Source organism: Mesoplodon densirostris, chromosome X (genome assembly GCF_025265405.1).
Source record: "Mesoplodon densirostris isolate mMesDen1 chromosome X, mMesDen1 primary haplotype, whole genome shotgun sequence".
NCBI lineage: Eukaryota > Metazoa > Chordata > Mammalia > Artiodactyla > Ziphiidae > Mesoplodon > Mesoplodon densirostris.
In genome coordinates this window covers 37146498-38299930 of record NC_082681.1, presented here as the reverse complement: position 1 = coordinate 38299930, position 1153433 = coordinate 37146498, and the positions used below count along the sequence as shown (strand labels likewise).

Below are 1153433 nucleotides of genomic sequence, written 5' to 3'. Positions count from 1 at the left end.
GGATGCAAGAGGGCAACAGTGGCACTGAAAAAGCTTCCTCCTTCTGTGCCTTTTTCAGGAGACCCAGACAATTTTTTGTCACTGGCAGAGGGCAACAGGATTTCCATTGCTGGCTTAAATTATTTAGGATTCAGCCCCTAGGTCTGGACACATTGCTGCCAGAACAATACTGGGAATCTGTTAGGAGAGAAAGAGTGAGAAATTGCTGTTGGCTAGGAAACCAACCTCATATACCAGAGTTTTTATGATTTTGATTTGTACATTTATTAGCTGTGTTACCTTGGACAAATTAGCTAGCCTTTCTAATGCTCAGTTAATGCATCTGCAAAATTGGGCATAGTAATACCTATCTCACAGGGTGGCTATGGGCATCAAATGAAATGCTGCTTGTAAAAATGCCTCACACATTTCTTAAGCACATAGTAGGTGCTTAAGAAATGTTTCCTGTATAAACAGATTAAGCGTGGCTCTAGAACAGGAGACCTGTAACCATGCTTCTGGATTCTGATCTGTAGTCTTTGTCCCAGCTTATACAAATACTTATACTGGAGCTTTGCAATATTGGTTATATGTATGAGCTGAGTAAGTGATTGCCTATGATTGTATACATGGAGTGTGGAAACAGGCTCCCAAGTCTAAAAATACCCTTTTCACAATTCCTGTTGCTCATTTCTCCTGTTATATTTCAATGACCCTTACAAACTATTAGGCAGTAGTGTCTTGGTGTGAATTATGTGATCAGAGCTTTTCCAATGGTAACTTAGAGTAAGTTGAAGGATAAGGTATAGGTCTAGAGCACCCAATAGAATATAACTGACTCATTTTCTTCCTTCAGGTTCCAGATCTCAGGATATAATAATTTAGTTCATACTAAGGTGTTAATATCTAACTCCAACCTAATGTGTTAAATAGCCTAGTCACATGTAGACTTTCACATCTAGGCAGACTGTGGAATCAGACAGATTTGAGCTTGAATCCCATCTCTCACTTAGTGTGTGATTGTTACCAAATTATGTCGCCTCTCTGGGCATGTTATCCACCTGTAAACTAAATGAAAATAGTAACAATAATCTCATAGAATTGAAAGCATTAAATGAGACTATATCAAAGGGTTTAGCACTTGTCTGGCACACGCTAAGTTTGCCCAAACGTTCACTATTATTACTGTTATTTATTGAGATAAATATTATCATCAAAATCATCTTATGGTATAGAAATAGCCATGAAGATGATTCTTACCTTGCCTTTGAAGAAATGGGTACATAGAGTTTAATCGATTTGTCTTACATCTCCCAGGAAGGTAATGGTAGAGCCAGGACTAGAATCTAGGCCTCCAGCACAGAGCCAGAGGTTCTTCTGCCTGGATTAAAGAGTCTCTCAAAGACCTCTATGCTCTTCCTGACCAAGGCTGATTCCTAATGACACGGCTAATTTGTGGCAGCTATTTATTAAAGGAACAGGGTTTAAAATGCTGTTTTTTATTAACAAGCAATGTATGGTGCAGACACACCTGGCACTTATTTCATCCACCACCTCATCCTTGCCACCCACGTTCATGGACTGGGAATCAGAAGTGTGGCAATATGGTCTGGGTCCAGACACAACCTTATTGGTCTTGTTCACTATTATATGTCCATCCAGCACTTAGAACAAAACCTGTCACGTGGTAGGGGCTCAATAAATACTTGCAAAATGCACGAGTTGTTTGGTAATGTTTAAGAGGTGAAAATTTAATGGTTAGGGTTTTTTCTTTCTTTTAATTTTAGTATCATGAACCTACCTGATTTTTACAGTTGGATCATTTTGAGCAGCACACATCTTGTTCTAAAGACAGAACATAAAAATGAACCAGCCAGGCTGGGGTTTTTAATTTTCCCAACACAGACCTGGACTTCAGACAAGCTTTCATTTCATACAGGATTTGACTTTAATGCTAGTCTTCTCTCAAACTGCTCACAAATCACTTCCTGCAGTGAGAGCTAATTTTCTAAAGGAGCAGCAAAGCTCAAGCCTTGCGGGCAAACTCAGCTAGCTCTTTCTGGCTTCTTGAGAAATGAAACAGTTATACAATGGCTTAACTTAAAAAAAAATCAAACAGCACAGATGTAGTTCCTTGAAAAATAAATGGATGAAGCAACCCTGAATTAGGAAAAGATAACAGTCTCTTTAACAGTGGACATTCTATAGTCGTGACTCATTATTCTCTCCCTACACCTCTTTTGGGGCCCTGATAGTGTTTTTGTTTTCTCCTCTATGCCTATTTCCAGGAAATGATTTCTTTTCAGTCCTTTAGACATAATGGTAAATATAAAATTGCTCATTCATTAACTCATGCCTTTATCATTTCGTTTACTGTGTGTTTGCTTTCTGTCAGACACTGGTAAAAATCCTGAGGGGTCAGAGATGAGTGAGGCATATTCACTGCCTTCAAGGAATTCACAACCTCGTGGGCATAGACAGACATGCAAACAGATGAATGATAAAGTAACATAGTTAAGTGCTATTACCAAGATATGAGCCAAATGCTGCGAGAGCCCGGTTCTCTTTTCCAAGGGTATCTGATTTATCATCTTTATCTCCAATTTTGAAACAGAAAGCAAAGTTCTCCTTAAATGATTTTAAGCCTCAGAGAACAGACTGGAGAGATATTTTTGGCAAAGGACACCTTCCTGTTGTCCCTGAAATAGCACTGAGAGGCTGCCTACCCCACCTCTGTGTAAGGCCAGTCTCGCTAATAATAGTATGTCTTCCAACAAATTAATAATACAGCATCTGGCTCAAAAGGAAGTGCTCCCATGAGCTAGCTGGGAAAAAAAAAAATGTCTGCTCTGATGCATCTGAAGCAATTCTGGGGATGAAGGTAGAATGACATGGAGGGTTACTTATTTTCTGGGACTGCCTCTGAAAGCAATCACCTCATTTGGCATGGCAAGTTTAATGGAAACTAAGCAACTGAAAGAATCTAAAATAAAACAGTTTCTGTAAGTGCTCAGACATAAAAAGTTGTTGAGTCTTTTACCAGTCCAAATGGGCCATTCAGAAGTAGTCTTTTTCAATTTGCAAAGGGATACTGCCATTCCACTGCTCAAAAGTGGGGAAAAGCCCCTAAGATCTGGCCCTCTGCCTCTGAGTTTGAGACCTTTCACACATGACCTACCTAGCAGTGGAAAAACTTAGGCAATGTTGCCTATTAAGAAAATAACAAAACAAAAGAAAACAACAACCAAAAAATACCTCTGCTTCAGAAAGTGTTGGGGAACCTACACATGATGAATGTTGAGTTTGTCACGGGATTGTAGGATATTTACTTGTAAATGATGTTTCATTTTGTCTTTCTTGAATGCTGGAACTACTGATGACATTGTTTTCTTCTGGATGTTGATGTCATGTGTGGACACATCCTTTGCCAAACTATCACTCTCTCAGTAATAATGTGAGGAAAGAGTAGTGTGCTCTCTAAATTGGAATATCATTTATTTTAAGGCCTATTTACAAGTGTGATGAAAAATTCAGAATGTCTGGTGCTATAGACTGAATATTTTATCCCCCAAAATTCAAATGTTGAAACTTAGTTCCCAATACAATGGTATTAGATCATTCAACAAGCAAATCTGATCATGTAACACTGAAGATAAAATAATTTCTTTTCTTTTTTAGAAACGAAACTGAGCTATTTGTAATGAGATGGATAGACCTAGAGTCTGTCATACAGAGTGAAGTAAGTCAGAAAGAGAAAGACAAATGCCGTATGCTAACACATATATATGGAATTGAAGAAAAAAAATGTCATGTAGAACCTAGGGGTAAAACAGGAATAAAGACACAGACCTACTTGAGAATGGACTTCAGGATATGGGGAGGGGGAAGGGTAAGCTGTGACAAAGCGACAGAGAGGCATGGACATATATATATATACAGTACCAAACGTAAGGTAGATAGATAGTGGGAAGCAGCCGCATAGCACAGGGAGATCAGCTCGGTGCTTTGTGACCGCCTGGAGGGGTGGGATGGGGAGGGTGGGAGGGAGGGAGACGCAAGAGGGAAGGGATGTGGGAACAGATGTATATGTATGACTGATTCACTTTGTTATAAAGCAGAAACTAATAAAAAAATAAATTAAAAAAAAGAATTTCTTTTCTTTTAAAAAAAAATTTATTAAAGTATAATTGATTTAAAATGTATCAATTTCTGCTGTATAGCAAAGTGATTCAGTTATACATATATATATTCTTTTTTCATATTCTTTTCCATTATGGTTTATCACAGGACACTGAATGTAGTTCCCTATGCTATACAATAGGACCTTTTTGTTTATCTATCCTATATATTACAGTTTGCATCTGCTAATCCCAAACACCCAATACTTCCCTCCCCCACACCCCCTCCCCCTTGGCAACCACAAGTCTGTTCTCTATGTCTGTGAGTCTGTTTCTGTTTAGTAGATATGTTAATTTGTGTCGTATTTTAGATTCCACATATAGGTAATATCATATGGTATTTTTCTCTTTCTAACTTACTTTGTTTAATGTGACAATCTCTAGGTCCATCCGTGTTGCTGCAAATGGCATTATTTCATTCTGTTTTATAGCTGAGTAATATTCCATTGTGTGTGTGTGTGTGTGTGTGTGTGTGTGTGTGTATGACACATCTTCTTTATCCATTCACCTGTCAATGGACATTTAGGTTGTTTCCATGTCTTGGCTATTGTAAATAGTGCTGTGAAGCTAAAAGAATTTTAATGGCACATTGTTAGTTATGTTTGTGTTGAAAGAAAGAAATATAGCCAGGAATCCAATTCTCTATTCCAATTATTTATTATGAAGTAGAGTATTAGTAGTAACATCTATTTATTGACCATTTGTTATGTGCCAGATACTAGGCTAAGTGATTTACATATATTGTCTCATTGAATCCTTACAACCTTTCAAGTAGGTGTTATTATATCCATTTCATAGATGAGAAAACTGGAGATAGAGAGGTCAGATAACACAGGAAAGAAGTATGATGCTAAGACTGGGGCCCAGTACTCTTTATCCCTTCATTACACTTCCTCAGGTGAATGTTGGGCAGTAGGGTAGAAGCAGAGCCTGGGTTAATGTTGGGAGTGAAGCAGGGCTTCCTTTGAAAGACTCAGTTTCTTACCAGGATCTTCTACTTTGTCTGAACAAAAATATGCTATTAACCATTCTTAGTCTCAAATTGTTCACTCTAGGGTTACAATAGGTTTCAAAAAAGTGATGGATCTCAGATGGAATATGTTCAACCTTAACTGGGGAACCTAGCTAAGTTGGAGGTAAGAAGATCTGAAGAAAAAGACTGTATTTTCAATCCAGTGAATAGAGATGAGGGCTTCAGCATCTCTTACTGCAGTTAGTTTTTAACTGCTGGAGAGTAAGGAGCACTTAATCGGGAAATTCTAGTTTGGATCTACTTTTCTGATTTTGGGTGAATTCTGGTCTGTGAAGTCTGTTTGTCTTAAGTTAAATATGTTGGGAATTAGATGCTCACTACAGAAGTTGATTATTTCCTTTGAGACAGTGGTTCTCAAAATGTGATCTTGGAACCAGGAAGAGAAGCATCATCTGAGAACTTGTTAGATACGAAAATTCTTGGGCTTCAGTCTGAGAATCAAAGACTCTGGATGTGGAGCCCAGCAGTCTGTTTTAACAAGCCCTCCAGGTGACTTTTGATGTACACTACTACAGTTTGAGAGCGACTGGTAGAGCTATCCTTGGGACAAGGGTTTATGTGTTCTCTCCCTAGTCTGCTTATAAGGACAGCTGTATTGTGTTAGTGAATTGCCAATAGACAATTTGTAGTGTGTAATTGGGAGATACAGCAGTCCTCAGAAGAGAAAGAGTCTATTCTCTCAATTTCACAGCCCTGCTCTCAAGAAACTTATAAATCTTCCTCCCAGGATGGAATGAGAAGACAGTTATGTGGTATAACCCTGATATATGCTAAAATTTGAGAATCACTACTGTAACACTTTAGCTAACTATTCCAGTAGCTGTGATGGTGGTAGATTAGGTTTATAGGTTTGGTACAATTGTGAAGTTTACCCAGACAGAACTAACTTAAAACAGAAAAAAAAGTAGGAATTTAGGTTCCTTTGCTTACTCTACAAAACCATGAATGTTTCTAAAATTAATGTGTAGATATGGAAAGATACCAATTACGTGGGGGAAAAAAGCAAATTGCAGAAAATCTGTATCGTATGGCTACATTAAAAATAAAAAAAATTCTTGTGTATGTATGTTTGATTCACAGCAAACCCTTAACAGTGGCTACCTGGTGATAGTTGGGTAGGGTATGGTAGCGACTTTTAAATTTCACTTTATACACATTTATACTTTTGAATTTGTCACAATGAATATATATTATTTTTAAAATATATTTTAAAATGGACCCAATTTTTATTTAAAATTTTTTAACATCTTTATTGGAGTATAATTGCTTTACAATGGTGTGTTAGTTTCTGCTTTATAACGAAGTTAATCAGCTATACGTATACATATATCCCCATATCTCCTCCCTCTTGCATCTCCCTCCCATGGACCCTTTTTTTTTTTTTTCGGTATGCGGGCCTCTTACCGTTGTGGCCTCTCCCGTTGCGGAGCACAGGCTCCTGATGCGCAGGCTCAGCAGCCATGGCTTACGGGCCTAGCCGCTCTGCGGCATGTGGGATCTTCCTGGACCAGGGCACGAACCTGTGTCCCCTGCATCAGCAGGCGGACTCTCAACCACTGCACCACCAGGGAAGCCCCGGACCCATTTTTTAAATTGAAAAATAATACCCATGTGATAATTCAAATAGTATACAAGTGTAGGCAATGTTAATAAATGTTCTTAAACTTTTAAAGTTAAATATTTTAAAATGCCTATTTCTTTTACAAGTGACAATAGTTCATATACAGAGTGAGAGAATGCTTCTAAATACCACTATGTTTTATGGAAATATATCTTAAGTTAGAATGAATAAAGATCTTGTACACAAGAAGGGAAAAAAAAGCAGGGTAAACATTTAACACTCACTGTAACAAGGAGGTATAAACCGAGATATATAATAAGCATGAAATAAAAAGAAATCCTGGGGCTTCCCTGGTGGTGCAGTGGTTAAGAATCCACCTGCCAATGCAGGGGACACAGGTTTGAGCCCTGGTCCGGGAAGATCCCACATGCCGCGGAGCAACTGAGCCTGTGCACCACAACTACTGAGCCCATATGCCACAACTACTGAAGCCTGTGCACCTAGAGCCTGTGTTCCACAACAAGAGAAGCCACCACAATGAGAACCCCCGCACAGCAACAAAGACCCGATACAGCCATAAATAAATAAATAAATAAATGTATTTAAAAAAAAAAACAAAAACAAAAAGAAATGCGACCACTACTTAGGCTGGCTTCATTTTTCACCAGCCTCAACTGCTGTTAAATAAAGCTTGGTGTTTCTGTCCACGTTCAAGGAAACCTTTCACAATTCTCAGCTACAGTGCTTCCAGGCATTGAAAAGTTCCGGCACTCTGTATTTTCACAGCATCCTGACAAGGGCTGGCAGTTTTCTTAAGTTAGTATTCTAACGATCCTCAAACTAACAATGATCAAATCTCCAAGCTCTGCCCCACTCTCTGTCCTACAGGTGTCAAAAGCTGGCAACTATCTTTTCTATCCTTTCTGGAAACAATTCGCTTTTTTAGTGCTGCTAATTAGATTTGGAGTGCAATGGCAGTTCTTTGCCTTCTTTTCTCTAATATTCATGGCAAAAAATGTTTTCTGGTTCTCTCCCATTTGTGTTTATTTTCCTCCTAAATGTCTTGCCTCTAATAAGAGTAAAACTCCCTGTAGAAACCAAGTTACCAACTCATTTGATTGACTTCCCCTTCTTCTAGATGAATGGCTTATGTCCATAAGAAGAGAGTTCATTACCATAATGCTTCAGGTTTACTATTTCCCAATCTGCTATAGACCCTCACTAGCCCTATGTTTAATGAAGACTGCTTTTAAACCATGCTTTGACCTTTCCCCTCAAAATGTTTTAAAATATATTTAAATATGACAGGCCAGATTTATTTAAAGAGTAAAACAGTTCTCTCTTATGCCACACATGTGCTAAATTTGGAAAAAAATCTGGAGAAGATTAGAAGAGGAAGGATGACGTCAATTTACAAAGGCTATCATATATTTTCCTTACTGAGATAGTAAATATCTGTCTTAAATCGACAGCTAACATCATATGCACTGGTAAAACCACAGATATAGTCCTATTAAAATCAGAAACAAGATAAAAATAACTGCTATCACCATTATGATTTAAATTTTTAATTTCTGAGACTTTTTAAAGTCTTTATTGAATTTGTTACAATATTGCTTCTGTTCTATGTTTTGGTTTCTTGGCTGTGAGGCATGTGGATCTTAGCTCCCCAACCAGGGATTGAACCCACACCCCCTGCATTAGAAGGTGAAGTCCCAACCACCGGACCACCAGAGAAGTCCCTATTTTCATGTCTTGATGAAGTGACTCTATTTCCATCCTAAAGAATATATAGTCAAGAATAATAAGTACAGTTGACCCTTGAACAACACAGGTTTGAACAACTTACAAGCGGATTTTTTTCAGTAGTACACACTACAGTGCTACATGATCTATGGTTGGTTGAATATGAGAAGGCCAAACAGTGGATACAGAGGAACACTGGATACAGAGGACCAACTATAAATTATACATGAATATTTGACTGTGAGGAGAATGGGTGTCCCTAATGCCCTCTTTGTTCAAGGGTCAATTGTATATTCTGAAAAAGAAGACTAATGAGGAGGACTTGCTCTACCAAATAATAGAAACTGGTTCAAAAACTACAATAATTAAAACAGTATGGTACTGGTACACAGATTTTAAAAAAAACAACAAATAAATGTAACAGACCGTAGAGCCCCAAAAGAGTGAAATAAAGCTTAGTATGTTTCACCACAAGTTCAGGTATGTGTTATTTTGGACCTGTTTTAACACAGTGATGAAAGGATTTGTGTTGTGGCAGCTGTTGCTTTCATGTTGGGCTCCTGGATTATTTTGAAAGGAACACTGCCAGAAAGTCAGAGTCCTTGACAGTCTGTAAGCTCTTAGGGGAAGTTAGTGGGCATAGTTTTCATGGTCAAGGATTTCTTCTAATGCTTCCTTCTCCTTCTTTAGTGAATGTATATGCAACAAGGGTTGAATTGCTTATTTTGGCAGACAGCCTTAAATATTTAGAAGGTTAGCACTACCTCTTGATTTTTTTGTAGGTTTCAGGTTAAAACAGAAGTATTTCACATTCCTACCCTCTGATCTAAGTAATCTTTTAAAGTGTAATTTTAAGATTCTATTTCCTTGGATTAGTTACCCCAATCAGCACAATGTAGCATCATAGTCATCTTTTGGCAGGCTTCATTTTAGAAGTAAAGTACACAAATGGATCCCAATTCCAGATCCTTTGCTTTAATCTACAATGTGTATAGAACCAAATATGTGCCTTTGAAAAAAATTGATTAACAATATATGAAATTATGTCTGTATAAGAAAAGGCAATTATTCCCTACCAATAAGCACTAAATTGAAGAGAAAGCATTTTTAAAAGCCTTATGTTATATTTCTTTTTGTAAATGAAATGTATCAAGAAATATTTGATGTTGATGCTATCTAAAATTATATATTTTTTTTTCAAAAACATTCTACAGTTGCACTCAAGTTTATAACTATGGATGAATCAGGTCCTTACTTTATGCTGGATAATTTTGCCTGATTTTTCCTATGTAAAGAAAACTATAATTTGGCAACAAATTATCTGCTTATTATTTATTTAATGGAGAAATATTTATTGATTGAATTTTCTAGGTTTTATACAAGATATTACATTGTTACAACAAAATAGACACATTCTCTGCCCTCATGAAGTTTTCAGTCTAGGGGAGACAGACAATAGGCGTTTAAATGGCCAGATAGATATATAATTACAAATGTTAATGAATTCTATGACAGAAACAAACAGAGTACACAAAGAGAGAAAATAGCTGGAGTTACATACTTTAATTTTCTTATTTAGTTTGAGCATAAGGGAAGCTCTCTCTGAGGAGGCAATATTTAAACTGAGATCTGAAGAATGAGAAGTACCCAGAAATGGAGAAGGTGGGTGGAAGAGTGTTCTATGAATAAAGAACATCTCTTTGAAGGTGCAAAGCATGCTGAAGCAACTGAAAGGTCGGTGTGGCTGAAACTTGGAGAGAGAGCAGGACAGTAGCACGAGGTGAGTTGAGAATGGTATGCAGGGACCAGAGTGTGTAGGGCTGTATTGTAGAACTTGCATTTTATTGTAAATTCAAAGGAAAGCCATTAAAGGTTTTTAGAGGAGTAATATGATCAGATTTACATTTTTTAAATGACCATTTTGACTTTAGTGTGAACAGTGGATGGAGTTGTGGAAGAATGGATATTGGGAGAAGTTGGCTAGTAATTTCTGGCTTGTGAGAAGTATGCCCAAATAACTAAATTAATCCTTGAGAGGCAAAAAAAAAAAAATGCTCTCAAACTACCATGTTTTGTTGTATTTTACCTACACTACACTCATAGTCATTCTCTTTGAAGACTTTGCATACATGTTTTTACAGTATTTCACAAGTTAATAAACGGTGACAACATGCTTCTTATTTTTGCCTATGAAACATGTTAAACATAATACTCTACTGAAAGTTGTATTTCTTAACTATCTAGCTTCTGTTTTGAAGGCTAAGTTCACATACTATTAATATTTTAGTTAGGCATATTTGTAAATAAGTACTTTTTTTTAAACCAATTCATTCTGGATTCAGTTCTGTAGAGCTTATTCAAGGAAAGGATGGATCAAAGAGTTTAGAAGGAATTTCTGTGATTCCCCAACCACAGTAACCAACTCTCTCTTGGTGGATTTTCTCCACCAGCTTCTTTTTGCAATCCAGCTATTTATGTGTTATCAAAACAATTTGAATGAACAAATGCTTAGGTGACTTCTTATTTCAGTAGAATGAAAAATATAGCCACAAAAAAACATTCGCTTTGTTAGAAATTGTTATATTTAATGAGTGTGGGAAGAATTTATGGCATTATAAAACTGTGGTCATAGTTTCTGGAAAATTGCCGCCAGGGACACGGAGAAACCAGTTAACCTGGAATGTCCTGACCATCTACTGGGCCAAGGGCACGGCAGTGATCTCTATTCTGCAAATGAGTTGAGGACAAATGGAACTTGGTGGGTATTCCTGAAAAGAGCACAGAGCTCCATCCAAAAAAAGAAGGAGATAAATAGTATCTGATAATTTGAAGGAGGTGCCACAACTAGACCATTAAGAGAGGAAGTCAAGTGGTTGATGAGTCCATCTTAAATGAAGAGACATGCGTCAGAAAACTATAGACAGAGAGATCTCTAAGGAAATCTGTGAAAGAGGTCACTGTAAGGTCAATGATTGACAACATGAAGCTGAAGAAGAAATGTTTGAGACCTAATATGAATTCACTTTCCTTTGAAGAGCGCCAAGAACTAGGTAAGGTCTGAGTGAGGTAGGTCTCAAGAGAGTTCGGACATCTGCCAAGTGGAAGTCTAGCATGAGCAAGGGTCAGAGTCGATAAGGGGACTACTGTCCAGAAAGGAATGGGATATAAGTCCTAAGAGAAACCAAGGATCCTGCTCATCTGACAGTGGTGTCAACTCAAATCTACTCCAGATTAAAAGTCTGAATAGTTTATTCCAGCATACTCATTTTTTCCTAGAGTGAGGTGAAAGAAAGTGAGATTTTTTTAAAAATTGCGCTAGCCAAACTATGCTGAAGTGGACTTTAAGTAAAAATAACATGTTTGCTCTGAGATATTATTTCTTGCTCTATTTCTGATTTTGCTCTATTTTCCTTCAGTTTTCCTTATAAAGGCTTTGATTACAATGAGTCAATCTTATCTGGACTGAATCAAAGTAAAAGGGTTTTCCAGACATCAGGAGTATAGATGGGAAGAGAACTAAGCACCCTGCATGACACGTACAAGGAGCAGAAACCATCCAGAATGAAGTAGTGGAGCTGGGATAGATGGAGATCATAGAATTAACAAAAACTCTCCGACAACTGTGGATGTGAATACCCTCCTGGGTCCTTTGTCATCTTGCTTCAAAACCAAACACACTTAAAGCAGAAAATCAAGGCTGCTTTAAAAAATGAAAGAAAAGAACCCAGAGCAGAAGGGCCACAAACTTCTCTTGGGCTGCTTAAAAACAAATCTCAAGAAAAGATAGTTCAGCTTCCAGAGAAAAGTAATTCCTGTGGTTGTGAAACTCCAGACCACAGGCCAAGCAAGTGTCATTCAGAAGGAAGAAATGAGAGTAACGGCAAAGGCAAAATCAGTCAAATCGATTCTGTGTCTTAAGAGACCACTATTATATGGTCATGGCAAGGGAAGAAAATCTCTCTGGATTTGATCTATTGCCACGTTTTATGAACAGAGTCTGAAATGAAACAATGAGATTGTTTTGGTCATTAAGATGCCCTAAGGTAAACCTATTCATTTTTTTCTCTTGAAACAAAGGTACTTAATTCAAGACTCTGGGGTTTGCTGTAAGTAAAAACTATAAACTTCACAGCTAGTCACACTTATATTTTTACATGGTTCAGAGCTTAGTATCACCAAGTATACAACAAATATTTTGGTAATATTTTTTTCTACAAAGACAATTAAGTTCCTAAAAAGCATCTATTTTATGCATACCCAACAAAGGCAATGTTTCAGTTTTCACATCATAGATACTTTCTGAAAATGCCACAGAATGTCAGCTTATATGCTAATCAGAAAAAAAGCAAGAATATTTTTTTTCTGAGAGCTTGCATTGGATCAGGTAACCAATTTAGCCAGGACATAAAAACAAATACTGTAGCAAATGTCTTATACTTAACACTGACTATAGTTGGTTTCTATCACTGTGAACACTTCTTTGAAATAAATATCACTATACTTAATATCTTGTAATAACTTATAATGAAAAAGTATCTTTAAAAGAATATATATACACACACATATATACATACACACATATACATATATATACATTTATATAACTGAATCACTTTGCTGTATACTTGAAACTAACACAACATTGTAAATTAACTCTACTTCAATAAAAAAAGAAATAAACATCACTTACATTTATGTATAATCTATATTCCTAAATATTTTATTAGAGTAAAACTTTTCTGATTTGCTAAAGCTGCTCAGTAAATTAGAGATAGCAATGCCAAGTGCTCATTTGAGGAAACTAACGGGGCCCCATGACATGAAGCAGGTGATGTATTGCTGGGAATTTTGTATAGGCTTGGAAGTCAGGATAATTGGGAAAAATCTGGATTAACACTAATTTACCACAGGAGATCTTGGGCAGTATAATTTGGGGCTTGGAGATGTCATTACCCAAAGGTAGGGTGAAGAGTCCTGGAATTCCTTAGGGATGATGACTGTAGTGGATATGGGAAATGAGAGGGGAGTTCTAGACCACCGCTGCTATCAAAATAGGTCTTTTTGACTTGTTTAACAACATATCGAACTTCTGTGTAAGATTCAATTTGAAGCTAGGCTATCATGGCCAAAAAAGAAAAAAAAATCACTGGATGAAGTACCCCTTCAGCAAGATCCCTTCAGGATTTACCGTTTTTTTGACACTAATTCAACTGGTTTTCATGCCTTTCATTTGAACTGCAATCATGAGGCAAGTGAAATATTTTCACCCTTATCTCTTTCGATCAGGATCGTGTCAGCCATCTGTGTGACAGAGAGCAGTTAAGGTGCATCTTGCTTGTTCATCATGCAGTGATTTAACTCCTACCATCTTCACCATAATCATCTTTCCCTCTCCTTTCCTGTCACTCTGAGTGACATGCCAGCTGACAGTGTTATGAATAGGAAGGTTTGGGCAGAGTGACTGTCAGAAATATTTTTACCGTGTGAAAGGACATTTGTGGAATGTTATGGCATCGTTGCCTCCTGCCCCTTAGAGAATGTGGCATTGACTATTGGGCTCTTGCCACTGTACCCAGCATACCAAAGTGAGTTCCTGGCCTCATCATACATTGCAAAATATTTAAATAATATCCCTACCTTATATATCCAAATGTATTGATTTTCATGTTCTTCCTTATGCCCTAACTTAGATTTTATACTTTGACTTAGATATGATTTAGTTGAAGTCCGTAGAACACTTTGGTAAGCGCTACTACCAGAATTAGAACATGCCCCCTGAGCTGCAGTGAGATTTGTGCTAAAGTTCACAATGCAAATTTGATAGCTCTAAACATGAGATATGTACTTGCTGCGTTTACTGAAAGCCCTCAGTCCCCTATCACTTTCCTTAGATTTCAAAGTTATGGAATTGTCCAGTATGTTTGCTCAGAATGACCTGATATGACTCAAGTGTTATTCTGGGCATGATTCTGTGGCCAATTACCTTGGTCTACATGTTTATGTGATTTGGGTTACTAATATAAATGAGTTGATTGCATACAATTCCTTTGTATCTTCTATTGTAGTAACATTATATGTCTTTTCAGACATTTTATTGCCCTAGACTACAATATACCATCTTGATATAAGGCAATTTTAAGTGGACTTGATCATCTGTCAGTGCTTTCATCCTAAACATATCGGATTTTAAATTTGAAGCATGTTTTAGTGGCAAATTCATTAAGCTCTAACATCTCTTGGATCATGTTTACAATTATTTTCAAGGCTTACCCCAAGCCAGAACAACCATGTGATGATCTGAAAAACAATTCTATTTTTTTGATCTATTTATTACTTTAGGGGGGCAATTTATGGCTCATCATGACTATGTGAATAACCAGGTACCAGAAAATACATGACATCATCTCAGACACAGATTTCCAGCTAGTTTTGCCCATAGGTTAATTAGGTAGTTGTGTATGTTGTGAGATTTGAGGGCTCCTACCTTTAAAAATTATTCCCCTCAAGATATCATTTGAAATTAGAAGGTTTTTGGACTCTATGAGGAGTCTGTTAAAATTTAAATACCTCTGGATGGGTAGCATATGAATCTATTACCTGTCATTAGCAACTTAGTACAGATTTATTTAGCAGACCTTTGATAATTAGCTGAAAGGGACTAGCAAGACCAAGATTTGACATTGGTAAAAGTCAATGGCAGGTTTGCAAGATTTGATATTGGTTTAAGTGGGGGGCAAGTCTGCTTAAAGTAATGGTAAGTTTTAGCTAGGTAAGGGAAGCATGTTGGCATAAGACATCTGAGGGAAGGCAGGAAAAAGAAATAACAGAATGCTTACACCAACCTTACCTGATTCCCCATTTTCCTGAAAGTCAGCCTTTACCTGTGACTTCTAGATAAGGTTAGACTGCTTGGTTGCCACTCTGCCATCCATCTACCAGTGTAACTTTCAAGACTACCTTGGATGGGATATTCCCTACACAGGTGGCAAAAATACAATTCTGTAGCATCTTCCTCCTTTTACAACTTCCTTAGGTGTCTTCTGGCTAGTTTTGGAAAAGCTTTCCTTGAAAAACTTACTGTTGCCTAGCATTCTTGGTGCTTTACCCTTTAATCAAGGCAACCCTATTCAACATTTCCCACCAAATGTTCTCTTTAAAATAGTTTTTACCTGTTGAACCACTGGTGGGAGGGAGCCTTGTACAGGTTCTACAGCTTCTTGGGGAAAGCCCTGAAAATCCTTCTCAATACTATTTTCTACACATTCATCCTCTTTTTTGGTTTACTCCTTTATTTTGATTGAATACAACCTCCGAGAACTTTCTGTGCAAGACTATTTGAGAGAGAAATTGTTCATTAAGAACTTTCATATCTGAAAATCCCCTTATTCTACCATTAAGTTTGGCAGGGTATAGAGTTTTAGGTTGCAGATAATTTTCCCGCCAACTATTGAAAGCATTGGTTCATTGCTTTACAGATTCCAGTGCTGCTGTTGAGTCAACATTGCCACTTTCATTCCATGGTGTTCTGAAATTTCACTATGATGTGCCCTTGTGTGATCTATTTTTATTTGTTATACGAGGTACTTAATGGGCCCTTTCAGTTGGGGAAACTCATATCCTTCAGTTTTCATAAATCTTCTTGCATGATTTCTTGGTAATTTCCTTTTTTCATTTCTCTATCCTTTCTGTAAATATTATTATCCATATGTTGGACATCCTAGATTGATCCCCAAATCATCTCTTCTCTCTATTTTCTTTTTTTCTAGTTTCTAGGAGATTTCCTCCAATTTATATACCAACACTTATATATTTTATCTTATTTTTAATTCCCAAAACATTTTCATTGTTCTCTGAATGTTGTATATTCTCATCTCTCTGAAAGATAAGTTGTTTGTTTGTTTTTTTTTTTTTTTGCGTTACGCAGGCCTCTCACTGTTGTGGCCTCTCCCGTTGTGGAGCACAGGCTCCAGATGCACAGGCTCAGTGGCCATGGCTCACAGGCCCAGCCGCTCCGCGGTATGTGGGATCCTCCAGGACCGGGGCACGAACCTGTGTCCCCTGCATCGGCAGGCAGACTCTCAACCACTGCGCCACCAGGAAATCCCTGAAAGATAAGTATTTTTAAAGTTTTCTTCCATTCCCTGTTCCCTGCGTTGTATCTGTTTCCTACATGGTCACATTTTCTGTTCTGTTGTTTCTATCTCTCTTTCCTTAAAGTCTTGTTTTTGATGGCTCATTTACATACAATAACAAGAGACTAAGAAGCTGATTAGAAGTTCTTTGTATATGAATGGCCACTGTTATGTGGTACATTTCCCTTTAAGTTGAGAAGGCCGCAATTCAGCTTTTCCACTAGGGTTCTCCAAAATTTCAGTAGTTTTAGGTGTTTTGTATTGGACGATTTAGTTTCCACAGAGAGGAATATTCCAATTTCCTATAAGGTGTTATAAGCCTGGCTGTTGATGTTCTGGGGTATATGAAAGGAGTGGGTAGAGACTGAAGGTTGCACTATTTAATATGTAGACTTTACATCGTTGCTTTCAGTGTGGCAGCTCACTCCAGTTCATAGCCATGTAAACTTTTCCAGCAAGAAAAATGCCTCCAGTCTTCTGCATGCATTGTCAAAGGGAAATTACTCCATGGAGTGCATGAGTGAACTTAGGAGGAGGGGCTGTATACTCTTTTTTTATAATACTCTTTATACCAACTGCCAAATTATCTTTCTGTTTTCAGTCCTACTCACACCCCTGCCTCTAGGGGTCCTTGGTGCCTCCAAATTCTAAGATTTTATGAGCATGGATTGCCCTGTTTTGTTTTGTTTTTTGGCTTCTCCCCAGTTTCAGGCTTAGGTTTCAGTATTATCTACTCTGCTAAGTCAGTTACCACCTGTCCATCTGCTTTCCAGCGTACAAAACTTGCATTGACATTTCTCTTCTGCTGTCATATCCTCTCATGTTCTCTTTGTCCTTTTGGAATTCTTTCCTGTCATTTTAGTGAGGTTTCAGAAGTTAGTGAAGAAAAATGTATTCACTAAATCTGCCATGCTTATCTGGAGCTCCCCTTGTTCATTTTTAATAGCTGTATGGTACTCTGTGATATGTATGGGCCAAAGAGTAAGGGAAAAATATTTAATATCTGGTAGGACATGAGACCAAACCAGTCAGAATAGGCACCAATCATAGCGTTAAAGCATGGCACTGAAGCTCCCTGCTATGCAAGTGTTAACCCTTTAGTTGTTAGATTGTATAGAGCTTCGAGGTGTCCTGGGGAAAGGACCAAGATGGCCAAAGTGCTGGAGGGGTATACTTGGTGTAGGAGTCAAGATAGAAACTATTAACAAGCTGTTCTGGATATATTTTAATATTTCACCAAGCATTTTATCTTCATTTGTGTATGCTGGCTAAATATCAACCATGGATGTGCCATAAACTATTTAATCAATGCTTTATTGATGGACACTTAGATTATTTCTCATTTTTGTAGAACTTTACAACAATGTGTGCATGACAACCTTGGACATACCTCTTTCTGCACCTTTGGGAATATTCCTGTAGCACTGTTTTTTGTAATAGTAGATTTCCCTCATCCATTATCTTGAAAGCAACTAGTGGAAATTAAACAGTTCCTGATTTTTTTGAGATAAACTATAATTTAAGTTAATTTAACCTATTCATGTTTAAAAGTAATTTCTGAGACTTTTTGCTCCAAGGACAATTGTTAGACATAATTTTCCCTATTCCTCCTGCTAAGAACAGCTAAAATTATATATAAAACAAAAAGGGACATTGCATAATAACAAAAAGAACAATATGCCAGGGAGATATAATGATACTAATTGTGTATGAACCAAACAACAGCACCTCAAAGTACATGACACAATAGCTGATAGAGCTGAAAGAAGACATGGACAGATCCACAATTGTAGTTGTGAAATTCAAAACCCAAGTCTCAGCAACTAATAGAAATACTAAACAGAAAATCAGCAAGGATATAGAAGATCTAAACAAGACAATCAACCAAGAGAATCTAATTGATATATAGAGAGTACTGTACCTCAAAACAGCAGAATATGCATTCTTTTCAAGCACCCATGGAACATTCATCAAGATGCATGATATCCTGGGTCATAAAACCCATCTCAAGAAATGTAAAAGAATTGTAATTATACAGAGTATGTTCTCTGACCACAGGAAACTTAAATAAAAAATCAATAACAGAAAAACAAAATAAAATCATTAAACACTTAGAAATTAAGCAGCACAAATATAAATAATCCATGAATCATAGAGGAAATCTCAAATGGAATTTTTTTAAAGGTATAAAACTGGGGCTTCCGTGGTGGCGCAATGGTTAAGAATCCACCTGCCAATGCAGGGGACATGGGTTTGAGCCCTGGTCCGGGAAGATCCCACATGCTGCGGAGCAACTAAGCCCATGCGCCACTACTGAGCCTGCACTCTAGAGACCACGAGCCACAACTACTGAGCCTGTGTGCCACAACTACTGAAACCCACATGCCTAGAGCCCATGCTCCACAACAAGAGAAGCTACTGCAATGAGAAGCCCGCGCACCGCAACAAAGAGTAGCTACCGCTCACCGCAACTAGAGAAAGCCTGTGCACAGCAATGAAGACCCAACACAGCCAAAAATAAATAAATAAATTTATTTTTTTAAAAGGTATAGAACTAAATAAAAAGAGACAAGATTTAAAATTAATAATCTAAGTTCCTACCTCAAGAAACTAGAAGAGCAAAATATCCTACAGCAAGAAGAAGGAAGAAAAGGGTAAATATAAGAGCAGAAATCAATGAAATTGAAAATATAAAAGCAATAGAGAAAAATCAATGAAATGAAAAGCTGGTTCTTGAAAAAATCAAAATAATTGATAACTGTCTAGCAAGACTGACAAAAATAAAAAGAGAAAACACACAAATCATCAATATTAGAAATGACCTGGGGATATCACTAAAGATTCTTCAGCCATTCAAAGGATAATAAGAGAGTGTTATGAACAACTTTGTGCTCATGCTCACTCATAAATTTGACAAGTTAGAAAATAGACCCATTCCTTGAAAACCACAAGCTACAAAATCTCAACCAAGATAAAACAGATAATCGAAATTGTCCTACAACCTTTAAAGGTACCACATTCATAAAAAAAAAAAAAAACAGAAAAAACACCTCTCCAAAAGGAAAGCTCCAGGTCTAGATTGTTTGACTGGGGAATTTTATTAAATATTTAAAGAATTAAGACCAATTCTACACTATCCTTTCCAGAAAACAGAGGACAGAACACTTCCCTATTCATGTTATGAAGTTAGTATTTCCCTGATACCAAACTTGACAAAGACATTATAAGAAAAGAAGACCAGAGACCAATATCCCTATGAATATAGATGCAAAAATCCTCAGCAAAATACTAGTAACCAAATCCAGCAACATTTTAAAAGGACTATACACCATGACCAAATAAGTTTCATTCCAGGAATGCAAGTTGGTTCAATATACAAAAATAATCAGTATAATAAACTGCATTATTAGAGTAAAGGACAAAAACAACATGATCATCTCAATAGACACCGAAAAAGCATTTGATAAAATTCAACACCTATTCATGGTAAAAACTCAGAAAAATAGGAACAGAAGGGGCACTTTCTCAACTTTATGAAGAGAATCTACAAAAATCCTATAGCTAACATTATACTTAATGGTGAAAGACTGAATGCTTGTATTCTAAGATCAGAAACAAAACTAGGATGGTCACTCTCACCATGCTTATTCAACATTGTTCTGGAAATTGTAGCCAGTGCAATAAGTCAAGGCAAGGAAATAAAAGTCATACAGACCAGAAAGGAAGAAATGCAACTTTCCCTAGTTGAAGATGACACGTTTGTCTATGTTGAAAATCTCAGGAAATCCACAAAAGAACCCTAGAATCAATAAGTGAGGTCAGCAAAGTCTCAGGGTACAAGATAAACATACAAAAATTAATTATATTCCTGTATACTAGCAACAAACACATGGAAACCAAAATTTAAAATCTAACATTTACCATTGCTCAAAAAAGTGAAATACTTAGGTGGAAATCTAACACAACATATATAGTACTTATATGCTGAAAACTACAAAACATTGAAAGAAATCAAAGGAGATCTAAATAAATAGAGAGGCATACCTTTTTCATGGACTGAAAGGCAATATATAAAGGTGTCGATTCTTTCCAAATTAATATTCAGTTTGAACTTGATTCTCATCAAAATTCCAGTAAGTTTTTTTTTTTTTTTTTTTTTTTTTTTTTTTTTTTTTTTTTTTGCGGTATGCGGGCCTCTCACTGCTGTGGCCTCTCCCATTGCGGAGCACAGGCTCCGGACACGAAGGCTCAGTGGCCATGGCTCACGGGCCTAGCCACTCCACGGCATGTAGGATCTTCCCGGACCAGGGCACGAACCCATGTCCCCTGCCTTGGCAGGCGGACTCTCAACCACTGTGCCACCAGAGAAGCCCTCCAGTAAGTTTTTTTATAGATATAGATCAGATTATTTAAACATGTACATGAAAAAGGAAAGGAACTAGAATAACTAAAACAATTTTCAAAAGAAAATAGTGAGAAAAATCAGTCTACCCAATTTTAAGACATTATATAACTATCACAGCTAAAGCTGTATTGTATTGGTGGAAAGATGCATAGACCAATGGAACAGAATAGAGAACCAAGAGATAGACCCACATAAATGCCCAACTGATGTCTGACAAAGATCCTGAAACAATTAAAATGAGAAAAGGCAGCCTTTTCAACAAATGGTGCAGGGGCACTTGAACATCCATAGGCAAAACAAAACAAAACAAAACAAAAAACCCAAACCAAACCAAACCAAACCAAGACAAAAACTTTAACCTAAGTCTAACACCTTATTAAAAAGTTAAATCAAAATGGATCATGGACTTAAGTGTAAAATGTAAACTTTAAAAGTTTCAGAAAAAAATAAAGAAGAAAATCTTAGGTATCTAGGGATAGATAGACCTCTTAGAATTGACACCAAAAACACAGTCCATAAAAGGAAATATTGATAAATTGGACTTCATCAAAATTTAAAACTTTTGTTTTGGAAAAGACCCTGTTAAGAGTATAAAAAGGAAAACTATAGACACTGAAGAAATATTTGTAGACCACATATTTGCAAAAAAACTAATATCTATGATATATAAAGAACCCTCAAAACTCAATGGTAAAAAAAAATACAACTAGAAAATGAGCAAAAGACATGAGAAGACATTTCACCAAAGAGGATATACAGATGACAAATAAGCACACGAAAAAATGTTCAACATCATTAGCCATTAGAGAATGCAAATAAAACCACAATGAGCTATTATGAAACACCTATCACAATGTATTAAAAAAAGTGACAACACCAAATGCTAGTAAGGACAGAGAAACTGGATCACACTTGCATTGCTGATGGGAATGTAAAATGGTATAGTTACTCTGGAAAATAGTTTAGCAGTTTCTTATAAAACCAAATAAAAACTACAACATGACCCAGCAATTGCACTCCTGGCGTTTATCCCAGGGAAATGAAAACATATGCTGATTCAGAAACACATACATGAATGATTCCAGCAGCTTCATGTGTAATAGCCAAAAACTTGAAACAACAATCCTTTAATGGGCAAATAGTTAAACAAACAGTGGTACATCCACACCATGGAATATTACTTAGCAATAAAAATGAATGAACTACTGATACATGCAACAATCTGCATGAATCTCCAGAAGATTACGCTGAATGAAAAAAGCCAACTCCAAAAGCTCATATACTATGTGATTCCATTTATGTAATATTTCTGAAATGGAAAAAATGTGGAAATGGAGAAGAGACTAGTGGTTGCCAGTATTTAAGAAGGGAGTTGGTGGAGAGGGAAGTGGTTTTGGCTATATAAAATGGCAACATGGAGGATCCTTGTGGTGATGGAACTGTTCTGCATCTTGACTGTATCACTGGCAATATCTTGATTGTGATATTATGCTATAGCTTGCTAGATGCTATCATTGGGAGAAACTGGGTGAATGGTACATGGGAGCTTTCTGTACTATTTCTTGCAACTATATGTGAATCAACAATTATCTCAAAATAGAAAGTCTAATTAAAAAAAAATCACCCCCAAGTAGATTTTGTTAGTAGTAGGTAGACAATCTAAAATAATGTATTTTTGTTTACTCAACTTGCAAAGAGCAATGGCATTGTTCTCTTTGAGGAAATTCAGTAGTTCCAACTGCTCCAAGTAAAGTTCCCTTTCTGCATAAATATTTATACACAGGTATGTTTAGAATACCACAATTTAACATACGAAACACTGGAAAAATCCACTTCCAAAAAGCAGGATTTGGTTAAATAAATTAGGAAACATTATTTGATGAATAATTTGCAACCACAAAAAGCCGTATTTTCAAAGAATATTTTATACAGTGTGGGTAATGATCATGATATATTGTTAACAAAAATTGTTATAATATCATATAATAAAACATGATCACAATTTTGTAAAACCAATATGTGAATATAATTACTTAGGCATGACTGAAATATATTTCTTAAAACACTAAAATTCTGTCTTACGCAAATTTTATATGATAATAATGCATGACTTCTATAAATAGAAAAAAGCTACTCAAAAAAATTAAAAACCCTGTTTTAAAAAGAATTCTAATTTAGGCTAAAAGTGATGAAGGCTTCTGTATAATTAAAGCCTCCAATAAATCAATTATTCAGAAAATTATACTTTTCATACTAATGGAAAATAATCAAACAGAATTCCTTGACATTGTTGTTAAAGTAGAAATGATACACAATTATAGTCATAACCTGTTATGTCTTAGAATGAATAGACTTCTAATAGTTATATATTTTAAATACATCAATTTCTGTGAAATACCAACGAATACGATCAGCCTCAATTTTCTCAACTATATGACCATACATTCATTCTAAAAGGAGGCAGCAAAGAGCAATAAGCATGAACTTTGGAGCAAGAAGCCATGGCTTCTAGTCCCTGGACCACCACCTATGAGCACTGTGACTCAGGTCAATTATTTTTTTTCTGACCACTCACTTTCTCTTTTATATAATAGAAAAATTAATATTTTTTTCCTTAAGGCTTCTCATGTGGATCAAATTAAATAATACGAATGAAAGTACTATGCAGGGACTTCCCTGGTGGCGCAGTGGTTAAGAATCTGCCTGCCAATGCAGGGGACACGGATTTGAGCCCTGGTCTGGGAAGATCCCACATGCTGTGGAGCAACTAAGCCTGCACACCACAACTACTGAGCCTGCGCTCTAGAGCCCCCGAGCCACAACTACTGAAGCCCGTGTGCCTAGAGCCTGTGCTCCACAACAAGAGAAGCCACTGCTATGAGAAGCCCATGCACCGCAACGAAGAGTAGCCCCCGCTCGCCGCAACTAGAGAAAATCCCCAGCACAGCAATGAAAACCCAATGCAGCCAAAAATAAATAAATATTTTTTAAAGAAAGGAAAGTACTATGCAAATTGTTAAATACTATCTACACTGTTCTTTATTATTTCTATTTCCGATGAGACAAATGTTACCCTGTGCTTTGCTTAGTTAATCCCTGGATACATATTACTAACTAGAAATCAGACAGTACTCATCGGGGAAAACTATAGTTTGTAGAATGTTATTGATGCTTCAAATATGTAAGTATTCTATAGTGACCTCTCCTTTCTCCCTATTTAAAAAATGTCCTTCTAAAATAATTCATCAGAAAGCTGTTTGTGGAATGCATTAGTTCATTTAGACACCACAACCTCCCTCCTTTCTGTTAGGATCATTTGCAGTTTCACGGGCAGAATTATGTTTTTGAGAGTTTCCCAGTTTAGGTATGGTATTTGTTTCCCATCAGAGTTGATTACCATTTTAGAATCTCACTCAAATCTGGCTGATGGTCTGTCCAGTGACCTTCAAGGCTGAGGAAGGAACAGACTTAAGAAAACAACCACTAATATTTTTTATAGGCCTATTGAATTGATTTATGTTAAAAATGCTCAGAAAGTACCTCAGTTAGATCTAGCAATGAGTATAATTTTCACAGGGGTTTGGTTAGGTATTTGTGAAGCTCTTGCCTGACATAAGAAATAGAAATAAAAGAAAGGGTTTTGTAAAATTGTTCTAAAACGTCACTCATTTCACCAATAGTTTAGGGTGCCCAGCTTTTTGGATGATGCAGTATTTATGTTTTTTGTTTTATTTTCTATTTGGGGCTAAAAAGGCCTGATCTTCATCTCAATATAGTGAGAAATAAGGCTTTTTACTCTCCAAGTGTCCTGGAGCATAAAGAGAATCACTCCATAGCAAGCACCAAACAGTGAGATTACATTACCTTTTTTCTGTTGCTCTGAGGTACATTCACTAATATTCATTTTGTCATCCTATGTACCAGTGCCCTCTTGTGAAAGATACTGTTATGGGTCCACACTTGTATCCATTTCGCCTGTTTCTTCTCAGAAAAACAAGAGAAAACATAGATCAGACAGTGATTGAAGCATCTTTGGCCCATTCCTTTCTCCTTCTTCCTTTTCCTTTTTGTTTTTATTTGGTGTCCCTTTTCATTTCCTCTCCACGCACTCTCCCTTCTCTACCTCAAATCGTTCTCCTCTATCTTAATAAATATATAGAAGCATGAAGCTGGTTATGCAGGATTTGAAAAGTCTTTCCCACTTCCCACCAAGAAAACAGAGATAATGGAAAATATAGAATTACTTGGGTCTTTAGACTTGTTTCATATTCATCTCCATGACTTGAAGTTATTGCAGACTGAAAAGAAGCAGTAGTATCTGGGGACAAAAATAAAGTTACTGTCTACATTTAACTTCAAGGTTTATTACAGGTTCCTGAGCCAGAAGTAAAGCTGTAAAACTTTTTCACAGGGCAATATTTTTTCTTAACTGAATAAGCCTCAGTTTCCTAGTCTATGAAATGGGGATGAAAATACTAATACATAATTAGTATTAATTATTGGAGAAAGATATCAAGTTGTGGGAGGACTTTAATTGTCTTCAATTTCAAGAAAAGAAATGTAGGCTTTATTTGTTATACAACGGGGCTCCATCAGACTTTTTTAGCAGGTCAGTTTAAAGAAAATTAGTATGATGGTAGCGGGTAGCAGGAGAAACTAAAGGTGGGCAGATTATTTGACCTGCCCAAATGATGTGTTATGATAAAAATTGCTAACATTTATTGAGTGTTTTCTATATGCTGGGCACTGTACTAATCCTTTTTTTGTCTCATCTCATTTAATTCCTTCAGCCACTCTATGAAGTAGGTAATATTTGTTGTCTACATTTTACAGATGAAGAAATTGAGTCACAGAGCAATTTCAAAATTTACTTAAGCCGTTACTTAGTATGAGCTCACCAAAGAAGAGCTGAGTAAGTGGCAGAGCCAGGATTTGACCCAGACTGTCTTGACTCCAGAACCCTCATGCTTAAATACTGTGGTGTACTGTCTCTAATGTCAGTCAACAACTCCTCGAAGTGCCATCCATATTCACCCATTAGCATTATTTCAAAGAATATTTGACAATTTGGGGATTTTCTATGTAGTATAATTATTCAGTTGTCTTACATGATTTGGGTATTAAATGTCTTGAATTTGTGATTTATTTTTCAAGAACTGAAGATCTATCCCTCAAGCATTTGTTTAAAAAGATTGTTTATAGTGGAAACTTACTAAAATATACTGTAAACTTCACTGCTTTTGTAAAGAGTTTTCTTGAATATGATCGATTCGGGGATTTTACAAATGTCAATTCTTTTACTTTGGAAACTAGACCTTCGGAAACTATTAAGATTTGGAGTACAATATGAACCTATAGTGATTTCTTTCTTCCTTTCTTTCTTTCTTCCTTTCTCTCTCACTTTCTTTCTCTCTCCCTTTCTTTCTCTCTTTCTCTCTCCCTTTCTTTCTCTTTCTTTCTTTAGTCCCTCCTTCCCTCCCTCCCTCCCTAGCTTCTTTCTTTCTTTCTTTCTCTTTCTTTCTTTCCTTTCTTTCTTTCTTTTCTTTCTTTCTTTCTTTCTTCCTCATTCCCCAACTCAGTGATTCTCTCAATTGTTAGTGAGGGCTTAGCTTCTCCTTTGTCCTTAAGCCGCCAGACCATTAGTACGTGCTTCTTGTCTCCTTGCTTGTGATCTGCTGTCTCTGCTCACAGATGTCAGAGGTCTCTTGCTTGTGCTCTTCTTGTTTTTTATAAGATAGATCCTCTTTCCCCTCTGATTTTCTTTCTTTCCATTGTTTTTCAATGATCTCTCTCCTCCCTTCCTATTCTTCTCTGTTTTGCTGTAATGGGACAGGATTTTGCTATCTAGGCTAATCCATCAACTATTCCTTTTCCCTGGGCAAGGTGGAGGAGAGGGGGCCTTGTGTAAAATTTTACTCCTTTTCTCTGGCCAGTGAAAATATTAACGACAAGACCTATAAATTATGCACTTTTACTTCTTAGCTATTTTCATAATTTCTCTTATTTGGGGATTCTTATTTGCTTTGAATAGCTGAGATTACTAGATATCTAAATCTGGAAAACCTCAGCTCTATTTTATTTCTAGAATAGAAAGCTTAATTCAGGCATTTAACTTTGAAAAGTCTAAGTTGTGATACTTTTAAACTTAATTATTGCAATAGGCATATAATAGCAACCTAACATACCAAATGTTTATATGTTAAATAATCTAGTCTTTCAACTATTTTCCATTTTAAAAATATGTAAATTCTGAAAATTTCTATCCCCCCCAAAAAAAATCTGCACATGGATGTTTATATCAGCTTTATGCATAATTGCTAAAACTTAAAAGCAACCAAGATGGCCTTCAGTAGATGAATGGGTAAATAAACTGTGGTACATCCAGACACTGACAATATCACTCAGTGTGAGAAAGAAATGACCTACCAAGCCATGAAAAAACATGGAGGAACTTTAAATGCATATTACTAAGTGAAAGAAGCCAATCTGAAAAGGCTACATACTGTACAATTCCAACTATGTGACATTCTGGAAAAGGCAAAACTATGGAGATCAGTAGTTACCAGGGGTTGGGAGATGGGGAGGAGGGATAAATAGGTGGAGCAAAGGTGATTTTTAGGGCAGTGAAAATACTAGGTATGATACCATAATGATGGATACATGTCATTATACATTTGTCCAAACCCATAGATTATGTAACACCAGGACTGAGCCCTAGTGTAAAGTATGTACTTTGAATGATAAGAATGTGTTGATGTAGGTTCATCAATTGTAACAAACGTAGTACTCTGGTGAGGGGGTGTTGATATTGGGGGAAGCTATGCATGTGTGGGGTCAGAGAGTATATACAGAATCTTTGTGTGTGTGTGTGTGTGTGTGTGTGTGTGTGTGTTCCCCTCAGTTTTGCTGTGAACCTAAAATAGCTTTAAAACAAAGAAGTTTTTTTTAATTGAGATATAATTGACATATAACATACTGTAAGTTTTTTTTCTGTTTTCTTTTTTCTTTTTTTTTTTTTTTGCAGTACGTGGGCCTCTCACCATTGTGGCCTCTCCCGTTGTGGAGCACAGGCTCCGGATGCGCAGGCTCAGCAGCCATGGCGCACGGGTCCAGCTGCTCCACGGCATGTGGGATCCTCCCAGACTGGGGCACGAACCCATGTCCCCTGCATCGGCAGGCAGACTCTCCACCACTGCGCCACCAGGGAAGCCCATACTGTAAGTTTAAGGTGTACAGTGTGTTGATTTGACACATTTATATATTGCAATATGATTACCACCTTAGTGTTAGCCAATACCTCCATCATGTCACGTAATTATTACTTCATTTTGTGGTTAGAGCATTTAATATCTAGTCATTTTACAACTTTGAAGTTTATAATACAGTATTGCTGACCACAATCACAACATTGTGCATTAGATCTCCAGAAGTTATTCATCATCTAACTGCGAGTCTGTACCCTTTGACCAACATCTCCTCAATTCCCCCACCTTCAGCCCCTGGTAGCCTTCATTCTACTCTGTTTCTATGAGTTTGGCTTTTTTAGATTCTACATACAAATGAGATCATACAGTATTTCTCTTTTTCTTTCTCACTTACCTCACTTAGCATAATGCCCTCAAGGTCCATCAATGTTATCACAAATGGCGAGATTTCCTTCTTTCTGATGGCTGAATAATATTCCATTGTGTATCTACAGATCACATCTTCTTTTATCCATTCATCCACTGATGGGCATTTAGGTTGTTTCCTTATCTTGGCTATTGTGAATAATAGTTCAATAAACATAGGCATATGGATATCCTTTGATATCCTGTTTTCATTTTCTTTGGATATATAACCAGAAGTGGGATTGCTGGTAGTTCTATTTTTAACTTTTTGAGGAAACTCTATATTGTTTTCCATAGTGACTATACCAAATTTCATTCACATCAACAATGCACAGGGGTTCCATTTTCTCCACATCCTTACCGATGCTTATTATCTTTAGTCTTCTTGATGATAGCCATTGTAATGGGTGTGAGGTAATATCTCATTGTGGTTTTGATTTACATTTCCCTGATGATTAGTGACATTGTACATGTTTTCATGTATGTGTTAGGCATTTGTGGGTCTTTGGAGAAATGTCTATTCAGTTCCTCTGCCCATTTCTTAATTGGATTTTTTATTATTGAATTGTATGAGTTTTATAACTATTTTTTATATTAACTCCTTTTCAGATATATGGTTTACAAATATTTTCTCCCATTCTGTAGGTTACTTTTTCATTTTGTTGATTGTATATTTCCTCTGCAGAAGATTTTTAGTTTGATGTTGTCCCACTTATTTGTTTTGCTTTTGTTGATTGTGCTTTTGGTGTCATATATATAAAAAAAAAACGTTGCCAAGACCAGTGTCAAGGTTCCTTTTCTTTATGTTTTCATCTAGGAGTTTTATGGTTTCATGTTGTATGTTTACATTTTTGATCTGCTTTGAGTTAATTTTTGTGTGAGGTGTAAGATACAGGTCCAGTTTAATTATCTTACATGCAATAACATAGTTTTCCCAACACTATTATTGAAGAGGTTATCCTTTTTACATTGAGTATTCTTATCTCCCTCATCAGATATTAGTTGACTGCATCTATAGATTCAATGCAATTTTTATCAAAATTCTGATGGCATTTTTCACAAAAAGAAAAAGCAATTCTAAAATGCATATGGAACCACAAAAGATCCAGAATAGCCAAAGCAATCCTGAAAAAGAAGAACAAAGCTAGAGGCATCACACTTCCTGATTTCACACTATACTCAAAGCTATAGTAATTAAAACAGTATAACACTGGTGTAAAAATAGACACATACACCAATGGAACAGAATAGAGAGCCCAGAAATAAACTCCCACATAAAGTCTTAATAAAAAATTATGTAAGTCCTTGATTGTCAGATGGTATTATTTTTTAAATTGTTGTTACAGTCACTCTAGAAATGTAGAACAGCATTTTTAAAAATAATTTAATGGGCTTCAGTTAATGCTTGATATACTTCTTTAGAAAATTTTTGAATCATTCTCAAGCTAGTACAGTGGTAAATCTGTAAGGACCATTAACTTTTTAAAAAAACTTTTTTATTGGAGTGTAGTTGATTTACCTGAAACTAACACATCATTGTCAAAGGACCATTAACTTTTGAAGAGAGTCTTGTAGCACTCAGGATCTATTTGAGAAGTAGTAGGACTTTGTTTAAATGCAAAATAACAAAATGAAACACTAACTCTGATTCTTTGAAACAGAAGTTTCTTTCCCTGAAGTAAAACTGCTTACATTTATAGATGCAAATATTTCTTAATAAAATTATTCCCCTTTAAAACTTGCTTTCAAATACTAAAATTCATAATCTTTTTTCTTAGATTAAAAAGAAATATATATGGTATCTTTCTGAGGACCTGAGAAACATTATCGAGGTCCATCTAAGTTAAAGGGGTGAAAAATAGGTTCTTTTTGTGCTTTAAAATCTATTAGAAAATATAAGACTGCTTTATCACTAATGGATTTTTTTCAGAACAATCATGCAAAATGGCCCAATCACTTCTCTATTTAACAAGCTGTTTTCATTTGTTCAAGGGTCCTCAAATGAGAAAGGGGGTATATTCCAGTCCATTTACATTGCTTGTAAATAAGGCCAGGCGATCAGAAACAAATCTTCTCCAAAGGAAGAGTTTTATTTGATAGGAGAAAATCTATTTTTTAATCTTTTATTTTATTTTTTATACAGCAGGTTCTTATTAGTTATCTATTTTATACAAATTAGTGTATATATGTCAATCCCAACCTCCCAATTCATCCCACCATACACTGCCCCCCTTCGCTTTCCCCCACAGGAGGAAATCTTTTAAAGTAAGGCAAACCTGATTTATACATTCAATTGGAAAGGTGCCATTGCAACCAGCCTCTGGAATTATTTTACCTGAAGAATTACTAAGAAGGTAATAACTTTTTCAAGAATGATTTCCCCAGGAAATTGGATCACTTTAGAAAAATGGAAAATATTATGAATGGCATATGGGCTGGTTCTGCAAAATTAAAACCTAAGACTCTATCCACTGTGCCTGGGTCAGCAGGGCAGTGGTGCTGGCTCTGTGTTACATTACCTTAAGGTCATTGTTATGGGTCATGAGGGGTTAGCCACAAAATGCAAGGCAGTAGCATGATTGGGTAGGCTCTGTCAATCACTGTGAATCTATGTGGCAGTCTTAACAGGAGTAAGATGATTTTTGTCATTAATCCCAGGACTCTGGGTAGCATCGGTGGACTATAGATTGACATTGAGGATTGAGGTTGTAAGGTCAACACAGAAAAAGTTCTCTCAGGCCTCATGAAGTCTGGGACTATAGTTGCTCTTACAATAAATTGCAAAATAGATGAAAAATACATTTAAATCTAATGTGCCAAACGTTGATCTGTCAATTAATAGTGGCTATCAAGAGCTTTGTGTTGAGAAGGATTCCCAGGCTTATGTGGAAGGAGTGTTGAGGTCAAGTAGCAATATGTGCCATAAACCTGAGTGTAAGAAGTGGGTGCAAAGTTGCCAAGTGATTGCCATTCCTGGACTGGGAGTTGCTGCTGTCTCTTAGGCTCAGTCCTATCTTGCCTAGCCAGTTCCTCACTGATGTTTAACAAAGTTTCCTCACCTTAGTAAGCTATGACCAGTGTCATTTTTTCCCATCAAATTTATGAAGACTTTGAGGGGAATCTGGCCTTTGAAACTGGTGTACCTGCTTTTCTGCTTGATGATGGGATCAAGTTAGATGGGAATGTGGTCATACTGTCCTTTTTTTCTGAGGTGCACTGTATTGTGAGACTAGCTTCTGACACCAGGGTGCCACAACCTTCTATGAGCCAGGTAGATAGTCAGTCTCTATCTTTAACTGTCAGTTAAATTTAACTCCCCAGATTAGTCAGATGTCCTCACTCATTTACTTGCTTTGAATGTGCTTTGGAATGATTCTTTTCCTAGCAGCAAGCATCTGCTTAGATTGGAATTGATCTCTTTGGTGGCCAAAGACTCGTATCTGTTTCCTGTCCACCTTGTCCTATACTTTTGATTCTGGAGGATCTCTTAGGCCCAAACCACTGGACCGAAGCTTTACCAGCTGTCCTGTCATTTGGAATTTGACCACGTCAAGTTCTTGTTACCTATTCAGACTTTGGCTCTCCATTTTCTTTCCTTAAGCATTGATATATATGCTCTCCAGGTTTTAATTTCTATATCTACTTAGTTTCTGGCTCACTGCTCTCTACTGATAACTATAAATTCCTCACTTATGACTCATTGCCTCATGCAGCCTTTAACCCATTAGTTGTTATAGACTGTGAATTTCACATCTTGTGAAAACCCTTAGTTCCAGTTCCCCACCCTCTCTCCGTAACGCACAGTTGCCCAATGTTGACAAAAACCCCAGTCAGGTGAATTAGGAGGTGGGCATGGGGTCAGGTGAATGATGGATGTGGCCTGTCCCTTAGAGTCAACATGATGGCATCTACTGAAGAAATCAGGGTCTTCAGAAGCCAGTCTGAGGCATTTAGACCAGAGTAGCAAGGCTGCAGTCTCCAGCAGTGTCCTTTGGGCAGGCTGAAAATATCATAGTTGAATATGAATCACATGTATCAAACATGCATTCAACCAGAAAAACAGACAGATGGAACAGTGGAAGTAGGCTTATAGGTTTGTATTTAGAGTGAGTCAGTAATTCCTTAAAATGTAGGGTTCTGTGCTATGGTGAAACCACTTTACATCCATGCTTGTGTGTTCAAGATATAATTTAGAGCAAAAAGGGACTTTAGGGATCATATAGCCCAATCTCCTAATTTTACAGATGAAGAAACCAAAGCCTGGAGAGGTTAAGTGGCTTGTCCAAGGTCACATAATTGGCTAGTGGTACAGCTAGGACTAGAAAGAACCCAGGTCATCTTACATGCATTCCTTTTTAGGCACTACTCTGTCTCTCCACAGTTGCATTGTTTTCAAATTATGAGTGACTCAGCTCACTTCAAAGGGCATAGAACTAATTTCCTTCTGATTGAAATGAGGCAGTCACAGGTTTTTACACAAGAAAATTGAAAAATGATATATGTGACTTATTTCTTTGTTCCTTTCTGTTTTTGTCTCTGGATCAAGAGGCAAAGGAAGCTAGGAGAATAGTTGGAAGCAAGACAAGGTAATCCAAATGCTTCCATGGAGCAGAGGGCACATACACTAGGGAAAGCAAACAAACATCTGCTCATTGTTGGAGTGAAAACAGGCAATCACATCTACCTGTCTCAGTAGAGAGATGAACCAACATTGCAGCTATCAGGATCGCTGCTTCTAAATTTCTCAGCGCCTGGAAGATATGGTTGCTGACTCTAAAGGGAGTGAACCACTCCTTATTAAGTGAACCAACCTAGGTACTAAGAAAGAAGGACAACTTGGAAGACATCCAAGTCTAGTTGGAGGATACAGCTCTTCTTTTAACAAAGGGAAAATGCTAATTCATGGTTTACTGGAATGTTCCCTGATTTATTGTGAAATTGTTCATCTGAGATCTTTTACTTGGGATCACATGCAATCAGTCTGCCTATTACTAAACTGGACCGGCCAACCTCATCTTTTTCTTTTTGCTGCTGTTGTTCTTTTACTTTCTTTCTTCCTTCCTTCCTTTCTTTCTCTCTTTCTTTCTTTCTTTCTTCCTTTCTTCCTTTCTTTCTTTTTTTCAGTATTTATAAGTGCTTACTACATCCTAAGCACTATTCCAGATGTTAAAGATACAACGTGAAAACAAGTCCAATTTCTTGCTTTAGAGAGGCTGCAGTCTAGTGTGGAGAAAGATAAGTCAAAACAATAAATAGAGTCTGAAAAAGGATGTGATATAAATATACTCAAGGTACTATTCAATGGTAATTATCTACCTGAGATGGACAAGAAAGGCTTTCTGGAAAGTTTAGACTTGAGTTAATCTTGAAAGAAAAGTAGGAGCTGGGCAGTAGGTGAAGGAAGAAATCAGAGAGAACAGAATGTACAAAAAGAAGTAAGCTGAGATAGTCTGACAAATTCTGGGTTCCCACAAGGTATTCAGTCTGTCTGGCCTGTAAAGTTTGAAGGGTGGGGTAGTGAGAGAAGAATCTGGAGAAGTAAGCAGGGGCAAGGGCTTTGTATGCTGAAGATGGTTGAAAGTCGGTGAAGGCTACTAAATATTATACCTTCAAAATATTCTTAAACTCAACACATTGCAGTGGGCAGTGTGCTGTAGTGAAAAGATCATGGTCTCTGGAGTCAGACAGATCTATATGCAATCATTTATAAACTGTGAACCTTGGGAAAATTACTTAACTGCTTTAAGTATGCTGCTTTACCTTTAAAAGTGAGGATGGGGCTTCCCTGGTGGTGCAGTGGTTGAGAGTCCGCCTGCCGATACAGGGGACGCGGGTTCGTGCCCCAGTCTGGGAAGATCCCACATGCCGCGGAGCGGCTGGGCCCGTGAGCCATGGCTGCTGCACGTCCGGAGCCTGTGCTCCGCAACGGGAGAGGTCACAACTGTGAGAGGCCCGTGTACCGCAAAAAAAAAAAAAAAAAAAAAAAAAGTGAGGATGATTGGGCTTCCCTGGTGGTGCAGTGGTTGAGAGTATGCCTGCCGATGCAGGGGACACGGGTTCGTGCCCCGGTCCAGGAGGATCCCACATGCTGTGGAGCGGCTAGGCCCATGAGCCATGGCCACTGAGCCTGTGCGTTCGGAGCCTGTGCTCCACAACGGGAGAGGCCACAACAGTGAGAGGCCCGCATACCAGAAAAATAATAATAATAATAAAAATAATAAATTAAAAAAAGTGAGGATGATTATTTCTGCTTCGTTTGTGGAGAAGAGTTAATAGTATATGTGAAATTACCGAGCATAGAACTAGCAGATAATCAGTGGATGTTCATCTTTTATTCTCCCTCCATTTCTTCTTTACCTTCTTCCATTTACTTCCTGACTAATCCTTCCTTCCTTCTCTCCATCTGGAGATTTGCTGGGTTTACAGAAATGGTTGGTGTCTTGTGTGGCTTCACATCATTGTTTATTAAGTGGATGACATTTAGAAAACAATTTTGTGCAAGCTTTGTTCTCATAGTAGTAAATGTACCAGACCACTGCAATGTCCACAATTGATTGGATCTGCTTGCTGTTGCTGGGTGACATATTTAAATAATCCTGTCATAGACATGAAACATAAAGCAGTTTCTCAATTTGTAATCAGAACTTTACCTAACAAAATTGTTGCAGCTGTGGTAGGATTGAATTCATTCTTGCACTCCCTCTCTCCCCAAACCTATCAAACTGTCAGCAGCCTGCCTTTTGGAAAAAACTAGACATTGTTTTGTTATATGTTTTTCCCCAGTGTTACCATATGCAGTTCTTCTGCTTGTGCTGTGAAGATATCTGAACAATTTCATATGTTTAAAAGAAAAGGTCATTTCCAATATACTGTGTTTAGGTTAAAAAAAAAACTTAAGAAGGTAAGGAGCTTAAAAGGCTTGAAGAGAATGAGTTTCCATAATATTCTGAACTAGAGTTATTATTAGATTCTCACTGCTCCTGGATAGGTTGGGTGTGGCGTTAACATAGATGACTCTGGGGCATTATTCTTCACAGTCAACTAACTTGCTTGGTTCCTAGAGTAAGAAGAAAGTAGATCAGTTATCTAGTTTCCAACCTTCTGTTTTATGCTTGAGCCTCCTCTATAGCATTGTTGCCAATTAATTATGGAACCTCTGCTTTACCAGATTCAGTGATGTGATGGACATCCTTTCTTGCTTAAAGCAGCATGTTCCATATTTGGACTGCTTCTACTATTTAGAAGATGATTCCTGATATCAAACTAAAATATCTTTTTATAACCTTTGGTTCCAGATTTATGACTTATAGTCATATTGAATAAGTCCTATTACTTTTTTTCACCTCTAGACCTCTCAAGTGTTCAAAACCAACTAACATTTGACAAATTCCCTCCCCCACCAGAATCTTCTTTACTCTCAGCACAACATTTCCATTCAATCAGTGGTTGCCTATAAGAACCGATTTCATGTTTCTTTACAATCCCTATCAAATGCATTTGTATATACCTGTCCATATACTTCTTAAAGGTTAGCACCTAGAATGCTGTGTATACTCACAGTATGCTGCAACGCATGCAGAATAGTCTATGTTATCACCTACCTTGTTCTATTAATACAACATAAAATCAGATTAGCTGCTTTTTGTGGCCACATCAATATTATTCTGTATCAAACTTACAATTGATTAAAACTCTAATTTAAATTTCCTGTTATATGCCATCCATCATAACCAGTCCTTCATACTCTTTTAAAAATTTTGGTCATGTTTTCTAATGTATCTTATATATCTACCATCTTCTGCCATCTCCAAACATGACAGATCAGCCTTCTCTGAGAAAGAAAGAAAGATAGATAGATGAAGGAAAGAAAGAAGGAAAAATGAAAGAAAAAAACAGGAAGTTTTCCATTGGAAATATTCTAGTAGAGCACTTCTTAACTTGGAATCCATGAATCAATAGGAGCTTGATGAATTTTATGCAAAATGTGTGCATATATGTATTATTTTCTGCAACAAATCTCCATAGATTTCATCATATTCTTAAACCTATTCATGGTCCAAAGAAATTAGGAACTCATGTTCTAGAATGGCATCAAAACACTCTGGCTAAAATCATTCAATCTTTTAAAAAAAAACCAATTTGAATGGTTTCCAGCCAGTGGTTATCCATCTTCAATGCATGGGTGTCATGAAAGACTTTGTTAAATGTCTTTGTATATGGATATTCTACATACCATACATCTCTGATTTTCAAGGCTATTGACCATGTCAGAGAATGAAATGAACTTAGTCTAAGCTGACCATCACTTGCATTCTTATTTGCTCATGGACAATTATTTTAACAATCTGCTCTAGAATCTTTCCCATGACTCAAGTAGTCAATCATTCATTCAACAAGTAGTTGTTCATCTCCTGCTCTGTGTCAGGAACTATTCTAGGCACTGGGGCTAAAACAGAGAGCAAGACAGACAAGATCTTGTCTCCCATGGAGATTGCATACTAGTGAGGGAGTCAGGCAATAAACAAACACACAAGTAAGATCATTTCAGGTAATGGTGAATACTGCCAGGAAAATAAAATAAGGAAATGGGATAAAAAGTGACTGGAGTAGGGACAGGGCAGTAACACTAGATAGGTTAGGGAAGACATCTATTAGAGAATGGTATTTTAGCTGAGATCTGGTTGACAAGGATTTAGTTTGCAAATAGGTAGGGGGAGAATCCTTGAGGCAAAGATAACAGCAATGCAAAGGCCCTGGGGCAAGAACAATCTTGGAGTGTTCAAGGGACAGAAGATCAAAGTGGCTGAAGCAGAGTGAACAATGGAGCAACAATAAGTAATGGAGTTTAAGAAGGAGACAACATGGTAAGAGTAATGGTAAAGAGTGTAGACTTTGTTCTAAACGCAAGGAGGATTGTAGGAAGGAGCAGTGTTTCATGGTCTGATTTACATTATTCAAAGAGTCTAACTGCTGTGTGCAGAGAATGAATTTTAAGGGAGCAAGGAGAGAATGGAGACAATTTGCCTATATTTAATTTTGGAATCTACCGTCCTTCTCATCTTAAAAAAAATAAGAAAAAAAATAAGGAATGCATCTCCAGCACTCATCCATGATTTCATCTCTTCTCTGTGATTCCTCAAAGATAATGAATATAGCTTGACCAATTGTATACATTCTTGGATTTAATTCATACATCCCAGGAAACTGAAAGACATTTAAAACACTAGAACAGTAGGTTTTTGCGTGTATGTGTGTGTGTGTGTGTGCATTTTACAATCTTTTCAACCATTTTAGGCTTAAGTTATTTCTTAGCAATGGTTGTTTTTTACACTTTTCAGCCTGAAAATAATTCTCTTTGACACAGGAGATAGAAACAAAATAGGATTTAAAGGCGTCTACTTTCCTAATGTTATCCATCACCCTGGACAGCTCTCTGGTTTACTTAGGTACTCACTTCTATTTTTTTCTGTTACATCAGTATAATTTACAATTGTATAGTTCAAATTGTCTTTTTGAGAGTTTCCTTGAACCATATCTTGAATTCCAGTATCCCATACTAGCTCAGCCATTTACTACCTTGGCTAAAGATTTTAACATCTCTGTGTCCATTTACTCAACTATATAATGGAGACAATAATATCTAACTCATAGAGTGGTTGTGAGGATTTAATGAGTTAAACATATAAAATGCTTTGAACAATGCCTGTCACATAGAAAGTGTTCAATAAATGTTAGCTACTATTATTATTATTACTATTATATTATATTTTGGGCATGAGCTTCAGGTTCTATACCTCCTTTGTACCACTTCAGTATGACAGCCTTGCAATGTCTATTCTCAGATTCAGTGTTAGAATTTCTTAACTGCTTTTTTTTTTTTTTTTTTTTTTGCGGTACGCGGGCCTCTCGCTGTTGAACAGGCCTCTCCCGTTGCGGAGCACAGGCTCCAGACGCGCAGGCTCAGCAGCCATGGCTCACGGGCCTAGCCGCTCCACAGCATGTGGGATCCTCCCGGACCGGGGCACGAACCCGTGTCCCCTGCATCGGCAGGTGGACTCTCAACCACTGCGCCACCAGGGAAGCCCTAACTGCTTTTTTTTTTTTTCTATTTACTTCTTTTGCATCAATTCCTGTGGCAACTCTTGGAAGGAAGTTGTGCAGACCTGAGTTTAAGTCTTAACTCTGACATTTACTAGCTCTGTAACATTGGAATAGGGGTCACTTTCTCCAATCTCAGTGTCCTTTTTAGTAAAACAGGAATAATTATTTTCACTTATTGTCTTTCACTGTTGGGTAGATTGACTGGGAATGTATATGTACAGCTAACAAAGAGCATGACATATAGTAAAGGCTCAATAAATTCAAATCTTCTTCCTTTATCAGTGTTTTCGTCCTACCCCAACCTAGTTGTGTTATCTGTAAGGAAAATGAGGATTCTTCTTGGAGTATGATGCTCAAAACAGGATCTCTCCTCCAGCCTGGCCTTCTGGCCAGCTGAGCTGCCCCTCTCAAGTTACCAACCTTATATCCATTCTTTGGCAGTTCTTGGCAATTTGCTACCTTTGAATGGCCACTAGTTATGCTGAATTACTTGATATTCGGCATTCTCCCATTGTAGTGCCACCTTCATCTAGATTCTATTTATTTATTGATTTATAATTTATTTATTTTTGGATGCGTTGTGTCTTTGTTGCTGCACATGGGCTTTCTCTAGTTGCAGTGAGCAGGGGCTACTCTACTTGCAGTGTGCTGGCTTCTCATTGTGGTGGCTTCTCTTGTTGCGGAGCACGGGCTCTAGGCGTGCAGGCTTCAGTACTTGTGGCTTGCAGGCTCTGGAGCACAGACTCAGTACTTGTGGCACACGGGCTTAGTTGCTCCACGGCATATGGAATCTTCCTGGACCAGGGCTCGAACTCGTGTCCCCTGCATTGGCAGGCAGATTCTTAGCCACTGCACCACCAGGGAAGTCCCTAGGTTCAATTTATAATTTATGTCATAATCAATTTAGTTTTCAGGGAACAAATACATATTCAATGCAAATGCTGTTCAATAGTAATTAATCTAATAGTGTTAGTTTGATCCATTGTTCCCTTACTTTAGTTTGCTCTACATTAGCCTTGGTTTCCCTATTGGTAAAATGAGAATGATGACTGTACCTAAGTCACAGGGTATTGGTGAAATTAAATAAGAAATTCAGGGACAGTGTTTAGCACAGTGCCTGACTCATGGTAAGCACTCAGTAAATGGTAGCTATATAGACATTGATATATGGGAATACATAATTATGGACATCTGAATCATATGGATAGGGACCTGACTTCAATTCTCAGTGATGCTGCTTCCTGGTTATACTAGGGATCCCCATTCCTTTTGATTATCATTGAAAATTTATTGCTCTTATGTTCTCTCCCCTCAACACCTTGCTTCCCTGATATATAACTGTCTCCATAATTGCATGTACTCCATTAGAGACATAGCTATTTGCCTGTGCCCTTGGGTGGGGTAAGTCCCCTTACCCCAATTAAATAGGAACATTTATATCTCTCTTTTACAGATGAGGAAAACTGAAGCTCAGAGAGGCATATCTAACATCATTTGATATACCTGCTGAATTGTAACCTCCCCTGATCAGCAAACCTGAGCCTCTGTCTCGAGGCACCCCAATTCCTACTAGTCCTGAGTCTCTGCTCTACATCCAAACTATATTATCCTGAGGCTTTGATGCTCTGCTTGGATGTGGATGTTACCTGATAGTCTCTTCCCTAGTCCTTAGACTCACCATTTACTGGCTCAAGAGGTCTGTTCTGAGTAAATCACTCACCCTAGACTATGGTGTTTCTACCTTCCTGGTTTCAAGTGTCACCTGATTGGAACTTCCTGCTGGTATGCTTCACACAGAAGATTTACTCTCCTGGCTAATGAGGCCAGTTGGAATGAGTATGAGGTATCCACACCCTGCCCTGGTGTTTATTCCTCACACTCCTCTTGTGCCTGTGCTGATATGATCCCATCAGGCTTTATGCCTAACCCACAGTGAATAAGAAAAGGATAATTTCAGTCTGTGTGGGTGAATCTTCTTTGGCTAAAGCTCTTCCTTGAGTCTTTTAAACTTCACTATACATTTCTCTACTTATTAACTCTATAATGCAATCTGGAAAAGCATCATATGGCACTCTTTATTTGCCAATGTGAAAAAATGACTTTGCTCAAATTAATAATAATTTTGTAATGTCAGGATCCTAATCCTATACATCATGCATCTTTCCTTCAAAATTCTTCAATAAATAAATTGATATGTTAAAACTAGAGCCACTTTCCTTTTAGACTTGCATCTATCTGGTGTGGGGTGAGGGTGCTTAAAAATAAAAGCAAATCCTACGGCTGGTGTAATAAGTAATTGTATGCCTTTTTATTTTTAGAAAGATCTTCTTATAAGAACAAACTTTACTGTTCTCTCCTGTAAATTATGGTCTTTGTGAAGAAAATTAACTTACCTAATGCGAAAGATACAGTTAGATGTTGACATTCCAGGAAAGTTCACTTCAGATATCAGTGCTCCAAAATAGAAGAGAGTGCCGGTTTTGAGGGAAAAAATGAGACAGAAGATCAATACTGAAGAAAGAGTGAAGCCACCTTTTGGTCTTTGAATATGATGGAACTGAAGTAACTTCTAACTCTAAGGATTTCTTTCTTTCTTTCTTTCCTTCTTTTTTTTAACATCTTTATTGGAGTATAATTGCTTTACAATGGTGTGTTAGTTTCTGCTTTATAACAAAGTGAATCAGCTATACGTATACATATATCCCCATATCTCCTCCCTCTTGCGTCTCTCTCCCTCCCACTCTCCCTATCCCATCCCTCTAGGTGGACACAAAGCACCGAGCTGATCTCCCTGTGCTATGCGGCTGCTTCCCACTAGCTATCTGTTTTACATTTGGTAGTATATATGTCCATGCCACTCTCTCACTTCGTCCCAGCTTACCCTTCCCCCTCCCCATATCCTCAAGTCCATTCTCTAAATCTGCGTCTTTATTCCTGTCCTGCCCCTAGGTTCATCAGAACCATTTTTTAAGATTCCATATATACGTGTTAGCATACGGTATTTGTTTTTCTCTTTCTGACTTACTTCACTCTGTATGACAGTCTCTAGGTCCATCCACCTCACTACAAATAACTCAGTTTCGTTCCTTTTTATGGCTGAGTAATATTCCATTGTATATATGTGCCACATCTTCTTTATCCATTCATCTGATGATGGATACTTAGGTTGCTTCCATGTCCTGGCTATTGTAAATAGAGCTGCAATGAACATTTTGGTACATGACTCTTTTTGAATTATGCTTTTCTTATGGTATATGCCCAGTAGTGGGATTGCTGGGTCATATGGTAGTTCTATTTGTAGTTTTTTAAGGAACCTCCATACTGTACTCCACAGTGGCTGTATCAATTTACATTCCCACCAACAGTGCAAGAGGGTTCCCTTTTCTCTACACCCTCTCCAGCATTTATTGTTTGTAGATTTTTTGATGATGGCCATTCTGACTGGTGTGAGATGATATCTCATTGTAGTTTTGATTTGCATTTCTCTAATGATTAATAATGTTGATCATCCTTTCATGTGTTTGTTGGCAATCTGTATATCTTCTTTAGAGAAATGTCTATTTAGGTCTTCTGCCCATTTTTGGATTGGGTTGTTTGTTTTTTTGATATTCAGCTTCATGAGCTGCTTGTAAATTTTGGGGATTAATCCTTTGTCAGTTGCTTCATTTGCAAATATCTTCTCCCATTCTGAGGGTCGTCTTGTTTATGGTTTCCTTTGCTGTGCAAAAGCTTTTAAGTTTCATTAGTTCCCATTTGTGTATTTTTGTGTTTATTTCCATTTCTCTAGGAGGTGGGTCAAAAAGGATCTTGCTGTGATTTATGTCATAGAATCTAACTCTAAGGATTTCTGAGATGTCTTTTGCTATGGCAATTAACACTGTAGAGTTTATATAGTTGATGAAAAAAGAGAATAAACTTTTATGTTCTGATCTATTAAATTGATCTAGATTTTGTAGAGATGTATATCAAGGTTCTCAGCTTCTTCATGGGCTTTATTTATGGTTTGAAATTTATTTTGGTACTGAAAAGGGCTTAAATGTTATTTTTTTAATCTCTAAATCTTAATGGAGATAAATTGCCTTAGTTTTGTGAAACCCTACTCTTGTGGGAGTTGGTAATTTATTGTGAAATGCTGGAGCAAAGGTAATTAAAGTACAGAAGTTAGCTATCAATCACCTTATACGTGATTAAGTGTCTTTAATGTGCCCAGCACTGTGCTTGCAGTTGTACTAAATGTAGTTTGCAGTTTATTTGGAGGAGACAAGATTGAGGGAGATGTCACTTTATATCTCCTGTTATACATTATTGAATAGGTGTCTTCAAAGATTTTGCTCTTAGTTGAACCTAAAGCAGGTGAATAAAGGCAAGTCTGAAAGTGAGCTAGACATTTGCTTACTGTGAAATATCACAAGGTTTAGTTTCATGACTTAGAAACTTTGAGGAAAGACAGTGATGAGAAGAATAATCAAGCCAGGGCTCAGACTTCCTCCTGATTATGTTCATACCTCAGTGCTAGCTTTTGGTATTTTTTTCTCAATCAGGAGATTAAAGTATCATGGCAGGACAGGGGCTAGAGAGGGTAATGGGATTCAGGATAGGGACATACCTTCCTTTCTTTCTGAAAATTCCTTTCTCTTTCCTGATATCTGAGCACCTTTCACATTTAAGGCCTAGCTTAGGACTAGCTTAGACTAGGACTATAATTCTACTCACATTCTGATCACAGTGAATTCCTTTTCCTCTAAACTCTTGGCAGCATGAACACCACTCTTTTTTTTTTTTTTTTTTTTTTTTTTTTTTTTTTTTTTTTTGCGGTACGCGGGCCTCTCACTGTTGTGGCCTCTCCTGCTGCGGAGCACAGGCTCCGGATGCGCAGGCTCAGCAGCCATGGCTCACGGGCCCAGCCGCTCCACAGCATGTGGTATCTTCCCAGACCAGGGCACGAACCTGTGTCCTCTGCATCGGCAGGCGGACTCTCAACCACTGCGCCACCAGGGAAGACCCACCACTCATTTTTTAAAACAATTTTTATTGGAGTATATTTGATTTACAATGTTGTGTTAGTTTCAGGTGTACAGCAAAGTGAATCAGTTATACATATACATATATCCATTCTTTTTTAGATTATTTTCCCATATAGGTTATTATAGAATACTGAGTAGAGTTCCCTGTGCTATACAGTAGGTCCTTATTAGTTATCTATTTTATATATAGTAGTGTGTATATGTCATTTCCAACCCCCAATTCCCCCCCCCTTACCCCCTGGTAACCATAAGTTTGTTTTCTACATCATATCATATCGCTTATATGTGGAATCTAATAAAAGGGTACAGATGAACACCACTCATTTTGAAACAAACTGTCTTCAGCTGCTGCTTATGTTGCTTTGTTTCCCTCACACTGCTTTGCATATGGTAGGCACTCAAATATTTTTTTAAATTCAAGTATAGTTGATTTAACATATTATATTAGTTTCAGGTAGTGATTCAATATTTTTATAGATTATATTCCATTTAAACTTATAAAATATTGGCTGTATTCCCTGATGTACAATATATCCCTGTAGCATATTTTACACATAGGAATTTGTTCCTCTTAATCACTGGAATACTTTTTGATAGATGGAATGGCACATTTGTGATTGTAGTGGAAAAAAATCAAAGAGTGGAGGTAAACTGCCCTGATGACTCTATTTACTCCCTTTATTAAAAAAGGCTCTATTTTATCTGTTGTGTTTTATATTAAAAGTTGTATGTAGTTCACTGTAAACAATCCAAACAGTACAGAAAATACAAAGAAAAAAGTATGAATCACCTAAAATCCAGATATTTATGAGGATTATGGTCTGTGCATTTGTAAAATGGTGATTATAATAGTGCTTATATCATATGGCTGGTGTGAGGATAAAATAAGGTGATGCTGGGCACAGAGAAAGTGTTTAATAAATGTTAGTTTTAATCCTCCTCATCACTATCATCATCGTCTTAATTAATAACCAAAGGAAGATGGGAATATATAAAATTTAGAATCAGAGATGTTTTAGCAGTAGAAAAAGTAAAGTAGTGCCTATTCCTTTGAGATTTATAGGAAGACAGAAAGAATAACTATAGCAATAAACATGAGATGTTAAGAGTAGATCAGGGAGAACGTTTTAGGGGGATTTCACTTTAAGAAGATAGATCATTTCCTGAGAGCAAGAATGTAGGGGTAGGAGGGGGAATTGGGGTTTAGATGAAAGAGAATATCTAGTCACCAAGGTACCATTCAGCAAAAAATTCTATGAATCTGTGCTTTGTTGCTGTGGGGAATGAAACAAAAAGTGTATTTTCCCTTTCCCCAGCTTTCTCAACTATGTGGAAACTGAAGATAAATTAAGAGAGTCTTGAGTGAAAATTTAAACTTCTAAAAGAAAGAAAATGGTACGTGGGACAAACAGAGCAGATAAACAAGTAGATGACTGAGCAATGGCTTAATTTAAAATTCTAACATAATGCAGGTTGTTTCAGATAAATGAAAGTTGAATGATGATAGAGCTTCTAAAGAAATAGAAGCTACTAATAAAAATGGAAATTCAGCAAGCACTTCAGGGATGAGGGCTGGCCAGTGCAGTCAAACTGATAGGCTCTTACTAGGCCTCTGAGAAGAGCACATTGCTAGGCAAAAAGAACTGCATAGTGACACTGTTTCCAAGGGTTAGTAAGTGAGAAAAAGGGTATATTATTTTTGATATTTTGATTCGTCTTGCTGAAGAAAGAAAAACCAGTGGCTGTCAAAACAAATCTTAAGAAGTTAATAAGTTGAACACTGATGCTCATGTTTGAAGATGGGACAGGTTAAACATGGGGCTGGGAAAGAACTTTTAGTAACTCTAGCTATGTGATAATGAAATCAATATGTCTTCTATGGGTATTTTACAGACACCGTACACCCATACCTCACTTGGCTGGCTTGGTTGGAGATAAGGGCATTTTGGTTACCTCGATTTCTTACTGTTGTTTTAATTGAGTGTTATTAACTCATCTATGCAGCAAGGCCTCCTGACATATGGACACCACTACAAGCAGAGTAGTTCTCCATTTTCACTGGTGTGTGTGTAATTGTATTAGTGCAACTCAAGATTATGTATCGTTAAGAAGCAGTAATAATAAAGTGTTATTTTTAATGAATGATACAGGACTTTTCTACATTCTCTGCTCCAGACCCATTGGTCTCCTTTCAGTACCTGGAATGTATCCTGCTCTTTTATGCCACAGAACCTTCACACACGCTGGTCCTTCTTCTTGGACGCTCTGCCTCCTCCTCCTTCTCTTTTATTTTATGTAATTTTTTATACAGCAGGTCCTTATTACTTATCCATTTTATACATATTAGTGTATATATGTCAATCCCAATCTCCCAGTTCATCACACCACCACCCCCAGCCACTTTCCCCCCTTGGTGTCCATACATTTGTTCTCTACATCTGTGTCTCTATTTCTTCCCTGCAAACCAGTTCATCTGTACCATTTTTCTAGGTTCCACATATATATGTTAATATACGATATTTGCTTTTCTCTTCCTGACTTACTTCACTCTGTATGACAGTTTCCAGATCCATCCACGTCTCTACAAATGACACAATCTCGTTCTTTCATGGCTGAGTAATATTCCATTGTATATATGTACCACATCTTCTTTATCCATTCGTCTGCTGATGGGCATTTAGATTGCTTCCATGTCCTGGCTATTGTAAATAGAGCTGCAGTGAACATTGTGGTACATGTCTTTTTGAATTATGGTTTTCTCAGGGTATATGCCCAGTACTGGGATTGCTGGGTCATATGGTAATTCTATTTTTAGTTTTTGAAGGAACCTCCATACTGTTCTCCATAGTGGCTGTATCAATTTGCTTCCCACCAACAGTGCAAAAGGGTTCCCTTTTCTCCACACCCTCTCCAGCATTTGTTGTTTGTAGATTTTCTGATGATGGCCATTCTAACTGGTGTGAGGTGATACCTCATTGTAGTTTTGATTTGCATTTCTCTAATAATAGTGATGTTGAGCAACCTTTCATGTGTTTCTTGATCATCTGTATGTCTTCTTTGGAGAAACGTCTATTTAGGTCTTCTGCCCATTTTTGGATTGGGTTGTTTGTTTTATTGATATTGAGCTGCATGAGCTGCTTGTAAATTTGGGGGATTAATCCTTTGTCAGTTGCTTCATTTGCAAATATTTTCTCTCATTCTGAAGGTTGTCTTTTCATCTTGTTTATGGTTTCCTTTGATGTGCAAAAGCTTTTAAGTTTCATTAGGTCCCATTTGTTTATTTTTGGTTTTATTTCCATTTCTCTAGGAGGTGGGTCAAAAAGGATCTTGCTGTGATTTATGTCATAGAGTGTTCTGCCTATGTTTTCCTCTAAGAGTTTGATAGTGTTTGGCCTTACATTTAGGTCTTTAATCCATTTTAGTTTATTTCTGTGTATGGTGTTAGGGAGTGTTCTAATTTCATTCTTTTACATGGAGCTGTCCAGTTTTCCCAGCACCACTTACTGAAGAGGCTGCCTTTTCTCCACTGTATATTCTTGCCTCCTTTATTAAAGATAAGGTGACCATATGTGCATGGGTTTATCTCTGGGCTTTCTATCCTTTTCCATTTATCTATATTTCTGTTTTTGTGCCAGTACCATACTGTCTTGATGACTGTAGCTTTGTAGTATAGTCTGAAGACAGGGAGCATGATTCCTCCAGCTCTGCTTTTCTTTCCCAAGATTGCTTTGGCTATTCAGGGTCTTTTGTGTTTCCATACAAATTGTGAAATTTTTTGTTCTAGTTCTGTGAAAAATGCGAGTGGTACTTTGATAGGGATTGCATTGAATCTGTAGATTGCTTTGTGTAGTACAGTCATTTTCACAATGTTGACTCTTCCAGTCCAAGAACATGGTATATCTCTCCATCTTTTTGTATCATCTTTAATTTCTTTCATCAGTGTCTTATAATTTTCTGCCTACAGGTCTTTTGTCTCCTAGATATTGTGTTTTCTTAATTTCACTTTCAGATTTTTCATCATTAGTGTATAGGAATGCAAGAGATTTCTGTGCATTAATTTTGTATCCTGCTACTTTACCAAATTCATTGATTAGCTCTAGTAGTTTTCTGGTACCATCTTTAGGATTCTCTTTGTATAGTATCATGTCATCTGCAAACAGTGACAGCTTTACTTCTTCTTTTCTGATTTGGATTCCTTTTATTTCTTTTTCTTCTCTGATTGTTGTGGATAAAACATCCAAAACTATGCTGAATAAGAATGGTGAGAGTGGGAAACCTTGTCTTGTTCCTGATCTTAGTGGAAATGGTTTGAGTTTTTCACCATTGAGGATGATGTTGGCTGTGCGTTTGTCATATATGGCAGAACCAGCTTTTAGTTTTCTTTGCTGTTGTTTTCTTTTTCTCTATTTCATTTATTTCTGCTCCGATCTTTATGATTTCTTTCCTTCTACTAGCTTTGGGTTTTGTTTGTTCTTCTTTCTCTACTTCCTTTAGGTGTAAGGTTAGATTGTTTATTTGAGATTTTTCTTGTTTCTTGATGTAGGCTTGTATTGCTATAAACTTCCCTCTTAGAACTGCTTTTGCTGCATCCCATAGGTTTTGGATAGTCGTGTTATCATTGTCATTTGTCTCTAGGTATTTTTGATTTCCTCTTTTTTTTTTTTTTTTTTTTTTTTGCTGTATGTGTGCCTCTCACTGCTGTGGCCTCTCCCACTGCAGAGCACAGGCTCCGGACGCGCAGGCCCAGCGGCCATGGCTCATGGGTCCAGCTGCTCCGCGGCACGTGGGATCTTCCCGGACCAGGGCACGAACCCGTGTCCCCTGCATCAGCAGGCGGACTCTCAATCACTGTGCCACCAGGGCAGCCCCCTCTTTTTTTCTTTCGGTACGCGGGCCCCTCACTGCTGTGGCCTCTCCCATTGTGGATCACAGTCTCCGGACGCGCAGGCTCAGCAGCCGTGGCTCACGGGCCCAGCTGCTCCGCGGCATGTGGTGTCTTCCTGGACTGGGGCACGAACCCATGTCCCCTGCATCGGCAGGCAGACTCTCAACCACTGCGCCACCACCGAAGCCCCTGTTTTCCTCTTTGATTTCTTCAGTGATCTCTTGGTTATTTAGTAACGTATTGTTTAGCCTCCATGTGTTGTGTTTTTTACGTTTTTTTTCCTGTTATTCATTTCTAATCTCATAGCATTGTGGTCATAAAAGATGCTTGATATGATTTCAATTTTCTTAAATTTACTGAGCTTGATTTGTGATCCAGGATGTGATCTATCCTGGAGAATGTTCCATGCTCACTTGAGAAGAAAGTGTAATCTGCTGTGTTTGGATGGAATGTCCTATATATATCAATTAAATCTATCTGGTCTATTGTGTCATTTAAAGCTTCTGTTTCCTTATTCATATTTTGTTTGGATGATCTGTCCATTGGTGTAAGTGAGGTGTTAAAGTCCCCCACTATTATTGTGTTACTGTCGATTTCCTCTTTTATAGCTGTTTGCAGTTGCTTATGTGTTGAGGTGCTCCTATGTTGGACACATATATATTTATAATTGTTATATCTTCTTCTTTGATTGATCCCTTGATCATTATGTAGCATCATTCCTTGTGTCTTGTAACATTCTTTATTTAAAAGTCTATTTCATCTGATATGAGTATTACTACCCCAGTTTTCTTTTGATTTCCATTTGCATGGAATATCATTTTCTATCCCCTCACTTTCAGTCTGTATGTGTCCCTAGGTCTGAAATGAGTCTCTTGTAGACAGCATATATATGGGTCTTGTTTTTGTATCCATTCAGCAAGCCTGTGTCTTTCGGTTGGAGCATGTAATCCATTCACGTTTAAGGTAATTATCAATATGTATGCTCCTATGACCATTTTCTTAATTGTTTTTTTTGTAGGTCCTTTTTTTCTCTTGTGTTTCCTAGTTAGAGAAGTTCCTTTAGCATTTGTTGTAGAGCTGGTTTCGTGGTGCTGAATTCTTCTTTTTTTTTTTTTACCTTTTTGGCAGATCACTTTTTTTTAAACATCTTTCTTAGAGTATAATTGCTTACAATGGTGTGTCAGTTTCTGCTTTATAACAAAGTGAATCAGTTATACATATACATATGTCCCCATATCTCTTCCCATGCATTTCCCTCCCTCCCATCCTCCCTATCCCACCCCTCTAGGTGGTCACAAAGCACAGAGCTGATCTCCCTGTGCTATGCGGCTGCTTCCAACTAGCTATCTATTTTGTTAGTGTATATATGTTTTAGCTTTTGCTTGTCTGTAAAGCTTTTGATTTCTCCATGGAATCTGAATGAGATCCTTGCTGGGTAGCATAATCTTGGTTGTAGGTTCTTCCCTTTCATCACTTTAAATATATCATGCCATTCCCTTCTGGCTTGTAGAATTTCTGCTGAGAACTCAGTTGTTAACCGTATGGGAGTTCCCTTGTATGTTATTTGTCATTTTTCCCTTGTTGCTTTCAATAATTTTCCTTTGTCTTTAATTTTTGTCAATTTGATTACTATGTGTCTTGGCATGTTTCTCCTTGGGTTTATCCTACCTGGGACTCTCTGCGCTTCCTGTACTTGGGTGGCTATTTCCTTTCCCATGTTAGGGAAGTTTTCGACTATAATCTCTTCAAATATTTTCTCAGGTCTTTTCTCTCTCTCTTCTCCTTCTGGGACCCCTACAATGCAAATGTTGTTACATTTAATGTTGTCCCAGAGGTCTCTTAGGCTGTCTTCATTTCTTTTCATTCTTTTTTCTTTATTCTGTTCCATGGCAGTGAATTCCACTATTCTGTCTTCCTGGTCACTTATCCATTCTTCTGCCTCAGTTATTCTGCTATTCCTTCCTTCTAGTATATTTTTCATTGCAGTTAATGTATTGTTCATCTATATTTGTTTGTTCTTTAATTCTTCTAGGTGTTTGTCCTTTAATTATTCTAAGTCTTTGTTAAACATTTCTTGTATTTTCTCGATATTTTCCTCCATTCTTTTTCTGTGGTCCTGGATCATCTTCACTATCATTATTCTTAATTCTTTTTCTGGACAGTTTCCTATCTCAACTTCATTTAGTTGGTTTTGTGGTATTTTAGCTTTTCCTTCACCTGGTACATAGCCCTCTGCCTTTTCATCTTGTCCATCATTCTTTGAATGTGGTTTTTGTTCCACAGGCTTCAGGATTGTAGTTCTTATTGTTTTTCCTCCTCCTTCTCTTTGCTTATCTTAATTCCTAATTATCTTTTAGGTCCTAGTTAAATGTCACTACCTCAGGAAGTCTTCTCTGATATATATGTCCATGTAGCATTCCAAACTTGTCTTTGTAGCACTTAGTATAAGTGTGGTTAATTATTTTTGAGTTATTAGTTTGATTCTATCTTTCCTACTAAACTGGCTTGGGAAATATGCTCATCATTCACTACCTTCCCTCCTGTGTTCTAACCAACTGAATATGCACACAAAGGATGAAGAGTAGGGGCCAATAACTCTGAAGTACAGGGGCAATTTTTAGAGGACACACATTAGGCCTGAGGCTAAAATGGGCCTTCTTCTCCCTTGCCTCCTGGATTGAAGGTTCCTAGGCCCTAGTACCATTCAGGCCAATCTACCCACCCTGGTGAGAAGCAGGAAAAGAGAGCAGAGTCTGTTGACACTTTGAAGTCCAGAGGTGGTGTTGGTGCTACCTTTCTTACCTGTGGGTGAGGCAAACTGTGGCAGAGCCAAAGTGGAGTCTTTTTCCTGCTTTTGGAGGCAAAGGGGCCTCAGCCAATAGGGTAACATCATTCAGTGAGTGATTTAATCTGACCAATCAGATTATTCATTCCTCCTCATGTGGGGAGAATGGAATGTGTTAGTGAAAAGAGAGGTTACTGAAAGTGAGACCTGGGGGTGGGGTAGGGGGAGGAAAAAGATATATCTCAACCCCCCTCAGAGTTTTAGGCCAGGAACCTTGTCTGTCTTATTTCCCCATTGTGTCGTCCAGGCATACAACAAGAGCTATTGCAAAGTTTTAAAAATTAATGGATGCTCTTTGCATAGTACCTGGCACATTTTAAGCCTTCATTATATATTTGTTGAATCATGAATCAGTCTTTACTGATTGCTGAATCATTGCTTACATGGTTGAGCAAACTTTTAAAAAGACACTTATTATTTAATGGAAAACGCAAGGCAGAAAATCTGGTTCTAGCCCTGGTTGTGCTATTAGGTGCTTGACCTTGATCAAAATACTTAGCATGCTTCCTAATCTGTTTTTCTCTTATGAAATAAGGCAGTTGAACAACCTTTACTGTGACTGGTCTTATCTAGCTCTACATTCTGGTTCTAAAATGTCACGTTCAAATGCTCTTTGGCTTTAAGCAGAAAAATGTCCTTAGACCGAAAAGTAAAATAAACTCTTCTTCTTAAGAGTTACATAGCTAAAAATTTTCTAAAGTCAATTAGAAGTGGCAGGTTTTGAACAGTAAAGTCTAATTAAAAAGGTAAGAAACTAGAAGTGATTCTAAAAAGAACCCAAAACAAACGCAAAACAATTTCTTAAAAAAGGGCAATTAGAAAGTGCTTTTAAACATAATTAGCAAAACAATTTAAATCTCAAGTTTTTGCCTTGTACAATTTAGTAGCCAAGGATAAATCTCTGTCAATTATTTTTCTCCTTTCATTCAAAACCACAGAAGTTAAAAGCAGTAAATTCTAGAAGTATTAGAGGACTACAGGTAAAGCTATTGGACATATGGATTATCTTTGCTTAACCTGCAACCCGGGTTTACAGTTTTATCTGAATGTTTCATACACAAGTGCAAACAGTGTATATAATTAGGGTCTTTCCTTGACTTATCATTAGTTGCCAACTGACTTTCCAGTTTACAATTGTTAAGGCTTCTATTAACTGAGATGTTAATAGGCAGGACTTTCCTGACGTTCTGAATTTATGATTATTGGCAGAAAATATTTTGTATTTATATTTTATTATTCAACATTGTTCACTCGTGAGCCCAAATTAATTCTTTGAGCAAAATATTTTAAAGATACTACTATATTTCAGACATAGTGATAGACACAGGAAATACAAACATGAATAAGAAAATCCTTAGATTTAAATTGACAGTCTAATGGAGGATAAAGTCATGCAAAAATACAATTACACTAGAAATAAAAACATTAATTTCTTGAAGTTGACACATGTACAAGTTCCTATGGGAATACAGAGGAAGGAGTGAATTATTAGGGAATCAGAAAAGCCTTCACAGATGAAATGCCATTTGAGTGGGTATTAAATGATACATAGGGAGTGAGTACATTCCTAACAGAGAGAATAACACATATAGAGGAAAGGTGTTAGTAAAGGGAATAATTTGCTCAGGAAACATAAAAGTAGTTTCTTTGGTAGGAAGATACTTACAACAAAATGACACAGGATTGAAACCCTTCATATATGAAGAGCTTTTATAATTCAATGAGAAAAGATGAACACCTCAGTAGAAAAATGGGCAAATATTAATATAAATATTTATTGAACACTTATTATATTTACAAAATAGTAACAATGAAAACAGCAACAATATACTCCCTGTCCTCATGGAGCTTGCAAGCTAGTGGGAGTTGCAGATAAGTAACTAGACTAATCACAATTTAGTGATGAAGCCGTGCTCAGAACATATGGGAGAAGCACCTAAATAATAGTTAGGGAGTGTGGGGCTTCCCTGGTGGCACAGTGGTTGAGAGTCCGCCTGCTGATGAAGGGGACACGGGTTCATGCCCCGGTCCGGGAGGATCCCACATGCCGCAGAGTGGCTGTGCCCGTGAGCCATGGCCGCTGGGCCTGTGCGTCCGGAGCCTGTGCTCCACAGCGGGAGAGGCCACAACAGTGAGAGGCCCGCGTACCGCAAAAAAAAAAAAAAAAAAAAGGTTAAAATAGGGAGTGAGAGAAATCTGCCTGAGGAAGCAGCTTCTAATGTTAAAGATGAAAAATGGGTAGAATGTAGACAGACACAGCTAGGAGTAGGTTGGTGAGAGGATGAGAATAGAAGAGGATGAAGGAGTTGGTGAGTAGTGTAGTCATAGTGAATAACGTACGTGAAGGCCTGGAATTTGTGGGAAAGGAAGACATTTAAGTATGTCTGAAGCACAGGGTACAAGGGGAGAAGTCAGATCATGTAAGCCTTGGAAACTATGTTAAGAAGTTTGGATTTTCTTAATGAAGCCATTAAGGTGTTCTAAGCAGGGAAGAAGAACTATGATTAGATTTGGGCTTTAGCTAATATGACTGTAGTGTAGAGAATGGATTGGAGTGGGCAAGAAGTCTATTTAAGAGGATTTTTATGTAACTTAGAAGAAAGATGGTGGGCATCAATGGGAGTAAGAGAAAAGTGTATGGATTTGAAATTTAATTAGGAGGTAGAATTGGCAGACATTGGTGACTATTAGGATATACCAGGATTGGTGGCTTAAAGAAGTAAGAAGAGCTTTGAAAAGAAAGATGATGAATGCTGTTCTGGACATGTTGAGTTGTAGGTGTCTAAAGGACATAAGAATGGAAATTTCTGGAAGGCAGTTAGTTGTATGAGTCTAGAACTCAGGAGAAAGAACTTGTGGAGATAGAGATTTGGGAATCATCAGTATATACATGATAATCTATGTCATGAGGTCATCTAGAGACAGTGAGTACTGTATGAAGAGAAGAGAAGAGAAGATTAGGATGGAACTCTGAGGTAGAGCTCTGCCATGTACCAAGGAAGAAAAGTCCTCAAGATGAGAAGGAAGGGCCTGGAGGTAGGTGAGAGGAAAGCCAGGGTAGTTTTGTGCCGTGGAAACTAAGGGTAGATACTGTTCAAGAAAAAGGAAATGGTTTACTGTATCAAATGTTGCTGAGAGGCTGTGTAAAATAGCACTGAAGAACATCTATTAGATTTAGTAAAAGGTGGTTGACAGTGACCTTGTGGAGAGCAATTTGAATGGAGTGTTGGATGAGGCATCTAAGGTGTCTGCCAGTGGGTAGAAAGTGAAATGATAACAGGAATCAAGCAAAAGAACATTAACACACAATTTACAAAACAAGAAATACAAAGGGTCAAGAAACAAAGATGTTCTATCTCATTAGTATTAAAGAAATACAAAATAAAATAACTATTTTTAGTCAGTCAATTTTGCAAAGACAGAAAATTAATACGTTGCCATTCACACACTACTGGTGTGTCACTTTACATAATTTTTGAAGGCAATTAGGCAATATCAAAAAAATTTTTAAATGTGCATACGTTTAATATCACAATTCTATTTCCTCCTTGGCAGAGAGGAGAAAACATGTTCCTCATTATGTCTTTTTGTTTTTGTGTTCTCTACTATCACCACATAATAGCTGTTTGGAGTTGAGAATACCAAGAAGAGTGCCAAAGGGGGAAATTTTTCTTGTTCTGCATTTTTGTTGTTGTTGTTGTTATTGCTGTTATTTATTATTTTTTTTAATAATCTTTTTTTTAAATCTGCATTGGATCTTCATTGCTGTGTGCGGACTTTCTCTAGTTGCGGCGAGCGGGGGCTACTCTTCATTGTGGTGCGTGGGCTTCTCATTGTGGTGGCTTCTCTTGCTGTGGAGCACGGGCTCTAGGCATGTGGGCTTCAGTAGTTGTGGCACGCGGGCTCAGTAGTTGTGGCTCATGGGCTCTAGAGTGCAGACTCAGTAGTTGTGGTGCATGGGCTTAGTTTCTCCACAGCATGTGGGATCCTCCCGAACCAGGGCTCAAACCCATGTCCCCTGCATTGGCAGGTGGCTTCTTAACCACTGTGCCACAAAGGAAGCCCTATTTTGTTTTTTTATAGTGGAGTAAAGGGTTAATTTTGGGAGTGCTGGAATGTCAAGCCAGGTTATCGGGAGTCTCATCTGCTGGAGGACATGCCACCACAGGCTTAGAAAAGACTGAAGAGAATTGGGCTGGAGAGGTTGATGACTTTCAAATAAAGAAAGGGAGCTGAAGTCTGCTTTTCCTCCACGAAACCAAAAACAAAAAAACAAAAAAAACAAAAAATGCTGAAAAACAAAACCCTTTGGGGAAGTCAAGGCACTCACCTTGTCATGTTGGGGAATTACAAGAAAAGTATACTGAGTATACAGTGTAAGTATAGAGGAAGAGGATAAAAGTGCAGAAATGTAGAATGCCAAGCCACACAAATAATTTTCTGCCACAATTCCTAAAGGACTCAAGATATATTTCCTGGCAGCAGGATCAATAAAGGAAAAGGGAAAGGTAAGGGTCCTTCAGGAATGTTTTTCTTCCAAATCTCATATAAACAAAGAGGTAAACTAGTTAGCAAGGGGTATTGGCAAAAGCCTCACAAAATCAAAATAAAGGAAAAGATAAGCCCCATTAGGGTAAGTATTTATGTCTGTTTCATTGCTTTATTGTTACCACCCAGAAGAATACCTGGCACATAGTAGATGCTCAATTAATAATAGATGAAAGTAGAATGAAAATTGAATGGAAGATTTGAGACCACTATTGCCCTAAGTATAATCTGGGCTCTTAATTGCTTCCTGTGACTGGTATTGTCTGGGGAACAAATGGTTACATTTGCTAAAACTGATAGCCTACAAAACAAGAGGAGTGAAGTGTGGATTGTTGGCAGAACATGAAGTTATTTTAAAAAATTATTGTTACTTTTAATTTATTTAACAATAAATGCAAAATCTGGAGCCATCTGATAGCAGTTGTTTCTTTGTTTTCTTCTTTTCTTATTTTGGAATGTAATGATATAACTAGAAATCAGACTGACTTTGTAAATAGATGGTGATTTTAACTAATATCTTTATCTCAATCTACGTCACAAAAGGTGAAGGGAGAACATCAACCAGTCACAAAGCTTGCATTAGCATTAAGTGGTGATTATTGTAATGTGCACAGCAACTTTTACTATTTCTAAGATGCAGCCATTTGATTAGTTGGCTCCATTTGGAGGACAGGCAATCACAATTACAGAAATGGGAGAAGTGAAAATGCTCCCAACAAGTTGCATAAGAATACAGCTTCTTAAGGTTGTTGTTGTTGCTGTTTTCATAGCAAACTTGGATATAGAAACCATGTTCAAGTGTACATGGGGGAACTTGCAGTACTTTTTGTTTATCCTCTTGGTTCCTACTTTCCCCCCCTGTACTTCAGAATTCTCTTCTTTATATAAAGAAGGAGCAATGGAAGAGTTTCCATACTAAAAATTTCACCATTGTAAACCAACAAGACACTTTCAGTGTTGTAAAACAACAAGACACAAGAAGGGAACTTGATGCAACAATTAGAAATGGGCTTGCATGATTTAACAGCCAAAAGAAAAACTATGCCGGCTTTTTTTTTTTTTTTTGACTCTGGTTGCCAGCATTCTGTAGTTTAAAACTTTGACTCTTTGAAATGCTCTATTGTCTTAATTTTCCTAAGACTCTTGAGGTTTTCCATCTATATCTTTGGTTTCCTTCTTTCTCTCTTGCGTACAGGTTCATCTTAAACTACCTAGCCAGTGTTAGGACCACTTATTTTTTCAATCTGTACTCTTTCCTTAAGAGATCTCATTCTTGTCCACCATTTGAATTAGCACCTTGTTCAGGTGACTCAACATTTTATTTCTAGCATAGGTTAATCATCTACTTCCAGCCTCTTAGAGCTTGCCTACATAATATATCTTTTTATCCTAAAGGCACTCAAGCTCACCATGCTCAAAAATAAAAATTATAATTTATCTCTCCATATAATGGTCTCTACCAAAAATGCCACCGTGTATTCTGGTATGCAAGCCAAAGTCATCTCTTATGCTGCTTTCTTCTCCTTTCCTTGCTACATTCAATCCTCACTAGCTTTATCCATTTCTCCTCCTAAACATCTCTCAGTTGTTTTTTTTCTCTAGCTCCACCACCATTAGTCTAGTGCAGTTTATTCTTTATCACCAAGACTACTTCAGAAATCTTCTAAGTCATGTTCAATTCTGTTTCCACAGTGCTGCCATTTCAAGACATAGCTATGAACACATAATTCTCCTTGCCACTGATCTTGAGGAAACTTTAAAAGTCTTAAAAAGACCAACAAAGTTTTGAATGATTTGAACCCTCCTCACCCTTTCCAGTGTCATCTCACCCTGAATTTGCCTTACTCTTTGTGCTCCAGCTGCACTGGCCTTCCTTTGATTCCTATTCTCTCTGCTCCTTGCCACAGCGCCTTTGAACATGCTCTTTTCTTAGCTAGGAGTGCACTTACCACACTTTCTCTGGTCAATTCACACTCATCGTTCAAATCTTAGCTTATTTTCCTTCAGGAAAGACATTTATAACTTCCTCGACTTGATCCACTGTCCCTAACGTTCTCATATTCCACTGTACATCTCTTTATTATGCTTATCACATGGGTGTGTGGCTGGGGAGGGCGGGAGCTCCCAGTCAGCAGAGAGGTGACAGGATGAAAGGTGCTGTGTCAGCTGGATGGACTGACCAGCTTTTGCTCTCCCTTCATGTCCTCACACTGTCTCTGGGAGGACGTTACCCTTGCTTTGGGGAGGTGCCTAGCTTTCACCTTTATTTATAATTCAAACCTATTTTGTACTTGCTATTCCTTGACTATACCCTATATTTTTCCAACTAGATGTTCACCCTGCAGAGTAGAATCATCTCTCCCTTTTCCATCTGTAAATAGTCTACATTATCCATAAGAATAATAATAAGAAGAATATTTTGGTAGTTGCTTACTATGTGCAATGTTTGTTACCTCTATTTTCCCGTTTAGTTCTCACAACAATCCTGTTCAGTACATTCTGTTATTATCTCCATTTTATAGATGAAAAAACTGAGGCCCTGTGAGGTTAAGTAACAGCATCAGTCACAATGCTAAGTGTCAGAGCTAGAATTTGTGCTGAGAAAACTGAAAAACTGGTTTCTGATGATATCTTCTGCTTGTGAGATGCTCCTTCTTTCGTGAAGACTTTCTTGGTAGGCCAGCAAGATGTGATCTCTTTTTGTAGCTTTCTCTGCATTTTGTTTATGCTTCTATTATGATGATGATCATATTCTGTACTTTATTATGAATATGTCTATTCTCCTGCAGCAGATTATAAACTCTTTGAGGGCAAAGACTATATCTATTCATTGTGTTCTTCCCTTGAATAACTTTAAGATAGTCACCTAACTTCTGAATTAGTCAACCTCTATTATGTGAGAAGGTCGGACCAATCAGTGGTTGAAAGCTTCAATGAGTATAGGGGCCAAGCATGTAACAAATAATTGAGATAGCCTGTTTGGCTGTGATGTACTGAAGAATATAGTCCTATCTGAAGAGAGCAGCAGCTACTTGGTTCCTACCTGTTGTAGTCACACTGGAGTGTTATGCCTGGTATTGCCAGAGCTTTTGATTTTTCAAGAGAAGTCAGAAATCTAGATTTTTAAAAAAGTGGTATCCCTTGCTTTTTAAATGTTGGATCAATTAAAACACAGACTAGACCTATGTGGACTAGATCTGGACCAATGACTTGTAGATTTTCTTTTTACTCTTCCCTTAAGCTCTTGTTATGCAGAATAATGATTGTATACAAATGAATATTCTAATTCTTATCAAATTTGTTCTAGAAATCACTGCTATTATCAGTAGTGTCTTCTATAATGACTGAGAATGGGAAGAAAGAGGGAGAAGAAATATCAAGCCACCAAGGTTTTACTACTATTTTGGAAGGACAAACATATTTAAAATAAATAATCTAAGACCCCTGTTCTATAATTATCTGTGTGTATATTTATAAGCATAGATGTATATGTAATTTGCATATATATATCATTGAATATGTGTATATTTACTTTATATCCAGAATTTACAGATTTATACTATATTTCACATTTACACAAATTTGCATTTGAATTTACAGAATATGTAAATTTATGTTAGACAATTTTGAAAAATTAAGAGGTCAGATTCAATTTTAGCTTAAAAAGTTTGAAAACTGGACAGTGATCTTATTGCTTTGATAATCTAATTCCCTAAACTAGCCAGACCTTGGAAAACGAGCAGCTTAAAAATGTTTCTGCTTGTGCTAAAATTTGAAATGACTGTTTAAACTCTTTCAGTCATATCCTGTAAGCTAAGAATATTTTTGAGAAGCTACATGATGACAAGAATGAAAATGAACTAGATCAGTCACCGCCAGCACATGCAAACGATAAACTCTTTTCAAGTTCTATTCAAGAGCTTTGGTTTTCCAGGTCACCAGAGCCTTATACTGAACAACAGTCTCGATCAACATTTAAAAATAGGTGTAAATAGCTCTCACCATGGATATGGCACAGCATGAAGTATTGTAGGGATATTGAAGACAGGTAACATTTTCAAGGAGCCAAGGTTTAGTCAGTCTCAAGCAAGAATGTAAATATTTGGCACTATTTGTTAGCTTCTCAAGAAGATTACCCTGGAGAATTTAGGAATTTCCTTCCTGGATTGGCTTTATGAATAGGCTAGACATTAATCTAAGAGATGCTCATTTTCTTTCTAACTTTGTTGATGCTCTATGTTACAACTTCTTCGGGGGTAAGAGTGTTTTCTTAAGAGGAAATAACTTCAAACTTCCTTCTTTTGGAGTTTCTTCCAGGCTGCATTTTTAGCTCAAAGTAAATAGGGATGGTTATATATTAGCCAGAAGAATGACCACAGGAAGAGAAAAGAATACAGTCCAACTGACATTCTGTAGGCTAGAGAATGTTGGAGCTTGAAGGGACTTTAGCAGTTCCTTAGCTGTTGTCCTATACTCTTAAGGAGTTAGACTAGTTATATCCAAGACCCATCATAGCTCATTTGTCAAATGAGGCAGCTGAGGCCTAGGGTCAAAGTTTATATTTACTGTGGCTCAGTCTCTCAGGGAAAAGGGAGTTGACTATTAAAATACCAAAATGAGTTCAGATAATAAAAAATTGGCAACAATTTTTGTGGCATTTCAAATAAAGGGGACAGAATTGATCTAGTACTTGAGATTCTAGAAAAAAACATTTTCTAGCATATGTTTTTCTTTAATCTTAAACAAATTCTAATATATCTTGGGTATCTAATGTGGAAAGAAGCAAACCAATTAAACAAAAGCACCTAGCTCAGTGCCTGGCTCATTGCAGGCACTCAACATATATGTGTTGATTTTTTAAATTTTTTAGAACAAATAGATTTTTATTTATTTTTTCATGTTTCTAATCTAGATGTCTTTGACCCAAGCCTATAACTCTTCCTTGAGACAAAAACTAATTAAACAATTCATTCTGGTAGTTTTTATTTTTATCATAAAACTGCTGCACAAGGGATATTTGACTTCTAGATAATTTTGGTAGATATATGAAAAGAAAAAATAATTCTTTGCCTGGGATTTTATGTCCTACCAAGATTAAATAAATACATAAAAGTACATAAATCAAACCTCCCTGCATGCTAGCCTGCAGGGAAGAGAATGAAATTTGTGTGTATTGTTCTCATTGTTCAGGACAGCTGGGAATAGGAAACAGGTGGTATTAAGTTTTAATCTTTCTCTTTTCACATCAGAATCTTCATATATATGATTTTTAAAAATTCAGTGGGGAAATTGTACACACTTTAATATTAATTGTGACTAAATGAATGGTTAATATTTCATATGAGCCATTTAAAAATTATGAACTTTGCTTTTATGTTCATCCTTCACATACCTGTTGGTATAATCTCTTATAAATAGTATTTTCATTACATTCTTCTCTTGCTCAAAATGCTATTAAGAATGCCTATAGGGCTTCCCTGGTGGCGCAGTGGTTGGGAGTCCTCCTGCTGATGCAGGGGGCGTGGGTTTGTGCCCTGGTCCGGGAAGATCCCACGTGCCACGGAGCGGCTGGGCCCGTGAGCCATGGCCGCTGGGGCCTGCGCGTCCGGATCCTGTGCTCTGCAGCGGGAGGGGCCACAGCAATGAGAGTCCCGCGTACCGCACAAAAAAAAAAAAAAAAAAAAAGAATGCCTATAGCTTTAGTGGGTACAAGTGGGAGCTCTAGGGACAGAAGTTCTGGGTCTGAGTCTCTACGTTTTGCTAGCTGTGTGACTTTGGGAATGTCGTTTATTTCCTCTGAGGCTCAGTTTCCTTATAAACAAAGCAGGGGAATGTGTACAACAATACTGATAGTATTGTTGTGAGGGATAAATGAGACAATGTTTAAAGCTCTTAGCATAGTGCCTGGCATGAGGTAAGCCTTAGTATGTACACAGTACAGAGTCAGAGTGCATGGGCACTCAATAAATATTGATTTAATGAATGGATGGATATCTAGTTCTTGGAAGGTACCATGTAAATCCTTTATCCTATCATTCAGGAATTGGCTCTTGTATTTATCCCAGGCACCAATACTCTTAGTTTATTATAAGTCTAGTTAGGATTTGTCCCTTTGTTACAGCCAAACTAATTTCCTTTCTGCCCCTAAGCACTATTCAGCTTCTCAGTCCCATGCTTTCACTGTTGTCTTTACCCCACAGAGTGCTATTTACTCTTCAATGCCACAGTATTTCAATTTGTTTCATAATCTTGCATAAAACTCACAGTTTCCAGGAAATTGCTTAATTAACCCCATTTGACTTAGGTCTTACCATGATTCTGGTTCATCTTCTCAGCACACACATAATTGTTTGTGTAATCCTCTGCACCTGCAGATATATAGCTTTGCATGGTTCTTAAGTCATTTTCTATATATTTATCTCCCTCCTCCAACTAGCTGCAAAGCTCTTCAGTGGCACTGAGACATGCATCTCTTACTTTGTAACACCCTTCTCATATCACCTTCGGCATCTAGCCTCAAGAACATGGTTTCAAATGCTTGCTGAAAAAAATGAATCAATGATATTTAGTGAAATTGCATTTTGCAGCAATGAAAAGCAAAACATCAAATGGAGGCAATTTCATGCTTGTGATCTAAAACAGCAGACCAGGTGTTCTGACAATGAACTGGTATTTATGATTATTTATTTATTTATTTATTTATTTATTTATTTATTTATTTATGGCTGCTCTGGGTCCTCATTGCTGCGTGCGGGCTTTCTCTAGGTGCGGCGAGCTGGGGTTACTCTTCATTGTGATGCACGGACTTCTCACTGCGGTGGCTTCTCTTGTTGCAGAGCACGGGCTCTAGGCGCATGGGCTTCAGTAGTTGTGGCACATGGGCCCAGTATTTGTGTCTTGCGGGCTCTAGAGCTCAGGCTCAGTAGTTGTGGTGCATGGGCTTAGTTGCTCCGTGGCATATGGGATCTTCCCGGACCAGGGATTGAACCCGTGTCCCCTGCATTGGCAGGATTCTTAACCACTGCACCACCAGGGAAGTCCCTGTGATTATTTTTATATTTTATGAAATGAGGATGGAGGAGGAAAATGCATCATTGTGTGATTACAATGGCGATAGTGTAACATGTATAGCATTATGAAATATTCTACTGTTACAGAGTGAGTGTACAATTTAAAAGAATGATATAGCTTGGGTGTGACCCTGTTCATGTCACTTAACCTCTCAGGAGCTACGTTTCCCCATCTGTAAAATAAATGAGGGGTTGGATTATATTATCTCTGTCTGCTCTCAGTTCTATTATTTTATGGTTTTTAGATCACATACTTCAGCCTCTGTTGGTAGTGTGGCTGTGTGTATATGATGTGAATTTTAAATATATCATATCTTAGTAGTTATAACTGGTTCCTTTTGAGGGTGGCTAGACATATTAAATATATGTAGCTTCTGTCTTGGGTATGTTACATTTGTGATCTTTGCCTTGAGAAACCAAAAGATTCTAGGTTAGGATAAACAAGATTCAGTATATTCTAGCAGGCTAAGGATGATGAGGGAAAGAGAAACTGAAGAAAGAATTTTTAGTTCAGGAATAAATTAAGACTTAGGTAAAACAGGGCCAGCATTTATCAATAAGCAGAAGTAGGTATCTTTCTTCATTCTTTCTATCCTGTTTACCTCCCTAAATGCCAGGGAAACACCCTCCCAAAAAAGGAGTTTATCACCAATTACAATTCATGATTCAAAGTCATCATAAAAAATTGCTACTCTTAAGCACAGAGACTTGGCTATTTAAAAAAAAAAACAAGTAAAAATTTTATTAACACATGAAAGTAGAAAGACATGTAAATTTATACCAGGTAATATAAATCACTTGCAAATCTGCCAGTGTCCTAGGTTAATGATATTAAGGAACCATAAGACACTGATGAGGAATTTATTCCCTGATCACCAAACCAGAATTAAAAGACAGACTATATTGATTTGTCTAGTTTTATAAAAACATTCGTTTCTAATGAATGAATGAAAATTACTTCTTCAAAAGCATCTCCCCACCATGCATTTTTTTCCTTTGAACAGAAAAGGAATTGTATTGCGGAATCTCTTTGAGATACAATTCACATATTTAAAGTGTACAATTCAATGGTTTTTAATATATTCACAGAGTTGTATAACCATCATCACAATCAATATTAGAATATTCTCATTACCCCCAAAAGAAAACCCCTATCCATTAGCAGTCACTCACCACTGCTCCCACTCCCCTCCCCCAGCCCTAAGCAACCATTAATCTATTTCTGTCCCTACAAATTGACCTACTCTGGACATTTCATATAAGCGGAATCATATAATGTGTGGTCTTTTGTGTTGGTTTCTTTCACTTAGCATAATGTCCTCAAGGTTCCTCCATGTTGTAGCATGTGTCAGTACTTCATTCCTTTTTCTGCTTTTATTTTATTTATCCATTCATCCATTGATGGGCATTCGGGTTGTTTCCACTTTGGGGCTATTGTGAATAATGCTGCTATGGACCTTCATGTATCAGTTCACAATCCATTCTTGACTCTGCTCCAGATCTTGTGAAACGTTGAGAAGGCTCAACTCTCTCTTGCTTCTAGAAACTCATTCAAAGTACAGCAGTCCCATGGAGATGTTGCCTCCACCATAAGAACAAAAAGAGAATATTCATTTAGCTGGAGGAGAGGGGACACATGGGGGCCAGAGACCTCTTCTTGGTAGATTCCTGACAACTTATGTGAGTTCATGGGCTCTGAGAAGTTTGGAGAAGTTCATGAGGTTTTCTATCTGCAGAACGGGTACATGATCCCCTTGCTTCCTCCCAGAAGCCCCTCATTAAGACATCCACATCTAGGGAAATTTGGGTCCTAAAGTAATACCATATTTAAACAGCCTCATGGGAATGGTCAGACAGTGACATGCTTGGGAAATATCCTGAATTCCTTAGGTCAACACATGGATAAGGGTGAACAGGAAAAGAGCCTGCATTTTTCAGATTTTCCTCACAACCCTCAGGGTATAACAGTCCTGGAGAGGAAGCCGAGCACTCCTCCTTTGGAGGGGAAAGGAGGAATCAAGATTGAGTGGATTGGGTCACCCTTACTCCCCTGCTGAGAGGCTCTGCATTTTTTAAAAAAGCAAAAAGTCTATTTTATTCCTCAGTTGTGCTTTTCATGACAATAGAAATCATTTCAAGGAACAAATCAATATAAAGATAAAATAGGGCTTCCCTGGTGGCACAGTGGTTGAGAGTCCGCCTGCCGATGCAGGGGAGGCGGGTTCGTGCCCCGGTCCGGGAGATCCCACATGCCGCGGAGCAGCTGGGCCCGTGAGCCATGGCCGCTGAGCCTGCGCATCCAGAGCCTGTGCTCCGCAACGGGAGAGGCCACAACAGTGAGAGGCCCGTGTACCACAAAAAAAAAAAAAAAAAAAAAGATAAAATCTATGGTATTAGAGATCTTCCACAATGAGAATCAGTTTTTGAAGAAATGTAGTTTTGTCATGTAACAGTAACCTAACATGGTTTTTTAGAGCTTGGCACATTGTGTAGCACACTGAGTATATAGGACTTCAAACTAAGAGATGATTTATCTAAAATGGATTACATTTATATATCTCTAGTTACGTTTTGTATCTTTAATATTACATAAAATTACTATAAAGATGTGTTACTGAACACACATCGTTCATCAAGTGGAGCCCAAAGGAAATAGAAGCAACCTGAGAAATTTCTCCGAGGATGTTTTATAGCCTCAAAGGTGCTACAAGCCTTTTACCAAAAGACTGGGAGAAAAAGAACAAGTCGCTATGAGTCAGGAGTATGTATATTGAGACTGAGGGGAAAGGTAAGGGATTGCTGAAAGCATAAGGAATTGAGGCCAGAGAGTGGGATACTGCAGTTAAGGCTTTCTGGTGTAGAGCAGTCCTAGGAGATGGCAGGGTCTGGAAGGCTTCAATGGCAGTGAGTGGGTAGAATGAAGTGAAGGTGAATGTCACAGGAGTTAAAGGTTTAGGAACTAAAAATGTAGGGCACTGAGTGGACCAACTGTCCATAAGGATCTTTACTTATTGAATGAATAGGGAGTGCCTATTCTGTGGAAAGTATTGTGGAGAGACAGCCATAAATGAGGAAGACACAGTTCCTGGCTTCGTAGAACTTCTGTTCTAGTAGAGAAGATAGACAGCTAAACAAATAGTTATAATAAAGTAATAGACTTAGACAGAGAGTGTCTGTCCTCTCTGGTAGCTAATGATAATGGTATTATTTTTAAGAGACCTGCTCTTGCCCATTTTTCTATCATTTTTTGAGTAAAAAAATGGCTTTCAGTTTACAGACAAAAATAAAATAGATTCAGAAAAGTTAGGTAATTTATTCAATGTCATACAGCTAGTGAGTGGCAGAGCTAGGCTTCAAAACCAGGTCTGTCATAGTTGTAGTTTCATTATGGCTATGTAAGGTGACTACAACCCATCCTTCTGGCTGATTAAAACTGAAAAATATGGAAAAATACAAAAAATGCTACTTGAGGACTCTAAAAAGTTAACAAAAGCAGTAATATTATGGAGAGAAGTCAAACCTTGGAGAAGGGACCAGCATGGGGGTGAGTTTCCCATTTTTGTTCCTTGTGCGGCTTTGTGTCTAGAGTGGGTCCCAGTCACACAGTGGTGTGGTGATGTTGGAGGCTAAAACTCTGATAGAAAATTCATCAACTTTCTGGCCAGAAAAACAAGGAAAAGAAGTGCCACAATACTGGATAGTGTGGGAGGGATCACAGAAGGGAGAAAGCTGGAGAAGGGGTCCTCTAATTCTGTACAAGTCTCAGCTGAACCCCTCAGCTATTCCTGCATAGGATAGACCCTAATGAGAAGGCCAAAGGCTTTTAGAACTGAAGTGAGGTTAGAATCTTCTATGTGCAAGTTTCAGATTAACTGTGAATAAAACCTGCATGAGACAGATCCAAATAAGCAGAGCAAATTCTTTGAGAAATAAAATAAGATTTGATATTTTAGCAACTTTACTGAGGTATACTTTACATACTGTAAAATTCATCTGCTTTAATTTTATAATTCAATGATTTTGGGGAAATTTACTGAGTTGTACAAACATCACTACAGTTCTGTTTTGATCATTTCCATCAGCCCAATAAGATCACTTGTTTATGTTTACAGTTGACCTTTGTTCTCACCCCTGGAAACCACTAATCAACTTTTTCTCTCTATAGATTTGTGTTTTCTGGACATTTCACATGAATGGAATCATACAATATGTGGTCTTTGCATCTGGCTTATTTCACTTAGCATAATGTTTTTGAAGTCTGTCCATATCGTATTATATATGAGTATTTTGTTCTTTTTTAAGGATGAAAAGTGTTCCATTGTATGGCTATTTCACATTCTAAACTAAAATTTGAACTGCCACTCATTTAAGGCAAGACAGAATTTATGGTCTGAACCTCACAGAATGATTACCTGGTAAAACAAAAGCATCAACATTCTCCAAAAGACCACAAGTCCCAGGACTCAGAGTCTAGACAAGACCATAGGCAAAATGTCTGAGACATTCTCATAAAAAGGAAAACTAAGAGAATGTGTCAACAGTAGACATGTTCTACAAGAAGTGCTAAAGAAAGTTCTTCAAGATAAAGGAAAATTATATCAGAGGGAAACTGGAATCCATGGGAATGGAGGAAGAGCATCAGAGATGGTAAATACATGGGTGAATACAAAAGACAATTTTCTCCTAAGTTCTTTAAAATATGTATTTTTATTGAAGTCAAAGGTGTAATATTGTCTTGTGGAGTTTTCAGTGTAAGTAGGTATTATATTTATGAAAAATATTACATAAAAATATACAAGGATCTATTTGGTTAAATGACTTTTATATTTTACTTGACGTCACAAAATACTAACTTTATTATTATTTTTTTAAATAAATTTATTTTTTTATTTTTGGCTTCATTGGGTCTTTGTTGCTGCATGCGGGCTTTCTCTAGTTGTGGCGAGTGGGGGCTACTCTTTGTTGCCATGCATGAGCTTCTCATTGCAGTGGCTTCTCTTGTTGTGGAGCATGGGCTCTAGGCATGCAGGCTTCAGTAGTTGTGGCTCGCGGGCTCTAGAGCACAGGCTCAGTAGTTGTGGCACACGGGCTTAGTTGCTCTGTGGCATGTGGGATCTTCCTGGATCAGGGCTCGAACCCAGGTCCTCTGCATTGGCAGGCAGATTCTTAACAACTGCGCCACCAGGGAAGTCCAATACTAACTTTAAATAGATTGCAAAAGGTTAGTTGTATATATTATAATCCCTAGAGAAATTATTAAAAATATAATTCAAAAAAAATTCAAAAAATCCAATATACAAATTGATTTAGAATAGAAAAAAGTATTCAGCTAATCCAAAAGAAAGTAGAAAAAGGGTAAGAAAAGAACAAAAGGGACTTTCCTGGTGGTCAAGTGGTGAAGAATCCGCCTTCTGATGCAGGGGATTCAGGTTCAATCCCTGGTCAGGGAACTAAGATCCCACATGCCATGGGGCAACTAAACCCTCATACCACAACTAGAGAGCCCATGCGCTCTGGAGCCTGCATGCCACAACTACGGAGTTCACACACTCCAGAGCCCGTGTGCCACAACTAGAGAGTAGAGAAGCCCAAGCGCCACAATGAAGAGCGCATGCAACACAACAAAAGATCCCACGTATTGCAACTAAGACCCGATACAGCCAATAAATAAATAAATTTTTTTAAAAAAGAAAAAAAGGTGTCCATCCCAGAACCTCTAAAGTTGGGAGGGCTCTTTAAAAAAAAAAAGAAAGAAAAAGAAAAGAACAAAAACAGAGGGGACAAGCAGAAACAAATAATGTCATATCTAAATCAAATCGTGGGGACTTCCCTGGTGGTCCAGTAGCTAAGACTCTGCACTCCCAATGCAGGGGGCCCGGTTTGATCCCTGGTCGGGGAATTAGATCCCACATGCTGCAACTAAGAGGTTGCATGCCACAACTAAAGATCCCACACAGAGCAACAGAGATCCCGTGTACTGCAACTAAAATCTGGCACAGCTAAATAAATAAATATTGAAAAAAATCAAATCATGCCACCAATTACATTGAATGTAAATAATCTAAAGATGCTAATTAAAAAACATAAATTGAAAATTGAATCATAAAAGCAAGACCTAATTATATTCTGTCTGTATCAAATGTACTTTAAGTATAAAGGCATATATAGGTTAAAAGTAAAATTATGGAAGAAGATATACCATGAAAATACTAATCAAAAAATGCTATTGTGGCTATATTAGTTTCAGACAAAGTAAACTTCAGAGCAAGGCATACTTCCAGGGACAAAGAGAGAATTACATAATTATAAAAGAATCAGTTCACCAAGAAGACATATAAATCCTAAATGTATATGCAGCTAACAGCAGATTTTCAAAATACACCTGACAAAAGGTAATGGAACTGAAAGAAGAAGTAGACAAATCCACAATTGTATATATTGACATCAACAGGTATCTCAGTAATTGATAGAAAATTTAGAAAAGAGATGAATATGGGTATATAGAAGATGTAAACAACACTAGCAGCAACCTGAGTTCATCTTCTTATCAAGTGCACATGGAACATATTCTGGGTCATAAAACAAAACTTAATACTCTAAAAGAATAAAAATCATACAAAATATGTTTGCTGACCATAATGAAATTAAACTAGGAATTAATAACAGAGATATAAGATATCTGGAAAACCCTCAAATATTTGGAAAGCATTACTAAATAACCAATGAATAAAAGAAGAAGAGTCAAGGGAAATTATATTTTGAATTAAATTAAATTTAAATTGCAACATTTGTGAGATACATCTAATGAAGTTCTTTGAGGGAAGTGTGTAGCACTAAATGTATCTTTTAGAAAAGAAAAAGTTTTCAAAATAAGGGTTTAAGCATCCATCTGAAGAAAATAGTAAAGATGAGCAAATTAAATTCAAAGAATACAGAAGGAAGGAAATAGCAAAGATAAGAGCAGACATCAATGTAAATGAAAGCAGAAAAACAATTGAGAAAGTCAATGAAATGAAAAGCTGCATCTTAGAAAATTCAATAAAATTGGTCAATATCTAGCAACACTAACAAAGATAAGAGTGAAGATGCAAATTGCCAGTACCAGGAATGAAAGGGAAGATATCATTACAGAACCTACAGATATAAAAGGATAATACAGGAATACTGAGGACAATTGTATGCGTATAAATCTGGAAACTTAGATAAATTGGACTAATTCTTGAAAGCTACAAGCCACCAAATCTTTCTCAAGATGAAATAAGTAACTGTATAGTCCTATATCTATTAAATAATTTGATTTCATAGTTAAATAAACTTCCAAAAAGAAGACTCCAGGTCCAGATGGCTCCACCAGAGAATCCTATCAAACATTTAAGGAAGGAATACTTCTAAATCTATACAATCTCTTCCAGTAAAAAGAGGTCAACATTACCCTGATATCAAAATCAGAGAAAGACATTAAAGAAAACTAGAAGCTCAATATCCATCATGAACATAGATACAAAGCCCTGAAAAAAATATTAGAAAATAAAAATCAATAATATCTGAAAATAACACATCAGGACCAAAAAGGGTTTATCTCAGAAATGTAGGGATGGTTCATCACTGGAAATCAATCAATTTACTCCACCATAATAACAGATTAAAGAAGAAAAAGTATATGATCATATCAAAAGATGCAAGAAAAATAAATTGACAAAAATCAACATCAATTAGTAATTTTAAAAATTATAAACAAACAAAGAATTGGAGGGGAAGTTAATCTGATAAAGAGAATTTACAAAAATAAACCTCTAAAACAAAACAAAATGAAACAAGATCTCTCAAGTGACAACATACTTAATGGTGAAAGATAATACTTTTTACTTGCAGTAGGAATCAAGAAGAGATGTCTACGTTCACTCCTCTTATTCAACTTTATACTTGAGATATTCTTGAGTGAAATGAGGCAAGAAAAAGAAATAAAATGCATACAAATTGGAAAAGAAGAAATAAATTTGTCTTTGTTCACAGATGTCATGATTTTCTAAATAGAAAATTCCAAGGACTCTACAAAAATTGTTCCTAGAACTAATAAATGAGATTAACAATGTATGATACAAGGTCAATACAAAAATCAATTGTATTTCCAAATGCTGACAATGAGCAATTGGAAAACAAAATTAAAGAATCCATGCCATTTACAATGTACACACAGCATGAAATACCTAGGTATAAATTTAACAAAATATATGTGTCTGTTTTCTGAAAATTACTAAACAATGATAAAATGTCTCAATATGGCTAAATTTCAATTCTCTCCAAACAAATCTATACATTCAATTCAATCACAATCAAAATCATAGCAGAATATTTGTTGATATAGAAAAACTTGTTCACAATGTATGTGGAAAAGCAAAGGAACTAAAATATCCAAAACAACTTTGAACATGAAGAAAAAGCTGGACGACTCACACCAGCTGATTTCAAGTCTTACTATAAAGCTAACCAAGATACAATGATATTGGTCAAAGGATAGATGAACAGCTTATTGGTAAAGAATCTAGAGTACAGAAATAGACCCACACAAATACAAACAACTGATCTTTTTGTAGTTATGTTTACTTTATTTCTTTCTTATTTCATGCATTTAAAAATATTTTTATTGTGGTAAAGTGCGTGACATAAAATTTACCATCCTAACAATGTCTATGTATACAGTTTAGCAGTGTTAAGTATATTCACATTGTCACGTAACTAATCTCCACAGCTTTTTCATCTTCCAAAACTGAAACACTATACCCATTAAACCACAGCTCCCAATTCCCCCCTCACTCCAGCCCCTGGAAACCACCTTTCTACTTTGTTTCTATGATTTTGACTACTCTAGATACTTCACATAAGTGGAATTATACAATATTTGTGGGGTTTTTTTTACTTCTTTATTTCACTTAGCATAATCTCCTTAAGATCTACCCATGTTGTAGCATATGTCAGAATTTCCTTCCTTTTGGAAAATTGAATTTTGACAAAGTTCCAAAGGCAATTAAATGGAAAAATTAGTCTTTTCAAAAATTGAACAGTAATGCCAAAAAAAAATGAGTGTAACCAGTGCTTATATATTGGTTACTAACACCATTCTTCAATAAAAGGAATCAGGGCTCTTGGAGGAATGGCTGATTGTAGGGCCAGGGAAGGAAATGCACAATATGAGCCTGGAACATTTTGTACTGCCAGAAAGCAAGGAAACATGTAATCAAGCAAGAAAACAAATAAACCCAAAAGCCCTCAGTGATGGAGATACATCAAAGGGACACAGGACCCAACTGAAAGAGATCCCAGTGGCCAAAGCTGGAACAATTTGAGCAACAAAATAAATAAATAGTCAGATTATAACACAAGGTATAAAATAAATATCCATGAGTCCTTACTAATATGCATGATAAACAATAAAGAGCAATGATCTTCTGATTTTTGAAATTTTTCAGTACTGATACTCAAAACAACAAGGATGGATAAAAATAAGTGTGGTGATTGAAATAAGCTAGACATCAAAGAGTATGCACTGTATGATTCCATTTATATAAAATCCTAGAAATGTAAACCAATCTATAGTGACAGAAAGTAGGTGAGTAGTTACTTGGGAATGGAGGTGGAGGGAGGGATGGAAAGGTGCATAGGTGATTTCTATAGAGTGATTGAAATGTTTGTTATCTTTTTTTTTTTTTTTTCTTTTTGCGGTATGTGGGCCTCTCACTGTTGTGGCCTCTCCCGTTGCGGAGCACAGGCTCCGGATGCGCAGGCCCAGCGGCCATGGCTCACGGGCCCAGCCGCTCCGCGGCATATGGGATCCTCCCAGACCGGGGCACGAACCCGTATCCCCTGCATCGGCAGACGGACTCTTAACCACTTGCGCCACCAGGGAGGCCCTGTTTGTTATCTTGATTGTAGTATGTTTCCATAATTGCATACGTAGGTCAAAACTAATCAAATTTCACAGTTCAATTATGTGCAGTTTGTTTCATTTAAATTAGGCCTCAGTAAAGTTTTAAAAAGTTGTCTATTTGACCCTCAGTCTAGGGTTCTTGTCATTATACCACAGTTGCCTCTCCAAGTTGGGATGGAACCTCTAAGGGTGGTGGGCAGAGAGAAAGAATCAATATTTATGATGTAAGCTATTAGAGTTAGGGTCTCCCAGATCTTGAATCATAGTATTAAGTTAAACTTCAAATAATAAGCTGAGCTACATGAAATTGCTCTCTTAATAGGCCAAAAGGATTGAGTATCAGAATTTCATATAGTTTATAGTAATTTAAATTTTACCGGGGCAGGGGTGTACAGGGAAAGATCATAATACATGCATTGCATTTAGACTTAGATGCAAATTCTTAGAGTGGTGAAAAGTGACATCTGTGAGTTGATTCAAGGAAGGATGCTGGCTTCTCAATTTCAGTACAATTCGTGAAGCCTCAATAGAGCATATGATTTTTTTTTAAAAAATGGAAATAGGTTTAGACAATGTAGAAAATTTAAAGAAGTAAAAATCGCCCGAAGAAAATCACTGTTAATTTGGTGCAAATTCTTCAGGACTTTTTCCTATACATATATAAACTCACATAGATTATAGCTTATTTTCTAAAATGGCACTGTGCTATAGATACCATTTGATGTGAATGCAAGACGTATTTTTATTTCATTTTTATCTTGGGCATCTTTTCAAGGCAATACATAAAAGAACATTTGTTTAGTTTTTAGCTTTTACATTATTTTGTCACTGAATGGGGAACCCTAATTATTTTTAAAATAATTCTGTTTATTAACATTTTGGTAGTTTATAATTGCACTACTCTAAACAGCAGTCTAATGAATATTCTTGTAGCTAAATCCTTGTACACATACATGAATATTTCTTCAGTATAGATTGCTAAAGCGTGGTCAATAGGTAAAAACAATCTTGAGACTTTGGATATATAATTTGCAATTTGGTAAATCCTTCTTGCAACACCATTTTCCTGGCTTTTCGGATACTATTATTCTCTTGGTTTTCCTTTTAACCCATTGACTACTCCTGTATCATTTGCTGGATCCTTTTCCTCTTCCTAGCATCTAAATGTTGCAATGCCCCAAAGCTCAGTCCTTGGAACTCTTTATCTAGAATTGCTTCCTACATGATCTCAGCTGGTCCCATGACTTCCAAATTTATATCTCTAGCCTAACCTTTCCCTGAATTTCAGATGATCTGCATATCTAATAGACATTTCAAGGTTTACATGTATCAAATCAATACATTTATTCCTACCCCACTCCTCAAACTGCTCTTCATTTATTATCTGCCCCTGCTCAGTTTCTTAAGCCAAAAACTGAGAACTATCCTTGATTCTTTTCTTTCTCCTATAATCCACATCTTATCCACCAGCTAATTCATTCAGGTCTATCTTCAAAATATATCCCAAATTGCACTGCCTTTCACTGTCTCTGGCTCAACCATTGTAGTCAAAGACACCATCACATCTCAGCTGAACTACTGCCCCTGTCTCCTAAGTGCTCTCACCCTTGTCCCTTTAAGATCTACTCTACATACCATAGAATGAGTGATCCTTTAAAAATGCAAAGACTGGGCTTCCCTGGTGGCGCAGTGGTTGAGAGTTCGCCTGCCGATGCAGGGGACGCGGGTTCGTGCCCCGGTCCGGGAGGATCCCGCGTGCCGCGGAGCGGCTGGGCCCGTGAGCCATGGCCGCTGGGCCTGCGCGTCCGGAGCCTGTGCTCTGCGGCGGGAGAGGCCACAGCAGTGAGAGGCCCGCGTACTGCAAAAAAAAAAAAAAAAAAAAAAATGCAAAGACTATGTCAATGCCTTATTGAAATCCTCTAATGGCTTCCCAGTACACTTATGAAATCCATAGTTCTCTGTTCCGTACACACTGGGCTCCTTGTCATCTCTTGAATGCCCCCTTAGCTCTTGCAGGTACCTTTGTTTTCTTACTTCATTCAATTATATGCTTAGCTGTTACCTCTTCAGGAAGAGCCTCTCTGACCACTCTATCTAAGATAGCACCTCCTGCCACTCTTTTCCCTCTTACCTTGCTTAATGTTTTTTGTCATAACATTTTTCAATAACTGACACTGTATATTTGTTTGTTAATTTGTTTATTTTGTTTCATAAGAACGTAGGCTCTGCTGGGGTTAAGACTTGTTTCCATTTTCTTTGTTATTATACATAGCAGACATTCAGTGAATAAATAAGTTAATGAGGCCAATTTTCAGTATGCTTGTAATGATTTCCATTCCTACCAGCAGTGTCTGAGAGAGTCCGTTTTCCCATAGCCTTGCCAACAATGAATATTATGGATGTTTTTTAACTTTGCTAATCTGTGGGTTACAAAATAATATATCATGATGAGAAACTATGAAAAGATGGCCAGGACGGAACTTGTTTTCTTTCTTAGTGGTACATAAAATAATGTGCATCTTATAATTGATGACATTTAAGATCTGATAAGGCATGGTATTTCGGCTGCCTGTCAATTTGCCCCGCATTGTAGATACAGAATCAGTTGAGAACATGGTACCTGCCTTTGAAAGTAAGGCAGTAAATGGGAAGTGAAATGTGCATGATTATTTTGAATAATTTGAAACTAAATCAGGTGGAAATCATTTTCCAATCATTAGATTAAGAGTTTTCTGGTTGTGATTGGTCGGTGAGAAGGAATGGGGAGCGGTGGTTGGGCTTAGCCAGCAGAGGTCATATTCCAACTTAAATGAAGCAGCTCTTCCTTTACTTATATTACATTTAGGATTTCCTTGGTCTTTCCATTATTTCACTTGAATAAAGAATGCCATTGATTAAAAATAAACACAAATATTTGAAAACTACTGTTTTTTTAACATTATGGTTTTCCTTTTTATTTAATCAAAGACTGGTGGATAAACATAAATACAGCACAATTACTTCAGATCATTCTTCATATTGTATACACACAGACTGATGGAAGGGCCAAATGGTATGTGTTAAATTGGAGAATAATGCTTGAATTGAAGAGAGGGAAATTAAAGAATATCCCTTTATATTTATATAGTACTTTACACACTTCCAAATGCATTTACATACATTATCTCATTTAAGATTTTATCACATCCCCATGAGTTAGGCAAGTCCGTTAGCACTATTCTCATTTCACAAGTGGAAAATATGAGTCTATGAGTTGTTCAAGAGTATATGGCAAGTTAATATAATCTATGGCAGAGCTAGTATCCACAAATCAGAGATCAAGGCATTCTGATTCCGATAGAACAGCATTAATAAAATGTGAACTCTCATAAGTAAGAAAACATAATTTCTCTCGAAGACTCTGATTCTCTTATAACACTCTTATTTAATAGATTTCCTCTCAACTATATCTATCTAAAGCTCAAATCTAATCCTCATATTAAATTGTTCCTACATGTAAGGATTTCCAGTTCATAATTTTGTCCTCTACGATGCCTTGAAAATCAGGATAATGGGGTCTCATTATAATGAGTATAAGTGATTGGGTTGATAGCTTTTCAAAATGTAGTCATGAGTAGATACTTCTATGAGATTGCAAAACAAAAATGTCTTTTAATGGTTGTTTATTACAGAATCATAAGGTAACCGATGAGGAAACTGTATTTAGCTGACTGAATCTGGCAGCTTTGTAATAATCGGTGTGCCAGACACAATTATTCTGTGCCAGACACATTACCCAAATCATTTCATTTGATTCTTCACAACAACCTTATTTAATGAGGAGATTGATAGATCATGAGTTGGCTGCCCTCAGCACCACCACCCCTTCCTCCCTAAAGACATTCCGCAGGAGATCAACCTTGAAGAAAAGTCATGCTTTTTTTTTTCATCAGCAGGATTCAATTTTTAGAGACATTTGTATTTTTTAATATCACACTTTAGCTTTTTACTATCACTTAATCTTTAAGATTAGACATGAACAGCCAACATTTGGAGAGCCTTCATGCAACAAGTAAGTGAGATACTTCAAGAAACTATAAATTTACTTGTAGGGTACAGTTTTTGACAGGATGAAATTAAGATTAATCTACTCCAAAATGCAAGTTATTAAGGATGAAAAGAAGACTTCAGGCTTGCAGCTCAACCTTATTGGTGCAAGGATGGACTCAGAGTAGATGCAAGGACTCTGGGACTTTTCAGACTTCTCAGGAGTCTACTCCCTCAGGCGACATGGAGGTAGACTGATTTACACAGGATCTGCCCGTGTTCTGCTTTCTCATTCACCAATCTCTACAGCTTAGACTGTTTTAATTCACCTCAAGTTCTGAGACTAGTTCTGCTTTTATACAGAAAAATGGAAGGAAAATAATGGCATCTATTGAGCGTTTCCTCTGTGCCAGACACATCATCTGAATCATTTCATTCAATTCCTCACAACATTATTGCCAACTCACAGCAGCTAAGACAATAAACTCAATAAATACTTGACTGAACAAACAGGCAATGTAGTTCTTGATAGCCCCATTTTATAAATGAAGAAATTGATGCTCAGATAGATAAGTTAAATATATTGCCCAAAGTTAGACAGGTGGTAAATCTCTTCTTTCCTTCCTCCTTCCCTTCCTTTTTTTCTTTTTTCAGTCTTAAAAAATTTTCAGAAGTTATACATACTTGGCATTAAAAACCTAAACATTACAAAAGTATAAAGAGTTAAAGTGAATATATCTTTCTCCTCCTCCCTGCTCCACTCTCCAGTGACAACCTTTGTAGAAAATTTGGTGTATCCATGCCTTTTCATTGTATCAAGTATATCTTACAACTGCTGCCATGGTTCTGGGTTGGACTTTATAACGAATTCCTAGATTCATATAACTGGGCTTTGTCTTTAACTTTGGTTCCAAGCTCCCATCCTGTACCCCCCAATTTTGTAACGGGGTGCTTTTATTATCTTATCCTCATATTTTTGTTTCTGTTATGTTCAGCAAGAGTATATTGGTGTTGCTTATAACAAGTATTACCAAAATTGGGCTTCCCTGGTGGCGCAGTGGTTGAGAGTCCTCCTGCCAATGCAGGGGACACGGGTTCGTGCCCCAGTCCGGGAGGATCCCACACGCCGTGGAGCGGCTGGGCCCATGAGCCATGGCCGCTAGGCCTGCGCGTCCGGAGCCTGTGCTCCACAACGGGAGAGGCCACAACAGTGAGAGGCCCACGTACTGCAAAAAAAAAAAAAAAAGTATTACCAAAATCAATTCTTTGAGTTTAACAAAATCAAATCTTTTCTATTTAAGTTGCCAGTGTACACTTGGGGGATGTGACAGATAGTTGAAATGTACAATACAACAACAGTTTTATGACTGTGGTAGCAAATGAAATGGTAAGCATGGCAGCAGTATGCACTAAAACTGATAAATGGATTGTAAAGGAAAAACAGTACACAGTCAAAGAACTGGTAACTGCTTGTCTCTGCTCTTTGATTTGATGTGGTGCTGGTGATAGAGCCTCAGTCTTTCTGGAGACAATCTGTGTTGCTGCAGAAAAAGATAAAACTATCTTAATAGATCTTTAGTTATCACCACATTTTGTCTTTCACTGTGTCTTGAAGTAGTTTGTCTTTTACAAGTGATCTGTAGCAATTCTGTTTCCTGCAAATTGCTCCCCAACATGTTCTTTATTTAGCCCATTTAACTGTTTCTTCAGTAAGTCAATTCTAAAGACGAGCTATCACTACTCTCTGACCACAATAATATTTCCTTCCTTAGCCTTACTCCTTTATACCTATAGACTTCTCTCCTTTTGCTCCCACCCCACAAATAATTGCGTGATAATTTAGCTCTCCTGATTAATTTTTCATTTAGTTTATTTTTTTACTTGCTTGCTTAATAATGCTCGGACCCATGATTTTAACATATCTCATCATTAACTCAAAGAATCCCTCTGCAATCCCTCATTGCAGTCTTTTGTTAAATCTGCAAAACCCATTCTTAACCCAGGAAAGAAATGTCTTCTTATTCTGGTCATCTGATTTTCTCCTAGACCTTGATTTCTGAGGAAAGTCACAAAACAATGATCAAGTTCACAATAAATTTGTGCTACTGAACTTCAGCTGGATTTTTCACTTTGCTTGCTAGTTCTTGCATCTTTTCTTGACCTTTTTTGATCTTTTCCTATGGTAGATGCCCAAACTTTATACACGTTCTAGTATCTCAGCTCTAAATATGGTTCTTAACTACTTGGGTAAGATTAAGGTCATTTGATATGGCTCCCTGACCTTCTCTGGTTTCATTCTAAGGAGATTTTTATTGCCAAACTCTCCTCACCACCAATATGTAATCTAACATCCTGTCTTTGTTTTGTAAGAGACCCTTTTTCAAGGCAGGTTCCTCTTGTTCCTATCCTTTCCACACTCTTCTGGAACTTTGCTGCATCAATGATCTCCTCTCTGCAATGTCAATCTCTCTTTTCTTCCCACAAATAAGATCAGCCTCCACCAAAATCTTCCACAATCTTCCTTGATATTGGATATCTCTTAAAATCACCATTTCTCTTCTCTTCCACACTCTTTACTGTCAGTACTTTTAAAAGGGTAGGCTATACTTGCAGTTTGCATTCCTTACTGCTTCTTTATACTCCTTGAAATCTGGCTTCTATTCTCACAACTGTACTGATAATTCTTTCCCCAAGTTCTGATAATAGTTTCATATAATGACTTCCAATTTTTGTCCTCTTTAGTCCTCCTCTAAGGTATATGACTCTCTAAGACATATGTACTTAAGGCATGTTGATTACCACATCCTTCTTAAAATTCCTTTCTCTTTATATGGGGGAACTTCTCTATTATGGGCTTCCTCTTACCTTTAGGTGCCCTCCTACATTAACTTCTGCTGTATAGTGTCGATTTTTGCATGGTGAATTGAAAGCATTTATCTGTACAATGACCTGGAGTTGAATGTTTATGGGGATTTATTAACAAGAGTCAAAACCTAGATTCAACTCAAGCATCCTTTAATAGGTGAATGGATAAACAAACTGTGGTACATTCATTAAATGGAAAACTACTCAGGAATAAAAATGAGCAAACTACTGATACACACAAGGTGGATGATTCTCAAAAGTATTATGCTAAATGAAAGAAGCCAGACACTGAAGACTGCATACTGTACAGTTCAATTTATATTACATTCGAGAAAAGGCAAAACTACAATGACAGAAAGCAGATTAGTGGTTGCCAGGGTCTGAGGTGGGGGCAGGATACTGAGTACCAAAGGCTAAAAGGAAATGCTCTGGAGTGATGGAAATGTTTTACATTAACTGTCATGATGGTGATGGTTACATGACTGGATACATTTGTCATTGACATTTTAGAATTTTATTGTATATAAATTATACCTCAATAAAGCTCAGAAAAAGTTTAAAATATAAAAATCCAATACTGGTGCAGTGATTTTAATATCCTCATATATTCCCCAAAGAAATGATTGTTTAGTGGTCATTCTCTTATTCAAAATATTCCATTATTTTCCCAATAGATTGTAAACTTATTTTTGGATCTACCACTGAATCCATTAATGCTAGTTACAAAGAAGGTATTCTGCAAGTACTTGATTTGTTGATGCAATTATTTTGTGTGTGAGTTATTGAAGTGAATTGGTTGATGACTTGTTTAATGGATAGATCACTTTTCCAGGTAATTATCCTTTAAGGGTGATAGGTAATTCATAAAAATAGCTAAGTAGACCATTAATACTGACAAGTATTATTAATAATTTTTAAAGTGATAACACACTAAGATTTAAATAAATCATAGAATTTTCAAACTGTAAGGCATGTAAGTATCTATTCACTACAAGCCCCTTATTACCTGTTGAAGAAATTGAGGCCAAAAGAGACTAAATGACTTGCCTAAGGACATGCAGCTAATTAGTGACAGAACCCTCAATTAAATCCATTTTTAATCCTGTGGCTTTCCATGAAAACCTCTCTCCATCTTTATAAACATAAATAGTCACTTTAACCACTAGCAAAATTTATTGAAGTTAGCTTTCATTTTGTCTAAGAACTAATAGAATACATTTTTCAACTCACAAGAAATCTCTTAGATTGAGAGTCAGATGTAACATAATTTTCCTAATAGTGCCATGACTCCTCAATTCTCACCTTTCTCATTGATCAAGGTCAAAATACCACTGCCTCTTCTTGTGTCAGGCTGCTATACTCTTCATCTGTCAAGAAACCTGGGAATATTTGAGTTTGTACCTGACTTAAACCTCATCTCTCTTACTTGACCTATCTCACAGCTTCCTACTGAAGAAATCTTCAGAGCTTCCAGTTCCTCTGATTAGTTTAGATCAGAGGTTGGCAAACTACAGCCTGGGAGTCAAATCTGGCTCACCACCTATTTTTTTTAATTAATTAATTAGTTTATTTATTTTTGGCTGTGTTGGGTCTCTGTTGATGTGCGTGGGCTTTCTCTAGTTGTGGTGAGTGGGGGGCTACTCTTCGTTGTGGTGCATGGACTTCTCATTGTGGAGGCTTCTCTTGTTGCAGAACATGGGCTCTAGGCATGCGGGTTTCAGTAGTTGGGGCATGCAGGCTCAGTAGTTGTGGCTCACAGGCTCTAGAGTGCAGGCTCAGTAGTTGTGGCACATGGGCTTAGTTGCTTTGTGGCATGTGAGATCTTCCTGGACCCGGTCTCGAACCCATGTCTCCTGCATTGGCAGGTGGATTCTTAACCACTGTGCCACTAGGGAAGTCCCCTCACCACCTATTTTTGTAAACAAAGTTTCATTGGAACAGAGCCGTGCTTATTTGTTTATGTATTGTTCATGGTTGCTTTTGCATTGCAATGACAGAGTTGTATACATGTGACAGAGACTAAAAGACTTTATGAAGCCTAAAATATTTACTCTCCAGCCCTTTAGAGAGAAAGTTTATAGAGCCCCTGGTCTAGATTATGATCAATTTTTAGAGATGCTTATGAGCTTTGGAAAAGAATGTGTATTCTCTTTTTAGGACATTTTATTAGATATATACCTAATAATTAAAATGCATAAATTATATTTTCAAGTTTTCTCGAGTATTAAGTGTTTTTTATACTTTCCTCTATCAAAGATTTAGTAATAGGATACATCGATCTTTCATTGCAATTATGTTTATCTCAATTTCTTCTTGAATTTATAACAGATTTTGCTTATATGTACATGCAGTGGTAGAGACCCTATGTTATTTGGTAATGGTTCATTACTGCTATAGCCTCATTGTAAATTATACATTTTAATCAAAACAAATTATCTTCTCTATCAAATAATGTATCTTTTCCTTGAATTGTACTTTGGTATTAATATTGATTCTTTTGATCTATTTTATTTTTAACTACATAATCGTTCTTTTATTTGATTTTTTTTTTTTGTGGTACGCGGGCTTCTCACTGTTGTGTCCTCTCCCGTTGTGGAGCACAGGCTGTGGACGTGCAGGCTCAGCGGCCATGGCTCACGTGCCCAGCTGCTCCATGGCATGTGGGATGTTCCTGGATGGGGGCACGAACCCATGTCCCCTGCATTGGCAGGCGGACTCTCAACCACTGCACCACCAGGGAAGCCTTTATTTGATGTTTTTATATCCTTGGGAATGAGATACATGAGATGGTAGCCAAGTATATCTAATATGTGTGATTTCCCTATATTTGTCTTTTCCTCAACCAGAAGAGATTGTCTGGGACTTGCAGTGCTTGACTAAACAGAGTAAGCCCACTACAGCCTATTTCACCCATTAATTATAATGAAAAACTATGGATGGAACACAAAATACAATAGCAGGTAGATTGGGGAGAGAAGTAAAAACTTGAAGAATGGCCAGTAAAATGATGAGTTTACTATTTCTTTTGCTTGGCTTTGACTCAAGAATAGTGAATGTTCCACCCTGTGCAGTGGGTATGGACAGCAAAAACTCTGAGTAATTCCTGTTTCTAGTCAGAAGACTGAGAAAATGGTCTGAAGAATGCAAGAGAAATCCTTATCTTTCCTTTATTTTTTATCTCCAGTCCTTGCCTGAGATCATCACTAGTTACAGATCTGCAGTGCTGTAATGATGCGGCACTCGCCTAAAACCCTGAGGCAAAAAATTCCCGTATTTCTTTTTAGAGGCACCAAGGAAAGTGACCGTGGTGAACCAAAGTATGTATGGGGAATACTGATTATTTTTTTCTCGACTTTTCTTGCTTCACTCCAATTTTGGCACCAGTTTCATGGAATTTTGCAACATCACACAGGTCTAAACCTATGAGAGAAACCCATATATTCTAGCCAGAGGAATTGGGAAAAGAGGACTTTTGGAGCCAGAGACTGTGGGAAAATCCAAGATAGTAAAGGGTTGAAGAGGCGGTTTCTGCATTTAAACTGACACAAGTTCTGGGCATACACCCAAGCTGTGCACGCAGGGCATAGACACATGAAGCACAGATAAAGCTTTGAAAACTGAAATATGATATAAACTATTGCCCAAGACCAGAGTAAGTCCTGAGTGTTGCATATGTGGGGTGGACCCAAACAGCATAACAATGATTTGGAAAACTAAACTGATATTAGAGCCATTGCTCACAGAAGGGAAGGTAAAACTTGCAATTTGAACCTAAATGAATTGATTGTCTACTAAGCCGACCAACCAACCAAACAAACAAACCAACTTGTCATTTGCCAGAGGACTTTAAAAGGATCTGAAGTAAAAATAGAATACTCAGAATGTCCAAGATAAATGTCTAAGTTAATAGATAATAAACAGATGCTAAACCTGAGATAATCCAGATATTGGAATTATCAGACACAGATCTTAAAACAGATATTTGCTAATGCTCCATGTGGTTAAGGATGGATACTGTTTTTTTTTTTGTTTGTTTGTTTGTTTGTTTTGCGGTACACGGGCCTCTCACCTCTGTGGCCTCTCGCCTTGTGGAGCCCAGGCTCCGGACGCACAGGCTCAGCAGCCATGGCTCACGGGCCCAGCCGGTCTGCGGCATGTGGGATCTTCCCAGACCGGGGCACGAACCCATGTCCCCTGCATCAGCAGGCGGACTCTCAACCACTGCGCCACCAGGGAAGCCCAAGGATGGATACTCTTGAAATGAATGGAACGATAGAAGTTTTCAGCCAACAAATACAAGCTGTATAAAAGAACTAATTAAAATTTAGGACAGAAAAATACAGTAAGTGAAATTAAAAAAAAACATTGAAGAGGCTCAATAGCAGAATGGAGATGGCAGAGAAAAGAGTCAGTGAACTTAGAGATAGATCAATACAAATTATCCTATATGAAGGACAGAGATAAAAGAGATTGAAAAAAAAAAGATCCTCAGGGACTTGTGTGAGAAAGCATCAAAAGTTTTAGTATTTGAATTGTATACTATAAGTGAGTGAATTGTATGTTATGAGAATAACATCTCAATAGAGCTGATAAAAATATATTATCATCATTACTACTAATTATTTTAAATATTTAAAAATAGCATTATTATGACTATCAAAAAAGTTTAACATTTGCATCACTGAAGTCCCAAAAAGAGAGGAGAAAGAGATTGGCTGGAATCTTCCCCAAAATGGTGAAAGATATAATTTTACAGATTCAAGAAGCTCAGAAAACTCCAAAAAGAATAAATATAAATCATGGTCAGATACATCATAATTTAAATACTTAAAACCAAAGAAAAGGAAAATTCTTGAACATACCAAGGCAAAAGAATATATTACATATGGGGGAAATAATGATTTGAATGTCTGCAAATTTGTCATCACAAACAATGGAAGACAGAAGACAGTGGAATGATATCTTTAAAGTGCTGAAAGAAAATAACCATCAACCCAGAATACTTTATGCATTTTGGGGGTGATGAAACTATATGTGTCTTGATTGTGGTGGTAATTATACAATCACCTGCATTTGTCAGAACTTACAAATATGTACATCAAAAAGGTGGATTTTACAATATGTAGATTAAAAAATAAATTTAAAAAGAAAATGACCTATAAATTTTAAATATGTATGATAAATAGTGAACACATGCAAAAAAAAGGGAATGCCTTTTCCTTCTCTAAAATAAGAGACAATTATATACATTTTCAACTCTAGAGGCATACCCTTTGAAACTAGAACGTGATTTTTTTTTTCATTTTTAAAGTAAGCGTCATCTTAGCTGCCATTTGTAAATTAAAAATAAAATCACACATATATGTATATATATTTAATAAGTAGCTCAGTGTTACAAAAATAGGTTGCACATATCACAAAAATTTTAGACATAATTATGATTTTAAAAATAGAGATTAAGGAACATATTTTCTACATATAGGTATTATTTGTGGAAGCATAGAAAAATGTCTTGAAACATATGTACCAATCTCTTAACTGTAGTTAAGATTTACAGTGCTGGAATTGATGGTATAGAGAAGTTTCTCTACTCACTTTCTATAATTTCTGAAACTTGTTTAAATGGTATAATAACTTTAAAAAATAATTGTGATTTCTTCTGTATTTTAAAATAAAAATTCTGCAACATTTTTGAAAAGTGAAAATATAGATAAAAAACCCTACATTTTACTTCCTTTTTCTTTACTTTCTCTTTGGTTGTCCCTATTGGTATGTACCATGTATCTGCCTGATCACTCTCAGACTTGCTGGGTCTTTGACTAGTAGAGGCCCCTAGCTCTGTTTTATAGCTTAGGAGTATACATACTTGTGTCATTTACACATACAGTCCTCATTTTTGTGATTAGTTTCACTGTTACTATCATTAGCCCTGATCTCTTTCAGAGCAGTGCTTTGGAATGCAGAGGTGTGGGAAAAAGGCAATGAAGTTTGGATGCAGACTGCCTGGAAGAAAATTCCAATTCTTGAACTCATTGGCAGTAAATTTTCTATTAAGTGGTAAAAATAAAAGTACCTTCCTTACATGTAATCTCATGTGTTACCTGAGATAATCCAGAGTTTGGACCCAGGTATGTCTGTTTCCAGAGGTCAAACTCCTTATTATCATATATGCTGCCTCTCTTGAAGTGCCAAACGCATTTTCCAATGGAAGCAATGTTGTAAAAATGATTAAATTCCTTAATTAACCCACAAGGATAATCTGATCAATCCCATTCAAAGCTCCAGCAAAGAAAGGCAGTGGCCAAAATTCCTTAAGACTGGAAACTAGGGTGAAAAAGCTACAAAAACATGTGATACATTATAAAGTACTATCTTAAAACAATTTTCAGGTTTTGCTTGTTAGTATGTAAGAGTTTTGATCCATAAAGAAATTATATTCCACTCGCCTAGAGCCAATGTTCACGGGACCATAATCAAATACACAAAACTAGAAGACTCCCTGGAAACCCAAATTTTGGAACTGTGCTATGCATTGTTACATAAGTGGGAAGACTATGTTTATTACTATCACAGATTGCTGTAACTATTTTATTCCTGAGGACTCCTAGATCATTTCACAAGTAGGCAGATAATACAAAGGCTCTCTGATTAACAAACTACAGTATGTGGAGATAGGGAGTCATGACCCTTTTCTTTAGGGCAAATCTTTGAGATGACAACAAGGCACAGGCGGCTGCAGATTTAAAATGGGAATGGTCAATTTTTTTCCAGCAACTCTCTTGGTATTCCTAATGAAGGTTTTCACAAGCTGGGATGCTAGTCTTCTATAGAATGATGTTTAATAGGTGGTCGATTAAAATAAAAAGATTTCTATGAAATAAGGTTGAGAAATATTGCATTAAACAATGTAAACAATTTAAAACAGATTACTGTAGAACCTTTCAGAACATTTTGATATATGGATAAATATTCATTGGAAATCTCCAAGATGGTGACAGAATAGGCTGTGGTTCCAAACTTACTTGATTATGTGGCACATTTTTACATACCTTTTAACATCTCTCAGAATGACTAATCTGTAGGACACTTTGGGAAATGTTGTCCTAACATGTGTAGACCCATGAATGCAGTAAATACCCAGTTTTCAAGCTTTGATATGGAATGTGTGGGGATCAGAATCAGTACCAGGCTAGGAAGGTTAATTGGATGGAGGGCTAAATCATGTGGGTAAGAGCAAGTAGAAGCTTGTTAGGCAGATCCTGTACCTTCTCATCATCAAAATATTTACAAACCCTCTATTAGTGTGAGTTACTGGGAAAATTTCCAAGTTGGCAAGCCTGGTCTATTGCTGTTTCACTGTATCATAATCCCAGATATTCTTTCTTAGGCCAACTTCTCTAGTATCTGTCATTACATCCTTTCAGGTTAATTTATTCAACCAGGTTTTATTGAGCATCTATTGCATATATTTAACTGAAGTAGGTGTTTAAAACTATGAACAAATATGTAGTAGAACCAGTTCCTATTCTTGAGGAGCAGATTATCTCATGTATGAGACAAAAAATATTACTCAAGCAGCCTTCTTTCTCACTGTGGATGATACAGCCATTAGAGGCACGTCAAGCTCGTTGTTCTTCACCCCATTCAAATACATTCCATGCCAACTTGTTCTCAGCCCTTTTGCTTATGCTCTTCTCTTGCTTTGGAACGACCCTTACTTTCCTCTATCTATTAACAATTGGGCCTTTCGAGGTCTAACTGAGGTTCTCATCTCTTCTCTGAAGACAGTCCTTTTGCCTTTCTCTGATCTCCTATTATCCTTTGTTTTATACTGAGGTTTATTGCTTATGGGTATTTATTTCACCTCCTCAAATAGATTTCAAGTTATTTAACTAATAAATGATTTATATGGGTAATGCTCACAGTGTGGGTTGATAATAAATATTTACTGATTGATATGCAAAATATGCTTCTGTATTTTCATAGTATTTTGCAGATGGGGCTGGGAGGGAGAAAAACATTTTAAGCAGAACAATAAACGGTTAAAGACTATTAAATTATAGTGACATGACCTTAATACTCTAATGTTTTAATTTGTCAGCTAATTTTATTTAGGCCAAAACAACACATTTAAAATGGTATTTTGGCATAGTTCAAATGTCTACAATTAGAACCTCAGAAAGGATGTACTTACTGTCTTCCTCCACATTCAAAAATATCCCCATAGTATACCTTAAGCAATTAGTATATATCTTCAATATGATGCTTGCCAAAATATGATTTTATGTTAGCACAAAAAAACACTTTCCCCCAACTATCACAGAAATTAAAACAAAACTTTCGGAGTGATCAAGATAAGAAAGACTTTACCCTGTCACCTTTTTATTTATTATGCTAGTGTTCCATATGAAATTAGTTCACCTTGTGATATACAAAAGGGCATATAAATACGAAATGAAGTAAAATAAAAAATTAATGTATATTCAAAATGGAGTTCATGCAAGCCAATTTTAAGCAATAAGTAAAATGAGCTGTGTTGTCTACTTTGGTAGAAGGATATAGGACACATTATTTTCACTACCAGCTGCTCTTGTAAACAATACAGTTTAGTTCAATTAGTGTGACCCATTCAAACAGGTCATTAAATCAATATTACAGGCTCACTGAACTGAATAGCCCCAAATTTTTTTTCACAGCTGAAAGTCATCATATTATGTTATTCTATTAGAGCAAAACCTTGATTGACCTGAATCTAACTAACCTGAACCTTCAAATAACAGGTTTTTTCCCTTTTACTTGAATTTTAAAAGAACAAGACAAATGATAAGACAAATTGAAAGTGAGTATAATATAGATGTAGTTGTTAATCATAGGCTGTTCCAATGAGTAGGCTTATTCCTTGCATTTGTATGCTCTTTTATATATCACAAGGAGGGCAGACCTTTTATGGCTACTACCAGAAGGACCCTGGTTACCTAGTGGGGAAGTAGGAGAAGTATCTTCGGGGATAAGGCAATGAAGGGAAGGCTGGAAGGATACCAAAGCAAATTTGATTTACCTCCCAGTTTTTCTAAGGTCAGCCTTACTCTCACTCTCAGCATTTAAAAAGAGTCCTACTATAGTGCTTTCTGTAGTTTCTTAAACATTTTATTTTGCTAAGTGTAAATTATTGCATTTCATTATAATAATTCATAGTGATGGACATCTGAGAAATACATTTTTTGTTTGTTTTATTTTGTTTTGTTTTGAGAAATACATTTTAAATTGACATTTTCTTTTCCTGGTGATCTCTTATATTGGGCTGGCCAAAAAGTTCATTCAGGTTTTTCCATAAGATGTTACAGAAACACCCGAACGAACTTTTTGGCCAACCTAATATATGCTAACTATAAGAAGTTGCCACTGACAAAAAATATAAGCTTTTGGAGAGAACGTATCTACAGAGAACAGAGCCAAGATGCGCCTTAGCCTTTGATTCTGAAGGTTTCTTTAGACATCAGCCTTCCTTCAAAGAGAATAAAATACCACAAAACATAGTGAAGGCAGAGAGGCCATCTGTCCCAGCCAGCTCCAGTTAATTTAGAAATAGTTTCTTCATCTACAGAACTATAATATTGGCTTTTAATTTTTCTTGCAACAATCTGAGCTTTGACAATACCATATAGAGACTCCCTTGGGCATGGAAGTGGTGCCTATAATTAGGTAAGACTATTAGACTGGAGAAATTAACTATAATTTTAAACTCTTGTGCCTTAGATTCAGGATAAAACTCTTCATAGAATCCAATTATTTAGTTTTTAAATGAAGTTTGAGTTCCAAATGGAAAAGGTAAAAGAAGTTGTATTTTAGAATAAATTATAATCAGAAAAGAAAACATTTAGGGGAAAGATAAGTTATAGGATCACTTTGAATAATTCTGTGAATTAATTCATTTATCAAATGATTACTGAGCATCCATTATGAGCCAGCAACTATGCTAAATTGGTGATTTATCTATGGCCTTTTTACACTTTTCTCCTTTATTAGAGGTACCCAGTAGTAAAGGGCCTTAGGTTCTAAATTACTTCAGAGTAATTTATTCTGAGGGCATGAGTTTTAAGCATGAAAACACATGATGAAAGATTTATATATTAGAACAGATTTTTTTTTCATGCAGCAAAATAAAGAAATATTTTCAGATAGTAGAAATGACAGAATGCAGTGATTGATGGGATATGGAGGGAGGATAGCAGGAGAGAGGACAATCAGGAATAATGAACACATTTCTGATTTGGAGAATTAGGTTCATGTTGGTAACACTGGCCCTCACACAGCCCTCTAAAGTGTTTTATGTGCCAGGCACTCTGCTCGGCACTGCTGTGGTGTAGGGAGAATTCTGTGTTTCAGTGGAAAACTATACATTGTCCATAGCACACCTTCAGGGTTATCTAATCCTGCTTGGGTGGCAGCTATTTTACAGCTCTGTAGATTGGAGATAACTGATAGCAATGCAACATATTTCTTGTCTATAGACAATGATGTTTGTCTATAGACAAACAAATCTAATTCTCTCAGGTGAAGGAATAATTCTTCCCCCTGTGGGAAAACCGGTCTTGCCTCTATTTGCACATTCATTTCAATACTCCTGATCTATAAATGTGTCTATTCTTTGAATTCTACTTTCAACTGGTTGTAAAACTTTACCAGTTTCCTAATTAGTGAGTTAAATAAAATCCTTAACATGTATTCATTTTTATCTTTGTATGAGAGTCATGATTTTACCATTTTAGGGGAAATTATCTTTTAATAGTGGTTAATTTGACAAACATGACCTTTGTCCTCATGGAACTTACATCCTAGTGGGACAAACAGGTAATAAACCAAACAAATAAGTACATATGTATTACAAAGTATGTATTGATAAGTGCTGAGGAAGAGAATACAGCAGGGAAATGGTATAGGGTGTGGGGGTGGGTGGTATGAGGTGAGGTTGCAATTAAATAGGAGGGTCAGAGGAAGGTCTTAATGAGAAAGTTCTCTACCACTAACTTTGGAATATATCAAGGGTACTCAAAAAGCTGTATAGCTGTATAGACCACATTTATAATCCTATAAATTTTCCTAGTCACATCCTATGTATGTTCATGGGGGTAGAAAGAGTTTGTTATCCCACTCTTCTTTGCTCTCTCAGGGAAACCTACTCCAACCATATCCCCCTCCCTTCTGGTCAATATCTTATCTTCATCTAATGGGAACTGTGGTTTACATCCAATGAACCTCTTAGTAAGCATGGCAAAGTCACTTCAGAGGCAGCTTTCTGAAACAGAGCTCAGAGTTAGGAAATTTTCAGTTTATACCAGAAATTTTCCTAAAAGCTTGGGATCTCTCCCAGAACAACCCAATCAGTGGGAAAGTATGTGTTGAGTTTTTTCTTCATGTGAATGGCATTGGTACTGTAAGGGGCACAGAAAGAGGAAAGTACTATGGAAATACATATTTAACCTAAATTTGACAGAAATTCAAGTTATTTGAAAACAGATAATTAGAAGGATTTTACTACCATTTCCATATTTAGGAAGATGCAAGCAGCTGTTCTTTCTATGCCCGTAGCTTGGAGATATACAGAAAAACATAATAGATAATTCTTTTTGTGTCCCTTTCCCCAGCAACCTCCAACTCCTTTGGCACTGATTGAGAACCACTGCTCTAAGTACTGATTTTAAATAACTTTTTGAAAATTCAATTCCTAAATCCTAATTTTATTTTATTTTTTGTGGCTTTTTATTTTATTTTATTTTTTATACAGCAGGTTCTTATTAGTTATCTATTTTATACATATTAGTGTATATATGTCAATCCCAATCTCCCAATTCATCGCACCACCACCACCACCACCACCCGCCACTTTCCCCCCTTGGTGTCCATATGTTTTTTCTCTACATCTGTGTCTCTAATTCTGCCCTGGAAACCGATTCATCTGTACCATTTTTCTAGGTTCCACGTATATGCGTTAATATACGATATTTGTTTTTCTCTTTCTGACTTACTTCACTCTGTATGACAGTCTTTAGATCCATCCATGTCTCTACAAATGACCCAATTTTCTTCCTTTTATGGCTAATATTCCACTGTACATATGTACTACATCTTCTTTATCCATTCATCTGTTGATGGGCATTTGGGTTGCTTCCATGACCTGACTATTGTAAATAGTGCTGCAAGGAACATCGGGGTGCATGTATCTTTTTGAATTATGGTTTTCTCTGGGTATATGTCCAGTAGTGGGATTGCTGGGTCATATGGTAATTCTATTTTTAGTTTTTTAAGGAACCTCCGTACTGCTCTCCATAGTGGCTGTATCAATTTACACTCCCACCAACAGTGCAAGAGGGTTCCCTTTTCTCCACACCCTCTCCAGCATTTATTGTTTGTAGATTTTCTGTTGATGCCCATTCTAATTGGTGTGAGGTGATACCTCATTGTAGTTTTGATTTGCATTTCTCTAATAATTAATGATGTGCAGAAGCTTTTCATGTGCTTCTTGGACATCTGTATGTCTTCTTTGGAAAAATGTCTATTTAGGTCTTCTGCCCATTTTTGGATTGGGTTGTTTGTTTAGTATTGAGCTTTGTGAGCTGATTATATATTTTGGAGATTAATCCTTTGTCCGTTGATTCATTTGCAAATATTTTCTCCCATTATGAAGGTTGTCTTGTCTTCTTGTTTGTACTTTCCTTTGCTTTGCAAAAGCTTTTAAGTTGCATTAGGTCCCATCTGTTTATTTTTGTTTTTATTTCCATTACTCTAGGAGGTGGATCAAAAAAGATCTTGCTGTGATTTATGTCAAAGAGTGTTCTTCCTATGTTTTCCTCTAAGAGTTTTATAGTGTCCAGTCTTATATTTAGGTCTCTAATCCATTTTGAGTTTATTTTTGTGTGTGGTGTTAGGGAGTGTACTAATTTCATTCCTTTACATGTAGCTGTCCAGTTTTCCCAGCACCACTTATTGAAGAGACTGTCTTTTCTCTATTGTATTTCCTTGCCTCCTTTGTCATAGATTAGTTGACCATATGTGCGTGGGTTTATCTCTGGGCTTTCTATCCTGTTCCATTGATCTATATTTCTGTTTTTGTGCCAGTACCATACTGTCTTGATTACTGTAGGTTTGTAGGATAGTCTGAAGTCAGGGAGTCTGATTCCTCCAGCTCTGTTTTTTTCCCTCAAGACTGCTTTGGCTATTCGGGGATTTTTGTGTCTCCATACAAATTTTAAGATTGTTTTGGTCTTTTTCTGTGAAAAATGCCACTGGTAATTTGATAGGGATTGCATTGAATCCGTAGCTAAATCCTAATTTTAGAGCTTTAACCTAAGGAAGTTGTTTTGTGCAATTGTTGAACTTACCATCTGGATGTTAAACACAGAATTAATTAAAATGCCATAAATTCTATTCTCAGTGTGCTCACAGGGAAATGATGAAAGGCAGTTTTCAGGAGGTATTTACCAAACAGTGTTTTATCCATGTATTCCCCAGAGCCTGTACCCTCACCACTGGAGCAATCTAGCACACATTGGGATTGATGGGTGTATATGCCTGGGCTACGGCCTTGTTTTCACAATGTATTTGTGACCCTGCCACTGCTTCATTTACCCTCCAGCATTTAGCTGTTGTTGCCATATACTCTGAGGATACTGCTTTTGTTTTTTTTCTCTCATCCCTCCTACCTCTGCTAGTGTCAGATCACTGGAATTGGCAGGTGTTCTAGATAATCAAACCCAGGAAGGCCATCATATTTTGGTTATGTTGTTTGCCGTTTCATATGTGTTAATTTTGTCTCCCCAGCTAAATTGTAAGCTCCTTTAAGTTAGGGAGTACTAGGCTTACAAGCAATGTTCCATTAATGTTTACAAACAAATGCCACATCTCTTATGCACATTAGTCCTTTATCTTGTACAGTCAAAACTTTCTCATTGCTACTGTTGGAGAGGTTGTAAAACCACCATGATAGAATTTATAGGTTCACAAGTGGAAGAAGCAGAAGAGATAGCTTAGGGTGAAAGACAGCCCTAAGGTTTTGAAAGTCCTATCAAAATTCAAGTGTGTAATCTGGTAGGGGTAATGCATTAAATTACAAATAGCCATCAACATCTTTGCTAGATAAATTGACCAAGTGAGTTTAATTAGAGCTCCTAAATGAGAATAAGTTAAAAGACAGAGCAAGTTTTAACTTGGGTAGGGAGGATGCTATGGAACATGAAATATGTTAAGCGGGTGGCAGAGAGGAGGCAGCCCCATGGTAGGAGGCTTGGACATGCATTTATTCAACAAGTATTTATGAGCTGTGGGACTACGTGGGGTGGAGAAGAAGAATGATAGGAAGAGAAGTGAGTGCAGAGGGAGTGAAAGAGAAAACAGACAAACTCCACAATTTTGTCAAAGGCTAGCCTTTTGGACATCCAAAGGTTATTTTTCCTGCAAACATCTTATCTCTTCTTTGTTACTTTGTTTTAGAGCATGCTGGAAATTCCCTTATCTGCTAGTTTCTTATCTGTTCTTGATTCCTTTGCTTGTTCATTGACAGTAGGGCCGCCCTGGCTTCCTGGAAAAAATTCTCTTCTCTGCAGTCCCAGAAGATATTTGCTTTACCCTCTAAACTGCCTTGGCTGGGCTCTGGGGATTTATATAAAGAGAGATTTTGGAGCAAAAACGGAGGCCCTCTCATGTTTTGGTGTTGTGTGCAGACTGGGTTCATGAGGGGGTTAACTTTTCAGGAAGAGAACTGTCCCCTGAGAGATGCTAACATTAACCTGGGAACTAAAGATTGCGGATGCAGAGAGACCTTTGAGCTATAAGGCTTTCACAGTCTCACTGCACTAAATCAGGGAGAAAAAAAAAAAGAAAAACACAAGGCTGCTCGAAGGGAAAAGCTCAAATTATATATTCTTTCTGAAGAATGCGTCTTTGTTCCCTCAGGACTGGTACAAATCCTTATATGCCTTGTCTGACGGTAACAAATCAGTGTTTTGAAGGTAGCACAATATCAGAAAGGTCACACACAGGCTTTGGTGCTAAAAGACTTGTGTTAGAAACCTGGCTGTACCACTTAATTAGCTGTGTGGCCTTGATCAAAGATACATCAATGTTATTGCCTCAGTTCGCCAAACTCTAAAATTGAGATTCCAGTGTCTATCTCCCAGGGTTTTTAGAATTAGAAATAACACAGAAAAAGCACTAGTGCCGTGCTCTCATAAACTAGGTGCCCAAACAGTAGCAGGCAATATTAATACAATATTCATGATGTGGAGATAATTCAGATTCCTTCCTCTGCCTGGGAGATGGGCTAGAGAAGTTGCAACTGAGGAAGAGGGTACACCGGTTCCTCTGCAATGGTTAGATAATTATCAGAGAAGTAAGAGATATTTCATTGTGCTAGAGAAACAGCAAAAGTTTCAGATAAATGAGAAGAAAACACAGGATAAACAGTTACATTACAAAATGAGCAACCCTAAATACTGGCATTTATGGAAAATTCAACTGTGGGACAATCACTTATGATTAGTAACACTCTTTTCCATGTAGACCATAAATGTGCTAAAAAAAAACCCTTATAAATCGGTTGTTCTCTTACATTGATTAATTCTCTCTCTTATTTACATTGATAAGAAGAAATGTTTACTAGACACTGAAATGTCAACATTGGCCTAACCTGGGTTGAATAATCTCAAGCTCTGAATTAATGGATTTGTGATACAGCCAGGTAAAGTTCTGCTTGTTTTTCCTTTATTCCAAATTTCCCATTTGATGGCATACTGTCCTTTAGATTGAGGCAATTTTTTTTTTCTTTTTGCGGTACGTGGGCCTCTCACTGTTGTGGCCTCTCCTGTTGCGGAGCACAGGCTCCGGACGCCCAGGCTCAGTGGCCATGGCTCACGGGCCCAGCCGCTCCGTGGCATGTGGGATCTTCCCGGACCGGGGCACGAATCCACGTCCCCAGCATCGACAGGCGGACTCTCAACCACTGAGCCACCAGGGAAGCCCTGAGGCAATTTTTATTTAGGCTTTCATTATCAGCAGGTGGCCAATGGGCACTTTTTTTTTAAAGTTTTTTTTTGGTTGTTATTTATAGAAAGTATACATTATGCCAAATTTACTGAGTTTACAGATGTTTTGTTCATGGTGGAAAAACAGCAATTTTCTCACATTGTTATCATATCTGAAAGGTTTTTCACATATATGCAGATATCAGTCTTGCAAAATTACTGGGGAGTCAGTAACTAACAAGAAAGGTTTTATGTTTCTTTTATGTTAGGGTTTAGGGCTAGACAGAATGATTTTTACTGTGGTAAAATCTATACAACATTACCATTAAAACTTACCATTGTAACCAGTGTACATTCACACTGCTACCACCACCACCATTCATTTCTAGACTTGTTCATCTTCCCAATCTAAAACTTTATTAAACACTAACTCCTTATTCTCCCTCCCCCCAGCCCCTGACAACCACCATTCTACTCTCTGTCTCTATGAATTTGACTAGTCTAGGTACCTTATATAGATGGAATCATACAGTATTTGTCCTTTTATGTCTGGCTTATTTCACTTAGCATAATGTCTTCAAGATTCATCCATGTTGTAGTATGTATCAGAATTTCATTATGTTTTATGGCTCAGTAATATTCCTACAGACCTTATTTTGTTTATTCATTCATCTGTTGATGGAAACTTTGGTAGATTCACCTTTTGGCTATTGTAAATAATGCTGCTATAAAAATGTGTGTATAAGTATCTGTTTGAGTCCCTGCTTTCAGTGTTTTGGGGGTATAAAACTAGGTGTAGAATTTCTGGATCATAGGTAATTCTGTGTTTAACTTTTTGAGAAACCACCGAACTATCTTCTACACTATTTTACATTCCCAGCAGCAGTGCATGAGAGTTCCAATTTCTCAACACCCTTGACAAGGCTTACTTTCCATTTTTAAGAAGTTATAGCCATCCTAATGAATGTGAAGTGGTACCTCATTGTGTGTTTTTTTTTTTTTTTTTTTTTTTTTGCGGTACGCGGGCCTCTCCCTGTTGTGGCCTCTCCCGTTGTGGAGCACAGGCTTCGGATGGACGCGCAGGCTCAGCGGCCATGGCTCATGGGTCCAGCCGCTCCACAGCATGTGAGATCTTCCTGGACCGGGGCACGAACCCGTGTCTCCTGCATCGGCAGGTGGACTCTCAACCACTGCGCCACCAGGGAAGCCCTCATTGTGGTTTTAATTTGTATTTCCCTAATGACTAACAATGTTGAGTATCTTTTCATGTGCTTATTGGCCATTTTATACTTTCTTTAGAGAAATATCTGTTCAAATCCTTTGCCTATTTTGGAATTGGGTTGTTTGCCTATTTTTAATTGCTATTTTTGCTAAGCTTCAGTCAGCTCCAGCAATGGAGCTGAGCTAATTCTTCTCAACAAGAAAAATAAAACTAATTGTAAAAATCAGGGACAAAACGTGAAGAGAAACCATCTAAGAATTGTAGAGAGTAAATTATGTTTCTTAAGTAAAGAGGAAGAAAGAGAGAACAAATGGGAAATCCAGAAAGCTGCAGGGAGATGAAGAGACCATAGGAATTGCTGTTTCTTTAATTTGTTGGGATAGCCAGGCAGGGTAGCTATGTCATGCCTGACTAAGTCAATGGGAAGGTGCAAAACAAGACTGAATTGAAGGTGAAAAAGTCAGGAAGGTGCAGGTGATACTAGATATGAGGATTAGCATTCTAATCAAACACTACTATATGGTTGGCTGTTGGAGTAAAGTATGTTGGGAGATGAATAAAATTGCATCCTGGACTTCAGTTGTTTGACATTTGCTCTAAAATGTTATTTTAAGATTTAGTTATAATTTAAGTTTATAATATGCTTTAGATACGAACAAGGTTCAAAAGAATGTCTCTTTATCATAATCAAACAAGTCAGTTTACACCTTATAGCTCAAACCTTGGAGGCTGTGGCATACAACTGCCATCTGGTGTTGGTATGTTCGCATAGCAGGCTTATGCATTTAATACATTCAAAACAAAACAAACCAAACCAAAACAAAAAAAAACTACTTGGGGGCAGAATTTGCAAAACTAAAGTGATGAAGTGTTAGAAGTCTAAATTAATAAGGTGTTATTGTTTTAAAAAAGAGGACAGAAAGCAACCTCTGAAAATACTTCCTTATGGAATTCAGAGTGATGCAGAGACTGCTCCTGTTAACTATTGGCAAAAGGGGATTTTTTTCATGGATGTGGACAGCCCGTGAATTGTGAATGGATTCATTGTCTTGGTGGTCCGGTTTACCCTTGCATATGCTGTAAATTTACACAGCTGAGAAAGTGATCAAATACAAAAAGTAGTGCATTTGAGAGGAGACGTTTCGTAAGCTCTAAATTCCTCATTTTAAAGGTTATAGTCCTTTCAGCAAAATCAAACGTTCTTTTTCTTTTGTTGTGTAGTTCAATATTTTTCTGTGTCATGTAAGAGTGCTTAATGCTTCCAGAATTCATTTTACTTGAAGAAATCAGTTTGAAAAATCAAGCCCCATGATGCTTTCAAGATTAATACACATTCCATTGAAAATAAGTATACTGGTGGTACAAACATAAGTCATCTATTCCAATCACCTAAAGTCAGGAAGTTTGGCAGAGACTGAACACCCAATCTCTGGCTCACTTCTCTTGGGAGTCAGATGTGGAAAGCTTGTCTTTTTTGAGCTTCATTTTAATTAGCTGGTTGGGGGAAGCAGTGATGAAGTAGCCCAAGGGAAACCTCCAAGCTACCCAATTGAACATTACAAGACTGGCTCTATGGACTAAGAAAAGCTAAAGTTGCTTAGTTTTACAGGAAAAATAACATTGGGGATGATTGCAGTTAGGAAGGAATAAGAGCCTTAACTACATTTCTTACTGCTCTGGTCTGAGAAAGTTTGCTTAAGAAATTATGAATTTATAAAGAATGCTACTTCCCTGAAAAAAGAAAGTCTAGTTTTTTGAGTAACAGTGAAAGCTGTGACTTTTAGACTTTCTTGTAGTTCCCTTTGCGAGCAATTTGCGATCTTACTTTTTTGGTTCACAGCTTGGAGTTATAAGCAAGCTGAGAGTGGCAAGAGAAAAATTTGTTCAGGCATCAACAGGAAACTGTATTGGACATTTTCCTGAAACTTACCTCTGTCTCAAGCAATCAGGTCGTATTAAATCTCAATAATACTTTACACATTTACCCAGTTCTACATTAAGCCTCTGACATCTTTAGCATTACCATTGAATAAAGTGAGTAAATAGGAAACAGAATTAAACACCTGAGACTGATGTCTGCTTTATTTCTTCCACCTTTCTTTCCATCTTTTTTCCTCTGTGTCTCTAGCCATTTGAGGTGAGTAGTTTGAAGATGGTGCTCCCCAATAATCAATAGTCTATTCAGGACTCAAATGGACACCTTGCAATCTGTAACTTTAGTACCTATTCACAATAATATCTGGACATCCACTATTTTCTGTTTCTATAACCACCAGATAAGTGTAGGACTTTGTACAAAAATTGCAACAACTAAGCCATTTCTCTACTATTTTTGTCCCACCAGGCCCATCCTATAGAGAGAGTAGTTAAGTCAATTTTCTCAAACATCATTTTTTCTTGCTCAAGTTCTTACAACGTTTACAATTCACATAATACAGCAAATCCAAATTCATTGGTATGACCTTCAAAGCTACTCTCCATATTGTTCTCATTTGCAATTTCCATACTGTATTCTCCTATTAGCTCCCAATATGCGCTCTGCTGCAAACAAGCTAAACATGTTACATTGGATTATCTTCTTGAATCTTCACAATGACCTTATGATGTATATGTACTTTTATTATTAATCCCACTTCATACATGAGGATACTGAGGTTTATTGACAATAAGAACTTTGTCTAAGGGTAACGCAATTGGTTAGTGGCAAACATGGGATTAGAATCAGTGTTGATTCCAGAATTAGTGCTGAATATTCAGTAGGCAGACTGTAGTGCCATCAGCCTGTGTTTAAGGCAGGGACATAAAAAATATGTTTTAAAAAAATTTGGTTTGATACTAAGGGATGACATTATGGAAAATAATTAGCACTTTCTTAATCTTTATTATTTTACTTTGTTTTCATTTTCCTCATTTTATGCTATTGAACTTGGTCCCAATAGAAATATTTGGTGAGAAAAATGTTAGATAACATTATTTTATCTTTTATAAACTTTGTGTAATGAAGAATTTAGAATGTATACAAAGTAGATAGAATAGTATAATGAATACCTATGTACTCAGTATACCCAGCCTCAATAATAATCAATTCATCCTGTGTCATCCATACCTCCATCCACTACCCCCTCCCATATTTAAGCAAGTCCCATTCATCATGTTATATATCATGTGTAAATATTTTGGTATGTATCTCTAGAAGAACAGGACCATTTTTTAACATAATGACAATACAATTATTTCACCTATAATATTAACAATAATCCCTTTAATAATGTCAAATATCCTGTCAGTGTACACATTTCCAGTTGTCTCATAAATAGTATTTATTTTATATACTATATATGAATTAGGATCCAAATAAGGTCTACATCTTGTGATTGGTTTCTCTTTTAAGTCTCTTTTAATCTACCACATACCCCACCATCTCTCTTCTTTTTCTTGGCAATATGTTGAAGAAACCAGGTTGTTTGTCTTGTACAGTTTCCTAGAGTATGGACTTTGAGGATTGCATTCTCATGTGTAGATTAACAAGTTCCTTTGTCCTCTGTGTTTCCTATAAATTGTCAATTGGATCTAGAGACTTGATTGGATATACAGGTTTGATTTTTATTTTTTCCAGACTTACTTTATATGTGGTGTTGTCTTCTTCCATTAGGAAGCATACGATGTCTGACTGTCTCTCTAAATATATTTATATTAACTTAGGATATCTTGTGTGCTTATTATTTGATAAATGGTTCTATTTATTGGAGTTCAGCTTCATCTTTCTTTAATAAATCACATCCATAATTGTATTGTCTAAGACATTTCAGTTTCATGTTCTTTAAAGTGGAGATCTTGAAGTGAAATTCTTGAAGTAGAATTCTAAATGTTTCTACTTCTAATATCTTATAATCTCTTAATAAGGCATTCAATTCAATTTACATAGAAGTAAGACTTTTCCCATACACATTTTTTTTTTTTTTTTTTGCGGTATGTGGGCCTCTCACTGTTGTGGCCTCTCCTGTTGCGGAGCACAGGCTCCGGATGCACATGCCCAGCGGCCATGGCTCACGGGCCCAGCCGCTCCGTGGCATATGGGATCCTCCCAGACCGGGGCACGAACCCGTATCCCCTGCATCGGCAGGCGGACTCTTAACCACTGCGCCACCAGGGAGGCCCTCCCATACACATTTTATCTATTGACAAATATAACTAAGTTATATAATTACAATATAAGTAGACTGGAATACACAATTCTGGGAACAAACACAACTGACTTTTTATAAGCAAACAGTTAAACTGGAGAGTGAAGAAATATGTGGTTACCCGTAAGTTTCAATATATCTTGGGCATCAGTTGATATGTTTTACAGAGTTAACATGGCAAATTAGTTAAATAATGTTCAATTAAAAGAGCTTCTAGCACATTGCTGTCCAATAGAACTTTCTGTGATGATGAACATGTTCTATATCTACATTGTGCAGTACAGTAGCCATTAACCACATGTGGCTATTGAGCACTTGAAATGTGGCTTCCATGAGACTGCAGAACTGAATTCTTAGTTTAAATAATGAATTTAATTTAATTCATAACCTTCTAGGACAGCTCAGTTCTAGGATACAAAATCTACCCTGGGGAATAACTGGTTCCAGAGTCTGACTCCAGAGCCTGCACCTTTAACCACAACACTATGCTGCTTCCTGATCTGGTGTTTCTCAGGATTTTTTTAAAATTCATCAAATGCATTCACATTTATTTTTTTAAGCAAATGACAAAGACCCAGTTTACCAACTTAACTTTTTAAAACCTAAGATTAACATTACATATTTAAACAATTGTCTGCATAAAACCACAAGACCCCAAGTAGCCAAAGCACTCTTGAGAAACAAGAAAAAAGTTAGAGGCACCACACTCCCTGACTTCAGACTATACTACAAAGCTACAGTAATCAAAACAGTATGGTACTGACTCAAAAATAAACACATAGATCAATGAAACAAAATAGAGATCACAGAAATAAACCCATGTACCTATGGCCAACTACTCTACAACAGAGGAGGCACCAAAATACAATGGGAAAATACAGTCTCTTTAATAAATGGTGTTGGGAAAACTGAACAGCTACATGTAAAAGAATGAAATTAAAACATTTTTATCACACCATATACAAAAATAAACTAAAAATGGATCAAAGACCTAAATGGATTAGAAACCATAAAACTCCTAAAAGAAAACATAGGTAGTACAATCTTTTACACAGGTCTCAGCAATATATTTTGGATCTGTCTCCTCAGGCAAGGGAAGCAAGAGCAAAAATACACAAGTGGAACCTAATCAAAGTTAAAAACTTTTGCACATTAAAGGAAACCATCAACAAAACAAAAGGGCAACCCACCTAATGGGAGAAGATATTTGCAAATGATATGTCTGATAAGGGGTTAACATCCAAAATACATAAATAACTCACACAGTTCAATATTTAAAAAAAATCTATTTAAAAAATGGGCAGAGGACCTGAATAGCCATTTTTCCAAAGAAGACATACTGATGGCCAATAGGCACAAGAAAAAATGCTCAGCATCACTAATCATTAGGGAAATGCACATAAAAACCACAATGAGCTATCACCTCATACCTGTGAGAAGGGCCATCATCAAAAAGATGAGAAATAACAAGTGGTGGCGAGTATGTGGAGAAAAGAAAACCCTAGGACACCGTTGGTGGGAATGTAAATTGCTATAGCCACTATGGAAAACAGTATGGAGGTTCCTCATAAAACTAAAAATATAACTACCATATGACCCAGCAATTCCACTCCTGAGTATATAGCCAAAGAAAATGAAAACCCTCATTTGAAAAGATATATGCACCCTAATATTCATAGCTGAGTTATTTATAATAGCCAAGATGTGGAAGCAATCTAAATGTGCATAAACAGATGAATGGATAAAGAAGATGTGATATATGTATATATCATCTATATCTATATATAAATGATGTATATACACAATGGAATATTACTCACCAATTAAAAAATGAAAATTTGCCCTTTGCAACATGCTTGGACCTGGAGGGTATTATGCTTAGTGAAGTAAGTCAGAGGAAGACAAAAACTGTATGTTTTCACTTATATGTGGACTTTAAAAAATAAAACAAAACAAATGAATATAAGACAGAAGCAGTCTTACAGATACAGAGAACAAATTAGTGGCTATCAGTAGGGGGAAGGGGAGGGGGAGGGGCAAAAAAGTTGAAGGGGATTAAGAGGTACAAACTAGTAGGTATAAAATACATAAGATACAAGGATGTAATGTATAGTACATTACAGGTATATAGGCAATATTTTATAATAAATTTATATGAAATATAATTTATAAAATATCAAATCACTATATTTTACATATGAAACATATAATATTGTAAGTCAATTATACTTCAATAAAATAAACAATTGTCAACACTTACTAAGTTGCCAGCATTCATGCACACTAGAAAATATCCTCAATTTATATCAACTAAACCAGAAATGCATTACTATTAATGCATTAATATCTTCCACTACTAAATACTGAAAAAATTGAGATTATTTTTGTGGAAGATTCATCCTGGCAATGTTAACTTCACAGCAGGCTGACACTACTTAGCTCACATTTCAAACACAATAGAAAGGCAAGTCTATGCTAGTGTTAGTGTAGGAAAGAGCCACAGGCACCCTGGGTTACATTTAATAGAAAACAAAGTGCATGCAGAGATTGACAACAATTTTAAAGACCAAAAAATGGTCCTATTATGTGGTCCCAACAATAAACTCAAAGTTTCTGACCAATAGTGGTTTGGATGAGCTATTTACAAATACTTTAGGTACAGTTATACTGAAAGATAGTTCATTTGGCATCTTAAAAAAAGTTCCTATCAATCTTCAGATGGAGCTTGTTAGAGTTAACATTTCTGTTAAGTGCATGCATTGAATTACTTGTTATCCAAGCATAGCAGCTGTTCCTTACCATTTAGCCTTAAGGACTTTAATTGGTCATCTTCAACGTCTACTCTTTCTTGACCATTCTCGACAATTCTCTTTGTAGTGATTTTTCTGCCATTAACGATTTTAGAAGTTGATATAGATATGAAGTTGCCCATTCCACTACTTCCAAGTGATGTGGAAGAGAATGAAGTGAGGCCCTCGTGATTTAGGGAGGCAAAAGAAGTAAATCCGCTATCAAAAGAACACCCCCTCTCCAAAATATGGAAAGCCACTGAAGGCAGAGAAAAGACTCTGTGCCTCAACTTCTGCTTCCTAGATCCCCCCAAAAGGCCTCAAATGGGTCTTTGAAGAAGTCCAGTGAAAACGGACCCCTTCCACCAAACAATTCCCTGAAAACGTCATCTGGGTTATGGCATGTGAAGCCAAACTGAAAGGGACTGTTAAAATGACTTCCACCTGCACCTCCACCATTTAACCCTTCCTTGCCATATTTGTCATAGATATCCCGTTTTAAAGCATCTAATAACACCTCATAAGCCTCAGCTACTTGCTTGAATTTTCTCTCTGCTTATTCTTTATTCTCAGGATTTTTATCTGGATGCCACTTTAGTGTTAGTTTCCAATATGCATTTTTTATATCCTTAAAAGGCTGAGTGATGTCTCTGCATGCCTAGAACTTCATAGGAGTCCACCACGTTTTGACAGGATGTTGAAAGGAGCATGCGTTTCTGCCTTTAAGGTCATCTACGTGGGACCTAGGATGTGGGAGCCGGTGGCAGGAAGACAAAGCAATGGGGCATGGCCCAGGTGTCCCCTCTGCTCATGCACCGCTGAGCTGGTAATGGTAGCAGCCTGCTGTTTCTCAGGATTTAGTCTTATATGCCTCTTTGTCTTTGTGCATGATATCCATTCTAGCTGAAAATTGCATCCTCTTAATTTCCCAAACCTCTTAGCCTGGTGTGGTAACCAGACTCTGTGCTGGCCTCCAATAAATCATGCCTCCCGAGTATTTATTGATACATACTTGTGTGTTTCCACCCACAGTGACCCATGTGTAACCAATAAATTGTGTTGGACGTGATTCTGCCTGACTTCCAAGGCTAAGCTATAAAAAGCCTTGCAGCCTCCACCTTGATCTCTTAGAGCACTCGTTCCTGGAGCCCAGAGTCACCTTGTAAGGATCCACCTACCCTGCTGGATAGATCTTATGGAGAAGCTCTGAAACTTCACAGAGAGAGGGAGGGTTCTAGCTGAGACCTGTCTTTAAAGCCATCTCCTCCAAGGTACCAGGCATGTGAGTGAAACTGTCTTGCAGCCTACCAACCAGCCCAGCTACTAAGTAGGTACCTAAATTATGAAATAATAAAATACCTGTTGTTTTAAGTTTTAGAGATAGTTTGTTACATTGCAATAGATAACTGGAACACCTGGCTAATTTTTGCTCTTCCTTCAAGGATTCGTTTAGGTATTACCTCTAAGAAACGCCCGCTTTACCTTTTTAATTCCCCTTCCCAGTTTGAGTTAGGTGTAGGTCTTCTTTGCTCCCATGCCATATGAGCACTGATTTCACGTCATTCTACATTTCTGGCTTTGTGCTAACTGCCCCACTAGACTGTGTCCTCCTTGACGGTGCGTCTTAATTCTCTTTGTGAAAAGAGCTTGTCCTAGTACTAGGCACATAGTGGCTTTTCAAAATAAGTTGACTAAATCACAGAATCTCAGGGTCGATGGGACTTTAGGAGCCATATAAAACAACCCAAATTGATCTGCCAAGTGTTTGTCCATCCAGCCTGTGTTGGAAGCCTCTCTCATGATGAGAATTTACTACTTCCTGAAGCAGGTTATCACATCTTTAAATAGCTCAGACTGGTAGCACTTTCTTGTCAGCTTAACTCTTGCTCTAATCACTTTTTCATCCCAGCTCTTCTCGGGGCTCATGCACTTGTTAATATGTTTATTTGTGCTCACTTGTGCACTGTCAACATTTTTTCAGCCTTTTAAATGTTTGTGTCATGTGTATCTAATTGTATTACAAGCTTGAAAAAAAAGGGGGGTTGTCTTAAATGTATTTAATTGTTCCCTGCTGGAATGTGCTGCATTCAGAAGTAACTCAGTTTATGTTCTTAATGTCTTAGTTAAGGGTGTGGGCTCTGGAGTCAGAAGTTGGGTTCAAATACTGACACTACCACATATTAGTGATTATGTGAAAATAGATAAGTCACTTGATCTAAATAAGTCTGTTTTTCCATCTGAAAAAAAAAACTTCTTTGTATATTTGTTGTGAAAATTGTGCACATAAATGGTGCTTAGCTAGAACCTAAAACTATCAGAAGCTGAATAAGTACTTATGACTCATAACTATTATAGAAACACAGTGCCAGTTGACCAAATTAAGCATTCTTTCTCATATTGAGCATTGGATAACTTCCTGGTTTTCATTTGTCTTACATGTTTATCTCACCTTTGCCTGGCTGCTTTCCCTATAAAAACTTTACTATAGTGGTATTCAATTTTTTAAAGCTTATCTACTCATATGGCAGAAGATTCAAATTTGCAAATAAGCCCATCTATGCACAAGATGATAGGTGCTTTTGTCAAAACCTTAGCTGAGGCTTTGATTGCAAATGGTTTTATGACTGTTTCACTTGCAAAAGAAAAAATGTAGCATTGTATAGACAAGTCCATGATCTAATTTCATTGGTAACAACATCCAAACTCATACCATAAAGAATTGAGATATTATTCTCTTGATTTCAACCTAGTTATGTGACTCCTCTAGATCTCAGATTCCTGTTATGTAAAAAATATAAAATAATCATTTCTTATTTATCTAGAGGGCAGATGTTTCCTTCCAGGTGGGAAGACATCAACTAGTATAACACACCTGGCCAGTATTCCTTACTCATCCTTAACTGGGGATGGAACAGGAATGAATTACTTGATTGGTGACTTTGGACGCAGAAATTATGCACGCATAGTGTAGCACTTTCCTGTCCCCTGCTTCTTGGGAGGAGCTGCCTGCAGGGAGCATGTAGCCTGTTCTGTTTTCCAGGAACTGGCTCCAGTTTTTTCAGGTCTAATCCTGCTAAATGGTTAATTCTATAATTAATTCTGGAATTCAGATTATGAAATTCACTTGGCCTTAGAAGTATCATATTCTTGAATATCAGTTTTATGAGCTATGAAGCTAATATTTTGTTATCTAACTTGCTACTATGTGATACATCTCAACTGACTCAGAACTTGAAAAGATATTATTTTGTTTATGGGGCTGCCTTAAAGACTCCAAAAGCAAGGGACTAGGTTTTCATCATGTTTCTAGTTCTAGCACTTAGTACAGTGTCTGGCACATAGCAGGTACTTAAATTAATGCCTTATGGTTGAAACTATTTTGAATATTATAAAGTGCTACATAAATAAATGGTAATATTTCTTATTTAATTTATTAAGAAAAACAGAGCTGTGCTAATAGATTTGTAAATTTCAAATTTCCAAGAGAAGCTATTACCACAACATAGTTGATGCCCCAGGAAATTTATATACCATTGTCTTAGTTCCAGCTGTTATAACAAAATATCACAGACTGGGTGACTTTTAAACAGCAAACATTTCCCATGGTTCTCAAGACTGGAAGACCCAGATCAGAATGCCAGCATGGTTGGGTGGAGGCCCTCTTCTGGGCTGCAAACTTCTTGTTGTATTCTCACATGGTGGAGGGGGCGAGATAGCTTTCTGGGACCCCTTTTATAAGGGAACTTATCCCATTCATGAAGACTTGGCTTGCATGACTTAATCACCTCCCCCAAATCCCTCCACTTAGTACCATCACCTTGGGCATTAGGTTTTCAACATATTAATTATGGGGTGGGGAGGACACAAACATTCAGACAACAACCATGAACTATGCTCCAAAAGATTTTTTAGGTAGAATGGAGAGCCCACTCTTCCTGCACATAGTACAGATTGGAAAATTTAGGTACAAAGCAGTTATACAATTTGCTTACACTCTTGCAGCAAGCTTATAGCCATGTTTGGAGTAGACCTTTATTAGCTAGTCTGGGTTCTTATTTTGAAACTCAGTGGAATATACTGAGGCCACATCTGTAAGCTTTCAAATCACTATGTGGTCATCAGACTTATTTACAAGTCCATTTGCAGGATCAGAAATAGTTGGATACGTTCTGGAATCTTTGGATCACAAAGTCATTGAAACAGTTTCGATGGAAAAGAGATTATCACAATTAAAGAGAGGTGTGAAGTTTTCGATTGTTATCAGGAGAGTAATTACCAGCAAATTGCTACATTTATAGAGGCAGCAACAGATGTGTGACAGCTGGGTTAATGGAACGTCTGGTAGGACTTTTCCTTTATAATTCCATGTGCATAGTATGGAAAAGACAGCAGGTGTGACCAGTCAATTGTCAAATGAAAAGAATAAATAGCACCTGGAGAGTGTACTAATCTAAACTTAATGGTTTATTTTTCTTACCTTGCAAGATAATCTAGCAATCAATTTTTGATGGTGTGGTAGTAAATTTTATACCTAGAGAGCACATGCTACTATAAAAGTATATGGCAAAATTTGCTATAGCATTTTCTATTTTTAGCTTTTATGTGAAGGCTTTGCAAAACAAATATTGATATCAATTTCTGAAGCCACACCCCATCCCAGCACTACTGTGTATAAAAGTAAATGGAACTGAAGTCAACCACTGACTTGGGCTGCTAGAATATTCACTAAATCTTTTTTTTTTTTGAATTTTTGAATGTTATCTATTTTTTTATACAGGTTATTATTAGTTATCCATTTAAAACATATTAGTGTATACATGTCAATCCCAATCTCCCAGTTCATCACACCACCACCACCACCCCCTCCACTTTCCCCCCTTGGTGTCCATACATTTGTTCTCTACATCTGTGTCTCTATTTCTGCCTTGCAAACCGGTTCATCTGTACCATTTTTCTAGGTTCCACATATATGCGTTAATATACAGTATTTGTTTTTCCTTTCTAACTTACTTCACTCTGTATGACAGTCTCTAGGTACATCCACATCACTACAAATAACTCAATTTCATTTCTTTTTATGGCTGAATAATATTCCATTGTATATATGTGCCACATCTTCTTTATCCATTCATCTATCGATGGACACTTAGGTTGCTTCCATGTCCTGGCTATTGTAAATAGAGCTGCAATGAACACTGAGGTACATGACTCTTTCTGAATTATGGTTTTCTCAGGGTATATGCCCAGGAGTGGGATAGCTGGGTCCTATTGTAGTTCTATTTTGAGTTTTTTAAGGAACCTCCATACTGTTCCCCATAGTGGCTGTTTCAATTTACATTCCCACCAACAGTGCAAGAGGGTTCCCTTTTCTCAACACCCTCTCCAGCATTTAATGTGTGTAGATTTTTTGATGATGACCATTCTGACAGGTGTTAGGAGATACCTCATTGTAGTTTTGATTTGCATTTCTCTAATGATTAGTGATGTTGAGCATCCTCTCATGTGTTTGTTGCCAATCTGTCCATCTTCTTTAGAGAAATGCCTATTTAGGTCTTCTGCCCATTTTTGGACTGTATTGTTTGTTTTTTTGATACTGAGCTGCATGAGCTGCTTGTATATTTTGGAGGTTAATCCTCTGTCAGTTGCTTCATTTGCAAATATTTTCTCCCATTCTGAGGGTTGTCTTGTTTATGTTTTCCTTTGCTATGCAAAAGCTTTTAAGTTTCATTAGGTCCCATTTATTTATTTTTATTTTTATTTCCATTTCTCTAGGAGGTGGATCAAAAAAGATCTTGCTGTGATTGATGTCAAAGAGTGTTCTTCCTATGTTTTCCTCTAAGAGTTTTATATTGTCTGGCCTCACATTTCGGTCTTTAATCCATTTTGAGTTTATTTTTGTGTATGGTGTTAGAGTTTTCTAATTTCATTCTTTTACATGTAGCTGTCCAGCTTCCCCAGCACCACTTATTGTATTTTCTCCATTGTGTATCCTTGCCTCCTTTGTCATAGATTAGTTGACCATAGGTGCGAGGGTTTATCTCTGGGCTTTCTCTCTTGTCCCATTGATCTATATTTCTGTTTTTGTGCCAGTACCATATTGTCTTGATTACTGTAGCTTTGTAGTATAGTCTGAAGTCAGGGAGCCTGATTCCTCCAGTGCTGTTTTTCTTTTTCAAGATTGCTTTGGCTATTCGGGGTCTTTTGTGTTTCCATACAAATTGTGAAATTTTTTGTTCTAGTTCTGTGAAAAATGCCACTGGTAATTTGATAGGGATTGCGTTGAATCTGTAGATTGCTTTGGGTAGTATAGTCATTTTCACAATATTGATTCTTCCAATCCAAGAACATGGTTTATCTCTCCATATGTTTGTATCAACTTTAATTTCTTTCATCAGTGTCTTATAGTTTTCTGCATACAGGTCTTTTGTCTCCTTAGATAGGTTTTTTCCTAGGTATTTTATTCTTTTCATTGCAATGGTAAATGGGAGTGTTTCCTTAATTTCTCTTTCAGATGTTTCATCATTAGTATATAGGAATGCAAGAGATTTCTGTGCATTAATTTTGTATCCTGCAACTTTACCAAATTCATTGATAAGCTCTAGTAGTTTTCTGGTGGCATTTTTAGGACTCTCTATGTATAGTATCATGTCATCTGCACACAGTGACAGTTTTACTTCTTTTCCAATTTGTATTCCTTTTATTTCTTTTTCTTCTCTGATTGCCTTGGCTAGGACTTCCAAAACTATGTTGAATAATGGTGGCGAGAGTGGACATCCTTGTCTTGTCCCTGACCTTAGAGGAAATGCTTCCAGTTTTTCACCATTGAGAATGATGTTTCCTGTGGGTTTTTTGTATATGGCCTTTATTATGTTGAAGTAGGTTCCCACCATGCCCACTTTCTGGAGAGTTTTTGTCATAAATGGGTGTTGAATTTTGTCGAAAGCTTTTTCTGCATCTATTGAGATCATCATATGGTTTTACTTCTTCAATTTGTTAATATGGTGTATCACATTGTTGATTTGCGTATATTGAAGAATCCTTGCATCTGTGGGATAAATCCCACTTGATCATGGTGTATGATCCTTTTAATGTGTTGTAAGATTCTGTTTGCTAGTATTTTGTTGAGGATTTTTGCATCTATGTTCATCAGTGATATTGGTCTGTAATTATCTTTTTTTGTAGTATCTTTGTTTGGCTTTGGTGTATGCATGATAGTGGCCTCTTAGAATGAGTTTGGGAATGGTCCTTCCTCTGCAGTTTTTTGGAAGATTTCGAGAAGGATGGGTATTAGCTCTTCTCTAAATGTTTGATAGAATTCACCTGTGAAGCCATCTGGTCCTGGACTTTTGTTTGTTGGAAGATTTTTAATCACATTTTCAATTTCATTACTTGTGATTGGTCTGTTCATATTTTCTGTTTCTTCCTGGTTCAGTCTTGGAAGGTTATACCTTTCTAAGAATTTGTCCATTTCTTCCAGGTTGTCCATTTTATTGACAAAGAGTTGCTTGTAGTAGTCTCTTAGGATGCTTTGTGTTTCTGTGGTGTCTGTTGTAACTTCTCCTTTTTCATTTCTAATTTTATTGATTTGAGTCCTCTCCCTCTTTTTCTTGATGAGTCTGGCTAATGGTTTATCAATTTTGTTTATTTTCTCAAAGAACCAGCTTTTAGTTTTATTGATCTTTGCTATTGTTTTCTTTGTTTCTATTTCATTTATTTCTGCTCTGATCATTATGATTTCTTTCCTTCTACTAGCTTTGAGTTTTATTTCTTCTTCTTTTTCTAGTTCCTTTAGATGTAAGTTTAGATTGTTTATTTGACATTTTTCTTGTTCCTTGAGGTAGGCTTGTATTGCTTTAAACTTCCCTCTTAGAACTGCTTTTGCTGCATCCCATAGGTTTTGGATCATCGTCTTTTCGTTGTCATTTGTCTCTAGGTATTTTTTTATTTCCTCTTTGATTTCTTCAGTGATACCTTGGTTATTTAGTAATGTATTGTTTAGCCTCCATGTGTTTGTGTTTTTTATGTTTTTTTCCCTGTAATTGATTTCTAATCTCATACTGTTGTGGTCAGAAAAGGTGCATGACATGATTTCAATTGTCTTAAATTTACTGAGGCTTGATTTGTGACCCATGATGTGATGTATCCTGGAGTATGTTCCGTGTGCACTGAAAAAGAAAGTGTAATCTGCTGTTTTTGGATGGAATGTCCTACAAATATCAATTAAAGCTATGTGGTCTGTTTTGTCACTTAAATTTTGTGTTTCCTTATTAATTTTCCATTTGGATGATCTGTCCATTGGTGTAAGTGAGGTGCTAAAGTCCTCAACTGTTATTGTGTTACTGTCAATTTCCTCTTTTATAGCTGTTAGCAGTTGCCTTATGTATTGAGGTTCTCCTATGTTGGGTGCATATATATTTATAATTGTTATATCTTCTTCTTGGATTGATCCCTTGATCATTATGTAGTGTCCTTCCTTATCTCTTGTAACATTATTTTAAAGTCTATTTTATCTGATGTGAGTATTGCTACTCCAGCTTTCTTTTGATTTCCATTTGCATGGAATATCTTTTTCCATCGCCTCTTCACTTTCAGTCTATATGTGTGCCTAGGTCTGAAGTGTGTCTCTTGTAGGCAGCATACATATGGGTCTTGTTTTTCTATCCATTCAGTCAGTCTATATCTTTTGCCTGGAGCATTCAATCCATTTACATTTAAGGTAATTATCAATAAGTATGTTCCTATTACCATTTTCTTAATGTTTTGGGTTTGTTTTTGTAGGTGTTTTCCTTCTCCTGTGTTTCCTGCCTGGAGAAGTTCCTTTAGTATTTGTTGTAAAGCTGGTTTGGTGGTGCTCAATTCTCTTAGCTTTTGTTTGTCTGTAAAGGTTTTAATTTCTCCGTTGAATGTGAATGTGATCCTTGCTGGGTAGAGTAATCTTGGTTGTAGGTTTTTCCCTTTCATCACTTTGAATATATCATGCCACTCCCTTCTGGCTTGTAGAGTTTCTGCTGAGAAATCAGCTGTTAACCTTATGGGAGTTCCCTTGTATGTTATTTGTTGTTTTTCTCTTGTTGCTTTCAATAATTGCTTTGTCTTTAATTTTTGTCAATTTGATTACTATGTGTCTCGGTGCATTTCTCCTTGGGTTTATCCTGCCTGGCACTCTCTGCACTTCCTGGACTTGGGTGGCTATTTCCTTTCCCTTGTTAGGGAATTTTTGACTATAATATCTTCAAATATTTTCTCGGGTCCTTTCTCTCTCTCTTCTCATTCTGGGACCCCTGTAATGCAAATGTTGTTGCATTTAATGTTGTCCCAGAGGTCTCTTAGGCTGTCTTCATTTCTTTTCATTCTTTATCTTTATTGTGTTCTGCAACAGTGAATTCCACCCTTCTGTCTTCCAGGTCACATATCCGTTCTTCTGCCTCAGTTATTCTGCTATTGATTTCTTCTAGTGTATTTTTCATTTCAGTTATTGTATTGTTCATCTTTGTTTGTTCTTTAATTCTTGTAGTTATTTAATTCTTCTAGGACTTTGTTTAACATCTTGCATCTTCTCGATATTTGCCTCCATTCTTTTTCCGAGGTCCTGGATCATCTTCATTATCATTATTCTGAATTCTTTTTTTGCAAGTTTTCCTATCTCCATGGCATTTAGTTGTTTTTCTGGGGTTTTATCTTTTTCCTTCATCTGATACATAGCCCTCTGTCTTTTCATCTTGTCTGTCTTTCTGTGAATGTGGTTTTTGTTCCACATGCTGCAGGATTGTAGTTCTTCTTGATTCTGCTGTCTGCCCTCTGGTGGATAAGGCTATCTAAGAGGATTGTGCAAGTTTCCTGAAGGGAAGGACTGGTGGTGGGTTTAGCTGGGTGTTGCTCTGGTGGACAGAGCTCATTAAAACTTTAATCCACTTGTCTACTGATGGGTGGGGCTGGGTTCCCTCCCTGTTGGTTGTTTGGCCTGAGACAACCCAACAACACTGGAGCCTGCTTGGCTCTTTGGTGGGGCTAATGGCAGACTCTGGGAGGGCTCACGCCAAGGAGTGCTTCCCAGAACTTCTGCTGCCAGCGTCCTTGTCCTCACAGTGAGCCATAGCCACCCCCACGTCTGCAGGAGACCCTGTAACACTAGCAGGTATGTCTGGTTCAGTCTCCTATGGGGTCACTGCTTCTTCCCCTGGGTCCTGATGTGCACACTACTTTGTGTGTGCCCTCCAAGAGTGGAATCTGTTTCCACCAGTCCTGTCGAAGTCCTGTAATCAAATCACACTAGCCTTCAAAGTCTGATTCTCTAGGAATTCCTCCTCCTGTTGCCAGACCCCCAGGTTGGGAAGCCTTACATGGGGCTCAGAACCTTCACTCCAGTGGGTGGACTTCTGTGGTGTAAGTGTTCTCCAGTTTGTGAGTCACCCACCCAGCAGTTATGGGATTTGATTTTATTGTGATTGCACCCCTCTTACCATCTCACTGTGGCTTCTCCTTTGTTTTTGGATGTGGAGTACCATTTTTGGTGAGTTCCAGTGTCTTCCTGTCGCTGATTGTTAGTTGTGACTCCGGTGCTCTTGCAAGAGGGAGTGAGCACACGTCCTTCTACTCTGCCATCTTGAACCAAAATATTCTCTAAATATTTACATGTATAAGAAAGAGCACAAGACTGACAGGAGACCAGAAATATAGTCACTGGCTATGTCACTCAATAGTTTAGGGACTAGGAACAAATTAATTGTTGATTTCTCTGGGCTTCATTCATTTCCATGTGTTTAAAATTAGATGATCAGATTAAATCATCATTAAGTTCCATCTGTGGTTCTCTCATTACAGAAAAAAAATTGTCTTAGCAATTTTTTCTTTAATTGTAAGAGATATTTAAGACAACAAATTATAAACACCACTATCCTATTGTGGCAAATACATCTGAAGTGTTCTGTATTTGTTGGTGTGCTGGCTGATTATCTTATGTAAACTGTTGAGGATGAAAAGTAAAGTGCCTAATACCAGTCTTTGGGTCCTTTTTGTTTTTCCAAATGTGTATCATCTGTTTTTATATATTTTGTACTGGCTACTGAATGGAAGGAGGCTCTAAGGATTTGTCCAAGTTTAGATAATCACCACATATATATTTCCAGAGTAGTGGATCAGTAGTTTTTATTTATTTATTTTTAACATCTTTATTGGAGAATAATTGCTTTACAATGGTGTGTTAGTTTCTGCTTTACAACAAAGTGAATCAGCTATACATATACATATATCCCCATATCTCCTCCCACTTGCGTCTTCCTCCCACCTTCCCTATGCCACCCCTCTCTTAGTCTTTACCAAAATCATCTGGAGAGCTTGCAAGAAATGCAAATTTTGATTAGTAAGACAGGTACCATACTTAGAGAAAACTACCATAGATGTTAAAGAAGTTCTTGAGTTCAACTTCTAACTCTGTCACTTATTAGCTCCACATTTAACCTCAACCCTCTTGGATGCCACTGCTAACTACTTGATCTAACTCCTCTGTGTGGTTCGTCCCCCATCATAGGCTCAAGATCAACTGAGTTGGTTACCTATTTTGTTCTCCTCTTGGGTAAGGAAAAGCCCCTCAGTGAATGTTATTATCCATTTTCCTTAATACGCAGTTTAAGTTATCCAATGTGTGGCCATTTTGTCTCCTTTTCTTCTCCATGTTTCCTCTCCTGTGCAGGCATGCCTACCATATCTCTGCCTCAAGTATAGCTATTATATATCAAGAGATTCAGTGTTAAATAAGTTTTAAATTTACCCTCCTTACAGCTCTTGTAATTCCCCATTCATGTGCACAAACTCAAGTGTATAACCTCTGTGTACAAAACCCAGAGCCAATCCTACACCTCTGTTACTACTGTCCCACTGCCCTATCGCACAGCATTCAACATTTCCCTGTATTCTGTCTGTTGTGTGTGGTAATTATGAAATCAGGGGAGACTCCTTGAAAGGAAGCTGTATTTGGGCTGGGCTTTGAAGAAAGGGACAGGATTTCTGCAGAGATGGAGAGAAAGGGCATTCCAGAAAAAAGTAATAGCGTAAGAGAATAAAGCATTAGTTCTCAAAGTTTAGTGTGCACAAGAAATGCCTAGGGATTTTAAGAATGCAGATTCCTGGGCCACACCAAGAGAGATTCTGATTAGATTTGTCTGGAATGGAACCCAGGGAGCTGTATTCTTAATAATTAATTAAGGTGATTTTTACATAGCTATTCATGAGCAAGACCTTGAAAAATAGTAAACTGATAAAAATATAGTCTATCCAGGGACTTCCCTGGCAGTCCAGTGGTCAAGACTCTGTGCTTCCACTGCAGGGAGCATGGGTTTGATTCCTGGTCAGTGACCCACATGCTACGCAGTGTGGCCAAAAATTAAAAATTATATATAGTCTATCCTTATACATATTGGAACCTACTGTGGGTTCTATACCCAAAAAATACCATTTGACTCAATTAAGTTGATCAAGTATTTATCAAACCTCTATTATGAGCTGTTTCTCTATATTAAAACAGTGGTTCTCAAAGTGTAATCTCTGGACCAGCACCATCAGCATCACTTGAGAATCTGTCAGAAATGCAAATTATGGGGCTGTACCTCAGACCTACTGAGTAGGAAACTCTGAAGTAGGGGTTCAGTGATCTGGTTTAAGCAAGCCTTCTATATGATTTTGATGCCTGAGGAGTTTGAGAACCAGTCCTCTAGACTGGTATGAGCTTTGTGTAACATAGTTGACCTTCACATTTGCTATTAGCTCCTCTCAGTCCAAACCAGTATTTTAAAAACAGGAGTGCAAAGAGACTTACCTCATAATTTAATTTAGTAAAATAAAAATAGAGAGCCAATGTGTGTAAAAAGCTGGTGATTTCTTTTTCCACACTGGTTAAAAAATAGTAAAGAATTTTGAAATTGTTTTCTAGAGGACATTACCTAATTTAGTTGTTTAAACCAATGGATATGATGGCATGATTTCATTTTCATATGAATATGTAAATTATACATGTTTCTTACTATTCTTTCAACATAATTATAATTAACATATAGAAATGCAATTTTATTCTAGCCTAGAGCAGGGTTTTTCACCTTTTGTTGCACATCAGAACCACCTGGGAAACTTAAAAAGTAGATGCCTAGATGTGCCTCCTCCCTCCATTCTGATTGAATTGATCTATATTGGTGCATCAGCACTGGATATCTTTTAAGAACTCTCCTGGGGATTGTTATGCAAAGCCAGGTTTGAGAACCACTGGCCTAGACTTTTCTAGTGGCTCTTATCTTGCTTTAGCCTCTAAGCTCTCTGTTTAACAGCAAATGTATCCTTAAAAAATGCAACAATGAAAGATTTCAGATAAAAATAGAATTTTGAAAAAGCAATAATGGTTATCAGGTCAAGAAACTATAATTCAGACCTCTTCCACTGGATGATCAGTGGATTATTTAATATTCTGTGGTGATTGAAATCTGGACTGTAGCGTCCTTGAAATCAGGGAATGTATTTTGTTATTTTTATATCCTTACTCTCAGGCATACAGAATAGACATTCAAAAGGATGTGTGGACATGGCGGGGGGGGAAGGGGAAGGTGGGATGAATTGGGAGATTAGGTTTGACATAAATACACTACCATTTGTAAAATAGATAGCTAGTGGAAACCTGCTATATAGTTCAGGGAGCTCAGCTTGGTGCTCTGTGGTGACCTAGGTTGGTGGGATGGGGGTGGGGAGGGAGGTCCAAGAGGGAAGGGATATATGTATACATATAGCTGATTCACTTCATTGTACAGCAGAAACTAATACAACATTGTAAAGCAATTATACTCCAATAAAAAGAAGTATTTGTTGAATAAAAGGGAGGGAAGGAGTAAAATGTGAGCGAGCCAATTAACCGGCAATTGTTATCTGTCTTCTCATCTACTGTTTTCAAATATTATTCTAGGATTGTGTTTTTATCTATTGTTTTCACATGTTATTCTAGAATTGTGGGCAAAGAAGCAAATAAATAACAAGTATGGTTCTTATACTCTGAGAATTTATAATTTCAAGATGTATAGATATGTTTGTATTTAAGAATGCAAGGTAGGTTAAAATTTTTATCAAAAATATAAAACTTAAATGATACTGCATTTCATAAGATGAAGAGCTTACAATGGGTTGGAGTAACCAGGAAAGATTTCATGGAGGAAGTGGAATTTGAGTAGATGGAAGAAATAGGGAGAATAATCCAATAAGGAAGAACATTATGAGCATGGATGCAGAGGAATTTTGGGAGCTCAACTTGAAAAAATAGGTTTGGGCAAGATTTTGGAGAGTTTTTGATGCAAATTAAAGTGTTTGAAATTAAAGTGTTTGACCTTCTGAATTTTATCTTATGGATGAAAGAGAGGCATTTGTGTGTTTTGTGGTTTGTTGGTTTTTAGCAGGGGAGAGACATGACAAAAATAACATTTTAGACTTATTATTCTGGTAATAGACTAGCTATCAACAGGCAGATGGAGGTTGGCATTGATGATGGCTGAGCAAATTATGAGGGTGTTGAAAATACAGGCCACTGAAAGTCATGCATGGAATTATGACATGACAGTGGGAACATACAGGAAAGGACAGATGGTGAACTTGTAGTCCACAGATGGTTAACAACATCAAATTGTGTATATATATGTATATATTACTATGTATGTATTAATTATTTATATATATATATATATATATATATATATATATATATATATATCATGCCAAATATGTGCCAGGCAATGTACTAGGCATTGAAGGTACATCTAGGGCTGATATACAAGATATTTAAGAATCGGTACAACATGGGCATCCTAGGCTTCCACCAGTCAGAACTCATGAAGTCCATTAGGTTTTACCAGTATTTACTGACTATCAGTCCCAGATAAAGCAGTGAACAAAACAGTCTGTGCCTTCATGGAGCTCTTAAATTTGTAAAGGATGTGTTTGGTGCCAGGGTGTCATGAGGGAAAAGACAGCCTGCATAAAGTTGTGACACTAAAAATGTTCTCCTGGACAATAAATATGTGAAATTAATTGGGCCACCCCTTGATTATTTTCTGAATTTCGAATTTCTTTTATCCTTTCATTCTGTATTAAACTATCCCTTTTGGCATGTCCTCCATGGCTCTTGTGGCCTACTGTACAACCTATTCTCTGTAAATTGAACCTATTTACTTCTTGTTACTTTCAGTTACAAGCTTTGCATGCTCTAGTTTTAAACACTTCCCAAATCTAAGTTGTGCCACATGTGACAGATCCATCAAGATTTAGTGATATTTGAAACCATGTCATGGTAATCATTGTATCAAGGTTTTGAGCTTGGTTAAAAGGAGAGAGAGGGAGGGAGGGAAAGAGAGAGAAAGAGAATGTTAAAAGCATGCAAAGTTGGTCCAAGTTTACTGGTTGCTAGAGAAGTTTTTTTAGGTCAAGTTGTTTTTTCCAGACCTCTTAATGATTGCACTTTTGCATAATCAATGGGATCACCTTTGCAGTAAATCCTTTCTGCTTGTTAAAATGTCTGAAAACACCAGACTGACTATTTTTCAGGCTGTTTATTAATTACCTTTAATCAGGTATAATTTTTCAAATCATTCATTAAAAGTGCTATCTTTTACACAAAGGACATTCTTAATCATTAAACACTGGCAAAATGAAATGTGTTATTGAAACACTAGGGGAGGTCAATTTTTCAGAGTACCAATATATTTTTTTAAAGGATCAATCTTTTTTTTTTAATGTATTTATTTATTTGCCTGCATTGGGTCTTCATTGTTGCACACGGGCTTTTTCTAGTTTCGGCAAGCGGGGGCTAATCTTCTTTGCAGTACACAGGCCTCTCATTGCGGTAGGTTCTCACTGCATAGCACTGGTTCTAGGCACGCGGGCTTCAGTAGTTGTGGCTCACAGGCTCTAGAGCGCAGGCTCAGTAGTTGTGGCACACGGACTTAGTTGCGCCGCGGCATGTGGGAATCTTCCTGGACCAGGGCTCGAACCCATGTCCCGTGCATTGACAGGTGGATTCTTAACCACTGCACCACCAGGGAAGTCCGGGAGTACCAATATTTAAGATCATTTTATTGTCTAAGACTTCTGTTTAAAAACGAAGAAAAAGAACAAAGAAACACAACACCTTTATTTTTCTTTTATAGATATAATATTTTATCGTAAAAAGTACTTTGAAGATACAGAAAAAAAATTAATGTTAACTAGAAGCACTCATTTGTACAACAAAGAGACCAAAAAAGTCTAGTAATTATTTCATTTCAACACTTTTTTCTATGCATAGTACAATGCTTTGTATATAATTTTGTATCTTAATAATTTATATACTATTATAGGGTAAGCATTTCCACGTGTCCCTATATATTTTTTCTAAAATATGGTTATAATTGCTATATAATGTTATATCATATGGATGTGTACCATGCTTTAACCCCATAAACAAAACTCACTTTTCTGCATTTCTGATCATATCCCTAGGATAAAAACCTATATTTGTAGTTATTATGCCCAAATATATGAATATCGATAAAGCCCTTTATATATTTTATTATCTAGAAAGATTATACCCATCTACACATCCAGCAGTATATATATGAGAATATCTTTCTCACTGTACTCTCACCAGAATTGAACAGTATCACATGAAAAAAAATAAAAAGGCAACCATTTGTGCTTCTAGTAAACTGGCAAACCAGGTGCACATATTGACTCTCCCATGAAAAACAAAACAAAATTAATAAAAACACTTTATAAATCTTCTTGAATACATCTATAAGCTGAAAAGAAAAGAAGAAATTATTATTCAGTGATCAAATGAAGGCAGAGATCCAAAAGGGCTAAGCAGTTCTCCAAAGCCAACTTTTACTTTAAGAGCATATGCTGAGCCTAACAAACTTTGTTTTTCACAGTCCTGTGGAGTTCAGGGAATAGGAGACAAAGCCCATAATCCACCTAAGATGGAGAAACTAACAGGAGATCCTTCTACAAATCTTGGTCCCCAAAGAGCCACACCTACAGTTTAAGGGTTAACTAGAAATAAATCTGTTATCCAGGAGACTGCAAGGAAAACTGTACTACCTGCTTGAACCTTGGTAGGAATGTGAGGTAATCTCCTCTTGAGATTTTGAAATAGCAAGCTAGTCTTTACATAGGTTTACAGCCCAAATACCACCTACGTAGCCTGGAAAACCTAAAGCTGAGTATTTAGTTTAAAGCAAATCCAGACTGGTGGTTTCTCCAAGTGCCTAACAGAACCAAACTCAAATCCTTTTTTGAGTGAACTCACGTTTATCCCAAGCTCAAAATAATTGCCATAGATAGAGATCAAAGGAAAATGAGAAAAAAAATAAACTTATGAAGAAGTAACCATGAGTGAGAGCCAGTAGGAACAAAAGAAAACAGAATAAAATCTGATAGGTATTTTTGTACCTATCAGACTCAGGGTATAAAATAAGTTTGTTTTCTATATTTCAATGAATTAAGGAGAGAATTAAAAATATAAGTAGAGGGACTTCCCTGGTGGTGTAAGTAGCTATTAAAATAAATCATACAGGGGCTTCCCTAGTGGCGCAGTGGTTGAGAGTCCGCCTGCCGATGCGGGGGACGTGGGTTCGTGCCCTGGTCCGGGAAGATCCCACATGCCACGGACTGGCTGGGCCTGTGAGCCATGGCCGCTGGGCCTGCACGTCCGGAGCCTGTGCTCCACGGCGGGAGAGGCCACGGCAGTGAGAGGCCCGCGTACCACAAAAAAAAAATGTTATTCATAAAATAAATCATACAGAACCCATTGTAATGAAATATATTAGAATTGAAATGGAAAACTTTATGGATGTGTTTAACAATGATTACACACAATTAGAGTTTTAGAGAGCTATAATAAAGAATGGAAGGAAATATACAGAACACAACCCAAAGAGATGGAAAATATGAAAGAGGAGTTAACAGACTTGTTAGATTGAGAAGATGTAACACACATTTATCAGAGATCCAAAAGCAAAAGGAATTGAGAGTGAAATGGGAAATATTTGAAGTTATAATGATTGAACTTTCTGTAAAACTATTAGAAGACATCAATACATGGATTCAAGAAGCCTAACTAATCCCAAGCAAGATTTAAAGAAATAAATCAACACCTAGAGACATTATGTTGAAACTATAGAATACCAAAGACAAAGCAATCTGAAAACACCTGGCAAACTAGAGTTCTATAACCAACAAAAATATCTTTGAGGCAGAAAATTTGAAAAGCAGCAAGGTGTGCTGAAGAAATAAAATCGCAAATACATGGGTAAACATAAACATACACAGAATATTTAAAATAATAATGATGATGTCTTGAGGGATAAGAAGGATAAAACTAAATACTAGATAATGATAACATATAAGTCAAGAGGAGGTTTGTTAAAATGGATCAGGCTTAGTGTTCTAAGGTTCTTATATTATTCACTTGGAGGGTAAGTATACTGATTAACTTTGAATTTCAAGTGATTGTTATCATATAGGCAACAGTATCTGACCACAAAGTGACTAAGTTAGAAATCAGCAACTACAAAACTACAAAAGCCCCACATACCTCAAAATGAAGATACACTCTTCAGTAATTACCAAATCAAAGGAGAAACAAAAATGGACCTTATGAAATATTTGGAAATAAAAAAAATGTAACATAAAATTTAGATCCAGCTAAATCAGTAGAGGGAAATTATAATAGCTTTAAATGTGTGTATTTAAAGAAAAGAAAAGTCTGGAAGTTAATGACAAGCATATATATCAAGAATTCCAGAAAAAGAATAGAAAAATAAATGTAAAGAAGTGATAAGTAAGGAAAGAACAAAACTAGAGATTAGTGAAATACAAAATAAACATAGAATAGAGAGGATCAACACAGCCAACAGTTTTTTAGGAAGAAAAATAAAATGGACAAATCACTGTCAAAAAGTGAACAAGGGATAGAAAAGTAAAAGGCATGGTACAAATGTACAGTATTTAGGGAAGCAGAAGGATATATATAAAAAACTGCACCTGTTCTTAAAAAGATAAGAGGGTATAATGAACAATTTTATGTCAGTACATTTGATACCTTACGTACTTGGAAAGATCCCTAGAAAAACATAACATATGAAGTGTCTCAAGAAGAAATATGAACTCCTAATTTATCTGTCTATATATATGTATATATATACCACATCTTCTTTATCCATTCATCTGTCGATGGACATTTAGGTTGCTTCCATATCTTGGCTATTGTAAATAGTATTGCTATGAACATTGGGGTGAATGTATCTTTTCAAATTAGAATTTTCTCTGGATATATGCCCAGGGGTGGGATTGCTGGATCATATGGCAACTTTATTTTTAGTTTTCTAAGGAACCTGCATACTGTTTTCCATAGTGGCTGCACCAATTTATGTTCCCTCCAACAATGTAGAAGCATTCTCTTTTCTGCACACCCTCTCCAGCATTTATTATTTATAGACTTTTTAATGATGGCCATTCTGTCTTGTGTGAAGTGATACCTCACTGTAGTTTTGATTTGCATTTCTCTAATAATTGGTGAAGCTGAGCATCTTTTCATGTGCCTATTGGCCATCTGTATGTCTTCTTTGGAGAAATGTCTATTTAGGTCTTCTTAATAATCCAAAGAGGATTATTCTTGAGCATTAAAAATCTAGTGGAATTTGCTTTGCTAGTGGAATTTAGACTAGCTTGGAACCCATCACCGCTTTCTTCTGTCCTAGTTCTCCCTTTTGTAATGGGAATGTCTATCCTATAACCATCCCAACCATTGCATTTTGAAAGCAGATAACTTGTCTGGGTTCACAGGGCTCCAGATGAAGAAGAATTTTGCATCAGGATGAATCATACCTCAAGTTTCACCCATACCTCATTTAGATGATTATTTAAATGAAACTTTGGACTAAGAGTTGATGCTGGATGGATTAAGACTTTTGGGCATGTTGTGATGGGGGTGAATGTATTTTGCATGTGAAAAGGACATGAATTTTGAGGATCCATGTGGTGGAGTGTTATGGACTGAAATGAGCCCCCTCCCCAATTCTTATGTTGAAGCCCTTATCCCCAGTGTAATTATATTTGGACATAGAGCCTTTACAGTTGTAATTAAGGTTAAATGAGCTCATAAGGTTGGGGCCCTAATCCAATATGACTGGTGTCCTTATAAGAACAGGAAGAGAGGGCTTCCCTGGTGGCACAGTGGTTGAAAGTCCACCTGCTGATTCAGGGGACATGGGTTCGTGCCCCGGTCCAGGAAGATCCCACATGTCTCAGAGCAGCTAGGCCCATGGGCCGTGGCCATGGCCGCTGAGCCTGCGTGTCCAGAGCCTGTGCTCCGCAACGGGAGAGGCCACAGCAGTGAGAGGCCCACGTACCCAAACAACAACAAAAAAATAATGTAAATAAAAAAGAAAAAAAAAGAACAGGAAGAGATACCATGGATGCCTGTGCATAGATAAAAGGTCATGTTGAGGACACAGTGAGAGGGTGACCTTCTTCAAGGCAAGGAGAGAGGCCTTATGAGAAACCAAACTGCCAATACTTAAGTCTTGGACTTTTAGCCTCCAGAACTGTAAGAAAATTAATTTCTGTTGTTTAAGTCACCCAGTCTGTGGCATTTTGTCATGGTAGCCCTAGCTAACTAACATGTTGAGAATGTGGGGAAATTGAAACCCTCATATATTGCTGGTGGGAATGTAAAATGTTGCAGTTATTATGGCAGATAGTTTGCGGGGTTCCTCAAAAAGCCAAGTATAGGATTACCATGTAACTTTGCAGTTCCAATCTAGGGATATACGTAAAGGAACTGAAAGCATGGATCCAAACAAATATTTGTATGTCAATGTTACTTGCAGCTTTATTTACAATAGCCAAAAGGGATAAACCACCTAAGTGCCCATCAACAGATAAATGGAGAAATGGAGAAAATAAATTTGTATTGTTTAATCCACTCTGTGGTATTTTATTACAGCAGCACTATCAGACAAAGATATATATTTTTACCTAACAAGAGAGTCCTAAGATACATGAAGAAAATACTGAAAGAATTGAAGAGAAAAATAGAAAATTTACCAATGATAGTTTTAGACTTTAATACCTCACTTTCAGTAGTAGATAGAACAGTTATGCAGAAGATCAACAAGGAAATAGAGGACATGAATAATACTATAAATCAACTAGACCTAAAATGTATCTATAGAATATTCTACCTTTCAAACAGTAGAATACACATTCTTCAGTGCACATGGAAGATTGCCCAGGATAGACTGCATGCTATGCCTTAAAATAAGCATCAATACATTAAAAATATTAAAAATCATGCAATGTATGTTTGTTAATTGCAATGAAATAATATTGGAAACAAGTAAAAGCAATTTTGGAAATTCATGAATATGTGGAAATTTAAAAATATAGTTGTAAATAACCAGTGAGTCAAAAAAATTACAAAGAAAATTAGAAAGTCCTTTTTGGAGGAATGAAAATGAGAACACAATGTACAAAAACTTATGGGTCATAGCTAGTGCTCAGGGAAATTTATAACTTTAAATGTCCATATTAAAACACAATAAAGTTCTCAAATCAGTAACCATACCTTCCATCTAAGACACTGGAAAAAAATGTAATCAAACTAAATCCAAAGCAAGAAGAATGAAGAAAATAATGGAGATTAGGGAAGAAACTAATGAAATAATAAACAGAAAACTAATAGAGATAATTAAGGTAACCAAAAGTTGGTTCTTTGAAAAAATAAACAAAATTGACAAACATATCTAGACTGATCAAAAAAGTTTTTGAAAGAAGAATCAAAATTAGAAATAAAAGGGGAGACATCACTACTGGCCTTAGAGAGATAAAAAGGATTATAAGGGAATATGGTGAACAATTTTATGCTAACAAGTAGATAACTAAGATAAAATGTAAAAGTTCCTAGCCAATAAAAATGATTACTTTTGCTTCCTGGTTCAGTGAGGAGCTTGGAAGTCACCACTCTCATCTTAAAAATAAGAAAAAAGCTGAACAAACTGAAAATCAGCAACTCTTTTTTTTTAATAATTTTTTTATTTACCTGTTACTCCTCAATGAATCAGTATTTTATTAATGAATTCCCCCAAATATAGTTGAACTCAAAGGGAACAGAATGAAATTTGGGGAACTATCAATCTAGGAAAAGGGTAAGGAAGTGAGTAAGTAAATACATGAAATCACCACAGATCTATCTATGCTATAGTTTCTCCATGTTTAAAACAGGGAGCAATAGCACCTATCTCACAGTGTTATTGTAAGGATTAAATGAGTTAATATATGTAAACCATTAAAACAGTGCATGGCACAGATCCTTTCTCAGGATAATATAGAAATAGGATAATATTAAAATTTATTGCTCAGGGTCTGTGTGTGTCATTTACTTGAGTCTTAGCTACTTTCTGCCCATCACTTCACACTTGGTCCTCTAATCTTCAGTCGGAGTCATTTCCAAATGATTCTTTGTGATCGCATTGTAATTTGCAAGCTGATTTACAAGTCCTATGTCTGTGGGAAATGCCATGATATTTTCAATCTGTTCCACTTAACAAATTTGTTGCACAGTAGGAAACCTAAGCCAATCATTCTTTCATGATATAAATTTGCATAGAAAGGAGATGTCCACGTTACTCTTTTGAAGGTTGTGGGCTTCACCCTGGAATGAAGTAGTGACCCGGAATGAAGTGCCTATTAAAGACAAAGCATTGGTGAACCAAGTGGCTGCTGCAACAGATCATTAGAGTAGGAATGGTGTTTACAAGTGCTGTGGGATGGGCAGGCAACTTTTGATGACACTGGAAACCTTAGAGTGCTGTAGGTTGGAAGTCCAACATGGATCTCGGTGGAAAAAAAATCAAGGTGTCAGCAGGGCTGTATTTCTGCCGGAGAATCTTTCCTCTAGAAACAGCTTCGTGAGACCTTCCCACTCCGTCAGCAACTCTTTTTTAATCCATCAGAGAATTGAGATCATAGATCAAACTGCTGCCCCTCCAAATTGGAGAGAGAGACAGGTGAATACAGAGAGTCACAGTTTACTGGAACAGTAGCCCAGGAGCAGGAATCTCAATCAACAAATTTCTGGAGGCTCAATGTGAACAATTTGAGAGTTAAGAACCCCAGGGGGAATATAAGCCTTGGCAGAGTGTGAAGGTTCACATTTTGTGAGTTTTACCTCCAGGAGCCTTACCAGGTTCTCCAGTGAAAACTAGGTAAAAATTCCCTCATGCTTCTGGTAGGAAGAGGAGGAAAGTAGCCATTTTGAAATATACCAAGAGCATTCTGTTCTCGTTAACAAGGCTTGCCTTCAAGGGGAAACTATTTCCAGAGCTTAATTTACTGGGGTTTTTACCAAACTGGAGAAAGGGAAATCACCAACTCGGCCCCATCTAGCCTTCCACCTAGAGGAAGGATAATACCGATACAGCATTCTCTAGCCTTCTGTTTTACCTAACCAGGGGAAAAAACTGAAAAGCACTTGTGAAGGTCAAGCCCAGAGGCACAGGTTTATTAAAAGACTGAAACCTAATCGTCGGACTATAGTACCCTTTCCCTCCCCCCACACATTACTACCATATCAATAGGGCTCCTGTGTAACAGAGAAATACAATAGAAAGAACTGCACATTTCAGACCTTATTAAGAAGTCTCTATGGAAGTCCAAAGACAACAGAGGAGACAAAAACAAGTAAACCAGAGGAAATTTTAGTCTCTGACGTATACAGCTATAGCAAACAGTAAACACAGCCTAACTCCTAGCCAGATAAACATAAAACTTCACCTTAAAGGCCTGTTGAGCTCAGTTCCTTTTACCCAGCACATTATATCTACCAGTCAACAAGATATTAAAAGGCATGCTAAAAGACAAAAACATATAGTTTGGAGAGACAGAGCTATCATCATAACCTAAAATCAGATATAGAAATGTTGGAATTATCAGACAAGTAAATTTAAAACAACTATGATGAATTAGCTAAGGGCTCTAATGGAAAAAGTGGAAACAAGCAAGAAGAGATGGATAATGTAAGCAGAGAGATGGAAACTCTAAGAATCAAAAGGAAATGCTAGAAATACAGTTGATATACTAAGAGAGGAGAAAAATTAAAATCATATAAAATGTTCAATTGAAACTATATAAGGCAGAAAATAATAGAGACAAAAAGAAGCAAATGGGAATTCCCCAGTGGTCCAGTGGTTAGGACTCCACTCTCACTGCTGAGAGCCTGGGTTCAATACCTGGTCATCAGGGAACTATTGATAAAATCCCACAAGCTGTGTGGCATGGCAAAATAAATAAATAAATTAATTAAAATTAAAAAACAGACAAGGAAAATAAATGAAGGATAAGGGCAAGAAATAAAAACAGTAGCAAATGAAAACAGTATATTAAGATATTAATCTGACTATGTCAATAATCACTTTAAACATCAATGGTCTAAATACACAAATTAAAAGACAGAGATTACCCAAGTGGATATGAAAACAAGTCTATATATGTTCTATAAGAAACTATATGCTGGACTTCCCTGGTGGTTCAGTGGTTAAGAATCTGCCTGCCAATGCAAGGGACATGGGTTCAATCCCTGGTCCAGGAAGATCCACATGCCATGGAAAATCTAAGCTTGTGTGCCACAACTACTGAGCCTACGCACCACAACTACTGAAGCCCGCATGCCCTAGAGTCCGTACACTACAACTACTGAAGCTCATGTGCTCTAGGGCCCATGTGATGCAACTACTGAGCCCGCATGCTGCAACTACTGAAGCCTGCATACCTAGAGCCCGGGCTCTGCAGCAAGAGAAGCCACCACAATGACAAGCCTGCGCACCACAACGATGAGTAGCCCCCACTTGCTGCAACTAGAGAAAGCCCGTGTGCAGCAGCAGAGACCCAATACGGCCAAAAAAAAAAAACCCCAAAAAACAAAAAAACTATATGCTGTCTACAAGAAACCTCCATTAAATATACATACACAGAAAAAAGTGTAGGGATGGAGAAAGATAAACCATTTTAATAATAATCAAAAGAAAGATAGGGTAGTTAAATTAATATCTATATTATATCCAGACAAAGCAGACTTCAGAGTAAGGAAAAGTGTCAGGGATACAGAGGGGCATTACATAATGATAAAGGAGTCAATTCTCTGAGAAGACATAGTGATCCTGAATGTGTGTGCACCTAACAACAAAGTATCAACATATGTGAGTCCAAAGCAAATAGAACTGCAAGGAGAAATATATGAATCCACTATTATAGTTGGAGACTTCAACACCCCTCTATCAGTAATTGACAGATCCTACCAGGACAAAAATGTTCTAGACCATAAAACATAATATATTTAAAAGATTATTAATCTCACAAAATATGCTCTCAGACCACAATGGAATTGAACAAGAAATCAATAATGAAAAGATAGTTGAAAAACACTAAGCCTGGAGATTAAACAACACACTTCCAAATAACACATGGGTCAAAGAAGCCTCAAGAGAAATTAAAAAATACTTTGAGGTAAGTGAAAATGAAAATACAACTTAGCAACTTTGTGGGATGCAGCAAAAACAATGCTTAAAGGTAATTCTGTGACATTTCATGTGTATACTAGAAAGAAGGGAAGATCTAAAATTAATAATCTAAGCTTCCACCTTAGGAAACTGGAAAAAGAAGAGCAAATTAAATCTAAGTAAGCAGAAGAAAAGGAATATAAAAATTAGAGAATATCTTTTAGAAGATAACAGAGGGAATACTTCCTAACTCATTCTGTGAAACTAGTAGTACCAAAATCAGGTAAAGTCATTACAGGAAAGGAAAACTATACAGCAATATCTCTTATAAACATAAGTACAAAAATATTAGCAAATGAAATCCAACAATGTTTTAAAAAATTGCATAACATGAATAAGTGAGATTAATTCTGTATATTCAGAATGGTTCATCATTTGAAATTAGACTAATATAATCCTTCACATCAGCAGACTAAGGAAGAAAAATCATATAATATCAGTAGATACAGAAAAAGCATTGACAAAATCCAACACCCATTCATGATTTTAAAAATTCTCAGTAAATTATTAATAAAGGGGATCTTTCCCAACTTGATAAACAACATCTACAGAAAGCCTTCAGCTAATATCATACTTGATAAGAAACCAGGTGATTTCCTGCTAATATCAGGAACAAGGCAATGTTCTCTCGCACCACTCTTAGTCAGCATTGTCCTGGAAGTCTTCACTAATGCAACAAGACAAGAAAAGGAAATTAAAGGTATACGGATTGGGAAGGAAGAAATAAAGCTGTTTTTGTTTGCAAATGATATGATTGTCTATGTAGAAAATTCCAAAGAATTAACAAAATGACCCTCCTGGAACTAATAAGCAATTATAACAAGGTTGTAGTATAAAAGGTTAATATACAATGATAAATTGCCTTACTATATTGCAGCAATGAAAATTGGAATTTGGAATTAAAAACACAACACCATTTATGTATTGCTAGGTTTTCTTTGCTCACATTGTGTTGAGGATTTTGTGTCTATATTCATAAGAGATGTTGGCTGGTAGTTTATTTTCTTGGCATAATTTTGTCTAGTTTTGTCAGAACATTATAGAATGATGTGAGCAGTGTTCTATTTTTGGAAGATTGTGTGAAGGATTGGTATTAATTCTGCTTTAAGTAGTTGGGATAATTCATCAGTGATGATACTGAACCTGGATTTTTCTTTCTGGGAAGGTTTTAAATGAACAATTTCATGTTTTTCTTTGTTATAGGTCTATTCAGATTTTCTGTGTCTTACTGAGTCAGTTTCAGAAGTTATTTTAAAAATTAATATGCTTTATGTTTTAGAACAAATTTAGGTTAAGAGAAAGATTGAGGGGATAGTACAGTTTCTGTAACCCCATCACATCCCCTCCTACACAATTTCTCAAATTATTATTAATTATTATTATTATTTTATGTAGACATGTTTTCAATTCATTTGGGTAAATATCAGGGAACAAAATTGCTGCATCATGTGATGTCTATGTTTAGTTTTGTAAGAAACTACCAAAGTGTCCTACAAAGTGGCTGTATCATTTTTGCATTCCCACCAGTAATGAATGAGAGTCCCTATTACTCCACATCCTCACCAGCATTTGGTGTTGTCAGTTTTTTTTTAATCTTAGCCATTCTAATAGGTGTGTAGTGATGTTTAACTTTTTTTTTTTACAGATATTTGTTAGTCATTTATATTTCTTATTTGATGAATTATCTAGCCAGAACCTAAGATTTCACAGGAGACAAACATAAAAGCTGGATGTCTGACATTAAGTAAAATTCCTTAATAATGTTTATTTACAAAAACAAATGTAAAACAGGGCGTTTTTTGGACAGAATTCATTCTTGGGTGAAAATATGATCAGCACAGAAAATTTGCAATTAAGAGAAATTCATTTCACCAGGAAAGATACCTTTCAAGTCTTCAGAAAATGGTGGACATTTATTTAAACAAGTTTTATTAAGTAATTCCCCTGGAACTTTGTCTCCTAGTAAGAAGGCATACAACTATAAACACATTCTGTGACTTTATGACCTTAAGTTTCTTTTGTCCTTGGTATATGAGTAAAAGAATCTGGTCTGTGTCTAACCCCAACTGTGTTATACTGATCAAAAGCAATAGATTTGACTAACATTCAATCAAGTATAACAGAGAATTTTGATTTTCGTTAAAAATTTTGTCAACTCTTTTGGTACATGTCTCTTTTTGAATTATGGTTTTCTCAGGGTATATGCCTAGTAGTGGGATTGCTGGGTCATATGGTAGTTCTATTTTTAGTTTTTTAAGGAACCTTCATACTGTTCTCCATAGTGACTGTACCAATTCACATTCCCACCAGCAGTGCAAGAGTGTTCCCTTTTCTCCACACCCTCTCCAGCATTTATTGTTTCTAGATTTCTTGATGATGGCCATTCTGACTGGTGTGAGATGATATCTCATTGTAGTTTTGATTTGCATTTCTCTAAAGATTAATGATGTTGAGCATTCTTTCATGTGTTTGTTGGCAGTCTGTATATCTTCTTTGGAGAAATGCCTATTTAAGTCTTCTGCCCATTTTTGGATTGGGTTGTTTGTTTTTTTGCTATTGAGCTGCATGAGCTGCTTATAAATTTTGGAGATTAATCCTTTGTCAGTTGCTACATTTGCAAATATTTTCTCCCATTCTGAGGGTTGTCTTTTGGTCTTGTTTATGGTTTCCTTTGCTGTGCAAAAGCTTTGAAGTTTCATTAGGTCCCATTTGTTTATCTTTGTTTTTATTTCCATTTCTCTAGGGGGTGGGTCCAAAAGGATCTTGCTGTGATTTATGTCAAAGAGTGTTCTGCCTATGTTTTACTCTAAGAGTTTGATAGTTTCTGGCCTTACATTTAGGTCTTTAATCCATTTTGAGCTTATTTTTGTGTATGGTGTTAGGGAATGATCTAACCTCATACTTTTACATGTCCCTGTCCAGTTTTCCCAGCACCACTTATTGAAGAGGCTGTCCTTTCTCCACTGTACATTCCTGCCTCCTTTATCAAAGATAAGTTGACCATATGTGCGTGGGTTTATCTCTGGGCTTTCTATCCTGTTCCATTGATCTGTCTTTCTGTTTTTGTGCCAGTACCACACTGTCTTGATTACTGTAGCTTTGTAGTATAGTCTGAAGTCAGCGAGCCTGATTCCTCCAGCTCCTTTTTTCGTTCTCAGGATTGCTTTGGCTATTCGGGGTTTTTTGTTTTTCCAAACAAATTTTGAAATTTTTTGTTCTAGTTCTGTGAAAAATGCCAGTGGTAGTTTGATAGGGATTGCATTGAATCTGTAGATTGCTTTGGGTAGTAGAGTCATTTTCACAATATTGATTCTTCCAATCCAGGAGCATGGTATATCTCTCCATCTATTTGTATCATCTTTAATTTCTTTCATCAGTGTCTTATAATTTTCTGCATATGGGTCTTTTGTCTCTTTAGGTAGGTTTATTCCTAGATATTTTATTCTTTTTGTTGGCACATATATACAGTGGAATATCACTCAGCCATAAAAAGAAACGAAACTGAGCTATTTGTAATGAGGTGGATAGACCTAGAGTCTGTCATACACAGTGAAGTAAGTCAGAAAGAGAAAGACAAATACCGTATGCTAACACATATATATGGAATTTAAGGAAAAAATGTCATGAAGAACCTAGGGGTAAAACAGGAATAAAGACACAGACCTAGTTGAGAATGGACTTGAGGATATGGGGAGGGGGAAGGGTAAGCTGTGACAAAGCGAAAGAGAGGCATGGACATATATACAGTACCAAATGTAAGGTAGATAGATAGTGGGAAGCAGCCGCATAGCACAGGGAGATCAGCTCGGTACTTTGTGACTGCCTGGAGGGGTGGGATAGGGAGGGTGGGAGGGAGGGAGACATAAGAGGGACGGGATGTGGGAACACATGTATATGTATGACTGATTCACTTTGTTGTAAAGCAGAAACTAATTTTAAAAAGAAGAAGAAGAAAAAAAATAATAAAAAAAACTGAAAAAAAAATTTTGTCAACTCTGTTATCATCCCTGGACCAAGAAATTGCAAATTCATTTACCATTAGTAGGAGTCAAAAGTAGTCACTCCACATTTGGCATCATCTCATTATAAGCAGTTATCAGGAATATACTCCCCAGTATCTATATATTTACATTTACAAGAAGAGTTATCTTCTTTCTGTTACACTACTGCTCAATCTTTTATTTGCTTTTAACACTGAACTTATCCCTTTTGAAAAATCTGAGGTAAGCCTCATGAACATTTCCATGCACAAGATCTATAAAAGTGAACTACAGTCTTAATTGGCAGCTTTGTAAAAACCATTGGTTTGCATAAAGGATAGTAATGGTTCCTGAAAGCTGAAAATGATCTGTAGACAATCTAGCCTACACCTCCTTGCAGGATTACCTTTGAATAATTCTCCCAGAAGCAGCCCTAAATCATTACCTATCATGTTTTATAGATCTCCGGAGAAGGCTTTTGAGACAACCTTGCAGTGTTAATGTTTAATGTTCCATAAACTATTGTTAGGATAAAATTCTCTTTTCTACCTAACCTGCAGTTTTATCCTTTTTCCATTTAAATTCTCCCCGAAGGTGACTACTGCTCATCAAGTTCATTTACATTCTGACAACTGTTATTAATAAAGGGCATGGGGCTTATGTTTTCAATTCCAATGGTAAATTTTTAGCTGTCATTTACTTGAGCTCTCAGCAGCACTGGCAGAGATGACTACTACTTCCAAGCTGATATCCTTTATTCACTTGGCTTTCAGTAAACTACATTAATCTGTTTTTCCCCTTTTTTCTGTTACCTCATTAGCTGCTCTGTCTTATTTTGTAGATTCGCCTTCTCTACTCCCACCTCCCTAAAATGCTGGAGCACCATAGGGCTTATCCTTACTCCTATTTTCTTCTCTATCTACATTTGTTCCATAGGTGATATCATCCCTTGATTTTTAAACATCATCTGCACACTAATGCCTCCTAAATTTGTATATTCATTCTAGGCCTGTTCCGTCGGCTCCAGGTTGATATATTCCACTACCCACTTGGCAGCTTAAACCTAACACACTCAAAATTGAGCTCCTGATTCTACCCCCCTTCAACCCAAACTGTCTTTTCCCAGTGTTTCCCATTGTAGTAAATGACACCAACATTCACCAGTTGTCCAGGCCAGAATCTTTGGAGTCATTCTTGAGTATTTCCTCTCATAACCCACATACAATTTATTAGCAAATCCTGTGGGCTCTACTTTTAAAATATGTCTAAAATATCACTACCTTTCACCACTACCAACACTTCTACTCATGTCCAAGCCACTATTATCTCTTACCTAGATTATTGCAATAGATTTCTGGCTAGTTCTCTTGTTTCCACTCTTGTTCCCTGAGAGTCTATTCTTCATACAGCATCCAGATTAAGCTTTCTGCTATTAACTGAATTGTGTCCTCCTAAAATCCGTATGTTGAAGCCCTAACCCCCAATATGATGGTATTTGGATGAGGACTTTGGGAGGTGATCAGGCTTAGATGAGGTCATGAGGATGGGGCCCATATAATGGGATAAGAACTTATAAAAACTGACACCAGAGAACTTGCTGCTTCTACTTCTTCTACTTCTTCTTTTTCTTCCTCTCCTCCTCCTCCTCCTCCTCCTCCTTCTTCTTCTTCCTCTTCCTCCTCCTCCTCGTCCTTCTTTCTTCTTCTTTCTTCTTCCCTCTCTCCCCCTCTACCTGCATGCATTGAGGAAAGGCCATATAAAGACACAATAAGAAGGTAGCTGTCTGAAATCCAAGGAGAGAGTTCTCACTAGACACCTACCCTACTGGCAACTTAATCTTGGATTTCCCATCTCCAGAACTGTGAGAAATAGATTCTTGTTGTTTAAGCCACCCAGTCTATGGTATTTTGTTATGGCAGCCTGGATAACTAAGATAGTTTCCAAAAATATGTAAATTCTAGAATAAAGTCCAAAGATTTTACCATGACCTATAAGATTCAATATAATCTGGATCCCTGCTACTTCTCTGATATCTCTTACCAGGCTCCCCCTGGCTCACTGAATTCCAGCCACTCTGGCTACTTTGCTTTACTAGGTTACCACAAATTCTTCCTCCATCCTCAGATTTTGCACTTGCTGACCCTGCCCCTCTTCTTCCCAACAGTGGCATTACTCACTTTCTACCTTTAGATTTTTCTCAGAAATAAACTCATTAAAGATGCCTTTTTATCTAAAATAGACACATCTTTACCCCATTGCATTTTATCCTCTTATCCTGATGATTTTTCTTTATAAACTTAACATTAACTGATACCTATCTACCTCTAATTTATTATCTTTTTCTCCATTAGATGATAAGTTTCATGAGGGTAGGGAGTGACTATGTCTGTTTTCCTCACTATTGTAGATTTGTATGTAGCAGATATTTGATAAATAGTCAATGAATAAATAAATGAGTTTGATCTCACAATCACTGCCACTATCTGGCTCTTTTGTTTAACTCTGAAAGTTAAAGCAAGGAAAGGATGACTTGGAGTGATTTTAAAGGTCAAACAAGAGAAATATATTTGGGAACTCACTTTTAGTATGACAGAATAACAACCTTTTAAATTTGCTGTTTCCACACTCAGCTAACAGCTCTGCTCTTTTACCCTGACAAAGTGCATGCTAGTGGTTAGGAAGTCCTCATGGTTTATGATGAAGTAACCATCTGATACCCTTAGAAATGAATTTGGATCTTGTTTAATTTTCTATTTAGGCTAACCTTGTGCTTTATTCATTTAACAAATACTAAATATTTAGGGGAAAATAGGCTGGAAATGACGATGAATAAGGTCTGGTCCATGCCACTGAGAAACTCAGTCTTATGAGGATGGGCACATAATAGAATAATTTCAATACAATGTGATATGTTAGCATGTAATTCAAGGTGCAGTGTGGGACCCTAGGGGAAAAGTGTCTACAACTACCTGAAAAAGTCAGAGAATGCTTCATAGAGGAGGTAGCATTTGATATGATAGATGAAGGATGAATGAGTCACATTGCCAGACAAAATATGCAGAGAAGTTTTATTGAAGGATGTGGTGCATGAGCTGGGTCATAGAGAAAGGTATGATTGTATAAGAAGGAATCTATGGAGGAGGACATAGCATGGGCAAAGATACAGAGACACATGATTTAAAAAAAAAAACATGGTTGGTTTGAATGATTGCAAATAATGTGAGTATACTGGGAGAAGTGGAAGATAAGACTAATCTAGGTAATCCAAGCTGATTCTGAGATTACCAGAGTGGCTAATTAAAAGAATACATCATTACGAACAGATGGTGGAGTCACGATGGCTGTGTGAGAAGATCCCGAGTTAGCATCTCTCCACAACTAGGGTGCCTGCTGGCCACTGGTGGGGGACACTGATGCCCAAGGAGACAGGAGGAACCCCCAAGTGAACTGGTAGGACGTGGGAGAACAGAGTGGGTAGGAAAAGTGGAGGCCAGACAGGATCAGCATCCCTGAGGCCAGGGAGATCAGGAGAGGTAGGCGGGAGGGGCCCTCCAGGAAGAGTGAGAGAGGAGCGGAGGGAGATCGCCTGGTCCACTAGGCCCAGGGAGCCTGCTGAGCTCCCAGACCAATACCTCCCCCCCAAACAAAAGCCCAGGACCAGATGGCTTCACAGGCAAATTCTATCAAACATTTAGAGAAGAGCTAACACCTCTCTTTCTCAAACTCTTCCAAAATATAGCAGAGGGAGGGACACAAACAAACTCATCTACGAGGCCACCATCACCCTTATACCAAAACCAGGCAAATATGTCACAAAAATGAAAACTACAGGCCAATATCACTGATGAAAATAGTTGCAAAATTCCTCAAAAAAATACTAGCAAACAGAATCCAACAGCACATTAAGAGGATCATACACCATGATCAAGTGGGGTTTATCCCAGGAATGCAAGGATTCTTCAATATACACAAATCAATCAATGTGATACACCACATTAACAAATTAAGGAATAAAAACCACATGATCATCTCAATAGGTGCAGAAAACGCTTTTGACAAAATTCAATACCCGTTTATGATAAAAACTCTACAGAAAATGGGCATAGAGGGAACCTACCTCAACATAATAAAGTCCATATAAGACAAACCCACAGCAAGCATCATACTCAATGGTGAAAAACTGAAAGCATTTCTACTAAGATCAGGAACAAGACAAGGATGTCCACTCTCACCACTCTTATTCAACATAGTTTTAAGAGTCCTAGCCATGGCAATCAGAGAAGGAAAAGAAACAAAATGGGTCCAAATTGGAAAAGAAGAAGTAGAACTGTCACTGCAGATGACATGATACCATATGTAGAAAATCCTAAATATGCCACCAGAAAACTACTGGAACTAATAAATGAATTTGGTAAGGTTTCACAATACAAAATTAATGCACAGAAGTCTCTGGCATTCTTATACACCAACAACAAAAAATCTGAAAGAGAAATTAAGGAAACACTCCCATTTACCATTGCAACAAAAAGAATAAAATACCTAGGAATAAACCTGCCTAAGGTGGTGAAAGACTTGTACTCAGAAAACTATAAAACACTGATGAAATAAATCAAAGATGACATACACAGATGTAGAGATATACCATGTTCTTGGATTGGAAGAATCAATATTGTGAAAATGACTATATTACCCGAAGCGATCTACAGATTCAATGCAATCCCTATCAAACTACCCTGGCATTCTTCACAGAATTAGAACAAAAAATTTTACAGTTAATATGGAAACTTAAAAGACCCCAAATAACCAAAGCAGTCTTTTTTGTTGTTGTTTTTAATTTATTTATTTTATTTATTTTTGGCTGCGTTGGGTCTTTGTTTCTGCTCATGGGCTACTCTTCATTGTGGTGCATGGGCTTCTCATTGCAGTGGCTTCTCTCATTGTGGAGCATGGGCTCTAGGCATGCGGGCTTCAGTAGTTGTGACTCAAGGGCTCTAGAGTGCAGGCTCAGTACTCGTGGCACACGGGCTTAGTTGCTTTGCGGCATGTGGGATCTTCCCAGACCAGGGATTGAACCTGTGTCCTCTGCATTAGCAGGCAGATTCTTAATCACTCTCCACTAGGGCAGCCCACCAAAGCAATCCTGAGAAAGAAAAACGGAGTTGGAGGAATCAGGCTCCCCAACTTCAAGCTATACCACAAAGCTACAGTAATCAAGACAGTATGGTACTGGCACAAAAACAGAAATATAGATCAATGGTACAGGATAGAATGCACAGAGATAAAACCACCTACATATGGTCACCTAATTTACAACAAGGGAGGCAAGAACATACAATGGAGAGAGGACGGCCTCTTCAGTAAGTGGTGCTGGGAAAACTGGACAGCTACGTGTAAAAGAATGAAATTAGAACACCACCTAACACCATGCACAAAAATAAACTCCAAATGGATTGAAGACCTAAATGTAAGACCAGACACTATAAAACTCTTAGAGGAAAATATAAGAAGAACACTTTGACATAAACTACAGCAAGATCGTTTTTGACCCACCTCCTAGAGTAACGGAAATAAAAACAAAAGTAAACAAATGGGATTTAATTAAACTTAAAAGCTTTTGCACAGCAAGGGAAACCATAAACAAGATGAAAAGGCAACCCTCAGAATGGGAGAAAATATTTGCAAATGAAACAACAGGCAAAGGATTAATCTCCAAAATATACAAAGAGCTCATGGAGCTCAATATCAAAAAAAAATCCAATTAAAAAATGGGTGGGGGCTTCCCTGGTGGTGCAGTGGTTGGGAGTCTGCCTGCCGATGCAGGGGATACGGGTTCGTGCCCCGGTCTGGGAAGATCCCACATGCCGCGGAGAGGCTGGGCCCGTGAGCCATGGCCGCTGGGCCTGTGCGTCCGGAGCCTGTGCTCCGCAATGGGGGAGGCCACAACAGTGAGAGGCCCGCGTACAGCAAAAAAAAAAAAAAAAAAAAAAAAAAAAGGGTGGAAGGCCTAAATAGACATTTCACCAAGGAAGACATATACATGGCCCAGAGGCACATGAAAAATGCTCAACATCACTAATTATTAGAGTAATGAAAATCAAAACTACAATGAGGTATCCCCTCACGCTGGTCAGAAGGGCTATTATCAAAAAATCTAGAAACAATAAATGCTGGAAGGGGTGTGGTGAAAAGGAAACCCTCCTTTACTGTTGGTGGGAATGTAAATTGATATAACCACTATGGAAAGCAGTATGGAGGTTCCTTAAAAAACTAAAAATAGAACTACCATATGACCCAGCAATCCCACTACTGGGCACATACCCTGAGAAAACCATAATTCAAGAAGAGACATGGGGCTTCCCTAGTGGCGCACTGGCTGAGAGTCCGCCTGCCAATGCAGGGGACGTGGGTTCATGCCCCGGTCCGGGAAGATCCCACATGCCGCAGAGCGGCTGGGCCCGTGAGCCATGGCTGCTGAGCCTGCACGTCTGGAGCCTGTGCTCCGCAACGGGAGAAGCCACAACAGTGAGAGGCCCGCATACCGCAAAAAAAAAAAAAAGAAAAAACAAAAGAAGAGACGTACCACAATGTTCATTGCAGCAGTATTTACAATAGCTAGGACATGGAACCAACCTAAATGCCCATCAACAGATGAATGGATAAAGAAGATGTGGCACATATATACAATGGAATATTAGCCAAAGAAAGAAACAAAATTGAGTTATTTGTAGTGAGGTGGATGGACCTAGAGTCTGTCATACAGAGAGAAGTAAGTCAGAAAAGCAAATACCATATTCTAACACATATATATGGAATGTAAAAAAATAAAATGGTATTGATGAACCTAGTTGCAGTGCAGGAGTAAAGATATAGACATAGAGAATGGACTTGAGGACACGGGGAGAGAAAGGGAAGCTGGGGCTAAGTGAGAGTAGCATCGACATATATACATATGTACACTACCGAATGTAAAATAGTTAGCTAGTGGGAAGCAGCAGCATAGCACAGGGAGATCAGCTCGGTGCTTTGCGATGACCTAGAGGGGTGAGATAGGCAGGATGGGAGGGAGGCTCAAGAGGGAGGGGATATGGTGACATATGTAGGCATATGGCTGATACACTTTGGTGTACAACAGAAACTAACACAGTATTGTGAAGCAGTTATACTCCAATAAAGATCTATTAAAAAATACATCATTACAAATTGCATTCCCACAATAACAGCTAACTAAGAGGGAAATTTGATAAACCAGTCTAAATTATAGTGTGCATGACTCCTTTGTTATTGCTCTCAGAGACATTTACATTTTATAGGAGGCTGCCTAGAGAGGAAAATGCATTAGCTAGCAGAATTTTGGCATGGGCAAATAGATCAGACTTCAACTGAAGAGTTCCTAGAAAGCTTTCCTGCCCTTAAAAGTCATACCATCATGGTCTCTGTCTGCCATGTCTACTCACTTCCCTAGCAGATTTTAAATTCTCCCTGCAGCACTTTGTCTAAAAGGGGCAAGAAAATGAATGAATTTAGTTTTTAAGAATATAAAATAATCATTCACCTGATTGGAATTCCAAATACCCAGAAGAGATAAAAGAAGTAGTGTGATTTAGAAAATAGCACAGGGAGATCAGCTCGGTGCTTTGTGACCACCTAGAGGGCTGGGATAGGGAGAGTATACTCCAATAAAGATGTAAAAAAAAATAGAAAATACTTTTAAAAACAAGAATTGAAGCAACTGTTCTTTACCTGTCTAAGTAAAGAATAATACATAAAGGGAAAAAAGTCCATCTGTTTTGAGTCATGATATCATCCTCCAGGCTCCAAGAAGAGTTTATATCCAATTGGGAGAGAGAGTCATTCTCCCCGTGAAACTCAATTCTAAAGAACAAAATCTTTTCCTCAAGGCTTCTTGGTGGGATAGATATTCCTCTTTCATCAATCCAGGTTACTGAGCTACTAATCTTCCTCTTTCATCAGTCCAGGTTACTGACCAAGATATGTGTAAAGGTTAAATTACAGTACCTCAATTGGAGCATTTAAAGCCTGATGGTTGTTCATGCCATACTGAAAAACAGAGCTTTAAAAATAGAACATGGGGCTTCCCTGGTGGTACAGTGGTTGGGAGTCCGCCTGCCGATGCAGGGAACATGGGTTCGTGCCCCAGTCCGGGAGGATCCCACATGCCACGGAGCGGCTGGGCCCGTGAGCCATGGCCGCTGAGCCTGCGCGTCCGGAGCCTGTGCTCCGCAACAGGAGAGGCCACAACAGTGAGAGGCCCGCGTACCACAAACAAAAGTATATATAGAACATGAAGAACAGGTTCTTTTTAAAAAGAAAGTGAAATGAAAATGAGTTCAATTTAGAAAAATGAAGCAAGTAAGAGGATTTGGACATTTAAAAATTGCTATATAACTATGAAAAGAGAAGAAAGTTCTAACAAGCCTGCATTCCCATGTCAAATTAACACTAAATTGACTAAAAAAATCACAGGCTCCTATTTATTGATTATTAATATTAAAATACATATATATCTTGAGCACTGTGTTAAGGGATGTTGGTGATGACAAAAAGATCCTTTGTTGTCTGATTTGAATCTAATTATGGAAGCAAGTCATATACTGAGGGTATAAACGTATGTGGAAGTCACTTGATACAGACGTACATATCATGCTATAGGCATTTCAAGTAAGGGAATGGTCACTGAGGGACGGGGTTAGACTGGGCAGCTCTATAGAGAAGATTATTCTTGAACTTAGAGCTTTGAAAAAATTAAATTTGGGGTTTTGAATGGTAGAGCGATAAGAGAAGGCATTTTAGATATAGGGAAGAGGAATGAGTGAAGGTATGGAGGCAGGAATGTGCTACATGATTTTAAGGAGACCAGTTTGACAGAATTGGGGCCAGTGATAATGTGGGGGATTAGTGAGGGGCTGGATGAATAGGTAGGGTGGAGCCAGTTAATGGAAGATCTGGAATGTCAGGTTGATTAGTTTTGACCTGAGCCTACAAGCAAGTGGATGCCCTTGTAGGGGAATGACATGCTGAAAGCAGCACCTTAAGAAGATTAATCCAGCCGTGGTTTTTCAGGAAGGATTTGTTTGTCTGCATGTGGCAAGTGATGGATGGGTGTGGAATCAATGAAAGAGTTAACTCTTAGTTATTGTATTAAGGCTTATCAGAAGCAAATCTTTAAATTCTCTGCTAAGTGATTGGAATAGGGAACGAAGCCACGCTGTTTTTCTTTATGTTTTTTTTCCAATTTCTTTGTTGGCATTATCATAATTTATTTTAATTCTCCCCTTTTCTAATTCAGCATGCTGCTCAGGGGGAGTTGGAAAGGAGAGACTTTCAGGGTGTTTGTACTGCTCCCCCTACCTTCTTGCCCCCACCCCCCACCCCATCCATGCTCAGTGGTCAGGAGAGATCTTTAAAACAGACTTGTGAGTCATTCTTCCATTCCCTGGGGAAGATGTGAGTCATTCAGCCTGTAATCATCAAAAGCCCTTAAGTCTGGGCTTGGTGCCTTGCTTCAGTCCTCAGCATGAGTGTAAACTGGGTTTTTTTCCATTTTCTTCAAAATCACCTCTTCTTAGTTTGACTTCATTATCTGAAATTATGCAAAGTCCTAATATCCGAGATAGATCCTTATAAAAATGGAAATACAAACACACATAAAAAATGCCAAATAGGGATGAACTGGGGATTATATCTGTTACTGTCTCCTCAATTCAGTTGAGGTCAGTTCAATGATTATTTATTGAACACACCCATCAGGGATTTATGGACTGCATAGGCACAAAGCCTTATCCATATGACATAAACATATAAACACAATAAATGAACAAACCATATTGAGCTGTTAAATGCAATATGGGATGTGTATGATTAGGTGCTAAAATAGGTGGCCCAGACAATTGTAAGAATTGACTGAAATAATTACTCAACATTATAAAACAGAACCCAGAGCCCCACAGTAGTGTGCATGTATGGACATTAAATCAACTTTCTGTATCTTATCTGTGAGTTTCTCAGATCTGGTATGAGCACAAATGAGAACTGATAGTTAATGGATTCAATATCAAAATATCATTCCCAAATGGGCTTTTTCTTCCTATTTTTGAGTTCTGCCTTTACAACGTTTTTTTTCCAAGTAGCTGAGCTGTCCTTTCATTAAGTGCCATTTTTTTCTTACAATTAAGGGGATTTGTTTTTCACTGAAAACTATTATCTGAGTGCATACATACAACAACTTCATTTTGGTTTGAAGACTAGACTGTAGGGTTATGCAGGAAGTGAATGTGCTTACTCCATCTGTAGATTAATGAGACAGAATTGGAATCTCTCATGGTGCTGCAGTCACATCTGGTGATGAAGTTTGCTTTCTGTGCCAATAAATATGTGACTATGCTCACAGAAATATCTTGAGGATGCTGAGTTTTTGTTGGCAGATTTGAGAATGGGTGGGATAAATTAGAGTAACTTTGTAAAGGGAAACTGCTTTGGAATCATTTTTCTGACAGTGAAGGAAATGTGCTGGGATAGAAAGAAGAGCTGGTTCATGAATAGTGTTAAAATGCATTAGGTTGTCTGGCCTATCAACCTATAAGTACACATTAAGATTAGCTCAGTATATTCTGTGTATGTTGCCTGGTTGAGAGCAAGGGCCTGAGGGAAGAAGATCTAGGGGATGATGAGACTTACAAGAGAAGAAAAGGAAAAGGAAAGAAGAGAGAGAGACAGAGAAAGGAATAATATGAATTAATGACAGAATGGGAGAGAGAGTTGCACATACTTGGGTTTGGATCATTGACAAGGCAATAGAGCAAAGTATTCTTGGTGTTTCAGGAGAATGATTGTTCAAAAGACAGAGATTGTGGGTAGAGGACATGAATGACAAATAAAACTGGCTCATCTAGACATATAAAATGTTGTTTGATTATTCAAAGACCTTTCCTCCTTTTCCACGTCTGCCACATATAATTCATTGAAATCACAGGAAAGGAGACTGTTCCAGAGCTGTATTCATTCTTGCTATTGCAAGATTGGAGTAGTTGGATCTACTCAAGGTATGAAAATAGTGTAATTCAAAAACAATTGAATATTTTTGAAAATGTATTGCTTAGTGACTATATTATATATGGTTACATAGGCAATTCCTATACTTTCTCTGTAGCAAGATACCTTTAAGCTAGGCAATTTGGTGCATAAAACACATTCACTTATAACCTAGTTATTAAGTAATAATATTTTGAAAGTATTCTAATTTTGAATAGTTCTGAATACTCTTCCCCCAAACTCTCATTTTCTACCATACCAAACCAAACCCCCTTCCACATCCTAATGATAAGCTATTTTACTGCTTCCTCCAACCATGCTTTGTATGCCAAGTAGACATAGAGAGACCCCATATCATTAGACTGGCCATCTTGGACTATTTGATAGCATTCAAATGCTGTGGCATTAGCTGTGGCATCATCCTAGAGTGGTTATTTGGAAGCCGCAAATTAAAAACCCTTAGAGTCATATCAACAGAAATGAGACCTAGAAGGTCATGCAGGGCACCTGAGGGATATGCAAGGGTAAGTTGTTGACATTGAAAGGCTTTCACTTAAATGAATGTGGTAGATCTAAGTAATTTTCTGTCAGCTTTAAAAACTTATTTTTCAACATTTCGTCATCTCTAGAAATGAGCTTTCGACATCTTCTTGTTTTTTCCTTTTCTTAATAGTTGTAGTAGGATTGCCAGGATTCACATAGAACTCTGGAACCTCCAGGGACTCTGAAGGCAACCTGGCTATGTGTTTCTCTGTCTTCATAAGAAATCTTCTACACAGAGCTGAGTGTAATGATTTTTGTTACTTCTAAGATGATTTTTCCAAGGATTTAATGAGACATATGGGAGAAATAACCTTTTTCAGAGTAGCAGAGATAAGAGGCTATTCCTATATAACTGTCTCAACAAGACTCAAAATGAAGGAAAAGTTCTGATTTAACCCCAGAAGGAGAGAAGTAACTGACTCCTTGTTTACCACATTTCATCAGCTGTAATTCTACCTCCTTTACTTCTCAAAGTAGTATCTGTTTAAGGAAATGTAATAGGTGGTTGTTTTTGGGAGGGAGGGGGCATTGAGCAAATGTAAGCCTCTATTATGAAGAGAGCTTCAGTGTTCCCAGAATTTCAAAGGAATAAGTTAATCTCAGGAGCTCCAGGAAAGGTTTCATTCACTTATCGAGGAAGCTATAGTAAATGTTAAAAAAATTCACAGAAGTACTATGTGTAACACTCTAATTGCCATAGTGAATACTCTCAAAAAATTCTCACTTGGTGGAATAATATTGAATCAGATTTTGTTAATGGGAATATTCTTTGAAGACTTAAACAAACTAGAAGAGAATAAAATCTCTTCATTATTCACTGTCCCTTGTAGAACCTGGTAAGAAACTGATTTAACTCTCTTTTCAGGATACCAAGGTGCCTTCAGTGTGATGTTCTACTGAATAATACCTCAGTGATCCGGAAGTGTCAATGAAGTTTGAGGTCAGTTCTCAATCACATAGGTGAGGTTGGCAAAGCTCATCTTTGGAGTTCCCTTACCTTTTCTTTTAATGCTTTTTTCCCCATTGTGGTATCTTTATGTTAAAGTGTGACTAATATGCATGCAATATTTTTACAATCAATTTAAATTCACATTCTGATGAATTTGGTAGTTGTATATGATTGTGTGGGCACCACCACAATCAATGTATAGAATAGTCAGTCCATCACCTTAAAAACTTTATTCATGTCCCTTTAACTTGACCCCCTCTCCCCATCCCTGGCCCCAGGTAACCATTTATCTCTTTTATGTCATTTATAGTTTTCCTTTTCTAGAATTTCATATGAGTAGAATCATACAGTATGTGATATTTTGTGTTTGACTTTTTTTCTCTTAGCACAGGGTTTCTCAGCCTTGACACTATTGGCATTTGGGCTGTATAGTTCTCTGTTGTGTGGTGCTATCTTGTGATTTTTAGTATGCTGAGCAACACTGCTGATCTCTACCTACTAGATACCAGTTCCATTCCCAGTTGTGACAATCAAAATGTTTCCAGATATAACCAATTATTCCCTGGGGGGCAAAATCTTTCCTGATTGAGGACTATAGACTTCCCAGAATGTTTTTGAGATTTATTCATGTTGTTATATGTACTAATAGTTCACTCTCTTTTATTGAAGAATAGTGTTCCAATTTATGGATATTCCACAGTTTATTTTTTATTCAAATGTTGATGGGCATTGGGTTATTTCAAGTTTTGGAATATTACAAATAAAGCTACTATAAGCATTCACATATATATATTGTGTGAATAAATGTTTCCCTTTCTCTTGGGTAAATACTTAGGAGTGGAATTGCTAGGTTATATGGTAACTCTGTGCTTAACCTTTTGAGGAAAAGCCAGACTGTTTTCTAAAGTGGATACACCATTTTACATTCCCACCAGTAATGCTCCAAATACTCACCAGCACTTGGTATTGACCATCACTTCGATTATAGCCATCCTCGTGGATGCATAGTGGTATCTCATTGCAGTTTTGATTTACATTTCCCTAATGACTAATAATGCTGAGCATTTTCATGTACTTATTGGCCATCTGTATATCTTCTTTGGAGAAATGTTTATTGAAATCCTTTGCCTCTTTTTACATTGAGTTATTTGTATTTTTGTTGTTGAGTTGTAAGAGTTCTTTATATAGTTTTGATGCAAGAGCGTTTTGTGAGATACATGTTTTGCAAATACTTACTCCCAGTCTGTGGCTTATTTTTCGGTTTTCTTAATTATGTTTTTCAAAGAGAAAACTTTCTTAATATTAATGAAGTCCATTTTGTCACTTTTTTCTTCTATACTTTGTGTTTTGGTATCCTGTTTAAGAAATTTTACCTAAGTTAATGTCACAAAAATTTTCTCCTATGTTTTTCTCTAGGAGTTTAGCAGTTTTGGTTCTTACATTTAGACATATGATCCATTTTGAGTTAATTTTTGTGTTTGGTGTGCAATGAGTCAAGGTTCTTTTTTTCCTATACAGTTATATAGTTGTTCCAACATCACTTGTTGAAAAGAATATCTTTCCTCCATGAAATTACATTAACACATTTGTCAAATAGCAATTGAATAAAAGTATGGAAAGGTACTATGTGTACTTGAAAGAAATGTGTATTCTGCCATTTTTGTGTGTTCTATAAATATCAATTAAATTGAAGCGATGATAGTTTTGTTCAGATCTAATTTTTTGCTGAGTTTTTGTCTGGTTTTTCTATCAATTTCTGAGAGAAGAGTGTTAAGATCCCCAACTATGATTGAGGAATGGTCTGTTTTTCCTGTAATTTTGCCATTTTTGTTCATGTATTTTGAAGCTTTGTTATTGGGGGAACACACTTGTGACTGTTTTGTCCTATTGAATTGACACATATCATTATGGTAATAATATTATCATCTCTAGTAATTGTAATACATTTTGTTTTAAAATGTATTTTATTGGATATTAGTATAGGTACTCTAGGCTTCTTAAGCTCACTGTTAGCATGGATCCCACTTCCTAGCTTAATCATATGGCTGTTGGCTAAGGCTCCAGTTCCTCACCATGTGGACCTCTCTATAGGGCTGCTCATGATATGCCAGCTGCCTTCCCCCAGAGTGAATGATCCAAGAGTAAACGAGTATGGTTGACCAAGATAGATTTCAAAAACCTAAGCTGAAGTGTGACATAACCATAATTTCTCCTATGTTTTGTTGGTCACCCAAATGAACGCTGGTATAATTTGAGACTCTACATGTATGAATGTTAGGAGGTGGTGGTAACTGGGGCTAGCTTGGAGGCTGGATCCTATAATAGTCTTAGAATAACCACCTGAAAAATGAAATTTATACTTAGAAGTTTTAATTTAAAGAATAGTTTCTTTTCTGCCCAGTGTTCCCCAGGAGCTCGGAGTTGTCACGCTCAGTTACATCTCAGAAGATATTTAATGAACAATGAATAAAAAAAAAAAACCTCAGACACTTCTGACATTCTCTGCATTGTGCTAGATCCTATGGTTGGCAGAGAGGGGTGTAAGAAAAGTAACATTCAACATAACATTAGTTTTCAAATAAATCACCATCAGTTGAGACAATACCAACATTTCTGTCATTACTGTTAATCCAGTGCAGGCCTCCATCTTATTTTCCATTGCAGTAATGTCTCAACTGATATCCTTGGTTCCAGACATTGTTCCCTTGAATCCATTCTTTATTTTGCTTCCTGAAGTATCCTTTTATAGATCTGATTATACAACTCCCTTTTATAAAATATTTGATGTTTCTTTATTGCCTATAGAAAAAACAAATCTAATATCTTTAGAAACTTTAAGATCTTCAAAATCTGACTCTAGTCTCTGTGACTTACACCCTCACCCCCTTCACAATGCAAATTATGTTGTAGTCTAATTTTTTTCCAAATAATTTTCTATAGAACTTTAATTCCATTATCTCTGGGGGAAAAAGTTTCCATGGTTATATAATTTTGGGAAGTACTGTATAATATATTCTTTTCTTAGAAATGCATGCGATATATTAATATGTTAAAAGCTCTGAAAAAATAATGTAACGAAGAGAGCTATTTAACATTAATCAGTTGTTTCCCAGTTTATTTGACCATGGAACCAACTTTTGAAGAACACTTCTTAAAAAGCATAAAACTCTCTCATAGAACAGGTTTTGAGAAATGCTGCTCTGTCATGTGGGACTATTTGCAGTTTCCTGAATAACCACGTTTTTCAATTTTTAGCCTGGGGTGGGGGAGATTCATCTGGAAGTGGAAACCCTACAAGGCCTTTTCTTTTCTTACCAACACAGAAATCTTACTTATCCTTCAAAGCCCAGCTCATGTTTAACCTCTTATAATACCTTCTCTGTCACGCCATACACTTTTCCCTAAGGCAAAATTAATTGCTTGTCTATGTCATCATAAAACTTTGCTTGTATTACCCTTTAATATTCCTTCTCACATTTTGTGTGTCTGCCTCTTCTGGTAAACTAGGAGGTTCCTTAGGGAAGGGGCCACATCTTATGCACTTTCCTATCATGAATGCCTAGCATAAAGCCAGACATTTTAGGGGTGTATTCAGTTAATATTCATTGCATGAATATACATGAAATCATTATCCCAATATAAGCTAATATATAAATAAAGCCTGAATTATATATTGCATACTAAGTGCTATAATATTTCAAAAAATGGTAGCAAAGAGGACTGGAATAGTAAAGGGAAATTTCATAGAGAAGGTAGGTCTTGAACTAGAATTTGAAAGATAAGTAGGATTTGTATAAGGTAAACACTTTAAATGAAGACAGAGCTAAGCATTATCCTGGCATGTTAATGAAATGGTCAGGAAAAATAATGGACGCTGAGGAATAGAAATAACTAAAGTTGGTAGTTAGAGTGGTATCAGGTTACAAAAAATCTTTGAATGCCGAGTATAATAGTTTAAAGGCTGTTGATTAAAGGATTAAATTAGGATAAAAGCAGGATTTAACAAAGAGTAACAAAAGCAAACAAAACATATATCGATTTAAATTAAGGTCTCTGTTCATTATTAGAGTCACCAATGTCTGTCAATATTTGTTAAATGACCTGTGCAATTCACATTATTAAGGCTCATGTTTGAATTGCATTGACTTTATATTTCCTAACAGAAATTTAGTAATTTATAGATTAAGTATTGTCATGAAAGCAGAATCTTCCTCCTTTCCCCAATTTTTTTTCTGATAAAATATTTCTCCATAGAACTATAAACATGGTCTTCTTAAATTCAAGTACTAGAGGTGACCCCTGTTCTTGGCCATTAATCCAAGTTTTCTAGTCCTTACATTTCGAAATGTAGAGGGAGTCCCTTGAACTCGTTGGAGGAAAGGTATTCCTCAACAGAGAAGCAAAACTTTTCTTAAATTGACATTCATCTTTCTTTAGGTCTAACTCATTAAAATAGTGAGAAATTAGTTTGTAGGCCATCATATTGAGTTTTTAATGTACCTATTGTCAAAAAATGTTTTTTCTCTTAATGAGATTGTAAGCTCTAAGAGAATGTTTCAAATCTAATAATTGGATTTTGGATTGCCTTATTCCAGGAATATATTTTCTAAATTTTTTCTGAATGCTATTAACTGAAGGTTCTTAAACTTTTTCAGTATAAGTTTTACTTCCTTGGAACTGATAAATCCAAATCTTCTTTCTTAGTTCTAATTCAAACCTCTACTTTTGATATGATATCTTTAAGGAATATTATTAAGATATATATTTTTAATTTTTATTTTTATTGAGATATAATTCACATATAACATTATATTAGTTTCAGGTGTACAACATAATGATTCAATATTTGTATTTATTGCTAAATGGTCACCACAATAAGTCTAGTTAACATACCTCCCCACACATAGTTACAATTTTTTTCTTGTAATGAGAACTTTTAAGATCTACTCTCGTAGCAACTTTCAAATACACAATAGAGGATTATTAATTTTAGCCACCATGGTTCATTACCTGACCAATTTATTTTTAGTAGTACTTTACCAGTCCCCTCTCTCCCTTTACCCTGGTTTATTTTTCTTCACATCACTTATTACAACCTGGCATATTATATATTTATTTCTTTATTTTTTGCCTCTCCTCACTAAAGTTTAACATCTATGAGAGCAAGGACTTTGTTTTGCTTACTGCCACATTCAGAGTTCCTAAAACATTGCCCAGAACATAATAGGTACTTAATAAATACTAGTTGAATGAATGAATGAATGAGTGTGAATGAATGAAATAATACGTTAAATGCTTTTAGGCCTAAAATGAGTTATTTGAAAGCAGAGCATTTCTTCTTTCAATGAGCAAAATCTTATTTAGCTGTTTCTATATGTAAGATATTTTACTAAACACCTGAGGCATACAAAATAAATCGTATGTAGCCATGTCATGTCTGCCCTCAAGGAACCATTTAGTTGGGAAGATAATATATGCATAAAAATAACTTTAATACAAGGTAAAAATTTAAAAAATTCAGAAAAAAAGGATACATATAAAGTACTATGAGCATTAAAATGGGGAAAACATTTTTGGCTGATGGCATGAGAGTAGACATCATAGGCAAGAGAGTGTTTGACACATGGTGGGTAAATATTTGGATATGGTTTAGAAGTAAATATATTTCAGACAGGAAAAAGGATAAACAAAATATGGAGCATAAAATATAGGATATTAGCTCATTGCTATTTTATTTCAATATTCATATGCTGACATTTTACAAAGTGATGGTTGGGTAATTATCAGTGATAAAATATTGAGTTGACAATATATAAAGCTATTTATCTCTTTTCTGTCACCTTGCCCACAGGTAGAACAAATCATCTCATTTAGTGGTATCATGGATAGACAGGAGGTGACTAACCAAATATCCTGACGTATGACACAAGGTCTTATATGTATGAAATATAGCTTCATGCTTTCTCCTCTTCGATCACATCTATGATGGGCATCTTGAAAATTCAAGCAGTGATTTTTGGCAGCTTGATAAGTGAAAAGGCTAGAGGACCACTGAAAAAGAGACAGAGATAGGTATCCAGCTTAAATTGTGTTATTAAAAAAATACTGAAATATATCTGTCATAACAACAAACTGTAAATTAATAATCTAGAGAATATTTTTTAAAAACAAAAAAAGTGAAACATTTTTATTGCAGAATGAAATTTTTATTGCTTCATTGTCTCATCAGTGAATAATTATTGAGGACGTACTATGTGTAAAGCACTGAGCTAGACACTGTGGGATAAAACATTATTAATATGTATTACTTATCAAAAAAATTTTAAATCCAGTAGGGAGAAAAAGGCATCTCTCCAAAATGTCATAATACGTTAGCCAGAAAGTATAAGTGTCATAAAAGACGTTGAAGCACATTCATGGAGCTTCAGAGGAAGAGGAATGCATATCTACTGGTGGGGAGATCATTGAGATGATTGCACTGAACCTGGAACTTGAAGGAAGAATAGGATTCAACCTGCAAAAATGAGAGAGGGGATTTAATAAAGATGGCATGCCGTGAGCAAAGATATAGTGATGAGGATGTGAGAAGTCTTTTTTATTTTTTATCTTTTTTGAATCTGTGTAATGGTATCTGGATCCAGTAATTAGAAGACAAATGCTTAATATGAATATGGCCCATAGCCTGCAAATATTACGTGAGATTATTATTTTTCTTTCATTAAAGAGGTCCAATAAAATCTCATGAGTGACATTTAAATCTACTCTTAGTACACTAATACTGCATAATATTTGAGCATACAGGTTTTTTTGTTTTTTGTTTTTATTTTTTATTTTATTTTATTTTTTTATTTTTTTGCTTTATAACAAATTTAATCAGTTATACATATACATATGTTTCCATATCCCCTCCCTTTTGCATCTCCCTCCCACCCTCCCTATCCCACCCCTCCAGGCATTCACTAAGCACCGAGCTGATCTAACTGTGCTATGCGGCTGCTTCCCACTAGCTATCTACCTTACGTTTGGTAGTGTATATATGTCCATGCCGCTCTTTCACTTTGTCACAGCTTACCCTTCCCCCTCCCCATATCCTCAAGTCCATTCTCAGTAGGTCTGTGTCTTTATTCCTGTCTTACCCCTATGTTCTTCATGACATTTTTTTTTCTTAAATTCCATATATATGTGTTAGGATACAGTATTTGTCTTTCTCTTTCTGACTTACTTCACTCTGTATGACAGACTCTAGGTCTATCCACCTCATTACAAATAGCTCAATTTCATTTCTTTTTATGGCTGAGTAATATTCCATTGTATGTATGTGCCACATCTTCTTTATCCATTCATCCAATGATGGACACTTAGGTTGTTTCCAGCTCCGGGCTATTGTAAATAGGGCTGCTATGAACATTTTGGTACATGTCTCTTTTTGAATTATGGTTTTCTCAGGGTATATGCCCAGTAGTGGGATTGCTGGGTCATATGGTAGTTCTATTTTTAGTTTTTTAAGGAACCTCCATACCGTTCTCCATAGTGGCTGTACCAATTCACATTCCCACCAGCAGTGCAAGAGTGTTCCCTTTTTTCCACACCCTCTCCAGCATTTATTGTTTCTAGATTTTTTGATGATGGCCATTCTGACTGGTGTGAGATGATATCTCATTGTAGTTTTCATTTGCATTTCTCTAATGAGTAAAGATGTTGAGCATCCTTTCATGTGTTTGTTGGCAGTCTGTATATCTTCTGTGGAGAAATGTCTATTTAGGTCTTCTGCCCATTTTTGGATTGGGTTGTTTGTTTTTTTGTTATTGAGCTGCATGAGCTGCTTATAAATTTTGGAGATTAATCCTTTGTCAGTTGCTTCATTTGCAAATATTTTCTCCCATTCTGAGGGTTGTCTTTTGGTCTTGTTTATGGTTTCCTTTGCTGTGCAAAAGCTTTTAAGTTTCATTAGGTCCCATGTGTTTATTTTTTTCTTTATTTCCATTTCTCTAGGAGGTGGGTCAAAAAGGATCTTGCTGTGATTTATGCCATAGAGTGTTCTGCCTATGTTTTCCTCTAAGAGTTTGATAGTGTCTGGCCTTACATTTAGGTCTTTAATCCATTTTGAGCTTATTTTTGTGTATGGTGTTAGAGAGTGGTCTAATCTCATACTTTTACATGTCCCTGTCCAGTTTTCCCAGCACCACTTATTGAAGAGGCTGTCCTTTCTCCACTGTACCTTCCTGCCTCCTTTATCAAAGATAAGGTGACCATATGTCCGTGGGTTTAACTCTGGGCTTTCTATCCTGTTTCATTGATCTATCTTTCTGTTTTTGTGCCAGTACCATACTGTCTTGATTACTGTAGCTTTGTAGTATAGTCTGAAGTCAGCGAGCCTGATTCCTCCAGCTCCATTTTTCGTTTTCAAGATTGTTTTCGCGATTCGGGGTCTTTTGTGTTTCCATACAAATTGTGAAATTTTTTGTTCCAGTTCTGTGAAAAATGCCAGTGGTAGTTTGATAGGGATTGCATTGAATCTGTAGATTGCTTTGGGTAGTAGAGTCATTTTCACAATGTTGATTCTTCCAATCCAAGAACGTGGTACATCTCTTCATCTATTTGTTTCATCTTTAATTTCTTTCATCAGTGTCTTATAATTTTCTGCATACAGGTGTTTTGTCTCCTTAGGTAGGTTTATTCCTAGATATTTTATTCTTTTTGTTGCAATGTAAAATGGGAGTGTTTCCTTGATTTCACTTTCAGATTTTTCATCATTAGTATATAGGAATGCCAGAGATTTCTGTGCATTAATTTTGTATCCTGCAACTTTACCACATTCATTGATTAACTCTAGTAGTTTTCTGGTAGCATCTTTAGGATTCTCTATGTATAGTATCATGTCATCTGCAAACAGTGACAGCTTTACTTCTTCTTTTCCAATTTGGATTCCTTTTATTTCCTTTTCTTCTCTGATTGCTGTGGCTAAAACTTCAAAAACTATGTTGAATAAGAGTGGTGAGAGTGGGCAACCTTGTCTTGTTCCTGATCTTAGTGGAAATGGTTTCAGTTTTTCACCATTGAGGACAATGCTGGCTGTGGGTTTGTCATATATGGCCTTTATTATGTTGAGGAAAGTTCCCTCTATGCCTACTTTCTGCAGGGTTTTTATCATAAATGGGTGTTGAATTTTGTCGAAAGCTTTCTCTGCATCTATTGAGATGATCATATGGTTTTTCTCCTTCAATTTGTTAATATGGTGTATCACATTGATTGATTTGCGTATATTGAAGAATCCTTGCATTCCTGGAATAAACCCCACTTGATCATGGTGTATGATCCTTTTAATGTGCTGTTGGATTCTCTTTGCTAGTATTTTGTTGAGGATTTTTGCATCTATGTTCATCAGTGATATTGGCCTGTAGATTTCTTTCTTTGTGACATCCTTGTCTGGTTTTGGTATCAAGGTGATGGTGGCCTCGTAGAATGAGTTTGGGAGTGTTCCTCCCTCTGCTATATTTTGGAAGAGTTTGAGAAGGATAGGTGTTAGCTCTTCTCTAAATGTTTGATAGAATTCGCCTGTGAAGCCATCTGGTCCTGGGCTTTTGTTTGTTGGAAGATTTTAAATCACAGTTTCAATTTCAGTGCTTGTAATTGGTCTGTTCATATTTTCTATTTCTTCCTGATTCAGTCTTGGCAGGTTGTGCATTTCTAAGAATTTGTCCATTTCTTCCAGGTTGTCCATTTTATTGGCATAGAGTTGCTTATAGTAATCTCTCATGATCTTTTGTATTTCTGTAGTGTCAGTTGTTACTTCTCCTTTTCCATTTCTAATTCTATTGATTTGAGTCTTCTCCCTTTTTTTCTTCATGAGTCTGGCTAATGGTTTATCAATTTTGTTTATCTTCTTAAAGAACCAGCTTTAATTTTATTGATCTTTGCTATCATTTCCTTCATTTCTTTTTCATTTATTTCTTATCTGATCTTTATGATTTCTTTCCTTCTGCTAACTTTGGGGTTTTTTTGTTCTTCTTTCTCTAATTGCTTTAGGTGCAGGGTCAGGTTGTTTACTCGAGATGTTTTCTGTTTCTTAAAGTGGGATTTTATTGCTATAAGCTTCCCCCTTAGAACTGCTTTTGCTGCATCCCATAGGTTTTGGGTCGTCGTGTCTCCATTGTCATTTGTTTCTAGGTATTTTTAAATTTCCTCTTTGATTTCTTCAGTGATCACTTCGTTATTGAGTAGAGTATTGTTTAGCCTCCATGTGTTTGTATTTTTTACAGATCTTTTCCTGTAATTGATGTCTAGTCTCATAGCATTGTGGTCGGAAAAGATACTTGATACAATTTCAATTTTCTTAAATTTACCAAGGCTTGATTTGTGACCTAAGATATGATCTATCCTGGAGAATGTTCCATGAGCACTTGAGAAGAATGTGTATTCTGTTGTTTTTGGATGGAATGTCCTATAAATATCAATTAAGTCCATCTTGTTTAATGTATCATTTAAAGCTTGTGTTTCCTTATTTATTTTCATTTTGGATGATCTGTCCATTTGTGAAAGTGGGGTGTTAAAGTCTCCTACCATGATTGTGTTACTGTCGATTTCCCCTTTTATGGCTGTTATTATTTGCCTTATGTATTGAGGTGCTCCTATGTTAGGTACATAAATATTTACAATTGTAATATCTTCTTCTTGGATCGATCCCTTGATCATTATGTAGTGTCCTTCTTTGTCTCTTCTAGTAGTCTTTATTTTAAAGTCTATTTTGTCTGATATGAGAATTTGAGCATTCAGTTTTAATTGAAGGCTGTGAATTAAGAAAAACGAAATGGCTCATTTCAGATGTGTCCGATGGTCTGTGTGATAACAAATAACTGGCTTGACTGAATTTTTATTTGTCAGTTGATACTTTCTCATTACATATGTATATATGAGAAACGAGTAAGTGCATGTTTGGAGTACATTTTTTGGACTTTTATACTGATTCCATATTCTTGTTGTCATGACTACCTGTCAGGCAGAAAACAGAGCAGATGTTCCTTTATTTGAATACCTACATCAGCTCTCTCTGCACATAACATGTACTAGTCATTAAGTCAAGGGAAGTAGTGAGAGAAACTGAATTTTTATCACTAAAAACTGCCTTTTCCTGTCTACCTCCATTCTTTCTCTTCTGAAAAGCTGTTATTACTCTGAAGATAAAAGATCAACTTTTCTTCTAAGTGCAAGCATGTGTCCTTTAAGTGCCTAGACACTGCTTCTATGATGAATGTATATGAGTACAGCTAAATGGTTAAATTCAAGATGATTTTAAGTATAAGTCCACATTAATAGAATTATGATATGATAATGTTCACGTGTGTGAGTAACTCAGTTTGAGGAAGAATTGAGAAGGATTTCTGCTTGGTTCAAAGGGAAAAATCAATTTATGACAGAGAGTCATGTTTTCTTTCTCTCATTTAATTTCCTGTTTTTATGCAATGTAATAGGTCAAAAATTCTGGCTATATTAAAATAATTCTCATCTACTTGTTTGAAATCAATAGTTGATACCGATGTTTTATGATATGAGGCTAAATTATATAATTTAAGCAACCTTACAGATGATTCACTCAACACCTCACTCAGTTTGCAGTTAACCACCTTTACTCCACTGCAGCAACCCAATTTAAAGGTCACACCGATCTTTGCCTCCTAAAACAATACTTACAATAATCTTTATAATGAGAGTGGTGGAGGGATAAATTAGGAGCTTGGGATTAACAGATACACACTACTATATAGAAAATAGATAAAAAACAAGGTCCTACTGTATAGCACAGGGAACTAGATCTAATATTCTGTGATAAACCATCATGGAAAAGAATTTGAAAAAGAATGTATATTTATGTATAACTGAATCACTTTGCTGTACACCAGAAACAGAGCATTGTAAACTATACTTCAACAAAAAATAATCTGTAACATTTTAGCAATTATAATAATTTAAAAATAATACTATGTACCAGGCACTGTGTTAAGTAATTTTATAACTCATGTATTCTTCCTGATAACACTTGGAGTAAATACTAGTATTATCAACATCTTCCAAATGAGGAAACTGATGCTAGAGAGGTCAAATAAATTTACCCAAAAGTAACACAGACATGCAGATGAAGAAACTAAAGACACGAACCAAGATTTGACCGATTCCAAAGTCTGTACACTTTAACCACTCTGTTCCAACTCTGCAATTTTAAATTATGACTCCTTGCTTCAATTTTTCTACCTCTTCATCTAAACAGATCCTTAGCTTCACTGAGCACTCCAATCCTTGCTGTTCCATATTCTGCCAAAAGATCAGTTACTTTCGATTTCACTTTATTCTTTACCTAGTGTTGATACTCCCACCAGCGCCCTATCCTTGTGTCTTTTTATCGTTTCCCTCAGCTACCATACACATTCTCACACCTAGATCAGTCCAATTATCTATTTATTTTGCCTCTCCTCTCAAATTCCCCAGTCTTGGTTGAGTTGCTTTTGATGACTACATTGCATAACAATTTGGCACTATTAAATATGTATTTTTCTCACCTTGATGCAGCTGTCAGTACTGGTTACCAATCCTTTTATGATCCCTAGTGACCTTCCTTTTCCAGTCTCCACTTTTGCTGTTTCAAACCATATCACTTTTTTCAGACCCTCCTTTTCTCCCATCCATACCACTTCAATATATGCAAATTATTTTAACTCCTGTGCCATAGAAGACAAAGTACCTCAACTATTCTTTCTTCTCTCCTCCAAATTTATATATAGCTTTACCTGCTTATACCTGATTCTTTTCCAAGGCCAATCTATGCCGTTGATTTTATCCTCTCTCCACCATCCAGTCACACTATCCCTTCTCCAGAATCTTGATCCATCAATTGTCAAATCTCTTTACTTCTCCACCTACTCCCCCTTATTGGCTGCTTTCTTTCAACCAACAAAGAAGTTCACATTGGCTTGCTCTCCAGGCTCCAATAGCTAAAAGAAACAAACAAAAAAGAAAGATTGGCTTGGCCCAACTTCTGCTATAGGCTGCAGCCTTCCCTTCTCTAACATATTTCTTGAGAGACTATTCTCACTTCCTCCATTTTATTGCCTTTGGTTCATCCCCTAACTTGCTGAAATTTCTTCACTTTGCTACATAGTCTGAAATCATACCAGACTGAGATTTATCTACATTGCCAAATGCAAATACTCCTGGTGAGACTGGGAAAATAGGTATTAGATTATTTATTCCCACTTTTAGGTGAATAATTTCAATTGAATCAATTTACTTATAATACTGAGCAGCTGTTTTGAGAACATGGCATTCTTTAATCAGAGATAAGGGATAATTTTGGTAGTGGAGTACTTAGGGAAGGGAGAAAATCTAAGTGAAATTCTGCACTGGTAGTGATGAGATGTCTTTAAAACACTTAGAATGCAAGATGAGGGCAGGGAGTCCTGTATGGTGATTCAATATGGTCATCAAGAAACAAGAAAGGGACAAATGAAGGTAGATGGGAAGGCCTTAAAGACAAGTTGTTTCCGTTTAGCAGTATGCCTCAATCCAATTCAATCCCAATGGACAGGTAAACCAGTGCAGTGCCATAGGATTAAAGGTACTAGGTTTCCGTGCATTTTGTGAGAGATTTTCCCCACCGATTTCTGGTGTACTAGGTATATCAGAGAGGAAAAAGGCAGTTGGAGATTAAGGAATATTTGTCCTGATTCTGTACTTCTGCTCAAAGGTCATGGACACAGAATGTTTTTCTTTAGGTAAATTATACTAGATATGTATGATCAAGAATGTTCTGGTGAGTCTATTTAGGAAAGTTCCCCCAGATAGGGATTTAACACACTTGAACTATAATATTAAATCCTTGCATTAGGAAACAGTAATTGAATTAACACCCAAACTCATTATTTTTGACAGATAGTTAATCATTTGTTAGATATTTTTTTAAAAATCCTAAAATGTATAATTCAGCATGAAAGATTAAAATAAGAAATTTAGCATATCATTTTGATGTATTAAAGTTCTGGCCAAAGTTTGGGCCTCCTTCAATGTTCTTTTTTGTTTTGCTTTGTTTTTAGATGAGGTGGTAAGAGAGAAGGTAATAGATACAGTAGTTAGAAATGCAGCTAGGTGTATAGAAACAGGTTGAATTAACACTTTGTGTTGGCTGAGTGCCAGGCCACTGGGCAGAGCATGAGATTATAGAAGCTCCTAGGATATACAGTAAGTCCCCTCTATATGAATGAGTTCCATTCCGAGAGCGCGTTTAAGTCCAATTTGTTCTTAAGTTCAACAAAGTTAGCTAGGTACCCAACTAACACAATCAGCTATATAGTACTGTACTGTAAGAGATTTATAATACTTTTCATACAAATAATACATAAAAAACAAACAAAAATAAACATTTTTAATCTTACAGGACAGTACCTTAAAAAGTACAGTAGTACAGTACAGCAGCTGGCATACAGGGGCTGACATTGAGTGAACAGGCAAGAAGAGTTACTGACTGGAGGAGGGAGGGGAGGTGGGAGATGGTAGAGCTGAAGGATCATCAGCAATAGGAGACGGAGGGCTAGCTGCAATTTCACTCACACCTGACGTTGATGGCACAGGTTCTGGTTCCTTGCTGGATTCAATTATGTCTATCCTCTTGAAAAACCGATCCAGTGATGCACGTTTGCATCTTTGAAAGTTCGCAACTTGAAGCTTCGTATGTAGGGGACTTACTGTAAGACAAAGGGAAGATTTTTCTTGGGTGAAACTTTGAAATGAATTATTTCATCCCTTTAGAGGTTTGAAACTCTTCATTTGAGAACTCAGAGCATTTCTATGGATGTTAAAGAAGACTTCCTTCTCCTCCTTTGTTCATTCACCTTTTCCTTCTTTCTCTTTCAATGCCTCCTTCCCGTTTCTGTTTTGTATATTACTCTCTAGATATATGTGGCTTAAATGATATGATCTAAGAAAGCTGTTTCTGGAAAGCAAAGAGCCTTGGCTAGAGGCTTTTCCCCATCCTTTCTGCTATTCATGCATTAGTAGGAAATGCAAAATTCTTCATTGGATTGTCAGAGTTCAGTTTGGACATCTTTGATGATTTCTTCATCATTTTGGCATGGTAGAGTACCATAGTTATTCACAAAAGCATGATTATCTGAATATATAATAGTGCCCCTTTATCTGTGGTTTCGCTTTCTGCAGTTTCAGTTACCTGTGGTCAACGGCAGTCCAAAAATATTAAACAGAAAATTCCAGAAATAAACAATTTATAACTTTTAAATTGCATGACATTCTGAGTAGTGTGATGAAATCTCGCGCTGTCCCACACTGTTCTGCCCGGGATGTGAATTATCTCTTAGTCCAGCACCCCTTCCCCCACAGTTAGTCACTTAGTAGCCATCTTGGTTATCAGGTTGACTGTTGTGGCATCACAGCACTTATGTTCAAATAACCCTTGTTTTATTTAATATTGGCCCAAAGCACAGGAGTAGTGATGTTGGCAATTCGGATATTCTCTTACTGTGCCTAATTTAGAAATTATAATAGGTGGGTATGTATAGGAAAAAAACATAGTATATATAGGCTTCAGTACTATCTGTGGTTTCAGACATTTACTGGAGGGCTTGGAATGTATCCCCTGAGGATAAGGGGAGACTATGTATATTGTTTGATATTGTTTAGCATTGTTTCATAAAAGAAATTGCTGTAGTAGTTCATCATTGAATGTCAATAGCTGAGCTAAATTTACAATTTGACTTTACCCTCTGGTCAAAATAGTGTCAATGAACTGAGCTGACTATTCACACTGTGAATGCTTTGCTAAGATATTCCAGTCAATTTCCTTAGTTTTGCTCCTACCCACAAGATCATTCAAGCCTCTTGTGTTTCCTATCCTAGGTAATGGATTGGTACTTGTCTTTTTTTCATTAAATATAGTTTGTCTTTTTCCTTCATTTCAGCTTTTTTTTTTTTTGAGTCAGTAGCAGATGAAGCTTATCTAAGCCAGAGTTCTTTTTTTTTAATCTAATAAGAGATTTATTTATTTATCCTTGGCTCACACTTTTCTTAGACTTTTTTTTAACATCTTTATTAGAGTGTAATTGCTTTACAATGTTGTGTTAGTTTCTGCTGTATAACAAAGTGAATCAGCTATATGTACACATATATCCCCATACCATGTATAACAACAACAGCAACAAAGATTCACAGATGCAAGAGATTTCTCATTTCTCTGAGACCTTTCACTTGAGTGAGATTTTTTTACTCTTTAACCAGATCCATTTGTTGGATGCTGTATTTAGGGATTGGTGGGAGGTCTCCCGTGGCTTTTATCATTTAAGAAGGGTCAATGAATGTTCTTCAAATTCACGTTTTGTAGATTTGAATTAAAAACATGTATATGTGAAAAATATATTGGATGGAGCAATAGTAAATCAGGGAAAGGCAATATAGAATAGTAATTAAGAGTGTAGATCTGGGTTCATAACCCACTCACTTATCAACTCTGGGCAAATTAGCTACTCTAAGCTTTAGTATTTCTATCTTTAGATGAAAACAACGATTATGCCTGTGTCATGAGATTGTTATGAGATTTGAGGAGAAAGCATGTAAAACACTTAGCATATTGTAAATGATCTATGTTTATTGTTGTTTTGTGTTGCTGTTAGTTAAAAGATCTTTCTTATCTCAATATTACGTTTTCTCCTATATTTTTATATTTTCTTCTTCTTCTTCTTTTTTTTTTTACAATTTCAATCTTTTTAACTCAATGATTCTCAAGTCTTTGGATCTCAGGACACCTTTACACTCTTAAAAATTATTGAGGATGCCTAAAAGCTTTCGTTTATATAGGTTACACCTATAAATATTTCCCATATTAGAGATTTTTATTATTATTAAAACTGAGAAATTTAAAAAACGTTTATCTGTTCATTTAAAAATAACATTAGTGGGTTTCCCTGGTGGCGCAGTGGTTGAGAGTCCGCCTGCCGATTCAGGGGACACGGGTTCATGCCCCGGTCCGGGAAGATCCCGCATGCCGCGGAGCAGCTGAGTCCGTGAGCCATGGCCGCTGAGCCTGCGCATCCAGAGCCTGTGCTCCGCAACGGGAGAGGCCACAACAGTGAGAGGCCCGTGTACCGCAAAAAAAAAAAAAAAAAAAAAAAAAAAAAAATTAGTATATACTTTCAATGGAAAATTACTATCTTTTCTGAAATGAAAATAAACTTAGTGAGAAGGATATTATTATTTTACACTTTTGCAAATCTTTATAATGTCCAGCTTAATAGAAGACACATTAGGTAGCCTCTGAAAAACTCCACCATACAGATGAGAGAAAAAGAGTAAAATTGGCAAATAGTGCCTTGGTGTATTTAAGGAAATTGTTTTTAACTTCGTGGACCCTCTGCAATGTTCTCAGTAACCTCCAGTGGTCCTAACCCAATTGTTGTACAACATAAAATGTCTATTTTCTAAATAACCTAGATCTATTTATTGATACTCTTTCCTTTTTCCTACCCCAGATTTAAAACGCCACCATTATTTGTTCACAGTAAAACAAAATATTTATATCTGGTCTGTTTCTAAGCTTTCTGTTCTCTTTCATATTTTTGTGTTTTGGTACTAGCACTATTCTTCTATTTTATATTTATATTATATTATGTTATATTATTTTAATATCAGCAATATAAATTCCACTTCTCATTCTCACTTTAAGTAATTGTAGTAGGATTTTTTTCTCCAGAACTCCACTGAAACAGCTCTTATCAAGGACAGCAATGACTTACATATTGCCAAAGCCAGTGGCCAATTCTCTGTCATTATTTTTTTCAATTTTTCTTTTTTATTTATATTTATTTTGGCTTCACCATGCAGCTTGCAGGATCTTAGTTCCCCAACCAGAGATTGAACCCAGGCCCCAGCAGTGAGAGTGCTGAGTCCTAACCATTGGCTCACCAGGGAATTCCCTTAACTTTTCAAATGTATTTGCCATTATTGACCATTTCCTCCTTTTTGGAGCATTTTCTTTTCTTGGCTTCCATGACACTACACTTACCTGGTTTCTTTCTACTTCATTAGCTGCATCTTCTGAAGCTGATTCTGGATTATCCTCTCTTATATGACTCCTAACTGTTGAAATGCTTAAGTTATATCTGGGGCCTTCTTCTCTTCTGTATCTACACTCTGTCCTTGGTCATTGCAAGTAATCATAGAGCATAAAATATCATTTAAAGGCCAGTGACTCAAATTTACAATTCCAAGGAATAGCCATGACAATCATAAAAAACAGAAAACAAAGCTAGAGAATTATACTAACTGGATACTAAAACCTACTATAAAGCTGTAGTAATTAAAACAGGTGAAAGGGTAGACAAACTGACTAATGGAAAAGAATGGAGTAGAATATTCACACACACACACTCTAAGTCATCTGATTCATGGCAAAATTATACCGTGGTGCATTAGATGCTTTTTTGAATAAATGGTGCTGGCTCAATCAGATATTCAAGTAGGGAAAATTGTATCTTGACCCTTACCTCACACCATATACAAAAATCAATTCCAGATGTATTGTATGTGAAAGCTAAATTGATAAAAGCTTTTAGAGGAAAACATGGGAAAATATATTTTTACCTTGGAGTAGGCAAAGATTTCTTTTTGTTTGTTTTCTGTTTTTTTTAAATTTCTTTATTAATTTTATTTATTGGCTGCAGTTGTCTTGTTACATTCATGCATTCACCAACTTATAGAAATGTGTTTAAATAATCAGTAGGTTAGGATGATGGGATAATGACAACTTTTCAGGATTGTCTTTAAGACTATTTTTCAACAGATATTCCAAAAAATAAAATAAAATAAAATGTAAAGAATTTCGGGCTTTGTAGTTTTTATAACTTAAGAACAGAAAATAAATGCTCTTACATATCTCTCCTTTTAAACTCTGGTTCTAATGTTCTTTTTAACCTTATTATAAATTCAGTAAAATAAGATTAAAGAAGTATTGTCAACTGAATTCCATAAATGTTCCATACACAATGACTAGATATTTTCTCTAATACTTCAGTGCTGTCATCAATTTTAGATACTTAATGAAAATAACAACACATAATTCTCTCCCTGAAACTGGGTCAAATAAACACTCTTTTATTAAAGGAAGGTCTTGGTCTAGGTTTAGGGGTTGTTGAGGGTCGAGTCCTCTTTTTGGCCTGTGCTGCTTTTTATTAAAGGCTGTAAACTGTGCATGGGGATGTGTTTCTTGCTTTGGCTCCTTCTCTTTATTTTGTACTGCATGATTCTGAGTCCTTCTGGAGGGTGGTTCTGAGACCACTTTATTTTTAGTTATTTTTATATATTTTTTTATATAGCATGTCCTTATTAGTTATCTATTTTATACATATTAATGTATACATGTCAATCCCAATCTCCCAATTCATACCACCACCACCACCCTCCCCCCCCACATTCCCTCCCTTGGTGTCCATACATTTGTTCTCTACATCTGTGTCTCTATTTCTGCCTTGAAAACCAGTTCATCTGCACCAATTTTCTAGATTCCACATAAATGTGTTAATATACGATATTTGTTTTTCTCTTTCTGACTTACTTCACTCTGTATGACAGTCTCTAGGTCCATCCATGTCACTACACATGACCCAATTTTGTTCCATTTTATGGCTGAGCAATATTCCATTGTATATATGTACCACATCTTCTTTATCCATCTGTCTGTTGATGGGCATTTAGGTTGCTTCCATGACCTGGCTATTGTAAATAGTGCTGCAATAAACATTGGGGTGTATGTGTCTTTTTTTTTTTTTTTTGCAGTACGCGGGCCTCTCACTGTTGTGGCCTCTCCCGTTGTGGAGCACAGGCTCCGGACGCACAGGCTCAGCGGTCATGGCTCACGGGCCTAGCCGCTCTGCGGCATGTGGGATTTTCCCAGACTGGGGCATGAACCCATGTCCCCTGCATTGGCAGGTGAACTCTCAACCACTGCACCACCAGGGAAGCCCACATGTGTCTTTTTGAATTACGGTTTTCTCTGGGTATATGCCCAGTAGTGGGATTGCTAGGTCATATGGTAATTTTACTTTTCGTTTTTAAGGAACCTCCATACTGTTCTCCACAGTGGCTGTATCAATTTACATTCCCACCAACAGTGCAAGAAATTTCCCTTTTCTACACACCCTCTCCAGCATTTGTTGTTTGTGGATTTTCTGATGATGCACATTCTAACTGGTGTGAGGTGATACCTCATTGCAGTTTTGATTTGCATTTCTCTAATAATTAGTGATGTTGAGAAGCTTTTCATGTGCCTCTTGGCCATTTGTATGTCTTCTTTGGAGAAATGTCTATTTAGGTCTTCTGCCCATTTTTGTATTGGGTTGTTTGTTTTTTTAATATTGAACTGCATGAGCTATTTATATATTTTGGAGATTAATCCTTTGTCCGTTGATTCATTTGCAAATATTTTCTCCCATCCTGTGGGTTTTTTCATCTTGTTTAGAGTTTCCTTTGCTGTGCAAAAGCTTTTGAGTTTCACTAGGTCCCATTTTTTTTTCCATTACTCTAGGAGACTGATTGAAAAAGATATTACTACAATTTATGTCAATAAATCTTCTTCTTATGTTTTCCTCTAAGATTTTTATAGAATCAGGTCTTACATTTAGGTCTTTAATCCATTTGGAGTTTATTTTTGTGTATGGTGTTAAAGAATGTTCTAATTTCATTCTTTTACATGCATCTGTCCAGTTTTCCCAGCACCATTTATTGAAGAGACTGTCTTTTCTCCATTGTAGAGTCTTGCCTCCTTTGTCATAGCTTAATTGACCATAGGTGCATGGGTTTACAAAATGAAAAGGCAACCCACAGAATGGGAGAAAATATTTGCAAACCATGCGACTGACAAGGGATTAATCTTCAAAATATACAAACAGCTCATGCAGCTTAATATATATATATATATATATATATATATATACCCAATCAAGATATGGGCAGAAGATCTTAATAGACATTTCCAAAGAAGACATACACATGACCAAGAAGCACATGAAAATATGTTCAACATCGCTGATTATTAGAGAAATATAAATCAAAGCTACAATGAGATGTCACCTCACACTGGTCAGAATGGCCATCATCAAAAAGTGTACAAACAATAAATGCTGGAGATGGTGTGGAGATAAGGGAATGATCCTACACTATTGGTGGGAATGTAAATTGGTACAGCCACTATGGAGAACAGAATGGAGGTTCCTTAAAAAACTAATAACAGAGCTACAATATTATCCAGCAATCCCACTCCTGGACATATATCCAGACAAAACCATACCTAGAAAGGATACATGCACCACAATATTCATTGCAGTGCTGTTTGCAATAGCCAAGACATGGAAGCAACCTAAATGCCCATCAACAGAGGAATGGATAAAGATGTGGTACATATATACAAGAGAATGTTACTCAGCCATTAGAAAGAATGAAATAATGCCATTTGCAGCAACATGGATGGACCTAGAAATTTTCATACTAAGTGAAGTAAGTCAGACAGAGAAAGGCAGATATCATATTATATTACTTATATGCAGAATCTAAAAAAAGATACAAATGAACTTATCTAAAAGACAGAAACAGACTCATAGACTTAGAAAACAAACTTACGGTTACCAAAGGGGAAAGGTTGGGGAGAGGGATCAATAGGGAGTTTGGGATTGACATGTACACACTACTATGTTTAAAATAGATAACAAGCAAGGACCTACTGTATAGCACTGGGAACTCTGCTAGATATTCTGTAATAACCTAAATGGGAAAATAATTTTTAAAAGAATAGATTACATGTACATGTATAACTGAATCCCTTTGCTGTACACCTGAAACTAACATAACATTGTAAATCAACTCTACTCCAATATAAAATAAAAATTTTTAAACAAAAATAAACAAATGGGACCTAATTAAACTTAAAAGCTTTTGTATAACAAAGAAAACCATTGATAAAATGAAAAGACAACCTACTGAATGGGAGAAAATATTTGCAAATAATATGACTGATAAGGGATTAATATCCAAAATATATAAAGAGTTCATACAACTCAATATCAAAAAACAAACAATCCAATTAAAAAATGAGCAGAGGACATGAATAAACATTTTCCAAAGAAGACACACAGATGACCAACAGGCACATGAAAAGGTGCTCAAAATCACTAATCAACAAATAAATGCCAATCAAAACCACAATGAGATATCACCTCATACTTGTCAGAATGGCTATCATCAAAACGTCTACAGGGCTTCCCTGGTGGTGCAGTGGTTGAGAGTCCGCCTGCTAATGCAGGGGACACGGGTTCATGCCCCGGTCCAGGAAGATCCCACATGCCGTGGAGCGGCTGGGCCCATGAGCCATGGCCGTTAAGCCTGCGATCCGCAACGGGAGAGGCCACAACAGTGAGATGCTCATGTACCGCAAAAAAAAAAAAAAAAAAAAAAAAGGTCTAAGGTCTACAAATAACACTGGAGACGGTGTGGAGAAAAGGGAACCCTCCTACACTGTTGGTGGGAATGAAAATTGGTAAAGCCACTACGAAAAATAGTATGGAGGTTCCTCAAAAAATTAAAAATAGAACTACCATATGATCCAGCAATTCCACTCCTGGGTATATATCTAAAGAAAAGGAAAACACTAATTCAAAAAGATTCATGCACCCCAAAGTTCACAGCAGCATTATTTATAATAGCCAAGATATGGAAGCAACCTAAGTGTCCATCAACAGATGAATGGATAAGGAAGATATATACATATACATACAGACACACACACACACAATGGAATATTATGCAGATATGCAAGATATCCTAAGTAATATGGAAACTATGGAAGCAACCTAAGTGTCCATCAATAGATGAATGGGTAAAGAAGATGTGGTACACACACACACACACACACACACACACACACACAATGGAATATTACTCAGCCATAAAAAATAACGAAATTTTCCCATTTTAAACAACATGGATGGACCTGGAGGGTATTGTGCTTAGTGAAATAAGTCAGACAGAGAAACAAATACTGTATGTTATCACATATGTGGAATCTAAAAAATAAAATGAATAAATATAACAAAATAGAAACAAACTTACAGATATAGAGAACAAACTAGTGGTTACCAGTGAGGAGAGGGGAGGGGGCAGTGGCAAGATAAGGGTAGAGGATTAAGTGGTACAAACTACTATGTATAAAATAAATAAGCTACAAGGATATATGGTACAGCACAAGAAATGTAGCCAATATTTTATAATAACTTTAAATGGTATATAATCTATAAAAATATTGAATCACTATGTTGTACACCTGAAACTAATATAATATTGTAATTAAACTGTACTTCAATTTTTAAATACTCATTATTTTCAGAGATGCATACTAAATTATGTATATACTGGTGAAATAACATGAAATTTGGAATTTGTTTTAAGTACTTAAGCAAAGAAAAAGAAATAGGACAGATGAAGCAAATATGGCAAATTTTTGATAATTAAATTTGAGTCATGGCCACCTAGAGGGGTGGGATAGAGAGGGAGGGAGACGCAAGACTGAAGAGATATGGGGATATATGTATATGTGTAGCTGATTCACTTTGTTATAAAGCAGAAACTTACCATTGTAAAGCAATTATATTCCAATAAAGATGTTGAAAGAAATTTGAGTCATGGTTATATGAAGTTTATCATATCATTCTCTCTATTGTATATATGTTTGGTATTTTTCATTAAAAAGCAAACAAATCTCCAATGGCTCCTAAAATCACATATAATAAAATCCAAACCCCTTATAGAGACCTTATAAGATTTGCATGATTTGTCTACTTCTCTGACTCATCTCTCTGTACCCTTTCCCCCATTCACTACCTTCCAACTACTCTGCTGACTGTTTTGTTTTTGAACACACACAGAGCTCTTTTCATTTTCAGAGTATTTGAATTTTTTTTTTCTTCTGTTTGGAATGCTCTGCCTCCAAATAGTTCCCCTTTTCAACGTTGGGGATCCAACTCAAATATTACCTCCATGGAGCATTTGTCCCCAGCCATCCTAACTAAAGAAGCCTCCACAGTCATACTTTACTGTAATATCCTATGCAGAAGATCAGATGATTGTTCAGAAAATACTTTCTACCACTTCTCTTCCACTGGAGGAGTATATTTTCTTTCTCCAATGTTGTTGGGCTTGGCTAGGTGAATTGTTATGACTAATTTATGTTGGCCAGTTGGTTATAAGCAGATATAATCAAGAGGACTTAAAATGTGTTTGCACAGTCAGGCACTCTTGCCCTTCCTGATAGAGCCATGGAAAGAGCTTTCCCCGGGTAGGTGCTGCCCCTTTGTTATTGATCTTGTTACTAACAGCTCTAAAGTACCATACAGATATTTGTTGTAATTGTCAAAATCTATCACAGTGACTGGCAAATACTAGGCATTCAATAACATTTTATTGAGAAATGAATGAGAGTCAGGCCATGGAAAAGGCTTGCTTTAGGATCCTTTGGCCACCTCTTTTGTCCTCCAATATTAGTGCAGAATCCTATGTTTTGGGATGTAGGATAATGAAACCTAGTCAACCAAGGGGAAATGTCAGATTTCATGACTTGTCACAGTTAGCATTTATGAACTTTATTTTCCCTCTAAAAACCTTCCCAAAGCCTTGCTGTGGAGAAATATGCAGTTTCCTTCAACTAAGGGAATTCCTGACCATGCTAGAAAATGGTTGGAAGAGAAAAGATAATGTAGGTATAGTAAGAGTAGGTCTTTCCATGAGATAGTTCTCTTATGATTTGTTTGTATTTTCCATGTTAACAAAAAATTTTGTGACAGTCACAGAACAAATAGCACCATGTCCCTTATTTCACAGTTTGCAAAGCTTTCATTAACTTTTGACTTATTTCTTCTTCTGTAATGTTGAGATACTATATTAGGAAGTCATAGGACCCATGACTTTTTTTTTTTTTTTTTTTTCCTTTTTGCGGTATGTGGGCCTCTCACTGTTGTGGCCTCTCCCGTTGCGGAGCACAGGCTCCGGATGCGCAGGCCCAGTGGCCATGGCTCACGGGCCCAGCCGCTCCGCGGCATATGGGATCCTCCCAGACCGGGGCACGAACCCGTATCCCCTGCATCGGCAGGCGGACTCTCAACCACTGCGCCACCAGGGAGGCCCAGGACCCATGACTTTTGATGCCACTTTTATTTTTGACTCTTAGGATAGTTATATCCAGGAATCAGGTTGTTATTCCACATAGGAATGAATGATGAGAAATTTCCTGCACATCCCATGAATATCTGGTCATTCCAGAAGGATCCCCTGGGACAGTCAGAGGAGAAAATGGATAATGAAGTTTTACTGCTCTGGTTGAATTGCTTATTAAATCTCACACACCATGGGTAAGTGTGAAAGCCAAAGCTTATACCTTGTATGTGCTAAATATCAGCTGATCTAGAACAGTTACTATTATGATTATTTTAAAATACAATCCTTAGGGATCATGCTTTACTTTGAAGTTCAGATTACTATAACCTGTGATTGTGTACCTTGATCTATTTCAACCAATTAATAGTAATTGTTGTTATGCTTTCATGGCATCATAAATCTAGTTTACTAGTTGATTCTAAATGCCATTCAAGAGAAGTCCTCAGTTCTATTTATTTAATATAACTGGTGCTTCTCTTACCATTTTACCTTTATACAGTACTCCTTACAAACTCTTTCTCTTCTGAATCATTATAACTCCAAAATCTAGTGTATACTCCAATCCAACATCCCTGTAGACATGGCTTACTAGAGTCTATTCATTCTACAAATATTTATTGGGCACCTGTTATGTACAGAGCACAGTGCTTGATGCTGGATCCTGAGAAAAGAGCATGAGTTTTGGTCTTCCATTACTGAGTCTTTTTCAGTATGGCTTTTGGGTCAACACTTTAATGCTTTTCTGGGCCAATCATCCATACTGATCTTCTTTTAGCTACTAGAAATTTCCTTGCCGAGATTCCTTTTTCAACATGTATATGGTATATGCCAATAATTAATCAACAATCATGAGTCAGGAAAAGAGTTCTAGAGTGTCAGCAGTGTGTAAATTCAGGCCTGCATTGGGGGCTGCAACGGAGAGGAAGCACAGCATATTTTAAAATGACCTATAGAAACTGGTGGGTATGTATGTGTCTTCTATGGAGTCTACTACTGGGCTCAGCTGTAGACCTATCCCAAGAACTGTTTCATGGTGTCTTGGCACTGGCAGAAGATCAGCCTTAAGTTGGCCTCAAGGTTTTTAGAGTTTTGAAGAGCTTATAACCATTGATGATGTGTAGGAGAACTATGGTGGTGCTTTCTAGGTTGCCAACACTTTCAATTTAACCACCCTCTTTAAAAACAAACCAAAAAAAATACTCTAGATTAACTCATATCAAGAGACATTAATTCCATTTCTGACTCTGTCAATAGCTACTTACCTCCTCTTTGGCTATTTCTTCTATAAAGTGAGGGATAGTCTCCAATATGCCCTCAAACAATGATATTCTCTAATCCTATGAGTATATATTTAGTCCTAGAAAGATACTAGTTTTTTAATATATTTTCGTGGCATTTACAATTAGAACTAAAGGAAACTGAAAATGGAAACCCATGGCTGAAGAAGTGGCACATCATAAGAAGTCAGAAACTTATCATTGTCCTTTGTAGTCATTTCAGTAAATGATGTCTATCTTCAGTACATGCATATCTCTTTAGTTATACTGCTGCTTTAATAATCAGGCATAAATGCCCTGTGGTAATTAGGGAGCATGCCTCCTACTGCAAAGTTGTAAGGTATGAGAATTGGGATAATTAATTATTGCTAAGGTAATTGAAGAATGGAATACCCTGATCAGCCTCTTATAATTGTGTCTTATTTTCCTCTTTAAGAAAATAATGAAGAAGAGCTATTATTACAGATAGAAGAGAATGCATATTGAATTTTCAAATCATTCCAAAGGCTTTTAATAAATGTTATATAACCTTAGAAATGGCAGAAAGAACTTGGTCACAAGGAAATGGAGATTTTGAATGCTCGAATTGCTTAAAAAATTCATCACAATGAAACAGAACTGATCTAAAGTCTGAATGACCAAGCAAAGTGGAAGCTAGGACTGTCTCCCTCAACAAGGGATAAGCAAGTTTCTATGCCAAAAGCTGAGACATTGCCCCTTCCCTTTTCCCTAGCAAAGCATCTGAGGTCCAGAAACATATTTAGTGTTCTCTAGAAGTCCTGCATTGACATTTAGTTTACAAAGGATAAAATATACTTTTTCATGCAATTTTTGTGCTTTCAAAAAGGCTTATAGCACAGAAAAATTAAGCTTACCCAACCTATTCTTTAAGGCTCAATTCAAGTCCTATATCATCTGTGGTGAAACTCTTTCTGATGAATTCTCCCTTCTTTACTCTTTTTTTAAATTTTGCATTTATTGTATATGTCACAAATAAGACCGTATTGTTTAGTTTTGATATCACAGACTTTAGCACTTTATACTTACACATTCTTTATATAGTTTATGAGTGTAAGCCTTGTCTCCTCAGCTGGTTTTCAAGTGCCTCAATAACAGAATTCTCTTTCTCAACTTCCTATGATTCCCCACAACATCTAGCATGCTTCTGGGCATGTAGAAAGTGCTTGATTAAATGATTGATTAATAATGTGGTTTGATGAAAAATGATTCAGAGTGACATGGACGTTATACAAATTTGAGAAAACAAATGTAACACTTGGATGCCTTGAAGAATGTGCCATTCAGATGTCTGATTAATGGATAAACTTTAATTCATCATGTTCTCATCATTGATAGGCAGACATACAGCATCAATGTTAGTGCAATAGAAAATTTTATTTTCAGAACATAGAAGTGTCAGTAATATATATTTATATTTATATATTTACATTTATTCATTTACAAAATAAAATGTGATCAAACCTTATCAAACTGAATTTTTTTATTGTCAGGATAGGTTTTATTCATTTTTATTTTTATAAAATTTCAAATATCTGTATATTTTTAGTTTCAATATAAGTTCATTTGATCCATTTTAATAATCATTTCTATACAAATATAACAAAACTATCACCTTATGATTATTACCTTACAGATTCTGATAGGGTCTATGATGGTTAATTTTATGTGTCAGCCCTGACTAATATAGGGTATCATGTATGTTTGACCTTTATCAGACTTATGTCTGTCCCCGACTTTGCTTCAGGCTGGCTTAGCACAGTGTCACATCAGAAGTAGGTAACCCTATTAAAGCCTAATTTGATCTAAATTTCATGTACCAGCTCTCACACCCCAGTTCTTTTTTGCTTTCCTGAGACTGACTCACGATTACTGCCTATTTAGTGGTACAGATTATTAACTGCATTAAAGCACGAGGATAAGGGGGAAAATGCAGTCTGAAATGGAGCTCCATTGCCTTGAAGAAATTGGAGCTTTTAAATAATTTACACAAAAGAACTATATGGGCCAGCAGTGGCCCAGGCCTGACTATGGTTCTGTTTTCACGTTTGGTTTAGTTTTGGCCTTGGTCACTGTCTATAACCTAAAATTTTCTGTCCCCTTTCAAACTCGCCTCACTTACTGTGCCCATTTAGACAAATCCCCTTTATTTCACTAAGCTCACAGGTGCTTCCCCTATTAGAGGTCAATCTCTTTAGTGCTGGCTGCAGATAAGGTTATGCCACTCTTCAAAAACTGCCCTTGTGATTTGGTTTGCTGCCTTCAAATGATATGTGTGCTAACAGTTAGTGATTTCCCTAAAATTGAAAATAATTGTTCTGGATTTGAAGTCTCAAGCATAGACTTTTTACATTCATTATACATAAAATGTAGATCTTTTGAACAAAAATGGTAAGTCTCTGCAAACAGTAAATAAATGTTCAAAAATATAATACTTTTAAAGTGAACTTTTCTTCAAAGTAATGAAATCTTAAGATAAAGGAATATATCTGGGAAAAAGAAAAAATAGCTTTTACTACTACCATCACAGATTGTGAGTTTTTATTAATTTTAACACAAAATAATATATGTTCCTTGAAAAAAATTCAAACAGTACATCAGTGTAGATAATAAAAAGTTAAAACCCTTCTTATCCCACTGACTGAGCCGGTCCCATGTTCAAAGTGTAACAACTATAACAAGATTCATGTATTTTCTTCCAGATTTTTTCCATGCATATTTAAATATATATGTGTAGATTTTTTTTAAAAAAGAGGGTTTTTTTATTACAAAAAAATTGTGGTATATGTACTGTCCTACAAATGCTTCTTTTTTATATAACATACTATCAAGGACATACCTTCATATTAGTACCTAGATAACTTACTCTGTTAATGACATCATGGCATTTCATTGTCCAAATATACCTAGATTTATTTGACAAATTATTATGTTGCATTGTTTCTTATCTTTCACTCTTACAGATAATGTTGTCATCAACATTCTTATATTACACAAATACCATGTATTAGTTTTCTATTCCTGAATAACAAATTATCAAAAACTTAACAGCTTAAAGCAAGACAAATTCATTATTTTGTGATTTCCATGGAGGTTTGACTAGGGAAGGATCTGAATCCAAGACTTTTCAGGTTGATGGCTGAATGACTTTCCATGTGGCTATATGACTAAGGTTCTTGCTTTTTTACTGGCTGTTGGCCAGGGACCACTCCTAGCACTCTCAGGTCCTTGCCACATGGTGCCCTCCATTGGCCCTTTCACACTTTGAATCTCTCTGATGTTGGGAAGGGCTCAATCTCTTGGTGGGGCTCACTTAATCAGGACAGAACCATAAGGATAATCTTCCTTTTGAGTAACTCCTAAGTCAACTGATTGATAACATAATCACAGGAATGATTCCCATTATATTCACAGGTCTTGCCCACACTCCAGAGAATTATAGAAGGCATGTACATCATGGAGTGGGAATCTTGGAGGTTATCTTAGAATTTTGCTTATCACATAACCTTAGACCATTTATAGGTTTATCTGTAGTAAAGTGTCACAAGTAGAATTGCTAGGCAAAAAGATATGGGTATTAGAAATTTTGATTCACACCTAACTTTCTTTTTTCAATAGGAGTATAGTTGACTTACAATATTATATTAGTTTCAGGTGTACAAAATAGTTGATTTGATATTTTTAAACATTACAAAATGATCACCACTATGAGTCTAGTTACTATCTGTCAACACAAAATGTATTACAGTATTATTGACTATATTCCCTATACTGTACATTACATTCTTGTGACTTATTTATTTTATAACTGGAAGTTTGTACCTCTTAATCCTCTTCACTTATTTCATCCATGCCCCACACCCCTCTCCTCTGGCAAATGCTAGTTTGTTCTCTGTGTCTATGAGTCTGTTTCTGTTTTGTCATGTTTGTTATTTTGTTTTGTTTTGTTAGATTCCACATGCAGGTGAAATCATACAGTATTTTTTTTTCTCTGTCTGCTTATTTCACTTAGCATAATAGGTCCATCCGTGTTATTGCAAATGGCAGGGGTTTTTATGAATGAGGTCCATCCATGTTATTGCAAATGGCAGGGTTTTTTATGGATGAGTAATATTCCATTGTGTGTGTGTGTGTGTGTGTGTGTGTATATATATATATACATATATATATATATACATCATATCTTCTTTATCCATTCATCTGTTGGTTGGCACTTAGGTCACTTCCATATCTTGGCTATTGTGAATAATGCTGTTATGAACATTGGGGTGCATATATCTTTTTGAACTAGTGTTTTTGTTTTCTTAGGATAAATACCAAGAAGTAGAGTTGCTGGATCATGTGGTAGTGTATTTTTAATTTTTTTAAGGAGCCTCCACATAGTTTTCCATAGTGGCTGTACAAATTTATATTTCCACCAACAGTGTACATGGGTTCCCTTTTCTCCACATCCTCACCAACACTTGCTGTTTCTTGTCTTTTTGATAATTACCATTCTGACAGGTGTGAGATGATATCTCACTGTGGTTTTAATTTGTGCTTTCCGGATGATTAGTGGTGTTGAGCATTTTTTTCATGTGCATGTTCGCTATCTATATGTCCTCTTTAGAAAAAATGCCCATTCAGACCCTCTGCCCACATAAAGTTGTATGAGTTCTTTATATATTTTGAATATTAACCCCTTATTAGACATATCATTTGCAAATATCTTCTCCCATTCATTAGGTTGCCTTTACATTTTGTTGATGGTTTCCTTTGCTGTACAAAATCTTTATAGTTTAATGTAGTCCCATTTATTTATTTTTACTTTTTTTCCCTTGCCTGAGACAGATCCAAAAAAATATTGCTAACCTGATGTCAAAGAGGTAACTGCCTATGTTCTCTTCTAGGAATTTTGTGATTTCAGGTCTTATATTTCACTCTTTAATCCATTTTGAGTTTATTTTTGTATATGGTATTAGAAAATGGTCTAGTTTTATTTTTTTACACATAGCTGTCCAGTTTTCCAAACACCATTTATTAAGAGACTGTTTTTCCTTATTGTATATTCTCATGTCCTTTGTCATAGAGTAATTGACCATGTAGGTATGGGTTTATTTCTGTGCTCTGTATTCTCTTCCCTTGATTGCTGTGTCTGTTTTTTGTGGTATACCATACTGTTTTGATTACTATAGCTTTGTAGTATAGTCTGAAGTCAGGGAGTGTGATACTTCCATCTGTTTTCTTCTTTCCCAAGATTGCTTTGGCTATGTGGGGTCAGTTGTGATTCTTACAGTTTTTAGGATTACTTGTTCTGGGTCTGTGAAAAAAGCCATGGGTATTTAGTAGGGATTCTACATATTCACTGAATATGTAGATTGCTTTGGGTAGTATATTTAAGAATATTAATAACTCTAATTCATGAGCATGGTATATCTTTCCATTTATTTCTGTCACTTTCAATTTCTTTAATAAATTTCTTATAGTTTTCAGAGTACAGGTCTTTTATCTCCATGGCTAAAATTATTCCTAGGTATTTATTATTTTTGATGCAATTGTGAATGGGATTTTCTTCATTCTTATTTCTGACAGCTCATTAATAATGTATAGAAATGCAAGAAATTTCTGTATATTAACTTTGTATCCTGAAACAATGAATTCATTTATTAGTTCTAAGTTTTTTGGAGGAGTCTTTAGGGTTTTCTACATATAGTATTATGTCATCTGCAAATAGCGCCAATTTTATTCTTCCCTTCCAATTTGTATGCTTTTTATTTACTTTATTTGTCTGGTTGCTGTGGCTAGGACCTCCAATATTATGTTGAATAAAAATGCTGAGAGTGGGCACCCTGGTTTTGATCTTAGAGAAATGTTTTCAGCTTTTCTCCACTGAGCATGATGTTAGCTGTGAGCTTCTCATATATGGTCTTTATTTTGTTGAGATATGTTCCCTCTATACCCACTTTGTTGAGAGTTTTTATAATAACTGGATGTTGGATTTTGTCAAATGCTTTTTCTACATCTATTGACATGGTCATGTGATTTTTATCCTTCATTCTGTTGATGTGGTGTATCATGTTGATTGATTTGCTTATAAGGTAGAGACAAGATTCATAACAGAAGAGTGGAAAGCAAATATTTTTCACTTAAATGAGGTTGTTAATTGACTTTCTCTGCTAAGGCTTTAGAGCTTTTATTGAATTAACATAAAAGGAGCAAGAGTCTACATAGACATGTTTTTGTGTATGTACAACTCATGTTCTGAACTGGAATTCCACTTGATGCAATTCATACACAATCTAATAGTTCATTGTCTTCTTTAATAAACTAAGGAAATGAAAATAAAATTATTATTGCATCCCTAGAACAAATCCCACGTATCAGTTTGTGATCTTTTTAATGTAGAGTTGAATTAAGATTGCTAATATTTTGTTGAAGATTTTTGCATCAATGTTCATCAGTGTTATTAGCCTGAATTTTCTTTTTTTGTAGTGTATTTGCCTCATTTGGGTATCAGAGTAATGCTGTCATCATAGAATTATTTTGGATATGTTTCTTTCTCTTCCACATTTTGTAACAGTTTGAGGATAGGTATTAACTTTTTTTTGAATGATTGGTAGAATTCCCCTGTGAAGCCATCTGGTCCTAGACTTTTGATTATTGAGAGTTTTTTGATTACAGATTTAATTTAATTACTGGTGATCAGTTTGTCCAGGTTTTCTATTTCTTCCTGATACACTCTTGGAAGACTGAATGTCTTTAGGAATTTATGCATTTCTTCTAGGTTGTCCAGTTCGTTGGCATATAATTGTTCATGGTAGTCTCTTATGATTGTATTTCTGTGTTATCTGTTGTAACTTCTCTTCTTCCATTCCTGATTTTATTCATTTGGGTCCTTTATCTTTTTTTGTCTTGGTGAGTCTGCCTAAAGTTTTGTCAATTTTGTTATTTTTTCAAAGAACCATCTCTTAGTTTTATTGATCTTTTCTATGACTTTTTAAGTCTCTACTTCATTTATTTTCACTCTGGTCTTTATTATTCCCTTCCTTGTGCTAAATTTGGGCTTTGTTTGTTCTCCTTTTTCTAGTTCCTTTAGGTGTAGGGTTAGATTGTTTATTTGAGATTTTTCTTATTTTTTGAGCTAGGCTTCTATCACTATGACTCTCCCTCTTAGATGTGCTTTTGCTGCATCTCATAGATTTTGGATTGATGTGTCCCCACTTTCATTTGTCTCAAGGTATTTTTTGAATTCTTATTTGATTTCTCCATTGACTCATTGGTTGTTTAGTAGCATGTTGTTTAGCCTCCATGTGTCTGTGTTTTTTCCAGTTTTCTTCCTGTAATTGACTTCCAGTTTTATACCATTGTTGTCAGAAAAAATGCTTGATACAATTCAAATTTCTTAAATTTATTAAGACTATCTTGTGGCCTACCATGTGATCTATCCTGGAGAATGTTCTACAAGCACATGAAAAGAATGTATATTCTGCTGTTTTGGGATGAAATGTTCTTTGTATATCTATTAATCCTATCTGGTGTAATGTGTCATTTAAGGCTGATGTTTCTATACAGTAAGTCCCCTATATACAAACCTTCAAGTTGCAAACTTTCAAAAGTGTAAATGTGCATTCGCATGTCCAATCATGTAAGTTAGTTCATGTGTCTGGTGTACATAGTCACGTGTGTGCATCCTCTACAAGTGGTTGTGCCTTTGTGTACTTTACTGTACAGTACTGTATAGATACAGTAGTACAGTATTTTTATTTGAAGCCCAGGATGTCTGGAAGCAAGCATAAAAGCAGCAGTGATGTAGCTGGTACTGCTAAGTAGCACCAAGCGATAATGATGGAAACAAAAGTGAAAATAATTGAGAGAGAGGAGCAACAAGAGGAAGAAGAAGTAATAACCGAAGAACTGAAGAGATTCACAATGCAGGAAATGGCAAGAGGATTTTCTTTATTTGAGGAGGCACTGTTAGTTTTTGAGGCAGAGGACCTGAACGTAGAACAGTACATGAAGGTTGCAGCAGCTGTTCAGATTGAAATCTAGTGCTACCATGTCATTTATGATGAGAAGAGAGCTACTACCCAGCCATCACTGGATCATTTTTTCAAGAGGGTAGATAGAATTGAATCCAGCAAGGAACCAGAACTTGTGCCATCAATGTCAAGCATGAGTGAAATTGCAGCTTGCCTTCTGTCTCGTATTGCTGACAATCCTTCAGCTCTACCATCTCCCACCTCCTCTCCCTCCTCCAGTCATTAACTTTTCTTGCCTGTTCACTCATTGCCAGCCCCTGTATGCCAGCTGTTGTACTGTACTACTGTACTTTTCAGGGTACTGTACTATAAATTAAAAATGTTTTCTTTATTTCTGTGGTTTTTTATGTATTATTTGTGTGAAAAGTATTATAAACCTATTACAATACAGTACTATATAGCCGATTGTGTTAGTTGGGTACCTAGGCTAACTTTGTTGGACTTATGAATGCACTCTTGGAATGGAACTCTTTCATATGTAGGGGACTTGCTGTATTGATTTTCTGTCTGGATGACTTATCCATTGGTGTAAGTAGGATATTAAAGTCCCCTGATATTATTGTATTACTGTCAATTTCTCCCTTTATGTTGGTAATATTTGCTTTATATATTTAGGTGTTCCTATGTAGATGCACAAATATTTAAGAAGGCCATATATCCTTATTGGATTGACCCCTTTATCATTATGTAACTCCCTTCTTTGTCTTTTGTTATAGTCTTTGTTTAAGGTCTGTTTTGTCTGACAGGAGTATTGTTAACCCAGCGTTATTTTTGTTCCCATTTGCATGTAATATCTTTTTCCATCCTTTCATTTTCAGTCTGTCTGAGTCTTTAGATCTAAAGTGAGTCTCTTGTAGGCAGCATATAGGTGGGCCTTTTATTTTTTTTCGGTACGCGGGCCTCTCACTGCTGTGGCCCCTCCCACCATGGAGCACAGGCCCCGGACGTGCAGGCCCAGTGGCCATGGCCCATGGGCCCAGGTGCTCCACGGCATGCGGGATCCCCCTGGACCAGGGCACGAACCCACGTCCCCTGCATCAGCAGGCGGACCCCCAGCCACTGCACCACCAGGGAAGCCCCAGTGGGTCTTATTTTTTTAAATCCTTTCAGCCACTCTATGTCTTTTGGTTGGAACATTTATTCCATTTACATTTAAAGGGTTTATTGATGAGTATGTATTTATTGCCATTTTGTTAATTGTTTTCTGGTTATTTTTGTAGTTCTTCTCTGTTTGTTTATTCTTTTTGTCTCTTCCCTTGTGGTTAGATGATTTCTTTAGCCTTATACTTGTGTTTCTGGGTTCCTTTCCCCCCCCCTCTCTCTCTCTCTTTTTATTTTGGCTGCACCATTCAGCTTGTGGAATCTTAGTTCCCTGACCAGAGATTGAACCTGTGCCCTCAGCAGTGAAGGCATGGAGTCCTAACCACTGGGACACCAGGGAATTCCCTCCTTTCTCTCTTTTTTTTTTTTTTTGTGTGTGTGTCTATTGCAGGTTTTTGGTTTGTGATTATCATGAGCTTCAAATATATCACTATATATGTGTGTCTGTGTATGTATGTATGCACCTGTTTAAGCTGTTAGCTGCTTAAGTTTGAATGCATTTTAAAAGCACTACATTTTACTCCCCAACTCACATTTCTGTTTTTGGTATCACATTTTACAAATTTTTACTTTATGTATCTCTTAACTACTTGTTGTAGTTAATGTTGATTTTATGACTTTTGTCTTTTAACATATTTAAGTGGTTGATATACAGACTTTACTATATATTTGCCTTTACAAGTGAGATTTTTTTCTTTCATATATTTTCTTATTTTTAGTTATGTCCTTTTGTTTTTCACTTAAGGAAGACCTATTAATATTTTTGGTAAGGATTGTTCAGTGGTGATGAACTCTTATTTTTTGCTTATCTGGAAAACTCTATTTATACTTACATTCTGAATGATAGACTTGCTAGGTAGAGTATTCTTGGTTGTGATTTTTTTTTCCTTTCAGAACTTTAAATATATCTTGCCACTCCCTTCTGACCTGCAATGTTTCTGATAAAAAAAATCAACTCATAGCCTTATGAGGGGTCCCGTTGTATGTGATGTGTTTGTCTCTTGCTGCCTTTAAAATTCTCTTTTTATTTTTAACCTTTGCCATTTAAATTATGATATGCCTTTGGGTTCATCTTGCTTGGGACTCTATGCTTCTTTGACCTGGATATTTGTTTCCTTCCACAGGTTAGGAAAGTTTCAGCCATTATTTCTTCATATAAATTTTATATCACTTTCTCTTCTGCTTCTGGGACCCCTATAATGCAACTTATTGGTTGAATAAATAACAAACATTGGTGGAAGGCACAATATAAGAGCTACAATTTAGATAGACTCAAGTGCCCCTCACATGTGTAACTGATACTCATAGTATGTAGAATTGTGTTGATGTGGCCTATTAACATTTTTTCATCAATAGGGACAGCTACACATGCAGGCAAAGTAGGCCATTGCTTTTGTCATATGATTTAGGTGTTGAAGGTGGAGAGTCCTGTTGTCTCCCTAAGTACTTCTCTTATTCTCCCATTGTTTGATAACTGAAATTCAGTAGTAGAGCTGAAAGCTTTGATTCCTTTTAAAAATGTAAATATAGATGATCCCCAATTTTCTGATAATTTGTGTTTCTGGAAACTGTGGTAAAGCCAATCACATCTAGCAGCTGATTTCCCCTTTAGCATTTTGATTCCCTAATTTGTGGCACTCCATTTGGAAAGTATGTGCCAAGTATTTATTTGTTGGTTGGTTTATTTAACTACTAATAAAATACTGACACATTGAATAATTTTATTTAATTTTTTTCATTAAAGATTCAAACTTTAGGTAATCAATCCCTCTTTATCACTCACCATATTAGGGTAAATTTGAAGCTGCTGTAGTAAAGGGACTGCCCCAATTCAGTGGCTTACAGAAAAAAAAAATTCTCATATAACAACAAATCCAGATACCAGTGGTCCAGACTGACCAGTGAACATTCAAGACTTTGAGGTTCCTTCCATCTTGTTGCTCTACCATCCCCTAGAGCAGGGATCAGCAAATTATAGCCAGTGGGTCAAATCTGACCTGCCAGCCATCTGGTTGTGCTCATTTGTGTACGTATCATCTACTGTTCCTTTTGTGCTACAATTGGCAGAGTGGAGTAGTTGCAACAAAGGCCCTATGTGGCCCACAAAACCTAAAATATTTACTGTTTGACCCTTTACAGTAAAAGTTTGCCTGCCTCTACCCAAAATAATTGTCCTGATAAGCATGATCAAGACTGAGTCTCAGGCATTTCATGTTCAACTTTAAGGGAAAGTGAAAGTGTAAGGTTGTTGATGTTGCTGTTTAATCTATTTGAGATCACACAAAAGTTACACATATTACATTAATTCATATCCTATTGACCAGAATTAGCCATATGGCCCCAGATAACTGCAAGACAGTTTTGGAAATGTAATTTCTACCTGTTCTTCTTCTTCCTTTTCCTCTGGGAAAATAGGATAACTGATCTTATTGGACAACTAGCAGACCCTGTCATACTTGTATTTCTGAAAACTTTCTTATGTAAGAAAGAAAGAGGTGAAGTAACAGGTCCTGAATCACAGTGTCAATGGGAGTGTGGCCATTTGTGAACTTGATCTATTGGGTGATTTGCAATGGAAAAGAAAAGGGTTGAAAAAGTTTTGTGTACAATATACATTGCTTTGTTTTATACCTGCAGTTACACTGGCTGTTGAGTGGTGTTGAGTTGAATGTGTACACTGATAGGAGATGGGGAAGGAATAAACCCCAAAGAATAAGCAAAGCTCTTGAGAAGTGCAGGGCAGGTTTACTGTGAATAGCAGGATAAAACGTAGAGGATTAGAAAATGGATCCAGGAATCTAAAAGACCTCATCTTGATTCTGGCTTTACCAGTTACTAGCTGTGGCAAGCTCTGAGTTTAAGTTTCCTCATCTGTAAAATGGGGATAATGATAATAAGACCCAGTCTGTATGGTTGTTGAGATAATTAAATAAGGTAATGTATATATAAATATGCTAATCAGGAGGGCTGGCAAGATTAGCATTCTTTAACAGTATGAGTTAATATTATTAGGCAGACTTGACTTACAAGGAAGGTAAAGCAAAGCTGCAAAAAAGGAAAATCTGCAATTATTAATCACCTACTTTATGTCAGGAATTGTGATAGGCAGTTTACATGTGTTATATCAATGAATATACTATCCCCTGGGAATATATGTGTGTGTATCGCTTTTAAATTCTTTTCAGTCATTTATGTCTCAGTGTGAATGAGCATCAGAAAATATTTTAATGGGACAAGTGTGGAAATTAGAGCACAAAGTAAGAGAACAAGCATGGAGGAAGGGAAGAAGAGAGATCAGATGGGGAGGGGAGAGTCAATTACATTATTTTACCAAAGGCCACAACTGATCTATTACTTTAAAAATGTGGATGAACTCAGGAACAAATTTGAAATATGCAATGGTTAATACTGAAGACAAAATAAACTTTACATTAAAATAAAAGTCAAACTTAAAAAATAAGTACCAGCATTTTCTTAAATTAGATGACATCTTGGAAATAAGTGAGGGTTTTTTGTTTGTTTTATAAGGAAAGAGTATTGATCTTCTCTCTTGATTTTAGTTATTCTCATTATCTGAGTAAGGAACTTCATTTTTATATTATAATTAAAATCGTCCTTTGCAATTATTTTAATATATTGTGGTAGTTCATCAAAAACTTGGCATTGGGCTTCCCTGGTGGCACAGTGGTTGAGAGTCCGCCTGCCGATGCAGGGGACACAGGTTCGTATCCCGGGCCGGGAAGATCCCACATGCCGCGGAGTTGCTGGGCCCATGAGCCATGGCTGCTGAGCCTGCGTGTCCGGAGGCTGTGCTCTGCAATGGGAGAGGCCACAACAGTGAGAGGCCTGCGTACCACAAAAAAAAAAAACAAAAAACAAACAAACAAAAAAAACCACTTGGCATTAAGAATATTGATGTTTCACATTTTACTTTCATCATCTATGAAAATGTTTATTCTAATAAAACATCCTAATTGATTTTTACTTTTGAAGGCTTAACCCTTTCTGTTCTATTCTAGTCTATTTTAATTATATTTATATAATTATCTGATTGTATTCCCAGAAAGGGAAGCCTTCCATCAAACATTCATTCTTAGACTATAATAAAGTATAGCTAGAGGAAATAATTTTTCTATAGAAAGAGTCAAATATTATGTAGTGGAAAACATAGAGCTATATTTAAGATATTTTACTGAAGTTTAATTTTTTGAAAGATAATACTAAGATTATGCAAAATTTTTCTGATAGCTAAATATGATTTATTAAGTAAGCTGGTGTGATGCATCATTAACAAAATCGATGACTCCTCAAATTTGTATTAATGCTAACTCAGACAGTGAGTGATAATTACTTATGCTTGGAAAAATATCATATTTACATTAAAATTTACCTGAAGAGGGTGAACATTTAATAATTATTGTGATAGCCAGCTTAAAAATGGCCCCCAACAATGATCCCTGCTTCCTGCTATTCACACACTTGTGTAGTCTCCTCTCATACTGCACAGCGGTTAGACTGTGACCAACAGCTTATGGCAGATGTGATGTTAAGTCACTTCAGGGATTAAGTTATACAAAACTGTGGCTTCTATTTTTGGTGTTCTCTCTGTCTGTCTCTCTCTATCTTGGATCACGTGCTCTGGGGAAAGACATGTCATGGGCAGACCTGTGTAGAAGCCCACATGGCAAGGAACTGATGTTTCCTGCCCACAGTTACATAAATGTGATTGTTAAGTGGATACTTTAACCCATTTAGAGCTTGTATTCCTAGTCATAGCTTAACTGCCACTTTACGGGAAACCCTGAGTCAGAACAACCCAGCTACACAGATCCCAGGTTCCTGATTCTCAAAAACTGTGAGATAATAAATGTTTGTTGTTTTAAGCTGCTAAATTTTAGAGTAATTTGTTACATAGCAATAAATGATTAATACAAATGATAGTTTCACACATTTCAAAGACTTTCTCTGGAAAAGGAAGAAAGCATTTGACACATATTTGAACACATGACATTTATATCTCATATTTTCCTTGTCTACCAGGCAAACCTTATATGTTGGTGATTATTAAAGTAATAATAGCACCTGACATTTATTTCTTACTATGTGTCAAATAATATACTAAGCATTTCTATACATTATCCCATTTAATTATTATACAAATCTTATAATGCATTACCATCTTCAATTTATTGCTAAGGTACCTGTGGCTAAGAGAGTTTAAGCAACTTGCTAATAACCACATGCCTGAATGGTACAGCTGGAACTCAAAACCTGTTCTCTTTGACTCCAAAGTCTTCTCCTAACAAATATAGAAAAGAAGACTACTATATTGGATGGCTACAGTATTATTGCGGAAGAACTTCCTGTACTCCAAATCCTTACCTAATCATCTCCTCCAGTGTTTTTGAAGCTTGTTTTTACTAAGGCCCCTGGTAAAATACAGTTTATATCATGTGCAACACACACACACACACACACACACACACACATGCACACCTGAAATAAACACTTGACAGAATAATACCCTTATGTAGTCTGATCTGTTCTATTCTAGTCTATTTTAATTAGCTTGATTATAGCATTGCTGGTCACAGTTTCCTAAATATCAAACTCTCATTTTGAAAAGCCCATTTCTGGCTGATGCTTGGAAACTTTCCTTCAAGGATAAAACTCTTATGTTTAAGGATTGCTTTTTGTAAAAATGCAAGTATGACACAAGCCTACATAAAGGCTATCCTTGTATTACAAGTTAACTTCATTCATTTGTTCATTAGAAAAGTAAGTACATTTGCTGATACAATGTGGAAACATTTTTTTAATGTAAATACCTTAAGGTTAAAATACTTTTACTGTAAAACTTCAAGGTGAGGTCTGTATTCTCTAGTTCACCACAAGCTCCACAAAACCTATTGCTTAGCATCCATACATTTCCCACATTTCTATGATTTCTTATGTACCCGAAGGAACCTAACCTTGTAGCCCTGATTATCTTCTTTTGGAGCAGTGGTTATCCAAGTCGGCAGTACCATTCCTAGGGGGTATTTTAGAAATGGAGGGGGTGGCATTTTCTTTTGGTTGTCACAATGCATGGAGGTAGTACTGGCATTTAATGGGTGGGGGCCAGGGATACTAGATGCCCTGCAATACATGGGACAAGCCCATGGGGTGAAGATTTTCCCTGTATTCCATATGGCTTTTTAAAAAAATTTTGACATTAAAAAAATTAGAGTTGATTTACAATATTATGATAGTTTCAGGTGTACAACTTAGTGATTTAATATTTTAATAGATTATAGTCTACTTAAAGTCATTATAAAACATTGGCTTTATTCCCTGTTCTGTACAATATATCCTTGTAGCTTATTGACTTTATGCATAGTAGTTTGTACCTTTTAATCCCCTACCCCTATCTTGCCCCTCCTCCTTCCTTCTCCCCACTGGTAATCACTAGTTTGTTCTCTATATCTGTCAGTCTGTTTCTGTTTTGTTATATTCATTCAGTTGTTTTATACATTCCACATATAAGTGATAACATATGTTGTTTCTCTATCTCACTAAGCATAGTACCCTCTAGGTCCATCCATGATGCTGCAAATGGAAAAATTTCATTTTTTATGGCTGAGTAATAATTCATCCTTTTGAATTAGTGTTTTCATTTTCTTCAGATATATATCCAGGAGTAGAATTGCTAGATCATATTACCATATGATAGTTCTATTCTTAGTTTTTTGAGAAACTCCCATAATGTTTTCCACAGTAGCTGCACCAACTTACACTTTCACCAATGGTGTACAAGGGTTCCCTTTTCTCCACATCCTGATCAGCATTTGCTATTTGTGTTCTTTTTGATGATAGCCATTCTGACAGGTGTGAGGTGATATTGTGGTTTTGCTTTGCATTACTCTGATGATTAGTGATGTTGGTATCTTTTCATGTGCCTGTTGGTCATCTGTATATCTTCTTTGAAAACAGGTCTTCTGCCCATTTTTTAATTGAGTTGTTCGTTTTTTTAATGTTGAGTTGTATGAGCTGTTTATGTATTTTGGATATTAACCCCTTATTGGTTATATCATTTGTAAATATTTTCTCCCACTCAGTATGTTGTATTTTCATTTTGTTGATGGTTTTCTTTGCTGTGCAAGAATTTTTAAGTTTAATTAGGTCTCTTTTGTTTTTATTGCTTTTGTTTCCTTTGCCTTAGGAGACAGATCCAAAAAATATTGCTACAACTTATGTCAGAGTGTTCTGCCTATGTTTTCTTCTAGAAGCTTTATGGTTTCAGGTCTAACATTAAGTCTTTAATCCATTTTGAGTCTATTTTTGTATATGGTCTGAGAAAATGTTCTAATTTCATTCTTTTATGTGTAACTGTCCAGATTTTCCAGCACCACTTATTGAAGAGACTGTCTTCTCCTCACTGTATATTCTTGCCCCATTTGTCCTAGATTAATTGACAATATGTGTGTGGGTTTTTTTTATGGGCTCTTTATTCTGTTCCATTGGTCTATGTGTCTGTTTTTGTGGTGGTACCATACTACTTGGATTACTGTAGCTTTGTAGTATAGTCTGAAGTTAGGGAAGTGTGATAATTCCAGTATTGTTCTTTTTTGTCAACATTGCTTTGGCTATTCAGGGTCTTTTGTGGCTCCCCATATGGCTTTCTAATGCCTCCAACAGAAATTCATGTAGGAAAAAACTAAAATTATCTGGGCCTAGAATATAATTCTATTTTTATATAAATGCAAATTACTTTTGCATAATTTTATTTAAAATATTTTAGCATCTTTATTGGAGTATTATTCCTTTACAATGTTGTGTTAGTTTCTGCTGTATAACAAAGTGAATCAGCTATATGTATACATATATCATATATCCCCATAACCCCTTCCTCTTTCATCTCCCTCCCACCCTCCCTATCCCACCTCTCTGGGTGGTCACAAAGCACTGAGCTGATCTCCCTGTGCTATTCAGCTGCTTCCCACAAGCTATATACTTTATTTTTATTTTTTAATGATTTTATTTATTTTTTTTAATTAGTTTCTGCTTTATAACAGAGTGAATCAGTCATACATATACATCTGTTCCCACACCCCTTCCCTCTTGCATCTACCTCCCTCCCACCCTCCCCATCCCACCCCTGCAGGTGGTCACAAAGCACCGAGCTGATCTCCCTGTGCTATGCGGCTGCTTCCCACTAGCTATCTACCTTATGTATGGTAGTGTATATACGTCCATGCCTCTCTTTTGCTTTGTCACAGCTTACCCTTCCCCCTCCCAATATCCTCAAGTCCATTCTCAAGTAGGTCTGTGACATTATTCCTGTTTTACACCTAGGTTCTTCATGACATTTTCTTTTCTTAAATTCCATATATATGTGTTAGCATACGGTATTTGTCTTTCTCTTTCTGACTTACTTCACTCTGTATGACAGACTCTAGGTCTATCCACCTCATTACAAATAGCTCAGTTTCATTTCCTTTTATGGCTGAGTAATATTCCATTGTATATATGTGCCACATCTTCTTTATCCATTCATCCGATGATGGACACTTAGGTTGTTTCCATCTCCGGGCTATTGTGAATAGAGCTGCAATGAACATTTTGGTACATGTCTCTTTTTGAATTATGGTTTTCTCAGGGTATATGCCTAGTAGTGGGATTGCTGGGTCATATGGTAGTTCTATTTTTAGTTTTTTAAGGAACCTCCATACTGTTCTCCATAGCAGCTGTACCAATTCACATTCCCACCAGCAGTGCAAGAGTGTTCCCTTTTCTCCACACCCTCTCCAGCATTTATTGTTTCTAGATTTCTTGATGATGGCCATTCTGACTGGTGTGAGATGATATCTCATTGTAGTTTTGATTTGCATTTCTCTAATGATTAATGATGTTGAGCATTCTTTCATGTGTTTCTTGGCAGTCTGTATATCTTCTTTGGAGAAATGCCTATATAAGTCTTCTGCCCATTTTTGGATTGGGTTGTTTGTTTTCTTGCTATTGAGCTGCATGAGCTGCTTATAAATTTTGGAGATTAATCCTTTGTCAGTTGCTTCATTTGCAAATATTTTCTCCCATTCTGAGGGTTGTCTTTTGGTCTTATTTATGGTTTCCTTTGCTGTGCAAAAGCTTTGAAGTTTCATTAGGTCCCATTTGTTTATCTTTCTTTTTATTTCCATTTCTCTAGGAGGTGGGTCCAAAAGAATCTTTCTGTGATTTATGTCATAGAGTGTTCTATGTTTTAGACATAGACATATGCCTATGTTTTCCTCTAAGAGTTTGATAGATTCTGGCCTTACATTTAGGTCTTTAATCCATTTTGAGCTTATTTTTGTGCATGGTGTTAGGGAATGATCTAATCTCATACTTTTACATGTCCCTGTCCAGTTTTCCCAGCACCACTTATTTTTTATGATTTCTTTAAATTAGTTTCTGCTTTATAACAAAGTGAATCAGTCATACATATACATCTGTTCGCCCATCCCTTCCCTCTTGTGTCTCCCTCCCTCCAACCCTCCCTATCCCACCCCTCCAGGCAGTCACTAAATCCCAGCACCACTTATTGAAGAGACTGTCCTTTCTCCACTGTACATTCCTGCCTCCTTTATCAAAGATAAGTTGACCATATGTGTGTGGGTTTATCTCTGGGCTTTCTATCCTGTTCCATTGATCTGTCTTTCTGTTTCTGTGCCAGTACCACACTGTCTTGATTACTGTAGCTTTGTAGTATAGTCTGAAGTCAGGGAGCCTGATTCCTCCAGCTCCGTGTTTCATTCTCAAGATTGCTTTGGCTATTCGGGGTCTTTTTTTTTCCAAACAAATTTTGAAATATTTTGTTCCAGTTCTGTGAAAAATGCCAGTGGTAGTTTGATAGGGATTGCATTGAATCTGTAGATTGCTTTGGGTAGTAGAGTCATTTTCACAATATTGATTCTTCCAATCCAAAAACATGGTATATCTCTCCATCTGTTTGTATCATCTTTAATTTCTTTCATCAGTGTCTTATAATTTTCTGCATACAGGTCTTTTGTCTCCTTATGTAGGTTTATTCCTAGATATTTTATTCTTTTTGCTGCAATGGTAAATGGGAGTGTTTTCTTGATTTCACTTTCAGATTTTTCATCATTAGTGTACAGGAATGCCAGAGATTTCTGTGCATTAATTGTGTATCCTGCTACTTTACCAAATTCATTGATTAGCTCTAGTAGTTTTCTGGTAGGATCTTTAGGATTCTCTAAGTATAGTATCATGTCATCTGCAAACAGTGACAGCTTTACTTCTTCTTTTCCAATTTGGATTCCTTTTATTTCCTTTTCTTCTCTGATTGCTGTGGCTAAAACTTCCAAAACTAAGTTGAATAAGAGTGGTGAGAGTGGGCAGCCTTGTTTTGTTCCTGATCTTAGTGGAAATGCTTTCAGTTTTTCACCATTGAGGACAATGTTGGCTGTGGGTTTGTCATATATGGCCTTTATTATGTTGAGGAAAGTTCCCTCTATGCCTACTTTCTGCAGGGTTTTTATCATAAATGGGTGTTGAATTTTGTTGAAAGCTTTCTCTGCATCTATTGAGATGATCATATGGTTTTTCTCCTTCAATTTGTTAATATGGTGTATCACATTGATTGATTTGCGTATATTGAAGAATCCTTGCATTCCTGGAATAAACCCCACTTGATCATGGTGTATGATCCTTTTAATGTGCTGTTGGATTTTCTTTGCTAGTATTTTGTTGAGGATTTTTGCATCTATGTTCATCAGTGATATTGGCCTGTAGTTTTCTTTCTTTGTGACATCCTTGCCTGGTTTTGGTATCAGGGTGATGGTGGCCTCGTATAATGAGTTTGGGAGTGCTCCTCCCTCTGCTATATTTTGGAAGAGTTTGAGAAGGATAGGTGTTAGCTCTTCTCTAAATGTTTAATAGAATTTGCCTGTGATGCCATGTGGTCCTGGGATGTTGTTTGTTGGAAGATTTTAAATCACAGTTTCAATTTCAGTGCTTGTTATTGGTCTATTCATATTTTCTATTTCTTCCTGGTTCAGTCTTAGCAGGTTGTGCATTTCTAAGAATTTGTCCATTTCTTCCAGGTTGTCCATTTGATTGGCATAGAGTTGCTTATAGTAATCTCTCATGATCTTTTGTATTTCTGTAGTGTCAGTTGTTACTTCTCCTTTTTTATTTCTAATTCTATTGATTTGAGTCTTCTCCCTTTTTTTCTTCATGAGTCTGGCTAATGGTTTATCAATTTTGTTTATCTTCTTAAAGAACCAGCTTTTAGTTTTATTGATCTTTGCTATCATTTCCTTCATTTCTTTTTCATTTATTTCTGATCTGATCTTTATGATTTCTTTCCTTCTGCTAACTTTGGGGTTTTTTTGTTCTTCTTTCTCTAATTGCTTTAGGTGCAGGGTCAGGTTGTTTACTCGAGATGTTTTCTGTTTCTTAAAGTGGGATTTTATTGCTATAAGCTTCCCCCTTAGAACTGCTTTTGCTGCATCCCATAGGTTTTGGGTCGTCGTGTCTCCATTGTCATTTGTTTCTAGGTATTTTTAAATTTCCTCTTTGATTTCTTCAGTGATCACTTCGTTATTGAGTAGTGTATTGTTTAGCCTCCATGTGTTTGTATTTTTTACAGATCTTTTCCTGTAATTGATGTCTAGTCTCATAGCATTGTGGTCGGAAAAGATACTTGATACAATTTCAATTTTCTTAAATTTACCAAGGCTTGATTTGTGACCCAAGATATGATCTATCCTGGAGAATGTTCCATGAGCACTTGAGAAGAATGTGTATTCTGTTGTTTTTGGATGGAATGTCCTATAAATATCAATTAAGTCCATCTTGTTTAATGTATCATTTAAAGCTTGTGTTTCCTTATTTATTTTCATTTTGGATGATCTGTCCATTGGTGAAAGTGGGGTGTTAAAGTCTCCTACCATGATTGTGTTACTGTCGATTTCCCCTTTTATGGCTGTTATTATTTGCCTTATGTATTGAGGTGCTCCTATGTTAGGTACATAAATATTTACAATTGTAATATCTTCTTCTTGGATCGATCCCTTGATCATTATGTAGTGTCCTTCTTTGTCTCTTCTAGTAGTCTTTGTTTTAAAGTCTATTTTGTCTGATATGAGAATTGCTACTCCAGCTATCTTTTGATTTCCATTTGCATGGAATATCTTTTTCCGTCCCCTCACTTTCCGTCTGTATGTGTCCCTAGGTCTGAAGTGGGTCTCTTGTAGACAGCATATATATAGGTCTTGTTTTTGTATCCATTCAGCCAGTCTGTGGCTTTTGGTTGGAGTATTTAATCCATTTACATTTAAGGTAATTATTGATATGTATGTTCCTATTACCATTTTCTTAATTATTTGTTGGTTTTTTTTGTAGGTCTTTTCCTTCTCTTGTGTTTCCTTCCTAGAGAAGCGCCTTTTGCATTTGTTGTAAAGCTGGTTTGGTGGTGCTGAATTCTCTTAACTCTCGCTTGTCTGTAAATGTTTCAATTTCTCTGTCAAAATCTGAATGAGATCCTTGCATGTTAGAGTTATCTTTGTTGTAAATTTTTCCCTTTCATCACTTTAAATATGTCCTGCTACTCCCTTCTGGCTTGCAAAATTTCTGCTGAAAGATCAGCTGGTAACCTTATGGGATTCCCTTGTATGTTATTTGTTGCTTTTCCCTAGCTGCTTTTTATATCTTTTCTTTGTATTTAATATTTGATAGTTTGATTAATATGTGTCTCGGCGTGTTTCTCCTTGGATTTATCCTGCATGGGATTTTCTCCATTTCCTGGATTTGATTGACTATTTCCTTTCCCATGTTAGGAAAGTTTTTGACTGTGATCTCTTCAAATATTTTCTCAGATCTTTCTTTTTCTCTTCTTCTGGGATCCCTACAATTTGCATGTTGCTCCATTTAATATTGTCCCAGAAATCTCTGAGACTGTCCTCAATTTTTTTCATTCTTTTTTCTTTATTCTGCTCTGCAGTAGTTATTTCCACTACTTTATCTTCCACATCACTTATCCCTTCTTCTGGCTCAGTTATTCTGCCACTGATTCCTTCTAGAGAATTTTTAATTTCATCTATTGTGTTGTTTATCATTATTTGTTTGTACTTTAGTTCTTTTGGTTCTTGAAAAACATTTCTTGTTTTTTCTCCATTCTATTTCCAAGATTTTGGATCATCTTTACTGTCATTACTCTGAATTCTTTTTCAGGTAGACTGCCTATTTTCTCTTCATTTGTTTGGTCTGGTGGGTTTTTACCTTGCTCCTTCATCTGCTGCATATATCTGTGCCTTCTCATTTTGTTTAACTTACTGTGTTAGGGGTCTCTTTTTTTCAGGCTGCATGTTTGCAGTTCCCGTTGTTTTTGGTGTCTACCCCCAGTGGGTGAGGTTGGTTCAGTGGCTTGTGTATGCTTCCTGGTGGAGGGGACTGGTGCCTGTGTTCTGGTGGGTGGGTCTGGATCTTCTGTTTCTGGTGGGCAGGACTGCATCTGGTGGTGTGTTTTGGGGTGTCTGTGAACTTAGTATGACTTTAGGCAGACTCTGTGCTAATGGGTGTGGTTGTGTTCCTGTCTTGCTAGTTGTTTGGCAGGGGGCATCCAGCACTGGAGCTTGCTGACCATTGGGTAGAGCTGGGTCTTAGCATTGAGATGGAGATCTCTGGGAGACCTCTTGCCAATTGATGTTATGTGCGGCTGGGAGGTCTCTGGTGGTCCAATGTCCTGAACTCGGCTCTCCCACCTCAGAGGCTCGGGGCTGACACCAGGCCAGAACACCAAGAACCTGTCAGCCACATGGCTCAGAAGAAAAGGGAGAAAAAAGAAAGAAAAATAATTTAAAAAATAATAAATAAAAATTATTAAAATAAAAAAATAATAATAAAAAGAAGAGGGCAGCCAAACCAATAAACAAATCCACCAATGATAACAAGTGCTAAATATTAAACTCAGATAAGCATAAAAATCAGAAAAAAGTCAGTCTGAGACAGCAAACCTTAAGTCTACAGTTTCTCCCAAAATCCACCACCTCAATTTTGAGGTGATTCATTGTCTTTTCAGGTATTCCACAGATGCAGAGTACAACAAATTTATTGTGCAGATTTAATCCACTGCTATTGAGGCTGCACAGAGAAATTTCCATTTCTCCCCTTTGTTCGCACAGCTCCTGGGGTTCAGCTTTGGTTTTGGCCTGATTTCTGGGTGTAGATGCCCTCAGGCGGCTGATTCCTGCCCAGACAGGAAGGGATTAAAACAGTGGCTGATTAGGGTGCTCTTGCTCACTCAGCCTGGGGGTAGGGAGGGGTATGGTAGTCAAAATTGGAATACAGGGCGAGCCTGCAGTGGCAGAGGCCGTCATGACTTTCCCACAGCCTGAGGCACACCGTGTGTTCTCCTGGGGAAATTGTCCCTGGATCATGGGACCCTGGCAGTCGTGGGCTGCACAGGCTCCCGGGAGGGCAGGTGTGGATAGTGACCTGTGCTTGCACACAGCATTCTTGTTGGCTGCAGCAGCAGCATTGTTGTTTCATGCCTATCTCTGTGGTCTGCGCTGATAGCCGTGGCTCATGCCCGTCTTTGGAGCTCATTTAGGTGGTGCTCTGCCTTCTGCGGGCAGATGGGGAAGGAATCCCCTCTCCTCGTGCACCCTGAATCAATGGTCTCTTGCCTTTTCAGCAGGTCCAGACTTTTTTCCAGACTCCCTTCCAGCTAGCTGTTGTGCACTAGCCCCCTCAGGCTGTCTTCACTAGCCAACCCCAGTCCTCTCCCTGGGATCTGACCTCTGAAGCCCAAACCTCAGTTCCCAGCCCCCACCTGCCCCAGCAGGTGAGCAGAGAAGTCTCTCAGGCTGGTGAGTGCTGGTCAGCACCTATTCCCTGTGCAAGAATCTCTATGCTTTGCCCTCTGCACCCCTGTTGCTGTGCCTTCCTCCTTGGCTCCGAAGCTTCCCACCCGCCCACCCCCTGTTTCCACCTGTGAAGGGGCTTCCTAGTGTTTGGAAACTTTTCCTCCTTCACAACTCCCTCTCAGAAGTGCATGTCCCGCCCCTATTCTTTTGTCTCTGTTTTTTCTTTTTTCTTTTGCCCTACCTAGGTATGTGGGGATTTTCTTGCCTTTTGGGAAGTTTGGGGTCTTCTGCTAGAGTTCAGAAGGTGTTCTGTAGGAGTTCTTCCACATGTAGATATATTTTTGATGTATTGGTGGGGAGGAAGGCGATCTCCACGTCTTAATCCTCCACCATCTTGGAAGTTCCCCCCTTGTAAAGTTTTAATATCAGCTGACTTTTCCAGAAATGCAACTACTGTGTAAATCAAGGGAAGCTCTTACTTTATTTTGCTTAGTATTTCATATAGAGTGGTTTACTATTTCCAAAAATCATGTCATCTGTGCCAATGCCCACTTGTGGTATTTGAGTTGTCCATAGAATACCTTGTATTAATCCGCATTTGTAGTTTACACATTTATAACAATTTTGTCACATTCATTGTAATTCTATGGATATATTTCTATAGCCCTGGTTTATTTTATTTTTTATAAAATTTTAAAAGGTTACACTGCATTTACAGTTATTATAAAATATTGGCTATATTCCACATATTGTACAATATGTCCTTGTAGCCTATCTTACACCCAATAGCTTGTAAATTCTACTCTCCCACCCCTATATTGCTTCTCCCCTCTGTCTTCCCACTGGTAATTACTAGTTTGTTCTCTATATCTCTGAGTCTGCTTCTTTTATGTTGTATTCACTAGTTTGTTGAATTGTTTTTTAGACTCCGCATATAAGTGATATCATACAGTATTTGTCTTTATCTGGCTTATTTCACTTAACATAATGCCCTCCAAGTCCATCCATGTTGCTGCAAATTATAGCTCTTATTTTGAAATATCAAATATAAATAAAAAGTTGTGAAAATATTCAGTTCAGTGTTGTCTTATTTATCTTAAATCAAAACTTTTTCATTTTAAGTAGGTACAAGCATCTGACTACTCCATTATGTGTTCCAGTATATTCATGCCCAAACATTTACATATTGAAATATGTAATACATTATATTTATGTATTACCATATTATGAAACCCTTTCTTGGTATTTCTCTTTTATGTTTTAAGCTATTACATTGATATTTTGTATGTAGATGAGTTCTATTATTTATGATTTTCAGAAGGAGGGTATTGCAAAGTATTTGTTAAGACAAGGTGGCAATGGTCTGATAGAAGTGAGGACCACTGCTCTACAGCTATTCAAATGTTGCTTGAGCAGCTATTTAAATATACAGGTTTTTAGGCACAACTAAGGCCTACTGAATTAGAATCTGTGGTGAGCATAAGCACAAGAATCCATCTTTTAAAAAATTCCTGGGATATTTCTGATGCATTGTACAATCAGTTCATGAACTGGCATTTGGAAAACATTGATCTTAATGGCATCATCATCTGCCTTTATATTCTTGTGATCTTAGTCCTATCCTCATCTCTTCTTAGGAAAGGAAATGAATGATTTCTTCCATCTTTTATTTTGAATACATCTCTCCTCTAATTCCTTTATCTCTGTCTATACCTGTGCCTAAAGAGTCAGTGACTTAAATGAGTACTTATTGGACCCAGTTTTCTTCCTAAAACTGTGCTTTATCATTTATTTTTTCTTCCTGAATAAACATCTTAAAAGAGTTGTGTAATCATATCTTATCTCCACTAATATTTCTTTATTCTCAATGACTTGTAATATGTCTTCTGCCCTCACTACTATAATGAAACTACTCTTTCAAACTGTTCTGACAATTCAGTGACACCTTCTCAGTTCTCATCTTGCTCAATTCCTTTGCAGAATTATACACTTCTGAATATCTTTTCCTGCTGGAAAATTTTCTTTTCCTTGGTTTCTAGAACAGTGAGCTCTCCTGATTCTCCTTATACCTTTCTGATAAACATGGATAAAATTTCCTTCCCTTATTCTTCTATCTACTCCTTAAAGTTCCTTTCAAAGATTAATCCCCAGACCAATTTTCTATATAAATATATATTCCCCAAATTGTATCCATAGCCATTTTTGAAGGATTCAGGCCTATATTTTCATTTGCCTTCTGAGCATTTATTTATACAGGATATATCCTGAGGGTATCTCAGTTTTATACATGTAAAACTGAACTCGTCTTTTCTCATAAACCACCCACAGTTCCTTTTTCCTAGTTAGTAAATATCTATCACCAAATTACTCAGGCTTGAAACCTCAGTCAACTCAATCAACTTTCTCATCCTTCATATATAGTCAGTTATCAACTTCTACTGACTCTTCTTCTGCAAAATCTGCTATAAATCTTTTAAATTCATACTGTATCTATCATCATTTCAAGCACTCATTACCTTCCACTTTAACTCTGGCCTCCTAACTGGTCTCCTTTCTACTAAGCTCTCTTATTTCTTAACACTTCGGCAGTTAACTACTTGGCCTCTGGAGCCAGGCTGTCAGTGTTTGACTTTATCACTACTGCATGACCTGGAACAAGTTCTTTAGTCTCTTTCTGTGCTTTAGTTTCCCCAACTATAAAATAAAGCTACAGGATTATCTACCACATAAGATTGTTTTGGTGGTGATAGCAGATGTTATATGTATAGTGCTTCAAAAGGTGCCTGAAAGAGGATAAGCACTCAACAACTGTCAACTGTCATTAACTCTTTTACTTACTAGCATTTTTACCCAGGTTTCTATTTTTCCATTCAGAGTTTCCTTGTGTTCTCTACTCATAGAAGTCTTTGCAATTGTTAAGTAGCCTCAATTATTTTGGCTCATTTGATTTGATGTTTTACATAAATTAAGCAGAACGGAATGGATTTCCTTTCACTTTGCTCCCTTTGCAGTATTTTAATAAACTATATCATAATAATAATTACTCTGTGTCCAGGTCAGATAAGATTAAATGTTCTTATCTTATAGTATTATTTCCATTTATTGGATCACTTATAGCTCATCTGTGAAATCTGACTGATTGGTGTGGCCTCACATTTCTGAGTAAGGAACAGAGTACTTCCTGAAGTCAATTACTATTTCTTTGATGTATACATTGAGTTATGCCTTAGATGGAATTTTTTATTGAAGTATAGTTGATTTACAATGTTGTGTTAGTTTCAGGTGTACAGCAAAGTGATACAGAACACTTTTTCAGATTCTTTTCCATTATAGGTTATTACAATATATTGAATATAATTTCCTGTGCTATACAGTAGCTCCTTGTTTATCTATTTTATATATAGCAGTGTGTATCTTTTAATCTGACTTACTTCACTTAGTATGATAATCTCTAGGTCCATCCATGTTGCTGTAAGTGGCATTATTTCATTTCTTTTTTATGGTTGAGTAATATTCCATTGTATATATATATACCATATCTTCTTTATCCATTCATTTGTTGATGGGCACTTAGGTTGTCCATGTCTTGGCTATTGTAAACAGTGCTGCAATGAACACTGGGGTGCATGTATCGTTTCAAGTTAGAGTTAGATACTATACTTTTTGCTTTCAGCTAATGAAGTTGCTTCTTGGGAGGCAAAGGAAAAAATCTAACTATAATTCAGAACTGTGGTACTAGCTTTGAGAACAATATTCCTTGAAATAGTCCTATATTCAGTAGACTAAGGAAATCTTTTTTGGGGAGGTGAATATTTACATAAGCTCTTTGTAGTATGCTTCTCTTCCATATTTCTTTCTTGACCATTTTATATGTACTTTATATAGTGCATGTTGAACGTTTCAGGATAAGCCAATCTCTTTTCTCTGATTAGATTTGACTTTTATAATCATGGTGATAGATTCCCACCTCTACCCTCACTTAGCCTGGACAAACTATGTGAGATTTGAGTAGATGGATGTTGAATAAAAGTTCAGAGAGCTCATGCACAATACAGCTCACACCAAGTGATCAAACTTGGCCAGTGGCAAGAGGCAGAATACAGTGCATTTGCCTTGCAGGTCTGAAATGGAGTCCCTTATACTAAGCCCCATGTCACCAAACCTAGATTTAACTTAATTACAGTTTTGGCTCTCCCAGAAATGGAACCTCAAACCAGTGAATCAGGAATCTCCTGATCAGCACTAGTTAGGTCATCTGCCTGATAGACCCCTACCATCAACTAAAAGAACGTAACCTTACAATAACCAACCCACTTTTTTGGCAACTACACCTTACTTGTTTTTGCTCCCATCAGCCTATAAAAGTCTTTCATTTTGTATAGCTCCTTGGAGCTCCTTTCTATTTGCTAGATTGGATGATGCTCAATTCATGAATCACTGAATAAATCCAAGAAGATCTTTAAAATGTACTCAGTTAAATTTTATTAGCAACAGTTTTAAGAGTGTTTCACAAACAGGTCAACAGGGTGGTAGAAAAAACTGCAGAGTTAAGGAGAGAATTGGAAGGGAAAAGGGTAGGAGAGAAATCAGCAGGTTGAGAAGATAGCAATAGTATGTTGGAGAAGAAATTTCTCAGCCTCCTCATCTGTCTCCTGAAAGTACTCCTATGGTCTTATCTGTCCCCGTACAAGAGAGTGTGATCAAAACCTGGGTGTAGGCTCCCTTCAACCACTGAGGGCAGCTTTGAAAAACAATTAACTTCTTTTTAAAATTGAAGTATAGTTGATTAAAATATTATATTAGTTTCATGTGTACAGCATAGTGATTCAGTATTTTTGTAGATTATGCTGTTATAAATTATTATAAGATAATGGCTATAATTCCCTGTGCTATACCATATATCCTTGTTGCTTATCTATTTTAATTATACATACTAGCTTGTGTTTGTTAATCCCATACCCATAATTTGTCCCTTCCCTCTCCCTCTCCCCTTTGGTAACCATTAGTTTGATTTCTGTATCTGTGAGTCTGTTTCTCTTTTGCTATATACATTCATTTGCTTTTGTGTGTGTGTGTGGTATGCAGACCTCTCACTGTTGTGGCATCTCCTGTTGCAGAGCACAGGCTCTGGACGTGCAGGCTCAGTGGCCATGGCTCACGGGCCTAGCTGCTCTGTGGCATGTGGGATCTTCCCGGAGCGGGGCACGAACCCATGTCCCCTGCATCGGCAGGCAGACTCTCAACCATTGCGCCACCAGGGAAGCCCCATGCTTTTTGTTTTTTAGATTCCACATATAAATGATATCATACAATATTTGTCTTCCTCTTTCTGACTTATTTCACTGAGCATAATGTTCTCTAGGTCCATTCATGTTGCTGTGTTTGGCAGAATTTTATTCTTTTTATGGCTGAGTAATATTCTAGTGAGGTGGTCACAGGAAACCAGGCAGCCACTAGGGCAGACCTCTCTCCACACCTGCACATTCCTCATGGGTGGTGTCCAGCCTTCCTATCTGTTCCAGTGGTTCTTCAGCCAGTCAAGGGAGCTTGTCTCCTATGCATAGAATTCCAGAACTGGGGTGCCCAATCTGCGGCTTTCATTGCTCACTTCCCAGGGTGGATCTTTGCCAATGAATTCTCCCTTTTCCTCTGAGTCCTCTCCTGGGGCACAGGTCCCAACCCTGTCTCTCTTCTTCCCTTCTTACCAAATTACATGTGTCATACCTATAGCCTCGTTTGTATAGCAGTCCTTCTGCCAGTTTCCAGTTAGTTTTCAGTGAGAATTGTTCCACATGTGGATGTATTATGGATGTGTTCATGGGGGAAGGTGAGTTCTGCATCCTCCTACTCTTCCATCTTAATTTCAGATCAACAATTAATTTTATGCAGTGTAAGAGATCAGTAAAATCCCTCTACCCTTAACTTTTTCAAATGCCCCGGTTACCTCATACTCCCTTATACTTTCCAGTCTTCTCTCTTTACCTGGAATCCTTTCCCTCAGATTGCATATTCCTTACACCTCATTCCCCCTCAGTCCCTTTTTTCTTATTGTTACTCACTCGCCTAAAGCAATAGACAGTGAAGCAACAGGGTGAAAGTTTGCCTATATGGTGCAAAGAGGTCAAATATGAATTTCCATGGAGAAAAATGCTGATAGACTAGTAAAAGAGAATGGAGTGTTGTCACTTATTTATTAAAAGTGTAAGAATAAGACTTCCCTACACACCATTTTCCTTCCACAGATTTTTTGATTCCTTTCTCATTCCTCATTAGGCTGCTTCACTTCCTACTCCTATTCTTCTTCTTTATTGTCTACATAGCCTTTCCTTTGCATAGTCATAGCATGAAAAGTATACTTTATATCAATTAAGCTAGGGAAAAAGCAGAATAATTGTGTTGTCTTTGATTGATGAGGCTGTCACATTAGTTAAATCAAATCTGCAAGTAAGCAAAGTGCTGCAGCATTTGTTTTAAAAGGGATATGTAGAACACTGCATTCTATGGAGTGTCTCACTCACTGCATCATGCTCACAGCAGCTCCTTCAAAAGCTGAACACATGGCTTCTGACCTCAAAAAGTTGATCATCTACTTGGTGCAATCAAACATACACAATTGGAAACATTTTAAAAGAAAATATCAACAAATACAGGTTGATTTTGTAACAAATTGTGCCCCTAGTCAAGGTGGGCCGCTCTTCTGGGGGCAATCAAGGAAGGGATCTGACGTGTGCCAGTTAGACTTTCAAGAGGTATTACAAGAAAGTAGATGAATGTAGAGGAATACAAACAGAGAGGTTAGGACTGATCCATGGTGCCTTCCAAAAGTCAGTGGGTAAATTCAGATTTGGATCCAACACCACTTAGTGATTAGTCACTGTGTGCTAGGATTGGTGTTTTTACATATGTGATCTTGTAATTATCATAACAGCTTTGTAGTGATACTAATGATCAGAAGAATTATGTAACTAAACCAAAATCAATTCTAATACTTGATTTTTGATTCTAAATCCGGTGCTTTTTTGATTGTACCCCATAAATAAAAAGGGAAATCTGAGGAAAAGACAGAGAAATAAAATCTTGAAAAGTAGACATGGTAATACAGCTGAGAATTAAACAATCTGAAAGGGGAACCATTGGATTTAGCTAAGCAGAATGGTTTATTTTCAGTGAAGAATCCACATGGAAGCAAGCTAACGTGTTTGTGCTAGCTCTCACATGGGGAGAGCATTCTCTTGAAACTTCAGGACCATTTTTACATTATTTGCATTAAGAAGGATTAAGTAGGAATGATTCAGGCTAAAGTGTTTTCTTTGGTAAGTTATGATTAGTGTCTTTGTCCAATAAAGATGTGTGCAAATTGAATTCACAGTAACGTGATCTCTATTTGTAATGTACATTGCCACTGTATTCTGACAACTTGAGATCTGTCATGAAGAAAGAAATAAAATAATTAGCAATCAGCAGTGGGAGTTTAATACTTTAATTCTCCAGCTGTTGTGCAAAATGTGTTTGTGCATGTAGATTCAATTAGTCATAAAGTAGGGAATCAGTATAATGCAGCTATATTATACAGACTTTGAACATGCACTGTTGGTAGAAATTGATATGTTGTTTAGTTTACTGTCACTATTTAAAGGGAATGCAGACATCAGAAATATTTCAAACTAAGGGTTCTTAATATTGACAAGGAAACATTAAGAGAAGACACATGGCCAGAGTAGAACCACAGAATGTATTGAATGTATAATATATAAATTGAGATAATAGTTACAAAGGAAATATTGTAATTTGACTATTTGCAACTTAAAAATAAATACAATTGAAACATTTGTCTATCTAAATGAAATATAAACACAATTTGATGACAAATGACAATCTGAGGTAAAATTTTTGCAAATATATGCAGAGATAGGGCCAATGCATTTGATGTGTAAAGAAAAGTTTGCAGATCAGTGACAATTAAAAAAATACACACATAGTAGCATCCCAGTAAAAAATGGGCAAAAGATATGAATGAAAAATTCAAAAAAGAAGAAGTATGAATACAAATAAATGTGTAAAAAGATATGTCCTTACTAGCAAAAATATAGTAGGAAAAAAATGCACAATGAGTTTATATCTTAATCTTCCCTTTTTCCCACATGAGACACACAAAAATATTAATAAAATAACATTAGAAAGACATGGTGAAGTTAAAAATGATAAACTATTGTGTGAAACAGAAAGAGAGATATACTTAGTGGTGAAATCACAGGGACAACTGAGTTCCAGTTTTAAGTACAAGCAGAAGTCACTGAAAATTCTACTTATATGTAATAAAGGATCCTTAAGCATTGCATACATGGAAGGGCAGAGATAAATTCACAGTGTGAAATCAAAAGCTTTGATGAAGCTCTCTTGATTATGAAAAGAAAAAGATAAAACTTGGACAACTGCCTGGGGTTGTTGTCTTTTTAAAGCTGCATATCTTATAATTTTCTCAGCACAGGTCTTTTACCTCCTTAGGTAGGTTTATTCCTAGGTATTTTATTCTTTTTGATATGACGGTAATGGGGTTCTTTCCTTAATTTCTCTTTCCGATAGTTCATTTTTAGTGTATAGAAATGCAACAGATTTCACTGATGAAAGAAATTGGAGATAACACAAACATATTGAAAGATATACTGTGTTCATGGAATGGAATAATTAATATTGTTAAAATGACCATACAACCCAAGGCAATCTACAGACTCAATGCAATCCCTTATCAAAATACTAAGGGCATTTTTCAAAGTACTGGAACAAATAATTTTAAAATTTGTATGGAAACACAAAAGACCCAAATAGCCACAACAATCTTGAGAAAGAAGGACAGAGGTAGAGGACTCTCTGACTTCAGACTATACTACAAAGCTACAGTAATCAAAACAGTATGGTACTGGCACAAAAACAGATACATAGATCAATGGAACATAATAGAAAGCACAGAAATAAACCCACACTTATGGTCAATTAATCTATGACAAAGGAGTTAAGAATGTAGAAAAGACAGTCTCTTCAATAAGCAGTGCTGGAACAAACTGGACAGCTACATGTAAAAGAATGAAGTTAGAACATTCTCTAACACCCTATACAAAAATGAACTCAAAATAGATTAAAGACCTGAATGTAAAACCTGAAACTGTAAAACTCCTATAAGAAAACTTAGGCAGACACTCTTTGACATAAATTGTATCAATATTTTTTGGATCTGTCTCCTAAAGCAAAGGAAACAAAAGCAAAAATTAGCAAATGGGACCTAACTAAACTTAAAAGCTTTTGCACAACAAAGGAAACCATTGACAAAATGAAAAGACAACCCACTGAATGGGAGAAAATATTTGCAAATCCTATATTGGATAAGGGGTTAATATCCAAAATATGTAAACAGCTCATACAATTCAACATGAAAAAAACAATCAACACAATTTAAAAATGGGCAGAGGAACTCAATAGACAGTTTTCCAAAGGAGACATACAGGTGGCCAACAGGCATATGAAAAGATGCTCAACATCATTAATCATCAGAGAAATGCAAATCAAAACCACAATGAGATATCACCTCACATCTGTCAAATGGCTATCATCAAAAATAACACAAATAACAAATGTTGGTGAGGATGAAGAGAAAAGGAAACCCTCTTACACTGTTGGAAATGTAAATAGCTGCAGCCACTGTGGAAAACAGTATGGGGGTTTCTCAAAAAACTGAAAATAAAACTACCATACGCCAAGCAATTCCACTACTGGGTATGTATTCAAAAACAAACAAACAACAAAAAAATGAAAACATTAATCAAAAAGATACATGCGCCCCAATGTTCATAGCAGCATTATATACAATTGCTGAGATATACAAGCAACCTAAGTATCCATCAACAGATGAATGGATAAAGATGTGGTATATTCCTCAACATAATAAAGGCCATATATGACAAAACTAAAGCCAACATCGTCCTCAATGGTGAAAAACTGAAACCATTTCCACTAAGATCAGGGACAAGACAAGGCTGCCCACTCTCACCACTCTTAGTTGAGTGCCCACACTCAACTTAGTTTTGGAAGTTTTAGCCACAGCAATCAGAGAAGAAAAGGAAATAAAAGGAATCCAAATTGGAAAAGAAGAAGTAAAGCTGTCACTGTTTGCAGATGACATGATACTATACATAGAGAATCCTAAAGATCCTACCAGAAAACTACTAGAGCTAATCAATGAATTTGGTAAAGTAGCAGGATACACAATTAATGCACAGAAATCTCTGGCATTCCTGTACACTAATGATGAAAAATCTGAAAGTGAAATCAAGAAAACACTCCCATTTACCATTGCAGCAAAAAGAATAAGATATCTAGGAATAAACCTACCTAAGGAGACAAAAGACCTGTATGCAGAAAATTATAAGACACTGATGAAAGAAATTAAAGATGATACAAACAGATGGAGAGATATACCATGCTCCTGGATTGGAAGAATCAATATTGTGAAAATGACTCTACTACCCAAAGCAATCTACAGATTCAATGCAATCCCTATCAAACTACCACTGGCATTTTTCACAGAAATGGAACAAAAAATTTGTTTGGAAAAAAAAAGACCCCGAATAGCCAAAGCAATCTTGAGAACGAAACACAGAGCTGGAGGAATCAGGCTCCCTGACTTCAGACTATACTACAAAGCTACAGTAATCAAGACAGTGTGGTACTGGCACAGAAACAGAAAGACAGATCAATGGAACAGGATAGAAAGCCCAGAGATAAACCCACGCACATATGGTCAACTTATCTTTGATAAAGGAGGCAGGAATGTACAGTGGAGAAAGGACAGTCTCTTCAATAAGTGGTGCTGGGAAAACTGGACAGGGACATGTAAAAGTATGAGATTAGATCATTCCCTAACACCATACACAAAAATAAGCTCAAAATGGATTAAAGACCTAAATGTAAGGCCAGAAACTATCAAACTCTTAGAGGAAAACATAGGCAGAACACTCTATGACATAAATCACAGCAAGATCCTTTTGGACCCACCTCCTAGAGAAATGGAAATAAAAATAAAGATAAACAAATGGGGCCTAATGAAACTTCCAAGCTTTTGCACAGCAAAGGAAACCATAAACAAGACCAAAAGACAACCCTCAGAATGGGAGAAAATATTTGCAAATGAAGCAACTGACAAAGGATTAATCTCCAAAATTTATACGCAGCTCATGCAGCTCAATAGCAAAAAAACAAACAACCCAATCCAAAAATGGGCAGAAGACTTAAATAGGCATTTCTCCAAAGAAGATATACAGACTGCCAACAAACACATGAAAGAATGCTCAACATCATTAATCATTAGAGAAATGCAAATCAAAACTACAATGAGATATCATCTCACACCAGTCAGAATGGCCATCATCAAGAAATCTAGAAACAATAAATGCTGGAGAGGGTGTGGAGAAAAGGGAACACTCTTGCACTGCTGGTGGGAATGTGAACTGGTACAGCCGCTATGGAGTACAGTATGGAGGTTCCTTAAAAAACTAAAAATAGAACTACCATATGACCCAGCAATTCCACTACTAGGCATATACCCTGAGAAAACCATAATTCAAAAAGAGACATGCACCAAAATGTTCATTGCAGCTCTATTCACAATAGCCCGGAGATGGAAACAACCTAAGTGTCCATCATCGGATGAATGGATAAAGAAGATGTGGCACATATATACAATGGAATATTACTCAGCCATAAAAAGAAATGAAACTGAGCTATTTGTAATGAGGTGGATAGACCTAGAGTCTGTCATACAGAGTGAAGTAAGTTAGAAAGAGAAAGACAAATACCGTATGCTAACACATATATATGGAATTTAAGAAAAAAAAATGTCATGAAGAACCTAGGGGTAAAACAGGAATAAAGATGCAGACCTACTGAGAATGGACTTGAGGATATTGGGAGGGGGAAGGGTAAGCTGTGACAAAGCGAAAGAGAGACATGGACATATATACACTACCAAATTTAAGCTAGATAGATAATGGGAAGCAGCCGCAGAGCACAGGGAGATCAGCTCAGTGCTTTGTGACCGCCTGGAGGGGTGGGATAGGGAGGGTGGCAGGGAGGGAGACTTAAGAGGGAAGGGATGTGGGAACAGATGTATATGTATGACTGATTTACTTTGTTATAAAGAAGAAACTAATAAAAATCATAATAATAAAAAAATAAACAAACAAAAAAGATGTGGTATATATATGTATACATATATATGGCATACACACACACACACACACAATGGAATACTATTTAGCCAAAAAAAGAATGAAACTTTGCCATTTGCAACTACATGGATGGACTTGGAGGGTATTATGCTTAGTGAAATAAGTCAGACAGAGAAAGACAAATACTGCATATAATCACCTATACGTGGAATCTAAAAGACAAAACAAACTCGTGAATATAACAGAAAAGAAACAGACTCACAGATAGAGAACAAACTAGTGGTTATTAGTGGGGAGAGGGAAGGGGGAGGGGCAACATGGGAGTAGGGGATTAAGAGGTACAAGCTACTATTTATAAAATAAAGAAGCTCCAAAGATATGTTGTATAACACAGAGAATATAGCCAGTATTTTATAATAACTATAAATGGAGTATAGCCTTTCAAAATTGTGAATCACTCTTGTACACCTATAACTTATATAATATTGTACATCAACTATACCTCAATTTTTAAAAAGCTGCATATCTCTCAGATCCACCTTTCTCCTGGCCTTTCAAACCGTCACAGATATGAGTAAAGAGGGAGTCCTTGAACTCTCTTTGCTCCTGGTAACTTGCATCCCTCCCACACCTCCATCAAGAGAGGGCCCCAGCTTTAGGAGCTCTTGACACGACCTCTATTCTATCTTTCCACACTCACACGTACACTGAAAGCCAGGCCTATCCCTAAATATGCAGGGTCCAGAGCAAGTGTACCAACAGAAGCATGTGTATCATATTTATACCTATTGAAAATTTGAAGATAGAGCTAACAAAATGTTAAATAAAATAATATTCTATCTTCTACCTTGATGGCTATACTTTTATATTGATAAAATCAAAACATTATAACTATGGTTTTTATATGCTGAAAATTAGTAAAATGTCAAAAACTACTGAATTATTATTTTACATAGATGACTTTCTGTTTAAAGTTTGGTGGTGTTTGTAGGAGTAATAAAATAAATACATAATTCATAAGTTAGTACATATTTGTTCCATTAACTCTATTTTTCTTGCTTTCATTGCAAAAAGATCATTATAAGGTTGTTAGAATCAAGATTTTCAAATAATCTGTGTTCTGATTTGAAGGATTAAAATTAATATATATTCAAAATTTATAAAATTTGAATGTATTTTATATAAAACATAAATTTAAATAAATTTAAAATAAAATTAATTTTTGTTTTTTAAGTTATTTTTCTTATAAAATAAAATCAGTAAAACTAAAAAGCAAACTTAATATCATACTTTTAAATCAAAATTATATACAGTTTAAGTATTTTATTTAATTTTTAAAAAAGATAAATAAACCATATTAAATATTTGTATAAAATGAGATTATTCACAAATTTTTAGTTGACATGCATTAGTAACCAAAGAAAATAATTGGTATTATATTTTACACATGTCATACCTTGACAGATGTAGATACACCTCTGAGAATAATATGAATTGTTTAATAAAGCAAAATATTTCTCAGCCAACGTGCAGTTGCTGGATTTGTGAGTTTCTCAGGAACCATGAATTGTATCAGGAAGAGAAGCAAAAAATGGATGCTAAGCACTATTCTGAGATGAAACTTTGCTATGAAACAATCCATTGCATTCAAATAATATGAGTTGAAGAGTTTGACAAGTTAGTCTTTTCTACTACTAAAGTGATTCTGCTGCTCAATCTCTCCTCACACTCTAATGCACTGTCTAGCTCTGACTAAACAGCAGTGCAAACTACAAATCTTCATCACATGTGTTAGTTTAGATTCTTTGAGAAGCAGATGCCAAAACAGGATTAGACATGTAAGCGACTTATTAGGGAAAATGCCTATGAAAGACATAGGGAAGGGATTTGTAGGTAGGGAGCATCTTCAGACAGTGGTACAAGTCTGACCCCTGTAGGAGAAGGCAAAGAAAGGAGAGAAAAAAGATCGCAGAAGTATCTCAGACTGCAGTGCTGTTCTTAGAAAGTTTTGGGCAAGTCAGTAGGTATTCTTTGATCCAAAGTTACCCATTAGAAAAAACCCATGTCCTGCAAGAAAAACCCTGTTCATGTTTCCCTACAGTACTTAAATTTTGGCTAGGAGCCTGGGAAGTGTGGCCTTTACAGAAATATGGTAGTGGACCCAGAGGACCCACAGCTGAAGCTAAGCTCCATGACGCAGATTTAGGCAGCACATTTCTTGGTGACCAAAGTTCATGGGTAGGGTTCAAGATTGTTAAGATATCAGTTCTTCAGAAATTCACTTACAGAGTCAACTCAATGCTTATCAAAATCTTAGCAGGTTTTTCCTGTATAAATTTATAAACGGATTCTCAAATTCATATGACAATGCAAAGGACCTAGAGTAGTCAAAATGACTTTTGTAAACAAGAACAAAAGTTGGAAGACTAACATTACCTCTTTTCAAGACTTATTTAAATTTATAGTAATCAAAGTAGTGTGGTTTTGGTGTGAATATACACAAATAGATCATCAGAACAAAATAAAGAGTTCAGAAATAGACTCATACACATGTATAAAAATGATTTTCAACAATGGTGCAAGGACAGTTCAGTCAGCGGGAAAAGGAAAGTCTTTTCAACAAATGGTGCTGGAACAAATGAATATATGTATGCAAAAATAAACTTCAATCTATACATAATAATGCATTAAAATTTTATTTGAAATGGTTCATAGACCTAAATGTAAAGATTTCTTAGATTAAGGACTGGCAAACAACAGTTTGCAGGCCATATCCAGCTCACCATATGTTTTTATAAATAAAAATTTATTGGATCATATTCTTGCCTATTAATTATGTATTGTCCATGGCTACTCTTGTACTACAAAGGCAGAGTTGGATAGTCGTGAAAGAAACCATATGGTCTGAAAAGCCCAAAATATTTACTATCTAGTCCTTTAGAGAAAAAATTTTACTGACTTCTGTATAAGATATAACAAAAGCATAATCCATAAAAGCAAAAAATGATAAATTGCACTCAGCAAAATTAGAAATTTCTCCATAAGTCTTCACAAGACACTGTTAGGAGATCAAAAAGACAGGTCATAGACTAGGAGAAAATACTTGCAAATCGTATCTGACAAGGAACTTTTATCCAGAATATACAAAGAACTCATAAAGCTCAACAATGAAAAATACATACAACCTAATAATAAAATGGGCAGAAGACTTGAACAAGTGCTTCACCAAAGAAGATATATACATAGCAAATATGCACAGGAAAAAATACTCAGCATTATTAGTCATTAATGAAATGTGTATTAAAACCACAATGAGAAACCACTAAATACCTATTAGAATGGCTAAACTTCAAAAGACTCACCATACCAAGTATTGGCAAGTTTGTGGAGGAACTGAAACTTTGTACAGTACTGATGAGAATGTAATATTGTACAGCCACTTGGGAAAACAGTTTGCCATTCTCTTAAAGTTAAATGTTCACCTATCATGATCCAGCCATTCTACTCACAATGATTTACACAAGAGAAATAAAAATATATGCCCCTGCAATTACCTGTATATGAAAATATTCATAGCAGTTTTATTTATAATTCTCAAAAACTGGAAACAAATGTTCATCAGCAGGTGAATGAATGAACAAACTGTGGTATATTCACCATTGATACATGCAACAACATGAATAAATCTCTAATTATGCCAAATGAATAAAGTCAAACAAAAAGAGGAGCTCATACTATATGATTCCATTTATATAAAATTCTAGAAAATTAAAAATTTATAGTTACAGAACACAGATCATTGGTTACTTGCTGGGGAGTGTTAAGAGGGGCAGGAGAAAGGGACTGCAAAGAGGTACAAGGAAAGTTGAGGGAAGTAAATGTGTTCATTAGATTGATTGGAGTGATGGTTTCATGATTCTGTAGATATATCAAAGCTTATCAAATTGTACACTTTAAACATGCCAATTATACTTCAATATAGCTGTTTTTAAAAGTTAATAAAAGTGTTCACTGACAAGAGTTTACCCTCTTCAGGGACCAGGACCCCTAACCCTGCAGAACCTAGGATTGTGAAGATGTGAGTTCCTCCTCGTTGGAAGTGATGGTAAGAGGACCACTCCAACTTTGACCCCCTGGTTCCTGGACTCATGTAGTCTTCCTCTTGGGGATACAATGCCATATAGAGATCTTTAATTTAATACACTTACTGCTTCTTGGAGGATGGCACCCTTTCTCTGCAAAGCATTGCATCTGAACTTTTGCTTTAGCTGTGCCCTTGAAAAGCTATTCCAATGCTCTTTGAAGCCAGTTGCTTCTGGAGGGTGCCGTGTGTGATAGCAACTGTGGATACCATGGCCATGAGGCCATTTCTGCACCTCCTTTGTTTGAAAGTGTGTACCTTGGTGGGATGTTGGATGCTACATTGTATAGGATTCCATCCTCATGGATTGAGCCTTTCTAAGCCCCTGGATGGTATTGTTGGTTGAGGCTCTTCATACAGGAAAGGCAAACCCATACCTGGAATAAACATATGTCCCTGTGAGGACAAACCACTGACCTTTCTCAGATATATGGGACTTTATGTATACGAGTTTCCACGAAGTGGCTGACTGGTCTCCATGAGGCATAGAGCCATAGTAGGAGCTCAGCATTGGTCTCTATTGCTGACAGGTAGAGATTCAGAGGCAGCACCTGCTAAACTAGTCTTGGAAGGTAGAAGTCCATGCTTAGGCCTACATATAACCTCCATCTTTGCCACCCTGGTCACTCTGTTCATGTGTCTGTTGTACTATTTCCAGGGTGGTCCATGACAAAAGCTAACTAATGATAACTGGCTGAGTTTTGTCTATTCTTTTAAGTGCCTTTTCCATGGTGGATGCCTTCTGCTGGGCATTAATGTATAATATAAAAAAAGTTTTTACATTTAGTGCATACTCCCATATGTTCATATGCCTCTACTCCAGACATCTTTGTCTCTAATTTTCCAGTCCTTTTTCCTTCCAGGCTCTAGACCAGATGGCCAGCAATTTATAATTTCCTTTATACGTTTTTTCATGCTCCTTCTAACAATTTAGAAGGAAATACACTCTATTTCCATTCCTTTAGAAGTTACCATTAAAAGTTTAAGGTGCATACTTAATAGAGTCTAAAGTTACTCACTATTTCTAGGCTTCTCTTGAACAATCTAAGGGTGTAGAAGGCTTTGACTCTGATCACTCTATCTCAATATTACATGTTACAACTGTCCTGTATTTTAGTTTTATCTTTTCTTTATACTCCCCTAATAAGACACTGTTATTTTTTATTCAGTTATTATTTGTTTATATTTATGCATACCCTCTTACTCTTTTCTCATCATTTCCCCTTGCGTTTTAAGCCTTCCTTTTGGAAGGCTTCCTTTTCCTTATTCCTGAATTATATCCTTTAAAATTCCCTTCAGTGAAGGTCTGTTTTATGTAAATTCCCTCCATTTTTGTTTTCCAGAAAAGTGAATTTTGAATGAGAGCTGATATATTTTCTCAGCACTTTGAAGTTATTACACTGTCATGTTTTCTGGTACTACTCTGGAGAAGTCTACTGTGAGTTTAATTGTTATTACTTTAAATGTATTTTGTCTTTACTCTCTGTTTTTAACAATTTTTTGTTTTGGTGTCCTTCAGTTTCACTATGACATGTCAGATGTGGACTTCTTTTTATTTATCCTGCTTGTGATTCATTGTGTTTCTTCAACCTGAAGGCATTAGTTGTTACCTCTTTGACTCTTGACTCTCCACCATTCTCATAATTCTCTTTCTCCAGGACTCCTATCAAATACCCATTGGACCTTCTCGTTCTATTTTCATGTTTCTAAACTTCTCTTTGAATATTTTCCATCTCTTTGTCTTTCCGGACTGCATTTTTGGGTTTTTCAGATCTAACAGTTTACAGATCTTTGCTTTATTAAGCAAAATATTTTATTTTTTGATATTAGTAAATCTCTTCTGAGAGGCCGCAACTTCATAATCAGTTTTTCTCCCTTATTTCCACCTCTCTCTCTCTCTATTTCTGTCTTTTGCTCCCACTCTTTCTCCTTCCTCCAATCTCTCTCTCTCCCTTCCTTCCTGGCTCAAAAATTTGCTCTCTTTTTTGGGGTCTCATACATGAATATTTTAAACTTTATATTTTGATCAGCTATGAATTTAACAGCATTCTTATTGTATTTTATCCAGAATTTCTTAAAGATTTAATGGATTTTTCTCAAGATGTTTAATCTGCCTTATTTCTAGGAACCAAAGTTGACATGCATGACCTTTTAAAATAAAAAGTAATAAAATTAATTAACAGCATATATAATAACTCAAGATTATGAGTTAAGCAAACTTTGCTTGGCTTCAATCTATATGGTAATAATACCAGGCAGTAACAGAGGACCTGAAACATTTTCAAAGCACTTTTTATATTTTATCTGATTTTACCCTCTCAAAACATTTGTAAAGTTGAATATCTTTACCAGAGAGGTGAAGGTACTTGTCAAGCTCACATAGCAAGTTAGGAGGAACTCACACCATTAGACACTAACACCAATACACTCTTTACTATTAATTATTCATAAAGTAATATATTTGTCTCTCCACCTGAGAAAACCCTCTTTTGATTGTAAGAAATCCAGAGAGCTACAATGTACATTTTCTTCCTATTTGAAAGAATGTCTTGGACTCCAAAGTTTGTGCTTTGGGATTAGAATATAAAAAAGACTCTATGCTAGAAGCCCTGGTTACAGTTTCCTCTGGGTTATGAAGGCAGAACAGTTTTGTACTTATCTTTTGGAAGGCATCATGACATATTCTATATTATCATTACTTATATAAACAAAATAAAACTTACAAGTGCCAAAAAGCACTGTCCTTCTATCCCTAAGACGTTTTTAATCAACAAAATTACCAGGGCTTAGCCCTGTGTCCCCTGCTTTTCAACATGTAAAGGCCTTTAGGCCTCCTCTCAGTCACAGTGCTATTCTGCACCCATCCTGACATTCAGATGGATATTTCTTTGAATATAATCCAGAAGGAATGATGTTTCTTTTTTACCTGAAAATTTAACCTCCTTGGAAGTTAAGCTGATTCAAACACAGCTGGGAAAGACCAAAGATATTTTTTTTGTAGGTAAATAATATGAGTTGGTTGCAAGCTAAACAAACCTATGTCGGTGGCCTCTATAAGCTTATTTGCTTGAGACTTGTCAGCTTATCTTGTCAGCGCTTGTAGGATATACATAGGAACAGAATCCTCCCTTTAGAAATGGATGAGGTGATTGGAGGATATTCCTGAAGTTAAGTGGGAGGGAGAGGACTGGGAAAGTTGTAGGGAAGGAAGGAACAAAGGCTAAACTATTATGTTTTTATTTTCCTTTACTTTACTGGAATGGAAATAGAGGTACAAAGTCTTACAAAGTAAGTTTATTTCCCTTAATTAGGAAGCCATTGAATAGGGAAAAGTGGCAAATATGGATTGTGTTCCTATATGGTTTAGGTGGTATGTTTTCTGGACCTTAAATACTGAATTTTGGAACAAGGCTGGGTCATATATATTGAGCAATAATAATAATATAGAAACAACTACTATTTATTGAGCACATATGATGTGATAGGCACTGTTATAAGTCCTTTACATATGTTCATTAAATTAATTTTCAGAACAACTATTAGGTAATACTGGTATCCATATTGACATCCATATTTCAAAGATGAAGAAACTGAGTCTCAGAGATGTTAAGTAACTTGTCAAGGTTCCAAATCTAGAAAATGAAGCTAGAATTTGAACTCAGATACCTGGCTTCTGTGCTCTCTGCTATCTTTATTTCTTCAGAATTCTTATCTTAACCTTTCCCTTTCTCTTACATGAAACCCCTGGTACTTCTGGGGATAGCGGTGCTATGGTGCCCATTTAATGGGGGTTAACATTAAAAAGGAAGCTATTGAGAAGTGTCATTAAGCAAAAAAGAGTTTCCAAATTCCAGGTGAAAATGTTAGCTATTGATCAAGAAATCTATCAAAAATAGCTAAGAGGGCTTCCCTTGTGGCACAATGGTTGGGAGTCCGCCTGCCAGTGCAGGGGATGCGGGTTCGTGCCCCAGTCCGGGAGGATCCCACATGCCACGGAGCGGCTGGGCCTGTGAGCCATGGCTGCTGAGCCTGCGCATCCGGAGCCTGTGCTCCACAACGGGAAAGGCCACAACAGTGAGAGGCCCGCGTACCGCAAACAAAAAAAAAAAAAAAAAATTGCTAAGAATTACAGATTCTGGGGGTGGAGGGTGTGACACTTGTGTAGTGAGTCTGATGTAAGTTATCTCAGTTCGATTGACCTTTATCTGTATTTGCCTCAAAGAAGAGGACCAGAGAGAGCATGAACAATTTTCCAGTGCAAAGCCCTGAGTTTAGGAGGTGTTTTCATCATTTAGACCTTTCACTTGATCCTCATTCTGCAAATATTTGTTGAGTGCCTACTATTTGTCAGGCACTGTGCTAGGCATTGAAGGTATTTTGATGATCAGAGACAGGCCTGTCATCCTCTCATAGAATTTGTAGTCTACCAGGGGAGGCAGAGAAGCTAGGAGTCCCACAAATAAATGTGTAATTACAAACAGAGGCATGAGTTGTGAAGGAGAGGCATTTGGGACCATGGTAGGGAGAGTATCATGGGAAGAATATGGTCTCATTCAGATGATTAGAAAACACTTCTCTGAGGAAATGACATTCCAGGTAGAGGAAGCATTATATAAAGGCCCTGTGACCCTTGTTCTTAAAGTCTAGAATGAGAAATAGATTAATTGCTTACTCATGGAAAAACTACTTTGCTTATAACTTTGTGTACTGTTCATAATTTTCAAAGAGTTGGTTAGACATGCTCTTTTACCTTCTTGTTGACCAAACAAATAAAAAAAATAACTTTCTTCTGGTAAGGTCACTTCTGTTTTTGCTGAGATCCTTAGATTAAGGAAAACTGATTTATCCATAAGGCTATCTTCTTAAGCATCTTCTTTCTACTCTCCTTTCCTCTTACTCTTACACAAAGATTTATTGGATGCCTATAATATGCCAAGTACTAGTATTCTTCTCTTCACAACCAAATTCTTGTTAGAATAGTCTATACTTGATGCCTCCATTTTCTCACATTCTTAACCCATTGCATTCTGCTTTCTATCCCCATCATTGCCCTGAAACTGCCAAATCCAGAATTCTGTTTTTCAGTTCCTCGTTATACTTGGTTTCTCTGCAGCATTTAGCCCTGTTGTTCAAGCAAACAAACAACAAACAAAACACAATTACCTCTTCTCTTTTGCCTTCTATGACAGAGTTCTCTCTTGCTTCTTCTACCTCTCTCATTAGTTCTTCACCATTTTTGCTGGCTCCTCTTTACCTAATACTAGAATGTTGTTGCTTTCCAAGTCATCACTCTCATCATTTATTTTTTTCTTACATGCATAGTCTCTCTAGGTAATCCTATATACTTCAGTGGAATACATAGGAATTTGTATCTCCAGTAGCCTCCTTTCTCCTAAGCTCTAAATTATTGTACCCAACTGTGCACTAAATATCCCTCTCTGATATCCTGTAAATATTTCACATTTAACATGTTTTAGAGTGAAATCATTCTCCCTCCCTTCAGTGCAGTCTCTAACCTGTAGCCACAGTGACCTTGTAAAATACAAATATGATTGTTATCATTGCCTCTGCTTGAAAGTCTTCAATGGTTTCACATTGCCATCCTGAGTATCTTGTAGTCACTATAGTTTAATCTCCACTCCTTCTCCACATCAAACTACTAGCCAACCACAAAACATATCTGGGGCCTTTGCATGTGATGATCTCTTTACCTGGAATACCCCTTTCCCATTTTCCCTTTTTCTGCTTAAATTTCACCTTTTTAATTAACACCTACCTGGCTACTGTAGAGGGAAATATTTGGTTTATTTCTCATATCTTTGGGCTTTCATGTCATGTAGAATATTCTTCCACTGTGGCACTTAGACATAAATATATGTCTATACATGTTATATAAATATGTAAATGTAACATGATATTTCTTAGAGTAGACTGTGTGCTCAAATGTAGGAATAGAATCTTACATACAATATGCAAAATAAAGTGGTATTTAATACATATTTAATGTATAAATGAATCTGGGGATTCCAGGAAAGGCCATATATAAAGAATTAGTTAATTGCCATAGGCTGATACTTGAGAATTTTGTTTTACTCAGTTACTTAGTTAGATACTTAACTCATCTTGATGATGAGAAAAAACTTAACCATAATTGCATGAAGTATGTTTCCAACTTCAACTCATAGATTATCCATTGTTCCTGATTAATGGTTTTTACTATCTATAATTAATAAAAATAGCCCATCATTCAAAGTGATTTCTTGAGTCACATTTTTTTCTTTTGTCTGAAGTCTAATGAGAGGTAATCTGCAGTAGAGTAGAGTGCTGTTGATTTTCTCAGACACACTTTGCCACTTTATTAGTAAGTTAAAAGCCTATAAGGCCTGTAGCTTCTTTGGGGTTCATGGGAAAGAGTAGAGTTCTTTTTTCCAGGAAACAAAAACATAAACTTTTTGAATGTAACTATTAATTGACATATTCTTGAATATTTCTATCAAAGGAATGGAATGCAAAGTATTTTAAATAAAGTATTTTAATTAAAATTAAATTTATTATAAAAGGCAATTCAGTGTATAAATTATAAAGTGGTCAGATATTTGCAGAAAATATAGAAATTTAAATCTGCATTTGTACTAAATTTAACTAAATGGAATATATTTGAAAGTTGCATTTAAAAGGCCCAAATGCCACAGTAAAACGAAAAAAGGATGTTGCATATATTGAAATGAACGTGTTATATAAAACAGGTGTTGAAGAATACAACCAATACCTATCTTAAGATTATTTTATTTGAAAGAGCTTCCCCTCACCCCGTATGTTGTTCTGTTTTGAATGAGGTATTATAATCCTCAATGTATCTTAAACTACATTTGGTAAAATCTATGTTACCTGACAACAATTTAAAAATTTTAACTAGCATTTTGATAATGCTTAATCTAAATATAAAAATAAATATAAAGTAGAAAGTTTTCTGGCAAAATGAATCTAAATACTAACCATACTACAATGGATTGGTGTGCAATCTTTACATATTTTCCCTGTTATTTTGGGAGGTAATGAAGGTAATTTTTGTCTGACATGGCTTTGGTAAGCACTGGTGATTTTGGCATGCTTAAATGCCTTACATGCATTCATTCTAAAAAGAAAGATCAATGGGGAAATAAAGGCAAACTAACCTGGTGAATATTTCTTAAATATTGTTGCATATTAGAATCACCAGGAGAAGTTGTTGACAATGAGATCCCTAAAGTTTTCCCTAAGATTCTGATTCTATAGTTCTGAGATAGGACACAGGAATATGGATTTTGTATGTATGTATGGATACATTTTGGATACTGTCCTATGACAATATTCAAGTCCATCTGAATAGCAGTCAGATACAATGTAAACTACTTTACACAGGGTCTGATGGTTTACAGTTGACAGAGTTAGGGCTCATGAGGCATCTTGGAAGAATTTCACTGAGAATTTTCTCTATAGAGAGGGCATATCAAGAGTAAAAGTCAGTAAGTAATTAGTTTTATTTTTTTTATTAAAAGATATATTTTTGGCTGCATTGGGTCTTTGTTGCTGCACACAGGCTTCCTCAAGTTGCAGCTAGCGGGGGCTACTCTTCATTGCAGTGCATGGGCTTCTCATTGTGGTGGCTTCTCTTGTTGCAGAACATGGGGTCTAGGCACTTGGGCTTCAGTAGTTGCAGCACACAGGCTCAGTAGTTGTGGCATGTAGGTTTAGTTGCTCCACATCATGAGGGATCTTCCCAGACCAGGGATCGAACCCATGTCCTCTGCACTGGAAGGCGGACTCTTAACCACTGTGCCACCAGGGAAGTCCCAGTAATTAGTTTTAAAAAGTGAAAAAAATTCTCATTTTCATTTTAGATTTTCTAGTAAATGTTATTTCTATATCAGCAATTTTTAATTATATATTAAAGAATTAGAACTTCTGATCCTAGCTAAAATTGAGTAACAAAGGCCAGGTTTATCCTATGTGTAGCAACTAAAAGCAAAGAAACGGAAAAATGAAACAACAGTTCTTGAGATAATGAACATCAGGTAATGAATGGCAGTAATCCCAGAGAAATGGGAAACAAATGAAGTCAGCATTATGATGGCTCCAACTTAATGTGTTGAGACAGTATGCAGGTATACCACAGCGAGGTGGACTGAGGTGGACCAAAGGCATTCAGTGGAGAAAGGATAGTCTCCAACAAATAGTGTTGGAATAACTGGATATCCATATGCAAAAAAAGATTCAATCCATATCTCACACTATATATAAAAAATTAATGCAAAATAGGTCATACTCCCAAGTACATAACCTAAAACTATAAACCTTTTAGAAGAAGACATAGGAAAACATATTTCTGACTTTGGGTTAGACAAAACTCTTTTTAGTTATGACACTAAGAGCATGATCAATACAAAAATAGAATCTATAAAATGTATTTTATCAAAATGTAATCTTCCCTACAAAAGACACAATTAAGAGACTGAAAAGACTAGCCACAAACAGGAGAAAAATCTGTGCCCAGAATACATAGGGCTTTCATTCAGAGTTCATAAAAAATTCAGCAAACTTAATAAGAAAAGAAACAACCCAGAGGAGCTTCAAGATGGCGGAAGAGTAAGACGGGGAATCACCTTCCGCCCCACAAATACATCAGAAATACATCTACATGTGGAACAACCCCTACAGAAAACCTACTGAACGCTGGCAGAAGACCTCAGACCTCCCAAAAGGCAAGAAACTCCGCACAGACCTGGGTAGGGCAAAAGAAAAAAGAATAAACAGAGACAAAAGAATAGGGACGGGACCTGCAACTCTGGGAGGGAGCTGTGAAGGAGGAAAGGTTTCCATACACTAGGAAGACCCTTCACGGGAGGAGACTGCGGGTGGTGGAGGGGGAAGCTTTGGAGCCGCGGAGGAGAGCTCAGCAACAGGGGTGCGGAGGGCAAAGCAGAGAGATTCCCACACAGAGGATCGGTGCTGACCAGCACTCACCAGACCAGAGGCTTGTCTGCTCACCCGCCGGGGCAGGAGGGGCTGGGAGCTGAGGCTCGGGCTTTGGTCGGATCCCAGGGAGAGGACTGAGGTTGGCGGCGTGAACACAGCCTGCAGGGGGTTAGTGCACCACGGCTAGCTGGGAGGGAGTCCGGGGAAAAGTCTGGGCCTGCCGAAGAGGCAAGAGACTTTTTCTTCCCTCTTTGTTTCCTAGTGCGCGAGGATAGGGCTATTAAAATACAGTTTATTACACACACACACACACACACACACACACACACACACACAGTTAGAACTAATCAATAAATTTAGTAGTTACAGGATACGAAAACAACATCCAAAATTAGTTGTGTTTCTTTACACCAGTAGTGATCTATCTGAAAAGAAAATCAAGAAAACAATCTGATTTATGATAGTATCAAAAAGAATAAAATAAAATACTTAGGAATAAATTTAACCAAGGAGGTAAAAGAATCTGTACACTGAAAACTATTAGACATTGATGAAATAAATTGGAGACACAAATAAATGGAAAGATATCCTCTGTTCATAGAGTAAAATAATTAATATTGTTAAAATAGCCATACAACCCAAACTGTATATAGACTCAACACAATCCCTATCAAAATTTCAATGGCTTTTTTCACAGAAATAGAAAGGCAATTCTAAACTTCATATGGAACAATATAACACTGCCAAATAGTCTAAGAAATCTTGAGAAAGAAGAACAAAGTTGGAAGCATCATACTTCCTAATTTGAAATTAACGTACAAAGGTATAGTAAGCAAAACAGTATGTTATTGGCATAAAAACAGACATATACACCAAGAGGTGGTTAATATCAAGAGAACGGTTTGTCTTATAGATATTTTTCTCTGAGTCTGGACAGGGGTACCACTTCTCTTTTCCAGTGTTTATGACTCACAGGACCTGAAGTAACAATACCTCCCCCTGCCTTAGTTCTATCAAGGGAGAAACTAGATACAAGTAGTTACCTAACAGTGAAAAACCAGAGGTCTTGAAGGAGGGGGAGGAGGAAGAGGAGGAAGAGGAGGAGGAGGAGGATCTGTACCCTAGAGGAAAGTGTAGAGAAATAATAAAACCAATGAATTGTGAGGAAGGAGGAAAAGAAGGAGGGAGAACAGAAAGGGGGTCTCCCTTCCCTGATGACTATCAGAAGTGGACTGGATATAGCTTGATAGACAACTGTTTTGAAAATATAAATAGTATTTTGTACCATTGTCTGGACTCTATATTTAAGCTTGATCATCTAAAAGCAAGGTTTTCTACCTGGTAATAAATTGTATTTTAATAGCCCTTCAAAGCATTAATTACATAAATCAGATGTTGTAATTGGCTCTGAGAAGTGAGGAATAATTGGTTGTCACATGGTATATTGTGCCACCATCTCTCTTCCTACCTGATTTCATGGTGACTGTGTCAGCCTGACAGTGTTAAGTTGTAGAAGACTATTGGACATCCAAATATAGGCAACTGGCATTCAGCAAAGATGTCAAAGCTAGGAATATAAATTTTAGGGTCATCGGCATATGGATAGCATAAATTAATGACTGGATGATATCACCAAGAAGATGAGTGAAAGAAAGAAGAGAAAGAAATCTAAAGACTAAGTCCTAAGGCACTCCAATGTTAAGGAGCAACCAGCAAAGAAAACAGAAAAGTGATGACTAATGAGTTGAAATAAAACCCAAGAGTGTGGTGGTCTGGAAACCAAGAAAAGAAACTGTTTTAAGGAGGAATGAGTGATTAACTCTCATATGTTGCTGATAGTTTAAAATGACAAGTAAGAAATGGTTTTTGGATTTAGCAACATAAGATCATTGATAACTTTGACAAGAACAGTTTCAGTGGAGTGGTATAAGTGAAATTCTAGTTTGAATGGTATATTAATTTCCTAGGGATGCCATGACAAATTACTACAACTGAGTGCCTTGAAACAACAGAAATTTATCCTCACACTGTTCTGGAGGCTAGAAGTTTGAAATCCAAGTGTTGACAAATTCAACCTTCCTGTAAGTTCTGAGGGAGAAACTCTTTCCCACCTCTCTCCTAGCTTTTGGTGATTGCTGGAAATCCTTGGTGTTCCTTGGCTTATAGACACAGCACTCCAATCTCTATCTCTGTCTTCACATGTCTTCTGTTATCTTAAGCACTGTGCATCTGCCTCTCTGTTTCTTCTCATCTTATAAAGACACACGTCATATTAGAGTAGGGTACACCCTAATCACCTCACCTAAAATTGATTACATCTGAAAAAAATGCTATTTCCAAATAAGATCACTATCACAGGTACCAAGGGTTAGGACTTCAACATATCTTTTCTTGTGGGGGGTGCATTTCAACTCATAGCAAATAGGTTCATGAAAGTATAGGAAGACGAGAATTTGAAACATTGTTTAGCCAATACTTTCACAAGTAGGAATAGAGGGGCAAATGGGGCCAGGAGAGAGTTCTTGTTGTTATTATTCACTTGTTTTTTACTTTTTGTTTTTAGGATGATAAAAATAACATATTTAAATGTTGATGGAAATAATCTGGTAAAGTGAAAAAACAGTGATATAAGAGAGAAGAAGGAGAATTGTTAGATCAATACAATTGAGTAAATGAGAGAAGATGGGATCTCATGAATGAGTGCAGAGATTGCCCTTTTCTAGGAATTCATCCACAGTAAGAGTAGGGAAGGCTGGGTATATACACACTATTGCTAGTAGGTAGGTGCATTTCGTATTGGAAGCTTGTGAAAGGTCTCTTCTCATTACTTTAGCTTCTCACTTCCCAGAGGTATTCTCTGAGGTGCAACATTGTAATTTACTAACAATTATAGTGTTTACCTAAAATTAATTTTTGTTGTATTAGTTATCTATTACTGTGTGACAATATTTTTCACAGTTTCTGTGGGTTAAGGTTTCTCACAAGGCTTAAATCAAGGTGTTGGCCCAGGCTTGCCTGGTAAAGGATCACTTAGTAATATTTGGCAGGATTCCATCTTTTCTGGGTTGTTGGACTGAGGGCCTCAGTTTCTCACAAGCCGTTGATTGGAGTCTGTCTTATGGTCCTTGACATGTGGTTATTTGCTTCATCAAAGCATGTAGGTCAAGAAGACAATAGTGGCCTGCTGGCAAGATAAAAGTCAATCTTTATTTAACTCAATCATGAAAGTGACATCCCATCACCTTTATTCTATTAGTTAGAACCACCCTCAGTGGGAAGGAATGACACAAGGGCACAAATACCAGGAGGCAAGAGTCATGGTGGCCATCTTACGTCTGCCTACTGCTGTTCCTTTTCTTTCTTAATCTTTTCCCCCTTACTTTTGTCCTTCCTTTCTGCCTAGTTTCCAGGCAATATCCCAGTTTGACTGTAACCTCTGAGTTGTGTTGACTATTGTCTAGAGAAGTAATATTTCTAGAATCACTCAGTGGGTCAGCAGAATCAGCAAAGTGGAAAGTATGCTTGGAAACAACCTAATCAACCTAGCAATATACTATATAGATTTGATAAAGTGCTACCAAAGTGTTCAAGTTAACCAAATGGAGAGATTTCCTTATTTGCTAAAGTGCTACCAAAGTCTTCAAGTTAACCAAATGGAGAGATTTCCTTATGTGGTCTCATATATTTTTTCCCTCAAATCCTATCAATTCTATAAAATTTCTACACAAAAGTGAAGAAACATGGATCAAATAGGATTTTCTTCCAGAGGCTGACCTTGTGCCTTTTCACAAGCTAAGTTAAATAGATAAAAATGTTAATTTTTCTTTTGCAGATAAAGTATTTGTCACAGCAGTTTCCAGGAGAAATAATGTGATTTAACTGCAGAAAAACTCATTCTGATCAGTCAGACTATATCTTTTAACACATCAGGACTGAGCTTCAATGAGTACATAGGAATTGTTTCCTGCAGACTCCTTTTTCTTTTTTAAATTTATTTTTGGCTGTGTTGGGTCTTCGTTGCTGCCCGCAGGCTTTCTCTAGCTGCGGCGAGCAGGGGCTACTCTTCGTTGTGGTGCACAGGCTTCTCATTGTGGTGGCTTCTCTTGTTGAGGAGCATGGGCTCTAGGTGCGTGGGCTCAGTAGCTGTGGCTCGAGGGCTCTAGAGCCCAGGCTCAGTAGTTGTGGCGCACGGGCTTAGTTGCTCGGCGGCATGTGGGATCCTCCCAGACCAGGGCTCGAACCCATGTCCCCTGCATTGGCAGGCAGATTCTTAACGACTGCACCACCAGGGAAGCCCCTCCTGCAGACTCCTTTTTGTCCCCCAGAGAAAAGATTTTACTTAATATTCATTCTAATTTTCCATTATGTAAACATTAATGGTTTATTTTTACTTTCTTTTCCTAATGCTGATAAGTAATTCAAATAGAAAGTTATTTATTGCAAGTGTGGAAGAAAATATAAATAAAATGTCAAGAAGCTTGTAATTTTTACAAATACCACCTTATAAGGCAAATCTTGTCCTTAAACCTCAATGGTTCATTGATTTTAAAAGTACTTTCTAGTTCCCTTCAGGTTAGGCATATTGAAAATGATCTATTTTTTTTTCTTGATGGAATTTATTTTTTCTCTCATCTCCTCTTTTTATAAATATATTTTAATTAATTAATTTATTTATGTTTGTCTGTGTTGGGTCTTCATTGCTGCATGTGGGCTTTCCCTAGTTGCGGTGAGTGGGGGCTACTCTTCTTTGTGGTGCGTGTGCTTCTCATTGCAGTGGCTCCTCTTGTTGCAAAGCACAGCTCTAGGTGTGTGGGCTCCAGTAGTTGTGGCTCGCAGGCTTAGTAGTTGTGGTTCACAGGTGCTAGAGCACAGGCTCAGTAGTTATGTTGCACAGGCCCAGTGGCTCCATGCCATGTGGTATCCTCCCAGACCAGGAATTCAACCTGTGTCACCCACATTGGCAGGCGGATTCTTAAACACTGTGCCACCAGGGAAGTCCCTCATCTCCTCTTAAAGAGTGTCTTCAAATAGAAACTTTCACAGAAATATGACTATTGTAGCCTGGTATATATAATTGTGTGTTTGACTTTTAGACCTTCTATTAATTAGATTAAAAGGCAAAGTCTATTAGCTATATTTTCTTAGGCTCGATTTCCATAGTCATAACTGTTGACATTGTAGCTATTTAAAAGCTCTGTAAAGAATAATGAGGGTACAGTAAATCTAACAGATATTTCCATAAAAAGTAGAATAAAATCAAATATAACAGTCCAGAAGTCACCAGGCTCTAGCATTCAATATGGGCTCTTGCTCAGGGAAAATGAGGGATTTTTAAGAAGACAGACAGCTAATGAAACTATTCTTAGTTTTTTGTTCTTTCAATTTTTATGACACACATTTAAAAGTCTAACTCACAGAAGCCATGGATACTATTCCTTAAGAAAAAGGTAGTTGGAGATTGGTTCATGATGGCGGAGTAGAAGGACATGTTCTCACGCCCTCTTTCGAGAACACCAGAATCACAACTAACTGCTAAACAATCATTGAAAGGAAGACACTGGAACTCACCAAAAAAGATACCCCACTTGCAAACACAAAAGGGAAGCCACAATGAGATGGTAAGAGGGGCGCTATCACAATAAAATCAAATCCCATAATGGCTGGGTGAGTGACTCACAAACTGAAGAACACTTATACCACAGAAGCCTACCCACTGGAGTGAAAGTTCTGAGCCCCACCTCAGGCTTCCCAACCTTGAGGTCTGGCAATGGGAGGAGGAATTCCTAGAGAATCAGACTTTGAAGACTAGTGGGAATTGATTGCAGGACTTCGGCAGGACTGGGGGAAACAGAGACTCCACTTTTGGAGGGCACACACAAAGAGGTGTGCTCATTGGGACTCAGGGGAAGGAGCAGTGACCCCACGGGAGACTGAACGAGACCTACCTGCTAGTGTTGGAGGGTCTCCTGCAGAGGCGGGGGGTGGCTGTGGCTCATTGTGGGGACAGGGACACTGGCAGCAGAAGTTCTGGGAAGTACTCCTTGGCATAAGCCCTCCAAGAGTCCACCATTAGCCCCACCAAAGAGCCCAGGTAAGCTCAAATGTTGGGTTGCCTCAGGCCAAACAACCAACAGGGACAGAACCCAGCCCCCACCCATCAGCAGTCAAGGGGATTAAAGCTTTACTGAGCTCTGCCCGCCAGAGCAACAGTCAGCTCTACCCATCACCAGTCCCTCCCACCAGGAAACTTGCATAAGCCTCTTAGATAGCCTCATCCACCAGAGGGCAGACAGCAGAAGCAAGAAGAACTACAGTCCTGCAGTCTGTGGAACAAAAAACACATTCACAGAAAGATAGACAAGATGAAAAAGGAGAGGGCTATGTACCAGATGAAGGAACAATATAAAACCCCAGAAAAAACAGCTAAATGAAGTAGAGATAGGCAACCTTCCAGAAAAAGAATTCAGAATAATGAGAGTGAAGATGATCCAGGTCCTCGGAAAAAGAATGGAGGCAAAGTTCGAGAAGATGCAAGAAATGATTAACAAAGACCTAGAAGAATTAAAGAACAAACAAATAAAGATGAACAATACAATAACTGAAATGAAAACTATACTAGAAGGAATCAGTAGCAGAATAACTGAGGCGGAGGAACGGATAAGTAACCTGGAAGACAGAATGGTGGAATTCACAGCTGTGGAATGGAATAAAGAAAAAACAATGAAAAGAAATGAAGACAGCCTAAGAGACCACTGGGACAACTTTAAACGCAACAACATTCGATTTATAGGGGTCCCAGAAGGAGAAGAGAGAGAGAAAGGACCAGACAAAATATTTGAAGAGATTATAGTCGAAAACTTGCCGAACATGGGAAAGGAAATAACCACCCAAATCCAGGAAGTGCAGCAAGTCCCATACAGGATAAACCCAAGGAGAAACACGCCAAGACACATAGTAATCAAATTGGCAAAAATTAAAGACAAAGAAAAATTATTGAAAGCAGCAAGGGAAAAATGATAAATAACATACAAGGGAACTCCCATAAGGTTAACAGCTGATTTCTCAGCAGAAACTCTACAAGCCAGAAGGGAGTGGAATGATATACTTAAAGTGATGAAAAGGAAGAACCTACAGCTAAGAATACTCTACCCGGCAAGGATCATTTTCAGATTTGATGGAGAAATCAAAAGCTTTACAGGCAAGCAAAAGCTAAGAGAATTCAGCACCACCAAACCAGCTCTACAACAAATGCTAAAGGAACTTCTCTAAGAGGGAAACAAGAGAAGAACAGGACCTACAAAAACAAACCCAAAAGAATTAAGAAAATGGTCATAGGAACATACATACTGATAACTACCCCAAACGTGAATGGATTAAATGTTCCAAACAAAAGACAGAGGCTTGCTGAATATATACAAAAACAAGACCCATATATATGCTTTCTAGAAGAGACCCACTTCAGACCTAGGGACACATTCAGATTGAAAGTGAGGGGATGGAAAAAGATATTCCATGCAAATGGAAATCAAAAGAAAGCTGGAGTAGCAATACTCATATCAGATAAAGTAGACTTTAAAATAAAGAGTGATACAAGGGACAAGGAAGGATACTACATGATGATCAGGGGATCAATCCAAGAAGAAGATACAACAATTATAAATATATATGCACCCAACATAGGGGCACCTCAATACATAAGGCAACTGCTAACAGCTATAAAATAGGAAATTGACAGTAACACAGTAATAGTGGGGAACTTCAAACCTCACTTACACGAATGAACAGATCATCCAAAATGAAAATAAATAAAGAAACAGAAGCTTTAAATAACACAATAGAGTAGATCAATTTAATTGATATTTATAGGACATTCCATCCTAAAACAGCAGATTACACTTTCTTCTCAAGAAATTCTTCAAGATAGATCACATCTTGGGTCACAAATCAAGCCCCAGTAAATTAAAGAAAATTAAAATCATATCAAGCATCTTTTCTGACCACAATGCTATGAGATTAGAAATCAATTACAGGGAAGAAAACGTAAAAAACACATTTACATGGAGGCTAAACAATACATTACTGAATAACCAAGAGATCACTGAAGAAATCAAAGAGGAAATCAAAAAACACCTACAGACAAATGACAATGAAAACACGACGATCCAAAACCTATGGGATGCAGCAAAAGTGTTCTTAGAGAGAAGTTTATAGCTATACAAGCCTACCTCAAGAAACAAGAAAAATCTCAAATAAACAGTCTAACCTTACACCTAAAGGAACTAGAGAAAGAAGAACAAACAAACAAAAAACACCCAAAGTTAGCTGAAGAAAAGAAATCATAAAGATCAGAGCAGAAATAAATGAAATAGAAGCAAAGAAAACAATAGCAAAGATCAGTAAAACTAAAAGCTGGTTCTTTGAGCAGATAAACAAAGTTGATAAACCGTTACCCAGACTCATCAAGAAAAAGAGGACTCAAACCAATAAAATTAGAAATGATAAAGGAGAAGTTACAACAGACACTGGAGAAATACAAAGCATCCTAAAAGACTACTACAAGCAACAGTATGCCAGTAAAATGGACAACCTGGAAGAAATGGACAAATTCTTAGAAAGGTATAACCTTCTAAGACGGAATCAAGAAGAAATAGAAAACATGAACAGACCAATCACAAGTAATGAAATTGAACGTGTGATTAAAAATCTTCCCACAAACATAAGTCCAGGAGGAGATGGCTTCACAAGTGAATTCTATCGAACATTTAGAGAAGAGCTAACACCCATCCTTTTCAAACTCTTCCAAAAAATTGCAGAGGAAGGAACACTCCCAAACTCATTCTATGAGGTCAACTTCACCCTGATACCAAAAGCAGACAAAGATACTACAAAAAAAGAGAATTACAGACCAGTATCACTGATGAATATAGATGCAGAAATCCTCAACAAAATACTAGGAAACAGGATCCAACAACACATTAAAAGGATCATACACCATGACCAAGTGGGATTTATCCCAAGGATGCAAGGATTCTTCAATATACGAAAATCAATGTGATACACCATATTAACAAATTGAAGAATAAAAACCATATGATCATCTCAATAGATGCAGAAAAAGCTTTTGACAAAATTCAACACCGATTTATGTTAAAAACTCTCCAGAAAGTAGGCATAGAGGGAACCTATGTCAACATAATAAAGGCCATATATGACCAACCCACAGCCAACATCATTCTCAATGGTGAAAACCTGAAAGCATTTCCGCTAAAATCAGGAACAAGACAAGGATGTCCACTCTCAATACTATTATTCAACATAGTTTTGGAAGTCCTAGCCACAGCAATCAGGGAAGGAAAAAAAAAAGGAATCCAAATTGGAAAAGAAGAAGGTAAACTGTCACTGTTTGCAGATGAGATGATGCTATACATAGAGAATCCTAAGGATGCCACCAGAAAACTACTAGAGCTAACCAATGAATTTGGTAAATTTGCAGGATTCAAAATTAATACACAGAAATCTCTTGCATTCCTATACATTGATGAAAAATCTGAAAGAGAAATTAAGGAAACACTCCCATTTACCATTGCAACAAAAGAATAAAATATCTAGGAATAAACCTACCTAGGGAGACAAAAGGCCTGTATGCAGAAAACTATAAGACACTGATGAAAGAAATTAAAGATGACACTAATAGATGGAGAGATATACCATGTTCTTGGGTTGGAAGAATCAACATTGGGAAAATGACTCTACTACCCAAAGCAATCTACAGATTCAATGCAATCCCTATCAAACTACCAATGGCATTTTATTCAGAACTACAACAAAAAATTACACAGTTTGTATGGAAACACAAAAGACCCCGAATAGCCAAAGCAATCTTGAGAAAGAAAAACAGAGCTGGAGGAATCAGGCTCCCTGTGTTCAGACTATACTACAAAGCTACAGTCATCAACACAGTATGGTACTGGCACAAAAACAGAAATATAGATCAATGGAACAGGACAGAAAGCCAGAGATAAACCCATGCACATATGGTCACCTTATCTTTGATAAATGAGGCAAGAATATACAGTGGAGAAAACACAGCCTCTTCAATAAGTGGTGCTGGGGAAACTGGATAGCTACATGGAAAAGAATGAAATTAGAACACTCCCTAACACCATACAGAAAAATAAACCCTAAATGGATTGAAGACCTAAATATAAGGCCAGACACTATCATACTCTTAGAGGAAATTATAGGCAGAACACCCTATGACATAAATCACAGGAAGATCATTTTTGACCCACCTCCTAAAGAAATTGAAATAAAACCAAAAATAAACAAATGGGACCTAATGAAACTTAAAAGCTTTTGCACAGCAAAGGAAACCATAAACAAGATGAAAAGACAACCCTCAGAATGAGAGAAAATATTTGCCAATGAATCAACGGGCAAAGGATTAATTTCCAAAATATATAAACAGTTTATGCAGCTCAATATTAAAAAAGCAAACAACCCAATCCAAAAATGGGCAGAAGATCTAAATAGACATTTCTTCAAAGAAGACATACAGATGGCCAAGAAGCACATGAAAAGCTGCTCAACATCACTAATTATTAGAGAAATGCAAATCAAAACTACAATGAGGTATCACCTCACACCAGTTAGAATGGGCATCATCAGAAAATCTACAAACAAGAAATGCTGAGTGGGTGTGGAGAAAAGGGAACCCTCTTGCACTTTTGGTGGGAATGTAAATTGATACAGCCACTATGGAGAACAGTATGGAGGTTCCTTAAAAATCTAAAAATAGAATTACTATATGATCCAGCAATCCCACTACTGGGCATATTCCCAGAGAAAACCATAATTCAAAAAGACATATGCACCCTAAAGTTCATTGCAGCACTATTTGCAATAGCCAGGTCATGGGAGCAACCTAAATGCCCATCAACAGACGAATGGATAATGATGTGGTACATTTATACAATGGAATATTACTCAGCCATAAAACGGAACGAAATTGGGTCATTTGTTGAGACGTGGAAGGATCTAGAGGCTGTCATACAGAGTGACGTAAGTCAGAAAGAGAAAAACAAATATCGTATGTTAACGCATATAAGTGAAACCTAGAAAAATGGTACAGGTGAACTGGTCTGCATGGCAGAAATTGAGACACAGGTGTAGAGAACAAACATATGGACACCAAGCTGGGAAAGTGGTGAGGTGGTGGTGGTGGTGGTGGTGCTGTGATGAATTGGGAGATTGGGATTGACGTGTATACACTGATGTGTGTAAAATGGATGACTAATTAGAACCTGCTTTATAAATATATATATATATATATATATATATATATATATATATATATATATATATTATTCAAGTCATCCAAAAATTCTTTTTAAAATAATAATACAATGAATACCAGGATACTCAATATTGAGCTTAAGCCATAGAATGTTACCAAAACATTTGAAACACCCTTTGTTCTTTCTTCAGTGTCCTCTCCCTTATTTTCTCCCAGAGGGTGTAGCTACTATAAATTGTATGCATTATTGCCATACATTTCTTTATATTTTTTACATATATGCATCTATGAATAATATATAGTATTTTGTGCTTTTAAGCTTTCTGTAAATTATTATACTTACATATGCTGCAACTTGTTTGCTAAATATTATATTTTTGAGTTTCATCCATATTGATATCTGTAGTTCTAATATATTAATTTTCACTGCTAGATAATACTGTGTTTTATGAATATGTCACAATTTATATAGAGTTGACTGTAGTAGCCTTAGTCCTGTGTTGTTTTTAGCTTACATATGCCTATTTAAGTGGACTTATGGGTAATATCTAGTTTTAAATAAATTCAACTTCACAAAATGGAAAAGTATCTTAACAACATTCTTGTGAAAAAAATCTTAGAGTTAACACAATACCAATAATGTAAGCTTAAATGAACAAACAGAATATTGCAGAGCTTATAATTCTATTCCTAGTAAAAACTTGTCAGCTACAAAGCAATGTAAAAATATATAAAAATATATATAAACAATATTAAGCATATGAAAACAATCAAGTATGAAAAGAAGTCAGGTTTAAAATTTCTACATTATAAAGAAGAATATTTTAAATATGGCTTACATCTGCTGTTATAAACAAAGAACTTGACTTATTGGTTTATTGTCTTCAGTTAGTAGTATAATAGCATATAGTGATAATGATTACCAAGCCATTTAAAAACTAAGCATGCAGAATAAAAATGGTAATAATAATTATAGTCATAACAACATTTTATATCATTAAATAATGTCATTTTTCTCATTCTTTTTAATTTCTGTTCTTGTCAGTTTTAAGGTACATAATGTTTAGTAGTGTAGAACATGAATAATTTAGAAATAAATGTACATATTTATTAAGGAAACATGCTCAATTTTTTTTGATATGTGTGATAATCCACCTTGGACAACAGAAAGCAGGCAGGACATGACAGCCATCTTTGCTACTGGGGGAGAAGGAGTCTACCATTTATAGGGGGAATTGATGTCAGGTTGACTCATCAGTTACCAGGGAAACCAGCAGCTGGGGCAGGCAGCAAGCACGTAGGCAGTTACTAATTAAGCCCTATGATTAAGAGGATTGGATAGTCTTGTGAGTGAAGCAGGGACTGGTCAAGCAGGGAATGTACAGAGAGCAAGAGAACAGCCATCTTGAATGGCCTGATCATACAAATTTATTTCTTCAGGTGTTGCTCTTTAATCCAACTTCTCATGGTCTGCCATGTGAACACTTTTCTTTCAAGACTCAGCTCAAATTCTGCCTTTTCTTTCAAGGCTTTGAGTTACATAGAGTTAAGTGCTATATTAATATTATTGTTTCCATGTTACAAGCACTTAATGGAGAACATTTAATGTGTTTGTTCCCTTTTTGTTCCTACTATTGGTTTGGAATTTATATCTTTGTATTTTGTTTCTTTTTACTCATTACCATTAAATGTTTAACATGCATACCTCACTTAATATGGTGTAATATTAACCAGTATTTCTACTCTCTTGAACAATACATGGTGCTTAGACTGCTTTAACTTAGAACCCTTGTCTAACTTCTTCCATGTCATGCCCAGATTTTAGTTCCTCTTTGTTTTTATATCCTTGCAAGTTAGTCATTACGATTTCTGCTCTTGTTTTAGGCAGACATTTTTTCTTCAGATTTATCTACATGTACTTCTTTCTTTACTCATTGTGTATTCTTTTTGTTTGTCTGAATATATATTTGCCCTCGTTCTTGAATATTGGCTTAGCTGGATATAAAATTCTAGGTTAGTATTTATTTTCCTTAGCACTTAAGGTTATTACCCCTCTGTCTTCTGGATTCCATTCTTGCTGTTCAGAAGTCTGCTATCATTCTAGTTGACACTCCTTTGAGGTTAATATGTCTTTTCTCATTAGTTGCTTTTAATATCTCTTTGTCTTTGATTTTATTTAACTTCACTATGATTTTTCTCCCCCCCTCCATTGTAAATGCTGATTGAAACTTGATATTCATCCTCAATACGAAGATAATCTTCTTTAACAAATTCTGGAAAGTTGTCTTTGTTATACTTTATCCAACATTTCCATGAATTTTGTAGGGGGAGATATTTGAAGTTTATATACTCTGCTTTATTGCCAGAAACTGAACTGATGTGTATAACATCATATTATACTGCAAATTTTGTTTAAACATTTCTCTTCTGCTAGACTATGAGTTCCTTTAAGGTGGGGAGGAGATAGTACCTCTTTTTGCATTCCTGGCACCTATTGTAGCACCAGGGGCATAGTAAGGTTCAATTAGTGTTAATTTAAGTGACACTTATTGGGGGAATTTAAAGCAAAATAGTGCTTTTTCTGAATTATCTGAGTGTTTACAAGTCAAAGCAGGCTTGCTTTCTTGTCCGTTACTTGGGCCATTTCACCAATCATACATTTTATTTTGGCTATTAAGACTTTGTTTGAATTCCTTTTCTTCCCTATTTTCATCTCAGTGTAACAAAATTGTTACCTGATTATAAGTAGAATTGATAGTTCCATCTCTATTTAATGATATATTTCAGCCTTATAGAGCAACCAAAACTTGTTATAAAACTTAATTGGCAAATAGCATCTTCATTTATTTTAGAAAGCAAAATGAGCACAAAATTTATCTTTAAAACAAACAAAAGAAGATAGATTTTAGAAGCTTCTTCTCATACCATTTGGTAGTTATTATCATGCACTAGCCTCTTCTTTAAAATTCTGGTGTTCCATGCATATATACAGATATTTCTGATAACTAGAAAAACTCATATTAGTATTTATTCGAAACAATACTTCCCCCTGCCAATGTGTTTGGAAGTCTATTACATCAAATGCCATTTGTTGAAACCAATGTCTAATGACCGCTCTTTATGATTCCATTAGCTGCTATATGGAAATTATTCTTTGAAGTGAAAATAAGGAAATAAAATTCATGCATAGTAGCAGCTGATTCAGTACTGAATCAGGGTTTTAACACATTTACAAAATTCATAAAGGTCTTCTAAATGGCTATATTTTCTAGAGCTCTAATAGCAAATTATATGATATAGATCTCTCTTTCATCATGTCAGTTAAGGATACATTATTTTCCAGGTGCTTTTCTCTATTTTCATCAAAATATGATATTTAATTTGAACTTCCATATGGGTGAGCAATTAAGAAACTTGCATTTGAATAGATCAATTTTTCTTATATTAAAGTTAAATCAGGTTACTTTATTTTCTTCAGAGGAAGAGTGAGAGAGTTGATGTGCGAGAACAGACATCATTTGTGAATTAACAAAATCTGACTGGGTCTATATTCTTAGCAGCAGAACCCATATAGAAGACACACTGCTACTGTAACTTTGGTCAAAACAATCACCTGCAATCTGTTTACAGAAAGACAAAAATGGAAATGACATAGCCATCGAAAAAATTATATGATGGCAGTGGAATACAAGTTTAATCCAAAAGTATTTACTAAGCTCTTTTTATATGTCCAACATATTGTTAGCAGCGTGGGAAGACATAAAGTGGTTATTTCTCTGAAAGAGATTAAAGTTTCATTAGGAACGGAAAGAAATGTTGAAGCATGCATGTATGTATCAACTTAAGAGGAAATGTATATGATATCCCCTATGAAATTTCAGTGGATGATCATATCGAAGTGAGCTCATGCAGCTGGGAAAGGCTTCTTGGAAGAGGTAGCGATGTTAGCATGGCGTGAGATATCAAGGATGAGAATGAGCTTAGTGCATTGAGTTCACACTTTGTGGAATTGTGTGGGTGAAGAAAAAACCTTTATGAATTGTAGAAATAGGATTCTCACTAGAAGTGGCAGTTAGGGCAGATTGTAGATGACTTTAAATGACAAAATATGGAGTCAGAATGTAGTTAGTAGTCAATGGTAAGTTGTTGAGGGTTTCTTTGAGGTTTTACTACTTGATATTGTTAGGATTCCTTTGTTAAAACTCCTCTCACCTCAATCTCACAAAACAAAAATCTTTCTTTCTTAACCCTCCCTCTTTCACTCACCACTGCAGGACACTAAACAGGGAAGTTTTGAGTAGAGGAATGGGGCTTGAGCAGAGAAAGTTGAACCCAGGGCACTGGTAAGAGGGGACAGGTCTAGATAATGCAGACCAGACCAGTCAGGATCTTGGAGATCTAGTGAGTTGCAAGTGACAAGCACATGAAAGCAGGGATCTAGAAAGAGAAGGGAAGAAAATTATACCGCCTACTTCCCACCAAGGGAAAATAATTTAAAATGTTTAGTATGAGTCCAGAGAATTGTAGTGCTTTCTTTATCTCAAAGAAAAGATCATCTTCCCCGTGGCACTTTGCCTCTCAGCTCCTTTATAATTTACATGAGTTATTCTTTTCTTTATTGTGGTAAAAAGACTTAACATGAGATCTATCATCTTAATGAATTTTAAGTGTATACAGTACTGTTATCTATAGGCACTGTATTGTACAGCAGATCTCTAGAACTTGTTCATCTTGTATAATTGAAACTTTATGCCCATTGAACAACCCTCCCTATTGCCTCCTGCTCCCAGGCTGTGGAAACCACCATTCTTCTCTTTGTTTCTAAAATACATATTTTACCTCACATAAGTCAAATCATACAGTATTTGTCCTTCTGTGACTGGCTTATTTCAGTTGGCATAATGCCCTCCAGTTTCATCCATGTTGTTGCATATGGCAGGATTTCCTTATTTATTTATTTATTTAATTTATTTTGTTTTTGGCTGCATTGGGTCTTTGTTGCTGCGTGGGCTTTCTCTAGTTGCAGTGAGCGGGGGCTACTCTTCCTTGCGGTGTGTGGGCTTCTCATTGAGGTGGCTTCTCTTATTGTGGAGCACGGGCTCTAGGTGCATGGGCTTCAGTAGTTGTGGCTTGCAGGCTCTAGAGCACAAGCTCAGTAATTTTGGCACACAGGCTTTGTTGCTCCGCGGCATGTGGGATCTTCTCAGACCAGGGCTAGAACCCGTGTCCCCTGCATTGGCAAGCGGATTCTTAACCACTGCGCCACCAGGGAAGTCCCAGGATTTCCTTTTATTAAACTGAATAATATTCCATTTTATGTATATTCCACATTTTTGATCCATTCATCTGCCAATGGACACTTAGATTGTTTTCATATCGTGGCTATTGTGAATAATGCTGCTATATCGCTTCGACATGCTGATTTCATTTCCTCCAGATATATACCCAGAAATGGGATTGCTGGGTCATATGGTAATTGTATTTTTAATTTATTGAGGATCTTCCATACTATTTTCCATGATGCTTGTACCAATTTACATTCCCACCTATCGTGTGCAAGGGTTCCCTTTTATCCACACCTTCATCAACACCTGTTAAAAGATTATCATTTTGATAACAGCCATCCGAACAGTTGTGAGGTGATATCTCATTATGCTTTTGATTTCCATTTCCCTGATGTTTAGTGGTGTTGAGTATCTTTTCGTGCACCTATTGGCCATTTGTATATTTTCTTTGGAGAAATGCCTATTCAAGACCTTTGCTATTAAGTTGTTGCTGTTCATTGTATATTTTGGAGGTTATCCCCTTTTCAAATATAGGGATTGCAAATATCATCTACCAAACCATAGATTACCTCATCATTTTGTTGATTGTTTCCTTTGTTGGTCAGTGTAACACATCTTTACATAAAATTTATTTTTCGAGCATCCCAGGAAACACTGAGAACAACCTCTGACATTTAGTATAATATTAGGGGGCTATAGCCATGTCACCTCCAATTTGTAGAAATTTAATGAAAATTTAGGATGCAGATAGACTGTGAGTAAATTCTTAAATATAAATGAGATACATTATGAAATTGATTGGTTAAGATATATATCCCTTCAGAATTTGGCATCATATGTTACAGTATATTGCTATAGTATAACTTTGGAAACAGGTAATTGGTCTAATACATTTCAACAACAATAATCTCTGCATAATCATTAACTATGTGATTTTCCATTAGGAGTACATGGTATGGGATTGGATATAACATTGGTTCCCAAAGCCTACTGTGAAAAGTTGAGGAAAGGGAATTAAGCATTTTTGTAAATTTTACTGCCACACAAATGAAAAAAGCAATCTAGTTCCAGAGTAGGAAGCTCAACATACTTGTCACTCCACAATAGGGTCTGAAAGAATAGTTTCTGATATTTTCTTACTATTAAAGGATCTTCCTTGTAATGTACACCTGTAGCCTGGACCCTAAACGTAGTGTAAAAGCAAGCATCAAGCACTTTTCCGTTTTTTTTAAATCTCTACTCCATTATACTAATTCCTCTCTCCTTCCCTGACTTTACTCCCTCTTTTCAGTCTTTTCACCTTTCTTTCTCCTTCCTTATTCTACTCCCCACTCTCTTTATTCTCTCCTACTTCTTGCTATTCACTCTGGAAATACTTTACACATTTATCTTAACCTTTATGAAGGTGAAGGTGAAGAAGCATAATCCCAATGAATCCTAAGAGCTAAAGAATTGCTTTTCAAGCAAAAAAGCACTGCTGTGATTTCCTTATAGATGGTTGTCTATGCCTGATCTAGAAGTCCTAGCATATAAAGAAATAAAATTTAATATTCAGTATAGAAAACTCAGATTGCTCAAACTTCCCTTTTTTTTAATTTAATTTAATTTTATTTTTAATTTATTTATTTATTTTTGCGGTACGCAGGCCTCTCACTGTTGTGGCCTCTCCCGCTGGGGAGCACAGGCTCCAGACACGCAGGCTCAGCAGCCATAGCTTATGGGCCTAGCCACATGTGGGATCTTCCCGGACCGGGGCCCGAACCCGCGTCTCCTGCATCGGCAGGCGGACTCTCAACCACTGCACCACCAGGGAAGCCCTCAAACTTACCTTTAACATGCTTTTTTAAATGATTAAATCATCCACTGAGTAAATCCTCTCTTACTTCTGCCTCTTCTCGAAATCTCATGCCCACTTTTTTCTAACCAGGTAGGCCACAGACACAAAGGCATTGACTTTATTCTTTCAGCTTCTGAGAATGACTTTGTAAAACACCTCAAAAGGGTTAAAATTATAGTATCTGAAATCTGCCTGTAACAATGTTGCCTGATATGGTCTTTGGTTACTTTATTCACCTCTAATTTAATAGAATGTAGCTATTATATTTTGCAGATAGTCTTCATAGTACCTATAAAATAATATCAGAACATATGCTCTGAGAAAATTTGCTCATGTGAGGGGAAATAAAGTAGGTGGCAAACTTTCCAGACATGGTCACCCAGAGTAAAATGTCTACAGCCAGATTTATAGAAATTCAGAAGTCAGTAGATAAACACTAAAGCTGTGATAAGAATTTATTTTTTACAGGGGAAAAGAATGGCAATAACAGTTATATTTTTCCCCAGAGCACTTTACAATACATTCTTTTTCTGTATCAAAAGCCAGTGAGGGAGATTGTTATAAATGCTTAAAATGATTTTTCAAGCAGCAAAGGCCCTTCTTATATCCTAAAACTTGAACTGAAAACTCTCAGGGGGTTTGGTCAAAGTTATATGAAACTGAATTAATATGAAGAGGAAGTGAGCAGTGTTCTCAAGTCTCACTGATCCAACTCACATAGTTATAAACCTTGAGACTGAGTATCTAAGAAGAAGCTCCAGAAAAACACTCCTATTTTTTAATCAGAAAAGAAATGCATTATAGAGGCTTTTTCTAACATGGACATTTCTAAGAAAATATTTACTCCCAAGTGTGGAGATAAAGGTGGCAACCTGCAGGGCCTGCTTCTCTTTCTCTGACCTCAGCTTGGTTCAATGCCTTTAGAGACCTGTCAGGAATTAGCCTTCAGGGTACCTCCTGAAATTTTAGCGAGTTTACCTGAAATAATCATTCTGCACACCATTTGTGGTGCTTTGTGGAAATATAAATGTTAAATGAATTTGATTTTCAATTTGTGAACTTTTCTCTAGAGCCCTTTTATCTTTGGGTTCCAAGGCACTGAAGATATTGCCTAGGGGAAACAAACACCTATGCTACTACTTATCACACATAACAACGTTGCTTAATTTTTTAAAAAATCTGACTCTCTGAGCTATCAACTAGTGACTATGTGTGTGTGTGTGTACAGTTATTTTTCATCAGAAATTCTTGTTTGGTAAATGAATGGTAATGGTGACACAGGACTGTTTCTGGGGCTAATCTAATTCTACCATTCATTCAATTGTTTATTCAGCACCTACCATGTGCCAAGCCCCGTGTTAAGCATTGGAGATGAAGCAGTGAACAAGTCATTTTCAATATCTGTGGTGTTTGTAGTTTATTGGAGGCTACAGAGAGTAAATATGTGATTACAATAATGTATGATGAATGTAATGCTAGGGGAATGACAGGGTGCTATGGGAGCATAAAATCAAAGGGTTAATCAAATCAAATACTCTTAGCCTAGTCTAGAGTAAATAAATATATCCCTGAGGAAGGGATGTTTAAGATAAAACCCAAAGATAAAAAGAAGCCAGTTAAATGAAGGGTCTGGAAAAATATTTCAGGTAGCAAGAAAAATGCGTGTAAAAATCTCCAGGCAAGAAAGAACATGACATGCTCTAGGAACTGAAATCTATCATATATGGCTGTAGTGTGTATTGTGATATAAAGAATTTCAAGAGGTAGTTAGAGGCTAGATTATGCAGGAAAACGGGAAGTTTGGGCTTTTTCCTACCACTAGCTGTTTTGTGGTTGTCATATCTCTGACAAGAGTATGTATGCTTAATGACTTTGCAGCTACTTTTTATGAGGGCTGTACAGGGGCTGTCAGACAGTGATCTACTCTAATGATCATCTTGAGTAATATTTGGCTAACTTCATTTTTTAGGGCTGATTTCCTTTTAAAAGAGGATTTGATAACCAGGTTATTAATTGCTATATATAAAGTAAGCTTCAAACTTTGGAGATCTTTAGTAAAATTTACTCATTCATCTTCTAATATCAAAATGAATATTTCTGTCTGTATTAACATACCTTAAAAGAGTGCTTATGGCATGCACACACAATATTTAAAATCTTTTACTTCTGACATTTGCCTATAATTTGGCCATTCTATTATGTGTAAATAATAAAAAACCTAAATATTCTGTATGAGGTAATTAGTCACCAGCAGGTGAGAATACGTTATTATTCTTTTAGCTGAACATTGTCTTGGTAAATTGAAGACTGGTTACTTATATTGCACCAGTCTTAAAAGTAAAGGGGTAATTAACACACAAAAATCAGTTGTATTTCTATACATTGGCAACAAACAATCTAAAAAGGAAATTAGTAAAAAAAAAATTCCATTTGCAATAGCATCAAAAAGAATCAAAAAAGAGCTTCCCTGGTGGTGCAGTGGTTGAGAGTCTTTCTGCTGATGCAGGGGATGCGGGTTCGTGCCCTGGTCTGGGAAGATCCCACATGCCGTGGAGTGGCTGGGCCCATGAGCCATGGCCGCTAAGCCTGCGCTCCACAATGGGAGAGGCCACAACACTGAGAGGCCTGCATACCGCAAAAAGAAAAAAACAAAAAAAGGAATTAAAAATAATAAAATATTTTAGAATAAATTTAACCAAAAAGGTGCAAGATGTGCACACTAAAAACTACAAAATATTTCTGAAAGAAATTTTAAAAGACCAAGACAAATGGAAAGATATTCTATGTTCATGGCTTTAAAACTTAATATTGTTAATATGGCAATACTATTCAAAGGGATTTACAGATTTAATGCAATTCCTATCAAAATCCCAACAGCATATTTTGCAGGAATTGAAAAGCCAATCTTAAAATTCACATGAAATTGCAAGTGACCCTGAATAGCCGAAGCAATATCTATAAAGAACAAAGTTGGAAGATACACGCTTCCTCATTTCAAAACTTACTTACTACAGATACAGTACAGTATCTGTACAGTACTGTAAAGATACAGTAATTAAACCAGTGTGGCACTGGCATAAGGATAGACATATAGATGAACAGAATAGACTTGAGAGTACAGAAATAAACCCATACATCTATGGTTAATTGATTTTTAACAAGGGTGGGAAAAAATACCAACTTGAACTAACAGTGCTGTGACAACTGGATACCCTTATGCACAAGAATAAAGTTGGATCCCTACCTAATGTACATATAAAAAGTAGCTCAAAATGGATAAAAGACACAAATATACAATTCCTAGAAGAAAATGTAGGGGTAAATTTTCATTACCTTGGATTTGGCAGTGGATTCTTAGATAAGACACCAAAAGCTCAAGCAACAAAAGAAAAAAAATAGACAAATTGGATTTCGTCAAAATTATAAACTTTTTCTGCCTCAAAGGACATTACCAAGAAAGTGAAAAGACAACCTACAGAATGGGAGAAAATATATACAAATCATATATCTAATAAGAGTCTAGCATTCATAATATATAAATTACTCTTAAAACTCAATAACAAAAGACAACAAAATTAAAAAGTGGACAAAGAACTTGAATAGAAATTTGCCCAGAGAAGCTATACAAATTGGCAACAAGCACATGAAAATAATATTAGTCATTAAGGAAATGCATATCAAAACCTTGATGAGACACCACTTCATACCCACTATGATGGCAATAATAATAATTTTAAAAATGGGAAGTAAGTGTCATTGGATATGATGTGGAGAAAATAGAACCCTCATACATAGCTGTAAATGTAAAATATAAAATGGTACAGCCACAGTGGAAAACAGTTTGACAGTTCCTCAAAAAGTTAAACATAGAATTATCATGTTCCCCAGCAGTTCCACTCTTAGTAATATACCTCCAAGATTTGAAAACAGGTAATCAAACATAAACATGAATATTCCTAGTGAGCTTTTAAAATAGCTGAAAGGTGGAAATAATTAAATGTCCATCAAAAAAAGAACTGGTGTCAGGACAGAATAAACTCACAACAAAAGCTTCGTATTTTCTCCCTGAATATGGCTTGTTTTTCCATTCTCTTAACAACTTATTTCTTAGAGTAAAGGTTTATAATTTAAGGAAGTCCAATTTATCATTTTTTCCCAGTTAAGGATTTTTGCCTTTGTACTGTATATAAGAAAATTTTTTCCTAACACAAGTTAAAAAATATTTCCACCTGTGTTCTTTCCTGGAACAGTTATTGAGGTTTTACTTTTAGAATTATGATACAATTTGAGTAAATTTTTATATATGGTGCAAGGTATAACTCAAGGTTTATTTTTGGTATGTTGATGTCAGATTGTTCTAGTTCCATTTGCTAAATTCTGCCGAATTTTGATAACCTCTATTTTCAGTAGGACCTTGTTGTTTATCCATTCTATATATAATAGTTTGCATCTGCTAATCCCAATCTCCCAATCCATCCCTCCCCTACACCCACTCCCTTGGCAACCACAAGTGTGTTCTCCAGGTCTGTGAATCTGTTTGTGTTTCATAGATAAGTTCATTTACATCATAATTTAGATTCCACATATAAGTGATATATGGTATTTGTCTTTCTCTTTCTGACTTACTTCACTTACTCTGAAAATCTCCAAGTCTGTCCATGTTGCTGCAAATGGCATTATTTCATTCTTTTTTTTTAAACATCTTTATTGGAGTATAATTGCTGTACAATGCTGTGTTAGTTTCTGCTTTATAACAGAGTGAATCAGTTATACACATACATATGTCCCCATATCTCTTCCCTCTTGCATCTCCCTCCCTCACACCCACCATATCCCACCCCTCTAGGTGGTCACAAAGCACCGAGCTGATCTCCCTGTGCTATGCGGCTGCTTCCCACTAGCTATCTATTTTATGTTTAGTAGTGTATATATGTCCATGCCACTCTCTCACTTTGTACCAGCTTACCCTTCCCCATCCCCGTATCCTCAACTCCATTCTCTAGTAGGTCTGCATCTGTATTCGCATGTTGCCCCTAGGTTCTTCATGACCTTTTTTTTAGGGTTCCATATAAATGTGTTAGCATACGGTATTTGTTTTTCTCTTTCTGACTTACTTCACTTTGTATGACAATCTCTAAGTCCATCCACCTCACTAAAAATACCTCAGTTTCGTTCCTTTATAAGGCTGGCTAATATTCCATTGTATATATGTGCCACCTCTTCTTTATCCATTCATCTGTTGATGGACACTTAGGTTGCTTCCATGTCCTGGCTATTGTAAATAGAGCTGCAATGAACATTCTGGTACATGACTCCTTTTGAATTATGGTTTACTCAGGGTATATGCCCAGTAGTGGGATTGCTGGGTCGTATGGTAGTTCTATTTTTAGTTTTTTAAGGAATGTCCATACTGTTCTCCATAGTGGCAGTATCCATTTATATTCCCACCAACAGTGCAGGAGGGTTCTCTTTTCTCCACACCCTCTCCAGCATATATTGTTTCTAGATTTTTTGTTGATTGCCATTCTGACTGGTGTGACAGGATATCTCAGTGTAGTTTTCATTTGCATTTCTCTAATAATTAATGATTTTGAGCATTCTTTCATGTGTCTGTTGGCAGTCTGTATATCTTCTTTGGAGAAATGTCTGTTTAGGTCTTCTGCCCATTTTTGGATTGGATTGTTTGTTTTTTTTAAATATTGAGCTGCATGAGCTGCATGTAAATGGCGGAGATTAATCCTTTGTCAGTTGGTTCATTTGTAAATATTTTCTCCCATCCTGAGAGTTGTCTTTTCATCTTGTATATGGTTTTGTTTGCTGTGCAAAAGCTTTTAAGTTTCATGAGGTCCCATTTGCTTATTTTTGTTTTTATTTCCATTTCTCTAGGAGGTTGGTCAAAAAGGGTCTTGCTGTGATTTATGTCATAGAGGCTTCTGCCTATGTTTTCCTCTAACAGTTTGATGGTGTCTGGCCTTACATTTAGGTATTTAATCCATTTAGAATTTAGTTTTGTGTATGGTGTTAGGGAGTGTTCTAATTTCATTCTTTTCCATGTAGCTGTCCAGTTTCCCCAGCACCACTTATTGAAGAGGCTGTCTTTTCTCCACTGTATATTCTTGCCTCCTTTATCAAAGATAAGGTGACCATATGTGCGTGGGTTTATCTCTGGGACTTCTATCCTGTTCCGCTGATCTATATTTCTGTTTTTGTGCCAGTACCATACTGTCTTGATTACTGTAGCTTTGTAGTATAGTCTGAAGTCAGGGAGCCTGATTCTTCCAGCTCCGTTTTTCTTTTCAAGATTGCTTTGGCTATTTGGGGTCTTTTGTGTTTCCATACAAACTGTGAAATTTTTTGTTCTAGTTCTGTGAAAAATGCTATTGGCAGTTTGATAGGGGTTGCATTTAATCTGTAGATTGCTTTGGGTTGTATAGTCATTTTCACAATATTGATTCTTCCAATCCAAAAACATGGTATATCTCTCCATCTGTTTGTATCCTCTTTAATTTCTTTCTTCAGTGTCTTATAATTTTCTGCATACAAGTCTTTTGTTTCCTTAGGTAGGTTTATTCCTAGATATTTTATTATTTTTGTTGCAGTGGTAAATGGGAGTGTTTTCTTAATTTCACTTTCAGATTTTTCATCATTACTGTATAAGAATGCCAGAGATTTCTGTGCATTAATTTTGTATCCTGCTACTTTACCAAATTCATTGATTAGCTCTAGTAGTTTTCTGGTAGCATCTTTATTATTCTCTATGTATAGTATCATGTCATCTGCAAACAGTAACAGCTTTACTTCTTCTTTTCCAATTTGGATTCCTTTTATTTCTTTTTCTTTTCTGATTTCTGTGGCTAAAACTTCGAAAACTATTCTGAATAAGAGTGGTGAGAGTGGGCAACCTTGTGTTGTTCCTGATCTTAGTGGAAATGGTTTCAGTTTTTCACCATTGAGGACGATGTTGGCTGTGGGTTTGTCATACATGGCCTTTATTATGTTGAGGAAAGTTCCCTCTATGCCTACTTTCTGCAGGGTTTTTATCATAAATGGTGTTGAACTTTGTCGAAAGCTTTCTCTGCATCTATTGAGATGATCATATGGTTTTTCTCCTTCAATTTGTTAATATGGTGTATCACGTTCATTGATTTGCGTATACTGAAGAATCCGTGCATTCCTGGGATAAACCCCACGTGATCATAGTGTATCCTTTTAGATCCTTTTAATGTGCTGTTGGATTCTGTTTGCTAGTATTTTGTTGAGGATTTTTGCATCTATGTTCATCAGTGATATTGCCCTGTAGTTTTCTTTCTTTGTGATATCTTTGTCTGCTTTTAGTATCAGACTGATGGTGGATTTGGCGAACGAGTTTGGGAGTTTTCTCCTTCTGCTATATTTTGGAAGAGTTTGAGAAGGATAGGTTTTAGCTCTTCTCTAAATGTTTGGTAGAATTCGCCTGTGAAGCCATCTGGTGCTGGGCTTTTATTTGGTGCTTCTGATTGAAGTTTGTTCCTATTTTCTATTTCTTCCTGGTTCAGTCTCAGCAGGTTGTGCATTTCTAAGAATTTGTCCATTTCTTCCAGGTTGTCCATTTTATTGGCAAATAGTTTCTTGTAGTAATCTCTCATTAACTTTGTATTTCTGCAGTGTCAGCTGTTACTTCTCCTTTTTCATCTCCAATTCTATTGATTTGTGTCTTCTCCCTTTTTTCTTGATAAGTCTGGCTAATGGTTTATCAATTTTGCTTATCTTGTAAAGAACCAGCTTTTAGTTTTATTGAACTTTGCTATCGTTTCCTTCATTCTTTTTCTTTTATTTCTGATCTGTTCTTTATTATTTCTTTCCTTCTGCTAACTGTGGGGTTGTTTTGTTCTTCTTTTTCTAATTGCTTTAGGTGTAAGGTTAGGTTGCTTATTTGAGATGTTTCTTATTTCTTAAGGTCGGATTGTATTGCTATAAACTTCCCTTTTAGAACTGCTTTTGCTGCCTCCCATAGGTTTTGGGTCGTCGTGTTTTCATTGTCATTTGTTTCTAGGTATTTTTTGATTTCCTCTTTGATTTCTTCAGTGATCTCTTGGTTATTAAGTAGTGTGTTGTTTAGCCACCATGTCTTTGTATTTCTTACAGATTTTTTCCTGTAATTGATGTCTAGTCTCATAGCATTGTGGTCAGAAAAGATACTTGATACAATTTCAATTTTCTTAAATTTACCAAGGCTTGATTTGTGACCCAAGATATGATGTATCCTGGAGAATGTTCCATGAGCACTTGAGAAGAATGTGTATTCTGTTGTTTTTGGATGGAATGTCCTATAAATATCAATTAAGTCCATCTTGTTTAATGTATCATTTAAAGCTTGTGTTTCCTTATTTATTTTCATTTTGGATGATCTGTCCATTAGTGAAAGTGGGGTGTTAAAGTCCCCTACTGTGATTGTGTTACTGTCCATTTCCCATTTTATGGGTGTTAGTGTTTGCCTTATGTATTGTGGTGCTCCTATGTTGGGTGCATAAACATTTACAATGGTTGTATCTTCTTCTTGGATTGATCCCTTGATAATTATGTAGTGTCTTTCTTTGTCTCTTGTAATAGTCTTTGTTTTCAGTCTATTTTGTCTTATATGAGAATTGGTATTTCAGCTTTCTTTTGATTTCCATTTGCATGGAATATCTTGTGCCATCCCCTCACTTTCAGTCTGTATGTGTCCCTAGGTCTGAAATGGGTCTCTTGTAGACAGCATATATACAGGACTTATTTTTGTATCCATTCAGCCAATCTATGTTTTTTGGTTGGAGCATTTAATGCATTTACATTTAAGGTAATTATTGATATATATGGTCCTATTACCATTTTCTTAATTGTTTTGGGTTTATTATTGTAGGTCTTTTCCTTCTCTTGTGTTTCTTGCCTAGAGAAGTTCCTATAGCATTTGTTGTAAAGCTGGTTTGGTGGTGCTGAATTCTCTTAGCTTTTGCTTGTCTGTAAAGGTTTTAATTTCTCCGTGAAATCTGAATGAGATCCTTCCTGGTTAGAGTAATCTTGGTTGTAGATTTTTCTCCTTCATCACTTTAAATATTTCCTGCCACTCCCTTCTGGCTTGCAGAATATCTGCTGAAAGATCAGCTTTTATCCTTATGGGTCTTCCCTTTTATGTTATTTGTTGTTTTTCCCTTGATGGTTTTAATATTTTTTCATTGTATTTAATTTTTGACAGTTTAATTAATATGTGTCTTGGCGTGTTTCTCCTTGGTTTTATCCTGTATGGGACTCTCTGTGCTTCCTGAGCTTGATTGAATATTTCCTTTCCCATATTAAGGAGGTTTTCAACTATAATCTCTTCAAATATTTTCTCTGCCCCTTTATTTTTCTATTCTTCTTCTGCGAATCATATAATTCGAATGTTGGTGACTTAAATATTGTCCCACAGGTCTCTGGGAGTGTCCTCAATTCTTTTCATTCTTTTTTCTTTATCCTGTTCTGTGGTAGTTATTTCCACTATTTTATCTTCCAGGTCACTTATCCATTCTTCTGCCTCAGTTGTTCTGCTCTTGATCCCTCTAGAGAATTTTTAACTACATTTATTGTGTTGTTCATCCTTGTTTTTTTGCTCTTTAGTTCTCCTAGGTCCTTGTTAAACATTTCTTATATTTTCTCCATTCTATTTCTAAGATTTTGGATCATAGTTACTATCATTCCTCTGAATTCTTTTTCAGATAGACTGCCTGTTTCCTCTTCATTTGGACTGGTGGGTTTTTACCTTGCTCCTTCATCTGCTGCATACTTCTCTGTCTTCTCATTTTGCTTAACTTTCTGTGTTTGTGGTCTCCTTTTCACAGGCTGCAGGTTTGTGGTTCCCATTGTTCTGAGTGTCTGCCCCTAGTGGGTTAGGCTTGTTCAGTGAGTTATGTAGGCTTCCTGGTGTAGGAGACTGGTGCCTGTGTTATGGTGGATGAGGCTGGATCTTGCCTTTCTGGTGGGCAGGACTGAATCTGGTGGTGTGTTTTGGGGTGTCTGTTAACTTATTATGATTTTAGGCAGCCTATCTGCTAATAGGTGGGGTTGTGTTCCTGTCTTGCTAGTTGTTTGTCATGGGGTGTCCACCACTGGAGCTTGCTGGTCATTGAGTGGAGCTGGGTCTTAGCATTGAGATGGAGATCTCTGGGAGAACTCTCACTGATTGATCTTACGATGGGCCAGGATATCTCTCGTGGACCAATGTCTTGAACTCGGCTCTCCCACCTCAAAGGCTCAGGCCTGACACCTGGCTGGAGCACCAAGACTCTGTCAGTCATACGGCCACCTGGGCATCACATTGTGGCCTAACATCTTGGCAACATATGACTCTCTATTTACTTTCTTGATAGTGTCCTTTGACTTGCAAAAGCTTTTAATTTTGATGAAATTAACTTACCTGTATTTCCTTTTATTGCTTGTGCTTTTGATGTTGTATTTAGGTATTTACTGACTTATCAAATGTTACAGATATTTAAGTCTATGTTTGCCTCTAAGAATTCTGTGGTTTTAAGTCTCACTTTAAATCTTTGATCCAATTTGAGTTCATGTTTGTAAACAGTTAGGCAGGTTTCCAAATTAATTATTTTGCCTGTGGATATCCAGTTGTTTCTACACCATCTGGTGAAAAAACTATTCTTTTCCATTTAATTGTCTTGATACTGTTGTTGAAAATCAATTGACCATTAATATGAGAATTCAGTTCTGAACTCTTGATTCTATTCATTCATTCTGTCTATCTATCTATCATCTATCTATCTATCATCTATCATATATATATATATCTTATATATAATATATATATATATATATATATACACACATCAATATACTATATCTCTGTGTGTGCATGTGCATGTATCTTTTGCCAGAACCATATTGCTTTGATTATTTTGCTTTTGTAACAATTTTTGAAATTGAGAAATATTAGTTCTCCATCTTTTTTTCTTTTTTTATGATTATTTTGGCTACTTGGGGTCCCTGGCAATTACATGTGACTTTTCTTATCAGATTTCCATTTCTGAAAAAAAAGGCTATTGGAATTTTGATAGGAACTACAAGGAATGTGTAGATCAATTTGGAAGAATTGGTGTCTTAACATGTTAACTTTTCCAATTCATGAACATGGAATATCTCTGTATCTATTTAGTTTATCATTAATTTATTTTATCAACTTTGTAGTTTCCAGTATAGAAATCTTGCACTTACTTGGTTAAATTTATTTCTAAGTATTTTATTTTATTGATTCAAATGTAAATGAAATGGTTTTCTTAATTCATTTTCAGATTGTTCATTTCTATTATAAAAATACAACTGAATTTTGCATGATGATCTTGTATCATGCAACTCTGGTGAACTTGTTTATTATTCCTAATATGATTTTGTGAATTGTTTAGAAGTTTTATACAGATCATGAAGTCAGCAAGTAGAGGCAGTTTTACTTCTTCCTTTCTAATCTGGACATCTTTAATTTACTTTTCCTTGTGTAATTACCCTGCCAAGAATTTCCAATACAATGTTGAATAAATGTGGTGAGAGAAGGCATCTTGTATTCTTCCTGGTCTTGTGGGGGTATGCTTTCAATCCTTCACCATTAATTATGATATTAACAGTGGGTTTTTCATAGATGTCCATTGTTAGGATGAGGAAATTCCCATTTATTTCTAGCTCTTTTCTTTTTATATTCCTTTTTTTTAACAGTAGGTCCTTGTGGTTATCTATTTCTAATATAGCAGTGTATACATGTCAATCCCAAACCCCCAATCTATCCCTCTCCCCACCCTTTCCCCTGATAATGATAAATTCATTTGCTAAGTCTGTGAGTCTGTTTCTGTTTTGTAAATAAGTTCATTTGTATCATTTTTTTAAGATTCCACATAAAAGTGATATATGATATTTGTCTTTCTCTGTCTGACTTACTTCACTTACTGTGATAATCTCCAGGTACATCCATGTTTGCCACAAATGGCATTATTTTGTTCTTTTTATGGCTGAGTAATATTCCATTGTATATATGAACCACATGTTCTTTTGTTTTTTTTTTTTTTTTTTTTTTTTTTTTTTTTTTTTTTTTTTTTGCTGTACGCAGGCCTCTCACTGTTGTGGCCTCTCCCATTGCAGAGCACACGCTCCGGATGCACAGGCTCAGCAGCCATGTCTCACTGGCCTAGCCGCTCCGTGGCATGTGGGATCTTCCCAGACTGGGGCACGAACCCGTGTCCCCTGCATCAGCAGGCAGATTCTCAACCACTGAGCCACCAGGGAAGCCCTGAACCACATCTTCTTTATGCATTCATCTGCCTGCCAATGGACACTTAGGTTGCTTCCATGTCTTGACTATTGTAAATAGTGTTGCAATAAACATTGGGGTGCATGTATCCTTTCAAAGCATGTTTTTCTCCAGATATATGCCCAGGAGTGGGATTGCTGGATCATATGGTAGCTCTATTTTTAGTTTTTTAAGGAAAACTCCATACTGTTCTCCATAGTGGCTGTACCAATTTACATTCCTACCAACAGTGTAGGAGGTTTCCCTTTTCTCCACATTCTCTTCAGCATTTATTGTTTGTTGACTTTTTGCTAACAGCCATTCTGACTGGTGTGAGGTGATACCTCATTGTAGTTTTGATTTTCATTTCTCTAATAATTAGTGATGTTGAGCATTTTTTCATGTGCTCTTTGGCCATCTGTATGTCTTTTTTGGAGAAATGTCTATTTAGATCTTCTGACCGTTTTTTGATTGGATTATTTGGGTTTCTTTGGATATTGAGCTGTATGAGCTGTTTGTTTATTTTGGAGATTAATCCCTTGTCGGTCTGCAAATATTCATATGCAATTATTTTCTCACATTCTGTGGGTTTTCTTTTTGTTTTGTTTATGGTTTCCTTTGCTGTGCAAAATCTTTTAAGTTTAATTAGGTCTCATTTGTTTTTCTTTTTTGGTTTTTATTTTCATTACTGTAGGCAGTGGATTGAAAAAGATCTTGTTGTAATTTATGTCAGAGAGTGTTCTACTTATGTTTTCTTCTAAACGTTTTGTAGTATCCAGCCTTACATATAGGTCTATAATCCATTTTGAGTTTATTTTTGTTTATGGTGTTAGGGAGTGTTCTAATTTCATTCATTTACGTGTAGCTGTCCAGTTTTTCCAGCACCACTTATTGAATAGACTGTCTTTTCTCTATTGTATATAGATGTACTTTGAGTGTGTGTATGTGTGTGTGTGTGTTGCAGTTATTTTCTTGTTGTTGAGAACTGTAAATTTTGAATAGTATAATGTGACAACTCTGGATATGGAACCCCTCAGCTTTGTTGTCATTACAGTTTGTTGTTGCTGTGGTACCTCGTTGTTGTTTAGTAACTTTCCTGAACTAATTCAATAAAGTCTGTATTCTTTTTCAAGTGTGGCTACTGAAATCTCTGCTTGGTTAGCTTAATAGTCAGTAATGATTGGACAGGTATTTAATTAATTCTTTGGAATCAATAATTTTCCCAGTTTTTGCCAGGAGGCTTTGTGTATATGTGTTGGGGCACACCAATGATCAGGCAGGCAGTTGGAAATCCCACCTTTATCTTTCACTGCCTGATTTTGCATAACCTCAAGGTTAGCCATATGTGAGTGCTTAGTGCCTTCTCAGTTCTTTCCTGAGCATACACACAGACTTTCATATGTACATGGACCTCTAGATTCCCAAGAATTTGTTTAAACTTTTCAACACCCTTATAAACATAATCCCTATCCTTTCTTTTTAAGATTTTTGGTTAGCTTGTTGTTTGCTCCAGTTGTTATCAGCACCACAGGCAGTTGTGAAATTAAACAATCACCACTGGTTGTCTTTCACAGACATTCCCAGGAAAAAATCTAATTTCTACTGGGTGACCTCTGGGTCAGGTCAAATAAAGAAAAGCCTTGTGAGTGAGATTTTTCAGTGAATTGCCAGACAGATCCAATCATATCAACTAACTGGGAATTGGCCTTTGGCAGAGGTCCTACCCTATTCTGCCCCCTTCACTGGCTACTAGACTGCTGGTTTTCACCATGATTGTGGAGTAATGGTTTTCAAGGCTACCTCAGGACTGAGAAGAGGGGGACAGGAGTAGAGCAGGTTAAGACACCTAAAGATTCACTATTTTTACTGAAATTTAGCTTCTTCCCTTGAGTAAACACTCCCTCGATTTTTGCAAGGCTTTCATTAATTTCCTAAACTATTGAAAATGTTGATTTTTATAGTTGTTGTTTTTTTTTTGCAGATGTTTTGTTTTTCTAAGGAGAGCATTATTAGGGGTCCTTACTGTGCCATTCCTGCTGCCATCACTCCTATTTCTTGGTTTCTTTTATTTATTTATTCATTCATTTAATTAATTATTTATGTGCAGTTGATTTAAAATATTATATGTTGATTTCTAATTCAATATGTTTGCAGTCATAGAACTTACTCTTTATGCTTTTGATTCTTCTAAATAGCATCTCTGGCAATGCTATTTCTCTCAAAGTGTACTTTGTCTGATATTCACCTGGCACACTAGCTTTCTTATTGTTAATGTTTCATACTGTGACATTTTCCACCCCTTTACTCTCATCCTATCTGTGTCTTTATATTTAAGGGTTTTTCTATAAACTCCATATAGTTATGGTCTACATTTTTTAGTGAATCTCATGATCACTTTTTAATTACAGTGTTTAATTCATTTATACTTAATGTAATCATCTGTGTTTCAGTCTATTACCCTGGTACTTATTTTTATTTAATCTGTCTATTCTTTTTTCTATTTCCTTGCTTATCTCCCTTCTTTAGCATTTCCCATGTGTTTAAATAACATATAATTTTACCTTCTCTATTTACCTAATTTTATGATTTCATATTATTTTACTGGTTGTTAGAGAAATTACGATATCTATCTTGAACTTAATACAAGATACTTTCAAATAATTTTATGCCATTTTATGAAAAATGAAGTACCTTACAACAGGATAATTCCATTTAGAACTTCCTTCCCTTTGTGTCATCAGAGCCATGTATTTTGCTAATTTATTTTATTTATTTATGTTATTTTAATAAACCCCTAATAAATAGTTGCTTTTTCATTTTGAGTTAATAATCTTTTTAAAAATGTAATACACACCTATATAATATAGAAAACAATTAAAATTTTTTTGTCATTACTCACCTGTTAACCCTTTTCTTCTGTTTTTCATTCCTTCCTGAAGATCTGGATTTTCATCATGTTTCATTTTCATTTAGCCCGAAGAGCTATTTTTCAGAATTTATTTTATTGTATGTCTGGTAAAGATGAATTAACTCAGCTTTCGTCTGTCTAAAATATATTTACTTTGCTGTCATATGTGAAGGACATTTTTGCTGAATATAGAATTCTTGATTGGCAGCTTTTTTCCCTAAGGACTTTACAAAGACATTGCTCTATTTTGTTCTGTGCTTGGTCATTTGTATCAATAAGTCAGCCAGCATTCTTGTCATTATATCCTTTTATATAATTCGTCTTTTTTCCCCACTCTGATGGCTGTGAAGAACTTTTTAATCTTTGGTTCTAAGTAGTCTAGCTGTGAAGTGCTTTAAGTGTGGGCTCCTTTTATGAATTAAGCTGAGATCCTTAGTTCTGTGGTTTGATACCATTTATCATTTTAATTTATCATTATCAATTTTAAAACTTTTTAGCTGTTTTCAATTCAAATATTTATTTTGCCTCATGCTCTCTCTACTTCTTTCTGGGACTCTAATTACACATACGTTATAACATCCCACAGATCCCATTTGCTTGTCTTGCTTTTGTTTCACCTTTCTTAAAATTCAATAATATTTTTCTCTGTTGTGTTCAGCCTACTGTTCAGTCCATCAAGTTTATTTTTCATCTCTGATATGGTCTTTTTCACTGTTAACATTCCCATTTGTTTTTATTATTTTCTTTTATTTTTTGTTTACAATTTCCATTTTTCTAATGAAATTCCCCCTATGTTAATGCTTGTTGTCTACCTCTTCCACTAGATCTTTTGATGTAATATTTATTTTAAAGGTGCCTTTTGTTAATTTCAACAACTTAGCCATATTTTGATCTGATTCTTTTAACTATTTTGGCTTTGTTTCAGTAGATTCCGCTTACTAGTGGGTTTAATTGTTTTCAGGATGGGGCTATGTTTTTCTCCACAGAATTGCTGGAAATCTGAGTAATGGTGTGACTCTTGTGTTCTCTTAATGCTTTGTAGCTTTTCTGACAGTATTTTAGGTCAATGGGAAGTTCTCTTTTCTTTACAGTACTCTCCCTTGCATTCAGCACTATGGGGGATCTCAATCTGGCTGATCTGCTGTCAACTTTCAGGCAGCCAGTGCAGTGCACTCTATGAAGACCAGAGTGTACCAGCAAAGTTTATCTCAGCAATCTGGCCTTGCCCCTGCCTTTAGCATACTTCTTCTTTGCTATCAGTGAAGGCCTATGGCAAAGAGTTGGTGGGTGGGTATGTCGCTACTTGTAAGACATGCTAATCTATCAGTCTGCCTATATTTTGCCATTAAATTTTTTAAAAACTCTTGCTGAATTCTCCTTACCAGTCTATGTCTGATTCTATTTGCCTCCTCCTGCCTGCTAAGGATAAAAGTAGCTATGGGTTTTTTTCTCTACTTGGAAGTACTGATCACTTTCTGAAGATTATTGAGTTTAGTTTTATTTGTATTCTCAGCTCTCTAATGAATTTAAAAGTTATGATTTCAGAGCTTACTTGAATTGTTCCCATTGTTAAGGTAGGAATCATAGCTTTTTGCAGTTTTCTAGAGTGTAAGTGTAAATCCAATATATTTTAATAAGGGATTTATTAAATTTATAAATATATTAAATTTATTATTTATTGCTTCTCTAACTTGTGAAGTCTGTAGCATCTGTAAAAACCACATACGGTGTAAACCCAAGGATTACACTAGGCAGACCTACTCTCAAGCCCAGCCTTATATATTTTAATTTATTTCCTAGATTGTGAATAAAGTGCAGTATGTTAAGTGAATTATTCATAATCTTTACATAACTCCAAAATTATGGTTAAATGCATAAAAAGTTTTGTTAAAATTCCAACTTTCTAAATTGATGTCAGAGCTTTGCCATTACAATGAATTTTGAATGAGATTCAGCTTATAACTACTCTCAAGAACTTAGTCACAAATGCCAGCTGTGTCCTCCAAAGTAGACTTTTGTGATGTGAGTGGAATCATATCTCTTTTCTCACTGTGAGAAGCAACAGGATGGCAGAGCTTGAATTAATCATCCTTACAAAGAGAAAAAAAAGATTGCAATTTTTTTCCTAAGAAGCTCCTTATAGGTAATTATCAGTGTGTCTATGAAACAAATCTGTTATTCTTTTATTTTTAATTTAACATTTGTAAATGAATACATACCTGTCTTTTATTTTAGTTCCATTTGATTGTTTGCAAAATTTTAGGAGAAAACTAGCAGAGATCTCATTGTCTACTGAACATACAGTGCTAATTTCTGCCTCTATGTTTATTCACATCTTACCTGTCTCTCAAGATTCAGCTGACCCTATCCCATATGGATTTCTTTATCACTAGTGAACTACTTAAACACGTATCACTAATTCTTTCATGTGGCATATTTTCACACTCCAAAAATACTTCTTCCTTGAAAATGAAGATCTGATGAATTTTTTGATCTGGCCCAGCCACCCATCTTTGTACACATGCACACACACACACATGCACACACACACACACACAACACACACACACACATAGCTCAAATGCTTACTAATTCATGCCAGCATCACATATTTAAGGTATAAGAATTTATGAGAGTAGGAGCTTCAAGATGGCAGAAGAGTAAGACGTGGAGATCACCTTCCTCCCCACAAATACATCAGAAATACATCTACATGTGGAACAACTCCTACAGAACACCTACTGAATGCTGGCAGAAGACCTCAGACCTCCCAAAAGGCAAGAAACTCTCCACGTACCCGGGTATGGCAAAAGGAAAAAGAAAAAAACAGAGACAAAAGAATAGGTATGGGACCTGCACCAGTGGGAGGGAGCTGTGAAGGAGGAAATGTTTCCACACACTAGGAAGCTCCTTCACAGGCGGAGACTGCGGGTGGTGGAGGGGGGAAGCTTTGGAGCCATGGAGGAGAGCACAACAACAGGGGTGTGGAGGACAAAGTGGAGAGATTCCAGCACAGAGGATTGCTGCCAACCAGCACTCACCAGCCTGAGAGGCTTGTCTGCTCACCTGTCAGGGTGGGTGGGGGCTGGGAGCTGAGGCTCGGGCTTTGCAGGTCAGATCCCAGGGAGAGGACTGGGGTTGGCTGCATGGACACAGCCTGAAGGGGGCTAGTGCACCACAGCTAGCTGGAAGTGGGTCCTGGAAAAGGTCTGGAGCTGCTGAAGAGGCAAGAGACTTTTTCTTGCCTCTTTGTTTCCTGGTGCACGAGGAGAGGGGATTAAGAGCACTGCTTAAAGGAGCTCCAGAGATGGGCGTGAGCCGCGGCTATCAGTGTGGACCACAGAGATGGGCATGAGATGCTAAGGCTGCTACTGCAGCCACCAAGAAGCCTGTGAGCAAGCACAGGTCATGGTCCACACCTCCCCTCCTGGGAGCCTGTGCAGCCTGCCACTGCCAGGGTCCTGTGATCCAGGGACAACTTCCCCGGGAGAACACACAGCACGCCTCAGGCTGGTGCAACGTCATGCCGACCTCTGCTGCTGCAGGCTCACCCCGCACTCTGTACCCACCCTTCCCCTGGCCTGAGTGAGGCAGAGCCCCCAAATCAGCGGCTCCTTTAAACCCGTCCTCTCTGAGTGAAGAACACACGCCCTCAGGCAACCTACATGCAGAGGTGGGGCCAAATCCAAAGCTGAACCCCAGGAGCTGTATGAACAAAGAAGAGAAAGGGAAATTTGTCCCAGCAGCCTCAGGAGCAGCGAATTAAATCTCCCCAATCAACTTGAAGTACCCTGCATCTGTGGAATACCTGAATAAAAAACGAATCATCCCAAACTGAGGAGGTGGACTTTGGGAGCAACGATGCATATAATTTTTTTTCCTTTTTCTCTTTTTGTGAGTGTGCATGTGTATGCTTCTGTGTGTGATTTTGTCTGTATAGCTTTGCTTTCACCATTTTTCCCAGGGTTCTGTCTGTCCATTTTTGTTTTGTTTTGTTTTGTTTTTATAGTTTTAGCACTTGTTATCATTGGTGAATTTGTTTTCTGGTTTCGTTGCTCTCTTCTCTTTCTTTTTTTTAATTTTATTACTTAAATTTTTTTTTAATAATTATTTTTTATTTTAATAACTATTTTATTTTATCTTCTTCTTTCTTTCTTTCTTTCTTTGTCCTCCCTTTTATTCTGACCCATGTGAATGACAGGCTCTTGGTGTTCCAGCCAGACATCAGGGCTGTGCTTCTGAGGTGGGAGAGCCAAGTTCACGACAGGGGTCCACAAGAAACCTCCCAGCTCCACATAATATCGAATGGCAAAAGTCTCCAAGAGATCTCTATCTCAACACCAAGACCCAGCTCCCTCAAGAACCAGCAAGCTACAATGCTGGACACCCTATGCCAGACAACTAGCAAGACAGGAACACAACCCCATTCATTAGCACAGAGGCTGTCTAAAAACATAATAAGGCCACAGACACCACAAAACACACCACCAGACATAGACCTGCCTATGAGAAAGACAAGATCCAGCCTCACCCACCAGAACACAGGCATGAGTCCCCTCCACCAGGAAGCCTACACAACCCACTGAACCAACCTTAGCTACTGGGGACAGACATCAAAAACAACGGGAACTGTGAACCTGCAGCCTGTGAAAAGGAGACCCCAAACACAGTAAGTTAAGCAAAATGAAAAGACAGAGAAACACACAGCAGATGAAGGAGCGAGGCAAAAACCCATCAGACTTAACAAATGAGGAAATAGGCAGACTACCTGAAAAAGAATTCAGAATAATGATAGTAAAGATGATCCAAAATCTTGGAAATAGAATGGAGAAAATACAAGAAACGTAACAAGGGCCTAGAGGAACTAAAGAACAAACAAACAGTGATGAACAACAAAATAAATGAAATGAAAAATTCTCTAGAAGGGATCAGTAGTAGAATAACTGAGGCACAAGAATGGATAGTTGACCTGGAAGACAAAATAGTGGAAATAACTACTACAGAAGATAATAAAGAAAAAAGAAAGAAAAAGAAAAGAATTGAGGACAGTCTCAGAGACTTCTGGAACAATATTAAACAATATTAAATGCACCAACGTCCAAAATATAAGGGTCCCAGAAGAAGAAGAGAAAAAGAAAGGGACTGAGAAAATATTTGAAGAGATTATAGTTGAAAACTTCACTAATATGGGAAAGGAAACAGTTAATCAAGTCCAGGAAACACAGAGAGTCCCATAGAAGATAAATCCAAGGAGAAACACGCCAGGACACATATTAATCAAACTATCAAAAATTAAATACAAAGAACAAATATTAAAAGCAGCAAGGGAAAAACAAGAAGTAACACACAAGGGAATCCCCATAAGGTTAACAGCTGATCTTTCAGCAGAAACTCTGCAAGCCAGAAGGGAGTGGCAGGACATATTTAAAGTGATGAAGCAGAAAAACCTACAACCAGATTACTCTACCCAGCAAGGATTTCATTCACATTTGATGGAGAAATTAAAACATTTACAGACAAGCAAAAGCTAAGAGAATTCAGCACCACCAAACCAGCTTTACAACAAATACTAAAGGAACTTCTCTATGCAGGAAACACAAGAGAAGGACAAGACCTACAATAACAAACCCAAAACAATTAAGAAAATGGTAATAGGAACATACATATCAATAATTACCTTAAATGTAAATGGATTAAATGCTCCAACCAAAAGACGTAGCCTGGCTGAATGGATACAAAAACAAGACCCATATACATGCTGTCTACAAGAGACCCACTGCAGACCTAGGGACACATGCAGACTGAAAGTGAGGGAATAGAAAATGATATTCCATGCAAATGGAAATCAAAAGAAAGCTGGAGTAGAAATTCTCATATCAGATAAAATAGACTTTCAAACCAAGACTATTACAAGAGAAAAAGAAGGACATTACATAATGGTCAAGGGATCAATCCAAGAAGAAGGTTAACAGTTGTAAATATTTATGCACCCAACATAGGAACACCTTAATACATAAGGCAAATACTAACAGCCATAAAAGGGGAAATCAGCAGTAACACAATCATAGTAGGCGACTTTAACACCCCACTTTCACCAGTGGACAGATAATCCAACTAATGGACAGATTATCCAAAATGAAAATAAATAAGGAAACGCAAGCTTTAAATGATACATTAAACAAGATGGACTTAATTGATATTTATAGGACATTCCATCCAAAAACAACAGAATACACATTCTTCTCAAGTGCTCATGGAACATTCTCCAGGATACATTATATCTTGGGTCACAAATCAAGCCTTGGTAAATTTAAGAAAATTGAAATCATATCAAGTATCTTTACTGACCACAACGCTTTGAGACTAGATATCAATTACAGGAAAAAATCTGTAAAAAATACAAACACATGGAGGCTAAACAACACACTACTTAATAACCAAGAGATCACTGAAGAAATCAAAGAGGAAATCAAAAATACCTAGAAACAAATGACAATGAAAACACGATGACCCAAAACCTATGGGATGCAGCAACAGCAGTTCTAAGAGGGAAGTTTACAGCAATACAATCCTACCTTAAGAAACAAGAAGCATCTCAAATAAACAACCTGACCCTGCACCTAAAGCAATTAGAGAAAAAAGACCAAAAAACCCCAAAGTTAGCAGAAGGAAATAAATCATAAAAATCAGATCAGAAATAAATGAAAAAGAAATGAAGGAAATGATAGCATAGATCTATGAAACTAATACCTGGTTCTTTGAGAAGATAAACAAAATTGATAAACCATTAGCCAGACTCATCAAGTAAAAAAGGGAGAAGACTCAAATCAATAGAATTAGAAATGAAGTAGGAGAAGTAACAACTGATACTGGAGAAATAAAAAAAGGATCATGAGAGATTACTACAAGCAACTATATGCCAGTAAAATAGACAACCTGGAAGAAATGAACAAATTCTTAGAAATGCACAACCTTCCAAGACTGAACCAGGAGGAAATCAAAAATATGAGCAGACCAATCACAAGCACTGCAATAGAAACTGTGATAAAAATCTTCCAACAAACAAGCCCAGGACCAGATGGCTTCACAGGCAAATTCTGCCAAACATATAGGGAAGAGCTAACACCTGTCCTTCTCAATCTCTTCCAAAATATAGCAGAGGAACACTCCCAAACTCATTCAATGAGGCCATCATCACCCTGATACCAAAACCATACAAAGATGTCACAAAGAAAAACTACAGGCCAATATCACTGATGAATGTAGATACAAAACCTCAACAAAATACTAGCAAACAGAATCCAACAGCACATTAAATGTATCATACACCATGATCAAATGAGTTTTATCCCAAGAATGCAAGGATTCTACAGTGTACACAGATCAATCAATGTGATAACCCATATTAAAAAATTGAAGGAGAAAAACCATATGCTCATCTCAGTCGACGCAGGGAAAGCTTTTGACAAAATTCAACACCCATTTATGATAAAAGCCTTCCAGAAAGTAGGCATAGAAGGAACTTTCCTCATCATAATAAAGGCCATATATGACAAACCCACAACCATCATCGTTCTCAATGGTGAAAAACTGAAACCATAAGTGACACTCTAGACTCCATTACAGCTGCCTTGGAGACATCTGTGACTGTCCCAAAGGAGGCTGAGCATGAGTGTACTGCTGGACCATCAGAGACAAATTGCAGAAAAGGCATACACATGCTCAAAGTATTAATAAATGACCATCAGCAGGATTTGTTGCCCTTTGAGTCCCTGTCAACTCTTAGAAGTTGAGTCATGTTAAACATGTTGGATTGATTAGCACTGCTTCTACTCAAGAACATGCCATCCTTTTTTTTTTAATAATGTGACTGTTCACCCTCTTGTCTAGGTAACAAGGTAATTTTCAAGGATTATATTATATTACAGTTGCTTGTTGTTTGTACATAGTCAGAATGTGTTTCTTCAAATTTCAGAAGAAGGCTAGTAGAGATGTTTGTCATGGCGCAAGAAATTTCATCAAGTGAAACTAGGCAAGTCAGATTTCTTAAAAGTTGGAAGCTACACAGTTAATTCAGGTCATCAAAGGTTGTACAAAAGTGATGAAAATAATAAACTGCTATATTCAAACATCCATTCACATTTTTTTTTCTGATTCAAGTGGTTTGTACATCAACTTTTTCTTCTGAATCAACTTTTAATGTATCTTTGTGCAGTGGCAATATCACAGCTCATGAAGTTTATCTGAGGCACAATTATTGCTGATTGAAATGTTTAGAGTAATGATTTTTCCCACATAATGTTAATTATTTCTATAATATAATTATGCATTTTGATTTAGGAATTTTAATGCATATTTGAAGGAGAGATGTGATTTGGAAATTCATTAGCTATGTGGTTTTCAAGGCCTGTTCAGAGGAGGTAGAGACTGAACATATAGTTGAAAGAACACTAATCTTGGAGAAAGGTCATGTGGACTCTATCACCTGGGGGTCTGTTTTTCCTAGGCTTCCTCCACTAAATCTTTCTAGGCTGCCATTTTCTCATCTGACAGATGGAGAAAATAATACCTATCCTATATTTTTCTTGGACTTGGATTTTCAGAGACAGTTACAATTTCAAATATTCTAACACTTTGACAGGACATTCGTCTTAATTTCTGGCTCACAAAGCCCAGTTACATCAAGTGTTGTTGCATAACTAAGGTCGTAGGGAACTAGAAGCTACAATTCAACCTGGCTTTTATGTCTTCCATTTTATGTGCAATTATTATACTCTTTGTCTTTATGGCTTTTAGGCTCAAGATAAAAGCTCCCAAAGCACAAGAGTTGAAAAAACAGTCATTCACATCTCCTAGTAACCTTCATTTTGTCATTCCTTTTGCAGTTTTCCTGAGAAATATGACAGTTTTCAACTCTCACAGAGACCGAAAGGATGATTGAGGGAATCACAGTCTTAAAATTTTTGAGTTGGAAAGATCAGTCCTTTGCTTTCAGGTAAGAGAAAAGAAATCCTGACGCAATTCATTTATAACAGTCCATCCTGTGTCCTTTGTGGAAGAAGAAGAATCAGTAGAAGAAAATGGAGTGGAGAATTATTGGCAGAGATTGCCAAGGGATAGGAAAAGTGGCCAGCTGGTCAGTGTTAGGGTTTGCACAGGTACACTAGAGAAAAACAGAAAAGTTGTATCTCCCATGGATATAAAGAATCTGGAAACAGGAAGAGAACAAAGGAACTGGGGTTCACAAGAAGTATTAAGGGGATCTAGGTAAAGGCCTGTTTGGAAAGGCAATGATACAACTACTAGCTACTAATTTAAGAAAGAAAAATCCCGTTGAAATATAACACAACAGGCTTTAATCTCTAGGAATGCATTTCTGAAACATAACTGGACATCAAAACAATTCTTATCCCAACAAAACTTAGTCAGTTTCAGTGGCTGCAAAACTTTGTAGGCTTCAATAGCTGCAGTATAGCAATAGCTATCTTAGAATGAGGTGAAGCAGGACAATTAAAAGTAAGGAATGAGTAGAGTCAAGTGGTGGCTGAAAGAAATATATTGTGTCATTGAGGACTACTCTTAAAAAATTAGGACTAATTATAAATGCAGGGAAATTACGCTGGTGATGTACAGAGGTAAGTAGAAGTTTCTCATCTGCAAAAAGCATCCTTCTGACTAGGAAAAGTTTTTTGTGGTGGTAACATTACCAAATGGTATTTTTATATATGCCAGTGTACCTATGGCAATGAAGATGTGGTAGTTCATCAATTACTTGATTATGATTTTCTTTTATTTCTTACCAGCTGGGTGATCATTTATTTATTCAACACACATATTTATTGAGTCATATATTTGATATAATATAAAAATACAGATGAATATGACACAGTCACTTGCCATTGAACTTTTCAGCTATATACACATAATTTTATGTACACATATAAAATTGAAGTTCACTTATGAGACATTTTATCTTTGAAAATAGATAAAGAAAAAAACAAGATGACTAAGTTAAAAATAATCAGGAAGTTGTCTTTGACACTTTTGTCAGATAGTTATCTTGGAAACTCTATATTTCAAAAAGTCATATTACTTTTTATATCTCTGTGGAAGATAGAGAGAGTGCTTTATATGATTTTCCATAAAAATTCAAAGTTTACTCTGGCTATGTTTTGTTGTATGAATCTCTTAGGTACAAATACTTTGCTCTTTGTAATAATGGTTGTTTACCTTGCTGTAAGCAAAAAGATCTGCTTGAATGTTTTTTCATTGATTTTGTTTTTCTACACACCTTCCATTTGTAATGAATCATAATGCTTATGTTGTACCAAAATGGACAGCATTGGCAATCTGATTTATATACACTAGACTATTTCTATTGACAAAACAAATAGGACAATAGAACCAGAATGCTAGAAGGAAATTCGAAATGTTATCAATTTACTTGAGCTACAGTACATACCTATTCAAAAAATGGATAAATCTTTAACCATTTTAAGATTATTCAATAAAAAATTTCCTACAATTCCCTTTTATTATATTTGCCTAACTTCATTTGTTGAAGTTAGGCAAATTGCTGAAGTCAGCAATTTGTTGCTGACTTCAGCAATTATATAACTAAGTAAAACATGCAACCCCAAATGTTTTTCTCTCATATTGTAATGGTATGTGTTTAAGTAAATGGGATAAAATAGAGTGCTAACAGGCAGCATTTCCCCATTGTTGAAGATGATTTTAGAGTTTGCAACTGTAAAGAGATTCAACCTTCTCCCTGAACAAGCTGGGGTCAATGTACTTTTTACTTAATAACCATCAGTTAGCATCAAGAGATCATGCTGAAACAACAGCAACTAAGTAAGATTCTTCTGCCAAGCCACTATGGCAGAGTCATCATAATCACATTTATCTAGTGCAGGACAAAGAACACCAAGATCAAACCACAAAGCAAAAAGTGTAATCAGGAACTGGGCCAAAATACCAGGTTATTGAAAAGAGAAGTTAGAAATCAAGGTATAGTAAGCAGGAAGTAAGGATATTAGATGCACATTCCCAAACTGAAGTTAAGACAGGTAAGAATCTTAAGCTGGGAGGAAAAAGAATTAGAGAAGCAGATTGTCAACAGAAAATGAGGTCTGAAAATGTTCAGGCAGTGGTGGTTTTGATGAAGGCAGCGTTATTTCCTCTATCTTGACCTTGCATTTCAGATTAACCTCAGCATACTCCTCAGCATACTCGCCATCTTCCCCTCAGAATTCAGGCAGAGTCCAAAGTGGCAAAACCTCCTGCTTGCCTGATCAAAGAATTGGCAAGCTAAAACATGTGATATATATACGTTTGCAATCACCTAATTTGGTGAAATATAAAGTTTAGTATGATTTTGCACTGGTATCTAGACATAATCAAGTCTATTTCTATGCTATGTCAAACAGTAGGAGAATAATTATTTGAAGCGAATTAATCCCTGGGAGTTCTTCTAACTATCCGTATTTTGAGGATTATGTAATCTAGGTACCTGAATTGCATCCTGAGGCCTATAATCGGTAAATCAAATACAATTTAGTATATAAGAGTACTGAGAGGGCTCCCCTGGTGGCGCAGTGGTTGAGAGTCCGCCTCCCGATGCAGGGGACACGGGTTCGTGCCCCGGTCCGGGAGGATCCCACATGCCGCGGAGCGGCTGGGCCCGTGAGCCATGGCCGCTGAGCCTGCACGTCCAGAGCCTGTGCTCCACAACGGGAGAGGCCACAACAGTGAGAGGCCCGTGTACAGCAAAAAAAAAAAAAAAAAAAGAGTACTGAGAATTGAAAATGTTTCTATCAGTATTCAGAGAGGTGATACTTAGGCCCTTTCTAAGTTGATATCAGAAATGTTAAAAAGGAAAATTCAGTCAATCAGCTCATTAAAGATTCACACCCAAAGGATACATGTTGACACTTGAACCTTAAAGATATATAATCTTTTTCCTAAATATTGACTTTTGTCTTTAAAAAGGGATTTAACTTCCAAAGAAAGATTAAGATTAAGATATTCAGGGGCTTATTATTTCTAAAAAAATTAAATAAATGTGTTTTTCTTTTTATCACAAGAATGCCAGTATATACATAAATAAATGGTTTTCCTTCTATTGAGGGTTAAACCAGTATTTTATTAATATAACTTTTGGGGTTAATGGATACACACGAATTTTGTTTGGTAAAAGTTGAGGCAAAGGTATATGAGTTTTGAATGACTTAATGTCACCTTAATCTGTCATTTTTAGACTCTTAATCTTCTTATTTATTCATCTGAAAATTTTTTGTCTACTGAGGCAGTTCAGTATACTATAAAAATAAAACTGACCCAGGTGGTCTGTGTTCTGTTTTTATATTCCCCCACCTATTAGCATTGTGACTCTGGATAAGTCAGAGCTTCAGTTTACTCGTTTATTAAATTAGAATAATAATTAAAAAGTGTCAATTTGTGTGTCAAATGGAGATGATAATAATAATAGAAAGATTTTTTTTTCAAATTTTAAGTGGTAATATTGTTGCTATTTTATTCTTAGGAGTTTAAAGTGAAGATTTTCCTTCTTTTACTAATGTGTTGGTAATATGGCAATTATTGACTGAGAGAGAATTAATTACTAGAGACTAGTGTATCATGTCAGTTTCTATACAATACATCTAATTCCATAGACAAGTAAGTAATGTAATACTGCAAAGTATTTGCTGGACTACCTAGATACTAGATGAAAATACAACTTAAGTGGGCCTATAACTGGTTGAATTCTAGATCTAAAGAAAGCCAATTAAAGAATTGGTATTAATTTGGAGAAAGAGGTTTCTTTTAAGGTAACTCTATTATTGGTTCTGTCCCCTGCAATTTTTATTAGTGATTTGGATGGGGATATTCATGACATGATAATAAAATATGTGGACAGATAACTCAGATTCAGGATCTCTAGAGGTCATGAGCATCTAGAAAAACTGGCTGAAACTATAAAAATGAAATTTGGAGAAGATCTTCAGTTTGCTTCTCAGTCATAGCTGTTTAAGTATAGGATGAGTATGACATAGCTAAAGCGTAGCTGGCATGAAAAGGTCTGGGTGTTTGAACTGACTATAGATACTGAGTAATGAGGTAGGTTAGGAGAGATAATATGAAGAACCTAAGAACATCAGAGTTCCTTGAAGTCCAGGAACACTTAGGGGAATAGTGTAGTAGGGTTACCTTTCCACTGCATAATGTTACAAATGGATGAAGACTAACTCTGCTTCTTTCTGCTATCTTTTCTCTCTCCCGGTATTTCTACACGGGGGTTGACAGAAAGACTGGCATAAGACTCAGGAGAAGTTTGAGGGAACCACACCAAGCTTAATGAATGTCAGAAAATATGGTCATTTTTATTATGTGAGAAGTATATAACATATATTAATAAAGTTTGTGTTCCTTGATTGGAACATTAAATCTCATCAGATATGGGATTTTATTATGTAAGCAACTGACGTCTGCTAAAAAACAAAAACAAGTATCAGGCTCATGTAATTCTGAGAAAAAAGATTCTATTGCATCCTCCTTGTCTTAAAAGAGGCATTAGTTATTGTTGATTTTACCTTGTCTTCTGTATTAGTCAGGGTTCTCCAGAGAAAACAGAGCCATAAAACATATGGTTTATTTGAAAGAATTGTAGTGGTACAAGTTCAAAATCCTCAGGGTAGGTTGGCGGGCTGGAGACTCAGAGAAGAGTTGTAATATGAGTCCCAAAGCAGAATTCTGCTGGCAGAATTCCTTCTTGAGATGAATTACAATTGAGATGAATGCTAAGAACTATATAGTGCTTTGGAATCATATGACGAAAACACACAGTCTGAATGGTTCAAAAATGACATTTGAGCTATGGTGGATGATTAGAAGTTAACTAGGTAAAAGGAGAACTAGCATGTGTTACCACCTGTATTGGGAGGGAGTGTGGTGAATATGAAGGTCTGAGAGAAAGCCAGTGTTGTTAGGAAAGAAAGAATAACAGAGAACATGATTCAAATAAGAATGTAGATTAGGGATGGATCATGGGAAGTCTTGATAAGAACTTTCAGGAATTTTGCCTTTACCATAAGTGTTCAGGAAAACACTAAAGATTTTTAAGCAAGGGAAATGCATCATTAGATTTTCTTTCAAACACCTCATTCTGAGTAGGCTGGAGGGAGAGCAGAATGGGTGAGGATTAGACCAATTAATAAGTTATTATTTTTCCAGGCAAGAGAAGATGGAACCACAGACTACAGAGGTAGTGGAAGAGACAGAAATAAGTAGATGTATTGTAGAGACATTTAAGTGGACTCAATGATGGGCTTGATATATGGGGTGAAGGAGAGAGTGTTAAACTGAATGGATAGTGGTATCATTTGGGGGTATAACAGACACATGAATAGGACTAGGTTGAGGAGAATGAAAGGGAGTATATCATGAATTTGTTTTTATTTTTGAGGTGCCATTGAGACATCTAAACAAGCTATAAACTAAATAGCTAATATACTGGCTTTGAGTACAGAGAAGAGATTTTTTCTAGAGACAAAATTTTGAGTAATAATAAGTATTTTCCATAGGTAGAAAAATTTCAGCAGTTTTGCTCTCTATTTTTTAATTTAATTTGATTTTTTTTTTGGTATCAGGGTGGTTGTATTTGAATGGGTAGACAACCAGGCAATAAATAGGTACATCCTATAATATCAGAGAGTGATAGTGCAGTAAAAAATAAAACCAGTATATACATTTTAAAATATTTTTATTGAAATATAGTTGATTTACAATGTTGTATTATTTTCATGTGTACAGCAAAGTAATTCATATATATATAATGTATATAATATATATACTTTTATAGATTCTTTTCCATTATAGGTTATTACAAGATATTAAGTATAGTCCCCTGTGTTATACAGTAGGTCCTTGTTGGTTGTATATTTTATATAGTAGTGTGTATATTTTAATCCTAAAGTCCTAATTTATCCCTCCCCCTTTTCCCCTTTGGTAACCAAAAAGTTTCTTTTCTATGTATGTCTGTGAGTCTACTTCTTTTGTAAATAAGTTCATTTGTATCATTTTTTTAGATTCCACATATAAGCAACGTTATATGACACTTGTCTTTTTCTGTCTGACTTATTTCACTTAGTATGATATTCTCTAGATCCATCTATGTTGCTGCAAATGACATTATTTCATTCTTTTTTTGTGGCTGAGTAAGATTCCATTGTGTATATATACCACATCTTCTTTATCCATTCAACTGTCGATGGACACTTAGGTTGCTTCCATGTCTTGGCTATTTTAAATAGTGCTGCTATGAACATTGAGGTGCATGTATTTCTTGAATTAGAGTTTTCTCTGGATATATGCCCAGTAGTGGGATTTCTGGATCATATGGTAGCTCTATTTTTAGTTTTTAAGGAACCTCCATACTGTTCTCCATTGTGGCTGCACTAAATTACATTCCCAACAACATTGGAGGGGGGGTTCCTTTTCCTCCACACCCACTCCAGCATTTATTATTTGTAGACTTTTTGATGATGGCCATTCTGACTGGTGTGAGGTGATACCTCATTGTAGTTTTGATTTGCATTTCTCTATTAATTAATGATGTTGAGCATCTTTTCATGTGCCTTTTGGCCATCTGTATGTCTTCTTTTGAGAAATGTCTATTTAGATCTTCTGCCCATTTTTTGATTGGGTTGTTTGGGTTTTTTTTGATATTGATCTGTATGAGCTGTTTGTGTATTTGAGGGATCAATCCCTTGTCTCTTGCCTCATTTGCAAATATTTTCTCCCATTCCATTGGTTGTCTTTTCATTTTGTTTATGGTTTCTTTTGATGTGCAAAAGCTTATAAGTTTCATTAGGTCTCATTTGTGGGTTTTTTTTGGTTTGTTTTTATTTGCATCACTCTAGGAGACAAATCCAAACAAATTGTTGTGATTTATGTCAAAGAATTTTCTGTGTATGTTTTCCTCTAAGAATTTTATAGTATCCAGTCTTACATGTAAGTCTTTAATCCATTTGGAGTTTATTTTTGTATATGGTATTAGAGAATGTTCTAATTTCATTCTTTTACATGTAGCTGTCCTGTTTTCCCAGCACCACTTGTTGAAGAGACTGTCTTTTCTCTATTGTATATTCTTGCCTCCTTTGTTGTAGACTAATTGATCATAAGTGCATGGGTTTACTTCTGGGCTTTCTATCCTGTTCCATTGATCTATATGTCTGTTTTTGTGCCAGTACCATACTGTTTTGATTACTGTAGCTTTGTAGTATAGTCAAGTCAGGGAGCCTGATTCCTCCAGCTCTGTTCTTCTTTCTCAAGATTGCTTTGGCTATTCGGGGTCTTTTGTGTTTCCATACAAATTTAAAATATTTTAAATGACAGTACTACCTAAGGCAATCTATAGTTTCAATGCAATCTCTATCAAATTACCAATGGCATTTTTCACAGAGAAAATACATAATGATAAATAACTATAATGATCTTTGTAAACATTTTAAAGAAATTTATATTTTATTCACCACAAAATCATATACTTTTGAACACAGAGTTAGTACACAGAAATGGCTTCCATATTTATTCAGCTTACTAACACTCCTTGGTGCATGGGGTCTCAGGGCCACAGTGGGAAACCACTGAATAAAAATATGTTCCTCAGAGAGCTTAAAGTTCAAATACACGTCATGAACAAATGAGGAGGCAGGGCCACATGAACTCTGGGTTTGGGGGAAGAGGCCAAAACAAAGGCCATGGGTGAAGTCTCTCCTGAAGAAGAGTGTAACATATCGGCCTCTAAATGTTATCCTCACTTTCTTCTGCTTGTCCTGGGAAATCTTGTCACACCTCCTCTTCTCCTAGCTGACTAAAATGTATGGACATTATTATAGTCTGATGGACAACCTAACCTTCTATATCCTTTCACTCAATAATCTCAACTTTTCATTAGTTATCTATTTTATCAGGAGTGGGTTTGGGGAAGTCCTGGCAGACTTGACATGGGGAGATCGAATGAGGAAACCAGTCATGTCACGTCATATATTCCATTTACAATTCTTGGTCTTCTAAGGCATTTTTAAGCTCTTTATAAAACTGTATACTCTTTCCATCTCCTTCATTCACTCAACCACTGCCATTGAGTCTACAGAATAGAATCCAGGATGACAGACATTTTGGTTAGCCAGTTAGAGCTGGATCTGCAATAGATACAAGGTATATGTGTTTAAGATACTTTTGTTCACTGATCAGGCCAAAATTAAGCATGTGAAAGACACCTTTGTGGATTCTGGGAATATAAGCATTGTCTTTGGGCACAAGGAGTCTAGAAAGAGAGATGAACATGTCAAGAAAATAATTGTATGCCTCAGTTACCTCATTAAGAAATATTTATTGAACACCTACTATATGCCAGCAACCATGTTATTCCACAAGGACATATGTATAGTGATGAGTAAGACAGGCATGGTTCTCATCCTTATAGAGTTTGGAATATATCACGCTATCCTAGTAACCTCTTGTGTACTGAGGAGAGTTCTAGAATTAAAGAGATGTACACATAACAACAGCTAAGCAGTAAATGGCTTGCCTGTTTATTGCCTATGTGTGTGTAACATCTTCCTTACTACTAAAAATATAAATTTGTTGACACATGCATCCATCCATTCGTCTTTCCTGTTAAAACAGAAGCATCTCTAAAACTACCTCACCAGGTAGTGCAGCCTCTTTTTTTTTTTTTTTTTTTTTGTGGTATGCGGGCCTCTCACCACTGCAGCCTCTCCTGCTGCAGAGCACAGGCTCCGGACATGCAGGCTCAGCGGCTATGGCTCACGGTCCCAGCTGCTCCACGGCATGTGGGATCCTCCCAGACCGGGACACGAACCTGCGTCCCCTGCACCGGCAGGGGGACCCTCAGTGACTGCACCACCATGGAAGCCCCAGCCTCTTTTTTTAGAGAACAAATAGACTCTGTTGCTATCAATGCATATTGTCAAGGAATAGAAGGTAGAAGTAAGGAAAGAACTGTGCTCCTTAGGCTGTTATCACCTAATCCTGAGTTTTTACAGGTAATGGTTGATGTGCTTAAGAGAATAGATAAGAACTGTCAGTAGAAGGAGGCTATCCTATCTCCCAAACTAAAAGTGTGAATATTATTAGTAGGTAAGTGATTTAGCTCCTCTTGGGCTTTCAACTCTATTTAGAGTATGATTATTTGGTGCAAAGCAAAACATAATGATTGAAACAGTAAGGTGAGGTTTCTTAAACAATCTACTGATGTATGTTTGCGTTCTTAACTTTGGAATCAGAAGCATTCTAGATGAGATGCATAATACTGAGGGCAAAAAGACAGGGTTAGTAAACCTATGGTACTAGTTAAAATGGCACTTTGTAAAGGTTAAATCATGGTTGAACTGCTCATATCTTGTTAATTTGTTGATGTTCTAGACCTATTTGAGGGCCAGTGAAAGGCAGAGCTTTGAGACTGGGACAGCTCAAAACTATTGTGACTTGAATTGATAGATGCTATGAATCAGTCTTTAATTTTACTCTCAAGGCTCATCATAGTGGCAGGCCTCTCTGATATGGCATGATTTGAATTCAGGTCACCACCAAAAGGCCTCTCAAATACTTTTGACATCCCCAAATCCTGAAAGGTCAAGTTTAGGTGAACTAGCACAATGGGATGTTTTTCTCCTCATTATTAGCTGGGAACAAAACCTAGGGAAATGGGAATTTAAATGAGATGGAATGGAGGAAAGAGAAAAATTTTGAGTGGGAAGCAACATCAAGAGGGATAAAGCACTTTACAGGGCTATAGTGGGGGGATCTTTGAATAACATTGTCAAATCATAGAGTGCTAATTGGGAGTGGCTAAAAGCCATCATGAAATGACTTGGTAATGAGAAGGATGGCAACTAGGGACTAGGGTAAAATTGCAGAAATTGTCATATTAAAGTCAAACATCTATGGTTTTGCAGTAGGTACATGATTCAAATTTATTTTTCTCTGTGTGTTTGAAGGGTTACATTCTTCCCAAGTGGTATCAAATATATGTAATTTTACCAAAAGTAAGTACATAGCATCTTCTCTCTCCTGACCTTAGGATCTCAGAAAACAAATTTTGTGATAATTGCTGTTTCTCAGGATAGAGGGTAAACATATATCCTGCCAAACACACCCTTGAAAAGATCTTTTAAGGACATTTGTTAGGCAGCCCTGAAGCAATCTGTTCTCCTTGAACTCGGGGACAGAACTGAGGCCATCAAATATTTTATTCTCAGTGTTGTTTGAGCATCATGCCTGACCTTCTATTGTAATAATATAAGGACATAGAAAATAATCACCATTTTAAGCCATGGAATACATGTGAATTTATCTCTATAATACTTCTATTTCATTGCTTTGGCTGGTAAATATCATACTTTAGATCTGGTGACATTTCCTTTGCATGTTGCTTCTCCAGAATATATAGTGCATTTTTAAAAAATACCTGGATTGAAAATTCTTTCATTGATAGGAGACAGTAAGCAGTGTATTACAGGGTACAACAATTCTATAGTGTGCCCATTGTGGTGAATGTAATAAAGAAGGATTTTGTAAAGCTATTGATATCTAATTATGCTTCATCAGAGCCTACAAAGTGTCCACACAGCTCTGGTACTTATCCTGAAAAGCCAGCTAAACAGTTACAAATGCCAAGAAAATTAAAGCCTTCTGTCTTAGGAACACACACCTGGAACCCAAATGTTGGAAAAATTGGTCTGAGCTTTGTTTATTATAATCAATTACTTTGTAACACTTAAACATGGGATTTAGGAAGGATTCTGAAGCAACTAAGCCAAGCATTTCTCATAAAATTAATTGATAAATATCTTTATGGATTTTTTAAGGAAAAGACAAATTTTACTTAAGGGTTTACAAAGCTAGTATTGACAACAGTGTTTCTCTCTCTCTCTCTCTCTCTCTCTCTCTCTCTCTCTCTCTCTCTCTCTCTCTCTTCTTCCCCTGTGGGTATCAGAAAGTTTTTATTTTTTTCCAACATTACTGATACATTTTTTACCCTCAACAATTTTTAACTGTACATTAGAGTATTGCTAACTATATGCACATTGTTGTACAGCAGATCTCTAGAACATTTTTTTCTTGCATGACTGAAACCCACTGAACAACAGCTCCCCATTTTCACCTCCCGCCAGCCCCTGGCAACCACCAACCTACTTCCTGTTTCTATGAGTTTGATTATTTTAGATATCTCATATAAGTGGTATTATGAAGTATTTGTCTTTTGTATTTGGCTTTTTTCACTTAGAATAATGTCTTCAAGTTTCATCCATGTTGTAGCATATGACAGGATTTTCTTCTTTTTTAAGGCTAAATAACATTCCATTGTCTGTATATTCCATATTTCCTTTATTCAGTCATCCATTGATGGACATTTAGATTGTTTCCACATCTTGCTATTATTAATAATGCTGCAAATGATCATGGGTGTGCAAAAAAATACTATTCAAGACCCTGATTTCAATTCCTTTGGGTATATACCTAGAAGTGGTCTTTCTAGGTCATATGGTAGTTCTATTTTTAATTTTTTGAAGAAACTCCATACTGTTTTCTGTAGAAGCTGCACTATTTTGCAATCCCACTAACAGTATGCAAGTGTCCCTGTTACTCCATATCCTCCCCAACAATTGTTATTTCCTGTTTTCTTTTTTTTTCTTTGAAAATGGTCATCCTAATGGGTTTGGGGTAATATTTCACTGTGGTTTTGGTTTGCATTTCCCTGATGAGTAGTGATGTTGAACATTTTTTCACATGATTTTGGTCATTTGTATATCTTTGAAGAAATGTTGTTCGAGTCCTTTGTCCATTTTTTAATTGGATTATTTATTTGTTTGTTTGTTGTTGTTATTGAGCTGTAGGAGTTCTTATATATTCTGGATATTAACCCTCATCTGATATATGTTTCATAAACATTTTTCTCCTTTCTATATGTTGCTTTTCCATTCTGTTTATTGTTTCTTTGCTGTGCAGAAGTTTTAAAGTTTGACATAACCTTATTTTTCTATTTTTGATTTTGTTACCTGTGTTTATGGTGTCATACCCAAGAAATCATTGCCAAGGCCAATTTTATGAAGCTTTTCCCCTATGTTTTCTTCTAGGAGTTTTAAAATTTCAGGTATTATGCTTCAGTCTAATCCATTTTGACTTTATTTTTTGTGTAGTGTAAAATAAGGGTCCATCTTCATTCTTTGCCATAGAAATATCCAGTTTTCCCAACACCATTTGTCAGAGAGAGAATCCTTTCCCCACTGTATATATAGACTTAGCACCCTTGTCAAAGATCATTTGACCATATACATGAGGGCTTATTTCTGAGCTCTCTATTCTGTTCCATCAATATATATATCTGCCTTTATGCCAGTACCATTCTTTTTTCCCCTCCCATTTTTATTAAGATATAATTGACATACAGTACTGTATAAGTTGTACAGCATAATGATTTAACCTAAATATATCTTGAAATGATTACCACAATAAATATAGTTAACATCCATTATCTCATAAATACAGAAAACAAGAAAAAGAAAAAAAATCCTTGTTATTAGAACTTAGTATTTTCTTTCTCAACAACTTACATGCATATTATACAGCCGTGTTAACTATAGTCATCATGTTGTACATTACATCCCTAGTACTTATTTACCTTATAACTGGAATCTTGTACCTTTTGATTACCTTCATCCAATTCCCCTTCACCCCATCCCACATCTCTGTTAACCACAAATCTGATATCTTTTTCTATTAATTTGGTACTTTTTAAGATTCCACATATAAGTGAGATCACATAGTATTTGTCTTTCTCTATCTTATCTCACTTAGCATAATGCCTTCAAGGTCCATTCATGTTGTTGCAACTGGCAGGATTTCCTAATTTTTATGGCTGAATAATATTTCAAATGGAATATTATCATACTGTTTTGATTACTATAGTTTTGTAATATGTTATGAAATCATGATGTGTAAGATCTCCAAATTTCTTGTAATTTTTCAAGATTATTTTGGATATTTGGGGTCCTTTGAGATTCCACATGAATTTTCGGATTTTTTCTATTTCTACAAAAATGCCACTGGGGTTTTGATAAGGATTGCATTGAACCTGTAGATTGCTTTGTGTACTGTGCACATTTTAATAATATTAAGTCTTCCAATCCAAGAACATGGGATATCTTTTCATTTATTTCTATCTTTAATTTCTTTCAGCAATGGTTTAATTTTTCACTGTGCAAACTTTTGCCTCCTTGGTTAAGTTTATTTCAAAGTATTTTATTCTTTTTGATGCTATTGTAAACGGGATTATTTTCTTAAAATGCTTTTTGGATTGTTCATTGTCAATATATAAAAATGAAGCTGATTTTTGAGTATTGATTTTGTATGGTGCATTTTGCTTCATTCATTTATTAGTTCTAACAGGTTTTTTTTAATCTTTAGGGATTTCTACATATAAGATCATGTTATCTACAAAAACTGAGAGTTTACTTCTTCCTTTGCCATTTGGATGCATTTTTTCTTTTTCTTGCCTAATTGCTCTGTCTATAACTTCCAGTACTATGCTAAATGGAAGTGGCAAGAGTGGGCACCCCTGCCTTTTTCCTGATCTTAGAGGAAAATATTTCAGTCTTTAACTACTGAGTATTGTGTGGATTTCTCATATATGGACTTTATTATATTGAAAAAAATTTCCTTCTGTTCCTAGTTTGGTGAGCATTTTTAATCACAAAAAGGTATTAAATTTTGTCAAGTGCATTTTTTTATCAATTGAGATGATCATGAGGTTTTTATCTTTCATTCCATTGATGTGGTGTATTATCAATACATTGATTTTCATATGTTAAAGCATCCTTGCATCCCATGGATAAATCCCACATGGTCTGTTGTCTAATTCTTTTAATGTGCTTTTGAATTTGCTTTGCTACTGTTTTCTTTAGGATTTTTGCATCACTATTCACCAGAGATATGAGTTTGTAGGGTTTTTTTTTTTTTCTTTTTTTCTTGTATCATTGTCTGGCTTTGGTATCAGAGTAGTCCTGTCCTCATGAAATGAGTTTGGAAGTGTTTACTCCTTTTCTATTTTCCTGAAGAGTTTGAGAAGTATTGGTGTTAATTCTTCTTTAAATGTTTGGTAGAATTCTCCTGTGAACCATCTGTTTCTGGGCTTTTCTTTGTTGGGAGGCTTCTGATAACTGAGTCAGTCTCTTTAATAGTTAAAGGTCTGTTCAGATTTTTAATTTCTTTGTGATTCAGTCTTTATAACTTTTTTTTTTTTTTTTTTTTTTTTTTTTTTGCGTTATGCGGGCCTCTCACTGTTGTGGCCTCCCCCGTTGCGGAGCACAGGCTCCGGACGCGCAGGCTCCGGACGCGCAGGCTCCGGACGCGCAGGCTCAGCGGCCATGGCTCACGAGCCCAGCCGCTCCGCGGCATATGGGATCCTCCCAGACCGGGGCACGAACCCGTATCCCCTGCATCGGCAGGCGGACTCTCAACCACTTGCGCCACCAGGGAGGCCCAGTCTTTATAACTTTTATATTTCTAGGAATTTATCCATTTCTTCTAAGTCACCTATTTGCTGGCATATGATTATATATATATATATATATATATATATATATATATATATATATATGATCATAATAGCCTTTTATAATCCTTTTTATTTCTATGACATACATTGTAATGTTCCCTTGTCTTTTTTTTTTTGGTTTTTTGAGCCTTCTTTTTCCTCAGTTTAGCTCAGGGTTTGTCAATTTTGTTTATCTTTTCAAAAAAACAACTCAGTTTCATTGACATTTTTTCTATGTTTTTTTCTATTCTAACGTGTGATCTATGTTGGAGAACATTCCATTTGCATATGAGGAAATATATATTCTGTTGCTGTTTGGTAAAATGGTCTATATATGGCTATTAGGTCCAATTGGTCTATAGTTGTTTTCAAGTTCTGTTTCCTTATTGATCTTCTTTCTGGCTATTTTACCCACATGGAAAGTGATATACTGAAGTCTCCTGCTATCATGGAGTTTCATTATATTTCTCCCCTCAGTTCTGTCAGTGCTTGCTTCATATATTTGGGTGTTCTGCTGTTAGGTGCATATATATATTTATAATTTTTATATCTTCCTGGTGAATTGACCTTTTATCATTATGTAATGATCTTCTTTTTTATTATGACAATTTCTCGCTTAATGTCAATTTTTTCAGATATAAGTGTGGCCAACCCATTCTCTTTTCATTACTATTTGCATGAAATATCATTTTACATAATTTCACTCTCAGCCTAAGTGGATCTTCTTATCTGAAGTGAGTTTCTTGTAGATAGTATTTAGTGGCATCTTGTTTTGTTAATCTATTCAGTTACTCTATATCTTTAGACTGGGGAACTTAATCCATTTATATTTAAAATTATTCCTTATAGGGAAGGCGTTACTATTGCATTTTGTTGTTCCTGTTATACCTATTTGTCTCTATTTTCTCCTTTTGCTGCTTTACTTTGTGTTTTGTTGATTTTTTGTATTGACATGCTTTGATTCCTTTCTCATTTTCTTTTGTATATCTTTTTTGTTTACTTTGTTTTTGTTTCTTTGTTTGTTTGTTTTTTGCGGTACATGGGCCTCTCACTGTTGTGGCCTCTCCCGTTGCGGAGCACAGGCTCGGGACGCGCAGGCTCAGTGGCCATAGCTCATGGGCCCAGCCACTCCACGGCATGTGGGATCTTCCCAGACTGGGGTACGAACCAATGTCCCCAGCATTGGCAGGCAGACTCTCGACCACTGCACCACAAGGGAAGCCCCTGTATATCTTTTTGATAGTTTCTTTGTCTTTAGTTTCTATGGGACTTACATAAAACTACTTAAGAGTTATATCAATCTTTCTCAAGATAACAAATTAATTTCTTTGTATTAAAAAACTCTACTCTTTTCACATCTCCATTCTACTTTATGATATGAATGTCACAAATTTTATCTTTATATACTCTGTATCCATTATCATACTTTAATAATTATAGTTATTTTTATGCTCTTATTTTCTAATTTCTATAGCAGAATTAAAAGTGATTTGTGCTCCACCATTATAGTATCACAGTATTCTGTAGTTGTCTATATATCTACCTTTACCATTGAGCTTTATATTTTCATATGGTTTCATGTGGCTATATAGTATAATTTTATTTTACCTTATAGAATTCACTTTAGCATTCCTAAAAAGGCAAGTCTAGTGATAATAAATTCATACAGCTTTTGTTTATCTGGGGAAGTCTTCATTTTTCCTTCAATGTTGAAGGACAATTTTGCTGAATACAGTATTCTTGGTTAGTGGGGGTTTTGTTATTATTAATTTTTTTCATTCAGAAATTTGAATACATCATCCCACTCTCTTCTGGCCTGAAAGGTTTTTGTTGAAAAATTCACTGACAATCTAAGGGGAGTTGTCTTGTATGTGGTGAGTTGTTCTTTTTTGCTTCCTTCAAGATTATATCTTTGGACCAGTCCCTCCCATCAGGAAACTTGCATAAGCCTGTTAGATAGCCTCATCCACCAGAGGACAGACAGGAGAAGCAAGAAGAACTACAATCCTGTAGCCTGTGGAACAAAAACCACATTCACAGAAAGATAGACAAGATGAAAAGGCAGAGGGCTATATACAAGATGAAGGAACAAGATAAAACACCAGAAAAACAACTAAATGAAGTGGAGGTAGGCAACCCTCCATAAAAATAATTCAGAATAATGATAGTGAAGATGATCCAGGACCTCAGAAAAAGATGGAGGTAAAGATCGAGAAGATGCAAGAAATGTTTAACAAAGACCTAGAAGAATTAAACAAACAAACAGAGATGAACAATACAATAACTGAAATGAAAAATACACTTGAAGGAATCAATAGCAGAATAACTGAGACAGAAGAACTGATAAGTGACCTGGAAGACAGAATGATGGAATTCACTGTTGTGGAACAGAATAAAGAAAAAAGAATGAAAAGAAATGAAGACAGCCTAAGAGACCTCTGGGAAAACATTAAGCACAAAAACATTTACATTATAGGGGTCCCAGAAGGAGAAGAGAGAGAGAAAGGACCAGAAAAAATATTTGAAAAGACTATAGTGGAAAATTTCCCTAACATGGGAAAGGAAATAGCCACCCAAATCCAGGAAGTGCAGCGAGTCTCATACAGGATAAACCCAAGGAGAAACACACCAAGACACATAGTAATCAACTTGGCAAAAATTAAAGACAAAGAAAAATTATTGAAAGCAGCAAGGGAAAAATGACAAATAACATACAAGGGAACTCCCATAAGGTTAACAGCTGATTTCTCAGCAGAACCTCTACATGCCAGAAGGGAGTAGCATGATATACATAAAGTGATGAAAGGGAAGAAACTAAAACCAAGATTACTCTACCTGGCAAGGACCACATTCAGATTCGATGGAGAAATCAAAAGCTTTACAGAAAAGCAAAATCTAAGAGAATTTAGCACCACCAAACCAGCTCTACAACAAATGCTAAAGGAATTTCTCTAAGAGGGAAACAAGAGAAGAACAGGACCTACAAAAACAAACCCAAAACAATTAAGAAAATGGTCATAGGAACATACATATTGATAATTACCCTAAACGTGAATGGATTAAATGCTCCAACCAAAAGACACAGGCTTGCTGAATGGATACAAAAACAAGACCCATATATATGCTGTCTACAAGACACCCACTTCAGACCTAGGGACACATACAGATTGAAAGTAAGGGGATGGAAAAAGATATTCCATGCAAATGGAAATCAAAAGAAAGCTGGAGTAGCAACACTCATATCATATAAAATAGACTTTAAAATAAAGAATGTTACAAGAGACAATGAAGGACAATACATAATGATCAAGGGATCAATCCAAGAAGAAGATATAGCAATTATAAATATATATGCACCCAACATAGGAACACCTCAATACATTGGGCAACTGCTAACAGCTCTAAAAGATGAAATTGACAGTAACAAAATAATAGAGGGGGACTTTAACATGTCACTTACACCAATGGACACATCATCCAAAATGAAAATAAATAAGGAAACAGTAGCTTTAAATGACACAATAGACCAGATAGATTTAATTGATATTTATAAGACATTCCATTCAAAAACAGCACATTACACTTTCTTCTCAAGTGTGCACAGAACATTCTCCAGGATAGATCACATCTTGGGTCACAAATCAAGGCTCAGTAAATTTAAGAAAATTGAAATCATATCAAGCATCTTTTCTGACCACAACACTATGAGATTAGAAATCAATTACAGGGAAAAAACGTAAAAAGCACAAACACATGGAAGGTAAACAATACGTTACAAAATAACCAAGAAATCCCTGAAGAAATCAAAGAGGAAATCAAAAAATACCTACAGACAAATGCAATGAAAACACGATGATCAAAAACTTATGGGATGCTGGGCTTCCCTGGTGGCGCAGCGGTTGAGAGTCCACCTACCGATGCAGGGGACACGGGTTCGTGCCCCGGTCCGGGAGGATTCCACATGCCACGGAGCAGCTAGGCCCATGAGCCATGACCACTGAGCATGAGCATCCAGAGCCTGTGCTCCACAACGGGAGAGGCCACAAAAGTGAGAGTCCCGCATACCACAAAAAAAAAAAAAACTTGGGATACCACAAAAGCAGTTCTAAGAGGGAAGTTTATAGCTGTACAAGCCTACCTCAAGAAACATCTCAAATAAACAATCTAACCTTACACCTAAAGGAAATAGAGAAAGAAGAACAAACAAAACCCAAAGTTAGCAGAAGGAAAGAAATCATAAAAATCAGGTAAGAAATAAATGAAATAGTAAAAAAGAAAACAATAGCAAAGATCAATAAACTAAAAGCTGCTTCTTTGAGAAGATAAACAAAATTGATAAACCATTAGCCAGACTCATCAAGAAAAAGAGGGAGAGGACACAAATCGATAAAGTTAGAAATGAAAAAGGAGAAGTAAAAACAGACAGCACAGAAATACAAGGCATCCTAAGAGACTACTACTAGCAACTCTATGCCAAGAAAATGGACAACCCAGAAGAAATGGACAAATTCTTAGAAAGGTATAACCTTACCAGACTGAGCCAAGAAGAAACAGAAAATATGAACAGACCAAACAGAAGTAATGAAATTGAAAATATGATTTAAAATTTTCCAACAAGCAAAAGTCCAGAACCAGATGGCTTCACAGGTGAATTCTGTCAAACATTTAGAGAAAAGCTAACACCCATCCTTCTCAAACTCTTCCAAAAATATGCAGAGGAAGGAACACTCCCAAACTCATTCTGTGACGCCATCACCCTGATACCAAACTAGACAAAGATACTACAGAAAAAGAAAATTACATACCAATATCACTGATGAATATACATGCAAAAATCCTCAACAAAATATTAGCCAACAGAATCCAACAACACATAAAAAGGATGAAACACCATGATCAAGTGTGATTTATCCCAGGGATGCAAGGATTCTTTAATATATGCAAATCAATCAATGTGATACTGCATATTAACAAATTGAAGAATAAAAACCATATGATCATCTCAATAGATTCAGAAAAAGCCTTTGACAAAATTCAACGCCCATTTATGATAAAAACTCTCCAGAAAGTAGGCATGGAGGGAACCTACCTCAACATAATAAAGGCCATATACGACAAACCCACAGCAAACATCATTTTCAATGGTGAAAAACTGAAAGCATTTCCTCTAAGATCAGGAGCAAGACAAGGATGTCCACTCTCACCATTAATATTCAACATAGGTTTGGAAGTGCTAGCCCTGGCAATCAGAGAAGAAAAAGAAGTAAAATGAATACAAATTGGTAAAGAAGAAGTGAAACTGTCACTGTTTGCAGGTGACATGATACTATACACAGAGAATCCTAATGATGCCACCAGAAAACTACTAGAGCTAATCAATAAATTTGGTAAAGTTCCAGGATGCAAAATTAATGACAGAAATCTCTTGCATTCCTATACACTAAGGATGAAAAATCTGAAAGAGAAATTATGGAAACACTCCCATTTACCACTGCAGCGAAAAGAATAAAATACCTAGGAATAAACCTACCTAGGGAGACAAAACACTTGTATGCAGAAAAGTATAAGACACTGATGAAAGAAATTAACATGATACCAAAAGATCGAGAGATATACCATGTTCTTGGATTGGAAGAATCAATATTGTGAAAATGACTGTACTACCCCAAGCAATCTACAGGTTCAATGCAATCCCTATCAAATTACCAATGGCATTTTTCACAGAAGTAGAACAAAAAATTTCACAATTTGTATGGAAACACAAAAGACCATGACTAGCCAAATCAATCTTGAGAAAGAAAAACAGTGCTGGAGGAATCAGGCTCCCTGACTTCAGACTATACTATAAGGCTACGGTAATTAAGACAATATGGTACTGGCACAAAAACAGAAACATAGGTCAATGGAACAAGATAGAAAGCCCAGAGATAAACCCACGCACCTGTGGCCAACTAGTCTATGACAAAGGAGGCAGGGATATACAATGGCGGAAGGACAAACTCTTCAACAAGTGGTGCTGAGAAAACTGGACAGCTACATGTAAAAGAATGAAATTAAACACTCGCTAACACCATACACAAAAATAAACACAAAATGGATTAGAGACCTAAATGTAAGAACAGACACTATAAAACTCTTAGAGGAAAACATAGGAAGAACACTCTTTGACATAAATCACAGCAAGATCTTTTTTGATCCACCTCCTAGAGTAATAGAGATAAAAACAAAAATAAACAAATGGGACCTATTGAAACTTCAAAGCTTTTGCACAGCAAAGGAAACCATAAACAAGACGAAAAGACAGCCATCAGAATGGGAGAGAATATTTGCAAACGAATCAATGGACAAAGAATTAATCTCCAAAATATATAAACAGTCCATGCAGCTCAATATTAAAAAAAAACTCAATCCAAAAATGGACAGAAGACCTAAGTAGACATTTCTCTAAAGAAGACATACAAATGGCCAAGAAGGTCATGAAAAGCTGCCAACATCACTAATTATTAGAGAAATGCAAATCAAAACTACAATGAGGTAGTGTATATATCTCATTGTAGTTTTGATACACTACCAAACGTAAAATAGATAGCTAGTGGGAAGCAGTCGCATAGCACAGGGAGATCAGCTCGGTGGTTTGTGACCACCTAGAGGGGTGGGATAGGGAAGGTGGGAGGGAGGGAGTTGGAAGAGGGAAGGGATATGGGAACATATGTATATGTATAACTGATTCACTTTGTTATAAAGCAGAAACTAACACACCATTGTAAAGCAATTATACTCCAATAAAGATGTTAAAAACAACTACAATGAGGTAGCACGTCATACCAGTTAGAATGGGCATCATCAGAAAATCTACAAACAACAAATGCTGGAGAGGGTGTGGAGAAAAGGGTACCCTCTTTCACTGTTGGTGGGAATGTAAATTGATACAGCCACTATGGTGGCTGTATCAATGTACTAACAGGAACCTCCTCTATTTTTAAGGAGGTTCCTTAAAAATCTAAAAACAGAATTACCATATGGTCCAGCAATCCCACTACTGAGCATATACCCAGAGAAAACCATAATTCAAAAAGACACATGCACCTCAATATTCATTGCAACACTGTTTACAATAGCCAGATCATGGAAGCAACCTAAATGCCCATCAACAGACAAATGGATAAAGAAGATGTGGTACATATATACAATGGAATATTACTTAGCCATAAAAAGGAAGGAAATTGGGTCATTTGTTGAGACGTGGATGGATCTAGAGGCTGTCATACAGAGTTAAGTAAGTCAGGAAGAGAAAAACAAATATCGTATGTTAACACATGTATGTGGAACCAAGAAAAATGGTACAGATGAACTGGTTTGCAGGGTAGAAGTTGAGACACAGATATAGAGAACAGATGTATGGACATCAAGGGGGGAAAGCTGCGGGAGGGTGTGGATGGTGGGTGATGAATTGGGCGATTGGGATTGACATGTATACACTGATGTGTATGAAATTGATGACTAATGAGAACCTGCTGTATAAAAAAATAAATAACATTCAAAAAAGAAAGATTACTTCTGTTGATTTTGCAGTTTGATTATAATGTGTCTTGGTGTAGGCCTCTTTGAATACATTCTGGTTGGAGTCCTTTGAACTTCTTTAATTGGGAAGTTCATTTCCTTCCTTAGGTTTGGGAAGTTTTCAGCCATTATTTCTTCAAATAAGTTCTCTGTCTCTTTCTCTCTTCTCCTGAACTCCCATAATGTGTATATTTTTCCACTTGATGATTTCTTACGAGTCTTAGTCTTTCTTTACTTTCCTTCATTCTTTTGTTCTCTTTGTCCCTCTGCCTCAATAATTTCAAATGATCTGTCTTTGAGTTTGCTTATTCTTTCTTCTGGTTGATGAAGTCTGCTATTGAATCCCCCTAGGGAATTTTAAAATTCAGTTTGTTTATTCTTCAGCTCCAGAATTTCTGTTTGGTGATTCCTAATAGTCTCTTTCCCTTTGTTGATGTTCTTTTTGTTCATGTGTCATATTCCTGATTTTGTTTAGTTGTCTGTCTATATTCTTATGTAGATCATTGTGCTTCTTTAAGATAATTTTTCTGTATTTTTTGTCAGATAGTTCATAGATCCCTGCTTCTTTGGTGTTGGTGTCTAGAGATTTATTTTGTTCCTTTTATTGGGCCATGGTTCCCTTTCTTCCTGTGCCTTGTGATTATTCTTTTTTGAGTTTAATGTATTTGAAAAAAACAACCACCTCTCCCGGAATTTACAGTCTGGTTTCAGAGAAAGACCTTCACCAACAGTCTGGCTAGAGATTCTAGGGCCCTCTGAAACTTTTGGGGGGAATGTGGTGTTCTGGGCCTGTGTGTGTAATTTCACAATTTGAGAGTTTTTCTGGGGTTCTTTTGTTTTGTTTTGTTTTCTGCTTTTATTTTTTTCAGGAGCTCATAATCTTTTGCTCCTTCTATTGTCTGTTTGTGATACTGCAGACTCTTTGGTACTACAGCAGCAAGCCTCCTGGCTCTCCTTTGTTCTTGGTGGCCCCCAGGCACCCAAAGTGTGTTGACTTCCCCATAGTTCTTCAAACCAGGTGAGACAGATACCAGTCCCTCTGGAAGTTCTCTGAAAGGCCAGAATGCTTTACTCATGCTCCACTCTTCTCTCTCCTTCTTGAAGGAGAAACCATGAGTTGAATATTTTCCTGATTATGTCAAATTGTGCCAGTCTCCTTCTGTGACACCACAAGCCCTCTGGTGTTGCAGCAAGTTACCTTCACTTTCCCTTGTTATCAGTGGTCCTTGGGCATACAAACTATGCTGATCCTGTTAGTACCTTGAGTCAAGCAAGAAAGAAATCAGTCTGTCAAGCAGCCCTCCAAATAGCTGTAGCAGTGGATGCACATTCCACTCTTCTCTTTCTCCTCCAAGGGAGAAGCTATGAGCCAAGATGAGTAGTGCAGGCTTGGGGGAGGCACCATTACAGATAAAGTGAAACACCTCTTCTTATTTCCTTCAGTGTGGCTGTTCTCAGCTTCATGCTTGACTGAGGGTACTGCAACTTAGCTGGTTTCTGAAGTTGTCATAGAGGTTTATTATTCTGTAAAGTTAAGTTAATGTTTCTGTGGGTGACTGTGGTCTAGGAATTCCTATTCTACCATCTTCTCCTATTGAAACTGCTTTGGAATTGTCTTCAAAAGAAATACTTTTGAGAAAGGGTTGTTAGAAAATCTTTAGTTTAAATTAAAGCTGTTTCTTCATTTTGCCAGTCATCATGTGAAAAGTAAATATTTCAGACCATCAACCAACTAGCTTTCTCCAAGTTACTAAGATTCTTCTGTTAGGCTTAGATTACTTATATGTTTTAATATTGAAACAAGTAATTGGGCCTTTCCCTCTCTGGTATTTATATCATTCTTCTCCTTTCCGTTACCATTAAAATTTTTCTCTCCACATAGCTCTTTGTCCTTTTCATGATTATGTAAGTTCCTCTCCCACATAAAATACCCCTATGCTTCCTCATTCCATATATCTCATCTTATCCCATTGCTTCCCAAGATAAGCTTAAGAGAAGGAAAAAAACGGAGTGGAGTCAAATTCTATTTAGCCAGGCCTCCCAACACCCAATTTATTGCCTACCTCACCACCACACCCACTCAATACCTAGTTCTGTTGCTAACTCTGTATTTTCTTTCAGCCTAGTGTGGGTGTTATAGTTTTCAGAATGAGCACAGGCACTGACAATTTTTGCCCTCCGAAAAATAAGTTATTTTACTCAGTCCTCTGTATGCCTCCAAATTTCCCTTGATGTCCTACTTGGAAACTTAAGAAAGGCTTATAATTCCTGAATGCTTACTGTATGCCAGGTTTTCTTTTTTAATATTGCATATGTATCATGCTATTTAATCTATATAACAATTATGTAAGTTTTTTTCAGTATTCCTATTTTACTGATTAGAAAACTGAGATTAGGAGAGGTTGTGTCTTGCCTAATGACACATAACTAGTATGGGGCACAGACAAAATGAGAAAAAAAAGGGGGGAGAATCATCCATGAACCAATAAGGCAAGGAATTTTTAACCATGAAACATGGATCATGACTAATCTGATTCTGTGCATCTGAGGTTAAGAAAATGCCTAGAATCAACTATTTCTTCAGGCAGTCCTGGTTAACTTGACCAGAGAATAGTATTAGAAATAAATATTTGGGCTATAGATGTGCTCATTACTACTGGAGTGTCACTGCTTATAGGCCATCTCAGCAGACAGGAAATGCATGTATATAAACTAATCCATGTGTATATGTTTACGAATATGTCTATATGTAACCATTTGTATCTATATTAAGCTAAACATGAGTTCATACTGATATCTTCTACTCTAAACTATTACACAGTTAATAATTCTAGCATCCTCTTCTTGCTTATCTATAACATCCCATACCAACAGTGGGAAATGTGGCTCCAACCAACTGCCATCTATTTATTTAACTTTTCAATTCCAGTATACATACATAGCAGTATCAGAATTGCTAACCTATGCCCTCAATGGGGAAAAACAGGAGAACACTTTGTCAACTAGATTTCAGTGCTTATGAAGTATCTTTTGCCTTTAATCTTACAGTCTTCACTCATTTCCAAAGTTACTTAGATAAGCAACCTTTCCCCCAACCCTCTTTAGTAAGATTATTTCATGCACTGTTAGTACAGTTAGATTGATATGTCACATTCTGAATTCCATCCTGGAATCCTGCGATCTCCTAGATAATGTTTTAAAATTTGCATACAATAAGTTTTACTCTTTGTGCTATAAAAGTCTATGGGTTTTGACAAATGATTACTGTCATGTATACACTATTACAATTTCATACATAAGAGTTTCACTACTATAAAAAAAAATTCCCTGTACTTCATCTAGTCTGTATTTACCTTCTCCCCCTGAAACCCTGGCAACTATTCATATTTTTATCATCAGTGTAGTTTTGTTTGTTTCCGAATGTCATATAATTGGGATAACATAGTGTGTAGATTTTTGAGACTGGCTTCTTTCACTAAGCAACATGAATTTAAAATTGATCCATGCCATTTCATTGCTTGATATCTAATTTCATTATTGCTGAATGTTATTCCATTACAGGGATGTACTACAGTTTATCTATTCACCTGTTGAAGAACAACTTGGCTGCTTCCAATTTTTGTCAATTAGGAATAATGTTGTTTTAAGGTTTGCATGCAGATTTTGTATGGACATAAGTTTTCAAATAAGTCAGGCAAATATACAAGGCTGAGGCAGAAACTATAAAAGATGAGCCTAGAGTATCTTACAGTACCAGAAAATAATGGATTCCTCAAAAAATAAATCAAATCCCACAGTGATGGGGGCTATGTCAAAAGGACACAGGAGCCAACTGAAAGAGCTCTCAATGACCAAATCTAGAATAATTTGAAACAAGATAAATAAAATAGTGATGGATTATAACTCAAGGTAAAAAATAAATATACATGAGTTCATATTGATATAAAGAATTTGTTTATACATAAATAAATGTGCAAGAGACAAATCTTCCATTCAGAAAAATTCCAAATACTTTATGTAGATATTTCTCCATGAAAGGGGTGGAGTGTGACTCCCCACTCCTTAAGTGGGATCTGCACATAGTGACTTCCTTCCAAAGAACACAATATGGAAAGAGAGAAAAATAATAGGTTTACAGTGAATAAACTTGACAAACACTATTTCAGCCAAGTGATCAAGGTTAACATCAGCAGTGGTAAATCATGTTGATAGTATGTACCCTTGATATGGTGTGAGGAAAATGGCACTTTTCTTCTGTGTTTGTTCTTCCTCTCATACCTATAATCACAGACTAGTCATTAGAAAATCACCAGATATACCCTAATTAAAGAACATTCTTACAAAGTATCTGACTGGTAATCTTCAAAACTTTCAAGGGCATCAAAGCAAGGAAAGTCTAAGACACTGTTACAGCTAGGAGGAACATAAGGAGATATGGTGACTAAATGTAATGCCTTAACCTAAAGGGGATCCTGAAACAGAAAAAGTACACTGGGTAAAAAGTAAGGAAATCTGAAGAAAGTATGGAATTTCACTAATAAAATTTGTCAATATTGGTTCATTAATTGTAACAAATATCCCATACTAACATAAGGTGTTAATAATAAGAGAAACTGGGTATGAGTTATATAGAAATTATCTGCATTTTAAAAATAATTTTTCTGTAAATCTAAAAGTATTTTAGAATTTTAAAAGTTATTTTTTAAAACGCCTCAGCTTGGAGGCACCATGTGCTGGTCATTGAAAGGAAATGGTTAGGTCTTTCAGAAAGAGGGAAGTACGTGACTGGATAGCTTACTTGGTATTGATATTATTGGAAGGCACTGACTATTTATGATATTTGCATTCTGGGCTCCTAGTATGCTTTTTTCCTTCTCCTCTTTTCTCAAAGTCTGTACTTTAGTCTCCTCCCCATACAGGAGCTACTTGTGACTAGGAAATAGATTTAGGTGTATGATAGGAATAATCTCTAATTTCATTATCAACACCCCAAAGCTTAAGTCCAGTTTGGGGAAGAGGTCTGGTCTTCATGTGGTTTGAGTAGTGGATATAGCTTTCAATTTGTTTCTGTCATTGCCAAGTGAACTAGACATATTTTTTATTGTTTTAAGACCACCTATAATTGCTGTTCTGTTAGTAAAAGAATTGTCAAATTTTAGCAATTTCATTTGGTTCAACTTAATCTCAAGAACAGAAGAGAATCAACATTTACTAGGCACCACGTTAAGGCTTTACATAGATTATATAATCTCATCCACATAACAACCCTAAAGATAGGTACTATTAATAACTCTATTTCTAGATGAGGTAAATAAGGCTTAAAGTAGTTGTCCTATATCATAAATATTGAATGAAACATGATTCATATCCACTTCTGATGCCCAAACTGATTTTCTCTTGACTATAGCATGCTGCAAGGTAAAATCCATCTACGTTTGTTATTTATACTTATATATATGAAGGTTTGTTAAACTCAGCTACCTGTTGGCAATAGATATACTAGGATTTTTAAAGTGGCTAGCTTTGGAATAACCTACCCAAGTACAGGAAAGTATTGATGTTGAAAGCCATACTTGCTCTTCACTGAGATGCTCTAGGCAGAGACATGAACTACAGTGTTGTAAAAGGATTTTATGGTGATATGTGAGGCATCTCATTACCCCTCTGGTACAGAGAGTTGCATAATGGATGTGAGGCTAACAATCTTTTATCACCTTTTACCTGGCCGATTGGCTTGAGAGTGCATGGGGAGGATAAGTGTGCTTACCTTTAAGGATATTGTAAAAAGCTGAGCTTCAGACTCTTAGATGCACCTGCTTCCTTGACATCTTCATTACGATGTTGAATAAGCATCATAAACTTAACATGTCTAAAAATGTTTCCATCTCCTCACTTCCTCCTCCACCACTTCCAGAATCACCATCCCCTCCTCAATCTTCTCCATCCAACTTAATGGAGATAGCATTTACTCAAGTTTTCAGATCCCTAATTTAAGAATTTTGATTTTTCTTTCTATCTAATTCCCTATATCTAATCCATCAGCACTTATCAGCTCTACTTTGAAAATACTTTCCAAGTCCAACTACATCTTATCAATTCCACACTTACCCTACTCCAGGCCACTATTACCTGTATGATTGTTTTCTGGTTGTCTTTTGATTGTTTCATCTGTATGGTTGTCTTCTGGGTGTCTTCTGATTGTTTCATCTGTATGGTTGTCTTCTAACTGGTTTCCCCAATTTCACAGGTGTCCTTTTGCAGTCTATTCTCCACACAAAATCCAGAAGAATTTTAACTTTTTAATGTGAATTATATCATAACATCTCTGTGCTTAAACAAATCCAGTGGCTTCCCATCACAGTATAAAATTCAAATTCCTTCTCAGGGTTTACAGGACATGATATAGTATGTTTTTATGTCTTCTTGTCACTCTCTTGCCTATTCAATTACTATGCAAAGAGTGATCTTCCTTCATGTCCTCAAAACACAGTGAGACTGCCCTTCCTCTGAGTATTTCTCTTTGCTTTCTCATATATCTTCCCTTACCTTACACCTTCTGTTTGTTTTAGTTCAAATGTTACTTTCTTGTAGAATTTATCCCTATTTTATGTCCCTCATCTCTATCCTGGAATCACTCTTTATCACAACAGTGTATTTCATTTTCTTCACAGAGCTTGTTATTATCTAAAATTATAGTGTATATTTATAACACTCTTAACAAGCCTAGGAGTTGGCAACAGTTGGAAAAAATCCTTTGAAATTCTACAGAGGGAAACGTAGCATAAAGGAAAGATCATGGAATTTAGAATAAAATAGGCAATTTTAAACCCCAGTTTTGTCACCATTCCATCATGACTATGGACCAGGTATTTAATTTTCTGTCTTTCAGTTTTATAATTTATAAAATAGAAATAAAAATGAGACTTACCACCGAGACACACAGTAATCAAATTGGCAAAAATTAAAGACAAAGAAAAATTATTAAAAGAAGCAAGGGAAAAATGACAAATGATATACAAGGGAACTCCCATAAGGTTAACAGCTGATTTCTCAGCAGAAACTCTACACGCCAGAAGGGAGTGGCATGATATACTTAAAGTGATGAAAGGGAAGAACCTACAACGAAGATTACTCTACCGGAAAGAATCTCTTTCAGATTTGATGGAGAAATCAAAAGCTTTACAGACAAGCAAAACCCAAGAGAATTCAGCACCACCAAACCAACTCCACAGCAAATGCTACAGGAGATTCTCTAAGTGGGAAACAGAAGAGAAGGAAAGGACCTACAAAAAAAAATTAAGAAAATGATCATAGGGACATACATATCGATAATTATCCTAAATGTGAATGGATTAAATGCTCCAACCAAAAGACACAGGCTTGCTGAATGGATACAAAAACAAGACCCATGTATATGCTGTCTACAAGAGACCCACTTCAGACCTAGGGGCACATTCATACTGAAAGTGAGGGGATGGAAAAAGATATTCCATGCAAATGGAAATCAACAGAAAACTGGAGTAGCAATACTTATATCAGGTAAAATAGACTTTAAAATAAAGAATGATACAAGGGACAAGGAAGGACACTACATAATGATCACGGGATCAATCCAAGAAGAAGATATAACAATTGTAAATATATATGCACCCAAGATAGGAGCACCTCAATACATAAGGCAACTGCTAACAGCTATAAAAGAGGAAATTGACAATAGCACAATAATAGTGGGGGATTTTAACACCTCACTAACACCAATAGACAGAGCATCCAAAATGAAAAAAAAAATAAGGAAACAGAAGCTTTAAATGACACAATTGACCAGATAGATTTAATTAATATTTATCGGATATTCCATCCAAAAACAGCAGATTACATTTTCTTCTCAAATGCGAACATAACATTCTCCAGGGTAGATCACATCTTGGGTCACAAATCAAGCCTCAGAAAACTTAAGAAAATTGAAATCACATCAAGCATCTTTTCTGACCACAGTGCTATGAGATTAGAAATGAATTACAGAGAAAAAAATGAAAAAAACACAAACACATGGAGGGTAAACAATACGTTACTAAATAACCAAGAGATCACTGAAGAAATCAAAGAGGAAATCAAAAAATACCTACAGACAAATGACAATGAAAACACAACAATCCAAAACCTATGGGATGCAGAAAAAGCACTTCTAAGAGGGAAGTTTATAGCTATACAAGCCTACCTCAAGAAACAAGAAAAATCTCAAATAAACAATCTAACCTTACATCTAAAGGAATTAGGGAAAGAAGAAAAAACAAAACCCAAAGTTAGCAGAAGGAAAGAAATCATAAGAATCAGAACAGAAATAAATGAAATAGAAACAAAGGAAACAATAGCAAAGATCAATAAAACTACAAGCTGGTTCTCTTTGAAGGTAAACAAAATTGATAAACCATTAACCAGACTCATTAAGAAAAAGAGGGAGAGGACTCAAATCAATAAAATTAGAAATGAAAAAGGAGAAGTAAAAACAGACACTGCAGAAATACAAAACAGCCTAAGAAACTACTACAAGCAACTCTATGCCAAGAAAATGGACAACCTGGATGAAATGGACAAATTCATAGAAAGGTATAACCTTCCAAGACTGCATCAGGAAGAAATAGAAAATGTGAACAGACCAATCACAAACAATGAAATGAAACTGTGATTTAAAATATTCCAAGAAATAAAAGTCTAGGACCAGATGGCTTCACAGGTGAATTCTATCAAGCATTGAGAGAGGAGCTAACACCCATCCTTCTCAAACTCTTCCAAAAAATTACAGAGGAAGGAACACTCCCAAACTCATTCTATGAGGACACCTTCACCCTGATACCAAAACCAGACAAAGATACTACAAATAAAAAGGAAAAAGACAATTACAGATCAATATCACTGGTGAATACAGATGCAAAAATCCTCAACAAAATACTAGCAAACAGGATCCAACCACACATTAAAAGGACCATACACCATGACCAAGTGGGATTTATCCCAGGGATGCAAGGATTCTTCAATATACACAAATCAATCAATGTGATACACCATATTAACAAATCGAAGAATAAAAACCATATAATCATGTTAATTGATGCAGAAAAAACTTTTGACAGAATTCAACACCCATTTATGATAAAAACTCTCCAGAAAGTAGGCATAGAGAGAACCTACCTCAACATAACAAAGGCCATATATGACAAACCCACAGCAAACATCATTTTCAATGGTGAAAAACTGAAAGCATTTCCTCTAAGATCAGGAACAACACAAGGATGTCCACTCTCACCACTATTATTCAACACAGTTTTGGAAGTCCTAGCCAAAGCAGTCGGAGAAGAAAAAGAAATCAAATGAATACAAATTGGAAAAGAAGAATTAAAACTGTCACTCTTTGCAGATGACATGATACTATCCATAGAGAATCGTAATGATGCCACCAGAAAACTCTAGAGCTAATCAATGAATTTGGTAAAGTTGCAGGATACAAAATGAATGCACAGAAATCTCTTGCATTCCTATACACTAATGATGGAAATCTGAAAGAGAAATTAAGGAAACACTCCCATTTACCATTGCAACAAAAAGAATAAAATACCTAGGAATAAACCTACCTAGGGAGACAAAAGACCTGTATGCAGAAAACTATAAGACACTGATGAAAGAAATTAAAGATGATACCAACAGATGGAGAGATATACCATATTCTTGGGTTGGAAGAATCAATATTGTGAAAATGACTATACTACCCAAAGCAATCTCCAGATTCAATGCAATCCCTATCAAATTACCAATGGCATTTTTTACAGAACTAGAACAAAACTCTTAAAATTTTTATGGAGACATAACAGACCCCGAATAGCCAAAGCTGTCTTGGGGGAAAAAAATGGAGCTAGAGGAATCAGGCTTCCTGACACCAGACTATCCTGCAAAGCTACAGTAAGCAAGACAAATGGTACTGGCACAAAAACAGAATATTGATCAATGAAACAGAATAGAAAGCCCAGAGATAAACCCTCACACCTATGGTCAACTAATCTATGACAGAGGAGGTAAGGATATACAATGGAGAAAAGACAGCCTCTTCAATAAGTGGTGCTGGGAAACCTGGACAGCTACATGTAAAAGAATGAAATTAAATATTCTCTAATACCATGCACAAAAATAAACTCAAAATGGATTAGAGACCTAAATGTAAGAACAGACACTATAAAACTCTTAGAGGAAAACATAGGAAGAACACTCTTTGACATAAATCACAGCAAGATCTTTTTTGATCCACCTCCTAGAGTAATGGAAATAAAAACAAAAATAAACAAATGGGACCTAATGAAACTTCAAAGCTTTTGCACAGCAAAGGAAACCATAAACAAGACGAAAAGACAGCCCTCAGAATGGGAGAAAGTATTTGCAAATGAATCAACGGACAAATGATTCATCTCCAAAATATATAAACAGCTCATGAAGCTCAATATTAAAAAAAACAACCCAATCCAAAAATGGGCAGAAGACCTAAACAGACATTTCTCCAAAGAAGACATACAGATGGCCAAGAAGCCCATGAAAAGCTGCTCAACATCACTAATTATTAGGGAAATGCAAACCAAAACTACAATGAGGTATCACCTCACACCAGTTAGAATGGGCATCATCAGAAAATCTACAAACAACAAATGCTGGAGAGGGTGTGGAGAAAAGGGAACCCTCTTGCACTGTTGGTGGGAATGTAAATTGATACAGCCACTACGGAGAACAGTATGGAGGTTCCTTAAAAATCTAAAAATAGAATTACCATATGATCCAGCAATCCCACTACTGGGCATATACCCTGAGAAAACCATAATTCAAAATGGCACGTGCACCCCAGTGTTCATTACAGCACTACTTACAATAGTCAGGTCGTGGAAGCAACCTAAATGCCCATTGATAGACGAATGGATAAAGAGAATGTGGTGCATATATACAATGGAATGTTACTCAGCTATAAAATGGAACAAAATTGGGTAATTTGTTGAGATGTGGATGGACCTAGATACTGTCAGACAGAGAGAAGTAAGTCAGAAAGAGAAAAACAAACATCGTATATTAACGCATGTATGTGGAACCTAGAAAAATGGTACAGATGAACTGGTTTGCAGGGCAGAAATTGAGACACAGATGTAGAGAACAAACATATGGACACCAAGGGGGTAATGCGGCCGGGTGTGTGGGGTGGTGGTGTGATGAATTGGGCGATTGAGATTGACATGTATACAGTGATGTGTATAAAATTAATGACTAATAAGAACCTGCTGTATAAAAAATATATATATTATTCAAGTCATCCAATGATGGAATGACCCAGTTGATTGTATGACTGATTTGACCAATAACAGAGTAAAAAAAAAATGAGACTTACATCAAAATTTTCAGTGTGAAGATTAGATAAGTCTAGTGTCTCAGTATAGGGACTATTACATAGTAGATGCTCAACTGTCCTTTCCCCAAAGTGCTGATACCTTTCATTTTTGAACATCTGGTTTTGGTTCTCATGTGCTAGCCTAATCTCATTTCCTCATGCTATAGCCAAGGCCAATGGAAAATTTTCCAGTGGTGGTGATGTCTCTTGATATGCCCTCCATTTTCCTTTTTACATGTTCTACTCTTATACTGTGTTTAAGATGTAAGTGAAAATATAGGCATAGCAAAGCCTTTCTTGTTGAGCTGGTCTTCAATGTAGTCTTTCTTTTCATGATTTCCATAAAATAACATTTATAGCCACAAGAGATGGGTTATAAGAACTTGGGGTTCCCTAAATTCTTGGATACTACTAAATGTGATATCGACCTTAAGTTGTTAGTTATGTTTACTCACTAGCTATGTGATTTGCTCCCACAAACCTGCCTCTCAGTGAATGATACTTTATATACATTATTATTTTATATTCACAAACCTATGGTAATTTTGCATGATCTCCATTACAAATTGTTATGTGTCACAGACCTGCATGTGAAGAGACAAAAATAAAATATTAAGTCCATGTATGAGAAGGGTCTACTGTGCTTTAATTTGTACCTATCAGTCCCTGCATTGCCAGTCCTGTCAACAAAATCTTGAGTAATCTTTTTTCCAAGACAGATGTATTTTTGATAATGCAGATGAACTATGTGTAAGCTCCTTATCTCCTGTACCCCTAGCTACTGAGTGGGATTCTGTATCAAATCATATAAACCAACTAAGAGTTACAATTTACTGAGTACTTCCTTTGAACATCTTAACTTCTTGGAAATTCTAATTTTCATGTATCCTTCAGTGAAGAGAGTGGGTTCATTCATCCAGTTATGTTCAAATACTGTTTCTACCTGTTACTGATGCTACAACCTTAGGAAATGTACTTAAATCCTTTGAGCCTCAATCTCCTCACTTGAAGACAATAGTATTCTTTACCTAGTAAGGTTTTTGAGGATTAAGTGAGATAATGCATATAGAGATCATAAAATAGTGCCTGGTATGTACGAATTACTCAGTAAGTTGTTTCTCTACTTACTGTTAAACATGTTCCTTTTGAGGGTGGGGCTAGGAAGAAAACTATGGTTTTTCTACATCACAGAGTGGTTTCTTCAAAGGGTCTCATGTGGTATTTCTTAAACTTTAGTGCATGAGACTCACCTGGGGGAACTTTGTAACTATACAAACTCCATGGCCTCACCCCTGGGCTATCTGATTCCATAGGCCTAGGATGTGACCTATTTACCAAGCACTTGAGTTGATTCTAATGTTTATAGTCCATAAATCACATTTTGAAAAAGCAACAAAAACGGACATACCTGATTTTAATCATCCTTGAGAATTATAAGAATTTAAGAGTGCTGTCACCAGTAAAAATGAGAGTATTTTAAATCTTTCTGATGTTCCAAAAAGGGCATAGAGTATTCTTTTATTTTCTCCTCTGCGAATTTGAAACAGCCAGTGCTACTACTGTCATGTATCATTAGTAAAGAAAAAGCTACTGGTGTAGAATTGAAAAGCCAAAAGGGACATCTGAAAATGGGTAGTTGTCATACCTTTTCCTGTACCATACTGAGGGCTTGATATGAAAGTATTTTAGCAATATGAGTGATGACATAGTTTGTCTGTGTGTACATGTATCAGATGTCTCCTTGGCAAATAAAAAGCAACAGTAACTCCTAATGTGTTATATATATTTTGTGTCTAATAATTGCTTTGAGGTACCTCTTTACAGGAAAGAACGTTCAAATGTTTGGAAATAAAAAGAGACTCTGGTTGAAAAGTGAAACAATTAGTAAAATTGGTAAAAGGGCATTTGTGTTCTAAATTGCCTTTATGATTTCTGTGGCTTTAAAATTGATCCATTTCACATTCTTCCCCCTCAAACAGACTTGGCATATGAAAACATCAGTTTCAGCTTTACTGCAACCACAGGCTCCCAGGCATACTATCTGATTGGCTCCCTGGTGGTCTCCTTTATTGACACAGATTCTCTATTTAGAAGCTGCTTTCCATGTTTTCTTAACCTGATTTTGCTTCTGATTTTGTTGGGGCATTTCATGTTAGGCTAGGCAGTAAATAATTACAGTCTTTCTCTAAAACATTCTTATCTTCTGACAGCTCTCATCATTGAGAACATATTAAACAAGCTATATATATATGTGTGTGTGTGAGTGTGTGTGTGTGCCTTCTCATTTGCAAAAATTGTGGAGTATTTTGACAACCTTGAGGCCATCCCCTAGGGTAGAAAGTGAATGGAGGAAGGAAGGAAACTAACATTCCATCATTATACATTGTAGTGACATAATGGTTAAGATTATGGATTTTGTGAAGTCTGGTAGACCCTGATTCAAATCTTGGCTCCAAAATCTGTGTAAACCTGGGCAATTATGCAAATTCTTAAAGGCCCAGTTTTCCTCCATCTGTTAAAAGGAACAATAAGAGAACCTAGCTCATGTAGTTGTAGCATATAATAAATGGTATCATGCATATACAACAGCACTGTAACATATTGTAAATAATAAATATGAAGTATTATTACCTCATGTAAATCTGTATACTACGTATTATTATACCTGTTTTATACACAAGAAACCTAAAGCTCAGATATAGACAACAATGTCAGTAAGATGTCAGACTAAGAAGATCCAGGACATTGTTTCCCCATGGAATCATCAAGTAAACAACTACAGACTAACTAAGGTAGCTTTGTGGGAGCTCTGTGATAACCAAGCAAACACCCAATCAAAGGATCTGTGATAACCAAGCAAACACCCAATCAAGAAAAAGCCACATGCAAAACAGTAGGAAAATTTGTGGCATTTTTGCTTGCCCTTGTCCCACTCCTTCCCCATGTGGCACGGTCAGAAGGACATGGTTCAATTTCTGGTTGCCTCTCTCTCAGGTTAGAAGGAAAGGAGCAAAACCTGTTTGCAACATTCTGGCCTGTCTGTGGGCTGCCTGAGGAACTGATTTCTGAATCACCTGACTCGAGGCTCAGATAGGAATGATGGTGGCATAGTTTGGATCTCAAGTTTGAAGCTGCAGAAGACAGTGATAGATGTTGTGGCACAGGAAAATTGCAGGAAGTCTGCACACCTATGAACACCTATGGGCAAGATATTAGGAACAGAGGAATACAATATAACATATTAGGCCCCAAGAAGAAACAGAGGTGAGACGCTTAGGGAAATTAAATCGTTTAAAAGCAGGCTTGTATATGGGAGAATTGGAAAAAATGCACACACCAGGGACCAGAGAAGACACACAGCCGGAAGAAGCGTGAGACGAATTTTAGCCTTCATGCTGGGCTGATTAATGAATATTTTCCTCCACCCAGAGCCAGTCTGCAAGGACTAGGAAAGGAGGCTGTCTTTTCACATGCCCAATTTTCAACAAAAGATCACTATGCATACAAAGAAATAGTCTTTGATTGAATGGACCATGGAAACATGGTCCATTCAGTGGAAGAAAATTAATCTCCAGAAACTGACCCTAAGGACAACATATGATTTAGACTTATAACTAAAGACTTTAAAACAACCGTTTTAAATACATTCAAAGAGCTAAAGGAAAACACAAAGAACTAAAAGAAATCAGGAAAATGATATATGAACAAAATAATATCAACAAAGGGATAACAATTATGAAAAAGAATAAGACAGAAAATTTAGAGCTGAAAAATACAATAATTGAATAGAAAAATTCACTAGAGGGGTTCAAAGAGAGGACTTCAGCAGAAGAAAGAATCAACAAACTTGATGATAGTTTCATTTGCAATTATCAAGTCTGGGGTGTGAAAAGAAAAAGAATGAAGAATAGTGAACAGAGGCTAAGAGATTTATGAGACATCATCAAATGCACCAACACAGGCATACTATAGAGATGTTGCAGATTTTGTTCCAGGCCACTGCAACAAAGCGAATGTATAATAAAGTAAGCCACATGATTTTTTTTTGTTTCCAAGTGCATATAGAAGTTAGGTTTACACTATATTGTATTCTATTAAGTGTGCAATACCATTATGCCTATAAAAACAATGTATGTGCTTTAATTAAAAATAATGTTGTTGGAAAAATGACACCAACAGATTTGCTTGATGCAGGGTTGCCACAAAATTTCAATTTGTAAAAACTGCAGCATCTGAGAAGCCCAATAAAGTGAAGCAGAGTAAAATGAAGTATGCTTATATATGCATTATGGAAATCCCAGAGGGAGAAGATAGAAAGGGGCAGTGAGCTTAGTTACAGAAATTATGGCTAAAAATGTTCCAAATTTCAGGAGAGAGATGGATATACAATTTAATATTTTAGTATATTCAATGAGTCGTGCCACTGTCAAGACCATCACATTTTCATCACCCCAAAAAGAAACAACATATCAGTTAACAGTCACTCCTCATTTGCCCCCAACTTCCACTGCCCTAGTCAACCAATAATCTAATTTATGTACAGATTTCATTTCTCTGGATATTTCATGTAATTGAAATCATAAAATATGTGACCATTTTTGTCGCACTTCCTTTACTGTGAATAATGCTTACAAGGTTCACCTGGGTTGTAACATGTATTGTAACTCCATTATTTTGATGGCCAAATAATGTTCCATTCTATAGGTATATCACATTTCATTTACCCATTCATTAATTTATTAAAATTTGTGTTGTTTCCACATTTTGGCTATTATGAATAATGCTGCTATGAAGTTTTTGTGCAAATTTTGTGTGGATATATGTTTTCAATTATTTTAGTTATTTAACTAGGAGTGGAATTCTTAAGTCATAATGTAACTCTATGTTTAATCTTTTGAGGAGCTGCCATACTTTTTTTGCAGAACACTGTACCATTTTATATGCCCAGTAGCAGTGTACAAGTGTTCCAGTTTGTCTACATACTTGTTAACCTTTCTTATTGTCTTTGTTTTTTTTTATTATTTTATCTACCCTAGAGGTTATAATGTGATATCTCCTTGTGGTTTTGATTTGCATTTCCCTAATGACTAGCATTAATTTTGTATCCTGCTACTTTACCAAATTCATTGATTAGCTCTAGTATTTTCTGGTAGCATCTTTAGGATTCTCTATGTGTACTATCAGTCATGTCATCTGCAAACAGTGACAGTTTTACTTCTCCTTTTCCAATTTGGATTCCTTTTATTTCTTTTTCATCTCTGATTGCTGTGGCTAAAACTTCCAAAACTATGGTGAATAAGAGTGGTGAGAGTGGGCAAGCTTGTTTTGTTCTTGATCTTAGTGGAAATGGTTTCAGTTTTTCACCATTGAGGATGATGTTGGCTGTGGGTTTGTCATATATGGCCTTTACTATGTTGAGGAAAATTCCCTCTATGCCTACTTTCTGGAGGGTTTTTATCATAAATGGGTGTTGAATTTTGTTGGAAGCTTTCTCTGCATCTATTGAGATGATCATATGGTTTTTCTCCTTCAATTTGTTAATATGGTGTATCACGTTCATTGATTTGCGTATACTGAAGAATCCATGCATCCTTGGGATAAATCCCCCTTAATCATGGTGTATGATCCTTTTAATTTGTTGTTGGATTCTGTTTGCTAGTATTTTGTTGAGGATTTTTGCATCTATATTCATCAATGATATTGGTCTGTAATTTTCTTTTTTTGTAGTATCTTTGTCTGGTTTTGGTATCAGGGTGATGGTGGCCTCGTAGAATGAGTTTGGGAGTGTTCCTTCCTCTGCAATTTTTTGGAAGAGTTTGAGAAGGATGGATGTTAGTTCTTCCCTAAATGTTTGATAGAATTCTCCTGTGAAGCCGTCTTGTCCTGGCCTTTTGTTTGTTGGCAGATTGTTAATCATACTTTCAATTTCATTACTGTGTTTGGTTGGTTCATATTTTCTATTTCTTCCTGGTTCAGTCTTGGAAGGTTATACCTTTCTAAGAATTTGTCCATTTCTTCCAGGTTTTCCATTTTATTGGCATAAAGTTGCTTTTAGTAGTCTCTTAGGATGCTTTGTATTTCTGTAGTTTCAATTGTTACTTCTCCTTTTTCATTTCTAATTCTATTGGTTTGAGTCTTCTCCATTTTTTTTCTTGATGAGTCTGGCTAATGGTTTATCCATTTTGTTTATCTTCTCAAAGAAGCAGCTTTTAGTTTTACTGATCTTTGCTATTTTTTCCTTCATTTGTTTTTCATTTATTTCTGAACTGATCTTTACGAATTCTTTCCTTTTGCTAACTTCGGGGGTTTTTTTGTTCTTCTTTCTCTAACTGCTTTAGTTGTAAGGTTATGTTGCTCATTTGAGATGTTTCTTGTTTCTTGAGGTAGGTTTGTATTGCTGTAAACTTCCCTCTTAGAACTGCTTTTGCTGCCTCCCATAGGTTTTGGGTCATGGTGTTTTCATTGTCATAATATTCCAGGTATTTTTTTGATTTCCTCTTGTTTTCTACAGTGATCTCTTGGTTATTTAGTAGTGTATTGTTTAGCCTCCATGTGTTTGTATTTTTTACAGATCTTTTCCTGTAATTGATATCTAGTCTCATAGCATTGTTGTCAGAAAAGATACTTAATATGATTTCAATTTTCTTAAATTTACCAAGGCTTGATTTGTGACCCAAGATATGATCTATCCTGGAGAATGTTCCATGAGCCCTTGAGAAGAAAGTATTCTATTGTCTTTGGATGGAATGTCCTATAAATAACAACTAAGTCCATCTTGTTTAACGTATCATTTAAAGCTTGTGTTTCCTTATTTATTTTCATTTTGGATGATCTGTCCCTTGCTGAAAGTGGCATGTTAAAGTCCCCTACTCTGATTATGTTACTGTCGATTTCCCCTTTTATGGCTGTTAGCATTTGCCTTATGTATTGAGGTGCTCCTATGTTGGGTGCCTAAATATTTACAACTGTTATATCTTCTTCTTGGATTCATCCCTTGATCATTATGTAGTGTCCTTCTTTGTCTCTTCTGATAGTCTTTATTTTAAAGTCTATTTTGTCTGATATGAGAATTGCTATGCCAGCTTTCTTTTTATTTCCATTTGCATGGAATATCTTTTTCCAACCCCTCACTTTCAGTCTGTATGTGTCCCTAAGTCTGAAGTGGGTCTCTTGTAGACAGCATATATATGGGTCTTGTTTTTGTATCCATTCAGCCAGTTTATGCATTTTGGTTGGAGCATTTAATCCATTTACATTTATTGTAGTTATCGATATGTATGTTCCTATTACCATTTTCTTAATTGTTTTGGGTGTGTTATTGTAGGTATTTTTCCTCTCTTGTGTTTCCTGCCTAAAGAAGTTCCTTTAGCATTTGTTGTAAAGCTGATTTGGTGGTGCTGAATCCCCTTAGCTTGTCTGTAAAGGTTTTAATTTCTCCATTGAATCTGAATGAGATCCTTGTTGGGTAGAGTAATCTTGGTTGTAGGTTTTTCCCTTTCATCACTTTAAATATGTTTTGCTACTCCCTTCTGGCTTGCAGAGTTTCTGCTGAAAGATCAGCTGTTAACCTTATGGGGATTCCCTTGTATGTTATTTGTTGTTTTTCCCTTGCTGCTTTTAATATTTTTCTTTGTATTTAATTTTTGATAGTTTGATTAATATGTGTCTTGTCATGTTTCTCCTTGGATTTATCCTGTACGGGATTCTCTGTGCTTCCTGAACTTGATTGATTATTTCCTTTCCCATATTAGAGAAGTTTTCAACTATAATCTCCTCAAATATTTTCTGAGTACCTTTCTTTTTCTCTTCTTCTTCTAGGACCCCTATAATTCCTATGTCGGTGCGTTTAATGTTTGCTCAGAGTTCTCTGAGACTATCCTCAATTCTTTTCATTCTTTTATCTTTTTCTCCTCTTTGGTAGTTATTTCCACTATTTTATGTTCCAGGGCACTTATCCATTCTTCTGCCTCAATTATTCTGCTATTGATTCCGTTTAGAGAATTTTAAATTTCATTTATTGTTTTGTTCTTCATTGTTTGTTTGCTGTTTATTTCTTCTAGGTCCTTCTAAAATGTTTTTGTATTTTCTCCATTCTATTTCCAAGGTGTTGGATCATCTTTACTACCATTACTCTGAATTATTTTTCAGGTAGACTGCCTATTTCCTCTTCATTTGTTTGGTCTCTTTGGTTTTTACCTCCTTCATCTGTTGTATGTTTCTCTGTCTTCTCATTTTGCTTAACTTACTGTGTTTGGGGTCTCCTTTACACAGGCTGTAATTTTGTAGTTTCCATTGTTTTTGGTGTCTGCCCCCAGTGGCTAAGGTTGATTCATTGGGTTGTGTAGGCTTCCTGGTGGAGGGGACTGGTTCCTGTGTTCTGGTGCATGAGGTTGGACATTGTCTTCTGGTGGAAAGGACCATGTCTGGTGGTGTGTTTTGGGGTGCCTCTGACCTTATTTTGATTTTAGCCAGCCTCTCTGCTAATGGGTAGGGTTGTGTTCCTGTCTTGCTAGTTCTTTGGCATAGGGTGTCCAGCACTGGAGCTTGCTGGTCCTTGATTGGAGCTTGTCTTAGTGTTGAGATGGATATCTCTGGGTGAGCTTTTGCCATTTGATATTATGTGGAGCTGGGATGTCTCTGGTGGACCAATGTCCTGAACTCGACTCTCCCCTCTCAGAGGGAAGCTGGCCTGCCCTGAACCAGAGCACCAAGACTCTGTCAGTGACACGGCTCTGCAGAAAAGACAGAAAAAAAAGAAGAAAGAAAAATATAATAAAATAAAATTATTAAAATATAAAATTAAAAAAAATTAAAAATAAAAAACTAAAAAGTAATAAAAAAAGAAAGAAAGAAGAGAGCAACCAAATCAAAAAACATATCTACCAATGATAGCAAGTGCTAAAACTGTACTAAAAAAATTAAAAAAAAACATGAACAGACTGAACCCTAGGACAAATGATAAAAACAAAGCTATACAGACATAATCCCACAAATAAGCATACACATACACACTGAGAAAAAGAGAAAATGGAAAAAATATATATATATATATAAAGGAAGAGAGCAACCAAATCAATAATCAAATCTACCAATGATAATAAACTCTAAATACTAAACTAAGATAAAAATAAAATCAGAAACAAATTACATGCAGAAAGCAAACCCCATGTCTACAGTTACTCCCAAAGTCCACCACCTCAATTGTGGGATGATTCATTGGCTATTCAAGTATTCCAGAGATGCAGGGTACCTCACGTTGACTGTGGAGATTTAATCCACTGCTCCTGAGGCTGCTGGGAGAAATTTCCCTTTCTCTTCTTTTGAGATTTTTTGCACAGCTCCTGGGGTTCAGGTTTGGATTTGACCGTGCCTCTGCATGTAGGTCGCCTGAGGGCATCTGTTCTTCTCCCAGACAGGAGGGGGTTAAAGGAGCAGCTGGTTAGCAGGCTCTGTCTCACTCAGGCTGGGGAGAGGGAGTGTTATAGAATGTGGGGCGAGCCTGTGGCTGCAGAGGCCAGTGTGATGTTGCACCAGCCTGAGGTGTGCCCTGTGTTCTCCCGGGGAAGTTGTCCCTGGATCAAGGGACCCTGGCAGTGGCAGGCTGCACAGCCTCCCGCCAGGGGAGGTGTGAATAGTGACCTGTGCTTGCACACAGGTTTCTTGGTGGCTGCAGCAGCAGCCTGAACGTTTCATGCCTGTCTCTGGTGTCTGCGCTGATATCCACAGCTGGCGCCCATCTCTGGAACTTGTTTAGGCGGTGCTCTGAATCCCCTCTCCCTGTGCACCTGGAAAAAATGGCCCCTTGACTTTTAGGCAGTTCCAGACTTTGTCCTGGACTCCCTCCCGGCTAGCTGTGGTACATTAGCCCCCTTCAGGCTGTGTTCACGCAGCCACCCCCGGTCCTCTCTCTGGGATCTGAACTCTGAAGCTGGAGCCTCAGCTCCCAGACCACACCCACCCTGGAGGTTGAGTAGACAAGCCTCTCAGGCTGGTGAGTGCTGGTCTGCACTGATCCTCTGTGAGGGAGTCTCTCCACTTTACCCTCTGCACCCTTATTGATGTGCTCTCCTTGTGGCTCTGAAGCTTACCCCCCACCCACCCCACCCCGTCTCTGCTAGTGATGGGGCTTCCTAGTGTGTGGAAACATTTCCCCCTTCACAGCTCCCTCCCAGAGGTGCAGGTCCTGTCCCTATTCTTTTGTCTCTGTTTTTTCTTTTTTCTTTTGTCCTACCCAGGTACGTGGGGAGTTTCGAGTCTTTTGGGAAGTCTGCGGTCTTCTGCCAGTGTTCAGTAGGTGTTCTGTAGTAGTTGTTCCACATGTAGATGTATTTCCAATGTATTTGTGGGCAGGAAGGTGATCTCCACTCCTTACTCCTCTGCCATCTTGAAGGTCTCTGGCCCTATATTGTTTCTTCCTTGCCTTTCTGACTCAGCAGGGCAATAGGAAGCAGGCAGTACTGCCCCTAAGCACACTAACACTACCTCAATTTCTGTCTTTCTGCCATTGCTGAGTATTTAATCACATCTCCCAAAACAGTCAAAAAAGAGAAACTGCCAAGTATTTGGAGGATTGGATGGATTCTTGGGTTGGTCATAGGACTTCACATGTTCTGGGAAATGGAGCTCTTGAAAATGGTGATAAGATATGGAAATCTCAGGCTGTTGTTTAAGAACATGCTACCTGCTTATTAATTGGTACTATAACTATTTTTTATAAAGAATATTTGTAACTTTTTAGTCTGCAGGATGGAAGTAAAAAGGACTATAAATAATCCTTCACCTGGTCCTGCTATAGACTCTAGAACATACTTGTAAGCTCTCTTCTAGATGAAGGTTAAGGTACGGCTATGACCCAAGAACAAGATACACATAACTGACCCTTACAAGGATTAGAACTTTGCCATTATTAGAACCAGTTGGGTTCAGGCAATAATTGACAAATTCATTTCAGAATGATAAGCAGGGCATGAAATGATTTTGTGTACAGTTCATTTTGGTCTATCAAGAAAATCACTGCCAACTTCCAGTTAAACGTGGCAGAGTAAACATGCATTAATCTCTGGTCCCTCCTTAATTCCACTAATAGGATAAAAAGACATAAATCTACAGGAAAAAAGGGAACAGCAGAGCAGATGAAATGTTAACACAATTTTGGAAGGTGAAAACCAGATAAAAAAATGGGAAGTCATGGCAGAGGGGGACAGAACTAAAAATTCTGAAGAAAAAATGTACTTATAGCATCCTGCATCTCTCAGATGTTAATAGTAGTTATATAGCCCTGGTAATTATATAATTCAAACATTGAATTTTGATTTAACCCAAAATAATTATATACATGTATGGTGAGGATGGGACAAGGAGGAGAGAGAGAGAGAGAGAGAGAGAGAGAGAGAGAGAGAGAGAGAGTGTGTGTGTGTGTGTGTGTGTGTAAGAGTGATGAGTCTTTGTTTTTTACAGCAGAAAGATGATAGAAAGTATAATAAAACTGAAAATCAAAAAAACACAAGCATGTTATCAGCAATCATGGAGGTAAATACCAATAGAAATAGTTAAGCATTTCCTATTGGGAGAGGAATCTGGAATGTAGAGCAGAGGAGTAGGAGATGACTGTTTTCTGTTATAAGCCTTATAGAACTATTGGAGTTTTAAATAATATGAATACATGAATTTAATTAAAAGCACAATATTTAAAAAGAAAGGTAAAAATACAGAGAAAAGTAAAGGTCATGTTTCCTTTGCTTCTTAGATAGATCAATAAAGTGATAATTAGTAGATACAGATTTATATTTTGCCCCTTTTGCATAGTTCTTTTTCCTTTGCTGTATGGAATTTTTCTTTGTGTGAAGGTGACTTTGGTCAGTGGGAGGTTCTTACTTAAAAGTTCTGCATGGGAGTGTTGCCTGACCTCCAGAATCTGACTCCTGAATAGAAAGCAATAAGATGTCAAGTATGCATGCTGTTTCTTCAGAAAGCAAGCACTCTTCCGAAGTTGTTGTGGTAAGTAATGGACCATTAGCCAGAAATTTCATTTATAGAACATCATAACGTTCAACTGGTCATGTTAACAAATGCCTCTTGATCATGTTGATGGTGCTATTATAATTTTTTTGTTATTGACATTTAGGGACCCAGCATAAACTTATTTTCTGGCATAAAATAGGCTTGCTCTCTTCAAGGAAAACTGCTTCTTTTCATTGTTTAGGAAAATTACATTTGTTCATTACTAAAGTAAAACCTATACCTTAAGGAGTTTATTTATTTTTTGACGTGAACCTCCACCTCCAAAAATTTACCTTTAACTAAATATAGTTTTCAATTTTTTGAATAATTTCTCTTATGTATAAAATAAAAGTTTTCTCTTAGATCCTTTGAATTACTTATTTCTCTGTGCCCCTTGTTTAGTGCCTGTGTCCAATTATATTTAATTCAATTCTGGAAAACTTTTGTTTTTCTTTTTATGAACATTATTAAATACACTAAAGCAAATATAGGTTTGATCAGAATTAGGATGAGTATTATAAAATACTTGTATACCTGTGGCTTTTCACAAATACAAAGACTATATAGATTTTTAAACTGTTTTTTGTTTGTTTTTCATTTGTAATGGGAGATGTCAAATCAGACTTTTCACATTTTGGTACATTGCTTTCAGTTATTCACTTATCGAAAAATACTTGACCACTTGCAATGTGTGTCAGGCACTGTGCTAAATGATGAACATGTGATGGAAAATGAGAACAACATGATACCTTCTTCATTAACCTTACATTCCAGTCAAGGAGACAGAAGAAAATGTAAAATGACTATACAAATAAAAGAATTGCAAATTATGTTGAATGCAATGAAGGAGGCACACAAGGAGCTAAGATAAAAAATAAGGAACAAATATCTTTTAGATTGGTCATTAGAGAAGATCTGTTTGAGGACATGACATTTAAACCTGGACCTAAAAATTAAGGAGCTGGCTATATGAAGACTGGCATGATAGTAGTAGAAAGAATATTCTTAACAGAAGAAGCAGAACCTATAAAGGAAAAGAACCAGGAAAGTGTTTGGTGCTTTACAAGAAGAGAAAGGAATGTAAGAGAGCTGTGGTCTCATCTTTTATAAGAGGAAGTTGATAGATAATATCTAAAAGTGAATGAATAGAAGTAGTAGGATGTTTATTTATAAATATATGGGTAAATACTAGAGAAAGTGTCATGCAAGTGGCTGGAATAGAGTGAGCAAGGGGAAAGGTGCAGGAGATGAGATTGCAAAGTTGGCCGGGGCTACCTGCTACAGAGAATTCTAAGCCTTAGTAAAGAATTGGACTTTTAATCTAAGTCTAATGGGAAGCCACCAAAGGGTTTAAATCAGTGGAATGAGGTGAATTGACTTATATTTTGAGATAATTTTTGTTTCTGTGAGTAGAATGGATTTTGGGAAACACAAGATTGGAAACCAGGGAGACAGGGATGCTATGGCAAAGAGAAATGATAGTAGTATGTATGAGAGCAGTGTCAATGGACATAGAGAGAAATTGATGGTTCAAATTCTACAGATTTTGATGGTAAAATCATAGGTTGTATTAATGGATTGGATGTAAAGGTAGGAGACTTGGCAGAATTGATGATAACTCTTAGGTTTCTAGCTTGGAGGAATGTGATGCCATTTACTTAGGTGAAGAAGACCAGTATGAGACAGGGAACAATTAAGAGATCCATATACTATACGATGTTAAAGTTTTGGTTTCTGTGAAACATTCAAGTGGAAAAGTCAAACAGGCATTTGATTTGACAAGATTAAGTCTGTTCTGATGCTTTATTTCTAGAAAACAATGAACACACTTGACTTTTTAAATTAGCTCCATAGAAGGATGAATAATATACAAATAACATTTGTTTACAATTTAAAATACTGACTAGTCAACCATCTGCCTCCACAAGTATGTTAGACGTAAGAATCTCATGTCTGTCTGCCTATCTATCTATCTATATCTATCATCTATATTTTATGTCTTTCTGGCTATTTAATTATCATCTAGTAGCCATATCTACCTGCTACTAAAATTAATTTGAAGTGGCTTATGTTAAAAAACACATATACAGAAGTGTTGCTAAGCTAAATTATCAGGATTCTATGGAGGAGAGGGGAGAAGTTGACAGGGCAACAGTTAAGTACGATCCCTAAAATGACTGTATTTTCTGAACTGGAAATTGTGACTTGACACAGAATCTCACAATGACACATTTTTTCTTCCTAAATCTGTGAATGTATTTACATTGAGTTTTACAAACATAGAAAATAAAATGCATATATGTGTATATACATCTATCTCTATATTTATCTATATAAATATAGATAAAAATCTATAGTTATAGTTTTTTAAGAATAAACTTACATGAAGTCATGGCTGTATTTGTAAAGTCACAGATCATTTCTATATCACCTGTTCCTCGCTGAGGAAACATAAGATGCCATTGGGAAGATGCCTAAAGAGAACAAGTATATGGGCCTGATTGAAAATGTGGTAGAAGTTCAGAGAAGGGAAAGCCTGGGACAGTGGATGAAGTAGTTAATTGGATCTTGGATATACTTGAGATTTGAAAGTGAATAGAGTATTTTCCTTAAAGTATACTCAGTAGCCCATAGGATTCAGGAAAAATTATATCTGTTTCATAGCAGAAAAAAAATAATTAAAGGGATATGATAAATGTCTCCTTTAGAGTTAAGACAATTTTAACTCATACTGCTACCTGAGGCATATATATCCTCCCCAGGACTGGCTGTCATAAAGTATGATATTTATTGGCAAAATGGGAGCAAAGGAACAGTGTTTCCTAAGATGGCTCTACCTAAATATTCATTTCCCTTGTTCTCGCTTATCAGTGTGATGGGTGGTATACCAACAAGTCTTCCACCTACCTGAGGGAAAATTTGGTACCCTTTAGTTCATTCATTTCTTTATTCTTTCATACATTTAGTCAACATTAATTTGTCACTTACTATGTATCCAGTACCCAGCGAAAAAGTGGGAATACAGAGATAAATTTATAATTCCCTGCCTTCCTTCAAGAACTTCACAGTCTAGTGACAGTGTAATAAAATAAAATGGTTAACACTTAATGAGCTCATAATCTGAGCTAAGTGCTTTCCAGATGTATCATTCCACTGACACAACCTCATTATGTAGTTACTAAGTATATTTTTAAAATAGAAGGAAAGAAGGGCCCAGAGAGTGCCTTGTTCAAGGTCAGATAGTCAGTGATATAGCTGGTCTCTGAATTCAGGCATTGGGTGCCCAAAGCCATGCTCTTCATCATGGTGCTCTTCTTTCTCTTGGATCACCATCCTGAGCTTGTGATATCTAGCTGCTTAGGAAAATATCTGGTAGGACTCCAAGGGCCTGAAGAAGGGGAAGGATGTTAATTATATTTTGTGAGAGAAAATCCTCATACTATTTTTCCCCCTGCCTTTTTCCTTTCATACCTCCAAATCTCACCCCCAGCTGAAACAAATAAGAAAATATGCAAACAAAACCCAAAAAATTATCTCAGGTAATCTGAGATATTAGATAAACCCCTAATTACCTCAGGTATCTCAGTCTCAGGTAATAGCATCTTATTGATAAATTGAAACAGAATAATTACTTGGGATGCAGTTTCTATCATTTATGCTATGGTCTTACAAAGATAAAAACCCAGGCCACATTTGTGTTGAAGTGATTTCAAACACTGAAATTGAATTTCTGTAACATAAGCAAACCTTGACCACTAAAGATTAGAACAATCTTCGATAATTAGGTGGAGTGTGCTTTGGGTAGATGTAATTAAAAATATAGCAGGAAAGCTCCGTATCTCATCCCAAATCACTTTCCCCACCTATTATCAACTTGACTGTGATCACATATTTAGTAATCATCCCTTTGGAAAAAGACATTACCATTTCCACACATTAAGCAAGTGCTATTTTAACATCTTAAAGTATGTGAAACTATTAGATGACTCTTTTTTGAGAAAAAGTCTCAGAGGCAATGGTTGCTATCATGGTGGCACTTAGAAGATGACAGTGTAACTTTAGATCTTGTACATTTTGCCTGTTTTCAAATACTTCTTAGGGTTGATTTATATTGCAAAACATCAGAGTCATCAAACAATAGCCTACATTTCTCTCATAAAGATATGTAAAATGTTTCTTCATTCATTCATTTAATAATTGTTTACAGAATTATTTTTAATAGCAAAATATGGAAACAACCTATGCCCTTCAAAAAAGGACTAGGTACATAAATTATGGTATATAAACAAAGCAGTCATAAAAGAGAATGATAAACACTCTGTGTACTAATACTGAAAGATCAACAACATACCTTATAACATGAAAACAACAAGGGTCAGTACAGTTTTTACTGTATTCCATTTTTTTTTAAAGAAAGAGGTGAAATGAGAGTATGTATTCATATCTTCTTATATTTGTATAAAGAACCACCTTGAAGATAATAAGCAAGGAATGGAGCAGCAAGGGGAAATGACTAAACTGGGGCAGAAGTGGGAGACAGACTTCTCAAATTTATTTTGAACATCATGAAAGAATCACTTATTAAAAATGTAAGTTAGATAGCCTCATCCACCAGAGGGAAGACAGCAGAAGGAAGAAGAACTACAATCCTGAAGCCTGTGGAACAAAAACCACATTCACTGAAAGATAGACAAGATGAAAAGGCAGAGAGCTATGTACCAGATGAAGGAACAAGATGAAACCCCCCAAAAACAACTAAATGAAGTGGAGATAGGCAACCTTGCAGAAAATGAATTCAGAATAATGATAGAGAAGATGATCCTGGACCTCAGAAAAAGAATGGAGGCAAAGATCGAGAAGATGAAAGAAATGCTTAACAAAGCAGAACAAAGAAGAATTTAAAAACAAACAAACAGAGATGAACAATACAATAACTGAGATGAAGACTACACTAGAAGGAACCAATAGCAGAATAACTGAGGCAGAAGAACTGATAAGTGACCTGGAAGACAGAATGGTGGAATTCACTGCTGTGGAACAGAATAAAGAAAAAAGAATGAAAAGAAATGAAGACAGCCTAAGAGACCTCTGAGATAACATTAAACAGAACAACATTCAATTATAGGGGTCACAGAAGGAGAAGAGAGAGAGAAAGGACCAGAGAAAATATTTGAAGAGGTTATAGTCAAAAATTTCCCTAACATGGGAAAGGAAATACCACCCAAACCCAGGAAGGGCAGTGAGTCCCATACAGGATAAACCCAAGGAGAAACACGCCAAGACACATAGTAATCAAATAGGCAAAAATTAAAAACAAAGAAAAATTATTGAAAGCAGCAAGGGAAAAATGACAAATAACATACAAGGGAACTCCCATAAGGTTAACAGCTGATTCTCAGCAGAAACTCTAAAAGCCAAAAGAGAGTGGCATGATATACTTAAAGTGATGAAAGGGAAGAACCTACAACCAAGATTACTCTACCGGAAAGGGTCTCTTTCAGATTTGATGGAGAAATCAAAAGATTTACAGAGAAGCAAAAACTAAGAGAATTCAGCACCACCAAACCAGCACTGCAACAAATGCTAAAGGAACTTCTCTAAGTGGGAAACAAAATAGAAGAAAAGGACCTACAAAAACAAACCCAAAAGAATTAAGAAAATGGTCATAGGAACACACATATCAATAATTACCTTAAACGTGAATGGATTAAATGCTCCAACCAAAAGACACAGGATTGATGAATGGATACAAAAACAAGACCCATATATATGCTGTCTACAGGATACCCACTTCAGACCTAGGGACACATACAGACTGAAAGTGAGGGGAGGGAAAATCATATTCCATGCAAACGGAAATCAAAAGAAAGCTGGAGTAGCAACACTCATATCAGATAAAATAGACTTTAAATAGAGAATGTTATAAGAGACAAGGAAGGGCACTACATAATGATCAAGGGATCAATCTAAGAAGAAGATATAACAATTATAAATCTATATGCACCCGGGCCTCCCTGGTGGCGCAAGTGGTTGAGAGTCCGCCTGCCGATGCAGGGGATACGGGTTCGTGCCCCGGTCTGGGAGGATCCCATATGCCGCGGAGCGGCTGGGCCCGTGAGCCATGGCCGCTGAGCCTGCGCGTCCGGAGCCTGCGCGTCCGGAGCCTGTGCTCCGCGACGGGGGAGGCCACAACAGTGAGAGGCCCGCATACCGCAAAAAAAAAAAAAAAAAAAAAAAAAAAAAAAAAAAAAAAAAAAAATCTATATGCACCCAACATAGGAGCACCTCAATACTTAAGGCAAATGCTAACAGCCATAAAGGTAAAATCAACAGTAACAGAATAATAGAAGGGGACTTCAACACCCTACTTTTGCCAATGGACAGATCATCCAAAATGAGAATAAAAAAGGAAACACAAGATTTTTTTGGTACATTAAACAAGATGGACTTAATTGATATTTACAGGACATTCCATCCAAAAACAACAGACTAAACAATTTTCTCAAGTGCTCATGGAACATTCTCCAGGATAGATCATACCTTGGGTCACAAATCAAGCCTCAGTAAATTTAAGAAAATTCATATCATATCAAGCATCTTTTCTGACTACAATGCTATGAGATTAGAAATGAATTACAGGGGAAAAATGTAAAAAACACAAAGACTTGGAGGCTAAATGGTACGTTACTAAATAACCAAGAGATCACTGAAGAAATCAAAGAGGAAATCAAAAAATATCTAGAGAGAAATGACAATGAAAACATGATGAATCAAAACCTATGGGATGCAGAAAAAGCAGTTCTAAGAGGGAAGTTTATAGCTATAGAAGCCTACCTCAAGAAACAAGAAAAATCTCAAATAAACAAGCTAAACTTACACCTAAAGGAACTAGAGAAAGAAGAACAAACAAAACCCAAAGTTAGCAGAAGGAAAGAAATCATAAAAATCAGATCAGAAATAAATGAAATAGAAACAAAAAGAACAATAGCGAAGTTCAATAAAACTAAAAGCTGGTTCTCTTTGAAGGTAAACAAAATTGATAAACCATTAGCCAGGCTCATCAAGAAAAATAGGGAGAGGACTCAAATCAATAAATTTAGAAATGAAAAAGGAGAAGTTACAACAGACACCGCAGAAATACAAAGCATCCTAAAAGACTACTACAAGCAACTCTATGCCAAGGAAATGGACAACCTTGAAGAAATGGACAAATTCTTAGAAAGGTATAGCCTTCCAAGACTGAACCAGGAAGAAAGAGAAAATATGAACAGACCAATCACAGGTAATGAAATTTAAACTGTGACTAAAAATCTTTGAACAAACAAAAGTCCAGGACCAGATGGCTTCACAGGTGAATTCTGTCAAACATTTAGAGAAGAGCTAACACCCATCCTTCTCAAAGTCTTCCAAAACACTGCAGAGGAAGGAGCGCTCCCAAACTCATTCTATGAGGCCACCATGACCCTGATACCAAAACCACACAAAGATACTACAAAAAGACAGAATTACAGACCAATATCACTGATGAATATAGATGCAAAAATCCTCAACAAAATACTAGCAAACAGAATCCAACAACACATTAAAAGGATTATACACCATGACCAAGTGGGATTTATCCCAGGGATGCAAGGATTCTTCAATATACGGAAATCAATCAATGTGATACACCATATTAACAAATCGAAGAATAAAAACCATATGATCATCTCAATAGATGCAGAAAAAGCTTTTGACAAAATTCAACACCCATTTATGATAAAAACTCTCCAGAAAGTGGGCTTAGAGGGAACCTACCTCAACACAGTAAAGACCATGTAGGACAAACCCACAGGAAATATCATTCTCAATGGTGAAAACCTGAAAATATTTCCTCTAAGATCAGGAACAAGACAAGGATGTCCGGTCTCACCACTATTATTCAACATAGTTTTAGAAGTCCTAGCAATAGCAATCAGAGAAGAAAAACAAATAAAAGGAATACAAACTGGAAAAGAAAACTGTCACTGTTTGCAGATGACATGATACTATACATAGAGCATCCTAAAAATGCCACCAGAAAACTACCAGAGCTAATCAATGAATTTGGTAACATTGCAGGATACAAAATTAATGCACAGAAAAGTCTTGCATTCCTATACATTAATGATAAAAAATCTGAAAGAGAAATTAAGGAAACTCTCCCATTTACCATTGCAACAAAAAGAATAAAATACCTAGGAATAAACCTTTCTAGGGAGACAAAATGCTTGTATGCAGAAAACTGTAAGACACTGATTAAAGAAATTAAAGATGATACCAACAGATGGAGAGATATACCATGGTCTTGGATTGGAAGAATCAATATTGTGAAAATGACTATACTACCCAAAGCAATCTCCAGATTCAATGCAATCCCTATCAATTTATTTCAGAATAGAACAAAAAAAATCTTAAAATTTGTATGGAGACACAAAGACCCCAAATAGCCAATGCACTCTTGAGCGAAAAAAACAGAGCTGGAGGAATCAGACTCCCAGACTTCAGACTATACTACAAAGCTACGGTAATAAAGACAATATGGTACTGGCACAAAAACAGAAACATAGATCAATGGAACAAGATAGAAAGCCCAGAGATAAACCCATGCACCTCTGGTCAACTAATCTATGACAAAGGAGGCAAGGATATACAATGGAGAAAAGACAGTCTCTTCAATAAGTGGTGCTGGGAAAACTGGACAGCTACATGTAAAAGAATGAAATTAGAACACTCCCTAACACCAAACACAAAAATAAATTCAAAATGCATTAGGGACGTAAATGTAAGGCCGTCCACTATAAAACTCTTAGAGGAAAACATAGGAAGAACACTCTTTGACATAAATCACAGCAAGATCTTTTTTGATCCACCTCCTAGAGTAATGGAAATAAAAACAAAAATAAACAAACGGGACCTAATGAAACTTCAAAGCTTTTGCACAGCAAAGGAAACCATAAACAAGACAAAAAGACAACCCTCAGAATGAGAGAAAATATTTGCAAACAAATCAACGGACAAAGGATTAATCTCCAAAATATATAAACAGCTTATGCAGCTCAATATTAAAGAAACAAACAACCCAATCCAAAAATGGGCAGAAGACCTAAATAGGCATTTCTCCAAAGAAGACATACAGATGGCCAAGATGCACATGAAAAGCTGCTCAACATCACTAATTATTAGAGAAATGCAAATCAAAACTACAATGAGGTATCACCTCACACCAGTTAGAATTGGAATCATCAGAAAATCTACAAAAAACAAATGCTGGAGAGGATGTGGAGAAAGGGGAACCCTCTCGCACTGTTGGTGGGAATGTAAATTGATACAGCCACTATGGAGAACAGTATGGAGGTTCCTTAAAAAACTAAAAATAGAATTACCATATGATCCAGCAATCCTACTACTGGGCATATACCCAGAGAAAACCATAATTCAAAAAGACACATGCACCCCAATGTTCATTGCAGCACTATTTACAATAGTCAGGTCATGGAAGCAGCCTAAATGCCCATCGACAGATGAATGGATAAAGAAGATGTGGTACATATATACAATGGAATATTACTCAGCCATACAAAGGAAGGAAATTGGGTCATTTGTTGAGACGTGGATGGACCTAGAGACTGTCATACAGAGGAAGTAAGTCAGAAAGAGAAAAACAAACACCGTATAAAAATGCATGTATGTGGATCCTAGAAAAATGGTACAGATGAACCAGTTTGCAGGGCAGAAATAGAGACACAGATGTAGACAATAAATATATGGACACCAAGGGTGGAAAGCCACGGGGGGGTGGGGATGGTGGTGTGATGAATTGGGAGATTGGGATTGACATGTATACACTGATGTGTATAATATTGATGACTAATAAGAACCTACTGTATAAAAAAGTAAATAAAATAAAATTTAAAAATTAAAAAGAAGTGTGGGACACATAGCTGTGGCTCAGATACATCTGCTGGTGTATAGTCAGATGATTACAGGGAGAAGTAATATTGGTATTGGTGTTTGTAGGCACAAGCAGAATCTGAAATAAGTTTAGAGCAAATATTCAAGATATTTTACATCTTGCTCTTAAAATTATATTCAATTTTTTGAGAAATTGAAGTTGTATTTTTGTCTTTTTCATTAATAATCAAAATAAGATTACATTTATAAATATTTTTATATATAGTCTATGCATTTAAACTGCAGTGAGTTAGCTGTCTGTTTTGATATACTGAATAATCTGTTGTAAAAAAATGTAAAAACACCAAAATAGTAATTGTCCCATGAAAATCCTACCTAAGAATAGGATTCCTTTAAACAAAGCAGTATGGTCTGGAGGCAAGTGTCCTCTACTTAGAATCATAATATCTATGAGAATATCAATTAATTTAAGAGTTACTAAATGGTGCTGTCATGGAGTTATATTGAGTTTGGATTCTGAAGACTGACGGCCTGGGATAAAATCCTGGCTGTCAAATTATTAATCATGGATTAAATTAGATGATGTATGTAAAAAAACACACCTGGCACAAGATAAGTGCTCATTATAAAATGAAATTTTAGGATGCTCTTACATTTTAAAAAGAATAATAGGGATATTTTACATCCTGTTGTAGGGCCAATCAGAATGATCATTTTGGAAAGGGTGAACTTAAGTATATGCAATATAATTTAAATTTCAAAAGTGATTGCCAAACATGGAACAAATGCTGGAGTCAGAAGCTGTTTATAGCTGGCTTATAGTCATTTTCTACCTGAGTTCCTGCTTGAATTCCAGTTGAATGCCTTTTCCTACAACCATACAGGTTGTCAAATTGTTATCTGCAAGTTGGCAGGGAGAACCATTTCCATGGTGTCATGTTTGCCAACTTAGAGACCTACCTTATTCTTGCCCAAATAAATCTTATGTTTCACGGTGACTGGGGTCTCTGTAGCACCTATGCTGACAACAGCTAACATGATGATTATCCATTTTTTATATTGAGTAAAAACATGAAGGTTATATGAAAACTCTGTGCTATTTTTGCAAATTTTCCATAAATCTAAAATTATTTTGAAATAAAAAGTTAAAAATATATGTAGCTTCACAAAATAGGGATATACAAATGCTGCAAATACTATACAACATAAGAAAATATTCCCAAGCTCATTAATTCTAATGGAAATGCAAATTAAAACAAAAATGAGATGCTATTACTCATAAAGACTATCAAGTGTTAGAATGTGGAGAAATAGGAACTCATACAACGATGTGGAAGAATAAGTTGGTATATTTTCTTTGGAAAATGGTTTGGCAATATTTAGACTAGTTCAAGTTATACAGATGCTGTGATTTAGCAAATACACCCTTAAGTGTATACACTAGAGAAACTTTATATACAAGAAGATTTATAGCAGCATTGCTCATGATAGTCCCAAAGGGAAAACAACCCAAATCCATCCACAATAGAAGAGATAAATAGGTTGTTTTCATGTATGGCATCATAGTCAAGATACCTATTGCTCCCTCCTGAGCCTGTCCCTATGGGTAGATACTACTTCTCATCCTATTTTTATCAGTCTTGGCTATGCGAATTGCCAAAGAAATGTGAGTGGAAGTGATACTTGCCAGGCAGTCATTGTGCAGACTTCACCTTTTGTCCATCTTCCCCTTTTACCTTTCAGTGAGACCAGTAATGGTTCATATAGGGTCTGCTTTTTTAGCATGGGTCTTATGATGAAGAAGACATAAAGCAGAGGGGCAAACAAACTGGAAAGAAAATACAGTATGAGAAACAAAGCTTTGTTTCTGAAAGATCCTAAGATTTGGGTTGTTTGTTAAAGCTGACTAATATGACTGTGATATGTTCAGGCCATGCAATATTATATGACAATGAAAACAGTTGAACTAATGGTACAGCCGACAATTGGAATAATTTAACAAATATGATATTGAGTGAAATAAGCAAGTTGAGAAGAAGATGTAGAGAATATTCCATTTATAAAAGTTCAAAACCAGGCAAAAGTAAACTATACTGCTAAGGAATGCTTACATAAATAGTAAAATTATAAAGAAAAACAAAGGAATAATTATCATAAAAGTAAGCATAATGGTTACCTCCAGGGGAGTGGCAGGGAGATGTGACTGGAGAGAGAAACAAAAAGGGTTTCTGGTGCACTGACAGTGTTTTATTTCTTCATCTGGGTTATGCAGATGTTTGCTTTATAATTATTTTTGAACTTTACATATATGTTTTACACACTCATAGGCATATTTCTCACAGTTTAAAAAGTAAAAAAATGTCATGCATATAATATATATACATATATATATATGTATATATATACACACATATATTTATATATGGCTCCACTTGTACAAATGCTTATGGCCCAAGTTCTACTTTTGTTAAACAAGCATATAACGAATTTACTGGTATTTCCAAGATGGATACGAAAGATACAAAATTTTTAACTTGCAAAACTGCACTGGAACTTTGGTCTCACCCTCATATGCTAGAGGGAGATGTGATCTAATTATCCCATAAGTTTGTTGCTTTTCAGTCAGCGAAGAAATCAAAGTCTCTCTCTTTTAAAAGATTTTTCAATGAGCAAATATATTCTTCAGTAATACTAGAATGACTTTTGCCTGAAAGTATTTTTGTTAATGTGACATATTTTTAAAATTAATTTTGTTATATTTTCCAAAAAGCCCGTAAAAGTGTAAATTAGATCAGTTAATCAGTGGTAAGAAAGATAATTCCTGTAGTTACTCAATAATGGTTAATGTTTTGTAAGTGAAGTTTAATTTCAGGTGTACCAGAAGTGATCTAAATATTGTCATTTACATCATTAGATATGGACAGAATCATGATTTAAACAAACGCAAATCACTGTTATGGAAAAAAATATCTCATTAAAATAAAGTAATGCCTACCAACTGTGTGAACCTTTCAACCTACTCCCAATGAGTTTCTTTCAGAAGGTATTTTCAAGTTAACAACAGTAAAAACAACAACAACAAACTAAACTCACATTTGGGATTTAGGTTTAACTTGGATTTAGGTTTAACTTGAATGTAAACCTTGAACAAGCAGCTTCACCTTTCTAGACTCCAGCATCTCATCATCTGTAAAGAAACTTACTATTTCTTTAGATAGAAAAAATGTGTGGATGAGGGGCTTTAATGAGAAGGGCCCACCAGCTTGTGTTGTCTACCTGGTGTTAATCCCCTTTCACCCAAGGGATGTCAACCTAAGGTCTTCCCACTCACTACTCTGCAGTTCCCCAGCTGCTTAACTGACATCCAGATACCTCATGGGTGTTAGGTTGATATGTGGCTCTTATGACGTGCTGTGATGAATTTAGTAATACACATTCCCTTTTTTTTGGCAGCACTTATGAATGCTAAGTAGAGTTCAAATCCAACCGACGGATGGATGACTCCTTAGAAATGTAGTGCCTCCATAATTAATTCAGAAATACTTTCATCCCATAAGCCTGCCTCTTCTCTGATTACCCTGTCACTTACCAACCTCTGGCTGGTGTAGCCCTTATTCCTCTGAGAGTCCTGGATAGTACAAGTATCGATGCATTTTGACCTCTTATATTTGATGTTGGTCACTTAGGTGTGTGGTAAATTCCTGGAGGGTGGTAGGGAGCTTATGGAGGAGGAGGTGCTTTGGGAACATCCTACAGGGTTCATCAAAACAGGGACTCTGTTCTTTCCCTCCTACCTTAACAAGTTGTCCCTTATCCTAGAGAGGCAATGGTGGCTAGTGGACACTGGAGCAAACTGCCAGCCTGCCAAACTTCCAAACCTGACTTTACCACTTTCTACCATTTTATTAACACTTGAGTTTTTTCTTCATCTGTAAAATAAGGATGTTGATATAGAGTTTTTGTGAAGATTAAATGAATTAGTACATGTACAGAATTTAGAACAATGCCCAGCATATAGCTAACACTATTCAGGTATTAGCTATTATACTCATTACCATTAACATATATTTTACATTTATGGCTTCCATTTTAAACAATGTTTGGGGAAATAATTTCTCTGTTACAAGTCTTTGAAAACCCTTGGACTAGGTGATGGCCGAAGGCTCTTCTTGGACTAACATTCTATGGCCTTATCTTAATTTAAGCCACAATTTTCTTTCATGGTGAGGTGATAATTATATCAAGACGATGTGATTTGCTGTGAATAGCTTTCAAGCACAAGAGTGTTAATATGAAAGAATGAGTCCTAAAAGTTTGTTGTCTTTTAATTACATTATGTAAACCAAATCAACTTCTCATTGCCCTGATAGCACATTTTAAACTACTTTCAAGTGGAGAACATATCCTGCTCTAACTGTGCCTTCTCCATTGATTGATTGCAGCCCAATCTAATGAAAGTTAGCCAAAGGATATCTGCAGCCTCCCAAATTAAGTTTATATGATCCTTACTTAAATTTGTAACTTGAAAACAGTCCATCATATTGAAAGTGAAATGATACCAGGGCTAAAAAGTTAATGAAAAACCTAATTAAGTTGGCTGGCTAGCTTTCTGTTGTCAATTTTACCAGGGTAAAAGTGTTATAGAGCATCAGATAATGAAAATCTTGATTTGGACAGCAACAAACAGCTAGTGGAGCATTAAGAAATGTCATAAAATAGGTGCCTCAGAAATCCCCTCTACAACTCATCTGTGCCATCCCCCTACTTCCCAACTTCCTGACTGCCACTGCTGAGCATGGCCTCTGTCCCCAATGTACTTTCTATACTTTTAAGGATGGACATGCAATTGTAAAGTGTAAAGAAAAATCTAGTTTTAAAAATAAGACTGTGGATAGAAATGAAAACCTCTATGTTAGAGTGTGTGCATTTGGATGTAAGTAGACAGTTAACTCAGATAAAGTACTGGCTATTGAAAAAAATTAAAATAAAAAGCAATTTAATAGATGATACAATGTAACCAGACCATCACAACATTAAACTTTAAGAGCCTTATTGGGAGTAACTCCCTTGATTGGATTACTTACAAATTGCACATGCCAGAAAGGCAAGAACACTTATGCTGATAGCTCAGCCACAAAGTCCTCACAAAATTTTTTTGTGTTGTTCTTATGTGAACATGTAATGGTCATGCTCTATGTGGAAATTATAATACATGAGCAATACCTTCTAACTGATTTGAAATGAGAATATATTGTCACGCTCATGTAATTATCTTATGTGTAGGAAATCAATGTACATAATTGTACATATTTATGAAATGCATAGATATTAATATGTACCATGTTGTTACTGCTTACTTATTGAATCATTTAACAAATATTTATTGAATGTCTCCTATTCACCAGATGCTATGGTAGTGCCACAGATTTAGTGGTAAATAAAAGTTATGATTCCAGTTCTCATAGAGATTACATTGTGGTGTAAGAAACTGGCAAGAAAGAAGTACATAAATCAGTGTGCATGTGCTATGAGAGTAATACGAAGAATCTACTTTAGATTATAGGGGAGGTCATGGTAGGTTGTCCTGAGGAAGTGACATTTAACTGAAGTGCAGTGAAGAATGGGAAACCATGTTTTATGTGGAAACACTTTATGTGCAAAGGCCCTAAGGTGACAAAGGGCTTGGCATATCTAAGGAATGAAGAAGACGACTGTGGCTGGTGCAGAGTAAGAAGGTGCATGATGGATGAGGCTGGATTACAGGCAAAGGCCAGATCACACAGGGCCTTAAAGCACCACATTAAGAAGTATTGGTTTTATTAAAAAAACTACAAACAATAGATGCTGGAGACGTTGTGGAGAAAAGGGAACCCTTTTACACTGCTGGTGGGAATGTAAATTGATGCAGCCACTATGGAGAACAATATGGAGGTTCCTTAAAAAACTAAAAATAGAACTACCATACGACCCAGCAATCCCACTACTGGGCATATGCCATGAGAAAACCATAATTCAAAAAGAGTCATGTACCACAATGTTCATTGCAGCTTTATTTACAATAGCCAGGACATGGAAGCAACCTAAGTGTCCATCAACAGATGAATGGATAAAGAAGATGTGGCACATATATACAATGGAATATTATCCAGCCATAAAAGGAAATGAAATTGAGTTATTTGTAGTGAGGTAGATGGACCTAGAGACTGTCATACAGAGTGAAGTAAGTCAGAAAGAGAAAAACAAATACTGTATGCTAACACATATATATGGAATCTAAAAAAAAATGGTTCTGAAGAGTGTAGGGGCAGGACAGGAATAAAGATGCAGATGTAGAGAATGGACTTGAGGACACACGGAGGGGGAAGGGTAAGCTGGGACGAAGTGAGAGAGTGACATGGACATATATACTACCAAATGTAAAACAGATAGCTAGTGGGAAGCAGCCGCATAGCACAGGGAGATCAGCTGGGTGCTTTGTGTCCACCTAGAGGGGTGGGATAGGGAGGGTGGGAGGGAGACGCGAGAGGGAGGAGATATGGGGATATAAGTATACGTATAGCTGATTCACTTTGTTATAAAGCAGAAACTAACACACCATTGTAAAGCAATTATACTCGAATAAAGATGTTAAAAAATGAAAAAAAAAGTATGGGTTTTATTCAAAATGAATTAAAAATCATTGAAGGGTTTAAAACAATGTTACATAATCCATTCTATATAATGAGGGTCACTCTGGTTATTCTGTGTAGAATCGAAGAGATTCTAGAGAAGTAGGGAGACCAATTTGTAAGGTTTTTTTTTGCATTCCAGGTGATAACAGTGTCAGCGAGAATGAAGAGAAAGCAGAACTGAGATATATTTTGGAAGTAAAACAGACTGAATTTGGTAGTAGAATGAGTGTGGAATGGGCAGGAGGAGAAAGATGGAAGTGTCTTGGACTCGAGCAACTGGGCAAACGGTCGTGTTATTTACAGTGATGTAGAGTATTTGGGTGACGAGTATATTTAGGAGAAATGTTAAAGAATTTGTTTAGGAGATCTTAAATTTAAGATGACTATGCAACACCCCAATCACTTGAAATTCTCATGTCCTGCATGAGACTTGGTGATTTAAGTAATTACTCAGACTATAGTTGCAGTTATATAACAAAAATCCCTTCCCCAGATGATTTATTTTCACAGCCATCTCAGGCAATGAGACTTTGATTAGTAATGGCAAAACTACATTTACATCACATGCTTATTGTAAAATGTAAAGGGATATGTACTCCGAGCACATACTATACACTGTTAGGCATTTCGGAGACATTAGATTGCAACTGAACTTCAAACCAACCCTGTGGGGCTTGCAGTGCTGTATAATCCTCGTTTAAGAGATGTCAAAGGTGAAATTCATAGAAGTGAAATGGTTTGCCCAAGTTTATACATCTAGTATATGAGTGTGATGTGTTTGAAAGGGATACAAGTATTAAAGTAGTATTATCCACAGTTTTTCCTGCCTTACCTTTTAAAAAAGTTTTTTATTGCAGTAAATTATACATAATATAAGGTTTCTGATTTTAACCATATTTTAAAATATTTATTTTTGGGGCTGCGTTGGGTCTTCGTTGCTGTGCATGGGCTTTCTCTAGTTGCAGCGATCAGGGGCTACTCTTCATTGCGGTGCGCAGGCTTCTCATTGTGCTGGCTTCTCTTGTTGTGGAGCATGGGCTCTAGGTGTGTGGACTTCAGTAGTTTTGGCACATGGGCTCAGTAGTTGTGGCTCGTGGGCTCTGGAACACAGGGTCTGTAGTTGTGGCACACGGGCTTAGTTGCTCCGTGGCACGTGGGATCTTCCCAGACCAGGGCTCAAACCTGTGTCCCCTGCATTGGCAGGCAGATTCTTAGCCACTGTGCCACCAGGGAAGCCCTAATTTTAACCATTTTTAACTACACAATACAGTGGCATTAAGTACGTTTACAATGCTATACAACCATGACCACTACCCATTTTCAGAGCTTTTTGATCATCCCAAACAGAATCTTTGTACCAATTGACATAACTCCTATTCTTCCCCTCCTACCTTGCCCCTCATCTCTGGTAACATGTAACCTACTTTCTGTCTTCTATGAATTTGCCTATTTAGATATTTCATATACGTGGAATCATGCAATATATGTCGTTTTGTATCTGGCTTATTTCACTTACAGTAATGTTTTCAATATTTACCTATGTTGTAACAAGTGTCAGAATTTCTTTCCTTTTTATGGCTGAATAATATGTCACTGTGTGTGTGTGTGCATGTGTGTGCACGTGCCTATCTATATCTACCTGTATCTATCCTCCAAAGATAGATATAGATATCACAGGTTTTGTATTAATTCATTGTTGATAGAAACTATTGTTTCCACTTTTTGCTCTTATGGATAATGCTGCTATGAACATCGGTGTACAATTACCTGTCTGATTCCCTTTATTTAACTCTTTTGGGTATATTTGCAGGACTAGAACTGCTGGGTCATATGATAATTCTGTATTTAATTTTTTGCAGAACCACCCAACTGTTTTCTGCAGAAGCGGAACCATTTTATATTCCTATCAGCATTGCATGAGGGTTTCAATTTCTCCACATCCTTGCCAACACTTGCTAATTAGTGCTTTTTTAACATGATTTAGTTATTTTTAAAATTTGTTTCCAGTTTTATTGAGATATAATTGACATATAACATTGTATTTGTTTACAGTGTACAATATATTATTTGATATATGTATATATTGCAAAATGATTACCACAATAAGTTTAGTTAACATCCATCACTTTTTTTAATGATAGGCACCCTCATGTGTAAAGTAATATCTCATTGCATTTCCATGATGATTAATGATACTGAGCATTTTGCCATATGCTCTTTGGTTCTTTTTATATCTTCTTTGGAGAAATATCTCATCTACATCTCCATTATCTTTGAAGAAATGCCTGCACATTTTTAATGGGATTTTTTGTTGTTGTTGAGTCATAGGAGTTCTTTATATATTCTGGATTTTTAATGCCTTATCAATATATGATTTCCAGATATTTTCTTACATTCCTTACCTATATTTTATTTTATAGCCATTGGGCTTTATGGTGTGGATCCAGGCAATCAATGCAGAGGAGAACTGAAGAATCCAAAAGAAGATTAATTGGTTTGGTTTATAGATAAAGCAAAGAGATAACAGGAAAAAGACAAGAGGTCCAGAAAGGGAAAGATGAGGGTAGGAATAGAGCAAGGGAAACTGAAAAGAGGGACAGATCATGAGAGTAATTTATGTGAGAAGAGAGATAAGAGTGGTTGGGCATGAAACTTTGGGGAGACTTGTGTGTAACTCAATTTTTTGAAATATAATTTACTTATGGAAAAAGATGAATTATATAAATTACAAGAAGAAAACAATTTTATTCTTTCTTATTGTTGGAATTATAAGGCTACTCCCATTTTCCCCACCTGAGTTTGGGATTCACTAAAATATTTATAGATATAAATAAGAAGGAGATACAAAAAAATCATCTCTATAAGTGGTAAAGCTGATAATGGATAATATGTCTTATATCCATGGGCAAGAAGCCTTTATTACACCATATAGCAGAATTAGACAGAATTATCTACCCAGGCACAGATAGTACTAAGGCCACCTCATATGAGTACATATAGGAGAGGATAAGAATATATACTTCTTGCAGACAGCAGGATCTTAAGTGAAAAAGGAGAGGCAGAGGCTCATAGATACATCTAGTTCCTTATCCCAAATTTACCACTCATGTAAAGCACAACACTGATCTACAGGAGTGGAGTATGTGAGGAGGGTGCAGAGACTCCAGGAGTCTTTTTAAGATCGATGTCCCACTACATGGAAGAAAACATCAGATGGAGAAAGAAGCACTCTTCTCCTAGTATGCAGCAATGCCCCCAAAACTCAAGTCTGTTAAATGGTTCTTTCCTATACCTTGTATGACATTCCAGGCAGATTTTATAGCTTTTCTAATCATTCTTTTTTTAATCTTTATTGGAGTATAATTGCTTTACAATGGTGTGTTAGTTTCTGCTTTATAACAAAGTGAATCAGCTATACATATACATATACTCCATATCTCGCCCCTCTTGCGTCTCCCTCCCACCCTCCCTATACCACCCCTCTAGGTGGTCACAAAGCACCAATATATCTCTCTGTGCTCTGCAGCTGCTTCCCACTAGCTATCTATATTACATTTGGTAGTGTATATATGTTCATGCCACTCTCTCACTTCGTCCAGCTTAACCTTCCCCCTCCCCGGGTCCTCAAGTCCATTCTCTACATCTGTGTCTTTATTCCGGCCCTGCCCCTAGGTTCTTCATAACCAATTTTATTATTTTTTTATATTCCATATAGACGTGTTAGCATACAGTATCTGTTTTTCTCTTTCTGACTGACTTCACTCTATGACAGACTCTAGGTCCATCCACCTCACTACAAATAACTCTATTTCGTTTCTTTTTATGGCTGAGTAATATTCCATTGTATATATGTGCCACATCTTCTTTTTTTTTTTTTTTTTTTAATTTTTTTTTTATTTTACAAATTTAATCAGTTATACATATGCATATGTTCCCATATCCCCTCCCTTTTGCGTCTCCCTCCCACCCTCCCTATCCCACCCCTCCAGGCGGTCACAAAGAACCGAGCTGATCTCCCTGTGCTATGCGGCTGCTTCCCACTAGCTCTCTACCTTACATTTGGTAGTGTATATATGTCCATGCCGCTCTTTCACTTTGTCACAGCTTACCCTTCCCCCTCCCCATATCCTCAAGTCCATGCTCTAGTAGGTCTGTGTCTTTATTCCTGTCTTACCCCTATGTTCTTCATGACATTTTTTTCTTAAATTCCATATATATGTGTCAGCATACAGTATTTGTCTTTCTCTTTCTGACTTACTTCACTCTGTATGACAGACTCTAGGTCCATCCACCTCATTACAAATAGCTCAATTTCATTTCTTTTTATGGCTGAGTAATATTCCATTGTATATATGTGCCACATCTTCTTTATCCATTCATCCGATGATGGACACTTAGGTTGTTTCCATCTCCGGGCTATTGTAAATAGGGCTGCTATGAACATTTTGGTACATGTCTCTTTTTGAATTATGGTTTTCTCAGGGTATATGCCCAGTAGTGGGATTGCTGGGTCATATGGTAGATCTATTTGTAGTTTTTTAAGGAACCTCCATACTGTTCTTCATAGTGGCTGTACCAATTCACATTCCCACCAGCAGTGCAAGAGTGTTCCCTTTTTTCCACACCCTCTCCAGCATTTATTGTTTCTAGATTTTTTGATGATGGCCATTCTGACTGGTGTGAGATGATATCTCATTGTAGTTTTGATTTGCATTTCTCTAATGAGTAAAGATGTTGAGCATCCTTTCATGTGTTTGTTGGCAGTCTGTATATCTTCTGTGGAGAAATGTCTATTTAGGTCTTCTGCCCATTTTTGGATTGGGTTGTTTGTTTTTTTGCTATTGAGCTGCATGAGCTGCTTATAAATTTTGGAGATTAATCCTTTGTCAGTTGCTTCATTTGCAAATATTTTCTCCCATTCTGAGGGTTGTCTTTTCGTCTTGTTTATGGTTTCCTTTGCTGTGCAAAAGCTTTTAAGTTTCATTAGGTCCCATGTGTTTATTTTTGTCTTTATTTCCATTTCTCTAGGAGATGGGTCAGAAAGGATCTTGCTGTGATTTATGTCATAGAGTGTTCTGCCTATGTTTTCCTCTAGGAGTTTGATAGTGTCTGGCCTTACATTTAGGTCTTTAATCCATTTTGAGCTAATTTTTGTGTATGGTGTTAGGGAGTGATCTAATCTCATACTTTTACATGTCCCTGTCCAGTTTTCCCAGCACCACTTATTGAAGAGACTGTCCTTTCTCCACTGTACATTCCTGCCTCCTTTATCAAAGATAAGGTGACCATATGTCCGTGGGTTTATCTCTGGGCTTTCTATCCTGTTCCATTGATCTATCTTTCTGTTTTTGTGCCAGTACCATACTGTCTTGATTACTGTAGCTTTGTAGTATAGTCTGAAGTCAGGGAGCCTGATTCCTCCAGCTCCATTTTTTGTTCTCAAGATTGCTTTGGCTATTCGGGGTCTTTTGTGTTTCCATACAAATTGTGAAATTTTTTGTTCTAGTTCTGTGAAAAATGCCATTGGTAGTTTGATAGGTATTGCATTGAATCTGTAGATTGCTTTGGGTAGTAGAGTCATTTTCACAATGTTGATTCTTCCAATCCAAGAACATGGTACATCTCTCCATCTATTTGTATCATCTTTAATTTCTTTCATCAGTGTCTTATAATTTTCTGCATACAGGTCTTTTGTCTCCTTAGGTAGGTTTATTCCTAGATATTTTATTCTTTTTGTTGCAATGGTAAATGGGAGTGTTTCCTTGATTTCACTTTCAGATTTTTCATCATTAGTATATAGGAATGCCAGAGATTTCTGTGCATTAATTTTGTATCCTGCAACTTTACCAAATTCATTGATTAGCTCTAGTAGTTTTCTGGTAGCATCTTTAGGATTCTCTATGTATAGTATCATGTCATCTGCAAACAGTGACAGCTTTACTTCTTCTTTTCCCATTTGGATTCCTTTTATTTCCTTTTCTTCTCTGATTGCTGTGGCTAAAACTTCCAAAACTATGTTGAATAAGAGTGGTGAGAGTGGGCAACCTTGTCTTGTTCCTGATCTTAGTGGAAATGGTTTCAGTTTTTCACCATTGAGGACGATGCTGGCTGTGGGTTTGTCATATATGGCCTTTATTATGTTGAGGAAAGTTCCCTCTATGCCTACTTTCTGCAGGGTTTTTATCATAAATGGGTGTTGAATTTTGTCGAAAGCTTTCTCTGCATCTATTGAGATGATCATATGGTTTTTCTCCTTCAACTTGTTAATATGGTGTATCACATTGATTGATTTGCGTATATTGAAGAATCCTTGCATTCCTGGAATAAACCCCACTTGATCATGGTGTATGATCCTTTTAATGTGCTGTTGGATTCTGTTTGCTAGTATTTTGTTGAGGATTTTTGCATCTATGTTCATCAGTGATATTGGCCTGTAGTTTTCTTTCTTTGTGACATCCTTGTCTGGTTTTGGTATCAAGGTGATGGTGGCCTCGTAGAATGAGTTTGGGAGTGTTCCTCCCTCTGCTATATTTTGGAAGAGTTTGAGAAGGATAGGTGTTAGCTCTTCTCTAAATGCTTGATAGAATTCGCCTGTGAAGCCATCTGGTCCTGGGCTTTTGTTTGTTGGAAGATTTTTAATCACAGTTTCACTTTCAGTGCTTGTGATTGGTCTATTCATATTTTCTATTTCTTCCTGAGTCAGTCTTGGCAGGTTGTGCATTTCTAAGAATTTGTCCATTTCTTCCAGGTTGTCCATTTTATTGGCATAGAGTTGCTTATAGTAATCTCTCATGATCTTTTGTATTTCTGCAGTGTCAGTTGTTACTTCTCCTTTTTCATTTCTAATTCTATTGATTTGAGTCTTCTCCCTTTTTTTCTTGATGAGTCTGGCTAATGGTTTATCAATTTTGTTTATCTTCTCAAAGAACCAGCTTTTAGTTTTATTGATCTTTGCTATCGTTTCCTTCATTTCTTTTTCATTTATTTCTGATCTGATTTTTATGATTTCTTTCCTTCTGCTAACTTTGGGATGTTTTTGTTCTTCTTTCTCTAATTGCTTTAGGTGCAAGGTTAGGTTGTTTATTCGAGATATTTCCTGTTTCTTAAGGTGTGATTGTATTGCCATAAACTTCCCTCTTAGAACTGCTTTTGCTGCATCCCATAGGTTTTGGGTCGTCGTGTCTCCATTGTCATTTGTTTCTAGGTATTTTTTAATTTCCTCTTTGATTTCTTCAGTGATCACTTCGTTATTAAGTAGTGTATTGTTTAGCTTCCATGTGTTTGTATGTTTTACAGCTTTTTTCCTGTAATTGATATCTAGTCTCATAGCATTGTGGTCGGAAAAGATACTTGATACAATTTCAATTTTCTTAAATTTACCAAGGCTTGATTTGTGACCCAAGATATGATCTATCCTGGAGAATGTTCCATGAGCACTTGAGAAAAATGTGTATTCTGTTGTTTTTGGATGGAATGTCCTATAAATATCAATTAAGTCCATCTTGTTTAATGTATCATTTAAAGCTTGTGTTTCCTTATTTATTTTCATTTTGGATGACCTGTCCATTGGTGAAAGTGGGGTGTTAAAGTCCCCTACTATGATTGTGTTACTGTCGATTTCTCCTTTTATGGCTGTTAATATTTCCCTTATGTATTGAGGTGCTCCTATGTTTGGTGCATAAATATTTACAATTGTTATATCTTCTTCTTGGATTGATCCCTTGATCATTATGTAGTGTCCTTCTTTGTCTCTTCTAGTAGTCTTTATTTTAAAGTCTATTTTGTCTGATATGAGAATTGCTACTCCAGCTTTCTTTTGGTTTCCATTTGCATGGAATATCTTTTTCCATCCCCTTACTTTCAGTCTGTATGTATCTCTAGGTCTGAAGTGGGTCTCTTGTAGACAGCATATATATGGGTCTTGTTTTTGTATCCATTCAGCCAGTCTGTGTCTTTTGGTGGGAGCATTTAGTCCATTTACATTTAAGGTAATTATTGATATGTATGTTCCTATTCCCATTTTCTTAATTGTTTTGGGTTCGTTATTGTAGTTCTTTTCCTTCTGTTGTGTTTCTTGCCTAGAGAAGTTCCTTTAGCATTTGTTGTAAAGCTGGTTTGGTGGTGCTGAACTCTCTCAGCTTTTGCTTGTCTGTAAACGTTTTAATTTCTCCATCAAATCTGAATGAGATCCTTGCTGGGTAGAGTAATCTTGGTTGCAGGTTTTTCTCCTTCATCACTTTAAGTATGTCCTGCCACTCCCTTCTGGCTTGTAGAGTTTCTGCTGAGAGATCAGCTGTTATCCTGATGGGGATTCCCTTGTGTGTTATTTGTTGTTTTTGCCTTGCTGCTTTTAATATGATTTCTTTGTGTTTAATTTTTGACAGTTTGATTAATATGTGTCTTGGTGTATTTCTCCTTGGATTTATTCTGTATGGGACTCTCTGTGCCTCCTGGACTTGATTAACTATTTCCTTTCCCATATTAGGGAAGTTTTCAACTATAATCTCTTCAAATATTTTCTCAGTCCCTTTCTTTTTCTCTTCTTCTTCTGGAACCCCTATAATTCGAATGTTGGTGCGTTTAATGTTGTCCCAGAGGTCTCTGAGACTGTCCTCTGTTCTTTTCATTCTTTTTTCTTTATTTTGCTGTGCAGCAGTTATTTCCACTATTTTATCTTCCACCTCACTTATCCGTTCTTCTGCCTCAGTTATTCTGCTATTGATCCCATCTAGAGTATTTTTTATTTCATTTATTGTGTTTTTAATCGATGCTTGATTCGTCTTTAGTTCTTCTAGGTCCTTGTTAACTGTTTCTTGCATTTTGTCTATTCTATTTCCAAGATTTTGGATCATCTTTACCATCATTATTCTGAATTCTTTTTCAGATAGACTGCCTATTACCTCTTCATTTGTTAGGTCTGGTGGGTTTTTATCTTGCTCCTTCTCCTGCTGTGTGTTTTTCTGTCTTCTCATTTTGCTTATGTTACTGTGTTTGGGGTCTCCTCTTTGCAGGCTGCAGGTTCGTAGTTCCCGTTGTTTTTGGTGTCTGTCCCCAGTGGCTAAGGTTGGTTTAGTGGGTTGTGTAGGCTTCTTGGTGGAGGGGACTACTGCCTGTGTTCTGGTGGATGAGGCTGGATCTTGTCTTTCTGGTGGGCAGGTCCACGTCTGGTGGTGTGTTTTGGGGTGTTTGCGGACTTTTTATGATTTGAGGCAGCCTCTCTGCTAATGGGTGGTGTTGTGTTCCTGTCTTGCTAGTTGTTTGGCATAGGGTGTCCAGCACTGTAGCTTGCTGGTCGTTGAGTGAAGCTGGGTGCTGGTGTTGAGATGGAGATCTCTGGAAGATTTTCGCCGTTTGATATTATGTGGAGCTGGGAGGTCTCTTGTGGACCAGTGTCCTGAAGTTCGCTCTCCCACCTCAGAGGCACAGCACTGACTCCTGGCTCCTCAATTTGGGATGATTTGTTGTCTATTCATGTATTCCACAGATGCAGGGTACATCAAGTTGATTGTGGAGCTTTAATCCGCTGCTTCTGAGGCTGCTGGGAGAGGTTTCCCTTTCTCTTCTTTGTTCTCACAGCTCCTGGGTCTCAGCTTTGGATTTGGCCCCGCCTCTGCGTGTAGGTCGCCGGAGGGCGTCTGTTCTTCGCTCAGACAGGACAGGGTTAAAGGAGCAGCCTCTTCGGGGACTCTGGCTCACTCAGGCCGGGCGGGAGGGAGGGGCACGGGAGGGGCACGGAGTGCGGGGCGTGCCTGCGGCGGCAGAGGTCGGCGTGATGTTGCACCAGCCCGGGGCGCGCCGTGCGTTCTCCCAGGGAAGCCGCCCCTGGATCCCGGGACCCCGGCAGTGGCAGGCTGCACAGGCTCCCGGAAGGGCGGTGTGGACAGTGTCCTGCGCTCGCACACAGGCTTCTTGGCGGCGGCAGCAGCAGCCCCAGCGTCCCACGCCCGTCTCTGGGCTCCGCGCTTTCAGCCGCGACTCGCGCCCGTCTCTGGAGCTCCTTTACGCGGCGCTCTTAATCCCCTCTCCTCGCGCACCAGGAAACCAAGAGGGAAGAAAAAGTCTCCTGCCTCTTCGGCAGCTCCAGAGTTTTCCCGCACTCCCTCCCGGCTAGCTGTGGCACATTAGCCCCCTTCAGGCTGAGTTCTCGCCGCCAGTCCCAGTCCTCTCCCTGCGCTCTGACCGAAGCCCGAGCCTCAGCTCCAGCGCCGCCCGCCCTGGCGGGGGAGCAGACAAGCCTCTCGGGCTGGTGAGTGCCGCTCGGCACCGCTCCTCTCTGCGGGAATCTCTCTGCTTTGCCCTACCCAGGTATGTGGGGAGTTTCTTGCCTTTTGGGAGGTCTGGGGTCTTCTGCCAGCGTTCAGTAGTTGTTCTGTAGGAGTTGTTGCACGTGTAGCTGTATTTCTGGTGTATCTGTGGGGAGGAAGGTGATCTCCGCGTCTTACTCTTCCGCCATCTTACCCGGAAGTCCCCACATCTTCTTTATACATTCATCTGATGATGGATACTTAGCTTGCTTCCATGTCCTGGCTATTGTAAACAGAGCTGCAATGAACATTGTGGTACATGACTCTTTTTGAATTATGGTTTTCTCATGGTATATGCCCAGGAGTGGGATTGCTGGGTCATATGGTAGTTCTATTTGTAGTTTTTTAAGGAACCTCCATACTGTTCTCCATAGTGGCTGTATCAATTTACATTCCCACCAGCAGTGTAAAAGGGTTCCCTTTTCTCCACACCCTCTCCAGTATTTATTGTTTGTAGATTTTTGATGATGGCCATTCTGACAGGTGTGAGGTGATACGTCATTGTAGTTTTGATTTACATTTCTCTAATGATTAGCGAAGTTGAGCATCTTTTCATGTGTTTGTCAGCAATCTGTATATCTTCTTTGGAGAAATGTCTATTTAGGTCTTCTGGACATTTTCGGATTGGGTGGTTTGTTTTTTCGATATTGAGCTGCATGAGCTGCTTATAAATGTTGGAGATTAATCCTTTGTCAGTTGCTTCATTTGCAAATATTTCCTCCAATTCTGAGGGTTGTCTTTTCGTCTTGTTTATGGTTTCCTTTGCTGTGCAAAAACTTTTAAGTTTCATTAGGTCCCATTTGTTTATTTTTGTTTTTATTTCCCTTTCTCTAGGAGGTGGATCAAAAAGGATCTTGCTGTGATTTATGTCATAGAGTGTTCTGCCTATGTTTTCCTCTAAGAGTTTTATAGTGTTTGGCCTTACATTTAGGTCTTTAATCCATTTTGAGTTTACTTTTGTGTATGGTGTTAGGGACTGTTCTATTTTCATTCTTTTACATGTAGCTGTCCAGGTTTCCCAGCACCACTTATTGAAGAGGCTGTCTTTTCTCCATTGTATATTCTTGCCTCCTTTATCAAATTAAGGTGACCGTATGTGCGTGAGTTTAGCTCTGGGATTTCTATCCTGTTCCATTGATCTATGTTTCTGTTTTGTGCCAGTACCATACTGTCTTGATTACTGTAGCTTTGTAGAATAGTCTGCAATCAGGTAGCCTGATTCCTCCAGCTCCCTTTTTCTTTCTCAAAATTGCTTTGGCTAGTCAGGGTCTTTTGTGTTTCCTTACAAACTGTGAAATATTTTGTTCTATTTCTGTAAAAATGCCATTGGTAGTTTGATAGGGATTACATTGAATCTGTAGATTGCTTTGGGTAGTATAGTCATTTTCATAAAGTTGATTCTTCCAATCCAAGAACATGGTATATCTCGCAATCTGTTTGTGTCATCTTTGATTTCTTTCATCAGTGTCTTATAGTTTTCTGAGTACAGGTCTTTTACCTCCTTAGGTAGGTGTATTCCTATGTATTTTATTTTTTTAATTAATTAATTAATTTATTTATTTATTTATTTACCTTTGTCTGTGTTGGGTCTTTGTTGCTGTGCACGAGCCTCCCCTAATTGCAGTTAGCAGAGGCTACTCTTTTTTTTTTTTTTTTGCGGTATTCGGGCCTCTCACTGTTGTGGCCTCTCCCGTTGTGGAGCACAGGCTCCGAATGTGCAGGCCCAGCGGCCATGGCTCACGGGTCCAGCCACTCCAGGGCATGTGGGATATTCCCGGACCGCGGCACAAACCCGAGTCCCCTGTACCAGCAGGTGGGCTCTCAACCACTGCACCACCAGGGAAGCCCAGAGACTACTCTTTGTTGTGGTGCATGGGCTTCTCATTGTCTGGCTACTTTTGTTGCTGAGCACAGGGTCTAGGCACACAGGCTTCAGTAATTGTGGCACGTGGGCTAAGTAGTTGTGACTTGAGGGCTCAGGAGCTCAGGCTCAGTAGTTGTGGTGTACAGTCTTAGTTGCTCTGTGGCATGTGGGATCTTCCAAGGCCAGGGTTCGAATCCATGTCCCTTGCATTGGCAGGCAGATTCTTAACCACTGCGCCACCAGGGAAGCCCCTAGGTATTTTATTCTTTTTGTTGCAAAGGTAAATGGGAGTGTTTCCTTAATTTCTCCTTCAGATATTTCATCATTAGTTTATGCGAATGCAAGAGATTTTTGTGAATTAATTTTGTATCCTGCTACTTTACCAAATTCATTGATTAGCTCTAGTAGTTTTCTGGAAGCATCTTTAGGATTATCTATGTAAGTTATCATGCCATCTGCAAACAGTGACAGCTTTACTTCTTCTTTTCCAAATTGGATTCCTTTTATTTATTTTTCTTCTCTGATTGCTGTGGCTAAAACTTCCAAAACTATGTTGAATAATACTGGTGAGAGTGGGCAACCTTGTCTTATTCCTGATCTTAGTGGAAATAGTTTCAGTTTTTCACCATTGAGAACGATGTTGGCTGTGGGCTTGTCATATATGGCCTTTATTATGTTGAGGTAAGTTCCCTCTATGCCTACATTCTGCTGGGTTTTTGTCATAACTGGGTGTTGAATTTTGTTGAAAGCTCTTTCTGCACCTACTGAGATGATCTAATGGGTTTTATTCTTCAATTTGTTAATATGGTGTATCACATTGATTGATTTGCATATATTGAAGAATCCTTGCATTCCTGGGATAAGTCCCACTTGATCATGCTGTATGATCCTTTTAATGTGCTGTTGGATTCTGTTTGCTAGTAGTTTGTTGAGGATTTTTGCATCTATGTTCATCAGTGATATTGGCCTGTAGTTTTCTTTCTTTGTTCTTTTTCTATCTTTGACATCTTTGTCTGGTTTTGGTATCAGGGTAATGGTGGCCTCGTAGAATGAGTTTGGGAGTGTTCCTTCCTCTGCTATATTTTGGAAATGTTTGAGAAGGATAGGTGTTAGCTCTTCTCTAAATGTTTGATAGAATTCGCCTGTGAAGCCATCTGGTCCTGGGCTCTTGTTTGCTGGAAGATTTTTAATCACAGTTTCAATTTCAGTGCTTGTGATTTGTCTGTTTATATTTTTTACTTCTTCCTGGTTCAGTCTTAGAAGTTGTGTATTCATGTATTCCACAGATGCAGGGTACATCAAGTTGATTGTGGAGCTTTAATCCGCTGCTCCTGAGGCTGCAGGGAGGAATTTCCCTTTCTCTTCTTTGTTCGCACAGCTCCCGAGGCTCAGCTTTGGATTTGGACCCGCCTCTGCCTGTAGTTCGCCGGAGGGCGTCTGTTCTTCGCTCAGACAGGACGGGGTTAAAGGAGCCGCTGATTGGGGCCTCTGGCTCACTCAGACCTGGGAGAGGGAGGGGTACGGAGTGCGGGGTGAGCCTGCGGCGGCAGAGGTTAGCGTGACGTTGCACCAGCCTGAGGCACGCCGTATGTTCTCCCGGGGAAGCTGTCCCTGGATCACGGGACCCTGGCAGTGGCGGGCTGCACAGGCTCCCGGGAGGGGAGGTGTGGACAGTGGCCTGTACTTGCATACAGGCTTCTTGGTGGCTGTAGCAGCAGCCTTAGCATCTCATGCTCGTCTCTGGGGTCCGTGCTGGTAGCCTCGGCTCATGCCCGTCTCAGGAGCTCCTTTAAGTGGTGCTCTGCATCCCTTCTCCTCATGCACCAGGAAACAAAGAGGCAAGAAAATGTCTCTTGCCTCTTCGGCAGCTCCAGTCGTTTTCCCGGACTCCTCCCGGCTAGCTGTGGCGCACTAGCCCCCTTCAGGCTGTGTTCACGCCACCAACCCCAGTCCTCTCCCTGTGCTCCGACCGAAGCCCGAGCCTCAGCTCCCAGCCCCACCCGCCCCAGCAGGTGAGCAGACAAGCCTCTTGGGCTGGTGAGTGCTGCTCGGCACCGATCCTGTGTGCGGGAATCTCTCTGCTTTGCCCTCCGCACTCCCGTGGCTGTGCTCTCCTCTGTGGCTCTGAAGCTTCCCCCCTCTGCCACCCACAGTCTCCGCCCGTGAAGGAGCTTCCTAGTGTGTGGAAACCTTTCCTCCTTCACAGCTCCCTCCCACTGGTGCAGGTCCTGTCCCTATTCTTTTGTCTCTGTTTTTTCTTTTTCCTTTTGCCCTACCCATGTATGTGGGGAGTTTCCTGCCTTTTGGGAAGTCTGAGATCTTCTGCCAGTGTTCAGTATGTGTTCTGTAGGAATTGTTCCACATGTAGATCTATTTCTGATGTATTTGTGGGGAGGAAGGTGATCTCCATGTCTTACTCTTCCACCATCTTGAAGCTCCTTTTCTTCTGATCATTCTTTAATCACAAAAGTCCAGTTAAGTTGATGCAATGTTCTTTTTGAGCCTAATATTCTCCTGTGACTTTGGTTATTGAGGATCCGGGAAGTGACTTGTAGTTGAAGAAACTGTGACTGTACTGAAGGATCCACATCATGTTTATGATGTGAAGCAAACCAACACTAGCACAGACTGGATCTTGGATATTATTTATATAATGTCAATTAGGGCTTCAAGTCACCTATATAAGACCAGGTATTTCTTCAGAGGCCACTGAGGGAAGCAGGTACAAAATTATTAGGCATGGGAGGAGTTGAGAGAGAGAGCTATAGTTAGATAAATATTCTACAGAAAAAGAATCTACAAATCACATATGGCAAAACTTAATGCTTCAAATAGTAGCCAAAATAACCACAGTTAATGGATGAATTTATTTCATTTAAAATAGAATTTTTTTTAAATTTTGGCAAAATATTTAAATTAAGCATAGTTAGTATCCATATAGAGGTAAATAAAGAAATAATATCCATAAAGGAAAATTCAAATATATATATAAAAGTTAGGGAGAATAAAATATAAATAGAATAAGATAGAGTCAAGAGCCCAGAAATAAAGCCATGCATATATGATCAACTAACATTTGACAGGGGTGTCAAGAACACACAATGGAGAAAAGAACCTCTTCAATAAATAGGACTGGGAAAATTGGATAGTCCCATGCAAAAGAATGAAACTAGGCAGCTATCTTACACCACTAACAAAAATTGACTTGAAATGGATTAAAGCTTTAAATGTAAGATCTGAAACCATAAAACTCCTAGAAGAAAACAGAGGGGAAAATCTTCTTGACATTGGGTCTTGGCAGTGATTTTTTAGATATGACACTGAAAGCACAAGCAACAAAATAAAACATAAATAAGTAAGACTACATCAAACTAAAAAGCTTCTTTACAACAAAAGATACAATCAACAGAATGAAAAGGCAATCTAAGGAATGGGAGAAATATTTGCAAAATGCTCATCTGAAAACGGGTTAATATCCAAAATATGTAAGGGACTCACACAACTCAATAGCAAAAAACAAAATCAACAAAAAACCAAAACCAATAATCTAATTTAAAAATGTGCAAAGTTACTTCCCTGGCAGTCTAGTGGTTAAGACTCTGTGCTTCCAGTGCAGGGGCATGGGTTGGATCCCTGTTTGGGGAACTAAGATCCTGCATGCCGTGCAGTGCGACAAAAAAAATAAATAAATAAAATAATTTTAAAAAAATTCACAAAGGACCTGAATAGATACTTTTTCCAAAGGAGATATTCAAACAGTTGACAGGTAGGTACATGAAAAAGTGGTCAACATTACTAAGCATAAGGGAAATGCAAATCAAAACCACAATGAGATATCGGTCACATCTGTTAGAATGACTTTCATCAAAAAGACAAGAGAGGGCTTCCCTGGTGGCGCAGTGGTAGAGAGTCTGCCTGATGATGCAGGGGACATGGGTTCGTGCCGTGGTCCGGGAGGATCCCACATGCTGCGGAGCAGCTGGGCCCGTGAGCCATGGCTGCTGAGCCTGCACATCCGGAGCCTGTACTCCACAACGGGAGAGGCCACAACAGTGAGAGGCCCGCGTAGCACAAAAAAAAAAAAAAAAAAAAAGACAAGAGATAACAAGTGTTGGTGAGGATGTAGAGAAAAGGGAACACTTGTGCACTGTTGGTGAGAATGCAAATTGCTTCATCAGTATGGAAAACAGTACGGAGCTTCCTCAAAAAAATTTTAAAAAAAGATACTATATACTGTATTAATTCCACTTCTGGGTATACATCTGGAGGAAACAAAATCACTATCCCAGAAAGATATCTGTACTCCCACATTCATTGCAGCATTATTTACAATAGCCAAAGCATGGAAACATCCTAAGTGTCCACTGATGTATGAATGGATCAAGAATATGTGAGATAAATATATCTATATCTGTATCTGTATCTGTATAATGGAATATTATTCAGCCATAAAAGAGACAGAAATCCTGCCATTTGCAACAACATGGACGGACCTTGTTGGCATTATGCTAAGTGAAATAAGTCAGTCAGAGAGAGATAAATACTGTATAATTTCTCTTATGTGTAGAATCTAAAATAAAAATCTCATAGAAGCAGAGATCAGCTTTGTGGTTGCCAGAGGCAGGGGATGAGACGTGGGAGAATTGGGTGAAGGTGATTCAAAGGTACTAACTTCCAGTTATAAGATAAATAAGTTTTGTGGGTGTAATGAACAGCATGGTGATTATAGTTAACAATACTGTGTTGCATATTTGAAAGTTGTTAAAAGAGAAGATTTTAAAAGTTATCATCACACACAAAATTTTTTTGTAATTATGTAAGGTGATGGATGTTAACTAAACTTATTGCTGTAGTCATTTCACAGTATATATCTATATCAAATCCTTATGTTGTGCACTTTAAACTTACACAATATGTCAATTATATCTCAATGAAACTAGGAGGAAAAGAATAAGACAGAAGTATCCTATTAGAAATCTTAGAACTGAAAAATATCATTATTGAACTAGCAATTTAGTAGACATGATAAACTCTAAACTGGACATAAATGAAGAGGGAATTCATATAATGGGTCATGAGGCCAAGGAATTTACTCAGAATGCAGCACGTAAAGATATAAAAATGATGAAAGATGAGTTAATAGAAATAGATTGACAAGTTCCATTATAAGTATAAGACTTACAAAATAAGAAAAAAAGAGGGAAAGGCACAGAAACATTTGAAGAGATTGAAAACAATTTTAAGAATTCAAGAAAGGCATAAGTCCTCCTCTCAAAATTAAGCTTTAACTAGCAAGAGAAATTAAATTAAATTCTTAGATAGATAGAACTTAATGAAACTGCGGAATGTTACTGCCAAATATTAAGATACAGGGGAAAATGTTAAAGCTACCATACATAGAAGACAGACGATCAATCAAAGAACAATAATTTAAAAACTGGATTTATCTTCAGTATTAAGAGAAGGCAGAAATCCATGGTATTATAAATTCAGTCCAACTACCATCCAAAAATCAAAGATAAATGAAGACATTTTAAAAAATACAAAGATTAAGATGCGTAACCACGCAAAGACTCTTGTTGAAAGACACTCTAAAGGATGTCTTTCATCAAGACGAAAAGAGAATGTAAAAGTGCAGAATACAAGAAACAATGGCAAGCACAGATTTTTGATAATATATTAGTAAATTAAATTTACCATTGAATAGAAAATACCTTTTTGCAATTAAAAGATGAAACTGAAATTTTAGACAGCAATAACAACAATGGGGTTTGAGTTGGTGCTCTTCAATATGTTTTGTGGTGACTTAAAGCAAGTCAAGACTATTTGTGTGTGTGTGTGTATATGTGTGTGTCAAGAGGAGAAAGGATGTACTGAATAATGTTAGATACCATTAGAAACATTTTGAGGTAAGGATATATGCAAAAATATCACTATTCATAAAATAGAAATGCAATCCAGAGATTTCAGTATAATAGAGGAAAGAAAAAGTTTTATAGGTAACCGTATGAATTAAAAAAATCATTAAAGGGTGGAAATGAATTATTAATAAGGTATAGTAAAGAAAATATGAAAGGCAATGGGTGAAATACACTAAAGTATATCATAATCAAAAAAAGAAGTAAACAAGTGTATCAAATTGGATTTGAGAAAAATCAGTTATATTATGCATATAAGAGAAAAACCTAAAACAAAATTAAATATAAAATTGGAAAATGGAGCTATTAGAAAAGGTATATTTAACTGTCATTATTATTGTACTTGATATGATTACTTACATAAAAACATGTTGACCTGAAACAAATAGACTGCCAGATATTTCTCCAGCAAAGATAGATTTATTCAGGAGCAGCAGAGAATTGCAATTCAGGGTCTGCAACCATGGCGAGCCACCTGCAAGACCCTGCGTGGCAAGTGAGAGAGACAGCTTTTACAGAGAGGAAAAAGAAGTTGGGAGGGCTATAGTAAACAAAGAGTCCTTGGCTTTTCATTGGCTGAGTCCTTGCCGGGAAAGAAGAGGTGTCTCTTTTTCCTGTTGGGCTGTGCTATTGTTGCAGCATATGAGAGCTCCCCCTTCTGGTCTCCCAACTCTTTATTTATTTGTTTGTTTGTTTATTTATTTATTTATCATACTTAAATAGCAATATATTTTTAGAGAAATGTTCTACTCATGAATTTTTTCCTGAAAGTTCATTGTATTACTTAACCATAAAAGCAACCTACTTATTATATATAGATTGGGAAGCACAGAAAAGCATAAAGAGGGGGAAAGTGACCGATTAGCCCACCATACAGAAGTAGCTACTTTTAACAGTTTACTATATCTTTTCCAGTGTTTTATCTTTGCCCTTTTTTCACATAGCTAAAACCATATGATGTACACAAATTTTTAACCTACTTTTTCCTGTAATGTCATAGAATCAGCATTCCTCCTGTTTATTAAAACTGTTTTGTAAACATCATTGTGTTAGCTGCACAATACTCCATTGTAAGGAGGTATGGTTTATCTAACTACGCCCTTATCAGCTGACACTTTCATTGCCCTCTGAAAGCTAAACACTAAACTCAGCATACACAACAGGAGTCATGGGTGGAGGGACCCAGGAGATCCCGTGGAACTGACCGTGTGACCAGGGTTACACAAACCTTCAGGCAAGGTAGCTGCGTGTAATCTTGGGAAGATGAGACTGGTGTGTGATTATAATTTTGCTAGTAGGATGAAAACTCACAGCAGTGTATATCTTCTTTGGAGAGCAAGCAGAAGGGTGTCCCCAGCACGTAGCTTGGAAAAGAAAGAACCTGAAGCTGACAGACTCGTGCTGGCCTTCCCTAGTGAGGAGGAGTCCTGGCCCAAAGATTTATATTTTTTACATTTTGGGTAAATCTTTCCTGAGCCCCCTCTATATGGCAGGGGAAGGGGATACCTAGGAGTAAGGCACCCTCTATGCCTCAGAGGATGTAGCAGGGCAGGCAGGCTGATCAGTGTGATTGTGAAGATGTGGGGCAGCGCAGTGCTGTCTGTGCCGTGGTGGGACTGTGTTCTGGGAGCATGGAGGGGGCGTCCCGGGCCCAGTCTTGGTATGGGGGTGGAGGTGGGGACAGGGAGGCTTCCCAGAGAAGGTGACACCTGAACTGAGAGGCTCAGTAGACAAACTAGAATTAGAGTCCTCTGAGCACCACCGGGGATTCCCCCGATTGGTCACCCGCTTCTGATTCCACACTCACCACGTGGCCGTTTGTAACTAATTTGGCTTCCAGTATCCATAGACAGACAATGCGCTGTTCAGGTCCTTTTGATGGGGGCATTTCTCATTGCCATGGCTGTGTTAGTATCCGCTCTTGAACTTGGTTTCCGTGAGTCTGTCTCCGAGAAATGGGCCCCACTCTTTGTTCTGACTTGGTGAGGTTTCTGAGGCTGCAAGGCCAAGGATGCCGGAGCCTGAGGCATGGTGAACTGGCCAGGGTGACCCAAGTACCCCAAGAAGGCCTCTCTGGGAACATCAGAGCTCTGCCTTCTCCCTTCTAACTGCAACAGCTCCTCCTCAAGGAGGAGGATTAATTGGGATGTGGATGTGGATTAATTGGGATGATTAATGGACAATGGGTCTGGCTCAGAGCTGGTGCTCAGAGGTCTAATTCTCATCCTCCTCCCTCGCAGACTGTTCTCCTGCTCCTGTTCGGGGACAGCAGGTGAGTGGAGAGGATGAGTCACATCGCGCCCTCCAGCTGGTTCTCTCAGTTCATTAACCAAGCCATCAGTCAACGTGATTAATTGTTTCTTTTTGAGATAAATGTTTAAAATGTCATCTCTTATGACAAGGTTCTTTAAAAGCTCTGCTGGGGTTGGTAGGGGAAGATAATATATATACACTGAACAACCAGAAAATCACACTGGAAGCGATTTGACTGTGAAGGTTCCCTCCTAGGCCTGGGCTGGATGTTTATGGTCAGCGTCTGATCTGGCCAGGCAGTGTCCAGCTAAGTAACTGGCAGAGCTGGAATTCACACCCAGATCTGTCTTTCTAAGCCCCAGCACCTGTACTGTTGGCTGCTATGTGTGGTGCCTCCATGTGTGGTGAGTGGACAGAAAGTCATGGACTTTTTGTTGTCAGATGGGCCTGGCTTTGCCTGACAAGCTGTTTGAACTTGGACAGACCATGTAGTCTCCTTAACAACCAGAAGACAACAGTGGCAGCAGCAGCAATGATAGTGACTCATACTTACAGGGCACTTGGTAGGAGCCAGGCAATGATTTACTATACTAACTTGTTTAACTTGCAACAACACTGTGAGGTTGATACTATTATTATGCTGCCAGGGAGTTAATAGCAGTGACCTCAGTGTGACCCCATGAAGATTAAATGAGGTACTATGTGTGCAAGTGCTTGGCTTGGCAGAGGGCAAGGGCTAAATATTAGGGAATGTGGTGACTACCGCTCTGAGAAATCCCAACTCTATTTAATTGAAGTGTCTGTTTAGTAATTCTTTACAAACTGAAAGAATCTATAGAATTAATTCATCTACAGACTTAATGAATTAATTAAGCAGGTTGGCAAGTTTGTTGGACATAAAAATCCATCAAGTACATTTATATTCACCAGAAACCAATGAAATGCGTAATAAAAGATACTATGTTTAGTAACATAAAATCTTTTAGAATATTTAAATATTATTAGTGAATTTTAAATATGTATGGAAGAGCAAGGTCCAAGGAGAGTCAAAACACTATAAAGGAAAAGAACAAGGTGCAGTGACTTGCCTTACCACATATCAGTTATTATTATGAAACTATACTAATTAAGATAGTGTGGTATTTGCACAGGGATAAATAGCCTGACCAGAGGAATAGTACAGATAGCCCAGAAAAAGATTCACACATAGGTTGTGATAAAATGTATTATTATTCCCCCAAATTACTCTCCTCTCTACAAGAGGATTTTATGTGTTAACTCATTGCCACACAACTTGGAGTGCCTTTATGTGAGAGGAGTGTATCCTCCCCACCACCCACCCAGTTGATGCTGGGCCTGACCATGTGACTTGTTTTAGCCAATAAAATATGTGCAGTCATACACCACACCAGACAGCAGGTTTAACCATGCTAACTGTATAACTATAATGACAGAAATTTCATTGCATGGTTTGATAATTCTTTTCCTTCTGCCAAAAAAAAGTCATGTTCCAAATAAGGACTGCTCCTTCAGTTTGAATCCTGAATTTAAAAAAAAAATGGATGAGACCTAATGCTGACAGGTTGTCAATATATAATGTGAACAAGAAATGAACTGTATAAGCCACTGACATGTCAGGGCTTTTTGTTATTGCAACATTAATTTTATGAGAACCTAATGTACCACAGAATCAGCATTCTAGTTCAAGAGAGAAAGAAGGGACTTTGCAATAGAAAGAAATGAAATTGTACTCCCACATCACATTATATATAAAAATAGATTCCAGGTGTATTCAAGACTTCGGGCTAATATTATAAAAACTTTTAGAAGCAATATAAGGGACAAGAAGTACATAATATAAAGAAAAGGTAGGTAAATTAGATTAAAATAAGTTTAGGAGTTTCTGTTCAGCAACCAAACTACAAACTGCTACACAGATAACTCAGGAGGGACTAATGTACAGGTCATAAGAAAAAGCAATCCACTTGAAAAATGAGGAAAATTCTTGAATAGTCATTGCACAGAAGAGGAAACCCAAGTGACCAATAAACATATGAAACAATGTACAGCCTCATGAAATTAAAATGACAATGAAATACCATTTTACATTTCCCATGTTGGCAAAAATATAAAAGTTTGACAGATATTTCCTGGCTATTTACTCAGCAGGGGTTGGTAAACTATGGGCCACAGACGAGTATATCCTGCAGCCTCTTTTGGTATGGCCCTGCAAACTAAGAATGCTTTTTACATATTTAAAGAGATGTATTCAAAATCTAAAAAAGAAGAATAGGGGTGACTGAGACCATATATGATCCACAAAGCCTAAAATATTTACTATCTGGGCTGTTAAAGAAATTTGCCAGGCCCTGAGAGAAGCTCTAATGTATGCGTATCGAGATGTTTATAAAAATGTTCCTAATTACATTATTTGTTAATGGCCACAATTTGCAAACAATACAAATGTTTATCCATTGTTGAATAGATAAACTGTTGTATTTTCATACAATGGGCTCTTATACAGCAATGAAAATGAACAAACTAAACTAAGCAGCAATGTGGATGAATCTCTTAGTCATAATGTTGAGTGATAGAAGAAAGTTACAAAATAATATGATTTCATTTATCTGACATTATAGGAATGTTTCTGGCAATTGTTGAGTAAAGGATATGAGTGATCCAAAAGGAAAAGAGAAATTTGGTTGTCATATCACCTGCTTGGTGAGTTTCTACTAGTTAGGAAAAGAGACTGGGGAAATTCCCGTACCATTAGGTAAGGATTTCATGGGTGGCATAACCCCACTGAATCTCACCTTCTCTGGCTCCCAAGTTAATGCAAAAAAGGGAGATGACTTCATGGATCATTGAACATGACCAATTAACACACAAGTGGGCCCTCTTTCTAATAAATCTGTGTGTGTGCTCACTTTGTATATATAAGCATGCATAATTATTAAAACTCTCTTTAAAAACTTTAAAAATTTTTTAAAATAAAACAATTTAAAAAATAAAAAAACATAAAAAGTTAAATAATGTATTACTTTAGGATTCAAATATGGTCAAATAAGTTAAAACAAAAATTTCAGGATTAAAGCCACATGACAGAGGAGAGGGGAAGGATGGGTGATATTTCCTTTGATATAATTTAAGTCATAAAGCATTAACAAGGGTAAGAAGGAACATCACATCATAAGAACAGGGTCAAGCTACTAAGATATAACTGGTATGAGGTTTTATGCAATGAAAAAAACTTTAAAAATATATAAAGTGTTTTTTAACATCTTTATTGGAGTATAATTGCTTTACAATGGTGTGTTAGTTTCTGCTTTATAACAAAGTGAATCAGCTATACATATACATATATCTCTATATCTCCTCCCTCTTGCGTCTCCCTCCCACCCTCCGAATCCCACCCCTCTAGGTGGTCACAAAGCACTGAGCTGATCTCCCTGTGCTATGCGGCTGCTTCCCACTAGCTATCTATTTTACATTTGGTAGTGTATATGTGTCCATGCCACTCTCTCACTTCGTCCCAGCTTACCCTTCCCCCTCCCCGTGTCCTCAAGTCCGTTCTCTAAGTCTGCATCTTTATTCCTGTCCTGCCCCTAGGTTCTTCAGAACCATTTTTTTTAGATTCCATATATATGTGTTAGCATAAAGTATTTGTTTTTCTCTTTCTGACTTACTTCACTCTGTATGACAGTCTCTAGGTCCATCCACCTCACTGCAAATAACTCACTTTTGTTTCTTTTTATGGCTGAGTAATATTCCATTGTATATATGTGTCACATCTTCTTTTTCCTCTAATTCCTTCCTGAGCTCAGTGCCAAAAGGATTTCCTTCAGCTCTTACAGGTTTAGCCCAGCTCAGTGGGTAGGTGGATCAGCAGGTGGTATTGATCAAGGTGTTAGCTAATAATAAAGAGTTTGAATACCCTGGAGTTTTCTTGGTACTGTGTATTTGTATGTAGCTTGTAAATATCTATGGCAATAGACAGCTAGTTGAGGATTCAAGAAGGTGAGGTCTGATAAAACATCTTTTTTTTTACTTATAAATAATCAATATTTTTATATTTTTTTAATTTCAGCATAGTTAATATTTACAATGTGTTAGTTTCAAGTGTAGAGCAAAGTGATTCAGTTATGAATATATATATATATTCTTTTTCAGATTCTTTTCCATTATAGGTTATTACAAGATATTGAGTATAGTTTCCTGTGCTATACAGTAGGTCCTTGTTGTTTATTTTATATATAGTAGTGTATGTATATTAAGCTCAAACTCCTAATTTATCTCTCCTCCCCACTCTGCTATCCCCTTTGGTAACCCTAAATTTGTTTTCTATGTCTGTGACTCTATTTCTGTTTTGTAAATATGTTCATTTATATCATGTTTTAAGATTTCACATATAAGTGAAAAAATATATATCATATGATATTTGTCTTTCTCTGTCTCACTTTCTTCACTTAGTATGATAATCTCTAGGCCCATCCATATTGCTGCAAATGGCAATATTTCTTTCTTTTTTATGGCTGAGTGATATTCCACTGTATATATATGTACCACATCTTCTTTATCCATTCCTCTGTCGATGGACATTTAGGTTGCTTCCATGTCTTGGCTATTGTAAATAGTGCTGCTGTGAACATTGGGGTGCATGTATCTTTTCAAATCAGAGTTTTATCTGGATATATGCCCAGGAGTGGGATTGCAAAGATCTCTTTCATCCTAAAATATGAAGAGGGACCACTACCCCTTCCTTCCTGGAACTCTTAGCTATAGATCTGCAATCTACCAGCTTTGTTTTAATATCTCCCTCTGATTCCTCTTTATCTAATCACTCTCTAGATATTTATGTCCTCTAAAGTTTTTCAACCTTCTTCTCTTCTCTCCCTGTAATTTTTCTGCAGATGGTCTTACACTTCCACCCTTGACTCCTAAATGCTATTTCTCTAATCATATTTCCAGACTTATATATCTAGCTGGATGTCACACAAATTGTCCCAAACTGAATTCATTACCTCTGTAAGCCTGGCCTCATACTTCCTGCTATTTACATTAATTTTTCTGATTAAAGACATGGTGCTCTCTACTAAGTAAATCAAGCTAGTAACCTGGGACGTATAGCTGCTTGATTCCTTTCTCTTACTCCCAATATAAAATTATTCTCAAGTCTTGTTTATATTTGTAGACTCTTCTGTTCCTTATTTCCATTCACACTCTTTCTTCCCATTTCAGATTCCTAACCTCTCCTTGCCAGCTTCCTAATTGGTCTCCACATTACCATTGTTTTTCATCCCAAATCCATTCTCCACATTTCTGCCAGAATAATCTTTCTAAAACTTAACTCTCAGCATACAATTCCCTTGACTAAACATTTTTAGGATATCCTAATTGTCTACAATATAAATTATATATTCCTTTGTTTGGTATTAAAGACTGTCGTAATTTGGCTCCAGCTCACATTTGATTCCTGGCATTCAATCTGCTCCTGCTTCCTTATCATGAAACCTATGTTCTAGCTCTACTACACTAATTCCTATTCTCTGAATCTTTAATAAACTTGTATATCCCTTGGTATTTGCTTATGCTATTTCATCTGTCTGGAATCCCCTTGGTATTACAACCCATACACCATTGCCTTGTGAAAACATGCTTATTCTTTAAGACCGTGCTCCAGCATTACTTTTTCTATGACACTTACCTGTCTCTGATGATAAATAATCGCTTGTGCTATTTTTGGCTTTTGGAGCTGGCCATTTGTTTTCTTTTGGATGCACCACTATGCTTAGTTCAGCTTCAATGAAAGCCAGTTTATTTGAGTTAAATGTTAATACATCTTATTTCTTATTAAATCTTTAGCTAGAAAAATGTCTTTTCAGGTTTTTTGAAATGAACTTTTAGCACTCAAGAAGCCATATATAAGGTATTTTATAACACTATTCTCATTTAATGAAGAAGTGAATTTATGCTAAGTGAGTATATGTAAGAAGACTCTGAAGCCTTTTCTGAGAGTAGCTAAATGGCTCACATTTTGTTACTTAAGAACACTGTCTGAATTACAAACCAATCTTTGATCACTAAAATGTAGAAGTACATTAAGTATACAAAAGTAGAATCTAAAATGCAGAATAAGAAAGACTGAGAACACTGATCTTAATTAAGCCCCATCTAAACTAAATTTTTTTTCAGACTTAGTCAATATGAGTTGTAGACTCAACTTCAAACCATAATGGTGTAAGGAATGTCACCATGATCTGGGAGGTCAGATAAGAAATGAAAAGAGAGCAACCAAAGAGAGTGCTTGAGAAATGGGAACCTCAGATGAGAGCCTCAATAGCTTTGAACAATCTGACACATATTTTGGCTATCCTGTGGCTTCATTAAGCACCTCTATGTACTTGGGATTTTGTCTTTTCCTCTTAAGTTTACTTGGTAAACTGAAGCCTCTGGACTTGGTATAAAGAGATTCATATATTTTAGTGATGATTTTCAAATTTCAGAGTTATTGCCAAAAGTTAGATCATCTATACATTTCTCTACCAACACAAGAAAGATTTGATGTAGAATGGCAAAGTAATAAAAATGAAGTAGTTTTTCTAATATACAATTTCTTTTAACAGATGATACTTTTTCATGAAACCTAAACAGATAGAAAGAAAAAGTAATCCTCCATTACACAGTTTCAATAGGATGACTTTATCCTATCATGTCTAGAATGTTCATCTCCACTAAAATCTTAACTTTCTCCTGAGTTTATTAATTTATAATTAAGGGATTTCCCATATTAGCCAGTTTGTACTTCATTTGGCAGAACTTGGATCTTGTTAAGTAATATTCTGTTAGTAATTTCTCAATTACCTATATTTTCACAAGAAAATTAACCTGTTCATTGTATATGTATAGAGACTTAAAATGGGTTAGAACAGGCTGAGTAAGTTTTGGTAGGCAGAGCTTTTGGAAATAGAGAATTCTGCAAAATTTCTGAAAGTAGAGTACTTAATCTTCTTCTTCTTAGTATTTGTGGCTTAATAATAATAAGATAATATTGGGAATAAACCACTTTTCCCATTTGTACCAACATGAATATTCTGCCACAGTTGCTATCCCATCAAAATACATTGGTCATTTTCATCTCTGCACTGCTTTCTCATCGTGATGTTAATTCACATTGCCTTCCATGTCTCTAGTTGCTTGAATTTTTCCATCCTTGAAGGTTTCTTATTAATAAGCTAGAGTCAACTTCTCCATAAATCGTTTGTCACAACCTGGTCTGTTTCTCAAATACCAGATGCCATTTTTACCTGCCTATGGGATACAGCATAGCTTCAAGAAGGGACTGGTATTGCTTAGGGAATAAGACTAGAACTATAACCAGCTGAACTGATGGAATCTATGACTTGACTTACTTGTTCTACTCTCCTTATAGATTTCTGAATTAAATTGACCTTCCCTGACCTTCACTCCAACTTGTCCATAACTCTGAATCGTATCTTGATATTGATGTACTAGCATTAGAAACCTGGAACTACTACAAGTTCCTCTCCCTCATTCACAGTGGTCATTTTGCAAGTGTTTAACTCTTTATCTATTTCTCTTCATCTCTGCCAAAAATAGCATAGTTGAGGCTGTCACCTCTCTTACCTAAACTGCCAGCAATTCTCTTAACTAGTCTACTTACTTCCAATGTTTCCCTCATCTAGTCTGTCCTTCACACTGTTGCCACAGTTATCTTTCTAAAATACATGTCTGATTAAAAATCACAACTCCACCTCCTTATAAAACCCTTCTGTGGCTCTCTGTGGATCTTTTTCTTTAAATAAAAAATTGTGATATGTAAGTTTATGAACCGTTGGTTTTTCTAGATCATCTTATCTAAAGCCAGCTCTCTTATTAGTTTCTATTATAGTACTTAAAAAAAAAAACTTCCTTCCTGGCACTAATGTAGTTAATCATTTACATTGTTAATATGACTTTATCTTTAAGAATGTAAATTTCATGAAGGTAGTGTCCTCCTCTGCCTTGTTCTCTGCTATATTCTCAATGCCTAAATTGGTACTTTTAACCTTCTGTTGAATGAATATGTGCATGTATGTATGTATGAATGTATGCCTAATCTTCTAGCCTCATCTTCAGCCATTTCCCCCCAAATGCTCCCTTTGCTCAGTCATAGGAAGAAAACATATTTCTCTGAAGAGTCGTGATTCAAATTTTCTGTTTTCATAAATGTCATTCCTTTATTTGGATTATCCTTTCTTTCTCTCTCATCTATTCCTTATCTAGTAACTCAATTTTCATTGATAATTTTCCCTGAACCCCTAGTTTTATACACTGCCTCTGTGCTGCCATAACTTTCTTATTTTGTTTATGTAGTGCTTTTATGTTTTCACATTATATTTTCATTGTTCATTTTCTTGTCTTTTTGCCCCACTAGACTGAGCAACTTGAAAGCAGGGACCATGTTTTATGTTTCTGTCTCCCTGTTGCTTTGAGAAACATTATACGTAATCAATAAATATATGTTGTATAAATGGATTTTTTCATCTTATTATCAGCTTTATACAGTGTTTCTTCCCATACTACCTCCTTAGTATTGTTCACCTAAATTATTGAATTTACCACTTCTTCTGTAGTATATTCAAGATTGTGATCTTTCCCCATATTATTAATGTACTCCTTAATTCAAACTCCATCTAATATCTTTTTCACATGGATGATCTCAGAGTAGCCAGTTGCAGGAAGATTCTCTCTCCTTCTGTTCCTAGTTCTTAAATAAAGGATTACAAATGCAGTTTTCCACAGAAACCAGGCAGGTGGCATAAATGAGTACAGCAGTCAATAAAAACAATAGGGAATGGTGAGGACTGCGGGGAGCTAGAGAATATATACTTCTTTGATTTAAATAGAACTACTGCTGCTTAGTTAAATTTAAGTTTAGTCACGTAGAGCCAGGGTGTTCAAATATTCAACTCTTTGAAAGAGAAAACTGGAAATCTGTATCTTTAGTAGGTTGTGCTGATTTTTAAAACTCCGTGCAGACAAAACAAAGCACTTCTGTGAGCTAAATGCGGCCTGAGGGCCTGCCTATTTGCAACTTCTTCAATTTAATTCTTTTTTTTTTTTTTTTTTTTTTTTTTTTTTTTGCTGTACGCGGGCCTCTCACTGCTGTGGCCTCTCCCGTTGCGGAGCACAGGCTCCGGACACACAGGCCCCGCGGCCATGGCTCGCGGGCCCAGCCGCTCCGCGGCATGTGGGATCCTCCGGGATCGGGGCACGAACCCGTGTCCCCTGCATCGGCAGGCGGACTCTCAACCACTGCGCCACCAGGGAGGCCCCAATTTAATTCTTTTGAAGCTCTGTAGTGGACAATGGCTAAGGTGATATATAGAAGTGAACCCTTGTGTGCTAGACTTATTTTGATGAGCCCCTTTGGACTACATAGCCTACAATGATGTCATCCATTTCTAAAATCCTGTGACAATGATGTGTTCGAGACAGCATTCACAGATCGTGGACTTTGGGAACAGACAGACATGGTTTGAGTCCCTTCTCTGCAGATTATAGTTATCTGGTTTTATGCAGTTTACTTACTCTCTGAAATGCAGTTTACTGCTCCATAAACTTGGGACAATGATAACATTACCATGATTGTTGTAAATATTTATTGTGATAATGAATGTAAAATGCCTGGGACTAACTGGACTTCCTTGTCTGATTGTACAACTCTGCATGGGCTCAAAACTATTCATTCCCCCCTAGATACTTATACTATATTGCTTTGTACTCTATGTATCTTGTATCCCCCACAGATAGTAAATCTTACTGAAAACAGTAAACATATACTTCTTTTTCTGTTCCCAAGGATCATTTCCAAATTTTGTCTTATCAAAACATTAGTTTTTATTTTAAAGGAAATCTTATGAGGAATCTCAATACATTAAAGGATAAATGAAGAGCTACTCTGATTGAAGCAGAGGTGGGAAGGCAAGCAAGCCCTGCACAGTCAATCTTGTTACATAAGATATCACTAAAGACTCCCAAGGTGACTAGAGCTCTATAGGTCAGGGTTTGATAATGTCTGTACTGCGGAATGGACTTTTACACTCAGGCACTCAATAGAAGTCTATGGTCTGTCCCATCTATTAACAAAGTGAGATCACTCCAGAAATAGAGTACTGCATCTCCAGTAGCATCTCTGAACCACAGCTGCATGCATACCAATATTTCTTAAGTGCAGTCATGCTGATGAAGGCTGAAGACATTTTGCTTTACAAATCAATGTTTTTTGAATTGCCTGTGCACTGCTGAATCACTGATGATATTTTAGTATTGTTTTGGTTAATTGCTAAATTTTACATTGAGTATATCCATGCCAAAATTGTATTCCATACAGAAGTCAAGTTAATTTTGAAGCAAGAATGTGGTCATTACTGAAGAATTGAAAAATTTTGTCTTCCCATTTGAAAGCTGTAGCACCCGTCAGGTGAAGTAACTGCTGTAACACAATGATTGCTTCAGTGGGCTGATATCTCTGAAAACATTTAAAGAATATTTTAATGCATCATGTCAGGACTAGGGGAGGTTCCTTTACATGGTGACAGTTCTACATCTGCTATGTATAAATTTCTTGCTGGGGAAGGGAAAGTAGTTAAGGCAAGTTCACTAACTTTGGCCAGCAAAACAGGAGGGCCTTCTGAAAAAGGGAGCAGATAGCCATCAGTGACTTTTAAGATTCAGTGAAGACCCCTGTTTCCCCTAAATACAACTTCCATCCATTTGTTGAAGTCTGGAGTCCCTTTAAAAAGTGACAATTTCCATTTTCAGAGAGGATAATTCTCATTTCCTGTGGGAGGAATTATAGAAACAGAAACTCATCTGAATCCTGAGGCGCAGTATAGTTTCACTGCTAAGTACATGGTTTCTGGAGACAGACACCATGGGTTCGAATCCCTGTTCTGTACCTTAACTAGTTGTATGACCTTAGGCAAATCACTTTGCCTATCTGTCTCAGTTTTCTCTTTTGTAAAATGATGATGATAGTAACACTTATCTTAAAGACTTGGTGAGGATTCATGTGCACTTGCCTAGATAAATAATATTACCTAATTTGATTATATTTTTGAACACTTTGGGCCAGGCACTGTGTTGAAAATGTTTGTGAATTCCCATGTTTAATTCTCACTACAGCTCTGTGATGTGGGTACTAACAATGTCTCTTAACAGATGAAGAAGCTGAGACGCAGAAATGGTGAACTCTTTAGTACGTAATGAAGGCAGAATTCATGGTCAGATCTGTCTGGCTTCATAGATTATATACTTAACTACTATATTATACTCTCCCTCCACAGAGTTCTGGAAATGGCTTAGAAGTTGACATTTACTGAAAAAAGAAGCTACTTTTTTCCAAAGTCCTGCCTTATGCTTACAATTATTTTGTTTTCATTTCTGAAAAATCCATAATTCTGGATAAGCTCTATAAGAGAGTCCCATAAAAAGCAAAGGTATAATCTTCCTTCTCCAAGAACCGCTGCCTAATTATGGTGGCAAGGCTACATAAAATGAATATGAAAATTAAAGAATATTTTTAAAATATTACCATATGGCATAACTGTCAATTTCCAATTTTTATTCCATAGAGAAGCAATACACCATTTTTTAAAACCAATTATCTAGAAGTGGTTGCAACTTATGTCTTTTCTCTTGATTCTCTCTTCCTCCAGCCTAGAGTTTGAGTATAGAGAAAATAAATTGTTAGCTACTTGTCCAGAGTAAAGTTTGGTTAGAGAAACACAGATGAGAATTCAGTAGTGTATGTATAATTGTCTGTTCAACAAGGAGGTTAGACCCAATCAGCAGTAGGTTTTGGCCGTATCCCTGTGAGAGGCCATACAGCATAGAGAAACTTGAATTCAGACTGTCTAGGTTCAAATTCTAGCCCTGTCACTTGTTAGCTGTGTAATCCTGGGTGAGTTATATAACCTCTCTATACTTCAGTTTCTTCATCTGTAAAAAAAAAAAATGATTATAACAGTACTTGTGCCACAGTTTCATTGTGAGGATTAAAAAACGAAAGCAATTATAATAGTGCCAAGAACTCAATAAGCACTTAAATAGCAATTGCTATAGGGATGGTAATGACAATGACAACAACAATAATATTGATTAAAAATTTTATTTGAAGAAGCTTTTATGGCTGTGATAGTTAATTTTATGTGTCAAATTGAAGGGTGTTTGGAGTTGAAATTAACATTATAATCAGTGACCTGTGAGTAAGCAGATTGCCCTCTATAATGTGGATAGTCCTCATCTAATCAGTTGAAGGCCTGAATGGAACAAAAAGACCAGCCTCCCTAGCAAGAGGGAGTTCCCTAGCAGATTGCCTTCAGATTTCATCTGCTCCATTGGCCCTCCTGGGTCTCCAGCCTGCTGGCTTACACTGCAGATTTGGACTCATTAGTCCATTAGTCTCCATAATCATGTGAGCCAATTCCTTATAATAAATAAATAAATAAACATATATATATATACACACATACACATACATATTGTGTTCTGTTTCTCTGGAGAACTCTAATACAATGGGTAATAAAAATTTTAAAGCCATTGGACTAAGTTTTCTCTAAGACTTCCCTCTATGTTTGCTATTCTATGAGTATAATTGATTTTATTGTAAATCCTGAATGTACACAAAGGGCCACAAATTATGATTACTATTGGTAGATTAAGAGAAATTCCTTAGAGGAAGAAGGTAATGGAGGAAATAATATATAGAAATTGATGAAAGAAGGAAGAAAGGCACTTCAGGTAGGGAAGAGTGTGAAATAAGACATGGAAATGGAAAAAAAAAAGGGTGATGTGTGTGTGTGGAGGTAGTGATAGCCATTGCTAAGAGCTGTGTTAAGGTGCAAGTCTGCAGTGTACATGAAACAAATGTCTATTTTTTTACTGGTGTTCAACAATAAATTGTTTTGTTACTAATTATGTTTTAAAAATTACCATTAAGTTTTCATTTTGTCCAGGAACTATCAATATTGAGAAAATAAAAATGTTTACTTTTGTCTTTGGTTAAGTTGCCTATCACAAAACATATAAAGAACTATTCAACAAATGCACCATTTGACATTCACTGTTAATTATGCAAAACCTGGATATCAACAATTATTGAAAAACTACATAGCAACTTAAAGGGAGCATGATAGATCCAGCTGGTTACCTGATAAATATCGTAAATGATTCTGAAGTAAAATGTGTTTGTTACGAACGATACAGGGATTTAATGTTAATGAAGTGTTATTTCAAGGAAAAATTCAATTGCACTTATTGCACTAAATTTTATATTAAAATCATTTGTTTATCTTCTAAATAGGTTTTGAAAGAAACATAAAGGCTTAGTTGAAAGAACCTGGCTTTGAAGTCAGTAGATGGGTTTTTTCCTAGATCATCCACTGAATGTTGACTTTCTGTGAGAACTCTCAGATGTGAACTCTGCACAGTATTATCTTCCCTGCTCACCATGTGAGACTGAAAATATTGATTTATGATAAAAGTGTTAGCCATTATTACTATTACTTTAAAACTATAATAATCATGACTAAGATTTCTAAAGTGCATGCAGAGAACATTCTTTTTTTTGCTGATACTTCCTCCTCACCATCATCTCCAGTGAATATTCACTGTGTTCCTCCTAATATGAATGGGAATGCTTCTAGCATTTATCTTTTATTACAGTGGTAGAACATGAATCCTTTCTCTTTGTTCAAGCAATACAGAGTAAACTGTGAAAAACCTTCCTTTCTTGCTACTTAACTCCCATCAACATCCCCAAAGGTAACCACTAATAACAATTTGGTAGGTATTTTCCAGTTCTTTTTCTATGCTTTTTTGTACATATAGAAGATATACAAATATGTACTTTACAAAGTTTAATTATACTATATGAAATACTCTGTAATTTGCTTTCTATTCAACAGTATATCTTGGAGATATTTGAATGTCAATGATTTATAGTGTTACTTTATTCTTCTAAATCTTACACAGTACTTCATAAATTTCATAGATAGACATATACTCATTTATTTAAGCAATCCTCTATGGGTGACCATTCAGATTCTTTCAGTCATTTGCTATTTAACATAATGCATATATATGTATATTATATACATACATATGTAGCAGGTACACAAAATTAGCTAGGATATTGATTCAAGTATTCTTTTAAATAGTGAATGTATATATTCACTATCTAAGTAGGTATATTTTACTATTATATATTTATACATTCAATATTTAAATATATATTCATGGTTATACATATATACACATATATGCATATATATATATTCACTATTTAAAACAATTCCTGAATCAATATCCTTGTTAGATTTCATCTACTTGCTATATGTTCAAGTACCTATATATACATTTACAGGTATTATGTTAACTAGTGAACAACTGAAAATAATCTGAATACCCTCCCATAGGGGGTTCACTATATATATATATATATATATATATATATTTAGAATAAATTCTTAGTAGAAGAATTACTGTGTCAGAATGTATTCAATTTAAAAATTTTACAAGTATTGCCAAGTTGCCATTCCAAATCAAAAGCCTATACCAAATGTATATTGTCATCAATTTTGTATGAAAAAACATAATATCCTAGCCAAATTAGATATTATACATATTTTAAAATGTTGGCAGTCATAGGGTGAAAAGTTATTTTTATTTTAATATGTATTTCTCTTTTTGTGAGGTTTAACATTTTATGTTTCTTGACCATTTGTGATATTTCTGTAAATTTTCTGTTCATTTCCTTTGCCAAATTTTCTATTTTTCTTTATTGACTTGTAGTAGCTATATATTTTGGATGCTGATCCTTTGCCTATTATTTATTCAGCAGATACATTCTCCAATTATATCATGTTTTCTCTATTTTATAATAGTCACTTTCATTATATAAATTATTTTAATTCGGGGGAAGAAAGATCTGTTAGTATTTACTTATGGATTCTGAACTTTGTTCTTTACCTTCCTCTAAGATAATGTCTAAAAATTTAGTCTTGTAATTATATGTTTAACCCTTTAATCCATCTGGAGATTTTTTTGTATATGGGTCAAAATAAAGGAAGGCCTATTATTTTTTTCTAAGTGGATAGTAATTGTACTGATTCCATATGTTGAATAGTCTATTCCTGTGCCAATACTACATTCATTTATATACCATGTAGCTCTATAGTGTTTTTTTTTTCTTCAAGCCCTTGGCTGCATTTTTATTGTCCCTTAAGAAACAAAGGTAAGATGTTTTGATTTAAAAAAAGGACGGAATACAATGTGCCCACAGACTGCATCCCAGCCCCCCACACCTTTTCTCCTCCGAAGTTGGCTGGGAGAGATGCCTTTCCCTGCATCACAGTAGACTTCTGACATTTTCTGTGCTGAGTGAATGCTGCTTCTCACAGCCATGGTGTTGGTACTAGATTGGAGAGTTAGGGGCACAGGAAGGTTCTGTAAACACTCTCGGCTTTCTCTTCCCTTAGTGCACCTAACGTTCACCCGATGCCCCTTCTTAGAGCCTTTTTTATCTCCCACCTTCCCACACATCCACACACAGAGCACTGGGAAGAGTGGATTCTGATGCCACCAGGCCAGAGCTGCTGGGAAAGCTACTTAGTTCTCTGCATCTCCTGCCCAAGGATGGAATGTAGGAGATGCCTCTGAAGACGAGGACCCTCAACCTTACACTTTCTCACATTATTATTTTCCCTGTTCCAGCAATGTCACTTTAAAAGGAACTTTCACAAAATATCCTCTGGGTTATATATAGTCCAGGGCAAAGAGTTGTTTCTGTGGATGAAGTCTCAGGAGAACAAGAGAGCCCGCTGAGGGAGGTGTGAGGATCTTGTCTCAACTCAAATTTGAGGTACTTAAAACTTCATCTTAGTTCCTGGCTTCCTGCAGGCAGTGCCCTCTGATTTATTTCCAGGTCTGATCACTACTTGGCCCTTTGGGTCTATGGGGCAGAAAGGCCCCTTTGCTTGATGCTTAGTGACATCTGGACAAATATGCTATCCCTGTAGCCTCCTGGCTCAGCAACCGAAAAGATTTCCCAAGGCACTGTGCTCAAAACTCCCACTTTCTCTCTCATGTCCTCTGACACCTGAGACCTAGGCTTTGGGGGTTTTTTTTGTTTGTTTTTTATTTCACATCTTTATTGGAGTGTAATTGCTTTACAGTGGTGTGTTAGTTTCTGCTCCATAACAAGTTGAATCAGCTATATGTATACATACATCCCCATATCGCCTCTCTCTAACATCTCCCTCCCACCCTACCTATCCCACCCATCTAGGTGGTCAAAAAGCACCGAGCTGATCTCTCTGTGCTATGCGACTGCTTCCCACTAGCTATCTATTAAACATTTGGTAGTATATATAAGTCCATGTCATGCTCTCACTTCATCCCAGGTACACTTCCCCTTCCCCATGTCCTCAAGTCCATTCTCTACCACTGAATCTCTATTCCTGTCCTGCCCCTAGGTTCTTCAGAACCATTTTTTTTAGATTCCATATATATGTGTTAGCATAAAGTATTTGTTTTTCTCTTTCTGACTTACTTCACTCTGTATGACAGTCTCTAGGTCCATCCACCTCACTGCAAATAACTCACTTTTGTTTCTTTTTATGGCTGAGTAATATTCCATTGTATATATGTGTCACATCTTCTTTTTCCTCTAATTCCTTCCTGAGCTCAGTGCCAAAAGGATTTCCTTCAGCTCTTACAGGTTTAGCCCAGCTCAGTGGGTAGGTGGATCAGCAGGTGGTATTGATCAAGGTGTTAGCTAATAATAAAGAGTTTGAATACCCTGGAGTTTTCTTGGTACTGTGTATTTGTATGTAGCTTGTAAATATCTATGGCAATAGACAGCTAGTTGAGGATTCAAGAAGGTGAGGTCTGATAAAACATCTTTTTTTTTACTTATAAATAATCAATATTTTTATATTTTTTTAATTTCAGCATAGTTAATATTTACAATGTGTTAGTTTCAAGTGTAGAGCAAAGTGATTCAGTTATGAATATATATATATATTCTTTTTCAGATTCTTTTCCATTATAGGTTATTACAAGATATTGAGTATAGTTTCCTGTGCTATACAGTAGGTCCTTGTTGTTTATTTTATATATAGTAGTGTATGTATATTAAGCTCAAACTCCTAATTTATCTCTCCTCCCCACTCTGCTATCCCCTTTGGTAACCCTAAATTTGTTTTCTATGTCTGTGACTCTATTTCTGTTTTGTAAATATGTTCATTTATATCATGTTTTAAGATTTCACATATAAGTGAAAAAATATATATCATATGATATTTGTCTTTCTCTGTCTCACTTTCTTCACTTAGTATGATAATCTCTAGGCCCATCCATATTGCTGCAAATGGCAATATTTCTTTCTTTTTTATGGCTGAGTGATATTCCACTGTATATATATGTACCACATCTTCTTTATCCATTCCTCTGTCGATGGACATTTAGGTTGCTTCCATGTCTTGGCTATTGTAAATAGTGCTGCTGTGAACATTGGGGTGCATGTATCTTTTCAAATCAGAGTTTTATCTGGATATATGCCCAGGAGTGGGATTGCAAAGATCTCTTTCATCCTAAAATATGAAGAGGGACCACTACCCCTTCCTTCCTGGAACTCTTAGCTATAGATCTGCAATCTACCAGCTTTGTTTTAATATCTCCCTCTGATTCCTCTTTATCTAATCACTCTCTAGATATTTATGTCCTCTAAAGTTTTTCAACCTTCTTCTCTTCTCTCCCTGTAATTTTTCTGCAGATGGTCTTACACTTCCACCCTTGACTCCTAAATGCTATTTCTCTAATCATATTTTCAGACTTATATATCTAGCTGGATGTCACACAAATTGTCCCAAACTGAATTCATTACCTCTGTAAGCCTGGCCTCATACTTCCTGCTATTTACATTAATTTTTCTGATTAAAGACATGGTGCTCTCTACTAAGTAAATCAAGCTAGTAACCTGGGACGTATAGCTGCTTGATTCCTTTCTCTTACTCCCAATATAAAATTATTCTCAAGTCTTGTTTATATTTGTAGACTCTTCTGTTCCTTATTTCCATTCACACTCTTTCTTCCCATTTCAGATTCCTAACCTCTCCTTGCCAGCTTCCTAATTGGTCTCCACATTACCATTGTTTTTCATCCCAAATCCATTCTCCACATTTCTGCCAGAATAATCTTTCTAAAACTTAACTCTCAGCATACAATTCCCTTGACTAAACATTTTTAGGATATCCTAATTGTCTACAATATAAATTATATATTCCTTTGTTTGGTATTAAAGACTGTCGTAATTTGGCTCCAGCTCACATTTGATTCCTGGCATTCAATCTGCTCCTGCTTCCTTATCATGAAACCTATGTTCTAGCTCTACTACACTAATTCCTATTCTCTGAATCTTTAATAAACTTGTATATCCCTTGGTATTTGCTTATGCTATTTCATCTGTCTGGAATCCCCTTGGTATTACAACCCATACACCATTGCCTTGTGAAAACATGCTTATTCTTTAAGACCGTGCTCCAGCATTACTTTTTCTATGACACTTACCTGTCTCTGATGATAAATAATCGCTTGTGCTATTTTTGGCTTTTGGAGCTGGCCATTTGTTTTCTTTTGGATGCACCACTATGCTTAGTTCAGCTTCAATGAAAGCCAGTTTATTTGAGTTAAATGTTAATACATCTTATTTCTTATTAAATCTTTAGCTAGAAAAATGTCTTTTCAGGTTTTTTGAAATGAACTTTTAGCACTCAAGAAGCCATATATAAGGTATTTTATAACACTATTCTCATTTAATGAAGAAGTGAATTTATGCTAAGTGAGTATATGTAAGAAGACTCTGAAGCCTTTTCTGAGAGTAGCTAAATGGCTCACATTTTGTTACTTAAGAACACTGTCTGAATTACAAACCAATCTTTGATCACTAAAATGTAGAAGTACATTAAGTATACAAAAGTAGAATCTAAAATGCAGAATAAGAAAGACTGAGAACACTGATCTTAATTAAGCCCCATCTAAACTAAATTTTTTTTCAGACTTAGTCAATATGAGTTGTAGACTCAACTTCAAACCATAATGGTGTAAGGAATGTCACCATGATCTGGGAGGTCAGATAAGAAATGAAAAGAGAGCAACCAAAGAGAGTGCTTGAGAAATGGGAACCTCAGATGAGAGCCTCAATAGCTTTGAACAATCTGACACATATTTTGGCTATCCTGTGGCTTCATTAAGCACCTCTATGTACTTGGGATTTTGTCTTTTCCTCTTAAGTTTACTTGGTAAACTGAAGCCTCTGGACTTGGTATAAAGAGATTCATATATTTTAGTGATGATTTTCAAATTTCAGAGTTATTGCCAAAAGTTAGATCATCTATACATTTCTCTACCAACACAAGAAAGATTTGATGTAGAATGGCAAAGTAATAAAAATGAAGTAGTTTTTCTAATATACAATTTCTTTTAACAGATGATACTTTTTCATGAAACCTAAACAGATAGAAAGAAAAAGTAATCCTCCATTACACAGTTTCAATAGGATGACTTTATCCTATCATGTCTAGAATGTTCATCTCCACTAAAATCTTAACTTTCTCCTGAGTTTATTAATTTATAATTAAGGGATTTCCCATATTAGCCAGTTTGTACTTCATTTGGCAGAACTTGGATCTTGTTAAGTAATATTCTGTTAGTAATTTCTCAATTACCTATATTTTCACAAGAAAATTAACCTGTTCATTGTATATGTATAGAGACTTAAAATGGGTTAGAACAGGCTGAGTAAGTTTTGGTAGGCAGAGCTTTTGGAAATAGAGAATTCTGCAAAATTTCTGAAAGTAGAGTACTTAATCTTCTTCTTCTTAGTATTTGTGGCTTAATAATAATAAGATAATATTGGGAATAAACCACTTTTCCCATTTGTACCAACATGAATATTCTGCCACAGTTGCTATCCCATCAAAATACATTGGTCATTTTCATCTCTGCACTGCTTTCTCATCGTGATGTTAATTCACATTGCCTTCCATGTCTCTAGTTGCTTGAATTTTTCCATCCTTGAAGGTTTCTTATTAATAAGCTAGAGTCAACTTCTCCATAAATCGTTTGTCACAACCTGGTCTGTTTCTCAAATACCAGATGCCATTTTTACCTGCCTATGGGATACAGCATAGCTTCAAGAAGGGACTGGTATTGCTTAGGGAATAAGACTAGAACTATAACCAGCTGAACTGATGGAATCTATGACTTGACTTACTTGTTCTACTCTCCTTATAGATTTCTGAATTAAATTGACCTTCCCTGACCTTCACTCCAACTTGTCCATAACTCTGAATCGTATCTTGATATTGATGTACTAGCATTAGAAACCTGGAACTACTACAAGTTCCTCTCCCTCATTCACAGTGGTCATTTTGCAAGTGTTTAACTCTTTATCTATTTCTCTTCATCTCTGCCAAAAATAGCATAGTTGAGGCTGTCACCTCTCTTACCTAAACTGCCAGCAATTCTCTTAACTAGTCTACTTACTTCCAATGTTTCCCTCATCTAGTCTGTCCTTCACACTGTTGCCACAGTTATCTTTCTAAAATACATGTCTGATTAAAAATCACAACTCCACCTCCTTATAAAACCCTTCTGTGGCTCTCTGTGGATCTTTTTCTTTAAATAAAAAATTGTGATATGTAAGTTTATGAACCGTTGGTTTTTCTAGATCATCTTATCTAAAGCCAGCTCTCTTATTAGTTTCTATTATAGTACTTAAAAAAAAAAACTTCCTTCCTGGCACTAATGTAGTTAATCATTTACATTGTTAATATGACTTTATCTTTAAGAATGTAAATTTCATGAAGGTAGTGTCCTCCTCTGCCTTGTTCTCTGCTATATTCTCAATGCCTAAATTGGTACTTTTAACCTTCTGTTGAATGAATATGTGCATGTATGTATGTATGAATGTATGCCTAATCTTCTAGCCTCATCTTCAGCCATTTCCCCCCAAATGCTCCCTTTGCTCAGTCATAGGAAGAAAACATATTTCTCTGAAGAGTCGTGATTCAAATTTTCTGTTTTCATAAATGTCATTCCTTTATTTGGATTATCCTTTCTTTCTCTCTCATCTATTCCTTATCTAGTAACTCAATTTTCATTGATAATTTTCCCTGAACCCCTAGTTTTATACACTGCCTCTGTGCTGCCATAACTTTCTTATTTTGTTTATGTAGTGCTTTTATGTTTTCACATTATATTTTCATTGTTCATTTTCTTGTCTTTTTGCCCCACTAGACTGAGCAACTTGAAAGCAGGGACCATGTTTTATGTTTCTGTCTCCCTGTTGCTTTGAGAAACATTATACGTAATCAATAAATATATGTTGTATAAATGGATTTTTTCATCTTATTATCAGCTTTATACAGTGTTTCTTCCCATACTACCTCCTTAGTATTGTTCACCTAAATTATTGAATTTACCACTTCTTCTGTAGTATATTCAAGATTGTGATCTTTCCCCATATTATTAATGTACTCCTTAATTCAAACTCCATCTAATATCTTTTTCACATGGATGATCTCAGAGTAGCCAGTTGCAGGAAGATTCTCTCTCCTTCTGTTCCTAGTTCTTAAATAAAGGATTACAAATGCAGTTTTCCACAGAAACCAGGCAGGTGGCATAAATGAGTACAGCAGTCAATAAAAACAATAGGGAATGGTGAGGACTGCGGGGAGCTAGAGAATATATACTTCTTTGATTTAAATAGAACTACTGCTGCTTAGTTAAATTTAAGTTTAGTCACGTAGAGCCAGGGTGTTCAAATATTCAACTCTTTGAAAGAGAAAACTGGAAATCTGTATCTTTAGTAGGTTGTGCTGATTTTTAAAACTCCGTGCAGACAAAACAAAGCACTTCTGTGAGCTAAATGCGGCCTGAGGGCCTGCCTATTTGCAACTTCTTCAATTTAATTCTTTTTTTTTTTTTTTTTTTTTTTTTTTTTTTTGCTGTACGCGGGCCTCTCACTGCTGTGGCCTCTCCCGTTGCGGAGCACAGGCTCCGGACACACAGGCCCCGCGGCCATGGCTCGCGGGCCCAGCCGCTCCGCGGCATGTGGGATCCTCCGGGATCGGGGCACGAACCCGTGTCCCCTGCATCGGCAGGCGGACTCTCAACCACTGCGCCACCAGGGAGGCCCCAATTTAATTCTTTTGAAGCTCTGTAGTGGACAATGGCTAAGGTGATATATAGAAGTGAACCCTTGTGTGCTAGACTTATTTTGATGAGCCCCTTTGGACTACATAGCCTACAATGATGTCATCCATTTCTAAAATCCTGTGACAATGATGTGTTCGAGACAGCATTCACAGATCGTGGACTTTGGGAACAGACAGACATGGTTTGAGTCCCTTCTCTGCAGATTATAGTTATCTGGTTTTATGCAGTTTACTTACTCTCTGAAATGCAGTTTACTGCTCCATAAACTTGGGACAATGATAACATTACCATGATTGTTGTAAATATTTATTGTGATAATGAATGTAAAATGCCTGGGACTAACTGGACTTCCTTGTCTGATTGTACAACTCTGCATGGGCTCAAAACTATTCATTCCCCCCTAGATACTTATACTATATTGCTTTGTACTCTATGTATCTTGTATCCCCCACAGATAGTAAATCTTACTGAAAACAGTAAACATATACTTCTTTTTCTGTTCCCAAGGATCATTTCCAAATTTTGTCTTATCAAAACATTAGTTTTTATTTTAAAGGAAATCTTATGAGGAATCTCAATACATTAAAGGATAAATGAAGAGCTACTCTGATTGAAGCAGAGGTGGGAAGGCAAGCAAGCCCTGCACAGTCAATCTTGTTACATAAGATATCACTAAAGACTCCCAAGGTGACTAGAGCTCTATAGGTCAGGGTTTGATAATGTCTGTACTGCGGAATGGACTTTTACACTCAGGCACTCAATAGAAGTCTATGGTCTGTCCCATCTATTAACAAAGTGAGATCACTCCAGAAATAGAGTACTGCATCTCCAGTAGCATCTCTGAACCACAGCTGCATGCATACCAATATTTCTTAAGTGCAGTCATGCTGATGAAGGCTGAAGACATTTTGCTTTACAAATCAATGTTTTTTGAATTGCCTGTGCACTGCTGAATCACTGATGATATTTTAGTATTGTTTTGGTTAATTGCTAAATTTTACATTGAGTATATCCATGCCAAAATTGTATTCCATACAGAAGTCAAGTTAATTTTGAAGCAAGAATGTGGTCATTACTGAAGAATTGAAAAATTTTGTCTTCCCATTTGAAAGCTGTAGCACCCGTCAGGTGAAGTAACTGCTGTAACACAATGATTGCTTCAGTGGGCTGATATCTCTGAAAACATTTAAAGAATATTTTAATGCATCATGTCAGGACTAGGGGAGGTTCCTTTACATGGTGACAGTTCTACATCTGCTATGTATAAATTTCTTGCTGGGGAAGGGAAAGTAGTTAAGGCAAGTTCACTAACTTTGGCCAGCAAAACAGGAGGGCCTTCTGAAAAAGGGAGCAGATAGCCATCAGTGACTTTTAAGATTCAGTGAAGACCCCTGTTTCCCCTAAATACAACTTCCATCCATTTGTTGAAGTCTGGAGTCCCTTTAAAAAGTGACAATTTCCATTTTCAGAGAGGATAATTCTCATTTCCTGTGGGAGGAATTATAGAAACAGAAACTCATCTGAATCCTGAGGCGCAGTATAGTTTCACTGCTAAGTACATGGTTTCTGGAGACAGACACCATGGGTTCGAATCCCTGTTCTGTACCTTAACTAGTTGTATGACCTTAGGCAAATCACTTTGCCTATCTGTCTCAGTTTTCTCTTTTGTAAAATGATGATGATAGTAACACTTATCTTAAAGACTTGGTGAGGATTCATGTGCACTTGCCTAGATAAATAATATTACCTAATTTGATTATATTTTTGAACACTTTGGGCCAGGCACTGTGTTGAAAATGTTTGTGAATTCCCATGTTTAATTCTCACTACAGCTCTGTGATGTGGGTACTAACAATGTCTCTTAACAGATGAAGAAGCTGAGACGCAGAAATGGTGAACTCTTTAGTACGTAATGAAGGCAGAATTCATGGTCAGATCTGTCTGGCTTCATAGATTATATACTTAACTACTATATTATACTCTCCCTCCACAGAGTTCTGGAAATGGCTTAGAAGTTGACATTTACTGAAAAAAGAAGCTACTTTTTTCCAAAGTCCTGCCTTATGCTTACAATTATTTTGTTTTCATTTCTGAAAAATCCATAATTCTGGATAAGCTCTATAAGAGAGTCCCATAAAAAGCAAAGGTATAATCTTCCTTCTCCAAGAACCGCTGCCTAATTATGGTGGCAAGGCTACATAAAATGAATATGAAAATTAAAGAATATTTTTAAAATATTACCATATGGCATAACTGTCAATTTCCAATTTTTATTCCATAGAGAAGCAATACACCATTTTTTAAAACCAATTATCTAGAAGTGGTTGCAACTTATGTCTTTTCTCTTGATTCTCTCTTCCTCCAGCCTAGAGTTTGAGTATAGAGAAAATAAATTGTTAGCTACTTGTCCAGAGTAAAGTTTGGTTAGAGAAACACAGATGAGAATTCAGTAGTGTATGTATAATTGTCTGTTCAACAAGGAGGTTAGACCCAATCAGCAGTAGGTTTTGGCCGTATCCCTGTGAGAGGCCATACAGCATAGAGAAACTTGAATTCAGACTGTCTAGGTTCAAATTCTAGCCCTGTCACTTGTTAGCTGTGTAATCCTGGGTGAGTTATATAACCTCTCTATACTTCAGTTTCTTCATCTGTAAAAAAAAAAAATGATTATAACAGTACTTGTGCCACAGTTTCATTGTGAGGATTAAAAAACGAAAGCAATTATAATAGTGCCAAGAACTCAATAAGCACTTAAATAGCAATTGCTATAGGGATGGTAATGACAATGACAACAACAATAATATTGATTAAAAATTTTATTTGAAGAAGCTTTTATGGCTGTGATAGTTAATTTTATGTGTCAAATTGAAGGGTGTTTGGAGTTGAAATTAACATTATAATCAGTGACCTGTGAGTAAGCAGATTGCCCTCTATAATGTGGATAGTCCTCATCTAATCAGTTGAAGGCCTGAATGGAACAAAAAGACCAGCCTCCCTAGCAAGAGGGAGTTCCCTAGCAGATTGCCTTCAGATTTCATCTGCTCCATTGGCCCTCCTGGGTCTCCAGCCTGCTGGCTTACACTGCAGATTTGGACTCATTAGTCCATTAGTCTCCATAATCATGTGAGCCAATTCCTTATAATAAATAAATAAATAAACATATATATATATACACACATACACATACATATTGTGTTCTGTTTCTCTGGAGAACTCTAATACAATGGGTAATAAAAATTTTAAAGCCATTGGACTAAGTTTTCTCTAAGACTTCCCTCTATGTTTGCTATTCTATGAGTATAATTGATTTTATTGTAAATCCTGAATGTACACAAAGGGCCACAAATTATGATTACTATTGGTAGATTAAGAGAAATTCCTTAGAGGAAGAAGGTAATGGAGGAAATAATATATAGAAATTGATGAAAGAAGGAAGAAAGGCACTTCAGGTAGGGAAGAGTGTGAAATAAGACATGGAAATGGAAAAAAAAAAGGGTGATGTGTGTGTGTGGAGGTAGTGATAGCCATTGCTAAGAGCTGTGTTAAGGTGCAAGTCTGCAGTGTACATGAAACAAATGTCTATTTTTTTACTGGTGTTCAACAATAAATTGTTTTGTTACTAATTATGTTTTAAAAATTACCATTAAGTTTTCATTTTGTCCAGGAACTATCAATATTGAGAAAATAAAAATGTTTACTTTTGTCTTTGGTTAAGTTGCCTATCACAAAACATATAAAGAACTATTCAACAAATGCACCATTTGACATTCACTGTTAATTATGCAAAACCTGGATATCAACAATTATTGAAAAACTACATAGCAACTTAAAGGGAGCATGATAGATCCAGCTGGTTACCTGATAAATATCGTAAATGATTCTGAAGTAAAATGTGTTTGTTACGAACGATACAGGGATTTAATGTTAATGAAGTGTTATTTCAAGGAAAAATTCAATTGCACTTATTGCACTAAATTTTATATTAAAATCATTTGTTTATCTTCTAAATAGGTTTTGAAAGAAACATAAAGGCTTAGTTGAAAGAACCTGGCTTTGAAGTCAGTAGATGGGTTTTTTCCTAGATCATCCACTGAATGTTGACTTTCTGTGAGAACTCTCAGATGTGAACTCTGCACAGTATTATCTTCCCTGCTCACCATGTGAGACTGAAAATATTGATTTATGATAAAAGTGTTAGCCATTATTACTATTACTTTAAAACTATAATAATCATGACTAAGATTTCTAAAGTGCATGCAGAGAACATTCTTTTTTTTGCTGATACTTCCTCCTCACCATCATCTCCAGTGAATATTCACTGTGTTCCTCCTAATATGAATGGGAATGCTTCTAGCATTTATCTTTTATTACAGTGGTAGAACATGAATCCTTTCTCTTTGTTCAAGCAATACAGAGTAAACTGTGAAAAACCTTCCTTTCTTGCTACTTAACTCCCATCAACATCCCCAAAGGTAACCACTAATAACAATTTGGTAGGTATTTTCCAGTTCTTTTTCTATGCTTTTTTGTACATATAGAAGATATACAAATATGTACTTTACAAAGTTTAATTATACTATATGAAATACTCTGTAATTTGCTTTCTATTCAACAGTATATCTTGGAGATATTTGAATGTCAATGATTTATAGTGTTACTTTATTCTTCTAAATCTTACACAGTACTTCATAAATTTCATAGATAGACATATACTCATTTATTTAAGCAATCCTCTATGGGTGACCATTCAGATTCTTTCAGTCATTTGCTATTTAACATAATGCATATATATGTATATTATATACATACATATGTAGCAGGTACACAAAATTAGCTAGGATATTGATTCAAGTATTCTTTTAAATAGTGAATGTATATATTCACTATCTAAGTAGGTATATTTTACTATTATATATTTATACATTCAATATTTAAATATATATTCATGGTTATACATATATACACATATATGCATATATATATATTCACTATTTAAAACAATTCCTGAATCAATATCCTTGTTAGATTTCATCTACTTGCTATATGTTCAAGTACCTATATATACATTTACAGGTATTATGTTAACTAGTGAACAACTGAAAATAATCTGAATACCCTCCCATAGGGGGTTCACTATATATATATATATATATATATATATATTTAGAATAAATTCTTAGTAGAAGAATTACTGTGTCAGAATGTATTCAATTTAAAAATTTTACAAGTATTGCCAAGTTGCCATTCCAAATCAAAAGCCTATACCAAATGTATATTGTCATCAATTTTGTATGAAAAAACATAATATCCTAGCCAAATTAGATATTATACATATTTTAAAATGTTGGCAGTCATAGGGTGAAAAGTTATTTTTATTTTAATATGTATTTCTCTTTTTGTGAGGTTTAACATTTTATGTTTCTTGACCATTTGTGATATTTCTGTAAATTTTCTGTTCATTTCCTTTGCCAAATTTTCTATTTTTCTTTATTGACTTGTAGTAGCTATATATTTTGGATGCTGATCCTTTGCCTATTATTTATTCAGCAGATACATTCTCCAATTATATCATGTTTTCTCTATTTTATAATAGTCACTTTCATTATATAAATTATTTTAATTCGGGGGAAGAAAGATCTGTTAGTATTTACTTATGGATTCTGAACTTTGTTCTTTACCTTCCTCTAAGATAATGTCTAAAAATTTAGTCTTGTAATTATATGTTTAACCCTTTAATCCATCTGGAGATTTTTTTGTATATGGGTCAAAATAAAGGAAGGCCTATTATTTTTTTCTAAGTGGATAGTAATTGTACTGATTCCATATGTTGAATAGTCTATTCCTGTGCCAATACTACATTCATTTATATACCATGTAGCTCTATAGTGTTTTTTTTTTCTTCAAGCCCTTGGCTGCATTTTTATTGTCCCTTAAGAAACAAAGGTAAGATGTTTTGATTTAAAAAAAGGACGGAATACAATGTGCCCACAGACTGCATCCCAGCCCCCCACACCTTTTCTCCTCCGAAGTTGGCTGGGAGAGATGCCTTTCCCTGCATCACAGTAGACTTCTGACATTTTCTGTGCTGAGTGAATGCTGCTTCTCACAGCCATGGTGTTGGTACTAGATTGGAGAGTTAGGGGCACAGGAAGGTTCTGTAAACACTCTCGGCTTTCTCTTCCCTTAGTGCACCTAACGTTCACCCGATGCCCCTTCTTAGAGCCTTTTTTATCTCCCACCTTCCCACACATCCACACACAGAGCACTGGGAAGAGTGGATTCTGATGCCACCAGGCCAGAGCTGCTGGGAAAGCTACTTAGTTCTCTGCATCTCCTGCCCAAGGATGGAATGTAGGAGATGCCTCTGAAGACGAGGACCCTCAACCTTACACTTTCTCACATTATTATTTTCCCTGTTCCAGCAATGTCACTTTAAAAGGAACTTTCACAAAATATCCTCTGGGTTATATATAGTCCAGGGCAAAGAGTTGTTTCTGTGGATGAAGTCTCAGGAGAACAAGAGAGCCCGCTGAGGGAGGTGTGAGGATCTTGTCTCAACTCAAATTTGAGGTACTTAAAACTTCATCTTAGTTCCTGGCTTCCTGCAGGCAGTGCCCTCTGATTTATTTCCAGGTCTGATCACTACTTGGCCCTTTGGGTCTATGGGGCAGAAAGGCCCCTTTGCTTGATGCTTAGTGACATCTGGACAAATATGCTATCCCTGTAGCCTCCTGGCTCAGCAACCGAAAAGATTTCCCAAGGCACTGTGCTCAAAACTCCCACTTTCTCTCTCATGTCCTCTGACACCTGAGACCTAGGCTTTGGGGGTTTTTTTTGTTTGTTTTTTATTTCACATCTTTATTGGAGTGTAATTGCTTTACAGTGGTGTGTTAGTTTCTGCTCCATAACAAGTTGAATCAGCTATATGTATACATACATCCCCATATCGCCTCTCTCTAACATCTCCCTCCCACCCTACCTATCCCACCCATCTAGGTGGTCAAAAAGCACCGAGCTGATCTCTCTGTGCTATGCGACTGCTTCCCACTAGCTATCTATTAAACATTTGGTAGTATATATAAGTCCATGTCATGCTCTCACTTCATCCCAGGTACACTTCCCCTTCCCCATGTCCTCAAGTCCATTCTCTACCACTGAATCTCTATTCCTGTCCTGCCCCTAGGTTCTTCAGAACCACTTTTTTTTCTTTTTAGATTCCATATATATGTGTTAGCATATGGTATTTATTTTTCTCTTTCTGAATTTCTTCAATCTGTATGACAGTCTCTAGGTCCATCCACCTCAGTATAAATAACTCAATTTTATTTCCTTTTATGGCTGAATAATATTCCATTGTATATATGTGCCACATCTTCTTTATCCATTCATCTGTCAATGGACACTTAGCCATGTCCTGGCAATTGTAAACAGAGCTGCAATGGACACTGTGGTACATGACTCTTTTTGAACTATGGTTTTCTCAGGGTATATGCCCAGTAATGGGATTTCTGGGTCATATGGTAGTTCTATATTTAGTTTACTAAGGAACCTCCATACTGTTCTCCATAGTGGCTGTATCAATTTACATTCCCACCAACAGTGCAAGAGGGTTCCCTTTGCTCCACACCCTCTTCAGTATTTATTGTTTGTAGACTTTTTGCTGATGGCCTTTCTGACTGGTGAGAGGTGAGACCACACTGTACTTTTGATCTGTATTTCTCTAATGATTAGTGATGTTGAGCATCCTTTCATGTATTTGTCAGCAATCTGTATATCTTCTTTGGAGAAATGTCTATTTAGGTCTTCTGCCTGTTTTTGGATTGAGTTGTTTGTTTTTTTGAAATTGAGCTGCATGGGCTGCTTGTAAATTTTGGAGATTAATCCTTTGTCAGTTGCTTCATTTGCAAATATTTTCTCCCATTCTGAGGGTTGTCCTTCGGTCTTGTTCATGGTTTCCTTTGCTGTGCAAAAGCTTTTAAGTTTCATTAGGTCCCATTTGTTTATTTTTGGTTTTATTTCCATTTTTCTAGAGGTGGGTCAAAAAGGATCTTGCTGTGATGTACGTCAGAGGGTGTTCTGCCTATGTTTTCCTCTAAGAATTTTATAGTGTTTGGCCTTACATTTAGGTCTTTAATCCATTATGAGTTTATTTTTGTGTATGGTGTGAAGAAGTGTTCTAATTTCATTTTACATGTAGCTGTCTAGTTTTCTCAGTACCACTTATTGAAGAGGTTGTCTTTTCTCCATTGTATGTTCTTGCCTCCTTTATGAAAAATAAGGTGACCATATGTGCATTGGTTTATCTCTGGGCTTTCTATCCTGTTCCATTGATCAATATTTCTGTTTTTGTGCCAGTACCATACTGTCTTGATTACTGTACCTTTGTAGTATAGTCTGAAGTCAGGGAGCCTGATTCCTCCAGCTCCACTTTTCTTTCTTAAGATTGCTTTGGCTATTCAGGGTCTTTTGTGTTTCCATACAAATTGTGAAACTTTTTGTTCTAGTTCTGTGAAGAATGCCATTGGTAGTTTGATAGGGATTGCACTGAATCTGTAGATTGCTTTGGGTAGTAGAGTCATTTTTTCAATGTTAATTCTTCCAATCCAAGAACATGGTGTATCTCTCTATCTGTTTATATCATCTTTAATTTCTTTCATCAGTGTCTTATAGTTTTCTGCATACAGATCATTTGTCTCCTTAGGCAGGATTATTCCTAGGTATTTTATTCTTTTTTTTTTTTGCAGTGGTAAATGGGAGTGTTTCCTTAATTTCTCTGTCAGATTTTTCATCATTGGTGTATAGGAATGCAAGAGATTTCTGTGCATTAATTTTGTATCCTGCAACTTTACCATATTCATTGATTAACTCTAGTAGTTTTCTGGGAGCATCCTTAGGTTTCTCTATGTATGGTATCATGTCGTCTGCAAACTGTGACAGCTTTACTACTTCTTTTTTTATTTATTTTTTATTTTTTTTATTAGTTTCTGCTTTATAACAAAGTGAATCAGTCATACATATACATCTGTTCCCACATCCCTTCCCTCATGCATCTCCCTCCCTCCCATCCTCCCCATCCCACCCCTCCAGGCGGTCACAAAGCACTGAGCTGATCTCCCTGTGCTCTGCGGCTGCTTCCCACTATCTATCTCCCTTATGTTTGGTAGTGTATATATGTCCATGCCTCTCTTTCGCTTTGTCACAGCTTACCCTTCCCCCTCCCCATATCCTCAAGTCCATTTTCACGTAGGTCTGTGTCTACTTCTTTTCTGATTTGGATTCCCATTATTTCTTTTACTTTTCTGATTGCTGTAGCTAAAACTTCCAAAACTAAGTTGAATAATAGTGGTGAGAGTGGACAACTTTGTCTTGTTCCTGATCTTAGGGGAAATGATTTTAGATTTTCACCGTTGAGAATGATGTTGGCTGTGGGTTTGTCATATATGGCCTTTATTATGTTGAGGTAAGTTCCCCCTATGCCTACTTTCTGAAGGTTTTTTTTTTTTACCATAAATGGTTGTGGAATTTTGTCAAAAGCTTCTCTGAATCTATTGCGATGATCATATGACTTTTCTCCTTCAATTTGTTAATATGATTTACCACATTGATTGATTGGCGTATATTGAAGAATCATTGCATTCCTGGGATAAACCCCACTTGATCATGGTGTATGATCCTTTTAACGTGCTGTTGGATTCTGTTTGCTAGTATTTTGTGAGTATTTTTGCATCTATGTTCATCAGTGATATCGGCCTGTAGTTTTCTTTCTATGTGACATCTTTGTCTGGTTTTGGTATCAGGGTGATGCTGGCCTCGTAGAATGAGTTCGGGAGTGTTTCTCCCTCTGCTATACTTTGGAAGAGTTTGAGAAGGGTAGGTGTTAGCTGTTCTCTAAATGTTTGATAGCATTCGGCTGTGAATCCATCTGGTCCTTTGCCTGTGAATCCATCTGGTCCTGGGCTTTTGTTTGCTGGAAGATTTTTAATCACAGCCTCAATTTCAGTGCATGTGAATGGTCTGTTTATATTTTCTATTTCTTTGTGGTTCAGTCTCGGCAGTTGTGCATTTCTAAGAATTTGTCCATTTCTTCCAGGTTGTCCATTTTATTGACATAGAGTGAATTGTAGTAATCTCTCATGATCCTTTGTATTTCTGCAGTGTCAGTTGTTACTTGTCCTTTTTCATTTCTAATTCTATTGATTTGAGTCTTCTCCCTTTTTTTCTTGATGAGTCTAACTAATGGTTTATCAATTTTGTTTATCTTCTCAAAGGACCAGCTTTTAGTTTTATTGTTCTTTACTATCATTTACTTCATTTCTTTTTCATTTATTTCTGACCTGATCTTTATGATTACTTTCCTTCTGCTAACTTTGGGGGATTTTTGGTCTTCTTTCTCTAATTGCTTTAGGTGCAAGGTTAGGTTGTTTATTCAAGATGTTTCCTGTTTCATAAGGTAGGATTGCATTGCTATAAACTTCCCTCTTAGAACTGCATTTGCTGCATCCCATAGGTTTGGGGTTATTGTGTATCCATTGTCATTTGTTTCTAGGTATCTTCTGATTTCCTCTTTGATTTCTTCAGTGATCACTTCATTATTAAGTAGTGTATTGTTTAGCCTCCATGTGTTTGTATTTTTTACAGATCTTTTCCTGTAATTGATATCTAGTCTCATAGCATTGTGGTCAGAAAAGATACTTGATACAATTTCAATTTTGTTAAATTTACCAAGGCTTGATTTGTGACCCAAGGTATGATCTATCCTGCAGAATGCTCCATGAGCACTTGAGAAAAATGTGTATTCTGGTTTTTTTTGGACGGAATGTCCTATAAATATCAATTAAGTCCATCTTGTTTAAAGTATAATTTAAAGCTTGTGTTTCCTTTTTTATTTTCATTTTGGATGATCTGTCCATTAGTGAAAGTGGGGTGTTAATGTCCCCTACTATGATTGTGTTACTGTTGATTTCCCCTTTTATGGCTGTTAGTATTTGTCTTATGTATTGAGCTGCTCCTATGTTGGGTGCATAAATATTTATAATTGTTTTATCTTTTTCTTGGATCGATCCCTTTATCATTATGTAGTGTCCTTCTTTGTCTCTTATAATAGTCTTTATTTTAAAGTCTATTTTGTCTGATATGAGAATTGCTACTCCAGCTTTCTTTTGGTTTCCATTTGCATGGAATACCTTTTCCATCCCCTCACTTTCAGTCTGTATGTGTCCCTAGGTCTGAAGTGGGTCTCTTGTAGACAGCATATATACAGGTCTTGTTTTTGTATCCATTCAGCCAGTCTGTGTGTTTTGGTGGGAGTGTTTAATCCATTTACAGTTAAGGCAATTATCGATATGTATGTTCCTATTACCATTTTCTTAATTGTTTTGGGTTTGTTATTGTAGGCCTTTTCCTTCTCTTGTGTTTCTTGCCTAGAGAAGTTCCTTTAACATTTGTTGTAAAGCTAGTTTTGTGGTGCTGAACTGTCTCAGCTTTTGCTGGTCTGTAACGGTTTTAATTTCTCCATCAAATGTGAATGAGATCCTTGCTGGGTAGAGTAATCTTGGTTGTAGGTTTTTGTCCTTCATCACTTTCAATATGTCCAGCCACTCCCTTCTGGCTTGCAGAGTTTCTGTTGAAAGATCAGCTGTTAACCTTATGGGGATTCCCTTGTGTGCTATTTGTTGTTTTTTCCTTGCTGCTTTTAATATGTTTTCTTTGTATTTTATTTTGATAGTTTGATTAATATGTGTCTTGGTGTGTTTCTCCTCAGATTTATCCTGTATGGGACTCTCTGTGCTTCCTCGAGTTGATTAAATATTTCCTTCCCCATATTAGGTAAGTTTTCAACTATAATCTCTTCAAATATTTTCTCAGTCTCTTTCTTTTACTCTTCTTCTTCTGGGACCCCTATAATTTGAATGTTGGTGCATTTAATGTTGTCCCAGAGGTCTCTGAGACTGTCCTCAGTTCTTGTCATTCTTTTTTCTTTATTCTGCTCTGTGGTAATTATTTCCACTATTTTATCTTCCAGGTCACTTATCCATTCTTCTGCCTCAGTTATTCTGCTATTGATCCCTTCTAGAGAAATTTTAATTTCATTTATTGTGTTGTTCATCATTGTTTGTTTGCTCTTTAGTTCTTCTAGTTCCTGTTAAACGTTTCTTGTATTTTTTCTATTCTATTTCCAAGATTTGGGATCATCTTTACTATCATTATTCTGAAATCTTTTTCAGGTAGACTGCCTATTTCCTCTTCATTTATTAGGTCTGGTGGGTTTTTACCTTGCTCCTTCATCTGGTGTATGTTTTTCTGTCTTCTCATTTTGCTTGTCTTACTGTGTTTGAGGTCTTCTTTTTGCAGGCTGCAGGTTCATAGTTCCCGTTGTTTTTGGTGTCTGTCCCCAGTGTCTTAGGTTGGTTCAGTGGGTTGTGTAGGTTTCCTGGTGGAGGGGACTCGTGCCTATGTTGTGGTAGATGAGGCTGGATCTTGTCTTTCTGGTGGGCAGGTCCACGTCTTGTGGTGTGTTTTGGGGTATCTGTGGCCTTATTATGATTTTAGGCAGCCTCTCTGGTAATGGATGGGGCTGTGTTCCTGTCTTGCTAGTTGTTTGGCATAGGGTGTCCAGCATTGTAGCTTGCTGGTCATTGAGTGAAGCTGGGTCTTGGCGTTGAGATGGAGACCTCTGGGAGATTTTCGCCATTTGATATTATGTGGAGCTGGGAGTTCTCTTGTGGACTAGTGTCCTGAAGTTGGCTCTCCCACCTCAGAGGCACAGCCCTGACTCCTGGCTGGAGCACCAAGAGCCTTTCATCCACACGGCTCAGAATGAAAGGGAGAAAAAATAGAAAGAAAGAAACAAAGAGGATAAAATTAAATTAAATTAAATTAAATTAAATTAAATACAGTAAAGTTCTTAAAGTAAAAAATAATTATTAAGAAAAAAATTAAAAAGTAAAAAAAGAAAAAAAAAACGGACGGCATGAACCCTAGGACAAATGGTGAAAGCAAAAGTATACAGACAAAATCTCACACAGAAGCATACACATACACACTCACAAAAAGAGGAAAAGGGGGGAAAATAATATATCTTGCTCCCAAAGTCCACCTCCTCAATTTCAGATGATTCGTTGTCTATTCAGGTATTCCACAGATGCAGGGTACATCAAGTTAATTGTGGAGCTTTAATCTGCTGCTCCTGAGGCTGCTGGGAGAGATTTCCCTTTCTCTTCTTTGTTTGCACAGCTCCGTGTTTCAGCTTTGGATTTGGCCCCGCCTCTGCGTGTAGGTCACCCAAGGGCGTCTGTTCTTCACTAAGACAGGACGGGGTTAAAGGAGCAGCTGATTCAGGGGCTCTGGCTCAGTCAGGCTGGGGGGAGGGAGGCACCTGGATGCAGGGATAGCCTGTGGCAGCAGAGGCCAACATGACTATGCACCAGCGTGAGATGCGCCGTGCATCCTCAGGGCGCAGTTGTCCCTGGATCACAGGACCCTGGCAGTGGCGGGCTGCACAGGCTCCTGGGAGGGGAGGTGTGGATAGTGACCTGTGCTTACACACAGGCTTTTTGGTGGCGACAGCAGCAGCCTTAGTGTCTCATGCCCATCTCTGTGGTCCGCACTGTTAGCCGCGGCTCGCGCCCATTTCTGGAACTCCTTTAAGAAGCGTAGAGCACTTATTTTTAATTAAACAGGATTATGTGTCAGACACTGTGATATGTGCTAAGGATATACTGATGAAGTGAACATGGTCCTTCCTTGGGTGGAGGGGGCAGGCGTACAATGCAATGAGGGAAACTGACAATTCCTGTTACTAGGTAATAATTTTTGTTGCATGAGTGCATGAGAAAAATTTGGGAGAGTGCAGCCAATAAACAGTGAATTGACTGGGGCAGGCCAATAAAGGCTTTATGGGGGAAGTGAAATGTGTCTCTTTTGTATTGTAGTCAGGTAGACTCTGATTTTCAATAAAGTAGAAGATTATGCTAAAATAAAAACTTGTGGTTGCTTACTTAACTCCCACAAATTGTAAAAGTTTTCAATCTCTAATTGTTTATTGCTTTAAGTGTAGCTAAGTTTTCCTCCTTTGAGACAGAACTTGACATATAATTTTCCCTAAGGTGCAAGAGATGAATGGTAACTACTGGGTTATCAGACATTATGCTTTAAAACACTATCTCAAGTGATGAAATTCAAGAGGTTTATGTCACTGAAAAAAGATACTCTGTATCTTTTTTCAGTTCTCAGAGTAATGTTTTCATCTTTTCTATTGTCAAACACATCAAATCAATGTCCTAGCAATGTGGTCATTGAAGGAAGAATTTTAAATTAGAGTAGAAAATATGTTTAAGGTTGGCATTGTTTTCATAATAAATAATAACTGTCAAAAAAAGAAAATATTTATGTTCTAGCTGTTATAATATAGTCAGATTTTAGTCATTTAATGGAGTTAATGTGCGTTGGAGTAATTATTGTTGCCTCACTACATTGTGAAGCATGTTTTAGCTCATTGAAGGTTATGACATGCTCTTGCACTGAACAAGCATTTTATTATGTTTATTCAGTCAACAACAACATTTCAATTCTAGAAGACTTATGCCGCATAAAGGCTTTTAGGAGTTTTTGAATCAATTCGAGGACCAACTAGAAAAAGGACAAGAGGAGAAAATGGCAATAAAGACAGACAGCAATAGGGACGATATTTTTATTTTAAAAACTACAATTCCTATTCTTTTGATTATTTTTTCATTTTGGGGGGAGTAACCATGTAACTTGGAATAGAAAACATAGTCTATATAGAAGAGACCATATTATCAAGAAATTTCATGCTTTTCTATTGAAATGAAAAGATTCACTTCTGGAAGTAGCTTCTTATACATTTCCTTTTAATTCTTTGGGAATTTAAGAAGGTCAGAAAAAGTTGCTATAGATTTTTGTCTCATATTTACACTTGTCATCCACCATTATTATAAATATATAAGAAAATTGTTTTGTTGAAGCTGTCTTATTTCACTAAGCATAATATTTCGAGGTCCATTCATATTGCTGAAAATGGCAGACTTTCATTCTTTTTTTTATAGCTGAGTAATATACGTAGCCAAATGGCATAAAATTTCATTAAGGCAAGGTGAATTAGCTCTAGGGATCTGCTGTACCTATAGTCAGCAATAGTATAATATACACTTAAAAATTTGTTAAGTGGGTAGGTCTAATGTTAAGTGTTATTTCCACCATGAAATACAAAAGATTTATAACTTAACAGTTAGCAAAAACAAAACAAAACAAAACCCTTAACTAATCAAAATGAATTGGAAAAGAGAATATGATTCCCAATACCTTTTCTTTTGGCTGAATAGAAGTTATTTCTTAATTTTCCTTTTGTTTATAGGTGTGGTTGAAAAATCTCCAAGTGTCTGAAGTCATTTTTACTGGGACCAACATTGTTTCTTTGATTCTTAAGGATAGTGCACCTTTACGACCATCTATGGTCATTGACTAGGACAGAAAACTAGAAAGGAGGTAGGTGTAGGAGTTGCCTAGTACATAGTCTTGAAAAAGCATTTGCTTTTTGTAAATGAAAAATGCAATTCCTGATTTGAAACTCTCTATTGATTTATGTTGCCAGCCTAAATTTGGAGCCAGCCAAACAAAAACTTTCAGCAAGTTTAACAGTTGTGGTCCTGAATATCCTTTCCAAAATAAAATGGCACAATTCCCCATGCTTTCCATTCCACAAACATCTCAACATAACACTGCAAGGAAACATCCTATTTGACCAGTTGGGGGAAATTTTAACTGTCAGAAATAGGATAGAAATCAGCTATGTAAATTGTGCAACTTACGTCCCTGTTCAATTTGTTCATACACAGATTAAAAAAAATCATAAGAATATTTTTTAAATCAAATATAAACAATGGCAAATTCTGCCACCCATTGTGTATCTACTTAATGCTTCTAATCCTGGTTGATGGAGAAATCTGGTATTCTAATAAAATAAAGGTTGTTTATGAATACTGATACATCATGGAGGAGACATAAATGTGCCTTCCTTTATACACACCGTGCTAGATGGTTTTACCACAATATTACAGCTACCAAGAACTAATTCGAAGAGAAGCAAAAGTTCTACAGCCTGACTACAGTGTCTGAACTTGAGTTTCTTCATCTATGTTGCTACCACATCTGCTTTCTGAGGTCACAGAAATCATAACACTGAACTACTAAGCTGACTGAAGATGTCCTGGAAGGACTTAGAAAAGTTGACATCCCCAAGGTACATTATATTGAGGGGTTTGTGACTCAGCTATGACCTTAAGGAAATCTCATTGTTTTTCTTCTTTCATCTGTAAAATTAGGAGAGAATTAGCTGACCTGAAAAACATTTAAGAATTAATTCATTAATTAAAGTGACTGCAAAAGGAAGAGTTACACAGAAGTTAAATTTAGCACTGAAAATGGTACATTGACAATGGTCCATAATTAGGTCTACTAATATAAGTTATATGCAGAAATAACTGCTATAAAGTTTGATTAGTTATTTCCTTAATAGCTGGAACATAGTGTAGTGCTTGGTGATTTTTTTTTCAACATGTTGACATGTATTTATTAACTAGGAGAGTTCTTTTTTTAACTTTTTATTTTATATTGGAGTGTATCTGATTAACAATATTGTGATAGTTTCAGGAAAGCGATTCACACAGCAAAGCGATTCAGCCATACATATACATGTATCTATTCTCCCCCAGACTCCCTTCCCATCCAGGCTGCCACATAACATTGAGCAGAGTTCCCTGTGCTATACAGTAGGTCCTTATTGGTTATCCTTTTTAAATACAGCAGTGTGTACATGTCAATCCCAAACTCCTTAACTATCCCTTCCCTCCACCCTTCCCCCCGGTAACCATAAGTTTGTTCTCTAAGTCTGCAAGTCCTTTTCTGTTTTGTAAATATGTTCATTTGTATCATTCTTTTTTTTTTCTTTTTTTTTTTGTGGTACACAGGCCTCTCACTGTTGTGGCCTCTCCCATTGCAGAGCACAGGCTCTGGACGCACAGGCTCAGTGGCCATGGCTCACGGGCCCAGCCGCTCCACGGCATGTGGGATCTTCCCAGACCAGGGCACGAACCCATATCCCCTGCATCGGCAGGTGGACTCTCATCCACTGCGCCACCAGGGAAGCCCTGTATCATTCCTTTTTATATTCTGCATGTAAGCAATATCATACTATATTTCTCTTTCTCTGTCTGACTTCACTCAGTATGACAATCTCTATGTCCATCTGTGTTACTGCAAATGGCATTATTTCATTCTTTTTTATGGCTGAGTAATATCCCATTGTATATATGTGTACCACATATTCTTTATCCATTCCTCTGTCGATGGACATTTAGTTTGCTTCCATGTCTTGGCTACTGTAAACAGTGCTGCAATGAGCATCGGGGTGCATGTATCCTTTCAAAAAATGTTTTTCTCTGGATATATGCCCAGGAGTGAGATTGCTGGATAATATGGTAGCTCTTTTTTAAGGAACCTCCATCCTGTTCTCCATAGAGGCTGTACCAATTTACATTCCCACCAACAGTGTAGGAGGGTACCCTTCCCTCCACACCCTCTCCAGCATTTATTGTTTGTGGATTTTTTGATGATAGCCATTTTGACTGGTGTGAGGTGATATCTCATTGTAGTTTTGATTTGCATTTCTCTAATCATTAGCGACATTGAACATCTTTTCATGTGCCTCTTGGCCATCTGTGTGTCTTTTTGGGAAAAATGTCTATTTAGATCTTCTGCCTATTTTTTTTAATTGGGTTGTTTGTTTTGATGATATTAAGCTGCATGAGCTGTTTGTAAATTTTGGAGAATAATCCCTTGCCAGTTGCTTTGTTTGCAAATATTTTCTCCCAATCTGTGGGTTGTCTTTTAATTTTGTTTATGGTTTCCTTTGCTGTGCAAAACCTTTTGAGTTTAATGAGGTCTCATTCATTTATTTTTGTTTTTATTTCCATTGCTCTGGGAGATGGATTGGAAAAGATATTGCTGCGATTTAGGTCAGAGAGTGTTCTGCCTATGTTTTCCTCCAGGACTTTTATAGTGTCCGGTCTCACATTTAGGTCTTTAATCTATTTTGAGTTTACTTTTGTTCATGGTGTAAAAGAATGATCTAATTTCATCTTTTACATTTAGCTGTCCAGTGTTCCCAGCACCATTTGTTGAAGAGACTGTCGTTCCACCGTTGTATAGTCTTGCCTCCTTCATCATAGATTAATTGACCATAGGTGCGTGGGTTTATTTCTGGGCTTTCTATTCTGTTCCATTGATATATAATTCTATTTTTGTGCCAGTACCATACCGTTTTGATGACTATAGCTTTGTAGTATAGTCTGAAGGCAAGGGGCCTGATTCCTCCAGCTCAATTTTTCTCTCTCAAGGTTGCTTTGGCTATTCGAAATCTTTTGTGTCTCCGTACAAATATTAAGATTTTTTTGTTCTAGTTCTGTGAAAAATGCCATTGGTAACTTGATAGGAATTGCATTGAATCTGTAGATTGCCTTGGGTAGTATAGTCATTTTCACAGTAGTGATTCTTCCAATCCAAGGACATGGTATATCTTTCCATCTGTTTGTGTCTTCTTTGATTTCTTTCATCAGTGTCTTATAATTTTCGGAGTACAGGTCTTTTGTCTCCTTAGGTGGTTTATTCCTAGGTATTTTATTCTTTTTGATGCAATGATAAATTAGGTTGTTTCTTGAATTTCTCTTTCTGATCTTTCATTGTTCCTGTATAGAAATGCAACACATTTCTGTGTATTAATTTTGTAGCCTGCAACTTTGCCAGATTCATTGGTGAGCTCTAGTAGTTTTCTGGTAGCATCTATAGAATTTTCTATGTATAGTATCATGTCATCTGCAAACAGTGACAGGTTTACTTCTTCTTTTCCAATTTGGATTCCTTTTATTTCTTTTTCCTCTCTGATGGTCGTGGCTAGGACTTCCAAGACTATGTTGAATAAAAGTGGTGAGTGTGGGCATACTTGTCTTCTTCCTGATCTTAGAGGAAATGCTTTCAGGTTTTCACTGTTAAGTATGATGCTAGCTATAGGTTTGTCGTATATGGCCTTTATTATGTTGAGGTAGGATCCCTTTATGCCCACTTTCTGGAGAGTTTTTATCATACAAGGGTGTTGAATTTTGTCAAAAGCTTTTTCTGCATCTATTGAGATGATCATATGGTTATTATTCTTCAGTTTGTTAATGTGGTTTATCACACTGAATGATTTACAGATATTGAAAATTCCTTGCATCCCAGGGATAAATCCCACTTGGTCATGGTGTATGATCCTTTTAATGTACTGTTGGATTTGAATTGCTAGTATTTTGTTGAGGATTTTTGCATCTATGCTTGTCAGTCACATTGGCCTGTAGTTTTCTTTCTTTGTGACATCTTTGTCTGGTTTTACTCTCAGAGTGATGGTGGCCTCATAGAATGAGTTTGGGATTTTCCCTCATCTGCAATTTTTTGGAACAGTTTCAGAAGGATAGGTGTTATCCCTTCTCTAAATATTTGATAGAATTCACCTGTGAACCCATCAGGTCCTGGATTTTTGTTTGTGGGGAATTTTTAAATTACAGTGTCAATTTCAGTGCTTGTGATTGGTCTGTTCATATTTTCTAATTCTTCCTGGTTCAGTCTTGGGAGTCTGTATGTTTCTAAGAATTTGTCTGTTTCTTCCAGGTTGTCCATTTTATTGGCATACAGTTGCATATAGTAGTCTCTTATGATCCTTTGAATTTCTGTGGTGTCAGTTGTAACTTCTCCTTTTTCATATCTAATTTTATTGATTTGAGTACTCTCCCTTTTCTTCTTGACGAGTCTGGCTAAAGGTTTATCAATTGTGTTTATCTTTTCAAAGAACCAGTTTTTAGTTTCATTGATCTTTGCTATTGTCTTCTTTGTCATTATTTCATTTATTTCTGCTCTGATCTTTATGATTTCTTTCCTTTTACTAACTTTCAGTTTTGTTTGTTCTTCTTTCTCTAGTTGCTTTAGGTGTAAGGGTAAGTTGTTCATTTGAGATTTTGCTTGTTTCCTGAGGTAACATTTTATTGCTATGAACTTCCCTCTTAGAACTGCTTTTGCTGCATCCCATAGGTTTTGGATCATTGTGCTTTCATTTTCATTTGTCTCTAGGTTTTTTTGATTTCCTCTTTGATTTCTTCAGTGATTCATTGTTTGCTTAGTAGCATATTGTTTAGCCTCCACGTGTTTGTGTTTTTATAGTTTTTTTCTTGTAGTTTATTTCTAATCTCATAGTGCTGTGTTCAGAAAAGATATTTGATATGATTTCAATTTTCTTAAATTAACTGAGGCTCACTTTGTGGCTGGATGTGGTCAATCCTGGAGAATGTTTTGTGTGCCCTTGAGAAGAATGTGTATTTTTCTGCTTTTGGATGAAATGCTCTGTAAATATCAATTAAGTCCATCTGGTCTAATATGTCATTTAAGGCCTGTGTTTCCTTATTGATTTTCTGTCTGTATGATCTGTACATTGATGAAAGTGGGGTGTTAAAGTCACCCACTATTATTGTGTTACTGTCAATTTCTCTCTTTATGGCTGTTAGTATTTGCTTTATATATTCAGATGCTCCTATGTTGGATGCATATATGTTTACAATTGTTTTATCTTCTTCTTGGATTGATCCCTTGATTTTTATGTAGTGTCCTTCTTTGTCTCTTATAACAGTCTTAATTTTTAAGTCTGTTTTGTCTGATATGAGTATTGCTACTCCAGCTTTCTTTTGATTTCCATTTGAATGGAATACCTTCTTCCATCCCCTCATTTTCAGTCTATATGTGTCCCCAGGTCAGAGGTGGGTCTCTTGTAGACAGCATGTATACAGGTCTTGTTTTCATATCCATTTAGCCAGTGTATGTCTTTTGGTTGGCACATTTAATCCACTTACATTTAAGGTAATTATCGATATGTGTGTTCCTTCTGTCATTTTCTTAATGGTTTTGGGTTTGTTTTTGTAGGTCTTTTTTCTTTCCATCCTGTTTTGTTCTCTTCTCTTGTGGTTTGATGACCATCTTTAGTGTTGTGTTTGGGTTGCTTCTTCTTTTTTGTTTGTATATCTATTGTAGTTTTGGGGTTTGCTGTTCCCATGGGGTTTTGATATAGCAGTCTATATATGTACAAGGTTGTTTTAAGTTGCTAGTCTCTTTCCTGCCTAGAGGAGTTCCTTTAGCATTTGTTGCAAAGCTGGCCTGGTGGTGCTGAATTCTCTTAGTTTCTGCTTGTCTGTAAAGCTTTGATTTCTCCATCAAATCTGAATGAGAGCCTTGCTGGGTAGAGTATTCTTGGTTGTAGGTTCTTCCTTTTCATTGCTTTAAATATATCGTGCCACTCCCTTCTGGCTTGTAGACATTCTGCTGAGAAAGAAATCAGGTGTTAACCTTATGGGTGTTCCCTTGTATGTTATTTGTCATTTTTCCCTTGTTGCTTTCAATAATTTTTCTTTGTCTTTAATTTTTGTCAGTTTGATTACTATCTGTCTCGGCATGTTTCTCCTTGTGTTTATCTTGCCTGGGACTCTCTGGGATTCCTGCACTTGGGTGGCCATTTCATTTCCCATGTTAGGGAAGTTTTCGATTCTAATCTCTTCAAATATTTTCTTGGGTCCTTTCTCTCTTTTCTCCTTCTGGGACCCCTATAATGCAAATGTTGGTGTGTTTAATGTTGTCCCAGAGGTCTCTTAGGCTGTCTTCATTTCTTTTCATTCTTTTTTCTTTATTCTGTTCTGTGGCAGTGAATTCCACCATTCTGTCTTCCAAGTCACTTATCCATTCTTCTACCTCAATTATTCTGCTATTGATTCCTTCTAGTGTATTTTTCATTTCAGTTATTGTATTGTTTATCTCTGTTTGTGTGTTCTTTAATTCTTCTAGGTCTTTGTTAAACATTTCTTGTATCTTCTTGATCTTTGCCTCCATTATTTTTCTGAGGTCCTGGATCATCTTCACTACCATTATTCTGAATTCTTTTTCTGGAAGGTTGCCTCTGTCCACTTCATTTAGTTGTTTTTCTGGGGTTTTATCTTGTTCCTTCATCTGGTACATAGTCCTCTGCCTTTTCATGTTGTTTATCTTTCTGTGAATGTGGTTTTCATTCCACCAGCTGCAGAATTGTAGTGTTTCTTGCTTCTGCTGTCTGCCCTCTGGTGGATGAGGCTATCTAAGAGGCTTATGCAAGTTTCCTGATGGGAGAGACTGATTGTGGGTAGAGCTGGGTGTTGCTCTGGTAGGCAGAGCTCAGTAAAACTTTAATCCGCTTGTCTGCTGATGGGTGGGGCTGGGTTACCCCACTCTTGTTTGTTTGGCTTGAGGCGACGCAGCACTGGAGCCTTCCCAGCTCTTTGGTGGGGCTAATGGCAGACTCTGGGAGGGCTCACACCAAGGAGTACTTCCCAGAACTTCTGCTGCCAGTGTCCTTGTCCCTTCAGTGAACTACAGCCACCCCCTGCTTCTGCAGGAGACCCTCCAACACTAGCAGGTAGGTCTGGTTCAGTCTCCTATGGGGTCACTGCTCCTTTCCCTGGGTCCTGATGCACACGCTATTCTGTGTGCCCTCCAAGTGTGGAGTCTCTGTTTTCCCCCAGTCCTGTTGAAGTCCTGCAATCCAATCCTTCTAGCCTTCAAAGTCTGATTCTCTCGGAATTCCACCTCCCAGTGCTGGACCCCCAGGTTGGGAAGCCTGGCATGGGGCTCAGAACCTTCACTCCAGTGGGTGGACTTCTGTGGTATAAGTGTTCTCCAGTTTGTGAGTAACACACCCAGTGGTTATGGGATTTGATTTTATTGTGATTGAGCCTCTCCAACCATCTCACTGTGGCTTCTCCTTTGTCTTTGCATGTGGGGTATATTTTTTGGTGAGTTCCAGTGTCTTCTTGTCAATGATTGTTCAGCAGTTAGTTGCTCTTCCGGTGTTCTCACAAGAGGGAGTGAGCACACATCTTTCTACTCCTCCATCTTGAACCAATCTCCTCCAGTTATGTAATTTTTAAGCAGAAACCTATTTTTTTTCTGATCAGGAAAACTTGCTTTGATAATCAATTTATTCCCTTCTTCCAACCAATGTGAATGGCTTTGGAGTAAAAGTTATTTTATTTAGAGTAGATTATCCTTTATGTGATCTAGAAAACTTTATCAACTAAAAATCTATTTTTTACGAGTTCTTCTTAAAATGCCACACTGCCTATTTAAAATGGCTAACACATTAATAATCCTATCTAGGTTAGTTGATCCTCAAATTATTTTAATTTGGAATATCCACAATGCTATACTCAGGACCATTATTTCTCTATTTTATACTTATTTTGTTCTCTTTTTTGTTTACCAATTTTAAGGAAAAGGAGTTGGGCCCATCTTAAGAATCTCAAAAAAAAAGCCATTGAGCTAAAGGAATAATTAGAATTTTGGAATCAGGTTACTAAATTAAGTTTTAAATATATGGAAGTCAGAATCAGAGAGAAAGTATCCATCCTTCTATCCATCCTTTCCTCAATCACTTATTATGTGTCAGGTGCTATGTGAAGCACTGGATATTCAAAGATGAATAGGGCTGATCCCTGACCTCAAGCAGTTCACAGTTTGATTAGGAAGTAAGGCTATTAAATCAAAGTCAGAAAGGTTAGAGATCATCTCAGATAGTCAGAACATCTTTTTATTAGTTATATACTATGTGTTAAACACATAGTATTTGTGCTAGGAGATACAGCTATATATGAACTAAACAAATTTATATATGTAATGCACTGGACTCACTAGTTATTTGGACATTTTGGAAACCTGGACAGAAAGAAGAGAAGGGTCAGGTACACCAACCTCCCCTGGACACTGCTTGACTCTGTTGGGTGAGCATGGCTTCAGGTAAAGTACATGTTCACAAAAATCATTTGGAAAAATTTAATTTAGAAAGTTTGTGATTAAAGCATGACATTTTCTTTTAATTCATCTCTATGTGCCATAAATACAGGAATTTGACTGAAACTTTGACTAAACCCATGCTAGAAATCCATTTTCCTAAAACATGTAACCTTTTATAATAGTTGGTTATTCAGACTTTGCTAAGTTCTGAGCTTCAGTGTGAGCAGCACAACATTCATGTGTTGTATGCCTTGCACGGATTTTCAACTAGGGACTGGGTGGGTTTTTTTGAGGGAGACTGGTGAGCATACCCTATGAAACCCAAAAGCAATTTCTGGGTAGTTTCAGTAAATTAGCATGTACTACAACAGTGCTTAATTGTAATTCATGCTTTTCATAATCTATCATATATGACGTTTTGGTTATAATTATTATTTTCATTTTGCAAATGTAAGTTGGATTTTTGGCCTTTCAACTGGACAGCTGTTAGAGGCTTCCCATTTTAAGAATATACTGTCACACTAGTTTTTCTTCCCTATCACTACCAGAAAAATCATACACATAGATCTTATTGAAGACACCAGGAAGCCGTGCTAAGTGACCTTTTCCCAGGCTTTGAATTCAGAATTCAGATGATTGTCAATTACTTGAAAGCTGTCACCACAGCAGAATACATAAAACGATGAAAAATTCTTCTCTATACGATTTGAAAATGTTGAGCTCAAGTATTCATTAAAAAAATGCAAAAGAAGATTCTGCTGTACAGACGTCAGAATTAAAGCTTCAGTGTCCTTTTCTATAAAAGATTCCTTTCGTATAGAAGATTGCTTTCCATTGTTCTTCCATAAACTTTTTATTACTCAAAATATTTTTCCCTGGAATGCAGCTACCTTCTTTCTCCAAATGAAAGACAAAATTTTGGAAATTCATGATTGAGCCTCAGGAGAAATCTGACTAGTGAATCGTTCCAGAAAAACAGCTGCCAAAATACCTATAGTATAGAGCTGATGGAGAGATTAAAAACATATTTTAAAACACAAAAAAACATTACAAAATGTAACTCAGAGCATTCAAAACCTACAGTGTACCTTATTAATGGAAAACACTGTCTCCATTTGATACCAGAAGATATCTATGAATGGTAATTAAGTCAAGACAGAGACAAGGCATCACTAATTTTGAGTACAATTTTATTTAAATCATTAAATCTAAAAGATTTATCTGATGCTTTATCGATGGAGCCATTTGATAGTATCTGATAAGAAGAATCAAGAGAAACTATTAACATAAGTGCTGCTGCTGCTAGAACTCATCAAATTTGTTCTCTTTTTCTCCCTATTTTTTAAATTGAGGTATAATTGACATATAACATTATGTTAGTTTCAAGTACACAATGTAATGATTTGATATTTGTATATATTGCAAAATGATCACAAAAAGTTTAGTTAACATCCATCGCCATAGTTACCAAAAATGTTTTTTCTAACAACAAGAACTTGTAAGATCTTCTCTCTTAGCAACTTTCAAATATGCAACATGGTATTATGAAGATGTCACTATGCTCTACCTTACATCTCCATGACTTATTTATATTATAACTAGAAGTTTGTACCTTTTACCCACTTTACCCATTTCACCCACTCCATCCACCCCCTACCTCTGGCAACCACCAATCTGTTTCTGTATCTATGAACTCGCTTTTAAATTTTTCTTTTAAATTCCACATATAAGTGAGATCATACAGTATTTGTCATTCTCTGTCTTATTTAACTTAGCACAGTACTCTCAAGGGCCATCCATGTTGTCACAAATGGTAAAATTTCCTTTTTTATATAGCTGAATAATATTCCATTGTGTGTGTGTGTGTGTATACACACACACACATCTCACATCTTTTGTATCCATTCACCCACTGATAGACATTTAGGTTGTTTCCATATCCTGGCTGTTGCAAGTAATTTTGCAAGAAACATGGGTTTGCATACATCTTTTCGAGTTAGTGTTTTTGTTTTCTTCAGATAAATATGCAGAAGTGGAATTGCTGTATTATATGGTATCCTATTTTTAATATTTTGAAGAACTTCCATACTGTTTTCCATAGTGGCTGCACCAACTTACTTTCCCACTAACAATGCACAAGGGTTCCCTTTTCTCCCTATCCTCACCAACATCTGTTATTTGTTGTCTTTTTGATGACAACCATTCTGACAAGTGTGAGGTGATATGACATTGTGGTTTTGGTTTACATTTCCTTGATAATTAGTGATGTTCATCACCTTGTCATGTTCCTGTTGGCTATCTGTATGTGTTCTTTGAAAAAATGTCTATTCAGGCCCTTTGCCCATTTTTTAATTAGATTGTTTGAGGGTTTTTTTTTTTGCTGTTGAGTTATATGAGTTCTTTATATATTTTGGATGTTAATACCTTACAAGATATGTGATTTGTGAATATTTTCTCTCATTCGGTATGTTGCCTTTTCATTGTGTTGATGGTTTCTTATGTTGTGCAGAAGCTTTTTACTTTGATGTAGTCCCACTTATTTTTCCTTTTGTCACCTTTCCTTTTGGTGTCTCATCAATTTAATATAATAAGAGCAATAAAAATGTCTGAGGGGCTCTTCTCACTATCTTGTTAACTCAGATCATGCCTCAGGTAATTAGTTTTGGTGTCTTTCCCTTGGCCAGGTATAAATGTGTTTATGGTATGCTTCTTGAAAGATTAACCTGGATACCAGTTCAAAAATGTTCTGTCACCTCCATTTATGAGGTCTAGACATTAGCTAATGTGTGATATAAGGAGACAGGAAGTCAGTGAGTGAAGTATTCACAGTGTGGCCTAAGGACACTGTGAGGCTCCCTGAGTGGTTTATTGATTTCCTTCTGGGAAAACCAGAGATGACTCTTGTGGTCAGGCCAGGGTTAGCATAAGAGCAGAATCATGAGGCCAGATTTAGGAACTGAGGTGCAGAGAAAAGTGAGATCTTTGTAGGCTGACATACATGTTCATGGCAGAAATCCCAGTGCTATTTGACCCGTAAGGCAAGGCTAAGGGTCAAATAATAGTAATACCCATTTTATTCATCATTATGTGCTTAGGTTGTTCCCTAGTACAGAAAGGGGTGCCATATAATAATAACGATTCTGCATAACCTCAGTTGCTGTTTCCTGATTGCTTTCTATTACACACAGACAATAGTTTCCTAGTAACTCAAGTTCTAGCTCTCCCATAAAGTCTTCTTTAAATAATCCAGCCCCTTAATTGAATTATTGTAATCCCTCCATCTATACCACTCAATTTACATTTTTTCTTATATTCAGTCTTCTGTAGCTCTGTCTCTTATTAATATATTTTAATTGTCTAATGAGACTGTTATTTCCTTGAAGGTAGGGATGTCATTTTATACTTGTTTTTTTTTTTATCTTTCATAGTGTACAAAACAATGGTGTATACATATTAAGCAGTCTTGGCTTATATCCATTGTTCTAGAATGTAGTGCATTCAGCACTTTTCCCAAATTTCCTTTTTTTTTTTTTTTTGCGGTACGCGGGCCTCGCACTGTTGTGGCCTCTCCCGTTGCGGAGCACAGGCTCCGGATGCGCAGGCTCAGCGGCCATGGCTCACGGGCCCAGCCGCTCCATGGCATGTGGGATCTTACCGGACCGGGGCACGAACCCGTGTCCCGTGCATCGGCAGGCGGACTCTCAACCACTGCGCCACCAGGGAAGCCCCCAAATTTCCTTTTTTAATAAAATATAATTATTGATAATTGTGTGAAAATTAATCAAGATGGGTTTGGTAGACCTCCGCTTTGTATTTCCAGCTTCTACCTGATCTCATCAAGTCATGTGAGGTGCATGCACAGTAAGCAGCGTTCTTACTTTAAATTAGAAAGATAGCCAACTTGTACCTCGGTCTCTGTTTATCCTAATCATTTTCACACGCACCATAACTAATGCCTCCCTTTTAAGAACAACATGTAAGAGCTCTGAACAAACGTGTGTTCAGAAAAGAGTAGCTATGGACAGCTAAATCATCCTGGCTTCAGTGGTGGTGAGAGAAGAATTCACTATCTCTGTTCCTGCCATCCATTTTATGTACCTAAAAGTTGCTCTATGGCCAGGAACCCAAACTCAAAAGATGCGTGGAACTCACAAGCTACAAATCAATAGGATCCATAGAAATAATAGCTTAGATATATGTGAAATATTTATGGGAAATAGAGACTGAACTGCCCTACCATAAAGCATATAGAGAGGAGTCTGAATATTCTTCCCTAAACAGATTTGTAACCTTCTGTATACCAAAAGTCTACAAATGTGTATTTATTACTTTCAGTACCTTTATATATAATAGAGGTATAAATTGTTGTCCCTTTTAGCAGCAATTTTATCTGTCCCACAGGTATGAGAATTGAGTTATTTCATATTTGGGAGGCATGGGATGCCTATAGAAAAATTGCAGGAGATGAGGCTTGAAAGGTTAAGCAATGATTAAACTGCAGAGGCCTTTGTATGTCATGTTAGGGAGATTGGCTCCATTGAAATACTTCATACAAGGGAATAGTACAATCATATTTTTGATAGAGCCCTGGCATTAGTATAGAAAATGTATTAGAAAGGGAGACTCTGAAGGTAGGGATTGCAATTAAAGATTTATACAATAGCAAGTGACATTGAAGGCCCAAATTATGATTGTAACAGTAAGGATAAAGAGGAGGGAACAAATTTGAGAGGTATTTAGAAGATGATATTTTTTAGATGAAATCTACAAAAAGGATGACCTATTTATTGTAGGATAAAGCAAAGAGAAAAGTTAAGAATGACACTGAAGTTGATAGCTTGGGAAACAGAATGAGTGATGAGGTTCTCAAGTCAAATACAGAACATGAGCAAGTGAACACTTTAGGAGAGATGTGGAGAAATTTGATGAAACTGTTCTTGGACTTTTGACATTTAGGTGCCAGTGGGATATCCAGTGGAGATGTGTTATCACTGACAATGTCAGTTCAGTGTTCCAGAGGGGGACCTCAGATTGGGGGGAGTAGAGTAAGAAGAGGTGTAAACTACACATGGATTCCTGAAAATGACTAAAATTTAAGGGGATGGCAGAAGAGAAAATGTTTTAAAATTTATGATCTATAATCATACTCTAAGTAGGAGATAAATATAAATCCTCCTCTCTTTTGAGTCTGCTGGAGTACAAGTATTTCAGTGACAGACTGTCTAGTGAACAGATGGTCCACAAGTTCAAACTAAATTTAGGTATTTTCATTCTACACAATGTCTAATTAGGACTTTTAAATTGAAATTTCATACTAAAATGGAATGGAGATTATTTTAAGCATACCATGGATAAATTATAAGCATATTTAGTAAGTGGGTAAGTTTACTATTTCAACTCATTATAAATATTCATGTGGGAGTTTTCTTAGATCACTGCGGGCATCAGTTCTTTAGAGGAAGATGACTGGGTAAGGATCATAGTTCTATTCTTGTCTCATTTGCCTTTTTTCCCTTTTCTTTTTATGTGCTTTGTATGTGTTTTGTACGTGTGTTACAGGGGCTTTTAGACTCCCCTGAAATTTAATCAATGTCATATTCTGTTATGAGCCTAATTATGTAATATAATGTATTATGTTATTAGCCTTTTCTGTAAATCTTTATAAAAATATTTCCCTTTTCCCTGCACTCTTGCACTGCTATGAATTCCTGTGTAGTTTTTCCTTCTAGCAGACAGAAGTAAAACACTGATACTTTTGTCTTACCACAGCCTTCTGCTGCTTTCGTCTAGGCCTAGAAGTGCCGTTCTTGCTATGCTCTTACTGAGCTTCCCCTATCCCTCTGTGTTTTGTTCACCCCTCGTTTCATGCAGCCAGTATCCCTGCTCAATGCCACACGTAGCCATAGCATATCTACTTCTGCAGTTCATCCTTGAGTGACTCTGCACTGTTTGTTTCGAAAGAGGACTAGTCTCCTTGTATATAACCATTGGTGCGACCACTTCTCAAGTGGAAATCCACATAGATACACACATACAAACACCACACACACATGTATTTTATGGCACTATATGATATCCTCATATTTTAAAACATCGCCAACCTGGAAAAATATCACCTCAGTGCTTTTTAAATTTTTGACATTTTACTGCCTCTTATATGTGTATGTATGCATTTTATGTGATACTGAGTAAACAAATATAAACTAAGAAAGGGTTAAAATTAGGAATTTAAAATATTTATGATTTTTAAAAATGTAATCAGAATAAATATCACCTCATGAATTAGAATGATCAATGACACCTCATATATTTAAAAATATGAATGAAGGAAAGCTTTTAGAATAGGTACTAGAATTCTCAAAATTAGAAATATGAAAGAAGAATAAAATGCAAATTTCCCATTACCTTGTCAACATAGTACTTCTGCATTGCAAGAATTAATCATTCCTGTCATCCTATTTCAGTGCTATAATACATGTGTTTTATTGGGTTTGATAGGCTCTCATTTAGAAGGGCATATAAATTTTTGTACATAATGTTATATGGTATAAAGTTGTTATAAACTAGCTCTCTACATAATGCCAAACAGCTGGTCATTTCATTGAAAAAACAATCAATATAACTTTTATTGTAGGTTAAAATATAGCATTAATAACAATGTCTCTCTTATCTGTATGTAGCATTTTATTCTCTTTAAAGCCTTTTCTTAAACAATCTCTCCTTTGCTTCTAAAAATATCTTATGAGAAGGCAAGCTAGGTAATATTATCATCAAGACAAAGATAAAAATAAAATTGTATCCATAGTTATTTAGCTGGATTTAGACAAAGTTCAAATCCAATGTTTTCTGACTGGTAACATAATGGTTATTTTTTCTAGCAAGACACGGTTATTTTTTCTAGCTGGAACACAGAGGGATTTTGTTATATAACATTGTTTTATCAACGGATTAGATAATAATATCAGTAGTTACTGAAGAAAATGGGAAATCAAATCTAGGAAGTGTAACTAATATGTTAAATTACAGAATCAGGAAACTAAGAGGTTAATGTTTCCCAGGGAAAAATGAAAAGTTTATGCTTCGGGTTATAAAACAGAACAAAACAAAACACAACTGTACAATACAGAACTTAAAAAACAGCAGAAATGCATGCACTACTCCCCCTGCCAAAAATCCAGATTTACTAGTTTTAGTGTAATATAACTTCAGTATGCATCAACAGAGGAACACAGGTGGTCAGAAAACCTAACATGATGTAAAACTTCATTCACAGAATAAAAACTTTAGAATGAACAATGTCATGTACTCATTCTACTCTGTCTTGATCAGATCACACATGGAAAACCCTCTTTATTGCTACAGTCTATTTTTGAAGAGAAAGCAAACCAATATGTGTTTAGAAACAAGCAATGAGGATTGAAAACGACCTTAAAATCATAGTATATTAAGAATAAAGGAACTGGAAAGTTCTTCACATATTTAGAAGGATGTAATGTGTAAGAGGGATTACAATTATTCTGTTTTCCTCAGTGGATATAATCAGGCTTAGTGGGGGAAGAAAAAACTACATGGAGATAGATTTCAGCTCAGCTTGAAGGAGTGTTGTCTAATAATTAAAAGTTTTCAATAATGGAATGAATTAACATCTTGGAGTCTTCATGCAGAGGTAGAGCGCCCATTTGGCAGCATTGTATAAGGGATGCCAAACCATGTACTAATGGTGTGGACTAGGAAAACTGGTTCCTTAAAGAAGTATGATTCTTTCGGAGAATGATTCTAAAGGACAGGACCTATTGATTTCAGAATGTGTCAAATTCTGTGTCACAGTGGTCCCCAGTAGAGGACTCAACAATTAATATCTATGCCATCTCCCTGAGATCATGAAAATACTTTCTTACACAGTCCATAACCCAGGAAATATTGTAAATGATCCACAAAGAATTGATGGATTTTAAGTTTAGAAGTCTATTTTCCTAAGAAATTTAAGAATGGAGCACCATTTTACAACAAAAATCTATATGAGGTATCTCTCCCTGGAGTGTAGTAAGTCTACTCTCTGACCTGACTAGGAAGCTGGGAGAATTGAGCTAATAGAGTGAATTCTGGTTTTTGTTTTTTAGCCTTAATAATGCATTTCACCCAGGGCCATGGTTGGTCATCAATACAGAAAGCCAACAGGGAAGTTGAAGAGAGCTTGGTAATAGTATTTAATTTTTACTTTCTTTATTAAATATTCATACACTTTAAAATAATGGGTGAGAAAAGTGAAGATTTTTTATTTAAATAATTTTTAAAAAAAAATCCATTGGAGTAAGCCACTATACAATGATTACATAATAATTCAAATGCTTTTAAAATATATTTATTGTAACAATATAATTACTTAGATTTGAATTAAGGTCAATGAATTCTCTATAGATTGCTTCATGATTAAAGATGCTATGAAGATCAGTAATGATAATCTCTTACACTTCAATTAAGTTCATTTAAAGGCATGTTCTCATGCAAGAAAATGAAGCCATTTGCTCTGTATTTTAGGCTGAAGAAGGAGTAGCTTAATTATATTGTTAGTAGAAAATATGCAATTTTATACCAGACTGAATATAACATATAATATTTTAAACTCTTGAATATGGACTTTGAAAAGTCCATGTTTGGGTATTTGTTTTTTATTAGCTTTCAATGTTAATTCCCTTCATCAATACTTACTTGTATGGCAAATGATATATAGGATTTCAGGGAACCTCTATAGCCTGGGGAGATACAATTTCCATGCATTCAAATTAGCTTATCAGGGCTTCCCTTGTGGCGCAGTGGTTGAGAGTCCACCTGCCTATGCAGGGGACGTGAGTTGGTGCCCCGGTCTGGGAGGATCCCACATGCCACGGAATGGCTGGGCCTGTGAGCCATGGCTGTTGAGCCTGCGCATCCGGAGCCTGTGCTCCACAACGGGAGAGGCCACAGCAGTGAGAGGCCCATGTACCGCAAAAAAAAAAATATATATATATATATATATATATAGCTTATCAAAATTAGTTAAATTCCCATAAAAAATATTTCAAACCAACTTGTTAACAGTGTTAACTCACTGTTTATAGAAACTCTCTCTACTTTTTAATATATATATATCCCCAAATATATACAAGGAGCACAAGTTGTTTTGTATAATATATGTAACATAAAAATCCCCAAATCTAAATTTCTTACTTCAAAAAATTTACTTTTGCTCATACTCCACGTAGGCCATTGTATGTCTGCTGTGGCTCAACTCCATGTACCTTCTCATTCTGAAACCTGGGCTAAAGGAGACTCCCCCATTATGCTGTTCTTGTAGTAGATTGCAAATGGGTTGAGTCCTTGTAGTTTTTGTTCTAAAATGAAAATGTATGGTTTTTATAATCTGACAATGAAAATAAATATTTTTTAAAAAGAAAAGGCTTTTCTCACCCAAGAAAACAAGCTGAGAAAACATGCAGTGATGTCAAGATAGTGTAATCTTTTTTTTTTTTTTTGCAGTATGCCGGCCTCTCACTGCTGTGGCCCCTCCCCCTGCAGAGCACAGGCTCCGGACGCGCAGGCTCAGCGGCCATGGCTTCAGGACCCAGCCTCTCCGCGGCATGTGGGATCTTCCCGGACCGGGGCACAAACCCGTGTTCCCTGCATCGGCAGGCGGACTCCCAGCCACCACACCACCAGGGAAGCCCAAGATAGTGTAATCTTAATGTGTGGCAGTATAGTATTCAAATACAAATAGTTTTTTTTTTTTTTTTACAAATAGGGTTTTGAATGGAATCATATATAAAAGGTGATAAAAGTGCAAGAATTTATCAGGAATCCTTTAGATGCTTTAGGCAACAATGCTATTCTGAGCAGTCCTCAGGATTGTTCCAGTTTCCTTTGCAAGAATATCAGAATTGTAAGGAGAGGTTCTCATAGCTTGGTGACACTTCTTTAAGATTGTTCAATTCTCCCATTAACAAGCTAACGATATGTTGGCTTCATCTGCTATCTTTAATACTTTTTTTAATTAAAGTGTAATGTACAAGGAGAAAAGTACACAAATCCTAAGTGTATGGCTTGATGGACTGTCAGAAAGTGAGCACAGTGTAACCTCTAGCCAGAGCAAAAAATAGAACATCATGAGCAACTCAAAAACTCCCTTTCTGTCACCTACCAAGCATTTTGCATTCTTCTCTTTCCCAGAGGAAACCACTGTCCATATTTCTATTTCCATACATTAGTTTTGTCTGTTTTTAAACTATATAGAAATGAAATTATATAGCATATTGTCATTTTTGTCTAGGTTCCATCACTCAATATTATGGCTGTGAGATATACTCATGTTGCATATAGCGGTGACTTGTTCATTTTTCACTGCTGTGTAGTATTCCATTGTATGGATATACCACAATTTAAGCATTCTGCCATTGATGGATAGTTGGATTTTTTCCAACTTTGGCTTTTATGAATAATGCTATGATAATCATCAGCAGATTTACCAAGAAGTTAATGAAGCTCAAGCTTAAAGGCCTCTGTGTGGAATATAAATTATTACAATTTGTAGAGTATTCTATGGAGGGGAATCCAGATTCTACAAAATATTTCTGTGAAAGCATTTCTGGTAAGATATCTAAAGATGTTATGAATATATAGACCTGAACCCCAAAACCTACTGTAATTGTGGTGATATCTTTGATCATTCTAATTACATATTCATTTCTGTACTTAACCTTATGTTAATAATTTTGTATTTTTTTCTTGATCACAATCCCCTAAATTGTATAAGCTTCAAGTCCAATAAAGCATCCACATCATGGACGTCTTATACATGTTTTTGGCCTATATTCTGTACAGTACATACATAAGAATAGAGTAGCTGGATTATATGATATACTCTATTCAGTTTTAATAGATACTACCGAATAGAGTTCAAAATTGGTTGCACCCATTTCCAACCTCATTGAGCAGTGTTTTACAGTTCCCTTTACTCGGGCTTCCCTGGTGGCACAGTGGTTAAGAGTCCGCCTGCCGATGCAGGGGACACGGGTTCGTGCCCCGGTCTGGGAAGATCCCACATGCCACAGAGCGGCTGGGCCCGTGAGCCATGGCTGCTGAGCCTGCGCGTCCGGAGCCTGTGCTCCGCAACGGGAGAGGCGACAACAGTGAGAGGCCCGCGTACCAAACAAACAAACAAACAAACAAAACAAACATACAGTTCCCTTTGCTCACATCCTGCCCAATAATTAGTATTTTGGTTGGCTGCTATGTTATCAAACCATGATTTTAATTTGTGTTTCTCTGATGACTAAAGAAGTTGAGCATCTTTTTGTGTGCTTATTGGCTATTTAGATATCATCCTTTGTGAAATGTTTGTGTATGCCTTTGACCCATTTTTATTGCTTGTCTTTTTCTTATTGATTTGTGGGAGTTCTTGTATACTCTGGTTACAACACCTTTGTTGGTTACAAACATATTTTCCCACTCAGTGCTTGGCATTTTCACATTTTTAATGGTGCCTTTTAATTCACAGAAGTTCCTAATTCTAATGACTTGTGAATCTTTCCATAATAGTTAGTACCTCTTGTATGCCATTAAAGAAATAATTGTCTATATGGAGGTCATGAACACATTCTCCTATGTTATCATCAATAAGTGTTACTGATTTGTCTTTACCATTTATATCTATAATTTCCCTGAATTATTTTATATTTTATAAGTGGTATAAACTAGGGATCAAGTTGAAAGTTTTTATTCTAAAGGTCTTTCATATCTCTTTCTAATTTATTCCAAGGTTTTTTATATTTGTAATAGCAATTGTAAGTGGTATGCTTTATAAATTTCATTTTCTTCATTTCTGTATACTGACTTGTACTGGCAACCTTGCTGTATTCATTATTTATTCTAACAATATTTCTGAATTTCTATTAGATTGTCTACATTAAAAATAATTGGTCTGTGAATAAAAATAATTTCCCTTTTCAATACTTAATATTTTATTTTATTTCCTTATACTATTACAGTGACCAGGATATCCAGTACAATGGTGAAAAAAGATATATAGTGGGAATCGTTGTATTGCTTGCAGTCTCAGAGTTAAATCTTTCAGTAATCTACCATTTGTATGATGTCATTTGTTTGCTTTAGATATTTTTTGTAGTTGCAATTTATCAGGTTAGGCATATTCCCTTTTATTCCTAGTCTGCTTGCTGTCAAGGTTAAGCTAACCTCCTAAAACAAGTCAGAAATTTGACTTTCCTTATTATTCTCTGAGAGGTTGGTGTAAGTTTGGTATCAGTGTTTTACTAAATGTTTTGGAAGTGATGTTAGCAAGATGGAGAACTAAGAACCTCTAGGCCCGTTTTTCCCCATGGAAACAACAGCAAAAAAATAGTGACTGACTAAAATAACTTTGTAGGAAACCAGTCAAAGTTCTACAGAAACCAAGAAAACAGTCATCAAGAAAAGCCATATTCGAAGCAGTAGGAAATTTTTGGCACTCTTATTTGCCCTGTCCCCACTCCCTCCTTTGTGCAGTGTGACACGCTTGGGAGAAAGTGGACTAATTCCTAGTTTCTTCCCTTGAGCCAGTAGAAGCATAGCAGAACTTATTTGCAATGTTCTAACCTGTCTGTGTGCTGTCTGAAGGACCGGTTTATGTCTTGTGTGACTCAGAGTTCAGATGGGGAAAGATGGCGTAGTTTGGATATCAAGCTGGTGAAACATGCAGAAAGCAGTGGTGGGTGTCACGGTGTATAAAAATTGTAAGTGGATTGCTGACCTGTGGATGCTTGGGACAGGAAGTTATGAGCAGAGTAAGAGAATAAAAACATTTAATGTACAAAGAAGAAGATAGGGAAAGACTGTTTTGGAAATTAAGATATTTAAAGGCATATATAGAGGGGCAATTGAAACACACAGACAGACAGACACACACACACCCTAGGCAGTATGCATAACCAGAAAAGAGTGGAGAAAACCTTACGTTTTTACCCTGGGCTATTCCCAACACTCAGAACACATACTGCTAATTAGTAAAGGTCTTCTCCATCAGTCTGAAAAGACTGGGAGAGGTAGTTGTTTTTTTCAAATGCCAAATTTTCAACAAAAGATTACAGGGCTTAGAAAGAACAGTAACAGATGGCCCATTCAAAAGAACAAAATAAATCACCAGAACCCATCCCTGAAGAAACACAGGCACTGAAATTACTAGGTAAAGCCTTTAAAACAACTGTCTTAAATATACTCAAAGAGCTAAAGGAAAACAAGGACGAATAACTAAAGGAAATCAGGGAAAAAATATATGCATAAAATGCGAATGTCAACAGGGATACAAATTATAAAAAAGAACACAACAAATTCTGGGGCTGAAAAATACAATAATTGAGTTGAAAAATTCACAAGAGGGGTTTAAGAGCAGACTCAAACAGGAAGATGAGAGAATTAACAAACTTGAAAAGAGGGCATTTGAAATTACTGAGTTTGAGGAGTGAAAAAAGAAAAGTAAACAGAAATTGAGGAACTTATAGGAAACCATCAAGCAGAAAATTATACATATTATAGGAGTCCTAGAAGGAGAAGAGAATAGGGGGCAGACAGATAATTGAATAAATAATGACTGCAAACTTACCAAATTTGAGAAAAATACATGGATCTACAAATCCAAGAATCTGAAGATAAAAAGAATAAATTGAGGGACCCATAATGAGACATTACAATAAAACTGTCAAGAGGCAAAGAGAGAGAATCTTGAAAGCAGCAAGAGAAAATTTGTTACATACAAGGGATCCTCAATAAGATTAGCAGCTGATTTATCTACCTTGGAGAAAATAAACCCTCACCTTTATGGTCAAATGATTTTTGACAAGGAGCCAAGATCATTCAATAGGGGAAAAATCATTGTTTCTGAAAAATGATTTTGGGGAAACTGTATAGCAACATGCAAAATAATGAAGTTGGAAAAATTAGCATATGAAAATTAACTCAAAATGGATGAAATAACTATATGTAAGAGCTAAAACTATAAAACTCTTAGAAGAAAAAATAGGAGGAAGTTCCATGGCATTGGATTTGGCAATGATATTGGATATTAGATTTGGATATGACAACAAAAGCACACACAAAAAAAATGTATGTCAGGGCTTTGTCTTTTCTCTTTAAAAGAGAAACTAGATAAATTGAACTTCATCAAAATTTAAAACTTTCAGGCATCAAAGGACACTATCAACAGAGAGAAAAGGCAACTCATGAAAAGGGGAAAATATTTGCTAATTACATATCTGATCAGGGATTAATATCCAGAATATATAAATAACCTTACAACTCAAAAAAGAAAAATTAAACCACCCAGTTTATAAATGGGAAAATGGCATTTTTCCAAAGTGGAGGACCTGAGTAGGCACTTTCCAAAGAAGACATAGAGATGGCCAACAGTGTTAGTTTTAATGTTGTAATTTTCTATGAATCTGTACATTTCATGTAAATTTTCCCAATAAAGTTGTCCTTCATATCCTGTAAATATTTATTATCAGCTTCAATAGCATCCAATTTTATCATTCTTGATATTGACTACTTATGCCTCCTCTCCCTCTCTCTCTCAATTTCTCTCTTTTTCTCTCTCTTTTATTAGTTCATTTTTGCCAGGCTTTTAATTTCATAATTCTTTTCAGATAACCAAATTTTGGCTAGGTTTTTCCTCATTAACATCTTGCTTAATTTTATCTCTTTCTGCTGAATATTTTCATTTCTTCTGAAATTTTAATTTTATTCTTTCTCCAAGTATATTACTAACTTCTTGATCAGAGATTTTCAATGTTTCCTATCTTTTAATATATGGATTTAAGGACATATATTTCTCTATAAGAATAGCATTAGATGTATACCACAGGTTTTGAAATTATGTAATGACACTGTCATTTATCCAAATCATATTTTAATTTCTGTTGTGGTTTCTTCTGTGATCCATGGTTTCTTTAGAATTATGTTGCCTATTTGGGGTCTTTTGTGTTTCCATACAAATTGTAAAAGTTTTTCTTCTAGTTCTGTGAAAAATGCCATTGGTAGTTTCATAGGCATTGCATTGAATCTGTAGATTGCTTTGGGTAGTACAGTCATTTTCACAATGTTGATTCTTCAAATCCAAGAACATGGTAAATCTCTCCATCTGTTTGTATCATCTTTAACTTATTTCAACAGTGTCTTATAGTTTTCTGCGTACAGGTCTTCGATCTCCTTAGGTAGGTTTATTCCTAGATATTTTATTCTTTTTGTTGCAATGGTAAATGGGAGTGTTTCCTTACTTTCTCTTTCAGATTTTTCATCATTAGTGTATAGGAATGCAAGAGATCAAAGCAATCTTGAGAAAGAAACATGGAGTTGGAGGAATCAGGCTCCCTGACTTCAGACTATACTACAAAGCTACAGTAATCAAGATAGGATGGTACTGGCACAAAACAGAAATATAGATCAATGGAACAGTATATAAAGCCCAGAGATTAACCCATGAACATATCGTCACCTTATCTTTGATAAAGGAGGCAAGAATATAAACTGGAGAAAAGACAGCCTCTTCAATAAGTGGTTCTGGGAAAATTGGACAGCTACATGTAAAAGAATGAAATTAGAACACGTCCTAACACCATACACAAAAATAAACTCAAAATGGATTAAACACCTAAATGTAAGGCCAGACACTATAAAACTCTTAGAGGAAAACATAGCCAGAACACTCTATGACATAAATCACAGCAAGATCCTTTTTGAGCCCCTCCTAGAGAAATGCAAATAAAAACAAAAATAAACAAATGGGACCTAATGAAACATAAAAGCTTCTTCACAGCAAAGGAAACCATAAACAAGATGAAAAGACAACCCTCAGAATGGGAGAAAATACTTGCAAATGAAGCAACTGACAAAGAATTAATTGCCACAATTTACAAGCAGCTCATGCAGCTTAATATCAAAAAACAAACAACCCAATCCAAAAATGGGCAGAAGATCTAAACAGACATTTCTCCAAAGAAGATATACAGATTGCCAACAAACACATGAAAGGATGGCCAACATCACTAATCATTAGAGAAATGCAAATCAAAACTACAATGAGGTATCACCTTACATGGTCAGAATGGCCATCATCAAAAAATCTACAAACAATAAATAATGGAGAGGGTGTGGAGAAAAGGGAACACTCTTGCACTGTTGTTGGGAATGTAAATTGATACAGCCACTAGGGAGAACAGTATGGAGGTTCCTTATAAAACTAAAAATAGAACTACCATATGACCCAGCAATCCCACTACTGGGCACATACCCAGAGAAAACCATAATTCAAAAAGAGTCATGTACCACAATGCTCATTGCAGCTCTATTTACAATAGCCAGGACATGGAAGCAACCTAAGTGTCCATCAACAGATGAATGGATAAAGAAGATGTGGCACATATATACAATGGAATATTACTCAGCCATAAAAAGAAACCAAATTGAGTTATTTGTAATGAGATGGATGGACCTAGAGACTGTCATACAGAGTGAAGTAAGTCAGAAAGAGAAAAACAAATACCGTATGCTAACACATATATATGGAACCTAAAAAAGAAAAAAATGGTTCTGAAGAACCGAGGGGCAGGACAGGTATAAAGACACAGACGTAGAGAATGGACTTGGAGGGGGAAGGGTAAGCTGGGATGAAGTGAGAGAGTAGCATGGACATATATATACTACCAATGTAAAATAGATAGCTAGTGGGAAGCAGCTGCATATCACAGGGAGATCAGCTTAGTGCTTTGTGACCACCTAGAGGGGTGGGATAGGGAGGGTGGGAGGGAGACGCAAGAGGGAAGGGATACGGGGATATATGTATACCTATAGCTGATTCACTTTGTTATACAGCAGAAACTAACACAGCATTGTAAAGCAATTATACTCCAATAAAGTTGTTTAAAAAAAAGAATTATTTTGCCTAATTTTTAAATATTTGGAAATTTTCTAGTCATTTATTGTTAGAGATTTCTAGCTTTATTACACGGTGGTCAGAGAATGAATTCTGTATGATTTAAATATATTGGAATGTGTTTAAATTTGCTTTAGAGCCTAGTATATGTTAAATTTTGGTAAATACTCCCTGTGTACTTGAAAACAATGTGTTTTTTGCAATTATTGGGTACAGTGTTCCATATATATCAAATTGGTCACATTTATTAATCTTGTTCAATATTCCATATCTTTATTGATTTTTTTCGCCTGTGTAATTTTTTAGTTACTAAGAAAGTTGTATTAAATCTCTCACTATGATTGTGGATTTTTCCTTTTCTTTTTTCTTTTTTTCTTCTAGCTTGTCAATCTCGCTTCATTTATTTTGAAGCTATGTTATTATGGTGTAATTAATTGTGTCTTTCTATTGGGCTCATCTCTTTGTAGCTACTAAATATCCTTCTTTATCACTGGTGATTTATTTTAGCATATTTCATAGTTTCAGCCTACCAACAGTTAATTGTCTTTGATTTCTGCCAACTTAAAATATCTACATTTCTCCTTAATTATTGAATGATATTTTCATTGTATATAGAATTTGGGGTTAAGAGAGTTTTTTCCCCAGTACTTTAAAGATGTTATTCCATTGTTTTCTGTCCACCAGAGTTTCTCATGAATTGTTTCCCTGAGTGTAATGTGTCATTTTTCTCTGGCTGTTGTAAAGATTTTCTCTGTCACTAGTTTTCAGTGGTTTGACTAAGATTTGTCTCGGTGTAGGTTTATTTGCCTTTCAGCTACTGCTTAAATATCAGCAAGTGCCTCAAGAGAAATATCAGGCTCACCCCTCTGTGTCTTCTTTGTCTCCCAAACTTTGGACCTATAGACTCACTTTCATGGTAACTTCCTGATGACTTCAAATTTTTTTAAAATGTTTTGTCCAGGTTTTTTAGTTGTTCACAGCAAAAAATTCATTTTGCAACCAGTTAATCCTCCACTAAAGGAAATGAAAATCATTCTCTATGTTATTACATACATCGTTGTAACATGTTCTAATTTTCTTTTCTTTATAAAGTTTGTTATAGAGGTTATACACCAAGAAACTGAAAAATTGATTAAGAGTATGGTCTCCAGATTCTGACTGCCTAGGTTTAAATCCCAGTTCTGCCACTCAGTAGATTTGTTGCATTGGGAAAGTTAGTTAACTTCTCTAGGCCTCCATTTCCTCATCAATAAAGATGGAATTGTAAAAGCATGTACTTCATGGTGTTCATACAAGAAATACATGAACTGATCAGTGTAAAATTCTTAAACTAGTACCTGGAAGGTAATGAGTCTTAGAAATGTTTTTAAAGTAAATTTCCTTACATTGCAAGACTATTCTTACTAAAAACTAGACAATGGACTTCTTTTGATAGTTTACAGATCCAACAAAGTGTATAACTTAGTAAAATACATGACAGGGTGAAAAACTGCCACAGAATAATTTTTTTAAAGCAAATACTAGTTGAAAAAAGGGACAGATGTTATATAGTGAGGAAGATCACTAAGGTTTCATGGAATAGGTGATATTTGAACTAGACCATTAAGTTTGGATAGGTTTTCAAGAAAAGGAGATGATAGGCAGGGACATTTTATGTAGAGAAATAATGTAAATAAAATTTTGAGTCAATAAAATTATCTGAGAGACTGGAGAAATAACATGATTTTGCAGGAACATGAAGCAAAAGTATGAAAGTAGATTCAGAGAAAGCTGGAAAGATAGTTTGAAGTAATTCTGATGACAGGCAAAGGAGTTTGCTCTTAATTAAATAGGCAAATGAAAGTCATTCAGTGACCTAAATATCTAACAGTAAGAGAACACTTTAGTAAATTATAGAACATCAAATCAATGGACTATTAGCAATCATTAGATTACATAATTTGGAGATCATGTATCAATATTCATAAGTTCTTAAAAGGAAATAAGTGAACCAAACAGACAGAATACAAAATTATATTTATGCCTTAGTAGCTCAGGAAAGTTGTATATTCCTATCAATAAGGACTGGAGGAGAATATCATAAAATAAATTGTTTTTAGAAGCAGTGATATTGTGGGTTATTTATTTCTCTCTTTGTTATGTTTTATGCTTGTGCCACAAATAGAATAAAATAAAAAATAATTGAAATCAGACCTGTGCTTTAGAAGAATTAATTCATCTTTGAGATATGAAATAAATTAGTTGAGTTAAATGAAGAAACAATAGGAGCATGATGAGGTAGTCTAGAAGAGAGGTCATGAGAATTTGGACCAGAGCAACATTAATAAAGGTAGGGAAAAGGCCTGCAGTCCAGCAGAACTGAAGAGCTCATATCTATAGAAATCTATAGAGGTATAATAGTGATTAATTGTATAAATTAAGCTCATTTGCACCCATATTATAACATTTTTATGCATGTGTTGTGCTTTATAAGACTTTTTACAGGACCTGTTCTACCCTACCTACTTCTTCTCTGATTTCATTCTTTATTTTTTCCTCTGTTGCTCCTTACTTACTGTATTCTAGCAACATTGACCTCCTGGTTGTTCCCCAAACACACCAAGTAATCTCCTACTTCAGTGCTACTATGCACGCTGCTCATTTCCCTGGAATGTTCATTTCCAAGGTATACTCATGGCTTAAGTCCTCTTCCCTCAGGTGTGTACTCAAATGCCATCTTGTATGAGGCCTTCCCTAGCCACACCTGGTTATTGTCTCACCTTACTCTGGTTCATTTTTATTCAGAGCAAATATTACCATCTGAAATTACATTTGAAATTGTGTGTTTATGTATTTATGTCAGGGCTTACCAGAAAGTAAGCTCCATGAAAGCAGTTTGCTTATTGATAGATCCCTAGAATTTGTGATAGTGCCTGCCTGGCACATAGTAGATGGTAAATAAATAATTATTGAATAAATGAATGAAGTGATTCCCATGACAATCCTGTGAGGTAAGTTGAACAAGTAATGACCTAAGTATCCACATGTCCCCATTTTATGAACAGAGAAACTGAGGTTAGAATGAGTAAGTGACTTGCCCAAAGTCAAGCAGCTTTTAAGTGAGAGCTGGGAACAGCACCAAATCCTTTGGCATATATGTTGAATCCCTGTACCAGCTGAACACAAAAGGAAGGCTTATCCTTGGAGATAGGAGCAAAAGAGCAGCAGGATGAAGACAAAAAGTTTAAAATATAGAGGAGGCAAATTGATTAAATTCTTATTAAGTAGGAGAAGAGGTTATCTGAGGAAACTGGAAAGCAAAATCATGAGAATGATTTTTGGAGAGAATGGGAAAGATAATAGCAGAAAGGGCAGCTAGATTAACTGAAGCTGAGGGGGGAGTTGTAACTCAAGTAACTTAAATAGAAATTGTTAAAATTGGTGAAATGTCTACTCAGAGAGGGAGGAGCCATCTACAATCTGGAGCATGTATAGAATGATGGTCATGACATCAAGAGAAGGAAACCACATGTATTTTGGCATGAATTGAGGTAGTTGTTCCAGAAAGAGAAATACAAGTAAAGAAATGTTCCTAAAGAGGAATGAGCAGAATTTGGTGACTGATAGAATATCTGGAGTGAATGACTGAAAGTACCAAGCCTGAGAGCCCAAGACTATATTGTTTATGCTTTGGGAGACAGGGATGTTAGAAGTAACTATTATATAAATGCATTTATTCTTTGTCACACTTCTGAGAATAGAGCAGCATGCTGAATATTAAATTTAATTCTGAGATCACAGTCCAAATTTTATACCATATAAAATGCAAGAGCCAAGTGGAAGAGCATTAGATATGGATACACTTTTTGGACCATTGCATCAGGATAATTTTGTGCCTCTACTTTGTTTAAGGGGAAATATTAGAGTTATAAGTTTCAGTTATATTAACTCAACTTTATTCTTGGCACAGTGAATTTCAAACAGAAAACGATATTGCAATTCAGACTTAATATTCACTAATGTTAAATTAACCTAATTAAAAGATAACAAAATATTTAATAATGGGGAATTATCTCAAGCCAAGTCTTTGACTATCTCTGTTTCTGCCAAGAATTAATAGGAAACAAATAGACTCTCACATGGGCAAACTTTGATAAAATTATATATTTTTAGAACAATGTAACAAGCCTCTGGAAAACTCATTTGCATTTATATAATTTAAAGTGTCTTGTTATGATGCTTTTCCCCAAATACTCTGCAAATGCAAGAGTTTCTATTTACATTAATAAATAAAAGAAAGGTGACTACACACTGTGCCTTGGAGTTTATTTGTATGTAACAACTCTTGGAGTTTATTTGTATGTAACAACTCAGCCTTATTATTTGTAGTATCACCTATATAAAGGGGAGGTGACACATTCAGAGAAGAGGATAGTAACTAATATATTCAGTCAAAAATGGTTAAACCAATCATACATACAGAATTTAGCTGTAGACAGAAATGTGGGTAGGATATTAAAATTTGCAAAGCACTGAGCTAGAGCAAACAAGTGAGCAGATATAGAAGAAAAGTGGATCTTTTCCATGTGCCAAGGCAACTGAGCAACCTAAGAGGGAGGTAACTAGGTTTGGCAGTAGATAAAACAAATAATTGGCTGAAAGCATTATTGGCTTGTGGTTCGGGAGTTGCAGATAAAATTGGAAGCAAGGGAGGTAAATGTTCATTCATCTTTATATGGAGTCTATTCAACATACAAAACAACTGGAAAGTTTTCATAAAATGAACATATCTGTGTAATAAGCACACAGATGAACACATAGAACATTATCAGGACCCCAGAAGCCCTCCTCATAATCCCTTTTAATCACAATCCCCACACCCCCAGCAAGGGTAAAAACCCTGACTTCTAACAGCTTGCATGTTATTGTATGTGATATAAATTGAATCATATATAATGAGCTTTTTGGTTTCTGGCTTTCACTGAAAATTTTGTATATGTGATTCGTACAGACTGTTGTATGCATTTGTAATTTATTCTTATTGCTGTACAGAATTCCCGTGTGACTACACTACATTCTACTGTTAATGAGCATTTGGGTTGTTTACAGTCTGTAGTTATTATGAAGAGAGTTACTATGAACATTTTAGTACATGTCTTTTGGTAAATATATGTGCTTATTTCTGTTGGATATATACTTAGGAGTGTGTTTGCTAGGTCTTGGGTGTGCTTCCATTCAATTTTAGTAGTTACTGACAAAGAATTTTCTTAAATGGTTGTATCAGTTTCACGCCTACCAGCAATGTGAGAGTCCTAATTCCACATCCTGATACTTGGTATTATCATTCTTTGCAAACTTTGTGCTTCTGATGGATGTGTATTAGTAGTTCATTGAGTAATGTAGTTGAGATCCTTAGTAATTTGTGCATCTTCTTTAGTGAAGTTCCTGTTCTAGTGTTGATTTTTTTTCTCTTGGATTCTCTTTTTCATTATTGGTATCCTACAAATATTCTGAGTAGAAGTCTTTTCTTGGATATAAGTATTGTAACTATCTTCTCTTCTGTGAGGGTTTTTCTCATTCTTTTAATGGTGACTTTTGACAAATAGGAGTTCTTAATTTTAATATAGTCTAAATTATCTTTGTTTTATTCATGATGAATGCTTTTTGGATTCTATTTCAGCAATTTTTGGCTGCTCCAAGTTTACAAAGATGGATTTATTTTAAATTTGATGTGCAATCCATTTGGAATTGATTTTTGTGTATAGTGTGAAGTAGGGATCTAGATACTTTTTCTTATATGAAAATCTAATTCACCCAGTACCATTTACTGAAAAGGTCTTCCTTTGATCACTGCACTCTAGTGTCATTTTTGCATAAATCGAATGACCATATACAGAAACAGTGTGGGTATGTTTCTGGACTTTAGTTTGTTCAATTTGTTAGTTTGTATACACTTTTACTAATATTACATTTTCGTACTTATTATAACTTTATAATAGACCTTGATTTCTAAATGTATAAACCCTCCAATTTTGTTAATCTGATTTTCTTGGTTTTATTTTGTTTATAACCATCAACAAAGGTTAAAGGAATGAGCTTTACCTGTCAGCTACATTATAACTTGTCTTCTCCAAACAATTGCTACTGTATGTTCAAATAGTATAACAATTTGACTAAAAGTGCCAAATTCGGAGGTCATCTCTGAGCTATCAACTTCAAATAGAATTTTATTTCTTTCTAATGCATATTAGAATGTATAGAATATAATTAGAGGAGATGAAAAATAATACGCAACACCAAACAAATATATCTGTTGGGTTGACCAATTAAAAATGCTTTGGACAAAAATAAATTCTACTCTTGTTGAAGAAGTTGGGGCAAAAGAGGAGGCTAGGGATGAATGTCACATCACTTGGGAGGAGTGCTACTAGCATCATGCTGCAGTTCACAGGACAGTGCCCCACAGCAAAGAACTGTCCAGCCCAATATGTCAAAAATGCCATTGTTGCAAAACCTTAATCTAGAGAACTGAAGGAACCTGGTGGAAAGAGATAAAAGGAGAACTGAAGGAACCCAGTTGGAAATAAGCAAGTTTGTAGACTAGTAGGAATAGCTACACAAAATGACTTAAATCAGTGCTCAGCTTAAAAAGGCAACAGAAACCCTCAGTCATCTCTTAGTGTTAACTTTGTAAGTCATCTCCTTGCTACCATGACTGCAAATTCTAAGGAATTTTGCTGCCTTTAAACTTTAGCCTTAGGCTATTACAATACTTTGCAGATTCTTCAGGGACTACCTCAGTCATTCAGACTAAGAAGTAAAGAATTCAATGTGTTTACTCCATCAAAGGAACTATCCTAAGCATTTTGCATATGTAATTCCAAGTAATCCTCACAATAACACTGTGAAGAAGATATTATCATATATTTTTTAATGTGAGGATACTTTAGATAAGTAAAATGGAACTCAGAGGAAATAATTCCCTTTGGGTACAGATAAATGATTGAAACTACTGTCTGTCATAAATAACTCACAGTGTAATTGGAAGTAATATTATATATAATATATGATATACAGTTTGGTATGATATACATAAGGTATGACTACAGTTTCCAATTAATATTTATATGCCTTGCACTTAGCACATGCCATCATAATATTCTATGTGTTATATCTTAATATGATTTCCATTTTGTATATAAGGAAATTGAAGTTCAAAGAGGTGAAATGAATTGTACAAAGGATGTACAGTTATAAGTGATGGTCTGTTAGATTCCAAAGTGCTATTAACCACTACATTGTCATATTAATTGATGTATGTATGTAAATGTAATTTATACATCAGGAAGAAATACAAATACTGTTATTCCAAAATTCAGTCTGGAAGCAATTTAAAGAATTATGTTTTTAGCATTGTAGGTAATAGGAAGGAAGAGAAATATGTTTAATATTTAATGTTAATATGTTTTAAGCCTCTTACCAAAAAGAAATATATGAATTCCTGTGGGATTTGTTTTTTGATAATGAAGTTAAAGGTTTTTTTAGAGCTTCTCTGATCTGAAGTTGTGAAATCTATTGGACTGAAACCTTTCATTAGCACAATTACTTTTATTAGCTAATCAACTTGAGTCATGCAAAATTACTTGAAATAACATTTAAGTAATTTTTTCTGAGTTATTTAACTTTATTCCTCATAATAGAATCACTGAGCAACAGCTTTTATTTGGAGATTGTGATTGTCAATATATTCTCTAGGCTTGAACTGTTTAGAACAACAGCTTTCAAGTGTGGATTATTTGTATTTGACAGTAATTGTTCATGTTTTAGCTAAATTCTTTTGGAAGCAATAAGAAATTGCTTCTCTGATCTATAGGCAAGTAGAAATTTTCTTCAATTTACTTCCAACAGTACTTTTGAGGCTTCAAAATTCTGTGCATAATTTTATGAAGAAGAAAAATATCAAATTTCACCAAGGTTTCAAGCAATACACTCACTCTATTGTAGAGTGCCAAAAATATTGTTCTTTGCATTTCTGATGTACCATTGGTTTATGCAGCATACTGAGCAGAGGGTGATAGAATTTTGCAGCTTTTTAAAAATTATATATATATATATATATATATATATATATATATACTGTAAAAAATTTAAATATAAATAGTGTATGTAAAATATATTAAAAATATTTTTTAAATATTATATATAAAACTCTCTTACTGAGGTCTAATTTACCCACTATAATATTCAGCCATTGTAAATGCTCAATTCAAAGATTTTGAGTAAATTTACAGAGTTGTTCAATCATCAATACAATTTGTTTTAGAATATTTTTGTTATCTCATTTTGCCATTAATCCCTACTCCCACCTTTAGAAAATCACTGATCTTGTATCTGCTTCTATAGATTTGTCTTTTCTGCACATTTCATACAAATGAAATTATACACTATGTGTTTTTTTATGTCTGAATTATTTCACTAAGTGTAACATCTTCAAGGTTCAACCACGTTGTAGTATGTAGCAGTACTTCATTCCTTTGTACGGATGAATAATGCTCCATTGTATGGCTATACCAAATTTTATGTATCCATTTTCGAGTTGAAGGACTTTTGAATTCTTTCTACTTTTGGCTATTATGAATAATGCTGCTATGAACACTCATGTACAAGTCTTTGTGCAGACACTTTAATTTCTTTGGGGTATATACTTAGGAGTAGAAGTGTAATTGCTGGATCATATGGCAACTCTATGTTTAACATTTTGAGGAACTGCCAGACTGTTTTCTAAAGCAGCTGAACCATTGTACCTTCCCACCAGTGAAATGTGAGGATTCTGGTTTCTCCACATCCTTATCAATACTTTTTATTATCAGTCTTTTCTATTACTATATAGCTATCCTAGTGGTTGTGAAGTGGTATCTCATTGTGGTTTGGATTTGCATTTCCCTGAGGATAAGGACATGGATTATCTTTTCATATGCTAATTGTCCATTAGCACATCTTCTTTGGAGAAATGTCTATTCAGATCCTTTTTCCATTTTCCAAAATTTGTTTGTTTGTAATCTTATTAAGTTGTGAGAGTTCTATATATATTCTGGATACAAATCCTTTAACAGATATGTGATTTAAAAATATTTTCTAATCTCAGTTTTTTATCCATAAAATGGGAAAATGAGTGACCTTTGCTGGGTTACCTTGGTATGCCATTTTGTCATTAGCAATTCTGTATCTACATTTCAACATCTGAAAAGGAAATTCCATGCTACATAGTGGTATTATATGAGTACTTGCAGCAAAATGTTAAATATAGCACACATTCTGGATGCAACAATTTTTCTAGAAGAACTCAGGGAGAAAACATTGTTTCTCTCAAAAATAATATTTCAACTTCCCAATTTAGTGTTAATTATCTCCTCTTTCTCCTAAACAGAATTTACATTTACTCTTTTTTGTATGTGTGTGTGCTTTTAAAAGTGCTTCGGTTGACCAGTCTGTGGTACATTGGAGGTTTTTAATAACCTTTGATGTTCTGTGACACATAATGGGGATATTATGACAAATATCTCCTACTGTTTCAGCTTTAAATATCTCTGGCTTCTCCTAAGCAAGCTCAACTAGAGAGCCACTATAGTCTATCCTCTCTATATTGTATGAATGATGTGTAAACATTGAGCTGCACCACAAGAGATCATGTTTAAACTATCACTAAATTTGAACCTAGCAGTACATTTTTTGATAAAATGAAAACCTTATGTATACGACTTCTCTGTAATTTAAGTCTTTTATAATTTTAATTTGTATGTTGTTATGTTTTCTTCAAGCAGGATGTAGCTATCTTATATTTTTGTGTTTTTTTTTTCATGGAATCATGGAACCTTATTGCTGCATAGATAAACTCAGCATCAGAAAGGCTGACTTATTCAAGTTCACTCAGCTAGTTAATATCAAATCCATGAAAGTCCATATGGATGGCTATTATTGATTGCTATAATTCCTTTATACTATTGACAACTCAGAGTAAAGATAACATTACAGTTGACCTTTGAAGAACATGGTTTAAACTGCGCCAATCTACTTATAAGCAAATTTTTTTCAATAAATATGCACTACACTAATCCACAGTTTGTTGAATCCGCTGATGCAGAACTGTAGATATAGAGGGCCAATAGTAAAGTTATACTTGGCTTTTCGACTGCATGAGGGTTGGCGTCCCTAAGCCCCACATTGGCCAAGGGTCAACTGTACACTGGAATGAATAAGCCTGCATGAATTTTATTTTCTATAAAGTACATTTAAATCAGATTTTATATGAAATATTGTAGGTTAGATAAACCTGAGTTATTATTTCCTTTCTGTAAGAACTTTGCATAATGAAAAGGGGCATTTCTAGTGTTAATATTATAAATGATAATATAGTGTTCACCTTCAATATTGGAACTAGTATGCTAACTTTCATAATCTTAAAAGCACTCATATTTTATTTGTCAAATAGATATGGTATATGGTTTCAGAAAGGATGCATGAGTGAAGACAAAATGTGACAGCATATAAAGAAACGCAAACATAATTATAAATAAATGTATTTTTCTAACTTTGATTATTAGCAGATTTTTATGGCTTCAGATATTTTGGACATTTCCACATTAATCAAAAACAAACTTCAATATGACTTTTTCTTTAAAATATATGGATTTTTGATCCAGGATATTAAAAGAGCTGAAATTTAAAAAGAAATCTAAACATATATAAAACTTAAAGAACAATTTACTTAGGGTTTAACACAATTAAAAATTCACTTTTTGGGGCTTCCCTGGTGGCGCAGTGGTTGAGAGTCCGCCTGCCGATGCAGGGGACACGGGTTCGTGCCCCGATCCCGGAAGATCCCACATGCCGTGGAGCGGCTGGGCCCGCGAGCCATGGCCGCGGAGCCTGTGTGTCCGGAGCCTGTGCTCCGCAACGGGAGAGGCCACAGCAGTGAGAGGCCCACGTACAGCAAAAAAAAAAAAAAAAAATTCACTTTTTAATTCTACACAGAATTTCTTTAAAAAATTCAATCGTTTGTAAAGTAATATAGTAATATTGTTTTGAGGCTCTTTGAAATTTAAAAATGAAATCCTGGCGTTCAAATATAGCACCTAAAATTTATAACTATGTTAGCATTCTCATTTTGGCCTAAACATTCTCATTTTTGCTAAAACATGTAACCAAAAATAAGGACAGACAAATTTATTGTATTTGTTGTTATTTTTCCAACCAAACAGCATCATGTTGAGGCTGAAACTGGTTCATTTAGTTTAAAATATAATGTTTGGACAAAATCAACAGCATGTTTTACTAAATCAACCATCAAAATTTTAGAGATAGATGAGTTAATTAGCTGAAGAAAAGTACTGATTTCCCACTTTCAATGAGAATGTGCTTACTTTCCAGTAGTAGCTCATTAGCAAAGTTGGGAATACAGCATATTTTCTCATTCAGGGGGAAAAAAAGTTTCCAGTGAAGTTTACCTCTTGTCTTATGTAAATTTAAAAGGGTGACTTTAGACAATGAAATTAATTTCATTCCCAGAGCATCATATTATAAAAATGGATTTTCTGACACAGAGAATGAGCAGACTTCGAAAGTTTGTGATTCCTGCTGTAGACAGAAATGCTTAAATGAAAGGGCAATTGAATCATTTTTTGAGATAGACATACGAGGAAAAATGGAGATATCCCCTTTCTCTAATGCTACTCTGGAAATTGTGGTACAGGTGTTTTTTTTTTTTTTCCTTCTCCTCCTCCTTCTTCTTTTTCTTCTTTTGTTTTTTTCACAAGTCATTAGATAAGATAATGCAACAGTAGGCAAAGGGTGTTTTTTTTATGTTTCATTGCAAAATGAAAATCCCTGTATTATTATATATGAAACGTCTTATACTTTAAAGATGGTTAAAAAAAATAAGAGATTGAGCTCTGGTCCAAACGGCAACATAGGAGGCTCTTGAACTCACCTCCTTTATAAAGGCACCAAATCTCCTACTACAAACAGAACAACTCCTTCTGAAAGAAACCTAGAAACCAGCTGAATGACTTCTACACACCAGGCAAATGAGAATATACCCCAATGATATGGGTAAGAAAAACTGAGACACACTCTCACCATAAACCCTACTCCCAGCACAGCTACGTACAATCAGTAGGGAACTCATGACTCCCAGCTTCTTCCTGAGGTGCAAAAGGCTTGGATCAAACATCTAGTGCCCCAACTTTTAAGAATTCCACCTGCGGGATAGATCCCCTAAACACATAGCTCTGAAAGCCAACAGGGCTTGCAGCCATAATAATCACAAACTATTACCAACAAAGAAACAGTTCTTAATGTGCTCACAAGGATTCCCTGTGGTTATTCTTCAACGGCTTGGCCCAGAGTGTGTTTGCTTTAGATTTTACATATAAGTGAGATCATACAGTGTTTGTTTTAGAAAGTGACATCTTAAATGGTGCTTGGTTTTTGATGATCCTCTTTTTGCCTTCTGCTTCTCAAGACTGAGCAGAAGAGAATGCGTCACACAATATCATGCAGTGGATATTTAAACATAATGCCAGGCTACTGAGAATATGCCATGTGTTTCCAGAGAGTGTGGGAAATCACTTCCATCAGAAAAAATCAAACTGCCTTGAGTATTTGGCACAGTAATCAGGTTGCAACCTTTCGTTCCAGTTGATCCAGACAGCTGTGGAGGGAACCAAACTGGAACCTTGGAGAATACACTTTCAAGCTGTATTACATCTCAAATGATACAAGGCAGAACTTTGTAAACTTAAGCCAATTTCAGAACTTTAAGCAGGCTATAGAATACTGGGCATTATGGGACAAAGAAAAATGAGTCATAATTTTTTACAAAGTGCTATAAGACAGAGAAAATGAACTATGCTTCCATCGAAGGCCAACTCCTCCAAATGTGCTCTACATCCTCTTCTGTTACATCTTCTAGGGAATTCTGCTTTTCAGTTATTCCTTCTCTTCCTATTGCATCATCAATCTCTCATTTACTACTGGATCATTCAACTTAATATGCTCTATGAACTCCAGGTTTAAAGTAACAAAATAAGTAAATTTCTTTTGACCCTCCTTCAGCTATCATCCTATTCTCTGCTCCCTTTAATGGCAAAATGACATGTTTGGTCTCCATTTCTTCACTATAAATTTGTTTTATTATTTATTATGAAATATTTTAAGTACACAGAAACTTATAGTAAACAATACAATGTATATAACCATACATCTACCACACAGTTTGTCAAAGCTTAATATTCTGTCATACTTGATCAATCTTTTTCTCTTATTTTTTTTTTAGAAACTAAACCAAAGAGATTGATTTTAAGCCTACATATGCCTCTTTAATTCCATTCTCTCCTTCATTTTCAAAAATCAACCACTACTGTGGTTTTGTAGTAATATGGCCACTCTTTTTTTCTATTTTCAGTACACATATATGTAGCCAAAAATTGTGTGTATTTGTGTATGTGTGAGTGTAATGACTATATATCTTTATATATAAAGATGTCTATGAGGCTTTTAAAATTATATACATGGTATAATACTTTTTTTAGTATCAGTGACATAAGGTGTCACTGATAAAAGCATTATTTAAAATCTCATAACTCTTACTCCACTCCAACCATTTTGGCTTCCTTGCTGGTTTCTAACTTCACTAAGCTACTCCCATCTAAAGGCTTGTGCCTTTACACATTTGGGTAAATACCAAAGAACACTATTGCTGGACCATATCATAAGAATATATTTAGTTTTTTAAGGAACTGACAAACTATATTCCAAAGTGGCTGTACCATTTTGCATTCTTGCCAGCAGTGGATGAGAGCTATTGTTCTGTATCCTCACCAGCAATTCGTATTGTCAGTGTTTTGAATTTGAGCAATTGTTTTTATGTTGATTTTGTGAAATATTAACTCTTCTAATAACAGTCATCATTCGTATTCCTCTTCTTCTGATTTGATATGTAAACAATTATATGGACAGTGAATAATGGATGTTTTGCTTCTTCTGTTCCTTATAAGTTTAATTTAATTCTGAAGTTTTCTTATTAGACTTTCTAGTACCTCCATTTCAGTGGTGAATAGAGGCAGTATAGAAAACATCTTTGAAATTAAGGGGTTGTTTTTAATATTTCACAATTAGACAAAATGTTGTAAGAAACTTATTGACACACTATTAAGTTAAAAAAAACTTTCCTAAATCTGTAGTTTGGTGAGAGTTTTTATCATGAAAGGATGTGTAATTTAATCAATTGTTTTAAATCTTTTGATACAATCATACAATTTTCTCCTTTAACCTGTTAATGTAGTAATTAAAAGTAGTATATTTTAAATGATAAACCATTCTTAAATTCCCATTATAAAGCCAGTTTAATCATAAGCCACTTTTAAAATATACTGATATTCTTACATTCTTAATATCTTATTAAAATATCTTATTTAAAACTTGTATGTCTGGGGGGGACCTTCAAGATGGCGGAGGAGTGAGACGTGGAGATCACCTTCCTCCCCACAGATACATCAGAAATACATCTACACGTGGAACAACTCCTACAGAACACCTACTGAACGCTGGCAGAAGACCTCAGACCTCCCAAAAGGCAAGAAACTCCCCACGTACCTGGGTAGGGCAAAAGAAAAAAGAAACAACAAAGACAAAAGGATAGGGACGGGACCTGCACCAGTGGGAGGGAGCCGTGAAGGAGGAAAGATTTCCACACACAAGGAAGCCCCTTTGCGGGCGGAGACTGCAGGTGGTGGAGGGGGAGCTTCGGGGGCGCGGAGAAGAGTGCAGCAACAGGGGTGCAGAGGGCAAAGCGGAGAGATTCCCACACAGAGGATAGGTGCCGACCGGCACTCACCAGCCCGAGAGGCTTGTCTGCTCACCCGCCGGGGCAGGCGGGGCTGGGAGCTGAGGTTCAGGCTTTGGTCGGAGCGCAGGGAGAGGACTGGTGTTGGTGGCATGAACACAGCCTGAAGGGGGCTAGTGCGCCACGGCTGGCCGGGAGGGAGTCCTGGGAAAAGTCTGGACCTGCCGAAGAGGCAAGAGACTTTTTCTTTCCTCTTTGTTTCCTGGTGCACGAGGAGAGGGGATTAAGAGCGCTGCTTAAAGGAGCTCCAGAGACGGGCGCGAGCCGCGGCTAACAGCGCGGACCCCAGAGACAGGCATGCGACGCTAAGGCTGCTGCTGCCGCCACCAAGAAGCCTGTGTGCGAGCACAGGTCACTATCCACACCCCACCTCCCAGGAGCCTGTGCAGCCCACCACTGCCAGCGTCCCAGGATCCAGGGACAACTTCCCCGGGAGAACACACAGCGCACCTCAGGCTGGTGCTACATCATGCTGGCCTCTGCCGCTGCCAAGGCTTGCCCGCATTCCAATTATAATTACAATACCCCCCACCCCCATGAGTGGGCCAGAATCCCCTAATCAACTGCTGTTTTATTTTTATTTATTTGAATTTTTGAATTTTATTTTATTTATTTTTTTATACAGCAGGTTCTTATTATTTATCCATTTTATACATATTAGTGTATACATGTCAATCCCAATCTCCCAATTCATCCCACCACCACCACCACCACCCCCCGCCACTTTCCCCCCTTGGTGTCCATATGTTTCTTCTCTGCATCTGTGGAGATCTACAGATCTACATCTCTATTTCTGCCCTGCAAACCAGTTCGTCTGTACCATTTTTCTAAGTTCCACATATATGCGTTAATATGCAATATTTATTTTTTCCTTTCTGACTTACTTCACTCTGTATGACAGTCTCTAGGTCCATCCACATCTCTACAAATGACCCAATTTCATTCCTTTTTATGACTAATATTCTATTGTATATATGTAACACATCTTCTTTATCCATTCGTCTGTCGATGGGCATTTAGGCTGCTTCCATGACCTGACTATTGTAAATAGTGCTGCAATGAACATTGGTTAGAATGGGCATCATCAGAAAATCTACAAACAATAAATGCTGGAGAAGGTGTGGAGAAAAGGGAATGCTCTTGCACGGTTGGTGGGAATGTAAACAGATACAGCCACTATGGAGAACAGTATGGAGGTTACTTAAAAAACTAAAAATAGAATTACCACATGACCCAGCAATCCCACTACTGGGCATATACCCAGAGAGAACCATAATTCAAAAATACACATGCACCCCAGCCGCTGTTTTAACCCCGTCCTCTCTGGGTGGGAACAGAAGCCTGAGGGCAACCTACCCGCAGAGGTGGAGCCAAAACCAAAGCTGAACCCCAGGAGCTGTGAGAAAAAAGAAGAGAAAGGGAAATTTCTCCATGCAGCCTCAGGAGCAGTGGATTAAATCCCCACAATCAACTTGAGGTATCCTACATCTGTGGAATACCTGAATAGACAACGAATCAAGCCAAAATTGAGGTGATGGACTTTGGGAGCAACTGTAGACTTGGGGTTTGCTGTCTGTGACTGACTAGTTTCTGATAATTATGTTTATCTTAGTATAGTTTTTAGCTCTTGTTATCATTGGTGGATTTGTTTATTCATTTGGTTGCTCTCTTTTTAAATTTTTATTACATTTTTTATTTTTTTACTTTAATAATCTTTTATTTTAATTATTTTATTTTATTTTATATTTTTTATTTTCCTTTCTTTTTTTCTCCCTTTTCTTCTGAGCCATGTGGCTGACAGGGTCTTGGTGCTCTGGCCTGAGCCTATGAGGTGGGAGGCACCAGTCCCCTCAACCAGGAAGTCTACACAACCCACTGAACCAACCTTAGCCACTGGGGGCAGACACCAAAAACAAGGGGAACTTGTTGCCCAGTTTGCAACCAATAACTTGACAGCAGAGAATGAAGCACTCTTTTCCTAAAGATGTTAGTTTTATGCATTTAAAAAACTTAAGGCATGATGCACATGAGATGGAATTGGGTCCTCAAATAGGTATTTAACTGAATGTCAGGGGATTTAGTTTTAGTTCTGCTGCTGACATTATTGCCTCAATCAAGTCAATAGCTGCCACTAAAATGGGAGACTCATTATTTAACTCCTTTTTGGTTCTATAGTTCTGCACATTTATACACACAGAGACTCCCATCTTTATGTTGTCAAAGTCAAGAAAACAAAGTCAAAAAAGTTAAATTTAATTAAGGACTTGGAAATTTTTAGTCTTCTGTGGCACCTATATGTCCAGTCTTCTGGAATTTTTGAGACCCCACATTCCACTTATGCTTATCTCATTTAATCCCCTGGCACTGTCAAGACATTTTAGTTATTTTTCTGTTTGACCTAAGTCACATGATGATTAACGTTTTATATATTCACTAGGAAATTCTTTTCATTTTAGATTTTTGATTGATGTTTATTCACTTAGCTCTTCTTTTGTTTTTGTTTAGACTTTATAATAAATTGTTTAGATTGCTTTTGATTGGTATAATCCATAAATTTTATCTGAATCTGGCAAGCAAGTTTAGAATATCTGTGAACTGATTAGCTTTCAACATTCTGAATCTCTCACAGCTGCCTGTGACAGGGGCACAGCTGTAATTATGATTAGCAATGAGGTTAAGGTAGAGAATTGTTGAGAAATCTCAGGCATCATGAGGATGTCTGACTAAGCTATTCGCTGCAGAAGCCTGAATATACAATATGTTGGGAAATGCAGTGATGAATGAATAGGACATATACATATATAATTTAATATATATCATATATAAAATTATATATAACCTTTATAAAAATTAGTAAAAAATAACACCTTTAAAGCCTACATCCACACTACTAAGATGCTCACACTGGGAGAGGAATTACATTTTCATGGAGCAATACCTCTGCATGGTGTAACTTCTAAAAAAGCTGTTTTTGAAATCAGTTGTAAACTCAAGGAAATTACTACCACGGGACATTGCCTTTACTTGCAATAAAGGTGTATAATGTTGCCATTCCTATCGTTAATAAAATTCCAAGTTGTTAAATTTTAGCTGGTAATTGGATTATTATTTCCTTAATTCCAACTATCACTAAATTATATAAGGATTATGTCTTTTAGTATTTGCAACATGCACACATGAAAAAAGCTACAGAGGCAAGGTATACATTTAGGTAAACCAAAAGGTTTCAGTGCCTCATTATGGGAAAACAGTTGTCTGCATGTTCATAAACATTTGACCTCAACAAAATCAGGAGGCGGTAATGTATATTAGTGGTACTAGCTCTGATGGTGGGCTGCCTAGGTTTGAATTTATTTTATTTTATTTTGCAGTACGCGGGCCTCTCACTGTTGTGGCCTCTCCCATTGCGGAGCACAGGCTCCGGACGCGCAGGCTCAGCAGCCATGGCTCACGGGCCCAGCCGCTCCGCGGCATGTGAGATCTTCCCGGACCGGGGCACGAACCCATGTTCCCTGCATCGGCAGGCGGACTCTCAACCACTGCGCCACCAGGGAAGCCCAGGTTTGAATTTTAGTTTCATTGTTATTGGCTATGTGAGCTTCACAAATTGCACACTCCCTCCCCTATTCTTAGTTTTCCACTCTGTAAAATGGACGTAGTAGTAACTACCTAGTGGGATTGTTGGAAATAAATGAGATAAATGCTTATAATGCACTTAGATGCTATTGTTATGATTGGCTTGAGCCCATTGTTAAAATTCTTTATAGAACAAAATACTTTCCAAACCAGAACCACTGGTCTGCTTATTGGTGCATAATTTAATGCAGAAAATTCTAGTAAGACGAAATGATTTAGGCAGACATTATAAATAATCAAACTTATGAAATAAATACTTGTATGACTTTAATTGAAAATTAAATGTTTTACTGCAACCTTATTCTCTTTTTGGATGAAAAGATTTGACATTGTAACCTTTTAAAATTAGAAATAGATGTTCTTCTTTTGGTTGCAGGGTGGGAGCAGGCAGAATTAAAAGTTGAGCTCTAAAAATCAAACAAACAAAAAAGTTGAGCTCTGAATTCAAAAGAGGTGAAGGGAGGCAGAGAAGTAATAGTCAGAGTGGGGGCAGGTGAGGAAGGATGATAATGTATGAAGCCAAATTATAAGAGAATAATAATATGGATTTTTAAAAAAATCACTAAGAGGAAAATCTGGTTTTGAGTTTTTTCAGTCCCTTAAAAACTGATCCCCAGAGTATTTAGATTGTGGGAAATGCAAGTTTTGTGAGTATAGGCAAACTACGTTAATATTAATTCTACTTAAACTACCATGACTGAACAAAACCATTTTCTAATACATGATATAAGTATGTCTGGTTTATACTAATTGGCAGAGAATTCTTTCCCATGTATGTGTGTGTTCTGAAAGTACTGAGGTTAAATAATATATATTGTACAAATAGCAGTTCTGTTTTTAAATTAAATGTTTAAATAAAAAGTGCATAAATTTACATGGCCTTATATTTGAAGGTACCCCAAATGGCAAAGCAATGTCTTGGGTAGACAGGAGCAATGATTTCAATTTGTAGCATTAAACCAACTGTGGGAAAATGCCTCCACTTGGCTGATTTCATTTTCTAGTTGTGGAAGATCAGGCTACTTATGAGAAACTACTATTTAAAGTTTAAAAAAATCCCACTGTGAATAAATAGGTGTTGATGTTACCCCTTGATGGCATGACATGCAATATTGTGCCATAAAAATTCTCAAATATATATGATTTCAAAGCAAGCAGAACAAACTGCCCCACGGAGAGTAAAGCAACGGGGGTAAGCTTATTCTGAAGCATTCACCTTGCCAAATGTTGACCCTTTTAGAAGTTTGATGTTTCTGGATTTTAAAATTGCAAGCTCATGTTGCCAGTGTAGTACTTTAAAGCATAAAATAAAATTATGCTACATGATCATGAAAGCATGTGTCTTTTAAGTGTGCAATGCAGGTATTACAAAAGTCATGCATTGTGGGAAAATGGATAGCTGATAACCTTATAAGTACATTGATTTATCACATGTACTCTGACAAAATGAATGGTAACCTAGGATTTTTCTTGTCATTTATTTTTATAAGACAATAGTTAAAAAATAGCTTTCCTCAGAGAACATGCCGACTAAATAAGACCATTAATGGAGTCATACCACAATTGTCACCTCACCCATCATACTCTGCAACAGAATTATTTGAATTACAACTTTTAGATGTGCCGCCATAACTTATCTGCCACAATATATGATTTGGGGTAATGGTTCTTTCAAGTGTGAGTCATATGTGTAAATTTTGCAAGTTAGCAGGTTGACCATAATTTGTCATTAGTTTAGTTAACAAGTATTTATTGAATAACTTCTATGTTTCTAGAAATGTACTGAGTTGTGGATTGTGGAAGAAAGAGTAGGGAAAAGAAATAGAAATCTATAACTTAGTTTTGCTCCTAAACAGCTTCCAACCCCAAAACAAATATATAAATATATGTAAAACCAAGTGTGGTGGGAAGAGTTCTAAAATGGCCCCCATGAGCTATTCCCCCTGGTGTTACTCCCATGATTATGTTACATGGCAAAAGAGATTTTGAAGATGTAATTAAGTTTACATCTTTTACAATCAGTCAATACAGCTGATTATAAAATAGGATATTATTTTTGTGGGCCTAACCTAATTACATGAGTCCCTTAAAAGCAAAGAGTTTTCTCTGCATAATAGCAGCAGAAGAAATCAGAGATTTAAAGCACATGGAAGTTGACAGCACTGTTGCTTGCTTGAAGATGGAGGGATCCACATGGGAAACACCTGAGAGCAACTTCCAGTTACTGACAGTGATCTCTAAGTTATAGCCAGCCAGAAAACAGGACCTTAGACCTACACCCACAAGGAATTGAATTATGAAAAACACCTGAATGACCTTAGAAGCGAAACCAGAGCCTCATATGAGAATGCAGCCCCAGCTGACACCTTGATTTTTGCTATGTGAGGTCTTGAGCAGAGAACTTTGCCTAAAAGAAGGCCAGCATGGCTACAGAATGGTGGACAAGGAGAGAAAAATGGATCATGCAGAGACCTTAGACCATGGTAAAATAGAGTTTGTGTTTTAAAGCAAGAGAGTAACCTAATCAAATTTAAATGGTAAAACAGTAATTCAGTTTGCTAGCTAGAGTATGGATTGGGTTGGGTGAGGGATGGAGAATAAAAAAAGTTAAATTACTTTGGAAACCATTGTAACAGACTAGGCAGTGGGCGAGAGTGGTTTGGACCAGGTGATAATATTAGAGACCTATGGAAACTGTTATAATAAATTTGTGTTAAGTGGTAAGTAGTAAAATATGTCCCAAAGAAAAGTGTAAACAGTGACATGTTAGATACTATATTCTTGTAAGAATTTGAAGGACAGGCTTTATGGGAAAAGTTACGTTTGATGAGGGCCTGGAAGAATTTGAATTTGATTTTAACAACTATGGGGAAGCAACACTAAGCCAGTAGTTCTCAAATTTGGCAGCATATTGGATTACCTGGGGTACTTTAAAGATACTGATGGGAGGGTTTCTGATTTAATTGGTCTGGATGCTACTTAGGCTTGTTAAAAAATCTCAGGTGTTTGCAGTAGACCAAGTAAAGAAAATCACCCTCACCAATAAGTAGGGGCGTCATCCAATTTGTTGAGGGCCTGAGTAGAACAAAAAGATGGAGGAAGGGAACGCTTGCTTTCTCTGAGCTGAGACGTCCAATTTCTCCTGCGCTAGCATATCAGCACTCCTGGTTCTTGTGCTTTTGGACCCAGATTGTGGCTTACACCATCAGCTCCTCAGTTCCTAGAACTTTGGATTCAGACTGAACTACGCCACCAGCTTTCCTGATTTTCCAGCTTGTAAATTGCAGATCATGGAACTTCTCGGCCTCCATAACCATGTGAGTGAATTCCTATAATAAATCTTCTCTTACATATATCTTTATATATCCTACTGGTTCTGTTTCTCAGGAGAACCCTGACTAATACAGGCACCAATGCTAGATTATAACTGCATGAAACAAGTAAGAACCTTTCTAATCCTGGAGGGGTCAGAGCTAGCAGATGAGAAAGTAAGAACATGGGAAAATATAGAGGGTGCTAGCCACATCTCCAGAATTCCCAGCTCTATTAGTTTTCTATTCCTGCCATAGTATCACAAACTTTAGGGCTTAAAACAAATTATCTCGGGCTTCCCTGGTGGCGCAGTGGTTGAGAGTCCACCTGCCGATGCAGGGGACACGGGTTTGTGCCCCGGTCCGGGAAGATGCCGTGGAGCGGCTGGGCCCGTGAGCCATGGCCACTGAGCCTGCATGTCCAGAGCCTGTGCTCCGCAATGGGAGAGGACACAACAGTGAGAGGCCCACGTGCCGCAAAAAAAACAAAGAAACAAACAAATTATCTCACACTCTGTACATATGAAGTCTAGGTACAACATGCCTGAGGTGGTTTCTCTGTTAAGGGGCTCAAAAGGCTGAAATAAGGGTGTCGGCCATGCTGTATTCCTTTCTGGAGGCTCTAGGGGAGAATCCTCTAAGCTCATATAGGTTGATGGCTGAGTTCATTTCCATTCAGCTGTGGGACTAAGAGCCTCATTTCCTTTCTAGTTTTTGGCTGGCAGTTCTCAGCTTCTTGAAGCCTTTGACATCCCCTGGCTCTTTGTCCCCTTCAGTGCTAACAACAGAGGAGAGAAGCTTTCTCGTGGCTGAAATATCTTTGACTCTTCTCTCTCATCTCTTCTGAGGCATCTCTCTTACCAGTATCTTATTTTCCTCTTCTGTTTTTCAAGGGCCCCTGTGATTCCATTGGGCCCACCTGGACAATCTAGGTTAATCTCTCTACTTAAGGTCAATTGATTACCAACCTTAATTCTATCAGCAAAATCCCTTCATATCAGTTGTTTTGAGTTGTGTTTAATTGAACAGCCAGAGAAGAATCTTGTAGGAACATCTTAAAAATTCTGCAAAACCCAACAGCCTAAGACTGAATAGAGCTCAATGAGAAAAGGAAGTATAAAATGAATGACAGATTTAAATACCAAAAAAATGAAATTGTTCATTAGTATCTCTGAATAACTGGAGAAGTTCTAATATCTGCCAGCTATTCATCTAGGTTTGAGAAGATTAAGTCAAAAAAGTTAAACAAGGTGGGCATTTTCTAAGTTTCTGTCCTGACTTTTGATCTCTTTCCAATATTCCTTAGAGAAGTTACCTACCCTCGTGGTTTCAACAATTATCTCTGTATGGATTATTTCTGTAGTAGACATGATTTTTTTTTTTTGGTGGTGAGATATCCAACGGTAAACTATAACTTAACGTTCAAATGTTTGGGGCCTTATTATGTAAATAGCATATGTTAAGTTTTGTAACTTTCTCTGTTTCCTGAAACTTACCAGTCTAAATCAGATTTCATAGAGAAGTTTTGTTAAGGTTAAAAAAACAAAAACAGCATTAGGCTTGGGTTATGTAAAGAGTTTGTTATAAATTGCTTGCTAGTTTGGAAAAGTCATTGAAAACCTCTACATAACAGTAGTAATAATACTTTATTTGCATACTTTATGGAAATGTTTTAAAGTCCAAACTAGATTCATGTATATTGTAGCAATTTGAAAAATATAAAGAACTATTCAAATGAGAAACGGTGATTTTTACCTGGACCAGCCAAAAATTACGGGTTGAAAAAGATCTTAATTAAAATTCTTCAATGCAGATGAGTCCAAACAAATTGAATCATTGTTTTATGTAAATAAAAATGCATTTTTGGGGCTTCCCTTGTGGTGCAGTGGTTGAGAGTCCGCCTGCCAATGCAGGGGACACGGGTTCGTGCCCCGGTCCGGGAAGATCCCACATGCCGCGGAGCGGCTAGGCCCGTGAGCCATGGCCGCTGAGCCTGCGCGTCCGGAGCCTGTGCTCCGCAATGGGAGAGGTCACAACAGTGAGAGGCCCGCGTACCGAAAAGAAAAAAAAATGCATTTCTGCAGTTGAGTGAGAGCTATTGTTAGTATTATTTGTATTTGTGATAACTTAAATTTGCTTTGGGTAATTTGTTTTTAAGAACCTGTTCTTGTATAATGCATCTTCTGAATAGCATATAGATTTGAAATTTAAGCAAAAAATCATTTTCATGGTAATGCAGGCAATGATAATTCAGCAGTGTTTTGAATTATGCAAAATTCATCTTGATTAATTTTCCAATATTTTCAGTTCAGCAAACTATACATTTTTATCAAATACAAAAAGGAATGTAAACCATGCATTTCTAATTCGTCTTTAGCACATCATATCAATATACAGTGTAAGCTCAAGAAATTAACAGACATTCAAAAAGTCTATTTTTTCAAAAAAGTTAAATTGTATTATTTATTATGAAAATAATATAACAGAAATCAAAACAGTTTAAAGAATACTCATCTCTAAGCACAATAAATTCTGTTGCCTTATCTTTTTAGAATGTCTATGGACATTTATTTTTAACTGATTTATTGAAAAACCTGTTAAATTATTATGGTAGGCTGAATAATGGTCCCTAATGATGTTCATATAAATATTAGAATCTGTGAATGCTGTATTATATGGCAAACATCTTGCAAGTATGATTAAATTTTGGACATTTATATGGGGAGATTATTCTGGATTATCTGGGAAGAATTTAAATGCAGTAATAAGTGTCCTTATAAAAAGGAAGCAAAGAGAAATTTGATGGCTGTCACAAGAGGAAAAGGCAATGTGACCACTGAGGCAGAGATAGGAATGGTGTGGCCACAGGCCAAGAAATGCTGGCAGCCATCATTGGCATTTTTTTCCAAAGGATCCTGAATAAGCAAAACAATTTGAGAAATAATACAAAGCTTGAGGCCTCACAGTTGCTGATTTCAAAGCATATTATAGAGCTACAATAATCAAAAAGGTCTGATATTGCATCAAGACAGACATATCCACCACTAGAACAGAATAGAGAGCCCAGAAATAAACTCTCACATGTATGGTTAACTCATCTTCAACAAAGACTACACAGTGGGGGAAGGATAGTCTTTTCAACAAATGGTATTGGGAAAACTGGATATTCACATGCAAAAGAATGAAACTGGACCCTTATCTCACACCACATATAAAAATTAACTACAAATGAATTAAAGACCTAAACATAAGACCTGAAAGTATCAAAGTTATTTTCTGTATTATTTTTTATTTGCCAGTATGCTTTAAATACGTTTAATTATTGTATAGTCAGGTCTGCTTTAATTTGATGAAAGAAACAGATACTAGGCTGACTTTTAAATGTATATATTTCTATCACATCATACTTTTTTCTTCCCTTAGAAGAAAATTTCCTCTTTAGTATTTGAAAGGTAGAACCTAATGTTATATATCACAACCTAAAAGAAAATATTTTCAAATTAAGGAGTATTTCTTTTGTATGTTTTATTGAATTATAGGACAGAGTCATAAAGTACACAAATCACAAGTGACTTGCCATAATCTGAACATACCCAACTAACTAGCATACAGAAGAAGAAATAAGATATTACCAACACTACGGAATTCCTTTTCATGACGCCTTCATTCACTAGCCCATCCTAAGGGTAACCATTATTTTGACTTTTAACATCATGGATAAGTTTCACATTTTCTTAAACATCATGTAAATTAAATCATCCACTATGCGCTCTTGGACATCTACCCTTTTTTGTTCAATATAATGTTTGTGAAACTAAATCTGGGGACATATTTTAGCAAGCAGAATCAATGATCTATGTGAACTCTGCATGCCACTTCCCCCATGTCTGTTTTGAAGTGCTGTAGCTAGGAATGTGAAGCATAAAAACAGCCAATTGAAAGAAAGAACCCTGCAGAGAGCACATTTTTGCATCATCCATTCTGACATTTTTTGAATTAGAGGGTAATTTCTGGATGAGGAATTCTAACTGAAAGACATTATAGATCATGAGTAGTGGAGACTCCAATTACCTTTTAATTATTGGACTACTCATAAAAAACTCAGTAAGCTTACTAGAAATGTTAGCCTAACATGAACAAAAAATAGAAGCATACAGTCTTAAACATTTTCAAGAGTCTATAATTGCAGGGAAAGATGCCCTTGGTTTTCATTTCCTCAGAAAGATGTATATGAATTACAGAATAGGAGGTCAGAAATTTAAGATGGGAAATTTTTTAACACTAAGTTTGGTCAAAATAGGATTGTGAGAAATCTGAATATTTACAACAAAGCAATAGAAAACAATTTTATTCAGCAAAGCACTAAGTTTGCAACACGTTATGAGACATTTCTCAATTTTTTTTGTCTCCAATGGACAAATTTTCAATCAGTAGTCTGAAACTACAAACAGAACAAAAAATATTTCTTTGGATTTCTACATGTTGATTCATTGCAAAAAAACATTGGTTAAGAAATGGTAAATAAAATTAATATAACAAGCTGTATAAATATATAGCTTCTTTAAAAGATATAAACTATAAATAAATAATTATAGCAGTGTATTATTGGGTTTGTAATAAATATAGATTGTAATATGTAAAATAATAAAGGGGAGGAGGAATAGAGTTATACAGGTGTAACATTTCTATGTATGACTGGAATTAAGTTAGTATAAATCTGAAGCAGATTTTAATAAGATTTATATTAAGTAAGCGCTAGAGCAACCACTACGAAAATGTTTTTTTAAAAAGGAAATATCATTAAAGGAATTAAAATGTTACACTAGAATATATTGACTTAAGATCTAGTCAAGCACCTCTCCACCATATTACTGGGTACCCCTACCCTTTGCTGTATCGGTGAAATCGTTACACCTTGATTTCTGCCTCTATATTCCTGCTTGCCCTCCAGTTTTTCCTGGTATTTTAATAGCTTACTCCATCAGACTTTCAAGCACAGTGTTGATTCTTTCATTTACCAGAAGAGGTGGGGGTAGACAGTGTATATTAGATTCTGTGGCCGCAACCTAAGTACTAGCTGAAATCTAATGAATAAATTGATGTAATACCTAGTAAAATCATGGCAATAAGATGCTGGTTGTAGTGGGCATTTTTTTGCTCCCTAGCACCTGGATCTCCTTTCAATGATTAAGGAATTGTCCATCTTATGAATCTTGGTGGTAGACAAGTTCAGCTAACCTGATGCATATTCCTGGAATTTAGAGTCAGGAACTAGTGACAAAAAGCAACAAAGGGTGAGAAAATAAATGGTGATGGTAACAATACCAACAACCTGTTTCCAGGGGCAGTAGCAAGAGTGGTGCCACCATCAATGCTAGCTTTGGTGGTCAGTGACAGTGGCGTCCTCAGTACACAAGTTCCATGGTCATATTATAATTTTAGGACACACTTCAGCAAAATCCATTAGGGAATTTTGAATAACAAGATTATTACAGGTCCTGGAGGATACATGGCACACCTGAGGGCCATACTGTGAGATTGTGGAGAGAGGGAGAGAGGAAGAAAGAGGTGAGGGAGAGTACAAGACTAGGACTCTGCCTTTATTATGGTCTGAGGGTGGGTTCTCTAGGGATTCAGGGATTCATGCTTTATTTGGCTAATTTATAACATGAGTGGGAATTAGGGTGGGAGAAAGGAGAAACAGGATTATTACAGTGGTCAGTTATTTACTTACCCAGGGCTTTCGGAAAGAGGAACTTTAACGGGTGGGAGTCACATTCTTTAGACTGTTGTTTTGCTAGTAGTAGGTGTCTCATACAACTGGCAACGTGTTAATTCAAGATGGATGTCTTTTGAAATGAATTTCTTGGCAATCAAAAGCTTAGTGTCAGGCACTTATACTACACTCGTTAATCCTAGGAGCTAGTATTATGATCCTTAATTTTCAGATGAGGAAACTGAGGCACAGGGAAGAAGGATTAGAGAGATAGTAGGTGGTAGAAGCCAGATTTGTCTTCAGTCAAACGGCTCTAAAATAGGCTCTTAATCCCTAGGCTATGCTGACTTTCAATACATGCTATAAACAAGTTAAGCATTCCAGCCAGCATCTATTTGCAAACTCCAGGGTGTTGAGATGCAGCTGTGGCAGTAGTGTCAATGGCTTCCTGTATCAGAGTTGTAATAGTGTGTCCTTGAACTCAATAATCCCAGAGGCTACATTCTGATTCTTTCCCTTTCTGATTTTAGCAGAGGTAGCAACATTCATAAGTGGTAAGTTTTAAGATATTCTGGAATTTATTTCTGTAGATGCAGCAAGAGACTATTTTTCTAGGCTTTCCAACAATTTTTTAAGCAAATACCTAGAATGGATTATTCACTTTGTACTGTGGTTGACCTTGTCTGGGGAAAAAACAGATGCTATTTAACAGAGTTCTTTAAAAATATTTACATATGTTTTTAAACCATTGAAATACAAATCAAAGTAACTATTGATTCCATAAAGACTTTGAAAAAATAAAATTTTCGGATTTGACAAGACCAATCACAAGAAAATGTGAAAAGTCTTAGATATGAGAGGATATTATATGGTCTGGGAGAATTTTTCTCAAGGGCCAATGCCCTTCTAGAAGGTAGGAATTTGTTAGTAAGTATGACTCAGAAGGATTACATGGACTTTGGAATCAGATAGGTCTAGATTCAAAACTTGGCCTTTAAACTTATGAATTAGGTACTGTTATACAAGTTTTCAAACATCAGTTTTGTCATTGATTATATTATTATACTTACATTTCATAAGATTTTCATGAGAATTAAATGATATAATGTCTGTAATACGGGTGACACACAGTATCTGACATGAAATAAATATATAATTAATGTTAGTTACATTCCTCTTCCCATTCCCCATTTTTCAAGCACTAGTTTTACCTTATGAAATGTTTCAAGGGACGTTAAGTTTTTACATTTTACTTGAAGTTCTTTTGTATATAATATTATTTTGGTGAGATGGTATCTCCAAAATAGACACCAACAGAAGGAAGAGGTTAAGTCACTTCTGTGAGAATGGGCAACAAGTTGAAGTGAGCAGAAGGAAATACATGTGGGATTAGAAAAATGTGAGAGCATATAACTCAAAAAATCTCAACCAGAATAAATATGAGGATAATGACACCAAGGTTAAATGCTTGTTACTAAGTGAAAGAAGCCAATATAAAGAGGCTACATACTATATGATTCCAACTATATGACATTCTGGAAAAGGCAAACTATGGGGACAGTAAAAATATTAGTAGTTGCCAGAGGTTGTCAGGGGAGCAGGGATGAATAGGCAGGGTACAGAGGATTTTTAGGGCAGTGAAAATACTCTGTATAATACTACAGTGATATATACGTATCATTATCCATTTGTCCAAATTCAGAATGTACAACACCAGGAGTTGACTGTAATGTAAACTATGGACTTTGGGTGACTGTGATGTGTCAATGCAGGTTCATCAATTGTAACAAATATATCACTCTGGAAGATGTTCATAATGGGAAAGGCTATGTATTGTAGAGGCAGGGGGTATGTAGGAAATCTTTGTACCTTCTCAGTTTTACTGTGCGAACCTAAGACTTCTATAATCAAATTGTTAAAAAATAAGGAATAAAAAGAAAAATCTTAAAAGCAGCTGGGGGAGGGAGGGGAAGACCTTACCTACAAAGAAAGATATGAATGTCAGAACAATTCTTACCAAAACTATGCAACCTAGAAAACAATGAGGCATCATTCTAAAAGAAAAACAATTATCAATTTTATCAATAGAAATCTATACCGAAGGAAAATACTTGAAAATGTCTTGCAAAAATGAATGTAAGGACTTCTACTTCCAGACAATATGGAGTAAGAGGGATCAAATTAACTCACCTGACTGAAATAATCAAAAATTACAAAATATATGAACCAGTGGTTTTTAAGACACTGGTTATCAGGCAACAAAAGACAGTGATCCATGAGTGACAGGAAACAAAGAGAGCCATATGGCTGCCTTTCCTTACTGACTTGAGAAATATTCCAGACTACAGGGCAGGGAGGAGTACCTAGGAAAACTACAGCAGACTCCCTGAATTGATGACACAACGTTGAGAATACTGTGAGACCAAGGAGGACAGAGTTTGTGGGACACAGTTCTGGAGAAGATAGAGCTGCACAGAGAGCAAACTCTAGAGATATGTGGAGGGTTCCCCTGGAGTATTCAGTATTCACTAATCACTACATGCATGTGAGAAGCTACATGAGGTTGGGGAAGAGTCATCTGAGAGGATTATAAGAAATAAGGCCCAGCTCTCACACACAGCTGGAAATAGTGCCTGTTCCAATCAGCCAGACTAGAAAACTACATAATTCATTGGCTATTGGTTAGAGTACTCAGAAGGATCTTACTTCATCAGTGGAAGACAATTATACTTAGAACAAATATTCCTCTGGTCCCACCTAAAAAGTCTTTAAAAAAAGACCCAAATGGATTAATCTCTTTTCAAATAGTTTATCTGTTCTATCCCAAAATAAAGGTCAAGGATACTTTGAATACAAAAATATACAGCACTCAAGGTAATTAACAGTGTCTGGCATCCCATCAAAGATTAACAGCCATACAAAGAACAGCAGAATAATATGGACCATAATGAGGAAAAAAAATCAACCAACTGAAATTGAGCAAAACTGACAAGATGATAGAATTAGTAAACAAGGACATTAAAACAGTTATTATGACTATATTCTGTGAGTTCTAAAAGTTAACTAGACTTCCAGTTCAGACCAGATGGCATAAATTCATTTCTCCCTGCTCCTCCTGGCATAGTACAACTATAAACCCTGGAAATAATGCAAAATAATAAGGAGAACACTGAAAGGTGCAAACCAGTTACCTTCCTGTTAGGGAGCTCAGAACTGAAGGCACAACCTACCAGCAAGTTGTCTTATTGCAGCCCACATAGCAGAAGACATCCCAGGACCGGTATTTTCCAAACTCCAATCTAGCAATAAAAGGCAGCTCAAATAGGTTCAGTCATCCCCTGGATTAAATTGGAATCCTCTCAGGTGAGCATGGTCAGATGAGCACAGCAAAGGGGATTACCAGAGAGACAGGTTGACAATAAGAGACCAAGGAAAGCACTCTCCTTCTATGTAGGGCCTGAGACTCCCTTCCCCAATCCAGAGATACAACATGCCTGAGTAGCACCAGGAAGGGGGATCCCACAAAAAGTGTCTAGCCTAGGTACCCTCTCCCACCAAGAGGCATCAGGGGCTGGATGGCACCAGCAAAAGAGATTCTTCTGGAACAAGGACTCAACTTGGGGAATACTCTTCTTCTGCCTGCAGCTGAGACTCTTCCCTTATTGAAAGACAGGGACATGGGCAAAAATGTTCTATTACAACTAATGGCTGGTCCAGGAAGCCTCTTCATCTTTGTGGGACTGAGTCTCCTCTCTATCAAGGGACACTGAGTAGGTAAACAACACAAGTAAGGAGGATGCTAATTCAACAAGGAGCATGGCACAGGAAGACAATTTATTCTTTTGAGCTGGAGATGTCCTTCTACTTACCAGCACCAGGCAGCACAGCCTAGACAGTACTCTTCAAGCAATAACAACCCCAGGGGTAGCCCCAGGAGTAAGATAAACAGGACAGATCAAAATGGCACCATAATGCCTCTGAAAATTACCACTGAAATCACAGACTAAAAAAGGCCAGGAACTCCATGCAAAACTTAAGCAGGTGAATGAATGTTAAAAGATTTAAATAGGACCCAGAGTACCCTAAGAAAAGAGACAAAATAGCCAAAATATCTGATACAATAAAAATCATTAATCATAACAAGAATCAGAAAAATCACAACTTGAATGAGAAGAGACTATCAACTGATATCAATATCAAAATATATTAGATGTTGGAACTACCTGACAAAGATTTTAAAACTTCCTTATGAAAATGCTTCAATGAGCAATTATAAATTCTCTTGAAATAAATGAATGAAATTGAAAAATTTCAGTAAATAAGTAGAAATCATAAAATAGAAAGTATAAAGCTGAAAATTACAATAAACAAAATATTTGCTGGATGGACTCAATCACAGAGTATTGATGACAGAGGATAGAATCAGTACAGTTTAATAGAATTTACCCAATTTGAGCAACATAGAAAAAATAGAATCAAACAAATTAACAGAGCCTCAGGGACCTATGTGTGGGACAGTAGTGAAATATCCACCAATTCTATCATCAGAGTCCAGGAAGGAGAGGAGAAAAAAGGGGGCCCCAAAGAAACAATAGCTGAAAACTTGCAAAATTTGGCAAAAGGCATAATCTTACAAATTTGAAAGTTGAACTAATTCTGAATAGGGAAATCCAAAACAATCCACACCAAGACATGTAATAAACTTTTGAAAACTAAAACAAAAATCTTAAATCAGAGAGAAAAGATACATTATTTTAGGGAAATACCAAATCTAGTGACAAGAGTATTTTCATCTGAAACCAGGGTGGCCAAAATAAATTAACATTTTTCAAGTATAGAAAAAATAACTGTCAGTCATGAATTCTGTGAAACTATCCTTTAGAAAAGAAGGTGAAATCAAGATGTTTTTAGATGAAGGAAAATGAAAACAATTTGTTACTAGCATACCTACCCTTAAAGAATACTTGAAAAGAAAGGAAATGATAAAGAAGGAATCATGGAACATCAGGAAGGGAGAAAGACAAATGAAAAGGTTAGAAATATGGGTACAAACAATAGATTGCCCTTCTCATCCTAAGTTATATGAATCATAGTTACTGATTTAAACAAAATTTATAAAACCATCTACTATTCAAAACAATGATACTTAAAGTTATGGAAGGCAAAGGGACCTAAACAGTAGCAAGATTTTTACATTAGAACTTGTAAATACTGATTCCAGTAGACTGTATATCAAATCAGATTTGCATTAATATATGGTAATACCCAGAGCTACAAACTAAACTATACAACAATATACACTCAAAACACTATACAAAGAAATGGAACCCTGAAAAATGTTCAAGTAACACACAGGAAGGCAAAAAAAAAAAAAAGAAAAAAAAAAGAGAGAGAAACAGAAAACATAGAAAAAGATAATGACAAACTTAAACTCTAACTTATCAATAATTACCTTAAATGCAAATAATCTTAAAATACCAATCAGGGTTTCCCTGGTGGCGCAGTGGTTGAGAGTCCACCTGCCGATGCAGGGGACACGGGTTCGTGCCCCGGTCCGGGAAGATCCCACATGCCGTGGAGAGGCTAGGCCCGTGAGCCATGGCCACTGAGCCTGCGTGTCCGGAGCCTGTGCTCTGCAACGGGAGAGGCCACAACAATAAGAGGCCCGGGTACCACAAAAAGAAAAAAAAAATACCAATCAAAAGACAGATATTAGAAATGTGGATAAAACATCATGATTCAATTCTATGCTGTTTACAAGGAACGCATTTTAAATTCAAAAACATAGGTTGTAAGCAAAAGAATGAAAAACGATATTTCATGGAAACAATCAAATTTTTAAAAGAGCATAGGAACTTATTTGAGACAAAGAGGGACTTTACATCATGATAAAAGGATCCATCTGACAGGAAGACATACTGATCCGAAACATGAACCAAACAACCCAGCTTCAATTCACATGAAGAAAAACCTGATAGAGCTGAAAGGAGACATAAACTGATCCAAAATTACAGTTAAGGACTTTAAAACCTCAGTTTCAGAAACTAATAACTAGAAAGAAAATTAGCAAGGATATAGATCTATATCTATAGATATAGTTAGTCAACCAAAAAGATCTACTTGGCATGTATAGAACATTCTACCCAACAACAGCAGAATACACATTTTTTCCCAAGTACCCATAGAACATTCACCAAAATAGACCATGCCCTAAGGCATAAAACAAACCCTAACAAATTTAAAAGAATTAGAATCGTATGAAGTATATTAACTGACCAAAATGGAATCAAACTACAAGTCAATAACAGAAAGGTGACAGTGAATCATTAAACACTTAAACAATATGTATCTAAATAATGCATGGATAAAAGAAGTTTCAAATAAAGTCTGAAAAGCATACATAGAACTGAATAAAAATGAAAATACAACATATCAAAACGTGGGATGATAAAGAATAAAATTTTGCCATTTACAAAAACATGGATTGACTTGGAGGGTATTATGCTTGGTGAAATAAGTCAGACAGAGAAATTTAAATACTATATGATATCACTTATATGTGGAATTGAAAATATAAAACAATCTAGTGAATATAAGAATAAAGAAACAGACTCACAGGTGTAGAGAACAAACTAGTGGTTACCAGTGGAGAGAGGGAAGGAGGGGGAAGATAGGGGTAGGGGATTAAGAGATACAAATGACTGTGTATAAAATAAATAAGCTCCAAAGATATATTGTACAGCACAGGGAATATAGCCAATATTTTATAATAACTATAAATTGAGTATAACCTTAAAAATTTTGAGTCACTGTGTTGTACAACTGAAACTAATATAATATTATAACTCAACTCTACCTCAAAACAGTGATTAAAATATTTTAAAGTATATGGGATGAGGCAAAATAGTGCAGAGATGGAAATAATAGCCCTAAATGCTTATAATATCAGAAATAAAATGGGAGATTCTGCAGCTAGTCAAAGGGTAATAATGGAATACTACACACAACTTTAGGTTAATAAATTCAATAACTTAGGAGAAATGGACAAATTCTATGAAATACACAAAAAAACAAATCTCAACCAATAAAATCTTAATGTCCCTTTAGCCATAAAATAAGTTGGGTTTGAAATTAAAGAGTTTCTCAGAAAAAATATCTCTAGTTCCAGATACTGGAGATACAAGAGAAAAAACATAAAGGTTCAGAAAACTATAATAACTCTCATGATTATTGACACAAAATTCTTAATGATTAGCAAATTGAATCTGGCAATATATGAAAATAGTATGTTATCAGGGCATTTTTTCTCAGAAATGAAAGATGGTTTTAACCTTCAAAAATCAACATTAAAGAAAATATATACACATTTTACACATACATACACACAGGAATATCATTCAGCCATAAAAAAGAAAGAAATCCTGCCTTCTGTGACAAAATGGATGGACCTTAAGGGCAATATGCTAATGAAACAAATCAGAGAAAGATAAATTCTGTATGTTCTTACTTATATGTAGAATCTAAAATTGCTAAAATCACAGAAACAGAAGTAGAATGATAGTTACCAGGAGCTGGGGGGTGTGGGGTAAATGGGGAGATGTTGGTCAAAGAGTATAAACTTCCAACTATAAGATAAGTTCTGGGGATATAAAGTGCAGCATTATGACTATAATTAATAATACTGTATTATAAACTGAAAATTGTTGAGAATATATTTTAAATGTTATCAACATGAAAATGCTAACTACATGAGGGGATAGTGATGTTTACTAGCCTTATTGTGGTAATCATTTTGCAATATATATGTATACCAAACCATCATGTGTATACTTTAAACTTACATATGTTACATGTCAATAACATCTCAAAAAAGCTAGGAAAAAAAAATCAATCAATGAGATTCACCATATTTGTAGAATATAAGAGAAAAAGCATTTGACAATAGTCATCACCCAATCAGACTAGAAACAGAGAACTAGGAAGAGAACTTCTTCCAAATGATAAAGGAGATCTATTAAAAATGCTTACAGCTAAAACCTCACACTTAATAATCAACTATTAACCTAACCTAAGATTCAGAAATAAGATTATAATGTTTATTCATACCACTTATATTCACCAGTTCACTGTAGGTCCTAGTCAGTGAATCAAAGAAGAAATATAAGGCATAGACTTTGGAAAGGAATGGAAAAAGTCTGTATTGATTCATGGATGTCATAATCATTTACATAGAAAATCCTAATTTATTACTCATGTTAAATCTAAAAAAGAGTGGATATATGTATATGTATAACTCGTTCACTTTGCTGTACAGCAGAAGCTAACAAAACATTGTTAATCAATTATACTCTAATAATTTTTTAAGTTAATTTATAGTGTCTGGCATTACATTTAGGTCTTTAATCCATTTTGAATTTTTTTGTGTGTATGGTGTTAGGGAGTGTTCTAATTTCATTCTTTTATATGTAGCTGTCCAGCTTTTCCAGCAAAACTTATTGAAGAGGTTTTCTTTTCTCCATTGTTTATTCTTGCTTCCTTTATCAGAGATAAGTTGACCATATGTGTGTGGGTTTAACTCTGGGCTTTCTATCCTGTTCCATTGATCTATATTTCTGTTTTTGTGCCAGAACCATACTCTCTTGATTACTGTAGCTTTGTAGTATAGTCTGAAGTCAGGGAGCCTGATTCCTCCAGCTCCATGTTTCTTTCTCAATATTGCTTTGGCTATTCAGGGTCTTTTGTGTTTCCATACAAATTGTGAAATTACTTTTTCTAGTTCTGTGAAAATGCCATTGGTAGTTTGATAGGGATTTCATTGAATCTGTAGATTGCTTTGGGTAGTATAATCATTTGCACAATGTTGATTCTTCCAATCCAAGAACATGGTATATATCTCCATTTGTATCATCTTTAATTTCTTTCATCAGTGTCTTATAATTTTCTGCATACAGGTCTTTTGTCTCCTTAGGTAGGTTTATTCCTTGGTATTTTATTCTTTTTGTTGCAATGGTAAATGGGAGTGTTTCCTTAATTACTGTTTCAGATTTTTTATCATTAGTGTATAGGAATGCAAGAGATTTCTGTGCATTACTTTGTACCCTGCTACTTTACCAAATTCATTGATTAGCTCTAGTATTTTTCTGGTAGTATCTTTAGGATTCTCTATGTATAGTATCATGTCATCTGCAAACAGTGACAGCTTTACTTCTTCTTTTCTGATTTGGATTCCTTTTATTTTTCTTCTCTGATTGCTGTGGCTAAAACTTCCAAAACAGTGTTGAATAATAGTGGTGAGAGTGGGCAACCTTGTCTTCTTCCTGATCTTAATGGAAATGGTTTCAGTTTTGCACCATTGAGAATGATGTTGGCTGTGGGTTTGTCATTTACGGCCTTTATTATGTTGAGATAAGTTCCCTCTATGCCTACTTTCTGGAGGGTTTTTATCATAAATGGGTGTTGAATTTTGTCAAAAGCTTTTTCTGCATCTATTGAGATAATCATATGGTTTTTATTCTTCAATTTGTTTATATGGTGTATCATATTGATTGAGTTGCGTATATTGAAGAATCCTAAGAACCTGGGGGCAGGGTGGGAATAAAGATGCAGAACTACTAGAGAATGCACTTGAGGACATGGGGAGGGGGAAGGGTAAGTTGGGACAAAGTGAGAGAGTGGCATGGACATATATACACTACCAAATGTAAAATAGCTAGTGGGAAGCAGCTGCATAGAGCAGGGAGTGCTCAGTGCTTTGTGACCACCTAAAGGGATGGGATAGGGAGGGTGGGAGGGAGGGAGATGCAAGAGGGAAGAGATATGGGGATATATGTATATGTATAGCTGATTCATTTTGTTATAAAGCAGAAATTAACACACCATTGTAAAGCAATTATGTTCCAATAAAGACGTTTAAAATATATAAATAAATAAATGATATTTATATATAAAAATGAATTTTAAAAGTGTATTTAACATCATAGTTGCAGGATAGAAATCTAGAAAAGTGGAACTGTATTTATCTAAACTAACAAACAATTAGAGCATATAAATCAAAAATACATTTTCAACAGCCTCAAAAACAGAATAGGGATGAATTCAACAAAATATTAAAAAGAGATGTACAGTGGGAATTCCCTGGCCAGTGGTTAGGACTCTGCACTGTCACTGCCAAGGGCCATTTACAGTGAAAATTACAAGACATTGAAATAAATGGAAGAAGACATCAATAAAGTAAGAAATAGATGTTTATTAGATCAGAAAACTCAACAAAATTGATATGAAAATGCTCCCCAAATTGATCTATAGATTTAAGCAGATCAGTCAAAAATCAGTTGAGTTTTCTTTTTTCTATTGTTGCTTTGCTGCTTCGTATGGAAAGGCAAAATACCTAGAGTAGCAAAAACAATTTTGAAAGCACTTTGGACTTACTTGTCATTCATTGAGATAGTAAACACTTATAAAGCTACAGTATAGAAGACAATGTGGTATTGGCATAAGAATAGATATAGCTCATTGGAACAGAAAAGTCAATAAGTAATCCCAAACATACATGGTTAATTGATTTCTGAAAAGGTGTTAAGGTAATTCTCTAAGAAATGGCTAAAGAAAGCTGTTGGAAGAAATAAAAGTGTACATGAAGAAATGGATGTATTTCACTCTTCAGTATTCACTCAATAACTTAAATTAGATCACAGACCTTAGATCAAATTTGAGACTATAAACTTTATGGAAGAAAATATAGGAGAAATAGTTGTGACTTTGGGGTAAGAAAAGCTCTCATAACTTTTATATAAGATGCAAAAAGTACAAACCATAGAAAATGATCGACACTGTTGTCTTTTTCAAATTTTAAAACTTCTACTCTTTGAAGCATACTTATTAAGAAAATGAAAAGGCCAGTCAAAGACTTGTGAAAAACATATATCTGACAAAGATCTTTTTTTTAATTAATTAATTTATTTGGCTGAGCTGGGTCTTAGTTGTGGCACACAGGCTCTTCATTGCTGCGTGGGGGATCTTTTAGTTGTGGCATGCAGGATAAGTTGCAGCATACAGGCTCTTGGTTGTGGCATGTGGGATCTAGTTCCCTAACCAGGGATCGAGCCCTGGGCTCCCTGCACTGGGTGTGTGGAATCTTAATCCAGGACCACCAGGGAAGTCCCTGACAAAGAACTTTTATTTATAATTTATATAGAACCCTTAAAACTCAATAAGAAGGGGAAAAAAATGTTTAATGGGCAGAGGATTTGAACAAATACTTCACCAAAGATATACAAATGCTCAGATAATACATGAAAATATGCTCTGAATTATTAGTTATCAGGCAAATGCAAGTTAAAATCACAATGTGATACCAGAATGTATTCAGTAGAATGCCTAAAAGACTTATAATACTAAGTGTTGGGGAAGGTGTGGATCAACTGGAGTCTTCATACACTGGCAATGGATATGTAAAATGGTACTATCATTTTGGAAAGTGATCTGGCAGTTTCTTACAAAGAGAAACAGTTATCATTTTACCTGACCATTCCACTCCTAGATACTTGCCCAGAGAAATAAAAACATATATTCCCACAAGCTTTTTTAAAAAAACAAATATTTATAAAAACTTTATTCATAATAGCTCAAAACTTGACTTAATTCAAATGTTCATTAGTAGAACAAATCTATAAAATAGTATACTACTTTCAAATAAAAAGGAACAAGCTACTGATATACATGACAACTTATATGTATATAAAAATATTATGCTGGGCTTCCCTGGTGGTGCAGTGGTTGAGGGTCCGCCTGCTGATGCGGGGGACATGGGTTCATGCCCCAGTTTGGGAAGATCCCACATTCTGTGGAGCGGCTAGGCCTGTGAGCCATGGCCGCTGAGCCTGCGTGTCCAGAGCCTGTGCTCCGCAATGGGAAAGGCCACAACACTGAGAGGCCTGTGTGTCACAAAAATAACCCAAACCAAACCAAACAAAAAAAAAACCCATTATGCTGAGTAAAAGAAGCCTCAAACAAGACATTACTTACTTTATAATTTCACTTATAAGAAATTATAAAGCAGGAAAAACTAATCCAGAATGGTAGAAGGTAGATACCTAGTTATCTTTGGCTGGAGTTTGGAAAGAGTGCAAGGGATACTTTTAAGCTGAAAGAAATGTTCTATATTTGATTGTGCTAGTGGTTACAGGGCTATTATTTGTTGAAACATCTTGAACTGTACACTTAAAATGGTACATTTTGAGGGTATATCACACCTCAGTGAATTTTATTTAGAATGTTTAAAAAGAGAGAAAGCAACACAGATATAGAGAACAAATGTATGGATATGAAGGGGGTAAAGGAGGGTGGGATGAATTGGGAGATTGGGATATATACACACACTACTACGTATAAAATAGATAAATAATGAGAACCTACTGTATAGCACAGGGAACTCTACTCAATGCTCTGTGGTGACCTAAATGGGAAGGAAATCCAAAAGAGGGGATATATGTATGTGTATAGCTGATTCACTTTGCTGTGCAGCAGAAGCTAGCACAACAATGTAAAGCAACTATACTCCAATAAAAATTAATACTAAAAGTAAATAGAAATCATTATGATAAAGTAAGCTATAAACAAAATGAAAATACAAAAGCCAGATATGGTACTTAGCCATAGAGGCTAGTGATGATTTCATATGTCATACACCATGATGGAATATATATATTGTTGTTAGGAAGTGTCATCAAAAGACTGTAAAATAGGAAGACCTGATTTACCCTGGGGGTTTAGAGAAGACTCCCTAAGGAAGAGACATCTGTGATAGATGTGAATGATGAGCAGAGGTTAACTGTGTAAAAACGGAACGATGATGGTGCAGGGGAAGAATGTTCGCAACTGTAAGAAGAGCACATGCTGAGGCCTGGTGGGAAATAAAGGTCAACCTGAATGGGGCACAGACAACTGAGTGGAATCTGGTTGAGATGAAGGAGAAGAGGTAGATAAGAACCAGGCCGTGGAGGATTTTTTAGGATTTTAGTGTAATATCCTAATATTATTATTGAAAGATTATGAGTCAGAAATGTTCATGTGTGACATGATCAGATTCGTATTTTAAAAAATATTGACCTCACTGCTGTATAGAGATTGAAAGTATTTATGTGGCTATTGCTGTAATCCTGAAAGGAGATAATGGTAAGTTAGATAACTTAAGCTTTTGTGGTGGAAGTGGTAATGGAGAAAAGTGAACAGATTTTAAAGATATTTAGGAGGTAAAATCAAAGGAGCTTGGTCATATATTAGATATGGAGGAAGAGGGAGTATATAATGTCAAGGTTGCTTCCTGCATTTTCCTCTTGTAGGACTGGACAAACGATGATGCCATTCACTGAGATAAGACACACTGGGATAAAAAGAAACTTGGTGAGAGAAATTTCAACAGTTCAGTTTTTGATATTATTATTAAAGTGCCTTTGAGACAGCTAAATACACTGGTGGGGTAGAGATATAAATTTAAAATTTGAGCAAATTGCACCTCCTATCTTTTCCCTTTGTTTCTAGTCCCTTTTCTATCTTTGAAAGATTTTTCTCCTTTTTTGAAAATCCAGGACATAAATCTTGTTTACTTAAAGTGATGTGAGCAGTTTGATGGTGCATTTTCATTAAAGGACTGTATCACAATTCTGCATATTGTCAGAAACATATTATTTTATTTGTCAAGGGCTTATTTTCTCTTCGCTAGCAAAAGACAGGTAAAGAATTTGTTCCTCTCCTATGTGCTCAGCAAGTGTGACCTGTTGTGTTTTGTTTAGTTGTGTGGAGAGTTTGCAATGCAATTCTTTAAAACCATTGTTAATTATACAATAAATTGAAGTTAAGGAGGGTTCTGTACCTCTGATCAATAATATAATAGACATAGGAAAACTTAAAATGGAGAATAAAGCAAAGAAGAAGTACTAAGACCTAGACCAGATTTAAAAGCTCTTTTCAGCTTCCTTGGAACATCCGGTCTTTTAGTTTGATGATGAGCACAGTGCATTGTGTAAATTATTGTGGAGCATTTTGCAGAGTCAGTGAAGTGCTATGGGAATAATGTCAACATGAAGGACACCGAGGTCAGAAATTAGCCTGTATCAGGGAAGTTTTGCCTACAAACAGATTTTTATTTGTAAAAAATGAGCTGAGGGTTATTAGTAAACTGAATACTTTAGAGTCAACAAATATATTCTGACTATCTATGAAGTGCAAACATGAGCTAGATACTGCAGGAGTACTAAACAGTACATTATCTAATATTGATTTTTAAATGTAAAATAAAAATGAACCAAAATCAGTATGTCCTTTTTGGAAACTGATTATGGTGTTAAAGTGACATCTAATTGCATCTAGTACTGGACTCAAAAACTATAGTAGAGGGCTTCCCTGGTAGTGCAGTGGTTAAGAATCCGCCTGCCAATATAGGGGACACGGGTTCAAGCCCTGGTTCGGGAAGATCCCACATGCCACGGAGCAACTAAGCCTGCGTGCTGCAACTACAGAAACCTGTGTACCTAGAGCCCATGCTCCGCAACAAGAGAAGCCCGAGCACAACAAAGAGTAGCCTCCACTCGCCAAAACTAGAGGAAGCCCGTGTGCAGCAATGAAGACCCAATGCAGACAAAAATAAATAAAAATAAAATAAATTTATAAAAAAAAAATCTGTAGTAGAATTCACTGCTACTCTATCTACCAGATCCCTCCCCACCTTCCAGTTCAACAACTGAGACCCTGAGATACACTCAGGGTACCTAGGGTATATCCAAAAGACACTTGTGAAAGCAAGTGTAGTCTTGCTGTTTTATCTTAGAAAATGTGAGCACGTTTTGCATTCTCCTCATTTATTTTTATTTTTATTTGTTTTTCTTTTTTAAGTAATTTTTATTGGAGTATAGCTGATTTACAATGTTGTGTTAGTTTCTGCTGTACAGCAAAGTGAGTCGGTTATACATGTATACACTCGTTTTTAGATTCTTTTCCCATATAGGCCATTACAGAGTGTTGAGTAGAGTTCCCTGTGCTATACAGTAGGTTCTTTTTTTTTTTTATTAGTTTCTGCTTTATAACAAAGTGCATCAGTCATGCATATACATCTGTTCCCACATCCCTTCCCTCTTGCATCTCCCTCCCTCCCACCCTCCCTATCCCACCTCTACAGGCGATCACAAAGCACTGAGCTGATCTCCCTGTGCTATGTGGCTGCTTCCCACTCTCTATCTACCTTATGTTTGGTACTGTATATATGTCCATGCCTCTCTTTTGCTTTGTCACAGCTTACCCTTCCCCCTCCCCATATCCTCAAGTCCATTCTCAAGTAGGTCTGTGTCTTTATTCCTGTGTTACCCCTAGGTTCTTCATGACATTTTTTTTCTTAAATTCCATATATATGTGTTAGCATACGGTATTTGTCTTTCTCTTTCTGACTTACTTCACTCTGTATGACAGACTCTAGGTCTATCCACCTCATTACAAATAGCTCAGTTTCATTTCTTGTTATGGCTGAGTAATATTCCATTGTATATATTTGCTACATCTTCTTTATCCATTCATCAGATGATGGACACTTAGGTTGTTTCCATCTCTGGGTTATTGTGAATAGAGCTGCAATGAACATTTTGGTACATGTCTCTTTTTGAATTATGGTTTTCTCTGGGTATATGCCTAGTAGTGGGATTGCTGGGTCATATGGTAGTTCTATTTGTAGTTTTTTAAGGAACCTCCATACTGTTCTCCATAGTGGCTGTACCAATTCACATTCCCACCAGCAGTGCAAGAGTGTTCCCTTTTCTCCACACCCTCTCCAGCATTTATTGTTTCTAGACTTCTTGATGATGGTCATTCTGACTGGTGTGAGATGATATCTCATTGTAGTTTTGATTTGCATTTCTCTAATGATTAATGATGTTGAGCATTCTTTCATGTGTTTGTTGGCAGTCTGTATATCTTCTTTGGAGAAATGCCTATTTAAGTCTTCTGCCCATTTTTGGATTGGGTTGTTTGTTTTTTTGCTATTGAGCTGGATGAGCTGCTTATAAATTTTGGAGATTAATCCTTTGTCAGTTGCTTCATTTGCAAATATTTTCTCTCATTCTGTCTACTCCTCATTTATATTTGTTTATATATAAAATGTTTCCAATTAGTTAAAATAAATAATTATTCTTCACAAAATGTTGTAAATTTGTCCTGTGGCATCATGTATCTCCTAGCATAATTCACGGAGCTCTAAGAGTATGCATAATTTAGTTTGAAACACATGATTCTCCAGGATAGACGTGCTCATAAAAAAAATCAGCTATAATTTGTTTTACAGCATACTATTTCCCTTTTATTTTTCATTATACCATTTGAGATTGCTTCCTGTGAAGTAATTGTATGTATAATCATGATGTATATCTTTAGCAGCCTAATAAGTAGAACAGAGAGGAACAATGAGCATATTCGTTACATAGAGCTTGTTTTATGTTGTCAGTGGTAGCTACTTAAGAAAGATCTGTTGCTTTGACTTGAACTATTAACACATAAAAATATTTGTTAACCTGGCTCCTGGGTAGAAAATTTAAAACAACTTGCAAAAATTAAAATATATCTACGAAATGCAAACATTTTTATTGTTGTATATCATGGTAATAAAAAGGTACTATTTCTTTGCTAATGACTTAGAAATAATGATGATATTTAATAGCCAACCTAGTTGAACTCACATGAAATTAATGTGACTACCCATCTGGTAGATGATAAATCACAATGTTTTATATACATACATATATATATATATATATATATATATATATATATATATATATATATATATATATATTTGAACCAATAAGGAAACCCCCAAAACTCCTAATCAAGATAATCTGGGAACAATTCCAAGAATCCAGAACTTGAATGTGATTATAATTTAGGCAACAGAAAACTAATCAACTTTATTATATACTGTTTGTAAAAAGACTGTGTATGTAAAAGGGCAAGAATTATACTAGAAAAGTTATTCTCAAAAGTGGTTGACAACCCCCTGTCTGGCTTCCAGGGATTCCTGATGGGCCAAGAGCTGATACATAATTAAATCTTTTTCTTTTCAGTTCTTATAGATCAATATCATACAATTTCATAAGCTTTATTTTTATATATAAAAGTATGCTTTTTAAGAAATCAATAGTAAGATTTAGAATATCTGGACAAATTAGCATAGTACTAGAGTTACTAAGTATTCTAATTCAGTATTGTACTAATAAGTTCTTAGAGTACATAATTATAATATTACATGGCCATTATGAAATGCTTGGCAATTGTGCAAAGCCTTCAGGGGAGTCCTTAAAAGTTTTAAGAAGGATGCTTCATTTCTCTGCATCAATCAGTGCTTTCCCATTTTGGTAATGCGGTTCAATTGCTGTTATCATTAGTTTTACATCTGTTTATCATTTTCTTCTTTGGTCATGGTTTTAATGTTATTTTCCTTCTTTCTAATTCCTTGTTATTACTGAGGTTTTTTTGTTTGTTTGTTTTTTTCTTCACAAAAAGTGAGAATGCATGCACCTTTGGATATGTTGACCTAGGAGGGCTGGTCAACAGAGGAGCCTAAAGAGCCACTAAGTTAGCATTGTCCAGAGATTAAATTTGCAGAACATAGTTCCTAGTCAATAGAGAAATTCATTCTGTATTGGAGCAGGGATGATATACTGGGCTTTGTTGTGGCCTATGTAAAATAGTCCTCCATCATATGCACTTCCCTTGGTTGTGATTCCATGTTCACCAAGTAACCCTCTAATTATTCATTTAATTTCCTGGGGTTTCTGAAATTACAGGAAGGGGTACCCTAGTAGAGGCACAAGTATTACAGCAATTGAAAAGGATTGTCTACTGTTATAAATTAATTGACAGTCTGCTTTATAAACATACTTTTCATGTGAATCTGACTCTGCCAGTTTGACAAGGGTCAGATCTTAAGCAGTAGAAAGTCGCTAATGGTGCCATTTGCCAAACAGTCATCTAACAATTTCTGTTGATATCTGGACATATTGTTATCTATTATCAACATATAAGAATTTTCATTTACTATGAACCATGATAAAAGTATGAATACTAATATAATTTTTAAAAACTTTCTTATGAAAAGAAACCCACCAGTGCAACAATCTTTATATGTTCCCATTGGTATCATTTAGTTTGTGAATTGTTCCTCACACCTACCCCAGCCATTTATCTAACTCTACTCTAGAAATGCTAAATCCTTCCCTAAACTCTAAACCACTTGGAGTTTGTTCTGATTGCCTAATATTATTAGAGGTATCTGATAAGGATTTGTTTTATGTTTAGTGTTTTTTCCTTCACCAAGAGTCAGTTGAAAAAGCCAGTGGTTCTGCTTTCTGAAGGCATTCACCAAAATACAATTCTAGCATTATGAGTATAAAAGTATTCTTATATTTCATATGACTTAGAAGCAATAATATTTCATACTGAATCAATATAGTCCTAAAGTTATAATAATTGACCACTCAGCATGTGCTGACTGACTTCCAGTTTTGACTTTCTTTGACGATGCAGTTTCAGAATTTGAAAGTTGTTCACACTCCATTTAACATTATAGCTAAATAGAATTACAATCTTCTTGAAATAAAGCCCTATCAGAGATAAGTTTTTAAATGGAGCAGATATCTCTTGGAGTTATTGATTATATTCTCCTTGGGGATCCATTCCATCTCCCATTTGAGGTCTGTCTTTTACCACTTTGGATAGCATTTTGGAAGAATAAATACACAAATAATAGAAGGGTTATTTTCTGGAATGTGGTGGCATTTGTCATGTTTTAGATTCATATACCATAGCCTCATTCATTTGTCATATTACCCTTTTAAATATGGACTCATCAGCCTTACACCAAAATTAAAATATCAGCTACACATAAATATCCCAAAGTTCAAAATGGAATTTGGTGGTAGTGATAGGAACTCTAAAGATATTGGTTCTCCTCAGGTCATTCTTCAAATATGTATTCTCCCTTTAACTCTACTGAAAAAGCATCCTCTAAGAGGATGGGGATTTAGTAATTCTAGTCTGTATGAAATTCATTCATTATTTAACCCTCATGATTTATTACCTCAAATCCTTGTTCTCTACTCTTCTTTTACCTTTTATTCACATTGTAAGGCACTCTGGTTCCTTTCCAGGACATATTTTCTGGCAAAGTATTAAAATACATATATATAGTTTAGTAAAGTGCTGTGTTCTCCCTTCAACTACTCTCCTGGATGATTCATTAGAGGGCCTTCCAAGTTGACAAACTATGAAAGTTCAAGAAAAAGAGAGAATCACAGAAGCTAGACAGAGAAAGATAAGCAAACTAATGCCAGAAGTTTTGTAAAACCAATAACAACCAAAAAAAAAAAAAAAAAGGAGATTGGTTCAAGATGGCGGAGTAGAAGGACATGTGCTCACACCATCTTGCAAGAGCACCAGAATCACAACTAACTGCTGAACAATCATTGACATGAAGACACTGGAACTCACCAAAAAAGATACCCCACGTCCAAAGACAAAGGAGAAGCCACAGTGAGACGGTAGGAGGGGCCCAATCACAATGAAATCAAATCCCATAACTGCTAGGTGGGTGACTCACAAACTGGAGAACACTTATACCACAGAAGTCCACCCACTGGAGTGAAGGCTCTGAGCCCCACGTCAGGCTTCCGAACCTGGAGGTCCGGCAACGGGAGGAGGAATTAATAGAGAATCAGACTTTGAAGGCTAGCGGGATTTGATTGCAGGACTTCGACAGGACTAAGGGAAAGAGAGACTCCACTCTTGGAGGGCACGCACACAGTAGTGTGTGCATCAGGACCCAGAAGAAGGAGCAGTAACACCATAGGAGACAATGTTACCTTCATTCCCAAGATTGGAGTAGAAGGATTCCTCCATGGTGAATGGTTTGAGTTTAGATCTAATTACATTGTATTTTAACTGTTCATTTTCCTGTCTCCCCCACACCAAACAGTGTGTTCCTTTAGGGCAGGCAATGTGCCTTTTGCCTATGTATTCATGTTGCTTAGAGCAGTGTCTAGCACACTATAAATGCTCAATAAATGTTTACTGAATGAATACTTACATTCTAGAAATGTGTGCACAGTTTATTATTTCCCCAGAGTGGATGTTTGGAATCAGCTAAATTCACAGATTCATTTAACAAGTTTTACAGATGGAGATTAATCTCTGAAGGAGTTAGCAACTGGCAAAATTTACATTTGTAATCACTCTATTGAGATTCTGTTGGTGGTAGGGTGGTGGGAGTAGAGGAGATGAACAAAAGTTGTACATTTTATAAGCTTTAAAGTGTGACTTCAGAGAGCTGATAACTCCCTTTTTGGTTGCAGAAATTTAGCAGCATTATATTTCCTGAATGGTTCTCTGAGAAAAAATTGAGTTCCATCTTTGGCCCAAGGTTCACTTAAATAAGAAAATATGTGAAGGAGCAACTAAGATTAAGTCCACATTTTCAGAAGAATGATTTTGACTTCATAAAGTTAGAGACAGATATGGAAAGCTAGATATAGTTTATAGAAAACCATCAATACTATGCTAACCACAAATAGACAAAAATGAAGAACAATTTTGTGGATTCATTCTAGAACAAGGTTTGTTGAATATCACACAACTGTGCTGATGGAATAGGTCTATTTTTCTAATCCTTGCCTAATTTTGCCCTGGCAGGTTCCAGAGATTGTTGGTTTTAAGAAAGAAATGCAGAAGCTATTGTAACTTTCCTCCTAAGCCACAAACTCTCTGGATCCACAGTCTAATGCAGGTTGTAGTTCAGAATATCTTTCCCTGGCTTTGCTACAGACAAAGACTCTATCCTTTGAACAAAGTTTAATCAGGCTCCTGTGAGTCCTCTTTTTGACAAGACCTCACCCTTGAACTCTGTCCTTGGCCTATTTATTCCAGTATTAGCAAGAATCCTGCTGAGTCAGTTTAATGAAAATCACCCAAGCTAGGTATCTGATCAAATTCCTCATCCCCTCACCCTCAATATGTTTTCATACTAGCCTGCCTTCAGCTAAAATCTTGTTATGTCAGTTTAACCAAAATCCTCCTACCTCAGAGGTTTCCTCTTATTAATTTTCCATCCACTGACTCCCACTCTACTTTTTGGCTATAAATTCCTTCTTGTCCTTGTAGAAGTTGATCTCAATCTCTCTCCTCTACTACAGAAAAACCCACTGTAGTAGCCCCCTCCCGAATAAAAATCTGCCTTACCATCTTTAACAAGTGTCATGAATATTTTTTTATTTAGCACTATCATACCCAATTTTGAGGATTTAGATGGTCAGGCTATTTTATTAAATAAGGTTATAGATCCACAAAGTAAATAATCATTATTCTGTCTACCTAATGAAGCTTTTCTAAATAACTAGTAATAATTAATGATAACTAGGGATTTGTAAGGTAAGAGAACACTACAGAGAAAGGAAGAGCATAGAGCTAGGACACTTAGAACATTAGAGAGTGACAGGCAATTATGATCACAATACCAGAGGTACAAACAACAGTCAATAAAGAAGAGGGTAAAGCCAGTGTTGGAAATATCCAGGAAGAGGTGGCAGGGAACAAGCTTTTAAGGTTGGATTCCAGTAAGGAATTCCTAGGGTAATTGGCAAAAAATAGAAGGAAGGAAAACACAGGGATTTGAGAATAAGGCAACAGAATCAGTGTACAAATTTAGAGTGGTATCAGTAGCTAGATTGATCGTGAATTTCTGAAATTGTGGTCTAAAACACCTTTCTATTCACCCTGACCAGGAAGTGCATTGGCTCCAGAACCAAGAGAAGAAAGTAGTTAATATTTCTTAGCTGTAAAGTTTAAAATAATTCAGTGACAGGAAGCCCATCATATCATTTTATACCCTCCTCCCCAAGGTACACAAAACAAGGTGGATGACTGATCCCTTTACCCCATGACTCACTGTGGGGGATTAGAAGGTCCGGTGGCCTCCTGGTAGACTTTCCTTAGACCAATGCTTATCTTCTGATTGATGTGCCCTAATACATTTTTCTTCTATGTGGAGCTCCAGATGTCCTGTCCATTGGCTGTTCTCAATGTCATAAGGTCTTTCTTCTCTGAAATAACTCCTAAGGTGTTAGGCTCATCATATGTCTTCTTAGAATGATGTTTGGCATTTCTGATGTTGCCTTCCTCCATGTACAGGTAGCCAATATCCTATATCCATTGACTGCTTCTACAGGATGCTGGTCAGCATCACCAAAATCTCTCTTTCCGAATACTGCTTGTGACTGTCTCCCACCACCTTTCCAGGATAGCCAGTACCAATGCTCCCACTGAGCCCTCTAGTGGCAACTATAGAAACATTCAGGTTTTTCAGGGATTAGCTCACTTAAATTAACTCAGTACCCTTTGATTTAGCCCAGATAATTAAATCTAAGCCAAAGCAGAATGTAAGCCTATTGAATGTTTCCTGGTCTCCCAATGAACTCTCACACCCTCAAATGTAGTTTTTCTGTGATGTGACAGGGTAAAGTACATTATTTTTTCTCTCAAATTATCTAGTGGATTCGATAACAGGTCCCAAAATATCTCCTCAAAACAAATGACTTAGGTAACTCTAAAAAAGACCTATCGTTTACAGAAGCAAGTGATTTTAAAGCATCAGGGTTTTTGTTTGTTTGTTTGTTTGTTTTTGTTTTTTGGCGGTACGTGGGCCTCTCACTGTTGTGGCCTCTCCCGTTGTGGAGCACAGGCTCCAGACGCGCAGGCTCAGCGGCCATGGCTCACGGGCCCAGCCACTCCGCGGCATGTGGGATCTTCCCGGACCGGGGCATGAACCCATGTCCCCTGCATCGGCAAGCTGACTCTCAACCACTGAGCCACCAGGGAAGCCCTAAAGCATCCGTTTTTTAAAGTAAATATGTGAGGTGATAAAGGTGTTAATTCAGTTGGGGGGATCTTTTTCACAATGTATACATATATCAAATCATCATGTTGTATACTTTAAATATCTTATAATTTTATTTATCAACTATACCTCAGTTAAGCCAGAAAAATATCAGTTATTTATTAAAGCACTATTCATTTACTGAAATGCCTCCAATAATAAGTCAGAAAGATCCTCCACATTTTTTTTAATTTTTATTTTATATTGGAGTATGGTTGATTTACAATGTTGTGTTAGTTTCAGGTGTATAGCAAAGTGATTCAGTCATACATATACATATATCCATTCTTTTTCAGATTCTTTTCCCATGTAGGTTATCACAGAATATTGAGCAGAGTTCCCTGTGCTATATAGTAGGTTCTTGCTGATTACCTATTTTATATATAGTAATGTGTATATGTTAATCCCAAACTCCTAATTTATCCCTCACCCCTGCCCCCACCTTTCCCCTTTCGTAAACATAAGTTTGTTTTCAAAGTCTGTGAGTCTGTTTCTGTCTTGTAAATAAGTTCACTTATAGCAAATTTTAAGATTCCATATATAAGTGATATCATATGATATTTATCTTTGTCTGACTTACTTCACTTAATATGGTTGCTGCAAATGGCATTATTTTATTCTTTCTTATGGCTGAGTAATCCTCCACATTTTCAATAGCTACAGCCTCGTATTATGATCACTGATATTAAGAATGGTAATGTTGAAGCCTTTTATAAGCTTCAATATTTAATGAAATATTACTAAGCATGTTAATGCAAAGGAGGTACAGTGAGTTCAATGTAAGCTTGTAGCGTTTTTTTCAATCAGAGAGGGAGAGAAAATGTGGTTGGGATGGTAGAAGAAGGAGCAGTTACTCACAGTTGGGGCCAGGGCTGGGGCAATTGGGAAGACTCTGTGGAAGAGGTGATAAGTAAGTTGAGCTTTGCAGATTAAGTCATATTTTCATGGGTGAAGGAAGCAGAGAGAGCATTTGAGGTTGAGTGAACAGCATGAGTAAAGTCACTGGGGGAGTGAAATTTCATGGTGAGTAATTTAATTTAGCTAGGGCCTAAAAACACATGAAGAAAAATATTATCTTAAAGATATAAAGAAAAGTTGGGGCCAGATCACAGAGAATACCCATGGAATAGAATAGAAATCTACCCAACATGACAGATTTTCAAAGAATTGAAATTGCCTCTATTTTCTTTTTCTGAATGCATCTTGATCTCAAGCCCTCACACCTGCTGATAGAAGAAAAGAATATGGACTTAGTCAAAGGCTATCTAAACTTTTAATTTCCAGAACAATCTATTTTATGTAAATATCAAGCCAATTCAATGTGAAGACTGCCTGTCAGTATATATTTTCTCTTTGGAGGGGTATCTTTCTCTTCTCTTCCTTCTTAGGGCAGTGTCTGGATGCACAGGAAACTGTATGTGTCCTTACAGCATGGGGAAAAACCTCAATTCCCCATGCTGTCTTCTGAGTCTTCTTTGGCCTCTTACCAAAATTCTCCTTATCATGTCTGGTCACTAGTAAGCATTGGATGGTGCCTGCTGAAGTGTTACTTGCTAGAGTTTCCATTCATGAATCTGTACCCTATGCATCCTCCTTGTCCAGACCCCACACCTTTGGCTTTTTCAGGAGTTCTGCTACCTTTCTCTAAGGTGTGTGGGGAATTCTGGATTTCCTGTATATCTCTACACCTTTATTAATGCAACTCCATTACTCGAGAGAAAAAGTACAAGATGGATACCAGTTATTTTGGAGGTAGAGTAAATAATACTTCTTGGCTGAGGGAGAGGTTGAAGTTGATTTTGAGCCTCTTTTACTAGAATAACTAGGATGATGCTATTGCCATGATCTGAGTTAGGAAACACAGTTCAGGAACAGGTAATGGAGTAGGAAAAGTGATACTGGATTGGACATGGTATGGTTTTTCAGCCAGTAGAAAAAGCATGAGGAGTTACAAAGCAATCACTTGGAAATTAAACTGTGGAATTTGGGGGCAAGATTGAGGCTGGAGATACAGATTTGAGAGTCAGCAATGCTAAGATATTAAAATTATAGAAGTAGATCATGTTGTCAGAAAGAGAATATGGGCCAAGCAGAACACAGAACCAAGCAATAATAGAATTTTGAGAGATGCTTAAATTTAAAGAGTGAAAGTAGGGTAAAGAGGATCCAGTTAAAGAGACTGAGGGAAAATTTAAATTAGAAGGAGAAACAGGAGATAAGAGTGCCACACAAAGCTTAAAAAGGAGACAGACAAGGAGAAACCACAAAAGACAATTAATAATGGCTATTACTGATCTTTGAGAAGGTTGTTTCATTGGCATGGCGTCAAGATGTCAGTAAATGGTTTTGAAAGGTAGCTAGTGAGAGAGAACTTCTTTGCAAGAAGGAAAACTGGAAGGGGAAAAATAAAGAGAAGTAAAGTTAAGGGAAGTTGCATTTTGTTAGGGTGGCAAAGACTTGAGCTGCTTGAAAGTACTTGTAGGTAGAGGGTAAGCTTGCATGGAATGTGAAAATTGAAGATAGAGGAGAGAAAAAATGGACAACTGATGATGTGAGTTATCAGAGAATACAGTATTAGGATGGGAAAATGAGCACTGGAGAAGAGGTTAGCCTTTTCAAGAAAGAGAGTTCCCTTTTTCTCCCTCTTTGAGACAAGAGCAGAAGAGTTTAGGATCAGGAAGATATGGAAAAATTTTCAACCACAGAAGAGTCAAGGTATCTCAATCCTTAGTTAAGTATAATACATTTTAAAGTCTTTCTGCCTAATCAAAGATTTAGAATATTCAGTTTATTATCATAGAAGAGGAAGCATATGAGTTGGAGTACTTGATAAGTATATATAGGAAATTTACAGACACATTCCTGTTGGGAAAGACAGTTACTTGTGTGTAGTTTTTTGACCTGTGCAGTGACATAAGAATATTTGTGCCTTTGGCCTGGAACATTTCATTGCAAAGAGACAAAGAGGTCTCAAACCTATGCTGGGCATATTTCTATGTCTGGGAATATCTTTCCCTGTTGCCTGTTCTGGGCTTGATATGAACTTATTTGTTCTCCTTAAGCTCCTGTGTAATATGGTACCTGGCCAACCCACTGTTGTATCTGTTCTTTAAGGTGAGGGACAGGGTCCTTCCTTTTCAAGACAAAAGTAGTTTGTGTAAACCATCTCCCTTTGGCTGCGGGGTGAGACCCACTGGACAGGGGAGACCAACACTCACTATAGAAGTTGATCTTGCTCTGGCACTTCTCTATGTGAGTGAAGCATTGTTCCATCCAGTGCCCATGGCATTCATGTCTTTCTTGATGACCCTGACACCTGCACACCATGCAGTGGGTTGACATCCTGGGACTGCTGCTCCTGGTGGTAGGCAACAGGTGTCACTTGCTTGACAATTCCAGCCTGGTCAGTCTTTTAAAAAGAAAGTGACTTATCAACGCTTGCTGTATATGATAATGTTTCCCTGAGAGCCAGACACATTTTGGGACCTTGCTACAGTCTTCTTGGTCCAGATTTTTAGCTGAAATTGCATTTCCCAAGATCAATTTCTTTTATGGGTTACTCTAGTGATATGTGACATCTCTGAAATAATAGAAATGAATGTTTCCCTTTGAAAAGAATAACGTGTTACTCGTACCAAGACTTATGGTGTAAGATACTGGAGTGCACCGATGAAGTTCTAAATCAACATTGATAGAGCTTCACTCATGCTGAAAAGTTATCTTTGCAGTCATTGAGAGGTTGTGTGTGTATTGGTGGGAGGAATAAAGAGAGGGAGGGGAAATATTACTATAATCTAGGGTTGTGTATATCAAAAGATTTAACATGTTCTTTTTTTCTGTACTTTCTGGGGTTTGTTGGTTAAACCCACAAATAGCCTCCATTTCTAGATTGGTCATTATTGTTAGACAATAGACTATGTAGATGTGCATACATTAACTCATTTTCTCCTCAAATAACACTGCAAGGTAAGCATTATCTTCCTGAGGTTTACAGTGGTTAGGTAACTTGCCTAAGATCACAGACTGGTAAGGAATAGTCAAGTTTTGAATACAAATCTATGTGACTTCAAAGTTTATGCTCTTATCCAATATTCTATCCCATTCTTTCTAAGGCCTCATTAATCATCATAATTACCTAGAAAGCTTTAGAAATGAAGATTCTCACGTAAACCAAGTATGAGAACCTCTGTGCTATATTAAGGAGGAAAGAAAGACCAGCACTATACACCATCCTACTGCCACCTCCTCATCACCACACAACACCACAAAATAACAACATCAAACAAAGAAATCAATTAAATCCTGTGGGTAATGGTTGAAAGTGTAGTCCAAAGAACAGTGATAACATTCTGGGACCTTGTTGTTCTGGTGGAATCCTAGCCAGATTTCTATTTAAAAGATTAATTTTTCTACCATTTGTTGTTGAGAAAGTAAAAAAAGATCCTTCTGCTATATACACGTTGTCAAGATGAGAGCACAAAAACAAGAGAATGAAGACCAATGTTTTAAGTAGGTTTAGACATCCTACTTAATAAGATATGACTGGGCTTCCCTGGTGGCGCAGTGGTTGAGAGTCTGCCTGCCAATGCTGGGGACACGGGTTTGTGCCTCGGTCCGGGAAGGTCCCACATGCTGCGGAGTGGCTAGGCCTGTGAGCCATGGCTGCTGAGCCTGTGCGTCCAGAGCCTGTGCTCCACAACGGGAGAGGCCACAACAGTGAGAGGCCCGTGTACAGAAAAAAATAATAAAAATAATTTTAAAAAAAGATATGACTAAGAATTTAAGAATGTCTGTGTTAAGACCTTGGATGGTGTTACAGTTGCTAGAATAGCATGGTTTTCATAGGTTCTTATAACTTCAGAAAGCCCAATTCATTCTGTTGAAATAGTACTTTCTCTTCTCATTAAATTCTCCTTGAAACTATTCTGTGAAACATAAACTACAACTTCCTATTCAAAAGTCAGTACTACTCTCTTAGCTCCATTGAGCTAAAATAGATAGGTTGGTAAGTAGGTAGGTAGGTAGGTAGATAGGTAGATAAATAGATTGATGGATGGATGATAGATCAGTTTTCAACAGAGCAAAGTATTACTGACTTTTGAATAGAAAGTTGTAGTTTAAATTTCACAGAATAACTATATATAGTGTGTGTCTGTGATTTATATATTTTAACATAACCAGAAGTTAAGTGGACTTGTAAATTGTGGCCTCCTCAGACTACTATCATATTAAAATTGAGAGCTGTACCTTGATTTGGTTCTACGTGGCTAGAGACGAAAAGCAATAGGATTTGGCAAAGCGCCTATTAAATGATTAATTTTTTCCCATTCTTTCAAGGTTCTGGATTATAACATGTATCATATAATTATATAACACCATCATTTGTGCTTGAGGAATCATCTAGTGACTATTTGTCATTTAAAATTTCTTGAGAGAGTCTCTATTAAAGGTGGTTGCCTCACCCACAGAACAACATGGGCATATCTCAGTCTATGATAGGTAAGAGAAGGAAATATTTTTAAACAAGTTATTTAGAAAAAAAGTTCTTGTTATCTCTAACATCATACCGAAGAGTCATTCATTAAATACGTATTTATTGAGATATTACTCTGTTACCGGCACTGTATCAGGAAAACTAGAGCTAGGGCTTTTTAATCACCTGGTGCCTAATCACAATCCTTCTGTACTCTTGAATGGCATTTCCACTTTACCATTGTTGGGATTATTGTACCTAAGCCTGAATTTACAGCTAATGCCAGGAAAGAGTCTGTTTTCTCCTTGTTTCAAGCTTGAACTCAATTGCAGAGTGCCTGCAGAAAGAGGAAAGAAGAATTTTCAACCTTTTCTTTATGGTGTAGGAGAGGAATTAGCATAGACTTTCAGAGATGGAAGGTGACCATGAGAAATCTTGTTGCCTTACAAAGTAAGGGTTAAAAAAAGGACGTAAGCACTTTATTCACTCTTATAGTCATTTCCAAGGAAAACATTGGATTTTTGTGCTGCTACACATACACTCACAGTTTGCTGTAGCTCTTTGTCTCTTTCCTGACAAATAAGGAGATTTATGTTTTATTTGACAGACCAGTGTTGTACTTTTTCTATATAAAATTGGAGGTAAATGCTAGTTTTTGGTTTAATTTCTCATCTCAGGAAACAAGATGACTTATTTGACAGCAATGGACTTTGGGAGGGTGAGCAGATGATAAGTAAACTGAAGAATAGACTGGGACATGTAAACCAACCTCTCAGTAGACACATTTCTGTTTTACCTCTGTATGAATCACTGTGGGCAACAACAAAGAAAACACTCAATTTGAAAAACAAACAACCCAATCCAAAAATGGGCAGAAGACCTAAATAGACATTTCTCCAAAGAAGATATACAGGTTGCCAACAAACACATGAAAGAATGATCAACATCATTAATCATTAGAGAAATGCAAATCAAAACTACAATGAGATATCATCTCACACCAGTCAGAATGGCCATGATTTAAAAAATCTACAAACAATAAATGCTGGAGAGGGTGTGGAGAAAAGGGAACCCTCTTGCACTGTTGGTGGGAATGTAAATTGATACAGCCGCTATGGAGAACAGTATGGAGGTTCCTTAAAAAACTACAAGTAGAACTACCATATGACCCAACAATCCCACTACTGGCCATATACCCTGAGAAAACCAGAATTCAAAAAGAGTCGTGTACCAAAATGTTCATTGCAGCTCTATTCATAATAGCCCGGAGCTGGAAACAACCTAAGTGTCCATCATCGGATGAATGCATAAAGAAGATGTGGGACATATATACAATGGAATATTACTCAGCCATAAAAAGAAACGAAATTGAGTTATTTGTAGTGAGGTGGATGGACCTGGAGTCTGTCATACAGAGTGAAGTAAGTCAGAAAGAGAAAAACAAATACCGTATGCTAACACATATATATGGAATCTAAAAACAAAAACAAAAACAAAAAATGGTCATGAAGAACCTAGGGGAAGGATGGGAATAAAGACGCAGTCCTACTAGAGAATAGACTTGAGGACACAGGGAGGGGGAAGGGTAAGCTGGGACAAAGTGAGACAGTGGCATGGACATATATACACTACCAAACGTAAAATAGATAGCTAGTGGGAAGCAGCCGCATAGCACAGGGAGATCAGCTCGGTGCTTTGTGACCATCTAGAGGGGTGGGATAGGGAGGGTGGGAGGGAGGGAGATGCAAGAGAGAAGAGTTATGGGGATATACGTATATGTATATGTATAGCTGATTCAGTTTGTTATAAAGCAGAAACTAACACACCACTGTAAAACAATTATACTCCAATAAAGATGTTAAAAAAAAGAGAAAATACTCAATTTGAGGCAGTGATGGAGTAAAATTCCCTAAAGTAAGGCTCCTGAATATCTCTTTTAAAATTCATTTGGAGGCTACTTCATAGCTTTCTTCAAGGTCCTAGTTTGGGAACCATTTAATAGGAAATTCCCTTTAAAATATATTTGACACTCTCCCATGTGAGAGGAAGAAACAGATACCGACATTATATTAAATTACTTAATATTGAAAACTACTATAGAAGATCCATATCTGATTTTTCAGAATTTGGCAGTATAAAGCCAGGTATTCTTTTCTGTAACTTCTAATAATTATACTAATAACTACATTAATATTAATAATGATACTGTGAATAGATAATATTTTTTGTCCACTTACTGTGTCAGGCACTGAATGGAATGCTTTACATCCTATGTCTCATTTAATATTTATAAGAACCAAACAAGAAGTTTTTAACTTTGCTTTTACAGATGAGAAAACTGAGGTTCAGAGAATTTCATTTGACAAGGTCATACAGCCAGCAAATAGTAATGACAGGATTTGAATCCAGGTTTTTCTGACTTGAGATTTGTTTTTTAAGTACTGTGTTTTCCTACCTCCTTATAGTTTTATACTATTATGTTAATTCAATATTTCTAAAATTTCCTTCCCCTCCTTATTTTTTATATTTTAAATAATTGCTTCAATCAGAAATCAGGCGAAAGAGAAGTATCATGACTTTCTTTGGAACCAAAGGATGATTATGAGAAATCTATGCCATATACGACTGGCAACATCCTAATACGTACTTGATTTTTGGGGTGTGCAGCCCTGGTTACCACATAATAGTTCCTCCTTATTTTAAAGGCATACAGCCCAGGACTCTAAAATAAATCTCTATAATACCAGCTATGATAGAGCTTCAAAGCAAAACAGAAGGTATCAAGACCAGAACTATATACCTCAACTCCAAAGTAGAATTAGAAAGTCTTTTACTCTACTTCAGTATAGAAGTGAGGCAACTACCAGTTTTCTTGTTCTACCTGCAACTTTAAATCTTGAGAGTAGTGATCCAACTTTAAGTGACTAAGAGTTTTTCAAACTGTGCCTTTTCAGGATCTGATCTATTCCTACTTTTTCTTTAGCTTCAGACATTATCCTATAAGCATAGTTTCCAAACAGCCTATCTTAAAGCTGATTAATTGTCATTTGATAGAGATGTTGATATGGGCTCTAGTGTCTGACCCTACTGTAGACTATATATAAAGTTGCTACCCAAAGAATAAGTCTGGATGTGATTTCTGGAGGACTTCATGAAGATCACCATAGCTATCTGAGTCACATGCTCAATTCTAGAACCAAGCTTATCCTTAGGAAAGTATTCAACATTCATAAGTCAGGTAGATAAAATCGAACTTTCAGCAAACTATGAAGGAGAGCACTCTCTAAGTAGAAGAACAATTTTCTCTGTCAAGGAGAAAAATCAATGGCAATTTTTCATTGTTTTTCAGTTATTGGCATATATCCTAGGATGACATTAGCTAATCATTGGAGACAAAATCCATGAGGGCTAAACTCTTACATGTAGGGTGGAATCATCTATATCAGACTCTCCAGTAATTGGCTAGCATTAGTAACCAGCAGTGTGCTGAACTCTGGACATACAGATTGTAGGAGTTATTTGCATATGGATGTTGGTTAAAACCATGGGTATGAGTGAGACTGCTTATGGACAATGTCTAGAGCAAAGGGGGAAAGCAGAGCGAGTCTATAAGAAAACCCTGTTGGAAAGTAACATTTAATTGATGAACAGGAGAAAAGGTACTAAAGAGATTAGGAAAGAACAATCATGATAGGCATAAAGAGAAAGAAGATTGTGATGCTACGGATATCAAGGGAAGCATTTCAAAATGGAGGGAGGTGTCAACAGGGTCAAAGGCTATAGAGAAGTCAAGTAATAACTCAAAATAATGACTCAAGCTGTGACAATTTAGATTAGTCAATTGGTTACCCCAAAGTAGAATTATAGGGACATATGTCATAGTGTAATGGTATGAGCAGTTACAAACAGGTGAGAAAATGCATATCATATCTGAGGAAAGAACATTTGTAAGATTAGGGATTAAAGTTGGTAGAGGGTTTTGGTAATGGTAAATATTTGAAAAATGACTAACAGTTACTGTCCTGGGCTCTGGGAGTAAAGCAATGAACAAAACAGATGAAGTTCCTGGACTCTTGGGACTTATACTCTTGGAAAAGAGGAATAAAAAATTTTAAAAAACATTTGTCAGGCAATGAATTGGCAATTGAATATATGTATCTTGAATTCAAGTCGAGATATATATATATCTTGATTTTTAAAGAGGTCAGGCTGGAAATATAAATTTGAATGTAATCATCCTATAGCTGTTATGTATAGTTGTGGAATTAAGTGAGTCCAGTTAAATAGTGTGCTTTAATAGAAAAGAGAAGAATATGAAGGGCTGAGCCTTATCTCTTTGCCTTTAGAAATCTGGAAGGAGAAGAAATATCATGGATTGAGAATGAAATGATGTGGGCAATAAAGATGGAGGGGTCCCAGGAGTGTATACTGAGGGAAGTGTTTTGAGGAGGAGGAAGTAATAAACAGTGTCAAATGATGTTAATAGGTTCAGTGAAACAGAAGTTCAGAACTGACCATTAAAGTTTGAGACTTCGGCCAATTTTGGAGTTGGTCAGAAATAAATAATTTGGTTTAGGAACAACGTACAGGACCTGCTTGATATTGGAAGCCACATATTTGAATTGTTTTCTCCAGTGTGCCTCAGTTATGCATGTGTAAAGGTGGAGAAGGCAAATTATAGGATTTGTCCAAGATTGGTGGTTTTGTTGGAAAGAAGCATAAGAAGGCAATAGAACTGAGGGAACTGATGAAATATTAATTTATTAACCTAATGAGATTGACAGCATGATCTAGTTTGTAAAAGGAAGAGAGTGAAGCAAAGAATGTTAATATATTGGCATAAAGTAGAGAAGTTAAGATGCTTGTGTTATCAATAAGGTCAAAGAGTAAGTGCTATGAGAGTGAGATTGCTGAAAGGATAAAAAATTGTGGTTAGAAAGTAGGATAATAGAGTTATAATTTTCAAAGATGTAGCAGGTTTTTTCTGTTTTTTCTGAATTTTTATTGGAATATAGTTGATTTACATTGTTGTATTAGTTTCTGCTGTACAGCAAAGTGAAGCAGTTATACATATACATATATCCACTCTTTTTTAGATTCCTTTCCTATATGGGTCATTACAAAGTATTGAGAAGAGTTCCCTGTGCTATATAGTAGGTCCTTATTAGTTGTCTGTTTTACATATATTGTGTATATGTCAATCCCTATCTCCCAATTTATCCCTCCCCTACACTTTTCCCCCTGGTAATCATAAGTTTGTTTTCTACATCTGTGACTATACTTCTGTTTTGTAAATAAGTTTATTTGTATGATTTTCTAATATTCCACTTATAAGCAATATCATATAATATTTGAATTTCTGTGTCTGACTACTTCACTCAATCTGATAATATCTACGTCCATCCATGTTGCTGCAAATGGCATTATTTCATTCTTTTTTATGGCTGAGTAATATTCCATTTTATATATATATACACCACATCTTCTTTATCCATTCTTCTGTTGATGGACATTTAGGTTGCTTCCATGTCCTGGCTACTGTAAATAGTGCTGTAATGAACATTGGGGTGCATGTATCTTTTTGATACATACTGTTCTCCATAGTGGCTATACCAATTTACATTCCCACCAACAGTGTAGGAGGGTTCCTTTTTCTCTACACCCTCTCCAGCACTTATAGTTTGTAGATTTTTTTTATGACGGCCATTCTGACCAGTGTGAGGTGATACCTCACTGAAGTTTTGATTTGCATTTCTCTAATAATTAGTGATGTTGAGCAGCTTTTCATGTGCTTTTTGGCCATCTGTATGTCTTCTTTGGATAAATGTCTGTTTAGGTCTTCTGCCCATTTCTGATGGAGTTGTTTATTTTTTTGATATTGAGCTACATGAGCTGTTTGTATATTTTGGAGATTAATCTCTTGTCAGTCACTTCATTTGCAGATATTTTCTCCCATTCTGTGGGTTGTCCTTTCGTTTTGTTTATGGTTTCCTTTGCTGTGCAAAACTTTTAGGTTTAATTAGATCCTATTTGTTTGTTTTTATTTTCATTAAATAAATGAAAATTAAAATTAAATTTCATTTAATTTTCATAGGAGGTTCATCTAAAAAGATCTTGCTGCAATTTATGTCAGAGAGTGCTCTACTTGTTTTCCTCTAAGAGTTTCATAGTGTCCAGCCTTACATTTAGGTCTTTAATCCATTTTGAGTTTATTTTTGTATAGGGTGTTAGGGAGTGTTCTAATTTCATTCTTTTACATGTTGGTGTCCAGTTTTCCCAGCACCACTTATTGAAGAGGCTGTCTTTTCTCCATTGTATATTCTTGCTTCCTTTGTCATAGATTAGGTGACCATAGGTGTGTGGGTTTATTTCTGGACTTTCTATCCTGTTTCATTGACCTATATTTCTGTTTTTGTGCCAGTACTATACTATTTTGATGACTGTAGCTTTGTAGTATAGTCTGAAGTCAGGGAGCCTGATTCCTCCAGCTCTGTTTTTCTTTCTCAAGATTGCTTTAGCTATTCGGGGTCTTTTGTGTTTCCATACAAATTGTAAAATTTTTTGTTCTAATTCTGTGAAAAATGCCATTGGTTATTTGATAGGGATTGAATTGAATCTGTAGATTGCTTTGGGTAATATAGTCATTTTGAGTGAAGATAAAGTCCAGGGGATGGTCACAGACTTCAGTATCTGAAGCAGAGTATAGGGAAAGGCACTGAGGTTGAAGGGTGGGCAGTGAACTATGGTGCTGTGAAGTTGGGTGTGTCATCCAAAATGAATGTTAAAATAACCCAGAATTATAGCAAGATTTGATATGCAAAGGAAGGTTATGAACTGAGCAGCAACATGTTCAGTGAATCTTGGGGTTGTATTAGGGACCCTGGAAGTCTAATTTCTTCTAACACAATCTTTGATATAACTGTCCATTTTTTGCTCTATATTTCCAAAGGAAGTTATATCATACTTTTGTGTTGTATCGATACATGCCTATCACTATTTGAAAGGTGAGTTTTTGCATTCTGTAAACTCATGTCCTTTGATTCTTCAAAAGAATTGGAATAATTTAATACTGTTTTCTGTATTGTTTCCTTTTTCTGTATTGTTTTCCTTTGGTTGGATGAAATACATTCTTGATGATTTCCTGAGGTAGGATGCAGAGGAGGTAAATTTTTGAGACCTTGCATGTTTGAAACAATAATCATTTGACATTCATACTTGATTGATAGATTTTGCTGGATATAGAATTTTAAGTGGAAAATCATTTTCCACTTGATTTGGCATTGCTCCAAACTCTTTTAGTTGACACTGTGGTAGTTCTGTGGTCCAAAGCAATTCTGATTTTCCACTCCTTTGACATGACTTGTCTTATTGATAGAAGTTTTTACGATTCTGTCTTTATTTACAGTGTGCTGAAATTCAGTGAAGTGTCCTGGTCTGGGCCTCTTTTCATTTATTTGATGTAGAAGAGAGACATATGATAAGCCCTTTTAATTTAATCACCAACCATGTCCTTCAGTTATGGGAAATATTTTTGGAGTAGCTCTTTGATACTTTCTTCCCTCCTGAGTTTCCATTCTTTCTTGCTAGAACTTGTCAGACTTCTTGGATTGATCCTATAATTTTTGTATAGTACTTTACCTTTTATTTCCTTTTCTCTAAGGAGGCAGCATAGTAGTTATATATATGAGCATTTACTCTGAATCTAGACTGCCTGCATTCTAAATCTATCTGCAGTATTTACTAGGTTTTGACTTTGAACAAGTTACCTATACTCTCTGTAACTCATTTTTCTCATATGGGAAATTAATAATGTCTATCTTACAGTTTGTTGTGAAGAGAAAATGAATTAATACATGTAAAGTGTTCAAAACAGTGCCTGACAAATTATAAGAGTTATATGGAATTTGCTATTATCATTGTAATTATTCATTTATTGCTTGGATTTTTTTTTTGGTTCTACCTTCTGTGTATGTGTTCATCTTCTCCTTTCACCTCTTTTGAAATTTTTTTTAATTATGGATATTGTTTAATTTCCAAGATATTTTTCTCATTCTCTCATTCCTCTTTTTATATTGCACCCTGTCTTTTTTTTTATGGACATTAAATCTTCTGTCTGTTTCAGGTGTTAATTAGAGGGTTTAAAACTTTTTTTTTCTTATACTTTCTTGAATAGTCTCTGTCTCTTTTTGTTTCCTATTTCTGTTTGTTCATTTTGGCCTGTGTGTCACATTGGAGGTTGTGGTCAAATGTCTGGTCATTCTTAGCTCTCCACTCATGTTTAAGAGTGAAAAAGGAGCTGTCAATTTATATTTAAGAGTGATATTAAAAAGCTATTTGAAAGCTCTTTGTTCTTCTGTTAGTTAACTGGTAACATTCACTGCAGAGTGATTGTACAGAGACGTGGATATGGGGAGGGTGCTCCCGATTTGTATATGTATGAGGTTTTTAATGTATGAGGTTTTTTTTTTTTTTTTTTTTTTTTTTTTTTTTTGCGGTATGCGGGCCTCTCACTGTTGTGGCCTCCCCTGTTGTGGAGCACAGGCTCCGGACGCGCAGGCTCCGGACACGCAGGCTCAGCGGCCATGGCTCACGGGCCCAGCCGCTCCGCGGCATATGGGATCCTCCCAGACCGGGGCACGAACCCGTATCCCCTGCATCGGCAGGCGGACTCTCAACCACTTGCGCCACCAGGGAGGCCCAATGTATGAGGTTTTGTCACTCTGGGGAGGCACTGGTTCTTCAGAGATGAATTCTTTCATCTCTTGCTTGGTTGCTTGTGTTTGGAGAGCCAGAAGGAGTCTGGGCATCTCAATGATCAGTATGAAAACTTTTATTTAATCCCATTGTTTAAAAAACAGTTTTTTTCTTCCACCTGCCACTTTATTTGATATCACTGGAGCCTGCCTTTAATTCCTCCAAAGAATAGATACCTGGTCACCTACTAAGGTGAAGAAGGGGCCCTGGAAGTCTAACTTCTTCTTATACAGTCTTTAAATAATTCTTTTTTGTTGTTGTTTAATACTTCCTCCTCCATCATCTTTTGAGGTGTCTTGAACTCCTGAGCCTTTTCCAAGTTCCAGGTGTTGCATTAATTTGCTTCTCACTAGCACCACCTCTGTTGGCCTTTGACATTACTTTTATCAGCTTTGTTCAGTCAACATTTCTCCATTTTCTATCTTTCAAAAATCTGTTAATATTTCTTATCAAGTTTCATCTTCTTTCATGTTTGCTTTGTCCTTATGGGTTTATGCCTTTTTAAAAAATCACTCATAGTGTTTAAGGGCACAGGTCCTAGAACTGAACTCTCTGGGTTTGAATCCTTATAGTGCCATATTACCATTAAGAGGTCATAGGCAATTTACTTACCTTGTCTGGGTCTCTGTTTCTTCTCATTTATTTTCTTGTTGAAAACTAGGGATAATAAAAGCACCTATATTGTAGGATTTAGTACATGTAAAATACTTGGAACAGTGTCTGGCACAAAGTACCTGATCAATAAATAGCAACTGGAATTAGTATTAACGCTATTAATATTATTATTATCATTTTTTAGGAATTTTGGGTGACAACGGAGATTAAACACATGCATTCAATTGAGTTATTCTGATATTCTCTGTTATTCTGTTATTTTCTACTCTTCTGAACTTATCAGCTTCATCCTATTGATTTCCCTTATAGTCACAAGATGGCTACAGCAGTTCCATATATCTCATGCAGATATGACAATGTCCAGAGGGAGAAAGGGGACCATGCCATTGGTGTTTTCTGAGGAATAAGGAAATATGTCTCAGAAGCTCCCAACAAATCTTCACTAATGTCTCATTGGCCACAATTTATGATTCCCTTAAACCAAACACTGGCAATGAGAATAGGACCACAACAGTTGGCCTAGATTGATCAAGACTTATGCCTGGGGGCCTCCCTGGTGGCGCAAGTGGTTAAGAGTCCGCCTGCCGATGCAGGGGATACGGGTTCGTGCCCCGGTCTGGAAGGATCCCATATGCCGCGGAGCGGCTGGGCCCGTGAGCCATGGCCGCTGGGCCTGCGCATCCGGAGCCTGTGCTCCGCAACGGGAGAGGCCACAACAGTGAGAGGCCCACATACCGCAAAAAGGAAAAAAAAAAATAAAAAAAAAAAAAAAAAAAAAAAAAAAAGACTTATGCCTGGGGCTAAGAATAGAATCCTTAGCCCTTAAGTCATGTGGGGAAGGAGTACAAACATGAAATAAATTGTGTCTTTTCAAGAAAAAAGAGGGGGGAAGTGGATATTTGCAGACAACCGACTACTGCAGAGAAAGTTATTTTCTAGGGCATTCTGAAAAATCACAAATGTTGAGTATACTTCAAGTAAAATTAAGATCTATAGTTTTGATGAGCATATAGTTTGCTTTGACGAGCAAAAGCATATAGTTTTGATGAGGAAAGAAAAAGTTGATTTCCCCAGTGATTCCTTGTCTAGTTAGTATTTCTGCAATGTCTAATACTAGGCTTATTGGCATCCAAATCAAATTTCTATTGCATTTTACCCCTAGGTTCTTCATGACATTTTTTTTTAATTCCATATATATGTGTTAGCATACAGTATTTGTCTTTCTCTTTCTGACTTACTTCACTCTGTATGACAGACTCTAGGTCTATCCACCTCATTACAAATAGCTCAGTTTCGTTTCTAAGCGAAAGAGAGGCATGGACATATATACACTACCAAACGTAAGGTAGATAGATAGTGGGAAGCAGCCGCAGAGCACAGGGAGATCAGCTCGGTGCTTTGTGACCGCCTGGAGGGGTGGGATGGGGAGGGTGGGAGGGAGGGAGATGCATGAGGGAAGGGATGTGGGAACAGATGTATATGTATGACTGATTCACTTTGTTATAAAGCAGAAACTAATAAAAAAAATAAAAAAATAAAAACAATTTCTATTGCAACTTAAAACTTGCTTATCATAGTTTTGCATGTAGCCAGTTTCATAATTCAGACCCAAATAAAAAATATATAAATTTCCCCAAATTAACTACTTCCTTCCTCTTTAGGCATTATGTATGAGAGAAATGAAAGCTGCGTAAAAGAAATATAACCATATTTTACAATCAGAAGTGAATGGCAGTTCAGTTTCTTGACTTCTACCTACACCCAAAGAGTATCTGAGTAAAAGTTCATGAGTCCCTTTCCTGACTTCCTATCTTCCTGAGTCTTTAGAAAATGAGTTATAATTCTTCAGTTTGCCTTATGCACTTTAGTGAGCTAATTGCAACAACACTTTACAATTAAGCCTGCTTAAAAATCAAACTGTGGAAGTTGTGATAAGCTTACTGGCAATGAAGAGACAGCGAGATGGATTATCAGATGCTCACAGGACTTTTTGAAGTTTGCAGAGTCACATCTGTTTCTGCTATACTTTGGTATTTTTCCTTTCATTGTGGAAGCTCTTTGTGTCCCTGTTCACTTGCAGATATGCAAATGAACCTTATCTAACCATGCTTAATTTCTGGGATGGAAAGTCTCCAGGCAGATATACAGCAAGAAGTCATAGTATATTCACCTTCAGAGCCTAAAAAAATGTATTCTAAAATTCATGAGTAAACTTTCAATTTTGGAGGGATACAGTGAAAGCTTATGCTATGTTTCAGATTGGAAAGAGGTGAAACATTTTTCTACTATGGAATGCACTGATAAGAATAAAAATAGTACCTCTAAAAATGTCCAGTAAAATCTTGAATATTCTTTCTTTGAGTTTTCCTTCATTCAAGTTTTCTAAAAATATTCATATAATTCAGCACTAGAAGCACATAATCAGAAAGACATAATCTGCAAAGATATTATTCTTTGGCACAGATACTTTATCAGTGTTAAAGATTAAAGTGTTTTTTAATGAAAATTTTGTTAATCCACATGTAGACTAGGTTCTATGGTTATCACTCATAGTTGAGTCTGCCATTTTAGATGGATTTGGAGTTAAAAGTGAGAGAAATAATAGATAATTGTGGCATCAGAAGAACATCATAATCATTTCTACAACTAAAGTAAGAGAATCAGGGCCTCCCTGGTGGCGCAAGTGGTTGAGAGTCCGCCTGCCGATGCAGGGGATACGGGTTCGTGCCCCGGTCTGGGAGGATCCCATATGCCGCGGAGCGGCTGGGCCCGTGAGCCATGGCCGCTGGGCCTGCGCGTCCGGAGCCTGTGCTCCGCGACGGGGGAGGCCACAACAGTGAGAGGCCCGCATACCGCAAAAAAAAAAAAATAAATAAAAATAAAATAAAGTAAGAGAATCAACCAAATACATTCCTTCATATAGACTTGATATTCACTGATGCTGTGTCAAATCCCCAAGCCATCTGAAGATAATTAATTATTTTATCTCATAAACACTACACACATGACCCCATTAAAGTTCATTGACTAGAGCTTTGAATTTATCTATTAATACTTGTAGGAAATTTTAGTTCTCAACTGTTTGTTGAAATTTATCACTAGAGATTATGATAGATTGGTTTTATTAGCTGTATGTTCAGTCCTGGACACATTAGTATAAGAAACTAAGCCTATGCTGATGTATTATTCAGTTGTATGCACTAGAGAGCTGTATGCTTGTGTACAATCAGTTAACCAAAGCACATTTGCAAAGTGCTATATGTCTAAGCACTTTGTGTTATTGTGAAGTGTTAAGTGTGAAGCAAGTTAGGGAAGAGTTAGAATACATGATCCTTATTCCTAATTCCAGGTTAGACCTCTTTGAGAGAAGTACAGTGCCTGGAATGTAATCAACAGTTTCTTTCAACTACAGGATGAGTAGCCTATATGTGAAAACTGGGTTCATTTCTGGTTGTCACACTAGGAAAACTCATCTAGATGTTAGAACTGTGTATGTAGAATAAAGAAGGCCTCAGAAGGTGAGAGTTGTCATTGGCATGTGTGGAAGAAAGATTGTACTTGTTTTGTGTGATAGAGAATATGACTGGGACCAAAGAGTAGGTAGATGTTACATAGAAAAATAATTCTTTTTATTTTAAGAACTTTTTTTTCTAACTGCATCTGTTGTGGAGGGTTGAGTTAATCATACTCCTCAGTTGATGGCACACTGACACCATTGCTGCTTGCAAGGGCCATACTTGTTTGTTTTTACCTATTTCCATTTCTCATCCCCCCAAGTACTTGTTCTAATCTTTTAATGTTTGTCTGCTTATCAAATGTGGTTTTTTGTTTGTTTTTGTTTTCTGTTTCTGTTGTTTTGTCCTCGTGTATCTTTAGTTTACATAAATGGTATTGAGATAGAGATCTATTTAGTTTTCTTTTTCATTTGATATGTTTTTTAAGCTCTAATTTTCTGCATTTATATCTACTTCTAAATGATACATAATCTCCATAATGTACATCCAACACATTTTACCTATCAAACACCAAGTGATGAATGTCACAATCACCTTAACAACATTGAAGATAATAGCTTTGGACATTACCCTTTTGTACTTACTTTTGTGAGAGCATATATCTTGGGTTACACAGTGTCCATATACTTAGTTTAACTGAATTGTTCCATATTGCTCTCAAGTATAGCTCCTTATAAGTACAGTGCATGACAGATCCTGGAGTGCAGGGGTTAGCAAACTTTATCTGTAAAGGACTTGGTAGTAAATATCTTAGGCTTTTCAGGCCACATAAATTCTTTTTCTAAAAAATTGAGGTATAGTTGGTTTATAATATTTGAAAATTTCCAAATAATTTTAGAAAATTTATTTCTCTACCATTTGTTGAAATTTATCACTTGAAATTATGATAGATTGGTTTTATTAGATGTATATCCATTAGTAAGTATCAGGTGTACAACAGAGTGATTCACAATTTTTAAAGGTTATACTCCACTATATTTAAAATGAAATATTGGCTATATTCCCTGTTTCTGTACTGTTGTGTGTTTATTTTATGCATAGAAATTTGTACTTCTTAATATCCTAATCCTATCCTGTGCTTCCCCTCTTCCGTCTCCCCACTGGTAACCACTAGTTTGTTCTCTATATCTGTGAGTCTGTTTCTCTTTTGCTATATTTACTAGTTTGTTGTATTTTTAGATTCCACATATAAATGATATCATACAGTATTTGTCTTTCTCTGACTGATTTCACTAAACCTAACACTCTCTACATTCACCCATGTTGTTTCAAATGGAAAAATCTCATTTTTTTCATGGCTGAGGGGTAATCCATTGTATACATATACCACATCTTCTTTATCCATTCATCTATTGATGGACACTTAGGTTGTGCCCATGTCTTGGCTATTGTAAACAATGCTGCTGTGAACATTTGGGTATGTGTATCTTTTCAAATTAGTGTCTCTGTTTCCTTGGATATATACACAGGAGTGTAATTGCTGGATCATGTGGTAGTTCTATTTTTACTATTTTGAGGAACCTCCATACTGTTTTCCAAAGTGGCTACCTCAGTTTACATTCCCACCAACAATGTGCAAGGGTTCCCTTTTCTCCCCATCCTCTCCAACATTTGCTGTTTGTGGTCTTTTGTAAATAGCCATACTGACAGGTGTGAGGCAATATCTCATCGTGGTTTTGATTTGCATTTCCCTGATGATTAGCAATGTCCAGCATCTTTTCATGTGCTTGTTGGCCCTTTGTATGTCTTCTTTGGAAAAATGTCTATTCAGGTCTTCTGCCCAGTTTTCAATCAGGTTGTTTGTTTAGGTTTTTATGATGTTGAGTTGTATGAACTGTTTATATATTTTGGATATTAACCCCTTATTGGTTATATAATTGGCAAATATTTTCTCCCATTCATTAAGTTGTATTTTGTCTTTTGTTGATGGTTTCCTTTTCTATGCAAAAGCCTTTAAGTTTAACTAGGGCCCATTTGTTTATTCTTGCTTTTGTTTCCTTTGCCTGAAGAAACAGATCCAAAACAATATGCTTTTGACATAAATCTGTTATTTATGTCAAAGTGTTTTGCCTATGTTTTCTTCTTGGAATTTTATGGTTTCAGGTCTTACATTTAGATCTCTAATCCACTTTGAATATATTTTTGTATATGGTATGATAAAATATTCTAATTTCATTCTTTTATATGTAGCTGTCCAGTTTCCCAACACCACTTATTGAAGACACTGTCTTTTCTCCATTGTATATTCATGCCTCTTTTGTCTTAGATTAATTGACCATATAAGCATGGGCTTATTTCTGAGCTCTCTATTCTGTTCCATTGTTCAATGTTTCTATTTTTGTTCCAGTAACATACTGTTTGGATTACTGTAGCTTTGTAGTGTAGTCTAAAGACAGTGAGCATGATAACTCCAGCTCTGTTCTTCTTTCTCAGTATTGTTTTGACTCTTCGGGGTCTTCTGTGTTTCCATACAAATTTTAAAATTATTGGTTCTAGCCCTATGAAAAATGCCATTGGTATTTTGATAGGGATTGCATCAAATCTGTAGATTACCTTGGGTAGTATGGTCATTTTAACAATATTCTTCCAGTCCACAAACACAGTATATCTTTCCATCTATTTGTGTCATCTTCAAATTCTTTCATCAGTGTCTTATAGGAATTGCTGGATTAAAATTATATATTGTATATTCAAAAATAAATTTAGTTTATGTTTTCAAAGAACCAGCTCTTATTGATCTTTTCTATTCTTTTTGTAGTCTCTATTTCATTTATTTCTGCCCTTATTATTTTTATTTATTTCCTTCTATGAACTTTGGGTCTTTTTGTTCCTCTTTTTCTAGTTCCTTAAGTGTAGGGTTAGAATGTTTGAGATTATTCTTGTTTCCTGAGTCCTTATAAACTTTCTCATTTCCTTGTATCCTTATAAACTCCCCTCTTAGAACTGCTTTTGCTATGTCCCAAAGATTTTGGATTATTGTGTTTTTTTCATTTGTTTCCAAGTATAGTTTGATTTCCTCTTTGATTTCTTCTGTGACCCATTGGTTGTTTACTAGCATATTGTTTAGCGTCCTTGTATTTGTGTTTATTGCAATTTTTTTCTTGTGGTTGATGTCTGGTCTCATGGTGTTGTGGTCAGAAAAGATGTTTCATATGATTTCATTTTTCTTCAATTTTCTGAGGCTTGTTTTGTGACCTAGCATGTGATCTCTTCTGGTGAATATTCTATGTGCATTTGAAAAGATTGTGTATTCTGCTAATTTTGGATGGAATGTTCTATGTATACCTGTTAGGTTCATCTGGTCTAATGTGTCATTTAAGGCCAATGCTTCCTTATCAATTTTATGTTGGATGATTTGTCCAATGATTTATCCATTGATGTAAGTGGGGTGTTAAAGTCCCCTATTATTATTGTGTTACTGTCCATGTCTCCCTTTATGTCTGTAAATATTTGCTTTATGTTTTTAGGTGCTGTTACGTTGGATGCATATATATTTACAATTTTTATACCTTCTTCTTGGATTGATCCCTTGATCATTATGTACTGTCCTTCTTTGCCTCCTGTAATATTTTTTATTTTAAAGTCTAGTTTATCTGATATAAGTATTGCTACCCCAGCTTTCTTTTGATTTCCATTTGCATGGAATAGCTTTTTCTTTTTTCTTTTTTTCTTTTTTGGCTGCACCACATGGCATGCAGAACTTCCCCGACCAGGGATCAAACCTGGAATAGCTTCTTCCATCTCTTCACTTTCAGTCTGTGTTTGTTTCTAGATCTAAAGTGAGTTCTTTTGGCAACATATATAAGGGTTTTTTGGTTTGTTTGTTTGTTTGTTTTTCCATTCAACCACTCTATATTTTTGCTTGGAGCATTTAGTCCATTTACATTTAAAGTAATTATTGATATGTTCTTATTGCCATTTTGTCAATTGCTTTGGAGCTGTTTTGTAGTTCATTTTGTTCCTTTCTTCTCTTTTGTTCTCTTCTCATGATTTAATGACTATCTTCAGTGTTATGTTTTATTACTTTTTCTTTTGTGTGTGTAATCTATTATAGATCTTTGGTTTGTGGCTACCATGAGGTTTTCATATAGCAGTGTGTATGTGTGTGTGTGTGTGTGTATATATATATGTGTCTGTGATTTTTAAGTTGCTAATCTCTTAATTTCAAATGCATTTTAACAAGCCTGCTTCTGTACTCTCCTCTTTTCATGATTACTGTTCTTGACATATTTTATGTCTAATTGTTTTGTGTATTTCTTAACAGCTTATTGTGAGTATAGATAATTTTACTACTTTTGTCTTTTAACCTTCCTACTAGCTTTGTGCATGGAAAATTTACTAACTTTACTGGTATATTTGCTTTTACTGATGATCTTTTTCCTTTCATAATTCTCGTGTTTCTGGTAGTGGCCTTTTCTTTTTCACTTAGAAAAGTCCCTTTAATGTTTCTTGTAAAGCTGGTTTGTTGGTGCTGAACTCTTTTAGCTTCTGTTTGTCTGAAAAACTTTTGATTTCTCCATCAAATCTGAATAAAATCCTTGCTTTGTAGAATATTTTTGGTTGTAGTTTTTTTCCCTTTCATCACTTTAAATATTAATATATTGTGTCACTCCCTTCTGGCTGCAGAGTTTCTGCTGAAAAGTCAGCTGATAGCCTTATGGGAGTTCCCTTTTATGTTATTTGTTTATTTTCCCTTTCTGCCTTTAATATTCTTTCTTTATCTTTAATTTATGCCATTTTACTTATAATGTGTTCCTCTTTGGGTTAATCCTCTATGGGACTCTGCACCTCCTGGACTTGGATGGCCATTTCTTTTCCTAGTTTAAGGAAGTTTTTGGCTACTATGTCTTCAGATATGTTCTCAGACCCTTTGTCTCTCTCTTCGTCTTCTGGGACCCCCATAATGGAAGTATTAGCACATTTGATGTTGTCCCAGAAGTCTCTTAAACTATCCTCATTTCTTTTCATTCTTTTTTTTTCTTTTTTGTGTTCAGCATCATTGATTTCCTCTACTCTGTCTTCTAGCTTGCTAATCCATTCCTCTGTATCATTTAGTCTACTGTTGATTCCTTCTAGTGTATTTTTCATTTATATTATTGTATACATCTCTGTTTGGTTGTTCTTTATATTTTAGAACTCTTTGTTAAAAACTTCTAACTTCTGTGCATCCATTCTCCTCCTGAGTTCTTTGATCATCTGTACAATAATTTCCCTGAACTCTTTCTCGGCTAGGTTGCCTATCTCCTCTTCACTTAGTTCCTGTTCTGGGGTTTTGTCCTTCATTTGGACATGTTCCTCTCTCACCTCATTTTCCCTAACTTGCTATTTTTATTTCTATGTATCTTATAGGTTGGTTACATTTCCTGAAATTGGAGAATTGGCTTTTGTAGGAGACATCCTATGTGACCCAGCAGCTCACTCCCCTCTCATCACCAAAGCTCTATGTTCTAGGGTTGTCTCCTTATGGGCTTCTATGTCCTTTTGTTGTGGCAGGCAGACTACTGTGGGCAGTCTGGTAGGCTTCTTTGGCTCCTGGTCCAGTTGGTAGCCAGGCCTTGCCTTGTGCAGTGGTTGCCGGTCACTGTTTGATGGGGCTGAGTCACCATGCAGCTAGATTCATAACCCCAGGGGACCCTGGGGCTATTGTTGGATCACTGGTGGGTGGAGTCAGAGTCCAGGAGATCCTGGGGCTGGTGCCCACCCGCTGGTCAATGAATCCAAGTTCTGCAGCTAGTGCTGGACCCTAGTGGGCAGAGTTGGGTCTTATGTTCTGGATGCAGGGCCCAGGGGTCCCAGAGCTGGTGTTGGACCACTGGTGGGTAGGCTCAGTTCCTGACAGCTGGCTGCAGGGTCCAGGCTGTCCTGAAGCTTGTGTTGGCCTACTAGAACGTAGAGGTAGGGCCCAGAATGTCCCCAAGACATAAAGTTTTTGTTGCATATACTCTTGTTATTTTTCTTGTTCTTTTTTTTTAAATCACCCATCAAAAATGTAAAAACCCCTCTTGTTGACTATTCAGAATTGGGCAAGGACTTCATTTGTTCCTTGGGTAATTCAGAGACCTGATCTACTCTCACATCCTTGAAAACATGTGGCAGATTATTCACTATTCTGACTTTGGTCAGTGTAATGGATGTAAACTGAGAACTCACCATTTTAAGTTCACTTCTCTGATTATTAATCAGTCAGATAAACTCTTCAATTATTTGTTAATACTTGAATTTCCTCATCAGTAAACCTCCAATTTGAATAATTTGCTCAGTTTCTATTGTGATTTCTATAGTTTTGTTGCTAATTTTCAGTAGTTTCTTATATATTAGATATTATTAATTTTCAGTTTTAGCCACCTTAATTAACTTTTTCCAATCAGTTATCTGTTCATTAACACTATCCATACTGTCTTTTATTGAATAGAAATACTTAATTTTGATGGATTTTAACAACTTTGTAATAGTCTGAAGCATAAATAGGTGGAAGGAACCACCACAAAAGATAGTGAGGTTCTGAGAACTGAAGTGTTTCTGAAAAGTCTGAATAGCCATTTGACATCAATGTTATATTGTAATGTTTCAGATATTGGGTATGTATGTGGACTAGATTATTAAGACTTATTTCAACCCTAAGATTATTTGATACACACGAAGCAGTCTGAGAAAAATATTTGGAAATGATAGGATTTGAGAGATAGAAGGGATATTAGTGATTCATCTAATTTACACTTCTCATTTTCCATGGTAAGAAACAGAGGTAGAATAGTGGAGGTGCTTGCTCAAATTTCCCACAGTTAGTTAGTATCACAGGCTGGACCAGAATTTCCTGCTTCACAGTCCACTGCAATTTCCATTATCTAAAGATAAATTCTAAATTAAATGGTTCAGCCGTAAACACTGTAGGTGGTTCCAGAGGTGGGAGGATGTCACAGAGGTAGAAAAAGAATGCAGAAAGAGGTATCTACAAGTTTCCCTAGGACTGACTGGTTTATGGTAAATGCTAATGTTACTTACTGCTAACGATTTATAATTTATTTTGTTGTCATTTACAGAAATTATTATAAAGTCATTTTCAAATTATGTGTCCTCCAAATTATTATATTTTTCCCATGCACCACCCACCACACAAATTGTACTATCTCTTCCATCTAATACCAAATACTAAATACCACTGTGCCTTTCCAGCCCATCTAGGACTGTGTAATGAACCAGAACATTGCAGAATCCTTAACATTATGCCTCCTAGAGAGCTAATAAGCTGGGGTCTAGCTGCCATTGCCTGATATGTATAAATAAGAAAATCAGTCCCATCCCACAGTGTTCAGTAACAAATCCTTTCAATATCTGTGCCCCATTATCTACACTAATGAAAAAGCTTATGAGAAAACATGGAGTTGTCTAAAGCCTGTGCCACCCTAGGTAAAATCAGCTCATTTGAGTGCAGTCTTATTTAGATCCACCTTGGCACTGCTAGAAAAATAGTATCTTTAGGCATAGTTTCTTCTCGTTCCAAAGATTGCAGACTTTTGAGGTTTTACATAGTGGTAGATCACAAAATAAGATGATGGGACCCTTTCTATGTAAGGCTCTCAACTATGCCAGACAACTCTTACATTGTTCTAATGTTTATATATGGTTTTATGGCATTAGAGATTTTTATATTGGTGGAGGATAGGGGACGGGGGGCTGATAGTCTGGAATTTATAGGCACATATATATATCAGGAGTTTAGTTAAGATGCTCCAAGTTTTCTTCCTCAATAGGAATGTTCCCACAGCTAGCATATTTCCTTTTTTGAGCACAGTGGGAAATTTCCAGTTTTCTCTGAGGACTTTTCCAGACTTGACAGCTAAGTAGAAGGGTACAAAGGCCACTTTCACAATCTTTGCTCAGCTGTACTTTTTCCGTCTCATCTACCTCCCTCTGCAATGCGTCTCATGCTCCTGCACAAAAGTATATATTTGATGAAACTTCAATAACCCAACTGTCCTGACAAGATATTCAAGGGCTGGCCAAGTTCAGAGTGACCGAGAAGAGTTCTTTATACTATGTGTTCTCATTTCTTAGTGTTGTCTGCTTTTAACTTGGGGACTGGCTGCCATGTTGAAGGTATTTCTGTTCCCCTTTTTCTTTCCCCACATAGAGTACTATTCTGCGATTGAATAGCTTTCCTCCCCATCCCTTCCCCTAGCACTACACCTTCTTCAATTATACTCTTTCTCTTTGCTGTTTAGCCTGGAAACACAATTTAAACACCCTACTTATTTCTCTGTAAGAACATATTCCCTGCTTGAATGGAGAGGAGATGAGAAAAGGGAGGGTAGGAGAATGAAACTGTCTGTCTTCATTTTACCTTCCTCGGGCATCAAATGGCGTATATGAGAAGTCCTAGCTAGAAAGCAATGCAGATGTGTACACTGTCATCTCCCTACAGTGGTTGAACAATTTTAACTTGGGTCCATTTCCTTTCTAGAAGCTCAATAAGCTAATAAGTAAACAGAAATTTCTGTAGCATGGTGAAGTTACACAAGCAAATGAACCCCTCACGGTCACTCAGACCACTTCCACTACAGCACATAGTTGACCTAAAGCCTCTCATTTTACTCTCCTCAAGTAGAGGGGCCACCAACTTGTCATTGTCCCCCATATTCCCTTTTAGGTTTTCAAATCCCAGCTCCAGCTCATCACAAGTATAGGTGAAGACTAGATAAATATTAAGATGATGACCAGGGACACAGTAGACAAGTACTTCAAGAAAGGCAGATAGGGTACCGATACAGAACATAATCACTTGCTGGTACTATAATGAATTAATATAAGATGCTAATTAGGTGAGTAGTAAAATATTAGTTGTGCTAAACATGACTTCTGCAGATTACCTCTCTGTATACTTTTAATCTATAACCTTAGGGGAAAACTAGAGATGAGAAGATAACACATTTATTGAGGTACAGTGGTGTAATAACTAGAAATCCTAAATAAAACAGAAGTGACCCCTTTTACTTGTGGTAAAATATTAAATTGGTATATGAAACTTTGAAAAATATGGTGCTTGCCAACCATCCCTAGTAAGAATACATACTACTGTTCCAACAGTTCACAATGCTTTTCTTATCAGTATATAACTTGTACAAAAATTCTATGTCTCACTGTTAGGCTTCCTCTCACCATGAGAACTTGCCTGCCCATACTGACATGGTTTTACACATTCATTTATGAATGTGAGAGCAGCTTTTCCCATATTGCAAAAGCTAAAAGAGTATTAGGTGTAGTATCAGTTAGCTATCAGGTAAATTAACCTAGCTATCAGTATTAAGAGTCTTTTATCACCTATGGGTCTCCTTCTCCAAAGAAAATTATTTTTTTTTCTGTCTCTGAGGACAGTAAAGAGACAAATGGTATGAGGAATCATTGTTGGGGATTCTTTTCATGGAGACATTAAATATAATAATGAACACCAGCGAAAGTGATCAAACCTTGCTCTAGTGTTGTTCTTATGAAGGTAATGCAACGTCCAGATCAGGGTTTGTCAGTGGTGAAAACTGATGTTTCAGTACTCCATTGGATATTTCATGGTATAAAGCATAGAGGTGGTGATTTTCTTCCCCTTTATGAATTCAAATGAAGCCTTAAAGTTCTATCCCTTTCTATTTCAGTGGGCTAATACTGTGCTTTGGATTCATTAACTCCAAGGTTGACATTTTGACTGACCACAGGCTGGACTTCAGTCTAGAGATATTATCCTACAGTGCAGTACACATTGCTAGCTGCTCATGGTGGAAGAAAAGAAAAATTTTAATATTTTACTCAGCCAGATCATTATGTGCTTAGGATGCTCATGGTTACATAAAGCTAGGTGACCTGTACGTTCAGGTCCTTGGCATTGTAATTGTAATACGGTGCAAATCAAGTATTTATTGGGTACTTAGTGTGTCTAGCATTGTAATAATGTGTTTTTTTTTTCTTTACACAACACTTGATACAGGCAGAATAGATACAAAGAAGTCTCTGGGTAGAATTCCTTCTTTTAAAATGTTCCCTCCATTGGCCTATTATTCTACTATTGGATCCTTTGTTTTGGATTTTAAAATATGTTGGTTTTCAAATTCTCCAAGGATAATCAAGAAGCCCCGAATATGGCAATTCGAGCAAACATCTTAGTTGCGGTTGGTAGGAAACAAAAGCCAGAATTGGAATTGTGATCAATATAGGAGAGTGAGAGAAAGAGTTGTAGTTGGAGAGAGATGCACACTAAATGGGAAGAGAGGAGGAGAAAGTAGCAACCACTGAGTAGCCTTCTCTACCTCTTACTTTTGCTAATAATTTGCTTTTCATGTGGGATAGAGAAGCTCTATGTAAATTGGTATGATGTTGAGTTAAGGAATGTAAACTTCCAGAAAGAAGCAGATCCAGTTACGTTCAAGTTGCGGCCAAAAAAAAAAAAAAGAGGAAAAAACAGGTTTTACTGTAAAATTTGTTGTTTGATTATCTATGCTACCTCTTTTCTCTTTTAACGAGGATGGTGTGAGAAAGTTCAGAATGTTAGTCAATTCTTGAAATGTCACTGTGGAAAAAGTATATGCCAAATAGTTCAGAGGAGAGGCACAATTAACAAAAATATCTATAATGCAATGATTGAACACTCTCAACTAGTCTGTCCCTTTTGCTTCTCTCTCCTTCAGGTAAGTCTATGAATAAGAACACTGAAATTGCATGCAGATTTTAAAGACACTGATGCATAATTTAATAGCAACTCATATTTTTTTTTTTTTTTTTTTTGCGGTATGCGGGCCTCTCACTGTTGTGGCCTCTCCCGTTGCGGAGCACAGGCTCCGGATGCGCAGGCCCAGCGGCCATGGCTCACGGGCCCAGCCGCTCCGCGGCATATGGGATCCTCCCAGACCGGGGCACGAACCCGTATCCCCTGCATCGGCAGGCGGACTCTCAACCACTGCGCCACCAGGGAGGCCCAACTCATATTGTTTTTAAACACCAAGTCTCCACTACTAATTTTTTTCACAGAGAATTCATTCCCATATTTGCCATTCACAGAGAAGGCACAAGGTAGCCTCCATTGCAATGATTTTCATGAGGAAATGATAGAAAATATTAAGGAGAAAAGTTCTCATGGGCTTTATTTGTACCAGTATGTCTACCTGCCTGAGCTCTAACAGTTGAAAACACCAGAAAGGAAGACTGTGAAGGGAGAAAGATATAAAATACAGAGATGATTGCTTTCAGCATACAATGTAGCCAGAATCTTTGAAAACTGGGAGTAGGAGTAGAGAGGGTCAGATAGCATATTCATGTGCTTTATGGTTGGCTTAGGGTGGAACAGGTTTTCAAGTATGTCATAACAGCGTGCCACCACCTGCTAGGATGATGTTACACTGACCTTGAGAGAGTCACCACTTTCCCTGCACTGGTAAGTTGACCACCAATATTGTAGTGTAAGGCTCCACCCTAAGCCATTCAAAGTGGCTTGACAATACAGATTGGCTGATACTTGAAAGTGGACTGGAATCATAACCTGCTTATTTATTTAAGAAAACGATGTCACCTTGAGTGATTATTTTTCACTTAATAATACTTTATTCAATCTTTCTGTATAATTGAGCCTCATCATTCTCTACTCTTGGAAGAGATAATTATATGTAGCAGTCATTGCTTTTGGTATTTCTTTGAAAGTACTTGTATAGTACATTTTTAGATTTGTTATCAATGTTTTACATTCCAGAACTATGTGTATTCTGATTTTATAATATATAGTACTCAGGAGAATGAACTCTTGGGAACATTATGCAATATGGATTATAAGGGACATCTACAGTCTTTCCTCAGTATCTGAGTAGATTGGTTCCAGGACCCCTGACAGATACCAAAATCTGCAGATGCTCAAGTTATATTAAATGGCATAGTATTAGTATATAACCTATGTACATCCTCCCGTATACTTTAAATCATCTCTAGATTACTTATAGTACCTAATGCACTGTAAATGTTATGCAAATAGTTGTAAATACAGTGTAAGTGCTATGTAAATAGTTGCTGGCATGCAGCAAATCCAAGTTTTGCTTTTTGGAACTTTCTGGAATTTTTTCTGACTATTTAAAAATTATTATTATTATTTAAATTTTTATTTGAGTTTAGTTGATTTAAAATGTGTTAGTTTCAGCTGTACAGCAAAGTGAATCAGTTATACATATACATATATCAACTCTTTTTTAGATTCTTTTTTCTGAATATTCTTGATCTGCAGTTGATTGAGTCTATGGATGCAGAAATCACAGATACTAAGGGCCAAATGTATATCATATTTATTCTCATAGTTTCTGTAAGAAAGTGCTTGTTGTGTAGAAACAACCAGGATAGCTTATAAATATGAATACTTGGAAAGATCCCCAAGGTCTTCATCATTTGCATTGTTTGATAACTGCCTCCTTATTGTTGATAGGTAAAGGACAGTGTTCTTAGAGCAATGTTAGAAGTTTTGTTTACTCTACTTTAAAATTTAAGAGAACATTCTAGAGAATTAGTCATGAAAAATATGTTGAGCTCTTCCTACATGATGGAAACAAACGATGGGTACACTTTTAAGTAATTAGGAGGGAAGATGTTTTTGAATTTGGAATGAACAGTACAAATGGGAGAGACACCATACAGGGTATCTTGTGCATCAGTGTTTGAAACGGAGGAAGGTTTTCATGAAGGATAGAAATTGGAAGGTCAGAATTAGGTTGTAAGAAGGCTTGAATGTTGAATTAAGCAAAGTGTTTTATCCTATAGTCAGTGGGGAGCCATAGAATATCATCAGTAATTCACTTTCTTTTAGGAAAAAAGCATTTCAGCATTCTGTTTGCTATTATTTAATATGGAATGCAGACATTTATTTGGAAGTGCAATAGTAGCTTAACTATTAGCATGACAACCCATGATGATACACAATGTTAAAATTTCTCTATATGAAATCTCATACAAAGAATGAAATTGATTCATGTTTCTTTTTGCTTTATACTTGGGGATGGTGGGGAATATGTGATCTCCATCTTTAGGGATTGATGCTGCTCATTATCATTTACTAACTTTTATTAAATTCCAACAATGTGCCAAGGGAAGTGTAAAACATAGAACTTGGCAAGACAGTCCTTGGCATGTTTGATAACAATTGGATGTATTCGATGGTAAATTATAAAACTGTTAATGTCTTTGAGTTGTTTGTTTGTTTCTGTTTTAGTCAGAATCATAAAAGGGACTTGTATCTAAGATTCAGAGCTTTTCAAAGGCAGAAACTATGACATATTTCCTCTACTATTGCCAACACCCAGTACATAATTATATGCCTGACACATATTTAAGGGCTCAAGCAGAACTTACAGAATGCATAAATGAAGGAATGAATAAATGAATGAATATAATGAATATAATATTGATAATGAATATAATGAATAAATGAATATTCTGAACTTCTGTGATCCTCTCCAATGTGATTTCATCACCTTTCCACCTCAGTCATCCACTGGCACTTGTACATTTTTATCACTTAATGCAATGCATGATCCTGTAATGGGTCCTGGTGAAGGAAGGAGACATTAGGAGGAAAACTGGTGATATCAGAGTAATATCTTCAGATTAGATCATAGAATTGTATCAGTACTAGTTTTGTGACTTTGATAATTATATTTTGATTACTTAAGATGTTAGCTTTTACAAAATCTGGATAAGGGTATACAAGACTTATTTTTATTATTTTTGCAATGATTGTGAAAGTCTCAAATTATTCCAAGATAATATTTTAAACATTTAAAGCAAAAAATTGAAAAGAAACCTCTTTCAACCTTAAGGTTATATTAATATTATATTACTCATTTCATCCCCCAGTCTTACTCCTGCTTACACACTCATTATAATCTTTTATCCCTTAATCTCATGGTATTTTCCCCATCTATCAGAACACTTTCTGACATAATTTACTTCGCTACCTGGCCTTTAGAAACAAGTCAACCTTTTAATTGATATCTTTGCATGGTTCCTAGAATTGGCCAGACTTCTGACTTTTCACGATTACCATCGTGCCAATCCACAAACCTGAGTCACTGACTTCTCACCTACAGTCCTTAGGATGCTAAGAACTATTAGGGAATTAACAAAATTGCGTGACAGTCTACCACTTACTACCTTTAGCTGAAACTCTTCTAAATGCTTTGTAATCCTTTTATTTATATCTTATTGACTTCCAACTACATTCTACTTACTCTTTCTACAATGCTCAAACACCCTTAATCCTGCCACAGAGAGGTAACCAGTTTACCTTAGGGGTTATATTGTTAATGTGTGTGTAGTAAGAAAATAGATGGATAGTGGAAATTTTCAAAATGAGTTTAACATCAGATTTGATATATTCTTTATAACTTGATTTTCTCAATAATGTAAATTGAGAATTTCCAATATTATCAAATATTACTGAGCACAGTAATTTTAAATTATTACATTTCATGTCACAAATAATGTTGCAGTGAATATATACATGTTTATGATACTTAATATAAATTCTTAGTAATGGAATAACTGGAATAAAGTTAAAAATATTCATTTTTAAGGTTTAATAACTTATGTTGCCAGATTCTCTTATAAGTTTGGATAAATTTGCATTCTTGTCAGCAATGTAAGAACATACCTATCACAGAGCAAATTTATTATTATTTTTTTAAATTTCCCAAAATTAAGAATGAACAATAGTTAAAATATGTTAAAACTTCATTTTGCATTCCCTTGGTTGAAAATTTATTTTATATTTATTGGCTACTTATTTTCCTATTTTACCTTACTTTCCTTTCAACACTTTTTTCCTTTTTTGCCTGAAATTGCCTTTTATGTCCATAGTTTATTTTGAGGGAGCTTAGATGTGGGATGAGATGAGGAATGTTCCAATTTTTAATATGTTTAATATATATTTACTATGAAAGATAGTAACTTTTAATCTACCATATGCAGAATAAATATCTCTCCAAGTATTTTAATGTGAGTTAATGATATTTAATATACAATTTTTAATGTTAGCATAGCTTTTAATATTTTACTTTAAAATAAAAAAGAACTTATTTTATCTCTTTTATTCATATTTTTGTGTCTGAAATTAATACTTATGAATTGATATGAAACACAAAGTATAATAGTATTTATACAAATATTTAAAAATTTATTCTCTACTGATTAAAATGACATGATTGAATGAACTTTGATAAGTTTATACATTTTTATTTATGTTTATGGATTTTCTTCCTTTAGGCACTTGTCACAGACTTTGCTATAGACCATTTAATCTATTATTTTTTTTTACAACTTTATTGGAGTATAATTGCTTCACAATGGTGTATTAGTTTCTGCTTTATAACAAAGTGAATCAGTTATACATATACATCGGTTCCCATATCCCTTCCCTCTTGCATCTCCCTCCCTCCTACCCTCCCTATCCCACCTCTACAGGCAGTCACGAAGCACTGAGCTGATCTCCCTGTGCTATGGGGCTGCTTCCCACTAGCTATCTACCTTATGTTTGGTAGTGTATATATGTCCATGCCTCTCTCTCGCTTTGTCACAGCTTACCCTTCCCCCTCCCCATACCCTCAGGTCCATTCTCAAGTAGGTCTGTGTCTTTATTCCTGTGTTACCCCTAGGTTCTTCATGACAATATTTTTTTCTTAAATTCCATATATATGTGTTAGCATACGGTATTTGTCTTTCTCTTTCTGACTTACTTCACTCTGTATGACAGACCCTAGGTCTATCCACCTCATTACAAATAGCTCAATTTCGTTTCTTTTTATGGCTGAGTAATATTCCACTTTATATATGTGCCACATCTAATTTATCCATTCATCTGTCGATGGACACTTAGGTTATTTCCATCTCCGGGCTATTGTAAATACAGCTGCAATGAACAATTTGGTACATGACTCTTTTTGAATTATGGTTTTCTCAGGGTATATGCCCAGTAGAGGGATTGCTGGATCATATGGTAGTTCTATTTGTAGTTTTTAAAGGACCCTCCATACTGTTCTCCATAGTGGCTGTACCAATTCACATTCCCACCAACAGTGCAAGAGTGTTCCCTTTTCTCCCCAACCTCTCCAGCATTTATTGTTTCTAGATTTTTTGATGATGGTCATTCTGACTGGTGTGAGATGATATCTCATTGTAGTTTTGATTTGCATTTCTCTAATGATTAATGATGTTGAGCATTCTTTCATGTGTTTGTTGGCAGTCTGTATATCTTCTTTGGAGAAATGTGTATTTAGTCCTTCTGCCCATTTTTGGATTGGGTTGTTTGTTTTATTGCTATTGAGCTGCATGAGCTGCATATAAATTTTGGAGATTAATCCTTTGTCAGTTGCTTCATTTGCAAATATTTTCTCCCATTCTGAGGGTTGTCTTTTGGTCTTGTTTATGGTTTCCTTTGCTGTGCAGAAGCTTTTAAGTTTCATTAGGTCCCATTTGTTTATTTCCATTTCTCTAGGAGGTGGGTCAAAAAGGATCTTGCTGTGATTTATGTCATAGAGTGTTCTGCCTATGTTTTCCTCTAAGAGTTTGATAGTGTCGGCCTTGCATTTAGGTCTTTAATCCATTTAGAGCTTATTTTTGTGTATGGTGTTAGGCAGTTATCTAATCTCATACTTGTACATATACCTGTCCAGTTTTCCCAGCACCACTTATTGAAGAGGCTATCTTTTCTCCACTGTATATTCTTGCCTCCTTTATCAAAGATAAGATGAACATATGTGCTTGGGTTTATCTCTGGGCTTTCTATCCTGTTCCATTGATCTATCTTCCTGATTCTGTGCCAGTACCATACTGTCTTGATTACTGTAGCTTTGTAGTATAGTCTGAAGTCAGGGAGCCTGATTCCTCCAGCTCCGTGTTTCGTTCTCAAGATTGCTTTGGCTATTCGGGGTCTTTTGTGTTTCCACACAAATTGTGAAATTTTTTGATCTAGTTCTGTGAAAAATGCCAGTGGTAGTTTGATAGGGATTGCATTGAATCTGTAGATTGGTTTGGGTAGTAGAGTCATTTTCACAATGTTGATCCTTCCAATCCAAGAACATGGTATATCTCTCCATCTATTTGTATCATCTTTAATTTCTTTCATCAGTGTCTTATAATTTTCTGCATACAGGTCTTTTGTCTCCTTAGGTAGGTTTATTCCTAGATATTTTATTCTTTGGGTTGCAATGGTAAATGGGAGTGTTTTCTTGATTTCACTTTCAGATTTTTCATCATTAGTGTATAGGGATGCCAGAGATTTCTGTGCATTAATTTTGTATCTTGCTGGTTTACCAAATTCATTGATTAGCTCTAGTAGTTTTCTGGTAGCATCCTTAGGATTCTCTATGTATAGTATCATGTCATCTGCAAACAGTGACAGCTTTAATTCCTCTTTTCTGATCTTGATTCCTTTTATTTCCTTTTCTTCTCTGATTGCTGTGGCTAAAACTTCCAGAATGATGTTGAATAAGAGTGGTGAGAGTGCGCAACCTTGTCTTGTTCCTGATCTTCGTGGAAATGCTTTCAGTTTTTCACCATTGAGGATGATGTTGGCTGTGGGTTTGTCATATATGGCCTTTATTACGTTGAGGAAAGTTCACTCTATGCCTGCTTTCTGCGGGGTTTTTTATCATAAATGGGTGTGAATTTTGTCGAAAGCTTTCTGTGCATCTATTGAGATGATCATATGGTTTCTCTCCTTCAGTTTGTTAATACGGTTTATCACGTTGATTGATTTGCGTATATTGAGGAATCCTTGCATTCCTGGAATAAACCCCACTTGTTCATGGTGTGTGATCCTTTTAATATGCTATTGGATTCTGTTTGCTAGTATTTTGTTGAGGATTTTTGCATCTATGTTCATCAGGGATATTGGCCTGTAGTTTTCTTTGTTTGTGACATCCTTGTCTAGCTTTGTTATCAAGGTGATGGTGGCCTCATAGAATGAGTTTGGGAGTGTTCCTCCCTCTGCTATATTTTGGAAGCGTTTGAGAAGGATAGGTGTTAGCTCTTCTCTAAATGTTTGATAGAATTCGCCTGTGAAGCCATCTGGTCCTGGTTTTGTTTGTTGGAAGATTTTTAATCACAGTTTCAATTTCAGTGCATGTTATTGGTCTGTTCATATTTTCTATTTCTTCCTGATTCAGTCTTGGCAGATGGTGCGTTTCTAAGAATTAGTCCATTTTTTCCAGGTTGTCCATTTTATTGGCATAGAGTTGCTTGTAGTAATCTCTCATGATCTTTTGTATTTCTGCAGTGTAAGTTGTTACTTCTCTTTTTTCATTTCTAATTCTATTGATTTGAGTCTTCTCCCTTTTTTTCTTCATGAGTGTGGCTAATGGTTTATCAATTTTGTTTATCTTCTCAAAGAACCAGCTTTTAGTTTTATTGATCTTTGCTATTGTTTCCTTCATTTCTTTTTCATTCATTTCTGATCTGATTTTTATGATTTCTTTCCTTCTGCTAACTCTGGGATTTTTTTGTTCTTCTTTCTCTAATTGCTTTAGGTGCAAGTTTAGGTTGTTTATTCGAGATGTTTCCTGTTTCTTAAGGTAGGATTGTATTGCTATAAAATTCCCCCGTAGAACTGCTTTTGCTGCATCCCATAGGTTTTGGGTCGTCGTGTCTCCATTGTCATTTGTTTCTAGGTATGTTTTGATTTCCTCTTTGATTTCTTCAGTGATCACTTGCTTATTAAGTAGTGTATTGTTCAGCCTCCATGTGTTTGTATGTTTTACAGATCTTTTCCTGTAAATTGTATCTAGTCTCATAGCATTGTGATTGGAAAAGATACTTGATATGATTTCAATTTTCTTAAATTTACCAAGGCTTGATTTGTGATCGAAGATATGATCTATCCTGGAGAATGTTCCATGAGCGCTTGAGAAGAATGTGTATTCTGTTGTTTTTGGATGGAATGTCCTATAAATATCAATTAAGTCCATCTTGTTTAATGTATCATTTAAAGCTTGTGTTTCCTTATTCATTTTCATTTTGGATGGTCTGTCTATTGGTGAAAGTGGGGTGTTAAAGTCCCCTACTATGAATGTGTTACTGTCGATTTCCCCTTTTATGGCTGTTAGTATTTGCCTTATGTATTGAGGTGCTCCTATGTTTGGTGCATAAATATTTACAATTTTTATATCTTATTCTTGGATCAATCCCTTGATCATTATGTAGTGTCCTTCTTTGTCTCTTCTAATAGTCTTTATTTTAAAGTCTATTTTGTCTGATATGAGAATTGCTACTCCAGCTTTCTTTTGGTTTCCATTTGCATGGAATATCTTTTTCCATCCGCTCACTTTCATTCTGTATGTGTCTCTAGGTCTGAAGTGGTTCTCTTGTAGACAGCATATATATGGGTCTTGTTTTTGTATCCATTCAGCCAATCTGTGTCTTTTGGTGGGAGCATTTAGTCCACTTACATTTAGGGTAATTATCGATATGTAAGTTCTTATTCCCATTTTCTTTATTGTTTTGGGTTCATTATTGTAGGTCTTTTCCTTCTGTTGTGTTTCTTGCCTAGAGAAGTTCCTTTAGCATTTGTTGTAAAGCTGGTTTTGTGGTGCTGAACTGTGTCAGCTTTTGCTTGTCTGTAAAGGTTTTAATTTCTCCATCAAATCTGAATGAGATCCTTGCTGGGTAGAGTAATCTTGGTGGAAGGTTTTTCTCTTTCATCTCTTTAAATATGTCCTGCCAGTGCCTTCTGGCTTGTACTGTTTCTGCTGAAATATCTGCTGTTAACCTGATGGGGATTCCCTTGTGTGTTATTTGTTGTTTTTGCCTTGCTGCTTTTAATATGTTTTCATTGTATTTAATTTTTGACAGTTTGATTAATATGTGTCTTGGCGTATTTCTCCTTGGATTTATTCTATATGGGGCTCTCTGTGCCTCCTGGACTTGATTAACTGTTTCCTTTCCCATATTAGGGAAGTTTTCAACTGTAATCTCTTCAAATATTTTCTCAGTCCCTTTCTTTTTCTCTTCTTCTTCTGGAACCACTATAATTCAAATGTTGGTGTGTTTAATGTTGTCCCAGAGGTCTCTGAGACTGTCCTCAGTTCTTTTCATTCTTTTTTCTTTATTTTGCTCTGCAGCAGTTATTTCCACTATTTTATCTTCCACCTCACTTATCCGTTCTTCTGCCTCAGTTATTCTGCTATTGATCCCATCTAGAGTATTTTTAATTTCATTTATTGTGTTGTTCATCATTGCTTGTTTCATCTTTAGTTCTTCTAGGTCCTTGTTAACTGTTTCTTGCATTTTGTCTATTCTATTTCCAAGATTTGGGATCATCTTTACTATGATTATTCTGAATTATTTTTCAAGTAGACTGCCTGTTTCCTCTTCATTTTTTAGGTCTGGTGGGTTTTTATCATGCTCCTTCACCTGCTGTGTGTTTTTCTGTTTTCTCATTTTGCTTATCTTACTGTGTTTGGGGTCTCCTTTTTGCAGGCTGCAGGTTCATAATTCCCAGTATTTTTGGTGTCTGTCCCCAGTGGCTAAGGTTGTTTCAGTGGGTTGTGTAGGCTTCCTGGTGGAGGGGACTAGTGCCTATGTTCTGGTGGATGAGGCTGGATATTGTGTTTCTGGTGTTCAGGTCCATGTCTGGTGGTGTGTTTTGGGGTGTCTGTGGACTTAATATGATTTTAGGCAGCCTCTCTGCTAATGGGTGGGGTTGTGTTCATGTCTCGCTAGTTGTTTGGCATAGGGTGTCCAGCACTGTAGCTTGCTGGTCGTTGAGTGAAGCTGGGTGCTGGTGTTGAGATGGAGATCTCTGGGAGATTTTCGCCATTTGATATTACGTGGAGCTGGGAGGTCTCTTGTGGACCAGTGTCCTGAAGTTGGCTCTCCCACCTCAGAGGCACAGCCCTGACTCCTGGCTGGAGCACCAAGAGCCTTTCATCCACCCGTCTCAGAATAAAAGGGAGAAAAAGTAGAAAGAAAGAATTAGTAGAAGAAGAAAGAAAGAAAGAAAGGAAAGAGGGAGGGAGGGAGGAAGGAGGGAAGGAAGCAGGGAAGGAAGGACAAAAAGAAAGAAAGAAGATAAGGTAAAATAAAATAAAGTATGATAAAATATAATAAAGTTATTAAAATAAAAAATAATTATTAAGAAAAAACAAACAAAACGGACAGATAGAACCCTGGGACAAATGGTGGAAGCAAAGCTATACAGACAAAATCTCACACAGGAGCATACACATACACACTCACAAAAAGAGAAAAAGGGGAAAAAATCATAAATCTTGCTCTCCAAGTCCACCTCCTCAATTTGGGATGATTAGTTGTCTATTCAGGTATTCCACAGATGCAGGGTATATCAAGTTGATTGTGGAGCTTTAATCCGCTTCTTCTGAGGCTGCTGGGAGAGATTTCCCTTTCTCTTCTTTATTCTCACAGCTCCTGGGGCTCAGCTTTGGATTTGGCCCCGCTTCTGCGTGTAGATCGCTGGAGGGCGTCTGTTCTTTGCTCAGACAGGACGGGGTTAAAGGAGCAGCTGCTTCGGGGGCTGTGGCTCACTCAGGCCGCGGGGAGGGAGGGGTACAGAGGCGGGGCGAGCCTGTGGCGTCAGAGGCCCACATGACGTTGCACCAGCCCGAGGCATGCTGTGCGTTCTCCCGGGGAAGCCATTCCTGGATCCCCGGACCCCGGCAGTGGCGGGCTGCACAGGCTCCCTGGAAGGGGGGCATGGACAGTGAACTGCGCTCGCACACAGGCCTCTTGGCGGTGGCAGCAGCAGCCCCAGCATCCCATGCTCGTCTCTGGGGTCCGCGCTTTTAGCCGCGGCTCACGCAGGTCTGTGGAGCTCCTATAAGAAGCGCTCTTAATCCCCTCTCCTCGCGCACCCGGAAACAAAGAGGGAAGAAAAAGTCTCTTGCCTCTTCGGCAGGTCCAGACTTTTCCCCGGACTCCCTCCTGGCTAGCCATGGCACACTAACCCCCTCCAGGCTGTGTTCACGCCACCAGCCCCGGTCCTCTCCCTGCGCTCCGACCGAAGCGGAGCCTCAGCTCCCAGCCCCGCCCGCCCCGGCGGCGGGCGAGCAGACAAGCCTCTCGGGCTGGTGAGTGCCAGTTGGCACCGATCCTCTGTGCGGGAATCTCTCTGCTTTGCCCTACCCAGGTACGTGGGGAGTTTCTTGCCTTTTGGGAGGTCTGAGGCCTTCTGCCAGCATTCAGTTGGTGTTCTGTAGGAGTTGTTCCACGTGTAGATGTATTTCTGGTGTATCTGTGGGTAGGAAGGTGATCTCCGCGTCTTACTGTTCCATCATCTGTTATGTTTTTTACATACTGTTAACATGTTATAGTGCAAGTAGCCACTCAGTAATTTTTAAAATCTTTGCCAAGTGTTGCCAATATATTCCTCCACTGAAACATTTATAATTATTTTGAAAAGTTAAAAAAAATTATTTGTTTTCTTTACATTAATATGTTAATTTTGGAAAAAGTTCCATAGGTACATTATAATGCCATCTCCTTCAGGAAAATTTTGTCTTTCCATTAATTCTGTCTCATTTTATGCAACTCCAAGTTTTGTAGTTTCTTCCACATAAGTTCTGTTAAGTTTAGTACTAAAGATATATTTTCTTTCAATTTTTAATTCTGTTAATGATTTTGAGAAATTATCTCCAATTTCTCCTTTAAATCTTTTTATAGGTAGAGGTTAAATTTCCAATTTTACAAATTACCTTTCAGGCTTCTATCAAAATCATATGTGATGAATTATACTAATAGATTACCTCATATTGAAGCTTCATGTTGAAATTTCGTGGCATGCCTGGACTAAATCTGGTCTTGGTATAATAAAACCTTAAATTTTTAAAATTTACATACATAAAATTCACCCTTCTTAGTGACACAGTTCCTCTGATTTTTAACAAATGCATATATTCATGTAGTCACTACCAAAATAAAAATATAGAACTTGACCATCGCACCAAAAAGTTTCCTCTTGTATTTTTCAGTCAATCACGTTACCCCACTCTCAACCTCTGACAACTATTGATCTGTATCCTTTCTTGATAGTTTGCCTTTTCCAGAATGGTGTATAAATGTAACCATACAGTATAGAGCTTTTCAGTCTGGCATATTTCAGTTAGCATATTGCATTTGAGATTCTTGCTGTTTCATGGAAACTTTCTGATTGGTTTAAATTGTACAGATATACCACAATTTGTTTATTCATTAAGAAGGTGATGGACATTTGGTTACCTTCCTGATGTTTGAATTACAAGTACAGCAAACACATTTCTTATAGAGGCTTGTTTGGACTTATACTTTCATTTCTCTTGTATACTTATAAGACGGGATACTGACTAACATGGTAAGTAAATATCTGACTTTATAAGGGATTGTCAAACTCCCAAAGTGGCTGCAATATTTTGTATTTTTCACAACAATGGACGAAAATTCCGCTTGCTTCACATCCTTGTCAACACTTTGTAATGTCACTCATGGTGTCTTCTTTTCTTGTGTGATTTATTATTTTTTACTGTAAGCTCAAAATTGTGAGAACATGTAGGAAAGTGTTGATGCTTGGGAAGGGGAGTAGTCCATCATACCTACCATTTTTCCTTTTTGAACACCTATGGAAGTTTATTCTAAATGAACTTATGGCATTTCACTGTATATATATATATATATTTTAATCTGTTTCAGTTAGGATTGAGGTTGCCTGTACAGGCCAGAAAACTCAAAATTATAGTGGCTTAAAAAACATTTGATCCTATTTCTCACCATATGAAAGTAGTTTAAAGAAAGATAGTCCAGGTTTGTTATGTGATTCCACAGCACCAGAAAAGTGGCATCATTCTACAATATATTACTGTCCAATCATCCTTAGTCTGTGTCTCCCACTATTGTTTAAGATAGTTGGTTCAGTTCTAGCTACCATATCTACATTCCAGAAAGCAGGAATGAAGAAGAAATAAAGAGAGGACATGTTCCCTCTATTTGCTCTCTAGATGGCTCTTAAGATACTTAGTATCTGTCATTGGCTAAAACTAATTAACATGGGAACACCTGCCTCAAAGGAGGCTCAGAAATGCAGTTTTGATTCCAGAGGATGAGATGCCCAGCCTAATCTTGGGGTTGATTACTAAATATAATGGGCATAATCTATATTTGGAGAAAATTAAGAGTGCCTGTCACAATGCCTCATGTAAACTACTATATAACAATTCTATTGATTGAAAGGACATCTTATTAATAATCTTATATCCCAAAGAAGCTAGTTTTCAATACCTTCCATATAATATGTGCTCAGTAACTTTTTGCTGAATGGATGGCTGAAAATTGTTTTACAGTATTGAGTCATTTAAGTTTTTCTGCCCCTCCTAGTGGTTTTGTATGACTCAGCTTAAAAATGAGTTATGAGAATTTATTATGTTATTAATGTAATATTTTCACATCTCAACATTGATTAGAGGTGACTTGAGTAATTTGAGTTTGAAATTAAGCTTCCACATGACTCTGAGTGATCGATTTATCTATAAGGATAGACTTCTTAAATCATGTTCATTAGAATAAATTTGATTTTTTTATTATATATACATAAAATGGAAGGCTATTTACTTTGCAGTGGCAAACACTTCAACATGCATTTCTGGTACTGTGTTACAGTGTTGCCACTGGTAATCTAAATCAACACTCATGGATGATTGCATTTTATAACAACTTTTATTAGGTACTACTCAAGGTAATGCTGTGAATTGAATAATGAGTAATAACCTGGTATTCCACGAATAGAAAATGAAGCACAAAAAGTACCTGTCTTAGCCAAGGTAACACATCAGCAGGCAATACTGAATAGAAATATCTAAAGAATCAATTTCAGAATTCATCATTAGAGTGCAGAATCTTCAGATTAGGGCCTGTTATGCCATCTAAAACATTTAGGATTTTTTTCCTTATACAGATTTAAGCATATAGATCCTTGTTTCTCATTAGCCTAATTGTGAAATTCCTTTATTATCTTAATTACTCCCCTTTGATTGTCTTTTTCCCAAGCTCTGAGATCCTACATCTTTCCCCCAGTTCCCTATGACTTCTCTCAGAAGAAACACACCAAGATGCTAAGCAAATCTTTGTGGTTCATGTACTTTCTTACAGCTATGACAGAGGTTGGTGACAGGCTGGGTATAATAAATTAATCTTTGCTGTATCAAAAAATGTAATCTTTAAATGATATTAAATAACAAGTGTCTTAAGAAGATATTCTAGCACTTCTAATCAAGAAGTTTTCTGTCTGCTCTAAAAACATAGTAATGAAAAAATATGCTAAGAAAAAATAAAAGAAAACAATAAAAAATAAGATAAATATTTTTATTGGCCTGGAATAGAACAAAAATGTATAGAGTGAAGAGAAAAAAGAAAAAATGTTAGGAAAATAAGAGAACAGGTATTGATTTCAAAATATAAATATATTTTGTTAACTGTTCATATTTAAAAGTAACTAATTTTGTGTTTGTATGTATATTTATGTTTACTTAATAATGAAAGGAAAATTTTAGAGTCTAGACAGTGATAAAATTGGATATGTGTACATGTATGGAGGATGTCTATTGAAGTGAGTTAAGATTTTCTAAAACTTTTGTCTTCTTTGGCAGAAAAATTGTATTTATATTTTGTTAAAAATTTTTTAAGGTAAGGATGCATGTTAAAACTTAAGAGTAAAATCTAAAATAGTAATAAATTAACTATAGCTTTCAAACATGGACAGAGGATATAATAAATAGAATAAAGACTATCCATTCAACAGAAGACAGAGTATAAGCAAGATAAACAAAGAAATAAACACTGCACAAAATAAAATGGCAAGAACAATTACAAATGTCAGTAATCATAATAAAAGTAAGTATTTGAATAGTTAAACTGACCTATTGAGTTTCAGATTAAATACACACACATATAAATACTTCCACAAACTGCTTTTTGAAAGAAACACACCTAAAACAAACTGATATGGATAATTTTAAAGTGATGAAAGAAGAAAGCTGGTATAATGTTTTTAATTTCACGCATAATCACATTTAAGGCCAAAAAATTATGGTAATACATGGACAATACATACAAAATGGACAAACAAGCAATAGTCAAGTAAAAATACAAAAAAATACTGAAGGTGTATGTATCCAAAAATACATAGATTTTTATATACATGAAGTAAAAATTTAAAACATTATAAAAAGAAATTTATAAGACTATAAACTCAGTAGGAGATTTGACACAATGATATCAGAGACAGATAAGATAAACAGGACAAATTTTAAGGTAACAGAAACTTTGAACAGCACAATTAACAAGACAGTAGATTTGTATGGAAATGCCTAAAATAAGTAAATTATTTTCAAGGATATAGAAATATTTAAAATTTGCCTTTAAAATGAATTTTAAACAATGAAAAATCTATAGATTGTTTTCTTGATCACAGAAACTATATTAGAAATTAATAATAAAATGTACCTCAAAGAAAGAAACTGAAAAATGCTCTGTTGAAGTAATCTACTTATAAAAAGAAAATAAAAGTGGAAGTTACAAAAGATTTATAATTCAGTGTCCTTTTAAGAATAAAATTCCATTTTTAAATGTTTCTACATAAATATTTAAGATAAAACTATAGCACAAAATATCTTATTATTGTCAAGAAAGATTGAAAAGAATGACTTAAATATTCAACTTAAGAAGCTAAGAAAGAAATAACATGTTAAATCTATAAAAATATAGAATTAATAAGACCCCAGAGATAAAAACATAAATTAATAAAATGGAAAACAAGAATAAAACAGTGAACCAGTTATTTGAAAGGACTAGTAAAATAGATAAACCTCTGTCAGGGATGATTAAGAAAACAAGGCAAAAATAAATAATGTTTGGATCAGGAAAAGTTTTATAAATTAAGATAGGATAGGGATTTTATGAATAGTAAGATATTACCCACTAAATCAGAAAATCAGATAAAATGAAAAAAATTATTAAAAAATACTTGTGCATATTGACTTAAACAGAAAAGAAAAATCTTAATAAAATAAATATTAAAAATATTCAGTGAGTCAATTAAATCCTTCTCCAGACATATCCCCGAAAGCATCAGGCCCAAACTGTTTTATGGATCAGTTTTATTATAATTTCAAATAATACCTATTTTGTGCAGACTTCTGCAAAGAAGAGATATCTGCCCATATGGCTAATCTTGATAACAAATAGACAAGGAGAGTAAAAGAAAATGAAAGTAGAGACAAATTCTACTTATGAAGATAAATGTAAAAAGTACCAAATGAAAATAATCTCTAAAACAAGTTCAGCAGTCTGAAACAAACAAACAACATTGGGACTGGGTTGACTCCTTAAAAAAAATCAACCAAAAATTGATAAGAGATTACAGGAGAAAAAGTACAATCATTTTAGTAGATCCAGCCACATAATTAGATAAAAAATAATCACTGTGCCGTCATATAAGCTATTAGCAAATTAGAGGGGGAAAAAAACTTCCTTAACTTGATAAGTGTTTTTTACCAAAAACCTAGAGTAAGCATCATGCTCAATCTAGAACAAATATGCTTAGTGGTAATACTAAAGAAGTGTTATTTAGCAATCAGTATAACAGAAAGATATCTACAATCACCTTTTGTTTTTAGCACTGTTCTATAAATAAGAAAAATAAGTAAAACTTATTAAGACCTAAAAAAAGAAAAAACACATTGTCATTATTAATGTAGTTCAGTAATTTTACTGGACAAAATATCAATCTACCAAATGAACTGGTTTTCTCTACACTGGGTATAACAATTCTAAATTGGAATAAAGATGTAATGTAATTTAAAATAGCAATAAAAACTGTAAGAGACCTTGGAATAAATCTGAAAAAAAAGTACAAACACATTTTTTAAAATTTGTAAGACAATAAGAAAACTTAAATGATGATGTCTACCATGCTTATAAATTGAAGACTTGGTATGATAAAGACATTAATTCTCACCAGTACAAACTACAATCCCATGCAAATTCATTAAAATCCCATGACATTTTTTTCCTATAGAACTTAAAAACCTTGATCCTAAAATTCATATGGAAGACTACAAGGCTAAGAATAGCTAACACACATTTTTTTTCACATCTTTATTGGAGTATAATTGCTTTATAACATTGTGTTAGTTTCTGCTGTATAACAAAGTGAATCAGCTATATGCATACGTATATCCCCATATCCCCTCCCTCTCGCATCTCCCTCCCACCCTCCTTATCCCACCCCTCTAGGTGGTTGCAAAACACCAAGCTGATCTCCTTGTGCTATACAACTACTTCCTACTAGCTATCTATTTTACATTTGGTAATGTATATATGTCAGTGTTACTCTCTCACTTTGTCCCAGCTTACCCTTCCCCCTCCCTGTGTCCTCAAGTCCATTCTCTACATCTGTGTCTTTATTCCTGTCCTTCTCCTAGGTTCATCAGAACCATTTTTTAAAAAATTTAGATTCCATATATATGTGTTAGCATACAGTATTTGTTTTTCTCTTTCTGACTTACTTCCCTCTGTATGACAGACTCTAGGCCCATCCACCTCACTACAAATAACTCAACTTCGTTCCTTTTTATGGCTGAGTAATATTCCATTGCATATATGTGCCACATCTTCTTTATCATTCATCTGTCGATGGACACTTAGGTTGCTTTCATGTTCTGGCTATTGTAAATAGAGCTGCAATGAACATTGTAGTACATGTCTCTTTTTGAATTATGGTTTTCTCAGGGTATATGCCCAGCAGCGGGATTGCTGGGTCATATGGTAGTTCTGTTTTTAGTTTTTAAGGAACCTCCATATTGTTCTCCATAGTGGCTGTATCAATTTACATTCCCACCAAGAGTGCAAGAGGGTTCCCTTTTCTCCACACCCTCTCCAGCTTTTATTGTTTCTAGATTTTTTGATGATGGCCATTCTGACTGGTGTGAGATGATATCTCATTGTAGTTTTGACTTGCATTCCTCTAATGATTAGTGATGTTGAGCATCCTTTCATATGTTTGTTGGCCATTTGTATATCTTCTTTAGAGAAATGTCTAGGTCTTCTACCCATTTTTGTATTGGGTTGTTTTTTTGATATTGAGCTGCATGAGCTGCTTATATATTTTGGAGATTAATGCTTTGTCAGTTGTTTCATTTGCAAATATTTTCTCCCATTCTGAGGGTTGTCTTTTCGCCTTGTTTATGGTTTCCTTTGCTGTGCAAAAGCTTTTAGGTTTCATTGGGTCCCATTTGTTTATTTTTGTTTTTATTTCCATTACTCTAGGAGGTGGGTCAAAAAGTATCTTGCTGTGATTTATGTCATAGAGTGTTCTGCCCATGTTTTCCTCTAAGGGTTTGATAGTGTCTGGCCTTACATTTAGGTCTTTAATCCATTTTGAGTTTATTTTTGTGTATGGTGTTAGGAAGTGTTCTAATTTCATTCTTTTACATGTAGCTGTGCAGTTTTCCCTGTACCACCTATTGAAGAGGCTGTCTTTTCTCCATTGTATACTCTTGCCTCCTTTATCAAAGATAAGGTGACCATATGTAACACAATTTTTAAAAAGAAAAAGATGTCAAGATTTCTTATAAATCTATGGTAATTATTAAAGTGAGATATTAGCCTAGGAATAGGGATATGGACTAATAGGACAGAACAGAGACCAAAGAAACAGACCTATGCATGTATGAAAACTTTATGGGCCTGAATAATCAGAGATGGAAAAAAATGGACTAGTTGAATAATGATACTATAAACTGGTTATCCATATAGAAAACAACTATATCCATAACCTACATCTTACAAAAAAAAAAGTCCAGACTGGTTAGAGCCCTAAATGTATGGCACTTTTAGAAGAGCTGTTATTAAGAGAATGCAATTATGGTTTTACAATTATAAATGGTTTCTTAAACACAATGTGAAATGTCTAAATCCTAATGGAAAAATATAAAATGGACTAAGTTAAAAAAATACAATAGGGGAAGCTCTAAATCAATTTAAAATTCAAGCTACAGACTGAGAGGCAATGTTTTCAATGCTAATAATGAAAAAAAAAAGCTTTGTATCTAGAACATATAAGAAATTAGTACAAAACACACATACAAACACCTCAATATAAAAAAATAGGCAAATGTCTTAGACTGTTTGGGCTTCTGTAACAAAAGTACTATAGTCTGGGTGGCTTACAAACAATAGAAATGTATTCCTCATGGTTCTGGAGGCTGGAAGTAGAAGTACAAAGCACCAGCAGATTCAGTGTCTGATGAGAGCTCCCTGATTCATAGTCTTCTCTCTGTGTCCTCACATAGCAGAAGGGGCTAGGGCAGGGGTCCCCAACCTCCGGGGCACAGACCAGTACTGGTCCATTGCCTATTAGGAACCGGGCCACGCAGAAGGAGGTGAGCGGTGGGCGAGCAAGCAAAGCATCTATATTTACAGCCACTCCCCTTTGCTCACATTACCTCCTGAGCTCCACCTCCTGTCAGATCAACGGCGGCATTTGATTCTCACAGGAGCGTGAACCCTACTGTGAACCTTGCATGTGAGGGATCCAGGTTGCACACTCCTTATGAGAATCTAATGCCTGATGATCTGAGGTGGAGCTGAGGCGGTGATGCTAGTGCTGGGGAGCGGCTGCAAATACAGATTATCATTAGCAGAGAGGTTTGACTGCACAGAGACCATAATAAATCAGTTGCTTGCAGACTCATATCAAAACCCTATCAGTGAGTGGCAAGTGACAATTAAGCTGCATCTGGTGGCAGGCTTTATAGTGGCAAGTGAGTTGATGTACTTCAATTGTACAGCTGCATCTGGTGGCAGGCTTTAAGTCAGAATCCGACACTTATTTTACTCCATGCCTGGCCCGCCCATTATTTTATTTACCACTTCCATCCACTCCTCTTTCCTGCACTGCACACTTGTCTCAGTCACAGTTTTGGTAAGCCCACAAGCTTACCCTAGCCAAAATGAGTTTAAAAAAAAAAAACAAACGTTGCTGGAGAGCTCCTTTGAAAGGGGGAAAGACCCAATGATGAGACAGCAGCAGACTCTAAGACTGCCAACAAAAGGAAAGCTGCATTTAAAAGAAAATACCAAGAGTCCTACTTAAATCATGGGTTCATTGCAAGAGGTGATTCACATTCTCCAAGCCCACTTTGTATAATATGTGGTGACTGGCTATCCAACGAAACCACGAAACCCTCAAAACTCCTTTGCCACATGGAGACCAAGCACCCTGCATTAAAAGACAAGCCTTTGGAGTTTTTCAAAAGAAAAAAACCACGAACACAAAGAACAGAAGCAATTATTGAAGGTCACCACGTCATCAAATATGTCTGCACTAAGAGCATCATTCTTAGTGGCTAACCACATTGCTAAAGCTAAGAAGCCCTTTACTATTGGTGAAGAGTTGACCCTGCCTGCTGCTATGGACATTTGTCGTGAACTTTTAGGAGAGGCTGCAGTTCAGAAGGTGGCACGTGTTCCTCTTTTGGCTAGCACCATAACTAGATGAATTGATGAAATAGCAGAGGATACTGAGGCACAATTGTTAGGGTTAATGAGTCACCCTGGTACGCAATCCAGGTTGACGAGTCTACTGATGTTGAGAACAAGGCAACAATGCTTTGTTTTTGTGCAATATGTTTTTCAGGAGGATGTGCATAAGGATATGTTATGTGCACTTTTGTTGCCAACCAACACCCCAGCTGCAGAACTATTCAAGACTTTGATTACATATCAGGAAAACGGAATTGGTCATTTTGTGTCGGTATATGTACGGGCAGAGAGGCTGCCATGACTGGACCGCTTTCTGGTTTCACTACTCAGGTCAAAGAGGTCGCTTCTGAATGTGAGTCTACGCACTGTGTCATCCATACAGAAATGCTGGTTAGCTGAAAAATGTCACCTGAACTTAACAACGTTTTGCAGGATATGATTAAAATTATCAACCACATTAAAGTACATGCCCTTAACTCACATCTGTTCACGCAGCTCCACGAGGAGATGGACCCAGAGCACACACGTCTTCTCTTATACACGGAAGTGAGATGGCTTTCTAAAGGTAGATCACTGGCCAGAGTTTTTGAGTTACAAGAGCTGCTCCAGAGATTTCTCTTAGAAAAACAGTCACCACTGGCAGCACATTTCAATGACAAAGAATGGGTCGCAAAACTTGCTTACTTGTGTGACATATTCAACCTGCTCAACGGAGGCAATCTGTCACTTCAGGGGAGAATGACAACTGTGTTCAAGTCCGCAGATAAAGTGGCTGCATTCAAAGCCAAACTGGAATTATGGGGGCGATGAGTGAACATTAGGATTTTTGACATATTTCAAACATTAGCAGAGATTTTGAAAGAGACTGAGCCAGGGCTTTCTTTCTCCCAGCTGGTGCATGATCACCTATCTCAGCTTTCAAAAGAGCTTGAGCATTACTTCCCAACCACAAAAGACCCCTGAACTGGGAAGGAATGGATCCATGACCCATTTGTGAATAAGCCAGGTGAATCGACTTTGTCCGTGCTAGAAGAGGATCAACTACTTGAGATCACAAATGATGGTGGCCTTAAAAGTATGTTTGCGACAACTTCAAATCTCCATACATTCTGGATTAAAGTCAAGGTGGAATATCCTGAGATTGACACAAAAGCACTGAAAAGCCTGTTTCCATTTGCAACATCCTGTCTTTGTGAAGCAGGGTTTTCTGCAGTGACAGCAACCAAAACGAGATCATGGAATAGACCGAACATAAGCAATACACGTCGGGTGTCACTGTCTTCCATCACCCCCAGATGGGACCATCTAGTTGCAGGAAAACAAGCTCAGGGTCCCACTGATTCTGCATCATGGTGAGTTGTATAATTATTTCATTATATATTATAATGTAATAATAATGGAAATAAAGTGCACAATAAATATAATGCACTTACATCATCCCAGAACTATCCCCCCTCCCCGCCCTGGTCCCTTGAAAAATTGTCTTCCACAAAACTGGTCCCTGTTGCCAAAAAGGTTGGGGATGGCTAGGCTAGGGGACTCTCTGGGGCCTCTTTTATAAGGCTCCTTCCCAAAGACCTAATCGCTTCCCAAAGGCTCCCCCACTTCCATATACCAACATATTGGGGGTTAAGCTTCAGCATATAAATTTTGGGGGAACACAGGCATTCAGTCCATAGCAGCCAGGATCATAAAAGGTCATTCATCAAAGAAAGAAATATAAGGGCTAAAAAAATATGAAAGACTGTTTGGTAGCTCTAGTAAAGTGTAAAGTTAAACAACAAAGACATTCCATCTCCATCCCTCATTATCAGATTCAGCAAACATTTAAGAAGTTTAAGGATACTAAGTGTCTCTAAGGTTTTGAGGAAGCAGGAACTCACACACTGCTGGTAAGAATACAAATTGTTTCAAACACCATAAAAGGGCATTTGACAATATTTATAAAGCTGAAGATGTTTATTCCCTACAACCAGTCTTACCTGTTTCTAGACCTATATCTTAGAGAAATTCTTATATTTACACAGGAAAACATATATGAGAATATTTTTGAAGCATTATATTAATGAAAGAATTAAAACATTCTAAATGTACTTCAATAAAGGAAAGGATAAATACATTGTAGTATATTCACTCAATGGAGTGCTAGGTATCAATTAAAATGGATCAACTAGAGTTATAATTATTGATATGGATAAATCTCTGAAAAATAATGTTGAATGTAGAAGATACACAGCAAAGTTAGTGTTTGGAGATTATATGCAGTGTAGTATTATGCTGGTAAGGATTTTTAATTAAAGGAGAGGGAGTAAATTTTCATTGTTTTAAAATAGTAGTAATAGTATTAAAAACATTCATATGGTGCTTTAGAGCTCACAGGGAATTTTTCTCATGTATATTACCTGATTTCATCCCACAAGAAAATTATGAGTTAGATAGTAGTATCATCCCTATTACAAAAAAGAAAAAAAGACCAATTCATCACACAGGTTATATGGTAGAAAGCCTAAGTCTTTAATATCAAAGGTCATTCTTTATCCACCAGGTAGTATTCCTGTATTATCATTGTGGTCATCCATTTTATTTATGCCCGAGCATGGTATTATTTCCTTTCAACTCCTTTTCCCACTTCATGATCCTCTTATTATTGTAGACCAAGTCCTCTAAAATTTCTCCCATCTGCATCAGCAACTCCAGTCACAGTTTTTATTCCCACCTTATTATTAACCCTTTTATCACCAAGACCTGCTAGTTTCATTTCCAAAAATGTATCCCAACTCTGTTAATGTCTACCCACCTCTTCTGCTATTAGCCTAATCCAAACCACTTTTATCTCTTGCCTGCACTACTCCAGTAGCTTCCTAACCTGTACTGATTTATGCTGGTTCTTCTGGTCCCACTAGACACAAAGTCTCCTTTGCTTTATTGGAAATTTTTACATGAGGATATTAATACATAGGGTTCTGAAGGGAATAAAAATGTATGTGACAATCTTTCAAAGTGGTTGCCTTTGCATATTGCCTCTCTCATTCTTTGTACTCATTTAATTAACTGTCAGCCAGCAACTACATATGGAGAACTGGGCAGAAAAGGCCTGAACATTCTGACTCACCCTGATTCAACTATGTGACATGGTCAATAAAAAGGCAATTGCAATAAAACTCTGCTTATAATATGAAGGGTTTTTTTTCTTAAGGAAGTACAAATAAGACAATAAGAAGTCTGCCCCCTTTTGACATAAAAGACATATATGTTTAAATTTATAAAATGCAAAAAAAAATTACAAAATGAAGCAAAAGCTTCTCATTGCTCTAACTCCTACCCACTAATTCTTCCCCTGAGACTTAACTCTTATTAAGCATTTGTTATTTCTTTAAGAAAAAGTATATTCCACCATGTGTGTGTATATCTATATATCTATATCTATGTATATAGATATATAGACATATCCATGAATATATTTTTCTACATTCTACAAATATAATCATACTATACATAGTAATGCACCTTTCATTTTTCACTTAATATATTTTGTATACTTTCCCATATTAGCTCAGATGGATATACTTCAATCCTACTAATGACTAAGTAATATTCCAATGAAGAGATGTATTTAACTAGGATCTTTAGTCTCATCTTTTCTACTTTTTGTCCACTTCATTGTGATATTATTGACATATAACTTATGTAAGTTTAGGTGTACAATATGATTTGATATATGTATATATTGCAAAATAATTACTACTCTAAGGTTAGTTATTACCTCTATCCCCTCACATAATTACATTTTTTTTTGCTGTTAACAACATTTAAGATCTACTCTCTTAACAACTTTCAAGTATATTATATATTATTGTTAATTATAGTCACCATGCTATATATAAGATCCCTAGAACTTATTCATCTTACAGCTGGAAGTTTGTACCATTTGACCAACACCTCTCTATTTCCCTCACCTCTTAGACCCTGGCATCTACCATTCTACTCTCTCTATGAGTTCAGCTTTTTGAGAGTCTGCATATAAGTATTTGTCTTCCTCCCTCTGAGTTATTTCATTCAGTGTAATGCCCTCAAGGTCCATCCATGTTGTCACAAATGGAAGGATTTACTTCTTTTTTATGGTGGAATAATATTCCATTATATATATATATATATATATATATATATATATATATATATATATATACCACATTTTCTTTATCCATCCATCCATTGATGGACACTTAGGTTTTTCCAAGTTTTGGCTTTTATGAATAATGCTGCAATGAACATGGGGGTGCAGATATCTCTTCAAGATAGTGATTTCATTTCTTTTGGATATATACTCAGAAATAGGATTGTTGGGTCATATAGTAATTCTATTTTTAATTTTGTGAGGAACCTCCATACTGGCTTCACAATGGTTGTACCAGTTTACATTCCCACCAAGTCATCTTTTCTAACTTTCTATTTTTTAAGACATATTCATATTTTATGATGGGTTAAAGTCTCCTCTTCTTGTGTGTAACAAATTTAAGTATTTACTTTTTAGACTATTTCTGTAATTTTAGTTATCTAGGATATAAAAGGTAGGCTGCTGCATGTATTTCAATTCACCCACTTCAACTGGAACTAAAACAAAATATTAAGTAACATGGCTAATAGAGTTTAACTCTATTTGGCTCTGGATAGATCACATATGCGAAACTGCGTATCATATTAAGATGAGAAATGATGAATTACAGTGAGCTGTTGAAGGATTTTGAAGGCATTTTTGAAGGCATAATGGAAGTAATAAGGTTATTCAGCCTAAAAAAAAAGAAAGGCTTTGTTGTTGGTTAAAATTTGTTCTCATATATTTGGAAAGTAATCAAGAATTAGAATAAGAACTTGGATTCAAGCTTATATGAGGATGGTCAGACCTGGAAAACCAGTTCCGAATAAGTTTGAAATCGAGGAATATGTGTAGGTGATAGGATGATGTTAAAATAGGAATGTAGAGCACAGTACATAGAGAGTGTTAAAATAAACAGTTGGTAGTATAGACAGATAGCCATGTCAGTGTGATCCGGTTTATCAGGCAGGTAGGACAGTGTGATAGGGAATCTGGGAGCAAGAATTATAATATCACCATAAAGCCTCCGTTTCAAGACAGACATAAAAATTTAAACAACCATCTGAACCTTGAACATCGTTTGGAACATCCACACAAGGTGGTCAATTAACATAAACATAAAAGTGTCCAATGTCAAGGTACTTATTTCAAGGTACTCTATTTTGTCTTTTGAAAGCACTGTTTAAGAAAGTTATTTTTTATACTGAGCTTAAATCTGTCTCCTTATAGCTTCCACCAGTTGATACTTCTCAGTCTTATCTCCAAATCTCAGCACCCAACATTCCTATTGCCTAAAATGCCTAATGCCTATCCTTCCTGATTAGCTGAGCTCTGCCCTTGAGTCAAGGGTTTACTCATATCCTGTCATCTTTCTGAAATGTCTTTGACTTCTCCAGTTCATAGCGTTTTTCTGAACTATCATAGAATGTTCTCTATCTACCAAGTATAGATATTGAGAATATATAGTATTAGATGCCTTTTTCAGTATACTTTTCTTATGTTCCCAACTTCACTGTAAATTTCAAGACCAAGGTTATGCCCTGTATATCTCTATAGCCAAGACCATCTAGCACACCACTGAGCATACTGAGTGTTTTCTGAAGAAAATTATTTGCTACTGGCTTTGTCTGATCAAACACCTACCCTTCAAACATGTAATTAACTTTTATGTTGTGTATGTCAGAGACTGCATGGGACTTGAAACCTGGAGTTTGTGTAGTACACAAAGACTACTTCTTAGCCAAATTATTAGGTAGGTAAGTTTGCACTATATTCCTTCTCTCCCTATTTCATCAGTTCTTTTAGGTACTCCTCATTTCTGCTTGCTTAGTGCCTTTAGGATTCTCAGAATTTAACATTATTATCTCCTTCCAGTCTAAATATTGCTCTAGGCTTTGGACCCAGTCTGTTTGCTCAGAGCTTGCTCTCCCCAGTATACAGTGTTAGGAAATTTCCCCTTGTTAAGGGGTTACCACAAAATACCTTAAAGCATAGTCACTTTAAAATTGGTGACTTCCAAAGTGTGGAAGTAAGGGCAGAAATTCCAACAAGCATTGTCAAAGGAGTGTTGGATGCAGTACTTTTGATTAAACCTCTCCAATTATAACAGACCTTTGGACTGCCTCTTCATTTATGAATCCTTGATGAAGATATCATGTTCTTTTGTTTTAAATGTGAATGAAAATTCTATAGATGCATTGGCATCAGGAGGAGTCTGACATTTTCAGAGGGAGACTCATGCAGAACAATTTGGAGTTTTGTTTTCTCAACATATTTAACATACAGTATCAACCTATGCCTTATAAAAACTTTTTATTGATATTTTAAAGTAATTGTAAATTCACTGTAAGTAACAAAGAAATGTATAGGAAATTGCTGTCCATCTTTCCCTCACCTCTCCCAATGTTAACATCTATACACAACTATAGTGCTGTCAACTGAAAGAAAAACACACAACCTAAAATTTGAGAGTTGAATTTTATTTGGGGTACTTACTGAGGACTATAGCCTGGGAAACAACCTCTCAGCTCTGAGGAACTGGTTTGGAGAGGGAAGGGAAGACCCAGGATATATAAGAGGTTTTTTTTTTTTTCCTGGAAAAAAACATGAAGCCAAACATCAAAACATTACTGCTAATCTCAAAGAATAGACATCTCAAGTTAATAATTTTAGTGCTTTCTATGTATGACAAGATGCAAGAATCTGGGTTCATTGAAATTATTCCTTAGATATGCATCTTAACTATCTAGGGCCAGTATCCAAGGCACAGAATGCTTCCTGTTTTTTTTTCATCCTGAATTCTCCTCAGGGTGTACTGTTGGTGACTGACTGTGGTGACTAATGTCTTGATCTTTGCAGAGCTGGAATGGCAGCAACATGTTTGTTCACAGTACAATATCAAAAACAGGAAATTGACATTGGTACAAACCTCAGTTTATTCAGATTTCATCAATTATGCATACACTAATGTGTGTGTGTACGTGCATGTGTCCTCATAGTTCCGTGAAATTTTATCATATGTATAGCTTCATGTAATCACCACCACAGTCAAGATATATATTTTACTATCACCACAAAACACCCTCATTCTGCGTTTTCATAGCTACACACCACATCCTTAACTCATTGCAACCACTATCGTTCTTCATCTCTGTAATTATGTTATTTCACAAATGTTATAAAATAAAATCTTACTATATATTCGAGACTTTTTTTTTCATTCAACATAATTCTCTTGAATTATGCACCATTTGGTACAGGTTGTGTTTGAACATTTTCCCTCAGCTTAATCTGGCCAAAGGCACAGAAAAAAAACATTTTAGGTAAATTGTGATTTTATGATGCAATTTTTTTTACTCTCACAACCTGAATTTCCTTAAAACTCTGGATATTATAACACAATTATATCAGCATTTGGGGAAGAAATTTGATCTGGAAGGCAAGTGAAAATTATGAAGAAGAAAAATTTGTCTTGGAAAACTTTTTTTTCTTAATTCTTTCCATTTGCACTTGCACCACCCTTACCTTACTGATTTATCCATGGGAAAAATCTCTGAATATGAGGAAGTTTTTCCTCTTTGTCAGTGGCCTCATTTTTCCGTGCTCTGCCGCCTATCCCATGGTGTCCCTAGGTACCATACAATATACTTACATACAGCCCCATAATACCTGAGACTCCTCTAATTCCAAAATAACCCTATCAGTGCCATGCTATATTCTTCATCTTACTCTGGCACAGACTTGTCAGGTCTATGTATTACAGCAAATCCTGTCTTCTAAACTATGCTAAACTCTTTTGAGTTATACTTCTGATGGTTTTCCATGCCCTGTCTGTGGATCATCACAAAGGAAGAGAATACTTGAATATTTTGTAAGATTTACTCAGACCAGGTAGCAGAGTAGATTCTAGGAAATGGAAATGACATACATAAAGAGAGTAGAAAGAACAGAGAAGGCTGCCATCACTGGAGCATAGACAGTGAGGTGACAAGTGTCATGAGAAGAGTATGTAATTTTAACTGAAAGCAGTGAGTAATATGGACATTTCAAGAAATGTTATGTCTAATTTTGGAGATATTTAGCATCAAGGATCTTTTATTCATAGTTTTCATTATCACATCTTTTAGACCTATGAGAATAGAAAGCTCTATTCAAAAGTTCATTTATTCCCAATTAACTTTTGAAGACCCTTTCACTAAGTAACACTTTCTTTGAAATGTGGATTTCTTCATCCATAAGGGCTATTGTTATATATTTTAAGGGCAGAAAAACCTGGAGGATGTTTTTGAGCTTGACTTCCTTGAAAATATCTGGGTGCTGGAGATACAGTGTACTCTTGAAGGAAATAGCAAAGTGGAATTTTTTGTACATATTTCAAACCTCATTTAGAATCCAGGCACTATTTCAGCTGGTGTCAAGGATGCATGAAATTAAATTTAGGAAAGCTCAACTTTAAGAAATATGAATTTCTTCCTGCATAGGGTAGTTAGATGCTGGGTAGGAATTAAAAATGGCCATTTTCCCACAGAAGTTAATGACACTGGTGAGAGTCTTTTCATAATTCTGCACATCAAATATGTACAGATGATATAAGGGGCTGAGGTTAGATTCAAGGAATCTTATAAAAAGGAAAGTGGTGGGTCTGTGGAATGAGAAAGCATCTCATGGGAATTTGTTACTTTCTGACTAAGGGGCAAAAGTCAGATTTTTAAGTGTGTCTGCAAAAGCCATCCTCATAGAAACTATGATTTCAACAGAATGATAAAGCATATTTTAAAAACACTATTCAACTAGGTGTTTTAATTTAAAATACTAGAAAACTATATAGTATATTCTGTGAATAACCTGGAGTTTAAATGCTTAAGTTTTCAAATCAAGATATATTTTATTGTTGAATTTTAAAATATTCAGTTTTTAAAATAAACATTATAGTGGTTTCCATATATATTTTATTCATATTTTATGTGATATATTAAAAAACTATTTGAGGATGATCATTATTACATTTGATAAGTATATTGTAATATGAGTTATAAAATTGAACAGATATCACTAGTACCTCCTAGTATATTTTAAAATATGGAGTCATTTTATACAATGGGGATTTTCTACAGAAGGTAATAATATTTGCTTTTTCCTATATTGCAAAATTTCTAAAGTCTATATCAGACAGTCCTTTAACCAAAGATTCTTTGTGTTATAAAACTGCATTTTCAAATTGTTTGCACATCTCTTGTCATTTGACCCTTTCAACAACCCTACGAAATAATTAGTACCAATATAGTTGATCACAGATGAAGAAACTGAGATTCAGAGAGGTAGCACAATTAAGATTATGTGGCTAATTGGTTGCAGAGGGAGAACCAACATTTAGAATTTCTAGCTCCCAATCCAGTGTGCGTTTCATTATTCTGTGCGGTTTCTTCTCAAACTGTCATAATCAGACCACTTAGTTCAACATGAATATTTCCCAAAAACCCAAGGGAAAGAGGGTGCTTATTAACAATACTACTGCAGGGCTTCCCTGGTAGCACAGTGGTTGAGAGTCCGCCTGCCGATGCAGGGGACACGGGTTCGTGACCCAGTCTGGGAGGATCCCACATGCCGCGGAGTGGCTGAGCCCGTGAGCCATGGCCGCTGAGCCTGCACGTCCGGAGCCTGTGCTCCGCAATGGGAGAGGCCACAACAGTGAGAGGTCTGCGTACCGCAAAAAAATAAAAATAAAAAAATAAAAAAATGCTACTGCATTGTATGTGATATTATCTTAAAAACAGGAAAAAGTGGATCATATGAATTGCTCACAAAATAGTGAGGACATTAGGAAGAAAACATCTTTCAATGTAGCAAGTTCAGCTGGATGAGCTTGGGCAGACAGCATGGTGCCTCTCACAGTCCTCTGACAAGTTTCCCAAGTGTGAAACTGCCACTAACTATTCACTGATTCATTGTGCTAGCCACAGTGAATAAGGTAGATAGGATCTTGGCACTCATGGCATTTCTATTGGGTTGGCCAAAAAGTTCATTTGGGTTTTTCCATAACATCTTACAGAAAAACCTGAACGAACTTTTTGGCCAACCTAATATTATGGGGGAAGAGCTAGACAAATAAACAGGCAATTAAAATAGAGAGTGATCAGTGTTACAGTAGAGGAAATATATGCTATGGGAACACTAGAGGAATATCAGACCCTAATTTAGGGACTCAGGGAAAACTTACTAAAGGAAGGCCTAAAAGATGAGTAAAGAGCTAGGTGATATGTGCTACAAGAAGAGGAAAGAGCATGGGCTGAGACCCCAAGAACATAATACATTTGAGAGGCTGAAAGCAGTTCTTTTTGGATGGCATAAAAATCATTAGAGGAGAAATGATGACCAATAAATTGTTTCCATCTTGGAGGAGGCTGAAAGAAGAAACATGGAAAGAAGGAAAGCATCAAAACAAACCCTGATACATCCTAGTCCAATTTCCAGGATTCCTATTGCTATCAGGAGATTGTCTCCCACCCCTCACAATGTTGTGGCTGTTAAGCAAAGGAGCTAGTGTTTATTAAATGCCAAATATGACACAAACCATTTCAAGTGTGCTGTCTCACTGAAGCCTCATGTCCCTCGAGGCAGGTACTGGTGTCTTGATCCTACAGATGAAGAACTTAAGACTAGATAGAGGATAAAAATCACCCAAGGTCACATGATTAGTGAGCAACTGAGTAAGGACCTGAGCCCAGGTTTCTCTGTCTCCCAAGGCAACCCTCTTCTACTATACTGTGTTCTCTCTCCTAGGTTTTTAGTACCATAATTGTGGTACTTCTGCATTACTGCTGCTTCAGGAAAACAATTTAAAAGAAAACTATTTGGTTTATCTTTGCCAAAGATAACCTCCCCTTGGTTTACGACACCATTGAGTTAGAGGTATATTTCCTGAATGAATGGATTTCAGGGCTAACCAAGGTGATGCAGACATGACTAGGAGTTCAACGAGGATTTTTTAAAAGTTTTGCATATAGAATTTCATACACTCTGAAATCCCAAAGAGAGACCTCCTTAAAGCTTTTACTATTTTGCCGAAATCTTAGATTGAGACAGTCACCTGACTGATGGAAAAATGGCCTCTGTTTCTAAGAGGATTCTCACTTGATAGGTGTTTAGGAATTCAGAGTGGGAGGTAGTAGGATGTAAAATTGATTGGAAGCTGTTCCAACTTAAGCAAGAAGTCACATATGTGAAACCTAATATTAGAGAAGCTGGATTGGCATACAGCAGAGTCTGTTATAAAGAACATGCCCTTCTTATGTATTTTTGTAACAGATCTAGTCTTAAGACTAGAATGGCATCTATGAAGTAAAATTGTGCAAGTACTTAAGATTTAAAAGACCTGAGATTGCACAATTTAATTTCTCTCCCATTAGTTTTAGATTCATTTTCCTCAGGCCTATCAATGGATAGTTGTGATACATTTATTAGTTTTATTTTGCAATTAATTCATACCGTGTCTTTGTTTTAGAGGAGTAAAGTAAGTGTACAGTGCCTTTCCTCTTCTGTATATCATCTTAGTCTTTCTTTTTATATTTGGGGATATTAAAATTGTTAGTTTGGATATGGAATAGAGAAATTCCCTCTCATTCAAAATATTTGGAAATGACACCATGCATTAGTTTTGGATTGACATTTTTAATTTAATGTTTTTGTTAAATAGCTATATAGTAAGGAATTGATTTTAATTTTAATTTATGTACAAACTATATTTTCTAGAGAAAATAATATTACTTTTATACTTTAATATGGCTACCCATATTTTAACAAATTCTAAATGCAAAAATTCTTTCAATTTCATTTTTGGGAATAAAATGAAGAAAACTTGCAAGTCATTATTTAACACACATGTGATATTCATTTTCTTCAAGATTTGCTTGATATTATTTAGAATTAGTAAAGGCTCTGCAATAACAGAAATCAGTTGCTGTCTTGAATATAAATCCTATGAAGAATATAAATTTTAATTTTTCATTCAAAATAGCTGCCAAATATTGTGTTATTTTTCAATTTTTCTGAAACAAAACGTAACCTGATGTTGTTGCTGATGTCTGTCCCTATGCCTTCTGAGACTGTTAAAGAATAGTTTAGATTGTTCCAAGCTGGAAACTTTAGATAATATATCATGAGCTTTCCAATACAAATCTGAGATAGGAGATGAGAAATTGCCTTTAGGCAAAGAAATGTTTTTGAACCAATGTTTTGCTTCTCTATGAGATAATAAGAAAATAAGAGTGCTTTGTTTTTTGAATAATTTTAATGGACTCTGGTTGAAACGATCCTTTATAGAATCTAATATTTGGTAAAAAAAAACTGGAAAAACTTAGAGATATTAGGAACTAGAGGCACTGAGGACAGTGATAAATAAAAATAGGAGTAGATACATAAGTCTTGAGCCTTAATAGACCATTACTCAGTAAAATTTAAGTATACAATACCATATTATTAATCATAGTCACTATGTTGTAATTCATCTTCTAACTTAAAGTTTATACCCTTTGACCTCTATTGCCCCATTTCCCCCTTCCCTCAGCCCCTTGTAACCTCCATTCTATTCTGTTTCCATGAAATCAGTGTTTTGGGGGTTCTTTTTTGAGATTCCACATATAAGTGAGATCATACTGTATTTGTATTTCCTGTCTGGCTTATTTCTCTTAGCATCATGCCCTCCAGTCTCATCCATGTTATAACAAATGGCATGATTTCCTTTTTAATGGCTAAATAATATTTTATTGTGTATACGTTTTCTTTATTCAGTAATCCATTGAAGAACATTTAGGTTGTTTCCATATCTTGGCTATTGTGAATATCTACAACGTGGGAGTGCAGCTATCTCTTAGAGATACTGATTTCATTTCTTTTAGCTATATACCAAGGAATGGGATTTCTGGATCATATGATAGTTCTATTTTTAATTTTTTGAGGAACCTCCATACTGTTTTCCATAGTGGCTGCACTAATTTACAATCCTACCAACAATGCACTAGGGTTCCTTTTTCTCCACATCCTTGCCAGCCCTTGTTATTTCTTGTCTTTTTGATAATAGCCATCTTAACAGATGTAAGGTAATATCTCATTGTGGTTTTGATTTGTATTTCCCTGATGATTAGATCTTAAGAATTCTCAACACACACACACAAATGAATTAACTATGTGAAGTGATAGATGTGTTAATTACCTTGATCTTGATAACCATTCTACAATGTATAGGTATATCAAGTCATCACATTGTACACTTTAAATATACACAAATAGATTTGTCAGTTATTCTTCAATAAAGCTTGGGGGAGGGGAAATAAAAGAAAATAGACCATGCCTACCTCTTATCCATTAGGAATTGTAAATTAAACCAGACACAATAAAAGAAGACATTAATAGAAGTGCCCAAAAGGATTTCTAGCTTAAAACAATTCCTTATTTGTAGCCCCTGTTTCAGACTTTCCAGGATTACTGCTAAAATATCAAATGTAGGCATAGGTTAATATTAAATCTCATACTGCAACTGAAAACTAAAACTGACCTAATGCTAATTCTGGAAGTAATTTTCATTACCTAAAAGTATATGGAAGTGGATTAAGAAGTAACCTTCAGATCTTTTCTGGTGAGCTCTCTGGATTTCACTTGATGAAACAACTTTTCTTCAAAAGGACAGGAGGAAACCAGAAAGCTGGGGACAGCTCTTCTTGTACATTATAAACATTCAGAAACAGTAGTAACCAAAATATAACAGGGCAAGAACAAAGGGATATGCTTCCTAGAAATAAAGTTCCGTTGTGGAGAGAGTCAGGGAGGGATGAAAAGGACAGAGAGAGGAAAATTCCTGATATAATTAATTAGTATGTGTCAAGAAACCAGACAAAGTAGTAGAAAATTATTCCACTTCCAAATATCAGGATTGTACTAAGTGATAGCTGCTGAGAGTGGGTTTGAGATGGAAACTATGTTCATCAACCTACCCCCAAAATTGATTTTAAAAATTAATTTATCTATAAATCAAATGAGTAGAAGGCAGTCTTATGGACTATCAACTGAATCTAGATAAAACTTTACTAAAGGAAAAGTAGAGAAAAAACATAAACAACCACAACCATAAGCACTTCAGGTTTATAGGAAATATATAGACAAAGAGAATGGGAACACAAATCCACAATTTCAAAGGAAGCATATATATTTTAAAAATAAATGACCTACTAAATAATTATGAAGATATTTCTAAAGATGTTTAGCATCTTCAATAGACTGGAAGGAAGAATGTTCTTTAGAAAAAGGGTGTAGAAAATTATGAGAAGAAACAAGCTCAGATGTAAATGAAAGTGGCTGAAGAAAGGAAGGATTGCAAGAAAACTATGCTGTAATGATAGAATTAACATCCAGACTGAACTGAATAAAGAAAATAATTAAGAAAGTCAAAATAATTTCAGTCCTATAAGTGACCAGAATAAAAGTCTCTTACAATACAAGAAAATGATGAAGACAAAAAATAAACTATAAGATTATTATAGAGGAAAGGGAAAGAGAATAGAAATGTAATCTAAGAAGTATAAGTATTCCTGAGGAAGAAATATAAACAGTAGAGTTAGAAGAAATAATCAATGACAATTTTTGAAAATATGAAATGAAAGAGATGTGTGTTTACAGGTTGAAGGTCTCACAGTTTTCTTTGCAAAATTGGAAGAAAACTACATCAATACAAGTTCTTAGAAATTAATTTAATCACAAAGTAAAGAACATCTACAAGCATCCAAGAAAATCTCATAGTTCTCTATAATCCTAATTTTTAAATAATTGTTTAGCAAAACGATTGTGTTGTGAGATCTATACATACGGTCACCTCAATGGATGCTGAAAAGATTGATAAAATTCAACATCATGTTAATGTAGAAATTCTTAGCAGTGGTACAAAATGCTACTGACCAAAATGAAGTATGAATATAGATGTAAAAATCCTAAATAAAATATTAGATAATGGAGTCCAGCATTATATGTAAAAGATTAATGTACCATATCCAATATGGTTTATTCCAGGAATTCAATAAAGATTCTAAGTAAAGAAATCTATTAATGAAAAATCATAACAGAGGTAGGTCAAATGACAGAGGTACCCTCATCTCTATCATGCAAAAAGGTAGTTGATATAAATCAACATTTATTCCTGAAAAAGAAAAAATATCCTAGAAAACTAGATATACAAATCTTCCATAGTATATTAATATGTACCTCCAACTAACAGCCTGCATCATATACACTGTTGAAATTCTAATCATAATTAAATAAGGAATAAGGTAAGTCTTCCTGCAAATATACTTATTATTTTTCATCATTCTGCAAGTATTAATATATTGGAACGTAAATAAGAAAGTAAAATAATTTTTAGAATGGAGGAATCAAAGATATAATTATATGCAGATGTGTTTAACTGAAAAACTCAAGGCAAAATAACTGAAAAATAGATATTGTACAGTGCCTGGGTAAAAATTTAATATATACAAATCATTAGTTTATCTATAAAATTCAATAATCAATTAGAACATAAAAAATTAAAAATCACACTTGCCATGATAACTATGCAATATCTAGAAATAACAATTCATTTTATAGTATCTATCTATATATATATATCTGTAGACATACATCTCTCAATATATACAACTTTACTAAATAATTAAATAAATGGAGAGTACAATATCATGTTTATAGATAAAATGATTCTGTATGGAAAATATATCCATTCTCACCAAATTAAGCTATATACTGGCTGTAATTGCAATCAAAATTTCAGTGGATTTTTTAATTGACAACATTATTCTTAAGTTGTAATGATAGAATGGACATATTATGATAGACATTTCGAAAAAGGGCTTGCCCAATCAAATTGAACATATTTAATAAAGAAAAAACTAATGAAAACAATATGATATTGTCACTAGAATAGAAAAATAAATCAGTAAAGCTCTTTGAATCTAGAATAAAAATATAACTATTGTGATTCAAAAGGTCTGCATGATATAGTCCTTTCCTTCCCATCCTACCTCATCTTGTTATGCTCTATAGGCACATTGCTTATGTGTTGCCTCAGGCCTTCATAAATTCTGCTTTCCCTGTCTGGAATATTCTCCTTTCGACTTTCTACATGAGACATTTTTTCATCCTGCAGTTCTCAACTTGAATTATACCTTCTCAATGAGAAATGTCCATGATATTTTAGAAATATATATATATATATATATATATATATATATATATATATATATATATATATATATATATATATATATATATACACACACACTTATATATTGCAATTATCTGTATATAGATGGTGATTAAAAACATGGAGCTGGATATTACTCAGAGTGTGTTTTAGAGAGAGAAAGGAATGTAAGAGTATAAGCTCCTTGAAGGAAGGGGTTTTTTTGTTTATTTTAATCACTGTTTCTCCTCAGTCCCTATAATAGTGCTTAACATATGGAAGGTGTTTTAGTACTTTTATCATTTTCTTCAGAGTAAAAAGTAAGAAATCATTTAAATATGTTCAAACCCAAAGTTTACTTAAAATTATACAAGATATAGAGACAAGTTGCTTAATAATGTCACTCAGATTTTAATTGTAGTTCCACAGAGTAATTTTTTTTCAATGGGAATGGAGCAATTAATTTTGCTAAGAGACCTGTAGGGATTGTTTTATTAGTTTTCACAATGGTTATATACCTCACTAGGTAATAAATACTTATGTATTTATCACTATTAGTGCCTCCTATTGTGGGTTCAGTGATGTATTCACTTCATCGCATCTGAAAGTTGGTTGCAACCTGTGAGCAAATGCTAAAGAAATTATAAAATATTGTTTAATTACCTTCATGGGGACTTGAGTATATTTCGATTTTTTTTAGGTCTTGAATAGAATGCATTTGGAAGAAAAAATTGGTAATGTTACTAAGACACCTTTATTCATTTATTGTATTAGCTTTTTATTTAGAAAAAATAAAACGTTTTTAGAAAGATAAAATGTGAAAAATCAAAAGTTCCCTTCTGAACATTTTACCACACATATTCCTACTCTTCTACTGTCAAATTCATGTCTGTTTATTTACCTCTCTATCTACATATTCACCAATTCATCCATTAAATTATTTATTTTTTTGTAAAATTGGAGCCATGATCTATGCACTGTGATACAGTTCAATTTGCCTCTAATTTCAGTAGTGGTAGACTAGGTAACCAACCCTTCCACTGATGAATTTCAAAAACCTGAATAATATGTTTAAAACTTTTCCTAAGGGCAAATAAGTAATAATATTATAAGAACCATTTGAGCTTAGCCTTAAAGACTGAGGATGCTTTCATCACTCACCAGCCTTAGGTGGGGAAGGGAAAGCAATCCCTTCAAAGAGGAAGGAATCAACATCTAGTCCTATTTCATTCATCAAGAATGTGGAGGAGGAAGTAAACAGTTTATTATTTATAGTCTCAAATGATGGTAATGTGGAAGATGGGCAAATGGAACAAGAGACTTTGGAAGAGTCCTGATCAGGAACTAATAAAATGAGAACCTGCTTTGAAAAATGCAAGCAGGTTTTTCTGAGGGAAGAAGAACTCAAAGCTGTGTTTAATGAAAGGAAGCAACTGTCAAAGCAATCTGACTAAGTTCAGTACATTAGGTTTGCAGTTGGGGAAGAAATATGGGTTGCTGTTCATTTAGGACCTGTGGAAGAGGTTGGAGAAAAGGGGATAGGTATTCAAGCAATGATTCATTAGGTAGAAAGAAGAGAATGTTAGAAATCAGACACTACTGATAAAGTTTTGAATATGCAGAAACTCAAAGAATCATGTTTTTATGAGGAATTCTTAAGGGAGTTAGGAGTGGATGTTCTTTGGGCAAAAAAAAAATAGGGATAATTAGGAAATTTTCAACAGTAGGACTTATGGAAGTCATCAAATAAATTTAACTGTAGAACTGAAGTCTAAACTAAAGATGCAGAGCCCTCATCTTCTGATTCTTAATCAGATTTAGCCACCATTTGTATTTCAGTTAATTTACAGGGATAACTATTGTTATGTTTACTTTATTTTTAAATTAATTTTTATTGGACTATAGTTGATTTACAATGTTGTGTTAGTTTCTGCTATACAGTAAAGTGAATCAGTTACACATATACATATATCCACTCTTTTTTATATTCTATTCCTATATAGGTCATTAGAGAGTGTTGAGTAGAGTTCCCTGTGCTATACAGTAGGTCCTTATTAGTTATCTATTTTATACATATTAGTGGACATATGTCAATCCCAAGTCTACAAGTTCATCCTACCACCATCACCACCTCCCCCACCCCAACTTTCCTCCTTTGGTGTCCATACGTTTGTTCTCTACATCTGTGTCTCTATTTCTGCCTTGCAAAACAGTTCATCTGTACCATTTTTCTAGATTCCACATATATGGATTAATATACGATATTTGTTTTTCTCTTTCTGACTTACTTCACTCTGTATGACAGTCTCTAGGTCCATCCACATCTCTACAAATGACCCAATTTTGTTCCTTTTTATGGCTGAGTAATATTCCATTGTATATACATACCACATCTTCTTTATCCATTCGTCTGTCGACAGGCATTTAGGTTGCTTCCATGAACTGGCAATTGTAAATAGTTCTGCGATGAACATTGGAGTGCATGTGTCTTCTGAATTACGATTTTCTCTTGGCATATGCCCAGTAGTGGGATTGCTGGGTCGTACAGTAGTTCTATTTTTAGTTTTTAATGGAACCTCCATACTGTTCTCAATAGTGGCTGTATCAATTTACATTCCCACAGACAGTGCAAGAGGGTTCCCTTTTCTCCACACCCTCTCCAGCATTTGTTGTTTGTAGATTTTCTGATGATGCCTATTCTAACCGGTGTGAGGTGATACCTCATTGTAGTTTTGATTTGCATGTCTCTAATAATTAGTGATGTTGAGCAGCTTTTCATATGTTTGTTGGCCATCTGTATGTCTTCTTTGGAGAAATGTCTCTTTAGGTCTTCTGCCCATTTTTAAATTGGGTTTAAATTAATTATTGATATGTATGTTCCTATTACCATTTTCTTAATTGTTATGGGTTTGTTTTTGTAGGTCCTTTTCTTCTCTTGTGTTTCCCACGCAGAGCAGTTCCTTTAGCATTTGTTGTAGAGCTGGTTTCCTGGTGCTGAATTCTCTTAGCTTTTGCTTGTCTGTAAAGCTTCTGATTTCTTCATCAAATCTGAGTGAGATGCTTGGCAGGTAGAGCAATCTTGGTTGTAGGTTCTTCCCTTTCTTCACTTTAAATATATTATGCCACTCCCTTCTGGCCTGTAGAGTTTCTGCTGAGAAATCAGCTGTTAACCTTATGGGAGTTCCCTTTTACTTTATTTGTCATTTTTGTTGCTTTCAATAATTTTTCTTTGTCTTTAATTTTTGTCAGTTTGATTACTATGTGTCTTGGCATGTTTCTCCTTGGGTTTATCCTATATGGGGCTCTCTGTGCTTCCTGGACATGGGTGGCTATTTTCTTACCCATGTTAGGGAAGTTTTCGACTCTAATCTCTTCAAATATTTTCTCTGGTTCTTTCTCTCTCTCTTCTCCTTCTGGGACCCCTATAATGCAAATGTTGTTGCATTTAATGTTGTCCCAGAGGTCTCTTAGGCTGTCTTCATTTATTTTCATTCTTTTTTCTTTATTCTGTTCCACAGCAGTGAATTCCACCCTTCTGTCTTCCAGGTCACTTATCCGTTCTTCTGCCTCAGTTATTCTGCTATTGATTCCTTCTGGTGTATTTTTCATTGCAGTTATTGTATTGTTCATCTCTGTTTGTTTGTTTTTTAATTCTTCTAGGTCTTTGTTAAACATTTCTTGCATCTTCTCAATCTTTGCCTCCATTCTTTTTCCGAGGTCTTGGATCATCTTCACTATCATTATTCTGAATTCTTTTTCTGGAAGGTTGCCTATCTACGCTTCGTTTAGCTGTTTTTCTGGGGTTTTATCTTGGTCCTTCATCTGGTACATAGTCTTCTGCCTTTTCATGTTGTTTATCTTTCTGTGAATGTGGTATTCATTCCACAGGCTGCAGGATTGTAGTTCTTCTTGCTTCTGCTGCCTGCCCTCTGGTGGATGAGGCTCTCTAAGAGGCTTGTGCAAACTTCCTGATGGGTCAGACTGGTGGTGGGTAGAGCTGGCTGTTGCTCTGGTGAGCAGAGCTGAGTAAAACTTTAATCTGCTTGTCTGCTGATGGGTGCAGCTGAGTTCCCTCCCTGTTGGTTGCTTGGCCTGAGGTGACCCAGCACTGGAAGCTACAGGGTCTTTGGTGGGGCTAATCATGGTCTCTGGAAGGGCTTATGCCAAGGAGTACTTCCGGACCTTCTGCTGCCAGTGTCCTTGTCCCTGTGGTGAGCCACAGCCATGCCCCGCCTCTGCAGGAGACCCTCCAACACTAGCAGGTAGTCCTGGTTCAGTGTCCTATGGGGTCACTGCTCCTTCCCCTGGGTCCTGATGTGCACACTACTTTGTGTGTGCCCTCCAAGAGTAGAGTCTCTGTTTCCCCCAGGCTGTCAAAGTCCTGCAATCAAATCCCGCTAACCTTCAAAGTCTGATTCTCTGGGAATTTCTCCTCTCTTTGCCAGACTGCAAGGTTGGGAAGCCTGACATGGGGCTCAGAACCTTCAATCCAGTGGGTGGACTTCTGTGTTATAATTGTTCTCCAGTTTGTGAGTCACCCACCCAGTGGTTATGGGATTTAATTTTATTTTGACTGTGCCCCTCCTACCATCTCACAGTGGGGTATCTTTTTTGGTGAGCTCCAGTGTTTTCCTGTCAATGATTGTTCAGCAGTTAGTTGCGATTCCGGTATTCTTGCAAGAGGGAGTGAGCACACCTCCTTCTGCTCTGCCATCTTGAACAAATCTGTTTACTTTAAAACTTAACACTTTTAGACAGATCTCATTGGAACAAATGTACCAAGTCAAGTATGAAGCTGTTTTTCATAAACTTAGACTAATGTTGACTTTTTATGTTATTAAAATGGAAATTTAAGTTAATATCTCTGTTGTAGTATACATGCATTTTTTCCCCTGGAAATAAATTTGGAAAAGATTGAGTAGCAGAAACAAAGAGAGAATTTATGAGATCTGAAGTTTTTTACTCTGTTTGTTTGTTTAGAATTCCAACTTCTTACCCCGTACATGATGGTTTGTCTTAACATCTTTTAATACGTAGCTAGATATTGTTGGGTGTGGCACTTGTTCATTACTATTTATAACACGTGTGCTTTTACTTTTGCAGTGAGATTTATATCTATGAGACATTAAAATAATCCTTTTATTTATAAAGCACACATTTTCTTTTTAAACCCTCTCCTTTGCCTTAGGAGACAGATACAAAACAATATTGCTTCAATTTAGGTCAAAGAGTTTTCTGCCTGTGTTATCTTCTAGGAGTTTTATGGTTTCTTACATATGTTTTCTTATGCTTTCTTATTGTTTTAGGCCTTACATTTAGGTCTTTAATCCATTTTGAGTTTATTTTTTATATGGTGTTAGAGAATGTTCTAATTTCATTCTTTTACATGTAGCTGTCCAGTTTTCTCAGCACCAGTTATTGAAGACACTGTCTTTTCCCCATTGTATATTGTTGTCTCCTTTGTCATAGATTAATCGATCATATGTGCATGGGCTTATTTCTAGGATCTCTATTCTCTTCCATTGATCTATGTGTATTTTTTTGGTGCCAGTTCCATACTGTTTTGATGGCTGTAGCTTTGTAGTATAGTCTGAAGTCAGGGAGCATGATACCTCTAGCTCTGTTCTTCTTTCTCACAATTGCTTTTGCTATTTGGGATCTTTTGTGTTTCCATTACAAATTTTAAAATTATTCTAGTTTTGTGAAAAATGCCATTGGTATTTTGATAGGAATTGCACTTTTTCCTTTTTCAAATGAGAGATAATTGAACATAACATTGTATGTTTTTAGCTGTACAACATAATGATTTGACATATGTATATATTGTGAAATGATTACCAGAATAAGTTCAGTGAATATTAATCAGTATACATAGTTATAATTTTTTTCTTGTGATGAAAACTTTTAAGATCTACTTTCTTAACCTCTTTCAAGTATACAGTACAGTATTATTAGCTACAGTCATCAAAACCATCATGTTCTCAGAGAGAAGAGGCCAAAATGATCCCTTCATGTCTCCAGTAGGGGGAGAGAAAGAGCAATTCTTGTGAAATACTACCAGAGCATTCTCCATAAAAAAAGGCCTACAATCCAGAGAAAAAGACTATAACCTGAGAATCTTATCTAACTTGGGGGAAAGGTGTTTCCCATACTCCAGCTTACTCTAATCTTTCTGTATCTCCAAAGTAGGAGGAGGCAAGGGAAGTAAGAAACACCTGTGGAGATCATAGCACAGGGACACATGTCTAGTGAGACTAAAATTTAGGGAATTTGAGAGCCAGATGGCAGAATAGGAGCTCTCCTGCTCATATTCTCCCTCAGCAATAATAATTTATCAGCTGTCTATGGACAAAAATGCCTTCGTGGGAGGTTTGGGGTCCAGGTAGGAGATTGTGAAACCTCACTGGAGACCAAGACCAAGAAAGACCATTTTAAGAAGGCAGGCCTACATTCAGGTGGCTGATGTGTCAATGGTGGTCCTGACTACAGACCCATAAACAGCTCCATACTCCTGTAGACTCAACTATAACCAACCCCTTCCCTCACTGTTTGACTTTGGTCTTGCCACCAGCACCATACACCAAGGGCCTTAGAAAGAGTCACACCTGGATCTCAGGTAACAGACCCACAGACTTCAGCCCTTAGTCCTGAAATAGTCCCTCTTGGCTGCAGTCCAGGAGGCCTTGGAGACAAGCCCACCAAACTCATTCTGACTGTATATTTTGAAACAGTGCTGTAACTGGGCTCCAGCCCCTCTCAGCTGTCGTTCATGAGCAGTCCTGCCAGCCCAGGGACCCAGTGGAAGGCATTCCCATTTACCCCTCTGGAGATCCTGTAATGGCCTTATATTCAGCTTTCACCCCTCCCAGCCATAGTCTGCAAGCTGTTCTGCCAGGAAAAAATGCCCCAGGAGACATGCCTGTCAGTGCCTACAGAGACAGGCTAGCCAACGTTAGTCTGACAGTAGATCTTGAAACAACTCTGTGACTCATCTTCAGCCCCTCCCCACAGTGGTCTGGAAGCAGTGCCACCAAACCCAGGACCACTGGGAGACATGCCTACTAGTTCCCCTGGAGACAGACCAGATAAACTTTGTCTGAAGCAGTTCTGTGACTCAGCTCCAATCTTTCTCAGCACAGTCCTTTAGCAGTTATGGGAATCTTGCATGAAACCACTAGACCAGTGGCACTAATTCCATGAACAGTTATGCACAACCAGAGACCTACCAGGAGACACATTAACCATAAAAACTATTAAAATATATTAGATGCCATCAAAATTAAAATCTTCTCATGAAAATGGAAAATCAAGCTATATGAATTTAATATAAAAATACATTTAATATATATTTAATGTCATATATTACATATAATACATATATGAGAGAGAAGAGTAGAGGGCTTTCAATATAATATACTGGAGTAAAAGTCTTTCATACAAAATATATAATAAAGTCTTAAAATTCAGTTAAGAAGACAAACAACATGATTAAAATAGACAAAAGTTTTGAGCACTCAGTACACCAAAGAATGCCCATTAAGCAGAGAGGTATTCTACATATTTATTCATCACAGAAATGCAACTAAAACCACAATGAAATATGACTACACACTCACTAGGAAGGCTAAAATTAAAGGCTGACAACTTCAAATGTTGGTCAAGATATGGAGCAATTGGGACTCACATACATTGTTGTGTGAAATGATATAATGACTTTGTAAAATTGGTGGTTTATTATTACATGAAACAAACCTACTCTATGACCAAATAATTCCACACCTGGGAATTTATCCAAAAGGAAGGATAGTATTCATCCACAAAAACATTTTACAGGACGTTTTGTAATAACTTTATTCATAATAGCCTAAAATTGGAAATAACACAAAATGTCTGTAAATAATCAATATACAAATTGTGTTATATCCACACAATTAAATTTACTGTGTAATTTCAAAAATGATACATGGGCAAGCACAAAAATCTGGATTAATTTTATAATAACTTGGTAAGAAAAGTCAGTCATAAAAAATTAATATAGTATTTTATTTATATGGAGCTCAAGAGCAACCAAAATGAATATAAGATAGTAGAAATAAGGAAAGTGGCTGTTTATGTGGTGGTGGTGGTGATTTCCTGGAATGGGGAAAAAACGTAATTTTCTGGAGTAAAGAAAATTGTTTTTCTTTTGATTGGATAGCTGTTTACATGTGTGAATACATTTGGCAGAATTCATCAAACTGCTATCTTAAAATCTTGGCATTTAAATGTATGCAAAATTTACCTTGATTTAGTAAAATATATAACATAAAATTTACCATTTAACCATTTTTAGCTGTACAGATCAGTGGCATTAAGTACATTCATATTGGTGTGCAAACATCACCACCATCCATCTCCAGAATTTTTTCATCTTCCCAGATGTAAATTCTGTACCCATTAAAAATAACTCCTCATTCTCTAATGCTCCTGCCACAGTCCCTGACAACGACCATTCTACCACTACTCTAGGTACCTTATATAACTGCAATCACACAATATTTGTCCTTTTGTGTCTCACTTATTTCAATTTATGTTTTCAAGGTTCATCCATGTTGTAGCATGTGTCAGAATTATGTTCCTTTATAAGGCTGAATAATACTCCATTGTATGTATATATCACCTATTATTTATCCATTCATCCATCAATGGATATTCTGGTTGTTTCCACCTTATGGCTATTAAGAATGATGATGTTTAAGCATTAGTATATAAATATCTGTTCACGTCTCTGTTTTCAGTATTTTGGGATATATATGCAGAAGTGGAATTTCTGGATCATATGGCAATTATATGCTTATTTTTTGAATAACTTAATCATGAAACACTCCTTTTAATATGCTGTTGAATTCTGTTTGGTAGTACCTTGTTAAAAAGTTTTGTATCCCTATTCATGTGATATAGGTCTGTAGTTTTCTTTTCTTATAGTGTCAGTTTATTTGAATCCAGTATCAGGGTAATCTAGCATTATAGAATGAGTTAGGGAGTGTTCCCTTCTTTTCAATATTTTGAATATTTAGAAGAGTTCAAGAATAACTGGTGTTAATGTTTCTTTACACGTTTAGTAGAATTCAGCAATGAATCCATCTGGTCATGGACTGTTCTTTGTTGGGAGGTTTTTGCTACTAATTAGTTCTCCTTACTAGTTATAGTTTACTCAGATTTTATATTTCTTTATTATTCAATTTTGGTAGGTTGCATGTTTCTAGAAATTTGTCCATTTCATCTAAGTGATGAAATTTTTGGCATATAATTGTTCATAGTACTTTTGTATAATTTTTAATTCTATACAATTGGTAGTAATATCCCCTTTATCATTTCTGGTTTTAGTTATTTGCATCTTCTCTAATATGCTTAGTCAATCCAGCTGAAGCTTTGTCAATTTTGTCAAACTTGTTGAAGAACCAACTCTTGCTCTTGTTGAGTTTCTCTACTGCTTTTGTATTCTCTATTTTGTTTATCTCTTTTCTAATTTTACTATTTCCTTCTTGCTGCTAACCTTGGATTTGGTTTGTTCTTTTCCTGGTTCCTTAAAGCATAAAGTTACTTAATTTGGGATCATTCTTCTTATTTAATATAGCTTTTAATGGTATAAATTTCTTTCATGGCACTGCTTTTCCTACACCCCATAAGTTTTGGAATGTTGCATTTTCATTTGTGTCAAGATATTTTCTAATCTCCATTGTGATTTCTTCTTTGACATATTGGTTGTTTAATAGTGTGTTGTTTAATTTCCACATATTTGTACATTTTCTAGTTTTCTTTCTCCTATTAATTTCTAGTTTCATTCCATTTTGATCAGAAAAAGGTACTGTGTATTATTTTAATCTTTTAAAATTTATGAAAACCTGTTTTGTGGACTAAGACAGCTTTTCCTGGATAATGATCCATGTGTACTTGAGAAAAATGTCTATTCTGCTGCTTTGGGGTGGAGTGTTCTATATATATCTATTAGGCTAATTGGTCTATAGTGTTGTTAATGTTATCTCTTTCCTAATATATCTTCTCTCTGGCTGTTGTATTCATTATTGAAAGTGGTGCACTAAAGCCTCCTACTATTATTGTAGAAGTTTCTATTTCTCACTTCAAATTTGTCATATATTTAGGAGCCCTGATGTTCAGTGCATATATCAATATTACTATAACTGTTATAGCTTGTTAAGTTAACCTGTTATCACCATATAATGTCCATCTTTGATTCTTTTAACAGTTTTTGACATAAAGTCTATTTGTCTGATATGAATATATCCATTCCTGCTCTCTTTTGGTTACTCTTTGCAAAGAATATGTTTTTCCATTCTGTTACTTTCAACTTACATTTTATATCTAAAAGTGACTTTATGTCTAAAGTGCATCTCTTGTATACAGCATATTGTTAAATAATGCTTTTAAAAATCCCTTCTGTCAGTCTATGTCTTTTGATTAGGGAGTTTAGTTCATTGGCATTTAAAGTAATTTCTGATGGGAAGAACTATTGCTGTTTTGTTATTTATTTTCTGTATGTTTTACAGATCTTTGTCCCTCATATCCCACCTTACTGCCTTTCCTTGTGTTTAGTTGATTTGTTTTTTTTGTAACGATACATTTTGATTCCCTTTTGTGAGTACTGTATAGATATTTTCTTTGTGGCTACTATGGGGAATTACATAAAACATCCTAAGGTTATATCAATCTATTTTAAATTTATGCCAACTTAACTTCAATCACATACAAACACTACTCCTCTGCCTTTGCCCACTTTACATTATTGATGTCACAAATTACATATTTATATATCATGTACCCATCAATATGGATTTGTAATTATTTGTATATTTATTTCTTCAAATAATCTTTGCTTTTTTCTTTCTCTCTTCTCCTGGGAATACCATAATGTATATATTAGTCTTCTGGATAGTGTCCAATAAGTCCCTTAGAATTTTTTGACTTTTCTTCAATCTTTATTTTTCTTTTTGCTCCACAGACTCAATAATTTCAAATGTCCTGTCTTCAAGTACATTACTATTTCTTCTGCCTGTTTTAGTCTGCTCTTGAGTCCCACTGGTGAATTTTTCAATTCAGTTATTATGTATTTCTATACCAGAATATCTATTTGGTTTCTTTTTATAATTTTTATTGCTTTGTTAATATTTTTATTTTGTTCATATATAGTTTGCCTGATTTTCTCTAGTTCTTTGTCCATTTTTTCTTTATATTTTTTAGTATGTTTAAGACAATTATTTTATAACTGTTGTTTAGTATGTCTGATGCTTGTGTTTCTTCAAGGATAATTACTGGCATGTTAATTTCTTCCTTTGAATGTGCTGTGTTTTCTTGTTTATTTATATGCCTTGTGGATTTTGTTGTTGTTGTTGCAAATTGTCTATGTTAAAAAATCATCCACTTCCCTCAGACTTTGCAGACTGGCTCTGTACTGGGAAAGACCTTCACTAATTAGCAGATCATGTTCTGAAACTTGGTATCAGCCTGGGATAAAGGCTTAAGGTCTTCTCAAGTCTTCTCTGGTCATGCATCTTGTCTGGTCCTGTGTGTGGCGTTTTTGATTACCTTGTGTCCGTGACTGCTTTGAATGTCTTAGTTTTGCAAAGAGTCTCACCCCAGCTTCTCCTTGGTGCTTTCGATGTTCTACTGTATTCCTCTACCTGTAATCTCTTGCCCCAGGTTTCACTGATCTGTAGTCCCCCTGCATCTTACATAATCCATGACTACTATTTTCTTCAGCTTTTCTGATCTGAGATCTAAACTATGCTGTCATTCCTCATCTGACCTCTGATACAGACAAACTAGAGACCAGTCCCTTAGGCAGCCACCAAACAGGGTAGAAAATTGCAAATAAGGTCTTCTATGCTAACTCTGCTTTGAGGAGGGAATTAGAAAGTGGGCTGCTCCCACAGTGCCCACAGAGGGACCAGAAACCTACATACAGGTTTTGAAGGATTTCCTGTGGAGGCAGAGGTTGGCTGTGACTCACAGTGGGGGCAAGGACACTGACAGCTGAGACCCCAGGAAAATATAATTATTATGATTTTGTTTATGTTTTGTTTTGTTATTTTTTATTATGTGTTTTTATTTTTATTTAGTCTTTTAAACTTTTTAATATTTCTATTTCTACATTACTATTTTGTTGTTCTGTGTTTTTCCTTTTTCTTTCCTTTGTTCGATTTTGTTTTTATCTTTTTTTTCATTTGTTCTATTCTTATATTTATAAATCTTTTTAAAATCACTTTTGTGTGTTTGTTTTATTTTCTTGGCTTATTCCTTCAGTTTGCATTCTGCTTTTACTTTTTGTTTTTGTTTTGTATTTAATTCTTTCATTTAATTTGGGATTCTTTTTTTGTTTAGTTCTCTTGTTTTTTGTTTTCTCTATTTTTCTTCTATTTTGTATGTGTGTGTGTTTCTTTGTTTTTTTTGTCTGTGTTTTTGCTTTTATCGTTTGTCTGGAGTTTTGTTGTCTGTTCATTTGTTTGTTTCTTTGTTTTTAATTGTTGCTCTTTGCTTGTTTTTGTCTTTGTGATTTGTCTTGGGGTTTCTATGTCTGTTTGTTTTCATTTCTTTCTTCCCACCCTTTTTTTCTTCTCTTTTCTTTTCTTTTTCCTTTTTTGCACAGCCATGTGGCTTGTGGGCTCTTTGTTCCCAGGCCAGGGGTCGGGCCTGAGCCTCTGGGGTGGGAGTGTTGAGTCTAGGAGGTTGGAACACCAGAGAATTCCTGGACCCAGGGAATATTAAGGGCGAGAGCCCTTCTGAAGGTCTCCATCTCAATTCCAAGACCCGGCTCCACCCAGCTGCCTGCAGGCTCTAGTGCTGAATGCCCCATGCCAAACAACAAGCAAGACAGGAACACAAACCCACCCATCAGCAGACAGGCTGCCTAAAGTTGTATTAAGCCCACAGACACCCCCAAACACACAGCCTGACACAGCCCTGCCCATCAGAGGGAAAAGATCCAGTTCCACCCACAAGAACACAGGCACCAGCCACTCCCACGAGGAAGCCTACACAAGCCACTGGACCAACCTCACCCACTGGGGGCGGACATCAGAAGCAAGAAGAACTACGACTCTGCAGGCTGCAGAAAGGAGACCTCATACACAGTAATTTAGACAAAATGAGAAGATAGACAAATATGCTGAAGAAGAAGAAGCAAGGTGGAAACCCACAAGAACAAATAAATGAAGAGGAAATAGGCAATCTACCTGAAAAAGAATTCAGAGTAATGATAATAAAGATGATACAAAATCTTGGAAATAGAATGTAGAAAATAAAAGAAATGTTTAACAAGGAGCTAGAAGAACTAAAGAACAAATAAACAGTGATGAACAACACAATAACTGAAATAAAAAATATGCTAGAAGGAATCAATACCAGAATAATTAAGGCAGAAGAACTGATAAGTGAGCTGGAAGATAGAATGGAGGAAATAACTGCCACAGAGCAGAATAAAGATAAAAGAATGAAAATAATAGAGGACAGTCACAGAGACATCCAGGACAACATTAAAAGCACCAACATTTGAATTATAGGCATCCCAGAAGAAGAGAAAGAGAAAGGATCTGAGAAAATATTAGAATAAATTATAGTCAAACACATCCCTAACATGGGAAGGGAAATAGTCAGTCAAATCCAGGAAGCACAGAGAGTGCCATACAGGATAAATCCAAGGAGAAACACACCAAGACAAATATTAATCAAACTATCAAAAATTAAATACAAAGAACAAATATTAAAAGCAGCAAAGGAAAAGCAAAAAATAACATACAAGGGAATCCCCATAAGGTTATCAGCTGATCTTTCAGCAGAATCTCAACAGGCCGGAAGGGATTGGCAGGATATATTTAAAGCAATGAAAGGGAAAAAAACTACAACTGAGATTACTCTACCCAGCAAGGCTCTCATTCAGATTTGATGGAGAAATCAAAAGCTTAACAGATAAGCAAAAGATAAGAGAATTCAGCACCATCAGACCAGGTTTGCAACAAATGCTGAAAGAACTTCTCTAGGCAGGAAACACAAGACAAGGAAAATACCTACAAAAAGAAACCCAAAACAAGTAAGAAAATGCTAATAGTAACATACACATAGATAATTATCTTAAATGTAAATAAATTAAATGCTCCAACCAAAAAACACAGACTGGCTGAATGGATACAAAAACAAGACCTGTATATATGTTGTCTAAAAAGACCCACTTCAGGCCTAAGGACATATACAGACTGAAAGTGAGGGGATGGAAAAAGATATTCCATGCAAATGGAAATCAAAAGAAAGCTGGAGTAGCAATACTCATATCAGATAAACTAGACTTTAAAAATAAAGACTGTTACAAGAAACAAGGAAGGATACTACATAATGATCAAGGGATCAATCCAAGAAGAAGATATAACAATTGTAAATATTTATAACACAATATATGAGCACTTCAATACATAAGGCAAATGCTCACAGCCATAAAAGGGGAAATCAACAGTAACACAATAATAGTGGGGGATTTTAACACTCCACTTACACCAATGGATAGATCATCCAGATAGAAAATTAATAAGAAAACACAAGCCTTAAATGACATGTTAGACCAGATAGACTTAATTGATATTTATAGGACATTCCATCCAAAAGCAGCAGTATGTACTTTCTTTTCAAGTGCTCATGGAACACTCTCTAGGATAAATCATATCTTGGGTCACAAATTAAGCCTTGGTAAATTTAAGAAAATTGAAATCATATCAAATATCTTTTCTAATGACACTGTGAGGTTAGAAATCAACTACAGGAAAAAAAACTGTAAAAAACACAAAAACATGGAGCCTAAGCAATATGCTAAAAAATAACCCAGAGATCACTGAGGAAAACAAAAAATACCTAGAAACAAATGACAATGAAAACACGATGACCCAAAACTTATGGGTTGAAGCAAAAGCACCTCTAAGAGGGAAGTTTATAACAATACAATCCTACCTCAAGAAACAATAAAAAATCTCAAATAAACAACCCAACTTTACACCTAAAGCAACTAGAGAAAGAAGAACAAACAAAACCCAAACTTAGTAAAAGGAAAGAAATCACAAAAAGCAGAGCAGAAATAAATGAAATAGAAACAAAAAACCAATACCAAAGATCAATAAAATGAAAAGCTGGTTCTTTGAGAAGATAAACAAAATTGATAAACCTTTAGCCAGACCCATAAAGAAAAAAAGGGAGAGGACTCAATTCAATAAAATTATAAATGAAAAAGGAAAAATTACAACTGACACTGCAGAATTGCAAAGCATCATAAGAGACTACTATAAGCAACTATGTGTCAATAAAATGGACACATTCTTATACAGGTACAACCTACCAAGATGGAACCAAAAAGAAATAGAAAATATGAACAGGCCAATCACAAGTAATGAAATAGACACTGTGATTAAAAATCTTCCAACAAACAAGAGTCCAGGACCAGATGGCTTCCCAGGCGACTTCTATCAAACATTTAGAGAAGAGATAACACCCATCCTTCTCAAACTCTTCCAAAAATTTGCAGAGGGAGGAACACTCCCAAACTCATTCTACGAGGCCACCATCACCCTGATGCCAAAATCAGACAAAGATATCACAAACATACACACACACACAAAATTACAGGCCAATATCAATGATGAACACAGACACAAAAGTCCTCAACAAAATATTAGCAAACTGAATTCAACAACACGTTAAAAGGTTCATACGCCATGATCAAGTGGGACTGATCCCAGAGTTGCAAGTATTCTTTAATATACCCAAATCAATGTGATACACCATATTAACAACTTGAAGAATAAAAACCATATGATCATCTCAATAGATGCAGAAAAAGCTTTTTACAAAATTTAAAACCCATTTATGATAAAAACTCTCCAGAGTTTTTGGGCATAGAGGGAACCTACCTCAACATAACAAAAGCCATATATGACAAACCCACAGCAAACATTATTCTCGATGGTGAAAAATTTAAAACATTTCCTCTAAAAGCAGGAAAAAGATAAGGGTGCCCACTTTCCCCACTGTTATTCAACATAGTTTTGGAAGTCCTAGCCACAACCATCAGGGAAGAAAAAGAAATAAAAGGGATCCAAATTGCAAAGAAGAAGTAAAACTGTCACTGTTTGTAGATGACATGATACTATACGTAGAAAATCCTAAAGATGCCGGTAGAAAAGGACTAAGGCTAACGAATGAATTTAGTAAAGTCACAGGATACCAAATTAATACACCAAAATCTCTTGCATTCCTATATAGTAACAATAAGAGATCAGAGAGAGAAATTAAGGAAACAATCCCCTTTACCAGTGCAACAAAAAGAATAAAATACCTAAGAATAGACCTACCTAAGGAGACAAAAGTCCTGTACACAGAAAATATAAGATACTGATGAAAGAAATCAAAGATGACACAAAGAGATGGATAGGTATACCATGTTCTTAGATTGGAAGAATCAACATTGTGAAAATGACTATACTACTTAAAGCAATCTATAGACTCAGTGCAATCCCTATCAAATTACCAATGGCATTTTTCACAGAAGTAGAACAAAAAATTTTATATTTTGTATGGAAACACAAAAGACCTCGAATAGCAAAAGCAATCTTGAGAAACAAAAATGGAGCTTGAGGAATGAGTCTCCCAGACTTCAGACTATACTACAAAGCTACACTAATCAAGACAGTATGGTACTGGCACAAAAACAGAAATATAGATCAGTGGAACAGGATAGAAAGCCCAGAGATAAACCCACACATGTATGGTCACCTAACCTATGACAAAGGAGGCCAGAATATACAATGGAGCAAAAGCAGCCTCTTCAATATGTGGTGCTGAAAAAATTGGACAGCTACAGGTAAAGAATGAAATTAGAACTCTTCCTAATAAAGAATGAAATTAGAACTCTCCCTAACACTGTACACAAAAATAAACTCAAAATGGATTAAAGACCTAAATGTAAGGCCAGATACTATCAAACTCTTAGAGGAAAACATAGGCAGAACACTCTATGACATAAATCACAGCAAGATCCTTTTAGACCCACCTCTTAGAGTAATGAGAATAAAAACAGAAATAAACAAATGGGACAGAATTAAACTTAAAAGCTTTTTCACAGCACAGCAAACCATAAACAAGACAAAAAGTCAACCCTCAGAATGGGCAAAAGTATTTGCAAAGGAAGCAACTGACAAAGAATTAATCTCCAAAATATACAAAAAGCTCATGCAGCTCAATTTCAAAAAAACAACCCAAGCCAAAAATGGGCTGAAGACCTAAATAGATATTTCTCCGAAGAAGATATACAGATGGCCAACAAACACATGAAAAAAATATTCAACATCACTAATTACTAGAGAATTGCAAATCAAAGCTACAATCAGATATCACCTCACAGCAGTCAGAATGGTCACCATCACAGAATCTACAAACAATAAGTGCAGGAGAGAGTGTGGAGCAAAGTGAACCCTCTTGCACTGTTGGTGGGAATGTAAATTGATACAGCCACTATGGAGAACAGTGTGGAGGTTCCTTTCAAACTAAAAATAGAACTACCATATGACCCAGCAATCCCACGACTGGACATATACCCTGAGAAAACCATAATTCAAAAAGAGCCATGTACCACAATGTTCACTGCAGCTCTCTTTACAATAGCCAGGACATGGAAGTAACCTAAGTGTCCATTGGCAGATGAATGAATAAAGAAGATGTGTTACATGTATACAATTAAATATTACTCAGCAGTAAAAGGAACAAAATTGGGTCTTTTGTAGAGACGTCGATGGACGTAGAAACTGTCATACAGAGTGAAGTAATTCAGAAGTAGAAAAACAAATACCGTGTGTTAACGCATATATGTGGAATCTGAAAAAAATTGGTATAGAAGATCTTATTTACAACGCAGAAATAGAGACACAGATGTAGAGAAAAAATTTATAGATACCAAGGGGAGTGGGATGAATTGGGAGATTAGGATTGACATATATACTTTTGTTACTATGTGTGAAATAGATAACTAATGAGAACCTACTGTATAGCACAGGGAACTCTACTCAATGCTCATGGTGATCTAAATGGGAAGGAAATCCAAAAAAGAGGGGTTATATGTATATGTATAGCTGATTCACTTTGCTTTACAGTAGAAAGTAGCACAACACTGTAAAGCAACTGTACTCCAATAATTTTTTTTTAATAAGGGAAAAGAAATTGGGTTTCTGCTTTCTACTGACTGTGTTCCCCTGTGCTGGGGATAGCATGGGGCAAGAGCCAGTAAAAAGCCAGAAAATTTCCCACCATCTTGAGTATGGCTTTTTCTTTTTCTGTTTTTTTTTTTTTCTTTTGTAAATTGAAGTATAGTTGACTTACCATATCTTATCTGTTTCAGGTATACAACACACTAATTTGATATATTTAGATTACTCTCCATACCACATTACTATAAAGTATTAACTATATTCCATGTGCTTTACATTACAACCTTGTAACTTATTTTATATCTAGTAGTTTGTTCTTCTTAGTCCCCTTCATCTATTTTGCCCCTCTGCCCTGGTAATCACTCATTTCTTTTCTGTATCTGTGGGTCTGTTTCTGTTTTGTTATATTTGTTCGTTTGTTTTGTTATAAAGATTCTACATATAAGTGAAAACATACAGTAAAACATGTTTTTTTCTTGATTGGGCATTTGTTTTTTTGTTACAGAACATTGACTAGTTTCAAAAGCTTCTATAAGGTGATTTTAACAAGTTTCTATGTTTTTTTAATGCTTCCATGAGAGACTGAAATCCTATAGCTTCCTAGTTGGCCATCTTGCTAATGTAACCCTTTCTACCTTAATATTTAAAGACTTATTCTCAGATTCCCTTTCAATAATATACTTGTGGTTTATAGTCGATATACTTAAAAAGTATAAAATAAAGAGATTGGTAAAGATAGATGATATAAATGCTAAAAATAGATATCAGGTTTGGCAATATCAATATAATAAAAATAGAACAGAAGGTGAAAATGGTGTTCTCTGATGCATGGAAAAGCTGTTTCAGGTGAGAGAGGGGGAGAGACGGAGCGAGAGTAAGGCAGGCAATATTTAGAGCAAATGGCATGTTTAACACTCTGCATTAATTCTTTTTTTTTTTTTTTTTTTTTATTTTATGGTACGCGGGCCTCTCACTGTCGTGGCCTCTCCCGCTGCGGAGCACAGGCTCCAGACGCGCAGGCTCAGCGGCCATGGCGCACGGGCCCAGCCACTCCACGGCATGTGGGATCTTCCCGGACCGGGGCACGAACCTGTGTCCCCTGCATCGGCAGGCGGACTCTCAACCACTGCACCACCAGAGAAGCCCTCTGCATTAATTCTTGCAGGAAACCAGCCCTACTCCTGAATTTTCCATTGTTTATTCACATGAATTAATCAGTTCCACAGTTTTCTTAATCTAGTTTAAGTTGGTTTGCAACTGGAGTCTTAGCTCAGTATATTTAAGATAAACATAGTAAGGTTTGTGCAAGTTCTGTATAGAGAAAACAGCTTTTCTTAAACACATGTAAGTGGGCCTGAATAATGGACACACACAAACATGTTCCTGGATAGGAGATTCCAATTCTTCTTAAATAGATCTATAAATTCAATGCAACACCTCTCAAAATTCTTAAAGAAGTATATTTTTATCACACCTTTCACTAGAATATCACTAGAAAAAAGTAATTTGATGTCTTAAAATAGGCTCCAGTCTGGAGTTAATTGTGTTAAGTTTGCCTATTTCTTTTTTTTTTCAACATCTTTATTGGAGTATAATTGCTTTACAATGTTGTGTTAGTTTCTGCTGTATAACAAAGTGAATCAGCTATACATATACATATATTTCCATATCCCCTCCTGCCCTATTTCTTATACACTTGAGATTTTTGAAAATGTTATGATAAAAAATACATAATTCAACATTTTACCAAATGACAAGCTTAGCATAAGCATTTTTTAATTTGTAGATTGTAGTATGACTTCATTGACTCATACTTTATTATCTATGAGTACATATAGCTTTGTGTCTCCAAAGTTTAATATTTGTTATTCTAGGTTGTAAGCATTATTTATGATTTTTTTTTTTTTTTTTTTTTTGCTGTACGCGGGCCTCTCACTGCTGTGGCCTCTCCCGTTGCGGAGCACAGGCTCCGGACACACAGGCTCCGCGGCCATGGCTCGCGGGCCCAGCCGCTCCGCGGCATGTGGGATCTTCCGGGATCAGGGCACGAACCCGTGTCCCCTGCATCGGCAGGCGGACTCTCAACCACTGCGCCACCAGGGAAGCCCTATGATTATATTTTATATCTACTGAATTTTGTTCAGACTTCCACAGGAATAATGGATATTTTAACTTATATATATTTGCAGTTTCATGAGGTATGATGTTATGAAGACTTAGGATATTTCCAGTGTGAAGAGAAAATGGGCCTTTGCAAATCTGATTCAGAAGAAGAATACTTTTCATATTCTATTTCCATTAGAAAAAATGTGATTAGATAGAAAATAAGCGTGACCATTATCTCATGTCTGAGGCATTTTACAGTATGGAATCTGGCTGCCAAAGGATGCAATTCATGGTTACCCTTTGTATGAGAGGTCCTTCTGAGCAGCAGGCTGTCCCTGGTAAGAACATTATCAATCAAGGTTCAGAAACTGTAGGGCTCCCTGTCTGGCTTATATTTCTAGACTTTTGATAGGGTATGTTAGAGCCTTTATCAGAATCAATTTTTCAGTCTTGGATGAATTACATAATCTATGTGGGAGAATATCAAGAGGAATAAGGCAAAATAGCACTCCTTCTCATCATGCATCTACTGTTATTTCTGGATCACTGGTGAAATTTTAATTGATTATACATTCTCAAAGTAACCTGTCGAATTATAATGCTAGTAAGAACTCTTAGAGAAGAAATCAACATACATTATAAAATTGGGTGTCAAAGTTTTTGGCTGTCCATTGACACGGATAGATGTGGGAGGATTAATCTTTAGGTTTCTTTTAGGGATTTTCTGTTAATGGTTTAGACTTAGGTTCACTTACCTATAAAATGTGATCACACTCATCAGAATTCTTTTGTTCTCTGTCTTCATGTCACTCCTCTCATGTGAGGAATATTTTTTTTTTATTTTACAAATTTAATCAGTTATACATATACATATGTTCCCATATCCCCTCCCTTTTGCGTCTCCCTCCCACCCTCCCTATCCCACCCCTCCAGGCGGTCACAAAGAACCGAGCTGATCTCCCTGTGCTATGCGGCTGCTTCCCACTAGCTCTCTACCTTACATTTTGTAGTGTATATATGTCCATGCCGCTCTTTCACTTTGTCACAGCTTACCCTTCCCCCTCCCCATATCCTCAAGTCCATGCTCTAGTAGGTCTGTGTCTTTATTCCTGTCTTACCCCTATGTTCTTGATGACATTTTTTTCTTAAATTCCATATATATGTGTCAGCATACAGTATTTGTCTTTCTCTTTCTGACTTACTTCACTCTGTATGACAGACTCTAGGTCCATCCACCTCATTACAAATAGCTCAATTTCATTTCTTTTTATGGCTGAGTAATATTCCATTGTATATATGTGCCACATCTTCTTTATCCATTCATCCGATGATGGACACTTAGGTTGTTTCCATCTCCGGGCTATTGTAAATAGGGCTGCTATGAACATTTTGGTACATGTCTCTTTTTGAATTATGGTTTTCTCAGGGTATATGCCCAGTAGTGGGATTGCTGGGTCATATGGTAGTTCTATTTGTAGTTTTTTAAGGAACCTCCATACTGTTCTCCATAGTGGCTGTACCAATTCACATTCCCACCAGCAGTGCAAGAGTGTTCCCTTTTTTCCACACCCTCTCCAGCATTTATTGTTTCTACATTTTTTGATGATGGCCATTCTGACTGGTGTGAGATGATATCTCATTGTAGTTTTGATTTGCATTTCTCTAATGAGTAAAGATGTTGAGCATCCTTTCATGTGTTTGTTGGCTGTCTGTATATCTTCTGTGGAGAAATGTCTATTTAGGTCTTCTGCCCATTTTTGGATTGGGTTGTTTGTTTTTTTGCTATTGAGCTGCATGAGCTGCTTATAAATTTTGGAGATTAATCCTTTGTCAGTTGCTTCATTTGCAAATATTTTCTCCCATTCTGAGGGTTGCCTTTTGGTCTTGTTTATGGTTTCCTTTGCTGTGCAAAAGCTTTGAAGTTTCATTAGGTCCCATGTGTTTATTTTTGTCTTTATTTCCATTTCTCTAGGAGATGGGTCAAAAAGGATCTTGCTGTGATTTGTGTCATAGAGTGTTCTGCCTATGTTTTCCTCTAGGAGTTTGATAGTGTCTGGCCTTACATTTAGGTCTTTAATCCATTTTGAGCTAATTTTTGTGTATGGTGTTAGGGAGTGATCTAATCTCATACTTTTACATGTCCCTGTCCAGTTTTCCCAGCACCACTTATTGAAGAGACTGTCCTTTCTCCACTGTACATTCCTGCCTCCTTTATCAAAGATAAGGTGACCATATGTCCGTGGGTTTATCTCTGGGCTTTCTATCCTGTTCCATTGATCTATCTTTCTGTTTTTGTGCCAGTACCATACTGTCTTGATTACTGTAGCTTTGTAGTATAGTCTGAAGTCAGGGAGCCTGATTCCTCCAGCTCCATTTTTCGTTCTCAAGATTGCTTTGGCTATTCGGGGTCTTTTGTGTTTCCATACAAATTGTGAAATTTTTTGTTCTAGTTCTGTGAAAAATGCCATTGGTAGTTTGATAGGTATTGCATTGAATCTGTAGATTGCTTTGGGTAGTAGAGTCATTTTCACAATGTTGATTCTTCCAATCCAAGAACATGGTACATCTCTCCATCTATTTGTATCATCTTTAATTTCTTTCATCAGTGTCTTATAATTTTCTGCATACAGGTCTTTTGTCTCCTTAGGTAGGTTTATTCCTAGATATTTTATTCTTTTTGTTGCAATGGTAAATGGGAGTGTTTTCTTGATTTCACTTTCAGATTTTTCATCATTAGTATATAGGAATGCCAGAGATTTCTGTGCATTAATTTTGTATCCTGCAACTTTACCAAATTCATTGATTAGCTCTAGTAGTTTTCTGGTAGCATCTTTAGGATTCTCTATGTATAGTATCATGTCATCTGCAAACAGTGACAGCTTTACTTCTTCTTTTCCCATTTGGATTCCTTTTATTTCCTTTTCTTCTCTGATTGCTGTGGCGAAAACTTCCAAAACTATGTTGAATAAGAGTGGTGAGAGTGGGCAACCTTGTCTTGTTCCTGATCTTAGTGGAAATGGTTTCAGTTTTTCACCATTGAGGACGATGCTGGCTGTGGGTTTGTCATATATGGCCTTTATTATGTTGAGGAAAGTTCCCTCTATGCCTACTTTCTGCAGGGTTTTTATCATAAATGGGTGTTGAATTTTGTCAAAAGCTTTCTCTGCATCTATTGAGATGATCATATGGTTTTTCTCCTTCAACTTGTTAATATGGTGTATCACATTGATTGATTTGCGTATATTGAAGAATCCTTGCATTCCTGGAATAAACCCCACTTGATCATGGTGTATGATCCTTTTAATGTGCTGTTGGATTCTGTTTGCTAGTATTTTGTTGAGGATTTTTGCATCTATGTTCATCAGTGATATTGGCCTGTAGTTTTCTTTCTTTGTGACATCCTTGTCTGGTTTTGGTATCAAGGTGATGGTGGCCTCGTAGAATGAGTTTGGGAGTGTTCCTCCCTCTGCTATATTTTGGAAGAGTTTGAGAAGGATAGGTGTTAGCTCTTCTCTAAATGCTTGATAGAATTCGCCTGTGAAGCCATCTGGTCCTGGGCTTTTGTTTGTTGGAAGATTTTTAATCACAGTTTCAATTTCAGTGCTTGTGATTGGTCTATTCATATTTTCTATTTCTTCCTGAGTCAGTCTTGGCAGGTTGTGCATTTCTAAGAATTTTTCCATTTCTTCCAGGTTGTCCATTTTATTGGCATAGAGTTGCTTATAGTAATCTCTCATGATCTTTTGTATTTCTGCAGTGTCAGTTGTTACTTCTCCTTTTTCATTTCTAATTCTATTGATTTGAGTCTTCTCCCTTTTTTTCTTGATGAGTCTGGCTAATGGTTTATCAATTTTGTTTATCTTCTCAAAGAACCAGCTTTTAGTTTTATTGATCTTTGCTATCGTTTCCTTCATTTCTTTTTCATTTATTTCTGATCTGATTTTTATGATTTCTTTCCTTCTGCTAACTTTGGGATGTTTTTGTTCTTCTTTCTCTAATTGCTTTAGGTGCAAGGTTAGGTTGTTTATTCGAGATATTTCCTGTTTCTTAAGGTGTGATTGTATTGCCATAAACTTCCCTCTTAGAACTGCTTTTGCTGCATCCCATAGGTTTTGGGTCGTCGTGTCTCCATTGTCATTTGTTTCTAGGTATTTTTTAATTTCCTCTTTGATTTCCTCAGTGATCACTTCGTTATTAAGTAGTGTATTGTTTAGCCTCCATGTGTTTGTATGTTTTACAGCTTTTTTCCTGTAATTGATATCTAGTCTCATAGCATTGTGGTCAGAAAAGATACTTGATACAATTTCAATTTTCTTAAATTTACCAAGGCTTGATTTGTGACCCAAGATATGATCTATCCTGGAGAATGTTCCATGAGCACTTGAGAAAAATGTGTATTCTGTTGTTTTTGGATGGAATGTCCTATAAATATCAATTAAGTCCATCTTGTTTAATGTATCATTTAAAGCTTGTGTTTCCTTATTTATTTTCATTTTGGATGACCTGTCCATTGGTGAAAGTGGGGTGTTAAAGTCCCCTACTATGATTGTGTTACTGTCGATTTCTCCTTTTATGGCTGTTAATATTTCCCTTATGTATTGAGGTGCTCCTATGTTTGGTGCATAAATATTTACAATTGTTATATCTTCTTCTTGGATTGATCCCTTGATCATTATGTAGTGTCCTTCTTTGTCTCTTCTAGTAGTCTTTATTTTAAAGTCTATTTTGTCTGATATGAGAATTGCTACTCCAGCTTTCTTTTGGTTTCCATTTGCATGGAATATCTTTTTCCATCCCCTTACTTTCAGTCTGTATGTATCTCTAGGTCTGAAGTGGGTCTCTTGTAGACAGCATATATATGGGTCTTGTTTTTGTATCCATTCAGCCAGTCTGTGTCTTTTGGTGGGAGCATTTAGTCCATTTACATTTAAGGTAATTATTGATATGTATGTTCCTATTCCCATTTTCTTAATTGTTTTGGGTTCGTTATTGTAGTTCTTTTCCTTCTGTTGTGTTTCTTGCCTAGAGAAGTTCCTTTAGCATTTGTTGTAAAGCTGGTTTGGTGGTGCTGAACTCTCTCAGCTTTTGCTTGTCTGTAAAGGTTTTAATTTCTCCATCAAATCTGAATGAGATCCTTGCTGGGTAGAGTAATCTTGGTTGCAGGTTTTTCTCCTTCATCACTTTAAGTATGTCCTGCCACTCCCTTCTGGCTTGTAGAGTTTCTGCTGAGAGATCAGCTGTTATCCTGATGGGGATTCCCTTGTGTGTTATTTGTTGTTTTTGCCTTGCTGCTTTTAATATGATTTCTTTGTGTTTAATTTTTGACAGTTTGATTAATATGTGTCTTGGTGTATTTCTCCTTGGATTTATTCTGTATGGGACTCTCTGTGCCTCCTGGACTTGATTAACTATTTCCTTTCCCATATTAGGGAAGTTTTCAACTATAATCTCTTCAAATATTTTCTCAGTCCCTTTCTTTTTCTCTTCTTCTTCTGGAACCCCTATAATTCGAATGTTGGTGCGTTTAATGTTGTCCCAGAGGTCTCTGAGACTGTCCTCTGTTCTTTTCATTCTTTTTTCTTTATTTTGCTCTGCAGCAGTTATTTCCACTATTTTATCTTCCACCTCACTTATCCGTTCTTCTGCCTCAGTTATTCTGCTATTGATCCCATCTAGAGTATTTTTTATTTCATTTATTGTGTTTTTAATCGATGCTTGATTCGTCTTTAGTTCTTCTAGGTCCTTGTTAACTGTTTCTTGCATTTTGTCTATTCTATTTCCAAGATTTTGGATCATCTTTACCATCATTATTCTGAATTCTTTTTCAGATAGACTGCCTATTACCTCTTCATTTGTTAGGTCTGGTGGGTTTTTATCTTGCTCCTTCTCCTGCTGTGTGTTTTTCTGTCGTCTCATTTTGCTTATGTTACTGTGTTTGGGGTCTCCTCTTTGCAGGCTGCAGGTTCGTAGTTCCCGTTGTTTTTGGTGTCTGTCCCCAGTGGCTAAGGTTGGTTTAGTGGGTTGTGTAGGCTTCTTGGTGGAGGGGACTACTGCCTGTGTTCTGGTGGATGAGGCTGGATCTTGTCTTTCTGGTGGGCAGGTCCACGTCTGGTGGTGTGTTTTGGGGTGTTTGCGGACTTTTTATGATTTGAGGCAGCCTCTCTGCTAATGGGTGGTGTTGTGTTCCTGTCTTGCTAGTTGTTTGGCATAGGGTGTCCAGCACTGTAGCTTGCTGGTCGTTGAGTGAAGCTGGGTGCTGGTGTTGAGATGGAGATCTCTGGAAGATTTTCGCCGTTTGATATTATGTGGAGCTGGGAGGTCTCTTGTGGACCAGTGTCCTGAAGTTCGCTCTCCCACCTCAGAGGCCTCATGTGAGGAATATTTACGAAAAGTTTCAACTGGAAACTTGTATCATAAGATCTGTTAAAGCATAGGATTCAGACAGAGCTGACACCCAGGTATCAGTATTGTAGACAAGTTAGTGCTAAGAGATGAGGCCCAGATATTATTTAATATAATCCTTTCATTATTTTATTTATATTTTTATTTTATCTGACCAATATTTCCTTCCCCTCTGAATTTTTTTTTTTTTTTTTTTGGCGTTACGCGGGCCTCTCACTGTTGTGGCGTCTCCCGTTGCGGAGCACAGGCTCCGGACGCGCAGGCCCAGCGGCCATGGCTCACGGGCCCAGCCGCTCCGTGGCATGTGGGATCCTCCCGGACTGGGGCACGAACCCGTGTTCCCTGCATTGGCAGGCGGACTCTCAACCACTGCGCCACCAGGGAAACCCTCTGAATTATTTTTTACTTATTCATTGTGTAAGCTGAGATAGGTAACTTTAAGTGAATATGAAACTGTCATGGATCCACTCTGTGTTCAGGGATCAAAGAGTGAACTAAGAGATCAAAGCCTGGAAGCCTCTTAGGGAGCCTAGTATCATGCTGTTTCTTTAGCTTTCCACACACTGCTTTGTGGTTATTCAATGCTCTATAATTTGTGCTATCATATAATAGTGAATGGTAGGATGATACTCCATGATACATGCATGCATTGTAGAGTAGCATAGAATTTTTACACTTCCGTTCTGTTTAGTTGCACCCACATCTGGTTGTTTAGGGAAATGAATTTTGCTTGAGCACAATGCTTAGCTCGATACTCTGCCAACTTCTTGTTCTTACACAGTTTATGATGTATTCAAACTAGAGGTTAGCTTTTCTTCTATCACTTTTGTCAGACTAATCTTAGAATCTCCCTTTTTGATAAGAAGAATTGCTGATTTCATGTTGATGACAGGCCCCACAACCTCCAATCCCATTCTATCCACTCCATTTCAACACTGCTGTTCAAATTACTTATATTCTACAATAGTGTCATTTAGCTTTTGAAGTTTTGAAGCAAGATAATTAAATTGGAGTGTTTACCTTTGTTCAGTCTAGCTTTTCTTCTCAGCACTTTTGGATGGTTTTGATGACAGAATTCCAATGTTGCTCTGGATGCAGTCTTCTTTCTTTTGCGAGCCGAAAACCAGACTCTTTGATGATATAACACTTTCATAACAACAAATGAGCCTCTTCAAACTATGTTGCCTCATACAATGCTTGCCTTCGATATTTACTTGAGTGATTGATTTGAGTTACTGTGAGACACAGGGAGGGAGAAGGGTAAGCTGGGACGAAGTGAGAGAGTGGCATGGACATATATACACTACCAAATGTAAAATAGATAGCTAGTGGGAAGCAGCTGCATAGCACAGGGAGATTAGCTTGGTGCTTTGTGACTACCTAGAGGGTGGGATAGGGAGGGTGGGAGGGAGACGCAAGAGGGATGGGATATGGGGATATATGTATGCATATAGATGATTCACTTTGTTGTACAACAGCAATTAACACAACAATGTAAAGCAATTATACTCCAATAAAGATGTTAAAAAGAAAAAAAGGAGACTATATATTCTGCTGCTATTAGGTGGAATGTTCCGTAGATATCTGTGAGGTCTACTTGGTCTGTTCAATGCTATTTCTTCTTTTATTTTATATTTAGTTTTTTTAGCCATTGTTAAATGTTGTTTACCAAAGTCTTAAACTATTATTGTTTAATTGTCTTAACTGTCTATTTATCTCTTCAATTCTGTCAGGTTTTGTTTCTTGTACTTTGGAGCCTTGTTTTTTATTCATGCATCTTTATAATCAACACTTTTATCATTATAAAATGTCTCTAGTAACAAAAAAAAAGAGTGACTGTGCTTTCATGAAACTGATATTACGGAAAGCCTGGTTGATGGTGGGACAGTATTTGAGATTGGTTGCAGGCAAGCATTTTCTCCCGACTGTATCATTATTTCCTGTACAACTACCTGGCTGCTGGGCTAAGTCGATTACCATCTTCAAAGGTCAGCAGAAGTGATATTTTCCCTTCACAAGTACCAAAATACAGTGAATCACTCACAGCTGCCTCAGGAAAAACAGCAGGAATAACAAAAACCTGTACACATTATTTATTGATCACTTCATTTGTTTGGGTTCTCGCCTCAGCCTATATGCCCAAGGATGTACCTGTTTTTCTTTTGTCTAGTGTCTAGAAAAGAACTGTGTCATGTTGCATAAATATCACTGTGTGGTGAAGAATATAGTTATTCCTCTGGGATGTGTTTGCAACAGAACAGTACACGTTGTAGTAAGTTAGGTATGTGTTAGCCAAGTATTCTAATTATCTTGGGCTAAATCTAAAATCAGGTGAGAAATAGGGAAAATTTTTTAAAGACCATAAATTATTTCTTTTTCTGTTTTATGAAAAACTTAAAATTACAATTATTGTTTCCACTTCCCTGGTGTAGAAAAGTAGCTCAGGGAATTTGAGAATTTTTTAATATGTCTGTAGTCAGCCATTCCTATTATTTAATGTATATTTTTGTTTGTATTGTTACAAAATGTATATTTTAAATGTGCACATTTAAAGTTTAAGTAAATGGTACTTCATTATATATTACCTTCTCTTTCTTACTTTTACTACCCAGGATTATGTTTATGTGTACATCTGATCCATTGCTTCTAAATGATGCACAGTACTCCAGGGGGTATTTCTACCATAATTTTACTCTAGCAATAATGAACTCCCTGATTTCTCCAACTCTCTGCCATCAAAAACAATGTATCCCATCTTAAGAACATATGTGATAATTCTTTTAGGAGTGTATACTCAGGAATGGAATTGATGAGTCTTTGGAATACATCATTTATGATTACTTAAGCCATAGACACAAATTACTTCTTAAAGTTTTCTCAAGGATCTGCTGCTATAAAACCCTATCTTTTTTGATTGGGGAAGGGGTAGGTAAGGTAAGCAACCTTTGAGTTGCATTTCAGTTTTATCAATAATTAATTGCTCATTCATGTTTTCTATTTCTTTTGGAGTTATTTGTTTGCCTCCTTGCATCACTATATCATACATTAATTTTCATCTACTCTCCCCATGACAGGCAGCCATTAATGTATTTGTTTTCTTGATTGTTTGGATGTGTTTGCACAGAAGAAATAGTCCTGTTTTGTGCTTATTTTTGGTTACCTGAATGAATTTTATCTCCTTTTTTTTACATTTTTCCTTAAGCATTTACATTTAATATCTATGTGTACATTTAATGTGTTACTTCTTTTAAAAAAATTTTTATTGGAGTATAGTTGATTTACAGTGTTTTGTTAGTTTCAGGTGTACAGCAAAGTGAATCAATTATACATATACATATATCCACACTTTTTATTTTATTTATTTATTTTTTTTATTTTTTTTTGGCGGTACGTGGGCCTCCCACTGTTGTGGCCTCTCCGGTCATGGAGCACAGGCTCCGGATGCGCAGGCTCAGCGGCCATGGCTCATGGGCCCAGCCGCTCCGCGGCATGTGGGATCTTCCTGGACCGGGGCACGAACCCGCATCCCCTGCATCGGCACGTGGACTCCCAACCACTGCGCCACCGGGGAAGCCCTATCCACACTTTTTAAAAAATTCTTTTTCCATATAAGCCATTACAGATTATTAAGTAGAGTTCCCTGTGCTATACAGTAAGTTTTTATTTTACCTATTTTATATATAGTAGTGTATATATGTCAGTCCCAATCTCTCAATTTATCCCCCCCCCACTATCCCCTGGTAACCATAAGTTTGTTTTCTACACCCATGACTCTAATTCTGTTTTGTAAATAAGTTCATTTGTACCCTTTTTTTAAGATTCCTCATATACACGATATCATATGATATTTGTCTTTCTGAGTCTGACTTACTTCACTCAGTATGACAATCTCTAGGTCCATCCGTGTTGCTGCTAATGGCATTATTTCATTCTTTTTTATGACGGAGTACTATTCCATTGTATATATATGTACCACACCTTCTTTATCCATTCCTCTGTTAATGAACATTTAGGTTGCTTCCATGTCCTGGCAATTGTAAATAGTGCTGCAATGAACATTAGGGTGCAAATTATGCTTTTCAAATTATGGTTTTCTCCAGGTATATGCCCAGGAGTGGGATTGCTGGGTCATATGGTAGTTCTATTTTTAGTTTTTTAAGTAACCTCCATACTGTTCTCCATAGTGACTGTATCAATTTACATTCCCACCAACAGGGCAGAAGGGTTCCCTTTTCTCCACACCCTCTCCAGCATTTATTATTTGTAGACATTTTGATGATGGCCATTCTGACTGGTGTGAGGTGATACCTTGTAGTTTTGATTTGCGCTTCTCTAATAGTGATGTTGAGCATTTCTTCATGTACTTTTTGGCCATCTGTAAGTCTTCTTTGGAGAAAAGTCTATTTAGATCTTCTGCCCATTTTTTGATTGGGTTATATTTGGTTTTATTTTGATATTCAGCTGCATGACTCGTTTGTATATTTTGGAGATTAATCCCTTTTTGGTTGCTTCATTTGCAAATATTTTCTCCCATTCTGTTACTTCTAAATGAGGTATAATATTTTATGGAAGGCATTCATTCCACTTTACCTGTTGACTCAATCAATAGTGGACATTCATTTGCATCAAACTCCCTAACACCATAGGTAACATGGCAAAGGATATACTATTACAAGTCTGTTTATGAGCCTATGTGAGAATTTCTTAGTGTTATATACCCAGAAGTGTAATTGCTGAGTCCTAAGGTGTATATGCATATACATATGTACACACACATATGATTAAATAATACTAGATTATTTTCTAAAATATCTCCAACAGTGTACTCTCCCACTAGCAGTAATTGACCATTTCTATGTTCACACATCTCTGTGAATATTTGAATATATCTAGCTTTCTACATTTTTAGTCTAATAGCTATTAAGTAATACATCAATGTTCTAATTGGCATTTCTTTGATTATTAATAACTTTGAACTTTTACATAGCATGCTCGTTAGCCTTTTTGGAATTCATCCTCCCAATGTTCATAGCCTTTGCATATTTAACTATGTATATTCCTGTCTTTTTATTGTTGAATTTAAGAGAATCGCATATATTCTAGATGTGAACCCCTTGGTACTTTTAAATATTACAAATAAGTTCTTCTATCATCTCTCTATTAACTTTGTTCATAGTATCCTTCATTGAACAGAAATCAAATTATCAGATTCATAATTTGGCTCTATTGTACATGCTTTTGAATTGTTGTAAGAAGACCTTCCCCAGACCTAGAAAACAAAAATATTTTCTTACATTTAATATGAGTAAATTTACATTTTTCATTTTCACATGTAGATCTTCAATGAACCTATAGTTATCTTTTTAAGAATATTTAGAGATATGGCTTAATTTTCTACTTATAATGAGATACATTCCTCACATAATCTCCTAAACTACTCATTTTTTCTCTTTTGATTGTGGTGTTATTTTGTCATATATTATGTCATGTTCATTTTCCTATGCACATGTGAATCTATTTATCTCTGACTTCCTTAATCTGTTCCATTGAAATATTGGTTTAATATGTGTTCTTACACCAATACTACTCTGTTTATTGCAATGATTCTGTAGTCTATTTTAATATATCAGAAGGCAAGAATTCTTTAATTTCTCATTTTAAAATTGACTTGGCTGCTTATAAATTGTTACTGTTATTAAAACACAACTGCAATTTTTATGGGGACTGTACAGAATAATTTAGTGAAAATTGATATTTTTAATATTGAATCATCTCATTGAAGAGCATTGTATGCTTTTCCCTTTATTTAGATTATTTCAGGCCTTGTATAGCCTAATCTAATTCCTAGATATTTTATAAATTGTTATTTGCTAATATGAATTATATCTTACATTTAACTATATTTATTAATTCATTAGTACTGGTAAAGATAAATGCTATTAATTTTTATAGGTTGTTCTTTTGCCTGTCAAACTGATTTTTTATTTCTAGTAGTTTGTATATTGATTCTATTGGTGATTCTGTTTAGATGATCACAGCACCTGTAAACAATGACAGTTTACTCTCTTCCCTCCTGTATTGGTTTTTTACTTGCTGAATAACAAATCTCTACAAATTGAGTAGCTCAAGAAAGCACTCATTTATTATCTCAAAGTTTTGTGTATTAAAAGTTCTGGCATGGCCTAACTGGTTTTGCTGCTTCAGGTTTCACAAGACTGAAATCAAGATGTTGATTGGGGTTGCAGTCTCATCTGAGGCCCATGGTCCTCCTCCTAGTTCATGTGGATGTTGGCAGAATTCATTTTCTTATTGCTGTAGAGCTCTTGGAAACTTGATTCTTTAAAGCCAGGAGGAGAGTCTCTGACCTCTAGACTTTTTGTTGAAGGGATTAATTGATTTGATCAGGACCACTCAGGATAATCTCCTTTTGATTAATTCAAAATCAACTGATATGGGACGTTAATCACATCTCAGAATGACTTCAACTTTGTCATAGAGAGTAACCTAATCACTGGAGGGATATCCATTACATTCATGGGTCCCTGCCCACACTCAAAAGGAGAGGATGATATAGGGCATAGGTCATTCAGAATCATTTTAGTTCTCTGCCTACCATCTTCCCAATCTTTAAATATTTCATACCTTTTTTCTTATTATTTTGGCTGGGACCTCCACTACTATGTTAAATACTAATGGTGATGATATGGATCCTTTCCCCAATCCTAAAATAAATTATTTCCATCAAATAAAATTTGTTCAAAACCACAGTGAGATATCATATCACTACTGTGTTCATTTCACAATATACACATATATCAAATCATCATGTTGTACACCTGAGACTAAAATAATGTTATTTGTCAATTAAATCCCAGTTTTTAAAAGTTACAGGATTTTGTTAAATAATGCTTACCAAGTTAGGTACAGTTTTTCTATTCCAAGTTTGCTAAAAGTTATTATCATAAATTGATGTTAAAATTTAAGGGCTTTGGGCTTCCCTGGTGGCACAGTGGTTGGGAGTCCGCCTGCCGATGTGGGGGACGCAGGTTCGTGCCCTGGTCTGGGAGGATCCCGCATGCCATGGCTGCTGAGCTTGCGCATCCGGAGCCTGTGCTCCACAACGGGGGAGGCCCACGTACAGAAAAATATATATATATATTAAGGGCTTTTTCTGCATCAATCAAGGTAAACTTGTAGTTTTTCCTTTAGTGTAATGGTGGTTCAAATTATATTGATAATATTTTCTGAAGTTTTCCTAAGTTAAATTCTTTTTGATTCTGATATCATTTCTAATGCATAGTTGAAATTAATTGCCTAGTGTTTTATTAGGATTCTTCAGTCTATATTCACAAGTGAAATAGACCTATATAGTTTTTCTGTTACATTACTCTCCCTTTGTTTTGAAATCAGAAATACATTAGTATCATAAAATGAGGTGGACTTTGCTACGTTTCCAGAGCAACTTATATAAAACATAGTCTAACTCATTCTTGGCATTTTGGTAGAATTTACATGAAGAACCACTGGGTAAACAATTTTTGTGAGGAAGCAGATCTTTGATCAGCAGTTCATGTTTGGAATACATTTTTCAGGTTCTCTAGATATTCTTAGGCCAATTTAGACATTTTTCATGTAATGTAAGTTTTCAAATTAATTTATATTTAATCATTCATGATAGCATTTTATCATTTTTTTAGTTCTCATGTTTATATTTATTACCATTTTTGTTTCTATATTTTCTTTGCATGGATTTTCTTCTTTTGTTCTTAATCATTCTTAACATTGTTCTATCTTAATATTTTCCAAAAAATCAAGTTTATTAAGCTTCTCTATTCCTTTTTTATTGATTTCTGCCTATATCTTTCTTATTTCTTTACTTTCTGTTTAATTTGCTTTGCTCTGTAGCACCTTTTACATATTAATACTTCACTTACTGATTTTCAAATTTTTTTCAGCCTGATATGTACATTTGAAGCTAAAAATTTCCCTCTTAGTACTGATTTTGTCATAAAGCCCATTTTTTCCCAAATGTTTTTATTGTTGTAAAATACACATAACATAAAGTTTACTATCTTAACCATTTCTAAATGTACAGCTCAGTCATATTAAGTATATTCATATTTTTATACACCCCAAATTTTGGGATATAATATTTTTATTATCACTCAGTTCTAAGCATTTCTATTTCCTTGGTAATGTTATTAATTTTCTCCAAATGTGGAATAATACGCTTTTCATATTTAAATTAAGTTTCCTGGATTATGCCCAAATACCGTATTGAATCCTTTGGAATTTTTTTTTTTTTTTTTTTTTTTTTTTTTTTTTTTGCGTTACGTGGGCCTCTCACTGTTGTGGCCTTTCCTGCTGCGGAGCACAGGCTCTGGACACGCAGGCTCAGCAGCCATGGCTCACAGGCCCAGCGGCTCCACAGCATGTGGTATCTTCCTGGACTGGGGCACAAACCCGTGTCCCCTGCATCAGCAGGTGGACTCTCAACCACTGCGCCACCAGGGAAGCCCTATGGAAGCTTTTCTGTGGCCTGATATATGGTCTAATTTGGAAATGTCCCACATATACCAGAAAAAAATATTCTTTTTCTGATGGGTTACAAAGCTCATTATGTGCATTTTATTACCTAGGATTTACCAACTATTTAAGGTTTTCATGTCTCTGTTTATGTTTGTATGCTATATCATTTTCTGATAAGGGTATATTACAGTCTCAAACTTCAATTATTGTTATATCTATTTCTCAGTACTATTGTTTCAAAGTGGTCAAACTTTCAGGTAATGCTTTCCGGAAAACTTTTTTGTTTTTTACTTTTTATCTTGAACTTGTAAACTTAAAGAAAAATTGCAAAAATAGTAGAGTTCCCATATAATCCTTTACCCAACTTTCCTTAATGTAGTATGTTACATAATCATAGTGTAATTATCAAAATCAGAAAATTAACATTGTTTCAAAATGATTTATTATAGTACAGACTTCAGATTTCCTAAATTTTTCCACCAAAGTACATTTTCTGTTCTATGATCCTGCCCAGGATCCCATATTGAATTTATTTGCTGTTTCTGCTTTGTCTGCTCTAACCTGTGACAGTTTATCAATCTTTCTTTTTCTTACATGGCCTCAACACTTTTGAGGAGTACTGAGCCAGTTATTTTGGAGAATTATCTCTTAATTTTAGTTGTTCTGAAGTTTTCTCATAATTAGACTAAGATTATGGTTTTTTTTAAACATATTGCTGAAATGATGTTGACTTTCTCAATGCCTCATATTAAGCAGTTCATGATGTCAATAGGCTTATGACTACTGATATCTAACTTGATTTCTTGGTTTAATTAGTTCTTGATGGGTTTCTCTAGTGTAAAGTTACTATTTTCCCTTTTGTAATTAACAAAATCTGGAGGAGATACATTGAGACTACAAAAACATCCTGTTTCTCCTCAACTTTTTCCCACTAGTTTTCACATCCACTTATGAATATTGTCTGCAAAAATTACTACTGCAGTGTATGCCTAATGATAATCTTTTTCCTTCTATACTTGTTAATTGAAACTTTTCTGCAAGATAGAATTATCCCTCTAGTCCACTTATTTATTTATCCTGTTATTTATTTATATTAGTATCAATTCGTAAGTATTTTATTCTACTGGTTAAAATTCAACACTACCTTTATTTATTTTCTTGCTCAATTTGTTTCAGCTTTGGTCTTTAGGATTTCTGTGGGTCTTTTTGACAAAACCCCATCTTTTGGAGCACTCTTTAACTTTCTGGCACTATAAGATATTCCAAAGTCGATATGGTTTTCCTTTCCCCAGCCCTAGAATTAGCATCTCTAAGGAGAAAATTTTATTTTCTTGCATAAACACAATGGGATTTCTGAATTGCTAACCCATAGCCCTGTGAGAAACACACTTACTAACTAGATTCCACCATTCATGTACATTCTTTTCTCTTTAGCCTCACAGTATCTGGTCAAGATACTGTTTTCCAGAGTTACTTAGATAAGTTCTTTTCTTCCCCACCCACTTCAGTGTTGTTAACTTATTTACTTTTTTTTTTATGTGTGGTATGCGGGCCTCTCACTGTTGTGGCCTCTCCCGTTGCGGAGCACAGGCTCTGGACGCGCAAGCCCAGTGGCCATGACTCACGGGCCCAGCTGCTCCGTGGCATGTGGGATCTTCCCAGACCGGGGCACGAACCCGTGTCCCCTGCATCAGCAGGCGGACTCTCAACCACTGTGCCACCAGGGAAGCCCAACTTATTTACTTTTAATAGAGGTAGATTCTTTTTTTACTGTTTATATTCCATTTTGTTTTTGTCTCACATACTAGTTGGTTTTAACTATTTTTTTAGTATTAAAAGGTTATGTGAAACATTAATATAATTATAAGATTGCAAGATATAAAACAGTTATACACAGAGGAGTGTCATACCCTCCACATGCTTTCTACTCTGTTGCCTTCCTCCTCTTATTTCTATCTTTCACCCTTTCCCACTCAAGCCTAATATGTAACCCATCTCTTTAATGTCTTTGGAAAACTCTTTCTGTGTTTATATTTTTACAAATGTACAGATACATGTGCATTTTATTATATACATTTTTTTCTTATTTGAAGGGTAATACCTTCCTCATGATTAGATGAGAACTATGGACTTTTGGAAGGGATATCACAGAGGTGAAGTTACCTCTTCATCACATTGTGTTAGGGAAAACATGATATCAACATTATTTAGCACTGGTGAGGTGATATTAACCTCGATCATTTGGTTAAGTACATCTGTCAGGTTTCTTTACTCTAAAATTACTATGTATTCCCCTTTACATACTCTACTTTAAATAAACTTTATATTTTATAGGAGTTTTAGATTTACAGCAAAATTATGAAAATAGTATAGAGTTCCTATAAACTCCATGCCCAGGTTCCTCTGTTATTATATCTTTCAGTAGTATGATGTTTCTATCACAGCTAATGAGGCAATATTGATTAATTATTATTAAAATAAGTCCATACTTTATGTGGATTTTCTTAGTTTTTAGTTAATGCCCTTTCTGTATTCCAGGATCACATCCAGAATACCACATTACATTTTGTTTTTATGTCTCCTTAAGCTCCTCTTGACTGTGATAGTTTACCAAACTTTCCTTCTTTTTCGTGATCTTGACTGTTTTGAGGAGTACTGGTCAGGAATTTTGTACAAGGTCCCATAATTAGGATGTGCCTGAGGTTTTTATCATGATGTTACTGGAGTAATGGGTTTTGGGAAGAAAGGCCATAAATATAAAATGGCATTCTCATCACATTATACCAATAGTACGTACTACATTATGAGTTATAACTCTGATGTTAACTTCAGCCACCTAGCTGAATTAGTTTTTGCCGTGTTTCTCCACTGGAAAGTTACTCTTTTTTCTCCTTTTTGGAAAGAAGTCATTATGTGCATTCTACGCTCAGGAGGGGCAGATTATGTTCCATCCCCAAGAGGGTGAAATAGCCACATAAATTATTTGGAATTCTTCTGCACAGGATATTTGTCTGTTCTCTTACATTAATTTATTTATTCATTCATTTATGTTAGTATGGACTCATGGATATTTATACTTTGGGTTATAATCCAATAATGTTTTCTTAATTTGTTGCTCAAATTATGCCAGATTTGGTCACTGTGATCTTTTTCGGTTGGTTCCTGTGTCCCTTTGGCATATCCCCATCAATGTATGTATGTGTGTGTGTGTGAGAGTGAGAGAACATTTCCTTACTTTCTGGCATTACAAGATGCTGCAGTCTCATGTTGCATATGTCCTATCCCAGCCCTACAATAAACCATTTTTCCAAAGAGCCTTGTTTCCTTTTATTGGAGAATGCTTTTTTGTGTGTGCTAGGTGTGCTCATTGCTATGAGTGTCATTGATTCTAAGTCCATTTAGCCGACAGAGCAAAGAAACATAAATTTTTATACCAACCCATGCATATACACATACCTATAGATACTTTCTATATGTAAGTGTCTGGATCTATATTAAAGCTAAGCATGAGTTCATAAGGGTATCTCGAACTTCATTCCACTATTTCTAGCCTTTGCCCCTTGCTGGTCTATAACCAACAGAGAGAAATCTGATCTTACCATCTACAATCCATTTTCTCAATTGCTCAATTGCTCATGGATAGCAGTTTCAGAATTGTTAACCTGTTCCCCCGCATGAAACAACTTTATTAACTAGATTACAGTGCTTATATAGTTTCTTTTGTCTTTAGTTTTACTGAATCCACTCATTTACTAAGTTACCTAGAATAGCACTTTCCCTCCACCCCCTTCAGTGAGGTTGTTCCATACATGTATAATAAAGTTAGATTCTTTTCTCAGTCTGTGTTCCATCTTGAGCTCTCCCAATGTCTTATATGATTTTTCAAATTTATATCTCAAAGATTAATTTTTTTCTGTAAGGTATTATGAGTTTTGAGAAGTGCATGGTGTCATGTATCAACAATTATAGCACCATACTAAATAGTTCATCTGCCCTAAAAAAAATCCCCTGTGATTCCCCTATTCAACCCTATCCACGCTGAACCCATGGCAACCACTGATCTGCATACTATCTCTAGAATTTTACCTTTCTAGAATGTCATATAAATGGAGTAATACAATATGTAGCCTTTTTAAGATTGGCTTCTTTTACTTAGTAATATACACTTAAGATTCATCCATGTGTTTGTGTGGCTTCATAGCTCGTTTATTTGTTATTGCTGAATAGTACTCCATTATATGGATGTAGCACAGTTTGTTCATTCATGTATTGAAGGATATCTTGGTTGCTTCTGATCTTTAGATATATTAAATAAAGTTGCTATGAAAATTCATGTGCAGGTTTTTGTGTGCACATAAATTTTCAAATGACTTGAAACCTAGAATCATCATTGCTGGATTATATAAGACTATGTTTAGCGTTGTAAGAAATTGCCAAATTGTCTTCCAAAGTGGCTATATCATTCCATTTTGCATTCCCAATAGCAAAGACTATTAACTGTTGCTCCATCTTAATTTTTTAATTTTTCCATATTTTAAAGTACTTGTTTTAGTATATTTAATCTTTTGCAGTGTAGACTTATAGTTTTATTTTGCTTCTAGGGTGTTTTTCAAGGTTAGTTCACTCAGTTAATGAGCAAAGTTTCATTTCCTGATTTTGTAAATATCTCTCTATTGATATTACTGTCCTCTTATTAATGTTTATGGCATTAAGGTGATTTATAAGATTCCTAGTTTGATGTTGCCCTTTATTGTCAGTCTAACAAAGTCCAGTTTCTTTACTGGTGTTTTATTTGTCTGCTTTTTTGTTTGTTTGTTTATTTTGATGGTAAGTGAAAGGTTGTGAATGCTGTGAATCTTTGATTTTAAGTTTATCTTGTATTTTTCAGGACATGAAAATTTCCCTTTATTCTTTTCCCTTTCATCATTCGATTACCATAGAATGATTTTCCTTCCTTTTAGTCTTTATTCTAAGGGATTGCAAAACTGTCCTTTAAATTTCATCTAGCTCTAAATTGACTGTAGCCCTTTAAATCAAGTTTATTTGGAAACGTTACCTATAGTTCAAACTCTGATCGGCCTGGATACTTTCCCACTGTATTTAAATTTAGAGTTGTTTTAAACTTTTGGTACATTCCAAATCACCCTTAGGTCCCTTTGTTAGCCTCAGTCCTCCTCACAGCCTTTTTTTTTTTTTTTTTTTGTGGTACGCGGGCTTCTCACTGCTGTGGTCTCTCCCATTGTGGAGCACAGGCTCTGGACACGCAGGCTCAGCGGCCATGGCTCACGGGCCCAGCCACTCCGCGGCATGTGGGATCTTCCCGGACCGGGGCATGAACCCGTGTCCCCTACATCGGCAGGTGGACCCTCAACCACTGCGCAACCAGGGAAGCCCCTCACAGCCTTTTTTTTGGGGGGGCGGGTTGCGGGCCTCTCACTGCTGTGGCCTCTCCCGCTGCGGAGCACAGGCTCCAAACGCGCAGGCTCAGCGGCCATGGCTCACGGGCCCAGCCGCTCCACGGCATGTGGGATCTTCCCGGACCGGGGCACGAACCCGTGTCCCCTGCATCGGCAGGCAGACTCTCAACCACTGCGCCACCAGGGAAGCCCCCTCACAACCTTTTTAGTCTGCATTTGCTCCTCACAAAGTCCTGTAGCAGGGCAGAGGTGTGGAGCATGAGTGTGAGTGACTGTATGCTAAGTATTTTTGATTTTCCCTCTTTTTGCTCAAAGCCATTTTGCAGTTTCAGCATTCTCTGTCTTGAAGTAATGCTGAGGTATAATTTTGCTGTAAAATGTTTATAGTTCTGAAATTATTTCATGTAGTTTATAAGGGAAATTTGGGGAGTTGGTTACTATACCTTCTCTTAAGTTTCCTGGAAGTTCTAGCTTTCTCTCTTTTTTTAATGTCAGTTACAGAATACTGAATTTTCCAGAGATAATTATAAGATAAAGAGTGTAGCTTAGTAGTTATGAGTGGAAGCCTTGGACTCAAGCCTGAATTATAGTTTTACCTTTTCTTATGGGCAAATTATTGACTCTGTTTGAATCTATTTTACAATGTTATTGTGAAGATTAAATAAGAAAACAATATAATAAGTGCCAAGTGTAAAGCATGCCACATGTGGACGTTCATTGAGTATCACAGACCAAACAAACAAAATAATAGTAATAATCAGACATGGCCATAAAAAGTAAAATCTGTCAAAACCAAGTTTCTTCTAGTAGATGCTTAATTGGAAAAATGTAGAATAGATTATTAAGATAAAATATTTATTATTATTTTTACCATTCTAGACTTTGGAATAAACATTTACAGTAAAATTGATCAAGAAAAAAATTTGGAACTTCTTACTTGATTAATGTTTGAGAATGAAATGCTATAATTTTTGCAAAATGCTCATTTACTAAATTCCTATAAATAGATAAAATTATTCCTACATTTTTCACCCTAAACATTTGAAATTATCATTATTTTACTCTATTAGTTTCTTTTTAAATTTTAACACTATATTTTAATAAAACTAATAGCAATGTAAATGCTTCCTGTCCCATGTTTCAATAAAATGTCATTTTCGCCTTCATAATAATTCTGAACAGTCTTCTGCTTATGCATTTTTTTAACTTGAAATATAGTTGATGTATAATGTTATACTAGTTTCAGGTGTAGTAGCTACTGATTTGACAGTTGCATATATTATGAAATGATCACCACAATAAGTCTAGTAACCATGTCCCCATACAAAATGACTATGATATTACTATTTTTTTTTTATTATTTTTTATTTTGGGGGGTACGCAGGCCTCTCACTGTTGTGGCCTCTCCCGTCGTGGAGCACAGGCTCCAGATGCGCAGGCTCAGCGGACATGGCTCACGGGCCCAGCCGCTCCGCAGCATGTGGGATCCTTCCAGACTGGGGCATGAACCCGCATCCCCTGCATCGGCAGGCGGACTCTCAACCACTGCACCACCAGGGAAACCCCAAAGTGAGTAGGATATTATTGATCATATTGCTTATGCTGTCTATAACATGCCTGTGATTTATCCATTATATAACTAGAGAGTTAAAACTCCTAATCCCCTTAGTTTACTTCACCCACCCCCAACTCTTGCCCTCTGGCAACCAACCATTTTTTCTCTGCATTTATGAGTCAGTTTTCCTTTTGTGTTGTTTGTTTGTTTTTCTTTTTTAGATTCTACATATAAGTAGGATCATGTGCTATTTGTCTTTCTCTGACTTATTTTACTTAGTGTAATGCCCTCTAGATCCATTTATGTTTTCACAAATGATATTTCATTTTTTATGGCTGAGTAATATTTCATAATATATTTCCAGATATATATATATACACACACACGCACACACACACACACCTTACCTTCTTTATTCTTTTGTCTATCAATGGAAACTTAGGTTGCTTCCATTCCTTGGCTATTGAAAATAATAAATAATGCTGCAATAAACATTGAAGTACATATATCTTCTAAAACTAGTTTTTTGTTTCTTTGGATAAATACTCACAAGTGAAATTGCTAGGTCATATGGAAGTTCTATTTTTAATTTTTTGAGGAATCTCCATACTGTTTTCCATAGTATGTGTACCAATTTACAATCCCACCAACAGTGCCTGAGAGTTTCCCATTCTCCACATCCTTGTCAGCACTTATTATTTGTTTCTCTTTGATGATAGCCATTCTAACAATTGTGGGGTGGTATTTCACTGTAGTTTTGATTTGCATTTCCCTGATGATTAGTGATTTTGAGAATCTTTTCATGCATCTGTTGGCCATCTGTATGTCTTTTTTGGAAAAATGTCTATTCAGATCCTCTGTCCATTTTTTAATTGGGTTGTTTGTTTTTGGGGTGTTGAGTTGTACGAGTTCTTTTTATATATTTGATATTAACCTCTTATCAGATAAATTGTTCAAAAATATGTTCTTTCATTTGGTAGGCTGCCTTTTTATTTTTGAGAATTTCCTACACTGTGTAAAGGCTCTTTAGTTTGATGTAGTCATTTGTTTATTTTTGCTTTTGTTTCCCTTGCCTGAGGAGACATAACTAAAAAATATTGCTAGGAGAGTTGTCAAATAGCTACTCCCTCTATGTTTCTCTAAGAGTTTTATCGTTTTAGGTCTTACATGTAAGTCTTTAATCAATTTTGATTTTATTCTTGTATATGGTCTGAGAAAGTAGTCCAGTTTGATTTTTTTTTTGCACATAGCTGTCCAGTTTTCACTACACCGTTTATTGAAGAGGCTGTCTTTTACCCCATTGTGTATTCTTGCCTCATTTGTCTTAAATTAATTGACCACGTAAGCTGTTTTATTTCTGGACTCTCTATTCTGTTGCATTGATTTATTTGTTTGTTTTTGTACTGGTACCATTCTGTTTTAATTAATGTAGTCTTGTAGTGTAGTTTGAGATCAGGGAACGTGATACCTCTAGCTTTGTTATTTTTTCTCAAGATTGCATTGGCTATTTTGGGGTATTTTGTGTTTCCACACAAATTTTAGAATTACTTGTTCTAGTTCTATTAAAAATATCCAGGGTATTTTGATGAAGGTTGCATTGAACCTCTAGGTTGTCCTTGGTATTATGGTCATATTAACAATATTAATTCCTCCAATCCATAAGCACTGTATATCTTTCCATTTGTTTCTGTCATCTTCAGTTTCTTTCATCTGTGTCATAGTTTTCTGAGTACAAGCCTTTTAACTCCTTGGTTAGACTTATTTCTATTTGTTGAGGCAACTGCAAGTAGGATTTTTTTCCTTAATTTCTCTTTCTAATAATTCATTGTTAGTATATAGAAAAAACAACAGATTTCTGTTTCTGTATATTAATTTTTTATCTTTTACTGAATTTACTTATTCTAAAGGTTTATCAGTGGTGTCTAAGATTTTCTATATATAGTATCATCAGCTATATATAGTGTCATCAGCAAAGACTGGTTTTACTTCTTCCTTTCCAATTTGTATTGTTTTTAATTATCTTTCTTGTCTTATTGCTGTGGCTAGGACTTCCAATTTTATGTTGAAGAAAAATGGTGAGGTGGGTATCTTTTGATGAGAGTGGCAAGAGGACATGCTTTCAGTTTTTCAGTGTTGAGTATGATCTTGGCTGTAGATTTGTCATATATGGCCTGTATCATGTCGGGATATGTTCCCTCTACACCCACTTTGTTGGGAGCTTTTATCATAAATGGATATTGAATTTTGTGAAAAAGTGTTTCTGTATCTGTTAAGATGGTCATATTGTTTTTTATTCTTTATTTTGTTAATGTGATGTCTCACATTGGTTGATTTTCAGATATTGAATCATCTTTGCAACACTGGGACAAATCCTCCTTGATCATAGCATATAATCCTTTAAATGTATTGTTGAATTCAGTTTGCTAATATTTTGTTGAGGAGTTTTGCATATATGTTCATCAGTAACATTGGTCTGTAATTTAGGTTTGTGTGTGTGTGTGTGTGTGTGTGTGTGTGTGTGTATGGTATCTTTGTCTGGTTTTGGTATCAGGGTGGTGATGCTCGCCTCATAGAATGAATTCCAAAGCATTCCTTCCTCTGCAATTTTTTTGGAGTAGTTTGAGAAGGATAGGTATTAATTCTTCTTAAATATTTAATAGAATTCACCTGTGAAACCATTGGTGCTAGATTTTTATTTGTTGGGAGTTATTTTTATTACTGATAAAATTATTTACTAGTAATTAGTCTGTTCAAATTTTCTATTTTTTTCCTGACTCATTCTTCGGACATTGTTTCTAGGAACTTAGCAATTTCTTCTAAGTTGTCCATTTTATTGGTGTTCATGGTGATCTCTTATGATACTTTGTATTTCTGGGGTGTAGGTTGTGATGTCTCCTCTTTCATTTCTTTTTTTTTATTTTATTTTTTTTTAATTTTTGGCTGTGTTGGGTCTTCGTTGCTGTCCATGGGCTTTCTCTAATTGTGGCAAGTGGGCTCTTGTTGCAGTGGCTTCTTTGGTTGTAGAGCAAGGGCTCTAGGCACATGGGCTTCAATAGTTGTGGCACACAGGCTCAGTAGTTGTGGCTCATGGGCCCTAGAACACAGGCTCAGTAGTTGTGGCACATGGGCTTATTTGCTCCATGGCATGTGGGACCTTCCTGGACTAGGGCTCAAACCCGTGTCCCCTGCATTGGCAGGAAGATTCTTAACCACTGTGTTACCAGGGAAGTCCTCCTCTTTCATTTATGATGTTGCTTATTTGGGCCCTCTCTCTTTTTTTCTTGATGAGTTTGTCTAAAGATTTATCAACTTTGTTTAGCTTTTCAAAGAACCAGCTCTTAGTTTCATTGATCTTTTATATTGCCTTTTTAGATCCTATTTCATTTATTTCTGCTCTGAAATTAATGACTTCTTTCCTTTCACTCAGTTTGGGTTTTCTTTGTTCTTATCTTTCTAGTTCTTTAGGTGTAAGGTTAGATTGTTTATTTGAGATTTTTTCTTGTTTCCTGAGATAGACTTCCATCTCTATAAACTTCCCTCTTTGAACTGCTTTTTCTAGTGTCTCATAGATTCTGAATTGCTGTGTTTCTATTTTCATTTGTCACCAGGTTTTTTTTTTTATTTTGTCTTTTGACTTCTTCAGTGACCTATTTGTTGTTTAGTAGCATGTTATTTAGCATCCATGTATTTGTGTTTTTTGCAGTTTTTTCTTATAGTTGATTTCTAGTCTCATACCATTGTCAGAAAAGATGCTTGATATGGTTTTAATCATCTTAAATTTATTGAAACTTGATTTCTGGCCTAGCATGTAATCTGTCCTGGAGAATGTTCTATGTGCACATGAAAAGAATATATATTCTGCTACTTTTGGATGAAATGTTATATATAATATATGTATATATAAATTTTAAGTCCATCTGGTCTAATGTCTATGTGTCTTTTTTTTTTTTGGTGGTATGCGGGCCTCTCACCGCTGCGGCCTCTCCCGCTGTGGAGCGCAGGCCCAGTGGCCATGGCCCATGGGCCCAGCCGCTCCACGGCACGCGGGACCTTCCCGGACTGGGGCATGAACCCCCGTCCTCTGCATCAGCAGGTGGACTCTCAACCACTGTGCCACCAGGGAAGCCATAATGTGTCTTTTAAGACCAATATTTCCTTATTGATTTTCTGTCAGGAAATCTGTCCATTGAAGTAAGTGGGCTGTTAAAGTTCCCTACTATTATTGTGCTACTATCACTTTCTCCCTTTATGTCTGTTAATATTTGCTTTATGTATTTAGGTGTTCCTATATTGGGTGCATATATAATTGTTATATCTTCTTGTTGGAATTACCCCTTTATCATTATTTAATATCCTTCTTTGTCTCTTGTTACAGTCTTTGTTTTAAAGTCTCTTTTGTCTGATATAAGTATTTCTATCTCAGCTTTATTTTTATTTCCACTTGCATGGAATACCTTTTTTCATCCCCTTTCAGACTGTGTGTCTTTTTACATCTGAAGTGAGTCTTTTGTAGGCAGCATATTATGAGTCTTATATTTTTAATCTGTTCAGAAACCCTGTGTGTTTTTATTGGAGCATTTAGTCCATTTACACTTCAAGTAATTATTGATAGGGATGTACTTATTGCCATTTTGTTAATTCTTTTCTGATTGTTTACATAGTTCTTTTTTGTTCCTTTCTTCTTCTTTTGTTCTTTTCCTTTGTGATTTGATGACTATCTTTTGTGTTATGTTTGGATTCCTTTCTCTTTGTGTGTGTGTGCCTATTATAGGTTTTTGGTTAATGGTTACCTTGAGGTTCATAAATAAATAAATAAATAAATAAATAAATACACACACATGCACACATATACACACACATTACACATATATAAATAATCATATACATGATTGTTTTAAGTCGATGATCTCTTAAGTTCAAACTCATTCTGATACCTCTGCATTTTTACTCCCCCCATGCTAAATGTTTTTGACATCATGTTTTACTGCTTATTGTGGATATAGATTATTTTACTACCTTTGTCTTTTAAGCTTCCTACTAGGTTTATAAGTGGTTGATCTCTTGTTTATACTGTATACTTACATTTACCATTGAGATTTTTCCCATCATAATTTTCATATTTCTAATGGTGTTCTTTTCTGCTTTGTGAAGTCCCTTTAACATTTCTTTTAAAGCCTGTTTAGTGGTGCTGAACTCTTTTAGCTTTTTCTTTTCTGTAAAACTCTCTGTCTTTCAAATTGGAGTAGCCTTGCCATTAAAGTACTTTTGGTTGTAGGTTTTTCCTTTTCATCACTTTGAATATATCATGTCACTCCCTTCTGGCCTGCAGAGCTTCTGCTCTAAAGTCAGCTGAGAGTCTTATGGGAGTTCTTTTGTATGTAACTAGTTGCTTTTCCCTTGCTGCTTTTCAGATTCTTGTTTTATTTTTAATTTTTTCTATTTTAATTATAATGCATCTTGGTGTGGACCTCTTTAGGTTCATCTTGTTTGGCACTTTTTGTGCTTCCTGAACATGGATGTCTCTTTCCAAGATTAGGGAAGTTTTCAGCTTTTATTTCCTCAGATAAGTTCTTTGCCTCTTCTCTCTCTTCTCTTTCTTGGACCCTTATAATTTCAGACATTTATAGGTTTGATGTTGTTTCAAAGGTCTCATAAAATATCTTCATTTAATTTTTTTTCTTTTTTCCACTAAGCTTGGATGATTTCCATTACTCTGTCTTCCAGTTCACTGATCCATTCCTCTGTATCATTGAATCTGCTGTTGATTTTGTCTAGTGTATTTTTGACTTGAATTGTTGTATTTTTCACTTTTTTGTTGTATTTTTCTGCTCTGTTGGTTGTTCTTAGTTTTTCCTCTGTGTTACAGTTTTCACTGTGTTCATCTATCCTTCTGCCAAGTTCATTGAGCATCTTTATGAGCATTACCTTGAACTCCTTATTGGGTAGATTGCTTACCTCCACTTTGTTTAGTTCTATTTCTGAGGTTTTGTCTTGTTCCTTCATTTGAAACATTCCTCTGTCTCTTCGTTTTACCTAAATTTCTATGTTTGTTTCTACGTATTAGGTAGGTTGGTTACATTTCTTAGTCTCAGAGAGGTATCCTTATGTAGGAAATGACTTGTTGGGCCCAGTACTGCACTCCTCTCTGGTCACCAGAACCATATGTTCTAGGTTGACCCCTGTGTATGCCCTTCTGTTTTAGCAGGGCTGACTACTGTGGGTGCAATGGTAGGTGGAGCTGGTTCCCAGCCTGGTTGATTCCAGGTCCTGTCTCTAGCAGTGGCTGCTGACCTGCTGGTGGGTGAGGTTAGGTCCTGGCTTGGCTGGCTTCCTGGCCCATGGCATCCTGGGTGTGTTGCAGGCCTGCTGGCAGGCAGGGCCAAGGTCCGGCACAGTTGTCTGAATGGCCTGGGGTGGTAGTCCTGGGGCTAGTGCTGTCCTGCTGGTGGCCAGGTTAGGGTCCCAGGGTCACTGATTGATTCCTGGGCCCCAGAGAGCCCAGGACTGGTACTGGCCCTTTGCTTAAATTATTCTTTTTTTCCATATTCTAAGGAAATAGTTAAGGAATATTCTACAGTTTTGCTTTTGTTCACTGATAATTTGTCCATTAAAATATTTTTTCTTATAAATCCAAGCTTTGTATCAATATTGTAGAACTTTAAATTCATCTAATGATGATTTCATGAATATTTGTTTTAGACAAAATTATAATACAGATACAGTTGGACAATTTCTAGATAGAAGGCTATATGAAGAAAAAAATTAAAAATCGCCTTTCAGTCAACTTTATTCTTCAAATTTGTATATGTTTTGATCATTCCAAATAATATTTGAGTTGAAAAATTCCTGATCTTTTGGGAATTTAAATTTTATGAATGATGGTTTTTCCAGGCTACTTGAAGAACAATTTTTTTTCTGTATATACAAAGCTACTTAATAACATAAAATTTCATGAAAATACCAATGCTTAGTTTCTAAAAAGAAAAAAGCAAGTACTTATATTTAGCTATATCTGCACAAATGTATTATGTTATAAATCAAAACATCAAAGTTTTATAGCTTGAAACCATAAGGTTTGACTGACATATCTGGTGTGTTTCATATAATAAAATTGATGCTACTAGATGGTCATGACTCTAAGTAAAGGCTTTATTGACTACCACCATGAAAATGTAACAAAGTACTCAATGTGATGTGTTCTTTGAATGCACTAAAAAACAGGTAATTCTATAGGATACTGCTAAGTAACTAGCTAAGTCATCACATTGAAGAGCAAATTGGCAGAATTGTGAAGAGAGTAATACTGTTCTGGTATTAATAGCTTCCCCTTTTTTGCCCACATTACCTTCAATTCATGCTGTCAATGACCTCATGATACCTGCTTTGTGCCAAAGTTCCTATAGTAAATTAAACTCCCACTTGAGAAATCCATCGAAGAGCCTGAATAAGGCACCTTTTAAATGAATGCATGTTTAATAATAAAAGTACAACCATAGTGGCAGGACCATTGGGTCAGAGTCACAGCTGGTAGACGTGGTCCACAGAAGGAAGTTGTAATTTATTGCCTCTTAGGTAGTAGCTTGTTGTACCTGTTTATGTCTTGTATTTTCCAAAGTTGTATTTCATTTCAACTAATTAGAGGTGTTGTAAAATGAAAGGCCTGGTCTGATTTGCTGTTAGACTTTCTTTGTTGCCCTTTAAAAATGCCAAATGGGAGGAAAAAATTGAGAAGAAAATTTATGCACTGGGAAGCAGGTTGGGAGGAGCTACTGTTAGGGAGGGTGAAAATTCAGATATTTAGGTTCAGAAATTTAGTAGAGACCAGCTGTACATTTAAGCATACATTTTTGAAAGATATTAATAAGAAATCTGTTTGATTATGTTTGCTAAAGAAAATATTTTCTCTCTTAAGCTAGGGGAACTATGTAAACAGCTGCAAATTGAGGTAACTCTATTCCACTAACCGCCTCTACTACAACTACTGCATAAAAGCAGAAACATACTCATTAAATATAGCTGAAAACCATATCATTAGCATGGATATCTCGTGCATGAACTACTTTATCCAAAGCAAAATAAAGCCTTTTCTTCAAGCAGTTTATAATGTGCAAAATTTTGTTGGTGTTTATTAACAAGAAATAAAGCAATTTCAATTCATCTACTGACTTAAGGTCCCATTGATGCAGTTGAGATTTGAGTTTTTAACAGCATCTTGCCCTATCTTAGATAAAAAATAATCTGCATTTTTTGTAGCCTGAACTTGTACTTTATGGGAAATCTAAATGTACATTATAGAATGTCAACTTTTTAGTTAAATAGATTATGATATGTTTAAAAAGAGAAGCTGGCTATTTTTTCTTTGTTTTTCATTTGTAATATCCTGAACATTGAAGAAATTTTGGGAAAAATTGCTCAATGTAAAAGCCAATTCTCTTTAGCGTATCTCTGAATGCCTTCACAGCCTAACTTAGGCAATGGAGTTCTCTAAACCTTAACTCAAATATTCAATAATAATTGATGTGAGTACAACCAAAATATATTTTAAAACTAATGAAGAGTAAAGCACATCTTCTAACTTGATTTTCCCTACATAAATATTTGAAGATGTGAAGTAGTAGATCTTTACTGGGTATCTGTGTTCAATGTCTAATCAATATTTTGAGGCCAGGAGATCTTATTTTAGAGTCCACAAATCCTGGGATTTTGTTAATTAAATTCAAACAGTATGCAAATTTAGACTGAGAAAATGACATCTCTATTTTCCTTATCCTCTAACTAAAAACCAACATTTCTTTTCATTTTGAAAGTGGGCAATTGACCACTGTAATATTGGCCATACTTACTACTTTGTCAGCAATAGACAGCACAGATAATTTTGTGTCACATAAAAGTTGCAATAATTATACTAAAATAAATTTAACCTCATCTTATTTCAAAATTATGATCATTTTAGACCTGATGCTAAATCTTGTTATCCAGTGTGTTAAAATGAAGCAAGTATATTACTATGTTATAAAAATATAAAGATATTTTGATAGCTATATTTCAATATAACTTTTTTATTTGTAAATGTGTATATTAAAAGTTTGTACTTCAAGTGGTTATTCTAAAGATATAGTGCTTAGAATCTTATCTGACACACAGTATTTGCTACAGTTACCTGCTTTTAGAGATTTCATAATTCTCCTGTATATACAGAGCATGTTTCCATGAAACTTAGCCACATAAGACAGGATGTAATGTGTAGCAAAAATGAACAATGGAAGTGATAATTATTTTAGGAATCCAAAGAAAGCAATAAATTAGAATTGTCTAGTATTTCTCTAGGATGGCTTCATGGAGATAAAAGATTGGCCTTAGCTGGGTTTGACAGAGGAAATCCTATGGTGTCTTCAAACTTGTAAAGTTGGATTTATCATAGTGCATGCCTGCATTGGTGAGTGTAAAATCTGGTATGGATTTTAGGACCACTTTGGGGTGCCTTGAGGTACAAAATGATGAATTATTTCGTTGACAGTCTCAAAATTTGCCTATGTGATTACTGCTGTTGCTCTCATGAAAAATTGCTATTGCTCAAGAAAAGCAGTGTGGCAGGGTATGGAAACATGGGTCCCTGAATCAGCTGGCCATGTTTTTAAATCCCGCCTCTGTAGTTTTGGGCAAATTGCTTAAATTCTTTAAATTTTTTCATATGAAATTCTGTTTGCTTAATCACTCAGCAAATATTTATTATTTGTCTATTTTGTGCCAGGTACTATGCTAGGTTCTGAAGATAAGGCAAATAAGGTACATAGATCCAACATGGAATTTAAAGTCTCTAAAAGAAAACTATACCTACCTCAAAGTGTTGTATTGAGGATTAGGAGTATCATAAATTCATGTTGTAAAATTGTAAAATGTAAATAGAGCAAAATATTTAAACTTTATGGCACCTTGTCTAGCCTATAGTAGGTCCCCAATAAATGGTAGCTGATATTACTGTTACAAACTCTTAGAAGTATTTTAAGTGTTTTGAGGCAATTCTAATACAGAGCCCGATTTGAAAATCACTGATTTAGAACAGTGGTTGTCAAACTTGTCTGCATATTGGAATTATTGGGGGTAGCTTACAAACTACTGATCATTGGCCCCACCCCCAGAAATTCTGATTTACTTGAACTCAGGTGTGGCCTGGGTGTTGGCATTTTGAAAATCTCCTCAGGTAATTATAACTTGCAGCCAAGGTTGTGCACAACTGAGAAAATACCAAGCACTCAAATCTGCTAAACATAGTGCATTCAACTTTTTATTTTCATTTTCTGCCCTAAATCCTTGATGATAGTACTTATTAGGGATTTTGACAAATGCAACTTTATAATGACAAGACTCCTCATATAACATAAAACTGGAGAAACATAAGGATGACGAGCCTGTTCATTTATCATATATTACTTTGCGTAGTGTTACAATGATAAGGATACGTAGAGCCAGGTTTGAACAGCAGCACTGGAGAGCATCTACCTATTTACATTTTAGCAAGAACTAAGGTGAGGGTGTTATGTTATTGCTGTCATCCTCATCATCATTTCACCACTACTTACTGGGTTTTATAGCCAGACACTGAGAAATCATGTGTGTGTGTGTGTGTACACTTCTTATAACAACACTATGAGCTAATTTAATATTATCTCATTTAGAGATGAGTAAAAAGAGATTTATGATAAATAACTTGACCATGGTAATCAGCCTAGTAAGTTTCAAACTCTGGATTTAAACACAATTCTGCCAGACTTCAAAACATGCACACTTAATTACTTTATACTGTCTCATAAAGAGATGACCCTTACCTATATTTTAGAATTCTTTCATTGTTCTGATCAGAAAATATTCCTTCATACTCTTGTGTGTCATCTGGCTTTTGATTTGTTGCTCTTCTAGATTCCCTGTGTTTATGTATGCTTTCATTGTGACACTTAAGCTGGTATTAATCTGCAATTTTATCTGATATGTAGTATCTGCTTTAATACTTATACAAAGGTAAATATGATTATTCTATATTACAAATGAGGAAACTGAGGCTCACAAGTTAGATAAGTTGCAATTGTTGACATCTAGTTAGTATAGAAACCAGTATCAGAGCTCAGAAATACCAAAGTACATGCTTTCAACAACTACAACTATTCTATCCAACTCCCTCTTCCATATGATTTTCCATTCCTCACCCAGACGTCCAACAATTATTTGCAACAGAACCAGACACTCAGGGCCGGGGTGAGGGCAGATGGGAAGCCAACCTAGGCCTCGGCTTCTTAGGAGAAATTGAAGCCCATCAATTTAAGATTGCATAAAAATTAAAATTAACTTGATATGAAAGCATGGAACCTCATATTTTTAAAAGGGACATCTGGTCAGAAGAAAGGAAATAATATTCACTGCTATACCAATTATTTTGTGCCTCAAGTCACCAAGAAAAATGCATAATGTAATTTGTTAAATGAGTTGAATTCTAAGATTCATTTCAGAGATGACTAAATAAAAGGGAAAAATGGTTTTGGAGCTTCAGTATGTAAGTTACAGTTATCTAGAAAATTAACTTATATTACTACTTTATTTTCTAATTGTATAAAATAAATGTATGTGTAATACAACAGCCCCCTTCTGGTAGATTACTATCACTGAATTGGAATTTAATGTTTTCCTTTCAGTTTTTATCTGAGGATCGTATAAAAAGCAATTCACGACTATACTTGCTGTGGTATTTTTCTTGAGGACATATCCTCAATGTTATTTATAAAGACATGAACATAAACACTGATACATACACACTCCTTTCACACATATTTCTAGTTTAGTTAAAAGTAAGCTTCCCATGAGTAACTAATATGCTTTACAATAATGAATATGGATTAAATTTGTCTTAGAAGTGTTTAAAACACCAACTGTATTAAAAGTGATTTTTATAGATGCAAAGTTGCCCATCAAATGTATAGATGGCTTTTTAATGAAGTGATAATAAAGTAATTAGACCAGCATTTTCCATAGCTCCTAATAGAGAACATTAATTTCATGGGGTGTTTAAAGTTGGCGTGCAAAAAAAAAATCCCTTAATAAGTTTACAAACACTAGGTTAAATGGATATATATATATAAGTTTGCAAACACTAGGTTAAATGGATACACACACACACACACACACACACACACACACACACAGTTTTCTCACAGGATTTCCCAGTGCCTTTAATGTGTACATTTTGATTTCCCAAAAGGAGAATATATTGTGAACAATTTCCTGAACTTATTAGACCATTGAATCATTTGTTTACAGGGTGTTCTATAAAACGCAGAAGAGAAAATGTTGCTTTAGATATTTTAATGAATAATGAAGGCTTTGGGGATTTCTATTTACACTGAATTAAAGGAAGAGAATGGCAGTAGACTTGTAGCAAGGCTTGCTTATTTTGCCCCTCTCTAGTTTGATAACAGCTGTTTTAATGGTTTCCAGTTACACGAAGATAGCCTTGTTCAGTCATGGTCAATCTGGAGAAGAGCCAGATTCTAGGTACATATGGGATATACATACTTCAGAAGTGAAAAGCATCATGGGACTTCATCCCAAAAGAATGGAAAAAACATTTCTTAATACTGAGTATTTTCCCTCCCTCCCTCTTTCTTTCCTTCTTTCCTTCTCCCTCTCTCTCTCTCCCTCCCTCACTCCCTTCCTTCCTTTCTTCCTCTCTCTCTCTCTCTCTCTCTCTCTCTCTCTCTCTCTCTCTCTTTCTTTCTTTCTTTCTCTTTTTGTAACTGTATGATTCAACTTATACTATGAGCAAGTCAGGCAAAATTAGTCTGTGGTGATAGAAGTCAGAATAATGACCTCTGACGGGTAGGAACTGACTGGGACAGACATGAAAGAAACTTCTAGATGACAAAAAGCTGCTATATCTTGATCTAGGTGAGGATTATATATATATATATATATATATATATATATATATATATATATAAACAGCTTACATATATATGTAAAAATTTATCAAGCTCTTTACTGAAGGTGTATGTACATTATTGAATACAACCTTTACATTAACAGAATAAAATCTTCAAACTTAGGTAATATCTATCTGTGTGTGTATATATATATATCTTTCTCTATTTTTTCTGGCCTATTTAATACAGATTTCTTAATGCAGATATTTAAAGGGACCTCTGCACTGCCCTGGAAACCATATCAACACAGAGAATGAATGAATGACTACACATGGATAAATAGTATTTGCAGGTTTGCACATATATCTAGCATTTACTCTTAGAGAATGACATACCAAAGAAAGGATGGACAGTGGGAGCAGTATGCACCAGTGAGGAGAAAGATTTTATCAATGGCATTGTTTAGACTTGCTGGTGCATGGTGATATTAACAACAACAACAACTTTCAGGAATTTTATCATTGTTTTTAAATTCTCCAGAAGCAGTGCACTCCCTCTGTGCCTGCACCTGGAGTGGACCACATCTACTACCCTCTACTTGATATCCCACTGCTATTAGAATTGTTTTTAAATAAATCTCTACTTAAGACACTAAATTGCTAACAAACTTATACAAAATAATGATTAATTTGTACATATTTTAAAAACATCTAACACAAATTTCTGCCAATACTCAACATTTTCACATATGCTAAGATTTAATATTCAAAACTGAAAAAATATGGAAAAAACTGAAAAAAATACAGAAAAAAGAGTGGCATGAATCTGACCATAGAAATGAGTACTTATAAACATTGGCATGCTTATTTTGAAATTTACTCAATAAAACCTATTAAAATCAAGCACCTTGGAAATCTCAGTTGTATAAATTTACCCCCATATGGCCGTGTCCTTCATTAAAGTAATACTTAAATTGATTACATGTATCTCTCATTTCTATGTTTTAAATGTACAACATACTTAAAGTGGACTGAATTATGTCCTTAGCCAGATACCAAATAAAAAGGGCCATTGTTAATTGGCCTCCTGTAGGCTCTCTATCTCTACCTCTTGTCTGCTATAACTCTAATTTTAGCTGCTTGAAGACCTTGTAATTCTTTCTCTTGTCAGATATTTTCACTGGCTTTGTGCTATGCCCTCTAGTCCCTGATCCAAAATTACTTTTGCCCCAGTGATTACATCCTCTCTTTCTTCTCAGAAAGAAATGACATAGTATAAGCCTATTACTCCTTTTATCTGGAGAAAATTGGGAAAAAACCTTCAGGTCCTGCTAGATAAATAAAGGGTCCAGATGTTTTTCATCAACATAACTCACCCATCTAGAATGTGAAGAGGACAGTAGTGGTACTTTATTGGGAGTAATAGAACTATAGAAAATATAATAGCTAAATGATTATGGGATAAATGCCACTGATCACTAGAAAATAAGATGAAAATTTATTTGTATTCTGAATTATTAATGAAATTATGATATCAATATTCTAATGTATAGAGATCACTGCTTAGGTTAACCCTCTAGGATTTCAGACAGTATTGAGTGGGACCAGGATGTTAACAAAATTCTTAGGAGTTAATCATCTATATCTTAATTTGAATTGTACGCTACATTAAATTTTCTGCTTAAAGAAAAGAAGACAACCTCCTTTCATCTGTGACTAGTGCCACTCAATTTCATACATTCAGTTCTGAAACTTTACAAGAGACATGTAGTGAGGTGGATGGACCTAGAGACTGTCATACAGAGTGAAGTAAGTCAGAAAAAGAAAAACAAATACCGTATGCTAACACATGTATATGGAATTAAAAAAATGGTTCTGATGAACCTTGGTACAGGACAGGAATAAAGATGCAGATGTAGAGAATGGACTTGAGGATACAGGGAGGGGGAAGGGTAAGCTGGGATGAAATGAGAGAGTAGCATTGACATATATACACTACCAAATGTAAAATTGATAGCTTGTGGGAAGCAGCCGCATAGCACAGGGAGATCAGCTTGGTGCTTTGTGACCACCTAGAGGGGTGGGATAGGGTCAATTTGAGGGAGGCACAAGAGCGAGGAGATATGGGGATATATGGATATGTATGGCTGTTTCACTTTGTTATAAAGCAGAAAGTAACACACCATTGTAGAGCAATTTTACTCCAATAAAGATGTTTAAAAAAAAATAAGAAAGAAAAGGCAAATGTTGAAAGAGTCAGAAATTTAAGAGAAACCAAAAACTTTCTAAATTTGAAGCAAAAAATGGTGCCTGTTTCTTAATTTCATTCAGATGCTCACAGCTTTGATTCTCTGACAACCTGTTTTATTGATATTATTGTTGCTACTTTTATATGAAATGGACAATTTCGACCAGTTTTCATTCCCCCATAAGAAACTTTGTGTAGCAGAAATAATACTAGATTCTAGTCTAGAAGATCTGAGTTTGAATACTTGGTCCTCCATATACAAACTTGTTGACTTTAACATTATTTTAAGATTATAATTAAGTTATATTAAATTATTTTCATTGTATAGAAGAGGAAAAATCCCTCTAACTAAAGTGCCTTAAGGAGGATAGTATAAACATATTGGTATGTTTCTCCAGTCTCTTATCTGTACATTATATTTTACTTAGCTGTTACAGTTTGCATTTAATGCTATACTGCATTTCCACTTATATTTTTAGCATTATCACTTTGACATGTCACTCAACAGCTAACACAATTAATGTTTCTGTGTCCAACATTTTTATAGCTATCATTTCAAAATCATCACATAACCCCATTTTCTTTTTTTCTTTCTTTCATTTTTTTCAGAGACTTTATTATATTCTGATATGTTCTTGCTTATTTATTTATATGTTTAATTTTAATCTCTGACTCTCTCCGTATGAATGTAATTTTCATGAGAGCAGAGGTCTTGTATGTGTTGTTCAATGTATGATATATTATAGCTGTTGAAGATATTTTTAAATTATTTAATTTTAATTAATTACTTGCTGAAAAATAATCCACTGATTGGAAATACATTTATCCATTCCTTTATTTGACACTATTGTAAGAAACATTGTGATCAACACCTTCTAGCTCTCTATATATTTTGAAATATTTCACAGGCTGAATACATATATCAAAGGGCATGCATTTTTAAATAAGCAAGTCATTTAACTTTTTAAAATTTCAATGTCCTCATCTGTAAAATAAGTATAAAATTTTATAACAATATCATCATCTGGGCTTGTTGAGATGTTCAAATGATGTAATAGATGGGAAGTGCCTTGTAAATTCTAGAGTAATATATTCATGAAAGTACTATTATTATATCTTGAAAGTGCTTATGAGCAAGTATTCATTTTTATATGTGATATTTATTATATAAAATTGAACTATGATACTGCATTATGGAAGAATCACTCAGGATACCATGCTTTAAGAAATCTTAAGACTGCTGCCTAATAAAGTTGTGAGTAGACCTGGAGTTCATGTTACAAAGTAGTGTATACATTTTTAGAAGAAACACTAGGGTTTAAATATATGCTGTGAGTAAACAAAATGCAAACTGGCAAGATAGCAGTATGTAACTGGTGCTGGTATGTGCACTAAGTCCTATGGTTTATAGGAGAGAGTAATAGGATATCGTTGGGCCCATACGAATGGGTGGGCAGGTCTGGCATGACATAAGGATAGGGAAATGTGGTTATTTAAACTTTTGTTCACAGCGTGAGCTGAAAAATTACTTTGTAGTCTGAAGTACTGAGAATTAGAGATATAAATTAAAAATAATAGATGTATGTGAGAAATGAAGAGGAAGGGTTGACAAGTCTGGGTAACTGTATCATTATATAAGGGGTGAGCAAGATGAAAGAGTTTCCCATCCTTATCTGAGAGAATGAGTATTTTCAAGGGAAAATTAGGAAGTAATTAGGTCATTTAAGGGCATTCAGAGAAATGTTCAGTAGGCAATATACATCAGGGAATTTGAGCTCTGAGGATAGGATAAGTCAATCCTACAGCTCTAGAGAAGATAACTGAAGGTATGAGACAGAATTCACCAGAGTAATTAGTTTAGAACAGTAATTCCATGGTGAGGAACTGAGCCTCTAATACATGCTCACATTTGGAGAAAGCTTGGGGAAAGATAAAAACAACAGAGGTAAAGAAACCAGTAATTCGAGAAGTAGAAGATGAAACTAAATAATGACGTACCTTTCAAACCAAAAGACTGAAAGCACTCCAAAGGTAGCCTTAGACCAGTCACCAGTGTCAAATGCTGCAGAAAATTTTAGATAAAGTACAAAAAAAACTGACTGGATTTTGTACTTACAACATTAATTACCTTCAACAAAACAGGTTTGGGGAATTGTGGAGTTAGAAAAAAAATAAATCTATGAAATTAAGAAGTGGAAGAGTTGTGGTTTAATGAGCACACTTTCAGGATTTTCACAATTTCAGGGTCAGAAACTCAATTTGATCAATTTACCAGAGGAAACTCAACTCTTAGGGATTGCTAACTGAACTCCTAAGAGAGTAGTTTTTAAAAGCAAAGAGTAGCGATATATTTGTTAACACTAAGTAATAAAACTGCCAAGTGGAATAGAAGACTCCTATTGACTAACTTGTGTGTTGTCTGTCCAGTGGGAAAATCAAGTCAATATTAGAGAGTTGCTTGGTAAGAGATCAGTACAGTGATTTCAATAGAGACTGTGTAAGTCAGAATTACCCACTGTGGAGATAAACCTCTAGACGACGTGGGAATATTAAGAGAGAAAACACTCAGGTAGATGAGTTTAAGAGCACTATTAATAGATTGGTTGTACTAAAATTTGATTAACGGAAAAGTGCCTTTATTTCCAGTGCCAAGTAAAAGTGAATATGAAATTGAGAAAATAGATCCTTTGACAAAAGATTTTCCCAAAACAATAATTGATTATCATTTTAGTAAATACCAGGGTATTTGGACAAACTTAAATTCCTATAGTGCTATTTGATTAGACGTATTCACACATAAGTACACATTTATACTGATATACATATACACCCACATACATTCATGCCCACAAAACAGCCATAGAAGAAAAGTCCTGAATCTTTGATCTGAATACCTCTAGATTGCTGTTCTCCATGACTTTTAGAAACTATTCTGCAGCGTCAGGGCTTAGCTAGGACATAACCAAGTAAGCTTAAAATTATAAGAAAGTCTTACACCTATTTTTCTATTCTGATTTGGAATATCTCACTATTTTCCCCTATTCTGAAACTCTTTCTTTAACTAAATGTGTACCAGAAGTCAAGTTCTACCTACAAATTTTTTTCTCTTATGTCAGATTTCCCGAACATGTGTCCAACAGGTATGAAGTACATGCAGATGTTAAGCTTCCTAAATATCCCAAATGAGGAGCAGATTACATTTGAAGAGTCTGTTTTCCCAGCTAAGTTTACTCCATCTCATATTCCGTAGTCTATCACACTTTTCTGAGTTTCTTTAAGCTTTGAGACCATCTCTAGCTTTCTTTTATTCTAGCAAAGAATGAAAACATATTTTTTTCTCTTTACACTAGCAAACACAATGTTGAAAATTTAAAGGAACTAAAAGAAAAATCTGCACAAAAATGTATTGATGATGTTACAGAGTATGTCTGTGGCACACCTAAGGTTGCATGTATACTTTACTTCTGTTCTCAGTCCTTAACTTTGTCTAGGCTGGGTTCAAAACATAAAACATAAATGATAGGGAATTCCCTGGTGATCCAGCGTTTAGGACTCGGCACTTTCACTGCTGTGGCCCCAGGATCAATCCCTGGTTGGGGAACTAAGATCCCAAAGGGTGGCCACAAAACCAAAACAAAATCAAAAACAAACAAAAAACACATAAACAATAGAAATTGTTTGAGGGAAATTGGGGAAATCCCACTAGGAAGGCAGATAAGAGCTATAGATCCCCATCCCCCACAACCTCCTTATTACTCATGTTCATGAGTGAATAGGTGAAGGACGGATACGAATTTAGCTCTGCAGATGAACTAACAGATGAGCAGGTCTGTAGATGAACAGGTTCTGCTTTAGTCTCTAATCTCTCACTATCAAGTTGCCAAAGACATCTTAAGATCTGATTCAGAAAATGACCTTCACTCAGTTTCAAACTGCCCTGCTCTATTCTTGACTCACATTGGGACAGATTCTGAGGTGTAATTTATGCTTCAGAGCTCTCTATGGGGTCAGACTTAGCCTGGGACTGCCTGAATACCAATCCTGCTTGATTTCTTCCCTTTCTCTGTACTGATTTCCCCCTTCTCTTATTGTTTTCTCTAGGGAGCACCTTGTTAATAAATGAATCCTTCTCTTAGGATTCATCTTGGAGACTACAACCTAAGATAGACCCACTTATTACAGTCACCTGTGATGCCTCTTATGATTGTTGATTCTTGGCCCAACCCAAGGGGTGAAATCTACATTTTTAACAAAAACACTAGATAATGCTTATATACAATAAAATTAAGAACTGATGGTCTGAATCATAATTATTAACCAGTTATGGGCAATTCTAAACATAGGTTTCCAATGCATCCTACTGACTTTGCTTCCCTAAATGATCAACACCATCTTCCCTTGATACCTTGATACCTTTGTCATATCACCTCCCTCCAATATCCAGAATGACAAACATAAATAAACATTTTTCTATATAGTTTCTTTCATAAAATAAATCCCAAACATCAATTACTTTGTACAGATTAGAGGTTTTAAAATGAAATATAATATTTACTCTTAGATTTCTGAATTTATATAAGTTATGAACAATACTATAAAAGGTGAATAAATCTAATTATGATTTTGAATGTGCTTTTAGAATAAGGTTTGAGTTCCCAAGTTTGCTTAATATTCAAGTTCTACACTGTAACATCAGTCTAACTACACTATCTTTCTGAGACAACTATTGATGATAATAACCTGAATTATGTTTTTTTTATAAAATCTCTTCAACTACTATGCATAGAGCAACATCACCACCCACAAATCTCGTCAACAAAGCCTTGAAATGTAGAAGGGCCATGTCTAAATTTTGAGAGGATAGCATAATTCATGAAGCTACAGGTGTGTGAATCTTTTGATGTGCTGGATTCAATTTAGGTGAAGGATATTGATCTTCCCTTAAGTATGAACCCATACATCATTTTGTAAGGTGGGTCACAGGGCACTTTAGTAGACATTAATTTACTAGCTTGTATAGAACATTCTTTTTTTTCAGTCACTTAACCTTTATTTTTTGAGGGAGTAGGAATCCTTCATTCAGAAAGGCTTGAAATTACATTTATAATCAATATGTTTTATTGTACTGATCCTATTCTAGAGCTTTTGTTTTATTAACATATATATTTTTTTCTATTTTTTAGTTTGTTGATATGCTGGATTACATTGATTGATTTTCAAGTGTTGAACTAGCCTTGCACATCTGGAGTAAATATTACCTGGTTATAGTGTATAATTCTTTTCCTCACTATTAGATTTGATTTGGTACTTTTTTTTTGATTTGCTACTTTTTTTTGGTGTGGTTTTTTATATGTATTTTAATAAGCTCTATTGGTGAGCAGTTTTTCTTTCTTGCAATGTCTATCTGATTTAATAACTAAATTGTTAGGGTTATTAGGGTTATTCTGGCCTTATAGGATGAGTTAGGAAATGGTCTCTCTGCTTATATTTTATGGAAAATATTGTGGAGAATGAATATTATCTCTTCCTTAAATGCTGATAGATTTTACCAGTGAAGCTATCTGGGGCTAATGCTTTCTTTTTTGAAAGGTTATGAACTATTGATTCAATTTCATGAATACATATAAGTCTATTCATATTATCTACATCTCCTGTGTGAGTTTTGATAGTTTGTTACTTTAGAAGAACTGAAAGACATTTCATCTAAATTATCAAATTTGTAGACATAGAATGATTCATACTATTCCTTTGTTATCCTTTTAATGTCTGTGGGATCAGTAGTGATGGCCCCACTTTTGGTTTTAATATTAGCAATGTGTGTCTTCTCTTTATTCTTTGGGTAGCCTGATTAGAGGTTTATCAATTTTTTAATTGCTCTTCTCAAAGAACCAACTTTTGGTTTTGTTGTTTGTTTTTCTCTATTACTTTCCTGTTTTCACTTTCATTGATTTCTGCTCTAATTTTTATTTTTCCTTCTTGTTGCTTTAGGCTTAAATTGTTCTTTCTAGTTTCATGATATGGAAACTCAGATTGTTGATTTTAGATATTTTTTTCTTTTATATGCATTTAGTGCTATAAATTTCCCTCTAAGTTCTGCTTTTTCTACATTCCACAGTTTTTGATAACTATATTTTAATTTTTTATTTAGTTCAAAATATGATTAATTTTATCCTGAGATTTTTCTTTGACCCATGTGTTATATATGTGTTTTATTTAATCTCCAAATATTTGGATATTATCCAGCTGTTTCTGTTATTGATTTCTAGTATAATTCCCTTACAGAGAACATATTTTGTATGATTTATATTTCTTTGCATTCACTGAGGTATGTTTTATGACCCAGACTGTGGTCTATCTTGGTGAATGTTCCAGCAAGCTTGAGAAGAATGCGTATTCTGCTGGTATTGGATAGAATATTCTATAAATATCAATTAAATCAAATTGATTTATAGTTGTGTTCAGGTAAACTATATTCTTACTGATTTTCTGCCTGCTTAATCTATCAATACTGAGAGAGCTGTATTTTGATGATTTGTTGTTAGGTGCATATATATAAAAGATCATTATATCGTCTTAGAGAATTGATCCTTTTATAGTTATGTAATACCCCTATTTGTCTCCGATAATATTCCTTGTTCTGAAGTTCTGATTTGTCTGAAATTAACATAGCATCTTCAACTTTCTTTTCATTGTTGTTATCATGCCATATTTTTCTCTATTTTTTTTACTTTTAACCCATCTTGGTTTTTAATCCACTCTGATAATCTTTTAATAAGTGTATTTAGATCACTGGCATTTAATGCAATTATTAATATAGCAGAATTAGTTTCTACCATGTCTGTAATTGTTATCTATTTGTTACACATTTTCTTTTGCACCTTCTTTTTCAACATTCTCTGATTTTTAGTATTTTTTATGATTCCAGTTTATTATCAATTATATTTAAAAAATTTTTCCTGTGATTACTCTAGAGTTTATAATATACATATTAGAGTAAGTAAGTCATCCTTTAATAACACTGTTTCACTTCAAATGTAGAGCAGATACCTTGTAATAGAGATTTACCAATTCTTTTCTCCTATCCCATGTTTCTTTGCTGTTGTTCATTTCACTTATCCATATGCTACGAACACTCAATACATTGTTACTTGAATTACTTTAAATAGTTATATGTTAGAACACCTAAATGAGAAAATGGAATATTTTATTTTACCTTTATTTATTACTCCTCCAATGATTTTCCTTTCTTTATATAGTTCCATGTTTCTGACATATATTACTTTCTTCCTGCCTGAAGAAAACCTTTTAACATTTCTTGCAAGGTAAATCTGCCAGTGATGAATTTCCTCAGAAATTGTTGTTATCTGTGAAAAGTTGTTAATTCTCTCTCACTTTTTAGAATAGACTTTATTTTTAGAACAGTGTTAAGTTCACAGAAAAATTGAGGAGAAAGTATAGAGAGTTCCCACATATCCCTGCCCCTGCACACACACACACACACACACACACACACACATGCGCACACACACACACACAACCTCCCCCATTTTCAACATCCTGTACTAGAGTGGTACATTTGTTACAATTGATAAACCTATATTTATCAACATGATCACACAAAGTCCATAGTTTACATTAGCATTCATTCTTTGTTTATAGTTGATTTACAATGTTGTATTAGTTTCAGGTGTTCAGCAAAGTGTCAGTTGTATATCCTTCTTCAGATTCTCTTCCATTATAGGATATCACAGGATATTGAATATAGTTCCCTGTGCTATACAGTAGGGCCTTGTTGTTTACCTATTTTATATATGGTAGTGTGTATCTGTTAATCTCAAACTCCTAATTTATCCCTCCCTCCCCCTCTTTCCCCTTTGGTAACCATAAATTTATTTTCTACGTCTGTGAAATTTTTTTCTGTTTTGTAAATAAGTTCATTTGTATCATTTTTTAAGATTCTACATATAAGTGATATCATATAATATTTGTCTTTCTCTGACTTACTTACTCTGATAATCTCTAGGTCCATCCATGTAGCTGCAAATGGCATTATTTCATTCTTTTTTATGACCAAGTAGTATCCCATTGTACATATGTACCACATCTTCTTTATCCATTCATCTTTTGGGAATTTTGGGGCATGGAAGATTGCTTCCATGTCTTGGATATTGTAAATAGTGTTGCTGTGAACATTGAGGTACATGTATCTTTTCGAATTAGAGTTTTTGTCTTTTCTGGATATATGCCCAGGAGTGGAATTGCAGGATCATATGGTAACTCTATTTTTAGTTTTTTAAGGAACCTCCATACTGTTCTCCATAGTGGCTGCACAATAGCATTCACTCTTGATGGTGTATACTCTGGGTTTTGACAAATATATAAGGACATGTATCCTCCATTATAATAGCACACAGAATAGTTTCACTGCTCTAAAAACCAGTGTGCTTTGCCTGTTCATCTTTCTCTCCCCTCTAACCCCTGGCAATCACTGATTTTTTTTCTTTTTTTTTTTTTTACTGTCTCCATAGTTTTACCTTTTCCAGAATGACGTATAATTGGAATCATACAGTATGTAACCATTTCATTTTGGCTTCTTTCACTTAGTTGTATGAATTTAAGGTTCCTCTCTGCCTTTTTGTGTCTTGAAAGCTCAGTTTTTTAATGCTGAATAATACCCATTGTCTGAATGTACCACAGCTTATTTATCCATTCAGCTGCTTAAGAACATCTTACTGCTTCCAAGTTTTGTCAGTTATACATAAAGCTGCTATAAATACCCATTTGCAGATATTTGTGTGGACATAAGTTTTCACCTCATTTGGGTACATATCAAGGAATGTAATTGCTGAATTGTGTGGTAAGAATATGTTTAGTTCTGTAAGAAACTGCCAAACTGTCTTCTGAAGTGACTGTGCCTTTTTGCATTCTTATTAGCAATGAATGAGTGTTCCTGTTGCTCCAGATCCTTGCCAGCATTTGATGTGGTCAGTGTTTTGGATTTTTGCCATTCTAGTAGATATGTAATGGTACTCCTTCACGTTAAAAAAATATATAAATTTATTTATTTATTTTTGGCTGTGTTGGGTCTTTTTTGCTGCGTGCGGGCTTTCTCTAGTTGGGACGAACAGGGGCTACTCTTCATTGCAGTGCATGGGCTTCTCATTGCGGTGGCTTCTCTTGTTGCAGAGCACAGGCTCTAGGCACATGGGATTCAGTAGTTGCAGCACATGGGCTCAGTAGTTGTGGCTCGTGGGCTCTAGAATTCAGACTCAGTAATTGTGGCACACAGGCTTAGTTGCTCCGTGCATGTGGGATCTTCCTGGACCAGGGCTTGATTCCGTGTCCCCTGCATTGGCAGGCAGATTCTTAACCACTGCACCACCAGGGAAGCCCCTCCTTCACTTTTGTAGGATAATTTCATTGGATATAGATTCCATCTTGTTTTCCTTTTTCGACACTTTAAAAATTCTATTCTACTGTCTTCTCGATTTCATGCTTTCTGATGAGAAGCCTGCTGTAATTCTTACCTTTTTTCCTATATAAGCAAGTAAGTTCTTCCACCTCACACTAATTTAGCTTCTTTTAAGATTTTTTTCCCTTTTTTTCAGTTTATTATTATATGCTTATGTGTAGTACTTTTGGAATTTTTCTGCTTAGTGTTCTCTGAACTTTCTGGATCTGTGGTTTGGTTTCTGTTATTAATTCTGGAAAGTTCTAAGCCTGTCTTCTTCTAATATTCCATATATGCATATGTTTGATATTGTCATTTTGATAGTTTCCTTTTGATATTGTCCTGCAGTTCTTACATATTCTGTGCTATATTTTTTCATTATATTTTCTTTTTGCATTTCAGTTTGGGAAGTTTCTATTGACTTACTGTTAAGCTCACTGATTCTTTCCTCACCTTGTCCAATCTATTTAAGAGCCCATCAGAGACATTCTTCTTTTCTGTTACAGTGTTTTTGATTTCTAGCATTTCTTTTAAATTCTGCCAGAGTTCCCATCTTTCTGCATCACTCATCTGTTTTTGCACATTGTATTTTTTTTTCAGTAGATCCCTTAACATATTAATTATAGCTATTTTAAGTGCCTAGTCTGATAATTCCAAAATTCCTGCCACATCTGAGTCTGGTTCTGATACTTGTTTTGCTTCTTCAGATTGTTTTTTCCTCCTTTTTTACATGACATAGAATATTATTTTGAAGGTTAGACAAGTTGTATTAGATAATACGAACTGAGGTAAGTAGGCCATCAATGTGAGAATTTATGTTAATCTGGCTAGGAGTCAGTCTTTATAAAATATTTACTATAGGTGTAGTTGCCAGAAACTCCAAATTCCTCTAGCGTCCTTATTTTTCTCTCCTTTCTTAACGTGGAATCCCATAAAGTAGTCCTTTTAAAATAAAAGTGTGTATCTTACAGGTCTTTTCAGCTGTAAGCTACTGTTATTGTACTGGTGCTGTGGTGTCAAGATGTGGAGGCCTATATAACCTCCCATTTAAATCTCATTATTTTACTGGGCCTGTGTGTTGGCCTGTTATCTTCACAAGTGTTGGGTTTTGTTTTTTGGGTTTTTTTTTTTTTTGGTATAGCTTCCTCTTTTTTTTTTTTTTTTTTCCTCAGCTCCCCCTTGGGTGAGATGGGAAGATTAGAGGAGGCTAGAATGAAAAGAATGCCATTTTCCTAGGGACCTGAAACAAGGCTCTGGTAAAGTTCATTCCCCTGAAAAGTAGGCCTCTCTTATGAAGAACATTCTGGGAATATTTCAGAATGGTTACTTTTCCTATCTTCCTGCTAAACCATGAAATTTACCTTAGCTTTTCACACTGAGAACCTAGCAGGGTTCCTGGAGGTAAAGCTCACAAAAGTGTGGGGACTTCCCTAAGACTGTGGCCCCTAGGAGTTTCTTACTTTCACATTAGCCCACACTCAGCCTCCAGCAATTTGTTAAAGTTACCACTGAGATACAGCTACCAATTTATGGCTTTAGTGGTTTCTGCTCCATTTAAGGAGATCTCAGCTGTGACTCACTGAATTTTCTTGTCTCTCTAGATTTCAGGATGGTGGCTTGTTCTGTGACCTTGGTTCTCTTATGGGTCCAAGAAAAATTGATTTTCACTTTGTTCAGCTTTTTTCTTGTGAGGATAATAGTGATAACTTCCAAGTTCTTTACATTTAGGAGCTGAAACTGTAAGGGAGCCTTTGCTCTTTGTATTTGAGTTTACACTTTAATTTGGTTTCAGCCTTCATTGTTTGAGGCATGTGAGAGCCAGTAAAATTTACATTGTTCACTTACTCTCTCTTCTTATCAGAAAATGTCCTAATTCATGAGCACTCATACCATATCAAGTAAGAAGTTTTAGCTGCATATAACAGAAAAACCTAAAATAACAGAAATCAAACATGATAGGAGTCATTTCCCTCTCATGTTAAAGAATTCTGGAGGTAGGCAGCCCATAGCTGATGCAGAGATACCCTGGGGACACAGAGATTCAATTTCTTTCTTTCTCCTATAATAGCCTTAACATGTAATATCCAGCTGAGAATGGTTGATGATTCTCCACCTATTAACCATCCTGACAAGAAGAAAGAAAACAGGGTGTTCAGGGAAAAAGAGGTTGTCTTCCCCTCTTTCAGAAACTTTCAGAATAGTTTTATCCTCTTCTATGTTGCACGTGAAAAATATTTTTTTTTAAAAATTGGCAAAAAATAAACATTTTAGGTAGTTATCCCCTTCCATTTTCCCCAGAATTTATAGATTGCCAAAAAGTCTTATGACCACACCTAACTGTAAGGGAACCTGGGAAATAAAGTCTTTTTTGCTGGGTACATTGGTACCCCAACTAAAACAATGGTACAGTTATTAAGTAAGGAAGGAGAATATACATTGAGTGGATAAATAATAGACCCTGTCTACAAGACTCAAAATCAATAGTATTTGAAAGCTACTATCAATTTCACTTAAATTAGAACTATGTTGCTAAAATAAAAAAAACTTTTTAAAGACTCAGCAACTACAATTGACCTTGTTTATACTGACTAGTGGGATAAAAACACAGTCAAAACAAATAACTGTTTAAAAATAAATTTCAAACAGGTCTTGCTTTGAATTTCTAGGGATGGAATAAATGTTTCTATGATGGTTCATTTCCACACAATGGCTCGATTATTAGGCAAAAACTGATCAGCATATTTGTTGGATTTTGTAGGTAGAGAAGAAAGGCCACGTCGGGCTGCTGGCTTTCTAATGGGGGATGTTTGGGTTGGGAGAAACGAAGGAAATAGGAAAGCCATTGCTGCTGGGACTTTATACTTTTCACGTTTGATTCAATTACAGCAACTATAAAAATAATTTGTTTTTCTTAACAAAAGGGGGTCAGGAATCACTTCTAGACAGTTATTATCTAATTATTAAATTCAACTGGAGAGGTGAATGCATCAGAGGTCTCTGCTTCATTAATAAAGATATATTATTCTCCAAATGGCCAATTCCTCTACAAATTGTTCAGGGTCAACTATATAACACATTCCTAAAATAAGAATTAACTTATTAGTTTCATTATCTGAATGTTTTTTCCTAATTCTCTATGTGATGCCACTTTTTAAAAAACTATGTAGTTATGAGGTTTAAACTTATGCTGCATTTTGTTTCAGACAAGTAATCAGGTTTATAACAATATCAGCCTAGTTAACAGGGAATTCTTTAGTTTCCATATTTTAACTGCAGTGCTTTGAAACTAAGATAAAAAGGAGAGAAAAGTTCCCAGAATGTTGAAAATTCCTCCTTAAATATAGTCAGGAGTTAAATAATGGCAACTCCTGTGGTTGAGAAAGAAAGATTGAAATGGATGAAGTACTGGCATTGCCATATGTAAAGTATTAATAAATAACTTATTTTATGTATCATATTAGAGGAGTATAACAAAATAATATATGAAAAAAGAAATTGATGATTTTTTTTGGAAATTATAAAAGATTAGCTCAATCAATTCCTTATACATCACTGTGATGTTTGAGATTTATTGTGATGTCCCTGAGGTCCTGTAACTAGATCATAAGGTGCCTTCTCATTCATTAAAGAATATAAACTGTGTTGTGTTGCCTTACAGTGAAATGTCATTTTGTTGAAAAGGCGTAATCCATATAATGTATATATGGTAATTGTCAGCTAAATAGAAGAGCAAATGAACTGAATCATCCAATTAACCATTTAGACAAGTGAAGATATATTTGGGTCAAATAAAGGTACTCAGGGTACTCAAGTTTACTCTCAGAAATCACTTAGAGGCAGTTTGCTCGCTGTGGTGTGAATGAGCACTTAATACTTTAACAGTGGCCCCTTAGATAATACCCAAGGTATCTCAGCAAAGTACTATTTCTCTATTGCTTGATTAGGATGACTAAAGGCTATAAGGAGTAATTTGCTCTGAATCTGCAGAGTATCTTACTATCATTATTAAAGTAAGATAAAAAAAGTTAATATTTTAATTTATTTCATTATGCTGCCCTGCTGTCTTAAGCATCTCTCAGCCCCTATACTGTGAGGGGAAATGGTTTACTCTTTTAAAATATACCTAGGACTAAAATAAAGTCAAACAGTATCCCTTTATATTTAACTATTATGCTAACTTCCAAAACTCTAAATAAATAAATAGCAAACAGAACTTAGCATATAAGATTGGATGCACGTGAAAAATAATTTGAAAAATAAACATTTTAGGGAGTTATCTCCTTATATTTTCCCCAGAATTTATAGATTGCCAAAAAGTAATTATTTTATGATTGAGTTAGAGAAAATTATTTACCAGTCTTTCTACCAATCAAAAGCACATCTCCTCTCAGATTCATAGTGCTTTTAAAAAATAAATATGTTTTTCTAAAATCAATTCAAGTACTATGAGATCCTTTAGGTATCTGGCTATTATGGACTAAACACTTATGTCCCCTCAAAATTCATATGTCGAAGCCCTAACTCCCCAGTGTGACGGTATTAGGAGGTGGGACCTCTAGGAGGTAATTATGTTTAGATGAGGTTATAAGTCTGTGGTTCTCATGACGGGATTAGTTGTCTTATAAGAGACTAGAGAGCTCACTTGCTTCCACACACATTCATTCTCATATTCATTATCTCTCCCTCTTTCTTCCTCACCCGCCTCTATGTGAGGAGATGGCAGTCGAAAACCCAAGAAGAAGTTTCTCATCAAAAATTGAATTGGCCAGCACCTTGATTTTAGACTTCCCAGCCTCCAGAGCTGTGAGAAATAAGTGTCCATTGTTTAAGTCACTCAGTTTATGGTATTTTTTTGTAGCGACACAAGAAGGCTAGCCAACCTCGTATTATTGAACATTTACCTTTTAAATATTTTTGTTCCATAAGATGTTATACCTGATATATTAGAAGGAAACATTTTCTTGTATCTGAGATTTTTCCTCGGAAAGAATTTCTTGAAAATAAATGTCTGTCTGTGAAGTTATTCATATTGTCTTAGCCTGGGTTTCTTCCAAATAGAACCTAGAACAAAGGCTTGCATGAGGTTTGTTTTGTTTTGTTTTTGTTTGGAACGTGATCTGAGTTTGAAGGATTGATTGAGGGCCCATGGAGAATGACACCTAGGATAAAGGAAAAGCAGTAGTTGGTAGCCTAATGCTCAGGCTCATGGGAACTTCTGAGGTATCATATAGGGTGCATTTCTGAAGTGTCTGTGGCAGGATAAATGGCAAAAGCACTTATTCACTGACTCTCTCATCCTCCTTTGTTTGAGGGTTGTTCCATGTGGCGTTAACTCCCTCCCACTTCTTGGTAGCACATATACAATTGCTAAGGGTGCTCTCATAGGTGACCCATGCTGCAACAACAGAGAAATCCTAGGGCCACAAATGAGAGAAATGTGGGAGCTTCTTGAGGCAGTTGGTGTGATGTAGGATAAAGCCTGCACAAAACTGTTCTTGATAGGCGTGGCTGGATTCCGAGTTGATGCTAAGATTATGTGAGGTGAAACAAGAAGTGCCTAATACTATTATGCTCTCCACTAAGTCCAATTGTCCTTGAAGTTGGTGGCCAGTCACAATATCTATACAAGATTTGATACAAGAACATTATTGGAAGAAGCTACACTCTGCTTGTTGTTACTGATTTTGAGGATATAGTTCATATCTACTCCCCCCTCCTTTGCACATTCTAGATTTCTCTCATCCATGACCAACATTTCAACAAGTCTAATTTTCTTGTCTGGAGTATGGTGGCAGCCAAGACATTTATTCCTGAGGTGTCTGAGACATTAGTTTCTTCATCTTTGTTGGGTCATGTTTGCTGTAATTACCTATTATGAATTTTTTCCTTTACATTAATCACCATGTAAAGAAATGAATAAGTGAATCACACTCTACACTACTATCAAAAGTGAATAAGAGGGTGCATTTCCAAAACTCATCAATAATAGAAATTGTTAGTAAAAACAAAATTGCCTATATCATAGATGAAAAATAGGATCTTGTTGCTTTAATTTTGTTATTTGATTTCTATAGAATTAAACATATTTTATATAGTTCTTGTCCTTTTGATTTCAAAAATTTTGAAAACCATATTCTTCTCCTTTTCCTATTATTCTGTTGTACATTTATCTAATTTGTATTGATGTTTAAACCCCCAAATGTGAATGACCCTTGATAAACAGATTTGAGACAATGGCAGTTTTCTAGTGCCTTTCAAATTGTACTGGGTAGGTTGTTACTTATTTCCCTCCGCCAGTTGTAAAATACAATGTTAAAACAAAGAATTCTCAACCATCAAACTTTAGCTTAAAACACAGGATTATGGTGAGTCGAGCCCTCTTTCTATAAAAACTAAAAGGAGTGCATTTTTAAAGTGTCTACTATATTTATATTTCTGGAGTAAAGTGTCATTAATTACTTGAAAATATTTTCTGGTTCTGCTTAGATAATAGAATCAAAGTATTTGAATGAGATATGTTCATGCATATTACTCTAATTTTCCTCTCTAGTTATCACCAAGGTAGGATATCAATTGTGTTTGCAGGTTTATCGTCTTTTCAGCACCATTTACATTATGTGGGCTTCCTTAAAATCCATGTCATGGAACCAATTTCATTTTCTGCTCAAGAGCACTGTTTAATTTACATTCAATGTGTTCTGTTGTTTGGGATTTAGCCTCTTTCAGAAAATAGTTTCAACAGAACACTTCCTGAGGCAGGAATTCTAAGTTGCAGAATATCATTGAAAAAATTTAGACAAGTACCTGTTCATTAGTTACGCCCAGTATGTAAGTTAACTTTTGAGTAGAAGTTACAGAAAGGCAAATTTTGGTTCAAAACAAAGAGAATAGTTTAATAATTTTAACTGCTTAAAAATGGAGAATGCTACCTCAAAGTTAGGGAGTTCTCAGTCACTATCAGTGTTAAATGTCCAGAGACACAATTGTTTTAGAGAGAGATCATGCTTGGAGTAAGAGGTTCACCTAAACTTATGTCTGTATAAGGATGGACTAGGCTCTACTGCATTAACAAACAACCCTAAAATAGGCTTAGGACAACAAAAGTTTCTCACATGCTTAAAGTCCAAGGAGGGTCGGTGGGGGTGTGTAGTTGGCCCTGCCCATCATTGTTACTTAAGGACTCTAGTGGTTGGAGGCGTCATCTTGGCATGAACTTCCATTATCATTAGAGCAACAGAATGGGAAAATGGTGAATCACACAGTGTGTCTTAAAGCTTCCCCTATAAGTGACACTCCATTTTATTGGCCAAATAAAAACACATTGCCTAACTTCAACAGAAGCTGAGAGTGCCATCCTACCATGATGCTACAGAGAAAGCTAGATTTGTGAACAGCACTAAGAGCAAACACAGTGTCCAAATATCTTCACTTTTGGAACAGTTTTGCTTCCATATATCAGAAAGCCAATACAAGAATATAGACAGAGACTTGACTTCTCTGCATTTGGTGTCTCTATGAAAGGGTTTCATGGAAGCAAACATGTAAGTATAACCAAAAAATTAATGAATGTTTTCTGTATTCTAAATACCATATTTGGAGGAATATTGTTTCTTTCAAGAATGAACAGAGAGAAAAGAACCATATATAGAAACTTTGAAAAATCAATACTACAGGACAAGTTAAAGAGAAGACTTAGATATAAACTACTAGCAAATCCAGTTATGATATTTCAAAGAATACTTTATCTCTTCTTATGTAGTAGAAGAAATCATGAAGTCTATATAATAGGAGCAGAACATAAAATGCTAGAATATACTGACATGAAAAACAACAGAGGGGTCAGAGTAATTAATGGACAGGAATGGAGCCCTGGCCGCCTTGAAGAGAATCATTCAACATATTTCTTTTATCTGTCTACTTATTTTCATACTATCACCATTCAAGTCCAAGTCACCATAGTCCCCCGTTTGAACTATTTCAGTAGTCTCCTAATTGGTTGCCCTGCCATCTCTTTTACTACCCCAACTAATCTTATTTCCAAAATGCGAACATACTGATATTTTTAAAATATAAATATTATTTTTTCACTCCTTTCTTAACACACTTCAAAGCTTCAAACTGCACTAGAAAACACAGACAAACACGCAATCTTTACCATAGCCTACAAGGGACTAAATGATCTTGCCTTTATCTACCTTTCCAAACCCATCACATGCCAATGGGAAGTATACTCATTCCACCAAGCCGAACAATGCGGTTTTACAGGAGAATAATATGTATTCTCTGGAGGAGATATCTTGAAGATGAAGGTGCTCATACCTGATTCATATCTGAAAAATCCAAAGCAGAAAGACTGGATGTGACTTGTAGGGTAGAAGAACAAAAATACACAGCTGTTTGGAAATAGCTCACACCTTTGGGGATTGGCTTCTATTAACTAGGTGTGTGCTTCTCATGTTTCCCATAAGGTAACTGTGGATCCCACAGAAGGAGCTCAGCTTGGGTCATCCTGTAAAATACCTGTAGGGGCAAAGTGACTCAAAATGTAAAGGTACTATGTGTTTTTACACTCTCTGGCTGCTTTTACAATTAAGAAAAAAATCTCTGGGTTTCAGCAGGTTTTCTATGCTGAACCTACATGTAGTTTTCTTTGCATTTATCCTGCTTGAGGTAGCACATCCTGAATCTGTAAGTTAGTATTACCTCTCAATTTTGGAAATTCTTAGGCATTGTCTCTGCAAGTGATGCTTCTGCCTCGTTTTCTGATTGTTCTCCTTGTGATGCCAGTTACATGTATGTCAGAATTCTTCCCCATGTCTCCTGTGTTTCTTGTGCTCTTTTCTGTTATTTGCCTCTCAGTGCTTCAGTATAGTTTCTCCTCAATCCTCACACATATTTTGTTTCTTCTCTCTTCATCTCTAATATGCTATTAAACCCATCCATTGATTCTTATTTTTAATCATTTTCTCATTCTAGAATTTCTATTTGATTATTTTTTCAGTTCCTACTTCTCTGCTGAATTCTTCACCTTGCCACTAAATTTCTTACACTGTTAAATAAGAACTACAGTATCCAGATTTTGCATGTTTGTTTATATAGTTGATTTTTCTTAGTTTTTAGTCAATTTTGTTAGTTTTTACATACTTTATTGTTTTAAATTGAGTGCTGTTTATTGTGTATGACAAAATAGTTGAGATTATTTGAAGCTCTGGAAATTGTTATGTTCTAGGGATAATTTAATTTTGCTTCTGGCATGCAGTTAAGCTAAGGGCAGGTTATTTTATACCAATCAGGAATTTATCTGATTTAAAGTTGGCTTTAGTTTTTGTGAGGGCTGGTCTATTTCAAGTTCACCCTTACTCTTAGTAGATAACCCTTCAGAGTCCAAACTGAAAGCCTTAGATGTTTACCGGGGTTCCTCCTCCTTCTTAGGTTTCAAATTCCAATTTCTTTTTCCTCCAGATCTGACATATTGTGAATAGTTCTCTTACATTTTCAGTCTCTCATTCACTGCATGTGAATGGACAAGTGCTTTGAGAGGAAAAGTGGTGCCAAATCAGTCTCACCTTCTTGGTTTCCCTTCTGTTAGAGATCTTGTCTTCACAAGTGCATATCATCTTGGTAGGTTTCATTGTATTCAAACAAATTTTATTTCACATGTTATCCAGATTTTCTAGTTTTCTCAGGAGTATTATTGGTCTAAAACCAAGTAGCCCACCATTGCTTGAAGTGGTGCAATTGCTATAAAACTTCTATATCTAATATTCCAGTTGATTCAATAATTAAAACTTACCTTTGCCGTAGACTGAATATTTGTATCTCCCCCATATCCAGATTTCACACATTTGTTTATATAGTCGATTTTTCTTAGTTTTTAGTCAATTTTGTTACTTTTTGCATGCTTTATTTTTATTTTATTATTTATTTTTTTAACATCTTTATTGGAGTATAATTGCTTTACAATGGTGTGTTAGTTTCTGCTTTATAACAAAGTGAATCAGCTATACATATACATATGTTCCCATATCTCTTCCCTCTTGCATCTCTCTCCCTCCCACCCTCCCTATCCCACCCCTCTAGGTGGTCACAAACCACCTAGCTGATCTCCCTGTGCTATGCGGCTGCTTCCCACTAGCTATCTATTTTACGTTTGGTAGTGTATATATGTCCATGCCACTCTCTCACTTTGTCCCAGCTTACCCTTCCCCCTCCCCATATCCTCAAGTCCATTCGCTAGTAGGTCTGAGTCTTTATTCCCATCTTACCCCTAGGTTCTTCATGACCTGTTTTTTTTCCTTAGATTCCATATATATGTGTTAGCATATGGTATTTGTTTTTCTCTTTCTGACTTACATCACTCTGTATGACAGACTCTAGGTCCATCCACCTCACTACAAATAACTCAATTTCGTTTCTTTTTATGGCTGAGTAATATTCCATTGTATTTTTTTAAATCGAATGCTGAAATCCTAACCTCCAACATGATCGTATTACGAGATGGGGCCTTTGGGAGGTAATTAGATCATGAAGAAGGAGTCTTCAATAATGGGATTAGTACCCTATTAAAACAGACCTCAGAGAGCTCCCTTGCCCTTTCTGCCCTGTGAAAACAAGACAAAAAGATGGCCATCCTTGAACCAAGTAGTGGGTCCTTACCAGACACCAGATCTGCTGGTGACGTGATCTTGGACTTCCCAGCCTGTAGGACTGTGAGAAAGAAATTTCTGTTGTTTGTAAGCCACACAGTCTATAGTACTCTGTTATAGCAGCCTGAATGAACTAGGACGTTCTTGGTACTAATTATAAATATTTGCATAACACATTTAAGAAAAAACAATTTATTTTAATATTTAAAGCTATGTAATCACTTTGGCATATAATGTTCCACTCAAAATTAATTGCCATAATTATCTATTGTAGATTAATGCAACCCCAGATATCCTCAGAAATCTGTGCTGTAGACAGAAACATTAATTTGCTTTTAGCTACTGAACTGTGAATGGCAGATGTTATTCATAAATTATGGCCACTAAAAGTAATACTATTTTTATTTTTTTCTGCCATTCTGAAAATCATTTCAAATTGCTTTGGTAGTTTGTGCTTCCTTAAATTAAGGTATCTTCCTTGGCTATCACTATTTAAATACCTAGGGGTTATTTATTTACTGGTTGATTTACTGATACATTTAATCATTCAAATGTTTATTGACCATCAACTTTGCATTATGTGCATTGCTAGGATGCTGTGTATACAGTAGAGAGTGAGACAGGCAAAGAACTAAAATGCAATAAAGTTAAAGCCATAATTGAGAAATGTGCACATTGTAAAAGGAGCAAAGAAAAAGAGACTAACTCTGCCTGGGCAAGTCAACAAAAGATTCACAGAGCATTGCTAGCCTTTGAACTGAGCCTTGAAAAATCATTAGGAGTTTTCAAGTCTGATGAGTCCTATGGGCTCACATAAAGTGGTTACTAAGTCATTCCATGAGAGATCTTGAAATGATTATTAGCAGCTTAGCATGTGAAAAGGGCCCAAAGCTGGAGAAAGACTAACACTGAAGAATTCCAATCAATTCTGCATGACTAGAACTTGAGGGTTGGATAGTGATGATGGCAGTGAGCAGAAAGATGGTGAGAAATAAGACGAGAGAGAAAAATGAGTACGATGGGTGTTAAAGGCCGTGGTAGCAAGTTTGGCCTTCATTTCGTAGGAAGCGGATAGCCATTTAAATGTTTTAAACTGAATTCTGGTTGCATCATAGAGAATGGTTTGGAAAGGGGAAAGACTTGGAGGCATGGAAGCCAGAAAGCCAGGAGACTATTGCAGTGATCTAGGTGAGAGCCAGGGAGGAGGAATGGAGAGGGGAGATGATGAGCTCACTGCTATCTGTGTTCCATATTACCTCTGCTTCTATCCATACTCCTTCTTCTTTTCTCATTCATAACTAGAATCCATGAGGCTATGCCCTTTCCAATAATTTATTTTATTATTTTCAATATTTAACTGGCAATCATATTGCTATTTCACTCTCTCAAAGTAATTTCTATCACAAAACTTATTTTCAAATACCCAACATCACTGAAAGAAGATTCTTGTTTATATTTTGCTAAATTTTAAATATTTTAACTATCTAACTTTAAATAATGTTCACTCACATTGAACAACACAGATTTTATAAAGAGTTTTACGAAGTGGATGCCTCACAGATATATTCCAACTATGGTGAGGCTTAATTTTATCAATATATTTTTAGTCCTGCAATATGAATACAATTAGTTTTTCTTTCTCTCAGTCACACATATATTTCACATAGAGGATATTCCAAAGTCATCTTACAATATGAACCAGAGAAATAAATTAATTTGATGGAAGAATCAGATTGTACTCAAAAGGAAAACAATAAATGACCCAAAGAGGGGGGAAAAAGCTTTCATTTTTTAAGAATGTCATTTATCAACTCATTAATTATATTAATAACTTAAATTTGTAAGAGACTTTATAATTTTAAATGGTTTCACATTCATTTTCCAATTTTAATTAAAAGAAGAACAGTTGTAAAAATTTAGTTAATAATGTGACATTATGGGTCATAATGTGGAGTTAATATCCATTATTTTCAGGATTCTTTAATTTTTTTAATTATTAGGGAGACACTTGCTGAGTACCTACTATGTGTTCATGATTATTTTAAATGCACTGGCAAACAATAATGGATTTCCACAAAGTCCCCTCCTTAATTATCTTACAATTCTATTTTCCCACTGGGAAAGTACAAATGGTTGAATAAACATATCATTTAGTGTTAGCAAGGACAATAGTGTGAATATCTAGAGACACACTTTTTATTAAGTTTGGGATTTTGAGTCTAGAAAAAGTCTAGATTTATATTATAGCTTTTCATTTCTAATCAATGTCTTGAAAAAATAATCCTCCACAATTTTAAGGGAACTGCTTTAATTTTAGTGTATAATATTGTCAAGAGAGAGTTTTACTATATTACATTATATACGACAATGTATTTTATTTCTAAACTAATAATATTCTAAACTAGTAACACTAAGCATTATGCTTAGTGGAAATATTAACTTTCATGTTGCAGACAGAACTTGTTCTGTTCAGGAACTGATTAACCAGGTATGGTTTTCTTATGAACTTTTATTGCCTTAATTCTGGCCATATTCCTAATTCTTATTATTTCTACTACCAGATGGATGAAAAAGAGAAAAGTTTTAAGAAGTTGGTTGTATTGCATGCCTTTCCAATTTTTTCTTATATTTTTACTCTAAACAATGCATATTCCAGTGAGGAGTGAAAGGATTTGTGAGCATATGGGTCCTCATCTGCTGCCACCTGTGAAAATCTGCATTAATCTTTAAATTCTTTCCCTGTTTTCTGAAAAACATTGACAAAGTTAATCATACACAAAGTTAATTAGAATTTAGTTCTACTAAAATATCTCATCATCTTCAGCAATTCTCTGTACCGCCGGAAGATGCGGTTTAGACAGAATGACTGCACTGATGCTTATCGAAGTAATTGAAAAATGGGGGGCGAGATATTTTAAATTTAATTATTTTTAAGTTCCAACTTCGGAGTATGCTATGGATTAATTGTGTAACACAACAAGATATGCTGAAGCTGTAACCTCCGGTACCTATGAATGTGACCTTATTTGGAAATAGGGTCTTTGCAGATATAATCAAGTAAATATTCAATCATTATGGTGGGCCCTATCAATATGACTGGTGTCTTTATAAGAAGAAGAGGAGAGACACAGACATAGACATACAGGGAGAATGCTATATGAAGACAGAGACAGTAATGGGAGTGATAGCGCTGAAAGACAAGGGTTTTCAGGACCCGTGGATTACTGGCCATGAGCAGAAGGCAAGGAAGGATTCTACCCAGAGTACCAGAGGGAGCATGGCCCTGTTGACAGCTTAATTTCAGGCTTACAGCCTCCAGAAGGGTAAGAGGATAAATTTCTGTTGCTTTAAGCCATCTGGTTTGTGTACTTTGTTAAAGTAGCCACTCAAAACTAATATACAGCGTAAGCACATTATTTTCTTCAAGAGAATAAAGAGCATACAGGCATGTAACTCCAAGTTTACAGGGTTGGATGGGGCCAAGAGGTAGGTGCTTAATAGTGGTCAGTAACTCTGTGCTTCTAAGACATGGTCTGGTTCAAGTAAAGGAATGATTGTTGTTTTCTAATTAGCTGCAAGGAGGTGAATGCTCCTTTTTTTCCTGACTCACTTTTTTTTAAGTAAACTTTTCACTTTAAGATAATTGTAGATTCACATCAATCGAAATTTTTGGATACTACTGTATTTCCCTGGATTTCATAAAGGAAGAGATCAAAGAGTTAAGCAAAAAGATACATCTGATCTCATTATGTGAGACTCTTAAATTTAAAATAATGATTAAAGAGGAGTGAATGTTATCACAAATGGAGTTATGACTGATTATGAATAATAATATGAAGGAAGAAAAAAGCACCCAAAGTAGTCACTGAAACTGCAAATGAAGCTTTCTGTTGAACCTAGATTTGTAAAGTGTCGTGATTGTATCGAAGAAGACTTTGAGAAGAGTTTTTAGGCAGGTGATGACCCAAATGAACTGAATTTGGGGAAAAGGATACAATATCGATGGGTGACAAGAAGATCTTATTGTTAAAGCTCTCTTCTGGTCTTTCAACACTAATCATCATTGAAGAGCATTTTAAAATGTCATTAAAAGTAATTGAAAGAGGGCTTCCCTGGTGGTGCAGTGGTTGAGAGTCCGCCTGCCGATGCAGGGGACACGGGTTCGTGCCCCGGTCCAGGAAGATCCCACATGCCGCGGAGCGGCTGGGCCCGTGAGCCATGGCTGCTGAGCCTGTGCGTCCGGAGCCTGTGCTCTGCAATGGGAGAGGCCACAACAGTGAGAGGCCCGCGTACCGCAAAAAAAAAAAAAAAAAAAAAAAAAAAAAGTAATTGAAAGAAACGTGTGTATAAGGTGAGAAAGGATTTACCTGCTCTGAACAAATCTGTCAGTGAAATCACCAAACTTCACTTTTTATCAGGAATCATGGGGAAATATATAGATGTTGCCAACTTTTAGAGTATAATTGATTAAAGCAGTGATATTTAACCTAAAACATAAAAAGAAGGCGTAGCAGTCTTTAAAAACCTTGGAATTTGGGATGACATCAGAAAATGGCAGAGTAGGAAGCTCCAGGCTCTTGTTCTCCCACAGAAATAATTTTTTTCTAAACTAAGTACTGGCTAAAATAACTTCATAGGAGTCTTAAAAAATAAATGATGATCAGATATATGATATATGATTTCATATGATATCCGATAAATGATTTGCAAATGTTGTCTTTTCACTATTATAATGTCATTTGCTGCACAAAAGCTTTTAATTTTAATGAAGTCTAGTTTATTTATTTTTTTACTGATTGCATGTGCTTTAAGTGTCTTTGGCACCTATAGCGACAATAAATTTTAAAGTGCAATTTCTAGTCACATTACCACCAATCTTCACACTAGAGGCTTATTTACCTAAGTTCCTATTACTTAATACATCATACCCAGCTTTCAACAAAAAACTACAAAGCATATTGAGAGGCAAGTAAAAAACATGGTCTGAAGAGGCAAAGCAACATCAGAAGTAGATTCAGATATGGCAGAGACATTGAAATTATCATACTGAGAATTTTAAATACTTATGATTAAAATGTTAATGGCTGTAATGGAAAAAATAGAAAGCATGCAAGAACAGATGGATAATGTAAGCAGAGACATATAAAATCTAAGAGAGAATCGATAGGAAATGCCATAAATCAAAAACACTGTAACAGAAATGAATAATGCCTTTGTTGAGCTCATCAGGAGACTGGAAATAGCTGAGGAAATAATCAGTGTGCTTTAAGATATGTGAGTAGAAATTTCCTAAATTGAAATACAAATAAAAAAATAATTGAGAAACAGAACATCCAAGACATATGGAACACTTTTAAAAGATATGACATATGCATAATTAGAATGCAAAAATGAGAAGAGAGAATATAGCAGAGGAAGTATTTGACATAATTGTAACTAAAATTAATGATAGACACCAAGCTGAAGACCAAGAAGTCTCAGAGAACACCAAGAGGAATAAATACCAAAAGTACCAGACATAGATATATCTTATTCAAAACTCAGAAAAGCAAATACAAAGAGAACAGCTTGAAAGAGGTTGGCTGGGGTGAGGGTGAGGAGGAGACATGATATTTCTATAGAGACAAGAATTACAGAAGGCTTCTCATTAGAGACCAAGAAAGCAAGAAGAGAGAGTACAATAAAATATTTAAAGTGTTGAAAGAAATAAATGCCTAAACAAGAATTCAATATCCTAGTTCTGTGGAAAATGCCAATGGTAATTTGATAGGCATTGCATTGAATCTGTAGATTGCCTTGGGTAGTATACTCATTTTAACAATATTGATTCTTCCAATCCAAGAACGAGTTATATCTTGCTATCTGTTTGTGTCATCTTCTATTTCTTTCATCAGTGTCTCATAGCTCTCAATGTCACTGAAACTTCATTAGTGCAGTTTAGAGGAAATGCTTAAGATTTGGCATACAGTAAGTCCCCTACATACGAACCTTCAAGTTGCGAACTTTCAAAGATGAGAATGTGTGTTCACATGTCCAGTCACCTAAGTTAGTTCACGTGTCTGGCGTACATTGTCATGTGCGTGCATCTTCTACAAGTGGTTGTGTTTTTTGTGTACTTTACATTACTGTATAGAGAACAGTAGTACAGTATCTTTATTTCAAGCCCAGGATGTCTGGAAGCAAGCAGTGGTGATGTAGCTGGTACTGTACTGTACTTTTCAAGGTACTGTAGTGTAAAGATTTAAAATGTTCTCTTTATTTTTTGTGTTTGTTTTTTACGTATTATTTGTGTGAAAAGTCTAAATCTATTACAGTACAGTACTACATAGCCAGTTGTGTTAGTTGGGTACCTAGGCTAACTTTATCGGACTTATGAACAAATTGGACTTACAAACTGTGCTCATGGAAGGGAACTGGTTGGTATATAGGGGACTTACATACATATTAAGTGATAAGTGGCACAATGTTTTCCATACAGTTTCATGTATAAATATTGATATGCACTTGGGCCAGAGCTGTGATGGATCAGCCGATCTGCACCATTTTTATGTCAGGGATGATCCCGTCTCTGCCCTTTGAGCACTGGAGGGACAGTTGCCACATGCATTTCATCCTCCAAGTCACGGCCCTCGTGGGGAGGGGCTGCTTTGGGTCTTGCCATGGCACTGCTTGCTGACGTCCTGGTTGTTGGCTTTGTCACTTGTTTTATTCCCTGCCCCTTTTGCCCTGTCATCTCACTCTACCTCACACTTGGGGAAGGAGGTCCTGCTGTATTCGCCCAGCACCGGGAACATCATCACGAACTCTGACGGACACGGGGCTGGGCAGGTCCAGGCTGCCGGACCTCACAGCCATGGGGATCTGGTCAGTGGTCGGGTATCTCAGACTGGCTCCTGGGTCCTGAGCTGAAGCTGGACACAGACTGGGTTTCCGAGTCATTTTCAGACAGAGAGGTGCTACAGTTGTCATCTTCAGAAGCCTCGGAGGCCACAGAAACGGCATCCAGCTCGGGCTTGCGCCCCAACAGCTTCTCTGTGGTCGCGCTGCCACCTTTGGCCCTGACGTCGCGGCTGCGAGGCCCCAGTCGCACTGGCGTGCTGCTGCTCGTGCATCATGTCTGAGATCATCTCCAGGTTCCTCAGGGCCATCTTGTATTCGCCCTTCACCATGACAGCTTGGCCTGCAGGTCGTCCACTATCTTCTCGCGTTTGTCCTCCAGCTGCCATGTGTGGTCCATGGCCGTGTTGTACCTGGCTGCAGACTCCTTGTGCAGTCTTGGTCAGCTCCGCCTCCATGACCCTCTGCGTGGCTGATTCAGCATCTCCTGCGAGGCCGAGTCGAACTGCCGCTTGCCATCCTCCAGCAGGCACTGCTCAGCCAGTGGGATAGTCTCCGTGGTGGCCAGGAGGTCCTGTGTGGTTCTCAGAGCTTCCAGCTGAGCCAGCCTCGCCGCCCTCCGCACCTCCCAGTAGGGCTTCGGGTCTTACACAGCTTTGTGAGTTTTCTTCACCAGCTTGTCCAGTTTCACCGTCGCTTCTACCAGAACAGAGCCGAACTTGTGACAGATAACCTCAAGTTCAGTTTCGCGTCTGTTGATATCATCTGTGGATTGATTGAATGTCTTCAGTTCTCCCTGCATCCGGGGATCCACCTTCCTTCTCCTCCCGCTTCGGCTCCATCCCCTCTTTCTCTTCCTTGGAGTATGAGTCCCCCTTTGGAGGGACCACGGGGAGTGGTGGCCGCGGGCTCCGCCCCACCCGGCGCTATCAGGAGGCACTGCTGGCTTGTGTAGTTTTAAAGAACAGCAAGGGCTTCCCTGGTGGCGCGGTGGTTGAGAGTCCACCTGCCGATGCAGGGGACATGGGTTCGTGCCCTGGTCCGGGAAGAGCCCACATGCCGCGGAGCGGCTGGGCCCGTGAGCCATGGCCGCTGAGCCTGCGCGTCCGGAGCCTGTGCTCCACAACGGGAGAGGCCACAACAGTGAGAGGCCTACGTACCGCAAAAAAAAAAAAAAAAAAAAGAACAGCAAGAACCACAGGGCCAAAGAAAACGTAAGCAAAACAAGAGTGTCAGGAAAGGAAGATGGACAGACATATAAGAACAAGATTACGTAGAGCTTCACAAGCCATAAGATATTTGGATTATATTCTAAATCTGAAGGGAAACCATGAATCAAGATACTCTAATTTATATATTTTTTTTCTTTTGCTAATACATTACTGAGAATAAATTTATGTAGAGTGAAATACACAAACCTTAAGTGTACAGATCAATTAATATTTACAAATATATATGCCTTACTCTCAGACCAAATAAAGCACATTTCCATTACACCCAAAAAGGTCCCTCACAAAAATTTCCAGTCAGTACCTTTGCCCTGCTACCCTCTACCACCATGCAGACAAATAACTATTCTAATCTCTATCACCAAAGATTGATTTGTAATGTCAACATGATACATTGACAAGCTGTAAAGATATACATGATGTTTATGTCCCTACACATGCTGAATGAAATAATAAGATGCAGATGGGGTGGAAGACAAAATTATGGAGATCAGGGAGAAAGCACTGCCCAAGAGATATATGAAATTCTTCCATAGCCTGATTAGAAGATGTCAAGAGTCTTAAAGTATATGAATAGCTTCTTTATCTAATTTGCTCATATTAGTAATTTCTTTTCTTTCTACATTACAATCTGACTTCTTGTTTCCTGATAAATTAGTTTCAAATTTATAACAGATTGGAAATTGGACTTCTTTATTTGATATTTGGAGTTTTTCAGAAGAAAGCCACTTTATTTTACTCTGTGTAGAAATCAATATTAGAAATAGCAATATTAGAAATATCATTCTATTAAATCAGATAGGATTTTATAAATGGCAAGGCCCATCTTCGAGCTCTGAAAGTGATTATTTCACAGAAATGATAGAAGCAACAAAAATCACTCATTCTTTTCTACTTAAAGATTAACCTTACTAAAATAATATAACTATCAGGGAAAGTATGATTCATTTGATTTAATCTCAGGTATATTAGTGGGGGAATTTAGAGGAATGCTTTTAGAGCTTATTGTTGCAATTTAGTATCCCAAAGGATCTCAGAAAAACCAAAGTTAATTTTCAGGAACAGCTTCTAGGGGATTTTTTTTCTTGCATGATATCTTTTTTAAACTTGATTTCAGCTCACTGGGGAAAAGTAAGTGGTTCTTAATAATGGGTGGTAATTATTAGTGAAGTTATTTAGAAATGCCTTGAAATATACAGAGAAAACATGAGCATATCAAATAAATATAGCTTTTACTTAGCGTCTCTATGGTTGGATCCTTAGTTCTGGTTCAGTGACTTTGTGACAATAGTATTTTATCCTTAATCAAAAAGAAAATTTATCTCAAAATTTCCATTTTAGGTCAGAATGAAAAGGAAAAAGCATGTAGATGGCTACTTGTATAGAACAAAGTGTAGCCAGTGTCATCTTCCTTTTCCACTTGGAAGCAACAACTCATGCATGGTAATTACAGACATATCTTATTGAACAAGCCTAACAGATGAACATATTAGCTGAAGGAGGGTGAATCAAGGTCACTTTAGAATCACCTCATACAATAATCTCTTAATTTTCCGGTATTCCTTTAATATGGACTTGCTAGTAAACAACATCTACGAAACGTTAAGAAATTTGAAGTGAACTCTGGACAATTTCAGATAATATATTTTATAATGCTTTATTTATATTTTAGTGTGAAACATTTTATTACTTATAATTTATGAAAAAAATTCTAAAAAGAGCACTGTTTACCCAACACACAGCATCCAATACACCAAATTATGAGTACCTTTGAATCCATTTGTGTACCCTTCGATCATACTCCTCTCTCTCCTTTCCTCTCAGAGGTAATGGCTGTTCTAAATATTATTCATAATGGCTTTGATTTTTATTTTAATTTTGCCATTTGGATATGCATCCCAAAATATTATACTCTTTTTCATGTATGTAAATTGTAGAAATAGGATCAGACTATATGTATTCTTCTGCAACTCACTTTGTTCATTCAACTTTATGAGATTCACCCACATTGAGACATACATCTGAAGGTCTTTCAATTTCACTGCTATGTTGTTTTCCATTGTATGAATACATTTGAATTTATTTATCAGTGTTGATCTTGATGTAAATTTGGATGTCTCCAGTGTTTTGTTTCTAACATCACTGCTATGCACGTTCTTCTGCATGCCACATTGTCTTTATATGTGAGAACGTCTCTAAGGTCTATATCTACAAATGGAATTGTTACATAAAAAGATATGTGCATCATCAACTTTACTAGATAATGTTAAATATCATTTTTTTCAAAATGGTTCTAATAATTTGTACTCCCACAAGCACTGCATTAGAGTTCTAGAAATTCTAGATCCTCACAACTCAATAGCAATGTCAGATTTTTCATATTTGCCTATCTGGTGGGTGTGAAGTGGTATGATTTCAATATACACTTTCCAGGTTATTTAATAAGTGTATGCATCTATTCATAGAATTTTATTGTCCATTTCTTTTCCCTATTCCTGAAATGCCTGTTCAAGTCTTTTGACCTTTTATCTCTATTAGATTGTTTATATTTATTTTAGAGATTTGTAGAAATATTGATACTTTATATGTCATAGATAATGAATCTTTTTTAGTTACATATACTGCATCATCTTCTCCCATTAGGTGGACTGTATTTGCCTTTCATTTTAATTGTATAACCACTTGGTAATTGTGAACTCTCTACCTATACTTCAGTCCATTATGTAATTACTAAGTTTTTTGTGTGTGTCTCTGTACTCCCTTTTTTTTTTCTCCATTAGACTGCCAGAGGTTTCTAAATGTTATTGCTATATTTAAAAATTTGGCTTTATTGATCTCTTTGTTAGTTTTCTTATATCATTAATTTCTGTTCTTATTTTTGTTAACTGCTTTTGTTTAATTCAGATATACTGATCTTTTTCTAACTTTATTTTTAAACTTTTAGTTTTATTTATTTGGAAAACTGTTCTTGATAAACATGGTTAGAGGTTTGCTGATTTTGTTTTTTCAACTCGGGTACTAGTAGATTGGTGAGGTCTGTTTCATTATTTGTTCTTTTAATTGGAAATAGATCCTCTGTCTTTTCATTTTAGGAGAAACAGTTATCTACTGTGGTCTCGAGGGGGTGTTTTTATGTGGGCGCATCCCTGTGTAGACTGTGAGTGTACAGTGTTTTTGGTACAAGGGCTGGTTTTGGTATGGCTGCCAGCCACACCTTTCCTCGGGGTGTGCTGGCCGTTATCCCCTTGATAGGGGCTGTGATTTCTGTTGTGGTGTCTAGAGCCTGCAGTGGATGTTGGGTGGGGCTTCCTCTTTGCTCTGTGGCTATCCCTGCCTTGTCAGGGGTAGGGCCTGTTCCCCAGTTGTTGGAGCAGAAGCCCTGAGGGTCGGGTTCAGTCAGACTCCATTGCCCTTGCGTGCTTGCCCTGCCCCAAAATAGGTGATTTCTGAAGCAAGTGAGGCCTGTGTGGTCACAGAGGACCTATGCAGCACCTGTGAAGGCATCTGCAGTTCCATTCAGTAGCAGCCCAGGGTTGCATCTCTTTCTCTGCTGTGTTTGTCCCAGATTTAGTACACAGCTGTGGTGTGAAGTAAGCTGGGGCTTGGGGTTGGGGTGTCTTGGCTGTAGGAATTGAGGTGACTGTGCTGCTTGCTGCCTCTGTGGCAGTCTTCTGCCAGGACCTGTCTGCCCCAGATCTAGCGCTCAGCTACAGTGTGGAGTGGGCAGAGCTGGGGTAAACTGAACTGCTGCATATTCCTGAGCACAGTGACGATGGCCATCGCTGCTCCACCGGGACCACGCCCCAGGCACTTCAGGCTGTCTTTCCATAGCGAGATTGAATCCTCTCCTAGGGCCTGTCTGCCTGAAATTCAGCCCTTAGCATCTGCAGGCTCTTGTGGCACCACCCCATGCATGCACTGACAATGGCTTCCACAGCTCCACCCAGATCACACCTCAGATGCCCTGTTCTTTTTCTGCATAGCTAGATGGAGTCTTTGCCCAGATCTTGTGCTGGGCTGTGTTGTGGAGTGAGCAGGACTGGGGTGTTTGCCTCTTTAGTTGGAAAGTGTGGTGAAGTGGCAGCCCCCAGTGCACGGCTCTCTCCGCCCTGGTTGTTGGCAAGCCAGCACATGCACACTCCTCACAAATAGTGTAGGCGTCTCCAGCCTTGCTCTCTGTCTCAGCAGATTTCCCAGCAGGCAAGAGGGCTTGTTTGTTCTGCACAGGACACCAGGACTGGGATGCCCACATTGTGTCTCAAACCGCTCTATCCCCAGGGCGAAGGTCCACCCATGCAGACCTCTTCCTTACAGATCCCTCCCAGGGTTACAGATCCCAACACAATGCCTTTTTTTTTTCCTTTCTGTTCTACCCGTTTACATGGAGATCTTTCTTGCAGCTTTGTTTGTACAATATGAGAATTCTTCTGCCAGTTTCCAGATTTCTGTGAGAATTGCTCCACACGTAGATGTATTTTTAATGTGTTTGTGGGAGGAGGTGAGCTCCATGTCCTTCTGCTCCGCCATCTTGATTCCTGCCAAAAACAACTTCTTAAAATGAACTCACTGGGTTTCCAGTTACTGTTCAGTCTAAATATTCTTTACTTTTGTGCCAGAGCATCGATGCATTTTATCCAGCATTTTAGCTTGTTTTCAGCAGAAAGGCTGGTCTAGGTACTTAGTTTGCCATGCCACTTTCCAACTCAGCCACTAGACCAGTAGTTTTCAAACTTTTGATGCTATCCCACAATAAGAAGTACATTTTTGTACATGATACCCATACATATATAACTTTCCTCAAAAGAGGACTGAAGGGTAGAGATAACCACAAGCCAAGAGAAGTGGCGAAGAGGAAGTATCCATATTCTTTCTAACTTCTTAAATTGTATCCTTAGATAATGAATGTTTAGCCTCTCTTATATTTGTATATTTATCTGTATATAGTGCTTAAGCTGTATATCCCAAGTTTTGATATGTAGAATTTATTTTGGTCAGTTGAAACTATTTTCTTACTTTCATTTTTATTTCATCCTTAACCAACTGATTATTTAGAAGTGTATTCCTTAACTTACATATATATACACATTGGTTATTGATTTCTGGCCTAATTTTTTATTATAGACATACTCTATTGGTTTTGGTATTTTTGACATTTGTTAAGACTTGCTCTCTGATGCTGGTAATGTTCAATTTTCATAAAGACTATGTGTATATTTGAAAGAATGTTCACTCCACAAATGTTTCACTAAATATTCCTGTGAGTTAATTAAGTCAACTTGTTATTTCTTACAAATTTTCAAGTTTTTTTTCAAATTTTTAACTCCTTGTATTATTAATTACTAAGAGAGGTATGATAAAATCTCCTATTATAGTTGTTGAGTATTTTACTTCTCTGAATTTTTGTCAATTTTTGCTTGATACATTTTGAGATTTTATCATTAACAGCATACAAGTGTAATGCTGTTATATCTTTCTGGTGAATTGAATCACTTATTATCATGAAGTCACCTATTCTTTTAATGCTTTTTACCTTAAATCTATTTGTCAGACATATTTTAGCCACACCAACTTTCATTTATTTTGGGATGATAGGAATTCCATTATTGTTTTGTAGAAACCTTTATATGCTGCCTAAATATTAATGCTTTTCTAACATATTTTGATAAAAATGTTTAACCCAATTTGTACAGTGCCTTTTATAATTATGATATCTTTATACAATATTTTTATGAAGTAATACCTAAATATATATATTTTTAACATCTTTATTGGAATATAATTGCTTTACAATAGTGTGTTAGGTTCTGCTTTATAACAAAGTGAATCAGCTATACATATATCCCCATATCTCCTCCTTCTTGCATCTCCCTCACTCATACCCACCCTATCCCACCCCTCTAGGTGGTCACAAAGCACAGAGCTGATCTCCCTGTGCTATGCAGCTGCTTCCCATTAGCTATCTATTTTACAATCGGTAGTGTATACACGTCCATGCCACTCTCTCACTTCGTCCCAGCTTACCCTTCCCCCTCCCCGTGTCCTCAACTCCATTCTCTACCTCTGCATCTTTATTCCTGTCCTGCCCCTAGGTGCTTCATGACAATGTTTCATTTTTTTTTAGATTTCATATATATGTTTTAGCATATAGTATTTGTTTTTCTCTTTCTGGTTTACTTCACTCCGTATGACAGAATCTAGGTCCATCCACCTCACTATAAATAACTCAATTTCGTTTCTTTTTATGACTGAGTAATATTCCATTGTATACGTGTGCCACCTCTTCTTTATGCATTCATCTGGCAATGGACACTTAGGTTGCTTCCATGTCCTGACTATTGTAAATAGAGCTACAATGAACATTGTGGTACATCACCCTTTTTGAATTCTGGTTTTCTCAGGGTATATGCCCAGTAGTGGGATTGCTTGGTCATATGGTAGCTCTATTTTTACTTTTTTAGTGAACCTCCATACTGTTCTCCATAGTGGCTGTATCAATTTACATTCCCACCAACAGTGCAAGAGGGTTCCCTTTTCTCCAGACCTTCTCCAGCATTTATTGTTTGCAGATTTTTTAATGATGGCCGTTCTGACAAGTGTGAGGTGATACCTCATAGTAGTTTTGATTTGCATTTCTCTAATGATTAGTAATGTTGAGCATCCTTTCATGTGTTTGTTGGCAATCTGTATATCTTCTTTGGAGAAATGTCTATTTAGGTTTTCTGCCCATTTTGTTTTTTGTATTTGTTTTTGTTTTTTAAAAATATTTATTTATTTTTGGCATCATTGGGTCTTTGTTGCTGCACGCAGGCTTTATCTACTTGTGGTGAGTGGGGGTTACTCTTCGTTGCTGTGTGCAGGCTTCTCATTGGGGTAGCTTCCCTTGTTGCACAGTATGGGCTCTAGGTGCACTGGCTTCAGTAGTTGTGGCACACGGGCTCAGTAGTTGTGGCTCACGGGCTCTAGAGCACAGGCTCAGTAGTTGTGGCCCATGGGGTTAGTTGCTCCACAGCATGTTGGATCTTCCCAGGCCAGGGCTTGAACCCATGCCCCCTGTATTGGCAGAAGGATTCTTAACCACTGTGCCACCAGGGAAGCCCCTCTTCTGCCCATTTTTGGGTCAAATTGTTTGTATATTTAATATTGAACTGCATGAGCTGCTTGTAAATTTTGGAGATTAATCCTCTGTCAGTTGCTTCATTTGCAAATATTTTCTCCCATTCTGAGGGTTGGCTTTTTGTTAAGGAAACACTCACATTCACCACTGCAACAAAAAGAATAAAATACCTAGGAATAAACCTACCTAAGGAGACAAAAGACCTCTATGCAGAAAACTATAAGACACTGATGAAAGAAATTAAAGATGATACAAACAGATGGAGAGATGTACCATGTACTTGGAATGGAAGAATCAACATTGTGAAAAAGATTCTACTACCCAAAGCAATCTACAGATTCAGTGCAATCCCTATCAAACTATCAATGGCATTCTTCACAGAACTAGAACAAAAAGTTTCACAATTTGTATGGAAACACAAAAGACCCTGAATAGCCAAAGCAATCTTAAGAAAGAAAAGTGGAGCTGGAGGAATCAGGCTCCCTGACTTCAGACTATACTACAAAGCTACAGTCATCAAGACAGTATGGTACTGGCACAAAGACAGAAATGTAGATGAATGGAACAGGATAGAAAGCCCAGAGATAAACCCAAGCACATATGGTCACCTTATCTTTGATAAAAGAGGCAAGAATATACAGTGGAGAAAAGACAGCCTCGTAAATAAGTGGTGCTGAGAAAACTGGACAGCTACATGTAAAAGAATGAAATTAGAACACTCCCTTACACCATACACAAAAATAAACTCAAAATGGATTAAAGACCTAAATGCAAAGCCAAATACTATAAAACTCTTAGAGGAAAACATAGGCAGAACACTCTATGACATAAATCACAGCAAGATTCTTTTTGACCCACCTCCTAGAGAAATGGAAATAAAAATATAAATAAACAAAGTTCTTAATGAAACTTAAAAGCTTTTGCACAGTAAAGGAAAACATAAACAAAATGTTTGTATCATTTTAATTTCTTTCATCAGTGTCTTAATAGTTTTCTGCATACAGGTCTTTTGTCTCCATAGGTAGGTTTTTTCCCTAGGTATTTTTTTTCTTTTTGTTGCAATGGTAAATGGGAGTGTTTCCTTAATTTCTCTTTTAGATTTTTCATCATTAGTGTATAGGAATGCAAGAGATTTCTGTGCCTTAATTTTGTATCCTGCTACTTTACCAAATTCATTGATTAGCTCTAGTAGTTTTCTGTTAGCATCTTTGGCATTCTCTATGTATAGTATCATGTCATCTACAAACAGTGACAGCTTTAATTCTTGTTTTCTGATTTGGATTCCTTTTATTTCTTTTTCTTCTCTGATTTTTGTGGCTAAAACTTCCAAAACTATGTTGAATAATAGTGGTGAAAGTGGACAACCTTGTCTTGTTCCTAATCTTAGACAAAATGGTTTCAGTTTTTCACCTCTGAGAATGATGTTCGCTGTGGGTTTGTCATATATGGCCTGCATTATGTTGAGGTAAGTTGCCTCTATGCCTGTTTTCTGGAGGGTTTTTATCATAAATGGGTGTTGAATTTTGTTGAAAGCTTTTTCTGCATCTATTGAGGTGATCATATGTTTTTTTCTCCTTCAATTTCTTAATATGGTTTATCACATTGATTGATTTGCATATATTGAAGAATCCTTGCATTTCTGTGATAAACCCCACTTGATCATGGTGTATAACCTTTTAATGTGCTGTTGGATTCTGTTTGCTAGTATTTTGTTGAGGATTTTTGCATCTATGTTCATCAGTGATATTGGCCTGTAGTTTTCTTTCTTTGTGACATCTTTGTCTGGTTTTCATATCAGGGTGATGGTGGCCTCGTGGAATGAGTTTGGGTGTGTTCCTCCCTCTGCCGTATTTTGGAAGAGTTTGAGAAGGATAGGTGTTAGGTCTTCTCTCAATGTTTAATAGAATTCTCTTGTGAAGCCATCTGGTCCTGGGCTTTTGTTTGTTGAAAAATTTTTAATCACAGTTTCAATTTCAGTGCTTGTTATTGGTCTGCTTATATTTTCTATTTCTTCCTGGTTCAGTCTCAGAAGGTTGTGCTTTTCTAAGAATTTGTCCATTTCTTCCAGTTGTCCATTTTATTGGCATATAGTTGCTGCTAGTAATCTCTCATGGTCCTTTGTATTTTTGCAGTGTCTGTCGTTACTTTTCCTTTTTCATTTCTAATTCTGTTAATTTGAGTCTTCTCCCTGTTTTTCTTGATGAGTTGGCTAATGGTTTATCAATTTTGTTTATCTTCTCAAAGAACCAGCTTTTAGTTTTATTGATCTTTGCTATCATTTCCTTCATTTCCTTTTCATTTATTTCTGATCTGATCTTTATGATTTTTTTTCCTTTTGCTAACTCTGCATGTAGGTCCCCTGAGGGCTTCTGTTCTTTGCTCAGACAGGACGGGGTTAAAGTAGCAGCTGATTCGGGGGCTCTGGCTCACTCAGGCCAGGGGCGGGGGTGTACGGAATGCGGGGTGAGCCTGCAGCAGCAGAGGCCAATATGACGTTGCAACAGCCTGAGGACCACCCTGTGTCCTCCAGGGGAATTTGTCACTGGATCACGGGACCCTGGTAGTGGCGGGCTGCACCAGCTCCCGGGAGGGGAGGTGTGGAGAGTGACCAGTGCTTGCACCCAGGCTTCAGTAGCAGCTTTAGTGTTTCATGCCCGTCTCTGCTGTCCGCGCTGATAGCTGCGGTTCCTGCCTGTCTCTGGAGCTCGTTTAGGTGGTGTTTTGAATCCCCTCTCCTCGCGCATCCGGAAACAGTGGTCTCTTGCCTCTTAGGCAGGTCCAGAGTCTTTCCTGGACTCCCTCCCAGCTAGCTGTGGTGCACTAGCCCGCTTCAGGCTGTGTTCACACAGCCAACCCCAGTCCTCCCCCTGGGATCCTACCTCCGAAGCCTGAGCCTCAGCTCCCAGCCCCCACCCGCCCAGGCCGGTGAGAAGACTCTCAGGCTGGTGAGTGCTGGTCGGCACTGGTCCTCTGTGCGGGAATGTCTCCGCTTTGCCCTCCGCACCCCTGTTGCTGTGCTATCCTCCGTGGCTCCGAAGTTTCCCCCCTCCGCCACCCCCACACTCCCCCACTCCCCACCTCCGCCCGTGAAGGGGGTTCCTAGTTTGTGGAAACCTTTTCTCCTTCACAGATCCCTCCCAGAGGTGCAGGTCCCATCCCTATTCTTTTGTCTCTGTTTTTTCTTTTTTCTTTTGCCCTACCTAGGTACATGGGGAGTTTCTTGCCTTTGGGGAAGTCTGAGGTCTTTTGCCAGCGTTCAGTAGGTATTCTGTAGGAGTAGTTCCACATGTAGGTGTATTTCAGATGTATTTGTGAGGAGGAAGGTGATCTCCATGTCTTACTCCTCCGCCATCCTGAAGGTCTCCCCTATATTTAGTTTTGATTTCTTGTACTGGTTGTATGCATATAGAACATTTCTCAGTACAGAGTTAATATAGTTATTCTCCTCTATGTTTTTCCAGTGTTTTTAAAACATTCATAAAACCTCCTTCATTCATCTGGAATATATTTCATTTTGTAATAAGCAGTCATGATATAAATATTTGTAATTCAAAAGCTAACATGACAATATTATTTATTGCTATATCATTCATTTGATTTACAACATCAGTTGCAAAATCTTTACACAGAATTCCTGTAAACACTTTCCCTTACTTCTTCAAGTATGAAAATCTAATGTAGCTATAGTAAAATAGCTTTATATATATATTACCTACTTGCTCTATCTTATTTTAGATATAATTTCAGCATTGCTCGCACATACGTTCATGAGAAACAAATTTTACGAAGTAGTGATATATATATAATTTATATATGTGCCTCTGATTTCTGTTAATAATAGCTAACACTTATATTGGGTTGGCCAAAAAGTTTGTTCTGGTTGGCCTATAACATGTTACCAAAAACCCAAACGAACTTTTTGGCCATCCCAGTATAATGCTTGTTATTTGATAGTCACTGTTCTAAGTCTTATACCTATATATTAATTCATTTACACCTCCCAATTATCCTATGAGTTAAGTACTATTATTATTCCTCCCTTACTGATGAAGAAACTGTCACATAGATAGGTTTATTTATTTATTTATTTATTTTTACATCTTTATTGGAGTATAATTGCTTTACAATGGTGTGTTAGTTTCTGCTTTATAACAAAATGATAGGTTTAGTAACTTGCCTAAGGTCACACAGATAATAAGGAGCATATCCAGAACTTGGACCCAAGTATTCAAACTTTAGAATCTGTGCTCTTAATCAATATACTATACATTTGTCATGTTCTAAATTATTTTAACTACTAAGGCTTTTTCTTGTTATTTCTATTTTATTCCATTGGCCTTTCAATCAATTATTCCACTAGAACAACACTATATAATTAAATTTCTTTGTGAAAATTATTTATATCTTTTAGTGCAAATCTCTTCCTAAATAGCACTGTTTTACGAAGATCATTTAAACAGCTTTATTCAGTCTTTAACTATGAAAGTAACACATGTATATAATTAGCAATTTAAGCATAACAAAATTATATATAAAGAAAAAAGAAAGGATCCCCTCTTAACTTCCACTCCCAATTTAGAGATAAGCATTGTTAGCAGTCTCTTGATTTTGTTACTCAACCTATGAGAAAGTTAGATTTCCACTAGTGTAATAATTTTAAGTCCGAAGTAAGAAAGTGGAGTTTATATTTACAGTCTCTCCCCAGGAGTTTAAATGACATTTTGAAGATGTGAAATTTTGTTACGCTTTCCTTTTTGACGGTATTCAAACAGGCAACTTTCCAAAAATAGACCAGTTTTATTGAAGCTTTGATGATGCAAATAATGTAGTCAATGCTATTTGTAGAACACCTCAAAAATGAGCACAAATACAATATACATTTTGTAGACTAGCAAACAATTTAACCATGGGTGAGACATCTACAAACAACTGTATTTTGGATATATTTTAAAGGCAGAATTAACATAATTTGCTGAAGGACAATGTGAAAGAAAGTAAAAGTCAAGAACCACATCAGGAATGGCCTGAGTAACTGGAATAATGGGGATAATGGGGATACCATTTTCCAAGGTGTAGAATACTGCATAAGGAACTAATTGGAGTGGTAGATTTGGTGTTCATTTTATATTTAACACTGAGAAGTTGATGTCCAGAAAATCACTGGGTAAATTGGTGTAAAATTAGTTAGTGGTGTGGGCTGAATGTCTATTATATAGATGAATATTAAAGTGATGAATCTGTTTGAGATGACCAAGTGACAGTGTGTAGACAGAGAATATAAGATGACAAACAACTGAGTTCTGGAGTGTTCCAGTGTTTAAAGTATAACAAGAAGGACCAGCAAAGGAAACTGTAAAGTAGCAGCTAGTGAGGTAGAAAGAAAACCCATGGAGTGTGATATCTGGGAAGCTAAATGAAGAAAGTTTTTTGCTAAAGGAGTTACCAAACATATTAAAGGCTTCTAATACGTCAAACAATATAAGGTCTGAGAATTGATCACTGACTGCACTGTGAGTGGCACTCCACTTTTAGTTTTCGGTGTATCACACAGAGAACCATACAGAGGTCTTCTGCAGATAGGATGGTAAATGTGAAGGAGGGAGTATGTGGAACACCTTTCTGATTGATTCTATTTTATTAGTAAAATAAGAAACAAAAGCATTAGCTGTTTTACTTTGCAGCTTCCCCTTAAAGCAAACCTTGATGTAAGGATTTGAGTGTAAGTAGATTATCTGGGAGGTACCAGAGACAACAGTAACGGAGTGGTTGTGGAAAGGAAAGGCAGCCAGTAGAAGTGCTTTAGTTTAGTAAACCAGCTATCACAGTGAGCAACTGATGCTTGTTTCCACAGGTAAACTCTCAGAAAAGTTCAAAAAACACACCTCAGGATTATCTCACTTACAGGTTGAAAGAGATATGGTATTTATTCACCAACTCCTGAGAGTACTCTGGCTTCCCTTGGGCACTGGAAGAATTACCTTCTGTCTTTTTATGACACTCACTCTAAAAAAAATTGTAACATTTATTTTTCTCCAATTCCAGTTATTCTTATTTCATCTTTAGAAATACCTCTGTGTCTTGGGTTATTTCACTCATATTTTTTTCTACACTTACCACCTTTTCATTGTTTCCTTTGTCTCTATAGGCTATATTTTGACAATTTCTCAAGGTTGTCTTCCTCTCTATGATGTGATCAGTTTTGAGGGATATAAATTTTGCCATTTTGCGGCTTGTAATGTTAATTTTAAGTCTGCTCTTGCCATATTTGTTTCCTTCAAAGTTACAAGGACCTGACCCAGTCAATCATAAGTTTAAGAGGGGAATTATTGGTTTATGTCAAATGATGCCATCAGCTCCCTCCCTCCTTGCCCTCACTCATACATCCAGATCTTTTCTTTCTTTTAGTTTGTCTCATTCTCTCTTACTGCAGATAGGCTTGTGGCATGTAGCTTGGAATGCTGTTTACTGATAGATTTCAGGTGAACATCAATCCAGCATTGTAAACCCAGTGGCAAAAGAGAACTTTGCACATGGATCTGTATATAATTTGCAGAACTAATCACAGAACAATCAATGAACCCAAGGGAGTATGTTATGTGATTGGCCTGAATGAGGCTGCTACTATTTCCCAAAAGAAAGAGGAGATGAAAGATGTTACAAGAAGAAGGGACTGATGAAGTATGCTGGGCAGGAAAGAAAAAAAAGTTACCACTCTTCATTACATCTTGGATCATACTTTCCATGATGTAACTTGCCACTGCCAGATCACCCATTTTTTTCAAGTCTTATCATATTTATTGGTAAGTTGTAGTCTTAAAATATGTGTGATATTCAAGGGATGAAAACTTTACATAAAATTACAGGACCCTGAGGGTTTGTTAAACTATACATACCCTATAGATGCATCTTTTTGCGTGCTTATTTTCATTATATTTGTTTTTTTTGTATATTGATGTGAAGTGTCAGTTCAGGTAATTTGTCCATTTTTTTTTCCATTGGGTTGTGTGTTTTCTTATAACCAAATTTTCAGTGTCTTTCATATATTCGGGTAAAAGTCCTTTGTCAATATGTGATTTGAAAATATTTTCTTCCTATTCTTAGCTTTTCTTCATATTGTCTTTATAGCATCTTTCACACAATCGAATTTTAAACTTAAGTCCAGTTCATCAATATTTTCTTTAATGGGTCATGCTCCTAATGTCATACGTAAGATATTTTGCCTAACGCAAGGTCACAAAGATTTCCTCCCTTGTTTTCTTCTAAAAGTTTTATCATTTTAGTATTTATGTTTTGGTCTGTGAGCCAATTTGAGTTAATTTTTGTATATAGGGTAAAGTATACATCATAATTTTTTTTTTTTTGCATTTGGATGAACAGACTATCCTTTCTCCATTGAATTGCTTTTGCAGCTTTGGCAAAAATCAACAGACCATATACATATATGTCTATTTCTGGACTTTATATTTTGTGGCATTGATCTGTGTGTCTGATCTTTCACTAAAACCAGTGTCTGGATTAATTAATCATCATTAATTAGTGTTCTCTTTTATTATTTGGATATATGTTAATATTTCATTTTATCTATTGGCTTTTATGTGTTATCTCTGTATTTTTTTAGGAGTTTCACTATACATTTTAATATGTATTCTCACAGTCTACTTAGAGTATGTATAGTGTCTTGTAACCGTATAGGTCCATTTAATCTCTCCCCTTTATGTTACAGTTGTCATGTATATCTATGTACATTAAAATGTTTCCCAGAAAATTTACAATTTTTCATTCAAGTCATACATATAGTAAAAACCTTAAGAGGAGAAAGATCATTTGTTTTACTTACCCAGATATTTACCATGCCTGTTACTCTTCCTTTAATACTCACGCTCTAAGCTTACTTCTGGAATTATTTCCTTCAACCTGAAAAAAGACCCTTTGTACTCTTTTACAGTAGGTTTACCAGTCTTGAATTCTCTTAGTTTTCCTTCATCTGAAAATGCCTTTATTTTGCCTTTCATTCCTGAAGTTTATTATCACTGGTTATACAATTCTGAATTCACAGTTCTTTTTCTTTTAGTGTTTCAAAGATAGTCCAGTGCCTTATAGCCTCTATGGTTTCTGATGAGAAACCTGCAATTATTCCAATTGTTGTTTCCTTACATGTAGGAAATAAATTTTTTTCTTTACCTTTGGAATTCAGTTTATGATGTGTCTGAACATGATTTTCTCTAAGTTTATCTAGTTATAGTTCACAGAACTTTACAAATACAATTTACATATTTTACTAAATCTTGGAAGTTTTCATCATTGGTATTTTGAATAGTTTTCTGCACTAATCTCATTCTCCTCTCTTTCAGGGACTCCAGTGGCATGAGTAATAGATGCTTTGATGTCATTCTAAAAATCCCTGATGTTCTTTTCAATTTTTCATTGTTTTTTTTCCTCTCTGTTCTTCAGTTTGGAATATTTCTATTGATCTAATTTCAGTTTCACTGACTCTTTCCTTTTTCACCTCTATTCTGTTATTGAGTATATTCAGGACATTTTTTACTTCAAATACTATATTTTGAAAGTCAAAATTTCTATTTGTTTTTGTTTATATAGTTTATTTCCTCTTTGCTGACAATATAATGACTTTCCATTTGTTTTAAGAGTATTCACTTTTAGTTAATTACACATACTAATAACAAATGCCTTAAGGTCTTTGTTTGAGAATTCTTACTTCTGTATTATCTCAGAGCTGGCATCTGTTGACTGCCTTTTCTTTTGAGATTTTTGTCAGATTTTCATGTTTCTTGGTATGTTGAGTAATTTTGCATTGTATCCTGGACATTTTGAATATTATGATGAGGGTCTTATTCCTTTTAAAATCTTTGGAGAATGCTCATTTGTTGTCACTGTTCTTGTTTTCATAAGCATCAACCTGGTAAGGTTTAGACTCCAGTTCTTCCTTGTTTTCCAAAACCAGGAAGGTGGTTCCAAAGCTAATTCATTTTTCAAAACCTTTTGAATATTGTTCCAGTGTGCTCCTTGCATATGCCACTCAGGGTTTGGTCTGGACCTTGGACAACTTTTATATGGTAGCTTACTATTCAAATGCTCTGTTATCTTTTTTGGGTGTATTGCATGCATGCAAAGCTTGGGGGTCAGCCTTGACCTTTAGTTGGTTCATACTCAGAAACAGTGATTCCCCTTCTCTTTCCTCTTGGAGTCTTTCCCCCCACACCCTTCAGCTATAAGGGATCGATTTTCCCATTCTTCTGGCCAGAAAGATGGAATTCACTCAAAATTTTAGCTTCTCACGATGCAGTACAAGTCCATGCCACTTGGGCTGCACTTAGGGTGAAGTGACAAGGGAAAAGAGATACGCAATTTATGAGGTTTTCCCCCCTACTGTCTGCATAACAGGGAACATTTTGACCAGTTCCTCTATTCAGAGAGATGGCCTTTTTCTCCTGGTCTTAGGTGATCATACATTAGTCGCTGTGACTCAAATGGGACTGGTTTAAGGCATGAATGAGAGAAAAAAAGAAAATGAATGAAAATGGATATTTTTCTGGCTCTAAAAGACAGGCTTTCTCTTGGAGTATTTGCTAACCTGCCTACTATTCAGTTACTGATTTGGCCTGCTCTGAAGCTAAAGCTGAAAGATAAAGGAAGAAAAAAAAAAGCACCTCCTCCATATTGGCCTTTTTAGAGTTCTCAGAGAGTTGGGAGGGGTTTTGGTTTTGTTTTTTTTTGTGTGTGTGTGTCTAGTTTTTAGATGTAACCACTGTAGTATAGTAGGCATTGTGGCTAGAACCAGTGTCATATATCTTAGTTTTAAGTACTAAAGTTATTTTGTAGGTTAACTCCACAAACCAACAACATGAAACAACCACAAACATCAAAGCCTGCCCATTTTTTTCCCAAATTAGTATTTTGTGAATGGAATCTAATTATCTTTGCCATCAGCAATTCATTAGTAAAAATCATCAGTACCTAAAGTTAAAGAAGGGAAAACTTGCATCAACTCCACTTCTCACTCTGCTTTCTAGTCTCCCTTTTGAATGAGAGATGAGACCTCACTTTATTGCAACCTGAATACAAACAAAATAAGACATTTTTATCTTAAGATAAATCACAGTCAACAGCCTGGACAGAGAAAGAAGAAAGTTCTGATAATTTGTTTCCAAAGTTAGCAGTAAATTTTAACTATCAAGTTATCATCAATGTTAACAAAAGGAAAATACTTTTCTAAACAATTGTTTATACAGTGTATCCTCAATGATCTGATGGGACTACAGGCAGGATGCAATTTCTTTTAAGTTGGAGATCTCAAAATGGAAAAGACACACATCGGCAGGCATAGTGAAATTTCAGATAATCAAAATAACAGGTAATCATATTCTGATTTTCAAAATATAACTACGTGCATTTTTCTTAGCAGGTAAGTTCTGCAAATGACCACATCATCAAACCTGTGTGCTTACTGGTTTTTGATGATCATCAGAGATTAATAAAAGTTTTCTTTAGTATCCGTGAAAGTAAAACTATATAATAAGCCTGGACTTTTTTTCATCATACACTGGTTTATAGAAATAGATAATGTCCATTAATGTCAATTTTAGTAGATACCATTACTCAAGTGACTATTCCAATAAAACCCATATTATGTCCCATTTGTTTTGCCTGCAAACATGATCATTCAAGATTCTAAGTTAAAGTTCAAAACATTTTTTATTCTTTATTTTAAAGAGTGAAAATATAAGGAAACAAGAATAGCTAATTAATCCTATTATATTTAGTTTTAAATTCAACTCCAAGTTTCTGCAAAAAAAAATGCACTCTATAAATTTTAATTAAAAAGAAAATGGAAAATTCACAGATTAACAGAAATCCTTGAAACTGAACTCTACAAATAATTACTGACTGGCCAATATATGAAAGATGTCAGACAAAGTAAAAGTCAGCTTTCAATCTCTGTCTTATAGAAGATACTAATGCTCCCCTAAGACAATTTATTTAACTTGCCCCACTCCAAAAATGAAGCAGAAAGAATAATGTTGTTAAAATTCAGAGAAGTTATTTCTTCAAGGAATTTGGAAATAATTGTACAGTGATCTAAATTGATTTATCAGAATTTTCTCTTTCCTTTGGTTTCCAATTGGATTGACCCTTTTAATATTTTTTTTAGCTTTTAAAATATCCTGTATCTTTGAACTTGAAGAAGTTGGATAAATATTTGTTTGTGCATTTAAGGTGCTTCAAAATTATGCCATAATTAAGTTCTACTTATTGGCAACATTTGTTCTACCTTATATCTTGTTGCAGATTTATTCATTCAAAATAATATTGACCATGTACTGTGTGTCATGTGAGAGTATAGTCAAGAATATAAAAGCCACACTTAGTTATATAAAATGTAGATTTACAGGGTCCTCTTTTCAGGAAACAGAAAAAAAAGACTAATATTCCAGAAGGTGTTGGACAGCTAAGCCTCAAATCAATGGCCATAGCAAAACTACCTTCACAAGCCAATGAAACAATACACAAGTAGTGATAGACTTTCCCAGAGACAGACTAAATATCCTTCCTACTAGCAATATCTAAATTTCTCTGAAAAATTTATAACATTTTAGTATGAAGGGGATCTTAATGATCATTCATCCTAAAGCCTACAAATTTATTTCTCACATGTGTGAACTGGGACTGGTATATGACATTTGAAAGATCAGAGCAAGGTTTGGTCTGGTCCTTGGGCATTGTTTATATTGCAGTTCAGTTCTCAAAGCCTTTGCTGTCCTTCTTTGGGTCTGCTCTGTGCATGATCAGTTTAGAAGTGAAGGAAGGAGAGGGACTTTAGCAAATCTGAGATTGAAAGCCTACCTGAATCTTTCTAATTAATTTTTATTGATATATAATTGACATATAACATTATTTTAGTTGCAGGTATACAACATAATCATTTGATATTTGTATATACTGTGAAATGATCACCACAATTAAGTCTAGCTAACGTCCATCACCAAATATAGTTATAAATTGTTTTTCATTTTTTAATGCTACACAGACCAAAACATTTTTTGTAAAACCCATCTCCTAAAGGATTCAAACTGTGATGTTCTAGCTTGCCATCTCAGATCTAGTTGAGCACAGAATTTTCCAGAAGAGAAACTTGGAGTCCAGAAGGAAAGTCACTTAGCCTAAGACCAACCGGTTTAAGGGCTGGAGCCTAGGTCACCTAAAGCCCCACCATTGCTTATTCCACTACTCCAAATGATCTTCCTTTCCTTGTTACTATATTTTGAATAATAGTAATTCCCTAAATATAAATAAAATAATATTGGAAACACATTTAACCTCAGGTTAAATGCAAATATATTTAAATTTGTATTTGTGTTCCTCAAAATTATAACAAAAATCATATAAATAGGAAAGAAAGGCATACTCTATTGAAATAAATAGCAAAACCGAACTGAGATTTAGAGAATAACTCATGTAAAAGGGAACAGTCTAAATAACTCACCTGGAAATCAAGCACATTCCAGTTTATTCTAGGAGTTAAATTTCTTTCTGAACAATGCTTTTACACAGACAGATACTGTATGTAATAGCACTGAATGAAATATTTACTATAATTCAAAGTTGGTAGATATGATTTATATCTTGGGCTGCTTCTAGGTAAGATTGCACATGTGAACAGTGCTGTACATGACCTTTCTCATTGACTTTAGTAAGGTCACTTTGTAGGCTTTCCAATTTTTGACAAGTGCAATCACTTTTGACTAATTAAAACGTAGCCACAAAATATAGCTCTCGAAATTAAACCTACTATAAAGATAATTGCTCAGTGTAAAATATTTGGACATGACAAAACAAGTGCCTTAGTGTCCTGCTTTTTGTCTCAACCCTGAAAATATTATGGCGCCAAAACAGATTCAAAATGAGGTTGTAGAGGACTTTTTCTTGTTTTTCCTCTCCTCTTCTCTCTTCTCTGCTTTCTTCTTCTCTTACCTCAGCTCTTGTACTCTAATTCACTGACTTCATCATTCATTCATTCTTTAATTGACGAACATTTATTGAGATTGCTTCTAGTTGCTAGGGATACACAGATTTGCAAAATATGCTTACATTACTCAGAATCTAGTCGGAGAGCAAGACATAGAAGTAAATAAAAGCAGTAGGGTATTAAGTGTTAAAATAAAAATGTGCATATGGTATTAGTGGACACTAAAGAAGGAGTAACTATCTCTAATCAGGAAAGACTTCACAGAAGAAGCCATACTTAAACTAAATCTAGATGGATTAATAGTTTTCCTGGCTGACAAAATGGGAATTGTCCTGCAGATAGCAGAAATATTATGATTAAAGGAAACTATTGAGGGCATGAACTTTCATCCATCTTTTCATCCATCTTTTTATACACAGCACCTAGGTTAGTGTCTGACATATTATAGGCAATCAATAAACACTTGTAAAAATTATATATATTGTGTATGGGGAGTTATAAATACTTTGGTTTTGTTGGAGCATAAGATTAATGTGAAGGAGTGCTGAGAATGAGGGTAGAAAGATAGGCTTGTGGTAGATCACAAAAGAGCACTAATACCAGGTTAAGGAGTTTGACGTTTATTTAATGATCAGATGAAAGACATGACCAGGTTACAGTATACTGTTGGCTTTCTTGAGCAGAACAATAGTGGGACTAAAAAGTCAAATGAGTAGGATCTACAAGTAGTCCTAGTAAGAGATGATATGGCTTGATGAAGAGAAGGAGAAGAATTTGAGAGTAGAAATATAAGGGACAAAATGGATGGGGGCAAATTTAGTGGTAGAAAGTCTAGCTAGGAATCTATTATAGTAGTCCATAAAGAAGATACTAAGTGCCTGAATTAAGACTATGACAGTCAGGACTAAAAAGAGATAGATTTTAAAAATAATTTAAAGGTATAATATACAGATCATGTTGTCTGAAGGATGACTGTATTAGAAGAAAGAAGTCAAAGATGACAGACACATTCTGGCGTGAGCACATGTTTGGATGATGACTTCATTTACCTAGTAGGAGAGAACAATAAGTTTTGGGTGGAGCTCTGAAAATATATTCTGTTTTGAAGATAATAGATTAGAAATAGCATGGAATAGTAAAACTGGCAGTTAAAGAAATGATTTGGAGTTTAGAAAGAGGGAGCTTTTAGGGAGAGGGAGGTAGACATTTTCTGTTTCTTCATTCCTAAAATTTGTTCTCTGCCCAGCTCTTGCTCCAGGAGGCCAAGCTATATGGGCTGCATCATTAGACTCTCTTACCCCCATCTTACCCTTGGAGTTAGCCAATAACAGGAATCAGTAAGAGACAAGAGGGCAGATGGAGGAGGGTTTGGGGGTATTTATTTTCAGGATCCCTCCCTGTAAGGTCATGGCCTGGCTCTAGTCCTCTGTTAAAGTCCATTCCTCCCTCTCCTTCCAGTGGCCTCTACTGTATGCTCTGGATTTGGCTAATTGTGGTCCCCCCTTTTCCTTTCTGGTCTAGGAGTTATAAGAGTTTTCTTCTTTTGCTACCACAGGATACTGCACCATCTCTAGTTGGTTCCCTTTAGCCCTTGCCCACATCTGTGTAAATAGTCTCTTTGTTAACTTCACCTTAATTTCCTGTTTGACTATGGCTATTCTCTGTTGGAACTCTGCCTGATACAATTAGCAATGCAGGGGTTGTTGTCGCTATAAAACTGTACATAATAAATTGGGAAATGAAGATCTATTAGAAAGCCAATATAATATAGGAATATAATAAAATACCTGAAATAAGTCAATAAGTGATTACAAAATTGTGATCAATGAGCCAAAGGACTGACTTAGTCCATTCAGGCTGCTGTAATAAAATACCACTTACTAGGTGGCTTGTAAACAACAGAAGTTTTTATTTGTCATAGTTCTGGAGGCTGGGAAGTCCAAGATTAAGGCACTTGCATATTTGCTGTCTGGTGAGAGCCTGCTTCCTGGTTCATAGACAGCCATGTAATACTTGCTGTGTCTTTATGAGGTGGAAAGTTGTAAAGAGTTTTTGGGGGCCTCTTTTATAAAGGCACTAAACCCTCATGAGGGCTCCACTCTCATGATCTAGTCAACTCCCAAAGACTCCCACCTCAAACACCATAACATTGGGGATTAGATCTCATATGAATTTTGGAGGGACACAAACATTGTCTGTACCATGGACTTAATAAGGAAGAGATATGATTATAGCTTAGCTGAAGGGCTGAAAATCTAAATAAGCAAGTTATAGAGGAAATTATTTTTTATATAGGAAGAAAATTTGAAGGGACAAAGTAACATAAGATTAAAAATGAAAAATAAATGGATACTCATAACACTAAAAATAAGATATTTTCCATCTCTTCCAGTACAATAACCTGCAATGTTGTCACCCTACCCACCACCACTGCATGTCTAGAACCATCTCATCTGTAGGTAACTGAGCAAATTTTTTTTTTTTCTTTTTGCAGTATGCGGGCCTCTCACTGTTGTGGCCTCTCCCGTTGCGGAGCACAGGCTCCGGATGCGCAGGCCCAGCGGCCATGGCTCACGGGCCCAGCTGCTCCGCGGCATGTGGGATCCTCCCAGACTGGGGCACGAACCCGTATCCCCTGCATCGGCAGGCGGACTCTTAACCACTGCGCCACCAGGGAGGCCCTAACTGAGCAAATTTTGACCTCAAATACAGTTTTCCACTAAAAGGAATGAAGAAAGTTGCTGATTCTATGTCTTGAGTAATGGAAAAACAAATATGGTCCTGAATGTCTTTTTTGTTTCAGAAAGCAAGAATGATTTAAGTGTCTAGGGTAGTGCTGAAAGGGCAAAAGACTCAGATTAAAATGCCTTGAACTGGCTGGTTTGTAGATCATTTGAGCATCAAAAAAGAAAATAATTATAAATAATTGAATCATGTGGAATCTTTGAAAATATTAAAGCTGTAAAAGTCTAAAAATTTAATATGAAGCATATAAAAAATCAATATAGGGCTTCCCTGGTGGCGCAGTGGTTGAGAGTCCGCCTGCCGATGCAGGGGACACGGGTTCGTGCCCCGGTCCGGGAGGATCCCACATGCCGCGGAGCAGCTGGGCCCGTGAGCCATGGCTGCTGAGTCTGTGTGTCCGGAGCCTGTGCTCTGCAATGGGAGAGGCCACAACAGTGAGAGGCCCAAGTACCACACACACAAAAAAAATCAATATAAATAAAAAGAAGGCTAAAAGTAACAAAGAATGTGGGCTTGGCTGTTTTGTTACCTATATGTCTTTCAAATAGATATTTATTTTTCTCTATATAAGTAGAGAAGATTTCCATACTTTGTTTTTGTATCTCCTTTCTCATACAGTGAAAACCCTGGTTCCCAACAACTTAAATATATTTTCTCATTTGCAAAATTATTCTCCAGTACCACCACTAACTAAAGCTACTAAAAAGTCCAAGATCTTTTGATAGTTATTTTGGTGCTTAGATTATACCCTTCTATGAATGAAAAGAGTACTGTTTTCAAAAGTTAACAAATTTGTTTTTTTCTCTGTGGTTATCAGTTTTATATAGCTGTGTTCACTTATTTTTGTGTGCATTTAATTTTAGTCTGGGCTTTTCCCAATCTTTTTGATTCATTTCAATTTTTGAATATGTAAAACAGTCACATGGTTATAAATTAAAATTATTTTAAAAGTGTATTCACAGCAGTAATTGAATTTGCCCTCCCAACTGAAATACTTTTTAAAAATCATTAAAATATATGAAATGATGGTTTTTGAGATATTGAGCTTCAGGGAATGAAAGACAGTGACACTGTGTGATAGGGAATGAGCACAGTGAGCTTCATGATTTTTCCAGTTTAATGTATAGAGACAGTTTTGAGGCCATAGCACAGAGAAGAGGAGTTCAGGTGGATCCTGGCAGTCTCCTTGTATTGATAAGATGGAACTGAGAGTCCAAGGAGTACAAGGCAGTTGGATTCTCAGGACAGATTCCTGGAGGAGACAGAGCTATAAAGAGAGAGAATTCCAGAGATCTGCATAAAGTCCCTTTCAGGTTGAGTACTGATAATCACAGGTGTATAAGGAAATGACCTAAGGCTGTGGAAGAAATACCAGAAAGGATTAGAAGCAACATCCTCTGGGGATCACACAGGGCTGGAAATAACCAGAGCTGTTTTCAACTTCATAATTCACAAGCCTTGGGTAAAGTGCTCAGTTGGGTTTTGACTCTGCAGTGAAACAAATTATCCCTACACTAATTGCTGCTCTCACTCTACTTTTCAAACCTAAAAAATAAGATTCAAAAGGATCAGAATGATTCCAAGTAACTGAACTACCTCTAAGAATATAGGTCATGAATATCCATTGGAATACAAAATATATAGTATCCAACAAGGTAAAATCTATATCTGGCATCTGGTCTAAGATTATAAGGCATACAAAGAAGCAGGAAAATGTGACCCAAAATGAGGAGGAAAATCAAAGTCCAGGTTGAAGAGACTTTAACTTTACATTTTGTTTTATTATGGCCATATAGTGCTGGTTTTAGTTTTCCATCTTTATGAAAACTTGTTGAGATTTTCTTTGTGACCTGATATATGGCCAAGTTTGAAAATGTACTTCAGGTATTTGAGAAAAAGATTTACTCCCTATTAAGTCTTTTACATTCTTAGCTATTTGTCTGCACTTGATCTCTCTTTGGGTTACAAGTTAAATAACTCTATTACCAGTAGTACTGTATATCACCATGTAGCTTTTGTTTTTCCATGTATTTCTGCTTTATGAAGGTGTTTCCTATGTTATTTGATACATATATATTCTTGTTATGTTTTCACTGTGAATTGTGGCCTTTGGCATTATAAAGTGTCCTTTTTCTCATTTAGTGTATTTTGGACTGAATTCACTTTTTCTAATACCAGGATCATAACACCTACTTATTCCTTGCATTTTGCTTGTATACATTTGTTCATTATTTTATATTTTGCTTTGATATAGGTGTGTCTTTTAGTCAGCTAAGTGTGGGTTTTGCTTATGAGCCAATCTCAAATTCTTCTTTTAATAAGGGAGTTAAGCCCATTTACCCTTATATAAATGAATGATTTTGGTATCAATTATTTCATACTACTTATGCTATGTCTTATTTTATATTTTCTAGATCTCTTCTCAATGTGGTCAGTTTTCCTTGTTCTTTCTTTTACTATCTAGGAAGGTGCATCTTTAATCTAGCATCTTCTATAATGCTCTACACCCCCTTTTAAAATTTGCCTTCTCCCATTTTTAGATCATCTTTAAACAAGATCATTTGAGTCCCACATATTACTTATATAACAATCAATGAGACTTATCTGTTTTTGTTTATCTCTCCCTTCTCCTCCCATTTTTTAGATGTGTTGTTTCTACTTTGAACATATATCACTGGCATGCTAATCGTCCATGCTTGTTTCCACTTTTTAGTCTCAGTTCTATAATTGAAAATATTCAATATTCACCATTAGTTCTTTTGCCTGAGTATCCCAGTCATACCTTGATTGGATAAATCTAGTCTTCTACTAGATTCATCTGAAAAGATGCATGAATGTAGTATTATCTAAGTACTTAAATGATTGAAACTGTTTTTCTATAGCTTTTAAAATTGAATGACAGACAGTATGGTTAGATGTAAAGTCTGGCTACACTATATTTCTTTGAGATTTTTTTGTTTGTTTTAAATAATGCTCCACTCTGTTGCTTCACATCTAGATGTTGTGAAGACTGATGCCAACTTGATTTCTTTCTTTTGTAAAGGTCTCGTTTCTCCCCATCCCAAGGAGACCTGAGGATGTACTCTTTATATATAAGGTCTAATAGTTTTATTAGGACATTCTGGTACAGACAACTCAGATATCACAGTAAGCCCTTTAAGCATTTAGATTTATATCTCCTATCCATGGAAAAGTTTTCTTTGATTATCGTTTTGAATATCATTTTTATTTCATTGTTTCTGTTTTCTTCTTTAAGAACCCAAATTATAAGCGTGCTATATTTTCTTTGCTTATTTGCTTTATCAATTCACACATAATTTTTATCTCTTCATTATTATGTTTGCATTTTCTTGGCTGCTTTTTTTTGCCCATCTTTACTGAGGTAGAAGTTATACAAACACCTTATAAGATGCTCCATTTTTAGGTATACAGTTGTATACAGTCTAATAATGACTAATGACCATAATCAAAATGTAGAATATTACCATCATACCATGAGGTTACCTTAGTCCTGTTTGTATTAAATTTCATCCCCAAAATCACAATCCCAGGTGCCAGCTAATATACTAATATGCTTTCTGACATTATATTTTTGCCTTCTATAGAATTCCATGCAAATAGTTATATGTTTTTCCCCCTCAGAATATTTTTAAGATTCACCTCATATTGTTCCATGTATCAGTGGTTCATTCCTTCTTATTGTTGAGTAGATATCAATGGCACAGATTTACTCTATTTTTATTTTTATTTTATTTTATCTTTTTTTTTTTTTTTTTTTTTTTTTTTTTTTTTTTTTGCGGTACGCGGGCCTCTCACTGTTGTGGCCTCTCCCGTTGTGGAGCGCAGGCTCTGGACACGCAGGCTCAGCAGCCATGGCTCACGGGCCCAGACGCTCCGCGGCATGCGGGATCTTCCCGAACCGGGGCACGAACCCATGTCCCCTGCATTGGCAGGCGGACTCTCAACCGCTGCGCCACCAGGGAAGCCCTTACTCTATTTTTAAAAATCTATTTACCAGTTGATGGACATGGAGGTTATTTCAAATGTTTGAATATTACAAATAGTGTGGCTGAGAATAATGAAGTCTTAATTCACATATAAGTCTTTTGTGGATGTATGTATTTATTTCACTTGGGTAAACACCTAGGAATGGGATTGCTGAATTATAGAGTAATGTGCATTTAATTTCATAAAGAAGTGGCAAACTATTTTCCAATGGGATTTTACCATTTTGCAATCCCACCACCGACAGGTTCCTTTATATTTTTGCCAACATTGAGTTTTGTCAGTCTTTCAATTTTTAGCCATTGTAGTGGGTGTGTAGTATTTTAATATTGTGCTTTCATTTTCTATTTCCCTGATGCCTAGTGGTGGCATCTATATTTGCTAATTGACCATTAATATATCTTCTTGGATGAAATGTCTATTAAAATATTTTGCTGATTAATTGGTTTGTCATCTTAATATTTTCCTTATATATTCTATTTAAGTCTTTTTCAGAGATATGATAGATATGTTTGCAAATATTTTCTCCATATCTGTTGCTTGCCTTTTCATGTTCTTCTATTGTATCATTCAAAGAATAAAAATGTTTAATTTCAAAAAAGGCATACTGACCTTGTATACTTTGACCTTGCTAAATTAAACTATTAGTTCTAATAGCTCTGTTGTAATTTCCTTAAGATTTTATTCAAATGAACATGTCATGTATGTTCCTCAGGGACTTCTGTGTAAACAATCATGTCTTTTATGAACAGAAATAATTTTATTATTCCCTGCTAATGTCTTTTATTTATTTTTCTTACTTTATTCCAGTTACTGAGACCCATAATGTCATGCTGAATACCAGTGCTGAGAGCGGACATCTCTGCCTTGTTCCCCATCTTAAGGTAAAAGCAGTCAGTATTTCATTATCGAGTATAAAAGCTGTTGGTAATTTTTATATAACTTTTATCAATGTGGGGATGTTTCTATTTCTAGTTTTCTGAGAATTTTTACCTTTAGTGGCTGTCGGATGTACAGTGCTTTTCCTACATCTACTGAAATTATTATATGTTTTATTGTCTTTTATCAATATGGTTATTTGCACTGACTGATTTTTTGGGTAATAAGTTTGAAGTCCTAGGTTCAAACCCTTTGGGGTTGCTGGATATGGTCTCATAATATTTTCTGAAAAAATTTTGTATCTATATTCATTGGAATACTGATCTGTTGTTTTCTTTTTTGGTACTGTCTATGTGTAGTTTTAATATTAATGAGATAATGATCTTCTCAACTGAGCTGATACATATTCATTTTTTTCTATATTCTGAAGGTTTTGTATAGGATTGCTATTATTTCTCTTAAAATGTTTGATGACATTTAGTATTGAAGACACCTGGGCCTGAAGTTTCTTTGAAAGAAGTGTTTTAATTATGAATTCACTTTCTTTAATTTGTATATGGCAATGCATTATTTTATTTTTTCTTGTGTCAGTTTTGGTAATTTGTGTTATTCAAGGAGTTGACAATTAATGTAAATTGTCAAATTTCTTGGCAGGAAAACTTTTTGTAATATCCCCTTATTATTTTTTAAAATTTTATTTATTTAATTTATTTATTTTGGGCTGTGTTGGGTCTTTGTTGCTGTGTGCAGGCTTTCTCTAGTTGCGGCGAGCGGGGGCTACTCTTTGTTGAGGTGCACAGGCTTCTCATTGTGGTGGCTTCTCTTGTTGCAGAGCACAGGCTCTAGGTGCACAGGCTTCAGTAGCTGTGGCACGTGGGTTCAGTAGTTGTGGCTTGTGGGCTCTAGAGTACAGGCTCAGTAGTTGTGGCGCACGGGCTTAGTTGCTCCGTGGCGTGTGGTATCCTTCTGGACTGGGGCACAAACCTGTGTCCCCTGCATTGGCTGGCGGATTCTTAACCACTGCGCCACCAGGGAAGCCCCCCTTATTATTCTTTTAATGTTTGTAATGTCTATAGTTATTTTCCCACTTTTATTTCTGATACTAGTAATTAGTATATTCTCTTTTTGTCTTGATCAAATTTATTGATCTTTTCTGAGAACCAGCTTTGTTTCATTAATTTTCTCTAATTTTTGTTTATTTTCTGTTTAATTGATATCTGCCCTTATCATTATTATTTCCTTCCTTCTATTTATTTTGGTTTAGTTTTTTTCTTCTTTGTCTAATTTCTTTATATAGATCCTTAGGTCATTGGTTTTAGATCTTTTTTGCTTGTAATATATGCATTTAAAGCTATAACTGTATTCGACTAATTACTTCTTTAGAAGCATCTCACAAATTTCCATGTCATATTTTTATAATTTTTAGTTTAAAGTATTTCCTAATTTTCCTTTTGATTTCTTCTTTCACCCAGGGTTATGTAGAAGTATGTTTTTTTAATTTCCAAAAATTTGGAGTTTTCATAATATATATCTTGTTGTTACTGATTTGTACTTTAATTCCACTCTGGTCAAAAAGCATATTTTGTACTATATCAATCATCTTAAATTTGTTGATATTGACTTTATGCCCTTAGATTGATAATTACATCATGTGCATATAAAAAGAATGTGTATTCTGCAGTTGTTGGCTATAGTTCAAAGCAGTTGATAATGTTTTTCAAATTTTCTATGTCCTTGCTGATTTTATCTAGTTGTTCTACCAATTTCTGAGAGAGTAGTATTAGTACGTGTTGGGGAAGCAGCCATCCTGTGACCTGCCATGGCTATGGCCACCTGAGTGTCCAATCTGCCAGCAGCAGAGAACAATACTGAGTCTTCAATATGGCACCATTCCTCTGGGTGATCAGCCAGCCACCTGGTGGCAGGTTGATCGCAGTACACTGTTTCCATCATAGAAGGGGCAGCTTTTTGTTCTTATTGGAATAGATATTTTGTGTTGGGGAAGCAGCCATTTCATGACCTGCCACCCCTCTCTAGGATTGCCCAGTCAATGCCCTGGGCCTGAAACATTACCCTGTAAGGAAGATGGGTGATGAATTGTCACTTGGCCCCAGAGTCTTCCTCCTTATTAGGAACAACATTTCCTCTCACCTGGTTACAAAGTGAACTTACTTACATTGCTTAAGTGTGTGTGTCATATGGTACCTGGCCAGCCCACTCCCATTAGAAGAGAATGGGGTCTTTGCTGGGCATGCCCTGTGTTGGGTGTTGGGAGGGACCAACTGGCCATGGGAGACCAGCATACACTACAGACACTGATCTTGCTTTGACTCTTCTCCTTTTTGTGAATAAAGTGTTTTTCCAACCAGTGCCTTGGTATTGAGTCTTCCTTAGTGAATCCGAACCCACAGAAGATGCAGTGGTCTGGGGTCTGTGGACTCCTACTTCTGGGTGCTGGCATTATTATGATCTTTGATGTCCTCCATGTGGTGGGAATCCTTACTTGGGATTGTCAGGTGGATCTTCTTACTCTTGACAATATCTCCTACTATGATTTTGGCATTGTCTCTTTCTCTCTCTCTAGTTCTATGAATTTTTGCTTTAGTATAAACTCCATAGCTCTGTTATTAGGTAGATGCATATTTATGAGTTAAGTCACAGGGATGAATCATCCCCTTAATCCTTAAGAAATGTCCCATATTATTCTTGATAATACTTATCATCTTAGATCTGTTTTACATTAAACAGTTGTTTCAGCCTTTTCATGCATACTGCTTGCATGGTATACATTTTTAATCCATTTACTTTCATCCAATCTATGTTTTTATATGTAAGATGTGTCTTTTGTACACAGCATGTAGTTGAGTCTTGTTTTTTCATGCATTCTTATAATATACGTCTTTTTATTATAGTGTTTGGTTCATTAAAGTTTAATAATTAATACTGGTTCTATTTGTTCATGCTTACTATTTTAACATTTGTGTTCAATTTATCCTTTCTGCTTTTTAACTATTTTCCTTTTTTTCTGTCTTTTTTATATTATTTGACTAAATCTTCGTATTCCATTAAAATTTTTTCATTGGCTTACTCTCTTTTTTTTTCCTATGCTTACTTCTTTTTTTTCAGTGACTCCTCTAGGGATTTATTATAACCATATTACTTTGGGTGAGGTATGGTGAGGCCAGATGCACACCAAGAGAGTGAAACCAGAAAGAGTTTTACAGTTTGTTATACTTACGGGTTCCTGAGAAGAACATACCTAGGACTACTGGGGCAGTACTAGAGGCAGAGGGAGAAAGGGAAACTGTGGGAAAGCACTTCTATTGTTTCTTTGGGAAGAAAAGGGTGAGGCAGGACAATCAGGTTTAAGATTGGCTGGTTTAAATCATTTCACTTGGCTCTGAGGCAGAGAGGTTGTCCCTGATTATCTGGTATCTAGCCCTGGGGCAATTAGTGCAGGTATATAGTGGTCCTAAGTGTGAGACTGGTAAGGGAGTGTGAACTTAATTGGCTGCTCAAGAAGAGGAACTGACCTGCCTCTAACCAGGGCCTCAAAACTGGGCTAAAACAGCATTTTTAAAAGTATATTACAAGATTAGAGCTACATCCTTAACATTTCACAATCTACTTAGAGTTAATGTTGCATGACTTTCCATAAAATGTAGAAACCTTAAAACCATAAAGGTCAATTTATCTCCTTCCCATCTTTTATGTTTTAGTTATTAAATATATTACATTACCATAGCTTATATACCATAAGAAATGTTATAAAGTTTGCTTTAAACTGTCATGTGTTTTGGAGGAATTTAAAGGAAAAATTATCTTTGTATTTACCATTTCTAGTGATCTTCATTCCTTTCTGAGGATCCAAGTTTCCACTTGGTATCAAGTTCCTTCTTCCTGAATATCTTCCTTTACTACTTCTTGCAATACAGGCCTAGTGGCAACACATTCCTTTGTTTTTCTTTTATTTGAAAATGTCTTTATTTTCCCTTCATTACTGAAGGATAGTTTCATTGGAAAAAGAAAATATGGTTGGCAGGTTTATTTTTTTATTCACTAATTTAAATATGTTCCTTCATTCTCTTATAGCCCCCATACTTCCTGATGAGTAGCTAATTATTAAAGGAATCATGGCTCTTCTGTACATAATATGCCATTTCCCTGTTGCTACTTTCAAGATTTTCTTTATTTCAGCTTTCAACTATTAGATTATAAAATGCCCAGACAGGGACTACTTAAATGTTTATTCTTTTTTTTTTTTTTTTTTTTTTTTTTTTTTGCGGTACGCGGGCCTCTCACTGTTGTGGCCTCTCCCGTTGTGGGGCACAGGCTCCGGACGTGCAGGCTCAGCGGCCATGGCTCACGGGCCCAGCCGCTCCGCGGCATGTGGGATCTTCCCGGACCAGGGCACGAATCCGTGTCCCCTGCATCGGCAGGCGGACTCTCAACCACTGCACCACCAGGGAAGCCCTAAATGTTTATTCTGATTGGAGTTCCATTAGCATCCAGATTCTGTAAATTTACATGTTTCATCTAATTTAGAAATATTATAGCCATTTTTGTTCAAATTTATTTTCTGCCTTACTTTCTCTTTCTTCTCCTTCTGGGACCCCAATTACGTATACTTTAGTCAAATTGTTATTAACTGCCAAGTCTCTGAGAATCTGCTCATTAACAACAACAAAAAAACCTTTCTTTAGAGTAGTGTTAGGTTCATAGCACATTTGAATGGAAAGCACAGAGTTACCCTATATCCCCTTCCCCCACACAAGCAGTCTCCTTCACTCTTCTGTGTTCTTCTGGGGGACGGTCAGTCATCTGTGGCACAAGAGGAAATAGAGGAGAGGCTCAGGAAAACAAAGTTCATTATACTCACAGGCCCTGGAAACAGCAGGCATGGCACATAACTCAGGGCCACATGGGAGAGCACTAGCATAAGTCAGGAGGCAGAAATCACATGAGTAAGAGGACAGCCTAAACCACAGAGTTTACTGGAGTTTCCACAAGAAAAGCAAGTCGGGCAAGGAAAACAGTTTAGGATTGGCTAAAATTTTGGCGGGCTCCAAGCCAAAGAGATGGTCCCTGGTTGCCTGGTACCTGGCCCTGCGATGATTAAGACAGAGGAATATTGCTTACTGGGGTATATAGACCAGATAGAAGAGGTGTGGCTCTGGATTAGTTAATTTCCATACCAAAGACATGCTCCTGGTTGAGCTTTTTACTATCTCTAAGAATTGGTTAGCCCAGGGAGTGGCATTCTCTCTCCAGGGAGAAAGGTTTTTAAGATTTCAAAACATCATAATACACAGAAAATAAAAAATGTAACAACATACTAGCTACCAACATCCCAAACCAGAATGTGACATTTGTTACAATCAGTGACTCTACACTGACACATTATTATCACCCAAAATTCATGGTTTACATTAGGGGAGATTGATCAAGATGGCAGAGTAAGAAGGTGTGGAGTTTACCTCCTCCCATGAACATATCAAAAATACATCTACATGTGGAACAATTCTTACTGGAAACTGGCAGAAGGACTCTTGTACAATGAAAGCTGTATGAAAGATGCATGTGTAATCAGGTAGGAAGCAAAGAAAAGCTATTAGGTTAGGACCTATGTCCCTGGGAGGGGACAGAGGAAGAAGGAGAGTACATAGGTGGACACTCATCCTGGGGAGTGAGTGGTGAGAGCCACAGATTGGTTGCCCCAGTCCAAATGGGCACAAGGGAGACAAGCCCCCTCGGCTGGTTGGAGGACTGCTGGGACTAAAATGAGGGCAGTGGGAAGGCTGGACTCCACTCCTGAAAAGTGCACACCTCTCTGGCTTGCCTCTGTAACAGGGTGGAAAGAGGTCTGCTCTAGTGGCTGCTGAGTTTCCTGTGACCACCTTGCAGTGCACCACAGCCCAAGCCAAGCAAAGACTCCAGCCCTGCTCACCCCATGTCACAGCATGAGTGCACTGGATGTTGGGTGGCCACAACTAAGGAGAAAACCCACTGGATCTGGAACGCAGAGGTGACCTGGTTCCATGGCGGAGTCAGGGTGGTGCAGCAGCAGCCACTGTTGGCACTTACTCAAGCAGTGCATCAGAAGCAGCCCAGATCTCTGAGAGCTCCCTGGTGATGCAGTGATAAGAATCTGCCTGCCAATGCAAGGGACACAGGTTTGATCCCTGGTCCTGGAAGATCCCACATGCCACAGAGCAACTAAGCCCGTGTGCCACAACTACTGAGTCTGCAATCTAGAGCCCGCGAGCCACAACTACTGAAGCCCGCGCGCCTAGAGCCCGTGCTCCACAACAAGAGAAGCCACTGCTATGAGAAGCCCGCACACAGCAACAAAGAGTACCCCTCGCTCGCCACAAGTAGATAAAGCCCACGCGCAGCAACGAAGACCCAGTGCAGCCAAAAAAAAACCCCAAAACTGCTGTGGTTAATCTGATCTGCCTTCCTTAGAAGGCAGGTAGTGGACTATATTAAAAAAAAAAGAAGCATCCCAGATCTCTGATAGCAGCCGTTCCACCACAGCTCACCTCCCAGCACATGCTGAGATTCCATGCAAGACCCACCTGCCCTGCTGGGACAATGGAGGCTGGAGGCAGTGATTAGCTGTGAGGGACAAAGGGGACTTGCACCCTAGGCTGCACCTGAGCTGAGTGAGGGAAACAATTGTGGGTGCCTGTGTAGGCAGCACATCAGAGATAGTTTGGACCTCTGTCTGTGGCTGACATGAGCCAAGAGAGACCACAAGGGCCCCAGTGGCTTCAGACTTTCCCACTCTGAGGCAAGGGTCCCAGTGCAGGGAGAGAGGAAAACACACTTAAAGGGAACAGAGCCAGCGTGGGCCTGACCCTTAAGGCTTACACTCCAGCAACTTGGGAGCAGACCCCAGCTCTGATAGTGTTCTGACAGCCACTGAGCAGAGGGGAAGACCCGCCTCACACCCACCTCCAGCTCTAGTCCCTCCATCTCCAGCCCCACCCACTACCAAGGTGATAGCTGCCAGCACACCCTGAGGAAAGATGTGACTTGCATCCATATCAAATCCAGCTCTCCTACCAAAGGCACTGAGAACACACAGTCTGTATAGGGATGATTCCACATAAGGTCACCCCTTCAGGACCACAACAGGTAACTGTTTTACCTAAATTCATAGAGGCAGAGACAGTGAAGCAAAAATAAAAAGGCAGAGGAATTGGTCTCAATTGAAAGAGCAAGAGAAAATCCCTGAAAAAAAAATAATGAAACAGAAATAAACAATTACCGGGTAAAGAATTCAAAACATTAGTAATAAAATTGTTAACTGAATTACGGAAAATAATAGATGTACACAGTTTATTTTAATTTTAAAAAGGAACTAGAAAAAAACAGTTTATATTAGGGTTCACTCTTGGTGCTATATATTCCAGCACCAAGGGGGTTTGGAAAATGACATGTATACACCAATTTAGTATCATACAGAATAGTGTCACTGCCCTAAAAGTCCTATGCTCTGCCTATTCATCCCTCCTTCCCCCCTAACCCTGGCAACCACTGATTTTTTTACTTTCTCTATGGTTTTCCCTTTGCCAGAATGTCTTATAGTTGTAATCATACAGCGTACAACCTTTTCAGATGGCTTGTTTCACTTAGTAATATGCATGTAAGTTACTCCACATCTTTTCATGGTCTGATAGCTCTTTTATTTTTAGTGCTGAATAATATTCCATGCTCTGGATGTGCCATTCACCTACTGAAGGACATTGTGATTGCTTCTAAGTTCTGGCTATTATGACTAAAGGTGCTATAAACATCTTTGTGCAGGTTTTGACCTTTCTAATTGGTGTGTATTAGTGGTATGTCGTTGTGTATAAATTTGCATTTCCCTCATGATATATGATGTGGAGCATCTTTTCATATGCTCACTTGCCATCTGTATATCTTTGGTGAGGTGTCTGTTAAGGTCTTTGACCCATTTTTTATTTGGGTTGTTTTATTTTTTTCACTTTTTAAATGGAAGTTTAGTTGATTTACAATGTTTCAGGTGTACAGCTGAATATATATATATATATATATATATATATATATACACACACACTTATTTGTAAGTAAGTTCATTTGTATCATTTTCTTAGATTCCACATGTGATATCATATGATATTTGTCTTTCTTTGTCTAACTTACTTCACTTAATATGATAATCTCTAAGTCCATCCATGTTGCTGCAAATGGCATTATTCATTCTTTTTTTATGGCTGATTCGTATTTCGTATTCCATTGTGTGTGTGTATGTGTGTGTGTGTGTGTGTGTGTATGTATATATATATATATATATATATATATATATATACACCACATCTTCTTTATCCATTCCTTTGCCAATGGACATTTAGGTAGCTCCCATGTCTTGGCTACTGTAAACAGTGTTGGTATGAACATCAGAGTACGTGTATCTTTTTGAATTAGAGTCTTCTCCAGATATATGCCCAGGAGTGGGATTGCTGGATCATATGGTAACTCTATTTTTAGTTTTTTAAGGAACCTCCATACTGTTCTCCACAGTGGCTGTACAAATTTACATTCCCACCAACAGTGTAGGAGGGTTCCCTCTTTTCTCCACACCCTCTCTAGCATTTATTATTTTTAGACTTTTTCATGAGGGCCATTCTGACTGGTGTGAGGTGATACCTCATTGTAGTTTTGATTTGCATTTCTCTCATAATTAGCGATGTTGAGCATCTTTTCATGTGCCTGTTGGCCACCTGTATGTCTTCTTTGCAGGCTTGTTTATTTTTTTATTTTTGAATTGTAAGACTTCTTTGTATATTTTTTATAATAGTCCTTTATCAGATATATCTTTTGCAAATATCTCTTCCCAGTGTGATTTGTCTTTCCATTCTCTTGTGTTCATTTCTTAAAGTCATTTCTGGGAATTCCCTGGTGGTCCAGTGGTTAGGACTGTGTGCTCTCACTGCTGAGGGCCCAGGTTCAATTGCTGGTCAGGGAATTAAGATCCCACAAGCCACATGCCCCCCCCCAAAAAAAAGTCCTTTCCACTTTTTTTCTTCAGATCATATAATTTCTATCAGTGTATCTTCGAGTTCGCAGACTCTTTTGTCAGTGCCATTGTGCTATTAAGTCAATCCAGAGAATATGATTTTAACTCTCTAATATTATTTTTTAACTCTATAATTTCTATTTTAAAAACATTTCTAGTGATTTGATAAGATTTACTATCTTTTTGCTATTTGTGAGTGTGCAGCTTTGCACTGTTGAGGATAATTATAATGGCTGCTTTGAAATATTTGTTTATTAATTTCATCATTGGTAGATCTTGGGGGTTATGCTAGCTGATTATCTTCTTCTCTTGAAAAAGGAATCACATTTTTCTAGTTCCCCTAATTTCATATTATTTTGAATTTTATCCAAGATATTATGAAAGCTAAATTCTGAAGACTCTGTGTTCTTTTATTTTTCTCTGATGAGTGTTTTGTTTTAGTAGGCAATTAAGACCACTGGGTTCAAACTGAAAACTCTGTTTCTTATATAGCAAATGAGTTTATATATTAGTTCATATAATAGTTCTTAATATTAGTTCTTATTAGTTTGAGTATACTCTGCACATGTGTGGCTGGAGCATCAGCCAGAGTTATTAAGAGATATAAAGATCTACTCTCTGGATGTTTGCTTTCTTGGTTCCCTGATCTCTCTTTCCAATGTTATGGTTGCTCCAGACTCAATCTTCTTGTTCCCGAGGTCAGAAAGCCTTGAGTTTTCCCTATAAAGAACCAACTATTACCACCTCTCATGCTACAAATAGTAAAAACAGGGTACTCACATTGTACATCTGCCTTTCTCAGTTCATAGACCCTCTAGCAAAATCTTTCTGCTTTTGTTCACTCCCCTGTGACTTTGATTTATGTACAGAGTTTACAATTTTTCTTGGAGAAGTTGTCACTTGATCATTATCAGGCACTTGGTCATTTTTATTTCTTCTTTTTCTCTTATTGGATATTTATTTGAATCCATTCTCCCTTGGGCACCTTGTATGATGATCTTTATTTCTTATTCTTTTTTCTTCATTCCTGAGTTGGATCACCTCTCATTTCCTTTTGTTTGTATGTTTGTTTGCACCTGAGGTTTTGAATTTCTGACTAGAGGTTTTATTTCATATCTGAAATTTATTTTTTCTGAATGTTAAATTCACATTAGAGTACTCATTATAGTTTTTTAGCTCTTCATGTTTTATCTTGTTTTTGTTTATGTTTCCAGATAATTTTTATTAGCTGGAATAATTTGATTATCACTTTCTTCTTTATAAAATAGTTGCATACTAATATATTTGTGTTTTCTGTTTTTAATATCTTACTTCTTCAGGACCAGCAATATTTGATGCATTTAAGGCATTTTGTTTATACATTAGGTTTCTAATTTTAAATGAAGTGCTTTTTAAAAAATCAATGGCATATTTTTATGCAGGTGGGAGAGCTTGATTTTATCATTTACTTTTGTTTCTCTAGGACCCTTAAATTACCCTCATCTACTCATTTTCTCCCTTCTTCTCCCTGTTTCATTTCTTTCTCTCTCTACAAAGCATCCAAAGTATGCATCCCTCTTCCAAGTTCCATCTTTTTTCTTGCAGACGTGGTGTCTTCCCAAGACTGCTACTTCTGGCTCTGCACACTTCCATGACCATTTCTTGAAATTCACAGCTATTCCGTTTTCTGATATATCAGTTTTCAGATTTTTCTAATCATTTTCTCTCTCATAAAGGAATCTTCTTTTTCCAGAAGTGATATTTTTCTGGTTCTACCTCTGCTCTCTTTGTTCCTGACTCCTTTCTCCTGTTTTCCATATGGCCTATCTGATATTCTACTCGGGTTTGGGCCCTGAACATATTTGACTGGTTTGGAATGCTTAGTTCACACTTACAAGTATTTTAAAAATTGTACTAGTCTCTAAATCTTAACTAAGCTGTAGACAGTGGGTATTGAGAACTTAGTTTATTCCTCTTGATACAGATAGTCATACATGATTCTCTGATAGTAATATAAAGATTCAGATTTTGGTAGCTGAATTTATCCTGTAGGAACCCAGAAGTTCCTCAACTACTCTTTTTTGATAATATGTGAAAAGACAGTAGTATGCCTGTGAAAACATATTTATCCAGACTTTTTCAGTTTATTAAAATGATATGTAACATTATTTTATTATTATGGTGTGGTGATGTGAATATTTTACTGCCCTCTGTTAAGGCAAAATTGTTAACACTACTCAGATGTAATCAAACTCTCATTGCAATGTACTTATCAAAATGGAAAAAAAATTTAAAGTGCTAATTATAATATCTATCATTTCCAGGTGGAAGAGAATAATATTACTAAACATTATGTTTATTATTATGCTCTTTTTATAGGATAATTAAAATGTAAAAATTATATAGCAAGACCATTTTGTAATCTCCACCATGTTTCACAACAAATCTGTTAAATTTTAATTATGTGGAACTTACATACTAAGAAGGAAATAATCTAGTTTTTGTTAGTGCTAGGCCTTTTATGTAGCCATCTGTGCTCAGCAAATCATAAAAACTGGAAAGGGTCTCTGAGCTCTTCTTAAAAGATTCCACTGCAAAGTCCATGTTCCTTTTTAACTGCCTGTACCATCAGCTTGTTCACTTCAAGACATTTACACAGTTTTGCTTAACATATGATAATTTATTCAGTATTTGTCTGCTGGGTCTCTTCTGAAGTTTCTCACTCACTGAGAAAACAGTATAAACCAATTAGGAACATAGATAACAAGAGACATTTTTAATTAACTCTGTGGAAATCATTTTAAAGATTCCCTTATACAATGACTGTGACCAACTTGAAATTTATATTTGTTCTGCTTTTTACAACAAAATGAGCTAAATTAATTTGTATGCCTTCTCTGAGGCCATGTTTTAGATTCCCATCTTGAAAGTCCTTGCTATGTTGTCAGTGCACAAGAGAAGTCAAAAAATAAAGCAGTAACACAAAAACAGGTGAAATATTGCAACAGGACACTATAGTCTACTTTCTCATTAGATTATATGGCAAAAATAGGTTTATTCATTTATTTGGCAAATATTTATTGGTCATCTAATAATGTGCCAAGCATTTTCAGGACCTATAAATACACAGAGGAAAGACAGACTTTTCTATCTAGTGAGGAAGAGAAATAAGTAAAACCAGAAATGATACTGTTGTAGTGTCATGATAAGAGAGGTGCATACTGTGCTGTGGGAGCACAGAGAAACCCATCCTGGGGGGTTAGCACAAGGCTTGGTAAGCTGAGCAACACCTCTGCTAGGTGTCTTTTTGTGCAGGACAACTTTCTTGACTAGATGTGGTGGTTCTAGAACTAGATCTCATGTTCAACAAATGCTACGAGATTATGAAACAGGTTCAGTCAACATTATATTTTCATCTACTTGGAGAATATTTAAGACTTAATATGGAAATGGGTAGGGAAATTATCTTTAGAGAGAATTGCGTTGTCCTGTGCATGCTCTAGCATGGGGCAGAGGAAGACTCTTAAGTCTTAAGCAAGTTAGAGAGAGGCTTCAGTGTACCACTGGGAGAGTTTGAAAAGTGTTTATGAAATTTGTGAGACATAAGCCTGTTACTTGCCTGAAAAAGCTAAAGGTGAGAGACTAACTAGTACCATTGGCCCAAGGCTGTAAAATAAACAGGGCTCCGTTTACAGCAGGCTGAACTTCCTCTGAAAAGGGGCAAAGGTACATGTTTTTAAGAAGTAACTATGGATCTTTTTAAAGAAAATCAGCCTGGTGGATCTTAGAAGGGACAATGGTGGGATGATCTAACTCCAATATTGCAATGAAACCCAAAGCTCATCAGATAAAGGGGAAGATTTTAAGAAATCAATTTTTAAAAGAGGCATTTTCTCATTAGAAGATCTACATTGAAAGGTCTCTTTTATGGAACTCCAAAACGAACCCCACAAGTGAAAAAACCAATAATATTACATCTCTATATTCAGAGGACCACAGTGCTAGTTTAATATTTTTCTGCACTTTATGTTTCTTCCTCATTAAAAACTTTGTAGGGAACAGAAATCTTGGATAGTGAGCAAGGAAGAGGTGAATTAGAAAATAGTGTAGTCATGTACTATGCCCATCTACCCCTGTTCCAGGTTTCTAGTTTGGGTCAGGCCCTACCTGGGAGAAGGGAAAAACTTTAAATTAGAACTTATTACATTGAACTGAACTAAAATAATGTAACTATTATATGGATTAGACCCTTAATGTTAAAACAAAGGGAATATTTGCTTATGATCCAAGAGGAACAAAACACCTCTGGGACATGTGTGAGGGTCCAACCAGGAGTGGAAAAAAAGAAATAATCCCAGAGCAGGTTTTAAAGGACAATAGAAAATATGATAAAGTTGGTTTCTGCTTACAACCTATTGAGTGAGTCTTGGTCATTCAGTAAATTAGTTAAGAAAAAATCAGAACACATGATCTGACAAATGGTGGCTAAGCAGAGGGAAAGGAAAAAGATACCCTTGGTCCAACCCCTTGTTAATATTTTGACATATGTCCTTCCAGTTATTTTAGGTATGTTTTCTTCACTTGTTTCTACTGTATCTATAAACATACTAGACAAAAAGTTTTTCCTGATTTTTTCCCACTGAATTTTAAAATAAAAAGCATTTTCAGTGTTACTACCATTACTTTGAACCAACACGTTTTCCTTTTCCTTTACTATGGCTTATGCTTGATACATTAACATTCATAGATCCTAATTACATAGTTCATTGAGTTTTGATAACATTCATTCATGTAACCATCAACCAAAACAAGATAAAGAACATTTGCATTTCCTTGAAAGTTCCCTTGTGACCCTTTAAAATTAAAATTCCCTAGGTTCTTCATGATATTTTTTTTTCTTAAATTCCATATATATGTGTTAGCATATGGTATTTTACCCATGGGCAACCATTGTTCTGAATTTTTTCCACCAAAGATTGGTTTTGCTTGCCTTCAGATTTCATATAAATGGAATCATACAGTTTGTGTTCCATTGTGTCTGGCTTTTTATGCTTAACATATTTTGAAGATTAATCCATGTCATTGTGTGTATCAGTAGTTAATTCCTTTTTATTGCTGAATAGTATTCCAATTTGTGAATACTTCACAATTTGGTTACCCATTCTCCTGTTGATAGACAGTTGGATTGTTTCTATTTTGGGGCTATTAAGAACAAGCCTACTCTGAATGTCATTGTAGAAATCTTTTTTTATATATGTGTTTTCATTTCTCTTGAAATAGAATTATTGAGGCAAAGGTAGTTAATTATTTAACTTTTTTTAGAAGCTGCCAATATTTTATCCCAAAGTGTTTGTGGTGTTCTTAATATGACTAGCAAGGTTTGAGAGTTCCTTACTGATAAGGAAATTCTACATCCTTACTGATAGTTGCTTTTCTTAGTCATTTTTCTTTAACTTTTCATTTTGAAATAATTATAAGCTCACAAGAAGTTGCAAAAAGAGTAAATCTAATGCTATGAACCTTCCACCCAGCTTCCCCAATTGGTGATATCTTACATAATATAGTATAATATCAAAATTGTAAATTAACATTGGTACAATACTGTTAAGTAGACTACGGACCTTATTCAGTTTCATCAGCTTTACATGCACTTACATGAACTGTGTGTGTGCATGCATGTGTAGATAAAGTTCTATGCAGTTAATATCCCGTGTGTAATGATAACCACAATCAAGATGCAAAACTGTTCCATAACCACAGAGGAACTTCCCTGTGCTACACTTTATTAGTAGCACCCTTCTAACCACCCCAGCATTGTGCTTTAGCAACCACTAATCTGCTTTCAATCTCTATAGTTTTGCCATTTAAAATATATAAATGATAACCTTTTGAGATTGGCTTTTTCACTAAGCATAATGCCCTTGAGATGCATTTAAGTTGTTGCACATGTCAATAGTTCGTTTTATTTTATTGATGAGTAGTATTCCATAATATAGATATGGCAGTTTTTTTAACCATTGAAGGGTAGCAGAATATGATACCCTGAAATATGCCACTTTGGCATAAGGATTATTTTGAGCTAAAAGCACTTGAAAAACAGCAGATGCAAGAAGAGCACTCTATTCTCCCCTTTTCTTCCTGAAAAAAAGGAGATTAAAAAAAATTCCTGTGTGAAAGATGCCCTCCCTATACCAAGAAACATGAAGCACTCTTTGACAGGTGATAAAGCCAAGAAAATTCTGTACAACCAGACCTTGTTAAAATAATTCTTATCTACCTTTAGCCTCTCCACATAGTTTAGTTACTTTTCCACAATTGCCTTTCTTTGTTCAACTCAATATAAAAGCACATAGGTTTCACCATTTATTTGGGTCTTCATTCCTTTTGAAGGCTCCCGTGTCACATAAACTTACATTACTTTGTATGTTTTTCTCCTATTAATCTGTTTTATATCAATTTAATTCTCAGGCCTAGCCTAGAAACCATATACCTCTCCTGTACCATTCAACTGTTGAAAGACATCTGGTCTGGTTCCAGTATTTGTGTCATAAATAGACATGTTATGAAATTTCATATATAAATGTCTGAGTGAATGTGAGTTTAACTTTCATTTCCCAGGAATAAATGCCCAAGAGTGCAATTACTAATTTGTATGGTGACTGTGTATTTACTTTTATAAGAAACCACCAAACTATTTTTCAGATTGGCTGTACCATTTGACAGTCCCACCAGCAATTTATGCACAATTGTTTCTCTACATCCGCGCCAGCATTTGGTATTATCCTTTTTTTTTAACTTTATCTACTCTAATAGGTGATGTTGAACATCTTTTCATATGCTTATTTGCCATCCATACATACTCTTCAGTTAAATGTGTTTTCACATCATTTGCACATTATCTTATTGTATCTTTTTGGTTGTTTTATTGCTGAGATTTGAGAGTCCTTTACATATGTTAGATTTAACATATATAACCACATATATAGATATGTGGTTTGCAAATATTTTCCCCAAATCTGTAGCTTGTCTTTTTATCCTCTTAACAGAATCTTTTTCAGAGCAAAAGTTTTTAATTTTGATAAAGTCCAGTTTATCTTGTGTCCTTTTTTTAGACTACCCTTTTTGTGTCATGTCTAAGAACTCATCATCCAGCTTTAGCTTCCAAAGACCTTTTTCTAAAAATTCTTCCAAATGTTTTAGAGTTTCACACTTTACATTTAAATTCATAATCAATTTTGAAATAATTTGTGTATAATGTGAGAGCTTCATGTTAAGGTCATTTTTGTGCCTGTGGATTTCTAAATTGCTCTAGCAGCATTTGTTAAGAAGACTATCCTCCATTGAATAGTTTTTGCAACTTTGTAAAAAATCAGCTGGGGGTATTTGTGTGCATCTATTTCTGGGCTCTCTTTCCTGTTGCATTGATCTGTGCATCCATCCCTCAGCCAATAACACACTCTCCTGATTCTATATCTATATGGTAAGTTTTTTTTTTTTTTTTTTTTCTGCGGCATGCGGGCCTCTCACTGTTGTGGCCTCCCCCGTTGCGGAGCACAGGCTCCGGACGCGCAGGCTCCGGACGCGCAGGCTCAGCGGCCATGGCTCACGGGCCCAGCCGCTCCGCGGCATATGGGATCCTCCCAGACCGGGGCACGAACCCGTATCCCCTGCATCGGCAGGCGGACTCTCAACCACTTGCGCCACCAGGGAGGCCCTATATGGTAAGTTTTGACATCAGGTAGAGTGATTCATCCCACTGTATTTTTCTTATAAATACTCCATATAAATTTTAGATTAAGCTTGTCCATATCTACCTTGAAATCTTGATGGAATTTGGATAAAATTTGCATTAAATCTATATATCAATTTGGGGAAAATTGGCATCTTTACTATGTTGAGTGTTCCAATCCAGAAACGTACTATGTTATCTCCATTTATTTAAATCTTCTTTAATTTCTTTTTATCAGTATTTTGTTATTTATAGCATACAGTTCTCATAATTGTGCTAACTTTACACCAAAGTATTTAACTTTTTGGCTCAATTGTAAATGGTATTGTGCTTTCAATTTCAGTTGTTCATTGCTAGGATATAGAGATAAGGTAAATGTCTATGTATTGATCTGGTATCCTGCAACTTTACTGAACTCATTAGTTCTAGGAATTTTTTGTAATTTCCATGGGATTTTTTTCATAGATAATTGTGTCATCTGTAAATAAGGACAGATTTATTTTGCCCTTTCTCACTGTATGTCTTTTATGACCTTATTGCTATGGCAAGGACTTTCAGTACTATGTTAAATAAAAGTAGTGAGAGTGAACATCCTTTCCTTGTTTAGTCTTTTTGACTTTTGAAATTCTAGTAAGTAGTGGTATCTCACTGTATTTTAATTTACATTTCCTTAATGAATAAATGTGCTTGAGAACCTTTTAACTTCCATTCTCATATCTTCTATTGGAAGGTTTATTTTCTTATGTTCTATGCTAGAAGGATTAAAATATTAGATCTTTACATTTAGATGTTTAATATTAGACATAAAATAATTTTTGTATGTAGTAGAAGGTAGAGTTCCTTTCTCTTCCATGTGGATATCCTGTTGCAGTACAATTTGTTGCAAAACATTCTCTTTCTCCATTTCATTGAATTGGCAACTTAATTGAAAATCAGATGATATGTATGAATTTATTTCTGACATTCTATTCTGTTAATTTGCTCCAATCCCACCATGTCCTAATTATTGTAGCTTTATAGATATCTTGAAATCAGATAGTGCTTAGTCATCAAGACATGTACCTCTTATACAATATTTTTTTCTGGCTATTTCAAATCATTTTCATTTCTAAATAAACTTTAGAATCAAGTTGTGAATTTTTACAAAGAAGAAGCCTGCAGGAATTTTGAGGGGAGTATGTTGACTCTACTGTTAAAAATATGGAGGATAGTATCTTTAAAATATTAATTTCTCCTATCCATGAAAATATATCTTTTCATTTAGTTAGGACTTTCAATTTTAACTCTTTCATTGTATTTTTTTAGCTGCAAGTGCTTTTTTTATGATTGCTTTATTGATTAAAGTATGCATCTTCAACTTACTTCAGTATCCATTAAATGCTTATTATGCCATTTTGCTTATAATGTAAGAAATGTAGATTATAACACCATTTACTACTCTCCAAATCATTGTGCTATTATTCTGCATATTTCACTTCTACACATGTCGTAGTCTCAGAAATACAAACTATTTTAAGTTGATTATTGCTTTTTTTACACTTGGTTTTCCAGTCATCCATATCAAAATAAAATTCTGTCTTTGTCCAGCATTTCATCTTTCTTGGGTAAATACCTAGGAGTGAAATAGCTAAGATTTATGGTAGTTGTGTATTCAAATTTTTAAGAAACTACCAAATTATTTTCCAGTGTTTCTAGCATTTTACATTCCTACCAGCGTTGTAAGAGTTTTCTAGTTGCCCTATATTCTTGCTGACTCTTATTATAGTGAAACTTTTAAAGATAAGCCCCTCAAGTTTGAATATAATGTTCCCTCCTTATGGTTTTAATTTGTATTTCCTAAATGACTAATAGCATTAAATACCTTTTCATGAGTTTATTTTCCATCTGTATATCTTCTCTGATTAAGTATCTGTTAAAATCTTTCTTCTCTTTTTAATTAGGTTTTCTTTTTATAACTGAGCTGAAGAAGTTCTTTATATATCAATATTGCAGATACATGTCCTTTGTCAGATATAAGTTTTGCAAATATTTCTCCTACTCTAATTTTTTTTTCTGTTTCTTTTGAAGAGTAAAGGTTTTTTTTCTAATTCTGAAAATGTTCAGTTTGTAGATCTTTTAAATTCTGTGAGGGTTTTTGTTTTTATATTTTAAGATGTCTTACATTTAGATCTATGATGCAATTTGAATGAATTTTTGTTTATGGTGTGAGGCAAAAGTGGTAGGCCATAAGGGTTTCCAATTATTTGTTTTATTGGTATTTTGTGGTTGTTACAGAGTTTACGGTGTACTTCTTTAACTTATTATGATCTTCCAGTTGTATATTATTACTTCATATATAGTATAAGAACCGTACAATAGTAGATTTCCATTTTCTCCTTGTGGCTTCTGAGCAATTGTTGTCATACATTTTACATCTTCATTTCTTATAACCCCCATAATACATTGTTATTATTTTTCTTAAAATAATCAATTAGATATTTAAAGCAAAACACTTTATATATACACTCACATATTCATCATTTCCATGTTTTTCATTACTTCTGTATACAGATTCAGATTTCTATCCGGTTTTAGTTTCCTTTTGCCTGAAGGACCTCTTTTATTATTTCCTATGATTTAGGTCTGCTGGTGATGAAATCTTTCAACTTTTGTATGTCTGACAAAAATTTTTCATTATAATTTTTGAAATATTTTCACTGGTTATAAATTCCAGTTTGTTAGGGCTTTTAAAAAATATTTTAGTACTTTAAACATGATGCTCTATAACCTTCCACCTTGCCTTTTCCCAAAGAGAAGTCTGCTGCCATTGTATATTTCTCCTGTTTAAGTGAGATGTTTTTCCTGTACTCTTAGAAGGGGATGACACTTTCCTAGCTTCTCAACTCTAAGATTCCATCTTTGTTGTTTTCATGAAGTGTTAAAATAATGTGTCTTTTTTTCAGAGCTATTGTCTGAATATTTGTGTCCCCCCCAAATTCATATGTTTGAAATCCTAACCCTCAAAGGTGATGGCATTAGTAGGTGGGTCCTTTGTGTGGTGATTAAGTTATGAGAGCAGAACCCTCATGAATAGAATTAGTACCATTATAAAAGATCCAACTAAGCTCTCTAGCCCCTTCTGCCATGTGAGGATATAAGGAGAAATCTGCAACCAGGAAGAGAGCCCTCACCCAACTATGCTGGTACTCTGATCTGGGACCTCTAGCATCCAGAACTGTGAGGAATTGATTTCTGTTGTTATAAGCTACCCAGTCTGTGGTGTTTTTTGTTATTGTTGTTTTGTTTTTTAATAGTGGCCTGAATGGACTCACACACTAAGATTATGCCTTATCTGCTCCTTTACCCCATATGGATCTTGACTTCAATTTACTTTTCCCTGAGTTTCAATGACCTGTTCATATTAGATTATACTCCCAGTAGATTATCCTCCAAGTGAGTAAAACTGATATTTGGTTGGTTTATTTTGAGTTCATAGGACAAGAGTGTATCCTTCACCATCAGACCTTTATTATGTACTTATGTAAGGAGGACTGAAACAGAGGTTAAAATATAATGTAGGGGCTTCCCTGGTGGCACAGTGGTTGAGGGTCCGCCTGCCGATGCAGAGGACGCAGGTTCGCGCCCCGGTCCGGGAGGATCCCACGTGCCGCGGAGCGGCTGGGCCTGTGGGCCGTGGCCACTGGGCCTGCGCGTCCGGGGCCTGTGCTCCGCAGCAGGAGGGGCTGCAACAGTGAGAGGCCCATGTACCGCAAAAAAAAAAAAATATATATATATATATATATATATATAATGTAAAATAAGTTTTTGAGTCTGAATCTTATATGTTGGAATGTGCAATATTTATACAACCTGTAGAGTTTGAGGTTCACCTTTTATACTACAAAAAAAAAGAAAGATAAATGAAGAACCATTTACTTGCCTGATGTCTAATTTAACTAGGAGTAAGATCGAGATTACTTTCCAAATTGGAAGTGATTGCCATCATATGAAACAGGAAAACACAACTACACTCAAAATCTCTCTCTCAACAGACTGTTGCTTGAAGGATTTTATATCATCAGATTGCCTTCCAATCAGCTGGAACTTTTTTTGTCGTTTTCACTTGCTACGTCAGGTTTGCGTGATTTCTGCACATGTTTATGTTCTGTGTTCGACCCAAAGGCGTGCTTCTTGTCCTTGGGATCAAGAGTTGGTCACATTCAAGATACCTGCATCAGCAACTGTTGGGAAGAATGCAATTGACTTGTTAGGATTTCTCAAATTGCTGTGACTTTTGAATGAAATAGTGCTTTCAAAGTTTGGCAAATAGAAATAGAGACCTTCAGATGGCAGAGGAGTAAGACATGGAAATCACCTTCCTCCCCACAAGTACATCAGAAATACATCTACATGTGGAACAACTCCTAAAGAACACCTACTGAAACCTGGCAGAAGACCTCAGACTTCCCAAAGGCCTCAGGAGCAGCAGATAAATTTCCACAATCAACTTGATGTACCCTGCATATTTGGAATACCTGAATAGACAATGAATCATCCCAAAATTGAGGCAGTGGACTTTGGAGCATCTGTAGACTTGGGGTTTGCTTTCTGCATCTAATTTTTTTCTGGTTTTATGTTTATCTTAGTTTAATATTTAGAGTTTATTATCACTGGTAGATTTGTTTATTGATTTCATTGCTCTCTTCCTTTATATATATATATATATATATATTTTCTTTTTCTCTTTTTGTGAGGGTGTATGTGTATGCTTCTTCGTGTGATTTTGTCTGTATAGCTTTGTTTTACCATTTGTCCTAGGGTTCTGTCTATCCATTTTCTGCTTGTTGGTGTGTTTGTTACTATAGTTTTTAATGCTTGTTATCACTGGTGGATTTCTTTTTTGGTTTGGTTGCTCTCTTCTTGCTTTCTTTCATTTTTTAAATACTTTTTCATTTTTTTAATTATTTTTTTTAATTATTTTTATTTTAATCACTTTCTTTTATTTTTCTTTCTTTCATTCTACCTTTTCTTCTGAGCCATGTGGCTGACAGGGTCTTGGTTCTCTGGCCGGGTGTCAGGCCTGTGCCTCTGAGGTGAGAGAGCTGAGTTCAGGACATTGGTCCACCAGAGACCTCCTGGCTCCATGCAATATCAAACAGTGAAAGCTCTCCCAGAGATCTCCATCTCAATGCTAAGACCCAGCTCCTCTCAACAACCAGCAAGCAGGAGTGCTGGACACCCTATGACAAACAACTAGCAAGACAGGAACACAACCCCACCATTAGCAGAGAGGATGCCTAAAATTATACTGAGTTCAGACACCCCAAAACATACCAGCAGACATGACCCTGACCACCAGAAAGACAAGATCCAGCCCCACCCACCAGAACACAGGTACCAGTCCCCTCCACCAGGAAGCCTACACAAGCCACTGAAAGAAACATAGACCAAAAACAACTGCACCACCTGGGAAGCCCCTTCACAGGTGATTTCTATCAAACATTTAGAGAAGAGCTAACATCTATCCTTCTCAAACTCTTCCAAAATATATCAGAGGGAGGAACACTCCAAAACTCATTCTATGAGGCCACAATCACCCTGATACCAAAACCAGACAGAGATGTCAAAAAGAAAGAAAACTACAGGCCAGTATCACTGATGCACATAGATGCAAAAATCTTCAACAAATTACCAGCAAGCAGAATCCAACAGCACATTACAAGGATCATACACCATGATCAAGTGGGGTTTATCCCAGGAATGCAAGGATTCTTCAGTATACGTGAATCAATCAATGTGATACACCATATTAACAAGTTGAAATAGAAAAACCACATGATCATCTCAATAGATGCAGAAAAAGTTTTTGACAAAATTCAACACCCATGTATGATAGAAACCCTGCAGAAAGTAGGCATAGAGGGAACTTACCTCAACATACTAAAGATCATATATGACAAACCCACAGCCAACATCGTTCTCCATGGTGAAAAACTGAAATGATTTTCTCTAAGATCAGGAACAAGACAAGGTTGTCTACTTTCACCACTATTATTCAACAAAATTTTGGAAGTTTTAGCCACAACAATCTGAGAAGAAAAAGAAATAAAAGGAATACAAATTGGAAAAGAAGAAGTAAAGCTTTAACTGTTTGCAGATCACATGATACTCTACATAGATAATGCTAAAGAGGCTACCAGAAAACTACTAGAGCTAATCAATGAATTTGGTAAAGTAGCAGGATACAAAATTAATGCACAGAAATCTCTGGCATTCCTATACACTAATGATGAAAAATCTGAAAGGAAATTAAGGAAACACTCCAATTTACCACTGAAACTAAAAGAATAAAATATCTAGGAATAAACCTACCTAAGGAGACAAAAAACCTGTATGCAGAAAACTATAAGACACTGGAAAGAAATTAAAGATGATATAAACAGATGGAGAGATATACCATGTTCTTGGATTGGAAGAATCAACTTTGTTAAAATGAGTCTACTACTCAAAGGAATCTACAGATTCAATGCAATCCCTGTCAAACTACCAATGGCATTTTTCACACAAATAGAACAAGAAATTTCACAACTTTTATGGAAACCTGAAAGACCCCAAATAGCCGACACAATCTTGCGAAAGAAAAACGGAGCTGGAGGAATCAGGCTTCCGGACTTCAGACTCTCCTACAAAGCTACAATAATCAAGACAGTATGGTACTGGCACAAAAAAAGACATGTAGATCAATGGAACAGTATAGAAAGCCCAGAGATAAACCCACAGATATATGGTCACCTTATTTTTGAATAAAGGAGGCAAGAATATACAATGGAGAAAAGACAGCCTCTTAAATAAGTGGTGCTGGGAAAACTGGGCAGCTATATGTAAAAGAATGAAATTAGAACACTCCCTAACACCATACACACACAAAAAAAAACCACTCCAAATTGATTAAAGACCTAAATGTAAGGCCAAACACTATAAAACTCTTAGAGGAAAACATAGACAGGACACTCTATGACATAAATCACAGCAAGATCCTTTTTGACCCACCTCCTAGAGAAATGGAAATAAAAACAAAAGTAAACAAATGGGACCTAATGAAACTTAACAGCAAAAGAAAACATAAATAAGACAAAAAGACAACCCTCAGAATAGGAGAAAATATTTGCAAATGAAGCAACTGACAAAGGATTAATCTCCAAAATCTACAAGCAGCTCATGCAGCTCAATATCAGAAAAACAACCCAATCAAGAAATGGGCAGAAGACCTAAATAGACATTTCTCCAAGGAAGATATACAGATTGCCAACAAACACATGAAAGGACGCTCAACATCAGTAATCATTAGAGAAATGCAAATCAAAACTACCGTGAGATATCACATCACACCAATCTGAATGGCCATCATCAAAAATCTACAAACAATAAATGCTGGAGAGGGTGTGGAGAAAAGGCAACAGTCTTGCACTGTTGGTGGGAATGTAAAGTGATACAGCCACTCTGAAGAACAGTATGGAGGTTCCTTAAAAAACTAAAAATAGAACTACCATATGACCCAGCAATCCCACTATTGGGAATATACCCTGAGAAAACTGTAAATCAAAGAGTCATGTACCACAATGTTCATTGCAGCTCTATTTACAATAGCCAGGACATGGAAGCAACCTAAGTGTCCAGCGGCAGATGAATGGATAAAGAAGATGTGGCAGAGATGTACAATGGAATATTACTCAGCCATAAAAAGAAATGAGATTTAGTTATTTTTAGTGAGGTGGATGGACCTGGAGTCTGTCATACAGAGTGAAGTAAGTCAGAAAGATAAAAATAAATACTGTATGCTAACACACATATATGGAATCTAAAAAAACAAAAATGGCTCTGAAGAACCTAGGGGCAGGACAGGAATAAAGTCGCAGACCTAGTGAATGGACTTGAGGACATGGGGACAGGGAAGTGTAGTCTTGGACGAAGTGACAGAGTGGCATGGACATATATACCCTACCAAATGTAAAATAGATAGCTAGTGGGAAGCAGCCACATAGCACAGGGAGATCAGCTCAGTGCTTTGTGACCACCTAGAGGGGTGGCATAGGGACCGTGAGAGGGAGACGCTAGAGGGAGGAGATATGAGGATATATGTATATGTATAGCTGATTCATTTTGCTATAAAGCAGAACGTAACACACCATTGTAAAGCAATTATAAATAAAGATGTTAAAAATATTTTAAAAACCCTCTCTCTCCCTCTCTCTCCTTCTCTCTCTCTCTCTCTCTCTCTCTCTCTCTCTTTCTCTCTCTCTCTCCCTCCCTCCCTCCCTCCTTCTTTCTCTCTCTTTCCACCCACCCCCCAATAGTATCTTTCAAGTACAAAATCATGTGTGCCCCTCTACTTTGAGATCTGTAGTTCTTTCTAGTTTGTAAATTTTGGTTTCTCTTAAGATCTGCATATATTGGTCATTTTCCTATCTAAGACATTATCATTTCCCCCCTTAGGTAGCTCTGTCAGTTCATAGAGACTTAAAATACTATGTGTTTGATTTTCTAGGCCTCACCATTGGAAAACACAGGTGATCACAAAAAAAGTTTCTAGCAATATAATTACTGAATTTTTATTAGAAATTAAGATTAGAAATCTAATCTAAATTTCTAGTTTAACTGATGAATAAAGCCAGGGCAAGCATGTATTAACAGTAATCTGAACTAGACATCAGTCTTCCTCATGCTCAGCCTGTGGCTATTGCAGCTACATTAATTCCCCTCCCCTTCATATATTACTCTATACTTCAAAGATGTCAGTTGGAATTTTTAGGACACACACTGCTAACCCCCATTATGATGTGTGTATTTCAGATAGCTATTGAACTAAACAAACAGTCAAGACATCCATCTAAAATTCAGTAGAAATTTAATCTTCTCACAGCCTACTTACCACTGATTTCACCTTTAAAACAAACAATTTTTATATGATTGCACTAACAGAGTTGCATTTATCAGGATGCAAAGTAAATGGCAGTAAATTATACTTTACATGTGGAGACTTCATTATTACTGTATTATAAAATTAGAAGAAGGTTATCCTTAGATGAATATAGACTTTAACTTTTCAAATGTGTTTATGCTCATGAGTATTGATAATTTTCTGAAATATGAAAAATCAAATGATATTCAGTTGCAAGAGCAAAGAAATTACTGTCATTTTTCAAGCTCATTCTTCACTGTGAAAACTCTGGAAGTAATTTAAAAAAACCAGAAAATATAATTTCAAGTATATTGGTTGGTAGATGCTATCAACCAGTGAACCAACTTATGACTGTCAAATTTAAATTGCCAATTTATTCCCACCAGATACTCTCCAATAACAGGTTATTTTCACATCTGTTGATAGATAACCACTCAGTCATCATTTGGGGCATTAGTCCACCAGGTGGTATATAATCCTGATACAAATAATTTTTCAAAGGGCACATTAGAATCCGATTTTCCAAAGCTGCCATTTGTTTTATTTTAATGTTTTGGCATTCAACATAATTTCGTGTTGTGAAAAACAGATTGTAGCCATTTTGTCACTCTCATTGTCTGGAAAGTGTCAATATTACTGTATCAGCAAATAACTATTTGGAATATCTTCCTTGATGATGATAAATTATGTTGGAAAGTTTCAAAGGATAATTGAACATTATAATATTTTGTTGGAAAGGATTTTGAAAGGTAGTTTATATTCATTCATTAGCCTTTGAACTAAACCTAAATCACCTTAGTCTGTCCCTAAATTTAATATGTTTTTAGTCTCCTAGAAGTCGACATTTTTGTTTCCCTCTCGAGATAATTCTAATACATAGGATTTTTAAAAGATATAACCTCAAGGCAAACAAAAACAATCACTTGGTTCTTTAGTTAGTATTACCCAAACTTCATAAGTAATAATAATACCTAGAACTTGAGCAACAAGTTAAATTTTAAAAAGTCATTACTAACAATATTAATATTATTCTCAGTTTATAGAAGAGACAGTGGTTCAGAATGATTTGTACCTTACCCAAACTCATAGTAAAACAGCAATAGAAATATATATATGCTACAAACTAGTTTTGAGCTTTAGAGATAATACATGTAAAGAATCTACCATTTGAACCCAAGTTGTTTGTCTCATATTCCATCCTCTTTCATTCAACCACACTGTTCCTCTAGAATATCTACTCCAAGGGGACTGAATAATTTCTGTGACTACATCTATGTGGGGCTACAGATCTCATCATTAGATCGACTGAAGTATCCAGTCAGTTTCTTCAAATAAATGAATTTTCCTCCATCAAATTTGACATTCTTCAGATCTGTTTAGACCCTTATTCCCTGGAAGTCATATCTTATCCTCCAAAACTGGGTTAAGTGGCCATCCTCCATCATTACGCATCACGTTTTATACTCTAACTTACCTTTTATTATTTCCCAGTATTTGTAATTGTTCTAATGTTTGCTGTTTGTCCAGCTGCATTGTATACAACTACACAGTAGGCATCTTTTGTTTCCCTTGTTCAGCCCATAGCTCTAATACCTAACATCATTCCTAGTACATAGCAGATGTTATATTTTAAAATCTATGCTTAACGAATGAGTAAATTTAATTAGCTTTTAGTAATTGTATTAGGTAGGATGCTTCTAAAGAATTTATATGTCTAACCTCTATCAACAGTGGTTATAGAACTTAGCTGATACGAATCTCCTAATAAATGAATAATCTGTTCTGTTTCTACTTCTACCTTAAGTCAATAGGCAGAAGAGCAGATACAGGGGATGAATAACATTGTCCTGCCAGTTGTACAGATGTTCACTCAATAGTCAGACATTACAAATTTAAGGTCTAATCATTTGTGAAGCCTAAGCCATCAATTTAGTTGTAGTCTGATTAAGTTTTCTGGTAATTAATGATTTTTAGTAACCTGCCATAACAGAAGGCTAGCTGTACTCTCTTAGAAGGCCACTAATTCCACTGAAACCAAAGCTAACTGTTTGGAGGAATTTGGTTAAAGCCTATAGCAGATTCTGAATAAAAATCAATCCTCATCATTGAATATATAGTTCAAAGCACCTGCTCAAGTGTTGACTTGCTGATTAATTATTGTAGATGAGGGCTACAGACTCTAATTAGGGTGTAACTCTAAAGTTATGAGAGGTCAGAAAAACATTATCCTTCAAACCTTTCACTGATTGAGATCAATGTGAATTAGATTAGATTGGACATATGCAGAAGTCCTCTACCATAAGAGATGCACTGTAAATGCTATTTTGACTAGGGTTTCTCCCAGGACTTGATCTTAGACACTGGCACCCCATTTCATTAAGAGGAGTAAAATATAAATGTCCATCAAGTTATGGCACATAGTGTTGTAAAACTTTGGTGGTGGACCTATCTGCAGAGCTTAGGAAAAGAAATTCCAAAGTGAGATTGAATTAGTATTTATCCAGGAGAATGAGAGGCTTTATTTAGCAAATGTGATTTTTCTGCTCACACATCTACAGAAAGTGTTTTTTATAGGGAAACAGGGGAAATTCTCTGGGTTTTCCACAACATGAATTAACTATCCATAGAGGATTCTTCAACTCCGTCACTCATTAAAGGACCTCCCATTGACTTGTGTACTTCATGCCAAAAGAAGGTTATACAATAGACAACAGGGATTACTAGGAAATTGATGTCTGCTCATTATCTTTTCTTAAGTATACCAATTCCATTTTAAGGATTTGGTAGGTGAGACCAAGGAAAGTTTTCAACAGTCCTTCTCTCTACTAGCTAACATATCTGTGTGTAACATTTTAGATAATAGTGTACTTGGATACTTTGATCTCAGATGGCTAGAAGTTTTTCATTTTCTTCCCACTTTGCGAACAATGCTTTGAAAAGGACCACATAAAAAGAAAATATTTGCTATTGATTTTTTTTCAAAAGACTTTCATAGAAATGCCCCCTTTTGTGTTCATTTATTCTCTTCCTTGCTCAAACCCCATTTTTCCTTATAGAAAGAACCATGATCTGCCATCAGTTCTGCTTATTAATTTATAATATATCCAATGAGTCTCTAGGTACACATTACAAAGATTAAAACAAAAATTAATCCAAAAGAAAAGATGTTCCCTGATTCTCTGAACCTTATCCCTACAGTCCATCTGTGGCTACTCTCATGTCTCTTTGTTTGCTAATAATGTAGAGACCTTCAAAAGCAAAAATAAAAATTCTACCCGAAATATTTTATTCTCCAAAGGCACATATATACCATTTAAATAACAAAGACTACATATGCAGTTTCTGTAGAAAAATTACCCCAAATTGCACATTGTCTATTTTGTAGAACTTGACTTGTATTAAGCTGTCTTTGCAAATGGACAAAAGCTACTTTGTGGTCAAATTTGAGGGGCTCAGCTTCTCCAGAATGTACACACACACACACACACACACACACACACATTTGTTATAATGTTTAACATTACACCCTTAGATATAGATTCCTTAGGAGTTTAAACACATTCCTGTCTTCTAAGTTCTCCTATTTAAATACAAATGCATCTGGGTAGAGGAACTTAAACCCCAACATCTCCCATTTCTAATTTTTTTTCAAAGCTTCATGTAACCATATATTTGAGTATATCTGTTCAATTAAATATTGGTATAATCCTTAGCCATTTACTAAAATATTGGAGCAGGAAGAAGCTTTAGAGATTCCCTAATGCAAATCCTTCACATTATAGAGGAAGAACTAGCAAGAGGGAGTAATTTGTGTCCCAGCTCAATGTTTCTTTCTCTATACCAAACTGATCTTGTAATTTTGCTATAGAGAAAAATGTTGGTACAAACTTGCTAATATGACGGGAAAGTATACACGTTCCCTCCTCTTGATAACATAAGCCATATGCTCTTAAATAAACCTGGTCTTCTAGAGTTCTAAAAGCACAGAATAGGCAGGAGTACTCAGACAAGATATACAACTTATTATGCAAGTTGAAAGAAGGTAAATGCCTTACTGTTAACACACATTGAAAAGTCACTTATGCTAAAAAATAGTGTTCAAGGCGAAAGGTTAGGCATCATGCACAGATGGGGTAAAATTTGCCTTGTAATATCTCATTCATCAATGTTTCCCATTTTCCCCCAGCATCATTGAGGAATAATTGAAAAATAAAATTCTGTATACTTAAAGTATATGACACGATGATCTGAAATATGTATATATTGAAAAATGATTACCACAATCAAGTTAATTACCACATCCATCACCTAACATATTTACCTTTTCTGTGTGTGTGGTCAGAACACTTAAGATCAACTCTCTTAGCCAAGTTCAAGTATATATTACACTATTATTAACTATAGTAACCATGATGTACATTGGATACTCAGACCTTATTCATCTTATAAATGAAAGTTTGTACCCTTTAACAAACATCTGCCCATTTCTCCCACACCTCAGCCCCTGGCAACCACCATTCTATTCTCTGGTTCTACGAGTTCAACTTAAAAATTTTTTTTAGATTCCACATATAAGTGAGATCATACAGTATTTGTCTTTCTCTGTCTGGCTTATTTAACTTAACATAATGTCCTTCAGGTTCATCCATGTTGTCCTAAATGTCAGGATATCCTTCTTTTTTATGGCTGAAAAATATTCCATTATATGTTCTTTATCCCCCACCTTGGGGTAAGGTTGACACAAGCAAAATGAAACTGTTCCTCTTACCCTCTTCAATGCATCCAGTCTCAGGTTTTTTTCTTTAGCAGTGTGCTGAAACCTCTCCACTGGACAATGGGACTCCCACTAAGACCCTCTCATCCATGGGTTATTGTCAAAATTGATTTTCTGTGGGGAATGACAATAGAAAACTATTTTTGCTATCTTGCTGATTATCATTCTACCCCAATTTCTCCCATTATATCTTAAATTCCACTATGAGAAAAAATTATTTCTTTGTGTCTCCAGAAGTTCTCCGTTTAAAAAAGTATTCATTTTTTCAAAGTCTTAATTTGTCAAATTGCTTCCCAATGGTCCAGTTAGATGATAGCAGGTCCCAAAGGCATGGATAACCAGCAAGGTAAAATTTTATGGAGAAATGAAACAATGTTTAGAGCAGGAGTCACTATTTATAAGGGTAATACCAGGCATTGCATTAGGGAACTCTGGGTAGCAATTAGGCAGCTATAGGGTTGCATAATTTTGGATGTAAATGTCATATGTGAAAGTGATAAAAATGCACTGAAAACTCTTTACATTTTGCTAAGAGCCAGCTATGGTTTTGTAAAAAGTTCTGGATGGAAAGAGAGCAGTGATGCAAGCAGAGGATATCTGGCATTTATTGGGTGTTTTTTATATGGAGGGCTTTGTTCTAGGTTTCATGGTGTGCCAGCTCTATCACAGTGTTTGGTACTTGCAGGTAAGCGATAGAAATTTCTTGAATTTTAAGGACAAAGAACTTTAAAACTTCTCAACTAAAGTGATTTCCTACATACAATAGCTCCAGTCTTCAAAGATAGCTTCTCTCTCTGTTCAAACACGCACTGTAGTTTCTGCTTATAAAGGTACCAAAGTCTGCTCAAGCTCAGAAATAAAGAAAATGAAAGATCTAATATTCAGAGTTCTTAACTAGGACCAATTCTCCTGGTTTATTATTCTGAGAGACAAGTAGTTGCACATCATTGAGAACCTAATGGTGCAACAAGGAGAGAAAGTTTCAACCCATTGAAAGTCTATTATATTGTTCTCCCATAATACAAGTACCCTGAGGATTTCAAATCTAACCTTACTACAAAGTATGCTCAATTCTGGCTATACAATGGACAGCTCTTTGAATTGACAGCTTCCAAAAATCAAATTGACCTAAAGTCAATGATATCTTATGTTTTTTCCTTTCTTCTCTATACATGTTTCACCTTTCCCATGAGAATGTGTCCTATATTGAAGTGGTTCAACTGTCTATTGTGATCCTGTAATGTAAAATCAATGCCTCCTTTCTCTTGTGATATTTTTTGGCTCCATGCTGTTGGCTAAACCCAATTATTCCACTTGTTCAATAAACATTTGTTGGGAACTATGGAAATCTAACATATCATTTAATACAAATTATCTATACATACCAACAGGGGTTTCCTTATTCTGGAAGTCCTGTTGTTTCTAACCTGAGAGGACCTCAGGATCTCTCACTCAGGTTAGGACTGTTATAAAATCTATTTTATAATTTAAAGAGTACAGTGTGGTAGTTCAGTGCCCAGACTGTGGAGCCAGACTGGCTGCCTTCAGATACTTGCTCCGCTTCTTGCAGTTTAACCATGACATGCAATTAAACAACTCCATGTCTTAGTTTCCTTATTTGGAGAACTGAGATAGTAATGGTACCTACTGCATGTGCTTTTTGTGAGGGTTAAACAACACATGTAACATACTTAGAACACAAAAATTATCGATGTTGGGGGGACCTTCAAGATGGCAGAGGAATAATATGTGGAGATCACCTTCCTCCTCACAAATACATCAAAAATACATCTACATGTGGAAATACTCCTACAGAATACCTACTAAATGCTGGCAGAAGAACTCATACCTCCCAAAAGGCAAGAAAATCCCCATGTACCTGGGTAGGGCAAAAGAAAAAAGAAAAAACAGAGACAAAAGAATAGGGACGGGACCTGCACCAGTGGGAGGGAGCTGTGAAGGAGGAAATGTTTCCACACACTAGAAGCCCCTTCACGGGCGGAGACTGTGGGTGGCAGAGGGGGGAAGCTTCAGAGCCACGGAGGAGAGCACAGCAACAGGGGTGCAGAGGGCAAAGCGGAGAGATTCCCGAAGAGAGGATCGGTGCCGACCAGCACTCAACAACCCCAGAGGCTTGTCTGCTCACCCGCCGGGCAGGCGGGGGCTGGGAGCTGAGGCTTGGGCTTCGGAGGTCAAATCCCAGGGAGAGGACTGGGGTTGGCTGTGTGAACACAGCCTGAAGGGGGCTAGTGCGCCATAGCTAGCCGGGATGGAGTACGGGAAAAAGTCTGGAGCTGCCTAAGAGACAAGAGACTTTTTCTTGCCTGTTTGTTTCCTGGTGCGTGAGGAGAGGGGATTAAGAGTGCCACTTAAAGGAGCTCCAGAGACGGGAGCCAGCCGCGGCTATCAGCGCGGACCCCAGAGACGGGCAAGAGACGCTAAGGCTGCTGCTGCACCACCAAGAAGCTTGTGTGCAAGCACAGGTCACCATCCACACCTCCTCTATTTTTGATAAAGGAGGCAAGAATATACAGTGGAGAAAAGACAGCCTCTTCAGTAACTGATGCTGGGAAAACTGGACAGCTACCTGTAAAAGAATGAAATTAGAACACTCCCCAACACCATACACAAAAATAAACTCAAAATAGATTAAAGACATAAATGTAAGGACAGACACTATCAAACTTTTAGAGGAAAACATAGAACACTCTATGACATAAATCACAGCAAGATCCTTTTTGACCCACCTCCTAGAGAAATGGAAATAAAAACAAAAATAAACAAATTGGACCTAATGAAACTTAAAAGCTTTTACACAGCAAAGGAAAACATAAACAAGATGAAAAGACAACCCTCAGAATGGGAGAAAATATTTGCAAATGAAGCAACTGACAAAGGATTAATCTCCAAAATTTACAAGCAGCTCATGCAGCTCAATATCAGAAAAACAACCCAATCCAAAAATGGGCAGAAGACCTAAATAGACATTTCTCCAAAGAAGATATACAGATTGCCTACAAACACATGAAAGGATGATCAACATCAGTAATCATTAGAGAAATGTAAATCAAAACTACAGTGAGGTATCACCTCACACCAGGCAGAATGGCCATCATCAAAAAATCTACAAACAATAAATGCTGGAGAGGGTGGGGAGAAGAGGGAACCCTCTTGCACTGTTGTAGGAATGTAAATTGATACAGCCACTATGGAGAACAGTATGGAGGTTCCTTAAAAAACTAAAAATAGAACTACCATATGACCCAGCAATCCCACTACTGGGCATATACCCTGAGAAAACTATAATTCAGAAAGAGTCATGTACCACAATGTTCATTGCAGCGCTGTTTACAATAGCCAGGACATGGAGGCAATCTCCATGTTAAATGCTCATCAACAGATGAATGGATAAAGAAGATGTGGCACATATATTCAATGGAATATTGCTCAGCCTTAAAAAGAAACAAAATTGATTTATTTGTAGTGAGGTGGATGGACCTAGAGTCTGTCATACAGAGTGAAGTAAGTCAGAAAGAGAATAACAAATACCATATGCTAACACATATATATGGAATCTTAAAAAAATGTTCTGATGAACCTAGGGCCAGGACAGGAGTAAAAATGGAGATGTAGAGTATGAACTTGAGGACATAGGGAGGGGCCAGGGTAAGCTGGGACACAGTGAGAGAGTAGCATTGACATATACACAGTACCAAATGTAAAATAGATAGCTCGTGGGAAGCAGCTGTATAACACAGGGAGATCAGCTCAGTGCTTTGCCCACCTAGAGGGGTGGGATACGGAGTGTGGAAGGGAGATGGAAGAGGGAGGGTATATAGTGAATATATGTATGCATATAGTTGATTCACTTTGTTATACAGCTGAAACTAACACAGTGTTGTAAAGCTATTATACTCCAATAAAGTTGTTAAAAAATTATCAATGTTATTTATTATTACTATGGTTTTTAATTTTATTTTATGTCAAGCCCTTTGGTAGGAGCTGAAAGTACAAAGTTAAAAACTATTTTGAAGTTGTGGAGGCAGTTATCATATTGTGTGATCACTGAGGTAACTAGCCATCTCTCAAGGGAATCAGGGAAGGTTTCATATGAGTTATTATTCTAAAATTAGATATGGAAAATAAGCAGGAGTTAGTCAGAGTGCGAAGCCATGTTATGGGAGTAATAGTGTTCTTAAAAAGAGGGAACAGCCATGAGAAAAGATAGCATATGATGAACTCAAAGAACTGAGAGAATTTTAATATGGATGATATTGAAAAATCACAAAGGGGAAAAATCACAGAGGTCCTTGTAATACATATCAAGAAATTTATTTTTTATTTTTATTGAAGTATAGTTGATTTATAATCCTGTGTTGGTTTCAGGTGTACAGCACAGCAAATCATTTACATATATATATATTCTTCAGATTGATTTCCCCTATAGGTTATTACAGAATATTGAGCATAATTCCCTGTGCTATACAGTAGGTCCTTGTTGGTTATCTATTTTATATATAGCAGTGTGTATTTGTTAATCCCTACCTCTTAATTTAGACTTTACCATGTATGCAGTGGGAAGTTCTGATGGGTTTTAAGCAGAAGAATGACTGGATCACATTCACATTTTAAAATGATTTCTTTGGCTGTAATATGGTAAAGATATTGAGAATAAGCAGAATTGCTAAGTTGCTATTGTAATAGTAATGGGATGAAGATAAGTGGAAGGAATACAGAGATATTAAGGAAGTAGAATCAGCTGTGCTTGTTGATTGAATATTAGAGTGAGAGAAGTAGGACTCAAGCATTCACTTAATGTAATGGTTATGATACATCTTCAGTATGGAGACAAAGACATCTCAAGTTTTAAACTGGATATTTTTTCTATATCCTAGTGTAGGAAACAGAGGGTGAGGAACATATTTGGGAACAATGGGTGATAAAAGCTATTGACTTTGGTTTTTGATATTTTTGGTGTGAAGTGCCTATACAGCTACTAAGTGAAATTGTCTTGGGAAAATAGATCTGGAACTCAGAAGTCATGGTGTAGCCCATGTCTTAATAGGATCTCTTGGCTACTCTTTGAACCCAGTCAAATTGGATAGGTTTCTTAAATTGCTTTGAAGTGGATTTTATGTCAAGCTATTGTTAGACATGATCTTGTGGTGCTCTGAGATCTTCATAGATTTTATCTCAACAATTTTTACATTCTCCCTGAATATAGTTCAGTCTAAATCAACTAAGTGCCTGAGGTACCATATAGTTAGAAATTGTGCTAAAGTCTTCTGACAGCTATGTGATATCTTTCTTGGTTTCTAATTTTCATTCTATTTGTGGCCTTTGCCAAAGCCATTAACCTTCTTGTCCACCAATATATCTGTTTCTAATGAAGGAATGATAAGAATTGTGACATCTTGCCCTTCCTTAGCAGCAGAGTTTGGTAAACAGTGATGAGTTCCCCAGTTCAAGACTTCTATTTGTTAGCCATTAAATATTCATTTTAAAATGTTCAGGCTCCTTGGAGTCAGTGCACTGCACTGACACTTGTTTTTAGTATCCATAAAAATCTATATCTATATCTATCTATATGTCTCTTCAAAGTAGACAATTAAGTAACTCAGGGCAATAACCAGTCATATTGTTAGTTATCAGAAAAGTGTCATTGGGCCTTTGCTCCACTCTTTCTCAGAATAAAAATAATGAACACCTATATTTTGTTTTTTATATGAGCACAGAGCCATGGCTCTCTACCAAGAAGAGGTTTATAATGAGGAGGACAAATAAAACATTAAGGCAGATGACTTAGTCATAGTGAAATGAGGCTCATCACAAGTGGACCAGATAGAGCAACTCCAAACTTCAAGTAAATTAACCTTGAGTATTCTGGGCTATAGCAGTAACTCCAAGCTCTATAACTATTACAAAATCTATGTTTACAGAGTATCATGTGGTAGTTAAGTGCCCAGGCTGTGGAGCCAGACTGCACTTGAATATATATTGGATTGGCCAAAAAGTTCGTTCTGGTTTTTCCATAAGATGTTACAGAAAAACCCAAACGAAATTTTTGGCCAACCCAATATAATGAGGTGCAAAGAATACTGGATTAAATTCTGGTCCTAGTTTACTCATTTATTTATTGAGTTATTGAGAACCTATTAGGTTATGAGTATGTATTGGTGAATAAAACAAATATGATGCTTGAGTTTATGGAGCTTATATTCTGGTAAGAGAGACAGAAAATAAATAATTAAAGAACCAAATAATTGCATAGTTAAAATCAGTAAGTTCTATGAAGAAAATTAATATACACAAGTGATGGAGTATAGTGAGGGCCCTACATTAGATATGATATGAGAGAAGGTGTGTCTGAGGCATTAACATTTAAAGTGAGACCTGAAGGATGATAATGACCCACTCATACAAGCAAGAGAGGGAAGCATATTATAGATGGAAAGATGAGAGTGTACGGAAGCTCTGAAGTTGGGAAAAGCCTGTTATGCTCAATGAACTAAAAGGAGGCCTGTATGATGGGAGAGAAGTGAGCAATGGGGACAGTGGCCCACACTGAGTTGTAGAAGGAGTTAGGGGAGAGACACTTTAAGGCCTTATAGGCCATGGGTTTTAATTTGGATTTTATCCTAAGGGTGAAGAAAAGCCATGAAAGGGTTTACTCAATAGAGCAATATGATAAAATTTACATTTTTAAAAGACCTCTTTGACTTTCACATGCAGCAGTAATTAGAGGGGTCAAGAGAAGTACAAAGACCATTTAGGAGACTCTAACAGTGGCCTCTGAGACACATGATGGTGGCCAAAACTATATGGGTAGTAGTAGAGATAAAGAAAAATGAATATGTTTGATATATATTTAGAAGTGTTCTGGTTTGAAAAACTAGTAGATTTTACTGCCATTTACTGAGATATGAGAGACTGAAACAGAAAAGGTAGGTGAAGGTAGGAGGTAAAGTTGAATTTGAGATGCCCATGAGACATCCAGGCAGAGATGTCAAGGAAGCAGAAGGAATATAAACTTAGAAATTCCAAGGATAGGTCAGAGATGAATATGGTGATCTGTGGCCGTAAGTTTGACTGAGAGCTCCCATTTATCTTGGAGCTTCCTTTTTTCACATCTTACTTCTGTCATTTATACACTCTCTGAGACAATCTATGAGATAGGAACTAAAAAACAGATTAAATACTCTGCATTAGCTTCATCACTCTCTAGATGATGCACTTCATCATCTAGATGATGTGAAAGAGTTTTTTCCACAAAGGTCATGGAATTTTTCAGGGAAATAGTATCTGTTTGGTGAGTCTTTGTTCAAGATATAACTCTGCATGTAAGATGAGATTCATCAAACCCATTTAAGTATATTGATATATGCTCCTGCTGATGACATCACTGTGAGATTTTGACAGATTACAGAACATTCCCCTTTTGGACAGATTTGCCAGACTAAGGAAAGTATAAATTGAAATGACAAGGAAAAACTGTAATAAATTCTTCCATCATTCTTGTTTTATGCCTTTGCAATTTCTCTAGAAGTTAAAACATCAGAAGGGTAGGGATGAGTGCTTTTTGTTATTCTTGAGTTTAGTTTTCTTAAAGTGGATTACAGTTTATGGATTTCCATTCACCTAAATACCTAAGAATATTAACACAGATTTGTTGTACAGGTTGGGGATTATCTCTAGAATTAGCTCACCACTTGAGATATGTCATTACAAATTAGCCTTTTTTCTTTTTTTTTCATTGTTCAAGATTTTATTTTTTAATGTAATTGTGCTGCCTGTAAATGAGTAACATCTACTTGCTAAAACAGAACCAGAAAACCTTCATTTGCATCTTTCCGGTAGTGTTAGTTCACCTCCCTATTGTTATTGAAAAATAAAGGGCTCTATTTGGCAATGGATTCAAACTGCATTTCTTGAAGAACATTCTATGGAAGGTATACCCAGTCTCAGAGGTTAACAAGTCTTCTCTTCCCTACTTCCTGCACCTCAGGGAACTCTTAGTCAATCCGGGAGACCTTCCCAGGAAGAGAAGACAATTCAAGGCTGTCAGAGTGCTGTGGGCTCCAGGAAAACCTTCAAGGTGGCCTTCAAGGTCCATTTCAGGCAGCTTAATCTTTTCTCTAATCAGATTGGCCTTTCCCTCAGTTGGAGACATCTTTTATTTACTCATTTATTTGTTCAAAGAATTTGTATTGAGCACCTTGTTGGTGCTGGATGTGGTGCTAGACCATGGGCTTCCATCTTTGAACACAGTAGAATGGCTGTCTATCCTCTTGTAGCTTTTTGCTGCTCTCTGCACTTGCCAAATGGTTAGATTCCATAGCAGGTTATAGCACCATGAGATGTTACTTTTTTGCTTTGGAAGAATGACCAGGGAACAAACAAAGAGAAAGGGTTTAAATATTCATTTGTACTGTAAGTTTGTGGGCCTCACAATGCCCCACACAGCTTTGGGTAGAGGTTACATGTTCAGTCAAAGTTCCATAGACTGGAATATAAATGCTAGTGCTTATAAAGATCCTGGAGATCATCTAGTACAACCCTTTCATTTAATAGATGAGGACACTGAAGCACAGAGAAGAAAACAATTCTGTTCAAGGTTGTACAGAAGGCTTGCGGCACAGCCAGCCTTTAGGGCTCTGTCTCCTGCACTAACTTTGCAAAAAAAAGACAAAAAAAATCTTGCGTTAAGTTGAAATGATCTGAGAGTCAACAGATATGTTTTAGGAGGAAAGATGAATTGAGATAACTTTACCTAAAAAAACCCAGAATACCAAAGAGTAACTTAAGGATATTCTTAAAAATTGCTTATGAATATTTATTTTTATAAAATGTCTTGATTAGGGGTTCCTTCTGGTGGCTCCAATGTGAATTGAACACATTTAAATACTGCCAGAGTGGTAAAGACCTATATTGGAATAGGATCTAAAAAAGAGTGGATATATGTATATTTATAACTGATTCACTATGCTGTACAGCAGAAACTAACACAACATTGTAAAACAACTACACTCCAATAAAAATTAATTAAAATTAAAAAATCCAGAGTACAAGAGTAAATCTCCAAAAGGTGTAGTGATTTTTAAATTCTTGGATCTGGCAGGTACTCAATAAATATTTGTTGAAGTAGTGAAAAAAAAAACTTACTCTAGTTTATCTTATGTAAAATAAAGTTTGAGAACCACTGAGCTCAAAAAAAAAAAAAAAAGAATAAACAATTACTGCCAGCATGGCCTGAAGTAGACATGGGGAAGAATGGTAAGTGAATTCTATCTTGCACTCCTGAGATGGATCCTTGAATCCTCTACTTAATATGTTTCCAACAGGAGAGGAAATCTATTTGTCCCCAGTTTAGAAACAATGGTGACCAGGCTGGTGACTGTACAAGGTTTCTTCATAGAATTATGTTACTCTGTCCTCAGTGGTAACAAGCTCACATTCCATCGCAGCAGGGACATCTCCTAACAAAGGACAGTGGCTTCAGCTCTCTGTGTGGCCCACTGACAGCTTCTCTCTCCTGGTTTCTGAGTCTCCCTCTGTAGCCTTTTCTCTTAATACAGGGTTTTAAAGTAGGTCTGAAAGTGATGTTCTTTTAACATATGTCATACTATTTGTTTATGTTGGAAGAATATTTTTTTATATTGTACTTTGTTCACGAGGTGAATACATTGCAAAGAATGAAATTTTACTCATTATCAAGATAAATATTTGTTAGTAGCCAAGCAAGTAATGAGCTACCTCTCCCCTCAACACACACAAACACAGTTATCTGCTTTAGAGAACCATTTCACTCATTACCAGTACCAGTAATCAAGATGGGAGGATATGTGAACTTGAAAAGCTGAGATTCAGTTCTACCATTTGTGAGTCTTTAACAAAAATTCCCTAAACTTTCTGTGGTATTGTGCATGAATGTTGAGACAGAATTTTCTAAAGCACCAGAAAAATCTCTGGGTGCAAAGTTTCCTTGGTATCTATCACCTCTTCAGAATGCAAATACAAGTAATTAGGAAAATCTTGTGTGCATGTTTATTTATGTCTCTAAGTCTTAATGACAGGTCAAACTTCAGGTAATGGCTACAATGAAAAGAGTCAATAATTTCAAGATTTGGGTTTCTTTTAGAGGAAGCAGAAAAAGCATCTAAGTCATTTGTGTATTCCTGATGCCTAGCATGGTACATATGCACCAAAATGTATCAGTACATGATTGAAAGAGGGAATGATACTAATTGTTTAATTTGGATTTTATTTCTTGATTTAAACTAAGAGCACATGAAAGGACTTGTTGAGCAAATTGCTGGCATTCTCCAACCATACCTTCACCCTTTCCAAACCATCCATTTTGCACAGATTTTTTTCATATTATGAAACTAATTGCTTTTGATATTTTAAAAAATATACATTGCTTTCCAAGGTCATATTACTGAAAAAGGTCAGGATTTGAATTACAGTCACAGATATATTTGGTCCTGGATGTTACCTACTTTAAATTTTACTTAAATTCTGGAGGACTTTCAAGATGGCGGAGGAGTAAGATGTGGAGATCACCTTCCTCCCCACAAATACATCAAAAATACATCTACATGTGGAACTACTCCTACAGAACACCTACTGAACACTGGCAGAAGACCTCAGACATCCCAAAAGGCAAGAAACTCCCCACATACCTGGGTAGGGCAAAAGAAAAAACAGAGACAAAAGAATAGGGATGGGACCTGCACCTCTGGGAGGAAGCTGTGAAGGAGGAGAAGTTTCCACACACTAGGAAGCCCCTTCACTGGCAGACATGGGGGCGTGGCAGGGGGGAAGCTTCGGAGCCATAGAGGAGAGCACAGCAACAGGGGCACAGAGGGCAAAGCGAAGAGTTTCCCACAGAGAGGATTGCTTCTGACCAGCACTCACCAGCCTGAGAGGCTTGTCTGCTCACCCATCAGAGTGGGTGTGGGCTGGGATCTGAGGCTTGGGCTTCAGAGGTCAGCTCCCAGGGAGAGGACTGGAGTTGGCTATGTGAACACAGCCTGAAGGGGGTTAATGTATCACAGCTAACCAGGAGGGAATCCGGGAAAAAGTCTGGAAGTGCCTAAGAGTCAAAAGACCATTGTTTTGGGGTGATTGAGGAGAAGGGATTCAGATAACCACCTACATGAGCTTCAAAGATAGGCATGAGCTGTAGCTAAGAGAGAAGACACCAGAGACGGGCATGAAATGCTAAGGCCGCTGCTGCAGCCACCAAGAATCCTGTGTGCAAGAACAGGTCACTATCCACACCTCCCACCAGGAGCCTGTGCAGCCCGCCACTGCCAGGGTCCAGTGATCCAGGGACAACTTCCCCGGGAGAACACATGGTATGCCTCAGGCTGGTGCAATGTCATGCTAGCCTCTGCTGCCGCAGGCTTGCCCCACATCCCATACCCCTCCCTCCCACTGGCTTGAGTGAGCCAAAGCCCCCTAGTCAGCCACTCCTTTAACCCCCTCCAGTCTGGATGAGGAACAGTTGCCAGAGGGTGACCTACATGCAGAGGTGGGACCAAATCCAAAGCTGAACCCCAGGAGCTGTGCAAACAAAGAAGGGAAAGGGAAATTCCTCCATGCAGTCTCAGTAGCAGTGGATTAAATCTCCACAATTAACTTGATGTACCCTGCATCTGTGGAATACCTGAATAGAAAATGAATCATCCCCAAATTGAGGCAGTGGACTTTGGGAGCAACTGTAGACTTGGGGTATGCTCTATGCAACTGACTAGATTCTGATTTATATGTTTACCTTAGTTAAGTTTTTAGTGCTTGTTATCATTGGTGGATTTGTTTATTGGTTTCCTTGCTTTCTTTTTCTTTTATTACTTTAAAAAATTTTTTGATTTTAATAATACATTTTTTAAATTTTTTATTTTAATTATTTTATTTTATTTTATTTCATTTCATTTCATTTTAGTCTTTCTATTTTTCTCCCTTTTCTTCTGAGCTGTGTGGCTGACAGGGTCTTTGTGCTATAGCCAGCTGTTAGGCCTGAGCCTCTGAGGTGGGAGAGCTGAGTTCAGGATACTGGACCAACAGAGACCTCCCAGCACCCCATAATATCAATTGGTAATAGCTCTCTCGGAGATCTCCATCCCAATGCTAAGACCCAGCTGCACTCAATGACCAGCAAGCTCCAGGGCAGGACACCCCATGCCAAACAGCTAGCAAGACAGGAACACAACCCCACCCCCATCATCAGAGAGCCTGCCTAAAATCATAATAAGTTCACAGACACCCCAAAACACACCACTGGATGCAGTCCTGCCCACCAGAAAGACAAGATCCAACCTCATGTAACAAAACACAGGCACCAGTCCCCTCCACCAGGAAGCCTACACAACCTACTGAACCAACCTTAGCCACTGGGGGCAGACACCAACAACAGCTGGAACTGTGAACCAGCGACCTGTGGCCTGCAAAAACAAGACCCCAAACATAGTCAGTTAAACAAAATGAAAAGACAGAGAAATATGCAGCAGATGAAGGAGCAAGGTAAAAACCCACAAGACAAACAAATGAAGAGGAAGTAGGCAGTCTACCTGAAAAAGAATTCAGAGTCATGATAGTAAAGATGATCCAAAATCTTGGAAATAGAATGGAGGAAATACAAGAAACGTTTAACAATGACCTAGAAGAACTAAAGAGCAAACAAACAATGATGAACAACACAATAAATGAAATTAAAAATTCTCTAGAAGGAATCAACAGCAGAATAACTGAGGCAGAAGAACGGGTAAGTGACCTGGAAGATAAAATAGTGGAAATAATTACCTCAGCCCAGAATAAAGAAAAAAGAAAGAATTGAAGACAGTCTCAGAGACCTCTGGGACAACATTAAATGCAGCAACATTCAAATTATAGGGGTCCCAGAAGAAGAAGAGAAAAAGAAAGGGACTGAGAAAATATTTGAAGAGATTATAGTTGAAAACTTCCCTAATATGGGAAAGGTAATAGTCAATCAAGTCCAGGAAGCGCAGAGAGTCCGATACAAGAAAAATCCAAGGAGAAATACACCAAGACACATATTAATTAAATTATCAAAACTTAAATGCAAAGAAAAAAATATTAAAAGCAGCAAGGGAAAATAAACAAATAACATACAAGGGAATCCCCATAAGGCTAACAGTTGATCTTTCAGCACAAACTGCAAGCCAGAAGGGAGTGGCAGGACATATTTAAAGGGATGAAAGGGAAAAACCTACAACCAAGATTACTCTAATCAGCAAAGCTCTCATACAGATTCAACAGAGAAATTAAAACCTTTACAGACAAGCAAAGCTAAGAGAATTCAGCACCATCAAACCACTTTTACAACAAATGCTAAAGGAACTTCTCTAGGCAGGAAACACAAGAGAAGGAAAAGACCTACAATAACAAACCCAAAACAATTAAGAAAATGGTAAAAGGAACATACATACCAATAATTATAATAAATGTAAATGGATTAAATGCTCCAACCAAAACACATAGCCTGGCTGAATAAATACAAAAATAAGACCAATATATATGCTGTCTACAAGAGACCCACTTCAGACCTAGGGACACATAAAGACTGAAAGTGAGGGGATGGAAATAGATATTCCATGCAAATGGAAATCAAAAGAAAGCTGGAGTAGCAGTTCTCATAGCAGACAAAATAGACTTTAATAAAAAGACTCTTACAAGAGGCAAAAAGGACACTACATAATGATCAAGGGATCAATCCAAGAAGAAGATATAAAAATTATAAATATTTATGCACCCAACATAGGAGTACCACAATACATAAGGTATATGCTAACAGGCATACAAGTGGAAATTGACAGTAACACAATCATAGTAGGGGACTTTAACACCTCACTTTCACCAATGGACAGATCAACCAAAATGAATATAAATAAGGAAACACAAGCTTTAAATGGCACATTAAACAAGATGGACTTAATTGATATTTATAGGACATTCCATCCAAAAGCAACAGAATACACTTTCTTCTCAAGTGCTCCTGAAACATTCTCCAGGATAGATCATATCTTGGGTCACAAATCAAGCCTTGGTAAATTTAAGAAAATTGAAATTGTATCAAGTATCTTTTCCGACCACAATGTTATGAGACTAGATATCAATTACAGAAAAAAATGTAAAAAATAAAAACATGTAGAGGCTAAACAGTACACTGCTAAATAACCAAGAGATCACTGAAGAAATCAAAGAGGAATGAAAAAATACCTAGAAACAAATGACAATGAAAACACGATGGCCCAAAACCTATGGGACACAGCAAAAGAAGTTCTAAGAAGGAAGTTTATAGCAATACAATCCTATCTCAATTGACAAGAAAAATCTCAAGTAAACAACCTAATCTTACACTTAAAACAATTAAGAAAGATAAAAAGAATCCAATTTTAGCAGAAGGAAAGAACTCATAAAGATCACTTCAGAAATAAATGAAAATGAAATGAAGGAAATGATAGCAAAGATCAATAAAACTAAAAGCTGGTTCTTTGAGAAAATAAACAAAATTGATAAACCATCAGCCAGACTCATCAAGAAAAACGGAGAAACTCAAATTAACAGATTTAGAAATGAAAAAGGAAAAGTAACAACTGACACTGCAGAAATACAAAGTATCATGAGAGATAACTACAAGCAACTATATGCCAATAAAATGGACAACCTGTAAGAAATGGACAAATTCTTAGAAAAGCACAACCTTCTGAGTCTGAACCAGGAAGAAATAGAAAATATAAACAGACCAATCACAACCACTGAAATTGAAACTGTGATTAAAATTTTTTCAACAAACAAAAGTCCAGGATCACATGGCTTCACAGACGAATTCTATCAAACATTTAGAGAAGAGCTGACACCTATCCTTCTCAAACTCTTCCAAATACAGCAGAGGATGGGACACTCCCAAACTTATTCCATGAGGCCACCATCACCCTGATACCAAAACTAGACAAAGATGTAACAAAGAAAGAAAACTACAGGCCGATATCAATGATGCAGATAGCTGCAAAAATCCTCAACAATATCCTAGTAAAAAGAATCCAACAGCACATTAAAAGGATCATACACCATGATCAAATGGGGTTTCTCCCAGATTGCAAGGATTCTTCAATATATGCAAAGCAATCAATGTGATACACCATAATAACAAACTGAAGGATGAAAACCATATGATGATCTCAATAAATGCAGAGAAATTTTTTGACAAAATTCAACACCCATTTATGATAAAAACTTTGCAAAATGTAGGCATAGAGGGAAACTACCTCAACATAATAAAGGCCATATATGACAAACCCACAGCCAACATCGTTCTCAATGGTGAAAAACTGAAACCAATTCCATTAAAATCAGGAACAAGACAAGGTTGACCACTCTCTCTGCTATTATTCTACATAGTTTTGGAAGTTTTAGCCAGAGCAATCAGAGAAGAAAAAGAAATAAAAGGAATCCAAATCGGAAAAGAAGAAGTAAAACTGTCACTGTTTGCAGATGACATGATACTACACTTAGAGAATCCTAAAGAAGCTATCAGAAAACTACTAGAGCTAACCAATGAATTTGGTAAAATAGCAGGATACAAAAGTAATGCCCAGAGATCTGTTGCATTCCTATATACTAATGATGAAATAACTGAAAGAGAAATTAAGGAAACACTCCCTTTGACCATTACAGCAAAAAGAACAAATTCCTAGGAATAAACCTACCTAAGGAGACAAAAGACCTGTATTCAGATAACTATAAGACACTGATGAAAGAAATTAAAGATGATACAAGCAGGTGGAGAGATATACCATGTTCTTGGATTGGAAGAATCAACATTGTGAAAATGACTATACTACCCAAACCAATCTACAGATTCAATGCAATCCCTATCAAACTACCAATGGCATTTTTCACACAAATAGAACAAAAAGTTTCACAAATTGTGTGGAAACACAAAAGACCCTGAATAGCCAAAGCAATCTTGAGAAAGAAAAACAGAGCTAGAGGAATCAGGCTCCCTGACTTCAGACTATAATACTAAGCTACAGTCATCAAGACAGTAAAGTACTGGCACAGAAATAGAAATACAGATCAATGGAACAGAATAGAAAGCCCAGAGGTAAACCCATGCACTTATGGTCACCTTATCTTTGATAAAGGAGGCAAGAATATACAGTGGAGATAAGACAGACTCTTCAATAAGTGGTGCTGGGAAAACTGGACAGCTACATGTAAAAGAATGAAATTAGAACACTCTGTAACACCATACACAAAAATAAACACAAAATGGATTAAAAACTTAAATGTAAGGCCAGACACCATAAAACTCTTAGAGGAAAACATAGGCAGAACACTATATGACATAAATCACAGCAAGACCCTTTTTGATCCCCCTCCTAGAGAAATAGAAATAAAAACAAGAATAAACAAATGGAACCTAATGAAACTTAAAAGCTTTTGCACAGCAAAGAATCCATAAACAAGATGAAAAGAAAACCCTCATAATGGGTGAAAATATTTGCAAACGAGGCAACTGACAAGGGTTAATCTCCCAAATATACAAGCAGCTCATGCAGCTCAGTGTCAAAAAACAAACAACCCAGTCCAAAAATGGCAAAAGACCTAAATAGACATTTCTCCAATGAAGATATACATATTGCCAACAAACACATGAAAGGATGCTCAACATCACTAATCATTAGAGAAATGCAAATCAAAACTACAGTGAGGTGCCACCTCACACTGGTCAGAATGGCCATCATCAAAAAATCTACAAATAATAAATGCTGGAGAGGGTGTAGAGAAAAGGGAACCCTCTTGCACTGTTGCTGGGAATGTAAATTGATACAGCCGCTAGGGAGAACAGTATGGAGGTTCCTTAAAAAATTAGAATTAGAACTATCATACAACCCAGCAATCCCACTACTGGGCATATACCCTGAGAAAACCATAATTCTAAAAGAGTCATGTACCAAAATGTTCATTGCAGCTCTATTTACAATAGCCAGGACATGGAAGCAACCTAAGTGTCCATCGATAGATGAATGGGTAAAGAAGATGTGGCACATATATACAATGGAATAGTACTCACCCATAAAAATACACAAAATTAAGTTATTTGTAGTGAGGTGGATGGACCTAGAGTCTGTCATTCAGAGTGAAGTAAGTCAGAAAGAGAAAAACAAATACCGTATGCTAACACATATATATGGAATCTAACAACAAATTGGTCTGAAGAACCTAGGGGCAGGACAGGAATAAAGATGCAGACGTGGAGAATAGACTTGAGGACACAGGGTGAAGGAAGGGTAAGCTGGGACGAAGTGCGCGGGTAGCTTTGACATATATGCGCAGCCAGATGTAAAATAGCTAGCTAGTGGGAAGCAGCCACATAGCACAGGGAGATCAGCTCAGTGCTTTGTGACCACATAGAGGGGTGGGATAGGGAGGGTGGGAAGGAGGCACCAGAGGGAGGGGATATGGGGATATATGTATACGTATAGCTGATTCATTTTGTTATACAGGAGAAACTAACACAATAGTGTAAGGCAACTATACTCCAATATAAATGTTAAAAAAAAATAAAAGGAAGGTAGAGAACTGGCTTCTTTTATTTAAAAAAAATCAAAATAAATTCAGTTTTTCCAATATCAGTTTTCTTCCCACCATCTTTTACTGAGTAATTTTTCTCTAATTTTTTTTTCACATTCTATATTCCCATGCCTACTTGCGTCTATTAGTATATTCCTTATTCCAGCATATTCCAAATAATGTTCTTTGGAAGATAATTTTAGGAATTCCTTTAGAAGGATTTTATGGTCATGTAAGTTTGGCAAATTTAGGGTTATGTTAAGTTTAAGCAGGTTTCTATAGCACAGTACTCCTCAGATTCTTTAATATGGTAAAAGTCATTGTAAATCTCTGAGGCGAATAAAGGTGATTTTTTTTTTTTTTTTTTTTTTTTTGCGGTATGCGGGCCTCTCACTGTTGTGGCCTCCCCCGTTGCGGAGCACAGGCTCCGGACGCGCAGGCTCCGGACGCGCAGGCTCAGCGGCAATGGCTCACGGGCCCAGCCGCTCCGCAGCATATGGGATCCTCCCAGACCGGGGCACGAACCCGTATCCCCTGCATCGGCAGGCGGACTCTCAACCACTTGCGCCACCAGGGAGGCCCAAGGTGATATTTTTGATGTAAAAAATTTTAGTTAAATTCTGACTGAGAAAATTCTCTATCCTCTGCTCCTACATTTTACTTCCCTCTGAAAACAGAGAATTGATCAGAAAGGAGATAGTCCTCTGTTTTCCTGTAGGAACTTGATCATAGTGTGGCCTTTTCTCCCTGCTGGTGCTGTAGCCTTAGTTGTGTTATATAGCAGCTTCTGCGTCTGCCACCAAACCCCAACTGCTAAAGCAAGATGTACGGTGTTTTCTTTGCGGGGCAGAAGAAACTTTTCCAGGCAACTATAGAGGACCCGGCTTCTAAGAGCCCACAATCCTTTTGCACCATGGAAGTTCGCCTTCCTCTTTTTGGTTTACAGCACCCTCTGTTGGGAAATGTCTGCCAAATCCAGAAACTGTGAAATAGCACTAATATTTTCAACCAGTCCTGAAATTGTAGCACAAAGAAGTTCTATTGGTACTGCTGCTGTGGCTGCTGCTGTTGTTGTTTTGTGTGTGTCTGTTAAATGAAAGTAGTTCCCTGAATTTTCAAGACCTATTGGCACAAGGTTCTGGAAGCCTTCTACTTTCTTTTATGTACAGTTCTTAATTTGGAAGGTTCAGAGACATGATAAATATACTACTAAAATCCCTGTCACATTTTCTTCCTTGGAACTTGGGACACTCTTGCAAAAGAGACTCCTGGTGACTTGCATGAATATCCCAGAATTCTTCAGATACCTACAGATAGAAAGGCTTATATCTTGTTATATCAACCAAAAATGTAAAATGTCCCTCCTTGCCAATTTACACAGTCAAGACTTGATTTACACTTCATTCGTACAAGAAATTTTGTAAGAAATTCATTAATTGGGGAATTCCCTGGCAGTCCAGTGGTTGGGACTCAGCACTTTCACTGCTGGGGCCCAGGTTCAGTCCCTGGTCAGGGAACTTAGGATCCTGCAGGTCACGCAGCACAGCCCCAAAAAGGAAATCATTAATAACATTCAAAGCTTAAAAGTTAAACATAGTATGCAAATATAATACAATAAAATATTGATATTTCTATTCCCAGGACAACCTGGGCCAAAGCTCATAGCTTAATATCCAGGTTCCTTAGGTATAGCAGGGCAACTGCCTGGTCTCTGGTTGAGCCAGTATGAGAGCTTTGGAGCCACTTAGCCACTATGGTGGGAAATGTAGGTTGTTGTACAAGTTATAATGACAAAAGCAGATATAATATTTAGTTATATAAATTATTATTAAACAATAACTACATATGGGTATATCAGGTAAATATTCTCAAAGGTTCCATTTTAATTTACAATCTTCAATATTTATGCAAATTATCTTAAAAACACTAAGTCACATTCTGCCACATTTTAAAGAGAAAATCCATGTTGGGAAATAGGGTAAGTCAGGTCATATTATAGCCTAACTTCTGGGGCACTGGGCAAAAAAAGAGCCCATTAGGTGTCCATTATTGTGCAGTGAGTACTGTCTTTTGAAATAGAAAATGTAGCTCATTTCTCTCACTGTTTACTTGGATCTCACTGATACTGTTTTTGTTCATTCCACAATACTTGATGGCTTTAGATGAAATCATTTTGATGCTTTCTCATATTTTATGTGTTATATATGCCCTCTGTTTATAGAATAGAATATGATACAGTTAGTATAAAGTTTATAAAACAAAAACTACAACATGCAAGATGATTTTTTCCCTAAAACAGAATTAGTTTCTTTTGGCCTCATTCTCTCCGAGGTTGAACACTTCATCTTAGATGATTCAAACTAAACTCAATGAATATAAGCTTTATTCAGTCAAATTATGTTTCCGCCTTATACCTTACATTCTCTCCAGTGTTACATCAAAGCTCCAAGAGTTCATGTAATACCACAGCATTGTTGGGAAAGGAGTATCTGTTTCTTGGTTTCTGGCAAATACTCCTTTTAGCATCTGTTGAAATCCACATAATATTCAGTTAATTATCCATTCTGGACACTATATCCTCCTAATTCTGTCATCTTTAGGTTTGTCACTGCTTTACTACCATGCTCTCCACTCATGGGAAATAGAAAATATTTGTGTACTCTCCCATCCCTCTCTTGGGCCTCAGGAAATCACTGGAACAATTTCAGGCCTTCTATCCTAGACATACCATCTCACCATTTCTCAGGTACTGCTGCTGAACGATGGTGGCACCAGAGAATTCTTCAAGTGACCTGCTTGGGCTTCATCTGAGGTGTAAAGCATCAAACCTCTTTTCTCTCAGATCCCTAAACCTATCTGCAGTTTCTATTCTCCCCACTCCGAGGACACAGCTTGGGGAAAAGAATTCTCATAATCACTTTTCAGAGGTACTACAGCATTTCATTATCTTGCTTCTCTTTCCTATATTTTCTGTCCTCTTCTAGTTCAAAGGATCTTTTATTTCCTTTGGTGTGAGAGAATTTGCTTGTGTATCATTATGCATTCTTTCAGATCAATTTTTTATGGCTTTGGCTTCTGATTCTCAATTCCTGGGCTTTTGGAAGCAAAAATAGTATTCTCTCTAACCAGTTTCTCTGCCACTAGTTCCAAAATAAATTTTAAATTGATATTTTTCCTCTGCATTTCTTCCATAACCTTTATGTCCTGAGGTAGTGAATGTCAAGGTCTTGTTTTAAATGGAGAGAGCCTCAAGGTAAAAGGACATTCTAGAAAATTAGAAAACATATTGGTTTATTTTTCTAAATGTTACACTGTAACAATAAAATTTCTAAATAATGCTGAAATCCACATTTTGGGATATGCCTTAGGATTGCCAGCTGGAGTATAGAGAAACCAAGACATCTCCTTTCAGTCTCAACAACTGTTATAACTATACACATTCCCCTAAACAATTTACCTGTCAACATTACTCTTCTCCTCTGTGTTTAAAGGGAAGAGACCCACTCCATAAACAGTGAAGCCAAAAGTGTTGAAAACCTACCCCTCTCAACAAGTCAACAGGTTGCTTCTAGTTTATGAATGGGAAGAAAAATAGAATGGGTGCTTTCAATTCTAATCTTAGAAACTCAAACCCTTGAGCAGGGAAAGTCTTTTTCAATCCAACAGTCAGAACAACTAAATTTCTCTTCTGGTTACAATTTGTTAGTTGAGATAACAGAGGGCATAGGAACCTCACCCAAATATATAAGATTTCTTCTAAAGCTTAGGGTTTATGACCTTTCATTTCTTTTCTTGACCTTAAATCATTTTTGTTACTTGAAGTTGCCTCTGTGTATACTAAGTTAAACACACCTTGTCATGACAGCATACTAGGATGTCACCAACAACAAAAGGAATCTTTATTGGTAACAAGTAGCACAACAATCCCTGCCCCTCTAGTGACCATGTTGTTTCATTTTGGTGATACCTCTGCTCCCAGAAATCCCTACTCTCTTATTCTGGGCCTCTCTGACTATTATCATTGCTGTCCCTTATGCTGATAGAAAAAAAAAATCCATCATTACCTGATCTCAGTAGGTGTGCTATATTGTTTATTTTTAATTCTGTATCAACCATCCTCATGAAGTCTCCTATGCCATACAGAGGAGGAGCTGGGAACCACATTTCCCAGAAGTCCCTTTCCATTTGTTTTCTGTTTAAAACGTGTTAATGAAAGAAACATAGATTTGGAAAGCAGAAGAGAAGGAGAGGTAATTACTCGCTGGAAGCAACTGCAGGCAGACAATTGGACAGATATGAGGTTTGAAGGAACTTGCAGGAGAACTTCTTGAGAATTTCTAATTTCCAGTCTCTCCCTATTTGGGACAAAGAGAAGTATCCTCCAAAAGTGTTATCTGTGGTTTGAACTAGTCTCAGTGGAAGATGAATCTCTGTCTTTTGTAGTAACTTAGTCATTTCACAAGAAAAGAAGAGGTCGAAGTGTTACAGCATTTATTTCTCTATATTCAGGTGGTTTAGCATCCACAGGACCTCCTATTTCCCAGTTATGGGAACGTTTAGTGCTAACCTCCTCCATGTCCTTTTCTATGGGTAGAACCTCAGTTGAAGAGTAGATTCAATAGCCTCCAGGTTATTAATTTACTTTTACTATTTTCAAAAATTGGAAATTCTAGAGAGGAAGTTGTGAGTTGCAGATTTACTAGCAAAAGTAAATTGTCAATATACGTCTCAAGAACTTTTCTTCATAAAAGCTTAATTCTTACATCTGTTCACCCATGCCTATCTCAGAGAGTATACTTTTTATCTATTTGAAAAAATTGTTTTGAAGACTTAATGAATCCTAAATTTTTTTAAGGTCTTTGATACATAATTGACCAATCAAAACTTCGCTGAAATGTCCACTTGCCTTCTGATACTCTTTGGTACTGGTCATACTTGAAGAGATATGATTGATCAAAATTATACCTGAGACTTGGCTGAAATATTGGCAGTTACTCACTTCTACAGATATTACCACTCTTAAAGGGCTGTATTTACTATTTATTAAGGCTACCTTTTAATATTTGGGAGGCTATTTTTTATTTTTTAATTTTTTTTAACATCTTTATTGGAGTATAATTGCTCTACAATGGTGTGTTAGTTTATGCTTTATAACAAAGTGAATCAGTTATACATATACATATGTTCCCATATCTCTTCCCTCTTGCATTTCCCTCCCTCCCACCTCCCTATCCCACCCCTGTAGGTGGTCACAAAGCAACAAGCTGATCTCCCTGTGCCATGCGGCTGCTTCCCACTAGCTATCTATTTTACGTTTGGTAGTGTGTATATGTCCATGCCACTCTCTTACTTTGTCACAGCTTACCCTTCCCCTTCCCCATATCCTCAAGTGCATTCTCTAGTAGGTCTGTGTCTTTATTCCTGTCTTACCCCTAGGTTCTTCATGACCTTTTTTTCCCTTAAATTCCATATATATGCGTTAGCATACAGTATTTCTTTTTCTCTTTCTGACTTACTTCACTCCGTATGACAGACTCTAGGTCCATCCACCTCACTACAAATAACTCAATTTCGTTTCTTTTTATGGCTGAGTAATATTCCATTGTGTATATGTGCCACAATTTCTTTATCCATTCATCTGTTGATGGAAACTTAGGTTGCTTCCATGTCCTGGCTCTTGTAAATAGAGCTGCAGTGAACATTTTGGTACATGACTCTTTTTGAATTATGGTTTTCTCAGGGTATATGCCCAGTAGTGGGATTGCTGGGTCATATGGTAGTTCTATTTTTAGTTTTTTAAGGAACCTCCATACTGTTCTCCATAGTGGCTGTATCAATTTACATTCCCACCAACAGTGCAAGAGGGTTCCCTTTTCTCCACACCCTCTCCAGCATTTATTGTTTCTAGATTTTTTGATGATGACCATTCTGACCAGTGTGAGATGATATCTCATTGTAGTTTTGATTTTCATTTCTCTAATGATTAATGATGTTGAGCATTGTTTCATGTGTTTGTTGGCAATCTGTATATCTTCTAACACCATACACAAAAATAAACTCAAAATGGATTAAAAACCTAAATGTAAGGCCAGACACTATCAAACCCTTAGAGGAAAACATAGGCAGAACACTCTATGACATAAATCACAGCAAGATCCTTTTTGACCCACCTCCTAGAGAAATGGAAATAAAGACAATAATAAACAAATGGGACCTAATGAAACTTAAAAGCTTTTGCACAACAAAGGAAACCATAAAAAAGATGAAAAGACAACCCTCCAAATGGGAGAAAATATTTGCAAATGAAGCAACTGGCAAAGGATTAATCTCCAAAATATACAAGCAGCTCATGCAGCTCAATATCAAAAAAACAAACAACCCAATCCAAAAACGGGCAGAAGACCTAAACAGACATTTCTCCAAGGGAGATTATTTTTTAATATTTGTCATCAGAAATGTAACATTCTGATGGAATTATAGAAGCAAATGGAAAGTGAATGGGGGGCTCTACCCTATCATGTGAAATATTGGTGCTAAGTCATCATATCTCAGTCCTCTTGGCTATAAAAGGGTAAAAGTTGCGTTGTTGAAACGCTAAAAAATTATTATAAACATATGGATATAGAAATTGGTATTTGGGGTTTGCTGTACCAGATAGTCTCCATCTGTCAGGACCAATAAAACACCTGCTGAATCATTTCAGATAGGCACATTATACATTTGTTTTGACCACTGGGACATCAATGGCATGAACAATAATCAGCACCTTCACTAAAAGAATCACCAAGCGACATACCTCTATGAATCCTTCACATAAAGGTGAACAAAAATGAACAAATCCATAGTATATGATTTTGTCAAGGCATGCAGGAATTTCAGACTTCCAAATTCTTTCTCATTTGATTGATAATCACCTTAGAAATAGTCATAAAACTCTGAACTAATACTAGAGCATGAGCTACTAAAGGAAAGTTAAAAGTTAAAGAATATATGTCAAATGAACATGCAAAATAGGTGTTTTCCTTTAAATCCTCATTTTTTTCTCCTTTTATAAACATCCTGTCCATCTCTAGGCAATCAGTATTCCCATGTTCTCTCAGTCTCATCTGTGATAATAGTCTGATAGTCTCATTCACTCTAAAGAATCATTGACTTGCTGTTCAAAAGGAACTTTGAGCTAAAGAGAATTACTGGACTGGTAGTGTTTAGACCTAATGAAATAAATATTACTGGATTAAGTAAAGGTATTATAGGAAGATATTTGGAGTCATGGTACATTCCTGACATCCTTCAAATCACATCATATTTTACTTCCATGTAAAGCTAATTTTGTTTATTTGCTTGCATTTTTTTTGTTGTTTGTTTATATTAACAACTAATATAGGCTTTCCTTACTAAAATAAATGAACACAAGTGAGTGTCCAAATGTCCAACATTTACATACCATGTTCACATATTGATGAACCTTAACTAATTTCCCTTTTTTCTACTTCAAACCCCATTACATATGAGACATTCAATGCCATGTTTCTATCAATAACCCACTACAAATAGGAAAGCAGTCACCCCTAAGAAAATTCCAAAATAAGTATTAAATGAGGGACAAAATATCAAAGGAATTTATTAGATCATAGTGTAATAAGTTACTGTAAGAGTTGTGTAATTAGAACACCACTAAAAATCTGCGAGAAATTCTTACATAAGAACTTTCAAGGAAACTCCTAATTACTGCTTGCCTATACTTATTATTATGAGGGAAATAATGATGCATATTTTTAAAATTCAATAGAACCTAATATGGTCAGAACGTTGTATTTATCTGGTTATTACCTTTTTAACTTTTTAGTGATCTCATTGCCTCTACCAGCCCTTAGGGGATACCAGATGTGTTTCAGGACCAATAAAGAACCTGATTAGGGAGACAGGATATGTGAAAGCTAATTATAGATGAAGGCAATTCAAACTACAAAATAGCTACAGAAAATAAAACATTTGGCCAGGATGAATTTTGCAAAATAGAAAAGTCACAGTTATCTTCTGCGAAGCCCTATCCCCATGTAAGAAGAAATAAAAATTAGGCCCCCCCAAAGAAAAAGAGGGGATTCTTTAGAGAAATATTTTAAAATATATTTTCTAAGTCATATGCAGAGATTGAAATTCCCAAGAGGATACCTGATCACTCAACTTTCTCTCATTCTTAACTTTCATTCACAAAGTTATATGAAATTAGGTGGAACTGTGTAACTATAAGCCATACTAATAATTATTGTAGTGTGCTTAATGACAAGTAAAGAGTACACTTGCTCTAAATCAGAGCTTCCAACTTGAGAATAAAGAAATGATTTGAAGGCAAACATAATAACTCAGTGATTACACTAAGGGGAAAATACTATTGTCATGGAAACCATTGAAGGGAACCCAAAGTGTCTTGTAAATGCCACCTCTTTGTTGTGTTGCTCATTTGTTTGTTTGTCAAAAAGCTCTTTCATGTGTTCAATAACTTTAATTAAGAAAAACAAATGTTTATATGTTATGTGTCTAAAAATATTTGTAATCAGTATTCTGTGAACAAAATAGTGTGCAAAGTTGGCAGCAGAATGGCAGCAAATTCAAAAGTACAGAAGTCCTCTTAATGGAAACTTTTTTCAGGCTGAGATTTCTTGACAAACATATTCTGGCTTGCACTATGGAGAACAGTATGGAGGTTCCTTAAAAAACTAAAAATAGAACTACCATACGACCCAGCAATCCCACTACTGGGCATATACCCTGAGAAAACCATAATTCAAAAAGAGTCATGTACCACAATGTTCATTGCAGCTCTATTTACAAGAGCCAGGACATGGAAGCAACCTAAGTGTCCATCAACAGATGAATGGATAAAGAAGATGTGGCACATATATACAATGGAATATTACTCAGCCATAAAAAGAAACGAAATTGAGTTATTTGTAGTGAGGTGGATGGACCTAGAGTCTGTCATACAGAGTGAAGTAAGTCAGAAAGAGAAAAAAAAATACCATACGCTAACACATATATATGGAATCTAAAAAAAAGAAAAAAGATTCTGAAGAACCTAGGGGCAGGACAGGAATAAAGACACAGACATGGAGAGTGAACTTGAGGACATGGGGAGGGGAAGGGGTGGGCTGGGATGAGGTGAGAGAGTGGCATGGACATATACACAGTACCAAATATAGAACGGATAGCTGGTGGGAAGCAGCTGCATAGCACAGGGAGATCAGCTCGGTGCTTTGTGGCCACCTAGAGGGGTGGGATAGGGAGGGTGGGAGGTAGACGCAAGAGGGAGGAGATATGGAGATATGTGTATACTTATGGCTGACTCACTTTGTTATACAGCAGAAGCTAACACACTATTGTAGAGCAGTTATACTCCAATAAAGATTTTGGGGAAAAAAAAATTCTGGCTTGACAATATGAGTGTATCACCTATAGAAAGTGATAACGTTGCTGTGATTTGCATGTACCAGTATTTCTTAATGTCATTTAATTTCATTTTAACATTTAATATCATTTGCTTCCTTTCTTCTGTTTCCAAATAAAACGATCAGACCTAAAACAAGGAAACTGAACTAGATATATTCTGTTGCACAATAGGTTTATGCTCATTAGCAATTTAAATGAGCTTGACATTAATTCAGTAGTCCCAACAACTTGGTGGTAGGTGCTGAAATAGCAATGGTCCTATACAAAATTCAGTAAGCAATGGTCCTTACTTCAGAAGTAAGTTTAGATGGTGACACCCAGTAGATACTCAATAAATATTTTGAAACGAGTGAATCTGTTATTAAGACTTTCACAATTAAAACAACTTCTCACAAATTCTAAATCTGCCCTTCTGGATCCATGGTTCTACCAATCTCTTTTTTCTTTTGTTCTACCTCTCTACTCAGATTTATAAAGAGACATATGAAAACCCAAAACAGCTTTCTTCTCTTTCTTTAGGAAGGCACCCATCAGATATGTCAAAATTTTTATTTGATTTATACATTATGCCAAAATAATACCAACAGCCTAGACTCAGAATTTCTTCCAAAAACTTTAGTTGCACGTAACATCTCTTCCCATCTTAGAGAAGAAAGATCAATGTTGGTTGGTATTGATTTGCTTAACACTAAGACCTGAAAACCTAACATAATTGTAAAATAGCCTCTCCATCATTTCAACAAAGTATAGAGAAATAGCTTCAAAAACACATTTAGGAACTCTATAATAGAAGCAAATACTTATAAAGACACTTTTTGGAACTATAATTTTGTGACTTTGGAAAAAAAAATAAACTACATTTCAAGCACATGCTCTTTTAAAAATGATCACAGTTCCCACCTGTGTGCTGGGCTATCTGGTTGTAAAGCGTGAATGCTGGCTTACTTTACAATCAAACAAAAACATAACAATGAGGACAATGGATGATACTTCTAGGATTCCTCTGCCTTAAGAATTCAACTCTTTTTCAGTAGTTCACTCCATTAATCCTCACATCATTCATTCAAGTTCAGCAGGAAGTAAGAATATCATCCTTGTTCATAAACAGAGAAATTGATCTGCCAAACGATTAAGTGATTTGCTCACAATCAGACAATGAGTCAGAAGTGGAGTGAGGCAAAGAAACCTGGTGTGACAGAAAAAACATGGATGGGAAACATAAAGGAAGGTAGAGGACCTGGTATGCTAGTCAACCCATTATACTCAATTGGTGTTCTAAATGCCATCCAAAGCACAGAAAGAGAAAAATGTAATAATTGATCGAGAAGCAGAGTAAGGAGCATGATCTCAAGATTATGAATTTTCAAAACTAAAAGACAGCAATTTCTAACCACAATAGACATGAAAGCAAAGTAAGCTACCTGGACAACACTAAACTGCAAATACAGATTCCTAATGCTTCATCTTTGATGTCTCTTGAAAAATTGCTAAATATTCTAAAGTGATTTACAATTCTGTCATGTAGACAACGTGCTGTCATAGATGAACCAAGATACTTCAGACCCAGTAGGCCCCAAAATGCATGTTTCTAGGTGATTTTTCTTGCATTCCCTACCCTACTTAATGACTTCACTATTGCCCTAGTCACCTTAGGTAGACAACACAGGACTCAAAGCACTTTGGAGTTAGAAAATATAGCTTAAAATTACTTAGTCCAGTGTTTCTTTTTTAAAATAAGAATTTATTTTTAGAGCAGTTTTAGGTTCATAGCAAAATTGTGGAGAACGTGCAGAGACTTCCCATATACCCCCTTCCTCCAGACATACATACCCTCCCTCATTATCACCATTCCCCGCCAGAGTGGTACACTTGTCACTGTTGATGAATCTACATCGACACATCATAATCACCCCAAATCCATCGTTTACATTAAGGTTCACTGTTGGTGTTGTACTTTCTATGGGTTTGGACAAATGTATAATGATATGTGTGCATAATTATATTATCATACAGAGTATTTTCACTGCCCTAAAAATACTCTGTGCTCCACATATTCATCTCCCCCACCTGTACCCCCTGGCAACTACTGATCTTTTTACCGTCTCCATAATTTTGCCTTTTCCAGAACGTCATATAGTTAGAATCACACAGTATGCAGACTTTTCAAATTAGCTTCTTTGACTTAATAATATGCATTTAAATTTCCTTTATGTCTTTTCATGGCTTGATATCTTATTTCTTTCTAGGCTGAATGATATTCCATTGTCTAGATACACCACACTTTATCCATTCACCTAATGAAAGACATCTTGGTTGATTCCAAGTTTGGCAATTAGTAATAAAGCTACTGTAAACATCTGTGTGCAGGTTTTTGTGTGGACTTCAATTTTCAACTCCTTTGGGTAAATAAATACCAAGGAGCATGATTGCTGGATCCTATGTTAAGAGTATGTTTAGTTTTATAAGAAACTGCCAAAGTGTCTTCCAAAGTGGCTGTACCATTTTGCTTTCCCACCAGCAGTAAATGAGAGTTCCAGTTGCTCCACATCCTCACCACCATTTGGTGTTGTCAATGTTTTGGATTTTGGCCATTCTAATAGGTGTGTAGTAGTATCTCTTTGTTTAAATTTGCATTCCCCTGATGACATATATGGAGCATCTTTTCATATGCTTATTTGTCATCTGTATATTGTCTTTGGTGAGATATCTGCTAAGGTCTTTGGCCCATTTTTAAATTGAGTTGTTTGCTTATTGTTGTTTTATTGAGTTCTTTGTATATTTTAGGTAAGAGTCTTTTGTCAGATGTGTGTTTTACAAATATTTTCTTTCAGTGTGTGGCCTGTCTCCTCATTTCCTTGGCATTGTCTTTTGCAGAGCAAAAGTTTTTAATTTTAATACAGCCTAGCTTAATTTTTTCATCGATCATGAATTTGGTGTGTATCTAAAATGCTAACACCTCACCCAAGGTCATCTAGATTTTCTCCTATGTTGTCTTCTAGGAGTTTTATAATTTTGTGTTTTACATTTAAGTTGATGATTCAGTTTTAAGTTAATTTTTGTAAAGAGCATAAGGTCTGTGCCTAGATTCATTTTTTTTGCATATGAATATCCAGTTGTTCCAGCATCATTTGTTGAAAAGACTATCTGTGCTCTATTGTATGCCCTTGCTCCTCTGTCAGATATCAGTTGACTATGTTTATGTGGGTGTATTTAGGGAGCGCTCTATTCTGTTCCATAGTTCTATTTGTCTCTTCTTTCACCAATACCACACTATCTTGCTTGCTGTGCCTTTATAGTAAATTTTGAAGTTTAATAGTGTTAGTCTTCTAATTTTGTTCTCCTCTTTCACTATTGTGTTAGGTATTCTGGGTCTTTTGCCTCTGCATATAAACTTTAAAATCAGTTTGTCAGTATCCACAAAATAACTTTCTGTGATTTTGATTGGGATTGCTTTGAATCTATAGATCAGGTTGGGAAGAACTGACATCTTGATGATATTGAGTCTTCTGATCTGTTAACATGGAGTATCTCTCCATTTATGTAGTTTTTTTTTAATTTTGCTCATCAGAATTTTACAGTTTTCCTCACATATATCTTTTACATATTTTGTTAGATATATGCCTAAGTATTTCATTTTGTGGAGTGCTAATGTAAATGGTATTGTGATTTAGTTTGGTATTACTTAAAGTGTGTTCTGAAAAACACAAAGTCAGTAAAATACTCCTAAAAAGGTGTTTCATGGTCAAATAAGTTTGTGAACACTACATTTTCAACCTCTTTTTATAGGTTTATAGTACACATAAACACACTAAGTGTTTTGAAATGTTACCCTGTAAACAACTTTCATTTGTTAAGTCATTCTTTTCCAAACATATTTGGCTGTCAAACCATTATTGTACGTGTGTATCACACATATATAACACTTGTGGAACATATTTGAGAAGCCATATCAAGTTTAACTCATTTATTTTATATTTTACAGAATTTAGAGGGGAGGAAATAATGTGTCCAAGGTCACATGGCTAATAGGAACAGAGTCAAGATGTGAAGTAAGGTCTCCAGAATCCTAGTACAGTGTTCTTTTCATTATATCATTCTGTCTCTGATGCTTTCATCACTTTCAACATGAAATCTGGCATAATGTTTTATCTACTATATCATGAAAATATCTTCTGAAAAAATTCTTTTTTTCCAAGCTAAATATCAATTCATTACCTCTGTAGTTCTCAAATGATAAATTATAGAATCACTGGAGGAGCTTTTTTCAAAGTAAAGATTCCTGGGCTCCAGATGTATAAAATCAGAATCTCTATGGGTGGGAGCCTGGAATCTACATTGTTACACAAGTAATATTGATTAGTATTAAAGTGTGAGAACCTGGCTCTTTAGAACAGAGTTTAGTGGGTCTAACATCTTCCTGTGGATATCTTTGAAAAAGTAGGTTTTGAGGGCCTTGCTCTTAGGGATTCTAATTCTGTAGATCTGGGATAGAACCTGATATTTGGAATTTTAACAAGCATTTTCCCCCTTCCCCCAGGTAATTCTGATGTAGATGATCCTTGGATCACAGCTCTTCTTGCCTGGATTTTCACGTTCTTCTTTCTCCATCCTTTTCTATATACCATTTGAAAATTATTTTTATCAAATATGATACGGTTTCATATCTCTGCTCAAAAATCGTTAGATGAATGATAAACTCTTTATCTCTCCAGTCTGATTCCAGTCTCCCAAATAGAAATTGTACATTCTAACTCTAATAAGTTTTGTGCTGTTTCTACACATAGCTTGCTTAATCATGCATCTATTTTTGCTTTCTAAGAGGTTACCAACTACTGTATGATTAGGTTCACTATCTGCTGTTTGAAAGTCCCTTGACTATCATAACATTAGATCTTCTGATGCTCCTCCCAATAATATGAATGATGTGTTTCTAAGGATATTTCTACAGGACCTTTCTCCAGTTCCCTAGGGTTCATGGACAATGAACACTGCAAGAACCTAACAATGACAAGCCTCCATCATGTTTTATAAAATCTAGTGTGTGTGTAAGACTATCTTTCTCAGGAAAAGATTTCAGCTAAATTATGAGGTAACCAAGTTAATCTCTGCAGCATCAACCTTCACTTTCTGTACTTTCCTTTTTTTGCTGCCACTCTCTTCTCCACAAGTGCTACTTCCTCTCTCCTTTCAGTTGACACGATAAGCTCATTCATGCAAAAGTGTCACATTTCATAGGAGAATGTGCCTGGCATATATATATGCTCATCACATGCATAAATAGAACCTGCAGACAGATAACTATGCTATGCCTACTGGAATTAGAATTTTAAGCTTCAATGAGTGGCAATGTTTTGGTGTGGGTGGCCTTCTTGGCACAATAAATTCATAGTAAGTGGGGAGACACGCTCTGCATTTATGTGTGATCCTTATTCCCAGATCCTCCTCTATCAAGCTGAGAAATATACAATTTCAAATGAGCCAATTTAGCTTTAATTAAAAAAAATTTAAATAGAACATAGTATCCTAAATCTTGAAGTTTGCTTTTATCAATATTAGGAGGAGAGAAATGCCAAAATACTTCTCTGTTTATTTTTATTTTTGATTATTTTTAATTAATTATTATTGGAGTATATTTGCTTTACAATGTTGTGTTAATTTCTACTGTACAGCAAAGTGAATCAGCTATATGTCTACATACATCCCCTCTTTTTGGATTTCCTTCCCATTTAGGTCACCACAGAGCATTCAGTAGAGTTCCCTGAGCTATACAGTAGGTTCTCATTAGTTATCTATTTTATACATAGTATCAATAGTGTAAATATGTAAATCACAGTCTGCCAATTCATCCCACCCCCCCTTTCCCCCCTTGGTGTCCATACGTTTGTACTGTATGTCTGTGTCTCTATTTCTGTTTTGCAAATAGGATCATCTATACCATTTTTCTAGATTCCAGATATATGCATTAATATACAATACTTGTTTTTCTCTTTCTGAAAAAAGAAAAAAACTTCACTCTGTATGACAGTCTCTAGGTCCATCCACGTCTCTACAAATGACCCAATTTCATTCCTTTTTATGTCTGAGTAATGTTCCATTGTATATATGTACCACATCTTCTTTATCCATTCCTCTATTGATGGACATTTAGGTTGCTTCCATGTCCTGGCTAGTGTAAATAGTGCTACAATGAATATTGGGGTGCATGTGTCTTTTTGAATTATGGTTTTCTCAGGGTATATGGCCAGTAGTGGGATTGCTGAGTCATATGGTAGCTCTATTTTTAGTTTTTTAAGAACCCTCTGTATTGTTCTCCAGAGTGGCTGTATCAATTTACATTCCCACCAACAGTGCAAGAGGGTTCCCTTTTCTTCACACTTTCTCCAGCATTTATTGTTTCTAGATTTTTTAATGATGACCATTCTGACTGGTATGAAGTGATAGCTCACTGTAGTTTTGATTTGCATTTCTCTAATAATTACTGAGGTATATAGAAGTTTTGGCTTCATCCTTTGAAATAATGAGTTTTGAATCAATTTTTCTTGATGTCACCAAGACCCTTATTAATTACAAGGCAATTGATCTCTCTTTACTAGAATATTCAGGGAAGATAGAATTGGATCACTTTCAATGATTTGTATGAAAGAAGGAGAGTTAGTAAACTAGATACAGCAAATTGGGAAGCTAATTTACCCAATTTTTTCACTGGGCCCTGTTTCTCTGTCTAGAAATAAGCCTTCCATATACTGATCAGAAATGAGTTATTCTCACAGACTATCTACCACATATCAAATTATATTTAAACAGAAACTTTAAAACTCATTCACTACAGCAGCCAGAGACAAAAAAAGAAATAAAAGGAATCCAAATCGGAAAAGAAGAAGTAAAACTGTCACTGTTTGCAGATGACATGATACTATACATAGATAATCCTAAAGATGCTACCAGAAAACTACTAGAGCTAATCAATGAATTAGGAAAAGTAGCAGGATACAAATTTAATGCACAAAAATCCCTTGTATTCCTATACACTAATGATGAAATATCTGAAAGAGAAATTAAGGAAACACTCCTATTTACCATTGCAACAAAAAGAATAAAATACCTAGGAATAATCTTACATAAGGAGAAAAAAGACCGTATTCAGAAAACTATAAGACGCCAATGAAAGAAATTAAAGATGATACAAATAGATGGAGAGATATACCATGTGCTTGGATTGGAAGAATCAATATTGAAAATGACTGTACTACCCAAAGCAATCTACAGATTCAATGAAATCCTATCAAACTACCAATGGCATTTTTCACAGAACTAGGACAAAAAATTTTCACAATTTGTATGGAAACACAGAAGACCCTGAATAGCCAAAGCAATCTTGAGAAAGAAAAACGGAGCTGGAAGAATCAGGCTCCCCAACTTCAGAGTATACTACAAAGCTACAGTCATAAAGACAGTGTGGTACTGGCACAAAAACAGAAATATATGATCAATGGAATAGAAAAGAAAGCCCAGAGATAAACCCACGCACATTTGGTCACCTTGTCTTTGCTAAAGGAGGCAAGGATATACAATGGAGAAAAGATAGCCTCTTCAATAATTGGTACTGGGAAAACTGGACAGCTATATGTAAAAGAATGAAATTAGAACACTCCCTAACACCATACAAAAAAATAAACTCAAAATAGATTAAAGACCTAAATGTAAAGCCAGACAGTATGAAACTCTTAGAGGAAAACATAGGCAGAACACTCTATCACATAAATCACAGCAGGATCCTTTTTGACCCACCTCCTAGAGAAATGGAAATAAAAACAAAAATAAACGAATAGGACCTAATGAAACTTAAAAGCTTTTACACAGGAAAGGAAACCATAAACAAGACGAAAAGACAACCCTCAGAATGGGAGAAAATATTTGTAAATGAAGCAACTGACAAAGGATTCATCTCCAAAATATACAAGCAGCTCATGTAGCTCAATATCAAAAAAACAAACAACCCAATCCAAAAATGGGCAGAAGACCTAAATAGACATTTCTCCAAAGAAGATATACAGATTGCCAACAAACACATGAAAGGATGCTCAACATCACTAATCATTAGAGAAATGCAAATCAAAACTACTACAGTGAGGTATCACCTCACACTTGTCAGAATGGCCATCATCAAAAAATCTACAAACAATAAGTGCTGGAGAGGGTGTGGAGAAAAGGCAACCCTCTTGCACTGTTGGTGGGAATGTTAATTGATACAGCCACTGTGGAGAACTGTATGGAGGTTCCTTAAAAAACTAAAAATAGAACTACCATATGGCCCAGCAATCCCACTACTGGGCATATACCCTGAGAAAACCAGAAATCAAAAAGAGTCATGTACCACAGTTTTCACTGCATCTCTATTTACAATAGCCAGGACATGGAAGCAACCTAAGTGTCCATCAACAGATGAATAGATAAAGAAGTTGTAGCACATATATACAATGGAATATTACTCAGTCATAAAAAGAAAGGAAACTGAGTTATTTGTAATGAGGTGGATGGACCTAGAGTCTGTCATACAGAGTGAAGTAAGTCAGAAAGAGAAAAATAAATACCGTATGCTAACATATGTATGGAATCTAAAAAAAAAAAGTTCTGAAGAACCTAGGGGAAGGACAGGAATAAAGATGCAGACATAGAGAATGGACTTGAGGACACGGGGTGGCTGAAGGGTAAGCTGGGACGAAGTTAGAGAGTGGCATGGACTTATATATACTACCAAATATAAAATAGATAGCTAGTGGGAAGCAGCCGCATAGCACAGGGAGATCAGCTCAGTGCTTTGTGACTACTTAGAGGAGTGGTATAAGGAGGGTGGGAGGGAGATGCAAGAGGGAGGAGATATGGGGATATATGTATACGTATAGCTGATTCACTTTGTTATAAAGCAGAAACTAAATCAGACACTAACACACCGTTGTAAAACAATTATGTTCCAATAAAGATGTTTAAAAATTAATTAAAATTTTTTTTTAAAAAGAGTGTACAGAGAGCTAAAAGAAATGCCTGACTATTATTGATTATGAGGTATGAGTGAAAGATGAATGAAACAGTAGTTCATGTCTGGGGGTTACATCCTATATCATGGGATAGTGCTCTCATATCAATAAACTCACCCTTATCCAACGTTATTTTTTGCCTTTCCTTGATCTAGTACCTAAATTATCCAGTACCATATATATTCTCACAGCTTCTCCTAGTACATGTTGGCTTGGTCCTTCAGTTCCTTTTGGATTGTAGTACCTTTCCTTCCTTAGTGGGCACATAACTTCCCTGGCCAATATTTTGTAAATTGACCCTAGGTTTTAGCTTAATGGCCAGGAGGGGAGATGGGAATAGATCCTGATACAGGTACAAATTGACTTTCAAGGCAGAGGCCTGTGCATAGTCTTTAAACAAAGAGGAATGATAGCCTCTAACATGAAGGAATGGCCCACTTCAGGGGAATCCAGGATTTCAAGGTTTTTGGTGGTTCAATACAAATGCCCCCATCCCCTCATATCAGGGTCCTACCCCTTCCTAACCAAGACCCTGACCTTGGGAAGCAGACATTCCAGGGACGAGCATTCCATGTTCTCAGGACCTCTGTTACTCTTGTAATTAACTCCTCGATATAATACACAGCTTTTTATGGCTTCTAACCTCAGGAGATAACATTCGGTTTACGGCTCCCAAAGAGTCACTATGACTTTTCACACTTCACCTTCAATTGGTGATGACTTACCCTTAGTCTTTCCTTATTTTTCTTCCATTTATCAATGGCACTCAGTGAAAACCATTTGACTACATTGTCCTTATTACTACTACTCTACCCAAACCTTTGAAAAACCCGAGATATTGCACCCTCTATTCCCTCCTATCCATATCCCACCTTACTTTACCACCTGTTAAAGCTTTAATAATTACACATATGCCAGGGATTATCAGTGCTTCACTTACACCAAGTGGTGAGGACCCCAGAATCTAGCTGGTCAGCACGATATCCAACCGCAAAATCCCATTTTAGATCCAACATCCTTTGACTATTTCTGGATCCACCCCTCTTTGATAGAGTTACCTAGGATACAAACCCTGAGGTGGAGATTTGTGTTCCGGAAGTTTATTGGGGAGTGATCTTGGGATCAACACCTGTGGGAAGTGAAGATCGTAGAATCATACAGAGGAGGAGGTGATGTATGAGGCAGTTTCAGCCAAGCTTTTTGCTGATCCCACTGAGAAAGGTGGAACTGAGTAGAAAATAGGTCTCTCTTAAAGGGAAATTTTTTTCCAGAGTCAGTCATTTGGGATTTCTTCCCCCAAATTTTCAGGTAGGAAAGTAAAATGTATAAGGTGAGTCTTAAGCAACAGCAATAGGAAAATATAGTCCTCTTAGGCACCGTCTTTTTCTCTTGATCTATACTTAAAGGAACTCCTACATAATTGAGGATTTTTCCAGTTAACAGTGATTGCAATGACCACATAAAGTCATTCTGGGAGCTTGGTCTCAGCATACCCTTTGGGAGATGAGAAGCTGAGGATGGGTATCTTGGATTTTAGAAACAAATACTCTCTAGTTATAATTTGCTCTTCAAGCTTGTTTCCCTCCTACTGTCCCCAGGTGTTTCTCTTGTATAAAAATAAAAGTCTGGTTTCAGCTGTGTAATAGAAAAGATGAATATTTTGTTAGCTATAATTTGTCCATGTAGATAGAAGGGGAAACAATCTCTCCCCCACTAACCATCACAACCTTGTGGCCTGCACGGAGATGACAAGCTGGATTAGTAACACCTCCAAGAGAAAGATGAGTCTAGGGAAACAAAAGCCAGGTCGATAGGTCTACACACCTTTTCTATATGCAGACTCTCATTATCATCTTGGAGACATAGATTTTATTTTATTAGGGACATTGGCTGATTTCTCATCGTCCTTGGCAGCTGAGGAATCTGTTTCTTATCACAACCACTGGTAAAGGCATTGCTGTCTTGCACTTCGCCATCCTCAGCAGTCCTTGAGGGGCTTTAAGGAGTTATATAATGAATACTAATGATAACGTTTTGCATTTATTCCTCTCCAAGTTCTTTCAGAATCTTAACAGAAAGTAGTGCAAATAGTACTGGAATATAAACCTGAAATATAGGCTGAGCTCTCCCATTGCGTGAGTTTGGCAAGCATTAATAACAGTGATCCTCCAAAATGTACAGATGCTTTAGATGATTTGTAAGGTCTCTTTCAGCATGACATCCTTTGATGTTCTTCATTAATTTGATAGCTGCTACAAACCAATAAAGTAAGTAAGGCAGGCCTAGTTAACCTCATTTGACAGTTGAGGATACTGAGGCCTAGGTAGGCTAAGTGATTTTCCCAAGGTTGCGAAACGAAATTGGTTTGGAACTGGAAATCGGGTTCTTTCTGCTATTTAGGGTAGCAGAATATGGCAAAGATGATCTTGGCTAGTAGAGGGAATGAAGGGTATAAAATTTTGCTTGGGACCCAGGAGATTAAGCCTGCTTTAAAGTATCCTGACACTCTTACTGGATAGTAGAAATTGATAAGAAAGATCTAGGCCATAGATCCCCAACTGCTTAAATCCAGGGAAATTTTATATAAACAAACCAATAAATAAATGCTTATGTGTGTATACTTCTGTGGCATTTAATGAAAAAAAAAAGCAACAAACATTTATTGTGTACCCCCACCCCTCATGTAATACACTCTGCAGAGTACACAAAAATATGATGAACATAGTCCTTGCCCTCAAGAATCTTGAAAATTATTGAAAGCGTATTGAAATTTATAGAGAAATCAAATGCACAAATATAAAAATCTGACAGTAGAATGTGAACCAGATGCTTGGGAGATAAAAGTAGTATCCTACTCCAATCTCTCACTCTATCTCAAGAGAGGAGTGCTACAATCCATATTGCTATCTTTCAGAGCAGTGATGTTGACATACTCATCCCTAACATCTCTCTCTCTGTCTCTGTCTCTCTCTCTTCCCCACCCCCCCACCCAAAAAAAGGATTGAGACTTGAGTGTTCTATCCTTTAGCGATGAAATAAGTACAGCCTAGTCTCAGGGGAGGAAAATAAATGTTCCCTTAGAACCCAAAATAAGCTCTTCAGTTATGTCGTCTTGCAGGAGCTCAGTACTATGACCTATAAGATTTGGAAGAGTTGTATGAGATTACAAGATCCTTGACGGCACTTCACAAAGTATGAAGTGTCATGCAAAGGCAAGGGATTACAAAATAATAATTACTGTATTTTCAAACAAAGGTTTCTTGGTCTGAGTATAATATATCCTGCACAATGAATATGCCCGCACAAGGGCTTTCTCTGATTTCTGTCCCTGTAACAATTGCTCTCTATAATGAATGTACTAGACCATATTGCTCACTGAAAGGAAACTGAGTTAAACTAAATTATTAACAATTCTTTTTTTATGTATTCAAGAAGCAATTACTTTTGAATTCTGTGAACCAGCCTCCTTTCCTATCCCTGACTTTCCAAAGAAGAAAACAAAATCCCACCCTAAGTAGCTAGATTCAAACCGCCAGTGCACAATATCCAAAATCAAAGGGATCCCAAAACTTTAAATAACTGTATATAATGTATAAAATGAGGGTATTTTATAAGTATATATAATATACAGATTTTGTAAATTATATAGAACATAAATGTGTGTGTGATTTCACACCATTCTTTAATGTCAGCCTAGAAGTTCTCTCTTTAGGTCCTGCAAACCTTGGTTTCTGACAAGACATTGGATCAGGTTCCTTGCATGTAGTAGGAGCTCAAAAACAACTTTCTGGATAAATGAAACAATCTATGTTAATTAAGCATTCAGAAAAAGCTGAGCAAAGTCAATTGACTGAGTTGGTAAATTGGTTGCTATGGCAACTTCTTTCCTCATTGGAAAGAAGTCAAAGGGTCAAGAGCAGATTTTAACACAAACTGGGGTTGGAGAGAGGGAAGAGAAGCACCATGATCTTTTCCTTATTCATTTCCTGTTTTCAAAATGAGTTAATAGGTAGATAGAAAAGGCAATTTGTGGTTTTGAAGGGAGTTCTCACCCAGGAGAGGGATCAGCTGTTTTAATAAAAAGCTGTTGTCTTGGCTGAGTTCTGCCATTAATAACCCTCAAAAATTGCAGGTGGAAGGAGAATGTAGTACTATTATGACGTTTAGTGCTGAGGTTGTGAGGGGCTTGCTGAAGGCTCTGGACAGGCAATAGGGCACAAAGATTTTCATTGCCTAGAACCACTTTGGTGAGAAAAAGTTATGTTATTTTTATTACTTTGTTTTGCTCTGTTTGTTTCTTGGTTGGAAAAAGAACATCCAAGTGTTACTTTAATAATGATTGAAGAACAGTTGAGTTAATGACAGATTTTCAAATGGATAAGAATTTGTGATGATTTATGCATGCTTTTTATTATTTCTGGCATTGCATATTATTGAGGCACATCAAGGCATAGCTAATTAACAGGCAGGTACATTTCGTGATGCTATTTTCATAAAGAAGCAATACAGTAGAGTGGAAAGAGTACTTAGCTAAAAGAAGACCAGAATTATGGTTCCAACTTTGACACTTACCGGTTGAATGGTCACACAAGTTCTTTGAACATCAAGTTCTGTAAATGTCACAGGAGAAAACTGAGACCAATATTAGCTGCTCTGCCTAACCTCACAACTGGTTATGGAATCGAATGACTTATGTGTATTAATTATGAAAACAGTGTATAAATGCAAGCAAGACCTGCTTCATAGTTATGTAATCTGTACAGTTGTGCAAGGTCCCACACTTGGTTTAATGCTATGTTGTCACAGCCATTAAATTAAAAATTTTTGAACAAGGGGCCCTGAATTTTTATTTTGCACATGGCCCCACAAATTGTGTAGTCATACCTGAATGTAAGATATTATTAGACATACCCTTTTATAGAAGTAGCAATATTTGAGAACTGTGGTTATGAATCTGGGCAATTTATCTCTATTGTTTGTTGAATTTTAAACAGGACAGAATGGAAGGAATTAGTGAATGAGACAGTATAGGCATTTTGGGGAGTAATTCACCTTTAAGTGATATCAAGAGAACCATGTAGGTCAAGATTGAGATGAGATTAAACAACAAGGTTGACTTTGATAATAATTAAGGTCTAAATGTGAGAAATAATTTCATATCTCAATCTGCATCCATTTTCCCCAACTACGTTTAATTTGTTTGGAGTATTTCAAAGGGTAGAGTTTGGTGTGTGTGTTTAGTGGGGGATGAGGGAGAGGGAGTTCCTTACATTGCTATTGCCAGTCAGAGCAGCATCAGGGGGCTAAGTGAGAATGACACAAACCTTAGTCTACCTGCTGTTTTAGTTGACCCTAATTCCATTAGGGTAGTATTTTTTTTCACTCTAATAATATATAGTGGGTGTCTCCTGAAACCCTATAAAGGCATTTATTCTGCCTGGTACTATCTAAGATAGCTAATGTCTATGAAGAGAAAAAGGTTTGAAATGCATATATATTAGGGTCCAGTATGTACCCTTATTGTATAACATTTTCCTGTGGGAACTTAAGTAAAACTCAAGGCCTTCAATCCAACTGTTAAACTGTGAAATGAAAGACTTTAGGTTTCTGCTGGAAAATATATGACTTGTAAAAGTCACCTTCTTTTCTAATGTTTTGCACACTTTCTTTCACTAAAAGACACTAATGGCTTTCTTGAACTAAGCAGACCTTACTTCAAACACATGATTCCAGTTGCCAATAGAAGTGAAAACAAGACTGTAGTGGATTAGCTTATGTATGGCCTCTTCCTTTGACAATTATAAAGAAAACATGCATATTTAATTCAAAAGGTAGGATTTAATTAAATAGGGAAGACATTGTAAACCTATATGAAAGTTGGAATTTCTGAAGTAAAATTCTGAGTAGAAATCACAATTAATACAAAAATCTTACCTGATTTCCTGGTGAAAAATGAACGGGTGCTGGGTGCTGCTTTGTGTATGTGTGTCTTCCCTGTTCCAACTCCCCATGAAAAAAATTCTAGTTTATATTTCAGCTAAAAAAAAACCCACCTCCTATGACCATCAGATATGTTAAATCAACCATCTGGAATTCTTTTAATGCATTGTAGCCTCACTCTAAATCATGGTGGAAAGAATGCATTTAGTATACATTTAGTTTTTGTGGACTACATATATGGCAAGATAAGTCATAGATGAAAATAAATATAATCTAGAATGTCCACATAGTATATGTAACTTACCCTCCATGCTTGAGATTATCTTTCTCTTGCCTGAGAAATGAGCAGTTGTAAATATGAATGGATTCACTTCACACACAACACAGTATACATGCTCCACACAAAATTAACTTCTCAAACAAAAAAGTTGTGTCAAAAATTAAAAGTAAGCATGGAAGTAAATGTGCCCAGTATGCATGCTAAGAGTAATCATTATTGATGTTGTCACTAATACTGTATCGTATTTTTGAAAGTTGCTAGGAAAGTAGATCTTACAAATTCTCATCATACACACACACACAAATTTGTAACTATATGTGGTGATGGATATTAACTAGACTTATTGTGGTGATCATTCTGCAATATATACAATATATACAAATATCAAATGATGTTATAAATATGAAACTAACATGTTATATGTCAATTATATCTCAATGAAAAACAAAAATAATATCATTCAGGGTAAGTTGAAATAAATTATGACAGTAGTCAGAGGAAGGAATACATGTTGGTCCTTGATAGCCCCTACTTCTGTCTGAGGTCCTCTCTGCCTTTTGACCTCTCTAGCCCTGGCTTCAGGAATCTCCCTATGGAAATACCCGATCTGGGGTTGACCACTCTAAGGGACAATCCAATTTTCATTTTGTTCTCTTTCTTACTTCTCATCATGTTTTGGATTTGGATGGGTTATCTAATACCTGCAGTAGAGTCATGCTATTTTGGGAATCTCAATAGAAAGCTAAATCAAATTTGCCCACTGAATGATTTTCTAGAATCATCAAGCTAACATGCTACTCCTCTTAAGATACTGCATGGTCATTAAAATTTGAAACCATCCTTTCTTTCCAAGCAAAGCATTTCTTTCTTATCAGAGAACATTTTCTCCCTAGAGCTGGTTGTTTTAGCTCAGAAACAAGAAACTCAGTAACTGAATCTCCCCAAAATACTTCTTATACATCAGCATGTGAGGATTTCTTTCTGTGGTTTCCCTTTAGTTTCTGCCTAAGCTCAATTCTGCTCAGTTTCTGAAACCTTAGCAAGATTATAGCCCAAAGGTGTTAGGAAAATTTTTAATTTTACAACAGCTGCTCAAGAGTTTAAAAAAGAAGTTGTAAAATTGGATAACTAGTATTTCTGCTTCTCACTAATTACTTTGGAACAGTTACAGTGGGTATTTATGACTACATCAAAGGTTCCTAAATGTTTCCATCTTAGACTTGTAGCATTCTAAAAATACTGAGAGAGTTTTCTTTCTGCGATTCACTTTGTTTCTCAGTTACTGATCTTCCATGCCACGCTATCTCATTTTAGGGGCTGCCTTTCTACCAGACTGTGAGGCAAACAATGTATTTCTAATGTCCTCCCCAGGATCCAGTTCCACTGTGACATCCTCCTTTGATCTGCCTCCTCCCCTCAGAAAGAAATTAATGCTCTAGTGTGAACTTTTGCTTTCCCCTTGTCTTACCAAAATGTGTACCTTCTGTTTAGCTTTAGAGCAGTGCTACTCAAAATATAGTCTGCAGACTGGTATTGGTCCATGACTGGACCAGATAAGTACAGAAATTGAGAGTAAGCATTTAGAAAACTTTATAGCAATGTGTGGGGGGAGGTGAAACAGGTTCTTTATGACAAATAGCTTGAAAAATATTGTTTTAGAGCCCCACTCCAACAAACTGGATTTCGATAATAAGTACTGCAATCTACTGGGATGAATATGTTATAACTTTGAGGCAGCTTATTCATTTCCAAATAGGAATGCTCTGGAGGCACAAAGGAATAGTCGTAAAAATAGGAGTGTTGTTCCTAAGGTTGTAATTTGCTCAGAATATGGTAAGTAGGGGAGACGATTTTCTAAAGTATAAGACAAAATATAGCATATCACCTGGGTAACTCAGTTGAGGAAGCTACTAGACTAAATGATATATTAGGAAGTTGTAGGTGCTCTTTTTTTCCTATTAAAAACTTCATACTATATATAGAGAGAAACCACCTATGTTATTTTTTTTGTTTTTGCAAAATTAAATTATACCTGTGTTTTTCCCAACTTATAACTTATGAGCCCAGTTTTATTCAGTGGTAAAAGAGTGAAATATGCTTTCTTATCAGAACCAAGAGCTTATCTGACTGAAGTAAGTTGGTTCCCTGGAAAAGAAATACCATTTCAGGAGGAATTATATTTTATTTTCTTTACCTTAAGGTGGGATCAGGCCCACCGGTTTCTGAGGCAGTAGTGAGAACAAATTGATCCTTAAGTAGATGTACCTCCTCTTTCTCAGTGAAATCACAGAAGGTGTATATCAAGTAATACTTCTTTCTAGTCCCACGAAGGAGCCAAGGACTTGAACGCATCTTACGCTACCTCCTTGGAGTGGCAGTAAATCCCTTGATTAAATCTGAACCTCATGCTGAGGTGAAATGAAGAGAATATGTGGTTAGAGCAGAAGTTTATTTAAATTAGTCATAGTTATTTAAATTTAGTGCTTGTTAAAACGGTAGCAAAGCGAATGAAACAATACCTTGTTACTCTTTTAACTTACATTCAAATGATTTTAATTCGGTTTGGGAAAGCAAAGTAAATATTTCTAGTGTAATCTCCTAGAAGGTAGGGATAAGGTAATATTATTTTTTATACCATCCTCTTATGAATGTTTTGTGGGTTTTTTTTGTTTTGTTTCTCCATGTCTGACAAAACTGAAGATTATACTAAAGATAAATGAAGGTTCCCAGGTGCTGGCACTTTCCTTAAGAAAAACTCACATTATCTTCCTACAAATCCAATTCAGCTGCTCTGTTTTGAAATTATTCCTAGAAATGCCCTCTTCATAAAGGAACGAAGTTACTACAGCAACAAAACTGATGTGTTATGAACATTTGGGGGCTGTATTTCTGTGGGAATATTTCTAAATATGATAATAACAGCATGACAGTCAATTAGGTGATAAACCATGCTTGAGTTGAATTCAGAAAAAGAGAGATCATTTCTAAAAGTATTTGTCTAAACCACAAGCAGGGTCCTTTGCCCAAACTCAGAGTTTGAAGCCATTTTAGTACCCATTCTTATTCTGCTTTACAAATATAGAAGGCATTTAAAATCCTTGTAGTTGTCTCCAGGGCTTATATACCTTACCAATGGATCTTCTCAAGAACATTAAATAAAAATAAAATGCTCTTTCTAATATTTACATCTAAACTGGAGCAAAGGTCTGACCACAAAGACTATTTTTCCATTATTTTAGCTTAACGATTCAGTACTAACTTTTTAAACAATAAAATGAGGATTCTAAAGTCCCAAGTTATGTGTCATTTTTACCCGAAATTCCCCCTTGGAAGAAGGAGGGACAGGATCTTCCAGGTGTGTAAAGTTTTAAGACTGCAGCAGCTTTTCAGGATTCATGCCTAGGGCTACCCAAGCCTTACAAAGCCCGCCAACTAGGCTTTCATTCAGTAATATGGCCTTCTTTTCTGAACATTGTATTTAACCTCTGTTCTTCTTATTGCTTTGTTGGTTTAGATTCCTTGCTCTGTCTTAATACCTTGTTTCTATCTGATCCCTAGCCCTCAGCTACTTGTTCAAATTTTCTTACATCCCTTTCTTGTCTTCTGCCTTTTAGACATAATCTATGGCTGGACTATCTTTTTATTCTTCCCCTTTTCTCCTATACTTTGTCTTGACATTTCTGGTGCTGACTCATAGGCCTTATCTCTTATTCATTGTTACCTATGACCTTGTAGTATATCTGAAGAATGGCATATCTTGGTACCATACTATACTGCATCCTTTTGTAGCAAGGTGGAGGAAAGTCTGTGTTAATGGTTATCATTTTTAGTTGGCTTTCTGCTGCTTTGGATGGTATTGGTTTGTGTCCATTATATCTTAACATCCAATAAAATATTTTATAATGTCAGCTTTAAAACTACAAGTTATTAGAGGACTTTCACAGATTTTATCATTTGTAGTACATAGAGCAATTTTTTACTTAGCCTTTGTTACCTGTTTTTTGAAGAAATACATTTAGCTTTCCTTATTATGCATTTGTGAGGACAGACAGAAGATAAGTTGGGTAAGACTTAAACTATTTGCAATAAACTCAACTCCAAAGCCATTTTCATCCTGAAATCACACACCTCAGTTTGGGACTTGAACCCACTGTCTTTTAATTAAAACCATATACCTGGTCTCAGGACCTACTGAAGTTCAGGTTCTTTATGTCTCAGCGCAGAAAGAATTCAGTGACAGACAAAGTTATAGGTAAGACGTGGATTTATTTAGAGAGATACACATTCCATAGACAGAATGCGGTCTGTCTCAAAAGGTGAGAACAGCCCCAGGGCATGGGGTCATCTCAGAAAGGAAAGTGAGAGTGGCTATGGGAGAAACACACTCCACAGACAAGAGTGTAGGCCATCTCAGAAGGTGAGAGGCCCCAAAATATGGGGTGGTTAGTTTTTATGGGCTGGGTAATTTCATAGTCTAATGAGTGGGAGGATTATTCCAACTATTTTGTGGAAGGGGTGGAGGTTTCCAGGAATTGGGCCACTGCCCACTGTTTGGAGTTTTATGGTCAACCTCAGAACAGTCATGACACCAGTGGGTGTGTCATTTAGCATACACTAATGTATTACAATGAGCGTATAATGAGGCTCAAGGTCTGCTGGAAGTCGAATCTTCCACCATCTTGGACCTAGTTGGTTCTAGCCAATTTATGTCTATCCTCAAAGGCGTCATTCTTTTAAAAGTTGTGTCCTTCCCCCTTCCCTCCTGTTTCAATTCTGATACCCTAGCTGGAAGAAACATTCACGGGATCTAGATTACTCATTGTCTATACCACTTAGCTTACATGGTTTTGATTTTGCTATTGTTTCTTTACATGGATGACTTTTCTTTCCATACACCAACTAAGCTCCATACTATTTTGTATTTCTGACATTTAGCATACTGCTTTGTGTATGATAGGTGCTCAGTTTATTGACTGATAATATGCAATGAACCATGGAAAGAAAAGGAAAGTTTTGGTGTTTCCCTTTTGGAAGTTATTCTGAGGACCTCTAAGAAGATACATTTATCAAAGAAACACTCTAGAGAAGTTGATAAATCAATGTAAACCCTCTAGCTGGCTTTTCTTCTCTTAGAACTATAACATGAGGTGATTCAGCAAAGATTGAGTCATGATAAAAGTACTTTTTTCCAGATATAAAACCTTAAGCTTTCGGAATAGAGTTTGACAACCTCATGACGTATTTATGCTAATTCATGTGCTTGCAGATTAGTTTACATGTGCAGTGCTCTTATACCTTAGCAGCCAGTATCTCCCAGATTTAATGCAAAATCATTGTGTATTTATGCTTTTATGTAATGTTTTTTCCTTTCCTGTCAACAATTGTTATTGCAAAATGTACTTTGTTGGTTTAATGCAAGCACAATCTTCCACTTCCTTCTACTATGGACTAACTATTCAAGAGGATCCACTGACTTATTGAAAACATGCTCATTGTACCTATTTTATTTCTGCTTTATCTTTTTGTTTTATGGATAACCAACAGAGATCTCATATGTGTAACAGACTTGCATTTGATATATAGTATATTCAAAAATTGCCATGTGAGGTACATTATGCCTTTTACTTGATACCTTAATTTTTTGTATATTATAATATAGTATAGTAAATATTCTTGATATATTTTGAATTTTGATGCCATTCTGAGGGCAAGTAAGCAGTTCCTAGAGAAAAACAGCCTGTCTTAAGAAATGCGCAAGAATCATTTGCACACACGGTGTGATTTGAGGAGCACTGACTACAGAACTCTTTATGAAAAATACTGAGAACAGATTTTGAAGCCGATAGACAAGAGTTTGCAACCTATTATTTGGATTTATTAGTTTTATGGTTTCAAGCAAGTCATCTTCTCTCTCTGAGCTTTAGTCTCTTTATATCTGAAATGAAAGACAATAATATATTTCGTGCTTGTGAATTAACTGAGATAACAACAAATACTTGAAAGTCATTGGTTCCCTTTCTCCTTCCTACAGTCCTACCACAATATCTAAAAGTCCCTGATTAGATATTCATCTTATTGTTGTGGTGACAATCTCTCTTAAAAGCACAGTATTCTTAGAAAGAACAACATATTAAACAAGTATGTTTTAACATTTCAGATATTACTTCATGGTCCCCCGAGGGAGTGGAACCATAGAGTTTTGGTGGGAAAGAAATGGTTGGCAAGTTTGAGCACAGAAATTACTTCCAGAGGTAGACAGAACCAAGCAGGACACTGCAATTATGGGATATAGGCAATGTAGTCAGGGCAATGGATACCCAAAGATAGAGGAAGGAGGGCTCAGGAAAGAAGAATGAGCACACAAAAGATAAACTCAGTTGCTTCTAAATTTTGGTAAGATTAGGCACGGGTAAGAGGAAATGCTCCCAACATGAAAAAGGGTTCAAATCATTGATTTAGATTATTGAAATAATAATAATAAAACACATTAGCTTTCAGGCAAATATCTAATCATTTTACACTTGTTAATTCATTTATTGGTCACAAAACTCTAAGATAGGATATGCTATCATCTTCATTTTACAGATGAGGAAACAAGGCACAGGGCAATTTGGTACTTGACTAAACACACAGCTAATGAGTGGAGATGCCAGGATTTATACCCAAGCACTCTGGTCCCAGAATCCATGTATTTAAACTTGGAATAAGTGTCAGCCTTGTTTTTAGACCCCAAACATGAATTAACATCTTTAATTCTGTATTCTTGAGGGAAAAATAATTCATGTTATTGGAAAGATAAACAGACTGGGAAGCAGGAGAGCTGGGTTCTAGTGTGAGTACTATTAGCTGTAGGAAACTTGGGTAATTTTCTGCTCTCTGGATCTTATTTTCCCAATCTCTCAACAGGTGGGTTTGAGCTAAATAATTTTGAGATCCTTTTCAATTCTGGTTCAATGAAACATCATGGGAATTAATAATTTTGAAGGTTATTCAGAATTTATTATGTATTTACACAGAAAATGCTTCACATGATTTGGATAAAAATTATTCTAATCCTCTTTAGTAGCTATAGAATTTCAGTGGGAGATATGTTTATTTGAGCTTTGGAATATATATTATAATAGGTACATGCTGCTGATCTTGATTACCATAAAAACACATTGAAGTTTCTTTCAGAATCCTCTTAACTTTTGAATCATTTTCTCTCTTTTTCAGTGAGGAAAAGCATCGTGGTCTTATTTATATATTTATTTTTAAGTGGTTCATTCACTAAGAGGAAATGTTGCCAACCATAATGGGTAGTGTAGAGCAAACCCCTCTCCACCTTACAAAGGAAACTAGGAATAGTCTGCCAAGCATTTAATTAAGTATGTTTTGTTTTTTTTTTCTAGCAGAAGCTTAAGTTAAATGACATTTTTGACATCATAAATTTCATGAAACAGCAGTAATTTCAGCTTCATTTCTCTTGGAATTTTTTTTTTTGTATAGTTGGACTGGAGAAAGCATGGCTATATTCTATTTAGATTGATGTAGTATTAGGTACATTTGATTGAACTGCTGAACTAATGCAGCAGCATTTTCATTTGATGCAGACATATAACTCTCTGTGTTTATCAGCTGCTGTACCCAGCTTTAACCTTCTGGTTTCAATATCAGTTTTCAAAATGTGGCTGCAAAGTTTTCCCAAGTTCACCTTGTAGATTTTTAAGTAAAAGCAAAAGCACAAAAACTGGTGTCAATGTACATTGCTGAGAAGAAATCAAGACATGTTTAATCTCTCTCTCAGTTGGGCCCCACATCACTTTGTTTCTGTCTCTATTAAAGCATTCATTCATGTTGCTTTGCATGCACGTCAGCTGTGTACATGTTTATCTTCTCTGTTAATGTAAGTTCCTTAAAAATACAAATTACATTCCTTAGTGAATATCGTCATAATGCCTAGAGTAGTATGGAACATAAAATAGGTGCCCGATACATGATTGCTGAATGAATTAATCTTGTCAAATTCAAGAAGCTATTAGGGGAAGTCCTTCTTTTATCTTCATGTAATCCTGAACCAAAAACTTAGTTTCACAAGACATTAATATTCTGCCAAATTAAAGAGAGCTATACATTCTGGGAGACTAACCTAACACCAAGCCCCACTGTATTTTTGGCAGAGTTTACCCTCTTGCTGTCATATAGGTGCTCTTTGCTTTATGAAAATGTATGGCATGTAGGAAAAATGCTGACCTGATTGTCTAGAGCATATTGGCAACTGCTTAAGGTATATTCTCCCTGTCCCCAGTTATTCACATTATGAATGAGGAGAGCAATGGAAGCTTCTAATTTTAAGACTGCAAAACAAATCTGAGACTTCAGCAAATACCAAAATTGAGAGAAAAGGAAACTTTCCTCCCACTTTTATATAAAGGTGCAGCATTTATAATTGCTAAAGAATCCATCATTCTATCTTGGAGACCTAGGTGACAGGTGAAATAAGACTAAAGATGAGTTTGACTTACCTCAGAGCAATAAGAAAATCTGCTATAATTCTGTGCATAACAATCTATTTCATTATATGATACTATTTAGTGGCAGCATGATTGTGTGTATGTGAGACTGTTTGTTATGGGTTGAATTATGCCCCTCCAAAAAAGATATGTTATAGTCCTCACCCACAATACCTCAGAATTTGACCTTACTAAGAGATAGGTTTTTACAGAGGTAAAATCGAGTTAAAATGAAGTCACTAGGGTGGGCCCTAATCCAATTTGACTGGTATCCTTATAAAAATTGAAAATTTGACACAGAAGCAAACGTGTGTAGAGGGACAACAATGTAAAGAAATAAGGGAGAAGATGGACACATACAAGCCAAGAAGGGAAGGCTGAAACAGATCTTTCCTCACAGCTCTCCAAAGGAAGCAACCCTGGGGATGATACCTGGATTTCAAACTTCTAAACTTCAGAACTGTGAGACAATACATTTCTGTTGTTTAAGTGACTCAGTCAGTGGTACTCTATTATGGCAGTCCTAACGAACTAGTACATGCTTATATAACAGAAATTTAGAATGCTGGAATTTGAAGAGACCTTAAGAAATCATTGATTCTGCTTCCTTCTTTGCACCCTGCTTAATGTCTAAGACATTCACATCAAAATGTTCTCCTTTGCTTAGAAATGTGAGTGATGTGTATAGTCTCGAGTGAATTATACAGTGTTCTTTCCCCATGTCAAGAAGTTTTTTTGTTGTTTTTTTTTAAGATTTAACATAAATAATTGGGTTTTTCTAGCTTTGTTGAGGTATAATTGACAAAGAAAAATTTGAAGTGTACAATGTGATGATTTGATATTCATTGTGAAATGATTACCTCAGTTAAGCTAACATATCCATCACTTCACATAGTTTCCTTTGTGTGTGTGTGTGTGTGTGTGTGTGTGTGTGTGTGTGTGTGTGTGTGTGGTAAGAACACTTAAGATCTACTCTCTTAGCAAATTTCAGCTATGTGATATAGTATTATTAACTATAGTCACCATGCTGTACGTTAGAACTCTAGAAGGTATTTATCTTATAATTGAAAATTTGTACTGTTTGACAAACATCTTAGTTCATCCACCTCCAGCCTCTGACAACCACCATTCTACTCTCTGCTTCTATGAGTTCAACATCTTTAGATTTAACATGTGAGTGAGATCATACAATATTTGTCTTTCTCTGCCTGACTTTTTTTCACTTAGCATATCCTTCAGGTCCATCCATGTTGTCAGAATGTCAGGATTTCCTTCTTTTTTATGGCTGAATAATATTCTATTGTGTGTGTGTGTGTGTGCATGTGTATTATCCATTTTCTTCATCCATTCTTCTGTTGATGGACACTTAGTTTGTTTCCATGTCTTGGCTGTTGTGAATAATGCTGCAATGAACATGGGGTGCATATATCCCTTTTAAATAACGATTTCATTTCCTTAAGATAGATACCCAGTAGTGGAATTACTGGATCATATGGTAGTTCTATTTTTAATTTGTTGAAGAACCTCTATGCTGCTTTCCATAGTGGCTGAACCAATTTACATTCCCACCAACAGTGTACAAAAGTTCTCTTTTCTCCACATCCTTGCCAACACTTTTTATCTCTTATCTTCTGATGATAGCCATTCTAACAAGTATGAAGTGATAGCTCCTTGTGGTTTTGATTTGAATTTCCCTGATGATTCATGATGTTGAGCCCCTTTTCATGTATCTGTATGCCATTTGTTTGTATTCTTTTGAAAAATGTCTATTCATGCCCTTTGCCCATTTTTTAGCCAGGTCATTTGTTTTATTGCTATTGAGTTGTAAGAGATCCTTAAATATTTTAGATTTTGATTCCTTATCAGATAGATGGTTTGCAAATATTTTCTCCCATTCTGTATGTCATATGTTCACTCTGTTGATTGTTTCCTTTACTGTGCAGAAGGACTTTAGTTTCATATAATCTCACTTATCTATTTTTTTGCTTTTGTTACCTGTGCTTTTGGTATCATACCCAAAGAAACCATTGCTGAGAGCGGTGTCAAAAAGCATTTCCCTATGTTTTTTTCCAGGGTTTTACAGTTTCAGGTTTTGCATTTATTTGAGTCTTCCATCAGTTTTAAGTTAATTTTTGTGTATGCTGTGAGATAAGGGTCCAATTTCATTCTTTTACATGTCTATATCCAGTTTTCCCAACATCATTTATTGAAGAGCCTATCCTTTTCCCATTGTGTGTTCTCAGCACACTTGTCAAATATTGGTTGTCTGTATGTGTGTGGGTTTATTTCTGGGCTCTCTATTCTTTTCCATTGGTCTGTGTGTGTCTCTGGTTTTGTTATATTTTGTTTTCATTTTGCAGAAACTCACTGTCAAATGTTTTCCAAAGAGCAGGGTCTTGTTGTTATTGTTGTCTTAGTTTGTTGTTGTTTTAAATTGCCAAGGTACCTTATTGCTAAGATGCTGGAGCTGAGAATGTTTGGCAGTAAACTTGGTATTATCACATTATTCCTCCTGAAAATTTTTGTCCAGAGGAATAAAAACAGAGTAAACAAACCTTAATATATTAATATCTCAGTTTATTTTCATATAAAGCATGTCTATCAGCCAGCTGTTTTCAGCATATGCTATCTCACCTCTGTATTTTAAGTCAAATAAATACTGCAGTTATATTTGGGAAGGTTCCAAATGAAGATTTTCATTTTGTCTTCAATTCTTGTTATAAATAGTTTGGGGAACTATATTTGATAAATATTCCAGTTATAGACATTGCTTTGGCAACATATTTTACCATGACCATTTTTCTCTTTCCAAACTGTACCTTCCATAGCTATACATTATGCTCTCACCATTAATCCAGTTTATTCTCAGCTTAATTTTCTGTTTATAACTTATTTTTAAGCTATGTGGTAAAAAAAAAAGTCCATTTGAAATAGTTTGAGAAAATAAGCAAGCTTGTTACTAAAGGGAAACAATAAAAATATTCAATTAGTAAAACAGTGTATTTTGGCATAAATTATGTGGCCTTGAGGAAGCTATGGGCAGGCAGTGATGGAGCTAGGGACACTGATGTGGCTGAAGGGGCGGGTCATTCCAAAATACAGTGCCAGAGGAAGGTGGTGAGCTCTAATACCATCCTGGCTGGCCTCACCATGCAAGTGTTCCAATATGGTTAACAGAGTGAAGCAGCACGAGTATTCAGCCCAGTGTTCCTCAACCCTTGGCTGAACATGAATATCATCTGCAGAGTTTTGAAAGATGATGCTAAACCCCATATCCAAAGATTTTAATTCATTGGTCTGGGGTGGAGTTAGGGTATCCAAAGCACCCCCACCTCACCATGGAGATTCTTATGTACAGCCAGGATTGAAAGCCACTGGTTTTACTAGATGTTGTGATAAAGCAAGAATATTAAACATGCTAAGTGGTGTGCATGAAGGAGGACTTGAGCTCGCTGCTTGGATTAGAGTTAAGGATGCTAGGGTGAACAGTAAAGCTTTGGTTTTAGTGAAACAATCAAGAAACCAAGCCATCAACTGGTTAAACCACTGGGTAAATAAAATAGGAGGTGAGATAAATGATCCAACTGATGATAAGCAACTGGTTATGCACTAGGCAGCTACCAAGCTCAGGGAAGCAAAAGTCACTGAGCAAGTGAGGAGACTTCTGGTCATATTAAGCTACCATCAGAGTGCTTATTAAACTTCGACAGAGAGTGAGAACTGTAATCCCCTGAAAGGGATTTTGAACTTCTTCCATTGTTATTGTCCTATCAAGATAAAATAGTGATTATATGATGAATTCGTAAAGACAAAAACTGGACTCTGTGTGTGGGGGGGGGAGAGAAGGAGGAACGGAGTGGGGGTTGGAGAATGTGTGAAAACATCATGATGTTGGGTTCCTCAGAATGGAACTTAGTTTTTATTTCATAATACAAACTCTTGGAAAGAAGAGAACAGAAGCAAAGATAATCTGTCTTCAGTACTTAATTATTTGGAAAAATCTCTTTCACTGGGTCAATAAAGATGACTACTATGCCCCAGGTATTGTGCTAGCCACTGGAGAAAAAGCAAAATATAAACAGACCCTACCCTCATAAAACTTATATTCTATTAACATACATTACTAAAAAGTTTTAAAATAATTACATTTAAGCACATAGAGAATCAGCTGCTGAACATATGGGATAGGTAGGCAGGAACTGATATATAACTGCTGATCAAGTTACATCCTTCTCTTACCTTTAGCTAGAGTTGGGACTGTTTCACACTTCATGATTTGGTAAATTGCAGCCATACTCATTTGCCCAATCATACTCATTCACTCCAACCTTCTTAGCACATACACCTTTATTTTCTAGAATGAATAATGCTAATCTTAATCTGGTTTTGCGTAGGCATTTTCCCACTTTGATTATTTTAGGGTTTTTACTGAATTTAGTTACTAATTTACAGTAATAAATGAATTTTAATCACGGTATTTCTTTCTTTCCACACTGCTTCATATCAGAACATTGGCCTCAACATCAGACCAACATAGCAGATAGCAAAAATAATGCTACATAGACAAAGTCATGTCTCTCTCTACTTTAAACTAGAGTCTTGGCAGCCAAATTGGAAATACTTGAGTAGTTTCAGGGTGTAAGATTGGAAAATGATTCATTCAAAATTGACTTTATTGAAGTAATGCAAGCCTACCCTTAGAAATATTTGTAAATATACTTGGTATATCAAAATAAAAGCTGCTGCCATTTCCATCAGGACAAATTTGTTACCCAAAAGAAAGGGATTTCTCTCAGAGTATTAGAAAATGGCACCACTAATTATTACCAAGTTTATTCTAGAAAGTTCATATTTGCTACCATATAGTATCAAATTTATTTGCTGATTAAGTACAAAACTGCTAAATATTGTTTATTGGTTAATGGTGGTTTCCCAAAAGGACATCTTAGTCAAATTACTAATAGTTGTAATCTAGATTTCTGAAAAACCTGACTATTAAGGGTAATTATCTTTAGGAATAAGTAAATAACTATCTTTTTAGATATTCATATTATCATATAAATTTTCTCTTTAAATCAAACCTCTAAAATCCATAATCATCAACAAATCTCAAAATAACTCAATTAATGTTTAGAAAATTATAGTAGCTAAATATGTATTTGCTGTTACTTATAAATATATATATATTTATATATATAAATATATATATATAGAATGCTTAAAAACATTCCACAAATAATTTTTAAGTATTTCCAATGGAAATATTTCTTTATAAGGCAACATCTGTGAGTCATATACCCAGTTAGCTTCCAGATTGGTAATACTAATATTTTCACTTCTAAACCAATCTCAATCAATTTATTTTACATCTGTGTCTCCAAAGTACCACAGAGTCAACAGTTGCTGAGATCTTTATGCACTGTAGTAAACAATCATTCTAACAGTATTAGATAAAACTCTATAAATCATGAATTAGATTAGTTTCTTGGAGATATAGAGATTGTAAATAATAATGGCTTTGTATACCAGACAATAAATTATTATACTATACCTTGTTATACTGTATTAAGTGTTAGTGATAGAGAAACATGTTTTATAAGTAATCAATTAATAATAGATCAATTAAATATTTTAACTGAGAACAGCCTTGTCTCTTCTGACACTGAAAAGTATCAGAAAACACGTTCAAATAAGTGAGCATAATAGTTTGACAAAAGATACAGAAGCCATGCCATGTGCAAAACTAACTGCAAAACCTCAGACAAATCACTTCATTCTTCCTGCATTAATCTCTTCATCATGCATTGATTACAAATTAACTGTGCCAGGAACTGTGCTAGTTTCTGGGAACATAAAGATGAGTAAGACTGATGCCCTTACCTTGAGGGGTTCACTGTCAGGTGGGGAAAGCAGATCAGTTTAATAATATTTACAATATAGGTAACACTCAGTATTTGAAAACCCACCATCTAAATATTTGCTATAGCCATTTACCAAAAACTGTTTACTCAAAATTTATTACCTAATTGTAAACTTACTATAAGGACCTCAAGATACTCCAACAAAAATGATTACCTTGCCCAGGAGTCCTGTCCAGAGGATATAGAATATACTACAACATTATTTAACCGTTCTGATATTATTGTATCCTGTGTTTTACATGTTTGAATCTGCTGTGCATTTCCATTGTCATTTTCTCTACTTGTTTTAGAGGGCTTAACCCTTTGTCAGTTCAGGTGTTTCCTTGTCCATTTTTCCTAGTACCTGTTGTTTGCAGTGTAGGAGGAAATGTGATTAGTGTTGAATACTGCTCAATATCATGGGATATTGCCTAAAACAGGTCCACTAATGAGCTCATCCAGTATTAGCTGATTATGTATTTCGTACTTTAACTGTTATGCGTTATGTAGAAATCCTCGGAGGATGGTAATTTAGGCATTTTAAAATGTTTTGGTGATACTTGGCAAAACTAGAATTTTGGAGAAGAGCTGAGAATGCATTACTAGCTTTCCTATCTACAGTAATGAAATATAGACCATTTCTGACACCACCTCCTCCCACAACAATAATGGTCACAAACCATTTTGGAGGTGATGGATATGTTTATGGCATTATTGTGGTGATGATTTCAAGGGTGTACACTTATCTCCAAACTCATTACGTTATATATGTTAAATATATAAACTTTGTACATGTCAAACATATCTCAATAAAGTGTCTTCTTTTTAAATAATGGCCTCCTGGACTTGGGTGTCTATTTCCTTTCCCATGTTAGGGAAGTTTTCCTATGTTAGGGAAATAATCTCTTCCAATATTTTGCGGTATGCGGGCCTCTCACTGTTGTGGCCTCCCCCGTTGCGGAGCACAGGCTCCGGACGCGCAGGCTCCGGACGCGCAGGCTCAGCGGCCATGGCTCACGGGCCCAGCTGCTCCGCGGCATATGGGATCCTCCCAGACCGGGGCACGAACCCGTATCCCCTGCATCGGCAGGCGGACTCTCAACCACTTGTGCCACCAGGGAGGCCCAATCTCTTCCAATATTTTCTCAGACACTTTCTCTTTCTCTTCTTCTTCTGGGACCCCTATAATTCAAATGTTGGTGCATTTTATGTTGTCCCAGAGGTCTCTGAGACTGTCCTCATTTCTTTTCATTCTTTTTTCTTTATTCTGCTCCTTGGTAGTTATTTCCACCATTGTATCTTCCAGCTCACTTATTCGTTCTTCTCAGTTATTCTGCTATTGATTCCTTCTAGTGTATTTTTCATTTGAATTATTGTGTTGTTCATCACTGTTTGTTTGTTCTTTAGTTCTTCTAGGTCCTTGTTAAACATTTCTTGTATTTTCTTTTTTTTTTTTTTTTTTTTTTTTTTTGGCGGTACGCGGGCCTCTCACTGTTGTGGCCTCTCCCGTTGCGGAGGACAGGCTCCGGACGCGCAGGCTTAGCGGCCATGGCTCACGGGCCCAGCCTCACGGGTCCAGCCGCTCCGCGGCATGTGGGATCCTCCCGGACCGGGGCACGAACCTGTGTCCCCTGCATCGGCAGGTGGACTCTCGACCACTGCGCCACCAGGGAAGCCCTTCTTGTATTTTCTTGATCCATGCCTCCATTCTATTTCTGTGATTTGGGATCATCTTTATTATCATTACTCTGAATTCTTTTTCAGGTAAGTTGCCTATTTCCTCTTCATTTATTTGGTTTTATAGATTTTTACCTTGCTCATTTGTCTATAACATATTTTTTTGTCATCTCATTTTTTTTTGATGGGTAGGGCTGTGTTCCTGTTTTGCTGGTTGTTTGGCCTGAGGCATCCAGCACTGGAGTTTGCTGGCAGTTGGGTGGAGCCAGGTCTTGGTGCCAAGATGAGGACCTCTGGGAGACCTCACACTGATTAATATTCCCTATGACCTGAAGTTTTCTGTTAGTCCAGTGGCTTGGACTTGGTGCTCCAACCACAGGAGCTCACTCCCAACCCCTGGCCTGGGAACTAAGACCCTGAAAGCTGCGCAGCACAGCAAAAAAAAAAAAAAAAAAAAAAAAAACAAGGCAACAAACAGAATAGAACAGAACAATGACAAAGAATAAAAAATAAAATTAGAAAAATAAATATATTAGAAAAAATAACAATAAAAATGAAACAACAAAACAAAACAGAACCACAAGAGCAAAAAGATAAAATAAAAAATAAAATAAAGAAAAAAGAATAATAACAAAAAAGAATAAAAATAAGAGATAAAATTTTTTCTAAAAGATTTTAAATAAATTAAAATAAATAAAAAAATTTTTTAATTCCCTGGTGCCTCCTCTATCAGTGTCCTTGCCCTCACAGTGAGCCACAGCCTACCCCTGCCTCCCCGGCAGGCCTCCAAGACCTCTAGGTAGGTCTCTGGACCTGCTGCATCGGCCCCACCTTTGCATGTTTTCCTCTCACCAGCATCTGTTCCTGAAGCTGGCCCAGAGCACATGTGCGCACACAGGCCAGCTGGGGCACAGGCCTCCACAGGCATGCCCTCATGGGCCGATACAGCCAGAGGAGGCCTTGGAGGGAGACGGGGCTCGTCCTGCCTGGACCTGCGCAGCCAGAGGAGGCCCTGTCAGGGGCAGCCCTAGGGCTGCCAGGACCCTCGTGGTCAGAGGAGGCTTTGGTGGAGGCAGGGCTCAAAGCCAAGACCTCTACAGCTGGAGGGGGCTCTGGGGGTTGGGGATTCAGGCCCAGGACAGCAGCAGGCTTTCCGGGGCCTGAGCAGCCAGGGGAGACGTTGGCCACCTTCCCCTCTGATCCCCCAATCCCCTGAAGGTCGCTCTCTGTTCCCACTGATCCCCTCTCTGTGAGTGGCTCCCTCTGAGCATGGGAACCTCTCCCCTCTCCCAGCCCCACCTCAGGGGTGCCAGTCCTATCCCACCTCCACTTTTATCCCCCCCAACTTCCCTCACACGTCCTGCCTGGTCATGCAGGGATTCCTCCCATCCCCTTGAAAATGGGTGGAAGACCTAAATAGACATTTCTCCAAAGAAGACATACAACTGGCCAAGAGACACATAAAAAGATGCTCAACATCACTAATTATTAGAGAAATGCAGATCAAAACTACAATGAGGTATCGCCTCATGCTGGTCAGAATGGCCCTCATCAAAAAATCTATAAACAATAAATGCTGGAGAGGGTGTGGAGAAAAGAGAACCCTCTTGCACTGTTGGTGGGAATGTAAATTGATACAGCCACTATGGAGAACAGTATGGAGGTTCCTTACAAAACTAAAAATAGAATTACCATATGACCCAGCAATCCTACTACTGAGCATATACCCAGAGAAAAGAATAATTCAAAAAGACACATGCACCCCAATGTTCATTGCAACACTATTTACAATAGCCAGGACGTGGAAGCAACCTAAAGGTCTGTTGACAGATGAATGGATAAAGATGTGGTACATATATACAATGGAATATTACTCAGTCATAAAAAGGAACAAAATTGGGTCATTTGTAGAGATGTGGATGGACCTAGAGTCTGTCATACAGAGTGAAGTAAGTCAGAAAGAGAAAAACAAATACCGTATATTAACGCATGTATGTGGAATCTAGAAAAATGGTACAAATGAATATATTTGCAGGGCAGGAATAGAGACACAGATGTAGAAAATGGACATGAGGACACAGTGGGAGAGGGAGAGTGGGATGAATTGGGAGACTGGGGTTGACATATATACACTCCCACGTGTAAAATAGATAGCTAGTGGGAACTTGCTATATACTACAGGGAGCTCAGCTCGGTGCTCTGTGGTGACCTAGATGGGTGGGATGGCAGGAAGGAGGAGGGAGGGCCAAGGGGGAGGGGATATATGTATACATATAGGTGATTCACTTCTTTGTACAGCAGAAACTATCACAACACTGTAAAGCAACTATAGCCCAATTTAAAAAAATAAACAATTAAAAAAACAAAGCCACTTTGTTAAATAAGCCCCAAATCAAGGTAAAAAGGAAAATGTAAATGATAAATTATTTACAAAATGATAAAAATAGGGATACTTTATATCAATCTGTGGCATACATAGTCCGTTGAAATCAGAGAAAAGTATGTTCTTACCCCTTTAATTATTTAAAACAAAGATTGAGCACTATGAACTAAGTATTGAACTTCAGACACGGGGGGCCAAGGGTAAGCTGGGACAAAGTGAGAGAGTGGCATGGACTTATATATACATTACCAAATGTAAAATAGATGGCTAGTGGGAAGCAGCCTCATAGCACAGGGAGATCAGCTCAGTGCTTTGTGACTACCTTGAGGGGTGGGATAGGGAGGGTGGGAGGGAGATGCAGGAGGGAGGAGATATGGGGATACATGTATATGTATAGCTGATTCACTTTGTTATAAAGCAGAAACTAACACACCATTGTAAAGCAATTATAATCCAATAAAGTTGTTAAAGAAAAACTAGTTAAAGAATAATAAAATGAACTAAAAGAAATTAAGAGGAAGATAAAATCTGAAATCAAGAATACAATAATATTAAATAGTGAAAAACAGCCATATAAGTAAATAATGCCAAAGTTATGCTTATATGAAGAGTGAATATGATGGCATAAGGAAATATTCACTTAGTAAAACTACATTTCCCAGTTCAGTGTAACCAAAATTTATAATGGATAGAATGGTTTCAAGCCATGACATTTATAAATTCTTTATTTCAGAGTACATGTACTGTTTCACTTAGAACATACATTTTTTTTCCATTCCTATCATCAGTCAATCTGATATCCCAACCCCAGGTGGCCATGTTCCTCTTTAGGTAGTGTGAAAGTAGAACACAATTTTCATTTCAGAAACAAAACTCCAATTTCCAACACAGAGGCACACCACTGCAAATAGACAGCAGCCCTCATATCACCTCAACAGCTTAAGTTTCATGGAATAAGTTTGTTTTAGCTGCTTTTAAACTTAGACATACTGTATCCTTTCTTCTCACCTCTATTAAGAAAAAGAATAGATGAAATGAATAAGGTGAAACCTCCAAAACCTTTTCAAAAGCCATGTAACTGAGAAAATATTAGAAAAAAAGACTTTATATAAAATAAGTACTTTAAAAAATGTCTCATTTTGATCTTATGTTTTCTCACTTTAATGAGGAACATGAGATAGGATTCTCACTCAGTATACAATTGGGTACAATACACAGACAATTTATTTGGTTCTCAATGAATATTTATTCTTTAGTTCCAACTGAAGGGTCAACAAATGAGGTATGCCTCTTTGTAGTCTTAAAACAGGATTCTCCCAGAACTTGATATTCAGAACTAGTTGTTGATTCAATCCTAACTGGTGATTATTTCACATGTTGATCTCTCTGTTTGAATCTCTAACACCTCCTCCATCATCTTCAGATCTTCCTATGAAGCCACTAGAAGAGAACCTTTATATGCTCCTTCTTTCACATCCACATATCTGCTTGCATTTGTGCTTATATACAATACTCCATTTTCCCTTCTTTTAGCATAGATAAACTGTAAGTGCTTCTAGATAAGCTCAACTCCTCCATTTGCACACTAAATCTCATTCCCTCTTCCCTGTTTAGAGACATGATTCCAACACTTCTCACTTTCACCATCAGTTTCCTTCTCTAATGGGTTACCCTCATCAGCATACAGGCATTCTATATAATCATTATATAGTTGACTACACATTGAGCATATAACTTGTGTCCAGTCCAGTGATAGAAGCTGTGAGAATATCTTTACCCAAGTAAAGAATGTACCTCTTCCCTTGGAAGATCCTATATACTGCTTGACAAATTATTACTGACCCTCCTTTATTTTTTGTAGAGTGCTGTCCACTTTCTAGTGGAGAAAGCAGGACAGGTAGTATCACCATACTCATAATCATCTTTTCATCCTCTTTTATCATCATCATAGCTAACATTAAGTGGACGTTTATTATATGCTAAGTGCTACATGTATCACATACATTATCTCATTTAATCTTAAAAAACCTCCACATGTAGTAGGTATTATTAGGAACTGATGTTCATAGAAGTTATGTGATTCACCTAAAAAAGTGGAGTCAAAATTTGAATTCAGGTCGATCTGACTCCAAAACCTTCTTTATTATTCACTTTTTTCAAAGGAAAAAACTGAGGCTCAAGCATTTAAGTAACTTGGTCATGACTACTAAGCTTTCAACTCTTTTCACAACTAGTATAAAATGATGATCAGAGTGTCACAGAGAGACTAGTGTGGATAAAGAATCAGTGAAGGAATCAAATGGTAATGGTAAAGCCAGGTTCTCATCCTTGTAAGGATTGTGCTTCATTATTTCTTTTTTTATTTTTTTCTTGAAGGTTGAAAAAGAGCATTTTATTTTATTTATTTTATTTTTTTAACATCTTTATTGGAGTATAATTGCTTTACAATGGTGTGTTAGTTTCTGCTTTATAAGAAAGTGAATCAGTTATACATATACATATGTTCCCATATCTCTTCCCTCTTGCGTCTCCCTCCCTCCCACCCTCCCTATCCCACCCCTCTAGGTGGTCACAAACCACCTAGCTGATCTCCCTGTGCTATGCGTCTGCTTCCCACTAGCTATCTGTTTTACGTTTGGTAGTGTATATATGTCCATGCCACTCTCTCACTTTGTCACAACTTACCCTTCCCCCTCCCCATATCCTCAAAAGTAATAGGTCAGAATAAGGTAAAACTTACTAGATGAAGTTTTGTCTTTAGGTACACATTATTCATTGCTAAATGCTTGCTACCACTTTGAGAAATTGGCATCGAACTTCAGTCATTTAAATAAAATTAATGCTTTTTCTTTTTAAGTGACAGTTTGACCTTTGGAAATGTCAGGCACTATTGTAGGTTGAAAAGAAAATCCCAGTTGCTACCTAGAGAAAGGAAGGTAGATTGTTGGTTGTTTCACACTTGCTCAAATATCATGGGTCTCCTAAGGTATGTCCAATGAATTTGTCCAGGCAATTGAGCTATAAAGTCCATATCCTAATGGAATCCATTATTGGAATGTTTAAATTCTTTAGAGAAGTCTGCTGCCTTTTAACAATAGGCTCTACCTTCTTGTTGAAATTGCTAATAAATCTGAGATAAGTAATGTAATAGATCTTTTCTATACCTTTAAGTTCCTTCCAACCCTTACTCCATTTTGCCAGCTTCCAAAAGGAACATGTCAGCAACAGCATCCACATCCCATGTCAGTGATTTTATTTTTAGCCCTAGGTGGTGGTGTTGTGTGTCCCCTCCTCCCACCCTACCCTGTGCTGGCCATACATACACAACAAATACCTTGCTGATCTTAAAGCTTTCAGGTAAAGCAACTCCTACCACAACCCCCCAGAAAGTAGGAGAACATTACCCTTTAATGTTAGGTATGACTTCCAAAAAGTAAAAGGGTTTCATGCTTCAAAACTGAGAAATCTTAGCACATAGAAAATATAAAAAGGGCCAGAAGCCTTGAGCTCTTTTCTTTCCTTTCAGTATTTTGACTTGTGTATTTTTATCCCCTAGTTACCCCCCATCCACTCCTAATATGTGAGCATTTCCTCCACATTCTTTCTCATTTTAACCTATGCCAGGCTACTTTTGGTTGTTGATAGGAGTGGGTGTTTAGCCATCCCATACACTTGGAGCAGCTGAAGAGGAGTGAAAAATATCATTTGCTAAAAATGAAAGAATGCTTAGAGATGTGTTAGAAGGAGTTAAATGTATGAAAGAACCTTTTTTTCTCTGTGAGAATTTGTTCCCCATTATCAGTTACATAAGTCTTCCCACTGCCTCCACTTTAGGAAGAAAATATTGAGTCAAAAGAAAGGGATATTATTTGCCCAAACTCTGGGTCACCAGTCTTAACCTAACCTAAGAGTTTTTGTGAACATAAATATTGAAAAGATAGTTATTGAATGTATTTTCAACAGTGCCACCCAAATGTTAGATATTCATATAATTCTGACATTGTGCCTGTTGGCCCATCTGTTCAGTGGACACTTGCCCACTGCAAGAAGTTGTTTTAAGAATAAATGTGCTCTTTTGATGAATCTAACCAATTACTACTACTCTCCTCTCTTGCTTGATAGTATAAGAGCCATGGAGAGAGATATAATTAGTGTTACAAACCTAATGCTTTCCATTTTCTGAATTGAAGCAAAACCCATTGAATTTGCAGAGAATGTCCCTGAAGCAAAAAGGTAACAGCTGGGCCCTCTTCGGTAATGGGTCTGCAGCACTGAAAAACCAAATCCAGCATTTAAATTGCATAAATGAGTGACTAATAGGGCTTGATGTCTCACAGAGTACAGAAGGCATTCATCAATATTGAATTTTTTATCATGATGAGAGTAGGATGTGAGAATTCCAGGGCTCTGTTTTAGAAATTGTGCCTTTTGTGTTCATTCACATCTCTTCAAGAAGCAAGGAAATAAGTAAAGAATAAGAAATGAGTTAAACATCTACATCATCTACCAGAAAGAATATCTATATTTGAATGCTTTAAAATGAATGACTTTCCAGGCATTTAGGCATTATTTTTAGGTGTGCGTAAATGCAACTGGTGTCTTAAACAAACGTTTTCAAAACTCTTGGCAAAAAAAAAATATTTTTTTTGCAAACTACTGGTATACTTTGATTATTAAGTTCTCAAACTTGAATAGGCATCAAAATTAGCTGGAGGGCTTGACACAGATTACTGGGCCTCAGCTTCAGAGTTTTTGATTTAATGGGTCTAAAGTGGGAACCAAGTATTTTTATTTCTAATAAGTTCCCAAATGATTCTGTGGCTGCTGGACCAAGGACCTCCAAGGACCACACTTGGAAAATCACTGGATTAAAAGAAAACATCATTGATATTAATGGGTTTAGTAATGATAACTTGTAATTATCTAAAATAGCAGCAGACTTTCAAATGGCTCATGGCCAAATATGTCTTCTTATGTGTCACCCTGAATACATCTGTCTGGTAGAAATAGGAAGAACTCATTATTCCCATTTTAGAGATGAGAAACTGAGGCCTGGTTTATTTGTGGGGAAATTATAGAATATGATAGTTTCTCTCATCTAAGTCCCACCCCCTAAAAGCCCCACACCACCCCCAATACATGCAAGTTCAGACTTTTGTAAGGAAAAGCTTTATTAAGGGGGGCTATTGCAATAGGAGGTCACTCAAAGACCAAGCCAAGGAAAGCATATAAGCAGAGACCGTTGGATAGATGGCTGGGAAAGAGGAAGGGGAGTTGCTAAAACCTGCTAGAGGAATCTTGAAGCTTAACAAATTACATCAAATATTGCAATAACAGGAAAACTGAAGCAGAAAATGCTTGCACATGAGGCAGAGGTCTGAGAGGGAATAAACAAGTTAAAGTGTGAGAAGTTCACATAAGTTTAGGGCCTAGATGTCCTTGTCAAAACTGCCTAAAGTTATGTCAGGTGCAAAGTTTGATTACTCTTGTCACTCCCCAGCTGACTGGGATATCCTTGGAAGTAAAAGTTGCAATCTTCTATTTCATATGAAGACTTACTGTTGTTTCTACTTGTGAGTAAGGACTTAACTGAATCATAGAACTTGAAGAAAGAAATGTTATACTTGGAATGCTTTTCATTTTTCCTCCTGTTATATAAAGACAGTTTTCCAGGAGAAGAAAAACCTATCAGCAAACCAAATTATCACCTGGCCTTTCCTTTAAGAACATTTTTCAACATAAAACAAGAAGGGAGGTAGTAGGAGAAAGCCAGTTTTGGTCAAACCATATATTTGAGAAACTTTTCCTATAGACCTAGACTAAATTACCTGGTAGTCATCACTTTTGGTAAAAGCTTTCAGGAAAAACAACTCCTACATATAAAATTATATGTATTTGTCTATTACCCTTTGCATCAATTATTCTATGGCTATTTGCATGGAGTTTTGTAATCTAGAGAAGTCTCAAACTGGACAAATTAGAATGTTAGAGCCAAAAGAAGAGCTAAATTCTCTAAAACTACTGAAAAAAGTAAACATCCATGACCTCCAAATGGCCCAAATTCTGATGATTACTTCAGTTTGGCAGTTTTCCCAATGGATTTAGCCATGGTCATCAGCATCCATCATATCAACACTCTAAATGAACATACCAGTAATGTCACAGTCTGGTTCATGCACTATCTATAGACACAGACTGAATACCTTTCCTCATCTAATGAACTAATCAGACATATAGCATCTGTCACATTTGGACCTCAACCCTTTTGTGACATTGTCAAAAAGGGTAACAAAGAAAATGCAAAGGAAACTGGAAAAGGCAAGTATATCCTCTGGTAAGATAACAATTCAGTGCAATTCTGAAATAATGGCAACTATTTCCTTTGGGCTAGTTTTATTTACTTTTTAGCATTGATACCTCAAGTTGTTTTCTTGTACTTAATTATTGTTTTACATTAAACATGTATGAGGTATCATTTTCCATAGCGATATCTATAAAGAAATAAATAGTGAGGTAGAAGAAGTGCATTCCTAGATGAGTTAGTACCTAAAGTGCTAAGGAAGCCAAGGTCCAATTAAATATTCTTTGATTGCCATAGTCATGAGCAAAGATAACTGAATAGTTACCTCTGTAAATCACTGGACTAGACATAGGAAATACCGAGTATTACAAGATGTGTACATAAAATCATTACAAATAATCTGATAAATATCTGTATATATGAGTGCTAAATTAGCAGTACAGACAATAAATGCTACCAGAATTCTGAAGTCAGATTATTGGGTGGGTCCAATATTTCTGGGAAGAGGTAGGGCATATTTAAAGAACATATGTTACTTAGAAAAGTTGATTATAAGTAGGAGGTATAACAGATCAGAGCAGTAGAGAGAACAAGGACGATGAAAGGCATGTTTTGAACCAATATGCCTCAAGAGAAGGATTAACATAAAAAAACTGTGGGAGAGGAGTTGAAAATATGTTAGCTTCTATAGTACTAGGCTATTGTATATGCCCCTTATCCTGATCAACTTTCTGCCTCATTACAGCTTGATAGCATGATGTGTCAGGTAAGAGCACAAGCATTAAACTTAAGGTCTCATTCTTCAATTACTAGATGAGTGACCCAACATTTGTCTGCCTCTATTTTCTAAAACAAAACACACACACACATACTGACAACAACAACAAGTAAATAATAGCACCTATCACTTAAAGCTATTGTGAGGATTAAATGATACATACATACATACTATATCATACATACCCTAGCACATAATGAACTTAATTTAATTCAATGTACCTTCCCCTGCAAATACTTGTCATTGGATACTAATGGTAGAGATAATAGATTCATCAAGTATAATCTCACCATAGGAAAAAACAACTCAAAATACCTAATTTATATAACAGTAGTTCAGTAGTTATTATCTTTGCTTCTAAAGGGTAGCCTTATACTATTGGAGAAGGAGAAATGCCATTTTCAATTGTGATTTAAGTTTTACAATTTAATTCTCATATCTCTTAACCATTATTATTATTTTTTTAAGTTCATAAAATTCCATTTCATAACATACAGAATCTCAGGGCTAAAAGAAGACTTAAGTTTTATTTATATACTATCCATCTTTGTTTGTACAGTTTTACCCACTTATTTCCATTTTGACAGATATGGCAGTGCCAGTGCACCTGTGGAAAGTAAACATCAGTAGTCTGAGTTGTCTTAGTTCTGAAAGTAATTAAAATTCCTCTGCATCTGCAGCTGGATTTCATTTGAACCAAACCTAATTTTATAAAAGAACCATGCCAGAGTCACTCCACATGGCTGACAGTGTGTGTGTGTGTATTTAATTTGACTTATCTGGTGAGAGCATGGACTATGTGATACTATGGGAATAGCAAACTAGGTGAAATTTCATAAATACACTGTTTTCTTGGGCCACCCTGCCTCTGCACATTCTGTTTTACCTCTGTTCAAATTATCTATTCCTCCAACCTCTCCCAGCTATTCACCTGACAATTCTCTATTCTTTTAAGCCCCTTCTGATTATTTCAGACCAACTTAGATTCTGTTCCTTCTGAACTTCCATTGCACTTTCTATATATTTAGGTATATTGATGTTGTGTTTATACCTAGTAGACTGCATAAGAAACTGATTAAATGGCTATAACCTCCTTAAGAAATGATCTCTTGGGGGCCTCCCTGGTGGCGCAGTGGTTGAGAGTCCGCCTGCCGATGCAGGGGATACGGGTTCGTGCCCCGGTCTGGGAGGATCCCATATGCCGCGGAGCGGCTGGGCCCGTGAGCCATGGCCGCTGGGCCTGCGCGTCCGGAGCCTGTGCTCTGCGGCGGGAGAGGCCACAACAGTGAGAGGCCCGCGTACCGCAAAAAAAATAATAATAATAAAAAATAAAAAAAAAAAAAGAAATGATCTCTTGGGATTCCAAGTCATCTTTGTATGCTAACATCTAATATAATGTGTAAGACATAATAAATACTTAATACAAGTTTAATGAGTGAATGAATGAATAGAATCAAAGTCCCTGTACTTCTCAGAGGTTGTCACTTTGTTCTCTGCCATTGCCATCCCCCCTAATTCTGGGATCTGACAAATTCATTAAAGTAAGGAATAAAGTTGGAGACAGAGCAGGTAGATGACTTAATAACCCCATGTCACAACTAAAAATAGAGCTCAAACTGCATATCCTAGTGTTACTGAGTTAGAGCATCTCCATATATGGACCTCATATTAAAAGTGGGGTGAAGAGATCCTCTGGCACTTTCCATGGCAGTTCTTAGCAATAAAGCTGTTTATCATGGATATGAGAATTGTTCCTATTTGAATACCTCATTGGAATGGGAAGCAAACATCCACTGTCCTCTTGCTATAGTCCTGTCATGACAATATATGCAGAGAAACAGAGGACAAAGCAAACACTGTTGTCTTCTTCCTCATTAAAGATATTTTCACTGTGGTTTCATTTTATCCAGAATCAGAATTTGCTCTGTGTAATGAGGAGCTTGCTATTAAGTTCCTGCAAAGCTGCCGAAGGGTTTCTTACTTCAATGACTGCTTCAGTAATCACTAGCTGCTGATAGTGAATACAACCAAAATGGACTATACAGAAACACAATGAAAGGGACATTTGATGTGGCAAGCTAGAAAGATAATTTTAATTGCTATGGGGCTTCACACTTATTGTCAGAAAAACAAAGTTTCCCAGTTGATTGAAGAGCAGATCCTTCCATTTAAATAGTAATTTTTCTCTACTCCTGGAAGTTATTAAAAGTTTCACTTCTATTACCTTTTTTTATCCTCACAGCTGCCTTATAAGGTAGGGAGAACAGGTAGCATTATTCCTTGGGAAAACATGTTTCTCTTTCCAAAAGGACTGATGTTCAATTTTTGTAGAGAGGTTCTGGAATGTTTCTTTTATTTCACCATTTTAAAATGGCCCTCAAGGATTTTAAAAGGAAAATAGAAATCCACAGGACTGCTTTTAAAAATGCCAGTGTGTATTAAAGTGATGGACAGTACAGGTATAGGTTAAAATGATCTATAGGAGTCATGGTTAAGCCAGGAATGTTTTAAAGAGAAGCCTGAGATAGAAGAGAAGGGCTTGGAGGAGTCAAATAGTAATAGCTTTAAATAGGGTATCCTGAAACAAGATCCAAGCACCTGAAACAAGAGAAATGGAAATATCACTCAGGGAGGGCCTATCAAGTACCAAGGCCTGTGCAAGGTATTTTACATACCCGTGAATTGGGTCTTAGTATACCCATTTTACAGATAGAAAACAGAGCCAGAGAGGTGAAATGACTTACCAAAACTTGCACAGCTTACATGTCATTCATTGATCCAAGACTCAAACTCAGATCTGTACAAAATTAAGAGGGCCTTATAATAAGCCGATGAAAATCCCTGGGACACTAGGAATGTTATAACAATTAGTTCTGAGCAAAAGTATTTAATAATGGTTATTCTTATTGCTAAATATATTATTGCTGAATATAATGTATTAATTGCTAAACATCATGTGCTTAGCATAAGCCTTTAGCCCTCTATGATACATAGTTTGGTAGCTGATGTTCCTTTAGCTTTTAATTAAGCCTTATTATTTTCCCAATCTGTGTATATTATAGTGTAGTGTAGTATAGTGCATTATAGTAGACAAGGAGAGAGAAATGGATACTGCTGAAGGAGATAAAAGAGTTAGTGGGTGCCTGTATAAGTGGAACCAGGTCTCTTTTTATCGGGAAACCGTCTTCTCTTCTTAAACTTAGGAGGCTGTGACACTGAGCAGTCTACCAGTGCCTGAGATCAGGTGTTAGGGGGTCACTAGGTGATAAAGAAACTGAGGCACAGAGAAATGAAGCAATTTGCCTGAGATGAGATTCATTGGAGATATTAAATCCAGAGTTTCTTTTCTCCCAGTCCTGTGATTGTTTCAGGACATGACTTCTTCCCTCCCCTCCACTGATTTGTAGAGGTATTAAAAAGAAATCTGGGCTTCCCTGGTGGCGCAGTGGTTGAGAGTCCGCCTGCCGATGCAGGGGACATGGGTTCGTGCCCCAGTCCGGGAAGATCCCACATCCTGTGGAGCGGCTGGGCCCGTGAGCCATGGCCGCTGAGCCTGCACGTCCGGAGCCTGTGCTCCACAACGGGAGAGGCCACAACAGTGAGAGGCCCGTGTACCGTAAAAAAAAAAAAAAAAAGAAATCTATCTTTCATTCATAGGCAGGGACCTAGCTTTTCATCTGAGCTTGTTGCCTTGCTTTGCATCTGAGCCTCTTTAGCATAAAGTTGATCGGTATATTATTTTTCATTAACGTTTTTGAAAAGGGCAGTTTCTGACCCCCTGCTCCTGCCAGCAGAATGTCTTACGATGTATTATGGGAATGACAGTCCATTCATTGGGCAGCAGACTCTCACTGGACCTCTTTGCAGAGAAGCACAAATGTTAAGAAGCCTTGAAGGAAAGTATGACAGAAATAATCTATTCTTTCAAAAGAACAGATATCAGTGTTTGCTGTTCATTGGTATTTTTATATGATATGTTTGTTTGGCAGAGGAGAAATGAAAGAGAGGACACAATATGAAAGGTCATTTAAAAACATTAATGAATATTTTTGCAAGGATTATATTCAGAACCTGGATATAAAACACAGTAGAGGCCAAGTTATTGCCCTCAAGGAGCTAAGCATCTAGGAGAAGAGAAAATTGGTTCCAAGAATAATATTTACTTAAATAAGGATTTCAGGCCTAGAAGGGAATTTATTTTCCAAATATCTCAGACTGATTCCTGTCTGATTTGGGAGTATTATTACATCACAAGCCATCCTGTTTCTATTTTTGAGCCGTTCTAGTTATTAAGTGCTCATTCTATACATGTGAAATCTATTTATAATCTTAACCTATTCCTAACCTCTTTCCTCTAGATGTACACAAAACACATCTTCTATCTTTATTTATTCATACATATGAAGACACCAACCATATACTCTTCTAAGCTTCTCTTTCCGAAGCTAATCTCCCTCAGTTCTTCTCCAGTGGCATGATTTATCATTCACCATTCTATTTATTCTTCTCTGAATATACCTCTAGTATATCAAGAGGATTTTTAAAATATATAACTCGGAACTTAAAACCATGCTTCTGACCCATTCTGACCAGTTAAAGGAAACTCATTACTGCCATGGTTCTGGATATTATCTTTCTATTGATTCAGGCTTACATAATTATTTTTTGCAAGCCACTGCCTACTGCTATTTTATATGAGCTTAGAGTCGTTTCAATATCCGATCTTTTACCCACATAGATTGGTAAAATAATATGCCTTATACATTTCGTTGTTCAAACCAAAATGCAGGACTTCATATTTAGATCTTGTATTTCATTGTCTTGATTTCAGAAAGTGTTAGTTATACTCTTTACAGATGCAAGAATATAGTCAAACTGAAGTAATAAAGACTTACATAGGTTACCTTCATTACTGGTGGTGTTTTGTGAGTTTCCATGAGTCAGTAAGGGAAAAGAAAACTGTCTAGTTGTTGCAGTGTCATTAGTACCTGAAGGCCAGTGGGCATCTCCTCAGATGTGAGATGCTCTCTATAGTAAGCTGCTCTCTATACTAGTGTTTTAATATAATGGTGACTTAACTATTCTCTGTCTCTGCTTCTGCTGATCCTGCAGCTCCTGACTAGCTTTTCCTCTGTTCTCATGTTTAGACTCTTCTACATGAAGGTATTATTGGTTTAGCCAATTATCATACAGTATAGAGAATCTTTATTGCTTCATATTGTAATCCAAGCTACCCCATAGATTGCTGTCCAGTTTTCAGATTGTTTTCATTGTTTCAGAGATCAGTATCAGATCAAACCAGCTGTGGCTCTGTATTGCAAGCCCATGGGGCAACATATTGTACTGAGGAATGCTCAGAAAGGAGCTGTGGGCCTGGCAGCCTCCAATACTTTGATACATTTTTGTCTAATAAACAATTATTAAAAAATAAACATGTAAAACTTGAAATCCTTTGAATTTTAAGTATTCTCCTTTTGTATTCATTCATAAATATATTTTTGTTATTTTAGCCAAGGACTATTTGGTGGCAAGGGAAAGAAATATTATACAACAAAGCTAATCTAAGCTTGCTTAACTGAAAGGGGAAATTTATGGGAAGGGTATAAATTTATCTCACAGGAATCAGTGATTATAGGCCTCATGAGATACTTTCCAAAACTAGAAAGCTACCAGAAACCCTCTCTCTCTCTCTGGAGCCACATAGTTTCAGATATGATTTTCTCTTTGCAGCTGTTGTTTTTTTTCTTTCTCTCTCTCTCTCTCTTCAGAGTGTCTCCATTTATACACGGACCCTATAACAGTATAGGGTCAAAATAATGTAGTTAGCACCCTTACAAATATCTGTCACATAATACAAACATGGCTGCCAGGAGCCATCCCAGGAGGAGAATAGTCCTCAGAGAAGAGGAGATTAGGCTACACAGGAATCCCAACATGTACTAAATTCATTTTTCCCTTTTCATTTAAAAAGTATTTTCCTTGATAAGGCACTTCATCATAGCAGAGATACAAATAGCAAATAAGCACATGAAAAGATTATCAACATCCTTAGTGATTAGAGAAATGCAAAGTTAAAGCACAAACTGACACCTATTAGAATGGGGGAGAACATGGTGGCAAGAATGCTGAGCAACTAAAATTGAATGCAAAATGATAAAGTCACTTTGGAAAACAGTTTGGTAGTTTCTGATAAAGTTAAACATACACTTATCATATGACTCAGCAATCCCACTCTTAAATATTGCCCAACAGAAAATGAAAACCCATGTCCTCACATAAACTTGTACATAAATATATATAGCAGATTAATTCATAATCACAAAAAACTAGAAATAACCCAAAATATGCATTAACTAGTGACTAGATGAGCAATGTGTGATGCATCTATAAAAGGAATACTACTCAGCAATAAAAAGGAATAACCTACTGAAATAAGCAGTAACACAGATCAATCCCAAAAGCATTATGCTAAGTGAAAGAAACCAGACTCAAAAAGGCTATATATTCTATGATTCCATTTTTATGATGATCTGAATAAAAGCAAAACTATGGGATGGAGAACAGATCAATTGTTACTAGGGGCTTAGGATGGGACGTATATTTGACTACAAATGTAGAAAAGAAATATATATCCTACATCTTGATTGTGGTTGTGGTTTATTTGACTTTATCCATTTTTCCCAGTTCACAAAGCTGTGCACCTAAAAATGTTGAATTTTACAAACCTGATTTAAGTAAAAATTTTATTTTCTTTGAGAAAGAAGGCAGACTAAAGCAAAAATACAGTGGTTGAGATGTGTGCAGCTTAATAGAATGTCAGTTCATCTAATACTATTACGCAAAGGGGATTAAAATCAGGCTTCACAGTTTCAACTGTGATCTCTCTGCTGGCCTTAAAGATATAGACAACTCACTCAATACCCAACTTTAGGACCTCCACCACAAAACATTCAACAAACACTTATTAAGCACATACTAGTAATATCGTGAGTACTCAATTGTTCACTGAATTGAAATTGGACAAGATCTGTAGTTTGTCTCTCTTCTATCTCTTATAATGCTGACCTTGTATCTATCTACCCTTTTATCTACTCTTAGCAACCCACTTTTCCTCTACCCATCTTTTCCCATCTATGAATAGGATGTAGAAAGAATCCTACTTTTAAGGTTATAGCAAAGGGGCAGTGTAAATATGAGGGTTAGGGAAATAATGAATGTAGGTTTTGTCATGTACTTCATTTACCTAATAAGATAAGGGTAATTGAGGGTTATTTTTATCAACTATGTTTTCATGTTTAATACTATCATAGTCACCATTAATGAAGAACAATTTTTTTTTACTGTATATGGAATGCAATACAAATAACATTGCTCTAAATTCTATAACCAAGCACTATTAATACATTTGCTGTTGATAATGTTTACTTTCTCTTTAATACTTGTTAATGTCAGAGATAGTATGCATTAAGATACATTTACCTTTTCTAAATGCTTGGGTCTCCTCTTTCAGATTTGCAGTTTCACAATTTATAATAAATGGGAACAGCCCCTTGTAGCTTATTCCTTCTTTTGGAAAAGAAAACAGATATATGTGCAAGAGCTATTTTTAAAATCTATTAAAATGTTATTAGGTGAATATTTTTATGTTTATGAACTAAAATGACATTTGTTTATTTTCTATTCACTTCATTGACATTTAACATTGTTGAGTTTGATGGTATTGAGTCTATTTACTTTTGAAGCTCCATTGTAAACAAAGGGAGAGGAAAATGGAATAGCAAATATAATGTAATTTATAGGTACTATTCTATTGACAATAACCTACTTATTTGTCTTTTGATATAGTTTCTCCTAGGAGAGCAAACATCTGGATATTTGAAAACAAGCAGAGGGCTGGGTTATAGCTAAGGAAAGAATTTTGGCAAAGTAGAAGGTAATAACTAGTAGAAACATGAATTATAATCTATTTATAATTCAAATAAACAAGTTGATTATTTAGCTATCACGTTATACCCTTATTAGCATTGTTAAGAAGAGGCATTGATAAATACTAATTTAAAAATCAGTGCATTTTCACAAATGTGGTATTATTTCATGCCTCTTTTATTTTATAAGAAGATAACATAATTCATAGGAAACTCATGTTTGCAAAAATGGAGTGCCAAATCTGTCACCACTAATAAAATAGGAAATTTCTAAATATGTTTTTATAATGGAGATTAATAAAGTAGAACAATGAGATAATGACCTTGGAAAATGAAAAGTAAATCAAAAGTTAATTTGGGAATTTACTAGCTGTTCTATGAGTGTTGCAGATATTCCTCTTTCTCACAAACAAGATTATCAGTAACTTGAGTATCATAGCAACATCCACTAGCTGGATGCTGAACACAGAATGGGTACTCAGTTCATTCATTCATTCATTTTTTTATCCCAAAATATTTATTGAGTACTCATTATGTGCTAGATGCTAGAGATAAAGCACTGAAAAAGAGAAATATTTTTGTTCAGTCCATATTTCCATGGAACTTACATTGAGCAAATACACACATTGATTGAATGAGTATTTTCAGCTTCATTGTTATAAAGTGAACACCCATGTCACCACTACCCAAATCAAACAAAGTATCAAAAAAACTCTCAACCCTTCCTCAATCACAACCCCTTCTATCTCTATCTTCTAAAGTAGCCATAAAGTTGACTTTTATAGAATAAATCACCATCTTGCCTTTCTTTATACTTTGATCACCCAGTTTTGTATTGCTAAATGTTATGGTTAATTTTTACCTAGTTTTGAAATTTATATAAATTGAATCATTCAGGATTTATGATTTTGTGTCTGACCTCTTTTAACTCAATATTATATTTGTTGTATGTGTAGGTGTTGCATCATTTTCATTGCTATCTAGTATGATTCAGTATTTTTGAATGAATATACATTTCTAGGCATAAGTTTTCTCAACATAAAATTAATTCATGCATTTTTCTTATTTTTTCCACAATACATGTGTTTTAGTTATTGTGAAACTTCACAAAAGTGGAATCATACAGCATCTACTCTTTTGTGTCTGTTTTTTTTCCCTCAAAATAATGCTGTTAGAATTTATCTGTGATGTTGTTTGTATTAGTTCATAATTTTAAAATTTCTTACAATACTTAATAGTATCTCAGAGGTCACTGAGGCTCTGTTTATTTTTTTTCAATCTTTATTTTCTCTCTGTTCTTCAGATTGAACAACGTACTTACTTGTTTTATGATTGAGTAGTTGATAATTCATGATCAGATTTGTGTTAAAAGTATCATTCTGGACACAGTGTAAATACTACATTGAGTATTACAAGAATGGAGACCAGGACGATGGTCAGGATTGGGTTCTAGTGAAAGATGATATTGGCATAAGCTAAGTTTCAGTAGGAGTGGGAAAAAAGTAGACAGTTTATGAAACATTAAGGAGATAAAATGACACAATTTGACAACGGGTTGTATAAGGTCGGATCTTAAAAAATGGCACTGCAAAACAGAGGAAAGCTTCAAGTGAGCTTTATTAGGGGGCGCTCCTGGGCGAGGTTCACTGGTCCGAGAGAAAGGGGCCAGAGAAGTCGCACCCAGGCGAGGGTTGGGCAAGATTTTATAGGGGAAGAAGGGAAAGGGGTGTGGTGAATCTGGGAGGGCGCAGGGTATTCCTTATTTGGTGGTCTCTTCGGGTATCGTGGCAATATCTGGTGCTGGTTGCATCAGTCTTGGGTCCGTTAGTCCCACCCCTTGAAAGGCGGGAAGGCTGGGCCAGGTAGAAGGTCCCCAGCTCAGTTCCTGGAACTGGGTGGTCCAGAGAGTTTCGGTCTGATGCAACCTGTGAATCTGATTGCGTTCCCCTGCCTCAGGCCAGTTGGCCTTACAGGTTGAATATTGGCAACCAAGGATGAAACTCGGGTTTCTTTTTCTGTGTTAGTCCTTGTCCTCTGAGAAGCAAATTGCCAGAATAAGAAACAATATTTGGTTTTGATCTAGATTTCAGTAGAAAGATCTGGCCTGGAAGTAGAGATGTCAAAGTCATCAATATATCAATGATAATTAGAGTCAGAGAATTGTGTGAAATTACCCAAGAGGAGTGTGTGATGTGAAGAGGGCCAAACACAGAATTTCTAAATTAAAAGAGTGAGCAAAGGAAGAAGCTCACACAGAGAAGTTAAAAAGAAGTTGCTAGAGAAGTAGGGATTAAACCAGAAAAATGGTGCATTAAACATTATCATCAGTGTTAAAAATGCAAGCGAGGTCAAACAAGAATAAAAGGTGTTATTGTATAATGCAAAAGTATAAGAACCTTGATAGCCATGGTGTTAGAAATTGCAGTGAAGAGATGTGGGAATCTCAGTAGATTGTTGCGGGAGTAAACCAGGTTAAAATTCATTGAGTGATGAATGTGAGGTGATGTGGAAACAAGAAACTTTCAATTTTTTTAGCTTTTTAAAAATTGTTTTAATTTATTTTTAAAAATTTTTTATGTATTTTTGGGGGGGCTGTTTGTGTATTCTCTATTTTTTTATTTATTATTTTTTTTTATTTTTTGCTTTATAACAAATTTAATCAGTTATACATATACATATGTTTCCATATCCCCTCCCTTTTGCGTCTCCCTCCCACCCTCCCTATCCCACCCCTCCAGGCGGTCACAAAGCACGGAGCTGATCTCCCTGTGCTATGCGGCTGCTTCCCACTAGCTATCTACCTTACGTTTGGTAGTGTATATATATCCATGCCGCTCTTTCACTTTGTCACAGCTTACCCTTCCCCCTCCCCATATCCTCAAGTCCATTCTCTAGTAGGTCTGTGTCTTTATTCCTGTCTTACCCCTATGTTCTTCATGACATTTCTTTTTTCTTAAATTCCATATATATGTGTTAGCATACAGTATTTGTCTTTCTCTTTCTGACTTACTTCACTCTGTATGACAGACTCTAGGTCCATCCACCTCATTACAAATAGCTCAATTTCATTTCTTTTTATGGCTGAGTAATATTCCATTGTATATATGTGCCACATCTTCTTTAGCCATTCATCTGATGATGGACACTTAGGTTGTTTCCATCTCTGGGCTATTGTAAATAGGGCTGCTATGAACATTTTGGTACATGTCTCTTTTTGAATTATGGTTTTCTCAGGGTATATGCCCAGTAGTGGGATTGCTGGGTCATATGGTAGTTCTATTTGTAGTTTTTTAAGGAACCTCCATACCGTTCTCCATAGCGGCTGTACCAATTCACATTCCCACCAGCAGTGCAAGAGTGTTCCCTTTTTTCCACACCCTCTCCAGCATTTATTGTTTCTAGATTTTTTGATGATGGCCATTCTGACTGGTGTGAGATGATATCTCATTGTAGTTTTGATTTGCATTTCTCTAATGAGTAAAGATGTTGAGCATCCTTTCATGTGTTTGTTGGCAGTCTGTATATCTTCTTTGGAGAAATGTCTATTTAGGTCTTCTGCCCATTTTTTGATTGGGTTGTTTGTTTTATTGTTATTGAGCTGCATGAGCTGCATATAAATTTTGGAGATTAATCCTTTGTCAGTTGCTTCATTTGCAAATATTTTCTCCCATTCTGAGGGTTATCTTTTGGTCTTGTTTATGGTTTCCATTGCTGTGTGTATTTTATTTTTTAATTGAAGTATAGTTGATTTACAATGTTGTGGCAATCTCTCCTATACAGCAAAGTGACTCAGTTTTACACATAGAGACATTCTTTTTTAAATATTCGTTTCCGTTATGGTTTATCCCAGAGACTGGTTATAGTTCCCTGTTGCTATACAGGAGGACCTTGTTTATCCATTCTAAATGTAATAGTTTGCATCTACCAACCCCCAATTCTCAGTTCATCCTCTCCTTCCCCCCCCCAACCTTGTGGCAACCTCAAGTGTGATTTCTATGTCTGTAAGTCTGTTTCCATTTTGTAGATAGGTTCATTTGTGCCATCTAAAGAAAAAAAATGGTTCTGAAGAACCTAGGGGCAGGACAGGAATAAAGACTCAGATGTAGAGAATGGACTTGAGGACACGGGAAGGGGGAAGGGTAAGCTGGGACAAAGTGAAAGAGTAGCATTGACATATGTGTACTGCCAAATGTAAAATAAATAGCTAATGGGAAGCAGCCACATAGCACAGGGAGATCAGTTCGGTGCTTTGTGACCACCTAGAAGGCTGGGATGGGGGGTGGGGGAGGGAGATGCAAGAGGAAGAGGATATGGGGGTATATATATACATATATTGATTCACTTTGTTATACAGCAGAAACTAACAAAACATTGTAAAGCAATTATACTCCAATAAAGATGTTAAAAAAAAGAAGGATAAATAGGATAACTGAGAAGGAAAATAACTGGACTAGGAATTGCTGGGTCCTTTCATTTCTAGCACCTCTCCTGGGTACTCTGGGATGAAATCACCTAAATTAAATCTACCATTTTCAGATTTCTTATCTATAGAATGGAGGTAATGATATATTTTGCTTACCTCGAGGTGCTTAATTATGTATCTGATTAGAAGTTGGTTCTTTTTGGGTGAAAGACATAAGATGGGTAAAGTAATAGGAAGGTGTATTGAGTTTTCTAGCCTTCTTGCCAGAGTAACACAGCTTAGTTGCCCCCTTATGAAGGGTAAGGCAATGTCCTAACAATGGCTGTCAAGGTTCTGACATATCCGTGGTAACCACTGCCTAGTTCATAGCAACCAAACCCATATTGTCTACCTTGTCTACCTTGTCTGATTACAGCTAATTACTAAATGAACTTTTAGTCATCATGTTTTTTTTAAGTTTACAAAGTATTTATATAGAACTTACTATGTGCCAGCACTCTTTTAAGCACTTTATATGTATTAAACTCATTTAATCCTTATTATAACGTAACAAAAAGTAGGGGCTATCATTCTTTTTAAGAGATTGTACATGCTAGGAACTGTCCCGGCATTTGGCTTGTACCCAATCACTCTACCAATCATGCTGAGGTTTCACAATTTAAATAGAAGCCAGGTTGTTTCCCTGATACATGGAGGTGAAGAAAGCAGCCACTGAACAAATGGGAAAAATGCATCTTTTCCTAAACAAAAAGAGGTCAGGAACCAACACGGTCATTGACAGTCAATACCAAGACGCTTGATCTTGATTTGCCATGACCTCTATTGTTCATCCAAATACCCAATCGTGACTCAAATTTATAAGTAATAATAAAATAAGCACATCTGCCTGGATAGGGTTTATATTTTATAAAGAAGTTTCACATTCCTCATTTCCTCTGGTGCTCAGCAACAAAACCTGTGAGCACAAGTGTACAGAAGAAAGCTAATCTAGCCAGTCATTTAAGCAAGAAAATAAAATAATAGGCATCTAAATTGGAAAAGAAGAAATAAAACTATCTCCATTTGCAGATGACACTATTTTGTATAGAGAAGATCCTAAGGAATCCATTAAAATACTGTTAGAACTAATAAACTGGTTCAGCAAGACTGTAAGATACAAGATCAATATGCAAAACACAACTGTATTTCTATATACGTGAACAATACAAAAAAAGTTAAAATAATTCCATTTACAATAGCATCTAAAAGTACAAAATAGTTAGGGATAAATTTAACAAAGTGCAAAATTAATACTGTGAAAACTACAGAATATTTCTGAAAGAAATTTAAGTGGAAAGACATTCCTTTTTAATTGACTGGTATACTTAATATTGTTAGGATTGCAGTACTCCCCAAATCAATCCACAGATTCACCACAATCCCCATAAAAATCCTTGCTGGCTTATTTTCACAGAAATTGACAAGCTGATCCTAAAATTCATATGGAAATTAAGGGATCTAGAACAGCCAAGCCAATATTGGAAAAGAAGAGCAAAGTTGGAGGACTCGCCCTTCCCAATTTCAAAATTTGACATAAAACTCAGTAACAAAGAGAATGCAATATTGACACAAGTGTAGACATATGGATCAATGGCATAGAATTGAGAGTCCAGAAATAAACACTTGCATTTATGAGCAATAGATGTTTGACAAGAGTGACACAAAAATTCAATGCAGAAAGAATAGGCTTTTCAACAACTGTTGTTGGGATAACTGAATATTCACATGCAAAAGAGTGAAGTTGAACCCCTTCCTCAGATCATACACAAAAATTAACTCAAAATGAATCATCGACCTAAATGTAGGAGCTAACCTTTTTTTAATTCTTAGAAGAAAATATGGGAGTAAATTTTTGTGACTTTGGGTTAGGCAAAACATAAATGACATCTTAGACATGATAATAAAAGCACAGTTTATCTAAAAACTTAGATAAGTTGAACTTCATCAAAGTTAAAAACTTCTTTGTGATGCAAAGGATAGCATGAAATGAAACAGCCATTCATTGAATGGGAAAAATATTTGTAAATCATATATCTGAGAGGAGACTTGTATCTAAAATATAAAAAAACAGTTATAACTCAATATTAAGAAGACAACCCAAACTTTTAAAAGGTCAAGAGATCTGAATAGGCAGTTCTCCAAAGAAGATATAAAAATGGCCAATAACCACATGAAAAGATGCTCAACATCAGTAGTCATTAGTGAAAGGCAAATCAAAACAACAAAGAGATACCCCTTAATACCCATTAGAATGGCTGTTAAAAATAAAAAATAAAAAAGTTGGGGGAAACAGCAAGTGTTGGCAAGGATGTGGAGAAATTTGAACCTTCATGCATTGCTGGTGAGATAAATGGTGAAGTTGCTGTGAAAAGCAGTTTGGTGGTTTCTCAAAATCTTAAATCCAGATATGGCCCAGCAATTCCATTCTTAGATATACACCCAAAAGAACTAAAAACAGGTGTTCAAACAAAGGGGTTTTACAGGGATGTTCTTAGTAATACTATAGCCAAAAATTGGAAACAACCCAAATGTTCATCAACTAATGAACCTATTTTTGAAATGTGGTATATGCATACAGTGGAATATTATTCAGCCATAAAAATCAGTGAAGTTCTGATAACATGCTAGAACAAGATCAACCTTGAAAACATTGTGCTATTTTAAGGAAGCCAGACACAGAAGGTCACATATTGTATGGCTGAGTTTATATGAAATGTCAAGAATAGGCAAATCTGTAAATATAGAAACTAGATTAGTGCTTGCCTAGGGCTAGAGGTTGGGAGGAGTGGGGAATGACTGCTTAGTGGGTACAGGGTTTCTTTTGAGGGGCTATGAAAATATTCTAAAATTGATTTTGGTGATGGTTGTAGTACTCTGTGAATATACTAAAAACCAATGTATTGTACACTTTAAATGGATGAATTATATGGTATGTGAATTATAACTCAAGAAAGGAAGGGAGGAAGGAAGGAAAGGCAGAAGGGAGGAAGGAAGGAAAGAAAGGAAGAAGTTAACATAAGGTTGACCCTTGGTTGGTTTCTGAGATTTGACTGGTAAACTGTCCCTTATACTGATAAAAATAATTCCCTAAATAAGTATGGTTTGCTATACCTAGACCATTTGTGCAAGTGATAAGATTTCCTTCTTGGAGTCTGGAATTTTAATATGTGCTAGGCAGGGGCTACTTAAGTGATCAGCGCTCAGTAAAAATCTGAGCACTGGGTTTCTTTCTCTGGGCAGAAACATCACACACGTATTGCTGCATTTTCATTGCTGGGGGTAGCACTATGTGTGGCCACTCAGGAGGGACAAAGAATAAGGAAGCATATACTTGGCTTCCCCCAGACTCCTCTTTTGCCTTTTTTCCTTATGATCTGGCTGTGTAACCTTACTACATCACTTCAGTGTGTTTTAGCTGTGAGAAAATCTATGTACTGTGTCCCATGAGTCCTCTTAGTGAATCTGGGAATGTGGGAGTGGTTTGGGGGACCCCTGACACACCATTGACTGAGGTAGAATTCACTAGAATGACCCTGACTCATTGAAATATGGCTATAGTGCTCTTTGGGGAAAAGCAAGTGAGAGGGGTGAAGGATGGCAAGACCCTGGTCTCTGGGTGATTATGGAGTCATACGTGGTATGAAACAGCAGCTGAGGGACTGTCTTTGGTGAGAGATGAGAGTTACCTATGAAATTCAAAGTGATAGATCCAATTCCAGATGCTTTTGGTTTTTCTAGCTAAGGTGGGGAGAAAAGTTAGCCCAGGTGATGCCTTTGGTTTTTGGTTTCTGCCAGGTGGGAGGAGAAGAGACCCAAACATTCCCCAAAATGGGCTTTGGATGGTGAAAAGTCAATAAAAAGTAGTTTGTAATTGTTCTCTTCTCCAAGTGGCAGGAAACATAATCCCAGAAATCCTAAAGTAGAGCTTTGAGTGGAGCAAAAATGTTACAGATCTGCATTGCTCTGTCCTCCAAGTAGGATGAAAAAAGGTTAAATGAGTTCACAGGGCTGGAGCAAAGCTTTAGATAAACCAGAGGAGAAAAAAATGAAACCACTCCAGCCTTGCTGATGTCACTGCTGCAGCAGCAACTCCACCCCCATCTTAATCCTTTATTTGCTAAATGTACTGCTAGGTGTTTGCATAGACTTGCAATGAGATCAAAGGGAGAGGGTGATTTTAACAAATGGCTTTGTATTTAGTGGCTGTAGCATCTCAGTGCATGATCAAAATGCACCTAAAATGTGATATGTTTGCAATTTCATAAATTTTAAAGAGAAAGGTGTTCACACACCTACACAATTTAGTGGAATACAACTTCCTTGCTGGTGGGTGCACTGAAATTTAAATGCTTTGAGTTTTGGAAACAAAACAGTTCTCTATAGGTGATGATTTTTTTGTTGTTGTTGTTTTTGTTTTTGTCTATTGGAGCCCCTGGAAAAAAGGAAAATAAGATAAAAAGAGAGGCAATTGTCACATGGAGAAGTACTTTTTTGTTTATTAATAATAAACTCTTATAAAAATTAGATGTCTGACCCCCAGAGACTGATGATTTTCCTGCCTGAGGTACATGTTATAAAGGGGGTCAATTTGGACTCTAAGACTTACAAGATAAAACGGGCTTTGGGAAACCTTGCTTCAGCTCTTGGATTTGGAACACAGAGGCTGGCCCTACTGTATCTAGAGTTTGGGGTTCCCAAAGCAAAGCCACTAGCTTTTTGGAATCCTGAATTCTCAGACCTTAATTTTTTGGATCTGACTCTAAACTGAAACCTTTTACTGTCTGCTATGAGCTGTTTTAATCTCAGTAAGATCTGTGCTGAAATGAAAGCAGGCATGTGCACAATGAATAGAACCCAGGCCCTTGGACCTTTACAGATTTAAGATACCCTTCCATGAGCCCATACTTGATGACAACACTACTGATGCTGGCAGGACTGTCTGGGTCACTCGCAGATGTCCATGAGATAGAGCTAGTTTTCTGATGGGATCATCTGAAGTCGAGCAGCTCATAGGCTCTATATTTCTGACACAGAATAACTACGTTTGTACTGTGCCTGAGTGGATACCTCAGACCAAGTAAAAAAGGTTAATATAGAAACTTGAGAAAGCTACCAGCTTTCAAAGATAAACCCTTATGGCTAATGGGATTTATTTTAACTGCCTAAATCTAGGACAGTGGAGGGCATAACTGAAGCAAGACTAGTGTACCTATGTGACCAGCCTCCAATTAAAACCTTGGGTGCTGAGTCGTTAATGAGTTTCCCTGGTAGACAACTCTTCACACGGTGTCTTGGAAACCACCCAAACAATAGGCAAATAAAATCATTCTCCACATTTTTATAGATGACAAAATGGACGTTCAGCTCTACTGGTCAAAATGATAATTTTACTTTTAACCAAGTAACTCTACACAAGAGAAAATATAAGACGTGCACGTGGCTATGTACACAAGGTCGTTGATTAAAACAGTAAATTTTCCTGCAAATGAAAACATCAAAGAGATGACACTTCACATCTGTCAGAATGGCTATCATCAAAAAGTCTACAAATAACAAATGTTGACGAGGATGTGGTGAAAAGGGAATTGTTGTACACTGTTGGTGAGAATGTAAATTGGTGCAGCCACTATGGAAAACAGTATGGAGGTTCCTCAAAACACTAAAAATAGAACTACCATATGATCTAGCAATTCCACCCCTGGGTTTATATCCACAAAATATGAAAACACTAATTTGAAAAGATACATGTACCCCAATATTCATAGCAGCATTATTTACAATAGCCAAGCTATGGAACTATGGAAGCAACCAAAGTACCCATCAACAGACAAATGGATAAAGAAGAAGTGGCATATGTGCATACACACACACACACACTCACACACACACTCACACACACACACACAATGGAATATTACTTAGCCATTAAAAAGAATGAAATTCTGCCTTTTGCAGCAACATGGATGGACCTGGAGAATATTATGCTTAGTGAAATAAGTCAGACAGAGAAAGATAAATATTGTATGATATCACTTTTATATGGACTCTAAAAAATAAAATAAATGAATGTGTATAGCAAAACAGACACAGACTCACAGATATAGAAAGCAAACTAGTGGTTGGTTACCAAAGGCAAGAGGGAAGGGGGTGGGGCAAATCAGGAGTATGGGATTAAGAGGTACAAACAATTATGTATAAAACAGATAAGGAACAAAGATATATTGTATAAAGCAGGGAATTCTAGCCACTATCTTGTAATAGCTTTTAATGGAGTATAATCTGTAAAAATACTGAATTACTATGCTGTATACCTGCAACTAATATAATACTGTAAATCAACTATGCTTCAAAAAAAAAGGTTACTGCATGACAGAAAAGCTTGGACCAGTATTCTTTCCAAAAAAGATGGCAGGACGATATCAAGAGACAAAAGTCATCCTAACCACCATGCACACCTCCAGCCAAGCGCCCAGAAAGGCCACCAGGCACTGGCATTTTTCCCAGCATTGGTTTCTCACTTCTTTGGCTGCAGCCTGTAGCCCTGCTACAGGTACCTGTTGGTTTCCGGCTGAGGATCGCTGCACAGCACCCCTGTAAAGTTTATCAGCGCCACCATGCATCCCCAGATGGCGAGTATCTCCTGCAACATTGGCGCCACCAGCTTGAAGTGGTTCTGGGAGAAACCACTGTAGCAGTTCATAAACAGCTGGTTGAATTGCTGTGGGCAGCCAGAGAGCACCTCTCACTGACTTCAAGAGTGGACAGTGTGCGTGACTTGGTGGCTGGATCCCAGGCCCTATCTTGACACATCTGCAGTGGTTCAGCTATGCTTACTGGTTTAATTTTTCATATGAAGTTTAGAATCAACTCTCTAGTCTCAAGGTGGGATTTTCTTTTGTCGTCTGATTTAGTTGTGTTGGATAGAGTTCAGTACAAGGTTTATAAGGATGGTGATCGACAAATGACTTTAGTGTATCTTAACTAAGGATGAAGCTTGCCTTTTCAACTGTGGCCATATAAAATTACAGTAAGGAAGTAACCGTCAATTCCTACATTATTGAGTGTATGTATATATTTTTTTTAATTTCAAGCATGGTATTGAATTTTGCCAAGTGATTTTTCACCTTTCTATGAAAGTGATATCTAATCTTTTCTATCTTAAAATTACTGATGTGATGAACTACATTAAGAGATTTTCCTCATTTATTTTGTTGTTTCTATTTTTAACTTTTGAACTATATTTTCATGCTTTCTTCTTCATTGTTATATAATATTTAAATCTCTGAATTTTCCCCAATCTCTATTTTACCTGTATTGCATAGATTTTTTTTAACATCTTTTTTTACAACTTTATTGGAGTATAATTGCTTCACAATGTTGTATTAGTTTCTGCTTTATAACAAAGTGAACCAGTTATACATATACATGTTTCCATAACGCTTCCCTCTTGCGTCTCCCTCCCTCCCAAATTGCTTCACAATGTTGTGTTAGTTTCTGCTGTATAACAAAGAGAATCAGCTATTTGTATACATATATCCCCATAAACCCTCCCTCTTGTGTCTCCCTCCCACCCTCCCTATCCCACCCCTCTAGGAGGTCGCAAAGCACTCAGCTGATCTTCCTGTGCTATGCAGCTGCTACCCACTAGCTATCTATTTTACGTTTGGTAGTGTATATATGTCCATGATACTCTCTCACTTCGTCCCAGCTTACCCTTCCCAATCCCCATGTCCTGAAGTCAATTCTGTACGTCTGCCTCTTTATTCCTGTCCTGCCCGTAGGTTCATTGGAGCCATTTTTTTTTAGATTCCATATATATGTGTTAGAATATGGTATTTGTTTTTCTCTTTCTGACTTACTTCACTCTGTATGACAGACTCTAGGTCCACCGACCTCATTACAAAGAACTCAATTTTGTTTCTTTTTATGGCTGAGTAATATTCCATTGTATATATGTGCCACATCTTCTTTATCCATTCATCTGTTGATGGACACTTAGGTTGCTTCCATGTCCTGGCTATTGTAAATAGTGCTACAATGAACACTGTGGTACATGACACTTTTTGAATTATGGTTTTCTCAGGGTATATGCCCAGTAGTGGGATTGCTGGGTCATATGGTAGTTCTACTTTTAGTTTCTTAAAGAAACTCCATACTGTTCTCCATAGTGGCTGTATCAATTTACATTCCCACCAACAGTTCAAGAGAGTACCCTTTCTCCACACCCTCTCGAGCATTTATTGTTTGTAGATTTTTTGATGATGTCCATTCTGACCAGTGTGAGGTGATATCACATTGTAGTTTTGATTTGAATTTCTCTAATGATTAGTGATGTTGAGCATCCTTTCATGTGTTTGTTGGCAATCTGTATATCTTCTTTGGAGAAATGTCTGTTTAGGTATTTTGCCCATTTTTGGATGGGGTTGTTTCCTGATATTGAGATGCATGAGCGGCTTGTATATTTTGGAGATTAATCCTTTGTCAGTTGCTTCATTTGAAAATATTTTCTTCCATTCTGAGGGTTGTCTTTTTGTCTTCTTTATGGTTTCCATTGCTGTGCAAAAGGTTTAAGTTTCATTAGGTCCCACTTCTTTATTTTAGTTTTTATTTGATTTCTCTAAGAGGTGGGCCAAAAAGGATCTTGCTGTGATTTATGTCATAGAGTGTTCTCCCAAGGTTTTCCTCTAAGAGTTTTATACTGTCTGGCCTTACATTTAGGTCTTTAATTCATTTTGAGTTGATTCTTGTGCATGGTGTTAGGGAGTGTTCTAATTTCTTTCTTTTCCATGTAGCTGTACAGTTTTCCCGGCACCACTTATTGAAGAGGCTGTCTTATCTCCATTGTATATTCTGGCCTCCTTTATCAAAGATAAGGTAACCATACGTGTGTGGGTTTATCCCTGGGCTTCCTATCCTGTTCCATTGATCTATATTTCTGTTTTTGTGCCAATACCATACTGTCCTGATTAGTGTAGCTTTGTAGTATAGTCTGAAGTCAGAGAGCATGACTCCTCCAGCTCTGTTTTTCTTTCTGAAGATTGCTTTGGCTATATGGGGTCGTTTGTGTTTCCATACAAATTGTGAAATATTTTGTTCTATTTCTGTGAAAAATGCCATTGGTAGTTTGATAGGGATTGCATTGAATCTGTAGATGGCTTTGGGTAGTATAGTCATTTTCACAATGTTGATTCTTCCAATACAAGAACATGGTATATCTCTCCATCTGTTTGTATCATCTTTAATTTCTTGCATTAGTGTCATAAATTTCTGCGTGCAGGTCTTTTGACTCCTTTGGTAGGTTTATCCCTAGGTATTTGTTGTTGTTGTTGTTACAGTGGCAAATGAGAGTGTTTCCTTAATTTCTATTTCAGATTTTTTGTCGTTATTGTATAGGAATGCAAGAGATTTCTGTGCATTAATTTTGTATCCTGCTACTTTTCCAAATTCATTGATTAGCTCCAGATGTTTTCTGGTAGCATCTTTAGGATTCTCTATGTATAGTACCATGTCATCTGCAAATAGTGACAGTTTTATTTCTTCTTTTCCAAATTGGATTCCTTTTATTTCTTTTTCTTCTTTGACTGAGGTGGCTAAAACTTCCAAAACTGTGTTGAATAATAGTGGTGAGAGTGGGCAACCTTGTCTTGTTCCTGATCTTACAAGAAAGGGTTTCAGTTTTTCACCATTGAGAATGATGTTTGCTCTGGGTTTGTCATATATGGCCTTGATTATGTTGAGGTAAGTTCCCTCTATGCCTACTTTCTGGAGGGTTTTTAACATAAATGCCTGTGGAATTTTGTCAAAAGCTTTTTCTGCATGCATCTATTATTGTATGGTTTTTATCCTTCAGTTTGTTAATATGGTGTATCACATTGATTGATATGCATATATTGAAGAATCCTTGAATACCTGGGATAAACCCCACTTGATCATGGTGCATGATCTTTTTAATGTGCTGTTGGATTCTGTTTGCTAGTATTTTGTTGAGGATTTTTGCATCTATGTTCATCAGTGGTATTGGCCTGTAATTTCCTTTTTTTGTGACATCTTTGTCTGGTTTTGGTATCAGGGTGATGGTGGCCTCATAGAATGAGTTTGAGAGTGTTCCTCCCTCTGCTATATTTTGGAAGAATTTGAGAATTATAGGTGTTAGCTCTTCTCTAAATGCTTGATAGAATTCGCCTATGAAGCCCTCTGGTCCTGGGCTTTTGTTTGTTGGAAGATTTTTAATCATGGTTTCAATTTCATTGCTTGCGTTGGTCTGTTTATATTTTCTATTTCTTCCTGGTTGAGTCTCAGAAGGTTGTGCTTTTCTAAGAAGTTGTCTATTTCTTCCAGGTTTTCTAATTTATTGGCATATAGCTTCTTGTAGTAATCTCTCATGATCCTTTGTATTTCTGCAGTGTCACTATTTACTTCTCCTTTCTCATTTCTAATTCTGTTGATTTGAGTCTTTGCCCTGTTTTTCTTGATGAGTCTGGCTAATGGTTTATCAATATTGTTCATCTTCTCAAAGAACCAGCTTTTAGTTTTATTGATCTTTGCTATTGTTCCTTCACTTCTTTTTCATTTATATCTGATCTGATTTTTATGATTTCTTTCCTTCTGCTAACATTGGGTTTTTTTGTTCTTTTTCTAATTGCTTTAGGTGTAAGGTTAGGTTGTTTATTTGAGATTTTTATTGTTTCTTGAGGCAGGATTGTATTGCTATAAACTTCCCTCTTAGAACTGCTTTTGTTGCATCCAGTAGATTTTGGGCTACCATGTTTTCATTGTCATTGGTTTGTAGGTATTTTTGGATTTCCTCTTTGATTTCTTCAGTGATCTCTTGGTTATTTAGTAGCATATTGTTTAGCCTCCATATATTTATTTATACAGTTTTTTTTCCTGTAATTGATATCTAGTCTCATAGTCTTGTGGTCAGAAAAGAATCTCGATACGATTTCAGTGTTCTTAATTCTACCAAGGCTTGATTTGTGACCCAAGATATGATCTATCCTGGAGAATGTTCCATGAGCACTTGAGAAGAAATTGTATATGTTGTTTTTGGATGGAATGTCTTATAAATATAAATTAAATCCATCTTGTTTAGTGTGTCATTTACAGCTGGTGTTTCCTTATTTATTTTCATTTTGGATGATCTGTCCATTGGTGAAACTTCAGTGTTAAAGTCCCCTACTATTATTTTTTTAAAAAAATCTTTATTGGAGTATAATTGCTTTAAAATGGTGTGTTAGCTTCTCCTTTATAACAAAGTGAATCAGCTGTAAGTATACATATATCCCCATATCTCCTCCCTCTTGCATCTCCCTCCCACGCTCCCTATCCCACCCCTCTAGGTAGTCACAGAGCACCGAGCTAATCTCCCTGTGCTATGCGGCTGCTTCCCAGTAGTTGTCTATTTTACATTTGGTAGTGTATATATGTCCATGCCACTCTCTCACTTCGTCCCAGGTTGCCCTTCCCACTGCCCATGTCCTCAAGTCCGTTCTCTACGTCTGCATCTTTATTCGTGTCCTGCCCTTAGGTTCATCAGAATCATTTTTTTTTTAGATTTCGTTTATATGGTTTAGCATACAGTACTTGTTTTTCTCTTTCTGACTTACTTCACTCTGTATGACAGATTCTATGTCTATCCACCTCACTACAAATAACTCAGTTTTGTTTCATTTTATGTCTAATATTCAATTGTAAGTATGTGCCACATCTTCTTTATCCATTCATCTGTCAGTGGACACTTAGGTTGCTTCCATGTCCTGGCTATTGTAAATAGTGCTGCAATGAACATTGTGGTATTTGACACTTTTGGAATTATGGTTTTCTCAGGGTATATGCCCAGTAGTGGGATTGCTGGGTCATATGATAGTTCTAGATTTAGTTTCTTAAGGAACCTCCATACTGTTCTCTATAGTGGCTGTATCAATTTACATTCCCACCAACAGTGTAGGAGGGTTCCCTTTTCTCCACACCCTCTCCAGCATTTACTGTTTGTAGAATTTTTGATGATGGCCAATCTGACTCGTGTGAGGTGATACGTCATTGTAGTTTTGATATGCATTTCACTAATGATTAGTGATGTTGAGCATCCTTTCATGTGTTTGTTGGCAATCTGTATATCTTCTTTGGAGAAATGTCTATTTACGTTTTCTGCCCATTTTTGGATTGGGTTTTTCATTTTTTTGATTTTGAGCTGCATGAGCTGCTTGTAAATTTTGGAGATTAATCCTTTGTCAGTTGATTCATTTGCAAATATTTTCTCCCATTCTGAGGGTTATCTTTTCCTCTTATTTATGGTTTCCTTTGCTGTGCAAAAGCTTTTAAGTTTCATTAAGTCCCATTTGTTTATTTTTATTTCCATTTCTCTAGGAGGTGTGTCAAAAAGGATCTTGCTGTGATTTATGTCTTAGAGTGTTCTGCCTATGTTTTCCTCTAAGAGTTTGATAGTGTCTGCCCTTACATTTAGAATTTTAATCCATTTTGTGTTTATTTTTGTGTATGCTGTTAGGGAGTGTTCTAATTTCATTCTTTTCCATGTAGCTGTCCAGTTTCCCCAGCACCACTTACTGAAGAGGCTGTCTTTTCTCCATTTTATATTCTGGCCTCCTTTATCTAAGGTAAGGTGACAATATATGCGTGGGTTTATCTCCGGGCTTTCTATCCTGTTACATTGATCCATATATCTGTTTTTGGGCCAGTACCATACTGTCTTGATTACTGTAGCTTTGTAGAATTGTCTGAAGTCTGGGAGACTGATTCCTCCAGCTCCGTTTTTCTTTTTCAAGATTGCTTTGGCTATTTGGGGTAATTTGTATTTCCATACAAACTGTGAAATTTTATGTTCTATTTCTGTGAAAAATGCCATTGGTACTTTGATAGGGATTGCACTGAATCTGTAGATTGCTTTGGGTAGTATTTTTTTTCACAATGTTGATTCTTCCAATTCATGAACATCATATATCTCTCCATCTCTTTGCATCATCTTTAATTTCTTTCATCAGTGTCTTATAGTTTTCTGTATACAGGTCTTTTGTCTCCTTATGAAGGTTTTTTCCTAGGTATTATATTCTTTTTGTTGCAATGGTAAATGGGAGTGTTTTCTTAATTTCCATTTCAGATATTTCATCATTAGTGTATAAGAATGCAAGAGATTTCTCTGCATTAATTCTGTATCCTGCTACTTTACCAAATTCATTGATTAATAACTCTAGTAGTTTTCTGGTAGCATCTTTGGGATCCTCTATGTAAAATATAATGTCATCTGCAAACAGTGACAGCTTTACTTCTTTTCCAATTTGGATTCCTTTTATTTCTTTTTCTTCTCTGATTGCTGTGGCTAAAACTTCCAAAACTCTGTTGAATAATAGTCGTGAGAGTGAAAGCCCCCTACTATTATTGTGCTTATGTTGATTTCCTGTTTTATGGCTGTTAGCATTTGCCTTACGTATTGGTGTGCTCCTATGTTGTGTCCATAAATATTTACAATTGTTATATCTTCTTATTGGATTGATCCCTTGATAATTATGTAGTGTCCTTCTTTGTCTCTTGTAATAGTCTTTATTTTAAAGTCTATGTTGTCTGATATGAGTATTGCTACTACTGCTTTCTTTTGATTTCCATTTGCGTGAAATGCCTTTTTCCATCCCTTCACTTTCAGTCTGTATGTGCCCCTAGATCTGAAGTGGATCTCTTTTAGGCCACATATATATGGGTCTTATTTTTGTATGTATTCAGCCAGTCTATGTCTTTTGGTTGGGGCATTTAATCCATTTACATTTAAGGTAATTATCGATATGTATGTTCCCATTACCATTTTCTTATTTGTTTTGGGTTTGTTTTTGTAGGTCTTTTCCTTGTCTTTTGTTTCCTGCCTAGAGAAGTTCCTTTAGCATTTGTTGTAAAGCTGGTTTTGTGGTGCTCCTTCCACTCCCAAGTTTTAAATTAGGCCTGGAATAGACCTCCCCCCCCTTTTTTTAATTTATTTATTTTATTTACTTATTTTTGGCTGTGTTGTGTCTTCATTGCTGCCCGTGGGCTTTCTCTAGTTGCAGCAAGCAGGGGCTAGTCTTCGTTGTGGTGTGTCAGCTTCTCATTGCAGTGGCTTCTGTTGTTGCATATCATGGTCTCTAAGTGTGTAGGCTTCAGTAGTTGTGGTGCGTGGGCTCAGTAGTTGTGGCTCATGGGCTCTAGCATGCCGGCTCAGTACTTGTCCCACATGGCTTAGTTGCTCTGTGACATGTGGGATCTTCCTGGAGCAAGGCTTGAACCCATGTCCCCTGCATTGTCTGGCTGATTCTTAACCACTGCTCCACCAGGGAAGACCTACCTCCCTTTTGTGATACAAGATTTTGAGCTTTTTAATCTACATGTCCTTTTTTGTATACTGGGAAGCCCTCTGCAAGCACTTCATATTTGATATTTGCCCCTGGGGTTTCAACCTCACTTGAGGTGGGCTAAATAAATCTTGCAGTTACTTTGTGAAATGTACTTCGTACTTTTAAGAAAGTTCTTCTTTGCATGTGTTTTTCCTAATGAAGTACTCTACTCAACTTCCCTGACGTACCTGATTATCAAGCTAGTTCTCATAGATAGTGCTGAGATGGTAGCCAGGCAACAAAAAATGATAGCACCTGTTGCAGTTTGCCAATATAACTGAGGGTTGTGGAAGACAAAGAAACAAACAAAACTGCAGGAAGCCAAATGTTGGGGTCCTCTCTGTAAATTTACCCCTCAGCCAGGAAATGAACTGAACTGTATTTTTAAATATTAGAATATGGCAGTGTCAGTAATGAAGGAAGTTAATATCTTTAAATCAGAAGTACCATGGGGACTCTCCTTTCATTTCAATTAGTGTGTCATCATTTCACAATATAATTTTAAATAATATAATTTTTTAAGGCCATAATCTCATTTTTGGAGATAAAACTCATCTGATTTAGTTCTTTTGTTGACTTGTGAATTTCTTAAGGAAAGTACATGTGTTTAATCAGACATAAAATTTGAAAGAGTAAAAAATGCAAGATAAGGAAACAAAGCCTCTTATAATTCAACAATATCAATCATTTCATTAGATTTCACTGAGGAAGCCTCAAAAACAATTCACCAACAGTTCATTCTTGACCTAGACACCCATGCACTCATGTCCCAAAATCCAACTCTGCTTTTAAGTCAGAATTCAGTCAGCTACTTGGGTAGCTCCAACCTGCTAACCTGTTATCATCAATAGTTCTTTTCCAATCCTGAGAACCCATACTAAATACTCATAAATTCTCTTTCTGAAGATATTTAAATATTTATTAAGCAGGATACAATAGCACAAATACCCCAAAGGAAACTTTTAGCTGGGATTTCTTAACTCTCAGAGACGCAAAATGTAATGGTGATTTTTTTCATTCTTCTTTCCTTCCATGTATCTGTTTACCTATTTATTCCACAGACATTTATTTAGCACCTACTATCTATGAGGAAATGAAATAAACACTGGAGATACATATATCAATAACACAATCCCTGCTCCAAAATACTCATAATCCATTAGAGAGGAAATTACATAAAAGTGCCATTATAATATATGTATTAATAGTAATTACCCTGAGAGATATGTGTTAGTTGTGAGGAGAGTACAGAGAAAGGCAGGCTTGGTATCCAACTTTTTTCAGCACTATTTATTTTATCAACTTCTTTCTTTTCACTCTCTTTTTCCATAGCATCCAGCTTCAGTTCACTTAGAAGAACAAAGTCTTTAAATTTTTTAAAAGAACGCAAAGGAATTTCATATCCACAGAATAAGGCTGTGAATGATAAAGTGAGCTTTAAGTGTCAGACTTAACTGTCTATTGACATTGTATATTGTTTTCTAAATGTACTTTGCTTTCAGTTTTGAAATGTCTAAATAGGTTAGGAAATGTGCTTATCACTAGAATTTACAAGTGCCCTGCTTGCCAGATAAACTAACATCCACTTATGCCAGAATATCAATTTCCATCTTGGAATATGGAATTTAAAGATCAGTCAACAAATTAAAACAATTTGTCTTAATTGGTAGTGAAGTTTTTAAATACTTTTTGAAAATTCTATATGTTTTTTGAAAGACCAATAATTGAAAATTACCTGGCAATTGTAGATAACAAAGGGTTGTCTTTTTGTTTTAATATAGGTTTTTCTCTATGTTTTGTTTAATTCATCCGGCAATTTTGAGCATGCATTATGTGGAAAATGCTATGCTTAGTACTCTGGGAGAATAATTTCACACAGGCCCTGTTCTTAGGGAGCTTATAATACACAATCACAGAAATAGAATTGTGGAACTGGAAAATCTTATAAATCTTATCTGGTCTAATAGCCTAATTTTCTACTTTAGCTTATCTAATACTTGGTGAAAACTTTGTAAGTGGCACACATAAATTATTGTACCCAGGATCACACATGTGATAAATAGCAACGTCAAAATTTCAATCCATGGAGATGGATTCATAGCCCATACCTCTTAATAAACTACACTATAGTTTGAGATGAGGAAAACATGGCTTAGAGGATGAAAAAGACTTATCACCCAGAGTCACAAGCTGTTTAGTGTCTAAGGCAGGATTAAAACCCACATCTCCCAATGATCTACCAAGTGTTGTCCATTATTCCATTCTAAATTAATAATTCATTTTCATGCAAAATGGCAGAAGAGTGAAACTAATTCTTATGATATTTATTAGTTTGAGAAACCAGATATACATAAAAATAGAGCTAATGGGTAGCAAAAGAAATATAATGAGCTGTGTAGTAACATGGGTTTTTTTGTACCATCAGTATAACTCACTGGTATCTTTTTAGAGGTGGTCAGCATGCCTGCTTAAAGTAGCAGCATTAATGAGTTAGACAAATATAAATGTTATTCATAACACAGTTTTGACAGTAAAGTCAGCAGTGCACAGAAAATGCATGTTGCAAAATAGTCAACAATCAATTCAGGCATTAAAAAAGCTCTGACTGGGATGCAAAAGGTTGCAGTAATTCTCTGCTTACAGATCCAAGTATGTGTAGTAAAATGCAAAATGGAAAGCCATCTTAAGGGAAATGCCTTTTGAAATCCATTTGAATGAAATCAAGGAACTGTCAGAACATGTGACATCACCTGGTGTCTAGATTATTCTCTGGACAGCGAAGAATATAAGATCTATCCTGTTCTAAGGGTACAAGGCAACTTATTTCCAGATATTGCCCTAATAAATAGCCAACAGTATCAACTGAAAGTTGACTCATTTCAGTGTATCAAAGTTTGATAAAGGTACATTCCATAAAATCATTTTTTAAATCACTTTTGCCAAAAATGTGAAGATCACAAGGTTTTCAAGATCACCATGCCAAATAGAAAGTCGTTGTAGCTAATGCCTTTGATGCTAAATTACAGTATGGTTCTCTCACAGAGACATATACATTCCTTGCTTCAAAGGCAAGACTTAGCATTTTGGAAAATAAACAATTCTGACAAATCAGGAATTAGAATCTAAAGCATAGGTAATTTTGGGGACTGACTATTTAAAGAAAAGATTTCTGAGCAGATTCCCCAGGATATGTACCAGAAAAATAAGAGCATATAAAGGGAAGCTGAAATGATTTTCTCTTAAAATTTAGGAATATATTTTTTCTGATTCGGGAGAAATGGGATGAGATTGGGAGGGAGAAGAACTTGAACAGGTAATAAATTGAGGTGCCTCCAATCTTCTTCCATATATTCCCTGAGCTACTGGAGTGAACTAAATCCCATCAGGTACTAAAAGATGAAAGTAGTATGACACTATGGAAAATATGAGTATTTTGTGAATAATGCAATTACAAAGCAGTGCCACCAATCAGATGAATTCTTGGTGCTTTTGTTGAGAAGGAAGTTTTGGCAGACTCACAATTGAAAATGTGGTTACAGATGCTCTAATGATGATAATTACTTATTGAGGGTATTCTAAATAACAGTCTTCAGTTTGGCATCTCTGTTGCCTCCAGGACATGGTACTTCCTTCTTTGATGGCATATTTCAATACTATCCTGATCCTGGGCTTAGCAGAGAATGTATTTGCCAGGAGACTTCAAGATGTCCTTCATTATTTCAGTGTATTTGGTATCAGAAAGAACAAATAGAAATGGGGCAGCAGATCTTATAATACTTGCTTCTTACACAACTTTTCAATTTTTGGAGAAATTACCCACACCCTATACAAGACACTGAAGCCTTATACCTTATTATCCTTCCAAACAAAGTAAAGTCTCCCTGCACTTCTCTGCCAAGTTGCCTGTCTCAGAATGTCAGGGGCTCTTGGCTCCCTGTTATGTGCTATTTTCACAGAGGTGAATGTGAGCCACTGTATCTTATAAATGATATTTCTTCATTTGTTCACTCACCAGGTGTGCAGTGTTTAATTTCATTTGCTCAGGTTTATACCAAGCCACTCAACAGTAAATATGGAACAGATGTAGCCTATGTTGATGTCCTGTTTGTCTGCTACTACAGATTCTAGATAATGTTGTGTCATCAACATTAAAGAACAGCAGATGGACAAGGACATAGTGCTTAGAAAACCCACATGTAAAGGAGTAAATTGAGCTAGGAAGAGAAAATGAGTAGAAGAACTCAGAGATAGGAGGAGGACCAGGGGAGTACAGCAAAAATAAGAAGTCCAGACCCATGAGAGTCAATGGTGTGGCACCATCAGGGTCCAAATACCTGAGAAACAGTAGAGATAATGGTGTACATTTCAGTCCAAATCTGAAGCCAAAAAAACCTGATGTTCCAACTCAAACACAGGCAGTAAGTTAAGCAAAATGAGAAGACAGAGAAATATGCAGCAGATGAAGGAGCAAAGTAAAAACCCACCAGACCAAACAAATGAAGAGGAAATAGGCAGTCTACCTGAAAGACAATTCAGAGTAATGATAGTAAAGATGACACAAAATCTTGTAAATAGAATGGAGAAAATTCAGGGACCTAGAAGAACTAAAGAGCAAACAAACAATGATGAACAACACAATAAATGAAATTAAAAATTCTCTACAAGGAATCAATAGCAGAATAACTGAGGGAGAAGAATGGATAAGTGATCTGGAAGAGAAAATAGAGGAAATAACTACTGCAGAACAGAAAAGAATTGAGGACAGTCTCAGAGACCTCAGGGACAACATTAAATGCACCAACATTCGAATTATAGGGGTCCCAGAAGAAGAAGAGAAACGAAAGGATCTGAGAAAATATTTGAAGAGATTATAGTTGAAAACTTCCTTAAAATGGGAAAGGAAATAGTCAATTAAGTCCAGGAAGCACTGAGTCCATTACAGGATAATCCAAGGAGAAACATGCCAAGACACATATTAATCAAACTATCAAAAATTAAATGCAAAGAAAAAATATTAAAAGCAGCATGGGAAAAGCAACAAATGACACACAAGGAAATCCCCATAAGGTTAAGAGCTGATCTTTCAGCAGAAACTCTGCAACCCAGAAGGGAGTGGCAGGACATATTAAAAGTGATGAAAGGGAAAGACCTACAACCAAGATTACTCTACCCAGTTAGGATCTCATTCAGATTCAACAGAGAAATTAAAATCTTTACAGACAAGCAAAAGCTAAGAAAATTCAGCACTACCAAACCAGCTATATATACATATTTTTTTAGACAGTGAAAGTAGCATTTGTTATTTAAATATATTCAGTATCTGTACATACAGCTGTTTTATTCTTTTTTTAATTTAACAAATTTAATCAGTTATACATATACATATGTTCCCATATCCCCTCCCTTTTGCGTCTCCCTCCCGCCCTCCCTATCCCACCCCTCCAGGCGGTCACAAAGCACCGAGCTGATCTCCCTGTGCTATGCAGCTGCTTCCCACTAGCTATCTACCTTACGTTTGGTAGTGTATATATGTCCATGCCGCTCTTTCGCTACCAAACCAGCTTTAAAACAAATGCTAAAGGAACTTCTCTAGTCAGGAAACACGAGAGAAGGAAAAGATCTACAAAAACAAACCCAAAACAATTAAGAAAATGGTAATAGGAACATACATATTGATAATTACCTTAAATGTAAATGGATTAAATGCTCCAACCAAAAGATATAGACTGGCTGAATGGATACAAAAACAAAACCCATATATATGCTGTCTTCAAGAGACCCACTTCAGACCTAGGGACATATACAGACTGAAAGTGAGGGGATGGAAAAGATATTCCATGCAAATGGAAATCAAAAGAAAGATGGAGTAACAATTCTCATATCAGGCAAAATAGACTTTAAAATAAAGGTTATTACAAAAGAAAAAGAAGAACACTACATAATGATCAAGGGATCAATCCAAAAAGATATAACAGTTGTAAATATTTATGCACCCAACGTAGGAGCACCCCAATACATAAGGCAAATGCTAATAGCCATAAAAGTGGAAATCAACAGTAATACAATAATAGTAGGAGACTTTAACACCCCATTTTCACCAATGGATAGATCATCCAAAATGAAAATAAACAAGGAAACACAAGCTTTAAATGATACATTAAACAAGATAGACTGATAATTGATATTTATAGGACATTCCATCCAAAAACAACAGAATACACTTTCTTCTCAAGTGCTCATGGACATTCTCCAGAATAGATCATATCTTGGGTCACAAATCAAGCCTTGGTAAATTTAAGAAAATTGAAATCATATCAAGCATCTTTTCCAACCACAATGCTATGAGATTAAATATCAATTACAGGAAAAAAACTGTAAAAAAAAATACAAACAAATGGAGGCTAAACAATACACTACTAAATAACGAAGAGATCACTGAAGAAATCAAAAAATACCCAGAAACAAATGACAGTGAAAACACGATGACCCCAAACCTATGGGATTCAGAAAAACAGTTCTAAGAGAGAAGTTTATATCAATACAATCCTACCTCAAGAAACAAGAAAAATTTCAAATAAATAACCTAACCATAATCCTACAGCAATTAGAAAAAAAAAACCAAAGTTAGCAGAAGGAAAGAAATCATAAAAATCAGACCAGAAATAAATGAAAAAGAATGGAAGGAAACAATAGCAAAGATCAATAAAACTAAAAGCTGGTTCTTTGAGAAGATGAACAATATTGATAAGCCATTAGCCAGACTCATTAAGAAAAACAGGGAAAAGACTCAAATCAACAGAATTAGAAATGAAAAAGAAGGAACAACTGGCACTAAAGAAATACAAAGGATTTTGAGAGATTACTACAAGCAACTATATGCCAATAAAATGGACAAACAGGAAGAAATGGACAAATTCTTAGAAAAGCACAACCTTCTGAGACTGAACCAGGAAGAAATAGAAAGTATAAACACACCAATCACAAGCACTGAAATTCAAACCATTATTAAAAATCTTCCAACAAACAAAGGCCCAGGACCAGATGGCTTCACAGGCAAATTCTATCAAACATTTAGAGAAGAGCTAACACCTATCCTTCTCAAACTCTTCCAAAATATAGCAGAGGGAAGAACACTCCCAAACTCATTCTACAAGGCCACCATCACCCTGATACCAAAACCAGACAAAGAGGTCACAAAAAAAGAAAACTACAGACCAATATCACTGATGAACATAGATGCAAAAATCCTCAACAAAATACTAGCAAACAGAATCCAGCACCACATTAAAAGGATTATACACCATGATCAAGTGGGGTTTATCTCAGGAATGCAAGGATTCTTCAATATACACAAATCAATCAATATGATACACTGTATTAACAAAGTGAAGGATAAAAACCATATGATAATCACAGTAGATGCAGAAAAAATGTTCAACAGAATTCAACACCCATTTATGATAAAAACTCTCTAGAAAGTAGACATAGAGGGAACTTACATCAACATAATAAAAGTCATGTATGGCAAACCCACAGCCAGCATCGTTCTCAAGAGTGAACAACTGAAACCATTTCCACTAAGATCAGGAACAAGACAAGGTTGCCCACTGTCACCGCTATTATTCAACATAGTTTTGGAAGTTTTAGACACAGCAATCAGAGAAGAAAAAGAAATAAATGGAATCCAAATTGGAAAAGAAGAAGTAAAACTGTCACTGTTTGCAGATGACATGATACTATACATAGAGAATCCTAAAGATGCTGCCAGAAACCACTAGAATTAATCAATGAATTTGGTAAAGTAGCAGGATACAAAATTAATGCACAGAAATCTCTTGCATTCCTATACACTAATGATGAAATATCTGAAATAGAAATTAAGGAAACACTCCCATTTACCATTGAAACAAGAAGAATAAAATACTTAGGAATAAACCTACCTAAAGTGACAAAAGACCTGTATGCAGAAAACTATAAAACACTGATGAAAGAAATTAGAGGTGATATAAACAGATGGAGAGATATACCATGTTCTTGGATTGGAAGAATCAACATTGTGAAAATGACTGTACTACCCAAAGCAATCTACAGATTCAGTGCAATCCTTATCAAACAACCAATGGCATTTTTGACAGATCTAGAACAAAAAGTTTCACAGTTTGTATGGAAACACAAAAGATCCTGAATACCCAAAGCTATCTTAATAAAGAAAAACGGAGCAGTAGGAATCAGTCTCCCTGACCTCAGACTATACTACAGAGCTATAGTAATCAAGACAGTGTGGTACTAGCACAAAAACAAAAACAAATATAGATCAGTGGAAAAGGATAGGAAACCCAGAGATAAACCCACGCACATATGGTCACCTTATCTTAGATAAAGGAGGCCAGAATATACAATGGAGAAAAGACAGCCTCTTCAGTAAGTGGTGCTGGGAAAACTGGACAGCTACATGGAAAAGAATGAAATTAGAACACTCCCTAACACCATACACAAAAATAAACTCAAAATGGATTAAAGACATAAATGTAAGGCCAGACACTATCAAATTCTTAGAGGAAAACATAGGCAGAACACTCTACGACATAAATTACAGCAAGGTCCTTTTTGACCCACCTCCTACGGAAATGGAAATAAAAACAAAAATAAACAAATGGGAACTCATGAAACTCAAAAGCTTTTGCACAGCAAAGGAAACCATAAACAAGACAAAAAGACAACTCTCGGGCTTCCCTGGTGGCACAGTGATTGAAAATCTGCCTACCAATGCAGGGGACATATGTTCTAGCCCTGGTGCTGAAGATACCACATGCTGCAGAGCAACTAAGCCCATGTTCCACAACTACTGACCCTGTGCTCTAGAGCATGTGAGCTGCAAGTACTGAAGCCTCTGTGCCTAGAGCCCATGGTCTGCAACAAGAGAAGCCACCGCAATGAGAAGCCCGTGCACTGCAGCAAAGAGTAGCTTCCCCTTGCCGCTACTAGAGAAAGCCTGTGTGCAGCAACGAAGACCCAACACAGCCAAAAATAAGTAAACTAAATAAATAAATTTATATATATATATAAAAACAACTCTCAGAATGGGAGAATATATTTGCAAATGAAGTAAGTGACAAAGGATTAATCTCCAAAATGTACAAGTGGCTCATGCATCTCAGTATCAAAAAAACAAACAACCCAATCCAAAAATGGGCAGAAGACCAAATAGACATTTCTCAGAAGAAGATATACAGATTGCCAACAACACGTGAAAGAACGCTCAATATCACTAATCATTAGAGAAATGCGAATCAAAACTACATGAGGTATCATCTCACACCGGTCAGAATGGCCATCATCAAAATATCTACAAACAGTAAATGCTGGAGAGGGTGTGGAGAAAAGGGAACCATCTTGCACCATTGGTGGGAATGTAACTTGTTACAGCCACTATGGAGAACAGTATGGAGGTTCCTTAAAAACCTAAAAATAGAACTACCATATGACCCAGCAATCCCACTCCTGGGTATATACCCTGAGAAAACCATAATTCAAAAAGAGTCATGTACCACAATGTTCATTGCAGCTCTATTTACAACAGCCAGGACATGGAAGCAACCTAAATGTCCATCAACAGATGAATGGATAAAGAAGATGTGGCACATATATACCATGGAATACTACTCACCCATAAAAAGTAATGAAATTGAGTTATTTGTAGTGAGGTCAGTGGACCTAGAGACTGTCATACAGAGTGAAGTAAATCAGAAAGAGAAAAATAAATACCATATGGTAACACAAATATATGCAATCTAAAAAAAAAAAAAAAACCCGGTTCTGAAGAACCTAGGGCAGGACAGGAATAAAGAGGCAGATGTAGAGAATGGACTTGAGGACACGGGGAGGGGGAAGGGTAAGCAGGGATGAAGTGAGACAGTGGCCTTGTCATATATACACTACCAAATGTAAAATAGGTAGTGAGAAGCAGCGGCATAGCACAGGGAGATCAGCTCAGTGCTTTGTGGCCACCTAGAGGGGTGGGATAGGGAGGGTGGGAGGGAGATGTAAGAGGGAGGGGATATGGGCATATATGTATATGTATAGCTGATTCACTTTGTTACACAGCAGAAATTAACACAACATTGTGAAGCAATTATACTCCAATCAAGATGTTAAAAAAAAATTTCTGTGTGTATTCTCTGAAGTACTGTATCATTGAAATGCAGAATGTTCTATTAGTAGATAAGTTTGAAGTTTTTCACTCAAAAGTTTTAATATTTTTTCCTCTTCTTTTTTATTTTATTTTTCCGTTATTCCAGTTGTATTCATTATTCAGATATTTTTAGCTTATAAAGAAGATAAAACCAACTTTTAAAATTTTAAAGAAGAAAAATGAATCAAACTTGAATTGTAAGCTAATTCATATAGAAGAGATATAGCCTGGTCATTTGGAAGTGAGTATAGGCTAAGAATGTTCAGGGTCATTGAGATTTTTTTAAAAACCATTAAGAAATATTGAAAATGTTCTTTTCAGAGTCAGTTTCATGGGATTTTTAAATTACCAATATGTCACTGGTAGTCTCATATTTAAGTTGGAAGCAAAAATAATTGTAGGGCATTAAGAGGTGTCAGCAACAAATATTTTTAGTAAAAGCTGGGCTTTTGCTTCCTAAGATTCTAGGTGACTGATTCCACTGGGGCATTGGACAGCTAATAAGTTATCTTCAAGAAACCTAAGATATATAGTGATGTTAAGTTTGTTTTTCAGGGAGAAATTATTTTATTTGATGTGACTCATTTTTAACCTCCTGAGGTGAAGTCCTAGGAAAGGGGCTATGCTCCAAGTAACTATATGATTTAAAGAGGTTTTTCTTCTTCAAATCTAGGAAATGTTTACTGAAATAAAGATACTGGGAGTAAGGAGAACTGATGGCTACTCACAGAATCATTATTTTCTTATATTTTGTGTGACTGTGGTCAACTCATTAATTGAGACTAAAAATTAATAACTCCACCTGCAAAACAATGATCTGTTGTCTTTTCTTGTCTCCTGGATTCTGGAAAGGAAAGCAAGAATGTCACAAGTAACATGGTAGTAAAAACATTGGAATAAAAGTGCCCAGTAATATTAAATATTACTATGCATCAGCTAGTCCTGTAAAACTTGTGAATATTAGAGTGATTCATGAAACCCTGCAGTCTTAATTTTAGATTGTGAACATATTGATCAAACATTTTCTATACTCTCTTTGGCATGATTCCAGGGGTCTTAGCCATATTTACTAACCAAAAAGTATTTTACATCAGAGTTTTCAGAACAAATTTCTCCTTCACTCATACCCACTTTTCAATTCTTTCTCCAAGATGCATGATAGCAATGAAGAATGGGACTAAAAAATCTAAATCAAGGCTTTACAGGGTCTGAATTTGTCATTGATAAAGGTTTCTGAAAGAGAAGAACAAAGATCAAGGAGCTTTGTAAAGGATATTGAAGACACATTTGCAGCAATATAGTTGGTGACAAAGAATCTTATACTCAATTGCTGATCTGTGCTAAAATATATTCAGAAAGGGGTCATTTGTCTTTTACTGACTATCAATCAGCCTTTCCACATGGATTCAATTGGAATTTTAGATTTCTATCTTTTTAAATTAAAAAAAAAGTTACCAGAGGACAAAGTCAGAGATTGTAATTTGCTAAAAGGAATTTGGTTTAGTTTTCTATGAAAGTAGCATAATCACCAACTGTGTTATGAATGGTGTCATCTTTCATTAATCAGTGAAGATTTTGCCCATTCCAGGCATATCCCCCTTTGTCTTAGTTCAGGCTGCTGTAACAAATTACCATAGAGTGGGTGGCTTAGACAGCAAACATTTATTTCTCACAGTTATTGAGGCTGGGAAGTCCAAGATCAAGATTAGGTGTCTGGTGAGATCCCTCTTCTGGTTTCCAGATGGCCATCTTTTTGGTATGTCCTCACATGGGAGAGAGGGAGGGAAAGGGGAGTAAAGGGAGGTTAAGCAAAGAGTGGGGAAGAGAGTGAAAGAGAGAGAGAAGCTTTCCTGTGTCTTTTCTTATAAGGACACTAATTCAGACCATGACCTAATTACCTCCCAAAGGGCCTATCTCCAAATATTGAATATTATCAAATTCAAGATTATAGTTTCAACATATGAATTTCACGGGGGACACAAACATTAAGTCCATAGCACCATTCCAGCCTCAGAATAGATTTCTTGGGTGGGGGTAAAAGCATTATCAACCACGGGAAAAAATAGAGTTGGAAATAATTGTCACTGACCCCTCTGTTTACTAAAACTTGCTTCTTCCATACTTGATTTTTATTCCTCTTTTCATTTTTAACCATTGTACCTTCTACCAATACAACTTTGAAAGCTGAGTCTCCAAAGGCAAAGTAAAAGGAAGAATTTACCTTATGAATATGGTCAACATAAGTAATAATGGTGACTAATGAAGCATGTTTAATTATTTGATATTAAACTTTATGTAAATTTCCCTCAAATATATCCATTTATTTTGCTGCTATAGATATTTCTTCATATGATTTTAGGTACGAGTGGACTCATTTCATGCAAGAATTAATGTAACATCATATGTAAATCACTTTAAAGGCATTGGTAGATTGGCCAATTTAATTTTAATCATTCCCAAGGCTGTGTCATAATTGTTCTATGTGAATCATTTATTAATATAATATTTGTTTGTTTAAAAATATCATTCATTTAAGCTTTATTGAGTTTATCAAGATTTTTACCTTCTTATAGTGTGGGTCACCTTACTCAGCTTGCTGAAGAGCTTAGGTTTAGGGTATATGGCATATTGTAGGTTACACTTCTTCCTGATATATATTTTGGCTGGTTTTTAGTGTAGAATTCTCTTCTTAACCAATTTGACATCTGTGGTGCATTGACCGTGATTTATCAATATGGTCTTGCATCAGAAGTCTTAAAAATAATAATCATTGGGAACCAATTAGCTTTTCTTTGTTTGAAAACTCGTCCCTAGAAAAAAAAACATTTATTTTTTGTTTACAGCCAAACCAGATATTATCCTTGAGAGATTTATTTTAGCTATTAGGAAATAAATTATCTTTGCACTGCATATATTCCTCCAATAGATATGGTGATGGTTAGTATTCTGTGTCAACTTGGTTAGGCTGTAGTACCCAGTTATTCAATCAAACACTGATCTAAGTGTGCTATGAAGGTATTTTGTAGATGTGGTTAACCTCTAAAATTAGTTTACTTTAACTAAGGAAGATTATCCTCAATAATGTGGTTGAGCCTCACCCAATCAACTGAAGACCTCCTCTTTGAGGGCACACGACTAGGCCACATTTCCCAGACTCCTTGCAGTTAGGTGGGGCCGTATGAATGATTTGTAGCCAGAGGTGCATAGAGGGAAATAATATATGCTCTTTCAAGCTTGACCCATTAAATATTCTATTTACCATTTTTCATGCTCTTTCCCAATGTACTGGCTGTATATTGTCTGCAAGGGTGACCTTGGAAATCATCTATTGAAGATTGCAGAGCTGCTAGCAGCAGCATGCATTCCTGAATAACTGCAGGGAGCAGAAGTCACCCCACCCCCATCACCACAAACAATGCATACTGAGTAAAGAAAGACACCTCTACTGTGTTCAACCACTTAAATTTGGGGGCTGGCTTGTTGTAGAAGTTAGCCTACCTCAACTAAAAATTACTGTATTACTGTCTTTCTCACAGCCATCTTACTAGATTGCTAAATGAAATAACCAACAATCAGGCCTCCTATTCCATCTTTCCATTAGAAAGCTGATCCAAGTGTTCCAGTGGTATTTAAAATGGAATAGGAAGCTTTTGGACTGGGTTTTTCAGCCTATATACCTTTATCTCTATCTTCTAAAATACATAGAAAAAGTAAAGTTACAAATAATATATATTAAGTTGCCTTCAGAGGCAGTTCATCCACTGAATAGTTTCTGATCGGAGAATAACACTTTAAAAATAGTATAGACCTCATTGTTCAGAAAGCACCCTCTTTTCTGAAAATATAACAATAAGACCAATGACAATGGTTTGGCTATATATAAGAATAATTGGGGCCTCCCTGGTGGCGCAGTGGTTAAGAGTCCGCCTGCCGATGCAGGGGATACGGGTTCGTGCCCCGGTCTGGGAGGATCCCATATGCCGCGGAGCGGCTGGGCCCGTGAGCCATGGCCGCTGGGCCTGCGCATCCGGAGCCTGTGCTCCGCAACGGGAGAGGCCACAACAGTGAGAGGCCCGCATACCGCAAAAAGGAAAAAAAAAAAAAAAGAATAATTGATTTTTAAATTCAAAGTATTCAAATTTTGGCATCTAAGATCTCTCATTCAGAATTTCAGTAGAGATTCAGAGAATCTCTTAGCAAAATAGCACTTTGTAAATAGATAGGATGTCAAGGATATTTCATTTGAATACTTGAGATAATGGAATAGTAGAAAATCAGATCTATTGTGAACAATAAAGATTATCTAGATCATGCCCTTTAACTTAAAGATAGAGAAACTGAGTCCCAGAGAGCTAAAGTGATTGGATTGAAGTCACACAGATAGTGGCACATTTAAAACAAGATTAGCTAGGCACTAGGCTTAGAATGGGAGGCTGACTTCTGGAGTTTCTGAGTATGTGAGTGAGTGAGTGAGTGAGTGTGTGTGTGTGTGTGTGTGTGTGTGTGTGTGTGTGTGTGTTTAGCCTTCAATGGAATTAAAATCAAAAAGAGAAAACCAAAGTAAGGCTCTTCATTGGATTCATATAGAAAGACCTCTGATTAACAGCCAGCAAGGAAATTGTGACCCCAGTTCTACAGCCACATGGAATTGAGTCTGGCCAACAACTGAAGCGAGTGTGGAAGAGGATTTTACCCTAAAGCCTTCAGCTAAGGTCACAGACCATTTGAAACCTTGATTCAGGGCTGTGAAACCTCGAGATGAGAAACCATCCAAGCCCAGCCAGACTTAGTTACAGAACTGTGAGATAATACATTTATGTTGTTTTAAGCCACTGCATTTTTGGTAATTTGTTACACAGCAATAGAAAACTAATACAGTTATTTGCATCTTTCCTGCCTTGGCTCTCTCTTTGATTAAAATGCCTTACCTTCCAGATTTATTTAACAGTTATGATACAGGTGGAATTTTCCTTAAAACAGAGTCCTGTGATGTAATAGGAGAAGAAAAGTACTGTGAAATATAATCAGCACATTTTCCATTTAACAAGAAAATAAATATCTCACATATACCATCCTTTCCCTCCTTAACCTTCAATTTTATGTTCCTCTTATCGAGGCATAAGAAAAATATGATGAGGACGAGTTTGTAGGAGAGAGACTTTTCTACTGATCCTAGAATTTGGAAAATAAATTATGTCATAACTATTGTCCAATTATACCTAAGGCTGAAAACTTATTATTCTCATTAAATTAAATGAAAATCTATTTTCACATCTGTGAGTAGGATATAGCATATGTTTTTAATATATTAATTTCCTTTCAATTGTGGTATAGATTAATTGGCTGGTCATTGCACTGGTGAAAGAAGGTTCCCAAAGGTGGAGTATAGTAGAAGGAAATTGAGAAGTAAAAAGAAAAACAATTGAAACTTTCACTTCCTGGGTATTGGAATAGCAAAATAAGCTTCACAGAACAATAACAGTGAGAAAACATGAAGACTGCTTTCAGCCAGTTTAGGTAAATCAGAAAACACAGATATCATCATACCTTGGAGCTGCCTATATCTCCTGTTAATTTAGGGGGAAAAAGAATTTCCCCTATTCCTAAATCTCTATAGAATAAAAGTATCTTCGCTCACCATAAGTTCAAATTCTGATGAATCTTATTATATCTGTTGCTTCTTGTAACATTATTATGCAGCTTCGTGTCTCTTTATTGGAACTTCTCTTTTATTACCTGTCACAGCTGTCACAGAGATCACATAGCCTAATTCCCAGCTCAAAATAATCAGGAGCTTCATTTTGTAGTTGTGCTTACTTGGATCACCTTCTGTGACCATTATAAACATTTGGATTTGCACATACAGTCTGGTCTATTTGGTTTTCAACCAATTAAATGTGCTCGTTTTTTGTATTGTTATGGTTCTGTCAGCTGCGTAAAATATTCTTGCGTGCAGTGGTTGATATTGTCCAAGAAGAATATTGCTTTTCTGGTATGTGAATGAATTTCATGACAAATTTGATTTTGTTATTTTTGTAATTGCCCTGGTTGCTTTCAGCAACATCTGCCTTCAAAATTACAGTTCACAGAAGAGCATCTTTCCATGATGGAAATTTGGCCAGGGTATTCCGCATCAGGCAGTTTGATTATTTTCTAGTATTCTACTAAAATGTATTTGTGTTTATCTGGGCTATTGGTGAACTTCATAGTTTTTATAAAGTACTGCTTCAAGAGACCTGGACTGGTCCCGGAACCAGTTGGCTCTGTGATTTTAAAGTATTCACTTAGCCTCTCTGTGTTTTTTTTCTCATCTGGAATATAGAGGTGAAAATATCTCCCACATGCATTGGCCTTAAAACTGTAATTTATTTTCTCTGGCAGTGCAGAAGTGTTTCTTGCAATCTATTTACCTGCAAGAGAGAGAATGAGGGCAAAACTTGACTGACTTGTACCATGTTCGGCAAACTCTCCCCTTGTCTCTCAAGATCACAGTGATAATATACTGGTCATCAGCAAACATTAGGGATTGCAAAAGGAACAAGAACAGAGCCCATAATCCAATTTCATTCACAGCTGACTATAACCATAAAGCAAGCTGGGAAATCCCCATGATTCCAGGTACTGGGCAAAGTTCCCAGGGACAACTAGCTTCTTCCTTATGGATTCAAAAAGTATACATCCATAATATGTCAACTCAAGGCCACTAGGCAAATGATCAAATAGTATTTTGTGCATAGTATAATACTGACTAATAGTGAAATTTAAGGAAAGAAATGCAACTATGTATCTAGTGAACTTCTTAGAAATGCAAATACCAGAATAAGAATGTTCACTGACATGGTTCTTAAAAAACAAGAAATTTGTTTTCCATTAATTTTGTTTTATAAAGGAACAAAGATGCCTGGCATAAATAAACAAGGATACATTAAGCAGAAATTTTCAGGAACTGCTATGTAATGGACCCAGTACTCTGCTGTGCAATATTGGGATCCAGGAATGAAAGACTTAGCTGGCAATTCGGCTAGAAAGGCAAGATTTATTAGAGTACTTCATATAAAACAAAACTAGAGAACACTATGAGATGATATATAATGCTGTGCTTGATGACTTAGCATTTTAGCAAAGAGATTACTTATAGCTTCCAAAAGGAAAATAAAATTTCTTTACCAAGAATCCAAGACCCTTCACAGTCTGACTTTAACTTACTCTTCCAGTCTTATCTACCTCTCTCTTCTACATACCCTACACTCTCCAGGCACCATTCCCTATAAAAGAATTTTATGGCTTTTTGAGTTTGTCATTATTTCTCTCTAAATGAAATACACTTCTCTGATTGGTAAAGTTCTACTTCCACTCAAGACTCATCTCTTCCATTTCACTTCTCTGTAAGTTATCTATATATGTTATGTTATTTTCTCCATTCTACTTTAGTACTTATAATACTTAGAATTATTTAAATTTATGTTTATAAGTCAAGGGCAGGTATAACATCTTAATACTCTCTATAGCACCAAACACCCAGTAGAATTTTTGACCCATAGTTTGTGCTTAATAAACCGTTGTTATTCCATTCCAATTGACATTTGTTCATCCATTCAGTTTATATATACATACGTTTAGAAAGGTAAGGTATGAATCAGTTGATGAAGGAAACTTGCATATCTACCTGAGGAGTTTGGGATTTCTCCTACAGAAAAGGGGAGCCACAGTAGGATTTTGAGCAGAGAAGTAGAATAATGAAAGCATTTTTGTAGGGAGATGATTCTGGATGTTATACAAATGGACAGGATGGAGATGCTCTCTAAGGAGCTAAAGACACAACAGTAAGATAGGTCATAGCAAGACCCTCATGCAATTTAATGGAGGTTATATATATCCTTTGAATCACTTTTTACATTTCCTAAACTTTTTATTTAGAAATAATTTTGGGTTTACAGAAAAATCGCAAAGAGAGTACAGGGAGTTCCTGTATACATCTCACCCAATTTCCTCCTACTATGAACATTTTATTTTCATAATGTATTTGTCAAGACTAAGAAACCAACATTGGTACATTGCTACTAACAAAATTTCATACTTAATTTGTACTTCATTAGTTTTTCCATCAAGGTCCTTTTTCTATTCTAAGGTCCAATCCAGAGTATCACCTTGCATTTAGATATCATGTCTTCCCAGTTTCCTCTGGTTTGTGACTTTTTTTAGTCTTTATGTGTTTTTCATGACCTTGAACATCTGTAGGGGTATTGATCAAGTATCCTGTAGAATGTCCCCTGATCTGAGTTCGTCTGGTGTTTTTCTCATGATTAGACTGGAGTTATAGGTTTCCAGAAAGAGTACCACAGAGATGAAGCTTCCCTTCTCATCACATCTATCAAAGTTTATAAGATATCCATATGACATCACTGATGTTAACCTGCATCACTTTCTTAATGTAATGTTTGCCAGGTTTATTTGTAAAGTTACCATTTTTCCTTTCCCTACTTTATTCTTTGGATGTAAGCCATTAATTCCAGCCTATCCTAAGGGGGTGAGGATTAAGGTCTACCCCCTTGAGGGGAAAGCATCTATATATGTTATTTGGAATTTCTTTGTAAGAAAGATTTTTCTCCACTCCCCCATTTATTTATTTATTCAATAATATATTAATATCACTATGTACTCATGTGTATTTATTTCATACTTTGAGTTATAATCCAATCATACTTACTTTGTTGCTCAAATTGTTCCAGATTTGGCCATTGGGAGATTTTTCAGTTGGTCCCCATATCCTTTTGACATATCCCCATCATTGTGAAGTTTTCTTGGGGAAGGGGAGCACTTTTGTAATTTCTGGCCCTATGAGAATCTCCATGCTTATTTTATATATTCCTTATTCCAGCCCTAGTATCGGCCATTAATCTAAGGAGCCCTGGTTCCTGGCTATGCTTGTTATTGGAGTGTTATTGTTTTCTAGGTCCTTTCAGTAGACAGAGCAAGAAAATACACACATGTATACTAAACTATGTACATAAACATCATTAATACCATTAATATACAAAAATATCATATTTCTTTATGTATCCATTTTATCTATATTAAGCAAATTGTGAGTTCATGGAGATGTCTCCAACTCTAATCCAGTATCACATGGTTCATTCTAGTCTTCCTCTTTTGCTTATCAGTAACTCCAGCATTAAGATACCTGTCACTATTTACCATACATTTACTTATTTGCTCGGTAGCAATATACATGCAAAACAGTTTCAGAATTGTTAACTTGTGTCCTCATGTGAAACAAATTTACACACTAGAGTAGTATTTATAGTTTTTATAGTTTTTATAGTATTTATAGTTCCATTTGTCTTTAGTTTACAGGTTCCACTCAAAACATTCTTTTCCAAAGTTACTTAGGTGAGGTCATTTTCCCCACCTCCTTCAGTGTCATCGTACTGTATATTTGTAATAGAGGTAGATTTGTTTGTCACAGTCTGCATTTGATCTTGAGATACCTCAACATCCTGATCAATTTTATATTTTAGTTTGCATATATTAAAATTCACTCTGTGTAATATACAGTTCTATAGGTTTTGCCAAATGCATGTAAACATGCTTCTACTGCCCCAATACAGTATAGGTTCTTCATTCTAAAATTAAAGAACAGTTCTTTCACCCCCAGAGTTCTCCTGTGCATCCTCTTTGTAGTCGATTATTCCTCCAACCTGTGGCAACTGTTGATTTGTTTTCCTTCCACTTATTACATTTTAATGGGATAATTTTTTCGCTAATTGATTGTTGCTGCTGTCTCTACCATGTGAGTATAAGCTCTGTGAGGGCAAGAACATATGTCTTGTTAATCACTGTATGTCTTCTGACTAGGAGATTGCCTTGCACATTACATGTGCTTAATAAATATTTGTTGAACAAAAAAATCAATAGTGAAATAAGGAATAAGAATGGAATTATTTATTTTAAACCTGATAATACTTTTTGAGTTGAGAGAGACTCTAGTAGGCATTAGGGATTCAAAGATAGAATATAGCATCTTCCTTCAAGAAACATTCACTTTAGTCAAAGGACAAAACGTGTACACCAACTGCCATAATACATAGTAGACTATGATACAGGTACCAGAAGGGTAGTAGAAAAAATGTTTAAGGAAGGAAGAAGTCATTTCTAGCTGGGCTCTGCTATTGTCTGAATGTTTGTTTTCCCCTAAAGTTCATATGTTGAAACTCTGAACCCCAAGGTGGTAGAGCCCTTGAGAGGTGATTAGGTCATGAGGGCAATGCCCTCATGAATGGTATTAGTTCCTTATAAAAGAGGTCCTAGAAATATCCTTTGCCTGTCCCACTATGTGAGATTATAGCTAAAAGGTGCTATGAATCAGAAAGCGGGCCCTCACCAGATATCAAATATGTCAGTGCCTTGATCTTGGACTTCCCAGCCTCTAGAATTATAAGAAATAAATTTCCATTGTCTAAAAGGTACCCAGTCCATGTTATTTTGTTATAACAGCCCAGATGGACTAAGACAGGCTGTCTGGTGAAGACAGTGTAACAAATGAGCTCATTTAAAAGGATTCTATTATAATTTATGTATTTGGATTTTTATGTAAATGTGTTACTAAGGTGTATTTGCTGCAAATAGAACCCTGGTTCTATAATCTTTATGGGGAATGTTGAGAGGGCTTGGATTCTGACATGGAAGCAGAGGGTATGGGTAAAGGAGATGGTGATAGTTTTGCATATTTTTTTTTGTTTTTGCATAGTTTTAAGCTGCTGAAACTTAATGGTTCCAAGATAGTTTTGTTCTAATTTGCAAGGTTGCATTAGGGTCTACGTTAGCCTTGATGAAGACTCATTTTTTTATCATTCTCTATCTGTAATAGGGTCCTCAATCCTCTTTATCTTTCTGGTTAATTTTATATTGCTTTGATTTCCTTTCACAATAGGAACAGTTTTTATCTTTAGGGAATAGACTCCATTCAGACATGATAATTGCATTTGGGAACTATAACTGAACTGTACAGAGCAAATTATATCCAATATACACTCAACATCAAACACATTTCAAGATAAAGAGTAAATGTGTGCTGGAGTCTTTGTGTATACACATTCTCAGGAGATAATTCTTCAGAAACAATACAGAAATTTGGTGGCTGCAATATCAACTGCATGATATGTTTTGAAGTGTGTTTCAAAGATAATCCCAACCCACAATATATCAATAGCTCCTGTACCAGCCATATTTATTTGGAGTTAAAGCATGAAAAGCCAAGGAAAATTAAAATTTTATTTCTCGGTAGGAATTGTACCTTAACTTAGAATCAATGATTAATAACTAAACCAGATTTTATCCATTGGGTTAACCTTACTAAAGATCTGGGCCCTGAAAAAATGGGTCAGGGTATAGGTAAATTTTGATGGAAGCAGATGGTAGGAAATGTCTGAAGAGGAGGGCCTTGCACATAATGCTGAGATTGAGTAGAGGATGCTGGGGTGTAGATCTAAGCAATTTAGACACCTCGTGTGTGAAGAATGCTAAGAAGGAGGAAAAGAATATTTTTTAAAAGTTATGTAAAGGCATCTTGGACATCTAACAGCAAAATTCATAGAAAGCATTGGACTAGGAGTTAAGTGGCAGGAAAAGAGGAAAAGTCCATAAAGTGAATAAGACTATGACTTTGACTGGAAGTAGGGGGATGCTAAAGTAGGAATCAGACAAAGAGATAAGATGACAAGTCCAAGTAAGTCAATTAAGGACGGGAGGAATGGATAGGTACTCTATGATTCAAATTTCAGATACTCATAATGGTGTATAAAGGAAATATATGCAGATGATTTATATGGAAAATATCCTGAAACTCAAGATACTAGTAAGGCACAACAGCAACAAAGATTCTATTTCTAGCTTGCATTCTACTCAGTGCCAGCACTGATGCCCCATTTCAGGTGGGTAAACATCTACAGATGGGTAGGAAAAATCACACCTGGCTAAAGGGAAAGATGGATGTGGCAAGTAGAGAAAAGACACCTCTTGCTAATAATTTCGAATTCTTTTTAGTTGGTCTAGGTCTATTTTTGTGTGTGCTATAATTCAGATTCCCAAAACAAAGCACTTTTTTTAAAAGTGTAAAAGTTCAAATATACAGCCTAGCATTGCTTTAAGCCTCCAGTATTGCTACAATTTGCTGATTCGTATAGCCTCGTATAGAGTCACATTCTGGACCTATAAAATTACAAAGCAGTTTTGAAACAGTGTCCAATACTATGATGGATTTATACTCGATCAGTACTTAGAAAGGTGTATGCTTGTAGTCCTGAGATAGAAACTGAAAGAATAATGCTGAATTTGTCAACTGATGAACAGTAGTATTTTAGAGCAAGAAAATATAAATGGCAGAGTTTTTCCAAAAGATGGTTATTACATATATAATCTATACATATTATATATATATATATATATAATATATATATACACAGTTATCTTAATGATGATTTGAATGAGGATAACAGTTGACATTACAAGTGACAAATGCATTAAAATGCATATTCACTCACAAGACAGAATATGCCCTGGGAGAGGAACTTTTTCAGTAGGACGAGCTCTCTTTTTTTTTTTCTAGACATGAAAAATTTAATGATGAAGGAGTAAATGAAGGAAGGAGGAAACTAGTGTAACATGTAATTAAGAATATGCCAAACACTGGACTAGGTTTTTGCATTTATTTTCTAATTTTTACATGTGAGGAAACTGGGATTCAAGGAGGTTATGTTGTCAAACCCCAGTTCATGTGCCTGCTGCACAGTAAGGCTGTACAAACTGAAAAATCAATTTGGAGCAGGGAAAGGTTTATTGCAAGGGCCAAGCAAGGAGAATTGGTGGCTTGTGCTCCCAAGACCTGAACTCCCTGATGGGATTCAGAGAAGTGTTTTTAAAGGCAAATCAGCGGAGGGCTGCAGGATGTGTGACTTTCTTCTGATTGGTTGGTGGTAAGGTACCAGGGTGGTGTTCCAGGAATCACAGTCATCAGCCTTCTGGTTCCAACTAGTCTGGGGCCCATGTGCTTGTGCTTAGCCTGAAGTTACCATCCTCCACCTGGGTGGGGGCCTTAGTTCCTGTAGAAAAACTCAGAGATGTGTACCAGATTGTTATGTGTAGCCCTTGAGGAGGAATTAGGTGTTTTGTAACTCTATAGTTCTAATCATTAACTGTTTGAATCTGCCCTTTGGAACTCAGGGAAGGTCTAGGAGGCTGAAGCCTTTTTGCTACAAACAAGAAATAGGGGACATGGAAAGGCTTTTGTACCCAGGAGGGGGCCAAAGGGTCCTGCTCAGTTTCAATCATTGCCAAAGCTTACGCATCCACTGATAGAGCCAGGATTCAAACCCAGGTCTGCCTGATCAGCTGACTTTTATCTGTATACTCACTAAGGTTCATCACATGTAAATATGGATGTTTTGATGTGAAAATATGGTCAATTAGTAAACAAAATATTTTTTAGCAAATTTAGGCCCAATACACATAGAGTCAGTTGCTTTGGATTAGATTTCTGATTCCATTGTATGTCCTTCATAAATCACTTAACATCTCTGAAACTTGTCTTTCTCACATATATAAAGAAGATTATTAAAATCTATTTGAAGTTCATCAGAAGAATTGCCTGTGCCAATGCAGATAAAATACCTAACAGAATATTTAACGATTAATAGGTGCTCAGGGAAAATAGACTGATTATAACCCCTTATTGTGGCATATTTCCAAAATTATAGAAAATTAGCAACTGTTAGGAAAAGGTTTTCAACTGGCCAGGAGCAAAAGTTCTTCTCTGACCTGTCTATTTAATCTCTTTTTGGTGACTTTAGTATCAAGGCTTCAACCACTGCCTCTGGGGCAGACTCTCAATCTAATTCAGCAACTCTGACCACAGACAAGGATCTTGCACTTGAATAGGATGATATATATTTTTGATAGGTTTTTGTTTTTTCCTAACCAATCTTCCTCTCTCAAAATACCCATTCTCCTGATTATTTCTTATCTTTATTAATTGGGCTACTATTATAATAATTAGCATAGTCTATTTCTCAGTAAATGTTTGTACACATGAAGTCTTCAAATTAGGTTTCATGTATAACTTTTATTTAACCTTAGATCATTTGTCTAAATAGCAATTAAAGAAGAAAGGAAGAAATTATCCTTTGAGGAGATAGATGTCAGGCACTTTGCTATGCACTTTACATGATTTGCCTCACATATTCTTCTTTTTCTGTTTCTTTTTTTTAATTTTTAAATTTTATTTTATTTATTTTTTTATACAGCAGATCCTTATTGGTCATCAATTTTATACACACCAGTGTATACATATCAATCCCAATCGCCCAATTCATCACACCACCAGCCCCACCCCCCCGCGGCTTTCCCCCCTTGGTGTCGACATGTTTGTTCTCTATATCTGTGTCTCAACTTCTTCCCTGCAAACTGGTTCATCTGTACCATTTTTCTAGGTTCCACATACATGCGTTAATATACGATATTTGTTTTTCTCTTTCTGACTTACTTCACTCTGTATGACAGTCTCTAGATCCATCCACATCTCAATAAATGACTCAATTTCGTTCCTTTTAATGGATGAGTAATATTCCATTGTATATATGTATCACAACTTCTTTATCCATTAGTCTGTCGATGGGCATTTAAGTTGCTTCCATGACCTGGCTATTGTAAATAGTGCTGCAATGAACATTGGGGTGCATGTGTCTTTTTGAATTAAGGTTTTCTCTAGGTATATGCCCAGTAGTGGGATTGCTGGATCATATGGTAATTCTATTTTTACTTTTCTTAAGGAACCTCAATACTGTTCTCCATAGTGACTGGACCAATTTACATTCCTACCAACAGTGCAAGAGGGTTCCCTTTTCTCCACACCCTCTCCAGCATTTGTTGTTGGTAGATTTTCTGATGATGCCCATTCTAACTGGTGTGAGGTGATACCTCATTGTAGTTTTGATTTGCATTTCTCTAATAATTAGTGACGCTGAGAAACTTTTTATGTGCTTCTTGGCCATCTGTATGTCTTCTTTGGAGAAATGTCTATTTAGGTCTTCTGCCCATTTTTGGATTGGGTTGTTTGTTTCTTTAACATTGAGCTGCATGAGCTGTTTATATACTTTGGAAATTAATCCTTTGTCCCTTGATTCGTTTGCAAATATTTTCTCCCATTCTGATGGTTGTCTTTTCGTCTTGTTTATGGTTTCCTTTGCTGTGCAAAAGCTTTGAAGTTTCATTAGGTCCCATTTGTTTATTTTTGTTTTTATTACCATTACTCTAGGAGGTGGATCAAAAAAGATCTTGCTGTGATTTATGTCAGAGTGTTCTTCCTATGTTTTCCTCTAAGAGTTTGATAGTGTCTCATCTTACATTTAGGTCTCGAATCCATTTTGACTTTATCTTTGTGTTTGGTGTTAGGGAGTGTTCTAATTTCACTCTTTTACATGTAGTTGTCCAGTTTTCCCAGCACCACTTTTTGAAGAGACAGTCTTTTTTCCATTGTATATCCTTGCCTCCTTTGTCATAGATTAGTTGACCATAGGTGCATGGGTTTATCTCTGGGCTTTGTATCTTGTTCCATTGATCTATGTTTCTGTTTTTGTGCCAGTACCATATTGTTTTGATTACTGTAGCTTTGTAGTATAGTCTGAAGTCAGGGAGTCTGATTCCTCCAGCTTCGTTTTTTTCCCTCAAGACTGCTTTGGCTATTTGGGGTCTTTTGTGTCTCCATACAAATTTTAAGATGTTTTGTTCTAGTTCCATAAAAAATGCCATTGGTAATTTGATAGGGATTGCATTGAATCTGTAGATTGCTTTGGGTAGTAGTCATTTTCACAATATTGATTCTTCCAATCCAAGAACATGGTATATCTCTCCACCTGTTGGTGTCCTCTTTAATTTCTTTCGTCAGTGTCTTATAGTTTTCTGCATACAGGTCTTTTGTCTCCCTAGGTAGGTTTATTCCCAGGTATTTTATTCTTTTTGTGGCAATGGTAAATGAGAGTGTATCCTTAATTTCTCTTTCTGATCTTTTGTTGTTAGCATATAGGAATGCAAGAGATTTCTGTGCATTAATTTTGTATCCTGCTACTTTACCAAATTCATTGTTTAGCTCTAGAAATTTTCTGGTGGCATTTTTAGGATTCTCTATGTATAGTATCATGTCATCTGCAAACAATGACAGTTTTACTTCTTCTTTTCCAATTTGCATTCCTTTTATTTCTTTTTCTTCTCTGATTGTCATGGCTAGGACTTCCAATACTATTTTGAATAGCACTGGTGAGAGTGGACATCCTTCTCTTGTTCCTGATCTTAGAGGAAGTGCTTTCAGTTTTTCACCATTGAGAATGATGTTTGCTGTGGGTTTATCATATATGGCCTTTATTATGTTGAGGTAGGTTCCCTCTATGCCCACTTTCTGGAGAGTTTTTATTAAAAATGCATGTTGAATTTTGTCAGAAGCTTTTTCTGCATCTATTGAGATGATCATATGGATTTTATTCTTCAATTTGTTAATATGGTGTATCACATTGATTGATTTGTGTATACTAAAGAATCCTTGCATCCCTGGGATAAATCCCACTTGATCATGGTGTATGATCATTTTAATGTGTTGCCAGATTCTGTTTGCTAGTAATTTGTTGAGGGTTTTTGTATCTATGTTCATCAGTGATATTGGTCTGTAATTTTCTTTTTTTGTAGTATCTTTGTCTGGTTTTCGTATCAGGGTGATGGTGGCCTCATAGAATGAGTTTGGGAGTGTTCCTTCCTCTGCAATTTTTTGGAAGAGTTTGAGAAGGATGGGTGCTAGCTCTTCTGTAAATGTTTGATAGAATTCACCTGTGAAGCCATCTGGTCCTGGACTTTTGTTTGTTGGAAGATTTTTAATCACAGTTTCAAATTCATTACTTGTGATTGTTCTGTTCATATTTTCTGTTTCTTCCTGGTTCAGTCTTGGAAGGTTATACCTTTCTAAGAATTTGTCCATTTCTTCCAGGTTGTCCATTTGATTAGCATAGAGTTGCTTGTAGTAGTCTCTTAGGATGCTTTGTATTTCTGCATTGTCTGTTGTAACTTCTCCTTTTTCATTTCTAATTTTATTGATTTGAGTCCTCTCCCTCTTTTTCTTGATGAGTCTGGGTAATGGTTTATCAATTTTGTTTATCTCCTCAAAGAACCAGCTTTTAGTTTTATTGATCTTTGCTATTGTTTTCTTTGTTTCTATTTCATTTATTTCTGCTCTGATCTTTATGATTTCTTTCCATCTGCTAACTTTGGGTTTTGTTTGTTCTTCTTTCTGTAGTTCCTTTAGGTGTAAGGTTAGATTGTTTATTTGAGATTTGTCTTGTTTTTTGAGGTAGGCTTGAATACCTATAAACTTCCCTGTTAGAACTGCTTTTGCTGCATCCCATAGGTTTTGGACCGTCGTGACTTCATTATCATTTGTCTCTAGGTATTTTTTGATTTCCTCTTTGATTTCTTCAGTGATCTCTTGGCTATTTAGTAACGTATTGTTTAGCCTCCATATGTTCGTGTTTTTTCCGTTTTTTTCCCTGTACTTCATTTCTAATCTCATAGCATTGTGGTCAGAAAAGGTGCTTGATATGATTTCAATTTTCTTAAATTTACCAAGTCTTGATTTTTGACACAAGATGTGATCTATCCTGGAGAATGTTCCGTGTGCACTTGAGAAGAAAGTGTAATCTGCTGTTTTTGGATGGAATGTCCTATAAATATCAGTTAAACCTATCTGGTCTATTGTGTCATTTAAAGCTTCTGTTTCCTTATTTATTTTCATTTTAGATGATCTTTCCATTGGTGTAAGTGAGGTGTTAAAGTCCCCCACTATTATTGTGTTACTGTTGATTTCCACTTTTATAGCTGTTAGCAGTTGCCTTATGTATTGAGGTGCTCCTATGTTGGGTGAATATATAATTATAATTGTTAGATATTCTTCTTGGATTGATCCCTTGATCATTATGTAGTGTCCTTCCTTGTCTCTTGTAACATTCTTTATTTTAAAGTCTATTTTATCTGATATGAGTATTGCTACTCCAGCTTTCTTTTTCTTTTTCTTTTTTTTTTTTTTTTTTTGCGGTACGTGGGCCTCTTACTGTTGTGGTCTCTCCTGTTGTGGAGCACAGGCTCCGGACGTGCAGGCTCAGCGGCCATGACTCACAGGCCTAGCCGCTCCGTGGCATGTGTGATCTTCCTGGACTGGGACACGAACCCGTGTCCCCTGCATCGGCAGGCAGACTCTCAACCACTGCGCCACCAGAGAAGCCCCCAGCTTTCTTTTGATTTCCATTTGCATGAAGTATGTTTTTCCCTCCCCTCACTTTCAGTCTGTATGTGTCCCTAGGTCTGAAATGGGTCTCTTGTGGACAGCATATATATGGGTCTTGTTTTTGTATCCATTCAGCAAGCCTGTGTCTTTTGGTTGGAGCATTTAATCCATTCACACTTAAGGTAATTATCAATATGTATGTTCCTATGACCATTTTCTTAATTGTTTTGGGTTTGTTTTTGTAGGTCCTTTTCTTCTTTTGTGTTCCCCACTTAAAGAAGTTCCTTTAGCATTTGTTGTAGAGCTGGTTTGGTGGTGCTGAATTCTCTTAGCTTTTGCTTGTCTCTAAAGCTTTTGTTTTCTCCATCGAATCTGAATGAGATCCTTGCCAGGTAGAGTAATCTTGGTTGTAAGTTCTTCCCTTTCATCACTTTAAATATATCGTGGCACTCCCTTCTGGCTTGTAGAGTTTCTGCTGATAAATCAGTTGTTAACCTTATGGGAGTTCCCTTGTATGTTATTTGTCATTTTTCCCTTGCTGCTTTCAATAATTTTTCTTTGTCTTTAATTTTTGCCAATTTGATTACTATGTGCCTTGGCATGTTTCTCCTTGGGTTTGTCCTGTATGGGACTCGCTGTGCTTCCTGGACTTGGGTGGCTATTTCCTTTCCCATGTTAGGGAAGTTTTTGGCTATAATGTCTTCAAATATTTTCTCTGGTCCTTTCTCTCTCTCTTCTCCTTCTGAGTCCCCTATAATGCTAATGGTGTTGCGTTTAATGTTGTCCCAGAGGTCTGTTAGGCTGTCTTCATTTCTTTTCATTCTTTTTTCTTTATTCTGTTCCACGGCTGTGGTTTCCACCATTCTGTCTTCCAGGTCACTTATCTGTTCTTCTGCCTCAGTTATTCTGCTATTGATTCCTTCTAGTGTAGTTTTCATTTCAGTTATTGTATTGTTCATCTCTGTTTGTTTGTTCTTTAATTCTTGTAGGTCTTTGTTAAACATGTCTTGTATCTTCTCGATCTTTGCCTCCATTCTTTTTCCAAGGTCCTGGATCATCTTCACTACCATACCATTATTCTGAATTCTTTTTCTGGAAGGTTGCCTATCTCCACTTCATGTAGTTGTTTTTCTGGGGTTTTATCTTGTTCCTTCATCTGGTACATAGCCCTCTGCCTTTTCGTCTTGTCTATCTTCTGTGAATGTGGTTTTTGTTCCACAGGCTGCAGGATTGTAGTTCTTCTTGCTTCTGCTGTCTGCCCTCTGTCGTATTCTTCTTAAGCATGACAAAATACATTGCCATTTCATAAGAGAGTAAATTGAAGCTCAAAAGTGTTATATAACTTTCCCAAGTCCTTTAAGACTATCATAGCAGAATTTTCCTCTTTCCACTATCGTGTAGCTAATTAAAAAAAATATCTCATCCATAATCCAATTTTTTATTGAGGAATGGATTGATAGACGGATGGATGGATGGATTTTCGGATTGGGCACGTGTGCTAGGAGTATTGTGGTAACTTGCTGATTCACCTCCCTGCCTTCAGACTCTTTTCTCATAATTTATCTTCACCACTGCTAGATTAATCTTCCTAAACTACCACTTTGATTTAATTTCCTGTTAGAAAGGATTGTTAGCTTCCCATTGCCCAGAGGATAAAATTAAAACTACCTATCCGCATGTGCAGAGACTTTCACAATTTGGCACTAGTCTATTATATCAGTATTAACCCTACCCTTAAAAAAAACCTGTCTACTCTCGTTAAGTTGTTCTATTTACTGCTCCCTAGGCACTGTTTTAAAATTTTATATTCCCATGCACTTTTTCATTCTTTTTCCCTTATCACATTCATCCTCTCTATCTGTCAAAGACTATTTCATTTTAAGACCAGAGCAAGTATTTCACATGAATCCATGCCTGACCACTCCAACCACAATGGAATGCATTTGTCACTTGGAGCATCAAATGTGATGCTTTTTCAAATCTTCATGAAACTAAATTTTTACATACATATGTAATGACTACTTTCTTTCACTTCTTTAGTTATTCAAGTCATGACTACCTACTGCCTAGATTACTATAATATCCTCCTATAATTGGTTTTGCTGCCTTCATTCTCCTCCCTTTCATTCACAATGCACACAGTGATTCTTTTTTAAAAAATCAAGTTGAATCATGTAGCAACCATTTTAAAATCCTTGAGCGTTACTAATCATGTGGCAAACATGGTAGTAGCCAAAGTTTTCCCTGACTACATACTTTCTGGAAGTCAAGATGACTAGAGCTGTAGCAGTAGCTAGAGTAGCATCCTGAGGTTGATAGCTGAGTATAGCCACTCCAGAGCCTAGATGAGGTTCAGCTGCCAACTTTGGCCCTGTGGCCACATTTTTCTTTATGACACTGAGCTTGCAGGTGATCATGAATGGTATCATAGCAGAGCACCTGGACATACGGGGTTCCTTTATTTGCTTAGATGATACCATCTGGGCTTGAGACTGAGCCCAGAGCTGATTAAGAAAACCCACAGTTTCCATGGCTTCATGAATTGGACACATAACCTGCTGAGAGTGAGTAGTAGCTTCTAGCAACTATGTTGGTAACAAATCCCTCTTAGGTTCAGAGAAATCAGTGGAAATTCATAATGCACTGAGCTGATCTATGTTTATATATCTGAATGACATGGCGAGCAGCATGCTGTTGAGACCTTGTATTTTAGGAGGCCATATACAGGTAGAACTATTGGCTAGCTGTTACTATGCAGCCATCTGTCAGCTGGGCAAAGATAATCTGTGATATCATCCAGGGGAAAACAAATAGGTTTCTCTAGACTACCTGTCTGGAAGGGATGATCAGGAAAGATATGTTAGACTTCATCATTGGAGGCCTGAGCAGAGACAAGATCAAGGACCACTTCTAGAAGACAGTAGTGTCAAGCATGTTCAAAGACAAGCCCTGATACCTCACTGGGGTGGATACATGTCTTTCCCCATGAGGACTATGTATTTTGGCTTATCCCTGGTCCCCACAAGTAACCTCTGGCTAAAGAAAAAGCAATTTCAGAAGAATATTGGCCTCATTAACCTAGAGTGTATCTGTCCCATCTGCAATATCACAGGCAGCCCTTTCCTATATGTTGCTTTGTGCAGTGACAAGATGGCAGTCTTATAGCATTTCATCATTCATGTCCACTATCAGGTGCAGCTGATGAACACCATGTGGATAAGCATTATGAAGAAACACTTTTCTGACTTGGTGCCAGACACAATGTACAGTGACCCTACTTTCTGTCCTTTAATCTGGACCACAAACACCTTGACATTTGTGGGTGGCACACTGGTCTGTGTAGCCTGGCTGACGTTGCAATGGCTACAGCTTGGTATTAGGGAGTCTAAGCCAGTGGAGTTAGAAGATACTGAAATTTTAAAAATAAACTTTTGGATCTCTGTGATTTCTTATGGAAGAAAATGGTAATCATCTAATACCTGGTCTGGCAATTATTGCTGCTAATGTTCTCTCCCTCCTCACATATCCATCAGTAATAATAACAATAGTAATAGTTATAATATTAACCAGTATCTGTAAGCACTTAATATAACTTGGCAGATAGAAAGTGCCCACAAAGTGGAAGCTGTCATTATTATTGTATAGCACAGTATCTCAAAACCACCCCAGCTATAAGCACTCTAGGTATCCACATTTACAGTAAGGAAAAAGAGGCTTAGAAAGGGGAAGTGACCTGATAAAAGTCATACAATGTAGCAGAAACAGATTTTGAACTCAGTTCTGACTATACAGCTCAAGTTCTTAACTACTGTGCTCTGCTGATCTGTGTGGTTTAAACTGACTTGATATGAAGGCAAAAGTAATGGGAATATGGAAAATAGAGTGAATGCTTACTATGTGTCAGGCTCTGTCTTAAGCCCGTCTCATTAGTGTATTTAATCCTTACAACCATATGCATGCATGATTGTCATCCTCATTTACATAGAGGAAACTGAGTTTGAGAGAGATGAAGTCACTTGTCCAATGTCACACAGTGAGTAAGCAGGCCAAGATTTCTAACCTATCTTTGTCTGATAACAAAATTCATGATTAATTAAAAGTAATCATGTACCTGAACAAAAACACAAATAATATAAAAGGATATAACTACGATCCTAGGCTTAAGTCCCTATTGCCAGAGGAAATAAACACTGTCAGTTTATTATATGTTTTTCAGAAATTTTCTATTTATAAATGTATGTATCTCATTTTAAAATAAATGCTAGCCTCTGTACACTGTGTTCTGCACTTAGATTTTTTTATGTAATATATCTTAGAGATTTTCTTATGATTAAAAAAAAATCCTTCAGCAACATCTCACTGCACTAAAAGTAAAGTCCAAACTACATACAAAGCCAGTAAGGCTCTACATGATCTTGGACTGTCTACTTCTCCAGCCTCATGTTGAAATTTTCACCTTCTTTCTCTCTGTACTTACCCACATTCTTCCTACATTTTTCTCTTTCTATGTTCACTTATTATTTCTGGATATACACAAATCTGAGGCTCTAAGCCTTTCTCTGTGTTCTCAGCGACTAGGTTTATGAATCCTGCAATTAACCTACAATCGTCACAATGCCAATGGGAGAAGAGAGAAATAATGACTGTTAGAGTCTGACAAACGTTTGACTCCAATACGTTATCGTGCTGTGATAGAACCAAGTCAACAGTGCTAAATTTACACTGAAGAGGGATACCTAATCTGGCTTTGAACAATTAGGGAAGACTTTATAAGGAAGTAATATCTGAACTAGAAGAATGATCTGATGATTAGGTGGGAAGAGAGAGAGAAATGGTCTAGAAAGCATAAATTACAAGTGCAAAGGTCAAGTGCAAATTGGTGGCAAGGGGAGGCAATCATTATCTCCTCATAATCTCTGTTAGCACCACCATCAAGCTACAGAGCATACAGACAAAATGGTTCATTTGTTATGGAAATGCAGCTTTAAGACAACATTGTTAGCATCATCTTCCAACAACACTGCTGCCCTGAAGTCTTTCAGCACAGAACTCTGGAATCTTGACTAGCCAAAAACATATTTTTGTAATGGAAAGAAAGAGCACAGCATATTTTAGTAGTGCAAATTATTCAGTATAGATGGAGCACACTTTTCAAGCACTGGGTGGGAAGAGAGGATAAACAGTGAAGGCAAGAGATGAGGCAGGAGAAGTAAGCAGGAGCCTGATCACTAAACATTTTATGAGTTACATTATAGGCAATAGACTTTATTATGAGAAAAAGTGGGAAATAAATGTTTTTTTAACAGGGAAGTTATATGACCAGTTTTGTGATTTGTGCTTTAGAAAATCAATTTTGACTGCACCCTAGAAAAGGGTTTTGGAAAGGATAAAATATTAAGGCAAGGGGATGATTTGGGGGGAAGGCATTGCAGTAATCCGGACAAGAGATAATGATGGCTTAAGATCAAGTAATGGAACTGGGGTAAAGAAAAGTAGATGGATTCTAGAGATATTTAGTATATGGAAAAAACATAAAGTGGCTGATTAGAAAGATTGAACAATCAAAAATGGCTGCTTGGGCTTCCCTGGTGGCGCAGTGGTTGAGAGTCCGCCTGCCGATGCAGGGGACATGGGTTCGTGCCCCAGTCCGGGAGGATCCCACATGCCGCAGAGTGGCTGGGCCCGTGAGCCATGGCTGCTGAGCCTGCGCGTCCAGAGCCTGTGCTCTGCAACGGGAGAGGCCACAACAGTGAGAGGCCCGCGTACCGCAAAAAAAAAAAAAAAAAAAAAAAAAAAAAAAAAAGGCTGCTTACCTTGAGTTGGCAGGCAGTGGAGAAGAAGCAAGCTTAAGAGAAGGAAGGTAATTTCATCTTTGATAAATTTAATTTTTAAAATATTAATTGAATAATGATAACATAAGTATAGAGTTTGGTGAATCGCCACAAAATAAACATATAACAATTACCTACAGTTAAGAAATAGAGCATTACCAGCATTCCAAAGTCTCCACATGCCCTCTAATCAGTCACTACCCTGAACCATTGACCCAAAGTTAAATAATAGATGACTGGTGTTATCATAGCTTGGTTTTGCCCTCTTTGAATTCTATAAAGAAACTTGCTAAGGTTCACTCATTCTAATAGTTTATTTGTAGGATTTTTTTTTTGATTTTCTATACAACCATATCTCCTGAAGTGAATGAGCTTTATTTCTTTCTTTACATTTTTTATATCTTTAAAATATGTTTCGCTTTTATTAAAGCATTGGCTAGGACTTCCAAGTCAACATTGTATAGAAATTATCTCATTCCTCAAAGGAAAGGCTTTCAACATTTTGCTATTAAATGTGGTAATTGTTCTAGGGTTTCAGTGGATTACTCTCTCTGAGATTAAGGAAATTTTCTTCTATTCCTAACTTTCTAAGAATTTTTTTGTCCTTTATCATTAAAGGTTCTTGAATTTTATGAAATACTTTTTATTGTATCTGTTGAGATCATCATATGATTTTTCTCCTTTATTCTGTTAACGTAGTGAACTTCAATGATTGTTTTTCAAATGTTAAACATCTTGTATTCCTAAGAAAACATGACTTTATCATGTATTATATTTATTATACATTGTTTGTTTCAGTTTATGATTTTTGTACCTATGTTTATAAGTACAAACATGCCATTCCATGGGGGGAAATGGAACGGGGAAGTCAGCATTTTTTCTGGTTTAGCTTCTTGCTAAATGATTAAAGACAAGTGTAACTTTCATTTTGGACTTATTGATTTAATTGGCTACTCCAGCACCTGACAGCTCTCTCTAGTTCAGCTGGGCTTATGATAATTTTTTAAGATATTTTTAACTTGGTGCAAAATTCTAAATTGGGAATTATTATCTATCATCATTTAAAAATGGAATTCCATGTTTATATAGCTTCCACTATTTCTGTTGAAGAATCAGCTGTTAGCTTAGTGTTGCTCCTTTTATGATAATATGCTTAATTTTTTATATGGTTGTATTAAAGATTTTCTCTCTATTTTTATCTTTTAGCATTATTACTATGATATACCTAGATGTGACTCTCATTGAGCTAGGGCATATTAGATAGTGGAAGAGGGAATATATGAACTAGAAATTTATCCTCATTAGGGGATATAGAGTTTCTTAAAATTATGACTTTTGAGGGTTTTGGTCAAATTCTTGATTATTATACTTCAAATATTTCTTCTATGTCATTCTTTCTTCTGCTTCTGGTCCACCATATTAAACATATATTAGACCTATGTACCATATGACTTGCATATTCTTTTATATTATCTAAACTCTTTTTCTCTATACTTCAGTTTGGATATTTTATTCTGATCTACCTTCTAGTTCATATATTCCCTCCTCCACTATGTCTAATATGCCCTAGCTGAATCTACACATTTTTAACAGCTATAATGAGTTATCATTAACATAAATGAACTGCATGTATTTAAACTATACAGTTTATAATATCTGACTTCATAATAAGCATACACTCAAGAAATTATCACCACAAACACGATAATGGACATCTCTAACTTTCCCAAGTGTTCTTGTACTCCTTTGTAATTCCTCCTTTAAACCCTGTCTGTAACTATTTCCAGACAATCACTGATATGATTTGCATCATGCTTACATTTCCTAGAATTGTATATAAAGGGAATAATCAATTATGTATTTTTTGTTTTTTATATTCTTTAACTCAGCATTATTATTTTGAGATTCATCCATATTACTGTGCGTATCAATTTCTCCTCATTCTGAGTTTTCCTCTCCATATATTGTTCTATAGCCTGAAAACTCTCTCCTTCAAGTAAACTGGCACAGTCACAGGGCTCACTTGTTTGTTTCCCATTTCCCTGAGAACACTGTCCTGTGCTACCAGGTATCCAATGTCTAAAACCCATTATTCCATGTATTCTGTCTGCTTTTTAATTTTTTAGGCAGAGGGTAAATCTGATTTCTGAAATTCAATCTTGGACAGAAGCAGAAATCTAATCTTCTGACTTCTAATTTTAGTTGTGTTTTTCAAGTCTAAAATTATTATTTAACTAATTTTTATAAATAGTAATTCTCTGATAATATTTTTAAATCATTTTTTGAATATTTTCATGAGAGTCATGGTAAAGTCTCCATTTAATTATTCCAAAATCTTTATCTCTTTGTTGGTCTCTTTCTACTGTCTTTTTTTTTTTTTTAAGATTCATTCTATTATTTTTTAATGATTTTTATATTTTCAGATTATGAAGAATTTTAAACATATGCAAAGCAGACAGAAAAATATAATTAATCCTAATACACTCATCAACAATCCCCAACAATCGTTATCACATAGTACATCTGGCACACCCACTTCCCTTATATTATTTTTTAAAAATTACAGATATTATGTTATTTTTAATACATATTTCAGAATATATCTCTAAAATATAAGGATACTTTAGAAAACAATCACAGTATGATTATTCTACCTAAATATTAACTATAGTTATATCATAAAATATCCAGTCAGTATTCAAAATCTTTTCATGATAAGTATATAATTTTACCATTAAAAAAATTAAAGTTAATGCCACTGATGGATATGTATTTTAAATGGTTTTAGTGTATAGTTTCACTATTTTTTCATGCAACTTATTTATTTCAAAGACAAAAGAAACTTGGTTGTTTGTTCTGGATAATTTTCCATAGACTAGCTTTAGCAGGTTGCTTCTGTGTGGTATAGATTAATATTTTCCCCTGTCCTCTATATTTTGTGTGAATCATAGGTTGGCAAACTACAGTCCTTAAGCCAAATTTGACTGACTTGCTTTTGTATACTGTGCAAACTAAAAATGTTTTGTCATTTTAAATGGCTGAAATTAAAAAAAAAACAAGAATATGCAACAGAGACCCATCTAGACAACAAAACTTAAAATATTTAACTCTTTGAACCTTTATAAAAATTTTTTTCCAGATCCCTGCTCTTAATTAATAGCTGATCCAAACTTGCATTGATTCATGTTCCTTTTTTTTTGTTTTTCAAGGTAAGGCTTTTTCATAGGTTGTCATATGGCAAATGATATCTGCTTAATTCTTAACTGACTAGATTTGATTGACTGTCAGACATTGCAAATGAAAAAAATTAGAGATTTATAATCTGAACAACATTATCTTCCTCCAGAGAAGATTTAGTGTTCATTTTTACAAGTTATTTAGGTTAGGGGCAGATTTTTGTAATCCAAGCAAAGAATGTACTTATTCAGAGTTATGCTTTAGTCCTTGTAGGGCTAATCTATTTTTATTTCACCAGTGCTCCTTAAGGTGTGTTCGTTTCAGGTACTAAATGAAAGCTTGGAGTGTTTATCAGGGCCTATCCTCCTTTTGGGGCCTTGAACTTCAATCAATTTCCTCAGCCACATGAGAATGCTGAAAGTTCTCCATGTGGATCTCTCAGGGAAAAGTTGTACCAAATTTCAGGCCTTCTCTTGTTACCTTTTCTCTGGGATATTAGTCCCACAAGTCCATCCTGTGTCTGTAGCTTGCCAGTGTCTTCAAGTAGGTTTGCCTAGCTTTTCCTTATGTTCTCAGCAGGAGGTTTGGTGCAAAACAAAGTAGTATACTATACCGTGAGTGGAAACTACACATTTTATTTGAGATGTCTGTAAAATACCTAAAAAGGAAATATCTTGAGGACAATTACATATAAGGATCTGGAACATTTCCTCTGCCTGCCTCTTAAATATTTGTTTATTCCTCAATCTCTTCTCATCTCCCTGTCCTTAAATGGCCTCATAAACTCCTATGGCTTCATTTACTATTTTTATGCTTATGCCTCCTCTTTCTAATATCTTTTGTCCAGGACTTTCTCCTAAGATCTAGACTTGAATTTCCAGCCCTCTACTAGTTATCCATTTTGATGCCCCACATCCACTTCAAACCCAGATCTATTGATTTCTCACCAACTCCATCAATGAATTTATTCTTTGTTCTGAGTTTAACTTTTCCTTCTCCTTTAACACAGTCATCCAGTTCTTCATCAAGTCCTGACTATTCTACCTCCCAAATATTTCTCAATTCCATTCATTTTCCTCCATCCTCATTGTTACCGTACTTTTCAAGGAATCATATTAGTCTTTTCACTGGCAGGTAACATAAATTTTTATTCACCATTTTACCTCTAGTGTCCAGTAGAATGCCAAACACTAAAAAACATTTAATTAAGCACAATGTATTTTATTGGAACTTGTGACACATTACTTTTACATATGTGAACTCAATTCAGCATCTTAAAACTGGAAAACAAGAGCCTTTGGAATCTGAGTTCTGTTTTCTCACACATGGTAAGGAGCACAGGTTCTAGAGTCAGATTCTGTGGATTGAAGTCTTGTCTTTTTGGTTTACAGTGTAAACTTGAATAAGGTTTTTAATTTCTTGGTCACTTTCTTCACCTGAAAAATGGACTACTAATACATTCTTCATAAGATTATAAAGATGGAATTAAATAATGGATGTAGAGAGCTTAAAGCATTGTCTAAGACATAAGAAGTGTTCAATAAAGTTTAGCTATTATTGTAGTAATAGAATTATGTATCTTACTTCACTTTGTACAATATAAAAATTTGATAAGCATAACTTCTGTGCTGTTATCCATGTACTGACCACGGTCTTTAAACTGGAAAGATTTTATAAATACTACCAAGAAGGAGAAAATATATTACTTCCCATATTTCACTGCTAACACATGGTATTTAAAACTAATGGTATTTTGATATAATTTATCTGGAAGCTTTAAAATATCAAATTCATAGACTCAGGAAAAATACAGCTTTTTTAATTACCAAAAATATAATAATACCTAGCTAATTTGTTATTACAAATTCATTGCTTTGGGGAAACAGAAGTTTACTTATGGTTCTATAAAGTTCTTCATCCTGGATATTCTTACACTTGACATTTACTTTTTTTTAAGCTACATTTTTCTTTAACTCTATCAATTTTTAAGCCTCTTATATGTGCTAGATTTTCTGACATTTTGGAAAAAATTTTGTGTGCTTTACATGAATATCATATGCTACCAGAAATGTATATGACCTCAAGAAAAAACTTGAAAAGTAATTTTTGAAGCTCAAGTTTTTAAAGCCTTATTTTAGTTTTTACTAGTGATTTTAATAGTAAGTTTAAAAAATTATATTAAAACTATAATCTTAGGATTCACACAATTACCTAACTAATGACTACAGCTCTGACATCTGAGTAGTACAGCTGTCTGTATTTTACAGATTGGTTAAAATTGACCAGGTCTTCATCAAATGGTTCTCAGGTATTCCTATGTTTATACTCACCTAGTCATAAAATATTCAAATACATATCATACATAATGTACGAACCATAACTTCACCTTTTCTACGGTAAAATTACATATGTCCATTATAGTTATAATAACTATAACTATAGATGTGGGCATTGATTAATTTTTTTGAGAATTAAGACAGCAACATGAGTCACTGCATCCTAAGCTTTAAAAACTGAACATATCAGTCAACAGTAGGGGGGAAGAAACAATCTATACATTCATTGAAGCTTGACCTAGAAGTAAATGAGAGAGTTACATTGGAATATCAATGTCTAGCTTAACATTGTAACCCTTCAATAATAAATGAGAGAAGGGCTGTAAAGCTGAACTGTTGGAGGGGGAAAACCAACTCTTCTGATGGTTAGGTGCTTTATTAGTGTTGTTTAAATTATTTTTTCTGTTGCTGTTTCCTCCCCCTAGTTTGATGTGAGTGTGGTGGTGATGGAAGCATACACCGGGTAGAATGAAGGTGTCTGGGATGTAAATGAAGTTGGTAACCTGAGTTGGGAGAGGCCTGAACATTAATGTGCTCTGGGTATATCCATCACCTGAAAAATAGTGACATTCTTTACATAAGAAAGAAAACTGTAGGAAGTAGTTTGTTTAAAGGTGTGGACTTTATAAAAAGGAAAACACAGAACTCATTGGGGAGATGACTTGACTGTGATGGAGAGCTTCTTGAAGGTGCAGACATTTTCTGTCTTATTTAATTATGTATTATTATGTATCAATTATTATTATCTTTAGTATTATTATCTTTAGAATTATATATTATGTATTATTATCTTTAGTACTTAGCACATAACAGTGCAAAAAACTATTTGTTGCATAAAATATGAGCATCCCAAATGTAGAGAAGTTTCATGTTAATATGACTACCTGAATCCTAAGAGTCCCAGGAATTAGAGATTTCAAACAAGGCAAGGGGGTGGAAATTTGGGGTATTAGACACGTATAAGGAGAGCAGATCTGGATGCACTAGCGAGGAGACTTGGTTAGCTAAAGAAAAGAAAGACAGCTCTGAGTGCTTGGCAAAAAAATAGTGAGAGTTCAGGAAATAAGATAAGCATAAAAACGGTTAGATTGTCTTCAATTCAATTTAAACTTTGTCCAGACTCTGATGACCATGAACTATCACCCTAATATTGTTGAAAATTAGCAAAGGCTATTTAGTCTACCAATTAAACATCTTTCCAATCTAGCCCTTACTTATCCCCACCACTGCAAATCTAGCAAAATTTCTCATGATCTCTTACCTGGATATTTGCAACAATCCTCCATGAGCATAGGTTTCACAAAAGCAAGGATTTTATAAGTACTGCTCACTGCTGAACCCTTAGAACTCGGAATAGTGCCAAACACATACCGTGCTTTCAATTACTATCTCATCCATTCATTTTGAAGTATTTGTTTAGCACCTACCATGTGCCAGGCACTGAGGTAAAGTGATGGAGGAACAGTTGAAAACAAGGTAGGCAGTATCCCTGCCCACATTAAGCTTACATTTTAGTAGGTGTATAAATAGTAATAAATAATTAGTAAGTAGCATATTTTTAAATAGCAGATAAGTTCTATGAAAAAAAAGAGGGAGCAGAGTATGTAAATAGAATATTATGGGGTTGTAGGTCATTTTAGATAGGGGTTTCTGAGGCCTATCTGAGGAGGTGATCTCCTCAGAGACCTGAACAAAATAAGAAAGCAAGTCATGGGAAGATCTGGTGAAAGATCCTTTCAGAGAAAAGGAACAGCTAGTGTAAATGCCTTGGAGTGGAAACAAACTTGATATGCCTAGAACAGAGTAAAAAAAAAAAGGCAAAGGATATTAAGGATTGTGGTTTAGCTTTGTTGAATAAATGCTTGAGTACAGGCACATAAGCAGCTTATTTAACTCAACCCTCTCTATCAAGGCCATGCAGCTGCCAGATGTTAACCTAGGTGAAGGTGCTAGGATTCATTATAGGAAAATGTGTTTCATGGTAATTTAATCAGACTAGCAAAAAAAAAAATTAGCAGTCTCTGTTCTTGCTAAGCAGTGCCAAATAAATCAATCTGTATCTCTGGACCTCTCTCTGCTGACTTAAGCAAAAAAAAAAAAAAAAAAAAAAAAGAGTTGTCAAGGGCAGATTAGCCAGGGTACTGAAAGGGCCCCTTGAAATATTGTACAGTCCAGCTAAATTACCAAAGAAGAGGTTGCAGAACTAGCAAAGAAATTAAAGTGAAATCTTAGGGTTAAGAAAGTCACGGATGAAAAATTGTCCTTGTTTGTCACATCTTTTCCTTTAATTTACAAAAGCTCCAAAGAGCACTGGTAAGGCCTGTGTGACAAAAGTAGCAATCTGGAGATACTTGGAGTCATAGAGAATTTTGCTTCTCCTGTTGACTAATACTGAGCTTCACATCAAGGTAAATGGTGAAGTTCAAGGGACTCCGAGGTTAAAGTAGATACTGTAAATTAGCTAGAAGTTTAACTAGTAGTCTCTGTAAACCAGTAAGATTACAGAAAGAAGTACAAACCACAAGATATGATTATAGTCAAAATCTTGTGAACCACAGCAAGAACTGTATATTCAGGTAAGAAGTAATCACTGTTCCATATTCTGTGATCACTCAAGCAAAACTCTTATTTTCAGGGGAAATTAAGCATATATATTTGAGAGAAGAATGTAGCCTTGCACTATAGAATCAGGTTTAATACATGACAAAATAATATTGCAGTTAGCCTCCCAGATTAGAACTTATTTATTAAAAATAATAATAAAGTATTTAAATTTTGAAAGCTTCCCACCCCAATCACTCCACCCCCAACAGTTGAGAGAAACATTAGCAAATTCAGAAAATGCATATTGCAATAAGGCCAGTCTTGTTAATTCTAAAGCTTTATCCAACTGATTAAAACTAACATTAAAAAGGCCTATTTTGAAGGAAATTTTTGAGTCAACTTTATGTTTTTTTAAACTCAAGGAGGGTACCTCTCCTTAAATTAATTTGGTGGAAGGGTTCAATATGTGTAGAAAAAGGCAGTTCTTTTGTTTTTCAATCATAGACAATGAAATTTACCATCGCCATCACCAACATCAGTGTCATCAAGGTTAACCAATTATTTAGTACATCAAACTGCAGGACTGCGATGTGTTATCCATATGTCAATTTGGGAAGCAGGGTTTGGTAATCCAGATTTTTTACATATCTTTTTGAGATCATACCCATCATATCATTCACTTGTTCATCAAATATATAAGCCTCTGCTATGTGCCAAGCATACTGTGTATATCATATATATATATATATACACACACACACATACACATACATAAATTTTTATATAAATATATATATTTTTTAAATTGTTGTTTGTTTGGTTGTTAGTTTTGTCTTTGGGAGCTCACCTTGACCTGATTTCTAGATGTTCAAGATCTGATACACAGTAGTTGCTAAATAAATATTGGTTGAGTAAATGAGTGAAAGAAAAGGTTTTCCTCATCCAATAGTTTACAGTCTAAGATATCATTCATCATTAATATGAAGACAGAGGTGTAGAGTAGGGCATAGATAGTAGAATAATAATATCAATACCTCTCTTTTTACAACTCTATGATTTTATGTCAAAATACAATATAAGCATATACTTCATCTGCTGGTTGGGAGTAAATAAATTCTAAGAATGGGGCAAGAATAAATTCATACTAGGGACAAATTCTAAAAATAAAGGAGGGAGGGCCTCCCTGGTGGCGCAGTGGTTGAGAGTCCGCCTGCCGATGCAGGGGATACGGGTTCGTGCCCCGGTCTGGGAGGATCCCATATGCCGCGGAGCGGCTGGGCCCGTGAGCCATGGCCGCTGGGCCTGCGCATCCGGAGCCTGTGCTCCGCAACGGGAGAGGCCACAACAGTGAGAGGCCCGCATACCGCAAAAAAAATAAATAAATAAAAAAAATAAAGGAGGGAGCCAAAAGCTCTTTTCTGACAATTTGATTAACATATGAGTTCTTCCTGAAGAAGTAGAGTCCTAAGAACTGTGAAAAGATGAGAGTATGACATTGGTCATTGATTTTTTGTGCCACCACCCCTCTTTATAGTGGTGGTATTGGAGCCTCAGAATTATCCATAACTTTAGGTGTATGAGTCTAGTATTCAGAAATATTTTCTTTCTAGGTACTTTGCCTCAAATAAGGTATGCTGATAACAGATGACAGATAACATTACAAGAAGGAGGTAGCTAACCTTTCTATAATCATGGGTAACTGAGAAAATGTAATCAATTTATTTTTGCTTAACCATTACTATTTAAAGCAGAACGATAATGTCACTAACTAGTGAAGTGTGATCACTTAACTTTGGGGGCTTTAGTTTCCTCATTGTGAAAACGAGGTTCTTGAAAGCTGTTGCCTGAAGTCCTGCCCTGGTCTCTAATATGATTCCAGCATTTGCCAAGCTCAGCCTTTATACCTTTGTACTTTAAAAGCAGAAACTGTATGGTTCCTTATTTACTTTGAATTGCCTCCCTATAAACATCACTCCCCCACCACCACCCAGAAAACTCCTTTTGTTGTTGAGATAATAAATTACTTTTAATACAGAGATGAGATTTCTAAAATCAAGCTTACTGGAAAACTACTTAGCCACTTTTAACCTTTTCTGGAAGAGAGTGGCATATAAATAATAAATAAATGACATGAAAATGAAACAGCATACTTAAAAGCCCATTTAAACAAAACTTAACAGGATTTTTAAGGACACGAAGCAGAGACATCAAAATCTCTCACCCCAGGAAGTTCATTTAGTGGGCTGGGGCCAAGGGTATTCCAGGAATAAAGCACTGCAGAAAAAAACTTGGAGGTGAGAAGACAACTTGTACCCAGAGATATCTTTAGCTTGACCAGAATGGTAAGGATGTTTAGGGTCACAGAAACGAATGCAACTTAGGTTACCATGTAAACAAAGTGGAGTGATGGCTTGTGTTGTAGTTAAAAGTTGGGAGAAAGCTAGGCAGTCTAGTAGTTATAGTCATAGTAAAAGTAATGATGCTATTACCATCTAAGTGAAGCATACTATAAACCAGGCCCTGCACAAAGCACTTACATGTATTTTTATATTTATTTCTCACATAATTCTATGCAGTTAGTACTTTTAACCTCATTTATAAATTGAGGAAACTGAGGCTTATAAAGTTAATGAAATGTTCCAATGTCATACAGTCTATGTGTGTCAGAACCTATCTAAAGGATTTGCCTCACTCCAAGGTTTATGTTCTTAAATACTATATAGAGTGTCTGTACTTTATTGTGGTTCTGATAATTCCAGGGGTTTGGTCTTCAGCTTTGCTTAAGAACTCTGTTGCTGACATACGAGTGTATACTTTTCTTTGACACACCTTTACTTGAGCTCCATGTTCACACCTCCTTCTATTTTGCAAACATGACTTGTGACATGTTACAATTAACTAAAGCTCATTTTACAGTTGCTCCATTTTGTTTTCTTAATGTAGTTTTGAGTGACACATTCTGCTCCCTTGATGATATTTAGCTCAGAAAGGTGCCTAGGTTGTCAGTAACATGCTTCTTAGTTTGCATCCATTTTTTAAATCTGATCAGTGTCCATTTCAAAAAATAACAGGGTTTCCCATTTTAACATCAACAACAGTAAACATTGGCACTCATGATATCAAAATGAATTTTAGCCATTTAGCTGAAAGGTCAAGCTTGTTTACAAAATAGCAATGCGAATAGGTGTTTTGAAGAAAAACATTCCGAATTTCTTACTATTCTGTTTGAATATGCCAGTGTTCTTTTATGGGCCTATGTTTAAAATTTTCTTGTTGGGCTGCTTTTGTGAGAGTGCCTCTTTCTCCCTTTCAATTCTGCTTGTAGCCATTGTGTATACAGAAAGGTACAGATCTGTCCCTCTGAACTTAAAAGTTATGTTATATACTTAAGAATATATGAACCAGAATGAATTCATGCATTGTGCTAGGAAATAAAGATGCAGGGGTGAATTAGAAATCCTTCTTACCTTCCAAGAAGCTGACTGTCTACTCTAGCATTACCTAAAATGTGTTTCTTGAAATTTTAATATCCATTGAGACATTAGATCTTTGAAATCATGAATATTCCCAGTATAATTAATATATTTTAAAGTATTGAAAGGTTTTAGATTTATTGGATGGGGAGGAGCTTGTTTAACTTTCTTTAACCTAGAGAAACCCAAACTTACTTGACAACAGATATTTTCCTTCCTTCATCTCTCTCTCTCTCTCTCTCTCTCTCTCTCTCACACACACACACACACACACACACACACACACACACACACACACACATTTTTATTAACATTTACAGGATATGTATTCCAATAAAACAGGTTGGAAATGCCAATCTATTCCATTGGGAAAAAAAGGAGGTAAAACAAACAGATGTGGTTTCTTTCTTACCTGGCATCATACCTAGGGAAAATCTTAACTTACACCTGCATCCTTCTTAGAGGATTGCTGGGGAAAGGCATGGACTGTCTGTTGTTTATGAGACAATATTTTTATGGAGTAATTCTGTTTTTCAACTTTTTAAGGAATATTTACATTTAAAAGTAAGCTTACTGTAACTCATTCTATTATCAAAATTCTGGTCTAGACCTCTTTCATCTATCTACTGTATATTACCAATATTAACAAAGCAAGAGATAGTTCTAGTTCGAAAGTTCTAATTCAAAACTCATGAATCATATTTGTGCTAATCCAGAATTCCTAAACCAAATTATTAGTCAATTTTAACTCTCTGATATTTTTCTTAAATATGCCATGACTATTATGGGTAACTTGATTTCCAAGTTAATTGAGTCATTATAATTTTTTCACAATAGTTAAATAATGTTTGAGCATTGCACAGTGTGAATAATGTAAATAGTTTGAATGTTGTCTTAAAGCACCAGACTGGAACAGTGATATACATACTCATCTTAAAGGATTTTGTCAACTCTGCTATACCACTTTGAAGTAGCTTTTTCTTTGCTTTGGCAAGAAACAGGGTATTTGCACTGTTCTAAATAGTTAGACAGCCAGTATTTCTCCTGTTGGTAGTTTAAATATAATTTCTAATTTCAGCTGAATTCTCTAAACAGAAGGCACCATGGCACTTTTCCAATTATGATTTTATCAATCCAAGTTACCAAAATGAGTTAGCTATTTTGTATAAATCAACAGTCTCTCAGAGGAATGTAATTTCTAGTTTCAGAACCTCAAAAGAAAGAATATTTTACAATCTATTACATTTTCAGAGGTATCACATTACAACTTGATATCATATTCTTCTTTTTTATTGGTGTTCATAATTATGTGGGTCAATAAAAAACTAGCATGAAATAGCAATTCTAATCATATCAGTAGGCATGTTCTCAAAGTCAGTTTAAATAATTTATGACAGAAAATTAGTATAGATTTTATGATTTGTTTATCTAGATGTCTTTCATGTGCAGAGACTAAGAATTCCTCAGGTTTTCCACGGTGCTCAGTATTCTAATTGCCAGAAATATTACCCCTTGAAAGTGATTTACAATGACAGGAAAAGTTGCAGTGACATATATTCTGTCTTTATGTATCCATTTGTTCATTTATTCATTCTGTCAACATGTGCTGAGTTCCTACTTGGTACCAAGCACTGAAATGGGTATGGAGATATACAGCTGAATAGAACACAGAGCCTGATCTCATGTTTAGTGGATAAGAAGAACCTACAATATATAAAAATGATGAGATATCTTAAGAACTTTACTAGAGATGAAAAAATGCTATAGAAACTCAGAGGCAGGAGCAAAAAGGAACTTGTGTCAAAGTAGAGATAATTCTAGGAACCAGGCATCAACAAAGTTGAAGTAGAATTAGAGTATTCTTGGGGAGCTATACAGAGCGTAGAAATCCTTTGTTTTTATTACCGCCATTACGTGAAAGTCATTTCATCAGTCATGTTAAGACTGGGCTCTAGGGCTTCCCTGGTGGCGCAGTGGTTGAGAGTACGCCTGCCGATGCAGGGGACACGGGTTCATGCCCCGGTTCGGGAAGATCCCACGTGCCATGGAGCGGCTGGGCCTGTGAGTCATGGCCGCTGGGCCTGCGCGTCCGGAGCCTGTGCTCCGCAATGGGAGAGGCCACAACAGTGAGAGGCCCCCGTATCACAAAAAAAAAAAAAAAGACTGTGCCCTAAAAATTCAAATGTTAAGTGTAACTAAATTGCTTAGTATCACAAATACTTTGAGGACCTCAGTCCCTACACTCTAACAAAATAAAATTATGTCAAGCCAACATGAAGCCTGACTCATAATAATGTTAGTTTTAATATCTCAGGTGTATTCAGATTTTACAACTATTGGAAAGAGTAGAAATTTGCCCTATATAAAATAAAAGACATGAATTAATTTAAATTGAGTTCAAAACAATGCAGCTTAATTTAACTTTTAATTTCTCACCTATATACACAATTATATTCTATGAGAGAACCACACTTCCACTGGGTCAGGAATAACAGATGGAATAAAATGTGTAATACCCATTCTGAAATTACTGTTTGAACTCATTTAGGAAGAATCTGTCTTAAATAGCAATGTATAATAAAAGCATTATAAATCCTTGGTTCTTTACTTCTAAAGATTAGATCGACTTCAGAATTTAAAATCCATATGTATTTTTGTAGTTGTCAGTTCTTTAAAAAATAAAATTTTATGGCAACTTAAAGAGATCATTCAAATTAATAACTACAACTACAGTTCCCTTATAGAACCCTAAATCTTCAATGCAAATGCTTTGGGTATTACACCTGACTGGACCAAGTGTGCTATGTGCATGTGCTATGTGATAATTGAATCTGGGAGTAATTGCCCAGGATTCTGTTCAGCCATAATTGCAAGTAACCAGGGGCAGAGCCATGGAGAATTCATAATCAACAGGAGGTGTTTTGACACAGAATGACCAAATGAGATATTTTAGCAACAGAAAGAATGGTGTGTTTCACACAAAATAGAGGTGGTGGTCCTGGCATCAGGATCAATGGAGAGGAGGAAGAAAAGAAACATTGGAAAAGAAGTTCAGGGAAAAGAAGTTGAAAAGAAGGGTAACGTGTGCATAGGTTTACTTTTTTTAGCAGAAGATAAACTTTTGAGCTCAAGTACTAAGAGCTTAAGCAATTAGTATGAAAGGAGATCAGATGTGGCAAGACTCACTCTGTCACTCTTCGTAATCTTTATGGATTAAAAGTGACTGTCACTGGCAGTCAAGACAACGTGTCTTTATACAATGGAGCATAAAAAAAATAGCTTTGACCAGTCAATTTAAAATCCCTCAGGCCCTTTGGGGAGAAAAAACATGTTTCACTGAAGAGTCTAGCTGTTTGAAGAACAGTAGGGATTAGATCCAGCAGGTGCAAGGAGGAGGAAAGCTTTCAAAAGAAATTAAATGTTGCTCCTACTATGATCTTTACAAACCACCATCTTGTGGGGCCTGCAGGGTTTTAAGGTTACAAGGGATATTCATAAAAACTGAAGTTTACAACGGTCTTGTTATGGTCCTTAGAGGATGCCAAGGATCTAATGCAATCATTTACTAATATTCAATCTGTTTGTTCCTTCTACCTGGAACTCTTTTCCCTCGCGTGATTTCCCTCCCACACCATTTAGGTCTCTGCTCAAATATCAACTCAGAGAGATGCCTCCCTGAGCTCCTCCTCTAAGTGGCAATTATTTTCTATTCCTTTATCCTGTTTTATTTTTCTTCATAAGGATTTTACTGCTTGACATTATATTGCATGTTTGTTTATCTTCTGCCTCCCCTATTAACATGTATGATCCTTGAAAGCATGGAACTTATCTATTTTGTTCATTGCTATAACCACATTGCCTGGAATATGCCATATGCAAGATAAGTCCTCAATAACTATTAGTGCAAAAAATTAATTTAGAATTTAATATATTAGTCAATGAGATTCTTTTAGTGTGACATGCCATATTTTGTTTTCGTTTGGATGAGACACAGGATGGTTAAATTTTGATGGGTGAAGAATGGAGAGAAAGGACCTAACCATCAGATTAATGTCCAGATCAGGATAATCAGAGTGGAAAACCACAGTATGGAGTCTTGGATACCTAGGGCCTATGAAGACACTTTGGACTATCCCTCCTAAATGGAGAATGACAATCAGGAGATGGGTTATAGAGGAGATAATAGTAAGGACATCTTCTGAAGGAAGCAGTTTAGATGCAGAGGATCATAAAGGAATAGAGATAAATGAAACAAGGAGAAGAAAACAGCAGGGTCAAGCACAGGTAAACAGAGCACCCCACCTTTATATCTGAGTTCTCACAAGGATCCAGCCTATTCAATGTCCAGCACTGTTACAGCTTGGGAAACACTGTCCTCCTTAGGTATCTACTTTTTTTAATTGAAGTATAGTTGATTTACAATGTTGTGTTAGTTTCAGGTGTACAGCAAAGTGATTCAGCTGCATATATATGTATGTATATATCTTTATTATTTTTTTGATTATTTTCCATTATAGTTTATTACAAGATATTGAATAAACTTCCCTGTGCTACACAGTAAATCCTTGTTGCTTATCTATTTTATATATGGTAGTGTGTATCTGTTAATCCCATACTCCCAATTCATCCCTCCGCACCTCCTTCCTCTTTGGTAACCATAAGTTTGTTTTCTATGTCTGTGAATCTGTTTCTGTTTTGTAAATAAGTTTGTTTGTACTATTTTTTTAGATTCCACATATTAGTGATGTTATATAATATTTGTCTTGGTCTGACTTACTTCACTTAGTATGATAATCTCTAAGTCCATCCATGTTGCTGCAAATGGCATTATTTCATTCTTTTTTTATGTCTGAGTAATATTCCATTGTATATATGTATATATATTTATACACACCACATCTTTATCCATTCATCTGTTGATGGACACTTAGGTTGCTTCCATGTCTTGGCTATTATATTGTAAATAGTGCTGCAATGAACATTGGGGTGCATGTATCTTTTCGAGTTTTCTCCAGATTTATCCCCAGAAGTGGGATTGCTGGATCATATGGTAACTCTATTTTTAGCTTTCTAAGGAACTTCCACACTGTTCTCCACAGTGGGTGCACCAGTTTACATTCCTACCAACAGTGTAGGAGGGTTCACTTTTTTCCACACGCTCAACAGCATTTGTTATTTGTAGACTTTTTAATGATGGCCATTCTGACTGGTGAGAGGTGGTACCTCATTGTAGTTTTGATTTACATTTCTCTAATAATTAGCGATGCTGAGCATCTTTTCATGTACCTGTTGGCCATCTGTATACCTTCTTTGGAGAAATGTCTGTTTAGGTCTTCTAACCATTTTTGATTGGATTGTTTGGATTTTTGTTATTGAGTTGTATGAGCTGTTTGGAAATTAATCCCTTGTTGGTCGTATCATTTGCAAATATTTTCTCCCAGTCCATAGGTTGTCTTTTCATCTTGTTTATGGTTTCCTTTGCTGTGCAAAAGCTTATAAGTTTGATCAGGTCCCATTTGTTTATTTTTGTTTTTATTTCCATTTCCATAGGAGGTGGGTCAAAAAGGATCTTCCTGTGATTTATGCCATAGAGTGTTCTGCCTATGTTTTCCTCTAAGAGTTTGATAGTGTCTGGCTGTACATCTAGATCTTTGATCCATTTTGAGCTTATTTTTGTGTATGGTGTTAGGGAGTGATATAATCTCATACTTTTACATGTACCTGTCCAGTTTTCCCAGCACCACTTATTGAAGAGGCTGTCCTTTCTCCACTGTACATTCCTGCCTCCTTTATCAAAGATAAGGTGACCATATGTGCGTGGGCTTATCTCTGGGCTTTCTATCCTGTTCCATTGATCTATATTTCTGGTTTTGGGAAGGCAGATTCTTTACCACTGGACCACCAGCTCTCTCTTTGAATTGCAACAACCAACTTAGTTTTAGCTGATTAGCCCCCATGATTTCGGTGAGTCACTTAACCTATCTATGCCTAAATTTCCTCATAATTAACCAATTTGCCTCAGAATTTTTGTAATATGTAGAAAAGGCAATCTAAGAAAAGGCATTTTGAGTTGTATAAAAGTATTATGTGTATGCTAAATCCTCTTGTTATGTATATTATTATATATTATTTTGGGTACTGAATCAACCACTTTCTGAAGTTCTCACTAGTTGTTTCATGATACCAGCCTGCCACCATTGTTGTCCTACAGGTTCAAAATACCAAGTAAGAAGGCAGACTGTGTAAGTAACATTGTATGTGTGCCTAGCATATACCAGGAACTTTCTTGGATGTTTTAGTATATACCATCTCATTTAACCTGCACAATCACACTGTGAGTTAAATAGTAAGATCCCCTGGTCTTGTTTGATTGGAAGCTGAAACTCGTAGGCTTTAATGTCTTTTTGCCTGAGGTCACTTTGGTGTTAAGAATGAAACTCACGTTTCCAACTAAGTCTGACTTCTTTCAGAGCCTATTCTATCTTCTTCCAGAACTGTGCTGCTTTGTGAGGAGCAACTAAGGTCTCTTTAGGAAGTAACTTGTTGGCACATCTCAAAGGGCACAGATATAGTTTGACTGGAGTAGGCAATTACTACATTTTGTAGAAATGAATTTGAAGTATTTGTTTTATAAATTGACATGTATACATATATAGATAGCATGTATAGATACAAATCATTTCTGTTCACAGCTGTGTTTTCTTTATAAGCCCACTCTGTTTCCTAAGAGCCTGAGGAAAAATGTGTTAGAAGAACATACAGTTCCATTCTTAGAGTCCTGTTTTTTAAATATTGCTTTTATGTCAGAAAGAGAGACTTTTCATATGACTTAAATATTTGGGGAAGAAAACATTCATTTAATAAACTAATACACAGAGCGACCTAGCTGAATTTAACATTCAGACACTCTTTGGTCACCAGATCTACCTGCCCATAAACCCAATGTTACAGAGAGTGCTTTAAGCAGAAAGTAGAGCCTCGTGAGCCATGTGCTGAAGAACAGTGTGGAGGGAGTAAAGGTTGATGTGAGAAAAACAGAAGACATAAATGAGCTATAATAAATTATGAATTTCAAATCACTGTCAGGGGCAGATCTTAGAAACACTGTCTTATTTTCTTAGTCCATTCAGGCTGCTATAACAAAATATCACAGACTGAGTACCTTATAAACAACAGAAATTTATTTCTCACAAGTCTAGAGACTGGGAAGTCCAAGATCATGGCAACAGCATGGCTGTGTTCTGGTGAAGGTCTTCTCCCAGATTGCCGACTTCTAACTGTGTCCTCACATGGTAGAAGGGGGAGAGAGATGTTTTTGGAGCCTCTCTTATAATGGCACTAATTCCGTTTGTGAGGGCTCCACCCTCATGACCTAATCACCTCTCAAATGTCCCACCTACTTATACCATCACCTTAGGCATTAGATTTTCAACATATGAACTTTGGGGCAACACAGACATTCAGACCATTCCACTTATGAAATAGAAACATCAAGAATAGGGGGCTTCCCTGGTGGTGCAGTGGTTGAGAGTCTGCCTGCCTATGCAGGGGACACGGGTTCATGCCCCGGTCCGGGAAGATCCCACATGCCGCAGAGCGGCTGGGCCCGTGAGCCATGGCCACTGAGCCTACGCGTCCGGAGCCTGTGCTCTGCAGCGGGAGAGGCCACAACAGTGAGAGGCCCGCATACCGCAAAAAAAAAAAAAAAAAAAAAAAAAAAAAAAAAAAAAAAAAAAAAAAAAAAAAAGAATAGGTTTAAAGTCTAAATCTAAGGTCATTTTGGTTGTGGGGTGTGGAATATGGTAGAAGAATATGTGTTAAAGCAATCGTACAAATTCTGATATGAGGGCATATTCCATGTGTTGGGTTAAACCAAGCAAGAACTAGTATAAGACAGAGCTTTAAGCTCTTGAGAACAGAGATGTTAAAGCATGTTAGGTAGAGCATTGAAGTGGTAGGAGGATAGGTTCTTGGATTCAAACAGATAGGTATAAGTTCTGATTCTGCAACTTACTGGCTATGAGAACTTGGAAAATTACTTAACGTTGTGCCTCAAGTTTCTTCAGCCTCAAATGAACATAAAAAATAATACCAATTTCACAAGATTGTTGTGAAGATTAAATGAGACAGGCAATATTAAGTATGTAATACAGTGCCTAGTACATAAAGCACTGATAAGTATTAGGTGGTTTCATTGTCTTCTGGCATTTAATGACTAACTCTGAGGCCTGCCTGACTTTTTTTCCTTTAAGGTAATCTGTTTGGGAGCAGGGGTGTTGGATTCATTTAGAATGCTTCCTTTTTTTCCTAAAATTTAAAACTTTCAAAATGATTAGTTTAGATTTTAATCTATTTTCTTCATTTTTTGATTCTCTGATAAATCCTTTCAATTTGTCTAGTTCTCCATTCAACTTATTAATCTTTAATTCTATTGTGCTTTGTCAATTATTATTTTCCATTTGTTCTGGTCTATTTTTACCAGCTATGTGATATTGGGCAAGTTACTTAACCCATCTGAACTTCAGTTTACTTATCTATAAAGTGGATATAATGGTAATACTAACTTCATAGTGTTGTTCTGAAAGGTCAGTAAAAAAAAATACAAGTAAAGCACTTATTACAATGCCTGGTATATCAATATATATTGTTGTTTTTATTGTTATTGGCATAATAATAGCTTCCTTATATCTGCTATGAAGATTACTGTTATAATGTATAAAGTTCCTAGCACATAATTGGCATTCAATGAGCAGGACTGTAAAGGGCTAAAAAGGATTAGTTATTACAATGATTATTAACCACAGTCATAATAAAACACACAGGATTACCTCACAGTAGACCACAAACTTCCTCCAGTCTGACCAATAAAGAGCTTAGCCTCTTGTGCTGAGCCTTGCCAACAAAGCAAACATGAGATAGAGCAAGTACTGGTATTTGACCAAATATGTTAACAGAAAGCAATGATGAAGGAGAGCGAAATAATAGCTATTTCAAGAAAGAGGTACTGCTATGTCTCAGCATCAGCCAAATCACATCACTCAATGTAAATCACCTACCACTTTATTAAATACTTTCTGTATTCACAACACTGTGCTATATACTGAGAAATGACTAGGATGTGGCCCCTACCCTCTAGCAAATCACAGAGATATGGACATTCACTTAGCTAGACAGTTATAGATGAAAATAATGCAAAAGCAGACTGTGGTTAGTGCTAAAACAGAGGTGTAGATAAAGATGTCTAGGAGCATAAAAGGATGAGATAAAATCAATTTGTTTGTTTCCACAATGGCACTGGGAAAACTACAAATCTAATTTCAAGGAATTGGGATTAACTAACAAGTAATAATTTAATTAAGGACAATAATTTCACACAAGCTAAGTCAAAACAGAAGTTATATAAAATATAAAAGCATCAATATGTTTAAATTTATTTAGTTTATAGAAGAAATAAAGATCAAGAAGGTGTATATGTGCAGGTCGGATTTGGAAAAGGGACATGATTTGTTGTCTGGAGTGATTTTGGATCTTAGTCTGAGAGATATTCAATTGAGTAAACTTTATTGCTTTTCTGAAAACAGGGGCAAAGAATGGACTGGAACCCAATTATAGCACTGAAATTGAGGAACAAAGGTAATATCTTTGTAACAAGCAATCAGTGAGAGAACAAATATGAGTGCACAGTCAAAGAGTAATTATTCAGAACCATTTGGGTGTGGGGAAGCAGAGTCTTCTTTGACATAGGGAGAGATTTTACACTTCATGGTTTCAGTCTTTGATAATGAACATGGGGATGAGTAATATCTCTGGCCAGCCTCCAGATATTCAAGTAATTGATATTAAGCAAAATCTGTTGTGGGGAATGTTATTTAAGGAATGTCTACAATACTCTGACAGTTGAAGAAAGGGATTTGTTCTCCTGAAACCCTTTTTTTGTTTATACTCAGAAGTAGGGCCATTTGCTAGTGCACTTTCTGACAAAGATAGAAGAGACACAATTACAGCATTACAAAAGATTGAGTGCACTGGCACCTGACAATACATAGATGAGTCTGCAAAAATAATGGACATTCCCTCAGCAGGAAATTAGTCTGAAAGAAGATAATAACCGTCAGCCAACTGAAGGATTTAAGCCTACTTGAAGGATATGATTACCACTTGAAACTGGGATATAAGAGCCAAGGTTCCTGCAATTATCCAGTGAAGTGGGAAATGAAATCAAAGTTACTGAACTACATTAGTGACCTGAAGTATAAGATGAATGCAGTAAAGCTTTATATACATGACCTCTGTAATGTGCCAACATCATACTTTCCAAAATATGTTCTCCTGCTGATGTATTTTGAATCTTTTGTGTAGACATGATGTTTAAGACTGAGTTGTATAAGATCTGGGGCTTTTAAATATTAATAATGGTACTAACTCAGAGGAATGTTGTAATGCCTGAGTGGATATGAATGTGTAAGTGCTAAGGGTAATGTCTGGCACAATAAGGGCTCAAGAATAGTATCATGTGGCCACGCGATCCAGGGCTACTATATCCCTGCCGCAATTTTCATAGATAAGCTCCCCATCCAGAGCTCTCAGCTATATCCTACAACTCTTCACAGGAAACAGCAACTTCTGTTATCTTTCACAACACAGGGAAGCTCTCAGGGAGACTCTGGTGAAGGAGTAACCTCTGAGGACTTCTCCTTTCAGAAACTTCCAGAATCCCAAAGAAGAAGTGAAACAGATAGGTGTACATCTTCCTGCCTATTTTCTCAACTTCTCCTTTCTAATCCCCATAATTCACTGGGGCTGGTAGGATCAGAATTTCCCTTTTCATGTGAACATGACTACTTCCTCTGTGTAAAAATCTAGACCAAGTGCCTTTGCCTCTTGTTGTTAATTGTGAATAAAAGAAGCTTAGGAAATCAATATCCCTCTCACTCTTTCCCTCCATCACAAAAGTGCCAATTTCTCCATATGCTTGCCAACACTTGTTATTTTCTGCTTTTCTTTTTTCTTTCTTTTTTTCTTTTTCTTAAATAAATGTAGTAGCAATCCCAATGGGTGTGAAGTCATATCTTATTGTGGTTTTGATTTGCATTTCCCTAACAATTAGTGATGTTGAACACTGTTGCATGTGCTTATTAGCCATCTGTATATCTTCTTTGGAGAAATGTCTATTCAAGTTCTTGGCCCATTTTTTTATTGGGTGGTTTTTGCAATTGTTGTTGGGTTGTAGGAGTTCTTTTTATATTCTGGATATTAATCCCTCATCAGTTATATGGTTTGTAAATATTTTCTACCATTCCATAGGTTACCCTTTCACTGTGTTGATAATGTCCTTTGATGCACAGTTTTTAATTTCATTGAAATTTAATGTATCTATTTTTTTTCCTGTGCTTTTGGTGTCATGTACAAGAAATCATTGCCAAATCCAATGCCATATATTTTCTTTCTTTCTTTTTTTAAACTGGAGGTGTAATTGACATACAACGTTGTGGAATTTTAAGGTGTACAAGGTGATGATTTGATACATTTATACATTGCAATATGATTACCATCATACAGTTAGCTAACACCTCTATCACATCATATAATTATAATTGTTTATGGCGGGAACATTTAAGATCTGGTTTCCTAGCAACTTTGAAGTATATAATATGGTATTAATGACTGTAATCATAGTGCTGTGCATTAGAGCTTCAGAACTTATTCATCTTCTAACTGGAAGTTTGTACCATTTGACCAAAATCTCTCCAATTCTGCCACCCTACAGCCTCTGGTAACCACCATTCTACTGTTTCCAGTTTGGCTTTTTTAGATTTCATATGTAAATGAAATCATACAGTATTTGTCTTTCTCTGTGTGGCTTATCTCATGTAATATAATGCCCTCAAGGCCCATCCATGTTATTCCAAATAACAGGATTTCCTTCTTTCTCATGGATGAATATATATATATATATTATATATATATCTCACATCTTCTTTATCCATTCACCCATTATTGGACACAAGTCATTTCCATACCTTGGCTATTTTGAATAATGCTGCAATACACATGGGAGTACAGATATCTTTTCAGTGTCCCGTTTTCATTTCCTTTTGGATATATATCGAGAAGTGGAATTGCTGGATGGTACAGTAGTCCTAGGTTTAATTTTTTGAGGAACATCCATACCATTTTCCATAGTGGCTGCACCAATTTATATTCCCACCAACAGTGCACAAGGGTTTAATTTTCTCCACATCCTCACCAACACTTGTTATCTCTTGTCTTTTTGATGACAACCATTCGAACAACTGTAAGGTGATATCCCATCATGGTTTTCATTTGAGTTGCCTTGATGATCAGTGATGGTGGGCATCTCTTCATGTACCTGTTGGTCATTTGGATGCCTTATTTGGAAAATGTCTATTCAGTTTCCCTTGCCCATTTTTTAAATGAGATTGTTATATAAGTTCTGTATATATTTTTGTATTAACCCCTTATCCAACAAATGGTTTGCAAGTATTTTCTCCCATTCTGTAGGTTGCTTTTTCATTTTTTCATTTTGTTTCTTTTGCTGTCCAGAAGCTTTTTAGTTTGAGGCCTTCCCACTTATTGACAGGCTTTTGTTTCTTGTGTGCCCATATGTTTTCTTCTAAGAGTTTTATAGTTTTAGCTCTTACATTTAGGTCTTTGATCCATTTTGAGTTAATTTTTGTATATGATGAAAATTAAGGGTACAAATTCATTCTTTTACTTGTAGATATCTAATTTTCTCAGCATCATTTGTTCATAAGGATGTCCTTTCTCCATTAAATGGTCTTGGCACCCATTTTCAAAATCATCTGACCATATATACAAGAGTTTATTTCCAAGCTCTTAATTCTTAGCTCCACTAGCTTTACTATTTGGCAGTATCAATAATATTGATAAGTTTTCTTCTTCATCTTGGCTTACAAATTTGGGCATGGCTCTATAAAACATGGAATTGTCTGTTTGGGGTTTACTTGGCTCAACTATCTTACAAATACTAGCCCTCTTTCCCTTCCATTTCTACCCCAAGCAAGGAATGTCCAAGTTAAGGGCCACTGGAGAAAGCATTCTTGAAAGAGAAGTGACTGTAGCTCTGCCTTGGATGGTGATTTGAAAGGAATGTGAGGAGGAAAGCATTAATTCTGGACAAGGTTAAAATGTTGAATTGCCTACTGAGTATAAAATATCAGATTAGGAGATATACAGATGCCCAGTGTTCCATTAAAATAGCCCCAAACTCAAACCAAGTGTACATTTATGTCCTGTGTTCAGTAAGAGGCTCTTGAGTCATTAACCTATGAATTAAAAATATCCTTTGGAAAATGAAATGTTGTGCTATGTGAGATATTCTCACATGAGAAGATTTGAGGACAGTAGCATAACCAGTACTGCTGAATGTCAGTAAGTGGAGAGAGAGCTGAAAGTCTGAAAAAGGGTAGAAAACCAGGAATAGAGACAACAAAGAATGAATTTGCCAATTGGATAGCACTGCCAAGTACTGGCCTTTAATGTGGCTGGTCAAAGAAACTATGGCTGAATGTTGAAAAGCGCCTCTTGGACAAATCCACATATGGGGTCATTGCCATCTGTTTTACTGGCATTTATTATTCCACAGATTTTACCCAGGTTTGCACAGAATGTATAAGTTTGGACTTAATAAATTTCTACTCATTGAGATTTTTTGTTTCTTTGTTTTGTTTTTTAACATCTTTATTGGAGTAAAATTGCTTTACAATGGTGTGTTAATTTCTGCTTTAAAACAAAGTGAATCAGCTATACATATACATATATCCCCATATCTCCTCCCTCTTGCGTCTCCCTCCCACACTCCTTATCCCACCCCTCTAGGTGGTCACAAAGCACGGAGCTTCTCTCCCTCTGCTATGCGCTGCTTCCCACTAGCTATCTATTTTACATATGGTAGTATATATAAGTATATGCTACTCTCTCAATTCGTCCCAGCTTACCCTTCCCCCTACCTTTGTCCTCAAGTCCATTTTCTACATCTTCATCTTTATTCCTGTCCTGCTCCTAGGTTCTTCAGAACTTTTTTTTTTTTTAGAGATTCCATATATATGTGTTAGCATATGCTATTTGTTTTTCTCTTTCTGACTTACTTCACACTGTATGACAGTCTCTAGGTCCATACATCTCACTACAAATAACTCAATTTCCTTTCATTTTACGGCTGAGTAAAATTCCATCGTATATATGTGCCACATCTTCTTTATCCATTCATCTGTCAGTGGGCACTTAAGTTGCTTCCGTGTCCTGGCTATTGTAAATAGAGCTGCAATGAACATTATGGTACATAATACTTTTTGAATTATGGTTTCTCAGAGTATATGCCCAGTAGTGGGGTTCCTGGGTCATAAGGTAGATCTATTTTTACATTTTAAGGAACCTCCATACTGTTCTCCATAATGACTGTACCATTTTACATTCCCACCAACAGTAAAAGAGGGCTCCCTTTTCCTCACATCCTCTCCAGCACTTATTGTTTGTAAATACTTTGATGATGGCCATTCTGACTGGTGTGAGATGATAGCTCATTGTATTTTTGATCTGCATTTCTCTAATGATTAGAGATGTTGACCATCCTTTCATGTGTTTCTTGGCAATCTGTATATCTGCTTTGAAGAAATGTCTATTTAAGTCTTCTGCTCATTTTTGGATTGGGGTTTTTTTTTTATATTGAGCTGCATGAGCTGCTTGTAAATTTTGGAGATTAATCCTTTGTCAGTTGCTTCATTTGCAAATATTTGCTCCCATTCTGAGGGTTGTCTTTTCATCTTGTTTATGGTTTCCTTTGCTGTGCAAAAGCTTTTAAGTTTCATTAGGTCCCATTTGTTTATTTTTGTCTTTTTTTTCCATTTCTCTAGGAGGTGGGTCAAAAAGGATCTTGCTGTGATTTACGTCTTAGAGTGTTCTGCCTATGTTTTCCCCTAAGAGTTTTATAGTGTCTGGCCTTACATAACGATCTTTAATCCATTTTGAGTTTATTTTTATGTATGGTGTAATGGAGTTTTCTAATTTCATTCTTTTCCATGTAGCTGTCCAGTTTTCCCAGCACCACTTATTGGAGAGGCTGTCTTTTCTCCATTGTGTATTCTAGCCTCCTTTATCAAAGATAAGGTGACCCTATGTGCGTGGGTTTATCTCTGGGCTTTCTATCCTGTTCCATTGATCCATATATCTGTTTTTGGGCCAGTACCATACTGTCTTGATTACTGTAGCTTTGTAGTATTGTCTGAAGTCAGGGAGCCTGATCCTGGCAGCTCCGTTTGTCTTTCTCAATATTGCTTTGGCTATTTGAGGTCTTTTGTGTTTCCATACCAATTGTGAGATTTCTTGTTCTAGTTCTGTGAAAAATCTCATTGGCATTTGATAAGGATTGCATTGAATCTGTAGATTGTTTTGGGTAGTATAGTCATTTTCAGAATGTTGATTCTTCCAACCCAATAACATGATATATCTCTCCATCTGTTCATATCATTTTTAATTTATTTCATCAGTGTCTTATAGTTTTCTGCATACAGGTCTTTTGTCTCCTTAGTTAAGATTATTCCTAGGTATATTATTCGTTTTCTTGCAGTGGTAAATGGCAGTATTTCCTTAATTTCTCTTTCAGATTTTTCATCATTAGTGTATAGGAATGTAAGAGATTTCTGTGCATTACTTTTGTGTCCTGCTACTTTACCAAATTCATTGATTAGCTCTAGTAGTTTTCTGGTAGCATCTTTAGGTTTCTCTATGTATAGTATGATGTCATCTGCAAACAGTGACAACTTTACTTCTTCTTTTCCAATTTGGATTCCTTGTATTTATTTTTCTTCTCTGATTGCTGTGGCTAAAACTTCCAAAACTATGTTGAATAATAGTGGTGAGAGAGGACATCCTTGTCTTTTTCCTGATCTTAGTGGAAATGGTTTCAGTTTTTCACCACTGAGAATGATGTTGGGTGTGGGTTTGTCATATATGGCCTTTATTATGTTGAGGTTAGTTCCTCTATGCCTACTTTCTGGAGGGTTTTTATCATAAATGGGTGTTGAACTTTGAAAAAAGCTTTTTTCTGTGTCTATTGAGATGATCATATCATTTTTCTCCTTCAATTTGTTACTATGGTTTATCACATTGATTGATTTGTGTATACTGAAGAATCTTTGCATTCCTGGGATAAATTTACCAAGGCTTGATTTGTGACCTAAGATATCATCTATCCTTAAGAATGTTCCATGAGCTGTTGGGAAGAAAGTGTATTCTGTTGTTTTTGGATGGAATGTCATTTAAATATCAGTTAAGTCCATCTGTGATTCCTTATTTATTTTTATTTTGGATGATCTGTCCATTGGTGAAAGTGAGGTGTTAAAGTTCCCTACTATGATTGTGTTACTGTCAATTTCCACTTTTATTGCTGTTAGCATTTGCCTTATGTATTGAGGTGCTCCTATGTTGGGTGCATAAATATTTACCATTGTTATATCCTCCTGGACTGATCCCTTGATCATTATATAGTGTCCTTTTTTGTCTCTTGTAATAGTCTTTATTTTAGAGTCTATTTTGTTGATATGAGAATTGCTACTCCAGCTTTCTTTTGATTTCCATTTGCACAGAATACATTTCCATCCCCTCACTTTCAATCTGTATGTTTCCCTAGGTCTGAAGTAGGTCTCTTGTATGCAGCGTATATGTGGATCTTGTTTTTGTATCCATTTAGCCAGTCTATGTCTTTTGGTTGGAGGATTTAATCCATTTACATTTAAGGTAATTATTGATATGTATGTTCCTATTACCATTTTCTTAATTGTTTGGGGTTTGTTATCATTGGTCTTTTCCTTCTCTTGTGTTTCCTGCCTAGAGAAGTTCCTTTAGCATTTGTTGTAAAGCTGGTTTGGTGGTGCTGAATTCTCTTAGCTTTTGCTTGTCTGTAAAGGCTTTAATTTCTCCATCGAATCGGAATGAGACCCTTACTGGTTTGTGTAATCTTGATTGTAGGTTTTTCCCTTTCATCACTTTAAATATATCCTGCCACTCCCTTCTGGGTTGCAGTTTCTGCTGAAAGATCAGCTGTTAACCTTATGGCGATTCCCTTGTGTTTTATTTGTTATTTTTCCCTTGCTGCTTTTAATATCTTTTCTTTGTATTTAATTTTTGGTAATTTGATTAATATGTGTCTGGGCGTGTTTCTCCTTAGATTTATCCTGTGTGGGACTCTCTGCGCTTCCTGAACTTGATTAACTATTTCCATTCCCTTTTTAGGGAAGTTTTCAACTATAATCTCTTCAAATATTTTCTCAGTCCCTTTCTTTTTCTCTTCTTCTTCTGGAACCCCTATAATTCAAATTTTGGTGCATTTATTGTTGTCCTAGAACTCTCTGACTGTCCTCAATTCTTTTCATTCTTTCTTCTTTATTCGGCTCTGTGGTAGTTATTTCCACTATTTTATATTCCAGGTCACTTACCCGTTCTTCTGCCTCATTTATTCTGCTATTGGTTCCTTCTAGAGAATTTTAATTTCATTTATTGTGTTGTTTATCATCGTTCATTTGATCTTTAGTTCTTCTAGGTCCTTGTTAAACTTTTCTTGTATTTTCTCCATTCTGTTTGCAACATTTTGTATCATCTTTACTATCATTACTCTGAATTCTTTTTCAGGTAGACTGCCTATTTCCTCTTCATTTGTTTAGTCTGATGGGTGTTTACCTTGCTCCTTAATTTGCTGTGTGTTTCTCTGTCTTCTCATTTTGCTTAACTTACTGTGTTTGGGGTCTCCTTTTCGCAGGCTGCTGGTATGTAGTTGCAGTTGTTTTTGGCATCTGTCCCCAGTGGCTAAGGTTGGTTCAGTGGGTTGTGTAGGCTTCCTGGTGGAGGAGACTAGTGCCTGTGTTCTTCCTGATGAGGCTGTATCTTGTCTTTCTAGTGGGCAGGACCGCATCATGCAGTGTGTTTTGGGGTGTCTGTGAACTTATTATGATTTTAGGCAGGCACTCTTAAGGGGTGCAGTTGTGTTCCTGTCTTGCTAGTTGTTGGGCATAGGGTGCCTAACACTGTAGGTTGCTGGTCGTTGAGTGGAGCTGAGTCTTAGTGTAGAGATGGAGATCTCTGGGAGAGCTTTCGCCATTTGATATTACGTGGAGCCGGGAGGTCTCTGATGGACCAATGTTCTGAACTTGGCTCACACCACCTAGGCACAGACCTGACACCCAGCCAGAGCACCAAGACCCTGTCAGCCATATGACTCAGAAGAAAAGCGAGAAAAAAAGTAAGAAAAAAGAAAAGAAAAAGTAAAATAAAGTTATTAAAATAAAAAATAATTATTAAAAATAAGAAAAATTAAAAAGTAATTTTGAAAAAAAAAACAGAGAAAGAAGAGAGCAACCAAACCAAAAAACAAATCGACCAATGATAACAAGTACTAAAAACTATACAAAAAAAATCGTACAGACAGAACCCTAGGACTAATGGTAAAAGCAAAGCTATACAGAGAAAATCACACAATGAAGCATACACATACACAATCATAAAAGAGAAAAAGGAAAAAATATATACATATATATATATATATATATATATATATATATATATATATATATATATATATATATAAAAGAGGGGCTTCCCCATTGGCACAGTGGTTAAGAATCCGCCTGCTAATGCAGGGGACACGGGTTCGAGCTCTGCTTCGGGAAGATCCCACATGCCGTGGAGCATCTAAGCCCGTGTGCCACAACTACCGAAGCCTGCGCTCCTAGAGCCCTTGCTCCACAACAAGAGAAGCCACCACAATGAGAAGCCTGTGTAGCACAACGAAGAGTAGCCACTGCTCACTGCAACTAGAGAAAGCCCACGTGCAGCAACAAAGTCCTGATGCAGCCAAACAAAAAAAAGGAGGAAGAGAGCAACCAAATCAATAAACAAATCTACGAATGATAATAAACTCTAAATACTAAAGTAAACATAAAACCAGAGACAAATTAGATTCAGAAAGCGAACCCCAAGTCTACAGTTGCTCCCAGAGTCCACCACCTCAATTTTGGGATGATTCATTTTCTATTCATGTATTCCACAGATGCAGGGTACATCAAGTTGATTGTGGAGATTTAATCCACTGCTCCTGAAGCTGCTAGGAGAAATTTCCCTTTCTCTTCTTTGTTTGCACAACTCCTGGGGTTCAGCTTTGGATTTGGCCCCACCTCTGTATATAGGTCACCTGAGAGCATCTGTTCCCTGCCCAGGCAGGATGGGGTTAAAGTAGCAGCTGATTAGGGGACTCTGGCTCACTCAGGCTGGGGAGAGGGAGTGGTAGGGAATGTGGGGTGAGCCTGTGGCAGCAGAGGCCAGCGTGACATTGCAAAGGCCTGAGGCACACCTTGTGTTCTCCCAGGGAAGTTGTCTCTGGATCACGGGACCCTGGCTGTGGCGGGCTGCACAGGCTCCCAGGAGGGGAGGTGTGGGAAGTGACCTGTGTTTGCGCATAGGCTTCTTGGTGGCTGTAGCAGAAGCCTTAGCGTTTCATGCCCGTCTCTAGTGTCCACACTGATAGCCGTGGCTCGTGCCCTTCTCTGGAGTTCGTTTAGGTGGTGCTCTGAATTCCCTCTCCTCGCGCACCCCGAAACAATGGTCTCTTGCCTCTTTGGCAGGTCCAGACTTTATCCCGGACTCCCTCTCGGCTAGCTGTGGTGCACTAGGCCCATTCAGGCTATGTTCACGCCGCCAACCCCAGCCCTCTCCCTGCGATCTGACTTCTGAAGCTGGAGTCTCAGCTCCCAGCCCCCGCCTGCCCCGGCGGGTGAGCAGACAAGCCTCTCGGGCTGGTGAGTGCTGGTTGGCACTGATCCTCTGTGCGGGAATCCCTCCGCTTTGCCCTCCACACCCCTGTTGCTGTGCTCTCCTCCATGGCTCCGAAGCTTCCCCCCACCCACCCACCTCACGTCTCCACCAGTGAAGGGGCTTCTAGTGTGTGGAAACCTTTCCTCCTTCACGGCTCCCTCCCAGAGGTGCAGGTCCCGTCCCTATGCTTTTGTCTCTGTTTTTTTCTTTTTTCTTTTGCCCTAACCAGGTACGTGGGGATTTTCTTGCCTTTTGGGAGGTCTGAGGTCTTCTGCCAGCGTTCAGTAGGTGTTCTGTAGGAGTTGTTCCACATGTAGATGTATTTCTGCTGTATTTGTGGGGAGGAAGGTGATCTCCAAGTTTTATTCATCCACCATCTTGAAGGTCTCCCCACCCATTGAGTTTAGAAAATCCAGGCCAAAAGGCTTTTTACTGCTTTAACTTAAAACTTTATTAATACATAAACTTCATCCAAAATTTAGTCCCTCTGATTTTGTGACAGCGATGAATATTTTAGATGTGTATTTTCATTTTTAAATATTTTCTGCATTTATTGTAATCTAAAATTATTGAGATGAGGAAGAATATAGTTTATTCACTACTGACAAACATCTTAAGCAAGTTATATGATGATGGGAGTAAAGAATTGCAGTTAACATTTTCTTTTTCATAATATTTGGCACAAATCTGGATTCATGAAAGATCTTAAAAGGCTACAATAAAACAGCCTTCAATGTATTCTAGTGGAATTTAATAAGATACTCAGTTATTAGCTTCATTAAAACACAGTGAGTTCATTATAACCCAATCTGGCAGAAGCTTTCATTGCACTGAGTTTGTATTACTTCATATGACTCAGTTTTTTCCCCCTCCTCCAAACTTCATTGAACGCTTGGTGCTACAGTACAGCCAATTAACACACTTTAACTGCCTATTTGCAATACATCATTTTTAAATTACTATTCTAAGAGAGTTTGCTTTTTCTTCATTTTCTTCATCAGATCATTGAAGTAAGTCTCCAAGGCTTTGGATGTTATACTTGGTTATACTCAGAGTCTTGAAGAAATGCTATTCTAGGACTATGAAGTACTACCATTCTGAATCATTATACTTTCCCTGTGATAAAAATATGATTCAATGCTATTCTTTTCTTTGAATTTTTAATAAAAATATATGGGAGGCTCATATAGACAAAAAATCTGTACTAGACTGTAAGCTTCTTGAGAGAATAATTATGATTTTTATGTTCATAGCAGCTACCATTCATCAAGTACTTATATCAGCTGCTCTTCTAGGTTAGATTTGCTATCTCACATAACTTGACAGCTGAATGATGTATGTGCTATGCAATTATCCCCATGTTACATATGGAAAATAATGAGGCTCTGAGGGGTTAACAATTAACCCAAGGTCACAAACCTAGTAGGTGGTGGAACAAGAGACACACTCTGGTTCTAACTCAAAAATCACACTTTATCCATTCTACTAGGCTGCTTCTCCAGGTCTTTGTATCCCTAGGGCCCAGGACAGTGCTTAGCACTGAGTTGACACTCAAATATTTGTTGACTCTTGTATTGATGATGCTAACAAATCACCAACAGGTAGTTGCAGTTTAATGCTGTTTTATTTCAATGTTGTTCTTTTTAATAGCCATTTTTGGCTGGATTCAACTATTGTTTTATTTTGTTCATTGTCAAGATGATTTATGAGCACACATAGCTCAAAGAGGGCTTAAAAAATAAATGTTTGTCTTAGCTACAGGGAAGCCAGTAGAGGGGTCAAGATGTTAAAATGGAATTTGGCAATCAAAGAAAGCTGACAGAAGGAAGCAGGAAAGAGAAAACAAAAAATTAAAACTCAAGAAACAAAAAACAAGTGCCTGCACCTCCTCTTGTTTTCTCTATTTTGTTTGGTGCCATCCACTCTCATTCCTCCAGTTATACAAGCTGGAAACTTAGGACACATTTATGGTTCTCCCTTCTTTTTTACCTCCCTTATCCTACTTAATAACATGCCTATTCTGATTACTACATATATTTTTGTAATCTGACCTCTCCTCTTCTCTCCTGAAATCACTTTCTGTTTTATTTCTCACCTGGATCAAAACCTTTCAAATTAATCTCCCTGCATTCATATTCTTCCTCTTAGGTTCTTTGTCCACAGTTATAAGATTGACATCAAAAGTTCAAATCTTATCAGTTCACTTACCGCTTTTAAACTCTTTAGTGGCCTCTCTCCAACTCAGGGTAAACCTATCCTACCTTTCTTTTTAAGTCCATGTCTATGTGTTGCAAACTGTGAAACCAATTTGGACAGTGCAACAAATGCCAAGGGTTTTTTTTTGTGTGTGTTGTTCTGTAAATATTGGCAGCCTCTGGTGGTGAGAGGTAGCTGGGGGCTATATGTTCTCTCTCCCACATCCTGGCTATTAGATGGTATGCTACAATGAAAGAAAGTCTCAAGTTAAATTCCATCCAATGTACAAACATTCATTAGGAAACAAACAAACAAACAAACCTGTATAACCGGTTCTATAGCTCTGGGAGACCCCACTCTCTGATCTAAGGCTGAAGACTGGCACTTTGCATGAAAATCACATTCTGAGGAAGATGCAGTGAAGTACCAATGGTAGGACTAGAGAGCTTGGCAGTGGATTAGGGAGCAGAAGACTGAGAAATGTAGGTACATGAGACCAAAGGAGCTCTGGACCTCCAGATCTTTGTTGCCTTTTAAAACCTCCTCATGCAAGATTAAGCAGGTCTGATATATCACTTCTAACAATAACCTATCTTAAACACTATTAATTTCATCAACTGAAATGTATTTTTATACCCCTGAAGATGATGAGAAGACCCTATCATGCAGCTCTTGTTAAAGATGATCAGTAACTTGTCCTGAAGGTTGTATTTCATGTGTTATTTGACAACCCCTACAGTTATTATTTTAATTAGGGCACTTCTAACACTATTTAACTGCTCTTATAATACAACATGCCCACTTTCATATACTTTTATCTCTAGTGACATGCAAATGCTTGTAGTTTCTTCACTGATTCATCCACAGATGTTTATGTAATATCTCCTATGTGCCAATCACTGTTCTAGACCCTGAATATATAATAGTGAACATGGCAGACAAAGTTCCTGTTCTCATAGCACTTATATTTCAGTGGGGACACAGAAAAAATACACACACACACACGTGTGTGTGTGTATATATATATATATATATATATATATATATATATATATATATACCCAAAAAACAAATATAGTGATAGCATATACAATACAACAATAATATCAACAATATTTAATGAGTACTTACTGTGTGCCAAGAAATATTCTAAGTGCTTTACATGTATTAACATATTAATCCTACCAGCACTATGGTGTGGGTACTATTGTGGTCCCCATTTTACAAAGGAGGAAACTAAGATACAGATTGAGCAGTTTATCTAAGTTCACAAAGCTAATAAGTGGTGAAACTTACATTTCAACCCAGGCAGCCTCATACTAAAGTATATGGTCCTAGTTTTTGTGACACACTGTTTCTCATTTGATACTTTGGTATGTTAAAACCCTAGGGAAAGTGTCTGATCTGGCTTGGTAATATGCCATCCCTGGTATAAACTGCTTTACCGAGGGGAATGGTATATCATGACTCTGTGACATGGCAAATGGAATATGACCCTGTGTCTGGGTCATATGCCTACCCTTGTAGCAATGGGGGCAGTGTAATATACTTTACAGTCTCATTGTAGAGTTGGAGTGAGAAACACGGCTAAAACAAGAAAGGGGAAAGGAGTACAGAACCGACAAAAACAATAGAAGCCAGCCTTTTTCATAAATGTTATTTCTCACCTTTGCTCGTGTGTTCATATTGTTTTCTTTGGTTGCCATGCTCTGCCCAACATTCTCCCACACATAAACACCTCAGTTTAAAGAATGGCATAAGGTAAGATCTCTACTTAGAAACTTTCCATTATCACCTCTCTTAAACTGAGTTATGTACTTCTTTCCTCTGTGCCTATAATATCCTACACATATCTCTATCATGATATTGTCCTCATGACATACATTTCTACTTCCCCCAGTATACTGCAATTGCCTTTAAAACCATGGCTCTTCTTTATTCATCTTTCTCTTCCTAAGGCTTAACCCAGTGTCCAAACATATTGTTAGAATTCAGTAAATGTTGGTTGACTGAATGGCAGATTTGGAAACCCCTTGGGAAAAATCAAAAGCAAGGGTCCTATGAGTACTTGAGTTCTTGTAATAATATGTTAAGAAAAAAATCCCAGTAACATGGTCTGTCTGGTAATAATTCAATTCTTTCAACTAAGCAGCCTGCCAAAAACAATGCTTTTATATTGGCTACTTTAAGACTTTCAGAGAAGTTAGAATTTCAAGGTTATGTAAGTTTATGAATTACATAATCATGGAAGGATAGAGCTGGAAGAGTCTTTAGAGGTTGTTTAATCCAGTACTTGTCATTTAATAAATAAGAATTCTGAAGTGAGATATTTTATGATAAAGTACGCAGAGTAACGATGCTTGCAGAAGAGCCAGGAATAATATCCAGATCTCAACTACTACCCTAGTCTCTGGTGTTTTACCACTTCAACTTTCTTGACTGATTTTGCCTTTGACATACCTCTGGCTTCCAGCTACACAGTGTTCTCTGATATTGTCTGATTGCTTATGTCCCCCTAGAATCTTTTAGCATTTTAACATCTCCAGACATGCATCTTGACTCAATCTTTTGTTTTTCCTTTCCCTTCTCCCTCCCTAAAACCTCAGATATCAAAACTTAACTTGTCCTAAGAACCCAGATCTCTATTTTCCCAAGTCATGATTTCAAACTAATTCTGTCAGTGGTAATTGTTAAGAGACTCTCTTAATCTATGTTTCCCTGTTTTCTGCTGCTCAGTGTAAGTATTGTCTCTAACTTTATTAATTTCCTGCCTGATAAGGCTTCAGATCCTCCAATATGAGGTGTGGCTACCAAATTCTGAGAAATCAGTTTACAGTGGCTTTTATATCAGGAAGCTAACAGAGCAATATCAAACTCTCATTCTAGGTCCAAGGTTTAAGGAATCAAGTTTGTATATCATAGTTGAGTTTGCCTATTGTGTGATTCTGTACAATTAACTCCTCACTCAATACCTCCAAGCAGGAGACAAATCCAGTGTGAACTAGGACTGTGTATGCCTATTGTGCCGGTCATCTTTTCCCTCTTCTGTATCAGTGGGAGAAATGTGAAATCTATAAGAATTAATAAGAATTATTAATTAAAGGCCCGTGGTCATTTGTGGTTGAACATGTAACCTTTTTCCAATGGGGAATATGAGGTAATACAGCATTAATGGTAAAGTACATAAAATCTGGAGCTAGACTGCCTCGATTCAAATTCTAGCTCTACACGTAATGTCTGTGCAATCTTGGTCAAGTTACTTAAACTTGTTGTGCCTCAGTTGCTCCATCTATAAAACAGAGATAATGAAAATAGCTGTCTCATAAGGTTGATCTGGAGATGAAATTTGTTAATACTTTTAAAGTGCTTATAATAGTACCTTGCACACTGTAAGTGCTACATTTTCATCATTGTCTGAGTCCAGTGGCAGAAATCATGTAATTAATTAGCAATGTTTTTGCTGTGGTTCTAGGAGAGAGGTGACTACGCGTGTCATGAATGTGTCATTCCTGGTAGAGACAAAAGGAATATGTAAGCTCAAAGAGGCTACTTTTAGAATGAATTACTTAGCTGTAGCCACATAAAGACTAGACAATTCAAAGTTAATTGAAATAGGTATAATTACTTGAAGACTCTGCTCTAGCATTGTAAGCAGGAAAGAAGAGAAAGGCAATGACCCAATTATTTCAAAGGTGAGAAAGAGTAATCATAGGAGAGCAAATTCTATAATTTACAAACTGGACTACAATCTAAAATCTCATGACCATTTGAGAAGACTTAAAAATCACAAGGACGCCATGAAAAAGGAATATGGAAACTTAGAGTGCCAGTGAAAAAACTGGATGGAGTTAAGAGCCAAAACCTAAACATTTACCTGTCCTTAAATTTATGTGATCTGGAGAGAATTATAATGTATGTCAATTAATATCTCCTGGTAAATTTAAATAATCCAATTACAACCTAGAACAATACCTCTGCTTGACCTTGTGAATTCAGCCTGTTTCTAATGAGTCCTTCCCCAAAATCTGAATTATTTTTCTGTTTCCACATGCTTCTACTGTGAATGCAACCTGAATTTTCTCTGAGCTCCTGCCATCACTTATGAAACAGTAACTCTCAATTGGTCCACCTGGGATGGATTTTGTAGCTGCATGATTTTAGGCAAGTCACATAATCTCCCAATCAGGGAAAATACTATGCTCTGCCTATTTCTCAGAGTTGTTACCCTTGCAGAGATGTAGAAAATTACTACACAAATTGCTAAAATGTTCCTTCCCTTTTATAAAAAATATTAATAAAATGTCTTTAACATAATTGTATAATCAATGAAATACTAATTTAATAGTAATTTAATATGAATACTAAATTTAATAATTTAAAAAAATTAAATTCTAAACTTATCAGGATAAATACTTATTAATATTAGGGAGTATATTATTACTTTTAGGATTAGGATAGACATGAATTTTGCTGGTGAATGAGAAGCCTATTGATAGTCTTATGGGTCTCTGGTGAGAATTGTTTTACATAAAAAATATTTAGTCATTGCATATAAAATCATATTAATCTCATATAATGGAAAACTACTTGATCTTGTTATTTTGCATCTTGTAATGAGGCAAAAATTATCACTGTGGATTCTACATGGGTTTGCATAAATGGCCAGTGGACACTGTTTCCTAATCAGATGCATCAGGAGAACCAACTGCAAGTTTTGCTTATTTCACGTCTCAACCATTTTCTTTTATATTGCCAAAAGATTGTGAATACTCATGGATGACCCACGTAGTTGACCAACAGAGGCCCCAAAACAAGTTTTAAGCCCATGATGTTATTCTTTGCCATTTGGCCCTTAGTGATTTTGCAATTCTCCTTCTCACAAAGGTAGCTCCCCTATATGGATCTCCCATCCCAGGAACCACTTCATACTCTAAATCGTACCCTTTTCTCTTCTCTCTGTAAGAATTTACCCTCTTGCCCTACTGTGTCAGGAACGTTTGCTGCTTTACAACTTAACATATATCGAATTTCATAAAGAATCACAGGGAAGGGTTTCCCTGGTGGCACAGTGGTTGAGAGTCCGCCTGCCGATGCAGGGGACGCGGGTTCGTGCCCCGGTCTGGGAGGATCCCGCGTGCCGCGGAGCGGCTGGGCCTGTGGGCCATGGCCGCTGAGCCTGTGTGTCCAGAGCCTGTGCTCCGTGGCAGGAGAGGCCACAGCAGTGAGAGGCCCGCGTACTGCAAAAAAAAAAAAAAAAAAAAAAGAATCACAGGGAATGTGCTAGGGACAGAGCTTCCTTGAGTATGATATATGGAGAGCCAATTCACTGAGTTACTCTGAAAAAAAGATCTGTGGTTAAATAAAATTGGGAAATGCTATATACTATATCACACTCTTGGTAATTTAAAATGTACATTAGTATACTTGAAGGTCAAAAATCTGGTTTCACTTTATTTAACACCATGTTTCCCACACATATTTGAACATGTGACCTTATTTTTAAGTAACACTTATTAATGTCTCTCAGGGCACTAATCTTCCAGAGAACACACTTTCTGTATTAGAACACACACTGTACTAGAAAATGTAAATGACATATGTCACTCTTTTTTCATAGCATGTTTACATTTAGAAGAGATTTTATAGAGAATTTTTAACTTAGAGATTGCCATATTTTCACAGAGGAGTGTTCTTTGTTATTCTCTTTTCTTTGCTATTCCTTTGCTATTGCATTTAAGATTTCTTATGATTATTTTTACATCTGGATCACTTTTATGCTGCCTAAAATTCATTCTTTAGAATTTCCTTTAGTTAAGGTCTATTTGTCTGAAAATGTTATTATTTCACACTAATCATTGGCAGATGAGTATATTTCAGTGGGTATGGAATTCTAGGTCTGCAGTTGTTTTTGCAGCAGTTTTAAAATATTATCCCATTGTCTTCTGATTTCCATTATAGCTCTTGAGATGTCAACTCTTATTCTAACTGCAACTGTTTTTTAAAAATCTTCTCTTTACCTTTGATCTACAGTTTCACTGTGATGTGTCTTAGTGTGGATTTATTTATAAATATATTTTATATATACCACTTAGATTTCATTGAATTCATGAATCAGTAGATTGGTATTTTTTTATCACTTCTGGAAAGTACACCACCATGGAAGAGATATTCTTTATTTTTCATATACTTAGAGAGCACCTAATAATCTGGTTGTGTGTGTATTGAGTGTGAGGTTGGGTTGTGGTGCAGTGGAGAGAGTTGCTAATGTTGGGAGAGAAGTGGTCCTCTGAAGGCCAAACAGGTTATGTGGTATGGCTTCTCACAAAGGCACATTTCTCAATAAATAACTTACCACAGTGAAGAGCATAGGCAGTTCATGACACCCCAGAATTAATCAGTTGGGGATTCCCATGTTGATGCCAAAAACACCCTAATGATAAGAACTGGTATGCTGTAGAAGATGGGCATATGGTAGGGAAATTTGTTACTTGTTTGCTTGTTTGTGAAGGGGAGTGGTTCCACAACTCATAAAATTCTTGATAGCAGGCTGCCTATTCTACTTAGGTTAAGATCTCACCATATAGCTGGATTTGAGCGGTAAATAGCTTTTAAATCCTCTCAGAAACTTGTATTCAAGCATTGTTACAGTTCACCCAATTTCTGAATTTCTTAAATGTTACTTGGTGCTACTAAGCTTTTTTAATGTTAAAGCAGAAGAAACTTGGAAACTAAGCTAAACTTTTGGAGATTGTATTTGGTCTCACCTTCATGCCCTCCTTAGGTATGGATCACCTCCTTTGGGCCACTAACTCTGGCTGACAGGGTATTCAAAGATAGTGCTATTCAAACTCAGCCTTTAGAATTGTTTTCAGAGGAACCAACTGGATGCCTTTAAAAATACTGTGGCCCACTAGGGATCATTGTTGAATATAGTAGTACCTAAAAGCCAAAGGAGTGAAAAGTGGCACCTGAAGATCTAAATATTAGAAAAAATTTTCAAGTAACCATAGGGTGAAATGGCACATTGTGAGGGAAAGATCAAATCACATTATCAAAATATGCCTGTCACATCTCCTTTGAGACCGATGGTTCCAAGCAAAGAGGAAAAAATCATTATGAAGAAAGACTAGACATAAGCAAAGATTGCACTTTGATACTTTCCATTAGGTGATCATAATGGCCATTTATTCAACATACTTTTATTTACTTTTGAAATTTGTGCCAGGCACTGTGCTAAGCTCTTGGAATGGGCCCTTGAAAGATATTTGTGTTTGGGAGGTGTGTTTTTCCACTGTAAAGGCTCAATTCAATTAACAAAGAGAACAGGTGAAATAGAGATTAGGAAATCATCAAAGAGGAACAGTTGAAAAATATTTCCTGGAATGGAAGGCTGGCAGCCCCTTAATTGACAGGACCTATTAATTGTCTAGAACAAAAATAAATATATAATAAATAACCCACATTAAGGCAAACAATCATAAAATTTAGGATTCTGGGGATAAAGATTAGCTTCCAAAGAGAAAAATAAATAGGTTACATTCAAGGGGTCAAGAAGCAGAATAGCTTCAAACTTCTTAATATTAATACCAGAAGCTAGAAGGCAATGTTCAAGATCCTCAGATAAAATGATTTTAATCTAAAATTCTGTGTGCTGTCAAACTATCAGCCAGGGCATATTATCACATATTTTTTATTTACACATGAAAATTCAAAAATTTAAAAGTAGTGGAGGAAGTATTCTACCAAAAAGAGAAAATAAGCCTAAAAATTGGGATCCAATAAGCAAGTGATTTCATGCATGAGAGAGCGACAGAGAAATGAAGAGAATTCCACTAATGATGGCCAGTGGAAGTCCCAGGGTAGCCGTTATTCAGCAGAGCTAAAGTGCAACAAGTCCAGACTAGACTAGAAGAATGGAAAGGTCCAGAAAAACATGGGACCTAACAGATTACTAGACTGGTTTAAGCATGTGTGAGGCCATAGGAAAAACTTAGATGTAATTCAAAGAAAGTTTAACAAATAAAAAATGTAGACAATTATTAAATCTAAGGGAGAATATTCTGTATGGGAAAGGAAATGTTATCAGGAGTGCTATGTTCTTTCTCTCAGACCCTGAAGCCATTCACCTAAATTGAGAGTTGGCAGTGCTCTTTGACCATGAAATTATCATAGGGTGACCATAAAATTAATTGTCCAAATTTGGAAACTTTTGAGAGTGAAAAGGATGTGCTATTAATATTTAATATGTGACAAAAGTCATAAGTTAGACCTCTCCTAAGCAACCTGGGACATATGGTCATCCTAGCTGTTATGAAAATACCACTTTCCACCTGGTGGCAGCTTACTTTTAATTGCAGTCAAAGTACTCAGGAGAAACTTAACTGCTGATCTTGGAATCTCCCTCCTTAAATGTGATTAAAAATATCACAATCTACTTCTGAAATAAGAGTCAGATGCTTTATTTGCAGATGTTCAGGCATACATAGCTTACTATGTAAAAACAAGTAAAGAATTCTCATTCATGAAAAGTAATTTGAAAATCACATTTTTATACATTTTTTGTGGTTTATAATAAACAAATATTTCATAAATTACTGATGTTAGCAAACATGGATTTTAAGAGAGTTTCTCAATAAGGCTCCAAATGTAGATATCCTATTAAGGCTAATCTTAAAGCTCTAACAACTTGATTTCATTAACTAATGAATAACTCCCATCTTCCTACTTTTTTGTCAGTTCTTCTCTAGTCATTAGCTAGGCTAATTCATTAATTATATTAATTATGTAGTGAACCCTCCTTCCAACCCCACTATTCACTCAAAGTCCCTATTGTGCATACACAGTGTTTTTAAAAATACATAACTGAACCATTATAAAGGGCCAAAATCAAAATATTCCCTAGTTCAACAACATGACCAAAGCTCTGTGACAGTTCTTCAATATTAAAGCTAGATTTTTTTTCTAAGCTACATTGTGAATATATTCGTAAGGATTTGAATTGTGATTTCCTGACAAGGGATCAATATATTGCCATTGTTCTTGTCATTCAAAGCTTTTCCCATCAAGTGTAACATGAACAGAGAATGGGCTATTACGTTAATCTTCACAACATTTCCATTTGATAAATTCATGTGACCATTTTGATGTGTTTTATGCTATACATAAAGAAGATTTAGTAAAGAAGATTCACGACTTCAAAGGTTTATAAGGTTTCTGTGATGTTTACTTTAGTTATGAATGAATTTGCTCAAATGAATGAACATAACTATTAAATAAAACCACATATATAGCACTACTAATAGAAAATATTTCTCCAAACTTAAGTAGATATTCGCATTATTAGAAAACTGCTTACCTCAAGAGAAGCTTTTCTTTGGTTTTAAGCTTATTTTTCTTTTATTTCCTTTTTTTAAAATTTAGGTTTTTATTTTTACTTTTTAATTTTCATTATTTTTATAGAATGAGCTAAAAAGTGGAAAGACATTAATGTTAATGTTTTTGGAATCTAAATTTTTGGAAGAGCATGTAATGACTTGAGAATTTTAATAATGTTGTCATCTGTGAAAACCCATGGATGGTGCTTTAACTAGTGCTTATAAAATTAAAGAAATTTTAAACATTTCTCCACACACCTGAACAATTCTAGGAATCGTACTTCCCCCAAAAACTTTATTCTTTCTAGATTGAGATAAAAGAAGGAGAATATAGATGATTCTGTTAACTTTTCTTCCTGTACATTCATACACCTAGCCAACCCTGCCCGTGTCCAAGCATGCCAACCTAAATCACTGAGCCATCAGCATCTTGGGAAAGAATGAGCAAGCTTGAAGGGAAGCTATTCAGGAGTAGAGAGTAACAAAAAAATAAAATAAGTTGGGTCAACCAAAATTTAAGTAAATATCATGGCTATATTTTGAAGTAATAAAGTTTTCACAGTTTGTGGGGGGGGCAGGGTGTTGTGAGCTTCTGTATACATATGACTCTGTTGTGTAGTGGAAAATTTCTGGGAAATATTTCCAGTTTCTGAGCTCTAATTCCAGTTAAGCCTGGGATCATCTTAGGCAGGAACACTATTTTTTTTTTTTTTTGTGGTATGCGGGCTTCTCACTGTTGTGGCCTCTCCCATTGCGGCGCACAGGCTCCGGACGCGCAGGCTCAGCGGCCATGGCTCACGGGCGCAGCCGCTCCACGGCATGTGGGATCCTCCCAGACTGGGGCACGAACCCGTGTCCCCTGCATCGGCAGGCGGACTCTCAACCACTTGCACCACCAGGGAAGCCCCAGGAACACTATTTTTGAGCAATTGCTTGTTTACATAATCCCAGAGATCCCTATGCCCATATGGGTACACAGGAGTACTAATCAATGTAATGATGGAGTAAAAACCCTGTTTTTGTCTTTTGTAAGCTTGTACTATTTTCTGCCTCCTAAAGAGAAACTGTTAAACACAACAGCCTTCCCACCCTGCCTCCCCAGTGACTGAAACCTGATAACATGTAATTAATGCCCATTTCAAAAATGGCTATATTCAATCTCAACTCTACAATATGAAACTGGGATTATATAGACAAAGGCTAAGTCACCCGAAAGAGAGAATCAGCTTGAGATGTCTTTCCATTTGCGTACTTGAATATGTCAAAGGCAACTTGAAATTTTAGCTAACTTTTGTAAACCCATCAGGCTTAAAAACCAGTTAGCATCCAAGGAAACAAAATTGTGAGGGTTTACAAGGTGCTCTCTCCAAAGATAAAAGGCCTTTCAAGGATGCTTGAAGGGGTTTCGTTCCCTGAATGATGGCCAGTCAGCCTTGGCAAGGAAATCTGTCAGGTGCTTGTGTTGCAGTAACAGCACAGGGTTAGGAGGCAGGCAACTTCTAAAGGCTCCGCAAAACAGCCCTCTGAAGCTATCAATCAGCAATAGACCAACTAGCCTTTCCCAAGCTGCTGTTCTGTGTCAAGCTCTAATAGTTAAAACATGAGCAAAAATTTGGAAGTTAGAAATTGGATAGTTTTTATTCTAACTCAAAGTTCAGCTTTGGTAACATTACTTAGAAATGGCCCGTTCCCATTTATGCTAACTTTGCTCCAAAACCCTCTTCCAGAACACACTCCATTCAGTTGTTAGCCACACCGGTCACAGTGGTGTCAGCAATAAAAGAATTTTTGGTGGAATTGAATTATGATCCTAAAACTTGAAAGATTATGGTGACCCAGACATTGATATGTAATTAAAAATAAATTTTTGCTTTTCAAAGTGACACAAAACTTGAATACAAACTAAAATTAAATATTTTAATTTTTTTTTCTAGATATTTTTCTTCTTTCTAGACTTTTTTATTACAAAACCTAGATAGATTAATCAAAGCTGAACTTTGCTGGTGCTCTAAACATGAACTTTGTCTGAATTTTGGGTAACTCAGTACTGGATCTTGGATAAGATTTCTGTTATCAATAAGAAACATCCTCCCCAGTCACTCTTCCAATTAGGCTTACTAGATTGCACCACAGACAAATTTCGGAAAACTGACTCAACAGTTGTAAAAACTCTTGAAATCTTTTGGGAACTCCTGCAGTTTCTCACTTTTAATAGCAGCTGCATATTTATCTCCATTTAACTTTATTTTTAACTCTTGAAAATGTAATGTTTGTTGGTCTCTAGTTGAATGCCAAGAAAACATGTTCAGCCAAAGTGGTCAATGTAATAGAGGTTTAGAATTTAATTATTTAGCCATTCTAAGCATTTGTTTTTAATCTCCTAAACAAACCTTAATTGATGTACACATTCATTTCTCAGAGGTGGACACTAATAATATAGTGCCTTTTAACAGTGATAGTTTAGCCTATACACAAGACCAAATCTAGCAGCCTCTTAAGAAATTTTAGTCTAAAATCAAATTAGTCAAGATGAAAAGAAGTTGGTTAATTAATAGCTCATTCAAGTAGATCAATTAATCATTTGGTTGACTGATTTTATTTTTGCCATGTCACCCAGATACTTCGAGATGGTATGAATGCAATTCTTCAGGAGATAGGCGACAGATGAGACAGTGTTACAAATACAAGCCTATGATAACCTCCAAATTTAGAAATAGGATTATCACAAGGCAGTACTTTCACTGTCATTCAGAGGGAAAATTAACATTAACAACTAGTTTTCAGTCATCTTGCTATGTTTTATTAAATTTGTTATTTTATTTCCTCGTTGTAATCTCCTATGAGATTGATATTACTATCATAATATTACAGATGTGAAAGCTGAGATCTAAAGATATTAAACAACTCTTCTATGACTAGTATGGCATAGATCCAAGATTGGAGCCCAGATAGTCAGACTCTAGAAACTTCTCTTTTTTTTAGGCAGCATCCATTAATGGTTGAGTTGTGGCTCTGGAGCCAGACTGCCTGGGTTTGAATTCCTTAATTTCAATTGTTTCAATTACTAGTTATGTAACCATGAGGAAGTACGTTAATTCTCTGTACCTCAGGTTTCATACCTCTAAAATGGAATAATAATAGTGCCTACTTCACAGGCTTGTTAAGAAGAATTAGTGCATTAAAATCAGTTACACTTGTAAAGCCTTTAGAATAATGCTTGTTACAAGGAAAGTACTGAATAAATGATCACTGTTGTTATCATTTTTATTATATCATCCAGTTGATAGTTGTCAGTAATGAGAAGCTGTTTATATTCCAAACAGAGTAACCCATTTAAAAAAAGTCTTCGTCCACATGAGTTTACAAATGAATGGGACAAAAAGTAAAACTAGGATTTCCTTGCCAATTTCATATAACAGTAATTTCCCCCTGAACATTTTTAATATCAGAACTTAGAATATGTAGCATATTATTTCCCTACCTTTTACAAACCATGTCCCTCTGGTGCAGTATTTAAATTTTAAATTAAATTAATAAAATTAATAAATTAATTTAAAACTTTTAAATGATCCTTAACATTATTTATAATTTCAAGGTAAACTAAATATAAAGATTGAAAACAGATTAAAGTTAATGCAACAAAGGGCAGCCTTATCTCCAAAACACACTTTTCGTCTATTCTTACAACATTTGAAAACAATATGACAATATGTGCTGGGTGTACTTAGACAAGTAATCTAGTCTCTGAGAACCTCAGTCACCTGCTTTAAAACAGGAATAAATACACAGGTTTTATCCCCTTGCCAGGATGTACTGGGAATCAAACGAAACACTAGATATGAAAGCACTTTCTGTTGATAAAAGTCTGATCCAAAAAAGAGACTATTGTGGGTGGTAAAAAACTTGCCATCTTGCTGTTAGTAGCTCATTCATCTTTAGCTAAAAGCATCCATATGTATTTCATTGTTCTCAAAGTCAAAAAAATACAATATTTTTTGTCATAGCTGTTAAGTATTATTTAGGTTTTAGGAAGGACAACTCTATGAAGAAAAGCAGACCCAGACCATTCATGAACAGCAATGTTAACTTTCCAAATACTTTCTGATCCACGCCCACTCAGGCAATTTTTAATTTAATGGTATGACTGTTAAGCATATCCAATGCAGATACAGTCCTTATAATTCATGATATTGTGTGGAAAATATACTGTTAATCACTGCCATTTAATTTAAGTGATACACACATCTTAGGACACTTTTTATGGTAATAACTAGAATGAATCAGTGAATCATTCAGAATGAATATATTTCTGGTCACTGATTGCAGGAAGATTGGCTAATATGCCATATTCATTATTTGTGCAGTCTCTCCTTATTGCTGTATTTGCATGCAAATGACTTAGTTTTTCCCTCAGTTTCAGTAGAATTCTCCATTACAAGCAAAGAGCTAAATGTAAAACCATAAAAGAAAATTTCTGTGCTTCTTTTATTAAAAGTGCTCCTGAAAAATAGAAGGAGACAGCTACTGGCAGATTAATCTCATTTTCACCTTCTCACTGGAATTTTAACAAGTTTTAGGCAAAACAGGAACTATTTAATCTCATCTTGACTTGTCTTTTTTTCAAGAGTGATGGATGCAGGAAATGAAGTTATGGGGTAAGACAACTTCGGGGTTTCAGAGGGACAGTTGGGGAAAAGAAGGAAATAAAAGGAAAGGATAAAGAAAAGAACTTGGGAGGGGAAGACAAGGAAGGAAGTCTGGAAAAGTTTGCAACTGCACAAATGTGGAAGAGTAGGCTGTAACTCACACACATACCAAAAAAACAAAAACAACAACAAATAAACAACAACACAAAAACCTTGGGCCTCATTCTTATGAGTTTACCTCTCCTCCTTCCCCCATCCCCTGTCCTTTCCACACACATATTTCAGACTTGATCAGTCCCTCTAATCCTTGTTGTCATTCAGTTTAAAGCACAGAGCAGATTTTGACTGACAGCAAAATGAGTGCATTGCATCATTTTTATATAAAGAACAAATACCGTATGCTAACACATATATATGGAATTTAAGAAAAAAATGTCATGAAGAACCTAGGGGTAAAACAGGAATAAAGACACAGACCTACTTGAGAATGGACTTGAGGATATGGGGAGGGGGAAGGGTAAGCTGTGACAAAGCGCGAGAGAGGCATGGACATATATACACTACCAAACATAAGGTAGATAGCTAGTGGGAAGCAGCCACATAGCACAGGGAGATCAGCTAGATGCTTTGTGACCACCTAGAGGGGTGGGATAGGGAGGGTGGGAGGGAGGGAGACACAAGAGGGAGGAGATATGGGGATATATGTATATGTATAACTGATTCACTTTGTTATAAAGCAGAAACTAACATACCATTGTAAAGCAATTATACTCCAATAAAGTTGTAAACAAAACAAAACAAAACAATTTTAATGCTTTGCCAGAAAGAAAGGTTGAAATGCTGAAGTCTTCTTTTGTGTTCCCTATTAGAGTGTTAATTTTTAAATTGCTTCAACTGACGTTTATCTGTGAATATAAACTACGGTAAACTGTCAGAGTACCGTAATAAAAATAATACAAAATTAAAAACAAAAAACCTTTCCAGAGACTGGCTTACTTTTTAACTATGTCTAGAAAAGGGGATTGCTAAACAAATTAATATTTTCAAGAGGATTATAGGAGGAATGCCTAAATCACTGATTCAAGTTCTTAGTTCTAAAACCACTTTGGCAACTTCTGTTTACTGGTAAGTAAATATATACTTAAAAGCATTGTAGAGCTTCAAAAGTCTCAGATATTATCTATTATAATCCCTTCATTTTATAGATAAGGAAACAGAGTGTTCTTAACGGCAGATCTGGGAGCTGGGTACATATGTCTTGACTCCAGTCTGTTGGGTATTTCCACTCTTTTCCATGCTATCCACTTAAAGCCTAATCACAATCATATTTTTACTAAAACAAGTATCATCAATTGCCAAAAATTAGTTAGCTTTAATAAATTTATCTTATTACATTGCTTCAATGTAACTCAACTATATTTCTTTTCAAACTTAATGTGATTTAGACTTTTCACTAAATCAGAATTGCCTTCTTCCGAATTATTCTTAATAACTGAAGTTTTGTCTGTAGTTGCATCTTGAAGCTTTGCTATTTTTCAAAGTAGGAATTTAATAAACAGTAGTAAAGTTTTGTTTATATTTGCTGTCCTTGTATTTTTACCACCTCAAGATAGATAATAAATCAGTGTCCCTACCATGGTTATAAAGGGAAAGGAAATTATCTATGAAAAACGATTTTGAGAAAAGTACACTTGACTTTTTACTTTACATTGTGAAATCATTTTATACCCATTATCTGATTCATGGTGCGTGATTCAAATTTTTAAATTAATCACTCTTCAAAGCACATTCATTTCTATGCAATTAAAAATGTCAAAATAAACACATGGAGGAAGCAAGCCTAGTTTATGTTAATAAAAATGGAAAACTTCCTTGAATATTTACTGAAGGTTTTTTTTTTTGAATGAGTGTGGGATTATTTACATTTCAATCAATGGCTATGCTAGTCATCTCAGCCCTCATTCAGCCCTCATTTCAGTGTCTCATGACACATGAGTGTAGTGTCCTCATGCCTCTTTTTCACTATTCAGTATGGACTAAGCCCATGTTCTGGTTCTACTTTTCCTGTCAAAGCTTATCTTGTATTTGTTCCATTCTTTAGAGACCTGTCAGATGAGTAACTGGCAGATCTGTTGATTATTCCTCTGCATATTCTGTATGTCATTGATTCTAAGACACACACTCTTTTTCTACATTCAACATCTTTGATATAATGATGCATTCTAAAAATCTATGGCATCTTACCGTCAACAAGGGGTAAGTTAGTTGTCATTGTGAAATTCGATCATAGTTGTTCATATGGTCATCAGGACTTCCCTGGTGGTCCAGTGGTTAAGACCCCATGCTTCCACTGCAGGGGGCATGGGTTCGATCCCTGGTCGGGGAACTTCCACATGCTGTGTGGTGTGGCCAAAAAAAAAAAAAAAGTAGGAGGATACCATGATTTCCCTATACATTGTGTTGCCCAAATTAGAGATAGCTTTCTGAACATCAGTGATTTTGTAGAGAATATCTACACTAAAAAAATATAATAAACATATGGTCATCACTGCAATGTGTTGTGTACTTTCTTGGTACTATATGCATTGTTTTTAAAATGTCTCCAAAAAAACTAAAATGTGATTTCTCACTGAGGCAAAAGTTACTGTGTATGCAGGAAGGGATAGAAAAAGAGCAGGGAGCCTGCATTTCATATTAGTGATTGTGGTAAGCAGAAAAATGCCTCCCTCCACAAAGATGTCCATATCCTAATCCCAGGAACCTATGAATATGTTATATAGCCAAGGATAATTAAGGTTACTGATAAGAAGACCTTAGGGCTTCCCTGGTGGTGCAGTGGTTGAGGGTCCACCTGCCGATGCAGGGGACACGGGTTCATGCCCCGGTCCGGGAAGATCCCACATGCCGCGGAGCGGCTGGGCCCGTGAGCCATGGCCGCTGAGCCTGCGCGTCTGGAGCTTGTGCTCCGCAACGGGAGAGGCCACAACAGTGAGAGGCCTGCGTAACGCAAAGAAAAAAGAAAAAAAAAAAAAAGAAGACCTTAAAGTAGGAAGATTGTCCTGGATTATCAAGGTAAACCCAGTGTAATCACAAGGATACTTAAAAATGGGAGAGAAGCAAGAGATGAATCAGTCAGCAGAAGATGTGACTACAAAAGAGGGATTCAGAGAGATGTCAGTGTGAGAATTAGCCCAACATTGACAGCTTTGAATGGAACCATGAGCCAAGGAATGTGGGCAGCTTCTAGAAGCTGTAAAAAGCAAAGAAACAGATTATCAAGAGACACATTCCTTCTGGATGTAAAAGGAATGCAGCCCTGTTGACAGCTTGATTTTAGCCCATTGAGACCCATTTAAGACTTCTGATTTCCATAATTGTAAGATAAAAATTTTGTTGCTTTTAACCACTGATTTGGTAGTAATCTGTTACAGCTGCAATGGGAAGCTAGTTACATTAGTGCTCAGTGGAGAAATGACACATTCCTATTTTTATTTCAAAGAACAAACCAAACGTTTTATGAAACTTAAGAAATAAAGGTGCCTACATATATTACACCACACATCTAGTGACACAACTGAAGGCAGATGACAGAAGAAATGGCCAAATACTTTGGAGCTGATAAAAGAAATTGGAAAGCAACAAGACACTGATGTAACCAATTCAAATAATATATAGAACTCTCATTGAAGCACTAAGTCACAGTTTAACTTGCAACATTTATTCTTTCTTAGGGGTACATAATAAATAATGGTATTTCTTACAAGTGATGTCACCTTTCATTCAATGAAGTAAGTATATAGCAAAGAATTTTTATATCAAAATTAACCCAAGTTCATTGCGTATATATTGGAAAATACAGACATGTATAATAAAGAAAAATGAAATTTTCCATAATCCCCTGGTATCAGTCAGGATAGCCCACTTCATGTTATAACAACCCCCAAATATCAGTTGCTAAAGAAACAAAGATGAATTGCTTGCTCATTCTAACTGTCAATTGTGATTTGGCAAGAAGAGTCTCAATTTATAATGGTTACTCAAGGACCGAGGTTGGTGAAGCAGCAACTGTGCTGAACATTAATTACTGTTAGTCATGTCAGCCGCAGAGGGATTTTGGAAAATCTAACAATGCCAACTAAATCCTGCATCCCAGAGTGACATATAATTTCTGCTCACAACCCACTGGCAAGAAGTAGTTATATGGTTCTATCCAACCAGAAGGAGGCCAGGAAATACAATCGTATCATGTTGGGAAGGCTGAAATTTTAACAAACAACAATTAATGACTACAGCATTTAACACTGAGATAACCACCATTATAATTAAGAAGCTAATGCATTTTCATCCAATTTTAAAATGTATATTTATGTATTTTTAATGAAATCGACATTCAACTATATGTACAATCTTATTTAACATTACATAGTAACATTTTCCAATGTAATTAAATATTTTTAGAAAAGCATTTTATGTAATGGCTGTATAATATTCCACCTTATGTATTTATCTTAACATTCCCATTATTAGATATTTGCAGTGTATTTTGTTATTTATGCAATTATGAACAATGCTCTGGTGGATATTCATATAAATTAGTGATGATAATATTAAGTACTGGCTTTCAGTAACTTAAGCTATGAAATGAGCAAAATGAGGATTTTAGTAGCAATAGCATGCCAAGTAAAGACTAAAATATTCTATTAGTGTATTAGATACCATCTAAATGACTTCACACAAAATAGAGCTAGAATTTCTGAGTCACTGATAGACAACTCAAAAAGAAGGATATTTTCTTACAGTTAAATATAAGGTTAAACGAGTGGAGAATGCCACTTCCAGCAAAAAAAGAGGAGTCATAGGGACCAGATTCAATCCCCTTCCTAAAATAAACACATGAACAAAAATTAACAAAGTATATGAAAGAATTTCTTGTATCAAGACACTGGACATCAGGAAATCAAGGACAGAAACGCTGAAATGTAGTTAAATGAAGTGAGCCATATGATTTCCCTGGTTTCCTGCCTTGAGAGAGTTTCTAGGCTATGGTGCAGGTAGGTGAAGCCAGACAGAATCCTGTGGAGTCCCTATGTTGAAGAGGTTAGAGTCTGGAGAAACCAAGCTAACTAGAATACATAGGACAGTGTATTGGAGAGGAGAGAGTGTTCATAAACTTCTAATGAATGACAGGAACATGAGACATTTGAAGTGACAAGGAAACACATGAGTACTAAAAATATTTATGAGTACCAAAAGAAGCCAAGCCTGTATAAGCCAACCCTCAGACCTGGCTTATTTTCTTCACATGAAAAGAGAACTTAGAGTATTGAAAAGAATACAGTAGTCCCGCCTTATCCACAGGATATTTTCCAAGACCCCCAGTGGGTGCCTGAAACCACGCATAGTACCAAACTCTATATATACTCTTTTTCCTATACATACATGCCTATGATAAAGTTTAATTTATGAACTAGGCAAAGTAAGTGATTAATAATAATTAAAAATAAATTAGAACAGAATAATTTTAACAATAGACTGTAATAAAAGTTATGTGAATGTGGTCTTTCCCTCGCAAAATATCTTATTATACTGTACTCACCCTTCTTGTTGCGATGATATGAGATAATAAAATCCCTGCATGATGAGATGAAGTGAGGTAGATGAGTAGGTATTGTGATGCAGCACTAGGCTACTATTGACTTTCTGACTAGTCATCAGAAGGTCAATAGGATCATCTGCTTTGGGTGATCCTGGATCATCTAGCCATGATGATGTCAATGGTTGGATATTAGGAGCAGATGATGTCGATGGTTGGAGATCTCCAGCAGGATAGAGTGGGATGGTGTGAGTTTTCATCATGCTACTCAGAACAGAAAGTGCACAATTCAAAACTTATGAATTGTTTATTTCTGGAATTTTCCATTTAATATTTTCAGACCTTGGTTGAATGCAGGTTACTGAAACCACAGAAAGCCACTACTTTACTGAGTGGATTATTGGATTCTGTGTATGAGGAAACTACCTGAGTCAGGGGGGAAAAGTCCTCAGAGAAGATTAGAGAACAGTATCTAGCATACACACGGGACCAAGAATAGTGCCTTTTCCCACAAGTCAGACTGCAAAACCTCATTGTTCATGGGGTATTGGGCAGATTACTCAGAAGGGTCTTGACTCATTAGTGGGGAATTAATAGTGCTAAGCTAATCATAACTCTGGTCCTACCTAACAATTCTTAAAAGTAAGACTAAAAAGGATGAAACCATTTCCAAATAATTTTATATATATCAGAACAAAGCTCAAGAAAATCTATATATGTATATATAAATATATATATAAGTATATATATGTAAATAAAATATATATATATATACACACACACACACACACACACATATGATCTCAACAAGGGCAAACTCACAGATTCTGGCATCCAATAAAAAATTACCAGGTGTGGAAAGAATTAGGAAAATACAACTCATTATGTAGAGAAGAATTAAACCATTGAAATTTACCTAGATATTAGATGGTAACAGATAAGGACATTAAACTGGTTGTTACAATATGTACATAAAGGTAAGCAGAGACATGAAAGATATTTAAACAGATTCAAATAAAACATCTAGGATGAAAATTATAATGTTTGTGATGAAAAATTCACTGGTTGGGATTAACGGCAGACTAGGCATTGGAGATAAAGAGATTAATGAACTCAAAGACTTCACAATAGAGACTTTCCAAAGTGAAACAAAGAAGGAAAAAAAATAATCCAGCTATAGGGAACAGGAACAGACCATTTCTCAGCTTTGGGATAACTTCAAGGAGACATATATGTATAATTCATCTCCTTAGAGGGGAGGACAGAAAAGATATTTCAAGAAATAATGGCCAAAATTTTTCCAAAATTGATACAAACTGTAAACCCAGTGATCCAAAAAGTTCAAGGAACCCCAAACACAAGAACTCAAGAAAAAGTACAAGGCATGTCAGTATCAAATTGCTTAAAAGCAGCAGTGAAGAGTTAATCTTAAAAACACCCAGAGAATAATGAACAAACTTTAAGGGCTAACACTATCTGATTCCAAGATGCATTATATAGTTATAAAACATACAAAGCAGTGTGATTTTAGTCTTCAAGATAGACAAATAAATCAATGGAACAGAGTAAAGAGCTGACAAAGAGACCCACAAGTACATGGAAAACTGATTTTGACCAAGGTGCAAAGGAAAGCCAATGGAAAGAAGATAGTCTTTTCAACAAGTGTTATTAGCCAATTAGATATTTATATTCAAGAAAATGAATTTGATCAGTATCTTGCATCGTATACAAAAATTAACTCAAAAATAGATCATAGGGGCCTCCCTGGTGGCGCAAGTGGTTGAGAGTCCGCCTGCCGATGCAGGGGATGCGGGTTCGTGCCCCGGTCTGGGAGGATCCCATATGCCGCGGAGCGGCTGGGCCCGTGAGCCATGGCCGCTGAGCCTGCGCGTCCGGAGCCTGTGCTCCGCAGGGGGGGAGGCCACGGCAGTGAGAGGCCCGCATACCGCAAAAAAAAAAAAAAAAAAAAAATAGATCATAAACCTAAATGTAAAACCTAAAATTATACCTCTCGTAAAGGAGTCAGCAATCTATGACCTATTTTTGTAAATAAAGTTTTAAGGGAAAAGAAGTCCACTCATGTGATAGTATATTGTCTGCAGATGCTTCCATGCTAGAACAGCAAAGTGGAGTAGCTGTATTTCTGAGACAATTGAGAGAGAGAGAGAGAGAGAGAGAGAGAGAGAAGAGCTGACACAGAGAGATTGACATACACGCACAGAGATCAATAGATTATGTTTTATAGTAACTGCCACCTGTGTAGCCTTTACAGAGGGTCTTCAGTGACTGCTGTTGGAAGGCAGTAGCATAGTGAAAGTATTTTGCTTGCTAATATTTTCAAAGAAATACTTCTAGTCTAAACCAGTAGCATGTGTAGTCTTTGTGTCCCCCATTCTTTTAAGTTACATAATTAGCAACTAATCAGTCATTGACTTTATCACTGTTTCTCCTGTACAGGAGTTTCAAGACTTGTAAGACTGGGAATCATATAATTCAGTGGCTTTTTAGAGGGTTTGTAAGGGCCTCAGAAGTCCACTATTTTCACAAATTGGCCACCCATACAGGTGCTTGAAATTCTACCATCAGTTTGCACCACAGTTACTTAAAACTTTGACCCTTTTCAAATTGCTCTTGCTATGAATGACTTGTTTTTAAGAGCATTCTGTGAATGGGGGATTTATAAACCATCAAGTCATGCTTCATTTGGTGAGGACAAAGGGAGGGTGAATCCCTGAAGATACAAAAGGGCACCCAAGATGAGTCTAACTTTTGCAGTTTTTCTGAGGCTGCCCCTGGTGACATCCCACTGAAATACCTTAAAGGTAGGGATTGAAGTTTCAGGCCATTTCAGCACAACACAGATATAGTATGAACACTAGCATTTGTTTTCTCTCCTGTTTATAGAGTGCTGATATCACCACAAATGGTAAATAACAATAGAATTCACTTTTCTTTCTTCCTATAATGCCAGGACACCTATGTGCAAAATAAAATATTCAGTCTTCCATCTGGATATTTTGTCTCTATGATGCCAAATGTACAACTGGTTGCAAAGTGCTGAACTATTGATGACATTTTTCTTGTGCCTTTACAATGTTTTGGCACTGGTAATGCAAATGTCATGTCCAATTAGAAGCTTGACTCCTGAGCAAACTGCTCAGTTACATCATTAGCCACCTCCACTTCACTGGGCCCTGTTCCTCTGATGACAACTTAGTATAATGGTAAAAAGTGTGGACAATGTGGGTATACTGCTAGGGTCCAAATCCTTTTTCAGCTGCATGCTAGCTGTGTCACCTTAACGGAATTAAATAATCTTTCCTTGCCCATTTCTGTAGCTGCAAAATAAAGATAATAAGCATACCTAACAGAATTGTTGCCACAGTTAACTCCAATAAACATAAAGTGGAATATAATGAGTATTCAGTAAATGTTATATTTTTGTTATTCCTTGTAGTAAAGAATCTAATGATGTCACAGAACTACCTTTGAACTGGGGAGGGGATGACTCTGGGGACTTCTGGTTCCCCAAATTCTTTTCTGCCATTTGTTAAAACAGATCCACAATGACTTAAATGGTATGAATGCCAAGCCAGGTAAGTAGTGGGGTGGCAGGACCTTGAAATATCCTTCAGGCACATGCAAGTCTGCTTGGACATGTGATTCCATTCTTTTCCATGTGTTTACAATGTAAGCAAGGCAGGGGGTCTTCTTTCATTTTGTTTTAAGTAGCTACATGATTATAAAAAGGGGTAATAGCTACCTCTAATCTTCCCTACTCAATGTCAGAGGAATTTCCTCTTAAGGACCTTTGTCCTGTAATTTGGATTTAAGATTTTATAACGTAAATGGAACAAGAGGGGGAAAATAAGCTATTTAGTTTCATATATTCCAGCCAAAAACAAATGTCTTTCAGAAGTGTACCCTAAAGACACAGCTGCTCATTACGTTATTTTTTTTGTTCCGGGGTCAGCCCTTAGCCAAACTGTGAAGAGGGAATGTTGATCCTTAGAGTTGTTCTGACACCCTTTTGAGGTCTCTTTGGCCCCTGTTGTAATGAATGCCTCAACTCCAGGTGTCCAGTGCCTTCCTGACGGCGTGGATCTTCCAAGGCATGAAGGAAAGAGATCCTGTAAATTAATTGTCAATAGAGTGTCAGATACCTAATCTATTACCTCTCTAAGATAATTTTTTTCTTTGTTATTGTCATTTTTTTAACATCTTATTAGAGTATAATTGCTTTACAGTGGTGTGTTAGTTTCTGCTTTATAACAAAGTGAATCAGTTATACATATACATATGTTCCCATATCTCTTCCCTCTTGCATCTCCCTCCCTCCCACCCTCCCTATCCCACCCTCTAGGTGGTCACAAACCACCTAGCTGATCTCCCTGTGCTATGCGGCTGCTTCCCACTAGCTATCTATTTTACGTTTGGTAGTGTATATATGTCCATGCCACTCTCTCAATTTGTCACAGCTTACCCTTCCCCCTCCCCATATCCTCAAGTCCCATTCTCTAGTAGGTCTGTGTCTTTATTCCTGTCTTACCCCTAGGTTCTTCATGACCTTTTTTTTTCCCTTAGATTCCATATATATGTTAGCATACGGCATTTGTTTTTCTCTTTCTGACTTACTTCACTCTGTATGACAGGCTCTAGGTCCATCCACCTCACTACAAATAACTCAATTTCGTTTCCTTTTATGGCTGAGTAATATTCCATTGTATATATGTGCCACATTTTCTTTAGCCATTCATCTGTCAATGGGCACTTAGTTTGCTTCCATATCCTGGCTATTGTAAATAGAGCTGCAGTGAACATATTGGTACATGACTCTTTTTGAATTATGGTGTTCTCAGGGTATATGCCCAGTAGTGGGATTGCTGGATCGTAGGGTACTTCTATTTGTACTTTTTTAAGGAACCTCCATACTGTTCTCCATAGTGGCTGTATCAATTTACATTCCCACCAACAGTGCAAGAGTATTCCCTTTTCTCCACACCCTCTCCAGCATTTATTCTTTGTAGATTTTTTGATGATGGCCATTCTGACTGGAGTGAGATGACATCTCATTGTAGTTTTGATTTGCATTTCTCTAATGATTAATGATGTTGAGCATTCTTTCATGTGTTTGTTGGCAGTCTATATCTTTTTTGGAGAAATGTCTATTGAAGTCTTCTGCCCATTTTTGGATTGGGCTGTTTGTTTTTTTGTCATTGAGTTGCATGAGCTGCTTATAAATTTTGGAGATTAATCCTTTGTCAGTTTCTTCATTTGCAAATATTTTCTCCCATTCTGAGGGTTGTCTTTTGGTCTTGTTTATGGTTTCCTTTGCTGTGCAGAAGCTTTTAAGTTTCATTGATCCCATTTGTTTATTTTTCTTTTTATTTCCATTTCTCTAGGAGGTGGGTCAAAAAGGATCTTGCTGTGATTTATGTCATAGAGTGTTCTGCCTATGTGTTCCTCTAAGAGTGTGATAGTGTCTGGCCTTACATTTAGGTCTTTAATCCATTTTTAGCTTATTTTTGTGTATGGTGTTAGGGAGTGTTCTAATCTCATACTTTTACATGTACCTGTCCAGTTTTCACAGCATCACTTATTGAAGAGGCTGTCTTTTCTCCATTGTGTATTCTAGCCTACTTTATAAAAGATAAGGTGACCGTATGTGTGTGGGTTTATCTCTGGGCTTTCAATCCTGTTCCATTGATCTATATTTCTGTTTTTGTGCCAGTACCATACTGTCTTGATTACTGTAGGTTTGTAGTATACTCTGAATTCAGGGAGCCTGATTTCTCCAGCTCCATTTTTTGTTCTCAAGATTGCTTTGGCTCTTCGGGGTCTTTTGAGGTACCACACAAATTGTGAAATTTTTGGTTCTAGTTCTGTGTAAAATGCCAGTGATAGTTTGATAAGGATTGCGTTGAATCTGTAGATAGCTTTGGGTAGTAGAGTCATTTTCACAGTGTTGATTCTTCCAATCCAAGAACATGGTATATCTATCCAACTATTTGTATCATCTTTAATTTCTTTCACCAGTGTCTTATAATTTTCTGCATACAGGTCTTTTGTCTCCTTAGGTAGGTTTATACCTAGATATATTATTCTTTTTGTTGCAATGGTAAATGGGAGTGTTTTCTTAATTTCACTTACAGATTTTTCATCATTAGTGTATAGGAATGCCAGAGATTTCTGTGCATTAATTTTGTATCCTGCTACTATACCAAATTCATTGATAAGCTCTAGTAGTTTTCTGGTAGCATCTTTAGGATTCTCTATGTAGAGTATCATGTCATCTGCAAACAGTGACAGCTTTATTTCTTCTTTTCTGATTTGAATTCCTTTTATTTCTTTTTCTTCTCTGATTGCTGTGGCTAAAACTTCCAAAACTATGTTGAATAAGAGTGGTGAGAATGGGCAACCTTGTCTTGTTCCTGATCTTGGTGGAAATGGTTTCAGTTTTTCACCATTGAGGACGATGTTGGCTGTGGGTTTGTCATATATGGCCTTTATCATGTTGAGGTAAGTTCCCTCTATGCCTACTTTCTGGAGGGTTTTTATCATAAATGAATGTTGAATTTTGTAGAAAGCTTTCTCTGCATCTATTGAGATGATCATATGGTTTTTCTCCTTCAATTTTTTAATATGGTGTGTCATGTTGATTGATTTGCATATATTGAAGAATCCTTGCATTCCTGGAATAAACCCCACTTGATCATGGTGTATGATCCTTTTAATGTGGTGTTGGATTCTGTTTGCTAGTATTTTGTTGAGGATTTTTGCATCTATGTTCATCAGTGATATTGGCCTGTAGTTTTCTTTCTTTGTGACCTCTTTGTCTGGTTTTGGTATCAGGGTGATCGTGGCCTTGTAGGATGAGTTTGGGAGTGTTCCTCCCTCTGCTATACTTTGGAAGAGTTTGAGAAGGATAGGTGTTAACTCTTCTCTAAATGTGTGATAGAATTCACCTGTGAAGCCATCTGGTCCTGGGCTTTTGTTTGTTGGAAGATTTTTAATCACAGTTTCAATTTCAGTGCATGTGATTGGTCTGTTCATATTTTCTATTTCTTCCTGGTTCAGTCTCGGCAGGTTGTGCATTTCTAAGAATTTGTCCATTTCTTCCAGGTTGTCCATTTTATTGGCATAGAGTTGCTTGTAGCAATCTCTCCTGATCTTTTGTATTTCTGCAGTGTCAGTTGTTACTTCTCCTTTTTCATTTTTAATTCTATTGATTTGAGTCTTCTCCCTTTTTTTCTTGATGAGTCTGGTTTTAGTTTTGTTGATCTTTGTTATCATTTCCTTCATTTCTTTTTCATTTATTTCTGATCTGATCTTTATGATTTCTTTCCGTCTGCTAACTTTGGGCTTTTTTTGTTCTTACTTCTCTAATTGCTTTAGGTGCAAGTTTAGGTTTTTTATTTGAGATGTTTCCTGTTTCTTAAGGTAGGATTGTATTGCTATAAACTTCCCACGTAGAACTGCTTTTACTACATCCCAAAGGTTTTGGGTCATCGTGTCTCCATTGTCATTTGTTTCTAGGTATGTTTTGATTTCCTCTTTGATTTCTTCAGTGATCACTTGGTTATTAAGTAGTGTATTGTTTAGCCTCCATGTGTTTGTATTTTTTACAGATCTTTTCCTATAAATGATATCTAGTCTCATAGCATTGTGTTCGGAAAAGATACTTGATACAATTTCTATTTTCTTAAATTTACCAAGACTTGATTTGTGACCCAAGATATGATCTATCCTGGAGAATGTTCCATGAGCATTTGAGAAGAATGTGTATTTTGTTGGTTTTGGATGCAGTTTCCTATAAATATCAATTAAGTCCATCTTGTTTAATGTATCATTTAAAGCTTGTGTTTTCTTATTTATTTTCATTTTGGATGATCTCTCCATTGGTGAAAATGTGGTGTTCAAGTCCCCTACTATGATTGTGTTACTGTCGATTTCCCTTTTTATGGCAGTCAGTATTTGCCTTATGTATTGAGGTTCTCCTATGTTGTGTGCATAAATATTTACAGTTGTTATATCTTCTTCTTAGATCAATCTCTTGATCATTACGGAGTGTCCTCCTTTGTCCCTTGTAATACTCTTTATTTTAAAGTCTATTTTGTCTGATATGAGTATTGCTACTCCAGCTTTCTTTTGATTTCTTCCATTTGCATAGAATATCTTTTTCCATCCCCTCACTTTCAATCTGTGTGTGTCCCTAGGTCTGAAGTGGGTCTCTTGTATACAGCATATATATGGGTCTTGTTCTTGTATCCATTCAGCCAGTCTGTGTCTTTTGGTGGGAGCATTTAATCCATTTACATTTAAGGTAATTATCGATATGTATGTTCCTATTCCCATTTTCTTAATTGTTTTGGGTTTGTTATTGTAGGTCTTTTTCTTCTCTTGTGTTTCTTGCCTAGAGAAGTTCCTTTAGCATTTGTTGTAAAGCTGGTTTGGTGGTGCTGAACTCTCTCAGCTTTTTTTTTCTTTTTTTTTTTTTTTTTGCGGTACATGGGCCTCTCACTGCTGTGACCTCTCCCGTTGCGGAGCACAGGCTCTGGACGCACAGGCTCAGCGGCCATGGCTCATGGGCCTAGCTGCTCCGCAGCATGTGGGATCTTCCTGGACTGGGGCATGAACCCGTGTCCCCTGCATCGGCAGGCAGACTCTAAACCACTGTGCCACCAGGAAAGCCCCTCTCTCAGCTTTTGCTTGTCTGTAAAGGTTTTAATTTCTCCATCAAATCTGAATGAGATCCTTGCGGGGTAAAGTAATGTTGGTTGTAGGTTTTTCTCCTTCATCACTTTAAATATGTCCTGCCACTCCCTTCTGGCTTACAGAGTTTCTGCTGAAAGTGAAGCTGTTAACCTTATGGGGATTCCCTTGTATGTTATTTGTTGTTTTTCCCTTGCTGCTTTCAATATGTTTTCTTTGTATTTAATTTTTGATAGTTTGATAAATATGTGTCTTGTTGTGTTTATCCTTGGATTTATCCTGTATGGGACTCTCTGTGCTTCCTGGACTTGATTAACTATTTCCTTTCCCATATTAGGGAAGTTTTCAACTATAATCTCTTCAAAGATTTTCTCAGTCCCTTTCTTTTTCTCTTCTTCTTCTGGGACCCCTATAATTCTACTATTGGTGCATTTGATGTTGTCCCAGAGGTCTCTGAGACTGTCCTCAGTTTGTGTCATTTTTTTAAAATTCTGCTCTGCAGTAGTTATTTCCACTATTTTATCTCCCAGGTCACTTATCCATTCTTCTGCCTCAGTTATTCTGCTATTGATCCTTTTTGGAGTATTTTAAATTTCATTTATTGTGTTGTTCATCATTGCTTGTTTCCTCTTTAGTTCTTCTAGGTCCTTGTTAAATGTTTCTTGCATTTTCTCTTTTCTATTTCCACGATTTTGGATCATCTTTACTATCATTATTCTGAATTCTTTTTCATGTAGACTGCCTATTTCATCTTCATTTGTTAGGTCTGGTGGGTTTTTACCTTGCTCCTTCATCTGCTGTGTGTTTTTCTGTCTTCTCATTTTGCTTATCTTACTGTGTTTAGGGTCTCCTTTTTGGAGGCTGCAGGTTTGTAGTTCCTGTTGTTTTTGGTGTCTGTCCCCAATGGCTAAATTTGGTTCATTGGGTTATGTAGGCTTCCTTGTGGAGGGGACTAGTGCCTGTGTTCTGGTGGATGAGGCTGGATCTTTTCTTTCTGGTGGGCAGGTCCACGTATGGTGGTGTGTTTTGGGGTGTCTGTGACCTTATTATGTTTTTAGGCAGCCTCTCTGCTAATGGGTGGGGTTGTGTTCCTGTCTTGCTAGTTGTTTGGCATAGGGTGTCCAGCACTGTAGCTTGCTAGTCATTGAGTGAAGCTGGGTGTTGGTGTTGAGATGGAGATCTCTGGGAGATTTTCACCATTTAATATTACTTGGAGCTGGGTGGTCTGTTGTCGACCAGTGTCATGAAGTTGGCTCTCCCACCTCAGAGGCACAGCACTGATTCCTGGCTGGAGCACCAAGAGCCTTTCATCCACACGGCTCAGAATAAAAGGGAGAAAAAGTAGAAAGAAAGAGAGAGAGAGAGAGAGAAAGAAAGAAAGAAAGAAAAAAGAAAAGAAAGGAGAGAGAGATAAAGAAAAGAAAGAAAGGAAAGAAAGAAAAAGAAAGAAAGAAAGAGCATAAAATAAAATAAAGTCATTAAAATAAAAAATAATTATTAAGAAAAAAATTTTTTATGTTAAAAAAAAAAGCGGATGGATAGAACCCTAGGTCAAATGGTGAAAGCAAAGCTATACAGACAAAATCTCACACAGAAGCATACACATACACACTCACAAAAAGAGGAAAAGGGGAAAAATAATATATCTTGCTCCCAAAGTCCACCTCCTCAATTTGGGATGATTCATTGTCTATTCAGGTATTCTGCATATGCAGGGTACATCAAGTTGATTGTGGAGATTTAATCTGATGCTCCCGAGGCTGGGGGGAGAAAGTTCCCTTTCTCTTCTTTGTTCACACAGTTCCCAGGGTTCAGCTTTTGATTTGGCCCCTCCCCTGCATGTAGGTCGCCTGAGGGCATCTGTGGGGAGGAAGGTGATCTCTGCGTCTTACTCTTCCACCATCTTCCTCAACTCCCCTCTAAGAGAAGTTTTGAAAGAGACTGCTCGTAAAGGGGAAATACTTACTGGTGAGAATTGCACAATAATGAGTCTCAATGAAAGAAGTACAGAGTACATACAGAGTTTAGGAGATTCTAATCTTCATATCCCAACTGCCTATTATACTGCAGTATAAAGCCAACCCTACCTTGAGCTGTTATCAAGTGGTAACAGTCAGAAAGCTAAACTGTTCAAAATTAAATAATTATAACTACCATTCCCCAAGTGTCAGTGAGCCTCTGGGGTTGAAAAAACCTTGGACGAGAAATAATGTAAGGTTAAAGGAAAAACAACTTTTATCTACAAACCTGTCAATCAATCTGAGAACTGTGTAGAAAACTCTCAGTGTGGTTAAGACACCCAAAGCTTGTCTGGATCAAGGGAATTACTTTCAATTCAAATATCTATAATCTTTTGGAATATACAGCTCTAGGAACTCAAAACTGAATTTTTGTGGATTAGAACTCACAGTCTCCTAACTTGACAATTTCATTGCCTTTTATTTTCTATATAAATAAAATGCAGCATCTTTTTATGACAGTTCTGATATAAAACTAAATAGAAGGCTCAACATATTTATAGTATTATTTTTATTTTAGTTTATACTATAAAAAATCTTACAAAACAGTTGCTTACAAATGAATTTATATCAAATAGCAAACATTGCGAATTAGGAACCCTTTATATTTCTTATTTTTTCCCCCTGCTTACAGAATTCTGAACACATGTCCAAAACCATTTTACCAAGGGCTGTACACCTGTCAAAATAGCCATGAGGTGATTTAAAATTTCCATTATTTGAACTAAATCAACATAAATTGGAATGAAAGCACTATATGATTTTATAAGCAACAGGACTGAATGCTCTACATTTCAAAAGCATGAGACTAGATGGACAGCCCTGAATTGCTTGAATAGCCTAATTTATTTCAGTACGAATAGATTTAAATCTTAACAAAAAGCTAATTGGATATAGACATGCCTTTTTTGACATTTAAAATGTTGCAAAGGGGTTCTATGTTAATATGTGCTGTACATCTATCCCTACTCATAGATAAAAGAACTCATATTCTACAAGAGGAGTGGAATACACATTTCCCTATATGGCCCATCTCCTGAGGCAAAACTATAGTCAAAATAAGATGCAGGCAAATTCTGCCCCAATAGTGCTTTTCCCTTTCCCAACATACAACCCAGGGGTCTGTTTATCTGTACCCACTTTTTATGGCTAATGCTTCTGTCAGAAAAGGATCACATATCAAGTCATTTTCACCTTATAATGAACTTAATTCATTGTGTATAAGAAGAAAATCCATTATTTTAAAAGTGTATTTATACAATTGTATATATACAATTATGCACTGTGTCAAAATAGTTCTCTTTGTATAAAAGAGAATACTTGCTAAGGTATTTACTCAGCCTCACTTTAAGGGAGATGATTTAAATTAGCCCAGGCAGAAATGTTACCATATGCTTCCATTAGCAACTCAGAAGAAAGGAAGCAGATTTGAATGAAGCCCATATCTGAACATGAACCATAAAGCAGAGGTTTTGTTTAGAGAGAAAAATTGCTGCAGATCCTTCTGAAAAGAGCAAGTTCTTTTATTCTTAAAACAAGGTAGTTCTCTATATTGTGGATTTTCACAAAGTAATTGTAGACAAAGCTGTGTAAAAATTCAGTTTTGTTACAAAACTGTGAATAGAGAGGAAAATGGAGCATTAATAAAAGTAATGTATCCATCAAATAAGAAAAGAAAGTAACTGATACTTAGTTATCATTCATATTCTTTTTTGTCTTGTTCATTTGAGGAACGGATTTAATTACTTTACAGCTTTACTCTGTGTGTGTGTGTGTAATTAATTTGAGATTGTGAACAAAAAATAAAGAGGGTAGCTCATTATCCAGTTATACAAGGGTTAAGTCATTACCCACTTCAGTCAGCCATCAACTGTGCCCTGCAGGGAATTCAGGATGAAAAACCAGGATGCAGAGCTCTGTGCTTTGGATAAGCAAGCCCTTACATAGTAAAGTGCATACCTTGGGAAGAATTTCAGTGACCCCAAATCCTTGCAACTTCCTGTACATAGAAAAGCACTAAAATCATTAACTTGAGATATCTGTTCTTTGTGATTTGCAGTAATTTTTACCAAGATGTTTGCTTGACTACAAGTATTTCCTAGCAAAAAAATCCATACACACACACACACACACACACACACACACACACACACACACACACACGCTTCTCCCCTACCTCTTCTGGGCAGTTTACTCAGAGGTACTGAGTGGCTGTCTCTCAAGCTATAGTCCTCAATAAGACCTTGAATAAAGCTTAAACTTAGAACTCTCATGTTATGCATTTTTCTTTAAGTTGACATTACAATAGCACTAGAAAATAACTTTAGAATGGTATTTTCAAAGACAATCCTAGTCCAGTCATAAGAACCACAAACGTGCAGGTCACCAGATAGAAATAATGCAAGAAAATACAGGACTCTTGATAAATCAATTAAGCTTTTCCTAATATTGAAAGATGTTCCACATCACATCAGACATGAAGGAGCAAGAGAGTTAATATCACAGTAGGGAGTCGCATAGTTAAATGCACTGTCTCCCTGCCCAGAGAGGATACCAGGTTACATGTATGTGATTTTTATAATAGAACCAAAGTAGGGTAAAATCCCTACTTTGGAGAGGATCTAATCTCATTTTATTAAGAGGGCTATTAGAAAGACAGTTCATATTTTTGTAAAGTTAAATGTCTATAATTTTCTATGATTTTTTTCCTAAAAATTCTTTAAGACGTTCAGTATAAGACTCAAAATTTCTAAGGTATAACCTTTAAAATTTGCTCACACATTTTTTTTTCCTAAAAGGTCACTGTTAATTGATACTCATTGACTGCTGATATAACTCAGTTTAGTACCTCGCATGATACTACAATACCTTCAAAGCATGTTGTGGTAGATCAAAAGCCTAGTGACACAGCAACTGTAAGATGTATGCCTTTTAATTTCTTTTCTTCTACTGTAGGTAATTACTGTGGCAATTTCCAGGACTCGAGGTGCTATTTAAAATTCTGGGGACACCATCTGAAAGCATAAGATTTGTCTGTTTATCAAGTATATATGTTAAATATTTGATGAGTTTCTGAACATGAGTACTTCTATTTTTCCCACTACTTTTGACTCTGAAATGTTTATATCTATGCAATGAAAAGATTCTTCCTTTATAGGTATTGTGATAATATAAAAAACACATTATTTAAAAGCACTATAAGATGTTTTATGTTGTTTGTTCAGCCAAATGTTTTAAATCATAAATATAGGAAATATGAATATTACTAATAAGTTAAGAAATACTCATGACAGTCAGTAACTCACAATTTTTTCTCATATTGTCTGATCATTTCATTGTGAAAAATGAACACATGTCTGATTTATCTGGAATTTATAAATATTCATGTGTACTTATAAATTAGAAACTGTCACCGAAATACTATTGTGTCAAAACTAGATTTTAACTTGGGACCACAGTAGACCATTGGTCTATTCACCCAGTTCACCAAACTAAATATTTTATTCATATTTGAAAGATATATTTATACACTTATAATGTATTTTGTTTGGAGATTTGAAAATAACTGAAAAGATTATATTCACTACTATAAAATACTTTTCTCTTTAAATCTGACCCCCTAAAAAGATTGAAACTTGAAGAAGATCCCAGTTGCTAAATTTCTGTTTAAAAAAAGAATAAAAATCTAATTTGATGCTATACCTATCTTTGTTCAGTTCAAGAGTAAGTAAAAATATGCTACTTTACTATATTCTATTTTTCCACTTTATTAAAAGAAATACTTGCTTTATAAACTGGTCACTGAAAACCAAGTTTAAAAGGATTAGATGTGTCAATATATGACAACCTCTAATAATCTCAGGTCTGCCACTTGTTAACTGAAACCACTTTACTTTTCAGTTTCTATATATGTAAAAATCATTTTAATAGTTCCTTATTTCATTATGTAATAATCATTCAGTAAATGTTAGCAATTATTATTATTATAGCAAAATTTGAATAAAAGAAGCCAGACCTGATAGCTGGCTGGCTTATATAGGCTTGACTTCTTTTGACACTCACAAGTATCATTAGTACTCATGTATTTCCTTGTGATTTCAAACTTCTTATGTTCCTGATATTCATTAGAACTCAATGAAAGCCATGTTTCTTAGATAGGGATTCTAATATTTAACTGGAATACTATAGCTGATTAGCATGTGAAAGAAAAAACACTCAGATTATTGATAATTAGCACACAAAAGGCTGTCACTTGACAAATATTACTCTGTTCTTTCAGCAACAGAAGGGGTCTGATATAACATGTCCTCCTATGACAGACTAACATCTTTGAAAAACTGTGGATATTCTTTTAAATCAGATTTATTATCAATTTTGTAACAACTTTATTGAGATAAAATTTACTCTTTAAAAATACATACAGCAACAGTTTATTGCATATTCACAGAGTTACACAAAGAGTACCATTGTTTAATTTTAGAAATTTCCATCACCTCAAAAAGAAACCTTGTACACATTAGCAGTCACTCACCATTTCTCTACCCTCTATGGCTATTATGGGTAATGCTGCTGTGAACATTCCTGCACAAGTTTCTGTATATACTTGTTATTTTGATTTCTTTTGGGTATATACCTAGGTGTGAAATTTCTGGGTAATATGGTAACTCTATATTTAATTTTCAGAGGAACTACCAAACTGTTTTCCAAAGCAGCTGTACCACTTTTCACATTCCCACCAGCAATGGATAAGGGTTCTGTAGGGGAGGGGAAAAGCTTATCCTTTACCTTCTTAGGTTTAGTGTTTGGGGATTAAACCAAAAAAAAAAAAGATAGATTAATGGGAGAAAATGATTATTTCACATTCACAAATGAGCTTCACAGGAAAGAAATAAAAACCCCAAGGAAGCAGTTAGGCCCAGGAACTCATATGCCACTTTAACAAAGGGCAGTAAATTGGGGAGAACTGACAAGAAAAAGGAGAAGTGGCTTGGGCTTCTAAGAGCAGTAAATTGTGGGAAGATAAATATATAGGAAAACCTAATAAAAGATAATGATTATTTAGTAAGGTTAGTTGTGTAGACTAAAGTCAATGCCATCTACAGTGATGAGTCATCTCCTCTTCCTGGTAGAGGAGGGGGGGATAACTTCAAAAGGTAAATTTATGCCCTGCTTTTAGGTAGAAATGGGAAGGGTAGAGAGTTCTTCCTGTGTCTGCTGTTTCTTAATTGCCTTAAACTCAAAATAATCCTTATGCCACAGTGGCATGTTTTGTGATGGCATATTCTGATCACCTTCAGTTCTAATTTCTCTACATCCTCACAAACAATTGTTTTTGTTCTTCCTTTTGAATATAGCCATCCTTGTGGTGGGTGTAAACTGGTATCTTAATATCATTTTGATTTGCATTATGCAGATTGCTAATGATTTTGAACAACGTTTCATGTGCTTATTGGTCATGTGTGTATCTTCTTTGAAGAAATATCTATTCAAATCATTTGCCTACTTTTAAATTAGATTATCAATCTTTTTGTTGTTGATTTATGAGAGTTTACTATATATTCTGGATACAGGTCTTTTATAAGATATATGACTAGCAAGTATTTTCTCCCATTCTGTGGGTTGTCTTTGCACTTCTTAATGGGATCCTTCGAAGCACAAGTTTGTAATTCAGATGAACTCTATTTTATCAGTGTTTTTCTTTTGTTACTTTTGCTTTTGTTGTCATTTCTAAGAATCCGTTGCCAAATCACAGGAAGATTTCAATTTAAGTTTTCTTCTAAGAGTTTTATAGCTTGAACTCTTACATTTAGATATATGATTCATTTTTAGTTAATTTTTTAATATAGTGTGAATTAGGTGTTTAACTTCCTTTTCTTGTGTGTGTGGATATCCTGTTGTACCATCACCATTTGTTAAAAAGACTATTCTTTCTCTATTGAAATATATTGACACCCTTGTCAAAACTCAATTAACCATAAATACATGGGTTTATGTTTGGACTCTCAGTATTATTCCATATATGTCAAGGCTTATGCCAGTATCACAGTGTACTGATTACTGTAGGTCTCCAGCAACTTTTGAAATTGGGAATTGTGAATCTTCCAACTTTTTTTTTCTCATCAAAGTAGTCATTACTACTTAATTTTAATGTCTTAAAATCTCTGTTTCTGAAGCATAGTTTGCTAGGTATAAAATTATTGATTGATGGGTTTTTCCTTTCAGCATGTTAAACATATCATCCCACTGCCTTCTGGCCTCCATGATTTCTGATGAGAGTTCAACTGTTATTTTTATTGAGAATCGTTTGTATATAAGAGTTATATTTCACTCATTGTTTTTGAGATTCTTGCTTTGGCTTTGGCTTTGGCTTTGGCAGTTTGTCTATGATGTGTGTAGGTGTAGATACTTCTTAGTTAATCCTACTGGTTGGTCATTGAACTACTTAGTTGTGCATATTCATGTTTTCATCATATTTTTTCAAATATTCTTTCTGGCCTTTCTTTTCCTTCTGGAATTCTCATTATATATATATATGTTGGTATATTTGGTGATGTCCTACAGACCTCTGAGATAAGTATTCTTCCTTCTTTCTCCTTTCTGTTCCTTAGTATAATCACAGTTGACCTGTCTTCAAGTTTCCTGACTCATTCTTCTACCAGTTCAAATCTGGTATAGAACTCTATTTGGTTTTTTGAACATTTTTATAATAGCTAATTTAAAGTCTTTATCAAGTAAGTCCAACATCTTCCATAGGGACATTTTCTGTTGATTGTCTTTTTTTCTTTGATATGGGCCATCTATTCCTGTTTCTTTGCATGTCTTCTAATTTTTTGACCTGGCATTTTAAATAATATAATGTGGTGACTCTGGGAATAAGAATTTCATTCTCCCCAGGGTTTGTTGTCACTGCTCTTAGCTGTTTTTGTTGTCATTCTTCTTCATTTTTTAATGACTTTCTTGGACTAATTCTGTAAAGTCTGTTTTCTTGTCATATGCAGCCAGTAAAATGTCTGCTTGGTTAGTTCAGGGATCAGCTAATATTTGGACAGAGATTTAGTTAAATGCCATGAACCAGTAATTCTCCTGGCCTTCACCAAAAGAATTTGTATGTTCCTTGACACATGACTTCAGTGCTTCTGCAGTTTACAGCTCTGCCTTAGCCATACTTCTTGCTTATTCAGAGCCTTACGGTCAGTCAGAGGTGAGAGATTAGAGCTTTCGGAGGTCTTTCATGGGCATGCCTATAGCCCTGAAAACCATGTGACCTTCTAGAGCCCCCAAAATATGTTGAGCTTTTCAAAGCCTGCTACAAACATCTCATTTATCAGTTTTTCCTTTTAAGTTTTTTAGTCAGCTTCTTATTAATTCCAACTGGTATCACTGTCTAGGTAGCTGCAGTATTAAATAATTACCACTATTTTTTTTCAACAAATTCCCTAGGTATAGTGTTGTTTGCACAGAGGGAGCTCTGACTCAGGTCAAGTAAAGACAATCCTGAGAATGCAGCTATGCAAGGAGCCCCCAGACATGTCAAAAATGACAATTATCAGAAGATGGATTTTGTAGAAATCCAAACCTGTTTCTCTTCCCTCCAGTGGTTGCTAGAGTGCTGGTTTTCATATTTTTGTGGCAACTATAGTTGTGAGGCTGTTAGTTTTCAACATTCTCACAGATCTTGGAGTGGAGGATAGAAGTAGGGCAAGCTAAAACCCCACAAACCTTGCTGTTTTTACCAAGATTCAATTGTTCTTCTTTAAGAAATACTGCTTGGATTAATGTAAGCCTTTAGTTAACATTCAGAGTTTTAAGAAAGGTTGATTTTGACCATTTTTTCAAGTGTTCTCATTGCTTTTATGGAGAAGAGGACTTTTGGAGAGTTTTATAAGTCCTTTGACAGCTGTCTTTGACCTTTGCTCAGATCTGCAGGACATTGTCTTCTCACATAGTAATAAATTCTAATAAATACTCCTTGCACAATGTGGAGAAAAAGTATTTTGACAGTTAAATTTGGGGATATAAATAAAGCCATCTGTTCTATTTAAAATATAGCTTCATTTAATTTTCTTTTTTTAAGAAAAGTTTTGCTGCTTCCATAGATATCATATTTCATTACTGAGGCATGAAAATATAATTCCATGAGAATTTTGGCAATGATAATTTTTATTTTACAGCATCCCTATCACCCTATACACATATACAATTATTCATCCCCTCTGGACATCAGTCAATGAGAATAATTTCATTGCAAGGTCCTGAGGCATGCTATTTGTTTCAAATTATATAGACAGATACAGAATATTTATCATAGTCTCCTGAAGTCTGGATGACACATATTGCAAATACTATGTATACTCATTCAGCATTCTTCATACCAGATGGGTCTGATATGGAAGGTCCTAGAAGATTAGAAAGACCACCATTTTCAGATTCATTTCATTTTGTATCTTTTCCAGGGAAATTTTAATTTATCATCTTTGAAGGTAACCAGGAGTAACTCTCAGGTTTGGTCTCCGAGGTTTTATGTGTTCCAACCCCACATTTTGTAATGCTAATTTTTTATACAATGACCAGTGGGAATGGCCATTACATTTTGAAATAATGCCTACAAATCTGCAAAAAAAAATTTCTTTCTATTCCACAGGGTCTGGATACCTTGGCATCTAGACAACATGAGAAAAACACTATCTTGCCTATAGTAAATAGATTTTTGAGTTTAGATTCTGTATCTCATACTCTTTAGGTACTTCACTGAGCTGTTCCAAGTTTACTATCAGTTAAGTGAGGAACAATGAAGTAGCATTCATTATAGCTTACTTAATCCAAGGAAACCTGATCTGAGAGCCATTTTAGTCCTTCAAATTACATTTAAATTACTCTAAAAGTGATATTCAAATGTAAAGTGTAAAAAGCAAAAGTGTCAAAGATACGCTGCAATACACCATTTTAGGATCTCTGGAGAGTTACTTGACTGCCTAATGACCTTCTCAGCTGCATCAAATGCATAATGATAGGGAAATCTCAAGTTCTTGGTTGTTTATGAAGGGCTTCACTATGTTTCTGGGGTGTTGACACACTAATTGTACACTGTTTGAAACTGTGTATATTTTTCTATGATTTTTAGTAGCTACCACTATAACAATGCTATTTAAATGCCATTGCTCTTGGTTGTTGCCTTAACAGAGTAATTGAGTATACATAGACCTTGTTAACTAGCAGAAATTATTAACTTTGTGGTAATTCTCAAAGGAGAGTAGTATCATCCACATTTTAGACGACTTTCAAGTGTCTGGTTCTGTTTTTCATTGTCCAATGACTAGAGTACCGTACTAACATTTAGTGAGTGTTGGCCAGAGGTGTCACAGTGTCCCACATAACAAACACTTGTCCCACCCAGAATTCCAACATGGCCTCCTTTAAGATACAGTGAGAAATGGAATTGCACTCTAGTTATAATAGACAATGTACTACAATGATGATATACTTTTTTCACACTTGTATGCCCACCAAAATCCATTGCAACATGTCAGAATTCATTGTGAATGCTGTGTTATGGATCACTCCATGTTTAAGAAAGTTAGGACTTCAGAGCTCAATGAATGATAAATTCTTAATAAAGAACAATTGTATCATGTAGGTATCTACTTTGTAGCTGTACCTTATAAACTATTGATAGCCTTTGTAGAAATTTACTACATTGCCCAAAAACGGATTCTCTACTATCAGATTAAGAATAGGGTTTGAGATGGGACTAGATTCTTTTCAGTGATTGTGATGGTGAGCTGAGTTCTACATCCAGGTTGGTGGGACGGAAAAATAGAGACTGATCATAGGTACAAGGGATCTGGAGAATGGGACAGATAATATACACACAATATATAAAGAACAATCAGCTATGCAGTAGTTCTCATTGAATATGTATAGTATAGTCCAGTTGCCCTTAAAGAGGATTCAGGTTGGGTTGGAAAGCCAAGAGTAAAGAAAAAAAATAATGATAATAATAACAATATGATAATAAAACATGCAAAATGGTCTAATAAATTATTCAGTGTAGTGTTGCTAGGACTATGTGCTTGAGGATCTTAGAGATAGGGATATACCTTCAGGCTGTTTTAGCTAAGAATGGCTTTATGATAATGAACCCTTGCTGAGTCTTGAGTACTGGTCACACAGCAGACTATTAAGTCAAATAACACATCTTTGACTTATTAAAAAGTGGTAACAAGTACATCTTATGTGAATCTAAGACTGTATACAAATTTTTCTGAGTCACAATCATGTCACTGCTGTTAAAGACACCAAAACTGCTACATGCTACTCCAGGGTTCACCAGATTGCACAGAGATGGCCTGGAGCTCAAACTTCTCCAGACCTTGCCAGCAAGTAATATTGTTGAATTAATAATTATAATCCACAGTATTTGCTTATGACTTCAATTGCTGATGTAGGACACCCAAATCTCTTAAAAATCTTACTCAAACTGATGTGTCTCACACATGTTCACAAGCAATATTTTTGTGCTATATTTCCACCCTTGTTTTTGAACCATGTCCAATAAAATACTTGAAGATAGTACCTGGTCATGGTGTCTGCCATGGACTAAATATTTATGTCCTCCCAAAATTCATATGCTGAAATCGTAATCCCCGATGTGATAGCATTTGAAGATGAAGCCTTAGGGATGTGATTAGGTCATTAGTGTAGAGCCCTCATGATGGGATTAGTGACCTCATAAGAAAAGAAATGGGAGAGCTTGCTTCTTCTCTCTCTCTCTACCTTCTGCCATGTTAAGATACAATGAGAAGACCACCATTTGCAAACCAGGAAGGGAGTTCTCAGCAGATGCCTAACCTCTCAGCATCTTGATCTTGAGCTTCCCAGTCTCCAGAACTGTGAGAAGTTAATGTTTATCAAGCCACTCAGTTTCTGTTAATTTTTATTGTAGCCTGGACTGATAGTGTCTTTTTCCAAAATCCATAGTATGAATGACAAGAAACTATGTCCTAATTCTTTCCCAGCTACAAATCTGTGAGGTGCTAAGATGACACACTGTCCTTTGGAATTCTGAATAAGTCAAAGCTATGTCATGCTCCTTGCAGAAGTTGGAAAATATCATCCAGGCCCTGAAGTAGTATTACTTATTTCCCCATATTTTCAGAGTCTCCCTAGTAAGCATCTACCTGAACTGTTGCATAAAGCCCATTTTTCTACAAGTCTCAAATGTTAACTCATATGGCAAGGTCAAGGGACCAAATGGTATATCACCTCCATCTCCCTTTCCTTTCATTCAGCGACACACACACACACACACACACACACACACACACACACACACAGACATACACAGTCACTCAAAAACAAAACCCCTCAAAACTTTGTGCAAATTATGGCTCCTAAAACTTGCTCACCAATCATTACCAGGTATGCTCAGATATATATAAATACTAGGCTAAGTGAAAGCAGATCTTCCACTGTGGATGCATAAGGATATGGGTGTTGTTTTGTTTTGTTGTTTGTCTCATCTAAATTTTTTATTCTTGACTTCACCTAGATTTTATTTTATTTTTTTATATTTTTATTGGAGTACAATTGCTTTACAGTGTTGTGTTAGTTTCTGCTGTACAACAAAGTGAATCAACTATATGTATACATATATCACCATATTGGATGCTGATTTTATGCCTCATGCTCCATACACATATGCTATCTGTCTGAATACATTCTAGTCCCATCTTTTCACTTACTTGCTGTGGGTTTTGAACCAGAATAATTGTTCCAAATCTGTTTCCTTATGTGCAGAGTGAGAGTGGGACCAAAACTAGATATTATTTTCATCTAACTAGAGGTAATTTTTATTTCTGCTATTTCAGTGTTCTATGATTTTACAGGAAGAATCAAAGAACATGTATTATTAGCCTAAATTTAAATTTCCTCTTTCATTCCCTGATAATAATTCACACATTATACTCATCAGTCACCCAATAATCAAGATTTTTTTGGAGCATTTACTATTCAATTAATAGAGACTCAATTAAGAAACTACAAATTCAAAGAAAGGGATTCAGGTGAGGGTACTTTTTGTGTGTGGAAGACCATAGTAAAAGATTTCTGAAAGAGGGGATATCTGAGCTGAGTCCCAGAATGAATAGGAATGTACAGATTTCAAACGATCAGGGAGATTTGATATAGTGCAATAAATTCTGTAACTTCACATACTTCTGTTATTGCTGTTGGATAATTGGTGGAATGTCAAAGCTGGAGATGTTGGCAGATGCTTGGTAAAAAGGAGCCTCCCATATCACAGTACAAGGTTTGTATTTTATCCAGAAGGTAATGGGAAACGTTGAAGGACTTTGATCAGGGAATAAGATGATCAAATCAGGATTCTAGAAAAAAAAGTTCTGGCAGTGATATAGACAACAGATTGAAAAAGGGTAGGATTGGCAGCAGGTGTACTGGGTAAAAGGTTATTGGCAACAATCCAGGATGAAATGATAAGTGCATGAACTAAGGCATTGGCAAGGGAAAAGGAGAAGATCTGTAGAAAACAATAATAGAATCAACAGGCTTTGTGATTTGTTGATATGAGGGGTTTTAGCAAAACAAAAGAGTTCTCACTTGAGATATTAGAAAATGATATTTCTAGCCATCAACTTTAGGAATTCAGAGGGGATTTGCAACTTTGGGATGTAAGGAGTGGAAGAAATGGATTTGAGCTAGCGGGGAAACATATCTGTGAGATGATGCTGAATCTAGACCAAAAAAAGTATCTATGTGGGAGTCATGATCATATAAGAGGTAGTTTAAACCCATAGGACTCGATGAAAATGTTCTGAGGGCATGCTCTGAGCATTATTTTCAATGTGTGCTCTTTACACTGCCTACATCAGAAATACCTAGGGTGCTTCATAAAAATATTGCACCCTAACATACTGAATCTAATTCTTTGGGAACAGGCCCTGAAATTCTATATTTTGAAAAGGAGATTCTTTAGCATCCTTAATTTAAAAACTACTGTTTGTCTTTCTCTGTCTGACTTATTTTTCTTAGCATAATACCCTCCAAATCCATCCATGTTGTTTCAAATGACAAAATTTCATTCTTTTTTATGGCTGAGTAGTATTCCATTGTGTGTGTGTGTGTGTGTGTGTGTGTGTGTGTGTGTGTGTGTATACACCATATCTTCTTTATCCAATCATCTGTTGATGGACACTTAGGTTGCTTCTATATCCTGGCTATTGTAAATAATGCTGCTATGAACATTGGGATGCATGTATCTTTTCAAATTAATGTTTTCCTTTTCTTTGGATATATACCCAGGCGTGGAATTGCTAGATCATATAGGAGTTATACTTTCAGTTTTTTGAGGACCATCCATACTGTTTTCCACAGTGGCTGTACTAATTTACATTCCCACCAACAGTAGGATTCTCTTTTCTCCTCATCCTCACCAACATTTGTTATTTGTAGACTTTTTCAATGATAGCCATTCTGACAGGTGAAGTGATATCTGATTGTGGCCTTGATTTGCATTTCTCTGATGATTAATAATGTTGAGCATCTTTTCATGTGCCTGTTGGCCATCTGCATGTCTTCTTAGGAAAAATGTCTATTTAGGTCTTCTGCCCATTTTTTAATCAGGTTGTTTGTTTTTTTGAAGTTGAGTTGTATGAACTATTTATATATTTTGAATATTAACCTCTTATCAGTTATATCATTTGCAAATATTTTCTCCTATGCAGTAGGGTGTCTTTTTGTTTTGTTGATGGCTTCCTTTGCTGTGCAAAAAGCTTTTGTGTTTAATTAGGTGCCATTTATTTATTTTTGCTCTTATTTCCTTTGCCTTGGGAGATGGATAAAAAAATAATTGCTACACTTTATGTCAAAGAGTGTTCTGCCTATGTTTTCTTCTAGGAGTTTTATGGTTTCTGGTCTTTCCTTTAGTCTTTAATCCATTTTGAGTTTATTTTTGTATATGGTGTTAGAAAATGTTTTAATTTTATTATGTTTCATGTAGCTGTCCATTTTTCCCAATACCATTTATTGAAGAGACTCTCCTTTCTCCATTGTATATTCTTGCCTCCTTTGTCCTAGATTAATTGACCATAAGTGTGTGGGTTTTTTCTAGGTTCTCTATTCTGCTCCACCGATCTATATATCTGTTTTTGTGCCAGTATCAAACTGTTTTGATTATATAGCTTTGTAGTATAGTCTGAAGTAAGGGAGTGTGATACCTTCAGCTCTGTTCTTTCTCAAGATTGTTTTCGTTATTCAGGGTCTTTTGTGTTTCCATACAAATTTTAAAATTATATATTCTAGTTCTGTGAAAAATACCATTGGTATTTTGATGGGAATTATATTGTATCTGTAGATTACCTTGGGTAGTATGGTCATTTTAACAATATTAGTTCTTCCAGTCCATGAGCACAGTGTATCTTTCCATCTATTTGTGTTATCTTCAATTTCTTTCATCAGTTTCTTATAGTTTTCTGACTATTGCTCTTTTACCTCCTTATGTAGGTTGATTTCTAGGTATTTTATTCTTTTTGATGTGATGGTAAATGGGATTCTTCCCTTAATTTCTCTTTCTGATGATTCATTGCTAGTGTATAGAAATGCAATAGATTTCTATATATTAATTTTGTATCCTGCAAGTTTACCAAATTCATTGATGAGCTCTAGTAGTTTTTTGGTGAGGCTGATTTTTAATATGGTTTTCCACTTTGATTACACAGGGCATTGTAGGCCATGTTAAGATTTTATTTTATCCTATCTCTGATGGAAAGTCATTGGAGAGTTTGAAAACAGAAGAATGGAATAATTTGATTTTATGCTTTTAAACAGATTATAATGGGTGCTCTGTGATAATGGATTGTCACGGGACAAGAATGTTGATTAGCTGAGCATTGTACTAGACACTATGTAGGATTTGCCAGTACACAAAAACAATATACTTGAATCACAGAATCAGTTAACATAAAACATTAATTTATCAATAGAACATAAGTATGCAACCATGCTACATTAGTGGTGAAGATTTTAAATGTTATAGAATTTAAAAGGAGAAAGATATTTATAATTTATTTTTAGGGAAGGCTTCAATGTAAAAGGTAGGAATTGAGTTGATGGAAGATACATAAGTAGCGAAGGGATAGCATTCCTGGCAAAAGAAATAAAGTCACAGATGGAATAATGGTAATATGTTTGTGGTAGAGGGGAGAGATTGGACTGAGTAAATCTGAGGATTCTTTTTAATGAGCAGCAGGCTACTGGATAGTTAGGCCAGGACTAGTTCACATGGGGATATGTTGAACATTCAGGGATTTGGGGTGAAGAAAGAGGGTTGCCACTCTTTGTTTCTCTTATTGATGTGATAGGGTATGTCTAAATTGAAGACTCTATAGACTTGAGGATACCAAAGAAAGAAGGAAAATTAAATCTTCTTCCCTCTTTCTAGTGATATTGTGATACTTACCAAACTCACTGACCCTCTTTAGCAGATCTCAAGGGTAAGATCTGGGTAGCAGACAACTGTAAGTTGGTTCAAACACTCAAGAGTCCTTGTGGCAGAACAGAGACCAGAGGATGGATTACAACTATGGGCAACCCCATGGGGAAGAACTAGATTGAGTGCTGAAGTTAATGACCAACAGGCTCTGACATCTCTAGGATGATATTTGTGGCTTGTTATTCCACTTAGAATTGACAGTAAAAATCAGTGAGCTTGCCAACTGTCTATTATTTATCATCTCATAATGAGGTTTCTAATGCTAACTTTAGATGAATGAACTCAGTGGCCAATATTATATTTTGAAAATTCACCAGCATGACTATCCTTTTTAGTATGAAAAAGTCTAGATCCTTTAAAGAGAATAACAATTGTATTATGAGCAATTATTTTATTTTTATTTAGTAACTTGCCAATGGGGGAAAAATGGCTTGAGATCAATCCCTTTGCTGTCTAATATACTGATTCATGGACAAGGTTAGATCAATTTTATTCTAACTGCAAATATGAACCTTTTACTCTTCAATTTCAGAAAATCAGAAACATTTGTTTCTTAAAATATATTCATCTTTTTCACTTTTTTGGGGTGCTATTGAATCATCCTTGTAATTTGCTGGTGATCGTCTCACATTGTTATCCTAGTTCATCTTTTTAAAAATCTCTTAAATTTGACTAAAATATATTTCCTTTTAAACACAAGATATTACCAAGCAGTGTCTAGCAAACATTTCTTTTTTTTCTATATTTAATTGCCATCATACTTTAACATTTTAAATTTCTCTCTTGGCTCACCTATAATATGGATAAAGTCTGTGAGGCTTTTAAATTATCTACCACAATACTGAATATTATTCTTAAATAAATAAAAATTTCAACCAACCAAAAACTAATAACTTTCAATCTGAGCACACATGAGTGATAAGAATCAGTGAATACTTATGTAGATAATTTGGACATTCATTACTTGATGACAAAGACAGGAGTTGGAATCTTGCTAGATCTATGCTCTCCCAGCAGCACTCCATAGCCTGGATTCTTTTTTGTGATTTTCCATCTAATCAAATCTTGTCATATTCTTTATTGCTTTGGGCCTATAAACCCCGACTGTTGTATTTGAAAGTAACATCAAGACTAATTCATTTCAGGGTGTAAATGGGTAAGAGTGGTTTAATGTGTTAACTTGCATCTTAACTAGGACCTCCTAGAGACCCTAACTTATACAGAGGATATGATTCCAGTGGTAGACAGATTGTGGCAAGAGAATGAGGATAGATTGATACTCTTTGTTTTTTTGTTTGTTTGTTTGTTTGTTTGTGGTATGCGGGCCTCTCACTGTTGTGGCCTCTCCCGTTGCGGAGCACAGGCTCCGGACACGCAGGCTCAGCGGCCATGGCTCATGGGCCCAGCCGCTCCGCCGCATGTGGGATCTTCCCGGACCGGGGCACGAACCCGTGTCCCCTGCATCGGCAGGTGGACTCTCAACCACTGTGCCACCAGGGAAGCCCGATACTCTTGATCATACCGCCTAATGTATTTTTATGGAAACTGCACCCCCAACAAATATCTTGTGAAAAATGGCAATCATACAAAAATATCTATACCAGTTAAAGTGTACACTAGAAATAAGAATCGAATATAACAAATTATAAAACATAATATGTGATTTTATATATTCAGTAGCACATACCTGCCCCCACATGATGGGTTAGTATCAGTGCATCACCATTCATTCTTTCGAAAAACATATTGTGAGGCAGACACAGATAAATAAGGAAGAACATCAGAAAATATTCATTAGTTTTAAGTTACACTACTCTAACAAAGACATCCACAATTACAGTAGATTCCACAGTGATATCCACAATGCCCAATACAGGTTTATTTTCTCTTTCAATTCCAGGGTGGGTGGACAGATAAAAGAAAAACAATCTTTCCTTCCATCTTACCGCTCCACGCTCTCCTAGGGTATTGATCTCGTCCATAGGTTCAAACCAGCCTTTGAGAAGGATAAAAAAATCAAAATCCAGAGAAATAAACTTGTCTTCCAGGTAGAAATGACTCAGATCTTACATACATTATGTACATTCACATTCCATTGACTTGAACTTAGTATTATGGTTACAGCTAGCTGAAAAGGAGGGTGAGGAATGTAAATTCTAGCTGAGCATGTGGCCATTTGACCAAGAAGAGGGGGAGAACAGATTTGGGGGGCATAACTAGTAGTCTAGAATAGAGTGCTCTTCCATTCCATTCTAAGGTGCTTTGATCATCCAATAGGCCCTAGGAGCTACTGGAAGATTTTAAACAGTACTGTTATGAAGAACAGATTGGAGAGAGAGAATACTCTGGAAGACCACTTAGAATACCTTTGCAATAATACAAGGATGAGGTGATCTAGTCCTTAACCAAGGCAGTACTCTACATTTATGGTTTATAGTAAGTTGTACACTCAAATGCTAGGCACATTAAAAAGGCAGAAACTGTATCTGCTAATTGGAAAGAGGGAGTGGAACCCACTAAATACGTCCCCTTCTCCCACCTATCTCCTTCTATCTCAGAGAAGACTCTGAACATTCTTCCCTATGGAACAGATTAAGCTCATGACAGATGTGGTATTAACAGCAGAACAATATGATTTTCATTTTTTCTGATTGTAATAATCTGGTAAAAATAATATAGCACCAAACTTATCACTTCTGTTATTATAGGAGAGACCTTAAAATATACATTTCCACAAATTCCACATGTGATTTTTAACACTCAAGTTGAGAAACACTATTAAATTATGGATATGTGGAAATTAGATATGACAATAGGCATTGATTTATTTATAGCATACTCTTAAAGAAAACTCTATAGGTTTAAGGATCAATGGCAGAACAAAATTCTGTGATTGGTAACATGTGTTGCTGAGCACCTTGATGTAGGACCCTTAGAATTTGGGATAATCAATATTGAGACCTGCTTAATATATGCTACCAATATTGAAAACTCACATCAATCACAACTATATTCCACATAATTCTTATTAATGAATTAATGGGAACCATCTCTTAGTTTAATCATGGGCTCAACATTTCTTTACAGACCTAACTTTTATTTATTACCCTTTCCTGCTCCATCTCGCCTTACCCAAGCCTTCTCTGCCTCATCTTGCTGTACCTATTTAGACTTTCCATTCTCTGTCAGGTGTCGTTGTGCCCTACTGTAACTCACTTTACACTTACCTTTAGAGTGTGCTGTTTTCTACTCTGTCCCTCCCAGTTTTTCTTTTTCAGTTGTATCCTGATCAATTCTCTGCTGTGCCCCACCTGTCATGTTAGTTCACCCTGATAGATTATGCTTGCTCACCCTGCCATACAGTGACATGCCCTGTTTGCCCTGCATTGTTCCAATTTGCTCAGCTCTTCCTTGTCCTAGGCATCTCTGCCATACCCTACATTTTCCTTCTTTTTCTGAATTTTACCTTTACCAAAATTTTACCTTTACTTGGTCAACCCCTCCTGGCCTTTCCCAAACCTTCCTTACTCTGTTTGGCTTGAACCCACCCTACATTTTCCAATGTGTACTACCCTGCCCTGCATAGCCTTTTCCAGTCCTGCACAATACTCTCCTGCTCTGTTCTTCAATGCTTTGGGTTCTCCTGGTTCCTGGGTGATGATATCTTTCTATTCAAATAGACCCTGAGTAAAGCTCTGGCGCCTGTTATTCAGCAGTAAGATGATGGCAATGACCTGAGACACTGCCAGCATCCTGGTACTAGCAGAAAATCCCTGAATTCTGGGTTATATTTGTCAAAATTTAACAAAGCTCCCTTTCTTATTTTAGGTTTAAAATCTGTCATAAGCTCTTTTTTAAATGTAACTCAAGCATAATATCCAACAGTTATAAATAGCAGTAATATAGTAATTTTAACAAATAACTCAACAGTCACAAGTTATATTGAACTTTTACAGTATATGAAACAGCAAAAAATCAGTTTAAGGTTGAAAAGAAGAAAGGGAGAAAAATCAGACCAAGTTTATATATATCTGAAATGATGAACAATAGGGACAATATACGAACTATCACTGTCTTTTACATTGGCCATATTTTTTGGCTTTTCAGAATTATCTAAAACATCTTTTACTAGCCTTGGTTTTATTAAAATTTAGATATTTACATTTCAAATGGGTAAAGACTTGAACTGTAGTAAACAATTTGACAATAAGAGACTTTTTAGAATGCCAAAAACATTCAATTAGTAAACAATTCAATTCAGTAAAGAGAAATTTGTTACATAAATTAAGAATACAAAAGAGGCCAGATTAATCTTATTTTATATTTCTTGCTCAATTTCAATAGTCAGTAAATGGGTTTTTTGTTTATATCCCTGTATTATAAATAATTTGTACCTTTCATCTTATCCACTCAGAGACAGCTATTTACAGCAGAGTAACTGAACAAGTCAAGTGATTATGGGGCCAAGGGTTTGCCCTATAATTTCTCCTTAATTAAAGCTGATTCCTCTTTTAAAGACTACTGTAGGTAGAATGGTGGCCCCAAAGATATCAGATTTTAATTCCTGGAAGAATATAAATATTACCTTATTTAGAAAAAGAGTCTTTGCAGATGTGATTCAGTTAGGAATCTTGAGATGAGGAAATTATCCTGGGTTATCCAGATGAGCTCTGAGTATCATCACCACTTTCCTTATAAGAGAGAGGTAGATTGAGATTCCACTGGAGTGATACGGCCACGAGCAAAGGAATACTGTCAGCCACCGGAAGCTGGAAGAGGCAAGGAAGAGATTCTACCCTAGATGCTCCAGAGAGAATGTGACACTGCTGACAACTTGATTTTGGATTTATGGCCCCCAGAACTGTGAAAGGATAAATTTGTATTTATTCTTAAATAATCCTCCCAGTTTGTGGTAATATTTTGTATAAGCCATAGGAAACTAATACAGATTTTTGAACCAGGAAATGGGATGCTGCTGTAACAAATACTACAAATGTAAGTGGCTTTGGGATCAAGTTATGTGCAGAGGCTGGAAGAAATTTGAGAAATATGATAGAAAAAGCTTAGATTGCCTTGAATAGACTATTAATAGAAATAAGGATGTTAAAGGTAGAGAAAGCTTGTATCTTCTAAGGAAATACATGTGTTGCCTGTCTTTACAAACAGAATGTTCATAGATATATGAACATTAAAGTCACTTCAGGTGCAAGCGCAGAAGGAAATGAGAAGCATGTCGTGATTTTTTAATATATACTGCCAGAAAACTTAGCTGAATCATGTCATCCTCTTTTCTGAGCACACATCTTGTCTTGGGACATGTGTGGCTTTTTAAATTCCCCAGTGTACACAGGTGCTTTTGAATGTCCTTATTTCCCAAAGCAACTCTCTCCCCAGATTTTCCCAACCAGGCTGTAGGTGATCTATTGTATGCTGTATACTCAACCATAATCTATGGTCTCCTTCAGCTGTGGATTTTTCTTTAGGTTCACCATGTTTTTGAGCAATATCCATCAATTTTTCTGCCCTGAGTGAGTTTTTAGTTAGGTGCAAAAGAGATGGTACCTTGTGTCAGTCTTTCAGGTAGCCCCAGACAGATAAACACTATAATTTGTAAGTAAGGTCAGCTCTGCTCCCTCGAACACCAGGTATAAGGGCCTGAAACTACTAACCCAGAGAAAGGTGGGGCTGGGGCAAGTAAAAATGCCTCAAAACTTTCCTATAATTTTTAAGTTGCTATTTTCTTGATTTAGCGTTCATTTGTTTGCTATAAACCTTTGACCATTTTCCAGAATTCTAACATATGGTTCTCAGAGTTCCAACTTGTTTTTCAATTTTTCTGTGGAGGAATAGATGTTTTGAAATTGCTACTCTACCAATTTGCTGGCCTCACTCTCATATGATCCTTTGCATATGCTGCTGGATTTGATTTGCTAAAATTTTGTGGAAGATTTTAGTTCTATATTCATAAGCGATAATTGATTTGTAGTTTTCTCTTATTGTGATGTCTTTGTCTTATTTTTGTATCAGGATAATGCTGACCTCCTAGAGTGAATTGAAATTGTTCTTTCCTCTTCTGTTATGTGGAAAGTTAGTAAAGGACTGATTGGTATAATTCACCAAGAAAGCCCTCTTGTCCTATATAGGACTTTGTTATAGGTCCTTTGTTATAGATACATTCAGATTTTCTATTTCTTCTTGAGTTAGCTTTGATAGTCTATGTCACTATCAGAATTTGTCCATTTTGTCTATGTTATCTATTTCATTTGCAAACAATTGTTCTTAATATTCCCTTATAATCCTTTGTATTTCTCTAAAATCAGTAGTAGTATCTCCTCTTTAATTCTTGATTTTAGTAATTTGAGTCTTCTCTCTTTTTCTCTTGGTCTGTCCAGCTAAATGTTTGTAAATTTTGTTGATTTTCTTCTAAAGAAAAGCAACTTTGTTTTTGTTGAGTTTCTTTATCATTTTTCTATTCTTTATTTTATTTATTTCCACTCTCATCATTATTATTTATTTCTTCATCTTGCTTTGGATTTAGTTTGCTCTTCTTTCTTTATCTGGTATAGTAAAGGTAAAAGATCATATAGTAACTCTATATGCTACTGCAATCCCACTCCCAGGCATATATCCAGAGAAAACTTAATTCAAATAGATACATACACCCCAATGTTCATAGCAGCATTATTTACAATAGCCAGGACATGGAAACAATCTAAATGTCCATCAACAGATGAATGGATAAAGAAGATGTGGCACATATATACAGTGGAATATTACTCAGCCATGAAAAGAAACGAAATTGAGTTATTTGTAGTGAGGTGGATGGACCTGGAGTCTGTCATACAGAGTGAAGTAAGTCAGAAAGAGAAAAGCAAGTGTCATATATTAATGCATGTTCAGTCACCTAAGTTAGTTCATGTGTCTGGTGTACATTGAACTCCTTGTTGTGCAACATGAGGAGCTTACTAATGAAGACCTGATGGAAGTGGAGTCCCAGAGAAAGGATGAAGAGAGACAAGAGGAAGAAGAAGTAATTGAAGAACTGAAGAGATTCATGACACAGGAAATGGCAAGCGGATTTTCTTTATTTGAGGAGGCACTGGTTAGGTTTTGAGGCACAGGACCCAAACATAAAACAGTACACGAAGGTTGCAGCAGGTGTTCAGAATGCAATCCAGAGCTACCATGTCATCAATGACGAGAAAAAAAGAGCTACTACCAAGACGTCACTGGATCGTTTTTTGAAGAGGGTAGATAGAATTGAATCCAGAAAGGAACCAGAACCTGTGCCGTCAACGTCAGGTGTGAGTGAAATTGCAGCTTGAGCTGCATCTCCTATTGCTGATGATCCTTCAGCTCTACCATCTCCCACCTCCTCTCCCTCCTCCAGTCAGTAACTCTTCTTGCCTGTTCACTCGATGCCAGCCCTGTGTGCCAGCTGTTGTACTGTACTACTGTACTTTTCAAGGTACTGTACTGTAAGATTTAAAATGTTTTCTCCATTTTTTGTGTTTGTTTTTTATGTATTATTTGTGTGAAAATCATTATAAACCTATTACAGTACCATACTATATAGCCAATTGAGTTAGTTGGGTACCTAGGCTAAATTTGTTGGACTTACATACAAATTAGACTTACGAACATGCTCTGGGAATGGAACTCATTCATATGTAGGGGACTTACTGTAGCAGTTTCAAAGTTTTGGTTAGTAATTCCAATGTTGGAGCTTCCTCAGGGATAGTTCCTATTGACTGCTTCTTTTCCTGTGTATCAGCCATACTTTCTTATTTCTTTGCAAATGTTGCAATTTTTATTGAAACTTGGACATTTTAGATAATATTATGTGGGAAATTTTCAAATCAGATTCTTCTCCACATCCTTGCCATCATTTGGTTTTGTCGGTGTTCTGGAGTTTGGACATTCTAGTAAGTATGTAGTGGTTTGTCATTTTTTCTTGTTGTTTAATTGGAATTTCTAAACTAATTCAGTAAATTCTGTATTCTTTGTCATGTGTGTGACCACAGACATCTCTGCTTAGGTTGCCTATTGAGCAGCTAATGATTATACAAAGATTTCCTTAGCTACCTGAGACCAATAAATCTAGTCTTTGCAGACGGGCTCTGTGTGTGTTGGAGCATGTCTAAAACATTTAGCCAGGCAGCTTACAACTCCATCTTAGCTTTCACTTCCTGCTTGCTTAAAGCCTCAAGGTTGATAGGAGGTGAGAGCTTGGGGCCTTCTCAGATGTTTCCTAAGTATATGCACAGTCCTAGATATGGGCACAGTCTTACGCATGCATGTGGCGTTCTGAATAAAAGAGAATGGTAAAGAAGGAAATAATAAAAGTTGAGTGAAATCATTCTAGACTGCACTGTGGTTGTAAGAAACTTCTGCAAGGTCACTGGGGAGTCCTTGAGACAAAATCCCCCATCAGAGCAGTCCTGCATGTCTCAGATATGGACCTGGCTTAGTATCTCTGTTGTGCTCAATTATTTACTGGCTGGGAGCAACTGGTAAAAAGAATGGCCTCTTATCATAACAAGCACAGTGATGGATTTCAAAGTGCTACACATGGGCCACAAGTCAATTACACTCCCTACTGTCAGAGAAGTAAGAAGCACATTTTCATGCCATTACACATGGCAACATAAATTTCTTGATATATTTGTAGGTAAATTTGGCAATAATTTTCAAATTTGTAATGCTTGTTCCCCTTCACATAGCAATTCTATATCAGGAATTTCTTCTGTAGAAATACTCATGCAAATATGTAATGATATATGCAAAGTAATGTTTATTGTGTCATCATTTTTCATTGTTAGAAATTAGAATCAGTTTAAAGGTTCATTAATAGGGGGCTGGAAAAATATCATATAGCAATAAATATGATATTAAAAAGGATATTGTTGAAATATCTGTATTAACATAAAAAGGAATCCTGGGGAAGAAAACCAAGCAAAAAGGGAATGAAACTATTTATCTTCCTGAATATAATCTGAATCTTTAGCTCCAAAATTTCTCTCATAGAAGTGATCCTTATAAATTATCTCTCATATTACAGGATCTTTCTCAATTACTTTATTTTGAACAACTACTTGAGTATGGTACATCAGTTATTAATAATAACAATGCTAGTTTTAGATGTTAATAGAAATTACCAGTCAGAATCAGGGAGGGAGGGAGAATCAGAGGGAGACAAAAAATTAATATTAAATTTTAGATGATTGTCTATGAAGAGGGGAGGTGAACTCACAATTGCAGATTTTAAATGCCATTTTATTTATTGAATTTTTTAAATGTATTTATTTATTTATTTTTGACTGTGTCAGGTCTTCGTTACTGTGCACGGGCTTTCTCTAGTTGTGGCAAGCAGGGGCTACTCTTCATTGTGGTGTGTGGGCTTCTCATTGTGGTGGCTTCTCTTATTGTGGAGCACGGGCTCTAAGCACGTGGGCTTCAGTAGTTGTGGCTCGCAGGCTCTAGAGCGCAGGCGCAGTAGTTGTGGTGCACGAGCTTAGTTGCTCCACGGCATGTGGGATCTTCTAGACCAGGTCTCAAACCCATGTTCCCTGCATTGGCAGGCAGATTCTTAACCACTGCACCACCAGGGATGTCCCTTAGATGCCATTTTAAGCAAACCTTTTAAAGACTACTTTAAAAGCAAATATATAAGTGGTTATATCACAGAAATAAATAACATACATACTTATGACTTAGAATATACTTCTAGTATCAGCATCACATGTGGATTCAAAAAGTATTTTTTTAAAAATAATTTAGATAGAAGTGAATATGTTGTGCTCTGGAAAACTGTGTTAGGTCACTCAAGAAGAAACTTTAGTGATGATAACAACTGATGTCTTAAGTCTAACCTGTATCTCACTGGGCTAAAATCAAGACATCAACAGAGCTGCATTTCTTTCTGAATGCTCTAGGGAATGATCCATTTCTGTGCTTTATTTAGCCTCTAGAAGCCACCCACATTCCTTGACTCATGGTCTTCCTCCTCCACCTCCAAAGCCAGCAGCAGCAAGCTTAGTCCTTCTCACATTACCATTTCTGTAGTTCTCTGAAGCTGGGAATTATTCTCTACTTTTAAGGATTCATGCAATTAGATTGGAACTACCTATATAATACAGACTAATCTCTCCATCTCAAGGTCCTTATCCTTAATCACATCTATAAAGTAATTTTTGTCATGCAAAGTAACATAATAACAGGTTCTGGGGATTAGGACATTGATATCTTGGTGGTTGTGTATTATTCCACTTTCCACATTGTTACTTAAAAAATACAATTTAAATGAGTTATCAGTTAATGTCATTTTCTGACTCATGTCAATAGAATAATAAATATCAACAAATCTGTACTATGTGTTTACTGTGCAAACCACCCTAGTGGGTGCTATAAAGTAAAATATAAAGGCATATGAAAGAGGCCCTCCCTAAACAGCATACTATATTGTTGGATCATCAGGAACATTCATGAAAACACAGTTAACAATAAAAGGCCTATATGCTGTCAAATTTATTTGTTCGGCAATATTTATGTACAGTGAGAACCTACTATGCTGTTGTAGCTTCTGATGATACTATAGGAGTGAACACAATGTCTCTACCTTCATGAAGCTGATTTTCAAGTGGGGAAAACAATAAGAAAATAGATAAATAGATATACTGTAATAACAAGCAGTGTTAAGTGCTATGGAGGGTAACTGAATAGAAAGGAGTGGAATGGCTATTTCATAGTAGTCTTCTCTGAGAGCTGAATGAATGAATGTTACAGAGAGATGTTCACTTGACAAGAGTAATCCTGAAGGCTTCATGTTAAAAAATAGAATATATGTCTTTGGAGGATAAGCACGGTTAATAAATGGACAGAACAATATTGTTCCTTATGGCCTATGGGACATCTTTATCAGAATCCACTAAGGTAGCTGCTAAAACTGTAAATTCTCAGGTCCCAACTATAGTCCTACTGAATCAGAATCTCTGTTGATGCAGGTTAGGAATATAACAGGTGATCCTTTACTACAATGAATTATGAAAAACCCCAAGATAGAGTCTTAAAACATTTAAATTTAGAAAAGAACTATACTGCCCCTATCCTACAGCAACATGTAACTCCTGCCATGCTTGGAGGGAGTAATGAGCAGACTAAACTGGTGAAACAGATGGTTCAAAACGGAAAGGTGTTTTCTCCCTAGTTAAGGAGTTTAAACTCTTTGTAGAATGATGAACTATCAAGTATTAATTACTAAGCAATTAACAAAAAAAACAATATTTTTGGACTATTAGCAATATTTATATTATTAGCAATATGTAGGGTTAATATTAGTGGTAGCAGTGTACAAGATAGACTGGATGTGAGGATAGTGATAACAAGGGAAGGTGTGATAAATCTATGGTAGTATTAACCATCAGAGCTAGGTCAATTTCATTACATTAACCATCAGAGCTAGGTCAGTTTCAATAATAATCAAAAGGGAAGAACAGATATGGAGGTAATTACGAGGTAAGTAAAAATGGGACTCTGTGACAGAATTGATTGTGAAAATGAATGAAGAGTCACAAATGACTCTGATTTTGAACCTGGATAATTGGCAAAAATGGGTTTGCTGATTATTATGGAGCACCATTAGCTAGCTTGATAGGGACAATACTCATAAATGATTACATTAAAGTGTAGGAGAAAAAGCTACTACTTGTTCCTGTAATTTTTCTAAATTTGCCAGTAATCAAAGAAACACATTTAGAGCCTACTCTTTTACTGCTGCTCACGTTAACCACATGAAATAACCCCTTGCATTTAGGAATCAGTGTGTAAGAAAAACTTTTAATATTAAAGAAAACTAAAGCTAGTCCTTTACAGCAACCATTAGTAATTTACTGGTTGAGGAGGAAGTAGAATCTATTTATACCTTTATGATTGTCATTACCACTAGCATTTCGAAGAAAATTTATACTATTTCATGTGTGGTTCTTCATTTATAGCACATAACTTAACCATAATAATATATTAAGTAATAATTTCCATCATTTGCTAAATTATGTCTTTCACTTACCTAGTGATCCATGTAGAGCAGAACACATTTTTAAAATTCTTACTTTTTAAGGCTGAAGTATATGTTTTTCTAAATCAAGATGTGGTAGGATATTCTCAAAGATTAGAAGCAGGTAACTTGTGATTAGAGTTTTCTATGCATTTAAAATTAAATTGGGGTTGTGAAGAATATGTGCCTTATCATTCTCTCTCTCTCTCCCTCCCTCCCTCCCTTCCCCCCATACATACATACAGATATATACATACATATTTATAATTTAAGATTTGTTCACTAAATTATGCCTTTGGAATTGTCCATGGATATCAAAACATATCTGGCAGTTTACCTGAGATTTTTCTTGTTTCTTGAGGTAGGATTGTATTGCTATAAACTTCCCTCTTAGGACAGCTTTTGCTGCATCCCATAGGTTTTGGGTGGTCGTGTTTTCTTTGTCATACGTTTCTAGATATTTTTTGATTTCCTCTTTGATTTCTTCAATGATACCTTGGTTATTTAGTAGCGTATAGTTTAGCCTCCATGTGTTTGTATTTTTTAAGTTTTTTCCCCTGTAATGGATACTTAGCTTCATAGTGTAGTAGTTGGAAAAGATACTTGATAAGATTTCAATTTTCTTAAATTTAGCAAGGCTTGATTTGTGACCCAAGATATGATCTATTCCGGAGAATGTTCCATACGCACTTGAGAAGAAAATGTATTCTGTTGTTTTGGGATGGAATGTCCTATAAATATCAATTAAGTCCATCTTGACTAATGTGTCATTTAAAGCTTGTGTATCCAATAAACAACCTAACCTTACACCTAAAGCAATTAGAGAAAGAAGAAGAACAACAACAACAAAACCCAAAGTTATCAGAAGGAAAGAAATCATAAATATCAGATCAGAAATAAATGAAAAAGAAATGAAGAAAACAATAGCAAAGATCAATAAATCTAAAAGCTGGTTCTTTGAGAAGATAAACAAAATTGATAAACCATTAGCCAGACTCATCAAGAAAAAAAGGGAGAAGACTCAAATCAACAGAATTAGAAATGAAAAAGGAGAAGTAACAACTGACACTGCAGAAATACAAAGGGTCATGAGAGATTACTACAAGCAACTATATGCCAATAAAATGGTCAACCTGGAAGAAATGGGCAAATTCTTAGAAAACTACAACTTTCCAAGAATGAACCAGGAAGAAATAGAAAACATAAACAGACCAATCACAAGCCCTGAAATTGAAACTGTGATTAAAAATTTTCCAACAAACAAAAGCCCAGGACCAGATGGCTTCACAGGTGAATCCTATCAATCACTTAGAGAAGAGCTAACACCTATCCTTCTCAAACTCTTCCAAAATATAGCAGAGGGAGGAACAATCCCAAACTCATTCTACAAGGCCACCATCACCCTGATACCAAAACCAGACAAAGAGGTCACAAAAAAAGAAAACTACAGGCCAATATCACTGATGAACATAGATGCAAAAATCCTCAACAAAGTACTAGCAAACAGAATCCAACAGCACATTAAAAAGGATCATACACCATGATCAAGTGGGGTTTATCCCAGGAATGCAAGGATTCTTCAATATATGCCAGTCAATCAATGTGATATACCATATTAGCAAACTGAAGGATAAAAAACATATGATAACCTCAATAGATGCAGAAAAAGTTTTTGACAGAAATCAACACACATTTATGATAAAAACTCTCCAGAAAGTAGGCACAGAGGGAACCTACCTCAACATAATAAAGGCCATATATGACACCCACAGCCAACATCATTCTAAATGATAAAATACTAAAACTATTTACTCTAACATGAAGAACACGACAAGGTTGTCCAGTCTCATGACTATTATTCAACATAGTTTTGGAAGTTTTAGCCATGGCAATCAGAGAAAAAAAAAGAAATAAAAGGAATCCAATTTGGAAAAGAAGATGTAAAACTGTCACTGTTTGCCAATGACATGATACTATATAGAGAGAATCCTAAAGATGCTACCAGGAAACTACTAGAGCTAATCAATGAATTTGGTAAAGTAGCAGGATACAAAATTAATGCACAGAAATCTCTTGCATTCCTAAACACTGGCGATGAGAAATATGAAAGAGAAATTAAGGAAACTCCCATATGCCATTTCAACATAAAGAATAAAATACCTAGGAATAAACCTACCTAAGGAGACAAAAGACCTGTATGTAGAAAACTATAAGACACTGATGAAAGAAATTAAAGACAACACAAACAGATGGAGAGATATACCATGTTCTTGGATTGGAAGAATCAACATTATGAAAATAACTATAGTACCCAAAGCAATCTACAGATTCAGTGCAATCCCTATCAAATTACCAATGGCATTTTTCACAGAACTAGAACAAAAAAATTCACAATTTGTATGGAAATAGAAACCACATGGAATAGCCAAAGAAATCTTGAGAAAGAAAAACAGAGCTGGAGGAATCAGGCTCCCAGTCTTCAGACTATATTACAAAGCTACAGTAATCAAGACAGTATGGTACTGGCACAAAAACAGAAATATAGATCAGTGGAACAGGATAGAAAGCCCAGAGGTAAACCCACACACATATGGTCACCTTATCTTTGATAAAGGTGGCAAGAATACACAATGGAGAAAAGACAGCCTCTCCAATAAGTGGTGCTGGGAAAACTGGACAGCTACATGGAAAAGAATGAAATTAGAGCACTCTCTAGCACAATACAAAAACTAAACTCAAAATGGATTAAAGACCTAAATGTAAGGCCAGACACCATAAAACTCTTAGGGGAAAATATAGGCAGAACATTCTATGACATAAATCACAACAAGATCTGTTTCTCACCCATCTCCTAGAGAAATGGAAATAAAAACAAAAATAAACAAATGGGACCTGATGAAATAAAGCTTTGAACAGCAAAGGAAACCATAAACAAGACAAAAAGACAACTCTCAGAATGGAAGAAAGTACTTGCAAATGAAGCAACGGACAAGGGATTAATCTCCAAAATATATGAGCAGCTCATGCATCTCAATATCAAAATAACAAACAGCCCAATCCAAAAATGGGCAGAAGACCTAAATAGACATTTCTCCAAAGAAGATATACAGATTGCCAACAAACACATGAAAGGATGCTCAACATCACTAATCATTATAGAAATACAAATCATAACTTCTGCCAACAAAAACATGAAAGGATGCTCAACATCGCTAATCGTTATAGAAATGCAAATCAAAACTATAATGAGGTATCTATCACCTCACACTAATCAGAATGGCCAACATCAAAAAATCTACAAACAGTAAATGCTGGAGAGGGTTTGGAGAAAAGGGAACCTTCTTGATGTTGATACAGCCACTATGGAGAACAGTATGGAGGTTCCTTAAAATACTAAAACTAGAACTACCATATGACCCAGTAATCCTACTACTATGCATATCCCCTGAGAAAACCATAATTCAAAGAGAGACATGTACCATAATTCTCATTGTAGCACTATTTACAATAGCCAGGACATGGAAGCAACCTAAATGTCCATCAGCAGATGAATGGATAAAGAAGGTGTGGCACATATATACAATGGAATATTACTCAGCCATAAAAAGAAACGAAATTGAGTTATTTGTAGTGAGGTGGATGGTGTTGTACAAAGTGAAGTAAGTCAGAAAGAGAAAAACAAATACTGTATGCTAACACATATATATGGAACCTAAAAAAAAAACATGGTTCTGATGAACCTAGGGGCAGGACAGGAATAAAGACCCAGACATAGAAAATGGACTTGTGGACATGGGGAGTGGGAAGGATAACCTGGGACGAAGTGAGAGAGTGGCACTGACATATATACACTACCAAATGTAAAATAGATAGCTAGTGGGAAGCAGCTGCATAGCACAGGGAGATCAACTTGGTGCTTTGTTACCATCTAGAAGGGTGAGATAAGGAGGGTGGGAAGGAGATGCAAGAGGGAGGGGACATGGGGATATATGTATACATATACCTGATTCACTTTGTTATACGGCAGAAATTAACACAACATTGTAAAGCAATTATACTCCAATAAAAATGTTAGGGGCTTCCCTGGTGGCACAGTGGTTGAGAGTCTGCCTGCCAATGCAGGGGATACGGGTTCGTGCCCCAGTCTGGGAAAATCCCACATGCCGCGGAGCGGCTGGGCCCCTGAGCCATGGCCGCTGAGCCTGCGCGTCCGGAGCCTGTGCTCCGCAACGGGAGAGGCCACAACAGTGAGAGGCCCACCTACCACACACAAAAAAAAGAAAAAAAAATGTTAAAAAAAACATTTGGCAATATGTTGTTACTAATCTAGAAAATTATCATATCTGTTTTCACACCTGTTTTTCTACAAATATAGTCTGCTTTCTCTCCTTTATTTTGAAGACGACATATGATTCTCTCTTTCTTTAATTTTCTACCTGGAGAGTAATAGCAAGCAACTATTTTAATCAAACTACCTCCTCTATTTTTCTTCAGAAGCCAAACCTACAGAGCAACTCACCTTGGTATTCTTGAGTATTTATGGGACTACTTTTTCTTCTCATGTGCAGACATATGGTTACCTATAAGCGAGGATGAGTTCAGCTTGCAGTAATGGTCAAATATCCCTTATCAGAGCAACCGTTGTATAGTTATCACTACTCTGGACAAAATATTTTTTTTTAATATTTAAGGCATTGGATTCTGACCAAACACAAGTAGCATCCAGAATAGACTTCACAGTTGAAAGACAGTTAAGGTCCACGTAAGAGTCCATTTTCTTTTAATGGCTTTTAACCCGAGGGCATGCCTTAGTCTGTGCCAGCTTTATGGATAATACTCTGATAGAAAGTCTGTAGTCCAACTGGCTTGAAAAAACAGAGGAAAGAGTTCTGGGCAACCACTGCCACTAAAAAGTCAGGAGAAAACTGGCAGAAAAAAACATAGCTGGGGAAGGAGATGCCCAGATACTATGAATAGTCTCTGACCAAATTTCTGGCTGACCCCTAAACTAAACATAAGTGAGACAGACTGTGAAGAGGCAAGCTAAGGGAAAAGAACTGAATTGCTATCTAAGCTCTCATCCACCACAGGGGAGACATTGTTCACACTATGAGTTCAACCACATTAACTACCTGTTTTTAAAAAATAATAAGACTCTTTAGAAAACAATTTTTGAAATGAAATACAGAGTCTCCACAAGATAAGATTTACAGCTTCAATGTACAATCCAAAATATGAAAAATCGAGAAAATGACAGATTTTAAAAGAAAAAATCAATGGAAAACAACCTCAAGATTTTTTAACTCTTTTATTATTTTAAATGCCAAGATTTTATAACACAGGTTTTGTAACTATGATCAGGGATGTAAAGAAAATATACCTGTTTTGAATGAAAATAAATCTCAGCAGGAAAATAAAATTTATAAAAATTAACAAAAGGGAACTTCTAGTGTTAAAAATGCAATATTTTAAAATAAAATAAATTACTGAATAAGCTTAACAGCAGAATGGGGAAAATGTTAGGAAATTTGAAGATAGATCAATAGAAATCCTATCTGAAAAAAGAAAAAACTTTTTTTTTAATTAGCAGATATCTAACATTGCATAATTTGAGTTCCAAAAAAAGAGAAGAGAGAATGGAGGAGAAAAAAAAATTGAATAAATAATGGCAAACAAAATCACGAATGTGGCCAAATATATAAATTTACAGATTCATGTAATTCACTGAAGCCCAAACAAGATAAATACAAGAAAAGCTACAGCTAGACATATCATAGTTGAGCTGCTTAAGACCAAAGATAAAGAGAAAATATGAAAACATGAAAAAATAATGCATTAAATCAGGGGGAAATGATTTAATGAACAGCAATGTTATAAAGGAAACAATGGAGGTCAGTAGGTATTAGAAAAACGTTTTTAAGTGCTGAAAAAAAATCTGATATCCAGCCTTCATTAATAAAGGCAAAACACACATTTTTAGATCAAAGAAAACTTAAAGAATTTGTCACGAACAGACTTGCACTGCTATAGAAATTATGAAAGAAGTTTTCAGAATTAAGAAAAATAACACCAAAAGAAAATGTGTAAATTTGTAATAAAAACAGAGTTATAAATCATAAGTTATTCCAAAACAAAACAAAATGCTAAGGTAGTCTCTATCATTTGTATTTTAACCAAGAAGTAGTTATTCTCATACTTTGCTGTTTACTGGAGGCTTGGGATACTTAAATAAATCATTATGCCAGTGACCTTTGAAATAATGTGCATCAAGTATGAAAATTTAATTTCCAAAGAAAGTATGAAAGTTTCGTGTGTGAGAAGGAAATTCCTCTAAATTTAACTCTTCTTGCAAAGCTTTGATTGAGAAATCTGGTTTTAAAAAATGGTGGAGTAAAAATGCAATCTTCTAGTTTAACCATCTTGAAAATCACCCCAAAACAAAAGGAGAACGAGAAAAATAAATGCATATTTCTTCTTTGGTGGAACTCGGACATCCGGAGTTCTGAATCACAGTATATGAGGAAGGGCTTCATATACAATTAGGGTTAGATAATGCTGCTGGAAGACACCAAGAGACAATGCTCCTGACCATGCCCATCTCCCAAATACATAGCACATTCTGAGGAACAAATCTATGATTTTAATAGTTTGAAATTCTGTCCTACGGACATTTTAAATTACTTATGTTTTGGGGGGCATCTTTAAAAAAAGGTTAAGGAAAATAATATCTGAGTGGTTCTTTGGAGCTCATATTTATTTAGTTCAAAGGGATTTAGTTATTTTTTTAATTCCCTCCAAAATGAAAATAAATTGTATAATTCTAAACTCACTGATAAAAATCTATACTACCTAGAAATGGTGACTAAATGGATCAGTTGTCTCAGTTATAGCAGTTTAAAATGTCACCTTATTAGAATACAAAACAAAGAAGCACCCTTGCCAGACTACCAGTTAACTAACTGACTTGTCAAAATGACTTGCTTTCCTCTATGAAGCATTCTAATGAATGCCCAGGGCAGGCTAAATGCTCACTGCTAGTTAACTGCATTTTTAGTACCTTCACATGCTTGTCCTTCCACTATTCAAATTCTATGCTTACCAAGAATCTGCTGAGTTTGTTCCAAAACTTATTTATGCCACTTTTACATGTTAATATATTAAGTAATTTAAGGAAATACTATGTAAAGTGATGAAATATAAATGTAAAAAGAAGGTTGTTCTTTCTATGAAAAGTAACTTCACTGATTTGGAAAATATTATTAAAAGTGTTTCCCTAAACATTGCTAATGAATTTGGTGTGGATGAGACAGAAAATATAGGGAAAATTAATATTTTCAGATTTCTAAACTCAGATTTCTTGCCCATTTTCTTCAAATTTCCTATCCACTTTAAGGAAACGCAAACAAATTATAAAAAATGAACTATCTGATATAGTTTATATCAGAAAGATAATGTTGAACTCAAACTATTGATTTTGTATACTCTAAGCAAAGGCCCTATGTAAAAAAAGGCAAATATACATTTTTTATTTTAAACTTTTATGGCACATGTCCATCATTTTCATATTTCCTCAATTTATCAAACTTAAAAAAAAATTCTCACCATGCCATAAAATAAAGGTTTATCAATGCCCTTTGATATCTGATAAGCTATGAAACTATTGTGTCCAGACAGTCATCTGGATAAGAATTACTGTATTTTCCATCTCCCCTATTCAACATTATTTTAATAACATGAAAAATGTGCTTTTAAAAATGAGAAGTCATGTGAATAAATATAGTTTTCAATTATCATTGTGCAACTCCACTTTTCTCCTATTAGCATTCTATTATTATAGATTAATTTGGCATGATGATAATAGTTAAAAGCCTGTGTAGAAAGCTTCATAATCATTATAATAGTAGCTGGCATTTATGGAGACTTCACTATATGACAGGCACCTTGCTAAGTGCTTTATAGAAATAAGCTCCTTTAATTTTCACAAGTCTCAAACTACTTCCCAATTATGAAACATACTATCATCAAAAATAGCCTATATGGGCCTCCCTGGTGGCGCAAGTGGTTGAGAGTCCGCCTGCCGATGCAGGGGATACGGGTTCGTGCCCCGGTCTGGGAGGATCCCATATGCCGTGGAGTGGCTGGGCCCGTGAGCCATGGCCGCTGAGCCTGTGCGTCCGGAGCCTGCGCGTCCGGAGCCTGTGCTCCGCAACGGGGGAGGCCACGGCGGTGAGAGGCCCGCATACCGCAAAGAGAAGGAAAAAAAAAAAATAGCCTATGATGCCTACTTTTGTATCAAATATATATCATAATGAATCATCTCAGTGCCTAATTCCAAAGTGAAAAATCCAGTATAAGTAGCCTGCTGATTTGAAGAAGAAAAAAATGCAAAGGAATGGAAGTACTTAGGTTTAAAAATTGAACAAATTCCAAAGAATAATCTTTTTTAATCAAATGCACAGAATAACCAAATTTAAAACCAAAGTTAAAATTAAGGACCTGTGTTTCACTGAAAGATAATTATAGTTCTATGACCAATGCATTGATTCATATATTATTCTTACTAATGATATAATTTATTTTGACTTTAGCATATGTAATAAAGTTTACATTTCTGTAAAGGATCTTTTTCCCAAAAGTCGTGAAACGTTACATTCATCGTACTTGTTTAATTTCTACTGAAATTAGGGTTTTTCCCCAAATAAACATTTAAAAGTACTCTCTTAAATTTTCTTGAGCATTTAGTCTATATAAGCCCTTTACATCCATACTTATTTAATTAAAAAAAATAAAACTCTGAAAGGGTAGGTACATTATTCTTTTCAATGTAATGGTACAAAAAGTAAGGTTGGGCAAACATAGGAGACTTGCCAGAGGACACACAATAAATGTGGGAGTCTAATATAACAGGACTTTTCTTATTGCCCTGGGGTTGTCCACTAGAAGCCACTAAAAATGCTTAAAAAAATAAGATACTGTCTTTTTCTTAAAAGAACCTCCATCAAGCTGTGCAAAATTGGGTCCAGATGTCACATTGCAGGTATTCTAACTTACCCATGCTATAATCAACCACCACCTTACTACACCCCAGTATATAAGGCGAGTACCAGGGAACGTAGATGCTATCCAAGTTATTTCTCTGCCTCCTTATGATAGTGGGGAAGGGGTGCTATTTTCTTCTTGAAATTAAATTCTGTGGCATTCCTAGGAAAATCATTCATAAAATTTGGGGTACATGCCAGAAGAATAGAGAGGCATTTTATCCCCTGGTTAGATATTTGCTTTGACAGCAGGCTTGCTGTTATGTCCCTTATACCAACTTGATCAGGAAAAAAATAAATAAACAAAAATAAAAAGAGAGAGAGAGACTTGTGGAAAGAAGGAAGGACTTAAAGAAGAGATGCCAGTGGAGCAGCCTATACTTCTACAGCTCAACAAAGGAACAACACCTGAGTATCTACAGTTCAAGTGGTTACTGAGGGAAGTAGCTGGGTATGTGTTCTCTGAGTGGACTACTGGCTGAAGAATTTAGTAGGGGATGAAAAGGATGGGAATTGTGCTGTGGGAAAGTCCTAGGTGTCCTCAAAAATACTCACATGTGCACACAATGGAAAAGTCAGCATTTGGGTGCCTGTCACACAGAAGGCAGAGAAACTGTGTTTGTCAGTCAGAAAATCAGCAACAGTAACCAAGAAGTCTTCAAAATGCTATAAGTTAATTAAATAGATACTTTCTATTTTTCCCCACTTTTTCTCCTTGTAACCGATAGCATAGGAGAATCAAGAACTAAGAAAGAGGATGTAGGTTATTAGCAAAGTTTGCTCTCTTCTCAATTCCTGGCCTTGGAGCTATATGCAGAGACTTTACTGGGACTTGTAATGAGACTGAAGTTTTAAGCTAGGCTAGACATTTTTTCAATTATGAATCATACATACAAACGTTTATAAAATGTACCTATACAGCTCTAAGAATAATAGTAAAAACACTGATTCAATATTATACCACTTAACACTTCAAACTTCTCTCAGGACTGTTCATATGTCCTACTTCATACTTTGTACTTTGCACTTTATACTTTCTACTTCCCACGTCAACTTCTGATGCCCCATTTCCTACTTCACGATAATAATAACTGATTCACCATCCATATTTCAAGCTATTGTTTACTTCTGTGTTACAAATGCCTTTCTACGTCATTGATTTTTTTAAGTCAAATGTATTTTAAGGAGATTACATTACAAAAAATAAAAAGCAAATAGTCTTTCATTACACATTGCTATTTTTTCCTGGTTGATTTTCAGTTTCCATCGGGCATCATTCCCTTTAATCTTATGACTATCATTTACTATTACAGTGTCAGATGCTGGTAGAAAATTCTCTCAATTTATCTGAAATGTTCTTTCTTTCACCTATATTTCTGAAGAATATTTTTACTGCTTATGGAATGCTTAAAGTTTTGTTGATGTTTCATCAATCCAAAGATGTTTTCTTTTTTTTTTTCTTGACTTCCATTGCTTCTGGTGATGTCAGCTGTGCTTTTTATTGTTTTTCCACTGTACGCAAAGTGAATTTTTTTCTCTGACTGCTTTCAAGGTTTTATATTTATCTTTGGATTTTAACAGCTTCACTTTGGTTTACATATGGTAGTTTTCATTCTGTTTATTCTTGTAAGGGTTCCCTAAGGTTTCTAAATGTTTTGTATCAAATTTGAAAAAAAATATTTTGGACCATTATTTTTTAAATAATTTATTGAAGTAAGATTCACATAACATAAAAATAACCATTTTAAAGTGAAAAATTCAGTGGCATTTTATACAACCACCACATCTATTTTATCACTTCTAAGTAAAATTCCTTAGCCATTAAATACTTTCTCCCCATTCCCCTTCCTTGCAGTCTCTGGCAACCACAAATCTGGATATCTATGGATTTGTCTAATCTGGATATTTATATAAATGGGATCATACAATATGTGACATAGTGTATCTGGCTTCTTACTCTTAGCATAACGGTTTGGTGGTTCATCTATGTTGTACTGTGTATCAGTACTTCATCCATATTTTATGGCTGAATAATATTCCATAGTATCTATATACAATTGGTTTATCCATTCATTCCTTGATGGACACTTGAGCAATTACAACATTTGGCTATTGTGAATAATGCTACTATGAACATTCATGTACACGTATTTGATTGAATACCTGTTTTCAGTTCTTTTGGATATATACCTAGAATTGGAATTTCAAGGTCAGATAGTAATTTTATGTTTAACTTTTTGAGGAACCACCAAACATGTTTTCGTATCAGGTGAACCGTTTTGCATTCTTACTAGGAATTCACAAGGGTACCGATTTCTCCACATCTGTGCCAACACTTGTTATTTTTCTTTTTTTATGATTATTATAGTCATTCAACTGGGTATAAAGTAGTACTTTTTTTGGTTTTGATTTGCATTTTATTGGTGACTAATGATCTTGAGCATTTTTTTCATGTGCTTACTGGTAATCTGTATGTCTTCTTGGAAAAATATCTATTCAAGTCTTTGTACATTTATTTATTTGGTTGTTTATCATTTTGGTATAAGTTATGAGTTCTTTATATATTCAGGATACTAGTCCCTTAACATATATACAATTTTCAAATTTTTTTCCTACTGTGTGGATATATTTTTACTTTCTTGATAATGATATATGGATCAATGGAACAGAATAGAGAGCCCAGAAATAAATCCATGCACTTATGGTCAGTTAATCTCTGACAAAGGAGGCAAGAATATTCAACAGAGAAAAGCATCTCTTCAGTAGGTGGTACTGGGAAAACTGGACAGCTACATGTAAAAGAATGAAATTAGAACATTCTCTAACACCATATACAAAAATAAACTCAAAATGGATTAAAAACCTAAATGTAAGACCATATACTATAAAACTCCCAGAGAAAAACCTAGGCAGAACACTCTGACATAAATCGTAGTATTATTTTTTTGGATCCATCTTCTAAACCATAGGAAATAAAAGCAAAAATAAACAAATGAGACCTAATTAAACTTAAAAGCTTTTGCACAGCAAAGGAAACCATTGACAAAAGGAAAAGTCAACCTACTGAATGGGAGAAAATATTTGCAAATGTTATGACGGATAAGGGGTTAATATCCAACACATATAAATAGCTCATACAACTCAACATCAAAAAAAACAAACAACCAGATTTTAAAAAAGAGCAGAAGACCTGTGTAGACATTTTTCCAAAGAGGAAATGCAGATAGCCAACAGGCACATGAAAAGATGCACAACATGGTTAATCGTAAGAAAAATGCAAATCAAAACTACAATGAGATACAACCTCATACCTGTCAGAATGGCTATCATCTAAATTAATTGTATCTTTAAAAAAATAATTGTTTGGAGTCATTTAACTAGTGCTATGTTTTAATTTAATGAATTAAGCTGCTTTGAATCTCTGCTGTAACTAAAATGACTTGCTTTAAATTTGAAATAAAATAAATGAGTTCGGTTTAACAGAAGACTTTGAAAACTAAGAAATGAATTTTGTCCCCAAAACAATCCCTGAATATCTCAACTAAGTTTTTTTAAAAGTAATTAGTTTTAATCTATCTGGAATTAGCATAATCAAAATATAATGGCTTTTAAATATATAGTATACTCTTTCATTTACTAAGGAGGCAATAAAACCTACAAATGTTGACAGGAGATTTATGCTGTATAGAATACCAGTTACATAGGGGAGGAGGATAACATGGGATTTATACTGACATCTGAGATTTTATTCCTGTCGTGAAGTTCAGTGCTATTAACTTAGGTATAATGTCAGAAGGAACCAGATGTACTCTGGGATCTTTCACTTCTTGTGAATAATGTTTATGTTCCGAAGCCTATTTTATCCAGTTCTGTGGAGACTCTATAGTTAATAGAGGAACAATAATTTGAGAAATCTAAACCAGGTAATCTGTGTGCTTGTGCTGGCTTAGTCTCATCAGAAAAAGGATTAATGTCATTTGTGCAGGTGAGATTCTTCACAGTCCTAATGTACCTACTCCAATTCTGCCAATAAAATTTCCACATAACACACCCTGAACCATGGGAAAGTAATTTTCCAGAGTCACCAAAGTTACTGTCTCACACAGTACAACACCAAGCCATTTACAAATAGTCAGTGGTTAGAGATTAGCTTGCCAGTGATGGCTGGTGAAGCATTTTTAGGGCTTAAAAGGTAAACCTCTAAGTTGGTTAATGTAAATATAGTGAATTTCCTCCATATCTTCACTATTCTTAACCTTGCTTAAGTCACATATTTCTTTGAAAATCTGACAATAGCTATGTCTCCTCTCTCTAGAGAAAGACGTGTATAAATGGACATATATAACACTTTTTACACAATTTGAGGATATTCACATACTCCATTAATCCCATCATGAAACTAAGACACAATATTAAAAAGTCCTGCTTTTTAGAATTAAGTGTTAATGGGAGGAAAGGGGAATTGAAAATGAAGACCACTCTGAAAGAGAGGTGTTTTGCTCTTAAACTCGAGACCAGAAATTTTGCAAAGAGATAACAAATCTCTATCATACTGTATTTCTTTTACCCATGAGATTCCACAGAAACAACTGTAATTTTTATTTCTCAGTACCCAGGGACCAGGGTATGCTCTCGTTATATAGTGATAAATGTCCTAGAGGAAATGAAGTATGTTGTTGTGTAACACTGTGCTGGGAGAAAAAATCCACCATGGCTCCTAAGCATCTCTGCACATTCTCATTGGGTATATGCTGAAAATGCAAGGTCCTGATCACTTTTTACCTGGACAGTTTCTCAAGGTTGTATTTGCAGAAACAACCTCTGGAGGGTGTGGTAATGTCTCCTTCCAGACAAAGAGCAGGTTTGCTTCTGCTTTCTATAAAAGTGTTGAATTATCTAAGCTTAATGTTACTCTCCTGTAACATAACCCACTGCATGTATAGGCATCCATCATGGGCCCTTTGGGTTGCCCCAGTGGGACATGGATAGCATGAGGATACCACACAAACCAACATGAAGCTCTCATGACTCCTTTTGCTGTCAGTAAGTAATAAGGCCCTTTGTCTCTGACCCAAGTCAGCTAGTTAGCTTGCAAGTGCTATAAATCAGGCTCTGCACAGTTTCTGATGCAAACTACCTGAAAACTTGGTGGCTAAAAAGAATAATCATTTGCTATAGCTAATTTCTTTTGTGTGTGTTAGGAATTCCAGCAATACTTGGCTGAGTGATTCATCTGCTCCATATGGTGTCAACTTGGGTCACTCTGTGGCATTCAGCTGATGGCTGGGAAGGCCTAGAGGATCTAAGATTCATGCACTTGCCTGGTGCCTTGGCAATAATGTTTAGAAGATTGAGTTCTTCTGGGACTGCCTCTCCTCTAGTACCACGGTTTTTTCACATGATCTCTCCAGTAAAGCAGCCACAGATAAACAGATTTCTTACATGGCAGCACAAGACTTCAAGAGTAAATGCCTCCAGAGACCTAGGTGGAAGCTGCAAGACATCTTATGGCCTAATCTCAAAAGTCCCAGAATTTTACCTCTGCCAAATTCTATTAGTCAAGACACCTCAGTATTCAAGGGAGGGGGAATTATGCCCTAAATCTCAATGGGAGGAGTGTTTAAAAATTTGCATTTATTTTTAAACTGCCACAATAAGCACTAAATAAGGATTAATTGTGTGGTTTTTTTTTTTTTTTTTTTTTGCTGTATGCGGGCCTCTCACTGTTGTGGTCTCCCCCGTTGCGGAGCACAGGCTCCGGACGCGCAGGCTCCGGACGCGCAGGCTCAGCAGCCATGGCTCACGGGCCCAGCCGCTCCGCGGCATATGGGATCCTCCCAGACCGGGGCACGAACCCGTATCCCCTGCATCGGCAGGCGGACTCTCAACCACTTGCGCCACCAGGGAGGCCCTAATTGTGTTTTTTTTGTTTTGTTTTGTTTTTCTGAACCTCTGGGCCTATCACTTGAGTTTCTAAATAGATCTTGGGCTGATTATTAGAACAGGATTTTTTGCTATATTTTTTGATGATAGATAGACAGAAAGACAGATAGCCTGAGACTATAAATACATCTTATTAGTCCACTCAGGAGAGATAAGTTTTCTGCATTTAAAATTCCTTGAAATATTTTACTGGGGGATTGGGGCTGGGTGTTGAGAGAGATAAAAGTATCTGAACCTTTAGTACCACTGATATCTTTAATATGAATCATGTTGTTTTTATCAATTTTAGTCAGATAAAGGAATATTCTGCACTGTTAAGAGAAAATTATCTATTAGTTAATTAAATTTAGCATTTCATTTTGTTTGAAAAGTTTTAGCTTTCAAATGAAAGAGTTTTGTCAAAATCCCCTCAATATTTAGAAATAAATATGTAAGCATGGTGGGTAAAGTGTGTTAGTTGAAATGGAGTCTTGTTTGTTGGTTTTCTTTCTTCTTCTGGGAATTAAATTTTACCATATTTAAACCATCCAATTTTTTTTTAAAAAATAATGCAGTAAATTCTTTACTGTTTCATGAAGAATGATAGAACTAATACATTTATTACAGTTGGGTTGTTTGTGGTTAGATGATAATTGTTTTGATAGATATTCAGTTGTTTTTTTTCTGACTCTCGGCTGTATCTATACTCAATGGAAGTTAATGGCAACATGTAGTTTAAAAAGATCTAAACCTTATGTTTTAAAATGCTTAACATTGTAAACTATTATTAAATGATTCAAAACAATATTATCAGAGGTTTGATCAGGAAATAATACCAGTTTATGCAATAAAATCAACCTGAAAAAATTCCAACATCTAGAGTATAGCAACTAATGAAAACCTAAAAGAATTCAGAGAACTTTAAAAATACTAAAGCACTAAAGCATTAAGAACTGAAAACAGCAGTAAGCACTTTTTAAATGATGGCTATTCAAAACACAAAAGTTAAAATATCAAACCAAAAATAAGTCTAAAATACTAAGAAAAAAGGAAGCAAAATTAGAAGTCTAATACTAAGAATATTTTAAGTATTACAAAAATATATTGTAGCACCACAATACGACAAAACAAATAGGAAAAAGACCACAAAACTAAAATTAGTCACTTATAGCTACATGTAAAAGAATGAAATTAGAATATTTTCTCACACCATATACAAAAATAAACTCGAAATGAATTAAAGACCTAAATGTGAGACCAGAAACCATAAAACTCCTAGAATAAAACATAGGCAGAACATTCTTTGACATAAACTGTAACAATATTTTTTTGATCTGTCTCTTAAGGCAAAGGAAACAAAAACAAAAATAAACAAATGGGACCTAATTAAACTTAAAAGCTTTTGCACAGCAAAGGAAACCATTGACAAAATGAAAAGACAACCTACCGAATGGTAGAAAATATTTACAAATGATGTGACTGATAAGGGGTTAATATCCAAAATATATAAACAGCTCATACAACACAACATCAAAAAAACAAACAACCCAATTAAAACATGGGCAGAAGACCTGAATAGACATTGTTCTGAAGAATATATACAGATGGTCAATAGGCACGTGGAAATATGCTCAGCATCGCTAACCGTCAGAAAAATGCAAATCAAAACCACAATGAGATATTACCTCACATCTGTCAGAATGGCTGTTATCAAAAAGTCTACAAATCTCAAATATTGATAAGAATGTGGAGAAAAGGGAGCCCTGGTACAACTGTTGGTGGGAATGTAAATTGGTGTAGCCAGTATGGAAAACAGTATGGAGGTTCTTCAAAAAACTTAAGATGGAACTACCATATGATCCAGAAATTCCACTCCTGGGTATATATCTGAAGAAGACAAAAACACTAACTTGAAAAGATACACACAACCCAATGTTCATAGCAGCACTGTATTTACAATATAGTAGCCAAGGTAATGGAAGCAACCTAAATGTCCATCGACAGATGAATGGATAAAGAAGATGTGGTATATATACACAATGAATTATTACTCAGCCATAAAAAGGAATAAAATTCTGCCAGTAGGAACAATATGGATGGACCTGGAGGTTATTATGCTTAGTGAAATAAGTCAGACAGAGAAAGACAAATATTGTATGAAAGCACATATACATAGAATCTAAAAATTAATCAAATGAATGCATATAACAAAACAGAAACAAAGTCACAGATGTAGAGAACAAACTAGTGGTTACCAGTGGGGGAAAGGAAAGGGGGAGTGTAAAAATGGGTAGGGGATTAAGAGATACAAGCTACAATGTATAAACTAAATAAACTACAAGTATGTATTGTAGAGCTCAGGGAATATAGCCAATATTTTATAACTTTAAATGGAGTATAATCTATAAAAATATTGAATCACCATGTTGTACTCCTGAAATGAATACAATATTATAAAGCAACTATACGTCAATAAATTTTTTAAAAAATAGAATTTGTCACTTTATATCAGTGATTCTCAACCATCTGATTGCAGTCAACATGTTCTAAGAAGCCACAGTTATTTTCAAGATGTAATTCACAGAACTCATATATTTCTTTGCTTTCTTTCCCCTTAATTCTCTATCTTGACCTAAAGGCTGGACCTTGAGCCTAGTGCTTTAGTGAAAAAAAGCATACCCTTATTCTGAGTCATTTCATACAACTGAAGAGATTTAATGGGTACCCATACTGATAATCGATTTGCCTTGAGGAAGTTTACTTGACAGAAGGAATCTACTAAATGGTTATTCTTCAAAGGTTTTCTCAATCTTTATCTTTTTAAATTTGAATTTTAAATAGAGAAGTAGCTGTCTTTTATTTATTTGACTGTAAAAGGATCTGAATTTCTGAACTCTCTAATCCTTTTCATATCAGGTTTAAAAATGACCAAATTTTCCTGAGCTCAACTCTTTCTTGTAACTTCTTCCAATTTTCCAACATCCTTCTCTAGAGGTGCAAGTGAGTTAGGTACATGATCTGCTTTGCCAATTATCACAGGATAAGAGTTCTACTCCCATAATTTAGATAACAATTTTTACAGCCTGTAATAGTAGTTTCCCGGTTGTGTCCCTTTGAACCGTTGAGTCAATGTCACCTAGTTTATGCTTTTATAACATCCTACTTCTAAGTATCCAATTTTTTTCAGTTTTCTTGAAGTATAACTGACAAAATTTGTATATATTTAAGGCATACAGCTTGATGCTTTGATACGTGTATATGTGGTGAAATAATCACCACAATCAAGGTAATTAACATATCTCTCACCCTACATAGTTAACATTTTCTTTCTTCTTATTTTTGTGGTGGGAGCACTTAAGATATACCCTCTTAGAATATTTCAACTATACATTATTATTAACTATAGCCACCATGCCGTACATTAGATCTCCAAAACTTATTCATCTTGTACAACTGAAACTTTGTACCTTTTGACCAATATCTCCCTATTTCACCCTCCCCACTAGCCTCTGGCAACCAACATTCTCCTCTTAGATTCTATGATTTTGGCCATAGATTCCACATATAAATGAGATCACACAGTATTTGTCATTCTATGTCTGGCTTATTTCACTTATTATAAGTTCATCCATATCATTGCAAATGGCAGGATTTCATTATTTTTTCTATGTATCTAATTTCTTTATCAATCAGGATAAGCTGGGTTATGCTGAAGTAATACTGTAACCAGATAGGGTAGGGGGTGCCTGGAGAAAGAGAACCAGGCATGGCTTTCTTGACATAAGAGAAGCCATTTTTGGCCTAAGCCATTTTGTGATCTAAGCCTGGCCACAATGCTTCTCCTTGAACAGATCTCAGTAATTAATGATCTTAAGGGGACAAAAGAATGCAGGAACAAAACACTGTTATCAGGCAAGAGAGGTAATAATAGCAAAGATAACATATCTGTTATAAAGACTCCCTGTCTCTGTTTCATTGGTAAAGATTAGCCTGAAGTGCTCAACCACCAGATCAACTGGAGCCTAAGGGATGATGTTGACCTTTTCAGACCCTCCTGACTTCAATCAACTATAGCTTGGCCTCTATCTACCACCCAAGTGCCTTCATGAATATGCATGTATCCTTAGCTTAAAACTTCTGCAATTTTACTGTTCGGGGAGACACTAATTTGGGAAAGATCCCTGGTATTCCCCTTACTTGCTGCAAGTAATCCTTCCTTCTCCCCATCTTTGGCTTGGCTGTGTCTTTTAGTTTGACACCCACCAAGGGGAGAACCCAGATTCTGAATAACAATACCACCGAAATTGTATCAGTTTAACACAACAAAAGTGTATTCCTCACTCATTCAAAGTGCTTCAGGTCCAGGTGAGTTCCTAAATGAAGCTGTGCTCCACATAGTGGCACTGTATGCTAGATTGCTTCAGTCTCATCAGACCCCATCAACACATGCTTTCATGATTTCTAGAATCTGGGAAGAAAGAGCATGGAGAATTGTGCACTGACTCTTAAATGCTTCTTCCCAGAAGTGACACTTCTGATGATGGTTCATTGACCAAAACAAATTACATCTGTATATCTAACTTTGAAGGGGAATGTGCTTGAAAGTAGAGAAGAACCCAAAATCTTGGTGAATGTTAATATCATCTGTCACACAATACAGTGCACAAGAAAGGTCTAATGACTTGCTTAGATGCCAGCTGAAAGCTACGTATGAAAGCTAATGTTCTTGCAGGCTTGTATAACAAAAAAATTACTTGGTTGACTTCAATGTTCCTTTCCCTTACTAAATTGGAGCTTATGAGGAAAATAGTGAGAAAGGTATACAGTAGGGTTGTATTAAGGGAGATAGGGTTGCTTCTGCGATATGAGGGAGGTAAAGGAACTAGAGTACACTGAAGTAAAGGAAGGTGTGTGGGTGTGTGTGAGAGATGCCGAAAGCTCAGCCTCTGTGCACTGGTGCTGAGTTGCATCTCGGAGACAGAGTTTTGGGTGAAGTAGAAAAGAATAGCTTTCTTGCTTTGCCAGGCAAAGGGGGCCACAGCAGGCTCAGGCCACAGCAGGCTCGTGCCTCTCAAAATTGTGTCCCAACCTGGGAGGATTTGATGGAGTTTTATAGCAAATGTTCAAGGGCAGGGTTGCTGATAAGACAAGGCTGTGTGCAGGACCTGCACTCCTCTAATCTGGTTTTAGGTAATCTTCCTGATGAGCTTCTCTGGTTCCTCTAATGTAGCCTCAGGTGATGTTTCTCTGGTATGAAGAATGCTGACTTCTTAAAGAGCTTAAAGACATTGCTTTGTGTATCACTTGAGGTGGAACCAGGACCCTCCCCAAGGCTGCACTATTGTTTCTTGGCTGCCCCTCCCCTGTCCTGGCATCCCCTCTTTCCTGGATTAGCAAATCTGCCCCTTGGAACCCAGGGAAGGTCATGGAGGCCGAAGTCTGTTTCCTACAAGAAACGGGACAGAAAGGCTTCCGTGCCCAGGAGCCCCACATGGTCCAGCTCAGTTTCATGTGTATGTAACTAGCACTATGAATTAGCTAAAATATGTGTCCTCATAAACTTACATTCTTGTGTGGACTTTATGTTCAGATCCAGAGACCCACCAAGACAACTTTTTTGGGTTTTTTTTTTTTTGGTTTTTTTGGGGTTTTTTTGTTTGTTTGTTTTGTTTTTTTCCATGAAGAAACTAGTTTTGCAGGAAAACAAAGAGGCAGCTTTGGAACCCACTCAGAAAAGATTTTGTTTTCTCAGTTATCAGGAAAGCTCTTGTGTATCCTGGGATTAGTAATGGGATTGGAGATGACTGCTGTAAAGTGAGATTTACATTTTATATCATAAAGAGGCATTTGTCTTTTATGTTGCTATAATGTACCCCAGAAGTTAGGGAAGCAGTAAGGGACTGAGGGGTACTGAGTGTTACTGAGAGGTAATAAAGAACTTAAAGGGAAAACGCGGGGAGAGAGGAATGTAGCAATAACACTGTCACCTCTTCCCAAGATCACTTTATTGAAAAAGTCAATCTCATTCACGCCTTATCTTTGAACTTTCTGTTTTTTCTGCCTTGAATGATCCTCCTTTCCCAACCCCATTCTAGTGAAGAAGTTCAGGATATGCCACCCAAAATATGCTAACTTCCTTTTTTTTAAAACCTAAAAACAGGGCATAAAATTTCCCATGAGTAAGGTACCTTCCCTGTACCAAGAAGAGAAGAACATCCTTATCACCAAAGACTGGGAATCAACTCTGAAATGAGCCTGTACAAACAAACTTACCAAAATAATCCTTATCTTCCACTAGTTTACCCCCTATATATCTCCTAGTCACTTCTCCACAATTTACTGGCCTTAGCCCAAACCTCTTTGACTTACCATTTCTTCACAAATTTATAATTTCTTTGTCTAAAATTTGTCTAAAATATATATATATATACTTTCTGCTCTAGTCACTTCTTCAGAACTTTATTTTCTTGTGAAAACTCCCATTTAAATTTAAAATTCTAATAAAACTTGTATGTTTTTTTTTCTTAATCTGTCTTATATCAGATTAATTTTTAGACTGAGCTAGAGACCCTAAGAGGGTAAAGGAGAAATTTTTCTTCCCTAAGTAGCTTATCTGGGTACCCATACTAATAAAATTATATATGTAAATTACCTAGCAGTATGCTTAATATATATTAAGCTCTCAATAAATATTAGTTCCTTTTAAAATGTATGAAGGGGATGGAGTCTGTGTTACGAGACCAAACTTGGGTCCACTCACCCACTCACACACAGTAAAGTCAATCTACTGACACTGGCTTGTAGTGAAGGAAGGTGCAACATTTATTGGAGTCCAGATCACCAAACAAAGGAGTCCAGGGTAGCTAGCTCTCAAAACACATTTGCTGGAGGTTTTAGATCTGTAAAACAACTCAGGAAATGTGCATCAGATGTTATTATCTAGGTACTTCAGAGAGGAGCTAAAACAGGATATGGGGTAGGTGACTGTCCTGGGAAGGCACCATAGGGTCCTGCTCGGTTACACCTTGACATTAAATCTCTCTCCTTGGGACAACTAGACCCACTAGATAATTGCAATGTTTTGTGGAATTTAAAATTTATTACTCTTCATCATTTGAGTATTAGCCTGAGGCTAAAAATGTAGAGAAATAGGATATTGTATTTGAAATACTCAGATAGTATTTAATATACACCAAGCATCCAAATATTATTATTGTTATTTCCACATCATTATGGACTAAACCTTTGTATTCCCCCTGCCACCCTCCCCAAATTCATACGTTGAAGCCCTAACTACCAATGTGATAGTATCAATATTTGGAGATAGAGCCTTTGAGAGATAATTAGGTTTAGATGAACTCATGAGGATACCGCCCTCATGATGGGATTAGTGTCCTTATAAGTAGAGGAAGAGATATGAGATCTCTATCTATCTCTCAATCTCTCAGTCTCTCTCTCCCTCTCTCCCCAAATGATCACGCTAAAGAGGTCTTGTGAGCACACAATGAGATGGCAGCAGTCTGCAAGCTGGGAAGCAGGCCCTCACCTAAAATTGAATACTCTGGCACCTTGATTTTAGACTTCCCAGCCTCTAGAACTGTGAGAAATAAACGTCTGTTGTTTAAGCCACCCAGCTATGCTATTTTGTTATAGCAGTCCAGGCTGACTAAGGCACATATATGAAAGGATATTTTGGAAGAGCACATCTTTAGCTTTGGAGACTTTTGTAAAGCATTCTCACATTTTGTAAGACTTATAATTGTCAATTGTCCCTCATGGAGGCTATGTAAATGTACTTGAGGCAAATTAGTATGTTAAGAATCTACTAACAATAGATGTAAAGCATTTATCTCAGTGCCTAGTATATAAGAAATGATGATAAAAATTAATTCCCTTCCCCTATCTGTACAGGATCCTGCATGCAAAGAAAGAAAGTCCACTTATAGAACTTACTAGAATTATATGCAAATACAAAATGGAAATTGAGCTTTGATTCTTTTCCTCTTTTTAAATCACACAATCTTAATGGTAGAAATCAGTTTCTCAAAAGGTAGCATATGTGCTAGAGGAATATGGGAAGGAAACAAATTTAGCTTTGAGCACAATGATATTAAAACATGGCACAAAGACCATCAAGGGTCAGGGAAGGAATTTGGCTACATTCCCCAGTGCAAGTCAGGCTCATGCTCTGCTGAGTCAAAATATTTTTTAAAAGCAATAAAAAGGGATTAAAAAAATGTTTCAAAGAACAAATGATATGTCCATAATAAAGCCACTATGTAGCTAATACTGGAATGGTATACAAGAAATAACAATGCATCATAGAAACATCTGAATAAGTCTGAGCAAGTTTAAGGAAAAGATGGACAGTCATGACGACTCAGGACCTAGCAGAAAGACAGTGTGAAGGGAGTCAGTAGAGTGACAAAGAGGCACATAAAGGGGAGAAAAAGAGATGACTGTTCCCACAGACAATGGATATACCTTGTAGTAAAGTTGCAAGCAAAGTTGCTAAGTCTGTCTGCCTGTCTATCTGTCTTTGTCTCTCTGTCTCTCTCTCTCACACTCACACACCACCTTTGAAAAAATCATGAATATCTTCTAAGTACCATGAATACTGATAGAGTCAGATTATCTAAGATATGTGAGGTCACTAGACACAATGTGACCAGAATTCTCATATTCCTCATGCTCACACTTGCCAAGCAGGGCAAGACTAATGATGGTGGGGAACAATTTGGAAACAAAAATATCAAGAGGGATGGAGTAAGGCTGTTCATAGTGTCAGTTACCTGTCCATTAGTGATACAGACTTTCTGATTCAAGAAAAACTTTGAAAAGCTTCAGTGGAGCAAATATAAAGGTAAAAATAGGGAGAGTGAGTGATGCTGAGTCCACAACAAGGCAGGAATAATAGAAAAAAGGGGAAAGGAATTATTTTTGTCAAATAGATACCAAAGATGTTGAATAACTCAAAAAGAAAGAAAATACAACTCAGACCAGAAAGATGGCCTGGTAGGCAGTATAATGACTCCCCCCAAGTGTCCATGTCCTAATCTCTGGAACCTGTGAATTTGTTGGTTTAGCTGGCAAAGACTTTGCAGATGTGATTAAATTAAGGGCCTTGAAAGAGGGAGATTATCATGCATTGTCCAAGTGTGTTCAGTGTAATTACAGGGTCCTTAATAGTGCAATCAGGATGAAGAAGTGGTTAGAGTGATGTGATATGAGAAAGACTTGACCCATTGTTGTTGGTGTTGAAGAGAGAGGAAGAGGCCATGAGCCATGTGATATAGGTGGCCTCTAGAAGCTGAAATGGGCACGGAAATGAATTCATTATAAAGATTATATCGCATAGGTACCTTAGTCCACCATGCAAAAAGTCTGATAGCTCACTACCTAGTTTGGTCTGGCAAAACCAAGCATGCCTGAATCCTGTCTCATATTCTAGCTAGTATCCCTACAACACCATCAAGCATGAGGATTTGTAATCATAAAGTTGTTGAGCAGATAGGTTGGGGGATGCTGTTAAAGGGATTTCCGTACTGTCTAGGAGGTTGGAAGTGGTGACCCCTAAGGACTATCTCATTTTTGATTAGCAGTAATCACCTGGCCCCAGAGTATCCCACAGTCTGCAACTTTGGAAGTTGCAAAATGGGAGATCATGACATTGGAGAACCAGCAGTGTATTGTAGTCAGCTCTCCAATGTAAATAACTACAGGTCTTCTTTATCCTTTATAAGGCACTGGTTGTTTATAATAGAATGTGACATCTATGATGTTAAGAATTTTTATGTTTCATTCACTGTTGTAGCATCAGAACCTAGAATAGTGTCTGGCACACAGTAGGCACTCAATAAATACTTCTGGGATAAGTGAATGAATGACTACTAAGCAATGGAGAATACACAGATTTTAAAGAAGATAATCTAAGTAACTTCTGACCAGCTCCTCTATAAAAACAAAACATGGTAACTCAATCATTTCTTTAATGAATTTATTCGTTTATAGATAAGGAAATTTCAGAAGACATAGTATAGCTGAACAAAGCAAGGCATTTGACATGCTTAAAAATTATTTTCCTGTAGATAAAAATGAGCTGAATGCAAAGACATTTAAGTAGATTCATTACTAATTCAATGACTATATCTGAAGCTACCTTGTTTTTATAATCAATGCCAATCTGGAATGAAGTCTATAGTTGTGTGCTGCAAGGCTCTGTTCTTGATAATTACATTTAAGTATTTTTATTAGTGACTTATTTGGATAAAGTGAGAACATGCTCATAGATATATGCAGATAATACATAACTGGGAGTAAGAGCCTCTACATTGAATAGCAGAGTCAGGATCCTCAAATGTCTTGCCAGCTACAATAACGCACTGAATCTATCATGGTGATATATAACAAAGATAAGGTGCGGGGTGGCAACACTAAATTCAATATGAATCAAAAGGTAGACGTGGCTACCAAAAATTTAATGGCAGCAAACTTCCAGTTACAAGATAAATAAGTACTGGGAGTGTAATGTACATCATTACTATAGTTAGCACTGCTGTATGATATATAGGTAAGTTGTCAAGAGAGTAGATCCTAAGAGTTCTCATCACAAGGAGAATTTTTTTCTTTTTATTGTATCTATATGAGATGATGGATGTTAACTAAGAGTATTGTGGTAATCATTTCTCAGTATATGTAAATCAAACCATTATGCTGTACACCTTAAACTTATAAAGTAATATATGCCAATTAGTTCTCAATAAAACTGGAAAAACAATTTAATGAGATCCTAGGCAATAATAATAGTAACATAGTTTCTAGAATTCTAGATGGTTTCATAATCACCTAGAATACTGTAACTGTTCTGGGAACCACATTCTAAAAGAAAATAAACAAACTTCATTGCACTGGGCGGAAAGAAAATAGAATGATGAAGCTGATTTCTAATATCAGTTGGTGAGACCAGGCTGAAGACATCATCCTTGTCATAAGAAATACTGGGAGAGGGCAAAGGCAGGGGACTACATGACACTCATCCTCAAATATTTTTAAAGACATTTTAAAGAAAGGTAGCATTGTATAGTAAGAAAGTAGGTTGTAGAGACACACATTTAAGTTTACATCTCAACTCTACCACTACACAGATTTGTGACTTTGAACAAATTACTTAACCTTTCTTTAGAGTCTCATTTTCCTCGTCTGTAAAATTTAGATAATAATAGCACCTATTCTTTAGAACTGTTATGCGGATGTACTGAATTATCTGTAGAGCACTCAAAACAAGGCCTGATAGAAATCGACTGTGATATAAGTGTTTGTAAAATAAACTACAAAGAGGCTTTTTTCAGGATTAAATGACTTGGTATATATAAGGTACTTGTTAAGCCTGGTGGATAGTAAATATGATAGTAAAATATGATAGCTGGTATTATTTTTTTCGAGGACTGTAATGTGAAAGTGTAATTAGACTTGACCTTCAAAAAAGTGTTCTAGGGAAATAGCAGAAATATACATCTCAACAGGCAAAAGAACTCTTCCCCAGAATGTGAGGGGAAGGTAAAGAACCTGTACTCTTCATTCAGATGTTGAGTTCAAATCACAACTCTTTCCTTTGCAAGTTGCTTTCTTGAACTTTGATTTCATCACTGTAAAATGGGCAAACACTGAAGGTAATTGTCAATTAAATGAGTTATATTAAATGCTAATTATATTAAGAGAGTCCTTGTCTGTCTTATTCCTTGTTATAACCCTAGTCACCTAGAACAGTGTCTTGAACTTAAAAGGCATTCAGTAAATATTTCTTGAGTGGATTTGTTGAATGAAAATGCTCCAGTAAATGTCAGTCACCTTCCCCATTCCCTGCCAAAAACTGAATCTCTATATCTATTCAGAGAAACAATTGAATGTACACAGAAGGAGGCATGGGAAAGAATGTTTCTAACACTGTTTATAGTAGTGAAAATGGGAAAAACCCAAAAGGAAAATGGTTAAATAAACTGTTTCATGTTATGGATTACTATGCAGCAGCTAAAAGGAATAAAACATGTCTGTATGACATGGAAAAACTTATAAGCCATATTGTTTAATAAAAATAGCAAAGAAAAAAATTAATATTGTATGTTTTATGATTACTTAAATATGATGATAATAAGCATAGAAAAAGGCCAAGAACAAAGAAAATAGTTGTTATCTCTGCAAAAAGGACTTAAATGGAATGGAAGATAGGGCATAGATGAAGGATTTCTAGTCTTATTTTTGAAGTCCTGATAATTTTTGAAAGCTCTGCCTCCAAGGTGGTTAGTTCCTAGTGACTGAACGAGATTATGCAGAGAGGCCAGGGAAATATTTGGAATTATGAAAAAGAATCAGCACTGAATGACTTTACAGTTCTTCCTTACCCTGTGAGTTTCTGATTCTATAATTCAAATTCTCAGGTAAATACAGCCTATGCAGATGAAACTAACACCTTTAAAGTTCTCTGGGAATTTGAATAGATTGAAATTGCCTGAGGGAATGTGTTTGCTGAATGGTTTCTGATAAGCCATTCAAAGAAAACAGAAAGAGTCCTTCAAATGACTGTCTATACAAAGTTTCCCCCTGATGGAATGCCTATTTGCTGATACTATTCTTAACCTTTCAGTGAAGGACTCTGGAATGAAGAAAAATAAAAAGCACAAAAGAATTAAAAGAACAGAAAAACAGACTATTATATGCAAAAACCTGGAAATCACCCTGGGAACTGACATGAGGGCAGTGTGTCTCAGTGCCCCACTGGATTTAAGGAACTTTTTTTGATTTTTTGTTTTTTTATAACTAGCTGGAGAATGTGAACAAAGCACATTTACCTGTACATAGACAATATTTTTTCATGGTCATGTTTTATTGCATTTAATGACTTCTTAACATGTAAAACAAACAAGGAAACAAACAAAATTGGGCTTATTTTAGCCTTCATGTGATAACCTACTCCTGAGGAATGAGAAAGATCTAAGTGCATTGAAAACCTGCTGATTTAGTTGCTGCAGTGCAGTTTTGAAATCTCCTTGCCATTTTGGTAGTATAACAGGGAGAAAATATTTTATGGACTCAAAGAAATGCTTCAGTCACTTTTCCAGCCTCTCCTTTTCCAAAGGCCAAATTTTAGGGTAGGTAGTCTGTCATAGAGTTGTATTTATGCGATACAATGGTTTTTAATTCTCATACTCTAACACCTCAGAATTAAGCAGATTCCAAGGGCTCAGAAAATAAATAAATAAATAAAAGAGCTGAACAAAGGAAGCAAGCCTGACCAACAAGTGGCAAAGAGGTGGTAAAAGTAGCATGCAGCATCTCACGTCTTTTCAATAGTGCCCAAAGCCCTTAGGGGACAGAATCTAACAGGAAATTGTCCATAAAAATGTGAAGTCACAATTGAAGATTTTCTAAACAGATGATTTTGTGGGGCATGATTTTGGGCTGTACGTAACCAGACTTGAGTTCTTGAACTGGGTAGCATATGGAGAAAATATAATTTGCAAGGAAAGCTTACATTTGTTTTCTATTTAAAGTTTTACAGGACATGGAACTGATAAGCCCTTTCCTTCTGGAAAGCAGAAAATGAGAAAATCAAGGTAATGATCATTAGTGAAATGTGATACACATCGGTATTCTGTAACCAGCCGAACTACAGATGATTATTCATTAAGGTAATCACTTATTCTTTACTATTTTTAGGAATCTCAGATATTTCCATTAGAAATGCACAATAATGAAAGCACCTCTTTAGAAGCAGCTGATTGTTAAACAGATTATGAGCTAAATGAAATACAAATCAGCTGACATTTTAACTGTCATTTTTACATGAAAAAATTATTGGGTTTTAATATATACAATATGGTAAATGAGAGAAAGCTATGTGTACCTGTAAGTAAATGACTTGCTTATGTTCTAAATTTAAACTCAGAAAGTTTTAAGAAGAGGAAAGATTTACTTAAAGTAGAGAGAGAACTAGATTCTGTGGGAATCATAGCAGGGACTCAAAACTAAGAAAGAAAAAAATGCTATTGCTAGCCATCAGGGACAAAATCAGATGAAGAATTTTGATGTGGCCCAGAAGTTAAACATAACAACTTTTAATTCTTAAAATATTGTAATAGGAACCATTGAAAAGGTTACTGATAAAATGTAGGAGAGTTTCACTAGTTCTGCATTATGAAGGTGCTAAATAAGTGATAAGTAAGGAGTCATAATTTCTACTTGTGAGTATTCAGGCAAAAGATAAAGAATCATACATTATTTTATTAAGTATTTCACTTGTTTTGTTTCTTTCATGTTCTTATTATAATAGTGGGAAAAATATATGGGGGCCATCTAGTGGCCAATGCATTATTTTTTCCTGTTTGGCTTTGAAGTAAATTATTGGTTTTCCAGAACTATATTCTATCTCTCTTGCTGTCAAACAAAGGGGGCAAACATGGTTTCTTTTATCATGGGAATCGCTTACTGATGTTTTCTCCATTGAACTGGTTGGATGTTGTGATTTATAATTTGTTAACCTGTGGCAGGGATGGGAATGGGGTGTGGACTTGTGAATAATGACAAATGCCTTAAATGTCGAGAGGGTTTTGGTTAATCAGTTCAGTATTTCAGCAATTTCATTAGCAAAGGATACTACCAATCCAACTCACATAGTAAGTCGATTGAGAAGCAGGATTGATATTCAACAGATACTCACCTGTGCTGCTGATTTTTTTTTACTGCTGGTATCTCTGCTGACTGGTTAATGCTCATGCTGTACCTCTTGACTATCACGTGGTTGACAGGTGGATGTCAGTTAACTATGTATAGGCATGTGCCTAATTCCTATAATCAAACAGGCAACTTGCCTAACTGGAATCCTGCTTGAACTTAAGAACCATAATTATTCCTGCCTTTCTTTCTTATTCCCCAAAATAACTAATGTTAACCGTCTCTTACATATCCTCCTTGAAATATCTATGACCATACAAGCATAATTTTGATTATACAAAGAATATTGTATATAATATCTTACTACTTTTCTTCATTTAATATGTATTTTGAAGATACTTCCCTACATGTACATTACAGAGTAGGCTTCTTTTTTTGGAATTGCTGCAAAATTCTTCATTAGGGGGATATACCATAATTTATTTCACCAGTCTTCTATTGATAGGCATTTAACTTGTTTCCAATCTTCAGTTAATATAAAAAATTACACAAACAGTATCCTTGTACATATTTCCTTGCTTACATATGACAATAATTTCAGGAAGTGAAAATAATAGTATATAGATAGATAGATAGATAGATAGATAGATATAGATATAGATATAGATATAGATATTTTTTTGGCTGTGCTGTGTGGCTTGTGGGATCTTAGTTCCCTGACAAGGGATTGAACCCAGGCCCTCGGCAGTGAAAGCATGGAGTCCTAACCACTGGCCAGCCAGGGTATCCCTAATAGTGTATAATCTTTAATTTTGATTTTTCAAATCAACTTTTCAGATTGAAGGTAGAAAAATATTTGCATATAATTGTGTTACCAAGTTGACATCAGGTGAATTCTGCCATTCTGCCTGCCATTGTGGATCATATACATGGTAGTTTAGTTGGAACACATACAGATGGAAAGTTGGTTGCAAAGCTGAAGACTACTTTTCTCCCTTAGACTATCAAGGAACCCTGTATTTGAAGCTTAGTTAAGTGCAAATCTGTGGAAGGTAGTGAACCAGGCAAAGAGTGGAGCTGGCAATGTAGATGCCATTGGAACTAAATTCCATGCTGATTTTATTACATTAACAGTTTCCATTTTCTACTGTGATCCATTAAAGTGAAATATGATTAATGAAAGACTTATGAACCAGTGTAAAAGTAAGCATGTCTGTTTTAATCACCTCTGTATACCAAGTGTCAATTCAACATTTGGAATATGTTCAAGTTCAAAAAATACTTGCTCTTTTAACTAATACTTCACATCATGTTACAGTGAATTTAAAAAGGAATATCCAAATTCTTCTATTTTAATTTCATTGTGACAAGTATGCTTATCATATGCTCAAATCTCCTACCAATTACACCCACCAGAGCATCCACTAGCTCATTTTAAATATTATCAAATTAGTCCAATTTGCAGATGACAGACATTTTTAATTGATGGATAATGCAGAGGGAGTTATATCAAATTGTTTTGCTACATCTGTTTTCCTGTCCAAATCAAGTACTTCCTTTACTGTGTAATATGTAATAAATGTGCACTGAGATACTACTATGAATAAGTTATCAGAAAATGGTTTAAAATTGCTATATTTAATATGAACTGTTATCATTTTTGAGCATTTACTATGTGGCAGCCACTAGGTAATTTATTTAAAATCAGGTCAATTATATAATCTGTTCAACTTGTAAAGTTATGTCATAGAGATCATCTTATCAGAACATTCAATGCAGAAGGCATAGCATAACCTGAACTGAGAATATCAGCATTTGTTATAGTTCTTCCAGATTTCTGGTCATTAATAATAAGCAATGAGAAAAAGAGCATCTTTATCAATCATGCTGGAAATGATACTATTTTGAGTAGAAAGTAATTCATGCAAGTATGGGTTGGGTTGTGTCCCCCTAAAATTCATATGTTGAAATCCTAACCCTCAGTACCTCAGAATGTGACTTTTTGGAAATATGGTTGTTGTAGATGTAATTACTTAAGATGAGGTCATTAGGGTGGGCCCAAATCCAATCTGACTGGTGTCCTCATAAAAAGGATAAATTTGGACACAGAGAAATACACATAGGAAGAATAATATGTAAAGATAAGGGTGATACTTCTAAAAGCCAAGAAATGCCAAAAATTTCCAGCAAACCACCAGAAGCTAAGGGAAAGGTATAGAACAGATTCTCTCTCATAGTCCTTGGAATGAACCAACCCTACCAACACCTTGATCTTAGACTTTTAGTCCCCAAAAATATGAGTCTACAGATTTCCGCTGTTTAAGTCACCTGGTTTGTGGTACTCTGTTATAGCAGCCCTAGCAAAATAATACCATGCCTCATGATTGCAAGATGTTCTATGACCAGTGATTCTACCAGGCAATTATCTTAACAGTTGATGGTGGGAATTCCCTGGCAGTCCAGTGGTTAGGACTCCATGCTTCCACTGTAGGAGGCACGGATTTGATCCCTGGTCAGAGAACTAAGATCCTGCATGCCACGCTGCACCACCAATGGTAAAGAGATTGGTACATTTTTACTATAATTGGCAATCTAGCATAGACTGGGAAGTCCATAGTTGCTGATATTCTTTTTTTTTTTTTTTTTTTTTTGTGGTACGTGGCCCTCTCACTGTTGTGGCCTCTCCCATTGTGGAGCACAGGCTCAGCGGCCATGGCTCATGGCCCCAGCCACTCCACGGCATGTGGGATCTTCCCGGACCAGGGCACGAACCCATGTCCCCTGCATCAGCAGGCGGACTCAACCACTGCACCACCAGGGAAGCCATGACATTCTTAAGGAAGGAAAATTTTGTAGCTTCAGGGAGACTTGAAGCTTTTGCTTTGTATGTATGGTGGTGGTGGAGGCTGTTAGGAGGGGGCAGTAGGTTGGCGGGGGCAGCAGGATACAAAAACAAGACCTGTATATATGCTGTCTACAAGAGACCCACTTCAGACCTAGGGACACATACAGACTGAAAGTGAGGGGATGGAAAAAGATATTCCATTCAAATGGAAATCAAAAGAAAGCTGGAGTAGCAATTCTCATATCAGACAAAATAGACTTTAAAACAAAGACTATTACAATAGACAAAGAAGGACACTACATAATGATCAAGGGATCAATCCAGGAAGAAAACATAACAATTATAAATATTTCTGCACCCAGCATAGGAGCACCTCAATATATAAGGCAAATGCTAACAGCCATAAAAGGAGAAATCAACAGTAACACAATAAGAATGGGGGATATTAACACCCCACTTCTACCAATAGACATATCATCCAAACAGAAAATAAATAAGGAAACACAAGCTTTAAATGACACAACAGACCAGATAGACATAATTGATATTTTTAGGACATTTCACCCAAAAGTGAAAGAATACACTTTCTTCTCAAGTGCCCATGGAACGTTCTCCAGAATAGATCATATTTTCAGCCACAAATCAAACCTTGGAAAATTTCAGAAAATTGAAATCATATCAAGCATCTTTTCCGACAACAATGCTATGAGATTAAAAATCAATTACAGGAAATAAACAGTAAAAAACACAAATACATGTAGGCTAAACAGTGCACTGCTAAATAACCAAGAGATCACTGAAGAAATCAAAAAATACCTAGAAACAAATGACAATGAAAACACGATGATCCAAAACCTATGGGATGCAGCAAAAGCAGTTCTAAGAGGGAAGTTCATAGCACTTGAGCTCACCTCAAGAAACAAGAAAAACCTCAAAAAAGCAATCTAACCTTATACATTAAGCAATTAGATAAAGAAGAACAAAGAAAACCGAAAATTAGTAGAAGGAAAGAAATCATAAAGATCAGAGCAGAAATAAATGAAATAGAAACAAAGAAAACAATTGCAAAGATAAATAAAACTAAAAGCCGGTGCTTTAAGAAGATAAACAAAATCAATAAACCTTTAGCCAGACTCATCAAGAAAAAAAGGAAGAGGATGCAAGTCAATAAAATCAGAAATGAAAAAGGAGAGATTACAACTGACACTGCAGAAATACAAAAGATCATAAGAGACTACTGCAAGCAAATATAATATAAGCCAATAAAATGGACAACCTGAAAGAAATGGACAAATTCTTGGAAAAGTACAAACTTCCAAGACTGAACCAGGATGAATTAGAAAATATAAACAGACCAATCACAGGTAATGAAATAGAAACTGCAATTAAAAATCTTCCAACGAACAAAAGTCCAGGACCAGATGGCTTCATAGGCAAAATTCTATCAAACATTTAGAGAAGAGCTAACACCCATCCTTCTCAAACTCTTCCAAAAAATTGCAGAGGGAGGAACGCTCCCAAACTCATTCTATGAGGCCACCATCACCCTGATACCAAAACCAACAAAGATATCACAAAAAAAGAAAATTATAGACCAATATCACTGATAAATATAGATGCAAAAATCCTCAACAAAATACTAGCAAACAGAATCCAACAACACATTAAAAGGATCATACACCATGATCAAGTGGGATTTATCCCAGGGATGCAAGGATTCTTCAATACACACAAAACAATCAATTTGATACACATATTAACAAATTAAAGAATAAAAACCATATGATAATCTCAATAGATGCAGAAAAGGCTTTTGACAAAATTCAACTCCTATTTATGATAAAAAATTCTCCAGAAAGTGGGCTTAGAGGGAACCTACCTCAACATAATAAAAAACCATATATGTCAAACCGACAGAAAACATCATTCTCAGTGGTGAACAACTGAAAGCATTCCCTCTAAGATCAGGAAAAAGACAAAGTTGTCCACTCTCACCACTATTATTCAACATAGTACTGTAAGTCCTAGCCACAGCAATCAGAGAAGAAAAAGAAATAAAAGGAATCCAAATTGAAAAAGAAGAAGTAAAATTGTCACCGTTTGCTGATGACATGATACTACACATGAGAATCCTAAATATGCTACCAGAAAACTAGTAGAACTAATCAATGAATTTGGTAAGTTGCAGGATACAAAAGTAATGCACAGAAATCCCTTGCATTCCTATACACTAACAACAAAAGATCAGAAAGAGAAATTAAGGATAACACTCTCATTTACCATTGCAACAAAAAGAATAAAATACCTAGGAATAAACTTACCTAAGGAGGCAAAAACCTGCACTCAGAAAACTATAAACCACTAATGAAAGAAATCAAAGATAACATAGACAAATGGAGAGATATACCATGCTCCTGGAATGGAAGAATCAATATTGTTAAAATGACTATTCTACCCAAAGCAATCTAGAAATTCAATGCAATCCATATCAAATTACCAATGGCATTTTTCACAGAACTAGAGCAAGAAATTTTACAATTTGTATGGAAACACAAAAGACCCCAAAGAGCCAAAGCAATCTTGAGAAAGAAAAACGAAGCTGGAGGAATCAGGCTCCCTGACTCCAGACTATACTACAAAGCTACAGTCATCAATATAGTATGGTACTGGCACAAAAAAATATAGATCAATGGAACAAGATAGAAGGCCCAGAGATAAACCCACGCACATATGGTCATCTTATCTTTGATAAAGGAGGCCAGAATATACAATGGAGAAAAGACAGCCTCTTCAATAAGTGGTGCTGGGAAAAAATGGACAGCTACATGTAAAAGAATGAAATTAGAACAGACCCTAACACCATACACAAAAATAAACTCAAAGTGGATTAAAGACCTAAATGTAAGGCCAGACACTTTTAAACTCTTAGAGGAAAACCTAGGCAGAACACTCTATGACATAAATCACAGCAAGATCCTTTTTGACCCACCTCCTAGAGAAATGGAAATAAAAACAAAAATAAACAAATGGGATCTAATGAAACTTCAAAGCTTTTGCACAGCAAAGGAAACCATAAACAAGACAAAAAGACAACCCTCAGAATGGGTGAAAATATTTGCAAATGAAGCAACTGACAAAGGATTAATCTCCAAAATTTACAAGCAGCTCATACAGCTCAATATCAAAAAACAAACAATTCAGTGCAAAAATGGGCAGAAGATCTAGATAGACATTTCTTCAACGAAGACATACAGATGGCCAGCAAATGCATGAAAAAATGCTCAACATTAGAGCATTAGAGAGCATCGTTAGAGAAATGCAAATCAAAACCACCATAAGGTATCACCTCACACCGGTCAGAACAAGCATCATCAGAAAATCTACAAAAAGTAAATGTTGGAAAGGGTGTGGAGGAAAGGGAACCCTCTTGCACTGTTGGTAGGAATGTAAATTGATGCAGCCACTCTGGAGAACAGTATGGATGTTCCTTGAAAACTAAAATTAAAACTACCATATGATCCAACAATCCCACTACTGGGCATATACCCTGAGAAAACCATAATTCAATAAGAGACATGTACCACAATGTTCATTGCTGCACTATTTACCATAGCCAGGACATGGAAGCAACCTATATGTCCATCGACAGATGACTGGATAAAGAAGATGTGGCACATATATACAATGGAATATTACTCAGCCATAAAAAGGAACGAAATTGAGTTATTAGTAGTGGGGTGGATTGACCTAGAATCTGCCATACAGAGTGGAGTATGTCAGAAAGAGTAAAAGAAACACCGTATGCTAACCCATATATATGTAATTTTAAAAAGTGGTACTGATGAACCTAGTGGCAGAGTAGGAATTAAGGTGCAGATGTAGAGAACAGACTTGAGGGCCCCGCAGAGAGGGGGCGGGAAGGGGAATTTGGGATGAAGTGAGAGAGTAGCATTGACGTATATACACTACTAAATGTAAAATGGATAGCTAGTGGGAAGCTGCTGCATAACACAGGGAGATCAGCTTGGTGCTTTGTGATGAGCTTGAGGAATGGGATAGGGAGGGTGGGAGGGAGGTTCAAGGGGGAGGGAACATGGGGATATATGTATACATATAGCTAATTCACTTTGTTGTACAGCAGAAACTAACACAATATTGTAAAGCATTTATACTCCAATAAAGATGTGAAAAAAAAGAAATCACAAATGACACCTGAAAAAAGAAGACTATAGAGAAAAAGAAAAGTAGGATACCTGAGATTTTGTTTAAGACCTGTTGAAATTTATATGCTTTTGATGAACACTTATAACATTATAGCATCCCTGGCCTCTCAAGTTAATTTTAAGATTCAGTTTTTGAAAGTAAACTAATAAAAACATATACAATTCTCTGTTTGTGACATCTGCTAGAGAATATATCCACAAATGTTCTATGTAAAGACATTTGCATTTCAGAAATTCAAAAATCTATTATTTTTTATCTGCTTTAACTGATTCACACATCAGCAGTTGTATCTTAAAAATGGAGTGGTAGTTTAAATTATCTTTTTTGTTTTCTTTTACTTTTTATTTTGAAATAACGTCAGAATTATAGAAATACTATGAAAATTATAAATAGTTTCTATATACTCTTCACAGAGTTCTCCCAAATGTTAAAATTTTATCCTAGCAAATTTGCTGTCTCTGTCTCTTTCTCTCTCTGTCTCTCCTCTCTCATGTATGTATATATGATTTTTTCAGAGCTATTTGAGAAAAGATTGGAGATATAATTCCCTCTATCTCTAAATATCCCAATGTATTTCCTTAAAACACGTATTACATTACATAAACGCAGTAAACTTATCAAAATGAGGAACTTAAAAATGATAAAATAATATTATGTAATTTTCAGCCCTGTTCAATTTCATCATTTTTCATACTAATGTCCTTCATAGGTAAAGAAAAAGAAATATTTGGTCCAGGATCCTTTATGGATTCACACATTGCATTTCAGTATCACATCATTTTAGTTTCCTTTAATCTGAGACTTTTATAAAACCTTTTTTTTTCTTGACATTTTTGGACAGTACAGGCCAGTTACTTTGTCGTGTATCCCTCAGTTTAGGTTTACCTTATGTTTCCTTTTGATTAGATTCAATTTACACATTTTTGACTGGGTTATCACAGAATCCCATAGTGGTTCTTCCCATCATATATCATGAGGTCCATGATGGCAATTCATCCCATTACTGGTGATGTTAACTTTGATCATTGGGTTAAAGGGTTGTCTGCCAGGTTTCTCCACTACGAAGTTACTAGTTTTCCCTTTGTAATTAATAAGTATCTGTTGGAGAGATATTTTGAGACTGATTAGATATCTTATTTCTCATCTTTCACTAGCTTTGCTGTCCACTGATGACCCTTGTCTAAAGCAATTATTGTTATGTTAGTTGCCAAATGGTGATTTTCTAATTTTTTCATTCCTATTTCACTAGTTGGGATGCTATTGCAAGGATGAGTTTTCTCTTCTCCCCTAATTATTTATTTTTATTTATATACATATATAGTAATATGAATTTATGATTTCTTATTTTATTATTTGGATTATCTGTTCCTGCATCATTTATTGCGATTCTTAAATGATTCCTGATTTGGCCAATGTTAGCCCCTTCTGTGTCCTTTTAACATGTCAATCATTATTTGAGCATTTCCTCATTTTCTTGCAGAAGTTCTTTCAGGCTTATATTGTAATTTCACTGCTCCAAACCTTCCCAAGTAATGTGGTTTCTATTAGTGGAAAATGATATTTAGAAACCAAGATCTGGGTGCTAGATGTGCTGTTGATTGCTAATGGTGTATCATTGCTTCTAGGTCCCATATATACACTATTTTTTTAAATATATAAAAATCATATATTAAAATATAATAATATATTAAAATAGTTACATATAATTTAAATAATATACTATATTAAAATATACATTTATATGTATTATACATATATATGTATGTGTATTATACATATATGCATCCTTTTTAAGGTTATATATGTGTATATATATATTCAGGGTTATTTATATGTATTTATATTGACTAATATATATTAATACTGATACTTTAAAATCCAGTAAACAAAAGAGGGTTTATTCTTGCTTTCCTGTTTCCATATTTTAAACTCTCTTCTCCAACAGTGAAAAACCTGCTCTAATTGTCTACAATATATTTACTTATTTGATCAGTTCTACAATATACATAGTTTCAAAATTGCTAACTCAATGCACTGGGAAAACAAATCAACCAACTAGAGTATGCACTATTTGTTTATAGTTCTACTTATCTTTATTCTGAGGGCATATGATCAAAATACTCTTTTCAAAAGTACCTTGAGTTAGTATCACTTCAATATGATGACGTTATTTATTTGAAATACATTCAGGTTAATTTATTTCCATTTGTATTTCATTTTGTGTCACTTTCCTATCCACTGTCCTTTTGTTATACTAAAATAACCAAATTATATTTAGAATTTTTAATCTTGTTCAAATTATTTAATTCACCACATCTGTTATAATTTTAATTATTTGGCTTTAGATTTCATACACTAAAATCTTTAACAGTATGTTGTGCCATTGTATTTTGCATAAATGTTTAGCTATAAATGTTATCAAACATTGTGTTTATTTCTGCCAGATGAATCAAGTTGCATCATCATCTTCATAAAGTTTCTTGGATAATCTTAGTCTCAGTGCTATGTATTGTTCTGCTAAATGTAGAAAACTACATATTATGCATTCAACAAGAGCCTGATAATATTTTTCTCATTTTCATATTTTAAATTTTCTATAACAGAACAGTTGTTTTTCAAACTGGATTTAAATTTTGAATACCTAAGACTATTGTTAATATTATTTTTACTTTCTTCAGGTTTAATAAGAATTTGACCCACACTGGCAAAATTTGTGCCCCCTTTTTCAGTTGATTTTTTCTATATTAAGAAATTGGAGCATTGAAAAAATTATGGAATTATTTCAAGTAGAATAAAGTAACCAGAATCAAGTGATTTTGTCATTAGAAAGAATGTGTGTAGAAAAAGTTTCATAGAACTTTGAACATTGCTGTTTTTTAACAAGTGTCTTGTTTAATTGTTTAATATTTAAATGATATCCCTAGGTACCTAAATTGGCACATTTGTACATTTGGTTAGTAATTGTTCAGAGTTATTTTTATTTTATAGTTAAAAAATATTTTGTTATCATGGTAGTGGAGGATAAAGTAAATCCACAACCTGCTATGATTGTATCTGTGCTACATTTAACTGAAGTTTCTGAAATTTTCAATTTATGTTTTTCTTTTTTTATTTTATTTTTTATTAGTCATCAATTTTATACACATCAGCATATACATGTCAATCCCAATTGCCCAATTCATCACACCACCACCCCCCACCACCGCTTTCCCCCCTTGGTGTCCATACGTTTGTTCTCTACATCTGTCTCAGTTTCTGCCCTGCAAACTGGTTCATCTGCAATGTATGTTTTTCAAAAATGGGTTTAATCATCCAAATAATTTTATTTAATTTTCCTATTTAATGACTTTATAGTCATTTTTCTTTTTTTTTTCTTTTCATAAATATCTTCTTATGTTTGGATTCCAACAGTCAGACTATGATGTGTGTACATGTGAAACTCAAAGAGTTCATCCTACTCTATTGAGTTGTTTGGATGTGTAGATTAATGTTTTCTATCAAATTTGGGAACATTTCAGCCATGATTTCTTCAAATATTCTATCTGCCCCTTCTCTTTTTCTTATGAATGTGTAAGTATGCTTGAAGATATCCCACAGGTCCCTGAGGTTCTTTTCATTTTTCTTAGTCTTTTCTTTATGTTCCTTAGACTGGATAATCTCAATTGAACTATCTTCAAGTGTACTGATTCCTTCTCCTGGCTGCCCACATCTGCTGTTGAGCTCCTCTGCTAGATTTTTTTCATTTCAGTTACTGCAATATCAGTTCCAGAATTTCAATTTGATTCTTTTTTTACTTTAAATATTTTAATTGTTTTGGTGAGGCATTGTGGTCATACTTTGCTTAGTTTTTTTTTTTTTTACATGGTTTCCTTTAGCTCAGCATATTTATAATAGCTGATTTAAAGTCTTTTTCTAGTAAGTCAAATATCTTGACTGCCTCAGGAACAGTTTCTATTGAGTTTTTTCTCACCTGTGTATGGACCATACTCTCTTGTTTTTTTCTATATCTTGCAATATTTTTTGTTGTTGAAAACTAGATATTTCAGGTAAAATTATGTGACTGCTCTAGAAATCAGACTTATTCCTCCCTAGATTTTATTGTGGTTGCTATTCGTTGTTGCTGTTGTTCCTGTTGCTGTTTGTTGTGACTTCTCTGGACAAATTTGGTAATGTCTGTATTCTATGTCTTTTCCAGCCACTGAATTATGCTTGGTTAGGTTAATGATCAGTTTATGATTGAACAGAAGTCCTTAAATGTCTTGAAACAATAATTATTTCATCTTTTTCTGAGGGGCTCTGTGTTTGTGTATTGGGGCATGCTTTCAATATTTACACAGTTTTGGTTTAGCCTTTACTTCCTAATTGTGCAAGGTCTCAAGGTCAGCCCAAGATAAGACAGTGAGGCATTTTTAATTCTTTCATGGGCATGCCCACAGCCCTGCACATGCACATAGCCTTCTAAATCCCCAATAAGGTGCCAGAGCTCGAAGCCTCCTATGGATATCTCATTCCCAGGTCTTCTTTTAAAGTTTTTGGTCAGCGTCTTGTTTGCCCCAACTTGTATTTGTACCTTAGGCAGCTGGAATGTTAAACAGTTGCCTAGGGATAAAATGTTTCCTGTGGAGTGAGCTGAAGCTGGGAGGTCAAGTATAATAATAACACCCTGTGAATGGGGTTTTTCCAAAGAACTGCCAGTCAGGTCAAATAGTGAAAATGGTTTAGAGAAGAGACTTTGAGAAGCTCTAAATGCAGTCTACCTTCTCTGGTGGTTGCAAGCCTGTTGGTTCTCATAGCTAGTGTGTTTGCAGGGTTACTAGTTTTCAAGGCTATTGTAGAACTAGAAAGAAGGAGGTGGATGTTGGTTAAGTTATAATACCACAAAGTCTGATATTCTTACCAGGATTTAGCAACCTTTCTATAATAAATGCTCTTTGAATTGTTGCAAGCATTTGGTTAGTTTCCAGAGTTTATTTCGACCATTTCCAGTGTTTTTGTTACTTTTATGGAAGGATGTATTAACTACAGTCCTCTCTGCCTTTCCCCTAAGCATGCACTTTTAACCACTGCCCTGTAGTTCTCTTTACTGAGCTAACTCAGAGTCATTCTTCAAGTTTTCTCTTAGAAATCGCTTCCTCCAGGATGCCTAGAAGAAACTTGGCTTACGGAAGAAACATCACATGGTCTTCCTATGCACTACAGTAACATCCTGTATCCTGTTGCTCTTTAACAACAAATAAACAGGCAGTTACAATATGCTGTAATGTCCCTCCATTGAGACTGTAACGTTCTTGAGAATAGGAACATTGTCTCTCTTAAAGTCAATCATATATAGCATAGGGATAAGGTAAACTGAATGCAAAGGCAGAAGTGTTCTATTCTGAATTGTTTAAAGTCAACAGGTAAAAGAAACAAAGGAAACCTGAAACTGGGAACAAATTGAACACACTTTCTAAAAAGTGTTCCCTCAAGAAAAACTCCCATTTCACTTATCCTTGTTACTAAATTAATTGCTGCTCTTAATCCTTTTCTAATCTATGCATAAGGTTCCCAACTGGCCCTAAGGCATTAGGTTTATTAGCATATGAGTCATTTTGAAGTATAATAAATATTCACGAAGTCCTTTCACTCTCCTCTCCTGACAGTTATCACTACTATAAAGGAGTGTTTTCCCATAGACAAACACAACAAATTCATCTCTAATTCAATTTGTTGAAACAGGACTGCAGAAGCTGAAAAGGAGGAAACATTTTAAAGATGCAGCAGGACTGTTTCATTCTGTAGGCTCCTCTAAAAAAAAAAAAAAAAGGATCAAAGAGAAATTCAGGTAAAACACTCCTACAAAAAGAGAAAATATTTCAGAACCTAGACTTCAGTATGACAGCCAATCTCCAATCTAATCTCTGGACTGGTCAGCTAAGTGAAATGTAATAATTGCTCTGTCACACAGCAGCATAGAAAGCAACCTCCCCGTTTTGTGTTCTCTGCCTTAAGATGCTGGTGCTGTTGGCTGTTATTGAGTTGAGAAATTTGGAAGAACTATTTGACAAAAGGAAATTGGGAACTATGAAGAGGAAAGGGGGAGAGATGACAGGGCTAGCTGGGGAGGATAGAAAATGATGGTTCAAGAGGGAAAGTTGGGCGTGATAATTGGTATATAAAGGTTATGATGGAATGCAGAAACACCAGCTACATGTTGAAGAGAAGAAGAAATGTCTTGTCTGTGTTTTGGCAGAGCCTGCATGGTGCTTTTATAAATCAAAGTAAACTGAGCTACTTTGGATTGTTTAGACTGATGATGAAGGACATTGCTTCTCTATTTTTATTTTATTTTGATATAGTTTTGTAAAATACCAGTGATTGAGAAGATAGTTTTATATAGCATTTAGTTAAAAGTGAGACCAATAGAGGCACCAGCTAAATAGAAAATAGTTTTGATAATTTAATATACTATAAACCACACAGTAGCTGAAAGCAGCATTTTCTTATTGTCAAGGCTAGGTTCCAAGTCAGGATGCTGTGTTAAATAGCTAGGTTATACTGACTTACTTGTAGAATATGTCTTGCAATGGCATGGCTCTGCGCTTATGCTTTTTTCTTTGTCTAGAATACCTTTCTCCAACCTTGAATACCTGACATTACCAACACATTCCTCACTGCCAAGCCAAACACCTCATGCTCTGTTTTTTCCCTTTAAAGTGTGGTGAGTATTCTTAAAGCTTCTGGAACTAGTCTGCCTGCCGGCTCTGTTACTTCAAAGCTGTGAAATCCCAGGCAAGTCACTTAAGGTCTGTATGCCTCAGTCTCATGATCTGTAAAAAGAGCATCATATTAGAATCTACTTCATAATATACCTGCACAGATTTTTAAATAATTATGCAAAGGCTTTAAACATTACTAAGCATCTACTAAAGTGTTCTGTGAGTGTGTGCTTTTCTTATCCTTTCCCCATAGTTCATTGATTCTTTCTACGTGTCTACTCTGTCCTTGTCATAAATGTCTGTTATAATCTTTATTGCAATTAGTTACCAGAATATCTGTTTCCTTGGACCATACTGTGAACTTGAGGGCAGAAACCATAATTTATTTATCTTTGTGTCTCTAGCATTTAGCACAGTACCAGGCGCAAAGCGTGTGTTCAAAATGTCTTTGATTACTCTTTCTCCCTCCTTAATGGCTCCGCTTTCTCTTCCAGGTCCATACTTACCAGAATTCCCCCAGGATATGTTTTTATCTACATGAATTCCCTGTGTTTCGACTGTCCAGTCTCTGCTGATGATCCTCCAATTTACTGACCAGTCACATATTCCTACCAGCACTCCAATTGCTAGCTTTCTACTATTGCAAGAATCTCTCTCTTTGGAAATGCTGCCACCACCTCAAATAACCTCTGTTCCCAAACTCAACACTTTATCTATCTTTCTTTCCTCTCAAACTGCCTCTTTTCTTGCCAATATTATAATTGAATGACATAGGCAAAACTGCTTTCATCATGGTACATCATCTTGTGTTGGTTTTTATATTGCTGGAGTTCAAAATGCTAGAGATCAGATCTTTATGTTTCTGAATATCAAATTTGAACACAAATATACACAGTAGATTATAGATGATTATTCTACAGAATCCATGTGATAAAGAGAATAGTTTTGCTTGAAAATATAATCACTCTCTGTCTACCTCCTCTAATGTTCTTCAGTCTATCTTCATTCCTCTTCTTTATTTTATTTCTTATACAAAGCTTGTTTTAAAAGGTTGTAATCCATATAGAATAACCCTCCTAGCCCTCTGGCCCCCTACCTCACCCTCCAAAATAAAAAACAAACTTAAGCAATTTGAAGTCAATTTAACATGTCAGGGATGCTTCCTATGATTTGTGTCTGTAGATATAGGTAAGAAGGTATGTTTTGTTCAGCAAAGATACTTAGGGTAGGAGCACAGGAGTGGCAGTTTCAAAGATTACAAAGGAGGTAAAGGCCATTTCATAGTGGCTTAGTTAGGGTACACATTTTCTGGTTAGAGAAAATAGGAAAGCTGATGATGATCATGTATTGAAGATACTCTGATGCAGTTTCTCACAACTGCTTCCCTGAATATCATTTCTTAGGCTATTCAGAATGAGTAAAACTGATTTTCCAGATTATGTTTCTACAACTGATAAACACAATTCGATACACTAAATAAAATAGGTCTAGTTATTAGTAAGAATGATGTGGAGTATAGTTATTGCATCTAATTCTTAAAATCAGCAACAAAACAGCATTATTTGGAGTAAATAGAATCCCAGAAGGGCTTATGCGTTTCTTATATTTCCTGCATGTACAGTTCTCTGGGGGGCCACAGGACATTCTAAGATTGCAATTTTAGCCATCAAAATTAGCATGAAAGATAGTAAGTAAACTTCCAGAGATGACATACAAGGTGGCATTATTCAAATCAGCAGATAAGATTTATACCTCTTCTTAAAACTCCAGGATGAGAAGAGAGAGTATTAAGTGCACCAGCCTTTCAGGAGATAGATGAAGCCTGGGAGAAGAGTTCATGGAAAGTAGAATTAAGTATTGAAAATCAACCAAAGTGAAACTTGGATGAAAGAGAAACCTTTAACAAACCAATCAAGCAGAATAGAAAATGTGTGGAAGTAGTTCATTTTTAAAGCCTTTAAGCATAAGAATCTAGTGCCAATGTAAAAAAATCTAGATACTTCATGTGTCTAGAAATTCATGCTGAGTATGTTAATGAACCTTATTAAATATTCCCAGTTTCTCAGCATCAAGGAGGGGCTGGTATACCCAGACAAAGTATTGCTGATGCTGGTGTGACTAAGCGAGCAATGGGGTCCAATTGGCTCCAAATAGCAGTTCCCTCCCCACACTCCTCTTCATTCCTTTCTACTTTCCCGATTCTACACATTAAACTAATCCTTTCTCTTTTCTCTTTTGCATATTAAACTAATCCCAGTAAGTAACTTGTAGAGGGATTTGGAGAGATGCTTTCCTCTGGCCTGAATGGACCTACTGCAGAACACAGGTTGTGAGTTCAAGAGAGGTCAGAAAATAACACCTGCCCATATGCTACAGCTGTCACAATTTCACCAAGCCGTTTGTGTGTGTGTGTGTGTGTGTGTATAACTGAACACATCTAGGGACTGAAATATTTGTGGTGCATGTGTCTCATTCTCTCATCATCTTACGTTTTCTATTTTAGAAGCAATAAGAAAACAAAATTCATAAGAGAAAATCTGTCTCTATCAATAATATTCAGCTCATGCAGGCATAGCACTTTTTCATGTACTATTATGTACTTTGTACCAATACAGTTTTCATATCTGTTGTGATGCCCTTGGGCACCCCAGGTGCTTTCTTCTCCTGTTTGTTGTTACGAGGGATAATTCAGAAACATGCCCAACTGTGGAAATCCATAATATGTGCACATATACACATATCCTGTGGTATGTATAGTATACACTTTACATATATACACCTAATATATTTAAATGTTGACTGGGAATTATTATGTTTTTTACAGTACAAAGTTATTTGACATGTATGCATTTTCCTCCAATTAGAAAAAAATAATTGTTTCAGAGCATGTTCATTATTTGAGACTACCTTGGTGTTTCACAAATAATATTGAGACTTTAGGGTGTTTTTTCCCCCAAATGTTATTAATTTGTTTGAGAATATGAGAAAAAAAAAGCTGTATTGACTTTTAGCAAACATTTGCAATCAAAAGCACTTGTGTTCCCTTTCCAATCACTAGAGAGATTAAAATCATAACCATCTTACAGGACTGCATTTTTGACAGACTCTTTCATAAAAGGGATAGAACTGATAATGCAGGTGGTAAGAAATTATTCCCCTGCATGCTGGTAAGGTTATGAAGGCTACTATTTTCAAAGAGCTAGTTTTGGTGGATAGATTTCAATTGTGCTTGCGATACAGAGTTCTCCTACACTGGAGATTAAAGGCTCCTTTATCAGCAGTGACTTAGAGATCTGAAATGAAATATAGATCCAATTAATTTCATCTTCCTGTGTCAGTATTGCTCTTTTCTCCTTTCATAAGGAAACTGGACATTTGGATTCTATAGAGTTTTATGGAAAGCGTCCATGGTGATGCACTTATTTTGGTAAAACAAAGACCTTGACTGGATCTTTAGTTGGATCAGATGTGACTGAAGATTTGAGGATTTGAAGCATCTTCTGTCAGGCTGAAAATAGCACTCTTTTCCACTTGTGAAGTGATGCCTGGACTAGCAGAATTTTTCAGTCGTATCTAATTCTGTTGTCCAATACTGATTGTTTATTTCCACATACTGAGAGGAATCTATTAAGTGCTGGAAGTTTTCAGAGAAAAATTTCTTGTTTTCCTTTCTTTCCCCTTAAGGATACTTTAATAGTTTGCTGTTGCTGTTGAAAATGATGATGATGATGATTCTTGTTTTTTGTGATGGTGAAATATTAACAATAATTTTAAGAATATCATTCCCCTGAGCATACAAGGAATAGCTCCTTCTATGAGAATAAGAAGAAGTAGGAATAGTTTGTAATCTGAGCCAGAAAAGAATTGATCATTCCTTGAACTTGTGTTAATCATTTCTTCTTTGTAACTTTGCCAAGAACGAAGAACCCTTTAGAAACCAAAATGCAATGGAAGGAATAATAGGTGATACTTTGGGTAAGGATGAGTTATAGCTATGAAGCACTGATGGTCTCTGGGGACTTAGGATCAGATACTTGGGACCTAGAATATTGCATGATGTTGATAATCAGTTGTGTCCTTGTTCACATTTGTTGCCACTTATGCTTAGTCTAAACTTTCCAAAAGGCTTACATTTAGAGGTAAGGTAAAACATACAGAGGATTATCCCAATGGTAGTGTCACTCAAGCTTGCAGTATGATGTGTTCTTGTAAATGGGAAAAAACAAAAGATGGAGTCAAAGGTAACTCACTGGAAAGTACATATATCTAAAGTAGTATTTTCATGTTATTACTTCCAGTCCCCTTACTCTCTGTTATTTTTCCAATATCATATTTACTTTCTGTTTATTTGTATTCTGTCTCTCCAACTAAAAAAGTCAGCTCCATGAACTCCAGTGCCTGGAGCAACACCTGACATACAGTTGGCATTGAAAAACTATTTGTTGATTGTGAAAGGGATTAGAATGTGACACTCTAAAATATGTCACTTTGGCAAAAGCATTATTTTGAGCTGAAGGCAGCTGAGAAGCAGCAGACACATGAAGAACTCTCTGCCCTCCCCCAGTCTAACAAAAATAAGGGCATACATTGCCTTTGAAAAAATGTCCCCCTCTCCCACACAAGAAAGAGGATAACAATTCTTAATACCATAGGTGGAGATGGCACTGGGATTAATCTGCATAAAGAAACCTTACTAAATAACACTTATCTACCATTACTCTCCACCATATATTTACTTTCCCACATTTTACTATACCTAGAAGCCCAAACTCCCTTTTCTATGTCTAGTCACCTCTCCACATTTATTGCCATTTGTTAAAATGGTATATAAGCTCCTAAGTCCAATGGTTTCTATGGATTTTTTTTCCTTTTTTTCTGGGAAGCCCCTTTGTGTATAAAATAAAATTTGTATGCTCTTTTTCCCTGTTAATCTATCTTTTGTAATTTAAATTTTCAAGTCCTAGCTGCGAAGCTAAGAGAGTAGAAGAAAAGATTTTCCTCCCCTAAAGTTCAATGAATAATTACCCAGATCCCCAAGGTTGTTTTTTTCTATGCCACAGCCTGTATGAACTACCATTACCAATGTTAATCACTGGGGAATTACAAATGATAGGAGTGTTTTACTTCTTTATCATTTGGAAAGAAGAAGGTGTTATCAAAATCTGATTACCTCTTGGGGTGTATCTCACACATGGATGCTGTCTGTCTAATATGGGAAGAGTTGGCATAGAAGAATAGAAGGAGAAAAATATGGTATTAGCTATCATTTGAACACTTTGTAAGTGCCAGATCCTTCAAGTACTTTTTGAGTTTTATCTTATTTCATCTTCTATGAGCTAGATAGTATTACTAGTCCTGTTTTACAGGTGAGGAAACAGGCACAAAATGCTAAATAACTTGCCCAAAATCCAAGATTAGAGTCTGAATTTGAATCTAGAAAGCCTAATCACAATACATATATACTTGCCCACCACACTCTGCTACATACTGTGTGGTAACACTTAGCTATAATATTGTGATGGAGGCAAAAATTATGTTTAAAAAGGGAGTCAGGGAAGATGTAATTTTCTGAAATCATAAACAAGTTAGAGTCCATAAGGGCACGAGGAAAGAGCAAACCTTATCCCTCTGCATTTCAGTAAAGAGTAAGGCCAGGTGATAGCTAGTAGATAGAAAACAAACCTATTTAAGAATTGCTCTCTAAATCTTTTTAGTACATAGTAACAATTCTTTTATATCATATATATTTTCAGCAATGTTTGGATATAACAATGCATTATGTTTTATAGGTAGCCTAGGGGAGAAAGATCTAGATGACAAAATAAATTGCAAACAAAATAGAGAAAGATGGATCAAACCCTACGAGTGAAGAAAAATAGGTGAACAGGTCCATGATGAATAACTGGCCTATAGAAGTTTCCATAGGAAACTGAATAGCAATGAAGAGGAAGGCCATAAATCTGCCCAGAGAAGCAGTTACAGAGGACTTTTAGCCTTTGCTGACATGAAAATCAGAATTTTTAACAGAGCAAACACACATTAATTAAGCTCAACTTAATATTTTATAGCAATTTGACATTAAGAAAAAGAACTGCCAAGTGGGACAGGGCTCTGCTTCTCTCACCATTTCATTCTCTCCTCATAGGCATGCTATGTGGAATACATAAAATCTTATCCAAATTTTAATTGTTGAATCTGAACTTAGGATAAGGAGAATTTATTAGACTTCTATTTAACTGCACTCCTGTAATATGGATGTATTTGCCACAGGAACAAAATAATTTTTCTTTGGGCTAGGGTACTCTGAATACTGCTTGTTTGGGATTATCTTTGCTTGTCTTAGTGATGTTTTTGTTTATATTTTACTGGTCAAATCTCCTAATTCTTTTTTTTGTTGTTCACTTAAAGTCAATTACATTTTAAAGAGATTTAAATAACAAGAAAGCAATCTTATCTATTTGCCCTATCTAGTTACCATTTCCAGTGCTCTTTGTTTTGTGCAGATGTATTTTCCATCTGATATCTGTTTCCTTCTGCCCTAAGAACTTTCTTTAATATTTCTTGTATTACTCGTCTGTTGATGATGAACTATTTAATCATTATGTTTCTCAAAAAGTCTTTATTTTACCTTTTCTATTAAAAGATATTTCCATTGAGCTATAGAAGTACAGGCTGATTGTTTTTTCTTTTAGTACTTGCTTGCATTGTTTCCAGTGAGAAATCGGCTGTAATCCTATTCTCTGCTGCTCTGTACAATTTGATTTGCTATGACTTGGTGTTGTCTCCCCTGTTTCTTTTTATTAATTTATTTTTCTACTATGGTAAGAACACTTAACATACCCTCTTAACAAATTTTTAAGTGCACAATATGGTACTGTTAACTATTTTTTTGGATGTGCTGCTAATTGCAGTCAAGTCCCTGTCAAGGCTTGCAAGTCTGGGAATTATTTTCTTTCTTTCAGTTGCATGAACAATTTTCTACTCTCATTGTTTGTATGTTTAAAACTTAAGTCTCAGAAGGCATTCATGTTTCCCTTGCTTCCATATTTCCCTTGGTTGAGAGATACCTCAGTATAACTCTAGCCATGCATGAAATTCTCATGTCACTTGTTATCTAGTTCATTTAGCTCTAGCAATGGCCTTCTTTTACTTGAAGACATTGAGCTCTCTCCCATCTCAGCTTTCATACATGTTGTTGCCTTTTCCTGGAAAGCTCTTCTTCCTGTTCATAAGAAACTAATTCCTGCTCATTGCTAAGGGTACATCTTAAAAATAACTTCTTTGAGGAGCAATTCCTCGACTAGATTAAGATCCTTCCTTTAATTTTTTTCTCCTATAGCATGCTGGTTGCATAGAATATCAAGATGTATAGCTATATATTTATGCAAGTTTTGTTTATTATCTATTTTCCCCACTTAATGGTGTAATATCAAATACAAATTAAGTGACTTAAATTCTCCCTATTGAAAATAAGGGAAGAGACTCCCTTCCCCGTTTTTCAAAATTTCTTTCCCTGTGTTTTTCAAATGTGTGTAAGTCTTTTTAATGACTAAATAAGCCTCTTGTGAGTCTCACAACTCAGGAATATCTCCTCAAGGACCTGAGAGTCATCTCTTTGAAATGTAATCATCAAAGAATATAACGTCCTATCTCCCAGTTTCCTAGGAGGATATAGGCCTAAATTCAGCTGGCAAGTGACTCCAAAGGGCAAAACCTACCTTCAGTCATAAAGACAGCAGAAAATTAGCAATTTTATCTTGAGCACATGAATTTAATGTGTTGTATCCATTTAGCTATATAAACAAGTAATGTTTCTTTCTGTTGTTGCAACCTCTTTAGTGGATTGCCTGTGATGTGCATTGCATTCTGACTTATTGCTTGTTCAATAATACAGTTGTTTCTTTGTCTGCTACCTTTGTGAGGAGGTTTTCTGAGTTGGGAGGAGATTTTGTTTATAATTATATTTCCCCCAAAATGGTGAGCTCCATGAGAACAGGGACAAGGTCTGTTTTGTTTATGACTGTATTCTCAGTGCATACACAGTGAGTGGTCCAGAATATAAGTCAAATAATTGTTCAATGAAAGAATGAATGAAGAATCTAGCAGGAGACTCCATTTCTCCATTCATTTTTCTTGCAGGACCATTATGAGGACCAAATGCAGTCAGACCAACCTAGTTGGTAGCTTTAGTTCCATCAGTATTTGGTAGTGTGATCAAGGACATGTTGCTTTAATTCTCTGAGCTTGAATTTCCTTATCTATAGAACAGGAATGATAATAGCACCTATGTCTGAAAACCATTGTGGGCATAAATTGATAGAATGCATTTAAAATACGCAACATAGTGCCTTTACATAGAAGCAATAAATTCAGCTGATAAGAGTTCATTACAATCATTTACCCCAAACAAACATCTTCTTTGGGACCCAAAGATCACAACAATAAGGAAGCTGTAGATTGGAAATGGTATGAAAAATTGCCTGTGCCATCATATCAGAAAATTCTGTAATTCTACCACCTCTGTCCTCAGGCTTATTTGAATTTTTTCATTAGGCTGAAACTATGGGACTGAAGCTCTTACCACAACCCTTCTCCCTACCTTTCCTCAGTGATCCATAACCCATACCTCATTCAGCCAGGAATTCAAAGTGTGAGATACGTCAGAGTGCCTGTTAGCCACAGGAAAGCAAACTACGAACTTTCATTTTTAAGAGTCTGGCCTTTTCCATTTTCTTTCATGATCAGTCAGTAGCTTCTCTCTGTGGATAACTCTCTACCTTCCTGTCCCAACCCAGTTATGAGAGACCTCTTCTCCTTATGCTTTCAAGTGGATGAACCCAGTAGGATTATTTATGGATTTGCAGTCTTTTAAAACTTTCTTTAACAGACCTAGTCTAAATCATGCTATGATGTCACTCTCCCTCCCCACATCTCACATCCTCATATCCCACCCTGAACATCCTTAAGTATATATACATGGTCAGAAAAAACCATCAACAGCCACGGTTTTAAATACTTTAGAAAATAAGGCTACAGAGTAGGGTGTGTGTGTGTGTGTGTGTGTGTGTGTGTGTGTGTGTGTGTGTATGCGCAGAGTGAGAGAGAGAGAAAAAGAGAGTTATTCATGAAAGATCACTGAGCCAAGATTAAGAAAGTGGCTTTCTCTGCTGGGATTACCAGTGTGTCATTATGTGAACTCAGGCTAATGATTTAATTTCTTAGTTCACCTATTTCCCATTATTAAAATTGTAACTGGCAATGCCTTTCTGCAAACTAGTTGGCTGTACCTACCACAGCACTAGGCACAAATACATCACCCATTAATACCTGTAAATTAATGGACTGATCTATAAGGAAGTCATACATGGAAATGATGAGGGCATTTTAAATCCCTAAGATAAAAGCTTCCATCGCATTTAATGTGATATACCATACCTCATAGTACTGTCATTAGAATTCAAGATTTTCAGCATTTTAGTAATGAAACCTCTAAGAATGGCAGTCATGTTCTTTTCAACATTTTAGTATGTCAGTTTAATATGGAAGCACTCTACTCAGAAGTCAGCTTAGGAAACCTGTGCAAAGAAAATGGGATGCTGAGATGCTTTTATGCTCAGCTGTAGGAACATATCTCACAGTGAGATAAAGTAATAACAGTGATTTCCTTGTGTGACTCATAAGCTGATACTGGTGACAGTTGCCAGAAAGTTTTCTACACATTGCTAGAATAACTACATAGCTTCTGTAACCATATTTACTGAATGCCAAATCACAATACATTATTTGATCAAAGACTTTTCCTGATTTATAAATATCTGTGAAAAGTCATGCAAAATTATTCAGATTAATATTGCATTCTATCGTTCATGAATTACCTTTATTGAGAATAATAAAATTACAGGACATCTAGATTGTTTGTTCTGGACAACTTGGAACCAATTGTTATCATGTGTACAGCCAAGATGATTACTTTGAAGAGGACAAAATTCACTGTAATCTAACAATGCTTGTATGTTTATTTAAACACTAATCTTGCTGTTTTATAGTCATGCCTTGTATTTGTGTAAGAAGCCCTAAAAGAAAAGTAAAACAAAATGACTGAATATGTTGTTTTTCTTTCCTAGAGTTAATTGATTGTCACAGCAGGTAATAATTCATTGTCCCTCTGTGTTAGGAAAAGGTAGTTATTAATAGACTACAGTATAGTTGTTTTTCAGCCACACCTCTATACATCAGACAAAATGGCTTGGTGTACATCTGTCATCTGGCATAATAGTGATCTTTGTCACTGAACTTTCACAAAAGATCAATTAAATTTTTTTCAGGAAATATAGATATCCTGATTTCCCTTTGACATTTACATAGCTATAGAAGACCATTATCCCTGTGACAATACCTCTTTTTTAACTACCACTACCTTTAAAGAAAATAAAACATCCATAGCCCTTTTAACTTCCTTATTTAGAAGTCACAATTCAGCTTTTCTCTTTTTATCTTCAGCATATTAGATTTTATTTTCCTCTAAAGTGTTCTAACTATTCCATATGCCCTTGTGGTCCCCAGGTGAAATACTAGATTTCTTATTTTCAACAAGTTGAAGTCACTGCTGCTGATCATGCTTGTTTCTTTCTTTGACTGTTTACCAACCTCAAGCCTGAGGAAGGTAGAGCAGAGATGGCTGACAATTCACAGGCCAGAAGAAACCATCTGGGCCTGCTTCTACATCCTTATGCTTGCCAAATGCATAGGCCCCTCAGGACTATCCAGCCATTGAATTAGCCAATGTTTGGGAGTTTCCCCAGATTCAACTTGAATAAGGGGCAACTTTTCACAAACAAATTCACAGCACCAGCAGGCTGATGGAAGATGTTATCCTCTCCAGTCTTCTTAACATTAAAGAGATTTTGTTTATATCCAAATGATGAATGTCTTAGAAAATAGATGGCTGTGGGTAGGGGAGTGAGCAAATCAAATCATTATTTGATTCTTTGTTATTACTTTCAGCCAAAATAGAATTGAGGGCCCTAGAAGTATTACTAGAAGAATGAAATAGGAAACATATCTTATTAGCATACAAACAATTTTATTCTGATATCACAACATTACCAATCAAATTTAAACCCAGTTCTCACCTAGTGAGTAGAAATGAACATTAATTTTTTCTTGCAAATCTCTCTTCTCTAAGACTGGAAAAAATCCAAGAGGGGCTCTTTTCAGTTCTTTTTGCTAAATCATTCTGTCCTATTCTAATGCTGCCCCTCAAAGAGCATTGCAAAGAACCTCTTCAAAGAAGAGGAGAGCAGACTTGAGCACACTTGAGACTGTGTTGCCATGTTAGCTCAGAATCATTTGAAAATGAAAACTAAACAAAAAATCAAGTTAGGATTAGTGTGTTAGTAGTCATTAAGAGGCTACAAATGCTCAGTTTCTACCTTCACAAAATCCACTACCTCCATCAGTTTTTTGTTCAAAATGTATTGTTCCAGCATAAAAATAATCCAATGTAAGTGATAGTTTGTTCCCACCTCCCTGGAGCCTAATTTCATGTGGTTGCTTCCTTGTTTGCAAGAAGCCAGGACTAACTGATAGGTGTAAGACTGAATAGAAAAAGACTATTTATAAGTAGAATTGATTGCTATATAAATACCATTCTTCTACTAAATAATGTACTCAAATAGTACTAACTATTTGCTATAAAATATTCTCAGGTTACTTAATGTTTTTAATCCTGAGGCTGTGTACATGAGAATCCAAAATGTTTTGCAAGGTCAAATAATTTTGTAGCCTTCTCTAGATACATCCAGAGTGTTCCAAGTTAATGGATGGATGACAATGTGGTGTCATCGAAAGAACATGGGCTTTTGACTCAGACAGATGGCCTTTGGCAAGCTATTTAACTTCTCTGAGTTTTAGTTTCTTTTGGTGAAAAATATATATCACTACTATTTCAAAGAGTTGCAGAGATGATTAAAGTAGAAAGTTTTTACAAAATATCCAGCACAATGCTTGGCATACACTAGGTGTTCAAGAAAAGGTATTCTTGAACATTTAAAATCTAACTTCCAGAACATTTAAAATGGCAATTCTTATTGTCTGCGTGTTTTCAGGTTATAAACTGTGTTTGATAGTAATAATAACCCTGTTGGATAGGAAGTGTAATTACTGTATTCTCATTTTACAAATGAAAAATCTGAGAACCTAATATGTATGGAACTTACTCTAAGTAATTCAGTTAGCAAGTGGCAGAGTCAGAGCTAAAATGTGGTTCTTTTTTCCCAGTTTACTGCTGCCTCAATGGTGTAGAACAGCCATGAGTTTGGAGGAATTTAAATACAAATGTAAAAGGGAAAAAATATTACTTGCTATAAACAATTTTGTATTTATGATCACCCTGCAACTTCTAAGGAGAGTTGATCCTAAGGTCAGCCCTTGGTTAACAGAGTTATGCTATAATTGTGAAGCTAAAAGAATAAGAAAGAGCTCAATTGCTGTGCCTAAGAAAAGGGAAAATTTGTTGGGAAAACTGGACAGCTACATGCAAAAGAATCAAACAAGACTTCTTTCTCACACTATATACAAAAATAAATTAAAAATGGATTAAAGACTTAAATGCAATACCTAAAACCATAAAATGCCTAGAAGAAAATGTAGGGGAAAAAACTCCTTGACATTGGTCTTGGCAATGATTTTATGGATATGACACCCAAAGCACAAGGGACAAAAGCAGAAATAAACAAGTAGGTCTACAACAAATTAAACAGTTTTTGCACCATGAAGGAAACTACCAACAAAATGAAAAGGCAGCCTACTGAATGGGAGAAGGTGTTTTCAAACAATAAATCTGATAAGGGGTTAATGTCCAAAATATGCAAAACTACAGACAATTCAACATCAACAAAACAAACGACCAGATTAAAAAATGGGCATGGGACCTGAATAGACATTTTTCCAAAGAAGACATACAGATGACCAACAGACACATGAAGAGATGGTCACAATCTCTAATCATCAGGGAAATGCAAATTAAAACCACGTTGAGATACAACCTCACAGCCATCAGAATGGCTGCTATCAAAAAAACAAGAAAAAACAAGTGTTGATGAGAATGTGGAGAAAATGGGACCCTCACACACTGTTAGTGGGATTGTAAATCAGTGCAGCCACAATGGAAAACAGTATGGAGGTTCCTCAAAAAATTAAAAATAGAACTACCATATGATCCAGCAGTTCCACTTCTGGGTATTTACCCAAAGAAAACAAAAACGCTAATTTGAAAAGATATGCACACTAGTGTTCATTGCATCATTATTTATAATTGGAAAGATATGGAAGCAACCTAAGTGTCCATTGATAAATGAATGGATGAAGAAGATGTGGCATGTATGTATGTATGTGTATATGTAGAATTAAAAAATGAAATCATGCCATTTGCAACAACATGGATGGATCTGGAGGATGTTATGCTAAGTGAAATAAGTCAGAGAATTACAAATACCGTATGATCTCACATATATGTGGAATCTAAAAAACAAAACAAAATGAAAACAAACTCGTAGATAGAGAACAAATGAGTGGTTGCCAGAGGGAAGGGAACTGAGGTGGGGAAAAAGGTGAAGGGGATTAAGAAGTACAAATCTTTAGTTACAAATTAAATAATCCATGGGGGTGTGATGTACAGCATAAGGCATATGGCCAATAATATTGCAGCAACTTTGTATGGGGACAGATGGTTTCTAGACTTATCATGGTAATCATTTCATAATGTAGTCAAATGTCAAATCACTATGTAGTACACCTGAAACTAACATATTATTCTAGGTCAACTATATTCTTTTTTTGTTTGTTTTTCTTTTTTCTTTTACTTTTTATACAATTTTTAAAGGTTACTTTCCATTTACAGTTATTATAAAATTTTGGGGGGCTTCCCTGGTGGCGCAGTGGTTGAGAGTCCGCCTGCCAATGCAGGACCCACGGGTTCGAGCCCTGGTCTGGGAGGATCCCACATGCCGCGGAGCGGCTGGCCCCATGAGCCACAATTACTGAGCCTGCGCGTCTGGAGCCTGTGCTCCGCAACGGGAGAGGCCGCGATAGTGAGAGGCCCGCGCACCACGATGAGGAGTGGCCCCCACTTGCCACAACTAGAGAAAGCCCTCGCTCAGAAACGAAGACCCAACACAGCCATAAATATAAAAAAAAACAAACAAACAAAAGAAAAAAGAGCCGGTGACACGTACGTGCGCCGAGACAGCGCGAATTGGAGGGGAAAAAAAAAAAAAAAAAAAAAAACCTCAATAGGTTACCAGAGTAATTCAAGGTAAACTACAAATAAAGGATAATTGAGACAGCACCCAATTAAAAAAAAAATTTGTCTATAGTCTCCATGTTGCATAATACATCCTTGAGCCTATCTTATACCCAGTAGTTTGTATCTCCCACTTCTCCACCCCTATAATGCCCCTACTCCCTACTCCACCTCCCCACTGGTAACCACTAGTTTGTTCTCTATATCTGTGAGTCTGCTTCATTTTTGTCATATTCACTAGTTTGTTGTGTTTTAGATTGAACATATAAGTGATATCATACAGTATTTGTCTTTCTCTGTCTGACTTTGACAGAGAATAATGCCCTTTGCATAATGTCCTCCAAGTTCATCTGTGTTGCTGAAAATGGCAAAATTTTGTTCTTTCTTATGGCTGAGTAGTATTCCATTGTATATATATACCACATCTTCTGTTTCCATTCATCTGTTGATGTACACTTAGGTTGCTTCCATATCTTGGCAATTGTAAATAATGCTACTATGAACATTGGGGTGCATGTATCTTTTCAAATTAGTGTTTTGGGGTTTGTTTGTTTTTTGATATATACCTAGGGTGGAATTGCTGGGCAACTATACACCAATAAAATGGATAAACTGGAAGAGTGGACAAATTCTTACAAAGGTACAATCTCCCAACACTGAACCAGGAAGAAATAGAAAATATGAAGACACCAATTACCAGTAATAAAGTTGAATTGGTAATTAAACTCCCAACTAACAAACATCAAGGACCATGTGGCTTCACAGGTGAATACTACCAAACATTTAGAGAAGAGTTAACACCTATCCTTCTCAATCTATTCCAAAAAAATTGCAGAGGAAGGGACACTTCTGAACTCATTCTATGAGCATCAGCATCACCCTGATACCAAAACCAGACAAAGATCTCACAAAGAAAGAAAATTATAGGCCAATATCACTGATGAACTTGAATGCAAAAATCCTCAACAAAGTACTAGCAAACCGAATCCAACAATACATTAAAAGGATCATACACCATGATAAAGTGAGATTTATCCAGAGATGCAAGAATTTTTCAATATCCACAAATCAATCAGTGTGATACACCACATTAACAAACTGAACAATAAAAACCATATGATCATCTCAGTAGATGCAGAAAAAACTTTTGATAAAATTCCACATCCATGATAAAAACTCTCCAGAAAGTGAGCATAGAGGGAACACACCTCAACATAATAAAGGCCATGTATGTTAACCATATTTTAATTTAAAAAAAAAGAAGGAAAAGGGAGAACTGTTGGGAGTTAATTGTGCTTGATTTGGGAGGCCAAAGCCAGGCGGGCAGACCAGCTGAACTACGGGTCTGAGGGATAAGGGTGCCTGTGTTGAAGGGGAACTTTGGAGGAACAACAGAGATACCTCATTGATACTTTCTTATAATTTTGCTTTTGAGGTGTGATGTAACTCTAACCTCTGCCCCCCTAACAAATTATCAGCAAAATAGCAATTTCTTAATACTGCTAATAGGAAGATTTTGTCAGGATATAGAAAAATGAAAAGATGTATTCTAGGGTTAGTTGGAATTTTTTCTATCCTCACCTGGCACTAGTAATATCTGGGTTACAAAAGAATAAATAGCCATCTTTTAACCTTTACAGACAATTAAGGGTGCTTTTTAAAGGTCTTTGTATGTTCTATAGCAGATGCCATCAATTCCAATATGGCCAAACCTGTGATATAAGGAGTAAGGCAGACTGAGTGGAGGGTGCCTGCCTCTTCTAAAGAGGACTGCCTCAACTCACACCTGACAGATGGCTATGGTGCAGTCAAGAATATTTCCAGATCTTCAGATTTTTTTTCATAAAAAAGCAAAATAAAAACAACCGGTGATCTAAATATTATGTGTACTTTTGCAAATTTAAAATCTACCATATTTTTAAAACAAAAGGAAATAAACTAGCAAACATAAAATACGGTGCTAGCCAAACAGAACAATCTGAAAGCTGGATTTGCCTCTGGACCACCTGTTTATGACTTCTGCCAATATTCCCATTCTTTCACATGCTCCAAATTAAAATTGAGAAGCACTGGTATATATACAGCCTAAACACTTCAGACTAGTGTTTTATTAAGTAATTCTATGACCTTGGGTGAGTACCTCTCCTCTCTGCACTTTAATTTTCATGTGCAAAGTAGGAAAAAATCATTGTCCTTACTTCATAGGATTGTTTTAAGGATTAAATATATTAATGCATTGTTTTCTTCATTCACTTCCCATCCTTCTTCTAAAATCACTCAAAGTCTATATTTGCCTTTAGTTAATCTCTAACCAGTAATGTCATTGCTCACCAACAGTGGTATTTCTCAAGAAGGAAGTCTTCTCTTTATGCCCTTTTATTTTAATCCCTAGCCCTAATCAATAACCAAGTCATGTTTTTGACCACTACCATGTTTCTCCAAATTCTGCTAAAGACACAGGTAAATTTCTAACTGAACTCCAGTAGGATGTTATTTGTCAGTGTTCCCACTACATAATGCTGGGGAATTGAGCTTTTTACAGGCACCACTTTAATCTCACTGCTTTTGTCCTGAAAACTCTATACTTGCTCTTCATCTACTACTTAAGATTAAGACAATTTTCTTGCTTTCATTTTTTTCGGTTAAAAAAATGCCTATAAAATTTCAAATAATACAAGAAACTAAAACATTTTTTTAAACCAGTGAAATACTGCCAACCAGATATTACTACCACATTTTACATGCTGTTTCACAGTCTGCTTTATTCATGCATCATTGTGCTGTGGACATTTTTTCTAGTCAATGAATTTTACTCACAAATAAAACAGCATACTCAAGAATGAGTATTCATTTCAATATGCTCTCACCAATGCTGGATATTTCAATTTTTTGTTTTATTCTTTCATCTTTGCAAGGCTCATAAAGGACAAATGATATCTCCTTGCTGGCTTTTTGTTTGTTTTATTATATTTTTTTGTTTTTATTTGTCTCCTGCATTTCCCTAATTGTTTGGTCAAAGATATTTTTATATATTTATTGACAAATTTTTGTTTTTGTTATGAATTGTCTGTTCCTGCTTTTCACAAGTATTTCTATCAGAATATTCATTTTTCTGTATTTATAAGAACATTTTATATAACCCACTGTTTTACATAAATATTGCAGATATTTATCCAAATATTCCTCCTTTGTAAATTGCCTACCAGTTTCTATGAAACAAGTTGCTGAGGAATAGTGCTGTGATAAGTAAAACCATCATGTAGCCTTCACTATGTGCCAGGAACTGTTTTAAGTTAATTACCTGGATTGTCTCATGTAATCCTGTCTATAAACTTACTATTATTATTCCTATTTTCCCATGAGTAAAATGAAATACAAAGGAGGTAGATGACTTGACCAAGTTTCTACAACCACTGGCTCTGCTCGTATTTGAGACAGGGTAGTCTGGCTACACTCCATGCTCTTAATCAGTGTCAAAGATAAACAAAGCCAGACACTAGTTAAAGAGGTAAGGACAGGTTTTATTCAGTAACACTATTACAGTAGGGAAAAAACTTCAGCATGAACTGAATTCAACTTTGATTTATGCAAAAGTGACTGGGCATTTTAAAGGGATAACGAGGGAATGGAGAGGAAGTATAGTGGGAGCTTGAGTAGAGTCAAGGAAGTGGAAATTTATAGAAAGTGGGAAAGTGGATTGGTTAATGTAATTATGTCATCTTGGTTTGTTAATTGGCACTTATCAAAGTTAGGCTCCTACACTCTCACACAGATCAGGAGATAGGAGCCCTATCTTCAGGGGTTGGCTGGAACAAACAATAGATTCTTTTGGCAGCCTTGAGCTTTCCCAAGCAGGAACTTAAGGGGGCTGGAGTCATCATCCTAGAGATGCAGCCTTGAGCTGTTAGCAACTATGGTAGTGTTTTTCAAACTCTTTTAATGGGTGGAAGCTGTGAAAAACATCATTTGTGCAGCTTGTGTACACTAGGTTGAGGCCAAGTTAATAAGAAGGCTCAGAGGAGCCTGACTAGAGTTTAGCCAAGGAGAGACTCTTTCTCACTACTAATCATTGTGGTAAACCATACATAGCTAAGTTTAAGTATATAGTTCAGTGCAGCAGGTACATTCACATTGTTGGCAACCCTCATCACTACCCATATCTAGAACATTTTCATCATCCCAAACTGAAACTCTGTATCTATAAAGCAATAATTAATCATTTCTTCCTCCTCTCAGTACCTGATACCCTCTATTCTATTTTCTTTCTCTATAAATTACACTACTCTAGGTACCTTTATTACTAGAGTCATATTTGTCCTTTTGTGTCTGGCTTATTTTACTTAGCATATTGTCTTCAAGGTTCGGTCATATCGTGGCATGTGTCAGAATTTTGGTTCTTTTCAAAGCTAATATTATTCCATTTTATGTGTATACTACCTTTTATTTATTCATTCATTCACCAATGGGCACTTGGGGTGCTTCCACCTTTTGGCTGTTACAAATAATGCTGCTATAAACATGAGCGTACAATATGTTTGAGTGCCTGTTTTCAATTTTTGGAGTATATACCCAGAAGTGCAATTGCTGGATCATATAGTATTTCTTTTTTGTAAAATGAAGTATAATTGATTTATAGTGTTGTGTTAGTTTCAGGTGTACAGCACAGTGATTCAATTATATAGAGAGAAATATGCATATATATATATATTCTTTTTCAGATTCTATTCCCTTATAGGTTATTATAAAATATTGGACATAGTTCCCTGTGCTATAAAGTATGTCCTTGTTGGTTATCTATTTTATATACAGTAGTGTGTATATGTTAATCCCAAATTCCTAATTTATCCCTCCCCCCTTTCCCCTTTGGTAACCATAAGTTTGTTTTCTACGTCTGTGGGTCTATTTCTGTTTTGTAAATAAGTTCATTTGCATCTTTTTTTTATTTTTAGATTCCACATATAAGCAATATCATATGATAATTGTATTTCTCTGTCTGGCTTACTTCACTTAGTATGATAATTTCTAGGCCATCCATGTTGCTGCAAATGGCATTATTTCATTCTTTTTTAATGGCTGAGTAATATTTCATTGTATACATATACCACATCTTCTTTATCCATTCATCTGTTGATGGACATATTAGGTTGCTTCCATGTCTTGGCTATTGTAAATAGTACTGCAAAGCACATTGGGGTGTATGTATCTTTTCGAATTATGGTTTTCTCCAGATATATGCCCAGGAGTGGGATTGCTGGATCATATGGTAACTCTATATTTAGTTTTTTAAGGAACCTCCATACTGTTCTCCATAGTGGCTGTAATAATTTACATTCCCACCAACAGTGTAGGAAGGGTCCTTTTTCTCCATACCTTCACCAGCATTTATTATTTTTAGACTTCTTTAAAAAAATGGATGATCACAACAAAAGCAACAATGATTGCAATTACCAAACACAAAACACACTCACACTATGTCATAATATTGACATTCAGTCCAGTAATCCTCCACTGTAACAGGTCCTTTACTTTGTAGTAAAAATTGATCTGTATATTTTTTTGCCTCTGAGTCCTTGTGGGATTTTTTTATTATTATTCAAACAGAAAGTCACAAAAATTATAATCATCCTCATCAGTTCACTCAGTCCCGTATAATTAATTTTTTTTCATCTTGATCTTTTGTTAGCACTTTTATGAGCTCATCAGTTTTCCATTAGAGTTCTGAAAATGCTTATTCATTCAGTTCAGCAGTATAGTCAGTTACCAGACACCTGTACTTGTCAGAGTCTTTTCCATGAATTCCTTGAAGATGAAACCCTTTTATAGGAACACATTTGCAAAAGCATCAGAGAACACCCAGAACTGTCTGTAAATGACAAAAGACTTTAAAATGACCCCAGTTAAAGACTGATGAAAGTTCATAATAATGCAATTGACAAGGAAATTTAGTTATTTCTGAGATATACATTTTAAAGTAATAACTAGAATTATGACTTATAACATTATACCAGAACATATAAGATTTTTAGAAATTTCATGTAATGTCTGAAACATTTATATTAACATATTTCTATACAAATAACCCAAAAAGTTTAGTATTAGTTGTTTTGTTTGCTTGTTTGTTAGTTTTTTTATACAGCAGGTTCTTATTAGTCATCAATTTTATACATATCAGTGTATACATGTCAATCCCAATCGCCCAATTCAGCACACCACCATCCCCACCCGACCACAGTTTTACCCACTTGGTGTCCACATGTCTGTTCTCTACATCTGTGTCTCAACTTCTGCCCTGCAAACTGGTTCATCTGTACCATTTTTCTAGGTTCCACATACATACGTTAATATACAATATTTGTTTTTCTCTTTCTGACTTACTTCACGCTGTAGGACAGTCTCTAGGTATGTCCACGTCTCAACAAATGACTCAATTTCGTTCCTCTTTATGGCTGAGTAATATTCCACTGTATGTATTTACCACAACTTCTTTATCCATTTGTCTGTCGATGAGCATTTAGGTTGCTTCCATGACCTGGCTCTTGTAAATACTGCTACAATGAACATTGGTGTACATATGTCTTTTTGGATTATGGTTTTCTCTGGGTATATGCCCAGTAGTAGGATTGCTGGATCATATGCTAATTCTATTTTTAGTTTTTTAAGGAACCTCCATACTGTTCTCCACAGTGGCTGTATCAATTTACATTCCCACCAACAGTGCGAGAGGGTTCCCTTTTATCCACACCCTCTCCAGCATTTGTTGTTTGTAGATTTTCTGATGATGCCCATTCTAACTGCTGTGAGGTGATACCTCGTTGTAGTTTTGATTTGCATTTATCTTATAATTAGTGATGTTGAGCAGCTTTTCACGTGCTTCTTGGCCATCTGTATGTCTTCTTTGGAGAAATGTCTATTTAGGTCTTCTGCCCATTTTTGGATTGGGTTGTTTGTTTCTTTAATATTGAGCTGCATGAGCTGTTTATATATTTTGGAGATTAATCCTTTCTCCGTTGATTCATTTGCAAATATTTTCTCCCATTCTGAGGGTTGTCTTTTCGTCTTGTTTATGGTTTCCTTTGCTGTGCAAAAGTTTTGAAGTTCCATTAGGTCCCATTTGTTTATTTTTGTTTTTATTTCCATTACTCTAGGAGGTGGATCAAAAAAGATCTTGCTATGATTTATGTCAAAGAGTGTTCTTCCTATGTTTTCCTCTAAGAGTTTTATAGTGTCTGGTCTTACATTTAGGTCTCAAAACCATTTTGAGTTTATTTTTGTGTATGGTGTTAGCAAGTGTTCTAATTTCATTCTTTTACATGTAGCTGTCCAGTTTTCGCAGCACCACTTATTGCAGAGACTGTCTTTTCTCCATTGTATACCTTTGCCTCCTTTGTCATAGATTACTTGACCATAGGTGTGTGGGTTTATCTCTGGGCTTTCTACCGTGTTCCATTGATCTATGTTTCTGTTTTTGTGCCAGTACCATATTGTCTTGATTACTGTAGCTTTGTAGTATAGTCTGAAGTCAGGGAGTCTGATTCCTCCAGCTCCGTTTTTTTCCCTCAAGACTGCTTTGGCTATTCGGGGTCTTTTGTGTTTCCATACAAATTTTAAGATGATTTTTTCTAGTTCTGTAAAAATTGCCATTGGTAATTTGATAGGGATTGCATTGAATCTGTAGATTGCTTTGGGTAGTATAATCATTTTCACAATATTGATTCTTCCAATCCAAGAACATGGTATATTTCTCCACCTGTTGGTGTCATCCTTAATTTCTTTCATCAGTGTCTTACAGTTTTCTGCATACAGGTCTTTTGTCTCCCTAGGTAGGTTTATTCCTAGGTATTTTATTCTTTTTGTTGCAGGGGTAAATGGGAGTGTTTCCAGAATTTCTCTTTCAGATTTTTCATCATTAGTATATAGGAATGCAAGAGATTTCTGTGCATTGATTTTGTATCCTGCAACTTTACAAAATTCATTGATTAGCTCTAGTAGTTTTCTGGTGGCATTTTTAGGATTCTCTATGTATAGTATCATGTCATCTGCAAAGAGTGACAGTTTTACTTCTTCTTTTCCAATTTGTATTCTTTTTATTTCTTTTTCTTTTCTGATTGTCATGGCTTGGACTTCCAAAACTATGTTGAATAATAGTGGTGAGAGTGGACATCCTTGTCTCGTGCCTGATCTTAGAGGAAATGCTTTCAGTTTTTCACCATTGAGAATGATGTTTGCAGTGGGTTTGTCATATATGGGCTTTATTATGTTGAGGTAGGTTCCCTCTATGCCCACTTTCTGGAGAGTTTTTATCATAAATGGGTGTTGAATTTTGTCAAAAGCTTTTTCTGCATCTATTGAGATGATCATATGGTTTTATTCTTCAATTTGTTAATATGGTGTATCACATTGATTGATTTATGTATATTGAAGAATCCTTGCATCCCTGGGATAAATCCCACTTGATCATGGTGTATGATCCTTTTAATGTGTTGTTGGATTCTGTTTGCTAGTATTTTGTTGAGGATTTTTGCATCTGTATTCATCAGTGATATTGGTCTTTAATTTTCTTTTGTGTAGTATCTTGTCTGGTTTTGGTATCAGGGTGATGGTGGCCTCATAGAATGAGTTTGGGAGTGTTCCTTCCTCTGCAATTTTTTGGAAGAGTTTGAGAAGGATGGGTGTTACCTCTTCTCTAAATGTTTGATAGAATTCACCTGTGAAGCCATCTGGTCCTGGACTTTTGTTTGTTGGAAGATTTTTATTCACAGTTTCAGTTTCATTACTTGTGATTCGTCTGTTCATATTTTCTATTTCTTCCTGGTTCAGTCTTGGAAGGTTATACCTTTCTAAGAATTCGTCCATTTCTTCCAGGTTGTCCATTTTATTGGCATAGAGTTGCTTGTAGTAGTCTCCTAGGATGCTTTGTGTTTCTGTGGTGTCTGTTGTAACTTCTTTTTCATTTCTAATTTTATTGATTTGAGTCCTCTCCCTCTTTTTCTTGATGAATCGGGCTAATGTTTTATCAGTTTTATCTTCTCAAAAAAACCAGCTTTTAGTTTTATTGATCTTTGCTATTTTTTTCTTTTTCACTTATTTCTGCTCTGATCTTTATGACTTCTTTCCTTCTGCTTACTTTGGGTTTTCTTTGTTCTTCTTTCTCTAGTTCCTTTAGGTGTAAGGTTAGATTGTTTACTTGAGATTTTTCTTGTTTCTTGAGGTAGGCTTATATAGCTATAAACTTCCCTCTTAGAACTTCTTTTGCGGCATCCCATAGGTTTAGGATCATAGTGTTTTCATTGTCATTTGTCTCTAGGTATTTTTTGATTTCCTCTTTGATTTCTTCACTGATCTCTTGGTTATTTAGTAACGTATTGTTTAGCATCCATGTGTTTTTTTACATTTTTTTCCCTGTTATTCATTTCTAATCTCATATCATTGTGGTCAGAAAAGATGCTTGATATGATTTCAATTTTTTTTAATTTACTGAGGCTTGATTTGTGACCCAAGATGTGATCTATCCTGGGGAATGTTCCATGCACACTTGAGAAGAAAGTGTAATCTGCTGTTTTTGGATGGAATGTCCTATAAATATCAATTAAATCTATCTGGCCTATTGTGTCACTTAAAGCTTTTGTTTCCTTAGCAATTTTCTGTTTGGATGATCTGTCCTTTGGTGTAAGAGAGGTGTTAAAGTCCAGCACTATTATTGTGTTGCTGTCAATTTCCACTTTTATAGCTGTTAGCAGTTGCATTATGTATTTAGGTGGTCCTATGTTGGGTGCATATATATTTATAATTGTTACATCTTCTTCTTGGATTGATCCCTTGATCATTATGTAGTGTCCTTCCTTGTCTCTTGTAACATTCTTTATTTTAAAGTCTATTTTATCTCATGTGAGTATAGCTTCTCCAGCTTTCTTTTGATTTCCATTTGCATGGAACATCTTTTTCCATCCCCTCACTTTCAGTCTGTATGTGTCCCTAGGTCTGAAGTGGGTCTCTTGTAGACAGCATATATATGGGTCTTGTTTTTGTATCCATTCAGCAAGCCTGTGTCTTTTGGTTGGAGCATTTAATCCATTCACATTTAAGGTAATTATCGATATGTATGTTCCTATGACCATTTTCTTAATTGTTTTGGGTTTGTTTTTGTAGGTCCTTTTCTTCTCTTGTGTTTCCCACTTAGAGAAGTTCCTTTAGCGTTTGTTGTAGAGCTGGTTTGGTGGTGCTGAATTCTCTTAGCTTTTGCTTGTCTGTAAAGCTTTTGATTTCTCCATTGAATCTGAATGAGATCCTTGCTGGATAGAGTAATCTTGGTTGTGGTTTCTTCCTTTCATCACTTTAAGTATATCATGCCACTCCCTTCTGGCTTGTAGAGTTTCTGCTGAGAAATCCGCTGTTAACCTTATGGGAGTTCCATTGTATGTTATTTGTCATTTTTCCCTTGCTGCTTTCAATAATTTTTCTTTGTCTTTAATTTTTGCCAGTTTGATTACTGTGTGTCTCGGCGTGTTTCTCCTTGGGTTTATCCTGTATGGGACTCGCTGTGCTTCCTGGACTTGGGTGGCTATTTCCTTTCCCATGTTAGGGAAGTTTTCGACTATAATCTCTTCAATTATTTTCTCTGGACCTTTCTTTCTCTCTTCTCCTTCTGGGACCCCTATAATGTGAATGTTGGTGCATTTAATGTTGTCCCAGAGGTCTCTTAGACTGTCTTCATTTCTTTTCATTCTTTTTTCTTTAGTCTGTTCCACAACTGTGAATTCCACCATTCTGTCTTCCAGGTCACTTATCTGTTCTTCTGCCTCAGTTATTCTGCTATTGATTCCTTCTAGTGTAGTTTTCATTTAGGTTATTGTATTGTTCATCTCTGTTTTTTTTTTTGTTATTGTTCTTTAATTCTTCTAGGTCTTTATTAAACATTTCTTGCATCTTCTCGATCTTTGCCTCCATTCTTTTTCCCAGGTCCTGGACCATCTTCACTATCATTATTCTGAATTCTTTTTCTGGAAGGTTGCTTATCTCCACTTCATTTAGTTGTTTTTCTGGGGTTTTATCTTGTTCCTTCATCTGGTATATAGCCCTCTGCCTTTTCATCTTGTCTATCTTTCTGTGAATGTGGTTTTTGTTCCACAGGCTGTAGGATTGTAGTTCTTCTTGCTTCTGCTGTCTTCCCTCTGGTGGATGAGGCTGTCTAAGAGGCTTGATGGGAAGGACTGGTTGTGGGTAGAGCTAACTGTTGCTCTGGTGGGCAGAGCTCAGTAAAACTTTAATCCACTTGACTGTTGATGGGTGTGGCTGGGTTCCCTCCCTGTTGGTTGTTTGGCCTGAGGCAACCCAAAACTGGAGCCTACCTGGGCACTTTGGTGGGGCTAATGACAGACTCTGGGAGGACTCACGCCAAGGAGTACTTCCTGGAACATCTGCTGCCAGTGTCCTTGTCCCCACGGTGAGCCACAGCACCCCCCCCACCACTGCCTCTGCAGGAGACCCTCCAACACTAGCAGGTAGGTCTGTTTCAGTCTCCCCTGGGGTCACTGCTCCTTCCCCTGGGTCCCGATGCACACACTACTTTGTGTGTGCCCTCCAAGAGTCGAGTCTCTGTTTCCCCCAGTCCTGTTGAAGTACTGCAATCAATTCCCACTAGGCTTCAAAGTTTGATTCTCTAGGAATTCCTCTTCCCGTTGCCAGACCCCCAGTTTGGGAAGCCCGACGTGGGGCTCAGAACCTTCACTCCAGTGGATGGACTTCTGTGATATGTGTCCACCAGTCTGTGAGTCACCCACCCACCAGTTATGGGATTTGATTTTACTGTGATTGCACCCCTCCTACCATCTCATTGTGGCTTCTCCTTTGTCTTTGGATGTGGGGTATCTTTTTTGGTGAGTTCCAGTGTCTTCCTGTCAATGATTGTACAGCAGCTATTTGTGATTCTGGTGTTCTCGCAAGAGGGAGTGAGAGCATGTCCTTGTAATCCACTCTCTTGGTTCCTCCTGCTATTTTTAGACTTTTTGGTGATGGCTATTCTTACTGGAGTGAGGTAATACTTCATTGTAGTTTTGATTTCCATGTCTCTAATAATTAGCAATGTTGAGCATTTTTGCATGTGCCTGTTGGTCATCTGTATGTCTTCTTTGGAGAAATGTCTATTTAGGTCTTCTGCCCATTTATTGATTGGATTGTTTGTTTTTTGATATTGAGCTGTATGAGTTGTTTGCATATTTTAGAAATGAATCCCTTGTCAGTTGCATCATTTGCAAATATTTTCTCCCATTCTGTTGGTTGTCTTTTTGTTTTGTTTATAGTTTCCTTTGCTGTGCAAAAGCTTTTAAGTTTCATTAGGTCCCATTTGTTTATTTTTTTAAGTTTATTGAGTATAGTTGATTTACAATGTCATATTGATTTCTACTGTATAGCTAAGTGATTCAGATATATATATATATATATTATTCTTTTCCATTATGGTTTATTGCAGTGTTTCTTTTGTTTTTACTTCCATTACTCTAGGAGACAGATCCAAAAAGATATTACTTTGATTTATGTCAAAGAGTGTTATGCCTATGTTTTCCTCTGGGAGTTTTATAGTATCTGGTCTTACATTTAGGTCTTTAATTCATTTTGAGTTTATTTTTGTATATGGTGTTAGAGAATGTTCTAATTTCCTTCTTTTACATGTAGTTGTCCAGTTTTCCCAGCACCACTAATTGAGGATACTGTCTTTTCTCCACTGTATGTTTTTACCTCCTTTGTCATAGATTAATTGACCATAGGTGTATGGCTTTATTTCTGGGCTTTCTATCCTGTTTCATTGATCTATATTTCTGTTTTTGTGCCAGTACCATTCTATTTTGATAACTGTAGCTTTGTAGTATAGTCTGAAGTCAGGGAGCCTGATTTCTCCAGCTCCATTTTTCTTTCTCAAGTATGCTTTGGCTATTTGGGGTGTTTGTGTTTTCATACAAATTAAAAAATGTTTTGTTCTAGTTCTGTGAAAAATGCCATTGGTAATTTGATAGGGATTGCACTGAATCTGTAGATTGCCTTAGGTAGTGTAGTCATTTTAACAATATTGAAAAAGAGGAAGTAAAACTGTGATTGTTTGCAAAGGACATGAAACTGTACAGAAATCTGTTACATTGCTATACACTAACAATGAAAGATCAGAAAGAGAAATTAAGGACACAATCCCATTTACCATCATATCAAAAAGGATAAAATACCTAGGAATAAACCTACCTAAGGAGGCAAAATACCTGTACTCTGAAAACTATAAGATACTGATGAAAGAAATTTAAAATCACACAAATAGATGGAAAGATATACCGTGTTCTTGGATTGGAAGAATCAATATTGATCATACAGTATTTCTAATAGACATATATGGAACATATCAAACAAAAAAACTACTATATAAATTTAAAAATCAGTTTATTTGAAATATGGTCTCAAAGGAAATATTTAAATGTTCTAAAAGGAAATTTTTTTAAAAAAAAAACACTTAAGCTGTGAGCTGGTAGAGAACAGGAAGAAAAAGTAAAAATAAAGTATTACTAAAATGAAAGCTAGATAAAAAGTAGCAAACAATAACAGATATAGCTGAAAACACAGTTAAGGACATGGAAGACTGGTGTAAGGAAAATGATAAAAATGAAATAAAAAAGAATGAAAGATTTTAAAGTTTCTATAGGACATGATAGCTAATTTGGACAGTTGAGTTTGAACATATGCATAATTTGTATACATGAAGTAATAATATAAACAAACTTTCTTTTTTAAAATAGAGGAATGTAGGGCTTCCCTGGTGGCGGAGTGGTTGGGAGTCCGCCTGCCGATGCAGGGGACACGGGTTCGTGCCCCGATCCCGGAAGATCCCACATGCCGCGGAGCGGCTGGGCCCGCGAGCCATGGCCGCGGAGCCTGTGTGTCCGGAGCCTGTGCTCCGCAACGGGAGAGGCCACAGCAGTGAGAGGCCCGCGTACAGCAAAAAAATAAATAAATAAAATAAAATAAATAAAATAAAATAAAATAGAGGAATGCCCAAATGGCTCATTCAATGCCAATTTCTATCATATAGTACTAGGTGATGTGTCTGTAATGAGTACAGAAAGGATGCATGCGTTTCATGTATATGTGCATATCAATGGTGGTTACTTCTGCTTTTGGAATTTGGGAGTAGGAGGCAAAATCATTTTTATTGTTTGCCCCTTCAAACTGAAAACGTAACCATTTTGTGTGTTGTTTTCATAATATTAATATTAAACAATTCAAAAATGTTAACTGTACCCCTTTTCTCTTCACAAGGGAATGAGTAATTTATTTGGGGACAAAGTTACCATTAACTGTTCCAATGTGATTTGTCCTCATAGGGAAAAATTTCATATTAGGATACATTAAACTTTATTTCAACTTCTGGGTGTGGGCTTGGAGAAATTGAACAGCAGCTGTTGAGGGAAGGCATGAAGCCCTACCTGGATCTTCTTTTCTATCTTCCCTAAGGTACAAAAGCCTTAAGCCAAGAAAGGAAGGACACCAAACCCTGTGATCCTCATGCCACAGTTGAAGACCCATTGTGTCTCAGGAAATGGAATAGAAAAAAAAAAAAAAAAAAAAAACTACCCTTTGTAATAGAGTTAAGAAAACATCCTAGGCCCAAATTATAACCTGTTACTGGCAGAAAAGATAGGAACAATGGAAAGACTTATCTTCAAAATCTAGGGATAAAGCACCTACCTAAGACTGAGGATGGACTAAAATGTTCCCCTATCCCAAACTCAGTCTCCCCAGTGTTGAGTGACTAGTAACAGAAATCTTTTGTTAGTTCAGAGGCTGGAATAGGAGAGATGCTGTCTCTGAGGTACAAGTTCAAATGGAAACTATAAACCTGAGAGTGGAACAAACATTGGAAAATCCTCTAATCCTTAGTAGCCCCATCCTAAGCAGAAGGTAAGACTAGAGGAATTTGGAGATTGCCACACTGAAGGTACACTATGACAAAACTCAAACTCAACTCAATTAAAGGTCTTGAAAAAGAAATAGGTATGCTCACTTTAAGGCATAAGTACTGTTTGACACAAGATGCCTGGTCTTCAACAACATACCCCAAAAAGTAAGGAAAACACGCTATCAAAGACAAAGCAATCAGCAAAACAAGATGTAAATATGATGAAGATATTGGAACCAAAGATAAGAAATTTAAAATAGCTATGATTAACATATTAAATGCTCTAGTTCAAGAGTTAGCAAACTTTTTTTTTTTCTGTAAAGGGCCATATAGTAAATATTTTGGGCCCTGCAGGTCATATGGTCTCTGCCACAACTTTTGGATTCTTCCATTGTAGCACAAACCAGCCATAGACAACACATAAACCAAAGAGCATGGCTGTGTCCTGATAAGATTTTATTTACGAGAACAGGTTGTTGGTTATAGTTTGCCAGTTCATACTATACTGGAAAAGAAAGATGACATATATGAACAGATAGAGTATTTGGGAAGAGAGATAGAAATTATACAAAAGGATCAAATGAAATACTAAAAGTGAAAAACACGAGAGAGATTAAAAACTATCTTCAAGAGGCTTTTCAGTAGATTAGTCACAACTAAGATCTGGATGCAGATTTCATTAAGTATATTCATTGTGTGAAAATTCATTAAATTACATACATTTATGATTTGTGTAGTTTTATGTACATATATGTATATTGTGTATGTATATGTATATTTTACATGTATATGTATATATATGTAAACATATGTATATATACCATTTATAAAAATTCATCTGACATTATTTCTACATTTGGCATCTGGTGATGTTGAAAATCTAAGAATAGCTCAATCACTTTTTTTCCCTTGGTAAATGACTATAGTAGACACTTTGAGTCACCTACCCATTAGCCAATCCCCTTTTACTGCTTACTTGCTGTCAGAGTCCCATCTTTGATTATAGAGCATGGAAATGTAGAAAATCACTTCCCCCGTCTCCCTTATAGCTAGAGTGTAGTAATATGGCCTTGTTGAAGTGAAGAGATGTAAGGAGAATTTTGCTGGAGTGTTCTAAGAAAGAGTTTCCTCACTAATACAAGAGATAATTGGGCTGCCTGGATACAGAGCAGGAGGCTGAGAGAGAGATCCTATCCACTTCCATCTGTTGCACAGGCCCCACTGTAGCTGCTACACTATGCATGATCAGGAGAATCTGGTATATACCAGGAAGCTGGCCAAGGAGGCTGAATGATAGGATGGAATTAGTGAAGAAAGTAGCAGGGATAGATGTGGAGCTGACAGTTGAAGAAAGAAATTTTCTATCTGTTGTATATAAAATTGTGATTGAAGCTAGAAGAGACTCCTGGAGAATAATCAGCAGCATTAAACAGAAAGAAGAAACTAAGAAGGAGTAAACAAACTAAAAATGATCTAGGAATATTGGCAAATGGTCGAGATTGAGCTAAGGTTAATCTGTTGTTACAGTTTGGATATACCAGACAAACACCTCATTCCAGCAGCTAACACTGGCGAGTCCAAGGTTTTCTATTATAAAATGAAAAGGGACTATCACAGGTATCTGGCTGAATTTGCCACAGGAAGGAGGCTGCAAAGAACAGCCTAGTAGCTTTAAAGCTGCTAATGATATTGCAATGACAGAACTTCCACCAATGCATCCCGTTTACTTAGGTCTTGCTCTCAATTTTACTGTATTTTACTATGAAATTCTTTTATTTTTATACAAATTTTAAAGATTACTTTCCATTTACAGTCATTACAAAATGTTGGCTCTATTCACCGTGTGGTATAATACATCCTTTGCCTATCTTACACTCAATAGTTTGTACCTCCCACTCCCCCAACCCCCTCCACTGGTAACCACTGGTTTGTTCTCTGTATCTGTGACTATGCTTCTTTTTATCCTACTATGAAATTCTTAATTTCCCTGAGCATGCCTGCAGGTTGGCAAAATCAACTCTCGGTGCAACTGCAGAGCTGGATATGCTGAGTGAAGAAAGCTATAAGGACTCTACACATCATGCAGGTGTTATGTGATAATCTGGCACTATTGAATTCAGACGTGCAGGGTGACGGGTGAAGAGCAGAATAAAGAATTTTTGCAGGCTGTGGAAGATGAAAATCAGTGAGACCTAAAAGCCAACAAGAAAAACCATCCCTAGCCACCCTATTCCTTCCCATCCCACCACGTAGGAAATTCCTCATGGTCAGTGAGAACCACCAAATCTGACTTCTACATTTGGTTTCAGAATTTAGGTTCTGCCCTGTTTTTTTTTAAAAAAACAGTTTTCATATGTTCTTAAAGGCAAGGGTGAATTTCTGTGCATTTTACTGGTTCCAGTTTTTAGGTTCTTTAAGACACGAATAGGACTACATAGAGGCTTTTTCGGCACTACTGTATCATCTCCTGCCAGATGTGGCAAGATCACCATTAGAAATGGAAATTACATTCAAAAGCAATTAGACTTCTAGGTGATGCAAACATCTAAGAGAGAGGTTAATCACACTCTAGAGGCATAAGTGGTATCACTTTTCCTTTTTCTAGTTGTTTAAATTGAATTTTATACCGATGTTTAAAATTAATTGGGTGTTAGCTTGAGGTGGTTAAAGGTCCTTTGGAGAGTTTGTTGTAATGGTCTTACTGTAAAAAAAGTGCTTCAAACTCTGCTGAAATGTTGCTGAAAAGCATGATGCTGGTAACAGTCCAACGATCTATGGCTGCTCATTCTTGCCTGCTTTTACTCTCCCTCTGAAGCAGGTTAGCATCGAAGGTGGTATGGAAAAGGCTGCATGCCTGTTATATTCTTTGTTTCTTCTCCTTCACTCTTCCCCTGGGGAAATACGTTCCTCAGCCATTCAATCGCTTAACTTCTTTTGTTCAGTCTGTGTGCCTTGAAGTTAATTTGTACTACTGGATGTCTGACTGGATCCACAGATACAGAAAATCTGTATTGTTCTTACTGAAACACAGCATGGAATTAATATTAAACTTAAATGAAGCAAACCTTAATTTAAAATGTCAAATATTATTGCACCACCATCCTCTGTATTTCTAAAATAAAATCTCTAGTCAAATAAATAAATAAATAAGACAAATGAGGAGACAGTATCTACTCTCTATTCCTGCTTTTGGGTGTGGTTGTGTGAGGACACGATGAGGGATGATGCAATAGCTAATTGACCATGAGAGAACAAAACTGAAGACAAAAGTCTTACTGCTGCGGATGGTCATGTGAAAGGATACAGAGGGCCCATATCCTTGTGGATATCATTAAGCCACTGTACCAACTGTGAAACAGCCTCTTTCAGATTTCTTGTAGTGTGAGGAAAATAAAAACAAAAACAAATGAAAAACCAACAAGAATTGAAACACTTATTTTTAAACCACTTTAAACTATATATTCCTTTACTTGTAGCCAAAAATATCTTAATGCTACAGCAAGTAACTTTATATCTGGGTAGCTATAATATTCCTTCTCCATCAAAAGTTATATAATGAGGAATATCTGGATTTTTTTTGCCATTATACATTTTTTTTTGACAGTGAAGCCTTTTGTTTTGCAGACTCAGGACTTCGGTCATTTCTGGAAGATTTTCTTCTTTTAGACTTGTGAATATTTTTGTTGTTATTGCTATATATGTTTTCTTTCATCAGTCATATCAATTATCTAGAGTCTTGAATCCCCATTTTATGAATATCCTTTTTGTTTCTTAATGGGTTTTCTTCTTTGTCCCTTAATGCATTATCTGTTATGGACTTGCTCCTGTCTTCCATTCTAGTAGCTTAGTTTTTACTAGTAAAAAATAGGCAATTTTCTACTTTAATTGCATTTTAACATTACTATTATATTTCCTCAATTCATTTCCCTGGCCAACATAATACTCTCAGTTGTCCATTCAGTTTGAAAAATGGAGTTTTTTTCATATTTTCTTCTGCTTATATCCTAACAAATTATATTGGCCTCTCTGTAGTTGATTCTTAGTATATTCTTTTAATTTCATTCAAAATGTTTTATATCTGGATGATATTCCTCAGAGTTGTGTTATGCGATTGAGATATTGTCTTAATTTCAATGATACTTTAATCTTTCTTACCCTTTTTAAGCTCCCTTTGGGAAGGAGAGATATTATGAACCTAAACTTAAAACCAGTTTCTTTCTTGAAATGTACCCTACTCTCTACTTTGGTTATTTTACGGTCATAATTAGTCTTTTGTCCATAAACAAAGTGAAGTTTTCTTGGCTACCACCTTAGAATCTTTGAATCTTACTTTTACAAACCATCTTTACTTTAGCTTACACTAAGTAGTTCGAAGAAGGAGAACTAAAGGTGTAAAATATAACAGAAGATGAATTATTTAGTCTCAATATATTTTTCTTGTGAAACTTTCCTAATTTTTACATGACTTTGAAATTGATATTTTTACAATTTCACATGAGAGTAGGAGCTTATATTCTTGTCCATGTATACTTTCTGTGTCTTTGTTTACACCATTTAATGGTTTATGGGGTGATGTTTAGTAAACCAATGTAATTGAAACATAACTAAAAAATATGTTTCCACACAGTTACCTTGTAAGACCATACACATACTCTAGCATTACTGACATTGCTGCAAATCTGGGTGGATTTTAATTTTGGGAGCTGCTGTCAGAGCCAGTTGATGTATCACAGAAGAAAATAACTTTCATTATCTTATAATTACACTTCAATTCAGATCTTAAAGAGTAATATGAGATTTGTTTTCCAACCTCTTTTTCTAGACTTGACTTTTGAATGCAATTTACACCTTTATGTTTTGTGTTCCTACTTGTGCTAGCATTTTCTCCTCTGCCATCTAGGGCAGTGTTTTTAAGATAAGTTCTTTAATCATAAGAACAAACAATGCCATGTACTATGCTATGGAAATTAATGTAAATCACAAATATAAATTTTTAACGTTAAAAATTTTTATTTCTGCATTAATGGTGTCTTATATAGCATCATAAGTGTGTTCCTTGCACAGTTAGAGAGTAGTGTGCTTTTTAGTTCCAGCTGAAAAATACCAAAGAGGTTTTGCATCAAGAGAGAAATTTTCACATTAGTGTCACATATTGTAGGATTTTATGTTTTGTTTGAATTATACTTGGAGGTCCAAGCCAACAAGACAAAATACTGAGTTTCTCACTGTGGTTAATTTCAACTTTTCTTCCTTCCTTTCTTCCTCCTTTCCTCCCTCCTTCTTCTCTATCTCTCCCTCCCTCCCTTCCTATTTCCCTTCCTTCCTTTCTTGTTACTTTCTTTAAGATATCAGTACATTCATTGTAGATATTTCTTAAAAATAACAGATGGTTATAAATTAATCTTCTGTTTAGAAGATGTGAAGTAAAAAACTTATATACCCTTTTGGATTGCAAGAGTGATAGGGCATAGTAGAAAATTTGTGTACATATTGTGATTAAGAATAGGAAGATAGGGCTTCCCTGGTGGCACAGTGGTTGAGAGTCCACCTGCCGATGCAGGGGACACGGGTTCATGCCCCGGTCCGGGAAGATCCCACATGCCGCGGAGCAGCTAGGCCCATGAGCCATGGCCGCTGAGCCTGCGCGTCCGGAGCCTGTGCTCCGCAACGGGAGAGGCCACAACAGTGAGAGGCCCGCGTACTGAAAAAAAAAAAAAAGAATAGGAAGATAACTATTAAGGTGACTGTGATAACCCAGTTAGGTTCGATTTCAAAGCTAGTGGTGGAAGCATAGGTAAACAAGTAAAATGGGGATGATTTGCTGACAAAACCATAAGACTAATTCCTGAGAGGGACAATCAGTAGTTTAAATGAGAACATTCAATCAAATGTGGTTAAGCTGTGCTTGAACTTGGCTGTCAGTGGAGTCCTAGGGAATCAGACCTGGTGTGTAATGTTACAGAAACAAGAGGCTTCAGAAAGTGGTGATTGACAATTTCAGATTTATTGTAGTAAGATATCTCTGTAGGTGGTATATTCAATTTTCAGCAAGAACCTTGAAGATGGAGGAAATATAGAGAAAGGTAATTAGCGACATGTAGAAAGTTTTTCAAGGCCCCAAACATGCTCTAGTATCTAGTATTTAGGGTCCAAACAAGGCTTCAGTTCCCATGAACAAATGAATAATCAGAAACCAAGACTTGTTCAGTAGCACAAATTGGACACATATGGTTTAAAAGGAAAGTTTAGGGATGTTAGATATTTGACTTACAGCAGCAGGACTAATTCAAAATCTCACTCAGTGATAGAGATATTTCTCCTTATGTACAGTTTGCCTTGGTCAGGGTTGATTCCAGATCCTGCAGGATGAAGGTATAAGTGCCTACAAATGAGCAATACTAAGAGAGGATTATAAGATATGTGAGTTCCTGGAGATTAAGAACCCTCTGGTTTTTTACCCTGTATATCTTACAGTTTTATCACAGCCATTAGTAGGTGGCTATTGAATTGAAAAATATCTGGCTTCACACAGAGCATTACTTGATGAGTTTTAATTAAATAATATTTTCTATGTAATACATTTTTAAAAGGTTGACTAGAGGCCAAATTGTAGAGGAAGTAAAGTTCTATTGATAGCTTTTTCATCCTGAGATAGCCTACCTATCTCTGGATGCCTGGGGACTCTCAAGGCAGATCCCCTCTTTGAAACGGAGGCAAATTGAGTTGTTTGGGGGTTTTTTCTTCTTTGTTTTTTTAACAACTTTATTGGAGTATAACTGCTTTACAATGGTGTGTTAGTTTCTACTTTATAACAAAGTGAATCAGTTATACATATACATATGTTCCCATATCTCTTCCCTCTTGCATCTCCCTCCCTCCTACCCTCCCTATCCCACCCCTCTAGGTGGTCACAAAGCACCCAGCTGATCTCCCTGTGCTATGCGGCTGCTTCCCACTAGCTATCTATTTTACATTTGGTAGTGTATATATGTCCATGCCACTCTCTCAATTTGTCACAGCTTACCCTTCCCCCTCCCCATATCCTCAAGTCCATTCTCTAGTAGGTCTGTGTCTTTATTCTCGTCTTACCCCTAGGTTCTTCATGACCTTTTTTTTTTCTTAGATTCCATGTAAATGTGTTAGCATAAGGTATTTGTTTTTCTCTTTCTGTCTTACTTCACTCTGTATGAGTCTCTAGGTCCATCCACCTCACTACAAATATCTCAATTTCATTTCTTTTTATGGCTAATATTCCACTGTATATATGTGCCATATCTTCTGTATCCATTCATCTGTTGATGGACACTTAGGTTGCTTCCATGTCCTGGCTATTGTAAATAGAACTGCAATGAACATTTTGGTACATGACTCTTTTTGAATTATGGTTTTCTCAGGGTATATGCCCAGTAGTGGGATTGCTGGGTCATATGGCAGTTCTATTTGTAGTTTTTTAAGGAACCTCCATACTGTTCTCCATAGTGGCTGTATCAATATACATTCCTACCAACAGTGCAAGAGTGTTCCCTTTTCTCCACACCCTCTCCAGCATTTGTTGTTTCTAGATTTTTTGATGATGGCCATTCTGACTGGTGTGAGATGATATCTCATTGTAGTTTTGATTTGCATTTCTCTAATGATTAATGATGTTGAGCATTCTTTCATGTGTTTGTCGGCAATCTGTATATCTTCTTTGGAGAAATGTCTATTTAGGTCTTCTGCCCATTTTTGGATTAGGTTGTTTGTTTTTTTTGTTATTGAGCTGCATGAGCCGCTTGTAAATCTTGGAGATTAATCCTTTGTCAGCAAATTGAATTTTTGAGTCAACTGATTACTGAATTCTGTTTTCAAAGTTTATTTCAAGAAAAATGGTGAAGTATGTCAAGTTGGTCCTGTGTTCACCCCATCTCTTCATCCCATCTCTTGGTATTCTCAAGCAGTCCTCTGCTGGCCCTTCTCTCTTCCTCTACTTCCCTTACATTTTACTAGACTAAGACATCACTTTAGAGCTCTCTCTGCAAATTTTTCACCCATTCCATTATCATCAATATCTGAAGACACTTGCTTCCTGGACAGTGACATCAAATTAACAATTAAATCCCTACAGTATTGTTACTAATATATTTCTCCTCCAGTGTAAGGGAATACCTAATCCAGTCAAAACATTCTTAAGAACTTTCTGAGCTTTCGAAAGCATAGCTTATAGGCAGCTACCTATCCTACAAGATTGCTCCTTAGAGTGTACTCAAAGAGAACTCAAAAATATCAAGAAAACGCATCTGCTAGTGTTTTGAATATAAATATAAATTGTTGGAGATTTAAAAAACTAGTGAATAGTTTATTGCAGGTCTATAAATAAAAGCATCAGCTTCTCAGTTGAAGAAAAAAGAACTTTCATTTTGACATTTATGAAAAATGAATGACTTCTATATATGCTGATATATTTTTATAGTCTACCTTCTGCCATCCACTGTTGTCTAATTGGACTACTGTCACTAATGCTATTATTATTGGCTCTATTATCATTGGCTCTTGTCTTATTACACTCTCTGATTAGGAATCAAGCCAAAATAAAAATACTAGTAATAATAGCAGCCTATATTAGTACAGTGCTTTAAAATTTGTCAATACCTATCCTCATGTATAACTTCATTTTCTTTTCAAAACATCCCTGCCAGTTAGGGGAAATGCGTATGATCCATACTTTATAGATGAGGGAACTGAAGCATGGAAGCTGTGACTTGTGTATAATCACACAGCTAATCAGTGGCAAAGCTGGGTTGAATGCTTTTTATATTTCTTTTGTACACCTTGCTGTTTCTACTACAAACAAGTAAAACTAGAAGGAAAATTGTGAAAGAATTATTAATTTTCATTTTTCTTTCCATGTAAAATACTAGCAGTCATCATAATAATACCAATAATTAGTATTTTGGGGCTATTCTCATGTATACAAAATTAAGGGTATATTAAACACCTACTTTTTATCCAACATGGTTTGTAGGTTGATGAAGGCTAATGTTCTGGTTAACTGGTGACCAGAAAGAGTTAATCAGTTCTTCCTAAAAGCCTTGGCTACTTTCACAGTCACTTGGGATGTGAACAGTAGATGACTATCCAATAATAGGGTAATTGGATATTTCTTTAAACTAGTTCTAATTGTCACAACAAAGGTTCTACCTATATTTTTATTATATTGAAAATAACAGCTAATATTATTGAGCTGTTATATTGTGGAGTATTTTACTTTAAAAATACTTCAGTATACACAGTGTGATATAAATGTGTACAAATTATGACTTCATTGTAAGGGCAGTTAATTAGCACTTGAGGTACCTTAAGTTGGAATCAACAAAACAAAAATAGTTATTTAGCATTTCCAATGTTTTTATCAAAATCTACACCAGAGAGTTTGTAATTAGAATTAGAGATGTTAGAAATATGTTTCATTAGTGGTGTTCAAGAGAGAAGCCTGGTTGGAAAGATAATACAGGTCTCACTATCCTTATGAGAACCATGTAGAAGAATCTGGCAAGCCCAGCAACCTAAAATCCTCTGTGTAGAGCTCGATACATAGAACCCCACTGATCTGGTATCCCTCTACTTCACAGAGGACTCTACCACATTACAAGACTACCACATTGGTTATTCCTGATGTAAAAATATCATAGCATCTGCCCAGAGTAAATATTGCTGCAAAGTGTCAGTCTGTGTGTCAGAGTGGGAATTAACCTGAGCTACATGCAATTATGAATGTTTTATGCCTATAAATATTTGTACACATGACAGAATTTGGTCAAAAACCTGTCTTCAATGAAGCATACCACCTGGTAGTGAGGTTTTGGGGTAGGAAATGTACAGCTTCTGCCAACTTATAACTACCAAGGGCTCCTTTTATTTATCAAAAGGACCTGACAATTGCCAAATGGTGAAATTGCCATAGGACTTTTGCAAAAGGCTGCTTATGATGTACCAGGAACTCTGTGAAGTATATGAATTCCTTTCTCTTATTTATTCTTTATAGCAATTCTATGATTTTTATTTTGATTGTCCTCATTTCTCTGATAAGGAAACTGAGGCTTAGAGAGATTAGGTAACTTGGCCAAGATTTCACAGCTGGTAAGCGGTAGAGATGAGATTTTTATTCAGATATGTCTACTTCAAAATGTAACTATGGTTTAGTGGTTGCCAAAATGAAAGACATGTACCTTGGTGGTATACATGGATTATTTCAGATCATACACAGACCTAGGCTTTATAAATAATAACTCAGTGAGAAAGCTATCTTTAAAAAATTTTTCTGATTGTCCAATCAAAAATGATTCTCATCCCAGTCAATTTCATTTATATTATTCCATTTTATTTTCTTCAGTGAATTTGTTCTAGCTCAAATTAACTTGTATATTTATTTGCATTGATTGCTTTTTTTCCCCCATCTTCTCCCAGTAGGATCCCAATGAAACCAGGTATCTTGAGTATCCAGGCATATAGGAGAAAGACAACAAATATAAATTATATGAATGAATGGATTATGTTAAGGAGCAAGTCTCAGTTTGGTGCTAATGAGTCTTTAATATCTTTCTAAAATTTCGTAATCTTTCTGTTTAATAAAAAGGAAGTAGGCTTTGGGTCAGAGGATTTGACAGAAGCTAGAAATCATAACTGTTTTTTGTGGCTATCAATCCTGACTTTCTATTTAAGCTGTTTCCTTTTTAATTATATAAGTGTATATCTATATTATATATATATATATAATATATATCTATATTATATATATTATATATATAATATATATATTTAAAATGAGTGTGTTGAGAGAAAATATCAAGTAAATGAGTATACAGGTGTTGGAAAGTTATGGCAATGATTGTGAATGTTACATTGCATCATAAATGAAAATAGGTAGAAGAATATTTTATAGTGGAGAAATAAATAAACTGTGCTTAAAAATGAAGTTGAATAGCATGGCTCTAGGAGAGCTCCCAAAGAAGTCAATGTCATGATTTCTACTCTCAATTCATATGGGAAGGCAACACATAATAATTGGTGTTTTTATATGATAAATGATCAAGATATAGATTATAATGCAAAAGGAAATTTCTAAAAAGGGAGAAATCAATTTGGGTTTGACTAGACAGGAAAAAGCAGCTTCATAGAGGTGAATTCAGTTGTGTTCTAAAAACACGATCCCACTACACACCACCTACTGATTCAACCAACATCAACTGAAAGCCCAGAGTAAGGAAAATAATGTACCGGACATTCTGGCAAAAACTCACCTAAAGGAGCTTCCTCCTGCTCTGAGAACAATTACAATCTAGTGAGGGATTGACTTATAGTACTTAACCTCTGTATAAGTTAATGTAAAGTGAAAGCTGATTCAGAGAAAAGACTAATTGCATCTGAGGAGGGATGATCAAGTCAAGAAAAACTTCCTACAGTTGATAGCTCTTGAGTTAACTCTGTAAGAATATTTGCTTAGTTGGGTACCCTGAGGATGGCTGACAAGCTAACCTGAATAAAAGTAGAAGCAAGTATCAACATGGTATATTTGAGGGATGGTAAGGAACTTGGTTTATTTCATGTATGGCAGTTGGCTCAACTAGTGAGGAGGGTTCATACTGGGAAACAGTGGGTGATAATTTTAAGTGGATAGTGAGTGGTCAGATCAGGGGTACACCTAGGTTTGGTGGGCTCTAAAGCTCATATAATCAGGGGCTCTCTTTAAGAGAAATGCTATAAAATTTAGAATGCAATATTTGGTATGAACAAAAATATTTAAAAGAGAAAAAAAATCTCAACAAACTTCAAACTTTAGAAAGCTGACAAACATTTTTAAAATCTAGAAAAATAACATTTTTATTAAATCATGGCTTGAACACCGCTACACTACTTTTCTTCATACAAGTTTTGCCTGATACTTGTTGATTGCCTCTTCATAAGACAATGGTTTTATAATATAAACGCCTGAGGAAAGAATAGAGAAATGATTGCTTTTTACCTGTGGTGTGATAGATATTTATTTTTATCATTGCTAGTTTAAAACAGGCTTTTTCAGCCTCACAACTTATTATAAATAATGTCATAAATTTTTTTAGGGTTGTTGTCAAATTTGATGAAACTACTATTAAAATTCTTTTATAAGTAAACTGAAAGATTTCTTGACACATGAAATTTTCTTGGGCAATGAATAATCTTACCACTCTTTGAATTGATGGCACTCATTAACACAGTTGTCTTCTATGTCCTCATTATAATGGCAAATTATGAGTTTTATGTTATCTTTGTCAGTTTCAGATTGCTTGTCAATGTCCCTTAGTCAGATTGTAAAAAGGCCTATGACTATGATCCCTCTAATGACATCTGACATGGAGCAAAATCAGAGTGGAGTGCGACAGTGGTCTTAACTGAATATAGTTAAAGTATGATAATTTTGAAAATTTTTCAGTAATGTATGGCTATATGAATACATTGCTAAGGCCCTGCCAGGGCTGGAAAGGGACCCGCGCAAGTGAAGGACCCAGAGATTACATTCCACATTAGCTTCACAGAAATTCCACCTGAGTGAGATTTTTGAGAACTTTGAATGCCAGAATGAGAGTAAACCTAAAAGAAATATTTGATGAAGAATAAGATACATTGGATAAATGATGTAAGCTAAGGGAATATAAAACACTAGTGTGGATTTTTAAAGTGTAAGTTCAATTTCTGTACTAACTGATATTGTAGTGGTCCAAAAACAACTGTTCTCCTAAGGATGAACTTTGCTTACCTCGAAGAATCTGCTTCTATGAGGAGCTGTGAATACAATGACTATTAGCTCATTTTGCAGCAAACTGCATGATTCAGATTAATAATATCATTCAGGACATTGTCAAGCCTTTACAAGCTAACGAGCAGTAGAGAATGGTTAAGGAAAATCTTTTAATGTGTTAAACAGTGAAAAGTACAGATCATTTTAGAGTTTATCAGCTAATTTCGCCTTGAAGCTAAATTTTTTATGGAAGAATAAGCTCTGGATCATGCTGCAGAATAAAAGCTTGGAGCAAAGTTTCTCCAGAGGATAGTCCTGGAGGAAAGAAATACACGGATTTTTTTTAAATCACTAGTACATTAACCATTTCAATGATGCATCCTGTATGACTCTAGAGAATGTCATTTACCTTTTGAAAAGTGGAGTAGAGCAGTAAAGCAACCGTGATACACAGGATTGAGCTTAAGCAATGAAAATAAGATGGCTTTTAGTTGGTTTTTCTGTTCTTTTAAAGAGTAACTTATATTCACGTCCAGCAGGTACAGTCAACTCTTTTTTTAGTGTTTGTTACTGTTCACTGAATGGTGCATAATGGTCACCATATCTGAGCATCTACAATGAGCCATACTAACTTGCTTTCTGCCTTTCCAGCTCCAGGCAACATCTGTGAATGATGGTCACACACTTACCCACATTACAACTCAGATTCCCAAAGAAAAGGAAATGACTCTTTTAGAATAAGAGACTTAGGAGAAATAACAACTAAATGTAATGTATATATGATGTTGGAATCCCGATTGGAAAACATCAACTGTAAAAACGTTTTGAGAAAATCAGATCAATTTAAAGATGGACTGAGTATTAAGAGGATAGTGTGGAATTAACATTATTGGGGGACTGTGATAATGGTATGGTATTTATGTTCATAAAATGTCTATATCATGCAGACTGAAGAATTTGTGGCTGAAATGACATGATGCCTATTATTATCTTTAAAATATTCCAACACCCATACATACAGAGTTAGGACCTGATAGAGAAAACAGAATTGGCAAAATTTTGCTGAACTTTGAAACTGGGTCATGTGGACATTGGAGCTGATTACACAATTTTCTGTGTTTTCGTGAATGTTTGGAAAGATAGAGGCTTAGATTTCTCATCCCCAGTGTTTTCATTTTCTCTTTGTTGTGGTCCCGGCACTGTGCCCATCCTTCTCCTTCAGGAGTATACTTAGTGGTGGCCTTTGTCTCTATTGAACAGCAATCCAGTGGACACATTAATATAGGCTGAGAATAAATACTTTATGTGCAAGGGTCTACAGATACTGCCATGGATATATCATAAATATAGTTAGGCAATATTACCTTTCAATTATAATTTAGAACTGATGAATGTATTAAAAGTTGAGTTCAGACTAATAAGGAACTTTGGTTGAATAAAATACTCCAACAATAAATAATATCATGTGTTAAGCATCTACTTCGAATTAGGCACGGCAGTAATTGTTTTACTTACATTATTCTCAGTCCTCCCATTAGTTTTGTGAGGATAATATTATTATCTGGATTTAACTTGTTCTGCATGATTCTATGGCATGATTTTTTGTTTGTTTGTTTCTGTTAGGGTCTTTCCAGGTCATTTCTGTAATTATTTGATTCAAATGAAAAAAACAGAGAAAAGGGAGTGAATATTTATTGCTTATGTCCATTGCTTAAAGCAGGAAATGTGAGAGATAGATAATTTGCAGATGTTATCTCGTTTTACAACAAGCTTCTGTAGTAATTTAGAATCATTGATATTGTTGTCAGTACTATAGGTGAGAAACTGAGCATCAGCTTTGTCAAGTAATTTCTGTAAGATCACAAAGCTGGTGAATTTGTATCTCTTTATCCAATATTTTCTGTCTCCAAAGCCTGTGTCCTCCAAAGAAACTATATAGCCATTGTCTTGGAGATAAGTAATAAATCTGTTCATTCTAGAACTATATATGGAACACTGACTACGTGACATATCCTGTGTTTTAGTGCAGGGAAGAATACAAGACAGGTTTGATGAAGTGATTCCTACACTTAGAAAAGTGTACAATCTAGCTGAGAAGAGAGGAAGCATACACAATAACAAATAATATGAGAATATATGCATCAGACCAACAAATTTTAGGAGACTGAATTTTGGTCCTTAATAAAATGCAAAAAGCACTGAAAGAGATTTGCACTTAAACCCTAGTAGTATATACTGAGAAATATTTTATGGACAAGTACTCAAAATCAATATTTCTCTGGATAGGAGTTTGACAAATTATGCATTTAAAAATTTTCCTATTTTTAGATTTCATATTGCTGTTCCTGGGAGTTCATGGTCAAAGTGCTTTGGAATAAAAATGAACTGTACCATTAAGAAACCTTGAATCAATAGGTGAATAATGGGAAACACTTTAATACTAAATATCAAGGTTTGTTCAACTCATAATTCTTGAACATGAAAATATAGTGGTCAGAGAAGACCATTAGGGAAAAGATGTGGTTCTCTTTGGTCTTGAAATGTGCACTGTTTCATCTTCAAGAGAAAGACAACATATTCCATAAACAGAAGTTTGTATTACAGATCATGTTTGGGTAGTCATCGCCCACACTGGGAGGGAAACTGGGAAACTGTCTGGTTATGTGGGGTATCTTACCAGACTAGCAATCAGGAGCTACAGGTTCCAATCCAGGTTCTACCACTATCAGAGCGATCTTGTACAATCCGTCCCTAAGCCTCCATTTTTCCGTCTGTAAGAAATGTGATAATTGAACTAGATGACCTCCAAGAGTCCATCCAGATTTGAAATCCCAGGTTTTTATAGGATAGATAATACTGTTAAGATGCTTCATTCTTGCCTTTTATATGTGCAGGTGGTATATTGGTACCTCTACTTGAGGTACAGCTTTCCTCATATGCATTATCAGAGCTTTCACATTTGTAGCCTAAAGAAGAGTGGAACTAGTCAGTGGATGAATAATGGTCTTGTTCAGAGATGGAGACAGTAGTATGATTTTGTGACTTTATGGGTATTAGTAAATCACTTGTCCAAGGACCACCAAATTAGAAAGATGCCACATTTATAGTTTCTTTTTTGCTTACTTCTTTCATCCCCTGTTAAAGGATAGATAGCTTTGAGAGAAGTAATGTTTTGGGCTTCATCAGACATCAGTATCTCATATACATTTATTTGACAGCATGAGGATAGTGAAAAATGGTAATGGAAAAGAGTAACAAAAGGCACCACCTCTAGTCTCACTCCAAGAAAACTTTATTTCACAGTCATAAGGAGTGGTAAAGGGATGTGTTTCTTCTTTCTTACGCAGGGGATGTATTTTTTTCCCTAAAAAAGATACTTTCTTGCAGCCAGGAAACCTTCAGGGGTTCTTTGAAAAGGAGTATAAAGGACAATTCTGAGAGCATCTGATGTTATTTTATTTTATTTTATTTTACTTTATTGGAGTATAATTGCTTCACAATGGTGTGTTAGTTTCTGCTTTATAACAAAGTGAATCAGTTATACATATACATATGTTCCCATATCTCTTCCCTCTTGCATTTCCCTCCCTCCCACCCTCCCTATCCTACCCCTCTAGGTGGTCACAAAGCACCGAGCTGATCTCCCTGTGCTATGCGGCTGCTTCCCACTAGCTATCTATCTACCTTACGTTTGGTAGTGTATATATGTCCATGCCTCTCTCTCGCTTATTTGCTAATGTAAAAGAGAAATTCAACCTCACTGCTTATTGCTAATATCATAGGTATACAGAAAACGTCCATTATAAAGAACCCAGTATTCCATGCATCATTACCCTGTAGATCAAATGCAGTCCACAACTGCACATCTAGTTATCTAGTTGTGTTCTCTCCCTCCCTCCCTCCCTCTTTCTCTCTCTCCCCCACCCCATCTCTCTCCACCATATGGAATATCCTTACTGTAACTGCAATCCTTTTCTGCAGATGCAGGCATTTTAACGGGCTTGACTTCATATTTCATTTATTTAGCTGAGAAGTATTCTATCAGTTCATTTTGTATTTTTATCATATGTTTGTAACATAACTAAGCTTCATTAAAACAATTCACTTAGAACAGACTATTTTTTTCTAAATTTTTGGAATGGATTTTAAACTCTGTGGCCCCTCATCTGAGGTTAATGGGTATTACTGTGGTGGTTCAGTGTTAGTTAGGCATATCACCTTGAAAATTATTTCTTTTTATCATCTCTAAAACAATGGCAGCAGGTCTAATGAAGTTTTCTGCTTGATAACTTCATCCTGCAAAAATGAAAATTATTCATCGAGGGGCCATTTATTCCCTTGTTATATGTACAAAACAAAATTCTGCCTCTCTTAAAACATGGGAGCTGTCATAGACTTAGGGTAAATTTATGAGAGTGTTCTGGTTAAAAAGTGACACTTGGAAGGCAAATACAACATTTTAATAAGCTTAGGAAAGATGCCAGGGATTTAGTCTGTTTTGAAAAACATTGCATATGCCAATTCCAAAGGATGCCAGGCATATTTTCTCTTCAACAACCCTGGAACCGCAATATAAGTACAGTACTTTGAAATGTGTTTGCAGGATTATGGAAAGCACAGATAGAATTCAATTGCTAAAACCTGTTTTTGTCCAGATTAATGAGTGGAGACAAACATCTGCCAGTAACCTCTGTTGGGCTATGTTCCTTTAGACTGCCTGAAAAAGATATAGATGCTTTTCTTTTTATTTCATTACACATTCATAAGCTTTCTGAGAAAAAAGACTTAAATTATTTGTAATTTTCTTCACAGTTATCTGTTTGGTTCTTTTAATCTAGCATATTGTTTTAGCCTAATATATTGCTTTGAAACAGTCTTAAGTCTCTTTATAGCATTGCTGCCATGGAAATTAGCCTGGCTCTAGGATTGGAACAACATTTTAACAAAAATCAGCCTCCTGACTACCATCCTTAAAACTTATTATATGGCAAATATTTTGTTCATTATAATATTTCATGGAAGGAAAATATAGATCATTTTATATCTTAAGCTTTCCCAACTATAGAAATATAGGCTACCCTACTTATACCTACAGGCTAGGATATACGTTTCTCCAATAGATATAGAGTTTCTTACCATTCTTGTTTTTACTAAAGCTCTCTCCTTTTCCATGTCTTTTGATTTTTCAATTTTTCAAATGTTACAAGTCTGAAAGCCTGTATTGACATTAACTAATACACTTTTTAATAAGGAGGGTCTTTCCAGCCTACTGCAGAAGCAAGGCAAAGAAATAGAAGGCATAATTATCTATTGGGTGCAGGAAGGGAATATTAGAACTGAGACGTCAAAACTCACTCCTAAATTTGGAAAACAGGAGGGTTTCTGTACCTACTGATAAGGTAGCCCAAAATACTCAGAATACTTTTTCTTTACTGGCACAGAAACATAAACGCATGAAAAAGTGTTTTAGAAACTGTTCCTCATATGAGTGTCGGATGAATGAAACTCAATATCCAAGTGTTGATGAGTCTCTATCACTGTCAGCAAAATGTATTTATCACTGCCAAATGCCATACAGCTTCATGAGCATTCAACAGAATTGTCTCTCAGCCTCAGTTGATGTAGGGCTCATACCTAAAGTACAGAGGGCTGGTAATCTATTATTTTGACTTGAAATACATAGAAAAAAGAAAAGCCATATTTAACTGGTGCATACTTGGGGTTGTTGGGTTCTAGTTATTTGAATTTCAGGGTAGCTGAAGATTAGCAGAGGGTGACATTTATTTATTTATTTAATAGACGATTTTTTTTTTAGAGGAGTTTTAGGTGCACAGCAAGATAAGCAAAAGATATAGAGATTTCTCATGTAGAGACTGCTCCCACACCCATTTTAATATTTGAGTAGCACAGTCTTGCCCTCTTCCCTGTGACCCAAGGACTGTGCCAAATTACCTGATTTTACAATTTAGGAAGGTATAAAGGCTATCATCTTGATTGAAGATCCATTCTCATTATTCAGAATATTATATGTAGAGGCAGTAGATTTATGAAATTGGGGTGAATGTATGCTGACCTTAGGTTGACCACCCTGGATTAATTTTCTATTTTTGCCTTTTAAAAATTAAAACTCTGATCTGTTCTTTTCTGGTGAAGTGCAGATAAGACATTTGGTACCTTGAGGATATTGGTTTGTTGAGTTTTATTTAACATATGTATATTTTGATATGTATAAGTAAAGCTGGAACTTGGTGAGGGAACTTAGGACTTTGTCCCAGGTCATCAAGATTGAAGGGAGGCAAATAACAATAATAGTGCTCACTTTAAAAGTGTAGCACCCAGTGTAAATAGGAATCAGCCAGAAATTAAGCTGTTACTTCTGTGAGCTATATCATGAATTTTTAAAAATTCAATTAACTCAGTTTTATTGCATTGTCTTTAGTAAGGTTTACCTTCTGAACAAAATATCTGTCTCCCCCAAAAAAGTCCTATTTTGACATCAAATATATATCAACTCTTACTTGTCTAAAGACCAGTTTTTATTTCAAAATCATCTTATTTACCATCAGTTCTATCTACTTGAGTTTGTTGTTGACATTGACTTTATCTCAGAGTCACCTGAGTTAATGGAGCTAATTGATTTGAGACAATAAGATTTTTGTCAGCAAAAGTTTCTTCTTAAAATTAGCACTGCAGGGCTTCCCTGGTGGCGCAGTGGTTGAGAGTCCGCCTGCCGATGCAGGGGACACGGGTTCATGCCCCGGTCTGGGAAGATCCCACATGCCGCGGAGCGGTTGGGCCCGTGAGCCATGGCCGTTGAGCCTGCGCGTCCGGAGCCTGTGCTCCGCAACGGGAGAGGCCACAACAGTGAGAGGCCCACGTACAGGAAAAAAAAAAAATTAGTACTGCATAGAATTTAGTTATTTTAAAAATAATAAACATATTTTTTCAGTACTTTTTCAGTTCGTTTGACTTAGGTACACATCACAGGTTGAGAAAGAGTGCTTACTTGTTCTTCTGTACAGGGATTTTCAAGACTAATGCTTATCACATCTTGGCATCAGGAAGTTCATAAGAGTAGCTCAGCAAAGACACAGAAGAGACAATGAATAGTAGATCTCCCTGTGGGATTTTTAAATATGGCACTAATCCAGTTGGGAAAGAAAGGCCTTCAACAACCATGCTCATTAGATTAAAATACTCTTGCTAACAAACATAGAAAATGTTATCTAGTAATTCTCAGCTAAGGAATGGTGGTTATTAATGGGCAGCTTTTTGGGCCAGTATACCCAAATTCACCTTCTAGAATTCTGATGCCCTCCAAGGGGATAATGCCTCCCAACAAAGAAATCAAATGTAAACAAATGCAATAAATTTGAACGCGACTCCCCATGTACAATACTTAATTGTCTAGCAAGTACAGCTGACTTATGATAAGGAAGTTTGGGTGGGTAAATGGTGGCAGTTTTAGATGTATGGAAGAGACAACTATTTGCATGAATTTCCTCTGCAAAGAAGACATCTAATGAGAATGTCTGAGAAGGAATATAATTTCTGCTGTTGGATGTATAACATTTTGGAGAAGTGTGAACCTGAAGAAAGTCTTGTATATTCATGGATATAATAAAATCTAATGGTTAAATTAAAAAGCACATTTTTATATTTGGAAAGAAACTTGTAGTTATTTGTTATATTTTTCACGAGAGAGAAAGATTTGCTTCTGTGGCTATTTTTATTATGAGGTTCTTATCTCCAAACTTTAATGCTTCAAAAATCCTTTTCTGCAGAGATGTGCAGATGGCATCAGTATAACCTTTGATGTTACAATCAGGTCAGAATGAAGGAGGAAAAAGAGATAGAATTTCCAATTTAGGAATAGAGTGTTAGAGATGCAAAGCCTTATCTGATGTTATTACTTGATTTGGGGCCATAGAATTAAAGAAGAAAGAAACATTTAAAAAGCTTTGAACAGTCTGTAAAAAAGAGAAAAACATTATGGTAGGTCCCTTATTCACAAAGTTATAGTGTAAAACTAGTACCAGAAATAGAGTCATGTTGCATGATTATCCATGTAGAAAACCCCAAAGAATCAATATATTTTTAAACCTTCTAGAATTAACAAAGGAATTTAACATTATCATAGATACATGATCATCACATAAAAATAAATCATGTTAAATACTAGCAATGAACAAATCAAATATTAGCAATGGAAATCAAAACTTAAAATAAAACACCATTTACAGTATCACCAAACTGAAATATTTAGGCATATGTTTAACAAATCATGTACATGATCTATATGCTGAAAACTACAAAATGATGAAGAAAGTAATAAAAGACTGAAATAAATGGAGAGGCATCTTGTGTTCATGGATCAGGAAACTCAAAGTAGCAAAAATTTCAATTCTTCCCCAATTGATCTACAGGTTTAATGCAATCCTCATGTAAATACCAACATGAGTGTTTGTAGATATAAACAAGCTCATTTTAAATTTTATATGGAAAAACAGAGGACATATAATACATAAAACAATTTTGAAAAAGAAGAATAAGGTTGGAGGAATCACACTACCTGATTTTAAGATACCATATAGCCACAGTAACCAAGATAGTATGGTATTAGCAGACAGACACATAGACCAATGGAACATAATAGACTCCAGAATAGACCCACACTAATATGGCTAACTTATTTTTGATAAAGGTGAAAAAACAATTCAAAGAAGGAAGGATAGACGGTCATTTCAACAACTGGATATTCATAGGTTAAGAAGACAAAGAAAAAGAAAAACTAAACCTAAACTTCATACCTTATATAAAAATTAACTAAAGCCATCTGGTCCTGGGCTTTTGTTTGTTGGAAGATTTTTAATCACAGTTTCAATTTCAGTGCTTGTGATTGGTCTGTTTATACTTTCTGTTTCTTCCTGGTTCAGTCTCAGAAGGTTGTGTTTTCTAAGAATTTGTCCATTTCTTCCAGGTTGTCCATTTTACTGGCATATAGTTGCTTGTAGTAATCCCTCATGATCCTTTGTATTTCTGCCGTGTCAGTTGTTACTTCTCCTTTTTCATTTCTAATTCTGTTGACTTGAGTCTTCTCACGTTTTTTTCTTGATGAGTCTGGCTAATGGTTTATCAATTTTGTGTATCTTCTTAAAGAACCACCTTTTAGTTTTATTTATCTTTGTTATTGTTTCCTTCATTTCTTTTTCATTTATTTCTGATCTGATCTTTATGATTTCTTTCCTTCTGCTAACTTTGGGGGTTTTTTGTTCTTCTTTCTCTAATTGCTTTAGGTGTAAGGTTAGGTTTTTTATTTGAGATGTTTCTTGTTTCTTGAGGTACGATTGTATTGCTATAAACTTCCCTCTTAGAACTGCTTTTGATGAATCCTATAGGTTTTGGGTCATCGTGTTTTCATTGTCATTTGTTTCTAGGTATTTTTAAATTTCCTCTCATTTCTTCAGTGATCTCTTGGTTATTTAGTAGGGTATTGTTTAGCCTCCACATGTTTGTATGTTTTACATTTCTTTTTCTGTAATTGATATATAGTCTCATAGCATTGTGTTCAGAAATTATACTTGATATGATTTCAATTTTCTAAAATTTACTGGGGCTTCATTTGTGACCCCAGATATGGTCTATCCTGGAGAATGTTCCATGTGCACTTGAGAAGAAAGATTATTCTGTTGTTTTTGGTTGGAATGTCCTATAAATATCAGTTAAGTCCATCTTGTTTAATGTTCATTTAAAGCTTGTGTTTCCTTATTTATTTTCATTTTGGATGATCTGTCCATTGGTGAAAGTGGGGTGTTACAGTCCCCTACTATTATTGTATTACTGTCGATTTCCCCTTTTATGGCTGTTAGCATTTGCCTTATGTATTGAGGTGCTACTATGTTGGGTGCATAAATATTTGCAATCGTTATATCTTCTTCTTGAATTGATCCCTTGATCATTATGTAGTGTTCTTCTTTGTCTCTTGTAATAGTCTTTATTTTAAAGTCTATATTGTCTGATATGAGAATTGCTACTCCAGCTTTCTTTTGCATGGAATATCTTTTTCCATCCCCTCACTTTCAGTCTGTATGTGTCCCTAGGTCTGAAGTGGGTCTCCTGTAGACAGCATAAACTCAAAATGGATTAAAGACCTAAAACTAAGGCCAGACACTATAAAACTTTTAGAGGAAAACATAGGCAGAACACTCTATGACATAAATCACAGCAAAATCCTTTTTGACATACCTCCTAGAGAAATGGAAATAAAAACAAAAATAAACAAATGGGACCTAATGAAACTTAAAAGCTTTTGCACAGCAAAGAAAAGCATAAACAAGATGAAAAGACAACCCTCAGAATGGGAGAAAATATTTGCTAACGAAACAATGGACTATGGATTAATCTCCAAAATATACAAGCAGCTCATGCAGTTCAATATCAAACAAAACAACCCAATCCAAAAATGAGCAGAAGACCTAAATAGACATTTCTCCAAAGAAGATATATAGATTGCCGACAAACACATGAAAGGATGCTCAACATCAGTAATCATTAGAGAAATGCAAGTCAAAACTACAATGAGGTATCACCTCACACTGGTCAGAATGGCCATCAACAAAAAATCTACCAACAGTAAATTCTGGAGAGGGTGTGGAGAAAAGGGAACGCCTTGCACTGTTGATGGGAAGTAAATTGATACAGCCACGATCGGGAACAGTATGGAGGTTCCTTAAAAAACTAAAAATAGAACTACCATATGACCCCGCAATCCCACTACTGGGCATATACCTGAGAAAACCATAATTCAGAAAGAGTCATGTACCACAATGTTCATTGTAGCACTATTTACAATAGCCAGGACGTGGAAACAACCTAAGTGTCCATCAACAGATGAATGGATAAAGAAAATGTGGTGCATATATACAATGGAATATTACTTAGCCATAAAAAGAAATGAAATTGAGTTTTTTGTAGTGAGGTGGATGGACCTAGAGCCTGTCACATAGAGTGAAGTAAGTACAAAAGAGAAAAACAAATACTATATGCTAACACATATATATGGAATCTAAAAACATAAAATAAAATAAAAAATGTTTCTAATGAACCTAGGGGCAGGACAGGAATAAAGATGCAGACATAGAGAATGGACTTGAGGACACGGGAAAGGGGAAGGTTAAGCTGGGACAAAGTGAGAGAGTGGCATGGACATATATATACCACCAAATGTAAAATAGCTAGCTAGTGGGAAGCAGATGCATAGCATAGGGAGATCAGCTCAGTGCTTTATGACCACATATAGCGGTGGGATAGGGAGGGTGGGAGGGAGACGCAAGAGGGAGGTGATATGGAGATATATGTATACATATAGCTGATTCACTTTGTTATACAGCAGAAACTAACACAATATTATAAAGCAATTATACTCCAATAAAGATGTTACAAAAAATTAACTAAAAACAGATCATACTTCTAAACGTGAAGTGTAAAACTATAAAACTTAGAAAAAAAATAGGAGAAACCTTCATGACTTAGGATTACGCAAAGAATACTTAGATTCAACACCAAAGGTGTGATCTATAAAACAAAAAATTGGAAATTAGATTTCATTAAAATTTACAACTATTGCAATATGAAAAATCCGCTAAGGGAATGCAAAGACAAGCCACAGACCGAGAGAAGAAATTTGCAAATCACCTATCTAACAAAGGACTTATATCCTGAACTTTTAAAAAACTCTGTAAAATCAACAGTAAAAAAAGCAAGAAATCCAATTCAAAAATGGGCCAAAGACAAGAACAGACATTTCACCAAAGAGCATATACAGATGACAAACAAGCACATGAAAGAATGTTCAACTTCATTAGCCACTAAGGAAATTCAAATCAAAGCCACAGTGAGATAGTACTACACACCTAAAAGAATGGCTAAAATAGAAAATAGTGACAACAGAAAATTTGAGCAAGGATATGTAAAGAGTGGATCATTCATACACCGGTAGTGGGAATGTAAAATGACACAGTCACTCTGGAAAATATGTTGGCAGTTTTTATAAGGTTAAACATACACCTACCAGATGACCCAGCAATTAATTAAAATAAACAGGAGTCTGCAGCTATACTGAATGGTTGATTAATGACAACATGTTAATAACGAAGAAAAAAAGAAATGAAAATTGAAAATATGTTTTATTTTATATTGTTTTCCCTCATGTAGAAGATATTATTTTATAGTCAAAGCTTGGTACCACTGGGAATCCAGAAGCATTGAAGATGTTAAATATTTTACAGATCATTTCTAGGGTTGGCACAGGAAGACCACAGATGGGCTCAAAGATGAACAAAACATACAGGACTTTGCAAGACATTCCCAGCAGCAGAATGATCTATGAGTCATTTGTTTATTTCAAGCTGAAATATCTAGAAAGCACGAGTGGTTCCATCAGGACATGAGGAGAAAGAAAGGAGTATAGTAAAATTCTACCTGATGATTCAGTATCTGATTTTTATTTTCTGGTGCCATTTCTAACAAAGTGAATATCATACAAATAAAATTTTATTTTTTATAAGCCTTTTGTAGAATGATCAAAATGGCATGTGATTAAGGAAATATTTGTTTAATGCTCAAGAATTCCTTTTAAGATAGCATACTGTATAAATGCTACAGTCAATATATCCTTCCCATTAGTGATGACACTGTTCTCTTGACCAACAGATTCATATTTGTCAGGAGGATCTTTTTCTCCCAAAGTTTCTGTGAAATCAGAGAAGTGGGTACTGGCAGTAAAGACAAATGAGTGGTGGCTGCCAGGGCCATGTGAGGGATGAAGGAATTACCAGTCTGCTTCAGATGGGGACCACAGGTTACAAAGTTCATAATATAATCTAAAAATATTTGATACTATTAATGATTATTCTTTCAAAATAAAGCCTTAGTCACTGTTTTCCCTCAGAAAGTAGTATTCTCCTTTCTTTTATCGAAAGAGAGCATTGATATTTTTGATAAAAAGCAGTATTCATCAAACGTTTATTGAATGGCTACTATGTGTCAGTTACTGTGATAAGCATTGTGCACAGCCTGATAAACAAAACACACAAGATCTCTGCATTCATGAAGCTTCTAGTACATTAGGGAAAGCAAACATTTAAAAAAAAAACGAATATTTTTTTTAAAAATAAAGACTATAAAGACTATGACATTTAAAAAATGGGTGCTATGAGAGAAAGTGACATGATATACATACTATATACAAATGGCCTCTCTGAAGAAATAACATTTAATCTAAATTCCAAAATATGAGGAGCCATTACCACGTGAAGGCAGAGGAGTCATTTCAAAGAAAGGCACTAACATGTACAAAAGCTCTGAGATAGGAAAGAGCTTGGAGAATTCAAGGAAGTAAAATAAATGTGTCTGCAGGGAGTAAATGTCAGAAACAGTAAATAAAGGTTGGCAATATAGACAGCAGCCAGATCAGACTTGGTCTTTTAGATCATGGAAAGGAGTGTGGATTTTATTTTTAGTGTAATGGGAAGCCATCAGACAGTTTTAGGCAGGGGAATGACATGATGAATATTTTCATGTTTTAAAAAGTTTTCTCAGGCTACTATAGGTCAAGCATGAAATCAAGAAAAACATTTGGGAAGACATTTGAGAATCTATATTTGTGTTATTTTCCCACATCTTAATGTTGTGAAAAAGCACTAGATTTATCCATGTGGGGTGGTTTCTCATGCTAACAGCATCCCTGGTGAAGTGCATAGCTGGGAACAAATAAATAAGAATACCTTGCATTTGCTTAGTGCTTATACTTTTGCAAAGTATTTTATCTGCATTTTATTTTACCTCACAACAGCCCCAATAGGTGTATAGCACAGATTTTATCATCATTTCAAAAGGGGAATAAACAGGTAAATATCTAAAAAATGTCATGCAACCAGTTAATAGCTGCTAGGGAACCAGGTCATGTGTTTTCTTTTTCCTCATTCAGTTCTTTTTCCCACTCCACCATGCTGACTTTTATCTTACCCCTCTATCTCAATTTCTCCATATATCTGATAGAAATAACCATCTCTCTTGTCTAATAATCACAGGAATTTTGTGGTTCAAACGAGACACAAAACATGCCGACTCAAAAAAGTATAAAGTACTATTGAAATACAGTATCTTATAATTCTAAACACCAGGACTACTATACATGCTGGTCAGAATTTCAGGCCCCCCTAATTCTTTTATTCTTAAAGAAACAAGAAGAACAAGTCAGACCCAATGAGATATTACTCCTAGGTATGCTTCCAGGTAAGAAAGCTATTCTAGGACTCTAGCCCCAGATAGATGATTTTTGCATAAGTAGGCACTACTTATGCCTGTGAGCAACTATAAAGAAGAGCCTCAGTCTTATCATGTTAATCTACCCTGTACCTAGTGTAGGGCCTGAAACACATTAGCCACACAGTAAATGACTGTTGAATAGAGAGAAACTCTGCAGATTCTTCTCCAGTCCCTCTGGAGGGAAGCAGTGGGCTCAATTCATTTGGCCACATGGTATCCCTTATATCCCTATGAACGTACTTCTCCAACTGGGTTCTAATAATCATTGATTCCAAAAAATGTTACTGGGTAGTCTGATAAAAAGTTTCATGTTCAAGAAACTTGGGAAATTGTAAAGTCTGCCTTGCTAATTTAGGACTTTACAGAATATTAAAAGCCCCAATAATTCTTATAGTAAAGAAACTTGCTTAATTTTTTAGGCCTTATTTTCCACAAATATAGATTGTGTCTTTTCTCATAATACTTACCAATGTCTTATGCTTTTGGAACATGGCTGGAAAAATGCCTTATGCCTTTTACTATACATGCTTATATGACCCTTATGTAACCAGAAGAATTAAATCATCTCTGAGCATACCACACACCTCCCCCTCTCCTATTCAGAGACAAAGGACAGGCCCTTGATAAGAATTACTGGCATCCTAAGTTTTCCTAGTTGAATTTTCCTAGGTAGAAAAGTATATATTAAGAAGCATCATGGCCATATTATGGCCCTCTGTTATCCAAAAGCATGTCGGGAGGGGCAAAATTTGAGAGGCATAGTTGAGTGGTAAGTAATGAAAGAAAGGAACCAAGACTATCTTCATTATCATGTTAAATATGAACTATACTGAAAAACAACCTGTCTTACAAATTATGAGGCAGTCATGCCCAGTATAGGTCAGGGAAAATAGGAGGCACCTACGAAATGATTGTTGATTCTCTTACTCTTTGTGGGTTTAAATTTTTTTAATTTATTTATTTTTGGCTGCGTTGGGTCTTCATTGCTGTGCACGGGCTTCCTCCAGCTGCGGCGAGCTGGGGCCACTCCTTCCTGTGGTCTGCGGGCCTCTCACTGCGGTGGCCTCTCCCGTTGCAGAGCACGGGCTCTAGGAGCATGAGCTTCAGTAATTTCAGCATGCGGGCCCAGTCGCCATGGCTCGCGGGTTCCAGAGCGCAGGCTCAGCAGCTGTGGTGCACTGGCCCAGTTACTCCGTGGCATGTGGGATCTTCCCAGACCAGGGCTCAAACCCGCGTCCTCTGCATTGGCAGGCAGATTCCCAACCACTGCGCCACCAGGGAAGCCCTCTTTGTGGGTTTAGAGTCATGTTTCCGAGAATATCTGTCCTTTGGGAGGTGTGTGTGTGTACATTTCTACTGCTCAGGAATTCCACTTTAAGGTGTACACCAAAAGTGTGAGTTCATATAAAAAATTTTGTTATAATAGTCAAAACTGAAAGTAATACAAATGTCCAACAATACAATATTTAAATTAATTGCTGTAAATTTATAAGAGGGAACAGCAACGAAAAGAGCAAAATACTGCTGTATGGAAGAATATGAATGCATCCTATTTACATTCATGTTGAAAGAAAGAGTGCATACTATATTCTATTTATATGAAGTTTAAAAAGAGCCAATAGGGCTTCCCAGGTGGCGCAGTGGTTGGGGAGTCCGCCTGCCAATGCAGGGGACGTGGGTTCGTGCCCCGGTCCGGGAAGATCCCACATGCCGCGGAGCGGCTGGGCCTGTGAGCCATGGCCGCTGGGCCTGCGCGTCCGGAGCCTGTGCTCCGCAGCGGGAGAGGCCACGGCAGTGAAAGGCCCGCGTACTGCAAAGTAAAAAAAAAAAAAAAAAGAGCCAATACTTATATATGATGGTAAAATTCAGAATAGTGGTTACCTTAGGGGGCTATTGACTGAGAATTAGTATCCGGAATTGGGTTATGTTTCTGTCTTTTTCTGGCTAGTTGTTACACCATTGTAGTCAGGAATTGCCACTGGCATGCACAGAAAGAGTATGGCAATTTATGAGGCAACTCTGTCCAGGATTTCTAAGGGGTGACAAGTGGTGAATAATGGCCTATAGTTGAAACAGGAGGCAAATGCCAAGGGAGAAACTCCAGAGAGAGGAAATCGAGAATGGGGTAAAGACAGAGGAGGGACCAAGGCTCTGTTTACATGTAGCACGGTGACCTGGTTTCTTTTTCTATAGAGATATAAGTTGTATATTAGGTTGAATGAATTTTATGCTATAATTCATTGCTGAGAAGGCTAACATGGAATATCTTCTATTTTGCTTCCCCATGTATTTCCTGATTTAGGAGTTGTTTTGATACTCTGTCATCAAGCCCAGAATTCAAATAAAATTCAACACTTAATTACAATTGCTCAATCAGTACTGAAATTTCACATGAGTTAGCTAGAAGAAATGTTACAAGAATGATTCAGGAAGAAGGAACAGGATGTGAGACAGTGTAGAGGTTGAGAAAGCATGATACCTTTGAATAATTTTAAGTATTTTGTTATGGCTTGAATCAAAGAAGTATGTAAGAGATTGATGAGAGATTGCAAGAAAGTAGCAGGCACCAGATTATGGAAGGAAGCAAGTGCTCTCAGTAACCCACTCCTGTTTTGTTGGCATCTAAAACACTTTGTAGAAAGGCACTCATCAAGTCCATATACAGCTCCTTGGCTTTATAAAGTGAGGTAGCATATGGACAATATATATTAGAATTCAACACATCTTGAGGGAAATATAGATCTAACATAACCTTTGCCAAAGAGGAAATTTCATCTATTAATGGTGTTTGCATATGCCAAGCATTGTTCTAATTACTTTATAAATATTAGTACAGTTAATCCTCATAGCAATTCTATGAAATAGGTTCTAATATCATTATCCCTGTTTAACAGATCAGAAAGTTGAGGCCCAGAGAAGTTACCTGATTCACACAAGGTGGCAAAGTAATAGAAACAGGATCTAACTCAGGCAGTCTGGTTCCATAGCCCATGCTGTCAACCATTACACTATGCTGCATCTTTAACTGTTAGATTAACTCAGAAACTATTTTATGCATACATAGTAAAAAAGCATTCATGAATTTGGATTTTGCTAAGAGAGTAATGGGATATTGGGGACCCACTAAGTAGTGGCTCCTGTAGAGTATATTTGTTGGAAAATGATGCATATAAGGATGATTGGATGTTCAAGCAATTTAGATTCCAGCACATTCAGACTTAAAATACAAGGATAGTAAAAGGTTGAAATTAGTTTTTAATTGATGTCAGGGCATTTCAAGTCAATTTGAAAGGATTAAGGGATAATATGGATTTGCCAAGTACTTTGAGATACCAAGGAACCATTGAGGGCACTTGTAGGATTACACAGGATATTTATCAGCTTTAAGTCTCTCTCTGAGTTTTTAATTCTTTGCCTTAACTTTTGAAACTAACTTTACTGAATGAAATGGTGGCTACACTAGTTGCCAAAGTAGAAGTTACAAGTCTGAACAGTTACAAGCATGAAGTGGTGATATTTCGAGCTATTTGACACTGTGGACTGCTTTCAAGTGTTCCTTTAGGGTACCACAGGGAGAGGAACAGGGCTGGGAGCCTGGAAAATTGGCAGAGCTCTGCTGCTCCCACCCTCATTTCGAACAGAATGGCCATGCTGTTATCTCTTTTACAGAGTAAGCTTTTACATAGTAGTCTGTTTGAAAAAGGGGTTAAAGACTCTTAAACAACACTGAACATCATTTAATTAAGTTTTCACTCATTTCATTTAATCAGTAGTCACTAAGGTTATATATTCACACCTATTAGGGTGGCTATTATTTTAAAAAGTGTGAGGATATGGAGAAATTGGAAACCTTGTGCACTTCAGGTGGGAATGTAAAACGGTGCAGCCACTGTGGAAAATATGGTGGCAATTCCTAAAATAATTAAACATTGAATTACCATATGATGGAGCAATTTCACTTCTGAGCATATACCCAAAAGAAGTGAAATCAGGGACTTGAACAAATACTTGTACACCCATGTTCATAGCACCATTATTCCCAATAGCCAAAATGGAAGCTACCCAAATGCCCATCAATAGATGATGAATGGATAAAAATAAAGTGGTAAATACATACAATGGAATATTATCATCATTTTAAAAAGAAAGGAAATTCTAACACATGCTGTAACATAGATGAACCTTGAAGATATTCTGCCTAGTGAGATAAGCCAGTCTCAAAAGCCCAAATATTGTGTGGTTCCACTTACATGACATACCTAGAGTAGTCAAATTCAAAGAGACAGAAAGTAGAATGGTGGTTGCCAGGGTCTGGAGGAGATGGGAATGGAGAGTTAGTGTTTAATGAGTACAGAGTTTCAGTTTTGTAAGATGAAAAAGTTCTTAAGATGCATGGTGGTTATGATTGCACGACAACATGAATGTATTTAATGCCACAAAACTGTACACTTAAAAATATTAAAATGATAAATGTCATGTATATTTTACTTCAATAAAAATATGTTTTAAAAAACAGCTCATAGATACAGAGAACATATACAGTGGTTGTCAGAGGCAGGAGGTTGGGGTGGGGGACAAAATGGGTGAAGCGATTCAAAAGGCACAAACTTCCAATTATAAAATGAATAAGTCATGGGGATGTAATGTACAGCATGGCAACTATAGTTACTAATACTCTATTGCATACTTGAAAGTTGCTGAGAGTAGATGCTAAAAGTTCTCATCAGAAGGAAAAAAATGTGTAACTGTATGGTGATGAATATTAACTAGACTTATTATGATGATCATTTTACAATATATACAAATATTGAATCATGTTGTACACCTGAAACTAATGTAATGTTACATGTCAATTATATCTCAATTAAAAATAAGTTAAACATACCTACCTACTCTATGATTCAGCATTCCATTCCTAGGCAGTTACACAAGAGAAATGAGAGCTTTGCCCATATGAACACTTGTACATGGCTGTTTACAGCAACTTTACATGTAATAACCAAAAATCTAGAAGCAACCCAATATCTGCCCCCAGGTGAATGAATAAACAAACTGTGGTATATTCATACAATGGAATACTACTTGCAATGTAATATTCTAAAAAGGAATTAACTGCTGATAACCCAACAACATAGATGTATCTCAAATAGTTATGCTTAGTGAAAGAAGGCAGACAAAAAAGTACATACTTAGGATTCCATTTATATAAAGTTCTAGTAAATGCAAATTAATCTGTATTGACAAAAAAACAAATCAATGGTTACTTGGGGAGGGGAGGGTGCAAGGAGAGGCAAAGGGGCACAAGGAAACTTTTGGGAGTTGTGGATGATAAGTTCATTATATTGATTGTGGTGATTGTTTCACAGGTATACAGACATGTCAAAAGTTATCAAATTGTACACTTTAAATATGTACAGCTTACTATATATCAATTACACCTCATTAAAGCTGTTAAAACAAAAAACAAAACAAAACAAAACACAGCACAGCAGGATTTAAAGATTAAATCCATGCAGATTAAAGATGAAAAATTTTCCCAAAGACTATGAGGTGAGATAGCTTCTAGTGTACATGAAAGACACCGAAGAGTACAAGGAGCTTTTTAGAAAGTGCTTGTCCTGGGTAAAAATTTTGGTTTCTGCTTCCTAAACAGAATAATGGTTAAAGATAAAGGAAACACAAGAGGAAAAAAAGATTCAAAGGCAATATATAGCAAACATTTTGACCAATCTAAAATAATTGGTCCAATCACTCATTAGGCAATTATCACTAAATTATTAATGGGTCATGTGATAGACATGACCATCATAACATACCAATCAATGTATACAATACAGTTAAAGTAGCTGCTGTGCTTGGATGTAACTCAAATGATTCCTGACAGGCTAGAACTGTTATTGCACTTTTACTTTCTCTTCAGCAGGTTAAGTCACTTTAACTTGTATTTAACTTGTTGGAGCCTAAGGGACTGTTTCAGAATCTAAGACTATCCATTACTTAAACATTATTCTGTTAAGAACATTACAAAGACATGGCTTTAAGCCATTGATTTTCTCAACCCAATTTGGAAAGATTCAGACTTGGACATCAAAATATTATGAGTCACCCAATGTTACAGAGCTAGCTGTTTACAATCCTGGAAATTAAAAAAATATACAAAATCTCCCCCCAAAACCAGACCTTGTGAACATTAAAAGAATTATCTTCTCAATGGTTCAATGAGACCCAAATTACATACCACCAAACAGAGCAACTTAGAGTACAAATTGCACTACCTTTCTGTGAAAAAAAAATTAGATTCCAAGAACTGACTTTTCTCAATGATATGTTCATGAAATATCAAGGAAGGTTGGGATTACCAAATCTTGTTCTACTTTGTACAAGTTTTCTCCTGCTTCCTAAAAGCTGACTATAATTAACGTGGAAAAGGTCTGTTAGAATTCTTTCATTTCCATAGCACACAGGAACTGTAGCTGAAAGTTTCCAAACTGGAAAGAGTTGTTAAACCTGAATTAAGATTCAATTACTCCTTGGTATGTGCTGCAAATTGGTGTGTCCATAGCAAAGCCTTTTTTCTTTGTATCCAAAATCTACGTGTATTTTGTGAGTTAAATTTTGAAATTTGGTTTTATCCCTAATAACTTTCAATCATTTAAAAATGTTTAATTTGAATTTTAAAAATATATTCCATTTTTTCTCCACCATATTAACCTTCTCGTTTCACTTTGAAACTGAATGACAACGTGATTAAGTATAATAGAAAAATACCAGGATCTTCCAGTTTTGTTTTGGGTAGACTGCAGGAGGTAAAGACTAGGATTTAGAGCCTAAGTGCCTCAACCCTTAATTTTCAGCTTCTCTCTTGATAAAGAAGTTTTGTTGTTGCTGCTTTTCCTTTATTATCTTTAAAAAGTAAATTATACTTATTTTTATTTATTTAAAATTTTTAATTTATTTATTTATTTTTGGCTGTGTTGGGTCTTCATTGCTGTGCACGGGCTTTCTCTAGTTGCAGCGAGTGGGGGCTACTCTTCATTGCGGTGCACGGGCTTCTCATTGTGGTGGCTTCTCTTGTTGTGGAGCATGGGCTCTAGGCCCACGGGTTTCAGTAGTTGTGGCACGTGGGCTCAGCAGTTGTGGCTTGTGGGCTTTAGAGCACAGGCTCAGTAGTTGTGGCGCACGGGCTTAGTTGCTCCGCAGCATGCAGGATATTCCCGGACTAGGGCTCAAACCTGTGTCCCTTGCATTGGCAGGCAGATTCTTAATCACTGCACCACCAGGGAAGTCCTATACTTATTTTTAAATAGGTAATATTTTCTCATGCTTCAAAATTCAAAATGCACAAAAGGATGTAAAATGAAAACTCCTTTGCCCTAAGCACCCGGTTTTATTGCATAAACTCTATGTTATTAGTTATGCTTCTAGAAAACTGTTATACATGTATATGTGTATAAATGCATATACAAACACACACACACACACAAGCAAATACAATTATCTTTTTTTAGGCATTTATGCACCTAATTTTTTTCACTTTACAATGTGTCTTGGAGATTGTTCCATTATAATACAAAAAGCTTTCCATGTGTTTGCTATGGTTTGTCTGTTCTTTCAGCTGCATAGTATTCCGCTATATTGCTGTATCATAATTCATTTTAACCTGTTCTCTACAGATGGCATTTAGGTTGTTCAACCTGTTTGCTATTACGAACAATTCTTTAGTAAACAAACTTGTACATACATGATTTCTCCTATATGCAATTTTTTTCTGAAGATAAATTCCAAGAAGTAGGAATGTTGTGAAATTATTAAGCCTTAATTCTTGTTTTATGATAGATTTTTCTATGTCTTTTGAGTGAGTTTTGGTATATTTTTCTACAGTATTATCCATTTCATTTTGGTCTTCAAATTTATTTGCACAGTTGAACAGAGTTGTGACATTATTATTCAAGGTGTCTCCATCTGAGCATACTTTATTTTTAAACATACTTTATTTTTAAAAATCCCCCCAATGTTTTATTTTAATCAGGTTAGCTAACTGCTTCTCAGTTTTATTGTTGTTATTCAAAGAACCAACAAATTTTTAAGAATCCATTAATTTTTAAAGTATTTTAATTCTTCTAATTTCCTTTGATTTACCTTCTATTAGTCTTTTTTTCTTAACATTTTTTGGCTTGATGATTCATATATTTTTAATTTTTAAATTTTTTTAAAGTATTTAAGACTGTTGAATTTAATTTGGGCACTGCTCTAGAAGCATCACAAAAGTTCTGATATGTAGTATCAATATTTCTGTTATCATCATTTGTTAATATTCTAATGTAAGGTTTCATTTTCTCTTTGAATTGTTTAAGAGAATGTGTCTAAAGCAGGATTATTTGTTTCCTATTTTTGTTATTATCTTCTACTTTTATTGAATTGTGATTAATGAATATTCACATTGCTTTACTTTTCTTATACCTTGAAAAATGATGTATTTCTTTTAGCAAAATATATAGTCATTTTTTGGAGAATATTTCAGGGGTCCTTTAATATGAAATATATTCTGTATTTTATGGTATAGAATATGATACATACCAATAACTCCACCTTACTAGTTGTGCTATTTAGGTCTTCTATATTTATTCTTTGTCCACTTGGCATGACATCTACTGAGTGAATAAATCTGCTGCCAATAATGCATATCTTTTTACTTTTTCTTTGATATCCTATAGTTTTGAAGAGATAAATGTTGCTGCCATGTTATTTGATGCACAGATATAATTGTTATAACTTCATTGTGATTATAACTTTTAGTATTATACAATGCTACATTTTTGTTTAATTTAAAACTCAGATTCAATATTGACTCGTATTAAGGTCTCATTATAGATTCTGCTATCCTTTTTCCACACCTTTTACACATTCTTTTTATTTTCAATCTTTCTAAATCACTTTGTTGTAGTTATCTATTCTTTACAGCACCATTTTCTGTGGTGCTTCTTAGTAGTCCTTTTAATTAGTGAGTTTAGTTCATTTACTTTTATTGAAATTTTGTTACATTTCTGTTTATATACTTTCTTGAAATCATTCATTACATGAATTATTTATGTTCTGTGTGTGTTTCCTCTGATATTTAGGAAGGTTTGCTTTCATATATTAATATGTAATATGTTATTTGTTTATAATGTATATATGAAATACATTATTTCATTAATGTTTTATTTAATAACTATAATTCTCTATTTAAAAAAAAATATTTCCATGAGCATATCAGTCAGTGTTGGTCAGAAAAAAAAAGCTAGTCTAGGAATTTTGTAGGAAATTTTTTTTTTTTTTTTTTTTTTTTTTTTGCGGTACGCGGGCCTCTCACTGTTGTGGCCTCTCCCGTTGCGGAGCACGGGCTCCGGATGCACAGGCTCAGCGGCCATGGCTCACGGGCCCAGCCGCTCCGTAGCATGTGGGATGATCTTCCCGGACCAGGGCACGAACCCGTGTCCCCTGCATTGGCAGGCGGACTCTCAAGCACTGCGCCACCAGGGAAGCCCAGGAAATATTTTAATATAAAGACTTAGTGGTTCACAAAGCTTTTGTCAGAGCTAGGGATGTGAAGGTCAGGGAAGCTTCTGTTGGAGTTCATAAAATTAAGAAATGTCAGGATTGTAGGAAAGCCCATGTCTATCTCAGCTGCCTGCAACATTAAAGAAAGTGATTCATAGGAATTTATCCAGAAGCCAAAATAAACCTGAGTAATCTCAAGAAAGCCACCATCACCAATTTTAGCTGCTCATATTTTCAGGAGATTACCTGAAGGCACTACAGGACTTCCATCTGTTATCTGTTCATAACTGCTCACAATTATACTTTCAATATGTGGATTCTAGCCTTATCTTCATTTCTTGATTTATAACTATAACATATTTACTTTATTACATATATTTTCTTATTCAGAGATGCCAATTGTGTATATGTTAGATTTTTCTTTCTTCTGTGTCATTTTCTCTTTAATTATAATAGCACTTTCCAAATTCTGCTTTTTTTCCTACTATATTTGTAACTCATTGGGTTGATTGTAGTACCTATTTTTTATCTTGTGCTAGTTCTAATTTTGCCTTCATTCTGTGGTGTGTCTTCTCTGATTTTTTTCTGAAGTGTTGCAGAAAAACATCATATCTCCTTCCATTATCTCTCTATATATTACAATAGCGCTTGCATCTCTTCTTTATTCTCTTCTAGAAAGGATATGGCTTTGATGATTTTTTAGATTTCATGGTGAAATATTTTGCCACAGTTTTCATCTGTTTTGCTACAGTATTTTACTGGTAAGTTTTTTTTTAACTTGCCAAGCACCTTTCCTGTCCCTGTCTCTCATATTTCTTCTGTTTTTGTTGTGATTTTTTAATCTTTGAATGAGGTTATTTTTTTCTAGACAAGCTATTTGCAGGAAGCTGTTGTCTTAAAGGGGATAGGACTCTATTCTAAGCTATGAGTACATTTATTTGTGCCTGAGGATTTTGTGTGAGTGTTCTGTTAACTTTTATTGTTTTTCCTAGCCAAAGGAAATAGACAGATGTAAGCAGTTCACAGTATGAATCACAATGCCACAAATACAAGTTGCTTCCTGGAAATATGAATTGTCTGTGTGCTTCCATGTTCCACTATTACCTCTTCCATTTTGTAGAAGCAAACCAGATCCAGAGAAACTCACACTACTGGTGTATGCATAATTTTCTTGCTGTTGAAATTGAGGAGTAGTCATTTCACTCCAAAGTGCCCACCTTATATTAGGGAATAGAAATTTCTGAATTTACAAGATTTGTGGTTTCTCCTTTCAGGTTCTTTCTACAGCCATGCTTGGTTTCATTGCTTGGAACACATTTCAGTCTTTATTTCAAGGTTTTCTCTGAATATAGTTCAAACAAATTCATAGTTGTATCTATCATTCTCATGTTTCTTGTTGTTTTAGGGTGACTTCCAAGAAGAGAATGGAGCATACTGAAAAACATTGTCATCTTCAAACCAAAAGTGTCATATTTTTTAAATTAATTAAATGAACAAATACTATAAACAATAGGTTTCTTAAAAATACAATATACTCATAAACCACAAAGATTGCTCTAGTTCAAATTTTCCCTTATCACTACTCTGTCTGAATGAGCATTTCTAAATTTTGCTGGAATATTTTAAAGTTTGGTCAATCCGTCTCACCAAATTAAGAGTGCTACTTATGTTCGTATACCTACTTCACCCAAACTATAGAGCTCTTCCCCCTTTTAAAGTGATTCAAGCTTCAGAAAAAAAATATTCTAACCATTTTAAATCAAAGTGAGAGGATGTGTGTATGAGTGGGTTTGGCTAGAGATGATTATTTAGTATATTTGGCTACACTCTAAAAGGAAATCATGTAAACAATGAGGGGGGATTAAGTTTCAATAAACAGATATGTAATCACATGGAAAATATGATGTTAAAGTCTTTGGATTTCTAGTTCAAGTAATAGGTAAATCTAAGATAGCTTTAAAATTCTCTCAAATCAAACAAAATTATTTCAGTCACTGTGTTTTTCTTAAGATTTTCTCTTTTATAATTTATTTTTCTTACAGTTTTATTGAGCTATAATTGACATATAACACTGTATAAGTTTAAGGTTTACAGCACAATGATTTAACTTACATACATCATGAAATGACTACCACAATAAATTTAGCAAACATCCATCATTTCATATAGATACAAAATTAAGAAAATAGAAAAAGTACACCTTTTTCCTTGTGATGAGAACACTTAGGGTTTACTCTTAACTTCCACATATAACATATAGCAGAGTTAATTATATTTATCATGTCATACATTACATCCCTAGTACATATTTATCTTATAACTGGAAGTTTGTACCATTTGATTGCCTTCATCAAATTCTCCCTACCCCGGCCCCACCACCCACCTTTGGTATCCACAAATCTGATCTCTTTTTCTATGAGATTGTTTGTTTTTTTGGTTTATTTGTTCTAAGTATAACTGACCTAAAGCACTGTTAGTTCCTGTTAGACAACATGGTGATTCAGTATTTCTATACATTTCAAAATGATCACAACAAAGCTAGTTACCATCTGTCACCATACAAAGGTATTACATAATTATTGACTATATTCCCCATACCTGTAACTCATTTATTTGCAGCTGGAAGATTTTAATTCTTACTCTCCCTCACTTATTTCTCTCCTACCTGCCACCCACCTCCTCTAAGGAAACCACATATTTGTTCTCTGTATCTATGACTCTGTTTCTATTTTCTTATGTATTTTATTTGTTTTGTTTTTTAGATTCCACATATAAGTGAAATCATACAGCATTTGTCTTTCTCTAACTTATCTCACTTAGAATAATACTCTCTAGGTCCTTCCATGTTTTTGCAAATGGCAAGATTTCAATATTTTTTTATAGCTGAGTAATATACCATTGCATCTATATACTACATCTTCTTTATCATGTATTCACCTATTGACGGGTACTTGGGTTGCTTCCATATATTGGCTATTGTAAATGATGCTGCAATGAACATATTGAGTGCATATATTAATATCTTTTCTAATCAGTGTTTTTATTTTCTTCCAATAAATACCGAGGAGTGAAATTGCTGGATCCGATGGTAGTTCTATTTTTAATTTTTTGAGGAATATCCATACTGTTTTCCCTAGTGGCTACACCACTTTACATTCCCAATAACAGTGTACAAGGGGTCCCTTTTCTCCATGTCATCGCCAACACCTATTATTTATTGTCTTGCTGACAAGTCTGAGGTGATATCTCATTGTAGTGTCAATTTGCATTTCTCTAATAATTAGCGATGTTGAGCATCTTTTCATGTGTCTCTTGGCCATCTGTATGTCTTCTTTGGAAAAATACCTATTCAGGTCCTCTGCCCATTTTTTCATCAGGTTGTTTGTTTTCTTGATGTGGAGTTGTATGTGTTCTTTGTATATTTTGGATGTTAACCTCTTATCAGATATATCATTTGCAAATATTTTCTCCCATTCAGTAGGTGGCCTTTTTGTTTTGTTGATAATTTCCTTCACTGTGAAAAAGATTTTTAGTTTGATATAGTCCCATTTGTTTATTTTTGCTTTTGTTTCCCTTGACTGAGGAGACATAACCCCCCTCCCAAAAAATTACTAAGACCAATTTTAAAGAATGTACTGTCTATCTTTTCTTCGAGGAGTTTTATTGTTTCAGGTCTTACATTTAAGTTTTCAAGCCATTTTGAAGTTATTTTTATGTTTGATGTGAGAAAGAACTTCAGTTTGATTCTTTTGCATGGAGCTGTCCAATTTTCCCAACACCATTTATTGAAGAGGCTGTCTTTTCCCTATTGTATATTCTTGGCTTCTTTGTCTTGTATTAATTGACCATAGGTGTGTGGGCTTCTTTCTGGGCTCTCTATTCTGACCATTGTATATGTGTCTTTTTTTGTGCCACTACCATACTGTTTGTTTTGATTATTGTAGCTTTGTACTATAGTTTGAAATTAGGGATCATGATACCTACAGCTTAGCTCTTCTTTCTCAATATTGTCTTGTCTGTTTGGAGTCTCTTGTGTTTCCACACAAATTTTAAGATTATTTTTTCTAGTTCTGTGAAAAATGCCATGGGTATTTTGTTAGGGATTGCTCTGAATCTGTAGATTGACTTGGGTAGTATGGTCATAATTCTTCCAATCCATGAGCACAGCATATTTTTCCATCTATTTGTGTGTTTTTAAGACAAAATAATCCTTGAAAAAAGTGACAATTAAAACTTGAGCATTAAGGCAGAAATAGAGACACAGATGAAGAGAACAAATGTATGGACACCAAGGGGGGAAAGCAGGGGTGGGGTAGTGGGATGAACTGGGAGATTGGGATTGACATATATACACTAACAAACATGTATAAAATAGATAACTAATAAGAACCTGCTATATAAAAAATAAATTATATTAAGTTAAAAAAAAACTTGAGCATTAAGTGAGTGAGAAAATGTTGCAGTTGCCTTTCTTGTGTGTGTGGAAGGAATGCCAGTTTCAGAAAACTTGGGGATTGGGTTAACTCTCCCCTCTCTCTGCTCTGAGATGAAGTCTTAGAGAAGTAGAAAGTTAGAACTGAGATTTATAAAAAAAAAGTTGGCACACAAACTGTATTCTCTGTAAAAGCTGAGAGCAAATAAAAATATGTCTGTCTGTCAGCACAGAAAGACAATGAAATTTGTCTTCCTTGGCCTGAGGTGTGGATGAAAGAACAGAAAACTCTGTCTGATTATTTGAAACCTGGACCTTAACATGTAAGTTTAGCATTTAATGCTACAGTATCTATATGGGATAGAAACTCCCAAGGTAAGAAATTGACATTAAAATATATCCTGAGTCTATAATATTACTGAATTAGTTGGTGAAACAAGTAAAAATGTCTTTTTGGAAACATTTTCTCAATCCAAACTGTAAAGTGTTTTCTTGTCTCATTATTAAACTGAATAATATTACATACAAAAAGAAATTCATAAAAACATCCATGTAGTAAAGACAAATTTCCTATAAAGGTCTACAATTATGCTGACCACAGTTTTGTCAACAAAAATAATGAGATGTGTAGTAAATAAGGAAGCAAGAATATAATGGAATGAATATTTTCAAATTTCTTAGGAAAATTAGTATGGCTTGTTAAATAATAGATTCTCAGAATGGATTTAATTTTCATTTTAAATTTAAATTAATGCTATTTACAGGAGACACACTCAAACTCCTTTTCTTGAGATGGCATAAACTCACTCTTTTCAGCTCCTCCCCTCTAAATACAACTAAATGTCTCAGAATAATTCAGTAGTCCATCACAAAAGGATTCTCAAAGGTAGAAAGGAGTCAGATAGGCTAGGGACTTTGTGAAATGAGGAAAGACACCATGGTGAGATCCCTTTGTTTTCATTTTATCTCTTATATATTAAAGAATGGGGACTGAAGAGTCCTGCAACCAAAATATCAGCAGACATAAATAGAAAAAAAAAGAAAGAAAAGAAAAGTTATCCCACTAAACAGCATCATACAGCCTAGGTGGAACCTGTGGATTTGAGTGGGAGCACCAGAATAACAAAGCAGACCAAAATAACACTGTAAGAGCTATAAAAACTAATTTTTCCTTGGAACTGCAGATCTCCAAAGTAGACCAAGACCTATGTACTAAACCTAAATAGGGTGACTGAATACTGAAGTAGAATATTTAAATAGGATCAAGTGTCTCTTAACATAATAACCAAACTTTCTGAGATATAATGTAAAATCACTTGTCATGCCAAGAACCATGACAAATACCACTTGAGTGAGAAAAGACAGTCAACTGCTGACAAAATTGAAAGAATCAGGTATTGAAATTATCTGAAAAGGATTTAAAAACAGACATCATAAAAATGCTTCAACAATTACGAGTTCTGTTGAAGTTCAATTTAAAAAAATAGAAAATCTCAGTAAAGAAATAGAAAGTATTAAAAAGTACTGAATGAAAATTATAGAATTAAAAATACAGTAACTAAAATTTTAAAAACTCAGTTCATGAGCTCAATAGTAGAGCGATGACAGAAGTTACAATCAATGAATTTGATGACACAGTAATAGAGTTTACACAGTCTTAACATCAGAGAGAAAATAGTGTGGAAAAGGAATAAATATAGCCTCAAGGACTTCTGGGGGCAATAGCCAAAAATCTAGGATTAGTCTCATTGGAGTCCCATAAAAACAAGAAATGAAATTGTGGCAGAAAAAATGTATTTGAAGAAACAATAGCTGAAAACTTACCAAATTTAGTGAAAGATACAAACCTGCAGATTCAAGAAGCAGACCAATACTCAGAAAGGATAGATCTAAAGAAGTCCTGACCATAACACTTCATAATTAAACTTCCAAAGACTAAAGACAAAAGAAAAAAATCTTAAAAAAAAAACCACAGAGAACTGACACATTACCTATATAAGAACACCCATTTAAAGATATTGGATTTATTACCTGAAATGATAGAGGCCAGAAGGAAGTGACACAACATTTTTCAAATACTTAAAGAGAAGAAATGTTACCCACAAATCCTACACCCAGTGAAATATCCTTTAGGAACAAAGGGGATATCAAGATATCCTTGAACAAAGGAAAACTAAGAACTTATCATTAGCATACCTCTACTTTTAGAATGGCTAAACAAACTCTCCAAACAAAAAGAAAATGATAACAGAAGACTGAGATCCTGAGAAAGGAAAAAACAATAGAATCAGTAAACATAAGAGTAAATACAAGATCCTTAACCCCATAAGTTTCTTAAATCACATTTAATGAATGAATCAAAAGTTATATCATCATCTTATATGGTGTTCAACATATCTAAAGGAAATACTTAAGACAATTATTTAATAATTTCAAAGTACAGTGGTGATCATTTTGTAATGTATGGAAATATAGACTCACTACATTGTGCACCAGGTACTAACATAATGTTGTGGGTCAATTATACTTAAAACAAACAAACAAACAAACTCAAAGAAAAAGAGATGAGATTTGTGGTTACCAGAGGCAGAGGTGGAGGGAGGGGGAATTGGATGAAGGTAGTCAAAAAGTACAAACTTCCAGTTATAAGATAAATAAGTATGAGGGATGTAATGTACAACATGGTAAATATAATTAACACTGTTGCATGTTATATATGAATGTTCTTAAGACAGTAAATCCTAAGAATTCTCATCATAAGGAAAAAACTTTTTTTCTTTTATTTTGTATCCATATGAGATGATGGATGTTCACTAAACATATTGTGGTCCTCATGAAATGATGTATATAAGTCAAATCATTATGCTGTACACCTTAAACTATAGAGTGTGGTATGTCAATTATATCTCAATAAACCTGGAAGAAAAAAATTTAATGAAAAAATAAAGTAAAATAGAGTAGATTCATTCAAAATCACTGAAGTTGGAGAAGGGAGAAGGCAGAATTCACCAGAGACTTCCCACCTGCAGTGTCTCCTGCCCCAGGTTAAAATGAAGAAATAACACTTTGATACATATGCATTAAAGTGTACTGATCGTATTAATGTTATCTCTTAGGAAAAACTATTCTTCAGTCTTGCAGGAGATGTGTAAAAAAAGAAAAAGTGAGGTAGAGAGTAAAGGTACATAAATGGTAAGGTTTCTATTCCTCACCCAAAGTGAAGTATCAATACTGATAGAGTGTGATAAGTTACGTATGTATGTTGCAATATCTACAGCAACAATTAAGAAAAGTATAATGTATACAACACTATATAAATGAAACAAGACAGAATTCTACAAGGTGTTCAAGTAACTCACAGGAAGCCAAGAAAGGAGAAACAGAGCACTGAGAAATAGAGTGAAAAAACACAAATAATAAAATAGCAGACTTAAATACTAATATCACAATAATTACTCCAAATATAGATGATATAAATTCCCCAATTATGGATAGTTGGTAGAGAGGATAAGAAAACATGACCCAACTGTATACTGTCTACAGGAAACTAATTTCTAATATAATGACATGGGCAGGTTGAAAATAAAAGCATGGAAAAAATATAGCATGCAAATATTAATAATAGCTATATTAACATCAGATAGAATAGACCCTCATAGCAAAGAATATCACAGGGGACAAAGAAGGATATTACATAATGATAAAAGGATCAATCCACCAAAATACATAGCAATCCTAATGTGTACTCACCAAACACCAGATTTTCAAAATACATAAAGCAAAAACTGACAGAACTAAAATGAGAAATAGTTAAATCCACAATTATAGCTGGATGCTTAAACACCCTTTCTCCATAATTGTTAGAAAGACTAGACAGAAAATCCACAAGGATGTAGAACTGCCCAATATCATCAAGCACTAGACTCTGTCATATAAGGACACTCTACCCAATGATAGCAAAATGCATACTTTCTCAAGCATCCATGGAATGGAATATTCACCAAAATATATCATATCCTGGGTCATAAAACAAACTCAATAAATATAAGAGAATTGAAATCATACAGACTATATTGTATGACCAAAGTTAAATTAGACTAGAAATCAACAACAGAAAGACAATAATAAAATCTCTAAACTTTTAGAAATTAAACATATCTGAAAATAATCCATGGGTCAAAAATAAAGTCTCAAAAATAATAATTTAAAAATACATAGAACTAAATGCAAATGAGAATCAACATGTATGAGTTCTAGCTGAAACAATACCAAAAGGGAAATTTATACCATTAATACTCACATTAGAAAGGAAGAGAGTTTTCAAATAAAAAAATCCAAGTTCCAACGTCAAGAAGCTAGAAAAGAAGAGAAAAATAAACCAAATATAAGTAAAAGGGAGGAAATAATAAAGATAGAAGCAGAAATAAATGACAGTGAAAATACGAAATACAGAAAATCAATAAAACCAAAAGCTGGTTCCTAAAAATAATAACATTGATAAAGTTTTAGCAAGTCAGAAATAAGAAGAGTGAAGACACAAATCACTAATGTCAAATGAAACATGGAATATCATTAGAGATATTGCAACAATTAAAAGGATAATAAGGTATCTTAATACATTTTGCCTACTATAAAAATGCCATAGACTGGGTAGATAATGATGAACAGAATTTTATTTTTCACAGTTCTGAAGTCTGGAAGTCCAAGAACAGGGTGCCAGCATGGTTGGGCAAGGGCGCTCATCCAGGTTTCAGACTTCTCATTGTATTCTCAAACTGTGGAAGGGGCAAGAGATCTCTCCGGAATCTCTTTTGTAAGAGCACTAATGCTAGTAAATGAAGGCTTTGCCCTCGTGACTTAATCACCTCCCAAACGCTCCACCTCCTCATATCATCTCCTTGGATGTTCTGTTAGGATTCAACATATGAATCTTAGGAGGGTACATTCACCGTAGCATAAAAGAGCACTATAAACAACTTTATGAGTATAAGAAATGGATCAATACATCAAAAACCATAAACTCTTAAATCACAAACAAGATCAAATTTACAAAGGTAGTTGTCCTATAAGCATTAAAAATTGAATATTTAGTTAAAAAGCTCCCCCAAAAGAAATCTCCAGGCCCATGTGGGTTCACTGAAGAATCTATTAAAGATTTATAAAAGAACTAACATCAATTTTACACAATCTCTTCTGGAAAATAGAAAAGGAAGAAACATTTACTGACTCTTTTTAAAGGCTTGAAATTTCACAATACCTAAAACATACAAAAACAATAAAAAAAGGAAAACTATAGACCAAATTATCTCATGAACTTAGATGCAGAAGTCCTCAATAAAACATCAGCAAATGAAATCCATAAATGTATTAAAAGAATAATAAATGATTACCAAGTAGGATTTACTCCAGATATGCAAACCTGGATCAACATTCAAAATAAATTAGTGTAATGTATCATGTCAACAGACTAAAGGTGAAAAATTCATAAGAATATAAATTGACAAAGAAAATAACAAAATCCAACATCCATTCTTAATAAAAACTCTCAGCAAATTAGGTATAGAGGGAAATTTCCTCGAATTACTTTTATTTATTTTTAAAATTAATTTTTATTGGAGTATAGTTGATTTACAATGTTGTGTTAGTTTCTGCTATACAGTAAAGTGAATCAGTTATACATATACATATATCGACTCTTTTTAAGATTCTTTTCTAATATAGGTTATTAGAGAGTACCGAGTAGAGTTCCCTGTGCTATATAGTAGGTCCTTATTAGTTATCTATTTTATATATAGTACTGTATATATGTCAATTGCAATCTCCCAATTTATCCCTCTCCCCCCGTTCCCCCTTGGTAACCATAAGTTTGTTTTTTTTACATCTGTGACTCTATTTCTTTTTTGGAAATAAGTTCATTTGTGCCATTTTTTAGATGCCAAATATAAGTGATATCATATAATATTTGTCCTCTTCACTCAGTACAACAATCTCTAGGTCCATTCATGTTGCTGAAAATGGCATTATTTCATTATTTTTTATAACTGAGTAATATTCCACTGTATATATGTATCACATCTTCTTTATCCATTCATCTGTTGATGGACATTTAGGTTGATTCCATGTCCTGGCTATTGTAAATAGTTCTACAATGATCATTGGGGTGCATGTATCTTTTCGAATTATGGTTTTCTCCAGACACATCATCAGGAGTGGGATTGCTGGGCAATGGTAGCTCTATTTTTAGTTGTTTAAGGAATCTCCATACTGGCTGCACCAGTTTACATTCCCACCAACAGTGTAGGAGGGTTCCTTTTTCTCCCCACCCTTTCCAGCATTTATTGCTTGTAGATGTTTTTGATGATGGCCATTCTGACTGGTGTGATGTGATACCTCACTGTAACTTTGATTTGCATTCTTCAAATAATTAGTGAGGCTGAGCATCTTTTCACCTGCTTTTTAGCCCAGCTGTATGTCTTCTTTGGAGAAATGTCTATTTAGATCTTCTGCCCATTTTTTGATTGCATTGTTTGTTTTACTGATATTGAGCCGCATGAGCAGTTTGTATATTTTGGAGATTAATACTTTGTCAGATGCTTCATTTACAAATATTTTCTCTCATTCTGAGAGTTGCCGTTTTGTTTATGGTTTCCTTTGCCGTGCAAAAGCTTTTAAGTTTCATTAAGTCTCATTTATTTTTGTTCTTATTTTCATTACTCTAGGAGGTGGATCAAAAAAGATCTTGCTGTGATTTATGTCATAGAGGGTTCTGCCTATGTTTTCCTCAAAGAGTTTCAAAGTATCTGGTCTTAAATTTAGGTCTTTAATCCATTTTGAATTTATTTTTGTGTGTGGTGTTAGGGAGTGTTCTAATTTCATCTGTTTACATGTAGCTGTCCAGTTTTCCCAGTACCACTTACTGAAGAGACTGTCTTTTCTCCATTGTGTATTCTTGCCTCCTTTGTCATAGATTAGGTGACCATAGGTGCATGGGTTTATCTCTGGACTTTTGATTCTGTTCCATTGATCTATATTTCTGTTTTTGTGCCAGTCCCATGCTATTTTGATAACTGTAGCTTTGTAGTATAGTTTGAAGTCAGGGAACCTGATTCCTCCAGCTCCATTTTTCTTTCTCAAGATTGCTTTAGCTATTCATGGTCTTTTGTGTTTCCATACAAATTGTAAAAATTTTTGTTCTAATTCTGTGAAAAATGCCCTTGGTAATTTGATAGGGATTGCATTGAATCTGTAGATTGCTTTGGGTAGTATAGTCGTTTTCACAATATTGATTCTTCCCATCCAAGAACACGGTATATCTCTCCATCTGTTTGTGTCATCTTTTACTTCTTTCATCAGTATCTTATAGTTTTCTGAGTATAGGTCTTTTGCCTCCTTAGGTAGGTTTATTCCTAGGTATTTTTTTTTTTGATGTGATGGTAAATGGAACTGTTTCCTTGATTTCTCTTTCTGATCTTTCATTGTTAGTGTATAGGAATACAAGAGATTTCTGTGTATTAATTTTGTACCTTGCAACTTTACTAAATTCATTGATGAGCTCTAGTAATTTTCTGGTAGCATCTTTAGGATTCTCTATATATAGTATCATGTCATCAGCAAACAGTGACAGTTTTACTCCTTCTTTTCCAATTTGTATTCCTTTTATTTCTTTTTCTCCTCTGGTTGCTATGGCTAGGACTTCCAAAACCATGTTGAATAATAGTTGAGAGAGTAGACATCCTTGTCTTGTTCCTGATCTTAGAGGAAATGCTTTCAGTTTTTCACCACTGAGAATGATGTTTGCTGTGGATCTGTCATATATGGCCTTTATTATGTTGAGGTAGGTTCCCTCTATGCCCACTTTCTGGAGAGTTTTTATCATAAATGGGTGTTCAATTTTGTCCAAAGCTTTTTCTGCATAACTGTGATGATTATATGTTTTTTTTTTTTTTTGCGGTATGCGGGCCTCTCACTGTTGTGGCCTCCCCCGTTGCGGAGCACAGGCTCCGGACGCGCAGGCTCAGCGGCCATGGCTCACGGGCCCAGCCGCTCCGCGGCATATGGGATCCTCCCAGACCGGGGCACGAACCCGTATCCCCTGCATCGGCAGGCGGACTCTCAACCACTTGCGCCACCAGGGAGGCCCGATTATATGGTTTTTATTCTTCCATTTATTGATGTGGTGTATCACACTGATTGATTGCAGATATTGAAGAAATCTTGTATCCCTGAGATAAATCTCCCTTGATCATGGTGTATGATCCCTTTAATGTGTTGTTGGATTTGGTTTGCTAGTTATTTATGAGGATTTTTGTGTCTATATTCATCAGGGATATTGGCCTGTAATTTTCTTTCTATTTAAAAAAAAACTATAAAAACCCTACAGTCAGCATCATACTTAATAGTGAAAGACTCAATGCTTTCCTTCTAAGTTTGGGTACATGGAGAGGATGTCCACTTTCACTACTCTTATTCAACATGGTATTGGAAGTTCTAGCTGCTTCAATAAGGCAAGAAATAATAGCCATAAATGTTGGAATAGAAGAAATAAAATTCCCTATTTGAAAATTACATGAGAGTCTACATATAAAATCCCAAGAAATTTACAGAAATTAAGTAATAAAATAAACTGTTAGAACTAATAAGTGAGTAACTAATAAGCAAGATTGAGGGTTACAAGATCAAAGCAAAAATGTCAATCATATTTCCATAGACTAACAATGAATAACTGGAAATAAACTAGAAAAAAACAACATCATTTATAATTGCTCCAAAAAATGAAATATCTAGTTATATATCTAAGAAAGCATGCACAGGATCTCTACGTTTAGAACTATAAAACATTGTTGTAATAAACCAAAAATCTGAATAACTGGAGAGACCATATTCATGCATTGGAATACTCATCTAGTAAAGATGTCAGTTGTCTTCAAAGTGTTCTATAGGTTTAAGGAAATTCTCATCAAAATCCTAGCAAAGTTTTTTGAAGACATAGACAAGCGAATTCTAAAATTTATATCGGAAGGGTAAAGACTTACAGTAACCAAAGCAAATTTTGAAAAGAATAATAATGCAGAAGTAATCACTTTTTCTATTGTCACAGCTTACTACTATACAGCCATTAATCAAAACTACATGGTACTAGAGGTCAAATAGACACATAGATCAATTGAAGAGAATAGAAAATCCAGAAATAGGCCCATAGATTTACACCCAGTTGATTTTTGACAAACGTGCAAAAGTAATTCTGTGGAAGACATATGGTACAGAGAAATTGGACCTTCATACAAAAATTTAACCTAACATCCTATATCATAATTAACTAAAATGCATCACAGACTTAAATGCAAAATGTAAAACTATAAAATTTTTGGAAGATGGAGAAAATTTTCAGAACCTAGAACTAAATGAAAAGTTCTTTAATTTGCCACTAAAAGCATGATCCATAAGAGGAGAAAAAGATAAATTGGACCTCATCAAAATTAAAAATGCATTCTCTGTGAAAGATTTTGCTCAGATTATAAAAAGTAAGTTACAGACTAAAAGAATATATACATAAACCACATATCTGATGAAGTATCTAGAATATATAAAGAACTCTCAAACTCAACAGTAATAAAAACAATTAGAATCTATCCAATTATAAATTTAGAAAAAAGACATGCACAGAAATTTTACCGAAGAGGATATACAGGTGACACATAAGCACCTGAAAAGATGTTCAACATCATTAGGCACTAGACTTACCACTACACACCTATCAAAACAACTAAAACAAAAAAGTGATATCACCAAAGGCTGGTGAGGATGTGGAGAAACTGCTGATCACTCATACGTTGCTGATGAGTACTCAAAATGCAACAGTCACTCTTGGAAACAGTTTGGCAGTTTATTTTAAAGCTAAGATTGCTATTACTATATGACAGAGCAATTACACACTTGGGGTTTTATCCCAGAGGGATGGTAACTTATGTTCATGCAAAAACTTGTATATGAATATTTATAGCAGCTTTATTCATATTAGCCAAAAAATGGAAATGGCCCAGATATTCAACTATGAATGTATAAATAAACTGTGATGTATCCATACCATGGAATGCTACTCAGAAATCAAAGGAATGAAATATTGATGCATGCAATAACTTGAATGAACTTCAGAGGTATTATGCTGAGTTAAAAAGCTGATCCCAAAATGTTATACACTGTATAATTCTATCCATATTACATTCTTAAAATAACAAAATTATAGAGATGTAGGATAGATTGGTAGTTGCCATGGATTCAGGATGGGGGTGGACTGTATGTGGCTTTAAAAATGTAACATCATGGAGACTTGTGGTAATTAGCCAAAACTACACATGTGGAAAAATTGTATAGAACTTAGAACCACACACACACACACACACACACACACACACACACACACACACACACGTGCACACACCCACACAGATGAGTGCATGTGTACCTGGAGAAATATGAATAAACTCTATGGATTGTATCAAAGACAGTTTTCTGGTTTTGCTATTGTACTACAGTTATGCAAGATGTGAACACTGGGGGAAGCTAGGCAAAGGGTATTCATAATATCTTGTAAATTTCTTAGCAATTTCCTGTAAACCTATAATTATTTCAAAATAAGAAGTTTAAAATAAAACATAATGGCATTTTCATAGATATCTTATTGTTATTGATTTCTAATTTAATTTTACTGTGATCAGATAAATTGTTCTATAATATTTTGATCATTTTATATTTATTGAGACGTGTAATGACATTGCAAATGGATTAGGTGAATATACCATGTTCATTTTAAGAAGAGTGTATTTTGCAGTTGTTAGTGTAGCATCCTAACAATATTATTTAGGTCAAGATAGTTAACAGACTTGTTCATACTCTCTCTGTCTTTACTGAGCTTCTGTTTAAGGTCTGTTAATTGATGATAGAAGTATGTTTTTATATCTTACTTTGTGGAAATTTTGAATTCTCTCTTCAGTTCTGTCAATCATATATATATGTGTTCACTGAAAAAACTGTTATTAGCATATACACATTTATGTTTGTCATAAATTACTGGAAAATTGAATCTTTATCAGTTTGAAATGTCCCTCTAGTGATATTCTTTGTATTAAAGTTTATTTTATTTTACATCATAGCTATTCCAGCCTTCTTCTGCTCCATGTTTGTATGGTATATCTTTTTCTATCCAGTTACTCTCAATCTGTTGATATTTGTCTTTATATTTTAAATGAGTTTCTATGGACAACATGTAAAGTATTTAAGCTATTAGCATATAAGATAACTATTTATATAGTTTGATTCAGGCCTAATATTGTGTTATTTGTTTTAGGTTGGTTCCCTATCTTTTTTTTTATATGTTTCCCTTTTCCTGGCATTTGTTGGATTAGTTAATAATTTTTAGAATTCTATTTTTATTTGTCAATTGGCTTTTAAGCTACATCTCTTTGCATTAGATAATTTTTATTAATCTATATGAAAGTTCACTGATTCTTTTTTTTGTCCTACCCATTCTATTATTAAGCCCATCTAGAAAAATTTTAATTGCAGATATTGTATCTTTTGCCTTTAAAATTTGCATTTGTTTCTTTTATATTGTTAGTATATCTCTACTGTGATTTCCCATCTTTTCATTATTTACAACATATTTTCTTTTAACATACTGAGCATAGTTATAAGGAATGCTTTAAAAAAAACTAGCCTGATAATTCCAATAGCTAGGTAATCTCAGGATTGGCAACTGTTGGTTCCATTTTCCTTTGAGATGGGGTCATATTATCCTGGCTTTCATATGTCAGATAACTTTGGCTTATACCCTTGACATTTTGAACGTTATATCATGGAGATTCTTGATTTTGTTATATTACTCCAAGAATATTGATGTTTTGGCTTTAGCAAAAATTTACTGGGTTAGACTCAGGCTGAAAATTGTTATATCAGCATTAGCCCAGAACTCATTTCAGTTTCTTAGGCCTAACTTGAAGCTGATTTCAGCTTTCCCCATGCATGCAGGAGTCAGATAACAACCAGAGGCTTAGGCTGAATTTAGACACAGATTTTTTTTCTCTGTTTCTCCTCTTTCCTAGGTTACTTATTCTCTTACAGTCCTTATTGTCTTACGTTCCTTTTCTGAATATTCTGGCCAAAAATAAAATGGTGTTTACCCTGTAGTAGCAACCATAATAATTTTGTTGTCCTCAGGGTAAAGCTGTAAAAAACAATTGGGTTAATCATTTCATTTGGATCATTTCATTTACTACATGTTTCCACCCCGCATAAAAATCTACCTACACTTTTTTGGGGCTGAAAAACACTGAGGTGGTTATTTTTCATGTACTTTTAATGGAATGTATAGCTGTTGTGTGCAGGAGGATCAGCTAATTAAGCTCTTATTTCTTAACACCAGAAGCAGAACTCCTCTTAAAGCATAAGGAATCACAAAGGCCAAATGTAAAGAAATGAACATTTATAGCAGACAAAATGACCAACTAAAATAGTACAAAGTAATAGCAAAGAAAATACATGTTAAATGAGTATTATTATGCATTAAGAAGCCCACTACAAAGGTATAAAAATACTATTAAAATATTGATGTTTATTTATCAGAACTTAAAAATATATAACACAAAATATATAGAACTACAAAGAGAAATTGAGAAATCCACACTCATAATTTGATCTTTTAAAAAATCTTTCTGTTACTGCTTAAGGCACACTACTATAAAAATATAGAAGTTTTGAATTATGCTATTAATCACGTATATTTCATGAAATATTATACATATGGTCAACATTTATTCACTTTCCAGAAGTATGCTTGTGTATAATAAATGACCAATTATTTTGTTCTTATTCCAACTTCCCCTCATCATGCATATGTGGCCCGTACACTGTAGTTAGACTTTTAGAATCATTTGGATTCCTATGGAAGAAAGCCCAAAACATTGAAAGGATATTAAAGTTAAATATGTTCAAAGATTTTTTTATATTTAGAATTATGTGTGATGTGGATTTAAGGAGCAAACAAACAAAAAGCACACCTTTCTTTTTTTTTTGATCAATAATATGAAACACTCAAGAATTAAGAGGACATTGTAATTTAGAGAGCTGAGCTTCATGTGGACATTGATGAAAAGAGTGTTTGGCATTTAACTCCTGTAAATAAAGCTGCTGAATAGAACTACTTCAGTGGTCAATATTATCTAATTCAGGACTATAAGACTTTTTAATTGTAAAGGACAAGGGAAAATCAATCAATCAAGAAAATGTTCTCACCTTGTTGTTAGATTTCTCAATCAAAAAAATATGCTATTTATCCTCTTATTCTCTACCAGTCCCTACAATGTAGTGAAATAAACACATTTTAAAAACAACTGTATGCCTAGCCTTCAACAGAGGTATCTGAATTATTAGGGGTCTCTGTCAAGGCTGGATATGTTTTTATGCAAATAATTTTCAAATGTGGAATCAAGTCATATTGATGTGTAATTTGCTACTGTTTGTATAATGAGTAGAGTAATGGTTTATTTCACTTTTATAGTTTAGAACAGGTTCAAGATTGTCTCTAGAATAATGGCATTCTCACTCATGAGCATTGTGATATGTTTTGAGTGGGAAGGAAATGAAAGTTCTACATAGTGGTTTGAGAATTCATTATAACAAGCTTTATTCTATACCTTAAAATGAAGTCACAGTAAATATATGTAAAAGGACTGCTTGCTATTCTCACTTATCAAACCATCATGTAGAACTATAACTTTCTCTCCTACTTAAAAAATCAGAACTTTGTAACTGATATACAATATAGATAGTTGCTATTATGAATCATAGTAGTTCTTTTCCCCACAAAATTTTGGGAATATCATAGACATTTTGGAATACACATTTGAATGAATCTATTGTCAGGTCATTTTCAGTCCTTTGTATGAAATTTGTCTTTTTTTTTCTTGTTGATTTTAGAGTCATTTGTTTTCCTTTGCTGTTCTACAATTCCACTGTGATGCATCTAAGTATGTATTTTTTCTGGTGGTCTAGCTGTGCTTCTTGAATCTGAGGGTGTGTGTATTTCACCATTATGGAAAGTTTTCTGTCATCTCTTTGAATACTGCCTCTACCTCAATCACTCTGTTCTCTTCTTCAAGATCTCCTACAAGAGGTATATTAGACTTTTCCATTGTGTTTTTCTTAACTCTTAAACCATGCTCATAAAGTTTACATCTTTATTGTACTATACTGCATTCTATATTCTTGATTTTCTGTAGTTTGAAAATGATATGCCTAGGTAAAATTTTTGTTGTGTTTTGCATTTATCCTGCTTGATATTCTCTGAGCTTTCTGGATCTGTGGTTTGGAGTCTAACACTAATTTGGGGGGAATTCTTTCATTATTTAATATTTTTTCTGTTTCTTTTTCTCTTTGTTCTCCTAGAATTCCCATTATGCATATGTTACATAGTTGTCCCACAGTTCTTTGATATTCTGTTCTTGTTGGATTTTTTTCAAGCTTTTTTCTGCTTTTCAGTTTTACTGGTTTCTGCTTAGATATCCTCAAGCTCAGAAATTCTTTTCTCAGCTGTGTCCAGTCTACTAATAAGCCCATGAAAAGCATTCTTTATTTCTGTTAGTGTTTTAGATCTCTAGCATTTCTTTTTGATTCCCTCTTAGAATTTCTATCTCTCTGCTTGCATTGCCCATCTGTTCTTGCATACTATATAGTTTATTTTTAGAGGCTTAAGCATCTTAATCATAATTGTTTTAAATTCCCAGTCTGCTAATTCCAACTTCCCTGCTATATCTAAGTCTGGTTGTGATGTTTGTTCTCTCTTTAAATTCTGTTTTTTGCTTTTTAGTATGTCTTGTAATATTTTTCTTGATAGCCAAATATGATGTAGTGGGTAAAAGGAGCTGCTATAAATAGGCCTTTAGTAATGTGGTGGTAAGGTGTTGGGAGAGGAGATGTATCCTATAATCCTATGAGTAGGTCTCACTCTTTTAGTGAGCCTGTACCTCTGGACTGTGAACTTCACATGTACTTCTCAGCTCCCAACATCGTGCCCTGCCCCCACTTCAGTGAGACAGGATGGCTAGAGTGGGCTGGAGTTTGGTATTTACCTCTCTCCTGCTAGAAGGCTCTGATAAAACCCCTAGAGGTTAGGCTCTGGTTAAGTATTTTCTCCTGAGGGCAGACTTTGTTGAGAACAGAATGCTCTGCCATATTCCAAAATGATTCCTTTCCCCCTCCCCCTGCCAAAAGCACAAGGAGATTCTTTCTCTAATAGTCACTGTGAGAACCTGGTCAAGCTCCTAGAGGTGAAGTTCAAAAAAGTGTTGGGGCCCTGCATCACTGGTTCCCTTTGGAGTTTTTAACTCTTGGGCTTTTCCATACTGAGCCTCCAGCAATTCATCAGTCATAGTTCATATTTCCCTACCTCAGCATTGGTTCCTACAGTGGTTTGTGCTTGTGGGTTTCTGCTTCAGTAAGTTGCGATTCTCTTTATTTGCCTCTTGGTCTCTTCATTTTGCAGGGCAATGGTTTGCCCCGTAACCTCACTTCTCTGATAGATATAAGAAGAGTTGTTAATTTTTCAGTTTCTTCAGCTTTTTCTTGTTTTTAGGATGCACTGGTGACTTCCAGCTTGTTCCATGCCTGACCAGAAACAAGATGTCTACAAACTATGCATTCTATATCCAATAATTCTATCAGCCTTGTCTAATATTGTATTTTAACCCATTCCTTGAAATATTTTATACCGAAGAATGCATTTTCATCTGCAGAAGTTGATTCTTATTTTGGTCAAAACAGCTTATTTTTTATTTACATGTCCATTTTTTTGGTAAGCTTTCAATTCTTTCTTTTACATGTTTAGTCATTTAAAATATGTATTTTACAGTCTCTCAGATTGTTCTTTTGTTGCTTCAGATTCTGAGCAGGTACAAGAAATAGGAGAAGCTCTATCAAGCATTTGTGATGATTGGGTTAGTTCATTGCATGTTCTCTATTTTTAAAAATTATCTTACATTAAATGAGCCTGGTTTCTTCCTGTGAGAATCTCTTGTCACTTTGATCATGAGAATATCCCTCTGAAGTAGTTTTGCATTTACTTATATCAGGTATCCTTAGACTACCACTGACTCAGAATCAAAATTATATCAATTTCTTGGGTGCCTAGAACATATAAGTTCTTCCAGTTTTTATCTAACCCCAGATAACGAATGGGACAAAAGTTCTGAATTCTAATGGAAAGCTTTTACTTTCCTTAATTCAGACCAATAAAATCACCTGTTATCCCTTGTGGCCAGCAAATGGGTTTCATTATTGTTTCCCATTTTACTTAAAGTGTGGACTTTGAGGGTCTCAGCTTTATGCAGGGATCTCAGTTCCAACTACCACCCTATATGTTCCCAAGGCCTTGAATCGTTTCTCTACATGGTTTTTATATCCAATTTCAAATTTATTATCTAATAATCAACTAATACTTTCCCCTCCATTCTCTTTTCCTGGACAGAGCTTGAGTAGTGTTAACTAACTTGCTTACATTTTTAGCTTTCCATTCTCCTCCTCCTCCTATTCTTTTCTTCTTCCTTCTCCCCCTCTTACTTCTCCTCTTTTTCTTGTTCATCTCTCCCTCCTCCTCTTTCTCCTTCTTCTTCTCCTTAGCATATATCATTTTATTCTTATTTCTTATAAACTCTGCTGTAAAGTTTTTAAATTATACTGTAACCAAAATTTTAAAAATATTTGTATGTTATATTTTCCATATTAACTTTGATGACCATACTGACAATATCAGAAGTCCCTGTTAAAATTATCTGCAATTCTCAAGAAGATCTAGATTATATTCTACTTTATCACTCTCATAGGATGTTTGTACTGGAAAGACATTAAAATATGATCCAGTCCAGAAATCCAAAATTATAATCTCTAGGGGTCTGATAGGTAATATAAATGTATGAAATGGCTGGATATAAGACAGTAAGGAGTGCTGGGGCCTTGTTGTAGACCAGGAGAGTGTATATTTTAAAATATCTAACACTATGCTAGCACACAAAACAGCGCCACAGAATACTGTTTTCAACCTCTTATTCTATACCAATTCCCTCATTCTATATATGATGAAATTGAGAACAGAATAGGTCTTACCCAACTAGCACAGCTGGTGATTTGAGTCCCCTTTCTAACAACCATGACGACCATAAACTTATAAAACAACTAGAAAATCATACAAACTTTACAATAAAATGTTATATTTGATAGATACTATATGCTATAAGAATTTAGAATAGTGACACAAAATATTAAAGTTTTCAATATTATCATCCTGTTTTTAAATCTCAGGCACTAAAATCCTCTTTCAGTTGCAGAATAGTATTCTTTTTTCTCGTCAAAATATCACATTTAGCTTAGCTTGAATGTAAATGATGTTTAGAAAAATGTGGCTGTGAAGAAATGTTCCTCTCCCCAAAACAGGTAAGATATAGAAGCCTAATTTCTTTCTTTTTTTTTAACATCTTTATTGGATTACAATTGCTTTACAATGGTGTGTTAGTTTCTGCTTTATAACAAAGTGAATCAGTTATACATATGTTCCCATATCTCTTCCCTCTTGCATCTCCCTCCCTCCCACCTCCCTATCCCACCCCTGTAGGTGGTCACAAACCTCCTAGCTGATCTCCCTGTGCCATGCGGCTGTTTCCCACTAGCTATCTATTTTACGTTTGGTAGTGTCCATATGTCCATGCCACTCTCTCACTTTGTCACAACTTACCCTTCCCCCTCCCCATATCCTCAAGTCCATGCTCTAGTAGGTCTGTGTCTTTATTCCCGTCTTACCCCTAGGTTCTTCATAACCTTTTTTTTTCTTAGATTCCATATATATGTGTTAGCATACGGTATTTGTTTTTCTCTTTATGACTTACTTCACTCTGTATGACAGACTCTAGGTCCATCCACCTCACTACAAATAACTCAATTTCGTTTCTTTATATGCCTGAGTAATAGTCCATTGTATATATGTGCCACATCTTCTTTATCCAGTCATCTGTTGATGGACACTTAGGTTGCTTCCATGTCCTGGCAATTGTAAATAGAGCTGCAATGAACATTTTGGTACATGACTCTTTTTGAATTATGGTTTTCTCAGGGTATATGCCCAGTAGTGGGATTTCTGGGTCATATGGTAGTTCTATTTGTAGTTTTTTAAGGAACCTCCATACTGTTCTCCATAGTGGCTGTATCAATTTACATTCCCACCAACAGTGCAAGAGGGTTCCCTTTTCTCCACACCCTCTCCAGCATTTATTATTTCTAGATTTTTTGATGATGGCCATTCTCACTGGTGTGAGATGGTATTTCATTGTAGTTTTGATTTTCATTTCTCTAATGATTAATGATGTTGAGCATTCTTTCATGTGTTTGTTGGCAATCTGTATATCTTCTTTGGAGAAATGTCTATTTAGGTCTTCTGCCCATTTTTTGATTGGGTTTTTTGTTTTATTGCTATTGAGCTGTATGAGCTGTTTGTATATTTTGGAAATTAAGCCCTTGTTGGTTGCATTGTTTGCAAATATTTTCTTCCATTCTGTAGGTTGTCTTTTCATTTTGTTTACGGTTTCCTTTGCTGTTCAAAAGCTTGTAAGTTTGATTAGGTCCTATTTGTTTATTTTTGTTTTTATTTCTATTGCCTTGGGAGACTGACCTAAGAAAACATTGGTACAACTTATGTCAGAGAATGTTTTGCCTATGATTTCTTCTAGGAGTTTTATGGTGTCATGTCTTATGTTTAAATCTTTAAGCCATCTTGAATTTATTTTTGTGTATGGTGAGAGGGTGTGTTCCAACTTCATTGGTTTACATGCAGCTGTCTAACTTTCCTAACACCACTTGCTGAAGAGACTGTCTTTTTCCCATTGTATATTCTTTACTCCTTTGTTGAATATTAATTGACCATAGGTGTGTGGGTTTACTTCTGGGCTCTCTATTCTGTTCTATTGATACATATGTCTGTTTGGGGGCCAATACCATGCTGTTTTGATTACTGTAGCTTTGTAGTATTGTCTGAAGTCTGGGAGAGGTATGCCTCCTTCATTTTTCTTAGCAGAGATAGATTTTAAAATAACTATGATACATATGTGAGAGAGTCTAGAGGAAAAGGTGACCTACATGTTTGAAGAGATGTGGAGTGTAGGCAGAAAAATACAAACTATATAAAACAATTAAGTGGAAATTCTAAAAATGAAAAATACAAGATTGGAATTTAAATTCATTTAGCAGGCTTAATAGCAGAACATACATTGCAGAATAAAAGGTCAGTAAATTTGAAGAAAGTCAATAGAAATTTATCCAACTTGAAACACAAAGAGGAAAAAAACCTGGCAGAACAGCTGAGAGATGTGGGTAATACCAAATGGTCTAAAATATGTAATGGGAGTTAGAGAAAGAAAAGAGAATAAGAATGGAGCAGAAAAAATATTTGAAGAGATAATGACTAAGAATTTTAATGACTCATAAAAGACCCCCCTAAATCCAAGAATATCAGTGAATTCCAAGTAGGTTATATTAAAAGAAATTCACGCCTAGGTACATGATAGTCAAACTGCTAAAAATATGCACATATATAATTTATCTATCTATCTTCTGTCTGTATTTATCTATCTATACATCTATGTGATGTATAAGATCCTCTTCAGGTTTAGAGTTAAAGAACTTATTCCTCAAGTTACTAATAGTGCTCTTGAATGATAGCCTTCAGCTTCCAGCCCTCTTCAGAAATTGCCCTTATTGGAGATTGCTAACACTCTCAAGGGCACAGCTTCTTTCAGCTAGCCTGTATCCAGTTACTGGTGTCAGTGTGGGAATATAAAATCTTGGTTCCCTACCTGCATCGCAGGACAAATTTGAAGGTTCATTCCAGCTTCACAGCTCCTCATGGGATAAGCTAAGGCTTTTGCAGAGACTGCTTTGCATTTCAACTACTCTGCTAAATCCCACTTCCTTCTCTTCTGCAGTTATTTCAGAGAATATCCCCAATAAAATTCCTGTATGAGAATCTCCATCTAAGAGTCTGCTTCCTGAGAAACAAACTAGCATATGTAACTATATGTGTATACCCTTGTTAATTACTTACAAGAGTATTAACATTGAAAAATCAAAAATAATAACAATGCATTGTGGGGTACATAACATATATAGAATAAAATATATGAAAAAATAGCCTGAAGGAATGGGAATGGATAAATGCAATTATACAGTTTGAAAATTCTCACATTGTCTGTTTTGAAGAAAGATGAAGATAAAGATACATATTCTAATTCCTCTAGTAATGATTAAAAATATGTGAGAGCTGAAAAGCCAACAGGAGAAGTAAAATTAAATGCTACAGATATTTAATTAATCCAAAAGAAGGTGGTAAAGGAGGAACAGAAGAAAAATAACAGATGAGATATATACCGAGTGGTAGGTTTTAACCAAACATACCAATAAGTATAGTAAGTATAAGTGAATGAAACGATCTAGTTAGCATCAGTGTTTGTCATACTAGATAAAAAAGCAAGAACCAACTCTATGCTGTTTATAAAACCATACATGTTATATAGAAAGCTACAGAAAGACTGAAAGTAAAAAGGAAAGATGATAAAGCATGCAGACACTAAGCATAAGAAAAACTGTGTGACTATAATAATATTAAATAGGTAGAATTCAAGACAAGGAGTATTACTAGTGATAAATGTTGTGTCAAATAATCAGAGTTCATAACAAATATGAATGTGTAGGCACCTAATAACAGAGCTTCAGATGCAATAAAGAAAAAAAGAAATAGTGTGAAGTAAAATAAACAGAAAAATCCACAATCATACTTGGAAAATTCCACAACCCGTCTCAGTAATTGACAGAACATATAGCCAAATACATAGCTAATCACTCAGTAATTATATAGTTTATTTGAACAACACTATCAACAAACATGTTGTAAATGACATTTATACAACACAACATATGCTCAGTAGCTGCAGAAACATATATTCCTTGTTAGTGCACATGGAATGTTCAGAAAATGTTCTTTATCAGAGAGGATATATTATCTGGCCACAACATAATTAACTTAGAAAAAATTAAAAATAAGCTATCTAGGAAATCACTAAATAGTTACAAATTAAGCAATATATTTCTAAATAATTGAAGGGTCAACTATAAAATTCCAAAGGAACTTAGGAACTACTTAGAACTGAATAATAATGAAATAATAATGAAAACAGAACATATCAAAATTTGTGGGATGTGGCTAAAGTAGTAATAAGGGAATTTTATCTTTAAATGATTATATTAGAACATAAGGGTAGTTTAAAAGTAGTGGTATACGCTTCCATCTTAAAAATTCGAGGGGGAAAAACAAGACTCAAAGTTAGTAGAAGAATACAATGATAAAAATAAAAGGAATTATCAACAGAACAAAAAAATGAAAAATAGTGACTTGAAAAGATTTTTAAGATGTAAAAACTAGGCAAGAATGTAGAAGAAAAACAATGAGAGAAAACACAAACAATAATGATAATAAAGAAGGAAACATTTGGAAATAATTGTTCATGAATTGCTCATGTTTCTAGGATGTCTAGGTATACCGTGTCCACCTGGGCTCACTCCACATCACCCCCATGGGGCTTGAGGGGCAAGGGCAACTGATGTGAACATGTAGTCCATACTGTCTGCTATGCCATGAGTAACAAAATTTTAAAATCTATTTGTGCTTGTTGTTTCTTTATGGGCTGAATATATGGGAATGGGGCAAAGTACCATATGCCAATAACTCAACAAATTCCAAGAAATTTTCTTGAGAAGTAGAATTTGATAAAACTGAAGAGAATTTTTAAAAAGGTCATTACAATAACCTTATATTCAATAAAGAAATTGAATTAAAATTATTTTTTAATTTCACAAAGAAAAATTTCAACTCAGAAGGCTTCACTCTTTACTTCCATCAAATCCTTAAGGAAAAATTGAAATCAGTTTTATGAAAAAACTCTCATAAAGTAGAAGAGAAGAGATACTGTAATTCATTTTATGAGACCAACATAATCTGAATTGTAAAACCTTATGAGCCCATAACAAGTGAAGAAAATTACAGATCAATATCCCTTATGCCTAAAGATGTAAAATCATTAAAATACTATCAAATCAAATATAGCAATATATAGCAAGGATAATACATTATGAACAAGCTGCTTATCAAAGGAATGCACAATTATTTATGTACAAATCCTAAGGAATCAATAAGAACAATAATAGCAACACAATTAGAACTAGAACTAATACAAAATCAATTGTATATTTACATAATAGCCTCAAAAAACTAGAAAATAAGATGTAAAGCAGGGATTCACAACCCCCGGGCTGAGGACCAGTACAGATTCACGGCCTGTGGGAACCAGGCTGCACAGCAGGAGGTGAGCAGCAAATGAGCAAAGCTTCATCTGCTGCTCCCCATCACTCTCATTACTGCCTGAACCATCACCCCCCCCACCCCTGCCACTGGTCTGCAGAAAAATTGTCTTCCATGAAAACGGTCCCTGGTGCCAAAAAGGTTGGGGACTGCTGATGCATATGTATAATAATAGCATTAAAAGTGCAAATATCTAGGAATAAGACTAATAAAAATTGTGCAATACCTCTACACTAAAAACTACAAAATATTGCCTGGGATATTAAAAAGAGGTAACAATATCCAAGTTCCACCCATTGAGATTCTTAGTTAATTGTTCTATAGTAGTGGTTTTTTAAAAGGCTCCCCAGCTGATTATAATGTAAGTACGGCATTAAGAATAACTGGTCTAATATGGGTTTTAAATTTAACTATGACTGGTGACAGGAGCAATTTTGGAGGATATTCTAGAAAGCCTGTGATATTTTATCCCCTCGATTTCAACTATCATTCCCCTAGAGTAGATCTCTTGTCCACATCTTTGCTCTGAGTTCATTTCTGCAAGCCCAACTGCCTGCCATGCATTTCTACCTGTATATGACACTTGTACTTCAAACTCAGAAATCCAAAATGAAGTCCATCCCCAACCCAATTTCAACTCTGCTCACTTTTTGGGTTTTTATTGTTGTTGTTGTTGTTGTTTTAAACAATTAATGGAATTATGGATGGATCTTAAACTACTAGATAGCTTCTTCAATTCATCTTTGCTCTGACCCTATCCATCTATATCCAATCAGTCAAATACTCATACCTATTCAATTAGAAAATATCTCTGAAATCTACCCCAAATGGTTTTTTTTGTTAACATCTTTGTTGGAGTATAATTGCTTTACAATGGTGTGTTAGTTTCTGCTTTATAACAAAGTGAATCAGTTATACATATACATATGTTCCCATATCTCTTCCCTCTTGCATCTCCCACTCTCACACCCTCCCTATCCCACCCCTGTAGGTGATCACAAACCTCCTAGCTGATCTCCCTGTGCTATGCGGCTGTTTCCCACTAGCTATCTATTTTACGTTTGGTAGTGTACATATGTCCATGCCACTCTCTCACTTTGTCACAGCTTACCCTTGCCCTTCCCCATATCCTCAAGTCCATTCTCTAGTAGGTCTGTGTCTTTATCCCCATCTTACCCGTAGGTTATTCATGACCTTTTTTTTTCCTTAGATTCCATATATATGTGTTAGCATACGGTATTTGTCTTTCTGTTTATGACTTCCTTCACTCTGTATGACAGACTCTAGGTCTATCCACCTCATTACAAATAGCTCAATTTCGTTTCTTTTTCTGGCTGAGTAATAGTCCATTGTATATATGTGCCACATCTTCTTTATCCATTCATTTGTTGATGGACACTTAGGTTGCTTCCATGTCCTGGCAATTGTAAATAGAGCTGCAATGAACATTTTGGTACATGACTCTTTTTGAATTATGGTTTTCTCAGGGCATATGCCCAGTAGTGGGATTGCTGGGTCGTATGGTAGTTCTATTTGTAGTTTTTTAAGGAACCTCCATACTGTTCTCCATAGTGGCTGTATCAATTTACATTCCCACCAAGAGTGCAAGAGGGTTCCCTTTTCTCCACACCCTCTCCAGCATTTATTGTTTCTAGATTTTTTGATGATGGCCATTCTGACTGGTGTGAGATGATATCTCATTGTAGTTTTGATTTGCATTTCTCTAATGATTAATGATGTTGAGCATTCTTTCATGTGTTTGTTGGTAATCTGTATATTTTCTTTGGAGAAATGTCTATTTAGGTCTTCTGCCCATATTTGGACTGTTTGTTTGTTTTTTTGTTATTGAGCTGCATGAGCTACTTGTAAATTTTGGAGATTAATCCTTTGTCAGTTGCTTCATTTGCAAATATTTTCTCCCATTCTGAGGGTTGTCTTTTGGTCTTGTTTATGGTTTCCTTTGCTGTGCAAAAGCTTTTAAGTTTCATTAGGTCCCATTTGTTTATTTTTGTTTTTATTTCCATTTCTCTAGGAGGTGGGTCAAAAAGGATCTTGCTGTGATTTATGTCATAGAGTGTTCTGCCTATGTTTTTCTCTAGGAGTTTGATAGTGTCTGGCCTTACATTTAGGTCTTTAATCCATTTTGAGTTTATTTTTGTGTATGGTGTTAGGGAGTGTTCTAATTTCATACTTTTACATGTACCTGTCCAGTGTGCCCAGCACCACTTATTGAAGAGGTTGTCTTTTCTCCACTGTATATTCTTGCCTCCTTTATCAAAGATAAGGTGACCACATGTGCGTGGGTTTATCTCTGGGTTTTCTATCCTGTTCCATTGATCTCTCTTTCTGTTTTTGTGCCAGTACCATACTGTCTTGATTACTGTAGCTTTGTAGTATAGTCTGAAGTCAGGGAACCTGATTCCTCCAGCTCCATTCTCAAGATTGCTTTGGCTATTCATATCTCAAATGTTTTATTTCCCTAAAAATCATGTTATTCCAATCACTCATCATCGCAAGTACAATAGGCTCAAAACTGGTCCTCAAGTTCCTATATTAGTAGTTGCAATCTATTCTCCACACTGCCATCAGTAATCTTTAAAGCAAAAATCTGATCATTTTACTCTCCTTCTTAACACCCATTACCCAAAGTGGTGATCAAGATTATTTATGCTATTTTAGGGGAAATATTGTACTTTCTTTTTATATTAATTTTACCTCATCTTAAAAATCTTATTTTATATGCTTTATAATGGACATAACATATTCATTATCAATTTATAAATACATAAAAATGTACATTAATTGCATGTCCATGTTCAATTACTTTTTTAACTGATAGGGATGCACAGTCAAAACTTAGGAGAGCAATGACCTCTAAGAAAAATTCCAAATTACTTAGACTGATATCCCAGGCACCTCCATATCTTGCCTCAGCCTCTTTCTCTAGCTTCAGCTCCTACCACTTTGCTCTCCAACATCCCTCCAGAAAGAATGCAAATGGGGCTTTTTCTTTCTACCATCACTGTCCTTGGTACATACTGCTATTGCATTTTTTACACCCTATCGAACTTATTGCACTTACCATAAGATATTTAGGCAATTTCATTCATAAAAAACTTCTCCATTAAACGAAGTTCTATGAGTTTAAGAGCTCTGACTGTCTTCTCTCATTATCCAAATTTTCTAACTTAACTCCTGGCATATAGTAGGCATTCGATAGCATTGAGTTGGTTCAACAGACACCCTTTTCCTACCCACCCTGTTCTTTTGCTGAAGTTGTATAACTTCATTTAATGCTCTGTAGCATCATATGTTTAGAATAACATCCTAGGACTTCCCTTGTGGTGCACTGGTTAAAAATCCACCTGCCAATGCAGGGGATACGGGTTCAAGCCCTAGTCCAGGAAGATCCCATATGCCGCAGAGCAACTAAGCCCGTGTGCCACAACTACTGAAGCTGCGTGCCTAGAGCCCATGCTTTGCAACAAGAGAAGCCACCACAATGAGGAGCCCGTGCACCACAATGAAGAGTAGCCCTCGCTCACCACAACTAGAGAAAGCCCACGTACAGCAACGAAGACTCAAAACTGCCAAAAATAAATAAATAGAATAACATCTTTGTGTTCACTTGACGACTTGCCTTTCTTAAAATCTATCAATCATTAATTCTTTTGGGGAGCTATTCTCCAGTCATCATAGGACCACAAATGAGGGTTAGAGAAGCCTAGGCACTATTTTGTACCTTGTCACAGTGACCCTGAAAGCATTTCTCTTCCTTCCCTCACATATTCTATTTCTTACCCTTTCTCACTTTAGATTATGGATTTGTGAAGCAATCATGCAGGTTATTTTATAGTAATTAAATAAAGGGATTTTTGTGGATGTTTATAATAAATTTTAAAATTCATTAAAATAAGATTATCAGAAAGTTGAATGAAAAAAATGGATTATTTTGATTTATACTTGGAATTCAGTTTGAATTGTTTCAATATGAGTTATTATTAATATTTTATTTTATTTTTACCTATTTTAATTTCTTCAAAATTACAAATTAAGAAAAATGCACATTTGCTAAAAATTTAAGTATAGAGTAAAATTTGAAATTTCTCTTTTAATACTGTACCCTAATTTTACTCTCCTCACTATAGTGACAACTATTAAAACCTTAGTCTATGTCCTTTTCTTTTTTCACTCAGTAATTCATGAATAGATTGATTCAACAGTTATCTATTGAATACCTAATTAGTGCCACACACTATGCTGCTGACACAGGATAAATAAGAAAAATAATGTCTTCATGGAGCTCACAGTGGAGTGGGGAGGACAACAATGAATGAAGCACAAGTAATAATTACAGGTTACATTAATGTTCTGAAGAAAATAAACAAGCGAATGAGATACTTTAGATATGGTGTTCTTGTTCCTCTGAGAAACAGACACCAAGATGAGCTGAGAAGTACAAGAGGTTTATTGTGGGAAACACCTGTGAGAGAAAATGTAGAGTGAGCCAGAGGAGGCTGAGAGACCTCTGATTGTGGTGATAGTGCAGCTCTAACTTCTGTGAGGAAGAGAGGGAAGGAGAGAAAGTTGTAGAACTGAAGCTCTACTAAAGTTTTGACTGATGGGGAGTCCTCAAGCCAAAGTCACCTGTCAGAGGAGCCCTGTATCTCCTAGGAAGGAGCCCAACTTGTTATATCCAGGCATTGGCTGGGAGCAGCATTTGTGAAGTGTGACCTTGGTGTCAATGTGGTGATGACTTCAGAGTGGGGGAACGTGGAGAGAAACTGATCAACTTTGCACCCTGCTGTTGGAGATCTGAGTAGAACATATTCATCACTGCCTCATACAGTATCCAAAATATCCTCTCTGAAGAGATGAAACTTGAGCTGAGACTTAAGCCAGTCATTTTAGACAGAGGGACCAGTAAGTACAAAGGCCTAGAGTTAGGAAAGACATGCTCTGACCCATGAATAGAGGGGAGACACTAGGCTGAAGAAAAGTATGGTATGAATGGAGGTTTCAGAGGGAGGCAAGAACCTGATATGGTCATGTAGGGATTTTAGGGCCAAGGCAAAGAGGGTTTGTTTCTTTTTTTCACATAGAGCAGAGGGAGTCCATGGAAAGGTTTTAAGTGGGAGTGACATGTAATTTTATATATTGCAAACATTCTTTAATCTATTGTGTAGACCATGTATTGAAAGAGGGCAAGAGTGAAGTCAGGGAGAACCAGTTAGGAGGCAATGCAATAATACAGGTGAGAGATGGTAGATTGGACTAGACTGGGAGCAGTGGTATTGCAGATGGATTCAAGGTCTTTCCTTTCATGAATATATTTATTAGACTATACACGTTATGCTCTGATTTGCTTTTTTACATAAAAATATATTTTACAGATCATTTCATGTCAGTTGTATACATCTATTACTTTCTTTATAAACCAGCACATAGTATTCTAAACCATACTGATTTACCTATTTTCCTTTTACTGAACATTTAGGTAAACACTTTTTTATCTTTATCAAATAATGTGACAATGAATATTCTTATACATGCTTCATTGTGAACAGTGTAAATATTGTTGAGAAAAGACTTAGAAGTGGAATTCCTGTGGATACTTTAAAATTGAATAGGCATTGACGATCATTCTCCTAAAAGACTGTACTAATTTGTACTCTGATGAGGAATGCAAGAGATGGACTATTGCCTCACATTTTGCTAATATTTGATATTATCAATCTTTATTTTTTTTCAAACTTAGGGGGAAATAATTACTTTTAGATGGGTGATATTGAGGAAAAGAGAAATATTTTTTGTTGCATTTAAGGAACATTATAACACCTATCCATCATTTCTATTGTCTTGGCCGGATTAGATAAACCAAATATTAGTGTATTAAGTTTCCTGGGACTATCATAACAAATTGCCACAAAGTTGGTAAATTAAAGCAACAGAAATCAATTCTCTCACCATTCTGGAGACCAGAAATCTGAAATCATGGTGTTGGCAGGGCTCTGGGAAAGAATCTGTTCCATGTCTCCTGTTACATCTGGTGACTGTCAGCATTGCTTGGCATTTCTTGGCTTGTTGGTTACATTGCCCCAGTCTCTGGTTCCTGGTTAACAGTGCCTTTTCTTCTGTGTGTGTATATGTCAAAACTCGCTCTACCTCTCTCTTACAAGAATACATGTGACTGCATTTAGCGGCAACCCCAATAATCTAGGATAAACTTCTCTTCCCAAAATCTTTAAATAAATCAGATCTTTCTCCATATAAGGTAATATTCAAAAGTTCTGAGGTTTAGGATATGGACAGATCTTTTGGAGGGCATACAATTCAGCCCATAATTAAAGAACTCACATTTCCTCCCATTGTCATCACTACATGAAAGACAATGGTAGAGGGAGTAGAATTCAGGATTCAACAAATTCCCGGATTACTAATAAAGTCTAAGCACCTTGTCATGTGTCAGTCATTTCTATTTTCTTTTGTATGAATTACCTGTTCATAGCCTCTGCTCCTTATTCTCCTGAGATGTTAGTCTGCTTTTTATTTTATTTATTATTAGGTCATATAAATTATATTGTTTGAATTATTTTTTACATTGCTTTGAGGGTTTTTTTTTGAGTTGTTGAGTTCTTTATATATTTTGGATATTAACCCCTTAACAAATATATGATTTGCAAGAATTTTCTCCCATTCCAAAGTTTGCCTTTTCATTTTGTTGATGGTTTTCTTTGTTATGCAGAAGCTTTTCAAGTTGATGTAGCCCTACTCTTTTTGTTTGCTTTTGTTGCCTTTCCTTTTGGTGTCAAATCCCAGAAATCATCACCAAGACCTATGTGAAGGTCTGTATGTTTTTTCTAGGAATTTTATGGCTCAGGTCTTATGTTTAAGTCTTTAATCAATTTTGAGTTGATTTTTGTGTATGGTGTAAGACAAGAATCCAGTTTCATTCTTTTACATGTGGCTGTCCAGTTTTCCCAGCATCAATTATTGGAGAGACTATCCTTTCCCTATTGTATATTTTTGGCTCCTTTGTCATAAATTAATTGACCATATATGCCTGCGTTTATTTATGGGCTCTCTAATCTATTTCATTCATCTTTGTGTCTGTTTTTATGCCAGTAATATACTATTTTGATTACTATAGCTTTATAATATAGTTTGAAATCAGGAAGTGTGATGTCTCCAGCTTTGTTCTTCTTTCTCAAGATTGCTTTGGCTATTTAGGGTCTTTTGTGCGTCCATACAAAGTTTAGAATTGTTTGATCTATTTCTGTGAAAGTTGCCATTGGGATTTTAATAGGGATTTCATTGACTCTATAGATTGCTTTGGATAGTATGGACAGTTTGATAATATTAATTCCTCCAATCTATCTGTGAACATGGAATATCTTTCCATTTGTTTGTGGCTTCTTCAATTTCTTTCATCAATGTCTTATAGTTTTCAGCATACAGATATTTCACCTCCCTGGTTAAATTGGTTCCTAGGTAGTTTTTTCTTTTGGATGCAAATGTAAATTGGATTATTTTCTTAGTTTTTCTTTCTGATGGTTTGTTATTGATGTATAAAATGAAACTGATTTTTTGTATATTGATTTTGTATCCTGTAACTTGACTGAATTTGTTTATTATTTGAAAGGTATTTTGGTGGTGTCTTTAGGGTATTCTATATATAAAAACATGTCATCTGCAAATAGAGATAGTTTTACTACTTCCATTCTGATTTGGATACCTTTTATTCTTTTTTTCTTGTAAAACTGATCTGGCTAGGAATTCCAGTATTATGTTGAATAGGAGTGATGAGAGTGGGCATCCTTGTCTTGTTCCTGATCTTAGAGGAAAGGCTTTCAGCTTTTCAATATTCTGTGTGACGTTAGCTGTGGGCTTGTCATATATGGTCTTTATTAAGTAGAGGTATAGTCACTCTATACCCGCTTTGTTGAGAGTTTTTCTCATAAATGGATGTTGAATTTTGTTAAAAGCTTTTTTGCATCTATTGAGATGATCATATGATTTTTATTTTTCAATTTGATAATATGGCATATCACATTGATTGATTTGCAGATATTGAACCCTCCTTTCATACCTGGGATAAATCCCACTTTATTATGTTATGTCCTACTTTTAATGTGTTGTTGAATTCAGTTTGCTGATACTTGTTTGAGGATTTTTCATCTATGTTCTTCAGGGTTACTGGACTGTAATTTTGTTTTCTTGTAGTGTCCTTGTCTGATTTTACTAGCAGGGTAATGCTGGCCTCATAAGATGAGTTTGGGAGTATTCTCTTATGTTTCATAAGTGTTCAGTCATTAAAACCTTTTAAAGAGGTATTATTATCTTCACTTTACTGATGAGTAAATTGGAACTCAGGGCAATTTAATAGCTTACTTAATATCAAACCCAGCCATAGATCTGTTTATAGACTATTCTGTTCCATTGAATATTTTCATTTTAAACACTTCATCCCTTAAACTTTGGTTTCCAAATAATGAATTAAAAAAGGAATTCTCTGAAATAGGAAAATAAAGAAGTCAAAGCATTTGATCCAATGGCAAAGGAGAACAGTAAGCTATATTTTGACATAAATATAATGTAGACAATAAATGTGAAGATGGAAGTAGGATTTGGGTGTAAGACTTGAGGGAGGCACTCTGGGGTACACTGTTAAGTACATAAGAAAATGAACATAAGACTCATAATATTCATCGAATTTTTCTGATTAGGTTCACTTATAACCCTGTAAATGTCCCATTAGACATGTTTTCATTTAGATGAAAGAATAAAAGAGCAAAAATTATTTTCTACATAGAAAGTATAAAATAAAAAACACCCACACAAACATTTAGACATAAACATTTAAGCCCACACATTTAAACAAAGAAGATCAATTTCTTTCATATGGTGTGTTTGAATTAACTTCTCATTTCTGATCCTGTAAGCATATTGTGATACTTCAAACAATAATCAGGTAAACAAAAGTACCTAATTCATGATAAAAGATAATGGTCATTTTAATAACTGATTTTAGCTAAGAGGGGGATTGCTTTCTTTTTGTTTGCTTTCTGCTTTTTAATGGGGGAATTTATAATGAACATGGATGTTTCAATAGATATTTGAATGTCAGAGTCCACAGCCATCCGGTACAATATAGGCAAAACAATATGCAGACCATCTGGGCTTATTGCCATTATCCTGCAAACTGGTTAGGCATGAGTGATCCTCTGAAGCCTAATTCCAGTGCACCCTGGTTTGCCTGTTTCAAAAGAGCTCCATTTGCCAATATTTTGGAGCAGGTGCAGAGCCATTCTGGAGGTTGCTGCTGAGGTTTATGCAAATGTCTGGCTTAACTGGACTGTGGGCTCAGATTTCCTGCTGCCAGAATACTGAGACTTGGACATGTTTTGGCTTATATTTCCCTCTTAACTTAATTCATTCTCCTTCTACAATTTCTTTCAGTTCTTTTGCCCAAATCATACCCTGTTATTATCTAGTACAGTGTTTCTCAAATGAAAGAAATATGAATATGATCACTGTTAACAGTGAATGATAAATTGAAAGAACTTATAGAGCAGTGCCTATGGAGTCACAGCTCTGTGAAGTAATTTTTGATCCAATAGTCATTTGGATGACTCTGGATAGGTCACTTGACCTCTCCGGGATCCTCTGCCTGACTTATGGATCTTGCATAAAAACCAACTACAATACTGTATGAGAAGGCATTGAGATTGCACAAAATAATCTATCAATATAAGATAGTAGGTGGGCTTCCCTGGTGGCGCAGTGGTTGAGAGTCTGCCTGCCGTTGCAGGGGACACGGGTTCGTGCCCCGGTCTGGGAGGGTCCCACATGCCGCAGAGTGGCTGGGCCCGTGAGCCATGGCCATTGGGCCTGCACATCCGGAGCACAGGGAAAGGCCACAGCAGTGAGAGGCCCACGTACTGCAAAAAAAAAAAAAAAAAAAAAAAAAAAAAAAAAAAAAAGATAGTAGGTGAGCATGAGAGAGATTATGAGCAAGATTATTAGAGTGAGGAGCTTCAGGAAGGGTAAAATAAAGTGGGCCCCACCCTGAGTTTTCCATTCCTAAATCAGTTAACTTGATTGGATGATAAAGGATATGAAATGGTTTTTGGCAGACAATGTTGGTTACTTACAACAATCTTCCTCCATATCCTAGGCAAAGGAAGCAGGAAGTCTAAAGACTCTAAAGTAGAACACGGTGAATACCAGTATAGATGGGCTAGGGGAGAAGATGAGGACGTTAGAATACCCATGGGTCAGACTACACAGGGTCTTTTTAGCCACGGTACAGTACAGCAGACACTATCCATTGCCTACTCTGAATCTACCCTCACTTCCTTTCTCTGTTGCTGATAGAATTCTGATTTTTGTGCTCAGGTAAGATGGCCTTCCTCCCTCCTCAGCCCCAGAGATTGAAGTTTCATTAGTCTAAAATAATCATAGTCATTCCATGATTGGCCATTCTGTGAATAAGTGTGTGACCCAACAGTAGCCAATGAGATATAACGCACTGACTCCAAGAGAGATTCTCAAATCATTTTCTTCCCTGATGTAAACCACACTCATTGCAGAGAAACTCTCTGACTTTGGACAATACTGTGTGAGCTTCACCCATCTTGTTAAATTTAGAAACAAGAAAATTGTGAGAAGCTAACATAGAACACTGAAGCTGATATGCTATGGAATTAACTAACCAAGGAAACACTCTGTTTACATATTTCTTGTTTTATGCTATAATAATATTACTTTCTTGTTTCATCATTCTGTTGTATGGGCCTAGGCAAAACACCATAATCCTTAATTTTTTTTAATTTTATTTTATATTGGACTATAGTTGATTTACAATGTTGTGTTAGTTTCAGGTATACAGCAAAGTGATTGTTATACATATACATATTATATATCTATTTTTCAGGTTCTTTTTCCATTTAGGTTATTACAGAATATGGAGTAGAGTTCCCTGTGCTATAAAGTAGGTACTTGTTGATTATTCTATATACAATAGTGTGTATAGTTTAACCCCAAACTCCTATTTTTCCCCCTCACCTTTCCCCTGGTAAACATAGGTTTGTTTTTCTAAGTCTTTGAGTCAATTTTCTGTCTTATAAATACGTTCATTTGTATCATATTTTTAGGTTCCACATATAGGTGATATCATATGATATTTGTCTTTCTCTAACTTACTTCACTTAGTATGATAATCTCTAGGTCAATCTATGTTGCTGAAAATGACATTATTTCATTCTTTTTTATGGCTAAGTAATATTCTATTGTATATATGCACCATATCTTCTGTATACATTCATCTGCCAATGGACAGTTAGGTTGCTTTTGTGTCTTGGCTATTGTAAATAGTGCTGCAGTGAACACTGGGGTGCATGTATCTTTTCAAAGTATGGTTTTCCCCAGATATACGCCCAGGAGTGGGATTTCTAGATCATATGGTAGCTCTATTTTTAGTTTGAGAAACCTCCATACTGTTCTCCATAGTGGCTGTACAAATTTACATTCCCACCAACAGTGTAGGAGGGTTCCCTTTTCTCCACACCCTCTCCAGCACTTATTGTCTGTAGAGTTTTTGATGATAGCCATTCTGACAGGTGTGAGGTGATACCTCATTGTAGTTTTGATTTGCATTTCTCTAATAATTAGCAATGTTGAGCATCTTTTCATGTATTTTTTGACCATCAGTATGTCTTCTTTGGAGAAATGTCTATTTAGGTCTTCTGCCCATTTTTGGATCGGGTTGCTTGTTTTTTGTTATTGAGCTGCAAGAGCTGTTTGTATATTTTGGAGATTAATCCCTTGTTGGTCGCATTGTTTGCAAATATTTTCTCCCATTCTGTGGGTTATCCTTTCATTTTGTTTATGGTTTTCTTTGCTGTGCAAAAGCTTTTGAGGATAATTAGGTCCCGTTTGTTTATTTTTGTTTTTATTTCCATTACACTAAGAGATGGATTGAAAAAGATATTGCTGAAATTTATGTCAAAGAGTGTTCTGCCTGTTTTCCTCTAGGAGTTTTATAGTATCCAGTACTACATTTAGGTCTTTAATCCATTTTGAGTTTATTTTTGTGTATGGTGTTAGAGAATGTTCAATTTCATTCTTTTACATGTAGATGTCCAGGTTTTCCAGCACCACTTATTAAAGAGACTGTCTTTTCTCCATTTTATAGTCTTGCCTCCTTTGTTGTAGATTAATTGACCATAGATGCATGGGTTTATTTATGGGCTTTCTATCCTGTTCCATTGATCTATATTTCTGTTTTTGTACCAGTACAATACTCTTTTGATGACTGTAGCTTTGCAGTATAGTCTGAAGTCAGGGAGCCTGATTCCTCCAGCTCTGCTTTGCTTCCTCAAGATTGCTTTGTCTACTCAGGGTTTTCTTTTTGTCTCCATACAAATTTTAAAATTTTTCGTTCTTCTATGAAAAATGCCACTGGAAATTTCATAGGATTGCATTGAATCTGTAGATGGCCTTGGGTAGTGCAGTCATTTTGAGAATATTGATTCTTCCAATCCAAGAATATGATGTATCTTTCCATCTATTTGTGTGATATTCAGTTTCTTTCATCAGCATCTTATAGTTTTTGAAGTACAGGTGTTTTGCCTCTCAGGTAGATTTATTTCTACGTATTTTATTCTTTTTGATGCAGTGGTAAATGTGATCATTTCTTCAATTTCTCTTTCTGGTCTTTCATTGTTAGTGTATAGAAATGCAACAGATTTCTGTGTATTAATTTTGTATCCTGCAACTTTACCAAATTCATTGATGATGTCTAGTAGTTTCCTGGTAGCATTTATAGGATTTTCTATGTAAGGTATCATGTCATCTGCAAACAGTGACAGTTTTACCTCTTCTTTTACAATTTGGATTCCTTTTATTTCTTTTTCTTCTCTGATTGCTGCAGCTAGGACTTCCAAACCATGTTGAATTAAAATGTTGAGAGTGGACATCTTTGTCTTGTTCCTGATCTTAAAGGAAGTATTTTCAGCTTTCCATCATGAAGTATGATGTTGGCTGTAGGTTTGTCATATACAGTGTTTATTATGTTGAGGTAAGTTGCCTCTATGCCCACTTTCTGGAGAGTTTTCATCATAAATGAATGTTGAATATTCCAAAAGGTTTTTCTGCATCTATTGAGATAATTATATGGCTTTTATTCTTCAGTTTGTTAATGCAGTCTATCACACTGATTTGCAGATATTGAAAAATCTTTGCATCCCTGGGATAAATCCCACTTGATCATGTTGTATGATCCTTTTAATGAATTGTTGGATTCAGCTTGCTAGTATTTTGTTGAGGATTTTTTGCGTCTATGTGATATTGGTCTGTAATTTTCTTTTTCAGTGTTATCTTTGTCTGGTTTTGGTATAAGTGTGATAGTGGCTTCATAGAATGCGTTTGGGAGTGTTGCTTCCTCTGCAATTTTTTGGAAGAGTTTCAGAAGGATAGGTGTTAACTCTTCTCTAAATGTGTGATAGAATTTGCCTGTGAAGCCATCTGGTCATGGATTGTTGTTTGTTGGGAGATTTTCAATCACAGTTTCACTTGCAGTACTTGTGATTGTTCTGTTCATATTTTCTGTTTCTTCCTGGTTCAGTCTTGGGAGATTGTACCTTTCTAAGAATTTGTCCGTTTCTTCCAAGTTGTCCAATTTATTGGAATACATTTGCTTGTAGTAAGTAGTCTCTTATGATCCTTTGTATTTCTGTGGTGTCTGTTGTAACTTCTTGTACATTTCTAATTTTATTGATTTGGGCCCTCTCCCTTTTTTTCTTGATGATTCTGGCTAAAGGTTTATCAATTTTGTTTATTTTTTCAAAGAACCAGCTTTTAGTTTCATTGATCTTTTCTATTGTTTTATTCATGTCTGATCTTTATTATTTCTTTTGTTCTACTAACTTTAGGTTTTGTTTGTTTTTCTTTCTCTAGTTGCTTTAGGTGTAAAGTTAGGTTTTTTATTTGGGACTTTTCTTATTTCCTGAGGTAAGATTGTATGGCTATATACTTCCCTCTTATAAATGCTTTTGCTGCACCCCAGAGGTTTTAGATTGTCATGCTTTCATTTTCATTTGTCTCTAGGCTTTTTTTTCCACTTTGATTTCTTCAGTGACTCATTGGTTGTTTAATAGAATATTGGTTAGCCTCCACAGGTTTGGGGTTTTTACAGTTTTTTTCCTGTAATTGATTTCCAATCTAATAATGTGTATCCTGCTCTTTTGGATGGAATGCTCTAGAAATATCAATTAAGTCCATCTGGTCTAATGTGTCATTTAAGGCCTGGGTTTCCTTATGGATTTTCTGTCTGGATGATCTATCCATTGATGAAAGTGGGATGTTAATATCCCCCACTATTATTGTGTTACTATCGATTTCTCCTTTTATGGCTGTTAGTATTTGCCTTATACATTGAGATGCTCCTATGTTGGTTGCATACATATTTACAATTTTTTTATATTCTTCTTGGATTGATACCTTGATCATTATGTAGTGTCCTTCTTTGCCTCTTATAACAGTCTTTATTTTAAAGTATATTTTATCTGATATGAGTATTGCTACTCCAGGTTTCTTTTTATTTCCATTTGCATGAAATACTGTTTTTCCATCCCCTCACTTTCAGTCTGTATGTGTCCTTAGAGCTAAAGTGGTCTCTTGTAGATAGCATATATACAGGTCTTCTTTCTGTATCAATTCAGCCAGTCTGTGTCTTTTGGCTGCAGCATTTAATCCATTTATGTTTAAGGTAGTTATCGATATGCATGTTCTTATTGTCATTTTCTTAATTGTTTTGGATTTGTTTTTGTAGGTCTTTTTTCTTACATTCCTCTTTTGTTCTCTTCTCTTGTGATTTGATGACTAACTTTAGTGTTGTATTTGGACTCCTCTTTCATTTTTGGGTATCTATTGTAGATTTTCCATTTGCAGTTACCATGAGGTTTTGATATAGCACTCTCTATATAAACAACATTGTTTTAAGTTACTGGTCTTGTAATTTCAATTGCATTTCCAATATCCAGCATGTGTACTCTGTTCTTCTCAGAATTGCTGGTTTTGATATCATATTTGTGTGTGGATGATTTCCTACCTTTACTGTATGTTTGCCTTTACTGATGAGCTTTTCCATTTGTAATTTTCTTGTTTCTAGTAGTGCCCTTTTCTTTTCTGCTTAGAGAAGTTCCTTTAGCATTTGCTGCAAATCTGGTCTGGTGGTGCTGAATTCTCTTAGCTTTTGCTTGTTTGTAAAGCTTTTGATTTCTCCATTGAACCTTAATGAGGGTCTTGCTGGGTATAGTATTCTTGGTTGTAGGTTCTTCCCTTTCATCACTTTAAATATATCATACCACTCCCTTCTGGCCTGTAGAGTTTCTGCTGAAAAATCAGCGGATGACCTTATGGGAATTCCCTTGTATGTTATTTATTGCTTTTAATATTTTCTCTTTGTCTTTAACTTTTGTCAGTTTGATTACTATGTGTTTTGGTGTGTTCCTCCTTGGGTTTATCCTGCCTGGGACTCTCTGAGTTTCCTGGATTTGGGTGACTGTTTTCTTTCCCATGTTAGGGAATTTTTCAGCTATTATCACTTCAAATATTTTCTAAGGTCCTTTCTCTCTTCTCCTTCTGGGACCCCTATATTGCAAATGTTGGTGTGTTTAACGTTGTCCCAGAGGTCTCTTAGACTGTCCTCATTCTTTTTCATTCTTTTTTCTTTATTCTGTTCCACAGCAGTGATTTCCACCATTCTGTCTTCCAGCTCACTTATCCGTTCTTCTGCCTCAGTTATTCTGCTATTGATTCCTTCTAGTGTATTTTTTATCTCAGTTATTGTTCATCTCTGTTTGTTTTTGCTTTAGATCATCTAGCGTTTTGTTAAACATTTCTTGTATCTCAATCTGTGACTCCATATTTTTTCTGAGATCTTGGATCATCTTTACTATCATTACTCTGAATTCATTTTTGGGTAAATTTTCTATCTCCACTTCACTTAGTTGTTCTTCTGGGGTTTTATCTTGTTCTTTCATCTGGGACATAGTCTTCTGCCATCTCATTTTGTCTAACTTACTTTGATTGTGGTTTCTGTTCTGCAGGCTGCAGGGCTATAATTCCTCTTGCTTCTGCTATCTGCCCCCTGGTGGGTGAGGTTGGTCCAGGGGCTTGTGCATGCTTCCTGGTGGGAGGGACTGGTTCCTGCCCACTGGTGGGTGGAGCTCAGCTTTGTCCATCTGGTGGGCTAGGCCGTGTCAAGGGGCGTGTTTATCAGGTAGCTGTGTGCTTAGGAAGACTTTAAGCAGCCTGTCTGCTGATAGCTGAGGCTCTGTTCCCACCCTGTTGGTTTTCTGGCCTGATGCATCCCAATGCAGTAGCCTACAGGTTGTTTGGTGGGGCCAGGCCATGATGAGAAAATGGTGGCCTCTACGAGAGCTCACACCAATGACTACTCCCCAGAACTACCACCACCAGTGCCTCTGTCCCCACAGTGAGCCACAGCTGCCCCCCGCCTCTGCAGGAGACCCTCCAATACCAGCAGGTCAGTCTGGTCCAGGCTTTTATGGGGTCACTGCTTTTTTCCCTGGATCCTGGTGCACACAAGAACTTGTGTGAGCCCTCCAAGAGGGGAGTTTCTGTTTCCCCCTGTCCTGTGGAATTCATGTGATCAAAGTCCACTGACTTTCAAAGCAAGATTCTCTGGGGGCTCCTCCTCCTATTGGCAGACCCCCAGGCTGGGGAGCCTGACATGGGGCTCATAACTTTCACTCCTGTGGGTAAACCTTTATGATATAATTATTTTCCAGTTTGTGGTTAACCCACCTGGCAGGGGTGGGATTTGATTTTATTTTGATTTCGCCCCTCTTACCATCTCGCTGTGGTTTCTTCTTTGTCTTTGTATGTAGGATATCTTTTTTGGTAGGGTGCAGTGTTTTTTTTTGTCAGTGGTTGTTCAGCAGTTTGTTGTTATGTTGGTGTTTTTGTGAAGGGGGTATGTTCACATCCTTCTACTCTGCCATCTTGTCCCCTTCCTGATCTTTAAATTCTTAATTGAAAAATTGTTACAGAAAGGGGAGTTGAGGGACTTCTCTGGCAGTCCAGTGGTTAAGACTCCACACTTCCACTGCAGGGGGCATGGGTTTGATCCCTGGTTGGGGAACTAAGGTCCCACATGCTTCATCGTGTGACCAAAAAAATTTTTTTTAATTTAAATAAGAAAGAGGAGTTGATACTGGCTGACATTATGTGCTTTACCTATAAATCTGTACTTCCAATATTAAATTATGAATTTAATCATGTCAATTCTTTCTTTGTCAAAAGCATTTCAGTAGCTCTCCATTATCTTCAATGTAAAAATCCTTGCTAAACATTTTATGATCTGACCCCTTCCTAACATATCAGTTTCACTGTGTGCAAGTATTTTCACAGCCTGCATTATTGCCATAATAAATTTTTTTCCATTACTATGATTCCCATGGAAATTATATTGTCCCAGGAAGTTTATACTCTTTCCATCCACCTGCGGTTGCATAATAATTATGTATCCTTCACATATTTCTTGAGATACTTTGTTCCAGAATCCTTCCCAGTTTACTTAAACCAGGTTACTTACCCTTGCAATGTGCTCTCATAGCACCATTACTTCCTTTATGACTGTAAGACCTACTTTAATGTAATTGCTTTCCTGATTCTCTAGCTCCTCAACTGAGCTGTATGCTCCACTAGGGCAGCAGCAATGTTGGTAATGCTCACCATGGTATATTCTTCACAGTGTCTAGAGTATAAAAAATGCTCAACAAATATATTTGAGGAAAAAATAAAATCTTAACAAATATAATGCTCTAGGAATGAGAAAGGTTGATGAGTGATGAGCATATCACCTCCTTTGAGGAAAGCAGTTTTTGCACATTATGGAAGTAAATCTGGAAAGAACACAGAATTAATGAGGAATTGTTAGAGTAAGAGAATGAAAAGAAAAGTTGCCAATTTTAAGAGCGAACTACAAAATATATATCATTTTTACACCAGAAATAAGAAAATAGATGGTATAATTTATAAAAGATATTACTTACAATAGCAACAAAAACAGTAAAGTTTCAAGGAATTAAATAAGAATAAAAGACCTCTCTGATGACAATGTCAAAGTAATAGTAAAGGACGTAGAAAATGACCTAAATTTTAAAAAGTAGTCTTGGATGGGATATCCTGATACTGTAATGATCATAATATCTACAAATTGATCTATAAACTCAAGGAAATATCCTTCAAAATTTGAGTTGTATGTTTTTTGAGGAACAAGAAAAACTTAAGATAAAATTTATATGGAGGAATAAAGATATTCATCTCAATCTTAAAAATTAAGACTAATGAAGGAAGACATGCCTTACCAATATCAATATATATTTTAAACCCTTAGGAATTAAAAAAAAACCCTGTGTGGTATTGACAAAAGATTACAAAAAGACCAGTGGAGAAGAGTTAAGCACTCAGAGGCAGACTGATGTGATATGTGTGTAAATTTAATATAAGATAAAGAGAACACTATAAATAAATCAAGAAATTATAGATTTTTAAATGATTATTTTGGGGCATACTGTCCCGCTAAACTGAAATAAAAATGCTAAATCTTTGCTTAACAACTAATATAAATGTACATCTGTTAAAGATCTTAATATCAAAGTTAACTATGTAATGAAAAAATCTTAAAGAATACTTTTGTGGCAGAAGCAGGTGAGGTCTTTATAAATAAAACATCAAAATTGCAAACTATAAGGCAACATATTTTAAAGTTGATTGAGTCAAAATTAATGATTTCTAGATACCATATACAAAATTAAAAGATACTTTAACCAGTGGTCCTTATGGATAACAGTAGGGATTATGAGTGAAGATAAACTAGAATCATAAGTAAATGTACAAACAAATAAGATGAAAAAGGCTTTGCTTGGACCAACAATGAATATGTATCCTAAACTGAGAAGTATAATTACTTCATCCTCTTTACTTTTTGTCAGGAGAAAGAGAGAGAGAAATAGAGAAATGTGCAGTAGCAGGATTTATCTCTAAAGTAACCTTCCACATCATCTAGGATAGTAAAGCTTGTGGCAAGAAAACAGCCTAAACAAACCATTCATATTATATTTTCAAAGGAAAATAAATATTTTTCAACATCAAAATAATTTTTCACTGAAACTATAATCATAAGGATTAATTAGGTTTCACAGTATTTAATTTTTTTAGAAATATCAATTTTTACTGAATGATAGTTTTATTTTCTAAAGTTTTTCTTAAATTAATTTTTATTGGAGTATAGTTGTTTTACAATGTTGTGTTAGTTTCTACTGTACAGCAAAGTGACTCAGCTATACATATATCCCCTCTTTTTTGGATTTCCTTCCCATTTAGGTCACCACAGAGCATTGAGTGGCGTTCCCTGTGCTATACAGTAGGTTCTCATTAGTTATCTATTTTATACATAGTAGTGTATAGTGTATGTCAATCCCAATCTCCTAATTCATCCCACCACCGCCACCCACCCTGCTTTCCCACCTTGGTGTCCATACGTTTGTTATCTACATCTGTGTCTTTATTTCTGCCTTGCAAACCAGTTCATCTGTACCAGTTTTCTAGATTCCACATACATGCGTTAATATACGATATTTGTTTTTCTCTTTCTGACTTACTTACTTCACTCTGTAGGACAGACTCTAGGTCCAACCACATCTCTAAAAATGACCCAATTCCATTCCTTTTTATGGCTGAGTAATATTCCATTGTACATATGTACTGCATCTTCTTTATCAATTCCTCTGTTGATGGACATTTAGGTTGCTTCCATGTCCTGCCTATTGTAAATAGTGCTGCAATGAACATTGGGGTGCATGTGTCTTTTTAAATCATGGTTTTCTCTGGGTCTATGTTCAATAATGGGATTGCTGGGTCATATGGTAGTTCTACTTTTAGTTTTCTATGGAACTTCCATACTGTTCTCCATAGTGGCTGTATCAATTTACATTCCTACCAACAGTGCATGAGGGTTCCCTTTTCTCCACAGACTCTCCAGCATTTACTGTTCATGGATTTTTTAAAATATATTTTATTTATTTATTTGGCTTCACCAGGTCTTTAGTTGTGGCACATGGGATCTTCATTGCAGCATGCAGGCTCTTAGTTGCAGCAAGTGGGATCTAGTTCCCTTACCAGGGATCAAACCCAGGCCCCTTGCATTGGGAGCACAGAGTCTTAACTGCTGGACCACCAGGGAAGTCCCTGTTTGTAGATATTTTGATGATGGCCATTCTGACTGGTGTGAGGTGATACCTCATTGTAGTTTTGATTTGCATTTCTCTAATAATTAGTGATGTTGAGCATCTTTCCATGTGTTTTTTGGCCATCTGTATGTCTTCTTTGGAGAAATGTCTATTTAGGTCTTCTGCACATTTTTTGATTGGGTTGTTTGGGGTTTTTTTTTCAGAAAAGAACATGATATGGAAAATATTGGGAGACATAGGCCCAAGAATTGTAGTCAGGAGTGTTATCACTGCTACTCATTAGTGTGACGTTTGGTATATAACCTCCCCTCCCTTGGTCTGTTTCATCATATCTAAAACAGGGTTTGAGGAAAAGCACAAACATGTGAACACTAAACAACACACTACTAAGTAACCAATGGGTCAAGGGAAGAATCAAAGAGAAAATCAGAAAATATCACAAGAAAAATGGAAATAGAAACACAACACAACCTATGGGATACATCAAAATCAGTCCTAAGAGGGAAGTTTATAGTGATATAGGCCTACATTAAGAAATAAGAAAAATCTAAAGTAAACAACCTAACAGACCATCTAAAGGAATTAGAAAAAGAACAAACAAAGCCCAAAGACAGCAGAAGGAAGGAAATAATAAAGATCAGAGAGGAAATAAATAGAGATCAAAAACAATAGAAAAGATCAATGAAAACAAGAGCTAATTTTTTGAAAAGATAAAATTTATAAACCTTTAGCCAGGCTCATCAAGAAAAAAAGAGAGAGGACCCAAATAAACAAAATAAGAACTAAAAGAGAAGTAACAGCCAATATCACAGAGATACAAAAAATTATAAGGGAATACTACAAACAAACAGTTATACAAGTTGGACAACCAAGAAGACATGGAAAGATTTCTAGAAATATACACCCTTCTAAGACTGAATCAGGAAGAAATAGACAATCTGAACAGACCAATCACTAGGAGTGAAATTGATTTTGTTAAGAAAATATTCCCAGCAAACAAAGGTCCAGGACTGGATGGCTTCACAGGGGAATTCTACCAAACATATAAAGAAGAGCTAATACCCATCCTTCTCAAAATTCCAAAGAAGTGAAAAGAATGGAACACTCCCAAATTCATTCTATGAGGTCACCATTACCCTGATACTAAAACTAAGCCAAGATACTACAAAAAAAGAAAATTGCAGGCCAATATCTCTGATGAATATAGATGCAAAAATCCTCACCAAAATATTAGCAAACCATATAGAAAAATATACGAAAAGGATCATATACCATGATCAATTGGGATTTATTCCAAGGAAGGAAGTATGGTTCAATATTCACAAATCTATCAATGTGATACACCATATCAACAAAAGGAAAGATAAAAATCACATGATCATCTCAATAGATGCAGAAGACGCATTTGACAAAAATTCAACATCAATTCATGATAAAGCTCTCACCAAAGTGGGTATAGGAGGAATATATCTCAACACAATAAAGGCCATTTATGACAAACCCACAGCTAACATCATACTCAATGATCAAAAGCTGAAAACCTTTTCTCAAAATTCAGGAACATAACAAGGATTCCTACTCTCACCATTTTTATTTAACATAGTATTGGAAGTCCTAGTCACAGCAATCAGACAAGAAAAAGAAATAAAAGACATCCAAATTGGAAGGGAAGAAGTAAAACTGTCACTGTTTGCAGATGACATAATACTATATATAGAAAACCCTATGTCTCCACCAAAAAACTATTAATAAATTAATTGAGTAAGGTTGCAGGATACAAGATTGATATACAGAAATCTGTTGCTTTTCTATACACTAAAAATGAGCTATTGGAAAGAGAAAACAAGAAACAAATTCCAATTAAAATCACATCAAAAATAATAAAATACCCAGGAATAAACTTAACCAAGGAAGTGAAAGAACTATACTCTGAAAACTATAAAACATTGATGAAGAAAATTAAAGATGATACAAAGAAATGGAAAGATGTCCCTTGTCCTTGGATTGGAAGAATTATTATTGTTAAAATGCCCATACTATCCAAAGCAATCTACAAATTTAATGCAATCCTTATCAAACTACTTATGTAGTTTTTCACAGAACTAGAATGAATAATCCTAAAATTTACATGGAACCACAAAAAACCCTGAATTGCCAAAGCAATCTGGAGACAAAAGAACAAAACTAGAGGTATCATGCTCCCTGACTTCAGATTATACTTCAATGCTACAGTAATCAAAACAGCATGATATTTATACAACAACAAACATGTAGATCAATGAAAAAGAATAGGGAGCCCAGAAATAAGCCCCCACATGTATGGTCAATTAATCTATAACAAAGGAGGCAAGACTACAGAATTGAGAAAAGACACTCTCTTCAACTAGTGGTGCTGGTTAAACTAGACAGCTACATATAAAAGAATGAAATTAGAACATTTTCTCACACCATACACTAAAATAAACTCAAAATGGATTAAAGGCCTAAATATGAGACCTGAAATCATAAAACTCCTAGAAGAAAACATATGCAGAACACTTTTTGACATAAATCATAGCAATATTATTTTAGTCTCTCTCCTAAGGCAAAAGAAACCATGGCAAAAATAAACAAATGGGACCTAACTTAAAAGCTCTTGCACAGCAAAGGAAACCATAAACACAATGAAAACACAACCTACAGAACGGGAGAAAATATTTGCAAATGATATGACAAATAAGGACTTAATATCCAAAATAAGTAAATAGCTCATACAACTCAATATCAAAAAACAAACAAACAACCCAGTTGCAAAATGGGCAGAAGACCTGAAAAGACATTTTCTCAAAGAAAACATAACAGATGGCCAACAGGCACATGAAAAAATGCTAAACATTGCTAACCATCAGAGAAATGCAAATCAAAACCACAATGAGATATCACCTCACACCTGTCATAATGGCTATCATCAAAATGTCTACAAATAACAAATGTCAGCCAGGATATGCAGAAAAAGGAAGCCTCCTAAACAGTTAGTAGGAATGTAAATTAGTGAAGCCACTACTGAAAACAGTGCGCAGGTTCCTAAAAATCTAAAAATTGAACTACCATATGATCCAGCAATTCCACTCCTGGGTATGTATCTAAATAAAACTAAAACTCTAATTCAAAAAGATATATGAACCCAAATGTTAATAGCAGTATTATTTACAATAACCAAGATATGGGAGCAACGTAAGTGTCCACCAACAGGATAAAGAAGATGTGGTATATATCTGCAATGGAATACTACTCAGCCATAAAAAAGAATGAAATTCTGCCATTTACAACAATGTGGCTGGACCTAGAGGGTGTTATGCTTAGTGAACTAAGTCAGACAGAGAAAGAAAAATATTCTGTTATCATTCATGTGTAATCTAAAATATAAAATGAACAAATGTATATAGCAAAGCAGAAACAGATTCACAGATATAGAGAACAAACTAGTGGTTACCACTGGGGAGAGGGAAGGGGGGAGAGGCAATATAGGGGTAGGGGATTAAGAGGTACAAACTACTATGTATAAAATAAATAAGCAACAAGGATAATTGTACAGCACAGGGATATATAGGCATTATTTTGTAATAATTTTAAATGGAGTATAATCTATAAAAATATTGAATCATTATGTTGTACACTTGAAACTAATATTGTAATACATCTATATTTCAATTAAAAAATAAAATAGTTTGTACTAAAGCAGTAATGTCCTCACCTAACCCCCTCTCTCTGCCCTGGCCAAAATTAATCCTGTACTAAGGATGAGCATAAGATCCTTAGATAATATAGATGTGCAGTGGCATATGGGAATCATTAGAAAAGATGATCTCAAACCCTCCAGATTAAATATCAATTCTCTACGATTCTCTGAAATGTGTTGTTCTGTCTTTCATGTTGTAGGTATGTTATATAGCGATTCACAGGTGGTAGAAGAAGTCTAGGAAAATCTTCAAATAAAACTAAAGCTTATTATACAGTCTAGTCATGCAGCTTAAAGATTTATTTGACTGACAGTATATTTAAAGATCAGCAAAATGCCTAAGGGCTCAGTCACTTGAATCTGTGAAATTGCTGCTGCTTTTTCCCTCTCTTTTACTTGGCCTGAGTGTTTGTGAGGTGAAAGGTTTACTATCACCCTCCATATATTTTACCATTTTTATTAAATATGAGAATATATTGTATAGGATAGTCAACGTTAAGCTTTGTCTACTTATAATAGTGTACATAATTATACAATATTACATTAGTCATTTTGCAGAATTTTCTTTTTTTAACCAAATTAAGCAGTTTTTTCAGGAGGCACAAAGTATAGAAATCACATTTCAGAAGGGCAAAGTAGCTCATAAGGTTGACTACGATAACTTGGTCCAAAAGAAATAAGTAACATTGAATTAAAGAAACCCTCTTCCTTTCTTTAGAGTTAGAAAATAGTTCCTAAGAACTCACAGACAACGTTTGGTTCTTATTCAAACTTCACTGGTAACGTAATTTAGTTTGAACAATGGCAATTACTGGGAATAACAGAGCACTCCATGTTGGCTCTGCTAGTGAATTTTCTGTGCAGCTTGAAGTAAATCACATTGTCAGTTCTCACCCTGATTCTTTCTCCAAAGCAAAAAGCAAACAGCAATGTTTATGGAGCTTTTAACAGTGATTTTGTATAAGATGATATTAGGACAGGAGACATATAAAGACTCTAGAATATTAAAAATATACTTCACTCCTGGAATGGCAACAGTTTGTGAAAAAGCCACACTTACTTCATAGTACACATAGCAAATGCATCAATTGTTTCTTATTTGTCAGATAAGTGAGTATTTATAAAATAGAAACAGCAAATCACCAGAGAAAATGGGACATATTGTTTCTAAAGGAACAGCCCTCTAGTTATGCTTCTCCAAAAGCTATCATTTTCTAATAAAAAAAGCATAGAGAGAGAATTGTTAGAGTGAAAAAAAATTATATAAGGGAAAACAGTTACTTACAATACTTTGTGATCTGATGAGAAAGGTAGATTTTAAGGAAGTTCTTTAGTTTGCTAAGCAGAATGACAATTGTGAAAATGCAAGACAAGCTGAGCAAAAGTGAAATTGATATGCATAACAAAAAGAAAACAAAATTTTGGGAGAAAAGTATCAAGGGGGAGATTTTTATTAATGAAACAGTGTATTACATATGACTTTTCCTATGGACTTAGAGTTTCAGCAAAGATTTAAAAGTTAAGAGAACAAGAGAATAGGGGTCAAGTAGCCTCACATGCTTAAGTAAGATGGTAGACCAAAACATGCTAAGATATGGTAAAATGATAAGATATATTTTTAAATTGGCCTGGCAACAGAAAGCACCTATTGCCAAGTTATATAAGGGAAGGCAAATAATTCATTTGTGAAAAAAGACTAAAGGCATGTAAGATTTGGCTTGATAAGCATGTAGATGCAGAGGAGAGAGAGACATGGAGAGTGTGTTCAGAGTGAGCTTCACTTCCACCAATCATGGGGTAAAGGTACATATTTACCATGGAACAGTTATGGGCCCTCTGGGAGTAAGCAAAACTGGGTTGTCCTGAAATGGATTCTGCCCAAGAGAACTGCCAGCATCGTTGGTAATCCCCAAAACAGATATTGTGTCAGACACTAGGGCCTGGATGAAAAGTGGTCATAAGGAATCAATGAGGAAGTGTATCGTTCATAACTCAAAACTGTCATAAGAGCTCCTCAGTAGAGGAATCAAGAACCAACAAATGTGTCTCAATAAAAGAAAGAATTAGCGCTTGAAATCTAGGCACATACAAAGGGTACTGACAGATTCCAATGACACCGGTCATGTCTCATTTTCAGTAACGGCAGTGTTACCTTATTTAGGACTAACCCTACCACCAATAACAAATATGAGCTCTGGAAATGAATATTTAAAGAACACAAGCAAATGGAGATCTACTTTTTTCTGCTTTGATTTTTATTACTGTGGCAAAATACACATAACAATAATTAAACCATATTCAAAATGTTGTACAACCATAACCACTATCTACTTTCAGAACATTTTCATCACCGCAAAAAGAAAACTCTTGACCATTAAGTACTCATTCTCCATTTCCCCTTCTCCACAGCTCCTGGCTACTACTAACCTGCTTTCTCTTTTTAAGAATTTGCCTGTACTTGATATACCTAGGAATAAACCTACCTAAGGAGGCAAAAGACCTGTACTCCAAAAACTATATGCAGCCTTTCTGTCTGTCTTCCTTCACTAAGCATGATGTTTTCATGGCTTAGCCATGTTGTAGCATGTATCAGAATTTGATTCCTTTTTATGGATACATGATATTGCATTGTATGAATATACCACATTATTTTATTTATCTGTAAGTTTTTGAACAGTTGGACTGTTTCCAACTTTTTAGCTATTACAAATAGCTAAATAGAAGCTTCCTGCATACCTTGTCTCATGGTCCTTTCCTCCATCTTCAATGCCAGTAGTGTAGCATCCTCTAATCTCTGACTTTGGCCATCCTATCTCCCTCTTATAAAGTGCTTTATGATTACATTTAGCCCACCTGGATAATCCCCCATCAAGATCTTTAAATTAATCATATCTGAAAAGCCTCTTTTGCTATGTAAGGTAACATATTCACAAATTTTGAGGATTAGGATATGGATGTCTTTGTGGGGGCATTATTTTGCCTACCAGAACCTAAAAATCCAGTAAAAATACTCTTCAAAAATAAAGATAACATAAAGACACTAACAGAAACAAAATCCAAGAGAATTCATCTAAGAATTCATCCGTAGTAGCACAGCAGTACAAGAGTATAAAAGAAGCAACTAAAACTGAGAAGAAATGGTATCAGATAAAAGCCTGGATCTGTAGCAAAGAACGAAGAGAACTAGAAAAAGGCAAGTATGTAGGAAGATACAATAGTTTATTTTTCTTTAATATTTTAAGAGATAATTTAAAAAGGAAACTTCTAATAAAGGCAGGATAAGCAGTCATGTGATTCCTCACATAGATAATAGTTGTAACAACTGGACAAAAATTTTTTTTTTTTTAAATTGGGCTTCCCTGGTGGCACAGTGGTTGAGATTCCACCTGCCGATGCAGGAGACACGGGTTCGTGCCCCGGTCTGGAAAGATAACACATGCCGCAGAGCGGCTAGGCCCACAAGCCATGGCTGCTGAGCCTGTGCCTCCAGAGACTGTGCTCCGCAATGGGAGAGGCCACAACAGTGAGAGGCCTGCGTACCACAAAATAAATAAATAAATAAATAAAAATAAATTTGAAAACACTGAAGAAAGAGCACACACAGGTAGAAGCTTGCTAAGGGTTTACTTGTAAAATACTGCTACTGCATAAAGAACTGAGAGTTTGTACAATATATTCCTTTCCTGGAAGTGCTATCTGATTCTTGACCCCTGGCAGTGCAAAAACAGCCACTGGCAAAAAGTGGCAGATCACAGAACTCAGAGCAGCAAAGCAGCTAGTAAGTTAAGCTGGAAAGAGGGAGAGAGCTGTTAAAAGGCTGAGATCCAAAATGTGAGTATAATTTTGCCCAAATCACTGGGCTGATCTTTAAACTGTGTATAGAGACATGTGGGTAACCCAAAGGAGCCTGCTGAAAAATCAGGCAAAATCTAGAGGGTGTGGGGCTTCCCTGGTGGTGCAGTGGTTGAGAGTCTGCCTGCCGATGCAGGGGACACGGGTTCGTGCCCCGGTCCAGTAAGATCCCACATGCCGCAGAGCGGCTGGGCCTGTGAGCCATGGCCACTGAGCCTGCGCATCCGGAGCCTGTGCTCCACAACGGGAGAGGCCACAACAGTGAGAGGCCCGCGTACCGCAAAAAAAAAAAAAAAAAAAATCTACAGGGTGTAAACTCTTCTTGAAACACAGAACCCCTTCTGATCAGGTTTGGAAGTCTGTTGTGATTTTGACAGAGTACATACTCTAACACACACATACATACACATGCACACACAGATTGGGTGATATAACATGGAGGCTTTACTGGCTTAAGGTGTCAGAAGGGAAAAATCAAGGCTGGAAGAACAACTGAAAATTTGCAGGGGCCAAAGTACTTTTGAGAAAGAAAAATGGAGCTGGAGGTATCAGGCTGACTTCAGACTATACTACAAAGCTACAGTCATCAAAACAGTGTGGTACTGAAAGAAAAAGGTATATAGATAGATGGAACAGGATAGAAAGCCCACAAATAAACCCTATGGTCAATGCACCTATGGTCAGTTAATCTACAATAAAGGAGAAAAGACTATACAATGGAAAAAAGACAGTCTCTTCAATAAGTGGTGCTGGGAAAACTGGACAGCTACATGTAAAAGAATGAAAATAGAACATTCTCTAATACCATACACAAAATAAACTCAAAATGGATTAAAGACCTAAATGTAACACCAGATACTATAAAACTCTTAGAGGAAAACAGAAACAGAACACTCTGACATAAATTGCAACAATATCTTTTTGGATCCATCTCCTAGAGTAATGGAAATAAAAAGAAAAATTTAAAAATGGGACCTAATTAAACTTAAAAGCCTTTTCACAGCAAAGCAAACTATAAACAAAACAAAAAGACAACCTGTAGAACAGGAGAAAATATTTGCAAACAATGTAACCAACAAGGGATTAATCTCCAAAATATACAAACCTCTCATATAGCTCAATATCAAAAAACCCCAAACAACCTAATCAAAAAATGGGCAGAAGATCTAAATAGACACTTCTCCAAAGAAGACATATATATGGCCGAAAACACATGAAAATATGCTCAACATCGCTATTTATTAGAGAAATGCAATTCAAAACTACACTGAGGTACCACCTCACACCAATCAGAATGGCCATCATCAAAAATTCTACAAATATTAAATGCTGGAGAGGGTATGGAGAAAAAGGAACCCTCCTACACTGTTCATGGGACTGTAAGTTGGTGCAGCCACTATGGAGAACAGAATGGAGTTCCTTAAAAAACTGAAAGTAGAGCCACAATATGATCCAGCAATCCCACTCCTGGGCATATATCCACAATACTTAAAAACTCTAATTTGAAAAGGTACATGGACTCCAATATTCATAGCAGCACTATTTACAATAGCCAAGATATGCAAGCAGCTTAAGTGTCCATTGACAGATGAATGGATAAGGAGATGTGGTATGTGTGTGTGTATGTGTGTGTGTGTACATGTTTATATATATATATATAAACACATACACACACACACACACACAATGGAATATTACTCAGCCATTAAAAAAATGAAATAATGCCATTTGAAGCAACATGGGTAGACCTAGAAATTATCATACTAAGTGCAGTAAGCCAGACAGAGAAAGACAAATATCATATGACATCGCTTATGTGTGGTATCTTAAAAAATGATACAAATGAACTTATATGCAAAACAGAAATATATCCACAGACATAGAAAACAAACTTATGGTTACCATAGAGAAAGGTGGGGGAGGTTTAAATTAGGAGTTTGGGATTAACATATACACATTACTATATGTATAATAGATAACCAGTAAGAACCTACTGTATAGCACATGGAACTATAATCAATCTTTTATAATAACCTATAAAGGAAAAGTATCTGAAAAAAGTAGATATATATGTATATGTATATGTGTATATATAACTGAATCACTGTGCTCTACCTGGAACTAACATAGTATTGTAAATCCACTGCACTTCAATTTTTAACAAAATATATATATTTCAGGAAAATAAATTTGATGAATTGTTGATACAAAAATTCTCCTCCAGGGCTTCCCTGGTGGCGCGGTGGTTGAGAGTCCGCCTGCCGATGCAGGGGACACGGGTTTGTGCCCCGGTCCGGGAAGATCCCACATGCCGCAGAGCGGCTGGGCCCGTGAGCCATGGCTGCTGAGCCTGCGCATCCGGAGCCTGTGCTCCACAACAGGAGAGACCACAACAGTGAGAGGCCCGTGTACCGCAAAAAAAAAAAAATTCTCCTCCAATATCAAGTCTTTTGGATGGATTTAAAGGCATGTCTCCAGAGCTCATTTTGGTCTGTTTCTATTATTTGTTATTTCTGCTGACTTTCATTCAAGTAGCCTTTTCTTTTTTTTGCATCCAATTACTTTTTCTTTCATTAGCCATTGTTCTTGGACACCTGTTTAAAGAAACAATCTTCCACCAGGAAGGATTTACTTTTGCTTCTGCTGGATGCCTACTGGCACTAGCAATTTGAGGTCACCTCAATCCAATTTTAAAAAAATAAGATGGCTTGCCTACCTGTCTGTGGGAGCTAGACTCATAACCTTATCTCTCTTCCCCTGAAAGTTATTCAAAAGTGGTACTTAGAAAAAGTTAGGGGGAGACCTTAAAGATGGTGGAGGAGTAAGACGTGGAGATCACCTTCCTCCCCACAAATACCTCAAAAATACATGTACATGGAACAACTACAGAACACCTACTGAATGCTGGCAGAAGACCACAGACTTCCAAAAAGGCAAGAAAATTCCCACGTACCTGAGTAGAGCAAAAGGAAAAAGAAAAAACAGAGACAAAAGAATAGGAATGGGACCTGTGCCTCTGAGAGGGAGCTGTGAAGGAGGAAAAGTTTCCACACACTAGGAAGCCCCCTCACTGGTGGGTACAGTGGGGAGAGCTTCAGGAGTCACAGAGGAGAGCACAGCAACAGGGGTGCAGAGAGCAAAGTGGAGAGATTCCTGCACAGAGGATTGGTGCTGACCAGCACTCACCAGCCTGAGATAATTGTCTACTCACCTGCCCGGGTGGGTGGGTGCTGGGAGCTGAGGCTCAGGCTTTAGAGGTCAGTCCACAGGGAGAGGACTGGGGTTGGCTGTGTGAAGACAGCTTGAAGGGGGCTGGTGCATCACAGCTAGCTGGGAGGGAGTATGGGAAAAAGTCTGGACCTTCCAGAGAGGCAAGAGACCACTGTCTCGGGGTGCACGAGGAGAGGGGCTTCCTGCTCCGTGTGCCCACAGATGACAGAGAACTGTGTAAGTGAGCTCCAGAGATGAGCATGCACTACAGCTATCATCTTGGACCCCACAGGCTGGCACGGACCGCTACTGCTGCTACTGCCACCAAGGATCCTGTGTGCAAGTGCAGTTCACTACCCACACCCTCCTGGGAGCCTGTGCAGCATGCCACTGCCAGGGTCCCATGATCCAGGGCCAACTTCCCCGGGAGAACACATGGCATGCCACAGGCTGTTGCAATGTCACGCTGGGCTCTGCCACTGCAGGTATTCCCTGCATTCCAACTGTGACTACCGTACCCTTTCTCCCTGGTCTGAGTGAGCAAGAGAGCCCTAATCAGCCACTGCTTTAACCCCCTCCTGTCTGGGTGGGGAACAGATGCCTGAAGGTGGCCTATATGCAGAGGCGGGGCTAAAACCAAAAGTTAACCCCAGGAACCGTGGAAACAAAGAAGAGAAAGGGAAATTTCTCCGTGTAGTCTCAGAAGCAGCAGACTAAATCCCTGCAATCAGCTTGGTAAACCCAGAATTAGTGGAATACTGGAATAGACAATGAGTGCTGCCAAAATTGAGGCAGTGGACTTTGGTGGCAACTGTGGACTTGGGGTTTGCTTTCTGCATTTTATTTGTTTTTGGTTTTATGTTTATCTTAGTTTAGTTTTTAGTGATTGTTTTTATTTGTGGGTTTGTTTATTGGTTTGGTTGCTCCCTTCATTTTTCTTCCTCTTTTTGTGAGTATGTGTGTGTATGTTTCTTTGTGTGATTTTGTCTGCTTAGTTTTGCTTTTACCATTTGTCTTGGGGTACTGTCCTTTTTTTTCTTTCTTTCTTTTTGTGAATGTGTGTGTATGTTTCTTTGTGTGATTTTCTCTGTTTAGTTCTGCTTTTACCATTTGTTTTGGGGTTCTGTCAGTATATTTTTATTTCTTCTTTTTCTTCTGAGGCATGTGGCTGGCAGGGCCTTGACGCTCCAGCCTGGTGTTGGGCCTGAGCTTCTGAGGAGGGATAGCCGAGTCCAGTACATTGGACCAACAGAGACCTCCCAGCCTCATGTAATATTAATTGGTGACAACTCTGTTGAGATCTCGTCTCAACACTAAGACCCAGTTCCACCCAAGGCCAGCAACCTCCAGTGCTGGACTCCCCATGCCAAACAACTAGCAAGACAGGAACACAAACACACCCATTAGCAGAGAGGCTGACTAAAGTCATACCAAGTTCACAGAAACCCCAAAACAAACCACTGGACGCAGCTCTGCCCACCACAGGGACAAGATCCTGCCCCACCCACCAGAACACAGGCATCAGTTTCCCCCACCAGGAAGCCTACACAACCCACTGAACCAACCACACCCACTGGGCGCAGACACCAGAAATAAGAGGAACTACAAACCTGCAGCTGGCAAAAAGGAGACCCCAAACACAATAAGTTAAACAAAATGAGAAGACAGAGAAATATGCATAAGATGAACAAACAAGGTAAAAACCCACCAGACCAAACAAGGTAATTGATAATTACCTTAAATGTAAATGGAGTAATTGCTCCAACCAAAAAACACAGGCTAAATGGATATAAAAATAAGGCCCATATATATGCTATCCACAAGAGACCCACTTCAGACCTAGGGATGCATACAGACTGAAAGAGAGGGTATGGAAAAAGATATTCCATGCAAATGGAAATCAAAAGAAAGCTGGAGTAGCAATACTCATATCAGACAAAAAAGAATTTAAAATAAAGACTAATATAAGAGACAAAGAAGGAAACTACATAATGATCAAGGGATCAATCCAAGAAGATATAAAAATTTTTAATATTTATGCACCCAACATAGGAGCACCTCAATGTATAAGGCAAAAGCTAACAGCTATAAAAGGGGAAATTGACAGTAACACAATAATAGTAAGGGGCTTTAACACCCTACTTTCACCAACGGACAGATCATCCAAAATCAAAATAAATAAAACACAAGCTTTAAATGACATATTACAAAATATCGACTTAATTGATATTTATAGGATATTCCATCCAAAAACAATACAATACACTTGCTTCTCAAGTGCACATTGAACATTCTCCAATAGATCATATCTTGAACCAACCACCCTTGGTAAATTTAAGAAAACTGAAATAATATCAAGTACCTTTTCTGTCCACAACACAATGAGACCAGATACCAATTACAGGAAAAAATACTGCAAAAAAATACAAACACAAGGAGGCTAAACAATACGCTACTAAATAACCAAGGGATCCTTTAAGAAACCAAAGAGGAAATCATAAAATACCTAGAAACAAATGACAATGAAAACACAATGATGCAAAACTTATGGGATTCAGAAAAAGCAGTTCTAAGAGGGAAGTTTATAGCAATACAATCCTATCACAAGAAACAAGAAAAGTATCAAATTAACAACCTAAACTTACACCTAAAGCAATTAGAGAAAGACGAACAAAAAAAAACTCAAAGTTAGCAGAAGGAAAGAAATCATAAAGATCAGATCAGAAATAAATGAAAAAGAAATGAAGGAAATGATAGCAAAGATCAATAAAACTAAAAAGCTCATTCTTTGAGAAAATAAACAAAATTGATAACCATTAGCCAGGCTCATCAGGAAGAAAAGGGAGAAGACTCAAATCAACAGAATTAGAAATGAAAAAGGAGAAGTAAAAACTGATACTGCAGAAATACAAAGGATCATGAGAGATTACTACAAGCAACTATATGCCAATAAAATGGACAAAACCTAGAAAAAATGGACAAATTCTTAGGGAAGTACAACCCTCCAAGAATGAACCAGGAAGAAATAGAAAATATGAACAGACCAAACACCAGCACTGAAATTGAAACTGTCATTTAAAATCTCCCAACAAACAAAAGCCTAAGACCAGATGGCTTCACAGGTGAATTCTATCAAACATTTAGAGAAGAGCTAACACCTATCTTCCTCAAACTCTTCCAAAACATAGCAGAGGGAGGAACACTCCCAAACTCATTCTACGAGGTAATCATCACCCTGATACCAAAACCAAACAAAGAAATCACACAAAAAAGAAAATTACAGGCCAATATCACTGATGAACATAGATGCAAAAATCCTCAACAAAATACTAACAAACAAATCCAACAGAACAGTAAAAGGATCATACACCATGATCAAGTGCGGTTTATAGCAGGAATGCAAGGATTCTTCAATATATGCAAATAAATCAGTGTGATACACCAGATTAACTAATTGAAGGATTAAAAACCATATGATAATCCAATAGATGCAAAAAAGCTTTTCACAAAATCCATACCAATTTATGATACAACTCCCCAGAAGGTGGTCATAGAGGAACATACCTCAACATCATAAAAGCCATATATGACAAACCCACAGCCAACATCATTCTCAGTGATGAAAAACTGAAACCATTTCCTCTAAGATCAGGAACAAGACAAGGCTGCCCACTCTCACCACTATTATTCAACATAGTTTTGGAAGTTTTAGCCATGGCAATCAGAGAAGTAATGGAAATAAAAGGAATCCAAATTGGAAAAGAAGAAGTAAAACTGTCACTGTTTGCAGATGACATGATACTGTACACCAAAAATCCTAAAGATGCCACCAGTAAACTACTAGAGTTAATCAATGAATTCGGCAAAGTAGCAAGATACAAACTTAAGGCACATAAATCTCTTTCATTCCTGTATACTATCAACAAAATATCTGAAAGTGAAATTAAGGAAACACTCCCATTTACCATTGCAACGAAAAGAATAAAATACCTAGGAGTAAACCTACCTAAGGAGACAAAAGACCTGTATGCAGAAAACTGTAAGACATTGATGAAAGAAATCAAAGATGATTCAAACAGATGGAGAGATATATCATGTCTTTGGATTGGAAGAATCAACATTGTGAAAATGACTATACTACCCAAAGCAATCTACAGATTCAATGCAATCCCAACCAAACTACCAAGGGCATTTTTCACAGAACTACAACAAAAATTTTTTAAATTTGTATGGAAACACAAAAGACCCTGAATAGCCAAAACAATCTTGAGAAACAAAAACAGAGCTGGAGGAATCAGGCTCCCCATCTTCAGACTATACTACGAAGCTACAGTAATCTAGACAGTATGGTACTGGCACAAAAACAGAAATATAGCTCAATGGAACAGGATAGAAAATGATAAACCCACACATGCACTGTCACCTTTTCTTTGACAAAGGAGGCAAAAATATACAATGGAGAAAAGAGAGCCTCTTAAATAAGTGATGCTGGGAAAACTGGACAGCTACATGGAAAAAAAAAAGAAATTAGAACACTTCCTAACACCATACACAAAAATAAGCTCAAAATGGATTTAAGACCTAAATGTAAGGCCAGACACTATAAAACTCTTAGAGGAAAACATAGGCAGAACACTCTATGACATAAATCACAGCAAGATCCTTTTTGACCCACTTCCTAGAGAAATGAAAATAAAAACAAAAATAAAGAAATGGAGCCTATTGAAACTTAAAAGCTTTTGCATAGCAAAGGAAACCATAAACAAGATGAAATGACATCCCTCAGAATGCAAGGAAATATTTGCAAATGAAGCACCTGAAAAAGAATTAATCTCCAAAATTTACAAGCAGCTCATGCAGCTCAATATCAAAAAAACAAACAACCCAATCCAAAAATGGGCAGAAGACCTAAATAGACATTTCTCCAAAGAAGATATACACATTGCCAACAAACACATGAAAGGATGCTCAACATCACTAATCATTAGAGAAATGCAAATCAAAACCACAGTGAAGTATCACCTCACACCAGTCAGAATGGCCATCATCAAAAAATCTACAAACATGGAGAAAAGGGAACACTCTGGCACTGTTGGTGGGAATGTGAATTGGTACAGCCACTAGGGAGAACAGTATGGAGGTTCCTTAGAAAACTACAAATAGAACTACCATATGACCCAGCAATCCCACTACTGGGCATATACCCTGAGAAAACCATAATTCAAAAAGAGTCATGTACCAAAATGTTCATTGCAGCTCTATTTACAATAGCCAGGAGATGGAAACAACCTAAGTGTCCATCAACAGATGAATGGATAAAGAAGATGTGGGACATATATACAATGAAATATTACTCAGCCATAAAAAGAAATGAAATTGAGTTATTTGTAGTGAGGTGGGTGGACCTAGAGTCTGTCATACAGAGTGAAGTAAGTCATAAAGAGAAAAACAAATACCGTATGCTAACACACATATATATATATATATGGAATCTAAGAAAAAAAAAGGTCATGAAGTACCTAGGGGTAAGATGGGAATAAAGACACAGTCCTACTAGAGCATGGACTTGAGGATATGGGGAGGGGTAAGCGTAAGCTGTGATAAAGTGAGAGAGTCGCATGGACATATATACACTACCAAATGTAAAATGGATAGCTGGGGGCTTCCCTGGTGGCACAGTGGTTGGGAGTCCGCCTGCTAATGCAGGGGACATGGGTTCGAGCCCTGGTCTGGGAGGATCCCACATGCCGCGAGGCAACTAAGCCCGTGAGCCACAACTACTGATTCTGCGCGTCTGGAGCCTGTGCTCTGCAACGAGATGCCGCAACAGTGAGAGGCCCGCGTACCGCGATGATGAGTGGCCCCCGCTTGCCGCAACTAGAGAGCCCTCACACAGAAACGAAGACCCAACAAAGCCAAAAATCAATAAAAAAACAAACAAAAAAAGTGCACGGATTGGACTTTACCTTTAAAAAACAAAATGGATAGCTAGTGGGAAGCAGCCACATAGCACAGGGAGATCAGCTGGGCGGTTTGTGACCACCTAGAGGGGTGGGATGGGGAGGGTGGGAGGGAGGGAGGGAGATGCAAGAGGGAAGAGATGTGGGAACATATGTGTATTTATAGCTGATTCACTTTGTTATAAAGCAGAAACTAACCCACCATTGTAAAGCAGTTATACTCCAATAAAGATGTTAAAAAAAATCTACAAACAATAAATGCCAGAGAGGGTGTGGAGAAAAGGGAACCCTCGTGCACTCTTGGTGGGAATGTAAATTGATAAAGCAACTATGGAGAACAATATGGAGATTCTTTAAAAAATTAAAAATAGAGCTACCATACGACCCAGCAGTCCCACTACTGGGTATGTACCCTGAGAAAACCATAATTCAAAAAGAGTCATGTACCACAATGTTCATTGCAGCACTATTTACAATAGCCAGGACTTGGAAGCAACCTAAGTGTCCATCGACAGATGAATGGATAAAGAAGATGTGGCACATACATACAATTGAATATTAGCCATAAAAGAAACAAAATTGAGTTATTTGTAGTGGGGTGGATGGACCTAGAATCTGTCATACAGAGTGAAGTAAGTCAGAAAGAGAAAAAAAATACCGTATGCTAACATATATATATATATATATATATATATATATATATATGGAATCTAAAAAAGATGTTTTTGATGAAGCTAGGATCAGGACAGGAATAAAGACGCAGATGTAGAGAATGAATTTGCAGACACAGGGAGGGCGAAGAGGAAGCTGGGACGAAGTGAGAGAGTAGCACTGACATATATACACTACCAAATGTAAAACAGATACCTAATGGAAAGCAGCAGTATAGCATATGGAGGTCAGCTCAGTATTTTGTGACCACCTAGAGGGGGTGGGATGGGGAGTGGGAGGGAGACTCAAGAGGGAGAGGATTTGGGATGTATGTATACATATAGCTGACTCACTTTGTTATACAGCAGAAACTAACACATCATTGTAAAGCAATTTTACTCCAATAAATATGTAAAAAAATTAAGTTCTAGTTAGCCTCTCAGGCTCTCAGCTGCTTCTTCTGGAATCACCCAATACCCTAATGATCAATTAGTAAGTATTTGAAGCTTTGCAGGGATAAGTTCTCTGTCGTGCCTACTTAATTCTACTTAATTCTGCTGTTGTACCTACTTAATTCAGCAGAATTAAGTAACCATAGACAGTACATAAATAAATGTATGTCTAAGTAACCATAGACAATACATAAATAAATGTATATGTTCCAATAAAGCCTTATGTACATAACAGAAGGTGGGCTGCATACAGAGTATAGGTCATAGTTTGCCAATCCTGCCATTAAAAAAAATGACTCCATATGTTCGTCCACCTCCAAAGCTTCCATGGTATTGTAAATTCTAGCACACTAATACTCTGTTATCCTGTTAACTAACAAGCACCTCAAAGCAAAGAATTTTTACACTTTAGTTACCCTTGTTGTCCTCAGTGAGAGAATTAGTCCAAAGTACCTCTCTGCATCTTTCTCTTAATACTGCTTGAACCTAAAATTGGTCTAAAAAGTAAGTCTTTTAGAAAATAAAAAAAATAAATACAAATTTAAAATTCTTTGAATAAAATAACCTCTAAGAGGATATTTTCCCCCTGGGTTACTTATCAAAGGACTGGAGGGAGATTTGAGAAGATGGCGGAAGAGTAAGACACGGAGATAACCTTCCTCCCCACAGATACATCAGAAATACATCTACACATGAAAATGCTCCTATAGAACACCCACTGAACGCTGGCAGAAGACCTCAGACCTCCCAAAAGGCAAGAAACTCCCCACGTACCTCGGTACGGCAAAGGAAAAAAGAAAAAACAGAGAAAAAAGAATAGGGACAGGACCTGCACCAGTGTGAGGGAACTGTGAAGGAGGAGAGGTTTCCACACACTAGGAAGCCCCTTCGTGGGCGGAGATGAGGGTGGCGGAGGGGGGAAGCTTCAGAGCCACGGAGGAGAGCTCAGCAACAGGGGTGCAGAGGGCAAAGCAGAGAGATTCCCGCACAGAGGATCGGTGCCGACTGGCACTCACCAGCCCGAGAGGCTTGTCTGCTCACCTGCCGGGGTGGGCGGGGGCTGGGAGCTGAGGCTCGGGCTTCACTCAGATCCCAGGGAGAGGACTGGGGTTGGCGGCGTGAACACAGCCTGAAGGGGTTAGTGCGCCACGGTTAGCCGGGAGGAAGACTGGGGAAAAGTCTGGACCTGCCGAAGAGGCAAGAGACTTTTTCTTCCCTCTTTGTTTCCTGGTGCGCGAGGAGAGGGGATTAAGAGCGCTGCTTAAAGGAGCTCCAGAGACAGGTGCGAGCCGCGGCTAACAGCACGGACCCCAGAGACGGGCCTGGCATGCTAAGGCTGCTGTTGCAGCCATCAAGAAGCCTGTTTGCAAGCACAGGTCACTATTCACACCTGCCCTCCCGGGAGCCTGTGCAGCCTGCCACTGCCAGGGTCCCATGATCCAGAGACAACTTCCCCGGGAGAACGCACAGCGTGCCTCAGGCTGGTGCAATGTCACACCGGCCTCTGCCGCCACAGGCTCGCCCCACATCCGAACCCCTCCTGCTGCCCGGCCTGAGTGAGCCAGAGCCCCCAAATCAGCTGCTCCTTTAACCCCGTCCTGTCTGAGTGAAGAACAGACGCCCTCAGGCGACCTAAATGCAGAGGTGGGGCCAAATCCAAAGCTGAACCCGGGGAGCTGTGCGAACAAAGAAGAGAAAGGGAACTTTCTCCCAGCAGCCTCAGAAGCAGCAGATTAAATCTCCACAATCACCTTGATGTACCCTGCATCTGTGGAATACCTGAATAGACAACGAATCATCCTAAATTGAGGAGGTTGACGTCAGAAGCAAGATAGATTATTTTTTCCCCTTTTCCTCTTCTTGTGAGTGTGTATGTGTATGCTTTTGTGTAAGATTTTGTCTGTATACCTTTGCTTTCACCATTTGTCCCAGGTTTCTATCCGTCCTTTTTGGGTTTTTTTGTTTTTACTTTTTAAATTTTTTTTCTTAATAATTTCTGATTTTAATTATTATATTCTTTCTTTCTTTTCTTCCTTCCTTCCTTCCTTCTTTCTCTTTCTTTCTTTCTCTCTCTCTCTTTCTCTCTTTCTCTTTCTCTCTTTCTCTCTTACTTTCTCTTTTTTCTCCATTTTATCCTGAGCCGTGTGGATGAAAGGCTCTTGGTGCTCCAGCCAGGAGTCACTGCTGTGCCTCTGAGGTGGGAGAGCCAACTTCAGGACACTGGTCCACAAGAGACCTCCCAGCTCCACTTAATATCAAACAGCGAACATCTCACAGAGATCTCCATCTCAACACCAACACCCAGCTTCACTCAACAACCAGCAAGCTACAGTGCTGGACACCCTATGCCAAACAACTAGCAAAACAGGAACACAGCCCACTCCATTAGCAAAGAGGCTGCCTAGAATCATAATAAGGCCACAGACACCCCATAACACACCACAAAACGTGGACCCGCCCACCAGAAAGACAAGATCCAGCCTCATCCACCACAACACAGGCACTAGTCCCATCCACCAGGAAACCTATACAACCCACTGAACCAACCTTACACGCTGGGGTCAGACACCAAAAACAACGGGAACTACGAACTGGCAGCCTGCGAAAAGGAGACCACAAACACAGTAAGATAAGCAAAGTGGAAAGACAGAAAAACACACAGCAGATGAAGGAGCAAGGTAAAAACCCACCAGACTAAAAAATGAAGAGGAAAGAGGCAGTCTACCTGAAAAAGAATTCAGAATAATGATAGTAAAGATGACCCAAAATCTTGGAAATAGAATAGAGAAAATGCAAGAAATATTTAACAAGGACCTAGAAGAACTAAAGAGGAAACAAGCAATGATGAACAACACAATAATTGAAATTAAAAATACTGTAGAAGGGATCAATAGCAGAATAACTGAGGCAGAAGAACGGATAAGTGACCTGGAAGATAAAATAGTGGAAATAACTACTGCAGAGCAGAAAAAAGAATGAAAAGAACTAAGGACAGTCTCAGAGACCTCTGGGACAACATTAAACGCACCAACATTTGAATTATAGGGGTTTCAGAAGAAGAAGAGAAAAAGAAAGGGACTGAGAAAATATTTGAAGAGATTATAGTTGAAAACTTCCCTAATATGGGAAAGGAAAGAGTTAATCAGGTCCAGGAGGCACAGAGAGTCCCATACAGGATAAATCCAAGGAGAAACACGTCAAGACACATATTAATCAAACTATCAAAAATTAAATACAAAGAACACATATTAAAAGCAGCAAGGGAAAAACAACAAATAACACACAACGGAATCCCCATAAGGTGAACAGCTGATGTTTCAGCAGAAACTCTGCAAGCCAGAAGGGAGTGGCAGGACATATTTAAAGTGATGAAGGAGAAGAACCTACAACCAAGATTACTCTACCCAGCAAGAATCTCATTCAGATTTGATGGAGAAATTAAAACCTTTACACACAAGCAAAAGCTGAGAGAGATCAGCACAACCAAAGCAGCTTTACAACAAATGCTAAAGGAACTTCTCTAGGCAAGAAACACAACAGAAGGAAAAGACCTACAATAACAAACCCAAAACAATTAAGAAAATGGGAATAGGAACATACATATCGATAATTACCTTAAATGTAAATGGAATAAATGCTCCCACCAAAAGACACAGACTGGCTGAATGGATACAAACACAATACCCGTATATATGCTGTCTACAAGAGGCCCACTTCAGACCTAAAAGTGAGGGGACTGAAAGTGAGGGAATGGAAAAAGATATTCCATACAAATGGAAATTAGAAGAAAGCTGGAGTAGCAATTCTCATATCAGAGAAAATAGACTTTAAAATAAAGACTATTACAAGAGACAAGGAAGGACACTACAAAATGATCAAGGGATCGATCCAAGAAAAAGGTATAACAATTGTAAATATTTATGCACCCAACATAGGAGCACCTCAATACATAAGGCAAATACTAACAGCAATAAAAGGGGAAATCCACAGTAACACAATCATAGTAGGGGACTTTAACACCCCACTTTCACCAATGGACAGATCATCCAAGATGAAAATAAATAAGGAAACACAAGCTTTAAATGATACATTAAACAAGATGGACTTAATTGATATTCATAGGACATTCCATCCAAATACAACAGAATACACATTTTTCTCAAGTGCTCATGGAACATTCTCCAGGATAGATCATATCTTGGGTCACAAATCTAGCCTTGGTAAATTTAAGAAAATTGAAATTGTATCAAGTGTCTTTTCAAACCACAACGCTATGAGACTAGATATCAATTACAGAAAAAGATCTGTTAAAAATACAAACACATGGAGGCTAAACAATACACTACTTAATAACGAAGTGATAACTGAAGAAATAAAAGGGGAAATAAAAAAATACCTAGAAACAAATGACAATGGAGACTCGATGACCCAAAACCTATGGGATGCAGCAAAGCAATTCTAAGAGGGAAGTTTATAGCAATACAATCCGACCTTAAGAAACAGGAAACATCTCAAATAAACAACCTAACCTTGCACCTAAAGCAATTAGAGAAAGAAGAACAACAACAATAAAAAAAACCCAGTGTTAGCAGAAGGAAAGAAATCATAAAGATCAGAGCAGAAATAAATGAAAAAGAAATGAAGGAAATGATAGCAAAGAACAATAAAACTAAAAGCTCGTTCTTTGAGAAGATAAACAAAATTGATAAACTATTAGCCAGACTCATCAAGAAAAAAAGGGAGAAGACTCACATCAATTGAATTAGAAATGAAAAAGGAGAAGTAACAACTGACACTGCAGAAATACAAAGGATCATGAGAAATTACTGCAAGCAACGCTATGCCAATAAAATGCACAACCTGGAAGAAATGGACAAATTCTTAGAAATGCACAACCTGCCGAGACTGAACCAAGAAGAAATAGAAAATATGAACAGACCAATCACAAGCACTGAAATTGAAACTGTGATTAAAAATCTTCCATCAAACAAAAGCCCAGGACCAGATGGCTTCACAGGCAAATTCTATCAACATTCAGAGGAGAGCTAACACCTATCCTTCTCAAACTCTTCCAAAATATGGCAGAGGGAGGAACACTCCCAAACTCATTCTACAAGGCCACCATCACTCTGATACCAAAACCATACAAAGATGTCACAAAGAAAGAAAATTACAGGCCAATGTCACAGATGAACATAGATGCAAATATCCTCAACAAAATACTAGCAAACAGAATCCAACAGCACATTAAAAGGATCATACACCATGATCAAGTGGGGTTTATTCCAGGAATGCAAGGATTCTTCAATATATGCAAAGCAATCAATGTGATACCCCATATTAACAAACTGAAGGAAAAATACCATATGATCATCTCAATAGATGCAGAGAAAGCTTTCGACAAAATTCAACACCGATTTATGATAAAAACCCGCCAGAAAGTAGGCATAGAGGGAACTTCCCTCAACATAATAAAGGCCATATATGACAAACCCACAGCCAACATCATCCTCAATGGTGAAAAACTGAAACCATCTCCAATAAGATCAGGAGCAAGACAAGGTTGCCCACTCTCACCACTCTTATTCAACATAGTTTTGGAAGCTTTAGCCACAGCAATCAGAGAAGAAAAAGCAATAAAAGAGTCCAAATCGGAAAAGAAGAAGTAAAGCTGTCACTGTTTGCAGATGACATGATACTGTACTTAGAGAATCCTAAAGGTGCTACCAGAAAACTACTAGAGCTAATCAATGAATTTGGTAAAGTAGCAGGATACAAAATTCATGTACAGAAATCTCTGGCATTCCTATACACTAATGATGAAAAATCTAAAAGTGAAATTAAGAAAATACTCCCATTTACCACTGCAACAAAAAGAATAAAATATCTAGGAATAAACCTACCTAAGGAGACAAAAGACCTGTATGCAGAAAATTATGACACTGATGAAAGTAATTAAATATGATACAAATAGATGGAGAGATATACCATGTTCTTGGATTGGAAGAACCAACATTGTGTAAATGACTATACTACCCAAAGCAATCTACAGATTCAATGCAATCCCTATCAAACTACCATGGGCATTTTCCACAGAACTAGAACAAAAAATTTCACAATTTGTATGGAAACACAAAAGACCCCGAATAGCCAAAGCAATCTTGAGGACAAAAAATGGAGCTGGAGGAATCAGGCTCCCTGACTTCAGACTATACTACAAAGCTACAGTAATCAAGACAGTATGGTACTGGCACAAAAACAGAAATATAGATCAATGGAACAGGATAGAAAGCCCAGAGATAAACCCACGCACATATGTTCATCTTACCTTTGATAAAGGAGGCAAGAATATACAGTGGAGAGAAGATAGCCTCTTCAATAAGTGGTGCTGGGAAAACTGGACAGGTACATGTAAAAGTATGAAATTAGAACACTCCCTAACACCATACACAAAAATAAACTCAAAATGGTTTAAAGCCCTAAATGTAAGGAGAAACACTGTCAAACTCTTAGAGGAAAACATAGGCAGAACACTCTATGATATAAATCACAGCAAGATCCTTTTTGACCCACCTCCTACAGAAATGGAAATAAAAACAAAAATAAACAAATGGGACCTAATGACAGTTAAAAGCTTTTTCACAGCAAAGGAAACCATAAACAACACCAAAAAGCAGCCCTCAGAATGGGCGAAAATATTTGCAAATGAAGCAACTGAGAAAGGATTAATCTATAAAATTTATAAGCAGCTCATGCAGCTCAATAACAAAAAAACAAACAACCCAATCCAAAAATAGGCAGAAAACCTAAATAGACATTTCTCTGAAGAATATATACAGATTTCCAACAAACACATGAAAGAATGCTCAACATCATTAATCATTAGAGAAATGCAAATCAAAACTACAATGAGATATCATCTCACACCAGTCAGAATGGCCATCATCAAAAAATCTATAAACAATAAATGCTGGAGAGGGTGTGGAGAAAAGGGAACCCTCTTGCACTGTTGGTGGGAATGTAAATTGATACAACCACTATGGAGAACAGTATGGAGGTTCCTTAAGAAACTACAAATAGAACTACCATACGACCCAACAGTCCCACTACTGGGTATATACACTGAGAAAACCATAACTCAAAAAGAGACATGCACCAAAATGTTCATTGCAGCTCTATTTACAATAGCCAGGACATGTAAGCAACCTAAGTGCTCATTGACAGATGAATGGCTAAAGAAGATGTGGCACATATATACAATGGAATATTATGCAGCCATCACAGAAACAAAATCGAGTTATTTGTAGTGAGGTGGATGGTCCTAGAGTCTGTCATACAGAGTGAAGTCAGAAAGTGAAAAATAAATACCATATGCTAACACATATATATGGAATCTAAGTAAAAAAAAAAAAAAGGTCATGAAGAACCTAGGGTTAAAATGGGAATAAAGACACAGACATACTAGAGCATGGACTTGAGGATATGGGGAGGGGGAAGGGTAAGCTGTGACAAAGTGAGAGAGTGGCATGGACATATATACACTACCAAACGTAAAATAGATAGCTAGTGGGAAGTAGCCACATAGCACAGGGAAATCAGCTTTGCGGTTTGTGACCACCTAGAGGGTTGGGTTAGCGAGGGTGGGAGGGAGGGAGATGCAAGAGGGAAGAGATATGAGAACATATGTGTATGTATAACTGATTCACTTTGTTATAAAGTAGAAACTAACATACCATTGTAAAGCAGTTATACTCCAGTAGTGTTAAAAAAATTAATAAATAAATAAAAATCACCAGAGATGCATGGAAAACCAGATGCCCAATGTTGCACATGAAAATGCTTTAAAAAAAAAAGATTGGAAATTGTCTCCTATATCCATGCACATGAAGTATTAAATATTTATTGAGAAATGTTATATATTTTCTATTTGATTACTCCCAAAGCTACATACTTGAATTATCCTCATTTCATTAACCAAAGCAAGACATAACAGTGATGATCCTGCTCTCTAGGAAAGGCCTCCCAATGCATTTTTCTTTACTGTCACTGGTTACACTCTACAGAATTTGCCACATATGAATTGAGTAGCATGATATATACACTGCTTCAGGACAGAGCAGATTTTTCAACCAACTTTTTCTCTATGCTGGGAATTCAAGGTTCCTTTTAAATCTTAATAGTCATAGCAGCATTCTTCAACTGGCAACACAACTGTCTCAAAAACTTAAGTCTCCTTATCTATTTCATTACAGTCGATTTCTTATGTCAAAAACCTTAACAACAATTATGTCCAAGATGTAGTTTCCAGAAATATTGTATTTATTGGTTTTTAACGCTTCCATTTTTATATCACAATTTAATGGCCAGTTACCTGAGCCCATGGGGCTTTATAATAAGTGTCACTCTCTTAGACTCTTTTCCCTGAGCCACTACTTCTAATGTAAAGATTCACTGTGCATAACACTCTTAATTTGACCTTTGTTTTGAACTATATCTATTTGGAGAGTTTAACAATAGGTGTGGAGGTTTGTCATTAATTGGTCTCTGCTTCAAGGATCACTTTTACTTGGACTTAGTCTTTCAAAGTCTCTCAATTTTGTCCCTTATTATTTATCTTCTAAGAAGCAGTAACATTTTCCAGACTTGTAATGTCCCCACCTCTAATTCTCTTCTTTTTCTTTTTTTTTCTGAGCTCATTTTTTTCTTGTCAAGCATTGCCAAAAGCAACTAGCTCCTGCTACTAACATTCTGCTTTCCAATCTCTTCTTTTCTGAAGACATAAGTTCATTAGGTACATGAACTGCCTTCCAACATATAACAGAAGACCTGCTTGACAAATGTTTTGTTAATACATCCACATAATTCTAGCCTCACTCAAGTAGTAGTTGTCTCTTCTAAGCATTACTGGGCTTTAAAGCTAATACTGTTCATCATAGGGGATTTTTATTGTTGTTATGGCAGTACTCTACTTCTAGTACCATTTGTATCAGTCAGGAAAAGCTGGGTTATGGTATGAAGAGCAAAGAGCCACCAACTCTCAGTGGCTTAAAAAGAAAAAGTTTCACTTCTTGCTCCCACTACTTGTCCATTTTGTATTCACAATGGTCTTTTCTTCATGTCATTTCTACTCAAGGTTCCAGGGTGATGGAGACTCCACCATCTTTAATGTTACTGATAGTCACAAGGAGGGGGAGGGAAAACACAGAAAAGTGACCACAAGCTCAACCCTGAAGTGGGTTAAATGTTCCAACCCAGAAGTGACACATATCACTTCTACCCATATTTCATTGGCCAACGCAAATGACTAACTTTAAGAAAGTAAGGAAGTGCTCTTGTGAACCCCGAAAGCAGGAGACTCAGACATATAGTGAGCATCACTAGTACCTGCCACAGGGGAAAGGTCCTTAGAGATCATCTAGTTGAATTTCATCATTTGACACTCAAAATAACTGAGACACATATAAGAAGAAATGTCTTTTCACAGGCTATACTTGTTAGATCCTGCACTATAGACAACCTCCTGAATCCTATTCCCATGTTTCTACTATGTGTTTTTGTTTCATCTGGTTCTTACCAGTCTCTCATATGATGCTATAACTTAGGACCTTGATACTTCAGTTTTCATGTGCAACTATCATATGAAAATGAGTTAAAACTAATGAATAGCACAGAAAGTTAAAAAATTTATACATCACTGACAAAATTGAATTATATGACTCTATATTAATGACATTAAATTAGTCATACAACATAACAGTGGTTGAAAGTTCATTTTTTATCAATAGCCAATGATATACCCATAATAAAATCTTTATAAGAGCAGCTTATCATATTAAAGACTTTGTTATTTAGAAAAAATAATGCTGAACCAAATTAATGTTTCAAATTTATGAAGAGCTAAAATGTCTATATATTAACTACATGCAAAATATAAATGATTTTTTATTTAAAGACTTCTGTTCATATATCTCCAACTACTTTTTCTTTTTAATATATTTTAACACCTTTATTGGAATATAATTTCTTTACAATGTTGTGTTAGTTTCTGCTGTATAACAAAGTGAATCAGTTATATGTATACATATATTCCCATATCCCCTCCCTCTTGTGTCTCCCTCCCACCCTCCCTATCCCACCCCTCTAGGTAGTCACAAAGCACCAAGCTGATCTCCCTGTGCTATGCGGCTGCTTCCCACTAGCTATCTATTTTACATTTGGTAGTGTATGTATGTCCATGCCACTATCTCATTTTGTCCCAGCTTACCCTTCCCCCTCCCTGTTTCCTCAATTCCATTCTCTATGTCTGCGTCTTTATTCCTGTCCTGCCCCTAGGTTCTTCAGACCATTTTTAATTTTTTAGATTCTATATATATGTGTTAGCATACAGTATATGTTTTTTTCTTTCTGACTTACTTCACTCTGTATGACAGACTCTAGGTCCATTCACCTCACTACAAATAACTCAATTTGGTTTCTTTTTATGGCCATTGTATATATGTGCCACATCTTCTTTTTCCATTCATCTGTCGATGGACACTTAGGTTGTTTCCATGTCCTGGCTATTGTAAATAGTGCTGCAGGGAATACTGTGGTACATGACTCTTTTTGAATTATGGTTTTCTCAGGGTATATGGCCAGTAGTGGGATTGCTGGGTCATATAGTAGTTCTATTTTTAGTTTTTTAAGGAATCTCCATACTGTTCTCCGTAGTGGTTGCATCAATTTACATTCTCACCTACAGTGCAAGAGGTCTCCAACTACTTTCAATGGTATATTTCTACAGCACAGTAGTACAGACCAATAGAGTATATTAGATTAGAGGGAAAAGGAAAAATTCATAACCTTCACTTGATCTAAAATAAATTGACATATACTGGAGGTTCCAAGATGGCAGAGAATAAGGGGGTGAGCTACCTCTTCTTACATAAACACCAAAATCACAAATAACTGCTGAACAACCATTGACAAAAAAAATCTGGAACCTACCCAAAAAGATACCCTATATTGAAAGACAAGAAGCCACAACAAGATGGTAGGAGGGGAGCAATCGTGATAAAACCAAATCCCATAGCCACAGAGTGGGCAACCCACAAAGTAGAAAATAATTATACCAAAGAAGTTCTCCCACAGGAGTGAAAGTCTTGAGCCCCATGACAGGCTTCCCAGCCTGGGGTCTGCCAATGGGAGGAGGAGCTCCTAGAGAAACTGGCTTCGAAGGCAAGTGTGGTTTGATTGCAGCAATTCCACAGGACTGGGAGAAACAGAAACTCCACTCTTGGAGGGCACACACAAAGTCTCATGCACATCAGGACTCTGGGAATAAAAGCAATGACCTCATAAGAGCCTGGGCCAGACCTACCTGCTGGTATTGGAGGGTCTCCTGTGGAGGCACAGGGCAGCTGTGGCTCACTGTGGGGAGAAACACACTGGCAGTGACAGTTTTGGTGAGTACTCATTGACATGAGACCTCCTGAAGGTCACCATTTCCTCCCCAAGACCTGGCCCCACCAAACAGCCTGTGGGCTCCAGTGCTGGTACACCTCGGGGCAAGCAACCAACAGGGCAGGAACACAGCCCCACCCATCAGCAGACAGGCTGCTTAAAGTCTTCCTGAGCAGGGCCCTGACTACCAGAGGGACAAGACCAAGCTCCACCAACCAGTGGGCAGGAACCACTCACTCCCACCAGGAAGGCTGCACAAGCCTCTTAGACAACCTCATCCACCAGAGGGCAGAGAGCAGAAGCAAGAACAACTACAATCCTGCAGCCTGCAGAACAGAAACCACAATCACACAAAGCTAGAAAACATGAGATGGCAGAGGACTATGTCCCTGATGAAAGAACAAGATAAAACCCCAGAAGAACAACTAAGTGAAGTGGAGATAGGAAATCTAACCAAAAATGAATTCAGAGTAATGATAGTAAAGATGATCCAAGATCTCGGAAAAAGAATGGAGGTACAGATCGAGAAGATATAAAAAAAGTTTAACAAAAACCTAGAATATCTAAAGCACAAACACACAGAGATGAGCAATATAATAACTGAAATGAGAAGTACACTAGAAGGAATCAATAACAGAGTAACTGAGGCAGAAGAACGGATAAGTGAGCTGGAAGACAGAATGGTGGAAATCACTGCTGTGGAACATAACAAAGAAAAAAGAATGAAAAAGAATGAGGACAGTCTAAGAGACTTCTGGGACAACATTAAATGCACCAACGTTCACAATATAGGGGTCCCAGAAGGAGAAGAGAGAAAGGACCTTAGAAAATATTTGAAGTGATAGTAGCTGAAAAATTCCCTGACATGGGAAAGAAAACAGTCACCGAAATCCAGGAAGCTCAGAGAGGCTCAGGCAGGATAAACCCAAGGAGGAACATGCCAAAACACATAGTAATCATACTGACAAAAATTAAAGCCACAGAAAAAAATATTAAAAGCAACAAGAGAAAAGCAACAAGTTACATACAAGGGAATTCCCATAAGGTTATCACTTGATTTTTCAGCAGAAACTCTGCAGGCCAGAAGGAAGTGGCATGATATGTTTAAAGTGATGAAAGGGAAGAACTTACAACCAAGAATACTATACCCAGCAAGAATTTCATTAAGATTCAACAGAGAAATGAAAAGCTTTACAAACAGGCAAAAGTTAAGAGAATTCAGCACCACCGACCAGACTTGAAACAAATGCTAAAGGAATTTCTCTAAGCAGAAAAGATAAGGGCAGTACTAGAAACAAGAAAATTATGAATGGAAAAGCTCACCGGTAAAGTCAAACATACAGTAAAGGTAGGAAATCATCCACACACAAATATGATATCAAAACCAGCAATTCTGAGAAGAACAGAGTACAAATGCTGGATATTGGAAATTCATTTGAAATTAAAAGACCAGTAACTTAAAACAATCTTATTTATATATAGTGTGGTATACCAGAACCTCATGGTAACTGCAAACCAAAAATCTACAATAGATACACACACAAAAAAGAAAAAGGAGTCCAAACACAACACTAAAGTTAGTCATCAAATCACAAGAGAACAAAAGAGGAAGGTAAGAAAAAAGACCTACAAAAACAAATCTAAAACAATTAAGAAAATGGCAATAGGAATATACAAATAGATAATTACTTACAATTAAATTGATTAAATGCACCAACCAAAAGACATAGACTGGCTGAATGGATACAAAAACAAGACCCATATATATGTTGTCTACAAGAGACCCACTTCAGATCCAGGGACCCATAGAGACTGAAAGTGAGGGGATGGAAATTGGTATTCCATGCAAATGGAAATCAAAAGAAAGCTGGAGTAGCAATACTCATATCAGAAAAAAAGACTTTAAAATAAAGACTGTTATAAGAGACAACGAAGGACACTACATAATGATCAAGGGATCAATCCAAGAATATATAAAAATTATAAATATATATCCACCTAACACAGAAGCACCCCAATATATATATATATATATATATATATATATATATATATATATATATATATAACAGCCATAAAAGGAGAAATGGACAGTAAGACAATAATAGTGGGGGATGTTAACACTCCACTTTCATCAGTGGACAGATCATCCAGACAGGAGATCAATAAGGAAACACTGGCCTTAAATGGCACGTTGGACCAGATGGACTTAACTGACATATATAGAGCATTCCATCCAAAAGCAGCAGAATACACATTTTTCTCAAGTGCACATGGAACATTCTCCAGGACTGATCACGTGCTGGCCACAAAGCGAGACTCAGTAAATTTAAGAACACTGAAATCATATCAAGCATCTTTTCTGACCACAATGCTAAGAGATTAGAAATCAATTGCAAGAAAAAAAATGTAAAAAACACAAACAAGTGGAGCCCAAACAATATGCAACTAAACAACTGATGGATCACTGAAGAAATCAAAGGGGAAATCAAAAAATCCCTAGAGACAAATGAAAATTAAAGCATGATGATCCAAAGCCTATGGGATGTGGCAAAAACAGTTCTAAGATGGAAGATTATAGCAATACAATCTTATCTCAGGAAAAAAGAAAAGTCACAAATAAACAACCTAACCTTACACCTAAAGCAACTAGAGAAAGAACAAAATGCAAAGCAAGTAGAAGGAAAGAATTCATAAATTTCAGAACAGAAATAAATGAATTAGAAATGAAGAAAACAATAGAAATGATCAATGAAACTAAAAGCTGGTTCTTTTAGTTATGAACAAAATTCATAATCCTTTAGCCAGACTCATCAAGAAAAAAAGGGAGAGGGCTCAAATCAATAAAATTAGAAATGTAAAATGATAAGGTACAATGGACACCACAGAAATACTAAGGATAATAAGAGACTACTACAAGCAACTATATGCCAATAAAATGGACAACCTGGAAGAAATGGACAGATTCTTTGAAAGGTACAATCTCCCAAGACTGAACCAGGAAGAAATAGAAAATATGAACAGAACAATCACAAGTACTGAAATTGAAACTGTGATTTTATAACTCCCAACAACAACAACAACAAAAAGTCCAGGACCAGATGGCTTCACAGGTGAATCCTATCAAACATTTAGAGAAGACTTAACACCTATCCTTCTGAAACTGTTCAAAAAATTGCAGAGGAAGGAATACTGCTAAATTCATTCTATGAGGCTACCATCACCCTGATACCAAAACCAGACAAAGATAACACAAAAAAAGAAAATTACAGGCCAATATCAATGATGAACATAGACACAAAAATCCTCAACAAAATACAAGCAAACTGAATCCAATAATACATTAAAAGGATCATTCATCATAATCAAGTGGGACTTATCCCAGGGATGTAAGGACTCCTCAATACCCACGAATCAATCATGTGATACACCACATGAACAAACTGAATAAAAGCCATATTATTATCTCAATAGATGCAGAAAAGGCTTTTGACAAAATTCAACACCCCTTTATTATAAAAACCCTCCAGAAAGTCAGCAGAGAGGGAACTTACTTCAAAATAATAAAGGCCATATAGACAAACCTACAGCTAACATCATACTCAACGTTGGAAAGCTGAAAGGATTTCCTTTAAGATCAGGAACAAAACAAAGACGTCCACTCTCACCACTTGTATTCAACATAGTTTTGGAAGTCCTAGCTACAGAAATCAGAGAAGAAAAAGAAATGAAAGAAACCCAAAGTGGTGAAGAAGAAGTTAAACTGTCACTGTTTGCAGAGAGCATGATACTATACATAAAAAATCCTAAAGATGCTACCAGAAAACTACTAGAGCTGATCAATGAATTTGGTAAAGTTACGGGTTAAAAATTAATACAGAGAAATCTGTTACATTTCCTTGTTTTAAATTTATTTGTTTTATTTATTTATTTTGGCTGCATTGGATCTTCATTGCTGCATGTGGGCTTTCTCTAGATGTGGTGAGCAGGGCTACTCTTCGTTGTGGTGTGTGGGCTTCTCATTGTTGTGGTTTGTCTTGTTGTAGAGCATGGGCTCTAGGTGCATGGGCTTCAGTAGTTGTGGCACACTGGCTCAGTAGTTGTGGCTTGCAGGCTATAGAGCACAGGCTCAGTAGCTGTGGTGCACAGGCTTAGTTTCTCTGTGGCATGTGGAATCTTCCCTGACCAGGGATCGAAGCTGTGTCCCCTGAGTTGGCAGGCAGATTCTTAACCACTGTGCCACCAAGGAAACCCAAATCTGTTGCATTTCTATATACTAACAATGAAGGATCAGAAAGAGAAAATCAAGAAACAATCCCATTTACCATTGCATCAAAAAGAATAAAATACCTAGGAATAAACCTACCTAAGGAGACAGAAAACCTATACTCTGAAATCTATAAGATGCTGATGAAAGAAATCAAAGACGACACAAAAAGATGAAGAGATATACCATGTTCTCCATTTGGAAGAATCAATATTATCAAAATGACTATACTACCCAAGGTAATCTACAGATTCAGTGCACTCCCTATCAAATTACCAATGGCATTTTTCATAGAACACTAGAACAAAAAATCTTAAAATTTGTATGGAGACACAAAAGACCCCAAATAGCCAAAGCAATCTTGAGAAAGAAAAACAGAGCTGGAGGAATCAGGATTCTTGACTTCAGACTATACTACAAAGCTATAATCATGAAAACAGTATGGTACTGGCAAAAAATTAGAAATATAGATCAATGGAAGAGTATAGAAAGCCCAGAAATAAACCCACGCACCTATGGTCAATTAATCTACAACAAAGGAGCCAAGACTATACAATTGAGGAAAGATAGTCTCTTCAATAAATGGTGCTGGGAAAACTGGACAGCCACATGTAAAAAAATGAAATTAGGACAGTCTTTAACACCATACACAAAAATAAACGCAGAATGGATTAAAGACCTAAATGTGAGACCAGACACTCTAAAAATCTTCGAGGAAAACATAGGCAGAACACTCTCTGATATAAATCGCAGCAATATCTTTTTCAATTAGTCTCCCAGAATAATGGAAATAAAACCAAAAATAAACAAATGGGACCAAATTAAACTCAAAAGCTTCCACACAGCAAAGGAAACCATAAATGAAACGAAAAGACAACCCACAGAATGGGAGAAAATATTTGCAAATGATGTGACCAGCCAGGGATTAGTCTCAAAAATTTACAAACATCTCATGAGGCTCAATATTATCAAAAGAAACAACCCAATCAAAAAATGGGCAGAAGACCTAAATAGACATTTCTCCAAAGAAGACATACAGATGCCCAAGAGGCACATGAAAAGATGTTCAACATCACTAATCATTAGAGAAATGCAAATCAAAACTACAATGAGATATCACTTCACACCAGTCAAAATGTCCATCATCAAAAAATCCACAAACAGTAAATGCTGGAGAGGGTGTGGAGAGAAGGAAAACCTCCTACACTATTGGTGGGCATGTAAATTAGTACAACCACTATGGAAAACACTATGAAGTTTCCTTAAGAATCTATAAATAAAGCTACCATATGATCCTGCAATACCACTCCTGGGCATATACCCAGAGAAAAACATGGTCCAAAAGGATACATGCACCCCAATATTCATTGCAGCACTGTTTACGATAGCCAAGACATGGAAGCAACATAAATGTCCACTGACAGAATGGATAAAGAAGATGTAGTACATATATACAATGGAATATTACTCAGCCACTAAAAAGAATGAAATAATGCCATTTGCACCAACATGAATGGACCTAGAGACTGTCATACTGAGTGAAGTCAGACAGAGAAATATCGTATGATATTGCTTATATGCAGAACCTAAAACAAATGATACAAATGAACTTATTTACAGAATAGAAACAAATTCACAGACTTAAGAGAATGAATCTATGGTTACCAGTGGGGAATAGTGGTGGGGGGAGGGATAGTTAGGGAGTTTGGGATTGACATGTACACTGCTATATATCAATATAAAATGGATAACCAACAAGGATCTACTGTATAGCACAGGGAACTCTGCTCAATATTATGTAACAACCTAATCGGGAAAAGAATTTGAAAAAGAATAGACACATGTATATGTATAACTGAATCACTTTGTTGTACACCTGAAACTAACACAACATTGTTAATCAGCTATACTCCAATATAAAATAAAATGCTTAAAAAAAGAAAATACATATTAAGCATTTTATATATGTGTAAATTCATGATCACTTAATTATTAACTGTTATTTTTGACATAATAGTTTTTGGCACAGAGAAGAGGTTAAACATATGGATTATCTAATAAAAATTGTATTTGTATGATGATACATACAGGTATATTATATATGATATTATATATTTTATTATAAACAATGCTGTGCCAGTTTTGTCTTTAGCTTGGAGATGAGGAACATTTTAAAAGAAGATCTTTCAAAGAGACAGGAGAAACAGCTCCCACACTGGCCAAAATAGGGGATGGTGTCCAGGTATGAATGCTCTAAGATTTCTTAATAAGTATAATTTTTACAGTTATTACAAAGTCACAATTGTTGAGAATTAAGTAACCCCTTTAATTCATACAAATATGTACACATGACATTTTACTCCAAGAAGATAATCTTAGAAGGTATGAGACATGATACAGCTAATTTAATCATCTATATTAAAGAGCTGGTTTAGGGTAGGGGGTAGAAAAGTAGATTAAATCAAGTAACTAGTGCATGCCCAGTTACTAACCATTTGTTCTTCAATAACGAGTAGCTTGACTAAAGTCTATGGCTCTATTCTGTTTTCAAGCTGACTTGGATTTACATAAACATGGTTCAATTCAGCCCAGTATTCCATATGAAAAACTCAAAACAATTTGATACATTAATTTATCAATGTAGAGAATAACCAAACTAACTCCTTAGAAGGAGATAAGAAATGAAGACATTTCTCCCTCAGCATAGAGAGAGAGTATTACTCAGCCATAAAAAAGCATGAAATAATGCCATTTGCAGCAACATGGCTGGACCTAGAGATTACCATACTAAGTGAAGTAAGTCAGAGAAGGACAACTATCATATGATATCGCTTATATGTGGAATCTAAAAAAAATGATACAAATGAACTTATTTACAAAACAGAAACAGACTCACAGACTTAGAAAACAAATTTATGGTTACCGAAGGGGAAAGGTGGGGGGGTGAGGGATAAATTAGGGGTTTGGGATTAACATATACACACTACTATATATAAAATAGATAACCAACAAGGACCTACTGTATAGCACAGGGAACTCTACTCAATACTCTGTAATAACCTATATGGGAAAAGAATCTGAAAAAGAATGGACACCTGGGTCTAACTTCCTATTCTCTGTACTATCTTCTGATTGCTGAACATGAGATTAAACTCACACTACCATACCAACTGCTTCCAATACAAATTTAAAGTCTCCAACTTAAACCCTGTCATAAATGATACCAAACACTTCTCTTTACCTCATTCTCTCTCCCATTCTCCACAGAGGCTATAGTCCATTCTCCTCGAATGTCTGCTTTACCACCTATTACCCTCCCTTTGAACAGATAAGCGTGAATTCTTCCTTATTGAGAAAATATAAGAAAGATATTCCTTACCGTGAATTCTAAAATATTATCAGTATATTTTCCTCCCCTCACTTTTTAGAATCAAAGCAGTATCCTGCATCTTTTGTAACAATAATCTTTTCACCTATAATCTGCCTCCAATTCACTGCCTCATTCTCAGCAACCAATCTCAGCAATCAATTTATTATTCTCTCTTCTTGACCTTCACTGTCTTCTATAGTGGCTCCTTCCCATTAGCATTTATATATTCTGAAGGGTCTTTCCATGTTAAAGAAAAATGGAAGGAAGGGAGGGAGGGAGGGAAGGAGGAAGGAGGAAGGAGGAAAGGAATGATGAAGGCAAGAAAAAGGAAGAGAGAAAGAAAGGAAAGAGAAAGGCAAGGGAGGGAAGGAAGGAAGAGAGAAAAATTCCACTCACTTTGTATGTTTCATAATTTTTACAACCAAACGTTAAGAATGGGTTATCTATTCTCACTGTTTTAACTATCTTATTTCCTACTTATTCCTAATCCCACTACCTCCAGCGTCAGCTACTTCTATGAAATTGCTTACACAAAGGTCACCTAGAAATTCTCTTTCGTGTACCTAATGGATACTTTTCTGTATTTACCTTATTTGGCTTCTCTGTTGTATCTGTCAATGTTGATCATTCCCTCCTCCTTACAATGCCTTCTTTAGATTATATGACATGACATTCTCCTAGTTTTTCTCTTCTAGTTGCTTAATCACTTTTTTTCAGGGGCTCCTCATTTCCTTCCCACCCCTTAAATGTTATTGTTTTCAAACGTTTATTCTAAACACTCTTTTTCCTGCGTACTCTCATTTACACACCTTCAATATACTGATGATGCCCTAACCTTTAACTCCAGCCTTCATATCTATTTTCAGTAGTAGAGAGAGATATGCATTCCTCAACCAGATGTGTTCACGAGTGTTCCATAGGTGCATAACATTTAACATACCCCAAATTAAATTCCTTCAACTCTTACTTCCTATTTCGTTCTGCGTTCATTGTAACACTGTGAATGGCATTTTAAGGCACCCAGTAACCCCAGTTAGAAATCTGGCTTTTTTGTCTTCACACCCTTCCTCCACAGTAATTCACCAAGCAGTCATTTTCCGTTTATCATCTAAATAATTTCTCCCTTTTCTTCCCCTGCTGTGCACTGCCTTTGTTCATCTTGTTTCAGCCAGAATGACCCCCGTAGCCTTTTTCCTACATTCACTGTTATCCCAACCATCTTCCCCCACTGTCAGCCGAAGTCGGCATTCACTATAAAAAAGCCACTCTCAGTTTCTTAGGCTTATCGTGCCAGCTCCTATATCCGAGCCTTTGTTGTTCCTCTGGCCTGAAACGCTATTAACCACCACCTCCACTTCTTCTCATTTTAGCTAATGTCTAGTCATCCTTCATAGCTCCCATTTCTGGGAAGTCTTTCCTGAATCTCAAAGCATGTTTTAGAGTTTCCCCTTACATGTTGCGGTAGTATTTATCTCATTTACGGCACTTACAAGGATTTTTAATTATCTGTTTAATTGCTTGATTTTCTGTTTATTTCTCCCAGGTTGCATACGGTTTTTAATTTCTGTCTACTTTTCCAGTCTCTTCACTCACCATTCTCAGTGTAGTGCTCTACTTGCTAACCACTCAGGTCTTCTTTCTTTTCGGATCACTGGGCTCCCAACCACTCCCAAGCCTTTGCCCTTGCTGTTCTCAGGAGGGGAATGTCCCCACCCCCAACTTGCTTAGTTAACTCCTACTTGTCATTCGTATATTGAGATAAACTTCACTTCTCCAGGAAAGCCCTGTCTAACCTGCCAGACTGGCACTGATTGACCCGTTTTATTTTCATAGCATTTATCAGTTTAAAGTTATATGCTTTTGTGAATTATTTGATTAAGGTCTATAGGCTCCACAAAATTGTGCTCCAAGAGAATAGAGATCTCTAGTGCCTAGCACGTAAACTGATCAATTAATGTGTGACTGAATATATGATGTGTCTGCAAAACCTTCTGTTAAATAAGTAAATATTTTCAAAGAACGGTGACATGTTAGTCTCCAGTCAAGCATAAATAATTTCATATAGATTAATTTATCACCTTTGAAAAATCTACATGCTTTGAAAGAATAATGCATAGGACAGAGATATTTTAATAAAAGAAGAAAGAGGCAAGTAAGTCCAGGTCATGGTTATAATGCTTGGAGAAGTCACCACTAGGTAGGGCATCAAAATGTGTTTTCTCATTTGTAAAGTGAGAATCACACTAGTAACTATCCCATAGGATAGGTGTGAAGATTAAGTACTTAGCATAGTGCATGTAACTAAATCAGCAATCAGTAAGTGTTATGCAGTTGATTTCCTTCGATGAATATTAATTGTAGTGAGCATACACAGGTGTAGAAAACAAACTTATGGTTACCAGGGGGAAAGCAGGGTAGGGATAAATTGGGAGATTGGGATTGACATATACACACTACTTTATATAAAATAGATAATAAGGACCTACTGTATAGCACAGGGAACTCTACTCAATACTCTGTAATGACCTATATGGGAAAATAATCTAAAAAAGGGTGGATATATGTATATGTATAACTGATTCACTTTGCTGCACAGCAGAAACTAACACAACACTGTAAATCAAATATAATCCAAAAAAACTTAAAAAAATAAATGTGAGCTCAGCCACTTACTATTTAAAAAAACTGTAGTAAGCATAAGCAGTGTAATGGAATCAGGCACTCAAGAAAAGAAGTTCAAGAGTATGATAAGAGGATGCTGGCTACAAACTCCAGCACCTAAATTTGGGCTCCATTTTAAGTGCTAAAAACAGATCCTGGGGCCCTAGTTCATCTCATCAAAATGCTTCCAGACATGATTAACTTAGAATATAGTTCATTCAAGAAAATAATAATGAATACTTGATATTTCTCTTTATTGCTCTATTTTCAAAGATGGTACAGATGGAGTAAACACACCACAGATCATGCTTTTGTAAACTAGGCTTTAACAGCCTCGAAGAATTTTATAATCTTACTTAATAGGGCTTTGTCTTGGTTTTACTTTTTGCACTTTTAAGTAACCTCCAGCAGTAGGAAATTATCATAATGAATGTCTGAAACCATATGGTTATATATTTGTGTATGTACATGTATTAAAATATTATTGTATTAATTGCCTTGCTTTTATTTTCACAACTTAAAGAGCTTTCTATGCAAGCATATAGAACCCTGCTTTGCTCTTTTTAATGGTGGCATACTATTCTATTGCACTGATGAATTTTATTTTACCTTTAATTAGTTTAACAAAACCATCATTGATGAATAATTTACAGTCTTTCGCTATTTCAAACAATGTCCAGTGAAAATACTGACAACCATATCTTGTCATACTTTTGTGAGTATCATCAAGGAGTAAATTCTAAGCAATAGATTTGTTGAATCAAAAGGTATATGTTTTTTGTTTTCATTTTGAAGTATACTTAGTAGTTCCTTGCCGAATGAATAAACGTATGGATGAATGATTTTGAAATACATATAACAAAAGATTATGTGGTAAGGATATGAGGACTTCTGCATTTGCCCACTTTAGGTATGTGTTTTTTTCATAGTTTGTAATTTTATGTAAATGGCATGTGTAACTGGCTACACCCAGAAATGGTTCAAGCTCAGTATCGCTTGATAAATCTGCTGTTATTGAAATATTTCACTACCTCTAACTTAACCCACATTTTAACACATTACTGACTGGGGGATTTTTGCAGAAACTAACGCCTGTGGCAGTCATACGTCTCCGGTCAAAAATGTGTTAATACTTTCTTCATCCTTCCTGAGTCCTGCATGTCTGAAGGCAAAAGAAAATTCCAGACATATTTGAATATCAGTTGAGCTCTTAGCATTTTTCACAATTTATCTTTGAAAGAATGCCCCTCTACCCACCCACTCCAACCCTTTATTTATTTTACTTCACCTACCTCCTTACCTTTATTTACTTTATTAATCCTCCCAAATCTAAGCATTTCACTGTATTGAATATATATTTAGAGAGATTCTCATATAATTTGCATGGCCCACGTTCTCAGAATTATGTCATCCTACTAGGCTGGGATAATTTGAAAAAAGTTAAAGAGCAGAGAGAAAGTTACCAGATACATCTAATTCTAAGGAACAGTAAGTCCAGAAAAACGTTCTTTTTTTAGCCACATGTTCTACTTGACTAGAAATTAACTAAGACTACAAAGAGGGAGAAAGGAAGAAACTTTTTAAGAGGGTAAATAAAAGATGTGGGCTCATCTTAAAACAATCAGCTAGTAAATACTAGGTAGCCAAAGCAAAGTAAGTGAGGTACCCTTCCTTCCACCCATACATAACACCATAATACCCTTGATGATTTGTTTTACACTTCAAAGCCACCTTTAATAACCCTTTGAACCTGATTTCACTGAAAAGAGTGTGAGCTTGGGGATAGGGATGATGAGATAGCGTTTGCTGGGGAAAAGCTCTATATGATATTCTCTGAGCCTTACTTCCTTTTAGGGTAGGCTCTTCTCCTAACTGAATATAGGTATACCCTATAAAGCAATCATACCCATCCCTATTGAGTATTATTGATTGACAGCTTGTGCTTTTTACCACTATGGATTTCTTGCGGAAAAACAGGCTCAAATTATCTTCTTCCCCCAACTGAAGAGGGTGTAAGTCTGCAATTTCCCACTTTAGCCACTAGATGGCAAATGTGTAACAGTAAGCCAAAATGCCACTGTTTTCAGAACCCCCCAGGGGGAATTCAAACAGATTGAGAATTCGTACTAGTCTCTTATGATCCTTTGTATTTCAAAAGTGAAATACAGCTGTCTTAAGACATAATGTAATAACTGTATCAGTGAAATAAGCAGTAAATTGAAACTACTAAATGCAAACTTGATAAAGACATCTTTCTGGCAATTTGCTAGCACATTCTTAAAGACAAGCATTCAGATTCTTCCATTGCTTAACAAAAACTATCACAATTTCAAAGTCAAAGGGTATAATTAGTAGTTCAGAAGAATGCCATATATTGTAAGTGGATAATGGAGTTCCTCTTGGATATGTTTCCAGGTTCATGTTATGAAATACTTGTTGGGATTTAAAATGACCTCATAAAACTAGATATCTATCAGATTCCCTAGCTTCATGGAAAGATTTATCTTCATTCCATTTGACCCAGTAATTTCACACCTGGGAGACTAAGCAAACAATGCCAAGAATAGAAAAAATATTTACAAAATGTTCTTTAAAGCATTATAATATATGAACAACAGAAACAACTAAAATGTCTAATAGGGAGAAATTAAGAATTTTTTGATATTTCCATGTGATAATATATTATGTTTTTGTTTAAAATTATGTTTATTAAAACTTTGTAAAAATACACAACATATTTATAGTATAAGGGTTAGAAGACAAGATTTTTTTTTTTTTTTTTGCGGTATGCGGGCCTCTCACCATTGTGGAGCACAGGCTCCGGACGCGCAGGCTCAGCAGCCATGGCCCACGGGCCTAGCCGCTCCTCAGCATGTGGGATCTTCCCGGACTGGGGCACGAACCCGTGTCCCCTTCATTGGCAGGCGGACTCTCAACCACTGCACCACCAGGGAAGCCCCCAGAAGACACGATTTTAAATGTCTATATGGTATATTTAAAACTACTGTGCTTAGAAGAATGACTAGAGGAAAATATACCAAAATATTATGAATTGTTGAGGAGTGAAACTGGATTATTTTTCCTTCTTCCTATTTTTCCCTATTTTCCAAAAGGTCTATAATTTTTCTGAATAATCTGTCATGAACATGTATTGTTTTATAATCTGAAAAATAAAGCAAGTATTTAAAAAGGGAAAAAGTATATTAGTAGACTAAGGCAGTTCAACAAATTGAGGACAGAACCAAAATATGACAGAAGTTGATGTTTTAGTTTTTCTCTAATGATCTACTTTTAGGAGTGATGAGTGGGGAGAAAGGACATAAGATAAGGGCATCTTGAGATAAATAACTTCCACCTGTTCAAGCAAAGCTAACTTCTTCCTCTTTGCAAGGGAAGTATGTAGTCACCCTCTCTAGATACATGAGCATATTTCTAGAAAAATCTGAATTGGGATAGAGTGAGAAATAAATTAATAATACCCTTTGTATTATCGTTTTCAACCTGTACTTTTATGCAGATAAAGATGAACAATTAATATTTCTTTCCCTGTACTGTCTTCTCCTTATGATATCTTTTCATTCATGAATATGAATGAAATAATTGTCAAGCACTTACAGCCAGTCAGACATTATTCTAGGTACTGGAGATAGAGTCGTGAATTAAATAACTCTTAAGGGACAACAATAATAAACAAATACCCAAACAAATACCCAAATAAATATATAATTTGGGATGAAAGGAAAGTTATTACGTATCTTTACAAAAACTCATGTTAAATGTGTCCCAAATAAGAAAAAATATTTTATGCAATTTCAGACTTCTAAGCAAACACTGAACATAATTCCATATTCATATTGATTAGGTAGGGTTGTGAAGTTTAAGGAAGTTATTTAAAATTGTCAGCCTGGTATATATAATTTGCCTTTATAATTTTTTTAAACATCTTTATTGGAGTATAATTGCTTTACAATGGTGTATTAATTTCTGCTTTATAACAAAGTGACTCAGTTATACATATACATATAACCCACATCTCTTCCCTCTTGTGTCTCCCTCCCTCCCACCCTCCATTTCCAACCCCTCTAGGTGGTCACAAAGCACCAAGCTGATCTCCCTGTGCTATGTGGCTGCTTCCCACGAGCTATCGGTTTTACACTTGTACTGTATATTTGTCCATGCCACTCTCTCACTTTGTCCCAGCTTACCCTTCTCCCGCCACGTATCCTCAAGTTTATTCTCTACTAGGTCTACATCTTTACTTCCATCTTGCCCCTAGGTTCCTCATGACCATTTTTTTGTTTTGTTTTTTAGATTCCATATATGTGTGTTAGCATACGGTATTTGTCTTTCTCTTTCTGACTTACTTCACTCTGTATGAGTCTCTAGGTCCATCCACCTCACTACAAATGACTCAATTTTGTTTCTTTTTATGGCTGAGTAATATTCCATTGTATATATGTGCCACATCTTCTTTATCCATTAATCTGTCGATGAACACTTAGGTTGCTTCCATGTCCTGGCTATTGTAAATGGAGCTGCAATGAACATTGGGGTGCATGTGTCTTTTTGAAATATGGTTTTCTCAGGGTATATGTCCAGTAGTGGGACTGCTGGGTCATATCGAAGTTCTACTTCTACTTTTTTAAGGAATGACCACACTGCTCTCCGTAGTGGCTGTATCAATTAACATTCACACCAACAGTCCACACGCACTCCAGCATTTACTGTTTGTAGATTTTTTGATGATAGCCATTATGACTGGTGGGAGGTGATACCTCATTGTAGTTTTGATTTGCATTTCTCTAATGATTAGTGATGTTGAGCATCCTTTCATGTGTTTGATGGAAATCTGTATATCTTCTTTGGAGAAATGTCTATTTAGGTCTTCTGCACATTTTTGGATTGGGTTGTTTGTTTTCTCGCTATTGAGCTGCATGAGCTGCTCGTAAATTTTGGAGATTAATCCTTTGTCAGTTGCTTCATTTGCAAATATTTTCTCCCATTCTGAGGGTTGTCTTTTCGTCTTGTTTATGGTTTCCTTTGCTATGCAAAAGCTTTTAAGTTTCACTAGGTCCCATTTGTTTTTGTTTTTATTTCCATTTCTCTAGGAGGTGGGTCCAAAAGGATCTTTCTGTGATTTACGTCATAGAGTGTTCTGCCTATGTTTTCCTCTAAGAGTTTGATAGTATCTGGCCTTACATTTAGGTCTTTAATCCATTTTGAGTTTATTTTTGTGTATGGTGTTAGGAAGTATTCTAATTTCAGTCTTTTACATGTAGCTGTCCAGTTTTCCCAGCACCACTTATTTAAGAGGCTGTCTTTTCTCCATTGTATACTCTTGCCTCCTTTATCAAAGATAAGGTGACCATATGTGCATGGGTTTATCTCTGGGCTTTCTATCCTGTTCCATTGATCTATATTTCTGTTTTTGTTCCAGTACCATACTGTCTTGATTACTGTAGCTTTATAGTATAGTCTGAAGTCAGGGAGCCCGATTCCTCCAGCTCCATTTTTCTTTCTCAAGATTGCTTTGGCTATTTGGGGTCCTTTGTGTTTCCATACAAATTGTGATATTTTTTGTTCTAGTTCTGTGGAAAATGCCAGTGGTAGTTTGATAGGGATTGCATTGAATTTCTAGATTGCTTTGGGTAGTACAGTCATTTTCACAATGTTGATTCTTCCAATCCAAGAACATGGTATATCTCTCCATCTACTGGTATCATCTTTAATTTCTTTCAGCATTGTCTTATAATTTTCTGCATACAGGTCTTTTGTCTCCTTGGGTAGGTTTATTCCTAGATATTTTATTCTTTTTGTTGCAATGGTAAATGGGAGTATTTTCTTAATTTTACTTTCAGAGTTTTCATCATTAGTGTATAGGAATGCAAGAGATTTTTGTGCATTAATTTTGTATCCTGCTACTTTACCAAATTCATTGATTAGCTCTAGTAGTTTTCTGGTAGCATCTTTAGGATTCGCTATGTATAGTATCATGTCATCTGCAAACAGTGGCAGTTTTACGAGTTCCTTTCTGATTTGGATTCCTTTAATTTCTTTTTCTTCTCTGATTTCTGTGGCTAAAACTTCCAAAACTATGTTGAATAAGACTGGTGAGAGTGGGCAACCTTGTCTTGTTCCTGATCTTAGTGGAAATGGTTTCAGTTTTTCTCCACTGAGAACGATGTTGGCTGTGTGTTTGTCATATATGGCCTTTATTATGTTGAGGTAAGTTCCCTCCTATGCCTACTTTCTGCAGGGTTTTTATCATAAATGGATGTTGAATTTTGTCAAAAGCTTTCTCTGCATCTATTGAGATGATCATATGGGTTTTCTCCTTCAATTTGTTAATATGGGGTATCACATTGATTGATTTGCATATATTGAAGAATCCTTGCATTCCTGGAATAAACCCCACTTGATCATGGTGTATGATCCTTTTAATGTGCTGTTGGATTCTGTTTGCTAGTATTTTGTTGAGGATTTTTGCATCTATATTCATCAGTGATACTGGCCTATAGTTTTCTTTCTTTGTGACATCTTTGTCTTGTTTTGGTATCAGGGTGATGGTGGCCTCATAGAATGAGTTTGGGAGTGTTCCTCCCTCTGCTATATTTTGGAAGAGTTTGAGAAGGACAGGTGTTAGCTCTTCTCTAAATGTTTCATAGAATTCGCCCGTGAAGCCTTCTGATCCTGGGCTTTTGTTTGTTGGGAGATTTTTGATTACTGATTCAATTTCATTACTAGTAATTAGTCTGATCAGATATTCTATTTTTTCCTGATTCAGTCCTGAAATATTGTATATTTCTAGGAATTATAAATAATTTGCCTTTATAATTTTTTTCTTTTTGCAGTACGTGGGTTTCTCATTGTTGTGGCCTCTCCCGTTGCGGAGCACAGGCTCCGGACGTGCAGGCTCAGCAGCCATGGCTCACAGGCCCGGCCGCTCCGCGGCATGTGGGATCTTCCCAGACTGGGGCACAAACCCGTGTCCCCTGCATCGGCAGGTGGACTCTCAACCACTGCACCACCAGGGAAGCCCCTATAATTTTTTAAAATGTAGGAAGCCCCTACATTTTACCTGAATTTTTAATGGTTCTCTTAAAGGTTTATTTAATAATACACAACTTTCTCAAACAATACACAGAAATGACTGGTTCAATGAATTGCAGGTCTGCAATCTGTTATCCATAATTCCAAAATTTAAAAAAGCTCTGAAAACTGAAAATTTTACTCATAAATCATTTGGTGGCAAAACCTGATTTAACATAAACTCATCTGAACACAAAACCTGACCTGAGCTGATGTAAGTGTGTCTAACTATGCTTTTTATGTACACCATCTAGTATAAATATTCATAAGTTTTGTTTCATAAATATTTATGTATTTGATTATGAGGTGCTGTCTCATAGTCAGTGGGTGATGCTATATAAGATACATTATATGCACCTATTACCTTTCTAAAATTCCCAAAATTCTAAACTATGAGAAGCATTTGTCCCCCAGAGAGATAAGCAACTGAGGACTTAAATTAAGGTTATCTTAATAAGTCCACTTGAACTCTCTACCTCTTATTTGAGTTAGAAGACACAGGTCACTATGTGCTAGGATCTGTAAATTAACTCACTGTGTGTCGGCCTAACTAAATTAGGCGATTCATAATGCTTTTGATATTTTATTGCATTGGAAAATAAAGGGAAGGTGAGATGTGAGATAAAGGGCCAGTTTCACAACATAAAATTGAGGAAACCACCAAAAACACAATTAAAAGACAGAATGGACAAAGGGCATGAACAGACAGTTCATAAAAAAGATGTACCAATTAGCCTTAAACATACAAAAACATGGTAAACTCCATTCATAATAAGAGAAGTGCAAATCAAAGCTCTAGTGAATAACAATTCTCACTTCTTAGTTTGGCAAAAATTCAAAACGTTGACAGGGTTATAGGGAAATATTCACTCTCATATATTGCCACGGGGAATGCAAAATTGTATTAATCCTATGGTGGAAAATTCAGCAATTTCTAACAAAACTGAATATGTATTTTCCCTTTGAATCAACAACCCTACTCCTAGGCGTTTCTCCACTGATTAGGGGGAAAAGACATATGCACAAGTTTATTCACTGTGGCATTATTTATTATCACAACATATTGGAAACAACTTAAATGTCCACATTTGGGAGATTATTTGAATAAAATCTGGTACATCTAAGCTATAAAATACAGAAACTATCAATTAACTAATACTGAGTACTTTCCAGAATGTCATTAAGTGAATAAAACAAGTTGCAAAAGACCATATAGTGTGTATTACATTTTGTGTAAGAAAGAAGAGATAATATGAAGTGTGTGTCTGCCTGTCCTTATTTTTATAAAAAGAGACACAGGAAAGATAAACCAGAAATTAATTAAATTGGCACCCACAGCCTGTGGGTCGTGATCATGTAAGAGCAATACAGAAGAGAATGAGACTTCTTCAGGTATCCTATTAATATGTAGTATTGGTTTCCAAGCTATGTGAATATTTTACATATTCAAAAAATAAAATTTAATTAGCAAGAGTAGAAAAAAAGTTAAAATTGAATACTAAGATAAATACACGGATGTAATTATTAATCAAATTAATTACAAAACCACACATAGAATTAAAACCAAGTAACATTTGAATATATTACTCTGACTATATATCCTCATTGGGATATATTCTATTTTTTTTTTTTCTTTTTGCGGTATGTGGGCCTCTCACTGTTGTGGCCTCTCCCGTTGCGGAGCACAGGCTCCGGATGTGCAGGCCCAGCGGCCATGGCTCACGGGCCCAGCCGCTCCGCGGCATATGGGATCCTCCCAGACCGGGGCACGAACCCGTATCCCCTGCATCAGCAGGCGGACTCTTAACCACTGCGCCACCAGGGAGGCCCCTGGGATATATTCTAAAGACACAAAGAACTGAAAAGACATCACGAACTTTACTTAGTAGGTTTTTTGTTGGCAGTTGTATGCAGTAATAATTATAAAACTATTTTGTCCAAACTATAGAATTGAGCAAATGAGTGAATATATTGATATTTAGGTGGAAACAGTGTCCTAAAGGTGGAAAAGGAAAATGCAAATATGGAATACTTTATGAAGAAGAAAGATCCTCTGGTATGGGATTGGAATTAGAGTATGAACTCATGAATTAAAAGCCTTGCCCAATGAAAAGTCCTAGAAGCAATGATATCCCAGGAACAATAAGAACACCTATTACCCAGATCTTGGTTTCTAAATGTTACTGTCCACTAAAAAGAACCATGACTTCTTAGAGAAATACCTGATTTAAGGGCTGGGGAGGGAATGTATGAGGTGAGCTAGTAGTATCTTTTTAAGCTACAAAAGGAGAGATATCAAAAGGATATGAGGACCAATTTGAAGAGGAATCCACCAGATCATTTTTGAAACAATTTGTCCATTAAAAATAATAATAATAGCAATGGGTTGAAACACATTGAATAAAAACAACTCATGAATATATAGTGACATTAAAAAGGGTGAGTTGGGAGAAACTTTCTTCTTTATAGAAAATTCTAATATAAAAAGATAGAATTCGAAAACCAACATTTTACATACACCATAGTAATAATTGCTTCAGTCAAGAATATCACATCATCAGTGGACAAATGCTTGAGGAACAAGACATTCACATAGTCTAAAAGTATTGCCTGAGAGATCACTTAATAATTACAAAGGGAAAAGCTACCTCTACAAGAGAAATCTGTTGGACATCATGTTAACCAAGTGATCAAACTTGACATTTCCAATAATGGGACAAAATTACTTCCTCATGTGATGTAATAAGGAGGATGAAACATCGTCTATGTGGTATTTCTGTCAAAAATGTTCATACTAAATCCACTCATGAAGAAACAATCAGACTAGTCCAAATTGATAGACAATATGCAAAACAACTGGCCTGGACTCCTCAAAAATGTCAGTCTCATGAAAAACAAATAATAAAAGAAAATGGCTAGGTTTAACTATTCTAGATTGAAGAAGCTAAAGAGGCATGTCAAAACTTCTTTGATTAGATTCTGAATCCAGAAATAAATATCTATAAAGGACAACTGAGGAGACATAGGTATGGATTGTATATTAGACAACAGTATTATATTAAAGTTTTTGAGCACTATTATTATACTCTGGTTATGTATGTCCTTGTTTTTAGAAGATAAATGGTGAAGAATTTAGGAGTGAACTGTTATGAAACAGACACCATACTCTCAAAGTAAGCACCAAATACATATGGGTTTGGGGAGACACACACATATAAAGAAAGAGGGAAAAAGAGAGAAATTGCACAAATGTGAAATCATTTTATGTTAATAACTGGTAAGTCTAGGTGAGGGGTATGTAGTAGTTCAGTATATTATTCTTGCAACTTTTGTGTAGGTTCAATATTTTTCAAGATAAAAAGTTGTGGGGAAAATGTAGGTAGGAGTTATATGTATTCTGCTGATGATCTCACTATCAAGTGGTATATTACAATGAAAGCAAGTATCAGGCTGAATTCTGCAACACATTAATAATCAGACAAAAAAGAGTCATACAATCTGTTCTTCTATGCTCTTTGAAGTCCTCATCATTTATCTCCTTAAAAACTTAGACAATACTTTGCACGAAAGATGTAAGTTTTCCTTTAGAAATGGGTGCACCAATGTTCTGATGGCAGGATCAGCAAGTCTTCTAATTGCATCAGACAGAAGATCCCCATATTAAGTATGGAGCCTGGAGGCGGAGGATTGGTGTCGGTCCAGCGTCTTGGATCTAGTGAGTTTCATTGAAGTTGTTAGCTGGCTGAGCTGGCCAGATCCTTGTTCACAAGGGTTGGAGCTTCCTGTACAACTTTCTAGTCAACGAAAATTTTGAACTATTCTAATATCATCAATGAAAGATTATTTCTTGTGCTAATTAAAAAACCCTATGTTGTACATTTAGATAGAAATATTTGCAAAACTTGGAGCATATCCTTCGAATGAAAACTGTCTACCACAGGAATGTGGATCCCTGAAAAAGAGTACTCCGAATGTTAACTAACTCCATCTGGGTTATACGTTAATGTTGACCCACACCCATATTTTTATTACATAATTTACATCAAAGTGTTTTAAATTATGGGCAAAATAATGTAAGCCCAATTCTTTACTTTGGGCAAATAATTATATTCTCTTTTTTAAGTATGATACTTGTTATCCTTAGTTGTTCATTTATTCATGAATTGATTTGTTGATTTATTTATGAACTTATGAATTCATGAATTCAATATTTAACACAAAAAATTGATGTTTTTTGTATTTGGTTTTTATGTATTAGATACTGTGCTATGTGTTAGATATTAGATATACATATGGTTTTTATGCATTAGATATTGTGCTATGTGTTAAAGACACAAAGATCAGACATAGTACTTGTCATCAAGCTGATGGTAGAAACTGAGATGTATAATGAGCTAAGTTCTATAAAGAAAGAGTTAGGGAATGTTTCACAGAGAAGTTGACCTTTGTTCTGGTTTTTCAAGGACAGGAAGACAGGCAACAGGTGGATAAGGTGAGGAAAAGCATTGGGAATAGGAAATTGGATATGCAAAGGTGTATCAACCAAAAAGTGCTGTGGAAAATTCACAGAATTGTGAATAGTAGGATGTGATTGGAACAAATGCTGCATAAAAGAAAGTATGTTAGAAAAATAAATCGAGGTCAAATTGTGATGTCCCATTTTCTGTCATTTTAAATCATTTAGATTTGATTTCTAACTCAATCAGTATTTTGCAAACTTGCTTGTTTGTAAAAATCACCTGGCACTTGCAAACAACATGGATTCCTATGCCTTGACCATGGAAATTATGCCTGAGTAAGACTGGAGTGAGTCTTTGATAAGTGTTACTTTTAACAGGCTCCCCACACACTGGGAGATTCATAATATGGCAAGTTTGGTAAATAATATGTTGAACCAATTTTATCCCATTTTTTTTTCTGTTTGATACATTGAGCTTCCACAAGATATCTGCCTTGATAAACAAACAGGAGTCTGCTGATTTATATTTTATTTCTGAAAATCACTGCTTTAGGCAGCAGAAGGGGAATACGATATTTGAATTCATGTTTTAGAAATATAATTGGCAGTGGTGTGAAGGATATTATGAATCTGGAAGGACTGAGGCAGAAAGCCAACTTAAGGGCCCTCTACAATAGATCAGGTAGAACGTAATGAGGGCTTCAGTCAGGTCTCAGCAGTGGGGATGAATATGAACGGAATATATTTAGGCTGTACTTAGAAGGTACAATGCACAGAGCTAGTTTTGATTGTAAGTGACATGTGAGCAAGGAGATTCTGAGATGACTCCTAGGTTTTAGTTTTGGTGACTAAGTGGATGGTGAATACATTAACTGAGAAAAGAAAAACGGGGTAAAGTGGCAAGTTTGGTATGACAGTTCAACTTGAGGTGACACTAGTATACATAAACAGAATAGGCAGAGTTTTCCCATAGGTAATTGAAAATAAAAGTCTGGGGCTCAAGAGAGAGGGGCTGAAAATACAAATTTACTCATCATTCATTTCTAGGGCAAGGGTTTTTAATCGAGGCTTTAGCAGTATATGAAACCTCTGAAATTGTATGTAAATAATATATATATACATATCTATACACATTTTTCTGGGGAGATGGACCTAGGTTTCATCTGACTTTTAAAAAGGTCCCTGACCCCCAAACAGATAAAAACTGATCTAGGTAGTAGTTCAAAGTGAGCTTGCATAAAGTCAGTGTCTTTGAGCATTGTTTGCGTTTGGGTTATTTTGTCTTCATATAGGGGGTGTGAGAGCTCCCTTGAATTTTCTCCAAGAATGTAATTCCTATTTATAATACACAAATGAGAAATTTAGGTTTTGAATAATGATCTTGTGTATAAAGCTCACATTATTAGTATTACAGCTACCAGTAGAATTTCACTAAGGATTTCTCCGTATGTGCCTTGAATGTCTGAGCTTACTTGGGAGAAGATTTAATGATAAGCCTTATTTGACCCATTCCTCAAGTCACAACAAACTCACTGTTCTAACGTAGTAATTATTCTGAACTTCTAAGAAGAGGTCTGTTGTGGGTAAGCTAACTCATAACTTCAAAGAGAGAATAGAAGAACTTATTTCATTCCATATTTTAACATATGAATAAAAATTTGTCCCTGAAAATAAGTTTTCAATCCTCCTTTATGGAAATGGTTTTCTTTATGGGAGATTTCAATTTTTTTAATCAGCTTTTTTTTAATCAAGGATGCTATTTATACCATTATCGTATTATAAGTTCATCGCAATTTTTTATATGATAGGCTTGAATGAACTTAAAGAATATTTATATCCAATAATAGAAATGGGAATATAATATGATTTCCAATGTTTCAATAAATAATGGAGTGTCAGTTTCTGTTAAGATGTCAGTTCCTGTAAAGTTCCACACTCCACTCTGGCTCCGCCTACTGAAAGCAACTAAAATTCCTGTACAGATTGGATGGAGCAGCTAGCTATCTGGGGCATCTGAAAAGTAAATGTTAGCAAGAAGGAGCTGGGGGAAAAAAATCAGAACTAGAAGAATGAACAATCTGGCTCTGAGTTGCCAATTTTCTTTTCACTTCTGTCGGTCTTGACTTAGACTCAAATATGGCCTTTTCCTGGAATTGCAACAAGTACAGGTAGAAGTTCAAGAGAAGTCTTCTCTTTCTGGTCTGAGTCAGGGGAAGGAGGATGCTTAATGGGCAGAAACAGGGGCAAATAGCCTCTGTATTTTTCCCCTCTGGCCTGGCCTGGCCTGCAAACAAGTCCCATTCCTGGTGGTACAACCTTGTGATCATGGTGCAGCAACAGGCAAATAGGCACCTAAAACTCTGAAGACATAAAATCCTTTTCTATTATTGGAAGAACTGTGGTCCAAAGATTTTGTGGGGAAAGTCTGTTGCTTATTCTCTCTCTCTCCCCTCCTGCCACTTGACCCTAGAAACACAGCCAGATACAGAAGTTTGTGACTAAGCAGAAAGAAAAAACACCCTGGCTTTCTGGTGAGATAACCAAGAGACAGGACCTTTGTGAGACGGACAATATTAGGGAGAGCAGGGAGAAGAAGGAACTTGAAAATGGGATTCCATAAAGTTGCCAATGAATTCTGGACTCATATCCAAATTGTTTATGCATCAAATATGACCCTATAGAGCATACCAAAGGGCTCAGACTAGCCCCTGGGTGGTGCACAAAGTGGGCAGATCCAAATAATACTGCTAAAGATTTGGAAACTTAACTTACATTAGAACCACAGCCAAATGAAGGCAAGTTGAAACATGTGGCCTAAATCTAATTGGCTCAATTGGCAATTTAAAAAAATCTCAGCAGGATTTTTTAATGACCCAGAATCTTACAATATTAAAAATGTCCAAAAGACAATTAAAATATGTTCAATATACAAAGACCAGGAAATTCTGACAAATTCTCAAGGGCAAACACAATCAACAGACATTAACCCTGAGATGACCCAAATGTTGTAATTATCCAAGGGAAAAAAGAAACACCTTATAGTAGTTATTATAACCCTGCCTTGTGAAGTAAGGGGAAGTAGTGTTGAAATGGAAAGAAAGATAGAAAGTCTTAGAAGAGAAATATAAGAAAAATATTTACAAATCAAATGTGACTTTTAGAACTGAAAATTATAAGAGAAATTGAAATTTCACCAAACAGAATCACCAAAAATAACTACCCATGGCCCCCCAGAATGGAGAAATAGAGACTTCTGAGAAACTGCTCCTCCATAAAAGCAATGAAGATACTGGCAAAAATTGTCAAAAATCAACATTTTCAGAACCCTGAAAACTAAAGTTTTCCATCAATCCAAGGTGTGTTTATACATGAAAAATGGCTGGATCTTGACTAAAAACAGTGAATTTTGTGGTATTTTTAAATGCCCTTTTTCAACCTTCCCTGTTCTGTGGTAGCTTTGAAAACCAAAAGCTTGAAATCATGGTATTTGTGAAAATTAGCAACCTAGAAGTCACCAGAGGGAGAATATCAGGTTTGGAGCTCCCCAATAGGCCCCATTCCTAGAGAACTGTCACTATTTGACCTATGTGTCAGCTTGCTGAGACTCCCATTCACAGGAGTCATATTTATCTTACCTGACTCAAAGATTTCTCAGTGCAAACAGCCCTTTCCCTAAGTGCATGTGTTAAAAAATATCAAAGACAATTGTTTAACATCACAGCTGCCTGAAATGGTGACAAAATTACGTCAAATAAGAGCAGATAAAAAAGAATTAAAACATGGGGGAGTGAGATGACCATTGGGGGCTTTGAAAAAGTCCAAAATATTTTGGGACTAGAAGGCCATGCACATATGCGGGGCTGTGCACATGCCCAAGGAAAACCTCAAAAGGCCCTAATCTCACAACTCTGGCTCTGTTGAAGTTCTTCACAAGCAATTAAGTGATGGCTAAGAGAGAGGAGTAAAATGCATGCCTGGGAATTGAAAACATGCCCCAACACATGCACACAGAGAGCCACATAGCAAATGGTGAAATAGTTGTTGTTTCAAACCTTTCAAGGACATGTCTGTCCAATTATTAGATAACCATGAAGCTAAGCAGAGATTTCAGTAGCCACACATGACAAAAATACTAATTTACAGAATTAGTCTAGGAAAGTCACCCAAACTATATATAAGTAAACAAACAAACACAAACTGCAACAATACTGTATAAGTTTAAGGTATATAATGTGTTGATTTGATACATTATATATCATATATATGATTACCACTGTAGCATAAGCTAACATTTCCATCACATCATATAATTATCATTTCTTATTTTGTGGTGGGAAAAATTAAGATCTAACCTCTTAGAAACTTTGAAGTTTAGAATACAGTATTGTTGACTCTAACCACTATGTTGTGCATTGGCTCTCCAGAAATTTGTCTTCTAGTTCTAAGTTTGTTCCCTTAAACAACATATTCCCAATTCCTCTACCACACCACACCCCAGCCTCTGGTAACCACCATTCTACTCTGTTTTCAGGAGTTCAGCTTATTTAGATACCACACATGGGTGAGATCATACAGTATTTGTCTTTCTCTGTCTGACTTATCTCACTTAGCTAATGTCCTCAAGGTCCATTCATGTTGTCACAGATGATACAATTTCCTTCTTACTTGTGACTGAATAATATTCCATTGTATATATACCACAACTTCTTTATCCATTCATCCGTTGGGAGACGCAGGCTGTTTTCATAGCTTGGCTATTGTGAATAAACATGGGGATGCATATATCTCTTTAATATCCTGTCTTCACTTACTTTGGATATACACCCAGAATAGAATTACTGGATCATATGATAGCTCTATTTTTAGTTTCTTAAGGAACCTCCATACTGTTCTCCTCCTGTCTTTTTTGATAATAGCCATTTCTAACAGGTATGAAATGATGTCACACTGTAGTTTAGATTTGCATTTCCCTGCTGATTAGTGATGTTGAGCACCCTTTCATGTACATGATCACCATTTGAATACATACTTTGGAAAAATGTCTATTCAGTTATTTTGCCAATTTTTAAATCAGTTTGTTTTTTTGTTGTTGTTGTTATTTAGTTGTATGAGTTTTTTTATATTTTGGATATCAATCCCTTATCTGACACATGGTTTGCAGATATGTTCTCCTATTCCATAGGTTGATTTTCATTTTGTTGGTTGTTCTTTTGCTGCACATAAACTTTTTAGTCTGATGTAGTCCCACTTGTTGATTTTTGCTTTTGTACTTTTGGTATCAAGTCTAAAAGATCATTGTCCAATCCCATGTCAAGGAGTTTACTCCCTATATTTACTTCAAGCAGTTTTCCAATATCAGGTCTTATATTTATGTCTTTAATCCATTTTGAGTTAATTTTTGTGAGTAATGTAAGATAGGGGTCCAGTTTCATTTCTCTGCATGTAGTTATCCCATATTCCCAACAACATTTGTTGAAGAGACTATCATTTCTCCATTGGCTGTTCTTGGTTCCCTCGCCAAATGGCAGTTGGGCTTATTTCTGGGCTCTATTCTGTTCCCTTGGTCTGTGTGTCTATTTTTATGCCAGTACAGTGTTGTTTTAATTACTATTGCTTTGCAGTATAGTTTAAAATCAGGAAGCGTGATGCCTCCAGTTTTCTTCTTTTTTCTTATGATTCTTTGGCTATTTAGGGCCTTTGAAGATCCATACAAATATTAGGGTTGTTTTACCTATTTCTGTGGGCAAAATGCTTTTAGAATTTTGAAAGGGATTGCATTCATTGGATCTATAGATGGCTTTAGGTGGTATGAGCATCTTAACAATATTAATATGTCCAATCCATAAATCCTGGATATCTTTCCATTTATTGTGTCTTCTTCAGTTTCTTTCATCAAGGACTTTTAGATTTCTCTTTTTCTTTTCTTTTTTTAATTGAAGTATAGTTGATTTACAATACTGTGTTAGTTTCAGGTGTACATCTAAGTGATTCAGTTATTTGTCTTCAGACTATATTCTAAGTTATTACAAGATAATGAATATAACTCCCTGTGCTGTACAGTTATACTGAATATAACTCCCTGTGCTGTACACTCCCTGTGCTGATACTGAATATAACTCCCTGTGCTGTTCAGATTATATTCTATTATAGGTTATTACAAGATACTGAATATAACTCCCTGTGCTTTCTTTTTTTAATTGAGGTATAGTTGGTTTACAATACTGTGTTAGTTTCAGGTGTACATCAAAGTGATTCAGTTATTTGTCTTCAGGTTATATTCTATTATAGGTTATTACAAGATACTGAATATAACCCCCTGTGCTGTACAGTAAATCCTTGTTGCTTATCTATTTTATATACAGTATTTTGTGTCTGTTAATCCAATACTCCTAATTTGTCCCTCCTTCCCTCCCTCTCCCCTTCGGTGACCATAGGTTTTTCCTCTATATCTGTGAGTCTGTTTCTTTTTTGTTACATTCACTACTTCATTGTAGTTTTTAGATTCCACATATAGTGATATCATACAGCATTTGTCTTTCTCTGTCTGACTTATTTCACTTAGCATAATACCTTCCAAATCCATTTATGCTGTTGAAAATGACAATTTCATTCATTTTTATGGATGAGTAGTATTCCATTGTGTGTGTGTGTGTGTATTACATATATACCATTTACATTCCCAACAACAGTGCACTAGGGTTCCCTTTTTTCCACACCCTTTCTAGCATTTACTGTTTATAGACTTTCTGATGATAGCCATTCTGACCAGTGTGATGTGATACCTCCTTGTGGTTTTGATTTGCATTCCTCTAACAATTAGCAATGTTGAACATCTTTTCATGTGTCTCTTAGCCATCTGTATGTCTTCTTTGGGGAAAAATGTGTATTTAGGTCTTCTGCCCATTTTTTGACTGGGTTTTTTTTTATATTGAGTTGTATGAGCTATTTGTATATTTTGGATATTAACCCCTTGTTGGTCGCATCAATGGCAGATATTTTCTCCCATTACATAAGTTGTCTTTTCATTTTGTTGATGGTTTCCTTTGCTATGCCAAAGCTTTTAATTTTGATTAGGTCCCATTTTTTCATTTTTGCTTTTATTTCTTTTGCCTTGGGAGAATGATTTAAGAAAATATTGCCATGATTTATGTCAGAGAATGTTTTGTCTATGTTCTCTTCTAGGAGTTTTATGGTGTCATGTTCATATTTAGGCCTTTAATCCATTTTGAGTTTATTTTTGTATATGGTGTGAGGGAGTGTTCTAATTTCATTGATTTACATGTAGCTGTCCAGCTTTCCCAACACAACTTGTTGAAGAGACTGTCTTTTCTCCACTGTATATACTTGCCTCCTTTGTCAGAGATTGACTGTAGGTGCGTGGGTTTATTTTTGGGCTCTCTATTCTGTTCCTTTGATCTCTATGTCTGTTTTTGTCTCAGTACCACACTGTTTTGATTATTGTACCTTTGTAGTATAGTCTAAAGTCTGGAAGGGTCATGCTTCCAGCTTTGCTCTTTTTCCTCAGGTGCTTTGCCAATTCTGGGCCTTTTGTGGCTCCATGTAAATTTTAGGTTTATTTGTTCTAGTTCTGTGAAAAACGTCATGGGTATTTTGATAGGGATTGCATTAAATCTGCAGATTGCTTTGGGTAGTATGGCCATTTTAAAAATATTAATTCTTCCAATCCAAGAGCATGGGATATCTCTCCATTTCTGTGCATCATCTTCAATTTCCTTTATCAATGTTTTATAGTTTTCAGTGACTAGGTCTTTCACCTCCTTGGTTAATTTTATTCCCAGTTATTTTTTGATGTGATTTTTTTTTACCTTCTCTTTCTGATATTTCATTAAAAGTGTAAAGAAATGCAACAGATTTCTGTATATTAATCTTGTATCCTGCTACCATGCTGAATTCATTTATTAGTTCTAATAGTTTTTGTATGGAGACTTTAGAGTACTCTATGTAGAGTATCATGTCATCTGCAAATAGTTTTACCTCTTCCCTTCCAACTTGGATACATTTTATTTCTTTTTCTTGTCTGATTGCTGTGGCTAGGACTTCCAAGGACTTGTAGATTTCATTGTACAGAGTTTCCACTTCCTTGGTTAAATTTATTTCTAAGTATTTTATTGTTTTTGATTCTGTTGTTATGGCATAGTTTGCTTTCTATTTTAGATGTTTTGTTGTTGTTGTATAGAAACAACTGATTCCTGTATGTCAGTTTTATATTCTGCAACTTTACTGAATTTGTTGATTTTTTTCCAACAGTTTTTTGGCTGAGTCTAGGATTTTCTATATGTAAGACTGCATCATTGGGAAATAATGACAATTTTACTTCTTCTTTTCTGATTTCAACGCTTTTTATTTCTTTGTCTTGCCTAATTGCTCTAGCTGGAACTTCCAGTATTCTGTTGAATAGGAGTGTTGAGAGTGAACACCATTGTTGTGTACCTAATCTTGGTGGAAAAGCTTTCAATTTTTCTCCACTCAGTATAATGTTAGCTATAGGTTTGTCTTATATTGCCTTTAATATATTGAGGTGTGTTCTTTCTATATCCAATTTGTTGATGGTTTTAATCATGAAAGGATGTTGTATCAAATGATTTTCTGCTTCTATTGAGATGATCATGTGATTTTTATCTTTCATTCTATTAATACGATGTTTCACATTTATTGATTTGTGTGAACATACACAAATCTTGCATCCTAGGGATAAATCTCACTTAGACATGATGTATAATCATTTTAACATGTTGAATTTAGTTTTCTAGTATTTTGTTGAGGATTTTTGCATTGATATTCATCAGGGATATTCACCTATAGTTTTCTTTTCTTGTAGTATCCTTATCTGGCTTTGGTATCAGGGTAATGCTGGCCCTCATAAAATAGGTTTGAAAATGTTCCCTCCTTTCAATTTTTTGGAAGGGTTTGAGAAGGATTGACATTAATTGTTCTTTGAATGTTTGGTATAATTCACCAGTGAAACCATCTGGTCCTGGACTTTTCTGCATTGGGAAGTTTCTGATTACTCATCTGACTTCCTTACTCATTATTGGTCTTGCAGATTTTCTATTTCTTCCTAATTCAGTCTTGGTAGGTTGTATGTTTCTAGGAATTTATTCATTTCTTCTAGGTTATCCAATTTGTTGGCATATAATTATTCATGGTAGTCTCTTATGATCCTATGTATTTCTGTAGTATCAGTTGTAACGTCTCCTTCATTTCTGATTTTATTTGAGACTTCTCTCTTTTTCTTAGTCTAGCTTAAAGTTTGTCAATTTTATTTGTATTTTGGAAAAACCAGATCTTTGAAAAACCAATTTCATTGATTTGTTCAATTGTTTATCTGGTCTCTATTTCATTTACTCTGAGCTCTGTTATTTCCTTTCTTCTTCTAACTTTGGCCTTAGTTCTTCTTTTTCTAGTTTCTTGAGTATAAAGTTTGGTTGTTTATTTGAAATCTTGTTTTTTTTAAAATATATGCATTAATATCCTCTAACTAGGCTCTTTCAAAATTTCTGTCCTCTAACTCACTTATTCTATCTTCCATTTGTTCTACTCTACTGTAGATGCTCTCTATTGCATATTTTATTTTATTCATTGACATGTTCAGCTCCAGAATTTCTGTCTGGTTCTTTTTTATGATTTCTATTTCTTTGTTAAAATCTCATTTTGATCATTTTTTTGAGATTTCACTGAATTATTTTTTTTGAGTTTCCTTGTAGGTCACTGAGTGTCTTCAAAACAGCTATTTTAAATTCTTTATCAGCTGAATCGCAAAATTCCATGCCTTTAAATTCAATTATTGGAGAATAATTATTTCTTCTTGTGATGGTATGTTCCCTCAATTTGTTCATGTCCCTTTTAGATTTGCCTTACTGCCTTCACATTTGAAGTAGCAGACACCTCCTTAAGTCTTTCCTATTGCCTTCAGATGAGTTATTCTGTTCAATAGTGTTGTTACTATCCGGGGGTTTCTCCAAATTTGTATGGATACACTTGCTCCATTTTTCTTGCTCCCTTTTGTGGCAGAATTCTTAAGCTTTTATGTCATCTCTGATTCTTACAATTCACCAGGCTGGCTACTGAAAACTTCTCTTTTTCCATAAGCTTGCCCAATAGCTAAAGTTCGTGATTTCTCCCTCACCCACAGACCATGCCTGATTTAAGAGTATGCTACCTGTTCTGGAGCTGGAGTTCTCTTTCACCATGGCACACAGAGTATGTACAAGGAGCCATCCACAAAGTTGGGGGAGGTGTGCGTTTAGCACTCAGAGCTTCAGAGGAGCTCTAGTAGGGAAATCCCTGGATGTGGTACTCCCAGAGGCTCCTGAGTGGACATCTTGCTGAATGAAATCCCTTTAATGCCCTTTGAAATTCTTATCTGTTTTTTTCTCAACTCCTCTCTCTCTCCAGTCATGGAGGTCCCACCTCAGTACTCTGGGTACTGTTGGAGAGAAAGTGTTTCTCCAGCCATGACCTACACAACTAGAATAGCCAGGCACTTACTCACTGTTATCATTTTCCCTGTGGGAGAGGTCATTGCTTCTGGATAGATTGGCCCCATGCAGTTTCCTTGGGGACAGATGCTGGGAAAGTTTCTGTTATTGTTGTCTCCACTGTGACCATATTCATATATATATTTGTTCCAGTCACATGCTGGAACCTCTCGTTGGGAAGGCAGGACTTCTGCAACTTATTTCTCCTGTGTGGGTATCTGCTCCATGACCTGGAGCACTCTCCAGATTTTTTCCCATCCATGATGAGCAGTGTCTGGGTAGATTCATTAGCTCTGCTACCTATACTGAGGTCTGCCTATTCCTGAATGCACAGATGAGCAAGACTCCTGCAGGATCCCTTGGCATATGGTGCTAGATCCTACAACACCAACAAAGGTGCTTTTCTTCATGGATGGTTGTCTATTTAGTTGTTTAGAAAGGGGGATTAAAAAAGGAACATCTTACGTCACAATGATGCTGACATCACCTCATTCACTTTTTAATATGAATGTGAATGTTTCTTAAACTAATTTAGCAACCTTCAAATAATGTACTGCAAGAGAATCAAGGTGGTGAGGGGTGTGTGTGGTGACCATAAAATGCAATCCCAGGCCCTATCCCCATAGATTCTGATTTTGCAGTTCTGAGATGGGGCCCAAGATGAGGATCTAGGAAACTAGTTGTCTAAAAAAGAATCCTCATTGATTCTAATGCAAATGGTCAGCAAACCACACTTTAATAGATACATATGTAGAGTGTGGTTGCTCATTTTTATAATTGTTATTTACAGTATTTTATGAGATTTATTTAAAGAACAAACCTCCTTCTAAAGTTTCCAAATAAATTGTATTTATTGCCCCTACATATAAATGCTTGTCCTCCCCAATAAAAGATCATTTTCAGTATAATTCTTCAAGGTATATGAGTACTGTTTTGTGTCCACTGAAGTTCTTAACAAGATATAAACTTCTCTACTCATTATAAAATATTTTTTTGTTATAATTACCCCTCCTGGTCATTTTAAGTTGTGTTGTAGCATTCTTCCCTCCATGTCAATTCTGTCATTGTTGTTTTCTAATTATAAATATTTCCTTATTATAATAAACCAATTTGATTAGTAATGTTGTTTGATAAAAACAATAAATTGAGAGTCAGCACACAAGTTTGATCTTGACACTTGTCCAGCTGTGTGACATCAGATAAGTCACATATAAGTTCTGGTCCTGCTTCCATATGTTTATGAATTGGGATAGATAATTTCTGAAATCTTTTCCATGTCTAAAATGCTGATTCTTTGATTTGTTTTGGAAAAAGTTAAATTGTCCCTTAAAACCTTTTATTTATAGTATTGCTGCAAAACTTTTTAAAAAGTATATTATTTAGGAAACTATTATTTTGGAATTCTCTGAAATGATAATCTACATTCTGAAATAGCCAAAGTAAAATGAGGATTCAAATCTTATAATATCTTATAAAATTTTATATACAAATATTTATAAAATTTCCATTTCCCTCATCTTGTACAACTGACTTCTTGCCCTTAATAAATCTTTTTAAGAACTGACCAAGTGAGAAATAATACTGTATTGGTATAAGCCCGCCCCAAGGCTGAACCATTTATTAATTATCATTAAAATAAATAACAAAAAATCCTTCCATTGTCAGAAAAACTCTTATTCAAGCACAGGATTTGAGATGTGGGTTTAGAGCTATCAATTATTCCTCCAGGAAATTATTATGATCTTGATGTTCTGATATACTGTTCCCTGAAGATATTACTCCAAAATGTTGATATGGTTACCTTGACAAAAAAAGTATTTCATATTATCAGGAAATTCTATAGAAACTAAACATATTTTTCCTTTGAGTATATCAACTCATCAAGGATATTGTTTAAAATTCTGCTCATCACACCTAACAATCTCAGCTAGGGAAGATCCAGAGAAGAACCTCTAAAATGATAGAGGGTATGGAGAGACAATCCATTATAGATAGACTAAAACAAATATGACTCTTCCAAGATGATAACTGAGAGCAGAAGAAAAAATCGAAATGGATAAAATGATGACTTATCTTAGAGGTGGGGAATAAATCTTGAAGCATGAAAGAAGTAAAAATTGTAGCTAACATTTATTGAGTACCTTCTGTGTGCTTGGCACGTTTTAACAACTTTATATGTATTTTCTCATAGAGTCTTCATGAAAATCTTAGTGGATAGATCCTATTATTATAACTTTAAAGATTAGTGACCTAACACACAGAGAAATTTAAGTAAATTTTTTGAGGCCAACTAAGTAGCAAAGCCAGAGTTTAATTGAGAGAATGTTTTCAGAGCCCATGTCTTTAAATGCTATATTATATATTATTAATAGATATAAATAGATACTGTTATTCATTATTTATATATTCAATCAAGAGGAATTTTTGAGCTGACACTATGTACTAGGAACTGTGCTTGGCACTGGGGATAGAGAGGTGAACAATTTACATCCAGAGGAGGAAACAAATAAATAAATGGAAATTTTCATAATGACTTGATACATGCTATGGAGGAAAGAAACAGTATAACTTATTCCTAAAACTGAAAATTGTTAGTTCTGTAAAACTGGAACAAAATGTGCCAATGGGGAGAAGGAGGAATGGTAAAATAAATGGAAAGATAAAGATTAATCCTATCATGAAGATGATATGTAGTTATGAGAATTTAGTAAATGTGGACTTTTATCTTGATGCTTATAGGGGACCAGTGAGGTGGGTTTTAAGCAGGGAAGTTACATGATCATATTTGTACTTTATAAGGATTACTATTGCTGTTGCTTGGAGAAAATTTTGGAGAGGGACCAAAAAGAACTAGGGAAATCAGTGAAAAAGATGTGTTATCCAACAAGAGGGAAGTGGATATGAAAAGACAGAATTGAAGGACTTGGTGATTAAATCATTGTGGTTGAAATAATGCTGTGGTGGTTGGTTGGCATTAGACTTCAAAAGAAGGAGCACAGATCAAGGGGGAAGGAGTGTGTATGTCTGTGTGTTCGTGTGTGTGTGTGTGTGTGTGTGTGTGTTGTGAGTCAGGTGGAGAGATAAAGAGATCCCTTTGTGACCCTGTGTCTCAGTTATATGAGATAACTAGGGGTAAATATAGGTCTGGCTCTCAGAAGAGATTTTTGCTACAGATACAGCTTTTGCAGCCATTAGCGTGCAAATGGGTGTTCACAACCTTTACTGAGCCTCAGAATCACCCTGGGAAATGGAAAATTCATATTCCCAGGCCCTCACCTAGAGATTCTGACTTAGCCCACCTGAGACAATGCAGAAGTCTTCATTTTAACTGTTACCTTATGTGATTCTAATGCAAGTGAATCACAAAACAATTTGAGAAACACTAAATAAAAGGCTAAACTTGTCAAAGAAAAAAGGAATTATTAGGAGCAGTGAGTGAGAAATACTTTGCTTATTTATATTCATATTGCTCTATGTCCATTCTTTGGAAAAACAATGGAAATGCTATTATTAATGACTTCCATTTAGTATTCTAGCTAACCCTTAAAAAGAAAAGGTAATTGATATTGATGTTGCAGACTTAATTCCTATGATCATTCTTTGATACAAGGTAATTACATTCAGAAGTAATCTCTGTCATGACAAATAAGCTGTAGATGAGTCTGTTTGAATTTAAATTATTCTTTTTTTACACTACAAATGTTAACAACAGCAACAAAACAATCTTCCACTCTACTGATAAAAATACCATATAAATCTGCTTCTAGGTAGCTCTGAATTTTTTCAAACTAAAGTCAAATTTAAACAAGGCCAACTTACAAGAATGTTTTTCAACTCTGATGCACATTGCCATTAACCAAACAAACATTATGTTACTGCTACTTTATTAACAAAATCAACTACAATATAAGAAGGTATCAAAAATATTACTGATTCAATTTAGTTTACTATCTCTTGACAGTCTTGGAAAACACGAGAAACAAGGAACATTAATTGTTATCGACACAGTAATTTATTATTGGTGTTGTACTTGAAGTTCTAAATGCATACCATAGAAAAACAGCAAGAACAAAAAAAAGTCCTAAAATTTATTTTAAGTCTAAATAATTACCTGATTGGATTATGGTATTATAGCATACACTGCAGGTAGAATTAAAAGCTCATGAAAGATATATTTTTAATGCATTTTTCCTTTTTTTCCTTTATGAAGTTTTTTTTTCTTTTGCTTTACAAATGTGAAATTGATCTAAATTAATACTTTTGTGCTTACTTCTAAATTATATTTTGTGACTAATAATTTATAATTGGAACTCTTAAAAAGAACAGAAAGCACTACACTACTTTGAATTAAGAATATGCATAGATATTTATAGATATCACATTGAAACTTCTTTTTGAATGATTTGCCACACTAATAATCATTTACTGGGCTAGGTGGGGTACATAAAACATCATTAAAGTGGACATTTAGGAAAAACATCTAGGGTAAGAAACAGCACCACGTGTGTTGTAATATGCTACAAGTCACGATGCTTAGGCATTTTCCTTATAAAATTAAACAAATTATAAGCAAACCTACTTAAGAACACTTAAGAAATTCACTGAGCAAACTAAAATGTAGATAATCATGGTGTTTGAACAAGACTTAGAAAGCTAACTGAATCATTTAATTACTTTATCTCAATTAACTTATTACAAAAGAATAAATGAGCTAACGACTGGGGATCTGACTAACAGATCAGAGTGAGAGAGAGTTGAAAAGGAATTGAGTCAATGGTAAATGACAGTCTTATGTTCCCACAGAAACAACCATTGTATTCAATACAGTAGCTTCTATTGGTTTTTAGATTCTCTTATTTTCTAAGACTAAGAAAAAGAAGTACAAACAGCCATTCAACAAGATAAATAGAAACATGTACTTAGGAAACCCTAAAAAGTTTCACTGGGGCTAGGAATCAGTTGGACAGCAATGTTGATAGGCTGGAGGAGGAGAGAACATTTATGTTCTAAGACAAACAATACTGTATACATAGTATGCACATAGATAGGCACAGACAAAAATGCATACAAATTCCTAAGACCACTTATACAACAACATCTAAATGAGTTAAGTACTTTAACAGAGCACTTCTTTAGAGGTAAAGAAGTGAAGACAAGTAGGCGTAGAAATGGCAATATATTCCAGCTTTCCTCTTGTCTTTTACAGATCAACCTCACCCAGCAAATATCCTGATTATGCATTTCCATAAAATATAAATGCAATCATATTTGCATATCTGTTGTTCCACAATATGTTTTTAAGTCAAGGTTATCCCTTTGAATCCTTTAAAATGTATGACTAATTTAAAAGACAGGAAAAAAACTCTTTAAGACTCCTTAGAAAATAATAGCATAAATGGAAAAATATTAGAAGCTGGATTTACTATGATTAATTACATTAGCATATCACAGAAGAAAAACCATATGATGATATTGAAAGATACTAAAAACCTATCTGATAAATTCCAAATGCATTCTTAGTTGAAAAAAATTAAATTTTTGACAAATTAGGAATGGAAAGAATAATTCTTGACATTACAAAAATATATATTCTAAACATAAAATGAACAATATCTTGTTTATAAAATACTACAGTCACTCCCGTTAAGTCAAAGAAAAAAAGATAATGAGATATAATAGCACCTTGATTATTATATGAAAGTATATGTTGGAGATTTTTATCAATGAAGTTAAATAAATACATAAATAAAAGGTATAACTATCAGTTAACATTAATTGCAGATAATATGACTACCTAAAAGAAAAAATTCAAATAAAAGAACTTTTAAAATTAATTCAAGTACTTTATATGAATATGAAAAATAAAAAAACTTTTCTTTACATCAGAAATAATTATAAAGTAACACAATAAAACAAACTACAAATAAGACAAAAAGACAACCCTCAGAATGGGAGAAAATATTTGCAAACGAATCAACGGAGAAAGGATTAATCTCCAAAATACATAAACAGTTCATGCAGCTCAATATTAAAGAAACAAACAGCCCAATCCAAAAATGGGCAGAAGACCTAAATAGACATTTCTCCAAAGAAGACATACAGATGGCCAAGAAGCACATGAAAAGCTGCTCAACATCACTAATTATTAGAGAAATGCAAATCAAAACTACAATGAGGTATCACCTCACACCAGTTAGAATGGGCATCATCAGAAAATCTACAAACAACAAATGCTGGAGAGGGTGTGGAGAAAAGGGAACCCTCTTGCACTGTTGCTGGGAATGTAAATTGATACAGCCACTATGGAGAACAGTATGGAGATTCCTTAAAAAATGAAAAATAGAATTACCATATGATCCAGCAATCCCACTACTGGGCATATACCCAGAGAAATCCATAATTCAAAAAGACACATGCACCCCAATGTTCATTGCAGAACTATTTACAATAGCCAGGTCATGGAAGCAACCTAAATGCCCATCGACAGACAAATGGATAAAGAAGTTGTGGTACATATATACAGTGGAATATTACTCAGCCATAAAAAGGAACGAAATTGAGTCATTTGTTGAGACATGGATGGATCTAGAGACTGTCATACAGAGTGAAGTAAGTCAGAAAGAGAAAAACAAATATCGTATATTAACACATGTATGTGGAACCTAGAAAAATGGTACAGATGAACCGGTTTGCAGGGCAGAAGTTGAGACACAGATGTAGAGAACAAACGAATGGACACCAAGGGGGGAAAACCACGGTGGGGTGGGGATGGTGGTGTGCTGAATTGGGTGACTGGGATTGACATGTATACACTGATGTGTATAAAATTGATGACTAATAAGAACCTGCAGTATAAAAAACCAAACGAACAAACAAAACAACTAATACTAAACTTTCTTTGGGTTATTTGTATGGAAATATGTTAACATAAATGTTTCAGACATTACATGAAATTTCTAAAAATCTTATATGCTCTGGTATGATGTTATAAGTCATAATTCTAGTTATTACTTTAAAATTTATATCTCAGAAATAACTAAATTTCCTTGTCAATTGCATTATTATGAACTTTCATCAAATCTTTAACCGTGGTCATTTTTAAGTCTTTTGTCATTTACAGACAGTTCTGGGTGTACTCTGATGCTTTTGCAAATGTGTTCCTATAAAAGGGTTTCATCTTCAAGGAATTCATGGAAAAGACTCTGACAAGTACAGGTTTCTGGTAACTGACTATACTGCTGAACTGAATGAATAAGCATTTTCAGAACTCTAATTGAAAACTGAAGAATTCATAAAAGTGCTAACAAAAGATCAAGATAAAAAAATTAATTACATGGGACTGAGTGAACTGATGAGGATGATTATAATTTTTGTGACTCTGTTTGAATAAAAAAAATCCCACAAGGGCTCAGAGGCAAAAAATATACAAATCAATTATCACTGCAAATAAAGGAGCTGTTACAGTGGACGATTACTAGACTGAATGTCAATATTATGACATACTATGAGTGTGTTTCGTGTTTGGTAATTGCAATCATTGTCACTTTTGTTGTGGTCATCCATTTACAATGCTTGGCGTCAGTTTATTTATCTCTTGTAAAAATAAAATACAGTGTTTGTGTGTGGGAAAAAGAAAAGAAAAAAGAAATCTCCTTTACTTTAAACATACACAAACAAAGGAAAGTACCTAGATAATAAACTAAATAAACAATGTACAAGACTCATGATAAAGATCTAACAATTTTACTAAAGGTCATAAATATTTTAAATGATTAAGTTTATTTGAAATGGAAAGTGACAAGTGTGTGGAAATATTTTTAAGAATAACAAAAATCAGTGACAGACTTCCAAAACATATTATAAAAGAAAAAAAAATTAAAACAAAATCTCATTGCTGCAAGAACAAAATTCTAGAATAGCATAGAAAGGCCAGGAACAGATGCAATTACATGCAAGTTTTTAGTATATGCTAAAGGTAGCTTAATATCAGTGGGGAAAACATGAATCATTTAGTAGGTGGAAAAACTAGTTAATAATTTGATAAAAACTTAAATCCCTTTTTCATATAGTGTATACAAATAAATTCCAGATATAATAAAAAGATCAAGGTCTAAAATGAAAAAACTTAAAGAACCAGAAAATATTGGTGAATATTTAAATATAAAGAAGAGGACAATTGCCATTCTAAGTATGGCATTAAAGGCAGAGACCATTAAGAAAAAGACTGATAGATTCACCACATTAACAAAGAAAAGAATAAAAATCTTATGATCATCTCAGTAGATACAGAAAAAGCTTTTACAAAAATTCAACATCTATTTATGATAAAAACCCTCAACAAAATGGATATAGAGGGAACATACCTCAATATAATAAAGGCCGTAAAAAAACAGCTCACAGCTAACATCATACTCAATAGTGAAAAGCTGAAAGTATTTCCTCTGAGATCAGGATTAAGACGAGGATGCCTATTCTCACCACTTTTATTCAACATAGTACTGAAAGTCCTAGCCACAGCAATCAGACAAGAAAAAGAAATGGAAGGAATCCAAATTGGAAAGGAAAAAGTAAAACTGCCACTGTTTGCAGATGATATGATACTATACATAGAAAATCCTAAAGATGCCACCAAGAACCCATAGAACTAATAAATGAATTCAGAAAAGTTGAAGGACACAAAATTAATATACAGAAGTCTATTACATTTCTATACTCTAACAACAAGCTATCAAAAAAGAAATTAAGGAAACAATTCCAATTACAATTGCATCAAAAAGAATAAAATACCTAGGAATAAATATAACTAAGGAAGTAACAGAAGACTCTGATGAAAGAATTTGAAGATGACACAGACAAATGGAAAGATCTACCCTGTTTATGGATTTGGATGAATTAATATTGTTAAAATGACCATACTAACCAAGGAAATCTACTAATTCAATGCAATTCCTATCAAAAAACCAATAGCATTTTTCATAGAACTAGAACAAATGATTCTAAAACATGTGTGAAAACACAAAAGATCCCAAATAGCCAAATCAATCTTGAGAAAGGACAACAAATCTGGAGGAATTATGCTCCCTGATTTCTACTATACTACAAAGCTACAGTAATCAAAACAGTATAGTACTGGCACAAAAACAGACATGTAGATATCAGTGGAACAGAATAACAAGCCCAGAAAAAAAACCCATATTTATATGGTCAACTAATCTACAACAAAGGAGGTAAGAATATACAGTGGGGAAAAGACAGCCTCTTCAATAAATGATGGTGAGAAAACTGGATAGCTACAGGCAAAAGAATCAAACTGGATTACTTTCTTATACTATATACAAAAACAAAGTGAAAATGGATTAAAGACTTAAATGTAAGACCTGAAATCATAAAATTCCTAGAAGAAAACATAGGTAGTACCCTCCTTGGCATCGATCTTAGCAATATTTTTTTTTGATCTATCTCTTCAGGCAAGGGCAGCAAAAGCAAAAATAAACAAATGGCACTATATCAAACTAAAAGGATTTTGCACAGAAAAGGAAACTATCAACAAAACAAAAAGGCCACCTACTGAATGGGAGAAGATATTTGCAAACAATATATTCGATAAAGGTTAATATCCAACATATACAAATAAGTCCTAGAACACAATATCAAAAAAAATCTGACTAAAAATAAGCAGAGGACCTGAATAGACATTTTTCCAAAGAAGACTGACAAATGACCAACAGACACATGAAAACATGCTCAACATCACTAATTATCAGGGAAATGCAAATCTAAACCACAGTGAGTTACAACCTCACACTTGTCAGAATGGCTATTACCAAAAAGACAACCAATAACAAGTGTTGGTAAGGATGTGGAGAAAAGGGAACACTTGTGCACTGCTGGTGAGAATGTAAACTGGTGCAGCCACTATGAAAAACACTATGGAGATTCCTCAAAAAATTAAAACTAGAACTACCATATGACCCAGCAATTCTATTCCTGGGTATTTATCCGAAGAAAACAAAAACACTAATTCAAAGATATACACATGCCGATGTTCACTGCAGCATTATTCACAATTGCCAAGATATGGAAGCAACCTAAGTGCCCATCAATAGATGAATGGATAAAGAAGATGTGGTATATACATACAATGGAATACTACTCAGCTATAAAAAAGAACAAAATTTTGCCATTTGCAGCAACATGAATGGGCTTCTAGGGAATTATGATAAGTGAAATAAGTCAGAGAAAGAAAAATAATGTATGATTTCACTTATATGTGGAATCTTAAAAACAAAACAAGTGAACAAACATAACAAAATGAAAACAGAGTCCTAGATATGGAGAACAAACAGGTGGTTGCCAAAGGAGTGGGGGGGGTGAAGATGGGTGAAATAGGTGAGGGAGATTAAGAGGTCCAAACTTTCAGCTACAAAATAAATGAGTCACAGGGATGAAATTTACAGAATGGGGAAGATAGTCAATAATAATGTAGTATCTTTGCATGGTGACAGATGGTAACTAGCCTTATTATGGTGATCATTTTGTAATGTATAGAAATGTCAAATTTCTAGGTTGTACCCCAGGAACTAACATAGTGTTGTAGGTCAGTTATACTTCAAAAACAAACAGACTCATAGAGAAAGTGATCAGATTTGTGGTTACCAGAGGTAGGGGGTGGGAAATGGGGAACTGGATGAAGGTGGTCAAAAGTTACAAACTTTCAGTTATAAGATAAATAAGTACTAGGGATGTAATGTACAACATGATTAGTATAATTAACACTGCTGTATATTTTATATGAAAGTTGTCAAGAGAGTAAATCCTAAGAATTATCATCACAAGGAAAAAACATTTTCTTTTTCTTTTACTTTGTATCTATATGATATGATGGATATTCACTAAACTTGTGGTAAACCGTTCATTATGTAACTAAGTCAAATAATTATGCTGTACAATTTAAACTTATACAGTCCACTATGTCAATTATATCTCAATAAAACTGGAAGAAAAAATTTAAAAGAAGACTGCATTATATGAACATAAGCAGCTATATGCTGTGTGCCCAAAGATGAAAATAAGCAGAATTTAAATGCAAATTACTACCTGGAAAATATCTGCATATGACAAGACTATTCCATATTATATATGCAAAAATCTGCTACAATATTATAAATCCAAGAGAGAAAAGTACTTAGTAGGAAAATGTACACAGGGCATGTACAGACAATTGTAAAATAATAATAATAATAATAATAAGGAAAAAAATACAAAAAAAATTTTAACATCTTTATTGGAGTATAATTGTTTTACAATGGTGTGTTAGTTTCTGCTGTATAACAAAGTGAATCAGCTATACATATACATATATCCCCATACCTCTTCCCTCTTGCATCTCCCTCCCTCCCACCCTCCCTATCCCACCCCTCTAGGTGGTCACAAAGCACCGAGCTGATTTCCCTGTGCTATGCGGCTGCTTCCCACTAGCTATCTATTAAAAAGCTATAAACTTATTTGATTTCATTACTAATCAATATGGATTAATCAAGAATGTGATCATCTTTCACCCAGTATATTGGTAAAAGGATGAGGAAGTAGACAATGCCATTCGGTATTGATTAGAGTATAAATTGATTTGATGTTGCTGTAAAATATTTTGGCAATATGTATAAAAATTATATAGATTCACTGGCTGAGCAACTCTACTAGAAATTTACCATAAATAGATAATTCCATTGAAAGGACAATTTCAAAAGTATGCAAAGAAGCACTTATAAGGATATTCAAATACAGTATTGCTTATAATACAAAAATATGTAATCACTCTAAGGAATCATCTATGTAGTTCCAATAAGTAAAGCATATACAGTACAAACCCTATGTTGCTAAACATCATTTATACACATACACACACACACACACACACACACGGAGATAACGTGTTTCTTTTTTCGGTGGGGTGGGAAGATACATATACATTTATTATTGCTGAGTTTGCAAAATTAAATAAATGGGTCTTTTTGTTTTTTTCTTCCAGTTTTATTGAGATATAATTGATATATAACAGTGTGTAAGTTTAAGGTATAAGATGTAATGATTTGATAAATGTATTTCAACATGGTTAATACAATAAGGTTAGTTAATACATTCATCACCTCACATAGTTACAAATTTTTGGGGTGGTAAGAACTTTTAAAATTTACTCTCTTAGCATTATGTTTTTTTATTGATAATTAGTAAGAGGCTTTTATATATTTACTAGAACCTTATCACATATATAATAAAATTATTTTAAAAATAGAAACCCTAGAGTTTTAAGTACAAAAACTGAAATAAAATATAATTTACTAGAGGGACTCAACTTCAGATTTGAGCTGGCAGAATAAATAAGCAGTCAACTTGAATATAGGTTAATAAAGATTATCTAGCCTGTGGAACAGAAAAAGAAATGTTGAAAAATAAACAGAGCCTCAGAAACCTGTGGCAAATCATCAAGCCACCAACATACATATAGTTAGATTCCCAGAAGAAGAAAGAGGCAAAAAGAGTATTTGAAGAAATGATGACCAAAAAAATCCCCATTTTGGTGAATAACATTTATACATACATCCAAGAAGCTCAACAAACTCTAAATAAGATAAACTCAAAGTGACCCACAAATAGACACATCATAATCAAACTGTTGAAAGACAAAGAGAGAATCTTGAAAGCAGCGAGAGCAAAGTGACTTATCACAAGGCAGCTTCAATAAAATTAACAACCAATTATTCATCTGAAATTCAAAACCCTTTCATGATCCAAAAAAAAAAGTACTCAAAAACTATGAGTAGAAGGGAACTTTCTAAACCTGATAAAGGCATCTACAGAAAATCTATAACTAGCATCATACTAATTATGAAAGACTGAAAATTTGCCATAATATCAGGAATAAAACAGGGATGTCTGTTCTTCCCACTTCTGTTCAACAATGGATTGAAGTTCTAGCCAAAGCTAAAAACAATTTCAGCAAGGTTGAAAGATACATAACCAATATACAAAATTAGTTGTATTTCTATATACTAGCTATAAAATATCAAAAATTAAATTAAAAAAATCATTCAAAAAGCATCAAAAATAAAAATAGGAATAAGTTTAACAAAGGAAATACAAGACTTATACACTGAAAACTATAAAAAAATGCTGAAAGTAGTTTAGGAAAATCTAAATAAATAGAAAGACATCATGTGTTCATAGATTGCAAGAATTAATTTTGTTAAGATGGCAATACTCCCCAAATTGATCTACAGATTCAATGAGATACCTGTCAGAATCCCAGTTGGCTTCTCTGTAGAAATTGACAAGATGATCCTAAAACTGATAGGGAAACTCAAAGGACCCAAAATAGCCAAAACATTCTTGAAAAGAATACAGTTTATGATCTCTGATTTCAAAACCTTCTACAAAGCCACAGTGATCAAGTCAGTTTAGCACTGCCATAGAAATAGACAAGAAGATGAAAGGAGGGTAATGGAGAGCCCAGAAGTAAACCCTTATATTCTGGTCAATGAATATTTGACAAGGGTGCTGAGAAAATTCAATGGCAAAGAATAGACTTTGAAAAACGGTGCTGGGACAATTGTACATCCACATGCAAAAAGATGAATTTAGATGACTACCTCATACCATATATAAATATTAACTCAAAATACATCATAGACCTAACTGTATTAGGTGAAAGTATAAAACTCTGTGGAAAAAAAGGAATAAATTTTCATGACTTTGTACTAGGCAGTAGTTTTTTAGCCCCAAGAAATAAAAGCTTATGTTCACATAAAAACCTATACATGAATGTTCACTGCAGCTTTATTTGTTATAGCCCCAAACTGTAAATAGCCTGGATGTCTTCCAATCGGAGAATGGGTAAACTGTGGTTCATTCTTACTAAGGAATATATTACTCATAACTCAAAGGAATGAACTATTGATACACACAACTTGAATGAACTTGAAGGATATTATTCTGAGTGAAAAAAACCATCTCAAAAGATTACATACTACATGATTCAATTTATATAACATTCTTGAAATACTAAAATTATAGAGAGGGAAAACAGATCAGTGGTTGCCAGGGATTAGGGATGGGTGGCCATAGGGAAGTTGGCATGTTATAAAAGGACAACACAGGGATCTCTGTGATGACAGAACTGTACTGTATCTTGACTGCGGTGGTGAATACACAAACCTACACATGTGATAAAATCGTATAGAGCTAAACACACATGCAGACAATACAGATGAGTACAAGTAAAACAGGAGTTATATGAATAAGAAAAATAACATATTTAAAGGGACATAGGCTACTTCCCCACAGGTCTATTTAACAATTTTAACTGTAGGAAATGGAATGTTCTAGGGTGTCACTGATTTTACTTAAATGTAGAATTGGGCCTCTGACTTAAATATCTATATAAAAAATTCTGAGGTAGATTTATGATCTTCAAGATCTAAAGGAAATCATACAATACTTCCTGATTGATGTAAAGAATGTTGAATTATATAAAACTGTATGTAACTGGATGATTCTAAAATCTGAGATTTTTTATAACAATGTTATATACACTAGCATGTTGTGAAATTGATAAACCAATTTAGTTAAATTTTTATCACAAACTTGTAGTGAACAGAATATGAATCAATAGGTTAATATAAAGGAAAAATTTGCTTGATATTTCCCTTTTCAGGATATTTTGAAAAAGATGCCCAGGTAACAATTACATACATATAAGACCAGAGATTCTATGTTTTATTTTAACGTTTGTTATATGCTAATGTCCATTTTTAAAAGTAATTGAATGAATTACCTTTACTTTCACATTTTAAAAATTACTATTAATAGTACTTGAAAGTTGATGTTAAGTAGGAAAAAAACCCACAAGATACATCATAGTTTCTCAAAACCAAAGACAAAAATGACTTAAAACTTTCCATAGATCATATCCAGAATGCTTAAAGAACTTCTACTAATCAGTAAGAAAAGGAAAGACAATACTCATAAAAGAGAGTATCCAAATGTCCAATAAATATATATTGCTAATATATATAAATATATAAAGATGCTTAATCTAATTAGTCCTTAGGCAAATGCAAGTTAAAATTTCAGTAAGATAGGGCTCCCCTGGTGGTGCAGTGGTTGAGAGTCCACCTGCCGATTCAGGGGACACAGGTTCGCACCCCGGTCTGGGAAGATCCCACATGCTGTGGAGTGGCTGGGCCCATGAGCCATGGCTGCTGAGCCTGCGCGTCCGGAGCCTGTGCTCCGCAACCGGAGAGGCCAGAACAGTGAGAGGCCCGTGTACCACACACACACAAAAAAATTACAATAAGATAATGGTACATAGCATCCACAATGGCTGCAATTTTCAATACTGATATTACCAAGTGTTATAATACAGAGAGCAATAAGAATCCTATATATCATTGGAGAGTAAGGAAATTGGTACAGCTACTCTTTTTTTTTTTTTTTTTTTTTTTTTCTTTTTGCGGTATGTGGGCCTCTCACTGTTGTGGCCTCTCCCGTTGCGGAGCACAGGCTCCGGATGCGCAGGCCCAGCGGCCATGGTTCACGGGCCCAGCCGCTCCGCGGCATATGGGGTCCTCCCAGACCGGGGCACGAACCCGTATCTCCTGCATCGGCAGGCGGACTCCTAACCACTTGCGCCACCAGGGAGGCCCGGTACAGCTACTCTTGGCAGTACCTACTAAAGCTGAACATATATCCTGTGACTAGCAAATTGATTCCTAGGTATATACCCAATGGAAACACTTATACATGTGCACCAAAAGAAATGGAATATTCATAGCCATATTCTTGGTAATAGAGTAAAACTTGAAATAATCACAATATCTCATCAATAGTAAAATAGATAAATTTTGGATATTCATATCTGCGAACACTATATCACAGTGGAAAAGAATGAATTTGAAACAATGTGGATAAATTTCACAATCACTATGTGAATTAAGGAAGTATTACATGTGATAAAGTTGCACAGAACTAAACACAAGTATATACACACAAATGAGTGCAAGTAAAACTAAGGAAAGCTGAATAAGATAGGTGGATTACATGAATGTCAATGTCTTGGTTGTGATATTATACTATAGTTTTCTGACATGTTACAATTGGGGAAACTGGATAAAGGTACATGGAATCTATATTATTTTTTACAGTTTCATACAAATCCACAATGAAGTCAAAATAAAAGGTTTATTTAAAAAACAGGCCATACAATATGAAGCCATTGCCTTTAAAGGTAATTATGAGTCTAGAGATATATTCAATGGAGTCACTATTATGTATTTGACTTCACTGTCCACAATTGGTAGTATCACTGGTAGATTCCCTGTCTTTGGTAAAACATTACTTTAGAAATCAACAAGGAATGACTGAGGATTTCTATTCTCGATCTAACTAGCATTCATTGTGCTTTTGGATTGCATGCTATTCTCAAAATGAATATTGATTTGAGGTCATTTAATTGGTTCCTAGTTCAGCCACTTCTGGATATATGCTACTTATAGTTTCGTTCCCAAAACAGAATTACTGTGGGGCCACAGTGCATACATAAGGAGTCTATTTTTTTCGTCAAGAGATCTTTAAATGTGAAATCATCTACAGTAAAAGAGATTACAAGGGAGTTGTCTGAGATTAAAAATGGTAAAACATTATCCTTGCCCTAAAACATGTGTATTCATTGCTAAAAGACAGTTTGAAATTATCTAAGCACTTTGCTTAGAAAACCCACAATATTTATTTTTGAGTCCTTGAATCCTGTTTCTAACATGTCAGAAAAAACAAACAAGAATTATACTTTTTAAAATCTTAGAATTTATTTATCTGGCTATCTCATTCATAACCACATACAAAGCATGTGGTTTTCAGTTACTGAATGAGTGAATAATTGAATGAATTTGGATTGGCTGTAGAAGACTAGCCAGTATTATGAACAAAAGGAAAATATTCTAGGCATATGATAAATTTTATATATATACATATTTTTAAATTTCAGGGGTCAATAGGAGCTTGGTTTAATTGAAGAAGAGGTTTCATGTACAGGGAAAGTGGAAGGTAAAGCTAAAGAAGTAGGGGTCCCTGATTGTGTGTGGGCATTGAACATCACGTTGAAAAGTTTCAACTTTATCTGATAGCCACTGGAGAGGTCCTATTAATTAAGTAAGAGTGAAATAATTTCCCACTAGGTAAAATAAACTCTTCAGATGTGAATCCAATAGGCATATGGATGAATCAGCTAATTTTCACACATACTGCTTCTCCATTTGTACCATTCACTTTCAATAACATTTTGTAAATATGGGACACATTCAGGGAGAATTTTAGTTCCTGAAAATAGTGACAGTTTGGTAGAGAGGCTTCCATCTGTCTTACACTGTATATAGCTCAACCTCACCAAAAGCCAGTGATAGATATTTACTGTAGTGATCAAAAATTCTGATCTTGGGGCTTCCCTGGTGGCGCAGTGGCTGAGAATCTGCCTGCCAATGCAGGGGACATGGGTTCGAGCCCTGGTCTGGGAAGATCCCACATGCTGCGGAGCAACTAGGCCCGTGAGCCACAACTACTGAGCCTGCGCGTCTGGAGCTTGTGCTCCGCAACAAGAGAGGCCGCGACAGTGAGAGGCCCGCACACCGCGATGAAGAGTGGCCCCCGCTCACTGCAACTAGAGAGAGCCCTCACACAGAAACGAAGACCCAACACAGCCAAAAATTAATTAATTAATTAATTAATTATTTTTTTTTAAAAAGAATACCTGATAAATACTGAGGATATATCTTGAAATACATATAAAAAATTCTGATCTTTGGAGAAAGTTATAATCAAATTTTAAAACAATAGTGATTTTTCAAGTGAACTAAAGCATTTCTCAGCATTCATACCCATCTATATACATACATACATGTATGTAAGCTTTTGGAAAATCAGGGAGCATAAAATAACCACATATTACAAGGATACATGATACTGAGAACCAGATTTTTTGCTAATTGAAATATAGTTAACATAAAATATTATGTTAGTTTCAGGTATACAACATAGTGACTCTACATATAAATACATAACAAAATGATCATTATGATAATACATTATGAAATGATCACCATGTGTCCCCATAGAAAGTTATTACAGTACTATTGACCATGTTCCTTATGCTGTACATTACATCCCTTTGACTATTTATAACTGTAAGTTCATACCTCTTAAATTCCTTCACCTATTTCACCCATCCCCCCATCAACAAAACAAAAAGAGAGACAGATTTTGAATGAGCGGAAGATCAAAGGAGAAACTAAAGCTGGTAAACTCTGGTACTAAACAGTACAAAAAGTATAATTCTATTATTATTTTGCATAATATTGTTTTATAAAAGGATACTGAGAAATCAAGTGACAGACCAGAGCTCTGCTATATACTAACTGGTAATCACTACTAATATGTGATTCTATAGAGAGACCCAGGAGTGTAGAGAACACATGACATCTCCACATGCATATGGTGACCTTTCGCATTCAATTTCTAGAATCAATTTGGAAAGGATCATGCTTTCCTCTACCCCACCTATTGATCACTGACTTTTGCTATGGAAATTACATGGTAAATTTGGTGAGCTTTTTGCCACAAAATATAAAATTCTATTTGACATTGGTAGTAGTCAAAAGGAGAGTAGATAGATAAATCCATGATGCATACTAGTTGCCAAGGATTCAATGTGAAACTTAACAATCAGGATGAGGCAGTTGATGTTCTTCGGGTGTTAAGCCTTACGATCCTTATGATTCAAGATTATTGATGACATTGGAGGTGAGGAAGTGTTCTTGTTTCTTTTTTATATTTAATATTCTTAGTGTAAAAAAATGAAATTTTGATAAATTAAATATTCCACATTAGGTTTCATACAGCAGAAATTGGGGGAACTAAATTAGTAAAAAAAAAAAAAAAAAAAGCCTACTTCACAGTTACCACATAAAGAATGCCTAACTGAGTTCACTTATAACTGCAAGCAAACCAAGGATATCATGATGATCTGCAAGATGACCATGCATCAAATGTTACTTTGCACTCTCTCTTCCTTCTCCAGATCTAGTACATTACCAAAACGCATTCATTTTACCTACACATTGAAAAAAATATTTTTAAAAGATATATATATATATATATATATATATATATTTTTTTTTTTTTTTTTTCGGTACGCAGGCCTCTCACTGTTGTGGCCTCTCCCGTTGCGGAGCACAGGCTCCGGACCCACAGGCTCAGCGGCCATAGCTCACCGGCCCAGCCGCTCCGTGGCATACGGGATCCTCCCAGACCGGGTCACGAACCCGTGTCCCCTGCATCGGCAGGTGGACTCTCAACCACTGCACCACCAGGGAAGCCCAAAAGATATATTTTTAATCCATTTATTTTTTTCTTACTCTACCAGGGGCCAAGGCACTGTAATTTCTCACTTAGACTATTGTAATAGCCTCCTAATATTTTCCCTACTTCCCCTTTTGCTCACTTTCAAGCAGTTCTTCCCAATTCAACCAGAATTATTTTTAAAACCTGTAAATCTCAACATATAAGCCTCCTGTTAAAAACCCTCCTATTGCTTCCTATCATACTTACTGAGAGATAAAGAACTCTGGTCCTAGGACCAGACCAACTGAGTTTGAATCCTGTCTGTACTACTTACTAGTGACTGTGGGCAAGTCACTTAACCTCTGTGTTCCTCACTTTTGTTATCTTTAAAATGGGAGTACTGATAGTACCTATCTAATAGAGTCTTCATGAGGATTCAAAGTGATGATACAAGTAAAATACCTACAACAATTTCTGATACTCTTATGATCTTATTACTCTAGGCAGTAAAACACTTACCATGATATATACGATCTTATATGACTTGATGGTTGTCCATCTCTCACACCTCAGGTTGTGCCACATTTCCCCCTCACTATACTGCAGTCACACTGGCTTTTCTATTGTTTCTGTTCAAATTCATGTAGCATATTCCCACTTAAGAAAGTTTGCACGTGCTACTCCATCTACCTATTTTTCCCCTTATATTTCACTTGGTTGGTGCCTTATTCATATTTCTGGGGCTTTTCCTGATCATCCAACCTAAAGTACGTCACAAAATTGCTCTCCCATATTACACCTAGCTTTTTTTTTCCTTCCTAGAATATGTTTACATTTTTATTTTCATGTTTTTCATGTCTCTCTCCCTCACTAGACTCTAATTTCTATTATGGAAAAAATACTTTCTTTTCAATATATCTCCAGAAGTTTCAAAATTACCTTGTACAAAGTAGGTTCTCAATAAATGTTTACTGAAGTGGAAAAAAATACTTAAATGAGTATGTAAACCATAAGGAAATAAGACAGATTAGCATGGAAGGCGGGAATCCTAGAGGGAAAGCATCTTACAGTGAGAACAAAATATAAACAAAAGCATAGATAGGAAAATAGGACATATTCTAAAATATACAGTTTTTGACCAGTGTGGCTGGAACAAGGGGAATAGTAAGAACAGATATAGTAATGTTTAAGAATGGAGAGTCAGCTTGAGGCCAAATTAAGTCTTTGTTCCTATATGTATCGTACATATATGTATCATATGAAATATGCATAATCTTCAAACATAATAGGATATATTGATACTACACACCGTGCTGAAATAGAATGACTGTTAACCCTTTAGACATCAACTGTTCAATCACAAATTTTATTATCATTACATCTAATGTTTATTCCACTTGCCCATTTACCTATTTATAAGCTTTTATGTTTAAGTTTTTAAATACTTATAGTGATTTATCCACTTTTGAAAATTTTACAGTGTAATGTTTTCATCATCAAAAGCTATGTAAGACAGAAAACATGACAATTTAACGCTTTGTAAATTCCCTTGGTTAAAATGAATGGTGAGTTTTTTTCACAGCAGATTTACATGAAATTATTTTTTGGTTCCTATTGATTTCTAGGGTTGATTTTTTAGATGATGGAAGTCTGAATGATCCTTTGGAGAGTTCTATTTTGAAAGCAAGCATGGGCAGTCCTAGCAGTTGTACATGAGGAATGTTATCTTTCACTAATATAGAAAAATATTGAAAGTGCTTTTTGCTGACATTTCCAGGTGCACAATGTTTATTCTGTATCCCAGGAGCAAAATAAAGAGTCCTGCTGTTAAAAAGGAACTGGGGAGTTCAAATAGTCTAGCCACTAGCTCCCAGGTAAGATAGCACCTAACTAGATTTATCTATTATATTATTAAACACTACAGGGCAAGGGGATACTTGCAATATACTATTTCTGAACTCTAGAAATAATGATGCAGATTATTCTTACTGTTCTGCAAAAGGAGGATATGGTTCTCTTTTTAGGTATTTGTTTTATTTATTTATGTTTGTTTGTTTGTTTATTTTAAATGGCTTAATTCACTTTGTTTTTCTCATATAAAACTATGTGGTGGCTACAGCTGGATCTTGTGTCCTCTGCACGGAAACTCTGATGTGGGTCTTTAAATGATGGTAGTGAATTCCTGATATGGAGACTTGATGAACATCCATCTCTCCAGAGATCAGAAGTGAGATAACTGTAGGTCTTGGAAATGGCATCAAAAGTTGCCCAGGGTGGCGGTGCAGCCCCTGGCAGAGGTATAGCAGTCGTCAATTCTGGCCATCATCAGTAGCTTCTTGGGCACAGGGGCTGAGACCATTCCAGTGTCCCTGGGGGCAGGGATGATACGCACCAGCACAGACGCACAGTGGCCAGTCACCTTGCAAGGGATGGTATGGGGCTTGCTGATCTTGATACCCAAGTAGCCTCGCTGCACAGGGACGGTGGGGAGCTTGGCCAAAATGATGACCCCACAGATGGCAGTGGTTACCTCCTTTGAGCACTTGACACCCAAACCAACATGTCCATTGTAATCCCCAGTGGCGACAAATGCACCAGCGTCATCCACCATTTGGTGTTTTCATGGAGAAGATCTAGGTATCTGTTTTAAATGAGCTTATTCCACTCAGAAATTTGGGAATCACATCTCTTTTCAGGATTCTCTATACCCTATCCTACTTGTTTCCTCTATAGATAACCAACCCAGTACAACAGCAACCTTCTAGCTCAGTTTCAGATTTTATGATCCCAAACTTTTTCCCCTTTGGTATTTTCCCATCTATCATCCCTTTCTCCTAGAGATCTGTTGTCTGTCAACATTAAGATGGATGATAATGAGGTGACCAGACAAATGAATCCCAGCTCACGTGATGGTTAGCTGACATATTGCTTTTAATGTTTTCATTCTCTTAATGTGCAATTAAAGTCCTTAAAGAGTGACAAATGCTGACAATAATATAAAAACTGTGTTGTAAAATTCTGTGCAATAAGACCTCTGATTTCTTTTCAAATTATTCCACATACATTAGACTGAAAAACTTAGAAGTGATTTCATAAAGGGAATATTTGCATAGTAAAGTATATAATAAACAAAGGCCAATACTGTTACCAGAGAAATTTTCTATTAAATATATCATAAGGGACTTCTGTAGAAATACCCAGTCAGTAGCATTCATGTAAAGAATATTATATTTTCCTTGGTTTGAAACAATATCAAATCTAGTTTTTTTAAAAAATTGATAATTTCAAAAGATTTTAAAAACCTGGTTATTTCCATGCCCTCATAATTTTATTGAAATGATGGCATAAGTTGACGTTCAGTAATAACAGTACAGTATTATCTATGTTTTAGGTTTTTATCAGTTGGGTTTTAATGACTTCATAAACGTATTTGTTTAGTATGATTTAAATCGATTTTTTAAAATGACGGCTAGTTCGGAAATATTTACCACTGCTGGCACCGTTAGTTACAATTTACCTCAGAAACATTTTATAGCAGATATATGTTTGAAATATAACCTTAAATAATACTTGATATATTGGCTTTTTAAAAATATATATATTATTATTGCCACTGGAAGAGACTTGGAGTATCTAGTTCAGATAATTTTTATTCATTTTTTTATTATTGAAGTATAGTTGACTTCCAATATTTTTAGTTTAAGCTGCACAACATAGTGATGGGACAACCAAGTATATTATAAAATAATCACCATGACAAGTCCAGTAACTGTCTTTCACTATACAAAATTATTACAGTATTATTTATTGTATTCCATATGTTATATGTTATATCCTGTGCCTTATATATTTTATATTTTATAACTGGAAGTTTGTATCTCTTAATTCCCTTCACGTATTTCGCCCAACCCTTCACTTCCCTCCCCTCTGGAAACCACCAGTTTGCTCTCTGTATTTATAAGTCTATTTCTGTTCGTTTTCTTTTTAGATTCCATATATAAGTGAGATAATATTGTATTCTCTAACTTATTTCACTTAGCATAATACCCTCTAGGTCTATCCATATTGTTTCAGATGGCCAGATTTCATTCTTTTTTATGGCTGAGTAATATTCCCATGTCTATGTTTGTGTGTGCGTGTAATCTTCTTTATCCATTCAAATATCAATGGCTACGTAGATTGCTTCCTTGTTTCCAGCTGTTGTAAATCATGCTGCAATGAACATAGGGAGGCATATATCTTTTCAAACTAGTGGTTTTGTTTTCTTCAGGTAAATACCCAGAAGTGGAATTGCTGGATCATATGGTTGTTCCATTTTTAATTTTTTGAGGAACCTCCACAGTATAGAGGTTCCTCAAAAAATTTTCCATAATGGCTGCACCAATTTACATTCCCAGCAACAGTGTACAAGGGGTCTCTTTTCTTCACTCACCAACACTTGTTATTTTTTGTCTTTTTGATGACAGCCATTCTGATAGGTGTGAGGTGATATCTCATTTTGGTTTTTACTTGCATTTCTCTGATAGTGATGTTGAACATCTTTTAATGTGTCTGTGAACCATCTGTATGTCATCTTTTGAGAAATGTCTATACAAGTCCTCTGCCTATTTTATAATCAGATTGTTTGTTTTGTTGATATTGAGTGGTGTGAATCCTTTATATAATTTGTGTATTAACCCATTATCAGATACATAATTTGCAAATATTTTCTATCATTCAGTAGGTTGCCTTTAGTTACATTGATGGTTTCCTTCACCATGCAAAATCTTTTCACTTTGGTGTAGTCCTATTTGTTTATTTTTGGTTTTGTTGCCCTGGCCTGAGAAGACAGATCCAGAAAAATATTGCTAAGATCGACATCAAGGAGTATATTGCCTATTTTTTCTTCTGGGAATTTTATGGTTTTAAGTTTAACATTTAAGTCTTTAGTCTATTTTGAGTTTATTATTCTATATGGTGTAAGAAAAAGGTTGAGTTTCATTCTTTTGCATGTAGCTGTCCAATTATCTCAACATAATTTACTAAAGATTTCTGGGCTCTCTATTCTATTCCATTGATCTATGTGTCTGTTTCTGTGTAGTAAGAGCTATACTGTTTTGATTAGTATAGCTTTGTAGTATAGTTTGAAATCAGGGCACATGATATCTCCAGCTTTGTTCTTCTTTCTCAAGATTGCTTTGGCTATTTGGGATCTTTTATGATTCCATTCAAATTTTAGGATTACCTGTTCTAGTTGTTAAACATTGTATTTTGATGAGAATTGCACTAAATCTATAGATCACTTTAGGTACTATGGTCATTTTAACAATATTAATTCTTCCAAGCCATGAGCATGGCATGACTTTCCATTGATTTGTGTCATCTTCAGCTTCTTTCATCAGTGTCTTATAGTTTTCAGGGTACAGTCTTTTACCTCCTTGTTTAAATTTATTCCTATTTATTCTTTTTGACACAATTGTAAGTAGCATTGTTTCTTAATTTCTCTTTTTGATAGATGATTATTAGGGTATAGAAAGGCTACAGATTTCTGTATATTAATTTTGTACCCTGCAACTTTTCTGAATTCATTTATTAGTTCTAATTTTTTTTTTTTTGCTGGTCTATAGGATTTTCTATATATAGTATCCCATCATCTGCAAACAGTGACAGTTTTACTTCTTCTTTTCCAACTTGGATGGTTTTTATTTCTTTTTATCATCTGACTGCTGTGGCTAGGATTTCCAATACTATGTCAAATCAAAGTGGCAAGAGTGGGCATCCTTGTCTTGATCCTGATCTTAGAGGAAATACTTTTCAAATTTGCATCTTTGAGCATAATGTTAGCTGAAGATTTGTGATATATGGCCTTTATTATGTTGAGGTATGTTCCCTCTGTGCCCACTTTGCTCAGAGTTATCATAAATGGATGTTGAATGTTGTCAAAAGCTTTTTCTGCATCTGTTGAAATAATCATGATTTTTATCCTTTGTTTTGTTAATGTGATTTATCACATTGATTTGCAAATATGGAAACATCCTTATATCCCTGGAATAAATCCTACATGATCATGGTATACGATCATTTTAATATTGTTGACTTCAGTTTGCCAATATTTCACTGAGGATTTTTTTCATCTATGTTCATCAGGGGTATTGGCCTGTAATTTTCTTTTTTTTTTTTTTTTTGTAGTGTCTTTGGTTTTGTAATCAGGTAACACGACCCTTGTAGAATGAGTTTGAAAGTGCTCCTTCCTCTTCAATTGTTTGGAATAGTTTGAGAAGGATAGGTATTAAGTCTTCTTTAAATGTTTGGTAGAACTTACCCATGAAGCCATCTGGTCCTGGACTTTTGTTTGTTGGGAATTTTTTGATTACTGATTCAATTTCATTACTAGTAATTAGTCTGATCAGATTTTCTATTTTTTCCTGATTGAGTCTTGAAAGATTGTATATTTCTAGGAATTTATCCATTTTGTTTAGGCTGTCCAATTTGATGGTGTATAATTTTTTGTAATAATCTCTTATGATGACTTTCTTTAGTATCATGTTTATACTCCTGTCTCTTTATGTTATGTGTATCTATTATTGGTTTTTGTTTTGTGGTTACCATGAGGTTCTTATATAACAACATGTGTATATAGCAGTCTATTTTAGGTTGATGCTTACATGGTTATTTATGTTTGAGTGCATTCTAAAAGCACTACATTTTTACTCCTAACACATTTTATGCTTTTGATGTCATTTTTTATATCTTTTTATTTTGTGTATCCCTTAATTATTATAGATGTATATACATTTACTAATTTTGCCTGTTAATGTTCATACGAGCACTATAGTTGGTTGATCCACTACCTATATTTTTGCTTTTACTGGTGAGATTTTTTTTCATAATTTTTTAACATTTCTACTTACAGTCTTTTCTGCTTGAAGATGTCCTTTTAACATTTCTTGTGAGGGCAGTTTAATAGCGATAAGCTCCTTTAGCTTTTGCTTATCTGGGAAACTTTTTAAAATTTATTTATTTATTTATTTATTTATTTATTTTATTGTTTATTTTTGGCTGTGTTGGGTCTTCATTGCTGTGTGCAGACTTTCTCTAGTTGCAGCGAGCAGGGGCTGCTTTCTGTTGTGGTGCAGGGGCTTCTCATTGCGGTGGCTTCTCTTGTTGCGGAGCATGGGCTCTAGGCATGCAGGCTACAGCAGTTGTGGCACACCGGCTTACTTGCTCCACGGCATGTGGGATCTTCCCAGACCAGGGCTTGAACCCATGTCCCCTGCATTGACAGGTGGACACTTAACCACTGCGCCACCAGGGAAGTCCCTGGGAAACTCTTTATCTCCTTCAATTATGAAGGATAACCTTGCCAGATAGAATATTCTTGGTTGTAAGTTTTTGGTATTTTTTTCCTTTCAGTACTTTGAATATGCCATGCCACTCCCATCTGGCCTGTAAAGTCTGTGCTGAAAAGTCAGCTGATGGTCTTATAGGGGCTCCTCTATATGTAACTAGTTCCTTTTTTTCTTGCTGCTTTTAAGATTCTCTGTTTATCTTTAATTTTTGACATGTTAATTATAATGTGTCTACATGTTGGTCTCTTTAGGTTCATCTTGTTTGGGACTCTCTGTGCTTTCTGGACATAGATTAGGTTAGGAAAGTTTTCAGGCATTATTTCCTCAAATAGGTTTTCTGTCCCTTTCTCTCTTTTCTTTCTGGGACTGCTGTAATATGAATATTAGTACTCTTGATATTGTCCAAGAGGTCCCTTAAACTATCCTCATTTTTTTACTTTTTGCTGTTCCAATGCATGATTTCACTAGCCTGTCTTCCTACTGCTGATCCTTTCTCCTGCATCATCTAATCTGCTGTTGGTTCCCTCTAGTGTATTTTTCACTTCTGTTATTGTATTCTTCAGCTCTGATAGGCTATTATTATTATTATTTTTTTTTACAGAAGATGTTGGGGGTAGGAGTTTATTAATTAATTTATTTATTTTTGCTGTGTTGCATCTTCGTTTCTGTGTGAGGGCTTTCTCTAGTTGTGGCAAGTGGGGGCCACTCTTCATCATGGTGAGCAGGACTCTCACTATCGTGGCCTCTCTTGTTGCGGAGCACAGGCTCCAGATGTGCAGGCTCAGTAGTTGTGGCTCACGGGCCTAGTTGCTCCACAGCATGTGGGATCCTCCCAGACCAGGGCTCGAACCCGTGTCCCCTGCATTAGCAGGCAGATTCTCAACCACTGCATCACCAGGGAAGCCCTGATAGGTTATTTTTATATTTTCTATCTCTTTGTTGAAATTCTCTTTCTCCACTCTTTTCCTGAGTTTGATGAGTATCTTTATGACCTTTACTTTCAACTCCTTATCTAGAAGGTTGGTTTTCTCCATTTTATTTAGTTCTTTTTCTGAGGTTTTATCTTGTTCATTCATTTGGAATATATTCCCTTGTCCTCTTATTTTGCCTAACCCTCTGTGTTCGTTCCTACATATTAGTAGATCAGCTATGTCTCCCAGTCTTGAAAGAGTTGTTTGTGCAGCAGGTGTCATGTGGGGCCCAGTAGCATGGTCTCATCTAGTCATGAGAGCCAGGTGCTCCAGGATTTCCCCTATGTGGGCTGCATGTGTCCTCCTATTGTGGTTGAGCTGCCTTGTTGCTTATGCACTAGCATGCAGGTCTGGCCCTCGCTCTGGGTCTGGTCACAACTATCTCTGATGCTCTTGTGTACAGGGTCAGCTCCCAGGTTGGGAGCCACTTTGTGGGGATGCTGGTGGGGCCAAGGGTGTATACCAGGTCTAGCAGGGTGAGTGGCTGTTTTAGAAGGGCTCCACTGCTAGCAAAGGGTGACCACTGTGACTGGTGGGGCACAGGGATGCTTTGGGGGGCTCCACTGCTGGCACAATATGGCTACTCAGTCTGGCAGGGTAAGTGGGCCGCTTTGGAGGAGCACTAGCTGTGTCAGACCTGCAGTTGAGTTCAGGGCAGGTCAAGCAGTGCTATAGGTTAGATGGTAAGAGTCAGCAATGATGCCTGCCAGTACTGGGCCAGCTAGGTAGAGGGTGAGCCACAAACAAACAACACAAAAAACCTGCTGCCCCCCACCTCTTTACCCATAGAAAGTTCTAACAGATCCCTGCCCCTCATGCACACACTCTAAAATTAGTCAGTGAATCACCACATATGATCCAGATGCTTTACAAACAGCTTCTTCTATGCTGGGACTTGGAGAAAATGAGTTTTTGCATGCACTCATTAAGAGTGGAATCTCAGCTTCCTACAGCCCTCCAGCTCTCCCAGACATAAGCCCCACTGTTTTTCAAAGCTAAATGTTATGGGGGCTCATCTACCCAGTGCATGTTCCCTGGGCTGGGGAGCTCAATGTGAGGTTGGAGCCCTAGGCTTTCATGGGGGAACCTCCAAGGCTATGATATATCTTCCACCTATGGGTCACAGTGGTGGGTGATGGTGTAGGTCCTGGCCAGACCACATTTCATGGCTTTTCCTTTTTATCTTTAGTTGTGGAAAATCTTTTCTTCTAGTCTTCAGGTCATTCTCAGAGTTAGTTTCTCTGCATGTAGTTGTAATTTTGGCATGTCCTTGGGAGGAGACAAGCCCAGGATCTTTCTACTCAGCCATTTTGTGCCTTAGTTCAGATATTATTAACCATAATTCATGATGAGATCCAATCACCACCCCCATTATGGGCTCTATGACTTCTACCCCCAAAATTATATATATCTTTGTGCTTATATATGGGTTATTTATTTTTCTAAAGAGAGGAGCCATAGCCCTTCAAATGCCTGAATCAAAAATGTTAAACCTGTGCTCTAATAGTTTTTTCTTTCAAGAACACATAGAGAGTTGCTGGGAGAGCCTACACTACAACCCAAGAAACCAGTCATTCCAGTGTTCTTTCATTAATACCTGATGCCTCTAATTAATGTGCTTTGTATGTTGTTACTCTATTTTAAATCCATGGCTATAATTTTACTTTCAATATAAAGGTGACACTTTCATGCACTGCTGGTGGGAGTATAAATTGTTACAAACATTGGAAAAGAGAGAATGCTCTACAACTACACAAAGAAACACAGATGTATCTCACAAACCTAATGTTAAGGCAATAAAAAGTCAAACAGAGAAGAGTATGTACTGATTTATAAAAAATAACTTTGAGGATTAATGAATAGAAGGGGGCATGGAGATGTCTTTTGGGGTTCCATTTATTAACCTAGGTACTGATTACCCAGGTTTGTTCACCTTGTTAAAATTCAGTAAGCTCTACACTTATGATTTATGCTCTTTATGTTATAATCTTAATAATACATATTTTCAGCAAATGGGATGATACTATCATAAACTATCATTTTTGTAGAGAATATTATCAAGGAAATGAAGATAAACTAATATTTACTGAATCCTAATGTGCATTGTGTAGTTAGCACTTCTTCACTTGTGACATCTCAAATAATACTAATAACCTTGTGAGAGAGGTATTATCCTGATTCTTAAAGAGAATATGTTCCCAAGGCTACACAGTTAATAACTCCATTTATGAAAGACCCTAGTGATAAGAGTACATTGTCCTTAAGAAAAAATAATGTAAGTCCTTTGAAAAGTTCAATAGACAGAGCAACATGAGCCTTGAGTTCTAACCCTAGCCGTATCATTTATTCACCCATTCATTTATCTGACAATATTTAAGTAGCCACTCTGAGCCTATGTGCTGAAGAGATATGTTATCTCTTGTGGGACTTTGTCTCCTTATCTGTAAAATATATGTATTTTTCTAAAAGATTTCAGAGGTCTCTTTCAACTATAATATCAAGTCTATCATTTCCTCACAACAGCTTTTCCCAAACTGGCTTATGTGTGACTCTAGTTTGCAGCATTTCTCAAATTTACTTAATTATGTAACCCTTGACATTTTTTGGAATATACTTCCTAAGGAAAAGTTCTTAGGAAAAGGAACTAAATGCAAATTTAATCCATAGGAAACTTACCTGGAAGTTAAGATATTTCACAGTAATCATTTTTTGTAAGATGACCGCAAATGTATGCTATTATCCCCTTTTACAAATCAGTTTAATTATAGTTCTCTGCACATTCATAGAACTGATATATATAATATATATCAGTTATATATATATCAGTTATATATATATATCAGTTTTATAAAATATGTATGTTTTATATATATAAAATACTATTACATTCTGTTCTTCTGACTACCCATGAAATATTTTGAGTTTTTTACTTCTTCACTATTTCAGAAGCTACTATTAGGACCACCACCCTATAAATCCCAAGAGAAATCTAAAAAAATATCAAAGTGAGGCAACTCCATTTGTTTATCTAGAAGATATTATTAATAATTCTAGGGATATAATTTAATAATTTATATTTTAAGGCAGTTCATAATAATTAAAATACAGTTTTAAATTTATAATTGGTTAATAGTTGAGTGGGAGAGGTAGTACAGTGTTTTTCATCAGGAAATCATGAGTAATAGGGAAGGTGTATAGATTTCAATTAAAATATTCATGTTTTGACATTTTAGTTTTTGAATGAAATATTAAAACATACATTAAAGCCTGAAGCTCTTTATACTAAAATAATTGAATTACCATTCATTTATCTTTTAATAGTTCATACTCAGATAAAGATTATGATTAAGAATAAATTTTATTTCAGATAGTAGAAGAAAATAAGGATCATATTATGAAGATAAAAACAAGTAAGAGCTACTTCACCTCTTGATCATCATGTAAATTCCCCTGGTCAAAGTGACCAGAAATAATTATAATAGGCTTTGTGATTATAAAATTAAAGCCCAAATGTAGATTTCAATGGACTGAAAGTGTCTCCCCAAAATTCATATGTTGAAACGTTAATCTCAAAGTGATAGTATTTGGATAGCTTCAGGGAGTAATTAACTCATGAGAGTGGAGCCCTGATGAATGGGATTAGTGCCCCTGTAAGAAGATGCCAGAGATCCAGTCAGCTTTATTTTCACCATGTGAGGATACAAGAAGTCAGTCTGCAACCCAGAAGAGTGTTCTCACCAGAACCCAACCAAGCTGGCCTCCTGGTCCCAGTCTCCAGAACTGTGAGAAACACATTTCTGTTGTTTATAAGCCACCTATTCTGTTGTACTTTATTATAGCATCCTGAACTGACTAAGCCATGGACTGTGACTCACCATATTAGAAGGCCAAATTACACCATCTTCAAATTGTTAAATCATTTCTTCCTTCTCATTGGCCACTCCAAGGAAGAGTTTGCTTAGTCTATCAACCTGAATTTGCAGAGAGCTTTCCCTTACAGTTATATACCAATTCAATGATTCAGAGGTCAGATTATTAAGATAAAATTTTTTGTTTACTGTGAATTTTTCCTGACTTAATTTGGTATGCCATCTTTTAGAGAAACTTTATTACCATATTACTGATTACTATGCAAAGATTTAGTCCAAATATTTCTAATTTTTATTTATCTTTTTATCTCCAAGGCTTTTGCACAGCTAGAAAAAAAGGCTTAAGTAATCCTGCAGAGTTATGTATTAGCTTATCATGTGATACTTACTAAATCCTTTTGCTAGAAATTATTAAAAATCCATTTTATTCCTCACTTCCAATTTCATCACTAACTTTACAACATTTAATTATCTCATCCAAATATTCCCTGGTGGGAACTACAATTGAAATTCTTTCTTCTGGTGATGAGGATAATAAATGTTGTTTAGATGCCTTGAAGTTTCATAGATAGTCTGATCTGATTATAAAATGCAGAGTGTTTTTATTTCCTTTATGATCATAATGGAAACATTTTGAAAATTGGAAAGATATAATTAAAATGTATCACTTAAGATATAATTGGATTCAAAGAACACTAGGAAAGCCCACTTATTGTTAATATAACATCAAAAAATTCCACCAACTGCTAAGGAAACATTTTGTATCCTTGGAGCTAAAGTGATTTGCTGCATAATTGGAAAGCAGTACTTTGTTTTGTTTTTGTTTCAACCAATATTCTGTTACCCAAATCCACATTCATCCTATTAGATGAGTCATATAACAATCTACTTACGTCAACCAGAAGAACATAGAATTAATACCCTATCTGAAGGTCACTGACTTAAGAGAATATGTATCCCTTGCTTTTGGAGATCTGGAGCAAAAATCTCAACAATTAATTAAAAAGGACTCCCTATAGAAATGAAGAATTTTTTTAGAAGCCAAGAAAATGAAGAAATCTGAAGTTACTATGGGTTTCAAAAAATTAATTTTTAATCAGTTGCTTAGGAATGCTTTTAGGTTTATTCTTCATTTCTTTCTTTCTCCTATGTCTAAGGTAGTTAGATAACTGCCTATAAGACATTGCACTGAGACAATATAAGTTGAGGATGGAAATAGTTGGAGATAACTTGAAAACTCTAGATGGTATTTAAATCAGCAGGTCCTAATGATCAGTGACAAAGAATTCTAAAGGCAATGGTGCATGTATTGCAAAGCTCTTTGCTGCTATTTTGAGTAAGTTTCTCAGAAGTGCCAGAAGACTGAAATAGAGTTCAATGCCCAATTTTACTAAAAGGATGATCTTGGAAAATTGTAGACCTGTTAGCTTAAATTCAGTACCTGGGATGATAGTAGGAAAAGTCATTACGTTATCAGTTTGAAAATGCCTTCAGGGGCACAAAATGCTGAATAATGAGCAACATGGGTTCACAAAGAACAAATAACATCAGGCACATTTTATTTTCCTCTATACCAAATTGATATTATTTATAGAAAGGGGAAAAGGGATCATTATATGGCTGCAAACACCATTTTAATGTTTCCATATTACCGAGTCTTAATCTTTCCCATATTTTTATCTCTGGCTAGTCATTAGAGTAGGTAGTTATGGTATTATTCCAGAGATTCTGGGAAGATTTTGCTGCCCTCCAAAACAAGCTACCAATATTTAGTACTTTATTTCTTTGGCTTAAGGCTCTTTGACACTACTAAAAAGCTGTGTGACTTTGAGAAAGTTAATAAACTTTCTGAATTTGTTTCCCTATCTGTAAAAGTTGAAGCTCTCTTCCAGCCCTCTGGATCTATTACTGAAATGAGGTACAGATTCGAGATAACATTTCAAACTGATTCATTAAACACAAGAAATTTCTTAAAGTGTAAGGTCATACAAACACTGTGACACAAACACAAATAAATGGAAGTAAAAATTACATTAGAAAATGGCTTGAGAGGAAGATGATGAGATGGATAATAATGGCTAATGTGATATAGTAGTCACTAGACGTTAATCAGAATTTTTCCATATTAGAATTAAAAAGAGACAAAAAAGTATTAAAAAGAAAATGACTCAAGAGTATGGAATGTAGGGGGAGATCAGCCAAGATGGTGGAGTACAAAGACCATAAGCTTGGCCCCTCTCACAAACAAACCAAAATAACAACTATCTGCAAAACAACCATCCATCGGAAAGACAAGAATCTACCAGAAAAGATCTTCTACAACTAAAGACATAAAGAAGGAACCAAAGTGAGATGAGTAGGAAGGACAGACTTGCAATATAGTCAAGTCCCATATCCCCAGGTGGGCAACAAACTGGAGAATAATTACATTGCAGAGGTTCTCCCATAGGAGAAACATAGGAGTGAGAGATCTGAGCCCTACATCAGGCTCCCCAGCACAGGGGTCCTGTATCAGGAAGATGAGCCCCCAGAACATTTGGATTTGAAGGCCAGCAGGGCTTACTTTCGAGGGTCCCAGGGGGCTGGGGGAAATAGAGACTTCACTCTTAAAGGGCACACTCAATATCTCACATACTCTGGGACCCAGGGCAGAAGCAGTAATTTGATAGGAACCTGGGTCAAACCTACCTGTTAATCTTGGAGAGTTGCCCAGACAGGCAGGAGGCAACTGCAACTCACTGTGGGGATACAGATACAGGTGGCAGCCATTCTTGGAATCTCCTTCCACCACATGGACACTGGCACTGGCAAGTACTATTGTGGAATCCTCCCTCTAGCTTATTAGCCCGAGGACCCAGCCCTGCCCTGGCCCAAAAACCTGTAGGCAGCAGTGCTGGGATGGCTCAGGCCAAGCAACTAGCTGGGCAGGGACACAGCACCACCCATCAGCAGACAGACTGCCTTAAGACCCTCTGAGCCCCCAACTGCCACCTCTGGACATGGCCCTTCCCACCAGAGGGCCCAGGATCCAGCTGCATACACCAGCCCCAGAATCACCTGGGCCCTGGCCCTGCCCTCCAGGAAGCCTTCTGTAGCCTCTGGAGCAGCTCCAACCACCAGGGAGTAGATACCAGATGCAAGAAAGCCATAATCCCACAGCCTGTGGACCCAGCCTGCCCACCACTAGGCCAGACCCTGCTCTGGGACCAACTGGGCCCTGGACCTGCCTACTAGCAGGTCAACACAAGCTTTAGAACACCCCAGGCCCAAATGTGTTAGAAACCACGCCCCCATCAGCAATCTGACACCAGCTCTGGGAAGCCTGAATGCTGAAACCAGACTCTGGGACCCAGCTCTGTCTGCCAGTAGGCTGGCACTAACGCAGGGCCTGGCATCACCCACCAGTGGGTGGGCAACAGCCCCCAGAGACTTCTGGACCCTGATTCCACCCACCAGTGAGCCAGCACTAGCCCTGGGGCCCCCTGGGGTTCTGTATTCAGTTGCCTTGTGACCCGACCACACCACCCAGCAGCTGGCAGCCTCCACACAAAGCAGGGCTGGGAGGCCAACCAGAATGGGGGCCAACCAAGTCTACCAGAATGCCCACATGGTCAGACCACAATAACAGAAGGACCCACGTAGTCCTTATAGGGGGAAACCGTAGAGCACATCGATTAAGTAATGAGAGGGGAGTGCATTGCTGAGATATATATGATATCTCCACTTTTCCAAGGCTGGGAAGTGTAACTAACACACCAGATACATACAAACAGCGATGTAGGCAAAATGCGATAACAGAGGAACATGTTCCAGATGAAGGAACAAGATAAAACCTGAAGTGGAGATAGGCAGTCTACCTGAGAAAGGGTTCAGGGTAGGGATCATAAAGATGATCAAAGAAATCAGGAAAAGAATGGATGCACAGAGCAAGAAGTTAGAAGTTTTTAACAGAGTTAGATAATATAAACAACACCCAAACAGAGATGAATACAGTAAATGAAATGAAAAATACACTAGAAGGAATCAACAGTACATGAAATGATACAGAGAAATGAATGAACAGGTTGGAAGAGTAGTGGAAATCACTGATGTTGAACAGAAAAAAAGAAAAAAGAATGAAAAGAAATGAAGACAGTTTAAGAGACCACTGGGACAATATCAAGAACAATAATATTCACATTATAGCACTCCCAGAAGGAGAAGAGAGGGAAAGTGGCAGAGAACATACTTAAAGACATAATACCTGAAAACTTCCCTAACCTGGGAAAGGAAACAGACATCCAAGTCCAGGAAGCACAGAGAGTCCCATAAAGGATTGACTTAAAGAGGAAAATGCCAAGACATATTGTAACTAAAATGGCAAAAATTAAAGATAAAGAGAGAACATTAAAAGCAGAAAGGGAAAAGCAACAAATAACATACAAGGAAACTCCCATAAGGCTATCCGCTGACTTTTCAACAAAAACTCAGCAGGCCAGAAGGGAGTGGCACAATATATTTTAAATGATGAAAGGGAAAAACCTATAACCAAGAATACTCTACCCAGAATGGCTCTCATTCAGATTTGACAGAAAGATCAAAAGCTTCACAGACAAGCCAAAGCTAAAAGAATGCAGCACCAGCAAACCAGCTTTACAAGAAAGGTTAAAGGAACTTCTCGAAGTGAAAAAGAAAAGGCCAAAGCTAGAAACATAAATTACGAAAGGAAAAAGCTCATTGGTAAAGGCAAACATACTGTAAAGGTACGAAATCATCTCACACACAAGCTAGAAGGAGGGTTAAAAGACAAAAGTAGTAAAATCATCTGTATCCACAATAAGCAGTTAAGGGATATACAAAACAATTAGATGTAAAATATGATATGAAAAACAGTAGTTGTGAGGGGAGGAGAGTACAAATACAGGGTTGTTAAAAGGCATTTGACTTATATGTGATATCTAAAAAATGGTATAAATGAACTTATTTACAAAACAGAAATAGAGTCACAGATGTAGAAAACAAACCTATGGTTACTGGGGGGAAGTGGGGGGAGGGATAAATTGGGAGATTGGGATTGACATATACACACTATTATATATAAGGTAGATAACTAATAAGGAAGGACTTAATGTATAGCACAGGGAACTCTACTCAATACTCTGTAATGACCTATATGGAAAAAGAATCTAAAAAACAGTGGATATATGTATAACTGATTCATTTTTCTGTACACCTGAAACTAACACAGCATTGTTTTTCTTTGTTCTTTTTTAAACAACTTTATTGGAGCATAATTGCTTTACAATGTTGTGTTAGTTTCTGCTGTATAACAAAGTGAATCAGCTATATGTATACATATATCCCCATATCCCCTCCCTCTTGTGTCTCCCTCCCACCCTCTCTATCCCACCCTTCTAGGTGGTCACAAAGCACCGAGCTGATCTCCCTGTGCTATGTAGCTGCTTCCCACTAGCTATCTGTTTTACATTTGGTAGTGTATATATATATATATATGTCAATGTTACTCTCTCACTTTGTCCCAGCTTACCCTTCCCCATCCCCGTGTCCTCAAGTCCATTCTCTACATCTGCATCTTTATTCCTGTCCTGCCCCTAGTTTCATCAGAACCATTTTTTAAAATTCCATATATATGTAAGATAACATTTTAAATCAACTACACTCCAATAAAAATTTTTAAAAAACGATTTGAAATTGAGAGATCAGCAACTTAAAACAATCATATATATATATACACATATGTATGTATGTGTGTGTATATATATATATATATATATATATATATATACACACACACACACACAAAAGGAATCCAAACATAACACTAAAGATAATCACCAAATCACAAGAAAAGAGAACAGAGGAAGAAAAAAGGAACAAAAAACATCTACATAAACAACCGCCAAACAATTAACAAAAGTGGCAATAAGAACATATACATCAATAATTACGTTAAATGTAGATGGATTAAATGCTCCAATCAAAAGACACTGAGAGGGCCTCCCTGGTGGCGCAAGTGGTTGAGAGTCCGCCTGCCGATGCAGGGGATATGGGTTCGTGCCCCGGTCTGGGAGGATCCCATATGCCGTGGAGCGGCTGGGCCCGTGAGCCATGGCCGCTGAGCCTGCGCGTCCGGAGCCTGCACGTCCGGAGCCTGTGCTCCGCAGCGGGGGAGGCCACAACAGTGAGAGGCCCGCATACCGCAAAAAAAAAAAAAAAAAAAAGACACTGAGAGGCTAAATGGATACTAAAACAAGACCTGTATATATGCTGCAAACAAGAGACTTAAACATCAGATTTAAAGACACACACAGACTGAAAGTTAGAGGATGTAAAAAGGTATTCCATGCAAATGAAAATCAAAAAAAAGCCACAGTAGCAATACTTATATCAGAAAAAAAGAAACTTTAAAATAAAGACTGTTACAAGAGACAAATAAGGATACTACATAATGATCAAAGGATCAATCCAAGAAGAAGGTATAACAATTGTATATGCACACAGCATAGGAGCACCTAAAGACATAAAGCACATATTAATGAACATAAAGGGAGAAACAGACAGTAACACAATAATAGTAGGGGATTTTAACACTCCACTTACACTAATGGACAGATAATTCAGACAGAAATTCAACAAGGAGACACTGGCCTTAAAGGACACATTAGATGAGATGAACTTAATAGATATCTATATATCTGTATCAATAGCTATATGTGTGTGTGTGTGTGTGTGCGTGCCTGTGTGTGTGTATATATGTATACACTACATTCCAGCCCAAGGCAAAATATACATTCTCTTCAACTGCACATGGAACATCCTCTACTATAGGTCACATGCTAGGCCACAAAACAAGTCTCAGTAAATTTAAGAAAATTGAAATCATATCACACATCTTTACCAACCACACTGCTATGAGACTAGAAATCAACTACAAGAAAAAAATGCAAAAAACACAAACACATGAAGGCGAAACAATATGCTACTAAACAACCAATGGGTCACTGAAGAAATTAAAAGGAAATCAATAAATACTTGGAGACAAATGAAAACAAAAACAAAATGATGAAAAACTATGGGACACAGCAAAAGCAGTTCTAGGAGTTAAGTTTACAGTGATAAAAGTTTACCTCAGGAAACAAGAAAAATCGCAAAAAAAATAAATGACCTAACTTTACACCTAAAGGAACTAGAAAAAGAAGAAGAAAACCCAACGTTAGAAGAAGGAAAGAAATAATAAATATCAGAGGAGAAATAAATGAAATAGAGCTTAGGAAACATTAATGAAAATAAAAGCTGGCTCTTTGTAAAGGTAAACCTTTAGCAAGATTATTCAAGAAAAAAAGAGAGAGGTCCCGAATCAATGAAATCAGAAATGAAAAAGGAGAACTTACAACCAACACCACAGAAATACAAAGGACCATAAGAGACTACTATGAGTAACTGTACACCAATAAAATGGACAACCTAGAAGAAATGGAAAAATTCTTAGAAACGTACAAACTCCCAAAGCTGAAACAGGAATAAATAGAAAATAAGAACAGACCAATTACAAGCAATAAAATTTAATCAGTTTAAAAAAACAAAAACTCTGAACAAACAAAAGTCCTGGACCATATAGCTTTACAGGTGAATTCTACCAAGCCTTTAGAGAAGGGTTAATACCTACCTTCTCAAACTATTCCAAAAAATTGCAGAAGAAGGAATGCTTCCAATCTCATTCTACAAGGCCAGGATCTCCTAGATGTCCAAACCAGACAAAGATATCACAAAAAGCGAAAATTACAGGCCAATATCACTGGTGAACATACATGCAAAAATCCTCAACAAAATACTAGCAAACCAAATCCAACAACATATTAAAAGGATCATATACCATGATCAAGTGGGATTTACCCATGGATGCAACAATTTTTCAATATCTGCAATCGATATGATATACCACATTAACAAATTGAAGAATAAAAATCATATGAGCATCTCAATAGATGCAGAAAAAACTTTTTGACAAAATTCAACATTGATTTATGTTGAAAACTCTCAGCAAAGTGGGCACAGAGGGAACATACCTCAACATAATAGAGGCCATGTATGACAAACCCACAGCTAACATCATACTCAATGATGAAAAGCTGAAAGCATTTCCTCTAATGTCAGGAAAAAGACAAGGATGTCCACTCTTGCCACTTTTATTCAACTTAGTTTTGGAAGTCCTAGCCATAGCAATCAGACAGGAAAAAGAAATAAAAGGAATCCAAATTGGAAAGGAAGTAAAACTGTTACTGTTTGCAGATGATATGATACTATACGTAGAAAATCCCAAAGACACCAGCAGAAAGCTACTAGATCTCATCAATGAATTCAGTAAAGTTGTATAATACAAAATTATTATACAGAAATCTGTTGCATTTCTGTACACTAACAAGGAACTATCAGAAAGAGAAATCAAGGAAACAATCCCATTTACCACTGCATCAAAAAGAATAAAATACTTGGGAGTAAACTTACCTAAGGAGGCAAAGACCTATACTTGGAAAGACACTGATGAAAGAAATTGAAGATGACACAAATAGATAGCAAGATAGACTGTGTTCGTGTACTGGATAATTAATACTGTTAAAATGACCACAGTACCCAAGGCAATCTACAGATTCAATGTAATCTTTATCAAAATACCCATGGCATTTTTCACAGAACTATAACAAAATTTTTTTTAATTTGTATGGAAACACAAAAGACCCCAAATAACCAAAACATCCTTGAGAAAGAAATACAAAGTTGGAGGAATCACGCTCCCTGACTTCAGACTGTACTACAAAGCTACAGTAATCGAAACAGTATGGTACTGGCAAAAAATAGACACATAGATCAATGGAACAGAATAGAAAGCCCAGAAATAAATCCACAAACTTATGGCCAATTAATACAAGACAAAGTAGGCAAGAATATACAATGGAGAAAAGACAGTCTCTTCAATAAGTGGTGCTGAGAAAACTGGACAGCTGCCTGTAAAAGAATGACATCAGAACATTCTCTAACACCACACACAAAAGTAAACTCAAAATGGATTGAGGACCTAAATGTAAGACCAGAAACAATAAAACTCCTAGAGGAAAACATAGGCAGAACACTCTGACAAAAATCGTAGCAATACTTTTTTGGATCTGTCTCCAAAGCAAAGAAAATAAAAGGTAAAATAAACAAATGGGACCTAATTAAACTTAAATGCTTTCACACAGCAAAGGAGACCACTGACAAATCAAAAAACAACCTACTGAATGTGAAAAATATTTGCAAATAATATGACTGATAAGGGGTTAATATCCAAAATATATAAACAGCTCAACATCAAAAAACAAACAACCCAATTAAGAAATGCGCATAAGACCTGAGTAGAAATTTTTCCAAAGAGGACATTCAAATGGCCAACGGGCACATGAAAAGATGCTCAACATCATTAATCATCAGAGAAATGCAAATTAAAACCACATGAGATATCGCCTCACACCTGTCAGAATGACTATCATCAAAAAGAACACAAATAACAAATGTTGGTGAGGATGTGGAGAAAAGGGAACCCTCATACACTGTTGGTGGGAATGTAAATTGATGCAGCCACTGTGGAAAACAGTATGGATGTTTCTCTAAAAACTAAAAAATAGAACTAGCATATGACCCAGCAATTTCACTTCTGGGTATATACCTGAAAAAAATAAAAACACTAATTCAAAATGATACACGCATCTCAATGTTCACAGCAGCATTATTTACAATTGCTGTGATATGGAAGCAACCTAAGTGTCCATCAACAGATTAAGGGATAAAGAAGACGTGGTGTGTACACACACACACACACACACACACACACACACAGGAATAATACTCACTCATGAAAAAGAATGAAATTTTGCCATTTGCAACAACACAGATGGACTTGGAGGATATTATGCTAAGTGAAATAAGTTAGAGAAAGACAAATACTGTATGATAGCACTTATATGCTACCATATAAAAAATAAAACTAGTGAATATAAAAAACAGACAGATACAGAGAACAAACTAGTGGTTACGAGTCAGGGAGGGAAAGGGGTTAGGGACAAGATAGAGGTATGGGATTAAGAGATATAAACCACCTTGTATAAAATAAATAAGCTACAAGGATATATTGTACAATATAGGAAATATAGCCATTTTTATAATAACTATAAATGGAGTATAAGCTTTTAAAATTGTGAATTGCTATGTTGTACACCTATAACTTATGTAATATTGTACATCAACTATACTTCAATAAATTCCCCAAAAAAGAGTATGGAATGTACAACTTACAGAATTTAAGAATATAAAAATGGTAAATAATGATAGAAACAAGCAATATGTAAAACCCAGTAAGTAATATTCTGTTTGTACTTGGCCTTGATTAAAACCTTACTATGGAACATGGAACAACATTTAGTTTAGGATTCTGTATTTGGAAAAGAATGTAGGTGTTATACAGTTGTTTTAGAAGAGTGCAAATAAAAAAGCTTAAAGAAATATAAAAGACTGAAAAGTTTAAAGCACCTTTTTTCTTTGGTGTGTGTGAGTGAGTGAGAGAGAGGGAGAGAAAGGGAGGAAAAAGGAGGAGAGAGAGAGAGAGTGGGCAAGGGGGAGGGAGAGGGGAATTGTGTACTTGCTTTAGAAAATAACCTATGGCTGACTAAAGAGGGAAAATATTGACCAACTAATTCAGTAAATTAATGGAGTAATTTTTTTTTCCTATCCAATGCTGCTTGCTATCATAATCGGGAAAACTGCAGGACATTATCTCTGATTACAAGATATTTATACTTTCACTAGAAAGACAAAATTAATATAGTCATCCTAAGCAAAATAAGGCTATATAAAATAAATTATGATTCAATCCCAAAATGAGTAGCTCAGACAATAAACAAGATCAGTATCTAGAGAAGAGAGAGATGAAGATGGCCCAGCCTACACATATTTTTCTCAGAGCCTGGATTTCCCTTACTTTCCCTGCTCTCTTCACCTGGCTTATGTCAGGTCTCTGCATTGTCAGAATCTCTGTAAAGCTGTTTCTGAACTATTTCTCTCCAGCCTCTAAAATAATGCACTTATACAACTGAGTTCTGTACCCATTCTGTGCTTCCTCAGCTCCTGGAACTTGCCTGTGCCTCAGTTCTTCTCACTCTTTATTATAATTGCCTGTTTGCTTGTCTGTGCACCCCAGTAAAATGTGAGTTCCTTGAAAGCAGGGACCAGGCCTTATTTATTGCTGTATCTCTTAGCTACTATGTGGCTTAGCATATACTAGGAATTTTATTATTATTTGAGGAAAAGAGAAAAAGATGAATACTGTGTCAGTGCAAAGGGCATATCTTCCATCTCAACAACTTGATAGCAATAAGTTGCTTATAGTTTTCTCTCAAAATGCTCCAACTGACAAGTAAGACTAATGGGTTAAGGATCCTGTCATGACAAGTTTATGAGATCATTTATGGTCAGTTATGTACCTTCCAATCTCTTCAAGTTTATTTCTTACCTCTCTTTTCTTCCCACTATATGCCACAGTCACAAAGAACTACTTGTAGTTTTTTCTTTAGCAATTCTTTTTAACAAATTTTTTCTTAACAATTCACTTTCTGACTCTTCCTCTGAGTTGACTTTGGTGCCCATACTCCATGGTCCAGAGGATCCTGTGCTTATCTCTTAATCAATTCTTTTAGAAAAAGAAAAAAGAAAAAAAAAGAACAAAACACACATATACAATAAGGGGAATATGTCAAAGTGACACAGAGCCTACTGAAACAAATTGGGTAAAGCTAGAACAATTTGAGAAACAAAACAAATGATGTTAGTGTATTATAACTCAATGTATAAAATAAATACCCATGAGTCTACAGTAATATATGTAAATTTTTGAATAAATATATAGTGGGAAGGAGACAAATTTCCCATGTAGAAGAAAACCAAATAATTTATGTAGATATTCTGCCCTCAAGATGATGAAGCATATTTTACCAGTCCTTAAATGTGGGGTAAGCAATAGTGACTTCTTTCCAAATAGTCCCATGTGAACAGGATGAAGAAAAAGTGGATATACAGTGGAGAGACCTGAAAAACACAGCCTCGGCCAGATGATCAAGGTTTATATCAACAGTGATAAATCATGCTGATAACCCTTGATATGATGTATAGTTGTCCCTTGGTATCCACAAGGGATTGGTTCCAGGAACCCCCGAGGATACCACAATCTGAGGATGCTCAAGTCCCTTAATAAAATAGTGTAGGATTTACATATAACCTATGCACATGCTCCAGTATACTTTAAATCATCTCTAGATTACTTATAATACCTAAAGCAATGTAAATGCTATGTAAATAGTTGTAAATACAATGTAAATGCTATGTAACTAGTTGCTACTTTGTGTCACATTCAAGCTTTTTGGAATTTTCTGGAATTTTTTTCCCAAATATTTTCAATCTGTGGTTGGTTGAATCCACATATGCAGAACCTGTGGATACAGAGGGCCAATTATAATGAAAATGGCCCTTTATGTCTTTGGTTGTCTTTCTAAAAACACATAACCTCTTTTTAATCATCAGAAAAACCTCAAATA

General features: G+C 36.1%; 5 pseudogenes; 2 read left to right on the top strand and 3 right to left on the bottom strand.

Moving 5' to 3' along the window:
• Positions 1–104119: 104119 nt before the first annotated feature.
• On the bottom strand, positions 104120–104854 carry LOC132481541 (dnaJ homolog subfamily B member 6-like; annotated as a pseudogene).
• A 159049-nt stretch (positions 104855–263903) lies between these two features.
• On the top strand, positions 263904–264027 carry LOC132482786 (U4 spliceosomal RNA; annotated as a pseudogene).
• A 347068-nt stretch (positions 264028–611095) lies between these two features.
• Positions 611096–616465, bottom strand: LOC132481540 (SH3 domain-binding protein 5-like; annotated as a pseudogene).
• A 348627-nt stretch (positions 616466–965092) lies between these two features.
• On the top strand, positions 965093–966044 carry LOC132482198 (14-3-3 protein epsilon-like; annotated as a pseudogene).
• Positions 966045–1130750: 164706 nt separating this feature from the next.
• On the bottom strand, positions 1130751–1131259 carry LOC132481539 (small ribosomal subunit protein uS5-like; annotated as a pseudogene).
• Positions 1131260–1153433: the final 22174 nt, after the last annotated feature.